Source organism: Stenella coeruleoalba, assembly GCF_951394435.1.
Source record: "Stenella coeruleoalba genome assembly, chromosome: 7".
Lineage (NCBI taxonomy): Eukaryota > Metazoa > Chordata > Mammalia > Artiodactyla > Delphinidae > Stenella > Stenella coeruleoalba.
The window spans coordinates 72,137,213-73,290,645 of record NC_137153.1 but is presented as its reverse complement, the minus strand read 5'-3'; the positions used below and the strand labels follow the sequence as shown (position 1 = coordinate 73,290,645).

The 1,153,433-nt window shown below is 41.8% G+C and overlaps 7 protein-coding genes, 1 long non-coding RNA gene and 3 pseudogenes across 30 annotated transcripts; 2 read left to right on the top strand and 9 right to left on the bottom strand.

Annotated features, from left to right (window-relative positions):
- Positions 1–95,617: 95,617 nt before the first annotated feature.
- ENTREP1 (endosomal transmembrane epsin interactor 1) lies at positions 95,618–157,276 on the bottom strand. Of its 4 annotated transcripts, none has more exons than XM_079927160.1 (11): positions 157,192–157,276; positions 145,916–145,972; positions 119,330–119,440; positions 112,058–112,186; positions 110,459–110,566; positions 110,205–110,338; positions 103,494–103,623; positions 103,242–103,320; positions 101,773–101,925; positions 99,238–99,530; positions 95,618–96,510 (listed from the first exon to the last, which is right to left on the bottom strand). In XM_079927160.1, exons 1-11 carry the CDS (start codon positions 157,273–157,275, stop codon positions 96,307–96,309), a joined length of 1,482 nt encoding a protein of 493 aa, XP_079783286.1. In that variant the 5' UTR covers position 157,276; the 3' UTR covers positions 95,618–96,306. The 4 variants fall into 4 exon arrangements, with proteins under 4 accessions (XP_079783286.1, XP_079783284.1, XP_079783287.1 ...); XM_079927158.1 differs by lacking the exon at positions 157,192–157,276 and adding an exon at positions 155,973–156,475; XM_079927161.1 differs by lacking the exons at positions 99,238–99,530; positions 157,192–157,276 and adding an exon at positions 155,973–156,475.
- Positions 157,277–176,505: 19,229 nt separating this feature from the next.
- LOC307189248 lies at positions 176,506–185,762 on the bottom strand. Its single transcript, XR_013829128.1, has 3 exons — positions 185,555–185,762; positions 183,594–183,732; positions 176,506–177,754 (listed from the first exon to the last, which is right to left on the bottom strand). It is a non-coding gene; the product is annotated as an uncharacterized lncRNA (long non-coding RNA).
- A 13,387-nt stretch (positions 185,763–199,149) lies between these two features.
- On the bottom strand, positions 199,150–333,293 carry TJP2 (tight junction protein 2). 7 transcript variants are annotated; one of them, XM_079925683.1, is made up of 24 exons: positions 333,091–333,293; positions 304,985–305,105; positions 243,284–243,337; positions 240,403–240,527; positions 239,134–239,236; positions 232,817–233,402; positions 228,703–228,806; positions 227,651–227,804; positions 226,005–226,113; positions 225,766–225,899; positions 224,259–224,325; positions 223,049–223,199; positions 219,202–219,310; positions 217,723–217,933; positions 216,680–216,867; positions 215,950–216,045; positions 215,130–215,209; positions 214,505–214,715; positions 207,518–207,618; positions 206,084–206,296; positions 204,805–204,915; positions 203,278–203,607; positions 201,167–201,252; positions 199,150–200,129 (listed from the first exon to the last, which is right to left on the bottom strand). In XM_079925683.1, the coding sequence occupies exons 3-24, from the start codon at positions 243,326–243,328 to the stop codon at positions 199,964–199,966; spliced, it is 3,480 nt and encodes a 1,159-aa protein (XP_079781809.1). In that variant the 5' UTR covers positions 243,329–243,337; positions 304,985–305,105; positions 333,091–333,293; the 3' UTR covers positions 199,150–199,963. The 7 variants fall into 7 exon arrangements, with proteins under 7 accessions (XP_079781809.1, XP_079781804.1, XP_079781803.1 ...); XM_079925678.1 differs by lacking the exons at positions 304,985–305,105; positions 333,091–333,293 and adding an exon at positions 283,905–284,540; XM_079925677.1 differs by lacking the exons at positions 304,985–305,105; positions 333,091–333,293 and adding an exon at positions 252,320–252,800.
- LOC307188500 (hypoxanthine-guanine phosphoribosyltransferase-like) lies at positions 233,955–235,902 on the top strand (annotated as a pseudogene). Its single transcript has 2 exons — positions 233,955–234,317; positions 234,555–235,902. The product of its transcript is annotated as a hypoxanthine-guanine phosphoribosyltransferase-like (transcript).
- Positions 236,179–237,841, bottom strand: LOC307188501 (UDP-N-acetylglucosamine transporter-like; annotated as a pseudogene). The gene is made up of 3 exons: positions 237,406–237,841; positions 236,850–237,002; positions 236,179–236,599 (listed from the first exon to the last, which is right to left on the bottom strand). The product of its transcript is annotated as a UDP-N-acetylglucosamine transporter-like (transcript).
- Positions 333,294–370,600: 37,307 nt separating the features above from the next.
- FXN (frataxin) lies at positions 370,601–393,024 on the bottom strand. Its single transcript, XM_079926530.1, has 5 exons — positions 392,742–393,024; positions 386,065–386,162; positions 382,344–382,464; positions 376,161–376,258; positions 370,601–372,518 (listed from the first exon to the last, which is right to left on the bottom strand). The coding sequence occupies exons 1-5, from the start codon at positions 392,907–392,909 to the stop codon at positions 372,356–372,358; spliced, it is 648 nt and encodes a 215-aa protein (XP_079782656.1). The 5' UTR covers positions 392,910–393,024; the 3' UTR covers positions 370,601–372,355.
- A 44,480-nt stretch (positions 393,025–437,504) lies between these two features.
- PIP5K1B (phosphatidylinositol-4-phosphate 5-kinase type 1 beta) lies at positions 437,505–861,432 on the bottom strand. Of its 10 annotated transcripts, none has more exons than XM_079925690.1 (15): positions 861,410–861,432; positions 656,976–657,060; positions 653,771–653,839; positions 601,377–601,507; positions 589,327–589,444; positions 579,778–579,930; positions 567,018–567,317; positions 543,473–543,684; positions 542,061–542,144; positions 541,889–541,937; positions 538,954–539,038; positions 526,712–526,867; positions 513,411–513,555; positions 461,134–461,251; positions 437,505–438,242 (listed from the first exon to the last, which is right to left on the bottom strand). In XM_079925690.1, the coding sequence occupies exons 3-15, from the start codon at positions 653,837–653,839 to the stop codon at positions 438,240–438,242; spliced, it is 1,623 nt and encodes a 540-aa protein (XP_079781816.1). In that variant the 5' UTR covers positions 656,976–657,060; positions 861,410–861,432; the 3' UTR covers positions 437,505–438,239. The 10 variants fall into 10 exon arrangements, with proteins under 10 accessions (XP_079781816.1, XP_079781817.1, XP_079781814.1 ...); XM_079925691.1 differs by lacking the exon at positions 861,410–861,432 and adding an exon at positions 825,049–825,078; XM_079925688.1 differs by lacking the exon at positions 861,410–861,432 and adding an exon at positions 764,303–764,906.
- Positions 689,342–692,953, bottom strand: PABIR1 (PP2A Aalpha (PPP2R1A) and B55A (PPP2R2A) interacting phosphatase regulator 1). The gene has a single exon (XM_079927274.1). It carries the CDS (start codon positions 692,874–692,876, stop codon positions 692,004–692,006), a length of 873 nt encoding a protein of 290 aa, XP_079783400.1. The 5' UTR covers positions 692,877–692,953; the 3' UTR covers positions 689,342–692,003.
- LOC307189168 (large ribosomal subunit protein uL22-like) lies at positions 794,762–795,306 on the bottom strand (annotated as a pseudogene). Its single transcript has one exon. The product of its transcript is annotated as a large ribosomal subunit protein uL22-like (transcript).
- PGM5 (phosphoglucomutase 5) lies at positions 861,237–1,132,203 on the bottom strand. Of its 2 annotated transcripts, none has more exons than XM_079925684.1 (11): positions 1,131,493–1,132,203; positions 1,107,257–1,107,419; positions 1,100,234–1,100,380; positions 1,096,756–1,096,881; positions 1,092,349–1,092,539; positions 1,091,593–1,091,747; positions 1,015,612–1,015,727; positions 998,156–998,291; positions 994,401–994,584; positions 976,403–976,537; positions 861,237–861,527 (listed from the first exon to the last, which is right to left on the bottom strand). In XM_079925684.1, the coding sequence occupies exons 1-11, from the start codon at positions 1,131,751–1,131,753 to the stop codon at positions 861,351–861,353; spliced, it is 1,791 nt and encodes a 596-aa protein (XP_079781810.1). In that variant the 5' UTR covers positions 1,131,754–1,132,203; the 3' UTR covers positions 861,237–861,350. The 2 variants fall into 2 exon arrangements, with proteins under 2 accessions (XP_079781810.1, XP_079781811.1); XM_079925685.1 differs by lacking the exon at positions 861,237–861,527 and adding an exon at positions 940,493–941,992 and having other exon boundaries at positions 1,131,493–1,132,201.
- TMEM252 (transmembrane protein 252) lies at positions 929,909–933,616 on the top strand. The gene is made up of 2 exons (XM_079926611.1): positions 929,909–930,201; positions 933,363–933,616. Exons 1-2 carry the CDS (start codon positions 929,924–929,926, stop codon positions 933,598–933,600), a joined length of 516 nt encoding a protein of 171 aa, XP_079782737.1. The 5' UTR covers positions 929,909–929,923; the 3' UTR covers positions 933,601–933,616.
- Positions 1,132,204–1,153,433: the final 21,230 nt, after the last annotated feature.

The following is a 1,153,433-nucleotide window of genomic DNA, read 5'->3' as shown; positions in this document are numbered from 1 at the left end:
TGTTAGAATGGGCATCATCAGAAAATCTACAAACAATAAATGCTGGAGAGGGTGTGGAGAAAGGAACCCTCTTCCACTATTGGTGGGAATGTTAATTGATACAGTCACTAGGGAGAACAGTATGGAGGTTTCTTAAAAGTCTAAAAATAGAATTACCGTAAGATCCAGCAATCCCACTACTGGGCATATACCCAGAGAAAATCAAAAAGATACATTCACCACAATGTTCATTGCAGCACTATTTACAATAGCCATGTAATGGAAGCAATCTAAATGCCCACAGACAGACGAATGGATAAAGATGTGGTACATATGTAAAATGGAATATTACTCAGCCATAAAAAGGAATGAAATTGGGTCATTTGTAGAGACGTCGACGGATCTAGAGACTGTCATAGAGAGTGAAGTAAGTCAGAAAGAGAAAAACAAATATTGTATATTAATGCATATATGTAGAACCTAGAAAAATGGTACAGATGAAACAGTTTTCAGGGCAGAAATAGAGACACAGATGTAGAGAACAAACGTATGGACAGCAAGGGGGGAAAGGGGGGCATGGGATGAACTGGGAGATTGGGATTAACGTATATACACTAATATGTATATTAGTGGGGAAAGCCATGGGGGGGTTGTGGTGGGATGAGTTGGGAGATTGGGATTGACATGTATACATTTACAGGTATAAAATAAATAACCAATAAGAACCTGCTGTATAAAAAAATAAAATAAAATTCAAAAAATAAAACAGAAAAAAAAGTTCTTCCCTTCACATAGATGTATTTATATGAATGAATTATTTCCATGCTTATATCTATAAATACATAAAAGAGGAATAAAATTTACCTTGAATCAAAAAAGAAAAAACAGAACCCACCAGTTATATAGAGGAAAACCCTATCAGGGCACTTGCTCCAGTGGTAAACAATTCTGAAGTTGGTCAGAGGTGGAGAATCGTCTCCCATGCAGCCAGCAGCCCCCCACTGCAAGGAGTGTCCTCATTGCAAAGCTGGGGCACCGTGCCGAGGCGTCTGTGAGGAAACATGAGCTGAGGCCCAGGCCAGCTGCTGCTGAACTGTTCCCACCCTTCCCAGGTAAAACACCTGAATATGTACAAGGACTTGAAAGCCTAGAGGAAGGGTCGTGGAGCCACACCAGCGACAGCACGCCGGCTGACTTGGTGCCTGCAGGCCAGCCAGGATGGTCCTGGCCCCGGGAGCTCTTCTGGAAGCTTTCCGTTTCCCTGCCTGAGATACCCCTCCTGTCCCAGCCCCCACTGCTTTTTTCCTTCCTCACCTCTGCCCGGAGAGAAATTCCAGCAGCAGGTATGGGTGACACATCCTCTTCTTTAGCAGGTGGCAGCCTGGCAACTCCTGCAGAAAGTCCAGCAGAGCCCCACTCACACCGGGCCACCCACAAAGCCGTGGCCCCTCACTCCCTCCCCAGCCCCGACACTGCTGACGCGGCATAGAATATGGCGTCAGGCACAGCTGCAGGGGCTCTTGCTGCCTGGAGCGGTGTTTATATTGACCTCAACCCAGGCACACCTGGGGAGGGCTGACCGGCAGGGTCAGGCTGCCCAGGTCAGCCAATCCTCACCCCTCAGGGGCTCACAGCTGCAGAAAATGGACCTTGCTAAACCGGCCAGGTACAGGGAACAGGTGTGGAGCTGCAGCTCCGGCTTGTTTTCTAATCATTTTATCTGGCCCATGCGTGGGAGACAACTTCAAGAAGACACACTCTTAATGAGAGGAACCCAGGAGTCAGGGAGAGCAGGGGTGGTGGGTGGAGACAGAGGCCTGGTGCCTTGGCTGCAGTGGAAGTCTCTGGAAGACCAGGCGGAGGGAGGCCGCACCGAGTGATGCCCAGGGTCACAGACCTGTCGGAGCTGCTGTTTGTTAGTTCAAGTCCTGCTCTGAGGTGCTCTGTGTCAGCTCTGAGCAACAGGTGAGCTGGGGGTGCTCTGCAATGAGGGCTATGTGCACGGTTCCTGTGTGCCCAGCCCTGCCGGTGTACCTGCCCAGGAGAGCTCCGTATCCTGGGAGGGGCCTGACCACGAGAGCCCCGTGGGCTGCTGGGGGCTTGCCCAGGTGAGCCCCATATCCTGGGAGGGGCCTGACCATGAGAGCCCCATGGGCTGCTGGGTACCTGCCCAGGTGAGCCCCATATCCTGGGAGGGGCGTGACCACGAGAGCCCCGTGGGCTACTGGGGACCTAGTAAAGGATGTCAGGACAGTCAGTGAAGCGACCGAGGATACACATCCAGTAGTTCCTAATTCCTACACACTGCTGGTCATTCTACCATCCACCAGGACATGGTATTCTGTATTAGACTTCAATGATGCCTTCTTCTGTATTCCATTAGTCCCAGACTCACAAGAAATTTTGGCTTCTGAGTGGCAAGAGTCAACATACAACAAAAACAATACTGCTGGGTCGTCCTGCCCCAAAGGTTCAAAAATTCCCACACCATCTTTGGGAAAACGTTAGCTAAAGACCTAAAAGTTCTACCTCTGGAAAAGGGAACCCTCCTTCAATATGCAGACGATATTCTGATCGCCAGCCCTACTAACGACGCCTCTGAACTACCTAGCCAATAAAGGATAGAAGGTGTCCAAGAAAAAGCTCAAATATCACAGACTAAGGTGACATGCCTGGGCTTCATTCTCACAGACGGTCGGAGAAGCCCATCCCAGGAAAGGGAAGAAGCCATTTGCAGCCTTACCCCTTCTAAAACTAGAAGACAGCTTAGGGGTTCCTGGGGAGGCCGGGGTTTGCTGCATCTGGATCCCTAACTACAGTCTAATAGCTGGGCCTCTATATGAAACACTGAAAGGAAAAGATGATGATCCTTTCGAATAGAATCCAGAAGTGGCCTTTCAAGAATGGAAAGAGCAGTCAATTCAGACCCTTGCTCTGGACCTCCCTAATTTAGCTAAACCCTTTGACCTTTACATTCCCGGTCAAAGGTGAATCACCCTTGGAGTATTAGTGCAAAAACTGGGGCCACTTGAAATGGAGCAACACAAGAATGCCCTCCAGGTAGGATAAACTAAGGTCACCAAGGGCTTGGCCCGCCGCCCCATCCGGCCAGGATACTGGTGGTATCTAAAAACCTGGAAATCAGCAGCCCACAAGGCCAGCTCCCTCCTAAGGGAAAAGGACCCCACGTGGTGATCCTAACCGCCCACCATGCCCTGAAGTTGCAGGGGTCGCTCCGTGGGCACACTGACCTCAAGTGACGAGGCCCTCCAACTCCAACCTCCAGAGAGACAACTGAGGGCAACGGGCCCCCATGACGACTCATGTGACCATCACTTGACCTGGAGCTTCTCTCAGAAAACAAGAGTGTGCCCCAAAAGAGCAGACTACTGCTTGCAGGACTTACTGCACCCAGAGGGGAGCTAATAAGCTTGGCGGGGGAACCGTATATCACGCTGTCAACATAGAAAAGCCTACAGACACCGCGGTGACGGCAGCCAATGAGACCGGCTGGACTCCTGGCTACTTCAAAAGGCCATTGACTCAGTGGCCATCATGGTCCTGGATCACCACCGACCCTGGACTGTCTGGGAGTTGAGCGGGCAGGGCTCTGACACTTGGTGCTGTTTGTACGTTAATTCAGGGGCCTAACTGAAGAAAGCGCAGACTACCGGTCAGAGCATCTAGGCTGGCAGAAACCGTCAGCCTAAGGTGGCCGAACAATGTGGGGCGGGGTAAAATCGGCCCCCGCATTGTCTCTGCGCATCTCTTTCCTGGACCCTTAAACGTCATTAGAATCTATAACACTTCCAATGCTGGTGCTCAGACGGACGAGCAGTGAGGCAGGAGGCCTGGGGACAATCAAACTCACCTGGAGGCTGCTGGGGAGAAGTTCTGCCCCTCCCCGCCCCCCGGGTGTGAGGGCTCCCAACTCGGCATGAAGCAGTTACAGAAGAGGGGTCTGCACCCTCTGCACCCCAAGAATGAGGAGCGGGACAAAAGGCAGAGGAGGGGTTTGTCACCGGCAAAGCCCATGAAAAATTCCTGGGAGAAAAATAGAATCTGGGCAATAAAATAAAGTCTAACCTTTTTTTCCTTTGTGCTTTGTCTAATTTCACGTGCTCCTAGGGTTCCACATGCAGAGGTCCCACACCCGGCACTTCAGACCCGAATCCCTAGTGCAGAATGGCTGCGTCGACACCTCAGCTCGCAGGGCCTCATGTAGTCTCTGCGACATAGAGCCTGAGCTGCAGCCAACCTGGTCCTCGAGAGCTCTGCCCCCTCCCTCCCGCTGACGCTGCCGGGATCCCTACACAGCAGCCCAGCCCACAGCCCACGGGGGAGCTTACGCTCTCACCTCTCCATTCTCTGATCAAAATATAAAGTTTCCTTTGCTTCTGAACCAAACTCAGTCTCGATCTGTTGGCTCCAATGACACTGGGCAGGGGGACCCGTGTTGGGGCCCACTCTGGAGGATCAGTAACAGAAATTGAGAACATTGTAACTTCAATGAACAGATGTGTGAGCCAAACTGTAATTAACATAGAACAGTGTATAAGGCTCGGGTAAAATAAGATGTTTCTAACACTTCCATTGGATATTTCCATCACTTTATTATAAGCAAGTTCAGTGAAGAGGTTAGTCTTATTTGTCAGGTCAACATTAGAGAAATGAAGTGATTTCTTTCCAAGGATGTACATCTAATAATCTTGGCTGAAGCTTCAATCTTGTTTTGAATGCTTTTCCATTGAAAATGATACCTCTCTTTCAGCTCCCCCATTTCTGAGAAGTATAAAATCTTATAATTTATTATTACCAAAGGGGAAAGGTGGGAGGAGGAATAAATTAACAGTTTGGGATTAACACATACACACTGATATGTATAAAATACATCATCAACAAGGAACTACTGTATAGCACAGGGAACTACACTCAATATTTTGCAATAAACTACAAAGGGAAATAATCTGAAAAAGAATATTTTTATCGACATCATCTGTCAATGACAGAAAAAAATGTAACCTAAGGGAAGCTGATGGTGACCGCTTCTGACCCTGAAGACTTCGATCATCTGAAGTTCGGACTCAGCCTACTGCCCAAGGCCCTTAATGAACATACGTGTAGCCGTAGCTTAAAATTTCCCCAGTTTGGGGTTCGGGGAGACACTGATTTGGAAAAATCCCTGATGTTCTCCTTACATGCACGGGACCCTTCCTACTGCTAAAATATGACTGTCACACCCAGAGGATGGTATACCATTTGATCGGGAAGAGTTTGGAAAAGGCATCTCATCTCCTCATCTCCTGGTGCTCGGGTTCACCCATCCAGCGTCTTTACTAACAATCTGCCCACTTGGGGATGTCAGCACCGTCAACATCCTGCTGCACACAGTTTGGAATTTGTCCAGAGGATGAAGCGGAAGGATGAGAAACAATGAGAGACAAGTCCTAGGTGTTCAGACAGGCACATGTCACTCTAATTTCAAATCAGGAAGATGAATTGACCAAAGGCTAGGATTTCCCACAGAAACAGAATAGGGCTTGAGGAAATCCCGCTGTTTTGTGGCCAGTTCCCAAAAACACAAGTTGAAAAATGGAACTCAGGGGCACTAAAATTCACGAAACTGCAGAGTTGAAAATATCCATCATCGAAAAATGTCTTGAGGTAAGTCACTGAAAAGGACTTGTAAGCAAGGAAGAATGGCAGGAAAAGGATTTGAAGAGGTAGGAAGGACTCGCCATTAAAGCACAAGAAAAGGGGCTGAACATCGCCAACGATGCAGTTGGCCAAAAAGGGCATATGAGTTTTTTCTGAATATATTCATAAAAAGGGCATACACCCTTTTTAGCCAACCAAACAGGTGGGCACTGGAAATCAATACTACAAAATGTATCACTTCGCATCAGTCAGAAGAGCCATCCTCATAAAGTGTAAACACCAGAAATGCAGGACAGGGTGAGGAGAAAAGGGAGCCCTGTGAGGCTGACAGTGGAAATGTAAATTGCAAAGGCCACTCTGAAGAAGTGTATTGTGTTTACTAAAACATCTAAAAAATGAGCTACAGAGCATAGGGCACTTGCACTCATGAGCGTATATCTTGGGAAAAACAAAAATCGACAGGACACAGGAACCCCAACGTTTACCGCCTCTCTGTTTAAAAGAGCCTCGACTAGGATACCTAAATGTCCCTGGAAGGAAAAAATGGATAAAAGAGATGTGGTACTTATGTAGAGTGGAATATTACTCAGCCCAGAAATCAATGAAATAAGGGCAGTTGCAACAACTCCAGAGGAGTTATGTACAATCATTCTAAGTGACATAAGTCAAAAAGAAAAAGACACATATCATAAGATATCACTTAAAGGTGGAATCAAAAATGGCTACACATGAAATAAATTACAAAACAGAAACATAGTCAAATATGTAGAAAACACACATAAGGCTGCTAAAGGGGAAAGGTGGGGAGGGGTAAGGCATTATCCAGGAGGTTGAAATTAGCAAAGATACCATTCCAAATACCAAATTGATAATCAACAAGGCCTACACGGTAGCTCAAAGAAATGCACTCAGCACACTCAAGTCACTGGAAAAGAATGTATATGACTGGTAAGAATCTGAAAAAGAATTTATTGATGTCTCTCTGTACGTGAATCAACTGGATGTACAGCAGCAAGGAACAGAGCTTTGAAAATCAGCTGTAACCAATATAATAATAAATTTTAAAAAATAAAAGACAGTGAGACAGAGAAAACTTCTTACAACTTTTGCTTAGGGGCTGTGATGCAACATGGATTGAACACGTCTAGACACACAGCAGGATGAGACATAAGGCTGGAAACTGTTCGCGCTAGGAGAATTAGTGAGGTTAGATGAGGAAATGCAGACCCTTTAAAGTAATACTGCCTGGTACCTATTCCATGGGTACCAAATCTGAAGGTTCAAGGGAATCTTCCTACAGCTAAAACATGCATGGGAAACCCAGAGGATGGTACAATGTGTGTTCGGGAAAGGTTTCTAAAAAGCACCTCAGTTTTCCTCTCCTGGTGCTCAGGTTCCTCATTCCAGCTGCTTTACTAACAATCTCCCCACTTGGAGAGTCAGCGCCTTTAACCTCCTGTTTCGCACAGTCTGCAATTAGTGCAGAGGATGAACGGGAAGAGGGGGAACCAATGAGAGACTAGCTGTGGGGGTTTGGACGGGCACATGTCACTCTAATTTCCCATCAGGAAGAAGAATTAACCAAAGGCTCAGCCTGCCACCCCGGAACCAAAATAGGGCCTGAAGCAATCCTGCGGTTTTGCGGCCAGCTCACAAAAAAGCAAGTTGGATAATGCAGCTCAGGGGCACTGCAATTCACAAACCTGCAGTTATAAAGGACAACTAACGTCCAAAAATATATTCAATGAGGTAAGGCAACGAAGAGGATCTGAATGCAAGGCAGAATTGCAGGAAACAGATTTCAAGAGGTAGACTGGAGTCGCTTTTAAAGCACATCAAAAGCGGCAGAACTTCGACAATGATGCACTTGGCCAAAAAGGGCGTATGTGATTTTTCTCACTTCACATGGAGAAAAGGGAGCCTTGTTAGGCTTATGGTGGGGATGTAATTTGCCAACGGCCACTCTGGAGAAGTGTATGGTGCTTCCTAAAACATCTCAAAAAACAGAGCTACAGAGCTTAGGGCACTTCCACCCATGGGCGTATATCTTCGGAAAACCAAAAATCGACAGTACTCAGGCACCCCAAAGTTTAGGACTGCTCTGTTTACAAGAACCTCGACTTCGGTACACCTTATATATCCCAAGAAAGAGAAAAATGGATAAAGAAGTTGTGGTACTTATGTACAAAGGAATATCACTCAGCTATGAAATCAATGTCATAAGGCTAGTAGCATCATAATGACTGGATTTACGTATGATGATTCTAAGTGAAATGAGTCACAGAGCAAAAGAAGCCTATCATAATATATCACTTATAGAGGGAATGTAAAAATCACTACACATGAACTGAATTACAAAACAGAACAGAGTCACACGTTTAGAAAACACACTTATGCCTGCTTCAGGGGAAAGGTGAGGTGGGGTGATGCATAAAAGTAGAGTTTGAAACGAGCACAGATACCGTTCCATAAACCAAATATGTAATAGTGAAGACCTACTCATTGCTCAATGAACTGCACTCAACAGTCCCTATTCACCGCAGAAGAATGTATCTGTCTAGTAAGAATCTTAAAAAGTATTTATTGATATCTCTCTGTAAGTGAATCAAGTGGGTGTAAAGCGGCATAAACACAGCAGTGGAAATCAGCTAAACCCCATCATAAAAATAAATATATTCAGGAAGAACGCATACGCCCTTTTTGGCCATCCAAACAATGGCAGAATGCAAATCAGCACTACAAAGAAGTGTCACTTCGCATTTGTCAAAAGGGCCATCCTGGAAAAGTGTAAAATCAGAAAGCAGCACAGGCCGTGGAGAAAAGGGAGCCTTGTTATGTTGATGGAGGGGGGGATGTAAATAGCCAACGGCTACTCTGGAGAAGTGTGTGGTGTTTCCTAAAACATCTAAAAAACAGAGCTACAGAGCCCAGGGCACTTCCACTCATGGGCGTATATCTTGGGAAAACCAAAAATCGACAGGACACAGGCACCCCTACGTTTAGTGCTGCTCTGTTTAGAAATGCCTCGACTTCGGTACAACTTACATGTCACTGGAAGTAAAAAATGGATAAAGAAGATGTGGTACTTATGTACGATGGAATATTACTGAGCAATTAAATCAGTGAAATAAGGCCAGTTGCAGCAACTCGTGGAGACTGAGGTACGATCATTCTAAGTGACATAAGTCAGACATAAAAAGAGATTTATCATAAGGCATCACTTATAGATGGTATCTAAAAATGGCTACACATGAACTCAGTTACAAAACAGAAACAGAGTCACACATTTAGGAAACACACTTATGGCTGCTAAAGGAGAACGGTGGGGTGGGGTGATGCTTAAACCAGGAGGTTGGAATTAGCATTGATATGGTTCCAGAAACAAAACAGGTAATTGACAGGACCTACTGTATAGTTCAAAGAGCTGGACTCAGCACACTGTTGTCACTGGAAAAGGATATATAAGACTAGTAAGAATCTGTAAAAGAATTTATTGATGTCTCTCTTTAAGTGAATCAAGTGGATAGATGTAGAGCAGGAAGAAACACAGTATTGAAAATCAGCTATACCCTATTATAAAATTAAATAACAAGAACCAAAAAAAAGACAGAGAGAGAGAAATTCTTACAAAATTTGTTCAAGGGCTGTGATGCAATCTGGACTGAACACATCTAGACACACAGCTGGATGGGACCTAAGCCTCTACACTCCTGGGTCTGAGAGGTTTGGTGAGGATGGGACCGCAAATGCAGCACTTTTAGAGTAATACTGTCTGTCCCCCGTTCCATGGGTCCCATATCTCCAGGTACAGGGGACCCTTCCTACAGCTAAAACATGAATGGGACATCCAGAGGATGGTACACCGTCTGTTCGGGAAGAGTTTGGGAAAGTCACCTCATCTCCACTTTTCCTGGTGTTCGGGTTCCCCAGCTCCTTTCCTTAGAGTCTCCCCACTTTGGGAAGGCAGCACACTCAACAGCCGGTTTTGCACAGCTTGGAATTTTCCGTGTGAAGAAGGGGAATGGGGGGATGGAATGAGACACAAGTCCTAGATGTTTGGACAGGCATATGCCACTCTAGTTTCCTAATCTGGAAGAAGAATTTCCCTATCCTTCAGGTGCCCCGGTAACCGGAATGGGTCTGTAGAAATCCTGCCCCTTTGTGGCTGCTTCCCTAAACAACAAGTTGAAAACTGGTGCTCAGGGGCACTGCAATTCACAAACATGCAGGGTTGTAACTGACACCTCTAATGGAGTCATTTCTTGAGCCAAGTATTCGTAAAGGCCTTATAGGCAAGACAGAATTGCAGGAAAGGGATTTCAAGAGGTAGCTTGCACTCGCCATTAAAGCACATGCAAAGCTGCTGAACATCGCCAATGATGCAGTTCACCAAAAAGGCCGTATGCGTTATTCCTTAATATATTCAGGAAAAACCCTTACTCCATTTTTGGCCAACAAAACAGACGGCAATGTAAATTAGTACTACAAAGAGGTATCACTTCGCACCAGTCAGAATGGCCAAGCTCACAAAGTGTAAAACCTGAAATGCAGGACAGGGCATGGAGAAAAGGGAACCCTGACAAGCTGATGGTGGGAATGTAAATTGCTAACAGCCACTGTGGAGAAGTGGTTGGTGATTCCTTAAAAATCTAAAAAACAGAGCTTCAGAGCATATGGCGCTTCCACTCCTGGGCCTGTATCTTGGAAAAAATGTAAATTGACAGGACCCAGGCATTCCAAAATTTATGCAGCCCTGTTTGCAAGAGCCTCTAATTGGAAGCTACCTAAATGTCCTTGGAAGGAAGACTGGATAAAGAAATTATGGTAGATATGTACGATGGAATATTACTCAGCCATGAAATGAATGGAATAAGGCCATTTGCAGCCACTCGGAAGGACATAGATACATTCATACAAAGTGTCATAAATCAGACAATGATAAATATCATATGATATTACTTATCGGTGGAATCTAACAATTGATACAAAGGTACTATCTTACAACACAGAAACAGAGTCCCAGACTTAGAGCACAAACTTATGGTTACCAAACTGGAAAGGTGTGTTGGAGGCATAAATTGTAAGGTTGGAGTTGGTATATACATATTTACAGAGAGAAAACTTGTAATCAACATGGACCTGCTGTAGAGCACTTGGAATTCTTCTCAACACCCTTTAGTAACCTCAATGGGAAAATAATTCCAAAAAGAATATATAGTCATCTCTGTATAAATGAATGTTTGTGTATATCAAAAATGAACACAACATGGTAAATCAACTATACTCCATTATAAATTTAAAATTAAATTATAGAAAAGAAAAATGATCACTAAATTCGTTTAGTCACGGTGAACGTGCTAGTGTCACATCCCTGGACATAGACCCAATTTGGTCCCAAGGGACTCTTGTGGGCCTGAGGACCTCGGGAGGATATGCCAGCTAATTCAACCCCTTGAACATGTAGTTAGGGGATAAATAGGGCCATCTTGGAGGCTGGCTAACAAAGTGGCTGACTAGCCGAAGACTGAATTTTCTTTTCTTCACTTCTGGAGAGAAAATGGTCAGTGAATCTCATTGGTGGTCTTTGAGATGTACCAAAGCTACCTCTTGCTCTCATCCCCAGCCATGTGGCTGACAAGGTCTTGGTGCTCCGGCCGGGTGTCAGGCCTGTGCCTCTGAGTTGGGAGAGCCGAGTTCAGAACATTGGTCTACCAGAGACCTCGGGCACCTTGTAATATCAAATGGCGAAAGCCTCCCAGAGATATTCATCTCAACGCTAAGACCCAGCGCCACTCAGAGACCAGCAAGATCTAGTGCTGGACATCCCATGCCAAACAACTAGCAAGACAAGAATGCAGGCCCACCCATTAGCAGAGAGGCTGCCTAAAATCATAATATGGCCACAGACACCCCAAAACACACCACTGGATGCCAACCTGTCCACCAGAAAGACAACATCCAGACACACCCACTAGAACACAGGCACCAGTCCCCTCCACCAGAAAGCCTACACAACCCACTGAACCAACCTTAGCCACTGGGGGCAGACACCAAAAACAACGGGAACTATGAATCTGCAACCTGTGAAAAGGAGACCCCAAACACAGTCTCCAAAGCCAAATGAGAAGACAGAGAAACACGCAGCAGATGAAGGAGCAAGGTAAAATCCCACCAGAACAAACAAATGTAGAGGAAATAGGCAGTCTACTGGAAAAAGAATTCAGAGTAATGATAGTAAAGATGATCCCAAATCTTGGAACTGGAATGGAGAATATATAAGAAACATTTAACAAGGACCTAGAAAAACTAAAGAGCAAACAAACAATCATGAACAACACAATAAATGGAATTAAAAATTCTCTAGAAGGAAACAATGCAGAATAACTGAGACAGAAGAATGGATAAATGACCTGGAAGACAAAATAGTGGAAATAACTACTGCAGAGCAGAATAAAGAAAAAAGAATGGAGGACAATCTGAGACACCTCTGGGACAACACTGAACATACCAACATTCTAATATAGGGGTCCAAGAAGTAGAAGAGAAAAAGAAAGAGACTGAGAAAATATTTGAAGAGATGATAGTTGAAAACTTCCCTAATATGGGAAAGGAAATCATTAATCAAGTCCAGAAAGTGCAGAGAGTCCCATACAAGATACATCCAAGGAGAAACATGCCAAAACATACATTAATGAAACTATCAATAATTAAAAACAAAGAAAAAATATTAAAAGCAGCAAGGGAAGAACAACAAATAACATACAAAGGAATCCCCATAAGGTTAACAGCTGATCTTTCAGCAGAAACTCTGCAAGCCAGAAGGGACTGGCAGGACATATTTAAAGTGATGAAAGGGGAAAAGTTACAACCAAGATTACTCGACCCAGCAAGGATCTCATTCAGATTTGACAGAGAAATTAAAACCTTTACAGACAAGCAAAAGCTAAGAGAATTCAGCACCACCAAACCAGCTTTACAACAAATGCTAAAGGAACTTATCTAGGCAGGAAACACAAGAGAAGGAAAAGACCTACAATAACAAACCCAAAACAATTAAGAAAATGGTAATAAGAACATACATATCAATAATTACCTTAAATGTAAATGGAGTAAATGCTCCAACCAAAAGACACAGACTGGCTGAATGGATCCAAAAACATGACCGGTAAATATGCGGTCTACAAGAGACCCACTTCAGACCTAGGGACACATACAGACTGAAAGATAGGGGATGGAATAAGATATTCCATGCAAATGGAAATCAAAAGAAAGCTAGAGTAGCAATTCTCATATCAGACAAAAAAGACTTTAAAATAAAGACTATTAGAGGAGACAAAGAAGGACACTACATTGATCAAGGGATCAATCCAAGAAGAAGATATAACAATTGTACATATTTATGCACCCAACATAGGAGCCCCTCAATACATAAGGCAAATGTTAACAGCCATAAAAGGGGAAATCGACAGTAACACAGTCATAGTAGGGGACTTTAGCACCCCTCTTTCACCAATGAAAGATCATCCAAAATGAAAATAAATAAGGAAACACAAGCTTTAAATGATACATTAAACAAGATGGACTTAATTGATATTTATAGGACATTCCATCCAAAACAACACAATACACTTTTTCTCAAGTGCTCATGGAACATTTCCCAGGATAGATCATATCTTGGGTCACAAAAAAAGCCTTGGTAAATTTAAGAAATTTGAAATTGTATCAAATATCTTTTCCGACCACAATGCTATCAGACTAGATATCAATTACAGGAAAAGATATGTAAAAAATACAAACACATGGACGCTAAACAATACACTACTTAATAACAAAGACATCACTGAAGAAATCAAAGAGGAAATAAAAAAAATACCTAGAAAGCAGAAACTAACACACCATTGTAAAGCAATTATACCCCAATAAAGATGTTTAAAAAAAAAATACCTAGAAACAAATGACAATAAAAACATGAAGACCCAAAACCTATGGGATGCAGCAAAAGTAGTTATAAGAGGGAGGTTTATAGCAATAAAATCCTACCTCAGGAAACGAGAAACATCTCAAATAAACAAGCTAACCTTACACCTAAAGCAATTAGAGAAAGAAAGAAAGAAAAACAAAAACCCAAAGTCAGCAGAGGAAGGAAATCATAAAGATCAGATCAGAAATAAATGAAAAAGAAATGAAGGAAACAACAGCAAAGATCAAAAAAACTAAAAGCTGGTTCTCTGAGAAGATAAACAAAATTGATAAACCATTAGCAAGACTCATGAAGAAAAAAAGGGAGAAGACTCAAATCAACAGAATTACAAATGAAAAAGGAGAAGTAAAACTGACACTGCAGAAAAACAAAGGATCACCAGAGATTACTGCAAGCAACAATATGCCAATAAAATGGACAACCTGGAAGAAATGGACAAATTCTTAGAAAAGCACAAGCTTCCAAGACTGAACCAGGAAGAAATAGAAACTATAAACAAACCAATCCCAAGCACTGAAATTGAGACTGTGATTAAAAATCTTCCAACAAATGAAAGCTCAGGACCAGATGGCTTCACAGGCAAATTCTATCAAACATTTAGAGAAGAGCTAACACCTCTACTCTCAAACTCTTCCAAAACATAGCAGAGGGAGGAACTCTCCCAAACTTATTCTATGAGACCACCATCTCCCTGATACCAAAACCAGACAAGGATGTCACAAAGAAAGAAAACTACAGGCCAATATCACTGATGAACATAGATGCAAAAATCCACACCAAAATACTAGCAAACAGAATCCAACAGCACATTAAAAGGATCATACACCAAGATCAAGTGGGCTTTATCCCAGGGATGCAAGGATTCTTCAATACATACAAATCAACGTGATACACCATATTAAAAAACTGAAGGATAAAAACCATATGGTCATCTCAATAGACGCAGAAAATGCTTTTGACAATATTAAACACCCATTTATGATTAAAAAACCTCCAGAAAGAAGGCATAGAGGGAACTTTCCTGAACATAATAAAGGCCATATATAACAAACCCACAGCAAACATCACTCTCAATGGTGAAAAAGTGAAACCATTTCCACCAAGGTCAGGAACAAGACAAGGTTGCCCACTCTCACCACTATTATTCAACAAACTTTTGGAATTTTTAGCTACAGCAACCAGAGTAGAAAAAGAAATAAAAGGAATCCAAATCGGAAAAGAAGAAGTTAATCTCTCACTGTTTGCAGATGACATGATACTATACATAGAGAATCCTAAAGATGCTACCAGAAACGTACTAGAGTTAATCAATGAATCTGGTAAGGTCGCAGCATACAAAATTAATGTACAGATATCTCTTTCATTCCTATACACTAAAGATGAAAAATCTGAAAGAGAAATTAAGGAAACACTCCCATTTACCACTGCAACAAAAACAATAAAATATCTAGGAATAAACCTACCTAAGGAGACAAAAGTCGTTTACTCAACAAACTATAAGACACTGATGAAAGAAATCAAAGATGACACAAACAGATAGAGAGATATACCATGTTCTTGAATTGGCAGAATCAACATCGTGAAAATGACTATACTACCCAAAGCAATCTACAGATTCAATGCAATCCCTATCAAACTCCCAATGGCATTTTTCAGAGAACTGGAACAAAAAAATTCACAATTTGTATGGAAACACAAAAGACCCCGAACAGCCAAAGCAATCTTGAGAAGAAAAACAGAGCTGGAGGAATCAGGCTCCCTGACTTCAGACAATATTACAAAGCTACAGTAGTCAAGACAGTATGGTAGTGGCACAAAACCAGAAATATTGATCAACGGAACAAGAGGGAATGCCCAGAGATAAACCCATACACATATGGTCACCTTATTTTTGATAAATGAGGCAAGAATATACAATGGAGAAATCACAGCCTCTTCAATAAGTGGTGCTGGGAAAAGTGGACAGCTACATGTAAAAGTATGAGATTAGAACACTCCCTAACACCATACACAAAAATAAGCTCAAAATGGATTAAAGACCTAAATGTAAGGCCACAAACTATCAAACTCTTAGAGGAAAACATAGGCAGAACACTCTATGACATAAATCACAGCAAGATCCTTTTTGACCCACCTCCTAGAGAAATGGAAATAAAAAAAAATAAACAAATGGGACCTAATAGAACTTCAAAGCTTTTGCACAGCAAAGGAAACCATAAACAAGACCAAAAGACAACAGAATGGGAGAAAATATTTGCAAATGAAGCCACTGACAAGGATTAATCTCCAAAATTTACAAGCAGCTCATGAAGCTCAATAACAAAAAAACAAACAACCCAATCCAAAAATGGGCAGAAGACCTAAATAGACATTTCTCCAAAGAAGATATACACATTGCCAACAAAAACATGAAAGAATGCTCAACATCACTGATTATTAGAGAAATGCAAATCAAAATTGAAATGCAAATCAAAATTACAATGAGGGATCACCACACACAGGTCAGAATGGCCATCATCAAAAAAATCTACAAACAATAAATGCTGCAGAGGTGTGGAGAAAAGGGAACCCTCTTGCACCGTTGGTGAGAGAGTAAATTGATACAGTCACTACTGAGAACAGTATGGAGGTTCCTTAAAAACCTAAAAATAGAACTACCACTACCATAGGACACAGCAATGCCACTACTGGGCATATACCTGGAGAAAACCATAATTCAAAGAGTCATGTTCTACAATGTTCATTGCAGCTCTATTTGCAATAGCCAGGATATGGAAGCAATCTAAGTGTCCATCAACTGAGGAATGGATAAAGAAGATGTTGCACATCTTCAATATAAAATGGAATATTACTCAGCCATAAAAAGAAATGAAATTGAGTTATTTGTAGTGAGGTGGATGGACCTAGAGTCTGTCATACAGAGTGAAGTCAGAAAGAGAAAAACAAATACTATATGCTAACACATATATATGGAATCTAAAAAAAAGAAAAAAAATGGTTCTGAAGAACCTAGGGGCAGGACAGGAATAAAGATGCAGACATAGAGAATGGACTTGAGGACATGGGGAGGGGGAAGGGTAAGCTGAGACGAAGTGAGAGAGTGGTATGGACTTATATATACTACCAAATGTGAATGAGATAGCTAGTAAGAAACAGCTGCATAGCACAGGGAGATCAGCTCAGTACTTTGTGACCACTTAGAGGGGTGGGATAGGGAGGGTGGGAGGGAGACGCAAGAGGGAGGAGATATGGGGATATATGTATATGTATAGCTTGTTCAGTTTGTTATAAAGCAGAAACTAACACACCATTGTAAAGCAATTATAGTCCAATAAGATGATATAAATAAATAAATAAATAAATAATTTTGCCCTCCCCCAAATTAAATCTTTTTTAAAAATAAATAAATAAAAAAGAGCACTCAATAACATGGTAACTCTAAACCTAAGTATTTTCAGTACTATAGTAAATGTAACTGGATTAATATCTCCTATTAAAGTGTAATTGTTTATATTATGTGCAACTAAATTTTTTCACAATATACAGGTAAACTAAAAGAATTACGTTAGAAAGGAGAAAACATTCCATGTATTTAAAAACAATAAAACAATAAGCATATAATATCATGCTTATAATAAGCATCTTAGATAAAGTAGTCTTTAAGTTCAGAACAATTTGTCATTATTGTAATTAATATTATTATCCCAATTTCTTAAAAATATTTCAATACTTTTTCTATTTGAAAAAATATTTTAATATTTTTTTCTTTACTCTTTTGTGGTCTAATACATGGTAAGTATTTAGGTGCTAACATAACCTAAAAATATATGTTGTTTTTTTACAGCCGAACAAAACTGAATCAAGAAGAAATAGATAATGTGAACATACTGATCACTAAAAGCAAAATGGAATCTGTAATTTAAAAAAACTCGCTACCAACAAAAGTCCAGGATCAGATGGTTTCACAGGCAAATTCTACCAAATATACTAAACAAAACTTACACTGATTCTTCTCAAACTCTTTGAAAAGATTGAAGTGTAAGGAATACTTCCAAAGACATTCTATGAATCCACCATCAACCTGATATCAAAAACAGATGGGAGGGACTTCCCTGGTGGCACAGTGGTTAAGAATCCGTCTGCCAATGCAGGGGACATAGGTTCGAGCCCTGGTCTGGGAAGATCCCACATGCCACGGAGCAACTAAGCCTGTGTGCTACAACTACTGAGCCTGCGCTCTACAGCCCAGGAGCCACAACTACTGAGCCTGACAGCCACAACTACTGAAGCCCACGCACCTAGAGCCCATGCTCTGCAACAAAAGAAGCCACCACAATGAACAGACTGCACACCACAATGAAGAGTAGCCACCGATCACCACAACTAGAGAGAGCCCGTGCACAGCAACGGACACCCAATGCATCCAAAAATAAATAAAGAAATTTACTAAAAACAAAACAAAACAAAAAACAACGGATGGGGACTTTTCTGGTGGTCCAGCAGTTAAGATTTCGCCTTCCAGTGCAGGGTGGGCGGGTTCAATCCCTGATGGTGGAGCTAAGATCCCACATGCCTCACAAACAAGAAACCAAAACATAAAACAGAAGCAATATTGGAACAAATTCAATAAAGACTTAAAAAAAACACAGAGAAAGACACTACCAAAAAAGAAAATTGGGGCTTCCCTGGTGGCACAGTGGTTGAGAGTCCGCCTGCCGGTGCAGGGGACACGGGTTCATGCCCTGGTCCGGGAAGATCCCACATGCCACGGAGTGGCTGGGCCCATGAGCCATGGCTATTGGGCCTGCACGTCCGAAGCCTGTGCTCCACAACGGGAGAGGCCACAACAGTAAGAGGCCTGTGTACCGCCAAAAAAAAAAAAAAAAAAAACACTTACCAAAGTGGGTATAGAGGAAACATATCTCAACATAATAAAAGCTATTTATGAGAAACCCACAGCCAATATAATACTCAATGTTCATAGGCTGAAAGCCTTCCCCCTAAAATCTGGAACAAGACAAGATGCCCACTCTCACCTCTTCTCTTCAACATAGTATTGGAAGTCCTAGCCACAACAATCAGACAAGAAAAAGAAATAAAATCTAACCACATTGGAAGGGAAGAGGTAAAGTTGTCATTATATGCAGATGACATAATAATATGTATAAAGGAAACCCTAAAAGTTCAACACAAAAACTATTAGAACTGATAAACAAATTCAGCAAAGTAGCAGGATACAAGATTAACATACATAAATTGGTTGCATTTCTTGGTTTTTCTTTTTTTTTTTTTAATTTATTTTGGCTGCATTGGGTCTTCATTGCTGTGCACAGGCTTTCTCTAGTTGTGGCCACTGGGGGCTAGTCTTCGTTGTGGTGCGCAGGCTTCTCATTGCAGTGGCATCTCTTGTTGCAGAGCATGGGCTCTAGGCACGCGGGCTTAAGTAGTTGTGGCACACGGGCTCAGTAGTTGTGGCTCACGGGCTCTAGTGTGCAGGCTAAGTACTTGTGGCACACAGGTCTAGTTGCTCCACGGCATGTGAGATCTTCCTGCATCAGGGCTCAAACCCATGTCCCCTGTATTGGCAGGTGGATTCTCAACCAAGGAGCCACCAGGGAAGTCCCTGGTTGCATTTCTTTACACTAACAATGAAATATCAGAAAGGAAATGTAAACAAGCAATCCTTTTTAAAATGGCATCAAAAAAATAAAATACTTAGGAAAAACCTCACGGAGGTGAAAGAATTATATGTTGAGAACTACAAAACATTAGTAAAGGAAACTGAAGATGATTCAGAGAAATGGAAAGACATCCCACGCTCTTGGATGGGAAGAATTAACACTGTTAAAATGGCTATACTACCCAAAGCAATCTACAGATTTAATGTGATCCCTATCAAATTGCCCATGACATTTTCCCCAGAACTAGAACAAATAATCCTAAAATGTATCTGGAACCATAAAAAGTCAGAACTGTCAACACAATCCTGAGGAAAAGGAACAAAGCAGGAGGCACAACCCTCCTAAACTTCAGACAATACTACAAAGTTACAGTAATCAAAACCACATGGTATTGGCACAGAAAGAGATACAAGGATCAATGGAATGGAATAGAGAGCCCAGAAATAAACTCACACACCTATGGTCAATTAACCTTCGACAAAGGAGGCAAGAATATACAATGGGGAAAAGATAGTCTCTTCAGTAAGTGGTGTTTTGAAAGTTGGACAGCGGTATTCAAATCAGTGAAGTCAAAACATACCCTCAAACCATACACAAAAATAAACTCGAAATGGCTTACATGCTTAAATATAAGATAGGACACCTTAAAACTCCTAGAAGAGAACATAAGCAAAACATTCTCTGACATAAATCATACCACAGTTTTCCTAGGTAGTTCTCCCTAGGCAGTACAAATACAGTAAGTCACCTACATACGAACCTTCAAGTTGTAAAGTTTCAAAGATGCAAACGTCCATTCGCATGTCCAGTCATGTAAGTTAGTTCATGTGTCTGGCACACATTGTCATGTGCTTGCATCCTCTATAAGTGGTTGTGCTTTTGTGTACTTTACAGTACTGTATAGAGTACAGTAGTACAGTACCTTTATTTCAAGCCCAAGATGTCTGGAAGCAAGAGTAAAAGCAGCAGTCATGTAGCTGGTACTGTTAAGAAGGGCCAAGCGATAATGATGGAAACAAAAGTGCAAGTAGTTGAGAGAGTGGAGCGAGGCAAAAAGATGTTAGACATCACTCATTCTTATAACATGAATCATTCAATCATTGGCACGAATCTAAAGAACAAGGACAAGATCATGGAAGATGTGAAGTCTGCTGTGCTGATGATGTTGACAAAATATCGAAGAAGCATGGAAAAGTGATGGAGGAGATGGAGAAACTTCTCAGTGTGCAGATGCAGGATCAACATCAGCGCTGAGTCCTGCTCAGCTTAATGCTGATTCAAGAGAAAGCTAAAAGCCTTTATGAAGACTTGAAGAAGAAACACGGCAAAGAATCAGAGGGCACATCTTTTAATGCCAGCCATGGCTGGTTTCATCAGCTCAAGGCTAGAGCCAATCTTCACAATGTAAAAGTAAGTGGAGAGGCAGCAAGTGCAGATAGGGTAGCTGTCCGGGAACTTCCGTAAACACTTTGAGAAATTACTGATGATGGTGTGTATTTACCCAACCAGGTTTTTAATGTGTATGAGACACAACTCTACTGGAAGAGGATGCCAGACCGAAGTTATATCAGTAAGGAGGAAAAGTTGATGCCGGGCTGTAAAGCAGCACAGGATAGGCTAACTGTTGTTTGGTGGCAATGCTTCCGGTGATACGAAGCTGAAGCCTCTCTTAGTTTATCATTCAGAGAACCCAAGAACCCTTAAAAACATAGCCAAGGGCTCTCTTCCTGTTGTGTGGAAGCACAACCCCAAATCCTGGATTACACAGGCCACGTTCCAGGACTGGTTTTGCCACCACTTTATCCCAGATGTAGAGAAATATTGCTTGGAGAAGGACGTTCCAGCAAAACATTCTTTTGCTGCTCGACAATGCTCTGGGCAATGCCCCATCCATGAATGACTTTCATCCCAACGTCAAAGTAGTGCATCTGTCACCGAATACTACGTTGCTCATCCAACCTATGGACCAGGGAGTTAGAGCAACTTTCAAGAAATATTATTTATGTCACACTTTTTGTCAGGCAGTAAAGGTAAGTGACAAATCAGGAACAACCTAGGGACAACTTTGGAAGGACTATAATATCTACAAGACCATAAAAACATTGACTTTGCATGGTGTGAGGGTATGGTGGTCACCATGAATGGGGTTTGGAAGAACCTTTGCCCACAGTTTGTTCATGATTTTTGTGGATTTGAGAAGGTAGATCACAAGTCCGAAGAGGTCTTCAGCAGCGTAGTGACCCTCAGAGAGAAGCTGGAGCTAGATCTGCAAGAGGACGATTCCATTGAACTCCTTGCTGTGCAACATGAGGAGCTTACTGATGGAATTGGAGGCCCAGAGAAAGGATGAAGAGGGACAGGAGGAAGAAGAAGTAACTGAAGAACTGAAGAGATTCACGACACAGAAAACGGCAAGGGAATCTTCTTTATTTGAGGAAGCACTGTTAGTTTTTGAGGCACAGGACCCGAACCTAGAATGGTACCCAAAGTTGGCAGCAGCCATTCAGAACGCAATCCGGTGCTACCTTGTCATCTATGATGAGAAAAAAAGAGCTACTACCCAGACATCAATGGATCATTTTTCAAGAGGGTAGATAGAATTAAATCCAGCAAGGAACCAGAACTTGTGCCATCAACGTCAGGTATGAGTGAAATGGCAGCTTGCCCTGTCTCCTACTGCTGATAATCCTTCACCTCTATCTTCTCCCACCTCCTCTCCCTCCTCTAATAAGTAACTCTTCTCACTTGTTCCCTCGATGCCAGCCCGAGTATCCCAGCTGTTGTACTGTATTACTGTACTTCTCAAGTTACTGTACTGTAAGATTAAAAATGTTTTCTTTATTTTTGTGTTTGTTTTTTATGTATTGTTTGTGTGAAGAGTATTATAAACCTATTATGGTACAATACTATATAGCCGACTGTGTAAGTTGGGTACCTAGGCTAACTTTGTTGGACTTACAAACAAATTGGACTTACAAACGCACTCTTGGAACAGAACTTGTTCATATGTAGGGGACTTACTGTAAAAGCAAAAAAGAAACAGGAACTAATCAAACTTATAAGCTGTTGCACAGCAAAGGAAACCATAATCAAAATGAAAATACAACCTGTGGACTGGGAGAAAATATTAGCAAATGATGAGACTGACAAGGGCTTAATTTCCAAACTATACAAACAGCTCATACAACTCAATAACAAAATAACAAATAACTCAATGGAAAAATGGGTAGAAGACCTAAATAAACATTTCTCCAAAGAAGACATACAGATAGCCAATAGGCACATGAAAAGATGCTCATCATCACTAATTATTAGAGAAATGCAAATCCAAATTACAATGAGGTATCACTTCACACTGATTAGAATGGCCACCATTAAAAAAAATCTACAATTAACAAATGCTGGTTGGGGTATGGAGAAAAGGGAACCCTTCTACACTGTTGGTGGCCATGTAAGTTGGTGCAGCCACTATGGAAAACAGTATGGAGTTCCTCAAAAAAACTATAAAGAGAGTTGCCATATGATCTAGCAATCCCACTTGTGGACATATATCTAGACAAAACTATAATTCAAAAAGATACATAAAACCCTATGTTCATAGCAGCACTATTTATAATAGCCAAGACATGGAAACAACCTAAATGTTCACTGAAAAATGAATGTATAAAGAAGGTGTAGTATACATATACAATAGATATTACTCAGACATAAAAAAGAATGAAATAATGCCATTTGCAGCAACATGGATGGACCTAGAGATAATGATACTAAGTGAAGTAAGTCAGAAAGAGAAAGTCAAATACCATATAATATCACTTATATGTGGAATCAAAAACAGGACACAAATGAACATGTCAGCGAAACAGAAACAAACACACAGATATAGAAAACAGAGTTGTGGTTGCCAAGGAGAGAGTGATGGAAAGATTGGGAGTTTTGGAATAGCAGAAGCAAAGTATTCTACATAGGATGGACAAACCACAAAGACCTACTGTATAGCAGAGGAAACTATATTCAGTATCCTGTGATAAACCATAATGGAAAAGAATATATATATATATATATATATACACACATATATATATGTATATAACTGAATCACTTTGCTGCACAGCAGAAATTAATACAACAATGTATAAAGGCTGCAGAGGGTGTGGAGAAAAGGGAACCCTCTTGCACTGTTGGTGGGAATGTAAACTGATACAGCCACTATGGAGAACAGTATGGAATTTCCTTAAAAACTAAAAATAGAACTACCATATGACCCAGCAATCCCACTACTGGGCATATACCCGGAGAAAACCATAATTCAAAAAGATACATGTACCACAATATTCACTGTAGCACTATTTACAATAGCCAGGACATAGAAGCAACCTAAATTTCCATCGACAGATGAATATATAAAGAAGATGTGACCCATGTATACAATGGAGTATTACTCAGTCATAAAAAGGAACAAAATTGAGTTATTTGTAGTGAGGTGGTTGGACCTAGAGTCTTTCAAACAGAGTGAAGTCAGAAAGAAAAAAAAATACGATACACGAACACATATACATGGAATCTAGAAAAATGGTACTGACGAACCTAGTGAGAGGGCAGGAATAAAGACACAGATGTAGAGAACGGACTTAAGGACACAGGGTGGAAGGGGAGACAGGGACGTAGTGAGAGAGTAGCACTGACATATATACATTACCAAATGTAAAAGAGCTAGTGGTAAGCTGCCGCATAGCACAGGGAGATCAGCTCAGTGCTTTATGTCCCCCACAGGGGTGGGATAGGGAGTGTGGGAGGGAGCCTCAAGACGGGGGGATATGGGGATATATGTATACATATAGGTGATTCACTTGGTTGTAAAGCAGAAACTAATACAGTGTTATAAAGTAATTATACTCCAATAAACATGTATTTAAAAAACCCACAACATTGTAAATCAACTACACTAGAAAATATTTCTTAAGTGCAAAAGATTTTTTGAATGTAAGTTTTATTGTGTGTGTGTACCACAGGTTCAATATATATGAATTATGTCAAATTGATTACATTGTTTTTCAAAATAAAGAATTTTTGATATCCGCTTCATAATATAAATGCAGAAAAACTATATTATTTTTTTCTAAAGTTCAGAAATAGCCATTTTGCTCATTCGGTATACTATAAACCACTAACTGTTAAAAAGGGATTCGTGACCTCTTCCTTCCAAAGAAATATTTCTGCACTCACACAAGTTTAATAGGATGTTCCGCCATGAACTGACTTCCCACCTTAGAGACATGAGATTTGCATCCTGAAATCTCTTTCTTGCAAAAATGTCCAATTAGCATCCTAGCACTACAGAGAAGAAATGCTATTTTCCAGATCTCAAATTCCATACAACTTTATCAAGATATCATGTATGTTTTCTTTTCACACACACAGACTGTATTTTATTTTTACAAGCAATAAATCAACTGACACCAAGCATTGTAAATGGATGACCACAACAAAAGCAACAATGATTGCAATTACCAAACACGAAACACACTCATACTATGTCATAATATTGACATTCAGTCCAGGAATCCTCCACTGTAACCAGCTCCTCTGCAGTGGAAGACATCATGTATTTTTAAATTATCAGCACTCACCTGAGATCTTCAAAAATCAACAAAAATATAATTTTGTGTTCTCTTTCATTTATTCTGGTTCTAAGTGGTCATTTCTAAATGAAAGTATTTAAGTATGTTAACGTCATCTTATAACATCATATTTCAAATGACTACCGTCTCTCCAAAGACGAAATATGAGGAACTCATAATTAGGCTCTCCAAAGTATTACTCTCTGAATCTGTATTACCCTTCTGCTGAACTCCACACTGTTCAATATTCTCTGAGAATATTCTTTTTCTTGTATGGCCATCACATGCTCTTTCATTTCATGAAGTTTTATCCTACAATTTTATGCCTAGTTTATTTCTGAGGATATGCATTATTTCAGATTGATATTTATAGACACAAAGACTTCTCTATAATTCCCTGAGAGTTTCAAGAACTCCCTCTTCTTTTTTTTTTAATACCTAGATTCTGAAGCTCTCCACAAAGCATTACTAAAATTGCATTTACATAAGTATCTACATATTAATCACACATTAATGCATTTACAATTGTATTATGCTTTATTGCTAATTTTGGAGCATAAATGTAGCTGTCTTATTTACCACCCTCTTGGAAATCACTTTAATATTTGCACTTAGGACTTGAAAGAGAATGGATAAATAAAAACCTAAAGAATATGCAAATGCAATTTATATATTTCTCATGAAATTAGGTGATTATCTAACCTTTATCCAGAAAAAAGAAGAGCCCAGATACTCTGCAGGCATGATACTCGAGAATGTGTGGTCTTCCAGCAGGAAAACATGCAGTAATCCATGTGGCAGAGTTTACCTGTGACCAGCTGGGGTTAGTGACCTATGCACTCCTTACATGCAACATATCAGGAGTGGAAGAAGGGAATTTGTCAGTTGTGGCAATAAGTATAATGAAGATTTGTAGCAGGTCATGTTCATATATTCAACACAGGTACAATCAAAATTTTGCTCAATTCTGGTAGATCTAAGTCTGTATCTGTTACCTTGTCTTTAATGAGGAAATGTCAGAACTGACTTACAAAAAAAAAAAGTGTGTGTTTGTTTTAATTACAGTCACGGTGAGTAAGACATAGCTCAGAACAGCTAATGTGACTTAGTGATTCTCTCATCAGGAAATACAGTTTCTACTTCCCTGTTTATTCTCCACATCCTGTAGTAAGTTAAGTTTCAATGAAAGATAAATCCACAGGGCGAAAAAGAAAAGAAAACTTACATGTGTTGATAAGATCATTCTGACAGGTTTTACCACGTATGTCAGTGTTTCTGGCGATGGACACAAGCCAGAGTTCCCTACTCTGACATTTTCACTGATGCCATCCCCCTTGATCCTCAATTTGAAAGTGGATAAAAATGTTTTCTTCTTGAAGAAATTAAATAAAGAATGCATTCTAGACATGATCCTCTAATGATTTTCAGTCAGTGGTCATCAAGAGAAGAAAAGCACAGAATCTCATCCCTACAGAAGGGTGACATTCAGTCAGGTAAGAAAATTCTCCCCAAAATCAGAGCTTCATCTTTAACATGGAATCAGAGGCTTTCACAGGTTCTTCATCACTCTGCACTCAGCACTGCCATATGGGATTGGATCTGAGAATCTCACATCAGATGAATGACAAACATGTCATAGTACACTGATCTGGTACCAGATCCTGCCTCTCTTATTGCAATATTCTAGGATATTTCCTGGAGCCCTCTACTCTATACAGGTACACTTCCAAGTAGAAACAGAAGCTTTGATTCTCACTGGGACCCCTGCTCTGTCCAACCAACCTCTCTAGAAATATGATGTTCTAATCTCTCCTGATTAGAACATTTCAAGGTCTCTCCCTGTGCTAATTTAGTAAAGGTAAAAGAGAAACAAGAAAGAGCAAACTATGCAGGGAGCTATATAAGATTCCTTTACTTAACGTATTTATCTGATATACCCAAATATTGAGAAATATAGATTCATTTCATAATGGTCAAGAAAAGAGGAGGAACCTCCATGCCAGCAGTATATATAGAATGGAATCAATATTGCATAAGCTCCAGCTTAAGCTTAGCTACGAGGTACTAACTCTTCTCATAAAGAAAAAATAACTCTCCATCATTTGAAGCACACTGAGGACTCAGACAGGTGGACTCTGAGGGTGTAGTCTCCTCACTCGAATTCTGTACCTGCATCACAGAGCAATAAAATATTCCCAAAGAATTATTAAGGATGCGGTGGGGAACCGAAATAAAAAAGACGAATCCATAGCCTGCCCTACCATCTGTTCTGCGGGATATTACCACCGTCGTGGTCCAATATGACCTTCCCACTTTTCTCTGGGCCTCCCTACTTTCCACCTCCGTCCTCTCATTATATCTTACCTACACTTGGAAACGACTCTAGTTTTTCCACTTATCTTTATCAACAAGTAATCCAAAGAGCAACTGTGTATATAACTCCTTAGAAACCTCAGGTCTGACTCAGGAATACATGACCTTCGAAGTCCAAAGTTTTCCTAATTCCCTTTATTATTTTTTTCTAATTTCCATGTACTTACACTCTCAGGATCTCCACTGTTCTCAGGTTCGTCTTCCCTGCAAAATCTGTCAACCTAGACATAGACTTAAGTACCACCCTCTAATTATCTCCTAGGGAATCCAGTTTTTAAAAAAGCCTCAGCAAGCCTTATGGACTTTATTAAAGACTCTTTTAAGATAACCCATGGGAAACAGCAGTACCCCCACAGATATCTATTTAATACACCCTCAGAGTAATTCTTTTTTCTTTTTTATAAAGTCTCTTCTGTCCAATGAAGACTCTCAGCTCTTCTTCTGATTACTCTCTGCTCTATCCCAGGGCTACTCCCTTTCCTGATATTACATTCTTTCCCAATTTTGTATGTTAGTAAAATCAAATAACATAAAATATAACATGTTAATTATTATAAAGTGCACCGTTCAGTGATATTAAATACATTCATATTATTGGGTGATGAACATCACCATTTATCTAATTCTTTTCTACATTTTAAAACTGTAACTCTATATCCTTTAAACATAACTTTCCTTTTTGTTCCATAACCACCTGAAAAGCATCATTACCCTCCCAATTTCTATGGTTTTGACTACACTAAGTACCCCATATAATTGAAATAAGTAGTTGTATTGTTATGACTCACTAAAAGTCACAAAAACGGCATTTTGGTTGCTAAATTTCCTCAAGATTCATCCATGTTGTAGCATATTCCTAGATCTTTTCCTTCTTAACACTGAATAATATTGTATTATATGGGTATACCACACTTTGCTTATCCAGGAACTAGTGGATGAACGCTTAGGTTGCTTTCATATTTTAGCTACTGTGATTATTGCTGCTGTGAACACTGGAGTACAAATATTTCTTTAAGACCCTGATTTCAATTCCTTTGGGTACACATCATAGTACAATTCCTGGATCATGTAGTAATTCTATTTTTCAATATCTGAAAACTTGCCATACTCTTCTGCAAAGCAGCTACATCATTCTACATTCCCACTGACATAGCACAATGCTTCCAGCTCCCTCACATCCTCACCAATACTTGTTTTCTGCTTGTGTATGTGTGTGTGTGCTTGTGTGTGTATGCATGCACACAAATATGTAAACATGCATTTAGTGATACGGAGCATCTTTTCAAGTACTTAGTCATTTGTACATCTTTTTGAAGAACCATCTATTCAAGGCTTTTATCCATTTTTGAATCAGGGTGTTTGCTTTTTGTTGAGTTGTAGGAGTTCTCTGTATATTCTGAATAGAAATCTCTTGTCAGATAGATGGCTTTCAAATATTTTCTCCCATCTTGTGGGTTGCCATTTTATTCTGTTTACATTTCTTTGATACACATTTTTTTAAATTATGTACTGCAAATTGTTTATTCTTTTTGTTAGCTGTACCTTTGTTGTTCCTTCATTTCATACTGAGGAAAACACTGCCAAATCCAATGTTATGAAGCTCTTGTCCCGTGTCTTCTCCTAAGACTTTTTATTTTATTAGGTCTTATATTTAATTTCTTGATACGTTTTCATTAATTTTTGCATATGATATTAGGTAAGGGTCCATCTTCCTTCTTTTGCATGTTGACAACAAGACTTCTTAGCACCATTTGTTGAACATACTATCCTTTCTACTTTGAAAAGTCTTGGCAACTTGTCAAAAATCATTTGGCCATATATCAGGGTTTATTTCTCGGTGTTCTATTCTATTCTATTGGTCTTGAATAAGGGAGAAAATAGTATAACCCATCCAGGTTGATGAAGAACATAAAGAAAGACCAGGAGTGAGAATTAGGAGGGCAATATAAAACAGCAGGGAGTAAGAGACAGTGTGAGAGAAGATCTTGTATTTGCAAGTTCATGGAAATATGATCATGTTAAACCACTAAACACCTGATTTTGAACAATACGGTAAATGTGCTAGCAAGAAACTTACCCATCTCTGGGAAATATAGTATGGGCATAAAGATAAACTACACACAAATATATTAAAAAAGGAAGGGTTTTCATGGTGTGAGAATATTGTGGGATTTGAAATACAATTTACTTCTGTTCTACCATTGTCTCTAAAATTTATCAAAGTGTATATACAAGCAATTCCAATTCTGGTAATGTGCTTGACAGGTTTATATATGAACTTCAGCAGACCAGTAAATGTACATTCATAGTAGGACTGTTCCCTAATCCAAAAAACAAAAGACAAAAACTGAAAAGACTAGAGTTCACTTTGTCAACACACATACAGATGCAGTGATGGTTAACGGTCCAAAAACAGAAGGTGAACATGGGTGCAAGAGGTTAATCCCCAGGCTGGAGTGGGGTGCAGAGTTTGAGGGTAACAAAGGTAGAAAAGGCTTTTGTCCTATCCTTGATTTTTGAGGTATGGAAATTCACAGGTCACTACCTTCATTTCAAAATGAATGAATGCACTATTCAATTTTTTAAAACAGGAGAAGTAAACATGAGTGATAATAAATTTCAAACTGTCACTAATCAAATAAGATACTAAGAAAAATTAAATAATATGATTTAAGAATGAAGTGCAGAGATTGTCCAAGATGGTAGCATTCAAAGACCCAGAGCTTGATGCCTCTCATGGGCACACCAAAGCCACAACTGTTTACAGAACAGCAATTGATGAAAAAGGCCGGGACCTACCATAAAAGATGCTTTAGAGCTAAAGACATAAGGAAGGCACCTCGGCAAGACAGGAAGGAAGGGCAAAATCTCAATAGAGTCAAGACCCATACCACCAGGTGGGTGGTCCACAAATGAGAGAATAATTACAATTTCAGAGGTGCTCCCAGGTAGCAAGGGGTATGAACCCAACATCAGGCTCTCAAGCCCAGGGATCCTGTGCTGGGAAGAAGAGTTCCTAGAAAGTTGGGCTTTGAAGACCAGTAGTGCTTATTTTCCAGAGAGCCAGAGGGTTGTGGGAAATAGATTCCACACTTAAAAGATGCTCACAGGGCTTCCCTGATGGCACAGTGGTTGAGAGTCCGCCTGCCGACGCAGGGGACACAGGTTCGTGCCCCGGTCCGGGAGGATCCCACATGCCGCGGGGCGGCTGGGCCCATGAGCCATGGCCGCTGAGCCTGTGCTCCGCAACAGGAGAGGCCACAACGGTGAGAGGCCCGCGTACCGCAAAAAAAAAAAAAAAAAAGATGCTCACAAAATCCCACATGACCCGAGAATCAGAACAGAAGCAGTCATTTGAAAGGATCCTGGGTCACACCTGATCTTGGAGAGTGTCCCAGAGAGGCAAGAGGCAACTACAGCACAGCCTCAGGGACATAGACACTGACAGCAGCCATTTGGGGGAGCTCCTTCTACCTCGTGGCCACTGGTACCAGCAAGCATAATTTCAGAATCCTCCCTCTATTTTTTAGCCTCAGGACCTAGCCCTACCCATTTCCACCAGACTATAGACACAAGTACTAGGATGCTGCAGGCCAAGCAACTAACTGAGCAGGGGCATAGCCCCATCCACCAATAAACAGGCTGCCTTCAGACCCTCTGAATGCACAGCTGCCCCTGGACATGGGCCCAGCCACCAAAAGCCCCAGGACCAGCCTCCACACCTCAGTGGACAGACACCAACCAGCCCCAGAGTCACTGGCCCCTCTGATAAGTGAGCCTGCTCTGGCCTCGGAATCAGCCTCACCATTGGCAGGTGATTACTGCACAGGGACTGGATGGAGCTTGGACGTACCCAACAGCAAACCTGCTCTAGCAGTGGGAACAGCCTCATACACCAACAGGCACACACCAGCTCCAGGAATACCACAGCCCAGCAGCCTGTGTGACCAGAACACTCACTTGCAGGCCAGAAGCAGCCACGGACTCAGCTGGGTCCTGACCCTGCCCATCAGAATGCCAACACAAGATGTGGGATACCCCAGACCCTGCAGACAGCTGTGTCAGGAACAGTGATCCAACACCAACTCTGCGACTCCTGGGCCCTGCAGCCAGAGCTCAGGACCTGTGTCTTCCTCGCAGTAGCCAGCACAGCCCCAGGACCAGTGACTGGGCACTAGCCCTGATATCACCTGGACTGCAATTCAACCCATAGTGAACCAGCACTATATTCGGTGTCCCCCAGAGTTGTGCAGCCAGCTGCCTTATGATTAGCCTCACCAAGCAGCACAGACAGCCTCCATACTAGGCAGGGTTTGGCAAACATGCACTCTGGGGGCAGCCAAGCCTACCAGACCACCCACAGTAGTCAGCCCACCACAACAGAAGAGCCCAAGCAGCCCGCATAGGGGGTACACCTAGAACATATAGTTCTAGTGACCAGGGGACAGTGGGCTGCTGGGACACATAGGACCTCTCCTACAAAAGGCCACTTCTCCAAGGTCAGGAAATGTAACGAACCTACTACATACATAGCAATAAAAACAGCAAGTTAAGAAAAATGAGGTGACACAGAAACACGATCCAAATGAAGGAACGAGATAAGAACTCAGAAGAAGATCTAAGTGAAGTGGAGACAGCCAATCTCCTCAACAACGAGCTCAAGGTAATGACTATAAAGATGATCAAAGAACTCAGGAGAAGAACAGACGACCAGAGCAAGAAGTTAGAATTTATAAAAAAAGAGTTAGACCATTAAAGAACAACAAAACAGAAGTGAGGAATACAATAACTGAAATGAAAAATACACTAAAAGGAAACTACTGTAGACTAAATGATACAGAGGAATGAATCAGAAAACTGAAGGACAGAGTACTGGCAATCACTGAAGATGAACGGTAAAACAATAGATTAAAATGAAATGAGCAAAGTTGAACAGACTTGTGAAACAACATCAAGTGTACTAATATTTACATTATACTGGTCCCAGAAGCAAAAAGGAAAGAGAAAGCAGTGTAGAACATACCTGAAGACATAAGAGCTGAAAACTTTCGTAACCTGGGAAAGAAATCAGATATCCAAGTCCAGTAAACACAGTAAGGCCAAAACAGGATTAACCCAAAGAGGACCACACCAAGACTCATTGTAATTAAAATGGCAAAAAAAATAAAGATAAAAAGACACTATTAAAAGGAGCAAAGGAAAAGCAACAAGTTACAAACATGGGAACTTGCATAAAGTTATCAGCTGACTTTTCAGGATAACCTCTGCATGCCAGAAGGGAGTGGCATGGTATATTTAAAGTCATGAAAGGGAAAAGCCTATAACCAAAAATACTCTACCCAGCAAGGCGCTCCTTCAGATTTGATGGTGAGATCTAAAGTTTTACAGAGAAGCAAAACTAAAAGAGCTCAGCATCGCCAAACCAGCTTTATAAGAAATCTTAAAGGGGCTTTTCTCAGTGAAAAAGAAAAGGCCACGACAGAAACATAAAAATTAGGAAAGGAGGGCTTCCCTGGTGGCGCAGTGGTTGAGAGTCCGCCTGCCGATGCAGGGGACACGGGTTCGTGCCCAGGTCCGGGAAGATCCCACATGCCGCGGAGCGGCTGGGCCCGTGAGCCATGGCCGCTGAGCCTGCGCGTCCGGAGCCTGTGCTCCGCAACGGGAGAGGCCACAACACTGAGAGGCCTGCATACCGCAAAAAAAAAAAAAAAAAAAAAAAAAAATTAGGAAAGGAAACTTACTAAAGGAAAAACCTCATTGGATAAGGCAAATATTCAACAAAGGCAGTAAATAAACCATGTACACAGCTAATAGGAAGGATGAAAGAAAACAGTAATAAAATCATCTATATTCACAATAAGAAGTTAAGGGACACACAAAACAAGTAGATGTAAAATATAAGGTCAAATTCAGTAACTGTGGGGGAGCAGAGTAACAGTGCAGGGTTGTTAGTGTCCATTTGAAATTAAGAGCTCAGCAACTTAAATAATCACACACACACAAAAAAAAAAAAAAACTGAAAGAAATCCAAACGTAATATTAAAGATAGTCCTCACATCACAGATGAAGGGAATAAAAGGGGAAGAAAGGAACACTGAAGAAATTAAAGAGGGATTCTAAAAGTACCCAGAGACAAATGAAAATGAACACAAAATGCACCAAAATCTATGGGACACAGCCAACGCAATTCACAGGGGGAAATTATAGTGATATAAGCTTATTCTTAGGAAACAAGAAAAATATCAAATAAACAACCTAACATTACACCTGAAGGAATTAGAAAAAGAAGAAAAAACAAAACTCAAAGCTGTCAGAAAGAAAAAAATTAAGAAAACAATACCATATGCAATCACACCAAAAAGAATAAGATACCTAGGAACAAACACACCTAAGCAGGTAAAAGACATGTACTCAGAAATCTATCAGCCGTGGGTGAAAGGAGTTGAAGGCAACAGAAAAAGATGGGAAAATATAGCAGGTGCATGGACTGGAAGAATTAATACTGTTAAAATAAGCATACTACCAAAGACAACCTACAGATTTAATGCAATCACTGTCAGAATACCAAAGCATTTTCACAAAACTTGAAAAAGTAATTTTAAAATTTGTATAGAAACACAAAGACCCCAAACAGCCAAACAATCTTGAGAAAGAATAGAGCTGGAGGCATCACACACCTTGACTTCAGATTATACTGCAAAGCAACAGTAATCAAAGAGAATCGGACCGGAGCAGAAACAGACACAAAGATCACTGGAATAGAGTAGAGATCCCAGAAATAAGCCCACACACCTATATTTAATTGATTTATGACAAAGCAGGCAATATGGAGGAAAAAACTGTCTCTTCAATAAGTGGTACTGGGATAACTGGTCAGCTACATGGAAAAGAATAAAATTAGAGTATTTTAGCACACCATATATAAAATAAACACAAAACTGAATAAAGACCTAAATGTAGGACCATAAAACCCCTAGAGGAAAATACAGAACATTCTTCAACATAAATGATAGCGACAGTTTTGGGTTCAGTCTACTAAGGCAAATGAAACAAAAAGAAAAATAAACAAATGGGACTTCACTAAACTTAAAAGATTTTGCACAGCAAAGGAAACCAAAGACAAAATGAAAAGACAACCTGCTGAAGGAGAGACAATATTTGCACATGATAAGAGGTTAACACCAGAAAGATGACCAAGCAAGGTTTCATATCTAAACTACAGAAACAGCACATACAACTCAATATCAGAACAACACCCAAAATCTTTTTTAAAAAAATGAGAAGACCTAAATAGAAATTTTTCCAAGGAAAAAATACATATAGACAGCCAGAACTCACGAGGATGCTAAACATAGCTAATCGGCAATAAAAGGCAAACCAAAACAATGCGATATATCACCTCAGTCTTGTCAGAATGGCTGTCATCAAAAAGGTCACAAATAACAAAGGTTAGTGAGGATGTGGAGAAAGGGAAACTCTTGTACACTCTTGATGTGAATGTGAAGTAGTGCAGCTACTGTGGAAAGCAGAATGGAGGTTCCACAAAAAACTAAAAATAGAACTACCATAATATCCAGCAATTTCACTCGGGTATATCAGAAGAAAACAAAAACACTATTTCAAAAAAATAACTGCACACCAATGTTCATAACAGTGTTACTTGCCATAGCCAAGATACAGAGTCAAACTAAGTGTTCATTAATAGGTTAGGGGATAAAAAAGACTTTTTAAGATGACTTCAGCAAGAAATGAAATTTTGCCATTTGCAAGGACATGGATGGACTTGGAGGGTATTATGCTTAGTAAAATAAGCCGCAGAGAAAACAAGCCTGCTAGGTTATCACTTACACATGGCATCTAAAAAATTGAATAAATAACAACAACAACAAAACAGACTCGCAGATTAAAGAACAGACTTGTGGTTACCAGCAGGGAGAGACAGGGTGGAGAAGCAAAATAGTGGTAGGAGATTCTGAGGAAGAATCCACTAAGTATAAAATCAATAATCTACAGTGACGTACTGTATAGCATGGGGAACAGAGCCACTCTTTTATAATAAGTATAAATGGAGAACAATCTAAACATTTATGAATCACTATGTTGTACCTCTGAAACTAATATAATAATGCAAATTAACTATAGATCAATAAAGTAAGAAACAATAAAGGGGAGACACCGATTATTAGATAGAAATCAATTAAATATACACAAGTTTTGGAAATCAAGGAATTAAAAAACAACATGTAAGACTCAACATTGGCATTTAAAGTATACGATCTATTCGTTTAAAAGAAATCATTTAAGTGGTGAAAAATGGTACCCATTCTCACAATTTTGTATATCTAGGATAAATTATTATCTGCAAAAATATGTTACAAATATTCACTCAAAAAGAAAGAGTAAATTTGGAATAACCCATTTTAGTATAAATTTAATATCAAAGTCTCTATGTAACATTGACTTGAATAAGTTCTGCTAGCCACTTCTAGTTTCTTTGTGATGTAAAATCTTTTCAAGCATAAAAATCAGCCTTTCTACATTATTCCATTAGACATACATAGAAGTTAAAAGAAATGAGAAGACAGAACAATCAACCAGGAAGGTGAATTTACTGAGAAACAGTCATTCGTTCTCCCTCCTCCTTTTCTTTTCCTCCTTTTCCAGGTGTCTTTCGGTTCCAATCAAGAGAAGTCTTGAGAATTCTGAGAATATTTCTTTGAGGGCTTCAAATCACCATACCTACATCCTGTGTCACAACTACACACACGGGAACAAAAACAAACCTCTGCTATCTACTCATGTAGGAGGGATTCATGCAAAATAAACTCCTACATGGAGAACAACAGGTGAGCTTTCTACCTGTTCTTTATAATGTCCTTCCATTATAGTAAATCCCACACATTATGAGGCAGAAGCGGTTATGTGAGCTCTTCCTTGAAGTCAGAAAACTTGCATTCATTTCAAGTACCTGGTGATCATAGGGTACAGCCAGGGAAGGTGCCATCCCCCTTGGGGGGAGGGCGGTGAATGGGCTCCCGCAGCCATGCACCTCCTGATGTACAGATGCTGGAGAAACAAAGGGCGGTCACCCCGCAGTCAGCCTGTCAGGTCACTGGGCAACCCCACCAGCCTGGAAGTGCCCCATCAGTTGCTGAAAGCAAAACTCTGTCCCCCCTGTGAAGCCAGGCAATTTGGGAAAGAGAGTCAGAGGCGACCGGTAATCAACTCCTCCTCTCTGCTCACCTCCTTGGGGTTACAGCAGCCCCATCTCCAAACCCAACTCTGACCCTGGAGTGCCAAAGTGGGAGTGCAGGTGGGCTCTGCCGGTGCTTCAGCGCCCTCTGGACGTTATCTGCTCTAATGGCAACTCTCAGCCCTTCCTCCTCCTCCTTCCCTAGTCCTGGGTGCTGCCTTGCCTCCTGCAGCTGCTGACATGATTTCATTCTTCTTTTTTCTCCAAATACAATGAAGTGTCCTACAGAGGTTTGGAATCTCTTGAAGGAAGGTCTTTTAGTCAATACACCTTAACCGTGAGAGGTTGGTTTCAAGAATGAACCTGAAATACTGTATTTTTCTCCTGATGATTCCAAGGAAAGACAGCTCAAGTTTTCTAAATCATAAGAAAAACCAAGGTAAATATGATATTCTGAGCCAGAGATGAAAAAGCCGTTTTTAGCACCCACTCCTCATGTCATATGACCGGGATTTAAATCAATCAACTGCCACTGTTTTTTAAATCACATGACCCAACTTTAAATCAATCAGCTGCTTCCCTGTAACTCATGTGACTTGGCTTTGAATAGTAAGAAATGCAGAAGTATAAAAATGATGTTCTGAACAATAAATGGAAAAACAACATTTTAGAAAGTTTTTTTCTTTTCAAATGGACCATTCTTTGCATACAGAATAAAGGATTCTCTTCTGGATTTCTTGAACTGTAAACACATACAATGTCTCTGTTGGCGTGGTTGACTTAGTTTTATTGTTTTTTTCGTTGTTGTTGTTAACATCTTTATTGGAGTATAATTGCTTTACCATGTTGTGTTAGCTTCTGTTGTATAACAAAGTGAATCAGCTATTCGTATACATACATCCCCATATCCCCGCCCTCTTGCTTCTCCCTCCCACCCTCCCTATCCTACCTCTAGGTGGTCACAAAGCACTGAGCTGATCTCCCTGATATGCAGCTGCTTCCCACTAGCTATCTATTTCACCTTTGGTAGTGTATACATGTCCATGCCACTCTCTCACTTCATCCCAGCTAACCCTTCCATCTCCCTGTGTCCTCAAGTCCGTTCTCTACACCTGCTTCTTTATTCCTCAGCAGCAACTTCTGCGAGGGGTGGATTCTTCCTTTTATGCTCAGGGGAAATCCCCTAGTTTGTATCTTTTTTTTTTTTTTTTTTTTTTTTTTGCGGTATGCGGGCCTCTCACTGTTGTGGCCTCTCCCGTTGCGGGGCACAGGCTCTGGACGCACAGGCTCAGCGTCCATGGCTCACAGGCCTAGCCGCTCCGCGGCACGTGGGATCTTCCAGAACCGGGGCACGAACCCGCGTCCCCTGCATCGGCAGGCGGATTCCCAACCACTGCGCCACCAGGGAAGCCCCCTACTTTGAATATGATTTGAGTTTGATCCTGTGAAACCATCAGAACTTCCCACCAGAGATAAATGAGGAGATTCTGGCCCTTATTAGTATGCACGGTGAACACGGGTGTCCTGGCTGTACTTGCCAACCCTCCTATTTTACCCACCTATTTTTTTCCACCTTCCGCCCTGTGAGTACCTTTGACCAACCCTGAGCTCAGACTCCTGACCTATTACAGTGACTTTGTCAGTCCTTCTTTAAAAGTGGACAGGTAGGGCTTCCCTGGTGGCGCAGTGGTTGAGAGTCCGCCTGCCAATGCGGGGGACATTAGTTCGTGCCCCGGTTCGGGAGGATCCCACATGCCGCGGAGCGGTTAGGCCCGTGAGCCATGGCCGCTGAGCCTGCGCGTCCAGAGCCTGTGCTCCACAACGGGAGAGACCACAACAGTGAGAGGCCCGCATAACGCAAAAAAAAAAAAAAAAAAAAAAAAAGGACAGGTAATAAAATGAATTTAACCTAGAAGTAGCAGCTCAGTAAGGGAAATAAAATCATCAGAAGTTATCTAATCACAGCCACAGCCAACCAGGGCTCTGTCTTACCTGCTGGGGAATAAGAATGGGACCTTCCTAAACTTGAAGGGCATCCAATCAAATAAGTAAAGGTGTCGCTCACCTCTGGCTCTTGGAGGGATTGCTAGGCAGTCTACCCAGTGTATACTAACTGTAAAACACTGTCATGGTTTTGAAACACCTATGTTCCAGGAAAGCTTTTTGGGGTTCATGGGGAAGGTTTCTTTTTGACATCAAGCAAAAAATAAATCACCAAGCTCTTTGAGCACAGGGGTTCTTAAGAGGGCAGTAGAAGGAAGGAATGGACAGAAAAGACGATCTCCTCTGAAGTGAAGGTCGTTTTTCCAAAAGAGTAGGATTTAGTCTCTGTTTAAGGAGAACACTTTTAAATAGCTGGGACAGCTCCAAACTGCAGTTTAGGGAACGAGTGCTTCAAAAGAACAGTGCTTTAAAAGTCCTGGCAAGGCAGCAAGAGGATGAAGAGTTGGTTTTGCAGTTTTGAACACAGGAGTAAAGAAGCAAAGGCACGCTGACTAAAAGGCCCTGAGATCCTAAGGCACCAATGGGTCAGCTGCAGGGGGCAGGGGGTGGGGGCGGCGATATTTCTCTCTCAACGTCTCCCAGGGCAGCCACCCCTCCCTACCCCACCCCCCTACTCCCTTCACCCTTCCTCCCTCCACTGTTGGGTCCCCAGGGCCAGCACTTTTTAAGCTGGAGCGCTCAGGCACCATCTCTGCAGTCTGGATTCTTCCTGGAGCCTGGCAAGTTCTGGGACAGGAAGCCAGGTCTGCAAGGTCCACTGGGGTGTAGTCGGACCTGGAGGCCTGGAGGGGAACTGGAGCCCTGAAGCCCACCCATGTCCTTGAAGCCGAGGGAGGAACACATCCTCCTAACAGCACTTCTCAGGGCTCAGCGTGCTCCCCACCCGACGGTGATCCACACTCACTTGAGGCAGCAAGGACTGCCTCTAACTGGTCCCCTCGATTCCGCCTTAAGTGTCCTCGCACATGTGTGATAGCGCAGGCCCTGGCTCTGTTTAGTCAGCTGAGGCCAGTGCTGCCGGGGTCCCTCCAGTCCCATCCCCTAGCCCCTCCCTCTGGGACTGTATCTAAAAGAAGAAAGAGCACAGAGGAATTGGCTGAATCAATGGACCTGGGAGCCTGGGTATGAGTTTGAAGACAGAGAACCTAAGGCGCAATTACATATTATTGGAAACTCTTGTGGGGTGTGTGGGGCGAGGTTAGGAGGCTGAGAGGCTAAGTCGACCTGGTGACTCCAGCCCCAGGACACCACACAGCCCCGCCCTCCCTTCCCTGCCATCAGACAAGGGGTGCCGCAACTGCAGCCTGGACTCTGCACTTCCCCCTCCCTGATTCTCCTCCAGAAGAGCCAGTGGCCCCCCTCTGAGGGCAGCGGCAAGACAACGGACCAAGTCCCCCTGCACTAAGGCGCTACTGGAAGCTCTTCCTGAACAGTAGTGCTGGTTTGGAGCGAATCCGTGCACCGCCAAAGTTGGTCTCGTCTTGCAGCTGAGGGATGCAGGGTTTAAGTCAGCTGCCCTGCTTTAAATCAATCAGCCCCCCTTTAAGTCAGGTGACCCGACTTTAAATCACTGTGTGCCCCTCAAGCCTGCAACTTCAAAAGTTGGGAACTTCACTTTGATCCCAGCACCTCACATAGCTGAATGCACACTGTAGTCACCCCCAAGCCTGCCTTAGAGGCAGGATATAAGGTAAGGGGATGGGCGTGCACTCATGGTGATGAGAGTGTACTTCATGTACCAGAAGGGTCTAGGCACCCTGGGGTACAGCAAGCAGTGCACGATACAGCTGGTGATGCACAGGGAGAGCAGGCACACCCATGCATGCAGAGGTTCCGGGACGGAAGCTGGGGCACAGCCAGCCGGGAGGGTGTGAAAGCGGAGGATCTGAGCCGTCTTGAGAAAGGCAGACACAGAGGAAGGATGAGAAACAAAGACCAGATGAAACATGGATTTGAAAAACACACCCTGTTCTTGAAATTGGGGTGGGGCACCCCAGATTTGAGTCTTCTTACTCCCCAGTACCTAGTGCTTTGGCATTTGCCCAATTACTTATAAAATTTACTGATAATACCTAACCCATAGAATTCTGCATTTGTAGTGGTATTGCGTGTTAATGTTTCTATAGTGTAATAATCTTTTCTAAAAGAAAAATGTACACTATCTGAAATAAATTAAAACCCCTCTTTATAAAGTACTATATCGGACTTCCCTGGTGGCGCAGTGGTTAAGAATATGCCTGCCAATGCAGGGGACATGGGTTCGAGCCCTGGTCAGGGAAGATCCCACATGCTGCGGAACAGCTATGCCCATGCACCACAACTACTGAGCCTGCAGGCCACAACTACTGAAGCCCGCCCGCCTAGAGCCGGTGCTCCACAACAAGCGCAACAAGAGAAGCCACCGCAATAAGAAGCCCACCCACCGCAACAGAGAGTAGCCCCCGCTTGCCGCAACTAGAGAAAGCCCGTGCACAGCAACAAAGACCCAATGCAGCCAAAAATTAATTAATTAATTATTTTTTAAAAAGTACTATATCCTTCTCTACAACTTCTCTGGGAAGAACAGAGAGATGGCGTGGGAGAGTGAGAAATACCAATATTTAGTGCACATCTCTCATACAGGTGCTCTGCTGGCTCAGATACATTTATCCCCACTTTACAAAGGAGGAAATAAGCTCAGAGAGGTTTAGTAATTTTCCCAAAGCCAAACAGCTATTGAGTGGCAGAACCAAGATCTGAACCAAGTCTGTTACCTTCAAAGCCTAAGTCCTCATCACAACAAAACTCAATTAATATTTACATTTATCGAATTACATTGCAAACTGGGGAGTTCTTGGCACAATCCTGAATAAGAGTGAGAAAGAAAGAAATAGCATTGTTCCTACAGTCAACCAAAATTTTTGGAGCAGCTGCTAGATGCCTGGCCCTTTTGGGGGTTCAGCAGTGATCACGACAGGAAGAGTCCTGCTTTCATGAACCATGTAGTGGGGAGGAGAGACGGGTGCAACTTGGGCGAGGGATTTCACCTTGATGGGCCTCTGTTTTCTCATCTGGAAAATGGGATGGGTGTTCCTCATTTTGTAGGATTGTCCAGCCCTCACATTCTCTGATTCCATAAGAAGCATTTGTTTTCCTGTTTCTTTAAAATTCATTCAGGCCGAGAGCCATAATGAATGTTGTTAGTTGCTCCCCAAATCACTCTATTCCCACCCTTTTCCTGTGATCAGGTCTTTCCTAAAACATGACTCACAGTCAGTCAAGTCACAGAACCTAAGGGGCACCCAGCAGAAAAATTCCAATCCTTGCTTCTCAGGAGCTCTGCGGTCTACCCGCCAGGTAAACTTAACTCACCTGGCACAAGGTGGCCATCCCTGGTTTCACATCAACATGATCTCAGGCACAAACCTCCTTGTTTTTCCATTTTGTCTTTAAGTTACTTGTTGAAGCAACTGTACAAATATGACAAATATATAAAATCAGGCATCTTCTGCCCCCAGTGCCTACTAATAAATGATTTTCTGCCACGTTAATGGTAAAGATAGAACATTTCAACATTCTGCTGCCCTTATTGTCATTTTTGTTGATATTTGTATTGAATACATCTTTCAATATTTTAACAATGGAACATTTATTTAGGTTGTTCCAGACCCAGCCTTTAGTGGTAAAGGTTTTGTTGTTATAGTTCTACTATGTTTCCTTCAAAAATCATTATCCTATTTAAATGGATTAAGTCAATTCTACAGGCATTTATCTTATGATATTGATGAAATTAATACATAGAGGGCAGTAGTACAAGTTGATTGGACTTGAGAACCTCTATTAGCACAGTTACATATAAATATTATCTATATGTAAGCCAAAGTACATGCTGAGTGAGATTCTCCGACTCTCACTGTCGGCGCCTCAATCCTGTGAGAAATGGAATATTTCTTGCCATCTCAGTAAACAAAGGATGTCAAAGTCACCAGCACCTGCAGCCCTCCAGTGTGAGCCACGGGCCCTGAGGAACTCAGGATATGCAACTACAGAATGCAGGCCCCAGAGAGCTGAGGTGCATATGAAAGGAAGGATTTCAGTGAGCCCAGACTCTCGCACCTTCGCATACAAAGAAAAGCGCTACATTCCTCACGTTGGGAGAGCTGGTTTTCCTTAGGTAACAATCACCTTTTGATGTTCCCCATTACCTGCGCCAGGGCCCTGCCCTGTCCCCTCCCCCAGGTACTTCACCTCAGGGAGGAAGGAGCGCAGAGGGACTCGGCTGAATAAGGGGCCTGCGATCCTCGGGAGGAGTTTTCAGCCGCTTTCCCCGCAGTCGGGAGGAGGGGCGCTGACGCTGCAGCCGGACCCTGCGCCTCCCTTGCCCAGTTTCCCCTCAGGACGCTCAAGACGACATCCTCCCCACGCCCCCCAGGCCCCGCGAGCCAGGCCAAGGGCAAGGGCGAGAGGAGGGACCGAAGTTCCCCGGGACCAGACACTGGGGGCCGCTCTTTCTACACAGCAGCGGCAGGTGGCAGCGAACCCGTGCCCCTCAAAAGCTTGTCTTGCGCTGCCGCCCGGGCACCGGACCAGGCGGAGGGTCGGCGCCCACTTACCCGGCCAGCCGTCCACACGACTGTCGCGGCTTCGGCCGCCGGGGCCCCTCCAGAGCCGGCAGCCTCAGTGAGGCCGCTCTCCCGTCGGGCTCCGGGGCGGAGGGGATGGGACGGCGGAGGGAAGAGACCCCGAGCCGGGAGTTCCAGCTCTGCGGAAACGCGGGCTCCGTTCTGGGCGCAGGGGGTGGGACGGCTCTGCCCCGAGGCCTTCCAGGAGGGAGGGGCGCCGGGGGAGGGAGCCGCCAGGAGCGCAGGGCCCCAGCGGGGGTCCTGGAGGGGCGGCCCGGCCTGGGGGCCCCGCCCACTGTGACCGCAGCCCAAGCCTTTTTCCTGTAATCCTACACAAAACAGTTAGAAAGATACACGGTCTATAGTAAATATTCGCAAATGATTGTTGCTGCTGTGCTTACTATCCTACTAAAGGTGTACAATCCATAGAACACTTTAAGTTCAAAATTAAATACGAATTTTTACCTTTTTAATTATGTCTCTGCTATTCACAGTTGTCATTAATGAATCAGAGACTGTGGCATCACTAGTTAAAAATGAGCTTATGAAAAAAATAGAACTCAGGCCCACCGGACCTACTGAATCAGAATCTGCACTTTTACAATCTCCCTAGTGTACTTGTGTACCCATGAATAGTTGAAAGGTACATTTCTACCTCTACAGGTCTTTTCTGTCTGAGAAATACACACATTTTATCCAATTTGATATAAATAAAACATTCAAAAATGCATATGCCTGTGTTGAAACCATCATTTATCATTTCTTTTCCAGATAAGTATAGTCTCTATACTGGTTTTGTGGATCACATGCCACACTCTTTTCTTGTAGTTAGAAATAAGGTAGAGAAAGTTACTTTGTAAAAAAAAAAAAAAATATATATATATATATATATATAATTAGTGGATAATTGAAGACACTCTTCCAAATTAAAACCAGTTCTCTTAACTTGCTGTTTTCTTCTTGGGTCACATTATGAACTCTTCCCGTGGCCACATGGCATGTGTACCTTTAATTTCAGGGACTGTTGACATTCCAGGATGTGCCCATAGATTTCTCTCAAGAGGAGTGAGAATGTCTGGACCAAGATGAGTGGGAATTGTACAGGGATGTGATGTTAGAGAAGTATAGGAACCTGCTCTCCTTGGGTGAGGATACCTTCCTTCCAGAATTCCTTATCCAACCACAGGGTTTAGAGTCCTTCATTTGTAGAATGTCTCCTGGAATCTTCTGCTTCCTACAATAGGGTTTCAGATTGCAATGTTTCAGGAAATATTGGGAGTTTGTGGGTATAATTTATCTTATTCTTTTACAATTGCAGCCTCCCTCAGCCGCATAGCACAGGGAGAGCAGCTCGGTGCTTTGTGGCCGCCTAGAGGGGTGGGATAGGGAGGGTGGGAGGGAGGGAGATGCAAGAGGGAAGAAATATGGGAACATATGCATATGTATAACTGATTCACTTTGTTATAAAGCAGAAAATAACACATCATTGTAAAGCAATTTTACTCCAATAAAGATGTTAAAAAATAATAAAAAATAAAATAAAATTGCAGCTACTTTTTTTTTTTTTGCGGCACGTGGGCCTCTCACTGCTGTGGCGTCTCCCGCCACGGAGCACAGGCTCTGGATGCGCAGGCTCAGGGGCCATGGCTCATGGGCCCAGCCGCTCTGTGGCATGTGGGATCCTCCCAGACCGGTGCACGAACCTATGCCACGTCCCCCGCATTGGCAGGCGGACTCTCAACCACTGCGCCACCAGGGAAGCCCCCAGCCTACCTTTTAATATACTTTGTAACTGCCTGGGATGTGTCTATATGAACTGTGTACTATATGCTTCTGTTAGAGTCCTTACAATATTTTATTGTCTTATTTTCTGTAACAATTTTCCATGGATTCCTTGGGCTTAAGGTATATTAAAAGGGAGACTGCGATTCTGGGACTTCCCTGGTGATGCAGTGGTTAAGAATTCACCTGCCAATGCAGGGGACACAGGTTCGATCCCCGGTCCTGGAAGATCCCACGTGCCACGGAGCAACTAAGCCAGGGGGCCACAACTACTGAGCCTGTGCGCCACAACTACTGAAGCCAGTGCGCCACAACTACTGAAGCCAGTGCGCCTTGAGCCTGTGCGCCATTTATTTTTTGGAGAATAAAACCACCTCTGAGTGATCAAAATTTAGACCAGCTAGTCAAAATGCTTTATCACCTGTTCTTCTAAAACACTGATCAACGGAACAAGTTTTACTAGGGATAACAGTGTAATTGTATTCTGGAGTTCATTTCGGCAATATGGTTTATGACCTTGATGCTTGATCATGACATTTCAATGGTATAACTGCTATTAATTGTCTGTTTGTTCAATGATTAAAGTCTCACGTGATCTGAGTTAAGACTGGAGTCATCCTGGTTGCTTTCTTTTGCAGATTTCTTCCAGTATGAAAAGACAAGAGCAATACGGCTTACTTTACAAAATGTCTTCAAACTAAATGATGATATAATCTACATTCAATTAATTTATACATACACTACTGTAGAACCGGGTTTGTTACGGTGGCAGAGCCCGGTAATTATGTAAAACTGAAACCTTTATCTGCACTGGTTCAAGTCCTCTTCCTAAGAATATGTTTATAATCAACATTCTTTCACAAATGATCCAATTTAATTCATGATAGCATTCCTCAAATTAACTAAATGGAAAATCCTAGGCTATATACAAATCCAGAAAGGGCCAACAATCATCAGCCCCCATAGATTATTGCAACCCATTGCTGAGGCATTCAAATTACTTATTAAAGAACTACTATGTCCATCAACATCATCAATTTATATATTATTGCCCCAATGCTAGCCTTAACCCTGGCTCTCACAACATGAATTCCTCTTCCCATATCTTATCCACTAATTAATATAAGTGTAGGCATATTATTTATATTAGCCATGTCACACCTAGCCATTTATTTCCTCCTCAGATCTGGATGAGCTTCGCATTCAAAATACTCACTCACTGGAGCCCTAGGGACAGTAGCACACACAATCTCATATGAAGTAATGTCGCAGTTATTCTATTCTCAGTCTTACTGATAAATGGATCATTTACACTTTCAACAGTAATTATTACACGAGAACACCTATGACTAATTTTCTCCTGACCCCTACCCAGAATTTGATTATCTCCACAGTAGCAGAAATCCAATGAAGCCCCACTTGATTTAACAGAAGTAGAATCAAAACCTGTATATGTCTTCAATGTAGAAAATGTAGCAGGTCCATTCACCCCATATTCCTAGAGAATATGTCAATTTCCTTATAATAAACATTTCCACAACAATCTATTTTTAGGAGCATTCGACAATCCCTAAGTGCGAGAATTATATACAGCCCAAGTCATCATTAAAACACATTTAACAAACTCCTTTCTATGAATCTGAACATCCTACCCAGAAGTTTGATATGATCAACATATATATGTCTTATAAAAAGTTTTTTTACTACTAACATTAGCTCTATGTATATGAGAGTTTTCACTACCTGTCATCGTACCAGGCAACCCACCACAAACTTAAGAAATATGTCTGACAAAAGAGTTACTTTGATAGAGTAAATCATAGAGGTTTCAATGTTCTTATTCCTGGAATTGAATTCTTCCTAAGAATTTTACATTCTCCATGCTACCACTTTAACCACATGCTATACAGTAAGGTTCTCTAAGTAAGGTTCAGGCCCATACCCCCAAAATGTTGTCGTTTATCCTTCCTGTACTAATAAACTCTCATTGTTTTTACTGTCATTCTACTGACCATTTTCTCAGGAAATATAATTGTATAACAAACTAACACTGGTTAATGGTATCCCCATTCTAATAAAAAACATGAACCCATAAGCTACAGAAGCATCCAATAAATATTTCCTAAAACAATCCACCACATCAATACTACTTACAATGGCTATTATCATTAATCTAATATACTCTGGGCAAAGAACACAGTGAATAACAAAAATCTTTAATCCAGCAGCATCCACCCTCATGACAATCGCCCTTGTCACACAAGTAGGACTTTCCCCATTTCACTTCTGAGTGTCCGAAGTTACACAAGGCATCCCATGAACAGCAGGCCTGATGCTATTTACATGACAAAAGTGCACCCCTATCAGTTTTATAGCACATGTCACCATCTATCAAGCTAAATATACTATTAATCATAGTGATATTATAAATCATAGCTGGAGGCTGAGGCAGACTTAGCCATACTCACCTGAAAAAATTACACCCTCCTCATCAATATAGGATGAATAACAGCTATTATAAAGTATATTCCAATTATAACAATCCTAAACATACTAATTTATATCATAACAACACTCTCTTCTTATTTATGCCCAGATCATGTACTACAAGAGTATCATTACCACACACATGAGATAAAACACCTCCCATCACAATCCTTTTCCTCACCATTATAGTATCATTAGGACATCGCCCATCACTATCAGGGTTTTTACCCAAATGAATAATTATCCAAGAGATAACAAAAATGACAATATCATTCTACCAACACTAATAGCCATCATAGCAGTCCTCAGCATATATTTTTACTTGCAGCTAACATACTCCACGTCACTAACTATATTCTCTTCATGAAACAACACAAAAACAAAACAATTTGAACATACAAAGAAATAACCTTCCCATCATTACCAATCATAATACCCACATGATTACTACACAAAACACCCATTCTATCAGTGCTGGACTAGGAATTTAGGTTAGTTCAGACCAAGAGCTTTCAAAACGCTAAACCAGTAAAATTTACTTAATTCCTAAAAATAAGGATTCCAAGACTTCATCCTACATCAATTGAATGTAAAGCAAACATTGTAATTAAGCCAAATCTTTACGAGATTGATGAGTGTTAACCCCAGGAAACTATAGTTAACAGGCAAATCCTCTAGTCAACTGGCTTCAGTCTACTTCTCCTTCATTTGAGAAAGAAAAAAAAGGCAGGAAAATCACCGGCAGAACTGAAGCTGCTTCTCTGAAGTCACCGTCCAATTTGATTCACCACAGGGTTTGCCAGAAAGAGGGCTCAATCTCTGTCTTTAGATTTACAGCCTAAAGCTAGCTCAGTCATTTTACTTCTGTTCATACACTGCTGATTATTTTCAACAAACCACAAGGATATCACCGTTTTATACTTACTATTTGGTGCTTGACCTGGAGTAGCAGGCAGCACCTTAAGTATATTAATCCAGGCTGAGCTGTGCTAACCTGGAGCGCTACTTGGAGATGCCCAAATCTGTAAGGTAGTCATAACAGTCCCTGCACTTGTAATAATTTTCTTTATAGTTGTACCCATTATGATTGCAGGGTCTGAAAACTGACTTGGGCCACTAATAACTCGGACACCTGAGGTAGCATTTCCCCAAAAAGATGATGTAAAATTTTGACTGCTTCCCCCATCATTCTTACTCCTACTCATATCACCAACAGTAGAAGCTGGTTCTGGTACCAGTGGAACCGTATAGTCAGCTCTAGCCTGCAATCTGGCCCACGCAGGAGCCTCTGTCGACCTAACCATTTCCTCCTTACATTTACCAGGTGTCTCTTCAATTCTTGGTATTATTACTTTTATTACTATAGTCTTTCATACAAAACCAGCAGTCATATCCCAATACCGAACACCACTATTAGTTTAATATTCCCCAACTATAGCCATATTACTATAATTACCAGTGTCAGTCCGAGCAGCCAGAATTGCCATACTGTTAAGAGATAGACATCTCAACACTACTTTCTTTGACCCGTCAGGAGGAGACCGAATCCTGTACCAACACCTATTTGGATTCTTTGGTCACCCTGAAGTCTGTATTCATGGCCTACCAGGGTTTGTTATAAACTCACATATCATTACCTACTATTCAGGATGAAAAGTGCCTTTCAGCTATTTGGGAATAGTATGAGTCATGTCTACCGGCTTTTTAGGATTTCTCTTATGGGCCCATCGTATGTTTACCACAGGGATAGCTGTCAACTCAGGAGCATACTTTGCATCAGCTACCGTAATTACTTCTATCCCTACAGGAGTAAAAGTATCTAGCTGATTAGCAACTCTTTCTTTAATTTTTCTTTTCTTTTTTTTTAGCTGCGTTGGGTCTTGGTTGCTGCACGTGGGCTTTCTCTGCTTGCGATGAGCGGCAGCTACTGTTCGTTGTGGTGCGCGGCCTTTTCATTGCAGTGGCTTCTCTTGTTGCAGAGCATGGCTTCTAGGCGCGTGGGCTTCAGTAGTTGTGTCGCACGGGCTCTAGAGGTCAGGCTCAGTAGTTGGGTCGTACGGGCTTTTTGCTCCGCGGCATGTGGAATCTTCCCAAACGAGGGCTTGAACCCGTGTCACCTGCATTGGCAGGCAGATTCTTAACTACAGCGTCACCAAGGAAGTCCCTGGTTAGCAACTGTTCACGGAGGTAATATTATATGACCTCCCACTGTATTATGAGTTTTAGGCTTTCGTTTTTCTTTTTACAGTAGGTGGTTTGACAGGAATCATCTTAGCCAACTCATCCCCAGACACTGTCCTCCAGGATACATACTATGTAGTAGCACACTTCCATGACCTAATGTCCATGGGAGCAGTCTTCACTATTATAGGAGGCTTCCTACACTGATTCCCACGATTCTCAGGTTATACAGTTAACTCAGCATGAGCAAAAATTCACTTCACAAGTATATTTGTAGTAGTAAATATGACTTCCTGCATCACTTTCTTGGCCTCTCAGGGATGTCGCTACGTTAGTCTGAGTACCCTGAGGCACACAGAACGTGAAATATGCTGTCTTTAGGCTCATTCATCTCAGTAGCAGCAGTAACGCTAATAATCTTCATACTTTGAAAAGCATTTGCGTCTAAACAAGAAGCCTTAGCAATGGAAACTGCTACTCCTAACCTAGAATGGTTACACCATATCCTAGAATGCCCTCCACCATATCCTATGTTTCAAGATCCTACCTATGTAAATGTAAAATACGGAAGGACTCAAGTCCTTTTCAACCAGTTTCAAGCCAACACCATAACAATTATGTCTTTCTCAATAAATGAGATAAAAGTAAAAAGTGATGTAGCTTTGTCAAAGTTAAATCACAGGCTAAAATCCTGTATATCACTGAGGTATATCAATTTCATCTAGGCGCTCAAGACACAACATCACCGATTATGGAAGAACTTTTACATTTTCATCACACACATTAATAGTGATTTTTTTTTTTTTTTTTTTTTTTTTGCGGTACGCGGGCCTCTCACTGTTGTGGCCTCTCCCGTTGCGGAGCACAGGCTCCGGACGCGCAGGCTCAGCGGCTTTTTTTTTTTGCGGTACGCGGGCCTCTCACTGTTGTGGCCTCTCCCGTTGCGGAGCACAGGCTCCGGACGCGCAGGCTCAGCGGCCATGGCCCACGGGCCCAGCCGCTCCGCGGCATGTGGGATCCTCCCAGACCGGGGCACGAACCCGTGTCCCCTGCATCGGCAGGCGGACTCTCAACCACTGCGCCACCAGGGAAGCCCATTAATAGTGATTTTTAAAAGAAGCTATCTAGTCCTCTATATGATTTCACTAATATTGACATCTAAACTAACTCATATATATACAATAGATGCACAAGTAGAGAAAATGTGAACAATTTACCAGCCATTATTGTAATCTTAGCTGCTCGATCATCATTGTGAATCCTTTACATGATACGTGAAATCAATAACTCTTCCCAAACCATAAAAAACTATGGGTCAGTAATGATATTGAAGCTATAAATACACAGCTTATGAAGATTTAAATGTTGACTCCTCTGTAATCCCCGCATCAGAGCTAAAACCAGGAGAATAATGACTAATAGAAGTCAACAACCGAGTAGTTAGAGATAGTCATTGAATATTAGTTAGTTTCATCCGAAATTGTTGTACACTCCTGAGCTGTTCCTTCTCAGGCCTAAAAAGAGCAGCTATCCCAGGAAGCCTAAGTTAAAGAATCCTAATATCGACAGGACCAGGCCTATGTTGTGCACAAGACACCTCGTTTTCCTGAGTTCAAAGACAGGACAGAGGGATATGGCTGAGATATGGGGTGAATCTGGAGCCCATGGGGATGCACTGTCCAAGCTCCAGGATAGGAATGGGGCCTCTAGGGTCCCAGGACACCCACCGCGCCCTCCCGAGCAGGATCTTGGCAACATTCCCTGTCAGTGATGAGGCAGCCCTAGCACTTGTCATACCCCAATGCTGTGTCCTATGTGGGTCCCATGCTATTGGGACCACACCCACACTCTGCAGGTCCACGCTGCAGGGTCTTTCGTGCCTCAGGAGTAGAGACCACACAGCAAGCAGTTCCCTCCCCAACCAGCAGGAGGAGGGAAGGAGAGCAGGGGCACCAGGGGAATCTCACTCAGACAACAACACCCCAGGGGCACCAGTGGGGCCAGTGATGATGCAGATGAGGCCCAGGCCAAGAGGTGGAACCAGAGGACCCAAAAGGCAGCTGGTCAGGTGCTGGCTCATCTGCACCCCGGACACCTTTGTCCCTCATACACCCCCTTCCTCATACACCCTCTCCTTAAATGCAGATTCTTCAGAGGCAAACAGGCAGAGCTTCAGACTGAAAGTCAGCTCTTCCACAGTGACCCGTCAGCAAACACTGCAGGATTCCACTCCAGTGGGTGCCCTGGAGTCGACAACTCAGGGACTGAAGTGGATATCGGTGCCAGGGCAGTGGGAGGGAACGGGGAGTGAGACTTGCATGGTGGTGGAATTCTGGTTTTGCAAGATGAAAAGTCCTAGGAATGGTGGTGACGGCTCCGCGAGAAAGTGAATAGATCTGATGCCCCAGAAACGTGCACTTAAAATGGTGATGATGGTAAAGGGTATGTGACGTGTGTTTTATTTCACTTAAAATGAATTCTTAAAATAATGTCTTGTTAATTGAGATTCCATTTCGACTCCCCCTCATCACAAATGTCGGAGGCCCAGACACAGTCCCCTACCTTAGGGGCCATCACGGGACCCTCACAGAGCACGTGGGAGACCATTCTTAGGGGGGGCTAGTCTGTGCTCCCCTGACCTCTGTCCAGGGGGACCCAGGCAGTGGTGACCCCCATATATTAGACTTATGATATGTGATGATATTAACATGATACAACCAAGTGTTGTTACTTACCAGAACACAGAGCAGCAACCCACTCAAACATGCCTGATCTCATATGAATGTGACAAGATTAAGATAAGAAAAGGTACCACAGGTTAATCAGGGCAACACCCTTAATGCAGAGGGTGGAAATCTCAAAGGGGACAGGACACACGGCAGGCAAAGAGCACATATGCGGTCTCCCCGTACATGTGATCCTGACCCATGCAGATGTGGTGAGACCCACACAGTCCCGGCACCCTATACCTGGGGTCACACATCCACACTCACCAGAGTGACCCACCTCCCCAGACCCTGCATCTAAAGTCACACGTTCTCTCTCAACAGGTGACCCCTCCTACCCAGACACCTCCACCTGGGTCACATGTCCACAGTCCCAGGGTGAATTCACCTCCCCAGACTCTGCACCTAGGGTCACACGTCCCCTTGGTCAGGACACCATGGCTCTGCTGGTAGCTCCCCTACTGTGGAAACAAGCTGGGTCCCTGGGACCTCCTGGGATGGGAAAAAGTGTAAGGGGGGTCTCCCCTCCCCACACTTGTCCCAGAGAAGTCCCCCTCTTTTCCCTTTGATTCTGTGTGATTCTGTTTTTAAAGCTTTCATGCTAGAGTTGAACACATGACCTTGGTTCTGGCAGGCTCTGTCCTTTCTCATCTCACTTACATGTTGAGAAAACTCACAGGACAGCAGGGCTGAAAGCCGAGGGGCAGCTCTGGTCTGCTGAGTAGGGATGGTAGACTGGAAGGACAGCTCAACAGCAGCCTCAGCTGTTACCCATCGGCCTTTTGCCCAATCTGCGTGCCCTGAAATGAATTCATCAGCTAAACCTGCCTCCCTACACACCATGCACATGCTGGAGAATTGGAATTATTGCCAGGTAGCCCTCCTGCAGATTCTCCCCAAGCCCCAGGGAAGGTGAACCTTACAGGGATTAAGACTAAGGCCCCGACCATAGCACAGACCCTTGGGAGGACCAGGTAACCACACTCAGAAGAGAGGCTGTTACGTAGAGAAGCCCACCTCAGGTCCAGACCCCAGATATCTAAGCCCTGACCTTCAGATGCAGGCACGGAGCTTCCCAGTACTGAGGCAAGCCTGGGTTTCTACCCATACACATGCTAGTCCTAGCATACACAGAACATGGTCAGGTCTAAATCTTATTATAGACAACACATGGTCAGCTCTAAAAATAATCAGTAGACAGGACATGCAGAGGTCTAAATCTAAAATGTAAACAGAACTTGATCATGTTTCAACTAGCTTAGGGCTGATCTCATAGGAGGTACATTTCACACACATGGGTCTCTCATGTGGATATATCAGCAAGTGGTTCCACCGACACACACTTGTGCACACAGGCAGACACAGCACACACACAAACATATGCAGCTGCACAGCACAAATATATTCACATGCTAGCATATGAACACACTTGCACGCATATGCCCATGCACACACCAACGTGAGCAAGTGAACACTAACTAAAGTGTGCAAGTGCACATACCTATGCACATACACAGCATATGTATGCAAACAGGCACATGCACATTCATATACACAGCACACACACAGGGAATAAAGTGAAGCCATAAGGTGAATCTGTGAAGCATTCATTCCTGACCACAAGTGAAGCTGACACGTATGGGTTAGGATGAGGGTACGGCTTAGGATTAGGGTTAGGGTCACATGTTAGGGTAACACTAACCCGTAACCTAACACGTACCTTAACCCTAAACCATTGTCGTACCCTAACCTGTACCCTAAACCATGCCCGTTCCCTAACCCTAACCCTAACACGTAACCTAATCCTAACCCGTACGCTGAAACTGACCTGTACACTAACACGCACCCTAACCACAACCCGTTGTCGTACCCTAACATGTACCCTAAACCGTACCCGTTTCCTAACCCTAAACCTAACACTAATCCTTACCCTAACCCGTAACCTTATCTTAACCCGTACTCTAACACGAAACCATACCCTAACACGTACCCTAACCCTAAACCACTGTCGTACACTAACCTGTACCCTAAACCGTATCCGTTCCCTAACCCTAACCCTAACCCTAACCTTAGCCCTTACCCTAAACCTTACCCTAAGCCATACCCTATTCCGAACCCGTACACTAACACTAACCCGTACCCTGACACGTACCCTAAACCTAACCCGATCTCGTACCCTAAGCTGTACCCTAAACCATACCCTAACCCTAACCCTAACCCTAATCCTAACCGGTACACTAACACTAACCCATACCCTAATACGCATCCTAATGCGAACCTGTTGTAGTACCCCAAACTGTAACCTAAATCATACCCTAACCCTAACCCTAAATGTAAGCATAACGCTAAACCTAACCATAACCCTTACCCTAACATGTACCCTAATCCTAATGCGTACACTAACACCAACCCGTACCCAAACACATACGATAACCCTAACCCATTGTCGTACCCTAACCTGTACCCTAAACTGTACCCATTCCCTAACCCTAACCCTAACCCATACACTAACACTAACCTGTACCCTAACACGTACCCTAACCCTAACCTGTTGTCGTACCCTAACCTGTACCCTAAAACGTATCCATTCCCTAACCCTAATCCTAAGCCTAACCCTAAATCTTACCCTAACCCTAACCCTAAAAGTAACCCTAACCCTTACCCTAAAGCATACCCTAATCCTAAACCGTACACTAACCTAACCCACAGCCTAACAAGTACCCTAATCATAACCCATTGTCGTACCCTAAACTGAACCCTAAACCATACCCGTTTGCTAACCCTAACCCTAACCCTTACCCTAAACCTTACCCTAACCCGTACCCTTATCCTAACCCATATACTATCACTAACCCGTACCCTAAAATGTACCCTAACTCTAACCTGTTGGCATACGCTAACCTGTATCCTAAACCGTACCCATTCCCTAACCCTAACCCTAAACTTTACCATAACTCATACCCTAATGCTAACCCGTACACTAACACTAACACGTACCCTAACATGTACCCTAACACTAACACGCTGTCGTACCCTAACCTGTACCCTAAACCGTACATGTTCCCTAACCCTAACCCTTACCCTAAACCGTACCCTAATCCTAACCCATATACTAATGCTAACCCTTACCCGAACACATACCCTGAACCTAACCCATTGATGTAACCTAACCTGTACCCTAAACCATATTCGTTCCCTAACACTAACCCTAAACCTTACCCTAACCCATACCCTAATACTAACCCGTACAGTAACACCAAACCTTACCCGAACACATACCCTAACCCTAAACTGTTGTCATACCCGAACCTGCACCCTAAACCATACCTGTTCTCTAATGCTAATCCTAACCCTACCTCTACCCTAATCCTAACCCAAATACTAACAGTAACCCGTAAAGTAACACGTACCCTAATCCTAACATGTTGTCATACCCTAACCCGTATGCTAAACCGTACCCGTTCCCTAACCCTAACCCTAACCTTAGGCCTTAGTCTAACACATAACCTAATCTTAACCCGTACAGTAACACTAACCTGTAACCTAACACGTACGCTAACCCTAAACCGTTGTCATACCCTAACCTGTACCGTAAACCGTCCCCGTTCCCTAACCCTAACCCTTAACCGAAGCCTTACCCTAACCCGTACCCTAATCCTATATTATACACTAACACTAACACGTACCCTATTACGAACCGTAACCCGAACCTGTTGGCGCACCCTAACATGTACCCAAAACCGTAACAGTTCCCTAACCATAAACCGAACCCTAAAACTTACCCTTACCAGTACCCTAATCCAAACCCGTACCTTAACACATACTCTAAACCTAACCCACTGTTGTACTTTAACCTGTACCCTAAACTGTACCCGTTCCCTAACCCTAACACAAACCCTAATCCTAAGCCTTATCCTAACCCGTACCCTAAACCTAACCCGAACAATAACACTAACCTGTAATCTAACACGTAACCTAACCCTAACACATTGTCGTACCATAACCTGTACCCAAAATGTACCCGATACTTAACCCTAACCCTAAACCTAACCCTTACCCTAACCCGAACCCTAATCCTAACCCGTACACTAACACTAACCCATACCCTAACACATACCCTAACCCTAACACGTTGTGGTACACTAACCTGTACCCTAAACTGTACCCATTCCCTAACCCTAAACCGAACCCTAAACCGTTTCCTAACCCTAGCCCATACACTAACACTAACCCGTACCCTAACCATAACCCATTGTCATACCCTAACTTGTACCCTAAACCATACCCATTTTCTACCCCTAACCCTAAGCCAAACCCTTACCCTAACCCGTACCATAATCCTAACCTGTACACTAACACTAACCTGTACCCTACAACGTACAATAAACCTAACCCATTTTCCTACCCTAACCTGTACCTGAACCCATACCCGTTCCCTAACCCTAACCCTAATCCTAACACTAACCCTAAACCTTATCCTAACCCGTACAATAATCCTAACCTGTGCACTAACACTAACCCATACCCTAACACGTACCCAAACCCTAACCAGTTGTCGTACCCTAACCTGTACCTGTTTAACCCTAACCCATACCCTAGCCTGTACCCTAATCCTAACGCGTACACTAACACTAACCCGCAACATAACACGTATGCTAACTCTAACCCATTGTTGTACCCTAAACTGTATCCTAAACTGTACCCGTTCCCTAACCCTAACCCGTAACCTAATGCTAACCCATACACTACACTAACCTGTTCCCTAACACGTACCCTAACCTTAAAGCATTGTTGTACCCTAACCTGTACTCTAAACCGAACCCATTCCCTAACCCTACACTAATCCTTACCCTAACCTGTACCCTAATCCTAACCCGTACACTACTACTAACCTGTACCCTAACATGTAACATAACCATAAACCGTTGTCATAACCTAACCTGTACCCTAAACCGTACCCATTCCCTAACCCTAACCCTAAACCTAATCCTAACCCGTACCCAAATCCTAACCTGTATACTAACACTAACACATACCGTAACACGTACCCTAACCCTAACCCGTTGTGGTACCCAAACCTTTACCCTAAACCGTACCCGTTCCCTAATCCTAACCGTAAGACTAAACCTAACCCTTACCCTAACCCGTACCCTAATCCTAACACGTACACTAACACTAATCTGTACCCTAACATGCACCATAACCCTAACCCGTTGTCATACCCTAACCTGTACCCAAATGCTAACCCATACACTAACACTAACCCATACCCTAACCTGTACACAAACCCTAACACGTTGTCGTACCCTAAACTGTACCCGAACCCAAACCCGTTCCCTAACCCGAACACTAACCCTAACCCTGACCCTTATCCTAACCTGTACCCTCATCCTAACCTGTACACTAACTCTAACCCCTACCCTAACATATACCCAAACCCTAATCAGTTGTCATACCCTAAACTGTACCCTAAACCGTACCCGTTCCCTAACCCTAACACTAATCTTAAACCTAAACCTTACTGTAACCTGTACGCAACTCCTAACCCATACCTTAACACTAAACAGTACCCTAACACGTACCCTAAACCTAACCTGTTGCTGTACCCTAACCTATACACTAAACCAGACCCTAACTCGTATCCTAGTCCTAGCCCGTACACTAACGTTAACCCGTACTCTAACACATACCCTAATCCTAACCCACTGTCATACACTAACCAGTACCGAAAAACATACACATTCCCTAACCCAAACCCTAAGCCTAACCCTAGCCTAACCCATACCCTAATCCTAACACATACACTAACACTAACCCATACCCTAACTCGCAGAATAACCCTAATCTGTTGTCATAACCTAATCTGTACCCGACACTGTACCAGTTCCCTAACCATAACCCATATCCTAATACTAACCCGTACACTAACAATAACCCATACCATAAAACGTACCCTAGCCGTAATCCATTGTTGTACCCTAAACTGTACCCTAAACCGTACTCGTTCCTGAACCCTAACCTGAACTCTTACCCTAACCTGTACCCTAATCCTAAGACGTACACTGACACTAACACGTACCTTAACATGTATCTTAACCCTAACCCATTGTCGTACCCTAAACTTTATCCTAAACTGTACCTGTTCCCTAACCCTAACCCTACCGCTAACCCTTACCCTAACCAGTAACCTAATCATGACACGTACACTAACACTAAACCGTACCCTAACACGTACACTAAGCCTAATCCGTTGTCGTACCCTAACCTGTACCCTAAACCGTACCAACCCTAACCCTAACCCGAACCCTAATCCTAACCTGTACACTAACACTAACCTGTACCCTAACACGTACACTAAGCCTAATCCGTTGTCATACACTAACCTGTACCCTAAACCGTACCCGTTCCCTAACCGTAAGCCTAAACCTAGCCATAACACTAACCCTAACACTTACCCTAACCCGTACCCTAATTCTCACCCGTAGACTAACATTAAACCGTGCGCTAACACGTACCCTGACACTACAAAATTATCGTACCCTAACCTGTACCCTAAACAATACCAATTCCCTAAACCTAACACTAACCCTTACGCTAACCCGTACCCTAATCCTAAACCATACACTAACACTAAACTGTACCCTAACTCATACCCTAAGCCTAAGCCGTTATCGTATCCTAACCTATACCCTAAACCGTATCCGTTCCCTGAAGCTAACCCTAACCCTAAACCTAAACCTAACTGTTACACTAACCAGTATCCTAATCCGGACCCGTACACTAACACTAACTCGTACCCTGACACGGACCCTAGCCCTAACCTGTTGTCTTACCCTAAGCTGTACCCTAAACTGTACCCGTTTCCTAACCTTAAACCTAACCCTAACCCTAACCCTTACCCTAACGCGTACCCTAACACCTACTCTAACCGTAACCCATTCTCGTATACTAAACTGTATCCTAAACCGTAACCATCCCTAACCCTAACCCCAACCCCAACCCTAACCCGTGCCCTAATTCTAACCATACACTAACACTAACCCATAGCCTAGCACCTACCCTAACCTGAATCCGTTGTCGTACACTAACCTTTAACCCAACCCATACCCTAACCCTAAACATAACCCTTAGCCTAACCCGTATCCTAAACCTAACCCGTACACTAACACTAACGCATACCCTAACACATACCCTAACCCTAACACATTGTCGTACCCTAACCTGTACCCTAAACCGTACACGTGCCCTAATCCTAACCCTAACCCTAGCCCTAACCCTTACCCTAACCTGTACCCTAGTACTAACCCATACACTAAGACTAACCTGTACCCTAACACGTACCCTAAACCTAAATCATTGTCGTACCCTAACCTGTACCCTAAACCGTACCCATTCACTACCCCTAACCCTAACGCTAACCGTTACTCTAACCCGTTCCCTAATCCTAACCCGTACAGTAACACTAACCCGTACCCTAACCCTAATCTGTTGTTGTACCCAACCTGTACCCTAAACCATACCCTAACCCTAACCATCTCCCTAAACCTTACCCTAACCCGTACCCTTATTCTAACCCGTACACTAAAACTAACCCATAACCTAACACGTACCCTAACCCTAACACGTTGTCGTACCGTAACCTGCACCCTAAATCGTACCCGTTCCCTAACCCTAACCCTTACCCTAAGCCTTCCCCTACACGACCGTAATCCTAACCCGTACACTAACACTAACCCGTACCCTAACCCTTACCCTAACCCTAAACTGTAGCCATAACCTAAGCTGTACCCTAACCCTAACCTGTACAACCCTAACCCTAACCCACACCCTAAACCTTACCCTAATCCTAACCCGTACCCTAACCCTTATCCTAACCCTAACCTGTAGCCGTACCCTAATCTGTACCCTAACGCATACCCTAACCCTAACCCTCACCCGTACCCTAACCCTAACCCAATCTCTAACCCACAGCCATACCCTAACCCATACCCTAACCCATACCCTAACCCTAACTTTAACCCGTACCCTAAACTGTTCCCTAACCCTTACCCTAACCCTAACCTGTACCCTTATCCTAACCTGTAACCTAACCCAATCCGTACCCTAATCCCTAATCCTTACCCCTATCTTAATTTTGTTTTGTTTTTTTAAAAAAAATATTTTCTTGGGTTAAAACAAAATAGCAGAATAACAAAACAAAAGAGTAAGTAACCTGAGTGTCCCTCAAAAAGCTAAGTCTGAAGTTGTTGGTACTTCTGTTCTATGGACTGTTATGTAGCCTATGAAAAGTGTGAGAGCTAAATCAGTTTTTCTACAGTGAGAAACATGATATTCTAGATGTATAGAACACCTGGATACAATGAGAAATCTACACATTATGCTGGTCGTTTCAGTAAATGGGAAAGGAGGGCAAGTGGTAAAATATTATCTTTTCCTTTAATCTTTTTAAATTTCACTTGTTACAAAGAACTTGAATTATAATTGTACTTTAAAAAAAGTAACAATGGAAATTTAAAAATATATATATATAGTCTGTTCAATTACATTTCATAGAATTATGAAATGCTGCCGCCCTGTGGCCGTTACCTGCAAAAGCAGCTTTAAAACCTAGGTTAATGGTCACTTCATATGAACAAGTACTGCAGGGCTGTAAAGGAAACCTGCCCTCATCATGTCTTGAGGGAGGTAAAGGCCAAAATATTTCAAAATGTGGCACATATTTCAAAAAAACCATTTGAAGAACTAAGCTGTAATAACAGCTTGAAAAATAAAACGACATGCCTGAAAGCTCAATTTCAAGGGATTATGAGACACATGCAAATCCAACCACACAGAGGTATCAGCTCAGACCATTCAGAATAACCATCAGAAAAGAAACTATAAACGATCAATGCTGAAGAGGTTGTGGAGAAATGCATACCCTTAATTTGAAGTGGGACGTAACCTGGTAAGAGCCACTAATGGGAACAGAATGGAGGTGCCTTTAAAAGGTAAACCTTGAGCTACTATATGATCCAGCAGGCCCAATCCTGGGCCTATAACCTAAGAAGACAGAATTGGAAAGACACAGGCAGGCAAATCTGCATTGCAGCAGTATTACAATAGCCAAGACATGGAAGCAACCAAAAGTCCATCAACAGATGGGTGGACAAAGAAGAACTGGTACATGTACAGATGGAATATTAGCCAAGGAAAAAAATGACATAACGCCATTTGCAGCACCGTAGATGAGTCTAGAAGTAATCACGCAACTTGTAGTAAGTCAGAAAGTGAAAGACACATATCCGATGATATCACTTATGGGTGTTACCTAAAAATTGATACCAGTGAAGATATTTCCACAGAGAATGGCAATCAGAGATTCATTAAACAAACTTATGGTTCACCAATCAAAACCTGTGAGGATTGGATACATTAGGAGGTCAGGGTTAACAGAGATATACAAACACAGGTGAAGTATATAATCACCAAAGACCTACGGAATACCAAGAGAAGACTACTCAACATTATGTCATAACCTACATGGGAAAAGGATCCGAAGAAGAATAGATATATGTATATGTGTGAAAGAACCACATCTTGCACAAAAAAAAACCATTGTAATCAAATTTGCTGCGATAAAAAATAAAAATTAAATTAAAAATATGAACAAGAAATAATGAGACATAAACTTAAAGGAATTTTTCCTGGCACATTCCATTCTAATTTTCAACCTAGAACAGGACTGCCATTAAGTCTCTGTTGCCCTGGTAACCAGATTTGGTAAAGGAGAAATGCTGCCGCCTTGTGGCTATTTCACACAACAGCAGCTTTAAACCAAGAGCTAACGGTCACTTAATATTCAAAATATGTGTAGGACTATAAAGGACACCGGGCCTCCAAAAATTCCTGGGGTCGTAAATCGACCAGAAAATTCAAAAGACGTCAACATTTCAAAAAGACAATGTCAAGAGGCATATTTTGCACACATTTTGTCTTTTCTTTCTTTTTCTTTTGGTTTAAAAAAATGCATGGAATAATCTCAATATCAGGAACTAATAAAGCCATGCAAATGCAATCTACAAAAACGTTCACCTTACCACCGTCAGAATGATCATCAGCAAAATAGGCTACAAAACATGAATGATAAAAGGGTTTTAGAGAACTGTGTACCCTCTAGCTGCTGCTGGGACGTAAACTGGTAACAGCCAGTAATGAGAAGAGAATGGTGGTGCGTTTAAAGTTAAAAATTGAGCTCATCACTCTGTAATAACCTACACAGAAAAGGAACCAAAGATGAATAGATAGATACATAGATATAATGAAACAGATTCTGTACACCTAGAACAAACACAACATTTTAATCAAATTTTCTCTGATAATAAAAATAATTTAAAAACAAACAAGAGATAAGGAGATATAAGCTCTTGGGGGTGTGCCCTGGCACATTCCACTCTAATTTGCAGCCTACGAACACGATTTCCAGGAAGGCTCTGTTGCCCAAAAACCCAGAGCTGGAAATGTAGAAATGCTGCCGCCTTGTGGCCGTTTCCCGCAAGAGCGGCTTTAAACCCACAGCTAATGGTCACTTAACATTCACAAGGACGCAGGCCGGTAAAGGACACCTGCCCTCAAAAAATGTCCTGAGGTGAGGAATGGCCAAAGAAAATTCAAAAAAGTCAAAATTTTCAAGAAGGTAGTATGAAGCAGTAAGTTTGACTTACTCTCTTGTTAAAAAAAGGAAAATGGATAGAAGGTCAACCTCAGGAATTATTAGACTCTTGCAAATCTAATCTACAAAAAGGTTGCAACTCACACCAGTCGACCAACCATCAGAAAAAAGTCTACAAAGAATAAATGCTGATGTGGTTTGAGAGAACTGTGTACCCTCTAGCTGCTGGGTGGGTGTAAACTGGTAACAGTCAGTAGTGAGAACATAATAGAGGTGCATTTAAAGGTAAAAATTGAGCTACCATGTGATCCGGTAGGTCCTTTGATGCGCCTATCACCTGAGCAGACAAGAATGAAAAAGACACAGGCTGGCAAACCTGCACTACGGGAACATTTAACATAGCCAAGACTTGGAAGAAACCAAAATGTCCATCAACAGAAAAATGCACAAAGAAGTGGTCCATGTACACAACGGAATATTAGCCACGGAAAACAATGAAACAGGGCCGTTTGCACCACCATATAAAGACCTAGAGATAATCACCCAACTTGAAGTAAGAAGGAAACTGAAAGACAGATATCCTATGACATCACTTATAGGTGTTACCTAAAAATTGATACCCATGAACTTATTTCCAAGAGAACGAAAAGCATGGATTAAGAAAAAAAAATTATGTTTAACCAAATGGAAAGGTGTAAGGAATGTGTGAATTAGGATATGGGGGTTAACAGACATGTACTAAGACATATGAAATATATAATCACAAAATACCTATAGAATACCAGGAGAGGTCTACTCAACACTCTGTAATAACCTACACGGGAAAGGACCCAAAGAGGAATAGACAGATACATTGATATGATGAACCGGATTCTGCACACCTAGGAGAAACAACATTTTTATCAAATTTGCTCTGATACCTAATAAAAATTAAATTAAAAAAACAAACAACAAGTAAGGAGATATAAGCTCTTGCGGGTTTGCGCTGGCACATTCCACTCTAATTTGCAGCCTACGAACACGATTTCCAGGAAGGCTCTGTTGTCCAAAAACCCAGAGTTGGAAATGTAGAAATGCTGCCGCCTTGTGGCCGTTTCCCGCAAGAGCGGCTTTAAACCCACAGCTAATGGTCACTTAACATTCACAAGGACTCAGGCCGGTAAAGGACACCTGCCCTCAAAAACTGTCCTAAGGTAGGGAATGGCCAACAAAATTCAAAACAGGCAAATTTTTCAAGAAGATAGTATGAAGACATAAGTTTTACTCACTGTCTTTTTAAAAAGAGGAAAATGGATAAAAGCTCAACCTCAAGAATTATTACACTCGTGCAAATGTAACCTGCAAAAAGGTTTCAACTCACACAGGTCGACTGACCATCAACAAAAGTCTACAAATAATAAATGCTGAAGTATTTTTTGAGAACTGTGTACCCTCTAGCTGCTGGTGAGATGTAAAGTGGTAACAGCCAATAATGAGAACATAAAGGAGCTGCGTTTAAATGTAAAAATTGAGCTACCATTCGATGCAGCAGGCCCACCGTTGGGCCTCTCACCTGAGAAGACCAGAATCCAGAAGACAAAGCCTGCAAAAGCTGAACTTCAGTCTTATTCACAATAGCCAAGACATGGAAGCAACCTAAATGTCCATCAACAGATGAATGGATAAAGAAGTGGTCCACATACACAATGGAATATTAGCCATGGAAAACAATGAAACACTGCTCTTTGAGGTACCATAGATAAGCCTAGAGATAATCACCGAACATGAGGTAAGTTGGAAAGCAAAAGACATATATCCTATGATATCACTTATAGGTGTTACCTAACAACTGACAAAAATGGACATATTTCCACAGAGAAAGACACACACAGACTTAGAAAACAAACTATGCTTATCTAAAAGGAAAGGTGGTGGCAATGGATAAATTAAGATTAGGTTTACCATACCTATACAAATACAGATTAAGTACATATGTCAAAAAGCCCGAGCACATAGCAAGGGAGGTGTACAGAACACTCTGTAATCCTTTACATGGGAAAAGGATCTTTACATGAATAGGTATATATGATGTACGAATGAAGCAGATTGTGTACACCTAGGACAAACTGTACTCTAATCATTACCCCAATTAAAACAACGAACAAGAAGTAATGAGAAATAAACTTCAGGGGCTTTTTCCTGGCACATTCCATTCTAATTTACAACCTGGGAACACGACTCCCAGAAAGGCTCTGCTGCCCTAGTAACCAGATTTGGGAATGGAGAAATGCTGCCGCCTTGTGGCCGTTTCCCACACAGCAGCTTTAAACCCAGTGCTAATGGTCACTAAATATTCACACTCATTAATGGTCACTAAATATTCACACTCATTACTCACATTTTGTCTTTTCCTTTTTTTTTTGTAAATGACACCTACCCTCAAAAAAATTTCCTGGGGTCGAAAATCGACCACAAAATTCAAAAGAGGGCAACCTTCCAAGAAGACAATTTCAAGAGGTATATTGTACTCACACTTCTTTTTCTAAATAAAAGAGAAAGGTGTGGGAAAATGCTGAATATTAGGAATTATTAAAGACATGCAAATATAAATTACAAAAACCTATCAGCTCACACCAGTCAGAATGGCCATGAGCAAACATTCTAAAAACAATAAATGCTGAAGGGGTTGTGGAAAAATGCATACCCTCGGTGTTAATTGGGACGTGATAAGAGACACTAATGAAAACACAATGCAGGTGCTTTGAAAAGGTAAACACTGAGCTACCAGTCAGTGAATCATACCCACTGTTGGGCCTATCACCTGAGAAAATGAGAATCAAAAGTCACAGGCTGGCAATACTGCACTCCAGCAATATTTACCATAGGCAACACTTGGAAGCAACGAAAATGTCCATCAACAGAGGAATACACAAAGAAGAAGCGGTCCATGTACAGAATGGACTATTACTCCACTAAAAAATATAAATTAAATTTAAAAAACAAACAAAATAAGGAGACATCAGCTTTGGTGGGTTTATCCGGGCACATTCCATTCTAATTTATAACTGAGGAACAACGCTGGCAGGAAGGTCTGTTTCCCTCGGTACCAGAGTGGGGAACGTAGAAATGCTGCCGTCCTCTGGCCAATACCTGCAACAGCAGCTTTGAAATCTGTGTTAATGGGCACTTCATATGCACAAGTACTGCAGGGCTGCAAATGAAACCTGCCCTTAAAATGTCTTGATGCAGGTAAAGGCCAAAAAATTTCAAAATGTGGCACATACTTCAATAAAACAATTTGAAGAAGTCAGCTGTAATAACAGTTTGAAAAATAAAAGGACATGCCTGAGAGCTCAATTTCAAGGGAGTATGAGACACATGCAAATCCAACCACAAAGAGGTATCAGCTCACACCACTGAGAATAACCATCAGCAAAAAAATTACAAACGATCAATGCTGAAGAGGTTTTGGAGAAATGCATACCCTCAATTTGAAGTGGGACGTAACCTGGTAAGAGCCACTAATGGGAACAGAATGGAGGTGCCTTTAAAAAGTAAACCTTGAGCTACTATATGATCCAGCAGGCCCAATCCTGGGCATATAACTGAGGAAGACAGAATTGGAAAGGCACAGGCAGGCAAATGTGCATTGCAGCAGTATTACAATAGCCAAGACATGGAAGCAACCAAAAGTCCATCAACAGATGGGTGGACAAAGAAGAACTGGTACATGTACAGATGGAATATTAGCCAAGGAAAAAAGTGACATAACGCCATTTGCAGCACCGTAAATGAGTCTAGAAGTAATCACGCAACTTGTAGTAAGTCAGAAAGCGAAAGACACATCCGATGATATCACTTATGGGTGTTACCTAAAAATTGATACCAGTGAAGATATTTCCACAGAGAAAGGCAATCACAGATTCATTAAACCAACTTATGGTTCACCAAATGGAAAGGTGTAAGGATTGGATACATTACGATATTGGGGTTAACAGAGATATACAAACACATGTGAAATATATAATCACCAAAAACCTACGGCATACCAAGAGAAGACTACTCAACATTGTGTCATAACCTACATGGGAAAAGGATCTGAAGAAGAACAGATACATGTATATGTGTAAAAGAACCACATCTTGCACACCTAGAACAAACAAAGCATTATAATCTAATTTTCTGTGATAAAGAATAAAAATTAAACTAAAGAAACGAGCAAGAAGTAATGAGACATAATCTTAAGGGGCTTTTCCTGGCACATTCCGTTCTAATTTACAACCTACAACACAACTTCCATTATGGCTCTGCTGCCCTAGTAACCAGATTTGGTAAGAAGAAGTGCTGCCGCCTTCTGGTCGTTTCACACAACAGCGGTAATGGTCACTTAATATTCAAAATAATTGCAGGCCTGTAAATGACACCTGCCATCAAAAAAAATCCTGGGGTCGTAAATCGACCAGAAAATTCAAAGGACGTCAACATTTCAAGAAAACAATTTCAAGAGGCATATTTTACGCACATTTTGTCTTTTCTTCTTTTTCTTTAAAATAAAAGGGAATTGAAAAATGTGCAACATCAGCAATTAATAAAGCCATGCAAATCCAATTACAGAAATGTTCACCTCACAGCCGTCAGAATGTTCTTCATCAAAAAGTCTACAAAGAATAAATGCTGAAGGGGTTTCAGAGAACTGTGTACCCTCTAGCTGCTGGGGGGATGTAAACTGCTAACAGCCAGTAGTGAGAACATAACGGAGGTGCGTGTAAGGGTAAAAATTGAGCTACCATGTGATCCAGTAGGTCCTTTGATGCGCCTATCACCTGAGCAGAGCAGAATGGAAAAGACACAGGTTGGCAATCCTGCACTGCAGGAACATTTAACATAGCCAAGACTTGGAAGAAACCAAAATGTCCATCAACAGAAAAATGCACAAAAAGGAAGTGGTCCATGTAAATAATGGAATATTAGCCATGGAAAACAATGAAACAGTGCCGTTTGCACCACCATATAAGGACCCTAGAGATAATCACCCAACGTGAAGTAAGAAAGAAAGTGAAAGACAGATATCCTATGACATCACTTATAGGTGTTACCTAAAAATTGATACTCATGAACTTATTTCCAAGAGAAGGAAAAGCATGGATTAAGAAAAAAAATTATGTTTAACCAAATGGAAAGGTGTAAGGAATGTGTGAATTAGGATATGGGGGTTAACAGACATGTACTAAGACATATGAAATATATAATCACAAAATACCTATGGAATACCAAGAGAGGTCTACTCAACACTCTGTAATAACCTACACGGGAAAGTATCCAAAGATAAATAGACAGATACATTGATATGATGAACCGAATTCTGTACACCTAGGAGAAACGAAGTATTTTTATCAAATTTGCTCTGATAATTAATAAAAATTAAATTTAAAAAACAAACAAGAAGTAAGGAGATATAAGCTCTTGGGGATGTGCCCTGGCACATTCCACTCTATTTGCAGCCTACTAACACAATTTCCAGGAAGGCTCTGCTGCCCCAAAACCCAGAGTTGGAAATGTAGAAATTCTGCCGCCTTGTGTCCGTTTCCCGCAAGAGTGGCTTTAAGCCCACAGCTAATGGTCTCTTAACATTCACAAGGACTCAGGGCTGTAAAGGACACCTGCCCTAAATAACTGTGCTGAGGTAGGTAATGGTCAATAAAATTCAAAACTGGCAAATTTTTCAAGACAATAGTATGAAGACGTAAGTTTTACTCACTCTCTTTTTTAAAAAAAAGGAAAATGGGTAAAATCTCAACCTCAGGAATTATTAGACTCATGCAAATCTAATCTACAAAAAGGTTTCAACTCACACCAATCGACTGACCATCAGCAAAAAGTCTACAAACAATAAATTCTGAAGGGCTTTTAGAGAACTGTGTACCCTCTAGCTGCTGGTGAGATGTAAAGTGGTAACAGCCAATAATGAGAACAGAAAGGAGCTGCAATTAAAAGTAAAAATTGAGGTACCATTCAATCCAGCAGTCACACCACTGGGCCTCTCACCTGAGAAGACCAGAATCGAGAGGGCCCGGCATGCAAAAGCTGCACTGCAGCCTTATTCACAAGAGCCAAGACAGTGAAGCAACCAAAATGTACAACAGATGAATGGATAGAGAAGTGGTCCACGTACACAACAGAATATTAGCCATGGAAAACAATGAAACACTGCTATTTGAGGCACCATAGATGAGCTTGGAGATAATCACAGAATATGAGGTGAGTCAGAAAGCAAAAGACCTATATCCTATGATATCACTTATAGGCGTTATCTAATAACTAACACAAATGAACATATTTCCACAGAGAAAGACACTCACAGACTTAGAAATTAAGTATGCTTATCTAAAAGGAAAGGTGGGCGGAATGGATAAATTAAGATTAGCGTTACCATATGTATACAAATACATATTATAAACATATCAAAAAGACGGACCATATAGCAAGGGAGGTCTACGGAACACTCTGTAATATTTTACATGGGAAGAGGATCTGAACGTGAATAGACATATATATTGTACAAATGAATCAGATTGTGTACACCTGGACAAAAAATATCTAATCATTACCCCGATTAAATAAATTTTAAAAACCAAGAAGAAGTAATGAGACATAAACTTACGGGCGTTTCTCCTGGTACATTCCATTCTAACTTACAACCTAGGAACACGACTTCCAGAAAGGCTCTGCTGCCCTAGTACCCAGATTTGGGAATGGAGAAATGCTGCCTCCTTGTGTCCGTTTCCCACAATAGCAGCTTTAAACCCAGTGCTAATGGTCACTAAATATTCACCAAACTTGCAGTCTGTAATGACACCTACCCTCCAAAAAAATCCTGGGGCCGAATATCGACAAAGAATTCAAAAGAGGGCAACCTTCCAAGAAGACAATTTCAAGAGGTATATTGTACTCACACTTCTTTTTTTTTTTTAACAGAAAAGGAAAGGGCGTGGAAAAATGGTGAATTTTAGGAATTTTTAAAGACATGGAAACCGAAATTACAAAAACCTATCAGGTCACAGCAGTCAGACCGGCCATTAGCAAAAGTGCTGCAAACAATAAATGCTGAAGGGATTGTGGAGAAATTCATACCCTCGGTTCTAAGGGGGACGGGGTAAGAGCCATTAATGAAAACACAATGGAGGTGCTTTGAAAAGGTAAACATTGAGCTACTAGTCAATCAGTCACACCCACTGCTGGGCCTATCACCTGAGAAAATGAGAATCAAAAAGTCACAGGCGAGGCTTCCCTGGTGGCGCAGTGGTTGAGAGTCCGCCTGCCGATGCAGGGGACGCGGGTTCGTGCCCCGGTCCGGGAAGATCCCACATGCCACGGAGCGGCTGGGCCCGTGAGCCATGGCCGCTGAGCCTGCGCGTCCGGAGCCTATGCTCTGCAATGGGAAAGGCCACAACAGTGAGAGGCCCGCAAAAAAGTCACAGGCTGGCAATCTTGCACTCCAGCAATATTTAATATAGCCAACACTTGGAAGCAATGAAAATGTCCATCAACAGAGGAGTGCACCAAGAAGTGGTCCATATACACAATGGAATATTACTCCAATAAAAATATAAATTAAATTTAAAAAACAAACAAAAGTAAGGAGACATCAGCTTTTCGGGGTTTATCCAGGCACATTCCACTCTAATTTATAACCGAGGAAGACCACTGGCCGGAAGGTCTGTTTCCCTAGTACCAGGATGGGGAATGAAGAAAGGCTGCCGCACTCTGGCCGTTACCTGCAAAAGCAGCTTTAAAGCCTGTGCTAATGGTCACTTCATGTGAACAAGTACTGCAGGGCTGTAAATGAAACCTGCCCTCAAAATGTCTTGAGGGAGGTAATGGCCAATAAATTTCAAAATGTGACACATACTTTAAGAAAACACTTTGAAGAACTAAGTTGTAATCACAGTTTGAAAAATAAAAAGGACATGACTTAAAGCTCAATTTCAACGGATTATGAGTCACATGCAAATTCAACCACAAAGAGGTATCAGCTCACACCAGTCAGAATATCCATCAGCAAGAAAACTACAAACAATAAATGCTGAAGGTGTTGTGGAGAAATGCATACCCTCAACTTTAAGTGGGATGTAACCTGGAAAGAGCCACTAATGAGAACAGGATCGTGGTGCATTTAAAAGGTAAATCCTGAGATACCGTATAATACAGAAGGCCCACTCCTGGGCCTATAACATAAGAAGACAGAATTGGAAAGACACAGGCAGGCAAATGCGCATTGCAGCAGTATTACAATAGCCAAGACATGGAGGCAACCAAAAAGTCCATCAAGAGGTGAGTGGACAAAGAAGAACTGGTACATGTACAGATGGAATATTAGCCAAGGAAAAAAATGACACAATGCCATTTGCAGGACCGTAGATGATTCTAGAGGTAATCAGGCAAATTGTACTAAGTCAGACAGCAAAAGACACATATCCTATAATATCACTTATAGGTGTTAGCTAAAAATTGATACCAATGAAGATATTTCCACAGAGAAAGGCAATCACAGATTCATTAAACAAAGTTATGGTTCATCAAATGGAAAGGTGTGAGGATTGGATACATTAGGATATTGGGGTTAACACAGATATACAAACACATGTGAAATATATAATCACCAAAGACCTACGGAATACCAAGAGAAGACTACTCAACATTGTGTCATAACCTACATGAGAAAATGATCTGAAGAGTATAGATACATGTATATGTGTAAAAGAACCACATCTTGCACACCTAGAACAAACAAAACATTTTCATCAAATTTTCTGATAAAAAATTAAATTTAAAAAAGAACAAGAAGTAATGAGACATAAACTTAAGGGGCTTTTTGCTGGCACATTGCGTTCTAATTTACAACCAGAACACGACTTCCATTAAAGCTCTGTCATCACTAATGAAGCAGCTTTATAAGCAATGTTGACGGTAGCTTAAAAGAAGTCTCACTAATTATTGATAGTAACAAGAAAACAAACAAAAGTAAAAATCTCACTGCAAAAAGTATACACAAAAAAAAAAGTATACACAGAGTAAGGGTAGTAGATCAAACACTTATTAAACTTCTGTAAATAATAAAAGACAACAGTAGTATGTTTTTTTAAAAAAGAGAGGGCCCAAATAAATCAGAAATGAAACAGATGATGTTACAACAGCCACCACAGAAATACAAAGTATCCTAAGATACACACACGGTAACTCAGGGCTCAGACTGGACAGAGCCCACTCTCCATTCCCCTGTACATGACTTACAGGAGCCTCAGGAACTGAGGAGGGGGTCCATGAGGAGAGGCACAAGACAGAAGATGTTAGGCATTAACATGACTGCATTCATCTTCAACGTGCCTGAACTACATTCACACAAGATGATTTTTGTCCTCTATGTACATTGGCACCTCTAGTTGGAACTGCAGATCTTTGGCTTCACCACCTCTACTGACAGCATTAGCTTCACGTGCTGCGGACCGTCTCCTATAGGATTTCTAGAACCACAAAGCATCGAAGCTTCACAGGACCCAGAGTCTGTGCGACTCCACTTCGAGTCTCAGAGTCTCAACTGCACTCAGAGACTCGGAGTCTCAACAGAGACTCCACTCTTGGAGGGCACACACAAAGTAGTGTGCACATCAGGACCCAGGGGAACGAGCAGTCACCCCATAGGCGAATGACCATACCTACCTGCTAGTTTTAGAGGGTCTCCGGCAGAGGTGGGGAGTGGCTGTGGCTCACCATGGGGACAACGACACTGCCAGCAGAAGCTCTGGGAAATACTCCTTGGTGTCAGCCCTCCCAGAGTCTGGCATTAGCCCCACCAAGAGCAAGGTTGGCTCCAGTGCTGGGTCGCCTCAGGCCAAACAACCAACAGGGAGGGAACCCAGCCCCATGCATCAGGGAGATTTAGCCTACACAACCCACTGAGCCAACCTTAGCCACTGGGGACAGACACCAAAAACAATGGAAATTACGAACCTGCAGCCTGTGAAAAGGAGACCCCAAACACAGTAAGTTAAGCAAAATGAGAAGACAGAGAAACACACAGCAGATGAAGGAGCAAGGTAAAAACCCACCAGACCAAACAAATGAAGAGGAAATAGGCAGTCTACCTGAAAAAGAATTCGGAGTAATGATAGTAAAGATGATCCAAAGTCTTGGAAATAGAATGGAGAAAATACAAGGAACGTTTAACAAGGACCCAGAAGAACTAAAGAGCAAACAGACAGAGATGAACAACACAATAAATGAAATTAAAAATGCTCTAGAGGGCTTCCTTAGTGGTGCAGTGGTTGAGAGTCTGCCAGCCGATGCAGGAGACATGGGTTCATGCCCCGGTCCGGGAAGATCCGACATGCCGCAGAGCAGCTAGGCCCGTGAACCATGGTCGCTGGGCCTGCGTGTCCAGAGCATGTGCTCCGCAGCGGGAGAGGCCACAACAGTGAAAGGCCCGCGTACCACACACACACACACACAAATGTTCTAGAAGGGATCAATAGCAGAATAACTGAGGCAAAAGAAAGGATAAGTGACCTGGAAGATAAAATAGTGGAAATAACTACTGCAGAGCAGAATAAAGAAAAAGGAATGAAAAGAATTGAGGACTGTCTCAGAGACCTCTGGGACAACATTAAATGCACCAACATTCGAATTATAAGCATCCAAGAAGAAGAAGAGAAAAAGAAAGGGACTGAGAAAATATTTGAAGAGATTATATTGAAAACTTCCCTAATATGGGAAAGGAAATAGTTAATCAAGTCCAGGAAGCACAGAGAGTCCCATACAGGATATATCCAAGGAGAAACACGCCAAGACACATATTAATCAAACTATCAAAAATTAAATACAAAGAACAAATATTAAAAGCAGCAAGGGAAAAACAACCAAGTAACACATAAGGGAATCCCCATAAGGTTAACAGCTGATATTTCAGCAGAAACTCTGCAAGCCAGAAGGGAGTGGCAGGACACATTTAAAGTGATGAAAGAGGAAAAACCTACAACCAAGATTACTCTACCCAGCCAGGACCTCATTCAGATTTGATGGAGAAATTAAAAGCTTTACACACAAGCAAAAGCTAAGAGAATTCAGCACCACCAAACCAGCTTTACAACAAATGCTAAAGGAACTTATCTAGGCAGGAAACACAAGAGAAGGAAAAGACCTACAATAATAAACCCAAAACAATTAAGAAAATGGTATTAGGAACATACATATTGATAAATACCTTAAAGGTAAATGGATTAAATGCTCCAACCAAAAGACATAGACTAGCTGAATGGATACAAAAACAAGACCCGTATATATGCTGTCTACAAGAGACTCACTTCAGACCTAGGGACACATACAGACACATACAGACATACAGACTGAAAGCGAGGGGATGGAAAAAGATAGTCCATGCAAATGGAAATCAAAAGAAAGCTGGAGTAGCAACTCTCATATCAGACAAAATAGACTTTAAAATAAAGACTATTACAAGAGACAAAGAAGGACACTACATAATGATAAAGGGATCAATCCAAGAAGAAGATATAACAACTGTAAATATTTATGCACCCAACATAGGAGCACCTCGATACATAAGGTAAATACTAACAGCCATAAAAGGGGAAATGGACAATAACACAATCATAGTAGGGGACTTTGACACCCCACTTTCACCAATGGACAGATCATCCACAATGAAAATAAATAAGGAAACACAAGCTTTAAATGACACATTAAACAAGATGGACTTAATTGATATTTCTAGGACATTCCATGCAAAAGCAACAGAATACACATTCTTCTCAAGTGCTCATGGAACATTCTCCAGGATAGTTCATATCTTGGGTCACAAATCAAGCCTTGGTAAATTTAAGAAAATTGAAATCGTATCAAGTATCTTTTCTGACCACAACGCTCTGAGACTAGATATCAATTACAGGAAAAAATCTGTAAGAAGTACAAACACATGGAGGCTAAACAACACACTACTTAATAACCAAGAGATCACTGAAGAAATCAAAGAGGAAATCAAAAAATACCTAGAAACAAATGACAATGAAAACACGACGACCCAAAACCTATGGGATGCAACAAAAGCAGTTCTAAGAGAGAAGTATATAGCTATACAATCCTACCTCAAGAAACAAGAAACATCTCAAATAATCAACCTAACCTTACACCTAAAGCAATTAGAGAAAGAAGAACAAAAAAACCCCAGAGTTGGCAGAAGGAAAAAAATCATAAAGATCAGATCAGAAATAAATGAAAAAGAAATGAAGGAAGCGATAGAGAAGATGAATAAAACTAAAAGCTGGTTCTTTGAGAAGATAAACAAAAGTGATAAACCATTAGCCAGACTCATCAAGAAAAAAAGGGAGAAGACTCAAATCAATAGAATTAGAAATGAAAAAGGAGAAGTAACAACTGACACTGCAGAAATACAAAGCATCATGAGAGATTACTACAAGCAGCTCTATGCCAATAAAATGGACAACCTGGAAGAAATGGACAAATTCTTAGAAATGCACAACCTTTTGAGATTGAAGCAGGAAGAAATATAAAATATGAACAGACCAATCACAAGCACTGCAATTGAAACTGATTAAAAATCTTCCAACAAACAAAAGCCCAGGACCAGATGGCTTCACAGGTGAATTCTATCAAACATTTAGAGAGGAGCTAACACCTATCCTTCTCAAACTCTTCCAAAATATAGCAGAGGAAGGAATACTCGCAAACTCATTCTATGAGGCCACCATCACTCTGATAACAAAACCAGACAAGGATGTCACAAAGAAAGAAAACTACAGGCCAGTATCACTGATGAACATAGATGCAAAAATCCTCAACAAAATACCAGCAAACAGAATCCAACAGCACATTAAAAGGATCATACAGCATGATCAAGTGGGGATTATCCCAGGAATGCAAGGATTCTTCAATATACGCAAATCAATCAACGTGATACAGCATATCAACAAACTGAAGGAAAAAAACCATATGATCATTTCAATAGATGCAGAGAAAGCTTTTGAAAAATTCAACACCCATTGACGATAAAAACCCTCCAGAAAGTAGGCATAGAGGGAACTTTCCTCAACATATAAAGGCCATAAATGACAAACCCACAGTCAACATCGTCCTCAATGATGAAAAACTGAAACCAGTTCCACTAAGATCAGAAACAAGACAAGGTTGCCCACTCTCACCACTATTATTCAGCATAGTTTTGGAAGTTTTAGCCACAGCAATCAGAGAAGAAAAGGAAATAAAAGGAATCCAAATTGGAAGAGAAGAAGTAATACTGTCACTGTTTGCAGATCACATCATACTATACATAGAGAATCCTAAAGGTGCTACCAGAAAACTACTAGAGCTAATCAGTGAATTTGGTAAAGTAGCAGGATACAAAATTAATGCACAGAAATCTCTGGCATTCATATACACTAATGATGAAAAGTCTGAAAGTGAAATTAAGAAAACACTCCCATTTACCATGCAACAAAAAGAATAAAATATCTAGGAATAAACCTACCTAAGGAGACAAAAGACCTGTATGCAGAAAATTATAAGACACTGATGAAAGAAATTAAAGATGATACAAATAGATGGAGAGATGTACCATGTTCTTGGATTGGAAGAATCAACATTGTGAAAATGATTCTACTACCCAAAGCAATCTACAGATTCAATGCAATCCCTATCAAACTACCACTGGCATTTTTCACAGAACTAGAACAAAAAATTTCACAATTTGTATGGAAACACAAAAGACCCCAAATAGCCAAAGCAATCTTGAGAAAGAAAAATGGAGCTGGAGGAATCAGATTCCCTAACTTCAGACTCTACTACAAAGCTACAGTAATCAAGACAGTATAGTGCTGGCACAAAAACAGAAATATAGATCAATGGAACAGGATAGAAAGCCCAGAGATAAACCCACGCACATATGGTCACCTTATCTTTGATAAAGGAGGCAAGAATATAGAGTGGAGAAAAGACAGCCTCTTCAATAAGTGGTGCTGGGAAAACTGGACAGCTACATGTAAAAGAATGAAATTAGAACACTCCCTAACACCATACACAAAAATAAACTCAAAATGGATTAAAGACCTAAATGTAAGGCCAGACACCTTCAAACTCTTAGAGGAAAACATAGGCAGAACAGTCTATGACATAAATCACAGCAAGATCCTTTTTGACCCACCTCCTAGAGAAATGGAAATAAAAACAAAAATAAACAAATGGGACCTAATGAAACTTAAAAGCTTTTGCACAGCATAGGAAACCATAAACAAGACCAAAAAACAACCCTCAGGGCTTCCCTGGTGGCGCAGTGGTTGAGAGTCCGCCTGCCGATGCAGGGGACACGGGTTTGTGTCCCGGTCCGGGAAGATCCCACATGCCGCGGAGAGGCTGGGCCCGTGAACCATGGCCGCTGGGCCTGCGCGTCCGGAGCCTGTGCTCCGCAATGGGAGAGGCCACAACAATGAGAGGCCCGCATACCGCAAAAAAAAAAAAAAAAAAAAAAAAACCCTCAGAACGGGAGAAAATATTTGCAAATGAAGCAACTGACAAAGGATTAATCTCAAAAACATACAAGCAACACATGCAGCTCAATATCAAAAAAACAAACAACCCAGTCCAAAAATGGGCAGGAGACCTAAACAGACATTTCTCCAAAGAAGATATACAGATTGCCAACAAACATATGAACGAATGCTCAACATCATTAATCATTAGAGAAATGCAAATCAAAACTACAATGAGATATCATCTCACTCCGGTCAGAATGGCCATCATCAAAAAATCTACAAACAATAAATGCTGGAGAAGGTGTGGAGAAAAGAGAACACTCTTGCACTGCTGGTGGGAATGTAAATTGATACAGCCACTACGGAGAACAGTATGGATGTTCCTTAAAAAACTAAAAACAGAACTACCATACGACCCAGCAATCCCACTACTGGGCATATACCCTGAGAAAACCATAATTCAAAAAGAGTCATGTACCACAATGTTCATTGCAGCTCTATTTACAATAGCCAGGACATGGAAGCAACCTAAGTGTCCATCAACAGATGAGTTGATAAGATATGGCACATATATACAATGGAATATTACTCAGCCATAAAAAGAAACAAAATTGAGTTATTTGTAGTGAGGTGGATGGACCTAGAGTCTGTCGTACAGAGTAAAGTAAGTCAGAAAGAGAAAAACAAATACCGTGCACTAACACATATATATGGAATCTAAGAAAAAGAAAAGGTCATGAAGTATCTAAGGGTAAGACGGGAATAAAGACACAGACCTACTAGAGAATGGACTTGAGGACACGGGGAGGGGGAAGGGTAAGCTGGGACGAAGTGAGAGAGTTGCATGGACTTATAAATACTACCAAACATAAAATAGATAGCTAGTGGGAAGCAGCCGCATAGCACAGGGAGATCAGCTAGGTGGTTTGTGACCACCTAGAGGGGTGGGATAGGGAGGGTAGGAGGCAGGGAGACACAAGAAGGAAGAAATATGGGAACATATGTATATGTATAACTGATTCACTTTGTTATAAAGCAGAAACTAACACACCATTGTAAAGCAATTATATTCCAATAAAGATATTAAAAAAAAGAAATTAGAAACTAAAAAGTAAAAAAAAAAAAAGAATGCTCAACATCATTAATCATTAGAGAAATGCAAATCAAAGCTACAGTGAGATATCATCTCACACCGGTCAGAATGGCCATCATCAAAAAATCTACAAGCAGGGTTTCCCTGGTGGCGCAGTGGTTGAGAATCTGCCCGCCAATGCAGGGGACACGGGTTTGAGCCCTGGTCTGGGAAGATCCCACATGCCGCGGAGCAACTAGGCCCGTGAGCCACAACTACTGAGCCTGCGCGTCTGGAGCTTGTGCTCCGCAACAAGACAGGCCACGACAATGAGAGGCCCGTGCACCGTGATGAAGAGTGGCCCCCACTCGCCGCAGCTAGAGAAAGCCCACGCACAGAAACGAAGACCCAACACAGCCAAAAATAAATAAATAAATATAACTTGTTAAAAACAAATCTACAAACAATAAATGCTGGAGAGGGTGTAGAGAAAAGGGAACCCTCTTGCACTGTTGTGGGAATGTAAATTGATACAGCCACTATGGAGAACAGCATGGAGGTTCCTTGAAAAGCTACAAATAGAACTACCATACGACCCAACAATCCCAATACTGGGCATATACCCTGAGAAAACCATAATTCAAAAAGAGTCATGTTTTCACAATGTTCATTGCAGCTCTATTTACAATAGCCAGGACATGGAAACAACCTAAGTGTCCATCATCGGATGAATGGATAAAGAAGATGTGGCACATATATACAATGGAATATTACTCAGCCATAAAGAGGAATGAAACTGAGTTATTTGTAGTGAGCTGGATGGGCCTAGAGACTGTCATACAGAGTGAAGTATGTCAGAAAGAGAAAAACAAATACCATATTGTAACACATATATATGGAATTTTAAAAAGAAAAGAAAAAGAAAATGGTCAGAAAAACCCAGGGGCAAGACAGGAATAAAGACACAGACCTACTAGAGCATGGACTTGAAGATACAGGGAGGGGGAAGGGTAAGCTGGGACAAAGTGAGAGAGTGGCATGGACATATATACACTACCAAACGTGAAATAGATACCTCGTGGGAAGCAGCCACATAGCACAGGGAGATCAGCTCCGTGGTTTGTGACCACCTAGCGGGGTAGGATAGGGAGGGTCAGAAGAAGGGAGATGCAAGAGGGAAGAGATATGGGGACATATGTATATGTATAACTGATTCACTATGTTTTAAAGCAGAAACTGACACACCATTGTAAAGCAATTATAGTCTAATAAAGATGTTAAAAAAAAGATGTGGCACATATATACAATAGAATATTACTCAGCCCTAAAAAGAAACCAAATTGAGTTATTTGTAGTGAGGTGGATGGATCTGGAGTCTGTCATACAGAGTGAAGTACGTCAGAAAGAGAAAAACAAATATCATATATTAACATATATATGTGGAATTTAGAAAAAAAAATGGTCATGAAGAACCTAGGGGCAAGACGGGAATAAAGACGCAGACCTACTGGAGAACGGACTTGAGGACACGGGGAGGGGGAAGGGTAAGCTGGGATAAAGTGAGAGAGTTGCATGGACATATATACACTACCAAATGTAAAACTGATAGCTAGTTCGAAGCAGCTGCATAGCACAGGGAGATCAGCTCGGTGCTTTGTGACCACCTAGAGGGGTGGGATAGGGAGGGTGGGAGGGAGACGCAAGAGGGAGGGGATATGGTGATACATGTATACATGCAGCTGATTCACTTTGTTATACAGCAGAAACTAACACACCATTGTAAAGCAATTATACTCCAATAAAGATGTTAAAAATTAAGAAATTAATCTAATTAAAATGGTTAAAATGGTAAATTTTATATTATGTATATTTTACCAAAAATTTTAAGATAAAAATACACAAGGGGCTTCCCTGATGGCGCAGTGGTTGAGAGTCTGCCTGCCGATACAGCAGACACGGGTTCGTGCCCCGGTCCGGGAGGGTCCCACGTGCCGCGGAGCGGCTGGGCCCGTGAGCCATGGCCGCTGAGCCTGCGCGTCCGGAGCATGTGCTCCGCAACGGGAGAGGCCGCAACAGCGAGAGGCCCGCGTACCGAAAAAAAAAAAAAAAAAAATTCAAAAATACACAAGGATGGAATGAGTTTGGAGGTAGTATTTTATATGGAATGGCTAGAGAAGGCCTCACTGAGAGGAAGTAAGGTGGGGCCCTGTAGATGTCTAGGGGATGAGGGTTCCAAAGAAGGGACAGCACACACAAAGGCCCTGAGGCCCCCTCTTGCAGGGAGGGCTGTAGGGCAGTGTAGCTGGAGCAGAGAGAGGGAGGCAGCAAGTGGTTGGAGATGAACTCACTCCAGTGGGGTAAAGTGCCACAGTGGTGAATGTAGGTGAGGGTAAGATCTTCGGTGCCACGCGAGCACACGTGCACGAACATACACACACACACACTCCCCTAATCATTTCCACACAAACCCCCTCACTCCATCACACTCAGCTCTCCTCATCGCCTCTTCTGTGCTCCCATCAGTAGCAGGAGCTAGGAATTGGCACCCTCCGGTGACGTAACATTGGAAATGCCCAATCCAGATGACTAACTGGATCCCAGATGGTGACTGAGTTAATGAGGAATCTTAGCCACCCATTGCAGGCCCCTTGCTTCCAAATAAGGAAACAAAAGTCCCTGGGAATTCCCTGGCGGTCCAGCAGTTAGGACTCTGTACTTTCACTGCCGAGAGCGCGCGTTCGGTCCCTGGTCAGGGAGCTAACATCCCGCATGCCACAACACGGAAACAGAAGTCCTAACTAGGAACAGGACTCATCCGAAGCCACGCAGTGAGTAGTCAGCTAGAACCCCACTCCCTGACTCCCACGCTACTGCTCCTTTGTGTAATCCCAGCCGCTGACCAATGGGGTGGGGGCAGGCTCATCTTCCTATTGGCCAGGCTGAGAGCTGCCTAGGGCAGGGTGAGCACACTGCCGTGACCTCAGCCTTGGGCCACCTCCAGGGTCTTTGTGAGAGCTGGGCAGAAAAGCACAGAAAACTGCTGGTACCCCATCACTTCTGCTAGGCTGGGAGAAGCCACTCCAGGAGGGCTGAGGGTGACAGTGTGAGAGGCAGAAGGTGGGAATCACAGCCTCATCGCTACTCTGCACCCCCTTCCCCAGAGCCCACTCCACACTCTGCTCCTATTGGCCACCTTACCAGCTGCTTAACTATATGACAGCTCTCTTTCCCCTCCACTAAATAGTTTCTTATGGGTAGGGACCAAATTTTTCTCAACTTTGAAAGTCATGGTGGGTTATAATTAGAAGAGTCATAGTCAAGGATTTGAATTATAGCTCAGCTTTTATATTAATTATATTCTCACTGTGTTACCCTGGGCAAGTTAATTAACTACTCTGAGCAACTATGTCTTCATCTGTAAAATAGGCACAGCTTGGCTCAGTTCTTAAGATTAGAGATTCTGTCCTTGAACCATTAACATGTGCCATAGAGGCAGGCATTATGTACAAAGTACAGAACTGGTCCTGGAGGGAAAGTGTCAGGGACATTTTTTCTGAGGAGGTGATATCTCTGCAGGGTTTTGAAGGTGCTATAGGAACTTTCCAGGTGCCATGGCTGGGGAGAACAGTCCATGCAGAGGCATAGAGGCCTGGAAGAATGTGGTAAGAGGATGCAAAAGCACTTGGTACTATGAAAGTGTGGCATGGTGACTTTCCACCGTGTCAGCTTAGCTAAGCTGGAACTTGCTTTTCCAGACTTCTCTTCCCTATGTGATTCCAAATTAGGGTTGTCCGCAAGAGAACGAGGGAGATTTGGATGGCAGATATGAAGCGTCAGCCACGATGCACTGAAAATGTAGCAGAGAGCTGGATGCTGCTGCAGCACACACACAGTGTCCCTGGGCTGCTGGTTCCCGCAGTTGGCTCAGGGCGAAGACCATCCAGCGGCTCCTGCAGGTCCTCTTCTAGCCTCTCTGAGCCCTGGGCTGGGTGTGTATTTACAATACATATGTACATATACGTGTGTATATATGTGTGCGCACACACACATTCCCCTCCAGAGAGCCGGTTGTTAAACCCTTACCAGCACACCTGCTCCAGTCCAGCTTCTCCAGTCCAGCTTCTCCAGCTTCTCTTGGACCATCTCCAAGCTTACTTGTGGGGATTTAGCCCGCAAATCTTTATTCATGAAATAAACAATAATCTTTTTATGGCCCATTTGAGAGCAAAGTATCAACAAAATCTTGGTGAGTCTTGGTCACAGCACTAGGTGGGCAGGCTCTGTGGGGTCCCCAGGGCCTGCCTTGGCAAGGTGAGAAAAGAGATGCATTCTGGGTGACATCTGAGGGTCCCTTGGGTGCAGTGGCCTCAGAGCAAAACAAAATGCTTGCCACTCACCAGGGTTTAATCAATTCTAACCAGCCCCACTAACAGTCACAATGAGAACTTGCATTCTTTGACCACCTCTAAGATGCCAGGCAGATGAGTTGCATGTATGTTACAACATTTCATCGCACAGCAATGTCACAAAGCAGATACTGATGAAGAATCTGAACTCACATGTAGTAGGTAAGTTGCCCAAAGTACCAGAGGGATGATTTCAACTCAATCCTGGTTATGCAGTGCCACTCACTCTTCCTGCAGGAGCGTGTGGTCAGAGGCGTGGCCTGCAAGTACACAGGTACCTGGACTGCCAAGCAGGATGTTCATCACAAGGTGTCACCTACAGGGGGCTTGGTGGCAGGGGGATTGGATGTGGGGTAAGGGCAGAGGGCCAGGGAGATAGATATGCAGCCACCTTAGAATAGGGGGTAAGAACAGGATATTTGGGGCCACAGAGGAGCACAGTCAAGTCACAGTGTGTCAGGAAAGGTTGGCTACACTTAGGTTTTGAGGCCCATGCAGTCCAGACAGGAGCAAGTCCATATGCAGCTTCATGGTATTTCATTTATTTCACTCTTCACTAAAGAGTAGCTCTGAGGGAGGGCACACGCAAATTCTACCTGTGCTGTTATCTGCCAGCTTCCATTCTCACACCTGAGACTTCCTTAGTCCATTTCTTCAACTTCTGAGCTTGGTGCCCACCGCTGTGCTGGGAACTGAGGATGCAGAGCTGGACCAGAGGCACCATCTGTGCCCGGGGGCTCACAGCAAGGGCCCAGCATCAGCTGTGTGGCTGCAGGGTGGGTAAGTACGTGGTGAGTTCTGGTTCCCTTACTACCTGGGCCCTCACCAGCATGGAGGCATTTGGTCAATTACTTCATCTCATTGTGCTTCAGTATCCTCATCTGAGAAATGGGACATGCTAGCAGTGCTTAGCACTGAGGGTGTCTCTGAAGTGTAAATGAGATAAACAGATGAGGGACTTGGAATGGTGCCTGGCTGTAGTAAGCACTCCGTGGGTGTCAGCAGGGATTGTCCCAGGAGAGTCTCAGTGGCTGGCATCTTCATCTGGGGTCCCCATTAAGATACTCAGAATCGCCCCGTCTGGAGGTGAGCCAGGCATCTCTGTGGTGTGCCTGGCTCTCCTGGCCTCCTGCGATTGCTGGGCTGGTCTGTGATATTCTACAGCCCCCTGGTGGGCCTTATGGGAGTATAGCAACTAATTCAATAAACTCCATGATTCTGATTCTAGAGGGAACCAAGTCTAAGGGCTGGCATGGTGTAGATTTCACTCCCCATGCACTGCTCAGGGCCTATGTTATCCTCATTTCTCTTTAGTAAAGGAGAAACTAGTCAGCTGCTATTCCCTTGGCTTATCCATAGTGGGTGAAGACAGGGCACGGAATAAACCCTTCCTGTTCTGCTGCTTTGCTCAAGTTACTGCCATGCAAAAATAGATTAGGTGGAGAGGAAACATCTGGCTGGAACCAGGAGGCAGGGGAGGGGTCTCCACCAACCCCACCCTGAGTTCCAGAACCTTCCATCCAGCTCAGTGGCTCTCACTGGCCAGGGTTCCAGGGGTCCCAGCCAATCCAGCAGGGGGTGGGGGCACTCTGCAGCTTTGGACACCAGAAGCAGGGGACATCTAGGGAGCCACAAGCACAGCTCATCCCGTGGATGTGTTGACAACCGCCTGGAGTTGCCTTCTCAGTGGATGTTGGATATGGGATGCCCAGAAACCCCCCAAGCGGAAACCACCGACACCACCCTTGGACTTGTGCTTCCCCAACCAGGACCAGTCCCACAACTGCTACCGGAGCGTCCAGGGCACCGCGCTGGATCCAGCACATCAAGGATGGCACTTTCACACACTCTTGGAAGGATCAGCCCCGGCAAACCCCAGCCTCCCTTCTGCCAGGGTCCCCGCCGCAGTTACCCACTTCCACCCCCAATCTCTAAGCCACAAATAGAGTCATGTTATTCCTGCAAACACAGAAACCAACAAATCACGTGGGAATAGAATACTTTAAAGTGGATTCTAAATGCACCAAGAAGTCTAGCCATCTAACGGCATTTACTAAACAATGGTAAATCTGATGGTCTTTTCGTGGTGAATGAAACGTTTGGGTTCTTTATTCAGATTATGGTCATTCATTCAGCCAATTAGCATTTATTTAGGGTTAATTCTGTGCCAGGAACTGGGGACACCACAGTGAACAAATACAGACAAAATCCCTGCTCTCCTGCAATTTGTGTTCCAGTGGAAGAGACAAAAAATAAAAAGTAAGGGGCTTCCCTGGTGGCGCAGTGGTTGAGAGTCCGCCTGCCGATGCAGGGGACATGGGTTCGTGCCCCGGTCCGGGAAGATCCCATATGCCGCAGAGCGGCTGGGCCCGTGAGCCATGGCTGCTGAGCCTGCACATCCGGAGCCTGTGATCCGCAACAGGAGAGGCCACAACAGTGAGAGGCCCGTGTACCGCAAAAAAAAAAAAAAAGAACACCACATAATGATCAAGGATCAATCCAAGAAGATATAACAATTGTAAATCTATATGTACCCAACATAGAAGCACCTCAATATATAAGACAAATGCTAACAGCCATAAAAGGATAAATTGATAGTAACACAATAATAGTAATACCACATTCTCATCAATGGACAGATAATCCAAACAGAAAATCAATAAGGAAACACAGGCCTTAAATGACACATTAAGCCAGATGGCCTTAATTGATATTTGTAGTACATTCTGTCCAAAAGCAGCAGAATACGCTTTCTTATCAAGTGCACATGGAAGATTCTTCAGGATAGATCACATCTTGGGCCACAAATCAAGCCTCAGTAAATTTAAGAAAACTGAAGTCATATCAAGCATCTTTTCTGACCACAATGCTATGAGATTAGAAATCAATTACAGGGAAAAAAAACTGTAAAAAACACAAACACATGGAGGCTAAACAATATGTTACTAAACAACCAATGGATCACTGAAGAAATCAAAGAGGAAATCAAAATATACCTAGAGATAAATGACAATAAAACATGACAGTCCAAAACCTCTGAGCTGCAGCAAAAGCAGTTCTAAGAGGGAAGTTTATAGCAATACAATCTTACCTCACGAAAAAAGAAAAATCTCAAATAAACAACATAACATTACACCTAAAGCAACTAGAGAAAGAAGAACAAACAAAACCCAAAGTTAGTAGAAGGAAAGATATCATAAAGATCAGAGCAGGAATAAATGAAATAGAGAGGAAGAAAACAATAGCAAAGATCAATGAAACTAAAAGCTCGTTCTTTGAGAAGATAAACAAAATTGATAAACCTTTAGCCAGACTCACCAAGAAACAAAAGAGAGAGAACTCAAATCAATAAAATTAGAAATTAAAAAGTAGTAACAACTGACACCACAGAAATACAAAGGATCATAAGAGACTACTATAAAACAACTATATGACAATAAACTGGACAACCTAGAAGAAATAGACAAATTCTTAGGAAGGTACAACCATCTAAGACTGAACTAGGAAAAAACAGAAAATATGAACAGGTGAATCACAAGTACTGAAATTGAAACAGTGATTAAAAAATTTCCAACAAACAAAAGTCCAGGACCACATGGCCTCACAGGAGAATTCTATCAAACATTTAGAGAAGAGTTAACACCTATCCTTCTGAGACTCTTCCAAAAAATTGCTGAGGAAGGAACACTCCCAAGTTCATTCTTTGAGGCCACCATCACCCTGAAACAAAATCAGACAAAGATACCACAAAAAAAGAAAATTACAGGCCAATATCACTGATGAACATAGATGCAAAAATCCTCAAATCCTCAACAAAATACTAGCAAACCAAATCCAACAATACATTAAAAGGATCATACACTATGATCAAGTGGGATTTATCCCAGTGATGCAAGGATTCTTCAATAGCCGCAGATCAATCAATGTGGTACACCACATTAACAACCTGAAGAATAAAAACTGTATGATCATCTCAGTAGATGCAGAAAAAGCTTTTGACAAAATTCAAGACCCATTTATGATGGGTCTCTAGAAAGTGGGAATAGAGGGAACTTACCTCAACATAATAAAGGCCATAGATGACAAACCCACAGTTAACATCATTCTAAACAGTGAAAAGCTGAAAGCATTCCCTCTAAGATCAGGAACAAGGCAAGGATGTCCACTCTCACCACTTTTATTCAACATAGTTTTGGAAGCCCTAGCCATGGCAATCAGAGAAGAAGAAGAAGAAATAAAAGGAATCTAAATTCGAAAAGAAGAAGTAAAACTGTCACTGTTTGCAGATGACATGATACTATACATAGAAAATCCTAAAGATGCTACCAGAAAACTACTAGAGCTCATCAATCAATTTGGTAAAGTTGCAGGATACAAAATTAATACACAGAAATCTGCTGCATTTCTATACACTAACAACAAAAGATCAGAAAGAGAAATTAAGGAAACAATCCCATTTACCATCTCATCAAGAAGAATGAAATACCAAGGAATAAACCTAGCTAAGGAGGCAAAAGACCTGTACTCTGAAAACTATAATATGCAGATAGAAGAAATTGAAGATGACAGAAACAGATGGAGAGATATACCATGTTCTTGGATTGGAAGAAGCAATATTCTGAAAATGACTATACTACCGAAGGCAATCTACAGATTCAATACAATTCCTATCAAATTACCAATGGCAGGCTTCCCCGGTGGCGCAGTGGTTGAGAGTCCGCCTGCCAATGCAGGGGACGCGGGTTTGTGCCCTGATCCGGGAAGATCCCACATGCCATGGAGCAGCTGGGCCCACACGGGCCTGTGCTCCGCAACTGGAGAGGCCACAACAGTGAGAGGGCCGTGTACCGCCAAAAAAAATTACCAATGGCATTTTTCACAGAACTAGAACAAAAAAATTTTAAATTTGTGTGGAAACACAAAAGACCCCGAATAGCCAAAGCAACCCTGAGAAAGATAAACGGAGCTGGAGGAATCACGCTCCCTGACTTCAGACTCTACCACAAAGCTACAGTAATCAAGACAGTATGGTACTGGCACAAAAACAGAAATATAGATCAATGGAACAGGATAGAAAGCCCAGAGATAAACCCACAGACATATGGTCACCTTATCTTTGATAAAGGAGGCAAGAATATAGAGTGGTGAAAAGACAGCCTCTTCAATAAGTGGTGCTGGGAAAACTGGACAGCTACATGTAAAAGAATGAAATTATAACATTCTCTAACATCACACAAAAAAATAAACTCAAAATGGATCAAAGACCTAAATATAAGATCGGACACGATGAAACTCTTAGAGGAAAACATAGGCAGAACACTCTTTGATATAAATTGCAGCAATATCTTTTTGGATCCACCTCCTAGAGTAATGAAAATAAAAACAAAAATAAACAAATGGGACCTAATTAAACTTAAAAGCCTCTGCACAGCAACGGGAACCATCAACAAAATGAAAAGACAACCCACAGAATGGGAGAAAATATTTGCAAATGATGCGACCAACAAGGGATTAATCTCCAAAATTTACAAAAAGCTCATGTAGCTCTATGTCAAAAAAGAAAAAAAGCAACCCAATCAAAAATGGGCAGATCTAAATAGACATTTCTCCAAAGAAGACATATAGATGGTTAAAAAGCACATACAAAAGATACTCAACATCACTAATTATCAGAGAAATACAAATCAAAACTACAATGAGGTATCACCTCACACCAGTCAGAATGTCCATCAAAAACTCTACAAATAATAAATGCTGGAGAGGGTGTGAAGAAAAGGGAACCCTCCTACACTGTTGGTGGGAATGTAAACTGGTGCAGCCACTATGGAGAACAGTATGGAGGTTCCTTAAAAAACTAAAAATGGAACTACCATATGACCCAGCAATCCCATTCCTGGGCATATCCAGAGAAAACCATAATCCGAAAGGATACATGCACCCCAATGTTCATTGCAGCACTATTTACAATAGCCAATATATGGAAGCAACCTAAATGTTCATTGACAGAGAAATGGATAAAGAAGATGTGGTACATATATACAATGGAATATTACTCAGCCATAAAAAATGAAATAATGCCATCGCAGCAACATGGATGGACCTAGAGATCAACACAGTAAGTGAAGTAAGTCAGGCAGAAAAAGACAAATATCATATGATATCACTCATATGTGAAATCTAAAAGAAAATGATACAGAGCTTCCCCGTGGCGCAGTGATTAAGAATCCGCTTGCCAATGCCGAGGACGTGGGTTTGAGCCCTAGTCAGGGAACGAAGATCCCACATGCCGCGGGGCAACACAGCTACTGAAGCCCAAGCACCTAGAGCCCGGGCTCCGCAAAAAGAGAAGCCACCACAAGGAGAAGCCTGAGCACCACAAAGAAGAGTAGCCCCCACTCGCCACAACTAGAGAAAGCCTGCGCGCAGCAACGAAAACCCAACAAAGCAATAAATAAATAAAATTAAATATTTTTTTTAAAATGATAACAAATGAACTTATTTATAAAACAGAAACAGACTCACAGATATTGGGAACAAACTTATGGTTACCAAAGCCGAAATGTGGAGGGGAGGGATAATTCAGGAGCTTGGGATGAACACACAGGCACTACTATGTATAAGATGGATAACCAACAAGGACCTACTGTATAGCTCAGGGAACTCTACTCAAAATTCTGTGATAACCTATATAAGAATCTAAAAAAAATGTATATATGTATAACCGAATCACTTTGCTGTACACCTGAAACTAACACAACATTGTAAATCAACTATAAGTCAATTTTTTAAAAAAAACCCAAAAACTTAGTTTCAAGTTTCCAAAATCTGGAGAGATTATTTTAGATAGACATTCCCCAAACATAATTATTCCTGTAGAGTTTACCTAAAAGCTCTTTTTTTCCCTTTCAGTCTTGGAGATCACACATGATTAAAGTTCCTGAGAGCCCAGGTAAGTCATTTACATCTCAAAGGCACAAGAAGAGAAATACCAGTTTCTTCTAGAGAGGAACCAATTAAACCAATTACAAAAGGCTCACTTGGATGCAATAGCAGAGCCATCAGGGGCCATTGTTCTCCAGATCTCTTGGCAGCCCCCATTCCGCAAGGATAGCCACCACAAGCCCCATATACTGGTGGACGGCCACCCTGGGACTTCCCCCGCAACTTTCAGGATCACCCCTGGAACTTCTGGGCCACAGGAGTTAGTGGACGGCCCTTGCAACATTCCATTCCCCGTCCGGTATTTCCCCACATCTCAGCGTTCACAGGAGCTTCCTCGGTCTCCAGGCTGCTCCTCCAATTAATGGGCTGCACCCCGCAGGCCTACAAGGCCTGTACTCGCCCAGCTTCAAGACCGAAGAAAGAGCCCGAGGTCAGCGACAAAGACATAACGGTTTAACCGATGGGGGAGCTTACTTGTCTGGAGCAAGGTCCTGGAGCGACACCCCACCGTGTGCGGCCAACACTGAGCAGGACGGAAGCAGGCTGCGCTTCCGGGTGGGGAGGGAGACGCTGGTTATAGGGGGACTGACAGCAGGTGCGCTCATTGGTTACCAGAGAAACCGGCAGAGGGCACGCCCCTCACTGCCCCCTTGATAAGAACAATCCCCAGCTGGGGCCTGGGGCGAGTATGTAAAATGATCAGTCAGGTAAATAGAGTACAGGTGAAGCAGGCATTGGGCAAGCAGGGGTTATACAGAGATCAAGAGAACAGTCATCTTGGGTGGCCTGACCATACACTGGAGAATTATGAAGGTTATTGTGAAGACTGCCTGCTAGTAAGATAGCTCATAATAAATATTAGTCATGATTACTATTTTGCAGTGATACACTGGTGTTAATGTTTCAATTCCCGTGGGTTCCAGTGGTGTTTCCTTTACCTTCCCATAGTTCTGCAGACAAAAAAAAAAATGTTGCCTGCCATTTCAGTAAACAAAGAATGTTGCCCGCCATCAAGTCATCAGTCACTGCAGCTGCCCCTAATTGTGAGCACTGAGGAGAATTCAGGGTGGAGGAAAACAGGATACTAGCTCTAGATAGTTAAGATGCCTATCTAAGGAATACTGTCAATGGAGCCCAGGACTTTGCATCTTCTCACACATAGAAAAGCACTGAAATCATTACCTCGAGATGTCTGTTTTTTGTGATCAGTCAGTAGTAATCTTTTGATGTTGTACTACGTGTTTTTTCAACAAGAACTCGTATATACCCTGGCCCCTACCTTACCTCTTTGGAACAGTCCCTCAGAGCTATGAGAAGCAGGCAAGAGAAATGTAACTTTGCATTTATTATTATTATTGTTGGTCTGTCCCCCTCTCACCACTCAGCATTCTCTCCTCAGCACCTGGCTCACTGCTTGCTACTCCGTAGCTCAATAAATACCAGCTGAATGAATGAGAGGATGAAAGCTCCTGCAGAGAGAGAGAAATGGAAGAAATGTGGTACATTCTGGCCCCAGACTTGGCTTCCCTTGCAGAACCCCAGAGATGAAAACCATGTAAACAAAGATGCCCTTGCCCAGGCCCCTAGCCTCGCCCACCCTTTGTTGTTCTCTTCTGCATCCAGCCGTGCCTGGGGGGAGGTGGAGATGCATTCCTTTATTATGCTTCCCCAATTCCTCTCCTGCTGGGTGGAGGCAACAGCTACCCCTTTCCTCTGCCAGTTCTTCCTAATCCTGAGGGATTCACCAAAGCTTGAGGCCTTCTCGGTGTGGGCTTCTCTGCGAGGGGAGCCTTAGCTGTCAGCCACCCTTGGAGACACGTGGGTGCAGAGGGAAGGGTGTCTTCCCCCCCCAGTCCATTAATCCCTCCCCATCCATCAATGTCCACACAGAATCACACAGAACTGGGAAACTCAGGCTAGAATGAGAACCCCAACCAGAACTGTGGTTGTGCACATGAGCCAAGAACTCTTTGTTCCTGGTCCCTAACAAGAGCAAGTTCAGATTGAGGGTGTTTGTTAACTGGGTAGAGTTCTATTATGACTATTGAATCTAATAATTTAATAAGGGGGTTGAATGAGCCACTGAGCCACCGAAAGATATGGAGGAAACAAATGCATAAAGACGGAGTGCAAGAAGCCAATCGGAAGAAGCTCTCTGCTGTGTGCTCCAACTATATGACATTTTGGAAAAGGCAAAACTATGGAGGCAGTAAAAGGACGAGTGGTTGCCAGGGGTTCCAGGGAGGGAGGGATGAATTGGGGGAGCACTGAGGATGTTTAGGGCAGAGAAACTATTCTGTATAATATTTTAATGGTAGATACATGTCATTATTCATTTATTAAAACCCACAGAATATACAACACCGAGAGTGAACCCTTGTGTAAACTATGGATTTGGGGTGATGATGATGCATCAGTGTAGGCTGGATTATGACGCATGTACCACTCTGGTGAGGGATGTGGACTGTGGAGGAGACTGTGCTTGTGGGGGGGGCAGGAGGTCTATGAGAACACTCAGTTTGGCTGTGAACCTAAAACTGCTCTTAAAAATAAAGTTTATTTAATACAAGGTTGGGGTGGGTTGTATTTTGTATGTCTTTTTTTATATTACGGTTATTTCTTTCTCCTGGCAAATCAGTGCTATGGACTGAATGTTTATGTCCCCTCAAAATCCGTATGTTGAAGCCCTAATCCCCAGTGTGATGGTTTTTGAATGTGGAACCTTTGGCAAATGACTGGGTTTAGATGAGGTCATGACGGTGAAGCTCCCATGATGGGATTAGTGCCCTTTAAGAAGATGAAGAGACCAGAGCCCTCTCTCTCTACCACATGAGGACACAGCAAGAAGGTGGCTGTCTGCAAGCCAGGAAGGTAGCTGTTCTCACCAGATGCTGAATCTTCCAGCACTTTGATGTTGGACTTCCCAGCTTCCAGTACTGTGAGAAATAAATAATTCTGTTGTTAAAGGCACCCAGTCTACAGTATGCTGTTATAGCAGCTTGAGCTAAGATAGCTTTTAGTCAGTTTGTTATAGTTTACAAAAGCTTTTGGTCTGTGACAGATTGGAGGGAAAAAAAACTGATTCTTCATCACAAATAGTGAGAAGCTCTGACCTGCACCAACAGCCCTAGTCCAAGAGCCGGAAGCACTGGTCTCCTGCTGCTGCTCTGTATTTAGCTCTCTGCCTCAGTTTCCCCATCTGCAAACTGAAGGGGTAGAGTGACCAGACCTAGCAAATGTGGCTGTTCAGCAAATGCTGGTTCTTTCGGTAAATATGGGCTACCTCAGGCAGTTAGGGGCCATGGACCCCTTCCCTACCCCTCACCGTTTGTTGGGACATTCCAGAGAAAGCAAGTCTTGGGGAAATTCTGCCAGCCAGACACAAAAGCTCACTGGCAAGTGTGCACGAAATAAGTTGTAAGCTTGGGCAAGACTTGCTCTGTCTGAGGACACTGGGACACACAACTTGCGTGAAAGGTTGAGGCAGAGGCAACAGTATTCTGGAGGAGCAGCCTGTGTCCTGCTCCATGCCATGACAGTCTCCTGAAGTAGGGACCAGCCTCTCACTCCGCACCGGTGCAGAGGTAACACTGACGACTGTCCAGTGCTTCTAGCTAGCAAGATCTTGAACATCACTTACTTCCCCAGTGAAAACGTATTCCAAACACCTCTCATGCCAATTAGTCAACCTTCTGGTGTAATTTTATTTTTTTTTTTGGGGTACGCAAGCCTCTCACTGTTGTGGCCTCTCCCATTGCGGAGCACAGGCTCCAGATGCGCAGGCTCAGCGGCCATGGCTCACGGGCCCAGCTGCTCCGCGGCATGTGGGATCCCCCCAGACCTGGGCACAAACCCACGTCCCCTGCATCGGCAGGCGGACTCTCAACCACTGCGCCACCAGGGAAGCCCTCTGGTGTAATTTTGATAAGTACCTTTGAGATGTTTTGTTACCACGTCTGGACTGGATTCTTAAGATGCTCTAAGTGCAAAAGAGCTGCCCTCCGTGGTACATTCAGTTATACATACACATAAATAGCACATTATTAATGCCTACGTATTTTACAGTATATTACAGGGAACTATACTCACTATTTTATAATAACCTAAAAGGGAAAAGAATCTACAAAAGAATAAATAAATAAATAAAGGGGACTTCCCTGGCGGTCCAGTGGTTAAGACTTCACCTTCCAATGCAGGAGGTGTGGGTTCAATTCCTGGTCGGGGAGCTAAGATCCCACATGCCTCACGGCCAAAAAACCGAAACATAAAACAGAAGCAATATTGTAACAGATTCAACAAAGACTTTAAAAATGGTCCACAACAGAAAAAAATCTTTAAAAAAAATCTATAACAATCGTTTTTCTATACACTTGAAATTAACACAACATTGTAAATCAACTATACTTCAATAAAAAAGTAAAATTAAAATTTTTTTTAAAATTAAAAATAAGAATAAAAATAAAATAAATAATTTTTTAAAGTATATTACACCCAGCAAATAGAGAGATGAATTGCATGGCCTCTAAGTTCCCTCCCAGGGCAAATATATATTGTAATATATAATATATATTTTTTTCTTTAATATTCCTTGAAGACAAAAGTCAGTTTTCTGAGTTCACCAATACCTTCAGACCATGGAAATACATGGGACTATCCCCAGGCTGAAGGACAATTCTTCAAAGCTGAGATAGGTCTTCACTTCCTGCTGATAGGCATCAGGTGATGCCCTCAGTTTGTGTTCCCCCAGAACACAGAGGCACCCCAGCTCTGTGCCTCCGGTCTTTCCCCTCTTCTTTACTCAGTGCCCTGACCTCACCCCAATTCCCACTCTGGCCTTGTTTGTTGTCTTGGAGCTGGGGAAGTCTGTGCTTCCACAGACCAAGCCAGAAGTCTCAGCAACCACTTTCTCACAGAAACATGAAATGGCAAACTGCTACTATTCGGGAGGTCAAGGAATGGAGTGCTTTCTGGAGACGGGCGGCTTGGGTGAGAATGGTGTCTCTAGCGCTTAACTTGTGAGTGATCTTGGGCAAGGTACTGAACCTCATTTTCCTCATCTTTAAAATGGGGACAATCACAGCTTCCACCTCTTAGGCTGTTGCGAGGGTGACATGAGACTGTCAAGCCCCCAGCATAGTACCCGGAGCCCAGGCGGTACCCGACAGGGACAGCCAGCTTCACAGTGTACAGCCTCTTTGTTTAGCTCCTCACTGCCACTTTATCCCATATCCTGACCTAAACTAGTCCCCACGTGGCATGGTGATCATCTGAAATATAATTAAATCTGCACTCTTCTGTTGCAAACTCTTCCATCATATCTCACTGTTAGAAAAATCTAGCCTGAGGCTCCTCTCACCTCTCCCCTCGCTCGGGGCTGCAGTTACCGTGGTCCTTGCACTGGCCGTTCCCTCTGCCTGGAACACTCTTCCCTGACCCTCAAAGTCAAGTCCAGTTCCAATGTCATTTCCTCAAAGAAGCCCTCTCTAATGGCCCCATCCTCCTTAGCACTAATCCTCAATCTGTAACCACTTTACTGACATCGCTCATGACCCCACGAGAAGGCAGCTCAGGGAAGCCAAGCACTGACTGAATGGATGAAGGATGCATTGCTATCCACGGGGCTTGGGTGCTTTTGAGATTAAGCTGCTTTGGTGGCCTGCCCGGACCTGACCCCCTGGCCACCACTGTTGCAAGTTCCAAACCCATTGTAAGGTAAGGCCTGGCCACCTAAGCATAAACAAATGTTGCACAGTGAGCCCGGAAGTCCAAGGTAAACACTTTTATTCTCAGTTCTGCCTTAGCTGTCTCTAGTTTTGCAAGCATGAATAAATGGAATCAACAAGAATCCTCTCCCTAAATGTCTTTCAATAAAATGTGTCACCAAACAAGTTTCCTGTCTTTCCTAAAGAGAGTGTGATTTGAAAGTGACCTCACATGAGCCTTGATCATCGCAGTATATCAGGGTTAATCATCCTGCTTCCGTGCCAGTTCCACTCTCACTTGGCAGCAAATAAACAGCCGCCCCGCAGATCTGCCCTTCCAGCCAGGTAAAGAACTCAGTGAAGAGGGGAGCCGCGAGGGGCGCGGCGGGCACAGAATCCTGAGCCGCTTCCGCCCACAGCAGGGCAGACCCGGGCAGAGAAGGAGATGCGGCTTCATTCACGGCCTCCAACTCGTTGCGTCCAAAAGCCAAATGGGTCCGGGATAACTTGTCATTCCCCCTCGACTGCCCTTGCCCGGCAGAAAGGGGAGCCAAAGAACGGGAATAAATGTTCTCCAGAGTGCCCCCCTTTCTGAGGAGTACCCACAGGGGGACCCCTACTCCCAGCCAAGAAACTACAGGGTTAGGAAGGGGATCCATCCCCTCAGAGGCCCTGGGTGCCTTCCGGGGCCCATCTTTCTTCCTGCTCCTCAGAAGCCCGGGCCCCGCAGCTTCACAGGACGGTCTCTCGGATGACGCCAATGAGGCTGTGTGGCCTCTCAGCCTCCGCTCGCCGGGGCCTCCTCTCGGCTCTCGGCCTCCCCGCGGGGACAAAGGTGCTCAGGTCTCCGCAACTCCGCAGGTGCAGCAGGCCAGGCTGTCTCCTCGAGGGCAGCACGAGGGCCCTGGAAGTGCTGGGCTGCATCGGGCCCATGATCTTTGGGAGAATAAACAGGGTGACAAAGAGATTAAGCTTCACCAGATGTGGTCCTCAGACCTGCCTCCTACATTTATCCATGTAATATTTAGTTTAGTCGCCTCGGGAAAGAAAAAAGGGTGTTTTCCCAAGGTGGAACCCACTTGGAATTCCAGAGAGTCTCTTAACATGTTGCCTCTTTCCTGAAGTTCCTAAGAAATAGCCCAAAGTTTCTGTTGTTTCAGCTGTAGACCTACCATGCTTAACTATTTGTCTATTGCAATCTCCTGCTTTATATTTAACGTTCTTCTCATCACTTTTTCCCCAACTTCCCTGTGGTCTAAGCCACTGATTCTCACTGGGTCTGCACATCACGAGAGGGGAGGGGAGCCTGTCAGAAAAGTAGATTCCCTGCTCCCCCCTAGCAATTCTGACATGGGAATCTGGAACGGGGCTTGAGCATCTGTAGTTTTAACAAGAACTCAGGTGATCCCGATATACTTGAAAATTGTAAAACCACTGGTCTGCTTAAGCTTATAAAATGTCAGCTAAAACTAATGATGCTTCTAATTGATCTGATAACTCTTCAATTAAGAAAAAACATGATAAACAACATAAAAACTAGGCCAATTTATTTGTAAAAGCTGTTAAGAATGTTTCTACTGCTAGATCTATTTTGCAATGCAGCACATACATAACTTTAAATATATCATATAACAGCAAAAATGGGCAATCCCCGATCCAACTGAGATTGACAAGAGGAGAACTGCTGTGTACATACAGTTTTTAAAATTACACAGTCATGTCTGTATGACCTATATTGCTGTTAGCATGTTGGGAAAAACTCAAGTGATTTACCACCATCTAACATCACAGAACGATCATTGGGATGTCTTTTTGTTTAGTTTCCACCATTCTGAGATTTTAAGGTCATTAAAAGGTTAATCCCCCCAAAAGATGGGACATCAAATTTTTCTAACACTCTGTTATTATATTTGTCTTTAAGGCTGTTTTTGTTTCCTGAGTAAGAAGAAAATTCCAACATTCATAGATGTCTACTGTTATTACATGGTAAGTTAGGACAAGTGGTTTGGATATTGGTAAAAAATTAAAATGGATATAAAAACACATTCCAATAATACTAGAGAAGGTGAAAATGTGCAAAGCTGGGTAGAGTCAGAAATAAAAGCTCCCTTGCCCTCGTCCCTGCCTCCTTCTGTCTGGGGGATGGTGTGGCATTATGATACCTCACCACTGGGATCCAGTTCTGGAAGCCCCGGCAGATGGCCCAGAGTCTACTGCAACAATCCCTGTACCTGAATTTTGATCCAGTCTGTGCACAAAGACCTCGCAAACATTTATAGCGATAGCATCTGTTGAACTATAAGTGCTTGTTCTCTTTCCCCAAAGCTACTTTCCATCAAGCAAGACTTTGCAGAAGGTCCAGACCCACAGCTCTGCAGATGCTCCAGCTCTTACCTCACCAGAACTTGGCAGCTCCAAATACTTGCTTCTGTTTTTCAGGCAATTGGGGTGAACAGAGGGAAGGAGGCAGGGAATGACATCTGGAGGAGACCAGGGACATGTGCGTGTAAATCTCTCTCCTACACAGGCTACCAACTGGAGCCTGACCTAGGACTACTGGTTGACCACTTTTTTAGAAAGCAAACAACAAAAGGGCCCATGGTTCATGTACCTCTTCACACGAGTAATCAGACTGTTCTGCTCCCCACGGTCCCCTGAGGGATGGGACAGAACCTGGCTTCTGGCTTCTGTAAGAAGAGGCCAGCAGGTGGGAAGGGGAACAGAAAGGAAAGTGAGGTGGGGATTTGTTCAATCTGCCTGAAAAACGTACCTAGGATCCAGTATCTGGCAATGACCCTGAGAATCAGGCCAACTCCACTCAAGAAGTATTTGATGGGCACATAATACCCACAGGCACAGCCGAGTAACACCCGTGAGCCACTGCGCACTGAGGTCTCCAACAGCCACCCCACAGACATGGGGCTACAGAGCAAACACCCAAAAGGTAAACGCTGCTTTTGAAAGAGGTGGGTGAGGAAAGCTGCGACCCATTCCCACTTCTCGTCAGAGGGAAATTCCATTCACTCAGAGATACGGGTGTAGAGACCACCTAGTCCAACACTTCACTTTAAAGACGAGAAACCTGACACGCAAGTGGAATATTTACGTTCCCGGTTTTATCTTTTCACAGGCTACTTGTTTGGGGATTGCCGTGTGTTTTTTAATAAATGGAAGGGAAAAGGTGTTCGTTCCTTTAAGTGTATCAGCTTAGGTAATCTTGCCAAACATTTCATGGGAACATGAACGGCTCCCAGAATCTTGCCAGTATTAAAATTCACATATGTCCATCATTGTTGAAGGGCTGAAAAAACGTGCCAGATCAAGGGAAACGTTCACCTTAGGAAATGGAATGTTAAAGGTACTCCACACTGCCCATAGCCCTTGCTTTCATCCCTGAGCTGCTCCCTTTTCTTTTTCCAAGCATGCTTCCATATCTCGGAAAAATCGGTTTCTCTTCTCTTGGGCCAAGAAGGCTGTGGCAAAGTCACATGTGAAAAGAAAGCACGCAACTTCCTCCTCTCCTTCCCCACACCTCCTAACCCCATTCCCCTTGATACAGTGACCATAGACTTTCTGTGCCTTCGACAGGAAACCAGAGAAGCTGCTTCAGCTGCTATGGAAACAAGTCATCGGATTCATGCCTGATATTAATAATATAACTACCTGTTCTAGAAAACTGGCACTTGTGATGGCTTCCTCCATGTACTCCTCATCGGACTTCAAAACAGATTTAATGTTTTCTACAAGTTCATGGATGTCCGGGGTCATGCTGCAGGAGGACTGCTCCAGGAACCTCGCCACCAGCAACTTGGTGTCCATGTAAGATTTGTAATCTATTAAAGACCTTGGTCTGCATCTCGAAGCCCGGGATCTCAACCCTCTTCTCAAGGTCACCGCAGCCAGGTCTGGTCTTCCCTCAGTCTGAGTCGCGGCTTCACAGCTGAGCACGGGGACAGCTGTGGGCAGAGACAAACAACACGCACCTTTTGGCCAAGCCCCGTGAACACACATCTGTACTTGAAACAGCACAAACCACGAAATTCCATGTGGAAAACATGTGACAAATGCTGACGGCCATGCACATCTTGCTTTTCCTCTTGCAGGAGGAAAAAAAAGAAAAAAAAACCCTAACACCTACGACACGAGCTTACTCCTTGAAGTGTAATTTCAATAGGACACGTCCCCCAAATATTTTATTGTGCCACATAAAACGCAACCATCAAGGTAAAGAGAGATGACAGAGAAGAGCATCCAGAATGCAAATCATGATGGAGCAATGGTTTCATGGGGGTGATCACCAATACATAGGGATGGTTTGGGCAGGCAGAAAAAACACAGTTGACTGATGGAAGAATGTTCTGGGGAGAGGATGAAGAAGCCACAGGAAGAGAGGAACTGAGGAGAGACGAGACTTGTGGCATGAATGGAATGCTCTGCTCACACTGACTGTACCTTTGTCCTAAACATCCTCAGGGGCACTGTACTGACTTATAGTATCGACGTCACACCATGGCTGGGAGGCGGCGCTAGGGCTGACTATTACAGAAAGAGAAATCTAGTGCAGAAAAAGTACACGTCATTCTGGAAGTCAACAGAGGGCCTGGGAAATCCACCACAGGCTAATTTCCACAACTACTACTTCAGCAAGGGTATAAGGGCTGGCAGAACATTACTGCACTGGCAGATGGGTAAAGTGAAATCAGGCCTGGTCTCCACATGTTCATAAGCCAGCCAGCAGCCTTCAGGGTACACGACACTGGAGATTTCAGTCTGTGAAGGTCTGACAAGCAGGAATTTAGATATTCAAGGAAGAAGGGAGGCAGGGGGTGGGAAAACAGGTGGAGGAAGGGGAGCATTCCTTTTCCTCTGGAGAAAGGCAGGCATGAGGAGTTCTAAACAGGGGTTGGCAGCCGTCTTCCTCGGCTGCCACGTGCACATCACAGAGAACCTGACTCTTCGCGGAACACTCACTACAGACACTCATGTGTGAGGACAGAGTCAGGGACTCCACTGTCGCTTGAAGGCGACCTGGTCCCTTCCACAGCAGAGGACTCCAACGGGTAAACACGTGTCATCCTTGCCCCTGCAGCGCTGCAGAAGGGAAGCGGGTTCTGGAAAGATCTCGTTAAGCTGTGTAGACAGCCAAGTTCCTGTGGAAGCTGCAGGTGGCCATCCCGAGTCCTCAGCTTGCCAGGTGGGGCAGAGAACCCCACGGTGAAGACAGGTCCGGGGAGCTGAGGGGCCAGAGGGCGCTCAGTCCCGGGCAGGACTCCTCCCCGCTCAGAAGCCGCTGGAGAGACAAGAGGAGTGTTCCCTCTGGCTCCCACACGGTCAGTCCAGAGCTGTAGCAAACAACACAGGCTGTCAGGGGGACAGAATACAACTAGGAGGTGACGTGGGGCCCGGGACAGAACAGGACCAGAGGGTCTGCAAAGCTGTATTTGCACAGAGCTTGAAAACAGCATAGGCAACTTGTTAGGACAAGTCACCGAAAGAAGCCTGTGCTGGTGGGATTACAGACTTTCATTTTCTTCCTTTATTTCCTCTATTTTTTTACAATTCTCTACAAGGAAGAGGTATTTGAAGATGTTCAGGCAGTCATATATTCAGAAAAGAAGATTCAATGTTATTTTCAGTTAAAAAATTTTTTTAATTAAAAAAATTTAAAATTATTCAAATAACATCTATACACAAACAAACTCAAAACAGAAAGGGAGAGAGATGGAGTGTGAGAGCTTCGCTCTATCCAAAGTTCTTAAAGCAAGGTCAGATTTAAATAATTCAATCTACTCATGCACAGTAAAAAGATAACTAGTGTTGAATTTCAGAAGAGGGTGGTAAAAAATACACCCCTTTGACTTTTTCCTGGAGAGAGAATGTTCTCTCCCACAGGACTGGGAGCATCTAGGAATCAGAACTAGGTTTGCACTGTCTTCTTCATGTGGTACCCAGCACAGTATCACATGCAACCAAACGCTTCTGATGACAGTGACTTGACAAGAAAAATTCTTAGCAGCCTTAAAAGACATGGTAGATGTCTACCCTTAACGTGCATGCAGAATACCTGATTTTCCCAAGACCTGTCAGCCCCCCTCCAAGCTCTCTCTTGAACCCCAGGGCCTTGGGTGGCCAGAGCCACTCGGCACCTATAGGCGAACAAGCACAGTGCCCTGCGAAGAACTTGGGAAATGACATCACCTCTCTCTGCAGAATGATGAAGCACAGGGTCACTCTTGGATCTCGTCCTCGGGGGCTGGAGAGCCCTCCGGTTCCTCGCCGGACACAGCTGGCTGGAGCTGGGAGTTGAAATGGCTGCGCCTTCTTCTCTAGGTGTGTTAGGACTGTCCCCACCTGATTTTTTTTTTTTTTTTTTTTTTAAAGAGGAGAAACAGAAATCATTTCTGTTCAGCTGGCACCTTCAACATGCTGGGCAGGAAACACTTGTGAGCCCAAACTTTCTGGGACAAGGGTAATACAGTTCATAATATTTGCTTAGGCTGTGGGCCCAGTAAGTTTTTATCTTGCAGCACCGTGAGAAATGCTGCCTCCTCAAACTACCCCTCCACACCTAAAACAAACGAACAAAAAGCTCTAAATCCAGGAGCAGAAAAAGAAGCCATGCTAAAATGCCTAAAGGTGCTTGGCGTCTTCTCCAGTGGAGCAGCCTCGTGCAGCATCGGAAAGGTCCTAGCCGTTTTACCCTTTCTGACAACTCAGGCTGACCTTGATTAGGTGGAAGGTGATGGGGGTACAGGCGGGGTGGCTGCCCTGGGGCTGCAGGCCAAATGCAAGCAGAGGGTGTGTCTACGGGCTAGGTTGGGAAACTCCCGGAAAGCCAAGTTAAAGAGCCAGTGGCCACTAAATGAATCAAAGCACTCTGGAACTGGATGACTGCTGTTCAGGAAAATAAAGTCCCATCACTTGTGAGCCTGACTCGTGGTTTGGGAAACTTTTTTAAGAAATGTAAGAATTAAAAACATACTTAGGAAATAGAACCCTGCTGCATAATTCTACTTAAGACGGAAGGTGAACAGAGCAGAAATCCATTCTAAATGGCGCTGCTGAAAAATTACCTCCACCTAAAATAGCTGAAAGTTGATCCATTATTTATCATCATTTGCAATTTTGTCCTGTGGACAGTTCTCTGGGCCATTTAAAACCTCTCCAAAGAGAGAAAGCGGTAACAATGTTCCCTTAGGTTACAAGGATAACTGTAAACGGACTCTAGTATTTAATGCAGGATTGCAAATCAGCATTTAGTACATGTGAAGGTAGTATGACCTGGGTCCTTAGTTATAAATCAGCAAATCACTCTGCAATAGGTAAAACTCTTTTTGTCTCTTTACAAGAGCTTATCTTATTTTAACAGGAGAAAAAAAATCTTAGATCAGAAAACACAGGAAAACCAAATTAAACTCTGTAATCCATTTCTGAAAAGTCTGGTTATTCGTAAAAGATTCTAAAGAGATCTTTATTTCTGTTCACATAGTATTTCCTACTTGTAAGCCCTAAGAGTTGATAATATTTTTATATCCAGAAAAAAGGATATAGCTTGAACCATTTGCTCCAAGAATATTTGACCTCCAACAAAATATCGTACAGATGATTATTTTACCATTTTTAGTCTGCTGAATCATGAGTTTGGGCAGCAAGAATGTATTTATTACCTTGAATCACTGGCATGCAGGTCGGTTCCAAAGGGCTGGTGGCAGCTCCTGATCCTTCTGGCATTTGGAATGAAGATCCCTGCAACACAGGAAAACAGAGCGTTGTCTGTTGATATTCAGCTCAGCCATCATCTGGACTGGAGTGAACTTGAAAAGATCTACAGGGCATGGTCCCTTCCCCACCCCGCTCTCTGTGTGGCTGCTTTTCCTACTTGCCGTCAATGTACCAAAGAGAAACTCTATGGACAGTACCTGCTGCTGGTCCGTCTGGCTCACCACAGCTTCATAGGGAGGCGGGGGGTCCAGAGGACAGAACACTTCCACGCCTTTGATTCGCGCTCCGTAGATATGTGGCAGTGGTATAACATCAGGACCGACCATCCTAGGAAGAGCATCCTGGCATCAGGAAGCATGTTCTGGCCATCTGATGGTCGTGTCTCCAGCATACTGGCCTTCATCTCTAGAGGGTTATCCACTGACAATGGGGAAAATCACTCGCCGCTCCACGCTACAACCTCCTGGTCCAGGAGCAGGGGAATAACCTAAGCTGCTCTCGGATGGAGTGCCCAGAATTCTTAGGCAAGTGACAACATAGAAAATGCAATACCATCGTTCCTTTTAAATTTACTAGTCAAAGAGCAAGCAACAATCCGTAAGAGACAGAAAGCGAATTAGTGGTTGCACAGGGGCTTGGGGAACGGGGGGGACGGGGAGTGACTGCTTAATGGGTACGGGGTCTCCTTGGAGGTGAGGAAAATGCTTTAGAACTAGACGGAAGTGATGGTTGCACCATATTGTGAATGTACTAAATGCCACTGAATTATACACTTTCAAAAGATTAATTTCATGTTATGTGAATTTTACCTCAATAAGAAACAAACAAACAAAGGATTCAGGGAAACTCAATTATTTGTTACATTAGTACATGACAAAAGTTTCTTGCCCGGGTTTCCCTCACGTCTGATTCATGGTAGAAACTCACTATTTGTTAAATAAATGTTTGAAATAATGAGTACATTTTTCAAAAAAAAAGTGAACAACATCACAGCTCAGAGACAAAGCAGCAATGCTGCAGGAGGAATCACAGAGTGCCTCTTCCTAAAGGTGGTCATTCAACAAACATTGATGGAGCGCTTGCTGTAGCTGTGGCTGTTGGCCTGTGGGTGAGAGACCTTTGATAGCAAAAAATAAAAACAAAAAAACCCACAAGATTTTCTGCCAGCATTCACAGAAGGTTACACACACACACAAATTATCTAGATAACAAAGAACCTAAATTTGAAAATGACAGTTAAAAATACATGAAATGGGGCTTCCCAGATGGTGCAGTGGTTGAGAGTCCGCCTGCCACTGCAGGGGACACGGGTTCGTGACCCGGTCTGGGAGGATCCCACATGCCGCGGAGCGGCTGGGCCCGTGAGCCATGGCCACTGAGCCTGCGCGTCCGGAGCCTGTGCTCCGCAACGGGAGAGGCCACAACAGTGAGAGGCCTGCGTACCGCAAAAAAAAAAAAAAAAATACATGAAAGTTTGTACCTTAGGACAAAACTTCCAGTTATAAAATACATGCAGATAAGTCCTGGGGATGTAATACACGGCATGGTGACTATGGTTAATAATACTGCATGGTGTATTTGAAAGTTGTTAAGAGAGTAGGTCGTAAAAGTTCTCATCACAAGAAAAAAAAAAACTTGTAACTATATGTAGTGATGGGTTAACTAGATTTACTGTGGTGATCATTTTACAATATATACAAGTGTTAAATCATTACTTGTTTACCTGTAACTCATACAACGTTATATGTCAATTATATCACAACTTTAAAAATACACAGAAGACAAAAACAACTGTACTCAGGCCATGAAGTGTTGGGGAATGAAAAAAAAGATAATAGCAAAAGTTTAACATTTGTTCTTGAAATGCAAAAATGGACATAAACTAAAGGAGACTGACGAAAAGACAAATTCTGGGGCCAGCTGCCTACAAGGGGCTGCTTTTGTTTTGTTTTGTTTTGTTTTGTTTTCGAAAGGTGCTCTCTGCATTTACGGTTGTTTCATTTGTGCCCATTTACAAAAATGCAATTGGTGGAAGAAAAAAATTGAAAAAGATGTGATATTCTGTCTTCCTAACAATAAAACTTCTGGAGTTCTGGGATTTAGAAGGATGAGACTCCTACAGCCTGAACGAAAAAGTGAGAAAGTGCTCCCCTTTTTTCCTGCATCTTTATTCAAAAACAAGACTCTCAGCTCGTGCTTGACCTGAGAGGAAGGGAGAAGGTCACGTGCTGACACCCCAGGCAGGGATGTGTGCAGGCTCAGCACATCTGAGGAGAGGCACCTGCAGGAATGGTCCCTCCCTAGCCCGGCTGGGAGGGGTCCTGGTAAAGTCATCAAGAAAGGGATATTCTTCTCCCTTAGAGGAGGACTTGCCCACGGGTTTCACGCCAACTCTCCATTCCAGCTGAAGCTGTTTAAGAACTATAAACACCAAGTGACTCCAGGAATACAGACCCTTCGTGGACCTGACTTTGAAGACTTTCCTGACCAATGAACAAGGCAACTTGTTTTACTCACTGAGACCTATGCACTCCTTCCTTCGGCTCCAGAGGGCCAATCTTTAATCCTTAATTAGCATAATTCTGTGAGCATCTTTCCGGCACTTACAATCCCCCCTCAGTCAACTCCCCATGCGTTTCTTCACTGTGGTGTCCTTGCCTGGAAAGTTCATCCCCCAGCTTTGCTTGTTAGCTCTGGTGCTATATATTTCATATTCCCAACCCAGTGGCTACCTATATGTTCCTATAGAAGAGAGAGGGCTTGCTTAGGACCAAGAAGTGGGAGGAATGGGCTTCACTTTAGATCCTCTAAACTACTACAGAATCTCTTCAAGAAGGAAAACTGGGGGGAGAAAGGGGGTACACTTTATCTAAATTGGCTGAAAAATGAATGGCTTCTATGGTGGTTATTACAATAACCAGCAAAGCCTCATTTAGATGGAAGATGCTGCTAGAGTTGATGTAGCAGGAAAGTTCCTTTCCTACTAAGCAACTTTTCCTTATTTGTACCACTTTTGGGTAAATAAGGATCCATGGAGGGAAATAGGTCTGTTTGCTACAGGTTTTCTTCGTGATCCCTTATGGTACTCAACCCAGCTATAGAGCAGAATCACCCAGGAGGGTCCCTAAACTGGGCATGGCCCAGGCCTTACCTCTAGAAACTCTGCCCTAGTTGCCTGTGGTGGGGCCCAGGTATCTGTATGCTGTCAGTGCTCCCAGGTGGTTCCAAGGCACAGCCAGGACTGAGACCACTGCTATGCAAAATGGATTATGGTGGTTGAAATCAAAACCCTGTTATATCTGGGAAAGGTGATCAAACTTTTACTGAAAATGAGTGTCTTTAGAAAACTGTTGCCTGATAAGGTAGGGGTAAGATTAAGGGCTAAATGTTTCTTAAGAGTGAGAAACATGCCAAGAACATCTGAAACCATGCAACTAACAATGGTAGAGCACGGTCTAAAGCTTTTGCCTGTAGAAAGATTTTTTTAGCCCATTATCTCATAACAATCCTCTCAGGAGTCACATGACAAGGCAGGTGAATGAGGAAACTGAGGCTCAGAAATGGTAAGAGATCCACCCAAGGTGACCCTTTTAAGAGACTCCAGAGCCTGGGCTTATTCAAATTCATCCCAAAGTCTCCAGGAAACCTTCGCTGGTTCATGCTCATGAGACCTCAAGATGAACAGGAAACCCAAACAGATCATGCAAAATACGTTCTGTTTTGATGCTACAAATAGGCCCTGAGAACTCATCCGAGGCTGATGGAGCAACTAATATGACCTTGACCAAAGAACGATCCTCCTCTGTGTGCTGAGAGAGCTTGGCCCTTCCACGGGGCACATGTTGGTAGGGGTGTGGGAGTGGGGAGTGAGGCAGGGTCGCCCAGCCCAAAGCTGAGCACAGAGTCAAGCCTAGGCACAGCCCAGCTCCACTTGAGTTTGGGTTTTGAAGTTCATTTGGAAAGGAAATGGGTGGGCCTTGTTGCTTTCACCTTTAAGAAATGCCCAGGTCAACCTGGCTCCCATGCGCTCATCTTCAGTTTTCTCTAGCAGGTAACATCCCACAGTATAACCAGGTCCACATTCACGAATTAGGTTGGAGACTTTCCTTTTTGACTCCTGGCTCAAGCCAACTTCTGAGACTGGGGGACTCCCTGGAGTAGAGGAGATGGGTTACACAGCCCCCTCCAGTACTTACAAATTGATTCACAAAGTAGATAACCATCTTTGGATAGAAGCCTTGACTGCAATCAGGCTTCTACTTATGAGAGTAACTTGAGAAGCCCTTTTTCAAGGAGATACCAATGCATGAAATGGTTGTATTTATAGAAATTAAATAAATAAAGCTCTTCTGAGAGGTCCTAATACCTTACAGGAAAACGGGAGCCTGTATTACGTGAAAACTCTTAACATAACTGATTGTGGAAATATTAATGATAAACATCTGTTAATATTCTTGCCTGCCTGCTTATAAGAAAGAAAATTATCAATTGGGGTTAAACAGCTAGTGTCTATGATGTTGATTTATACTGAGAATCTAGCAAAGTCAGTCAAATTTAAAAATATCTCTGATAGAATATGTATCTAAAGGTGAATAAATTTAGCCATTTAAAAAAGGAGAAGTGGGCAAGGGGCAGTGGGGGAGACAGGGGCATGGGATTAAGAGACACAAACCACTATGTATAAAATAGATAAGCAACACAAAATATTGTACAGCACAGGGAAATACAGCCATTGTTTTGTAATAACTTTAAATGGAATATGACAATAAAAATATTGGATCATTATGTTGTACACCTGAAACTAATACAATATTGTAAATCAACTACAATTTTTAAAATATACATAAAATGTTAAAAAAAAAAAGTGGCTGCATTCAGATATTGTAGAATTTTAGAAAATGAGGCTATTTGCCCATTGGAGATATGAGCTAGTGCTCCAGATATATACTTTAGGCCAAGCATTCTTGTTCTCTCAAGGGTGCTCTGCATAACCCCCTCCCCCATGTTCCTCTGGGAAGTTCTGGTTGGTAGAGCCCTTGATGACAAGCTTGTCTGTCTTCTTCCAGCTCAGACTTGGCCAGGGGCTGGCTCAGAGCTCAGAGGGGCAAATCCAGGGATGCACCCAGATCCTCAAAGACCCACAGTGATAAGCATGACTATGGAGGTGCAGAGAAGAGAAAGGAAAGAGGCAAGAAGGCCGGGGGATCCCACAGGTCAGCACTACTTCTAAACCCACATGACTTACTTTCCCTTTCTGCCACAGCATGAAATTAAATGTCTGCTGCCTCCTCTTAGGTCAACCAAGTGCTCACCCGCACCTCAGAGAGCCAAGGAACTCTTCTTGAAGAGGGCATTTCTCTCCCCAACCATGAAGTAACAGGCACTTTTACTGTCCTTCAATGTGCACTCTGCAGACAGCCTGAGATCGGGCTACGTTTTTAGCAAACGTGTCCTATGGTACACAAAGAATATGTGTTTTGTTGCTATGTCCCTCTGGCCTCTGTAATTCTTGGCTCATTTCCTAAACGACCAGCGAAGCCATCCTGGCCCCTGAAGCTTCGAAATTCCAGCCCACCAGTCCCTGTACAAGAGGGAGGCTGAGCTGTCCCCCAGGCCATCTGTCCAGCCAGCTGATGTCCTTTCCAGCTTTGCGGTCATCTCTTATTTCCGCCGAGGTGGGTGGGCAGGGGAGGGGCTAGAGTGGGGTTTAGATACGAGTCTGCGGGACAAGTCAGGAAGATAACCCATTGAAAAGAACATTAACAGTGTCTGGGTGGTGACTGGTGAGCTCTTTCAAAATGACATGTGGCTGCCCCGAGCACTAGAAAATGGATTTCCAAAAACCCCAAGCCTGACATCAGATTTGTCTGACAACTCTCCACGTGTACCTCAGGGTTAAAAAGTAGAAATTCCAAGCCCTCTCAACAGCAAGGGAAAGACGCTAGTCTTTCTTGTAGAATTCAGAGATTTGTTGTTTAGAAGTTTAAATGTAGGGTTTAAGTTTAAATGTAGGGTTGCTTTAGCCTTTAAATTCGGAGTAAGATCATCACTTCATCCTGGAAGCCAACCCTGACCAGCTGACTCTTCCTTCAAGCTCTCTGCAGCCCACTCACCAGTCTAGGTTAGGAAGTCCTCCTCTTGCACTCAAAATCTCCCTTTTGAGTACTACTGTGATCCTTTCAACACTCATTTTTAATGACCTAGACTGTGAGCTCCTTGATAGGGGGAGGAAGTTGGTATAACTCATTTTGAATTCCAATAACCCAGCACAGTAACTAGTAAGCAGCAGAGGATGGAGTAAATGTTTGTTGAATGAATAAATGAAGTCATTCTTTAGAATGGTACAATTCTAGAAGTGGCTAACAACCAAATGAATGCATGCAGCACTTCATCCTACAAATAATGATTTCTGAGATTTAAGAAACAGACGATCAAATTTCGAGCTAGAATTTGAAAAGGAGAATAAACACGATATCTATTTTTTTTCTAGACCAAGGAGATGTAATTAATAATTAACCTTTTTTTAATGGCTGGGAAGAAGTTCATGATTTGAGGACCTGCTGATGGTTCACAATGAATATCGATTTGGCCCGACTGAGAGCGTTTCCAGGGCAACAGCAGTTTTCAATCATGTCAAATTACAGCAGTTATCTCACTGGGTGTCAGTTTTCCTAAGAAGCTAATTGAAATTGAAAAACTATATCCTTAGGTCAAGGTTTGACTTTCCTTTGGTTTCATGCAATTTGTCAGACCAAAAAAGAGAGAGAAAAACCGGACGATCCTGGAAAATAATACAATGTCTAGATTTTGGAGAGAAGTCAGAGCCCATGCTGTGAGTTCTGGAGACCCTTCGGCCTCAAAACTGAGAGCAGCCCAGAGACCTGGGCGGGGGTATGTAGGGAGGATACCTGCGGTTGGTCCGGGGTGTGCACGAGTAAAACGTGGCGAAATAGGAAGGGGGAGGCACTGGCGGCACAAAGTCGTCAGGGTCTGGGATGCGTCTGTGTTCCTCCACTTCTTCCGCAGAAATCTGTGATTCATCCTAATTAAACAGCACCTCGGTTAGTCAACAGCTCGGGGAGAAAAGCAACGGATGACACAACAAGGTCCGAGGGTGGGATCAGTGGAGTCACAGACACCCTGCCGCCTTGCATGGACTTACGACGCAGGATCTTCGGGCTGCAAAGATCTGAAGGTAGCGAAGGGCGGCTGCCACCAAGCAGACGGTGGTGGTCAGGGCATTCAAGGCACACAGGGCGAAAAGGACTTTCTGGAACCAGGAAACAAGGACGCACCTGAGTACCTCAAAACTGAGGACCAGAACGCAACATAAAAACTTTAAAAAATAATAATAATACTGCCCCAAGGAAGACAATTCCCATGAGAAAATGCATGTAAAGGACTTAGATGGTGTTTGGCTCATGCCGGGTGCCAAACACACACTGGTTATTATTAACACTGTCATGCAATAGTGTGTACTTCTTAATTTTAAAAACTTATCTTAGAAGATTCCTGTCCCGGGCAGACCTGGTATTACCATATTTCTTTTTGCATCAGAATCCTGTCTGGAAATATCCCTTCCAGCAAAGTACTGAATTTCTCTTCTGAAGTCAGCGTACCCAGTGATAGCAAATCCCAACCTCCCCCCTCCCACAGACTCCCACCAGGACAGCACGCTGCTTAATTCGTGGCCACTGATTCTATTTCAGGAGCCACTGGCAGAGCTGCCCCGGGCACCCAATGAAGACAACACAGGGGGCAGGCTGGCCCGAGTGTCAACAGGGCTTGTCTCCTCTAAACACATGTCTCAAAATAGCAGCAAAGCCAATTCCAAAAGTTTCTGTTGCCACAGTCCTGGCTGCTTAGCGGGGCTTTCCCCAAGCAAAGTCCTGGCTCAGAAAGTTTGGGAGTGACTCAGCTACCGAAAATCCAGAAGCCAAAGAAAGAAGGCCATTTTCACATCCTCCAAAACTCAGACAGCTGACCGCTTCTCTCTCTTTGCTTAGAGACTCCTCTTCCCCACAAGAAAATAAACCCAAAACAAAGATCTAAAGAAAGCCATCAGTGACAGACCATCCAAAAGCTAGTATCTCAGGGTTCACCAACTGAGCTTGTCACTCACTGGGCTAACAGACCTTAAGTCAGGACGTGATTTTTATCCAATTCCCTAATAAAGGTTAATTTTGTATTTCTCTTCAGCTGGTATCATTTACTTTTCATCTCTTTCGCTTAGTATAGTTGCGGCCTATTAAACAAGAGGTAGTGTCTTGACTTTCTCTTGTACTTTCTGGCCAATACATCTCCTTAGTCTACGTGTTTTAGAACGGCAGCACTCAACAGCCTACAGGATTCATTTAAGCCAACAAAGGAGCATTAGAACAATAACAAATGGGCATGGACTTTAGAGGTTCTGCTAAAACTACATCTTATATGTGTAGCTACAACATGGGTGTGTATGTGTGCATATGTGTGCGTGTATATGTAAATTCACATACGTACACATATACATGTGTATGCATTTAGGCTCCTTTACATTTTTTACTAGCTTATAATTCTTGAGCACAAAGAAGCTATCCATTCATAACTTAAGAGAAACACAATAATCTGTGGGTTCTCAATTCTGTCTCTAGGTCACTGATAATTCTGCTTCAATAGGATTATTTGAAGGAGGTAAAAAAGGAGGAATATTTCAGGGAGCTTTGCCTTCCTTGGGGTCTCTGTGGTGTAGTTACTGGTGGGGGATGGAATCTATTCCAGATACCTTGAGTAGAAGGTGAACAGCACTACAAGGCTGAACTGGGAAGAGTTTCAAGGCATTTTCTTTGTCTGTGCATTTGGCTGGTTGAAATTCTTCACAACAGAAGCAAATCTTGCCTTCACCTAAGTCCACCTTAAGGGGAAAAGGCAGAACAACAATTTAATTATTAAGTAAGAATACACAGGCCACACCATGGAACACCAATCCTACACAATGAGATATGGCAGGGTTCAGTGTCAGGCAACGTGTACATCAGTCAGGACAGACTAGGGTATGCTGGGTAACAACCAGCCCCTAAATTTCAGTGGCTTAATCAACCAAGGTTATTTCTTGACTATGCTACATGTCCACTGCAGGTCAGCAGAGGGCTCTGCTCATCACATTCCCTTAGGGACCGAAGTTGATGGAGCATCTACTATCTGAGGATTGAGGGTCACTATGCTAGAGACATGGAGAGCACATGATGAATTGCACATCGGCACTTAAAGCAGGTTTACAAGGTAAAAGGTAGGACACTCAGTTAAATTTGAATTCAGATAAACAGGTCATTCCTTAGGGTCAGTATGTCCCAAATATTGCATGAGATATGTTTATAGTAAAAAACGATTACTTTTTATTTGAAATTCAAATTTAATTTGGCGTCCTGTGTTTTCACTTGCTAAATCTGGTCACCCTAGCTTAAATCTTCCTCTTGGAAATGACACTCCTCACATGAGCCCAGTTTCAGTTCCAAAGTAAATCATATGGCTCCACTTAATCCAAGAGGGCAAGGAAGTTCACTCTACCACGTGCCTGGAAGAAGCACAAGGTCTATTTGGTGAACAGTAGCCCTAAACCATGTAGGCTTAAAGAGATCTCTTAGTTCACATCTTCAGTGTGTTCATAGATTCTAGTAGAAGTTTTCTTTATTTGAAGTGATACCATTACTGACGAGTAATCTCATATATTTTTAGTGAGATGCTTTGCAAACTTTGGGTCACTTTTCCAAGTTTCCATTGAGTCAGATTGGGAACATATGAACTGGCTGATCTGGGCTAATAAGACCCATAATTTGGGAGCAGAGGTTCATTCTTACTTGCTCTGCAGCTTGAGCTGTTAAAGTTGGCTATTCTATTTTGGCTAAACAGAAAGGCCACACCTCTTTCATACTTGTTCAATTAAATAGGCGGCTTTGACTTCACTAGCTGCAAAATTCGTCAGGAATCTTTAAGAATGACTGAACATTTACAATGCTTTTGTTGCTTAACAGAAAAAAAAAGCCTTTTTTCTCATTGAATTAAGATTCTTATCCTCTAGTCATAGTGGAAAATTTCATGGTAGTTTCCATATAAGGAGGAAACTTAGTTCCTTCTAATATAAGTTGACTAGGAAGCCAAAGGGAAAAATTTGTACCACTGGATTACACAATTTTTGGTTTGGTTTTCTTTTTCTTTTGAACTGCAATTTACATACACAAATCATAAGCATACCATTCAAGGAATTTAGAGCCATGCATATCCCTCTGTAACCCAAACCCTTATCAACATACAGAACATACCATCACCAGAGAGAATTCCTTCACGTCCCTTCCAATGGACCCCTGCCCACACCCTCCAAAGAGACAACCACTGTTTGGATATTTTTTCCATATAGATTAGTTTTGCCTCTTACAGAATTCCACGAATCCTAGAACATTTTTTATTCCTTGTCCTTAAATCATATTGAAAGGGACGCATTACTAAAATAAACACGGATGCCCAGATTTTTTATAAATTTTGCCTCTGATAAAAAGAATTACAACTAGAGTTACCTCGATGGCCTCCATAATCTATCAATTCACAACTACTTTGGTTTCTGTCTTTTCCTGGTTTGTCCACAAGAGATTGTTATCTCAGCGACGTCCCCACACCTAGATCCACGACTCCACACACAAAGGCACAAGGCTGTTTCTGTTTGAATTTTTCTTTCATTGTCTCACATTTTTGAAGGTACATCCTGCTGCTAATATCTAGATTCTTGGCTTCTAAAGGAAAACTTCTGTGGACATTCAGACAGGACTTCCCTAGGCAGGTGGGAACTATTCTTTCCCCTCAGGGATCGCTGACTTTCTCTTCGTTGCTCTTCCATAGTTAATCATATCCTTACACCAGGCTAAATTCATAAGGTAAATATTACTCCCAATGGGCTTCCTCCTTGAAAGTCTCCTGCTGAGAACTTCCTGTTTTAATACTAACAGCATTATTTAGTATAACAAAGAAGCACCTAATAGAGATGATTCATTCTTCTCATGTCTCCATTCTGTTCAAGTACACAAGGCCCTCTCTCACCAAGCAGGAACCAAGCTCACGTTTTTCAACGCGACACAGTGCAATTTCCATTTCTTACATTGTATAAGCCTCAAGATCTTACCTGAGGACTTCACCTCCCCTAGGTAAGACTAGGTGTCATCTTACAAAGTACTCCCTTCCCACATGAGTCCATTCTTAATCCAAGGCATTATTTTAAGACAGAAACCAATCCTGTGTGGGCTGCACATACAGAAACCTCAGCTCTCTGGAAACTTTGGATGGCAAGATTTTCCAGGTAAGTGATAATTAATCCTTTTAAACAAAGGATCTTATCTGAAAGTTAATCACTATGCAAACAATAATGAATATCTATCACTGTGCCCAGCTGATATAGGAAAGCCCTGAGGCTTCATGCAAAATGATTCTAGGCAACCGTGCCTTTTGTGTTCCTCATTCTTCCTGTTTCTGACCCTTCACCTGCCTTCTTAATCCCATCTGCCCAATATTTCTGAAAACTTATTCTAACTTCTCTTCAATGTCTTTAACCATCTGCAAACAACCCTGTCGAATCTCCCCATTCTTAAATGAAAAAAATCCCTCTTTCATACTTGACACTATTACCTGAAGCTGTCAGATCCTCTCCTTCCTCCCGTCATCAATCACTATCATGGCTCTCTATCCTAGCTGCACGTTAGAATCTTCTGGGAAGATTTCCCCAAAATGACGATGCCATCTTTAGCAACTAGGGAACTGCAAATTACAGTAACGGTGAGATCTTGACTTAGCCCCATCAGACTGGCAAAAAATTAGAGGGTAACACTTGTTGTAGGTAGAGGGTTACCGGTAGAAATGTAAGTTAAAGCTCTTTAATAAAGGAACTGTCCATACATTTTAAATTAAATATACTTATTCCCAACCACTTCGGAAAACCGTTGAGCAGTTTCTTTTAAAGTTAGACGTACGTTTACCACATGACCCAGCAATTCCATACTTATGTATTTACTCAAGAGAAATGCAAACAGGCCCCCAAAAAACATTATACAAAAATGTTCACAACAGCTTTGTTCATAACACCCCTAAACTGGAAACAACCCAAATGCCCATCAACAGGAGAACTGATAAAACAAACTGTGCTATTTTTATACAATGAAATATTGCCCTGATTAAGAAAAGAGAGTGAGAAGGGAAGAGCAAACAACTGATATGACCCAAAAACATGGATGAATCTCAAAAACATCATGCTGAGCTAAATAAGTCAGACACAAAAAGGTACATGACTCCACCTGCATGAAGTTCAAGAACAGACGAAACTAATCTATGGTGAAAGAAACTGGAACAGTGGTTGCCTATGAGAGAGTTGAGACTGCCTGAAAGAAGACAGCAAATAACTTTCTAAAGGGATAAAAATGCTCTAGATTTTGTCTGGGGTGTACACATGAGTGTATTTGTCATGATGAATGTAGACTTTGGTCAAAACTTAATGAACTGCACACTTGAGATCTGGTCATTTCGCTATAGATTTTATCTCAGTTTTTTAAAAAAATGGATAGAATCAGCAAATGGTTGAATGTGCTATAAAAAAAAATGAGATAAACAGAAGAACAATCCTTGTCCTGGGAGCCTGCTCCGCTTAGGTCACAGCCCCGATGGAGATCTGCAGAATAGTATTCATAGCAGCACTGCTTCTATCTGTCAAAACCCAAACCACAACGGACAACAAGAAAATAGAGAACTGACTTGTTCAAAGGAAAAAAGGGTGTTAGAGCTGTACCTAATATATCTTTAAGTGAGAAAAACAATATGCAGGGAAGTGGATACAAAAGCTCCCATTTCTGAAGAATAAGTAGTGAACAACCCCACCCCATACACATCTACATAAGGTTACATGAGCATGAAACATGAAAGGAAATCCCCCAGCTTGTTACCGCGGATTCAGGGTGACTGGTGTAGATGGTGAGGCAAAGAGGGAAGGAGAGAATCCCTTCCTCAGAAAGACTCCACTTGCCAAATACGTTCCCTAATGAAAAACAATTACAATATGGTCCTGTTGATGAAAAATTAGGTGTGTTTTTATCCATAAAGACAGTGCAAAAAACCTGTCAAATGGTTAACTATGATGTCCCCAAACAGTGAGATTTCAAATGATTTTTAAGTTCCATCCTACACTTTTATGGCTTGTCCAATTATATAATTAGAAACAATCCCAGAGTTGGTTTTGTGGTGGGAAAAATTTTTAATTAAAAATACACTTTAAAACTTAAAAAAATACTGATGCTAAGACCCCCACTCCAGGGCAGTTGAGAATCTCTGAGTATGGGGCCCAAGTCTGGGTATTCTTTAAAAAGTTCCCCTAGGTGATTCTAACAGGGAGTCAGGGTAGAGAAGCACAGAATTTCTCAGAAAAGTCAACCATATAGACCCTTATGCCTTGTAATTTGGCTTCTGTTTGTTCCAGAGCCAACAGTGATCTAACCACTCAGGCTAACTAACTACTAACTAACCACTGCCCTTGGAATCCTCTCCTCTCCTGGCTTCGACCCACTCCCTTTATTTATTTATTGTTCAAGGCCCATCTCAAATACCTACGTTCCAGGTATCCTTTTCCCGTCTTCCCAAGAGTAGAAGTCCTTCTTCTTTTGCACCCCCAGAGCACTGTGTCTCACTCTGATGGCTGACCACAGACTCCTTTGCTTTGCAGTTGGGCATTTATTCATTCCCTCCACAAACACTGATCAAGCACCTGCCATGGTTATCCCACTCCTCTTGCTACGTGATAAACGTCTAGGTCAGAAACGATGTCTGACTTTTCTTTCTACTCTCTGCAGTTTCTAGCATGGGGTCTTGCATATAATAGATACTACTCTTTTATCGAACTGTCTTTTAAAATATTATGACTTTTCACTTCTAGCCTGTCTGTTCTCTTTGCCGCTTCCAATTTTCTGTGTAATTAGTAACAGGAAGAACAAGCCTTGTTTAAAATTTATTTTCTGGGAACTCTATGTATGTAAAGAAGTCTGTGGGAGGTGCTGTTGAAAACTCCCAAGAAAATACAGAGCCAGACACTGTTCTTAGGAAGATTCCAGACCAGGAGAAGAGAGAAGAAAGGTATATGAATACCTTTAGTCCAAAAAAGGAAAGAGAAATGCTTCAGAGATGTACAGATAGGAATTCTGGAAGATTACCTTCCCTGGGGATCAGGGACTATTTCCTTAAGAAGATCACTGTTGAATGAGGCTTTAAAAGGCTGACACCATTTGGATGAACAGGGATGTAAGGGACAGGGAATGGTCGGGGGAGAGACAGCATCGTCAGAAACAAGAAAGTAGGGCAGGAGCTTGGGTAATGACATGCGGGTTCGGGCTCCATTACAGGGAGTGTGAGTTGCTGCAGCAGGAGAGCAGGATGAGGGCAAATGATACAGGGCCTTAAAAACCAGAAAACATTGTGAGCCTGTGCTTCCAAAACTTACACTTATTAAGTGAGGGAATGGCAAAAATCAAACAAATTTGTGAAGGGTTGTTAAGGAAGAGCAATAGGTTTTTAGTGAGTCCAGGAGGAGCTTTCCTATCTGGGAAGGCCATGAGTTTCACTGCAAGGACCTGGTCACAGTGTTTTGAGAAATGTGGCAGCCTTCTTCACTTGCATCCTGCTGGTTTTGAAAGGGCGAGATTGCCATGGAACCAAGTTCCAGATAGATGAGGTTTACTACAACCTGTAAAGAGTCCACTTCTTTTGCTTTGTGCCACAGGGAGATATTTGTTACAGAAAAGTCCTCTTAAAAAGTCCAGAGATGGCCAACAATTCCACCTTCCAGGCACATATTCCAGAGAACTGACCCATTTCCGTGGCAGCATTGTTCACAATAGCCAAAAGGTGGAAAGAACCCAAGTGCCCTCCAATGGATGAAGGGTAAACAAAATGTGTCCTCTATATACAGTGGAATAGTATCCAGCTTTAAAAAGGAAGGAAATTCTGATACCTACTACAACATGCGTACATATTGAGCATGTTATGCTAAGTGAAATAAGCAATTACTAAAAGACAAATACTGTATGATTCCACTTATATCTGGTAACAAGAGCAGTCAAATCCACAGCGTCAGAAAGAGTGGTTGTTGGGCTTCCCTGGTGGCGCAGTGGTTGAGAGTCCGCCTGCCGATGCGGGGGACACGGGTTCGTGCCCCGGTCCCGGAGGATCCCACATGCCGCGGAGCGACTGGGCCCGTGAGCCATGGCCGCTGGGCCTGCGCGTCCGGAGCCTGTGCTCCGCAGCGGGAGAGGCCACAACAGTGAGAGGCCCGAGTACCAGAAAGAATGGTTGCGGGAGGCCAGCGGGAGGAGGGGATGGAAGAGTTCTAGAGATCGGTTGCATAACAATGCGAATGTACTTAACACTACTGAATGGTTAAGATGCTAAATTTTTTGCTACGGGCATTTTACTATAACAATTAAAAAACAGGAAAAATAGAAATTGACATAGTACAGGTCCATAACCTCTTATCCACAATTCTGAAATCCAAGAAGCTCTGGAAACCAAAAATTCTGGATTACATTCTGTTGTCCAGACTCCACTGGGACGCTACAGAATAAACAGTAGATGCGTCACATCTACCTTCTAAAAATTGGAAAAACTCTGAATGCTGAACACACCTGGCCTCCAAAGGTTTCAGATAAAGGACTGCTGACCTAAATTCTGATAATATTCATTTTTCCTCTTTAGATGAGAGCGGATAGATATTGACTGTGGACAACTGATCCATCTATTCACTAACTAATGATGCATGTGGTTCTCCTGGCTGGTCCCTGCTTTGGAAAAAAAAATTGACAACCTGAGTAAAATACTTAGCAGGAAGCTCTTTGTTTTGTTTTCCTGCTTCCTTTGACCAACTTCAGGTTTCATTTTAAGATGCTGCCTGGTCCTGGGTGTTGCCAGCCACACACTGGCACCCGGGAAAGCCAGGCAGGCCAGGGTCGGCCCAGGCGCACAGTGATGATTCAGAACTGCTTACCAGATCACACCTGGGCACGCTGGACACGAACTGGGCCCCTTGGCAGCCTAGGATAAATCCGGCTAAATTCAGAAGGACACACACCACAGAGAGCAGCACAAAAAGGTTCACCTGAAACAGCAAGAAAAGAGGCAGTTAGAAAAAAGACCGTGGCTAAATTCAGAGATAGTTTTGTCTGAGTAAAAAAAAACTCACATTCTTTCCCTAGAGGAAACATTAAAAAAAAGTCAGAACAATGTTTTTAATGTACAAACTTTTTTTTTCCATTCTTTAGAATGTTTTAAATTGTGCTGAGGAATGTCCCTGACCCTCAAGTCTTCTCAGTTTCCAGTCCCTATTTTTCTTGCTCTTTGCAAATGAGGGCGTTCTGTTAGCTGTACACTACCTTAAGCCATGGCTATTTCCTCCTTGAGCCATTGTTATTTTTTTCTGACTTTTACAGGATCATGGTAACTAGACAAATGGAGAATTCTAGAATATAAGTGGAACCCAGGAAAATCAAGGAGCTCAGAGCCATTACCAGCCAGAAATCACAGTATGTGTGAAAATAAAGATGAGTCTTTTTTCAGTTCCAAACAGTGTTGGTACTAAAGAAAAGGTGTGCAGTGATCTTCCATATACTTGTATCCAAAGTTAAATATTACAAATACTACCCTAAATGATTAAGAATTGACAGAAATCAACCAAGAAGCCAGTATTTACTTGGCGCAAATTAGAGACTACAAAGGCTTTTCAACCTGAGAACTCTGATTATTGTCAAAATCAAACCTTAATGTAAATATAAAAGATTGGAGCTAATGATTATCAGTGTTAGAACCAAGCAACATTTCAGGTAGCTGATATGTCAGAACTGGCTGGCAAATGAGTTCACACGTGAACTCTACTACAGAAAGCTCATCCTTTATTGCTGGTATTCCAAGAAGCTTGAAAGTATCTCCCCAGACCCAGGTTATGAGTCAATATTTAGTATCACATGATGCCACTTTTCTTAAAAGGAATTCTTCCTTCCTCTCCAAGAGGAGCTTATGAATTATAAATACCGAGTGACTCCAGGAATCCAGACCCTTGCTGGACTTGACTGAAGACTCTTTCCTGACCAATGAACAAGGCGACTCGTTTTTCACTGAGGAATCTGGCTTCTGCTTCTCTCTTTTTTTGTTAATTTGTAAAAGGACTGTGTGCCCTGTCATCAAATCTTGAGGAAAAAGCTGGAAGCGGCTACTGTGTTACTGTTTCCCAGGCTAGATTCTTCCAGGTCTGTAGTACTTGACTTGCACTGTGCCCCCTTGCAAGAGCCCCCTCTTGCACTGCCAAAGCTTTTGGGAAAATGAGAATGCATAATTGGCAAAAGACAGGACATGGTCTTCTAACATGGGCTTCTTTCATGCCCTGGCAGTTGCTATGCAAAGAGACCTAATACATCTGGAATCTTCACACCCAGCAACACAATAATTGTTACTATGGGGAAGTCTTGAACTTGCCTTTAGAAATTTTTTTTTAATGAAATATCAGATGCCTTAAAAAGAAAACATGGTTATAATCCTTATTCCTACCAGCCCACCACTAATCTTCATAACTGAAACTTAGCAGCATCAGATATGGAGCGGGTGAGAGTTCATTACCCGACACTAGACCCCAAATCTCTCCATTAAAATCTTAAATCCAGCTCATCAAAAGACACCATTAAGAAATCAATACAGGATTTCCCTGGTGGTGCAGTGGTTAAGAGTCCACCTGCCAATGCAGGGGACACAGGTTCGAGCCCTGGTCCGGGAAGATCCCACATGCCGCGGAGCAACTAAGCTGTGCGCCTCAACTACTGAACCTGTGCTCTAGAGCCCACTTGCCACGACTACTGAAGCCCACGCGCTTAGAGCCTGTGCTCCGCAACAAGAGAAGCCACCACAATGAGAAGCCCGCGTGCTGCAATGAAGAGTAGCCCCCGCTCGCTGCAACTAGAGAAAAGCCCACGCACAGCAGGGAAGACCCAACACAGCCAAAAATAAAATAAATAAATAAATAAATAAATAAATAAATAAATAAATAAATATATATATATATATATATATATATATATATATATGCTTTTTTTTAAAAAAAAGCGTAGTTGCCTGTTTTGGGGAGGAGGAGTGGAGTGAGGGGCTGACTGGCAAGAGATAAGGGAATTTTCTGGAGTGATAAAAATGTTCTATATCTTGTTTTGGATATTGGCTACATGGGTGTATCCAACTGCTAAAACTTAGCTAACTGAACACTTATGATCTGGGATTTACATAAATTATATTTAATATATATTTTTTAAATAAGGAAGAAAATCCTGAGTACAGCTGCCAAGACAGGAGTGTGAGATCATATAGTGAATACGATCTACTTCTAAAATGTCAGAACAACAAAAACAAGACGAGAGAAGGCCCCAGGGATTCACTGCCTGGTGGGCTTGTCTTCTCTCCTACACTGGAGGGGCTGCTAATGAGAAGTTAAAGCCACATCACCAGAATGCCGCCCTGCAAACCCCAGAATGAGGACATGGGCCAAGGCACACGGCTGTGTACAAAATAGCCGTGCACTGTTCCCCAAATTTATCCCTAAATTTGGCTTTTTTATTACTATTATTAAAACTCTGGCCAAACATTGGCCAAATGGTCATCTAATTACAGTAAGTCCCCTACATACAAATGAGTTCCGTTCAGAGAGCGTGTTGATAAGTCCAATTTGTTCGTAAGTCCAGCAGAGTTAGCCTAGGTACCCAACTAACACAATCGGCTATATAGTACTGTACTGTAATAGGTTTATAATACTTTTCACACAAACAATACATAAAAAACCAACCAACACAAAAAATAAAGAAAACATTTTTAATCTTACAGTACAGTACCTTGAAAAGTACAGTACAACAGCGGCATACAGGGGCTGGCATCAAGTGAAGAGGCAAGAAGAGTTACTGACTGGAGGAGGGAGAGGAGGTGGGAGACGGTAGAGCTGAAGGATCGTCAGCCATAGGAGACGGAGGACAAGCTGCCATTTCACTCATGCCTGAATGCATGTTCGCATCTTTGAAAGTTCTCAACTTGAAGGTTCGTAGGTAGGGGACTTACCGTACTCTAGGGGACTTACCGCACTCTAGTGTAGACCACTGTGGTATATATCAGACATGGCAGATATTAGGATACCAAGCATATCTCTTTCAGAGGTTGGATCAGGCTCAACCGTACAAAATATTGGAGTTATAAGGGATTCAGGATATACAGGGACCTTCAGAATGGACCCCTCTGGCTTTCACCTAGTTATAATGGTATAACATCCAGGACTCAAATATCCATCCGAACCATCACCAGATGGCATCCCCTTAAACAGAAGACAGTGAAAAATCAGCTACTAGTGAAGAACATCATAGTCACAAAGCCCACAGAGCTATACCTGGAAAAGGGAAGAATTTCTTATATTTTCTTCTATTGTCATCATTCTTGCCTTTAAAAAATTCATTGCGGGTGATTTGAGTTTCTCTTTGTGAAAGACACCAGAATTTGGGATCAGGCCTTCCCCTTGCTTGCTGTGATATCTTAGACAATCTCCATGAGACTCACTTTTCTCATCTGTTAAAAAGGTCTATTGTCCTACTGGGAGAAAATATTTGCAAATGATGCAACTGACAAGGGCTTAATTTCCAAAATAAACAAATAGCTCATACAACTCAACAACAACAACAAAATAACCCAGTTGAAAAATGGGCAGAAGACCTAAATTGACATTTCTTCAAAGAACACATACAGATGGCCAACATATGCATGAAAAGATGCTCAACATTGCTAATTATTAGAGAAATGCAAATCAAAACTACAATGAGGTACCACCTCACACCAGTCAGAATGGCCATCATCAAAAAGTCTACAAACAATAAATGCTAGAGAGGGTGTGGAGAAAAGGGAATCCTCCTACATTGTCAGTGGGAATGTAAATTGGTGCAGCCACTATGGAAAACAGCATGGAGGTTCTTCAAAAAACTAAAAACAGAGTTGCCATATGATCCAGCAATGCCACTCCTGGGCATATTTTGGACAAAACTATAAATCGAAAAGATACACGCATCCCTATGTTCATAGCATCACTATTTACAATAGCCAAGACATGGAAGCAATCTAAATGTCCATGGACAGATGAGTAGATAAAGAAGATGTGGTGCATATATACAATGGAATATTACTCAGCCATAAAGAAGAATGAAATAGTGCCATTTGCAGCAACATGGATGGACCTAGAGATTACCGTAAGTCAGAAAGAGAAAGACAAATACCATATGATATCACTTATCTGTAGAATCTAAAATATGACACAGGGCTTCCGTGGTGGCTCAGTGGTTAAGAATCTGCCTGCCAATGCAGGGGGCACAGGTTTGAGCCCTGGTCCAGGAAGATCCCACATGCCACGGAGCAACTAAACCCACGCACCACAACTACTGAGCCTGCGCTCTAGAGCCCATGAGCCATGAGTACTGAGCCCACGTGCCACAATTACTGAAGCCTGCACGCCTATAGCCCGTGCTCCGCAACAAGAGAAGCCACCGCAATGAGAAGCCCGCGCACCGCAATGAAGAGTAGTCCCCACTCCCTGCAACTAGAGAAAGCCTGCAGCAGCAACGAAGACCCAACGCAGTCAAAGATAAATAAATAAATTTATTAAAAAAAATAAAATAAAGTGAAATAAAATATGACACAAATGAACTTACCTACGAAACAGAAACAGACTCACAGACATAGAGAACAGAATTGTGGTTTCCCGGGGGAGCGAGGGGGAGGGAGAGATGGATTGGGAATTTGGGATTAGCAGACATAAACTCAATATTATACATAGAATGGATAAACAACAAGGCCCTACTGTATAGCACAGGGAACTATATTCAATATCGTATCATAAACCATAATGGAAAAGAATATGAAAAAGAATGTGTATATATGTATAACTGAATCATTTTGCTGTACAGCAGAAATTAACACAACATTGTAAATCAATTATACTTCAACAAAATAGGTTTAAAAAAAAAAGGTCTATCATCCTAGGTACCTCCCAAGATTAATGAGAGACTCACACAAAATGATGTATATGAAAATCTTCTGTATCTCGCAAAATGCTAGGCAACCAGTTTTACTATTACTAATAATAGGTATTTCCTCTTTAGGGGAGCACCTTTTTATTATAAAATGAATTTCATTCCATCTAATACCAGCACCTTGTATCTTACACTTGTGATGCACCTGAATTTGTGGCAGCTGGAAAGGATATATACAAACTGTAAGAATGATCTGTAGGTATATTGTTTCCAAAACTTCTCCATAATTCTTTCTGCGACCTGCTTTAGGAACTCACTCCACCACGCTGACCATTGTCACGTGTACAGGGTGTCTCCTGTTGGCCCCTCTAGATCCTCTCTCTACTCTTCACTCCATCCCCTCCTCCCATGGAGACTGACCCGCAGACCGTATCACTGGGGCTCCTTTGCCCTCTGGTGTCTGGTTTGGTTCAGCCAATGGGGAGGCCTGGCAGAAGATCCAAGGGAGGGAGGAGAGTGAGGCTGGGGTGTTCTTCTCCTGGTTCCCTCTCTGCAGCCTCAGGATGGCTGTGTTCCTCATGAAAAGCCACAGGTCGGGCTTCCCTGGTGGCTCAGTGGTTGAGAGTCCGCCTGCCGATGCGGGGGACGCGGGTTCGTGCCCCGGTCCGGGAAGATCCCACATGCCAGGGAGCGGTTGGGCCCGTGAGCTATGGTCGCTGAGCCTGCGCGTACCGGAGCCTGTGCTTTGGAACGGGAGAGGCCCCAACAGTGAGAGGCCCGCGTACCGCAAAAAAAAAAAAAGAAAAGCCACAGGTCCTCTCAAGGTCTCAAGGGGTCCCTCTGTACATGATCCCGACTTCCAGATTCTGACCACCGTTCTCCCGTCAGGACTAGGGATGGTAACAGCTTCACTGTCCCCTACACCCTGCACAGACCTTTGTGAACAGGCCCGTAATTAACTGCTTGTCAAGTTATAGTTTTATTGTCATCTGTGTTTTACCAAGATCTTGACTAACAACAACTTCTCTATAAAATTTTTCCTTACATTTAACATAATTTTTTTCTGCTGTTTAAGCCTAGCTCCTATTGTTCTCACTTCAAATTCAACATTACTTGTTCAATGACGTGAACCCCGTGGGTTACAGTCCCTGAATTCTACTGAAGCCAATTCATCACTGGGTTTTACCATCAAGAAAAAGAAAAGCCCAGAGATGATGGAGAAATGTCTTCCTAGAACTTGTACTTTAGACATGAAAGACAGTGGGACTCAGAAAGCAGAGAGCTTGCCTCACTGCATCCTGTGGCTTTTTAGGGTAAAATGCAAAATCCAGGATCCAAAGAGCTGGTCCTCTCACAAGGACAGGCAACATGAGTTAAGCCTTTTATGTTTTGGGTTTTATTGTTACTAACTTGAATCATGAGTATCTTCTGATACTTATATACCAGGTAGCTTGACACAAAAGGTATGTTTTTCAATTGAGTATTTGGAATTCACCTTGACACTGATCTCTTGCAACTGTGCCCCGAGTTCATTCCAGGTCTCAGTTAAGTGACCCAATAAAAGAATGTCTGGGGAACCTGAAGCTATCCAAGAAGAAGCATCACCTTCAGTTTGCCCATTCCTACCTGCTAAGAAAGTTCCTCATAATCTCCATCACATAACATCATTAAATAATTATGCCTATCACAGCTTGGTATTGATGAGTGTCTTTTTTGATACAAGATTTCATTCTCTAAATAGACTGACCTTTCCCTGCTGCTTAAGGACTTCTACTTTGCTTTTTACTTCCCTACTGCTCCAAGCTCAAGATGCATCTGAAAAGTCAACTATGTATGTTTAAATAAATAAACAGTTCCAGTAATTGCGTGAAGGTAGAGTAGCTTAAAAATGAAATGAGTTTAGTGAACTTAAGCATTTAGTTCTACTAATTCCTGAAAACCCATTAAAATGGCAATAAAGGAAATATTTTAAATGCAGAAATCCATAAGGACAGAGAGAACAGAAAAACGGCTGTAAAATTTTAGAAGTTAGAAAACCAGCGGGCAAGCATAAATTGACTCAGTGGTCCTGAGAAAACTCAATCTCCTACAATAGCAATGAGGAAAGCCAAAACAGCAGAATTTATTCCTCAGAATCTCCAAATGTTCAGAAATGGGTGGCAGCAGATACCTCTGGATATGAAAGTGAGGCTAGAAAAGGACTGATTGTGAGTCTCAGAAACAATTAGAAAATGGCACAACCACTATGGGAAACTACTGGCAGTTTCTAATAAAGTTAAATATCTACCACCCTATGACTCAGCAATTCATTTTTAGGTATATACATTAGTGTATATGCCTAGAAAAAGACACGTACAAGAATGTTCAGAGCAACTGGTTCATAATAGCCAAACGCTAGAAACAATCCAAACGTCTAAGAATAGGAGAACAGATGAACAAATTGCAGTCCACTCATAAATGAAATAAAACCCACTGCTATGGTTTGAATGTTTGTGTCCCCCAAAATTTGTAAATTGAAATCCTAATCCCAAAGCGATGGTATGAGGAGCTGGGGCCTTGGGGAGGTAATTAGGTCACAAGGGCAGAGTCAATGGGCAAGCATAAATTGACTCAGTGGTCCTGAGAAAACTGAATCCTACAATAGCAATGAGGAAAGGCAAAACAACAGAATTTATTCCTCACGAATGGGATTAGTGAACTTGTGTGTGTGTATTTTTTTCTATTTAAATATCAAAAGCTCGCCAAATTCTTTCCTTTAGAAACTTCTCAAAAACTTTTAATTCAAAAAATACTACTACTGCCTCAGAATCCTTTTCTTTCACACTTTCTTTCTTCTTTTAATTTCCCAAGAAAATATCACTGCTACCTATTTAGTCACTATGCCTTTTTTTCCCCCACAGGCACTCTTTTGATACTGCTCAAAAATAAATGAAAAACAGAATATACTTTTCTCCAGTGGGGCACAAAAACAAGGTGGTCTTAAATATTACTGAATGAATGAATGAATCAATCAATCAATCAACAAATGAAAGAAAATTGATTCTTATTATAAACACTATATGGTGGTATCATGCATCCTTACTAATATTCTGCAACATATACAGACAGGCCCTGAAAGGCAAACACCAGATTAACTATCACTGCTTGCATGAAAATGGCTACTGCTCCTGGTGGGAACTCACCCCTTCCTGGGGCTGGAAGATGGGACTTCTGTCCCAAACCTTTGTAGGAAGGAGTTGGGGTGGTGGGTGACTGGGTGGAAGAACAAAGCACCCAGTCCTTAGAATTCAGGTTCCATTTTCCCATTGAAACAAGAACATTCTGTGATCTGGCTGGGAATGTGACCAACATTCTAACATTTATGTTCTCAGAGACAAGAAGTCCAAGCTCCAAACCACTGATCAGTCACCGGTTAGTAAGATGAATGTCATAGGACCCATGACAATGAACATAACCACTTATTTGACTCTTTTAACATTTACAATTTTAATTCAGTTTGGAGAAGCACGTTAATACAAAGGTGTCGAATCATGAGCAAAGTTATCTGAATACAACACCAATGACACCAGGAAAACGAATCCAAGACGAGACACCAAACTAAAACCTTTCTGAACTAGTTTAGCAAAATGAATCTTCCGATAGACCGCTCAGCACCACGGCAACCAACAAAACATAGTAAATCACAGCGACTCACAAAGCCCAGCCTCCTGCTGCTCTAAAGCTGTTTCAGGAGCTCACACATGCGCTGACTCGGTTTGCCAGGGCGCCTTTAATCCTCAGATCCCAAGAGAACCTGCTCCTGGGCTTCACTCCCTTGACATCTTTTAAACTTCTTCCAGAAGCTTGGCAGATATATTACCAATGTCCAGACTGGTTCTCCCTGCCAACAAGCCAAACACAGGCCCGTGGCTGTGAACAGAACCAGCTGTCTCTCTTTCCTCTCAGAGATGTTTAAGTGTCAGATTTACTCATGTTATGGCTAGCCCAGATTTTCTTTTTATAAAATATTTCAAGTGTAATAACATTTATTTTGAATTCCTTTTTCAACAGTAGTGAAGGGCTTCTTCCTCTCCCCACCAGAGTGAGACACAAATTTTCACTAGTTTGGGACAGAGCTTCGAGGTGAGCTAAAAGCACTTATAACTGAGAGGTGCAAATTCCTGAGGAAAATATACAAATCTCAGGGTATTTTCAAGGCTTCAGCTTGTGAGAGGAACTTCTGCTTTACCTGGGGTCCTCCCCTGCCCTGTTCTCTTGCAGATCCCCCATCCCCCAGGGCTGCCTTTCAGCACATTGCACCCCTCATTTCTCAGGAAAGTGACTCTTCTCATGACCCAAGCAATCAGGAGTAGCAGAGAAGGGGGCGACCTCGTAATCTGTCTGGCTCCATAATTCCCTGGTACAACTTAGGCAGCTCTGCCACTCTAAATTAATATATTCTCATCAGGAATGTGGCAGAGGACCAGGAGGAAAATATCCTAATGAGAGCCTCAAGAGAAATAATCAGAGGATGACACGACATAGGGGATGTACTCTTCGAACAAGGTGAGAGAGTCAGGAACGTGGTCTGCTCTGCCCCTGGGGAATAAGGTGGCAGAAGTATATTTGGATTTGAAGATAAGAAAGGCAGCAGAAAGTTTTAAGGAAAATTGCAGATCTATGATTCTTAAGAGTTCACTTTCTTTCTAAGTTATTCTTCTCTTTCATCTGTGCATCTCTACTCTTCGTTCTTTCCCTGCTTCTAGCCCCTTCTCCAGTGCTCTTAGCTTCTCAAGGTTCAGCAAATTAGAGGGTCAGATCTTAACGACTTCCCACAATGAAGATCGAGGCTCTTGAGAAACTTTCCAGAGCCAACAGTCCTCAAAGACAGCTGCCGTCAAGTCCTTCCCTCTGTACTTTACAGGCTGTTCCTCACGTCAAGAGGTGAAGACTAATACATACAATGGAATATTATCCAGCCTTAAAAAGGAAGTACTGACACATGCTACAGCACGAATGAACCTTGAAAACAGTATGCTAAGTGAAATAAGCCAGATACAAAAGGACACGTATTGTATGACTGCAATTCTATGTAGAGTCATCAAATTCATAGAGACAGAAAGTGAATGGTACTTTCCAGGGGAGAATGGGGAGTTATGGTTGAATGGGTGCAGAGTTTCTGTTGGGGAGGATGAAAAAGTTCTGGAAATGGATAGGAGTGATGGTGGCACAGTGCTGTGAATGTACTTAATGTCATTGAACTGTATACTTTTAAATGTTAAAATTGTAAAATTAAAAATATGGGGCTTCCCTGGTGGCGCAGTGGTTGAGAGTCCGCCTGCCGATGCAGAGGACACGGGTTCGTGCCCCGGTCCGGGAAGATCCCACATGCCACGGAGCGGCTGGGCCCATGAGCCATGGCCGCTGAGCCTGTGCGTCCGGAGCCTGTGCTCCGCAGCGGGAGAGGCCACAACAGTGAGAGGCCCGCGTACCGCAAAAAAAAAAAAAAAAAAAAATTAAAATATGTACATTTTACTCACAAAAGAAAAAAAAAAAGAGGAAAAGAGGTAGAGTCCAATTTCCAATTCCCCTCCCCTTGATTCTAAGGTGGTCTTGGGAACTTGTTTGACCAAGAGAATGCAGCAGGAATGACATTCTGGTACATCCAGGCTAGATGGTAAGATGATGCCTGGGCCACCTGGGCCTCTTGGAACACTCATTACAGACAGTCCCTCTCAGAACCCAGTCTCCATGCTGGGTGGCTGTTACAGGAGGAGGTCACATGTCCATGCTCTAGTTAACAGCCCTTGCTGGGCTCCCAGCCATGTCTTTTATATATATGTACTGAAATATTGAAGGAGGAAATGTGAAGGCTGGGATTTATGTGAAAACAACACAGTGGTAAGGGAGAAGAGAAATGGATGGTTAGGGGTGTAGAGGAGACAATCTTGAACATGTGTGGCTGGGCAATGAGTACAAGGTGGGGGGTTGCTGTGTTTCTCTCATATTAAGAGTATATTTGAAATTTCCCATATCAAAGGAAGAAAAGGAGGAGGTGGGAAGGAGATGAGGGGGGAGAAGATAAAGAAACCAACTGGACTCATCTCTTCACAATTCAAAGTCAATTCCTGGAAAAAGAAAAAAAAAGGGGGCAGGAAGAGTATTCTAGAATACAGAAGACTAAAGAGACAGCATAGTCAAATAAAATCACTGAACCTTGACTGGGTCCTGGATTTTGAAGAACAGAACAGGGTCACATAGGAGTATTCACTTTTGAATGATCCGTCAAGCTGTACACATATACATACACAAATATGCACAAATCATACTTCAGTTGAAAAGCTTTTTGATGAATAAAAAATTATATAACATTTTGGAATAATTGGGAAAGTTTAAATATGGGCTGAATATTAGATGACATTAGGAAATTACAAATAATTTTCTTACTTGTGATAATGTTATTACGGTGAGGTAGAAGAATGTCTTATTTTTAGGAGATGCCTCCTAGAGCATACAGGGGTGAAGTACCATGAAGGCTGAAACTTTGAAACACTTCAATGTAAAATATTTATATATAAACATAGCAAGTAAGGCAAAACATTAAAAGCTATTGAATCCAAGTGGAAGGTATAGGAGAATTCATTATTTACTCAACTTTTCTGTAAGTTTGAGAATTTTCATAAGAAAACATTAAAAAAATATTAAAGAGGCTTTTGCAGGTGCAAAAGTAACAAGAAGCAGAAGCATGTGCCCACCAGCTATTACTAATGAACTTTTTTATAAAAGAGCTGAGTAATGTGCCTGGGGATACAGGGGTCCTGGTGGAATAGTCCCTCCAAGTCAAGTCTTCTTTTTGGTATAACAGAGTCATCTACTTCTCTCAAGCACACCTTAAAATAAAGGCTATCCATCACAAAGGCCTGCTCAGCTGCACAGAGCTCCCAGCAACCCTCCCACCCCTTAACAGACAAGCTTGCTGTGGAAACAGACCCACAAAAACAAGGGTAGTGACTAAGAATATGGACTCTACATAGAAACCACCTGAAATTGCAACCCAGCTCTGTCATTTATAGCTGTGTGACCTTGGGCAGATTACTTAACCTCTCTGTGCCTTGGTTTCCTCAGAATGAGGATACTAATAGCATCTTATAGGATTAGTGGGTTAATATACGCATCTTACTTATGTGTTTACTATTATTACTATTCTTCTTATTATTGCAAATTATTACAAACATTAAAAATATTACCAACCTAGTTCTTCAGTCACAACTAGAATTTATGAATAATCAAGGAACAACAGACATTCAAAAATCTAACAGCACCAAAAAAGAAGGACCAAGATGTCAACCAGAACTACTGACCCCCATGGAGAAAACACTGATTACTCAGAGAATAGAAAAGAAAAAGACAAAGAAATAAAAAGTATAAGACTTTGAAAAGTTAAGAAACAAAGATGATCAATTCAAGAGGTCCAACATCTGACTATTAGATGTTCTAGAAAAATAGAGCAGAGCAAATGGAGGGAAGGAAATAATTGAAGAAACAGCAAAGAAAATTGCTTGGTGTTGAAGAAAGACACATGTCTTCAAATTTTAAAAAACTCAAATATTCAACAGTAAAAATAGTCAAAAAGTATGAAGGAAAAAAGACCCACACCTAAATATACCTTCATGTAATTTCAGAAGACTGTCAGAAAAATTATCTGAAACTTGCAAATGGGCAAAAGAGATTACTGGGTATTCCATTTACTTATTTAGTTATTTGATCAGCTATTTTATAACTCTGTAGAGGCAGAGTTTAAGTTGCACATTTTTTTTTCAGTAAAGATGGAAATAAATTCTGTCCAATGGAACAGAAAACCTCAAAAGTTACTGTTTATGGCTCTGCTGGACATCAACCAGTTTTGTATCTATCCCAGCAATCTTCTCCTAACATCACCTATCAATACTTAGCTCCTCAAATGTGCTTTGAACCAGTTTTCCCTCATTACTGACACGTTCGTTTTATATTTGCCTAAGAGTCATGATTTTATCTTTTTGAAAATTAAACTTTATCAGTACGAAGATAAAGATCCTAAAAGCTTCCAGATAGAAAGAAAGGGGCTGCCCACTAAGGAACGAGAATCAGGTCAGCATCAGTGACAGAAGTCATCAAGCACTGCCTTCCAATTTTGGAAGGAAAATCATTTTGAACCCCAAATTCTATACGTAGCCAAACTATCATTCAAGTGGGAGGGCAAAACAAAGACACATCAAGACATTCAAACCCTTAGAGAGCTCGCTTCCCTTACATTCTTCATGAAAACTTTTATTTGAGAATATTCTCTGGCAAAATGAAAAAGGAATTCAAGAAAAAAGAATGCATGAGGCTTGAGAGCTAAGAAACAATGGCTCTAATCCAAGAATACCAAGAAAAGAAATATTTAGATGACATCTGTACAGGAGACCTAGAAAACAATTAAGTCCAAACTGGAATAGGAAGTTAATAGTCTTAGAAATGTCCAAAGGAGAAAGTGAAACAACTAGCAAAAAGTATGATTAAGAAGCTAGATAAGTAAAACTCACACTTAGAGTCAGCTGATTTTCAACAAGGGTTCCAAGATAATTCAATGAAGAAAAAACAGGCTCTTCAACAAGTGGTGCTGGGACAACTGGATATCCACCTGCAAAAGAATGAACTCGGACCACTGACACACCGTATGCAAAAATTAACTCAAAATAGACCTAAGTATAAGCTAAAACAATCAAACTCCTAGAAGAAAATATAGGAGTAAATCTCCATGACCTTAGATTAGACCAGCCTTCTTAGATATGACAGTACAGCAACAAAAGAACTTCATGAAAATTAAGAACTTTTGTGCTTCAAACGACGCCATAGAAGAAGGAGAACCCACAGAATGAGAGAAAATATCTGCACATCATATATCTGATAAGGGACTTGAAAAGGGAAATTGGGTAATTTTGTTAGTTGTGATAATGTTACTATGGTGAGGTATGGTGAGGCAAAGGATATGAATAGACATTTCTCCAAAGAAGACATGCAAATGACCAGTAAACACATGAAAATTCTCAACATCAAATCAAAAACACAATGAGATACCACTTCACACCCACAAAGATGGCTATAATTAAAAACACAATAATAAGTATTGGCAAAGATTCAGAGAAATTGGAACCCGCACACACTGCTGATGGGAATGTAAAATGACACAGTTGCTTTGGGAAACTGTTCTTCAAAATGTTAAACATGGAGTTACTATATGACTCAGCAATTCCACCCCAAGGCATATAGCCAAGAGAAATGAAAACATGTCCACAAAAAAAACTAATGTTCACAGCACCATTATTCATAGTAGACAGAAAGTGGGAATGTCTATCAACTGATAAATAGATAAACTGTGGTATATCCATCAATGGAATAGTATTCAACAATAAAAAGGGGGAAAAGTACTGATACATGCTACAACATGATGAACCTTAAAAATATTGTGCTAAAAAAAAATGCTAAGTGAAAGAAGCCAGTTACAAAGGATCACATATTATATGATTCTGTTTGTTTGAAATACCCAGAATACACAAATTTATAGAGACAGACAGTGCATTAGTGGTTTCCTAGGGTGGGAATATTGAGAGGAATTGAGGAGTGACTTCTAACGGGTACAGGGTTTCTTTTTGGGGTGATGTGAAAATGTTCTACAATTGATGGTGGTGATGTTTGTGCGTATCTGTGAACATGCCATTGAACTGTACAGTTTAAATGTGTGAATGTTGTGATATGCCAATTACATCTCCATAAAGCTGTTTAAAAATACAAGAAGGGCTTCCCTGGTGGCGCAGTGGTTGAGAGTCCACCTGCCGATGCAGGGGACACGGGTTAATGCCCCGGTCCGGGAAGATCCCACATGCCACGGAGCAGCTGGGCCCATGAGCCATGGCCGCTGAGCCTGCGCGTCCGGAGCCTGTGCTCCGCAACGGGAGAGGCCACAACAGTGAGAGGCCCGCGTAGCGCAAAAAAAAAAAAAAGAAGCAGCTACATGATCTCTGAGATTAGGTACCTTTTTTGCCAACAAGAAAAAGAAGAGTCATTTAGAAACGCTAAGAAAAACGTCACTGTATATATCAGTCATGGTCCAAAGCTGAAGCAAACTAAAATATGACATGATGCTGAACAAATGATAGAGAATAAAAAAGAATAATAGATTTGACTTGGCTGCTTGAAACTGCTCTCTCTCCAGATCCAATCATTCTTCCTGGTGCTACAGAAAATAATGCAGCTGATCCTTTGAACAAGCAGGACTCATGGGCATCAACAGAAAACCACTTTGCTTCCACCCTCACCCCAGCGATGCTGTTCACGCCCACTTTGTAGGGCTAGCTCTTCCTGAACCCTCAGATGAACTCTGAGGCTGGGCCCATGACTCCTCTGGTCAACATCAGATACAAAAAGTCCTCCAGTAACTTCAAGTCACAAAAAGTCCCATTTTGGTATTTAAAATGTCCAGACCTGTGTCCCAGTCAAAACTTGAAACTGCATTTAAATTTCACCGTCTTTCCTTCTCATCAGGCTTCTTCTTGTAGGGAGCAAACACGTCTGCAGTGGGAAAGGCAGTGAAAAGACATAATCTCCTCTACTTCCTTGCTTTTTGTGTCCACTTCTCATGAGCCTGCCGGCCACAGCCCTGCCACTCTGGAGAGGAGGGAGCAAGGGGGAGGCCAGGCCAAGTGCGTAAACAAGGTGGGGGGCAGGAAGAGTTCCCTTGATTGTTCACAACCGGCCTTGGCAAGTGTTTACAGGAGGCTCTCCTGAATGAGGCTTCCATTGGCTCCTCTGAGATGCCCATTCTTGAACTTGCAGTTCCCTTAATGTGGGCATCTGTCAGGGCAGGCCCGGCCTCTCTCTGCTCTGGTCCCCTCACTCCTCTAAGGGGCTCCCTGGGGCAGGATATAAGCTCATCCCAGGCCTACTCTCTCTCACAGAGCCCACCCATCTGGTCAGCTGGAAGTACACTTCTTGGGCTTGGTCTGTGAAAGTACAATTATTTCCCAACTGCAGCCGTTAACTCTCAGGTCACAAGGACTCCAGCCAGCCCTTTAAATTCCCCAGGCAGGAGTCTGACACCAGTCCAGTCAACCACTGTGAGACCTGTCTCAGGTTCTCCAGTGCTTATCTTTAAGCACCACTCCCCTCCCCCATGCAGAGGTGGAACTTAAAATGCCACAGCAATTCAGTAACTTTCTCCAAACATTTGTCTCTTTAACCCCTAATCCTTTTATAGGCAGGGGGATGGAGATCAGCTAAAGGCTGCAAAGCTGGTTTCACCCAGAAGCTTTACAAGTCCTGCTTAGATAGTCTAACACACACTGGAACGTGGGAGCTGTTGGCATGGGTTGTATTTTGGCTTCAGGTGAATCTGGAAAGCAAGAATCCAATTCTAACCTCCTATTTCAATCACATTCATATAATGAAAATACTATAAATGCTATTATCGGTTTTCACTCTTTTAGAAACAATTTACAGACAAAATCTGAATGGTATGACATAGTTTAAGAGTAAAATGTTAATGTTAAATCACTGACTATATAAAGGAAATGTTACCATCAACAGGAGGTAAAAGGGGGAAAGAAGCAGAGCTAACTGCTAATTTCTTCATCTTATAAAAGAGAGAATCAAAAGATACTGTCCAAAGTTAATGAATTAAGAAACAGAACTTTATAATATTATTTAAAATTATAAAGCCATCAATAGGAGAAATAAAGATTATTTTCAAATAAAAGTAACTTCAATAGGAGAGAATGTGTCACCCATGCCTCCCTTTTAGTGAGATGGAGACAACTGCCAGGGGCACTAAAAGCAGAGAGAAATTAAAATGGTTAATTTGGGGGAGTGTGGTCAGGTTTGGATGCTGGGAAAAATGCACAGAGGTCTAATTATTACTTTCAATAAGAATAAGAAGGCTAATGAGCTCCCCCCCCTTTTTTTTGGGGGGGGGTTCGTGGCCTCTCACTGTTGTGGCCTCTCCCATTGCGGAGCACAGGCTCCGGACACGCAGGCTCAGCGGCCATGGCTCACGGGCCCAGCCGCTCCGCAGCATGTGGGATCTTCCCAGACCGGGGGACGAACCTGCGTCCCCTGCATCTGCAGGCAGACTCTCAACCACTGCGCCACCAGGGAAGCCCAAGCTCCCCCTTTTTTAAATAAAAAAGATTCTTTTCCTCTTAAAAGGTACTTAGTAAATTATAAAATGTCACAATGTCACAGTGGTATGTTTGAAATATATATCTATGGTATCTATGTATGTGTGTGTATGTATCATATATACACATATGTTTGATACATATACTGTGTCATGTATGTATATCATATATAAATAAATATATCTTACAGATATAGAAATAAATAGGGAAAAGTCTCAGAGAGGTGATTTATTTATTATGCCCTAAACTATACATCTAATTATGGGACCCCAATCAGATCCAGGTCTGACTCAAATCTACACTCCATCAACATGCAGAATACCTGCTAATACACAATGTCCGTTTATAAATTATTCTCTTCTGTTCACTAAAGAGCTCTACAAGGCAACCCTTTGTATCCTCGTTGAGAAGTGACAGCTAGTCAGACCCAATTCCACCACCGCCACCCCCGACAACTGCCCCCACCAGCTCATCTACCTAACACTTTCCATCCAAGTCAAGCACAAACCATCAGTCAATCTAACTTGAGCACCCACTGGATTTCTTGTTCTTCAGCTGAGTTACCATAAATGAGCAAATGTTTAAAATGAATCTCTTTATTTTTGAACTGGTTTTTTAAAAATTCTTGTAAAAGTAACATTGGCAGAAGAAAAAAAAATCATGGTCCCACAGCAGTCGGAGTTCCCGATTATGTTATGAACAACAGAAATCAACTCAGACTAAATAAGCAGGCTATCGGGTAGTTCACAGAATCCACAGGAACCAGGCTCACAAATCTGGGAAGGAGCCCAGGGAAGCTGGGTGCTGGGACCTCTACCAAGGTCATGCCACAGGAAAGCCAGGTCACTGGATGCCAGCCTTGGACACAGGTTGCCTCTTTTGCCGAATGAATTCTAAACTGCCCCGGCTATTCTGCATCAAGGGCTCCAGCTTCCAAGTCCTGGGCCGGAGCTTCAGTGGGGAGGAGGTCATGGCTCACACCCTGGCTGCCGGCATGCAGGAGTGTAAGCATCTAGCCTCAGAAGCTTCCAGCCAGAGACAGGATCCTGCCTCTCATCAGGACACACAAGGGCAGATAAACAAACCCCGGAGGAAGAGAGTTCAGATATGTAGGTACCGACAGCCAGAACCCAAACAAAACAGGGAAACTAAAACATCCTCCACTTCACACAACACATGTCCTCTCCAGACATAAAGTGGAAAGTCAGTCTCCTTCCTTCCCATTCCCACTGCACTCAACAGAGGTGCCTACTGTGAACAGTTTCTTGTATGTCTTTTCAAGAATTTTTCATGTAACTACAAACACACGTATGATCCCCCCGATGTTTTTAAAAAACACAAGGGGTACCATACACATTATTCTGCAACTTTTCACACGACATCTATTTTAAGATGCTCCCTGATTCAAAATGGTCTCCTCCCTTGCCCCAAATCATTCACAGTCATGTAGTTGTCTCAGAGGCATATTCAGAAATTGATCACTATGGCCTGTTGGGCTCAGAATGCAGGATGGTTAGAAGGCCCTTCGGCAACCCAGACGCACACATACTACAGTATGTCTGAAATACACCTCCAAAAACTTCAGCACGGACAGTGTGATATCATGTACATATTGACTGGTCCAAGCTACACCCTCAGGACGATTAAGAATTCAAATTCCAGGATACTCAGCATTTATGAAAAAAGCCATACTCCAGAAGCTGCTGCTTTTATCTTTATCTCCCAACAACATCCAAGCAGCTTTGCTAAATTAGCAGAGTGACAATGGAAATAAGTTGTCCGATTGATGAAATTATTTGTTTGCTTAATTAGCATAATGGATGTTAAGACTGGGTCCTCCAGGGCTTCCCTGGTGGCGCGGTGGTTGAGAATCTGCCTTCTAATGCAGGGGACAGGGGTTCGAGCCCTGGTCTGGGAAGATCCCACATGCCGCAGAGCAACTAGGCCCGTGAGCCACAACTACTGAGCCTGTGCGTCTGGAGCCTGTGCTCTGCAACAAGAGAGGCCACGACAGTGAGAGGCCCGCGCGCCGCGATGAAGAGTGGCCCCTGCTTGCCACAACTAGAGAAAGCCCTTGCACAGAAACGAAGACCCAACACAGCCAAAAATTTAAAAAAATAAATTTTAAAAAGGCTCAACATTTAAAAAAAAAAAAAAAGAATGGGTCCTCCAATCCAAAAAAACATGGTTCTGACGAACCTAGGGGCAGGACAAGAATACAGAAGCAGATGTAGAGAATAGACCTGAGGACACAAGGAGGGGGAAGGGTAAGCTGGGACGAAGTGAGAGAGTGGCATGGACGTATATACACTACCAAATGTAAAATAGTTAGCTAGTGGGAAGCAGCCGCATAGCACAGGGAGATCAGCTTGGTGCTTTGTGACCACCTAGAGGGGTGGGATAGGGAGGGTGGGAGGGGGACGCAAGAGGGAGGGGATATGGGGATATATGTATACATACAGCTGATTCACTTTGTTATACAGTAGAAACTAACACAACATTGTAAAGCAATTATACTCCAATAACGATGTTAAAAAAAAAAAGAATGGGTCCTCCATGAAATTTACGATGAGAACTAAAACCAACATAATTTCCAGTCCCTGTGCTAATTCTGGGACTGGCCATACTCTTCTGACCCTATAATAAACAATACTGAGAACAAGCAAAGATAACTGAGCTACTTGCTCCAAGAAATCAAAGGTAAGATTGTGAACCAACTAAAATAGTTATCAAAACTAACAACTTACTCCTCAAATTTGCTTCAAGGCCCTCCCCTCCATTTGCCCACCAATCCAAAGCTACTATCTCATAGGTTCTGCCCAAGTCCAGTCAATTGCCTATCTTGCAAGACTCACCTTAAAATCACTCAGCCGGGGTCCTAAAACTCTATAAATATCCTCTCTTAGACTCACTCCTTCTGAGAACTACGGGTAAGGTGTTCTCCCTTACTTCAGCAGGTCCAATAAACTTAGCTTTGCTTGATCAACGGGATTTCAGGGAATCAACAGTGGTATTCAAGACAAGGGGATGCAACAAATACTACAGGTAAAAAAAACCCTCATTTTATACCTGCAGAAATCAAGAGATTTCCCTGAGATCATCCAATAATTAGTGGTAACGTGTCAGCATTAAAATGCAGGTTTCTTGAACTCTCAAACCAGGGAGCTCATTCCAAATGACTGACAACCATGAAATATTCCTGAAAGAACCAGACTGCACAAGCCAGAGCTTCAGAGTTCCTTTTATAAACGTACAGATTCCTAAACTGTGCCTAGGTATTCTGCTCCCTCCTGTTCTTTTATCATCAGGAATGAAAGGGCCACCATCTGCCCCACGGCATAACCCACCTGTAAGTATTTTCTGACCATCTGGTGAGACTAGTTCCTCAATCTTTTTTGACAAAGTGTCTGGACATTTCATGACCCTCCCTTTGAGGCACAATAAGATGGAAAGAACCTGGATCCCCAAATGGAGTGGGACCATCTTACCAGCCTAGCCTACTTGAACTGTTAGCTGAGGGGTAATAAGATATTCGTGTGTCATACTGACGCCATTTTTTAGTCTCTTTGGGGAATGAGGGAGGCTTTACCCTAAATACTATAATCTTGAAGTTAGAAGAGAAACTGATGGATCATTTTCTAAAAACAGCCAATTCATCTACCTCTTCTGTTCTTAGTCTAGGGTTCAAATCAACAGGACCCGCAGTTGAGAATAAACCACATATGTGACCCAAGAACATCACCAGGGAAGAACCTTCATTCTTTGTGCTAAAGGATAAAGCTGTCTTTTATCAGTTTGAAGGTCATATTCATCCCCTCTGTTCCAAACTGACAAGAAAAATAAAAATAACTATAGCTCAAATTACCACTTCATAAGCAACCAAAACTGTAGGCAGAATGCCTGGCCGGGCTTTCACAGTGGCAATTCTTACCGAATGTACCACCAAAGGAACACATCTTGTTACTGAGGCTGTTGCCCCAGAATCAGACCCCTGCCCCTCCCTCAAATAGAAACCAGTTAGTCTTAATCTAAGCTTCAGGAGGAAGCTGCAAAGAAAAAAAAAAAGAACTGGTTAGAACCAAATAGGCCCAAGATGACGGAATATTTGACTTCTAGTAGATCTTCTCACTGCTGTGGCCTCTCCCGTTGCGGGCTCCGGACGCGCAGGCTCAGCGGCCATGGCTCACGGGCCCAGTCGCTCCGCGGCACGTGGGACCCTCCCGGACCGGGGCACGAACCCGCGTCCCCTGCATCGGCAGATGGAGTCTCAACCAACTGCGCCACCTGGGAAGCCCGACTTCTAGTAGATCTTGAGCCTCATTATACGGTCTTTGTAATACACTAGCAGGTTATGACACACCCACCAGCACCATGACAGTTGACGATTGCCATGACAACTGGAAAAGCCCACATAAGGACTGAAAAGGAGAGCTGCATCAGTTCCAGGTCCAAACCACACTCTGATTCTCGAATAACTCATGAGTGTTCTTCCCACTCTTCCTAATTCCTTCCCTCCGTTTACCTTGACCTTCCTATATATTTGGTCTCTCCCCCAAATTGGGTTGAGAAGTGGATTTGAGAACTAGGTTCCCTCTTCTCCATCCTTTGGCCATCGAATAAAGCTTGTGCTGTTCCAGGGTGGGAGGGAGGCTCAAGACGGAGGGAATATGGGGATATATGTATACATATAGCTGATTCACTGTGTGATACAGCAGAAACTAACACAACATTGTAAAGCAATTATACTCTAATAAGGATGTGAAAAAAAATAAAATAAAAACATCTTTATAGTTAAAAAAAAAAAAAAAGAAAAGCTTGTGCTGTTCCAGTCTCAGCATCAGTTTTGTTCCTGGCTGTGCAAATCCAATAGGAGAAAGAACCTTCCTGGCAGAGACAGGGGGTCTCCACCCTGGTTAGGACACCAGCCCGGGTCCAGTCCACCAATTCAGTAACTATCTTATCAAGACAATTCTGTTTTCCAACTGAGGTGCCTAAGTAAGGCAGTCTTTGAGGTCATTCCCAGCACTGAGTCTGTGATTTCTAAACAAGTCTAAAACATTTCATTAGAATGAAAACTGAATGATATCTAGAAAATATAAGGAACATTCTTTTAAAATGGAGAATGTTTGGGCTCCCCTGGTGGCGCAGTGGTTGAGAGTCCGCCTGCCGATGCAGGGGACGCGGGTTCGTGCCCCGGTCCGGGAAGACCCCACATGCCGCGGAGCGGCTGGGCCCGTGAGCCATGGCCGCTGAGCCTGCGCGTCCGGAGACTGTGCTCTGCAATGGGAGAAGCCACAACAGTGAGAGGCCTGCGTACCGCAAAAAAAAAAGGAAAATGTTTGCTCTTGATGGAAAATACACAAGTATTCTTGATAGAATACCATACACACACATGCACACACCCCCAACCTTAATCCCAGTCACAGCCCAAAATAGCTACAAACAGTCACAAAGTGTCTCCCAAAATTATTATTTTGTTCTGGACACCTGAGTATTCTATCAGTAGAAAGAAGAGGACCCAGTGAATGAAATCTTCCAAATCTGAGTTTCCATGAAAACTTGAGTTTGAAGGAACTAGGTCAAACTGACCTTCTTTGTTCAAACCAGTATAAACCTGATGTAATCACTGAAACAAACACAAAGAGGGAGCACAAATGTAAACGCTCTCAAAAGGAAGTGTTCAAATGTTCTAGACACCCAACAACTCAAAATGAGAACAGCTTGCCTCTTGAAAGCCCCTAAAGAGACCAACTAGCCCCCTCCCAAACTCCACTACCAAAATACTCTCTAACCACCCTGAAGTTAAAAGGTGGTAAATACGGAGTTCAAGTGAACAAAAACAAGTGAGAAAAATTTAAGACAAATGTAAAAGAGAAACTTTGAGAACTAATCCAGGATCTGAATTTCTTATTGGTTGCCAAATTACTGCCACCGTTCAAACCTAAGTGTGTCCTGAGCACAGTGGTCCTGGGGAGAGACCCCTGTCCTCACAGAACTGACTGACCATCTACTACTACTGGGGGAGACAGGTGAGGCACACTCAGGCTACTTACAGACCAAGAAGAAGCCAGTATTCAGTGCTGGGACCCGGTGAGGGGCACAGAGGAGGGGTCACTGCAATCAGGGTGGTCAAGGAAGGTCTCTCTCTTGAGATGACTGCTGAGCTGAGACCCAGAAGAGAAGAAGGCAGCCAAGCAAACAGCTAGGGAAAGAAAGTCCTAGGTTTGTGAAGGACAGCCTGGCTGTGTCAGAGTCAGAAGGCGCCCCTGTAGGTAGAGTGTGGGACGTGAATGGCGGTAGGGCTGTGACTCTGACCAGCCCAGCCCGGGTCTGCAAAAACACACGGGCACTTCTGGCTTCTCTAATGAACACAGCCTCCCACTCAAATCATCTGATGGCAGATTCCCTAAAACTCAGAAAGGGGGATGCGTGGGGAACCAAAAAAAAAAAGGTAAAGTGTCCATTGAGGGTCACTAGATTATCCTCTGTTCAGAAAAGAAAACTAGACTCAGAGAAGCTAAGTGGCTTGCACAGAGTGACATAGCTCTTCCGTAAATGAACTAGGACTCAAACTAGGAGTGTCTGACTGGAGCGTCAGTTTCTTTCATCTGGCTTTTTAACATAACAAAAGCATTTGGCAGAGGTTATAATGATACACTACTAAGATTCCCATGGACTGTTTTTTCCTCTATGATACTGACTAAGGCTCAAATGACCTACTGATATACTCAGAAAGTTTTCCCTTGCACAATTCCTGCCAATTAATTTATCTTCTTTATAAACTGATGTTAATTAACATTTCAAAATGATCACTAAATGACCTTCTAAATACATAATTCATAACAGTCAAAACTTCGAAGCTCAGATGTCCAACAGGCTTAGGACTGATGGTAATATAGAAATATGACAAAATGCTGCGTAGCAATTCTAAGTGATAGGCATGTGGACCCCTCGTACAGGGAAACATAATAGCTACTAATGTGAACTTAATTTCATATTAAACAGAAAAAGCAGAGCACAACATGGTATGTACAAACTGGTTACAACTTTGTGACAAAGTACATATACTTAACAAGGATGAGAAATACATTTTTATTAAGGTCATTTTCATTTAAAGTTGCTTGAGCTCACATAATAAATTTACAAGGGCATCTTTCCAAAAGAAAACAATGTTAAAGAAAGAAATATTTTAAAAGATGGACTTTCTTAATATCTATCTAGAACAAGCACTCATATTCTCTTCACCATTTGGAATTTTAAAAGTACAAATAGCATTAGATTAGATAGTTTTCTGATTTTAAATACCTGAGGTTCGTATGACTGAGCATTTCAATATTGACCCAATGGAAAAGGGCAGTGCAAAGATGATGCCTATAACCAAATATTAGTATAAACATTGAACACCATCAAAAATTTTTCTGCAGTGACTGTAAACCTAGAGAGTTGTAAAACAAACCCCAAGCACTCATAACACATGCCAGAAGACTCATCCAAAGCCTCATTTTCTCCTATCCTGATGTCTAATATATTAAAATGCTGTATCAATCATTTACTCCTTCTGGAAATATTAACAAAGTTTCACCAAATGCAATAATTGATGGACCTGTAAAATGTTGCCTGCATTGTCTTGTGGGTCTGAAAACTCTTCAGTTCAGTTTTTCCAGATCGTCAACACAGTATTGGGCTCCATTGTTCTCACTGTATCCTGAAATGTGCTTCATCTCCTTGTATTTAAGAATTTAACTAGTTTTATATTTGTTACCCATCACTTAGCAAACAGTGGTCTCAAGGACAGCCTGGCTGCGTTATGTATATAAATGGAATGAATTCAGAAAATTATTTAACCCTATTTCAAAATGGATGGGAGAAACATAAGAGATGCTATACAGAAAAACAAATTTTTTTAAGCATACTTCAAATTGAATTTCCTAGATCCTCTACCTCATCCTTGTAAGTTGGCCTCTCCATTGGCATTTGTCTATTTTTTTATAGTATTCCCTGAATCAAAAGGACATAAATAAAAATAAAGGATGGGAATTTACTAAATGCCATCGAATTGTACACTTTAAAATGGTTAATTTTATACTACGTGAATTTTACCTGAATAACTAAAAAAAGGATAAAGTCAACAATATATGTCTCTATTACGATGAACATATAATATAGGTGTGATAAAGAGAGAATACAGGAAATCTAAGCAAGGAAATTCTGAGATTGCCCAACCAAAGTACTGTAACAATAAAAAACGATGTATTTATGATTTAAGCTGAGATTTGCTTTAAAAGAACATGGAAGGGGTGGGGAATGGGTAAGGGTCTAACTGAACAAGATTGGCTAAGGATTGATAATTGTTGAAGCTGGATGATTGGTACAGGGAGTTCATTATATCATTCCCTTCACTTTTGTGTATGTTCAAAATGCCCAGAGTAAGCCGTTTAGTGGGGGTGTTTTTAAGACTATTTTTTAAATTAATTAATTAATTAATTTGGCTGCTTTGGGTTATTACTTGCAGCACGCGGGCTCTTCGTTGCGCCGCACAGGCTTCTCTCTAGTTGTGGCACGCAGGCTCCAGAGTGTACGGGCTCAGTAGTTACAGCACATGGGCTGTTTCTCCACAGCATGTGGGATATTAGTTCCCTGACCAGGGATCGAACCCACGTCCCCTGCATTGGAAGATGGATTCTTTTTTTTTTTTTTAATTTATTTATTTTTGGCTGCGTTGGGTCTTCATTGCTGCGTGTGGGCTTTCTCTAGTTGCAGTGAGCAGGGGCTGCTCTTCGTTGCAGTGCGCAGGCTTCTCATTGTGGTGGCTTCTCTTGTTGCAGAGCACGGGCTCTAGGCATGTGGGCTTCAGTAGTTGCAGCACATGGGCTCAGTAGTTGTGGCTTGCGGGCTCTAGAGAGTAGACTCAGTAGTGGCACATGGGCTTCGTTGCTCCGCAGCATGTGGGATATTCCCGGACCAGGGTTCAAACCTGCGTCCACTGCACTGGCAGGTGGATTCTTAAGCACTGCGCCACCGGGGAAGTCCCGGAAGGTAGATTCTTAACCACTGGACCAACAGGGAAGTCCCAGCCATTTAGTTTTGTTTTGCTTTGCTTTTGTTATATCTTTACAATAGATCTAATCCTGGAACTTGAAACACATGTATAGAAATGGGTATATAAGAAGCTTAAAGTGAATCAGAAAAGCAGCAAAATTATCATCTTACTTTACTGTCATGAGAACATCTGGCTTCTAATATTGTCCACTGTTAACTTCTTTTTTTAATGAACAAGGAAGCTTTAGCACTTCCTCAACAATTTATTTCAACTGACTTCATAAACAGCACATTTTATAAAGGGTAAAAATTTGTAAGATCAGTACATACCAGGAGTATCATAGGCCGTTTCCAAGTTGTTAATCCTATGATTCCAGAGAGTATCACCTACAAGGATAAACAGGATCATAAATCTAGAAAAGGGACCAATTCCAATAAACTAATCCCCAGACTCTGAAGTATATATTTTTTTAAAATACTGAAATTTCAAAGGCTTCTAACTCAAACATTTAATATTCCTGTTGATTACATGAGCCCTGGTATATGGTTTTAGATTATCTTTCTTGTCCAAGCTCCGGAAACTTTTTCACTGACTGCGTATGTTTTTTCTTAAGGTCAGTTAAGAACATACAAACAGAAACTAGCCTATCCTCTGAGTTAAGGAATCAGTATTTCCTATCCAGGTTTCCTGCCCCCAGTAGCACCTAATCTGTCACCAGAGTCAGCCGCATAAAAACAATGTCTGGCTGCAACCCTCCCTTCATCTGGTAGGTACCCATCCTTCACAGGACAAGTCAATTCCTCAAAATGGTAAAAAGGCCTTCCAGGATCTTCCCCTGCCTACTTCTCAAGCCTGGTTTCCATGTACTCCTGACCCACCCTCCTTCCAGGCATACTTGTCCTTCCTCAGACTGTCCAGGCTCTAGACATTCCAGGACTTTGTGCTTCTCTTTGTCACAGAGTCCTCTCTTCTCAACTCCCCTCCTAGCTGCCTGAGAACTCCTATGCATTCTGCAAGGCCCCAACACACAGTCATCACCTCTGATAAGCCATATTAATCTTAACACCCCACACTCCTGTAAGCCCTCTACATATAACTTTTTCCCCAAAAAAAACTCATTGCATTTTTGTCTTGCCCACTGACTGTGAATGCCTGTCCTGTCTCTCTGAATCCCCAGCTCCTAGCAAAGTGCTTGTCACATGATTGGCAATTAGTAAATGTTCCTGAACCTTTATTCCTCAAAGGCGGAGGGACTACAGTGAGAAATATCTCATGTTGCAAAATGACACGTCAATAAACAATAACCTAAAATCCTCAGTAAAGAAGAACCAGCATTTTGCCAAAACGTAATCTGGAAGACAACATCAGCCTTTTGAATAACACAGTTCACTAAGCAGTTAGGAAAGGATAAGCAAAGTAATTATTCAGCCCAGGGTCACTCTGATGACCTTTGTGTACGTAATAAAGTGCATCTACTGAAAGCAGTTATGAGAATTTTCTTTCAAGTGCACTTTTCACCAAAATCACTCAAATGCACCATTTCACAATAACTATTTACTTAACTACAAATCAGTAAGGATTACAGTGCTACTTGAAACCCAAAGCTCACAGGCCTACCTGCAATTCTCTTCTCCATTTATTGACTTAGGGTAATCATTTCACAACAAACCAGTAGAGGACAAGTCTACCCATTTATATCAAGGACCAAAAAACATATATGGGGCTTCCCTGGTGGCGCAGTGGTTGAGAGTCCGCCTGCCGATGCAGGGGACGCGGGTTTGTGCCCCGGTCCGGGAAGATCCCACATGCCGCGGAGAGGCTGGGCCCGTGAGCCATGGCCGCTGAGCCTGCGCGTCCGGAGACTGTGCTCCGCAACAGGAGAGGCCACAACAGTGAGAGGCCCGCGTACCGCAAAAAAAAAAAAAAAAAAACCACACACACACACACACACACAAAAAAAACATATATGGGCAGACAGGAGACAATTTCTTTGTATCACGTCTATGTTTAAACATACTATCAGCTGCCTGCTCACTGGGCACTATATCCTTTTATCTTCTTAAATTCAGTAGGATATTTCCTTCCTCTAAACGATTTCTTCCTGGAAACACACTTGGTGGGGCTTGTCTAGAGGGTATGGGTGACATCTACTTACAAATTGGAACTTGGAATCCATGACATCTTGGGGTCCAGGTTCCTTACTTGGCTTTGAATTATACACACACATGCACAGGGGTATGATATTTACAAAAAAAAAAAAAGAATCATAAAAGATACTCTTCCTCCTCTTCTTTTTCTCTCTCAACAAATACTTCACTGGAAATCACTTCATGTTTACTGAACTAGCTCTCATTCATTTCCATTTAATGGTTACATAATATTCCTTTGTACAACCACTACCTAATGTATTCAATCATTTCCATATTCATGGGTATTCACTCTTTTTCCAGTTTTTTGCCCCCAAACAATGTTGCAGGAAACATCATGGCCATATATCCTTACAAACAAGTGCTTTTTATTTCTGCTGAATAAAGTCCCAGGAGTAGCGTTGCTAAGTTGAAAGGGGCATGTGTATAATAAGTACATAAATAAATAAAATGTTTTTAATAGATCATGACATATACAATTATCATTTCAAATGAAAGGTCTCTAGGACAAAAGAACTAAGCTTTCTTTCTTTCTTTTTAAACTCAAGAATTTTATTTATTTTTTTTTATTTATTATTTTTATTTATTTATCTTTGGCTGCGCTGGCTCTTAGTTGCGGCATGCAGGATCTTCGTTGCCACATGCGGGATCTTTAGTTGCAGCATGCGGAATCTTTAGTTCTGGAATGCATTATCTTTAGTTGTGGCATGCGGAATCTTTAGTTGTGGCATGCGGGATCTAGTTCCCTGAGCAAGGATCAAAGCAGGGCCCTCTGCATTGGGAGCACAGAGTCTTTTTCTTTAAAGATTTTTTCGATGTGGAACATTTTTAAAGTCTTTATTGAATTTGTTACCATATTGCTTCTGCTTTATGTTTTTGTTTTTGGGCCCCGAGGCATGTGGGATCTTAGCTCCCGACCAGGGATCGAACCCGCACCCCCTGCATTGGAAGGAGAAGTCTTAATCATTGGACCGCCAGAGAAGTCCCCTAAGCTAGATAGTTTTCTTCCTTCCTCCTTCCCTCCCTCCCTCCCTCCCTTTCTCTTTAGAGAGGACTTTGCATATATGAGCAAACTAAATTTAAAACATAATTGTTGGGACTTCCCTGATGGTGCAGTGGTTAAGAATCCGCCTGCCAAAGCAGGAGACAAGGGTTCGAGCCCTGGTCTGGGAAGATCCCACATGCTGCGGAGCAGCTAAGCCCATGTGCCACAACTACTGAGCCTGCACTCTAGAGCCCGTGAGCCACAACTACTGAGCCCGCGTGCCACAACTACTGAAGCCCATGCACCTAGAGCCCGTGCTCCGCAACAAGAGAAGCCACTGCAATGCGAAGCCCACGCACCGCAAAGAAGAGTAGCCTCCGCTCGCTGCAACTAGAGAAAGCCTGCGCACAGCAACGAAGACCCAACACAGCCAAAACTAAATAAATAAAAAATGAGATAAATTTTAAAAAAAAGAAATATCAACAATCTCAAAATATATGTGACAAAGAAACTTAAGACCTCAGTAGGAAGAAATATAAAGCTTATTGATCAATATTAAAGACCCAAATAAATCAAGACATATACCACATTCATGGGTTGGAAGACAAAATACTTAAAGATATCATTTCCATTTGAATTGTTTTGTAGACTCAGCACACACAAATGTTAAATTTCAACAGGATTTTTGTAAACCACCCTTCTTTATAGGATGCTTCAAGAAACTACATTCTAGTTGTAGGTGGGAGTTGTAGTTACATCCACCTCAGTCCTGAGCCCTGCCCTCCCATTCTTCAAGATTAAGTAAGCCCAACACACTTGGGGAACCCCGTGAGTGGTGAGATACGAGAAGGGGAAGCAGAGGAAGTAGGAAGCCTCTGGAATGTGGAATAAAAGTGCTGCAGCTGGGGATGAATCGTTTAAGAGCTCAAGACTGAAGGGAATGGAGGTTCACATTTCGGGGAGGGGTGTGCAATTCATGACTGGGGAGAGAGGATGGGGAAGTGAAAGAGGAAGAGGCAGAGTATTCAATGCCTCCGCTTCCATCAATGGCAGCAGCACCTGGAGCTCCATCAGAAGGGACTCAAGATCCCTTAACACTGGCCTTCCATTACCCCATAATGCTATTCCTTGTTCAATTGTGTTCTACACTCACTTGCAATCTCATGAGGGCTTGGATCTCTGAATATTCCCTCAAGTACCACTAAAGGCTGCTAGAGGCACTCAATTAGTTACGGCAAGAGTCAACGAACAACTGAATGGATGATGAATAAATAAATGAATGAAGGTCAAAAACAGGAGATGAACTTGCTCAAAGATGACTATGTAAGCCTAAACATATTTTTCACTCCCGTGCTTCTTGAAAGAGTACATCAACAGCAAAAAGCAACTCCATCAGCATTCTTTCCACCCAGTGCAAGATGCAACTTGCTCGGAATAAACAGGCGAGAACCTATTTTCTAACACCAAATTATCTCTATATCACTATAATGAGATTTATTACAATTTTGGTTTCACTCACTTGTGACCCATTCTTTGTAGCTCATGGGGAAAAGCAGAGGCCTTTCTTTTTTTCTGATATTGCAAAGAAGGATTCTACGATACTCCAGGCAAGAATCACTGTTACCCACCATATGTGGTGAATGTGCCTTAACTTTCCAGCTTAAAAATCAAATCATTAAAGTCAAAAGCATGTAATTCTACTACCTTATTTTTCTGTGTTAATCCATTAACATACCTTAGGGCAAAAATGTTCTGAATTGTTTGTCAAAAGTTGCCATATCTAAACATAGAGTTAAAAAGAGCCATGTTATAGGTGTCCCACTTCTTAATAACCTATCTTGCCCTATAGCTTTTACACTGGATATATTTTTTAAATGTATGTGTGCATGTATCCTTCTTTATCTGCCCAGGGTAACTCAGTAAAAGATCTGACAAAGTGGACAACTGGGTATTTCTCATGTACGCTTGTTGGTTACCACAATGTCCCACCAAAAAACAAACAAACAAACAAAAAAAACTAGACTGTTCACCTTATCTTAATTAAATATTGCCTTGATGTTTAAAAAACATTGATAGAAGTTCTAGTATGTGCCAGGCCTGGGGCTAGGACTCAGCAACGAAGCATTTTCCTAAATGTTCTCTAATCACACTCTCACAAAATCAATTCTGAGGCAAGAATCATCCCACCCATTTTACAGATGAGTAACTGAGGTTGAGAGGCTCAATGACCTGCTCAAGAACTTATCATCATGGATGGACCTAGAGACTGTCATACAGAGTGAAGTAAGTCAGAAAGAGAAAAGCAAATATCATACATTAACGCATATATGTGAAATCTGAAGAAATGGGTACAGACGATCTTATTTACAAAGCAGAAATAGAGACACAGACGTAGAGAAGAACAAACATATGGATACCAAGGGGGAAAGGGGGTGGGGTGGGAGGAATTGGGAGATTGGGATTGACATATATACACTACTATGTATAAAATAGATAACTAATGAGAACCTACTGTATAGCACAAGGAACTCTACTCAGTGCTCTGTGGGGGCCTAAATGGGAAGGAAATCCAAAAAGGAGGGGATATATGTATACGTATAGCTGATTCACTTTGCTGTACAGTATAAACTAACACAATATTGTAAAGCAATTATACTCCAATTAGAAAAAGAACTTATCATGTGACTCTGCTGTTGTGTAAAATAAAGGACCAAAGAAAATTAAATTCATCTCAAAAGTTATACTTAAAAATACTCCTTCAATATTAAAGTAGTATTTGATGATTATGATAGAAAAAAATGTACTTACTGTTGTTTAACTGGTAGAGACTAGAATTTTTGTGTTAGTTTCCACTCTGGACCATTCATTCTTTTTTTTTACATTCTGTCATTGTAAATTTTTTTTAATAGGTTTACCTTAAGGTTCACCAATGTCTGTCTCTTTATAAGGAACTGGAATCTTGCCAAAGAATCACAGACTCAAGGGAAGGGGGACCATGAGTTCAGGTCAGTGACTTCAACAGAGAGACATGAATGTATGTAGATGATAAAGGCTATTAGGGCTCCCAGAGAAAAACAAAAAACATTAACTAATTCTCTACCACTTGCCTGAAATATCTCCCAAGGATCATATACGTCATCAGAGTCAGGAATTTTGTTTTTTGAGGGAGACACGAACCAATGCAACTCTCTCTACTCTTCCATTAATCTAAAACAGTGCGGTAGGCTGGTCTCCCGTAGTCCCAGTGGAATCTAACTACTATTAGCTAACTATGCCTCCAAATCAGGAGCCAGGATAGCGTGGCCTGAACACGGACATGGAGATCCTCCCTCTGCCCTCACCTGGGTCAAACTTCAGCATGTTTTTAAAGTGTCTACTCGGGAATAATAATAGATTGAGTCATTAACCAAGGACACCAGCAAGAAAATAAATGATCACAGAGTGCTCAAAAACAATGAGCACATTAAAAACACTCCCTTCAAGTTGTTGAAAGTAAGTATGTAAAGTATGGGAAAAGAGTCTTTATAGGACTTGTTAATTCTCAAACATGTATTACAATAGATAAAATACACCTTCAAGGTTCAGACAAGTGAAGGAAGACTCCAAATCTTGGGCTCAAGGTGAGAATAACACTTACAGCGGTATATATGGAAAAATATTCTTGAACTATAGTGTGTTTAACAAAATAGTCCTTTCAAATGAATATATTTGTCCCTTATGAGCAAAATTTTTACTGCAGCCAAAAGATTTGCTGACTTAGTTGATACAGCAGACTCAGGCATATAATGGTCATTCAAAGCTTGAAATATGAGGATATCCTTCTACTGTGTTCCTACGTGGGTTTGAAGTAACCTTAGACTTAAGCTGGCACTGCCACTCAACTACCTACTTTCATATGCCAGTCAAACTTCTGAGCGATAAATAAAACATGGTAGAGCAACACAATGGGATCTCATTTGTCCATAAACAGGAATGAAGTAGTGATACATGTCACAACATGGATGTGCCTTGAAAATGTTATGCCAAGTGAAAGAAGCCAGTCACAAAGGACCATTTGTTGTATGATCCCATTTATATGAAATGGCCAGAATAACAAATCCATAGAGACATAAAGTAAATTGATCAGCGGTTGCTTAGGGATAATGGAGTAAGGAAGAAATGGGGTATGACTGTTAATGGGTACAGGGTTTCTTTTGGGGGGTGATGAAAATTTTCTAAAATTGATTGTGGAGATGGTTGCAAAACTGTGAATTTAATAAAAATCATTAAACTGCACACTTTAAATGGGTGATATAAGTAGATTTAAATGGAATGTGAATTATATCTCAATAAAGCTGTCATTTAAAAAAAATTCTGCAGTCCTCAAGTCATAATTCTTAAGCTTTTCTCATAAAAACTTTAGTTTAGCTGTCTTTAAATTAGTTACAACGTGCTATCAAGTCCCTTCCTGTTAACTATTAAGCCCATTTCTTTTAGAAATACATTCTGAAATATTTAATGCTGAAACTACAATACTGGAGATTTGCCTTAAAATAATCCAGTGGGTGTTACCAAGGGGGAGTAGGTGTGAGTATACAGTGACCATGTAAATGTTGATAACTACTGAAGCTGGGTGACGGGTCAATGGGGGTTCTTTCTATATGTGTTGAGATTTAAAATTTTCAAAATAAAATTTTAAAGGTAGAGTGGGGTTCTTAAGACTTCCTGGTCACTTCTCTGCTGTCTCTCTAGTCCACTTACATTTTCTTTTTAAAAACATACATGTATTGAAATATTTACAGGTGTAATGATGTGATGTCTGAGATTTGTTTCAAAATAACGTGGGAAGTGAATCTGACAAATGGACTAGAGGGCACGCTGAAGCTAATTTCTACCCTGCTTAGAACACCCATCCTTCTGGAGTTATCAGAACACATAGAGGGAATTCCCTGGTGGTGCAGCGGTTAGGACTCTGCACTTTCACTGCCGAGAGCCCGGGGAACTAAGATCCCACAAGCTGCCCGGTGCAGCCCAAAAAAAAGAACACATAGAGCCGGCAGCAGAGTCAGAAAGAGGTACAGGAGATAAAACAACTGTTAGAGCTGGGTGAGGGGTATATGAAGATTCATTGTACAGTGTCTGAATAAATTTAAAATTTTCCATAAAGCAGAGTTTAAAAAAAACCATCTCTCTCACATACATAAACTCAAAAGGTATGCTACTGCTGAGACTTTTTTCCTGCAACACCAGGAGAGTCATGGGGCTTGACGCCATTCTCAAATCCTATTCAGTTGCTCTGGACATGTACTATCTGTCGGTTCTGTTGTCACTTTGCAAATTCTGAGGACAACCTCAGAAACAGGCCACAACAAATAAGAATAACAAACAGTTGCAAGTTTGCGTATAGAGTTGGGGGCACAGTGTGGGAAAAGGACCCTGTGGAAGAGACTTAGTTCCAAATCACTCATTCTTTCCCAGCTCTGGTTTACTGGGTCCCACAGACAAGGATGTGCCCAGCCAGCAGGCCCAAGCTAGCAGCCTTTATCTTCTGGTTGATTCCTCTTTTTTTTTTTCTTTTTTAATAGTTCATCAAATCTAACTATGGCTTGACTGACATCTAAAGTGTATTTACCTCTGAAATAATTCACAATAGTACACTGATTTAGGGGTTTAATTTTAGGAGAGAAAAAAATAGTTTTCAATAATCCTAAACTAGCTATCTTTGAGAAGACAAGAGATTATGATTTTACAAAGAGCAAATCCCTAAAAATGTATGCAAGAGTCACTTCTGCCCCATGGTATTTAGAGAAATAAAATGCAGCCACCATTTGGCTGAATTTAGTCTGACAAGCGGACTAAGGAGCATAACGGATCTAATCCCTACCCTGTTAGGAATACTCCTCTTTCTGAAGTTTTAAAGGACTCCCAGAGGCCAGTGGGAGAGCCCAAGGGTAGGGCCAGGAGGGTGGGATTCCTTTTACACGATGCACAGATTGTGAATTCCACCCACCACAGTAAGATCATCCAGCATTAAAGTATTTCAAAAAGAACAAACTGGCATCAGTTTAAGTATAAAATGCCAGGCCAGGCTCTAGGTACCTAATGTTCTTACAGTTCTTTCAAACAATTACTTTGGGTTCAATTAGTTCTCCCTATATTCTTAAAATTTGGTCTTGAATCTGGGTTTGTGTGGACCTGCAAGGCCAATTTTCAGCCATTCAAAATATACATTCATTACAGATCTTAGTAAAAACTATAGGCATTGCCAGGCTTTTAGATTTAGTTTAGAGAAAGGCCGTTTACTTTAAATATTCATCTTCCACAATCATTCCACGAAAACCTATTTCCAGGTCTCTCAATCCTCAGCAAACCTCAAGACGCAGGATGCCTTGGAAGCTGTGAAATCGTTAGGAGGCAGGGACGAGCAGCCACCAGTTTCCATAAACGCTCGAGGGCAGCAGCCTTTTGCCCCAGAACAGCCTTCCTGTCCGAGGAGGCAGGGCCGGTAGGGCCTGTAACGGAGCGGGGCAGACATCTCCGGCTAGTTGGGACTTCGGCAAGCTCATCCACGATGGGTTCGGGTTCTGGAGAATTAAATTCTGCCCATCAGTCTGCGTGGCTCCAGGAACCTAGTGCGGGCTTAGGGCCCTCCTTTAATGACCAAGTACGTGGGTGCGTTCACACACCCTGTTATTACCTCCTGAACTCGTCCCCAGATACAGTGGAGCTAGCCTACACCAGACACTTAACATTTACTTGTGCCTTAGTCCGGAATAAAAACAAGTGACGTGCGCCAACCTGTCACTTCATCCATCCCACAAATACTCCTACTATGTGCCAGGCACTGTTGATACATCAGTGAACAAAACAGATCAAGATCCTTGCCCTCCCCGTGCGGACGTTGTCAGCAAGTAAATACTCAATAGCTGAAAGAAGTTTATTCATTTTCTTCCCGCTTTTTTGTCACCCACCCCCATCCTTCCAATCTCCCAAAGAGCCGGAAATCGGGTTTATTCTATTAGTTTGACAGGAACAACAAAACCCTTTAGCCTACAAGGAATAGACACTGTCCAGGTGCAACCCAATTCACCCCAGAATTCCTCTCTCTCTTACCCCTTTATTTTTCCCCAGCCTCAACGCCTCCAAAAACTTCAACTGGCCTGAAGGGCTGTGCTCCCGAAGGATCAATCACGGGGCAGTGGAGGCGAACGGCCTGAGCCCCCCTGCTCCCCGGGTGGGCCCTGCCGAAGTGAGCGGGGCACGCGCGGCACTCACCGAAGAGCCGGCCCAGAACGGGCACGAGTTCTTCACCTGCGGGGAGCTGCTCAGCGACAGCGCCCCGAAGCTGAGTGCCACCATACAGCAGCCCAGGATCAGCTGCAGCAGACCGAGCGACAACAGCGGGCGAGCGGGCAGCAGCGCCGATCCCGGGGCCGCGGCGGCGGCGGCGGCGGCGGCCCGGCGGGAGGAGAGCGCGGGCGGCGGGGCCAGCACCCCGGCGGCGGCGGCGGTGGCCGCGCAGCGAGGCCGCGCCGGGGGCTGCAGCGCGGCCCGGGGCCAGCGCGGCCGTAGCGGGGGCAGCGGCGGCTCCTGGGCGGCGGCCGCCGCGGCGCCCGGGCCCCCGGCCTGCGGCCCGCCCGAGAGCCCAGCCACAGGGCAGCAGGAGCCCGGGAGCACCACGGGCAGGGACATGGACGGGCGGGGAAGGAGCGGCCGGTGGCGGCGGTAAGAGGACGCGGAGCGGAGCCGCGGGCGCCGCGCACTGGGCAAGAGGGCGGGCTCCGAGGCCCAGGGGGAGGGAAGGAAATACGCACGGCCCAACCACTTGCTGCTGCTGCTGCCGCCGCCGCCGCTGCCGCCGCCCCGACTCCCGCCGGCCGCACCCACCTGCCAGCCGGCGGGTCCGCCTCCGGCCGTCCGGGTGCGCCCCACTCCCACCCGGGCACACCCACGCGCGCCCTTCGCTCACGCCGCGCAGCGCCGCCACCCTTTGGGGTCCGGCCGAACCCACGCTCGCTCCCCGGTCTCCAGGAAAGGTGCCCTGCCCCAATATTTAAAATTGGTTCCTCGGGCTAGGAGGGAACGGCAGTCTGGGCGCGGAGGTACAGGCAGCCGACGGTCTGAGACTGTCCCCACCCGCCAAGCTGGGGCGGGACAGGAGCGTCGCCGAAGCGCTGTGGACCCTCGGCCCCTTCAGGTCCAGCCCAGAGAGCGACTCTGGCAACCTTTAATACGAAGGGAGCCTGGCTTTAAACTTTTTCCCCCGGGGAGGGAGGGTGGCAGGAAGAGGAGCTGTGGGTGACTTGATGGGAAAAGTCTAAGGCTCAGGGCTTCGGGGAAGCACAACGCAGAGCCAAGTCACTGTTCGCGTGGGGCTTCCGGGCGCTGACATTGTGCTGCGGCCCCTCCGCCTGGAAGTTGAGGCGTGGCGGTGGGGGCGGGGGGGAGTGCTTTCCCTGCACCAGAGTAGGAGCGAGCAGGAGCCCAAGGTTACCTTGGAAGTATCCCGCCTCCAGAAAGAAAGAAGCGGGGGCGGCCCGGAGCGCGTGGCAAGGGTTACACTCTGTGGCCGACTCATCTTGACTCATGAGCTGTATTAGGCATCACCTGGTAGAATGTAGAATCCCAAACTTCCAAAGAAACAGCCTAATAAAAACATAATCTGTTTTTGGTAATTTATAAGATATATTTAGAGCTTAAAAAACTGACTCGCCTTTGTAAAATGATTTTACCTAATAGTCTACCCTTCCCTCGGAAGAATTCTTATGTGTTGAAAGTGTTCGTATACATAAAATGATCATAATAGGTTTTTTTTTTCCCCCAGGTTAAGAACCAGAGCAGTGTCGCTTTGCAGTAAGACAGCCTTTGTATTAGGCTTCTCATTTTATCAGTAAGGTGAGGGTATTTTATATCCTCCTGTCCAATAAACCAAAGGAAATGTGTATCCGTTTTTATGCTCTGCTTGCAAAGGCTATATTTATTTTGGTCATTACTTACTTCAGCCCGCAGTGTGATGCACTGCCAATGTGCATGTGTGTTTACATGTACACTTTTTGAATAATTAAAGCACCTGTGACAGGGAGATCATTTCGGTGCTTTGTGACCACCTAGAGGGGTGAGATAGGGAGGGTGGTAGGGAGATAGATGCAAGAGGGAGGGGATATGGGGATATATGTATACATATAGCTGATTCACTTTGTTATACAGCAGAAACCAACACAACATTGTAAAGCAATTACACTCCAATAAAAATGTTAAAAAATAAAATAAATAAAGCACCTGTGATTAATAGTACCAAGGACTTCTTTTACAAACTCCTCTTGAAAATAAACTTCAAGTCCTGGAGAAAAAAATGGACCTGTCTTTTAAAATAAACATTTAAAGTATGTTGTTTCATGCACTTTAAAACATTTTACAGTACATATTCTTAAATGGCAGGTGATGTTAAACTGAAAGCTTCTTGTGTGCTAGTTTGTACATTTTATTTTATGCACAAGCTTAAAGGTATTTAATTTTTAAGATTCTACTATATTGTGAAATATAAAAAAGTCTGAGTCTTGGGAAATTCTCTCAGCTTAAATCTATTCCTGTGGTCAGTCCCTGACACCTGAAATATACTGTCAAAAATGTATTATTGGGCTTCCTTGGTGGCGCAGTGGTTGAGAGTCCGCCTGCCGATGCAGGGGACACGGGTTCGTGCCCCGGTCCGGGAATATCCCACATGCTGTGGAGCGGCTAGGCCCGTGAGCTATGGCCGCTGAGCCTGCGCGTCCGGAGCCTGTTGCTCCGCAACGGGAGAGGCCACAACAGTGAGAGGCCCGCGTACCGCGAAAAAAAAAATGTATTCTTTGGGTCTGGGTAAGTTGGTGCTAGAAGTCAGATATCCTCTTCCGTTGGATGGTTAATGGCTGGAAAGGGAGAGCTCCAGGGGAGCTGATAACCATCTGCTTCTTGCTGTGGGCGACAGTTACATGAGTGAGACTCATTTTGAGAAAATTTATGGAGTTACATTTTGTGCAGTTCTCTGCATTTTATATTTAAACACTTTAAAGTATTTCTAAGTCCCTTCTTCTTAAATTTTTTGTCTATTTCCCTATACAGAAACGATGATAGCCGAGGGTAACTTAAATCCATAGATAGTTTTATCCAATAGCTTTACTTATTTTTTCAGGCCACTAAACGTTTTTCAAAGCTTCTAATTAAGAGTTGTTGTGCAGTAATTTTATTTTATGTTGTTGTTATTGGCCACATTTATAGCTGTGAAGATTCTTTTTCATAAACACAAATCCATAAAAAATTGCTCCAACCTTTAAGATTATACCAAATAGCACTCTTGAGTATTTGAGCTTTGACTTTTATAACCCAGGCTTGACTCTTTGCCAAGCAGTTGCTTACAGTAAGTCCTTATTTATACGTGATCAAGCTGAGTTGTATGTAACTAAATTCTTATATGATGATTCAGAGCCATTGATTTCAGGTTGGCTTTAAAAAATTAAGTGAGGATTTTGGAAAACAGTCTGGCAGTTCCTCAAAAAGTTAAACATAGTATTATCATTTGACCCAGTAATTCCACTCCTAGGTGCATACCCAAGAGAAGTGAAAACGTATCCACATAAAAGCTTGGACACAATTAGCTTTATTCGCAATAGCCCAAAAGGTGGAAGCAACCCAAATGTGGATGAATGAATAAACAAAATGTGGTATTATGGATGAATTTGTTTATCCTGCCTAAACAAAATGCAGGATAGCCATGCAATCGAGTATTTTCAGCAATAAAAAAGGGTGAAGTAGTGGAACATGCTACGACGTGAATGAACCTTGAAAACATCACGCTAAGTGAAAGAAGATCGTCACAAAAGACCATATATTATATGATTCCATTTATATGAAATCTCCAGAGCAGACAAATCCGTAGAGAAACAAAGTAGATGAATGGTTGCTTAGGGATGGGGGCAGAGGGGGTGTGTTAGAGGATTGAATTGGGGGAGGGCTATAGCTAAAGGCTCAGTTTACTTTTTCAGGTGAAAAGAATCCAAAATCTATTATGATGATGATTGCATAACTTTGTGCATATACTAAAAACCATTGAATCGAACACTTTAAATGGGTGAATTGCATCTCAATAAAAATTACATGTGAATCTATATGACTCAATAAAGCCCTTACCAAAAAATATTAAAAGTAATTAAAGAAGAACACATGGAAAATTTGACCAGGCATCTCATTATGTAGGTGAAAGTTCAAGGAAACAACGATTGTAGTGTATTGTTGGGTGGAACCCAGCTGCCAGCTTTCCTCGATATCAAATCCGAGGAGGAGAAATTTCCATCAACTCTTCCCTTCCCTCTACCTCATTTTCCACTCCCCGAACTCAAAGACTTTACCTCCCAGGAATTCAGGTTCTCTCACTCAGGTTACGCTGGGCACTTTAACACAAACTCTTCAGTTCTTCCCACCATTTCTCAGAAGCCCCAACGTGTCAGCTAATTACAGGAGGTTATTCCCCGTTAGAGTGAGAGCCGTTGCAGAAACTCCTCAAAACTTGTTCCCTGGCAACCTGCCTCCGGTGCTTGCATTTTACGAGAAGAGCTTCTCTGAGTAAGGCAGAATGGAATCTAGAAGTCCTCATTCAACATGGCTACTCTGGAGCAGCTTCGCAGAGTTTGGTCCAAGGACTAAATAACCACTCCGGAAGCAGGTCAAAATGCAGGTTCATGGGCTTACTCCTCCTGCATGGAATCTGACACTCTGGAGAGGATGGGGAGCCTACATTTTAACAAATTTTTAAAAAATGTTAATGGATGGTAGTAGCCAGACTCGAGAATCTTTACATGGGGATTTTTACATGGGAAGGGACTAAGAAGTAGCAAATTAGCTGGAAGGGGAAGACAGAGGATTTGGCTTGAAGACAAACTGAGATGTAAATATGTTGGAGGGAGGAGTTTGGCTGGTCCCCAGGCAGACACTGCTGCTCAGGTGATTCTAATGCACAGGAAGGGCTTAGACCACTGGGTTCTAATGGAAAGGGGACTGTATTAGGAGCCAGACATCCAGGGCCCTAGCCCCTCCTCCACTCTGTGATCTTTAGCAGCATCAAGCTTCTCTAGCCTCAACTGCTTCATCTGTCAAGTGCAAATTTGTGATGCTTCATCCGCCTGAGGCTGGACCATGTCATCACATGGAATCCCCAAGGCCTGCATTTTGAAATCAAGCCATTCTCATCACCATGATTTGTCAGGTCACCAGTAAGAGAGCAGAGACCAAGAAAAGCAGGTGAATTGGGGTGCAGAATGGTAAACTTTCAGACCCAAAATACCCAGGCAAAATGAAAAGTCCTTCATTCTAAACTTTAAGGCCTCCAGTTCCATGGTCTCCTGGTTTTCCACGAGGTACAATTTTGTACAAGGATTGTGTCCAGGAAATGGAATGGCAACTTCCATAATAACAATTCACTTCGCAAGGAAAGAGCTATGGAATTTTTTTTTTTTAATTGAGAGAGAGAGAAAGGAAGAAAAGAAAGTAACCCTGAGCAGAGCTGGACAAACCAGGCACCCCATTTTTCTGAAATAATGGTGCAGACTGGTTGTAAGGATTTCTAACGCCACCGGCCCCAAGACAGACTTATTTGTTAAACGGGAAGGGCTGCAGCCATACTTTTCACATTGCTGAAATTAAATACTGAAGAGCTTCTTATAACGCAAATCTCACACAATACAATTCAAGTCAACTGCCGTAAAAATTATTTATGGCTTATAACTTTCTAAGGGAAATAAGCTACACAAATATATGTAATAAAATGTGTTTTATAAGTGTGTGTGTGAGAGAGAACTTGTGTATTTGTGTGGGTGTGTGTGTGTGAAACCTTGTAATACCAGAGCTTCCTGCAGGTTCAAGTTTCTGTATAAGTCAAAGCTGTAATTAATTCATCTTTGAGTGGAGACCATCCCTTTGTTTTAAAGAAATCTCTTGAACAAGACTTTTAGTTATGCAAATGTGAAGCCTAGAACTTTTAGGAACAAAGATGTTTAGGAAAATGCTGTAGGATAACAAGGTAGGCTGTGTTTGCCAGATGTGAGCAGACTTCATATCCTCCACTAAGGGGCTCTTGGTCTGGGGTGATTGTCAGACTCACTAGGGGAGCTTAAAAAATATATCCAACTTGTCCCTCACCTATTCCACTCATCCCACGTCCCCCCTCCCCCCCTGGAACCACCTCTGTATAGAAGAGAAGATAAAGAGATACATAATTCCTGGGATTTCCCTGGCGATCCAGTGGTTAAGACTCCATGTTCCCAATGCCAGGGGGATGGGTTCGAGCCCTAATCGAGGAAATAAGATCCCACATGCCACACAGCATGGCCAAAAAAAAAAGAGGTACACACTTCCAGTTATAAAATAAATAAATCACAGGGACTCTAATGTACAGCACAGGCAATAGAGTCAATAATATTGTGATAACTTTGTATGGTGACAGATGATAACTAGACTTATCATGGTGATCATTTTGTAATGTATAAAAATATTGAATCACTGGGCTTCCCTGGTGGCGCAGTGGTTGAGAGTCCGCCTGCCGATGCAGGGGACACGGGTTCGTGCCCCAGTCCGGGAAGATCCCACATGCCGCGGAGTGGCTAGGCCCGTGAGCCATGGCCACTGAGCCTGTGCATCTGGAGCCTGTGCTCCGCGACGGGAGAGGCCACAACAGTGAGAGGCCCACGTACCGCCAAAAAAAAAAAAAATTGAATCACTATGTTGTACACTTGAAACTAATATAGTATTATGAGTCAATTGTACTTCAATAAAAACAAAAAAGAAATAATTAATTATATATATATAATTTCTAAGCCCCCAGTTGCTGAGATACTGATTTATGAGGTGTGTGTTGGGGTGAGGCCCAAGCATATTTATTTAGTAAAAGTTCCCCAGAGGTTGGAGATGCCCTCAAAAGCTATGTCTCAGAGACCAATATACCTTTCCATCTGTGTGCGTGTGTATGTGCATGTTTTCTTCTTTCTAGCAACTATTCACAGAAGACAAAACCTCGGGCCCCCAAAGAGAGTCAGAGGATGGGCATTCCTGCCCATCAAACCAGAGGAGAGAGGACGAGAGGGATTTGGCCTGGGCTTGGTATGGCCCATGTAGACGGAGCTGTGGATGTCCCCACATATTGGGTTTTTCAAGACTGACTACCTATGGGAAATGTACAGATTCACTGGATTTAAAATGCGTTAGCCATTGACCTACTGAAGACCACTTGGTCATCCAGGGAGAAAGAGGTGGGGTCTCCCCCGCATGGAGAGGGCACAACTGCTGTCAGTCATCCTGTGAGAGGATGTACCTGGGACAGGAACTGAGAATGAGGAACGTGGAGCTTAAGATGCAGGAAAAGGAGCAACCTTGTGCTTTCTCTGAACCTCCTCATAACACTAGCTACTGGTCTTGGCAGTCTGCTCTGACCAGGCTTTGTGTGCGTTATTTGGAATACTCACATCTCTATGAGGTAGCTCCTTAGCTGAACTGAGCCAAAAAAGAAGAGGAAGAAACGAAAGGAAAACTATTCATCTTTGGGCCTCTTGTGCTCGTAGTCACTGTTTGTCCCTCAACAGTCCATAGCACGAGAATAAAGTTGCTCTCCATGAAATGGTATGATACTGAATCACTCCCGCACCTCTTCTGATTTGAGAAACAGGCTGCCCCTGATAGCAGATGTGAGTTCTGCGCATCTGAAAGCCTCTCACACGCTCACTTGCACACCTTGCGCTGATTTTATAAATTGGTATCTTGACATACATCAGTCTCTTATCCCAGGCTCATTTTTACTTTGGGGCTTTTCAATGTGCTGTTCCCTCTGCCAAAAATACTGTTGCATGCTTACCTTCTTGGTGCTCAGCCTACCTAACATTTTCCCAGGACACTCCTACTCACCCCCAGTTACAGACTGGAGCTCCTGTGCTCTGGAAAGTTGTCCTCGACACCCCCACGAGGCCCCCCAGAGGCCAGGTAAGGTGAGCCTGCTTGGTGCTTTCTTTCACTCTCTACTTCCCAGCATGGTCTTCGCCACACCCTATTGTGATTGCCTGACATCTTGTCTAGATTCCTGTCTAGACTCTGCACGTGGGAGACACTCCAGAAAGGTAGCTCATATTTTTGTGGCATCGTCAAGACAGGATCATTTTTGAAACACGGGAGGACTTCGGTTTCTGCTCAGCACTGGCAGTGATTACCAAATGAAGAGCCAGCCATGTGTGCCCTTCTTGCCAGCTCTCAAGACTAAGTCCACCCAGACCATCTACTAAGTAGTAGGTTTGGCTATGAAGGAGTTGGCTGTGTATTTGTTCAGATTCTTTCCACCAAAGCTCAACAGGCTAATCCATACCAGTTTGACCAGAAAGGGGATGTAAGGGCTTCCCTGGTGGAACAGTGGTTAAGAATCCGCCTGCCAATGCAGGGGACATGGGTTCGAGCCCTGGTGCGGGAAGATCCCACATGCCGCAGAGCAACTAAGCCCGTGTGCCACAACTACTGAACCTGCACTCTAGAGCCCATGAGCCACAACTACTGAGCCCGTGTACTACAACTACTGAAGCCCGTGTGCCTGGAGCCCGTGCTCCACAACAAGGGAAGCCACCACAATGAGAAGCCCGCGCACAACGAAGAGTAGCCCCCGCTCGCCCCAACTAGACAAAGCCTGCGTGCAGCAACAAAGACCTAACACAGCCAATAAATAAATTAATTAATTAATTAAATTTATTTTAAAAAAAAGAAAGGGGGTGTATTGTGGCCATCAGAGACAAGAAACAGGGATGCAACCTGCCAGGACCATCTCTCTACCCCTTGTCATTCTACCAGGCTTGTGTCCATGACAGCAGACATGGCTACAGGAAATCTGGCATCTCATCTTTCCAGTTTACATCCAAGAAAAGAAGAATCCTCCCATCTCTCTAGCGAGGAAAGTCCTTAGAAGGATCATGATTGGTGCAGCCCAGCTTCTCTGCCCATTCTTTGAGCAATCCCTGAGGCCAGGAAAATAGAGCACCATAACGGGCCATCTTGGGTCACATTCCTACTTTAGTTTAGGAAGTAGGGTCTGTGCTAGGAATGGAGAGAGGAGGGACTGCGCTAGACAGACAGAACAAGTAGCTCCCATACTGCCATACCAAACCTCGCCACAACCCATCTAGCTGTCATTTTGGTTTGCCGTCCGTCCTTCCTGCAGCAAAACCTTCACATCACCCCTTGACGAGCCGTCACCCTGGTCAGAGGATGTCTTAGGGACCCCTACTCCCTGCTGATCCCCAAGAATAAACTAGCATACTGTATTTGCTGGACCCTTCCATGGCACTCTAGACTCTAATTTGGGGGATGGTGGGTCCCTGATGAAAGGAAAAGAAAATACTTGATACTGCATATATTCATCACTCAATGCTAGAATAATGTTGTGAGTCTAACAGCCATACAATTTCAGCATGGAGCCCCATTTCTTTTCTTTTTTTTTTTTTTCTTTTTCTTTTTGGCTGTGTTGGGTCTTCGTTGCTGCACACGGGATTTCTCTAGCTGAGGCAAGCAGGCGCTACTCTTCTTTGCAGTGCGTGGGCTTCTCATTGCGGTGGCTTCTCTTGTTGCTGAGAACGGGCTCTAGGCGCGCGGGCTTCAGTAGTTGTGGCTCACAGGCTCTATAGCACAGGCTCAGTAGTTGTGGCGCAAGGGCTTATTTGCTTCACAGTAGGTGGGATCTTCCCGGACCAGGGCTCGAACCCGTGTCCCCTGCATTGGCAGGCGGATTCTTAACCACTGCACCACCAGGGAAGTCCTGGAGCCCCATTTCTAAGCACCAGCATACAGCTCAAGAGGAGAAAGCTCTACTGAGAATTAAAATATATGTGTACCTTTAGGAACACTGCCTTTTAGAATCATAGAGGATTATGTCTCAAGGACACTTTAGTCATTCTCTAAGGCCATGATTCCCCACCTGTAGCTCAAGAACCACTTGGACACCATGCCTTATCTGAAGACTGAATAAATAATGTTTCATATGGATATTTTTCCAAATGTACACAGGTATGTTCATAATGAATAAAGTCATTAAAAGCATAATGACTCCAGGATCTAGGGTTAACAGATACTAAAAATAGCTACTGTCACATGATTTTCTGAGAAATACCTGAACTTTAAAAAAAAGCTCAGACAATTCAACTTCTAAGTATAAACACTAAGTAAAAGAGAAATGAGTTCTTATTGTCCAAACAAAAGATGTGCACAAGCATGTTCATGGCAGTTTTTTCAATAAGAGCCCCAAACTGGAAACAATCCAAATGGCCATTAACAGGACACTGCAGAAACAAAATGTGATATTCATCTAATGGAACACTACACTGCAATGAAAAAAATAGCTACTGCTACTCTCAATAACATGGACGAATCTCAAAGACACAATGCTGAGGGAAAGAAGACGGGCACAAAAAAAGTGCATCCTGGGAATTCCCTGGAGGTCCAGTGTGTGGGACTCCACACTTTCACTGCAGGGGGCTCAAGTTCGATCCCTGGTTGGGGAACTAGGATCCTGCAAGCCACACGCCGAGGCCCATAAAAAAAAAAAAAAAAAAATGGTGCATCCTGTATGAGTCCTTCCACATGAAGTTTAAGAGCAGACAAGCTTAATATACGCTGACAGAGGTCAGATGGTGATCTTTGCCAGAGGGGAGGGTGGTGTATGGGGGGTGGAGGGGAATGGGGGAAGATACATAATAAAGGAAGCTTCAGAGACACTGGAATGCTCTACACCTTGATATGGGTGATAGTCTCAGATATATACATACATAAAAACTCATAAAGCTGTGCATTTAAGATTCGTGTGTATCTCTGTACTTAGTTATAACAACCACAACAAGAAAAGGTCAGGATACATGAAAATTGGGTACTCACTCATTCTAAAACTAAACATTAAATTTTAATTAAAATTTTAAAAGCAGGGCTTCCCTGGTGGCGCAGTGGTTGAGAATCCACCTGCCAATGCAGGGGACATGGGTTCGAGCCCTGGTCCGGGAAGATCCCACATGCCATGGAACAGCTGGGCCCGTGTACCACAAGTACTGAGCCTGCACTCTAGAGCCCGCGAGCCACAACTACTGAGCCCACATGCCGCAACTACTGAAGCCCACGCACCTAGAGCCCGTGCTCCGCAACGAGAGAAGCCACTGCAATGAGAGGCCCATGCACTTCAGCAAAGAGTAGCCCCCGCTCGCCGCAACTAGAGAAAGCCCGCATGCAGCAACGAAGACCCAACACAGCCAAAAATAAATTTGAAAAAAAGTGTTTTAAGCAACAATCTGATCTTCCAAGAGGGCTTGACCTAGATGACTCACTCAATAGAACAGGTCTCCTGATCCCCAGCTCAGAGCTGTTTCTATTATGTTACACTGAGGTACTGGGTCAATGTTGTACACATGGGGGACACAAGTTCTGTTCCAACCCAGGCAGCATGGTGACTCTGGGTTTATATAGTCATCCTCAAACCTGGACACATTATGTGGTATGAAGTCCCTTGGGACACCCCTGATGACTCAGTGGCAGTGTGGTTTGATGAAGGAGCTCAGGATGGCAAATCTAGACATCTTGGTCTTATTGGCCTCCTTACTGCACCAGGGCCTTTGCACTTGCTGTTCTATCTGGAATGCTCTTCTCCCGGAAGTGTCTTGTTCCCTTATTGTAGTCACTTTTTAGGGAAACCATCCCTGACCTTCGTATCAAATGTGGCACTTCCCCTCCTCCTTCACTCCCTATCTTCATATTCTGGATTTATTCCTGGTACTTAACACCATCTGGCATTACATTGTTTATTATCTCCATGGAGATATGACAAATGTAAGCTCCACGAGGGACTTTGTGTGGAATAAGCCTATATTCTCATCTCTTAGAGCAGTGCCTGGTAAATAGGAATCAATAAACTTTTATTGAATGAATGAATGAGTAATCTTTGCTTTTTCTCTCACTTGCTGTGTGATCTTAGACAAGTCACATCACCTCAATGAGCTTCAGTCTTTTCCATTAACGAGGGGTGGGATTTAGACTGGATCATGTACAAGGTTCTTTCCAGCTCTGACATATAATTCTAAATGCAAGCATATAGAATTTCTCTCTTCTCCAGGTGCCTTGGTCTCCTTTGAAGAAGAATATCCTGATTATGAATCATCTCAATGGGAAACTACAAAGAAAGGTGTGTGGGTGTGTGTGTGTGTGTGTGTAAATGAAGCTGAAAGACAGGCCAGGGCCCCACAGCCCTGGTGTCAGGCTACCTGCCACCCACATATCAGGTGTCCCACTTGTGGTGGCTATGTTATGTGTCAGCCTCAGAACTTAGCTCAGAGAGCAGGAGCTGTGCCCCTCTTCAACTCATAGCCTTTGCAGCTTAGAATATGACTAAGGATGAGCTTGTCTATGACAGACCTCTGAGGGGACTGACGTAACCAACGACCAAACCATCTTTGCTAGGATGGAGTGGGTGAGTGGAGACCTAAAGTGGGAGTGGGGTGGGAGGCAGTGATGCCTGGTTTTCAGTGTTCTTGGAAGTGTGGATGGATGCAGCCTGGGGAAAACCTCTGAGGACCCCAGAGGTCACTGATAATGGGCCTTATAAACAGAGACCCCCAATGGCAACATGCACTGGGGGGTAGACGCTGCACGTAACCAGAGTTAAACCTGAAATAGCTCCAGGAAGCAGTGGGCTATGGAGCAACCTTGCAGGATACCAAGAATCAGAAAGAGTGAGAAGACAGACACTGGACACTCATACGTCTCAGGTTTGCGCAGATCTTTCAGTCACATCATCTCATAATACACCAACAACCATGCTGGGTAGTAAATTTTCACTCTTTAAATAGATGAAGAACTTGAGGTTCAGAGATATAGAGGGATTTCCTTCAAGTCAAACTGCAAAGTCAAAGGAAAAACCTAGGCCTCTGACTTTTAATTCAGTCTCTTTCCCAGTATACCACAGCAATATTTTGTGCACCACATTACTGATGATTCAGAAAACATGGGAGAGGGCCCACAAAGAGCTGAATTAAGGAAGCATCTTCAATTCTCTCTGTCCTCATTTCCAGGGACTGTTCTTTGCTTTACCACAACCATGCGTTCCCAGTCAGGGATGCCTTGTTCTTGCCTGACTCCACCCCCATCTGCAGATTGGGTCTGGGGCAGGCACCTGATCTGAGGGGACCCTCCCAGCACCGCCCTTCAGGACCACAATTGGTTGGTCCATTTCAATAGAACAACCTCATCCTGGTGACTGCAAGCCAGACAAATCCATATGAAATGTCCAAATAAAAAAGTAAGCTATCCCTCTAATATTTCCTAAAAAGATGTTTGATCAAGTTCAGCAACTATTTCTCTAAGTGAAAGAAGCCAGTCACAGAAAACCATATATTAGGGCTTCCCTGGTGGCACAGTGGTTGAGAATCTGCCTGCCAATTCAGGGGACACGGGTTCGAGCCCTGGTCCAGGAAGATCCCACATGCCGTGGAGCAACTAAGCCTCTGCACCACAACTACTAGAACCTGCGCTCTAGAGCCCGTGCACCACAACTACTGAAGCCCACGTGACACTACCACTGAAGGCCGCGTGCCTAGAGCCCGTGCTCCGCAACAAGAGAAGCCACCACAATGAGTAGCCCTTGCACCACATCGAAGAGTAGCTCCCACTCGCCGCCAACTAGAGAAAGCCCGTGCACAGCAACAAAGACCCAATGCAGCCAAAAATAAATAAATAAATTTAGTTTAAAAAATTTCTTTTAAGGGGATCAAAACCATGGTATTAATACTTCGGTGTTTAGAAAGACTCTGAATAGATTTGATATCCCATATGTTTGTAATATTGAAGAGAATTTGTTCCATTAGAGTGACAGCCTTGTAACTCCAGTATAAAACATTCAATTGAATAAGTTAGACTTAAGATATTATGTTGAAATCCTACCAAGTTCAGGCACAGAACTGGAACACTTATGAGAATTTTAGGTTTCCCTTATTTATAAGGCTAATTTACTGCATTTCTAAGAGTTATTTAACTCTTCAGGAAGATTGGCTTGTTTGGTCAAGCAATTAAAATACTTTAAAAGAAAATCAAATACATTAAAGTGATAAAGGATGTTTGAAACGTTGAAACAGTTTCATTAACTGAGTTTTCAAACAGACCAAAGGATATTTAAAGCACTTAAAAAGTGATTAACAACTGCAAGATGATAAGTAGAATTAAAAGTTCTGCAAAAAAAAAAAAAAAAAAAAAAGTTCTGCAAGAACTAGAGCTATAATACATTGAGAACAACTTGTTTAAACCCAAAGTAAACTTCTGAAGAGTCTTTTTTACAAATAAAACCCACCCTCAGTGTTACCAGAAAGCTTGTGCTGACTGTCCAGAGGGGCACATGACCCCAAGTGGCCAATCAGAGATCTTACCTAGAACTTTTTCAAACTGGAACTGGGGAAAAAGAAGAGTCTCTGGTGTGAGCTTGGAGTCCAGGGTCTTGTGAGCTGCCCATAGTCTTTTTTTGCTGTACGCGGGCCTCTCACTGCTGTGGCCTCTCCCGTTGCGGAGCACAGGCTCCGGACGCGCAGGCTCAGCGGCCATGGCTCATGAGCCCAGCTGCTCCGCGGCATGTGGGATCTTCCCAGACCGGGGCACGAACCTGTGTCCCCTGCATCGGCAGGCGGACTCTCAACCACTGCGCCACCAGGGAAGCCCTGCCCATAGTCTTGTTGTGGGCTTCGTGGAGGAACCCAGCCTGCATGGAGAGTGGAGATGACGGGCAGAGAGAAATGGAAGTAAGACCCAGAGAAAGAGCAAGAGTGAGAGCGAGAAGAGGGGGGAAGGATAGAGAGGAAGGGAGAGAGCAAGAGAGAGAATTGTCCTAGTGGCATTCAAGTCCTAGTTCCAGCCATTCCTCCGGACCAGCCGCACCTCAGACGTCCTGCATTCAGGGTCTTCAACTCTTCCTTCAGTTACATGAGGTACCTTGATATCTTTCCAACAAAATCGCCTTTTCTGGCTACTTTGATTTAGATTTCTCCCTCTGGCAACACAAACATTTCAATATTCCCAGGGACCTTGACAATTTCAGGTAAGAGCTGTATAGCAGGAGAACCCCAGCTCACAGAGGGAGAGTTGTGTCATAGTCAATATCACCAAGTTGTTAACAATGAAGAGCCTTGGGAAATGCTGCAATAAGGAAACGTGTATTTAAGCTGCTTGTCGTGTACAGAATATTAAACTTGCACAATACACAAAAATTACCTCATAAACCTAAGTGTAAGAGATACAACCATAAAATCCCTAAAAGAAAACATAGGAGTAAATTTTCCTGACCTGGAGTTTGGCAGTGATTTCTTAGATATGACACCGAAAGGACAAGCAACAAAAGAAAAAATAGATGAATTGCACTTCATCAAAATTTTAAAAATTTGTGCTTCAAAGGACACCATGAAGAAAATGAAAAAGCAATCTGCAGATTGGGAGAAAATTTTCACAAATTATACATCTGACTGGTATGCTAAATAACTCAATAATAACTCTTACAACTCAATAATAAAAAGACAAGGAACTCAATTTTAAAATAGGCAATGATCAGAATAAACATTACTCCAAAGAGGATATACAAATGGCCAATAAGCACATGAAAACATGCTCAACACTGGGGAAAAATCATAATGAGATACTACTTCACACCTACCAGAATGGCTAGAATAGAAAAGATAGGCAATAACAAGTATTGGAGATAATGTGAAGAAATTACATTAAGAAAAGCTGTGAAAGAATCATATGGCATGAATGTATGTTACAGGTGCAACCCAGTTTGTTGTATAATGAAGACAGAAAATAAGCCATTACCACTTACATAGTCCTATCCTCCCCTCTTTTATGTTAATAGCTCCTGCTGGAAGAATCCCAGAGCTAATCAGTTAGCCAGGTGGCTCTTTCTCTTTTTTTTTAAACAAAAAATTTTAAGTGAGTTATATCACCCTTCCTATTGTTTGCTCCCTCCATATAAGTGCCAAAATGTTTGGTTATGTTCTGCTCCAAATTTCACTACAACCACTAACAAAGTGCACACACAGAATTAACTGTTTCAAAATAGTTTTTTCCTTACAGCCTCACTCTTCTTGAATTTTAAATCTCTATTGAAAAGAGCCCTCCAGAGTGTCTATTTTCTGAAAACAAGCTGAAGAGCAATCACCTTGCTTTTCCGAAGAAGCCATACCGCATTTGGTTTTTTCATTCCAAAAAATAACGGAAAAATTTGGAGCAGGTTTCATAGCAGGGAACCAAGCACTGGAATGCAAAACCTTCCTGTCTCTTGTGGAAGGCTCTTGAGTCCTTAAGTAGTTAAATTCCAACATCACAAGGAAGCTGAAGAGGACAAATGCAGTGAGGAGAGGGTTAGAGGCAGCCCTGGCATTCCTCTCCAGGGAGATACCAAGTTTGGTCATGCCGTAGAGACGTTAGGGTGCTCTGCAAGAGGTGTTGCCACCGCTATAGTCCTGGAGGCTACCTGGAGGGAAACAGCGTCTTCTCCAGGTTCTAATCAGCTGCATACAATCTCCTGAAACACCCACCTGGATGCTATCCTGTTTTACTCCTCACCCTCCTTCTCCATAGAATTACAAGACAGCTCAACTTTGCTACTTCACCTAGGGACAAAGATGCAGATGGACTTTTTCCATTCTCTTTCCCACCAATCTTCCTCCCCCCTTAAAAATGGAAAACACATAGATCAAATGTCTCCCTATTTTCCTTAGTTTTTAACAGTGCGTAACTACGCTAATTACTCCCTGGGCAATCCTTCCCTCTTACCTAATTATCTTTATCCAGTGTTCCTATACCTGCCACAGCCTAGATCCAATTATGTCATTAAAATCTGTTTCTCCGTCTGTTGGTCTCCTCTCCTGTTTGTGAATGAGAAATAAATAAAAGTAAGGATCCTTTAAGCAAATGGTGCTGGATCAACTGGAAATCCCTGGGGAAGGGAGGAAGGAAGGAAGGAAGGAAGGGAGGGAGGGAGGGAGGGAGGGAGGAAGGAAAGAAAGAAAGAGCATTGACCTAAACCTCACACCTTATACAAAAATCAATCCAAAATAGATCACAGGTTTATATGTAATATTAGAGTTATAAATCTTTCAGAAAAAATAGGATGAAATCTTTGGAATCTAGATCTTGGTAAAGACTTACTAGTTCTGACACCAATCATACAATATATGAAAAGAAAATTTGAAAATTGGACCTCATCAAAATTAAAAACTTTTGCAAAAAGCTGTTAAGAGGACATGAAGATAAGCTATGAATTGAAAAGAAAATTTGCAGTTGTGTATCTGACAGAGGACCGGTATCTAGAATACATAAAGAACTCTCAAAACTCAACAATGAAAAGACAAACAATCCAATTAGAAAATGAGCAGAAGACATGATGTGATGTTTCACAGAAGAGGATATATACATGACCTATAAACACATGAGAAGGACAGACAAACTGACCACAATATAAATTACCACGAGGTGTTTTGCAGCACGGGAGAGGAAGGATTGGACAGAAAGTGTCAAAATACTTTAGGAAATTAAAGTCACATATCAAAGAGGTAACATCAGCAAGATGGTAGACTAGGAGGTCCCAGACCTCATTTCCCCAGAAAAACCAAGATTTAACAGTTTTTGTATGTGATTGAAGTTCAGTTGTTATCAACTTAAAATAGATGGGTATAACTACAAGATATTTTAATGCAAGCCTCAGGATAACTACAAAGAAAAAACCTATAAACAGATACACAAAAGACAAAGAGAAAAGAATCAAAGCAAATCACTAGGAAGAACAAAACAAAACAAATAACAAAGGAAGACAACAAAAGAAGAAGAGAGGGGCAAAACAACTGCAAAAAAGATAGAAAACAGCTAACAAGATGATAATAGTAAGTCCTCATCTATTAATAATTACTTTAAACATAAATAGATTACACACCCCAATCAAAAGAATGGATGAATGGACTAAAAAAAAAAGGATCCAGTGATGTGCTGTGTACAAGAGACTCACTTTACATTTAAGGACACACACTGGCTGAAAGTGAAAAGATGAAAAAAATATTCTCTGTAAATGGTAACCAAACAAAAAACAAAAAAAGGGAGAAGTGGCTACACTTCGACAAAACAGACTTTAAATCAAAAGCTCTCTAGAGACAAAAAAGGCTATTATATAATGATAAAAGGGTCAATTCAACAGGAAGATATAAGAATTATAAATATATACTCACCGAACATTAGAGCACCTAAATATATAAAGCAAATATTGACAGATCTGAAGGGAGAAACTGACTACAATATGAAGATAACACATATTAACGAGAATGTGGAGAAAAAGGAACCCTTGCATAATGTTGAAGGGAATGCAAATAGTTATAGCCATAATGGAAAACAGTATGGAATTTCCTCAAAATATTAAAGTAAAACAATCTTACGATTCAGCAATCCCACTTTAAGGTATATATCCAAAGAAAATGAAGTATCTTGAGGAGGCATCAGCACTCCCATGCTCATTGCAACATTACTCACAATAGCCAAGATATGGAGGCAATCTAAGTGTCCACTGACCAATGGACACACGTTATATATACATTGTATATATGTATATATTTTTGTATATGAATATGTGTGTACATATACTCACAATGGGCATTTTGATACACAGTATGCAGATTATATACATATATATATATACACACACACATATATATCAATATATACACAATGGAATATTATTCAGCCTTAAAAAAGAAGGAAATTATGCTATTTGAGACAACATGTACAAACCTGGAGGACATTAACCATGGATGAACCTGGAGGCTAAGTGAAATAAGCCAGATACAGAAAGACAAATACTGCATGATCTCACTTATATGTGGAACTTAAAGTAGTCAAACTCATAGAGGCAGAGAGTAGAATAGTGGTTTCCAGGGGCTGGTAAGAGGGGAAATGGGGACATAGGTCCAAAGGTACAGTCAGTTGTGCAAAATGATTAACTTCTGGAGATGTAATGTATAGCAATGTGACTATAGTTAATAACACTTCATTGTATACTTGAAATTTGCTAAGAGGATAGATCGTCAGTGTTCTCACCACACACACACCAAAAGAAAAAGGGGAAAGAGAAAGTTAAAAAAAAGAAAATGATAAGTATGTGAGGTAATGGATGACTGTGATTGTTTCATAGTGTACACATATATCAAAACATCAAGTTGTACACCTAAATATGTACATTTACAATTTGTCAATTGTACCTCAATAAAGATGGAAAAATAATCAGGTTGTATATCAAAAGCCAACTTCTGGGCTTCCCTGGTGGCGCAGTGGTTGAGAGTCCGCCTGCCGATGCAGGGGACACGGGTTCATGCCCCAGCCCGGGAAGATCCCACATGCCGTGGAGCGGCTGGACCCGTGAACCATGGCCGCTGAGCCTGGACGTCTGGAGCCTGTGGTCCGCAACGGGAGAGGCCACAACAGTGAGAGGCCCGCGTACCGCAAAAAAAAAAAAAAAAAGTCAACTTTTTTTATTAAGCAAGTTAATCAGAATTGTACCTGTTTAAATATATTGAAGGTTGTGAGTACAGATTTTTAAAGTAAATATACCAAAATTTTCATGTGTTCAAATAAATGGTTTTTCTTGAAAACGGGTGGTTTTGTGAAGTTACCACAATGAAACGTTGAAGTGATGCATCCGTGCACAGAGCTGAGGTAAGTTGTTGATAAATGGAATATTTATAAATGGAATGGAATATTTATAAATATAATATTTCCTGCCACATCCATATACAAAGGATGTCACAGCCACCAATGATTGCAGCCCTCCAGCGTGAGCTGGCGAGCCGTGAGGAAACTCAGGGCTGAAAAGAATACCTGCCATCTAGCAGCCATCAGACTGCAGCCACTCCCTGCGGTGAGCCCTGAGGAAACTCAGGGTGTGAAAATACAGGCCCCAGATAGCTGAGGTGCATATCAAAGGAATGATTTCAGTGAGCCCAGAGTCTTGCATCTTCCCATACCTTGAAAAGCGCTAAATTCCTTAACTTGAGATACCTGGTTTTCTTTATTTAACAATAATCTTTTGTTGTTCCCAATTACCTGCTCTTTGTTGCAAAACTCCTATATATCCTGGTTCCTCCCCTCGCCTCCTGGGAGCAGTTTCTCAGAGTCATGTGAAACAGTCTCCCGGGCTGCAGTCCTCATTTTGCCCCAAATAAAACTGAACTTGCAACTCTCACGTTGTGTATGTTTTTTTTTTAAGTCAACATCGTGTACAGACTCATCTGCACAACTCCCTCCTGGCCACCCCCAATCCTCCCTTCCAAAGAACGAGGGGCAGGTCCCCATATCCAAGAGCTTCGGGAAGGGGCTGAGAGGGGACCAATAGTGTGGTTCCCACAGTCCTTGTGAGGGACTCCGTAAGCCCATTGCATCTGCCAGAAGCCAGCTGTGTGTTCTTTGATTAGACCCAATATCTGCTGTAGGGGAGGCAAAGCTCCCCTTTGAGCCCTTCCCTTCAACTCTTGGAAGTCCCAAAGACTAGGCAATGCCTGTTGATGAGGCTTCTCTGGTCTGGGCTGTTTAGGATCCAGGATCAGGATTCTTTAGGGAAGATGTTCCTCCTACGTTGTGCCTGGCACCCAGAGAGCCTGTTGCTTCAAGCGCCTCCTGGTGATGGGTGGTATCTGGTCTTTCTCTCCCTACCACTCAGAGCCCACGTGGGACACACAGGATCAGGCCCATAAAAATAGCAAGTGTGCAGGGCTGAACAAAATGCCCAAGTGTGGCCCTGTGTTGAGCTTTTGTTAACGACTACTAATCTATAAAACACCAGTGAAACCAAAATTGAAAACAAACTATTATTTCTGTTCTGGATTTTGCACAGAAACATTTTTGTCTAAATTGATGAAGGTGGTAGGAAAAAAAAACCTCTACAGTTTATCACTGCCGTAAACATATCTGCTCTAGTTCCCAATCAGAAGGCTTTTCTTTTATCACTTCCACTGCCGGGAAGATAACAAAGCAATTTAGAGCCTAGTGGAGGAAGTAGATTCGACCTTGGCACAAACCTTTTTGTCAAATCAAGAGCTATAGAGGCTGAGCATTCTTTGGGAAGTGTCTTTGAATATCTAGTCAACAGAGGATCAGGCCAATGCAAGAACTGCTAGCACCAGGACCACTACAGGGACAGGACTTCGGGTTCATGAGGGTTCGCCCCACAGGGTGTGGGGGAGCCTGGGACAGTACAGTGTGCAAGAAAGAGAACCAGGTCACAGAAGCTGTATGCAAGGTTTTCCACACCCAGAGGGAGGGTCCAGACAAGGATCAGATGCGAGTTCCATAGACAAGTCCCTGAGTCAGTCAGATGGGTCTCCCTGTCATCCAGATTTTGCCAAGGGTATTATTATGGGGAATAATAGGAATGTTACACTATCTGCACTCCACTTGATAGCCCCAAGTTAACTTTGACTTTCAACTGTGTCTGGTCATCTGAGAGCTAAACACCTGGCCTGCACCCTTCTGCCCACTTCTGGAGGTTCCTTAACCTTTACTTCTGTGTCACTCCTTTCTCACATGGAATACACATACAGAAACACAGGACGTGTTTCAATGGCACACCGACACTGCCTACTGTTTCTGCTGCGGGGGTAATCATGAGGATACTGTCCCTTACATCACGCAGGGCTTCCTGGCAGTTGTAGGAAGGGAAGTTCCAGGAAAAGTTCTGCCTCTCCCGAAGAGCTGATTTATTTTTGTTTTAGCAATTGTGATTCTTGTCATCGATGGCACTGCCCACTTTGTTTTGGCTGCCAAGTAGTTCAGAATCCAGTTGGTATCGTACCACCAGAAGAGAGTGTAGGATTCCATGGCATGAAACGTGTATACCCAAGTCATCCCTGGGAACATCTTTTTTTTTTCCTATACCAGGCTTTCTTCAGTGTGATGGTGTCAACTTTTTTTTTTAATCCTATTTTACTGTGACATCTCTGCAAGCCACTTTAAACACCCTGTAGGGGAGAGAGAAGGTATGAACAAGTGAAAAGACAAATCAGATGGGTAATTGGCAGAAACAACTTGTTTGAAAATACGTTCACCTCCCTTTTTTTGGGTAATCTTGCCTTGCCTGTCTTTCAACAGCTCTATTTACAAAACAACGTTTTCCATCCCGAGGTGTAGCATGTGTTTTTAAATGACCTTGATATTTTTAACTTTTGAAGAATTTATTCCCATGATGGGTCTTCTTCCAAATGATGTGTCATAAGGAGCTTCTACTGAGTTCTGCTAGAGCATTCTGGGAGTATTTTCCACGACAAAACAGACTTCTAGCTATTCAGAAAGCACCGGCAAACCTGGGCAGTGGTGAAAGTCAGCACAGCCAGGGGGAAGAACCCAGAGGTCTGACGTCACGTGTGTGATGTGCAAAGAGTAGGACAAGGTCACACTGGTCTGTCCCTCCCCACAGCCTCCTTCCTCTGGCCACAGTGAATGAGCCACCTTCCTCCTCCAGGCCTCAGGTTTCTCCTCAGAGAAATGAGGAGAGTGGCCTAGTGGTTCGGTCTGGTGAGGAAGAGAGAAAGGCAGGAACAGGTCGGAACACCCTCTGAGAGGGAGGGGAAGCATGCATGAGAGCGCCCTTGCACAGTTTTGTCTGTGACTGACGCTCTGTGACACCTCATCTCCTGATTCTGAAGCACCGGGACTTTGGGGGAAAAGGGCAGAGCAGGAGAGTAACCCAGAGCATCTGTACAGGGAACAGATGGATGGGTATGGATGAGGATGGAAAGGGTTACTACTGCTTTTATTTTATTACTATTATTACGATTATTATTTTGGCTGAATGGCACGTGGGGTCTTAGTTCCCCGACCAGGAATGGAACCTGCGCCCCTGTGGAGGAAGCGAGGAGTCTCAACCACTGGACCACCAGGGAAGTCCCTACCGTTGCTTTTAGAGATCAAGCAATGTTTATGACGTTCACATATACTTTCTGTTTTTCCCTGTCTACTTCTCTCTCCCTAGGAACACTTTTTAAAACTAGGCATGTCTTTTCGTGTGGTGCAATATATATGTTTCATATATATGAAAAATGGTTAAACTTTACCATTTTAACCATTTTTAAGTGTACAGTTTACCATTTTAACCATTCTTAAGTGTACAGTTCAGTGGCACTAAGCACATTCACATTGTTGTACGACCATTACTGCCACCCATCTCCCCAGTTTTTCCCATCTTCCCAAACTGAACTCTATACCCTTTAAATAACATTTAACATTCTCCCCTCCCCCAGCCCCCGGCAACCACAATTCTACTTTCGGTCTCTGTGAATTTGAATACTCCAGATATTTCATATAATTACAATCAGACAGTTTGTCCTTTTGTGTCTGGCTTATTTCACTGAGCATAATGTCTTCAAGGTTCATCCATGTTGTACAATATGTCAGAATTTCCTTCCTTTTTAAAGCTGAATAATGTTCCATTATATGTATATAATTCCTTTTGCTTATCCATTCATTCATCAGTGGACTTTTGGGTTGCTTCCTCCTTTTGACTACTGTGAATAATACTGCTACAAACATAGGTGTACAAATATCTGTTCAAGTCTCTGCTTTCAATTCTTTGGGAGTATATGCCTAGAAGCAGGATTGCCAGATCATAAACATATATTGTTTATTTATTTAGGCTGCACCGGGTCTGGGTTGCGGCATGCAAACTCTTAGTTGCAGCATGCGGACTTCTTAGTTGTGGCGTGCATGCGGGATCTAGTTCCCCGACCAGGGATGGAACCCGGGCCCCCTGCATTGGGAGCACGGAGTCTTACCCACTGGACCACCAGGGAAGTTCCTAGACATATCGTTTTAAAGTATTTTTATTATAGAAAATTTCTAACATTCACAAAAGTGGAGAGGACATTATAAGCAGCCCCATGTACCCATCACCCAGTTTCAACCACTACTGGCCCATGGCCAATCTTGTTGCATCCATGCTCTCTATTCCCTTTATCACTGAATTATTTTAAAGCAAACCCCAGACACCTGTCATTACATTTATAAATACTTCAGAGTCTACTTCTAGCAGAAATGATTTGGATATTTTTAAGGGAGTAATATACATTGTGAGCACCTAACTACAAATACCAATATGGGTAAATACTTACTGAATATTAACCATTGTTTGGAACTTTGTTTAAAGTGGCAGCCTTTTAAAAGAAATGTTTTACGATAAAAAATTTGAAACATACTACAAACTGGAGAAAATTGAACAAGGCACCCTCATGTGCCCATCACCCAGCTTCACTGACTGTCAATAGCAAAATGGTACTCCTTTTAAAAAGGTAGGCATAAAAAAAAAAAAAATGTAGGCATAAGGTTGCCCAAATGATCATCTGACTCTTTATTCCTCTGGAGGAGAGAACAGGAACTGGAATGGAGTTGACAGCAAGAAGAACCCTTTTAATTCTCGGAAGGTTTATTACTCATCACTTAAGCACACATTTTTAAATGACTGAATCTTGGCTATAAATGCTCAGAGATATCAGCCTGAGTTCTCAGCCACGGTGTGATTCGTGGTTTATCTGAACTCACTTGTCTTTCCTCCTTGGCCTAAATCTGGGCGACTTTCAGATTTTTCCAATGTAGATGGTTATTTACAGAAAGAACAAGTTGCCATTTAAATAAAGGCAATGGCTAAGAAGTCATTTCTCCTTTTCTCATAAGCATAGAAAATGTGTGTCAAGAATTGAAGCTGTACACGTGTCTAACTTTTATTTAATGAGGAATTTGTATAATTTTAGAGACAGATGCATTTCCTGGTTATTCTTATAAATGATTGTATCACTAAGCTTTTGTTGCCTAACAATCACCCCCAAAATTTTGTAACTTAAAACAACAGTCATCAAGATGGAAGGATTTTTCTTTGTTAGACATCAAAACTTACTGTATGTCATTGATTCTAAGACACACTTTATTATCTTTGAAATCAGGCTGCATGGATCTAACAATCTATGACATTGCGGAATTACTCTTCACCAGGCAGCAGTCAGGACATATTTGTTGCTACCTTCACAAAGACTGAACTTGGTCATGGCTGTTCACATTATCATCACCTCATTTGAATAGAATGCATTATTGTATGCATGTGTTGAGTTAAGCGATCTTCAAAAAGATTGCACTAAAATTCAGCATGGAAATGAAACGTTATTGTGTGCAGAGAAAGGTGCTGAAACGGATCAGTTGCATAGAAAATTGATATTAGTTAAAGAAATTTTCATTGTTGGAGAAATGACCTCGATTAGATAGATATGCCCTTGCAGGTCTGTGCTTTATGAGACCTAAGAAAGGACTAGATGACACTGTGTTATATTTTGTGACTAAAATGCATGCAAAAGAATTGCCCATCACATACTAAGAAACTTCTCAAAATGGGTGTCAGAAACTTGGCCAAAAATTCCTGTAAACAATAGTTCAGCACTCCTTTAAGAAGTACTATACATCTTCAGTGCTCCTGATGACTGACAGAAAGTCCAAAATACCATTGGCTCAACAAACCGTAAGTTTTTATCTCTGAGATATAAAAGAATTCCAGGCGCAGCCTGTACAGGATGGGTAGATAGCATCACAAAGTCATCAGGGATGTAGGTTTGTTTGATCTTGCTGTTCTGCTATTTTCTGTACATGACTCTTGCCTCATGGTATAATATAGCAGCTTCAGATCCAGACATCAGGTTCATATTCTAGGAATGAAGGAAGGAATGAAGAGGGAGCAAAGGGCAGGTGCCAGCTGACCTTCTAGAGGAGGATATGCTTGTTAAAGGAAGGGAAGAAAAAGTCTGCAAAGCCTGGGTCTCCAGGCGAGAAGCACACTTTCCCCAGCCATCCACTCTCATCCACTTTTAGGTCCTGGCTGTTATCAGCAGGTGGTTACCTGAGAGTCACAGTGCTGGGAACTCAGAAGGGTCCTTCCATGTGGGCCCTTCACCAAGGGGTAGCCCAGAAGTGCTAGTAAAAGGAAGGGGGCAGAAGCTTCAGGCTTAGTCTCCTCTCCTCCCTCTCCTTCGGGCCACCTCTCCCCCATCCTGCTTGTCTCTTGTTCTTCCTTCTTTTGTTTAGCATTTCCCCATCAGACTCTAGAGCATTGTTGGAGCTACAGAGTCAGTAAAACACAATCTTACCTGTATCCAACATCTGGTGCCTAACAGTCACCCAATGAATCCACTCAGAGTATGCAAATAGAGGCAACTGGTCCTGGCCCCTCTCAGCAAGGACTGAATATCTCATGAAATCCTCTGCAACTTTCAGGTGCCTTCCTGAGGAAACGGGCATGAATGAAGAATTGGGCCCCAAAGTACATACAAGGCTTGAGGGTCCTCTTCATAGAGCACCTCAGAGGTTTGCAATCCTTTTGCCACCTTTGGAAGATCAATACATTGACAGCACGAGTGCCCCCTTAGGACATTCAGAATGTAACCCTACTGGTCAAGCTAGGGACATAATCTTTATTCCCAGATCTTCGCCAACACCCAGCTCTCCCCAGGGCCCCCTTGTCCACACACGTTGCCAGAGCTGTATGTGTGAGGCTCTTTGAACACATCTCAGAACGAGGCCGACTTAGTCTCTGCCGTCACAGAGCTTTGTCCTTCAGGTTTGTCAGAAGATTCAACTGTTTAAACTTAAGGTCACTGTCATGGGGCAGGCAGTGTGTTTCAACCAATCTGGTAACCACTATTTACCTAGGCTCTTTGCTTTGGCCCTCCTTTTTCTTGGATTTGCTCTCAGGGGTCTCTCAGGAAAAGTAGATCAAACATCTATCCTTATACATATATATGTATAACTGATTCACTTTGCTGTGCAGCAGAAACTAACACAACATTGTAAATCAACTATACTCCAATAAAAATTAATTTAAAAAAAAGAAAAAAAGAAATCTATCCTTGTTTGTCACAGAAGAGCCAGCCATTTACTCCTTCCCAACACCATCACCTTTACATATTTCAAAATGCAATTATCCAGTCTTGGAAGCACCTTGGTGGAAGCTCCCTTAGCGACCTGTATGTAAGTGTGGCAGCAAAATTTCCAGTCCCGCATTCTTCCAGAACCTTGCCTCTCTCCAAGAAGAGGCAGATTCTATTTAGTCTCCCCTTGAACCTGAATGGGATTTGTGACTGCTTCAGTGAAGAGGATGTGGTAGAAATTATTCATGACTTGTGAGGCTAGGTCAGAAAAGGAGATATAACTTCCTCCTGGCTCCCTCTCTTGGAGCACTTGCCTTCAGAACTCTGCCGCCATGCTGTGAGGAAGTCCAAGCCAACTCTCACAGAGGAACCACGTGGGAAATCTGAAGTGGAGAAGAACTGAGGCTCCAGCCAACAGCCGACATCAACTGGCAGATGCGTGTGTGAATGAGCCCTCAGATGATTCCAGCCTCCAGCCTTCAAGGGCTCCACCTGAGGTCCCAGACATTGTGGAGCAGAGACACAGGCTGTCCCTGCTGCACCCTGTCCAAACTCCTAACCCACGGAATCCATGAGCATGATAAGTGGCTATTTCCACCACTTACTTTTTTTTTTTGCAGTACGCCGGCCTCTCACTGCTGTGGCCTCTCCCGTTGCGGAGCACAGGCTCCGGACGCGCAGGCTCAGCAGCCATGGCTCACGGGCCTAGCCGTTCCACGGCACGTGGGATCTTCCCGGACCAGGGCACGAACCTGTGTCCCCTGCATTGGCAGGTGGACCCCCAACCACTGTGCCACCAGGGAAGCACTCCACCACTTACTTTTAAGGTAATTTATTAGACAGCCAGAGTAACTAGGACAGCAAACCAAGCATAAAATGTGAAACCTTCTAAGGTCCTTACCTTGGCATCTGCAGGCTCCTACTTGTCCTGTGTCACAGTAGCAACGCACCGAGACTGGAGGGGTAACCACAGGGAGGGTTCTGCTGCCACAGACAGCTCGGCCACAAGGGAGGCAAAGACATGAAAAATGGGAAGAGACCTGCAGAAGCATAAGAATAATTGGGGGGGCTTCCCTGGTGGCTCAGTGGTTGAGAATCCACCTGCCAATGCAGGGGACATGGGTTCGAGCCCTGGTCCGGGAAGCCACAACTACTGAGCCTGCCCTCTAGAGCCCGTGAGCCATAACTACTGAGACTGCGTGCTGCGACTACTGAAGCAAGCCTGCGTGCCTAGAGCCCATGCTCCGCAACAAGAGAAGCCACCGCAATGAGAAGCCCGTGCACTGCAACGAAGAGTAGCCCCCGCTCGCTGCAACTAGAGAAAGCCTGCACACAGCAACGAAGACCCAACACAGCCAACATTAAATAAATAAATTTATTAAAAAACAAAAAGAATCATTGAGAGTTGACTGTACACTGTATAGAATGTAATTTACCCAATGCTGACCATTTCTAACCCTGATGCTGTGTCTGCTAGAACTCTATTTTTGGCAGTGGCATTTTATAGTCACCCCTACCCCACTTTTTTTTAAGAAAGAAGAAAAGATATATGGGCAGTGGGGCTTTGAATCATTTCATTCCCCTGGGCTTTTTTTTTCTTTTTTTTTTTGTGGTACGCAGGCCTCTCACTGCTGTGGCCCCTCCCGTTGCGGAGCACAGGCTCCTGACGCGCAGACTCAGCGGCCATGGCTCACGGGGCCCAGCTGCTCCATGGCATGTGGGATCTTCCCGGACTGGGGCACGAACCCGTGTCCCCTGCATCGGCAGGCGGACTCTCAACCACTGCGCCACCAGGGAAGCCCCACCTCCAGCTTTTTGGCTTCCTCCAAACTCTCTCTCCCGTTCATACGCGTCTACTCATTATTGCTTAGTTTGCTAAAAACAGAATTTGTGGAATTTAATGAGCAGAATACCCAATAGTGGCGGCACCATCAGCAATCCTCCCCCCAATAATCCCCAATCATCATAATCATTGTCAACATTGTTGTCACCATTATCTTTGTTATGACCAAGTAATGCTTAATCTTATGAAAAGTATAACTCCAAACCACTTGAGTATATTCTGCTGTTTTTTATTCATCTGTAGCTATCTCACCCTGGGTCCCCCAAGCAGAACCCAAGACAAGGACCTATGTGCAGGTGGTCTATGTGGTAGGAGATCCCAGGGAGCCAGAGTTAAAGAGAGGGGAGAATAGACCTGCAAGGAGGAAAAACCAATAAAAGCGTACATCTTTGAAGTTGCTACTCTAGATCGTGGAGCGTGATTCCATGAGACTTCCTGAGAAGCATATGGAATTTCTCCACTGTAGGATAATATCGGCTAGTATCTGCTGGGCATTGATTGTGCTATGTATTTCCAAACACAGTTTAATCACCACAACAGCACCATGAGGTGGGTTTTAATAATCCCCATTTTATGGATGACAAAGCTGAGGCTTAAAAATCTTAAAACTGCCCAAGGCCACAGAGCTAGGCAGAGGTGGAGCCCCACCCTCTAACTTTAAAATCTTTTGCCTCTTTAGAACCGCTTCTACTGTGCAAAGAGGGCAGACAGTTTCATTGGTCTCTCTCAGAAGCTCTTAGAAAATGCAAAATTATCTTTTTTGGCCTCAAATCAAAAGGCCTCTGAGGAAAAAGTCCCCAAGTATACAACAGGAATTGTCTGGCACATTTACACCCAGGGCTCCCAGCTGCAAGGCGACCTGAGAAGGAACATTCCCTGAGAACTCTGATAAGCCTCTCCAGCCCATGTTATTTTTGTGATGATGCAGCTGATAAGATTTCACAGAAACATGTGGACAGCAAACCACAGACCGATGGAAAACCTAGGAGCAGAGAACAAAGCTGAGTTTTAGGTCTTACGGAATCCCTGGCAGGAAGCAAGCAAAGCTCCTCGTGGCCCCATCGCTGTCGCCCTTCTTCATCAGTCACAGTCCTATTCTTAGTTTGAGGTATCTCAGTGGTCACCGAAGAGAACTCTCAACTGGCTGAATAATTCCAGTGGCTCAGAATAGCACATCTGAAGCCGGGAAGAGCGAGCCAGCAGGCACGCTGCTACATTGTTAAGTGAAACTGGGTGGGGAGGAGGGAGGTTCTGTGGACACTGAGAGCCAGGTCAAAGGGCCTTTCTTTTCACTCAGCGAAAAGGCCGGAATAGCCGGTTTTGTTGCAAAAACAATGCTTTAGGGGAGAAGAAGTAAATTCAAAGTAGAGAGCTAGTACACAAAGGCCAAAAAAAAGTCTTCATTCATTTAATGCCTTTTCTTCATTTTGCCAGATTTAAAACATGGAATTAACTTTGTTGTCTTGCAGTTATAAAATCAATATATTCTCATTGTAAAAAACAAAACAAAAAAACACAGACATACAGTAAAGTATAAAAATGAAAGTAGGGACTTCCCTGGTGGTCCAGTGGTTAAGACTCCACGCTCCCAATGCACAGGGCCCGGGTTCAATCCCTGGTCAGGGAACTAGGTCCCTCATGTGCAGCTAAGGGATCCCGCACAGAGCAACCAAGATCCCACGTGCCGCAACTAAGACCTGGGCAAAAAAATAAAAATAAAAAAATAAATAATAAAAAGGAAAGTGAAAATCAGCAGTAATTCCATTATCCAAAGCTCAGAAATACAAACATTATTCACTTTTTTTTTTTTTTGCAGTACACAGGCCTCTCACTGTTGTGGTCTCTCCCGTTGTGGAGCACAGGCTCCGGACGCGCAGGCTCAGCGGCCATGGCTCACGGGCCCAGCCGCTCCGCGGCATGTGGGATCTTCCCGGACCGGGGCACGAACCCGTGTCCCCTGCATCAGCAGGCGGACTCTCAACCACTGCGCCACCAGGGAAGCCCCAAACACTATTCACTTTATGGTGTGTTTTTTTGTTGTTTTTGTTGTACGTAAACAACTGGTATTTGCTAGCCAGGACTTTCCCTCTTTCTCTGGGCAAAATCCGTCCAAATTCCTTTGGCACCTGTTCTCTCCCTCTAGTTCTCAGCCTGGTAGTTAGGGATTGCCTCACTCTCGGTTCCATTGTCCAGTCCTTAATGGCTTCAGCTCACTACTGTAGCCCATTTCCGTGGCCAGAGAATTTGGTTCAGCAGTGGTTATATGACCCAAGCCAGACCAACCCCAGTGAAGTGTGCATCTTCTAGGACACTCAAAGATTTTCTCTATGTCCTACTGGAAGTGAATGAGGAAACTAGCCCCAGGGACCGTTGGCAGCTATCTTGGGATCATAAGAAAAGAAGCAACTCCACAGAATGCAGAAGAGAGAGAGAGACAGAAACCAGGCTCTCTGGGATGTCACTGAGCCCCGGGCAACCCTGCCTTTTCAGTTACAGGAATCAACTGACTTCATTATTAAATCAGCTTTGAGCTGAGTTTTCAGTTACTAGCAGCTGGGAAAGGATCCTAATCAATGTCAGTTTCTTTGGACTTCTTTCTGGCATACACACTGACCGACTCCCACACATGTGGCTTTATGAAAAAAACAGGGATTGTACTATCTTTTCAGGTCAAGAAATATAGGCCTACATAATAGTGATTTCTAATGCCCTTCTTGCCATGTAAAACTCTACTTAAATGTCATCTCAGTCAGGCTTCTTCTGACCTACTTAAAGTAGCCCCATCCCTAATCACTTTTTATCACAACACCCTTTTCATTTCCATCATAGCACTTACACACCCCAGCTTAAAAAAGTTTTTATCTATTTATTCCAGGTCACCAACCCTTAAAATGTAAGGTCCATAAAAAAAGACAAAAAAAAAAAAAAGACATATCTGTATCCCTAGATTTTACAATGATATTCTCACAACGCATGTGCTCAATGAGTGCTTATTGAATGAATGACTGAATGCCTGAATAATATTTCATGTCTATACCATAATTTATTTAAAGCAAGTTCCTATGTTGAATATTTAGGTTGTTTCCAAGTTTATGCTCATAAAAACAGCTATCTTCGTACATTTATTATTTTCTTAGTATAAATTCTTGAAGTGGAACTGCTGAGCAAAAGCAAACATGTTGAAGGGTCTTATGTATATTGCTATGTCGACCTGCAAAAAAAATGTGTACCAATTTATACTCCAGTTTTAAAACATGAGCCTCTAAGTCTCCACTTCCTTCCCCACAGATGAAAAATAGTAACTCTTTGTTGTCTTATTTTTCATGCCGTTATTAGTGGAGTTGAATATTTTTTCATATCTTTATTAGCTATACATATCACTTTTTAAGGAAACTTTATCTTTTGCCCATTTTTCTATTGGGCTTTCAGCTTTCCTTACTGACTTGAAGGAAGGTTTAAAAAAAAATAGGGACTTCCCAGGTGGCGCAGCGGTTAAGAATCCGCCTGCCAATGCAGGAGACACGGGGTTGATCCCTGGTCCGGGACTATCCCACATGTCGTGGAGCAACCAAGTCCATGCACCACAACTACTGTAGCCACAACTACTGAGCCCACACACCACAACTACTGAAGCCCGCGTGCTCTAGGGCCCACGTGACGCAACTACTGAGCCCGTGTGCTGCCACTACTGAAGCCAGCGTGCTTAGAGCCCGTGCTCCACAATAAGAGAAGCCACCACAATGAGAAGCCCGTGCACCGCAAAGAAGAGTAGCCCCAGCTTGCCACAACTAGAGAAAGCCCGTGCACAGCAACAAAGACCCAATGCAGCCAAAAATAAACAAATAAATAAATAAAATAGATTGAGAGCACTAACCCACACATTTATATTCTATCAATATCCAGACATCTATATCTGAGCCTTCAGACATTCTTTTGAGGTTAGAAAGTGCAATTTCTGGTCCTTTCCTTGTTGGTGAGCTTCTCAGGGAGGGAAATGACGGGATCCCGGGGTAAGTCTCAAAGACATGGTGGGCATGCCTATGGTAACAGGGAGCAGAGTGGATCAGTAGTCAGCAATCCGATCTGCAGAGATCTTGACGTGGGCTAGTTGATCATGGTCATGTAGATGGCTAGGCTTCAAAAGTCTTATTTGATTTGTATAAGCTGAAAAACTTCAGGTTTGGGAAGAGACTTGCATGAATCGCAATGAAGAGGCATGGCCCCTCAGTCAATTTCCATTCACACACGAGCCTCCAAAATACTACGCTAAGTGAAAGAAGCCAGAAACAAAAGGTTCCATTTATATGAAACATTCAGAATAGCCATCTCTATAGAGACAGAAAGCAGACTCATGTCTGCCAGGGGCTCGGAGGCAGGATGTATGGGAAGTAACTGCTTAATGGTACCGGGTTTCCTTCTGGGGTGATGAAGATGCCTTGGAACTAGATAGGAGTGATGCTTGCCCAACACTGTGAATGTACTAAATGCCACTGAATTGCATACTTTAAAATAGTAAATGGTTCATTTCATATTATGAGAATTTTACCTCAGTTTAAAAAGAAGAACTTTTGCATCTAGGTTTCTTTGTTTTTGTTTTTTAAGGCTTACATCTGTTGAGCACCTACCATGTGCCAGGCCCTGTGCTAAGAAATTAGCTGTATTATAGCATGTAACCCTCACAATCAGCCTCTTGAGATAGGTGCAATTTTTACGCTTAGTTTACAGATGAGGAAACTGAGGCTGTAACAAAGAGGTGATAAAACTAATCAATAGCTTTCAGAGAGGGATTCAAACACAGGTAGTCTGCTCAGGGGCCAACATCCTCAATCACTGTGCTTTGTGAATTCATTGCCTTCAGAGGAATTCTACTCCCTAGACTTTCTCAAAAAAGAAAGGAGGTTGACATACATTGGTGGTAGGTTTGGGCTAATATTCTTGTAGTGCCTACCCTGGGCCAGTCCCTTAGGTAGGCTCCTCACTTAATTCTCACCATCACACTTTGTAGAAGGAACTACTTCAACCCTTATTTTGTACATGAGGAGCCTGAGGCTCAGGCAACTTACCCCATGTCCCAGGACCAGTGAGGCACTGCATCCAGATCAGCTGAGACACCAGCCCTTGCTCTGAACTGAGGATGGATGGGACCAGCTCCAGCCCAGCCTCTGAGGTTCTCTCTCACAGGACTCTTTTCCTCTTTCAGCTCAATCAGCTCAATCATCTGTGCAGCAGATAAGAAAGTGACAAACAGGGAGAAGGCACTGCCTCTGCCCCCCATCTCACAGAAAGAACGTTACCATCCTTCCGTCCAGTTAGTACAAATGCACAAGGCTGGAGAGCTGGTTCCCATTCCCCTCTGTCACATCCATATCTATTAATAGGTAAGTATTGACTAAGTTAGGAAATGTTAATTCATCTAGGCCTGAAGAGGAATACAGGCCCAGGGACAAGTCCAGGAGCTGGGCCTAAAACCATTATCTAATCTCCTGTAATGCCCTGGACTACATTCTATTTCTATAGAGAAGTTTTCAGAATGCATTTCCCCAGACCAGCTCCACAAACGTGACCTCTGCAATCATCCTGCTAACAAAGGTGGACAGCCATCCCTCTGAAATCCCATTTGGTCCTTATTCAGCAGAGCTTTGGGAGCTAATTTTCTAAGCAACAAAAATATATTTGTCACCTTCTCCCAAATCTCTATTTCTTATTCCAACACATTTCAACTGTAGTAGACACAGAGAACAGGACCTGAAGAGCTATACTCATGAGTTCTTTCCAGAGCCAGGTGAAATTTCTGGCCCGTCTTGTAGAGTAAGTTACAAACCATGCCAGGGAGCAGAAGAGTTCCTTCTGCGCGTTCAGAACGCTGGCATCCCTTGCAGTTGCGTGGATGCTGCACACTCAGCAGCCACGGTGGGGAAGGGATGCAGGGAAGAGGTAAGGGAGGGTTGCAGACTCAATGCCCTCTCACCTGTCATGAAGGTCATATTAGTAAATGAGCCTGGGTGGGTTCTATATGGGGCAGCAAACACCCAGCCCCAGCCTATGGTTGCCATGCAAAGATGTGCGCCCAGAACTGCCACATCTACCATTTTTAAAAGGAAAGCCCCCAATCTGGACTTGTACGTAAAATCTGCTGATTTTTAAATTAAAAAAAAAAAAATTTCATCACCCTGTGCAGGTCAAACAAAACATGTTTATGAACTAGATTAGTTCCATAGCTTCTGGCAATTTGCAGAATCGGCTTCAAAGTGCTTTTTAAATTTTAACTGTAAATAGAAAACAATACAACATGATCAACAAACTATTTTGAGAGATCCTATAGAAGCGGACTCTAGAAAGAAAGACTGGAAGACTGGATTCACAAGCAGAAAACTTTGTTTTGAACCCAAACTATACATGTTTTTTATCAGCTGAAGGATTCTGAACAAGTTACACAACTAAGTTATAGATTACTTATAAAACTGGGATAGCCACACCTGCCATTCTTACTATGCAGGGCTGTTGCAAAGAACAGATCAGATTATCCATTTAGGCATTTCTCAGGCAAATGAAGTAATTTGCAATGTAAACCTCTGAAAGGCAGAGAATAGTTCATATTCAGTACATAGTGCCTATGTTTATCTGCACACAGAGACACTCAATAAATATTTTTCATTGACTTAGCTTACCGAAATTCCTGCTATAATCCAAATTTAGAGAACTAATCTTTCTAAGGATCTACAAAATATTTTTGTGTGACTATGAAGCATAATAATTCACATAGTGACTGATGATGGCTAAAACTATTGATCAAAGTTCCCAGACAGGGTCAAATTACACGCTAATGTGTAGATTTTTGTCTCGTAGAGATGCAAATAATTTCTGCCTGGTGGAAAAGACAAAGACAAAGGTTATCATTTCCTATCCTGTAGGATATTAACCAGTTTTTATTTAACTCTGAATTCTTATTCTAATATTACTTAATTAATTGCTTATCTATAACTAGTTCCTCAGATGTTCTTTAAACCAGTTTTAATATCTTATTGGTTCCCTCATAAAGTAATGGGCTGAAAAAAATCTTTGACAAGGATTCATTTTATATTTGCATGAGAATCATAATTTTATCCTTTTGAAAACTATACATCATTATTAGCCTGTCTTTTGCTAGCCAAACTAAGTTCTTAATAGTTTTCCTCAACTTGTTTTACTAAAGTTCTCCAGTTTATATCAGAGCTATCAGTGTTGAAGTTTAAACTGGGCACAATGTTAGAAAATCTTATGTCAATGACATGCTTTTGTGACAAAACACAGACACTGCATTTAATTTATTTCTCCCTTCATTCATTCATTCCATTTTCCAACAAACATTTCTGGAATATATGCAAGACACTGAAGAGTATACATAGATGAATAACACACACACACACACACACACAAGCACACACACACACACACACACACTCCTTTTAAGGGAGTTTAGAAGTGAGTGGTGAGCAGTTCTGTACATTGACAACTAGAATATCAGAGAATATAGATGAAGGGCTATGGAAACTTGTTGAAGGAGTCAGTGTTAAATTGGATTGGGGGCATCAGAGAAGGCCTGCCAGAGAATGGGATATATTAGCTGATTGGAAAAATCCTGGAAAAATGCCTAGGATTTTGAAAAACAGTGAAGAAAATGGAAAGGTATTCCCAGCAGAAGAAACAGCAGAGAATTCAAGAAATGCAGTGAGGACAAGTCCTCCTATGAAGTTGGAACATACATTACTTTGCAGGAGAAAGTTACCTGAAAAAGGATTTGGGGGTCTATTGTTACAAAGCAAACTACCCCAAACTCAGTGGCTAAACACAAAGCTTGTGTAATATTTCTCATATATCTGCTGATCTAAGCTGGGGTCAGTTAGCATGTTTCTATTCCATATCCCTCCACCCTGCCTGGGCCACAGCAGGTACTCTGAGGAGTTCCCTGGAGGATGGCAGAGGCGCAGGACAGCAAGTCATATGGTCAATCCAAAGCCAAGGAGTGGGGAAATACATTCTGAGTCTTTAGAGGAAGGAATTGTAAAGTCACAAGGCAAAGAACATAGATACACAGAAGGGTGAAGAACAGACTCGACAGGGACAAATAGTAGGAAAACCTGAATGCCATGATTAACAATTAAACTTTGTTGCTAAGAGATTAGATCTTAATTGTTCTCACCTCAAAAAAGAAATGATAATTATATAATATGATAGAGGTGTTAGCTAACATCCAGGTGGTAATTATATTGCAATATGTAAGTGTATCGAATCAACAAGTTATACACCATAAACTCGTGCAATGTTGTATGCCAACTATATCTCAATAAAAAAATGAAAGAAGTAAACTTCGTTCTAGGCAAGGAGAAGTCATCACTGTTGTTTTAAGTAGCAGGGAGACATTCTCAGATCTATGTTAGAAAGATGATCATGCCTGTTGGCTAGTGGAGGATTATTTACAACCACCTGAACTAGGGTAGTGGCTGTGGGAAAAGGGACAGAGAGACAAATTAAAAATAGTTCTTACGTAGAATAAAGTAGGTCATCATTTGGATGAAGAGTAAGAAAATCAGACACCACTCAGATTTCTAAATTGATATGGGAAAACCACTGGGAATTAGACCACTAGCTACTTTTATTGAGCATTTATTTTGTGCCAGCTACTATTGCAAACATTTTATGCAGATCATTTGATTAAAGTGCCACATAAAACCCACAATACAGTGTTATAATTTTCTATCCCTATTCTATAAATGCAAAAACTGAGCCTTAAGATAGTTGAGTAACTTGCCCAAGGTTCTAAGCTAATACCTGACAAAACTGGGGTTTAAACATAAAGCCATTTTGATTCCAGAATCTGAGTTCATAACCTATATGGGCTGCCTCAGCAGGATAGGGATAATGAGGGAACCAGCTCTGGGGGGAACTAACATTTGATTTGGGGAAGGGACTGGATTACTGACTTTATTTCCTGGCCATCATAGTATTTTTGAGTAATAAAATGCCAGTTTATTTATTGGTATAAAACATCATTTTGATATTTTAAAATGCCTGAAGTTTGAGTCATTTACATTTTGGCTCAAAGGTGCATTCATTTGGAAAGATTCAGAATCCATCCCTCCGCTCTTTCAAACCCTTCCAAAGTATCTTGCTATAATTCCCTCTTCCTGGGCTTCTAATGAGGTTTATGTGTATTCACCATTTGTTTCTCACAGATCCTTTGCTCCATCTATATTTACAGCAGTCTGTAATGGAGTTATTTTAGAATGGCGGGGGCGGAGAGGGGGAGGAGAGGGTTGTGGAAAGCAAAGAGAGCATTCAGTGGGGGATTTGGGAAGGAGGAGAAAGGGGGTTTGGGAAGTTTCTAGTCCAGCTCCAGCCCCCCCTCATTTTTTCTACTCCTCTCTTCTCTCGTCCTCAGAGACAGATCTACTCTCATTAACTCAACGCATCTCTCCCAGGATGATTTATATCAGTCAATATCTTTTCCCCAACCATCCTTCCTGGAGAGACTTAAGCTCAGAAGGAGAGGAACCTGGACTCTGGCCCTCTCTGAGGTGGAATAGCATCTGAGGACAATGGAGAAGCAATGAAACCACATCTCACTTTTTACTGCACAAAATAAATACCAAAATACTATATTGCCATTGCAACCAATAGTTTGGGGAATGTAGACTGTGCCAATTTTATACCTATGTACATATAGGCATGATTTAAATAAAAGGCAGGGGGCCTTCCCTGGCGGTCCAGTGGTTAAGACTCCGCACTTCCACCACAGGGGGCGCAGGTTCCACCTCTGGTTGGGGAGCTAAGATCCCACATGCCATGTGACATGGCCAAAAAATAAAAAAATTTAAAAAGTAAAAAAGTAAAATACAAGGTAGGATGGCAATGGGTTGTATTTATCTCCCTATTTACTCACATATATTTTAATTGCCATTGAGCCTTTTATTTTAAATCTCATTTCACTACTTATTATTTATTTAATTTTTAAAATAAATTTATTTATTTACTTATTTTTGGCTGAGTTGGGTCTTCGTTGCTGCACACGGGCTTTCTCTAGTTGCGGTGAGCGGGGGCTACTCTTTGTTGTGGTGCGCGGGCTTCTCATTGCAGTGGCTTCTCTTGTTGAGCACGGGCTCTAGGTGTGCAGTCTCAGTAGTTGTGGCATGTGGGCTCAGTAGTTGTGGCTCGTGGGCTCAGTAGTTGTGGCTCGTGGGCTCAGTAGTTGTGGCTCGTGGGCTCTGGAGTGCAGGCTCAGTAGCTGTGGCGCATGGGCTTAGTTGCTCTGTGGCATGTGTGATCTTCCCGGACCAGGGCTAGAACCTCTGTCCCCTGCATTGGCAAGCAGACTCTATTATTTGAATCCTTTTTATTCATTTTGTTTCTCATAATTTTTTTTTTTTTTTTTTTGGCCGTGCCACACAACTTGCAGGATCTTAGTTCCCCAGCCAGGGATTGCACCCAGGCCATGGCAGTGAAAGTGCTGAGTCCTAACTACTGGACCGCCAGGGAATTCCATTTTCTCTTAATTTTTAGCGCTTTTCTACTCATTAAAATTAAATTAACTCTTCTTTATTTAAAACAAAATACAAGTACACATATAATATATGCATGTGTGATTATATAAATATCTCATAAAATCTATAAAGATGTGTAAATATATGTAATTTTCCTTCTTTTGGTCCATTCAGTCATTCGTTCATTTGTTCATTCATTCACTCATGCTTTAACACTGGACAAGAAGTACAGCTGCAGGGGTAGCCTGTAAGGATACCGACATGATTAATTTTGTGTCTACTTGGCTGAGCTATGGTGGCCAGATTATTTGGTCAAAGGTTATTCCTGATGTTTCTGTGAGTGTGCTTGGGGGATGAGATTAATATTCAAATCAGTGGATTTTAAGTAAAGCAGACTGTCCTTCTTAATGTGGGTAGGCCTCATCCAGTCAGTTAAAGGCCTGAATATAGAACAACTGATCTTCCCCGAGCAAGAAGGAATTCTGCCAGTAGGCCATCGCCTTTGCACTCAGACTACAAGATTCCCTGGGCCTCTAGTCTGCCGATCTAGGATTTACCAAGCCTCCCTAGTGGTAAAAGCCAATTCCTTAAAATAAATCTCTATTTGAACACACACATCCTGCTGGTTGTGTTTCTCTGGAGAACCCTAATACAGGTATGCAGGCTTTCCCGCTCCACTCTCCCTAGCAGATAGTTCCCTTGTTCTACTCATGTTCTCCAAGCCCATTCTAAGACACTAGACAGAAAAAATCCCTCGCCTTGGAGGGCTCAGTAGATTCACAGCCCAATCATCATCACCTTACAAGCAGTCAGGGCTCCTCAGGATTTGTACCGCTGCATGCTCTAGCCTGTCAACCGCCTGCCTCTGCATTTCTCTGCATTTCTTTGCCTGAAGGTGGGGGGAGGGGTAAGGAGAGGGAGCAGAGTCAGGACACCGTCTCCCTCATCAATATTTACAGTAGCCAGCAACCTAAGTGTCCATCGACAGATGAATGGATAAAGAAGATGTGGCACATATATACAATGGAATATTACTCAGCCATAAAAAGAAACGAAATAGAGTTATTTGTAGCAAGGTGGATGGACCTAGAGTCTGTCATACAGAGTGAAGTAAGTCAGAAAGAGAAAAACAAATACCGTGTGCTAACACATATATATGGAATCTAAAAAAAAAAAAAAAAGGTTACGAAGAACCTAGAGGCAAGACGGGAATAAAGACACAGACCTACTAGAGAATGGACTTGAGGATATGAGGAGGGGGAAGGGTAAGCTGTGACAAAGCCAGAGAGTGGCATGGACATATATACACTACCAAACGTAAAATAGATAGTTAGTGGGAAGCAGCCGCATAGCACAGGGAGATCAGCTTGGTGCTTTGTGACTGCCTGGAGGGGTGGGAGGGAGGGAGATGCAACAGGGAAGAGATACGGGGATATATGTGTATGTATAACTGATTCACTTTGTTATAAAGCAGAAACTAACACACCATTGTAGAGCAATTATACTCTAATAAAGATGTTAAAAAAAAAAGGTTATGAAGAACCTAGAGGCAAGATGGGAATAAAGACGCAGACCTACTAGAGAATGGACTTGAGGACATGGGGAGGGGGAAGGGTAAGCTGGGACGAAGTGAGAGAGTGGCATGGACATACATACACTACCAAATGTAAAACCAATAGCTAGTGGGAAGCAGCCACATAGCACAGGGAGATCAGCTCGGTGCTTTGTGATCACCTAGAGGGGTGGGATAGGGAGGGTGGGAGGGAGGGAGATGCAACAGGGAAGAGATATGGGGATATATGTGTATGTATAACTGATTCACTTTGTTATAAAGCAGAAACACACCATTGTAAAGCAATTATACTCCAGTAAAGATGTTAAAAAAAAAAAAAAAGCAAGCATACTTGCACTAAGCAGCCCTCAGTCAAAGTCTGAAGACAGCTGGTGAACAAACAGCACAGCCCCTGCCCCCAACTTGGGTGGGAAAACTCTGAGGCACGTGTTTCATACCATTGACTAGCATTTCTTGGGGGGATTGAGTTCTGGTCTCCCGTTGTAGAGTTTCCTTGTATTTCCCAAACCAACTACTTGAACTCAAAACCTGATCTTGGGGTCTGCTTCCCAAATTACCATCTCCCCCAGCCTCCACCCCGCAACTACTGGTGTTTCCTACACCAGACAAAAGCACGGTTGACAGAAGCAGTAAACTCAGGGATGGATAGAAGGTTATGCTCACTTCTCTAACCAGCAGAGGCTGAACACGCGGCTCATGAAGCAGGACTACCATGCAGACTCGGGAAGTCTCAGGTTGGAGGGTAGAAGGTGCCCCAAAGAGACCTGCTGAGGGTACAAAACTTTACATAAATCCCCCGTTTTATCCTACAAATTCGTGTGAGGTTTGCACTCGGCTGCACGACCTACCCTGTGTTTTAAACACCCACCACCCACTCTGAGTACAACGGATTTTGCAGAAAGATGGATAACGCACTTTCCTTGGGGTTTCATGCATGTCATGCTGCTATTTGAGAGGGAATGGCCCTGAATGCTCTAGAATTGCTCTCTGGATTAGATCAGAAGTCAGAGTGATGCTTCAACACCGCAGTTTTAGGTGCTTTCTCCAGAACATTTACTGAATGGCCCTCAGAATCACGCTACTGCCCTACAAAAAAAAACAGTAAGAAATGGACCTCCAAAATCCTCCTTGCAATAAGTGGTCATGATTGCATGAGGCAAAATGAGACCCCACAGAATAAAAAGAATGGGGGAGGCGAGAGAATTCTGGGACAACTCCCCCGCTTCCTGCATGTAGAGTGAACACTATGCTCCCTCCTCATGCTTGTCCTTCCTATTCTGACATTCTTCCCTTTCCTCATTTGCCTAGCACCAGTTTTTCTTCCTTATACTCCACATATATTGTAGGCAGCCTTAAATCCTCCCTAGGACAAAGCTGAAAATGAACTAAAAAGGTATGGGGCAGACACTGGTGGTCCACTGGGCACCACTGGGACATTCTAGGGAACAGAGGTCCTTCCTTCCTGCCTGCACCACCTAACGCATCACAAAAAAGTGCTGGAGCCAGATGACAGCCCAGCTCCTGATCAAAAGCCTCCTCTCCTCCCTTCCTTGAGTTTGCAAAAGGGCTCATTCCTGTATTTGAAGAACACAAGCAAACTAAACCATCATATATTTAACCTGTTTTTTTTTTTCCCACCCACAAAAGGTGGCTTTTATTTATGAAATATGCAGATCTGAGTCAGTGCCTTGAAGTCTGCTCAATTCAAGGTACTGCACTGGATGGTATATAAATTAGAGCACCAAACTGACAATACAACCAAGGATAAATTTGTAATGTAACTCAGTTATGAATAAGCTGAATTACCAACTCTGCTAAACACACGCTTATCATCTTTGTGTGAATTCTTATTACAAAAAGCCCTTAATGGAACCAAGACTCTTCTCCTTTCTTACATTCAGGGAACTTTTGATTCACACAAACCTAAATTCCTTGTCTGTTTTTTAAAAGGTCTAAACATATTTTAGCCTTTAAGAGTGAATGCGGGAGTATAAACGGATGCAACTTTTCTAGGAAGCAATTTGGCGTAAACATCAAGAGTCTTAAAAATGTTCCTCTGCTTTTACTCAGTAATTCCATTTCTGAGTACCCACCTAAAGAAGAGGACTGGAATGCTGATCACTGATATACAAAAATGGATTATATATAAAAAGGTGCATCTCCTGTAAAAAGAAGCAAAAAATAGGAAATAATCGAAACGGCCAACACTAGTAGAACTATCTACTTATGCAGCAGTGGTCACGGCATGTATTATTATTCTGCAGTTATGAGCAATGATGTTGCGTAAGTTTTACCTACCTGAAACGTTCAAACAGAAAAAGCAGGAAAGAGAACTGCACAGTGTACACCCAGCTATTACACACATGGACATCCACAAATATATAATTGGAGGAAATGCACCAAAATTATCTGAGGGATGGGGCTATAAGTAATTTTTATTTTCTTTTTCATATGTCTTTATTTTCCGACGTTCAGCGATGAGCATGTCCTCACTTTTATGATCAGTAATTGAAATAAAAGCTGCCCTAAAAAGTAGGAAGTAGTGTAGAAATCCACCACAAAGCACCTTGATTACAATGTCCTCCTTTTTATTAAATTATAAAACTGACTGCAGTCAATACACACAATTTTGGGAATGTGTTTTTCTCGAGTATCTGCTTTCGTGGAACACATGGTTTTAAACAGACAGACAAAAATATTTCTATACCAACTTCTTGGACTTCAAGCTATTTAGCACTACCAAGTATAGCTATTATATATACAGTCAGAATTTATGGAAAATATTACAAAGACAAATGTCTTGAAAAGATGACACGGTACAGAGAAAACCATAGCTCTTAAACTGGTATAAAAATTTAATCAGAATGTTTTAGTCCATTATGGCTTTGTATAAAGCTTCAAAAGGAGAAAATTTAAGACACTTCTCATCAAAGGCACTTACATAGTTGTAATAAACTACTTCTTTGAATTCAATTTGAGTCACATAGTATTTTTATTTATTTTTTTCACATTCTGTCTCTCATTGAAACGGTCCTGGAAAGCAGCTATTAATGAGGAAAAATAGTTATCATTTCTTAATATATTTGTTAAAAATACGCAAACAGAATTAATACAGATTTTGGTCCACTGAAGCAGGTAACAGTATCAGACGGTAGTGTTTCTCTTAATTCTGAGCCAAAAGCCATAAGCTCCCCAGACTCAGTCCCCTGGGCTCCCCAGGAAGTGCCCCTACATCTCCACAGTGCATCAAAACTGCAAAGAACCATCCTCCCACGGCTGGTGGGAATGCTGCTCTGAGTGGGCGGCAGCGGGGCACCCAAGAGTCAATCCTCGGGCATCTATAATTCCGTGTCCCGGTATCGGGAAGGCTGGCCGTAATAATTGCGTTTTGAGTGTTCCGACAGCTGCTGTCGGTATTCTTCCTCCTCGGCGTCACTGCCATAACCTCCTCTGGGATCCTGATAAAGTCTGGCAGGGCCTTTCTGCGGCTCGGGGGGCCTGGAACTAACAAAGTGAGAGGGTTACATGAAGCCGAAATCTCGGGCCTCCCCGCCCGTGATGCATGCAGTGGTCAACTGCCCAGGACGGCTGGCTCACCTGAGTCACACTCTGCTGACAAGCCAGGGCACTCCTGGCCCGGCTCCAGGTTCCCAGAGTGGTAGGAGTGAGGACGGGAATAACAAGGCCAATGCCCCCTTGAGCAGCGAGCGGGGAAGCTGGTCACGTGCTCCCCCTGACCTAAGAACTCTCCAGCCGGATGTGGGTGCCTTCTTAAGCTCACTGGCTAAAAGCTCACAAGCAGAGCAAGTTCTTTGCCAGTTTCAGTCAATTACACCAAATCCCCTCAGTTTCCAGGGGCCACTTGGTAGGCTGTGCCACAGTTCAACTGGCAAAGAAGAAATCTGCCTCTAGTTTTCTGTTGCGCGTTAAAACTAGACTCCAGTTTCCAGTCAGAATGGCTGCAAGAAAATGTGATTGTTTTCTTTTGTTTCCTATTCTCAGAAGCAGGAAATGATCCAGAGTAAAACCTCTACAGGAAGACACTGTGATAATTACTAGTGCTTATGTAGCACTTTCAACAGAAAGCATCTTACCAACACCGGTCGATTGATGTCACCTTCCCTTCAGACCACAGCTCAGAACAAGTGGCCTGACTTTGCTAGGTGACGCAAAGGAATTAACGAGCTTGGCTAAGAGCTCGAAAATATTAGCAATGAAACAACTGGCATCTAAGCCCCAGGAATTTTGCTCATGTGCTATCTGAACATAATTTAACACATCTGTGCCCCAATGGGTCTAACGGCACTGACTTGGAACGTCAATGATTACACCGTGTCAGTTTTAGCAGACGATCAACACTACCATAAAATTTCGACTCTATGATCTTTACAATTAATTTGACTGAATAAGCAAACGGTTGACCAGGAAAAAGAACAAACCTTCTTGTTACTTTGAAATGTAGGTGAAAAAAATTCTTTCTTAGGCATCCAAGTCCTAGACAAGCCCCTTTTTTAGACCTATACCTTCCGAGCAGCTCTTACCTTGTGTACTGGGGTGGGCCGGGCTCCGGCTTGGGTGTTTTGATTGGAACTGCATAGATATCGGGATGCTTCTGAGCAATTTCAATCTGTGGTGATTAAGAAAAAAAAAGAGGGAAAGGATGAATGACTAGACAGTCAGCTTGCTCATTCCCTGCTGGTTCCATTTTCCAATCCCATTTCAAGGAGAAGAGGAAAAAGAGAAGCAAATCTCTAGCTTCTAGGGTTGTACGTGATGCCTAGTGGTATACGTCAAATAGGAAAAATGTTTAAAACTAATGAAATTCTGCCGCATGCTACAATATGGTTGAACCTTCAGGACACTATGCTATGGGAAATAGGCCAGTCACAAAAAGACAAATACTGTATGATTCCACTTATATGAGGCTCCTAAGTTGTGAAATTCATGGAGACAGACAGTAGAATGCTGGTTAAGGAACTGGGGAAGGAGGTGGTGGGGGTCATTAATATTGACATATACAGAGCTTCAGCTGAGGAGGATGACAAAATTCTGGAGACGAATGGTGGAGGTAGTTCACAGCAATGTGAATACACTGAATGCCCCTGAACACTTGCAAACGGTTAAAATGGTAAGTTTTGGGCTTCCCTGGTGGCGCAGTGGTTGAGAGTCCGCCTGCCGATGCAGGGGACACGGGTTCGTGCCCCGGTCCAGGAAGATCCCACATGCCGCGGAGCGGCTGGGTCCGTGAGCCATGGCCACTGAGCCTGCGCGTCCGGGGCCTGTGCTCCACAACGGGGGAGGCCACAACAGTGAGAGGCCCGCGTACCGCAAAAAAAAAAAAAAAAAAAAAGGTAAGTTTTATGTATACTTTACCACCAAAAAAAAAAAGAAAGAAAAGAAAAAAGAGGTCTCTTGCCTTCTGAGATGGCCCACACTCTGTGGAGTGTGTTTCTCCCAGGGCCACTCTTGCCTGTTGAGACGAACAGTGTCCTGTCTATGGAATGTGTATCTCTAAATAAATCCACTTCTTATCTATCACTTTATCTCTCACTGAATTCTTTCTGAGATGAGACACAAAGAACCTGAGCTTTGCTCCAGTGCTTTGTGACCACCTCGAGGGGTGGGATAGGGAGAGTGGGAGGGAGATGCAAGAGGGAGGAGATACGGGGATGTATGTATATGTATAGCTGATTCACTTTGTCATACAGCAGAAACTAACACACCATTGTAAAGCAATTATACTCCAATAAAGATGTTAAAAAAAAAAATGAGCTCCAGTAAGTCTTGACACCAGGAACTAAGGCCCCCAGCCAGGTGGAGGATGGAACGATGACGTTGACCCTCCTGACTTCAATCAGCTAAAGCTTGGACTCTGTCAAGCTCTGCCCCAATTCTATGCTGAATTCTCTACTCAAGCCCCCTGATGAATATGCACGTACCCTTAGTTTAAAACCTCCCCAGTTTTGCAGTTCGGGAGACGCTACTTTGGGAAAAGATCCCCAGTGTTCTCCTTACTTACGGTGAGTAATAAATCCTTCCTTCTCCTGCCCCCGCCACCAAAAAAACAAAAAAGAAAATCAGAAAAAGGCTCAGAAGCACTGCCATTGTTGTGACAAACTTAAATGAAAAAAACTCCCATAACCACTGGGCAGAATATGCTTAAATTCTTCTCTGGCTTCTGAAAGGCTTTTGTGCACACGGCACAAAAATTCAAACAGTATCAAAAAGGACAATCTACGGGCCTTTCAATTTTAGCACCCAAGGTGTGCAGAGTTTCTATGGCAAATCTGGGAGCAAATTAAAACTCAGTTATCAACTGTTCTAACAAAAAACAATTTCAAAGAGGCCATTAATTCTCTCTTGTCACACTTCCCCATTCTAGAACCTGATAAAAAGTTCTGAAGTATGAAGGGCAGAATCCTATTCACCTACAATGTTAGGTTTTCTTGACTGGAAGAAAAAGGGATGCGCTGATAGCTGGCCACCTGGAAATGACACACATACAGAATGTGCCTTTGTATCACGCGTGTGAACATCCTTTCATGTTTGTCGCAGGGGCAAAAGGACTGCAAATCATTATACTGCAATGAAACTTCTTTAAAATTCTTACTGATGACACGCTAAGATGACCTAGTGGTTGAAAAAGAATTACCCTTGCATTCTGCGCTTCTTGGAGCTCTTGCATTCTCTGTAATCTCGCCTTGTGATCCATCTTCTCAAATATTTTTACTTTGCCCAGGACAGACTTGGGGGCGCTGTCCTGCTCCTCACTGCTTTCTCCCACCTCCTCACTCTCTGGGGGAGGGACGGGAGTGGACGGCTTCAGTATAGGCCGTCCAAAGGCAGGTTTTGCTGCAATAGGAGGTGGACATCCTTTGGTAGATGTCCCGGGGATTTCATTACCGGCAACAGCTGAGGGGTTTGACTTGTATTCATAGGATCTAGAGAAGTCAAAGGATTCTTCTTTGTTTTGGGTTTTGGCCTGCAGAGAGCAATGACATAGTTTTAACTGTGAGCTTTCGGTTTATTTTCAAATCTCTATTAGTGATTTAATACACTCCATTTCCTGATCAGTTTCCAAAGGTGGTCAACAAATTCCATTCCGACAAGGAATCAAATACGGCAAGGCACACGGCCACTGATCTGGCATCCGGAGCCCTACCTCACTCCCTACAGAAGAGAATTAAGTGCTCAGGAAAGCAAGAGGGTGCTGGGGACGTGCTAGGAGGCCCGCAAGTGCTAGAGGTGGATCGGACCTAACTTTGTACTAGAGGAGATCAGAATTTTGGAGAAGACCTCAGAACAAGTCAGGCTTCAGGATGGAATAGTGGCTCCCGAGCTCACACCACGCAGAGGGTGCGTGCCCGGCCCGGAGGTCCAGCCAGAGGTGCAAGAGACTGGGGTGGGGAGTAGAGAGGGAGCATATCACGCTGATGGCCACTTTTTCTTCATACTTCCATCCTAGGCCTGCTTGTCAATTTTCACTGTTCTATTTTAGGAGGTCACCAATTACTTCTGAAAGCCCAATCAATTATTACTTTCTTCTTATCTAAAGTATTGAGTTAGAGAGAGAAATTTTATTGGGTTATAAGGAAAAGCCTAGAGTCATAGCTTTGATTCAGAGAGGGGTAAACCATCGTACGACATACGCCCATGTGTCCTCGCACCGATTCTGTTCTGGACAATGGTTTATTTAAAAAATAAATTAAATGGTCCTCCTAATGAGACGCATTGTCAACAATGGTGGTGATTGTTTTCTTTAGCACGTCACCAGGAAGGATTTTTCAGGTGCATCTAAATCAGATCATGGGCAGAAAAATTTAATTGGACAGAAGAAGAAAAACAGATTCTAAGACAGGTGATTCTGGGCATGCAGTATTTATCAAACTTTTATTCTTTCTACATAAATAAACAAATAAACCAAAACAGAAGGAAACAAACACTAATAGTCCTAAAATTATATGTTCTTCTAAAACTGCCTTTCCATTCTACTATTTCACCTTTTCCTAAGTTTTGGTTTCATCCAAAAGGCCAAAAGATAGGCTCTAATAGAGAACCTGGTAAGTCAAAAACATAATCCAATACCATATTACTGTGCGTGCTCCTCCCTGGCTATGCGAGGAGCTCCAGGGGCATACGCTTCCTTCTCCTTCCCATCCTGGGCTTCCCAGCCACGTACCTGGGGCGGCTCTGGCTTGAATGCCGGGGGCGGGCTATTGTCCCTAAGTTGATCTCTGCTAGCAGCCCTCCTCATCTGAGCTCCTGGCTCTGGGCTAGGTTTCCTTATGCTCTACAAGACATAAAGGTTCATTCATAACAAGAACATCCCAGCAGAAAGAAGAGAGCACTGGTCTGCTTTGCTGGAGTTCTTCAAACTTGTGGGAATTCAGACGTTAAGGTTCATAACTTGCATAAGTTGAGCTACTGACCCAGTGCTTCTTTACTAAAAAGGCAGGTACCAGGCATATTCTCCCATTAGCAAGTGCTTAAGATACATTTTTCCAAAACTAGCTGCATCTCTCCCTTTAAAGTATGAAAACAAAAGGTCTTCCTAAAGTCTAAAATTTCTTTTGTCACTAACAGCTGTTAACGTTTTAAAGCATTAGCTCAGCTGTATCTGCAGACATTCATGAGTTAATTTATTCTTTACCACTTGTCCAGCAGTATATACTAATTTGTCATGGTGAGTTGCTCCTCCTTTCAACTTGTATTTTTGGTACTTATACTTCGTAAAGAATAAAACCATTCATTGAAATGAGCTAAACTGCTAAAGAGAAGTCCACAGTAATAATTATCCAAATATATGAAGCGTCTTGTCTACAAAGGTAATTATCCCAATGTTCTCTGAGGTGTAACTAATAATCGCTCTGATCCTTAGTGCTGGCCATGTGATTCCTAGGATCACAGAAGCTGTCTATTCGCTGGTCAGTGGATGCATAGTACATGAGATCAGACATATCATTAATCAGCGAACTCAATTAAAAAATTGAAATACAAGAGAGAAGGAAACTGATGGGGAAACAGGAGTTTTTGCAAGATTAGACAGGTTAAAGGTAGGGTGGAGAAGAAAAAGCACGGATACCTAAGAGTACAGAGAGAGACCTAATCAAAGGTTACAAGTAAATATAACAATACTGTATTTAAAAATAATGTCCCACTTGTAATTTGGACAGCTGGCCCGATATCATGACGTCATGCCCGACAGCATCTGTGTGATCAATGCTGATCACTCAACCTCTCCCGGCGCTTAGTTCCTGTCCCACTCCCCCATGGACCACATCCACAATCATACAGGCACTGGCTTGGAATGAGAGGCTCCCTAGACATCATCCACTCCAACCCTTAGGAATACCTGCCACAGCACCCTGAATAAACAGCTGGCCGGAGGAATTCAAGTGAAACGCCAGAACCTCCTTTTCCTGCCCAGGGCCGGGCAGCCCATGGCCTCCTCGCCTCACCTCCTCGTGCTGCACCGGCTCCGAGGAGCGGGTGATGGAAGACACCAGCGGCTCCTCAGCTGGCTCATCCAGCTCATTGTCAGTGTAGGCACCTCCTTCGCCGTCGGTGTCTTCAAAGTCACTGATGAGGCGGCTGTCGCAACTCAGATAGTCCGCGCCCATGGCGGTTAAGTAGGACATGCGGTCTTCGGGGTCATCATCCATCCCTTCCATCTAGAGGAATTTGTTTTGGAGGGTCAGTGGGATCTGACATGGCTCCTGGGAGTGAGGACTCAAGAAAATTCCCAAGGGCACAGCCAAGTGCCTGAAACCTTGGCTTGTTCTAGAAAGGGAAGTCACCTTTATCCTCCTGGAATCACTTGGCTTTAAATTACTAGGTTAATTTTTGTGCAGAGACTCAGACTAGAAACCCTCCGCCCTATCTCTCCTTGCCACCATCCGTCCTATATACCACTACTGAGCCAGGCTTCCTCAGACTGTTGCACTTTCTTCCAGAATTTGGCTCTCCTCCAGCTGTCTCTGTTGTATTTGTCTCCTACCAATAGTGCACGCTGCCTTGAGCTGCACACCTCGCCGCTCATCCATGAGATTCTCAAATCCTTGAGGGCAGAAGCTATGTCCCGTTCGACGTGTTCTCACCACAGAGGCTAGCATAAAGCCACAGTGGGTATAAGCACTCAGTAGATGCTACTAGATACTCTGACTAAACACGCAGTTCCTAAAGGGCAAGACTAGGCTCAACCATCTAATCGGTAATGGAGGCACTTCTGCAACAAACATCGTACCTCGAACGTCTCACACACTACCTCAATTCAGCTGGACCACAGAATACCAGCACCAAAGGCTCTTAGCACCACAGGGAATTCTACAGTTTCTTTGCTTCCTCCCTGAAGTAGGGCTGCGTGTAAACTGCCTCCACAGATGAGACGCGAGCCAAGGTTAGGCGCCTATACAAGGACCCAATGCTCTCCCATCACCTACTCAAATCCCTAGGACACATTCTCTGCCAGACTTCTTTCTAAGCCAATGATTCAAACTCCATTAGCTTTTCTTCTTTCTATTAATTTTTAACCGTGTTCTCCACATAGCTCAACCTCACCTCTCCACTCTGAGTTTCCCAAGTCCTTCATAATAAGCTGTGGAGCTCAACACAAGGTCTTGTAAGCTCTGATTAGTGTGCTTGGAACAAAACACTAGTTACTACGTTAAAAGCAAAAGGGAAGTGAATGTAGGGCTGCATATATCCCATTCTGCTTTTCTTGTAAACGTCCCTTCATTTTATTACTTTTTCAGAGAATTTATAAATTTTCGAACTACTGATGCACATGTTGGGATCACTTGAAATGGGCATGGTTTTACTACATTCACTACCCTCTGGAGAAAAAACTCAGAACGCGGACTCTCACCTCATAGCAGAGTATCTGTGCCACATACCTTTCCTTCGGAGACCCAAACTGCTTCTCCTTGCTGATGCTGAATCGTGTCCTTCAGGCTGCCAAACCAGCTATCGTTGGCTGAATTTAGGTTGATTGTAGCTATAGAAATGCAAACCAAAAGGTGTGCCTCAATTTCCAGAGAAATTTTTTTTTTTTCAGAGAAATTTTTATTAGAAATCCCATTGGACATAATTTATCCTAACTTTCATATTTAAGTTAAAATTCTGGCAGATGAAAGAGAAAGTGTTTACAAATATTTGAACACTAAATCCCTTTAGTCGAATGTAATTAAAACCATTACCATCTTGGGGCTTCCCTGGTGGCGCAGTGGTTAAGAATCGTCCTGCCAATGCAGGGGGACACGGGTTCGAGCCCTAGTCCAGGAAGATACCACATGCCGCGGAGCAGCTAAGCCCTTGCGCCACAACTACTGAGCCTGCGCTCTAGAGCCTACGAGCCACAACTACTGAGCCCACGTGCCACAGCTGCTGAGCCCGCGCACCTAGAGCCCATGCTCCACAACAAGAGAAGCCACTGCAATGAGAAGCCCGCGCACCGCAACGAAGAGTAGCCCCCGCGCACCACAACTAGAGAAAGCCTGTGCACAGCAACGAAGACACAACACAGCCAAAAATAAAAATAAATAAATTTATATTAAAGAAAAAACCTATTACCAACTGGCCGTTGGAGTTTACATTATAGGTGGATGTTATAAAGCTAAAAATGGATTAATTTCTTTAAAGAATGTCTATTTTTCAGAAAAGCTACCTTAAAAAAATTTGTTGTTTTCATTTTGACCTCGCCATACAGCTTGTGGGATCTCAGTTCCCCAACCAGGGACTGAAGCCAGGCCATGGCAGTGAAAGCGCCAAATACTAACCACTAGACTACCAGGAAACTCCCAAATGTGTTTTTTTTTTTTTTTTTTTTTCCCAAATGTGTTTTTAAACAGTGTGTTTTCAGGGGCAAAGATAACACATCTGAACCAAATATAAATATGCTGTGTTTTAAAGAGCAATACATAGACAGGAACATTATAAGTGAGAAAAACATATACCAAGGTACATGTTATCTCCAATAAAAAACTAAAGATAACATTTAAATGAATATCATTTTGATAGGATTAAACATTTTAGAATATAGACAGAGATTAACCAAACTGTACAGGTGTGTATTTACAGAACATACATTTTCTATTCAGAACAAAGTATATCTTATGTAATGGCACTTACTATGATTGACCAAGTAGTTTTCCAAATACCTTACATGGATTAGCTCATTTCATGCTTTAACAAACCTCACAAGGCGGGTATTGCTATTATCCCTGTTTTACAGGTGAGAAACTGAAGCACAGTAGTGAAAGTAACTAGCCCAAGGCCTCGCACCAAGCCAGTGGAAAAGCCTCGATACAAACTCAGAAGTTTGCTTTTAGAGTCTATGGTCTTGGCCACGGCATGACAAACATGAATTTAGAGCACCGGTATAAAATACCAACCAAGTAAAACACATGTGATTGTTCTTCAGCAATACGTATTCATGGACCTAATGGGGATGAACCAGATAATCAAAATTGGGCCTAGGGCTTCCCTGGTGGCGCAGTGGTTGAGAGTCCGCCTGCCGATGCAGGGGACACGGGTTCGTGCCCCGGTCCGGGAAGATCCCACATGCCGCGGAGCGGCTGGGCCCGTGAGCCATGGCCGCTGACCCTGCGCATCCGGAGCCTGTGCTCCACAACGGGAGAGGCCACAGCAGTGAGAGGCTCGCGTACCGCAAAAAAAAAAAAAAAAAAAATTGGGCCTAAAATGAACAAACTGAAGGTAAATTAGGATTTTTAAAAACTATATCACACCATGGCCTGTAATTAAGGGGTATTGCATTATGTGGCACCCAAAAGAAAATGGGAACTTGTTGATAAAAGTTCTTTGGCAGCCTGTCCCACCTATCCTGAAGTCTGCATAATTCTTGGTAAAGAGCCACAAAGAACCAGTAAGCAAATTTCGTAAGCAATTATGCTTCAGGTTTTCCTCCTAGTAACGTATAGCATTCTTTCATTTAAAGAGTCCTAACACTGACCTTGGAAAATCCTGAATGAGCTTACAGTTTCCTTGGTTATTAATTATTTACAGCATTAAAATAAACCGATACCTTGGACAACTCAAGGAAAATTAACCTTGATTCCTTGGACTTCTGTATCCTTATCATGGTATTTTAAAAAGATTATTGTCCTCTTGGTAACAGAAGTGAGATCAGGCATATAGACAAAATGGGTGATTTGCACTAAGTGAGAACATTCAGCTGCCTTTTAAAGCTTTATGTTGGAGCTGTCTGAGATGAGTACAGTTTGTATTTATCATGAGGAAAACCTAAAGTTAAAAGGGGCATTTGTGGGGCTTCCCTGGTGGCGCAGTGGTTGAGCGTCCACCTGCCGATGTAGGGGACGCGGGTTCGTGCACCGGTCCAGGAAGATCCCACATGCCGTGGAGAGGCTGGGCCCGTGAGCCATGGCTGCTGAGCCTGCACGTCCGGAGTCTGTGCTCCGCAACAGGAGAGGCCACAACAGTGAGAGGCCCGCGTACCGCTAAAAAAAAGGGGCATTTGTGAAATGCAGAAAATATGTTCATGCCCCCTGATAAAATGAAAAAAGTCAGAAACCTCTTATTGAACCCACATTGAGGCAAGTATATGAAAAAAAAAAAGAGCTTTACAGTAACTAATTTCCTAAGCCCCATAAAAATGTAATTTCCGACTAAGTTGGTAACATCCAACTCATGCACTTGACCTCTCTTTAACAGGTGGGTGCACAGCTATGATGCTTCCCTTCACTTGAAATCAAGTTCCTTTGGTTTACTATTGGCTTCTGCTCCTTAACTTTTTCAGATTCTTTGACTACAAGCAATACTGGTTAATTCCTGTTGTTCCCAACCTCTGGACTAGACCCATGTTCCCTTGGATAGAACGCCAGAAAGTGAAATATTGAAAGGAGCTTCACTCAGCCTCCCTCGCGGGTGGGAGTCCTGGGATTCTAGGGGCATCCCTTCCCAGCCCCCGCACAAGTGCGCTCGGTGCTTCTTCTCCTTCTCTACCCAAGGAGGTTGGGGAGCACCGAGAACAACAGCAAAAGGTGACATGTGAGGCTGGAGGGCTGGGGAGAAATCGGGAGTGACTGTAATAGGTATGAAGTTTCTCTTCTGGGTGATGGAAAAGTTCTAAAATTGATGGTGCTGAGGGCTATACATCTTTGAATATACTAAAAACTACTAAACTGTACAGTTTAAGTGGGCGAATTATAGCATATATAAATTAAATTTCAATAAAGCTATTCATGTGGCAGGGACCCTCTCTAAATGGACAAGCATCAACTGAAGTGCCCGGCCAGGGAGTGTGGCAACTTCCATCTGCTTCCTGTGGCCCTCACAAGACCCTACGTGTCCTTGGGAAACCAAGAACTGCCTCCTGCGGTTTGGGTACTTTTGACTAGTACATGATTCACTCCTCTCCCCAGGCTTTCTCAAACACTATATTATGGCATAGAAAATTTCTTTTACAATATGTAACGTTTATAAAGACTTTTTTTTTTTTTTTTGCGGTACGTGGGACTCTCACTCTTGTGGCCTCTCCCGTTGCGGAGCACAGGCTCCAGATGCGCAGGCTCAGCGGCCATGGCTCATGGGCCCAGCCGCTCCGCGGCATGTGGGATCTTCCCGGACCGGGGCACGAACTCGCGTCCCCTGCATCGGCAGGCAGACTCTCAGCCACTGCGCCACCAGGGAAGCCCTATAAAGATTTTTAAAAAGCGTAAAATAGTATCACTAATAGCATTTGTTTAGCATTTCCAAAATCTCAGGACTGAATTATACAAATTTCACATTAATGAAATCTTAGAAAACTGATAAAAGTGCTATCCTTTGGTACTTTAAAAATCCCACAGTTTCATACAAAGGGTGGCCCTGTGTGGGTCTCTAAGTCCATAATTCCATTTCCGTGGTATTTAAACCATGAACTGAGTGCTTCAGGAATTCCAAGAAAGCATGTAACTTAAAATTCAGGTTTTAAAAAATAATTTTTGCAACATATGCATGCAAATGTATTCTAAAATAAATTTTTTTAAATGAGGGGGGAGGGTTGGGCAGCCTAATATTTTAATTTACATTGACAAGTTAATTTGCTTTGGGGCAAATCTCAGAATGAAGTTTCCCTGGTCATCTCCACTTAATTAAAAAGTATCTTGAGTTTGCAAGAAGAGCCATTTTATTTTTTTTAGTTTTTAGGTAAAAGGCATTTATTATATTGTAAAAATAGTAATGGACATATGTAAAAAAACAAAAGACCAAATAATTTATAAAATAAATTATAACTTTCAAAAATGACCAAGACATAACAATAAGTATAACAGTACAAAAAATGTAAATCAACAAGCACTAGCAATGTTAGCTTTTCCTGTAACCACGCACTATTATTATCATACTAAGCCCTGATTTGTCCTATATCTGAAATACTAACAATTTACCAACACACTAACAGTTTACAAATCTTCAGTTCTTCTACTCAATCACGTTTACTACACAGTAACTTCAAGAAGAGCCATTTTCAGACAGTCATAATTAAATAATCACCTGCGGGAAACAAGATTTTCTTGTTACTGTGCAACAAGGAAAAAAGAAGGATATTGAGCCTGGTGAGACCACCTGCAACATAAGCCTTGATTTTGAATTACTGTTCATCATAGTAGCTCTATCGTTCCCAATTATTAATTCATTAAAATGACATAAATTTAAAATAATAAAAAAACCTTGGATTTTGGCCATGGTGCACACAATCAAATCACAGCCTGGCCAGGCTGAGTGAGACACGAGGCATAGAAAGCGCTCAGTGGGGCCATTCACACAGCTCTCAAGAGTTAAACTTAGAAGTCTGGAAGATTGCTGCGAAAGGCCATCTCACAGACAACTGGGGCCTTTTGATAAGTTACCTGGCACCCTGCTCCATCCATCCTGATGACCAAATAATTCCATACCGAAGGTTGGCAACCTATGCTGACAGTGGATCACCTCCAAGTTCTAGATGAAATTGGACACTCACAGAGTCACAGCCTCCAACTTTAGTTATCCCCAAACCTTCTACTTCCTGATTAGCTTAGTCGCAATCATATGGATCTCAGTTCAATGGGCAAATTATCTATTAAATGGAGAAACAGCACTATATGACCCCTTTCAGCATTAGGATAATACGTCTGTGCTGTAAAGTATGTAGAATATTGGACCCACAGTCAGAGACACTACAGTGTCAGTCTGGGCTTAGCCATACACTAATGTGTGACCTTGTGGAAATCACCTGGCCTTTCCTATGGCCTAATAAGACAGTACACATGAAAGTCTGTACCACTGTTAGCCATAGCTATAATAAAAATAGTAATGATGATAATAATAATTATAGTAGTAGTAGTAAAAACAACAGAGGAAAGATTATATATGAACATACCAAAAGCACAAGCTCTTAAGACGCTACATTCACAAAAACCCAGTTTATGACACACCATTCCCTTCTTTGCATTTGGCTAGATTACCTACCTCTTAGTTAGAGCACTTCACCATAGTGGTAAGGAGTGCATCTCACTCTTTAACAAGAAAAGCCAGTAAGAGTAAAATAGGGTCTAATGTGGACATTCATCAATCATTCACCCCCTCCCCTCCCCTTCCCAGTGTCAGATAAGCTAAAAGTGACACAGGTTGGTGATGACTGGCACTGAACTCAAAAGAGCTATCATTATCGTAAGGATATTAATTACATCCACACAGTCTCCTCATGTTGCTCCCACAAAACTACACGACCAAAAACTTCATGCCACCCTGTTAGACCCTTAATTATACCACATTCACAGAACTAGTCATTTTCATAGATAGTGCACGTATTCAGTTACTAAAACAGGTCACATTCTTAAATCATTTTATTTTCATGAATAACAGTAGCAGTAGGCAGTAGGTCTTCATTTCAGGAACTTTAAAAAATATTCTATGGGACTTCCCTGGTGGCACAGTGCATAAGACTCCGCACTCCCAATGCAGGGGGCCCGGTTTTGATCCCTCGTCAGGGAACTAGATCCCACATGCATGCCACAACTAAGGAGCCCATGTGCCACAACTAAGGAGCCCACCTGCTGCAACCAAAGAGCCCATGTGCCGCAACTAAGGAGGCTTGAAGCTGCAACTAAGGAGCCCATGAGCCGCAACTAAGACCCAGTGCAACCAAATAAATAAATATTTTTAACAATTCTATTATGGAAAATTGTAGACATACACAAAAGTGAAGAGAACAGTTTAACAAACTCCCATGTACACGTCACCCAACAACTATCAACTCTTGGCCAGTCTGGCCTATAGTCTCACTTAAGATTATTTAAGCAAATCCCAGACATGATATTAGGTCATCCAAAAATATTTTATTTAGCATATATGCGTAAAAAATAAGAGCTCTTAAAAAAACCCATAACCACAATATCATTTTCACCTTAAAAATAGGAGTAATAAATCCTTAATATCATCTAATATCCAGAGTGTTCAAGTTTCTATTTCAAGGACATTTTAAAATAATGAAACCAAGTTCTGATCACCTTGTAAGTCAGCACATGCATGGATGGTAAGCAGAGAACCATGACACAATCCATAACAGATATGGGTACTCGGTGCTACACCAGGCTTAATCACTAGCTTCGTAGTCCCACCCCAAAATTTGAGCCTCATCAAAGTGACCAGGTATTGTGTATTATGGATCTTTATGATCATTTTCAAATAGTCAAAATTACAAAGCTAAATGTACAAACGCCAGGAGTCTAGTATACTCACTTTATAGGATTAGCGACTTTTCAAGGAGTCATGGATAGAATTTCAGATTACTATTCTCCATTCTGATTATTTTCCTATTCCTTCCATTCTACAACTCTCTATTTCTCACTTTTGAGCAAAGAGGCTACATTCTGCATTTCACTTACCTGTGAAAAGATGTGCACAAGTTTTTTTAAGCTTGTTGGCTTGGTCGAATAACTTCCGAGAACTTTTGTTGGATGACGGATTCAACCTCTGTCTCATGGTTTTGACACCTTGTCTAGAGTCTGGGTTGAAAAAAATCACAATCGGGAACCACTGAGTATAATTCAACAGGTCCACGGCTTTAGGAGTCACATCCAGGAGCGCATGCTTTTCCTGTTAGAAATGGGAAAAAGTTACATAAATGGGTATGTGAGTGAATATGTAAAGCCACATAGCATCAACGAGTTTGTATTGATAAGTAAAGGCTGCATCAGATAAAATGTACCAATTTAAATCAAAAAGCAGAAAATGTTACCCTCCACTTTAATATTACCAATCTATGAGAACTTCTGAGAAAATGAATTAACAGGTTATTTGGTATAATGCTTAGAACTCAGAGAGAACCAACATATCAGTGCCACAGAACATCATCTGGTTTCCACATACTGAAACAGCTTATGTTTATAGTCAGCTTTTATCATTAACAGTTAATAATTATTAAAAATATAGATTCTATTCTTGAAAAGACTGCAGCAATCCATGACCCAATTCTTTCTGACAGCATGGCCTTCTGGTGAATTTCCTCACCTGTTCAATAATTTGCCTCACGGTATTTAACCGCACCACCCCGGAGGATTTCTCAGATCCCGCGTCTCTTGGTTCCGTTTCTGCAAAAGCAAAAAAAGAAAAAGGGGGGGGAGGGACTGAATAAAATTTTCGAAACCAGTAACAACCAAGTACACCAACCTAGCATCAGCAAGGATGGGACAGCTAACATTCGCTGTCTCCTAATGAGAGGCAATGGGAAGGACCCACACTACCTGTTTAACCAAAATCTAACCAGGGGAAACAGGCCAGGCCAACAGGGAACATCCTATGAGACAAATGGCTTGGACTGTTCAAAATATCACATTACAAACTAATTTAGAAAAAGGAGGAGATCAGAAAGACATAAAAATCAAATGCACTGCATGCTCCTTGGTTGCGTTCTGAATTTAAAAAAAACAGTAGCAACAAGCTATGAAAGACATAGTTGGGATAAATGAAGAAAATTTGAATAAAGGACTATATACTACATAAAATTATTGTATCAGTGTTAAATTTCTTGGCTGTGATAATGATATTGTGGTTGTATAGGAGGAGAATTAGGAGATTCACAGAGGTAGGAACTGTTATAATGCCTGCAACTTAAACTTTCAAACAGTGCAGCAGAAATTATAAAAATTTGTGTGTGTACCTGTGTGTATGCATGTGTGTGTCTATGGGGGAAAGAGTGTAGATGGCAAAACGTTACCTGTTGACAGTGACCCCAGATGAAGGGTATGTGGGTGTTAATTATTTTTTCCGTATGTTAGATATCTTTCAAAATAAAAATTGGTGGAGAAAAAAAAATCACTGACAGACTTACTAGCAGTTTGGAACAGGTCAGGCAACTCATTTGCCAACTTCTCCAGGGCTATATCTGCTATGGGGCCAAATAAGACCACAGGTCTCTTGAAACCAGCTGAAATGAGATAAGAAAAGCCATGAAATTAGGTATAAAATAAGCTAGAAGGATATATTGTACAACATGAGGAATATAGCCAATATCTTATAGTAACTACAAATGAAGTATAACCTTTAAAAATTATGAATCACTATATGGTACACCTGTAACATATAATATTGTACAGCAACTACACTTCAGTTTAAAAAAAAGCCATGAAGATATCTACATGTCCTTAGCTGTTAAGAAGCAAAAGTATTTTATATATTGATAACACAACTAAATGAAAGAAATTGTGTGTTCTCCCACCTCCAATTCAGACTAGCTCTTTTCTGAAAAATAAAAGAGCTCCCTCTTTTATTATAGTTCACTCCTCCCACTATTACTAAAGATAAGATTTGCTCTACAGAATATATAAAAACTTCTGAATGGTAGTATTAAAAAAATAAATAACTGAGATTGTAGAACTACGAGTTGGCACAGCTCACTTTTTTGTAAGTCTTATTTCATGTTTAAACATGATTCCAATCTGTAAGCTGGCTTGGCCTAAGGGATACAGATAAGTTGGAATGTGATAATTAAAGTTAAAAAACAAAGAAAAACAGGCTCTGAGCCCAGTCGGATTATTTCCTGGCCCACTTGGCTTCCACACCTTCTCGAAGCAAAACCCTTTCGTAAGCCGGGAACTTGGTGCTGACTGACACAACGGCCGTCAGGTCTTCCCGACTCTTCCGTAGGTTCTTCTTCACGCCCGACCTCTGGCCGCGCATCCTCCAGAAGTCTGCCCTGTCCCCACTGCTGTCTCTCTGGGCAGTCTGAACGCTGGCCATCTGTTCTGCTCTGAGAGAAGAAACCAGGGGAAGTAAAGGTCTAAAGCCAGGAAATGTGCAAATGTGTGGGTCACTAATCAAATTCAGTCAATGTCACTCATGGACTTAGATTAGAGGTGCAGCTTGACAATGAGCAAGTTGCACGGGGTGAGAAACACAGGGCCTTCCTCTTCTGGACGGAGGCAGAGAAAGGCTAGGTGCACATAAAATCCAGCAGAAATAGCTCAGTAACAAACATGATGACATGGCTTGTTCTGTTTAGGCTGATATAAGACACACCCTGTCTTACTGTACTTCGCTTTATTGTGCTTTGCAGATATTGCGCTTTTTTTTTTTACAAATTAAAGATTTGTGGCAACTCTGTGTCGAGCAAGTCTATCTATCGGTACCATTTTCCCAACAGCATTTGCTCGCTTTGTGCCTCTGTGTCATAGTTTGGGAATTCTCTCAAAATTTCAAACCCTCCACCAGCAAAAACACTATGGCTAACTGAAGGTTCAGATGATGGTTAGCATTTTTTGGCAATAAAGAACTTTTAATTAGGGTATGTACATTTTCTTTTTACACATAATGCTATTGCACACTTAACAGACTGCAGTAAAATATAAACATAACTTCTGTATGCACTGGTAAACCAAAAAATTTGTGTGACTTGCTTCACTGCGATATTCGTTTCATTGCGGTGGTCTGTAACCAAACCCGCAGTATCTCCAAGGTCTCCTCATACACAAGAAATGGATGATGGGAGAGGTCGTGATGACAAATGATGAAGTTATATGGGGCTTCCTTTGGCGGGGGAAGGTGTTGTTTACTTGTGGGAGGAAGGCTTAAAGGGGTTGCGTGGGAGTGTGCAGTCTCAAGATACCTGCTTTTGTTGGGGATTAAGCCCTTCTCCAATTCATTTCCAATCCTCACGGCCAGCCAGTGGCCCAGTTTCCCATCGTACAGCGTATCTACCACACGGAAGACCTCCCCTCTGGTGAAAGCCAGGCTCTGTGGAGTTTCTTTCTCACATTCAAAGTGGCTTCTTATAAAAAACGAATCCCCTCTGCCACAAGCCAGTATGTCTCTATACACTGAAAGACAAAACCATCATTGCATGTGGTACTCAGCTTGGCCAGAGGTCTTTTCTGGAAGAGTTATCAGCTCTCTGAACTCTGATCACCCTCTTTACTTTCTTTGCATTTAGCGAACTCAGCACACAGGCCCCACGGGAACCATAGTTCAAACAGGAAGAAGGACAAGTAACTAAGTTCACGAGTTGCTGTGATGGTTAATTTTATGCATCGACTTGACTGGGCCATGGGGTGCCCAGATATTTGGTCAAATATTATTCTAGGTGTGTCTATGAGGGTGTTTCTGGATGAGATTAACATTTAACTCGGGCAGACTGAGTAAAGCCAATTGCCCTCCCTCATTTGGGTGGGCTTCAGCCAGTCCACTGAAGGCTTGAACACAACAAAAAGGTAAACCGTCCCCCGAGTAAGAGAAAAATGAACTCTTCTTCCTTTCAAACTGGGATGTCAGCTTTTCTCCTGCCTTCAGACTCAAACAGATACACTGGCTCTTCCTGGATCTTGAGCCAGTCCGCCTTTGGACAGCAACTACACCATTGGTTCTCTTGGTTCTCAGGTCTTTGGACTTGGACTGGAACTAAACCATTGGCTCTCTTTGGGTCTCCAGCTCACCAACTCACCCTGAAGATCTTGGAAACTGCCAGCCTCCATAATCATGTAAGCCAATTCCTCACAGTATCAATAAATAGCTCACTTTCTCCCTTTCTCTGTCTGCCTGTTTCTGTCTCTGTCTCTCTCTTTCTATGTATAGAAAGATATACATATATACACACACACACACATACACATCCTATTGGTTCCATTTCTCTGGAGAACCTTAATACAGTTGCCAATCAACTGTACTAGCTGAAGCAGACAAGAAGATTCTATTAACCCCCATTTTACAGATGAGAACAATAAAGCTTGGAAAGGTGAAGCAACTTGTCAGACTGATACGGGTTAATATGAGAGCTGACCAGCTGGTGTGGCCCTTTCCATCTGTCATGGAAAAACTCAATAATAACTTTAGGCAGTAATTAAGGATGGATCTCTGTCCAGAAAAGCAGTTTTACTCCAAAATCACACAACTAGTGAAATTCTTTCAGTAGGTGCACAGAAAACATGTGTATAGAAAGTTAAATGGTACCCGAATTCTTTCCACATACCTACGACCTAGAGATCAGGTGTCAGGACCCACTTCGATATTTTAATACCCAGATTTTCCTGTTGTGCTCCCAAGCTACCTCCCTCTCCTACCGCCCACTAAACTCATAACCAAACTTGCTCACCATCAGCTCGGCTCTGAGCTAAAATGGTCACCATTTCGCCTTTGGGGATTTCTAACAGGTAGAGAACGGCATCCTCCCGAACGAGCCCTCTGAAATCCTGTGTGTTCACCTGATCGGAGGGGCAAACAGAAAAAGCAAAACAAGAAGAAATAAGTTGTTTTCAAAAAGGTGCCACCTGCTTCTGATCTGTTTGTTTTCATCAGGGCCTGCCCACAGCAAACCTCAGATGTAAAGAAGTCCTTCGTGCCCTACCCAGGGACTCTTAGCACCCGGCCTGGGCTGTGGGTACCACCGTATCCTCCTGCCTCCCCACACTGCACACCCCTTAGGACTATGCCATTCCACCAAGGACTCATCACTGGATCAGGTTAGAATTTCTTGTAGCTGTGTCTGCTTCCCTCTCTTCTTTGAATCTCCTGTAGAGGTGGCCAGGAAGGTACAAATCCAATTACTGTAATGCAATAAGGACTGGTGGGGTCTATGGTAAATGAGCGTGCTGGCCCAGCTTAAGGCACTAATACTTTTCAAATTGATTCAAATAAAAGCCTGCAAAGAAGGATTCCGACCAAATCCACCTTTCTCTTACAGCTTCTAGCACCTGAAATTGAAGAACATTAGTCTTAGGTGGCAGACCATTAGCCTAATCTATAGGCTTTTAGTTTAAGCTTCTGATACATAATGGGCAAGAAGTTCACATTTATTCCCCACTGAGTAGGGTACACTGTAAATAGCGCTCAGAAGACAAGTTAGAAAGCAGGTAAAACTGAAAAGTGGGACAAAGAAAAAGACATTTTGACATCTTTGTCTTGTACCTTGAAAACCACTTTAAAACAGAATAATTACACATAAGTAAAATGTAAAAATGATTTTAAAGTACCTAATATTTTGATAATGTATTACAGAAGTGAAGATACAGAATTCCTCTGAAATATTTTCTTCAGTCACTGAGGACTTGTAGAATCCTTTAATCAAAGAGTAATGCCTTACTACTGAAAAAAATCATTAATTGAGTCTAATTTAATTAAGGTTGGAATTTACCATTAAGTGAAAATAGGCATGAGATTAAAATTTACTTGGTGCGTTTAAAATAGAGTGATTTACTAAACCAATCACGTCAACTTTTCCATTGAAACAATATTTATAGCACTTAAGACAGCTCATTCCCGTCTCTCTGTCCCTGAATTAGGGATATTCACGCTTTGGTAATTAATCCTTTCTTATGCACCATCTGCAGATCTACATCTGTGTCTATATGTGGCCACGTGTATGTTTTTATATGCACTGTACATGCTTGCATTTGTTTATTTAAATAAGATAGGGCCACAGGGCATGGGGGAAGACCTTGGAGGTCCCTCTGTCCTTCTCTATTCAGAGACTGACCTTCTGTCAAGCCAAAAACTATAATGGTCAAAATTAAAGCAACACCTGGTAGCTAAAATCCACATGGTTAATAACCAAACTTAGGAGCTTTTTTTTCTCTTTCCCTTCCTCTAATAGTTTCTGAAAGAGAAATGACAATCATACCAGGTAAAAAAATAAGCAAAGAGATAGGTAAGCCAAGCACTAAAGCACGTGCACTTCTGTTAGTTACAAGGCACATATTTCGCCACAGCACACTCACTTTTTCGTTCCACATGTCAAGCTGTCACCTTTACAAAAGGAAGAGCTGCACTTAAAAAACCCACAGCAGAGTAAAGTGCTTACTGTATGTACATTGTACCCTGATATATTCAATTTGACCATGAAAAGGAGTGCTGAAACAAATTAAAGGAAAAAAGGCCAAGACAGCACTCTGGTTAGGTTGTACAGCCCTCCCCAATAAATATCCTCTTCCATTATCTATTTAGTAGTCTACACGGTCTAGCTGTGTCTGCTGTGAGCCTGAAGAGGATTCTGTGTCAGCTACGCTAAGGCTGTGTCGCAACTTCTCTGCCCCGGTAGGTGAGCTCAATCTTTTTCACCCCTTTGAAGAATTGAGGGCTCCTTTTGTAGTCAACAGAAAATTTCCACACACCCAAGAATGAGGACCATCTACTGCCTGACCTCCAGATGAGACTACTGCAAAAGAAGCTGGTTCCTGGGCTTCCCTGGTGGCGCAGTGGTTGAGAGTCCGCCTGCCAATGCAGGGGACACGGGTTCGTGCCCCGGTCTGGGAAGATCCCACATGCCGCGGAGCAGCTGGGCCCGCGCGTCCGGAGCCTGTGCTCCGCAGTGGGAGAGGCTACAACAGTGAGAGGCTGGAGTACCGCAAAAAAAAAAAAAAAAAAAGAAGCTGGTTCCCACAGTTTCTTCCTTGTCGCCAAGGTGGTAACAGGAAACAAGACACTTTCTCAAGTAGAAAACATTGTGTATCACGACTTTTACACATGGAAGTGACTCTCATTTTGACGACTTAGAGAGGTCTGTCAAGCCCCTAAGTGAATTTACTATTTTTTTTCATGAAAATTCTAAAAATCCTTTTCCCCACAGGGTACAAAAATATGTCATCCTTGAACCTTCGTGAGCAAAAGTTTCCAAATTCCTACCTGACTTCCTACGGTCCCACATCAGTTAGGAAACACGCTTTTTCTTCTTTGGCATCAGCCCACGAGTAAATTGGTATAAGCTGGCACTCAAACAGGGCTCTTATCGGTAGCACTTGGTAAGTGCTATTTCCTACGATCATGTGGTACCCTGAGGTTCACTCAGGTACACTTAGTCTTCTAGGATCCTGTCCAGAGCCGAAGAGGGTCTAGAATGTCACTGGAAAGCTTCAGCAAAGCTCAAGGTCAAGGTTTGCTCTTCATCGGCTCCAGAAATGAAATCTGAACTACCACCATGAGGCCAAGGGCCAAGAAGGAAAAGGACCACCTCTTTTTGTGCTCTGCCTGCTTCCTTTGGGAATTCTGCTTTTCTCCCCTCTCCTCTGAGGCTAGACGCTCTTACCAGACCACCTAGTACGCATAAGAAATGCAAGTTTACAGAAGCAGAAATTCTGGTGTAGACAATTCCCCAGCATTCTGTATTTTTATAGTCACAAGGTACTCAGTGTTCCTGAAGTTAATACTGAAGTCAGTGGAAAATACATGATAAAATGTCAGAGATGAGTTGGTTATCCTTTTTTTTAAACCAATAGATTATACAAACATATATATAGTAAATTGAAAAGTACCAATATTTGATTAACCAGGGATTCTCCTTCCTGGACAATTTTAGATGTAAGTAACACACTGAATGGCAGCAACTCGTTAGTTTCCAACAGGATAAAGAACAGACACTGACTTTCCTACTCTGTGCCAAGAACTCTGCTGGGCGCCTTGCGAGTATCATCTGTTCTAATGTTCCCAGGGTGCCTGCGAGGCAGGTATGCTTATCCCCATTGAACAGATACAGAAACCCGAGTCTCACAGCCGAAGCCAAGGCCACAGACTCATATGAAGCTGGGACAGGATTCAAATCAGATGATCTGATGCCAATACCCACCTTTGTTCAGTTCCAGCACACGGCCTGAAGAGTGACAACCAAGCAGGGGCATCAACTAAAACCCAACCATTAGCAGGATCTTTTGAAAGCTCTTCTACCTAGCCCTTTAGCTGAAGTCTCCATTTTTTTGTTAATCAAACTAATAAAAATCTTTGTGAGGGTCTTGAACACTATAAAGTCCCACAGACATAGGGATGAGTTTTGGGTTCCAGGACTAGGAGACAGGACCCATTCGAAGGAAACAGAGACCTGATGCTTGGCAGCAACAAACCTGCAGTTGGTCTATTTTCACAAGCTGGACCACTTTCCTGTCCCTTATGTAAGACCCTCCAGAAAACCCCACTCTTCCCCAGTAACATTTAGAAACAGGGCTGGGATTTCCTACCTTCAGAATCTGGTCCCCTTCTTGAAGACCTTCTTGCTCCGCTGAGGTACCCTCTTGAATGCCGGCCACAAATATCCCGACATCATTGCCACCGGCCAACCGGAGGCCCACACTGTCTCCCTTCTTGAACCTCACCATTTTGGTATTGGGGCTGCAATGGGTTCCGTTTCAGGAAAGAAAGATGGGAGATTTTTTTGGGGGGGGTTGGGGGCGGGGTAAAGGAAAACCAACATTAGCAGTGAGCAATTTAATTTATTCTATCTATAGAGTGATTTATCCTTTTAAAATATCTCTCTCGGGGCTTCCCTGGTAGCGCAGTGGTTGGGGGTCCACCTGCCGATGCAGGGGACACGGGTTCATGCCCTGGTCCGGAAAGATCCCACATGCCGTGGAGCGGCTGGGCCCGTGAGCCATGGCCGCTGAGCCTGCGTGTCCGGAGCCTGTGCTCCGCAACGGGAGAGGCCACGGCAGTGGGAGGCCCGCGTACCACCAAAAAAAAAAAAAAAAAAAAAGCTCTCTCTCATTTTTCTCACATAATCTATAATTTTATCTTCCTTGGGGCTGTGAGATGAATATCAGTAGGCCACTTTACCAGTGAAGAACAGAAATAGAGAATGTTTAAGTACACTCATTCAAGATTAAAAGCAAATAATGGGCAGGATTAGAGCAAAAATCAAGGCCATCTGATTCCTACTTCAGGATTCTTTCAAAGGAAAGCCTGCTGACCCCATAGGGATCCTGTCAAATGGAGACACAGCCTGGGTCCAGGGAAGCAGGATCCGAATCCAGAGGCCACTGCTTGGAAGCAGGGGTTCTCACTGTCAAGTGCAGAGCACTGTATCACTTCTCCCCTCCCTCCACATGCCAGGATCACCTGTCACTATAGCCCCTACAGAGGCACCATACTTAAGCAATACTTCATCCATGTGGGCGTTCTTGACCTGGCAAACTCAAGTATTCAAAATAACATCTGGAAAACTAGCCAGGTAAGCAGACAAAGTTAACATTCACTCACTTCCACATTTTACTCGTCCTACAAACGATTTCTCTTTCTCACAAACAGTAGCGATAGGGGTTGGTTAAAGGGCAGCTGATTATATGCAAAATCACCATCTATAGTTTAAGAAAACCATTCTTCCAAATTTCCATTAAGGAGATAGAGCTGTGTGGAGGAAGAAAGGGGGAAAGCAAGAAAGACTGAAATACATACCCATATATTGCTAAATCTTCAGGACTCGGACGAAGAACAGTTCTTGGGGCTGGTTTTGGTGGAGGAACTGTGGATTAAAAAACATCATTACCGACCTGGACGAACAGGCTTTGTCTTGTCTCTAAATATAAAGATCACAAAATCCACAAAAAATTCAAGTCTGTACCCTATGCTACATATGTTATCACATCAAACAAAAATGTCTTAAGTTTAAGTTTGAGGCATTAGTAGGTGTCAATGATTTCTCAAAAGAAGTGAGAAGAAAATGAACCTTTAAAATGCAAGGTGCATAATCACGTTTACAAGCAGGTAGCATTTTTTAAGTAACTTAAAAGCCATGTAATAATGCTGTTTTTTCCCATGGATAAATATTTATGCATTTAAATCATGATAATTTTATGGGGTTGGGGGCAGGGGTAGGGAATGGAGTTGAGATCAGAAATGGGACATAAAAGGACTTCAACTAATCAAATTTGACAAAATGTGACTGTGACATAATTAGAAGTATGTATTTGGTCTCTTCCCCACCCTCAGAGATCCTAAAGTCCCTTTCATCTCTGGAGTGAAACGGGTGCCAGGAGTATCTTTTGCTCTAATGTTCCATCTTTGAGGCCAGTTCCTGACACAGAGGTCCTACATCCCTTGCAATTTCCTGGGTGATGGGAGCATCCTTTGTTCTAAAGAGATGACTCCTGGAGAGCCTCAGGATGGGGCTGGTCACCAGGAAGAGAAAGCCATGCACATGACAAAGCCCCCATAAACAAGGGGATTCAGAATGCTTCAGGGTGGGTGAAAATATTGAGGTGCTGGGAGGGTGACGTGCCTGGAGAGGGCAGGAAAGCTCTCCACCCTCTCCCCAGACATTGCCCTATGCAGCTCTTCCATTTGGCTCTTCCTAAATTGTATCTTGTATTTAAAAAAAAAAAAAAAGTAATAGTAAATAAAGTGCTTTCCTGAGTTCTGTGAGTCATTCTAGCAAATTATCAAACTTGAGGAAAGAGTCACGGGAACCCCCAGTTTAGAGCTGGTTGGTCGGAAGTGAAGGCGGCAACCCGGGACTCGTGACTGGCGCCTGTAGTGGGGGCATCTTGTGAGACGGAGCCCTTAACCTGTGGGGTCTGCACGAACTTGGGTAGTCAGTGCCAGAACTGAATTGAACTGTACGACACCCGGTCGGTGTCTGGAGAATTCGAGAACTGGTAGTTGGGCAGAGGACAAAACCCACACAGTTGGTGTCAGAAGTGTTGTGAGCAGATAACAGTTCAGGTTGGGATCAGGGACGGGAGACAAAAGGACCATGACTAATGAAACATAACAAAAGGTGACCAATCTGTTGGCACACAGAAAGAGCTGTTATTCTTTGTATTTTTCTCAATATTAAATGAGACAGGAGTGCCTCTTCCATATATAAAAATGATTTTAAAATAATTTCTCTCTCTCTTTCCAGCCACCTTCTGGAATTACCAAGCACTGACACCTGAACATGACTGTTTAAAATGAGCCTCACCTGGGGCTTCCTCTTGGTATGTGGGTTCCTTGCTGGGCTCTGCGCTCACTGCAGCTGCAATATCTCCAGTGGACTTAAAGGGAGTGGGTGTGGCGCCCATCCTGGACCATCTGCTATGCGTGTCCTCTCTTGAACTTAAGCACACGTCATGTTAACGTCTCATCATGTGACAGATTTGCAAATACATATGTGCATACACTCACAGGGATGTGGGCAAGGGAAAATACTCATCATCTTACTTTGGTCTTTCCTTCAGCTTTTCATTCGAGGAATGATAATCATAATCGGAATACTGCTGTCGTCTGTCCTCCGGAGAAAATGATTGGTTTGACTCTATTTCTGAGATATCTGATTTCAAAAATAAGAAAAGACTTCTTAATAAAACATTTGAGACCTGTGCCAGAAATTATTCTATTCTCTGGGCAAGGAAACAGGGGAAATGGAAGAGAGGGCAGGCAGTAAATGTGCTATTAGTCTGAGTCTTTCGTTGAAAAAAAAAAAAGAATCTGATCGTTTGAAAGGAAAGGCATTAATTAACAAAGAGGGCTCTAAATCCAGAATTTTATGTTCCTCTTTCATCATACTTTCCATCAAAGCTGACGCTGAAGAGACAAAATCCAATGATGGGAATATATATATGTGTGTGTGTATGTGTGAATCTATATTAATGTATATACACAGGTACACACACACACACACACACTCATTTTGAGTGTGCACATAGACCAGTGCTTCTGAAACTTTAATGTGCGTACATATCACCTGGGATCTTGTTAGAATGCAACTCTTCTGGGCCGGGCCCGAGATTCTGCAATTCCGTCAAGCTCCTGGATGACACGATGCTGCTAGTGGGCTAAGCAGCACACTTGGAGTAACAAGGAAATAACCCGTAAGCTCCTAGCACCCTGGCATTACTTCCTGTGCTCTACGTGTTTTCCTGTATTCAGAGCAGTAACCACCTGATTAGACATTGTATATAATAGAAATTAAACCAAGTTTTAAGGTTTTATAAAGTAATTCTTTTAAAGATCAACAAGTCCATTTCTAAACTTGAGAACTTAATATTTTCTAAACTTTTCTGCACAAAGCCAATACTAGATGATTAAGTAGGAAATAGCATGCCTATTTATTTTTATTGGTAGTTTTTACATGGTTAAAATGTTATCGTATGTACTGTATGTCAACTATACTTCAATTAAAAAAATAAAAATAAATAATAAAGACATGCCCAAGAGCCCCCCGCCCCGCCAAAAAGTAAAGGGCTAAGAAGACACAAGACCATTTTGAAGGACAAGAAGTTGGATTTGGCTGTGGAAATTAATGAAGAGAGACCAAATAAATAAATGTTATCTTATGTAAAATTCATATTCAAATTAAAAAAAAAGAAACGACTATAGCTTCATAAGAGAAGAGGTGACACAGATTGCTAACCAATGAATACCAGACTATTCATCCATTCTGATTGAGTCTATTATAGTGTCTACCAGTTTTAACTATCCTCTACATTGTCTTCTCTTTGTTGGAAATATTAACAGTCACTTAAAAAAAAATCACATGATAAAGCACAAGAATGAGCAATTTACAAATGTATGTGGTTAGTTCTGTGAACCACTCCCACATACATTTTTTTACTAACAAGTTTTGTTTTCAATGGCCTCAGAGTCCGCAGGGATTCACAAGTACACCAGAATTTCATACTGGAATCCTAATTTCAACAGACCCTTTAATAAGAAAATAACAACCAAACCTGGAATTAAAGTTTAAAAGAGAGGCTTCTGTTAGAAATTTAACTTCCAGGTGAATGGCTATGCTAGATAGAGATGACAATGCAGAAGCAACAGTCTTCCTCTCCTCCAGCTCAGCTCACAGCCTCCCCTTTCTTTACCTTCTATTTCTGAGTCGCTGTCATTTAACGAGGGGATGTTGATGAGCGTCTGCTTGCTGTCCCTCAACACCACGAGCTGGAGTTTTCCTCTTGACTTTTCTATCAGTTTTCGGGCATCCGTTAAAGACATGTTCTCAGTTACGGTTCCATTTATCTGTGTTTATGAAGAAGAGTAATGTTCCATGCAATACAACTACCCACAGCAAAACAGAAAATTCTTATTTTCCTCCTAAAAAGTTAAGGGCTTTGCTCAGTTACTCAAACAGACGTGGGCTTTAGGATGACTGACTGAATAAAAATGAATTATCCTTTAAATTAAATATAACCCCACATGCCTGGAACCCAAACACAGGCCTGAGAAAGCTGTATTGTACTTAAGTTACTCTGCTAATTTATTTAACTTCCAAGCTCAAGACGATGGTTTGGTTTACTACTGGAACATGTTTCCTGACTAGAGAGGTTTACAAAAACGATTAAATATTCAGCATTCATATACCACCAACTTGCCCTCTCATCTTTCCTTCGTTTAGAGAACAGGAGCTTAAACTTTTAATAAACAGGGAAGAAGAAAGACTTTGTTGAGATTTTTTAAAAATTTATTTTAATTTATTTTATTTTTGGCTGTGTTGGGTCTTTGTTGTGGTGCGCGGGCTTCTCATTGGTGGCTTCTCTTGTCGCGGAGCATGGGCTTTAGGCACGCGGGCTTCAGTAGTTGTGGCTCGTGGGCTCTAGAGCGCAGACTCAGTAGTTGTGGCGCACAGGCTTAGTTGCTCTGCGGCATGTGGGATCGTCCCAGATCAGGGCTCGAACCCGTGTCCCCTGCATTGGTGGGCGGATTCTTTACCACTGCACCAGGGAACCCCCAAGATTTTTGTTTTTAACTGACACTACACTATTACAAATCTCCAAGTCTGGTTTTCCTGATAAAAATGATCTCTCTGCTGCCCTTCCAGGCTTTGTCTTATTATTGACTCCTATCTCAACAAAGTTTCACTGACTTGGCACTTGAATGCGGAAATACAGACTAGGAAGCTGAGCATGAACCCACCCACCTTGAGAATTATGTCTCCTTCATGCAGGTTGCCATCTTTAGATGCTAGACCTGTTCCGGTCATTTCCTTTATGAAGATCTGACTCCCGAGCCGGAGACCATACTCTAGAAGACAAACACACAAACAAACACATATTTCATCAACGTGTTCAGAAAACTAAGGCTGGCTTTTAGGATGATTTAAAAATATGTATGCAAAATTAATTTTGCATGTGAGACAGTCTGTAAGCCCACCGGCCTTCACTTGTCAAAACAGTCGATGTCATTAAAAAAAAAAGAAAAAGAGGCAGAGGGACTGTTCTAGATTAAAAGAGACATAAAAACCAAATGCACTGCGTGAAACTTCACTAGATCCTCAATCCAATATGGGGTAGAGGTGGGGGGTAGGGGTGGATTACATTATTTTGGAGCAACTTCAAAATAAACTGCACTATAATATACTAAAAGGCATATTAATGCTAACTTTCTTAAGAGTATTAATGGCATTATGGTTATGAAGGGCAATGTTTCTATCCTTGGGAGATACCTGCTGAAATATTTAGGGGTAAAGGGTCATTTTGCCTGCAACTTACCTTCAAGTGGTTCCAAAACACCATTTAGAGACAGAGAGATGCGGTAGGGGAGGAAGACGGGGGAGGGAGAAAGGGAAAAAAAGGAGAAATAAAACAAATGTGGCAAAATGTTAACAATTGGTAAAACTAGGTGAAGGCTATTTGAGTTATTTGCCACAAAATTAACACTTTTCAAAACAAAATGTTGGGGAGAAAAAAAAAACAATTCAGTACATCTTAACAGGCGTGTTCTACTGACAATACAGTTGCCTACAGGAAAGTACCACAAATAGCAAACCCTCTATCTGTAACAATTTAGATTGTGTGGGATTTGGCACTGAAAAAATGTCACTGTGTGAAGAAAAGGGGTAGATAAGCCAGCAAAGCAACAAATAAAGTATTCAACTAAAACTGGCACAGCTCTGGGGATTTATGGACTTTGCATTGTTCTCAAGAAAAACCACTGTATTTACTAAGTATGTACATTTGAAAATATTTTAAATACTATTCAGACTATTCTGATTTTACTTATTAAACATGTAAAAATACACACTTTAAGGATGAATTTTGGTTATTTTAGGAAGCTACCTAAACCTAGCAGGTTTGAAAAGAGGCACACTCAAATTTTATTATTATTGTTATGGACTCAGTGAAGTCAGAAACAGAAAAATAAGTATCGTATATTAACGCATATTTGTGGAATCTAGAAAAATGGTACGGATGAACCTATTTGCAGGGCAGGCATAGAAAGGCAGACTCGGAACGGATGTGTGGACACGGTGGGGAAGGGGAGGGTGGGATGAATTGGGAGATCAGGTTTGACATATATACACTACAATGTATAAAACAGATAGCTAGTAGGAACCTGCTGTATAGCACAGGGAGCTCAGTTTGGTGCTCTGTGATGGCCTAGTTGGGTGGGATGGGGGGTGGGAGGGAGGTCCAAGAGGGAGGGGACGTGTGTATGCATATGGCTGATTCACCGCACTGTGCGGCAGAAACTAACACAACATTGTAAAGCAATTATACTCCAATAAAAAAAAAAATCTTATCAATTCAAAATAAAGTAACTTTCTGCCACTTAGAAGTAGATTTAAAGAGAAGTTTTAAGTGACTTATAGTAAGCTAGATTCAGATCTTACCACAAGGATTAAAGCTGTTAAGGTCCACCCCTGCCCTTTAGGGAGCTGATACTCAAGAAAGAATAAAGGTAAGACAGACAGCATTTTCTTCAGGGATGGCAATTCCTTACAGGTTAAACAGCCTCACAGCCCAGGACAGAAGGTTGAGACAAACTTGAGCAATGACTTCTTTCTCACGTGTCAACAATTCCTCCATCCTCTTAAAAACTGCACTCTTATTGTAAAATTACAAATAGGTTGCTATTGGTATGTTTGTGGGCACCTCTCAAATGAGGAAAAAAAGTCAGTTGGCCATCTTCTAAGACTTCTACCAGCAAGGCTATCTGATGCCCATGAAACATGTAAAAGCTGGCCATGTGAATGGATCCTATTTTTCTTAATCAAATGTAGGTTTTGCCTGCAGCCAGATATTTGTAAAGATTAATTCTTATGCAACTCTAGCCAGTGATAGCTAAACTACCGTGTCATCTTAGCAAAAGGTGGCTTAAAAAATCTTTTAAAAAGCAGAACTTTGGAAAAAACAAACAAGCAAACACTGAATTCTAAGTTTAAAAAGCAAAATGGCCCAGAAGCAGTAAAATGGCGCATCAGCAAAGGGGCATGAGCCCTCTCTGTTCCTTACTAGTATTACTAAGACCAGGCATGATGTGGGCAGTTTCTTAGGACAAACATCTTTTTAATTGTGGGTCACAACTCATGAGTGAGTCTTGAAATCAATTTAGTGAGTTGGGACCAGTATCTTTTAATTTAATGTAAGAGAACCTCTCAAAAATCATCACTCAGAGTTAAGTACCGTTCCGTGAAACACCTGGCCAAGTTTTTCACATATTGGTGCCTCCACGATTATTTGCAAGATGTGGTTCTTTCTGTGGCAGGAGGAGGGGGGGGAAGAGAAGGAGAAAGAGGAAGAAGGGGAAGAGGAGAGAGAGGGGGAGGAAAATACTGAAAAGCACTGCAACGGGGAACTCAAGAATCTGGGTGCAAGTCCTACCGGACGTGCATCAGCCTTCTGTGAAGGAGGCCTTGTGTCAAGTTATCTTTCTCAAAACTTCTCTACGGTCCACAATCTGGAAGCAGAATGGTTTTTACTCTGCAATTCTTGGGGGTTGATGAATTAATACGTCATTATCCATGGTTATAAAGATTTTCTAGAATTCTTAAATCTCTCAAGATTCACATTCCTCAGAGATAGTACCATCTCAACGTTCACCTTTGTTTCCTGGACCTGGGCTCCAGTATCCCATTATTCGCATCCTTGCAGTTACCTCAATATCCTTTCAATAGATACCCAATTGTATAACTCAACTCTTTAAGCTCCTCTAGAAGAACTAAAGAAAACAAACCCTCTCATCTGATAGGCTCTTTAAAATGCAAATTCCCAACCTAAAAAGCAAGAGGTCTTTCACTTTGCCCTCTTGGGTACTCTTATCTTTTTTCCTCTTTGAAGGAGGACAATTAGAGAACATGCAGAGATAAAAGATGTTACCAGGAATTCAAAAAGTTGGAAGCTAAAAACCAATGCAGGGAATAGCTCAACATGGGGCTCTAAACCCCTGTTCATTCACCTACTTGTTTCCTATCATCTATTTCCAAGAGATGAAGTTTGAGCTCCAACTCCACCACTTAGTTACCAGCTTCAAGATGTGGGCATGTCACCTCCCATCTCTGAGTTGCAGAAGCCTCACCTCACTGCAAGTGCTACTTGCTTGTCCAGCTGCCACAAAGGGGTTTAGTTAATCTGGATGTGTTTAAGCGTATGCAACTGCTCCAGGCACGCAACATGGGACGGGCAGCCTGGGCCAGAGCCTGCCTCATCTGTGGACACACCAAAAACCTCTCTGCACCTTGCTATACCCACCTGTAAAAGAGGAATGAAGTCTCCTACCTACCACAAAGGCTTCTGGTGAGGATTAAATTAGAAAGTATTTATTCCACAGAGGGCCCTGGCATAGAGCAAAAACTCAATCAAGATTACCTGGAGTATTGTCCCCTACTGTGGTTTCAACAGTTTAAGCTGCACTGGGTTCACCAAGAGAGCCTATTAACACAGAGACCCCAGGGGCCACCCCAGTGCTTCTGATTCAGTGGGGGCTGGTCTGGGGCCTGAGAATCTACATTTCTAATAAGCGTCCAGGTGATATTTATGCTGCTCTGAGAACCACTGGCCTATTAGTTTAAAGCCAGATTTCCACCACCTGGCTTAGTCACTGATGATACAACTTTGTGCAAGTCAATGAACTTTTCTGTGCCACTAGTTTCCTTGTCTATAAAATGAAGATATGACTAACTCCCACAGGGGGTGGTGGTGAGGACAAAATGAGCTAATCTGTGCAAAGCATTTATTAGGTCAGTGCTTGGCACACAGCAGGTTCCACGTAAGAGTTAGCTATTATAGTGCTTTTTCTTCATCAAGCATGACTACCTTCATTTGCTTTGCTTTTCATCAGAAGGATCCCGATGGGCCTGTCCGAGTCCAGCTGTCCCCGCGGCTCGGGGCTGGGGCTGCGGGAGTGGAGGTGCTCGCGGCTGCGGCTCCAGGACGTCCCGTACCGGGCATCGGGCTGGGCCCTGCGGCCATACTCCCGCTCCGGGCTGTAGGCGCGATCGTAGGTCGGGTCAATGCTCCGGCCGCGGCTCCTCTCCCGGGCTCGCCGGTAGTCATCGTCGTCGTGGTCCAGGCCCCGCTCGAGGCTGCGGCCACGGCTGCGCTCTCGGGCTCGCCGGTAGTAGTAGTCGTCGTCGTGGTCCAGGCCCCGCTCCAGGCTCCGGCCGCGGCTCCGGTCCCGCTCCCGGCTGCGCGCCCGGTCGTGGGGACGACCCCTCTCCAGGCTGTCCTCCCAGCTGCGGCTGCACTCTCCGCGGCTGCTGGGCCGGCTCCTCTCGCTGTACCCGCTGCGCGCGCTTCTGCCATCAAATTCGTCCATCAGCTCGAAAGCCCGGTCATGCTCGTGGACGGGAGGGCTGCCCTGCGGCGGGGCCAGCTGGACCTTCCGGGGCCTCTTGACCACCTGTCACAAAACAAACAGTGGGGACGCAAGACAATCACAACCAAACATAGAGAATGCAGTGGTTAAGAGCCCGGGTTCTCCTTCCAGTAAAACTCTTGTGTCCCCACCCAGTTGCTAAGCCTCAGGGTCCTCATCTGGAAAATGAGGGCCCCCTCAGGGGGGTCAAGGATAAAATAAGACAATAAGTATAAAACTCTGAGCACAGTGCCTCCAAAATCTGCTTCTACTCAAAGTGTGAAAAGCACCAAAGGGATTTAAATCACTAAGTTACAAAAATGAAAATCCAGAAAGTGAGACATTCTGTACACAAGTGCGTAGGTTCATCTAAAAGTCAATGTCATTCAAAAGAGGTGGGAGGCAGGTAAGGGGAGAGAGGAGGTAAAAGAGGGATCCTTTAAGATTAAAATGGACCGACGAGGGCGCTGAGTGGAGGCAGCGAAGAGCGCTCGGGCGGACCACTCCGCTTTCCCGCGCCGCGCAGCCTCCCGCCCTCCGCCTCCTGTTCGGACCCGCCGCCGGCTTCTCCTCCCGAGACTGCCCTCAGCCCGCGCACCAGTCGGCTCCGCTATGGCGACCCGCAGCCCCAGAGTCGTGATTAGTGATGATGCACCAGGTCATGACCTAGATTTATTCTGTAGACCTAATCATTATGCTGAGGATTTGGAAAAGGTGTTTATTCTTCATGGACTAAATATGGACAGGACCGAACAGCTGGCTTGAGAATGTGATGGAGATGGGAGGCCATCACATCGTGGCCCTCTGTGTGCTCAACGGGGGCTATAAATTCTTTGCTGACCTGCTGGATTACATCCAAGCACTGAACAGAAATAGTGATAGATCTATACCTATGCCTAGATTTTATCAGACTGAAGAGCTACTGTAATGACCAGTCAACAGGTGAGGTAAAAGTAATTGGTGGAAAATGTAAAACCGATAGCTAGTAGGAAGCAGCCGCATAGCACAGGGAGATCAGCTCGCTGCTTTGTGACCACCTAGAGGGGTGGGATAGGGAGGGTGGGAGGGAGGGAGACGCAAGAGGGAGGAGATATGGGGATATATGTATACGTATAGCTGATTCACTTTGTTATACAGCAGAAACTAACACACCATTGTAAAGCAATTATACTCCAAAAAGAATGTTAAAAAAAAAAGTAATTGGTGGAGATGATCTCTCAACTTTAACTGGAAAGAATGTCTTGACTGTTGAAGATATAACTGACACTGGCAAAACAAGGCAAACCTTGCCTTCCTTGGTCAAGCAGCATAATCCAAAGATGGTCAAGGCTGCAAGCTTGCTGGTGAAAAGGACCCCTCAAAGTGTTGGATATAGACCAAACTTTGTTGGATTTGAAATTACAGACAAGTTTGTTGTAGGATATGCCCTTGACTACAATGAATACTTCAGGGATTTGAATCATGTTTGTGTCATTAGCGAAACTGGGAAAGCAAAATACAAAGCCTGAGAGTTCGAGTTTGGAAACCTCTGGAGTCCCATTGAAATCACCAGGAAAATTACCAAATGTTCTAGTTCTGTGGCCAGCTGCTTAGCAGAGCTTACTGCATGTATCTTCTAAGAATTTTATGTTTTGTATTTTAGTTGCTGAATTCCCGAACTCTTTATTTGCACTATGAGCCTATAGACTGTCAGTTCCCTTTGGGTGGATTGTTGTTTGACTTGTGAATGAAAAGTCTCTTAAACCACACCACTATTGAACGAAAATATTGAAACTGTATCTGTAAGAAACATTTAAAGACAAGAATATATTAGTTTTTTAATTGATATTTTAATTTTTATATATTCAGGAAAGAACAGAAGTGATTGAATATTGTTAATTATACCACTGTATGTTTAGAAAAGAAGCAGTCAGTTTCATATCAGTGACAGCATTTAGAGGTATTGTTATGTTGGATAAACCATATGTCCTGGAATTACTTTAGTAGATTTCAGGAGCATTAACTGTATTTTCCCGCTTGTTCAGATTATTTCTGGTGAATCTTTGTCAACAGTTCCATTTAAATACAGGTCAATAAGTTCTAAAAACCTACCACTTTTTGAAGTCTTCAATGTAAAAATCCTAAAAATAAAGGCTGTCTCTTTAAAAAAAAAGATTAAAATGGACTAAAGTGATTAGGACCAAATGTGATGAGTGAACTTTGATTGGATCCTGGATGGGGAAGAAAAATCTACCAAAGTCATCTTAGGGTATGGACTGTATATTAAATGATATTGTAGAGTTATTATTACTTTTCTTTTTTTAATTTTAAAGTAATAACAAGTATTTATCTGATTTACAGAAAAGAAATACAATTAAGAGATTAAGGACAAAACTCCATTAGTGTAAAAGTCACTGGCTACTATCTAGCACAGGAACAACTGGATTGCTTCCAGCAGTTTTGAAGCACTAAAAGATCTTAAAATGTGGATGGAGAAACAGATGTGTATATTTCTTTATATTAAAGTTAAATATGAATTTTATTCTGACAAGTCAGACCCAGAATGTTACTTTATCAATTTTTATGCATTTGAACATCTGCAACATATAGCAATCCTTTGTTTAGTAATCTTCAGTATAAATATAAAAGTCTGAGATACATGAGAATGTTTTTCAAATCATACTTCTATTTCTTCACAGCTTTATATGTGCAAAATTATACGTAATTATAATTTTCAAACTTTGAATATCCATGTTATTTGATATATCTGTACAGAAAGAGTAAGATAAAAAACATTTAATAAAATTAAATATATCTAATTTGCAAAATTGATGTCTGACATTTGTTGTGTGCTCGTGCAACAAAGAGTGCATAGGTTATTTCTGCAGCAATCAAAAACAAAATCTTTTTAAACTCAGATTTCAAGTTTCCTCTGATAATTATTCTACTCCCTGGAAATACTTTCAAGTTTTGATTTCTAGATGCAATGGGCATTTTGATACATATACATGTATTTTTTCCCTAAACTTGTATATTTTCAAACCATTTGAACATTATAATCAGACTCAGCATGGTGATTTTTTCTTAGAATCTGTAGAAGTCCTCTGTTCAGAATTAATGTAGAGACTCCCAGTGCGCCAATGTGAAAAACCAGGTAAAGATAGTATTACCACTATGCTTTAGTGGGATTTCCTGCAGGTTTAGGATCATAACCATATAGGAAAGTAGCTCTTATTACAAGGATGGCTCCAAGGGAAAAGACACTGGTTGGTACGAAATCTTGTAGTCAAAAATAAGATATCAGTGTTGATAATACTATTCACAAAGAGGTTGCAAATCCTTTTAAAATGTTATCCGCATACTTAATCAGAGCAGCTATTACAAGGCCTCCCAGTGCCTGAACAACAACTGTCCATGTCAGCTGGTTATACCCCTGAAAAAATCCATTCTTTGATTCCAGTTCTCCTTCATAAACATATACACCCATTAACCCAAATATACTCCCCCACAAACCAAGCTGGATGTTTCTTACCCACACTGATTGTTTGGTTTCTTTTAAGATTTTCTCAAACTAAAACCCAGCAAAGCCACTTGAAAAACATGCTGTGCGAACTGCCATGAGGCCTACGAATTGTGAGCCAGGTGAAAGTTCCTTAGAATTAAGCGCTTGTGGGGCTTCGATGGTGGCTCAGTGGTTAAGAATCCACCTGCCAATGCAGGGGACACGGGTTCAAGCCCCGGTCCGGGAAGATCCCACATGCCGCAGAGCAACTAAGCCCGTGCGCCACAACTACTGAGCCTGTGCTCTAGAGCCCGCGAGCCACAACTACTGAGCTCGCGTGCCACAACTACGGAAGCCGTGTGCCTAGAGCCCATGCTCCACAACAAGAGAAGCCACCGCGATGAGAAGCCTGCACGCCACAACGAAGAGAAGCCCCCGCTCGCCGCAACTAGAGAAAGCCCGCGCACCGCAACTAGAGAAAGCCCGCGCGCAGCAACGAAGACCCAACGCAGCCAAAACTAAATAAATAAATTTATAAAAAATTAAAAGAAAAAGAATTAAGCGCTTGAGAATCTGAGGGCCACTGTACAAAAGCAACTCCTGTCATCAAAATTACTAGGGAGAGCTACTGGTACACACCTAATTTTTTTACTAAGCATCGACACAGAAAATAATGCAGTCCTAAGAATTTTCAACTGATATGTGACCTGATAAGTAGCTGCGTCTAGATTTGACAGTGCCACAGAGAGTAAATAATTCTGAAGAGTATATATCCCTGATGGAATAGCAAGTTTAAGCGTTTCCATAGGTTTGTTAAGAATTTCACCACATAGTATTCAATTCAGTGCTCTTAGACTACATTTGCTGTCTTTGTAGACTAATAAAATGCAGGCCATTGTTTTCAAAAGTTCAGCAACAGCCACAGCTGTAGATGATAGATAACGAGGCCCCTCCTCTTTTAAAGTCCTAGAATAACACATTGTTAGAACCAAACTGGTAGCCTGAAAGACCAAAATTCCCAAGGAAAGGTATTTTAGATTGGCTGATGATGTCTTATCTTCATTTGCCTGCTAATGTTGGAGGGTCTCCTGCAGAGGTGGCAGGCAGCTGAGGCTCACCATGGGGACAAGGGCACTGGCAGCAGCAGTTCTGGGAAGTACTCATTTTCGTGAGCCCTCCCAGAGACCGCCATTAGCCCTGCCATAGAGCCTGTAGCTACTTTTCTTAAATAGGATAACAGTAGTATAATTATGCAGATGAATGTCCTTATTTAGGAGACTTGAGAAGTAAGAAGGATTAAACTGTCATGTCTGCAACTTCCCCTCAAACGGTTCACTAAAAATATGTATGTCTGGGCTTCCCTGGTGGCGCAGTGGTTCAGAGTCTGCCTGCCGATGCAGGGGACACGGGTTCGTGCCCCGGTCCGGGAAGATCCCACATGCCGCGTGAGCCATGGCCGCTGAGACTGCGCGTCCGGAGCCTGTGCTCCGCAACGGGAGAGGCCACAACAGTAAGAGGCCCGCGTACCGCAAAAAAAAAAAAAAAAAAAACACAAGTATGTCTTTATATACATACATAAAGAAAAATCAAGTGAATATGGCAGAATATTAACACTGTAGAAGATATATGTGTTGATTATACTAATCTTTGAACTTTTCTTTTTGTTTGAAAATTTTCATAATATAAAGTTGAAAAAAAAGTTAAATACCACACACCCAATGCATCCCCCCCCCAGCACTGCCCCTAACACACTGTGTTCCAATTCTCGCTTAGTGTGTCCACTTGCCCCACTGGAGTGAACACTCCTTGCAGCTCAGACCTGCTTCAGGTCATTTTCAACCAATGTTTGCTGAATGACTGAGTGAGCTAATAAATGAGTGAATGGTACAGATTGCCAGTATCTCCTAAGAAACAGGAGTTTATGAAGATAGAACAGATCCTGTGAGGGCCTTTACAAATGAGTTTCTGAGCTCATAATTTAGTCTCTAAATGAATGCTGTTTTACCATTGTTCTCAATCTATTTAATTCTCTTAGGGAATAATTGTTTAACCTGGCTCAAGGCAAATTCACTCAGACAAGAGAAGCATTGATCTTAAGTCAGGAGTAGGATAAGGAGACGGCAGGGAGGCATCCCTCACGTACATCTTTACATCACCCTTAACATCATTCTCCCAAAGTACTAAGGATATGGAAATAGTGGTCCCTAGATAGGGCTGAAGAGCAAGTAGTCATTTTCTTCTGGGCATAAAAACAAAGTCCTACCGAGGCAAGCTGAAAACAAACCCAGAACGTACAATGGCAGCGATCTTCCCACTTTTCCTCAGCTGCTGAACAGCAAATGAATGGAGCACGCCTTCCATGGGGGTGCCGTTAACCATGACCACCCTGTCATTTTCTCTGCAAATAAAACAGAAAAACGGAATGTGAAAAACTCCCATCTCATCCCTCTGAATCATTTATTTAGGAACAAATAAAAGTGGCGGATTGACCCAAAATGCTTCTTAAAGGGCTCAGCGTCTAATGACTCCTGAGGCTTAATCCATCAACTTGGTCTGAGCTCTTCTGAGGAAGGAACCCAGGAGCCACTCAGCCCACTGTGGACAGTGTCTCCTGGAAACCACCTGGGGAAAAGGACCCAAACCCACGGGGTCCCTCCAGGAGGCACTGGATAGCAGCAAGGTTTGAGCACAAGTGGAACTTGTGTGTCAGGGCCTCCTTACCCATGGAAAACGGTGCGCTTCAGCAAGTCTACAGATCTCCCCAAAGGAGGTTGATATTCACTTGTGTTTTGGAGGGGATGAAATCAAGAGCTCGCCTCAGATTCTTAAAGAAATTTTGAGGTCACAGAATCCTAACTCTTACTTTGTCTCATCAAAAAAAAAATCATGTAAAAATTCTACCATGCTCTCTGTATGAAAGAATACTAACTTGGAGAGGATCATGGAGATGAAATGCCAACAGAAGCTAAATTTTGGAGCCATGTGGCCAAGGCAGCTGTGTAATTAACTTTAGATTCTGCCCTGAGAAATTATCCTAAGGGGACTCAGACATGCACCTTTTCCAATGGCATTTGCTCTTCAGACCAGAAGCCTGGCAGTTGGAAAACTTGGGTTTTCATCTGGTAAATTTTTCCAATTTCTACATCCCTCTTACAAATTAGATAATCATTAATCAGACTATCCTCATTCTTAACGAATAAAAATGAAAATAAATATAGACAGTGTGGGTAGGCATTAGGGGAAAAAAAGAGCATGCCAATTTTACACTCGATGTTCATAAATGATTCCTAAACCCAGGAATGATAGTTACGATAGATAGTTATAACCATCTTCCTGTGGAAATTATTGCTTTCCTCTATTCAAAGTCTGGATATTCCCAAAGGTTTGGGGATTGTTAAAACATAGTGTGTTATGGTCTCCATTACTGCCTGAAGACTTTTCAATATACATATATAAAATTTTCTTTTCTTTTTGAATTTTAAAAGTGCACACCACTCAAAGCCCCCTGTTTAGGGCCAACCAGTGGGCTGGCAGGGGTTGGGGGCAGGGAGTAAGGACACTCACTGAAGCAGCCCATCGGCGGGCCCACCCGGGAGCACGTCAGAAATGACGATTGATGTCTCCCCATTTTCAAAGTGTGGGTTGTCTCTGCCTCCGGACACTGCAATTCCAAATCCTCTCTTGGAATCCTGTTCATTGGGGTTAAGAGAAAAATTAAAATAAAATCCTTCTATAAGTGGTTTTCAGGATTTATTACAAGCATTTGATAAAATAAAGGTCAAACCAATAACCGGAGACAGCTCAGGAACAGAAGGCTTAGAGAAACAAGTGAGAAACAGAGTACAGCGTCATCATGGTTAGCTGACAGGTTTATAAAGGGAAATTCCTTATCTAAAAGAAACAGCCTTGTGAAAGCTGGACAAGATTGATAGCACAGACTGGAGTTATCACTAGAAGCTGGCAGGGGATGGGAAATTACATCTTCTGTCCAAATAAGGATGTGTTATTGGATTCACCAATCATACCTGTTCTCATATCTAGGCCTGAGCCAGATGGGCTGGTCACAACTGAATCTATGCTAAAACCATATTTTTAAAGAATACCTTTAACTTCCAAGTTAGGGGAGCTAGTGGTTTCACTTTCATATAGGGTCAAAAAGAAGGAAATGGATTCTAAAGATAAAATCCGAAGATGAACTTAGTTTTGAGATCTCATGAGAGAGCAAAGCATTAAATTCTTTTCTACATGCATATAAGATGGAAATACAGATTAATTAGATTCAAGATTAATAGAGAAATGTATCACAGTGAACCCAAATAATAGAGAATCCCAACTCATTTCGGTGTTTAAAAAAGCTAAGCTCCCGGATTTCATCCAGATCACAGGGGCATGTATGTGACTATCACACTAAATACAGGTTTCATTACGTAAAAATCTTCTCAGAGAATGAAAGAACCCTCACCTCAAGATAAGTTCCCACGTGGGGCCCACTGTGGCAATCGATAACAAACAGCAACACAGACAAGCTGGCTTGTTGTTCATTAATCACACGGCTTTGAATTTGGCAGTGCTATCCCCTGGTACCTGGTTTTACACAGGGAGAGCTCCATCCTCTATACCAGGCCAAAAATGTTTCTCACCTTTGCCAGTTCGGGGTCCAAACTCAAATGGTATGTGGTGGAAGGGCAGACAGAAGAGTCAGAAGATGACAAGAGGTGAAAAATAAGACCTAAAGGGGGAAGCCGCTCAACTGAAGAAATCATGATTACTGCTCCAGAAGTTTCAGCACTTGAGCACCAATCTGTGTTTTTCTACCTGGATCGATTTAATACACATTTATTCAAGAACCAAATTTGCACTGAAGTCAAGGGTTGAAGTTCATGGTTGTGACGGTCAAAGGAAAACTCTCCCTTTGAGGAACTTACAATCCATCTAAGAGGTGACAGAGACTGGAGAGACTCAGAGTGGAGAAAGAGCCATGCAGGGCCCAGGAAAAGTTAGATGCTGACCAAGGCAGCTTGATGGAATAAGCCTTTGGGATCACGAGTGCATGTCTAGCTTGACTCAACCGCACGCAAGTCACTTACAAACTCTTGGTGGCTGCGCTCGTTTCGAGTGGGGCTAGCACCTATCCTGCCCACCTCAAACTCTGCTGTCAGAATAAAAAGGAACAGAGCTAACATTTATTAAGCAGTGATTATGTGCTGGATTCCAAGTACTAGAAGCTCTTTGTATTACCTAATTAATTTAATCAAGAGGGGCAATACCTGTGAAATACCTTTAAAAATTAAGTAAAATACACTTCCATGTGATCTTACTTCTACTTTCAACCCCACTGTGGGGAGGGGGCTGTTGTTTAAAATCTGATTAATTCGGAACCTATTAATATAATCAGGAGTGAGACAAAGACTACAACCCATGTCTCCTGAGTGCTAAACTAACATTTTAAAATTAGTTTGGGGAACTCCCCGGCGGTCCAGTGGTTAGGACTCCAAGCTTCCACTGCAGGGGCACGGGTTCATTCCCTGGTCAGGGAACTAAGACCCCTCATGTGTGTGGCACAGCCAAAAAACATTTTTTTTTTAATTAAAAAAAACGTTTTTTTCAGTTTGGACTTAAAACTCACTGAGGGAATAAGTTACAAATGCTATAATTAAAATTACAAAAGTTGTAGAAGCTACCTCAACGTCCTTAAATGGAACAGATTATTTCCATTCCTCCCTTCCTTTCCCCTCTTTTTCATAAACTATTCTATCTGGAGACAGGTGAATACATTAATTAACCTCAATACATTAATTAACCTCTATAATTTTCTATACTATACAGAACTTAGCCAAAAAAATAACAACATGCAAATCCTTGTTAATGCAATAACTGTGTTTGTGTAAAAATAAATAAGATTCATGATCTGTTGTGGTATACATATACAATGGAATATTACTCAGCCATAAAAAAGAATGAAATAATGCCATTTGCAGCTACATGGATGGACCTAGAGATTATCACACTAAATGAAGTAAGTCAGACAGAGAAAGACAAATATCATATGATACCACTTATATGTGGAATCTAAAAATGATACAAATGAACTTATTTACAAAGTTGAAACATATACACAGACATAGAAAATAAACTTATGGCTACCAAAGGGAAAAGGGGAGGGAGGGATAAATTAAGAATTTGGAATTAACAGATACACACAACTATATATAAAACAGATAAAGGTCCTACTGAACAGAACAGGGAACTATATTCAATATCTTGTAGTAACCTATAATGGAAAGGAATCTGAAAAAGTGTTTGTGTGTGTGTGTGTGTTTAATGAATCACTTTGCTGTATACCTGAAACATTGTAAATCAACTATACTTCAATTAAAAAAAAAAAGATCCATGATCTGTAAACTCAAGAACAGACTGTAGCAGATATGACATGTGTAGTACTCACCTTCTGTAGGGTCACAGTGTATTGTTCCCATATCAACTCCTCCATGCCTGGGGCCTGTTTTAGAAAAATCAAAACCAATTTGATTAAAAACACAAACATTTCAATGTTAGAAATAAAACTATAATTCAAAATGTCTCCATAGAAAGGCCAGCTCACACATTCTATACACCAAAGAGTGGGTATTTTTTAGGAACATTACACTACCTATTATATTTTCAAATATACTCTCCTTGAATGAAATGGCAAACTTAAAAATACTAGAAAATTAGAGAAAAACATAGGGAGAGATGTACCCTAAGAAGAATGAAATATTAGGGACTTCTCTGGCAGTCCAGTGGTTAAGACTCTGCACATCAAATGCAGGGACCACGGGTTCGATCACTCCTCAGGGAGCTAAGATCCCACATGCCGTGCAGCACGGCCAGAAAGAAAAAAAAAAAGAACGACTAGAATACTAAGTGTTGAGCTTTTTTACTATCACCACTCCAAAACACTTTCATGATAAAAGCCCTTATCTAGAGTTGCAAACAGATATACTCTCATTCTTTAAAAAAAAAAAAAAAAAACTCCCTTCCTCCAGTCAAAGGTGACCTCCTAGGCAAGTTTCATGCATTTTTGTGTGTGGAGGCAGGTGGGGGGATGCCCACGCTGTGCAGCTTGTGGGATCTTAGTTCCCTGACCAGGGATTGAACCCGGGGCCATGCCAGTGAAAGTGCTGAGTCCTAACCACTGCACCACCAGGGAACTCAAGTTTTATGGATTTTTATGTCTAAAGGAATCCTTGGCCTTATCACAGAGACTGCCAAATTGTGTAATCTGTGGGACCCCTTGGCCTTTTCTCCACCAGTATTGTGGGTGTGAAAGATGATGATGCCAGCATAAAGACCACTGGGCTTCAGTTTCTGACAGTATTCTAAAATAGATGTCTAGGGCTTCCCTGGTGGCACAGTGGTTGAGAGTCCGCCTGCTGATGCTGGGGACACGGGTTCGTGCCCCAGTCCGGGAGGATCCCACATGCCGCGGAGCGGCTGGGCCTGTGAGCCATGGCCGCTAAGCCTGCGCGTCCGGAGCCTGTGCTCCGCAACGGGAGAGGCCACAACAGTGAGAGGCCCGCGTACCGCAAAAATATAAAAAATAAAAAAATAAAATAAAATAGATGTCTAGACAAACCTGAAAACAGTGGATATCATTCAATAATAATAATAATAATAATTTATTAAATGCAGGCTGCCTTTGAGGGGAAATCCTTAAAGGCAAGAAATGCCAAGAAAGCTCAAAGCCAGAGAAATAAGGCAGCACTGAAGCAGGCATTTCAACAGGAGTCTGGGAAAAGAGAAACTGTAGGATCCAAACAGGGTGGAGATCAGATCAGAGTGAATGTATTTGGGGCAAAAACACTATCAGGCAATGGAGACAGCAGGGACAGTCGCCTGCCTACCTTATTCTTGGCTCTGGGTAGAGTGGAAATAACTAAAAATATCTCCATGGAGAATTCCTGTATCAATAGACGTGTGCTCACTCAGGTTTGAGGCTGAAATTCATATTACAGATGTGACCACACCCTCTCCCCTCCAAAACCCTCACACTCAAAGTGGTACTGCATTGGTAGCACCACCCAGGTACATGGAGGAGAATGAAATTCTCCCCTAGAAACACATTAAAACACAGGCTTCAGAGAATCCCTCAGATAAGCATTTGAGGAACATGAGTTCACAATTTAAACACACACAAAGCAAGTGAGAGTTAAAAGAAACAAAAAACTGCAGAATCAAAGACTATAAATATTGGAAATATAACCACAGACCAAAAAAAGTATGTATAATATTTCATATGTTTGTTTATCATAAGAAGTTAAAAGGGGAAATTAAAAGTATAATGAAAGCACAAGAGAACATCAAAAATAACCAAGCCGGACTTCCCTGGTGGCGCAGTGGTTAAGCATCCGCCTGCCAATGCAGGGAACACGGGTTCCAGCCCTGGTATGGGAAGATCCCACATGCCATGGAGCAACTAAGCCCGTGTGCCACAACTACTGAAGCCCGCGCACCCAGAGCCCATGCTCCACAACAAGAGAAGCCACCACAATGAGAAGCCCGCACACCGCAACGAACAGTAGCCCCTACTCGCCACAACTAGAGAAAGTCTGCATGCAGCAATGAAGACCCAACACAGCCAAAAATAAATAAATAAATTTATTTTTTTAAAAAATGACCAAGCAAATCTAAAGAAAAAATTCTAGAAATAAAAAAATATAATAAAATTAACACATTTTTGACGGGAGACATATTATGGCCACAGGAGTTAGTTTCTGCAAAAATCCCCCAGTCAATAATGTATTAAATTTAAAAAATGGATTAAACCACATATGACACATGGTTGAAGGCAATAATGAATTAGAAGAAAGATGTGAAGAAATTACCCAGAATACAGCACAAAGCATTAAAAAAATGGGACACCTGAAAGAAATTAAGAGTGAGAAAGCTGTACAATGTTTCTAAGATTTCCTGAAGGAGATGATAAGAGAGTGTGGGAGAGATGCAATACTCAAAGTCACAACAGCTCTACAGGACTTGATGATTTTTCAGGTTCAAGAAGGCTTATACATCACAAGCAGGGTAAATTCAAAAAGAAAGAAAACCACTTTGAAATTCATGGTAATCTTACTGTAGAAAAAGATACAGAGATGAGAGCATATAGGTAGAAGAGGTTACAAAAGAGCAAAGAGAATAAGAGCCGACTTTGAAACAGCAATAATGAAAGACTGAACTCGGTAGAACAGTATCTTTAAAACAGTATCTGTTGATTTAGGGGCAGAAAGACATATTTTTTTAAAACAAAAATTGGGAAAGGTTATCACAAGCAATAAAAGAACTTCCAAAGGATAAATTTAAGAAAGGAATAATCCCAGCAGGAAGACCTAAGATGCAAGAAGGAATGTAAGCCTGGACATATATTGGCTGTATGCAACTAATCAATATAATAACGTGTGATTTGTGAGAGTTAAACAAATAAGACAGAAGTAGAACACTGGGCAACATAGCATGTAAATCCAGAAGACTTAAACATGATTTAATTATTCTAAATATTTTATTCAAGAGTAGAGCTAAACTGTAGATTAATTTTGAATTTCACTGGGTAAAACCCACATGTTAAATTTTCTGGCATATATAAGTTCCAAGATAGCAGAGAGGAAAATAAAATGAAAACAAAGCAAAACAAAAGTCAATCCAAAAGCAGGCAGAAGAGACAAAATGGGAAATTTAGAAAAAGCAGGGCAAATACAAAACAAACTGTGACTGCAGAAATGAATATAGAAGAATATAGAAGAGTAATCACAATAAATATAAAGACAGATGGTCAAGATGGACTAAAAACAAGTAGATCCTGCTACATTTTTTTTAAACAGAGAATATCTAAAACATAAGGACACAAAGGAAAGGAATCTAATTATATGAATAAAAAGCCTTGCTGTACTTATTATATACAAATAATCTAAGAAAAACTATTTCCTTTACATTAAAATTTAAAAAAAAATCAACTGTGCCATTCCTGCACTGCTACTAACGACAGAGAAAAGAATCAAAACATGTCCAGATAATGTGCCCCTGTTTTACCCAGTTAACAAACTCTTAGGCTTGGGGGGGAAAGACGTTTAGCACAAAAGGCAATTCTAATAACTGATATATTGGAGCAGGTAATTTATCCTTTGATAGAACGGGATTAGGAAAAGGCAATTTTGTTTGTATGTAGAGAAGAAAGATGAGCCAGCCACTCTTGAGTAGCTATAACTGATTACTCAAATTGAGAGGAATTTATAGTCTTTTAGTTCCCTCCTCCCTCTATGTACTCACTTTAGGGACATTTCCCTGGTTAATACCATCTGGCTCCAAGAACTCTTGAGAGATTTAAAAATGGAATTCAGGGCTTCCCTGGTGGTGCAGTGGTTGAGAGTTCGCCTGCCGATGCAGGGGACACGGGTTCAATCCCTGGTCGGGGAAGATCCCACATGCTATGGAGCAACTAAGCCCGTGCGCCACAGCTACTGAGCCTGCGCTCCAGAGCCCGCGAACTACAACTACTGAGCCCGCGCGCCTAGAACCTGTGCTCCGCAACAATAGAAGCCACCATAATGAGACGCCCGCGCACCGCAACAAAGAGTGGCCCCGCTCACCGCAACTAGAAAAAGCCCATATGAAGACCCAACTCAGCCAAAAAACAAAACAAAACAAAACGTAAATAGGGCTTCCCTGGTAGTGCAGTGGTTGGGAGTCCGCCTGCCAATGCAGGGGTCGCGGGTTCGGGCCCTGGTCGGGGAGGATCCCGCGTGCCGCGCAGCAGCTGGGCCCGGGTGCCACGGCTGCTGAGGCCCACAAGCCTGGAGCCCGTGCTCCACCACAAGAGAGGCCACCGCAATGAGAAGCCTGCGCACCACAATGGGGAGTGGCCCCCGCTTTCCACAACTAGAGAAGGCCCACGCGCAGCCGCGAGGACCCAACACGGCCAAAAATAAATAAATAAAATAAATAAATTTATTTTTTAAAAAAATTGTGACTTAAAAAATACATAAATAAGTAAATTTAAAACAACAAGAAAAGGATTTTTTCTTAAAGGGAAATAGTAAGCAGAAACCCAGCTGTTCAGAACTGAGCATCTCTTTCCATTTCCAAAGAATACCTCCTAACTTCTTGGAACCTTCGGTTTTCAAAGTGGCTTTTGTACAACCAATCCACTATCACCCGGAAGTGACCTTACTAGCATGTATGTTTTCCAAGTTTCTTCTCTGCTCTTCACTATACCTTAAAGCTGACAAATTTCAACAAAGTGAATTACTCTGTAAGTTGTGGTAAAATAAATACAGTTGCCAACTCTTTGAATATAGCTATACTCCCGTATATTAAGAAAAACAGCACACAGTACCCTGCCCCAAAAATGTATTTAAAAGTCATCAGAAAAGAACCAGTACCATGACAATGACCCCTAGGATTGGGCAGTGCTATAGGGTGGAGGGGAGCACAATGTCCAAAAAGAGAGTGATATTTAGATTAAATGAATCAACACAATGAAATACATAGGCACTGAAATACTCATTTAACTTCTGTCCATTTTTAAAGTTTTTTCTTTATGATGCCTGTGTTTTCAATTAGAAAGAGAGTTCGTTGGTTTTTTTTTTTTGTTTTTTTTTTGCTGTACGCGGGCCTCTCACTGTTGTGGCCTCTCCCGTTATGGAGCACAGGCTCTGGACGCGCAGGCCCAGCGGCCATGGCTCACGGGCCCAGCCGCTCCTGGACCGGGGCATGAACCCACGTCCCCTGCATCGGCGGGTGGACTCTCAACCACTGCGCCACCAGGGAAACTCGAGAATTCGTTTTATATTTTCAGGTCTGCCTGCTGTTGGTAGAAGCAGTGGGAATATAAATTGGTATAAACCCTCCAGGGGGCAAATTATTAATATGTCTCAAAATGTAAAATCTACATACCGTTTGATCAATCAATTCCACTTCTAGGAATTTATTCCAGAAATATTTGCACAAGTGCACAAAGATATACATATAAATTTGTTTACAGCTGCTTATAATTTTTAATAGATAATCAGTGAAATGTCCAACAACAGATTGGTTACATATATACATATCTATACTTAAATGTCTATTGAGGGGAAAAATCAAGACACAAAACATCAGTTTGTTTCTGTTTTTTATTTCCCTGATATATTTATTTTTATAAGCATACAGGGAAAAGACTGGAAGAGTAAATACCAAAAAATATTAAATCTCCCCAGGAGTTGTGGTATGGCAGAGAATATTTTTATAAGTTCAGTGCTTTTAGAATAAATGTCAAAAATAAAAACAGCAAACTCTCCATTAAAAGTTTTGGATTTAAAATTTTTTATTTAGCAAAATAAGTGCATTACTACAAAATTTATTTTCAAAATGTTGTCCAAGCACCTGGCTTTTGAAATTCACTGTTCTTCCTTAATAAGATTATACTGTCTTTAAGCATTCCTGTGCTGCCTGCAGTAGTAATTTAAATTCGATTTGGCAGAGAAAGGATGAATCCCTTACCACTACCATGCCAACAGGACTGAATCAAATTTTTAATCAATCAGACCTTGCCAGGTGCCAAAGACTTCACCGACTTGTCATGAAACTGCTCAGATTATAAGAGACTTCTTCTTACCTAGGGTTAATGGGTTGTGACACAAACCACTGACTACTTAAATATAATATTAAAAGAATATATTAAGTGATAAATTTTAAATCTTAAGTTTAAAGGTGAGGAAATTAGAGTAAAATAAATTTTAATAGTGCCTTTGAGAATTAAAAGTACACCATGCTGTATTTAGCCCACAAAGCTGTGACTTTTTACAAAGTCTCAGAGAAAACCCTTCATTCCTTCATTCACTTATTCACTCACTCACTCACTCAAAAATATTTACTGAGTATCCATTATGTGCCAAGTATGTGGTTTGTGGCACCTGGACTACACTGGTAAAAAAAAAACAGCCAAAGCCCACGTAGAGCTTACCAACCACAGGTGTGCCCCGAAAAGCCAATCACTGAAAGTCTGCCTCAACTATATACTATCTTTCCAGAAACACAGACACCCCACACAATCACACATATGCCCCAGAAAATCAGCTCCGGGTACATGGCCGGGGACAGCCTACTGGCGTGCAGCAACTCAGCTGACAGCTGAGATCAGGCCTTTCGAACTGGGCCAATGGGCTTGGGCCCCACCCAACCTGTGCTGGGCTGTGCAGAGATCAGAGAATGGCTGTCAATATTTAGACTGCATGAATGCCGGCAGGGAGCTGCTTAGCCTTTGGAGAGCTTTACAAGCACACACATATCAGAGTAAAGGTACGCGTATTCACAACGCAGTGATTCCTCTCCTGCGCAGAGGCCCGAGAACAATGTGCCAGTATGTGCACATAGATCCACATAGAGAGTATTCACAGCAGCAATGTTTGAACAGCCCAAACCTGGAGACAACCCAAACGGTCTCTCAAGAGCGACAAATAAATTGTGATATACTATTAAAATGCAGTGTCATACTGCAATGAAAATAAACTAGAGCCACACATCTACGACACAGATGCATCTCAAACATCATATGGAGTGAAAAACATCCCAGAAGAATTTAGAGAGTGTGCTATCAGTTTTATATAATTCAAAGAGCAAACACTTTCATAAAAATGTGAATATTCTTAATATAGCCTTGTACACTTAAGAATGAATAAAACGATAAGTTTTATGTTATGCGTTTTCTATTACAATGAAAAAAAACCAAACAAAACCAATCTTTTGTTTAGAGATGTTTGTGTGTATGTATGTGTACGTGACCTGGGGTGAGGCAGAGGAGTGAGAAGGGACCTTGGGTCCATTTTGGTGGAGGGTTCATGGGTATGTGTGATGGGCTCATGGGTATATTTTATAATTATGCTTTATGATTTAGACACGTAATTCTCTGATATGTACCGAACATTTTGTAAGTTAAAAAGCAGAGGGGAGGGCTTCCGTGGTGGCGCAGTGGTTGAGAGCCCGCCTGCCGATGCAGGGGACGCAGGTTCGTGCCCCGGTCCGGGAAGATCCCACATGCCGCGGAGCGGCTGGGCCCATGAGCCATGGCCGCTGAGCCTGCGCGTCCGGAGCCTGTGCTCCGCAACGGGAGAGGCCACAACAGTGAGAGGTCCGCGTGCCCCCGCCCTCCCAAAAAAACAAAACAAAAAGCAGAGGGGAAAGTGGGGCGGGTTCATGAGTGAACAAAGGGTACTCAATGATTCCTGGCCCAAGGACCTCATACCAAATATTTGTTAATGCAGTACAGACTTTGCAAAGCCAAAGAGCAGAAGAAAGTGTGACCGTTTGGACTGGAGGAGGGCAGGGTGGGGATCGTAGCAGTAATTTGAGAGGTGCATGAAGGCAGGCGAGGTGGAGGAGAGGCTAGCTCTGAGGGAGCAGCAGGCTGCAGAAGATGCCAAGTCTCCTTTTCACCCCAAGAGTCAACATTCCAGCAGCAGGAGGACCTCCGCTTCCCCACATCACTTTCACTTTTCCTGTAAGTAGTGTGAATAAACACCCCCACAAAATTGTAATGACTCATTCCTAGACAACACAGGAAGATAAAAGGGGGCCAATTTTTTTCTTTTTTACCATAAATAAAACACTGTGTTAGCAGTAAGGTATTTACATGCAGAATGAGAAAGGGACAAACACAAACAGTTATTCGATCTTTTAAAAAATATTCTCTAGTTGTTATAAAGCTTCTTTCCTTTGAAAAATCTTGGCCAAACAGGTAAATCTCATATTTTACATAAAGAATATGGAAACGTGTTAAAAACCAACCAGAAGGCAAACACCAAAAGTCTTCACTGCCCCAACAGGAAATCTTTAAGCTTTTTGTCTACAAATTGTTGCTTCCCAGTGATGGAGGGTCAGAGCCAAAGCTAAAGATTGATCAACATCTGCCCATAAGGTACATGTTTGATAAAAATCCCACCCACCATAAAAGTAAACACTTACACATGTTATAGTGCTACAGATGTTCAAACTATAAAAGGAAAAACAGAACAAGGGAAAAGCTTTTTTTCTATCATTTAGAATCTGAGATATAAGAGTATTTTTAAAAAGAATAAGAATATACATTTCTGCAGGATAAGGAAGCAAAAAGTTTTTTCCCCAAACAAGAAATTACAATTACCCAAATACAAACAAACATCTAATAGGCAAACTATTAAGTTACCCCCAGGAAGCAACACCACGCTTGCAGATTCCCAACACATGGAAAACAGCAGCCTTTGATTCAGAAACCCCATAAGAGGCTATCAGTTTTGCATACGTCTGCTAAAAATAATACAAGCATTTTAAAAACCCACCAATGACTACAATCTGCATCTCACAATTTGTTACTGAAAGCTGCCAGAAGCACAAATAAAGCAAAGGAAAAAGGAACCACTGTGAGAAGGCTCCCCCCACCCAACTTCCCACAAAAGAAAGGTCAGGAAAGAAAAGGGGGAGAGCTTATAGAGGGACTCACATGGACTTTCAATCTCCCCAACTTTTTAACAGCCTGGATCCACATCCTCTGGAGGACCTGAGTGGTCTTCATGGCCCCTGGAGGTTAAGCAACCAGACCACTGCCTACATCCCAGGCTGCTCACCCATTGCCATCACTCCACGTGGTTACGTAAGGCAGATACAATAGTGGCCCACATTGCCAGCAAATCCTGTTGTCATCTCTCAGTGACACATCCCTACAGCAGGGACGCCAAACGCTTTGAAAAGCACCACTTGTGAGGAGAAAAGAAAGCAGTCTGGATTTGCACCGCTCTTTTAGCTTTCTTTTCCTCCCTCTCTCCTGTGCCAGGGAACCAGAGAACTGGAGTAAATATTCCTTTTAGACATGCAGAATGATTCAATATCCAAGTAGAAATTATTAAGTAAGTAGGGCATTCTAGAGACACGTAGAGAAGTTTTATTTACATAGATACTCCCATACACACACATACGAACACACACACACACACAAGAAAAGCATAAACTGGCTGAACAGCTACTGGTAATGTTTCAGAAGAATGGAATTGCTACTGTTACCTAGAAAATTAAAAGGCATGAAGATAAGAAGTTGCTCATCCTTGGAGATACATAAATCTGTACTTGGGCTGCTGGTGCAGCTCAGAGCCACCGCAGGGACAGAACGCTCACGAAGCAGAGCTTCTTCCTCTCTCTCCCCTTTCTGTAAACTTCGAAGATAAAAGAATAACAAAGCGCCCTGCTATCCATTTCTCTCTCTGTCTTTACCACTTGTGGGGGTGGGGTGGAAAAGCACATTTTGGGTTTCTGAACAGCTGAGGAAGACTGTATGGGATACTGGGGGTTTGAAAGTTGGGCTTGGGATTTTGGAAGCATGGTCTCAGGGAGCTGGGGGTCCTTTTCACTACCACAGTGTATGTGACACCAATGGGCCAGAGCGAGTGAGAGTGAGCCCCCTGACTTATTTAAGGTTGAGATGTGAAATAAATGTGGACCACGAGATGCAGACCATATAGGAAGCAACTTGAAGCAGACGCAAGGACGTGAGTTTTAAAGGCAGACGATCTGGGGGCAATCTCTGTTCCGTCACTTAGCTGTGGGCCTGGGATAATCTGTCTCCTTCACGAAATGGGGATAACACACCTACACCTTGGAGGGCGAATGTCAGCCTGGGATGAGGCAACCTTTCCCTACAAAGTGCACTGCTGAACGGGCACTCGAACACGTTCACGTCCTTCCCTTGGACTCTACAAGAGTAAGTCCTTCAGAAGTGTTGGGACAGCAAAATAGGATAGGAAATGAATGAAAGTTTGTTTCAAATCTTACACTGGGCAGGGCAGGGAGGACAAAGGAGTCCCACTGAAGCAGGACCCTTAGAAGCCGAGGGGATTCTCAGGACGCGACCCCGGCTGACCAGCCAGGACCAGCCCAGGGCCCCAGGCGCAGAGAAGCAAGGACAGAGGGCACAAAGCAGCTCACTCCTTTACTGTGACTGTCCTTAGTAAACACTCCTGCTTCCCCGATGAGGAAATAAACACTTCTTTCCCTTACATTTATGCATATTGCCCAGAACTCATAGGCATCCCACAAGTTACAAATTCCAGATTCTTCTTCTATGATTTCCAAAAGTCACAGTCTCTGCCATCGCTCACTCTTTTTTAAAAATTGTGCTAAAAAAACTGCATAACATAAAATGTATCATCTTAACCATTTCTAAGTGTTCAGTTCAGTAGTGTTAGGTCCGTTCACGTTGCTGTGAATCTCCAGAACTTTCTTGTTGCCAATCTCCAGAACTTTTTCATCTGGCAAAACTGAAACTCTATACCCATTGAACAACTCCTCATTCCTTCTCCTCTCAGCCCCTGGCAACCACTATTCTACTTTCTGTTCCCATGAATTTACTCTGAATATCTCACGTAAGTGAAATCATACAGTATTTGACTTTTTTGGTCTGGTTTATTTCATTTAGCATAATGTCCTCAAGGTTCATCCTTGTAACATGTGTCAGCCTTTCCTTCCTTTTTAAGGCTGAATAATATTCCACTGTATACATATGCCATATTTTATTTATTCATCCACCAATGGACACTTGGGTTCCTCTCACCTCTTGGCTATTGTGAATAATGCTGCTATGAATGGAGGTGTGCACATATACTAATTCTTTACTCATTCATTCAACAAATGTTTACCAAGTACAATATGCCAGACCTTGAGGATCAAATGAAGATGAAACCATATACAGCGCTGCCTTCAGGAAGTCTGACAGCAGCTAGCACCTGACCTACCTGGCTGAGTGGGGAGTGGGAGGTGTTTCTCATGAGCAAGGGACATTGAGATGAGGTCTGTAGAGTGAATACAATTGGGGATGGGGTGGGGTTGTGCAGGACCCAGAGAACAGCACAGGGCAAAGACCCTGAAAAAAGAAAGGCAGGAGGGGCCGCTAGTGAAAAGGCCATCAGAACCCCTGCAGCCTCTTCTGATGAGCAGCTATTCTACCAGTGGCATCAAAAGGACACTTTGTGGTGAACAGCTGCCGCCATGAGAAGATCTCAATAGTTTAGGGATTTACCTTTTCCAAGATTCCTAACTTCCATAGTCACATATTCGAGAAACATCTACCGAGCAACTAGACACCCGCCCTGTGGATAAAAGAAAAATTACCCTACATCATCACCCTCAGGCAGTCACAGTCCAGTGGGGAACTGGGACACGTAAACAGTAATCACAAGTCAATGCAACTACAACAGCAGACGAATATACAAGGCTCATTCATTCAACGAATATTCCCCAAGAACCCAGCACGTGTCAGACACTGCTGTAGATGCTGGGGGGAATACAACCCAGTGTCCTCCCCTCACCGGGAGGATTTTAACGCAGATAACAGACAAGTAAACATATATTATAATCTCCAGTAGCAATAAGTGCCATGGGATGTGACACTGGAAAGAATGAATCATAAGAAAACCTGGACCTCTCTCCAAGGAGAGGGAACAGCAGATGCAAAGGTCATGAGGTGAGAAACAAGCTTATAATCATGAAAGAAAAAAGGCTACATGGGGCTGGAGCAAGGCGACCCCTGAAGTAATGGCAGGTATATACAATGTGAAATTGATGGCATGAATGCGTGTTATTAACCGGGATGGGAGGTCTGCAGTGGATGGAAGTGTGCCCCAGTGGCAGGGGAGGCCCTCCTGCGTTCTACGTGAGCTCAGTGCTGAATGATGACTAACTTGTCGGGTGGGTGGATGACTTGGGGAGGGAACTGCAGAGCAGGAGGGATAATCTGTAAGGTGTGTGTAAGACACTGCAAGCACTCGGTGTGGCTGGGAAGTAAGCTGTTTAATAACACACATGGGATGCTACGTCCTCAGCACGGACAGATGTGTTAAATAACTTAATTACAGCTTGGGAGTCTTAAAACACACAGCCATCCTGGAAACAGGAGACCAGACGGCTATGGGAACTGGAACGGAAGGAAGCCATTAACACTCAGCAGGCACCTCGCCCATGGCTCTCAGTTTGTCACTGATGCCCACAACCCTGTGAGTTAGCTACGACTGTCTCCATTCTACAAACAGGAAAGCTGAAGCCCTAATTCACACAGTTAACGCTGTCAGATACGGATGTGAGGCTGGAGCCCCACCCCAGATTTGATTCCTTTTCTATGTGTAGAATGTGATGTGTGCTTTGCACACACTAAGCCCTTAATAAATGTTATGTGGACACCTCATAAGGAAGGAAATAAAAGGAGAGAGGAAGAAAGCAAGTAAGACATAAGGAGCACAAAGTGAAATCATCAAGGTTCCCAGGAGGCTCTATACAGCAGACATGAAATCTTGGGAGACCACCACCAGGATAAACTGGGCTAATGGTTACCTGCACCAGGATTCCTATGGTGTTTTTGTTTTTTTGTTTTTTTTTGGTACGCGGGCCTCTCACTGGTGTGGCCTCTCCCGTTGCGGAGCACAGGCTCCGGACGAGCAGGCTCAGCGGCCATGGCTCACGGGCCCAGCCGCTCCGCGGCACGTGGGATCTTCCCGGACCGGGGCACGAACCCGCGTCCCCTGCATCGGCAGGCTGACTCTCAACCACTGCACCACCAGGGAAGCCCCCTATGGTGTTTTTATGCTGTGTCCAGTATGTCATTTTAGAAGGCATCTCAAGAGAGAGTATAGACAAACAGCCAGCCAGCCTCAGGATGGGTGGGCAAACCATAGCCCACCTACCTCTAGCTGATCACAGGGCTTTTGTGTTTCACCCTCCCCCCACCCTTCCCCCAGGAAATTGGTCTTATTTTAATGGCGGTGAATTAGTCAAAATTCTCTTCACCAGACCCAGTTGTGAAACACCCGTCAAATAAGTACACAGGAACCCCTTTTCCCTAGAAAAGGCAAAAAACTGCTCTTCCTAAAATGAGTAGTTTTTTAAATTATAAACCAAGTCTTTGGCTTCAAGGCACCTGCCTGTGTCTCTTCAAAACCAAACCCTTCCTGGTAGCAGTAAACTAGTAAGCAGTGAGTTAAACAACCCCTTATGTAATTCTTGGTTTCCAAAAAAAAAAATCTTTCATAGTTTATTCCATAAGTATTTCATGTTCAAATGCGATTACAATGTCACCACTAGCTCCTTACCCTCCCTTCACAACTCACGAAGGTGAGCGCTGACAGGGAACAACTAGTGCGCACGGTGTGCTTATAGCACACAACTCACAGCGGACGCAGCCTGGGTGTGACCAGGGTTAAAGAAAAAAGCTACACACAAGTTTAAAGAGGGATTCTTGATAGTTCAACAGAATTCACAGGATTAGATTCTGGAGTTATTGCTGATGGGTACCAGAGTATCTACCTAAGGTAAAATTTCAGTGCATATTTAAGGAAATAATAGAGAACTGGGAGAGGATGACAGTCAGTATTCCTAGGGATGCAGTCTGCAGTTTTGAAAGCAGCTGTGCTGAAAGGCACAAAGCAATGAACCCAGACTCCCAGGAAGACACTTCCAGCCAAGACTCTGCCCCTCCCAACTGATCCATGACCTTGGGCACCCACTCAATTCCATTGCCACTTGGTGAAAACAAGTATATCATCATCTGTTTCACAGGGTGAAATGAAGCAAACTCCCACAAAAACACTGTAAAATCCAGGCCAGTAAACCTTCAATGGGGAGGTGGGGTTGTCATAAATACCCCTGACAATGGCAGCCACATACATGGTGGGAATAGCCCTGTAGGTCACTGCACATGCCTGGGTCCAAGTTCATCTCTCACACACTCTACAAGCTCTGTGACCTTGAGCAGTTTGCTTGTTGAGGCTCAGTTGCCTCGTCTATAAAATGGGCTCAAAATCCCTACCCTATTATAATTGTTGTGAGGACTGAATGGAGTAATGCTTGTAAAATAGAGCCTTGCCCATTGCCATCACACAATTACCACTCTCCGTAAAGGTCTCCACCATTAGTTCTGCAGCAGCAATGTAAGGTGACCACTCCCAAGTAAGAAACTGTTTTCTTTCTCCCAGAAGAAATCATACTCTCCCAGAGTATGATTAACTACAATAAGAACACATATGGAAACCAAGGGAAATGAAAATATATGTCCACACAAACACCTGTACACAGATGTTCACAGCAGCTACTTATCATAGCCGAAAAGTGGAAACCATTCAAATGTCCATCAAATAATAAATGGGTAAACAAAGTGTGGTATATGCATAGAATCGACTATTATTCAGCCTATTAAGGAAAGAAATACCAATACATGCTCCAACAAGGATAAACCTTGAAAACATTATTAAAGAAGCCAGATGCATAATATTTTGAGAAATCACAAAATATTATGATTGCATTTATGTAAAATGTCCAGAAGAGGCAAATCCATAGAAACCAAACGTAGACTAATGGTTGCCTAGGAACAGGGGGATACGGGGAGAAATGCGGGGTGACTGGCTAAATGCGTACAGGGTTTCCTCTTTGGGGTGATAAAGATGTTCTAAAATTGATATGGTGTTGGTTGCACAACTCTGTAAATATACTAAAAACCACTGAATTGTATACTTTTATTTTGTGAACTATATGTGAACTATATCAGTACAGTTTTTTTTTTTTTAAATTTAAAGAATGCATCGTGGATTCTGCAGTCAGAAAGTGGGGATTCTTTTTTTTCTTTTTTGGCTGCGCTTATGGGATCTTCGTGGCTTACGGGATCTACCAGGGATTGAAGCTGGACCCTCAGCAGTGAGACGGCGGAGGCCTAACCACTGGACTGCCAGGGAATTCCCAGAAAGTGGGGATTCTAATCCTTGCTCCACCACTTCCATTACTTAACTTCTCCTTGCCTCAGTTTCCCCCATCTGTAAAGCAGTGGTAGTCACAAGACCCACTCCCCTAGAGTTGTTGTGAGAATTTAATCAGGTAGTTCATGTACAGAGCTCAGGGTGGTGCTCCACACACAACCAATGCTCTGCCACTTTCAGCTATTATCATTATCATAATTATTGGACTCATTTTACAGAAAAGAAGACTGAAGTCAGAGAAATAAAGTAACTTGTTTGAGGTTATACAAGTTAAAGGTGGCAGAGGATAGATTCTAACCCTTGTCAGTGTGGCTACAAAGCCTGTATCCTTTCGACTGAAGTACATTGCCTTTCACTATACAGCGATTGTGCCTTTCAGAACCTATCCATGAGTGATGACTGGTCCCTGGCCTTGAAACCAACCAACCAACCAACCAAAAAAAAAAAAAAAAAAAAAGCCATAGTTGTTGGTGCTTGGGCACCAGACCTGCAACGGATCCAATCACTCTGACAACTCAGAACATCTTAAAAAGCATGATGGTCACTTTCAAGCAGTTGGCCTGGGTTCAGTCAATCCAGCTCAGTAACTCTTCCTCAGTGACTTGGTAAGAAGAGAGTGCAGGAAGGGAATAGGGTCGGACTTTATTTTGTTTCATTTCTGGCTCTTTCAATAACCAGTTAGGTATAAGTTCCCTAATGGCCGTGCCCCTGTGAAAACACGATTAAATGAGGGGGCATGGCATACACCATTATTAACTGAATGTCACAACGTGCCAGACACTGTGCTAAATGCTTTATGGCTCTTGACCACTGATCCTTCCAAAAACTATAAAATTCCTCCCTTTTTACATATGAAAACATAAAGGCCTGATGATCCACAAAACAAGGAATTAAGAAGCTTCAATTAAAATTAAAAACTTCTTCTCTGTGAAAGACAATGTCAAGAGAATGAGAAGACAGACCACTGACTGGGAGAAAATATTTGCAAAACACACATCTGATAAAGGACTGTTATCCAAAATATACAAAAGAACTCCTAAAACTCAACAATAAGGAAACAAACTATTGGATTAAAAAATGAGCCAAAGACTTCAACAGATACCTCACCAAGAAGATATACACATGCCAAATAATCATATGAAAAGATGCTCCACGTCGTCGAGGAAATGCAAATTTAAGTAACAATGAGACACCACTACATACGTATTAGAATGATCCAAATCTGAACAATGACAACACCAAATGCTGGTGAGGATGTGGACCAATGGGACCTCTCGTTCACTGTTTGTGAGAATGCAAAATGGTGCAGCCACTGTGAAAGACAGTTTGGTAGGCTCTTAAAAAAACTAAACATACTCTTACCATACGATCTAGCAATCATGTTCCTTGGTATTTAACCAAAGGAGATGAAAGTTTACGTTCACACGAAAATCTGCATGTGGTTTTTAGCAGCTTTATTCATAACTGCCCAAACTTGGAAGCAACCAAGACGTCCCTCTTGTAGGTGAATGGATAAATAAACTGTGGCACCTCCAGACGAAGGAAATATTATTCAGTGCTAAAAAGAAATGAGCTATGGAGCCATGAAAAGACATGGAGGAACCTGAATGCATATTACAGTTGGCCTCTGTATCTGCAGGTTCTGCAGATTCAACCAACCATGGATTGAAAATATATTAAGAAAAAAAAATTTCAGAAAGTTCCAAAAAGCAAAACTTTGGGGGGGAGGGATAAATTAGGAGTTTGGGATTAACATATAAACATGACTATATATAAAATAGATAATCAACAAGGACCTACTCTATAGCACAGGGAACTCTACTCAATATTCTGTAATAACCTACATGGGAAAAGAATCTGAAAAACAATGGATATATGTATGTGTATATGTACAACCACTTTGCTGTACACCTGAAACTAACACAACATTGTAAATTAACTATACCCCAATATAAAATAAAAATTAAAAAAAGGATTTCTTCACAGTGATGCTATATTTCTGTACTTCCAGTATCTTTTCACTAAAGAAAAATAAAATATGAATACTGTAATAAAAAAACAAAAACAAAACAAAACAAACTTCAATTTGCCACATGCAAGCAACTATTTACATAGCATTTACATTATATTATTAGGTATTATAAGTAATCTAGTGATAACTGAAAGTATACAGGAGGAACTGCCTGGGTTACGTGCAAATACTATGGCATTTTATATAAGGGACTTACTTGAGCATCCCTGAAATTTGGTATCCACCTTGGGTCCTGGAACCCATTTTTATATACATATATATATATATATGTTTATATATATATACATATATGTACATACCCTGAGATATTAAGGGACTCACACACAACTCCACAGCTAGTAAGTGGATGGTCATGATCTGAATCCGGATCTGCATAAGTTCAATTTTAGTAAGATATGAGGCAAAAACAAAAACACACCATCAACAGATAATTACATTTAAGACCTCTATGTTCACAGTTCTGCTACACTAAGTTACAAAGTATAATTATAATTTAACAGGCCATTCTTATTTGTAATCACAAAGAAGCCATTGATAAGCCAAAAAAGGAGCTAATTTGGCAACACAGACACAGCCCTGTCTACTCTATGATTTTAAATCTAAGCCCATAAACTTTAAAATATAGCTTTACTTAAAAAAACAAACATGTACAAACCACCACCCATGCTGGTACCAAGGTATATAAACTGCTTTGTCAAAAGGCAGGTTAGAAAACCAATTAGTGTGCTCAGCTAAATCCTGCCAGCAGGATTGGCCCTGTATTAAATACCCAAGGTCAACTGTCCCTCCCAGACCCAAGGCACCATCAGAGGATAGCTCACACAGAAAGGAGCAACATGGGGCTTCCCTGGTGACGCAGTGGTTTAAGCATCCGCCTGCCAATGCGGCGGACATGGTTTCCAGCCCTGGTCGGGGAAGATCCCACATGCCGTGGAGCAACTAAGCCCGTGCGCCACAACTGCTGAGCCTGTGCTCTAGAGCCCATGAGCCACGACTACTGAGCCTGCAAGCTACAACTACTGAAGCCTGCGCGCCTAGAGCCCGTGCTCTGCAACAAGAGAAGCCACCACAATGAGAAGCCTGCACACCGCAACCAAGAGTAGCCCCCGCTCGCAGCAACTAGAGAAAGCCTGTGTGCAGCAACAAAGACCCAATGCAGCCAAAAATAAATAAATTAAAAATTTTTTTTAAAAAAGGAGCAACATGACGCTTCTGCCATATTTCAGTGTGCCTGGTTAATCCCCAGAAAATTAGGAAGTCTACAGACAGAGTGCTGAGCCTCAAAGACATGCCTTTCCCCTGAGAATTGGGGAATAAATGCAGGCACATAAAGAACCTCACCTTTAGATACTGTATTGCCAACACCTGAGAGCCTCATAGAAATGCTGAATCTCAAGCCCTTCCTTGGACCTGTGGATAATAATATGCATCTTAACAAGAGCCCCCCTGTGATTAATGTGCACATTAAAGATGGAGAAGCATGGGTCCCCAACAGAAGTTTGCAGTGTTCTTTCTGTAGCTGTGCTGTCTAATATGGTAACCACTAGCCACTTGCGGCTACTGAGCACTTGAAATGTGGCTACTGCAATTAAACAACTGAATGTCTAACTTTTAATGTAAATTAACTGTAAACAGCCACATTTAGTAACTAGTTAGCCATGTCCCTAGCAATCCTTTAATGCTGTTTCCAATTTTTTGCTACATAACAAATACTATGGCAGCCACTGTTGTGCATGTAGCCACTCCCCCCATAATTTGCAGTATTTCTGAATTAAAGAGCATACTCATTTCTAAGCCTTTTCATGTGTACTGACCTATTACTTTTAAAACAAGTTCTAGCAATTTACAGTGCTGTATCAAGATGAGTCAAATGTCATTTTGAGAACAAAATACTACTTATTTATAGAAGCAGTGCTTGTTTCCATACTTTAAAGATCTTTCTGGTATTCTTTTAAAACTTTTCCTGCAAGAAAAGGAAGAGATTGTGGGGCAAAGAATATTTTGAACTCCTTCTGTAGGCACATCGATAAAACTTAGCAAATGACCCTTTGAAAACACTAATTTAACTAGCTCTCAGTAAGAGACACAATAATTTTCTATTAAATCGTTAATCTATGGATGAGATTTCAAAGTTTACAATTTATGGCTTTAACTGCCTAAGTACTTGTTATACATTTTATTATTTTTAATTTTTTAATTGAAGTAGTTGGTCTACAGTGTTGTGTTAATTACTGCTGTACAGCAAAGTGATTCAGTTATACATATATATATACTTTTTAAAATTTACTTTCCCATTATGGTCTATCATAGGATACTGAATAAAAGTTCTCTGTGCTATACAGTCAGACCCTGCTGTTTATCCATTCTATATATAATAGCTTACATCTGCTAACCCCACCCTCTCACTCCATCCCTCCCTCAACCCCCTCTACCTGTGCAATCACCCGTTCTTTATGTCTGTGATTCTGTTTCTGTTTCATAGATAGGTTCGTTTGTGTCATATTTTAGATTCTGCATGTAAGTGATATCATAGGGTATTTGTCTTTCTCTTTCTGACTGACTTCACTTAGTATGATAATCTCTAGTTGCATCCATGTTGCTGCAAATGGCATTTGTTCTTTTAATGGCTGAGTAGTATTCTACTGTACATATGTACCACATCTTCTTTATCCATTCATCTGTCCGCGGACGTTTCGGTTGTTTCCGTGTCTTGGCTATTGTGAATACTGCTGCTATGAACGTAGGGGTGCATGTATCTTTTTGAATTATAGTTTTGTCTGGATATATGCCCAGGAGTGGGATTGCTGGATCATACGGTAATTCTATATATTTTTAGTTTTCTGAGGAACCTCCATACTGTTTTCCACAATGGCTGCACCAACCTACATTCCCACCAACAGTGTAGGAGGGTTCCCTTTCTCCACACCCCCTCCAGCATCTGCTATTTGTAGACATTTTAATGATGGCCATTCTGACTGTTGTGAGGTGATACCTCATTGTAGTTTTGATTTGCATTTCTCTAATAATTAGTGATGTTGAGAATCTTTTCATTGGCCTTCTGTATTTTTCATTGGCCTTTTTTATTTCTTTGGAGAAATGTCTATTTAGGTCTTCTGCCATTTTTTGATTGGGTTTTTTGTTGTTGTTGTTGAGTTGTATATTTGTTGTACATTTTAAATATCATAAACTTGACAATGGAATGTGTACTTGCATGGTACATTCAGAATAATGAGTGTGCACTGTATCTCAGGGAATCAACGGAGGAAAACAAAGACCCACCTGGTTATTCAAGAATACACTCCATTCAGGGGAGGGGACAGTAAAGACTAGAGACAGGAAGGGGAAAGGTGAGGTTTCCTACATCCAGCTCCCACACCAATGAAAGGTGGGAGCCCAAGCAAGTTATTAAAAATAATGAAAATGCACATCAGCAAGCTTTACTAATTATTTTGACTTAATAAGAAAACAGAGCAGATGAAATGGAAGCAAGTTGTACCTAAATAGTTAGGCTTCTAATTTTTTCTTCTCATGACAAAATTGAAAGAAAAAGTTCAGATGTTTGAGACAGCCTTATTGCTAAACTTAGAAAGGGACCACATTCTTTGATCTAGTATCTTGTATGGCATTATTATATAAACTGAGTTGAATGGACAGTCCATAAAAAAATGTGTAGGACACCCTCCTGTCCCCACTCTTTGCCACTGTTTTCCTTTATTGGTGACATGGGAAATTTCAGATATAAGTCAATATTATTTTTTAAATTCTGAATTAAACAATGTTAAGCTCCTCTCAAAAAACCTGTCTATGCCTAGTAACATAAATTGTTGGCAGAAATTGTATGTGATCTTAAAGCATAAAAAGGCACCCAACATTTCCCTTTTGTGGAATTTGTGGTTATTAGGAAATCAGCAAAGGCCACCGCATAGTAACAAACATATAACCCACTAGGTGGCGCAATGATGCAGAAATAAAAAAGATTGCTGTTTCAAATTTAAAACTTCAAAACGTAATTCGGGGAGATTAGAAACAAACTTTAAAAATTACAATAAAACCCCACCATTATAGCTTTTATAAGAGGCAAGGTACATTTGCAACTCGAGGGAGAAAACTAAAAGAGGAAAATTACACTTTTATTTGTCACTCATTAATATTTTTTAAAAAGCTACTAGATATTACAATCAATTAACATCCTATGAGGTTTTTGACCCTGCTCTGGTTGTGGGATAGTCAAAGCAATTTAAACCATCTGGAAGGTAGAAGACAGCACTTTCTAATTGTTAATCACAGGACCTAATTGGTATGTTGGAACATATTCCAGGAGAAAAAGTTACAGGATTTAGTTTCACGTAGAATGTGGAGTCCATTCACTGGTTCATTCAATAAATATTTATTAAACACCTTTTTCATGCCAGGCTTTGTACTGAGCACTAGAGATTAAACAGTGAGGAAAATAAACAAGGTCCTGCCTTCATGGAGCTTACAGGCTAATGGGGGCCCAGCTGTAAATCAAGGAGCCTGTCAGCAACCGTAGAACTAAAACTGTGACACGTGCTTTAAAGGGCAAGTACAGAAAGGTCTAGAATAGGAAGAACTGGCCTCTCCAGGGACATCAGGGAAGGCTTTCCTTCTTATTGACCCCGTGGAAACAGGGAATGCAACCCACTGAGGGAGGACAAGACAAGAGACCACCACCACGGCTGAGGCACAAAGAGGGAGGCAGATGGGGGAGCCTGGGTCTCAGTAAGGATCTCGGTCTCATTTATGAGTAAAGTAAGTAAAAGTCTGAGGCAGATCAATAGCACAAGTGGATTTGTAGTTTTATATATTTGAGTCCAAATTCCTCATTTTACTGAGAAGCAGGGAAGAAATCTAAGCCTAGGTCAATAGCCCCAGTAGATTACTGGGTACAAGAGGTGGGAAGAAGGAAGTAAGGGAGAGGTGTACTGAATTCCCAGGGCAGTAACGGCTTTCTCAGGGCAGCTGAAGCCCAGGGCCCACCCAAGGGTTTAAGCCCCAGTCAAGATCCCCTTATACTGTGAGGAAAGAATAAAGCAAACCATAATTTCTAAGCCAAGTTCCAAAGCCACCTCTGCAAGTACATAATTTAGGAGTGGGCAAGAAACTGCTATCAGGGCAGGAAACAGGAATGTTTACCAGGCATTCTGAGAAATGGATGCAGACACCAAAATAAGCCAAAGGACCAAGGCAACAAACTGCACCATCAAGACTGCTCATCAGGGGGAATTCCCTGGAGGTCCAGTGGTTAAGACTCAGTGCTTTCACTGCTGAGGGCCCAGGTTTCAATCCCTGGTCAGGGAACTAAGATCCCACAAGACCCGAGACACGGCCAAAAAAAAAAAAAAAAAAAGAGTGCTCGTCTGAAGAAAGGCAACAACCAAAACCTGTCTATTGAAAGAAAATTCAGGTAAGGACTTCTACTGCATTTGCCAGAAGACTCAGGCTTCTGCTTCCCCGGAGGGCTGGGGCCAGGGTCCAGACAACAACACAACACACTGAGCTCTCTCCAGCTGTTCTAGTTTGTCAGTGGATGAGTTCTTGGTTTGTCATTAAGCAGCTGTAAAACCTCTAAGTTTGCTGAACATCTCAGGTGTTAATACCCACCTCACAGGGTTCTTGAGAAGATCAAGTGGAATTTTATGTGGAAGTTTCTTTTGTTTTTTTTGTTTTTTTTGTTTTTTTTTTTTTTGCGGTACGCGGGCCTCTCTGTTGTGGCCTCTCCCGTTGCGGAGCACAGGCTCCGGACGCGCAGGCTCAGTGGCCATGGCTCATGGGCCCAGCCGCTCCGCGGCATGTGGGATCCTCCCGGACCGGGGCACGAACCCGCGTCCCCTGCATGGGCAGGCGGACTCTCAACCACTGCGCCACCAGGGAAGCCCTATGTGGAAGTTTTTACAAACCAGAAAGTTTCACAAATGAAGAGTACTTCCTATATTAAATTAATCTCACTCTAAAAAAGGCAGTATGATACACATTTAATAAAAGATTTTGGAAATAGATAGCATTTAGTCATTCAGCATTTAAGTATCTACTATGACTCAGGCTTTGAAAACAAAGGCCTATCGACTTAGAACACAGTCCCCACTCTCAAAGGTTGCCTTTTTTAGGATACAGAAAGGCCTGGAATAGTCTAGAGAACAATGGCAGTGAATGTGTACTGAACTGGGGTATCAGTCACTGATCTATCAGCCTCAAGCCTTTCCAAATCCCCTGAGTTGGAAAAACAACATTAATTCCTCTTCTGCGTTACATTTCTTCACGACTTTGACCATGACGGTGGTTTATCATATCTTTGAAGTCTCCCCGCCCCCACCACCCCGCCCGCCAGCCACAGGAAAGAATGAATTGTTTGGAAATGAAATAGCCAACAACTTAGAAATGCGACAAACATTATCTGTTCCAAAGCTGGAAATGCAGAGCATAAATAAGAAAGTCCAAAACACAGACACATGTTTTATCGTAGAGGGACATCTCAGTTTTATGACCTTTCAACATCTTAAAACCAAAATGAGCTTTGACATATACTTTCTCCATACTTTCTTGTACTTAAGTTACTGCTTAACCAGAGGAAGTCTACACTCATAATTTCTCGACTGGCCTGTTACCAGTCACCTTCCGAGACTGAAACCAGAAGCAAACCAGCCCTTCAGTGCTAAGATCCACACTCTTCTGCATCTGGCTTTCCCATAGCCAAGGGGGACCTTGGACAAGAGTGTCCTCATGAAGCCAGAACCTTTCATAAGTCAGCATCTGACATACCTATACCCAGATGGCAGAAAAACTGCCTAGAAACCAAGCATCCTGCTTCCAGAAGTTCTAAACTAGTGCCCAGCAAACATTTATTTAAAGGGCCACATAGTATATATTTTAGGCTTTGCAAGTAGAGGATATTAAAGAGATACTTATATAGCAACTTAAAATGTAACTATTAAAAAAAGGTAAGAACAATTCTTAGCTACCAGGCAGGAAAAAACCCAAAAAACCACCCAACCAGGCAGCCGGCTATAGTGTGCCAACCCCTAGTCCACACTTATGCAAAATTTAATAACTGACTAGTAACAGATGTGCAGGTGTCTGTTCACCAAGCAAGGCACCACGTTTAGCCAGCGAGGTGCTCACAAGCAGCACACAGGGAGGTGCACACACTTCTTGATTCCTGCTTTCCTTCACCTTGGTTTTCACTTCTATCCTCAGTAAGCCTTAGAATTATACTCAGCACCCAGTCACTATTTGGGGATAATCCTGTTTTGTTTGCTTCTTTCTTTCATTTCTTCTTCTTTTTTTATTTATTTTTGTGGTACGCGGGCCTCTCCCTGTTGTGGCCTCTCCCGTTGCGGAGCACAGGCTCCGGACGTGCAGGCTCAGCGGCCATGGCTCACGGGCCCAGCCGCTCCTCGGCACGTGGGATCCTCCCGAACCGGGGCACGAACCCGTGTCCCCTGCATCGGCAGGCGGACTCTCAACCACTGCGCTACCAGGGAAGCCCTCTTTTCTTTTTTTAATTAATAAGGCATAAGTTTTTAGTTGGTACATAATACAAAAGTTAGGTCAATTCAAAGTGAACTCGGGACTTCCCTGGTGGTCCAGTGGTAAAGAATCCACCTTCCAGTGCAGGGGACACGTGTTCCTTCCTGGTCGGGGACTAAGATCCCATGTGCCGCGGGGGCAGCTAAGCCCACACACCACAACTACTGAGCTCGAGCACCTCAAAGAGAGAGCCCGCGTGCCGCAAACTACGGAGCCCACGCGCCCTGAAGCCTGTGCACCACAACTAGAGAGAGAAAACCCGCACGCCACGACTAGAGAGAAGCACAAGCACTGCAACGAAAGATCCCGCGCATGCCTCAACAAAGAAAGATCCCACGTGCCGCAATTAAGACCCAATGCAGCCAAAAACTTTTTAAAAAGCAAAACAAAACAAAGTGAAGTACACTTGGTTTTGGTAGCAACTTAACTTCTCTGGTTATATTTTACCTAAAAAATCTGAACTTGTTCACAATTTCCAATCACATACCACAGGGGAAACTGGCCTGAGATCAGAATCTTGCTTCAGATAATCCTCCAAGTGGATGATTAACTACAGGGAGGCGCGTTATCAACACGCTTATTGGGCAAGAATGAGGAGATGTGTTGGACACAGAGAAGTAAAAACCTTTGCTCCCGACCTCAAGCTGGGCTGCTGTCTGTGTACCCTCACAAAAAGACAGTAAGGGTGCGGCACCCACAACCCAAGACAAATTTAAAGAGAACGTGAAAACACTAGAAGTTTCCATTGCCCACCATGAAGTCTGACTTAGAATCTGGTCAGAATTAGAATCTGGTCAGAATTCTATATATCCAGCTTGTGTCAGGGCTGAACTTAGAACCAAGAATCAGCATTTCTAATTGTGTCAATCTTATTAGACGGTCCATGGAAGCTCATCAAACTCATCAATTCTGGATCCTGGGAGAAGAAAGCCATGCAGTGAGGCAATGAGGAAAAGACAAAAGCACCCGTAATAAGACTCCAGGGGGAACAGGAAGAAACAAAGTTTATATCTGGAGCCTTTCTAGCTCTTTCTACCCCTTGCTGGTTGCTCTGGCTTTCAAGGTCCTCCTACCCCAAAGCATTCAAAGATGAACTCCCAACACACAACGTCTGCTCCATCAGCAAAATGTTCTGGCTCCCAAATTCCCTCTCTACCTTTATCCCCAACCCAAACTCTCACTGTATCAATGCTTTCAGTCTCAGCTAGATATCAGAAAAAGATGACTTACTTCCCACTAAAGTGTGAGTGCCTGGTAACCTATACCTCTCGGTGTTTTTTTAAAAGATGTACTTTGACCCTGATGAAACTCCTGATGGAATTCTGATCCTTAACAGGCAAGTTCACAAACACAGCACATCAAAGATGAACATTCTTTCGAATTCCACAATCCAGACGCTTTGTAGCCACAACCAGTTTTTCTTGACATTAATTACAATTGTTGTTTTCTGTGGGATGGGATTACACAGTCATTTCTAACTAGAGGCTGTGGACTTGAAGACAGTGGACTCTCTCTCACTTGACAAGACAGTCTTAATATTTCTATAACAAAATTATGATTTTAACTAGTTGTCTATGAAATCTACTTCCCCATAAAGCTGTGTCTTACACACCTTAGCGTCTTTGGGGCATCCTACGGTAATGGACACACATGGGTCACTGAAGAATGAAAACATCTCTTAAAAACACTGATATTTCATTGTGACTCATGATTCCCTGAAGAAAAAATTTCTGTATACTTTCAGTGATAATGTGTAAAATCCTTCAGATCAACACAGGGTCGTTAGCTTCTCCCTCTTATTTCTCTGCTCATATGATTCTGAAAAGCAGAGGCTGGGAGTTGAAAGCACCTATAGGTTTCAAATTAAAGGGACCTTGGCTCAAATTCCCTCCCTGTCGTACAAACTATGTGATGCTGGACGAGTTACTTAACATTTCTGAGCCTCGGTGTCCTCACCTATAAAATCGTGTTTTAGGGGCTTCCCTGGTGGCGCAGTGGTTGAGAGTCCGCCTGCCGATGCGGGGGACGCGGGTTTGTGCCCTGGTCCAGGAAGATCCCACATGCCGCGGAGCAGCTGGGCCCGTGAGCCGTGGCCGCTGAGCCTGCGCGTCTGGAGCCTGTGCTCCGCCAACGGGAGAGGCCACACAGTGAGAGGCCCGCGCAAAAAAAAAAAAAAAAAAAAAGTCGGGTTTTAACACCTACCCCCAATTGGTTGGGAGGGTTCAGTGAGATCTGTACCAAGGGTCTAACACTGCATCAACCACTTCACTACAGAAAGGTCTGACTGCATCTTACTTTGTGTCCTGGGCCCCCTCACAATTAGGCATTTTACAGAGACATCAGGAGTTCTGATGGACACTTGGGAACTGAGCTGAGTGAGCCGACCCCCAACACACCCCTATTGGCAAAAATCAAGGACACAGCTTCAGAGCCCTTCTACAAACTCCATTAATGCATATTTTACATTTGTTGGTCCAATAATGGAATGGAATGTTGCAGCTTCAGTCTCCAAGCTACCTACAAAGTGCTTTTTTGGGGGAGGGGCAGGTAGGGGGGAACACAGCAAGGCAAGAGAAAACATACCCAGGCCAATCTCGTTTCAGTTTTTTAGGACTTACCGTCTCCATTCTCTTCCTTTCACCCTCCTTCATTTAATGAGTAACTATTCTATGCCTGGACTGGTAATGCCAAGAATCAGACCTGCCCTTGAGAACTCACAATCAACCCCCCACATTAAAAGTGACCCTCCTCCCAACACTAGGCAGAATCCAGGCCTCGTGAAGAACACACTGCTCTTCCGAAAGGATAAACACATGCACTGAAGTTTACATCTAATTGAGGACTTTTTTTTTTTTTTGGCAGTTCACTGTTTTCCAAGCATTCGTTTTGACTAAGCTCAACCCAATCAAAAAGCTTACGTGGCTTCTCAGGAAGATAATAACCTATCCAATGTAGCAGACTACACAAATAGGGCCAACATACCCAAGTTGGAAGAGATGAAAGAGACAGACAGACGGACATGACAGCACCCCAGTTGCCAGGGCACTTGGCTACATAAATCACTATCCCGTATATAAAGCCAAAAGGACAAATCTGGTGACTGGAGTGATATGTGACTGCTGTTTTCTCAGGACAGTTCATTACTGGGATATAATCCAATCAGGCCAACATTTATATGTGATCATCCAATCACACTCAAAGACAACTGAGAACAACAATGCCATTGTTCCTTGGAGCTTATTACTACAGCTAAAGCCAAGTGAGCTTCCTCGCCCCACCCCCGCCCAGTGACATGTGTACTCTCCTTGGCTCCTGTTCTATTAATAAGTGCGAGAGATTCTTTAAGACAGTGCATACTGCCTGCAAATATTCTGTGGTAATAAACAGCAAAACCATCACCGATGTATGATTTCTGGACAAAGTAAATCACAACCACGAAATTTAAGAAATTCAGAAAATTTAGCAATGCCCGAACTAATTTTAATTTTAACCAAGCTCTGTTTCCCCACATTTTATAGAGGAACTTTATCTTTAAAAAGCAGATGACTAACCAGTCCCCAAATATGAGGTTTCAAGGACTGAGGAGGGTGATGATGCAATGCCAGCAGCCTTTCTTAATTCCCTAGCTTCTGTGGAATATCAGCTCATGCCAGAACTTGACTTTTTTTTTTTTTTTCCTTAATTTTAAAGGATATTGTCAAATAAAAATAAAGCTATTTTACAAAAATACACAAAGCAGCACCACACGGCCCTTCCTCAGGCTGTAACACTACTAGCTGAAATATTTATAGGCACCTGGATCAGAAATACCTACATGTTTATAACCAATCATTTTTGTTGAAGGAGCGAATTAGGTCAGTGCCCTTAAGAAGCTCCCCTTCAGCTCTATTTTCCACTCTCCAAACAAAGAAAACCTTTGTGCATTGTATTAGCCACTGTAAACTGTTTGGACATCCATTGTTAGTCCTGGCCGACTGGATAAGTCTGGCGAAAAAGAGATAAAACAGGAGATTCTGTCAATATATTTCTAGCACATTCAAATTTAAGCAAGCTTCGCACAGAACCAGCTCACTCTAACTGCTAAACAAGTGGCTGAAATGAAGTTACTGTGTTCATGCTTATCTTGGCCCTTAGAATATATGCTTTCCTTATCGCTTCAAATTTCTCTGAAAGGAGTCTTCAGAAGTAGCACTGTAGATAGAAGCCTAAAATAAAATATTAATCAATAAATTGCTTGGCCAGTCTGCTTCTAGCTACTTTCCTGAAAGCAATAATAGTAAGGTCCCTAATCAGTCAGGGTCATAGGGAAAATTATTCGAATGAGAGAGAAGATTCACAGACATTCTAAAATAAGAAAAACTCAGTTCTTTCCATATGAGACATCATTATAGGGAGGATTTTGCCAAAATTGAGGCTATATTTTTAAATGTTTCAAGAACAATACATTACGGCTCATACTTCACAAATAAGTAGAAGTAGGACAGACACTATTGCCAATGTTTTGGTAGACTAGAACGTGCTGTCAGCATGAGATTTGAGGCACAAAATAGGATAAAGATTGAATCTCTTACCATTTAACTTGTCAAAAGATAAGACAGAGGGAGGAAAAGGGGACATTCTCTTCAGCCCATCTATAAACCGGATTTATATATCACCTTTTACTTTATTAAAAACTAACAAATCAGGGGAGGGATAAATTAGGAGTTTGGGATTAAAACATACACACTACTATATATAAAACAGATAACCAACAAGGATCTACTGTATAGCACAGGGAATACTCACTATCTTATAATAACCTATAAGGAAGAGAATATTAAAAAAGAGTATATATATTTATATATATGTATAACAGAATCACCTTGCTGTACACCTGAAACTCACACAACACTGTAAATCAACTTTTTTTTTTTTTTTTTTGGCGGTACGCGGGCCTCTCACTGTTGTGGCCTCTCCCGTTGCGGAGCACAGGCTCCGGACGCGCAGGTTCAGCGGCCATGGCGCACGGGCCCAGCCACTCCGCAGCATGTGGGACCCTCCCGGACCGGGGCACGAACCCGTGTCCCCTGCATCGGCAGGCGGACTCTCAACCACTGCGCCACCAGGGAAGCCCTCAATAAAATTTTTTAAAAATTAAAATAAAAACAAATAAATCAAAATGACTTCAAAAAGAAAATACTCATTAAGTTTCATAAAGTTATACGTAAAAGCAGCAGCTCTTAGAATCAAGTTACTTCTCAGTCTGTATTAACTTGTAGGCTAGCAAACTATAATTTCTCAAGCTTACTCATATAGAAAAGTACCAAGAATCACAGAGCAGTTGAGAATCTGAGGCCCTTCAGAGAAACAATACCTTATGTGACAGGTAGGACTTATGGTAGCATCCACACTCCAGCAGGTGATTATAAAGTCAAAGGACTGATTTCTATAATTCTGAACACGAATAATAGAAAGCAGTCCTCAGTAATAATGATGATACAAGTAAATTATAACCACTGCCATTAAATTGCCACTGCAACCCCAGGAGGCATCTATGCCTTTTGTTTGCTGGCACTCAGCTTCCCCTAGTCCCAGAGACCAGAAGCCCCCAATCCCTTTGCCAACAGGGTACCAATGAGGTGCAAGTATTTATTTAAGATCTAAAAGGATGAAGGGAAGCAGATGCCATTTGTTCTCATTTTCCTGTAGCAGCAGTCATAGGCAAACACTGATTTCCCAGACCTGAGCTTTGCAGTTACCTCCAAGCTCCCTATCATTTCAGCCTCCTCTGGGCTACAGAGGCTGAGACGGTAACAGGGTTGTTTGGAGGTCCTGGCTCAGGGCAGCGGCAGCTTTCTAACTTTCTAGGGGGCAAATCAGAGACTAGCAATGGGCCCTTCTGCTCTGTAGGCACCTAATTCTCTCCATTAAGTTTCATTCTCCTTGAACTAGCTAGAATGATGTCTGTTTTCTTCAGGGAACCCTGACCCAGAGGGTCTGTAGTGTCCATTTCACAGCTGAGAAAACCAAACCTGAGAAAAGTAAATTGCCTAAGGCCAAGCAAGTAAGCAGGCAGGACAAGAAGAATTCACACCCAGGTCTGCCTGACTTCAACATCACAAAATGAAAGTTAAACACACAGAGTGAAAGGTAAGCCTATCTCCAACCCATGATCCAGCAATTCTACTCCCAGGAATTTACACAAAAGAAATGGGTGCGTAACCCCACAGAACAAGCTATAGGTGATTTTCATAGCAGCTTCGTCCATAATAGAAACAAAACAAAAACCTGACTACAACCCAAATATCCGTCAACAAAAGAATGGATAAACAAAACTGGTAAATTCATACAAATGGAGTATTTACTACTCAGCAATAAAAGAAAAGTACTGAATTGTATAACAACACAAAGGTTACTCTGAGGAAAGAAACCAGACACCAAATGCTGATTTCATTTATACAGATCCTCTCAAGGTGAAGCAAGGCTATAGGATGGTGAGAGATGTCAGAAGAGAGGTTCCCTTGTGGGTGGGGTGGTGAACAGTTGGAAAAGTGACGAGAGAACCTTCTGGAGTGATGGAAAGTTCTATTTTTTGATCTAGGTGGTAATCACACAGGTGAATACATTCACGTAAAAGTTCATCTGGCTCTGCAACTGGATAGTGGTGGTGGCTGCAATTAATTGCCACAATGAAATGCCACTGAGGGCACACTTAGAATGGTTAAAATAAGGTTGGGAGGGAGGGGATGGGGGATATACGTACGCGTATAGCTGATTCACTTTGTTATACAGCAGAAACCAACACACCATTGTAAAGCTTATACTCCAATAAAGACGTTAAAAGAAAAAAAAATGGTTAAAATAGTGGATCTTATTGTGTTTTACTACAATAAAAAAAAATCAAGCTCTCCACTTGAGAGTTGTACATTTTACTGTCTGTAAATTATACTTCAATTTAAAAATTAAAAATAATAATATAGAAAAAGCTCCATTGTGAGTAAGCAGGCTTTGGAGGACAGACCCAGGATACCACTGTTCCCATAGGAAAATTTTTCTCAGTTTCAGGCAAATGTTTTTCACCTCAGTTCTTTGGTAAATTGAGTCTACCTTTCCTGCCTCTTCCTGACTCTTGAGTAAAGACATCTGCAAACTGTGCGCTTATGCAGTATAAGCAGACCAAATACTTCTCCCAGACCTTTGATTAAAATCCAAATTAGGTTCTGCTAGAAAGAAGGCCACCGATGTTCAAAATGAACTCGTTGCCTCTTCATTGCAATGTGTCGCCACCTGACTGTTTTTAGACACTTAACAATAACGCCAGAAGGAAAAGCATGAATGTTTCCAGTTCCATTTCTGGAAAATTTCAATGGGTGTCTGAGATGCCACAAATCTCTCTCCCCTCTCAAAACTCACCCAGACACTAAACAGACCGGGCCAAGGCAGGCGAAGTGCTCTCCCTGAACTTAGGCAGAAAAACTTTGATGTGCCTGAGGTAACCCTGAAACATGGCTGCTGGCGAGTGACTTCACATCAGTCAGTAACAGTGAATGAGGTCTTGCGACAGTCACCAGGAGGCCCGTCTTCAGCGCATTTGTGAAGAACAAATCAGAAAGGCTTCCCAGTGGCAGGCCTGCCTTACCTTCCGTGCTCGTGTTACAGGCAATGCGGTCCCTGGGAGAGGAGTCCATGGGGAAAGGAGGGGTGCTGGAGGCTCCCAGGATGCAGCTTTTACTAGGAAGGATGGAGGGAAAGAGGAAGGAGAAAGAACGATTCTCAGGAAGCCCTGGGAGATGGCTGCAGTTGCTGGCTTGGGGCTGCAGAGTGAGGAAGAGAATTCAGCACCCACTGAACTGGTACATTATTTAAGCTGCAACTGAATAATAGATCTTTCCATCACTTCATGAGCTAAACAAGACAGCCACTCTTTGGAAGTTGCTTTGCAGAGAGAATGCATTGGCTCTCTTCTTAAAAGAGAAAACAGAGAGAAAGAAAACACACAAGTTGTTTAAGGAGTGTGGAAGCACTTAAAGATGGCATGAACCAACAGAAATTACCTAGAATATTCTCTAGGCTTTATACCAAACACTCAGAATCTTAAGCACTGTAAAAGACTTCAGAGTTGATCAAATATAATTATTCATTTCCCTATAAAGAAACTGAGAACTAGAATTACACGCCTTAGCTCAAGTCACCAAGCTAATTCGTAGAACAGCTTATACACCATTAAAGAAAGGGTCTGTATAAAATTCTACACCTTTTTTTTCTTATGGACAAACTATCATCCACTCACTATATCAATGTCAGGAATCCACTTTTCTAAGTTCTCGATGTCTTCAATTCTTACTAGTTTATGCAACAAGCCTTCTGATCAAGTCAGTACAATGAGGTCAACACTTAGTGCATGTGCTTGGTGCCCTGTCAGCTTCTGGGGTGACCAAGATGACTCAGACCAGGGAGGGGCTCACGGCTGACGGGAAATGACTGGCATGTGGCAGATGTGATAAGGGCTCGAATAAACACTGGCATGTGCACGCTAACCTGTCACAGGCCAGGAGGCAAATGATTCAGCCCGAGTGAAGAAGGGTAAGGGAGAAACTGGACTTCTAAAAATGAGCTCACCAGGAAGTTTCTTCTAAACTATTCATTCTTTTCAAAAGCAGAAATGACGAGTTTTTTGTTTTTTGTTTTTTTTAAAGATCGGGTTTTTAAAATCGTTACTTTTATTTATTTCTGGCTGCGTTGGGTCTTCGTTGCTGTGCGCGGGCTTTCTCTAGCTGCGGGGAGCGGGGGCTACTCTTCATTGCAGTGCGTGAGCTTCTCATTGCGGTGGCTGCTCTTGTGGAGCACGGGCTCTAGACGCGCGGGCTTCAGTAGTTATGGCTCGTGGGCTCTATAGTGCAGGCTCAGTAGTTACGGCGCACAGGCCTAGTTGCTCCACGGCATGTGGGATCTTCCTGGATCAGGGCTCGAACCCGTGTCCCCTGCATTGGCAGGTGGATTCTTAACCACTGCGCCACCAGGGAAGTCCGGACGAGCTTTGCTAATACTAACTCCTTCAAAGAATTTCATTCTGCTTTGCTAGATATGTTTGGCAACAGCCTTCCTAGGATTGAGAACGGGCTACTTGCCTCACACAGGTACATCACCCCTTCTCCCCGCCACCCAGGCTCTCAGGTGCTCCGGGCAAGAGGAGGCAGAGAAGGAACCCCACAGCCTAGGACTTGGAACACTTCCCTTATAAGAAATGGCTCTCAGCGAATGGAAACAAACAGCTACACTTGGAACATTATTTCCTCCTCCGAAGAACAAAGCTCCAAGAAGCTACAAGTCTTAGAAGAGAAGGTCAGTAAATCCTACTGATGACTAGAATGCAGTATTTCCCCGGTTCAACTTCAACTAAGTGACAAAGTCTAGAGTATCTGCAGTGTCCTCTCATCTCTATGAAAGGTTTTTCTAACACATACAATGGCAAAGATACAACTGGATTCTAATCATTATCTATTAATTACAGCCTAATAACTCTTACCGACCAGCAAACTATCCCAATAATTCTCTCCCACAATGTATTACATATATTCTCTCTAAATGCCTCTGACTTGTCACTAACTATATTGTCACTAACTATAAATATATAGCTATATATTTAGTCCCTTGCTTATATCGGGTGTCAGATGAAGCATACTATAATTAGTTTTCAAAGATGATGTCATTTTCTCTTGTGAACATAATGTTTATATTGTGTTGGCTGAGTAAAGTCTACAATACAAATAATAATTATCATATTAACTCTGAAATCCATGTTTACATATGCATATGGGTAAAATTCAGTAAACATTTGTATTCAAGGATGTGACATGAAGTCTTTGCCATAATTAATGGTATAATTTGAAATTCTGGGGTCAGTAGAGCTTCCTATGTAACACCCAACAAATATCTTACTCTCAAAGGATCTATCAAGGGTCTTTCACCACTATTACCGTTCCTGCCACCCTCCAAACTCTCCAACCCCTCAACACTCACACACAATGATGGGGAAAGAGAAACACAAATAGAACCTCTAATCTATGAACATTCTAATCAGGCTAAATATTTAGTTTGAAAGTAAAAATAAACATTCATTATTACAGAAATTTATACTGCTATGGTTTGCAACACACAATGGTGTATAAGTGACTAAGAAAAGCTGCATTATGTTTTTAAGGTTAAAGACCTGATTTAACTTTAACCATCTGGCAGGGGCACTAAACAAATATCTGTAGTGATTTTAAATGACTAAAGTTACTAATTGAAAGCCTAGGACTTCTCATAAAGAGTATGCACACACATACAATTAGGGATTCTGCTGACTGAAGCAAAGTGTTTTCTATTGTGGTTTTATTCACCTATCATGAACATGAACTTCAATTGCTCATTTCTCCAGGTCACGGCAGGGTTTCTTTTTTCCTACCTCAAGACTTCCAATTCCTACAACAATCCTTGTTAAAGCCTATTCTGCAGACCCAATAAAAGCTCCATTTTTAAAGAGTTAGATGCATTACGTGTGAGGCTGCCTGGGTCTCTGTATTCTTAGGCGCTGACGGATAGTGACTGAGATATGCTTGGTAACAGAGTGATGTCCCCCAGGAGTGCCAAAGCATTTCCCCCTTTTCACTCTATCCTACCACAAATGTCACACCAACAGACCTTAAAATTGCAGAATGGCTTGCGGGAAGCAAAGAAAGGAATGAGACTTAGGGAAGACATTAAATAGCTTCACGAATACACTGTCTGCAGCAACAGAAAAGAGAACTGGGTGGACAAGAGCAAGATGCACATATTAAGACACAAAGTCCATCAAATTCAACTTTCCTGGCTTTTCTGGGCCATTCTGTGTCCGACTTTCCTTAAGGTGTGGTTGAGGTACACCTAGCTCTCCATACCTAAGCGTCACACTCGTATTTTGAGAGTATTTTCCAAATCTGATTTCAAGGGCTGTCTTCACAGTTTTGGCCTTATTCTCATACCACTCATCCTGATAATTTACTATTGTTCTTAAGTCGAACTCACCGTTTTATTTCATACTTATTTTTGCCTCATTCGAAGCAATCTATCCATGAAATAAATGAGTTTGGTGACCGGCTTTATGTTTTTTAGTCCTGAACTACAAGGGTCATGCACAGTAATTAAAGAATGGGCTATGTCCCTCCCTGTGCCACCTGTAAATCTGTCTGCACAGCACACTTTGGAAACAACACTGTTTTGAAGGCAGCAAATAAGGCAGAGAAAATGTTTAATTGAATAGGCATTTTTTCAGTATGACAGTCCTGAGTCTCCCTTTTGAGTTCACAGGTTATCGAGACTGACACAGCTTTGGATGATGGAGGCACGAGCCCCCTTAAAAAACCCGAATGAAACAGTCACCGTCATGGGAAGGCCCATGCAGGCCTGCCCAGGCTCTAGCAGTCAGATGCTAAGTTCCAAGAAGGGCATTTTCTAATCAACCTGCAAAAGCGGAAGCAGGTACTTCCCAACTCAGAACTCTCTTCCTCACACGGTGCCATAGGCAGCGTACAAAGTTAATCGACTGCTTTCCTAGGTTTCCAGGTTCCTTCAAACCTGGAACTAGCTATTGCCAATACCGGATGTTAGGACTGAGTGCCTGATAACTTTTCTCCATTGCTGTTATACAGGTTTTGCAAAATTTTTAATGGGAATGCCACCTCAGACCCTCATAAATTTGCTAGCTATACGAGCTTTCTCTCACAAGGGTCGTCATAAAAATTCTTGTGGGGACGAAGTAGGTTCTAAATCGTTTTAGGGAATATTTCTTTTTTAACCTTAGAAAAGCCCATGTAGGGACTTCCCTGGTGGCACAGTGGTTAAGAATCCACCTGCCAATGCAGGGGACACATGTTCGAGCCCTCGTCCGGGAGGATCCCACATGCCGCGAAGCAAGTAAGCCCGTGCACCACAACTATTGAGCCTCTGCTCTAGAGCCCACATGCCGCAACTACTGAGCCTGCGCACCACAACTACTGAAGTCCACGCGCCTAGAGCCTGTGCTCTGCAACAAGAGAAGCCACCGCGATGAGAAGTCCATGCAGCCCAGTGAAGAATAGCCCCCGTTCACCACAACTAGAGAAAGCCCATGCATAGCAACAAAGATCCAACACAGCCAAAAATAAATAAATGAATAAATTAAAAAAAAAAAAGTCCATGTAAAACATCGAAGTTTTTAACCCACTAAATAGGTGTCGAATCTGACTTCTGTCTGACTGTATGTTTCTGCCCCTGCCCCTTGGATTTAGGATGAAGAAACAACTCAGTAAAACACATGAGATAATCATTCTGCCGCATCCACCCAATTTTCAATGGAAAATGCCTCTCAATACCAAGGCTGGCTGGTCCAAGGCCATTCCAGCCAGCACTTGTTGGCCCCCATTACTGCTTAGAGTCTGTCCAATGAGGCATTTGATAGGGTGTCAGCTCTCAACCTCGATAAACTAATCTGCAGCCACAGCTCCTCAATGGGATTTGTTTTAGGGATTAGGCAAGGAATTCCCGGATGGCTCATATTCTTGGTAGAGGTATGTCGAAAGTTTCAGCGTGATTACTAACCCTTCCTGAATCTTCACCCCACCAGCCCCTCCCACACCTCATGCCACACCCCAGCCAAATCTGCATAACTTTTAACTACGGAACGTATGACAGTACACAGGACTACAGCGGCCCCGCCTAGTTTCAAAAACTTTTCTGTCTCCTAAAAAGAAAGCCTTCAGAAGAGAAAACCTTGCTAAGCTCAAAAGTCACTGTAGGGGGATTCCCTGGTGGTGCAGTGGTTGGGAGTCTGCCTGCTGATGCAGGGGACACGGGTTCATGTCCTGGTCCGGGAGGATCCCACATGCCGCGGAGTGGCTGGGCCAGTGAGCCATGGCCGCTGAGCCTGCGCGTCCGGAGCCTGTGCTCCGCAACAGGAGAGGCCACAACAGTGAGAGGCCCACGTACCGCAAAAAAAAAAAAAAAAAAAAAAAAAAGTCACTGGAGGGATTTTATCATTTCCCTCGAATTCCCAGGCACTTCTCCAGCATAAGAGCAATGTCTGGCTGTGACCTTTTGTCAATGTACAAAGAATCAGATTAAAAGTTAAACAAATGTAGGCAGAAACCCTTGCAAATGGAATTCCCCAGGGGGTGATGCTAAAAAATTTTGGGTCTTATGCATATGAGAGCCCCCAAAAGAGTAATATTCCCTGTGTAGGGTGTGGGGGGTAGCCCTGTTTACTGGGAAACTGGTTCACTTCTTTATAGGAAAAGTCAAGTCATTAATACATTAGGGATTTCTGGGACTTTTTCTTTTTCTTAAAGTTCTCTTCCTGGCATTTAAAGCCTTTCAAGAGAGTGTGCGCATCTCTTGCTCTTTCCCTCAGCAACTGCCCTAACATACCTGGTACCTCCTTTTTGTGCTTAGTAACCCAGAGCCCAGCACTTAAGAGTTTTCAGCACCTGTTTTGGTTCTTATTACAGTTGGCCCTCCATATGCAAGGATTCAACCAACTGTGGATTAAAAATATACAGTGGGGGAAAAAAATTCCAGAAAGTTCCTAAAAGCAAAACTTGAATTGGCCACACACCGGCAACTATTTACACAGCATTTACATTGTATTTACAACTATTTCTATAATATTTCCATTGTATCCGGTACTGTAAGTAACCTAGAGAGGATTTAAAGTGTACAAGAGGATGCCCTTAGGTTATAGGAAAATACTACACCATTTTATATAAAGGGCTTTGAGCATCCTTGGATTTTGGTATCCGAGGGGGGTCCCAGAACCATTCTCCCCCCCATCCCAGGATACTGAGGGATGACTACTAGCTACTGTCTACTTAGCATCCACTAGCCAGGCACCCTATGTCATTTCACTCAGTCCTTGTCTTATGAGACGTGTTATTAGCCCCATTTTCTAGACTGGTTTACCCTGTAAGGTATCTGTTCAAAGGCAAACTTTCTTCCCAAAAAGAAACCCTGAAGGGAGTGTGCACGGAACAAACCCACACTTTGTTGCATTTCTGTATTGCAGAGTGTGCATCTGTATCGCATACTCCCTCCGTAAGCCGCAGGTATCCCAGCAGAGAGAATTTGCAGAGTCTTAAAAAACATCTAAACTTTTCAGATCGAACAGACTCTTGACAGGAGAAGTTGAGTCTTGCTTATCTTGTACCCCACCTGCTCACAGTGGACCGGCACAAGTGGGTGCTCATTAAGTTATCAGCTGCGTGGTCCTGAAAAAGCTGCAGCAGCAACTCAGGGGGAAAACAATCTCCCTTCATCAATCTCTGACAGCAGCTCTGAAAAAGCTCAAGAAACACCTCAAAAGCCACTGTTGCCTTACTAAAGCACCCTCCTTCTCTAGTCTCCCCGGAGAGGGGAAACTACAGCATCCTGTTCCTGCTTCTAATTGGAATGCATCAGAGTCTTAATTATTTGCATTCTTCCCCAACAAGACAGTGTGGTAGAGGCACACTCTTAACATTTGTATTTCCCACAGTGAAGTGAAGTTGTTCATGAAAATTTATTGAATAACCATATTTCATTCTCTCAGGCAAGATATTAAATGGCACTTTGCCACAAATGCAATCACTACTAGTAACTCCTCACTTAAAATGAAAATGGTCCACTTCCAAGGTTTGCATGTAGACTGTCTCTCCCAGGAATAATCCTGACACAGGTGGACCTGTTCTCCCAAGGTGACTGTCAGCGCACCCAGCTCAGACCACCTAGAGATCTGAGGAAAAGGGCCTCTTCTCTGCTGCGATTCCCCTAGCTGAGGGAGTGAGGGAGGGAGGAGGGAGGGAGGAGGGAGGGAGGAGGGAGGGAGGAGGGAGGGAGGAGGGAGGAGGGAGGGAGGAGGGAGGAGGGAGGGAGGAGGGAGGAGGGAGGGAGGAGGGAGGAGGGAGGGAGGGCAATTTCTAGGATGGGATGAGTCTACGCTGGGAACTGCAGGGAAACCACAACCATTACTCAGGCCAGACAGCTGCCAAGGAAGCAGCGCTGCCTAAGAACTGAAGCTAAAATAGAGGTGGGAGGCTGTATTCCTTTCCATTACTAAGCCCTGGAGTATTCCCTCCCAAGTTCATCCACATTTCAAGAATGTTAAAACCCTGCAGTCAAAACCCTGATTATTTATAACTTAAAATAAACTACTGTGTAAAGCACAAACTTTACAAATGAAGACACAAAAGAAAAGGAACTGGTGACAGGTAAGATAATACCAGAGTACATATCCATTCCCTATTGCAAATAACTTTTACTTATATTGCAGAGGCAACTGATTAAAAGGGAAAGAGAGGATTCTGGTCTCCAGAGAGTTGTCAGTTTGTCTCACGCACACACGCCTGTAATTTTGCATCAAGTAGAGAGTGCGGTTTGAAACCGAGAAGGAAAACACAAAGGCATAGGGCAGGCGACACAACAGGAACGAGATGCCTCCGAAGTAGCACCAATCCAAGACAGAGTTCAAGACAGTCTTCCCTACTTCCGACTTAACCTGAAATCCAAGTGACTTTAGAGAACAGAGAAAAGGGTCCAGGAGCCCTGGAGGCCACGAGCCACCACCCCTGTCCGGTGAAACCTAGTCCCTGCCCTCAACCCCACCTCCGGATGGGAGAATCCCAGCCACCTAATGCTTATCTGGGAAGCCCACCACGCGCTCCCATGACCCGTCCTCGCGACCCTTCTCCCAACCAAGCGGGACGCAAGAGGGCACTTACTTGGAGCCAACCTGACATCTCCCGCCGGGGTGGAAACCCGCGGTCTCCTCGCACCGGCATCTTCAGGCGAGGGTCCCGCGTGGTCGCGCAGGTCCAGGACCCGGCTCCACCTCCTCCTTCTCCTCTGGGCGTCAGGTCAGTCCTCCGACCCGCGGCCGGGTTTTAGCCAGGTGCCGGCCCGCGGGAACCCACCCCTTTGTCCCTCCCCCCTCGTCGCGGCGTCGGCCCGCCCCCGGCCCGAGGCAGCGCCTCTGCGCCCGCCGCCTGGCCCGGGAAACTCTCAAACGGGCCGCTACCACCCCCGCGCGACCCGGGGGAGGGTTCGCCGGCGCCGCACCCTCGAGGGGCCCGCAGAGGGCCGTGTCACGCGCGACTCCCGGCCGGGGACGAAGGAGGGCGGCAGCAGCAGGGGGATCCTGAGGACAGAGCGTCCCGCGGCCCCGACACCCAACCCCCCCACCGGCGGACCTGATGGTTCGCTCCGCGGCGAGCTCTGCGAGCAGCAGGTCCGGCTCCGGGCGCCCGCCGGGGGAGCGCTGCAAGTTTGCGTGTAGCAGCGAGCCCTGGGCGGCCTGTTTGTCCACGGGTTCTTCCGTCAAGGTCGCGTGCGCATCCTGTACGAACCCTTTCTGGAGAGGTTTGCAGAAACCGAAAAGTCTCACACACACACACACAGACACACACACACACAGACACACACACACACACACACACACACACACACACACTGTACCCCTACGTTTAAAACACGACTTTTGAGAAAAATGCACTCCAGGTTATCTTTTTGGCACATTTCCAATAACTCCAGTAAAGCGATTAAAACTCCTCTCCCATCACCAGCTTTTCAAAGGCTTTCTTTAAAAAAGTAGGTCACAAATGCTTATCAGGCAGGATTCATCGAATTCAACTCAGTACATTTATTCGTTTTAGAGTCCTCTATGTATAAAGAATTGTGCACGATAAATGAACGTTTCCTTATTTTAAGGGCATGTAAATTATTTGGAGAATCAAAACAGGTACACTGATTAAAAATATAATGGTGGATTTGAAATCTTAAGGAAACCATGTTGTAAGAGAAAAAAGTATGGCCCATCCCGCTCTTAAGTTGAAAAGCGAAACTCGGCCTACACTCACAAGAAGGTAAAAGGTAAAAGGTCTGATCTGACCAGCTGACAAGATACAGATGCCGGGCTCTCTCCCTGAAAAGTTGCTTGACTTCCTGCCTAATCAAAACAAGTTTGGCAGTTTATGTGGAAAAACAAGTACAGCAGATGCCTCTCTGAAAGTGTGAGGCTTCTGGCCTCCTTTGGAATGGCTAAGTGCCTACCTCTGAATAAAAAGCACTGTGAGTAACATTTCCCATTTTCCTTCAAGTCTCCAGAATTAGACGTTTTGGCTGTATTCCTGATGTAAGGTGTTACTCTCCTGATGAAAGAGCCATTTTTAAAAAATGTTTCCCAAATTAGGCGGTTCGGACAAATAATAACAATGGCAGCATTTGTGAACTGGTCACACCTTAGTGACATGAGCTTACACCACTAAGCATTTAAAGAGGAACAAAGGAACCCAGAATGTAGCAATTATATCTGCTGAGTGATTTCCTTTTTCTCTCTAGAGTTCTACAGTCCAATATGATAACCACTTGCCACATGTGACTATTGAATACATTTAAATTAACTAAAATTAGGGCTTCCCTGGTGGTGCAGTGGTTAAGAATCTGCCTGCCAACACAGGGGACATGGGTTTGAGCCCTGGTCTGGGAAGATCCCACGTGCCGCGGAGCAACTAAGCCCTGTGCGCCACAGCTACTGAGCCTGCGCTCTAGAGCCCGAGAGCCACAACTACTGAGCCTGTGTGCCACAACTGCTGAGGCCCACCGCCTAGAGCCTGAGCTACACAACTAGAGAAGCTACTGCAATGAGAAGCCCCTGCACCACAAGAAAGAGTAGCCCCCACTCGCCGCAAGTAGAGAAAGCCCGCGCACAGCAACGAAGACCCAGTGCAACCAAAAATAAATAAATAAAATATTTATTTTTATAAATTAACTGAAATTAAAGGAAACAAAAAATTCAGTTTCTTAGTCACATTAGTCACATTTCCAGTGCTCAATCAGTAGCCACATGTGGCTAGTGGTTACATTGGACAGTGTAGATATAGAATATTTCCATCATTGCAGAAAGTTCTATTGCATCACACTACTCCAAATGATGACATACTTTTACAGTAGAAATACAAATATTTTGGCACAATACATAGTTCTGACTCAGATGTTGAAAAAAAGTGATTCAATTGATACAGTAGCATTGCTGGTGGCAGTATAAATCAATACAACTCTTTGGAAAAACAAGTTATAGTAGTACATATTTTTCACATGTGGGCGTGCACATGTGAACCCCACTCCTAGAATTTTTTTCTCTGAAGACCTTCTATCCAACAAGTAATTACCAAACACCTTCTGTCAAGTCTGAACCCCCTCATAAAAGACTTAGGCTCTATCCTCAGAGAGTCAGTTTATTGTAGTAGACAATCAGTAAATTATAAGAAACCACGTAAGTGTTGACATTCCTGGCAGACTCAGGGTAGTCTGGGGGCTTTCAGGAGAGGTGTTCCTCACCAGACTAGGGGTATGGAGTTTAGGGAAGGCTTTCCAGAAATGAGGTAGCTTACACATTCTAAAGGACAGGCAGGAATGAGTTTGTGAGACAAAAAGAGGGGCAAGAACTTTCCAGATGAAGGCAATAAATAACAAGTAGAGAAACAAGGAAGGAAGACCATGGGCTTGCTCTTGAGGTGCCAGGAAGTAAGGCTGTCCAGACAAGCAAGGGCAGTGTTCTACTGTGACACAATAGAAGAGGGATTAGACTGGCATTTTATGAAGATCACTCTGTCAGCTTCTTGGAAGATGGATGAGTTGGGTGGCAGTTGTGGGGAGGGGCATCAGTAAGAATGACAAGACCAGCAAAAAAAAAAAGAAAAAAAAATGGATTTTTGTGGGAATGCAGGTGAGAGATGATGCGGCTATGAAGTTAGACAAAAGGAGCCACTTCAAGAGAAATTAAGGAAGTATAATCAGCAGACTGAGTGCCTGCCTGACCAGATGCGAGGTAAGGAAGAGGGAAGTAAGTCTACGGTGACTCTTAGGTTTCTGGCTTAACTAAGTCGATGACGGTGCCTTTTGCCAAAATAGGAAACACAGGAGTGGGAGCAGATGTTGAGAGGGGCTTGAGGAAGGATGGTGAATTCGATTAAGGACTGATTGGGTTTTGAGGACTACGCGTTCTCCAGGTGGAGATGCTCAAGTATCTACTATATGCCAGGTATTGATGAGTGTTTGCGTAGAGAGATTTGAGGTGGAGGAAGAGATTTGGAAATCACCAATGTCTCAAGAAAGCTGAAGTCATGGGAGATAAAGAGACTTTTCAGAGAAGTGATGAAGACTGAGGCAGAAGAAGAATAAGGATAGAACCCATCCCTGGGAATGCCAATATTTAAGGGGCAAGCTTAAGTCCTCAGAGTAGAGATAAAAGAGGAACTGCCAGAAGGGGAAGGAAAAAATCCTCTGGGGGAAGGAAAAAATCCTCTAGTGCAAGGTGTCCAAAAAGTCAAGAGAAGAATGAATTTCAAGAAGGGAAGAATAGCCAACATGGAACTTCGAGGAGTTCAACTAAGATAACAACAGAAGACATTCACCAGGAAGAGGACCACTGCTCATCCTGGCCAGCGCTGTTTCAATGGCAAGATGGGACTGGAAGTTAGATGACAGAGGGTGACTGGGAGGTGGGACAGCACTTCATTGTATGCCTATTTATAATAACACAAGGTGGAAACCATCAATGTTCAAGGATGGAGGGCTATTAAATTACAGCAAATCAACTTAATTGGCATAGCAAGCCATCATTTAAAATTATATAAAGAAGTCTGGGACTTTCCTGGCAGTCCAGTGGTTAAGACTCCACGCTTTCATTACAAGGGGCACGGGTTTGATCCTTGGTTGGGGAACTAAGATCCCGCAAGCCATGCAGTGCAGCCAAAAAAAAAAAAAAAGTATCTATCCTGATGGCAATAACCAAGAAATTACAAAAGAAAAGAATTGGAAACTATATGAGAACATGGTTTGATGAATGGATAGGATTGTGTGTATTTTTCTTTTTAAATTGTAGTTATTGTTTGTGCAATAGATAATTTTTCAACACTTGTCATTATGTATTACAGTGTAAGATCCTTAAATTATAGTCAGAAGACCTCAAATAAATGTAATAAACTAAACACTTTTAATTAGATTTCCTCAAGAATGTTAAGATTTGGGGATAGACACACACACGCGCGCTTACATACATATTTGCAACATGATTATAAAGTATGATTAAATGGGAGCAAAGGAACCTGACATGAAAAGGTCCAGGCTAACTGAGCAATTTAATTGGCCTGCACACTGGATGGCAGATTAGAATTATAAAGACACTCTTCTTCAATAAGTGTTTCTCTTTTTCTTAGTTTTTATTTTTTACATATGTTCCCATATCTCTTCCCTCTTGCGTCTCCCTCCCTCCCACCCTCCCTATCCCACCCCTCCAGGCGATCACAAAGCACCGAGCTGGTGAATAAGTGTTTCTTGAATGCCTAGCATGTACCCTGGGGTAGGTATACAGAAGATAAAGGCAATATAAAACAGGGGGCTTGCTCACAGCATGAAGAGAAAGACATGTAAACAAACGATGACAAGGCACAAGAATTGCTCAAGTACAAGTACGACTGAAGTGCTGACGGGTTAAAACTCCGCCTGAGGAAAGGGCACTTTTCAGGAGACAAGGCCCGGCATCCCCTTAACTTTCCAAATCAAAGGACCATACCAATAGCTGTGCATATTCACTTAAAGGACTCCTTCTTCCACAAGCAGCCACCCACAGCCCCTAAAAGAACATCCAGGAGAGAGACATTCAAAGTTTTGCTCTGCCCCTCATGCCTTCACCTTTCGTTATTTAATGTTATGCTTGCTCACTTTCAAAGTTTGCTAACTCCACATGCGTGCACCTAGGAATGGCCCTGTAAGCACACAGCGACAAGGTGGCCGTCCACAAGCCAGCAAGAGGGCCCTCACTAAGAACCAAGTCTGCCAGCACCTTGATCTTGGACTTCTCAGCCACCAGAACTGTGAGAAGTAAATGTCTGTTGTTTAAGCCACCCTTTCCGTGGTGTTCTGTTATAGCAGCCTGAGCTAAGGCAGCCTCCACCTCCTACATGAGTGGACCCTGCTGCGTTCTCCAAGCACAGCTCAGGCTGCAGACTCCCAACCTCACTTCCTGGAGCTACACTGGCCCTTCTTTGTAGTTGTTGCTCTTGAGACCCTGCCAAGCTCATTTCTGCCCCAGAGCCTTTGTTGGAGCTTCTCTGCCTGGACCACAGAGCCAGCTCCTGCTTAGATTTCTCTTTCCATCTAAAGTAGGAAGCATCCCGAGGTAGTTATCAGGAAGCAATGCCCTCAGGAGAAAGCCAAGTCTAAATTAAAGCAAGGAGGTGGAGTCCAGCTGAGTGTTTCATTTACTGTGAATCAAGGGTTTCAGAGAGCCCAGTGCAGGGGTATGAAGGGGGGGGGGGGCGGTAGCAGGTTTGTTTAGGGGAAGTGAAGACCAGAGAGGAACAACAGCAGGAAGGGAGAACAGCCCAAGAAAGGGCCCCCTCTTTTTAAACATCATCATCATTATTACCACCATTGGTAACATGTTGGCATTGCTGCTATCATCACTATGATGAAAAGGGTTAGAGTAAGAGCAAAAAGGATGAACACATCAGGAATCAGACTTAACGGGGAGAGAAAGTTCTCAGTTGGGGGAATGCTGCCTTCTATTCGCCTCTCCTCTCCCTGCCAGTGGCACAAACTCCAAACCCCAGCATCCCCCATACCCGCCCCGCCCTGGGTAAGAACTCGGCCATGGGTTCATCTGGCCACAAAGTTGTCAAAAGAATTAGCTGTGCAACTCAGAGTCAGCTGCATGGATTATACGTCTGAGGAGGCCCCAGACTGGCGTTACGGGGGGCAGTTCTGGCTGGAAGGAGGTGGCTGTGGTCTGGGCTGACCTTGGGGTGCAAGGCTGTCAGTGGGCAGGCTTCTAGGAGACTTATGGGGCTGGTCTGGGTGTGCTCAGGCTGGCAGGCAAGGCAAGGTGTACTCAGCCTGATGAACAGGGAGTTGAGATAAAGCATAATCCAACTCCAAACCTGGCGATCCTAAAAGCACTTTCTGGGGTATGGTCTCATCTGGACAGACCCTGCTAGAGAGAGCACTCTGCCTGTGGGGGAACCCTCCCCTCCTGGCAAGGTGCCCTGGGTCCTAGAGGCACTGTGCTCTGCGTTTTGATATATTTTTTTAATTATTTCACTACTATTTACATTGCAGAGTATATAAAATCCACACTCTTCGGGGACAGGTGCCGCTTGTTAACCTTACTCCATTAAAAAACAAAAAAACAAAAAAAACCTGGATAGAAAGTAATTGATTAAATGCACATTGTGTGCCGCAAAATCTTTCAAACACTACTTTAACTGATTTAATGTAAATCCTCGCATCGCCCCTGTATATTTGGCATTATTGCCCTACTTTAAGATGAGGAAACCAAACTTCCCGGAGGAAAACAGCCTGCCCAAGGTCATCACGGAGTAGATGGTGGGTAAGACTCCAGACCTACTGGACTCAACGCCCATTCTCATCACTGCTCTCTGGCCCCTCGCCTCTACAGCAATAAAACAATTGCACACAGTTGGGGTAGAGGTAAGTCTTTGGTTGTTATTATTGTTGTTTTCCTTTTGGCTCCTTTTAACAGAACTTAAGAGGGGTTTTGCTGACACAACAACCGAACAAACAATGCTGGGGAATATTTGTGAAAATCTTCCTCTACAATATTAGAAAGGTAAATGCCGCAAATGTCATTTGACTCCAGCTAGGTGAGCCAGGAATTAGAATTCTCAATTCAAATATGATTCTGGTGCTAAGAATTCCAGCGGTCCCTCTCCCAGAATAAGTTCTGTAAGAAAAACACTTTAATAAGGTCATAATTTTCCTTTTTAAGGAAAAATGCCCTCATCTCCCATGCAAGGGAGGGAATCCAAGGTGAGAGAGGCCCAGGGGACTGTCCACGTGATACACAAGTCCTCCAGGAAGACCAGAGGGGTCCCTGGCAACACCTGAATTTCTTTTAAAAAAATTATCAACAGAATCCTCTAGCCCTAAGATCTCAGTACCCTGATAGACACAGATTGAAATTGTTGAAGTGTCTCCTTGACTGTCAAAGAATCCTCAGACCTGAAAGGGGCCTTAGAAAAGAGCTGCAAACAGACAGTTTTCCAGGGCAGCCACGCAAAACAGTGCAGGCCTCTTAAAACAAAGGAAGCTGGGCCTGGGAAAGGCACTTCCAAGAGGCATTCGATAAAGCTTGAAACATGGCTCTAAAGCTTGAAACATGGCTCGTAGCATTTGTTTCTATAAGAACAGCTTCCTAAATTTTCCTGATGATAAGAATCACCTGAGGCATCCCAGGTCCCTCCCTGAGATACTGATTCGGTGGATCTGAGAAGGGCCCTGGGGAAATTTACATTTTCAGCAGGTACCCACCAGGGTGAGCCTTATCATCAGGGAGGTTTAGGACATTCTGCCAAAGGGACGTGGTTACAATTCTCTGACCCAAGACAGGAAGGTTACCATTTTGAAGGGAGGTAAAACATTTCCAAGGTCAGAAAATAATTCTCTACTTGCAAAACGTCTTTGGTTTACAAACGAAAGGGTCTGATCTTATAATCCTCTTGGTATGCTGTTTTGCATACGTATTTATATATACACATATGTTTGGATTTCAGTTATTTTTAAATAAATGATACTTGTTTAATTTACACAAGCCATACAGTAGATCACACAAAAAACAGTAAAATGCAACTAAAGTGTCATCATCCAGAGCAAACTACTGTTAATAATTCGATGAGCATCCTTCCAGGTACCCCTATGCACAGGTAAGCATGTAGATATCATACATAACGTTATATACCTGGGACTATACTAGACATGCTCTTTTGCTACCTGTTATTTCTACATAGGAATATCGTTTGACTAAGTTTTTCATGGCAATATAGATCTATATTATCATTTTTCTAGCTGCATAATATTCCATTTGTATGAATATACCATAATTTGCTGAATAAATACTTAAAAGTTCTTTTAAAAACTGGTATAGAGGACAAAGTAAAAATCAGATGGATGAAACTCTTAAGATTTTCCATAGACAATGAGAAAACAAGTAGCTTGTAAGACTCAGGCACAATTCATAAGATGTGTATAGTGTACAGGACTTCCCTGCTGGTCCAGTGGGTAAGACTCTGCGCTCCCAATGCAGGGGGCCCAGGTTTGATCCCTGGTCAGGGAAGTAGATCCCACATGCATGCCACAACTAAGAGTTCGCATGCTACAACTAAGAAGTCCGCAACTTAGTCTGCAACTAAGACATGGTGCAGCCTAAATAAATAAATATTTTTTTAAAAAAAAGATGTTTATAGTGTACATAGTATGTTAGTAACGTGTAAGATATGTTATAAAACAAAATAAATGGAGTGTTTTTTATGTTAAATATAGATGAAAAGAATGAAACAAATAAGAATGTTACTTATAAATAGAAGGGTTCTGATGGAAGGACAAAGTAAATCGTAAATATTCATATTGAATAAAATATTAATAAATGTAATAATATCTAATTTACAATTGTATTTGTTTAGATATAATATGATGTAATAATACATTTTTATAACTATATTATTGTTAATAATAAATATTCCCTATCTAATAAAATATTAATGATACATAATAAAGCCCAGCTCATGTTGCCTCCATATTGACAGCTAAATCATCCTAAATTGATCACCCATTGGTGATCTCTGTCCCAAAATGCAGACAAATTACTAGTGAGCTATAGCTATTGGCCAGGAATACTCGCCCTGCGTCCCTCCGATGGAGCAAGCCTATGCTGGCTTCAGACACCTTTTATCTGCTAAGACCCCTTGTTCAACAACAGGTCTGATCTTTGTGACCACACCGTCACTGGGGAAAGCTGACACCGCACAGAGACAGGACATATAAAGATTGCAAGCACAGGTTCCAGAGTATGGACCTTTCACCCTATTAATATCCTAACCTAACTATGTTAAAGTGTTCAAATCTTTTTCCTTGCTTCTCACTGCATGTTTTCAAATTGAATAAATCGTGTGACTGCAACACCCGACTTTGGTGTCTGAGCCTTTCTGTCTCATAATCTCTGGGAGAGCTTGCCTGGCAGTGTCCTTGGAGGCTAAGACTGCATCAAGGTAATTTCCCACATTCCTAGAGTAATGGAGAGAAGCAAGCAACAGGGAATTCCTGTCCAGGGTATTTTGTCTAATCTCGCCCTACAATCACATTACCTCTAAATGAATCAAAATTTTGTCTGAACTGAAAATCACTGTCACCAACCACTGAACTAATGAAAACGTGAAGTACCAAAATCAGGGCTCCAGTGATGACACTCCTCCCAACCAGAAGCTCATTGCATTATTTTATTATAATGGGAATCATAAAATAAGCTTACTCCAGCCTTCCCCACACAGCCACAGCACCAGGAGCACAATAAAGGCAGCACACACACAGACAATGTAACTGCTGATTGAAAATTCAATTGCACATCTCAGCCACGGAAGAGCCCTTGTCCATGAAAATTTTCTTAGGCAGTACTGTGCTTAGCCTAGAGGGTACCTAAAGCCAGTTACTGGATCCCTGAGTGTCTGGAGTAGGTGGAGGATGAAGTGCTGAAGAGAGAGGCAGGTGGTGGGGAGGAAAAAGGGTGATAAGTACAGAGATTCCATTTAAGAAATGTGGCTGTGAAAAGTAAGAGAGAGGTGGGGCTCTGGGTTCACAAGCCCCTAGTCATCTTTGAATTGTTGGGTTCTGGGCTCTCTAAAACATGCAGGAGTATAATTAAATTTATGTTTCAGAACCTAGATGGAATATTACTCATCTATGTGCTATACTTAAAATGTCCAGACATCTCAGATTCCAGTGATAGGCCAATGGCCACCTCTCTGTCTTGCTGATTTCATAAGTGAACAATGCACTCTAATTTTTGTTTGGAAAACATGGTAGACTATAACTAACACATTCAAAAATAAACACTTCATATTTTTATTTTTCTTCCACTTCAATGGTACACCAATTTGTCACAATGAAAGTTTGCTTAAATTCCTAAAATGACAAAGTCTTTGTATCTACGTATTTGGAGCAATGCTCTTTCATTTTAAATACTTAGAGAAGAAAGTACGGACTTATTCTTTGGGTACTGACAAAACTATTTGTCTGAAATCTCTATAGCTAGACAATTAAGTTGCCTGAATCTCAGAATGCTGAAATAATTCCAAGAAAATGTATTTATAATACAAGTGCACGTTGCTTAAAACATTTAGGCTGGTTTGAGATGGAAATTAAGAATAGAACATCTCGTGTCTGCTTCCAGCTCAGCGGAGGGCCAGGAAGGAGGTGCACCAGCCACAAGTGACAGGCGAAGCCCAACAACGTTGTAACAGCCCTTGGGCTGAGTGGAGGTACTTCCTCCACTGAAGTCTTGAACCCCTCAAACTCATCCATGAGGACTGGAATCAACTTCTTCCAAATTTCCATTAATGTGAGAAACAGGCTGAGGGAGATTTGGGCTGTGCCTGGGTTCCACAACCAGCAAGTGACTGAGGCATCACTTCATCCACTTCTTCTGACTTTAAACCCTTCTGCTCTCTCAAGTGTCAGGTGCCTGCCACAGTTTCTCAATCAGGGATCGAACTCATGCCCCCTGCAGTGAAAGCATGGAGTCTTAACCACTGGACCAGGGAATTCCCCAGAATCTGCTTTTGACCAAGACTCCTCCCACCAACCAGGTGGGTGGCTGACAGTTTTTGTGCTTGAGCCAGGTGTCAGGCCTGAGCCTCTGAAGTGGGAGAGCCCAGTTCACGACATTGGACCACCAGAGACCTCCCGGCCCCATGTAATATCAAATGGTGAAAGCTCTCCCAGAGATCTCCATCTCAACGCTAAGACCCATCTCCACTCAACGACCAGCAAGCTACAGTGCTGGACACCCTATGCCAAACAACTAGCAAGACAGGAACACAACCCCACTCATTAGCAGAGCAGCTGCCTAAACTCATAATAAGTTCACAGATACCCCAAAACACACCACCAGGTGTGGTCCTGCCCACCAGAAAGACAAGATCCAACCTCAACCACCAGAACACAGGCACCAGTACCCTCTACCAGGAAGCCTACACAACCCACTGAACCAACCTTACTCACTGAGGGCAGACACCAAAAACAACAGGAACTACGAAACTGCAGCCTGTGAAAAGGAGACCCCAAACACAGTAAGTAAAGCAAAATGAGAAGACAGAGAAATACACAGCATATGAAAGAGCAAGGTAAAAACCCACCAGACCAAACAAATGAAGAAGAAATAGGCAGTCTACCTGAAAAAGAATTCAGAGCAATGATAGTAAAGACATCCAAAATCTTGGAAACAGAATGGAGAAAATATAAGAAATGTTTAACAAGGACATAGAAGAACTAAAGAGGAAACAAACAGTGATGAACAACACAATAAAGGAAATTAAAAATTCTCTAGAAGGAATCAATAGCAGAATAACTGAGGCAGAAGAATGGATAAGTGACCTGGAAGATAAAATAGTGGAAATAACTAGCACAGAGCAGAATAAAGAAAAAAGAATGAAAAGAATTTAGGACAGTCTCACAGACCTCCGGGACAACATTAAAGGCACCAACATTCGAATTATAGTGGTTCCAGAAGAAAAAGAGAAAAAGAAAGGGACTGAAAAAATATTTGAAGAGATTATAGTTGAAAACTTCTCTAATATGGGAAAAGAAATAGTCAATCAAGGCCAGGAAGCACAGAGAGTCCCATAGAGGATAAATCCAAGGAGAAACACACCAAGACACATATTAATCAAACTATCAAAAATTAAATACAAGGAAAACACATTAAAAGCAGCAAGGGAAAAACAACAAATAACATACAAGGGAATCCTCATAAGTTTAACAGCTGATCTTTCAACAGAAACTCTGCAAGCCAGAAGGGAGTGAAAGGACATATTTAAAGTGATGAAAGAGAAAAACCTACAACTAAGATTACTCTACCCAGCAAGGATCTCATTCAGATTCAACAGAGAAATTAAAACATTTACAGACAAGCAAAAGCTAAGAGAATTCAGCACCACCAAACCAGCTCTACAACAAATGATTAAGTAACCTCTCTAGGCAGGAAGCACAAGAGGAGGAAAAGACCTACAATAACAAACCCAAAACAATTAAGAAAATGGTAATAGGAACACACATATCGATAACTACCTTAAATGTAAATGAATTAAATGCTCCAACCAAAACACAGACTGGCTGAATGTATACAAAAACAAGACTTGTATATATGCTGTCTACAAGAAACCCACTTCAGATCTAGGGACACGTACAGACTGAAAGTGAGGGGATGGAAAAAGATATTCCATGCAAATGGAAATCAAAAGAAAGCTGGAGTAGCAATTCTCATATCAGACAAAAGAGACTTTAAAATAAAGACTATTACAATAGACAAAGAAGGACACTACATAATGATCAAGGGATCAATCCCAGAAGAAGATATAACAATTGTAAATATTTATGCACCCAACATAGGAGCACCTCGATACATAGAGCAAATACTAACAGCCATAAAAGGGGAAATGGACAGTAACACAATCATAGTAAAGGACTTTAACACCCCACTGTCACCAATGGACAGATCATCCAAAATGAAAATAAATAAGAAAACACAAGCTTTAAATGACACATTAAACAAGATGGACTTAATTGATATTTATAGGACATTCCATCCAAAAACAACAGAATACACATTCTTCTCAAGTGCTCATGGAACATTCTCCAGGAAAGATCATATCTTGGGTCACAAATCAAGCCTTGGTAAATTTAAGAAAACTGAAATCATATCAAGTATCTTTTCTGACTGCAATGCTATCAGACTAGATATCAATTACAGGAAAAAATCTGTGAAAAATAAAAACACATGGAGGCTAAACAATACAATACTAAATAACCAAGAGATCACTGAAGAAATCTAAGAGGAAATCAAAAAATACCTAAAAACAAATGACAATGAAAACATGACAACCCAAAACCTATGGGATGCAGCAAAAGCAGTTCTAAGAGGGAAGTTTATAGCAATATAATCCTACCTCAAGAAACAAGAAACATCTCAAATAAACAACCTAACTTTATACCTAAAGCAATTAGAGAAAGAAGAACAAACCCCCCCCCCCCAAAGTTAGCAGAAGGAAAGAAATCATAAAGATCAGATCAGAAATAAATGAAAAAGAAATATAATCCTACCTCAAGAAACAAGAAACATCTCAAATAAACAACCTAACTTTATACCTAAAGCAATTAGAGAAAGAAGAACAAACCCCCCCCCCCAAAGTTAGCAGAAGGAAAGAAATCATAAAGATCAGATCAGAAATAAATGAAAAAGAAATGAAGGAAACAATAGCTAAGATCAATAAAACTAAAAGCTGGTTCTTTGAGAAGATAAACAAAATTGATAAACCACTAGCCAGAATCATCAAGAAAAAAAGGGAGAAGACTCAAATCAATAGGATTAGAAATGAAAAAGGAGAAGTAACAACTGACACTGCAGAAATACAAAGGATCATGAGAGATTACTACAAGCAACTAAGAGCCAATAAAATGGACAATCTGGAAGAAATGGACAAATTCTTAGAAAAGCACAACCTCCAGAGACTGAACCAGGAAGAAATAGAAAATATAAACAAACCAATCACAAGTGCTGAAGTTGAAACTGTGATTAAAAATCTTCCAACAAACAAAAGCCCAGGACCAGATGGCTTCACAGGTGAATTCTATCAAACATTTAGAGAAGAGCTAACACCTATCCTTCTCAAACTCTGCCAAAATATAGCAGAGGGAGGAACACTCCCAAACTTATTCTATGAGGCCAACCATCACCTTGATACCAAAACCAGACAAAGATGTCACAAAAAAACTACAGACCAATATCACTGATGAACATAGATGCAAAAATCCTCAACAAAACATTAACAAAAAAAAATCCAACAGCACATTAAAAGGATCATACACCATGATCAAGTGGGGTTAATCCCAGGAATGCAAGGATTCTTCAATATATGCAAACCAATCAATGTGATATACCATATTAACAAATTGAAGAAGAAAAACCATATGATCAACTCAATACATGCAGAAAAAGCTTTTGACAAATTTATGATAAAAACTCTCCAGAAAGTAGGCATAAAGGGAACTTACCTCAACATAATAAAGGCCATATATGACAAACCCACAGCCAACATCATTCTCAATGGTGAAAAACTGACCATTCCCACTAAGATCAGGAACAAGAAAAGGTTGTCCACTCTCACCACTATTATTCAACATAGTTTTGGAAGTTTTAGCCACAGCAATCAGAGAAGAAAAAGAAATAAAAGGAATCCAAATTGGAAAAGAAGAAGTAAACTGTCACTGTTTGCAGATGACATGATAGTATACATAGAGAATCCTAAAGATGCCACTGGAAAACTACTAGAACTAATCAATGGATTTGGTAAAGTAGCAGGATACAAAATTAATGCACAGAAATCTCTTGCATTCCTATACACTAATGATGAAAAATCTGAAAGAGAAATTAAGGAAACACTCCCATTTACCACTGCAACAAAAAGAATAAAATACCTAGGAATAAACCTACCTAAGGAGACAAAAGACCTGTATGCAGAAAACTATAAGACACTGCTGAAAGAAATTAAAGATGATATCAACAGATGGAGAGATATACCATGTTCTTGGATTGGAAGAATCAACATTGTGAAAATGACTCTACTACCCAAAGCAATCTACAGATTCAATGCAATCCCTATCAAACTACCAATGGCATTTTTCACAGAACTAGAACAAAAAATTTCACAATTTGTATGGAAACACAAAAGACCCTGAATAGCCAAAGCAATCTTGAGAAAGAAAAACAGAGCTGGAGGGATCGGTTTCACTGACTTCACACTATACTACAAAGCTACAGTAATCAAGACAGTATGGTACTGGCAAAGAAACAGAAATACAGATCATTGGAACAGGATAGAAAGCCCAGAGATAAACAAAGGAGGCAAGAATATACAATGGAGAAAAGACAGCCTCTTCAATAAGTGATGCTGGGAAAACTGGACAGCTACATGTAAAAGAATGAAATTAGAACACTCGTTAACACCATACACAAAAATAAACTCAAAATGTAAGGCCAGACACTATAAAACTCTTAGAGGAAAACAAAGGCAGAACACTCTATGACACAAATCACAGCAACATCCTTTTTGACCTACCTCTTAGAGTAGTGGAAATAAAAACAAAAATAAACAAATGGGACCTAATGAAGCTTAAAAGCTTTTGCATGGCAAAGGAAACAATAAACAAGACGAAAAGACAACCCTCAGAATGGGAGAAAATTTTTGCAAATGAAGCAACTGACAAAGGATTAATCTCCAAAATATACAGGCAGCTCATGCAGCTCAATATCAAAAAAACAAACAACCCAATCCAAAAATGGGCAGAAGACCTAAATAGACATTTCTCCAAAGAAGATATACAGATTACCAACAAACAAATGAAAGGATGCTCAACGTCAGTAATCATTAGAGAAATGCAAATCAAAGCTACCATGAGGTATCACGTCACATTGGTCAGAATGGCCATCATCAAAAAATCTACAAACAATAAATGCTGGAGAGCGTGTGGAGAAAAGGGAACCCTCTTGCACTGTTGATGGGAATGTAAATTGATACAACCACTATGGAGAACAGTTTGGAGGTTCCTTAAAAAACTAAAAATAAAACTACGATATGACCCAGCAATGCCACTACTGGGCATATACCCTGAGAAAACCGTAATTCAAAAAGAGTCATGTACCAAAATGTTCATTGCAGCTTTATTTACAATAGCCAGGACATGGAAGCAACCTAAGTGTCCATTGACAGATGAATGGATAAAGAAGATGTGGCACATATATACAACGGAATATTACTCAGCCATAAAAAGAAACGAAATTGAGTTATTTGTAGTGAGGTGGATGGACCTAGGGACGGTCATACAGAGTGAAGTAGTCATACAGAGTGAAGTAAGTCAGAAAGAGAAAAACAAATACCATATGCTAACACACATATATGGAATCTAAAAAAAATGTGCTTCTAATCAACCTAGGGGCAGCACAGGAATAAAGACGCAGACGTAGAGAATGGACTTGAGGACATGGGGAGGGGGAAGGGTAAGCTGGGCCAAAGTGAGAGAGTGGCATGGACATATATACACTACCAAATGTAAAATAGATAGCTAGTGGGAAGCAGCCACATAGCACAGGGAGATCAGCTCAGTGCTTTTTGACCACCTAGAGGGGTGGGATAGGGAAGGTGGGAGGGAGACACAAGAGGGAGGAGATATGGGGATATACGTTTATGTATAGGTGATTCACTTTGTTATACAGCAGAAACTAACACACCATTGTAAAGCAATTTTACTCCAAGAAAGATGTTAAAAAAAAAAAAGGTGGGGTGTAATTCCCTTCTTACAGAAAAAAGAATAGAACATCTATACTCAGATAACCTGTGTATGTATAGGTATTTAACATTTTACTAGCAATGAATTTTAAATTTCACATACTCAATTTCCGACCACTCTCCTTAAACAGGCAGTATAGAAAACTGTAATATAAGAGTATCTCATCCAGAAACTCAAGAACCAGAAACAAACAGGCTAGTGGCTTGGTATCCTAATCTCCACATCACTGCTTTTCCCAGTGAACCATGAGGAAACAGCAGAAAAAAAGGAAAAGCTAGTAAACAAATTGAAGCACTGGGCGAAAGAGCACAAGATGAATCAGACCTGGGTTTCGACAAGCCCCAGTTCTGCTACTTCTTAGGTTTAAAGTATGACATCGCCACTATTCAACTGTTTCTGAGCTATAAAAATGGCAAGTTTACATGGTTGGACCCAATGGTTGTGTGATTTGGTCAGCTTATCTAAACCCTCTAAGCTTCCATTTCTGCATCTGTAAAATGGTGTAATGAGTTGTATCGTGCTTCCTCAAATTCACATGTTGAAGTTCTAGCCCTCATTACCTCAGAATATGATATTATTTGGAGACAGGGTCTGTAAAGAGGTAATCAAGTTGAAGTGAGGTCTTTACGGTGGGCCCTAATCAAGTATGACTGGTATCCTTATAAAAAGGTTAAATTTGGACACAGAGACAGACACAGAGAGAGGGAAGATGACCTCCGACAAGCTAAGGAGAGAGGCCTGGAACAGATCCTTCCCTCATAACTCTCAGAAGGAACTAACCCTGCCAACAACTTGATTTCAGACCTCTAGCCTCCCAGACTGCGAGACAATACTTTCTGTTGTTTACACCACCCAGTCTGCGATATTTTATTTTTACTGCAGTCCTAGGAAACTAATACAAATCAAGATGACAGTTGGACCTACACCTCATAGGGTGGGTATGAGAATTAAATGAAGTCATGCAGGTAAAACACTCAGCGTAGTACCAAGTACACTGTAATAAGCACCCCAATAAACAAAAAGCTTCCACCTTTATTACTGTAGGTTGATACTTCACTTCCTATCAGAATTACAATGGAATTCTCACCACAAACAACGTTTCCTCTCACTCAGTGCAGCATCTCCAGGCCTCTGATGCACAGCCCGGCTCCCCGCATTTCTTTTCCCCTCTTTGCATACCTGGCCAACGACTTTCCCTCCTCAGCTTCCTCTCCAATATCACCTCCCCCAGGAGGCCTCCTGTCACATAATCACTGCCTCAGGCCTTCTGCCTACAGTACAGGGTGAGAGCAGCCCTTTTCACACAGCAATGTAATTAATGATCCCAAATTAGACTCCCAGATGGACAAGCCTTTACATTCCTCTAAATCTCCCTCAGGCAGTGCTGTGTGAGGTGCACATTAAATGTTTGTGGAAAGAAACCCTTCACCACAGGTAGGGAAACTGGCCACACACCACCTATAAACAAACCATGCTCTACAGCAGCTGTTAAAAGTACTGTCCAGGGACTTTCCTGGTGGCGCAGTGGTTAAGAATCCACCTGCCAATGCAGGGGACACGGGTTCGATCCCTGGTCTGGGAAGATCCTACATGCCATGGAGCAACTAAGCCCGTGCACCACAACTACTGAGCCTGTGCTCTAGAGCCCGTGAGCCACAACTACTGAAGCCCACATGCCTACAGCCCGTGCTCCGTAGCAAGAGAAGCCACCACAATGAGAAGCCTGCGCACCGCAACAAAGAGTAGCCCCCGCTTGCCGCAACAAGAGAAAGCCCGTCTGCAGCGATGAAGACCCAACACAGCCATAAAATTAATTAAAAAAAAAAAAAAGTACCGTCCAAGTTAGTGGTTCTCAAAGCATGGTTGGGAAAGCAGAAGTATGAGCCTGAATGGGAACTTGTTAGAAATTCAAATTCCTGGGCCTCACCCCAGACTGACTGAAGCTGCAATTCTGGGGGGTGAGACCCCGGAATCTGTGGTTTTAACAAGCCCTCCAGGTGATTTTGATGCAGTTAAAGTTAGAGCTACTGTGATGAGTGTCTTCAATTCCATATGAAGAGCTTGGGCTGCTGGTGTGAGCTCCCCAGGTACCCCTACTGATGAGGCGCCCCCAGGGGAGAGGGCACTGCAGAGGGGCTCCCAGGGGCACAGAAGTTTTTAATTTTTACCTTCAACTCACTTATCTATGCCCATATTATGGGATGAGCTGGTAATAACTCTAAAGTATCTAAATTACCTAACAGTGAGAATCCGTATCTAGGAAGTGAGTCTCTGCCCAGACTCTTAGCATCCTTCCTGAGAGCAAAGAGGCAAAGGTGATTTTGCCACATCAGAAAAGTGAACACCAAAGCCCCTTAAAGTAGCAACAAACAAGTGCCAGGCAAATAGTGCTCTCCAGAGCCTCCAAGACTGTAAAGGAGGACAGCCGCAGGTAGAAGCTGACGATCAGAAACCTCAGGTCAAGAGTGTGCTCTACAGGGACCCTCCTCCGCCCATACCAGACATTGCTTATGGATCACAACATTCTTACTCAACAAACGTGGACAGCATCTAGGATTCCTTCGCTCCAGGCAGCCACTATCAATCGATCGGAACTGGCCCTTGAGAAAAGCCTGTTACTATCCTAGTTTAGGAGTTAAGTCTTCAAGCTCTGTAAAGTTAGTATAGAAAACAGCTGCTACTATAGGAATCTCACTGAACTTAGGAATCAGAGGCTATGCGATCTTGGGGAAACCATTTAAAATCTTTGAATCTCAGTTTCCTTTTTGCAAGAGGGAGCTGGCAATAGCTCCTCAGGAATGTTCTGAGGATAAACAAGATGGGTGAAAACACCTTGCCCAGTGCCTGGCAAATAAAAGGCTCTTAATAAATGTTTGCTGGATTTGAAACTATAGCCATGTGGGGGAAAAAAAAACCTCACCACACAAGCTCACCTGAGGCTAATTTACCCAGAAACCCAAGCTTCAGTGTTTACACATGAAAGAGCTTTGGAATAAGACTCTGACTTGGGAAAACAAACTGATGTTGAAGGGAATGTGGTCACTAGTGTAGGGAATCAGACCAGGGAGATATTTATCAGAAAGGGCTTGCCTGAGTCAGAAAGATCCTTCCCTCCAAAGACAACGCCGGCTCCAACCCCTCTGCCATACTCCATGCCGCCCCTCTAAGTCATTTGCCTAAAGCAACAGATCCTACCTAGAAATCTACTTTCAGGAAAACCACTTCCGGGGTCTGGGCAAGCATCTGTCTTATGTTTGGAACCTTTACGAGCTCCATAGAGTACATCTCAGTAAACAAAATCCACTCCCAGCCCTGTCAGTTCAGTGGACACTAAGGACTTCCCCACGCAAGTGTCCCCATTTGGACAACTAGACTCCAAGAAAGGCCTCGGTTCGTGCCCAGTGCTTGCTGTATGTTAACTCATTCAGCTTCAGGTTAAAACTCCCTTTTTTTTTTGGCTGCTCTGCACGGCTTGGGGGATCTTAGTTCCCTGACCAGGGATTGAACCCATGCCCTCAGCAGTGAAAGCGCAGCGTCCTACCCACTAGACCACCAGGGAATTCCCTAACCCTCCCTTTTTACAGATCTGGGGCTCTCAGACATTAAGATGTGCCAAGATCACAGAGTCGGAAGGCAGGAACCCTAGGATTTGAACAGCTGCTATTCACACTCCACTAAACTCCAATGCTGACATGCAGTTGGAATCCACCCCAGCAGGGTCCTCGAGCTTAAACAGACAGGAATTCTGAAACAAGCACACGGAAAAAATTCTAACCCCATTCCAGCCATCCATGGTCAGGCCTATCATCAGTGGTAAGTGTAACTAAGAACAAATACATCCCAGCATCTGTCAAAATAAAATGTAATACCTTGTAAATCCCATTTAATTCGTACTTAAAATTGAATCAGTAAACAGGTAATACTCACCTATTTTGCTAAAAGCCTGTACATAATTAATCTTTAGAAGCCAGTGTGACTGATGTCTTTTTTATTTTCAGCAAAGTGCTTACCACTGTTATATAATTCAGCTACCTCAAAGCTAATAGAACAAACGTGACCTACCAAAATGACCTATAACCCTAGACATCAAACTACCTTGCTAGGCATTTATTCTGAACTACGGGGGTTGGACTTACATGCTTTAGCAGGAAGCACCTCAGCTGGCATTCGCCCAAAATTACCTATCCATTCAGATCATAAATGCGGGTAAGATCTTTCGGTTCTTTGGGAAATAGGCCATTACAATTAAACTTTCCTGGATATTAAACAGTTTCACTATCAGCAACATCAAAAATGGTGGCCTTGACTTCCAGGATGTGACATAATTTACATCACACTTTTGGTGGAGGAAAGCCAGTAACTAGGCTGATGAGAGACAAAAAAAAGCAAGTACCTGGTAAAGCAGGCTGTCAACCGGCACTAGTCTGTGTTTCCTGGAGCACTTGTGCCCGGAGGTGCAGCTGGAGTGCCAATCCCACTCACAGGGAGATGACAATAATGTGGTACTTCGCACCCTGAAAAAGACAGTGTTAAAAATCCGGCAGTCATGCCCAGCTTGGCAAGATCTTCGAAAGGCACTGAAGTTCACATTCTGTACAATTTACCCATTTATAGTATGGCTTTTAATATATTCCCAGACTTGTGCAACCATAACCACAATCTATGTTAGAATATTTTCATTACTTCAAGAAAGAAACCCAGGACCCCTCAGATATCACTGCCTAATCCTCCAATTCCCTCCCTTCCCCCACCCTAGCCCTAGGCAACCACCAATCTAATTTGGGTTTCTATAGAGTTACCCCTTCTGGAGATTCCATACAAATGAACTCCTACAATACGTGACCTTTTGTGACTGGCTTCTTTCACTTAGCATTAAGGCTTCCAAGTTGCATCTACATTGTAGCCTGTGTCAGAGCTTCACTCCACTGTATGGATATGTCATACTTATCTACTTTACAGCTGATGGACATTTGGTTTGTTGTTTCTACTTTTTAGCTATTATGCACAAATGTGTATATGGACCTAGTTTTCATTTCTCTTGGAAATATATCTCTGAGTGAAATTGCTGCCCCTAATGTTTCCAGTCTTCAAAAAATGGAAAAAAATGAGTAATCACGTGAAGTTGGGCACCATGAATCCACCTGAGGACCAAGTTCTTATAAGAATTTACTTTTCAGGATAAAAAAAAAAGTACCCGGCAGGTGAGAAAACATCTAGAGAAAACTTTTTAAACATTGTGGTAAAATACACTTAATATAAAATTTACCATTTTAAAATATACAATAGAGAAAACATTTTCAACTAAAAGATAATTACAATACCGGCTAGTCTCTATATATTTATGTGTGGGTTGCCACGAATCAGAAAAGATGGCAAATACGTTTTTCTTTTTACCCCTCATCCCAGGGAAACCCAAGAAAACCCTTTCTGGACATTTTTCTGAATCCTGCATGTGCCTTTCACACAACACAAGGAGGCAAGTTCATTTCTGGGCTGGGCCTGGGCCCCGGCAGCCTCACGTGGGGCATCGCAGAGAGCCCTAACAGTGGGAGGAGGAATGTGGCTTCTCACCAGTTCTGGACATACTCTTCTGTTTGCTAGACAAAGTGATATTGTGGCATCTGTGCAAAACACTCCCTACACAATGCAACAGAAATAAGAGATAGTGTCCATTCTATTTGTACAGGCAGGGGACACATTTCCCTTCTCCAAGGATCAGCAGGAAATGTGAGCACAGGCTAAAGCAGAGCCATCTGGATATCCTACAAAGCAAGCAACAGGATTACAGCCCAGCCATATATGGTTTCTATTATTACTTCCCACGATAAATACATGCCCAGCAGATCAAGATGGGCTTGGTTATGCTTTTGGCCTTAATATGAAATTTTCCTACAGGTGTCAGTTCCAAAGAGAGTTTGCTGCTTTTATTGAAATGGCTTGCTTTTGAATTAAATCAGTTTTCTGAATTTTGATAACATCCTGATTTTAACTTTCTTTTATGATATTGCCTGATGTTTTTGACATGTACAGGAACCACCAATAACAATCAGCCATTTCTGAAATACACTATTATTGACTAGGGCTACCTTGTCAGTAATAAGCTTGGAAGAAAAACCTAAATAATACTCTTGGTGTTCAATATGCAAATATTTTGTCAGGTAACATGAGTTAGTGCTGGAAAACTTCACAGAATTTTAAAAGGGAAATCCAGGGCTTCCCTGGTGGCGCAGTGGTTGAGAGTCCGCCTGCCGATGCAGGGGACACAGGTTCGTGCCCCGGTCTGGGAGGATCTCACATGCTACGGAGCGGCTAGGTCCGCGAGCCATGGCCGCTGGGCCTGCGCGTCCGGAGCCTGCGCGTCCGGAGCCTGTGCTCCGCAACGGGAGAGGCCACAACACTGAGAGGCCCGCGTACCACAAAAAAAAAAAATAAAAAAATAAAAGGGAAATCCATAAGTGGCTCAGTATTTTTGTAAATGGATGTCAATTCTTAAAAAAAAAAATTTTTTTCATTTGTGTCTGTGCTAAAACCAAGCACTGGCAAAATATTTGCTGTGCACCTGTCATTTGCCGGGCATTAGGGTCAATAGACACATGTGTAAGACATCCAATCTGTGCTTCAATAAACTTGCAACATACAGTCAATTGGTTGGTTCAGCCAGTTTTGGCCTATCATGTGATTACATTTTGCAGAGTAGAAGCCCCAGCACAGGCCTGTTTGCAGACAGCAAGACAAAAGTACTAAAAAGAGGAGGGGGTTGGTGGTGAAAGAATTCCTCGAGGTTTGAAAACTCCATCATGAACTGACTGCCAATTATGTTTTGAAACACAAAAGGAGCTGCTCTTAAATACTATGCAGTATTATATGTAAGTTGAAGCAACTGGAATATTTCTTGAAAAGAATGAAAGGGATAGAACTCTTGGAAGAAATACTGGCCCCACTATTCAGTCAACCAGCTCAACAGAAATCTCCAGTATGAATGCTGGTGGGCAGATTTCCCTCTGTAGAAGCACAGCCAACCACCTAGCTTCTTCTCCCTGAGATGTCTAACAGCAGCAGGGAGGGAAGGTATTGGGACAAAAAGTTTTCAGGAAGATCAGAGAACTCTGAGGTCAAGAGAGAACAAGTAGGATATCATGGAAAGTGCCTCTCTAGATGCTTGTTCCTCCAAGTGTGGTGCAAGACTGAAGCATCAGCAACATCTGGACCATGCACTGGGTGGGCATCACCTGAACTGACAGTATCACCTGGAAGCATATTAAAATGCAGACTCTCAGGCCCCAACACATCTGCAGAATTAGAATCTGCACTTAACAGAGTGATTCATATGCACATTAAAGGGTGAGAAATAAGATATCAAGGTGCCTCTGAAGGATTTAGAACTCATTAAGTAAATTAATCAGTAGGAGATAATCCGTCCTAGGATACCGGGAAAGGAGAGTTTACTACAAGGTCAGCAAGGGATATTTATATGTCCACAGGAAGGCTGTGTGAGGTGATAAGAGAGTCAGCAAACAAAACATGAGAGTCAGCAAAATACTGTTTTGTCCATGTATATATTCAAGGAACTCAAAGTTTTACAGATATAGGGAAGATCTTGACCTGTGATGCAGTGCTATTTCATCAGGTTTAAAGGAATGTTCTCTTAAGAAAAAAAAAAAAAAGGAACACTCAACTTCCCTTATTAAGGATCACTTTGGAATGAATAATTTGACTTCTGTTTGGCTAGACTTGGGAATTGAGGAGAACCAGAGGTGGTTCTACCTAGGGTACTTACTCATCCTGAGGGCTGGAAAAGGTTATCTCCAAAAAGAAATAAAGAATGTGGCAATCAATTTACACATCTGAATCATGTGTGTTTGTTTAGGGTTAATCCCTTAATGAATGGTCCTGAGCCAGAAACTAAGAACATCCAGCTGCTGTCTGTGAGGGCCAAGCCCTTGATCATGATGACTTCAAATGAGGCTGTTTCACACTTGTAAAATTCGAAGACCAAATTAGAATTAAGGAATGGTAAAGATATAAGCCATGTGTATTGCAGCTTCCCAATTCTCCAAATTATATGTCCAGAACAAACATCCCTCATTATTCACAATATTCCATACGTGGCCTGGGGATCCTCCCTGACTTGACCCTCTAAGTCATCCACCCATCAGCAGGCTTTGGCCTGACTTATGACACTTGTTTGCCACCCCTTACAAAAGGTCCTCCCAGCTCTAAATTTCTGCCATTCTGGGACAAAGGGCCGGGCTAAGGTATGCCCCATCTCTAGCGGCTACTTGAGGAATCACATTTTGGTCATTACAACATGTTTTCCATAGTCATCACTAAACACTGACCCACAATGCCTCTCCTAGGGTCACTCTATACCTCTTGCACCCTCTACACATATACTCACTTCCTTTGACTTTCAAGACAACAGCAAAGTCATCCTTGTCATCATGCCGCCTCGGGATTCCATTCTAAAGCATCTCTGAAACTTCCCAAAGAAATACCTAATTTATTTCCAATAAAAACTACCTTTTAGATTCGAAGAGAATCTACCTAAATCAAGTGTCTCAACAGCAGTAGCATGGACATTTTTTTACTGGATGATTCTTTATTGTGGGGGGCGGGGGCCGTCCTGTCCATTGTAGGATGTTGGGCAGCATCCCTGGCCTCTACCCACTAGATACCAATTCCACACCCAACCCCCAAGGGCTGGAACAACCAGAACTGTGACCAGACATTGCCAAATATCCTTTAGGGGACAATTCCTGCCACTGCACCCCCTCCCTTGAGAACTACTGACCTAAATGATTATAGTAATCCTTTCAGGAAGATGGGACTACGGATGATTTTTTTCTTCCTTATTTTTCTGAATATCTGTTGTTTATATGATAAAATGAGCTAGTGACTTCCTATTTTTTAAAAAGAAATATCATTAGCTAGATAGATGCCTCAAGCTGGTCCTTGAGTGGCAATGTGTGGCTTGTTCAGTTTAAAAATTGAATTTGGTCTTTAAAAATACTGTGTACCGGGGCTTCCCTGGTGGAGCAGTGGTTGGGAGTCTGCCTGCTAATGCAGGGGACATGGGTTCGAGCCCTGGTCTGGAAGGATCCCACATGCCACGGAGCAACTAGGCCCGTGAGCCACAACTACTGAGCCTGTGCGTCTGGAGCCTGTGCTCCGCAACAAGAGAGGCCGCCACAGTGAGAGGCACGCGCACCTCGATGAAGAGTGGCCCCTGCTTGCCACAACTAGAGAAAGCCCTCGCACGGAAACGAAGCCGCAACACAGCAAAAATAAATAAACTAATTAATAAACTCCTACCCCCAACATCTTCTTAAAAATAAAAAAAATACTGTGTACCATACAGACACCTTCAGTTACACTTCTCAACATATAAAAGACATGGATGAAGGACTTCAGAGAATAAAGTCAGGATTGAGGCCTCTTAACCATTCAGAAACGCTTCTTCAACATGGTAAATCAGTGGGGCTGTAAAAAGAGATGTGAAGCAAAGACTTCTGTTTCAAGAGAAGTGTTTACCTGAAACATAGTCTGCATGTACATTTCAGTCAGAAAAATACTTGCATTGTAGGAAAAAAAATAAGTCACAATTTACTTCATCTTTAAGAACTGCTACGTTTATAGACCGTGTAAAAAAAATTTCAAAATCATGAAATTAAAATATCTGAATGTAAAAATAGGCTCTAGACACACCCATTACTTCATCTTCTTGACTGCTAGACCAGGAATTTTCTTAGAGTATTATTTCCATGAATTTCATTACTGACTATTTTAATTCAGTCTGGGAAGGCAATATCTGCCAGGAAGAAACAAGTTCTCATTTGCTGAGATGACACAAATTGGGAATCAGCTCAGATGGAACTTGAAATGGAATTTAACTTTAGCCATAAAAAGGTAGTGTGCTTAGAAAATGAATATGATAAGTGAGATAAAGTGTATAAATTGCTTTGGGGAGCAATGTTATTTAAAATGCTGATAAGAACTAAACAAATAAATGGGAGGCTAACTACACAAAAAGAAAAGCAAAGAAAGAAACAAGTTCTCAGCGAAGAACTCAACATCTATTACCCTTATGACAGGGATGACACTTTCTTCCATCTAGGCCCCAGAAACACACAAAGCATCTTCTGGTCTCCGCTGCTTACCCGGGGTGCTGCCAAAGGTTCACGTGTCTTCTGCTCTCAGGTAGAAGTTCTCTTTTGTTAAGTGGGGTGATACCAACTGCTGCTTCCAGAATAGCCATATATTTCTTGTACCTCATGTTGTCTCTTTCAGTACAAGGTCAAGTAAATTTTGGGCACTGTTCCGCTGAAGCAGATGAAGTAATCTTTGCAATACCAGAAGCTGCTCTGCTTTTAGATGCTCAGCATACCCCTAGGCAGAGCTATTACACTCCACTGTAGGGGGTAAGGCATGGGGGAGAGGCCATGGCCAAACCACGAATAAATAAAGAAACTTCCCTGCAACGTCAGTATTATATAAGGCTAGAGAATTTTGAATAAAGCACTAATGAAAATGATTTGCAGGATGACGGTGGTTTTAAACACGGCAATCTAACGTACAATCCCCAATTAATCCACACATAAATCCTTGAAGCCACTAATCCTTCAAGTACTAACGGCACAGGATGTGATTTATCTCAAGGTCTAGTAATAAAATAGTAATTGGTCCAAAATGCCTGCATGCCTCTGGGTGAACTAAAATCAGAAGCAGATCTGCTCCTTCTATAAATACCTCTCTCAAGGCTGCTCTTGACACTGAAAAAGGAGTTCCAGTTGTCATTTATGGCAATGCATTTCTAAATGCTATAAACTTTTTGCTTGAGTCAACTGCAAAGCAAAGATTAATTAATAGAGAAACAATTCTGTTTTTTTTTTAAATATCTTTTTAAATACCTCTAAAACCCAACAGAGGTGAGCTCTGCTAGCATGGAAATAATAACTATTTGGAGATATTCAGAATCAAACCCCTCTCCCTTTTTTATAAATGTCTCCTCTCAGCTGTAAGGACTTTTCTTACCCTCTTTTCATGGGGTAAAGGTGGATGGTCCATCATATGGCCCACCTAATGGGTCAGAGTCCACACGACCCAGCCTGGGTAGACCAGCCCTCCCTGGGCTGAAAATAAGACATTCAGAGAGAAATGCCCTCTCTCCACTGGAGTTGGTAACCAGGGCTGATAGGAGGTTAGGGCTGCTAGCAATCATGTTGCCCACCAGGTGGAAAGGGCTCTCCACTAGCTGCTGAGAAACAGTACCAGGGGAAATGTGATGACATCATTTGAGTTTCTCGATCCAGCTATGCCTAAGATAACTGTCATCCTAGGAGATCCTAGGTACACTTTTATTAAGATAATAAATTGATTTTTGTGAAATTTAGTTTTAGTTGAGTTTTTGTCACTCTGAAAGGGTTCTGATTTATACGCCTCCCTGACCACTTCTTCAAGCTATTTTCTCTTCTTCTCTTTTTACTGCAATATGAGTTGTAGTGCTCCTTGTCTAAACAAACTCATATACAGAAGGGAAGTAAAATCAAAGAGAGTCGTCCTGTAATACTTCTGACTAACCTAGATATTCACAGTGAATAAGTGTCGCAAACCCTTCCACATCCCCCCAAATCTTGAACTCTTCTTCCACAGTCTCTCTCTTTCCTTAACAGCAAGTTTCTTTTTTCTTTTTCTTTTTTTTTTTTAACTTAAAGGACCTAAATCAGTGGTCTCCAAAGTAGGGTGCATATACCAACAATCTTTGGGGTGTGGGAAGAAAATATTAAACCATCTATTTCTTTTTTGTCTCTTCTCTATTAAAATTTTAGTTTAAGCATTTATGTTATTAAATATTTGTAATGTTTACTTTAGGGACTAATACAGTTAAGTCCCCTACATATGAACGAGTTCCGTTCCAAGAGCGCATTTGTAAGTCCAATTTCTTCATGAGTCCAGCAGAGTTAGCCTAGGTACCCAACTAACATAATCGGCTATATAGTACTGTACTGTAATAGGTTTATAATACTTTTCACACAACTAATACATAAAAAACAAACAAAAAATAAAGAAAACATTTTTAATCTTACAGTACAGTACCTTGAAAAGTACAGTAGTACAGTACAACAGCTGGCATACAGGGTCTGGCATCGAGTGAACAGGCAAGAAGAGTTACTGACAGGAGGAGGGAGAGGAGGTGGGAGATGGTAGAGCTGAGGGATCGTCAGCGATAGGAGACGGAGGGCGAGCTGCATGTGACAATGTACGCTAGACATGGGAACGAACTTACCTGACTGGGCATGGGAATGAACATTCGCATCTTTGAAAGTTCACAATGTGAAGGTTCATATGTAGGGAACTTACTGTATATTTTAAATTACATAAAAGTATATCTTTTTTTTTTTGGCTGCGCCTCGAGGTATGCAGGATCTTAGTTCTCAAAGTATATAATTTATAAAGTAATATACTCATATATATTATAGAGTATGCTTAAAAATCTGATGGGGTGTGTGTGTGTGAGCAAAAAAAAGTTTCAAGGTCGGTAATTTAACACTTCAACTGCTCTCTAAGCCTCAATTTCCCTCTTTATTGGAGGCCTGAACAGATGAACACCAAGTTATCTTCCAAAACCAGCAACAGACTAAAAGCCCCCGCTTCACTTGGCCCGATTATATAATTACAGTCGGCCCTCCACATTTGAGGATTACTATCCACAGATAAAACCAACGTTGGGGGGGAGGATTCCAGAAAGTTTCAAAAAGCAAAACTTGAGTTCGCCTAGCTCTGGCAACTGTTTATTTACATAGTACTCACAACTAGTTACATAGCAACTACATTGTATTTACAGCTATTTATGTAGCATTTACACTATATTAGATATTATAAGTAATTTAGAGATGATTTAAAGTATACAGGAGAATGTGTGTAGGTTGTAAGCAAATACGATGCCATTTTATATAAGGGACTTGAGCATCTCTGGGTTTTGGTATCCTTGGGGGTCCTGGAATGAATCTCCCATGGATACTGTAATATAATCTGACCACAAGTAAGTGGTGAAAACAAGGGACAAACCATTTGATCTTGGAATATTCCATTTCCATAGCATTCGTGATACTACTCCCACTGGTTGTTCTACAAACAATTAGTACCAGTTAGTCACAGGAATTCTTTTATAGGCTGAACTTGGTTGGCTACAGCTGCCACTGCCAGAAAAAGCTCCGATACAGCCCTCATTTAATCATACAGGACGATGTAATTATACTTATACAACAGTCTTTGTTCTAACAAATTGTATTTCTAATGACGTGTGATAAAAATGACTACACAACCCTCTCAAACAAGAAATGACACAACCCTCTCACACAAGAAATGAAGTCTGAGTTACCAACAACAAAAATCAAGCTCAACTTGTTATCTGTTGGAAGCTGTTTTACTACAGTGAAAGTGACAATACTTTATAAAAGGCATATATTAGAGTTTCATTTTCTGTAGGAATTTCGGATGCATTTAACGTAATAACTCTTACAAAGTGATTCTTATCTATGATGATGTCACACAAGATTAAAATTGGGTCTTTCACTGGGAAAAGAATTCTGCTTTAGCAAGTAATTAGAAAGAATTTGCTTTTCTTCCACAAATAAGATTGTTCAGTTTTCTAATTTATTTATTCATTTTTAAAAACTGTCATCTTTGTATGAACTCCCTCATAATAGTACATGAGGACAATAATACAGAAAAAAATTAATCTAACCAAAACACTCCATCCAGATATGTAATTATAAGGCTATTTTCTTTGTAATTCTATAACATCTTCGGAAATATTCATTTACTTGGTTAATTCCAATTTCTAGAGTTCTAGAAATTCTTTATAACTACAACTATCTGATTTAAAAATCACTTACTTATTTTTAAAAAATTGTTAAATATACATGATCCAAAAAACTTTTAAGTCAGGATGCTCAAGTTCTCTTTCTGAATAATCAAAATTGAATATAAAAATTCACAGATAAGACTGACCTTCTCTTTGAACTGATTATTTCTACTTATTTCTGTGGGAGGAAAACAGTGGACATCCTTCTTCACGGGGTATTCTAACTGTTCCTGTGTTTAGAAGTATAAAAATGGAAATGAACTAATGTCCCAAACAGGCTGTTATACAGGGTGTGGTCTGCTTTTCAGAGAGCTGAAAAAAGCCTTAACTAAAAGTACAAGAGTCGGGGAAACAGTCCTTCTTTTTTTTTTTTTTTAACTCCACTGCACATAAGATAAATTATATGACTTTAGGCATAATTTCATCCCCACACCCCATCCCCAGTAGCTTCATATAGAATACATCTTTACATGTTTGCTACTCAGATGAGCCACTATAACACTGTAAGAAAAACAGACTACGTGGTGTAAGAGAATTACAAAGAGTTCAAGATTAGTTGCGGATCTCCTAGATTTAACACCCCCCCATTTCTCCCCCCACCCCCGCCAACCCCCGGTCATCTCATACTAGTTTTCTCTCTTCATCGCCAGTCTCAAAATGCACTCACTACTGGGTTTATACTATTACCTTCAACTGGATGTCACCAAATCTGTCCTTTCAACCCTGTCCTCCCATCAACCCAATATCTACCTGAAGGAACCCACTGCCCAGCCCCCAGCAGCAGTTGCTTCTTGCCTTTTCCTGGCTCTCCTGGCATGAGACCTTGAAGCCATCCTCACCCATCCCTGGGGTGCCCAGTCATACCAAACCCGTGACACAGGGAAAGAGAGCTGAGTTTAAGTGGGAAGACTTGATTTGAATCCCACCTCTGCTGTTTAACACCATGGGACCTTGAACAAGTTACTTGACCCTTCTGAACCTATTTCTTTATCTGTAAAGCTGCAAGAAGACCACACTGCAGAGGTGGCTTTAAATAATAAATGAGATGATGTATTTGTAGTCAGTGGATATCCTCTCCCTTCCTTCCTTCCATCTCTCCCGTCTGTCCTTCTTTTTCCATTCCTAATACCTCTGTAAGAAACCTTCCTTACTCCTCATTTCTTTGCAGGCAAGCACAAGGAGTACTTACAAACTTCTGACCCTCCCCTGCAGCTACAGAAAAGCCCAAGGATGAGTGATTTTGTGGGGAAAATAGGGAGACTGACTGAAGGGTACAGGAACCTAGGGGCTGAAGTGAATGATGGAAACCATCAAAAAGAGAAAGTAGGGTCTCCGGGCCTGCTACAGGGAGCAGAGGAAAGGGGCCCAGCTCAGGTGGTACTCACCAACTGGGGAAGTTCTCCCTTACCATATTTCACAAATTTTTAATCTCTGCTACTGAATAATTAAAAGCCAAAATTAAAATCACTTGACCGTACCTCCCAAATAACTTGAATACATAGTAATTCTATAAGTACCCTCATTCCTAAGAAATAAAAAACTTTCAACTCCTTATGTGAGGGAAATTCACTCCTTATTACCGTTGGTAGAAACTGTGTTCATGTTACATTTCTACTCTGAACGTAGAGTTGTAGGATTCTGGCAGGTCTCTCGCCTGGGAGCAGATGAGCAAGCAGTGGCATTGCACAGAATTTACAACACTGACAGGAGCTGGTTTAAGTCACAAAGGGGCTTGGCCATTCATTGGGTTAGGGGATATCAGTCACCTCTGCTCTGCAACTTTGGGAAAGGGACAGAGTCTCTGGAACTTGGTAGGGACTACACAAGGTGTGAAGTGTTGAGATCCAGCAGTCTGTGGCCAGTGGCTAGAGAGAAGTAGTTCACATAATCCCACATCCCACCTGCTGACACCCACCCCCAACCTCCTTAGCATGAACTGTGGCACGACACTGCCCAGGACTGAAGTCCAGCTCTACCACTAACTAGCTGTGTGACCTTGGACAAGTCACTTAATGTTTCTTTGCCTCAATTTCATCATCTGTAAAGTGGCGCTAATAACACTGACCTCATAGGGCTGTTTTAAAAACTAAATCAGGCGCACACACCTCAGGTTGCAAAATAAATGAGTCATGGGTATGAAATGTACAGTATGGGGAACATAGTTAATAACTGTGTAATATCTTTGTATGGTGACATATCATAATTAGACATATTGTGGTGTTCAGTTTGAAATGTACAGAAATACGAAATCACTATGTTGTATACCAGGAGCTAGCATAGCACTGTAGGTCAGTTATACTTCAAAAACAAACAGACAAACAAACTCATAGGAAAAGAAATCAGATATGTGGTTACCAGAGGTGGGGGTAGAGGGAGGGGGAAATGGATGAAGGTGGTCAAAAGGTCAAACTTCCAGTTATAAGATAAATAGGTACTAGGGATGTAATGTACAACATGATAAATATAATTAACACTGCTGTATGTTACATATGAAAGTCATTAAGAGAGTATATTCTAAAAGCACTCATCACAAAAGATTTTTTTTCTATTTCTTTAATTTTGTATCTATATGAAATGACAGATGTTCATTAAACTTGTAATAATCATTTCATGATGTATGTAAGTCAAATCATTATGCTGTATACATTAAACTTATACAGTGCTGTATGTCAATTATACCTCAATAAAACTGGAGGGGAAAAAAAAGAAATAAACAGGGAAAATTAAAAAAAAACACTAAATCAGTTTTTACTTGTAAAGCACCTAGCACATGTAATGTCCAGCATAAAATATATGTCATGTGTGTGTGTTATTTTCTTTTACTTGCTAGTTACGTCTTCATTTTTTCCAGAAAGCTCTTCTTGGTTGAACCACCTAGACCTGGCTAGGTTACTTCTGCTCTCTCTCAAATACTTTCTGTTTAATCTCTCAACAGTGGAACCACAGGGCTTCCCCGGTGGTGCAGTGGTTACGAATCCGCCTGCCAACGCAGGAGACGCGGGTTCGAGCCCTGGTCCGGGAAGATCCCACATGCCGCCGCAGAGCAACTAAGCCCGTGCACCACAACTACTGAGGCTGAGCTCTAGAGCCTGCAAGCCACAATTACTGAAGCCCGCACGCCTAGAGCCCATGCTCTGCAGCCACCGCAGTGAGAAGCCCACGTACCGCAATGAAGAGTAACCCCCGCTCGCTGCAACTAGAGAAAGCCTGTGCACAGCAACGAAGACCCAACACAGCCAAAAAATAAATTAATTAATTAATTTTAAAAAAAGAAAAAAAAAGTAGAACCACAATGAATTTAAATTATGTGTTTAGGCATGTGCAGAGGATAGCGTGGGTCCTCTGGGCCATGGAAGGAGAAGATTAATTAAAGGTTAAGAAGGAGTCTGGGGCAGTGTTGGTGGGTTTGGCTTCCACCCCAATCCACCTCAGCGGTGGTCTGCCTGGGTGTCAGACACAGGTTTGGTTCCAGGCAGAGCCTGTTTAGTGATCACAGTGTTGTGGCCGAGCTGGCCACAGAGCCTCAGCGCGGGGCCCCCCGGAGGAGCCTCATTCTGCCCCATTCTGTATTTTTGGCAAACCCAGGAGACACTTCAGAGTTCAAGGCAGAAGAACCTGATGATGTGAACCCCTGTCTAGCTCTCCTGGGACATCAGTGGGAGATGGTGGAGTGTGCATGACAGCTGCTTGTGTTAAAAACCAAGCTGTCTTGGTTCCAGGCAGAATTTCTTATTCTGACTGTATTAGTTTGCGAGGGCTGATGTAACAAAGTACTACAGACTGGTGCCATAAATAACAGAAATCTATTATCTCACAGTTCTGGAGGCTGGAAGTCCAAGATCAAAGTTCTGAGGCCCATGAGGCAGGGCTCTCTACTTGGCTTATAGATGGCCACCTTCTCCCTATGTCTTTACATCATCTTCACTCTGTACGTGTCGGTGTCCAACTTTCCTCTTCTTATAAGGACACAAGTGATACTAGATTAGGGCCCACCCTAATGAATTCAGTTTTACTTGATTACTTCTGTTAAGACCTTATCTCCAAATAAGGTCACATTCTGAAGTACTGGGGTTAGGACTTCAACATGTGAATTTGGGTGGTGGGGGGATACAATTCAATCCATAATGCTACCTAAACTTGGAAAAAAAAAAAAAAAGGAAAGTCCTCATCAACTGAGATGAAAAAGATAAAAGCCCAGAAGAAGCTAGTTGCCTGGACACGTCCAGCCTGTGATTTGGTCCAGCCTATGTGCTTTATAGCAAATCAACTGGGAAAAGAAAATGCATCACGTTCAAGATGAGCCAATGTCTGATGCTGTGAGAAGGATCTGTTCTCTGGAAGCTGAATCCAATAAAATAAAAGAGGAAGAAGTTAAATCCCATATAAAACTATTATGAGCAACTGAGAAAGACTTGGGATCTCCAGACGGCACTCTAGGGCTTGTGTGGGGAGTTAGATCAAGTGTCTGGTGGGACTGACGACTGAAGATCAGCTTCCCCTCACAGACACAGAAAACAAACTTATGGTTACCAAAGGGGAAGTGGGAGTGGGGGGAGGAGAGGGATAAATTAGGAGTTTGGGATTAACATATTTACACTACTATAAAGTATATAAAATAGATAAAAAACAAGTACCTACTGTATAGCACAGGGAACTATACTCAGTATCTTATAATAATCTATAATGGAAAAGAATCTTTAAAAGTATATGTACATACATACATGTATATATAAATAACACAGCATTGTAAATCAACTATATCTCAATAAATTTTTTTAAAAAAATTACCTTCTCTTGGAGAAGAGAACGGGGTAATAAATTGGAATCAGGGGATGGCAATAATGTTGATGACCAGGCATGAAGATCCAGGAGGAAACTGACTAATGTTCCAAAACCAAGCATGCATCTCACCACCCAAGATGGAGAGAAAAATCAATTTACACCAATGTTGCAGAAGAAGAGAACAGAAAAGCAGACTTAACAGGTCATCTTAGTGATGTCAGATTGAACAAGCCTCGAGTGAAAGTGCAGCCCCAAACCTTCAGGAGAGAGGAAATGAGATGATATGACTCCTTCACAAGAAAGAAATACAGCCTGTTGGGATATTGCCTGTTGAGGCAGAGCCAGAGGAGGAAAGGTCTGAAGCAAATAACAGGCTGAGCTGTGACGGTGAGTAGCTGGAGACCTGGAAGAAAAGCTACAGTGACCCCGTGTTCTTCTCAAGCCAAATTCTATTCCTTCAAAAGGAGCTTATGATCATTGGAGGAGTGTGGGAGGCTAGACAAAACCCCCTCCTCTCAAGACAGAAGGGTGCAGACTTGAGACAAAAAAATAACCGTAAGAGCAATGAAACTTGAACCACAGCAATTCAGGGAGAAGGCAATATTATTGACTCCCTTTTACAAAGAGAAAACTAAGGCTTAGAGTTGAGAAACCTGCCCTAGATCACACGGCTCCTACGTGGCAGAGCCGATATTCAAGCCCAGGTCTGACCCTTTCCTACTCTGTTCTAGTGCCTTCTTGAGTGGACCTCCACGCAGCTGAGGATTCAGACAGAACATCTGCTTCCTGATCCCTAGAAGAAGTGCTGCTTCCTCTGAGACAGAAGGATATCTCACCCCTACCCTCTAACCGCCTCTTGACTGCAGGCTTTCCTCTTCCCTCACCTCCTCTTTCCCAAATCCGCTATTTCCAGTGGATCCGAATGTGGAGTTTGTGGCAAGAAGACATCCTCTTCCTTCTCGTTCTCCAGGAAGCTCTGCCTCTCCACAACCATCACCAAGCTGGCTTCCCACCTAGGGGTCACTGTCCTTCTCCTCCTCATGGGCTGGGCTTTCCCCCGGACACCCCCATCCAGACAATAAAAGTGAGTTAGTTACCTCCTGGGTTTACTGAGCTTCCACATATACACGAGCTTCCCTAATAGTCAAGATCCTGAAACACCACAAGGTTTTTAAAGTCATTTTGTTTTAAATTTTCCTGTAAAATATTTCTAAATTACCTATATTTATTTTTAGTTAAAAAAACTTTTTCGTATCAGTGGTTCTACTTTTTCTCAAATTGTATCTTGATAGTGTTATAAATTTTAGGATATGTGTTACCATCATTTAATTATTATCAGTACTTTAGAAACTCTAGTAAAAATAGTCAGTTTTAATTTGATGAGTCAGCCCACTATTCCCTAAACAATATATATATAATTTTGTGAGCACTTCAGCCACCAGATACATCTGAAATAGCAAAACACTTGCCTCTGTCAATGGTGCTATGTACTACAGTTACAAAAGAAAGGTGAAACAAAGCTCCTTGTTGGCCTCAATATATTTCAGTTGTCTTCAAAAATCACAGCTCTGTCTCTCTCAGCATTCTATGATGGCCTAGAAGGTAGATATGATGTCATACTCAACCTTGTATCTGCAGCATCTCTCCTCTCTCAGGAATCAGCGTATGATAAATACCCAATAATATTAGGGTTTACTTCCTAAGAGGCATCAGCGTATGACAGATACCCAATAATATTAGGGTTTACTTCCTAAGAGGCATCAGCGTATGACAGATACCCAATAATATTAGGGTTTACTTCCTAAGAGGCAATAGGGTGTAATGGTTAAAACCCTGCTCTCTAGAACCAGACTGCCTGGGTTTGAATCCCAGCTTCACATTTAATTAGCTGTGTGACCTGGTCAAGCCTCTATACCTCTCCAGGGCCTCAGTTTCCTCATCTGTATATAGGGGATAAAAATGGCACCTACCTATTAAAGTTGTGTGAAAGTTAAATTGAATAAGTATATGCAAAACACTTAGGGCCTTAACCATCTGAGGTGCTATCTAAGTGCTAGCCATGATTATTATTTACTCAGCAAATATTTATTGGCCCAGGTTATTACGGACTAAATGTTTGTGTTCTCCCAAAATGCATCAATCGAAGCCCTAACCCCTAGCATGACGGTAATCGGAGGTGGGGTGTTGGGAGGTAAATTAGGTTTAGGTTATGTCATGAAGGTAGTATCTTCATGATGGGATAAGCGCCCTCATAAGAAGATGGAGAGAGATGGCTCTCTCTCCACACGCATGCACTTAAGAAAGGCCATGGGAGCACACAGTGAGAAGGTTGCCTTTTTCAAGCTAGGAAGACAACCCTCACCCAGAACCGGACCATGCTGGCACCCCGATCTCAGACTTCCAGCCGCCAGAAATGTGAGAAACAAATGTCTGTTGTTTAAGCCCCCCAGGCTGCAGTAATTTGTTATGGAAGCCTGAGCAGAATAAGGCTGGGGATCCAGCCCACAGGTTGTTCAGCTCACCGGGAGCCGCTTCCTCAATCAACCCTGTGTTCCTCAACCCCAGTTTTCCATGCTCCCAAGTGGACCACTTCAACCTTCCAAGTGTCCACTTAGATCTCCTGCCCTTTGGCAGCTGAGGTGCTGGTATCCTTTGATCCACCTCTCCATCCCCAACGGGAGGACTCTTGGCTCTCCTGGGGCGGCTCCCTGCTGAGCAGTCCTTCCAGCCTCCAACGCCACCCACGCTCCAGAAGATATCCAGAAGATAACCTCACACTGCCCAGGGCATCAACATTTGGACCGCCCCTTTCTCTCTGTTCCCGCTCCCCTTGCACCTGCTGCTGGGCCAGACTCTGTTTCCCTTGTGTCGCTTCTCTCATTATACCTGTGTACTATCTATCTCCCCCACTAGACTGTAAGCTCTGCTCTGAAGGCAGATACCTATTTGGCTGACATTGCATCCATCTCCTGTTGGGTTTTCTAAGTCCAACCCGATACTCCATTCATTCATTCACTCCTGGGACAACCACTGAACTGCTCCCTATCCAACACTCTCATGGATGTTGTACCTACGAAAAATACGAAACTGTCCCTGCCCTCCAGAGCCATCCAGTCGAATGGAGCAACAAGTAACTGCAACCCAGCACACTGCAGTAGGGAGGCGAGTGACCATGGAACAGGGGTGGGACAAAGGAAAGAGGGGATAATCCTGCCCAAGGGGCTTGGCTTGGGAAACTCTTCACAGAAAATGTACTTGAGTTAGGTCTTAATAATATGAGTAGGCATTCCTGAGGCGGACAAAACCAGCTGAGGCACCCCAGGCAGAGGAAAAAATATCCCCAAGAGTCAGAAAAGCAAACCAGCGAAGAATGTTCTCAGATCGGTTAGTAGGATGAGCTGGCAGGAAGGAAGCCTGAGGTGCACCTGTGAACTCAGGGCTAGAGATGCCTTCTGACCTTAGGCTCTGCACACAGCAGGTATGGCAGATGCCACCCCCTCCTGCTAACACACCCTTCCCCTTGCCTAGATGTGGCTGAACCATTACATAGTGAACACGTCCTCTGTGCCAGCCACCGAGATAAGGGCTCCCCACAGGCATTACCTTGTTTAATTCTCACAAGGACCTTAAGAGGTGGGTGGAAATTCTCCCTGTTTTCAGATGAAGAAACTCAGGCACCAAATGCCCAGGTTAACTTTCCCGGGGCCACACTGGTAAGAAGTAGTGGAGGTGGGATTCCTACCCAGGTTGGTCTGATGACAAAATTCATACTTTCTGACACCCACTAAGCCTGGGTAGGTGCCCTGGGGCCCTTGGTATGTCCCCATCATAATGAAATGGAATTGCCTCTTTACTGATTTGTCTCCTTCTAGGATCCCATGACAGCAGAGACTTCGCTCTGTTGACCACTGTAGCCCTAGCAGCTGCCACAGGGCCTGGCAGAGTATGGCATCAATGGGGCATGCTGAGAATGAATGAACACATGAATGAACAGGGCTTTGAACTCTTTGCCAATGTGCCCTCTCACCCTTCTCTGTCCCTGAAGTGAAGGAGTCCCTATTACCCTCCTAAAGCCAAGATCTAAGTGCAAAACCCAAGTTCACTTCTACCCTCTGCCGCTTTGGTCAAAGGGAGAAAAACTCCTACAGAACCAGCCTCTGAAGCTGCATGGACGGACCCCTCCTCCAAGTGAAAGGGCTTCTGCCACCGTCCTTGCTTTCCATCCTCATCCCCATCTGAGCACAAAAGCCTTAACATCCTTTGAGAGGCCTGCTTCCAAGACTGGCCCTTGAACGGTGTCAGGGAACTTGGGTCTGAGGCATCTCCCACCGTTCTCAGGACTGATTAAAGTTGTCCACTGTCCCTAAACTCTGTACACAAATAATGTGGTTTAGGCTAAACATCTGCTTTCCTTCTGGGCATCTGAACTTTTAGTACATGCTCTGCAGAGGATGCCAACAATAATAAGTCCCCAGAAAAAACACCCTGGGTACTGAGTCTTTAATGAACTTCCCTGGCTGGCAACATTTCACACATGTGGTCTATCGGAATTAAGCATGTCCCGCGTAGCTCTACTGGGAGAAGATACTTGGAAGCTTGCGCCCGGTGGTCTCAGATTGTGATCGTGTACTTTTGCCTTCACTGTAATAATCATAGGGGTGGCTATGACTATATGCTAAGCCTGTGAGTCTTCCTAGTGAATCACTGAAACTGGAGGTGACCTTAAGTATCCCGAGATACAATCTCTCCCACAAGCAGGACTGAGAAATACCTCCTGTGCAGTTCTGACCATTACCAGAGGAATTGCACACCCTGGGCCCACAGGCATGTAAAATTGTGCAACTCGCTGAGTGGGATAGAGGACACAAAGGTGAGTCTAAAGTAGGCGGTGGTTACTCAGCTCCTGAGCTCAGCAGCAAGTCACAGGCAGAGCAGGGCAGGGATAACACCCACTGATGCTAAGCCCTCTCCCTCTGCTGACAGCAGGTGCCCCCAGATGGTAACACAGAACACTGCGGGGCAGGTTTTGGCCTGGTTCCAAAGCCCAAGAGAAGTGCTTTATAGCCTCAGGTACAATGAGGATTCCTTTCAGAAAAATATGAAATAAAATTAGGAGATGTTTGTCTCACGTCTGTGAAACTGCAGGGAGGGTGGGACACAGCTCAACTTCACAGGACCCAATAGCAGTGGGCCGCCGCCCTTCCTGGATTTCTTTTCTGTAGCAAACCTTCTGACCTTCACAGCATTGACTGTCAGCACCCACCCTCAGAATAGGCTTATGCCAAGTTATGCTAAGGAGACTAGACACCTGGTAGCACAGATTTTTTAAGCCATTAAGCAGAGCAGGCAAAGGTGTGAAAGGAAGAAAACTAAAACTCGATGGCCACTACCTGCACAAAGGACTCCTGCTCTGGCTTACAAAGCTCCTTGGGTTCTAGGTTGACTATGATTCATGGTAACAGGCAAGAGGGAGAGGGCCAGTCACGACTCCAGGACTGTGGCCTAAGGACGCCTTATCTTATGAAGGCAAGTCCACACTTGGCCCTGTCCCCAAGCAGCCTATCCCACTACCTGGTAATGCTGGCCTTCCTAGAAGTGGTGAAGAGGCGTGTCCTCAGTCCCCTGTTTACATGGAGGCGTGTCCTGAAGAGGCATGTCCTCAGTCCCCTGTTTACAGTGGGGGGCCTCACTGGCCTTTGTCTCCTCAGAATTCTCTCCCCACCTCTCCCCCATCTCAGAGGCTTCTCTTCCAGCCACCCCTCCCCACAGAATCCCTATGTCCCAGTTCCCAGCCCAGCCTGGGTCATATCTACTTCCTCAGCTCTACTAAGCTCCTGTACACACGGGATCCGTGAGCTCACCTGTAGCCTTGTCCCCTCCCTCACTCTTGCTCTGGTCCTACCCTTCCAAATGCCTCCAATCCACTGGTTCTCTAAGTGAGGCCCCCAGACCAGCAGCATCAGCATCACCTGGGTACTTGCTAGAGATGCAGATTCTCTGGCCCCCACCCCAGACTGACTGACTCAGAAACCAAACTCAGGGGGTCAGTAATGTGGGTCTTAACAAACTTCTAGGTGATTCAGACACAGCCCAATGTGTTAGGACCACTGAACCACACACTTTCATTTGCTTATTCTAAGGCTGTCTTAATTTTCAAATGGAAGTGATTTTCGTTTTCTAAATCCAGATGATTTCCCTGTTTCTCTTACTGCTCCCTACAGCTGCCAGTAATACAAGATCCAAACAGCACAACCCAAGTTCAATAGAGTGGGCCTCTAAAAATGCTAATAGGTATTTTAAAAATTCAGGATTGATTTGTAACTGTAGAACATGAAAATGGTTCTCCATACGGCTATAGAGAAAAAAACACTGCCATGCAGCTTGGGAAAGAACAAAAATGTACAAACTCACATCAAAATGTCCATCAGCCTACCCTCCTGTTGGGGGTACTTGAAAATAAAATCAAGAGTACCCTAATAGGGCTTCCCTGGTGGCGCAGTGTTGACAGTCCGCCTGCCAATGCGGGGGACATGGGTTTGTGCCCCGGTCCGGGAGGATCCCACATGCCGCGGAGCGGCTGGGCCCGTGAGCCATGGCCGCTGAGCCTGCGCGTCCGGAGCCTGTGCTCCGCAATGGGAGAGGCAACAACAGTGAGGGGCTCGCGTACCGCAAAAAAAAAAAAAAAAAGAGAGTACCCTAATAAAAGATATCAACAATTTATTAATATGATTTGTAAAGTATATTCTTACATATTTTAATAAGTAGAATGGACAGATGTTAACCAACAAAATATCAAACGATATTTTCGTTCAAGTGTTTAAAATATCCACCATCGGGACTTCCCTGGTGGTCAGGTGGCTAAGACTCTGTGCTCCCAATGCAGGGGACCCAGGTTCGATCCCTGGTCAGGGAACTAGGTCCCACATGCTGCAACTAAGTGTTCACATGCCACAACTAAAAGATCCCGCACGGAGCAATGAAGATCCTGCGTGCCGCAACTAAGACCCTGTGCAGTCAAACAAACAAATAAATAATAAAATGCCCACCATCAGCATAAGCATATTTTTTGGTGTATTAACATTTGAGAGGTGCACGGTTTTTTGGTGCGCATTAAATCAGCATATAGAAGAAAAGTCCCTGCCTACTTACTCCCCTTCGCCTCCAAGAATCTATGTATTAATTCTTCACTCAAACCCTTTGGAACATCAGGTACTACATGTACTAGGCCCCAAGGCAAATAAAAAGATGAGCCAAAACCAAAATAAATTTTAAAAGAGCAAAGGGCTCAATTTACATTTTTAGTATTTTTCTAAACCATTGAAACTAGGGAATTTATTCAAAATTGATTTTCCTCTTCCTCTATCTAGTGCTCCCCTAGAAGAGGATTTATAAAAAGGTCAGGAAAGAATGGCTTAATAAATAAGCTCATGAAAAAATGTTTAACATCATAAGGCATCAGAGGAGTGTGAATTAAAATTACTTCACGGGCTTCCCTGGTGGTGCAGTGGTTGAGAGTCCACCTGCCGATGCAGGGGACACGGGTTCGTGCCCCGGTCCGGGAAGATCCCACATGCCACGGAGTGGTTGGGCCCGTGAGCCATGGCCGCTGGGCCTGCGTGTCCGGAGCCTGTGCTCCGCAACGGGGGAGGCCACAGCAGTGAGAGGCCCACATAACGCAAAAAAAACCCACACACACAAAAAACTACTTCACACCAACTAGGGTGGCTAAAATAAAAAAGACTGATTTGGATGTGTAGAAATTGAAACTCTCACACATTGCTGATGAGATAGTAAACTGGTGCACCTACTCTGGAAAAGTCTGGCAGTTCCTGAAAATGTTAAATATAGAGTTAGATATGTTTTTCACTTGTAGGTATGTACCCCAAAGACATGAAAAAATATGCCCACATAAAAACATGAATGTTCACAGCAGTATTATTCATAATAGGCAAAAAGTAGAAACAACCCAAATGTCAATCAACAGATGAACGGATAAACAAAATGTGATAAACACAATGGAACATTATTTGGCAATAAAAAGAAGAAAACTCTGATACATGCTGCAATGTAGATAAACCTTGAAAACATTATGCTAAATGAAAGAAGCCAGAAATATAGGACTACATATTGTATAATTCCATTTATATCAAATGTCCAGAATAGGCAAATCTATAGACAGAAAGTAGATTAGTGGTTGCTTAAGGTGGGGGAAGCAGGGGATTAGAAGGTGCCAGCTAAGGGGTGGAAGGGCTTCACGAAGGGGTGGTGTTCTTTTTAGGGCAACACAAAGGTCCTGAAATTGATTCTGGTGATGGTTGCACAACTCTGTGAATATACTCAAAATCAATGAATTGCACACTTTATAGGTGAATCGTATGCCACATGAATTACATCTCAATAAGACTGTTTTTTAAAGAATGACCTAGAAGCTAGAAGAGAATTACAAACAAACTCAGTTAAGTAAAATGTGTGAGGTACCTCAGATGTGTGGCTTCTTCTGTCTCCTTTGCGTTGTAAATTTCTCCCAAATGAAGGTAAGACATTTTTATTATCATTTTACAGTTTACAAGCATTTTTATAAAAAAGGTCTTTCTGAGTCCTTACTATAATCTTAGGGGGAGATAATTATTTCCCTAATTTTACATTTAGGAACACGGTGGCTCCAAGTTTATGAGGTTTATTCCCGCTCAGTCAGCTGGTCAGGGTAAGTATCAGTTCTTTTGCACCTGAATTCTGTGCCCTTTCTTCCACACTGTGTAGCATCTTGGGGTGCCTCGTAAATACCATCAGGTTGATATGCAGAGATGGTACTGCTGACCGGTCTCAGTAAGGAGAATGCCCAATGCTTTTTCTGGGAGCTGGACTAGCTATGCTAATGCTACATTCAAGCCACGTATAGTCTAATTGATCACTCATGAGAGGTCTTGTGGTACCATGGAAAGAACACTTTGCTGTCGACTCCTTTGCTCTTTTGGAATTTATTTCAGTTTGGGCTCATTTTTTATTTGCTTCAAAGCCTAGAGCAGCTAGTACCTGATGTTCCAAAAGATTTGAATGAAGAATTAATGAGGACTTCCCTGGTGGCGCAGTGGTTAAGAATCCGCATGCCAATGCAGGTGACACAGGTTCAATCCCTGGTCTGGGAAGATTCCCACATGCTGCGGGGCAATTAAGCCTATGTACCACAACTACTGAGCCTGCACTCTAGAGCCCGCAAGCCACAACTACTGAGCCCACGTGCCACAACTACTGAAGTCTGCGCGCCTAGAGCCTGGGGCTCCACAACAAGAGAAGCCACAATGAGAAGCCAGCGCACCGCAATGAAGAGTAGACCCCACTCACCGTATCTAGAGAAAGCCCGCGCACAACACTGAGGACCCAACACAGCCATAAATAAATAAATTAATTAATTAAAAAAAAAGAATTAATGAATACATAGTTTCTTGGAGGTGAAAGGGAGTTAGTAGGCAGGGATTTATTATTCTACATGGAAGGACCATGGAAAAGACCATATTCTACAGTAGGAAGGCCCAGGTTGGCTTCAGTCTTCTCATCTGTAATATTATAAAAAAAGAAACACCTCTCTCAAAGTCATTGTAAAGATTTATTGAGAATATATATGAAAATGCCCGATTCAAAATGGGCACTCGACAAAAGTTCATTGATGCTGGATCAAATAGTCTAATACCTTGATACCTTAGGGAGACCAGTGGGTTTTTCTGGATATTCAGGATTCTGAACCTCAGATCTCAAGAATGAAGACCAACATCAAAAAGTGTTTATTCAATTTGCCAAACTGAAACAATGACTACCTAATTTTAAGGAAGAATTCATCATTAATTTTATTTCATGTTTAATATAAAATTGTGTTCTCTTGTACTTTCAGATTAATTTCTCAATATCTTAGTTTGCATGTGTGTGTGTGACTCCCAAACCTAATTATATATCGGAATCACCCAAGGTGTTATTAAAACCTACAGATTCCAATGCACGGAGTCTCACTCAGAGAAGGTCTGGAGTAGTTGGAGAGGTTCCATTTTTACTAAACTCCCCAAGTGATTCTCCAGGCATTACTGAATTACTGATAAATCCATTCACCAAACACTTTCTAGGAATGTTTTCTCCTGTGTGGACTACAAAATAGCATTTGTTCACCAAATAAAACACTGAACTATATTGCTATTTCGAAGAGAACACAGTGGAGGAGGGGAAACATTTTCTCTTTGCCTTACCATAATTAAAAAAATAATAATAACATTCTGAAATTTTGTGAATGCAAGAATCTCGTGAAAAAGGAGAATTTTCTGCCAAATCTTGCCTATCTGAATTATCTTCATTCATCATTTCAAAGGGACTTTTCAATCAAAGGGAGCTCTAAGTTCCTTCCTACAAGGTGACAGCCTCATTCTGATGAAAGTCATAAGACAAGAAAAGTCAAGGGTCTTAGAGAAAAAAGAATTTGGGAAGAATTTTAAGGATCTGCCACTATTCAGCTACTTATTAAATCTTCCCAATATCTCTGATCACTTATGTATTCTGAACCACATTCTTGATCTATAACAATGCCTTTGTTAGATCATGAATGAAACCATTTTCATTAGCTTGCCAATTCACATTTCTGTTCTCACTGAAAAGCATGTCCTCAAACCACAACCTGGATAATTTTGAGCAGATGCAAGCAGATTACTTTCAGTATTACAAAGCTTTCTATAAATTAGGAGTTTGGGATTAACAGATACACACTACTATCTACAAAATAAATAAACAACAAAGACCTACTGTATGGCACAGTGAACTGTATTCAATGTCTTGTAATAACCTATAATGGGAAAGAATCTTAAGGATATACATATGTGTGTAAGTGAATCACTTTGCTGTACACCTGAAATTAATGCATTGTAAATCAACTATACTTCAATTGAAACAACAACAACAAAGCTTTTCTAAATTATACAAACAGTTTTACAACCAGAAATAATGTTCTTGGACCATTAGACTCACTTAACATTAAAGCAGTAACAAAATAGATTGGGGTCTTTTAGAAAATTATTTCAAATCTTTCTTCCTCCTATATATACGCCAGCAACAACACTTTTTCTTAAGCTTTCTTTCAACTACTTTCAACAATGAGTTTGGATCAGTATTAAAAAACAAAAACAAAATGCTAAACTCAATGTAAACACGACCCCTAAAATAAAGCCAGTTAAAAGAAGCACAGAGATTTTACCAGTCATCTGCACCTAGTTAATTAGTGCAGATTGAGCCCTGGGTAGTTCCATTCCTTTTCAACCGACCAAAGAGGAAGCCCTCATAGTTTCAGGTTGTCTCCATTAAAAGAAAGCACATGCACTTTAAGAATCTGGAGTTAAAATGCCAAGTCCACCAGGCCAGTGACCCAGGAATTTCCAAACGTTTATTAATATTCTGAGAAGATGATTTTAGTTTTACTTTACATTCCTGTTCAACCTTTTCTGTATCCTACAGAAAATGTCATTAACAGTATCCGGAAACTCAGGGGCTGGGAAGAGCGGGGAATAGGGTATTCTTTAATGGGTACAGAGTTTCTGTTTGGGACGATGAAAAAGTTCTGGAAAAGGATAGTGGTGATGGTTGCACAACATTGTTACTGTACTTAACGCCACTGAATTGTACTCTTAAAAATGGTGGTTAGGGGGCTTCCCTAGTGGCGCAGTGGTTGAGAGTCTGCCTGCTGATGCAGGGGACACGGGTTTGTGCCCCGGTCCGGGAAGATCCCACATGCCGCGGAGCGGCTGGGCCCGTGAGCCATGGCCGCTGAGCCTGCGCGTCTGGAGCCTGTGCTCCGCCAACGGGAGAGGCCACAATAGTGAGAGGCCCGCGTACCACAAAAAAAAAAAAAAAAAAAAAAAAAAAAATGGTGGTTAGGACTCTGCGCTTTTATTACTGAGGGCCTGGTTCAATCTCTGGTGGGGGAAATAAGATCCCACAAAACGCCTAGAGGGGCAGGAAAAAAAGAAAAAAAATGGTTAAAATGACAATTTTTATGTTGTGTGTATTTTATCACAATAATAACGATGAAAGAATCAAAGTACCTAGAAACAAAAAACCCAAAGGCTTAAGGAGCCTGGCACCTGGGGTGGAGGTGCTGTGACCCATAAAGCTGTAGTGTGTTTGTCCTGGTCTGGCAAAACGAAGGTTCAAATGTAGGACTGGGTGGACATGTAGGGAAATGTAAATCACTTCTTCAAACTGGACAAAAAACTTCACCCCAACATAACCCTCTGCCAGTCTCAAGCCTTAATATGCAAAGGGTCCCCTGCGGACCTTGATTGAGCAGTTCTGGGTAGGTCTGAAGTCCTGTATTTTTAAAAATTATTATTATTATTTTTTTGCGGTACGCAGGCCTCTCACTGTTTTGGCCTCTCCCGTTGCGGAGCACAGGCTCCGGACGCGCAGGCTCAGCGGCCATGGCTCACGGGCCCAGCCGCTCCGCGGCATGTGGGGATCTTCCCGGACCGGGGCACGAACCCGTGTCCCCTGCATTGGCAGGCGTGAAGTCCTGTATTTTTAACAGGCCCTCAGGTGATATCGCTGTTGCTGGACCTTGAACCTCACTCAAAGCCGCAAGGCCCCAGCGCGTTTGACGTAAAGACAGTCACCCTATCAATCTAACCCTTTAGAACCACGGTTCCCTCACCGGGAAACGTGGAGGGTTGATCATGTGTTTCAGAAGAATTGGCTAAGGACTTAACTTACCTCCCAACCACAGTTTGTAAAAGTGCGCTGAGAAACTTGGATAGAAGGCCTGACTGAATGGAGCCTTCTAAGAGAACCCACTCACCCCGGGACTAGCAAGCAGCCGCAGCTGATAAGGATAATTGACAGCGGCAGTTTCGCAGAAAGCCCTCAAGCCGACTTCAAAACAGTCTTGAAAACACCCTTCTCAACCTCGAAGAATGCCTGGAATTCAGTGGCCTTTATCCAACATAAAGATGTCCAACTCAGTTTTGACTGAGTTCCCTATAGAAGAACCTCACAATGTAGCCCTTGAAGACTGACAACACCCAGCATGTTGAGAAGCTCGGCCCCTTCCTTACTAATGGGTCAGAAAGTGCAAAAAAAAAAAAAAAGTTCCCTCAAACTCTGCCGAGCTGGGAGCACAGATCTCGGCTCCCGGGCTGCGTGGGCTGACAAGCATCTCCGGGGTTCTCAGGTGTGCGCACTTTCCAGGCTCCGCGGCTGAGACTCCGCCGGCCGCCCAGGCGGCGCCCACCTGCTCTCAACTACCCAGCGCCCCCCTCGGCCCGCGTAAATCCAAGCCACCAGATCCAGCCTCCTCCAGATACTGCAAACGCTGACTGCGCCGACAGAAACTCAGAGGCCCTTTGAATCTGGTTCAAGAGAAGCTCAACAGAAAGTGAAACAGCTCCCATCCCTTGGGGGGAGAAGGCTCCAGGCCAGGTAGGAAAAAGAAGGTGGCTCCCAGTCACCTGTAGCTGCCCCAGCTGCGCGCCCAAACCCACTTCCAGAATGGTCCCGAAGATGGGGAGGCAAAAGTCAGTTAAGCATCCCCAGAAAGGGAAAATAATCAATGCCCAATAAAGTCCAGCCCGAATCCACAGGGGCATGGGGTGACAGAGCATTTACTCACGCTGCCCCCCACCTCCGCCCCCATGAAGGACCAGGGGGCAAGCGCCCCGCCGCAGCCCGCAAAGCCCTCCCCCGCCAGAGTCGGGACCGGAGGGAGATATCCCGGGCGCTGCTGGAGCGTGGAGGCTGCGCCTGGGGCGGCTTTTCTCCGGCCTCGCGGAGGCAGCGCCGGGACGCCTGCGGGCGCTCAGTGGCCAGCGAGGGACCGGGAGGAGGGTACTCGCCTGGAGGCGGGTGGCGGCCGCAGTCGGCGGAGTCGGGGGCAGGGCGAAGGCGGCTCTGACGGGCGCCTGGGAGCCTCCGACGCGGCGCCGGCTGCTGGGCCGGTGTTCTCTGCGCTCCCCGCGCACGTCGCCGGCGGCGCCTCGCGGAGCCGGAGTGCTGGAGGCGGCCCAGCGAATGGGCGGGCGCGAGTGGCCTCGGCCGCTGCTCCTGTGTATTATTGTGACTCAAGCTATTTCCTGTTTGGAGGTTTGGGAGAAAGAAAAAAAAAAAATCCAGGGTGGGGGCAGGGGGATCGGGGCGGCGGTGAGCCAGAGAGCGGCGGCTTGGAGGAGACGAGGGTGGGCAGCGGCTGTCACCTGCTTATTTCGAGCCCCCGAGGGTGCCTAGCGCGCGAGCCGGAGGAGAAATGTAGTTTATTGCAGTGCTACTTTGGGGTACTGGGAAGGACAGAGGGTGGCTCACACACGCCACCCAGCGTTGGGGTAGGGGCTGCGGCCGCAGGGACCGCTTGGTCACTCCAGCCCGCGCGCCCACTCCCCTGCCTCTTTCCTTCTCTGTAAAACTGCCGGTGAGCTTTCATCCCCCCGAAGGGCAAGCGGAATTCGCTGTGCTGCCTTCTTTCTTCGTGACCTGGTCGGCTTTTCGATCCCTTCCAGGGGTGTGAGGAAGGAAGGGGTGAGCGTCGTTCCCCTTTCAAAAACTACGGGAGGATCGTTGTGGACCGTGTGGGTGTTTGACTGGTGGTATTGGCGGGGGGGTGGGGGGGTGGGGGGGATGGGAAGGCAGGTTAATTATTTTGGTGGAAAGTTAACTTATATGATCAGCTTCCGTTCCCCTCCTCCACCAACCTCACCCTTAGCCGGATCACAGGGTCTGAGGCCCCAATCCGGAAATACCGGTTCCTCCCGCTGGGACAATAGGTGAGGGCGGGAGCGTTAACCCGAGGGCTGGCTTAGTCACCACGGGAATCTCTGCTCCGCTGGGAGGGCAGAATCCTCCTAGGACCCAAGCTTGCAACTGGCAAGCAGGTGCCTCTTCCATTTAGTCTTGTTAAAAATCCTGGGAAGGTTATGGGGACTTATTGTTTAATGGGTGCAGAGTTTCCACTTGGGATGATGAAACAGCTGTAGAGATGGATGGCGGTGTTGGTTGCACAACTATGTGAATGTACTTAATGCTCCTGAATTGTGTGCTTAAAAATGGTTTGAATGGTCAATTTTATGTTGTGTATTTTACTACCAAAAAAAAATCCTGGGAAGATCACACCCTCATTCATTCAAGACAGCTTTGTTTATGATTGCCAAGCCCCCCTTCCCTCTTCCTGACACAAACGTTTGCCAGAAGTAATGGAATAAGTAAAACTAAAGTTCATTTAGTTTAGACTTTGGGGGGGGGGAGTACATATCAACAAGTTATTCCAAGAAGTGAGTAGATTGAGCCTAGAGGACAGTACAGTTTTTAAAAAGATGAGCAGTAGTTTGTCAGAAACATAGTGCTGGCAAGATGAATAAAGGTGTAAATAGTGTCTTACTGTTTATCTAAGAAAGCAGGAACACATAGATACATTTGCTTATGTATTTTTTAAATGGAAAGATAAATTATTAAATGGTTACTTATTTGGGAGAGATGAAACAAGATGGAAGGTACAAGGAAAGAGGCTAGACTTCTCTGACTATATCTGATTTTGTAGTTTTGACTTTGGAATGATGTCAATTTTACATAATTATGAAAAATTAAATCAAAAATTTAAAAAGCAAAATGCAACTAATGAATGTAGTATCGAGTTGATGGCTTAACCACGTAAAGGGAAATTATGTGAGGTGACTTTAAAACACAATTATTTGACCCTACATCCCTTAGGAATATACCCTAAGGATGAAGAGAATGTTAAAAAACAAAACAGAAACAGCTTTTCAGTAATCACAATGTTATTAGTAATTTATGTTAGTGTTTTTAAGAATCAATGTTTTTCAGAATAAAAGAGATAAATACAAAATCAAGTTAAGCGATATTAAATTTGAATTGAAATTATCATTTAGAACTCATGATATACTTAAAAAATGTTTTTCCAAGGTCTTTTACTCAAAATGTCCACCAAACAGTGACCAACCTAGTAGGAGTAAGCACTCTTAGATCCCAGATTGTAGTCTCTAAATAGCATTTTTCCCTAAAAGGAACTAGACCTACTTGGAGAAGTGATTTATTTTAGTTTAAAGGTAAGAAGTACCCAAAATAAGACTGGAGCATCTTGTCAATTCAGAAAGCAAGGAAGCTATCAAAAACTAATAGGTTCACATGAAATGGAAGCAGAAGCCAACCTGTAGAAGCACCCACTGGCTAAAGTGGGATAAAGTTGAGCATCAGTAAGGAAAGTAACTGCAGTGAATTGAGACATATCAAATATGTATATCTCCATGATTCACGAGGATACTTAAAAATGGGGTAAAAAAAACCTGATTGGTTACCTTTGCAGATGCAGTAGAACTAATTCATTATTTTGAAAGCTGGTAAATTGCAAGAGAGAATTACACATTTTACCTGCCTCTTCTGGACTGTATCTAACACTTCATATGTACCACTTCAGATCTTCTTTGCCTCACCTGTCTCTTATTGCAGCCACTGCTGCAGCAGTAAGTTCTACGTGGGCTCTTTCCACCTTCATACAGGAACAACCCAAATAACCTCATCTCCTACCTTCTACCCCAGCACTTCCCTGTTAATGCCAGTGTGGAGATCCATGGAAACTATCTAGGTGCCTATGCGTACACCACCCTGAAGGGTGCGTGGGTTAATGTTTCGTGGTCTAACCTAAGACCAGTGGGGGATAGAAGCTGATAAATAAATATTCCTTCCTTTTCTCCCAGGACGAAGTGTCCTGAAACTCAGTCTATATCACTTCTCAGAAATCAAGTCGCAAAGAATCAACCAATCGGGTGCTTGAAGCCGCAGCCTACCGGGCTTGAATTGGCTCTCTCGGCTTCCCCCACCCCTCACTTCTTTCCCTAGGACCATGCTTCCAATAAAGCCCATGTCTCAAGAACTCTGCTTCCTGGGAAACCCAAGCTAAGACCTGTACAACCTGTATCTCAGGGTAACTAAATAGTTGATGAGGAAATTATTCTAGCAAATAAATAAGAATATCAGTATTTTCCAAAACCCTATAAAATCATGGATCAAGGCAATGGTCATCAATGGCCACTAATCTCATAGAAAAGATCACCAGACGTTATGTGCGATATGATAGAAATACGCAACACTGCAAATGACACATTCTTGCCAAAAAAGAGCAAACCTGAATCTGATCAAGCTCTAGATCCAACTACCAGTTTAGAGGAACTACTGGAATAGAGGAATGTGTTAATGCTACTAGGGGGCATGATCAACAAAATCCAGAATGTGAGAAACTCGAAAAGACAAATGACCCACTTTCCTCAGAAAGTAGCAAGGCATTAAAAACGATGGGATAAGAAACATATAGATTAAAAGACTTAAGTGATACCAATAAAATACAACATGTATTTCTTGTTTGGGGCCTGATTCAAAATGGCGAGATATTTGGGGAAACTTGATAGTCCCTAAGTTAGTAAAATTTTAGGGAAATTTTTAAAATATTTTAATCACATGCCACTGATTTAATCTACTGTATGGAGTTGGCGTTGCTACTACATGTGTTTGGGTGCCATATACACACACACACACACACACACACACACACACATACAGACACACACAAAATAAAACACCTGTTTAATTTCTTTCTGTATCTGAAATGAAATGAACATTTCAGAGAAGACTTGGATTCTGGATTTTCTTTGAATGTGTTCAGGTGGGAAGAAAGGGACTCTGGCTGGCACAGCTGGTAACTGACATTCTCTTTGTCTTTCCCACCCACTCTTTTCGTTCTGGTTATAGGCTTTATGTATGCCTTTGTGCTTTCCTGTAATCAGCAAAACAGCATTTTCAGCATATTCAGTAATAAATATTTCCACTCTGAAGACTAAACATTGCAAAATCTGCTCTTAGAAATAAAAAAAGACACTTCCATGGACCACAGGGACAGTACTCTGAAAAATGGGACAAGAACTCTGGGTTCCGACTCAGAACTCAGCAGAGGTTCCCTTCCCACCACTGACACCAAGTCAGTCCCATAGAAACTGTCTTGCCTTCCCGGGAGACAAAGCCCTATTCTGCTGCCTCTCGTGACAGGGAGCTCTTGTATTCTGTGTCCTGAGGTTCTGAAATCAATACTGTGCTTCACCTGTAGACTGGACAGACAGGATGGGGAAAGGGTCAAATCACAGTCTAAAGTGGGGCACTTGCCTTGGTGAGATAGGTGTTTACGGGCAATAGGTGCATTATCGAGCCCCAGAAAGAGCCTTGTTTCTAGTTTTGACTTTGCTACTTGCTGCCTGTATGATCCTGAGTTTTGTATTTTTTCCAGTTTTATTGAGGAATAATCATCATACATGACTGTATAAGTTTAAGGCATAGAGCATGATGGTTTCATTTACACATATTGGGAAATGATTACCACAATAGGTTCAGCTAAAATCCATCATCATGGATATTGATATCCATCGTGAATATTGATACAATAAAAAGGGAAAAAAAGTGTTCTACTTGTGATGAGAACTCTTAGGATTTACCCTTTTAACTTTTCTGTATATCATACAGCAGTGTTAGCTATAGTTAGCATGTTGTACATTACATCCCTAGTATTTATTTATGCTATAATATTTATCTTATAATATCTTATAATAATATAACTGGAAGTTTACCTTTTGGCCATCTTCCTCCAATTCTCTCTGCAATGCCCCACCACCCAGGCCACAAATTTATATTTAATTTCCTTGAGTGTAAACTTCAGTCTTTCACTCTTTGACCTGGCAGCTCCATTTCTAGATACCTAGGTACCCCACAAATATTTACACACATATTGAAAGAAATCTGTTTAAGAATGCTTATTCCTCTGTGTTAGAATAGCAAAAAATTAAAATTAAATGCCACTAAAAGAATGGCTAGATAAACAATGGTACATCTGAATGATGTGCTAAATGTATTTTGGTACCTTTCAGGGTAGTTTTTTGTATGAACTATTCAGAGGTTTGCTTTGGTTCCAAAATGAGTATCCAGTTAATCAAAGTTACAGATCCCAAACCCTAATTCTTCTTTAGGCTTTAATTTTACACATTTTTATTATTCTATCTTGTAAGTCTAGCTTTTATTTTCACCTACAAAATTTTATTATGTTATATTTGATACATACAAAATAATATAAGTACCATCTATGTAAGCTTGGGAGCATATAATAAAATGAATACAGGAATCCACCACACTGTTAATCAATAGAACATTACCTGGACTTCCCTGGTGGCGCAGTGGTTAAGAATCTGCCTGCCAATGCAGGAGACACGGGTTCAAGCCCTGGTCCGGGAAGATCCCACATGCCACGGAGCAACTAAGCCCGTGAGCCACAACTACTGAGCCTGTGCTCTAGGGCCCACGAGCCACAACTATTGAACCCACGTGCCGCAACTACTGAAACCCATGCACTAGAGACCATGCTCCGCCATAAGAGAAGCCACCACAATGAGAAGCCCACACACTGCAACAAAGAGTAGCTCCCACTCTACGCAACTAGAGAAAGCCCATGCATGGCAACGAAGACCCAATGCAGCCAAAAAATTTTTTTAAAAAAGATAGACCATTACCAGTGTTTTTGATTATGCCACATGCTTGCAAATCCTACTCACCCCGCATCCATTTCAAGGTAATCACTATCCTAATTTATGCATTCATGAAAAAAAATTTTTTTACCAAGACATGTACATCTTCCTAAACAATATATTGTTTGGATTTGCTAGTTTTTGAGCTTTATAAGAATAGAATCACACTGTATGTAGTCTTCTGCAACCAGCTGTTTTTCACTGCAAATTATGTTTCTAAGATTTATTCAGCTTCTTGAGTATAGCTATATTTCATCCAATTTTATTCCTGTATAATATTCCATTTCTATATTTGATTTTAAGTTTTCCTTTGCATCAAAGGATGCCCACCCTCTAGGCAGATGATTACTTTCTTAGTGAACTTTAAGGAAAAGATTTCAGACCATTTCAGACCATCAGAATTTGCAGGCAAAAAGAGTGAGTCTTCTTTTCACTCATCAAGGAAATACATATATCATCCCCTGTCTTTGGGGATAAATACATATATCATCCCATACTTTGCCTAAGTATGTCAGAGATGCATAGCTACCAGAAAAATACAGCTGAGTGGAGCTCACTAAGTATCATTTATGCTTATGCCAGTCACTCCAGAATTTCAAGAAGGGGGAGCCTTCTAGCCCACATCCCTAGGTTACTAATTCTTCTGCTCATAGAAATGTGCACCTTCCACGCACCTGAGAAGGTTTTATATTTCTTTGGCTCTTACAATTTGTAAATGTCTTTTCTTCCTAATTCTTAAGACCTTGGGACTTAATGAATCCTGCTTCTTTCCATATACCTCTCAACTTAGAACCAAACAACTCTAGCAGATATTAAAATGACAGCCAATGAAAGTGGTAACAGTTGTTGAATCTAGTGGAGCGTATGTGTGTGTTTCCTATACCAGTCTTTCCACTATTTTGTATGTTTGATTTTTTTCCTGTATAAAAATTGAGGGAGGGGGACTGAATTGAATTCTGACGTCTTTCTTGGCTTTGTCTGATTTGGGGGTCACAACTTTTTAAGCTGTTTCTGCTGACTGACTGAGGAGCGCTCTCCATCAGTTAAAAGCAGTGAGCTAGGGGCTTCCCTGGTGGCGCAGTGGTTGAGAGTCCGCCTGCCGATGCAGGGGACACGGGTTCGTGCCCCGGTCTGGGAGGATCCCACATGCCGCGGAGCAGCTGGGCCCGTGAGCCATGGCCGCTGAGCCTGCACGTCTGGAGCCTGTGCTCTGCAGCGGGAGAGGCCGCAGCAGTGAGACGCCCGCGTACCGCAAAAAAAAAAAAAGCAGTGAGCTAATCTATATGAGCCAATATGCAAAGTTCTTCAAGACATGTTGCTTAAAAAAAAAAGAAAAAAAGGGCAAGTCACAGAACAATACATATGGTATGAACCTGCTTATGCAATAAATACATGCACATCTTTATGCAAATGAGTAGAAAAAGGGCTGGAAGGATGCTCTGCATCTTGGCAACGGTGGTCAACTGGAAAAGTGAGTGAGAGAAGCTGTGATTTAGGGGGAGAGGTGAATGGTGGTGAAGACAGACCTTCATTTTTGGGGTACTGTTTTGAATTTAATTAAAAGCAAAAGTAAAATGAATGCATGGGGTGGACTAGAAAACCTGCCAGCCATCTTCCGACTGACACTTGCCGTGATCCTAGGGGGATGGAGCACATCTGTCTTGAGGGGGACTTGGTGGGAGGTCGTGGTCATGGGGCTCTAGTGCTCTCTGAAGATTGAATGAGGCCAGCTGCAGCTCCGAGAAACAGGCCATGACTGCATGGGTCAAAGGACTGCTAAGTGCTCTTTCAACCGTCCTTACCCTGGCCTCATCCCCAGACACACCTGAGAGCAGGGCTGCTCCTGGGCCAAGGCCCTCCTCCATGGGGCCACAGCAGGCAGCAGCCCCACCTTCTCCCTGGGCAAAGGCAGGAACGGGGCAGGTAAACACCCCATGTGTGGCTGGCGGTCACAGTGTTGAGAAGCAAGTCAAGAGCCATGCTCAGCAATCACTGGGTTGAAGATTACTTTGATCCCCTTGAACACCCTCTGTAGTCGCTCTGCTTTGGCATGACATCTTAAGTCATCCAATTTACGATTCTCTGTTTAGAGCCAGGAGGTACCTCTAGATTCATAGTTCCTATGGCCAAAGCTTTGGAAGTTTTTCTAAGAAAATATCAGTTCAAGTAAGTGGCACACTGCCTGCCTTATGACATTCAACAATGTTAATTATTTGGACTTTGACAAACAGCTCATAAAAATATAGTACTTTGTCTTGTCTCTAGTTTTAGTTAAGCTTCTGTTGAATATTAATTTTAAATATGCATGAAAAGCATACTTTCCCTGGGGCTGGAATTTCCAGGGAGATAGAAATATATAGAGATATGGATAAATTCATTGAACAACTTAGTAGAAAAACAAGGATGTGTTTATTTATAGTGTTTTGTGTAAAAATCATTTTTCTCGTGATGCTCAAATAGCTTTAAACAATAAACTAATAGTTTTGTAATAATTACAACTAGTATTTACATGTATAGATCAATCATAGAAGTTAGAGGCTGAGATACAGTTGAATTGCACCTGTGCTTATTATGCATCGGATAATAGTAGGGGTGTTAGGGACATGACCAAAATTATGGGCTCACATTTTAATGAGTATTTATTTGGCATAGAATGCCTGTGACCCTAAACTGATGTTATATAAGCATGTTAATTGATTGAGGGATTCTTCTGCTTAAGTCAATAGCCACAATTTAAAAACACAACAGGGCTTCCCTGGTGGCGCAGTGGTTGAGAGTCCGCCTGACGATGCAGGGGACGTGGGTTTGTGCCCCGGTCCGGGAGGATCCCACATGCCGCGGAGCGGCTGGGCCCGTGAGCCATGGCTGCTGAGCCTGCGCGTCCGGAGCCTGTGCTCCGCAACGGGAGAGGCCACAACAGTGAGAGGCCCGCGTACCACTAAAAAAAAAAAAAAAAAAAAGAGACTTGGAGGGGTGTCTTCCTCTGCCAGTCCAGGAACTCTAGAGAGAGGCACACGGTACAGGAGAAAGAACATTGGGTATTGCAGTCCCCCAGACCTGGGCATACATCCCAGTGTGGTAACTTTCCAGTTGAGTGACTGAGGTAAGCTCCCTGGATTTACCTGAACCTGTTTTCCCTTTTAAAAATAAGGCTAATATTACCTGCTTCATAGATTGTTGTTAGTGTTAGAATTTCTGTATCTACATACACAGAGGAAAAACTCTAGAAGAACATTGTATCAGGATTATAATTGGCTATAGATAACAGAATCTCAACCACAGTGGCCAAACAAGACAGGCCTTTATTTTGTTTCACATCATGAAATATCTGGAGGTAAACAGTTCGGGTTTTTTTTTGTTTGTTTGTTTTTGTAAAGCAATTCTAAGATTAAAGCAGGGGACAAGAAAGACCCAACAACAACACAGGGGACAAGGGTTTTCCATTCTTTCTGCTCTGCCATCTTTGCCTGTGTTTTTTTTTAAATAAATTTATTTATTTATTAACTTATTTATTATTGGCTACATTGGGTCTTCGTTGCTGTGCGTGGTGTTTCTCTAGCTGCGGGGAGCAGGGCTACTCTTCATTGCGGTGTGCAGGCTTCTCATTGCGGTGGCTTCTCTTGTTGTGGAGCACGGGCTCTAGGTGCGCGGATTTCAGTAGTTGTGGCTCGCAGGCTCTAGAGCACAAGCTCAGTAGTTGTGGCGCACGGGCTTAGTTGCTCTGCGGCATGTGGGATCTTCCTGGAGCAGGACTCGAACCCATGTCCGCTGCATTGGCAGGCAGATTCTCAACCACTGTGCCAGCAGGGAAGCCCTCTGCCTGTGGTTTTGATCTTCATGGGTCCAAGACCGTTCCTCCACCTTCAGACATCTAGTGTATAGGGTAGGCAAAAGCCTGCACCAGCTGAGTCTGCCTATGAGCTTTCCTGTAAGCTTTTGTGCTTACATAAGCCAAACGTAGCTCCTAAGGCTATTCCTAGTTCCACAGTCACACATACCCATACACACTTACTCTAGCCTCTCAACTTTTTGCAGATACTGCTTACACCTGGCACAGTGACACATAATATGTGCCCAACATATTCATAAGGACTTCCCTGGTGGTGCAGTGGTTAAGAGTCCGCCTGCCAATGCAGGTGACACGGGTTCAATCCCTGGTCCGGGAAGATCCCACATGCTGTGAAGCAACTAAGCCCGTGCACCACAACTACTGAGCCTGCGCTCTAGGGCCCGCGAGTCACAACTACTGAAGCCCACATGCCTAGAGCCCGTGCTCCGCAACAAGAGAAGCCACCGCAATGAGAAGCCCGCGCACCGCAATTAAGAGGAGCCCCCGTTCGCCGCAACTAGGGAAAGCCCACATGCAACAACGAAGACCCAATGCAGCCAAAAATAAAAAATAATGTGTTGAGTTGAAAAATTAGTCTCCTCATCAAGGTATGCTTTCCTTATTGAATAATAAGTCAAAAGTAAAATAGTAATTTCTTGACTTGATATGAGTAAAGGCTCCTGTCAAGAAAGTTCTATATGTTCCTTCACTAGGAAATACCCACAGTGAGGAAAAAATGAAAAGCTACTCACCCGGCTCCCAAGCCATCCTACGACCCACATTGTCCAGGTTGCTTTGCGTTGGGCTAGCTAATCTGAAACCCAGGAGACAGAAACCAGAGGCTGTCCAGCGTGTGGCCTGTTTGGAGAGCATGGTCCACGAGCACGCCCAGGGATAGAGCACCCACAGGTGCCACGTGAATCTTCCAGGAGAAGAAATATGTCCTGAGTGCAGGTGTGGCAACTGTTAGGCAGCCATGTCTGCGAGAAAGTGTATTGAGAACTGAAGAGTGACTAAAATGAGCTGACTTCATTATCCTTACCTATGGTTGCCAAGGCAACAAGGCAACAACCCCCCCCCCCCCTTAGGATCTTAGGTAATAAGATCCTTTCAAATACACTTGGGAGATATCAGTTGTCTGTTGCCCCGCACCTGCCTAGCGGGATATGATTCATTGGGTTTCTGCCTTCTGGTGAGCCAGAAAAAAGCGCCCTGCATATGTCTATTAGTTCTTCTTACTTGTGTGTTTTCAGGTCCCACTGATGTATACCAAATACCCCCCAACAAAAGACCTCCTGTTACAGACACATCCGCAGCGTGTAGAAGGATGTGGTGTTGAGTAATTCCTTCCTGCCCAGACCCAGATTGTTGATTCATAGCATCCTAGCTACTCATAAGATTGGTTCAAGCAATTGCTTGCTTTTCAGAATTACACAGAGAAAGGGCATATAAATCTACAATCCCTTAGCCACAATTCTGCAATTTCAGAGTTTTGCCTCTGAAACCAAAGGTTTGGTGCTCAAACTAATTTGGCAGCAGAATCTGACCTGAACTGTTGATGTAAGTCTGTTTATGATCCTTATTTATTCTACCTAGTACACATAATCATACATTTCACTGGGAATATATCGATGGGTTTAAATAATTCCAGACTCTGCTGGAAGTATCACGTAATGCTATGTAGTATATGTACCACATTTCTGAAAAAAAAAATTTGAATTCCAAAACACATGGCCCAAGAGTTTCAGATAAAGGATTATGAACTTGTAAAATTAAACCCCAGGGAGATATGTAGTTAGTGATGGGTTATTCAACACATCACGTTGTACTTGCAGCTTCTTTATAAACTGTAGGGTCTCTGCTTTCTCTGCCCAAACACACAATATATGTAACCCTAACTATTGCACGCTGTATCAGCCCTGTAGAAAATTTTACAAACTCATTATACACACCCCCAAATTCTTTTTTTTTTTTTTTTTTGATGTGGACCATTTTTAAAGTCTTTATTGAATTTGTTACAATGTTGCTTCTGTTTTGGTTTCTTGGCCCCAAGACAGGTGGGAATCTTAGCTCCCCTACCAGGGATCGAACCTGTACCCCCTTCATTGGAAGGGGGGAATCTTAACCACTGGACCACCAGGGAAGTCCCTACATACCCCCAGATTCTTACACTGTGAATTTTCACTGACTCGGCCTCTGTTTACAAGGATTGCTCCTCCTTACGGGCAAAACAACTCCATTTCCTCTTACTGCTTTTCATATCAGTAAGAAAACAAGCACCCACCTTGGGCAAACATATTTAAGTTTCTGTGCAAGTTTCCAAAGAAAGCAAATTTGAAGGGCAACTCAAAGGAGGACAACATGTTCAATTTCTTTTGTGCATCCCTTAATTTTCTTTATGTGACTGTGGCACAAGGCTTGGTGTTGTGACTCCTGTATGATATTAGCACAGCAAGTTAATCTTTCAAATATCCACCTAAGTCAGAAATCATGATTTGGATCTTTCATTGAACAGGAAGAATCGGATGCAGAATGCAGAACATATGAAGGTTTCATGGATGACAAATTATTAGGTTAGCTGAACAGATTAAGGTCTAGAGGTATTTCTGATGACCAAGTAGAGGAGACATAGGCATGTCCCTGTTTTCCTCTGTACCTAGAAAAATGGAATGTACTCAATAATGTATGATTAATTGCTCCTGCACAGGGGAAACTTGTACCAACAAGCTAAAGGACATTCCATAGGAAACTCATGACTCCTCAATCATAACTGATGGAAGAAAGTTCTATAACTCAAAAAGGAAACTCAGTAAACTTCACAGCCTCATAAATTGTGTTCACAACCACCATATGCTCTTTGATGCAGGATCTCAGGAAAAATATGAAGATCCTCTTCATGATTAAAGAGCTTGTGCTTAGCACTGAATTGTCTGTCTCTTCATGGATCTGGGTTGACATCTCTGCTCAATGCATTACTTCCAGGAGAAAAGTGACTCCCAAGTCCCTTCTTCTTTGTGCTCTGGAGGTGCGGTTTTCGCTACACCAAACCTTATTATATCAACTCTCACCTGGGCTATTGATGTCGTCTTAACTGTTTCCAGGGTGTGGAACACACTAACCTAAGCTGTGCACAAAGCTTGTTCTCACTTCATTGAGGCTGCTACTCAGATGCTAGTGTATTAGAGAAGCTTCAACTACTCTAGCAAAAAGAGCTCCACCCAAGACAGTTCTGGAGATGGATGGTGGTTATAGTTGTGAAACCTCACTACTCAGATTGGGACTTGAACCCATGGGCTGGGACTTGAACCCACTGTCTTTTATTTATTTATTTTAAATTTTATTTATTTATTGATTTTTGGCTGCGTTGGGTCTTCGTTGCTGCGCGGGGGCTTTCTCTAGTTGCTGCGAGAAGGGTCTACTCTTCATTGCGGTGCGCAGGCTTCTTATTGAGGTGGCTTCTCTTGCTGCGGAGCACAGGCTCTAGGTGCACTGGCTTCAGTAGCTGTGGCTCAAAGGCTCTAGAGCGCAGGCTCAGTAGTTGTGGCGCAGGGGCTTAGTTGCTCCGGGCATGTGGGATCTTCCCCGACCAGGGCTCGAATCCGTGTCCCCTGCATTGGCAGGCGGATTGTTAACCACTGTGCCACCAGGGAGGCCCCCCATGGTCTTTTAATTAAAATCTTGCACACCTAGTCTCAGGACTTAATGAAGCTCAGGTTCTTTATGTCTCAATGCAGAAGGAATTCGGTGAGAGACAAAGTGATAGGTAAGAAGTGGCTTTATTCACAGAGATACACATTCCATAGACAGAATGCGGTCTGTCTCAAAAGGCAAGAGCAGCCCCGAAATATGGGGGTGGTTAGTTTTTATGGGCTGGGTAATTTCATAAGCTAATGAGTGGGAGCATTATTCCCACTATTTTGTGGAAGGGGTGGGGATTTCCCAGGAATTGGGCCACGGCCCACTTTTGGCCCTTTATGGTTAGCCTTGGAATTCTCATGGCGCTGGTGGGTGTGTCATTTAGCATGTTGATGTATTACAATTAGCGTATAATGAGGCTCAAGGTCTACTGGAAGTTGAATCTCCCGCCATCTTGGACCTAGTTGGTTGTAACCAGTTATATTGTATCCCCAACAGCTGTCATTCTTTTAAAGGTTGTGCCCTGCCCCCTTCCCTCCTGTTTCAGTTACACAACAATGTGAGTGTACTTAATGCAACTGAATTGTAACTTTAAAATGGTTAACGTGGTAAATTTTATGTTATGGACATTTTTACCACAATGAGAAAAAAAAAAAAAAGACAAAAAGGAAGAAAAATAGCTCCACCCAGCACACTTCATCTTTCTCACCTGTTTCTTTTTCCTTCTTAGCACATCAATACCCAACACTGTAGATTCATATGTCTATTATCTATACTCCCCCAGATGAATGGAAGATCCAGGAGAGCTGATGCTTCATTTGTTTTCTTCGCTCCTTTTTTTTTTTTTGGCCTCACCGTGAAGCATGCGGGATCTTAGTTCTCCGACCACAGATCGAACCCATGCCCTCTGCATTGGGAGCGTGGAGTCTTAACCACTGGCCCACCAGGGAAGTCCATTCACTCCTTTATTTGTGTTGCCCAGAAAGTGCCTGGCACATTGTAGATACTCCTAAAGATTTTCTGAGTGAGTCAATAAAAGCAAACTAGCAAGCTAGGTCTGAAACTAGTATTCCCATCTCTAACTTCTCTCCTTCTAATCCAATCCAGTTTAGACATTGACCCTAGAATTACCTGGGTTTTCTTTTTAAAACATAGATCTGATCTTACTATTCCTGTGCTCTCAAATTCTGCATGTTTAGAAGAAACACAAATACTATTTCTAAAAGGAGAAGAAGAAATAACAAGTGATAACCACAGAATGTTACCTAGATCATCTCTGAGAAATAACATTCTAGTTTCTCTGCCTTTCAAAGTCTCGTGTAAGAGTTAACAAAGATACTAGGTCATAAGCAAACCAACACCATGAATAACGGCAACAAAAAAATTCCCCAAACCAGCTGTGGCTTTTTACTAACTGTAGTAGAAGGTCCAAATTTTTTTTTTTTTTTTTTTTTTTTTTAGAAGGTCCAAATTTAATAGATGGCGTGACATTTTAATTTCTTTGAAGGTAACAGTCCCAGTATAATAATTAATATAGCCGTATAATTTATAAGCATGTCTCTCCTTCCCCCATATCACTTCATGGAGTAGGGATACAGGAGTGTAATCCAACTTCTTGGCGATAGATTCATGGCCTCTACAGTCTAGACCCTACCTGTCTTTTTCCATCTCCTCTCCACCCCATTGTAGGGGAGCAAAATTTGCTACCCCAAATACCTCTTTGGCATGAGGATTAATTTAGGCTGGAAAACTCAGGAAGTTTTTCTTCTTACCTTCCCCTTAATTGCCTAAATGAATTCTCATAAAAAGCTTGTTCCTACTAGAAAAATGGTAGAGATGAACCGGTTTGCAGGGCAGAAATAGAGACACAGATGTAGAGAAAAAACGTATGGACACCAAGCGGGGAAAGTGATGGGGGGAGGGGAGGTGGTGGTGGGATGAATTGGGAGATTGGGATTAACATATATACACTAATATGTATAAGATGGATAGCTAATAAGAACCTGCTGTATAAAAAATTAAATTCAAAAAAAAAAAGCCTGTTCCTGGAATAGAGCTATCACCAGAGACATCTGCAAAGATGATGGGCTAGGTGTGGTGGAGAGGCAGGGCCTAGCGATTAGAGTCCACTCTGTGTCCCATTGTCTCTGCACGGCCGGCAGACATTTATTTACCAGACATTTGCTTTTCCATCTTCATGTGCATTATGTCCCAAACCACTACCCCCAATATCCTCTTTCGTCTTTAGCTGAAGATGATATTTAAGGTGAGGGTTTTGGCTATTTTGGTGAGTTAGTTTTCCTGGCTTTATCCCATGTATAGATGTCATTAGACTTTTGTTTGATTTTTCTTTTGTTAATCTGACTCATGTTAATTTAATTCTCAGACCAGCCAGAAAAACTTAGAAGGAATTAGTTCCTCTCCCGCACCGTGCTGCCCACACCCCAGCAAGAGTATCCTTTTCTCCTCACTTTATCACACCCGTGTTCTTCCCCGCTTCCTTCTGCTCAAACCTCCCCTGTATCCAGAACGTCCCACTTCCCCCTCCAGCTGACCCCTTTGTACCCCTTTCCCCTCTCCACCTGCCACAGTTGTGCTCATCCTTCAAGACCCTCTTCTCCCAAGCAAAAGTGTGGCGCTCCAAGGACAGTGATGCTTCAAGGACAAAGGACAGCCCTGCCTGGAAAGGTTTCAGTGTTACACCCCCTACCGGACTCTTAATCGCTCTCCCTACCAAGTTGCGATGGTTACGAAATTCCTGAGCCTACCTGGGCGAAGGGACCTGTCCCAAATAATGAAATGCATCTGGCCTGTCCCACTCCCACCCTACAGAAGAAAGATATATGTGCCTCGACCAATCAGTAAACAAAATTTTCACCTCGGACCATTCTTTTGTTTTCTGGCTCTAAAAATTGATCAATGGCACATTATTTGGGCTCGACTCTCCCAGACTACTTGGGAGTCGGCCCGCTGCTCTGGCAGTGACCCTTCCCTCTAATAAGTTCTATCTTCTTTACATTCTGGCTTGTGTCTGGAAATTCTTTTCCACCCCACGTTCGGACCATGACAAGAAGCAGTTGCCGACTTCCTTGAGTTCATCTGGTATTTTAAGCCTCTCATCAAGCACTATTTTGGGTTTCGATCAAGGTCCTGTATGTCTCTGCGTCTCTTCATGACCAGACTGTAAACTTTGAGAGGAGGGTGGCAGTGTACACAATAGGTGCTCAAAGCGCGCCTGTCAGAATTGGCTTCTAGTCACGTGTGCCTCCAGGACATTACAGTTCTCCACAGCTAGACCCTGTATGAGGCTGCTGTCCGTCAGCTTCAGGCATGGATGCTGGTGGCTGTGTCCTGCCGGGGCACGGTGATGCCAGAACACACAGACTTCACTAGCAGAGAGAAGAGACAGCCCTGTCTGCGTCCACCCGACTGAGCCCTTAGGCCTGGTGGAGTTTCCGAGGGAGTCACCGGGGCAGATGTTTACTGTATCTCATCAGAGGAGCAAAAGGGCCTCTGATGAGCGGATCCTGAAACCGTGGAAAGCAGAGCTTTGTCAGCCTCTACCTTTGAGGCAGCGTGGAGGGAGAGATCTGTGTTGACCTGCAGGAAACCCCATGGTCTGGTCATGTCACCACAGACATCTCTGTCATGGGAGAGTCCAACCAGGGACCAGTGGAAGATTAGATGGAGTTAAGTTGGGGAACCAATGTGCAAGCTGCGAAACTCATGCACAAAATTTGACTGATTTCTGGAGTATGAACTAAGGGAATAAACATTAAAAAAAATTTAAGTTACTTGAGAATTATGATAGGTAGCAAAACAAACAAAAACTCAACAACCATTCGAAACAAATACACTTCTATTGCTCTAGCTCCAGCTTGACTCCTCCTTTCCTAAATCCGACAGAGATGTCCTACTCATCTTTCTCTTCTTCAGCATTCCCGACAGAACTTCACCAACCCTGAGCAGGAAGAAATTCAGGAAAGAGCGGGTATGGGGACAAATTCTGGAATTTTGTCCCCGCTCTGCCTCTGACTAGTTGTGTGACCTCGGTTCACCTCTCTGGGCCTCGATTTTCTAATGTATAAAATGGGAGAGGTGGACTAGAGCAGAGTAAAATGCCACTTCTAATAGATTTAATAGGTTTTCCCAAAAAGGGTTTTGAATCCAGATGTCTGGGAAATTCTGGGCCGGACAGGTTTCTGCACTGCGGCACTTCTCAGATGTATGCATTGTAACTTTTCAAGAGGGAGAGAAGTGCTGGGTGTCCCAGATTTCCTTGGCCACAGAATTCTTTTATTCCCATAAACCCCTGGGACTCACTTGGGTAGATGCTGGAATGGAGAATCTCTAAGTTTCCTTTCCAAGCTTACTTGCCCTTCCCACGCCTGGCCTCACTGTGACTTTCCTGGTCGTGTTCTACCTTATTTTGCACGAGTCCCATTTTTTCCCATCGGCTCATCTCCCAGCCATTATCCTTTCAGTGCAAACAGAGTAACATGGGTTTCTTCATTTCTCTGAAAATCTAGATGCATCGTTGTCAAAATGTAAAAATGATATGACTATTTGAAAACAATGCAATACAGGGAAGTACAAGTAAATTAAAATTTACCCCCAATTCTCACCACCCAGAAATAATTCTAACAAAGCATTTTTAAACTGAGCCAGAGGAGTCTACAATTGGCAAATTTTTATTTATTTAATGCTTCAGTTACAAATGTATATGGCAAAATCTTTAAGACAGATTGAAGTTTTAGAACTCCTATATGTCTGAAACATTGAGTGAAGATTTATTAATTAGGGTTGTTTAGATATTGGGGGAGGGGTTGTGATAGGTTGAAGTGTGTCTCCCCCCGACCCCAAATATATTGAAACCCTAACCCCTAGTACCTCAGAATGTAAACCTATTTGAAAGTAGGGTCATTGCAGAGGTAGTTACATTAAGATGAGATCAGGACTTCCCTGGCGGTCCAGTGGTTAAGACTCCACGCTTCCACTGCAGGGGACACGGGTTTGATTCCTGGCGGGGAACTAAGATCCCATATGCCACATGGCGTGCTGCCCCCCCCCCCGCCACAAAAAAAGAATTATATGTTTAACATCCTCCTATGGACTTACCTAGATCTTAAGCCTTGCAGTAAATTGTATTTACCACAATAATTATTGAACACCAGCACAGCACTTAGCCCACCATATCTGCAGCATAAATAGAATAGCTTTTCAGTTTTACCCTAGCAGTTACACCACTTTCCTCTTCCACTAGAGAAACCGTAAAGTAATGCAAGAGGGTGAGTGAAGTGCCCGTTACATGGAGTACCAGCCCGGATGCCTTCCACTCCCAACCAGGCATCAAACCATGAAAATGCAACAGCCCCACCGTGGCTAACTCTCCTCCCTGGTTCAGTCTCCACTGTCCCATTTCCTCCTACCCACCACTCACCTAGGGCCAGAGGATCTATTCAAAAATGCACGGCTACTCGGTAGCGTCCTTTTGAAAAAAACACACTACATAAGAGCTGTAAGTAGAATTTTTCAGTGTCTTCCTGAGGAAACTGTTCTGAAGCTGGAAGGGAGGACCCAGGATATATACGAACTTTTTTGCTGAGAAAAACATGTAGTCAAGCAGAAAAATATTGTTGAACAGACATCTCAAGTTCTTTCTTTCGTTCTTTTCTTCCTTCTTTCTTTCTTTGTATTGAAGTATTGTTGATTGACAATGTTATGTTAATTTCTGCTACACAGCAAATTGATTCAGTTATACACATATATACATTCTGTTTTTTTAAATATCCTTTTCCATTATGGTTTATCACAGGATATTGAATATAGTTCTCTGTGCTATACAGTAGGACCTGTTGTTTATCCATTCTATGTATAATGGCGTATATCTGCTAACCCCAACCTCTCACTCCATCCCTCCCCCAATCCCCTCCTCCTTGGCAACCACAAGTCTGTTCTCTATGTCCATGAGTCTGTTTCTGTTTTGTAGATAGGTTAATTTGTGTCATATTTTAGATACCACATATAAGTGATATCATATGGTATTTGTCTTTCTGTTTCTGACTTCCTTCACTTAGTATGATAATCTCTAGTTGCATCCATGTTACTGCAAATAGCATTATTTCATTCTTTTTTAGTGCTTTTCTATGTATGGAAACATGCAAGAATCTGGGGTCATTGAAAAATTTCCTTAGTTATGTATCTTAACTATCTAGGGGCTGGTATATCCTAAGCACAGAATGCTTCCTGTTTTTCTCTATTCTGAATTCCCACAAGGTGCACTGCAGTGGATAATGGCTTGATCCCTATAAAACTGGAATGGCAGGCAACATTTTTTTCTTTACAGTAGAACGATCTCCAGGGAATATTGTACAGTGAAAAACAAAGCATGCACGTGTGCGCGCACACACACACACCCAAAATCAACTACTTGAATTAAAACAATCAATCAGTCAAAGAAAAAAAAACAAGGTGCTGGACTGTTGGTACAATGTAGTATCTTTTATAATTTTATTTTTAATTTTTTTTCCTTTTATAACTTTAAAAAGCAGTCTTACATATTCTTGGACAAATATAAGGTGGTCTCTGTATGCCTATAGTATGCACTCTTTTCACAATGCATTTTATTCGTTTACTTTTCTATTTCTTCCAGGAGACCATGACTTCCTTGAGAGGAGGCAATGCCTTCATTGACCTTTGTATCCTAGCACGTGGCTTGGATCAAATGAGCAATCAATAAAAGTCAGTTGAACAAAGGAATCATTAAATAAAGGCAGAAACACTGCCTTTAACAGTTTCCTCTTCTCAGTTAAATTTACTAAGCCAATATTTTAACATAAATACAGATCCATCAAGGGTGTATGTCACTTCCTACCATTTTAAAGTTTTTTTTAAAAAATTAATTAATTAATTTATTTTTGGCTGTGTTGGGTCTTCGTTGCTATGCGAGGGCTTTCTCCAGCTGCAGCGAGCCGGGGCCACTCTTCATTGCAGTGCGCGGGCCTCTCACTGTCGCGGCCTCTCCCGTTGCAGAACACAGGCTCCAGACGCGCAGGCTCAGTAGTTGTGGCTCATGGGCCTAGTTGCTCCGCGGCATTTGGGATCCTCCCAGACCAGGGCACGAACCCATGTCCCCTGCATTGGCAGGCAGATTCTTAACCACTGTGCCACCAGGGAAGCCCTGTGTTCTTTTTTTTTTTTTTTTTTTAATCAGGAAGAGTCAGAGGCAAAAAAAAAAAAAGTGAAATTAAACACACACACACCACAAACATGTAATTAGACCAAAATGAAACCAACTTACAAGCCTTGGTTCATCATCTATGTGCGCTGATAGCTACGTGCACTGATCCTATAATTCATGTCTACTAAACACTGTTATTTTCCTTCTCTGGGCATTAGGCAACTCAGGAAAGGGTTCCAGAAAATTTCAACACTACTGGCAATCATGATTATTAATATTATTAATACTGTTTATCTTTTTAATGGCCAGTCTTCTATACTCATGTGTCCGATCTGAGAGAAGAATGTATTTATAGGATTGCAGCCAAACGCAGCCGTGAATGCTTTCTTTTTTTTTAATATACATTTTATTTATTTATTTTTGTCTGTGTTGGGTCTTCGTTGCTGTGTGCGGGCTTTCTCTAGTTGCGGAGAACGGGGGCTACTCTTCATTGCAGTGCGCAGGCTCCTCACTGCGGTGGCTTCTCCTTGCAGAGCATGGGCTCTAGGTGCGCGGGTTTCAGTAGTTGTGGCTCAAGGGCTCTAGAGTGCAGGCTCAGTAGTTGCGGAACAGGGGCTTAGTTGCTCCATGGCATGTGGGATCTTTCCGGACCAGGGCTCAAACCCGCGTCCCCTGCATTGGCAGGCGGATTCTTAACCACTGCGCCACCAGGGAAGCCATGGGGGTGAGGCAGGGGATGTTAATAATCCCTGCTTCCAACTTCCTCCCTCCCTTCCCAGCCCAGGTTACTTCCTTCCACCTGAGTTGGCTACTTCTCCAGGAAATAATTGCTCTTTTCAGGCTTCTCTCAGAGCAGAAAGAAAGGTCTGGATTCTCCTCCTTTTCAGAAGCCACCTTATTCTATGGTTTCCAAATAACCGCTCTTAGCATCTCTAAAACCCTTAATTTCTCTCCTTCTGCTCTCAGATTGCAGTTTACATAAGAATCCCCCTGGGGAGTTGGTCAGAGATGCAGATCTCTGCTCTGCACCTGGAGTTCGTCCAGGAGTTTGCTTAGTGAACAGAACTCTCCCTGAGAGTCAGATGACTTTACCTTTTTGTATGGGTTGCATTTTTTACCTTGAGCTTGGGGTAGTTTGAGCAAAAGTTTTGTAAACATTGGTGAAAAATCCTGAGGGAGGAAAAGAGCAGCCAGACCAGAGCTGGAGTTCTTCTACAGTCATATAGTGCCGTGAACCACAAAGATGAGACCAGGGCAGCTGTGATGGGATGGAGGCTGAGCCCCATTTACATTCCAGTGAGTGTCTGGAAAGGTGTCTACTGTGATGTTTTTACGGCATCCTGCAGTCTTTCAACTTTCCCCTTACTAATTCTTGCTAAAAGCTCTGCAAGACACCCCCTACCAGAGTTGCTCTGGCTTTTCCCACCATGAGCCTACAGAGGCAGGAAGTCCGCACTGGAAGCAATGTCAGGGCATATAGCAGGGTAGAGCCCGCTACCCATCCAGAGACCTCCAACCCAGAGCGGGAGGCAGGGTTCACGTTTCTGATTCCTGCTTCCTCCCCACCAGGGTTGGGCACAACTCAGTTAGGAGAAAGGAGTCAGGTCCCATTATCTTGTGGATAGCACACCCTGAGGGCAGATGAATGAAAAGACTCTTCACTTTCTCCCCTCCTCCATGCCCCTGTGCCCTCTGTGTCCTTTGGGGTTTCAAAGGACTGGCTGTCAGATCTGGAAGAAGCAGGACCTTGCAGGTGACATACCACAGAATTGAATGAAAAAAGGCCTTTAAAAGGGGGGAAAAATTAGGAAGCCCAAATGCGGAGAGGGTTCTTGGACAACAGCTAGGAGACGCTGTGAGAGGCCTTTGAGGGTCTAAAATTGGAGTCTCACAGCAATTCCATAAATTCAGGAAACCTGGGTGGGACTGCGGATCTCTAGTGAGATAGGATGGCGAAGTGATTCCCAAACTTAAAAAATCTCAGGATCTCTTATACTCTTAACGGTTATAGAGACAGAGCACAGAGCACTTTTAGGACACTACTCTGTATGATACAGTTATGGGGCGGGGGGAGGACTTTCCTTCTATCATCCTATGTTCAAGAGCTGGGTCTATGAAATAAACTGACAACAGGCAGATTAACAGGAGAAAAGGTATACAAATGTATTAATTTTTAATATATGCACGGAGACATCACAGGAAGAAAAGAGAATACTGCCAAAAGCAGTGATATTTGAGAGTTTTTATAACATCTTTATTGGGGGATGTAGGCTGTTGAGAGAAAAGTAAATAATATTTAGAAAAGATGAATGGGCCCTTAGAAGAATAGATGGGAGATATGAAAATGTAGGGGAGCAAAATTTGCCACCCCAAATATGTCCCTTTGGCATGGGAATTATTTCAAGCTGAAAACAAACGTGGCCCCAAAACCTCAGGAAGAACCTTTGACATTTCCCCCTAACTGCCTAAAATAATTTATACAGAGAGCCTGTTCCAGGAAATGAACTATCACCACAGATATCTATAGTATTACATGAATCAGGCATGGTAGACAAAGAGGAACGTAGCAGTTGGTGCTGAAAATCCCCTCTGTCTCATTGTCTGTGCTTGGCCCCCAGCAAACACTTGTTTACCAAACACTGGCTTTTTCATCTCCATGTGAATTGTCTTCCTCCCCTTTGAAGTCCCAAAACACTACCGCCAACATCCTTTGTGTCTTTACCTGTAGATGGTATTTTAAGGGGAGGGTTTTGGCCATTTTGGCAAGTTACACAGTTTTCCTGGGTGTCTCCCATGTGCAGATGTTATTAAACTTCTGTTTGACTTTTCCCCTGTTAGCCTGTCTCCTGTCAGTTTAATTCTTAGATCAGCCAGAAGAAACTAGAAGGAAAAAATTTCCTTGCCAGCAATAGTTTGTAACAAAATTTGTCTGAGTGTGAGAAAATCCAATCTTTCCTGGTTGTGAAATTACCTGGGAGGAGATTCATGACAAGTGAATTTCTTTTGCCTCCAAAGGAGGTGACAGATAAGGGGAGTTCAGAGAAAGCCTCTCCCTGCATTTGCTGTTTTTCCAAGTGCCTTCAGCTCAAAATAGTCAGTATGCCAAAGCAGCATACTTTAGGTTGTCAGGTCTTCAATTTCTTCAGTATAATAATGGATACATGTCATTACACATTTTGTCCAAAAAACTAGAAGGTACACCACCAAGACAGTGAACTAATGTAAACTATGCACTTTGGGTGATTATGATGTGTCAATGTAGGTTCATCAATTACAGCACATGTATCAGTCTCGGGGGGATATTGATCATAGGGGAGGCTGTGCATGTGTGAGGTCAGGGGGCCTATGGGAAATCTCTACTTTCTGCTCAGTTTGGCTGTAAAACTAAAACTGCTCTAGGGACTTCCCTGGTGGCACAGTGGATAAGACTCTGTGCTCCCAATGCAGGGGGCCTGGGTAAGTCTATTAACAAAAATAGTTATCGAGGATTCCAAAGAGCTTTTGTTTGTGTATACTGTATCTATTCATTTTTACCATATTTAAAAATTAAAAAAATTTTTGTATATATTTATTTATTTATTTTTGGCTGCATTGGGTCTTCGTTGCTGCACCGCGGGCTTTCTTTAGTTGCGGTGAGCGGGGGCTACTCTTTGTTGCGGTGCGTGGGCTTATTGCGGTGGCCTCTCCCGTCGTGAAGCACGGGCTCCAGGTGCACAGGCTTGAGTAGTTGTGGCTCTCGGGCTCTAGAGCGCAGACTCAGCAGTTGTGGCACACGGGCTCATTTGCTGTGCGGCATGTAGGATCTTCCTGGACCAGGGCTTGAACCTGTGTTCCCTGCATTGGTAGGCAGATTCTTAACCACTGTGCCACCAGGGAAGTCCCATATTTAAAATTAAAACTGAGAAATTTTTATGTACTTATTAATATTCAAAATATTCATTAATTTAGAAATAATAATAAGCTCATGACCTATTAATGTTAATGACACAGTTTATGATAAATAACTATATATTCAGCTGTTTGCATCCACGGGTCCAGCATCCGTTTGTTCAGCCAACTGTGAATAGAAAATATTCTTCTCTGGGGAATTCCCTGACGGTCTAGTGGTTAGGATTCTGCGCTTCCACTGCAGGGGGCATGGGTTCAATCCGTGGTCGGAGAACTAAGATGCCTCATACCGCATGGCTTGGCAAGAAAAAAAAAAATCCCCCCCCCAAATTCCAGAAATTTCTAAGAAACAAAACTTGAATTTGCTGGGAGCTGACAACTATTTACATACCATTTACATTGTATTAGGTATTATAAGTAATCTAGAGATGATTTATAGTATATAGGAGAATGTGCTTAGGTTTTATGCAAACACTCCCACCCACCTTTTTTTTTTTTTTTTTTTTTGGCAGTGTGCAGCTTGCAGGATCTTAGTTCCCCCACCAGGGATTGACTGTTTTTTCTCCATTGTATATTCTTGCCTCCACTGTCATAGATTAATTGACCATAGGAGCATGGGCTTATTTCTGGGCTCTCTATTCTGTTTCATTGATCTATGGGTCTGTTTTTGTGCCAGTACCATACTATTTTGATCACTATAGTTTTATAGTATAGTCTGAAGTCAGGGAGTGTGATATCTCCAGCTTTGTTCTTTTTTCTCAAGATTGCTTTGGCTATTTGGGGTCTTTTGTGGTTACATATAAATTCTAAGATTTTTTGTTCTAGTTCTGTGAAAAATGCCATGGGTATTTTGATAGGGAGTGCATTAGATCTGTAGATTGCTTTGGGTAGTATGTACATTAAAAAAATATTCTTCCAATTCATGAATATGGAACATCTTGCCATTTCTTTGTATCATCTTCAATTTCCCTCATCAATGTTTTACAGTTTTCAGGGTATAGATCTTTCACCTCCTTGGTTAAATTTATTCCTTGGTATTTTATTCCTTTCAAAACAATTGTAAATGGGATTGTTTTCTTGAATTCTCCTTCTGACAGTTCATTATTAATGTATAGAAAAGCTACAGATTTCTGTACATTAATCTTGTATCCTATGACTTTACTGAAGTTGTTCATTAGTTCTAATAGTTTTTTTGGTGGCAACTTTAGGGTTTTATATATAGTATCATGTCATTTGCATAGTGATAGCTTTACTTCTTCCCTTGCAATTTGGACGCATTTTACTTTTTCTTATCTGATGACTGTGGCTAGGACTTCCAATACTATGTTAAATAGAAGTGGTGAGAGTGGGCATCCTTGTCTTATTCCTGATTTTAGAGGAAATGCTTTCAGCTTTTCACTGAGTATGATGTTAGCTGTGGGTTTGTCATTAATGGCCTTTATCATGTTGAGATATGTTCCCAATACCAACTTTTTTTTTTTTCTTTGCGGTACGCAGGCCTCTCACTGCTGTGGCCTCTCCCGTTGCGGAGCACAGGCTCCAGACGCGCAGGCTCAGCGGCCATGGCTCACGGGCCCAGCCGCTCTGCGGCATGTGGGATCTTCCCGGACCGGGGCACGAACCCATGTCCCCTGCATCAGCAGACGGACTCTCAACCACTGCACCACCGGGGAAGCCCCCAATACCAACTCTGATGAGAGTTTTTATCATGAATGGATGTTGAATTTTGTCAAATGCTTTTTCTGCATTTATTGAGATGATCATGTGATTTTTATCCTTCCTTTTGTTAAAGTGGTATATCACATTGATTGATTTGTGGATATTGAACCACTCTGCATCCCTGGAAATCTCACTTGATCATGGTGTATGATCCTTTTTATGTATTGTTTGCTAATATTGTGTTGAGTATTTTTGCATCTATATTCATCAGAGATATTGGCTTGTACTTTTTTTTTTTTTTAGTGTCTTTTTGTGGTTTTGGTATCAGGGTAATGGTGACCTTGTAGGATGAATTTGGGAGTGTCCCCTCCTCTTCAATGTTTGGAATGGTTTGAGAAGGATAGGCATTAGCTCTTCTTTATATGTTTGGTAAATTCCTTGTGAAGCCATCAAGTCCTGAACTTTTGTATGCTGGGATTTTTTTTTTTTTTTTTTTTTTTACAAATTCAATTTCACTACTAGTGATCATTTTGTTCAGATTATGTATTACTTCATGATTCAGTCTTAAAGGCTGTATTTTTAAATTTTTATTTTTTCTTTGGCTGCATTGGGTGTTGCGGCATGCGGGATCTTTCGTTGCAGTGTGCGGGCTCTTTGTCGTGGTGCACGGGCTTCTCTCTAGCTGTGGCGTGCGGATTTTCTCTCTCTAGTGTGGCGCACAGGCTCCAGGGTGCGTGGGCTCTGTAGTTTGCAGCACGTGGGCTCTAGTTGAGGCATGTGAGCTCAGTAGTTGTGGCATGCGGGCTTAGTTGCCCCACGACATGTGGGATCTTAGTTCCCTGACCAGGGATGGAGCCCACATCCCCTGCATTGTAAGGCAGATTCTTTACCACTGGACCACCAGGGAAGTCCCAAAGGCTGTATTTTTCTAAATATTTGTCCATTTCTTCTAGATTATTCAATTTATTGGCATACAACTATTTGTAGTATTCTCTTATGATTTTTTATATCTCTGTGATATCTTGTCTTTTTAAAAATTTCTCCTCTTTAATTTTTTATTTTGTTTATTTGGGTCTTCTGTCTTTTTTTCTTGATAAGCATAGCTAAAGGCTTATCAGTTTTGTTTTTCTTTTCAAAAACCCAGCTCTTGGTTTCATTGATTTTTTTTAAAAAAATAAATTTATTTATTCATTTATTTTTGGCTGCGTTGGGTCTTCATTGCTGCACACGGGGCTTTCTCTAGTTGTGAGCAGGGGCTGCTCTTCGTTTTGGTGCGTGGGCTTCTTATTGTGGTGGCTTCTCTTGTTGCAGAGCATGGGCTCTAGGTGTGCAGGCTTTAGTAGGTGTGGCACACGGGCTCAGTAGTTGTGGCTCACAGGCTCTAGAGTGCAGGCTCAGTAGTTGTGGGGCATGGGCTTAGTTGCTCCACAGCATGTGGGATCTTTCTGGACCAGGGCTTGAACCCGTGTTCCCTGCATTGGCAGGCTAATTCTTAACCATCGCACCACCAGGGAGGCCCCATTGATCTTTTCTAATGTTTTTTGATCTCTATTTTATTTATTTTCTCTCTGATCTTTATTATTTCCTTCTTTCTGCTGACTTTCAGATTTGTTTGTTCTTCTCTTTCTAATTCCTTTAGATAGTAGGTTAGCCTGCTTTTTGATATTTTTCGTGTTTCTTGATGTAGGCCTATATAGCTATAAATGTCCCTCTTGGAACTGCTTTTGCTGCGTCCCATAGATTTTGGAAAGTTGTGTTTTTATTTTCATTTGTCTCAAGGTATTTTCAGATTTCCTCTTTAATTTCTTCATTGACTCATTGATTTTTTAGTATCATGTTGTTTAGTCTCCATGTGTTTGTGTTTTTCCCACTTTTCTTCCTGTAATTGGTTTCTAGTTTCATACTATTGTGGTCAGAAATATTTCTTGATATAATTTCTATCCTCTTAAATTTGTTCAGACTTGTTTCGTGACATAGCATATGATCTATCCTGGAGAATGTTCCTTGTGCATTTGAAAAGAATGTATTCTGCTGTTTTTTGGAAGATATCTATTAAGTTCAGCTGATCTAATGAGGCATTTAAGATTACTATTTCTTTATTGGTTTTCTGTCTGGGTTATTTGTCCATTGATGTAAGTGGGGTATTAAAATCCCCTACTATTATTGTATTATTGTCAATCTCTTCTATTATGGTTGTTAATACTTGCTTTATATATTTAGGTGCTCCTATATTAGGTACACATATGTTAACAAGCATTATATCCTCTTCTTGTATGGATCCCTTTATCATTATATAATGCCTTTCTTTGTTACTTGTTATAGACTTTATTTTAAAGTCTGTTTTGTCTGATATGAGTATTGCTACCCATGCTTCCTTGTCGTTTTCATTTGCATGAAATATCTTTTTCCATCCTCTTACTTTCAGTCTCTTGGTGTCTTTAGCTCTGAAGTGAATCTCTTGTAAGCAGCAAATGGATGAGTCATGTTTTTTTATCCAATCAGCCACTCTATGTCTTTTGATTGGAGCATTTAGTCCATTAACATTTAAAGAGATTATTGATAGGTATTTACTTATCGCCATTTTGTTACTTGTTTTCTGGTTCTTTTTATAGTTCTTCTCTGTCCTTCTTTTAGTTTCTTCCCTTGTGGCTTGATTATTTGCTACAGTGGTATGCTCTCTAGTTTTTGTATATCTATTGTAGGTTTTTGATTATTGGTTACCATATGCTTTGTATATGTTGACCTATAACTTTGTCTACTTGTTTTAAACTGGTAGTCATTTAAGTTCAAACACAACCCAAAAGATCTACCTTTTTTTTTTTTGGCGGTACACGGGCCTCTCACTGTTGTGGCCTCTCCCGTTGCGGAACACAGGCTCTGGACACGCAGGCTCAGCGGCCATGGCTCATGGGCCCAGCTGCTCCGTGACATGTGGGATCTTCCCAGACCGGGGCATGAACCCATGTCCCCTGCATCAGCAGGCGGACTCTCAACCACTGCGCCACCAGGGAAGCCCTAGATCTACCTTTTTTTTACTCCCCTCTGCCACATTTTGTGCTTTTGCTGTCATATTTTATATCTTCATATTATCCTTTCACTGTTTATTGTAGTTATAGTTGATTTTACAATTTTTTTTGTCTTTTAGTCTTTGTAATAGCTTATTTAGGTTGTTGATCTACAGACTTTACTGTATATGTGCCTTTACTAGTGAGATTTTTCCTTTCCTATTGACTCTCACTCTTGTTATAGCCTTTTCTTTTCCACTTACAGAAGACCCTCTAACATTTCTTTTAGGATAGGTTTAGTATTGATGAAATCTTTTCGTTTTTTCTTATCTGAGAAGTTCGTTATTTCTCCTTTAATTCTAAATAATTATCTTGCTGTGTAGAGTGTCCTAGGTTGCAGAATTTCCCCATACAGCACTTTAAATAAATCATGCCACTCCCTTCTCGCCTGCAAAGTTTCTGCAGACAAATCAGTTAATAGCCTTGTGGGAGTTTCCTTGTATATGAGTCTTTAGTTTTTCTCTTGTTGCCTTTAGAATTTTTCTCTTTATCCTCAACGTTTGCCATTTTAATTATGATATGTTTTTGTGTGGGTCTGTTTGGGTTCACCTTGTTTGGGACCCTCTGTGCTTCCTGTACATGGATATCTTCTTCCTGTTCAGGAAGTTTTCAGCCATAATTTCATCAAATACATTTTCGATCCTTTTCTCTGGGTCTTCTCCTTCTGTGATTCCTATAATGTGAATGTTGGTATGCTTCATGTTGTCCCACAGGTCCCTTAAACTATTCTCATTTTTAAAAATCTGTGGGGTTGTTTTTGTTCTGACTGGGTTATTTCCATTATTCTATCTTCCAGATCACTTATACATTCTTCTGTATCACCTAGCCTCCTATTAATTTCTTCTAGTGTGTTTTTCATTTCAGTTATTGTATTCTTTAGTTTTGACTGGTTCTTTTTTTTTTTTCATTTTCTAGTTCCTTGTTAGTGTTCTCACTGTGTTCATCTGTTCTTTTCCCTAATACAGTTAGCATTCTTATTACTAATGCTTTGAACTCTTATCTGGTAAATTTTGTTTTGTTTTTTTTTTTTTTGGTACGCGGGCCTCTCCCTGCTGTGGCCTCTCCCGTTGTGGAGCACAGGCTCAGCAGCCATGGCTCACGGGCCCAGCCACTCTGTGGCATGTGGGATCTTCCTGGACCGGGGCATGAACTCGTGTCCCCTGCATCTGCAGGCGGACTCTCAACCACTGCGCCACCAGGGAAGCCCTGGTAAATTATTTCTCTTTCATTAGTTGTTCTTTCAGATATTTTCTCTTGTTCTTTCATTTGAAAAAAATTCCTCTGTCTTCTCATTTTGCCTAATTTCTCTATGAAATCAGGTGAAATAGTTACCTATTTAGGTCTTGAAGGGATGTTCTTGTATGGGATTGTCCCTGTACAGTCTGTGAGCGCCCAGTGACTTTGGTGGTAGAGCTTGATCTGATGTGAGAATGAGTCATGTCTCCCCCACAGAGTGTGCTGGCAACTCTCATCTTGGTAGGAAGTGAGGCTGGAGATGGAGGGGCTAGAGCCAGAGCCAGGTGTGTGGGGCTTCTACTCTGCTCAGTGGCCAGCACCACCCTATTGGGGGCAGGGGTGGGTCACAAGTTTCTGGAGCAAAAGCTCTGAGGGCTGGGTCTGAGCTGGTTCCATTCCCTCTTAATGTGCACTACCCAGTACTGGCACTCTCACTCCAAAAGGGAGCAGTGCTGGAGCAAGTGGGGCTTGAACGGGCACTTGGCATGGGTAGGGGAGAAGGCTGTGGCGGTCCTAGCCCCAGTCAGTGCCCTGAATCTCTCCTGATTTGCTGCCTCTGTAATGCCAGCAATGGCTCCCCTTGGCTGCCACCCTCAGGCTGGTGTTGAGCTGCGCTATGGAGCAATAGGGGCTGGAGTGGGTGCTCAGCTCAGGCTGGTGCACATGCTGGGGTGGTCATGGGAAAACGGCCAGAGTCCCCGGTAGTTTCAATCTGCTTCCTCTGCCTTGTGTTGGGAGTGAGCAAATGTGTGTGTGCTCTTCACGAGCAGAGTCCAGGTTTCTTACAGCCCTCCTGTTAGTCCCATTGGTTTTCAAACCAGCTAGGGGGATTTGTCTTCCCTGTGTTGGACCCCAGGCCTGGGGCACTCAATATGTGGCTCGAGCTACTTGTTTCCTAGGGAGGATCTCCGAGACTGTGTAATCACCCTCCTCCTCTGTGTCCCCTCCCGGGGTGTATGTCCTGACCTTATCACTTCTCTTCCCTTCCTACCCAATTCTGTGTGAACCTTTCTTATAGCCCTGGTTGTACAAGAGTCTTCCTGACCATCTTCAGTTTGTTTTCAGTGAGAATGCTCTGTATGTAGATGTATTTTTTTGATGTTGTTGTTTTGTTTTTTTGTGGTACGCGGGCCTCTCACTGTTGTGGCCTCTCCCGTTGCGGAGCACAGGCTCCGCACGCGCAGGCTCAGTGGCCATGGCTCACGGGCCCAGCCACCCCGCGGCATGTGGTATCTTCCCAGACCGGGGCACAAACCCCTGTCCCCTGCATCGGCAGGCGGACTCTCAACCACTGCGCCACCAGGGAAGCCCTGTAGATGTATTTTTGATGGTAGGAGGAGAGCTCCATGCCCTCCTACTCCCCTCCTCGGAAATTTACATTTATAAAGGAAATTTCCATTTGTAGAGCTATCTCCCTCCCCTTTGCCAGGAAGAGGAGGACTCTTAACAGTTCTTACCAGTGGAGAGGGCAGCAACTTAAATCTGCATAACAAACATTACTAAACAACCCTTGTTTATCATACTTCCCCTGGTCACTTTCCCATTACTTCCCTTACATGCTCAAAAGCCACCCAAAACCCTTTTGCCTTTGTTTAACCTAAGTTGGTATATTAAACCCAAATTCCAACCACCCATTTGAGCTACTCAATACTTAGTACTCAATACCTGTGAATGCATGTGCAAAGCACATGTTAATAAACTTCTGTTTGTTTTTCTCCCCTTAATTTGTCTCTTGCCAGTCTAATTTATAGCCCCCCCAGCTGAACAATCTAAAATGGGTAGAGGAAAAGGATTTCTCCCCTCCTCTACACCCTCAATTGACACCCCCCCAACCATTTTTCTGTAAAAGTTATATTTCTTGTTAACACTTCAGGAGCTGGGTTTATTTGAACTTTACTTGGGCTGTACTGGTAAACACATAATTACAACACATTTATTTGACATTTATGGAGCTCTTATTGTATGCAAGGAACTGCTAGATGCTGGAGCTACAGCAGTAAACGGGGGAGATGAAGTTCTGTCCTCTTGGAGTGTATAGTCCAGGAGAAGTGAAAAATTCTAGAGTAGTGAATTCCCTTTGCCATCAGTGCTGGGAAGGAGAAACATGAGGTGCTGTGAGATTATGGAACAATCAAGGGTGTCCAGGTTAAGAGGCTGAGTGCAGGAGGGGTCAGCAAGGTTGTGCTGAGAACATTTTTCAGGTAAAATGAATGCCCGAGGCAGAAAAGTGGGTAATAAGGATAAAAATGGATTCAATGCTGGCCAAGTCTCAGAACCATGTGAAACAGCGTAGCGTCTTTAGGGAGCTGGGGATTTGGACTTGCAGCCAAATGTTGAGAGTGAAGGGTGAGAAAAGCTTAATTATACTGTGGTGTCAGTGCAGGGTTAGGTCAGAGAAGTTCACTTTTTATGCTATGATACTTGGTCTTGTCTGACCTGGTCCTGCTAAGGCTTTATAGAGGTAAAGATCATATTTATACTTTTGGAAGCTCACTCTGAAGGCAGAATGGGTGATGAGCTAAAAAAAAAAAAGGGAGGGAAGTGGAAGCAAGAAAGCTTCTGCAATAATACAGGTAAGAAATGATGTAGACCTGAATTGGGGGTGGGTAGGAGGGCAGATTTTAGGAATGTTTGGTGAAGCATTTGAGGAGAATTGCTGATAAACTGGCAAAATGAATTCCAGCAGGATCAGGTGGATATGCTGTGAACAGTTTGTACAGCTCTAGGTGACACCATTCACATCACATTGTGGTTGTTGTAATCTTCATCAATAGTAATGTTGAGAGTTGTGCAGTGCACAGCCTGGGCAGCCTTACACAGCAACCCTGACCCTAAATTCATTTACTTGTATTACGTTTGAACCTTGGAGATTTTAAACTTTTATTTCTCTTCTGGTTTTATTTCATTCACTTTCTTTTTGGAAAAATCTCAGCATTGAAGGAAGGGGTAGGAAGTTAATGTAACTGGGCAGTGCACTCTTTTATCTTTCTATATAATTTAACTACTTTTCCACTTAACATGGCAGAAATTGGAGCAAAAAACTTTGGGGTCAAGATGTGGCATTACCAATGCTCCCACATATCACAGAAACACAAGTGGAAATAGAGGCTTGCCTTGCACTAATATTTCTAACTGGATAGAGCCTCAATGGGCTTGACTTTTCTTTTTAGAGCAGCAGAAAGTCTTTGTGAGCCAATTTTCCTGTTGGGTACAGGTGTTTTCCTCAACAGTTTAAATAAGTATTCAGTAGACAGCTCAAAAAATCTGTTCTGGTTTATTGGCTTAAACTCTCTGGTTCTGGATTATTATCTCTCTTATATAAGAATAGAAACATTCTATTTTTTTTTAATTGCTGAAAGTTTCTACCATTTTACCAATATCATGCCATTTCTCCTACCCCGCAGTCCCTGGCAACCACTTTTCTACTGTTTCTATGAGTTTGACTTTTAAAAAAAAACTTATGTATTCATTTATTTATTTTTAGATTTCACATATAAGTGATACCATGCAGTATTTGTCTTTCTCTGTATGGCTTATTTTACTTAGTGTAATGCCCTCCAGGTTTATCCATATTGTTGAAAATGACAAGATTTTCTTCTTTTCTTAAGGCTGCTAAATATTTCATTATACCTATATCTAAGTAAAGATACAGCTATAGATATGTCTCACATTTTTTTAATCCATTCGTCCATCAACAGACCCTGAGGTTGTTTCTGTATCTTGGCTATTGTAAATAACGCTGCAATGAGTATAAAGGGCATAGATTTCTTTGAGATACTAGTTTTGTTTCCTTTGGATATATCCCCAAAAGTAGGATTGCTAGATCATGTGGTAATTCTATTTTTAATTTCTTGAGGCACCTCCATACTGTTTTCCATGGTGACTGTACCAATTTACAGTCTCACCAGTAGTGTACAAGGAATTCCTTTTCTTGACATACTCACCAGCCTCTGTTATCTCGTCTTTCTGATGAGAGCCCTTCTAACAGGTGTGATATCTCATTGTGGTTTTAATATTCATTTTTATGATGATTAGTATGTTGAGCACCTTTTCATGGACCTTGTGGTCATTTTCATGCCTTCTTTGGAAAAATGTCTACTTAAGTCCTTTGCCAATTTTTAATTGCATTATTTACTTTTTGCTGTTGAGTTGTATGAGTGCCTTGTATATTTTGGATATGAACCCCTTATCAGATAAGTGGTTTGCAAATATTTTCTTCTCCTTTGCTGTGTAGAAGCTTTTTAGTTTGATGTCCCATTTGTTTTTTTACTTTTGTTACCTTTTCTTTTAGTGTCAAATCCAAAAAAATCATCACCAAGACTCATGTCAAGGAGCTTACTGCCTATGTTTCTTTTAGGAGTCTTATAGTTTGAGGTCTTAGGTTCAGTTATTTAATCCATTTTGAGTTGTTTTGTGTGGTGTAAGACTTTCATTCTTTTTTTGGTGTATGGTGTACTTTCATTCTTCTGCATGTGGCTGTCCAGGTTTTGCAATACCTGGACAGCCACATGGTTAATTAAGACTATCCTTTTCCTATTGTATATTCTTGGCTCCTTGGTTGTAAATTAATTGGCCAAATATGTGGTGGTTTATTTCTGGGCTCTCAATTATGTTCCATTGATCTATGTGTCTCAGTTACGTCAATACCATACTGTTTTGATTGCCTTGTAGTACAGTTTGAAATTAGGAAGTGTTATGCCTCTTGCTTTGTTCTTCTTTCTCAAGATTGCTTTGGCTATTCAGGGTCTTTTGTAGTTCCACACAAATTTTGGGATTGTTTATTCTATTTCTGTGAAAAACGCCATTGGAATTTTTATAGGAATTGCATTGAACCTGTAGGTCACTTTGAGTACTGTAGACATTTTAACAATATTAATTCATCCAATCCATGAACATAAAATACCTTTTCATGTATGTGTATTTCCTTCAATTTCTTTCATCAATGTCTAAAAGTTCTCAGTATACAGATCATTCACCTTCTTGATTCAGTTTATTCCTAAGCATTTTATTTCTTTTTGATGCAATTGTAAATGGGATTGCTTTCTTAATTTCTCTTTCTGATAGTTCATTGTTGGTGTTTAGAAACACAACTGATTTTTTCATATTGATTTTGTATCCTGCAGCTTTACTGAAATGGTTTATTAGTTCTAACGGTTTTTTGGTGGAGCCTTTAGGGTTTTGTATCTATAATATCATGCCATCTGCAAATAGTGACAGCTTTACTTCTTCCTTTCTGATTCCGATGCCTTTTCTTTTTTTCTTGCCTAATTGCTCTGGCTAGGACTTCTAATATTATGTTGAATAAAAGTGGAGAGAGTGGGCATCCTTGTGTTTCTCCTGATCTTAGAGGGAAAGCTCTTAGCGTTTCACTCTTGAATATGTTAGCTATGGGCTTGTCATATATGGCCTTTGTTATGTTGAGGTATATTCCCTCTATACCCAGTGTGTTGAGAGCTGAAACATTTTATCTTAAATAATACATCCAGAGAAAATGGACCAGGTGAGCTCAGATTGTTTCTCTAGCAAACATCAGGATATAAGTCAGCTCAGTTTTATAAATTCCCAGGGGCCACTAATTGGGATCTTTAAAATGTCATGGTTAATTAAGTCAAGCCAAGGATCTGAAGCCATTTCTTACTCTAATAGTAGTATACACAGAAAGACAGTCATGAAGTCATAGTTTTGAACAGCAGGGTAAATTTATATGAAATTTCATACCTGTGCCCCTCCTTCTTTTTCTGGTATGTAGCTGTTTTCATTTGCAAAAGATAAATCCATGCCAAGAATTCAACTGGACATGACCTAAAATTACTTTTTTTTTTTTTTTTTTTGCGGTACGCGGGCCTCTCACCGTTGTGGCCTCTCCCGATGCGGAGCACAGGCTCTGGACTCACGGGCTCAGCAGCCATGGCTCACGGGCCCAGCCGCTCCGCGGCATGTGGGATCCTCCCGGACCGGGGCATGAACCCGCGTCCCCTACATCAGCAGGTGGACTCTCAACCACTCGGCCACCAAGGAAGCCCCTAAAATTACTTTAATCTTAGCATGTACCTTGGAGGTATAAAGTCCGCTTTCCTTGGCAACCGTGTATAGCCAATCCACACAGACTTTACATGTATGAACAGGGGTCTTTCTTCAGAAGTAGCAATGAGGTTTATTGGAATATCGAGTCAGGTATAGCTTGAGAAACCTATTATAAACCTATTATTTAATACAAACTGTCAAACATAAGGTTGGCTTATTAGTTTTAGAAGCTATGAAGAAGATGGAGTAAAATACAAGTACTGTTAAGGGGCAAGAAAAATTCTTCCAGGGAATCAGAATCCATCACCAAGATAACCAAAATAAGTGTTTTGACTAAGTTTGAGGTTGAGTAGAGGATGTCATAAATCATACTTTGGGGGAAAATCCCAAATCTGAATATGAGATTATGCTGCACACGTGATAGTATTTGTCATGTGTTTGCTTTGCTCATGGCCCACGTACCACAGGTTAGGTTCTCCACTTTACAGACAAGAAAACTGAGGCTAGTGTCAACAAACAAGTTAAGTGGCAGAGTTTGGATCAAATTTTTAAAACTCTGATTAAAAAAAAAAAAACCCCAAAATTCAGGCTCTCTTTTACATACCCCAGTGCTTTTCTGTATCTTCACAGAGGTAAATAAATCATTCTGGGTAGTTTTATTTTCTAGTGGCAAAGGGTCTATCCACTCAGGAAGCGAAACATAATAGAAAGCTTTCTAAAATTATGTAATATATTTTCTTGCCCCGTTAACATTATTATGCTAAATAATACTGAACATTTACAATGTTTTCCTGAGAATTCATCCTTAATACGGGTGATACCAGAGATGAGATGATGCTCCCAGGGTCCGAGGTATGGGGGGCACTGGCTGCACACCGTGTTGCTTTTCCAGTTTGTCAGAGCATGATTTTTATTCCTCCCCCAGCTGCTGTTTGTGCTTGCAGTCTTTTTGCCGCCTTAAATGGGAATCTCCCAGGGTCTTAGAATCTAAATAATTAAACCAGTTAGAATTGTACGTAAATACAAGTAAGTAGGCCTGAAAGGCTGCACAAGGAAAAGATTAAGAGCACAGTCCCTAATTTCCATTTTCATGTTACCACAGCCCAATTAAATACTTCTTTAAATTTTATGTTGTGTCCCATATAGGAGAGCGCACCACTTAACTGAGTTCTAGGTAAATGAGGGACAACGAAACTTTCATTAGAAGCAAGAAATACATATACACACACACGATTTATTTTTTTCACTGGTACTGACCTACCCCACTTAAAAATTTCTACTGGACTAAAAAATAATTTATTTTTGAAAAAGGACTATATTTTAAATACTCGTTTAGCATTTGTTTATATTGTTCTATTGTTAAGAGTTTTTTTTCCACAGTGGAATGTGTTTTTGGTTTTCCTACTGCAAAAGCCTTTGTTATAGATTTGCATAGACTAGTCACTAAAAAATCTTGCTTTAGTAAGGAAGTAGCAGAACAGGAGCCTAACTTTGGGCGAGTTTTAATGTTCCTGAGCCCTGGTTTCTTCATGTGTAAAATGCAGGTCAGTAACAATGCAAACGAGGTCATATGGTATAGCAGGCTGCCATAGTCCATCAGGGCTGCTGTAACAGAATACCAGAGACTGGATGGCTTATAAACAGAAATTTATTTCTCATAGCTCTGGAGGCTGGGAAGTCCAAGATCAAGACCCCAGCAGACTGGGTGTCTGGTGAAGGCCTGCTTCCTGGTTCATAGACAGCTGTCTTCTCGCTGTGTCCTCACATGGTGAAAGGGATGAGGGAGCTCTCTGGGGTCTCTCTTATAAGGGCACTAATCTCACTTATGAGGGCTGTGATTGGGGGTTAGGATCAACACCTTAGCATTCAGTCTACAGCCCAGGCTTAGCACAGTAATGGCACAATAAAAGATGATTATTTGAACACGAATTCAACTGAAATTCAAGCAGAACAAAACTCAAAACCATATACTTACTCTATAGCTTAAAAAAAACTGTTCACTGTCATCTCCTCTACTAGAGGGAATTAAAGCTGGCCTGTTAAGTTGCCTGACAGGACCACTAAATGTCTAAATTGGGAATCGACTATATTCTATCCAGTTTAACCCTTTCTGTTAACACAGGGAAACAGAGGTCCAGGGAGTTCGAGAAACTTGCCCAGAGACAGACAACTACTTTTGGGCTGGGCCAAGTGTAAGACCGGGGTTCCTTTCATTAACACCAACATCTTTTCATTTATGTGGCCTTTCACAATTTACCAAGCACCTCGTCAGCTCCATGACCTCATTTATTATACTATATCCATGAGCTTACAGAGATGGCTTTTGGGAGATTTTTTGCATCCACAGACCAGTGTTGCAATAGCTTATTCTATACTGACCCTTAAATTTAAAAAATATGTATGTACACACACATGTAAATGTGTGCGTACATATACATGCACATATGGAAGACACGGCACCGCATCTCCCTGTGTCACCCCATGCGGGCCACACCCTGGCAGTCACAAAGCACAAACAGAAAAGGGTCTTTGGTTTCAGAATTCCCGAGTTGCCACTGGGCTCAGAAGTGTTTACGCTTTCAAGAGAAGTAGGAATGTATTAGGCTTCCCTTTAATGAGTCTCATTTTGAGATGGGATGGCAAGGTTGGCCAGCCGCTCTTCATGCAGTTTTTGTAGTAAGTCTTTCAGAGAATGAGTGGTGAAGCCAATTTATTTCTCCTCCTGGAATTTGTCCTTCCTCTTTTTCTCTGTTGTGAGGTTATATATTAAAGGTATGGGCATACAGACATTACGAAAGATAAGGGCTATCACGTGAGGGAGGAAATCAGATAATAAATCCAAAGAAACCTACGGAAATTAAAAATCTGAACTCAGGGGCAGGGCAGGAGGCGACACGGTCTTTTCACAGAGCCGTTACACATAATGCAGCTGTCCTCAAAAGCAGGAATGGAAAAGAACTAGCCATTCAGCTGCAGAACGAAGCTGGGGTCTTGGCTTTAGAGCTTCCCATGTCTTTAGCATTAGGCTGGGCAGCAGGTGCCTTTTCCAGAGTAGGCCAGAGAAGATAAGTCCAGTTTGGTTTTTAAGGCTTGAGTCAGCTCTGTGGCCAGCAGCTCGTGGAGGGACACACCGTCGTGGGAGTACACCCAGTTTCTCCCGGTCCAGTCGTAACGCTTGGGGCCACTGCAGGACAAAACACAGTCAGAGTAAGTCCATGGGGACAGCCCTTCAGAAGAAACTCTCACCAAGAAATTGAATGACTGCAGTGCAGGTCTAGAAAGTAATACTTAACAAGCCATGTATTTGACTTCTCCTCTTAGGGTCTATTTAATATAACTGAATCACTTTGCTGTACACCTGAAACTAACAAAACATTGTAAATCAACTATACTCCAATTAAAAAAAAAGCAGCTACACAATTATCCTCTGGTACGATTCACAGAACACCCCTCAAGACCTGAAAATATTTCAGCCCTATTGATGAGTCTCCGTGTAAAACTTTCTGATCTTTTGCTTCTCCTAACTCACATATGATACCTGAAATATCACAGCAGTGTCTTTTAGATGATGGCCATTCATGTACCACTGACATGATTTGTCCCTTACCTACATTATTATTATCATTTTAGTACATTCATAACACTGGGCAACCACTACCTCTATCTAGTTTCAAAACATTTTCATCACCCACAGGAAATTCCATATCCATTAAGCAGTTACTCCCTATTCACTCGTCTCCCCAGCCCCTGGCAACCATCTGTATTATTATTTTAAAAAATAGTTTTCTTAATTCAATTTTAAGTCCAGGAAGGTGAGAGTTTGATGGGCTAGTCCACCCATCTCAAGCTCATCTAGTGAACACAAGCCGTACGTGCACTTCATGCTGGGAACGCTGTGTTTGTGTGGACCCAGGTGTGGCTAGGTTTCGCCGTGTCTTATTATTCCAGATGGACACAGAGTGTGCCCATTAATTCCACCTCCTCTGGGCCTAGTGGAGCGGGGGTGGGGAGTGGGGGGAACACGTGCTGAGGCAGGAGATAGATAGGCCTCAGGGTAAGCACCTGGAGTTCGTTCCCTGTGGACAGAAACTCCAAAGTATCAATAGCAGGACAGTTGGGAGAAGAGCTGAGCCCTGCCCAGATAAGAGACAAAAGGCCGCATATCCCTCATTCTCAAAGTCAAGGAGACCTTCCCAACTACACATGCAGAGAAAGGCTCCTTGCAAGTCAAAAGGGAGGGGGCGCCACCCCATAGTAAGTGATGTCAACTACCCATAGGCCTCTTCGCTAGAATCCATCTTGGCTAAGAGATGCACATGTACACAGGGGAGGACCCTGAGATATACCAAATATGGCCTCAGAACCAGGCAAAGCAAGATGATCGGTTAAAGGAAACGTGGAAGAAATGCTCCATAAAAGTGATTCAAACTACCACAAGGGCGCGACTCTCTCTGAGCCCGCAAGTGTGTCTATCCACACGTACTGTACTCTTTTTCCTCCTAATAACACTTTACTTGCTTCACTACTTTCCGTCTCTATGTGGAAATTCATTTCTACACAGCTGATGGGCCCGGGCCTCGTCATTAGCCACTGGTCCCTGGTGGTCTAGTGGCTAGGATTCAGTGCTCTCACTGCCACTGCCTGACCTCAATCTCCGGCCGGGAACCGAAATCCTGCTTCAAGCCGCTGCAGGCCGAGGCCACCAGAGATCAGTGCCAGCAGCTAATGGTGCTACATGATGACGCCTTGATGGACAAAGGAGCAGAGGATGCTGAGAGCCCACAGGAAGGAAGGGGCCCCTGAGTCCACCTGCACACTCAGGGGAGCTCTTCCAAAGTCCAAGACTGGGACGGGTTTGCCAGGGATGAGGAAAGCTTAGACGGGAAGCATCTTTGGGGGGTTAGGAAAACATCAAGGATTTCTGTATTATCCACCAAAGGCAGGGGTTTGAACACTTAACTTAACAATGGGGATAATGATAATGGGGACAAACCAAAAGCACTGGACTTTTGTTTACTATGCACAAATAGCTGAACACGTAAAGGCATAATAACCTGGATCAAATCCAGAGAACGTTCCCTTGGCCCTGGACTCCGATTTGCTGCCGGGGTGCCAGGCAAGTGTGAGAACCTCCAGGCCCCTCCACGCTGCCTCGGACGCCCAGCTGTCCACCCAGACCTCTCCTTGATTCCACCCTACAATCTCCTCAAGCAAGGTGATGGGGGAAGGCCACTGTTTCCTCTGACCTGCAACACTGTCGATGAAAAAGCCTCCCAAATATCAGAAATGCAGCCCTAGGAAGGATTATTTTGGACCAACGTGAAAAATTGAGTGGAAAATAAATTCTTTCTCCGAGGAACGTAGTATCCATGACAGTAAATGGCTGCTCGCAGATTTTCTTTCCTGATTCCCCTCATGAATTACAGATTTTAAAAAAGCAACAAAACTTGGAATTTCTCAGAATTTCTTATTATCCAGCAGTAGATTTTTCTAAACATGCCTGCGGTAGGATCCTATTGCTGGTAGGTGTGTCCAAATGCTATAAGGACTTTTTCTGTCTCAAGATGCAACACAAGGGAATTCTGTTAGTGGAGCCATCACAGCTGGTTCTGGTGCCCTGCCTGCTCTTTACAAAGCCACCGATTCCCGAAGCTGATGGCTGGATTGGAGCTGATCCAGCCAGTTCCTCTGAGATGAAGGACAAGACTGCAGCCCTTGTGCATGGCCGCAGTTAGGGTCAGGGCAACTGTTTGAGGCCAAAGAGAACAGGCTAATTGGCCCTCCCAGGGTAACCCCCCGGCCCCTGCCAAACTTCAAGTAAACTACCTGGATCTAAAAGCAAGACCATCTGTGAATAAGGGCCTCACTAGAAATGACAAGTGATTCCTTGGAGTTGTTTTTCCTGAATTGTAACATACTTCCTAGACGAGGCTGGGATGAAGGAGGCCTAATGCTTTATTTATTTTGAATGAAGAACCACACAGCACCATAAACAGTATAATATTAACTGCCTAAAAGTGATGTCAACACTGGGGCAGGAGAAGAGTTAAATACTTTTTTTGTTTTAATGCAAAAACCGTGGGGCTTTCAAAGACTTCCACGCTGGTTATATCTGGGCCTTTCCCAATTCACAGCGCGTTCTCTTTGGAAGTGCTAATGAGTGACCAGGAAGGCTGGTCTGAGAGCTTTTTGTGGGCGTCTCTTTTACTGTCTTACAACCACTTCAACAGCAGCCAGAGGGATGAGGGACCCTCTCTCCCTGCATGTTCTCAGGCCTTGAGACGCAGTACAGACCGTCTCCAATACAATCTTTTATTCCGCTAGATTGAAAGCACATCAATGGAAAAGGCAGGAGGGGTGAAAAGCCCTAGAAGGGCTGTTTAAAACACCTTCCCACCTCCACAGAGTACACAGCCCTGTTCCGCAAATGGAATTAAACTGGCCTTTAACTGAGATGCTCAAAATGAACCAGAGGCCAAACTTTGAAGACAAAGGGCAACTTGTTCAGATGCTGTAAAAGCAAAAGTGGCTTTTTCAAAGGCACGGCAGTGATTGAGTAGAGAAAAACTGTCAAGGTGGGCTCCGAAAATTTTTCACTTGGCGTCTTGTTAACGTCCCACTATCTGCTTTTAGAGCCACAGAATCACCAGACAAGAAGTGATAGAACCACAGTAAGCTTTCCTACTGAGCGTGAGACATGCTGTGAAACATCAGAAAAGGTTCACTTACACAGCTGCTAACACATGAGGGTGACCCTTCTTAAATGGTCCACAAAGTCTTGTTTCAAGCAAGCTGAACAATGAGAGATTTTGACTTCTGAACGTACCTGGATGGTGAAGACAACCAGATTTGCTTGTTTGGGGTCTGCTTGTTGATCACGTACGTTCCTAGATCTCCACCCAGTTTAATTGTTAAAACACCACTCTGGTGCATCAGATGGAAAAAGCATGAAGAAAATAAAACAAGACAGAGTTATCACTGTGTCATAATCGCCTCCTATTTTGTTATATCTCAACACTTTGCATTTATACAGGTACGCAACATACACCGTAAAGAACTGTCTTTAATTTAGTGTTTGGAATTAGGAGGTAACGCAGAAAGAGCTCTACTCTCAGAATCAGACTATGATTAATCACGATGACACTTAAAAATCAGTGCTTTTCCTCGTTTCCTATGAGGTGGGCAAGGTGAGAATATCCTTAGTTAAGTGACTAGTCAGAGGTATTGCAGCTGGCAAACGAAAGGATCCACATCCTTATTGGTGCCTTGGTTCCTCAAATACCGGCCAGAACATACTAGAGACATTAAAAAATAGAGACACACTGGGCTTCCCTGGTGGCGCAGTGGTTGAGAGTCCGCTTGCCGATGCAGGGGACGTGGGTTCGTGCCCTGGTCCGGGAAGATCCCACATGCCGTGGAAAGGCTGGGCCCGTGAGCCATGGCCGCTGAGCCTGCGCATCCGGAGCCTGTGCTCCGCAACGGGAGAGGCCACAGCAGTGAGAGGCCCGCGAACCGCAAAAAAAAAAAAAAAAAAAAAAAATGGACACACCAACTCTACCGACGTCCCAGTCAGCACAAACGTCCCAGTCAGCACAAACATCGGGCAGGCCAAGTTCATGACCGAAGAAAGGAAAAAAGGCAAGAGAGAAGGAAATAATCAAACCACCTGCTTTGCTGGTCTCAGAAGAGCAGTAGCCTGAGCTCTGCCAGCAGAAGGCTGACACTTCAGACTAGGGTTCTTATTCCCAGACCCTTCCCAAGCTCACAAGCTTCTCAGATACCCCTCTCCAGCTTTATTTTCCTCTACAGGAGCCTTGAATTCGTCAAAAGACTGGCTGGTCCACCTTTGCCCAATAAATGCTCATTTAAATTTGAAAACCCTCTTTCAACAAAGGAGCCCTTTACTCCCAAGGCCTGAGGTCTCTCTAGAATGCGCAGGATATTAAAGAAACAGCTACACGGCTGAGCTGGTGAACGGGGAGCCTCGCTGCCCCCCATCCCCTGCACGGCCCGCAGACAGGCAGCCTTTCTCTGTGCCTCTCAGAGCCCCTGTCCACCAAGGAAAAAGTTCTTAGAAAAAGTTTTGTGTTTGGTTTGTAAACACAAAGAGCTGTTGAAAAGGTGGAGGGAATTCCCTGGCGGTCCAGTGGTTAGGACTCCGTGCTTCCACTGCAGGTCGCCCGGGTTCCACTGCTCGCCGGTCGGGGAACTAGGACCCACAAGCGGTATGGAAAAAAATAAACAACAAACAAACAAAACATGGCGGAGAAAGTGCCAATAATAATATAACTCATAGGCATGGGATGGGGAGGACACTATTGGGTTATTTTCTAAATAATGTTTTTTCTGATTAAAAAAGAAACGTAGCAAAATTATAGAGGCATACAGGTGGTATAATAAATACAGGTGGTATAAATAAAATGCAAACATCAATAAAAATAGCATCTACTGTTTTTCAGTACCTACTCTGTGCCAGGCACTGTGCTTTGCACTTTGTGTAAAACTGCTTCCTCCGTGACCATAACCATGGAGGTAGGAATCATTATCCCAATTTATAGATGAGGACAACAGAGGGACAGGGTAATAAAGAAAACTTAGTAACGGCAGGGCTGATCTTAAATGCAGGTCTGCTCGGGTCCATAAGATGCTGTTGTTTCCATAACACGAAGCGCTCTCTCAATCCCATTAATCAGCGACATGAGCTGTTTACTCTCAGGTATTGGCTGCAGTTTTTAAATGCAGGGCTAGGATCACAGTATACATAAGTTTGCTTTTTAAAACATTTTTTCTTGAAACCCACGTGTACTATTTTGTTAGGACTACCTTTCATTTATTTAAAAATTTCTTACAACTGTATAATTTAGTAGTTTTTAGCATTCCACAAAGTATTTTCATAAAGTGTGCAAACATCCCCACTGTCTAATTCCAGACTATTTCCATCACCCCCCAAAGAAACCCTGTACGTATCAGCAGTCACTCCTTCCCCCCCTCCATATATAGTTTATGGCTTATTTTTCCATACGATATGAGGCCCAGAGAATCAAGACATAATTTCTTCTAATGTGACCTACTTGTGGCCCTTAAATGCTCCAACGTGCATTGACCCTACACCTGGGAGGTGCGTGATGCAGCAGAAAAGGCAGGGGGCCAAGTCTAGGGATGTGCGTTAAGCCCCATCAGCTGTGTCGTCTCCTTGGGACAATATCTGCTCTGCCTCCTTCAGAGACAGTGCGAGGGCGAGGGGCTGAGGTGCTTCTGGGAAGGTTCCCCTGACGTCCCTCAGCTGGGACCATGACCCGTGCATGTCCCCACAGCTTCTGTGCTTTCCTCACTGCGTCTGAGCTGCTAGCTTGTTTGCTGGTCACCTGCCCCTTCGCTCCACTACTATAAGCACCTTGAGAGCAGATCTGTCTTTTCATCCTAGCGCTTTCAGTATTTGTACAAAATATCACTGAATTAGAAAAAAACTGTGGATGAGTGAACTGAGTGGCTGATAACCGGGCACTGTGATAACACACACATACCACGTGAAGGGCAAGGTTATGTAAGGCAACACTCAACCACGCCCCCTCTTGTTCGTGGTGTGTAATTCGACGTTTTTCCCCACAGAGCCAGAAGTTGTTTCCAAGGGAAAGTGGCAAGAGAAGGGAAACTAGCTGTCTTACTGGTTTCCCAGGAGTTCTTAAAGCTTTTGCAACTGTCTTCAAGTAGACCAAATAAAGAGAGTTTTTTGTCCATTAGTGTTATTCCTTAACGGGCAATCTGAGTGTCTACTTGGAGAGAGTGGGTAGACTTTAATGCAGGGCAGTGCGGGAGAGAGAGGCAATACTTAGCAGCTGCTGAGACCCAGGCACTGACCAGTTGGAAGAGACCCTGGCCACAGCTGGTGAGGCTTGATTCCCGACAGGCAATATCAGTGGAAGCAAAAATAGCGAGGCTCAGGCTCTGTTGTCACCAGCTCATTTGCAGAAACAGGCACATAGGGGAATGGCATGTTGAGTCGGGATTTCACATACGTGCCTGTGGCTTCCCACACTCCTAAAACAGATGCTGACTTCCCCTTAAGGAATAAGAATAGTGAATATAAAGCACTTTTACCTACATTGTTTCACTGAATCCTAAGATACACCCGGGGAAGTAGAGGTTACTGTCACGTCTCCTTTACAGCTGAAGGACCTGCCCTCGCAGATAATTCACTGACGCGCTCTCGGAAAGCAAATACAAACGCAGGACGCTAGGCCAGGCCCTCTGTCACCATATCCAATGAAGTGCTAACTCTGAGCTGGGGTGTGTGACCTAGGACCCAGAGCTGGTCTTCAGGGGTCTGCATACAGCTCGCAAACAGCTCTCATAGGTATGCAGGGATGTTTTTCTTGGGAGAGCGGTCAGATTCTCACAGGGTGTCCTGATCGCCAAGTGGTTAAGAAACCTCTGCTCTATGGCAATAATAGACAGACAACTCAGTGAACGAAGGACATGGCGGCAAGCAGATTCTCGTTAAAGTGTCTAAGAGGCCAGGGCTCTGCCTGGAAGAAAAACGAGGGCAGTTTGGAGGTAACTCTCTAAATAGTGTGGTGCTTCTCACGCATCAAGTGTAGCGGACTCCGTGGTTGCCTGGTGATGGGAGGGGTTTGGGCTCTCGTAGGCAGCTCCTTCTGATAACCATTACCAGTGAGCAGCGAGGCCTGGACCCAGACACTGACATCCACCACGACCCGCCCCACTTGATGGACCACACAGCAGCCAAGAAGCTGCTCACGTCTCCCAGTCCAGGAGGAAAGTGAAGAAACGTGGCCTGGGTGTATCTAGAGAATTCCTTTCATTTGCCTATTTGGCCAGTAGCAAGTGGATAAAACAGCACTAAGTGCAGAGTGGCATCAACGAAAGCATGTTCTGGAAAAGTAGGTGCGCCTCATTTCATTTACATGGTGAATCGACATTCGTTAAGTCCCCGCTAAGTACTTAGCAATGTTCCAGGCATTGGGAGACCAGGAATGGGCAGTGTTCCAGCTGTCCAGCTCAGTGTAGCCGTGGGAACTGATGCGTAAAGAGACAGTTACAACGCAGGGTGATCATCCTCAGAGTGCTGGGCAAGGAGGGCAGGGTGGTGTCTGCCTGGAGCATCTAGGAGGGCTGCAGAGAGGTGACATCCAGCTGGACCCTGAGGGCACAGAAAGACTGCACTCCAGCCAAGCTCAAGTAATGGTGTTACAGGTGTTCTGCTGTCTATAATGTAATTTCAACTGATTTATCTTATATGTGAAATACATGAGTTTGCTAGCACCCGAAGGACTCTAATCAGGAATTCACACCCGAGGGTAGATAGCATTTCAAAGTACTTAGAAGTCCAAACTACAGAGGGAGCTACTATATGCCATTAGCCTTCTACACCTACACTAGAGTTTTCCTACTTGGCAAAAGATTTGCTAGAAATACTTCTTCCCTAGTGAGTAGAATGGTACTCAATGTACAGTGTATGGATTGGCTAGAAAAACTCAGGTGCCTCTTCCCTTGCAAGAATGGGTTTTAGACTCTGGAAAGTGTAGCAGCTGAATCACTCTTCAGAGAGACACTCTGAAGGTAGGTAAGGTCCTGACCCACCACTGAGCAGAAGCTTTTGTTGCCTGCCTTAGTGAGGTAAGCAGAATCCAGCCGCTACAACACTGGCACCTTTGCCTCTAATGAAACATTCACGCAAAGTGTTTGAGTCAGGCAGGGGCTTCATTAATCCTGTAAGAACAGGTGGTGTGACTGTTTCTGTGGCATGTACCTAAAGGTTTGCATGTGTGGCAGAGTTTAGCCTGAGCCTTGGTTTCCCCATAGTTACAGAGCCTGGTAAGGAGGCTGCGGTAGAGGAGACCTGTAACTTCCCCAGCTCTAATCATCCCACAGACGGTCAAGTTCCGGAGGCCAGTCTGTAATGGTTCCCAAGTAGCACTGTCTTCTGAGGCTGCCTGCATAAGCACGTCTACAGCCCCGCCGGGACATTTCTGCTGCTGACAGCGACCAACGAATCCACCTGGAAGGCATTCAATCGTTTCTTGCCTCGTTACCACCAAGGCCCTTACTGTCCTTACAACTAGGCTTGACACCTGCCCATCTGATGGAGTCCTTTTCTATCCAGTGCCCCCAACAGCAATATCCAATACCATTTCTATTGCTTTAGCCTGCCAGCTGGTTGTCCTAAAGAATTCCATGATTTAATCCCAAATGCACTCTTCATGACATTTTCTGGTATTAATTAATTGCTGTCAAGAGGGTTAACCTCTGCAGGGGATGTGCTCCCACTGGCAAAAAAGAGCTGCTCCCTAAGGCCTAAGCAATAATTCTAAACCCAAAGGCAGACCCTTGTTCAAGTCTGCCACCTGGTGGCCAGTTGATACACACCAGCACTGCCCTGGCTTCTAGGATTTGGGGCTTAAATTTCATCCAGCCCTGGGGTTCTCACCCAGCTGCATTAGAATCCTCTGAGGAGTTACTCTAAAAACTTTAAAAACCCCAAAGCCTGGCCTGAGCCACACCCTAGACCGATTTTTATTTGATTAATAAAAATCCCTAGGGATGAGACCCAGGGATGCTCATTAGAACCTCAGGTGAGCTTTTCAAAAACATGCTTCCTAGGACTGTACCCTGACCACTGTATGAGAATTTCCAGGAGTGGGGCCCATGTCTAGTCTGAATACATCTCGGGCAATCTCTCACCCCGCTTAGGAACTAGCCTGCCTGCACGATGAGAGGCGTCTTGCTACACAAACACATGCCTGGGTCCCTCCCTGATTTATCTTCACAGGTATTGAGTGAAGCTGGAGAATCTGTATTTTTAGGCAAACGTGAGGCTCAGAGAGGCTGAGTGACTTGCCCAAGGTCACAAGCCTGGTGATGCAGGGCTGACACCAGAACCCCAGTCTTTTGGTCCCATCCATAACCGCATACTGCTGGAGAGGAATTCTTTATCTTAGCTGAAATTCCTAGGGAGGATACAGAAGAATGAAAAGAAGCAAATAGGTACCGCAAAGGAGACATCATAGTCTTCACATGTGTAAGGTTTGTCTGCAAGGTCTTCAAAAAACTCTGCTAAGGAGTCCAGTGTCTCCTCGACCAGTCTTTCATAGGTGGTATCGTCCAGAGGGCTGTGAGGGGAACAGAAACAACCCCGATCATGCAATCAGCAAACCGCTCCGTTCTATTAACATCGATGGACACATTTATTTTTTACTTAGATTTTTTAAATCGATGGAAAATATCTAACATATACCGAGTAAAAATTGAAACAGCATCAAAGGGTTTACAGAGAAGTAAGACTTTCTTCCCAAATAGGCAGCCCCCATCCCAGAGTCAGCTGTGATGAGCAATCTTTTAAATATATCAATGAAGCACCTTGCAGTTTTCCTTTCATATGTCTTGGAAATCGTTCCATATTAGCACATACAGTTTTCATAGTATTTTATCTTAAGTTATTCATTCAGTTTGTCCCCTTCAGCAGGACACTGAGGTTGCTTCCATTGCTTTTGTGTTAAAATTTGTTGGGCAAACCACAAAGTGGGAGAAAATATCTTTATTCTATATATCTGAAAAAGGACATATCTAGAACAGGTAAAGAACTCGTAGAAATCATTAAGAAAAGAAAATCCAATAGAAAAATGGGCAAAATACTTGAACAGATTTCATTAAAAGAAAAAAGATATCCAAATGGCCAATGAACGTATGAAAAGGGGCTCAACTTGGTTAATCTTCAGGAAAATGCAAATTAAAAAATCACATTGAGATACCACCAGAATGGTTAAAATGAAAGAGAGAGATAATATGAAGAGTTGGCCAGGAAGTACAGTAACCAGAGCTTTCAGGTACTGCTGATGGGCAAGTAAATTGGACAATCACTTTGGAACACTGTTGATACTTCTACTAAAATTGAATATATTCATATCCTATGACCCATCAATTCCACTCTTGGGCATTTACGCAACAGAAATGCATACCCAAATATAAATGTCCTTAGCAGTGAAAAGACCAAAACCAATTTCGATTTGAAAAAAATAATTCAGATGACAGAAATATAGAATTGTATAATACAATTTGATACTTAATAAATATTGTAATTGCTCTTAAAAAAAAAGAAAGAAAAAAAAAAAGCATACCCAAGTTCACCAAGAGACATGCACCATGCTAGAACGTTCATAGCAGAACCATGCAACAGCCCAAACTGGAGACTATGCCCAGTTTCCTATGCCCAGGTATCCACAGGAAATACCATAGGTAAATAAACTGTGATATATTCATAAAATGGAATACTACAGTGCAAAACAGAATTGTCTGTAAATATAACAATATGGACGAAACACTTCTTTTGATGGTGACCGAAAGAAGCCACATAGAGACATATTTATATTTGATGATATCATTTATATAAAGTTAAAAAACAGGCAAAACTAACCCATGCTATTGGAAACCAGAATGGTGCTGCTCTAGGGCAGGGAGGGGTTAATAACTCGAAGTGAGCAGAAGGCTTGCTTTTTAAGGGGCTGGTAACTAACATTCTATTTCTCGAAGCATTTCTTGAGTTACATGGTATCTTTGGTTTTTGAAAATTTATCAAGCTGTATACTTCTAACTTGGAGACATTCCTCTATAGGTACTATCTTTTAATTTTTTTAAATTGCTATAAATCCATAGAGACAGAAAGTAAATTAGTGGTCGCCAGGGTCTGGGGGAGGGAGGAATGGGGAGTGATTACGAATGGTTATGGGGTCTCTTTTTGGCGTGATGAAAATGTTCCGGAATTAGACAGTGGTGAAAGTTGCACAACCTTCTGAGGACACTAAAAACCACTGAATGGTACATTTTAAAATGGTGGAATTTATGGTATGTAAATTATGACAAAGAAAATTGCCATAAACCTCCCTGTATGAGCTTCTGCGCCCAGGTGAGGACATGTCTGTAGGTTACAGGAGGCGTCTTGGACAGCTCCATCATCTGAGAGTTTCTAAGTGGCCCCAGGAAGACACCAGTGGCTGCCAGTCAGTCAGTGCAAGACAGAGGTTTGCAGTATGGCCCCTCCCCCACCCAGCCCATTCCCCACCTCAAGGGCACAATGTGGGGAAGGCTACAGGGCTGATCAGGACATGGCGAGTGGGGGGCCTGCGGTGGGGCTGTGCTGGATGTTTCCCTCTCCGTCTCCTCGGCTACAGCCGACGGAGGGGGGATCTGGAGAGAACCAGGAGAGGTTGACATGTGCCTGGAGGAGCTTGGGGAACATAAAGGCACCCCTGACTCAGGCATAAAGTCCAAAGTCAAGAGCTTGACAGGTGCTACCTGTCGATGACAGGGGGGCCATGGCAGAAGTGGGCTGTCCTTAGCACGGCAGGTCGAAGGTGTGCTTCCCAGAGGCCAGAAGTAGACCCTGAAGAAGGAAGCTGGACTTGGGGCTTCCTGCAAAGGTCCCACCCAACCTCAGAGGACTGCTTGGAGGGACTGGGAGACAGTAGCAGAGAGTCTGCCCAAGGAGGTCACAGGTCCCACCGCCTGCCTCCCCTGCAGCCATGGGGAGTGACAGACAAGGAAGAGCCTCCAACCAGGGTTTCATAGAGGGGAGTCCCCCAGAGCCAGGGCAGAGGCTGTCCCAGTGCCACTGGACACCTCGGCCTTCGAGGTGGATGAGTGACTGCATGGTCCTGTGGTTGCAGCCTGGGGGTGTGTGTGGAAGGGGAGTCCCTGCAGATACAGGTGCGGGGCGGTGGGCTGCAGCGGTGCCTGGCAGCTTTTCCCCAGAACCCACTGCGTCCTCCCTCCAGGCACCCGCTAGGCTACATTTCCTGGCCTCCCCAGCTGTTAGCTGAGGCCCCCAGACTAAGTCCTTCCTGCTAAAATGTGAGTGAGGGACAGATGTCACCTCCAGACCTTCCATGCTCTTGTCCCTTTCTGTGGAGTGGAATCTGGACAGGGTGACCTGGCCTCGACCTGCAGAGGACAGTAAGTTGCTGATAGGCGATAAGAAGGTGGAAGGAGCCCGGCTCCCTGAATCATTTCATAGAGGTCTGGCCACCCCCCACCGACAGAGAGGGGGGACACGAACCTCTCCTGGTTGGAGCCATTGCAGTTTGGGGTCTACTTGTTACAGAAGTTTGGCCTGCCCTAACTACTAAGTTGTCAAAGAGAATAATAACAAAACTCTGGAAACAACCTAAATGTCCAACAATAGGGGATGGGTTAAATGAATTATGGTACATCCATAAAACTTAATACTATTTCATTAAAAATAATGCGGTGGGGGGCTTCCCTGGTGGTGCAGTGGTTGAGAGTCCACCTGCCGATGCAGGGGACAGGGGTTCGTGCCCCGGTCTGGGAAGATCCCACATCCCGCGGAGCGGCTGGGCCCATGAGCCATGGCCTCTGAGCCTGCGCGTCCGGAGCCTGTGCTCCGCAGCGGGAGAGGCCACAACAGTGAGAGGCCCGCGTACCGCTAAAAAAAAAAAAAAAATAAAATAATAATAATGCGGTGGGTAAGTAGTGATGTGGAAAGACGCTTATGCATGCTGCTGCTTAGGGAGAAAACAGATGGGATGGGTTGCTATGGGATGGGTTTTGGTTTTCTTTATTATTTTTTGTTGTTGTTGTCGTTGTTAAAAAAGGTAAGAGAAAAGGAAAAAAAAGTATGTGTATGTGTGCATATGCTGTATATTGAGAGAGAGGGAGAGGGAGGAAGAGATCTCTGATGTGGAAGGTGTTTATCTCACCCAGCGTCACCCAAAGTTCCCGTTGTCCTCAAATTCATCCAACAGACCCACTGCTTTTTGACATTCAGCATCTGGTTGAGGCAGCAGAGGCTCAGACTCTAAAAGCCAAAGTGAAGAAGAATGTTACCATTTTACAACGTACAGTCCATTAAGGCACAGTTTGAATATCACTACTACGTTTGGGACTGACGAGGCTAAAGTGCTTCGGAGTGTATCTTTCTCAGGAAGTTGTTTCGCCTTCTTCTAGTGCATCAAACTGTGCTCTCCCGGGCTCTCGCTAAGCCTGTGCGGTCCAACTCGGTAGCCACAAGCCACAGGCAGCTATTTAAATGTAAATTTATTGAATAATATAAAAATTTAAAAGTCAGTTCCTCAGTCCCATGGGCCACGTTTCGGGTGTCCGGTGGCATCATGTGGCTCGTGGCACAGACAGGACACACCCACCACCACGGGAGGTGCTGCTGGCAGCACCGGTCCGGATGGGGCTGGGGCAGTTAGCGTGGGGGGGGCAGAGGGGGGTTGGGGGGTGCGGTAGGAAGTGTCAGCAACGTTCTTAGAATGTGACTAAAGTGAGCGACAACAGATAGCAGGTGTCCAGAAGACAGGCTGTGCCTCCAGTGCTATGTGACAGATCTCACTAACACGATCTGCAGGGGACACCGTGACCCACTGATTTCTTTCAGTACGTAACTGCTGAGCGCCCTGGAGCCCGGCCCTGAGGACTGGGGTCTGAGCTGATGACTGCCAGGCAGGCGGACCAGCCAGAGAGATGGTGGAGGGGACGGAGGTCTGGACGGAGGGAGAAGTGGTACAGCCGAGCGGAGACGGCAGGGGAGTGATGGAGAGGTGGGCTGCTGGACCTCATCTCAGGAAGGCACCGAGCACCTTCCTGAGGTTGGTGGCAAGGTTCACCTTCTCCACAGAGCACGTGGCTGCCACTAAGAGAAGGGGGCAGAGGCTGTGGTTACTCTCTTGAGGGCCCTGGGCAAGCTGAGAAAGGAGGAGGCTGAGAAGTGAGCGGAGGAAATGGGGGTGCGGAACGTGGATGGCCGTTTAAAAACGTTGGCTCAGAAGGGAGAAGTGAGAGAGCGGCTGTGATAAGCACAGTATCGCCACAGCACATTCTAGAGCGTTCACCATCAGCGGGGTAGCGTCCTCAGACTTTAGACAAAGGGACTCAGTCCTCATTACATTCCAATGAGGGAAGTACTATTCACGACAGTGATGTCCTATAAAGTTGCCCCAAACACTGGATTAGCAAGTTACTAAGGGAAATATGGAGAGGTTCCTGCGAGCCTCTGGTCACGTGTCCACCAAATGATCAATGCATAACCTTGTTTTACGTGTTTCTGTTCAAACGTGCCTTGTTTAATATATATTATTGATTCCTTGACACTGAACTCACAGCCAACAGCACGTATTTTCTCCCTAAGGCCCATCACAGCCTTCCTGCACAGAGGAACACTAGACAGCACTTCAGCACGATGCTTGCGGGCCACTTTAAACAGTGAAATTATGAACGAAAGTCACGAAAATGTGAAAAACGCGCCACCAGATAGACTGTGAACAGGACCCTTGTTTCTAGTGTGGGAGCTGAGAAGTGGACAGAGTGGCACTTTGTCTGACCTCAGCCAGGGACATGTGAGTGTAGGTGACTCACATTTTTTGCTGCTCTGTACACGTTCGAAAATGACCACAAAAGTGCCCTGAGTATCGATTTTGGGGATAGAAATACATGTTAGTGAGTAGGTGAATTCACAAGTAGAGGATGCAGGAATAAGGAGGATCGACTGTATCTGTATTTTACAGATGAGGAAACTGAGGCACGGAAGGGAAACTTGCCCAGAGTCACACAAACACACAAAGTGGGAGAGCTGGGATTGGAACCCACGCTGTCTGGACCCAAGGTCTGGGCCCCAAAGGAAAGAATCACATCCTGGGAATGATACAGACACTCTAGACACGGAGGGGAGGGGTTTGAGAACGCAGGGCTCCCCTCAGTCAATTCCCCTTCTCCGGGATCCTGGCCCCTCAGATCCTAGCTGTCTCAGTCTCGCTGCTACCTTCACACAGCTGTTTTTGTCTTTTAATTTTACATCTTCGATGGTCTGGTGGGAGGGCTGGTCTAAAAGCAAGGTAGTCATTCACAGCCAGAGTGGAAGACTCCATTCAGCTGTGTGGAATCACAAGAGGACAGTGGCCGAAGACTCCCTGCCTTGTCTCTCACCTGCTTTCCCCATCTAACATTCCCTGGGTAACTGCTTAACCCTCCCAAGCTCTGCTTCCTCCTCTGAAGGTAGGGATCATGGTACCAGCCTCGCAGACTGGTTATGAGGATCCAACAATAGGACATCAATATCCCAAACCCGGGGCCTGAGGGTTCCGTCGATTTCCATTTGGAAGCATGTCAACGGAAGTGTGAAGAGGTAGGAGGTCAGAGAGGCAAAATCCGGCCTTTGCCCGAGGGAGGCAGGTGGATTTCACGGTGGGGAGCCCCCCAGGGCCACCCTTCCTGCAGCCACGTCACCTGGAGCCATCCGACTATGTGTCTCGTGCGGGTCTACTTACTCGAGTCTCCAGGGTTCAGTGACTCCGTGAGCGCAGCACAGGGCTGGCTCATGGGAGACACCGGAGGAGGTACTAGATAGTTCTTGGGCCCACAGGCTCAAGTTCAGGCCCTGGAACCACACGACTCAACTAAGGCCTGGCCTGGTGGTCGGCAGGGAGGCCAGCCTTCACCCTAGGGTCCCCTCGGTCTCCTGGGCCCTGTCAAACCCCAAGCCTGAAGAGAGAATCAGCTCTCATCCGCTGCTGGGGAGGACAAACTGGCACGACCACTCTTGGTATCTAGTGAGTGGGATATCTGCTGGCCCCTCGCTCAGCAATGCCAGTCTGAGGACTTCACCCAAGAGGAGGTTCTGTCCACGCACGGGCACGCCCAGTGCAGCGCCACTGTAAGAGCAGCTCACTGGACTCAACCGGATGTGACGGGAGGAGCCTGGACAAGGTGTGACAGACTCACCCAACGGCTACTATACAGCAGACAAAGCAAACAAATGACAACTGTGTGCATCAGTGTCGCTGAGTCTCAAACACTGATCACAACGACATTGATCACGAGGAGTACGGCACAGCAGAATAAATACAGCAAAATGTTTTTTTTTAAATGAATGCTACATGCTTTAAGGAGACATACACAGGAGGTGAAACTCTGAGAAGGGGATGCCTGACAGAATTCAGGATAGCAGAGTCCTCTCAGGGAGGACCAGGCTGTAACGGAAAGCGCACCAGGCCTTCATGGAACACTCAATATTGTATTTTTTAAAAAAATATTTATTTATTTATTTGGCTGCGTCAGGTCTTAGATGTGGCTCGTGGGATCTTCGTTGCGGCATGCGAGATCTTTCATTGCAGCACAGAGGCTTCTCTCTAGTTGTGTGAGGGCTCCAGAGCGTGCAGACTCAGTAGTTGCGGCACGCTGGCTCAGTAGTCGTGGTGCACAGGCTTAGTTGCCCTGAGGCATGTGGGATCTTAGTTCCCCAACCAGGGATCGAACCCACATCCCCTGCATTGGAAGGTGGATTCTTAACCACTGGACCACCAGGGAAGTCCCTGGAACACTCCATATTCAATTACTTAACCTAGTGGTGGGAACATGGGAGTTTGCTATTAATCTTTAAACAATACGGGTATATTTTAAAAAATATTTTATTATTATTTATTTTTGGCTGCATTGGGTCTTTGTTGCTGCATGCAGGCTTTCTCTAGTTGCGGCGAGCAGGGGCTACTCTTTGTTGCGGTGTGCGGGCTTCTCATTGCAGTGGCTTCTCTTACTGCGGAGCACGGGCTCTAGGCGTGTGGGCTTCAGTAGTTGTGGCACACGGGCTCTAGAGCTCAGGCTCAGTAGTTGTGGCTCACGGGCTGTAGAGCTCAGGCTCAGTAGTTGTGGCTCACGGGTTCTAGAGCTCAGGCTCAGTAGTTGTGGCGCACGGGCTTGGTTGTTACGTGGCATGTGGGATCTTCCCGGACCAGGGCTCGAACCCGTGCCCCCTGCATTGGCAGGCGGATTCTTAACCACTGCGCCACCAGGGAAGCCCATGGATATTTTAAATACCCTTTTGTGTATAGACTCCACATATAGTCATGTATACTGTCTGTGGAAGACAATAACAATGAATTTAGAGTGAAGTAGGGCATAACCCACCCAGGCAAAGGCCATGGGGTCATAAGTGATGATCGTGTCCCTCTAGAAAGATTAATAGATGCCTAAACGCCTTCCGAGGTATGCAGAAGTGGCTGCAGTAGGAGCTTCTGAAGTTGTTTAAGAGCAGTGGCACCTAGGTATCTCCTCCTTGGAGCTGCCTCCAGCATTAAAGGGGAACGGTTAGAGACCCTGTCACTGTCACACTCTCTTATTATTAAGGTCGGAGGCTGCCTGCTGGAAGCAGGGTCTTCTCCAAGCCTCGGGGTGAATAAGGCAGGCAGTGGAGGGCTGTGAGCTGCAGGCTTGCAAGGCATTTCTGTGGATTCTGGGTTCTGCTGAGCAGCTGGAACTGAGGCCTGACAATCAGAAGCTACATGTGCTCACCTCCAAAGCTATGCACACAGTAGCCGCCAGACACACGTGGCCACTGGGCACTTGAACCATGGCTGGTGTGACCAAGGAACTGGATTTTAAACTTCACTTAATTTTAGTTTAAAACTGATACTCAGTAAGGTTACTGGAAAATTTAAAATATGTTTGGGACAACTCAAGTGTGTGAATTTACTTTTTCAGTTGTGACTTTTATAAAATCTAAATATAGATCAAGTATTTCCACAATAACCTCAGTTTAACATCTGATGGACAAGGGATGGAAGTATGAAATCCATACTGGACTTGGAAGAATGAGTACAAAGAGGGAATGTGAACTATCTCAGTAATGATCTTTCAGTCTTGATTACCTGTTGACATGGTAGCATTCTGGCTATACTAGGTTACGTAAATGTATTCTTGAAATTAACTTCACCTGTTTCTACTTTCCCAATGTGACTACTAGAAAACTTATTGCACAGGTGGCTCCCATTCTATTTCTGCTGTGGAAGTAGAAGCAGCGGGTAGAGAAGATAAAGCCGGAGAAAAGGGTCCCCAAATGAACTCCCCAAACGATCTTAGGTCAGAAGCCATCAGGACCCACGTGGAGTCCAAGGGATCAACCTGAGGACAGTTAAGGCCTTAAAAAAATGAAACAGGATCGTGATCCCAGTTGCCACTCTCATCCACCCAACTCCACAAGTACTGAAGATGTGCAAGGGAACTGCAGAAGAGACAGGTTAAACCAACCTGATTAACTATGGAAAAAGGGGCCCAATGGGTAGCCTAGGTTGTTAACCACATAGCATTTCCCAGTGGCCCAAATCCCAGTATGTGCCAAGTGCCCACCTCCCGGGTGCGCCTCTGAATCAACAGCCCTTAACAGCCACTAGGTACCGTCCAAAAGACACCACCATATCTTGTCACTCTCCTAAATTAAAAACTGCTGAGGACACAGGCAGGCGTGGAAAGGCACGTCAGGGCAGCTCCAGGTGAGAGCAGCACAGAAGGATCAGAGTAATAAACTGCAGAAGGGGATCGTGGGACCAGCATGGCCATAACTACCTAGTTTGCCTGAGAAGAGGGGGAAATCCGTGATTCCAGCTTTGAGTGTTGACAACCAATCCCAGTGTTTCTTCAAACAGGGTCAAGTAACACACGTCGACAGGAGGTGTAGGCCTAAAGTCCAAATTCCGGAGCTCCGTGAACAATTTGGGTTGGATTTCACCTGCCTCCTTCACCATCCACAATCCATCCAGCGGACCAACCACTCAGAGTTGATCGTTGCCCACTTTCCCGGCCTTTATCCACGCCGTTCTCTGCTCTGAGAGCCCCTCACCACCCCCTGCCGTCTTCAGACCCTGATTAAACATCACCTCCATCCTCCGGTGTAACCTTCTCAACCCCACAGCCTTTCTTTGGGCTTCCTCCTTTCAAGTCGTGGAGTAACCGGGTCAGGTATTTCTTTGTATCCCCGCGCTAGGGAAGATAAGTGCAATTAAGTGCTGAAGGCTTTATGTGTTAATTAAACTGCATGCCAGCTCGGCAAAATGGGTACTCTCCCCTTCAGAGAAAAAGAAGACAGGCCTCAGAGAGGTTCTGGGATCCCCCGACGTCCCCGAGCTCTGCTGAGTCCAGGGGCCAGAGTTTGGAACCCAGGTCCGATCCAAAAGCCCTGCTGCTCTAGCTACTGTGCTCCACAACTTTGACATCTTTACCTCGCTCGCTGAAAGCGTTTCGTTCATAAAAGCCCATGTATGTTATAGTACCTGGCATATATTATTAAAGTTATCGCAAAGAGAATTGACAAGCTTAGAGCCACCACAGGTCCCTAAGAGCCGATGCCCGCCCGCCTTCCCTGCCCTTGCCCGCGCGGTTCCCGCAGTTGCACTGCATGATAAGATCTCTGTCTTCTCACCAGAAAGCGGAAGCCAGTGCAACTGTAACCGGGAGAAACGGAGACTGGGGAATGCACGGCGGGCGCCGCCGCCCTTCCCCCACCTGAGCGCGGCCCCGCGGGAGCTGGAGCGGGTGCGCGTGCCCGGCGTGCGCGGCCTCGCTACGCCGGCGTGCGGCCCGTGCGGCTGCCTGTGCGGATACTCACGGGCTGGCTGGGTGTGCCGGCCGCGGCGGTCCCGGTGCGCAGGCCCCGGCAGCCGTAGAGCCGGGAGTCCTTCGTTGGCCGCGGGGCCCCGGCGCGGGCCTGGGCAGAGCCCGGGGGCGCCGAGCGGGGCAAGAGGCTGGCAGCCGCTCGGCGCCCTAGCGTCCACATGCTCCTCCCGATCTGCGGCCGCTCCGCCTCCTGCTCCGGGGACGCCGGGCGCCGCCTGGTGGTCACGGGTTGCAGCTGCAGTCGCAAGCTTCCCTTTTCTGCAGGCTTGGGAAACGAGCAGAAGGTAGACTTCAGTAAGAACTTCCATGCGTTGCTCTATTTCTGCATTTAACAAAAATAGAGAACCTGTTTCGTGCAAAGCAGGGGGATTACCCCTTGGGCAACATAGTGAATGCGTAACCAAGGTCCCTGACCCCAGAGACTTCAGCTTAGTGACCCGCTGCTGACGAATTCTATACAAAAGGCTTTGGGAGCTGCAGTTTTGCTGTGAACGGGTGGGGGTCCTGAAGCTGCTTGGCCGCCAGTATAGGTTACAGCAGTTAGGAGATTGCGGACAGGAGACTGACTGCCTGATTTAAATATGTCCCCTGCCCACTTCCTACCTGTGTGGCCAGTGGGCAAGTTAATTAACCTCTCTGTGCCTCATCTGTAAAATGGGGTATACAAGTTTCTACTTAACAGGGTTGTTATAAGGATAAAATGAGTTAATCTATGTGAAGTTTTCTTGGACAGGCCCTGGATCCTATTAAGTCCACAATAAATACTAAGTTGTTAATACATTTTAAAATAAAATTTTACTTAGGTAGTGTAGTGCAAAGGAATACGAACTGTGAAAGTTCTTTCGTATTTTAATATGCTTTAGAAAATGTCAAATATGTGTACTAGAGAATATCATCTTTATGGGTAAGATAGTGAGAAGAGGAGATAGAAAGTTAAAATTCTACCAAAGCCACCTTGGTACTTTGTGAATAGAGTAGATAAGACACACGTATAAATACTTAGGACAATGACGAGTGTTAAATGGGTGTCAGTGTTGCATGGGAGAGTATATACAACTAGGGGTGGGGGCAGTCAGGGAAGTCTTCATGGAGGAAGGGGCATTTGTACAGGGCCTTGAAAAACAGGGTAAAGGAGGTGGGATCTGACTGGCTCTCTGACAGTTCATTCTTTTGGTTGGGAGACATTTTCCTGCATTCAGGTAATTCTAAGCAGCACTTTATTGAGCGCCTGTTATGTAGATGTTAGGCATGGAGAAACCATTTCCCCCTTGTAAAGTGTCTGGAGATACTGTTTTTTTTAATATAAATTTTATTAATTTATTTATTTTTGACTGTGTTGGGTCTTCGTTGCTGGGCATGGGCTTTCTCTAGTTGCGGTGAGCAGGGGCTACTCTTCGTTGCGGTGCGCGGGCTTCTCATTGCAGTGGCTTCTCTTGTGGAGCACGGGCTTTAGGCACGCGGGCCTCAGCAGTTGTGGCTCGCGGGCTCCAGAGGGCAGGCTCAGTAGTTGTGGCACACGGGCTTAGTTGCTCCACAGCAGTTGGGATCTTCCCGGACCAGGGCTCGAACGCGTGTCCCCTGCATTGGCAGGCGGATTCTTAACCACTGTGCCACCAGGGAAGCCCTGGAGATACTTTTGATTGTCACAACTAGGCCGGGGTAGGGTGTGTGTGCCCTACTGGCATCTAGTAGGTAGAGCCCAGGGATGCTGTTAGACATCCTGCTATGAACAGGAAGGACACCCACAACACAGAATTATCTAGTCCAAAACGCCAATGGTGCCAAGTCTGAGAAGCACTCACTAAAGCCACTGGTAGAATCCGCTGGAGGCAAAGAGAAGTGTGTTGGTTGTTGGCCTCGGCCCCAGACCCGTGGCACTAACAGTGAGGCCCTTCCTCACACACTCAGAATATGATTCCTTAGAGAGTTGAATTATTATTAACCAGCATGCTTAGCATGTTCTGGCATAGAAAGCGCCCCAGTACCTGCTCCAACTTCCTGCAAAGTTGACATCACTGCCCTGTCTTTTCAGCCAAGGAAACAGGCTTGGAATAGCAGAGCAGAGAATATTAAGGTCTCCCAAGAATCTGTTCTTCTCCAGATTCTGGGAGGTGATCAAAGGCAATTGGGCACACCTGGTAAGAGGCTGCGGCCGCCCCCCCCCCCCCCCCCCCCCCCCCGCCACCCATGGATGTGCAGAGATGTGGAGGGACCCTGTAGGTACCAGTGCCTTTCCCCTGCTCGCTAGGTTGCCTCCCCCTAATGGCAGGTGCTAGGAGGTGGTGTGTGGCAACCCTAATGCCTGTCTGGTTGAGAAGGGGGGAAGAATTTCCCTGGAACTCACATTGTCGGCCCTTAGGGTACTTTGATGAGATGTATTCTAGGACAGTGATTTGCAAAATGTGCAGACCAGCAACTTCGGCAGCACCTGAGAACTTGTTAGAAAGGCAAATTCTCAAGTCCTATTCAGACCTACCCATCAGAAACTCTACGAGTAGGGCCCAGCAATCTGTGATTTAATAAGCCCTCCAGGGAAATCTGAAGCACCTTGAGGTTTGAGAACCACTGCAGTAGGGTACATCTTGGGCAAAATTGTGAATTAAGCTGGTGTCACGAGGTTATCTTTCTAAATCTAAAATGTTAATCTAACCATAGCACTCCTGTTAGTTCCCTTTCACCACCATCAAGATAAGTGCTCTTAGCTAGTGGGAAGCAGCCACATAGCACAGGGAGATCAGCTCGGTGCTTTGTGACCACCTGGAGCGGTGGGATAGGGAGGGTGGGAGGGAGGGAGACGCAAGAGGGAAGAGATATGGGAACATATGTATATGTATAACTGATTCACTTTGTTATAAAGCAGAAACTAACACACCATTGTAAAGCAATTATACTATAATAAAGATTAAAAAAAAAAAGGTAAGTGCTTTTTCCACTCCCTTTTGTGTACCCTACTCTCCAGGTAATCTGAGTATACCAATTAGGGTTAGATTTTGTTGAGTATATCAGAGAACAAGAAAATAATGTTTTAAACAATTTAGAAGTTTATTTCTCTTTCACATCCAAAGATGTTGAGAAACTGGCATCCAGGTTTCTTGGGCAGCTCAACAAAGTTATTAGGCATCCTTCCAGCTCTCCAATCTGTTATCTGGGGTGTGGACCTTGTCCTCACAGTCCAGAATAGTTGCCAGTATATCAGCCATCACACGTGTATTCTAGGCAGCAGGGTGGAGGGAAAGGCATCCTCTCCCTTCAAAAGACACATTCTGGAATTTTCACCTAATACTTTCACTTGCATCTCATAGGCTAGAAATTAATCATGTGACCTTACTTAGCTGCAAGGGAGGCCAGGAAATGGAGTCATTTAGCTGAGCAGCCTATGTGTCCAACTAAAATTTGGAAATCCTGTTATTAAAAAAAAGGGGAGAATGGGGGAGGGATGGACTGGGAGTTTGGGGTTATGTGATGCAAACTATTACATATAGAACGGATGGACAACAAGGTCCTACTGTATAGCACAGGGAACTATATTCAATATCCTGGGATAAACCATAATGGAAAAGAATATAAAAAAGAATGTGTATATGTGTATAACTGGGTCACTTTGCTGTACAGCAGAAATTAACATAGCATTGTAAATCATCTATACTTCAATTAAAAAATAAATTTAAAAAAAGGGGATGGGACTTCCCTGATGGTCCAGTGGTTAAGACTCTGCACACCCAATGCAGGGAGCATGGGTTTGATTCCTGGTCAGGGAACTACCAAAAAAAATTTGGGGCGTGGGGTGAATGGATATTAGGAGGCAGCTAGACATCTTTGCCTTCACACACTACTCACAGTTCCCAGAACCAGTGATGCTTTCTTTCCCTTCTGGGTCATCCCTCATGTTGTTCCTTAGTTTTCCATCTCTTTGCCTGGTGTGGAAGATTGGATTTCTCAAAGAGCACCACACAAATATTTATTTCATCGCACATGGACTCCAAAGTCTTTGACACTCCTCAGAAGTGATGCTGGGTGACTTCCAAGATTAGGTCATAAAAAGGATATGGGTTTCTCCTAACTCCATCGTTTTGGAATTCTTGCTCAGGGGACCAGCCATCCTATTTTGAGAAAATCCAAACTAGCCCAAGCAGAGACCACATAGAGAGGAACTGAGGCCCCCAGTCAACAGCCAGCATCAACCACTAGACAAGTGAGCGAACCAGCCTTCAGATGATGCCAGCCCCAGCCTTAGAGCCTTCCAGCCGAGGCCCCAGACACCATGGAACAGAAACAAGGTATCCCCATTGTGCCTTGTCTGAATTCCAGACCCACAGCATCTGTGAGCATAAAAGATATGGGCATGGGTTTAAGCCAGTATGTTTGGGGATAATTTGTTCAACAGTCATGATAACTAGAACATGTGGCTATCTCCTTCTTCTCCTCTAGGATTCAACTTATATGTCAGATGTGACCCTTTTCACAGTCTTTGCTGAAACCAACCTCTCTGTTCTCACAAGTGTGTCTTAGGCACCCTCCTCTGTGTTTCCACAGGCTGTGATGTCATTGTGACTTTCCTTATTTAGCTAAACAAGACACTCTGTTGGTGAGTGAATGAATGAAAGAAAAAGTGAATGATGTTCTTCTTTGTTGGCCCCTTATTCCTCTAGGAATGCCTTTATTATCTTGGGTCTCACTGCCGAGGAATAGTATGGAATTAACTGATACTGGCCAGTAGAGATTTACAGAGTAATGTCATCCTCGAGATGTTTGTTTGTATTTTACTTGGAGTCTCAAAACTTTTAAGACCCAGTGAATGGATTTTTAAAATCTTACCCCTGAAAATAAATAAGTGAATAAATAAATAAATAGTCTTACCCCGAATCTGAAATTTCTCCAGTCTATACCGTCTCCATGAATATTATCTTCAGACACTGAATGGTTCTTGGCAGTAACCTGGGTTGTCACCCTCCCACCTCCACCTTCCTTTCCCTCACTCCCCACACGCAACCCCTCAATGAGTTCTGTCAGTTCCACCTCCAAAATGTATACCAAATCTGCCCAGTTTTTTTTTTTTTTTTTTTTTTTTGGTCCCTGTTTAAAACCATTCTCTTGCTTGGATAACTGCAACGGCCTCATACCTGGTCTTTCACCTCCCACCACAGCCAGCTGTTTCTTCACACAGAAGGCAGTGTAAGAATGCCTCTCTTAAGGCATTCTTTTTTTCCCAAAACAATGACTTAGTGTTTTGCACAAATGATCTATGTTTTATAAAAAGTTAGGAGATTTGAAAAAACGTACTCAAAGAGAGCAAGAAATCACCCCTTGGAATATGTTTTCTACAGTAAATGTGTAGTGAACCTTCTTCCACACAACGCAGCAGGTGTATGTATTTGGTCTGTTGAACAAGGATGCAAGGCAAAACCAACCTCATTCTTTTTAATTTTAAAATATTTTTTATTTACTTATTTATTGGCTGCGTTGGATCTTCGTTGCTGTGCACAGGCTTTCTCTAGTTGCGGTGAGCGGGGGGGTTACTCTTCATTGTGGTGCGCGGGCTTCTCATTGTGGTGGCTTCTCTTGTTGTGGAGCACAGGCTCTGGGCGCACAGGCTTCAGTAGTTGCAGCACGCAGGCTCAGTAGTTGCAGCATGCGGGCCCTAGAGGGCGTGGGCTTCAGTAGTTGCAGTGCATGGGCTCAGTAGTTGCAGCGTGTGGGCTCAGTAGTTGCGGCATGTGAGCTCTAGAGCACAGCCTCAGTCGTTGTGGTGCACGGGCTTAGTTGCTGCATGGCATGTGGGATCTTCCCGGACCAGGAATCGAGCCCATGTCCCCTGCATTGGCAGGGGGATTCTTAACCACTGTGCCACCAGGGAAGTCCCTCATTCTTTTTTAAATACATGAGTCTACCCAACGAGAATACAAGTTACATGAGAGGAAGAAGCTTGCCTGTTTTTGTTCCCTGATATGTCCCTAGAGCCAGATAAAGGCCTGGCATATAGAAGGTCCTCAATAAATATTCAGTATTTGTTGAATAAATAAATTATTACTATGCAAATACTATCCATGGCACAACCAATATTTATATTTGATACATTTTCTTTCATGGACAGTTAGGTGTTTTTCATGGAGTTTTAATTGCCTTCCCCCAACTTGTGTTGTCTGCCTTGACTGTATTCTTACATTCCTCAGCTTCCCCAGGATTGTGTGAAATCCCTGGAATGTCCTGTCCTGCAGAAACTCCTCTCTTGGGAGGCTCCTCCCTCCTGCTCCAACCTGGAATGATATTCTTTTTTTTTTTTTTTTTTTTTTTTTTTGCGGTACGCGGGCCTCTCACTGTTGTGGCCTCTCCCGTTGCGGAGCATAGGCTCTGGACGCGCAGGCTCAGCAGCCATGGCTCACGGGCCCAGCCGCTCCGTGGCATGTGGGATCTTCCCAGACTGGGGCACGAACCCGTGTCCCCTGCATTGGCAGGCGGACTCTCAACCACTGCACCACCAGGGAAGCCCTGGAATGATATTCTTTAGGCTCAGGGCACAATTCCATCCTGGAACTCCCCATCTGAATTCCATGCCTTCCCTCTTCTGGGGTTACTTCCTTGTTTCGATGGAGAACAAGCTCCAGAAACATTCTAAGAAAGTGTATGGAGAAGGACAGCATCTCTACGTTTTCCTGGGGAAAGAGATCTGACCTCTGCTTACCCCTGGAACTCATCCTGGACCCCCTCCTCACCATTCCACCTGCTCCCCATTCTAGTGCTTCCACTCGCCACGCCCTTCTGTCCCTCAGGCCTTTGCACTTGCTCTTCTTGCTGGACGCTCTTTCTCCAGCTCATCCCAGGGGGACCCTTCTCATCTTTCAGGCCTCAGGTTGCATGTTCCCTCCTTAAGGAGCCCCGCTCTGAACAATGTACCTAACGGAGACCTTTCCCTCCACTCCGGTCTCTCTCCGTCACCTCCCTCCATTGATTTCCTTTGTAGCATGTATCCTAACTGGCAAGTATATTGTCTGTGTCTTGCTTGCTCACTGGATGTCTCCCACACTAGAATAGCAGCTCCACGTGTGTCCTGTTCACTGTTGTCTCCTCCTGCTGGATGTGGTGCCAGGTAAACAGCAGGTGCTCAGTAACTATTTGCCAAGTGAGGGAATGGATGAACAGTGCTGCTGTGTGACCTGCTGCCTAAGCGTCATCTGTAGAACGAGGATGATAGTGGTATCCACCACATAGTGTAGTAAGAATTTAAATGAAATAAGGGGCTTCCCTGGTGGCGCAGTGGTTGAGAGTCCGCCTGCCGATGCAGGGGACACGGGTTCGTGCCCCGGTCCGGGAAGATCCCACGTGCCGCGGAGCGGCTAGGCCCGTGAGCCATGGCCGCTGAGCCTGCGCGTCTGGAGCCTGTGCTCCGCAACGGGAGAGGCCACAACAGTGAGAGGCCCGAGTACCGCAAAATAAATAAATAAATGAGGAATACATTAAAAAAAAATGATTATCTGCATATAGTTAGACCTTGACAGTTATTATTCTCTTTTATTTCTCTGTCCCTGAATTCTAGGCTCAACTCTGACCCTGCTTGGGCAAACCTGAGCTAATCACAGAACCTCTTGGGCTGTCAGAATTTATTCAGTCAGGTATTTATTGAGTGCCTACACACTGTTCTAGTGCTGGAGATACGGTGATAAACAAAATAAACAAAAATTCTTGCTCTCATGGAACTTACATTCCAAGATGTCTGATGGCCTGGATACTTTCTCTGATATTCTGGGTCACTTAGGAATTGGAATCATCTGACTGAGTTTTGATTGGAGGAGGGGTTGAGGACTGGCCTTGTCTGACGAGTTGGCAGGTCTCCTCCGACTGTGCGTGTTTGAAAGTGAGTTTGCTTGATCATCAAGTTTGCTTGATGATCTCAGAGCATGTCAGAATTCGAGGAGTCGGCTGACTGCCAGCAAAGCCTTCTGCCCAGAGGGTCTTGAGATGGGTTGCGGGGAAGAGAGCAGCCCAGGTGGTGAAAACAGCCAAGTGGCCCCACCTGCCTTGGGATAACATTTCTTCTGATTTCCCACAGCAAACCTTTCTGTATCCTTCTTGCTGGAAAAGAAAACCAGGTTTCTTACTGAAATGCACTCTTCTTGGGCCAAAGGAAAGTGTTGTGTTCATAGGTGTGTGTGTGGTAGGTGCTATAATGGTCCTCTCCGACTTGCCCCTAATATTCAGATGAGGAAATGGAGGCCCAGAGAACTTAAGTGATGTGCCCATGATTGGAATGGGACTAGAACCCAGGCTTCTGGATTTCTGACTCAGTGCTCTGACCCTACAATCTTAGACAATAGTTTCACTAGTTTCCATATACAGGCAGACCTCATTTTATTGCCTTTCGCTTTATTGTACAATACTTCACAAATATTGCATTTTTTACAAAGAGAAGGTTTGTGGCAGCCCTGTGTGTCGAGCAACTTTCCCAGAGCCATTTTCCCAACAGCATTTGCTCACTTCGTGTCCCTGTGTCACATTTTGGTAATTCTTGAAATATTTCAAACTTTTATTATTATTATTATATTTGTTATGTTGACTGTGATCAGCGATCTTTTGCGTTACTACCACAAGAAGATTACAACTCGATGAGGGCTCAGATGATAGCATTTTTTAGCAATAAAGTACTTTTAATTAAGGTATGTACCTTGTTTTTTTGTAACATGTAATGCAAATTACACACTTAATAGACTATAGTATAGTGCAAACACAACTTTTATATGCACTGGGAAACCAAAAAATTTGTGTGACTCTCTTTATTAGGATATTCACTTTATTGAGGTGGTCTGGAACCGAACCTGTAATATCCCAAGGTGTGCCTGTATCAGTCCCAGGGAAGGGCTCTGATTGGTTCTGCTGGGGTCATGTACCTACTACCCCTTGGAGAAATCACTGTTGCTAAGGGGATGGGGTGATGTGATTGGTCATGCCAGGGGGTGTGGGCATATTGCCAGATGAAGGCGGATGGGAAAGCTTTCCAGGGTGCCCAAAATGCGTGCTCTCCCAGTCCACCACAGGTGGTAAAAACTTTCGTCTCCAAATCTCACTCATTCTTGCTTGGCTTTCAGCTTCAGCTCAGTGCCCTGACTCAGAGCCTAACACTTAACTTCCTGCCAGGAGGTGACTTCAGCTCTGGGGAGAAGCAAGCCCATTGTGTTTGCTTGGATCGATTGATAAGAGAAATTACCAAGGATGTTCTTTTCTGACATTTGCCAGGGGCAAATTTTTCTATAAGGAGGAATGAGAACTAGCCGTAAGTCCCAGGAGACTGATTATGGGGCCAGAATCTGAATCCCAGCTCTGGAATGCAATTTGATACATGACCTTGAATTTACTGTAGATTGAGTTCATAAGCGATTCAACAAATTAATCGATCAATAAATCTAAAATGTTTTCGACAATAAACAGAAACATGTGAATTATTTAAATAATATGCTAAATATGGAAACTTTCAGTGGACAGAAAAAAGGAGGTTTGGATTTATTTGCTGAGAGAGTCCCTGCAGGATCCCTTGGGGACATGTGTCATAGTGTTTGATCCTTGATCTGACAGATTAGGAAAGCTTCAGGCAGAGGACTCTCACTGTACAAAAACCTCTTAATGGAGTCTTGTTGAGAGGACAGGAAGAGAGAAGCATACGATGTATCTGAAATATCACTTTGGGAGAGTCAGTCTTGTTGAATTTTTGTTAACGTAACAATAGCCCTCAAACTGGTATAGCAGAAACATGTAGACTCTGTGGACTTAGATATATTTGCAAAGAATAATTTTTTAAAAAGTTAAAAACATAATTCTCATACAAATATGTACTGAGCATGTGTCAAAGATTAAGTAGAGAGGTGTTATGGACTAAATCGCATTCCCCCCAAATTCATAGGATGAAATCCTAACCTCCAGTCCTTTAGAATGTAACTATATTTGGAGATAGAACTTTTAAAGAGATAATTAAGGTTAAATGGGGTCACAAAGGTGGGGCCCTAATCCAATATAACTGTTGTCTTTATAAGAAGAGGAAGGAACACCTGGGTTGCACAGGAACAGAGAAAAGACCATGTGAGGCAGCAAGAGGGCAGCCGTCTACCAGCCAGGGAGGGGGGCCTCCGAGGAACCCACCCCTCTGGCACCTTGATCTTGGACTTCTAGGCTCCAGAACTGTGAGAAAATAAATTTCTGTCATTCAAGCCACCCAGTCTGTGGTATTCTGTTATGGCAGCCCTAGAGAAGTACAAGAGAGAACCAGCAGGAAGGCAAAGGTGGTTTCAAAGAGGATGGAAGAGGGCTTCCCTGGTGGCGCAGTGGTTGGGGGTCCGCCTGCTGATGCAGGGGACGCGGGTTCGTTCCCCGGTCTGGGAGGATCCCACATCCCGCGGAGAGGCTGGGCCCGTGAGCCATGGCCGCTGAGCCTGCGCGTCCGGAGCCTGTGCTCCGCGACGGGAGGGGCCGCAGTGGCCAGAGGCCTGCGTACCGCAAAAAAAAAAAAAAAAAGAGGATGGAAGAGACTGAGCTATATGGACAGTGATAATGAAAGTGCTGGAGTGAGATTGCTAAGTTAGAGCCACGACAGGTGACTGTCCTTCAGGTCTGTAAAACTAGAACCTTCCGGGTACCTTCCTAGACAAGAATCGTTTGCATCATTTTTTTTTTTTTTAATATTTATTTATTTGGCTGTGCCAGGTCTTAGTTTAGTGGCAGCATGCAGGACCTTTGTTGTGGCATCCGGGATCTTTTTTTTTTTTACTTGTGGCATGCGAACTCTTAGTTGCGGCATGTGGGATCTAGTTCCCTGACCAGGCATCGAACCCAGGCCCCCTGCATTGGGAGCACAGAGTCTTAGCCACTGGACCACCAGGGAAGTCCCAAGAACCGTTTGCGTCTTATCAGTCTTCTACAAGTTGACGTTCTTGAGACCTAATAAATACCAAGTAACAAGTCAGACTTTGTCACATTGTCCTAGAGCAGAGTTTGTCATCAGTGGAACTATCGCCATTTTGGACTGGCCGATTCTATGTTGTGTGGGCCGTCCTGTGCCTCATGAGATGTTTAGCAGCATCCCTGACCTCTACCCGGTAGACGGTAGTAGGATCTGCTCCCCCGTCCACTTGTGACAATCAAAATGCTTCTAGACAAAATGCTTCTTGCCAAATGTTCCTTGGTGGTAGGTGGGCAAAACTGTCCCTAGTTGAGAACCACTGTCCTAGTTAGTATAACTTTGAATCAAAGGCCCAAAGCCATCTTTTTGCCTGACTTCCAAGTTTTAGATAACTGTCATTAACAGTATTCATATTTCTGCCCCTCCCTATTGGTATGACTTTGGTCTGTTTTCTTAACCTGAGTTTCTGTTTCTTTAGCTGTAAAACCAAGCAACACACCTTTACCTCAGAGTTTTGTGTGATTAAGTGAAACTGTATGTGCAAAACAAAGACATCATCTAACCCGTGTCATGCACGAGGCCCATGATTGGCCATGTCCACACACCTGTGGCCCCAGAGGGCTGAGAGCTCCCCTGGGACCACTTTGGCTGGTGGAGCGCAGACATCCAGTCCCCACTTCAGGAGATGGCAGGCCTGTATGGATCACTGAGAAGCCAGGGCCCGGCAGCTGATCTGGGCACCTCTCCTCACTGCTGCAGGTGGGGCAGAGGAGTGGGGTCGTCCTGACGAGACTTAGGTGAGGAACGGGGAGTGGCTGGGTACCCACCCTTCTTTACCCTTGGCCATCGTGGTGTTGCCCTCTCTCCTCCCCCTAACCTGATGCTGTTGTCAACCCCTCCATTGCTTTCTGCGAGGACTCTGGCCCTGCCTGTTCCTCTCTCCTCTGGCTTAGGCAATCAGGGTACCACAGTAGGGGGCAGGAATTCCATACGGAAGTGTAACTGGCATCTTTGTTGCTATCCTTGCACTTCTGGTTTTCGGAGGTGAGCTTGTTGATCAACTGAATTGAATTTATGTGTGTGTGTGGTTGTTTTTTAATTTTTATTGGAGTGTAGTTGATTTACAATGTTGTGTTAGTTTCAGGTGTACAGCAAAGTGAATCAGTTATACATATATCCACTCTTTTTTAGATTCTTTTCCCATTTAGACCATTACAGAGTATTGAAAAGAGTTCCCTGTACTTATAGAGTAGGTCCTTATTAGTTATCTATTTTATATATAGTAGTGTGTATATGTCAATCCCAATCTTCCAATTTATCCCTCCCCACCATACGTGTGTATTGTTAACATATTTTAATACTTTGGTAGGATTTGAGGGGAAAGGGGCTTTTGTGGTTCCAGGCCCCCTCCCTGAAGGAGGAGACAAGGGATTACCTAGGAAGCCACTCTCAGACTAGCCCAGCTCCCTCCATGGGACACCCCGGGACTCCATCGTCCAGCAAAGGGGCCCGCGCGCATGGGGCCCTGGGACTGGGGAAGGGGTTATGTTATGGTTTCTGTCTTCTTTTTCTTTTCTATTTTTTTAAGCTGCTAAATGTGTGGTAATTTTTTTTTTTTTTTGCATGGGGTAGTGGTTCAGAACTGGTTCATCCTGAGGTGATAGAACCCTCTCCCATCTGTGGGGACAACTGCTCCCCATTCCCCAAGTATAGAACACCGACGGGTGCAGCCTGGACTTAAGGCTCTCTCTGGAGTGAAATGACACTACCTCCAGGGAAAAGGAGAACTGAGTCAGAGCACTTGGTGAGCGCCTTCTCTCCAAGCTCTTTAGCTCCGCTTCTCATTCCCGCAGTACCTCGCTACCTGAGTGGAAGCCATACGAACTAATATACACAAGCTATTAATTATAGGAAGCACTCTGAATTATCATATTAGTGAACCAACCTGTGTGAATCATGACTTGTCAGTAAGGTCATATGCTGCACCGGGCTGTAGGTAGGCCCTGGGAGACGGGGAGTGCTCAGGTCAAGGGCAAGGCAACGGGTCCTAGATCCACAGCACCATTTGCTGACCCTGGGCAAGAAGACCCTTAATCTCCCTGGATTTCAATTGCCTCACGAATAAAATTGTGAGAATCACGTACTAGAATTTTTTTAAGAAGTGGGGGTAGGACCTATGAGCAGTGATGTCCTGGGTGGGAACTCAGGCTCATTGCTTGTAGAAATGGTGCAGCTGGGTGGCCCACTATTCACCATTTAACAAATGTTTAATGAAGCCCCACTGTGTGCCGGCACTGTTTTAGGGGCTGATGATACAACGGTGAGCAAAACAGGCAAAAATCTCTTCCGTCTTGTATTCTATTGTGGAGAAACTGACGATAAACCAAATAAGTTAAATAATGTGTCAGTTGGTGATAGGTGGTATGGAGAAAAATAAAGCAAGGAAGACGGAGAGGAAGTGTAGTGGCCAGCCCCAGATGGCCCTCCAAGGATCCCCCCTGGTATTCACACTCTCGTGTGGTTCCTTCCACATTGTACCGCATTGTACCAGGGTTAGTCTGTGTGAGCAATAGGATGTGGCAGAAGTGATGGAACGTCATGCCTGAGATTAGGTCTTAGAAGACTGTGACTTGCTTCTTGGACTCACTTTCTGATCACTCACTCTAGGGGAAACTGGTGGCCATACTTCTTGGACTCACTTTCTGATCACTCACTCTAGGGGAAACTGGTGGACAGTCAGGCAGCATACGAAGAGGCCTACATGGCCAGGAGCTGAGTTACCCAGTCAAAAGCCAGTGAGGAAAGGGGTTTGCCAACAGACTACAACTTCACGTGAGACCCTGGACCAGAGCTCAGAGGAAGCCTTTTCCTCAGTGCTCTAGGGTTGAGAACGTAGACTGAATGTGCTTTCTGCATGGCTACCATCACTAGGCCCTGTGCTAAGTAGTTTATGTCTACTATCTCACCTAATTCTCCTAACAGCCATACTGAGTGTACCATTATTGTCTCCATTACAGACCAAGGCTCAGAGGCTAATTCACAGGCCCAAATCCTCCAGCTAGGAAGTGTCTGAGCTGGGACTCACACCTGGGTCCTTAAGGTCTCATGATCTTGCACCTCTACTTTGCTCTTTTCAGGCCAGGCTTGGGATGTAACACGAACGCCCTTTTCCCTTCCTTGTTTTATCTCTTGTCCTCCAAATCATTCCTAAATATTGACATTGATTGAGCCCTCTGGCCCCCGGGCCACAGTCGTCCCTCTATTTCACCTCTGGATTGTCAAAGGCTGGCTCCAGTATTCACGAGGATGAAGGTCTGTCCCACTCCAGGTTCATAGTTCCTGAAACCTTGTAAGAACATTTAACAGGAGATCCACCCTCTTGACAAAGTTTAAGTGCACGATACAGTATATATATATTTTTATATATATATTTTTTATTTTTGGCCGTGCTGTGTGGCATGCGGGATCTTAGTTCCCCGACCAGGAATCGCTCCCACGCCCCTGCATTGGGAGCGCAGAGTCTTAACCACTGGACCGCCAGGGAAGTCTCACGATACAGTACTGTTAACTATAGGCACAGCAGGTCTCTAGAACTTATCTTGCGTAGGGGACACTTATACCTGTTAAATAGCAGCTCCCCATTCTCCCCTCACAGGTCAGGTTCGGCTCCAGCCCCCTGTGTCCCCTATAAAGGATATAAACTTCCTGCATTTCCTTAATTCTGGAACTTGCTCTCTGGTGCCATTGCGTGCTCCTCCTTTCTTACTGTTTTTATGTAACTTCCTTTTGTATTAGAGAGGTATCTAATTATTAAGATAATGAGAGGTGGGATCTCTCACTTCTCAGGTTTTTGCTCCATAGGCTATGAGGCACGTTGGTTCTCCTGCTGGGAAAACAGAGATTTCAATGTAGGGCACACACCCAAATGCCGTAGGGGCCGGGCAGTTACTGGAAATGAGCAGCAGGCCCTATGGAACACACGGCCATCTTGGAGTGCCTTTCTATTTCCTGTGCTGCTGGAGACACAGGCATAAGCACGATTTCACTTTTCTCAACACTGATGTGAAAAACCCACAGCACAAGCAGGATGATAAGCAGCAACTGTCATGGGCTCTGTGCTGTGGTGATAGTGCGGTGGGCTGGGGAGGATTGTGGAACGCAGAGAAAATGTGTATATAAGGTGTGGCTGCAACTCAGGACGGCTGAATAGCATCCCTTGGGAATGCAGGCCTACTGTGTACAGATATTCCAACAGAAGACCACCATCTTGGGTGATTTGGGTATATAAAATTAACTGTTTTTCCTTTTTTTAATTGGAGTATAGTTGACTTAGAATATTGTGTTAGTTTCAGGTGTACAGCAAAGTGATTCAATTATATATATATATATTTTTCAGATTATTTTCCATTATAGGTTATTATAAGATATTGAATATAGTTCCCTGTGTTATACAGTAAATCCTTGTTGTTTATGTATACTAGTGTGTATCTGTTAATCCCATACTCCTAATTTATCCCCCCACTCTTTCCCCTTTGGTAATCATAAGTTTGTTTTCTATGAAAATTGACTAATTTTTAATTTTTGAAAAATAATTAAAAAATACTGTATAGGTCAGTATAATGCAAGTCAAACAAAACATTTACGGGCTCATTCGGGGTTCTAAACCTTGGCTGCAGGTTAGGGTCACCTGGGGAGCTTTTAAAAGTGCTGATACCAAATCACGCCCCCAGCCAATTAAGTCAGAATCTTGGGAGGCAGGATGAGTCATCAGTATTTTTCAAAATGTCCCAGGTGATTCCAAAGTGCAGTTAAGGTTCAGAACTACTGGGCTTGACGACCATTCGTTTGTGACCTCTCATTTCTAAGGGCATGTTTCGGCAGGAGGCTGTTATGAGTGATGTGCTCCACCTGGGCCTTTTCTAGCGTTCATTGGCAGGGGTGCTAGATCACCAGGTGTCAGGTGCCCTGGATGGGACCTCCAAAGGAAAACATTAGATGCTCTCCTGTTCTATTTCTCTTGAGGGCCCCAACTCTGTCATGAAATGTGGGTTTTTATGGTGATGGCAGAAGAGGTCCCTGAGAAACTCATATGTTGTTTTACCTTAAATGGGTGCAAAGCCTCTTTTCATGGTCCACACTATCTGATTTAACATCTTGTCCTGGGTACAATTTCTTATTCAGTCACCTGGGTATACTGTCTATATGTTATATGATAATGACTATATGTCATGCAGGTGCAGTCACATTGCAACCATGTGACAATGCCCAGTGGGTAGGTATGCACAAAAAATCATCTTCAAGGTCTCAGGACTGAGTATGGCGGGCCTCCCCAGATACCATGGTATTATGGTGGTATTAACCATGGTGGGCAAATGGCAGTTCTGATATTCCTTCCCCCCTCCTCAGGTGGAGGTATTTCCCACAATCCCATCCTTGACTCTGCTGTCTTGTCTCTCTTGAATCACTTACTTTGGCTTGCACACTCATACCTCTTAAATCTCTGCCAAGAATTCTTAGTCTCTGCTGAGTTCCAAGCCCACATTTCCAACCGTCTATTAGACATTTCCACCTGAATGTCTTATAGGAACCATGGACTCAATGGTTAAATAATAAATCCTGAATTTATTATTTTCAATAAATTTGTTACTCTCTCTCCATTTGCTTTTTTTTTTTTTTTTTTTTTAAGGAATTTACTGAAAGGACACAGAAATGAAGAATTGATAAACCAGAAGTAAGGAGGATAGGAGCCCAGGAAACTTGTTGATTCACAGCCTCAGATACACATGGGTAGCCTTTGAAGACGCTGTCTTTGGATGACTCATTTACAGGTACCTCCAGTCCCCATGTGTTTCTGCTCAAGATTCAAATTCCTGAGCGAGATGAGCTGGTTGGCCTATCTTGGGTCATGTGCTCACCCCTGACTTTAACTCAGGTGGGTGGAGCCTGTGGTTGGAAACCCACCAGAAACAGACGAAATGGGATAGGTGCAGGTCCAGCAGGGTGCTGTTACTAGGAGAGGGAGAAGAACTTCCAAGGAGGGGAAAAAAGATTTTATAAAAACTGTCCTCATCTTATTAATTTAAACATTATGGGGACTTCCCTGGTGGTGCAGTGGTTAAGAATCCACCTGCTGATGCAGGGGACACGGGTTCAAGCCCTGGTCCGGGAAGATCCCGCATGCCGCAGAGCAACTAAGCCCATGCGCCACAACTACTGAGCCTGCATTTGAGAGCCCACGAGCCACAACTACTGAAGCCCACGTGCCTAAAACCTGTGCTCTGCAACAAGAGAAGCCACCGCAATGAGAAACCCGCGCACCACAACAAAGAGTAGCCCCTGCTCACCACAAATAGAGAAAGCCTGCGTGCAGCAACGAAGACCCAACGCAGCCAAAAATAATAAAAAAAAAATAAAAAGATAAACATTAGGAAATGCACTTGTGAAAAGCCAAATAATGAGGAATGTAGACTAATACCTTACTCCTCATCTTACTCTCATCCCCAGAGGTAAGTACTACCAAGTTATGGTGTTTTTTATAGATATTTTTGGTACATTTAGATACTGTAAATATATATGTAAACTTACATGTATATACACATTAATATAACTATTTTTAAATGAATATGATGTACTGACTTCACTTAATTTACAGATCTTTACCATTTCAAAACTTACAGCTCTACCTCATTTGTATTTTTACAAGTAAAGTAATTCATGGGCAACATTAAGCAGTTCAGAAGTTTATAAAATGAAAAGTAAAAATTTCCCGCCTTCTAATCCATATTTTCCTAAATTCCTAGTGCTGTTTCCCAGAGGTAACCACTGTTAAGTTTCTTTTGTATCAGAAGAAATACTTTAAGGTAAACAAGTAGGGCCTATTTCTAGGACCACTCCCTTTCTTTATCCCAACAATATTACAATGCTGATTATCATGTTTTTCAGCCCATTTCCATAATAGAGAAAAATCAATAGTATCAATGGATGGATGGATGAGTGCCAAGATTTTTGTTAAGTAATGTAGTACTTGTTAAGTTACTGTCAGTAAACTTTCTCCATCTTCTAAACTTCCTGACTCCCCAAATATATTTTTTTCGTATAACAGAGGCCATGCCAATTTTAAAATCAACATTTTATAGATATCCTTGCTGCTTATAAATCTGATATAGAAACTGGTGTTCAAAGGTCTTCTACATTATTCTGCTAATAGGAAGGAAACAAACTAGAAGCTGGTTTGTCAAAATCCAGTTAAGTATCTCTCTCTGGACCAGAAAATGCAGTATTACATAAGTAATTCTTGGGGAGATAGATATTTGCAGGTTTTTTTTCTTGTTTGAAGTCTGGGGGAATACTTTTCTTCTCATAAAATATTTTACAGATAGAGAGGAAGTTAGAATTGACTCATAAAAAGCCTTCTTATACTACTGGCCATTTGGAAACAGCTACGTAAGCAGTAGAGAGGGGCATCAGCTGGTGTGTTCCCACTAAACAAACAATTTTGGGGGCGAAAGGTTATCTTGTCTTCAGATGAGCACACAAAGCAGGGCTGGCTCTCCCCTCTTCATTGCGCTCCAAGCAGGACATTCTGGACGCACCGTGGCCTGCTTCTCTGATTTTTTCCCATCAAATGAAAGAATTTATATGACTGCAGAGGGATCCCCATTCCCCTGCACATGCACATTCCCCTGCACATGCACATTCCCCCGCTCCCCAAGACCATGAGGAAAAGAAGAAGGGAAAGTGGAAAGATGTTGAGTGTAGTTATTCTGTGCTGGCTCTGGGACAACTAAATACTTAATGTTCTGACCTGTAAACAAAGTATCGAGCTGTTTCTTGTATGCAGCCTGTGCTCATTCTAGACTCTGTTCAGTTTTTCTAATTGAACTTCAGAGACTAATGCCATATAAACTTGTCATTGAATGGCACATGGCTGCTTCTCAACCAACTGTCCCACCTCCAAAGCATGGGACTACTGCTAAGAAGGCAACTTAGTAGTAATTGTTCTTTGTGTATCAATTCTGTTGAATAATCTGGAGGCAATTATTATCAGAAATGGGCAGAATTTTATTCAGTTGCCTGTGTTGAAAGCAAAGAGGGGGTCTCTAAGATTATTCTGTGGGGAAGACTTAGAAGTCCCACCTGCCAAGGCACTGCCTTGATCCAAAATGCGGAGGGGCAATGTTCCCCGGCTGCTGTGTTCTTCTTGAGGGAATGTGGGTTTCCCTTTTGGGGAAGTTGGGCTCCTCTTGCTATCAACACTAGTTCTTTCCTCCTTCACCTCCCCTGCAATCAGACCCTCACTGAATATGTAGTCAATCCCCGTTTATTGGTCCAAGATTAAAACCTAAGCTCAGAACCGGGTATTGCACACAGTATATACACTTGCTTAACCAACACTTGCTGAGTTAACTGGAAAGAATTCACAGTTACAGTAGAAACCTTCTAATTGGAGTCAAGCAATTGGGAGTTCCTCTTTATTTTCATTCCAGCCTGCAGGACCAGGTGAAAGCATAGCTAAAAGTGATGTAGCCCAGGTGTGTAATCAGAACTGCAGGTACGCAGAACTGACTGTCAAACTTAAAGGGCAGGATGAAGAGAAAATGAGATGATAAATGGTTATGTCTGTTAGCTAGGTGTTTGCAATGGGGGATACAATCTATTGTATAGAATTGACAGGGGAGGGCAGTCAAGGGTCTCTTCTGGTGGGTGTTCTGACATGGTGGCCTGAGGGAGCGATGAAGGGCCCATCACTTATACACTCTGTCTTCTCATAAATTCCTATGGTATGTTTTTAATAATTCATAGAATAGACAGGAAATCAAGAAGAATATAGAAGACCTGAACAATACAATCAAACAACCAGACCTAATTGACATTTATAGAACATTCTACCCAATAACAGCAGAATAAACATTCTTCTCAAGTGTTCAAGGGACATCTACCAAGATGAACCATATTCTGTGCCATGAAATAAGTCCCAATAAATTTGAAAGAGTTATGTCATACAAAGTATATTCTCTGATCACAATGGAATTAAATTAGAACTCAACAACAGGAAAATTCTTAAAGTCCCCAAATATTTGCAAACTAAATAATACATTTAAAAGTAGCCTATGGATCAGAGAAGAAATCAAAAGGGAACAGGAAATATTTCAAACTGAATTAAAAAGAAATCACCCCATATCAAAATTTATGAGATGCTACTAAAACAATATCTAGAAAAAAATTTACAGCACTAAAAGTCTGTATTAGAAAAGATTTCGGATCAGTGACCTTAGTTTCTATCTTAAGAAGCCAAAAGAAGAGCACATTAAACCCAAAGCAAGCAGAAGAAAGGAAATAATATGCATTTAAAAATTTTAATTTTTTATTGAGATGTAACTGACATGTAACATTTTAGTTTTAGCTATGCAACATAGTTCGATATATATTTTGAAATAATTACCACTATATGTTAATATCTATCACCTCACAGTTACCATTTTTTCCCTTTTGACAGAACTTTTAAATCCTATCTCCTTGCAACTTTCAAATATACAATATAGTATCGTAGATTTGACTGTAGTATATTGTATATTTGTCACCATGCTGTACATTACATCCCCAGATTGTATTTATCTTACAACTGGAAGTTTGTACCTTTTGGTTCCTTCCACCCATTTCACAGTACATACTTATAGTACAATATTACTGTCTATGTTTAATAAACTTTACATTAAATCTCTGTGGCTATGTTAGTACTCGTTACAAGGTTGTGCTGTTAAACATCCTAAATCTTATCCCTGTATCCCCCCATCCCCTGTTAACCACTGGTTTACTTTTTTTCTTTTTTTACATTCCACATATAAGTGATATTATGTAACATCTACTTGTCTGTCTCTGTCTGGCTTATCTCACTTAGCAAAATGTGCTTAAGGTCCATCCATGTTGTCACAAGAAAGCCGGATATCCTCCTTTCTCATGGCTAAATAATACTACATTGTGTATATATCACATCTTTGGGTTTTCATTTCCTTTGGGTATATTCCCAGGAGTATTGGAATTGCTGGATTGTGTGGTAGGTCTATTTTTAATTTTTTGAGGAACTTCCATATTGTTTTCCACAGTGGTTGGACCAATTTACATTCCCATCAACAGTGTATAAGAGTTTCCTTTTCACCACATCCTCTTCAGCACCTGTGGTCACTTGTCTTCTTCATGATAGCCATTCTAAAAGGTGTGAGGTGAGTTGTTATGTTAAATGATCCTTTTTTTTTTGGCTACACCGTGCAGCATGTGGGATCTTAGTTCCCCCACCAGGGATCGAACCCACACCTCCTGCATTGGAAGTGCAGGGTCTTAACCACTGCACTGCTAGGGAAGTCCCTCTTATAGTTGTTTTGAATTGCATTTTTTGATGATTAGTGATGTTGAGCACCTTCTCATACCCCTGTTGGCCATTTTGACAGCCTCTTTGGAGAAATGACTATTTAGTTCTTCTGCCCATTTTAAAATAAAAGCTTTTTTGTTGTTGTTATTATGTTAGTTCTTTATATATTTTGGATATTAACCCTTACCCAATATATGACTTGCAAAAATTTTCTTCCATTCTGAAGGCTGCCTTTTCATTTTGTTAGTAGTGTCTTGGCTATGCAGAAGATTTGTGTTTGGTGTGGTCCCATGTGTTAATTTTTGCTTTTGATGTTTGCGCTTTTGGTGTTATGTTCAAAAAATCCTTGTCAAGACCGACATCGATGAGCTTCTTCCCTATGTTTTCTTCAGGAGTTTTATGGTATCTAGTCTTATGTTTAAATTTTTGATCCATTTTGAGTTAATTTTTGTGACTGAGGTGAGATAGGGGTTCAATTTCATTGTTCTGCATGTATTTCTACAGTTTTTCTAGCACCATTTGCTGAAGAGACTATCCTTTCCCCCATAGGGTATTCTTGGCTCCCTTGTTGAATATTAGTTGACATATATGCCAGGATTGAATTCTGAGCTCTCTATTCTTTTCCATGGGTCTATGTGTCAATTTTTGTGCCAGTGTATATTATACTGTTTTATTACTATGGCTGTGCAATGTAGTTTGAAATCAGAGAGTGTGATACATCTGGTTTTGTTCTTTTTTCTCAACATTGCTTTGGCTCTTCAAGGTCTTTTGTTGTTCCACACAAAATTTAGGATGGTTTCTTCTATGTCTGTGAAGAATGCCTTTGTTATTTTGATGGGGATTGTGTTGGATCTGTAGATGGCTTTGGGTAGTATGGCTATTTAAACAATATTAATTCCACTGATCCGTGAACATGGGTTCCTTTTTGCATACATCCTCGCCAGCATTTGCTAGCACTTGTATTTTTAGAATAGCTATTCTAACATGTATGAGGTGGTATCTCATTGTAGTTTCGATTTTCATTTTCCTGATGATTAATGATGTTGAGCAACTTTTCATGTACCTGATGGCCTTTTGTATATCTTTGGAAGATATCTATTCAGTTCCTCTGCCCACTTTTAAAATCAGATTTTTTTGGTTATTCAGTTGTATGAGTTCCTTATGTATTTTGCATATTAATCTCTTAACAGATACATGATTTACGAATATGTTCTCCCATTCTGTGGGTTGCCTTTTCATTTTATTAATGGTTTCCTTTGCTGTACAGAAGCTTTTAATTTTTACTGTTTTAATTGAGATATAATTGAGATTATGTAAATTTCAGGTATACAACATGTTGACTTGATACAATGGTAATAAGTGTAACATTAGCTAATACCTTTATCATGTCACATAATTATCAATTTTTTTGTGGTGGGTATACTTAAGATCTAGTCTCTTATCAAGTTTATCTACAACATCCTCTACCACATCCTCTTCAGCACCTGTGGTCACTTGTCTTCTTCATGATAGCCATTCTAAAAGGTGTGAGGTGAGTTGTTTTGTTAACTGATCCTTTTTTTTTTTGGCCACACCAGTGATATATGTTTAATCACTATATTGCACATTAGATCTCCAGGATTTATTTATCTACTAGTTGCAAGTTTGTACATCTAAACAACATCTCTACTGTTTCCCAATCCCCCCCACCCCCAGCCTCTGGTAGCCGTCATTCTATGCTCTGTTTTTACAAGTTAGACTTTTTTAGATTCCGCATGCTAGTGATATCATACAGTGTTTATCTTTCTCTGACTTATTTCAGTTAGCATAATGTCCTCAAGACAAATTCATATTGTCACTAATAGCAAGATTTCTTTCTTTCTCATGGCTGAACAGTATTCCGTTGTATATATGTACCACATCTTCTTAATCCGTTCATCTATCGATGGATCTTAGGTTGTTTCCTTACCTTGGCTATTGTGAATAATGCTGCAATAAACATGGGAGTTCATATATCTCCTTGATATCCTGTATTCATTTCCTCTGGATATATGCCCAGAAGTGGGATCGTTGAATCATATGTTTTTTTTGGGTTTTTTTTTTGTGGTACACAGGCCTCTCACTGTTGTGGCCTCTCCCGTTGCGGAGCGCAGGCTCCGGACGCGCAGGCTCAGCGGCCATGGCTCACGGGCCCAGCTGCTCCGCGGCATGTGGGATCTTCCCGGACCGGGGCACGAACCCGCGTCCCCTGCATCAGCAGGCGGACTCTCAACCACTGTGCCACCAGGGAAGCCCTTCCCTGTTTTTTTTTCTTGGAGTTTTATGGTATTATACTTAAGTCTTTGATCCATTTTGAGTTAGCTTTTCTTGAGTGGTGTAAGACAGGGGTCTAGTTTCATTCTTTTACACATGAATATCCAGTTTTCTCAGCACCAATTATTGAAGAGACTGTCTTTCTCCAAAGAGTATTCTTGGCTCCTTTGTCCAAGTTCAACATATATGCATGGGTTTATTTCTGGGCTCTTGATTCTGTTCCATTGGCCTATGTGTCTGTTTTTATGCCAGTATCATACTGTTTTAATTACTACAGCTTTATAATATAGCTTGAAATCAGGAAGCATGATGCCTCCAGCTTTATTCTTCTTTCTCAGGATTGCTTTGGCTGTTCAGGGTTTTGTGGTTCCATATAAATTTTAGGATTGTGTTTTCCACTTTAAAAAAATGCCATTGGAATCTTGATAGGGATTGCATTTGGATTTGGGTAATATGGACACTTTAACTATATTAACCCTTCCCATCCATGAACATGGGATACCTTTCCATTTATTTGAGTCACCTTTGATTTCTTTCATCAATGTCTTGTAGTTTTCAGAGTAGAGATCTTTTACCTCCTTGGTTCAATTTATTCCTAGGTATTTTATTCTTTTTAAATATTTATTTATTTATATACCCCCATATCTCCTCCCTCTTGCATCTCCCTCTCCCCACCCCACCCCACCCTCTAGGTGGTCACTAAGCACTGAGCTGATCTCCACGTGCTAAGAGGCTTCTCCCCACTACCTATCTATTTTACATTTGGTAGTAAATATAAGTCCATGCCACTCTCTCACTTTGTCCCAGCTTACCCTTCCCCCTCTCTGTGTCCTCAAGTCCATTCTCTACGTCTGCATCTTTATTCCTGTCCTGCCCCTAGGTTCTTTTTTTATGTTTATTTTTAATTTATTTATATTTTCTTATTAGTCATCCATTTTATACACATCAGTATATACATGTCAATCCCAATCTCCCAATTCATCACACCACAACCCCACCCCTGCCTCTTTCCCCCCTTGATGTACATACATTTTTTCCCTACTTCTGTGTCTCACTTTCTGCTCTGCAAACTGGTTCATCACTACCATTTTCTAGGTTCCACATATATGCGTTAATATATGATATTTGTTTTTCTCTTTCTGACTGACTTCACTCTGTATGACAGTCTCTAGATGCATCCACGTCTCAACCAATGACCCAAGTTCGTTCCTTTTTAGCTGAGTAATATTCCACTGTATATATGTACCACTTCTTCTTTATCCATTCGTCTATCGATGGGCATTTAGGTTGTTTCCATGACCTGGATATTGTAAATAGTGCTGCAATGAACACTGGGGTGCATGTGTCTTTTTGAATTATGGTTTTCTCTGGGTATATGACCAGTAGCGGGATTGCTGGGTCGTATGGTAATTCTATTTTTAGTTCTTTAAGGAACCTCCATACTATTCTCCATAGTGGCTGTATCAATTTACATTCCCAGCAGTGGGAATGTTGCACCAACAGTGCAAGAGGGTTCCCTTTTCTCCACACCCTCTCCAGCATTTGTTGTTTGTAGATTTTCTGATGATGTCCATTCTAACTGGTGTGAAGTGATACCTCATTGTAGTTTTGATTTGCATGTCTCTAATAATTAGTGATGTTGAGCAGCTTTGCATGTGCTTCTTGGCCATCTGTATGTCTTCTTTGGAGAAAGTCAATTTAGGTCTTCTGCCCATTTTTGTATTGGGCTGTTTGTTTTCTTAATATTGAGCTGCCTGAGCTGTTTATATATTTTGGAGATTAATCCTTTGTCTGATGATTCATTTGCAAATATTTTCTCTCATTCTGAGGGTTGTCTTTTTGTCTTGTTTATGGTTTCCTTTGCTGTGCAAAAGCTTTGAAGTTTCATTAGGTCCCATTTGTTTATTTTTGTTTTTATTTCCATTATTCTAGGAGGTGGATCAAAAAATATCTTGCTGTGATTTATGTCAAAGAGTGTGCTGCCTGTTTTCCTCTAAGAGTTCTATAGTGCCCAGTCTTACATTTAGGTCTCTAATCCATTTTGAGTTGATTTTTGTGTGTGGTGTTACGAAGTGTTCTAATTTTATTCTTTTACATGTACCTGTCCAGTTTTCCCAGCATCACTTATTAAAGAAGCTGTCTTTTCTCCATTGTATACCCTTGCCTCCTTTGTCATAGATTAGTTGACCATAGGTGCGTGGGTTTATCTCTGGGCTTTTATCCTGTACCATTGATCTATATTTCTGGTTTTGTGCCAGCACCATATTGTTTTGATTACTGTAGCTTTGTAGTATAGTTTGAAGTCTGGGAGTCTGATTCCTCCAGCTCTGTTTTTTTCCCTCAAGACTGCTTTGGGTATTCGGGGTCTTTTGTGTCTCCATACAAATTTTAAGATTTTTTGTTGTAGTTCTGTAAAACATGCCATTGGTAATTTGATAGGGATTGCATTGAATCTGTAGATTGCTGTGGGTAGTATAATCATTTTCACAATATTGATTCTTCCAATCGAAGAACATGGTATATCTCTCCATCTGATTGTATCATCTTTAATTTCTTTCATCAGTGTCTTATAGTTTTCTGCATACAGGTCTTTCGTCTCCCTAGGTAGGTTTATTCCTACGTATTTTATTCTTTTTGTTACAATGGTAAATGGGAGTGTTTCCTTAATTTCTCTTTCAGATTTTTCATCATTAGTGTATAGGAATGCAAGAGATTTCTGTGCATTAATTTTGTATCCTGCAACTTTGCCAAATTCATTGATTAGCTCTAGTAGTTTTCTGGTGGCGTCTTTAGGATTCTCTCTATATAATATCATGTCATCTGCAGACAGTGACAGTTTTACTTCTTCTTTTCCAATTTGTATTCCTTTTATTTCTTTTTCTTCTCTGATTGCCTTGGCTAGGACTTCCAAAACTATGTTGAATAATAGTGGTGAGAGTGGACATCCTTGTCTTGTTCCTGATCTTAGAGGAAATGCTTTTAGTTTTTCACCATTGAGAATGATGTTTGCTGTGGGTTTGTCGTATAGGGCCTTTATTATGTTGAAGTAGGTTCCCTCTATGCCCACTTTCTGGAAAGTTTTTATCATAAATAGGTGTTGAATTTTGTCAAAAGCTTTTTCTGCATCTATTGAGATGATCATATATTTTTATTCTTCAATTTGTTAATATGGTGTATCACATTGATTGATTTGCATATATTGAAGAATCCTTGCATCTTTGGGATAAATCCCACTTGATCATGGTGAATGGTCCTTTTCATGTGTTGTTGGATTCTGTTTGCTAGTATTTTGTTGAGGATTTTTGCATGTATATTCATCAGTGATATTGGTATGTAATTTTCTTTTTTTGTAATATCTTTGTCTGGTTTTGGTATCAGGGTGATGGTGGCCTCATAGAATGAGTTTGGGAGTTTTCCTTCCTCTGCAGTTTTTTGGAAGAGATTGAGAAGGATGGGTCTTAACTCTTCTCTAAATGTTTGATAGAATTCGCCTGTGAAGCCATCTGATCCTGGGCTTTTGTTTGTTGGAAGATTTTTAATCATAGTTTCAATTTCATTACTTGTGATTGGTCTGTTCATATTTTCTATTTCTTCTGGGTTCAGTCTTGGAAGATTGTGCTTTTCTAAGAATTTGTCCATTTCTTCCAGGTTGTCCATTTTATTGGCATAGAGTTGCTTGTAGTAGTCTCTTAGTATGCTTTGTATTTCTGTGGTGTCGTTGTAACTTCTCCTTTTTCATTTCAAACTTTATTGATTTGAGTCCTCTCCCTCTTTTTCTTGATGAGTCTGGATAATGGTTTATCAATTTTGGTTATCTTCTCAAAGAACCAGCTTTTAGGGCTTCCCTGGTGGCGCAGTGGTTGAGAGTCCTCCTGCCAGTGCAGGGGACACAGGTTTGTGCCCCGGTCTGGGAAGATCCCACATGCCACGGAGCTGCTGGGCCCGTGAGCCATGGCCACTGAGCCTGCGCGTCTGGAGCCTGTGCTCCGCAATGGGAGAGGACACAACAGTGAGAGGCCCGTGTACTGCAAAAAAAAAAAAAAAAAAAAAAAGAACCATCTTTTAGTTTTATTGATCTTTGCTATTGTTTTGTTTCTATTTCATTTTTTTCTGCTCTGATCTTTATGATTTCTTTCCTTCTGCTAACTTTGGGTTTTGTTTGTTCTTCTTTCTCTAGTTCCTTTAGGTGTAAGATTAGATTGTTTATTTGAGATTTTTCTTGTTTCTTGAGGTAGGCTTGTATAGCTATAAACTTCCCTCTTAGAACTCCTTTTGCTGCATCCCATAGGTTTTGGGTCATCGTGTTTTCATTGTCATTTGTCTCTAGGTATTTTTTTGATTTCCTCTTTGATTTCTTCAGTGATCCATTGGTTGTTTAGTAACATATTGTTTAGCCTCCATGTGTTTGTGTTTTTTACATTTTTTTCCCTGTAATTGATTTCTAATCTCATAGCATTGTGGTCAGAAAAGATGCTTGATATGATTTCAGTTTTCTTAAATTTACTGAGGCTTGATTTGTCACCCAAGATGTGATCTATCCTGGAGAATGTTCTGAGTGCAGTTGAGAAAAAAGTGTAATCTGCTGTTTTTGGACGGACTGTCCTATAAATAACAATTAAATCTATCTGGTCTACCATGTCATTTAAAGCTGTGTTTCCTTATTAATTTTCTGTTTGGATGATCTGTCCGTTGGTGTAAGTGAGGTGTTAAAGTCCCCCACTATTATTGTGTTACTCTCGATTTCTTGTTTTATAGCTGTTAGCAGTTGCCTTATGTATTGAGGTGCTCCTATGTTGGGTGCATATATATTTATAATTGTTATATCTTCTTCTTGGATTGATCCCTTGATCATTACGTAGTGTACTTCCTTGTCTCTTGTAACATTCTTTATTTTATTTATTTATTTATTAATTTTTTTTTCATTCTTTATTTTAAAATCTATTTTATCTGATATGAGTATTGCTACTCCAGCTTTCTTTTGATTTCCATTTGCATGGACTACCTTTTTCCATTCCCTCACTTTCAGTCTGTATGTGTTCCTAGGTCTGAGGTGGGTCTCTTTTAGACAGCATATATATGCGCCTTGTTTTTGTATCCATTCATCAAGCCTGTGTCTTTTGATTGGAGCATTTAATCCATTTACATTTAAGGTAATTATCGTTACGTATGTTCCTATTACCATTTTCTTAATTGTTTTGGGTTTGTTTTTGTAGGTCCTTTTCTTCTATTATGTTTCCCACTTAAAGAAGTTCCTTTAGCCTTTGTTGTAGAGGTGGTTTGGTGGTGCTGAATTCTCTTAGCTTTTGCTTGTCTGTAAAGCTGTTGATTTCTCCATCGAATCTGAATGAGATCCTAACTGGGTAGACTAATCTTGGTTGTAGGTTCTTCCCTTTCATCACTTTAAGTATATCATGCCACTCCCTTCTGGCTTGTAGTGTTTTTGCTGAGAAATCAGCTATTATCTTTATGGGAGTTCCCCTGTATGTTATTTGTCATTTTTCCCTTGCTGCTTTCAATAATTTTTCTTTGTCTTTAATTTTTGCCAATTTGATTACTATGTGTCTCGGTATGTTTCCCTTTGGGTTTATCCTGTATCAACTCTCTGCACTTCCTGGACTTGAGTGGCTATTTCTTTTCCCATGTTCGGGAATTTTTCGACTATAATCTCTTCAAATATTTTCTCGGGTCCTTTCTCTCTCTCTTCTCCTTCTGCGACCCCTATAATGCGAACACTGTTACGTTTAATGTTGTCCCAGAAGTCTCTTATGCTGTCTTAATTTCTTTTCCTTCTTTTTTCTTTATTCTGTTCCACAGCAGTGAACTCCACCATTCTGTCTTCCAGGTCACTTATCCATTCTTCTGCCTCAGTTATTCTGCTATTGATTCCTTCTAATGTATTTTTCATTTCAGTTATTGTATTGTTCATCTCTATTTCTTCTTTAATTCTTCTAGGTCTTTGTTAAACATTTCTTGCATCTTCTCGATCTTTGCCTCCATTCTTTTTCCGAGGTCCTGGATCATCTTCACTACCATTATTCTGAATTCTTTTTCTGGAAGGTTGCCTATCTCCATTTCATTTAGTTGTTTTTCTGGGGTTTTATCTTGTTCCTTCATCTGGTACATAGCCCTCTGCCTTTTCATCTTGTCTATCTTTCTGTGAATGTGGTTTTTGTTCCACAGGCTGCAGGATTGTAATTCTTCTTGCTTCTGCTGTCTGCCCTCTGCTGGATGAGGCTATTTAATAGGCTTGTGCAAGTTTCCTGATGGGAGGGACTGGTGGTGGGTAGAACTGGCTGTTACTCTGGTGGGCAGAGCTCAGTAAAACTTTAATCCACTTGTCTGCTGATGGGTGGGGCTGGGTTCCCTCCCTGTTGGTTGTTTGGCCTGAGGCAACCCAATACTGGAGCCTACCCGGGCTCTTTGGTGGGGCTAATGGCGGACTCTGGGGGGGGGCGCTGATGCCAAGGAGTACTTCCCAGAACTTCTGCTGCCAGTGTTCTTGTCCCTTGGTGAGCCACAGCTGCCCCCCACCTCTGCAGGTGACCCTCCAACACTAGCAGGTAGGCCTGGTTCAGTCTCCTATGGGGTCACTGCTCCTTCCCCTGGGTCCCAATGCTCATACTATTTTGTGTGTGCCCTCCAAAAGTGGAATCTCTGTTTCCCCCAGTCCTGCTGAAGGCCTGCAATCAAATCCCGCTAGCCTTCAAAGTCTGATTCTCTAGGAATTCCTCCTCCCGTTGCCAGACCCCCAGGTTGGGAAGCCTGACGTGTGGCTCAGAACCTTCACTCCAGTGGGTGGACTTCTGTGGTAATAGTGTTCTCCAGTTTGTGAGTCACCCACCCAGCAGCTATGGGATTTGATTTTATTTTGATAGTTCCCCCTCCTACCATCTCATTGTAGCTTCTCCTTTGTCTTTGCATGTGGGGTATGTTTTTTGGTGAGTTCCAGTGTCTTCCTGTCGATGATTGTTCAGCAGTTTTGATTCCGGTGTTCTCAAAAGAGGGAGTGAGAGCATGTCCTTCTACGCTGCCATCTTGAACCCAGCTTTTTCAGAGATTATTTTGCAGCTGGTCAGAAGGGCTGTCTCTGCCCCCGCCTCATGCTCAACATCTGGGGTTAGCTGTGGGCTCTGGTCTCTTCAGAAATGAACTGCCTGACCTTTGGTTTTCCTCCTGTTATGGTAACTAATCACTGTGACCTGAATTCTGTTACCAGCTGGATGGGTCTCTATTTTATTCTGTTTGATGCTATTGTAAATGGGATCATTAAAAAATTTCCTTTTAAGATAATTTGTGATTAGTGCATGGAAATGCTACTAATTTTTGTAGGTTAGTTTTGTATCCTGTAACTTCACTGAATTTGTAGGTTAGATCTAACAGTTTTGTTTTTTTTTGGTGTAATAATTAGGATTTTCTATATATAAAATTATGTCACCTGCAAACAGAGACAGTTTTACTTCTTCCTTTCGAATTCTGATGCCTTTTATTTCTATTTCTTGCCTGATTGCTTTGGACAGGACTTTCAGTACCATGTTGAATAGGAGTGGTTAGAGTGGGCACCCTTGTCCTATTCCTGATGTAGAGAAAAAGCTTTTAACCTTTCCATATCAAGTATGATGTTAGCTGTGGCCTTGTCATATATGGTCTTTATTATGTTGAGGTCTATTTCTTCTATACCTAATTTGTCAAGAATTTTTATCATGAAAGGGTTTAGAATTTTGTGAAATGCATTTTCTCTGTCTATTCAGATGATCATATGATTTGTTTCTTTCATTCTATTATGGTGATTTATCTCACTGATTTTGTGTATGTTGAACAATCTTTCAATCCCAGGGGTAAATCCCTCTTGACCATTGTGTATTATCCTTTTAATACGCTGCTGAATTCAGTTTGCTAGTAGTTTGCTGAGAATATTTGCATCTCTATTCACCAGGGATATTGGCCTATAGTTTTCTTTTCTTGTAGTGTCCTTTCCTGGCTTTGGTATCAGGGTGATGTTCACCTCATAAAATGAGTTTGGGAGTATTTCCACCTCTTTGATTTTGGGGGGAGAGTTTGAAAAGTATTGGCATCAGTTCCTTAAATGTTGGTAAAATACACCAGTGAAGCCATCTGGACCTGGTCTGGGAAGATCCCACATGCCGCGGAGCATCTAAGCCCGTGTGCCACAACTACTGAGCCTGCACTCTAGAGCCAGTGAGCCACAACTACTGAGCTTGCATGCCACAACTACTGAAGCCCATGTACCTAGAACCTGTGCTCCGCAACAAGAGAAGCCACTGCAATGAGAAGCCCACGCACCAGAGCAGGGATCGGACCTGTGTCCCCTGCATTGGCAGGCAGATTCTTAACCACTGCACCACCAGGGAAGCCCTAACATCCTATTTTAAACTGATAAAAACTTAACTTAAATAGAGTTCCTTAACTTTCCAATTTTAGTTCTCCTCCCCATCACATTTTAGATCATTAATGATCATATTGTTTTCTGTTATATAACTAACTACAGACTGTTGTAGCTATGGTTATTTTTACATTTTTTTAAAACTTTTTATTTTATATTGGAGTATAGTTGATTAACAATCTTGTGAGAGTTTCAGGTGTACAGCAAAGTAATTCAGTTATACATATACACGTATCCTTTTTTTGTTTGTTTGTTTTTTTGCAGTACACAGGCCTCTCACTGTTGTGGCCTCTCCCGTTGCGGAGCACAGGCTCCAGACGCGCAGGCTCAGCGGCCATGGCTCACGGGCCCAGCAGCTCCATGGCATGTGGGATCTTCCTGGACAGGGGCACGAACCCGTGTCCCCTGCATCGGCAGGAGGACTCTCAACCACTGCGCCACTAGGGAAGCCCCATGTATCTATTCTTTTTCAAATTCTTTTTCCATTTAGATTGCTCCATAATATTGAGCAGAGTTCCCTGTGCTATACAGTAGGTCCTTGTTGGTTTTTACATTTTTTTTAACTTTTAAATTAGAGTAGTAAGTGAATTACACGCCACCATACAATATTATAGAATCTAACTTTGACTATATATTTACCATACCAGTGAGTTTTAGGTTGCCTTCTTAAATTTTTATGATGTTAAAGTCCTTTTATTTCCACTCAAAGGACTCCCTTTTAGCATTTCTTATAAGACAGGAATAATGAGGATAAACTCCCTCAGCTTTTGTTTGTTTGGGAAAGTCTTTATCTCTCCTTTATTTCTGAAGGACAGTTTTACTAGGTATAGATTTTTTTGTTCACAGTTTTTTTTCTTCAGTATTTTGAATATATCATCCCATTATCTCCTGGTCTAAAAAGCTTTTGTGGAGAAATTTGCCAATAATCTTACAGGACTTCCCTTGTATGTAACTTCTCTTCAGAATTCTTTCATTGTCTTTGATTTTTTTCTTTTTTTGATTTTTTAAAATTGAAGTATAGTTGCTTTAAAATACAGTGTTTCGGGTGTACCGCATAGTCATTCAGTATTTATCAGATTATATTCCATTATAGGTAATTACAGATAATGGGTATAGTTTCCTGTGCTATACAGTAAATCCTTGTTGCTTATCTATTTTATATATAGTAGTTTGTATCTGTTTATCCCGTATGCGTAATTTGTCCCTCCCCACTTCCTTCTCCCCTTTGGTAACCACAAGTTTGTTTTCTATGTCTGTGACTCTGTTTCTATTTTGTATATACATTCATTTGTATTATTTTTTAGATTCCACATATAAATGATATCATATGGTATTTGTCTTTTTCTGTATGACTTATTTGACTAAGCATAATCTTTGGGTCCATCCATGTTACTACAAATGGCAGTATTTCATTCTTTTCCATGATATATATCTATATCTGTATATCTATATCTATGTCTGTCTGTCTATCTATCTTATGTCTCACATCTTCTTAATCTAATCATATGTTGATGTGCACTTGGGTTGCTTCCATGTCTTGGCTATTGTAAATAATGCTTCTATGAACATTGGGGTGTATGTATATTTTTGAATTAGTGTTTTTGATTTTTCTGAATATATAACCGGGATTGGAATTGCTGGATCATATGGTAATTCTATTTTTAATTTTCTGAGGAACCTCCATACTGTTTTCCATAGTGGCTGCACCAGTTTACATTCCCACCAACAGTGTTCAAGGGTTCCCTTTTCTTCACATCCTTGCTAACATTTGGGAAGTTTGGGAAGGATTGGTGTCAATTCTTTAAGTGTTTGGTCAAATTCACCAGTGAAGCCAGCGAATGAAAGCCTGGACTTTTGTTGGGCAGTTTTTGGATACTGATTGAATCTCCTTAGTAATTGGTCTGTTCATATTTTCTATTTCTTAATGATTCAGTCTTGGTAGGTTGTAGGTTTCTAGCAATTTATCCATTTCTTCTAGGTTGTCGAATTTGTCGGCATACAGTTGTTCATACTAGTCTCTTATGATCCTTTGTGTTTCTGTGGTATCAGTTGTAATACCTTTCATTTCTTATTTATTTTTTTGACTCCTCTTTTTTCTTGGAAAGTTGAACTAAAGGTTTGTCTACTTTGTTTATTGTTTCAGAAAACCAGCTTTTGCTTTCATTGATCTTTTCTATTGTCTTCCTTGTCTCTATTTCATTCATTTTTTTTCCCCCTGATCTTTGTTATTGCCTTCCTACTACTAACTTGGGCTTAGTTTTTAATTTTCTAGTTCCTTAAGATGTATAGTTAGGTTGTTTAAGGTCTTTCTTGTTTCTTTTGTTTAAAATAAATTTATTTATTTTTCTATTTATTTTTGGCTGTGCTGGGTCTTCATTGCTGCTCACGGGCTTTCTGTAGTTGCACTAAGTGGAGGCTACTCTTCGTTGCAGTGTTCAGGCTTCTCATTGCGGTGGCTTCTCTTGTTGCAGAGCATGGGCTGTAGGTTCACAGGCTTCAGTAGTTGTGGCACATAGGCTCAGTAGTTGTGGCTCACGGGCTCTAGAGCACAGGCTTAGTAGTTGTGGTGCACAGGCTTAGTTGCTCTGCAGCCTGTGGGATCTTCCTGGACCAGGGCTTGAACCCATGTCCCCTGCGTTGGCAGGTGGATTCTTAACCACTGTGCAACCAGGGAAGTCCCTCTTTCTTGTTTCTTTTTAAAATTAATTAATTAATTATTTTTGGCTGTGTTGGGTCTTCCTTTCTGTGCGAGGGCTTTCTCTAGTTGTGGCAAGGCAGGGGCACTCTTCATCGTGGTGTGTGGACCTCTCACTATCGTGGCCTCTCTTGTTGCGGAGCACAGGCTCCAGACATGCAGGCTCAGTAGTTGTGGCTCACGGGCCTAGTTGCTCTGCGGCATGTGGGATCTTCCCAGACCAGGGCTCAAACCCATGTCCCCTGCGTTGGCAGGCAGATTCTCCACAACTGAGCCACCAGGGAAGCCCTTTCTAGTTTCTTAATGTAGGCATTTATCACTATGAATTTCTCTCTTAGAACCGCTTTTGCTGCATGCCATAAGATTTGATATGTTGTATTTCCATTTTCATTTGCCTCTAGATATTTTTTTGATTTCTCTTCATTTCTTCTTTGACCCTTTTGTTGTTCAGGAGCATGTTGTTTAATCTCCATGTATTTGAGAATTTTCTAGTTTTCTTCTTGTCATTGATTTCTATTTTCATACCATTGTGGTCAGGAAAGCTGTATGACTTTTTTCAATCTTCTTAAAATTATTGACTTGTTTTGTGGCCTAACATATGACATATCTTGGAGAATGTTCCCTGTACACTTGAGAAAAATGTGTATTCTGCTGCTTTTGGATAGAATGATCTGAAAATGTCAAGTCTGTAGTTTAAGTCCAGTGTTTCTTTATAGATTTTCTGTCTTTATGATCTACCCATCGATAAAAGTGAGGTGTTGAAGTGCTCTTCTATTATTGTATTGCTGTCTATTTCTCTCTTTAGGTCTGTTAACACATTTTTGCTGGAGACGTATTACGGCCACAGGTGTTTGTTTCTGCAAAAATCCCCCAGTCAATAATGTGTTAATATTTACTTTATATATTTAGGTAGTCCTATGTTGGGTGCATAAATAGTTACAAATGTTGTATTGTCTTGTTGGATTGACTCCTTTATCATCACATGATAACCTTCTTTGTCTCTTATTACAATCTTTATCTTAAAGTCTGTTTTTTTCTGATATAAGTATAGCTACCCCAGCTTTCTTTCAGTTTCCATTTGCATGGAATATTTTTCTTTTCATCTTTCACTTTCAGTCTGTGTATCCTTAGAGTTGAAGTGAGTCTCTTAAAGGCAGCATATAGTTGGGCCTTATTATCATTTTTTAATCCATTCAACCATACTACCTCTTTTGACTGGAGAAATTAGGTCATTTACATTTAAAGTAACTGTTGATAGATACAGACTTATTGCCATTTAAAAATTGTTTTCTGGCTGTTTTATATTTCCTTTGTTTCTTTTGCTCTCTTCTTTTGTGATTTAATGATTTTCTAAGTGGTATATGTAGATTCCTTTCTCTTTATTATTTGTGTATCTACTGTAGGTTTTTGCTTTGTGGTTACCATGAGACTTATATAAAACATCTAAGAGTTTTTTTTGTTTGTTTTGTTTTTTAACATCTTTATTGGGGTATAATTGCTTTACAATGGTGTGTTAGTTTCTGCCATCTAAGAGTTTTAATAGTCTATTTTATGTATGTTTTAAAATTAACTGGTTAAAAAATTACATACAGTAAAATTTAATTTTTTCTTTTGGTGAACAATTCTATGAGATTTAACACATATGTAATTTAGTGTAACCACAACCATAATCAAGATAGAGGACAGTTCTTTTGCCCCCCAAATTGCCTCATGTTTCCCCTGTTTTAGTTGGCAATCACTGACCTGTTCTCTAACCCCATCATTTTGCCTTTTCTAGAATGTCATATAAACGAATTCATACAGTAAGTGACCTGTAGAGTCTAGCTTCTTTCACTCAGCATAATGCCTTTTAGATTCATCCATATTTTTGAGTGTGTCAATAGTTCTTTTCTTTTTTATTGCTGTGTATCATTTCATTGTGTGAATGAGCCACAGTTTGTTTATCCATTCACCCATTGTGGGACATTTGGGTTGTTTTCAGTTTTTGGTGATTGTTAATAAAGCTGTTATGAGCATCCATGTACAAATGTTTATGCAAACGTAAGTTTTCAATTTCCTAAGGTAAATACCAGGAGTTGAATTGCTGAGTCATATGATAAGGGTATGTTTAACTTTATTAGAAACTGACACATTTTTCCCTAGTGGCTGTACCATTTTGCATTCCCAACAGCAAAGTATGGCAGTTAGAATTGCCTTGCATTCTCATCAGCACTTGGTATTGTCAATTACAAAAATTTAGCCATCTTAATATATGTATAGTAGCATGTCATTATAGTTTTAATTTGCATTTCCCTAATGACTGATGATGTTGAGCATCTTTTCTTGTTCTTATTTGCCAATCATATATTTTCTTTGAAGTGTCTGTTTAAATCTCTTGCTCATTTCTTTTTCAGTTTTAATAAACTTCTTTGAAAATAATATCAGATTTACAGAAAATTTGCAAAGACAGAACAGAGTTTCTTTCTTTTTCTTCTTCTTCTTTTTCTTAATTGGGGCATAGTTGTTTTACAATGTTGTGTTAGTTTCTACTGTACAGCAAAATGAAGTAGAGTTCCCTGTGCTATACAGCAGGTTCTCATTAGTTATCTATTTTATACATATTAGTGTATATATGTCAATCCCAATCTCCCAATTCATCCCACTCCCCCTTCCCCTACCTGGGTGTCCATACATTTGTTCTCTACATCTGTGTGTCTATTTCTTCCTTGCAAACTGGTTCATCTGTACCACTTTTCTAGATTCCACATATATTTGCGTTAATAAACGATATTTGTTTTTCTCTTTCTGACTTGCTTCACTCTGTATGCCAGTCTTTAGGTCCATCCACGTCTCTACAAATGACCTAATTTTGTTCCTTTTTATGGCCGGGTAATATTCCATTGTATATATATTCCACATCTTTATCCAATCATCTGTCAATGGACATTGAGGTTGCTTCCATGACCTGGCTATTGTAAATACTGCTGCAATGAATATTGGGGTGAATGTGTCTTTTTGAATTATGGTTTTCTCTGGGTATATGCCAGTAGTGGGATTGCTGGGTCGTATGGTAATTCTATTTTTAGTTTTTTAAGGAACTTCCATACCGTTCTCCATAGTGGCTGTATCAATCTGCATTCCCACCAACAGTGCAAGAGGGTTCCCTTTTCTCCACACCCTCTCCAGCATTTATTGTTTGTATATTTTCTGATGATGCCCTGTCTAACCAGTGTGAGGTAATACCTCATTGTAGTTTTGATTTTCATTTCTCTAGTAGTTAGTAATGTTGAGCATCTTTTCATGTGCCTCTTGGCCATCTGTATGTCTTCTTTGGAGAAAGGTCTATTTAGGTCTTCTGCCCATTTTTGGATTGGGTTGTTTGATTTTTTGATATTGAGCTGCATGAGCTGTTTGTATATTTTGGAGATTAATCCTTTGTCTGTTGATTCGTTTGCCAATATTTTCTCCCATGCTGAGGGTTATCTTTTCGTCTTGTTTATGGTTTCCTTTGCTGTGCAAAAGCTTTTAAGTTTCATTAGATCCCATTTGTTTATTTGTGCTTTTATTTCCATTTCTCTAGGAGGTGGATCCAAAAGGATCTTGCTGTGGTTTATGTCAAAGAGTGTTCTTCCTATGTTTTCCTCTAAGAGTTTTATAGTGTCTGGTCTTACATTTAGGTCTTTAATCCATTTTGAGTTTACTATTGTGTATAGTGTTAGCGAGTGTTCTAATTTCATTCTTTTACATGTAGCTGTCCAGTTTTCCCAGCACCACATATGGCTTGTGGGATCTTAGTTCTCCAACCAGGGATCAAACCCAGGCCGTGGCAGTGAAAACACTGAGTCCTAACCACGGGACTACCAGGGCATTCCCTAGAACAGAGTTTCTATATACCATTTACCCAGTTTCTCTTGAGTCATACTTACATAAGATGCTAATATTATTTTTCCAAACTCAGTGTTGTCTTTTGTACAATACTATTAACTAAATTTCAGACTTTATTCAGATTTCACCAGTTTTTTTTTTTTTTCTGTTAATAACCTTCCCCACCCCTACCCCTTTGCCCCCTGCTCCAGGCTCAGATACAGTATACCTAGAGTTAATTTTCTGTCCTTACTTTATAAGTCTTTTGGGTATCTTTACCTTCTTGGAGAAGTTGTGTCTAGAGCCATCTGACCTACTCCAATCTGGAGTGATTTATTTATAGATCTCCTCCATTGTTGCCATGTTGGGATTTCCCTTTATGTTCATCCTGGGGATTCCTTCCTCTTGGGTTGGATCTCTTGATTTCTGGATCCAATGGCCTTCTATTTCATGGCTTTCTTTTTCTTGATTTACTATCTCATTTTGGTTAAACGCATCTTTGGGGAGTTTCTAGATAAAGGGAAGATGGAAATGAATTTTTCATAGATAATTTTATTCTACCCTCACTTTTAATTGGTTTTCCAGGGTGTGATCATTAATTTTATGTATCAACTTGGCTAGGGTAGAGCACCCAGTTATTTAATCAAAAACTAATATAGGTATTGCTGTGAAAATATTTTATAGATGTAATTGAGGTCTTTAATCAGTTGACTTTAAGTAAAGGAGGTTACCCTCAATAACATGTGTGGGCCTGATCCAATCAAGTGAAGGCCTTATAGCAAAAACTGAAGTGTCCTTGAAAAGAAGAAATTCTGCCTGAGGATTGCTCTATTAACCCATGCCTGAGTTTCCAGCCTGACAACCTGCCCTGTGAAATTCAGAATTGTCTTTCCCCACAGTTGTGTGAGCCAATTTATTAAAATAAATCTGTTATCCATCTCTATGTCTCTACTATTCTATTTCTCTAGAGAACACGGACTAATACACAGGGTATAGAATTATAGGTTAGCAATACCTTTCTCTCAGAATTTTGAAGGCATAGTTCCATTGGTTTCTAGCTACCGTATGCTGTTGAGAAATTTGATACAATTTTGAGCCTTGAGCCTTTATATAAAATTAATTTTACTCTGAAAGATTGTAGAATTTTGTCATCATCCTTGGTGGTCTGAAATTGCATGGTAAGGTTCATTTTCATCCATTGTTCTGGGTGCTCAGAGTCTCTTTCAATCTGGAAACTCACACCCTTTAGCTCTGGGAAATTTTCCTGACATTTGTTTGAGGCTTTTCTTACATCCATTGTCTCTATTTTCTCTTTCTGGAAGTCCTATTATTTGGATATTGGTTCTAGTGGAATGGTCTTCAAGTTTTCTTATTTCGTTTCACCTATTTTTAATCTTTTTGGGATGTATCTTGAATCTTATCTCCTAACCACTCTCTCAGTTAGATCCTAATTTCTGCCATCATGCTTTTAATTTCCAAGAGCTCTTGTATGTTTTCAGAATGTTCATTCTTTTTCCATATATTTATTTAATCACTTAAAAACTAAAATATATACTGAAATCATTATCTGTCTGCCCCAAACAATGAATATTATAAATTATCATTTTCTTTGTTATAAAACTGAAAACAGAAAGTTAAATCTGTATGATTTCTGGAATATTTTGGTCCATAAAATTTAGCAATGCAAATGCACTGCACAAAAATTTTGAAGGTTACAATTTAATTTTTGTTTCATGTATAAGAAAATTAACTTAAACAAATTAAAAGAAAATTCTATAAGTATTGATATCCCTAGTTAGTAAGTATTTACTAACAGACTAAATAAATGCCTCTGTGATGCTTACATTATGGAAATGCCTTGTTTTGTTTGGTGAAGCATAACACATGTCCTTGAATGTGTTTTCAATGCATAGATGCTATTCTTACTGATTATTTTTGCATTTTATTCCATCTACTTATGCAAAAATTTGGGTATGCTATCTCATTTTTCTTAACTGCTACACTAATCCTAGTTAATCCTAGATCTTTTTCCATGGGTTTATTAACATGCCAAGATGTATCAGTTCAATATGTAGTCTTGTAATTTTATTTAACACCTACTGTTTTCATACTTTCTTATTCTCATTTAACACAGGCAGCTCTAAGTTCTTATATAAACTGCAACTATCTTTTTTTGTTTTCTACGTTTTCCCTGCATAAATCTCTCCCTTTGTCACAGTGATCATTTTGTCTGCATAGAACCTTCATATATGAGGTTATATAACATATATAGGTTATATACATATGTAGGTTGCTACATATACAAGGTTATATAGTATAGTAGTTAGAAGTGTGGGCTCTTAAGGTTGGCTAGACTCCTTGTATTTATTTATTTATCTATTAAAATTTTTATTGGAGTATAGTTGATTTACAATGTTGTGTTAGTTTCAGGTGTACAGGAAAGTGAATCAGCCATACATATACACATATCCAATTTTTAATTTTTTTAATTACAAAATTTTTGAGGTGCTTTATACATTCTATTATTTATATATAATACAGGTTATTATGTTTGCTCAAGACCACTGTGCCTATTGAATGATATACTGTATGTAAGGAAGCTAGCACATAAAATATTAGTATGGGTTCTTATAAGGTTAGAAATGGGGAGAGGAAGAATTGGTCATCTGTGTTCCTTTTTTTCATTTTCTGACTTGATGTGTGTCACCTCCACATTCTTGTCCCCAAAGTTCTCAAAAATACTAACTCCAACATGATGTAAAGGATAGCCACTCTTTTTTAGATTCTTTTCCCATATAAGCCGTTACAGAGTATTGAGTAGAGTTTCCTGTGCTATAAAGTAGGTCCGTATTAGTTATCTATTTTATGTATAGTAGTGTGTATATGTCAATCCCAATTTCCCAACTTATCCCTCCCCCCACTTACCCACTGTTAATTCTAAGTTTGTTTGCTACATCTGTGACTCTATTTCTGTTTTGTAAATAAGTTCACTTGTAACCTTTTTTTAGATTCCACATATAAGCGATATCAGATGATATTTGTCTTTCTCTGTCTGACTGACTTCACCCAGTCTGACAATCTCTAGGTCCATTCATGTTGCTGCAAATGGCATCATTTTGTTCTTTTTTATGGATAAGTAATATTCTATTGTATATATATACGACATCTTTATCCATTTCTCTGTCAATGGACATTTAGGTTGCTTCCATGTCCTGGCTATTGTAAATAGTGCTGCAGTGAACATTGGGGTGCATATATCTTTTCAAATTATGATTTTCTTCAGGTATATGCTGAGGAGTGGGACTGCAGGAACATATGGTAGTTCTATTTTTAGTTTTTAAAGGAACCTCCATACTGTTCTCCACAGTGGCTGTACCAATTTACATTCCCACCAACAGTGTAGGAGGGCTCCCTTTTCTGCACACCCTCTCCAGCATTTCTTGTTTGTAGATTAAAAAAAAAATTTTTTTTAAGTATTTAAAAAAAATTATTTAATTATTTTTGGCTGCGTTGGGTCTTTGTTGCTGCGCGTGGGCTTTCTCTAGTTGCGGTGAGCGTGGGCTACTCTTTGTTGTGGTGCACAGGCTTCTCATTGCGGTGGCTTCTCTTGTTGCAGAGCACGGTCTCTAGGCACACGGGCTTCAGTAGTTGTGGCTCGCGGGCTCTAGAGTGCAGGCTCAGTAGTTGTGGCACACGGGCTTAGTTGCTCTGTGGCATGTGGGATCTTCCCAGACCAGGGCTTGATCCTGTGTCCCCTGCATTGGCAGGAGGATTCTTAACCACTGTACCACCAGGGAAGCCCTGTAGAGTTTTTTGATGATGGCCATTCTGCCCTGTGTGAGGTGATAGCTCATTGCAGTTTTGATTTGCATTTCTCTAATGATTAGTGATGTTGAGCATCTTTTGATGTGCTTTTTGGCCATCTGTAAGAATGTTCATTTTTGTCACAGCATCCTGATCATGCTTCTTGGATGCTGTATAATTTATTATCTTTGAAGATGTATGGTAATTTTTGTTCTGAAGTTTACTTCTTGCAGTCCTTGTTAACCCCAGCGGCAGTTTTCTGTTTGTATATTTCAGTCTCATTTTAGAGAATATCCTTAGATGTCTTGTGATATTTGGTTGGCTGTGCGTTGAGTGGGGACTAAAATGTGAGTGAGCACTGGCTGTGGCGGGTGTAGTGGAACTTCACTGTAGGGTGCCTTGGCTGAGCCAGTTGTTAGGGAAATCTCCAGTGTTATTACCTTTAAGCTTTCCCCCTCGGTAAGGTAACTATATAATTTGTGGTAAAAGTGGAACATTTTTGAGAGTGAAAGTATATACTGTTATTATGCCTGAGTGTCCGGCATAAACTCAGACTATCTTAGGCAAATTAGCGTATGGTCATCTACCTCCTGGTAGTGATAGTTTTTTCAGAGAAAATTCTTCCACACCCAGTATGGGTGCTAGAAGTCAAGCTGTATGCATCTAGGAACTGTGTGGAGGAAGAGGTCTAGGGACTCATTATTTATCTTTCAGTGCACATGCTTATGGCCCCAAATTGGAAGCTACCGAAATGTCAGTCAGCAATAGAGTAGAAAATTGTGGGATAATCATGTGGCAGAATACTACTCAGCAATGAAAAAGAATGAGCTTTCACTGTATACAATGAAATGAATGGTTCTCATACAGTGTTGAACAACAGTAACACCAAAAAGCTAGATAAAGAGGACATACTCTATTACTCTATATGAAGTTCAAGAACTGGCAAAACTAATCCATGATGATAGAAATAATAATAATGGTTACCTTTGGGGCATTGATGGGAAGGCATCAATCCTACCAAAGGTATTGATGGGGAGGGGGCATGAAAGAACCTGTAGGTTAGCTGGAAATACTCTATCTCTTGTTCTAGGTGCTGCTTACAAGGGTGTGTGTATATATGTAAAACATCATTGCACCATACAATTAATAGTTGTGCACTCTATTATATGTAAATTATACCTCAATTTTTAAAAGAAGGTACAAAGTGTTGAGGTTTTCTGAGACAGGTGAGTTGACCGCAGACTGGTCAAGGGTGACGGTCGCGGTGGGGAGACAGGATTGGGCATCATGGACAGCTTCATGGCATTGAAATAGCATTTGAGTTAAGCCTTAAAATAGTGGTTCTCAACAGTTCTTGGGTCAAAGCCACTGTGAATTTGATGGAAATTATTGTCTTTCTCTTCATGAAAAAAGCCCCCATATACACAAAGGCATACCCAACTTGTGTATATTATTTCATGGCCCTATTAATATCCATCTGTGACCCTCCTAAGAATCAATGGGTCCTGGGCTTAAGGACCCCTGCTTAGATAAATGGATACAAATGGGAGGGGGAAGAGCAGGATTGCAGCTAAGTAAACCCCTATAGTAAGATCGGGCATCTGCTAGCACATATGGATACCAGGCAGAGAGAGGCGAAGAATCCTCCACGATCCACTTCAGTAAAATTTCCCATTGACAGCCCAACCCAGGATAAATTCCCAGCACCAACTCTGCAGATGAAATGAATACTTATACTGAGTCACCATGGCTCCAAGCTGTATTTACAAAAGCTAATATTATGTTTGTTTATGAGAACCAGCTTGCTTTAACTTGAAGTATTTTACACTGAGCATCTTACTCATCAGGAATGTCTTTTTTTTTTGTAATGATTTTTTCTGCAGTGTATGATTATGCAACCTCTTAACCTTCTGCTGCTTGGGACACTCATGTGATACTATAGATGTATTAACTGCTTAAATATTCATTGCCCCTCTCTGCTGAGTCTATTCCTATGTGAAAAGTACACTTCCCAACACTTTGACGACAGACTTGTCAATGTCATTTGCTTTGGCCAGTGGATTGTGAGTTCTGTAAACCATGTTTAAGCAGAAGCTTTACGAGCTCCCATGGTTCCACTATCACATTTTTTCTTCTGCAGTAAAAGTGGCATGTCCTAGACGGGTTGCTCTGGATCCCAATCCAGAGATTTGGGGATTGTTTGTCACCACAACATAACATAGTGAAAGCTGACTAACACACCAGGACATTTGGGAAAGTCTCTTGAACAAGTTGAGCAGAATCTGCTATTGAGTCTTTTCTCAGGGCCCGGGTAATTTTCTCTCCATTTTCATCAATCACGAGAGTCAGTTTATTTAGGATTGCAGAATATGTAAAAATGATGGGTATCTAAGTTACTTCTTTTTCATTAACAAAAGAAAGAAATGTAAAGACCATAAACCACCTGAATTAATATAATACCACAATTGAGAACAAAATATTTTATTTCTCTCAATAAAACTATAGTTTACAATAGTATTTACTAAATAAATTATATAATCTCTTTTACAAGCAATAAACTAAATCACAAATATTTCAAAGACAATGTATGTACACGACATAAGGCCTTTTATAAATAGCTTTGCTTTTCTCATTTCACTAGTAAACAGTGAAAAAATCTTTATAGAAGCTAATTTTCTATAAAGTATATGCAGACCTATTACACTGATCTTTATATGAAACCAATTTAAACTTTTAATGACATGGGCTGATTATAACTTTGAAAAAGAGCATAATTCAGACGTTACCATTTTGCATGGATAGATTTTTTAAAAATATATAAGCAGATTACATATGTTGCTTATGGATAATCACTGGATGCATGCAAAATGAAACAATGCAAGTGTCAATAGTAAAATAGCACTTCCAAGTCCAAAAAGGTGATTGGCAATGGTATAGAAAGCAGCTTAAATAGAGTTCATGCAGTTCTTCACAGTTCAGCAAGCAACAGCAAATGACAGAAGAGTGTGGTATTTTTCACATCACATCTGCCGATCAGCCTCTTGGCCGAGGCTCCCCTGACATCTCGCAGACTCCAAGTCCAGTTGATGATGACTCTGTGTGTAGTGGGGCTCAGCCCAGTTTCCTTTGGGCAATTGTGGAGTGGAGAAACTTCTCTCCCACAACCGTGTTCCTGCCTCATCCATCTGCCTAGGTGGTCACCATTTTCACTTACTGGGGGAGAAAAAAAGAAAGCAGATGTAAGACTAGGTTTTCGCATCAATTTATAATGGCGCCTCATGATTGCGAACAAGTTCATTCTTTCTTCCAATGACTTGTGCCCGGAAAACATGCAGGTAGAAATGGGAGGGCATTAGGCCTGGAATTGATTCTTTTGCAACGATGAACATCTGCTTCCCTGGACCTGCAACATGTAAATTACACCAAGATCTATCAAGCGCTTACCACATCACAGCTTAGTGCTAGGGACTCTGAAGGAAACAGCGCTGGCTAAGACACATTCCTGCCCTCCAAGTGCACAGCGCTTTGGGGATGTGCTGTGGTGTATCAGGCCTGAAGCCAATCAGAGAAACTTGAACACGGTCTGGAACTCATGAATGCTGTGTGCCTTTTTACACACTGTCCCTGTGGCTGGGGAGGAAAAAATATGTCCAGCAAATACTGGACCTAAAATGGTAGCCACTTAAGCTCAGAGGCGGCTAATTCAACCCCTGACAGCTGTACCAAGTTATATACGGGGAAGCGGTACCATGGTCAGTCAGACACAATGGCTTAAATCTATTGATTCTCTCTAATTATTATCTCTAATTATTACAGCTACAGGACATTATGCAAGTTAGTTAATCATCTTTGCACCTTATTTATCTGTTAAATGGGAGTAATAAACTCTACTTTATAAGTGATAAACTTTTCTATGAGGAAATAGTATCTGTAAAAATAGACACACATACAGGATATACACAAATTCTGTACATATCATTTAGTGCCTGGCAATAGCAGTGTCTCCAAAATAGTAGTTAAGAAGGTTGCAGTTGGGATCACAGAGATTGTGTGGCCCGACACATTCATTTGGAGGCTGAAAATACTTGAGTAAACAGTTTGAAATGACTGAAAATTATTAGGAAAGAAACTATATCAAAGAGGATTCTGTTTAAAAGTATTACATCTCGTAATTTGAGCCTATTGTGAGTTGTACCTTTTGTTGTTTTATAGTTGAGACTGCTCACTCTCATTAATCTAAAACATGTTCACACTGTTACTTTCTATCCCGTTCTATTGAGCTATATTTCTGTTTTTGTGCCAGTACCATATTGTTGTGATGACTACAGCTTTGTAGTAAAGTCTGAAGTCAGGGAGCCCGATTCCTCCAGCTCCATTTTTCTTTCTCAAGATTGCTTTGGCTATTCGAGGTCTCTTGTGTCTCCATACAAATTTTAAGATTTTTTTGTTCTAGTTCTGTGAAAAATGCCATTGGCAATTTGACAGGGATTGCACTGAATCTGTAGATTGCCTTGGTATTACAGTCATTTTGACAATATTGATTTTTCCAATCCAAAAACATGGTATATCTTTCCAGCTGTTTGTGTCATCTTCAATTTCTTTCATCAGCATCTTACAGTTTTCAGAGTACAGGTCTTCTGCCTCCTTAGGTAGGTTTATTCCTAGATATTTCATTCTTTTTGATGCTAAGGTAAATGGGATTGTTTCCTTAATTTCTCTTTCTGATCTTTCATTGCTAGTGTATAGAAATGCAACAGATTTCTGCATATTAATTTTGTATCCTGCCACTTTACCGAATTCATTGATGAGCTCTAGTAGTTTTCTGGTAGCATCTTTAGGATTATCTGTGTATACTATCCTGTCATCTGCAAACAGTGACAGTTTTACTTCTTTTCCAATTTGTATTCCTTTTATTTCTTTTTCTTCTCTGATTACTGTGGCTAGGACTTCCAAAACTATGTTGAATAAAAGGGGCAAGAGTGGACATCCTTGTCTTTTTCCTGATCTTAGAGGAAATGCTTTCAGCTTTTCACCACTGAGTATGATGTTAGCTGTGGGTTTGTCATCTATGGCTTTTCTTATGTTGAGGTAGGTTCTCTTTATGACCACTTTCTGGAGAGTTTTTAATCAGAAACCAGTACTGAATTTTGTCAAAACCTTGTTCTGAATCTATTTAGATGATCATATGATTTTTATTATTCAATTTGTTAATGTGGTGTATCACACTGATTGATCTGCATATATTGAAGAATCCTTGCATCCCTGGGATAAACCCCACTTGATTATGGTGTATGATCCTTTTAATGTATTGTTGGATTCGGTTTGCTAGTATTTTGTTGAGGATTTTTGCGTCTGTGTGCATCAGTGATATTGGCCTGTAATTTTCTTTTGTTGTTGTTGTTGTTGTATCTTTGACTGGTTTTGGTATCAGGGTGATGTTGGCCTGAGTTTGGGAGTGTTTCTTCCTCTGCAGTTTTTTGGAATAGTTTCAGAAGGATAGGTGTTAAGTCTTCTCTAAATGTTTGATAGAATTCACCCATGAAGCCAGCTGCTTCTGGACTTTTGTTCGTTGGAAGTTTTAAAATCACAGTTTCAATCTCATTACTTGTGATTGGTCTGTTCATATTTTCTATTTCTTCCTGGTTCAGTCTTGGAAGATTGTACCTTTCTAAGAATTTGTCCATTTCTTCTAGGTTGTCTATTTTATTATTATTATTTTATATGGTTGCTTGTAGTAGTCTGTTATCCTTTGTGTTTCTGTAGTGTCAATTGTAACTTTTTTCATTTCTAATTTTATTGATTTGAGTCTGCTCCCTTTTTTTTCTTGATGAGTCTGGCTAAAGGTTTATCAACTTTGTTTATGTTTTCAAGGAACCAGCTTTTAGCTTCATTGATCTTTGCTATTGTTTTCTTCATCTCTGTTTCATTTATTTCTGCTCTGATCTTTATATCTTTCCTTCTACTGCCTTTTGGGTTTGTTTGTTCCTCTTTCTCTAGTTGCTTTATGTGTAAGAATAGGTTGTTTGTGATTTTTCTTGTTTCCTAAGATTGTATTGCTATAAACTTCCCTCTTAGAACTGCTTTTGCTGCATCCCTTAGGTTTTGGATTGTCATGCTTTCATTTTCATTTGTCTCTAGGTATTTTTTCATTTCCTCAGTGATCCACTGGTTGTTTAGTAGCATTTTGTTTAAGCTCCATGTGTTTGTGTTTTTTAGTTTTTTTCTTGTAGTTGATTTCTAATCTCATAGTGTTGTGGTCAGAAAAGATACTTGATACAACTTCAATTTTCTTAAATTTACTGAGACTTGCTTTGTGGCCCAGCATATGATTTATCCTGGAGAACATTCCACGTGCACTTGAGAAGAATGTGTATTCTGCTGCTTTTGGATGGAGTGTTCTATAAATAATGGTTAAGTCCCTCTGATTTAATGTGTAAGGCCTGTGTTTCCTTATTGATCTTCTGTATGGGTGATCTGTCCATTGATGAAAGTGGGGTGTTAAAGTCCCCCACTATTATTGTGTTACTGTTGATTTCTCCTTTTATGGCTGTTAGTATTTGCCTTATATATTGAGGTGCTTCTTTGTTGGGTGCATATATATTTATAATTGTTATATCTTCTTGGATTGATTCTTGATCATTCTGTAGTGTCCTTCTTTGTCTCTTGTAATAGGCTTTATTTTAAAGTCTCTTTGGTCTGATATGAGTATTGCTACTCTAGGTTTCTTTTGATTTCCATGTGCATGGAATACCTTTTTCCATCCCCTCACTTGCAGTCTATATGTGTCCCTAGATCTGAGGTGGGTCTCTTGTAGACAGAATATATATGGATCTTGTTTTTGTATCCATTCAGCCAGTCTATGTCTTTTGGTTGGAGCATTTAATCCATTTACTTTTAAGGTAATTATCAATATGTGTGTTCTGACTGCCATCTTGTTAATTGTTTGGGATTTGTTTTTGTAGGTCTTTTTCTTCCCTTCCTCTTTTGTTCTCCTCTCTTGTAATTTGATGTCTAACTTTAGTGCTGTGTTTAGATTCCTTTTTCTTTTTTGTGTATCTATTGTTGATTTTCGGTTTGTGGTTACCATGAGGTTTTGATGTAGCAGTCTATACACACACACACCCACAGCCACAGCCACAGCCACACAAGACTGTTTTCAGTTGCTGGTCTCTTATTTTTAAATGCATTTCCAATATCCTACACTTGCACCTTCTCTTCTCATGATTGCTGATTTTTATATAATATTTGTGTGTGGATGATTTCCTACCTTTACCATATGATTGCCTTTACCGGTGAGCTTTTTCATTTGTAATTTTCTTGTTTCTAGTCATGGCCTTTTCTTTTCCATCTAGAGAAGTTCCTTTAGCATTTGTTGTAAAGCTGGTTTTGTGGTGCTGAATTCTCTTAGCTTTTGCTTGTAAAGCTTTTGATTTCTCTGTCAAATCTGAACAAGAGCCTTGGTGGGTAGAGTATTCTTGGTTGAACGTTTTTCCCTTTTGTCACGCTAAAAACATCATGCCATTCCCTTTTGACCTGCAGAGTTTCTGCTGAAAAACCAGCTGATAACCTTATGGGGATTCCCTCGTATATTATTTGTTGCTTTTACCTTGTTGGTTTTAATGCTTTCTCATTGTCTTTCTGTCAGTTTGATTAATATGCATCTTGGCATGTTCCTCCTTGGGTTTATCCTATATGGGACTCTGTGCTTCCTGGACTTAGGTGGCTGTTTCCTTTCCCATGTTAGGGAAGTTGTTGGCTATTATCTCTTCAAATATTTTCTCAGGCCCTCTTTCTCTCTCTTGCATTATAGGAGTCCCAGAAGGAGAAATGTTGGTGCATTTAATGTTGTCCCAGAGGCCTCTGAGACTGTCCTTATTTCTTTTCATTCTTTTTTCTTTGTTCTGTTCTGAAGCAGTGATTTTCACCATTCTGTCTTCCAGCTCACTTATTCATTCTTCTGCCTCATTTATTCTGCTATTGATTCCTTCTAGTGTATTTTTCATTTCAGTTATTGTATTTTTCATCTGTTTTGTTCTTTAAACTTCTAGCTCTTTATTAAACATTTCTTGTATCCTCTCGGTCTGTGCCTCCAATCTTTTTCTGAGATCTTGAATCATTTTTTACTATCATTACTCTGAATTATTTTTCAGGTAGATTGCCTATCTCCACTTCACTTAGTTGTTCTTCTGGGGTTTTATCTTGTTCCTTCGTCTGGCACATATTTCTCTGCTGTCTCATTTTGTCTAACTTTCTGTGTTTGTGGTCTCTGTTCCTCAGGCTGCAGGACTGTAATTCTTCTTGGTTCTGGTGTCTACACCCTGGTGTGTGAATTTGGCCCAGAAGCTTGTGCAGGCTTCTTGGTGGGAGGGACTGGTGCCTGCCCACTGGTGGGTGGAGCTGGGTCTTGTCCCTCTGATGGGCAGGGTCACATCAAGGGGTGTGTTTATAGGTGGCTGTTGGCTCAGGATGACTTTAGGCAGCCTGTCTGCTGATGGGTGGGGCTGTGTTCCCACCCTGTTTGTTGTTTGGTCTGAGGCATCCCAGCACTGAAGCCTGCAGCCTGTTGGGTGGGGCCAGGTCTCAGTGCCAACATGGCGACCTCCAGGAGAACTCAAGCCAATGAGTATTCCCTGGGGCATGCACCACCATTGTCCTTGCCCCTGCAATGAGCACAGCCGACCCCCACATCCCCAGGAGACCCCCCAAGACCCACAGGTGGGTCTGGCCCAGGCTCTTATGGAGTCACTGCTTTGCCCTGGGTCCCAGTTCATGTGAAACCTCTTCATGCCTTCCAAGAGTGGAGTCTGTTTCTCCCAGTCCTGTGGAGCTCCTGCACTCAAGCCCTGCTGGCCTTCAAAGCCAAATGCTCTAGGGGCTCCTCCTCCCAATGCCAGAACCCCAGTCTGGGAAGCCTGCCATGAGGCTCAGAACTCTCACTCCTGTGAGAGAACCTCTGTGATATAATTATTTTCCAGTTTGTGGGTCACCCACCAGTATGGGATTTGATTTTATTGTGAATGTGCCCCTCCTACCATCTCATTGTAGCTTCTTCTTTGTCTTTGGGTGTAGCATATCTTTTTTGCTAGATTCAAGTCTTTTTTTGTTGATGGTTGTTCAGCAGTTAGTTGCGATTTTGGTGTTTTTGTGAGAGAAGGTGAGCTCAAGTCCTCTACTCCATCATCTTATTTCTTGTCCCGTTGGAATCAAGTTTTTTGAAAACTGAGGGTCTTGTAGAAGTTTCTATAAACTTTGTTAAGCACTCTCACCCCCAGGGTACAAGAATGTCAAAGTTGGGTGAGAACTGCCAATTCTATATCCATGTTGTAATGTAATCCTGGGATGACATGTTTGGTTACCCGAAAGTGTCCATTTATAACCCTAATAAAATGAGGTGGCCTGACAGGTCTTTTTTTTTTTTTTTCCTGACAGGTCTTTAAGTCTTCTGTGGAACTTGAAAGCACAGCATCTCCCTGCTTGTAAACTTGGCCACAGTGAGCTGGCTCCAGAAGGCAATTTTATTATCCATTATTTGGTATTAAGTGTGCAATAATTTTCCTTTCTTCAAATTATAATCCACAAGTCCTATATTAGCCATCAGTGAAGAGACAAGGTGTCAGCTGTCTGTCTACCCTGGGAAGAAACTCATAGCTTGAGTTTATTCTTCAAAATATGGTGCATGTAGAATCCCCTCCACCTCCCCAACATGAAGATGGGTTCTTCAGGTATTAGTGCCCTGAACGCCAGCAACTTCTGAGGTGCTGAGACTCAACCCTCTCCTGACCTGATGGATTTAGAAACAGAAATGGGAACTGGTGCTTTGGCGAGAGAACCTAGCCATATCTCAGGTAAGGGATGGCAGAACATTTCAGTTCTATCACCAATTGAACTGCTGTGTGTGTGTGTTCGTTTATTTATTCAAACATCTTTATTGGAGTATAACTGCTTTACAGTGGTGTGTTAGTTTCTGCTTTATAACAAATTGAATCGGCTATAAATATACATATATCCCTATATCTCTTCCCTCTTGCGTCTCCCTCCCACCCTCCCTATCCCACCCCTCTAGGTGGTCACAAAGCACCAAGCTGATCTCCCTGTGCTATGCGGCTGCTTCCCACTAGCTATCTATTTTACATTTGGTAGTGTATATATGTCCATGCTACTCTCTCACTTCGTCCCAGCTTACCCTTTCCCCTCCCCATGTCCTCAAGTCCATTTTCAATGTCTATGACTTTATTTCTGTCCTGCCCCTAGGTTCTTCAGAATCATTTGTTTTCTTTTTTAGATTCCATATATATATATATATATGTTAGCATACGGAATTTGTTTTTCTCTTTCTGACTTACTTCACTCTGTATTACAGACCCTAGGTCCATCCACCTCACTACAAACACCTCAATTTCATTTCTTTTTATGGCTGAGTAATATTCCATTCTATATATGTGCCACATCTTCTTTATCCATTCATCTGTTGATGGACACTTAGGTTTCTTCCATGTCCTGGCTATTGTAAATAGAGCTGCAATGAACATTGTGGTACATGACTCTTTTTGAATTATGGTTTTCTCAGGGAATATGCCCAGTAGTGGGATTGCTGGGTTGTATGGTAATTCTATTTTTAGTTTTTTAAGGAACCTGCATACTGTTCTCCATAGTGGCTGTATCAATTTACATTCCCACCAATAGTGCAAGAGGGTTCCCTTTTCTCCACACCCTCTCCAGCATTTACTGTTTGCAGAATTTTTGATGATAGCCATTCTGACCGGTGTGAGGTGATACCTCATTGTAGTTTTGATTTGCATTTCTCTAATGATTAGTGATGTTGAGCATCTTTTCATGTGTTTGTTGGCAATCAGTATATCTTCTTCGGAGAAATGTCTATTTAGGTCTTCTGCCCATTTTTGGATTGAGTTGCTATTTTGATATGGAGCTGCATGAGCTCCATGTAAATTTTGGAGATTAATCCTTTGTTAGTTGCTTCATTGGCAAATATTTTCTCCCATTCTGAGGGTTGTCTTTTCGTCTTGTTTATGGTTTCCTTTGCTGTGCAAGAGCTTTTCAGTTTCATTAGGTCCCATTTGTTTATTTTTGTTTTTATTTCCATTTCTCTAGGAGGTGGGTCTAAAAGGATCTTGCTGTGATTTATGTCATAGAGTTCTGCCTACGTTTTCCTCTAAGAGTTTTATAGTGTCTGGCCTTACATTTAGGTCTTTAATCCATTCTGAGTTTATTTTTGTGTATGGTGTTAGGGAGTGTTCTAATTTCATTCTTTACATGTAGGTGCCCAGTTTTCCCAGCACCTACTGAAAAGGCTGTCTTTTCTCCATTGTATATTCTTGCCTCCTTTATCAAAAATAAGGTGACCATAGGTGTGTGGGTTTATCTCTGGGCTTTCTATCCTGTTCCATTGATGTATAGTTCTGTTTTTGTGCCAGTACCATACTGTTGATTACTGCAGCTTTGTAGTATAGTCTGAAGTCTGGGAGCCTGATTCCTCCAGCTCCATTTTTCTTGCTCAAGATTGCTTTGGCTATTCGGGGTCTTTTGTGTTTCCATACAAATTGTGAAATTTTTTTGTTCTAGTTCTGTGAAAAATGCCAGTGGTAGATTGATGATAGGGATTGCATTGAATCTGTAGATTTCTTTGGGTAGTATAGTCGTTTTCACAATGTTGATTCTTCCAATCCAAGACCATGGTATATCTCTCCATCTGTTTGTATCATCTTTAATTTCTTTCATCAGTGTCTTATAGTTTTCTGCATACAGGTCTTTTGTCTCCCTAGGTAGGTTTATTCCTAGGTATTTTATTCTTTTTGTTGCAATGCTAAGTGGGCGTGTTTCCTTAATTTCTCTTTCAGATTTTTCATCATTAGTGTATAGGAATGCAAGAGATTTCTGTGTATGAATTGTGTATCCTGCTACTTTACCAAACTCATTGATTAGCTCTAGTAGTTTTCTGGTAGCATCTTTAGGATTCTCTATGTATAGTACGATGTCATCTGCAAACAGTGACAGCTTTTACTTCTTTTCCAATTTGGATTCCTTTTATTTCTTCTCTGATTGCTGTGGTTAAAACTTCCAAAACTATGTTGAAATAATAGTGGTGAGAGGGGACAACCTTGTCTTGTTCGTGATCTTAGAGGAAATGGTTTCAGTTTTTCACCATGGAGAACGATGTTGGCTGTGGGTTTTCCATATATGGCTGTTATTATGTTGAGGTAAGTTCCCTCAATGCCTAATAACTGCTGTGTTTTTTTTTTTCTTTCTGTACGCGGGCCTCTCACTGCTGTGGCCTCTCCCAATGCGGAACACAGGCTCCGGACGCGCAGGCTCAGTGGCCATGGCTCACGGGCCCAGCCGCTCTGCGGCATGTGGGATCTTCCTGGACCGGGGTACGAACTCGTGTCCCCTGCATCGGCAGGCGGACTCTCAAGCACTGCGCCACCAGGGAAGCCCAACTGCTGTATTTTAAAAGAACATTGCCCCTGAGTGTCAGGAGCTCATGGAACAAGGATACTCCAGGGACTCTTTAGTGTGGTCATCTTAGCCAGTCTGACTGCACGCGATCATACATCCACACAGATGCCAGTGTCTCTTCCTAAGCATGTGATGCTTTGAGAATGCATGATATATTTTAAATTCTGGGACCTGAAGGTAAAGGTGTGATAACAGTTGGCATGAAAGGAGTAGAGGTTTTAGGTATTTCTGTGGCCTTAATCCTTAGCATTGTTTATCCACATATGTGAGTAAGTGTGTGGGTGTGTGAGAGGCTTGTATTTTTATTTCCACTTAAACTCAAGTACTTAATTCGGTGATTGAAACTACACAGTCATGCACACATGTGGTCAAAGACTTCAAAGCCTTTTCAATAAAATGATTTAAAACACAGACCCAGAGAAATAAGGGAACATAGCAAAGCAAAAGCAGTTTGTTTGCTAACCACAAAGCCCTCTGGGAGGGTGGACTGCACTTTTTGGGAGCCAGATTGCCCCAGGGGACCCCCAAAGTATAGATCACTTCAAGATGGGCTAAGTTGGAGGGTCTAAGTTGACTTTTAGAGCCAGGTGCAGAGGGCATCAAAGACGAGAAGTTTCTCTTCCAAGGTCTCATTTCTAGGCTCATTTCCAACCCTCCCTTTTTTTCAACCTTTTCCCTAAAAGATATACACACATATATACCCTCAACCTACTGTTTAAAAGACATATTTAGCCAATAGAATTTCATAATATCTGGAATGTGCTGTGAGGGGATTTAAGGGCAGAGCTGAAACAAAGCAGAACTTCAGGACAGTCAGACTGGCTAAGATGACCACGCTAAATAGTCCCTGGGGTATCCTTGTTCCATGAGCTCCTGACCCTCGGGGGCAATGTTCTTTTTAAACTACAACTGCCTCAGAGTTCAGCTCCAGGGTCCCACAGAAGCAGGATCTTTTCCTCTCTGGTGTCCAAGGGCAGCCTCATTTTTGAATTCAAGTTGAAATTCTTTGCCAAAATACCCTTGAGGAAAATATTGATTTCTCTCCAGGCTATTGTAGGTGGCAAGTCTCTTATTTCCTTTTCCTATACTGAGCCCGTTTTCCCCAGCCCCACTGTTTTCCTTTCTAGTTCATATTGTTCTTCTGGCCAGTGTTCTATCTGTTGCCATGAGAGCACACCAGCTCATCCTGCCTCACTCCCCTCATTTTAGTCTAAACTCACAGCATCACCACAAACACATGTAAAGGCTTCACAACGCCCCACCCTAATCATCCCTTTGGGTCTGGAGTCCCCTCCATCTCTGGGCTCACCAGAGATGCTTCAAACACCAAGCAGCCACCATGTTCTCTGGAAATCTTTTTTTTTTTTAACATAAGGCTCTATATTTACTTTTTATCACATTCATATCTACCTCATATTGGGGGTACTTCACAAGGCACAATCACTTGGAAATAGGTTGGAATAGGGGATTTCTCTTTGAACAACAGTTGCTGGTGTCCAAAAGCGCACCATTTTTTTTAAGGAGGTGAACAAATACATAACACTAATGCTACAGAAATCAGGACACAGTCTATATATATATGGAGTCCAATCACACCACTATGGGGTTTTATAGCTGGAAGGAAACTTAGGTCTAAATTTCCTACCTTTGCACTTAAAAAAATATTTAGATTCAGAATCAGTGGTGAAATTATTCTTTCCCAAGAACCAGAGACTACAGGGCCTTAATTAAGAAGCCTTGAGGGGCTTCCCTGGTGGCGCAGTGGTTGAGAGTCCGCCTGCCGATGCAGGGGATGCGGGTTCGTGCCCTGGTCCGGGAAGATCCCACATGCCGCGGAGCGGCTGGGCCCGTGAGCCATGGCCGCTGAGCCTGTGTGTCCGGAGCCTGTGCTCTGCAATGGGAGAGGCCACAGCAGTGAGAGGCCCGCGTACAGAAAAAAAAAAAAAAAAAAAAAATTCTTGAGGCAGAAGGTGGGACTTGGAACAACCTTGAAGAGTATGTACAATTTGGATGAAAACTACCATGTTGTGCCTATCTGGTAGAATGTTGTTGAATTCTGAGGTGTTGGCAGCACATGAAGTACCAGGCCTCCTGCCAACCTTCAAATGCCCTATCAAAGCGTTCCACACCAACCAGCAGATAGATTACTGATAAGAGGAGAACAGACCCAAGAAAAAGCTGGCACTGATTTCAGATGCCTCGTGGGATGTATTTAGGATTATGGCCTCTCAGTTCAAAACTGTTAGTGCAGCAGCAGTATTTTAATACAGTTCCCTGCCTGATTAATTTGTTTTCTAAAGACCTAAGAAAAGCTGGAGGAAATCAGTGATTTATGTGGGCTGACAATTCTACAGTGGACTTCCCTGCATGAGAGTGACTTCTGCTAATTGTAAATCCAAACGGTCACCTTGTTATCTAATATATCATGCAGCCCTGGGGCTGCAACCACATTCACTCTGGGTAGTGTAGGGAGAGGAATATGGTACTGGTTTCATTCAAAAAGGAGCACTGCCTTGGGATGAGGCCACTGGCTTCTCTCTCCCTGCGTAGAAGGAAAGGGTGAGATGCCAGAGGCCCCCAGCCACAGGCTAGAGTGTAGGAACCAGAAGCTGCACCCCTACCAAGACGCCCCTCTCAGCACTTTTCTTGGTACCATTTTTCTTTACAAAAACACACAGTAGCCGGCATGGATTGAGTTGTGCCTCCCCCACCCACCCACCTGCCCCCGACACCCTGCATTCATATGTTGAAGCTCTAACCCCTAGTACTTCAGAATGTGGTCTTATTTGGAGATACAGTCTTTACAGAAGTAAGGAAGTTAAAATAAGGTCCTTAGGGTAGGCTCTGATTCAATAGGACTGGTATGCTTAGAAAAAGGGGAAATTTGGACACAGAGACAAGACACACAGAAGGAAGACACAGGGTGAAGACGGCCATCAACAAGCCAAGGAGGGAAGCTTCCCTTACAGCCCTCAGAAGGAATCAACCCTGCCAACACCTTGATCTCGGACTTCTAGCTTCCAGAACTGTGAGACAATACACTTCTGTTGTTTATGCCACCCAGTTTGTGATATTTTGTAATGGCAGCCCTAGGAAACAAATACAGTAGCCATTACTGGGATTTAGAAAGTTTTTTTTTAAAAAATAAGGATCCATAGTTGAATTTTTTTGTACTTAATCCTATCCTCCACTGGGGGCTACCACCAAAGCTACAGTTACCTGGGGGGGTGGAGTGGCTGTAAGGGGACAACCTGTCAAAGATTGAAAGTGAAGAAAAGGTTTTTTTCACTCCATATTTTTTGATACTTCATTAAAGTTGCTGCCTAAGCAGCAGAAAGAAGCATTTTCTGGGTTGAATCCCCTAACTGCCATAGAGCCTTTTCAAAGAGGCTCAAGTGCAACTGGCCTTAATGGATGAGAAGGGCACGATGGGATCCTAGGGAAGATTAGCACCTTCATTTCTGTGCCTGATTGTAATTGCAGCCTCTAGTTCAACTTGCAAGGTTGAGGGAGCTGCCTTTGCCGTCTGAAGGATGTGCCCCTGCCAAACGTGCGTGCACAGCAGTGCGAGGCTACCGTAAAGTACATGGAGTGGAGACAGCCCTGAGCCTCACACTCGCACTTAATAGCAGCGTTCAATTCAAGGACCTCAAAAGCTCCTTATCCTGGTTGGGCAGAGGCGCCTTCCTACCACTAGGTGGCAGTAGGGTCTGCTGCAGGAACGCAGTCCCAAGCCCAGTTCATAAACTTGAATGTGATTAAGGTTCACCTTAGAATCAAGTTCATTTTTCCTCCGATGTAAAGCAAAGCTAACTGGCCAGCCATCTTAGGAGGGCCCTTAGGGAAGTGATACAGATTTCCCTTTCATCTAGCACAGAAGAATTATAGGATGCTCAGAGCTGAAGGACCCTGTCAACAGGCTGACTGGGTCTCAGCCCTGTATGTGTGGGGAGCTTTTAAAAATACCATTGCCCTGGTCCACCCTCAGCGATTTTATTTCTAATACACAATATGTCCCCAACAGGTGACTGTATCAGTTAATACATTCGTTTACCTGACACCTTTTTGCGAGGAGTCCACAATAATTTGGAAACCTCTCTCCAACCTCACAGTGACTAAGCCAGGGAGACCGGAAGTGAATGAAAAAACGGGGCCAAGCGTGGTAAAGAGCGTGTGTGCCCTTTCACATGTCCTCGGTAAGTCACATGTCCTCGGTAAGGCGGTGTAGTTGAATAGTGTCCCCTGAAAATTCACGTACACCTGGAACCTTTGCAATGTGATCTTATTCAGAAATATGGTCTTTGCAGATGTAATTAGTTAAGATGAGTTCATCCTGGATTACGGTGGGCCCTAAATCCAGTGACTGGTGTTCTCACAAGAAGAGAGGATACACAGAGGCACAGAGTCACAGGGAGGCAGTGTGAACTGGGGCAGGGATTAGAGTGTTGCAAGTCAAACAATGCTGAGGACCACGTGGACCACCAGAGGTTGGAAGAAGCGAGGAAGGATCCTCTCCTAGAGCCTTCACAGGTACCAGGACCCCGCCAACACCTTGACCTCAGATTTCTGGCCTCCAGACTGGGAGACAAATTTCTGTTGTTTAAGCCTCCCAGCCTGGGGTACTTTGTCACGGCAGCCCTAGGAGCATAGGCAAAGACAAACCAAAGGGAAGCCAGGCCCTCATCTCCACTCCCTAGTCATCCTCATACCATCCATCACACTTGGGGAGGCCTTATTCTTTACTAACTGGACAGTATTTATGCATCCTCCCTTCTACCCAATTTTCCCATTCCTTCTCAGGTCCCAGGAGAGCGAATGGCATGAAGGAGGACAGCCCCACTCACAAGGTCCACAGGTGTGATTTAAACTTGCTTTCCCTAAAGTTCTCATTTGTTCCTAATCTGGTTCCTTGTGAATTGTTTTTGTGTTTTCTGAAGGCTCAGGAGCCTAGCAAACACTGGCTTCCTATGACGATGGAGAAGATGGAAATCAAAATCAGAAACAAAAGCAGCAAAGTGTGGAGGGAGCGGGGGAAGGAGAGAGAGGCTGGTGTTAGGAGGTAAAGAAAGAAGAATAATGGTGCCACCCAAGGAGGGCCTGGATGAATAGACACAGCCAAGCGCAAGAGCAGAACTGGCCTTGAGAAAGGTGGAAATCACCTGGCCTGTGAGGCCAGGATTCACTGTAAAGCTAGGACAAAACAGAAAAGAATCTACCATAGCCCTGTATGCTGTCATTTAATTGTTAACTGTGGGCCTAATATAACTGAAAAGCCAGTATGCGTTTATAACTCCAATTCCCTAAGCTAATCCTTAAACAGCAGTTTAATACTGTTTGTTAAAAAAAAAAGAAAAAAATCCGACAGTGACCTCCTAATCCGGCCCAGCGGGTTGCCTCATTAACTTGAAGCTGGCATCGCTCTTGTTGCAGGACAGGAATCCCTCTAGGCGCCACGGGGTGCAGGAAGTTGGATCCATTTTTTCAGCTTTTCCACGTCTTAGAAATATTATTTGGTCAGTGACTTAAGAGGGTCAAGCCTTCCTAGAGATTAAAAAAAAAGGGCCCTATTTTGTTCTTTCTGAAATCTCTTCATTTCTCAACGATGTGGTCATATGGTGAAAGAAAATGGCATTCTGGTGAAATGCCTTACAAGCCCAAAGGCAGCCTTTGCTTCTTCTCTTCCTGTTTTGGTCTCACTGAAATCTGCCAAAAACTCGAGCAGCATCTTTGTTTGGTGGGGACTGTAGCTCTCTGCTGAGAAGCGATAGAAATGCCACTGTTTCAAATAAACATCTTTGGCAGCAGCCAATGCTGGCTCATGCAAGGAGGGATTCAAGAGACCCGATTCTTCACATACGAGTCATTAATGTCCATGCCAGCAGAGTCAAGTCCAGAAAGGCAGTTTCTCTCGCCAAAAAGTTCCACTGAATTTCCTAGGACCCCCGTGACCTAATTTAAAGTGTTTTTCTTCTCTTTTTCGGGCTTTTTTTCATACATAATAGTCTGGTAAGCTGTTAATTCACAATCATTTTCACTTCTCTGCCACCCTTCATCCCACGATGAAAGAGTATTATTAAGCACCGTAAAGACACATTAAATAACAAAACTGTCCAACAACTGCACATCAGAGCACTGATCTCCACTACCGGCACGGCTAAAAAAAATGCTTAACTGTTTCTTTGCCCACAGCTATTTCTGTACTTCAGCCACCTTGCAAGAAACGCATATCGGGATGAAAGGACATATTATTGAGAGGCTGTTAATATGGAAAAGTGTAAAAAGAAAAGGGCATAACCTCAAGACCTAAATAACAGAAGTGAGAAAATTGTCGTTTTGTGGCAGCCCTCTTTCAAACTTCTATATTATTTAAAAAAGCAATTCCATTATCTCCCACTTACCCATCCATTCTCAGCTAGTCATAAAAAAAGGACACGCTCACCCATGACATTTTTCAGCTGCACTGCCTTTGTGGCTTGTTCCTCTTTCCGTTAACACCAAATTGCATTCTACATCAGGTAAAGGAGTCGCCTGAGGAGCTGAAATAATAAGCTGTCGTGATCAGTGCCTTAGAATATCGGACTATTCAAAAAGTGGAATCTAGCCCTATTATGAAGATGGCATGATTGCCCATTTAAAAGCAAGAGCCTGCTTCTCTCTGTTGTATTCTTTTAAATACCCTAATCTGTGTCATCAACTCAAAACTCAATGGAAACACCGCTTTGGTCATTGGATAAAATCATCTTCAAAAACACGATGATCTGAATATTTGAAAATGAATCAGATAGCCTGGAACTACAGCGTGAAGGTGAATGGCCTTTTCCAAGCAATAACTAGGAACATGGAACCTGAACCAAATGCTTCAATAGGGTGCTGGAACAATTAGCAGCCTTTTAAGGTAACCTATCCTTTTAATTTCATGTCAAATTATCAGAAAAAGCAGGATAGCTGGCCTAATTTACATGCACATAATGCACATAATGTGGGTGGATCTTTAATAAGGAAATTTCATATGTTATCTGGTGTGCATAAATCACTTGAGTTTAAATCATATTTTACAGTGATATAAACAGTATTGTCCATTCGTATGCAAACAAACAGTAGCACTAGGCGATTAGTTACAACTACCAATTCTTAAAGGAGAAGAAACACTACAAGAGAAATCTATGTTTGGTTATAACACCCAATATAATGTCACCACAGAAGCCTTCAACTGCCCTTGCAGTAAGGATGGCTACGATTAAGAGGATTCTAATCAGGTCAAGAGGAAGGAGAGACAAAGGTGTAGGCAAGATTGGTTTTCCCTTCTGATGCTTTTCTTTGCCATCCACTCTTTCACAGTGTGGAGGCAAATGAAAATATTGACGGGAAGGCAATGAGCTGTATCCTTTAAGATTGGAGGAGCATGCTAAATAAAAGTCTCCAGCATGAAAACACACCCTGGAATTACAAGTTAATGGTGCAGAACTTTCTAGATGCACTGCCACAAAAATTAAATACTGTGACGGTTGATGGTAGAATATGTGATGAAACAGTGAAATTTGAAGAAACAGCTATAGCTCTTCTGGGAAAAACCTTATTTCTACAACTCCTTGTAATTTAGAATAAGTCATGGCCAGTCAGACCTAGAAGGGGTCTTAAGAGGTGACTTAATGATCCATTTCATAGATAAGAAAACTGAGGACCAAAAAGGTTGATTAATTCAAGGTCAGTGATTAATGAGAGGCAGAGATAAGCATAGTATCCTGGTGCCTATTTCTAATTAATTCTTGTCTTATTTGATTCTGCAAGAGTTGAAAGGACTAAGTTAAAGTACTAGAACAATGGTGTGGGGGACCATTTCGGGGGGTCCATGAGGTCAAACTATTTTCCTATTAATACTAAGATGTGATTTACCCTTTCATTCTCATTCCCTCTCATGGGTGCCCAGTTGAATACAGTCGTGTGCCAGAGCATGCCAGACCAATGTAGGTAGAAGCTGATATGAGAATCCAGCTTCTTCAGACAATAGGGACTGCAAAAAAGAAAAATAATGCCACTCTTCTCACTAAGCTTATTTTTGTCCTGGAAAAGTTATTTTCATAAAAATTTATGTAACATTTTAATAGTTACTATTTTAAATGAATGAGTATTTTAAAATTTTCGCATTTTAAAAATATAAAATATTGATAGATATAACCCCCACACACAAAAGCTATTTGGGATCCTCAATTTTTAGAATGTAAAGGGATTCAGAGATTAAAAAGTTTAAGAACTATGGCACTAAAACTTGAAAAAATAGAAAGGAAACCAAGATGAAAGTGGAATTTTATAAAAAGTACTCTTTTTTTTTTTTTTTTTTTTTTTTTTGTGGTACGCGGGCTTCTCACTGTTGTGGCCTCTCCTGTTGCAGAGCACAGGCTCCGGACGCACAGGCTTAGTGGCCATGGCTCACGGGCCCAGCCGCTCTGCGGCATGTGGGATCTTCCCGGACCGGGGCACGAACCCGCGTCCCCTGCTTCGGCAGGTGGACTCTCAACCACTGCGCCACCAGGGAAGCCCTCACTTCTTTTTTGGATCCATCTCTCACCTTCATGAGGAGCATGATTCCAATGAGATGGACACGTCAATCAATCAGTAACAACTACAGTGATACGGTGCTTCATGGTTAACACTACAGTGCTAGGGGGCGTAGGTAGGAGCTGGATTTGAATTTTGGCTCTGCCATTTACTAGCTCTGAGAGCTGATCAGTTAAGCCTCAGGTTCCTTATCTGCATGAATGGAGACAAATATAACACACACCTTAATGAAAGAGCTAGCGTAAGAAGAGCACTGGGATAGTGCCTGCATATGGTAAGCACTCATATTGGCCATTCTAATTATTGTTCAAAATCCTATGCTACAAAAAGGCAACCTACTGAATGGGAGAAGATATTTGCAAATGATGTGTCTGATAATGGGTCAATATCCAAAATGTATAAAGAGCTCATATAACTCAACGTTATATATATAAACAGCCTGATTAAAAAACAGGCAGAGGACCTGAACAAACATTTTTCCAAAGAAGACATACAGATGGCCAACAGGCACATGAAAAGATGCTCAACATCACTAAAATGCAAATCAAAACCACAGTGAGATATCACCTCACACCTGTCAGAATGGCTATTATCAAAAAGACAACAAATAATGAGTGTTATGAGGATGTAGAGAAAAGGGAACCCTAGTACACTGTTGGTGGAAATGTAAATTGGTACAGCCACTATGGAAAACAGTATGAAGATTCCTCAAAAAATTAAAAATAGAATTACCATATGATTCAGCAATTCCACTCCTAGGTATATATCCAGAAAAAAATGAAAACACTAATTCAAAAAGATACACACCCCTATGTTCATTACAGCATCATTTTCAATAGCCAAGTTATGGAAGCAACCTAAATGCCCATCAATAGATGAATGGATAAAGAAGATGTCACACACACACACACACACACACACACACACACACACACACACACACACTGGAATATTACTCAGCCATAAAAAAGAATGAGAATTTTGTAATTTTCCAACAACATGGACTGACCCGGAGGGTATTATGCTTAGTGACATAAATCATACAGAGAAAGACAAATATTATATGTTTTCACTTGTATGTGGAATCTAAAAAAATAAAGGAATGAATAAAACAAAACAAAACCAGACTCATAAATACAGAGAACAAATTGTTGGTTCCAGAGGGGAGAGGGGTGGCGAGAGGGGCAAGATAGGTGAAGGGAATTTAGAGTTACACACTACTAAGTATAAAATAAACAAGTTACAAGGATGTATGTAATGTAGAATACAGCCAGTATTTATAACTATCAATATATATGGAGTATAATCTATAAAAGTATCAAATTACCTGAAGCTAAAATAATATATTGTAAGTCAACTATACTTCAATAAAAAAACAAAATAAAAGCACAAAATCTACCAAACAGAAACAGACTCAGACATAGAAAACAGACTTGTGGTTGCCAAGGGGGAAGGGGGGTGGGGTAGGCATGGGTTGGGAGCTTGGGATTAGCAGATGCAAACTATTATATAGAGAATGTATAACCAACAAGGTCCTACTGTATAGCACAGAGAGCTATATTCAATATCCTATGATAAACCATAATGGTAAAGAATATAAAAAAGAATGTATATATGTATAACCGAATCACTTTGCTGTACAGCAGAAATTAACACAATATTGTAAATCAACTATACGCCAGTAAAATAAAGAAAATGCCCAAAATATTTCACAGCTTATTGTTATTAGCTATAAAATAAGATGAAACTAGATCAGTTTTTCTCCAAGCTTGGTGAGAAAAGTTTCTACTGTCTTGTTACCCTCCTACAGCCCGACTTCCCTCTCCTCTCCTGTCCTCCAATGCTTCTGAATCACAACAAACGCTGTGCTAGGAAGACTGCTCAGCTGACCACACAAGCCAGCTAACCACCACCGCTATCTCTTTCTGTTCTAAAGGCCCATGATATTTCTAATCGGTCCTCAAATGCTCTCAATACAAGCAACAATTAAATGCTGTGGCTTTTCCCTATGGCTTCTGAGGAAGCATGATCCTTTTCTGAAGTGCTTTGCTTTTCAATTTCAAATAGACATTTAAAAAACCCAATAAAGTTAGACACTAATAAAACCAAATAAATAGCAACATTCTTAGAAATGAAACTGATAGTACCAAGGAGGAACAACCAAAACAATGAATAAGATAACTTTTCTACCAAAGGAATAAGGGATAACAGATAAGGAACAGGCGCCAGCATTGCCATTTAACTACCTTGTGGTTTTACATTCCACGCAGGAGTATCACAGGCCCCCGGTTGGTGCAAATCTGGTTTTTTGTAAAGATACGCGCAAGTGGCATGAGCCCTCAGCTCAGGAAGATGAGATTTCACCTGGTCTTTCAGCTTTCCTGATTTCTACTTCCGGATGAAAAATTTAAAAATACCGTATATTTTTTCCTAGTTAATTCCCTATCTTCGTGGTTGTGGAGGGGAGCCAACTCTTCTGCAAGGATTTTGCAGTATAACCTACTTTTTTTGTTTGTTTGTTTTTTGCGGTATGCGCGCCTCTCACCGCTGCGGCCTCTCCCGCTGCGGAGCACAGACTCCGGACGCGCAGGCTCAGCGGCCATGGCTCATGGGCCCAGCCGCTCTGCGGCACGTGGGATCTTCCCGAACCGGGGCACGAACCCGCGTCCCCTGCATCGGCAGGCGGACTCTCAACCACTGCGCCACCAGGGAAGCCCATAACCTACTTTTTTAAAAAAGTGAAGGCAGTGTGGGGAGGAGTATTGTTCAGTGCAAAAAGACCGTGTACCACAACTGGGATATTTACGATGTAAAAACAAAAAAATCCTCTCACAATGGTTGGTGGGGAGGAGGTTGCTCTTTTATACAGGGGATCAAGGAAAGCTCATCTGAGAAAGAGATGTTTGGACTGAGACCTGAAGGGAGGGAGGAAGCAAGCACGGGACAGCTGAGAAAAAGTGTCCAGATGGAAACAGTAAGGTCCTGAGGCAGAAATGTGCTTGGTCTGTGGGAGGAATGCCCAGGAGGCCAGTGTGACCGGAACAGTGTTTGCAAGCACAGAGTAAGGCAGGAGGTTAGAGAGGCGGGGGAGACCAGACAGGCATAGGGCCTTGAGGACTTTGGATGGTGCGCTGGGAGAGGTGGGAAGACGCTGCAAGGCTTTGGGCTGAGGAGTAGCAATTTGGGGCTGATGTCCTGCTGAGTACACTTGAGGAGATACAGTGCGAGGCTAGGGGATACGGGGAAGCAGAGGATGGGGGCGTGGAGATGTGCTGCTGTAGACACGCACCGAGTGGTGTTGATGCCCAAGGTCGAGCCTGCACATGGAGAGTGACGGAGAGTGTTTGCTCAGGCTCGGCAAAGCTTTCAAAAGTAGCAAACTCGGAATCAGCACTTGCCCGTTTCACGAGACTCTGTGCAGGTGGAAGGGGCGTGCAGAATGAGCGTGAGATGTACTTTGTAAGGAAAATACTCAGTCTCCTCTTTTGCAGTCCAGACCATCGGGGTATCTTTCTGGGCCTCAGCTAACAATTCAGTTAAGCCTCCACAGACAGCTTGAGGCGCACTAAAGGGTGTTCCCATACGTGATCACTCACAATCCTCCAAGCAGCCTTGTGAGGTAGGGAGGGCAGGTGTTAGTTCCCTCCTTTGGCCGATAAGGACACATAGAGTGTTGCCAGAGCTGCACCAGGTCCTTGCTCAAAACCCGCCAACTCCCCACCTTTGGCAGGAGTTAACATAAATCTTTAAGTCACAGGGTCTGGAGATAAGAAAGGAAGTTATAGGGAGAGACAGACAAAAACATCAGATGGAACCAGCAGGGACCAAGATGGCGCCAAATCTGACCTCCGACAGACCCTGAGTCTCACTATACACTGATTTTACTACATTAGCGAATTCAATGATACACCTACTGGTGGCCACGACCGGAGATTAAGGACCAAAAAAGGATAAAAAGAGAGTGGCACCCCACTCCCTCGAAAAGCCCTGCCCCTTCCCAGGTGGACTAACGCACATGCCTCTCCACCATTAGCCTCACTCCTCCTCCCTTTGTCTTTACTCTTTAAAATACAATCCTTTTCACCACGTGGGTGAGAAGTTGATCTGTGAACTAAGTTCTCGCTTCTCCATTTTTTGGCCATTGAATCAAGCTTGTGCCGCATTGATCTCAGCTTCATTATTTGGCTACACGAACCCGAATGGAAAAAGAACGTTTCCCAGCTGAGGCAGAGCGCCTTAGCCAAGCTAGGGCCTGGGCACAGTCCATATGACTTAATTCGGTAACGAGAAGTTTCTGCCCAGATCACACAGCTGGTGACAACTGAGGGAGGGAGGGAGTCAAGATCATTTGGCACTGAATTCAGGTTCTTCTCATAACCTGGTTCTGTGCGTCTTAGGCTACCAATTTATCAAGGGAGTAAGCCCAAGGCGAAGAAGATTCACACACAAGTGGATACAGTTGAGTCAAAGAAGACATAACTCAGGCTTCCCTGGTGGCGCAGTGGTTGAGAGTCTGCCTGCTAATGCAGGGGACACAGGTTCGAGCCCTGGTCTGGGAGGATCCCACATGCCGCGGAGCAACTAAGCCCGTGAGTCACAACTACTGAGCCTGCGCGTCTGGAGCCTGTGCTCCGCAACAAGAGAGGCCACGATAGTGAGAGGCCCGCGCACCGCGATGAAGAGTGGCCCCCACTTGCCACAACTAGAGAAAGCCCTTGCACAGAAACGAAGACCCAACACAGCCCAAAATAAATAAATAAATAAATAAAAGAAGACATAACTGTGGGCAGTGACACTGAGGTGCCCCACTTGGCTTTACCAGTAGGGGATTTGTTCTCGTCACATACAGTGATTTAGGATTTTATGCTAGATACTCTTTTGTGTGCTGTTCTACAGGAACTGTGGGACGACATGGCTTGTGAAAAGACACACCATTTGGAGAAGTGACAGGGTGCTATTATTTCTTTTAAAACCCAAGCATGTCTGATCTCACAGAACTTGTTCTTGTGTGAGCCATGGCCCAGGCCCATTTGTAAACCAGGAGGGGAAGGGGAAGAAACCAGAAATTACTTACTAAATAGACATCAAGCACGGAGGCATTATCATCCTGCATTTCCAGAGCATTTGGCTCAGAAGCCAAGTAGATGGTCCCCTCTTCCAAGGTAAAGGTTGAACTGGAAGGTAACCCTTTACTGGAAAAATAAAGAAGAATGATGAGCATGTGACCTTCAGAAAAAAATCAAAGGACTTCTCCAAAGTGGTGGCTGAGGTGGGAAAGCTTTGGGGCAAGAAAACAAATTTAGGGCATTTGAAGGAAATATGGTTATACCTAGAGAGATGCTCACTTGAGTTTCAAGGATCTGGCTTTACTGCCAGTGCCTTTTCTCTGTCTACTTCAGCGCGTGAGACACTTCACACTTCTGAGAGGTGATCTGTGGGCTCCACGCCTTGTGAGCGTGGACTGCTGGGAATTTAGAGGCCCACCAATCATCTCTGACTCTGAACAGTTAGCTCTCACTGTTTAAATTCTTCTCTCAACAGTACTGATGCTTTGCTAGTTTATAGAAGATAACCTTGTGCCTCATTAGCAGTGATGATTTCTATTGTTTTTTTTCTTTTTGGCATGAAAGGTTCAATTACATCCATGGTTCTCAAAGGAGCATGGGGGGCTGGTGAAAGCCCAACCTCCTGGGCTTGTAGGATTGAAGGAAGGAAGGACGGAAGGAATGTACAATCTTTCCCCCACTGAAATAAAAATTAGTTATGTTTTTAACCTGTGGAAATTTCCACGTGATGGCTTTGCAGGAACAAAATATCTACAAGCAATGGTGGAAGAGTGTGACGTTGATATTAGAAGAGGTGGGCTAGGGGGCTGGCTGTTGGCCACATGGGACAAACCTGGCAGCGGGCACTAGGGCTGAGAGCCCGAGTGCAGAAGACTGGCCTCCTCGCTCACTCCCCATCACCAGGGCTGCCACCCCTTCGGGCTGAGCTCTGAGCTCACCCCATTGAAAACTCTCCATCTAAGTCATCCTCTGGGCTTTCTGTCTGAGCTTCCCAGCTGGACAGCGACTACTGAGGACTATTGCCCTCCCCTAGTCTGGGGACTACACATAATTCTACTTGTGTACATGTTTACCTATTAACTGAAGATACATGAAATAGAAATTCTGAGGTTTTCAATATTAAAAAAAATCGTCAAAAGAATTGTGTGGATCTTATTAAATCAGGTTCATTTATATAACATATAATGCAAAATTGTAAGAATCCAGACTAGTAGTAAGAGGAATGAGAAGGGGGGATCTCCCATAGGTCTTCCATTTGGTGATATTTGAGAATGTGGACATTCAGAGATGAAAGCCACTTCACCTTGGCTTGATGTATTTTCTCTTTAAATTCTGGACACAGGTAAAAAGTCCTCTTGCTTTTCAAAAACCCAAGATGGGTTATACGATGTGGGAAACAGAGTCTGTTTTGATGGATTTTAAAGAGCAGGGTGAATGTGGCCTTTTTCCATTGAGCTGATGACTTTATATTGTAAACCTTCACAGATTTCTTGGGTTAAGTAAACCATCAGGTTTCAAGGGATGCTGTTTGGAGAGGCACTGTGTGGTAATGAACATTGCTCAGGTTATTTTCTGGATCAAGAGCAAGGATGCAGTGATGGGTTTTAATTGGCTTTTGCCTTTTAACTGCTAAGATGCCACTCGCTAATCCCGTGTGTAGAGAACAGTTCAGCCTGGTTAAGCCTTATGAGAGAGATGAATGCTTTATCTACTTAAACAGCAAAGCAAGAAACAAAGTGGTCGGAAATTATGTATGGTTCACATTTGATACAATTAAAAAAATCTCTGCTGTCTTCTGGGTTATTTTGTAAACATATAATTTATTTGATGAGATTCAAATCTAAGTTTACCTCTTTTTGTCTAAGGTTTTCCTTATGATTTTTAATGATTTCCATCCTAAGATTAAGGGTATAACCAAGAATATTCTAGAAGTGCTTTTTCTTTTTAAATTTAATTTTTTAATAGCACCACATGTAGCATAAAATACAGCAAAAAGTAATCCTTCTCTTTTTCTTTTTCTTTTCCTTTTGTGATCCAGAGTTCACCTCCCTAAGAGTAAATCCATTTTGCAAGTTATTTTTCAATCTAATATTTGTTTTATTTTTGGAGATGATGAGTGAGCCACTAGCATGGTTAAGACTAAATTAAAATAGAAAAAAAATTAGAGTATTCTTTGGGGTTTAATAGGTACATTTATCGATTCTTTTAGCTAAGATATAATATGATTACAGAAAAAAATACCAGATTTCCTTAGTAGCATATGGCCAAATTTGATAAAATCAAACAAGCATATTTAAAAAAACCCACAAACCTCCTGTTATTTACACTGTTTCTCACATGTATTAGAATAATTCCTATCTTAGTAAGCAGAATATTCTGAGCATCCTTAAATTTGGGGGACAGAAGTGAGGCTCATAGGAACTTATATCCAGATTATATAAAGAACACTTGCAGTAAAAAACCAAAAAGGCAAATAACCCAATTAAAAATGAGCAAAGGATGTGAATAGACATTTCTCCAAAAAAGATATACAAAAGGCCAATAAACCCATGGAAAGATGCTCAACATCATTACTCATTAGGGGGACGCAAATCAAAACCACAATGAGATACCACTTCGCACCCACTAGGCCGGCTATAATAAAAAAGACAGATGATAAAGTGTTGGGGTGGATGTGAAGAAGTGAGAGCCCTCTTACGTTGCTGATGGGCACGTAAAATGATGCAGCTACTTTGGAAAACAGTTTTGTGTATCTTCAAAACCATATGACCCAACAACTCCACTCCTTGGTATATACGTAAGGAAAATGAAAATATATGCCTACACAAAAACTTGAACATGAATGTTCACAGCAGCATTACTCATAATAGCCAACATGTGAAAATAATCCAAATGTCCACCAACTGATGAATGGATAAATAATTCATACAATGGAATATTATTTTGCAACAAAAAATAACAAAGCGCTGATATACGCAACAACATGTGTGAATCGTGAAAACACGGTTAAGTGAAAGAAGCTGGTCGTAAAGGACCACATGTGGTATGATTCCATTTAGGTGAAAGGTACGGAAGAAGCAAATCTATAAGATAGAAGGAGGTTAGTGGCTGCCAGGGGCAGGGGTGAGGGGGCAATAGGGAGTGACTACTATTGGGTGTGGGGTTTCTTTCTAAAGCATTGAAAACATTCTAAATTTAGGTTCTGGTAACAGTTACACAACTTTGTGAATATACTAAACTCACAAAACTGTATACTGTAAATGGGTGAATTTTGTAGTATGTGAAATATATATTAATAAAGTTTTAAAAAAGTTTCATGAGGTACCTAAGGGTCATGATTCTTTTTTTTATATTGAAGAATAGTTGTTTTACAATGTTGTACCAATCTCTGCTGTACAGCAAAGTGACTCAGTTATACACATATACACATTCTTTTTTATATTCTTTTCCATTATGTTTTATCACAGGATATTGAATATAATTCTCTGTGCTATATATCAGGACCTTGTTGTTTATCCATTCTAAATGTAATAGTTTGCATCTACCAACCCCAAACTCCCAGTCCATCCTTCTCCCTCCCCGCCTCCCCTTTGGCAACCACAAGTCTGTTCTCTATGTCTATGAGTCTGTTTCTGTTTGGTAGATAAGTTCATTTGTGTCAGATTTTAGATTCCACATATAAGCGATATCATATGATCTTTGTCTGACTTCATTTAGTATGATAATCTCTAGGTCCATCCATATTGCTGCAAATAGCATTATTTCATTCTTTTTATGGCTGAGCAATATTGCATTGTGTGTGTGTGTATACATACGTACACACATACATACATAATACACATATATACACACCACATCTTTTTTATCCATTCATCTGTCAGTGGACATTTAGGTTGCTTCCATGTCCTGGCTATTGTAAATAGTGCTGCTATGAACATTGCTGCATGCATCTTTTCGAACTGAGTTTTTGTCTTTTCTGGATATATGCCCAGGAGAGGGACTGCTGAATCATATGTACCACATAACTCTATTTTTAGCTTTTTAAAGAACCTCCATACTGCTCTCCATAGTGGCTGCACCAACGTATATTCCCACCAAGGGTCATGATTCTAAGCTTGATCTCTCAGTACATAGTATTAGAAATATCAGAAATGTGATGGAATAGATATTTTTAGGTTACATCCATTTTAGAATTATCTGTTTTGAATAACCCCCCGATTTATTTGCCGGTCATTCAGAAAACATCTTCTTTTTCCTAATAGAGAAAAAAATTCTAGTTGACCTGACATGAGAGAGTTGGGCTCTGTGATTTCAAGGCCTGAGGTGGAGAGATGCTGCGTGCAGGCTGGGGAAGCCTGACCATCTGCAGTGTCACAGGGCCAGGGCTGCTGAAGTACGAGCAGAGGTAAGGGGACCTTTATCCTGGAGGATGCTTTGCCTACAAGGTGCAAATTGCTGGCCCACAGACCCAGTCTGGCTGGGAGAAGTGTGTTTTGGGCCCAAGGAGATTTTTTTTAAATTAGAATGATTGCTAAATTAAGAAACAGGAAATTCCTACCAAACCCAGTTTTCCACAGCTTCTTATGAGAAACGAGAAGAGCAGGCAACTCTGAGCCCACATTTCTGAGTAGCGATGAGGTTGCGGCATGTCCTTTCTGGTTCCCCAGGGTCCCCACTGCTCTCTTCGGCGTCACACCTGGCCTGTTCTACCCATCTGCATCACCCCTGCCTGGCCCCTCTGTGTATGTGTCAGCCCAACATCCCTACTCCGCTGATGAGGGGACTAAGGCCCGAGGAGGCACAGTAATTCGCCCAAGGTCACACTGCAGTTGAATAGAGCTGGGATATAAACTTTGTTTTCCAATTAAACACTTTTTCTATGGTCATCTGTGATGAAATTTTAGAAATTTGCCACTGCAGAAGTTGAGGGAGCTGAGGCCAATGTACCTAGGAGCTTGAAAATCATCATATAAACCAGCAAAAACAAATGCAGGATTTGAGAATAATAACCATTTGAGAATGCTAATAAAGATTTGAGAATAATAATAAACAAATGCAGGATCTGAGGATAAATGAGAATAATAATACCAAACATGCAGGACTGTTGTGAGCTTGATATGAGCTGTGGAGATCTTCTGTTTGAGAAGAGTTATGATGGCCAGAAAGGTTTGAGGAAAAGTAAGCAGGTAAAGTATGCTTTATAAGCCACATATCTATCTTTCTCAGAAAGTTAAAAGAGTTACCATATGAGCCGGCAATCTCATTTCTGTTATGGGCTGGAATGTGTGCCTCCCCCAACCCTCCATTTATATCTTGAAACTCTTAACCCCCAGTACTTCAGAATGTGTCTGTATTTGGACATCGGCTCTTTAAAGAGGTGATTAAGGTTAAGTGAGATCACTGGGGTGGCTCTAATCCAATATGACTGGTGTCCTTATAAGAAGGGGAGGAGATTAGGACACAGACAGAGAAAAGACCCTGTGAAGATAGCGGGAGCAGACGGCCGTCTACAAGTCAAGCAGAGAGGCCTCAGAGTAAACCAACCTTGCTGACACAGTGATCTCAGATCTCTAGTCTCCAGAACTGTGAGAAAATACATTTCTGTTGTTCAAGCCACTCAGTCTGTGGTACTTTGTTATGGTAACCCTAAAACTAATATACCCATGTTCACAGCAGCATTTTTCACAGTAGCCTATAGGTGGTATCATTCCACCTACTTCCTCATGTAAGTAGTCAAATTCACAGAGATAAGAAAGTAGAAGGGTGGTTGCTGGGGCTGAGGGGAGGGAGGAAATGGGGAGTTGTTTAATGGGTACAGAGTTTCAGTTTTGCAAGATGAAAAGGTTCTGGAGATTGGTTGCACAACAATGTGAATGTACTTAACACCGTTGAACTGGACACTTAAAAATGGTTAAGATGGTAAATTTTAAGTTATGTATATTTTACCACAGTTTAAAAAAGTAATTAATATTCATTATTAAAAATAATAAATATCTAATACTTCACAAGAACAACAAAGCTATTTAAGCTTCCAATGTTTTAATACTTAAAACAAAATGACATATAAATATATAGCTCTATATAAATAATCAGGCATTTATAAAGTCCCATTAAATGCACTCAGAATAATCTGACATTATATACAATGGAATATTACTCAGCCATAAAAAGAAACAAAATTGAGTTATTTGTAGTGAGGTGGATGGAGCTGGAGTCTGTCATACAGAGTGAAGTAAGTCAGAAGGAGAAAAACAAATACTGTATGCTAACACATATATATGGAATTTAAGAAAAAAAAATGTCATGAAGAGCCTAGGGTTAGGACGGGAATAAAGACACAGACCTACTAGAGAACGGACTTGAGGATATGAGAAGGGGGAAGGGTAAGCTGTGACAAAGTGAGAGAGTGGCATGGACATATATACACTACCAAACGTAGGGTGGATAGCGAGTGGGAAGCAGCTGCATGGCGCAGGGAGACCAGCTAGGTGGTTTGTGACCACCTAGAGGTGTGGGATAGGGAGGGTGGGAGGGAGGGAGACGCAAGAGGGAAGAGATATGGGGATATATGTATATGTATAACTGATTCACTTTGTTGTAAAGCAGAAACTAACACACCATTGTAAAGCAATTATACTCCAATAAAGATGTTAAAAAAAATAGCAAAAGCTATATAATCAATTGATTAATCTTTAAAAAATATTTGTTATCTTCATTATTCAGTATGTACTGAGTGAGATCAGAGTACAGAACTGGCATTTTACTTCCCTAAAACTCTTAGATTAGGTCCTACCTACTGCCCAAGAAAGAATGAGAATACACCCTAGGGAAACGGATACCTGAGCAGATAAGGCATTCCAGGCAGAGCACGAACTTTGGAATCAGATGACTGGCTTTGAATTCTGGCTCTTCCTCTTAGCTGTGTGTGTGATACTGGATGAGTTTCTTAACCCCTCTGAACTCCAGTTTCCCACATGTAAAATGAGAATAATAATACCAAACATGCAGGATTGTTGGAGTGATGAGTGATAACGAATGTACAACACAAACAGCCATTGTTGCACGTTGTATTCTAGGTGCCAGGATGCAGCAGAGATTAAAATAAACAGAGATCTCTGCCTCATGGAACTTACATAGCACTGAGGAGAACAGATAACGAGAAAAATACCTAAAACACATAGTATGTTGGTCAAAAGCACCAAGGAGAAAAATAAAGCACAGAAGGGAGAGAAGTGAGTGAGTGGCATAGACCATTTCCAAGCAGCATACTTTCCGGGCTCTGCCATTGGAGATTTTGGGGTCTCAGGCATGAGTCAGACACTAGCGGACACATCCAGGTCTCCTATACTCCATGGGACACACTAGCAAGCCCTCTGAAGCCCCTTTCCCTGGGCTGGGACAGGCACCCACACTCCCTGACAGCTCTCTCCAAATATCACACTCAAACTGCCAACTCTTCTTGGCTTCTCTAACTTCTTTTAGGGACTGGAGGTGGTGGTCAGCTAACGGTTTCTGACCACTTCCTTTGCATGTCCTGCAGTCTCACACCTTGCTTTTGTTTTGGGTCTCTGGTGAAACTGATAGCAAAAATATTTCAGTTTAACATTCCGTTATGTTATTTTTAGCAAAGAGGTTAGTAAAGGTTATACATGAAAATGATTCACATAAGGACATAAAGTATTATCTGGGCTTTAAGAACCTTTATACTACACTTTGAATGTGTATGTCATTGCTACTTAAAAAATTAATGAAGAGCAATTATTAAAAGAGTAGGGAGGTAATGTAAGAATAAACCATCCAACCTAAATAAAGGCATCCCTAGCCGACAGCAAATTCCTCCTTCTTTGAAGAGGCCCCAAGTAGAAAGGTAAGATATGTTCTAAAAGGGATTTTCGGGACTTCCCTGGTGGCGCAGTGGTTAAGAATCCGCCTGCCAATGCAGGGGACACGGGTGCGATCTCTGGTCCGGGAAGATCCCACATGCCATGGAGCAACTAAGCCGGTGCGCCACAACTACTGAGCCTGTCCTCTACAGCCCGCGAGCCACAACTACTGAGCCCATGTGCCACAACTACTGAAGCCCGTGTGCCTAGAGCCCGTGCTCCGCACCAAGAGAAGCCACCACAATGAGAAGCCCGCGCACCTCAACGAAGAGTAGCCCCTGCTCGCCTCAACTAGAGAAAGCCCACGCACAGCAATGAAAACCCAATGCAGCCAAAAATAAATAAATTTTTTTAAAACGGGATTTTCACTTAAATGTTTATGTCACTGATCAATTTCATGTTCATTTCTCTTCAGTTCTGACACTGGGAAATATTCTTGCTATTGCCCTGTTTTCTTACTCACTGTTGATTTCCTGGGCACAAGCCTATTTGGAATCAATTTCTAATTTCTCTGGCTGAGAGTTTTCCAGATTCCATTTTAAGGGTCACTTTTAAGTGAGAGCATCTCTCTTGGGTAGAATGCCTTCCAAACCCAGCGATCCAGTCAGAGGGCCTGCCATTCCTCAGCCTTGCAGCTTGGAAAGATCCATGTCTAGAAGCAATTTTACGTGAATGGGTTTAAAAGTCTGGCTGGCTGCCTGGGTTCTGCACCATCAAGTTTTGCCACAGTTCCCTCAATTGAGACTGTCTGAGGGCTAATTGCACCTAATTTGCAACAAGGCGCTCAGGAAACCGTTCATCTATCTAGTTCTGTTCCTCCCTTGTAAAAGCAGAGGAACTGCCAATATTCTTCAGCTGCTCTGTGCTCTGGTCTCTGCACACATCACAAACTTGTCACAGGTAAGAGCAGTACAAGGAGGGGAAATTTTATTGTCCTCCTAGCTCCCTCTGGGAGCTGACATTAATGGTTCTCTGATGCCACGCAGGCTTCTCTGTCATTTACAAAAATGCTCCTTTCTGTTACCAGCAACATTAGTTTGGCTTCATTGGAGAGCATTAGCCTGGCTGGACTGCTGAAAACAGACATCAGTCATTTAGTAGCCTGGAACACTCTGATTTCTGTTTGCAGACCTAATGAGTGTTTTATAGCTAATTCTCCTGAAGGCATTTGCTCAGAGAACATAGGGTTTTTGTCTTTTAAAAGCACAGTTTCTGTCTTTTGAAAGTCATCCTCTCACTGCCTTAATTTCTTTTTGGTCAAAGTAACATCATAATGTATCATACAATACAGATGACTTATGATGAAATAAACAACCTCCTGCTCTCACCTGCACCCCAGTCATCTCCCCAAAGGCGGCACCTTTCACCATTTCTCTTTTTAGCCCTTCTGGTGGTTCCCTTCATATCTTTTGATGAATCAGGGAATAAAATATATTCTCAACCCAAGGCAGCATCTATTGATTCAACATAAAGGATGTTTGCCTACCCCTACTTCGTACTTCCTCCCAACATTTGCTATTTATATTTTATTTATTGTGTAACTGTATATCATATACTTAATAAATTTTTCTAGTCCATCAACCACAAACCATGTATCTTTAATTTCCCATATTATTTACTCTTTGTCCCTGCTTTCCTCTCTCACTCTGTATTAGACACACTTTAAAAAGATCTTTAAAAATCTTTACTTTGTCTTGGCTATTCATACTTATATCCCTTTATTCTTATCTTGTAGCTGTAACCATTTTTTCCTGCTTGTCCATGGACTGATTCTAAAATTAGAAAATCAGTACACAGAGTTTAATATTATTATGACTATGTAAATGTTAATGCCTGGCCAACAGTGTGTTAGGGTTACATTTCCCTCTCTGGATTCAAAATCATGATTGCTGGGCCATGCAAAGAAAAATGTTCCCATCATCAAGGTTAACTGGAATCTCTGTTTTTTGTTTTTTAAACTTTTGCTCAAATTCCTACCACGTTTTAGTCTGCTTCATGGTTGGAGGTTTTTGCCCTTTAGAAATGGACTGAATGCCATGTGGGTAAAACCTAGGGAGCATCTGGACTAAGTGTGGAGGCCTGAAGACAAGCCCTGCTTCTCGGATTATTAGTTACAACGCTGGGCAAGTCATGACCCTGAGGTCCCGGTTCCTCCTCTGAAAGTGAGAACGGCAGTCCCCGTCCAGCCCACCTGCCAGGGCCATCGAGAGGACCAAGCCAGAACATGCAAGTGAAAGAAAGGCAGACAGAGGGTAATGCTCTTCTGTATAAACTACCTGCAGTATCACTATGACTTCTACCTCCGGGACGCTGCTTGTTTCCTGGGGGTGGGGGGAGGGGGTGTTTGTTGGAGGAGGTCTGCTGGCATAGACAGATTTATCATAACACTTTGGAAAGAATTCTTTTTCTGCTAGTCTAAGTTTAGCTACCGGAACACTGACTGATGATAACAAATGTGGACGGGAAAGCTCTACTTGCAGAGAAAATCGACAAGTATAGCCTAGTCTCACTTAAAGGCTACAAATACTTGTTCAGTCCTAGAGACACACTCTGCGTATGGGCAGGCCCACCCCAGCATGACTCAGGCACTTCTGATGTGATGATCAAGGCAAGGCCACATGCCCCTCTTGGAAAGGCTCACCTCTGGCTGGGGTGGCTTGGGGGTGGAGGCTGCTCTAGGGTCTGGAGTTCTGAAGCCCTGGCACCGGGGTGCCTATTTGCAGCTGGGATAGTGTCGGCCTGCAGCGACTCTCATGCCTGTGCCAGGATGAGCATCTCTTTCATGCCAAGCTCCTTGGTTGAGTGTACAGGCACATCTGCAAGACCCCCCCCCCCACGCCCTTCCCACCAAGTATGGACCCAGAGAAGTGGGAAGCCCTTGGCCATGGTCACTGCATCCAGAATGCTTTACCGCTCACCTACCCTGCCAGACAGGAGCCTTTCAGAAGGATCTGATGCTTTCTTTCTGTCTTCTCTCCTTTTCAGCCACTTCCATGCTTTCCCACTTTGGCTGTTTTTAGACAAGGAGGCTGCCTGTTTCTAATAAAGGCAAGCAGAGCGGCAGGCTCTCTCTTTGGAATTGAGCAATGGCTGCCTTATGGGTCTAACACTTGGGTTTAACCCTCGCCTCTCCCTGCGTAAGTGACACCTGAGGCACAAACACTGTTGTAGACAGAACACAAAGAGTAGCACTTTGAACTGGCAGGCGAAGAGAGAGGCAAACAGTGTGCTGCCAGGTCTATTAGTTCTGGGGACCGGAAGCCACAGCTGCTGAGAGAGCTGGCAGCAACTGAGCTCCTGCGACCAGCAGCTTCAGAAGCAAGCAGAGGAAGGAGGTCAGGGCCCTCCGTCTGAGGAAAACGTGTGTACGTGTGTGGGTGGTGGCTGGAGGGAGAATGCTTTCAAAAAGGAACCCCCATCCAAGTTCAGGGAACTTTTCCACCATATATCTCTAGGAGATTTATTTTTCTTTTCAACATCCTCCCACACACATTTGGGACGAAGTGAGAGAGCGGCATGGACATATATACTACCAAATATAAAATAGATAGCTAGTGGGAAGCAGCCGCATAGCACAGGGAGATCAGCTTGGTGCTTTGTGACCACCTAGAGGGGTGGGATAGGGAAGGTGGGAGGCAGGGAGACGCAAGAGGGAAGAGATATGGGGACATATGTATATGTATAACTGATTCACTTTGTTATAAAGCAGAAACTAACACACCATTGTAAAGCAATTATACTCCAATAAAGATGTTTAAAAAAAAAAGTCATGAAGAACCTAGGGGTAAGATGGGAATAAAGACACAGACCTACTAGAGAATGGACTTGAGGATATGGGGAGGGGGAAGGGTAAGCTGTGACAAAGTGAGAGAGTGGCATGGACATATATACACTACCAAACATAAAATAGATAGCTAGTGGGAAGCAGCCGCATAGCACAGGGAGATCAGCTAGGTGGTTTGTGACCACCTAGAGGGGTGGGATAGGGAGGGTGGGAGGGAGATGCAAGAGAGAGGAGATATGGGGATATATGTGTATGTATAGCTGATTCACTTTGTTATAAAGCAGAAACTAACACACCATTGTAAAGCAATTATACTCCAATAAAGATATTGAAAAAAAATAAAGCTAGCAGTCCTCATTGACGGTGATGTTTATACTGTGATGATTGCATTACAGACATTATTTCATTTAATCACCAAAGATCCTCCTGATACGATGACCAAAAAAGCACATGAAAAGATGCTCAATATCACTAATCATTAGAGAAATGCAAATCAAAACTACAAAGAGGTATCACCTCACACCGGTCACTATGGCCATCATCAAAAAATCTACAAACAATAAATGCTGGAGAGGGTGTAGAGAAAAGGGAACCCTTCTACACTGTTGGTGGGAATGTAAATTGGAACAGCCACTATGGAGAACAGTATGCAGGTTCCTTAAAAAACTAAAACTAGAACTACCATACGACCCAGCAATCCCACTACTAGGCATATACCTGGAGAAAACTGTACTTTGAAAAGATACAGGCACCCCAGTTTTCATTGCATCACTATTTACAATAGCCAGGACATGGAAGCAACTTAAATGTCCATCAACAGAGGAATGGATAAAGAAGATGTGCTACATATATACAATGGAATATTAGCCATAAAAAAGAACAAAATAATGCCATTTGCAGCAACATGGATGGATTGTAATACTGAGTGAGGTAAGGCAGACAGAGAAAGACAAATGTCAATATGATATCACTTATATGTGGAATCTAAAAAAAAAAAGGTACAAATAAACTTATTTACAGAACAGAAGTAGAGTCTTGGATGTAGAAAACAAACTTATGGTTACCAGGGGTATAAGGTTGGGGGAGGGATAAATTGGGAGACTGGGATTGACATATACACAGTACTATATATAAAATAGATAACTAATAAGAACCTACTGTACAGCACAGGGAACTCTACTCAGTACTCTGTAATGGTCTATATGGGAAAAGAATCTAAAATAAAAAAAGAGTGGATATATGTGTATGTATAACTGATTCACTTTGCTGTGCACCTGAAACTAACACCACACTGTAAATCAACTATGCTCCAATAAAGATTAAAACAATAAAGATCGCCCTGTTAGGTTGGGTCTCTTCCTATTTATTTTGTACATGTGAGTTTTAAGGCTAACATATCAACCACAGTTAATAAATGGTGGCACTGGATTTGAACCCAGGCCTGACTCTGGAGCAATGCCACACATATTCCCTCAAGTGTCCAACCACTGCAAAAAATTCACCCTTTGCTACGTTCCTAAGATATCCCCAGCAACAATGGTTTAATCATATAAAAGAAAAAAGGACATATATAAATCTGTTTCCAAATGACAAATCTATTACTATAAATAAGTCTTGATTATCTGACTTAAGACAGGCAGGAATAGATATTAGAGAACAGCAAGAGGAACTCTGATGCCCCCATACACAAAAATTAATTTGAGATGGATCACAGACAAAATGTGAAAGCTAAAACTATTCAGCTTCCAGGAGAAAACAAAGGGGAATGTCTCCTTGACCTCGGGGGGTCATGACTAGGAAGGCACAGAAGGGAACTTCTGGTATGATGGGAATATTCTTTATCTCGATCTGGGTGATGGTTAATGGAGTGTACACATTTTTGTCAAAATTTATGAAACTATACGCTTAAAATTTGTGCATTTTACTGTATACAAATTATATTTCAACAATGAACTGTCTGCATGAAAAAACAGTATCTGCTTTTCTACTCACAAAACTATAAGTCATCCATTCAAATGAGTGCCTACTTCATCCAGGTACTGTGCTGAAAGTGAAAAATAAGTTGGTAAACAGTTCTCACATGGCTGAGTCACTGGCTTAAGGAGCTTTCAAAAAAGTTGGTGAGATGATAGATGTTAAAAAGAGGAAAATGACTATATATATGTCATTATTATCAAATATAAACATGCAAACACCCTCAGATAAGTGTGGCACGCACTGAAAACAGTACTCTAGCTAGAGAAAAGCACCACAAAGGCAACAGGAACTGGGACCTTTTAAATCACAGGGGACCCATGGCCTCCATGGTATGTGGAAGAATAGCTAGAACAAGAGGCAGGGTAGCTGACTTCTGGTACTAACTTGGCACTAAGTGTGGTGTGTGCTGTATTTGGGTAAGCCGTTTAACTGCCCTGAGCCCCGGTTTCCTCCTTTGTAAAAATCAGGGCTTTGAACTCGGAAAGGTCCTTCCAGCTTTCAAAAGCTTTGATCCTTAGCCTAGTTGGCCCTCTTTCAACTTCCCCAGAAAACCAAGTCTGAGGTCAGAGCAGCCTATCAGGAATACAGTATGCTGAAATGGAAATGCCCGTGCTGTGTAAGCCAATGGAACCAATAAGGGTTTAAGACAAAGTGAACAAATAATTCCGAACCACAGCACCTTTACCCCCTACACTGTACCTCAATGACATGACTTCCACGGATGGTGGTTTGTAGTCAGATACTCTGCAATCTCTTTACACTTACTTCCTAGCAGGACTGGGGAAAAAGATTCCAGAAAAAGAAATCCTTATTCAGAGAGATGGTGCTATAGGTTAAATTGTATCCCCTTAAAAGTTGTATGTTGACAACTTAGCCCTCAGTACCTCAGAATGTGACCTTATTTGGGAATAGGGTCATTGCAGATGTAATTAATTAAGATGAGGTCATACTGGAGTAGGGTGGGCCCTACTGCAATATGACTGGTGTTGTTATAAAAAGGGGACATTCGAACACAGACATGCACACAGGGAGAATGCCATGTCACGATAAAGGCAGAGACCAGGTGATGCCTCTGTACGCCAAGGAATGCCAAAGATTGCCAGGAAATCACCAGAAGCCAGGTGACAAGCATGAAACAGATTCATCCCCACAGTCCTCAGAAGGAAGCAGCGCTGTCAACCTCTCAGACTCCTGGCCTCCTGAACAGCGAGACAAGCCACCCGGCGTGCGGTACTTTGTTACGGCCACCCCAGCAAACTAGTACAGGTGGTATAAATGCTTAAAGGAAAACCCTGCCTTGGCCAGTGGGCTGGGGCTCACTAACTTTCCCTTCCTTTCCTTAGCCCATAACATCAGTAAACTTAACCTTCAGGAATTTATAATTTGGGTACCTGAAAAACGTACTATTCCTTTTCTTTGCTAAACACTACATTTCCTGTTTTTAAAAAGTAAGGCACTCCAGGAAAATCTCCCAAACATTTGTTGAGCCTACCAGGAATATCCAGATAGTGTTTGTGCCTTAGCTTTCGGACTCCACTCAGGTCCTCCTCATGTCAATGTCCTAAACATGCACTGGGTGGAAACGACCACCTCAGCACATAAGTGGCATCATTTACTCAAAATCCAAATTACTATCAAGTCTGCAGAAGCTGCTGGAAAAAAATAATACGAGAACAGACTACAAGGCAGCTTTGCTCTCACACATGTACACTGTAATTATCACTGTTCAGGGCTATCAGAAAACCATTAGCAGAATTGATTTTTAGTGGGCCTGCTAGCTTCAAAGAGGTGCATAATGACATGAAGGTTTCTCACATGTGGCCGGGCCAATGCCAAACTCATTATAAGCTCTGACTGGAATAATCGGAAAATGTCACAGAAACTACTGGTCTCTGCTGGACAGGTCAACACCCTGTCTGGAGTCATTAGGAACAGAAGGAGCTTAAGTAGAGAGAAATCGCACAGAGCCCTAGTTTGCCAAGGATGGGAGGTGGCTGGCTGAGATGGGTGGGAATAGAGTATTGGCATCTCTGAGAAGAATTGGGAATTGTTCTGGCTTCCCAATCATGGCTCAGCTTTAATTGTCTCTCGCAGTGGTCCTTTTATACACCAAAACCCTTCTTTTAAGTTAAGGAATAAAACTAGGTGCTTTAGAATCAACAGTCAGGACACCCCATTAGCTTCAATAGTGGTTCTCGTACAACCATGCATTAGAATTCACAGGCTCAGGAAGCTGAATTTTTACCCACTTGCTGTTTCTGAAGCAGGTGGTTCTAGAACCTGTAGTTTAAGAAATACTGCCTTATAGACACAGGAAGAAAAATACTGCATGATCTCATTTACATGAGGAGATTTCAGGTGCTCTCACCACACACACACACACACACACACACACACACACACGCACACACACACGCGCGCGTGCACACACACACACACACACGCACACACACTTCCAGTTATAAGATAAAATAAGTCCTGGGGATGGAATGGACAGCATGGTGACTGTAGTTAACAATACTGTATTGTATGTCTGAAAGATGCAGACAGAGTAGATCTTAAAAACAAACAAAACAAAACAAAACCAACTAAAACAGACACAAAACACAGTCCCTACCTTTAAGAGTCCATAATCTAGTGAAGAAACAAGCTAACTTCGAGTAAATAAAACCAATTCCTAGTCTCAAAAAAAAAAAAAAGTAACTATGCGAGGAGATGGATATATTAATCAGCTTGACTACAGTAACCATTTCACTATGTATAGCAACTCATCATGTTTTACACCTTAAACATATGCCATTTTTATTAAAAGTATATACTGTAAAAATAAGAGTTCTGGGGGAGAACAGTTTGTAATAACCTATGCAAAATAAGAACAGGAAATATAATAAGTTCCAAATATATTCAGCACGATAAAACTTTGCATATGTATTATTTCCTATGTAATTTTTGGGAAACTAGTATTTTAGAGAAATGGTTATAGGCATTCAAGTTAATATATCAGGTTGTCATAAATAAACACTAAAACCTAAAAAGAAAAAAGAAATACTGGCTTAACAGAATGGTAAGGCAGTGGGACATGCAGTCCAGACATGGTGTGGTATGCGTCTACGAATGACTAAGGACCAGAACGGCCCGTCCTGGGGAGCCTGGCAAAGCATGAGGAAGATGTTGGTCACTGCTGAAGGGCCTCGCCCATGCCTTCGAGGTTCAATGCTGGCTCTGCTCTGCAGCTGCTGTTGAGAGTGCCTGCAAGGGTTGGCGTCCAGTTCTGTAGGCTGGACCTGGCTGGTGTTCAGGAGCTCTGAATACCATTGACTTTACTGGGGTCAGATATGTAGCCATTTACCAGGTGTCACGCTCAAGAAATCCTACCTTCCAGAAGAAACACATAAGTCATCTAATAAATGATTAGGCACTTTGTAAAACACCATAAAAAAGGCTACCCATTATTTTACACTGTTCACATACCTGACTCTTTGATATGTGTAAATGTGCTTAGCAATCTGTAAATACAAATATTAATGTTTAAAAGTTGTCACTGAAATTATACCCTTTCCCATTTATTCTACCTACTCTGGAGAAGTCTAAATTATCCATTTTTGGAGTTTGATTTAGGCTATTAATTTTGGATAATGCCTATCTTTCATATGCATGTCTACATCCTATTAATGTGAAATTTCTCAATGGCTATTAATAAAAATGTTCTCAAAGTATTTACCATTCAGAGGCCTCCACAGCATTTCCTTAGATGACATAGTTACATGACACGTGAGTTGATTTAGGAAGAGGCACCTGAAAGCTTTGGTTCTCCCCTTGTGGTTTCCCCTTCTAACCAGTGTTACTTAGCTGCCACTTAGGCAGTTACTCCATCTCTCTGAGACTGTTCTTTATCTATAACTTTCCTTGTTTAACACAAGGCTGACGTGAGTAATTTATATGCAAGTGTCTCCCATGCTTCTTGCCCTTGAAACATCCTCTTCTCCACTAAAGCTGGAGGTGCCTGAATTTACCTCCTCGTTGGCCCCTTGCCTCTAGCAATATAACAGCATTTGTGAGGATTCAGTGAGGTAACTCTTATAAAGTCTGTCACTTGTGTTGAATACATTTTAGCTCTTATTAATATTATCACTGAAGATAATTATAATAGACATTTTATGGACTTCAGTGGCATATAAGGAGTGGTATACTGGGAAGTGTTTAACAACTAGAATTTTGGGAAAAAATGTCTGTGTATATATATGTTTACTATAAATTTTACTGGCAAAGAATGTGCAGCACACAATATACAAAAAATAATAAAACATGCAATAGTCTTTACTGTCAATTCCATATAACCAATTGATTGTCATAGAATGCTTTTGTTGAGTTTGGTAGAACTGCCTCCACAGCCAACTTATGATTGCAGCAGATGACTGTGTAGTTCTAACATGATGTTGGTTGGTATTTTCCTTTACATTAATAAGACAAAAATAAAATAAAGACACTCGTCAGAACTTCACTCATTTGTCAATGATATGAGCTACTTTTCTGATGAGTGGAAAAACAGTTTTCAAATAATGGAAAATTACTTCCTCAGTATGTTATGCTATTGACAATACAATGGCTATAGATATGACACACTTCGAAGGTTTAAAAAGAGATGATTAACAAAACAATAAATCTAGCCCTGACTTATAGCGCTTGACAGTTGCTGTGGCATAAATACTTCTGCTTCAGTTTAACAACGTGATGTCGCTGAATGAGGAGCTGGAATGGAATGCACCATAGAAGACTACCTAGCATTCCCATGATACAGATCCAGTGTACATAAACAACCTCAAGGGCAAATAACAGTAGGTATATAGTGAAGTAATTAGGAAGGGATGACTTTTGAGTATTATCTTTTAAAAAATATAACTCATTTAGTTGTTAGTTTATGTAATTTAATTTCTAATAATGGCTGTGCTTAACAACTGGCTTGCAAAATTTCACAGCTGACTCTCAAGAGCCAGAAGGAGCGGGCTCCAGCACACAGCTGGACAAACGCTAAAGGAAAACCTTAGGAGACATTTTGGACACAATCTATTGGAGTTGCTGCTTCCACCGGAATCACTATGGCTGCTGGCAAAATGTTACCAGTCATGCTTTGTGACCACGTAGAGGGGTGGGATAGGGAGGGTGGGAGGGAGACAGAAGAGGGAGGGGATATGGGGATATATGTATACATATATCTGATTCACTTTGTTATACAGCAGAAACTAACACAACATTGTAAAGCAATTATATTCCAAAAAAGATGTTAAAAAAAAAATGTTACCAGTCAGTGAACAATAGAGCCTGGTGGGATTTCAGAATAATCAAATCTATACATCCATATGTAATTTCTTAATCAACAGACATTAAAAATACAATTGCATGAACATTTCAACTTTGAAGAGTGAGAGCCCACTCCTTTTAGTTCTACAAACTGAGAGCTAGAAAAGAGTGTATACCTTCTTGTAGGGAAGATAATATATATTTAGGGAATAAAATCTACAACATTTGGATGAACAAAAGTTCATCTATCTTGGTATTAATGACCTACTTTGTTTAACCAACGCTTTTCTTCACATTGCAGGAAAGATGATCTCAGATGATCCCCTTGATGCAATACTGCCTGTGTAGGACAATTTCCTACTAATTGCCAGGAACAACCAAACACCAGCGGTAATCGTGAAAGCGTAGGCCAGTCCTGTTCCAAGTACATAATGAATAAGCATCTAAAAGACTTGACACAGTACCTGGTCTTGACAACCTATAATTAACCCCGGCTATAATTCTAGATGGAACAGAGTTTCAGTGAAAAACAATTTCAGGGAAAACAAATGCTCCTTTAAATAAATTTAGACTTCACCGGGCAATGGTTTTGGAAAGTCAGCCTCAACCCTCATAATATTTAAGAAAGGATCAGTGGAAAGGTCACTGGATTCAGAGTTGAAGGACCTAGATTCTGCTCTTGATTCTGCTACTACCTATCTTGTGCGCTGAGTGATGCTGAATAAGTAATGTCACCTCTATTTACCTTAGTTTCCTAATTTTTATTTTTACTTATTTTCTAAAAAATATTTATTTATTTATTTTTGGCTGCATGGGGACTTCATTGCTGCGTGCAGGCTTTCTCTAGTTGTGGCGAGCGGGGGCTATTCTTCTCTGTGGTGCACGGGCTTCTCATTGCGGTGGCTTCTCTTGTTGCGGAGCACGGGCTCTAGGTGCACGGGCTTCAGTAGTTCTGGCTCATGGGCTCTAGAGCGCAGGCTCAGTAGTTGTGGCGCACGGGCTTAGTTGGTCCGTGGCATGTGGGATCTTCCTGGACCAGGGATCGACTCCGCATTGGCAGGCGGATTTTTTGTTTTTTTTGGGTTTTTTTGGCGGTACGTGGGCCTCTCACTGTTGTGGCCTCTCCCGTTGCGGAGCACAGGCTCCGGACGCGCAGGCTCAGCGGCCATGGCTCACGGGCCCAGACGCTCCGCGACATGCGGGATCTACCCGGACCAGGCCACAAACCCGTGTCCCCTGCATCGGCAGGCAGACTCTCAACCACTGCGCCACCAGGGAAGCCCGGCAGGCGGATTCTTAACCACTGCCCACCAGGGAAGTCCCTAGTTTCCTAATTTTTAAAGTAAAAGTGTTGGGCTAAAAAATGGCCAGTTTCTTTAAATGAGGAAATCAACCTCCACAATCAAAAGCATTTCATGTCCCATGATAGAATTAAAAATTAAAACGCAACAAATATATCCTCCATGCAACTCCCTTGAACAACCGTTAAGACCCTCTTACAGATTTTCAATGTCACACGCCTCTTGTTCTCGTGAACACACACTGTGATTCCTCTAGTTTCCAAATGTACATTTGACCTTCTTTCAAATGTGTATTCTCAGTTTTCCCTATTGAAGCTTGTTTACTTGTGAGAACAAGGCTCTCTTTTCTAGTAGATCATAAAGCAATTCCCGGAAGGGGCTGTTGTGGGAGGTGTAGGATATGCCCAGGTACAAAAGATATCTTATAATGTTGATATGTTAGGAAGACAGGGTGTGGTGGTCCCGGCCCCTTGGCTGGTGAGTATTCTTCTTCTACCTCTGGCAGTGTAGTTCTTCAAATGGCTAAGTCTTACTTTAAAATGCTGAGTCTGTGGTCTTTTTCAACACTGTCCAATTAAAAAATTCTGCACTTTTAAGCATATCGTGCCTGAGATTAAACAACCACAAAAACCACCACCCCTAAGAATAGTAATAGTTGCCCCTTATCGAGACACTGAACCTGGCCCTTTCTATATATTATCTCATTTACAATGTTACCAACCTATCAAAGTGGGTATTATCAACACAGTTTCATACCTGAAGCAAAGGAGGTCCTGAGAAGCTAAGTACTGTGCCCGAAGACCCAGGTTTGGCAGGCTAGTAAGTGTATGATCTCCCTTACCCTACCTGCCACTGCAGATTAAAACCCCAGCACGACCCAGGCAAGACTGATGCCTGTCTTGGTTTTGAACAGGGAAGAGAGCAGTGAACAGCTTAGAGAGATTCAGTGCCTGGCAGTTTCACCAATAACATCGTTCATGAGACACAGTTGGGAGCTGGGGCAGAATGCCCATTTTGAAGTGAATGTGACACTTTACCAAACAAAGCTTTACCATCAACACATGCAAAAAAGGGTCCAATCCAGTAAGGACTGTCTCACACATTATCCAACCCAGTAAGGACTTCCGTGCTAAGATGAAAACCTTACCTGCAGAATGTCCTGAAATATTATTTGTTAGAAAAGCATGGGAAATATACAACTTTATTAAGCAACTGTCACAACAAGCTCTCAACTGGCTATTAAATGTGATCCAGATTTAAACATCAAAATGATTCTATGATAATGCCAAGCACTGGCAAGGTTGTGATGCAACTAAAACTGCTATACGTTGCTGGGGGCAGTGTACGGTGAAAACGATTTGAAGAAAAGCATACTTATCGACCCAGCAATTCCAATCCTAGGTATACACCCCCTAAAAATGCATGCATGTGATACCAAAAGTCATGTAGGAGAATATCCTTAGGAGCTTTATATAGTAGCCCTAAACCAGAATCAACACAAATGTCCATTATCAATAAACAAATATTGGTATACAATGGATACTATTCAGCAATGAAAATTAATAAATATAGCCACACCAAACAACATGGATGAAACCCACAAACATAATAATATGGAGCAAAGAAGCTGGATACAAAAGAGTACATGGTATGATTCTATTTATATAATGTCCCAAATCAGGCAAAACTAACAAACAGCATTAGAAGTCAGGCGGGTGGCGAGGTTTGGGAAGGAGGAAGTGGGTAGTGATTGTGAAGGGCCTTGAGAGGGCATCCGAGAAAAATAGCAACAAAAAACACAATTCTATGAGGTAGGGATTATTTTGATACAGATAAAAAAAGGGACCTTTAGAGAGGTTATGAAAACATACACGAGGTTATACTTATTTAGTTATAAGTGGCCTTAGCCAGGATTCTAAGCCACATCTGAGCCTGCTCATTGCTTTCTTCACAGTAGTAGTATTAAATTAGAGTGGATTTCTCTTTTTGCCCACCCAGCACTCCTTTCCTCTGCTGGTAAGGGCAGCCCACTCAGCCTTTGGAGAACTAGCCTTCCCTCATTCCATGTGGTCCTGTGGGGAATGTACATGACAGCACCTCACCCCGTGAGGGTGTCTTTGACTAACCTATGCTCATTGGACACTCTAAGGGATCTGAATCTTGGATGAATGATGGATGAAAACTATAGGAGCTCAGTAATAACACCAGCAGCAGGCAAATGTGAAGCTGTCTGTGGGTCTGACATCCTCAGAAAGCAAGCTCAGTGGAAGCAAGAGCATGACAGATTCCCTGCTATATCCTCACCGTGGACACAGTTCCTGGGACATTGTAGATGCTCAGTAAATATTGCTCAATGAATGAATGAATCCCCTGTCACATTTCATATTCTTCCCTTGACTTGACAGTTTAGCCTTTTCTTTACATTATGTGAACTAACTGCTATTTTCCCAGTGTAATGCCAGCTTTTATTCCTGTTGCAATGTCAGCTTCTCTTGCTTGCAAGCAAAGAACCCTATCTGATTATTATTTCCGGAATTGTTACATGTGCCGTAATATTTGAGAACACAGCCCTGTGGCGTTCTATTCTCCTAAAGCAATGTATTTTACCCACTACTGTCACCCTAAATAAGGATGCTGACAGAAAATTCTTCAATTGGGGCATCAAGGAACTACATAATCTCACAGGAGAGAGGTAATTTATTAAGTGGCATACAGGTCCCTATGAAAAAGACCAGCTACAATATGTGAGGAAGTAGTTTATTTCTACACTGCATTTAACTCATCTGAAATTTGGACCAACTTCCACACGTTTATCCAGGGACAGTCATGAAAACAAAATCAATGCAAACAGCATATGAGTTCACAGAAAATATTAACGTTTTCTCAGGAAGAGATGGGCTGATTGCTTTTGAGGAACGGTATCAAGATATAAAAGACAATAGTGTGCACAGAACCAGTATCAAAGAAATCATACGCCTTTCTTGCTTTGATTTTTGTCTCCTCGACAGTGGAAAAGGCTGGAGTTGATGTAAAAGGAGTGCCTTAGAGTGATGACGATGACACGTGTTGCCAAGGCAACGATCTCTGAGTAAAGTTTCCTAAGCCTGCAGTGAATGGAACATGGTCTGACTACATGTACCTTTCCCTCAGGAGAGACACAGCCTGGTTTCCTATATTTGGGACATAGAGAAATTACGGCTGTCTGTATGTCAACTATGGGCAGTTAAATATAAGCAAGAAACTTTTCCTTACCCCGGACACAAACGCATGGAAAATTTCTTTGACCCAACCCCAAATTCTGGAAACTGGGAAATTTGAGCTATAAAAGCCAAAGGTATCCATACCAGCCTTACATGGGTCGAGGTTCCAAGGCAGGTTAAAATATAATCTGCATAAAACGTTAATCACAGTTAAGTGTGGCTGCAAAAAGACCTACACCATTCAACAGATTACCTGTGTCCTTGTGTGTACAACACGTATGCCGAGTACACCGCATTTCAAGTAAAGCCTCACAGGTAGTTTTAAAACGTGATCCCCAACACTCACATTATAAGAAATGCTGTTATAATGAATGATTGTTGTGTAGGTTTTGGTGATGTCACTTTGCGGAAGAAACACCAACCACTTAAAAAAAAACAACAAAAAACTAAAGTCCATACTCTATTTAGATTTTGTAAGTTTTCCTTAATGCTCTTTTTCTGTTCCAGGGCCCCATCAGGATATCACATTACATTTAATCATCATATCTCCTTGGGCTATAAGCTTATAGACTGTGACGGTTTCTTAAACTTTCCCTGTTTTTGAAGACCTTGACAGTTTTGAGGAGTACTTATTAGGTGTCTTGTAGAATGTCCCACGATTTGGGTTTGGCGGATGTCTTTCTCATGGTTAGACAGTAATGATAGGTTTTTGGGAGGAAGATCACAGAGGTAAAGTACCATTCTCATCACATCATATCAAGGGTATAAAGTATTAACATGACTGATCCCTGATGATGTTAACCTTGATTACCTGGCCAAGGTGGTGTTTACCAGGTTGCTTCACTGTAAAGTTACCCCTACCTCCCTTCCCATACTGTGTTCTTTGGAAGCAAGCTGCTAGGTAGAGCTCACACTTAAGGGATGGGGAGTTAGGCTCCACCTCTTTGAGGGCAGGGAAGCTACATAATTATTTGGAATTCTTCTGATGGGAGATTTGTTTCTTCTCCCCCATTTATTTATTTATTCAATCACACAGCAATATCAGCATGGACTTGTATATTTATTTATTCTTTGGTTTATAATTCAATACTATGTTATTTTATTGCTCGACTTGTTCCAGTTTCACCCGTTGAGAATTCTTTCCGTTGGCTCCCATGCCCTCTGACATATCCCCGTCGTTTTGCTGTTTGAACACCAATTACTTTTTCTTTTTTAATACAGAAGGATAGATATCTGTATCTTTGGATGGCTTATCTATGGAACCACTGAGGGACTAGGTTGAATCTTCTAATCCTCAGTAAATATTGAGCTCTGGCATCATTTTACAGTTAATTCAAAGGTTGAAGACTGACCTCATTCACTTCGTCATTCACTTATTGGACAAACTTTGTACAGGGGTTCAGAACTGGGTTACTTTCCTTAAACCATTCCTAGCCCATGAATGGTATTAATTCACATTGCAAGGCTGGGTCTTTCAGAACTAGGCTGACCATCAGAGGTGGCAACGGTGAAGTAAACTCTGCTCCAACATTAGCCTTTCCAGGGATACTCTCTGCTCCTTTGTACTTCACCTTGTACTTTCAAGTCATATCTTCACAGGCACTGGTTGGAACCAGTCCACTGGTTATCACCAGTTAGAAGCAATCCACTGGTTATCACTGGTGGAACCAGCTTCCTGGTTGGAGGTCCTGCGGTAATGTAGACAGAATATGGAATCATTCATCCTGTAAATGTAAAGTGCCCCTATGGGTGAAGGTGGAACCGCATACATTTCTAAGTGCCTATCAGATTCAAGGTTCAAAACCAACAAGTCAATACTCGGACATGCCTGAGTATAAAAGCAGTCTCTAAGAAGAATGATGGCTTACTGGCAAAAGAGAAGGAAGTTTCAAGACTGCCACTGGGAAAGAAAAATGCCATTGGTTTCATTTCCTTCTGATATGAATAGCAGGTGCTCAGACACACTGAACTGACAAACAAGTGTGATGGGGGAAAATAAGTAGCTCTACCAACTGCCAGGAGCTGAGAAATAGAAGATATATTTTTATTCAAGTTCTTTTCCCCCTGGGGATCAGATCTTGCATTTTACTTTAATTTGGCTGGAAGAATTTCACCCATGGAAAGCTACTGTCAGAGCACAAAGAAAGCACCTGAAAATTATCACCAACAATTACTGAACGCCCACGGTGGGAAGTGTGCAGTCTAAGGAACTGAAGTCCGAAGTGTAATAGCTATGTGACTGAACGCCAGCATGTGTCTGAAATGCAGAGTTTCAGGCAAAGACTGTATAATGAATGCCCCAACTGCTCTCATAGGAAAGGTCACTGAGCAGGGGAGTGTCAGCCCTGTAACAACTGAACCAAAGTAAACTTTTATTGGAAGAAACATCAGAAGTATACTCCTTCCAGAAATGGTCAGCATGTCATCCTTAGAGGGACCGCTTGTTTGGTTTAATGCCCTGAAGTTGCTATCCTGAAACTATTAATAATTTTTGAACAAGGGGCCCACATTTTTATTTTGCAGGAGATCCCACGAATTATGTAGTCAGTCCTGAATGGCTGTGATGCTTTGGAAAGGTCAAGTGGCTTTGCATAATAATCTAAATTAAATATAAGTTTCAATACAGCAAGATAAAGGTTCTTTTTAAAAGTAAAAGGATGGTATTTTAGGTTGAGAAACAGAATCGTAAGGTTTTAGAGACTGTGGTAATAGTAGAGATCATGGTTATTATCAAGCAGAACTTGGCCCAAGGTTGTATTACACTGAAATGTTTAGTTGGAGGTACAATTTACAATTGTCTTGAAGTTGTCAATATATATGACACAGTTGTGCTTTTGACTATGAATGTTGCCCTCTCTTATTCACGTGATAAGCTTCAAGAAATGTTAACTAGATACCAAGTACAATTCTAGGTACCAGAAATGCAAAGAGGAATTAAGTCAGCCCCGGCCTCAAGGTCAAGTATCATAGAGGATGGTAAGCTTGGCCAGTGTCTTTTCCATCATTTTAATACCCTGAGCTCCAGATTCAGTCTAGATGGGCTGAATGATCCTCTTCAAATCAAATAACAACGTGAGAGTATTTAAGGCAAGTATTAAACATCTAATTTTATCTATGGAAAAATTAACAATAAAATCCATCTACTCTTTATGAGGCAGTCAGAATTTGAGAACCTTGCTCACTTGCTAAGGTAAAGAAATGCTTCACGATTTGAGGAGAAGCTTACTTCATCTATTTATCTTAAATCAGTTTAACACAAGCCTAATAATTTTGAATGCACTTAACTGGTTCTCTGAATTCAGAGAGGACTGGTTTTTCTATTTGCATATGAAAAATAATATATCCTCCTTCGATAGCAGAGAAATATCATCAAATCTTTGGATTCTGCATAAAACAAGAGTATTTTGTCCAGAATCAACAGTTTATTCTATGTTTTTTTTCCCAAATCAGAATTTTAAATAATAAAGTAATCTCAATACTACATATTGTTACATTCCTGAAAAATTGGAGAAGGCAAAATTGTATCTGTGTTCAGGTAAAAATGGTGTAAACACGTTTCCACCTTTGCTTCCTCCATAGGAACTCATGAAATTGAGAAAAAAAAGCCTAGAACCAACCTGATTCACAGAATCCCCCAAAGCTTAGGAAATAGAAGCACCAGGGGTCCCTGAAAGTGTGTATATGTGTGTGTATGTGGTGGGGGGCAACTAAGCTAAGTATGTTTAAGAAGCAGGCAGATTGGGACTTCCCTGGTGGCTCAGTGATTAAGAATCCGCCTGCCAATGCAGGGGACACTGGTTCGTTCCCTGGTCCGGGAAGATCCCACATGCCGTGGGGCAACTAAGCCCACTCGCCACAATTACTGAAGCCAGCACGCCACAGTGAGAGGCCTGCGCACCACAACCAAGGGCGCACAGAAATGAAGACCCAATGCAGCCGAAAAAAAAAAAAAGAAGCAGGCAGATCATCTCTCCCACTCCCTACCATGGGGCAACTGCCCTTTCTCAATCCTGGCACACATGCAAACACACACAAATGGAGACTGATTCTCTACAGTGGGTAGAATAGAGGGTCTCTGGACCAGGGGCCATCAGGCACCATGGCGGGCTAGAGATCATTCTGGAAATGAGGATATTAGGTGGGTGTTAGCTTGCTCGATTCAGAGGCAGCCTTCTTCCCTCACTCAGGTCCCAGAATACTGGCAGCCAGCCTTTATCCTCCAGGCTGGAGAGACTGGTGGAGTCGTTCCTGGGGAATCTCATCAACCCAAGAAGAGAAAGATACCGACTATCAGAGGTTCCCCCAAGTAAACAATTCAGCCAGATCACTGTACAGTGAAAACCACAGATGACAAGCCCCAGCCACACACATGGAGCTTTTCATTATCTTGTTAGTGTCCCACTTTTTGTCTGAAATGGTTTTATTGTGATATTATACACACACCATACAATCGATCCATTTAAAGTATATAATCCAACGTTTTTAGTATATTCAGAGTTGTGCAACTATCACCGCAACCAATATTAGAAGATTTTCATCACCTCCAAAAGAAAACTGTACTTATGAGCAGGACACTCCATTTTCCCCAATTCCCTCAGCACTAGGTGACAACCAATCCACTTTCTGTTTCTATAGACTCGTAGTGGTGCCCTTTTACGTATGAACAGACAACCGAAGATTACCATAAATCTGAGAAAAGTCACTATTTTAAAAGCTAGAGATGGAAAATACAGGAAAAAAACCTAATTGGAGGGAAACTGAGATCATGCATGGAGAAGAAAATGCCAAAACATCCACATCGCAACTATCTCTCATATCCTCAGGTAAGTAACTGTAACTATGAAACAAAAGAATATGATACCTAAAAAACAATAAAGACAAGACACAGGTCTTGGGGAGTAAAAATACAATAGTAGAAATGACTCAGTAATAGGGCTGGATGAAAATTTGAGGAAATCTCACACACACAAAAACAGAGCAAAGAGACAAAGAGATGGGAGATAGAGAAAAACAAGAGAAACACAGAAGGCCAGCCCAGCAGTTCTGATTTTCAAATGAGGAAATACAGAGAGAAGAGAGAAAACAGAGGCAAGGAAATCATCAAGAAAATGTCCTAGAAACGAAATCTTCCTACACTGTTGGTGGGAATGTAAATTGGTGCAGGCGCGATGGCAAAGAGTATGGAGGTTCCTTAAAAAACTAAAACTAGAGTTACCACATGATCCAGCAATCCCACTCCTGGGCATATTATCTGGAAAAGACGAAAACTTTAATTCAAAAGATATGTGCACCCCAGTGTTCACAGCAGCACTATTTACAATAGCCAAGACATGGAAGCAACCTAAGTGTCCATCGACAGATGAATGGATAAAGAAGATGTAGAACATATATACAATGGAATATTACTTAGCCATAAAAAAGGAAATAATGCCATTTGCGGCAACATGTTTGGACCTAGAGATTATCATACTAAGTGAAGTCAGACAGAGAAAGACAAATACCATATGATATCAGTTATACATGAAATATAAAAAAATAATACAAACGAACTTATTTGCAAAATAGAAATAGACTCACAGACATAGAAAACAAACTTATGTTTACCAAAGGGGAAAGGGGTCAGGAGGGATAAATTAGGAATATGATATTAATAGATTCACACCACTATATATAAAATACCTCAAGGATTTACTGTATAGCACAGGGAACTATATTCAATATCTTATAACCTATTATTATAAGATATTGAATATAAGAATCTGAGAAAAGAATCTGAAAAAGAATCTGAAAGTGTGCATGTATATGTGTGTGTGTGTGTGTGTGTGTGTGTGTGTGTGTGTGTGTATATGGCTGAATTGCTGTGCTGTACACCTGAAACCAACTCAATGTTGTAAATCAACTATACTTCAATTAAAAAAAAGAAAATGTCCTAGATCTAAAAACAAAACAAAACAAAAAAAGGAAAAAACCAAACCAAAACAAAAAAAGGAAAAGAAAATTTCCTAGACCTGAAAGACATGAGTGTGCAGAGTGAAAAGGTCCATTGGATATACTTTACAATTAATAAAAATAAGACCCACTCCAACATACTTTATTAGGACAAAGTGAAGATCTTTAAACTTTCATATTGGGAAAACAATAGGTCACATATAAAGGATCAGGAAGCAGAATGACTTTGAACTTCTCAGTAAAAACCTGGGGAGCCTGAGGCAATGGAATAATGCCTTTAAAAACCTAAAGGAAAACTGTTTCCATAATAAAATCCTACAGCCTGCCAAACTGTTATGTGAGTGAGCTAAGCATAAAGACATTTTCAGACATAAACGAACTCAAAAAATTTGCTCCCCACGAGTGCTTTTCTCAAAAAGATACTGGAGGATGTGCTCCACAAAAACAAGGGAACAATTCCCAAAAGAGGAAGATTTGAGAACTATGAAGCAGGGGAGCCAATACCGGAGACAAAGGTAAAGGAAGTTCTCAGGATGACAGTTGTACATCAGGCACAGAGGGCAGACTGAATCACGTCAGAAGGCTCCAGGGAGAGATGCTTCAGGTGATGACAGTGATGCAATGTCTGATGCATCTGAACCAGTTATGCATGGTGATGGCTTGAGATTCAATTAGTAACAAGTATTAGACAACTAAGTAAACAAAAAAGAACAGAACATCATTTATTTTTGGGAAAAATACAAGGAAAAGTAATGAAATTTTATAATAAGGCACAGCTGTAAATAGTGATTGTGACATAATAAGGTAAATAACAATCTAACCAAAATTATGATGCAACTCTACTACGGGGATAGAGGGGTAGAGAAGGGTTAGTGTGGAGGTAGGCGTAATAAAAGGGAGCTATATTATCCTCTTCCAAAATGAGAACAAGAAGTAGAAACACAAGCATTCTGTTTAGAGAGAGAGAGAGAAACAGCCAAAAAATCAGAGAAAAAGGTGAAAGTGATTGCCTTTGGGAAGGAGGAAATGGGGGTGAGGAATGGATGGGTTGGTGGTTTTCATTAGTTGTAACTGAAGAACTATTTGACTCTAAAGTATATCTTTGATAAAAATAAAATCTAAAAAAATATGAAAAAAAGCATGAGAACAGTGCCATAAAAACATGCATGATATGAAGTAGCATTTATGCTATAATTATAATCCTATAACAAATCTGAAAAGAGCTTGATTGGGGTTTACAAAGGCATTAAAAATTGTATTATGGTGGTAGGATTAAGAATAACTGCTTTCTTTTCCAAATTCCCTACACTATAAAGTTCTTATATAACTGTTATAATCAGAAAATGAATTCACAAAGCTGAAAAAGTGTATTCCTTATCATGGACCGAAAATTGGTCAAGAATTAGTTCTATTTTCCAAAACCAAGATCAAGTTATCAAGGAAGGATTCTGGGTGAGTGGTGTTTTCTCTTTTTCGTATTCTTTTTTACTTCCAAGTCAGTATTGGGAATATTATGAACCAACCTTCTAAAAATGATCAATTAATCAAAGGTAGTGTTTATGTTTAGTTTCTCCACTCAGTACCGTGAGTCTCAGATATAGTCTTTGCAATGCGATAAAAATAATTGCTCTGTCAATTTTCAGGAAATGAGAAAAAATATCTCCAAATATCCAAAGTTAATACTGCTCAAATAAAGAAAAGTTAATCTTTAAAAATTTGTGGTGTGAGACATATGCATTACAATGACTTTTAATTTTAATGTTCAAGAAATGAAATAAAACCAGCTCTGTGGTCTAACTCTGGAGACATCTCACACAACATTCCAAAGATTCCATCAGATTTAAAAATTAAAAATATTAATGCCTTTTCATTGTGAATGTGACACACGATGAAATTTAGTAAACTATCAAACAGGAGAAAAAAAGGTAAAAAACCATACCTAGTTCTACAACTCAAAGCTACAAAATTATAAATGCTGCTTGGATGTCTCTGAATGAAAATGAATACTGAAAAACGTAAATTTCTTTGACTAATATTTGCACAAACTTTTTTCTCTTATCTGTAGGATGCTCTGTTTGAAACCCACTTCCACACAGGAGGCTTTTAGTTTCAGGGGTAAATGATCCTGTGGGTGGTATTTTAGTTGAAACCGTCTGAACAATTAAGAAGCAGAAAACCTGTCTCATTAAAAAAAAAATCCTGACTTTTTCCTTACAGGCTATGTTTGGTACTACCACTGGTGCCTATACAACTGGCACAGCTCCCTGTCTTTGCTAACAGAACCCCCAAATTTTGAGTTTAGGTAGTGGGTGGAGATCAGTAGTCTCAGAGTAGGTAGGCCTCTTTCTAGACTCCTATGCAACAAGAAGTGGTCATGCAATCTATTTCTGACCATGAGTTGTTAAGGAGGTCTTTTGGGGCCATGACTGGGAAAGTTCCCCCCAGCTCCCCTACCCATTGGATAAAAGAACATACCATCACCATAGGAAACACCCTCCCTTTTTTTTTTTGCTTTGCTCTTTCTGTTTCCTTCTTGAATGCATTTCCTGGAGTGAGGACGTGATGTCTAAGGCTGTGGCAGCTACTTTGTGACCATGGGGCAACAATATGGAAAGAGCCTGGATCCATGAGAATGTCACTGGGCAGCTGCACCCATCCTGGACTGCACACTTCCAGACTTTATGTCAAATAAATGACAAATCTTCTTTATTATATTTTAAGCCACTACTGCCCAATGTTTTTTTAGTGTCATGACATTCATAGGACAGGATGATATTTGTACTGTCCTACAGGGAACATGGAGGAGACTGCTGGCTCCTGAGATGAATAGCCCTTGGGACTTTGGCTGTCCTAGGTCTCCCTCACCACCCTTTAGACTGAGGGGGGAATAAATATCTCTGCTCCTCTTTCTGTGGCTCAGCAGTGGGTCTCACCATACAGGTTGGAAAGTTCTAGTTTAAGCTGTGCTTACCAATCAGTATTCTGTTACTTGGGCTGAAAGCATTTCTAACTATTACTGGGCTCACTTCTACTTCTTAATGCAAAGTGACAGGATTTCATAAGATATCTTATACATTCTCTAACAACATATAAATATATAAGAAACACTGATCTAAGCCTAAATCACATCACATGATTCCACTGACTGGACTATTTGTTATTTAACTTGTGTTCTTTTTTGTCAGTTATGGGGTACTTCCTAATTGACTAAGGTCACATTTCATGAGATCTTAAAATAGGAAAGCTTTCAAACGATGCAACTGAGAATATAGTCATTATAATTGAAGAACTATAGATTTTTAAGGAAAAAAATTCATTAGTATCTAGAAATTCATTTTATGGGTCAAGTTATTACATTTTTTAAATACATTCTTAGGTTTGGGTACACAGTAGCCTTGATAATAACTGACTTTTCTACATTCTTGTCATGTATGTTTCTAAGTAAGTCCCTTTAACCAACTCCACTAGTGCTTACCCTACAGGGTTGACAGGTGCATTAAATAAAATAACACCTGTAGAGTGCCTGGCAGACTACATGGTATAGAGTAGGCATCCAATACATGTTCTTAATATTATTATCGTAACAAGAAATGTAAAAATTATGCATTAATTAACGGTACCATATAACTCATCAATTTTCAAAAATCTTCCATATTTAGCAAAAGACTTTATAAATATTATTAGATAAGTGCTATAAAAATATGAAGCGCTCACCATCCCCCAGAATTCATGTAATTATTTAATCTCAGGCCAGCTCCCAGGTGACCTGCCTTCCTGTCTTAGCAAAGAGGTACCATGCTCCGGTTATGTCTGAGAACTGTGTGTTCTTCAACAAAAATATCCAATTCCCTAGTTCTCCAGAGAACGTACTGAGAGGACTTTATGTGGGAGCCCCTTGTTTGTTAAGAACTGTTTTTATGTCACTAAGGCACAGAAATGAATTTTAAATCTGCCTCAGCCACAGAATGACACATGGGGCTGAATGACAATCAAGGGCAAACTGGGGAACTCTGCTCTCTCACACTGTCTGGAGTGATAAGCTCAAGGCATCTGCCTGCACTTGAAAAGGCAGATGCGTTAATTATTGTTACGAATATGGCTAGAAGCAAATGATCAGCATACATCTTCCTGGAATTAAGTTTTTAATAAAACAGCATTTCCCTTTTGGGGATCCCTTCTTAGTTCAACTAAGAATATACACCCCAAATGTTGCATTTGGATAATGAAGAAACATTTTCTGAGCTAGAGAAAGGGACACTACCATTAGGGACATAGTTTTTGCATAGTTTTTGCTCTTTAGCGCCTTCCGTTGCTGCGGGCGTCACAGACAGCTCTGGGCAAGTCATCTTTCCTAACTCTGTTCTCCTAACTCACTTTGCACAGATCTTTCATTGAACTGAATACCACTCACCTTCCATTCTATTTATTCAAATATGATAGTTTTTTAAGAGCAAAGATTTTCCATCTTTTCCATCCTCTCTAGCATCTTATATAATGTCCTGTGACTAGAAGGTCCTCCCCAAATGTTTGGGGATACTGAATTAAAGTACGGTGAGAATGTGTATTATCTATGTTAATAGATGTGGTAAGGATCCCAGCCTGGGACACTGAGATGAGGCAATGTCTACTTTTAGGATTTAGATCTGTCTGATAGGCTGGTGGGGCAGGCCCAGTGCAAGTCTATTTGCTGAGTGTTGAGGGAGATCTAAGAAAGCAGATGAACTGAATCATGTCTTAATTATCAGACGATATGTTTAGTTCAGTGGTAGGCTAACCCCAAGGACTCATGCTTTATTCCTAGGGCTAGAGACACAGAGAAAGTCACAGAGTGGGGGATGCTTCCTGATTTACAGCCTCGTGATGAGCTACCAGTCAAAGCAAAAATACAAAGGACTCATGGCAAAATAGACTTTTAAACTCATTCACACCGAACCAGGCACATACTTGTTATGGAGGAATCCATTATTGATGATGTCTATTTTGAAAGAGGGTGCCCTAAACAAGGACAGGAAGTATAGGTCCTAGTACCATTTCTGCTATTAAGTTATGCTGCAACTTCAGAATACTCAGTCGGCAACTCTCTGGGCCTCTCTTAATTTATAGACAAAGAAGTAGAAGCAGATGGAATACAACACATTTAATTGTTCTGTCACCTCCAACCCCTCTAAAATAACAATAAAGGGTTAAAAAAAAGCCATAAACTTAAAAAAAGGGCAGAAGATGGGGAGAGGGTAACAAACACAACATTTTGGAGTCTAGAAGCTACGTAGACAGGTAGTAACTGATTGCAAACCCAAGAGAGCTGAATCCTAAGCCACCAGTGGGGAAAGCAGAGAGAGACATAGCGCAAATACTTGGTCCATTCCAGCAGCACACTCGAAGGCTTTTTTTCCCCTCTGATGAGGACATAGAACAGAGGACATCTGGACCTAGGGACACCAGAGGCAGCTGAGGGAAAAGAGAGTGATGAGGTTGAACATGTGCCTATTAGATGCTGAGACACCCAGCCCTCCTCCCTGCCAAAGGTCCCAGAAGGCTGACAGCCAGGACTTTCCCCTCCAAGCAAGAAACTGGGAGCATCTTCTATAGGGAATCAGATCGGGTCACAGCAAAGACTGGTGGACACCAACACTGGTTCCACATCAAAGGGTCCAACTGGATGCCCTTTAGTGAAGCTTGGTCAACTCAAATGCTTAAGCTTCTAGTCAGACTTTTAATTTCCCATTCAAACATGTGGTTGAGCAACAAGCAAAGATTTCCAGAAATTTGAGGAAAACGTTGAATATGAAAGAGGCAGACCAAAACGAAGAGAAAAAGGCAACCCACGTGAAAATTGAGACCAAAAGAGACAAAAATCAGAGCAAAACAAAGAACAAAATCCTGATCTCTTCAGAGAGAAAAGAGAAGAAATTTCAACTGTGAAATAAGGAAAGATTGCTAGAAAGGAGTCCAGTAAACAAAAAAGAATTTTTTTTACTGAATCTTTTATCAGTAAACAAAAAAGAATTCTCATAAACTATGGCAACAAAAATGAAAACCTCAGTGGAAAGATTAGGAGATAAAGTGGAGGAACTCTCTGAGCGAGTGAAATAGGAAGACAAACAGATGGAAATAAAGAGAGAAAAGTAAACTGGAGGACAAATCCAGGAGATTCTATATGCATAAAAGGAGTTGTAGGAAGAAGAAAGAAAGTAGAGGGAGGAAATAAAAAAACAGTTACAAAAATTTTCCCAAACTCCAAAGCATGCGTTTGCAGATCAAAAAGGCCTTCTGAGATTGGTGGAAAATAGACCTGCAGCAAAGCCTATTATCATGAACCACTGAGACACTAGGGGGAAACTGAAGAGATAATAAGCTTCTAGAAAAAAACACAGGCCATATACAGAAGATCAGGAATCAGAACAGCACTGCATTTCTCAATGGTAACTGGAAACTAGAAGATATCAGAGCAAAGCCTTCACAGTTAAAAACAACAACAAAAAAGATTTGCAGTGTAGAGTTTTATATCAGCTAATCTATCAATCAAGTGTTAGGGTGAGAATAAAGACTTGTTTGGACATGCAAGGCCTTGAATATTTTGCCTCCCATGAATCCTCAGGAAGATACTGGAGGATGCGCTCCACCAAAATGAGGGAGTAAACCAAAAAAGAGGCAGATACAGGATATGCTAAACAGGGGAACCAACACAGACAAGAGTTGATAAGGATCCCAGGATGGTGGAGAAGGGAGACTCCAAGATAGCATATGAACTTCAGGCCCTAGAGGGCAATCCAATCCAGATGGGAGCAAGTCAGAAGGCTTTGGGGGAAACTTCTGTAAGACAGTGAAATTAACAGAACATGATGCATCTAAATAGTCTGGGAAGCAATTAAGACAATTGGTGGAGAGTTTAGGCTTCCATTAAATACAAATACATAGAAAGCTAAGCAAGCGAAAGAACAAGATGATTATTACAGAGAAAATAAAAAGTCATACAGAAAAGGAAACCCAAGCACAATATTCACACGATTATAATAAAACACTCGATATAGATCTAAGCACAATCATGATATAACTATACTGGAAGACTAGAAGAGTGGGTGGGAAGGAGGCATGTAGGTGGTGGGTGTGGAATGGGGAAAAGACAGCTAAATCTTCATCTTCTATAGTGGGAAGTTATTAGCTAATGTCTAAACCTGAAAGATTGAGAAACAGCAATATAAGCATGCTGTTTAGAGCTACAGAATTAACTGTCAAACAAATCAGCTAAAAGAATTGAAGGTGGTCACATCTGGGGACAGTAAAGTGTAGGGGGAGGTGAACAAGGACCTTCTCTATTTCCTAATAAACTTTATACAACTATTTGACTGTTAAATTCAGTACACAGAATTTTGATATAAAAAAATAAAAGGGCTGGATGACATGATGTGAAAAGGACCCTTCCATTGCCAAAGCTCCATGATTCTTTTAGGGCAAGTTTTGCTACTGGGATTGGAAAAGTATCAGGAGGATGGGCAGGGAAATTCACTCATTAACTTGGCCTTGGCTTGCCTGCCTTCTCTTCTACCACAACTCAGTGAGGACAAAGAAAATGGCCAGTAATAGCAGATAGAATTATCAGGACATGGACCCAAATGCACTTACATATAAATAAAGGATAAAACACCTTTTCCCAGACATTAGTGCTTAAATACTCAAAAGTATTCTTCCAGTGTGATGAGAAACAAACAAAAGAAAAGACAGAGAAACTAACACATATTTTCTCCAGTAGCCATCAGGATGAATTTTCATTTTAGCCAAATCCTTTGTCGAGAAAACAAGTCTGGTTGTTTTTAAGGTCTTCTGTGACCTTCCAAACACTAATTTTTAATATGGCTGGCCAGAAAAGTAATGAGCTCCTTTATATCATTATATATTTCATCTTTATTACTTTATCCTTGAAAGCAGGTTATTAAATAATTACATTTTGGATTAATATTATTCTGATTTGACATTTTATCATTGTCTCCTAATTCCCTCATTACTTACCTAATTCTCCTGTCACCCAGACTATCATGAGCTTAAGCTGGCTGTGTAGACGTGTTTAGTCAGCCAGTGGGGGGGCGGGGAGGTCCGTTAGTTTCTCCACAATTAATGAGTCCTCAGCAGCAGGTTTACATTTGTGGACTTCCAGGGTGAAATCTTTACCCCAAAGCACAAGTCATCTAAGTCACAGGGAGATGAAGCTGGCTACTGGGGAGATAATTCCACACATAACAGAAGGATTTAACACAGGATGCTGGGGATCAACTTCCTGCTAGCCTTGGAAAAAATGAGGTTTGTTACTTTGTGTGTATTAGGTGTATCGGAGAATCAAAATCAAACTCAGGATCCAGGTGTAGACTATATGATGTAAATCTGGTTTCTTTTTTGCCAAAAAAAGGCCTGGGTTTGAGGAGGGGAAGCTAAACTAACAGGCATATAATGAAGCTGCTATCAGGCTCCAATTTTCCCTGCAGGTGCCCCAGTCACAACTGGAGAAAGATATGACACGGCTCTTAGGTTTGCCTGTAGTCCCAGCATGCCTAAAAAGGTCCTAATTTCTAAAATGAGATATTCTTCTCTTGGGAGGCTGGGTAACAAAGCAGCCTTCTGCTTCAGGATTCTGGGAGTGTTACTCTCCCCCAAACACGTATCATCATTTTCTTGGTGACCTAGTTTCCTGACACGAGAGAAAAGTTGACTAAATCCTTCTCTTCACTCTAAGGAGAATGGAAGTGACACCACACCTCTCCACCAGCCAAAAGTGTGTTTGCTCTGAACTGAGTTTTATTCAGTTGATGAGATGGGGTAGGCTGGGGTCTTGGCAATAAAGTGCTTTGTTAGGGCATGGGTGATAGCTATCTCGCCTCCAAATTATATCAGCTGCTCTATCACCTGGATTCCCCAGGCTTACAAACCTCTTTGTGGAATTCTTGAGCTGAAGAACCTTTTTATCTATCCCATGTGCCTGGAATTAGCTAAGACATTTCTATGAATAACCAGCATCTACTCTAGCACAGTACCAGGGAAAGTGTTATTGGCTGTCAGACAGACTTGTTGGTAAATATCAGAGTCTCTAATTGCACACAGTATTGAAAAAAATTACGGCTACCTTACATTCCATTATTACCTTGGCATACTACTAAATTGACTCTATGATTCCTTTTATAAGAGTCTAGACCGATTCTTGCTCTTGCACGCACACACCATCTCTGCGAAGCTTTGATCTTTGTAATTCTTTTCTGTGAAAGACCTTACTTCTATCTAAGTTTTTGCTCTGTGTGCGCTGGTTGTTATTTATATGCTGTCTCAAGTCTCCTTTGCAATGCTGGGCAAACCACATTCCTCAGTCTCCTTGGACAGGTTCTGCCAGTTGAGGACACTGTCAGGAAGCGGGGTGGGCGTTAGAGAGAAGGGTCTCTTCCCTTATTTTTTCCCCTTCCTTCTTTGGACGATGTCTTTGGAGCCGGTTTTGTCCCTGCCACTATCCCAGCTCTTTAGGCGACGTCCTCCTCCATTGTCCCTGCTCCTAAGGGGGCATCTGGTCCCCACGTGGGGCCCTCCTTCATGAGTCTAGGTTCTGGTGACACGGTAGGGCTCCTGCTAGGAGCTGCCTCCTGCAGTTAGTTATTTACCTGCGTTTCTGCAACTCCCTCCTTTCACTCTTCCAGCCTCCCATGCTCTGTAACCAATTCCCTTGCCTGAATTCTTTGAAGTTCCAAATGTGTTTTCTGTTTCCTTGACAGAACTCTGACTAATAAAGTACTCCATGAGGGCTTTTTGCCAAAAACAACTATATCTTGCCCCTAACAGTGGGACTTACGGGGACGCTGCAACGTGTTAGGGTCTGGAATCACTTGATTATTTTAACAAGTGTTTTGAGGCTGCTTACTATGTGCCAAGAGGCATAAGTGCTTTCTAATTATTATTTCATTTAATCTTTCTAACAACGCTCTGGGGCAGTAGCATCATAATCCGTATTTTATAAACGAAGAACGGAGGCACACAAAGGTAAAGTGACTTGCCCAACGTTCTATAGCTAGAAGTGGCAGTTTGAGGACTAATGCCCTAACTGATGATTTATAATAGTGAAAGTGAAAGAGAAAAACCTGGCCGGGGCTGGAGGGGTCAAGGAGGTCTGTCTGCAGGTAGGAGTATTCAGAAGAAGAAGCATAAAAGCACAGAGTCTGGAGAGGTCAGATTCAAAATTCAGCATCAACAGGAGGGTTGCAGAGACCTTCCAAGGGGCTGGCAGGGCCCCCAGCTGGCATCCGGGTATGGCAGGGAGCTGCCGTGGCCACAGCAGAGACTGCAGGCACGTGCTGGCCCTCCCTGGAGGTTATGGTTAGAGAACTGGAATTACTAGCAAGTTCTTGCACCCAACTTTCTTCTCCCTTCATTTTGTAAGTAATGAAGCTTCCTTTTAACCTTACTATGTCAACAGAGGATATGGGATTTCCTAAATCAAGCAACAACATACCTAACAAAAGTCTCTTCTCGATGAAGTTCCGCCATTTACAACAATGTAATGGGTATTACGTAGAGGGTATTATGCCTAGCGAAATAAGTCAGAGAAAGACAAATACTGTACGTTATCACTTACATGTGAAATCTAAAAAATAAAACAAACGAATGAATATACAAAAACAGAAACATATTCACAGATACAGAGAACAAACTAGTGATTACCAGTGGGGAGAGGGAAGGGGGGAGGGGCAAGATAGGGGCAGGAGATTAAGAGATACAAACTACCATGTAGAAAATAAATAAGCAACAAGGTTATATTGTACAGCACAGACAATCTGGCTAATATTTTATAATACCTTTGAATGGAGTATAATCTATAAAAATACTGAATCACTATGTAGTACACCTGAAACTAATATAGAATTACAAATCAACTATATTTCAATTTAAAAATAAGTCTCTTCTCAATGATCATGTAACAATTTGGAGTCAACCTGTAGAGTTGGAAAATAAAAACATAAGGAAATAGTTATTTTAGGTTTCTTATGAATTTAACTTAATATGTCATATTTTTAGTGTTTGAACACTAAGAATCTAACATCTTTGAAATGAAAAACCTTTACTCAAAATCACATGGAAAAAGAAAAGGCAAAACGGGTAAGAAAGAAGAGAACTTGTGTGGATGTTACTGAACTTCCATTAAAAGCATCATCTAAAAGCCATCTTGTCTGAGACGTGATGATATGGACGAGGGCAGCTGTTGAACGGCTGAGGCTCGTGCCTGATATTCTCTGTCAATGCTGTGCATGGAAATCATGGCTGTACTTTTTAGCCATTTGACCTCAGGAAAGTTAGCTAATGTTGCTAAGCAACTCCCATCCGTAAACTGGAGATAACGAAGATAATGACCTTATAGGGTTGCTGTGAGAATTGAGTGACTTGATCCCATGTTAAGGACTTAACACAGACCCTTACTAAGGTCCAATAATTAGCTGTTTTTGTAGTTGTTATTGGATTATTATTGGCGATTTGAAGTATGACTAGTACTATGATAGAGAAGTTCCCATAGCTACCACGTTTTTAGTAAGCAAACTTAGCCCAATGACTTCTAGAATAAACATCATAGGTAGATGTTAACATAAGCACAGCACTTTGCCTACTGGAAATACTATAGTTATTAAGCAGCAAAAAACGGCTCAAACACAGGGCCAGAATTCACGTTAGGAAAAAAATCAACCAGTTGACCATCTGTGCATAACACACACATCAAGGATAAGACCAGAAGTCTTTGGAGACCGTGACGAAAGGGGTGGTACAGTGGAAAGGACATGAGGCTTGGACCCCAGAGACCTGTGTGACAGTTTAAATCCTATTAGCAGGCTATGTGACCTTGGACATGTCACATAATGCACGTCTCTGCATTTCTCTTTCCTCATCTTTTAGACACATCTGTAAGATAATGGGTCTCTAATATTCTTTGGGATGGCTCTACTTGTATGTCTTTAACTTTGAGGGGTAAGCGATTTGTGGGGAGGTACTTTTAGCTGGAGGCAATGGTTCCACCCCTCCTAGGTTTGCCATATTTTACAGGCAGGAAGAAAGCGGCACAGAACTTTGCTTGGAACCACTGAGGCAGCCTCTGAGGTCTAGAATGTTGGACCCATCATTTAGGGAGCCTTTGTCAGCTGTCCCTCTATGGGCAAATGACCAGTGGTTTTCCTCTGACCTATCTGCCCTTCTCACAATACACCAAATGTCTTCAGGATGAGTCAACTATTAGAAATAGCCACTAGCAAAACATGAGACTAGACAGAGTGGTGATGTTGGAAAAGGCATCTTTGACGGGGAAAGGACAAATATATTGGAATGCAGTAGGGTTTTCTATCCTTATGCATAATCAAAGCTTCAGCTTTGCTACCAACTGTGCAGGAAATCACAAAAAGAATTAATATTCATGTGTGTAACCAATTTCCACAACATTAAACTAACTTGTTCTTAACTTTGAGATAGAACACATTTGCCTCTGCATTTCTTAGTGCTCAATTTATACCTCCTTTCAAAGGACAGAATTATTATTAGGAAAGAAAAATTTAAGAATAAAAACTTCAGAATATAAATCCCACTATTTGACTGGGAAGCAAGAATCCACAATAGTTTCTTTTTATTCCTGTGAATTGCATGCTCTAACACAGGACTGTTGAGCAGAACTTGAAAATATGTACCCCCAATAAACAGGTCAAATATATACTTTAAAAAATGATACTATTTTTTTCTTTGCTTCCTAGTCAATTTTTGGAGTACGCTTAAAAAAAAAAAGAACAAATTGCAATTGGGGTTTTTGAAGTCACAAACAATAATCATTTTAAAAAAGGAAAAATTCTAAGAGACAGCAGCTTCCCATTGCGGTATATAATTTAGGTGTGGAGACATCCAGGCACTAACTGACACTTTTCAAACTTAAGGATTCTGAAAAGACTGACAGAATGACAACCACTAGCTGAAGTATTTATAGCGTATTTAAGTGCAGATATGTTTAGTATAATGCAAAGTGGGAAAACAGACCACTCTGCCTTAACAGAAAAATGATTCATAGATAAAGAAAGAGAAAAACCTAACACGTGAATTATAACGTCAGTTTTCTTTCCAGGCTATCTGGATTAGGTCTTAAAACCTTAGCGGGCGACATGAGACTTAGAATATTGTCTATGTATTACCTCAAGAGATACCACGTAGGACTAGGAGGGCTCTAAAGGAAAAAATGATAGGAACAAAATATGACAACTTCTTTTCAGTTTGCTGGTAAGGTTTTTCTGTTGAATAATTAGGGGTGGGTATGGTGGGGAGGGAAGGAGGGATATGGATTCCCAGGGGTTCGCTTGCCATAACTTCTCTTCAGGGTTCTTTAGCACGTCTGTGCCTTTTTCGCACCTTTTCCTTATGATTTCCATAAGGCAGTCATTAAGACCCAAGGCATGTCTTTGGCTTCTCTTATACATCAAGGCTAAAAGCAGAAATGCCCACAGGAGCAGGCAGGCAAGAGCAGAGGTGAACAAAGCAGAGGTTGCTGACCTGGCGGGTCCATGCTTCTCCCCTCCAGCAGATAAATGCCAGGAAGCAATGGAGCCAAGTGGTGCCAAAGCTAGTGATTTTTCAAAAGGATCTGGGCATTGTAGTGAAACAATATGATTTTAAAATGTTAGTTTCTTTTAAAGCATTCTAGGTTCACTCCAGAGGGCAGACAGCAGAAGCAAAAAGAACTACAATCCTGCAGCTTGTGGAATGAAAACCACATTCACCGAAAGACAGACAAAATGAAAAGGCAGAAGACTACGTACCAGATGAAGGAACAAGATAAACCACCAGAAAAACTACTAAATGAAGTGGAGATAGGCAACCTTCCAGAAAAACAATTCAGAATAATGATAGTGAAGATGATCCAGGAACTCGGAAAAAGAATGAAGGCAAAGATAGAGAAGATGCAAGAAATGTTTAACAAAGACCTAGAAGAATTAAAGAACAAACAAACAGAGATGAACAATACAATAACTGAAGTGAAAAATACACTAGAAGGAATCAATAGCAGAATAACTGAGGCAGAAGAATGGATAAGTGACCTGGAAGACAGATGGTGGAAATCACTGCCTCAGAACAGAAGAAATAAAAAAGAATGAAAACAAATGAAGACAGCCTAAGCGCCCTCTGGAACAACATTATGCACCAACAGTCAAATTATAGGGGTCCAAGAAGGAGAAGAGAGAGAGAAAGGAACTGAGAAAATATAGGAAGAGATTATAGTTGAAAGCTTCCCTGACAAGGGAAAGGAAGCAGCCACCCAAGTCCAGGAATTGAAGACAGTCCCAGGCAGGATAAACCCAAGGAGAAACACACAAAGACACATAGTAATCAAACTGACAAAAATTAAAGACAAAGAAAAATTATTAAAAGCAACAAGGGAAATATGACAAATAATATACAAGGGAACTCCCATAAGGTTAACAGCTGATTTCTCAGCAGAAACTCTACAAGCCAGAAGGGAGTGGAATGATATATTTAAAGTGATAAAAGGGAAGAACCTACAACCAAGATTACTCTACCTGGCAAGGATCTCATTCAGATTCAACAGAGAAATCAAAAGCCTTAGAGACAAGCAAAAGCTAAGAGAATTCAGCACCACCAAACCAGCTCTACAAGAAATGCTAAAGGAACTTCTCTAAGTGGGAAACACAAAAGAAGAAAAGGACCTACAAAAACAAACCCAAAACAATTAAGAAAATGGTAATATGAATATACATATCAATAATTACCTTAAATGTAAATGGATTAAATGCTCCAACCAAAAGACACAGGCTTGCTGAATGGATACAAAAACAAGACCCACATATATGCTGTCTACAAGAGACCCACTTCAGACCTAGGGACACATACAGACTGAAAGTGAGGGGATGGAAAAAGATAGTCCATGCAAATGGAAATCAAAAGATAGGTGGAGTAGCAATACTCATATCAGATAAAATAGACTGTAAAATAAACAATGTTACAAGAGACAAGGAAGGACACTACATAATGATCAAGGGATCAATCCAAGAAGAAGATATAACAATTATAAATATATATGCACCCAACATAGGAGCACCTCAATACATAAGGCAACTGCTAACAACTATAAAACAAGAAATCGAGAGTAACACAATAATAGTGGGGGACTTTAACACCTCACACCAATGGACAGATCATCCAAACAGAAAATTAATATGGAAACACAAGCTTTAAATGACACAATAGACCAGATAGATTTAATTGATATTTATAGGACATTCCATCCCAAAACAGCAGATTACACTTTCTTCTCAAGTGTGCACAGAACATTCTCCAGGATAGATCACATCTTGGGTCACAAATCAAGCCTTGGTAAATTTAAGAAAATTGAAATCGTATCAAGCATCTTTTCTGACCAAAACACTATGAGATTAGAAATCAATTACAGGGAAAAAAACGTACAAAACACAAACACATGGAGGCTAAACAATAAGTTATTAAATAACCAAGAGATCACTGAAGAAATCAAAGAGGAAATTAAAAAATACCTAGAGACAAATGGCAATGAAAACACAACGATCCAAAACCTATAGGATGCAGCAAAAGCAGTTCTAAGAGGGAAGTTTATAGCTATACAAGCCTACCTCAAGAAACAGGAAAACTCTCAAATAAACAATCTAACCGTACACCTAAAGGAACTACAATAAGAAGTACAAACAAAACCCAAAGTTAGTAGAAGGAAAGAAATCATAAAGAGCAGAGCAGAAATAAATGAAATAGAAACAAAACAATAGCAAAGACCAATAAAACTAAAAGCTGGTTCTTTGAGAAGATAAACAAAATTGATAAACCTTTAGCCAGACTCATCAAGAAAAAGAGGAAGAAGACTCAAATCAATAAAATTAGAAATGAAAAATGACAAGTTACAATGGACAATGCAGAAATAGAAAGCATCCTAAGAGACTACTACAAGCAACTCTATACCAATAAAATGGACAACCTGGAAGAAATGGACAAATTCTTAGAAAGGTATAACCTTCCAAGACTGAACCAGGAAGAAATAGAAAATATGAACAGACCAATCACAAGTAATGAAACTGAAACTGTGATAAAAAATCTTCCAACACCCAAAAGTCCAGGACCAGATGGCTTCACAGGTGAAGTCTATCAAACATTTAGAGAAGAGCTAACACCCTTCCTTCTCAAACTCTTCCAAAAACTGCAGAGTAAGGAACACTCCCAACCTCATTCTCAAGGCCACCATCACCCTGACACCAAAACCAGACAAAGATACTACAAAAAAAGAAAATTAGGGCTTCCCTGGTGGCGCAGTGGTTGAGAGTCTGCCTGCCGATACAGGGGACAAGGGTTCGTGCCCTGATCCGGGAAGATCCCACGTGCTGCAGAGCGGCTGGGCCTGTGAGCCATGGCCGTTGAGCCTGTGTGTCTGGAGCCTGTGCTCTGCAATGGGAGAGGCCACAACAGTGAGAGGGCTGCGTACCACAAAAAAAAAAAAAGAAAATTACATACCAATATCACTGATGAATATACATGCAAAAATCCTCAACAAAATACTAGCAAACAGAATCCAACAACACATGAAAAGGCTCATACACCATGATCAAGTGGGACTTATCCCAGGGATGCATGGATTCTCAATATATGCAATCAATCAATGTGATACACCGTATTAACAAATTGAAGAATGAAAACCATATGATCTTCTAAATAGATACAGAAAAAGCTTCTGACAAAATTCAACACTGATTTATGATAAACACTCTCCAGAAAATGGGCATAGAGGGAACCTACCTCAATATACTAAAGGCCATATATGACAAACCCACAGCTAACATCATTCTCAATGGTGAAAAACTGAAAGCATTTCCTCTTAGATCAGGAACAAGACAAGGATGTCCACTCTCGCCACTATTATTCAACATAGTTTTGGAAGTCCTAGCCATGGCAATCAGAGAAGAAAAAGAAATAAAAGGAATACAAATTGGAAAAGAAGAAGTAAAACTGTCACTGTTCGCAGACGACATGATACTATGCATAGATAATCCTAAAGATGCCACAAGAAAACTACTAGAGCTAATCAATGAATTTGATAAAGTTGCAAGGTACAAAATTAATGCACAGAAATCTCTTGCACTCCTATACACTAACAATGAAAGATCAGAACGAGAGATTATGGAAACAATCCCATTCACCATGGCAACAAAAAGAATAAAATACCTATAAATAAACCTACATAAGGAGACAAAAGACCTGTCTGATGATGAAAGAAATCAAACATGACACAAATAGATGGAGAGATACACCATGTTCTTGGATTGGAAGAATCAATATTGTGAAAATGACTATACCTCCCAAAGCAATCTACAGATTCAACGCAATCCCTATCAAATTACCAGTGGCATTTTTTACAGAAGTAGAACAAAAAATCTTAAAATTTGTATGGAGACACAAAAGACCCCGAATAACCAAAGCAATATTGAGGGAAAAAAATGGAGCTGGAAGAATCAGACTCCCTGACTTCAGATTATACTACAAAGCTACGGTAATCAAGACAATATGGTACTGGCACAAAAACAGAAATATAGATCAATGGAACAGGATAGAAAGCCCAGAGATAAACCCACACATCTATGGTCAACTAATCTATGACAAAGGAGGCAAGGAAATAAAATAGAGAAACGACAGTCTCTTCAATAAGTGGTGCTGGGAAAACTGGACAGCTACATGTAAAAGAATGAAATCACAACATTCCCTAACACCATACACAAAAATAAACACAATATGGATTAAAGATGTAAATGTAAGACCAGGCACTATAAAACTCTTAGAGGAAAACACAGGAAGAACACTCTTTGACATAAATCACAGCAAGATCTTTTCTACCCACCTCCTAGAGTAATGGAAAAAAACCCAAAACACATATGGGACTTAATGAAACTTAAAAGATTTTGCACAGCAAAGGGAACCATAAACAAGACAAAAAGACAACCCTCAGAATGGGTGAAAATATTTGCAAATGAATCAATGGACAAAGAATTACTCTCCAAAATATATAAACAGGTCATGCAGCTCAATATTAAAAAAACAAACAACCCAATTAAAAAATGGGCAGAAGATCTAAATAGACATTTATCCAAAGAAGACATACAGATGGCCAAAAGGCACATGAAAAGCTGTTCAACATCACTAATTATTAGAGAAATGCAAATCAAAACTACAATAAGGTATTACCTCACACCAGTTAGAATGGGCATCATCAGAAAATCTACAAACAACAAATGCTGGAGAGGGTGTGGAGAAAAGGGAACCCTCTTGCACTGTTGGTGGGAATGTAAATTGATACAGCCAGTATGGAGGGTCCTTAAAAAACTAAAAATAGAATTACCATATGACCCAGCAATCCCACTACTGGGCATATTCCCAGAGAAAACCATAGTTCAAAAAGACACATGCACCCCAATGTTCACTGGAGCACTATTTACAATAGCCAGGTCATGGAAGCAACCTAAATGCCCATCGACAGATGAATGGATAAAGAAGAAGTGGTACATATATACAATGGAATATTACTCAGCCATAAAAAGGAACGAAACTGGGTCATTTGTAGAGACGTAGATGGACCTAGAGACTGTCATACAGAGTGAAGTAAGTCAGAAAGAGAAAAACAAATATCGTATATTAATGCATATATGTGGAATCTAGAGAAATGGTACAGATGAACTGGTTTGCAAGGCAGAAACAGAGACACAGATGTAGAGAAAAAATGTATGGACACCAAGGGGGGAAAGAGGGCGGGTGGTGGTGGTGGATGAACTGGGAGATTGGGATTCACATATATATACACTAATATGTGTAAACTAGATAACATAATAAATAAGTAAGTAAGTAAGTAAGTAAATAAATAAATAGTATAGCACTCTAGAAAAAAAAATTCTAGGTTCACAACATGCTTTTCTTTGGCTTGCATTCCTTTGGAAGAACACCCACTTGATTGTGACAAAGGCTGCTGGTGGGCCAGCTCAGTGGTGTGTAGCTGGCGTGGTTTTCTGATGTTCAGCCCAGAGCTCACTTCCCAAGCCTTTTTAAAGACTTTGTGAATTCCCTGTATCAAATCCCCTTCTGCTTAAGATAGAGTGGTTTCTTGTTTTTGCAACTGAACCCGGATGGATAGCTAAATATAAGATATCAAATCGCAATTTGGAGATACAATGCCACAGAAGATTTATTTCAAACAATTCTCTTCAAAAAAAAAAGGGAGGGGGCAGAAATATCATAGATAACACTGATGCTTTTCCCATCTAAATATACATGTTAACCACTGTCAGCATAAATAAAAGTACCAAGAGTTACACCATAGCCCTGGAGCATGCAGAGGTAGCTTGCTCCCAGGCTGGCCAGAAAGGATTGGGAGTCAGAAGGAACTCTGATTCAGATCCTGAAGGAACCTTATGAATACCCAAGAGTTGAATACCTCTGGCCAAGAGACTGAATACTTAGTCAAAACCACTGCCACCAAAAACAAACAAACAAAACCCTTTTATTTTTGTGCTGAAAATTCTAGTAAATAATTTATTACATATCCAACTATCTGCCCTGATAATGAGAACAGTAGCAAATGGTAAGAAACCACCGCAGCTTCACATGAGAATTGTTTTTGACCTTGCAAAGCATTTCCTGCAACTTTCCAGTCATCTTTCGAGCTGCTATTTATATTTGAGAGCAAAACAACCGCCTTCAGCTGTACCGTACAGATAGGAAAAACTGTTGCTTGACAAATTTGCATAACAAACTTGAACATTCAAGGTACACATTCGTTTTAGGTATAAGTCACGTTAAATTCTTCTAATTTGAGGAAGCTAACCAAATTACTTTTACAGTTCAGGTGAGTTGAATAATTTACAATGGAGCCTTATTTGTTGGTCCTACAGCAGAGCTATCCAAACAGAAGCCCAGCCAAGATTTGTGATTCACCTTGTCATTTGCTCCTTTTCTCTAGACCTAGATGGGCTGTCTCACCTGCTACCACCTAACCTGTATCTAGCCAAGAGAGAAGGGAACAGCAACAAAAAGAGAATTTCTAGAACCTCCAACTACCAAAACTTAACTTGCCAAAAGACCAAGCTAGAATTTATAAATGTGCACACATTAAAAATGAATCTCCCATATTGAGTCCTCTTTCTGGAAGTGAACCAAGTTGCTAGGGTGGAGGGGGAAATGACTTACAGTATAAAAAACATTTCACCTGCACAAATTTGATCTTGATTCTTGAGAGCTGAATTATGACAAGAACCAGTTCAACATTTAACAGATAATTTTTGACAACGTATACACAGTTATCCCTGACCTGTAATTGAAGCTGGTTACAAAAGTACATATATAAACATAGAAAAAATAGCTAATCCCACAACGTTGTGACCTCTTTGTAGAGGTACTTTCTATTACGAGAACCAATGTTTGAGAATATTTTGTTAAAAAAATAATAATAACAAATTAACTTTCTATCTAAGAAACTTCAGTATCCCTCCCCAATATTCAAATTCACTTTAAATGTTTGAGAGTCCCTGTATTCGTTTCCTATTGCTGCTGTGACAAATTGTCATAAGCTTAATGTCTTAAAATAAGACCAATTTATTATTTTATAGCTCTGGCAGTTAGGAGTCCTAGAATTCAAGGGGTTGGAAGAACTGTGTTCCTTTGTGGATGCTCTAAGGGAGAATCTGTTTCCTTGCCTGTTTTGGCATTTAGACTCTGCCTGCATTCCTTGACTCATGCCCCGTCCTCCACCTTCAAAGCCAACAGTGTAGCATCTTCAAATCTTTTCTCTCTCTGACCTCTGCTTCTACCATCACATCTCCTTCTCTGACTCTAATCTTCCTGACTTCCTCTGACAAGGACCCTGTGATTACACTGGGCCTATCTGCATAATTCAGGATACTCCTCCCATCTCCAGACCTTTAACTCAGTCATAATGGCAAAGCCCCTTTTGTGACAGCCTCTTCAATAAGTGGTGCTGGGAAAACTGGACAGCTACATGTAAAAGAATGAAATTAGAACACTCCCTAACACCATACACAAAAATAAACTCAAAATGGATTAAAGACCTAAGTGTAATGCCAGACACTATAAAACTATTAGAGGAAAACATAGGCAGAACACACTGTGACATAAATCACAGCAAGATCCTTTTTGACCCACTTCCTAGAGAAATGGAAATAAAAACAAAAATAAACAAATGGGACCTAATGAAACTTAAAAGCTTTTGCACAGCAAAGGAAACCATAAACAAGACAAAAAGACAACCCTCAGAATGGACGAAAATATTTGCCAATGAAGCAACTGAGAAAGGATTAATCTCCAAAATTTATAAGCAACTCATGCAGCTCAATATCAAAAAAACAAACAACCCAATCCAAAAATGGGCAGAAGACCTAAATAGACATTTCTTCAAAGAAGATATACAGATTGCCAACAAACACATGAAAGGATGCTCAACATCACTAATCATTAGAGAAATGCAAATCAAAACTACAATGAGGTATCACCTCACACCAGTCAGAATGGCCATCATCAGAAAATCTATAAACAGTAAATGCTGGAGAGGGTGTGCAGAAAAGGGAACCCTCTTGCACTGTTGGTGGGAATGGAAATTGATACAACCACTATGGAGAACAGTATGGAGTTGCCTTAAAAAGCTAAAAACAGAACTACCATATGACCCAGCAATCCCACTACTGGGCATATACCCTGAGAAAACCATAATTCAAAAAGAGTCATGTACCACAATGTTCACTGCAGCTCCATTTACAATAGCCAGGACATGGAAACAACCTAAGTGTCCATCGACAGTTGAATGGATAAAGAAGATGTGGCACATATATACAATGGAATATTACTCAGCCACAAAAAGAAACGCAACTGAGTTATTTGTAGTGAGGTGGATGGACCTAGAGTCTGTCATACAGAGTGAAGTAAGTCAGAAAAAGAAAAACAAATACCGTATGCTAACACATATATATGGAATCTAAAAAAAAAAAAATATGGTTCTGAAGAACCCAGGGGCAGGACAGGAATAAAGATGCAGATGTAGAGAATGGACTTGAGGACACGGGGAGGGGGAAGGGTAAGCTGGGACAAAGTGAGAGAGTGGCATGGACATATATACACTACCAAATGTAAAACAGATAGCTAGTGGGAAGCAGCCGCATAGCACAGGGAGATCAGCTCGGTGCTTTGTGACCACCTAGAGGGATGGGATAGGGAGCGTGGGAGGGAGGGAGGCATGAGAGGGAGGGGATATGGGGATATATGTATACGTACAGCTGATTTACTTTGATATGCAGCAGAAACTAACACAACATTGCAAAGCAATTATACTCCAATAAAGATGTTTAAAAAATTTAAAAAAAAAAAGCCCCTTTTGCTCTATAAGGTAACAGCGTCACAGATACCAGGGATTAGACTGTGCACGATCTGTGGGGGCTGTTATTCTATCTGTCAGTAGTTACTAAGGTCACTCATACGGAAAGAAAATATTCAGATACTTTGTAGCTATTTGTGTAAACATTAACCAGGAGCGCTTGCTTAAAAAATCCACTCATACGATTATTAAAATAAAAATGATGAAAGATTCATCTTCTTCCACAAAGTACATAGTTTCTACAGGACATAATGATTAACCGTACAGAAAAATCAGGAGGGTTTTCCCTGCTGTCACAGTAAATATCCAGCATTTTCTCTCTTTCTCTTACAGGGCAGGCGACGGTCCCATCCTGGTTGTTAGGGATGACTTGTTCTCATTCAGAGATACTGGCTAGCTGTGATGTTAGTGTGGTAATAGCCGACTGGTAGTTTGATTGCACTAAGTATTACCTGCTTGAATAAAGCGTGGTCCTGTCGTGTGGATAATGTTCATTGACGTACAAGGAAGAAGATGAAATTGTGGTCGCCAAGGAAGCAGCTTCAAACAGCGATGGAGTGCTAGGCACCAGGTCTGGTCTGTGTCGGGATCCCAATGCTGGGTGACAAAAAGCAAACAAACACTCATGAATCTCGGTAAGAAATGCTGCTTTAGTGTATATAATAATTTAAATGAGTCAAAGGCATTCATTCTACATACCAGGCTGCAAATTAAATTAGGAAATAACTGTGCTCTTCTGAACTACAGCAGAAATGTAAAACAGCTTCTTGCAAACAGGTAAAACAGAAAGGAAACTGCATTAATTTACAAAATGGCTTATGGAAATGCCATTATGAATGTTCTTTTAAAAACCTAATAAAGTGATTTACTGTTTCTCGAAAGATGACATAAAAAGCTCCTAGGAGCTTAAGGAGATAATTCGACAGAGATTAAAAGGATGATTGGCAAATGTATAAACAGAGAGTGAACTTGCTTTCCTCTCCCGAGGCTATGCCCATATCTGTGATTCTCAGTGCAGATCTAAGAACTCAGACTTGTTAACAGCCAAGAAACAAATGCTTCACAGACTAACAGCCAGCTATACCTTAACCCTGTTTGAGCCCACATACATCTTTGAAAATTATCCACAGCTCTTCTTGACATTATATTCTAACAGCAAGGCTGCCTTTTTAAAAATGAGAAAAACTCTTATTTTTCTTTAAAATGTAGGTACCTATGAAAATACTTATGCAAGAGCCCTCCCTCATCAGGAAAGTGGAACAGTCAAGGCTGAGCAGTGACTCTGCCTACTCTCTCTATGTGGATTTTTTTTTTTTTTGAGAGTTGAATCTGGATCTTTTTTTTTTTCTGGATAATTTTTAATCATCTTATCCTAAACTTTGGACAAATTCACATTCATTATTGGTCAGCTTGTCAGAGATAGTATTTTGTTTAAAGGTCCAGCCACACAGAACAGAGCTCCTTTAAAAAGAGACAAGCACGTTCCCAGAAACAGAACACTGTGGATGAATCCTGTCTTTAAAGTTCTATAGTTGGGCTCAAGCTGATTTATTTTTCACCAGTGGAGATATTATATAATTTTATGGAACTATAGCTGACCTATAACAATGTATTACTTTTACGGTATACAACTTAGTGATTAGACTTATGTATATATTGTGAACTGATCATCACAGTAAGTTGAATTAACGTCCTATCACCACAGTTACAGCATTTTTCTCTGGTGATGAGCATTTTTAAGATCTCCTCTCTTAGCAACTTTCAAATATGCCATACAGTATTATTAGCTCGTGTCACCACGCTGTACTGTGGATTCTTTTTAATCACTTCCCCAAACTAAACTAAAACAGATGATAATAAATACAATATAACCTTACAGTGTTTCTTGTATTCCTTTATAGGCACAATAGGCTCAAAATTATGTACTGTCAGGAAGTGAACGAATGGAAATTGATCCTAATAGGCACTATCATGTGAGTGTGAGGTTTGGATTTTGGACTTGGAGGGATATAGATGGAGAGGTGGGGCGAGGCATGGAGGGAGAAGGGGGCAAGCACAGAAGGCCTGGACTCTGGACTAGGAATCCAGACACACGTTAAAATGTATGAGATGCTGCAGCTCTGCATCCGATTCAGATCAAAATAAAGAACTGCCATGATGAATAACAGATGATAATCATATGAAAACACAAGTGACAACATGCTCAACATGCAAAAATCAGAAAGGCTTCAATATGACAGTTGGCTAGCAATCTTCAATATACTTGATCCCCCCCCAAAACATATATACTTGATCCCACCTTCTCATTAAATACAGAGAAAAATATGAAAACTCTCAGTAACATAGAAAACTGAATCTGAAAAATAACCTCACATCAGATTCCAATCAATCACTACTAAATATAAGGCAGATAGAGCTAGACTGAGAACAACTAATGCAGACTCAGGTCTTGGGCATCCTCAGCCTGATTTCATAAACCAGAGGCTCGCTGAGGGACAGAATACAGAAAAACACTACCTGTCCAGTGACTCGGGCCCAGGTCAGACAGCACCCAGACACTGGGTAGCTGACCCTTAGGAGCAGTTCTTTGAAGTAGAGAACTGTTCCCTTATGTGCCCATACTCTTCAGTTTTTTGAAATAACTGGTGTGGTGGGCAGAATCCTAGGATGACTCTCAATGACCTGCACCCTTGTATAATCTCCCTTTGAGTGTGGGTGGAAGCTGTGAGAAGGATGAGGTATTACTCCTGTGATTATTTTATCTTATGTGGCAAAAGGAATCTTGCAGATGTAATTAAGGCTACTAATCAGTTAACTGTGAGTTAGTCAAAGGGAATATTATTCAGGTGAGCCTGGCCTAGTCATGTGAGCCCTTTAAATTTGTGTCTAGAGGTCAGAGATGGTAATGGCAGAGATTCCAAGTGTAAGGGGGATTGACCTGCAAGAAATTCCCCGTCTGAAGATGGAGGGGGGCTGCATGGAAAGGAATGAGGATGCTCTCTAGGGGCTGAGCCTGGCCCACAGCTGTTAGACAGCAATGACATGGGACTTCAGCTCTACAACTGCAAGGAAGTGAATTCTGCCAACATCAGGATGAGCTTGGAGGAGGATTCTTCTCCAGAAACTCCAGATGAGAACTCAGCCAGCTGACACCTTGATCCCAGTTTTTGAGACCCTGAAAAGCTGTGTCAGAGAACGCAGGTAAGCCTTGCTAGTCTTCTGACTTATAGAACCGTGAGCTAATAAATGGAGGTTATAATAAGCTGCTAACTAACTTTCTGGTAATTTGTCACATGGCAAAAGGAAACTAATACAACCCAGACATACTGAGAATGATAGAAAACAAATGGTTAAAAACTGGAGGGAAATTTGGTAATAACTTGGTGCATTACGAAAGGGGAAGTCCCCAAGTATAGAGCATTATAGAAAGGCCGAACCTTGCAGCAAACTTTGTAGATGCAGAGAATTGTCAAGATAAACTCATTTAAAAATAGTACGTCAACAGTTTCAAAGAATATGTTCAATAGGTTTTTCTTCAACCTTCAGAGACTTTTTCTGGTGAAGTACCTTTAGATCTAAAGCAATGAGTCCAATAGTTCAGTTGAAAAAAGCATAATTTGTGCACTGCTTCTTATGTTTCCAGACTTTCTAGATGCTGTGTAGTGTATTTATTATACTTAACCCTAAGATTAACAACTGGACTCATGGCTTCAACTTTAGAAGCAATATATACATTTTTACTGAGGTATAGCTGATAGAAGTCATATTGAGCACACTATTTGAAAGTTTAACTATCACAGTTTAAAAATAAGTTTATCCTAGAAAATTAGGCAGTGTGGTAGGGAGATGCCAATGCAGGGAAGTTTAGGGAAAGAGGTGGATGCCTGTCAGAAACTGGAGCCATCACTCAGAGAGAGGAGCAAGGGCAATTCAGTAACTCCAGCTGAAATCACCAAATCTGCATAAAAGTTGGTTTATAAGCTGAGAAAGAAACCCAACATGACAGATATGGAAAAGTGCTGCAGAAGGGAAAAGGATGAACACACTATTCTGAAGACTGAGGAAAAGAAAAATCCCAGAAGAGATCTAATCTTCTACAGGAAATAAAAGAAATTTTCGGGAGATGTTGGCATTCCCAAAAGAATATACTGATAATAAAATCTAAAATGTCACTTCCTCTTATAGGATTAGAAGAGGAAATCCAAATGATCAACTCGATAGAGGAAAATATTTGATAAAATGCAACACTCATTCCTGATAAAAACTTTAGAAACTAGGAATAAAAAGAAACTTTCTTGACTTGATTCTGGGCATCAAATACAGCAAAATTCTTTCTCAGCAGTGAAACATGAGAAGCATTCCCTTTAAAATCAGAATGAGGCAAGGCCGCCCACAATCACTACTTCTATTCATCATTCTACCAGAAGTCCTAGTCAGCAAGTAAGAAAGAAAGAAAAAAAGATGTGAGATCTATGCAGTAGCAACAAACAGCCAGAAAAACCAAACCTTAAAAATATACTACCTGGGGAGAGACCTTCAAGATGGTGGAGGAGTAAAACATGGAGATCACCCTCCTCCCCACAAATACATCAGAAACACTTCTACATGTGGAACGACTCCTACAGAACACCTACTGAATGCTGGCAGAAGACCTCAGATCTCCCAAAAGGCAAGAAACTCCCCATGTACCTGGGTAGGGCTAAAGAAAAAAGGAAAAACACAGACAAAAGAATAGGGACGGGACCTGCACCAGTGGGAGGGAGCTGTGAAGAAGGAAAGGTTCCCGCACACTAGGAAGCCCCTTCGCGGGCGGAGACTGCGGGTGGCGGAGTGGGGGAGCTTCGGGGCCGTGGAGGAGAGCGCAGCAACAGGGGTGCGGAGGGTAAAGTGGAGAGATTCCCGCACAGAGGATGGGTGCCGACCAGCACTCACCAGCCCGGGAGGCTTGTCTGCTCACCCGCCGGGGTGGGCGGGGCTGGGAGCTGAGGATCGGGCTTCGGTCACAGCGCAGGGAGAGGACTGGGGTTGGTGGCGCGAACACAGCCTGCAGGGGGTTAGTGCGCCACGGCTAGCCGGGAGGGAGTCTGGGAAAAAGTCTGGACCTGCCGAAAAGGCAAGAGACCATTGTTTCGGGGTGCGCGAGAAGAGGGGATTCAGAGCACCACCTAAACGAGCTCCAGAGACGGGCGCGAGCCATAGCTATCAGCGTGGACCCCAGAGACAGGCATGAGACACTAAGGCTAATACTGGAGCCACCAAGAAGCCTGTGTGCATGCACAGGTCACTCTCCACACCTCTCCTCCTGGGAGCCTGTGCAGCCCGCCACTGCCAGGGTCCCATGATCCAGGGACAACTTCCCTGGGAGAACGCACAGCAAGCCTCAGGCTGGTGCAATGTCATGCTGGCCTCTGCTGCCGCAGGCTCGCCCTGCATCTGTACCCCTCCCTCCCACGCCGCAGGCTCGCCCTGCATCTGTACCCCTCACGCCGACCGGAGTGAGCCGGAGCCCCCGAATCAGCTGCTCCTTTAACCCCGCCCTGTCTGAGTGAAGAACAGACGCCCTCAGGCAACCTACACGCAGAGGCGGGCCCAAATCCAAAGCTGAACCCCAGGAGTTGTGGGAAGAAGGAAGAGAAAGAGAAATTTCCCCAGCAGTTTCAGGAGCAGTGGATTAAATCTCCAAAATCAACTTGATGTACCCTGCATCACTGGAATACCTGAATAGACAATGAATCATCCCAAAATCAAGGCAGTGGATTTTGGGAGCAACTGTAGACTTGGGGTTTGCTTTCTGCAACTAATTTGTTTCTGGTTTTATGTTTATCTTAGTTTAGTATTTAGAGTTTATTATCACTGATAGTTTTTTTTAATTGATTTGGTTGCTCTCTTCCTTTTTTTTCTTAATATAGATATATATTTTTTTCCTTTTTCTCTTTTTGTGAGTGTGTATGTGTATGCTTCTTTCTGTGATTTTGTCTGTATAGCTTTGCTTTTACCATTTGTCCTATGGTTCTGTCTTTTTTTTTTTTTTTAAGTATACTTTTTAGCACTTGTTATCACTGGTGGATTTGTTTTTGGTTTGGTTGCTCCTTCTTTATTTTCTTTTTTTATTACTGTTTAATTTTTAATAATTTTTAAATTTTTAATTTTAATAATTTTATTTTTTATTTTTTTCTTTCTTTCTTTTCTTCTCCCTTTTCTTCTGAGCCGTGTGGCTGACAGGGTCTTGGTGCTCCAGCCGGATATCAGGCCTGTGCCTCTGAGGTGGGAGAGCCGAGTTCAGGACACTGGTCCACCAGTGACCTCCCTGCTGTACGTAGTATCAAGCAGCGAAAGCTCTCCCAGATATCTCCATCTCAACGCTAAGACCCAGCTCCACTCATTGACCAGCAAGCTACAGTGATGGACACCCTATGCCAACCTAGCAAGACAGGAACACAACCCCACCCATTAGCAGAGAGGATGCCTAAAATCATAATAAGGTCACAGACACCCCAAAACACACCACTGGATGTGGTCCTGCCCACCAGAAAGACAAGATCCAGCCTCATCCACCAGAACACAAGGACTAGCCCCTCCACCAGGAAGCCTACACAACCCACTGAACCAACCTTAGTCACTGGGGACAGACACCAAAAACAACGGGAACTACGAACCTGCAGCCTGTGAAAAGGAGACCCCAAACGAAGTAAGTGAAGCAACATGAGAAGACAGAGAAACACACAGCAGATGAAAGAGTAACGTAAAAACCCACCAGACCAAACAAATGAAGAGAAAATAGGCAGTCTACCTGAAAAAGAATTCAGACTAATGACAGTAAAGATGATCCAAAATCTTGGAAATAGAATAGAGAAAATACAAGAAACGTTTAACAAGAGTCTAGAAGAACTAAAGAGCAAACAAATAATGATGAACAACACAATAAATGAAATTAAAAATTCTCTGGAAGGGATCAATAGCAGAATAACTGAAGCAGAAGAACGTATAAATGACCTGGAAGATAAAATAGTGGAAATAACTACTGAAGAGCAGAATAAAGAAAAAAGAATTGAGGACAGTCTCAGAGACCTCTGGGACAACATTAAACACACCAACATTCGAATTATAGGGGTCTCAGAAGAAGAAGAGAAAAAGAAAGGGACTGAGAAAATATTTGAAGAGATTATAGTTGAAAACTTCCCTAATATGGGAAAGGAAATACTTAAACAAGTCCAGGTAGCACAGAGAGTCCCATACAGGATAAATCCAAGAAGAAACACACTAAGACACATATTAATCAAACTTTCAAAAATTAAATACAAAGAAAAAATATTAAAAGCAGCAAGGGAAAAACAACAAATAACATACAAAGGAATCCCCATACTCTGCAAGACAGAAGGGAGTGGCAGGACATATTTAAAGTGATGAAAGGGAAAAACCAACAACCAAGATTACTCTACCCAGCAAGCATCTCATTTAGATTTGACAGAGAAATTAAAACCTTTACAGACAAGCAAAAGCTAAGAGAATTCAGCACTACCAAACCAGCTTTACCACAAATGCTACAGGAACTTCTCTAGGCAGGAAACCAAGAGAAGGAAAAGACCTACAATAACAAACCCAAAACAATTCAGAAAATGGTAATAGGAACATACATATCAATAATTACCTTAAATGTAAATGGATTAAATGCTCCAACCAAGACATAGACTGGATGAATGGATACAAAAACAAGACCCGTACATATGAAAGAGACCCACTTCAGGCCTAGGGACACATTCAGACTGAAAGTGAAGGGACAGAAAAAGATATTCCATGCAAGTGGAAATCAAAAGAAGCTGGGTTAGCAATTCTCATATCAGACAATATAGACTTTAAAATAAAGACTATTACAAGAGACAAAAAAGGCCACTACATCATGATCAAGGGATCAATCCAAGAAGAAGATATAACAATTGTAAATATTTGTGCAGCCAACATAGGAGCACCTCAATACATAAGGCAAATGCTAACAGCCATAAAAGAAGAAATCAACAATAACACAATCATAGTAGGGGACTTTAACACTCCATTTTCACCAATGGACAGATCATCCCAAATGAAAATAAGGAAACACAAGCTTTAAATGACACAATAAACAAAATGGACTTAACTGATATTAATAGGACATTCCATCCAAAAACAAAAGAATGTACTTTCTTTTACTTTTTTCTTTTTAACATCTTTATTGGAGTATAATTGCTTTACAATGGTGTGTTAGTTTCTGCTTTATAACAAAGTGAATCAGCTATACATATACATATATCCTCATATCTCCTCCCCCTTGAGTCTCCCTCCCACCCTCCCTATCCCACCCCTGTGCTCACAAAGCACTGAGCTGATCTCCCTGTGCTATGCAGCTTCTTCCCACTAGCTATCTATTTTACATTTGTTAGTATATATAAGTCCATGCCACTCTCTCACTTCGTCCCAGCTTACCCTTCCTCCTCCCCATCTCCTCAAGTCCATTCCCTACACAGAATACACTTTCTTCTCAAGTGCTCACGGAATATTCTCCAGGATAGATCATATCTTGGGTCACAAATCAAGCCTCGGTAAATTCAAGAAAACTGAAATTGTATCAAGAATCTTTTCTGACCACAACACTATGAGACTAGATAGCAATTACAGGAAAAAAATGTGTAAAAAATACAAACACATGGATGCTAAACAGTATACTACTAAATAACCAAGAGATCACTGAAGAAATCAAAGAGGAAATCAAAAAATACCTAGAAACAAATGACAATGAAAACACAACGACCCAAAACCTATGGCATGCAGCAAAAGCAGTTCTAAGAGGGAAGTTTATAGCAATATAATCTTACCTCAGGAAACAAGAAACATCTCAAATAAACAACCTAACCTTACACCTAAAGCAATTAGAGAAAGTAGAATAAAAAAAACCCCTAAGTTAGCAGAAGAAAAGAAAGCATAATGATCAGATCAGAAAAAAATGAAAAGAAAAGAAGGAAACAATAGCAAAGATCAATAAAACTAAAAGCTGGTTCTTTGAGAAGATAAACAAAATTGATAAACCATTAGCCAGACTCATCAAGAAAAAAAGGGAGAAGACTCAAATCAACAAAATTAGAAATGAAAAAGGAGAAGTAACAACTGACACTGCAGAAATACAAAGATTGGGGGAGATTACTACAAGCAACTATATGCCAATAAAAAGGACAACCTGGAAGAAATGGACAAATTCTTAGAAAGGCACAACCTTCCGAGACTGAACCAGGAAAAAACAGAAAATATAAACAGACCCAATAACTGAAATTGACACTGTGATTAAAAATCTTCCAACAAACAAAAGCCCAGGACCAGATGGCTTCACAGGCGAATTCTATCAAACATTTAGAGAAGAGCTAACACCTATCCTTCTCAAACTCTTCCAAAATATAGCAGAGGGAGGAACCCTCCCAAACTCATTCTACGAGGCCACCATCTGCCTGATACCAAAATCAGGCAAAGATGTCACAAAGAAAGAAAACTACAGGCCAATATCACTGATGAACATAGATGCAAAAATCCTCAACAAAATGCTAGCAAACAGAATCTAACAGCAGATTAAAAGGATCATACACCATGATCACGTGGGGTTTATCCCAGGAATGCAAGGATTCTTCAATATACGCAAATCAATCATGTGATAAACCATATTAACAAATTGAAGGAGAAACACCATATGATCAACTCAATAGATGCAGAGAAAGCTTTTGACAAAATTCAACACCCATTTATGATAAAAACCCTCCAGAAAGTAGGCATAGAGGGAACTTACCTGAACATAATAAAGGCCATATATGACAAACACACAGCTAACATCGTTCTCAATGGTGAAAAACTGAATGGTGTAAAACTGAAATCATTTCCACTAAGATCAGGAACAAGACAAGGTTGTCCACTCTCACCATTACTATTCAACATAGTTTCAGAAGTTTTAGCAACAGCAATCAGAGACGAGAAAGAAATAAAAGGAATCCAAATCAGAAAAGAAGAAGTAAAGCTGTCACTGTTTGCAGATGACATGATACTATACATAGAGTATCCTAAAGATGCCACCGGAAAACTACTAGAGCTAATCAATGGATTTGGTAAAGTAGCAGGATACAAAATTAATGCATAGAAATCTCTGGCATTCATATACACTAATGATGAAAAATCTGAAGGAGAAATTAAGGAAACACTCCCATTTACCATAGCAACGAAAAGAATAAAATACCTAGGAATAAACCTACCTAAGGAGACCAAAGACCTGTATGCAGAAAAATATAGGACACTGATGAAAGAAATTAAAGATGATACAAACAGATGGAGAGGTATACCATGTTCTTGGATCAGAAAAATCAACATTGTGAAAATCACTATACTACCCAAAGCAATCTACAGATTCAATGTGATCCCTATCAAACTATCAATGGCATTTTTCATAGAACTAGAACAACAAATTTCACAATTTGTATGGAAACACAAAAAACCCCGAATAGCCAAAGCAATCTTGAGAAAGAAAAATGGAGCTGGAGGAATCAGGCTCTTGGACTTCCGACTATACTACAAAGCTACAGTAATCAAGACAGTATGGTACTGGCACAAAAACAGAAATATAGATCAATGGAACAGGACAGAAAGCCCAGAGATAAACCCACGCACATATGGTCACCTTATTTTCCATAAAGGTGGCAAGAATATACAATGGAGAAAAGACAGCTTCTTTAATAAGTGATGCTGGGAAAACTGGACAGCTACATGTAAAAGAATGAAATCAGAACACTCCCTAACACCATACACAAAAATAAACTCAAAATGGATTTAAAGACCTAAGTGTAAGGCCAGACACTATAAAACTCTTAGAGGAAAACATAGGCAGAACACTCTATGACATAAATCAAAGCAAGATCCTTTTTGACCCACCTCCTAGAGAAATGGAAATAAAAAAACCCAAAAAAACAAATGGGACCTAATGAAACTTAAAAGCTCTTGCACAGCAAAGGAAACCATAAACAAGACGAAAAGACAACCCTCAGAATGGGAGAAAATATTTGCCAATGAAGCAACTGACAAAGGAGTAATCTCCAAAATTTACATGCAGCTCATGCAGCTCAATATCAAAGAAACAAACAACCCAATCCAAAAATGGGCAGAAGATCTAAATAGACATTTCTCCAAAGAAGATATACTGATTGCCAACAAACACATGAAAGAATGCTCAACATCACTAATCATTAAAGAAATGCAAATCAAAACTACAATGAGGTATCACCTCACACCAGTCAGAATGGCCATCATCAAAAAGTCTTCAAACAATAAATGCTGGAAAGGATGTGGAGAAAAGGGAACCCTCTTGCACTGTTGGTGGGAATGTAAATTGATACAGCCACTATGGCGAACAGTATGGCGGTTCCTTAAAAAACTAAAAATAGAACTACCATATGACCCAGCAATCCCACTACTGGGCATATACCCTGAGGAAACCATAATTCAAAAAGAGTCATGTACCACAATGTTTATTGCAGCACTCTTTACAATAGCCAGGACATGGAAGCAACCTAGGTGTCCATCAAAACATGAATGGATAAAGAAGATGTGGCACATATATACAATGGAATATTACTCAGCCATAAAAAGAAACAAAATTGTTATTTGTATTGAGGTGGACGGAGCTAGAGTCTGTCATAAAGAGTGAAGTAAGTCAGAAAGAGAAAAACAAACACCATATGCTAACACATATATATAGAATCTAAGAAAAAAAAAAGGTTCTGAAGAACCTAGGGGCAGGACAGGAATAAAGACGCAGACATAGAGAATGGACTTGAGGACATGGGGAGGGGAAGGGTAAGCTGGGACGAAGTGAGAGAGTGACATGGACATATATACACTTCCAAATGTAAAATAGATAGCTAGTGGAAGCAGCCGCATAGCACAGGGAGATTAGTTCGGTGCTTCGTGACCACCTAGAGGGGTGGGATAGGGAAGGTGGGAGGGATACGCAAGAGGGAGGAGATATGGTGACATATGTATATGTATAGCTGATTCACTTTGTTATAAAGCAGACACTAACACACCATTGTAAAGCAATTATACTCCAATAAAGATGTTAAAAAAAAAAAGGATGAGTGGAGTTTAAACCTAAACATTTCTGGGAAGGTGCCCTATTAAGCCATTCTTTAAATAATACTAATGCTGTATTGTATTCATTTTCCAGAATGTTCTTTAATGCAAAAGTTTGATAGTGGTTGGATTGTCTCAGAATACGGTGCACCTGGATGGGGCAGCTTTGAATAGTCTCGAAAGGTGCCAACGTGCGAGGAGTTTTCCAGGGGTATTGGAAACAGATCCTATTAAATGCAACACTTATTGACCACCTACTTTGTGCCAGGTTCTATGCTGTATATTATCCACGTGAATTATCAAAATATCCCCATGAAGAATGTAGCACAATCAGCCCCAGTTACTGATGCGGAAAGTGAGGCTCAGATATTAAGGGTCCACAGCTAGTTCCATAGCTAGGACTGCTGGATCTTGGATTTGAAGCCAAATTTCGAGATCCTAAAACTGTGCCTGGCACATAGTAGGCACTCAATAAACGTATGTCAGATCATTCTAAGCCCAAGACTCCTTCCCCAGCACCAGAGAGAAAGAGAAGAGGGTGGTGCTGAAGAGAAACTCTGCCAAAGGTCAACACTTACGCGGGATTTTGGTGGCCTCCCCAAATCCCCAATTTAAGCAACACTGTTTGAGGCTATAGGAAGCTCAGCCTTAATCATTGCTTTGTCAGCTTCATGCATTACGGGTCCTTTGTGAAATAGAAATAGAGAACAGAGTTTCTCTCAGACACTCAAGTATCATTGAGATTCAGACACGCCCTTTTTTACTGAGTGCAGATTTAACTTCTGTAGTTCCCTGATGCAGGCAGAAATTGAGCCAGAGCAAACGGGAGGCTTTCTTTCCAAAGGTCTGCCCAAATGGTGATCTGCCATCAGAGCCTTTGAAACAGATTTCTGATGGGTGGTTGATGAAATTAATTGAGGGTAACCTGCAAAGTTGATGCTCTTGGGAATGACTCTTTGTTTGGCCTTTTAGGTTGGTATTTGTCAGAAACCCCAGCCACTCCATTAAATCATTTTTGTCATTAAAAAAAAAATATATATATATATATATATATATATATATATACACACATTACCTGAAAAGACAGAAAATATGTATCTATGTCTTTATGTCTATAACCATTTGAGAAATAAATCTAACAAAAGGTAGGAATATATGACTTGCCAGGAGAAAATTATAAAACTTTTATTAAACTCATTAAAGAGGACCTAAATAAATTGGTAATTCACTGTTACATTGTGTACGTATGTATGTATATGTATATAATGTGTGTGTATGTTTGAAAAATATATATATACAAGCCCAGACCAAGGTCTACTAGTAAAAACACCAAAACCTTCACATGTGTTACCTTCAGGTAGTGGAATTATAGATCTTTGTTTCTGAATATTTTAGTCTGTTTTAATTTTTTTTACCGTAAACCATATACAGTATCGTTTATGTGTTATAAAAATTTTACATTAACTGTGTCATACTGTAAACATCATTTTAAAAATTAGTTAAGAGACTTTGTTTCCTAGAGGAAGTACTTTCTCATTTTTCTACTGTGAGTTTACATTACTTATACAAGTAAAGTCACAAGAACTTTTATCTTTTCTTCTTTTTCTAAGTTCCATGTCTTTACCTTCTTCATCGAGGCTGCTATAACTTTGCCCTTCGGTCAGCAAATCACGCTTCTCATCCTTCCATTCCTGGCTAATTGAGGACACAATCTCCTGTGAGGTTGCCTTCAGGGCGGCAATGGAGTTGCACCGTTTTTTAGAAGGTGAGGCCTTCAAAGCTAGAAAAAGGAAAAGGAGAGACAATTATAGTTATTGTAAAACCACATGAATATATTTATTAAATTAAAATTTTACTCATGATTTATTAAGATCTTAGTCATTATTTCAGTAGGATGCAAGATGCTTTGTTTTATATACATGAGGAAAGGGAGATGATATTATGTTTTGGCAATTTTATTTGTCCAAAATGATTTGACTTAAATCAGAATAGCTTAGAATAAATTTGGATTGATATATCTCTCCAGATGTTGAAATATAGTCTTATTTGAGGTGAAATTCAAATGCTGCTGAAGAATTATATTTCCTCCTCCAAGCAATGTTTTTCTAGGGCTGGGAAGAGGTTGAGTGGGTCGATAAGCACAGATGGTAAAGTAAGGAGAATTCTCATGACCCCAGTTTTATGAACTTGGGACTGGGAATTTCTAAACATGCCAATGTTTAATCTTATACTCATGTTACCCAATTTAACCAAGTTACTTCTGGTTGCTTTTTTCTTTCAGTGACTTTCCACTGAAATTTCCTGCCTTTGGGTCTTTTCTAGGTCATGGTTACTTCAGATGTATAATTCACTCCTGATTTTTGTCCAGACAGCATTGTATAACTTCTGAAGTGTGTTGGGAACCTGAACCAAGGCAAGTGTACTTCACCATCAATCACGCTCACTGAAGGCTGGGACTTTACTTCTGATATGTCAGTGGGAGCTGCTTCAGCTGCAGCCAGACCATTCCCATGTATATTTTCTCCATGCTGCAATCATTCTTCTTGCTCAACACTGTTGGAGAATTTTATTGGAGGGGAGAGGGAGAGGGAGGTTGAGACCTCTTTACGCTTTCCCCTGAACTTGGTGGTAGCAGTGTCTCTCTTCCTTCGGAGGTTTGCATATAGGGATAACCTGACAGCAGATGCATTACAGTGACTGTGTTCAGCCTTGGGAATCTCAGAGCTTAGATGACACTGCTCGTCAGGGGCATCCCATCAGCAGCTTGCAAAAACTTAATTGGAGAAGGACTTTGGGACACACAGATGAGGAAAGAATAGAGGGCAATCTCTCCACTTAAAGCGAAGGGAAGGTTTATGTGTCCCGTGAGCAGTCTTAGAACCATAATAACATAACTGTAATCAATAACATTTTAGAAGTCTTAAGAATTTGGAAGCCAGCAGCCACATTCCTTATCTCAAACTATCCAGGTGGTCATCTGAGGGAGGTAGGCCCTTCTACAGGTCCAGAAACTGAGAGCAGAGAAACTGTGACCTGCTCAAGGTCACAGAGCTAGAAACCATGAAATCCCAGGTGTCTTTGTTTGAAGTTGCCTAACTGTGGTTCATTTCCTAGCTCTGTGGCATCCTATTTTCTGGTTAAAGTGAGGGAGGAATAAGATAAAACTAGAGTTTGTTTTTCTTTGAGGGGAGGAGACTCGGAATGTTTAAAAACGGATCAAATGGATTTTAGTGGCAAATAAGTGCACCAAATGTGTCATTTTTTGAACTCCTCATCTCATCAAAACAGTGGTCACACTTGCTTTACAGGTGTGAAGTAATTATCCATATGCTGGCTTTGGCTTTAATATTCTATCTGCTAGCTTTCATAAACTCTCAACTCTCACCTTTCAATCCAGTCCAGGTTTGAATCTGGTACTTGAACAACACAGGTTTGAACTGTGTGGGCCCACTCATGTATGGATTTTTTTCAATACCAAATGCTATAGTCCCACATGATCTGGGGTTGGTTGAATCCTTGGGTGCTGAGAAAGCACACATGTGCAGGGCCGACTCTAAGTTACATGTGAACTTTCCATTGTGTCGGGCTTTGGCACTCCTAATGCCCCTGTGATGTTCAAGGGTCAACTGTGTTTTAAAATTTCTAAGTCAGAGGATCTCAAATGTGGTTCAGGGACTGCTAGGAATCCCTGAAATTCTCCTCGAAGGTCTGTGATGTTAAAATTATTTTCTTAACAATATTAAGAAGTTATTTATCTTCCTCACTCCCACACTTTCCTGAGTTTTCTAGATGCTACATGACCTGTGGTATCGCCACAGAGACTGAATTCAGAAGCATACAAGAGAGTCTGGATGTCTTCTATTAAGCCAGAATTAGGGATCTGAAAAAATATAAAATAATGCCACTTTTCCCAAGCAATTATTTGTTTTGGAAAACATAATTATTTTTCATAATTACTTTGTTAGAAATTTTTTACTTTTTTGTTAATACTGACGTATGTTAACATGCAATTTTTTTTATTGTTACCTTGTAAGAATATTTAAAATTTTCCTCAATTTAAAATTCTAATAGGTTAAATATAGACAGTTATAATCCACATAAATAAAAGCTCTTTGGGGCCCTCAGTCATTTTTAAGAGTGTAAAGTGGCGCTGAGACCAAAAGGTTTGAGAATTGCATAGTTCTTAGGTCAGTGCTAATTCTCTAAACTGAGAAACAACCAGGATCAGAAGAATGTTGGCAGCATCACGGAAGAGTGAATGAGGGGAAGATGCTCAGACAACTGTCTGTACTTGTTGTGGCTTATCATGGACCAAAGGCCAAGATCCCCCCAAAGAAATAGCTCTTTGCTCATTATCAGCAACACATACAATGAACAGCAGAGAAGACCCCAAAACAAACCCCTGCCAGGACCAGATGGCACCTAAAGAAAGCCTTTACTTTTGTCTTAAATGGACAATCTTCCTTAAAGGAATTATCTGAGCCCATTCAGTGGATAAGGACTTGAATATTGCAGAAATTGAATACCTCAGGGACTTTTTTTTTTTTCCACATTTGGGGAGATCATTTATTTTCCAAACAATTTCATGGATTACAAATATGAACTCAAGTTGTGACTTTTTTTTTTATACCAGAGATTGGGTTGTGGCAATTGGATTCAGTAGGTTTCAAAAGGTTTGACGTCAATCATTGGCATCAGGGTGTGTTTTCAACTCTGTAAAAATCTAATCATGTGCACCTATACCTTTCATAAGGTTTGATAACTCTGTCACTTGGAGGAAATGGGCGTGGTTTTTGGAGAATATATAAAACATCAAGCAGAGAGCCAAGCTCCTTCTTCTCCAGAGCTTAGAGCTGTTGTGTTTGGACTTGGCTGGGCTGTGGAGACTTTGGAAAGTTACTGCCACCAGGAGGTGAGCACCTAATCAGGGAATTGTTTCGACTGGAAAATCTCAAAGGATGGTTTGGGTTGCTGGTTACTTTCTTTTGTCCACAGAAACTCTTGGATTTGTCTTTGGCTAAATAATGGTGACAGGTATCGTGTGTCCACTTCCAGCTCTACATCCCGCTACTCAACTGCTCCTACCCTTAACTGCTTTTCAGCTCACCTATCTGCCATCCCCTGAACCTCCATGTTCATTCCTACCCCTGGGCCTTTGTACATGCTGTTCCTTCTACTTCAGATACCCTTCTTGCCTCTCTTCCTAATTAACGCTGGCTTATAGTTTCAGGACTTAATTTAAATATTTTTTTCTCTGTGAAGCTCTCTTTGGGAAGATTGGTTTTATTTCTCTTTGTGTACCTACAGTAGCCTATGGAAAAACTCTATTAACAGCTGCTTTATTACATTATAAATCTTTTACGTGTTACAATCCCTGACCCAAAACGGACCATGAAGTTACCGAGGGAATTTAATTTTTTTTTTAAAAAAAGCTTTCTATATTATTAATGCTTAGCATACTGTTAGGTACATAATAGGTGCTCAAATGTTGGTTGAAAGAATTAACTATTGTTCTGAAATTTTAGGACAGTTGATTTTTAATTAATCAATGTATCAGTACTATTCTATTCCTTTCAGGAAGCTAAGTTTTAGTACTCTAGACACATTATCTGGGTAGAGAATTTCAGTGAGGTTCCAACATTACGGTGACTAATATTTGCAGAAAGAATTATAGGATTTTGCAAACATTACTACACTGACAGCATGACTCAATTCTGGGGTGGGATAACAGATTTAAGAAGGCTAAAAAAAATGATTTAAAAAAAGAAACTTGAAGACCAAGTATTGTTTTCTTGGGGGTAGGGGTGGGGAGGGGAAGTTTTCACATACAAAGAAAGTATACCTGTCGTTGAATGGCTGAGTAGAACAGAGCCCCCTGCCAACCTGTGCTGGGAAAGTCTGAACAAGGAATAATCTTTGTTTTATTAAGCCGCTGAGAATCCAGAGTTAATTTATTGCTGCAGTAAAACTTAGCTAACATGAGTAATAAACTATTTTTTTAAATAAAATCACAACAGAAGGGGTATGTGAATGTGTGTGTATGTGCTTAGTGAAATATTTGGAAATTTATATTCCCAAGTTTAAATTGTGACTTTCTCTGGGTAATGCATTTTCATTATTGTAATTCAATCTGCATTTTGTTCCTCTGAACTTTCTATAATAAACATGTATTACTTTCACAATCAGAAAAAAAAAAAGAAAGTATGACTGTAGGAATTAAGGGCTTTAAGTTAATCATAGCTGATAAAGGATCTGGAAGTTGTATTTTAAACTGTCAACTTTACTAATTAAATGGCTACCCATTGAAAAGCTGGTAGTAGATGAAAAGTCCATTCATTCATTCAATTATTCATCAAATAATGATCGAGGGCCTACAATGTGCCAGGAAATGTGCTAGCTTCTGGGAATATATATGAGAACCACACACAGCCCCTACTTTTCAGGAACTCAAAGTCAAGTGGGGGAGATAGAACAACAGCTTACTATAGCAGAGTATGGTAACTGCTGTGAAGGAAGCATCATCTGAGCTGAGATGTGAAGGAAGACCAGGGGAAGGATGGAGATCACTACAGGCAAAGGGACAAGAACATGTACAGATGTGGAGGCAGCCTGGAATGTTAGGGGTAACTGCAGGGCACTCAGAGCTGCTGGAGGCTTGAGGGTAGGGTAGAGCATGGAATGGGTGTGAGAAAAGTCACGGCTAGGGAAAGAGAGGCCACGTCACACAGGGACTCAGAAGCGAAGTTAGGATTTTGTGTACTAGGAAATACACTGAAGTTTTTATTAAGAAAAAAAGTTTTTTTAAGCATGGAAGGGTTTTAAATAGGAAATTAGCAAGAGGAGATTTAAACTGATGCCTCTGGCTGGGGTTGGGGGAGATTGGATTGGAAGGGGATATGACTGGAGGTAAGAGAGGAACATGAGGGCCACAACTTTATGTGAAAAAAAAAAAAAAGCCCAAACCAAAACCATAAAAATCACAATGGCTGAACTAGGAGAGGTGCTGTGAAAGAAGGGGACGAACTCTTGATATTTCCAGGTGAGACTAGGTATTGGTAAGTGACTGCATGTGGGTGGTTAGGCTTTGACAAAGCTTGATGCCTGCATGTCTGGTTTGGGTAACTGAGTAAATTGTGGTGACCTTCAGGGAGGCATGGACTCAGGATGTGAGGCAGGTTCTTGACCAACCTGGGGGAATCCAGAAATTACTCCTAATATTTGTGGACAACTGATTTTTCAACAAGGAACCCAGATAATTCAACGGGGGAAAGAAGAGCCCATTCAAGAAATGGTGCTGGGGGCTTCCCTGGTGGTGCAGTGGTTGAGAGTCCGCCTGCCGATGCAGGGGACACAGGTTCGTGCCTCGGTCCAGGAAGATCCCACATGCCGCGGAGCGGCTGGGCCCATGAGCCATGGCCACTGAGCCTGTGCGTCTGGACCCTGTGCTCCGCAACGGGAGAGGCCACAACAGTGAGAGGCCCGCGTACCGCAAAAAAAAAAAAAAGAAATGGTGCTGGGACAACTGGATATCCACATGCAAAAGAATGAATTTGGACCCTACCTCACACCATATACTATAAATTAAATCAATATTTGTAAATCATACACCTGATAACAGAAACATGTGTTGAGAATATATAAAGAACTCTTACAACTCAACAATAAAAAGACAATCTAATTAAAAATGGGCAAAGTATTTGAATAGACAGTTCTCCAAGGAAGATATAAAGGGTCAATAAGCACATAAAAAGACGTTCAACATCATTAGTCATTAGAAAAACACAAATCAGAACCACATTGAGATACTACTTTATACTCACTAGATGTCTAAAATGAAAAAGACACATAGTAACATAGGGCCCGTGAGCCATGGCCGCTGAGCCTGCGCGTCTGGAGCCTGTGCTCCGCAACAGGAGAGGCCACAACAGTGAGAGGCCCATGTACCGCAAAAAGAAAAACACAAATCAAAACCACATTGAGATACTACTTTATACTCACTAGATGTCTAAAATGAAAAAGACACATAGTAACATAGGGCCCGTGAGCCATGGCCGCTGAGCCTGCGCGTCTGGAGCCTGTGCTCCGCAACAGGAGAGGCCACAACAGTGAGAGGCCCATGTACCGCAAAAAGAAAAACACAAATCAAAACCACATTGAGATACTACTTTATACTCACTAGATGTCTAAAATGAAAAAGACACATAGTAACATACGTTGGGGAGGATGTGGAGAGATTGGATCCCTCATGCATTGCTGGTGGGATTGCAAAATTGGGTAGCTTCTTTGGAAAGGAGCCTGGCAGTTCCTCAAAATGTTAAATAGAGTTACCATCTGACCTAGTGTTTCCACACCTGGGTATGTACCCAAGAGGAATGAAAACTTATGTCCACAGAAACCTTGTGCATGAATTTTCATAGCAGCATTATTTGTAGTAGCCAGAAATGTAAGCAACCCAAATATCCATCAACTAGTGAGAGGATAAACAATATGTGTTAAATCCATACAATGGAATATTATTCAGCAATAAAAAGAATAAAGTACTACAAGATGGCTAAACCTAAAGTACTACAAGATGGCTAAACCTTGAAAACATCATGTTAGGCGAAAAAAGCCAAACACAGAAGGCCACATACTGGATAATTCCATTTATGTGACATATTCGGAATAGACAAATCCATAGAGACAGAAAATAAATGAGTAGTTGCCAGGGGTTGGGAAGAGGAAGGAATGAAGAGTAACTGCTAATGGATATGGGGTTTCTTTTCAGGGTAATAAATATGTTCTAAAATTAGATAGTGGTAATGTTTGTACAACTTTGTGAATATACTAAGAGTCACCAAATTGCACATTTTAGAAGGGTGAATTTCCTGATATGTGAATTATACCTGAATAAAGATGCTATAAAAAGTAGACTAAGAAATCAAAATGGGAAAAAAATAGATTTGACTACTTGAGAAGTAAAAGACTTGTTACATCAAAAACATGATAAACTATACAAACTGGAAAGGTTCAAAACTCACACCATATTTCATGCAATTGAGGATGCCATTGACTGCACCATTAATTTATACACTACTAAGAAGGCAAAAACTCCCAACATGGGGAATCTCATGGAGGAGCCTCACTAAACCTGGGATCCCATGGGTTACATCCTCCATAAACCTACCAGGGACCACAAGGAAACTCATGATTTTCAACCACGGCAAAGGGTAAAGAGAGGCAGAAAATCTTCCTTCAAAATTTGAACCAAGTTGGTATTCACACAGGATTGCAGGCTGAATAAATACTATGTTATGGTCCATCTTAGGCAAAAAAGACCTTAAACAGAAAATTTAATTGGTAGTGGTCTCAATTTGAGACCAATTTCAAGATACCACTGAGATAGTCAAATGCGAAACAAAAGTTTTTCTTAGAATGAAATAAGGTTAAAAACAGAGATTGATATCTTTGACATGTAGAGTTCATATAAATCATTTGGAAAAATAATAAACACTAATGTAAATGAGCAAATATTACAAAGCTCAATTCTCAAAGGAACTACAAATGGGTAATAAACATGAATAATGGTTGAACTTCACCAGTACTTAAGAAATACAAAATAAAACAACCAGATAACATCTTTTACTTATCCAAGTAGCACAATTTAAAAAGAATAATTCTGGCTAAAGGCTAGAAGAATATAGACTCTCGTGGAAGTCTAGAGTGGCATAATCATTCTGTGCAGTTATCTGCATTTTAAACCCTTAGTACTTCTTCTTGGAATCTATCCTAAAGAAATAGTCATAAGCTTGGACACCATATTTATCTAAAATCATGTTCACAAAAATACTCGTTAGAAAAAGGAGAAATAATGTAAATGTCCAAATGATAGAATCTTAAATAGATTAGGGCATACCCATATAATTTTAATGTTGTAGTATAATTTTAAATGGTTTCTTTGTACAATATACAGTGATACGGGAAACTATTCATATTATAATATGTGAAAAATAGAGGACATATACATAAAATTGTACACCACTATGCTACCATTTTTATATAAACATACAAAGCACAGTAATAAAGATGGTAGGAAGTATGTGAAAATATTAGTAGTGGAGGATCTGAATAGACATTTTTCCAGTGATGACACAGAGATGCCAACAGAAATGGCTGTTATCTGAAAGATGACAAATAACTGTTGGTGAAGATGTTGAGAAAAGGGAACGCTTAGGCACTGTTGGTGGGAAGGTAAATTGACCAGCCACTATGGAAAACGGTATGGAGATTCCTCAAAAAGCTAAAAATAGAACTACCATATGATCCAGCAATTCCATTGCTGGATACTTATCCAAAGGAAACAAAACATTAATTAGAAAAGATACACACATGCCTATGTTCACTGTAGCATTATTTACAAGAGCCAAGATATGTGAGCAACCTATGTGCTCACCCATCAATACATGAATAAAGAAGATCACACACACACACACTGGAATATTACTCAGCCATAAAAAAGAATGAAATCTTGCCATTTGTGACCTCATGGATGGACCTACAGGGTATTATGCTAAATGAAATAAGTCAGACAAAGAAAGATAAATACTGTATGATTTCATTTATATGTGAAATCTAAAAAACAAAACAAACGAACAAACGTAAGAAAACAGAAACAGAATTATAGATACAGAGAACAAACAGGTAGCTGCTGGGCAGATGGTGGTGGGAGAAATAGGTGAGGGAGATTAAGAGGTACAAACTTCTAGTTGAAAAATAAATGAGTCATGAGTATGAAATGTACAGTGTAGGGAGTAGCCGATAATTATGTGATATCTTTGTATGGTGACACATCATAAGTAGACTTATCGTGGTGATCAGTTTGAAATGTATAAAAATATCAAATCACTCTGTTGCATAACAGGAACTAACAGTGTTGTAGATCAATTATACTTCAAAACTAAACACACTCATAGAAAAAGAGATCAGACTTGTGGCTACCAGAGGCTGGGGGTGGGCGGTGGAGGGGGAATTGGACGAAGGTGGTCAAAAAGTACAAACTTCCAGTTACAAGATAAATAAGCACTAGGGATGTGATGTACAACATGGTGAATATAACGAACACTTCTGCATGTTATAAAGGATAGTTGTTGGGAGAGTAAATCCTAAGAGTTCTCATCACAAGGAAAAACTTTTTTCTATTTCTTTAATTTTGTATCTCTGTGAGATGATGGCTGTCATTAAACTTACTGTGCTCATCATTTCATGATGTATGTAAGTCAAACGATTAGGCTGCACACCTTAAACTTATACAGTGCTGGATGGCAATTATATCTCAATAAAACTGGAAGAAAAAATATTTATAGTGGATATTTCTGGGTTGTGAGATATCAAATAATCTTTATGGTTTTCTTTGTATTTTCCAATATTTTTACATCGAAACGGTTTTACTCTCACAAAAATTAACTCAACATGGATTAAAGACTTAAACATAAGACCTGAAACTGTAAAACTCCTGAAAGAAAACATAGGGAAAAGTTCCTCAACAATGATCTTAGCAATGACTTTTTGGATATTACACCAAAAGCACAAGCAACAAAAGCAAAATAAACAAGTGGGACTACATCAAACTAAAAAACATCTGCATAGCAAAAGAAACAATCAATAAAATAAAGAGGCAGCCTACAGAATGCGAGAAAATATTTGCAAACCATATATCAGATAAGGGGTTAATATTCACAATACATAAAGAACTCATAAAACACAATAGTAACAAAAGCAAATAATCTGATTAAAAATTGGGCAAGGACCTGAATAGACATTTTTCAAAGAAGACATACAGATGGCCAACAGATACATGAAAAGATGCTTAACATACTAATCATTAGGGAAATGCAAATCAAAACCACAATGAGATATCACCTCATACCTGTCAGAATGGCTATTATCAAAAAGACAAAAAATAACAAATGTTGGTGAGGATGTGAAGAAAAGGTAGTCCTAGTACACTCTTGGTGGAAATGTAAATTAGTGCAGCCACTATGGAAAACAGTATGGAGTTTCCTCAAAAAATTAAAAAGAGAACTACCCTATGACTAGCAATCCCACTTCTGGGTATGTATCTGAAGGAAATGAAGTCACTATCTTGAAGAGATATCTGCATTTCCATGTTCACTGAGGCATTATTCACAACAGCCAAGACATGGAAACAACCTAAGCGTCCACTGACAGATGAATGGATAGAAAAAAATAAGGAAATCCCACCACTTGTGACAATATAGATGGACCGTGACAGTATTATGCTAGGTGAAATAAACCAGAAAGAGAAAGACAAATACTGTATGATCTCACTTACATGTGCTAAAAAATTGAACTCATAGACATAGAGAGTAGAAGAATTGTTACTTGAGGCTGACGGGTGGGTGAAATGGGGAGACATTGGTCGAAGGGGACCAACTTCCAATTATAAGATGAATAAGTTCTTGAAATCTAATATACAGCATGGAGACTATAGTTAATAATTCTGTCTTACACACTGGAAAGTTACTAAGACGGTAGATCTTAAATGTTCTCACCACACAAACACATACACACACACACAATTTGTAATTATGTGAGATGATGAAAGTCTTAAGTAACCTAATTGTGATAATCATTTTGCAATATATATGTGCATCAAATCATCACACTGTACACCTTAAACTTACATAATGTTATATGTCAATTATATCTCAATAAAGCTGGGAAAAAAAGCCTTAAAAAAGAAATTGTTTTACTTTCATTAACAAAAAACTCCAATAAATATTATAAGAAAAAAATCTGTCTTATATAAATACAAAATATGAACATTCTACTCTTTCAGTTTTTTTTGTGTGCTAAATTGTTATGAAATTGGACCACAAAATACATAAATGATAAAATAACATAAGTAACAACAGGGTTACTTTTTCCTTTTCATATAGTTAAAAAATTTTCTACATAAATAATACACATCCATTATGGAAAAATTGATAAATATTGATGTAAAGAAAAAGAAAATGCCACACAATCTCATGGTTCGGAATAACCATTGTTAACTTTGGGTTTAGTTTGCTCTTCTTTTTTTATGTCCTTATGGTTTAAAGTTAGGGTATTGATTTGAGATCTTTCTTCTTTTTTAATGTAGGCATTTATAGCTATAAATTTCCCTCTGAGCACTGACTTTGCAGCATCCTCTAAGTTTTAGGAATGTGTATTTTCATTTCCATTCATCTCTAAGTTTTTCCTAATTTCACTGTGTTTTCTTCTTTTACCCATTGGTAGTTTGAGAGTGTGTTGTTTAATTTTCACATATTTGTGAATTTTCCAGTTTTCACTCTTTATTGATTCATTCCATTGTGATCGGAAAAGACACTTTGCGTGATTTCAATCTTTTAAAATCTATTGAAATGTGTTTTGAGGACTAACATACGGTCTATTCTGGAGAACACTCCATGAGAATAACTACTGTTAACATTTTTATATATCCCATTAGAATTTTGTTGTGCATTTAGGTATGCAGACCAATAACTATATATATGTGAATGAAGCTAGCTATAAGGACTAAATGTACCTTTAATACATCATTTTTTATTTGTTGCATATTATTCCATTATTTAACTGTATCATAACATATTTAACCAATATATTATAGGGTTGGATTTTAGGCACTTTATAATTTTTTCCAGCACAAAATTAGACTTTAATGATTACAGCATCAATAAATACCTGGCTAGGATACTTAACCATAGTTACTAAGTGATTACCACTTTTGGGAGATAAATAGTCCCAACTCTTCCAATAAAAATCTTACAAAGTGAAGTCAGCCAGTAAGTGCTAAAGGTAAAAAAAAGAAATTCATAAAAATCTTACCTTGAATTTTCTTGAAAACTCTGGAATTCATAAACTTTAGAAATCTGTCTGCATAAAAGCTTGGTCTATGAACCGAAACAGTGTCCTGAAAAGACAAATCAGGTACCAGAGGTTTACCTCTCAGTTTGTTTCAAGCTAGAGGAAAGCTCTATGCAGTTGGCTCTCTGTTAGCCAATGTCCTTAACCAGAAGGTGGGGATGTTGGGAGCCACAAAAGAGTGATGCCCACGTGCTGTGTGCCCAGGAGCTGGGTTGGGGCAGGAAGCACAAGGCTCAATCTGAGCAGAGGTTCCAGATACTCATGGTGAAACAGAGCATTAAGAGGGGCAGGGGTGAGATAGCAAAGACTCTGCTTCATAAACCCAAACAGCTGATCCTTGTTCCACTGTGTGCCATGAGGGGCTTTTAAATTCCATTTTTTAACGTGGAAGCCAGTGCCTCAAGTGTCATCTGGAAAAAAGACATATCACTTTCAGTCAGGAACAAAAACTGGGGACATAAAGGAGCAAAACAGCCCTAAAGTAAGAGTGAGATAGAGGGCAAAAAAAAAAGTTTGCTGGTTTCACTTCCCAATAATAAGGTATGTAGACACCGGGAAGACTCCTAGGAGACAAGGCTGACTGATGACCCCTGTTATGTTCAATTTATCTACTAATTAGATAGAGTTGAATTGAATTAAATTGTTAATTCTCTCATGCTTGGTAGGAGTCTTAAGGACTGAGGGGGCATTTTATTACAAGTCCAGGAAAGAAGATGGATGAAGGAGCTAATTCTATATGTTTATTCAGTAGTCATTTATTTACTATCCAAGATACACATTCCTAAAAATAGTAAATTTGCTTATTTAGTGCTCCATTTTGATTTCAGGTTCATGGCGTCCAACAGGGAAACTTCTAAAAATTTACGTTTAGATACTATAAAGTGTCTGTGATGGGTTTAGAAGAAAAAACACACACTGGACCAGAATCCAGAGACCCGGTTCTGGTGTTAGCTCTAATTTTAAAAAGCTGTGTGGTTCTGGGTAAAGACACTATCTCAGTGCCTCAGTCTTTTCATCTGTGAAACTGGGTGTTACAATGAGGCATAAGGTAATTCTGTAATGATTGAGTTACGAAGGACACAGTATGGAGAAACCCTCTTTGCCAAGTTAAAATGGTCCCCTAGACTATCAGTGATGCTGCAGATGTGGTGGAAAATTTCCCACTGGTTTGACATGCACTCTCCCCAGTATTCAGTCAGCTCCTGTTGGAAGTGGACACAAATTCACAAGTACCATCATTTAAAAATATGTACGATGCAAGATGATTAAGATTCTTGCTTTCCAAGAGAAGTTAGATTGTGATTCTCCTTGGTATGAAGAAGCAGTGTTTAAAGAAGAGGCACTTTTGTAAAAAGACAAAAATAAGTCTTAATTATTGCTTATAATTACACAAATATATAATCAGCACAGAGATGCTGATTATATATTTGTGTAATTAAAAAAAGACACCAAAAAACAGAAGATATATCTTATTTAGACAAAAGTAGGGGCTCCTTAGAAGCATCTGACCAATAGAGGACTAGGCCATTCAGAGCACAAATCTCATTTGGTAACAGGGAATTGAAATTGTGTCAATAAACAGAAGGAGAATGAAACAGAGGGTGTTTACTCTCTTTCCCTTCCATGTTCAAGGCATTAATGTAGTTGCTACTTTTCTCAGCTAGAAGGAAAAAAAATTAACCTACCATCTTGGCCTTTTCATAAAAAGAATCTTTGATTTGAATAACAAGCCTAAGTTTGATTCTCAGAAACAAACTTGTGAACCTGTTGTTTAAAAGTGCATTCTGTCGAAGGTCGTTCCTTAGCCTGTGGACAAAATGCAGATCTTTCATGCTGAAAGGTTATTCCCAGTCTTCCACAGAACTGAAAAAGTGGGTGTTCTTTTCCAAAAAAGGAGAAGAATAGCATCTATAATTTATCTTTCCTTCAAAGGAAAGCATCTGCTAACATCTTAAAAAAATGTGTGAGCAAATCTTTGACCAATATATTCTCTGGAAGTGTCACTTTGAGTTATTAACTGAGGGAGGCTGAGGCCATAAATGTTCTGTCAACAGCAGGAAGTTCAAATTTAACATCTAGATAGGAAGTCTCGTGTGTGTGTGTGTGTGTGTGTGTGTGTGTGTGTGCGCGCGTGCATGTGCGTGTACAGAGAGAGAGAGAGACAGAGGCTGCTCTTAGATAACCGATGGTTTTCTTCAGTCATGCCACTTCTGGGTCCAAAAGACATCCTCATGTCAGTCAGCCTTTGTCATGTATAAATCCAACACAACCGAAAAAGTTTTCCCTTCCTATGTCCTTATTATGTTAGGCATCATGTTGAACACTAAGGGGCATTATTTAATTTAATCCTCACATCAGCCTATGAGGCAGGTACGAGGTACTATTACTAGGCTTCTGCTACAAATGGGAAACCAGGCTAAGAGATGACAAGCAAGCAATGTGTCTGGGACACATGGCTAGTAAAGTGGTTTGAACGCAGAGTTCAAGCCCAGGGCTGTTTACCATCAAAGTAGGGTTCAAATCCCTCTGAAGCTTGGTCTTGGGACAACTTGAGTTCAAGTGCCCTACTGGTCTTCCCAGTGTCTTTGAAAAGTCTCCTCCTTTTTCTCACCATCTCATAATTGGGCCCTGCAGATTGCACATAAAAACGAGACCTCATTTTGTTTTTCTGGCCTCTACCTAGTCACCGGCTGGATGGCCTCTATTTGAAGAGCTATTCACATTTATGTTGTCTTTGTTCTTAGATTTGAACCAATCTGCTAGCCTGAGACTCTGAGTTTATAAAGATCTTTGTTTCCTTTCCTCTTCAAGTGACATGGCTTCCTAGACATACTTTGAAGTCTCTGAGAAATCAGAAAAATATACAGTTTAATAAGGAGCATGATAAATCACTTACCCCATCATAAACAAGAGCTTTCCAGGAATGTTCCAACTTTTTCATTAACCTAAACATAAATGGACAGAAAAATAAAAATAAGAAGATAAAATCACTCCCATTTGGTGAATTTTCAGAACCTTTCATTCATTTATTGTGAAATAATAAAAGACTACTTCCCCAAATTTCTTACCTATATGATTGCAGAATATCAATAATGCCCATAAATAAAAGTAGCTTTTCTCCCTTATGGCTTTTAGCTGGAATGCCTCCCATTCTGTGAATAGAGCAAAAGAGAAAAAATTTATATGAATAGGAAGTTAAAAATCATTTCTAATAAACAGACTGTAAATGAAAATGGGTAGTCTCTAAGAATCCTGGACTCTCTCTCCCTTCATCTTTTTTTTTTTTTTTTTTTGCTTCAGCTAAAGTCTTCCTGGGAATCCAGAATGATGTACCTCCCCTGAAGGAGAATAACACCATAGCTGTCAATTCTGAAGAGCTGGATGGGAAGAATTCACTTAAAAAATCATTCCTACTTTAAAACCAAGAGCAAGAATTTTAAAGTATCTCAAAATACTGCTCATCAAAAACGCAAAACTTTTATATACTTACCATGAGATTTTTAAATAAAATATAGAACAGCACAAAGAAAAAGTATATAAAGAATCCATTCCTAGGATGCAAAGATAAACACTATCAACATTTGGTACATCTTTCCTCTGTGTGTGTATATTTATTAATACACAAAAGCTATTATTTAATTTATCATGTTTTATAACCTGAATTTTTCACTTGCTAAATGATGAACATTTCTTCATATTCAGTGCTAATGTGCTTTTAATGGCTGTATAGTACTTCACTATACTGATACAGAATAATTTGTTTAATGAGTTATTGGACATTTAGATGGATTTATAGGAAGGATTAAAAAAATCTTTAATGTGTATGAATTTCCTTCATAAAAGTGAAATGTGCCTGTGATTTAGTCATTGTTGGAGAAATGATTTCTTTCTTTCAGTCTCCTTGCTCAGCTAAGTACACACACGTGACACAACCAAAGAAAATTACTGAAATGGTTGACTGTAATTGTTTCTGTTAGTCAATGTGCACTTTTTATACATGCAAACTAATCCTGCAGTTACTATCACATCTCGTTGAAGCAAGAGATCACATCTGCCAGGGTATAGGACTAGGACAACAGAATCCTCTAACGCACATAAAAAGTTCTGAATTGCGGACATAACTTCTGGCATGTATTTGCTTAAATACATGTTTATTCAAATTCAAAGAATATTCACCCTGTTTGTGGTGGATGTTTTGAATATGTAGTAAATAGAGATAAAAACATTTTTAGCCATTGTTAAAAAATGGAGCCATTTGAAAAAAGAAACCATGTGGGTGAAAGAATGGCAATAACTCGAAAAACTGCCACTCATCTAGTTATCCGTGGATGAAAGGAAATAAGGCTGGCTTAATCCACTTTAGCACCAGGTAGGAATCTATTCCTAAAGAGCCACCATGAAGGGAACATGCTTGCATTTAATTACCCAATGACGTTGGCTGCCACGATCAAGGAAATGTGTGGGCAGGCGCTGCACTTACGTGTCCGGGTTCTCTGTGATGATCCCGTCTCCTGATTTCCCTGGACCCTGGATGGATTCCATGGCTGTTGAGTAGAGGACCTTTTGCATCCCAGACCGCTTAGCATCAGGCACATTTTGTGAAATTTCCTCTTCTTTCTCTTTGAGGGAATGGTCCAAGATGTGGATTCCCAGCAAAAGGCTATAGTCCATGATCTTGAAGCTTTCCAGCACCTGAGTAAGGAAAAGAACAAGGAGGCCCGTCACTCAAATGGCTTGTAGATCTCATCTGCGCAGAATCAGAGAGATACGCAGACATGCAGCTCTTGCTTGCCTCCCAGAGGGTGGCTGAGAGAGGAAAAATCAAAATAAAAACATTTGAGGTTATGATTAGGTCATGTGCGGTAAGGATTATCACCATGGCTCCGAGATGATATTTTTATGTAAATATAGAATAAGCACATCTTTCCTCAGCACTCCATGAATGTTTCACCAACAGCGTTTATTGAACACTTTCCATGTGCCAGGTGTTAAACGGTTCATTCGGATTCAATCCTCACAACTCTTTGAGCTAGGTGCTATTATTATCTCTGTATTACAGATGCAAAAAATGAGACACACAGAGAGAGATAATTTGCTCAATATCACACAGCTCATAACTCACACTGCCGGGATTTGAACCCAGGCAGTCAACTCCAGCATCTTAGGTACTAGAGGAGAGACACCAACAACCAATGGTTTCTACAAGCCTGTATACCCTCCTCAGCACAAAGACTCAGCTGGAATGGGCTTTTGTCTGAAATCTGTTCTCATAAACTTTCATCTTCCTAGAGTTTAGTGGTCTCCTTTTCAAAGCTTGACTTTCAAAGTTATCATTCGGTTCCCTGCAGCGAGTCTTTTCTAAATGTATCGTCTCAACAAAGAACAGGACTCACTGTTTAATTATCCACTCAGCAAACAGTGGGAAAGAGAAGGAATTGAAAGTAGCTGGATGCAGCCAAAGGAGATAGCAATGCTCTGACAGGAAAACGACGGAGACACGGTTGAGATGCGAGACAGGCCATCAACATGGCTTCCGAGTGTGGGTAAGTCTTTGACACTCAGGACCCTTCAAGTGAGGAAGAGTGTTCAGGAGGGGTTCAGGAAAATGGGGTGTGTTCCTCTATGATAAAGTTCTTTTCCTAATAGTTTGTCTATGATTCTCTTCCTACAACAGGTTTTTTTTTTCTTCTTTTCTTTTTTTTTTTTAACACCTTGGCATTTTTCACACAAAGTTGCTCAGGAAATCAAAACAGCCCAGAAAGACCACTTTGCACAGCAGAATAGCTATCTCTGAACCAACAAGATAATCTATCACTGTACCCTAGCTAGGAAATGCCTTTGAAGATCAGAGTCTATAGATAATTGTTTAACCAGGGATTGAATACGTACCCAGAATATCTTACACTTCTCATTCTCCCTCAGCCCAACTGCTTTTGATCGGGTTATACTTCTGAAAACGGAAATCATAAAAAGCCAACAAGGGCTTCCCTGGTGGTGCAGTGGTTGAGAGTCCGCCTGCCGATGCAGGGGACACGGGTTCGTGCCCCGGTCTGGGAAGATCCCACATGCTGCGGAGCGGCTGGGCCCGTGAGTCATGGCCGCTGAGCCTGCGTGTCTGGAGTCTGTGCTCCGCAACGGGAGAGGCCACAGCAGTGAGAGGCCCGCGTACCGCAAAAAAGAAAGAAAAAAAAAAAGCCAACAAAAATATCACTGTACTTCTAGCCTGCTTACTAGTGCCCTTTTGGTGTGTCCCGATTCCTTTAAAGGTTCTGGGCTTGTGGTACCCAGGAGCACAGCTTGGATGTTCAGCAGGAAAAGGTTGGCTGACACAGAAATTCTGGTCAATGGGCTATAAATTAATGGCTTCACGATCTGCCGGAGGGAACAGCCCTATGCTCAATGGGTGAAAGTCACAACCTTGTGCCCTGCACAGCTCAAAGTGCCCATTGGTAAATGTCCCCCCACCCCAAAGCAGTGAACTGGTTTCAAAAGCAAATTCTAATCAGTCCCTGTGACAATATTGTAAATGTTCCTAACAGGCATCTAGAGTAGTGAAAACTGAAAGGCACTCGTGGACTCCATATTTGTTTCATTTTCCTCTGCAAAGCATCCATATAATAGTCCTGCTTGTTAATAAGCTTTCTTTATACAATACTTTTTCTTATAATTTCTTATAATACTTTTTAAATGCATGATTCAACGTGAACTGTTTCATTTGTACTTAGAATCTCCTTTCTTGCCCAAGGACAATCCAAAGAGAACATGTGCATTTTATAAGAAATATGAAGTCAGGCTGTGGTCCAACTTCAACTGGTAGACAAGGCAAGAAATGATTTCATTGCTTTAAGTGGTCAAATATTAGTCTGGGTTTATTTAAAAAACATACAAACCAAAACTTAGAGAACTAAGAAAAAGTTACAAATAAATTTTAAACAGAGATTAGTTTCCTCTATACTCTTTTTGTTTTTTTTTTTGCGGTACGCGGGCCTCTCCCTGTTGTGGCCTCTCCCGTTGCGGAGCACAGGCTCTGGACGCGCAGGCTCAGCGGCCATGGCTCATGGGCCCAGCCGCTCTGTGGCATGTGGAATCCTCCTGGACCGGGGCACGAACCCGCGTCCCCTAGCATCGGCAGGCGGACTCTCAACCACTGCGCCACCAGGGAAGCCCTAGACATATATTTTAAATCAAATTCCCAAACTTGTGTGATGAAAAATTCCGGGAACAGATTTTAGTCACGTGCACTGCAGATCTGCATCAATTACGAACAAAATAGCTCTGTTATTCATATCCTCTCAGATCTTTAATGAAAGGAATCGATACATCTGCCAAATCTTAACATGCGAGCTTTGAGAGGGTGCAACATCCTGCAACGTAACAGACGCCAGTCTAATCAGTCACTCAGGCGCACATTTCCGCCCAGAATGTAAGCCTGACCTCACTGTTGCTGGTGGATCCTGTACCTATGCATTTGCTACGCAAAACACAGTTTCAAGTCAAATACAGGTGCTTTCCCATCTAGCTTGGGCAAGACCTTACTCCAGGAAAGATTCACAGATGTATGTAAAACTGAAAGCAAGCTGAAATACCACAATGCTTTTTATCGTCAGAGCCAGATTATTTTTTCTCTTATTTCTCAAGGACTATTTTTAAGTCAGTAATAATACCGGAATGTGGTATAAAAGTCAATGTTAAAGCAGCTGCTACAAAATCCTGACGATGTGATCAAAACTATCTTTTTCTGACAGAAACAGACTCACAGACTTAGAGAACAAGCTTAAGGTTACCAGGGCGGAAGGGTAGGGGGGAGGGATAGTTAGGGAGTTTGGGATTGACATGTACACACTGCTATATTTAAAAAGGATAACCAACACGGACCTACCGTGTAGCAGAGGGAACTCTGCTCAATATTATGTAACAACCTAAATAGGAAAAGAATTTGAAAAAGAATAGATACATGTATATGTATAACTGAATCACTTTGCTGTATACCTGAAACTAACACAACATTGTTAATCAACTATACTCCAATACAAAATAAAAAGTTTTAAAAAACCTATCTTTTTCTGAAATAAAGCATATCCTCTAGGCTCTCATGGCTGGCAACGCATCAGGCATGCTCCCATTCACATATGATTTCTGTAGACTTGGTCTACACCTAACGTGGGAGATGTCCTAACTTAGAATGACAGGCACTGCTATCCTCTTTTCACAGCCAAAGGTCATAAAGAGTGGCCAGTTTTTTCCTTTTCCATCTCTGGGCCATAGCCATTAGCCCTCTGCTAGAAGGAGCCAGAATGGCTGCACGGTAGTAAAGACTTTGTGCTCTGGGGCCAGGTGGCCTCGTTGGACTCGTGGCTCCCCCATTGGTTTGTCCTTAAGCAGAGCATGTAACCTTTCTGGGCCTGGCATCCTCATCTGTAAAACAGAAATAACAGAGACACCTGCCTCACAGAGTTAGTATGAAGATTAGTTCAACCACATCAAGTCTTAGGACAGTCACGGCATACAGAAAGCACCCAATAAATACTACTTTTTCTTGTCGTCCTTGTTCTCTTCCACCTGTAGAATCCATCACTGCTGACCACCCCCCACTGGAACCTCCACTCATCCTCAGCTACTGGGGCCCAGCTTCTCTTGGCTCTTTGCCTTCCTATTCGTTTTTCCCACTTTTTTCTTCTAGGCCCTAAAAATAGTCACCAGAGTTCTCTCTTCAACTCTTCTCTTTTTCTTCTCTTTGGTAGTGATGTTCATTTACTCTTTTTGCTTGGAAAAAACAAGTTGAGTGTCTAGTCTGTGCCAGGCACCCTGGAAGCTGCCAGATCTTCAGGAGTAAGTAAAACAGACAATGACACCATCCTCAAAATTACACAAGCTTGAACCACAGATTGGAATAAGGCCTGGAAGGAAAAATCAGGGTGCTGTGGAGATACCCCACAAAACGGGGACCTACTTTTGACTGAAGGGTATCAATAGTGTAGGTGAGGGTTGATGGTACTTGAATGAGGTGGCAGCAGGGGAGCTCAAGGGAGATGTGGATAGATTTAAGAATCTTTTAGGGGTAGATTCCAACTATTATTGCTCTACAGACAATTCCTGAAATGTTACCTTTAGTCCAAACTCACTCCTAACCTCCAGTCCTGTACATTTCCCATAGCCTTCTGGACGTTTCTAAACTTCTGTACACTTTCCCCCCAAGGCAGTTCTTTCTCACTTTTTCTCTCTTACCTGAAATCATTCTAATGTGGATTTCAGACTCCATGACTCCTTTTCCTTTCATGAAGTTGCCCAGTCCAGCAGCTTCTATAATCAAAATGATTCTCCTTGCTAAAGCTTTGATTTCAACTTCCCTTTTTTCCCTTTCTGATTCATTCCTGACACCTTTACTTGACCAGGTGACATCACACCTCTCCTCAAAGCCTGTAGTCTCTCACCATTGTTCAAGTGACACTGAAGGTCCTTGCTACCGTGGCCCCAGCCAACATCTCTCTGTTATTTCATACCTGTCTAGAGATACCTCCCAGGCTAGTAAACGGAAATCCCTTAATTACCCCAAAATGTGCCCTGAAGAGGTAAGATGAACAGCTCATGCTGTTCATGTTTCTTCTAGAAGGTCCTTATTCAAATCACACTGTTTTTTCAAAGTCTATCTCAATTCTTAGCTCCATGAAAACTCTACTCATGATCTGCACGAAATATTAGGAAAACACCTCCTCTCTGAAAACCCAAGCACATTATCAGTGCCCCTCTACGGAATAAAATTTGACCCTCGGTTTATCTATACTTTTCCTACGATGCACATAAGGCTGTTCTGCTCACCAAAGACTTGCTTTACTTTGTGCTCCCTGCTGTACACTCAGATCACAGCAGAAATGTGCAGTTGTTATACTGCTTTCCCTGTGAGCAAGCAAGTGAAAAAATATTCAGCAGCAAAAAATGTATAGCAATACATCTTATATCTCAAATATAAGAACTTAGATTCTCCGCTTCACAATTACAATGCTTGTGAAAAATCTTCAGCACTGAAAGCATTTACTGTGATTCTGTGGTCTGTCGTCAGAAAAAAAGAGAGCTAATAGCCTACAGTATTTTCAAACGTTCCCACACCAGAGGTATTTATACGCACTGTGTCAGGGACAAAAATCAAGCTGTTATTTAGAGACTCTGAATTCACTGTTCAGTAGGCACGCAACTAAATGGCAGATAAAAGGCAAGCTTGTTGGTTATAAACTAGTCTGAGCGTGGAAGCTGGTAAGACCATCACATTTCTTTTTAGGAAGGCTTTGCAGAAGGAGCATGTCACAGGCTGGGTCAACTTCAAAGACCCTTTAACTACCCGAGAGTGCTTGGTGCTGAGTTTAAGGTGGAGGCTCTGTTCTGAAACACATCTTAGGGTTTCCTTAGCATTCCTGTCCTCCGTTTCTCTGCTTTTCCAATCTGTAAGGAATGTGAAGTTAAGTTGGCATAAGACTGAGAAAGGAAAATCATCAGATAAGTCCAAAAGACTGTTGAAGAACAGCACCAGAAGATATTAAGAGTGGCAAAAATAATTCAAGTCATCTGTAAGCGATGCTTTATGCAAAGTGGAGAAAGAAGGGTGGTGATTCTAGGAGGAAAAAGATGCTCTTTAATCAGATCTTAGGCAAGGTTTCTAATGACTTCCCATGTCACGGGGGCTCTTATGAAAATTAATCCATTCATTAAATATTTTACTGAGCACCTGTTATGTGCTCAGCACTCTCTTCTTTAGAAATCCTTTGAGCATTCTAGCTAATATGTGATAAAACAAGAACATTGCCATTTTACAACCCCTAATGAATTAACGGATCTAGTCAGTGGTCAGCAATGCCGCTAACATCACAGGAAGAAAGGCATTCTGACACTGTGTCCCTCCAGATGCGAGGAGAGAGCACTAAAAATAAAGTCAAACCTAAATCTGACCAAACCTTTAGATCCAACAACCACTCTACAGGAAAAAAAAAAGGGGGAGAGAGGCACATATTAAAAGAAATTATAGGGATGTAATCAACAAAAGCTGGACAATGGAATAAACAAACCAATTTCTTCAACAAATATCCACAATGAAAAAATAAGTGACCAGGGTGAGGGGTGGGGGGTGGATCCTATTTAAATCCTGAACTAAACTATAAAACAAGGTTTTATGTCTGACACAACCAGAAATTTGGACACTGACGAGTAAGAATTGTTAATTTTGTAAAGGTATGATAAAGAGGTTCTAGTTACTTTTACAAAAAGGAGTCCTTAGTTTTTAGGGACTCTTACTAAAATATATTTGAGCAAAATGATGTGATGTTTGGAATGTGCTTCAAATTCTGTGGGGGGGTTGGAAGTGGGCTGAAACAAGATTGGCTACAAGTTGAAAACTGCTGAAGCTGGGTACAGAGTACATGGGTGTTCATTATAATATTCTGTCCACTTTTGCATAGGTTTGAATTTTTCAAAACGTAAAGTTTAATACACTGCTTTGAAATGCTTAGATGAAATGCATTCATATGCCTGTTTAGAGTTAACTTACCACTACCTCTGCTAATGACAGGCAAGAGATGGCACAGATAAAAATAAAAAATTATTTGGGATCTTAACTAAAATAATTAAAGCAGAAAAGTTGTTATGTTCTACACTCATCTCACCTGATCATTCTTTGATGAAAGATCTAAAGACCAAACAAATTAACAAGATGTGGAGCTGACAGGAAGATGTATCAAGGGCCCTGAGTAATTTTCCAGCTGGCCTTGTCTAGTCCTTGAATGAAGAGTAAATGACTGGGCTTCCCTGGTGGCGCAGTGGATAAGAATCTGCCTGCCAATGCAGGGGGCACAGGTTCGATCCCTGGTCCAGGAAGATCCCACATGCTGCAGAGCAACTAAGCCCATGCGTCACAACTACTGAGCCTGAACTCTAGAGCCCACGAGCCACAACTACTGAAGCCCACGCACCTAGAGCCCGTGCTCCGCAACAAGAGAAGCCACCGCAATGAGAAGCCCACGCACCACAACAAAGACCCAGTGCAGCCAAAAATTAAAAAATTGAAAAAAAAAAAGAGTAAATGACTGGCAAAAACATTTGTGTTAATTCGATGACACAACACAATTCAAAACGGTATCCTGAAGATTTTATACAAATAGACATTCCTGGACCCACTGGTTTACGGTAAAATGAATCCAAGGGTCTGCCATTTACCCGCAAAGTAGGCTCCTTGGAGTACAGCTCCAGAATTACTCACATGTGCAAGCCCAGTTAAAGCTAAATGTTGTTTTATAATTTAACTTAATTTCCTCAACACAGCTCAGAGTGTTCTTTGCTAATATAATAAAGAGAAAAAACAGGCTGTGACGAGCCATACAATTTTGACTGGTAAAGCAGACTGAAATAAATATTCAGTCCTTAGCCTAGTGATGGCAATAGTGTGTTTTTCACTGTGTCTAATGTGGTGATTTAGAATTCTGAGCTGTGCTTGATTACCTTGTACAGAGGCTTTTTTTGCTCACTTAAAAAGCTTAAAGTAATAGAAGTATACCTTAGAGGCACTAGAAATAGTCATTTATTATTTTAAAACCTCTATCTATCTATGAAAATATATATGAATGAATAATATATATATTCATCATCTTCTATATTAGATGGGTTATGGATCTTTTTCTTTAAAGACACTTTGTTTCTACACATAAATATGTCTTAATAAATTATTTGTAAACAGATTTAAAAGTAACACATTAAAATTGTCAAGGACTTCCCATTTTATCTTTCGGTTTGCTTTGCCATGAGTAATTTGCTTCACTGTGGCTTAACTGGTGGGACAGTTGAGAGTCTGGGGCTGTCCAGCTGTCCAGTGAGACTCAGAGGCCACACGTGGCACAAGTTTCCACATCCACTTCAATGTATGAGGTGCAATTCCTGAATCTTCCTCACTGTCTACTACAGTCCACCTGCTGTGGTGAACTGCCTCTCTGGGTAAAGAGGAAAAAAGTCCTCTTCCCTCCCCTCTGCACTTTAATAAACAAAGACAGCAAAGAAGAATGGGGTAATCTGTCCACAATAAATAAGACCTCAGTGGTCTGGCCTTATGGTTTAAACACTAGGCTTCTTTGAGGCGAGGGCCATATCCTATTCATTTTTATCCCTCCCACAGACTTAGCACAGAGCCTTTTGCAGAGCAAGAATTTAAACTATTTGTTGAATGACATGTAATTAATTTGGTAGGAAGGGAAGGTATAATTTGTCAACCAAGATTCCTGTGGTGGTTTGAAGCCAGAAAAATCAAGCCAAACCATGCTCTGAGATCATAAAAGGTTCCACAGGGCAGGAACAGTCTTAAGTCTGGGAAAGTCATCATTTGTACGGAAAAACTTACGATTTACGAAGAACAAGTACCTACCCGTGGGGTAAGTTTTAAGAAGTGACAGAAAACCCAGGTTGTGGGAGCCGTCACTAGAAATGAATTCTTTGGGGTCTTGAGGTATTTTGATTTATTTAAGAAACAATTATATATGTACATGGTCAAAATTAAAGAAAGCATAGGATAGTAGCTCAGTGCCACATCCCACACAGCATGAGGGTGATGTTTTGAGGTGGAAATAGAATATAGTAAGTGGAGGGCCCTGTAGCAATGTTCTAGTCTCTGTATGTCAAGATGTGATCAATACCCTACATTTTCAATGGTGTGTATCTAAAAAGATGGAGCAATAAAAGAGGGTCAGTCTACACCAGTCCTCAGAGGGAGTTCAACTTTGAATAAGAAGACTATTAAAATTGAGACGTGACTATTTAAACCCGAAAAGACTGAAATATTATTAATTGGTAAGTTCAAGACTGGATTTTAGTGAGCAAAAGAGTAGTCATGGAAAATTAAGAGACTCAATTTTCCCTACACCTCTGAGTGGAGAGAATAAATTTGCAACCCGGAATCACTGCTTTCTCTGTTCCTTGAGAATACGGTTGTCGACATATTTTCTGAAATTGCTAATAATCTAGAAAAAGTTGTACAGCTCTTTCATAAAGAGGAATATCAGAGTCTGGCAGAGCTCTATCTCCAGAGAATGTCCATGATCATCCGAAGCCAGATTACCAGGTTCTTGTGAAAACACAGTAAACCATGAGTTGGCATCTAGAATGGTTTGTTTTTGGAACAGCTGAAGTTGACTGAACACGGGCAAAGTTTACAAACGAGGTCTTCATGTGGAGGAATGAAGAGAGGAAGTCAACAATATCGGACTCTAGCCAGGCTCACTCTCAGGCTGGATAAGGATATTTTAAATAAACATTAGGTTTTAACTTCCCTGCCTCCCTAATAGCTACGGACAACTAATATATCCAGTGGACTATGTATCCTTTTTAAAATAGTTTTTTCAAGTATACATGTAGAGAAGTGCACAGATATATCCTTTTGTTTATAAAAAGTTGAAATTTAGGGCTTCCCTGGTGGCGCAGTGGTTAAGAATCTGCCTGCCAACGCAGGGGACACGGGTTCAAGCCCTGGTCCGGGAAGATCCCACACGCTGTGGAGCAAATAAACCCGTGCGCCACAACTACTGAGCCTGAGCTCTAAAGCCCGTGAGCCACAACTACTGAGCCCGCGCTCTAGAGCCTGCAAGCCACAACTACTGAAGCCCGTGAGCCACAACTACTGAAGCCCGCACACCTAGAGCCTGTGCTCCATAACAAGAGAAGCCACCGCGGTGAGAAGCCCACGCACCACAACGAAGAGAAGCCTCAGCTCGCTGCAACTAGAGAAAGCCCGCACACAGCAACGAAGACCCAAAGCAGCCAAAAATAAAAATAAATTTTAAAAAGTTGAAATTTAATATATAAATTCACTAATAACAGATTGTCCTTGGCCATTTCACTCCTTTGAGGGAAGGTAGAAATTCTCCTGTGGAGATTCTCTACCTCACAGTATAGAAGTGCAGAATTTCGAGGAACAGAAGTGAGGAGAGTAGTTATCCTTGCTGGATTGAAATAACTCAATTAAGGTATGTCTTTGAAGGAAGAACAATGGTGATATCAAAGGAACAGTCACTTGCAGGAGAGAGGACGCATATAAAAGTGCTGATAGGGCCAGGGACGAAGAGCTGTGTACGTGAGCCAAAGCCTCTCAGAAGCCAGATGTGCTGAGCTTTTTGGAAAGAACTAGAACCAGTGCGTGGCCCAAGAAGTACCTTGCCTTTCACAAGGCAGTCATGTAGGCCCTCTTCCTCCATAACGTGGGTACTCAGTAAATGGGCACTGTTGAATGAATAAAATAAAGCCCTATAAAAATCAAACAGATTTTTCCCCCTTCAAAAGTGTTTCCACAGGGCATATTTCTGATCCATTTCCTAAACTTTGTAACATTTTCCCAGACCCTGGAAACTCTCAAATACTTCTTAAGTCTCTGGAACTCAGTCTCTTACTAGATTCCAGAATCTCCTAAGCTATGGAGGTTCAACTCCGTTTTGTAAGTTGCTGGGGTCCGCCACCTCTCCGTCTCCCATGGGCTTGGTTATTTACAACCCTGCTCTAATTCACAGGGTCATCCGTGTGACAGACTTACACTGGCACCCACAACCGGATCCACTCCGGCCAACCTCACAGCCTTTCCAGACACATCTTCAAAGCCAGGGTTGCTACTGTCATGTCCCCCGCGGCCACTTCCCCTTCCTGCTCTACCTCTTTGCTCTGGTTTCCCAGGATTCCCGCAGGGGAGGAGGATATGGCCACGGGGACATTTCCTTCCCGTTGCTCCCTGCCCTCAGATACTCTGTGAGTCCTCCTATTTGGGGCCTACAGTGACCTAACCTCTAGACCCAGGGTCATCTACAAAATCAAAGACAGGTAGGTTCTATTCACACAAAAGCAGGAAACCCTCACATACTATTTTTATTTCATAAAGCCCAAAGACTTTAGCTTCCTTTGACTGGAATTATTGTATATTTATATTTATATGTGACAAATTACTTAAAATGAAAGTTAGCTAGACACATCACCACCTCCACACCTTAGGAAATATGTGAGTTCTCTAATCTTTAGGTATTATTTCTTATGAGAGGAAAAGATAAAGGAGTTTTAAAGGAGTCGAGGAAGATATTTCCAGTCTCCCATTTCCATTCTTTTCGGTAGAAATTTTTATAGTGTTCCATTTGGCTTGAAGTGAGCATTAAAAAAACAACTACTGGCTCGATAATCCTTCAATTTCTGGAGTTAATGAGAATTCTCAAAAGCTGCTCACACAGGATTCAACAGCCCACATTGCGTCCCCAGTCTCCCTCTCCACCGGATTGGAAAAACAATCGACTCCACTGTAACCATCACATTTCTCAGAAAGAAGTTTTGCTTTTAAGTTAACAGGATTTCATGTGCACACATGTTGGTAACAGTTGGCAAGTGTCAATGGGCTTGATTATGCTTTTCATTAAACTTTCAAAACTAAATGTTTGGATTACTAATTTTACTTTTTGTTCCCTCAGTCACTTGGCACGATTTTCCTCTCTCCCTCCTTCCTTGAAGTAGGTTGTGAGACTTCATTAACTCTTTGCCTTGTCCAAACCAAGTTCTCTACTTTGATGGAGCCCTTTCTTAACCCCTATAGCACCTTCTCACCAGCTCTGTGTCAGAGCTAGAAAACCAGTGATCGGGCACTTCCAGCCCACCCTCTCTGCGTCCATCCAAATTATTACTTAACACTTTCATTTCCACAGACTTTCCTCCATTACACCTACAAGCCCCTTAAGGAGAGTGCACAGATGAAAGAACCTGGGTTTTGCAACCAAAGAGACCTGGGTGGAAATCCTGGCTCCAGCACTATAAGCTCTGCAGACCCGGGGAAGCTGAACCTCTCCTGGGTCCCCACTTCATCAGTCAAAATGGAATCATGGCACTCACTCTGCAGGGCTGTTGTGAGGATTAGTGAGACAATCTATCTGAAATGTCAAGCACTGCCTGGCTCAGAGCAAATGTTAATGGAAACAACCTATGGATGAACTGAGCCTTGGAAATGAGTCCTTACCATCCACAAAATCATGTATTGGGTACTATATTGTACATACGTATTTCATGACTATATACCATGTATGATGTGTTTTAAATGCTAAGTTATTTTGGTAACTACAGGTTATATCTAAGATAGAATGCTCCCTCTACCCAAAACTGGAATAGCTGTTTTGAAATATTGAGAATTACTTGTCTGGCTCAAATTGAGCTATGTCTTACTCAGTAGAAAGTCAGGCATGAACAACAACATAGAAGAGTATTTGGATTTTGGCAGCTACCCTGAAATTCTCTCGTACTGACCATCTTGTCCCTTCTGTTACTGCGGTGGGAGCTCCTTCCCATCACCCACCTGCATGAGAGATGCAGAGCAGCAAGTGCCAAAGCTGGACAAACATCAGCCCCGTTCCAGGACTGATGAACAGCTGTGTCGTTCAGAGAGTCTTAAATGGGGACACCAGTCACCACCTAAATAAATACCTTAGTGGACTGGGCAGTCAACACAGTTGCAATTGACTAATTTATTGGTCATTAACAGATGCTGGCCAGGTGAGCAATACAAATGTACTTCAAACCATTATCCTCCAATTCACAACACTGGTATGATGATTAACTCTGGTACTATTTCGTATCAAACCATGGGTACACTATTAACAAAGCTTGCTCTTATTATGTTTATTGATTAGGTAAGATTTATAATTTCAAAAATGTTGTTGTTGGGACTTCCCTGGTGGTCCAGTGGTTGTGAATCCACCTTCCAATGCAGGAGATGTGGGTTCGATCCCTGGTCGGGGAACTAAGATCCCACATGCCACAGGGCAACTAAACCCATGCGCCACAACCAGAGAGAAGCCCGCGCGCCGCAACAAAAGATCCCTCGTGCTGCAACTAAGACCCGACGTAGCCAAATAAATAAACATTAAAAAAAAAGGTTATCTCTTAGGCTTCATCAAAAGATTAACACTGAGACAACTGCTATTCTGTTAAGTGATCTGAAGGGTAGGAAAATGAAATCACACAATTCCTGTTCTCCTAGAGAGCAGATTTTAGTAGGCAAACATAAAACGTGTACCCACGTAATTACAATACAATATAGAGATACCAATGGCTATAGAATAGAGTTAGATCAAGTGCTATGAACTTTTAAAGTCTCATGGAAATGATTATTATTAGCGCTAAAGTCCTGTACCTCAGGTGTCTCTTTCTCAGGAATCCCTACCAATTGCATTAAGACCCACAGACATATGATCAGCCATTAGAGTTAACTGTAAGCTCTTTTGTTTCACTTTCACCACTCTTTATCCCCAAACTACTTCTTTTTTGGATTTATCTTTTACTTTGGTGAAGTATATACTTAAGCAATTTTTTTTAACAGACTTAAATATATACCTATCAGAATGGCTAACATAAAAAGTATAGTGATGACATGGGACTTCCCTGGTGGTGCAGTGGTTAAGAATCTGCCTGCCAATGCAGGGGACGTGGGTTCGATCCCTGGTCTGGGAAGATCCCACATGCCGCAGAGCAACTAAGCCCGTGTGCCACAACTTGTGAAGCCTGCACTCTTGAGCCCGCAAGCCACAACTACTGAGCCCGCGCACCACAACGAAGAGTAGCCCCGGCTCGCCACAACTAGAGAAAGCCTGCATGCAGCAACAAAGACCCGATGCAGCCCCCTCCCCCAAAATATGTGTGTGTGTGTGTGTGTGTGTGTCTATATAGATATACAGTGATGACAGCAAATACTGGTGGGGATGAAAAGCAACTAGATCACTCATACATTGCTGATGGGAATGCAAAATGGTACAGCCACTCTGGAAAAGAGCTTAGCAGTTTCTTCCAAAACTAAACACGTGCTTACCATACAACACAGAAGCTGCATTTGGGCATTTATACCAGAGCAATGAAAACTTGTGCTTATGCAGAAACCCTTATGAAAATACTCATAGCAACTTCATTTATAACAGTCAAAAACTACAGAAAACCCACGTTATTCAATGAGTGAATGCTTAAACTGTGGTATATCCATACCATGAAACATAACTCAGCAATAAAAAGGGTAAACTACCAATACACAAAATAACTTGGATGGATCACAAGCGTATTATGCTGACTGAAAAAAGCCAATCTCAGAGGTTACACACCATATGATTCCTGAAACAACAAAATTATAGAGACGGAAAACAGATTGGTGGTTGCAAGGGACTGGGGAGGGGTGGGATGGGAGGGAGGTGTCTGTGGCCACATATAAAAGGGGAGCAGGAGGGATCTTTGTGGAAGAACTGTTCTATATTTGACTGTGGTGGTTACATAAATACACATGTGCATAAACGATATATATACGTACCCACACACACATACAAATGAGTGCATGTAAAACTGGTGAAATCTGAAAAAGATCCCTGCGTTGTACCCATGTCAATTTCCTAGTTGTAATATTGTACTAAGGTCCTACAAGATATTACTGCTGGGAAAACTAGGTGAAGAGTATATGAGATCTCTCTGTATTTTTTTTCTTCCAACTGCATGTGAATCTACAATTATTTCAAAATAATTTTTTTTTTATAAAAGAAGATTTAGAGGTAGGAAGTTTTTTAAAGTCCTTGCATATGTGACACCTTCATTTCCAGTCTCACAGGGAAATCTGGCTTGGCTAGACACAGACATCTATGTCCAAGATCATTTCCTCTCAGGCCAGAGCACAGAAGGCATTGTTCCACTGTTTCTCAGAAACTTCATGATTTTCTTTTTTTTTTTTTAAACTCATTGCCCTTTAAAAATTCTCTTTTAATTAATTAATTTATTTATATTTTATTTTTGGCTGCGTTGTGTCTTCGTTGCTGCGCGTGGGCTTTCTCTAGTTGAGGCGAGCAGGAGCTTCTCTGCGTTGTGGTGCACAGGCTTCTCATTGTGGTGGCTTCCCTTGTTGCAGAGCATGGGCTCTAGGCGTGTGGGCTTCAGTAGTTGTGGCATGCGGGCTCAGTAGCTGTGGTTCACGGGCTTAGTTGCTCCGCAGCATGTGGGATCTTCCCCGACCAGGGCTCGAACCTGTGTCCCCTGCACTGGCAGGCAGATTCTTAACAACTGCGCTACCAGGGAAGTCCTATGATTCTTCCCAGCTCAAACAATCTTGGACTCCGTAAGTTGGTTTTATTTACTTATTTTTTTTCACCAACTTTATCTTTGCTTTATGTTGGTATTACAAATAACTAATAAGAGATAGCAAAACTCATAACTTAAAACAATGGAGCAAATAAAATATATCATGGGATTATAGTGTTTTAAAGACATAATTTGCAAAATAGTGCATTTATCTATATCTTTTTTCGGAAGTAATCTTTCAATGTCTGGAACAGAGATGTGGAGTCAATGATATCCTTGTCCCCTTCCCATATTTTAGCTGAAGTCTAAAAACAAACTCCAGTTCCTTACTGATAAAGGAAATAGCTTAAATGTAAGTGTTGTCATCAGTAAGAGATGTACATCTTTTTTCTATTAGGTCTGAAACATTTTTTTCCTCCTTAAAGATAACTGGAAGGCAACCAATACATATGAAAAAAGAAAAGAACCTGTCTAAACTAAATGCAAAAAAATTAATGCTAAAGAAATTTATAGCTATGGGGTAAGCAGTAACATTATGCTAAATTAAGTATTAAAGAAAATAACCTACACTGTAACTCATACAAACATGCCTATAGCTGAGAAGAATCTGATCTACAAATTTAGAGCTTGCCATACATAGTTAGGATGAAATCCCAGTTTGCAGATCAAAAAGTCTCAGTATTCTTAAGACCAGTTTCATTAATATTTCATTAATATTAATATTTATGATGACAGACATTTGTGTGAAAAAGGAAAATTGGTTCCACACCACATAAAAATTAATAAATTTGCTGCTCAACAAAAAAAATAATAAATGTAAAATAAGTCATTTAGGTCATTAATTATCAAGACTGTCTGATATGACTCCCACATAAGAACTATTTGAATTGCAAACACAAGTTCTTACTAATATACTTTATCATTGTCATCTCCCCAGAATTATCAATAAATATTGTAGGATGTAATAATTTATCAAATTAATTAAATGATATGAGACATTTTAGATTTTTCATAAATATGTCAGAGAAGAAATAATTATAGTAAATTTAAAATGCACACAAAATAGTTCCCAATTGTTCTTCCAAAATTAATACGTAAATTTCAAGTCAACTTTAATTTCCTAATCTTGTAATATGTACTGAGTGTACACAATAAGTCAGGTACGCAGCTGCAGAGCGGTATAAGGAATGAGCTTTGGCCTTTGAGACATTTACAGTCTAGCTAGGGAGACTGGATATACACCTAAAGGAGACAAGGATCAGTATTAAATAAAATAAAGTCTAATGACTATTTACAGTACTATTTCTATGGGAAAATAATTGAAAGATAAAAATACTTCTGTTACACAAATGACTTTTAACATGGGGACAATCAGTACAGTTTTTAAAAAAAATCCCAAGTGATTCAAAAAGGAGATCATCTGCTTTATTAAATTCTCAATGCTATATGTGGCAGGCATTGCAGGGAAAGTGGATACTTCTTCAAAAATACGCAGAACTTGAAAGACAGCTAGATGTACAAAAGTCACCAAAGATAGATTGTTTTTGGAAGTGTGACTAAACCTGTCTCCCTCTATCATCAGATAGTTTATTCCCTTGCTCGAATATGTATTTTTTTTCTTTTCTTTTTAAAATTTATTTATTTTATGTATTTATTTTTGGCTGCATTTGGTCTTCATTGCTGCGCGCAGGCTTTCTCTAGTTGTGGCGAGCGGGGGCTACTCTTCATTGCGGTGCGCAGGCTTCTCATCGCGGTGGTTTCTCTTGTTGTGGAGCACGGGCTCTAGGCGTGCGGGCTTCAGTAGTTGTGGCATGCGGGCTCAGTAGCTGTGGCTCACGGGCTCTAGAGCACAGGCTCAGTAGTTGTGGCGCATGGGCTTAGCCGCTCTGCGGCATGTGGGATCTTCCCGGAGCAGGGATTGAACCTGTGTCTCCTGCACTGACAGGTGGATTCTTAACCACTGCTCCACCAGAGACGTCCCTCGAATATGTGTTTCAATGAACAGTTACTAAGTACTAACTAAGCACCAGGCAGTGAAGCTAACAAAGACTTTAACGTTTGATCCTCATGCTCAAGGATCTACATGTGAATAAATAAAATAGTGTGATAAATCCCTCAAAAGAGGTCAGCCCCGGAGGCTTGGGGAACCGCAGCATGGTGGTCTTCACGGAAGAGATGAGTAGGAGGGGGACAGGTAAAGGAGACAGGGGAAGAATGGTCCAGTGGACTGACACATGTATTAAAAGACCAAAACCTTGGGCTTCCGTGGTGGCGCAGTGGTTGAGAGTCCGCCTGCCGATGCAGGGGACACGGGTTCGTGCCCCGATCTGGGAGGATCCCACATGCCGCGGAGCGGCTGGGCCCGTGAGCCATGGCCGCTGAGCCTGCGCGTCCTGAGCCTGCGTGTCTGGAGCCTGTGCTCCGCAACGGGAGAGGCCACAACAGTGAGAGGCCCAAGTACCACAAAAAAAAAAAAAAAATACCAAAACCTTTAGAGAACATGTCCAGTAGATCAGAATGGCTGGAGAGTAGAGATGCTCTGGGGAGAGGGGAGAGAAGGCTGAAGAAGGAAGCTGAAGGAGCATCTGGAGAAGCAGCAAGGAACAGATCGGGAAGGATCTGAATGTTCCAAGCTAGGAAGTAAGTATGGCTCTGGCCCAGAGGCAGTAGAGGACCTCCACTAGAGGATCTTCAGGAACTGGTGGTCTTCTGATCTGAGGATCACTTTGGCAGCAGCATTAGGGATATGCTGAAAGGCAGTGATAGTGAAAACTAGCAAAGAGGCTACTGCAAAACTCCAGGTGAGGAAAGGTCTCAATAAGGGCCGTGGCTGTGCATCTGGAGAGGAGGGGGCAGATCCAAGAGTTATTTAGGAGAAGGACTGGATAGGACACGGTGATTCACTGAGTGTGGGGAAAGAGAACAAGAAAGAAGGATGGAAAGAGTAGCTTCAGGGTACTGATGTGGGCAACTGGCTTCATGCTGATCATATCCCCAGGCCAGGGAGGACGGGCAGAGGAACAGGCTGTGGGAAGATAATGGAGTACCTGGGAACACCAGTTTTCACATAGGATGTGTCTCTCAGCTTGTCACATGGGGACCATAGGGGATGGTTTGAATAAATCCTACTTCCTGTTTTTGATGGCAAGTGACCTGTGATGCCCTGGTGGTACTTTCTGCTGACATAACTCTTACCCTGGGCCAGGTTCTCTTATGGGTGTAGATGGCTGTCACAGCAGGCAGAGGTGAGGCCAAAGAAGAGGAAATGCTTCCAGAAAGGGAACCCAGTTATTCACATGTCCATTTTCCCCAGACGTAGCCTACAGGGAACAGCAATGTGGGAGCCAGAGAGAACCCAAGATCTGGATCCCTGCTTTTGGAAAGAGCCCTTTGTCTGAAGCCTGTGGGCAAGTGGCCTCGGCAGGGTTGAAGGATAAAGTGCGCTCCGTTCCCTAGAAGAGTTCCAAGTGGCCAGCGTGCCACGTGGAGGAGTTGGTAGGCATGGACCAGCACAGGGGGACAGGCTTACGGGCAAGGGCCCGAGGCCGGGCTGGGGAAGCTGGGGAAAAGGATTCGGGGGCTGCTCAAAGGGCGCAGGGGAAGATGGCATTTGTCAAGAGGGCTCACTGTGGGTTGAGGCGGCCCAGGCTGTTTTGGATGCAGAGTCCAGAAGCAGCAGCTCTGATGGGGGGTCACGGAAGTAGGCTGTGGGGAGCAGGGCACAATGCATGCAGGTCAGGCTGGGTCAATGAGTCAGGCAGGTATCTTCCGGCCAGCAGTTACGCAAGGGAAATGGAGTCCTGGGATCTGAGACGTCACGCCGAAGTATGAAAGAGGTGGGGGCAGGAAGCAAGAAGTCGGCAGCAAGAGGTGAGGAGGGTTATCGTTTCTATCTGGGAACAACAGAAAAGCTGAGGTCCAAAGGTCTGGGGTTCCTGGCTTTACCCTTAAGAGGACCTGGCACCAGCAGAAAGGGTCTTTTGACATTTTTGGTTCCTGATGGCATTTCTCTCCTACCTCACATGTTCCTTTACTATTAACTGTTGCAACACCAAACAACTCTAGTTCTTGGAACATGTTATGCCATTTCATGCTTAGCTTATATTATTTTCTCTTCCTAGAAATATGCTTCTACTTCTTTGCCTACCTGGAGAACTCTTCTCCTTCTTCAGAACCAAGCTATGATGTTACCTACTCTGATCCCTCAAATGCTTTAGAATATTATCATTGCACTTAATATTCTGAATGGCAACTGATTAAAAATAGAACCTGCTGTATAAAAAAATCAATAAAATTCAAAATTCATATTATTTATAAAGATAAATAATAATAAATAATTTATAATAATAAATATAAGTATTTATAAATATAAACATTTATATTATATTGGCTTTATCATTTATAAAATAATGTCACCTACACCATCTAAGTTAATCATCACAGTGCTCCTGGGACATAAGATGAGCTTATATATTAAGGAAAAATTGTGGTTTAGAGAACTTATGACTTGTCGAATATCATACAGCTTATCAATGGAAGATCTAATATCCAGGCATCCAGACACCTGACCTTCCTTCATTTCTCCCTCCCTCCCTCCATCCTAACCTTACTTCTGTCTTAAAGATCTTGCTACCGCTGAGATGATGAATTGACATCAGAATTGATTGAAATTTCTTGCTGAGAATATGTTTATCACATATTAATAAATCACATTTTTTGATGCTTCAAAAAAAATGCAAAAAAATAAAAATAGAGGTCATTCACCTCATGTTGGCACACAGGAGGCCTGCGATACATGTCTGATAAGTGAGTAAAAGAATGCATCCTAATATGGGTGTAGCTCACCTTTCTTTGGCTGGGCTGGTGACACAGTAATCCAGTCCCCTGCCTGACTTGTTTCTAGAGCCTTAGCAGCACTGCCTCACTCAGAGGATTGTTAACAGCAGAGATTCCCGATCGTTTGGGGCCGGTGCCAGCCCCAGGGGGAACTTACATCCTCCCTGGATCTCCACAGCACCTCATCTGGTGCTAAAGCTCAGCTCTGCAAAGTGAGGGAAATGTCAGGGTAAGAGATGCTGTGGGCAATGCCAACCACACATCCTATTCCAGCCCTTCAGAGGATGACCTGAAGAAAGAGAGATGAGTCTGCTCGGCTCTAGGATGGGGGTCGTTAGCCCGGGGTAGGGAGCGGGTAGAGAGACGATGGGCTGCAAGGGATTCATGAAAGACAGTTCACAGCTTTCATCAGTTTTACAAACAGGCCCATGACTATTAAATATTAAGACCTACCATTCCAGAAAAGTGCCTTCCTGCAGGTAGCTCTGATCTGAGAATCAGCTGCTGACTCCAGATCACAGAGGCCTTGGGCATAGTCAAGGCAGATCACAGAAGGGACTCAGGTTCCCCCGCAGCATGCCATTCCCATGCTCCAGCTCCACCCCAAGAAAAGCCTTTCTGAAGGCCGATGTGCGCAATTTAAGGAAGTTTCATGATCTGTGTCTTTGACAAGTTCAAATGCAATGAAAGACAGGGAGTCAGGCTTAGGATACCTCCACATTGACCTTTATGTGCCTTAGCACAACAAATCCTCAAAAAATAAAAACTAAAAAGGCAAATCCCCAGGGTCTCATTCCTGACGAAGAGTCATGTTTGACCTTGTTCTATCAGGATTGGGCTTAGGAAATGCTAATAAACAGACAAATCCTGTGCAATGGCTTTTTACATTTGACCTTTCCTTTTTTTTCTGGCATAGGAGCCTGTGGCTTTAGAAAACAGCAGAAAAAAGGCTTTCCATATTCAAGAGGCAAGAAATGCACACACACACAAAGAGAAAGCAAATCTAAAATTGTTTGAAACCCTGGGGAACTGAGAGTCACTTTTCACCCACATCCTGTCAGGGTTGAAAAGCACAGGAAAAGGTTTCTCCTAAAATGTGTGTATGTTTTATTTTTTCCTTTTTAAAGAAAAACAAGAGTCACTCATATGCACCCAGATATCTGAATAGATCAGCTGGATAGCTTTTTGTTTGCTTGGTTCCCACTGTTATTCCCATGACTTCTGAAAAGATAGTTTTAAAAAAATCCTTACATTGAATCTTTAAATTTCAATTGTTAAGAGCACATGCTTTGTCCCCAAACAGGTGTGGGCTCTGCCACTGACTTGCTAGGTGATGCTGGACAGGTTTGTTAACCTTTATAAGAACCTAATTATTCACCAATTAAAATGGGAGTATGAATGGTACTGATGTCAAATGGTGGCTGAGATAATTAAAAGAAATAATGCATTAAAAAATCTTAGGCTATTAAGTTTAGTCAGTCAAACAGAGAAAGACAAATATATGGTATCACTTATATGTGGAACCTAAAAAAATGATACAAATGAACTTATTTACAAAACAGAAATAGACTGACAGACAGAAAACAAACTTATGGTCACCAAAGGGGAAAGGGGGGAGGGATAAATTAGGAGTTTGGGATTAACATATACACTATTATATATAAAACAGGTAAACAACAAGGACCTACTATATAGAACAGGGAACTATACTCAATAACTTCTAATAACCTATAATGGAGAAGAATCTGAAAAAGAATATATATATACATATATGTATAACTGAATCACTTTGCCATACATCTGAAACTAACACAACATTGTAAGTTAACTATACTTCAATTTAAAAACAAAAGGGAAATATCTTAGGCTAGCTTGGTAAACTCGAAGCATCAATGAATGGCATCTAAAGGACAGGAGCTGTGGAGTAAATCCTCTACCGATGAAACAAACAATTCCAAGGACACATCTTTATGCGTTATCAGAGATGTTTTAACACACAGAAAGAAAAAGCCCAGCAACAGTGGGGCTGTGCTTCTCGTTGAGGATTCCCCATTTTATACATTACATGCGGTGGTTAGACCGCCTTCTTTACCTTCAGGTGAGCTCGAGTCTGGCAGAGAAGGGACCCTCCCTCCCCTGTAACAAGGTGTGTCATCTGACCAAGTCCACAGAAGGCCCAGGAAGCCAAGGCACACCCCATATTTCCCAGTGATCAGGCCCCATGAGTCCTATTCTCTTCTCCAGAAAGCCCTGGTCAGGCCTGGACCCAACCTCGCACCGGCACGCCTTCAGCCCATCTCCAACATGCCCAACCCAGCTGAGAACCTGCATGGTTCTCCTAAGTTCATCTGGGCCAGGAAATAACATTCCTGAGAATCTGTTAATCAAATGATCATCATCCTTCAGAACCTAGCAGAGTTGCATTTGCATCTATTTCTCCAAAAGGGCTTTTACCTACTTTCTGTAAATCTACCATGTCAGAAAAATTTATCCTGGACTTTGGTTTTACTTTTTTTTTCTTTTTTTCTTATGCATTGCTGGCTGGGGGAACTCCTCCTCCTGACAATCTCTCTGGCTACTTTGCATGGAATGGTCTGTGCTCTGTCAAGCCTCATTCCTGATCGCCTCTTATTCAGATCACATAAAGCAATTTCAGCAAATGGGCCCACCTCATGGTTCTGCATATACAGTGGATTTCCAGGGATCCACTTAGCAATCCCACCAAGTGCATTTTCTCTAAGCTACTCTCCCCTGTTGGAATCTTACTTCATCCAAGTCTTGTATATGGCTTTTCTCGCTAATCACTGTGTTAAACCTAAACTTCTTTTCCCTCCACTTTAAACACCTTTCCCACAGGGGAGGATGAAAAGAAAAACAAAATTATTGTTTCATTTGATCAAAGAAATCTGACTTAGCTTATTAATAAAACCAACAGACCCCAGACAATTCCCTTATCATCCACCAGTTCCTTCAAGAACAGGGAAGCCTGGATCAGCATCAGGATTGGTAATGATGGGATTCCATGTGACAGTTTTTGGACATTCTTACAAAGGTACCTTACCACAGATGACTTTTCAAAGGCATTCACAGCAATGACATTTCCTTACCCGGCAGTCTCTCTGAAGCGTCTTCATGAGCGCATTGTATGTTTCTGTATCAAAATACAACCCTTCGTGCATGTCTTGCAGGAAATCTAAGTCCTTAAACGTGGGGCTGGATTTCTCTCTCTCTTTTCGGGAGGCTCTTCGCTTATAGGTTGAGCCTTTCAAGTCATATGTAAAGTGCATTCTCATGGAGCGTGGTAAGACATTGTTCATCACCACAATTCTGATGTTAATGCCCCCTGATTGCATGCAATACAGTCCATAAAATTTGGGCAAAAGAGTCCTTGGATTCTGGTTTAAATTCTAAAAAAAGAAAAAGGAAAAAAAATGTTTAAACTCTACTTTTACAAAATAATGCTCCACTATGACGTGTTTTCATCTAAAATGATAATTAAAAATGGAATGTGATTATTTTTGTTAACGGCCATTGTTAAAATTTTGTTGTTCCTAACCTAGTTTTTAAGTCGGCTTATGGGAACAGCAACTTTATCATCCTGATCTCAGGGCATTAAAAGTGGCTGAATTGAAAATGGACGGAATGTCCCAAATTAGCTCCAACTAAAATCAGGCAAAGACGTGATTAGTGCCATGTGTGATTATTCTCTAAGGTAGCTCAAGAGAAAATGAATTGCTGGGGTACGAGGGATGAACATTTAAAATTTTAATAGCTCCTGGAAACTGTCTTCCAAAATGGCCAGACCGCTTTACCACACTTTGTAAGATTACATTTCCCACCCCTCTTACCAGTGCTGAATATTATCTAACTTTAGAATCTTTGTAAGCATGGTTGGTGAAAAATGACAACTTGTTTCCAATTTAATTTAATTTAAATGTGAATACCACTAATAACTAGAGAAATTTAATATTTTTACATATTTTTAGCCCCCTCAAAGATAATTTTGTGTTACTATCCTTTGCTCATTTCTCTTTACGTTTTTGTCATCGTTGGAGTTCTTGATATATTCCGGATATTTATTAGTTTCCTATTCTATTCGGGGTAAATATTTTCTTCCACTATGTTGTCTTTTTTGTTATAAAAATAGGGAATACACACCTATTTTTGTTTCACTTTAAAAGTAGGCAACAAGTAAAAAATAGTTTACTAAAAGGCATTTATATAATGAAAAGTCTACTATTCCTAATCCTTCCCCCAATTCCCAACTTTTGTGAAAACTATTGTCCTCAGTTTCTATCATTTTAGAAATATCCTATGTGCTTATGTTAATTTTATACCTGGTTTTTTTTTTTTTTGGTTATACAAATGTTTTGCTTTTTCATGTAATCACATTTATGTACTTGTTTCTTGTGCTTTTTTGGCTTCTTATTTAGCAAAGCTTTTTATACCGCAAGAAATTTATAAATTTCTTCTATGGTCTTACAAATTTTTAATAATTTTGGTGATTACATTTGGTTTTTTACTTCACATGGAATTTTCTTCTTCCAGAAAGTTTGCATAGAGCATTGATGTGACTTACATACATCATGAAATGAGTATCACAATAAGTTTAGCCATCACAATGAGCCATCATCTCATATAGATATAAAATTAAAGAAATAGAAAAAAATTTTTTTCCTCGTGATGAGAACTCTTAGGATTTACTCTCTTAACAACTTTCCTATATAACATGCAGCAGTGGTCGTTATATTCACCATGGTGTACATCACATCCCTAATGCTTATTTATCTTATAACTGGAAGTTTGTACCTTTTGACCACCTTCCTCTAATGCCCCCTTCCCCCACCTCCCGCCTCTGGTAGCCACAAATCTGATCTCCTTTTCTATGAGTTCGTTTGTTTTTGAAGTATAATTGACCTACATCACTATGCTAGTTCCTGTTACACAGCATAGTGATTTGCTACCTCTGTACATTTCAAACTGATCACCACAATGAGTCTAGTTAAGATCTGTCTCCATACAAAGATACTACATAATTTTTGACTATATTCCCCACACTGTACATTTCATACTCATGACTCATTTATTTTGCAACTGAAGTTTGCACCTCTTAATCTCCCTCACCTATTTCTTTTCCCCCCACACCCCTCTCCCCTCTGGTAACCACCTCTTTGTTCTCTGTGTCTATGTCTCTGTTTCTGTTTTGTTATGTTTGGTCATTTGTTTTGTTTTTCAGATTCCACATATAAGTGAAATCAAACAGTATTTGTCTTTCTCTGTATGACATTTCACTTAACATAATACCCTCTAGGTCCATCCATGTTGTCACAAATGGCGAGATTTCATCGTCTTTTAAGGTTAAGTAATATTTCATTGCATATGCATACCACATCTTGTTTTTCCATTCATTTATTGATGGGCACTTGAGCTGCTTCCGTATCTTGGCTATCATAAAACAATGGTGCAATGAACACAGGGGTGTATATATCTTATCGAATTAGTGTTTCTGTTTCCTTTGGATAAATCCCAGGAGTGGAAATGCTGGATCACACAGTAGTTCTAGTTTTAATTTTTTGAGGACTCTCCATACTATTTTCCATAGTGGCTGCACTAATTTACATTCCCACCAATGGGCATGAGGGTTCCCTTTTCTCTACATCCTTGCCAATGCTTATTATTTATTGTCTTTTTGATAATACCCACTCTGATGGATGTGACGTGATAGCTCACTGTGGTTCTGATTTGCATCTCTCTGGTGATTAGTGATATTAACCGTCTTTTTCTGTGACATCAGTACATCTTCTTTACAAAAATGCCTATTCGGATCCTCTGCCGATTTTTATTTTTTATTGAAGTATAATTGATTTACAATGTGTTAGTTTCTGGTGTACAGCAAAGTGGTTCAGTTTTATATGCATGCATATGTGTGTGGATGTGTGTGTGTGTGTGTGTATATATATATATATATATATATACATACATATATATATATGTACTTTTTCATTCTTTTTCATTGTAGGTTCTTAGAAGATACTGATTATAGTTCCGTGGGCTATACAGTAGGACCTTGCTCTTTATCTATCCTATATAAAGTAGCGTGTGTCTGTTAACCCCAAGCTCCTAATTTATCCCTCCACCCCCTTTCCCCTTTGGTAACCATAAGTTTTGTTTTCTATGTATGTGAGTCTGTTTCTGTTTTGTAAAAATGTTCACTTGTATCCTTTTTTAAGATTTCACATATAAGTAATACCATATGATATTTTTTTCTCTGGCTTACTTCATTTAGTATGATAATCTCTAGGTCCATCCATGTTGCTGCAAATGGCATTATTTTTCACTTTTTTTATGGCTAAATAATATTCCATTATGTATGTATGTGCCACATCTTCTTTATCCATTCATCTGTCAAGGAACACATGGTTGCCTCCATGTTTTGGCTACTGTAGAAAGTGCTGCTATGAACACTGGGGTGCATCTTTTCAAATTAGAGTTTTCTCCAAATATATGCCCAAGAGTGGGATTGCAGAATCATATGGTAGTTCTATTTTTAATTTTTTAAGGAATCGCCATACTGTTCTCTGTAGTGGCTGCACCAATTCACATTCCCATCAACGGTGTAGGAGGGCTCCTTTTTCTGCACACCCTCTCCAGCATTTATTATTTATAGGCTTTTTAATGATGGCCATCTGACAGGTGTGAGGTGATACCTCATTGTAATAGTTTTGATTTGCATTTCTCTAATAATTAACAATATAGAGCACCTTTTCATGTGCCTGTTTCTGACCACTTTCTAACATTTTTTAATTGGGTTGTTTATTTTTCATGTTGAGTTGTATGAGTTCTTTGTATATATTTTTTTAACATCTTTATTGGAGTATAACAGCTTTACAATGTTGTGTTAGTTTCTGCTTTAGAACAAAGTGAATCAGCTATACGTATACTTATGTCCCCATATCTCTTTCCTCTTGCATCTCCCTCCCACCCTCCCTATCCCCAGCCCCCACCCCCGGTGGTCACAAAGCACAGAGCCGATCTCCCAGTGCTATGCGGCTGCTTCCCACTAGCTAACTGTTTTACATTTGGTAGCGTATATATGTCCACGCCACTCTCTCACTTCGTCCCAGTTTACCCTTCCCCCTTCCCGCATCCATTTACTACATCTGTGTCTTTATTCCTGTCCTGCCCCTAGGTTCATCAGAACCAACTTTTTTTTGTAGATTCCATATATATGTGTTAGCATATGGTATTTGTTTTCACTTTCTAACTTACTTCATTCTGTATGACAGTCTCTAGGTTCACCCACCTCACTACAAATAACTCAATTTAGTTTCTTTTTATGGCTGAGTAATATTCCACTGTGTATATGTGCCACATCTTTTTTATCTATTCATCTGTCGATGGACACTTAGGTTGCTTCCATGTCCTGGCTATTGTAAATAGAGCTGCAATGAACATTGTGGTACATGACTCTTTTTGAATTATGGCTTTCTCAGGCTATAAGCCCAGTAGTGGGATTGCTGGGTCATATGGTAGTTCTAATTTTAGTTTTTTAAGGAATGTCCATACTGTTCTACATAGTGGCTGTATCAATTTACATTCCCATCAACAGTGCAAGAGGGTTCCCTTTTCTCCACACCCTCTCCAACATTTACTGTTTGCAGAATTTTTGATGATGGCCATTCTGACCGGTGTGAGGTGATACCTCATTGTAGTTTAGATTTGCATTTCTCTAATGATTAGCAATGTTGAGCATCCTTTCATGTGTTTGTTGGCAATCTGCATACCTTCTTTGGAGAAATGTCTATTTAGGTCTTCTGCCCATCTTTGGATTGGGTTGTTTGTTTTTTGGATATTGAGCTGCATGAGCTGCTTGTCTATTTTAGAGATTGATCCTTTGTCGGTTGCTTTGTTTGCAACTATTTTCTCCCATTCTGAGGGTTGTCTTTTCGTCTTGTTTATGGTTTCCTTTGCTGTGCAAAAGCTTTTAAGTTTCATTAGGTCCCATTTGTTTATTTTTGTTTCTATTTCCATTTCTCTAGGAGGTGGGTCAAAAAGAATCTTGCTGTGATTTATGTCATAGAGTGTTCTGCCTATGTTTTCCTCTAAGAGTTTGATAGTGTCTGGCTTTACACTTAGGTCTTGAATCCATTTTGAGTTTATTTTTGTGTATGGCGTTCTTTTACATGTAGCTGTCCAGTTTTCCCAGCACCACTTATTGAAGAGGCTGTCTTTTCTCCACTGTATATTCTTGCCCCCTTTATCAAAGATAAGGTGGCCATATGGGCATGGGTTTAGCTCTGGGCTTTCTAGCTTGTTCATTTGACCGATATTTCTGTTTTTGTGCTAGTACCATACTGTCTTGATTACTGTAGCTTTGTAGTAGAGTCTGAAGTCAGGGAGCCAGATTCCTCCAGCTCTGTTTTTCTTTCTCAAGATTGCTTTGGCTATTCGGGGTCTTTTGTGTTTCCATACAAATTGTGAATTTTTTTGTTCTAGTTCTGTGAAAAATGCCATAGGTAGTTTGATAGGCATTGCATTGAATCTGTAGATTGCTTTGGGTAGTACAGTCATTTTCATAATGTTGATTCTTCCAATCCAAGAACATGGTATATCTCTCCATCTGTTTGTATCCTCTTTAATTTCTTTCCTCAGTGTCTTATAGTTTTCTGCATACAGGTCTTTTGTCTCCTTAGGTAGGTTTATTCCTCAGTATTTTATTCTTTTTGTTGCAATGGTAAATGGGAGTGTTTCTTTAATTTCTCTTTCAGAATTTTCATCATTAGTGTAAAAGAATGCAAGAGATTTCTGTGCATTAATTTTGTATCCCGCTTCTTTTCCAAATTCATTGATTAGCTCTAGTAGTTTTCTGGTAGCATTTTTAGGATTCTCTATGTATAGTATCATGTCATCTGCAAACAGTGACAGTTCTACTTCCTCTTTTCCGACTTGGGTTCCTTTTATTTCTTTTTCTTCTCTGATTGTTGTAGCTAAAACTTCCAAAATTATGTTGAATAATAGTGGTGAGAGTGAGCAACATTGTCTTGTTCATGATCTTAGTGGAAACAGTTTCAGTTTTTCACCATTGAGGACGATGTTGGCTGTGGGTCTGTCATATATGGCCTTTATTATGTTGAGGTAAGTTCCCTCTATGCCTACTTTAAGGAGGGTTTTTATCATAAATGGGTGTTGAATTTTGTCAAAAGTTTTCCAGCATCCATTGAGAGTATCATGGTTTTTCTCCTTGAATTTGTTAATATGGTGTATCACATTGATTGATTTGCATATATTGAAGAATCCTTGCACCCCTGGGATAAATCCCACTTCATCATGGTGTACGATCCTTCTAATGTGCTTTTGGATTCGGTTTACTAGTATTTTGTTCAGGATTTTTGCATCTATGTGCATCAATGATATTGGCCTGTAGTTTTCTTTTTTAGTGCCATCATTGTCTGGTTTTGGTATCAAGGTGATGGTGGCCTCGTAGAATGAGTCTGGGAGTGTTCCTCCCTCTGCTATATTTTGGAAGAGTTTGAGAAGGATAGGTGTTAGCTCTTCTCTAAATGTTTGATAGAATTCACCTGTGAAGCCATCTGGTCCTGGGTTTTTGTTTACTGGAAGATTTTTAATCACAGTTTCAATTTCAGTGCTTGTGATTGGTCTGTTTATATTTTCTATTTCTTCCGGGTTCAGTCTCGGAAGGTTGTGCTTTTCTAAGAATTTGTCCATTTTATTGGCATATAGTTGCTTGTAGTAATCTCTCATGATCTTTTGTATTTCTGCAGTGTCAGTTGTTACTTCTCCTTTTTCATTTCTAATTCTGTTGATTTGAGTCTTTTCCCTTTTTTTCTTGATGAGTCTGGCTAATGTTTTATCAATTTTGTTTATCTTCTCAAAGACCAGCTTTTAGTTTTATTGATCTTTGTTCTCGTTTCCTTCATTTCTTTTTCATTTATTTCTGATCTGATCTTTATGATTTCTTTCCTTATGCTAAATTTGGGGCTTCTTTCGTTTCTCTTTCTCTAATTGCTTTAGGTGTAAGGATAGGTTGTTTGAGATTATTCTTGTTTCCTAAGGTAGGATTATATTGCTATAAACTTCTCTCTTAGAACTGCTTTTGCTGCATCCCATAGGTTTTGGGTTGTCGTGTTTTCATTGTCATTTGTTTCTAGGTATTTTTTGATTTCTTCAGTGATCTCTTGGTTATTTAGTAGTTCATTGTTTAGGCTCCATGTGTTTGTATTTTTTACAGTTTTTTTCCTGTAATTGATATCTAGTCTCATAGCATTGTGGTCAGTAAAGACACCTGATATGATTTCAATGTTCTTAAATTTACCAAGGCTTGATTTGGAACCAAGGTATGATCTATCCTGGAGAATGTTCCATGAGCACTTGAGAAGAAAGTGTATTCTGTTGTTTTTGGATGGAATGTCCTATAGATATCAATTAAGTCCATCTTTTTTAATGTGTGATTTAAAGCTTGTGTTTCCTTATTTATTTTCATTTTGTTTGATCTGTCCATTGGTGAAAGTGAGGTGTCAAAGTCCCCTACTATGAATGTGTTACTGTCGATTTCCCCTTTTATGGCTGTTAGCATTTGCCTTATGTATTGAGGTGCTCCTACATTGGGTGTGTACATATTTACAATTGTTATATCTTCTTCTTGGATTGATCCCTTGATCATTATGTAGTGTCCTTCTTTGTCTCTTGTAATAGTCTTTATTTTAAAGTCTATTTTGTCTGATATGAGAATTGTTACTCCAGCTTTCTTTTGATTTCCATGTGCATGGAATATCTTTTTCCATCCCCTCACTTTCAGTCTGTATGTTTCCCTAGGTCTGAAGTGGGTCTCTTGTAGACGGCATATATGAGGGTTTTGTTTTTGTATCCATTCATCCAGTCTGTGTGTTTTGGTTGGAGCATTTAGTCCATTTACATTTAAGGTAATTACCGATATGTATGTTCCTATTACCACTTTCTTCTTTTTTTCTTTTTGCAGTACGCAGGCTTCTCACTCTTGTGGCATCTCCCATTGCGGAGCACAGGCTCCGGACGCACAGGCTCAGCGGCCATGGCTCACGGGCCCAGCCACTCTGCGGCATGTGGGATCTTCCTGGACCGGGGCATGAACCCGTGTCCCCTGCATCAGCAGGCGGACTCTCAACCACTGCGCCACCAGAGAAGGCCCCGATTACCATTTTCTTAATTGTTTTGGGTTTGTTATTAGGTCTTTTCCTTCTCTTGTGTTTCCTGCCTAGGGAAGTTCCTTTAGCATTTGTTGTAAAGCTGGGTTGGTGGTGCTGAATTCTCTTAGCTTTTGCTTGTCTGTAAAGGTTTTAATTTTTCCGTCGAATCAGAATGAGATTCTTGCTGGGTAGAGTAATCTTGTTGTAGGTTTTTCCCTTTCATGACTTTAAATATGTCCTGCCACTCTCTTCTGGCTTGCAGAATTTCTGCTGAAATTTCAGCTGTTAACCTTATGGGGATTCCCTTGTAGGTTATTTGTTGCTCCTTCCTTGCTGCTTTTAATATTTTTTCTTTGTATTTAATTTTTAATAGTTTGATTAATATGTGTCTTGGCATGTTTCTCCTTGGATTTATCCTGTATGGGACTCTCTGCGCTTCCAGGACTTGACTATTTCCTTTCTCATGTTAGGGAAGTTTTCAACTATAATCTCTTCAAATATTTTCTCAGACCCTTTCTTTTTGTCTTCTTTTTCTGGGACCTCTATAATTTGAATGTTGGTGTGTTTACTGTTGTCCCAGAGGTCTCTGAGACTCTCCTCAATTCTTTTCATTCTTTTTTCTTTACTCTGCTCTGTGGTAGTTATTTCCATTGTTTTATCCTCCAGGTCACTTATCCGTTCTTCTGCCTTAGCTATTGATTCCTTTTACAGAATGTTTAATTTCATTTATTGTGTTGTGCATCATTGTTTTTTTGCTTTTTAGTTCTTCTAGACCCTTGTTAAACGTTTCTTGTATTGTCTCCATTCTATTTCCAAGATTTTGGATCATCTTTACTATCATTACTCTGAAATCTTTTTCAGGTAGACTGCCTATTTCCTCTTCATTGGTTTGGTCTGCTGGGTTTTTACTTTGCTCATTCATATGCTGTGTGTTTCTCTGTCTTCTCATTTTGCTTAACTTACTGTGTTTGGGGTCTCCTTTTTGCAGGCTGCAGGTTCATAGTTCCCGTTGTTTTGGGTGTCTGCCCCCAGTGGTTAGGTTGGTTCAGTGGGTTGTGTAGGCTTCTTGGTGGAGGGGACTGATGCCTGTGTTCTGGCAGATGAGTCTGGATCTTGTCTTTCTGGTGGGCAGGACTGCATCCAGTGGTGTGGTTTGGGGTGTCTGTGACCTTACTGTGATTTTAGACATCCTCTCTGCTAATGGGTGGGGTTGTGTTCCTGTCTTGCTAGTTGTTTGGCATGGGGTGTCCAGCACTGGAGATTGCTGGTCATTGAGTGGAGCTGGGTCTTAGCTTTGAGACAGAGGTCTCTGGGAGAGCTCTTGCCAATTGAGATTACGTGGGGCTGGGGGTCTCTGGTGGTCCAATGTCCTGAACTCAGCTCTCCCACCTCAGAGCCTCAGGCCTGACATCTCGCCTGAGCACCAAGATCCTTACGTGTAGATGGGTTAAATTCTCTAATCCAAAGGCACAGAGTGGCCGGCCTTCTGCGCTCTGCTCGGTCCTCCAGCTGGGCAATGTCCTCTAGGACTTGTTGATATGGAGAGCCTCCTTTGGATCCAGGTCCAGCTGCATTCCCTAGCATCTAGAAGAAGCAGCCCACACCCCCCTCCTCCCTTATCCCCGCCGTAACTCGTCATGATCCTGGACCGTCCCTTCTTTTTATATTTTTGATATTAACACCTTATCATATATACCACTTCTGAATATCTTTTCTCATTCATTTTTCATTTTATTGATAGTTTCTTTCATTGTGCAAAAGTGTTTTTGTTTGATGTAGTCCTGTTTGTTTATTTCTGCTTTTGTTTCCCTTGCCTGGAAGCAATTTTGTGTGTGGGAAAGATCTGAAATAGGGGATTTAATTTTTTTCCGAAATGGGTAACCATTTGTCCTCTCTCAATTGTGTTTAAGTCCCTCCTATATCATACAATAAAATGTCAAATATTTCTGGACACTTTATTTGAATCCATTAATCTTTCTGTCTAGAACTGTACTAAAGCCACATCTTTAATATTACTATAGATTTACATATTTTTGGTGTACGTTATGGCAGGCCCACCATTTTTCTTTTTTCCTGAAAATGGTTTGTCATTCCTTGTCCAAAAGTTTGTCGACTTTTGCCTTCCACTGTTTGTTTTTTAAAATGTGCTTAAAATAATATTTGTTTTCACTTTCAAATGAACCAGCTTTGTCAAGTTCAGGGAAAAAAATCCTATTGGAATTTTTGATTGGAATTAGTCTGGATTTATAAGTTGGTATGGGGGGAATTAAAATGTTTACAATTCTGAGCTCAGGAATGATGCACATTTCTTCATTATTTCAGAACTTTATGTCCTTCAATAACATTTTGTAGTTTCCTTCATATTGGTCTTGTTCATTTGTTTTTATAGACTTAAGTATTTGAGTTCTTATTACAAAAATTCTTTTTGGATTGTTGTTCATATGTTATACTTACTATATCTGCTTTCCCAATCAGAATTATAGTATGTCTTCATTTATTTATTTATTTTTCTCTAATAATAATCAGTATAATTTATTGTCATCATGAATGGGATTCTTTTTTCCCCCTTATACCCTCCAAATTTATATGATCTACATAATGGAATATGATAGATTTTGTAGATTTATCATATATCCCAAAAATCTACTGGATTCTCATTACCTCTAGAAACTACTGGTTTATTTTCTTGAAATTCTGCTCATTTTCTTTTTTTTTTTTCTGCTCATTTTCAATTGTATCATTTGCAGAGAACAGTATTTATACTTTTCTTCTTTTTTTTATACTCAAAGTTATTGATAGAAATTTTAGCAAATATGTCAGAAAGGACCATTGATGGAGGGCATCCTTATTTTTTCTATGACTTCCAGTGAAAGAGCTTTTGTTCTTCTCCATGAGACATCATGTGAACTCTTAGAGACTGATAAATGTATAATATGTATATGTTCATTTATTTACTTATTATGTTAAAAACTTCCATGCCTATTTTAAGAATTAAGAGAAGATACTGAACTTTGAGTGCCTTAATTTCTCCTCAATATCTATATGGACAACCATGTAATGTTCACATTTCTTCTTGTTAATGGGATGAATTCTATTGTTTGTTATACTAGCTTACATGATTGGGATAAAATTACTTGTTCAGCTAAATTTTAAAAGTTTATTTAATTTTAATTAATTTAAATTTAATAGCTATATATGGCTAATGGCTATGATATTGGACAATGTAGTTTTATAAAAGAGACTAGTCTATCTAAGCTTAGAAGTATAGAAGTTTAAGATTTACTCACTTAGCAGATTAGTAAAGAGTGCTGTCAGTTTGACTGCAATTTTAAATTATTTAAAAATGTGTATATGACTAGAATATATTTGAAACGATATATACAAAATATCAGTAGTATGTATTTCTGAGAAAAATATAGTTGGTTGCATTGTTTTTCTTTTCTGTATTTTCTATTTTCTCTGACATAAAGTAGACAATTTGTGCTAAAAAATATTTCCCAGTTTTGTTCAGGATCAAAATCTTTTAAAATCTGTATATGCTGCCCACTAATATTTTTGTTTAGAGTTTTGATTCCTATATTTATATGTGGGACTAATTTATAGCTTTAATGTTGTCTTATCTGATGTTGGAACTAAATAATATTTTTACATACTAAGTGGCATATTTCATCAATTTTGTTTTGAAACAAAGATGACAGTTATCACCTCTCATAGCAAATGAATGGCAGAACTGGGGCTTCTGAAATCCAAACTTCTCCCTGTAGCCATTCCAATCACAAAAAATTAATAACTGCTATGAAAGTACAAAGAAACCAGAGGTATGAAAATGACAAAACTACTGAGGAAAAGTGTTTATTTCTTAAAAATCTGGTCTAAATGACTAGCAAATCCACCTGGGCTAGGTTATTGTTTCTTTGTCTCTAAAACATTACATGGAAGGCGATTTTCACGTTATATTTAACCGATGAAATCCTAAATTCTGAAGTGTAATGGCTAAGAATAGCTAATATGGAATGTATGCCAGTACATGGTGCAGGGGTTAAAGATGCAGCCTCTGGAACCCTACTGCTTGTATTCAAGCCCCACTTCTACGGCCCACTAGCTAAATAACCCTTGGCAAGTGATTCCATTTATCTTTGTCTCAACTACTTCATCTATAAAATGGCAATGACTGAAGTATCCAAGATGCTGTGAGGATTAAATGAGTTACTGCATGCAAAGCACTTACAGCTGTGTTTTAACACAGAGCTTAGCCCTCAATGAATGTTAACTACTCATGTAAGTACTATGTACTGCGGCAAAGAGCTCTGCAATGCATTGCTTCCTTTATCTTACATCCTAGATCCTTTCTTTATTACAACAACCATGGAAGATAGGTGTTTCCCAGCCTCCAAAGACTGAGGAGACTGAGGCTCAGAGCTTACCTTATTCACATAGTTAGCTGACGGCTGAGTGGGATGTAAGCTCAGGACTGAGTCAGTCAACAGCCATGCTCTACTACTCAGTTCTACTTACTTTTAAAAATCTATTCAACGAATGTCATAGTACACTCTAAATGCAAAATAAAGCTCACCAAAGACAAGGAAACATGCCAAAGAGCCACTGAAAAAAACATATAAAAGAAAACTGTGGAGGAAAGTAATTAAACCTTAAGTCGAAGCTTCAATTATGTGTAGTTACTTACCATGTAATAGCCTGGCAGGAGCTTCTGAAGGAACTCTGCTTCTTTATGCTGAACTGTTTTGATGATAAATTCATCATCACTGGTCACAAAAAATAAGGATCCACTGGCTCCAGGGTTAGAGAGCTCTATGAGAGGTTCACTGCATATGGAATACTACAAGAGCAAATAAATAAATAGTAGAAATACATTTAATGTGTATGATGCATACAAGGAAGAAAAATCACAGCGTTACATATCTTGGCCATGTTAAAATAGGAAGCCCTCTCCAAGAGCTTTAAAAGAAGACTCCACGTATGCTAAGAGGTCTCTTTTGAGATTTCTAAACAGTTACTTGATCCATTTACCTTAATACTCTACGATGGGAAACAACATGCCCTCTTCCACCCCCAGTATGACAGAATCACAATCACCATATTTGTCCAATGAGACAACTCCAACAGTGGTATTGACCAAGGTGCTTTGTTTCCAACAAGTGCCCACAGAATAACAACAGAAGGTGTGATCCACACTGTGTATTTGTCACTTGACACCAACACCTATTCTCTTCTCACTATTTACTCTCCCAAGGGAGGTCATCCACTCATGGTTTCAACAAGGAAATGACTCTAACCTCTCAATCTCCAGCTCAGATCTCTCTCTAGGGATCCAGACCTGTATGCCTAACTTTTCAACAGACATTTCTATTTGGTTATACCAGAAACACTGCACATGTAACAAATTCAAAAGCGAGTTCATCTCGGGCCTGTGGTTAGCCCTTGTGGTGACTTTGTAGTAATTAGAAAGACAGAACTCTTTTTCCTGGCAGATGCAGCTCTGGACCAGGTTGGTGAATAGGTGAAGGAATGGATTCCGGTCTTCATTCCTTCACCTTAGCCAGGTGTTCTTGGGCAGTGCACACCCTGTACAACTGTACGTGGTGACTCTAGATCATCTGCCTCCTCTCCCATCCTCCATCTTCTCCCCTTTTCCTCTATCTTAGATAATGGAAGCATCATTATCTTCATTTTGCTCCCCAAATCAGAAACGTGGGCATGCTCTTTGATGTCTCACATTTCTTCACCTTCCATATCCAGACTATTGATAATATCTGCCCCCTTCATGGCATCTCTTTTTCCAATACCCGAAGTTCAGTGGGTTCATCGTTTCATGCCTTGATTACTATGGCGAGCTCCACCTGTTCTCAACTATCCATTCTTGACCGCCCCCGCCCCCGTGCATTCTCCACCAGGAGACCAGAGATCTTTCTGAATTGCATAGCCTTCCACGCCTTCACACCTTTCAATGGGTTCCACTGTTTACAAAGAAGAGAATACCCAAGTTTCTTAAGAGAGCATTTGAGTCCATGAATGATGGAGTCCTGCTCTCCAGCCTTCTCTCTCATCACTTCTCTCCTCAAACTCTACCTGTAAACACAGAGAACTATTTCTCATTTTCTTAAGTGTGCCACACACTCCTGGCTTCTGCATTTTCCTCTATCGGAAACAACCTCCATGCTACCTTTACCCGGTTGACTACCACTGAATAAAACTTATCCTAAAAAAAACCCCTTATTTTCTTGAGAACAGAAACTAGACTAGCATTATATTATAACAGAGTATTTTAGGCAGAATGAGTATGCACTTATATACTTGACATACCAGTTTTAACATATACTCAGCTTGCTGATTCTTCATGAAAATCCTCAGGGTGATTTGGTTAATTTCACACATGATTCTAGTTGTATGCCAGAAATGCATCATTCATGTGTTCATTCAACATTTAAAAAGTATCTACTGAGCATCTGTCTGTACTGTCCCAGGCACTCAGGAAGCTTATATTCTAGTAGGAGGAAACAGTCAACAAACAAGTAAATAACTTATACATCAGAACGTGCCAAGTGCTGTTGAGAAAAAGGAAGCATGGAAAGGGGGGCAGGGGGTGCCAGCAATGATGAGGCCTGGGTGGTCACTAAAAGCATTATTAGGAAGGTGGCATTTGAGGAGAGGCCTGGGGATACTTGGGGAAAGGGTATTCCAGGCAGAGGGAAGGGCAAATGCTAAGGTCTTGAGACCTGGAGAGTTCAAGGCACAGCAAGGAGGCCATGGCTGAAGCAGAGGGAGCAGGGAGGAGAGCTGAAAGGGAAGAAGCCAGAAGGGTTGGGTGGACCCGACACATAGGGAGCCATAGGCCATGGTATGGACTTTGGCCCTTTCTCTAGGGGAGCTGAAAGCCATTGCAGCATCTGGAGCAGAGGACCATGCCATCTGCTGTGCTGAGAGCCCACAGTAGGTGGACAAAAGGAAGACACAGTGAGGAGGTTGTTACAGTGACTTTGGCCTTCAGTGTCTGCTGGACAGCGCTTGCCCTGGAAAACTCTCCCTGGTTCTGTGAATCCAGATCAACTGCTTCCTGGCACTGAATGTTCTCGTCACACAAGTTACCACAAAATACCTTAATTGCCTATTTAGTTATTCCAAGTTCCCATAAGATTGTAAAACTCTATGAGGGCAGAAACTATGACTGTCTCATACTCTGATACAGTTCAGGACCTGTGCCTTGTACACAGAAGGAACTCAATAAATTTTTGTCAAATGAATGATTGAAATTTACCAACAACTGAAGAGCTGTCTCACCAAGAAGTGCCCCAACCCAGCAGAATAGTCAATTTTGGGCTAATGAGCTTAGTGTTTATTAGCTAATAAATCCCAATTATTGACTAGAGAAACATTAGGGGCAGAGAAAAAGGTAAGGACGCTATGGTGTGAGATCAGACGAGCCCTGGTGCGAGGCAAAAGCAGGGACTTAAGGAACTGTACTTTGAGGATGGAGGCATCTGAAAACACCAGGGCTGAACATCCTCCAAAGCATTTTATCTGGGCTTGTGAATATTTCAGTCCTCATCACAGAAAAATCTGAGAGGAAGTGAGGAACAAAAGGAAGGAGGGAGGAGAAGAAACAGAGAAACTGGGAGAAGAATGATGAAAAGGAAGTTTCTAGATGTTACCTTTTAAATTAACCTGCTTTGGCAGCACTGTGGGTAAGGGAAACAAAATCCACCAGGAAAAGAAAGAAGCAAGTGTTTGCTGCCTTCCTAAGCGTCACTGGCAACTTCCGTCTGCTACCTCCTCCTTCTTTTTCCTCTAGCCTTGCTTCCTGAAGCTCTCTTGCTAAGCAGCAATGCAGCCTAAGCCCTTATGAACCAGTTGAGGATAAGAGAGGAAAACAAAAATAGTCATCATACTGCACACAGGATGCTATAAAAGCCAAGAAGAAGCAGAGGGCACCTTCCCTGCTGTGCGCAGAGTCCACGCGGAAGGAAAGGCCTGGGAGTTGGAATCGACTGATGTTTCTAAAATCATGACTCTGTCAGTAGCCAGCTCTCTGACCTTGAGTGAGGAACTTAGCATCTTGGAGTCTTAGGAACCTCATCTCTAAAATAACGAGGGTAATATCTACCCAACAGCAGCTCAAAGTTTTAAAAACGAATGCTTTTGAAACCCCAAGCAGAGTGACCACTTAGTCATTGCTGTTGCCATTTTTCATTACATGATCATACACACAGCTGGAGAGCCAGCAGTGCCCTAGGATGTACTGAGGGTTTCAGCCTAAGTCCCACGACAAGAGGGCTACCCAAAGGTACACTAAGATATTCTTGGTGAAGCAAGAAAAGAGATGGGCTGGGGGTGACAAGATAAGTTAGGGGTTTGAGATTAACATATACACACTACTATACGTAAAATAGATAAACAACAAGAACCTACTGTATAGCACAGGGAACTCTACTCAATATCTTGTAATACCTATAATAGAAAAGAATCTGCAAAAGAACGTGTGTGTGTGTAACACACACACACACACGTAACTGAATCACTTCGCTGTATACTTGAAACTAACATGACATTGTGAATTAACTATAATTCAATTAGAAAATAAATTAATTTTTAAAAAAGAAAGAAAAAACCTGGGTCTTCTATATAATCATGAATTTGAGACCTGGGAAAATAAAGGTGTGGATCCCATTCTCATAAAAAGTGAAGGCAGACCCCAGACTCCCTTTAGGATTCTGATTTTTTGTTCCATGGGGTTTGAATTTCTGGCACAGAACCTTCTTATGGATAGGAGTAAATGTTGTGAAAGTACAAAAAAAGCAAAGAATGCAGAAATTAGGGGGTGATCTATTTCTGCAAATAGAGAAATTAGGGGGTGATCCAGGAAGAGCTGTCTAGGGAAAACTGGATTCAGATGTGAACATCTGCTTCCAATTAAACTCTCAAATTCTTCTACAAGCAGTAACACAATCTGGAGGCTATTTCATTGGTTACTTAATTGCCAAATACTCCTTTATTATGTAATTTATAAATGAATATGAATGGAGAAATCTGTTGTTTTGACCTATTTTAATAACCATTTTGGGGTCACTCCTAGCACAGCATCAGTCTGCCATAAACTAGCATTATGATGCTGAACACCTGGGACTATTACCATTATCACCTGTAGTTCTATGGTTTTCCACCCTGCAACTTGGTTACCGTGTTCTCTTGCTGAGCAATCTTCTCTGAAATGTTGCCTTTTCAGAGCAAATATAGAGGAGCTATGGGAACGTTTTAATTAGCCACGATCAACAAGCCCCTGTGTACACGCCTGGGTTGACGCACCTTCCCAGCCCTCTCATCTGCGCAAGCTGTTCCGACGTGTTCCTTCCCTGCCTTGTATTTCCTGCAGGGCCTCCCTATGTACCCACTGGCAAGAATGCAAAGTACAACCCAGCTGGAACCTGCCAAGGCAAATTAACGTTGTAAACTTGCACAGTGAGGTGGAGATCATTTTTCCTGCCATTTCTTACCCTCGACAGTGTCAAATATTCACCCCGCTCTCTTTCTTATGGGTGTTGGTGAGCCTGAAAAATATCATATAAATCACCCTGGATTTGGGAATACCCAGGCACCTGGTAAAGAAGGAAATGAACCAAAGGCCTGTTGCCCAAGCAGAAATGGGAAAAAAATGCTCTGGGGCCCCTTGGCCTTCCCCTGGGAGGCATTTATTTAGGAACAAATAAGGAATAAGGAGCATTTGCATTGCTGTGCGGTGCACGTGGACATACCTTCACCACGCTGTCTTATATCCAAATTATGCACGTTTCAACATGAACTTGTAATTGGCACGCACGTGGTGAGTTTTAATGGTACTGAGAATGTAATCAGAGTTATTCAGGCTGAAATCCAGATGCAACAGTATAAGACTAAGTAGAAATACAAACATCACAGAGATCCAATATCAAATCTACCAATAGTTACCAATCCGTACGCAAAGTTACCCTCTCCTTTCCTCTCCCATTTAGATCAGTACATCTTCACAAATTTGGGTTTAGATAACCCCAGTTTGATAGATGCCAGCATGCGTTTGTGATCTGCACCGTATCCTTTTTTTTTCTTCACACAGTTTTTCAGGGGATGTTTTAATTCATTTTTCTGTGCTTTTTTGGCCTTAACTCTTTGAAAATGTGCTTTGTTAGGGGTCTTTTACCTCTTTGGCTGTATTCTTCAGAATGGATAACCACAGTTCATAGTCTGATGGCTAGGGAGTGGCCATCTTGAGACCACATCTAATAAGAGGTCTGAGACTTAGTGGTTGGGAAGCATGAGGCCAACTGGTAGAGGGAAAGAGCACCAGGGAAGGAGGTGAGACCACTGTTCCGGCCTGGGCTCTGCCTCCAGTCCCCAACGTGGGTAACCTTGGGCACCTCCCTTCACCAGCTTCAGATTCCTCATCTACAATGAAGAGTTGGGTTAAAAAGTCTCTGAGGGCTTCCCTGGTGGTGCAGTGGTTGGGAATCTGCCTGCCAATGCAGGGGACACGGGTTCGAGTCCTAGTCTGGGGGGATCCACATGCTGCGGAGCAGCTGGGCCCCTGCGCCACAACTACTGAGCCTGCACTCTGGGGCCCACGAGCCATAACTACTGGAGCCCAGGTGCCTGGAGCCTGTGCTCTGCAGCGGAGAGGCCACTGCAGTGAGAAGCCTGCGCACCACAACGAAGAGTGGTCCCCGCTCGCTGCAACTGGAGAGGGCCCGTGCGCAGCAGCAAAGACCCAATGCAGCCAAAAATAAATAAATAAATTTATTTAAAAAAAGAAATGGTCTCTGAGTTTCCACCTGACTTTCTGAAGTATGTTGTGTCCGGCAAAAGACCCCTTCCTCATCTACCACACTCCAGATGACTGGGTGGGCTCCTCAGATGTAGTAGTTTAGAGTGAGCTTCCAGAAGCTCCAAGACCAATAAGGTGAGCTGCCTTGGTCCTGGGCTGTGGGTGGCCCCAGCCACTGGGGACCAGGCAGCCATGTTTAGCTAGAGGCCCACTGCTCTTGTTCTGTTTCTTGCAGGTCCCGGAGATGGGTCCAGTTACTGAACTGTGTGTACAATTAATAAGGGAGGTGGAAAATGCAATCAAACAAAAGCACACTTATCTGTCTGATCCCATCTTTTTTTCCCCCCTAACTTTTCATTATGGAAAATTTCAAACATACACGAAAGTAAAGAGAACTAATTAACATTGTGTGTGAATTGACACACGTGTCTATCTTCTGGCTTCAACGTGTCTATTTTCAGCTATCAACTCATGGCCAGCCTTGTTTCCTTTACACCCTCAACCATTGCCCTGGCTGCTTCCCTCAGATTCTTTTGAAGCAAATCACAGACATCATATCATTTCTCCCACAGATATTTCAGTATGTGTCTCTAAAAGACAAGGATTCCTCTTTTAAAACACAACCACGGGCTTCCCTGGTGGCGCAGTGGTTGAGAGTCTGCCTGCCGATGCCGGGGACACGGGTTCGTGCCCCAGTCTGGGAAGATCCCACATGCCACGGAGCGGCTGGGCCCGTGAGCCATGGCCACTGAGCCTGCGCATCCGGAGCCTGTGCTCTGCAATGGGAGAGGCCACAACAGTGAGAGGCCCGCGTACCGCAAAAAAACAAAACAAAACAAAACAAAACAAACACAACCACAATACCATCATCCCACCAAAAAACCCCCAAAACTTCAACATAATCAAATATCTAGTCAGTCTTGACATTTCACCAATTTCCTATAATTAAAAAAACAAAAACAAAAAAACCACAAAACACACAACTGGTTATTTGAATTATCTAGCACTGTCTTTCTAATCTTCCTGATCAAAACCTTCCCCTCCTGCTATACTGGACCACTCAAAGTCCTTCTAAATATTTAATGCACTTGCATCTCTGGCTGACAGTGCTAACACTGCTCCCTACCCTTATACCCTGTCCCAACATCTTTCCCTTTTTCCCACCTACTCAAATCCCTTGCAATTTTTAAGTCACAGTTAAACTACGCCATGCCCATAAGAAGCCCCCCTAATCATCAATCCAACAGAGAGAGACCTCTCCCTCCTTTGAAATCCTGGAGTATTTATTGTTTTGTTTCCATCTTTTTATTTACTGCCTGGTAGAATTCGTTGTTTTCCCACATAAATCATCATTCCAATTGGATTCTAAGTTCTCTGAGTGCCATGACTCATAATTTTTTGAATCTCTCCATAATTATTAGCAAAGTATATTAGTTACAGTTGGTATTCAAAGTACCCAGTGATCAATTAACCACCTCTTGCCAGGTACACGAAGGAGGACTTTTGCTTTGAGAAGTCATCAGCTTGGTCTCCCCTGCTCCTTTGTAAATACTCTGACCTCATTACGAAGGTAACTTTTCCAGCTTAAAGGCTCATTAGGAAACTGTATAAGCTGTGTGAGTTGTTGCTCAGAAAAAGGCCTTCCCCAAGGAGAGAAATCTTGTGAGAAAGACTAAATAAAAGAATGGGCTTCCCAGCCTGCCTGTCAGCGGCCACAGGAACACTAAAGGAAGACCTACTCAGGGTAGACAGCCATCTCATCACACTGATTGAATCTGTGTTATGAAATGCAAGTCTGGTGGCATCTCCTTGGCTGGCAGGAGCTCAAGGTAAGTCAGAAGAGAATCCATTAACTGGTAACGTATGGCAGAAGATGAGCTATCAATCTTATTTTCAATAACACAGTATCAAGACCCCACTGGGTTCTCCAAACATGTTTCGTGAATGACAGTGACCCTCAGTAATTACAGAATGGCCAGAAACTAAAGGATCTTCTCTAAGGTACACCCCACCCCCCAATCCTGCAAATGTGTGTGTTTGTGTTGTACTTGAGTGGTTGGGAGGGCAGCGTTGGTAACGCTGGGTAGAGGCACCTGGTCTCTCCATCCAAGGGGTGTGGTGAGGCAGAGATCAACACAGCCATTCTGACAGGTGTGAGGTGATAGCTCATTGTGGTTTTGATTTGCATGTCTCTGATGATTAGTGATGTTGAGCATCTTTTCATGTGCCTGTTGGCCATCCGTATGTCTTTTTTGGGAAAATGTCTATTCAGATCCTCTACCCATTTTTAAATTGGGTTGTTTATTTATTTATTTTTGATGTTGAGTTGTATCAGTGCACATTTAAGGGCAGCAGGGCACCCAAGGACTTTCTACTCAGTTCTCATGCTCTGTGAAGACTTATTAATGTGTCTTGAGGAACCAGTATTCTCTCATTCATCAGGCAGAAGTCATGTTATTTTCTTAGGGCCCAGCTAAATTCGTGGGTTTTCATCATCCCAGAACAGAATCAGCTCTGAAGTTAACCATTTATACCTTACCCAAATTATAAGATACAGTTTAAATACTCTCTGTTAAGAAGTAACACATGTTGCTGTACTTCCTCTGCAAAGGATTCTTCTAGGATCTGACTCAAGTCTTATTAAGATCGTTCAGAATGGGATGAACAATAACTATTTGATGGTATCCTTCCTAAAGCTTCTTGAACACCAATTTTCAAGAGCCCCAGGGTGTTAACAGTGATCAAATTATGAGATAAACCACTTTTTCTCTTGAAACAGAAAGAGAGCTCCTGGCTTCTTGAATAGGAATAAGGTAAAACTCTGAGGTCACATCGGACATTCTCACAATAAGGCGGCTGTGTTTGTACCCACTGTGTGCAAGGAGGCAGACAGGGAGAAGAGACAGGCCTAAGGATAATACATGTTCTGGTACCAAATAAAAACACCTCTAGAAAGAGCCGGCATGAAGAGCTGTTGAAAACAAAACTATCCAGCTGCTTTAAAATCATATTCAAATTGTAGGTCAAGGTGAAAATGGCTGTGGGCCAAGGCAGGTTTGAGACGAATGGTATAAATAAGTCAATTAAAATAGGAAGGTTTTCATACAGAATCCAATCAGCAAAATTCACAGGAGTCTTTATAACTAATTATAATATATCTGTTAGAATAATTATCTGAAGTAGCAACCGATACCCCACTTATTCAACTATCAATTACCATAACACATTTTGTAGCTATCAGGTAAGAGCTGCAGAGTCAAACTACATTTCCTGAAGCTAAATTTATAATCCTTATGAAACTTGGAACTTTTACTATGCTCCAGAGCTTTGTAAAATAAGAGACACAAGCCACTTGTCACTGTTGCTATGAGAAAAATGTTGACGTCACACATTTCTGGAGAAGGAAGGAAAATGATAGGTTCTTACCAAGTAATCATCAGGCTTGATACCAAAAAGTTCTCTGAAATATCGGAATGCTAGTGGAGCATATGTCTTAAATCTGAAGTCTGGGTAGTGATGTGCTGGGGTCAGATTGCTCCCTTCACTGCAGTTAAAATGTTAAAAAGAAAAAAAAAGAAAGAGAGAGAGAAGGAACATTAGCAAAGACAATTTTGACTTCAAATTCTAGCTCTATTTGTCCTGTGCCAATTTCCCCTCTAGGAAAACATCCCTTGATACTGGGTCTCTCTAACCTCATGTCACAAAGGCCAATGGGCATCAGGTAAAAACAGATGCTACCGCAGCAGGGGCCACTCCAAGCAGGCATCCCTTGCCAATCACAGTGTGTCTTTAACCTGAAAATTCATCATCCCCCTCTGCCTCCTTCTTGGGAAAATCTCTCCATTTTCCCCAATGAAACCACTGATGTAATGCTTTAGGTATAAGATCCAGGGCTCAGTGTTTGGAGCAATGCCCAAAATGCATTTTTTTGGCAATGAATTTTGAATGTTGGATAAACATTTTAAACTAGAAATAAGTAAAATAATTTAGAAAATATCTCACCAACAGAGAGAACCATCACAGTGGAAATAGATGGGTCCTGAATCTGAACTCTTTCTTACATCCATAGTTACAGGAAAAAGACCTTAGATATTTTAGGGATTTTAAAACCTGATTTCCATTCCCATATATATATCATTATATTTTTTTCCCTCTTCTGGGTTCACCTTTGAACATTTTTGTGCAAAATTTATGATATATAAAAGGTATAAAGAAATCAGTGAATACTCATGAACCTAAAATGCTGCTTAAGAATATTATTCATATAGTTGAATTGCCTTCTGTACTTTTTACTGATCATATACCCTTCCTTCTCCTCAGAGGCATCCACTACCCTGAATTTTGATGTTTACGATGTTTACCATTCATTTTATTCTTTGACTAGATATATTTCACATGACATCAGAAAAGTCACCTAATCCTTCACTGTAAGAAATTAGAACAATGCAGAATAATATACTTTTATGTAGAGATCCAGGATCTCTTTTTACCATATTCTAGATGGGACACTGAAGGCTGATTTTCATGGATGTTAAACGAATCAACTGTGCAAATAAAAAGGCTTTTAGCACACAACAAGCACTTGGAATCTACTAAGTTTGCTGAGGTCAGTCAGAATTTTGTATCAGCACCTAACACATGGTAGACGATAAGTATTTTTTGAGTGGAAAAAATGAGTTTTCAAGATAATGCTAATTCAGTAAAGTTGATTCTTAGGTGACGCTTAGGTTCAAAAGTCAACATATAAAGTCAAAATCACCATAGTCAAAGACCATCCTTGATCTGTTCAATGTATCCAGTGCGGCCAGGTTTTCCCCTGCATGGTTACAGATGACTGTTCCTTTTGGTGAGTTCCAGAGGAAGTAGTTGGCTTGTGTTGTTAGGGGCCATCCTCTTATAATAAATCTTATCTGGAAAGGCCAGGACTGCACTCAAGCAGCAGCAAGGCACACACAGGAGGGGAGTGACACAGGAACGGAGGCTGCCTGGGAGAAGAGCTCATGTATGGAAGAGCCCCCATATCACCTGCTCACTTAAATGGCTACTGTTGCCCTAAGTAAGTACAGCTGAATATTCATAATGCTTGTATGACACCCAGGTATGGTATTCAAACATTTCCTCATTCCATATTTTGGGATTTATGAGGAGACATGCACTCAGTTATAGCTTCTATGGGATTGCCAAAAGGAATAATTTTGGAACTTATATGAATATAACTTGAAAACATGCACTATGTAGACATAAGAGGTAAAAGCAGAGGTTCAAAATGACCTCTGACATCCTTCTTCACTGTTGCAAGCAAGTAAAAATAATCACAATGCCTTGGGTTCTGAAGCAGGCTATTTTCGGTGGGTTAAGAGTGTTGCCAATTTTTTAATTTGTTCCACTCTGTTTTCTCCTTTCAATCTCAGGCAAAGCAATTCATTCCATTACAGCAGATCACCTTCAACATTCAAGAGTAAAATAAAACACCCGTTCCACTTACATGGAATTATTCTTTAAATGATTTATTTCCATGCAGTTGAGGGGCCCAAGATTTTATTAGAGAGGATACAGTATTTTTTTTTTTAAGGAGATGTTGGGGGTAGGAGTTTATTAATTAATTAATTTATTTTTGCTGTGTTGCGTCTTCGTTTCTGTGCGAGGGCTTTCTCTAGTTGTGGCAAGCGGGGGCCACTCTTCATCGCGGTGTGCGGGCCTCTCACTATTGCGGCCTCTCTTGTTGTGGAGCACAGGCTCCAGACGCGCAGGCTCCGTAGTTGTGGCTCACGGGCCTAGTTGCTCCGCGGCATGTGGGATCCTCCCAAACCGGGGCTCGAACCCATGTCCCCTGCATTAGCAGGCAGATTCTCAACCACTGCACCACCAGGGAAGCCCGAGGATACAGTATTTTTTATTATCATTTTCATTTTTGGTAACTCTGAGCTTCTTGAGTTGTTCACCTTTCCCTGAAGCAAGTATTAATTACAATAGTTTTCCTTGGATTCACATCTCCCTGAGTACTATGGTTTATTTAGCAATGGTGTAAAAAGGATAGTGTTAGGTTTCCTTGGCAATGAGACAGGCAGACACATGCGCACACGCGCGCGCGCGCACACACACACACACACACACAGAGAACATCTCTGGTTAGAGAAAGGGAACATTCGTTTCTTTAGGTATCCACCCTGACACAGCTCGTATTAAAAGCCACCGCATCACTAAAAATGAGAAAAATCTAGCTAGCTTTGGGCCACATTAAGATACAGAGAATGGTAAGGGTCAACTGTGAGGCAGGCTTGCCTGTATGGGGTCATCAATAAATTGTATTTGTATAAATGGAGATGATGAAAAGGGGGCAGGGGTAATACTTAACACAGGCATTATAGAAAGTGGCAATTTCTTCACAGCATAACTAACAATATATTAATAATTAACTGCTGAGGTTATACAATCTTGAACCTCTCCATTTGCCTGAATGGAGAGGAACATTCCCTAATAGTGGATCATAAAACATTGCCACTTTTTTTTCTCTTAGTAGGTTTTAGCTTATGAATTCTGCTTTCCTTTGACAAACATTAAGACTTTGCATTCTGTTAAATCATACTGGATACCCTGTATGGGAGTTAAGATGCTCCTAACTCCCTGTGGTCCAGGGACACCTGGGTTCCGGTCCCATCTCTGCCATTTACAAGCTGTGCTCTCTGAGGCCTGGTACTGAGCCTCTAGAAATAACATGGCCAAGTGGATGGAAACATGAAAGGCCGTGCACCTGGCCAGTGGGGAGCCCTCAGTGTGTCTGGATGATTAAGGCTGTGTGCTGACGGGAGACAGCCCAGGGTTGGACGTGTCACGTGGAGAATGAAGTGACTAACTGGCTTAAAAAAAAAAAAAAAAAAAAGGGAAAATGAAAGTGACAAAATGAGAAAATATTTGCAACTCATATCACAAAGAGCTAATCTCCCAATACAAAGAGCTCCAAAATACAGCAAAGAAAAAGACCGAAAAGTTATATATGTAAAAAAAATAGCCCAGGGTATAATCAGGCACTTCACAGAAATGGAAGCATAAATGGCTTATGCATATGAAAAGATGTTCAACCTCACTTATAATAGAATAAATGCAAATTAACGGTCACCGAGATATCATTTTCTCTCTCAGATGGGCAGAAATTTAAAACATTGATATAGCTCAAGGGAGACTGGTACCCTGAGGCACTCTTAGTGGGAAAGCAAATTGATACTTTTCCTTTGGAGGACATTTTCACAACTCCTGTCAAAATGACGAATGTACGTACCTCTTGATTCAGCAAATGCATGGCTATAATTTACAGTACAGATAAACTGCTGTTTGTACAAAATGACATGTTTGTACCTGGTTATTCATTATAGCACTGTTTGTAAGGACAAAGGATTGGAAGCAACTTAGATGTCTCTCAGAAGGGAACCAGTCAACGTAATTATGGTTCAGCCACACACTGGAATACCACGCAGCTATTAAAAAAGAACGAGGAGGCTTATGTACTGACGTGGTGAGATCTGAGACAGATTAAGTGAAAGAAGCTTGATGCAGAATACTGTGTATGGCATGCCACCATTTGCATACAAAAGCAAAAACTATATCTTTGGCATGTATCTGCACAAAAAATGCTTGAAGGATATACAGACCCCAAGTAACAGTGACCACTAGAGTTAGACAGGTAATAAAGGCACAGGAATGAAAGGGACCCTTTTCACAGTATTTCTTCTAAAAGCATCATGAAGATTAACCCTTCTACATATTACCATTTACAACATTAAAAAAATTTTTTTTAAGTTAGGGGTAAAAGCCATAACCCCAAAACAAAGCTCTGCACACTGGGTACCACACAGCAGAAGGGTTTGCTTCTGCTTATTAAGCTGCTCCAGTGAGTAACAAATACCAACTCGGCATGAATGAAGTTCTATTGCAGGAAATGCAAATTAATGGGCTGTTGGCTCCAGCTGGAGTTTCTCAGGAGGTATAGGGCACAAGTGCAACACCAAACAGCGGGTGCAGTGAGGATAAGCCAGCAGACACTAACCTGATTTTCTCAGGTTGGGCACTGGCAGACCTACTGGGTACCAGTGTGGGTGCTGGTCCACTGATGCCCAGCACAGAGGCTCCTCTGCACGCGCACGAAAGGCTAAACCAAGGCAGTAACACAACCGCGATCAGCGTTAGTCTGCTGGCCCGTGGAAGAGGTCCACCAAAGACTCCTGCAGGCTTTCCTTGCTGGAGCCTGGGTGGTAGCCCACAGGAGACTGTCCAGCACCTAGACTTCTCCAGCAAAAACGGACTCTGCTGAAGAGCAGACTTCTTCACAATTTAAGACTGATGTTTCTTCAATCCATTTATGTAGTGATTGGGGGAAAAAACTCCACTTTCCTGTCTTGGCATAAAATCGAGCCTTTGGAAATTTCAGCTGTGAGGTTTCCACCAGGGGTTTGACATGTCTGGATCCCAAGAGCTGGTAAAATGTCACCAATAAAAATCTGGAGGCCGACATGGGATTTCCAACTTGCTTTTGCCAAGTAAGAACCTAAGCAAGTAAGTCAACACACAGTACTGTCCTATCAAATTATTAAAGAAAGGGTTTGTTAACTCCACCAGAGGAGGAAGAAACTTCAACTAAAAAACTGTACTTTTCTCTCTCTTGTCCTTTCCTCCCTTATTTCACCAAGAAGCAAAGTTTGATTATGGATCTGCTCTGGCATTTTGATATTCACTCTTCGGAGGAGTGTTCAATTGTTAATTTAACTACATTTAATTTAAAGTTAGTGTTCGTCTTAAGTCCAAAAGTACATTATTTCTTAATGGCAATAAATGTTTAGGATTATACAACGCTGAAGCTCGAGGAAGCATTAGCCACCGTCTGGAATTTCAAATTTAGCAGATAAGGAAATCAAAGTCCAGGGAGGGAAAGTACTGACCGAGGCTAGTCAGGAACAAACAAGAGGGGAGATTAGATCCACATCAGGGCAGTGGAAAAGTCACAAGCAGTCAGCTTTGCCTTAACTTCAATTTAATGTTCCCCGGTTAGTCTTCCTTTTCAGGATCCAGTTAGAGGCTTCAGGTACAACCTGCCCAAATACCCCAATTACTTCCCCAGGAGGGCCTCAGGTAGGCTGCGTTTGATTAGCCATGCTGGGGTTCTCATCTGTATGTACCGTGAACACCCAGCTTTGTGTATGTGATTTCAGAGCCTGATAGCCAAGCGCTATTTTTGGCGGCACTGGGTGGAGAGATGTGGTGCGAAGCAATGGGGTGAAACTGATTAAGCATCTCCAGGACCCTTAAGGGGTCCAGTGTTGGAGCTGAGGCCCAGAGCTTTGAGGTTTTAGAGGCAGCATTTTATATATGGTGAGCTTCCTTGATTTCAAACTGTAACCGACAGTTAGTGGGTTTGTGGCCTCCTGGCAAAACAAGTGGGTCAGCAACTTCTAGGTGACAGATTTATCATGAGGGATCGGCCCATGCAATTATGGAGGTTGAAAAGTCCCACGATCTGCCATATGCAAGCTGGGGGTCCAGGAGAGCTGGTGGTGTAATTCCAGTCCAAACCCGAATGTCTGAGAACCAGGAAAGCCAATGGTATAAGGCCTGGTCCAAGTCTGAAGGCCCAAGAACCAGGAATGCTGACGTCCCAGGGCAAGAGAAGATGGATGTCCCAGCTCAAGCAGGGAGTGAATTAGCCCTTTTCCCACCTCTTTGTTCTCTTCAGGCCCTCAACAAATTAGATGATGCCCACCCAAACTGGTGAGGTGATTTCCTTACTCAGTCTATTGATTCAAATGCTAATTTCTTCTAGAAACATCCTCACAGACACACCCAGAAATAATGTCTTATCAGCTATCTGGGCATCTCTTAGCCAGTCAAGGTGACACATAAATTTAACCATCACAGCAAACATGACCACATCTCCCATGAGGCAGGATCAGTGAAGGGTCCTTTGTCCTAATGTACAGATGGTGATACTGAGACAAAGAAAACTTAAGTGCAATACAATTGGACAAGTGACACTACAGTCCAGTAACAAACTAGTGGTGGCAGCCAGTCTTCAAAGTAGACCTTTGTAAGTCAGGGTATGAAGAAGCAGCTTTAAGCATTATTAATTGCCTCTGCCAACTCAGGCAAGGCAGAGATCGCACAGGTTTCACATATGACTATTTAACCTGTGAAACAGAAATTGGTCCTCTCTCTTGCCAAATTAGACAGTGCTCTTGAATGGAAAAACGAAACAAACATAAGAAAATAACAGACATACCCCCCTGCTGGTGCCAACCTCCTTCTGCTGAGCACATCTGTGATGGGTACCCCTGAGCCGCCTTGTGAAACACGAGGCTGCACCATCTTTTGAGGCGAATCAGCTGACAGCCAGTCTTTAAAAGTCAGTAGCTGAAGACAGCTTAAATTCCAAAACCAAAGAATGCATTCTGCGGTGTCATTTACTGGGAACATGTGATATCGTTGTTCATCATCTAAATGTTAAACTTCTCAAGTAGTTATTACCGCACTGGGAAATTATGTTTTCAAGACAATTTCAAATAAGTTAAAATGTTATGTAATATTCAGTGCATGCAATAAATCTTTCAATTTTGAGTTAAAGGAAGAGGTATATAATTTTTATTGACAGAAAATCATTTTTCCGCATCCCCACTACATAAATGTTGAATAAATATTTAAAAAGTTTTGACTTGAAGGGACCTTGTGTTATCGGCTTGTCCAGTGACAGTCACACCTCTCATTTAATCCAGAGAAAAATATTCTGGCAGCTTTGTGTTCTATCCACATCTATATAAAACCTGGTATGGAATGTCTGTATAGATCAGGGGTTGGCGATCTTTTTAGAGTCTTGTTGCGACTACTCAACTGTGCTGTCGTAGTGCAAAAGGAGGCACAGACAATATGTAAGTGAATGGGCGAGGCTGTGTTACAAGTAAACTTTATTTAAAAAAAGAGGCAGGGGGCCAGCTTTTTCTCTTGAGCTGTAGTGTGCTGACCCCTGGTACAGACAGATTCTTGGATGAGTTTATGTCAGTGAAACTTGAAATGCAGGTGGTTGGCTAGTCTGTCAAAACCATAACGTCTAGCACTGATATCTGGCAACACTTATATGACAACACTTATATGACCTTTGACATATATGTTTGCTTGTCATTTAGAATAATGTTTCACCCTTACAGTAGTTCTGTGGAATTCTCTCCTCTCTTTGAGGGTATTCCCTGGAGATTCAAATAAATCCCAAAGAGCGTCCATCAATCTAAGGGCAGTCTGTGCTTTGCAATGGTCCTCACAGCAAGCTAAACTCCATTTCATAAGTGAAGAGATGAAAATTCAGGAGAGTTTTACAAAGTCTTTGGTTAGATAATTATTCTTGAATATGGAAAGATATATAAACTTTTATTGCCAGCTTTCCAGAGAAGGCAGTGATGGTGTCTCCTGCAGGGGAGCAGAGGGACGGATTCAAGCTCATTGTCAAGGGGCCAGACAGGTAGATTTAGTTTCATAATTCTAGATTTTTTTTTGATTCAAAAATGGAGAAATACTGTTCCTGTGCTTTATCACCATAGTGTCGGGAGAAACAAAACTTTGGAGTCAGGCACCCCGGAGTTCAAATCCTGGCTTTACCATTTTTTGGTTTATCACTTTGGTTCCCAGGGCCTTAGTTACTTCATATATAAAATGGCTTTTTTATGGCAAAGATGAAAGTAATAACAATAATTGAATAATGCATATTATATAAATATTATTAATAAAATTATGCTTGGTCCATAGTTGGCACATAAACTTTGCCTCCCGTTGCCAGTTCAGGTTCAGGTTTACATGGTAGAAACATTATAAAACATCCTCTTTCTTCCTAATTCCATTTACATGGGAACATTTATCTGCAACCCTGAGTTTCTGATCATGGCACAGAATTTGGGGTCAAAAGATTAAGATATGACCATGGTTCTCTTACTCATCTACTTTGTGACCTTGGAAGATCATGGAACCAGACAGTTGAAAAGGGTATTATATCATCCTTCAAGTCTTAAACAGGTCCAGAGCTTTCTCCATCTACAAAATGAAATAATCTGTAGTGCAAATACATAATATCTGAAAATAACTTTGAGCCACTTTAAAATAAAGAAATAAAAAAATAACACAATGCACTTTGTTGCTAAGGGAAACAGAACCAGCAGCTTCCTAGCAGTGGTAAATTAAAACATCTCAAGGTACCCTAATCAATTAGTTCTATGACCCAGATAAATGCATTGAATTTTAGAGCCACCAGAGACTTCAGAATGTTTCAGTCGCTTCAACAAGGGCCAGTCCTGCCCACCTTTCTCTACTCATCCACAGGCATATGGGTAGGTAGGGAAGGAGCATTATTTGGCCCCTTTACTGAGTTATAAATGACATACAATAGGGTATAAAGTTTATTAATCTTCACATATGCATATACCAGTGAAACCACCACCATGATCAAGATACTGAATTTATCCATCACTTTGGGGGGCATTTTGATTGCTACAGTTACTGGCAACTGGCAACTGGGGTTGACAAATGTGCAGTCTTGCACAAAGAATTAACTCATCCAAAAAAAGCCAATAGCATCTCCATTGAGAAATACTGGGTCCAATCCCTTTGCTAAACCAATGAAGAAACTGATCCCAGATGAGGAAACTGAGACAAGACCCCATGTAAGTTTCTTCTGCTTCATATAAATGCATCTGGAGCACATATGTTCTTTAAACAAACAATACAGTATCTGCTGAAAGAAATTCTTGCCTGAATCAAACATTTAATGTCATATTGACATTTAAAAGCTATATATGCTTTAAATGCTATATTTTAAATGTGACAATGGACTCCTCTAAATAGGGTCAGTTAGGTGCCCCTCACCAGTGACATGTGTGCCATTCAGCGGCTGCCGCTGCTATCCTGGAATATAGAGTTAAGGTCAAAGATACAGAAGCCAGCCAGGTCCAACTCTGGTTTCTTACTCCTGAATAAAAAGGTGAAAAAAACTCTCATTCTTGTCTTAATCATAACGATGCAGTATGCTTATGAAAAACTGTCAGTGAACAAAAGGAATCAAGGCACTCAAAGGGCCTAAAAGAGCCTATGAAGACCTCAGTTATGTGCTCCTTGTTGTACGTATTTCATACAGTGTCATGTACAATTCAGTTGCTAAACAGATGTAATTTTGATATTTAAGATATTAATTAAAAAATCATTTAGGGGGCTTCCCTGGTGGTGCAGTGGTTGAGAGTCCGCCTGCCAATGCAGGTGACGTGGGTTCGTGCCCCGGCCCGGGAAGATGTCACATGCTGTGGAGCGGCTGGGCCCGTGAGCCATGGCTGCTGAGCCTGCGCATCCGGAGCCTGTGCTCCGCAATGGGAGAGGCCACAACAGTGAGAGGCCCGCGTACCGCAAAAAAAAAAAAAAAAAAAAAAAAAAAAAATCATTTAGGGTTTTATGAGCTGCAAGAACAAAACTTGGTATCAACTAGAACAACTGTCACCCTAAAATGGGAAGCAATGTGCTAGCTCGGTGGTTCTCAAACTTTTATGTGCTTAGAACCACCTGGAGCAACTGTTAAAACAGATTCCTGGGTCCCAGACCCAGAGTATCTGATTTTGTTGATCTGGGGGGAGCCCAAGAATCTGCATTTCTAACAAGTTCCAGATGATGCTGATGCTGCCGGCCTGGGGACCGTATGCTTGGGCCACGCCTTCCTGCGGCTCCCATCAATGGTTGGCTCTGTTGATTGGACACTATGAGAAGAAAAGATCAGCCAGGATGCAGCAGCCTGCCCTTCTGTGTACACCCATCTTGAGCTGTAACTGCTCCGGCAACCTGAACTCACTGCCAGCCAGCCTCTTACAAAAGGCCTCTGCTCCTCTTGTTCTTTGCAGTGGAAGAAAAAAATAAGGTTGGAATATTTGGGTAGAGGCCCTAGAAGACCATGAGAATTAGAATATTCTGGAAACACATTTACAGGACTTTGAGCCTGATTCACAGGAATTTGAGCCTAACAGAACATACCAAAAGATTAAGATAAACTCATAACCTCCTGACTTTAAAGAGAAAAAATAGTTAATACATGCTGTTTTGGAATGATAGGTTGTTAAAAACAAACACAACGACATTTTCCAGCTATAGAAAGAAGAGCAGTGTCATGAGCAGACAGGATTATATCTTAGGCCTTGGGGTTGTCCATTTTCTGCATGGAAACTAGTTCTTGTGGCTGCTAGGGAAACCTAGAGAAGCAAACTTTAAAACTTGCATAGACCAACTTTGTTCTTCAGCCCAGAGCATTTAAAGCAAAATGAAGCTGTCTGGGTTCATAGCTGACTTTCTTTTATCCATGGGCTCTGTTGTGGCTACATGGACACCCTCACCTAAAGGTTTTATTTCTAGGCAGTTGACACCTGGACATAGAAATAAATGTAAGTACCATCTCCCTGAAGGTTTTTTAAAAAAATAAGACAATGAGAACACTGAGAGGAAAAGTATCAGTCCAACCATTCTCACTCAAGCCAAATAATAATTGATAATAAAATTGGCTTATTTTGGAGAGAAAGTTATTTTAAAATAAATGACAAGTCAATCCTCATAGCCCCAAAGAAAATATAATTGGCCCCAAGCCCCCAAATCAAATATTTTTATTTTTTTGAAAAGTCCTGTCTGTAGTACTACATTTCCAATTTAATCATGAGTAGTTCTCTTCCTATGTTAAGCCAGTATTAGACTTATAAATTATTTATTTATGTATTTTGGTAAAGCATGTATAACATAAAGCTTACCATCTTAACCATTTTAAAATGCAGTTAAGTGGCATTATGTCCATTCGTATTGTTGTGCAACCATCCCTACCATCCATCTCAGACTTATTAGTTTGATTTCCCCCCGCCCAGTATAATAAAGTTAGACGTGATATGTATGGGTAACTTGGGTGTTTTTGCAAATATGGCATCAAAATAGGGGGATCCTCATAAGCTTTCTGGAGGAAAGTTAAAAGAGGAGATACATGAGTGTACTCAGACAGGAGGCCCAAACGCGCATCCCCCAACTCATCTTTTAAATTAGGGCTAGCAAAAACTCGGCACCAGCTGCTGCGTCTTGGGTGCCCTCTTTTTCTAAACCTATGCAGACATTACTCTGTGATTATTGTAGTCTTTCCCACTGAATCTCAGAGTCTTTCTCCATAGGGTCTTCTAAGCATTATCACAACTAATTAATTACAACTGGCCCAAAGGATGAACCCTATTTACCACCACCACATACAAACGCAAGACACCCGACGCAACCGAAAGTACTAATCATTTGGATTGCTCTTGGGCAAGCCAAAGGTCTAACGTGAACATCAGTACACGATCTACACAGGCATGGAAAATAAAGCCTTGTACTGGTAGAAAAGTCTTCAACATGGAGATGTCACAACGAAGCTTCCTTAGCATAGAAATCATCACAAGTAACAACGTTCTTACCTGGGTAGGAACACACTTTCCACCACATAGAAGTCTTGCATGAGAACATCTCGATCTGGCTTGGAGGTGAGATTACCCACTGTGTATCCTATCCCCAGCTGAATAGCACCTTTGATGGCAGATGATGCAGTCTGCAGGGACAACAAGGATTTCGGCGTTAGCCTCAGTAGTTGGGGCCTTGCTCAATGTCACAAGCAGCAAAAACAGGAGAGCGAGGTTAGATTTCCTTTCTTGTTCCTAAGCAAAGAGGAAGCTAGGTTTGGAAAGATGACAGGCTGCTTCTTTTAAGGGAGAGTACTTTCCAAACATCAAGGACACTTCTTGCCATGAAATTATTTCGTGGTAATCTTTCCAATAAGTGTTCCTAAGGTCAAATTACAGTCCAAAATCTCCATCTTTCTTTTATTAAGAACTTAGAAACTTGGTAGAACACTTGCAATATACAGAATTATAATTTCTACCAAAGGATAATTGAAACCATTGCATTTTTTAAAAAATTAGAAGTTCTGTAACATACCTATGGATGAGGAAGAGTGTTTGTCTTCATAAGAAATGAGAGAGCAAAAAATAATTTGAGCCTTTGGAATATATAAAAAATTTTTTAAACATCTTTATTGGAGTATAATTGCTTTACAATGGTGTGTTAGTTTCTGCTTTATAACAAAGTGAATCAGTTATACATATACATATATTCCCATATCTCTTCCCTCTTGCGTCTCCCTCCCTCCCACCCTCCCTATCCCACCCCTCTAGGTGGTCACAAAGCACCGAGCTGATCTCCCTGTGCTATGCGGCTGCTTCCCACTAGCTATCTATTTTACGTTTGGTAGTGTATATATGTCCATGCCACTCTCTCACTTCATCCCAGCTTACCCTTCCCCCTCCCCATATCCTCAAGTCCATTCTCTACATCTGCGTCTTTATTCCCGTCCTGCCCCTAGGTTCTTCATGACCCTTATTTTTTTTAATTTTTTTTAGATTCCATATATACGTGTTAGCATACGGTATTTGTTTTTCTCTTTCTGACTTACTTCACTCTGTAGGACACACTCTAGGTCCATCCACCTCACTACAAATAACTCAATTTTGTTCCTTTTTATGGCTGAGTAATATTCCATTGTATATATGTGCCACATCTTCTTTATCCATTCATCTGTTCAAGGACACTTACGGTGCTTCCATGCCCTGGCTATTGTAAATAGAGCTGCAGTGAACATGACCCTTTTTGAATTATGGTTTTCTCAGGGCATATGCCCAGTGGTGGGATTGTTGGGTCGTATGGTAGTTCTAGTTTTAGTTTTTTAAGGAACCTCCATACTGTTCTCCATAGTGGCTGTATCAATTTACATTCCCACCAACAGGGCAAGAGGGTTCCCTTTTCTCCACACCCTCTCCAGCACTGTTTGTAGATTTTTTTGATGATGGCCATTCTGACTGGTGTGAGGTGATATAGAAGACCTAAACAGACATTTCTCCAAAGAAGATATACAGATTGCAAACAAACACACAAAAGAATGCTCAACATGATTAATCATTAGAGAAATGCAAATGGAATAGATAAAGTTTGATTTGAAAACTGCTTACTCGTTTTGCCATGGGTCCATAATCAAAATTTCCTTCACTGATCTATGATAAAACACATAGCATTGGAACACCAATATTTCCAATTTACTACTTTTCTAATATTAATCCATAATTAAATTGACAATGTTATCTTGGAGGAATAACATACGTGTGTGTGTGTGTGTGTGTACACATAAATGTGCATGTGTACATAAATACTTTCAATCAACATAATAGGAGAAATAGCAGAATAACTCAATTTAGGAAAATCAGAATGCATTCCTCTTAAGGGTGAAAGTGTGGCATATTTTTATGCCTTGCAATGTTTAATGTAGTACCATGTACACAGCACGAGCTAAATAAATACTTAAATCAGTGGTTCTCAACCAGGGACATCTGACATTGTCTGGAGACATTTTTTGGTTGTCATAACTGGTGATGGTGGTGGTGTCACTACTGGCATCTAGTGGGTAGAGGCCAGGGACACTGCTAAACATCCTGCAGTACACAGGACAGCTCATAACGAAGAATTATCGAGCCCCAAATATCATTAGTGCTGAGGCTGAGAAACCATGCCTTAAATGAATGTAATAAAGATCATGTTTTATTAAAAAAATATTCCTTTTGAGTTATCATTTTCACTTAGCAAATCCAAGACCCAGCTCCACTTTCCCACATGCTTTTTTTTTCTTTTTTACTTCTTCTTGCTTTTAATGTCAAAAAACATATCTCCTTGAAAAAATGTATCCTCTTGATTTCTATGATAGAACATGGTCCTGGGCCCACTTCCACCTCTTCTGATAGTCTCTCATGTCTTCACTAACGTCTCATATTTTTTTTAATTTTTTTGCGGTACGCGGGCCTCTCACTGCTGTGGCCTCTCCCGTTGCGGAGCACAGGCTCCGGACGCGCAGGCCCAGTGGCCATGGCTCACGGGCCCAGCCGCTCCGCAGCACGTGGGATCCTACCGGACCGGGGCACAAACCCGTGTCCCCTGCATCGGCAGGCGGACTCTCAACCACTGCGCCACCAGGGAAGCCCCTCACATTTTATTTGTTATAATTGCAGTGCCCCTAAAAGTTTGATCCTTGATCCTTAGATTTCCTTAATTATGCAATCAATCCATTCCTAATGGCTTCAAATACTGGAACTAACGGCTCTATGCATGACTCTCAGACGTTTTAAACCTACTTGGATGCGACTCTATCATCACAAACACAGTATATACGGCACCAAACTAAATTTTATCTTACAACCAATCCACCCCCCCTGCCCCGAGACTGGTTTCCTCTCCCAAGGTTCAGTAATCCTGTCAACCAAGGTTGAACCCCAAACAAACCACATCTTGCACAGGGCGAGGTCCCCAGTAAATACTTGCTAACTCCCCTTGAAATGGCCACGATCATTCACACCGCTCAGGCACCTCCACTCTACAAGCAGTAACAATCACTTTCCCATGGAGTCATCATTGAATGGCTCTGCTTACTTCACTGCAAATATTACACCACCCTTAGGGTGAGGAAAACTACCTATCCCTGTCCCTGCAGGAGGTAAGAGAAACATCTTGGTGTTTTTCTTTTTTACTTATGATCCCAGAGCAAGATGGCAAAAGACTGAGAGTCAAGCCCAAATAGTGCAACCAGTGCTTAAAAAACAAAAAGTTGCTATTTTAATACTCCCGCTCTGAGCTCAGCAATGCCAATTGGCATCAGTGACCTTTTGTACCAATAGTTCTGACTCCTGAAGGCTGAAATGAATTTTTCTCATTTTAACCTCACATAAAAATTCAAGAGATTTCTCTTCTATCCATCACTCGGGGCAGTACGGCACAAGACATCAGCATTTTCCAGAGGACCCAACATCCCGAAACGTTCTGTTCCAGACCTATCAACAGACTCACATGCTCTCAAACTGCTTTTCCTTCCCCGCATCCCACCCCGACTCTGCTTCCAGAACTACCTGGATTTCTGCTGAATTCAGTCACTTAGGGCTTCTTGGACTGGAACATCTGTCAAACATGGAGTACCCAATTCTTTGTCAACCACCCACCACGTCCCCCCTCCCACACCCCCAGGAACAGAGGGTGGTCAAAGGTGCAGGAGGATATATCTGGTATTTTCAAACCTTAGCAAGTCGGGGATTCACTGGGACACTTGTTAAAACAGACTGAAAGCACAACTACAGAGACAGTGTAAAGATCAGTGGTTGCCAGGGGCTGGGGGAGGGGAGGCGGAGCACAGAGGATTTTCAGGGCAGGGAAAAGACTCTGTAGGATACCTTTGTGATGGACGCACATAATTATGCATTTGTCTAAACCCACAGAATGTACACCGCCAAGAGTGAACCCTAATGTAAACTATGGACTTTGAGTGATTATGATGTGTCCACGTGGGTTCATCGGTTGTAACAGTGCACCCCTCTGGCGGGGGATGCTGATAATGGGAGGCTGTGCATGTGTGGGTACAGGGGGTGTATGGGAAACCTCTGGACCTTCCTCTCAATTTTGCTGTTAACCTACAACTACGCTAAGAAGCAAGTCTTAAAAAAAAGTCATTAGGCACTGAAAAAAAGAAAAGCGACTTACGGGTTGCATCTCCAGAACTTCTGATTCTGAAGGTGTGCGGTGAGGCTCAGGCATGTGCTCTTGCTCTAAGGAGCATTAAAAAAATCTCTGTCCTGTGGTATAGGATTAAATTTTGAATCCCCGAAGGAATAAGATTTTGGAAAGGACCCCGCTGACATCTGTTTAGTTAAACCAAAAACCAGACTTGTAATACTATTACTTTCCTTTCAGGCTCCTTAAAATGCAAGTGCTTTGAAGAGAGATATAAAAGAAATCATAATAAAGTTAATCTTTTTTGATCAACTATTTGTGCCAGGCACTTAATATATACACAACAACAATTATAATCACAATCTACCATAATCATAGCACACACTTATAGAGTGATTACAAAAAGGCAGGCACTACTCTAAGTGCTTTTGGTTACATTAACTCTTGTATCTTCACAACGACCCTGTGAGGTAGGTACTATTATTATCTCCATCTTACTGACTCAGGAAGGTTTAGTAACTTACACTAGGTCACACAGCTAGTGAAGAGGTGGAGCTGGGACTCATACCTGGGGAGTATGGCTCCTGAGTCCAAGTTATAAAGTACATGTTAGTATCTCTGACCTCATTTAAGCCTTTCAAGGACACTGAAGGGTAGCGACAATCACACCCATTCTACCCGTGGGGATCTAAGGCTCAGCAAAGTTAACTGACTTGCCCCACTCACATTGTTAGCGCGTGGTAGTCTGGCTGCAAAACCTGCGCTGCTTCAGTGTTTCTTTTTTTTTTTTTTTTCAAAATGAGCCTGGAATCAGAGTTGGAAGCTCTGTCTTAAGTCTGGCTGTTTGACCTCAGCAAAGGAAGCAGCTCTGTGGGAGCCATTCCTCTTGATGAAAATAGGGATAAAATATTTTATTTGCTTCTAATCACAGCCAACCATGGGTAAGCGTAAGAAAAACCTGTAAACCACTTGGTAAACCCGTATGAACTCCATTGTTAAGGTCACTACTGATAACTTTGGGAGGAAGAAACAAAAGGAGATATTCTGCTGCCACGGGAGGATCGTCACCCCAAGGTTTCCTCCTCCCCATCTTTGTGTAAAATTAAATGCTTTAGCATTGACGTGTTGGGGTATAATTAAAAAGCATCTTGTCTATTTCATGGAAACGTCCACTTGTATTCACTGTGGCATGTGGTCTTTAGAGCCACCAGCAGTAAAGGCCCCATTACCTGACATTTTCCCATTGGACATTAGGCGCAGTGGCCGGGATGGAAGAAACCATAGTATTTTCTGACACAATCACTCTTGGGCAAGATGTGCTTTAAAATTACGAGAACACTTTGAAATGCTAGCTGGAGAGTCTCTGATTAGCAGACTAGTAAGTCATGATGACAAAGAACCTGCTGTGTGTAGTGCCGGTGTCTGCTCCTCTAGAACCAGCAGTTCTTTCCCTGAACACTCTGAGAGAAAACTCTCCTCCTTCCTCGGGGATGCCACCAACAGAGCAGTGAGTCTGTAACGAGTTGGCAGCTTCGCACACACACACTCAGTGCCTCCAATTTTCTCTGTGTGGCTTTGCATATGCTCTAAATATGCTGAGATGTGACCATTTCCCCTTTGACCTCTGTGAAAACATATAGGTTTAGATTTCAGAACACAGCCAAACAGAGTCTATTTTTAATTCGGGGTTTTTTTTCAAGGGCTAAGTGGAGGCAACATATTGTGTGGATACTAGGAACACCTCTAAAGCCTCTGATACTTGGAGAAAGAACCAGACCACACCACAAAGGCAAACCACACACACTTAATTTCATAGTTCCTCTTTACTAACCCAAATTGGTTCAGCAATGATGGCAATACTAAGAAGAAAATTAAGGTCAGCTTGCATTTGGATAATATGTTATGGTTTTCACAATATTACCTTTTAATGATTGCATTTGATTGTCACAGTTGTTATGTGGGTAGGTGGGGTTTTAATGCCCATTTTATAAAGAAACTGTGGCTGTGGACGATTAACTTGACCTAAGTCCCCTGGCTAGTATGTGGTAGAGCCAGGAGTGATATTCTGGTCTAGAAGGTACCAGTTCAGGGCTCTACCAGTGTGCACTGCTTTACCTGCCTGAATTTTCTCTGCAGGAGATGGATGTGACTGAAGCCGAGACGTACTTGAACCGTGAGATAATAATGATGATACTATCAATGAGACTAAGTGTCTATGTAAGCCCACTATTAGGGGAGCAATGATCCCGACAACAGTAAGATTTTAAAGCTCTTACACTGGTTACAGGAAACTGCTTTCTACAGCACATTGTCTATGAAATTAGATCACTTAATATGCAATCTGATATCACCGGCTTTAAAAGGAAGCATGAAAACATTTCAAGTCAACAGCATTTTCCTCCCTAAGGTGACCTGATAACCTAATTACAGGATTATAGCCAATATATACATTACCAGGGTGATTTTTTAAAAAGCACAGATCTAATCTTGTCACCATCCTGCTCGAAGCCTTCTAATGGGTCTGAAGTATCCTCACCACAGGATTAACTCCAAGTACCTTAGCTTGACACGGAAACCATCGATGATATTAGACCCTCCGTACCTCCCACTGACTCCTGCATGCCAACATAAAAAAAGATCCTAAACACACACACACTACCCTTTGAGCAAGGGGACCTTACAGGTCCATGAACCCCTAACAACTATGTGTGAAATTTTCTGCTATGTGCATTTTTTTTCCAAGGAGGGGGTCTAATGCTTTCTCTTTATCTCAGAACATCCATTTTCTCAAAACCACAGATGTAGAGAGGCTAATTCTAAGTCAGAGATGTTTACTGAGAAGGACCTTAAACAAGGCCATTAAAACAAATGGTTCAGTAACACCTCTTAAGAGTAAGAGGAGACAATCCTTGCTCAGCCAGGGAGACCCCGGCCCCTCTTTCCCATCTGACAGCTCAAGTCCAGTTCTAGGTTCTCCCTCCCGTCTCTGAACCTGAACTTGGCAAAGAGGGCAGAGATTTCTTGCTCATCCCAATGAGAGAATTAAGGAAAAAGAAAGGGATAGCTTGCACAAAACTGGCTGTAGGACTATGGACATGGGATACCTTGTGAGCAGGCAAGCCTAAAGCTTTCTGAAAGGAGGCAGGACTGCCTCTCACCTGCAGGTTCCCCAACCCATTTCTCCAGTCCCTCCTTGCTGTGTTGGTTTTCTACTGCTGCTGTAACAAATGACCACAAGCTTTGTGTCTTCAAACAACACAAACGTATTACCTTACAGCTCTGGAGGTCAGAGGTCCTAAAATCAAAGTGTTGGAAGGGCTGCATGCTATAGGCTGTAGATGAGAATCCAGTTCCTTGTCCCTTCAAGCTTCTAGAGGTAAATCATATTCCTTGCCTCACGGCCCCGTCCTCCATTTGCAAAGCCAGTAGCATCTTCAAATCTTTCTTAATGTCTCTCTTTGTCTCCCCTGTTTTTGTCATCACACCTCCTCTGATTCTGACTCTCTAGCCTCCCTCTTACAAGTACCTCTGTAAGTACACTGGGCCCATCTGGATAATCCAAGATCACTTCCCCATCGCAAGATCTTCAACTTAATCACCTCCGCAAAGTCCCTTTTGCCATGTAAAGTAAGATATTCACAGGCTCTAGAGATCAGGGTGTGGCCATCTTTGGGTTCCCCATGATTCTGCACACCACACTCTATTTCAGGGCTGACTCCAGCATTTCTTCCAGGGTTGCACAGGCAAAGAGAAGACTTCCCCTCAAAACTCCATTCAGTCACAGGCTGTTCATTCGTTTAACAAAGATCTGAGAATTTTCTGTGAGCTAGGCACTGTGCTAGATGTTGGGGAAACCATAAACCAAAAAAAGACATTGTTGTTGCTCTCATGAGACTTTCTAGTCTAGTAGGTGAAAGAGATATTAAAGATACACATTCATGGAGGAGCTTCAAGATGCCGGAGGAGTAAGACGTGGAGATCACCTTCTCCCCCACAAATACATCAGAAATACATCTACATGTGGAACAACTGCTACAGAACACCTACTGAATGTTGGCAGAAGACCTCAGACCTCCCCAAAGGCAAGAAACTCCCCACGTACCTGGGTAGGGCAAAAGAAAAAAGAAAAAACACAGACAAAAAAATAGGGACGGGACCTGCACCAGTGGGACGGAGCTGTGAAGGAGGAAAGGTTCCCACACACTAGGAAGGCCCTTCGCGGGCGGAGACTGTGGGTGGTGGAGGGGGGAAGCTTCGGAGCCACGGAGGAGAGCACAGCAACAGGGGTGCGGAGGGCAAAGCGGGGAGATTCCCGCACATAGGATCGGTGCCGACCGGCACTCACCAGCTCGAGAGGCTTGTCTGCTCACCCGCTGGGGCGGGCGGGGCTGGGAGCTGAGGCTCTGGGCTTCGGTTGGAGCGCAGGGAGAGGGCTGGGGTTGGCGGCGTGAACACAGCCTGCAGGGGGTCAGCGCACCACGGCTAGCCTGGAGGGAGTCCGGGGAAAAGTCTGGACCTGCCGAAGAGGCAAGAGACTTTTTCTGTCCTCTTTTGTTTCCCGGTGTGCGAGGAGAGGGGATTAAGAGCGCTGCTTAAAGGAGCTCCAGAGACAGGTGCGAGCCGTGGCTAAAAGCGCGGACCCCGGAGACGGGCATGAGACGCTAAGGCTGCTGCTGCAGCCACCAAGAAGCCTGTGTGCGAGCACAGGTCACTCTCCACACCCCCCTTCCGGGGAGCCTGTGCAGCCCGCCACTGCCAGGGTCCCGGGATCCAGGGACAACTTCCCCGGGAGAATGCACAGCAAGCCTCAGGCTGGTGCAACGTCACGGCCTCTGCCACCGCAGGCTAGATCCGCATCCGTGCCCCTCCCTCCACCCGGCCTGAGTGAGCCAGAATCCGAGAATCAGCGGTTCCTTTAACCCCGTCCTGTCTGAGCAGAGAACAGACGCCCTCCAGCGACCTACACGCAGAGGCGGGGCCCAATCCAAAGCTGAGCCCAGGGAGCTGTGCGAACAAAGAAGAGAAAGGGAAATCTCTCCCAGCAGCCTCAGGGGCAGCGGATTAAAGCTCCACAATCAACCTGATGTACCCTGCATCTGTGGAATACCTGAACAGACAACGAATCATCCCAAATTGAGGAGGTGGACTTTGGGAGCAACGAGATATATATATATACTCCCTTTTTCTTTTTGTGAGTGTGTATGTGTATGCTTCTGTGTGTGATTTTGTCTCTATAGCTTTGCTTTTACCATTTGTCCTAGGGTTCTGTCTGGCTTTTTTTGTTTGTTTGTTTTAGTATAGTTTTTATCGCCTGTTATCATTGGTGGATTTGTTTTTTGGTTTGGTTGTTCTCTTCTTTCTTTTTTTTCTTTATTACTTAAATAATTTTTTTCATAATTATTTTTTATTTTAATAACTTTATTTTATTTCATTTTATCTTCTTTCTTTCTTTCTTTTTCTCCCTTTTATTCTGAGCCGTGTGGATGACAGACTCTTGGTGCTCCAGCCAGGCATCAGGGCTGTGCCTCTGAGGTAGGAGAGCCAAGTTGAGGACATTGGTCCACCAGAGACCTCCAAGCTCCACGTAATATCAAATGGCGAAAATCTCCCAGAGATCTCCATCTCAACGCCAAGACCCAGCTCCAATCAATGACCAGCAAGCTACAGTGCTGGACACCCTATGCCAAACAACTAGCAAGACAGGAACACAACCCCACCCATTAGCAGACAGGCTGCCTAAAATCATAATAAGTCCACAGACACCCCAAAACACACCACCAGACGTGGACCTGCGCACTAGAAAGACAAGATGCAGCCTCATCTACCACACACAAGCATGAGTCCCCTCCACCAGGAAGCCTACACAACCCACTGAACCAACATTAGCCACTAGGGGCAGACACCAGAAACAACGGGAACTACGAACATGGAGCTTGCAAAAAGGAGACCCCAGACACGGTAAGTTAAGCAAAATGAGAAGTCAGAAACACACAGCAGAGGAAGGAGCAAGGTAAAAACCCACCAGACCTAAAAAATGAAGAGGAAATAGGCAGTCTACCTGGAAAAGAATTCTGAATAATGATAGTAAAGATGATCCAAAGTCTTGGAAATAGAATGGAGAAAATACAAGAAACGTTTAACAAAGACCCAGAAGAACTAAAGAGCAAACAAACAGTGATGAAAAACACACTAAATGAAATTTAAAATTCTCTAGAAGGGATCAATAGCAGAATAACTGAGGCAGAAGAACAGATAAGTGACCTGGAAGATAAAATAGTGGAAATAACTACTACAGAGCAGAATAAAGAAAAAAGAATGAAAAGAATTGAGGACAATCTCAGAGACATCTGGGACAACATTAAATGCACCAACATTTGAGTTATAGGGGTCCCAGAAGAAGAAGAGAAAAGGAAAGGGACTGAGAAAATATATGAAGAGATTATAGTTGAAAACTTCCCTAATATGGGAAAGGAAATAGTTAATCAAGTCCAGGAAGCACAGAGAGTCCCATACAGGATAAATCCAAGGAGAAACACACTAAGACACATATTAATCAACTATGAAACATTAAATACACAGAACAAATATTAAAAGCAGCAAGGGAAAAACAACAAATAACACACAAGGGAATCCCCATAAGGATAACAGCTGATCTTTCAGCAGAAACTCTGCAAGCCAGAAGGGAGTGGCAGGACATATTTAAAGCGATGAAGGGGAAAAACCTACAACCAAGATTACTCGACCTAGCAAAGATCTCATTCAGATTTGACGGAGAAATTAAAACCTTTACAGACAAGAAAAAGCTAAGATAATTCAGCACCACCAAACCAGCTTTACAACAAATGCTAAAGGAACTTCTCTAGGCAGGAAACACAAGAGAAGGAAAAGACCTACAATAACAAACCCAAAACAATTAAGAAAATGGGAATAGGAACATACATATCGATAATTACGTTAAATGTAAATGGATTAAGTGCTCCAACCAAAAGACATAGACTGGCTGAATGGATACAAAACAAAACCCTCATATATGCTGTCTACAAGAGAGCCACTTCAGACCTAGGGACACATACGGACTGAAAGTGAGGGGATGGAAAAAGATATTCCATGCAAACGGAAATCAAAAGATAGCTGGAATAACAATTCTCATATCAGACAATATAGACTTTAAAAAAAAGAATATTACAAGAGACAAAGAAGGCCACTACATAATCATCAGGGAATCAGTCCAAGAAGAAGATATAACAATTGTAAATATTTATGAACCCAACATAGGAGCACCTCAATACATAAGGCAAATACTAACAGCCATAAAATCGACAGTAACACAATCATAGCAGGCGACTTAAACACCCCACCGTCACCAATGGACAGATCATCCAAAATGAAAATAAATAAGGAAACACAAGCTTTACATGATGATACATTAAACAGGATGGACTGAATTGATATTTATAGGACATTCCATCCAAAAACAATAGAATACACTTTCTTCTCAAGTGCTCATGGAACATTCTCCAGGATAGATCATACCTTGGGTCACAAATCAAGCCTTGGTATATTTAAGAAAATTGAAATCGTATCAAGTATCTTTTCCAACCACAATGCTATGAGACTAGATATCAATTACAGGAAAAAAAACTGTAAAAAAAAAATACAAATACATGGATGCTAAACAATACACTACCTAATAACCGAGAGATCACTGATGAAATCAAACAGGAAATCAAAAAATACCTAGAAACAAATGACAATGAAAACACAACGACCCAAAAGCTATGGGATGCAGCAAAAGCAGTTCTAAGAGGGAAGTTTATAGCAATACAATCCTACCTTAAGAAACAAGATACATCTCAAATAAACAACCTAACCTTACACCTAAAGCAATCAGAGAAAGAAGAACAAAAAAAATCCCAAAGTTAGCAGAAGGAAAGAAACCATAATGATCAGATCAGAAGTAAATGAAAAAGAAAGGAAGGAAACGATAGCAAAGATCAATAAAACTAAAAGCCGGTTCTTTAAGAAGATAAACAAAATTGATAAACCATTAAGAAGATAAACAAAATTGATAAACCATTAGCCAGACTCATCAAGAAAAAAAGAGAGAAGACTCAAATCAATAGAATTAGAAATGAAAAAGGAGAAGTAACAACTGACACTGCAGAAATACAAAGGATTATGAGATTACTACAAGCAACTCTATGCCAATAAAATGGACAACCTGGAAGAAATGGACAAATTCTTAGAAATGCACAACCTTCCGAGACTGAACCAGGAAGAAACAGAAAAAATGAACAGACCAATCACAAGCACTGAAATTGAAACTGTGATTAAAAATCTTCCAACAAACAAAAGCCCAGGACCAGATGGCTTCACAGGCGAATTCTATCAAACATTTAGAGAAGAGCTAACACCTATCCTTCTCAAACTCTGCCAAAATATAGCAGAGGGAGGAGCACTCCCAAACTCATTCTATGAGGCCACCATCACCCTGATACCAAAACCAGACAAAGATGTCACAAAGAAAGAAAACTACAGGCCAATATCACTGATGAACATAGATGCAAAAATCCTCAACAAAATACTGGCAGACAGAATCCAACAGCACATTAAAAGGATCATACACCATGATCAAGTGGTGTATTCCAGGAATGCAAGGATTCTTCACTACATGCAAATCAATCAATGTGATAAACCATATTAACAAATAGAAGAAGAAAAACCATATGCTCATCTCAATAGATGCAGGGAAAACTTTCGACAAAATTCGACACCCATTTATGATAAAACCCTCCAGAAAGTAGGCATAGAGGGAACTTACCTCAACATAATAAAGCCCATATATGACAAACCCACAGCCAACATCGTCCTCAATGGGGAAAAACTGAAACTATTTCCACTAAGATCAGGAACAAAACAAGGTTGCCCACTGTCACCACTAGTATTCAACACAGTTTTGGAAGTTTTAGCCACAGCAATCAGAGAAGAAAAAGAAATAAAAGGAATCTAAACTGGAAAAGAAGAAGTAAAGCTGTCACTGTTTGCAGATGACATGATACTATACATAGAGAATCCTAAAGATGCTACCAGAAAACTACTAGAGCTAATCAATGAACTTGGTAAAGTAGCAGCATACATAATTAATGCACAGAAATCTCTGGCATTCCTATACACTCATGATGAAAAATCTGAAAGTGAAATTAAGAAAACACTCCCATTTTCCATTGCAACAAAAAGAATAAAATATCTAGGAATAAACCTACCTAAGGAGACAAAAGACCTGTATTCAGAAAATTATAAGAAAATTGAAAGAAATTAAAGATGATACAAATAGATGGAGAGATATACCATGTTCTTGGCTCAGAAAAATCAACATTGTGAAAATCACTATACTACCCAAAGCAATCTACAGATTCAATGCAATGCCTATCAAACTACCACTGGCATTTTTCACAGAACTAGAACAAAAAATTTCACAATTTGTATGGAAACACAAAAGACCCCGAATAGCCAAAGCAATCTTGAGAAAGAAAAACGGAGCTGGAGGAATCAGGCTCCCAGACTTCAGACTCTACTACAAAGCTAGAGTAATCAAGACAGTATGGTACTGTCACAAAAACAGAAATATAGATCAATGGAACAGGACAGAAATCCCAGAGATAAACCCACGCACATATGGTCACCTTATCTTTGATAGGGGAGGTAAGAATATACAGTGGAGAAAAGACGGCCTCTTCAATAAGTGGTGCTGGGAAAACTAGACAGCTTCATGTAAAAGAATGAAATTAGAACACTCCCTAACACCATACACAAAAATAAACTCAAAATGGATTCAAGACCTAAATGAAAGGCCAGACACTATAAAACTCTTAGAGGAAAACATAGGCAGAACACTCTATGACATAAACCACAGCAAGATCCTTTCTGACCCACCTCCTAGGGAAATGGAAATAAAAACAAAAATAAACAAATGGGATCTAATGAAACTGAAAAGCTTTTGCACAGCAAAGGAAACCATAAACAAGACAAAAAGACAACCCTCAGAATGGGAGAAAATATTTGCCAATGAAGCAACTGACAAAGGATTATTCTCCAAAATATACAAGCAGCTCATGCAGCTCTATATCAAAAAAGCAAACAACCCCATCCAAAAATGGGCAGAAGACCTAAACAGACATTTCTTCAAAGAAGATATACAGATTGCCAACAAACACATGAAAGGATGCTCAACATCACTAATCATTAGAGAAATGCAAATCAAAACTACAATGAGATATCATCTCACACCAGTCAGAATGGCCATCATCAAGAAATCTAGAAACAATAAATGCTGGAGAGGGTGTGGAGAAAAGGGAACCTTCTTGCACTGTTGGTGGGAATGTAAATTGATGCAGCCACTATGGAGAACAGTCTGGAGGTTCCTTAGAAAACTAAAAATAGAACTACCATACGACCCAGCAATCCCATTACTGGGCATATACCCTGAGAAAACCGTACTTCAAAAAGAGTCATGTACCAAAATGTTCACTGCAGCTGTATTTACAATAGCCAGGACATGGAAGCAACCTAGGTGTCCATCAAGACATGAATGGATAAAGAAGATGTGGCACATATATACAATGGAATATTACTCAGCCCTAAAAAGAAACGAAATTGAGTTATCTGTGGTGAGGTGGAGGGACCTAGAGTCTGTCATACAGAGTGAAGTAAGTCAGAAGGAGAAAAACAAATACCGTATGCTAACACATATATACGGAATCTAAGAAACAACAACAACAAAAATGTCATGAAGAACCTAGGGTTAAGACAGGAATAAAGACACAGACCTACTAGAGAATGGACTTGAGGATATGGGGAGGGGGAAGGGTAAGCTGTGGCAAAGTGAGAGAGTGGCATGGACATATATACACTACCAAATGTAAAATAGATAGCTAGTGGGAAGCAGTCACATAGCACAGGGAGATCAGCTTGGTGCACTGTGACCACCTAGAGGGGTGGGATAGGGAGGGAGGGTGGGAGGGAGGGAGGCACAAGAGGGAAGAGATATGGGGACATATGTATATGTATAACTGATTCACTTTGTTATAAAGCAGAAATTAACACACCATTGTAAAGCTATTATACTCCAATAAAGATGTTCAAAATAATAATAATAAAATAAAAAATAAAGATACACATTCATAGTAGGCAGTGATGCAAACAACAGTGTGATGTGACTGAGGCCGAAAGTGGGGGTGGGGGATCCAGTTTAGAATGGGTGAGTTAGCAGAGGTGTAGCAGGAACGACATGCAGGCTGAGATGTGAAAGGTGAGTTGGCAGGTCACGTCAACGGAGTCTGGCTGTATGCCCACCACGTGCCAGGCACTCGTCTACAAATTGGGGATACAGAAGTGACCTGGCCAGAGTCCTTGCCCTCAAGGAATTGAGAGTCACATTAGGAGGTCAGGGGAGTCGATTTCTAGACATAGAGAAGCAGCAGTTTAGTGACCTGAAAGCAAATCACTGTGGGTAAATTAAGGTGGGCATAACGGAGAACATCGGAATTGGAGGCTGCAAAGATGGGATGAATCTAGGTCTGAGCCTTATCGATCCTGTTAAGGGTTTGATGTGTTTCAATAAGGGAACGGTTATTGTCTAGTTTGAAAAAGTTCACTCTGGCTGCCGTGTGGAGAACAGACTGGAGAGCACATATGAGGAAAAGTGATTAGGAGAAAATGGTCATGGTTCATATTGAGATGTGCATGGCTTAGAGTAGGGTGATCAACAAGACGATGGACAGAAGAGTTGAATTTGAAATACATTTTGGAGGGAAATAAACAGAACTTGCTATGAACTAGAAATGAGGGAGAGAAAAGTACTGAAACACCTCCTGGCGTTTTCCTTGAGCAGTTGAGAGGACTGAGGTTGCTTCACTGAGTTGGGGAGACTGAAGGAGGAACATATTCTGGGGGGAAGATTAAGAGTTCCATTTGAGATGCCAATGAGACATCCAAACGGAGGTGTCAAGATACAAGTCTGGAGCTTAGAACAGAGGTTTGGGCTGAAAATTCGAATTTGAGTGTTTTGAGCATATAAATGGTATTGAAAACCAAAGGGCTGGATGAGTAACCTAGGGAGAAAGGGGAGTTCTCTAGAAGGGCCTTGAGCACAGTCAACAGTTAGGGTGGAGACAGAGAAAGGAGAACCTTTGGGGGAGATTTAGGAGTGATTACAGGAGTGGGAAGAAAATCAGGAAAACATGGCTTCAGAAAAACTGAGAAAACCACATGAAGAATTTGAAGTGACAACAGTCTCAACAAGTGGCTCTTTCATTTGATAATACGAATGTCACAGTTTGGAATATCTAAAGCTATGCATTAAATTCTCTATTCTTTTCTCATTCATATCACTGATTCATAGTCCAAGTACAGATCTAAAATATTCGACAAAATTATTTGATAAACTCCAGTCAACTTATGCCTTCATTGAAACCATATTTTAAAAATGTTCTAGAACTTTAAAAATATTACATTAAAAAAGCAGGATACAAAATACGTACAATAAAATTTGAAAAAGAAAAACTCCAAATGTTTTATACACAACCACAGAGGAAAACAAGACAGGAAGGAAATACATCAAACTGTATGATTATCTCTGGGTTGTGGGATACTGGGTGATTTTTTACTGTCAAGTCTTGTACTTATCAGATTTTCTAAATTTTGTGTTCCAGGCAGGAATGGAAACGTCCTTCAATGAAAGCACTTTTACTATGTTTATAAATACATTTTGAAGGATGACAAAGGCATGCTTAGGATTTGCTCATTTCTTAAAATCTCGTTTTCTTCTAAGTCAAGGCCTCTAGCTAGAAACCCATGTAACTATTATACTCTTATGAAGTGTAATCATAATGAACTTTATTATGGGAAGGGGAAGAGTTGGGGAAGCTTCTTTCTCTTTTCTGACTGATTGTCAGAGGGAGCAGGAAAGGTCTGACTTGAGAGGGGTACAGTTGTAAGATGCCCCAGGCACTCAAGGCTCACCAGGTGTATATGTACACCTCTTTCTCTTCCATGCTGCTTTCACAGGGTCGGCAGTTACCCCTCTACATGGTGGTTGCATCTCCCCTTTAGGGGAAGAACACATCTCCTTCTGGCTGGTAGGTCCATGCTGCTCCTCCAGGTCCTTACCTGGACAGGCTCAGTGATGACCATACAGCAGCTTTATCTCTAGCTTAGTGTCCTCAACTGGTCACATTTCATTTATCTGCCACCCTCCCTAAGAACCCTCTCTTAGATTTGCCACCATCAGAGCAGCTGACCAACAATTCTCTCGTTCTTTCAGTTTCCCAGAAAATACTACAGTTCACTGCATCCCCCAGCCTGCAGGGGTCATATCACATTCACAGTGGTCTCACTGAAGCCCCGTTTCCTTAGGCTTAAGATGACGGGCAAACCCTCTCCTAATCCCAGTCCCCCCTCAAAGGGGTAACTCATGACATCAACAACTCTCTCCAAAATTCTTTTTCCAGTCTCCACATTTCACAAGGGCCAGCCAAGCTCTTTCACAGACCAGGATGATCACTGCAGTGGTCTGAGACCACCTCCTTTCCCAAGTTCCGCGTGGAGGACTGGCACCCTTTCAGCTTGCACTGTCCTTCACTAATTCACAGGTCCTGCTGCTAAAACGTGGGGCTGTGGTCAGTGGCATCAACTGGTTTCTGTGTTCCTTTCCACCTGTCATATGACTGCCAGACTCACCATTCTCAGGTGTTTTTGTTTGTTTGTTTTTGTTTTTAAACACCATCTCCCAGCATAAAAACCTTCAATGTTTTTTCACTATCTGTAGAAGTGAACCTCAATTCCTTGCTTGGTCTTCAAAAATTTTCTACAATCTACTTCCTGCTAATGCTAACTGCAGTAATACATAAATTTCCAAATTCTAACTTCTGTAAAAAGCACAACCCTGAAATCTGGTGTCTTAATTCTATACACGTTGATTTCTCAATCAGGAATAGTCTTCTATGGTTTTCCCTGATTGGTGCTCTGCTTCCCTCTATTGGTTGGCATCCTGTATCCTTGTGGCTGTGACATCCCCTAGGGTCTCAAAGTCCTTCAAATCCAGCTGGCTGATAGAAGGAGCAGGAATGGTGAAGGAACACCCACTTTCCACTTCTGACTACCTTTGCCAGAAGTCACCGTGCAGGATACTTACCCCAGGTCTGCTACTCAGCCATTCTCCATCCTACTCTGTGTCCTGGAACATTCCCTGTACAACTACATTAAAGTACTTCCTATCCTTCTGGCTTCCAGTTGGATTTGGCCAATAGGACGCCTCCACAGAAGACTGACGAGAGGCTGGAGAGTGACATCAGGGTGTCCACTCCCCTCCTTCCCTTACCTCGGGTTTGACTCAGGCTGCTGTGTCCTTCTGAGGGTTACAGCTCCTTTCCTTTCTTGTGGGCCTCTCCAGATAACTCCTATTCTAACTCCTAGAAACTGTACCATTCTCTTCTCTCTCAGGTCTAAAAGAGCTAACGGGGTAGGGTTGGGCTTCATGATACTATACTATCCATTGTAGTTTCCTTATCCACTCCTGCATCTTTGCAAACAGTGTCTTTCTTAAACTCTCTTCAAGTGATCTAATTTGAGTCTGCCATCCACTTGCCATCCAGATCCTCTAGCTAAAGCTAGTGGACCACTCACGGTCCATTAGCAAGAAAGAACCACATGGCCTCACCAAGACACAAGGAGGGCTTGCTTTGCAGCTGCTTTCCAATTCCAGCTTTGCTATGGAAGAGGGAACACGAATTCTGGTGGACAGTTTGCTGTCTAGGCCACACAACAGACCCTATTGCCTTCGCACAAATCCACACCTTCCGCCAAACTCTCCTGCTTAAACTTGCCATGTGATTCCTGGTCTCTGCCCACGCTGATCGCCCTGCCTTCAATGTTGTCTCCATTTTCCTTTGCTTCCCACTGACTCTTCCAGGTCCAGTTCTACCATTAGTCTCTGCACACAGTGTTTGCTCACTCAGCAGCTAGACATGACTACGCCCCTCTCCCAGTATGAGTGGTTTCATACTTTGGGGGTATTGTTATTTTCACGGCTGGAAACTACTTTTCTGATACAATTTCTGCAGCTGACATTTTTGAAAACAAGAATACTGGAGCACCATTATAATGATGTCCTCCCCTGCACCTGCAGAGACCTCCTATGTGGTGAAACTGCCTCATAACAAGGTCATTCTGACACACTAAGCACTCAACCACCTTGGAAGAAGCCCAAGACGGATTCACTTTCTGTTTAATTTTCCCTTACTACTAAGCAGCCTTTATAACAAGATCCAGTGTATCCACTTGTTGGAAGGAAGATTTGATTCTCTAAACGTGATGGAAAAGGCAGAACAAAGAAAAGGTGTTTTGTGCTCTCTTTTAAATGATCTTCCCCTTATGTATATGACTGGCAGTGAAGCACGTACTCTCATTGGAATGGAAAAGCATATTCAGCAAACATTTCTCATTAACATAAAAATACTATACTCTTAAGGTATTCAGCAGTGGTAAATTAGGCCCACTTAATTGCCCTTAAAAGAGATATGTCGGGTTTATTCCAGGAATGCAAGTATTCTTCAATATACTCAAATCAATCAATGTGATACACCATATTAACAAACTGAAGCAGAAAACACATATGATCATCTCAATCGATGCACAGAAAGCTTTCGACAAAATTCACCACTCACTTATGATAAAAACCCTGCAGAAAGTAGGCACACAGGGAACTTTCCTCAACATAATAAAGCCCATATATGACAAACCCACAGACAACATCGTCCTCAATGGTGAAAAACTGAAACCATTTCCACTAAGATCAGGAACAAGATAAGGTTGCCCACTATCAACACTATTATTCAACACAGTTTTGGAAGTTTTAGCCACAGCAATCAGAGAAGAAAAAGAAATAAAAGGAGTCCAAATCAGAAAAGAAGAAGTAAAGCTGCCACTGTTTGCAGATGACATGATACTATACACAGAGAATCCTAAAGATGTTACCAGAAAACTACTAGAGCTAATCAATGAATTTGGTAAAGTAGCAGCATACATAATTAATGCACAGAAATCTCTTGCATTCCTATACACTCATGATGAAAAATCTGAAAGTGAAATCAAGAAAACACTCCCATTTTCCATTGCAACAAAAAGAATGAAATATCTAGGACTAAACTTACCTAAGGAGACAAAAGACCTGTATGCAGAAAATTATGAGACACTGATGAAAGAAATTAAAGATGATAGAAACAGATGGAGAGATATACCATGTTCTTGGATCGGAAGAATCAACATTGTGAAAATCACTATACTACCCAAAGCAATCTACAGATTCAATGCAATCCCTATCAAACTACCACTGGCATTTTTCACAGAGCTAGAACAAAAAATTTCACAATTTGTATGGAAACACAAAAGACCCCGAATAGCCAAAGCAATCTTGAGAATGAAAAACGGAGGTGGAGGAATCAGACTCCCAGACTTCAGACTCTACTACAAAGCTACAGTAATCAAGAGAGTATGGTACTGTCACAAAAACAGAAATATAGATCAATGGAACAGGACAGAAAGCCCAGAGATAAACCCACACACATATGGTCACCTTATCTTTGATAAAGGAGGCAAGAATATACAGTGGAGAAAAGACAGCCTCTTCGATAAGTGGTGCTAGGAAAACTGGACAGCTATATGTAAAAGAATGAAATTAGAACACTCCCTAACACCATACACAAAAATAAACTCAAAATGGATTCAAGACCTAAATGTAAGGCCAGACACTATAAAACTTTTAGAGGAAAACATAGGCAGAACACTCTATGACATAAATCACAGCAAGATCCTTTTTGACCCACCTCCTATAGAAATGGAAATAAAAACAAAAATAAACAAATGGGACCTAATGAAACTTAAAAGCTTTTGCACAGCAAAGGAAACCATAAACAAGACAAAAAGACAACACTCAGAATGGGAGAAAATAGTTGCAAATGAAGCAACTGACAAAGGATTGATCTCCAAAACTTACAAGCAGCTCATGCAGCTCTATATCAAAAAAACAAACAACCCAATCCAAAAATGGGCAGAAGACCTAAATAGACATTTCTCCAAAGAAGATATACATATTGCCAACAAACACATGAAAGAATGCTCAACATCATTAATCATTAGAGAAATGCAAATCAAAACTACAATGAGATATCATCTCACACCACTCAGAATGGCCATCATCAAAAAATCTACAAACAATAAATGCTGGAGAGGGTGTGGAGAAAAGGGAACCCTCTTGCACTGTTGGTGGGAATGTAAATTGATACAGCCACTATGGAGAACAGTATGGAGGTTCCTTAAAAAACTAAAAATAGAAGTACCATACGACCCAGCAATCCCACTACTGGGCAAATACCCTGAGAAAACCATAATTCAAAAAGTCATGTACCGGGTTTCCCTGGTGGCGCACTGGTTGAGAGTCCGCCTGCCGATGCAGGGGACACGGGTTCGTGCCCCGTTCCGGGAAAATCCCTCATGCCGTGAAGCAGCTGGGCCCGTGAGCCATGGCCGCTGGGCCTGTGCGTCCAGAGCCTGTGCTCCGCAACGTGAGAGGCCACAACAGTGAGAGGCCCGCGTACCGCAAAAAAAAAAAAAAAAGTCATGCACCAAAATGTTCATTGCAGCTCTATTTACAATAGCCAGGACATGGAAGCAACCTAAGTGTCCATCAAGAGATGAATGGATAAAGAAGATGTGGCACATATATACAATGGAATATTACTCAGCCATAAAAAGAAACGAAATTGAGTTATGTGTAGTGAGGTGGATGGACTTAGAGTCTGTCATACAAAGTGAAGTAAGTCAGAAAGAGAAAAACAAAAACCGTATGCTAACACATATATATGGAATCTAAGAAAGAGAAAAAAAAGGTCATCAAGACCCTAGGGGCAAGATGGGAATAAAGACACAGACCTACTAGAGAATGGACTTGAGGATATGGGGAGGGGGAAGGGTAAGCTGTGACAAAGTGAGAGAGAGGCATGGACGTATATACACTACCAATAGTGGGAAGCAGCCGCATAGCACAGGGACATCAGCTTGGTGCTTTGTGACCACCTAGAGGGGTGGGATAGGGAGGGTGGGAGGGAGATGCAATGGGGAAATATGTATATGTATAGCTGATTCACTTTGTTATAAAGCAGAAACTAACACCACTGTAAAGCAATTATACCCCAATAATGATGTTAAAAAGAAAACAACAAAAAAACCAAAACCAAAATGAGAGTTGTAAAATGATCATACAAGAAAAAAAAAAAAGAAAGAGATATGCCATCAACCGCAGATGAAATTTTTGATTTAGGATAGAACAGTATCATGAATGCTGCTATATTAGTCTTTATAAATATTACAGTGTAGACTGAGACATTCATCATAAATGTGGCACAGTGTAATATCCTTAATGCTACCCTACACACTAGGGAAGAAAGTTTCATTTGTTTGTATATTAAAATAAAAATAGTATTTATTTGATACAAATACAAATGTAGATTCAATAAATAAAAATAAGAAAGGATTGAATTTTCATCCTTCTGGAATCAAAAAACCCTACCTTACCACAGTCTTGAGTATTATATTTCCTGGTAAGGGGGTGTCGATTTTAAAGGTAAACTATTACATTGGTGCTAAGCACTGTTTTGGGGGGAGCAACACAATGCTTATGGCAGATGTTGCTAGTTGTCCCCAGTATCCCTTCACCCTCCTTGTTTAGTAGTTGTTCTCAATAAGGGTTGATTTTGTCCACCAGGAGACATGGAACAGTGTCTGGTGACAATGTTGGTGGTCACAACTGAGGAGTGCTACTGACATCTATTGTACAGAGCCCAGGGATGCTGCTCCTACAATGCACAGGATGGACCCCACAGCAGAGAGTTATCCAGCTCCAAATGTCAACAGTGCCGAGGCTGAGAACCCCTGTTAGACGCTAACAGAAACTCGAATTGGGTAGTTTGCTTGGTTCTCTTGCAGCTAGGTGTAGTCACGTGTTTAATTTCCGACCATCAAGATGTGAGAGAAAATGTGTCCAACTCCCAGGTCACACTGTTCACAGGGAGGGGAATGTCTTCTGCAGCTGTGATGGCCGGAGCTGCAGCAGTCCTCCTCATTTGGAAGCTGTACATTGAGGACGACAGAAAAACAAGATAGAAACCTGGGCCCCTGATGACTCGAAGAGGAAGTAAATTACCTCTGACTCTTATGCGAGAGAGAAACGAATTTCAACTTTGCTTAAGTCAGTTATTCACGTTCTTGCTTTTACATGTAACTGAACCTATATTCCAACTGCTTATAAACCTACGATATTATGACCAAGAGCTCTTTACCTGAAAAGTGATGCAGACTCAAAAATATCTCAAACTGAAAGAGAAATGTCTACACAGATAGCATTGTTTAATTAAAAAAATTAAATTGTAGCCCACACTCACCGAGAAAAAGTCAAACAACTCAGCTATAGAAAGTAAAACACAAATGTGCCTTTCTCAATCTTCCTCTTCAGGGTTAACTACTGTCACTTCTTTAGTGTGTATCCTTCCATGTTATCTTTTCTTTACACACTGAAAATACATGCACATGTATATACATTAAAAAATATAAAAATGGGATCCTGCTATTCATGCTCTACTGCACTTTGTTCTTTTCACACAACATCCTTCCATGTCTATCTGTACAGATTCTCATTATTTTTAATAGTTATACAGATTTTCACAGCTTGTATGTAAAAACAACTGTTTTAACTACTCTCCTATTGATAGACATTGAGGTTCTTATTCTCTTTTTGAAATTTAAATTTAAAAAAATTATTTATTTATTTATTTTTGGCTGTGTTGGGTCTTCATCGCTCTAGTTGCATTGAGCCCCCGGGGGCTACTCTTCGTTGCGGTGCGCGGGCTTCTCATTGTGGTGGCTTCTCCTGTTGCGGAGCACGGGCTCTAGGTGCGCGGGCTTCAGTAGTTGTGGCATGCGGGCTTCAGTAGCTGTGGTTTGCGGCCTCCAGAGCGCAGCCTCAGTAGTTGTGGCATACAGGCTCAGTTGCTCCACGGCATGTGGGATCTTCCTGGACCAGGGGTCAAACCCATGTCCCCTTCATTGGCAGGTGGATTCTTAACCACTGCGCCACCAGGGAAGCTCTCTTACTCTCTCTTTTTAACAGCAAAAAATGCTGTAATGAATGTTCTTGCTCATATAACTTTGCACACTTCTTCCTTGCAAATTTCTGCAGCATCGATTCCTAGAAAAAGAACTGCTGAGTTAAAGGATATGCACATTTATACTTTTGCCGGTACTGCCAAAATGCTCTCCAAAAGAGATTTCATCAGTTTGTACACTCACCAACAGAACAGAAGAATGCACTTTTCATCAACCCTTCACCAACACTGGTACCATTGATATTGTTAATTTTTGCAAATCTTGCTGTTTTAGTTCCCATTTTCCTGACCACTAGCAAAGCAGACCCTCTTTGTGTGTTCATTGTATTATTTGCCTTTAACTTCATAATTTTTTCCTGTTTTATGTTTATACACTAATAACATGCTCAAATATTTTATACCAATTAAACTGCATTTACAAAATAATCGTCCTGGAAACTCTAAAATGAATAAGATTCCATGCCTGCTCTTAGGAGTTTTTACTGTTAAACTTATTAGCTCTCACAGGGCAGAAACTGTAGGTATTCTTCATCATCTTCCAAATAGTTCTTCTTTACTCCTTTTTACTATAATAAAAATTTGCACTTCTCTAGATAGCTTTTGAAATTTGAAAGCAGTTTAGAAGAATTTATATCCATATTCACAATTTTTTTTTTTTTTTTTTTGCAAAAACAAATAAGAGATGCACTCCATAATCAGCTGATAGGGACAGGGGATTCTTTTGGAGGAATATATACCAACAGCCTGCCAGGTGTTTGGAGGGTTGAGAAACACACCTGGGCAGAGAGACATACAGAGAAACTGTAAAAGTGCGTGTTTAGGGCTTCCCTGGTGGCGCAGTGGTTGGGAGTCTGCCTGCTAATGCAGGGGACACGGGTTCGAGCCCTGGTCTGGGAGGATCCCACATGCTGCGGAGCAACTACGCCCGTGAGCAACTAGGCCCGTGAGCCACAGCTACTGAGCCTGCGCGTCTGGAGCCTGTGCTCCGCAACAAAAGAGGCCGCCATAGTGAGAGGCCCGCGCACCGCGATGAAGAGTGGCCCCCGCTCGCCACAACTAGAGAAAGTGCTCGCACAGAAACGAAGACGCTACACAGAAAAAAATAAATAAATTAATTAATAAACTCCTACCCCCAACATCTTCTTTAAAAAAAAAAAAAGTGCGTGTTTACCTATCCCTTTAGAATCTTATACTATAGGTTTGAAAAGGACCTTTAGGATTAGCTTCCCTGTGGTGAGAAGCAATCAGGTCTCTTTAGCTGGAATTGTTTTACATTATGGTAGTATCTTTCTTGCCATACTTCTGCTTCACTCCTTTTAGGGGGGAATGAATGAAGCACATTGAGAGCACTTCACCATTCTCCTATCTAGCTGGCATTTTCTTTTTTTCCCACGTGAGTGAAGCCATCTTTATTTTTTTAATTTTTTTAACATCTTTATTGGAGTATAATTGCTTTACAATGGTGTGTTAGTTTCTGCTTTATAACAAAGTGAATCAGTTATACGTATACATATTCCCCATATCTCTTCCCTCTTGCATCTCCCTCCGTCCCACCCTCCTTATCCCACCCCTCTAGGCGGTCACAAAGCACCGAGCTGATCTCCCTGTGCTGTGCGGCTGCTTCCCACTAGCTATCTATTTTACGTTTGCAGACCTACTAGAGAATGGACTTGAGGATACGGGGAGGGGGAAGGGTAAGCTGGGACAAAGTGAGAAAGTGGAGTGGACATATATATAGCTGGCATTTTCTGAGGGTTTATTGTCTATCTAGGCATTGTCCTAAGTGTGTCAGAGGTATTTTCTCCTTTAGGTGCATTTATGTCAACACAACTTGACAAGGAATGTAAAACTATTACTCCTGATTTACCTAAGATAAAACTGGTTCAGAAAGATAAAGAAGCTTATTCAGAGCCACGCAATGAGGAAGTGACAAAGCTGGCCCTTAACCCCAGATCTGTTAACCCTGAGTCCACGCTCATAATCATCACATCTGACATCATAACTAGACACAGGAATACAGAGATATCAGCTTTGCCAACTATGCCTTTCAACTTAGCACACACCCAGCTAAATTCTATGGTTAGTCTAACTACTTGTTTCTTGGCTGTGTGGGCCTGTTTCCAAGCAATATCAAGCCAGTTTCTATTCTTTTTATCTGTGCTCTCCATTGACCCGCAAGTTCATGGTTAACTCTCTTTGCCCAGAGGTGTGGAGGTGGGTCAGGGACAAGCCAAGCCTCACTCCTCTAGAGTTCCCACGAGACAGTTTCACAGAACTCTGCCAGTTAGGTACACGGAGACGTGGGCACTCGATTGAAAGGCTTCCAAATGGGGCCAAAGTAGAAAGGTTTCACTACAATATTGGCATTTTGGAATCTTTAGAAAAGGAATTAGAATCTAGGCTTGTCTACCAGCTCTCCATAGGGCAGGTGGAGGACAAACAACCAACCCCTTTCCGCCCAAAGAAACCCTCGAGGAACCTCCACTCTCTTATCCATCCTTCCCAGCCTTGTATTAGCCCCGCTTACTTTGCGAGGATACTAACCGCTGCCCACCTACACCCCTAGCCTCTTATGCTCTTGCTGCATATGAAGACAGACAGACAGACAGACAGACAGACAGACAGACAGACACACACACACACACACACACACACACACACGCACTGCTGTTGTTGCTGTTTTAGGGAATGGGAGGGGATAATTACAACTCCTTAAGGGAGGCTAAGACATACAGGGACATTTAATATACTTCTGGAACTACCAGTGGTATATAAGATCTTGTTGTTCTACCTTTTATCACCGACTTGAAGAGACTGCAAACCTTTCCTTTTCATTCCACTGACTTCTTCAGTTTTTAAAAGAAGAATGTCTTTAGTTAAGGAGGAGAAATAACCCAGCACCTCTCAGTGCTCCAGTACTGCTGGCAGGGCCATTGGTCACTATTCAGGAGGTAAGGTCTCTGACTTCATGAAACAGGTGGGCTTAATTGCTATACATTTACTCAAATAAAGAGAACAAAAACAGAAATGAAACTTCTTCCTGGGGCAGGGATCACTGGATTTTTTTTTTTCCATTTATGCTTCGATTTGTATTAGTCACAATGTTTTTAATAACTAAGTTTCTTGATCTATAAAAAATAGATAAAATGAGAAAAATAATAAATGGTATAGAAGCAGACATATACCATAGTATAAAATAGCTTTGCTTCTTCTTTCAAATCTCTCCCAGTTTAATTTTTTTCCCCTCTTAGTTTAATTTTCATGACAAACTCTTTAAGTAGGCCAGAGGGGACTTTTATGAATATATTTTTAATATATATTATATATAAATATTTTATGTATAATATATATTAAAATATTTTAATATATTTTATATATTAATGAATATATATTAATGAAGTATAAAATATATAAAGTATATATTTTATAATTTATTGGAGTATAATTGCTTCACTATGCTGTTAGTTTCTGTTGTCCAACAAAGTGAATCAGTCATATGCATACATATATCCCCATATCCCCTCCCTCTTGAGCCTCCCTCCCACCCTCCCTATCCCACCCCTCTAGGTCGTCACAAAGCACCAAGCTGTTCTCCCTGTGCTATGCGGCTGCTTCCCACTAGCTGTCTATTTTACATTCGGTAGTGTGTATATGTCCATGTTACTCTCACTTTGCCCCAGCTTCCCCCTCCCACCTCATGTCCTCAAGTCCATTCTCTATGTCTATGTCTTTATTCCTGCCCTGCCACTAGGTTCATCAGTACCATTTTAAATTTTTTAGATTCCATACATATGCTTTAGCGTACGGTATTTGTTTTTCTCTATGATACTATAATATATACATATCCATACGTATGCTATAGGAATAAATAACACTTATGGAAAAATATACACACATATGTGTATATATATATTTTTTTACAGGAATAAATAATATTTATGGAATAGAGAGGCAAAGCTCAAGGATCCAAGATTTCTGGGACTTCCCTGGTGGCGCATTGGTTAAGTATCCACCTGCCAATGCAGGGGACACGGGTTCGGGTCCTGATCTGGGAAGACCACACATGCTGCGGAGCAACAAAGACCGTGCGCCACAACTACTGAGCCTGCGCTCTAGAGCCCGCAAGCCACAACTACTGAGTCAGCATGCCTCAACTACTGAAGCCTGCTCCACAGGCTTGTTGCTAGCCCTGTGCTCCACAACAAGAGAAGCCACCACAATGAGAAGCCCATGCACCGCAACAAAGAGTAGCCCCCATTCGCCACAACTAGAGAAAGCCTGTGCGCAGCAATGAAGACCCAATGCAGCCAAAAATAAATAAATAAATACATAAATTTAAAAAAAAAAAGGATCCAAGATTTAGAGGGAAGAAAGGGGAAGGCTTATAATTGCTAAATGAGACAGAATCATACATAAAACAAAAATAATTTTACAAACTGAAAATACAGTGATTTCTGTAGATTGACAATGAAAAGCATCATCTGCTAGAGATGTGCTGTCAATCTTCGACCCCTCTTCTATAGGTAGGCCCTAACGCTCCTTATAGAACAGAACCAGCAGCTGTCAGACCAAGGAATGATGGATGCTGACAAAGGATGAAAAAAAATGGCTTCTCTTTAAATTCCTAGGATCAAGCTGTCTTTTCTGAAAGAATGGGGAGTGAAGCTCTCCCTCCTTTCACCATTAAGTTAGTTTAAATGATCGTAACAGTAATTGTTAACAGTGGTATTACTACTTGCTTGGTAGTTCTGCCCATATTTCTGATAAACCACAGAAAAACAATACCAAGAGAGTTTTTAACAAAAAGATCTGAAATGTTAATGCTAGTATTTATCTGATGGGGCTTTAAAATTTGGAATTTAGGTGTTTCCTCAATACAAAAGGATTGGTTCTAAGGATTTAAAGGCCCTAATATAATAATTCCTTTTGTGAGATAGATATGCACATATACGTCTATAATACTGCCTTAGATTCTGCTGTAATTGTTTTAAGTGCTTATTATGTACGGGCCAGGTCAAGTTACTTGCATTAGTGATTTCTCACCATAACCCTATGATCTTCTTCTTATGGATGAATACTGAAATTCAGAAACACTGCACATCTGAAAGATAAATTCTAGGTCATTTTGCACTAAAGACTATGCAATTAAAATGTATAGACAGAAGTAGAGGTTATTCATGAATCTTTCAAGAATCTCAATAATCAGGTTAAAGTTAGGGGATAATCTGAAACATTGTGCACAGTTTCAAGTAGGGATTAAGCATTCTTTGCCCATGTAACCTGTATGTTTCAAGATCTAGGATTACATTGCATTCAAGATGTGATTTTCTCCCTACACATTTTCTCTTTTAGAATCATGGAACCATTTCCAAAATCTTCTGTCTTAGAACCCTGTGCATTTGAACAACAACAAAACCCCAGCCATTGTAGGAGCTCAGGACTTTCCCATCTGCTTGCAGCTCCTTCGATCCATGTCTGATGGCTTTTTCTCCCTTGCCTCTGGGTCCCTCCTATGATGGCCCTTTCAATTACTGTGGTTTTCCTGGTCCCAAAAGCTAGGATCAGCCCCTTCTGCCAGAAAAGCTCCCTACGTCTCTAATAGAAGCACTATCAAAACCCAACTGGACACCTGGGCTGCAATAAGGATGGAAGGGAAGAGTCCCTGGCCAGCGGGCTGCCGGTCACTGAGGCGAATGTGATGGACTGACAGGGGCCAGTACCTCCCCCTGAATCCCTGAGAAGCTCTGCTGTGAGGTCCTGCCTGCCTAAGATGCTTCTGCATTCACCACAGCTCCGGGTCGCTGGAGAAGCTTCTCCCAGATCCTTTCCATGGCACCACGCCACCACCTATTGTCCCAGGCCCTCTCCCTCCTCTCACCTACAGCTGGATGCTGGGGGTGCAGGACGAGGTCCAGACACAAGTGAAAAGACACATGATTGGAGGTTCCTAGCTCTGCCAAACCAGCTTTTTCACCAAAGGGAGAAAAAGAGAAGAAAAAGCATTCACAGACAACGACTACTGCCCATATTTCATAAGGCCCACCATATTAATGAACAGACACGAACAGACATTTGGGATCAGCAGTACGCAGAAAAATCTGAGTTTGGGACCCCTTCTGCTACAGGGGAGGTTGTGAGACTGAGAAAGTTAATGATATCACTGGGCCTCAATTTCCTGCTCTGTAAAATGAAGGCATTTGACTGGATGATTGCCAAAATTTCTTCCCATCTAAAATTTTATAAGTCTACTTTCTAATTTCACTTATTTTTCAGTCTATGCAGTCACCAACCAGAAGCCACTTGTTTTGCAAGGTTTAACGTATTGCATTCCAACATTTTCTCTCTGCTTTTTTTTTTTTTCCCATTACAGTTGCTCCTTAAAAAATACAACCTAAGTGTTAGCATACGGTATTTGTCTTTCTCTTTCTGACTTACTTCACTCTGTATGACAGACTCTAGGTCTATCCACCTCATTACAAATAAAACATATATATGGAATTTAAGAAAAAAAATGTCATGAAGAACCTAGGGGTAAGACAGGAATAAAGACACTGATCTACTAGAGAATGGACTTGAGGATATGGGGAGGGGGAAGGGTAAGCTGTGACAAAGCGAGAGAGAGGCATGGACATATATACACTACCAAACATAAGGTAGATAGCTAGTGGGAAGCAGCCGCATAGCACAGGGAGATCACCTCGGTGCTTTGTGACCGCCTGGAGGGGTGGGATAGGGAGGGTGGGAGGGAGGGAGACGCAAGAGGGAAGAGATATGGGAACATATGTATAACTGATTCACCTTGTTATAAAGCAGAAACTAACACACCATTGTAAAGCAATTATACTCCAATAAAGATGTAAAAAAAAAATACAACGTAAGTAAATGCATTTTGCCTACTTTAGACTACAACCCTTAAAGTAAGTAAGACTGATACTGAGAAAGGAGAACAGGGTAGTCTTTTCTCACAAGAGAAGCAGGAGGAAGCAACCTTGCTTCACCCATGAGCAATTTCCAGAAGTGCCAGCTGGGTAAAGCTGAAGGTGCTACTTCTGCGTTTGGTCTTTTTCTCTTGAACTCAGAGCATCATTAAATTGATTTTGACATTGCCTAAGGTCATAAAATTTGGTGTCAGAGTTACCGACAGATAAACACCTAGTCTGGGATTCTTCCTATGGGAGCTCGCCACCAGATTCAGGTAACTTTCTGGACCTTCAGGTGATGTGACTGTTCTTAGCAAGTTTCTCAGAACCTCTTGACTTGATCCCAACAAACCAGCCTTCCAGTGGCCCAGCTCAGGATGGATCACGGATGGCCCCAGCTGGTGGATGACCTGCTATTAAAGTGAAAGTGCCTGACCCACAGTCCAGTGCTTGATAGAGGGCTGCTTCCTTCCATCTTTCTTGGTAACAGTTAGAGGAAACTGCGATGGGTTTCTGCAGCCCAGACCTCCGACCCTATACTCACTCTCTCTCCAACTGTGCTAACCTGTCTGCCATCTACCACAGCACCTCTTTAGGCTCTGCGGTAGCTAACTCTCAGGATGCATATAAGGAAGCAGTTTTCTGTCTAGAAATTTCTGTGTTATGTTCTCTTACATGTTCCTTTAATCTGCTGCAGAAAAGGCCTGGCTGATTCCCGACCTTGTCTTGACTTCCGATGGCCTCCACCTGTGTCCTGATCCACACCTCTAACTTCTGCTCTTCCAGGTCTACTTTGATATGACCTGGACCTGTGCACAATCCTTGCACCCTTCTTCCAGCACGAGTATCCGACACTCGGCTTCAGGCGGCGACGTGGATGGTTGCTTAGAAACGGCTTGGCTTGTGAAACAGACATACCTGGTATAGTATGTGGCTTCGGGGAAATTTCTGCAGTCTGGCTGGGTAAGAAAATAGCTTTTCCCAAGAGGCGCGGTGTCTCACTGTGAACTGAAGGGAAGGAAAGCAGCCCCAGTCTCTTCAATCAACCACCACCAACCAGGGCTGCTAGACAAAAGTGCAGATGGTCCTGATGCGAAGCACCACAGCCACTCGTACTGATGGGTTTGCATCGTCAAGAAGCGTTAATTTCATGGGAGTGGAACCACCTGCCATCAGCCCTGCAAAATGAGCGTGATTGGAAATACCTGGGTCTCTAGCCCATGATTTAATGTGGTTGGAATTTAACCACCTGGTAATGGGGAAAACCCCAAACAATATGGAAATTTTTTTTTTTTTTTTTCTTTTTGCAGTACGCGGGCCTCTCACTGTCGTGGCCTCTCCCGTTGCGGAGCACAGGCTCCGGACGTGCAGGCTCAGCGGCCATGGCTCACAGGCCCAGCCGCTCTGCGGCATGTGGGATTTTCCCGGACCGGGGCACAAACCCATGTCCCCTGCATCGGCAGGCGGACTCTCAACCACTGCGCCACCAGGGAAGCCCTTTGGAAATTGTTTTTTTCAAAGATTCAAAAAGGAGCAAGGAAATACAAATCATTCTTATTACACTCAGTGCCTGAGTAGAACACAGCGTCCGGCCAGGGCTCCAGCAGCCTCCTCGCCACGTCTTCCCTCCCTGGACCCTTCTCCCTTTTCAACTACTGTTGTCATAGTAGACTTCGCCACAACTTGACCATACTGAGGCCTGATTCCTCACCTGCCACAGGGTTCCCTGATTGGGCTGTTTTTGTAAAGAATGGATAAGGGTAAGGCATTCCTTAGTCTTTATAATCTTAATTATCTTCTTTAATACTATGTTTGGTTATCTAATTATATCATGACCCCAAAACAAAAACAATACATCTAAATCCTCAACCACAGAATCCACAGATGTGAAGAGCAGAGGGAAGCTGATTTTCAGTTCTAGTCGCTGAGAAGAGAGGCCTGAAAGACAGTGCACAGGGGCAGTTCTGGGACTGGGGGGCAAATTTATTCCTTTACCTAACTGCACTAGGGAAACTTCCTCAAGCCATGTATTATACTGGCATGTTTATTGCACAATCTAAGCTGTTTCTAAATTAATCAACTCTTCACATAGCCTTCTAAAGCCAAGTATCAGTTAAGTCATAGATTCCCTTAGGCCAGGGTTTCTCAACCTTGGCACTGCTGACATTTTAGACTGGATAATTCTTCGTTGTGTATGTGGGGTCTGTCCTGTGCATCGTACGATGTTTAGCAGTATCCCTGGCCTCTTCCCACTAGATGCCAGTAGCACTACTTCCTCCAAATGGGACAATCAAAAATGTCTCCAAACATTGGCAAAAGTTCCCCGAGGGGAGGGGGACAAACTTAGCCCTGGTTGAAAACCACAACTTCATCTAAGTGCAAAACTCTCACAATATACACCAAGATAAATCACCTCCCATCTGCTGGTGAAAGTACTGTGTTGATGCTTAATTTGTTGTCTGCGTATATGGTGTCCATGTCAAAAGAATGCCTTGCATGTTAGGTTTATCAAGAACAATGTCTTGAAGTTTCACAGTTGTTTTAATTCATGTTGTGTTGCACCAAGCCAAGTGCAGAACCTAATTACTGAAGCGATTTATAAACAAAAAACCAATGATACAGCAGGACAGGAAAGTGCACTCTGTTCACCTGTGTCATGATCCTGGTCCTTAAAAATGCTGCTGGCGTAGTGTGTGTGTGCAGACGAGCCTGCCCACCCTCCCTGCCTTCCATGTCTACTTGCACACGTACACACAAACAGGGGCTACTGTGGCCCAGAGCAGATGACTCTCCAGTTCTCCAGGGTAAATGGCACAGGAAGTATTTTGGCCATCTGCTCAGAAGAAATGCCCACGTGGAAATGGACATGAAGGGTGTCTCTGGGGCAGATGGCTTGGTCTGCTCACCCCCGTGCGGCCACCAAAGGCACTGGCAACAAGTGCAGTGTGCTGAGAAAGGCTGAGGACCCAGAAACTTGCAACTTAAGCTCCAGCTCTGCTTCTTGACTCAGCACATTCTTGGCTAGAGATAAGTATTTGGGCTTTTACTTCCTTACATGTTAATGAACAGTTTTATCAGAGGCATTTCCAACTCTTAACAGTTTAAGTTTCTAAGAATATAATGCAGACAAATGTCACTCCCACCCACCCCACAATCCTTCTCCTTCTAAATTCATCATTCCTGTTATTTCCACCTCGAGTGATGACGAGTATTCTCAATTCAACAGAAACTGCAAAAATGCACAAGATATCCAATTACTTTCAAGAAAAAGGACTAATCCTGTCATCGGAGGTGATGACCTTGTTCCTATGTTTTTGCCCAAGATTAAATCTCTGTGGATAGCTAGTGTTCCATTTCCAAAGAACTACTAAAAAGGTCCATTCTAGTTAACCCAAACTGTGTGCTGAAAGATGGAAAATACCAGTCCCATGGCGCATATGAAGTCACCAGAGTATTTATAGCCCTTGATTCCAACCTAGGGATCACTTGACTCTATACCCCATGGAGAGATTTTCCATAAATCATTTCCTTCTTCCAGACATGCTTCATAAACGTGACCTGCTTCTGTAAACACTGAAGAAATCACATGGCAAATGGTACTGTGGGAGATACAGGAAATGATGGACACCATCTGTACTATCTCCAGCAGCGAGATCAACATTTGCTTTTCAAAACTGTGTTCAAAGATTGAAAAGTAATATGGCTCATGTTACTACTGTAACATGAAACAGTAGATCTTTGAACACATGAGCCATATTTGCTTTTTAATCACATGGAATAATATCAGAAGCCCAGTTTCATGCTCACACCTTGTAAAATGATCTCTTATCTATGTAAATTTATTACAGAAAGATTTAGGTCCTGGAGATATGTTTATTACTCTTATTGATTGGAGGGAGGGAGTTAAATAGAAGCGAGAGGGGAAAGAGAGGAGGAAAAAGAAATACAGACAGGAGATAGTCTACACCTCAGGACCCCTACACCAAGGTCTACTGACAGTCTCAGACACACATGATAAAGGGATGGAAAAGTGCTCTAGGTACACAGAGGAAGACGCTGTTAAATTATATTAAGATCAACCCCTAAATATGTCCATGTCCTAACCCCTAGAACCTATGAAACCTAAGAGAATGTTACCTTAGAAGGCAAAATTTTACCCTACAAGGTTGCAGATGCAATTAAGGATGCTAATCAGTTGAACTTGAGATGGTGAGATTGTCCTGAATTATGCAGATTGGCTCAATGTAGTAAATGTGGGTCCTCAAAAGTGAAAGAAGAAGAGGCAAAAGAGAGGGTGAGTGAGATGTAAAAAGGACTCAGCTGCCATTGCTGGCTTTGAAGATGGAGGAAGGGGCCACAAACCAAAAAATATAAGTGGCCTCTAGAAGCTGGAAAAGGCAAGGAAATGGATTCTCCTCTAAAGCTTCCAGAAGGGAATGCAGCCCTTTGGGACACCTTGATTTGAGCTCAGTGAGATGGTACTGGATATCTACCATACAGAACTGTAAGATAATAAATTTGTGCTGTTTTAAGCCACTAAGATTGTGGAAATTTATTGCAGCAGGGAAACTAATGCATGTATCAATTTTAAAACACTCTCAATACTTTTAGGTCCTGTCTACCTGAGGCACCCCACCTTTTCATCCACCAGCCCCCAAAAGATGGATCTATTTATAAACAAAATGTTCTACTGGGACCTGTCTGGAATGGTTTATCTTTTTTTTTTTTTTTTAAGGCAAAAGTCACACGCTGGCAGCACACAGTAAGTTTAAACACACTGAAGTCAGACCAAGGGGACTGATTGTTGGCTCACTATCTCTTTCTTTAAACTCAATACTTACAAAATTATTTCCAAGGCATTCTTCACAGCTAATTTGCACTGGGCTAAAATTAAGGAGATGGGCTTATATCTCTATAGTACCAGTGAATGGCAGAAAACAGGCTCTAAATGACCATTTGTTGAATGAATGAATATATGGGTGACGGGTTTGACATGGAAGAGTACACATCTGGCCTTCCGGATGGGAGACGGTCTCTACAGGACCTCTGTGGACTAGAGATGACCAAGGATGGACCCAATAGGAACACAGCACTCTGGTCTTTCTCCTTTTCTTTCCATGAGACCACTTCTATATCTTAGTCTCTGGTTATGTCATGATTCCCCTAGGCTTGAAGAGCAAGTGGGGTAGGGCCAGAGTGCCATGCTTTATACACACTTATTTTAAGCTTATACACACTTCAGTTTATTTTATTTCCTTACAAGATTGTCTTGTAAGTCTCATGACAGGCTTTTGATCATTTCCTGGTATACTCATTTTCCCTGGACCATAGAAAAAGGGGGAAATCTCCACCTTTTCCCATAGAGGATTAATCTTTTTCCCATAGAGGATTAATCTTTAAACTCAAATGACCCATAGAGTCATTTGAGTCTCTAATCCACAGGGTATTTAAGAAAGGGTGGGAAAGTATGCAAGATATTATCACCTTTGCACCAAAGGAAAACTAGCACAGACTTTCTTAAAGCAGTTGAGAAGTAAAATGTAACCTCCTGCCCACCTTTCACCTTCTTCACTTTCACTTTTCTATAGCATCCTGCATGCACTTAGTAAAGCAATTGCTGCAGGGGATGATCACAGAGTCAAAACCAAACAACAAACAAAACAACATTAAAAACCTGAGCAACTTAAAGGGTATTTGCTTGTCATCCACATCCTCAATTTTACAAATGAAGAAAAAGATCATCAAATATAATACAAAATTACATTCAAAAGTAAAACTGAGGGCTTCCCTGGTGGCGCAGTGGTTGAGAGTCTGCCTGCCGATGCAGGGGACACGGGTTCGTGCCCCGGTCCGGGAAGATCCCACATGCCGCGGAGCGGCTGGGCCCGTGAGCCATGGCCGCTGAGCCTGCGCATCCGGAGCCTGTGCTCCGCAATGGGAGAGGCCACAACAGTGACAGGCCCACGTACCGCAAAAAAAAAAAAAAAATGAAAATTAGGGCATTTTTCACTTATCCTGTTGGCAAAGCTTTTTGAGAAGAATCGTGCTCAGTGTTGGTGAGGACCTGGGAAAATATGCGCTCCCCTGATCAGCTAGAGGGAGTCTAAAGTGGGATAACTTTTTGAAAGGTAATTCAGTAATAGTGCTAAGATGTCCAGACAGTTTAACTTGGTTCATGAGGTCAGGGGCCAAGTCCCTTGTATTCCCTGCTGTATTCCTGCTGCCTAACACCAGTAGGTGCCCAGATTTATCTACTGAGTAAGAACACATGAGGAGATAGGTATCCTAAGGCCTTGGAAAGCTGAGAACAAAGATTCTATCCTGCCTGGGCCATTGGGTGCTGAATGCTCTCTGGTCATTTGAGTTTCTAATCCACAGGGTATTAGAAATCAAAATCAAAATCACTCAAGGTGATTTTGCTGAGGATGAGTCTGGGTCAATAAGTAGGAAGAGTGTGGATGGTTGTAATGTTTGCTATTCAAGAGTAGATTGCTAAATTCTTCCTTCATGGGGCTGGAAGCCTGAGGGTAAAAGGCTATGGCCTGGTGCCTCGCATTTGGCCAGACTCTCCCTTGGGCACCAAGCACTGTGTGTGTCCCTGAAAGGATTCTGAGGGCCAAGGGATGCTCCACTGGCATATGCTCCATCTGTTGCTGCTCTGTGCAGCCACTTGTCTTCTGGCAGGATACCTTTCCCTTTGCTAGAGCACCCAGGAGCTTTATCATACTGTGTAGCTTCTTCCTACCCATTTGTAAACTTGCCTGAAACATTCCAGAACCTCCGTAATCCAAATAAATAAATAGCAATACATATGCCAATGGAAGTATTCAATATGCTTTTAAAAGTCTGCTTACAAATTAAATGAATGAATAACAAGTGTGGTGATAAACATCAAGGTGGCTTAGGTAGGCATATTCCAGATTTCGAAAGGAAATAGAAACTTAGGACATTTTTATACGTAAAACTCCCTTGAGAAACAGGATTTCATCTTACCAAGCAAAATTTCAGAAGACTTCATCCTTTGATTTTGTTCACAAGTGCAACTTCACTGCTTCAAAATCTCTTTTGTATTTACAATTTTAAGACACCCCTAATTTATATGACAGTTATATCCAAATTAAATGTTCCATAGAACAGAGGAGGGGAGGGAATGGTGGAATAGATTTGCTTTCAAGTTTCAAATAATTAAGTTAAAAATAAGGAAATGATCTTGGGGGAGGACCGTGCTGATCGTGCTGCTTAGTTTTTCCATGATTTTCTTGAAAATGCATGTAATGCAAAGCTGGACTTCCCTGCCCATCCCCACTTCTCCCCTCCTGCTGTCTTCCATGACACATCCTCACCCCATTCTACTGCACTCTGTGTCCTTGGAAAGAATGACTTTTCATTTCCTCAGGAGAATTCCACTGGCCCAGGACGAGCAGCTAGAACACTTAGAGGCAGAGACAAATGAGGAGAAAGGGCTCTTGAAACACTATCCAGTTACCTCAGACTATTTCAGACCCTGGGTGATGGTAAAGCTACAACAGAAGACCTCAAATTTTTATTTAATATGCTGGAAAGCAAAGAAAACATTTCCCCTTCCTGGATGCAGTCTTTTATTTTTTTTCAGGTTTCTTTAATGGACAAAAGTTAGATTTCCTTGTGCCACTGAATCCCACTGCTTTTCGAAAACAACCTGTCAATAGTAGGAACTACCATCAAGAGAGGACAGAGTCTCAAGCTCCTTGGAATTCCAAATTCGAGCAGGGTCCCAGTGTGGAGAAGGGGGCACTAATATCTGTTGCTTCACTAAGAGCTGCGTTCTGCCGGGTCTGCCAGGTCCTTGCTCTCAAGCGGCTTAAGTTCCATTGTGGGTGAGTTGGGATCCAGCAACAAGAGTAGAGATTTAACATTTGTACAGCCAACTACCATCTTCCAAGTGCCTTCTCATACATCCTCAGATCTAACGCTCAAACCACACTGTGGTACTCCTGGGCGCAGACATTCACTGTCTTGCACGAGGCTGAGTTCAGAAACGGCAGAGCCAGCCTGACTGCCTGGCCACACCCCCTCTCATCCGTGGCTGGTGAGGAAGGCAGGCAGGAAGACCCAAGGGCCGGCACTCTCATCACTGCCTGTTTTTGGGTCCTGCGTGCAGCTTTAAAGTCTGCACTCCTCCACGATTTTGTGAGGGACGGAGCTGCTTTTAAAACTGCTAAGTTATGATTCCCTCTCCCTCCCTCTGAAACAGCAAACCTGAAAAAATCATGGATCCTGTTTCTTTCCAAACTTTTGTAACTTTATGTTACAAACTGTATGTTTGTAACATAAAGTTACAAAAAAAAAAGGGTGTTTACTACGCTGCTGTGCCAGAGAAACAGACTGCCAACCAAATCCCAACCCCCCTGACAATTACTGGCATCCATCTAGGGCAGCCTTTAATGGGGCCAACATCCGGAAACAAGAGAACCTTTATATGACAGGCATGGGAGACGAATGCCTTTTAAAATTCATTGCTGAAGCTCTTCCCTATGTGGCTGATCATAAACAGTCTGTGGGCCACAGACTAGGGGACTTGAGATGCCATGTCATGAACAGCCCATTTTCAAACACCCATATGGTGACCCATGACACAGACAATCACTATCACCTTTGAACAGAAAAAGCCAGAAGCGAACTGAGCTCTTTCAAAGTGTTCTTCCCGTGATCTGCACATTCAAAGCCCAAATTCTACCCACTTCTTCCCCGCCTCCCTCCCCCCAAAATATCTCACCTCTAACTGCAGATCTGGAACTGTAGGCTCAAGAACATATCTCTCTGGAAAGTCTACAACAATTTTAGAATTAAGAAGAAAAAAGTGATACATTTCTTCAACGCTATGTGTCAGGCACTGTGTGGGCCCTACGGATGTCAAGATGATTGGGCAAGGCCCCTGCTCTCCAGCTGCTCCCAGAGCAGTTGGCAGGACATAACTTCAAACGATTATTACAAAACAAAGTCATCCATGATAACAGAGGTAAGTGCAGGAGGTCTGGGAAGCAGTGACAGTCACTACCTGGGAGCATGGGCAAGGGCCACGAGAGAGCTGTTTCTGGAATGCAGCCATTCTACAGTGACCAGCATGGGCAGAGAGGTACAGGGATGGACTCATTCAGTGTGCCTCGAGTCTGGTGTGTGTTGAAGGCAATGGCAGAAGATGGGTTAAGACACACCCAGTGCAGGGAGGACTGCCAACGATTCGTATGTTGTGCTGTGGAGTGTGGGTTTTCCCTGTAGGTAACAGAAGGCCAGTGGAAGATCATAAGGGAATGACTTGGCCAGCTTTGTTTATATCAGGAATCTGACACTCTGGAGGAGAGGGTATTAGGAGGTAATATCAAAATGTGGGTGTTCCTTAGTCTGGGGGCCTCTCTTTTCCATCTGTCTCACTAATTCCTGTGAATCAACAGCTTGACAAACTGAAGCAGAACCTGGACTTCTCCCCAGTGTCCCCAATCCACACTTCCAACTACCTACTTGATTCTCCCCTTCGATGGCTCACTGACACCCCCAAAGTGACATGTCCAAATTGGAGACCTTGATTTTCCCTCACAAACCTTTCCCCACATCATTCCTTTCCATCTTGATAAATGGCCACGAAATCCACCCAAGTGCTCAAGTTAGAATGCTGGGCTCATCAGTCATGCCTGTCACCTCACCCCCACATGCAACCATGCGTCAGCCCAGTCCATCCTAACTCTGAAATATACCTTGAACTTCTTTCCTTTCCTTCCTCCTCTTCCTAGCCTACACCCTTAGCTTAGGCCACCGCCTCCTTCTCTAAGCCAGGGCTTCTCCGATTAGCACTACTGACGTTTGGGGCCAGACAGTAGCTTTGTGGGATTGGCCTGTGCATTGTAGGACGTGTAGCAGCATCCCTGGGCTCTAGCTGCCCAGGAGCACCCCCTGCCCACAGCTGTGACAACATTGTCTAATGACCCTGGGGGACAAAACCAGCCCCAGTTGAAAGCCACGGCTCTCAGCTCAGGCTGCCTCTCTCTTCCATGCTTGGGACGCTCCATCACACTGGGCTCTCCTTCAGGTCCTTGAATCCACCCACTCCTTCCTGCCTCCAAGGCTCAGCAGATGCTGTTCTATCAAGAACGCTCTCAATTCCACTCTTCTGTCAGCCGGCCCCTTCTCAAGCTTGTGATCCCAGACTTGTGTCACCTCCTTAGGCTGCCTTGAATACCTCGCCTAAAAGGTAGCAGTACTGCCTGTGTTTATTTTCTTCATAACACTTTTAAAGGTAGTAATAATTTTATTATGCTTACTTTTTCAGGTCTGTCTCTACCACAACAATGAAAGCAGGGCCAGGATTATGTCTGTCTTGGCCTCTGTCCTACCTCCAAGGTCTAGCTCAGTGCCAAGCTAAATAAATATTCACCAACTAAATAACTGAGTGAACGCATGGACGTACAATCAGACGTATGTCGTATAGCCCAGGCACTGACCACACCCTTAAAATTGACAAAGCCACAATATGAAAAATTAGCTCAGGAGAACTAGAATGTCACCTAGACAGCCTATATTTCAATAACCAAATGCACCCTGATCCATAATGCAAAGCAGATGGCAGCATATCTTGGATGAGGAGAAAGCACTTGCATAAAAGTAACAGTAGTTCCATCTTCTTTCCACTGGGAAATAAGTACAGTTAGACCTTCTGATTGAACCCAATTCCATATAATTCCTTATATTCCTTACAATTGGACCCAGTTTATATCTCTGGGTGTCTACATGTATATATGTCTCAGGAATTGAGCAAAATCAATTCAGGAGGACAAAGGACCTTAATATTACAGTCCCCAGGGACCACACCAACCTCTTTTTCTTCTCTCCCTAGTGCTATGTGTCTCAGGGGTGATGGCTTCCATGCAGAGGGCGAGCCATCTCATCTTCCTTTCATAACAAAAGTCTCAGACGCAGTGAACTGAATTCACCGGAAAAGACAGGTGTGCCATCTGGGGGAATCTGACTCCCATAGGGGAAAATAACTTCTAACTTGGGTCACCCTTCGACCCAGTGCTTCCTTTATCAGGTCTTTTCAGCTACTGAGTAGATTATTAGTGAGTTATTACCCCCCTGTGACAGTCTACCGAATAGTTAGCTTTTAAAACATGTTCTCCTAATTTGACAGTTCAGAATATGTCACCCCCTCCAAGTAGATCTCATCCCTTCCTGACAATTTTGAGTTCTGTGGTCAAGAATAATTTTTGAAGTTATGACTTTATTCGTCATTTTATTTCCAGTGTTCTGCTCAGTGCCCAAGGAATCGATTTGTTTTTCATTTCAAAATGACTATGCACTTTCCAGAAAAAAGTATTCTTGAGGCTATAGTTCAGATTCTATATTCAGAGGTGAGACACTCTGGAGGAGACAAGTTGGCTTCTGAACCACTAAATTAGGGAAATCATGCTCTAAAATTGTTTATTTCCATTCATTTTTCCCTTTCCAAAGATGGCTGGGTTTATCTGTGCCACTGGCCCCCATTATTCTACTGGATAATTGAGAATTTTCCATTTTAACGTCATAGGCACCACAGTATTCAGAGGAGAATGTACTGGTTAGGGTCTGACAGACTCTAGAGAGAGACAATCAGGGTGAAAATCCCAGCTTTATTCTGCCACTTACTGGTTGTGTGCCCCGGAGCAGGTTAACTTAACCTCTCTGTACCTCAGTTTTCTCATCTGTAAAATGGGAGTAATAGTACTACTTCATAGGGTACTTTTAAGAGTAAATGAGTTAATAATTCTAAGCGCTTAGAATGGTGCCTAGAACATGCTAAGCACTTAATAAATGTTAGTTCTTATTACTAGCATAGCTTTTAAAATGCTTCCAACTGGTAATAATTATACTTTGATTTGCTGAATTAATAGATTTCTGGCTAGAATAAACCCACTGGAGTCTGAAAAATAAGATGCTTCCAGCAACCAATGATTCTAACTTCATAAAACATCAAAAGTCCTGAATAAGCACATGGCATATGTCTTATTAGTGTCTATTAAGTAGATATAAGCCGAGAATCTAACATACATTGCCTGTCATCTTTTTTTGGAATCCAGAATGAAGAATTCCAGAATTTTAAATATCTATGATCTTATGCAACATCTTAAAAGCCACCTTTAAAAATCCTTGTTAAGTATCCAGGAGAGGGAAGAGGGGTGGTAGTGATAAAAATGGTCAAGCCCTGAGCATTGGGACAGGAGCCTGCTGACCAGATCAGAACCCGCTGGCCAAGCTGCAGGGAGGCGTGCAGATGACCCGCGGATATTAACCCTTTTAACTTGAAAGCAAAAGCACCCTTGTGCCCTGAGAGCAGGTGGTCCAGCTCAGACGCTACAGAAACACTGGAAACCCCAGCTTCCCAGCCCGTCATGAACACCAAATGCAACAATGCAGTGGTTCTTATTGCCCCCAAAGGAAACTGTGCAGCAAGTTTAGCGTGTAGCATATTATCCCCTGGAGTCAGTGTTTAGGGGGCTTTCCATGGTTAACCAGGATGCAGAAGCATGGCAAACCTGGGTGGCTTAACATACAGATGCTTCCTCCGAAGTGAATGCTAAACGAGGTCACTGAGAAATGAACAGCTCAGGGAACCACCCTGGGGGCGGGGGTGGCTTGGCTTCTCTTCCTATTCAGAAGCTGCTGAGAGTTTTTGCTTAATTACCTGCCACTTCTTTCTTACAAGTCATCAAGGCAGATTTGAAATCATTTGCTTTAGGACTTTTCAAGGAAGAAGACAAGCACAGGTGATCTTCTATGGAAGCTGAGGGATCTGGAGGGAAGATCTGTACAAAGGGGTGGGTGGCAATGGTAAATGATTATACATGCTTCTAAACTGAACGAGATTATTTAAAAACTCCAGCTCTCTGAATGGTGCAGCTCATCTCCTTGCTGCCTAATTTTCAAAGCACAAAGGCAGCCCACCATTAGAAGCACATCTTTCTCTCTTATTTCCGAAGCCACTGCTGCTGGGAAGGAAACACTTCTTCCAGCTCCGTCTACTCTCTGATGCCCAGGCCAGACCAGAGCCAGCTTCAGGATGCTAAGTGACAACACTTCTCCCCATAAGCCCAGTGCTGGGGGAGGAAGAGACACTGGCTGCCGTGCTCAGTTCTAACAGAACTAAAATCTGATTGGAAATCAGAGGCTGAGGGATTCTGCTTTTGCTAATACAACAGTCACTTCACTCCTTGGCATTCCACTTTTCCCAGGATGTGTTCACATCTGTTAAATTGTTTGACCCTCACAGAGCTGTGAGCAAGTATTAATCACATGTCATCAATGAGAAAAATTAAGATTCAGATCAATTAAGGAAAATGCCTACGATGATACAACCAGTATCTAAAAGAGCTGGGGCTTCCCTGGTGGCGCAGTGGTTAAGAATCCGCCTGCCAATGCAGGAGGCAAGGGTTCGAGCCCTGGTCCAAGGAGATCCCACATGCCGCGGAGCAACTAAGCCCGTGTGCTGCAACTACTGAGCTCACGCGCCACAACTACTGAAGCCCGCGTGCCTAGAGCCCGTGCTCTGCAGCAAGAGAAGCCACCCCAATGAGAAGCCACAACAAAGAGTAGCCCCCGCTCGCCGCAACCAGAGAAAAGCCCGCGTTCAACAACGAAGACCCAACGCATCCAAAAATTAAATAAATAAATAATAAAACAAAAGAGCTGGACTCACATCTACCCTCCACTTAAAACGGCAGTTGAGTTTGGCTGAAAAACCTTGTCACTGCTAAAATTCTGATAATTCTTTGTTGTGGGCTCTGCCCCGGGCATTGTAGGATGCAGCACTGCTGGCCTCTACTTCCTAGATGCCAACGGCACCACGCCCCCAGTTTTGACAGCCAAAATGTATCCAGACATTGCCAAATGTTCCCTGGGCACTGGTTGAGAACCACTGGGTTAGGGTGTTTTGGATTAAGGTGAATTAGGAATAACACTTGGAATGCCAAAGCATCACTCTTCCTATAGACCAATGTAGTTGCTATTGATGACAAGGGCTGCGTAATGCAAAGACAAAGCTGTCTCTGTTAAGCTACAGAGTGTAGCTCCACCAGGGCGGAAAGCAAGGGTCTTATTTCTGGAAGTCGTGGCTTTCTAGAGTCTGAAGGGAAGGAAGAGCAGTCAGGGCTTGGGACACATGCTAACCCTTCCCCCCACCCCTTCTTCCCATCTTAAAATGTTACTTATTCAGTTTTTGAACAGGCAAAACATTCATATGGTTCAAAATTAAATAGCCATTAAATGTATATACAGAAAAGCTTCCCCTGACTCAAGATTCCCGCCACCCATTTTTCCCCAGAGGCAGTCAATGTTGATAGCTGCCTGCGTATCTGTCAGAGACGTTTTATAAAAGAGCTTGTATTTAAATAAATGCTTCCTCTTAGTTCAAAGTTATCGCTGAGTCATGACTTCACTCATGTTTAAAAAGTCGTAAGGGACATCTTCCCTTGCCATGTGGTAAGAGGCAGGCATCATCCTCCCACCTGGTCCCTGCCTGCCTCCACTGAGAGGAACACTGACTGAGACAGTGGATTTACATGACAACCCAGGTCTTAAAAAACAAAACAAAATGAAAACAACCTGGGGAATTTGGGTCAAGGACCCTGTTTGTATCCAGAGTGGTCAGTTTCCTACTAGGTCACGCTGAGTGCTCTCATCACGTGTGCCCGTCCTGGCGGAAGCTGGTTAACAAGATTCAGACCACACCTGAAGTCAGGGTGCTGGTGCCAAAGGTGGGCCCTCCAGACCTCAAGTAGCCTGTGGTAGTCATCAACACCAGAATCTCCTAGTGGGGGCCTGCTGTGGGTAGGCCCAGGATGGAAGGAGGAGTAGAGGAGGGAGGATGACAAGTCTGGAATGACACCTTTGGGATGGAGAGGTGAGAGAGGGAGGAAAGCAAGTGGCAGGACTAAAAATTTCCCACACCTATCCACGGCCAGCCGACTGGGAAACACTGATCGCTTCTGATGGACAAGTCACCAATTAGGACATCATATGCCTGGACCTTTTCATCATCTTCCTGACAAAGAATTGCTAAGGGACCTGGGATAAGCCATTGAACTACGCTGACATGTTTGTTTTGGAAGGGTGGGGGATGTGGGGTGGGTAATTTCCTCACATACAAAAAAGAAAAAACTCAGACCTCTGGCATTGGTATTTTAACTCGAGTTTAAACCATTCTTAAAGTGAACTGATGTCCTGTTTTCTGCTTCCTTCCTTCCTTATCACCTTGTTAAAAAACATCTCTTCTTCAAACTTCTCTATTTCCATCAATGGCAGAAAATTTCTAGTAGTTACTCTGATTGGAAACTTTCAGGTCACCCTTCATCGTGGTTTAGACTGTCATTTCATCATGTCGCTGATCTCCGAACCAGTGTCATGGTACCTCACTGCCTAGAGCTGCGCTGTCCAACATGGTAGGTGTTAGCCACATGCGCTTATTTAACTAAAATGAAAATTAAAAATTCCTTCCTCAGGGCTTCCCTGGTGGCGCAGTGGTTGAGAGTCCGCCTGCTGATGCAGGGGACACGGGTTTGTGCCCCGGTCCGGGAAGACCCCACATGCCACGGAGCGGCTGGGCCTGTGAGCCATGGCCGCTGAGCCTGCGCATCCGGAGCCTGTGCTCTGCAACGGGAGAGGCCACAACAGTGAGAGGCCCGCGTACTGCAAAAAAAAAAAAATTCCTTCCTCAGACACATGGGTCACATTTCAAGTGCCCAATAGCCACACACAGCTTGTAGCTACTGTATTAGTACAGATTACAGAACATTTCCATCATTGCCAAGAGTTCTAATGGACAGTGCTGGCTCAGAACATGAAATCCAAACTCCTCCAACCAGCACGCAAAGCTAGCTGTCACTTAGAGCCAGCCCATACTTCTGAAATCGCCTCTGCTTTCCCCAAACAATGACACGTAGCTTTGTCTAGGTCAGACTCTACCGTCCCTCCAACAAATCACGCTCATCCCTGATTCTATGCCTGTGCCCATCGGATTCCCCGTCATTGAGACAGATGACTCGGTTAGTCAATGCACAGTCGTCGAATGAGTGGCATTTTCTGCCATGACAAAAAGCAATGAGGCATGTAAGAACTTTTTATCCCAGCAAAATGTTCTGCTAACAAACAAGTCCAAGAAAAGGACTTTTCCCCAGGAGACTGTAGGGAACTTTGGGCTTGTCAGGACTCGCTAGAGGATTAAGTGAAATGCCACTTGTCTTGGCACTTCACGCCACTTTGAGTTGTTATTTTCTTCACACGGGCCTCCTATCTGTTTTTTTCTCTTAAATAAATTGTATGGATATAGGAAGCAGAGACCAGGCCTTACACGCATATCTTTTGCATCTTCCTCTCCTATCTCACTTCTCTACCCAAAGAGTGCAGAGATTGCAAACTGGCCACCATGCGAGGACCAGATATGATTGATACAGTTTGTTGCTTTTTCCAGAGTGTATTTTTTTTTTTTTTTTTTTTTGGTAAGAACGGAAAGGTTGCTTTATTCAGCAGGCCAGCACCTGGGGACACGGTGGACTCCTGTCCAAAAACTAACCGCAACATTCTGCTAGACCATGAAAGTTTTTAAAAGGAGAATCATTTGGGGAAGGGGCCGGCGTCTTTGTTATCTTCCACTATGTACAGTCTTTCTTCCAGAGTGTATGTCTGAACAATTTTGAATCAGTTGCCAATCTTTAACAATTAGGAGATTTTACATCAGAATCTACATTTTTGGTTTCTTGAGAAATCAGTTATCTGGCAACCCTGGGTGAGGACTCATGCAAAGCTCTATTAGCTAGCGTTTAAGGCCACCGGTCCCCTTTATAAAAGGAATGTATTCTCCTGTTTACCACCTTCCCCCTGCTTGTTTTACTCCCTTGTTACCTGCCTGGCCCCTTAACGCCTCTGCGTTTACAATTCTTGTGGAAGACACCCAGTGAATGAACTGAGAACAGAAATACTACGCTCTGTAACGAAGCCAGACAGCCCTTAATGCCTGTCTTCATGGGCGTCATGTTTGTTCTAAGCAGCTAAAATCAGAATTCTTATCTCAGCCATTAGCTGAAGACATTAACCTTCCCACCTGATTTTAGCTACTCCTCCTGGGCTTGTCAGGAACTGATAGTGGATTAGAGAAATGGTCAACTGGAAGAACAAAAAGCAGTCAGCCTAAACAATCACATGCAAATAATTGAAACTCAGAGAGCATAACAGTGTTCCATGAACTCTGAGTGTTCCCTAAAAACACGTGGACATCACAGCACTCACGATGCTGAGTGTTGCTGGCAGCTGCCCAATGCATCTTGACACAGAAAGCCTAAACCCGCTCATTAACTCTAACCCATATTGATTTCTCCTCTTTTGAACCTTTGTTATAGACTACTGTGTTCTAAAACTGTTTTCATGTCTTGGCTCTCCCACTCAACCGTCAGTTCCTTATAAACTCCCTTGATATCCTTCTCATGCCTAGCACCCAAGATCAGAGTGTTCTGAACCTGGATTGGCTTCAGTCACAGGTAAAATCCAATTGCTCATCCAACAACTCATTAAAAAGGAGCATACCCCATGGTCAGGGCTTCAGGGTTGGGAAAGAAAGTTAATTTTAAAGTATTTGTAAAAGGGACAATAGTTAATGAAATGCAAGGGACAATAGTTAATAGTTAATGAAATGAAATAGTTAATGATAAGCCTTGATGACACCCACCTAACCTGTTATCATTCCCAGTTTTCTGTCATCTGCACATTTGCAAAGTATAAATTTGATGTCTTCATGCAGGTCATGGGTAAAAATTATGACCTACACAGGGTCAACTCGCATCATGTCAGTAGAGACAAGAATGTTCCAGGTACCTTTAAATCAAGATCCACTAAACTTGAGAATTCTCCGTATCTGCGACCAATTTAATGATTCTTTCATAATAGGAAATGCAGTTAATTTGACATAAACTCTATCTTTATGAACCTCTGCAGGTTTGTAAAAGACATGTGTTTCTTCTCTAAATGTACATAGCTATATGTTTACAAACCCATGCTCAAACTATGCCGAGGAACAGTCTCACATCTGGTTTCCAGAATGTACCTTTTCCTCATTTTTGAAAATAGGGATGATATTTGCTCATCTCCTGCCTTTTGATAAGCCTTCCATTCTCCCGATTTTTCAAAGCTCACACTCAGTGGTTTCCCTATTCTAGCTTCAAGTTCTTTCTTCTGGGACATGGTTCAGCTGGGCCTAGAGACACACATCTGCAGTAGCTAATGTAACTCTTACTATCACCACTCCTAACACCACCATTAACACCCATAGAGTCTGTCGTACAGAGTGAAGTAAGTCAGAAAGAGAAAGACAAATACCATATGCTAACACATATATATGGAATTTAAGAAAAGAAAAATGTCATGAAGAACGTAGGGGTAAGACAGGAATAAAGACACAGACCTACTAGAGAATGGACTTGAGAATATGGGGAGGGGGAAGGGTAAGCTGGGACAAAGTGAGAGAGTGGCATGGACATATATACACTACCAAGCGTAAAATAGATATCTACTGGGAAGCAGCCGCATAGCAGAGGGAGATCAGCTCCTGCTTTGTGACCACCTAGAGGAGTGGGATAAGGAGGGTGGGAGGGAGGGAGATGCAAGAGGGAGGAGATATGGGAACATATGTATATGTATAACTGATTCACTTTGTTATAAAGCAGAAACTAACACACCATTGTAAAGCAGTTATACTCCAATAAAGATGTAAAAAAAAAAAAAGACCTCTTGCTTAATGGGGAAGAATTCAGTTGAATAGTTCAGCTGAGCTGTTAACCTGTTGGCAAAGCAACACTTTCTCTAAATGATCCCTTCTTCCTGCTTTGCATGATAACACCATATTCACCGAGGGCTAAAGTTCTAGGCACTATGCTGTGTCTTGGTGCTTTTCTTACAGAGAGGGTCCTCCTCTTCCCTTGCTAACCTTCCTTTTAAAATCAGAGGTCATCAAAAAGGTCCCTATGCCATCACACATAAAAAAAAAAAATCATAGATTTTTTTGGTCCTCTTAAGTTTCCTGCATCTTCTCTTTATTTTTCAGAATTATTTGCTATCATACAATATGATTTTTAGTTTTTATAACCTTCCCAACATTGCTGAGTCAGATACCCTGTTAGGGACATTCATCACAGAATCATACCTATAATATTACTGAAAACCTATTTTACTAATTCTTGAGCAAGACACACTTAGTAACTCCGAGATTGCATGGTCACATGCCTTCTATTACTTTTGCATTACTAGAGAGCTCCTGCAAATCAGAACACAATCAAGAATCACAAGGCATCTTGAGGCTGACTGAGAAAACTGCCTGAAACTGCTCTGAAGGAATGCCAGGCTGACAGTTTGACCATCTCTGTGTTGGTCCCATGTATGACTGAATTTACAAAGAGTCTTGGGTAAATGAGATAGGATTTTGTTTTCCACCTGTGTCTGAAAATAAATAATTCTGTATTGCTGCCTCTGTTCAGATTAACAAATTTTAGAAGCTGTAACATGACACTTGTGAGCTCATGAATCTTTAACCTACTATTCCCCAAACACATCACCTCTTTGGATGGCAAGCTCTCTGTTTATACTTCTAGGTTTGGCTGAGTAGAAAAGTCAGAAGAAAAGATATACCAGGAAAAAGGCATGTTATTCCACATGAAAATGGAACAGGAAATACATCATGTTAGTTCCATGACCTAAATCTGTGGTCAGATCACACGGCTCATGGGACTTGATGACAAACTTCTTGCTAGCTATCCATTACAGAGTAAAAGGCAAAAGGAAATGTTAAGGTATATCAAAGCTTCAATACACAAACCTTCTACTCCCCAGAGAGGAGGAGGGCAAGGTCTTTTCAAAGCTAAAAAGCTAAAATGTACAGTCCATTTAAAATCAGGAACAGCAGTGCTTGGGAACATATATCACTCAGTAATGCTTCTGAACATTAACTTGGTTGCTAGGAACCAAGAATTTATCGAAGTCAAAGAGCGGTCAGGCAAGATACTCTGGGAGGTCTAGAAAGAGATTTTTGTGAAATGGGCTGAAGACATGGAATCTGAGAGGCTTAGAAAGGGGTGAGAGGCAATTCCAGGCTAAAAATCTTCTTTAAAGGTAGAAGATGTTTGAAATTATGGTGGCAAGTAGCAAGTCAATAAAAAGATTCACATAGTGAACAAAGAACACTGCACACACATAAGGGCCTTCTTCTTAGGCATAAAAAGGGTTTTCAAGTAACTACCTTCTGTCAGTGTTCTGTATCATGGTAACTGTGGTGGGCAGAAAAATGGCCCCCAAAGATGTCCATGTTCAAATCCTTGGAATCTGTGTATATGCTACATTATGTGACAATGAGGAGTAAGGGTGGAGAAGAAATTAAGGCTGCGAATCAGATGACTTTAAAATAAAGGGATTGGGCTTCCCTGGTGGCGCAGTGGTTGAGAGTCCGCCTTCCGATGCAGAAAACACGGGTTCGTGCCCCGGTCCGGGAAGATCCCACATGCCGCGGAGAGGCTGGGCCCATGAGCCATGGCCGCTGAGCCTGCGCATCCGGAGCCTGTGCTCCGCAACGGGCGAGGCCACAGCAGTGAGAGGCTCGCGTACCACCAAAAAAAAACCCCAATAAAAAATAAAATAAAATAAAGGGATTATTCTGGATTATCCACGAGGGCTCAATGTAATCACAAGCATCCTTTAAAGTGTCAGAGTGACAGGGCCCGATAAAGACTCAACTGGCCTTTGCTGGCTTTGAAGTCGGAAAGAAATCATGATATAGACAATGCAGGCAGCCTCAAGAAGCTGGAAAAGACAAGGAAATGAACTCTTCCCTGGAGCCTCCAGAAAAGAATGCAGCCCCGTAGACACCTGGATCTTGACCTAGTGAGACCCATGCCAGACTTGTGACCTACAGAACTGTAAGAAAATACATTTAGGTTGTTTAAGCCACTAACTTTGTGGTAATTTGTTACAGAAATAGGAAACTAAGGCGGTAACTTACATACAAATGCTTTGGAGGAAGAAAAGGCTTATGGCAATATTAGCATTCTAAGCAATACAAGTGTTCCTCTTTTTGAGCTGAAAAAAGACGATAACACACTCACTCACCTTTTTATAGGTTTTTTCTTCGTTTTGTTTCCCAGGTGCTGCATCTCCATTCTCAGCAGCAGACGACATCTACAAGAGAAAAATGTACCTATTTGAATTTAGATATTCTACTCTGAAATATAATATGCTAATAATATTGTTACCTGTTTTGGTTAATTACATTTTTGTTGTTATGCTGTTGTCTCCAAGAAAGGAAGAGATTTCTCAGAATACTAAAAAAAAATTCTGTGTTCTCCAGTCTTTCCAAAATAAAGTTTTACATATAAATCATTTTGGCCACACATTTTACTCCGTATGCTCTAAGAAAGAGGCCATGGAAGTCCAAGCCCAGATCATATGTGTGTAAGTTTCTTTCTACAAAGCCTTAAAAAATTAATTTCTTTCCCCTATTCTTCTGGTTATATATACTTCCTGTAAAAATATCTGGAAAGTACCAAAAACATGAATCAGAACAAAAACATTACCCAGTTCTACTGCCCTTGGGCAACTCCACTATTCACATTTTGGTATGTTTGTTTCCACCTTTTGTTCCATGCACTTTCATACTAAAAATATTATGATACTATCTTAACACAGCATTTTTCGCTGAACACTTATGTAATAAGCATTTTCCCATTTGATTATAAAAATCTCAATGTAAGAATAATTTTTTCTAGTTGCAAGAGACACCACTGGGTGAACACAATTGCACGTTAATACTTTAGTTAACAACGCCAACATTGAAGGCCAGTTGAGGTGGATCAGGGGTTTTGTTTCTACAAATAATGCAACAGTAATGACCGTGTGCTTCTACCTTTGTCCACCTTTAATGTTTTCTTGTACTAGTTTCCTAGAATTACTAGGTCACTAAAAAATCAGAAGCTCTTACCACATATTGCTAAATTTCTTTCCAAGAAGAATACACCCATTCACACTAACAGCAATGAGTGGAAGCTGGTTTCATTACACGCTTAGCAATGACTATTATCATTTTAACTCTTTGCTAATTTGACAGGTGAAAGGAAGCACCTCCTGATTTTAATTTGCATCCTTGAAAATTATTAGCGAAGGTTAACATTGTTTGCATATCTTTTTTTGGGTCTTTGTATTTCTTCTTTCAACTTTTCTATTATTTTGCCCACTGATCTATTGGGGTCTTGGGTATTGATTTTTTACCTATTATGGCTAGTAATATTAGTGGTTTCCTTATTGATTTTTATGTATTAAGGTTACTAATCTGTTCACAAGCACATTATTAGTATCTTCCATGCTGCTGTCTTTTACTTTGTTTTATAATTATGACATGGAGAAGTTTTACATTTTTCATACTTAAAACTATTGACTATTTTTGTGATTTCTTCCAATGCTTTTAGATAAAATTTTATTTTTCATTGGGAGGTATCAGATGTTTAAACATGTGCTCCTCTCATCTTTTAATAATAAGGTTTTTACATTTTCTAATTCATCTGATTTCTTAAAACCAGTTACCTATGTGGTAAACAAGGATAACTACATAACTCAGCGTGCCATGATATTTAAGGGTCTTATCTTAAATTGCAATGAACAGCATTCTATACACCATGGAGGAGAAAACTTCTGACTTCCTCATAAGCCTTTGAAGCACATTTTAAATCTTGGGCTTTCAATAAACATAGTATGCACTAAACCTAAGGATCTGCCAGCCATTTCTCTGTACTGGAACTAAATGACTGCCATGAGCTAGATGTGAAACCACCCAAGAAAATGAAAGAACGGACCATGGCAAGCCAACCTCACCAGACCTATGACTGCCCACCAATCCAAGCATTTTCTTAGATAAACTTTCAGTTCCATTTGTCTCCATTCAATCTGTCCATATTTGAATATGAAGTTTTCAAGGACAGATGTTTCATACACTACTGCTTCCCACACTGTATCTGCTTAATTTATTTAAAGAATAGTTGATTTTTCTAGTTACTTCATAATATGAGTTTTGAATAATATATTAGTGGAATTGGAATATTTGAAAGGTTTTACAATATCAGGCTCAGGGTAAAAACCAAACCCAACCCTGTATCATTCCCCTGGAAAACTCAAATTACATAATCACTATAAGAATATATAAGGAGTTATCTGATATTTGATCCCTATTTCCGTATTAGAGTATGTTTGTGCAATTTAGTATGTACTACCACTAATAAGAGTAGGATTTTCCTTAATCTTCAACTGTTTGATAGGGCCCACAGAATGAAGACTTCCCTAAAGAATGCCATTTCAGTAATTTCACTTCTAAGCCTTTGCAGCTTTTAAAACCGAAAAACTTCAAGAGCAATGCTGAAAGGGCTTGAAAATACAGTCTTAATGAGGGGTTGACAAATTGGCATGAATGAAGGACGGATGATGAGTCTTTTTTTATTACTTTGTAAATCATTCCTGACTAGACAGTAGAAAAGAAGTGGGTAAACTTAATATATTAAAAAAAAAACAACAATTCCCTTTAGGTAGCACAAAGCAGATAATAATGTTAAAAGCAGACCATGAGACATCACCTGGATTCAAAGGGTTTTGTTTGTTTGTCTCTGTTTAACAAAGGTCACACGGACTTATTCACCAGGACGTCCATGTAGGAGAGGCAAATGAGATGCTTGGGGATGCTCTGGTCAACTGCAAATGGCTATTAAAATGGTCACAGTGACAATTACTGTCTCTTCCTAGACTTGCTATGTTCTGCACTCGTTAAGGTACATCATTTACAACTATGGAAGCCAAGGTAAGTATGGATTAAAAACATTGCTTTAAAAAACATTATAATCATATATATTTCTACATATGCAAAAAGGAAGGAGGAAAGAAATTCACAGAAGTACTGGTAATTATCTACAGATGGTGGGATTGTGAATGCTTTGCGTTATCATGTTAATATTTTGCTATATTCTCCAAGTATGCTGCAGTGAGCACTGCTACATTTAGAAATAAGGAAAACACTAATGCTAGTCAAGTATTTAACCATACACAGTAATTAATAGCAGAGACCACATCTCCTGGGTTCTGCCCCTTTTGGCATGCCAACATCCACAACATTTCCTGTTTCTATTTGCTTGCTGTTTGTTTTCAATTTGATAATGTCAAAGTTAAAGGCCATGAACTAGATACATGATTTAGAGTATTTGTAAATATAAAACAAAAGAGTAAGGGCTTATAATGAGTCCATTGGAATTAATTAAAAATATAGACCGTACTGCCTTACCTTTGTCAATGAAATGGCAAGTCATCTGTAATTGGTCGTGATGAGTGGCCTATTCATTGTTGAGACTGTTTTTCTTCCCAGGTTCCTGTTAAAATAGAAATCACTATTCATTATTTATTCATACCTCTACGTCATCTCCCAGAAGAGATCAGAGGTGGCTATAGGGATACACACAATGCAATCAGTTAAAACTAAAATAAAGAAATGTGTGTATAGATAAAGGTGAGGAACAAGATGGTGCCAGCAGTATGGGCTGTGCACAGAATGTGAGCCGCGTAATCCTGTATAGTTGTTGGATACCCTGGTCAGTCTCCAGTTTGACTCTGAGATTCCTAGTGGTCACAGCAGAGGAAGAAATAATCAGTTACATAAATGCCCAATGTTCATAAGATAAAAACAAGTCAGTTGCTCAAATGAACCACATTGGGGATTGAGGCTGCAGTGGAAGTTTCTCCTGTGGGTCTTCAAAAAAGAGACCCCACGTGATGTGTGGATAATTTTGCAATATTATCCCTGTGATAAATCAACTGTGATTTTCATGAAGGTTGGTTCAATAACACAACTTCAAAGACAGTTCAACAAACCTTTTTGCCCTATAATTATGTTTTTATACAAAAGAGATACTTGCTTATGGTACCCAATTTTAAAAATACAGTTTAAAGTAAAAATGAATAAGGTCCCATCAGTATCTCCCCAATGAGATAACCAATGGTAACAGTTTGTTGACTATCCTTCCAAAATCTTCCCTATGCTTACACACACACATGCACACACTTATTTCAGCCACTTCTATCAGCATTTTAAAGATATTTTTCAAATCTATATTATATATCTCTCTCACTTAAAAATAACTGTATCAGGACTTCCCTGGTGGCGCAGTGGTTAAGACTCCACGCTCCCAATGCAGAGGGCCTGGGTTCAATCCCTGATCAGGGAACTAGATCTCGCTTGCATCCCACAGCTAAGAGTTCGCATGCCACAACTAAGGAGTCAGCGAGCTGCAACTAAGAAGCCCACGAGCCACAACTAGGAGGAGCCTGCCTGCCGCAACTAAGACCCGGCACAACCAAAAAAAAAAAAAAATGTTACAAATGGAATCCTATGGTGTAACCTTTAAAAAAAATAATTGTACCATATTCCACAAAATGGATACACCATCATTTAAGCAATCACTCCCTCCTGGACAAACATGCAGACAGTTTCCAGGTTTGGCTACTGTAACCAGAGAAGGAATAAACAGACTTACATAAACATCTCTAATGTTCTAGTACTTTTATTTCTGTGGGAAAGAATCCTGGAAATTGATCCAAAGTTGATAAGTGCATTAAGTATTTGAAGGACCTTTGTTACATTCTTTTCTGTAAAAAGGGTGAAGCAATGAGTCCCACAGTGCATAATGAGTACCTGCTTAATGACATACTAATCAGCACTGGATGTTTGCCATCTTTAAAATGTTTGCCAATCTAATGGGCAGAGAATGACACCTCAGTCATTTTAATTCACTGTCTCTTACCACTAACGGGGCCTATCCTCTTCACAGCTTTACTGGTGATTTACATTTTCAGTTCATTTCCTTTTGCTTATTTTTATACTGTGCTGTTTATCTTTTTTTCTTTTATAATCAATCTGTAAGATCTCCTGGTATATTAAACATTAACTGTGTCATATGAGCTGCAAGCTATTGTTCATCTTTTGGCTCTGTTTATGGTGCCTTGTCAGGTAGACATTTAAAATATTTACATAGTCAAATCTACTAATTTTTCCTAGATGGACTGTGGATTTACTGTCTTACTTGGGAGAGTTCTCCCAAGCCTGATGTTACACTACATGTATTCTCCTGTATTTTCTTCAAATACCTTTATAGCTCATTTTTAGCATTAGATCTTTGCTTCAAATGGAATCTAACCTCATCGTCTCCCAGATGGGTAGCTAATTGCCCCAACATCATTTACTTTATAATCTATCTTCTTACTGGAAGGACATGCCTTCATGCCTCCTTTAGCAAATATTAAGTTTTCCTGTATACCTCAATATATTTCTAGGCTCTCTGTTCCAAAGACTTACTTGTTGATTTCTAAGCTAATATGTTGTCTTAAATGCAGTAACATGCTGCTGCTACAAGTTCCCCACACTATTTTTCTTCCAAGTTTATATTTTTATATGGACTTGAAAAGCACATTGCTTAACCTGAAAACACGCCCACCCCACCAGCCCCCTGCCAAGTTGGAATTCTGACTAGAATTATATTAAAGTTATATACTACTTTGGGAAGCATTAATATCTTTGGAATTTTAAGTTTCCTTATTCAAATCATGGTATAGTTCTCTATTTCTTCAAATGTTATTTTATATCTTTTACTACAACCATATTTTTTGTTTTCGTCTTATGTCTTACTAAATTCATTCCCAGATACTTTAGTTTGTCATGCTTTTAAATAGGGATTTTTCTATTTGCATTTCTAACTGGTTATTAACTCATAGAAAGAAAATGATTGGGTTTCATCTATTGTCTTTCACCCAGTCATTTAATCAAATCCTCTTACAGAATTTTAAAAGATTTTAGGCAGTCTCAATCACACTACCTGCAATATTTATACATCGTACTTCTATTTCTTTTCCTATTACATTCAATGAACTTCCAAATAAATGTTGAATAATAGCAGTTGAGTAATAGTAGTAGTGCTTGATATTTATATTATAATCCTACAGTAGTCACCATCCTCTATAATGGTCTTGTTTGTTTGGTAGCATAGTAGCTTCTTTCTGCTATGTTCTACTTTACTCTTTATTAGGAATGTCTACTGAATTATATCAAATGCATTTTCAGCATCAGTTGATATAATCATAATTGTTCTTCCTTATTCTACTGTGCCAAATATAACATTGAGAAATTTCACAATGAAAAATTATATCTTTCTAGAAAAACCCTAACTTAGATTTGATTTGCTACCATTTTTAAAAGGATATTTTCATAATTGAAATTGAATGATTTTTCTCCCATCTTTACCAGGTTTGGGTAGTAAAAAATTAATACTTTTCATAAAATTGGATGGCTTTTTATATGCACTTAGTTTTTGGGGATTATTCATTTCTTGGAATTTATAACCTTTCTTTGAATCAAATTTTCATAATTTAATTGTTAGAAAGCCATCGATTTCCTTTAGATTTTTAAATTTATTGTCATAAAGTTAACACATAATATTTTGTTACTGAAGTCTTTCGATTCTTTTGGGATCCAGGTAATGTCTTTTTCCTTATTCTTGATGGGGTGTGTGTGTGTGCATGTATGCATGTGTGTGTGTGTGTGTGTGTGTTTAGACATAAAATGTATATGTATTATATGTTGCATATATATGTTATAAATATGTATTTTTGTTAGTCAGACTTCCCTTTTCTATTATTTGTTTTTGTGGCCATTTCCATTAATTTTAGCTTTTAATATTTTCTTTCTTTGGGCTTTAAAGAATTTCTTAGATGCACTACTTAGTTTATTTTCACTCTTTTAAAAAGATAGTGTTAAAATCACTTAGGCTACAAAGTATTCCTGAATATATTAATGATTTCCTCATAAATTTTGATGTGAAGTATTCTGTTTAATTTCCAAATAATTTGTAATTTTGGACTTGATTTTCAATTTGATCCAGGAATCATCTATAAGAGTTTCTTAACGTTAAGTATTTATATTTTAATTATTAATCTTTTCATTCATTGCTATATTTTTGCTTATTGCACTGGGATCAAAATATGGGATAAGTAAAATTTCCCCTCCCACTCAAGTTCAAGTTTTTTCCTATGGCCATAGAAACAATTTTTTTAAATGTTACGTAGACACAAGAGAAAAACGTGCCTGTGCCCTGTTTCTAGGGTAGAAAAACACTATATGCCACCTTATAACATTGTCTACTTTGTCAAATTATGAAAAAATACAGTAAAATTCTCTGATATGGTTATAGGTTAATCATATTCTCCTGTATTTCTACTTTTTATTTTTTGCCTTAAAATTTCCGTAACTATGCTGGCCGTGTACAAAGGATATATGTATGTATAATAGTGTCCTTGCAAATTGTACTCTTTATCTGCAAAAGTATCTCTTTTTCTTATTTAATAATTTTGGTCTTGGATTCCATCTTGATGCTAATATCCTCACTTCCTCCCTTTTATTTGCACATGCTTGGCATCTTCTTGTCCATTTTTTATCTTCAGCTTTTTTAGTTATTGTCATTTGGTTTCAGCTGTGTTCCTGACAAACAGCTTAAAACTGGATTTTTTTTTAACCAATCTAAGAGTCTTTGTCATTTGAAAGGGGACTTAACAAATTCACATCTATTGTGATTAGATTATATTTGGCTTACTTGCATCATATTTGTTTACTATTAATTATAGTTATGGTTCCTGCATTTATTTTTATCTATTCCTTTCTTGCTGGGTTAATAAAATTTACAATTCTATTTTTTCCCATTAATTGAAATTTTTTATTCCACATATATTTTGCTCATAATTATCTATTTTTAAACCATTAAGAGTCTATGTATTTCTAGTAAAAAATAATAATAATAAAATGACTTTATGCCATCCCACTACCCAGGCATTTTTCCTATGGTTTATTGTGCTAGACGCAGACCTGTGCCACCCAGATCTCCCCTCAAGGAGGGCAGGCTGCTCACCACTAAGAGTGTGGTCAGCAGACGCCTCCGGCTGCCAGCCCTTTCAGGGTCTGCCTCTGCAGGGAGCCTCCTCTCGCAGGCCCTGGCCTTGCTGGGGCTGCACACAGCCTGTGACTGAACGATGGGGCAGCTCCCCACTGAGTTGGCCCCGGCTTTGTGGGTCCTACATGGAAGTCTGACTTCTTCCTCTGCTTGCCTGACCATGCTTCCCCCCTCCTCCTTTCGCAGGTTGTATCACTCTCCAAACTGTGTGGCTTAAAACGACGGAAATTCATCCTCTCACAGTTATGGAGGCTGAAAGTCCAAAATCAAGGTGTCAGCAGGGCCCTGCTCCACCCAGGCTCTGGACTGCATCCTTCCTTTCCTCCTCCTAGCTGCATGGTGGTGGCCGTTCATCCTGAGCGTTCCTTTGCATGCAGCTGCATCACTCCAGTCTGTGCCTCTGTTGTCTGCCTTCACGTGGCATTTTCCTCTTCTTATAGGGACACCAGTCCTATTGGATTGGGACCCGCCCAATGACCTCATCTTAACTTCATTACATCTGCAAAGACTCTATTTCCAAATGAAGTCATGTTTCACAGGTACTGGGGGTTAGGACTTCAATATGTTTTTTTGACCCCTGAAAACATCTTGCACCCAAAACTCTGTCCCAGTGCCTGCTTCTAGAGCCCAACCCATGACATCTGTTCTCTTCCTCCCCCGCAAGAGGAGATATATGGAATATTTTCACTCTCTCAATGACTGCTCCATTTTGAACCACTAACTAGCTCCTCTTAGTTGACACAGCTCTTCTTTTTTTTTTTTTTTTTTTTTTTTTTTTGCAGTACGCGGGCCTCTCACTGTTGTGGCCTCTCCCGTTGCGGAGCACAGGCTCCGGACGCGCAGGCTCAGCGGCCATGGCTCACGGGCCTAGCTGCTCCATGGCATATGGGATCTTCCCGAACCGGGGCACAAACCCGTGTCCCCTGCATCGGTAGGCAGACTCTCAACCACTGCGCCACCAGGGAAGCCCGACACAGCTCTTCTTAATGAACAATTTATAGCTCACAGTCATATTATTAACATTTATTTGACTTGATCACAAGTTTTACAAGGTTCATTGCTCATCATTGTTTCTCTGACTCTTCATCTCCTCCTATCCGAACACCTTTGTTCTGATTCAATTTTCATTCAGTTGGAACAACTTCTCAAGTAGTTCCTAAGAAGTGGCGCATGGATGGTCTGCTCTGTGTCATTCCATGTCCAGAAATGTCTTTCCTTTGTCCCCATGTATAACTAGATCTCTTGGATTCTTGGCTCCCAGACCTTTCTTTCATCTCCCTATTGCTATGTCACTGCTGTCTTCTTGCTTCCTGGCTTACAGGTGAGTAGTTTCACACTAGTCTGATGCTTCTGTCTTGGTAACTTATTGGTTTTCTCTGTCTAGAAACCTATGAGAGTTTTCCCTTTGAACACATAGTTCAAAAATTCCATAAGGACAGATGTGTCTTTTTTCATCAATCCTGCCCAGCAAAGGGAAACTGACAAGAAGCTGTTACACGGAGATCTGATGACTTAAACCATGAATAATATGTAGGCTCTCTAGCTGAGGAACAAACAGACTTCATATCCTTCAGGCAGTGCTCTCTGAAAATTATTTCTCGTGACCAACCTTTTGATAAGAACTGGACAGGGGACCACTCAAAATTATAGTCTCTGGCAAGAGCCTGGAATGCAGAAATTCTAATGGCCAAGTAAGGGCATAATCATAAGACTCAGGTCTCCTTAGGAGATGTGTTCATATGTAATCTGACACGAGACTCCCTGTTAGAACTTATTTCCTTAAATTATTTCTGACATTAAACAGAGCCAATTAATAGTGTCATATGATTAGACTGTTGAAACACCAGCTCAGCTAACAATAATACATGCCAAGCAATGAAAATGTTTTTGACTTGATGATGGCTTATCTATCCTTTCTGGTATTTGGTATCTGGATTTTGTTAGCATAAGGAATAAATAATTTATACTATTTCAGAGCCTGCTACCTTTCTATGCTTTCATTCAACTGGAGGGAAGGAAAGACTCATTTATTGAGCAACAACTATGTGTGAGACGCTGTCACAAAAAAGATTTCATTTAATCCTGCAACGAATCCTTTGGCATTCTTCCATTTAGCTTGTGTGATTCTGACACTTGTAACTGACTGTTCTATAATATCCATGGGACGCAGTCATTTTTAATTTTGCTGAGGCTCTCGCTGTGAGGCTGGTTTGTAGAAGTGAAGCCCTTAGTGGTGAAGAAATATAGCAACTCCCAAACCCCTCCATCTCAGCCTGGTTTGCTGTTGTCTTTACCAATGCTGAGCATCAGAACCCCTGGGGAGCTTTCTGAAAATTCAGGTTCTCAGGCCATGCACCAAAACAACTAAATCACTGTCTCTGCATGGTGGGTCTGGGGAACCAGTTTTTTCAGTATGCTTCAAGGCCTTGGGTTCATCTAAGCTACTCTAAGCAGTAGAGGCAATAAATATGTTTTATCACTTCAAGAGAGATGTTAGGGTCCAGGAGGGAACACAGAACCTATTCTGGGTATGTTAAAGAAAGAGAATTTAAGACATGGAATTAGTTATAAAAGTGACGGGTGAGTTAAAAAGCTAAGCAAAAGATGGTGATGAAATGCAGAGACTAACATTGGCACCCCAAGGGCTAGAGGCACACCAAGGGAAGGGGTGTTACCAGACCTCAAAAGTCGGAGGGATCTGCGGAACATCATGGCGAGGGTGAACTGGAAGAGGTTGGAACTACAGAAGGAGGGGGTATATTTGGAGGCATGGTGAAGACAGTCACTGTTGCGGATACTACCCAGGGCACAGAGAGGGGGATACACTCTAGATTCTCCCTCAGCCCCTCTACCCAGCAATCCCTGTCTATGGCTCCCATGGGCCAGCCTACTGAAAACCATGTGACACAGGGAGCCCGAGAAATGTATCCTCTAGGAATGCCTGCCCTGTGACACAGAACAGGAGAAGAGTGAGGAATGGCTTTGAGACAAACAGGCCAGTGATGGGCTACAGAATGAGATACAAAAATGAGATACAAATATGAATGTGGGAAAGCAGATATGAGCTAATGATATGCACAAGATACATGGTTCCCAAAGAAAATGTGGATTGGGAGGCAGGCTAGGAGCTGGTACAAACTTTTCTATTTTTATGACTCTGGGGATTTCCAAAGAGCTTAAATAGATCACTACAAAGTAGCGAGGGTCTACTGCAGCCTCTTCATTAAGCGTAGGAGTGAGGCTGTGACTTGGGACAATTTGCCTGGGGTCAAGTCAAGAGGTGGTGGGGTTGAGACTTGATCCAGAGCTGTCTGACTTCAAATCTACTGCTCATTCTACCATACCACACTCTCCCTCCTAGTTATTTGACAAAATGTTGGAAGGCTGTCTACTAAATATTGCATTACATTTTTCAATTTTGTAAAGGCAATCAGGAGGTTAGCTGACAATATTAACTTACATAATTATTTCCTGTAAAACTTGTTCGACATCAATGAGTCTCAACCTGGAGGGCATTTCTGAGTTTACAAGGTGGTAGGGGAGCTTTTTGAAACTCTACAGTTAAAGAATGGACTTGAGGACATGGGGAGGGGGAAGGGTAAGCTGGGATGAAGTGAGAGAGTGGCATGGACATATATACACTACCAAATGTAAAATAGATAGCTAGTGGGAAGTAGCCGCATAGCACAGGGAGATCAGCTCGGTGCTTTGTGACCACCTAGAGGGGTGGGATAGGGAGGGTGGGAGGGAGACGCAAGAGGGAGGAGATATGGGGATGTATGTATATGTATAGCTGATTCACCTTGTTATAAAGCAGAAACTAACACACCATTGTAAAGCAATTATACTCCAATAAAGGTGTTAAAAACAAAAACAAAAGCAAAAGCTCTACAGTTACCGAAGGTTTTAGATATATTATACTTGGAGGCCATATTCGAGTTAGTCAGATGCAACCCTTTCAACCTCTAATTTCCCAGCTAGGGCCATCGAAGTCAGTATTTTAATTTGCCACAGATGAGTTTGCTCCTCATGCAAGGCCAAATGAGGGGGGAAATGACTAATTATCAAATTACCCAACTAAGTAGGCCAACCTATAGATACAAGAGGCGAGGGGCACTAGCCATGAGTCCTTACCGATCTTCCCATAAAAACAACCCGTTCATTAAACACCAATGAAGCAACGCAACAAGGACTAATGGGAAGAACAGTGCAAGAGGCCTCTGAAGGCTTTGGTTTTCGGTCCATCTCTTCTACTGATTCTCTATGACCTTGGGTCCTATCCACTTCTTTTCTATCACGAATCCTGCTGACTCTGTTACATGGCGCTTCTGGTTTGGAGCCATCGCCAACTTTCTTGGGTAGAGCCTCCCCTCAGATCCTCTTCGGAATGAGGAGACTCACTCATCATTTGATCATCATGAGTACAACCTGCCCTATGGGAATTGATCTTCCACAAGTTAGCCAAATTCAAGTGTTTTCACGCCATTCAGGCTATCTATGGTAACCTTTCCTAGATCATTTCCCAATAGAGAAAGCAATTAAAACACAATTTGGGCCTTGGTCGTGTCTGCCTGTTAATGTTAATCATTTCTGTTTAAATTATGCTCTTCTGAGTTCATGTTATCTGCCAGAAAACTAATTCACTTTTTCATGCATTCATCAACATCATTGAACAGTACATGTCAGGCTATGAGCTTGGCCCTGGAGCCATAAAGACAGAAACAGATTCTCGTCCTCAAAGAAGTCACATCAGCAGAAGAGACAGACATGGGGACAGGTACAATACAACATGCCACGTGCTTTACTAGGGTTCTTGGAGAAAGAGCTGCCCAAGTCAGCCTGTAGGGACCATGGAAAGCTTCATTTATGAGGAACACTGAAACTGAGCAGTTTCTGGGGGGACACAAGGTTGAGACGTAGAGGGTGAGGAAGATGCCAGGTGCCATGGCAGCTTAAAGAAAGCCCCAGCAGGACGAAGCATATTTAACACATGTTCCGGCGTGTTCTCTGAGATCTTGAATCTGGCATTTTAAGAATATACCCAGAAGCAGGCTTAGGATGTTACTTATAGGGTTACAGACAGACATCCAGATTGCTCATTCTACCTATGATCACAAACCCCTGTTCAGTCCCTTGCCTAAATAAAAATAAATCTGTAAAAAATGTATATGGTTTTCATAAAAACCTAGAAAGTCATTCTTAGGAAAATGTCAGCCTCGTAAGTAGTTTTGCTGGGGAGGTAAGAAGTATTGTAGTCCTTCCCGTGCACTTGGAAGGGGTTTGGTACTCTTCTAATGTGGCTTTGGCAACAAACAACAACAATAGGACAGGAAAAACCAAAGGCTTAAAAATGTGACAGGTTATTTTCCAAGGCTTAAATATAAGCAACGAGAATACACCAAACTGAAAACCATCCTTGACAGATTTTCCAAAGTAGAAATGCCTGTATTTTTCAAATGGGAAAAATTTTCTGTTTTATTAAGAAATCATAGGCTCATATTTCTTTCTTTAGAATATTTGCATAAACTCTCAAAGAAATGCAAAAGATCTGCATGTTGAGTATCTGCACAAAGGAGGCCACCTATACACACATATGTTCAGACATATGGTATGTTACACATTCGTAAGCTCAGAAGCTGTAAAAATACAACCGTGGTGCTCTTATATTCAGCGTAATGCTCCCCTATTCCTACTGATGAAAATAATTTAAATGAGGTTTCGTTTCATGTATCTAATATTTATATAACCAAGCTGCTGCCAAAACCAATTCCAAACGGTGGCACCTGCTCGCTATGAATCCAAATGGAGACCAATCAAAACAAATTGCAGGGCTCTTATAGTCTCTCACGAAACACACTCATCAACTCTCAGAATGGCTCTCACCAAGTGAATAAACAGAATAGCTATAAATGGCGATGACAAAAGGCTCAGCATAAAATGAACCACTCGTAATTCATTTTCCCAGCAAAGGTTGTGCTAAAAGAATTCATACGTCTTTTCAAACCAAGGCTTCACTGCAAACATTAGACAGAAGAAAGTAGCCCATGGAAACAACTGTGGCGGGTGTGTTGGTTTCAGACCAGTGCAACTCACAGCCTTTCAGGAAAACACCATGATTGTACAATCTTCTCCTGCCCTGGTTTTCATGTTAAATACACAAAGACCTACTGTGTGTTTGTGTGTGTTTAGGGGTAGGGTAAGAGGGTTGGGGAAAGAGCTGAAAAGTCAGGAGAGCAAATTCATACATGGTCATGACACCTGGGCTTCCATTTGGCACAAGGAAAAGCCTCTATGAAGACTTCACAAACATTGTCACTTTTTTGTCTCTTCCCAGAGACATCTGGGACCGTCACTAAGAATTGCACATAGTTGGACTTTCTACCTCTATATAATGCTTACATTTTTTCTTTCCCCGGTTCTACTAGACATTTGATATTGGGTAGACTTCACAACATTATATTCTTACTACACTGTAAACTTTCTCATTTTTTATTTACCAGATGATGTCTCCTTTCCACATTTTATTTCTAACCTATTTTCCTCTTTTTTCCCCCCAAGAGTATATGCCTCAGAAATTATTCAATTATTCCAATAATAATAATTGTGTAAACCATAGGGGAATGAATGCAGTCATGACTGGTAAAAAGAAGTAGTCCAAACAAAATAACCAAAATCGATTTGGTTTTGCTCCTGCAGCAGTGTTCAGGGTATTTCTGGGCTTATTTCATCTTCTTTAAAGAAAGTCACAGCAACACAGATCTCCTATATGCCCCCCAAACAAGGGACAGATAGTAGTTTACCCCAAAGCACTTTCTTTTGGCCAGTGTTTGTGGGCTGAGTGTCTGAGGGGAAATCTGAAAGGACAGAGATGGGGGTAGATAGGACGCTAAAAGAAACGCACTGCTCAAGGGAATGGCAAACGCTCCGAAGAGTAGAAGAGACTCTGAGCAGGAGAAAAATTTTCTAGAGTTCTAGGCTAATAACCTTAATAGTCAACAAGTAATAAGAGAAGTTTCAAACGAGGCACAAATATAAAAGTCTAGATAGAGGGAAAACAGCGGTGAGATGACCACTTATGACACACTTTCACCTGGAAGAGTATTCATTTACCCAAACATTGATTCCAGCACTTCTATGGTAGGTACTTTGGGGGGAAATGACAATGAGTAAGATGGTCCCTGTTGTCAAGGTGCTTAAAAGAGAAGCCAAAACAAAAGCACAGAAATAATGGGCAAGTCTTTAACAGGATTAGGAGCTAATACCTTTTACTTGGCTTTGCTTCTAACAGGTATTCAATTATCACAGTCAGAGGGCTTACATGGAATGTTCTAAAAAATGCAATTAAAAATTAAAAACCTTGACCCCCAAAACCCAAGGCCATGGGATCATAAATCAGTTATTAGTCCCTGAATATTAAATTTCCCAAGTTCTGTGTTCAGGTTTGAGACATCGTGACAGAGAGTTGTTTTCAACAAACCAACAATTTAACTGGAGAATCAAGACTAAAGGAGTTGTTCAGAGAAGAGGAGGTGACAGGGTCTGGAGTAGGCAGTCCTAATGGATGGAGCAGCTGTCAGGTGACAGCGGTGGGTGCATCTGGGAAAACTACTCCTGGTGAGAGGAAGATCGTCCTGACCTAATAGTGGGGGATGAAGTTGGAGACAGTGATTAGTCCCGGGCTAGATGGCCTTGGGAGCCAACCACAGGTACGAAAAACTAGAGAACACCTGCTGAAGGCGTTTGAGTAGGAGGCCAATAATATTAAAAATAGTAATATTGCTTAAAAGGAGACAGGATGAAATGGGAACGGAAGACTGGATTGAAAGAGTGAACGCAGCAGTTGCTGCAGGGGTCACGGTGAGCCCTGAAGGCCAGGTTGAGCTCGACACTGAAAGGACAGAGCCCTGAGTGGTGCTGGCAATGCAAACACGGTCAGAACCCAGGCACTGCCAGGGTCTGTGGGAATTTGGGGGCCAGTCGGGGTGACTAATATTTCAAGCCTTGCTAATTGTGGACCATCATGGGCGCTCTAAGAGCAGCCGTCTCCCCGCCTGTGGTACCCTCCCCATCTCCATCCCAGCCTCAGGATGAACCGAGGGGCCACGCTAGGCCCAGGCTGATCCACTGGGTTATATCCATATCGAGAACTTTCCCACAACGCAGGGACTCAGTGGTCAAGTGGGGTTGGTCTTGGACTTCTCAGGTCAGGGAGAGCCAGAAGCCAGCCAGAGTCACTGAAACTGAGAACCTCGCCATTTAATCAGGCTAGAGAATGATGCACAGACAAGGCTCTGTGTTTCCAGACAGACAGAGATATTACTACTGCCTGCCGACACCCAGCCCTGGAATCTAGTCACACTCCCTAGCTAGCAGCTGGCTTCTGGGGGAGTCCTGTAGCTTCATAACACATCCACCATTCCCCTGAGCTCTCTGCAGGAGGTTCTCATCTTTATGGCCAAACTCTCCTTGACTAGGACAGAAAATCCACTATCAATAAGCTACCACAGCCTTAACTGAGGTCTTCACCCCATCCTCCGCCTGCCACCCTTTCCTCCGAGTCACGCCCTAATGGGCAAGGTGGTGACAACCAAGTGGTCATGGAAACGGGATGGAGTCAGACTGCCCGGCTTCACCAGCTGTACAGCCTCCGCACCTGAGAAATGGGGGAAATGACAGTATCTCTCTCACAGGGCATCTGCGAGGAGTGACCAACATGCAAAGCATTCACGGTGTCCCGGGCATAGAGCACACACTCCATAAATTTAGCATTATTATTATCATCGGCCTCCTCAGCTACTCGCACCAGCAGGGGCACCAGGAGCCACAGCGGATCCTGTCACTGCTGTGCTTCCAAACTTCACGTGGCTACGGGGCAGACTCCCAGCACTCAAGGCCCTGCAGAGTCTCGGGCTCACAGCTCTGCTCTGCCTGCGCATTTCTGCCTCCCTGGAGGTGGGAGGAGCCTTTACACATACACACCGCGCCCCGCGCCTCACCTGCCCCCTCTCAAGTCTCAGGAGAGCATATGCTCTTCCACAGCCTCTTGCCTAAGCCCAGTATTTGTTCTCCGTGACCTGTGCGTCAGTCCAGTGTCTTTCGTCTCTGAGGACTTCCTTGATTCCTTCTAACCTTCTATCCTAGGAGAACACAGTGCTTCCTTGGCTGTGCTCGCAGAATCTCCATCGACCGCTTACATTTCGGTGTTTGTGTGACCCCAGACTGCATTTGCTCTCAGTCCTGCTAATAGTAATTACTACAGATAATACATACGGAGCACTTTTTCTGTGCCAGGCACAGTTAAAAGTACATTAATCAAGGGCTTCCCTGGTGGCGCAGTGGTTGAGAGTCCGCCTGCCGATGCAGGGGACACGGGTTCGTGCCCCGGTCCGGGAAGATCCCACATGCCGCGGAGCGGCTGCGCCCGTGAGCCATGGCCTCTGAGCCTGCGCGTCCGGAGCCTGTGCTCCGCAACGGGAGAGGCCACAACAGTGAGAGGCCCGCGTACCACCAAAAAAAAAAAAAAAAAAAAGTACATTAATCAAGCCATTTAATTCTCTCAACGACTCCAAGTAACAGGCTTCTGTTATTACCCTCATTTTACAGATGAGAAAACTAAGGCGCAGAGAGGTTAAACAGCTTATCCAAATTCACACAGTCAAGTGGCAGAACCAGGCTGTGAGCATACAGACTGTCCAGTTCCAAAGAAGGGCTCCTAACCCCTCTATGAAGACTGCCTATTTTAAGACTTCACTTATTTCCTTAGGTGCCCTGCCTGACAATCTCTGCACCTTGCCTCCTGCTTCACAGAGGGATGAATGGTCCCTTCATTTGCTGCCTTTCCCACCTGTGAACTCTCACACGCTGGTCCCCAACCTTCTCTCTAGTCCGGGGCTCTCTCCTCCTCTCTAATGCACAGCTAAGGAATGTTCTGTGTTCCCTCCCGCACACACCAGTCTGGAGCCCTCTCTCCATCAGTTATCCTTTGACCTGGACCTTCAACGGCTTTCTCTCATCTGCCCCTTTACCTTGGGAATATGAGCATGTTGGTACCCTTCCTGAGACCCTTCCTCCCGCACACGCCTTTTTCACCCTGACGCCCTCTTCTGGTTGCAACCTTCTCACTCCCCTTACGCTCAAGATAAATCCTCCGAAGACTAGTGTTCGCTCCCTGCCTTGACTTCCTCCCCTCCCCCTTCACTTCCGGATGCAGCAGCAATCCAGCCACCCCCCATAACCACCCCAACTTCACAAGTGGGCTACTGGTTACTTCACCCATGAAGTTTCATTCGTCACCTTTCTGGACTTCTTCACGGCATTGACCTTGGAGTAGCCTGCACACGCTGGGCTCTGAGATCTGTGTTGAACTGATGGATGACCAGTCTTCCTCCATCGACAGTGCCTCCGCCCTTGGCTATCCCACATGGCCAACACTGTCGTTTGCCTACCCCAAATCCCTTTCCTTACGGTCTTTACTAACAGAAGCCTGATTTTGCTTGGGGGAGGCAATACGCCCAGTTAAACAAACAGAAAACTTATATTGCCAGACGTTTTACAAATGAAATGTTGGCAGACGTTTATGTCCAGGGAGACTTGTTAGAGGCAAACTCAGTTGGTGTGGGCATTTCTGCCACTTGTCACTGGCTCTTTGCCCTTTCTTCCATGGATGGCAGGCTTGAGAGTGAGCCTGAACCAGGATTCCACATACACCTGCTTTCCCCTTCCTGATATAGCTGACTTTCCCCCTACGTCTCGGAACACACCTTGGTCTCTTTGGCAGGCTCCCTCTTCTTGGGCTGCCTCTTAAAATTCCTGTTCCTCGTGGTCTTCTCTATTCTCTTCTTCTCACTCCCTCTGCATAATCTCTTCCATTACCCAGGGGTTCAACTGCCACCTACTTGGAATAGTCCCCAATAACTCTTGAGCCTACATCTCTTTCTTGAGCTCCAGATCTATATTTTCAGTTGCTTTCAGGGTTCTTATATAGCATCTTAGGGGCACTATAAATTCTAGTTTATCACACTTGTCCCCGCTCAGAGAATGCTGCCATCATCCATCTAGTTGTCCAAGCCAGAAACCAAGGGGTCATCCCGACTCCTCTTTTAACCTCATCCCACAGCGCATCAATCAAATTCTTTTCAATCAATCTCCCTGACGTTCTTTGATTCTTTCTCCGCATTTCCCGGTTACTCTCTTAATTGAGACTTCTTTATTTATTGCGCAGATTGCTGCCTCAGCCTCCTAATTAGTCTGCCTTGCTGGGGCACACTATTGCTAGAAGAATCTTTCTATAATGCAAATCTGTCTATGTCACTCTCTTTCTTCAAAATCCTGTGGTAGCTTCCCACTGCTTCAGGGGGGAACTCAAAGTCTTTAGCACAGCACATGACCTCTCATGACCTGGCCTCTTCAATTCATCTCTCCTTGCTGCCTACCCCAGCATGGTTGCTGCCATATGGGATGATTTGCAGTTCTCAGAAGCCATAGTGCTCTCTTGCCTCCTTCCATTGCACTCTCTCCAGAGCCTGACATGCCACTGTTCCTCCACCCCTTCCCCGGCTGGGTGTTTCTTATTCTTCAAGATGCACCGAAGGCAATCGTTTCCTTCTATGAATTCACCCTTCCTCCTCCCAAGTCAGGGCTCAGTGCCTCTCTGTGCTCCCATGGTGCCCTGGTCCTGCCCCTACTGTGACACTTACTGATTACACTGTAATTATCAGTTTCAATTTCTTTTCTTTCCACTACACTATCAGCCCTTTTAGGGCAATAACCTCTGTGTATTTCTCTGTAAATCACAGAACTTAGCACAGTGCTTGGCACACGGACTTAAAAGTTGAAAGTGTAATGAATGTACATATAAGAATGTCTGCCACACTTCTTAGATAAGCTATCTTGAGTACAGAAAGGAAGTCTTATTTTCAGTCCTTACTTATTTTCAGTTAAGTCAATGCTTCATAAATGTTTTCTTCTTCCTTCTTTTTAGCATTGGATAATAAATGAATGTTTAGTTTTCAGAGTGAGAAACAAGATGAAAAACTAGGACGGTGATTTTGCATCCCAAATACTTCTACAAGAGTTCTCTTTCTCCTTCCCTCCCTCCCTCTCTCCCTTCCTTCCTTCTTTCCTTCCTTCCATCCCTGTTTTAGGTTTATTTCACACAACTGAAGTATAGTTGATTTACAATGCTGTGTTAGTTTTGGGTGTACATGAATTACTTTTCAGATTCTTTTCCATTATAGGTTATTACAATAACTTGAATATAGTTCCCTGTGTTATACAGTAGGTCCTTGTTGTTTATCTATTTTATATATAGTAGTGTGTATCTGTTAATCCTTAACTCCTAATTTATCCCTCCCCCCATCTCATTTTCTTCAAATGGATCTCTTTTTGAACATTTAAAAAAATATGGCTATATGGGCTTCCCTGGTGGTGCAGTGGTTGAGAGTCCGCCTGCCGATGCGGGGGACACGGGTTCGTGCCCTGGTCCGGGAGGATCCCACATGCCGCGGAGCGGCTGGGCCCGTGAGCCATGGCCGCTGAGCCTGCGCGTCCGGAGCCTGTGCTCCGTGATGGGAGGGGCCACAGCAGTGAGAGGCCCGCGTAACGCAAAAAAAAAAAAAAAAAAAAAAAAAAATATATATATATATATATATATATATATATGGCTATAAATGCAAGTCGTATCTATTATAGAAATATTGGGCAAATATAGAGAATCACAAAGAAAATAAAACTGGCCAGCAATCTCACCGCCTGGAGATGCCCACCGTGCTCCTTTGGCGTCTCTTCTAATCTGCTTTCTGGTACGCTCACACACTGCCTTGCTCTCCATCCCCTCACTGCTTCTATGGCACAGGGGCTGAACTGGGCTGTGATACCCTGCGGCAAGCCTACGTCATTCATTCCAGCAGAATTCAACACAGCATGAGTCACAGAACAAAAGAAGACAACCCTGTGGAGCGGCCGTTCTAAGGAGTGAACTTCAGTCTGAGATTGGGCTTCTCTTGGAGCGAGCTGTTCATCTTCAAACCCTACTGGGTATATCTATGCTGCAAAGTAACCTTACCTTTAAGTGAAAACTGTCTAGACTTTCACTTATCCGTTGAATGAGACTCAGTCCACTCTGGCAAAGATTTCTTTTCAAGTGCTGTATTAAGTTCACAGGAGTAACTTTCCATCTTATTATTAAACTATTTCAATTCCTAAGGCTTTGAAAATAGGGGGTGAAATCCCCAATCTTCAGCTTTAGGATTTATTTCAAATCCCACACACCTGGCAGGCTGCCTCAAAGCTCACCACCATGCTGGTATCTCAGTACTAAACATACCCTCTTAACATCAAGGAAAAGGATAAATCTCTGATGTTTAAATTCAGGAATGCAACCCAGGAAGGATCGAGCATTGTTTTGATTATTAGCAATCCATGGAAAAATACGTGCCCTTTTCCTAGTGTTAATACCACTAAGTCTCCCTGGAATTCCAAGTTCTCTGCTGCCCAGGCTTGTCGTTTCCCCTTGAATAGCCCTACGTGGGGAGTTTCCATCAGAAGCTCAGGACGACTGAGTCTTGGTTCAAGGAAGGCAGCAAGCCCCCCTCCCCCATACACACGCTTTCAATTCACCTTATCAGCAGGCAGGCAGGCAGAGGAACAGTGACAGCCTAAAATACCTCTGGACCACCTACCCGTGTGGCAGCAGCAAGTGCTAACTGAGAGAGCCTTGGGAGCACTGGGAATGGGCACGGACACCAGGGACTCGGGTCAAGTTTCCTGTCTGGGAATCGAGGGGAGGTTGAAGAAGGAGATATAGGTGTGGAGACAACAGCTCAAAATATTCTGACGGGCTTCCCTGGTGGCGCAGTGGTTGAGAGTCTGCCTGCTGATGCAGGGGACAAGGGTTCGTGCCCCGGTCCGGGAGGATCCCACATGCCGCGGAGCAGCTGGGCCCCGTGAGCCTTGGCCACTGAGGCTGCGCGTCCGGAGCCTGTGCTCCGCAACCGGAGAGGCCACAGCGGTGAGAGGCCCACGTACCGAAGAAAAAAAAAAAAAAAAAAAAAAAAAATTCTGACACTTGGAATTCTTACACCTAAACACCTCAAGAACAGGGCCCCTCTTGCCTGGGTTTAAGAGATTTTGCCTAAGAAACAGGAAGACCAGCTGGCAGTCAGAAAACAGTGTAATCAGCACCGAGATGGGGCGGATACAGGTTGCCCAGGGGAGCACATGGAAGGGGCACATTACCCGGATTCCAGGAAGGCTCCTCTGAGGAAGTGATTCCTACCTGAGTTGTATCTTTTTTTGTTTTTTTGCGGTACGCGGGCCTCTCACTGCTGTGGCCTCTCCCGTTGCGGAGCACAGGCTCCGGACGCGCAGGCTCAGTGGCCATGGTTCACGGGCCCAGCCGCTCCGCGGCATGTGGGATCTTCCCGGACCGGGGTACGAACCCGTGTCCCCTGCATCGGCAGGCGGACTCTCAACCACTGCGCCAACCAGAAAAGCCCCCTGAGTTGTATCTTAAATGACTCGTGGAGAGCAAGGTAGAAAAAGCTGGAATGGGTATTTGCAGGACACAGGAGTAGCATTTGCAAAGCCACAGAGGTGGGACAACATGGTGCCTTCTGGAAATTACCAGTTATTTTTCATGGTGGAAATACAGAGGTACATGTTGGGGAGGGGTCTGGCATGAATCTGGAAGGTTCTGCAGGGAATGTCTTGTGTGCCATGCGTTTGGAATAAGAGAAGAGTCATCACTTCGTTCATTTTCACAACTGGCGTGTGCCCTAAACTGAGTCACTGATGAACAAAGGATATGCACTAGAGAGAGGGTTTCAGTATTATCAATCACACTCCCAGCACTTTTAAAAAATCGATTCAAGCTAACATTCTAATGGGTAGTGTGGTCATCTCAAATATAATTTTAGCTAGAGCGTCACTTTCCTTAGCTTTGGGCTTACATGTCCAAGTGACATCTCCCTTTGGTGCTTCTCACAGTATATTAGACGTAATACATCCTAAACAGAACTCAAACACCCCTACTCCTGTCTCTTCCAATCTCCCATCTCGTTCAATGTCACTCCACTCCCCTTTTTATTCCAGTCAGTAAACTCGGAATCATGCCTGCTGTTCCCCCTCCCCCCGCCCTCCCCCCAAGTCCTGCTGATGTCTCACAACCATGGTCCCCTCTTCATCCTCCCCTCTCCATCCTACTGCTACCCCTTGGGGTCCCTGTTAACCAGCATCTCTTGCCTAGATGAATACAACAGCTTCCCCATGGGTTTCCCCGCTTCCATTCTCCACAAGCAAGAACGATCATGAAGAGGAAATCTGTTCAGGTGACTCCCTTGTGTAAAACCCTTTAATGCTTTCCCATTGCATTTAGAATAAAATCCAGACTCCTGGCCTTGGCCTGTAAGACCCTGTAGGATCTGCTGATTACCCTGCTGTTCAACCTCATCTCATGCTGTTTTTCCCCTTACTCACTAGGCTCCGGTCCCACTAGCCTTACTGCAATTCCTCAAACACACCAAGCTCTTTCTAGCTCAAGGGCTCTGCACACACTACCCCAGGTCTGTAACGCTTCTCCCTGCCCAGCCTGTACAAAACAGGTGCTTCTCTATCATTCAAGATCTCAGTCCCTCATTTACTTCCTTCCTAACCTTTATTGTAATTAGCAAGGATTCCATTGTTTGTCTCTCTCTTTCCCTCCCTCCCTCTCCTCTTTTTTTTTTTTTTTTTGGTGTGTTACCTCTCACTATAATATAAACTCCATGAAGCAAGGGAATTAATGTGTCTTTTAGAAAACTGAGATAAAATTGTCAATGAAAGGTTGGTGTCTGGCCTAGAGTAGGTGCTTAAGAAATACTTACCAAGTGAACAATGTTACAACCATATTAGAAATTCACCCCAATTATCACTCTGCAAAATGTTGTTAATTAGGCTTCCTAAACTTAAAAAAATTCTTGCTTATAAAACAAGATTAAAATTAATGAAGGAATCATTATACTTTGAGGAAGCTTAATTCAAATCTGGGCTCCAACAGATTATTTTATTCATGTGTGGTACTCCATGGAGAATTAAAAAAAAAAAAAAAAACTACCATGGATGCAAATTCATTTATTTTAAAAAATCATGACAATAACAGAGCAGTACTACATGCCTTATTTAATGTGGAAAATATCTAAATAAGATCATTATGGCTCTGTTACAATGTATCTATTTAGTCTAACACTCTGGTTCCTTTCCACTATAAATCCACTTTATTTGAAATCTCAGCATGTATAGCCCAGGGCTTTTCCAATGCTAAGACCGTGCACAGTGACCTTGATCATACTTTGGAATATTACTAAGAGCATGAAAAAATTCTCAGATAATTTGATAGTTTGATCTACATAGTCTTTGTCTATTCTATCTTTCGATCTCCTTATGAATCTACAGCCATAATTTCTAAGCTATTAAATCCAAGGCAGGAGAAAAAGAATGTCATTGAGATGGAGGCAGTTACAAGAACACCTTATTAAGTCAAGTTCATTTCATTTACTCTTTTAGGATCAAATGATTTCATAACTTCCTAAAAAGGAATAAACAAATAAATAATTCGGTTTTTTAAAAATCAGAAATATAGAGAAATAAGAAAACATTAAATTAGTAAAAAAAATTTTTTTAAACTTAAGAATTAATTATTTGTTTTAAATGAACACTGCAATTCTTGTTGGCTGGAAATTGCTGGAATACACTCTGTTCTTTGCACATGTTACATGACCCTCTTCATGTTCCCCTTGGAGGATATCAACTTGCTAAAGACCTGCTTCTTTTGTAAACACCTTTGTATTTCCTTCCTCTGTATTCCTATAGAATCTTGGAAATATGTCTATATTTCAGCAAAGCACTGTCCATTTTTAATTTCTATGTGTGTACCCCACCAAGAGCAGCTTAAAGACTTGCCCACCCCTCTTTGTATCCCCGGCCCCTAGCACAGTGCCTGGTGCATACTAGGTATTCACTGGACATTTACTGCAAAAATGAGTAAGTCATCTCTATTATTCCTTCTCCTAAGACCTACACCTTTGGTGACCATATTTTATAACCCTAATACTGACAAACATGACATCACGAAGGATTTTCATATCATTTCTAGATGGATGAAACAGAAGTATGCCAATTTTAATGTCAAGATTTCTGAGACATTTCAATGGGCAGCTGGAGGCAATATTTGTTATCTTGACTACCCTAGAAAATGTGAGATCTCATGTTGCCATAGCTGTGAAAGATGAAAATGGGTGGGAACCTTAAGTCTGTGAGGGCAGGTATCTGTCTAATCCTGGCCTCCTTCTCCATCACCACCCACCCACCCATGCAATCTCCGCACCCCTTCTCACCTCCAAATGCTCCAGGCTTTTTTCCACTGAAATGACAAAACAGCAGTAACTGACCTCCTGGAGACCTCACTAATCCTGAATTACAGATAGGTCTAGTAGAGGAGATAAAGACCTCAGAGCAACATGTTCCTAGCGACATTATCAAAACTCTCTAGTTTGGATTAAATGAAGAAAAGGCTGTCTTAGATTCATGAAAAAAATTGAAATACAGATTATTTTCAGAGAACTATGCTCTTTTTTTTTTTTTTTCAGTCACACACTGGAGATCCAAACATGACCATCAAATAAATCACTCAAAACTGAGTTGGAAAAGAATGCTTTAGAAATGGACAAAATGGAATTGAAATTAACATGCCAGCTATTTGACGTTGGCAAGTCCAAGAAAGTTCTGTGGTCTTTACGTTTTAAAAGTTGTTCAGATGTACATCAGAGAAGAAATTAGAAACATGCTAGAGAACCAAAAGCAGCTGGTTACCTATAACATGGTACAGCCACAGAAGGCAAAATGATGCAAAAGTATATTTAAAACATTCGCTGTATATTATATGGAAAAAAGTAGTTTGTGGAGCTGACTATAGATGCCATTTTTGTGTAAAAATTACACGTGCATGTTTAAGCATAGAAAAAGCCTGGAATAGGACTTCCCTGGTGGTGCAGTGGTTAAGAATCCGCCTGGGGACATGGGTTCAAGCCCTGGTCTGGGAGGATCCCACGTGCCACAGAGTAGCTAAGCCCGTGCGCCACAACTACTGAGCCTGCGCTCTAGAGCCCGCGAGCTACAACTACTGAGCCCACGTGCCACAAGTACTGAAGCCCACACGCCTAGAGCCTGTGCTCCACAACAAGAGAAGCCACCGCAATGAGAAGCCCGCGCACCGCAACGAAGAGTAGCCCCCGCTCGCCGCAACTAGAGAAAAGCCCGTGCGCAGCAATGAAGACCCGATGCAGCCAAAAATAATTTAAAAAATAATTTAAAAAAAAAGAGAAAAAGCCTATAATATACATGGGAAGATAAACAGCAGCAACTCAGTGAAGTGTACTACTTTTTGCTTATTGGAATTCTTTTAATTTCAAATGAATCTGTATTGCTTTTATCATTAGAAAGTGTAATTTGCTTTGTTTTAGCCTATTTAGTTGTTTCTTTTCAATCTTTTTTCACATTATTAAAATACACAGCTTATGAAAGCTTGCTTAAAAGTAAATGTCATCTAATCTCTTGTCCTAATTATACAGAATTTGATCGATTGTGTTAAAATTAAAGCAGATTTCTGAATTCTGGGCTGTGAAAATGTGAATGAGAGGCAAAAAAACCCAGCAACTTTCACGAGTGTTAAGAAAACTAAAACGAAAGCGTATTGACTTCACATACCATCAAAGTTGCAACATCACCCTCCCTAGCCTGTGCCTTGTAAGGGTTTTAGTCTGGAAGAGGTCCTAAAGCCTGCAATACTCTCTAACGTGCAACAATGAAATACATCATGACATGTGTATCACAGGTCTCCATGAGCAAACATTCCATGTCTCCCAAGCTCCACCTATCAGCACTGATAAACCCCAAGTGCTTTCTATAGAGACGCACTGCTATTAGGAAAGATACATAAGCCATTGTCTCTTTCTTTCAGGAAATCTGCCATAAAGATAGGGCATTATTTCATATACTATATATATTCTTCAGGTTTCCATTTTTTCAAATGATTAGTTTTCTGCCAAATAATTTTACACGCCTTCTCCCCTCCAATTCTTACGACTTTTGAGGTAGGAACCACTCCTATTCAACAGGTAAAAAGACTGAGGCACACAAAGATTAATTTGCACGAAGCAGGGAAGTGGGAGGGCTAGGTCAGGAATGCAGTTCTACAAGTCTGCAGATGCAGTGCTTTTATAACCATTACATGACATTACACCCCCCCACTCCCCTCCCCCCCCCAAAGAAACCCGGCAAAGTAAGGGCTACAGGCAGTAGGTATAGCGATGAAGAGGAAACCAATACTACCTAGAGCCAGGAGAAGCAGAGAAGGCTCCATGAAGTCAGCAGGACTTGGCTGGAGTCTTGAAAGGCAGAAATGCAGTATCAGGAGAGAGAAGGAGGTCCAGGAGAAAGCACTCTTCCCTCCTGAGTACAAATATGGTTTGGATGTCCCTGAGTCCTCTTGTATGAAAGACTGGGATGGACTGCCCAACCCACAAGAAGGAACCTGACAATATTTTATGATTAGAATGAAATCGTAGCAATTTAAAGTAAGGAAAGCGTTCTTTCTTTCTTATCATTCCTGGCACTCTCCTCTCCCACCGTTCAGCAACAATTGTGAAAAGGGATAAGGAAAAAAAAAAAATCTGTCCCTAAATAAAACCTAAGAGGACAATTAACTACTTTAAAAAAAATTCACAGTACTCACTGAAGAGGAAAATGTCTCTGGGTTAAGAAACTGGGCCAAACTTGCAGAAATAATTGTGTCACGGGTGTGGAATTAAATTTCAATTTATAAGTGGAAAAAAAAGCCATTAAGAGAAATAGATGACAAGGGAATAAAATGAACCAGATGAATTCATGAAGGAAGTGAATCAGTAAGCCTTCTGCTTGAACAGTCTCCTCATGTTTGGCGTAAAAGCATTTACCTATAGGTTTTTCTCCTCACAAAAAAAGCCAAAAAGAAAAAAAAGGAAAGAAAACAATTTCTTTTGACCTTGGTTTTTCCCAAATTATAATCACATATATGTAAAGAGGTATTGCTTGTGAAATGCTTAATAACAATTTACCCGTAAGAAGGGGAGAGGGGGTGACCTTTTCACTTTAGTTCCTCTTCATCCTTAAGGATCTAGAAGAACTCAATCTCTTTCTTCAGCCATCTGGCTGTCTCCAATTCTGCTCATCCTATTTTCTCTTAAACCTCCTCTAATCAGGCTTCCACCCCACCACTCCAATGAAATGACTCTCACCACCGCGACCTGTAACTTACATGTTACTAAATCCAGGGCTCAACAATCAATCCTCTCTTGTCAGATCAGCTGCAACTGGTAACATTTGATCACTCTATCCTCTCCCCCGTTTCCTTTCCCTAGTTTCTAGGACAGCACACTCTCTTGGTCTTCTTCCCTCCCTGGTTGTTCCTTCTCAGGGTCCTTTTCCTGACCTCTTAATGTTACAGGGTGTCCCAAGGTTCAGTTCTTATTCTTCTGTTCTTTATCCACATTCACATGACCCTTGGTGATCTCATGTATTCTCTTTAAGTTGTCATCACAGGAAGATGGCTCCCAGTGCTGTAATTACAGCCCAGCCTTCTTTCCTGAACTCTAGATTCAGAAATCTAAGTGCTTACTTGACATCTCCGTCTGAATGTCTAATAAGGTTCGTTTACTTAACATATCCAAACTGAGCTCCTAATACCTCCCGTCCTCAACCCACCCCACCCCTCAGCCAAACAACAGCAGCAAAAAAACACACACAAAAAAACCCGAAACAAAAAATCCTACCTTACAGATTTCCACATCTCAGTCGATGGGAACTCCATCCTTTCAGTTTCTCTCTCTCCTTCTCCCCTCTGTCCCAGCCCCGCCTTATGCCCACCTTAAATCTGTCAGCAAAATCTACTGGCTCTACCTTCAAAATATATCTAGAATTCCACCACTTCTCCACGCCTCCACTGTTACCACCCTCGTTCAAGCCACCATTGTCTCTTACCTGGATTGTTGGAAAGCCTCCTAATTGGTCCCCCTGCTTCCTCATAGTCAAGACAGCAAGGGTGTTTCCTTTGAAACCTAAGATAGGTCATGCCACTTCTACGTTCAAACCCCTGCACTGGCTCTCCATCTCTCATAGTCAAAGTCAGTGTCCTTTAATGGCACACGAGACCTTATGCCACCTGTACTGGCAGCAGTTCCCATCCCTGCCCACCTCTCTAAGCCCCTCCAACTATCCTTCCCTTCAATAACTCTGCTCCAGCCACCTTGATTTCCTTGCCATTTCTCACGGTATATATGATGTAATTTACTTATTTATTATGTTTATTGCCAACCCCTCCCTCCACCTCCACCCTGTTAGGATGTAAGCAGAATGTGTGCTCTACAAGGGCGGGAGTCTGTTTTGTACACTGACGTAGCCTAAGAGACTAGCCAATGTGAGGCAGGTGCTCAAATCAAAATTATTTAACAAATGAATTTCTAGTCTCTTAGCAAACTATAAAGAGCCCAGCCATGTGACGCACTGCTATTAGGAAAGATACATAAGATACATACGATACATACAATGTTTGGAAGACCATTGTAGGCAACTGGAAAAGAAAAATCTTACTACATTCCTTTCCCTTAAAAACTGTCTGTGCCATTTGTTCACCCACTTACCTATCCACTAATCATCCACTCAATATAAATTCGAGTAACTATAATGTTCTCTGCACAGGCATTAGGAACAGAAGTAAAAGACAGAGCCTTTGTTTTTACATAGGTTAAAGAAACAAGAAACCACCCAAACACACATCAGCCTGTTAACTGCCTTTATAGAAGGAAGTCCTGGGTATAACAAGATCCCACAAGAAAGCTAGCTAACTCACCAGGGCTGGAGAGGGAGAGGCCATTAGGAAAAGCTTTCCAGAAGCTATGCTCCCTCGGGCTAAGTTTTTAAGGGGTTAGTTAAGGACAAAAGGTTGGTAAGGAGTGCAGAGGAAGAAGGGAGGAAGTGCTGTTCTCAGCAGAGGATATAGCTTGTCAAAGCACAGATAAGTACATGGGAGCCTGAAGCTGGGGGAGCCCAGGCAGCTCAGTGTGGCTAGAGTCCCGGGGTTCAGGGGGTATGTGGAGATATGCAGCTTATCATACTGTGTAATTGGACTTAATCCTGAAGTTAAGAGGTAGCTATTAAAGTTGAATTTCAGGTTTGCATTTTAGAAATACTGGTAGCAAGCAGTGTGGTAAAATGGGGCCTTCAGAAAGACCATATATAGATAGGTGTAGAATTTTACTTGAGTTAGAAACCTAGTGTAAATTGGTAAGGTAAAGAGCTCCAAGAACTTTAATTCTTGACTCAAAGGAAACTTTGATAATAAGGAAAGATAATTATCGTTGTTATTATTATTTACCATTTTTTAGAAGGCTTAAAAGACGAGACCATTAAGGGAAAGACGGTCGAAGACATTCTTAAACACATACTGATTCAACCTCAAATCCCAAATGAAATGGAACAAAAAAAAACATTCATGAAGAAAACCACCATCAATGTCACTCTCTAGTCAACAGGGAGCTCACAATGGTAGTCCGAGGGCTCACATGCCAAAAGGAATACCCAATCCATACATCATCTGCTCACTCCCATCCCTTCCTGAACACCTCGCATTTTTCTTTCCAAAAGACACCAACACGCAATAGCTACTTGTCACTCTGGAGTTCCAGTAACCCTCCGGGCATTGTAACAGTGAAATCATTCTTTGTCCTTAAAGTAAGAGGGAGGGATCGTCTGAATCACAGGAATGGTCACCTCAACCAATTTTATTTTGCGAGGGCACAAAACATCTTTTTCAATTGTCTTCTTTCACAACCTGCCTTGCTAGCCAAGCCTTAGAGGTCAGTTTGTTTTGGAAGACCATTGTAGGCAATTGGAAAAGAACCAGAACTATCCCTGGCACTGATACAGAACTGAACTTTCACAGGTAAATAAAAGCTACACATACTCTGCTTTCTAGTTTCAGTCACACTGCCTAAGAATTTGTTAATGAGTGATTTTCACATCTCCCAAGTGTTTATTCCGAAAGTTCAAAAAGGAGAAATAGAAATCAGGCACAAAGAAATGAGGTATGAGAACCAAATACCTATTTCTCTTTTAGGGCAGCACTTGGAATTTGGAAAGTTGATGCAAAATCAAGGCACAAAACGCTTTCGCCAACAGTACCTGTGTGTGTGTGTGTGTGTGTGTGTGTGTGTGTGTGTGTGTGTAATTTACAAAGTCTAACCTACCTAAGTAGACCAAGGAGAGGAAAATGAGGGGAAATCTAAAATGGGAGTAAAGCTAAATAAGGCCCCAAGCACACAGAACAAAACTCATAAAGTAGGTCAGGTGTGTGTACGTGCAAATGTGCATGTACATTTAGTTGTGCATGCACAGGACTGGAGTATTTGATGTTAGCTGCCTAACCACTCTGTTATAAAACTGTTTTCACAAACAAGCTACATATAGAACCAAAAGTCACTTTTTTGGCGGGGGGGGGGGGGGTTGTGTACAGATCTATGTACAAATTTTATTTGCATCCACTTACTATTTCTGTGAGCTTGGGTAAATCACTTAACTTCACTAAGGTTAACTTCCTTATTTTTATTTTTTAATTCAAGTATAGTTAATTTACAATGTGTTAGTTTCAGGTGTACAGCAGTGATTCAGTTATCTCTATCTATCTATCCACATATCTATCTATCTATCTACCTACCTATCTATTCTTTTTCAGATTCATTTCCCTTATAGGTAGAATCAAAAGTCACTTTTAAGGTGATTTTAAAATATTTATTGAACTTCCAAAAATGATACTAACCTTTTGGAACAAACTGTGGCTTTCAATGGTTTGTTTCAAAATATCTAATGCAGGGACGTTACACTGTGAAACTTGAAGTTTAAGCACCAATTCTAAAATGCATTCAAAGGCAAGTTTTCCTTTTGGGTCCTTTTGCTGAACAGTGATTTTCTATGAAGTAAAGGTAAGAAGAATAATAGTTTCTCAGGGATTGCTCAAGTGTTCTGAATTTAAATCTCTAACCTCTGGGGAGAGCTTCTTATAGAGAAAGAAGGCGAATTTGTTAATTAGGTAATAAAAGATTTTGGATCACTCTTTAAATCCTGCTGTTACTTTTCCTCTAAAAATGATACATTTTTACCTTATAGAGTTTGTTTGGGGGGGGGCGGTCAAATGGTTCTTGCTTTTGTTTCCCCAGGAGTGAAAATCTAAGGACAACCAAGGATACTGTATAACTCAAGTATAACAAAGCATATATAACATATACATATATATACAAATTTTTTTAAAACAATAATTTAAAATTTGTAGTTTGGGGATTTCTTATTTCGAATAGCAAATCAGTTTTAAAATATGTAAACCATGATATCCTTCTATACAACTTTAATTTTTTTTAACCTATTAGTAAAGAAAGCAATCCTCCTGATTGCTTCCCCTAATATGATAATAATGTCTAAAGCCATCATTTTAAGTAAACATATCGTTTGATTCAAAACAAGTGGCAACCCTAGCAAGCTGGAAAATAGGCTTTATCTCAAAAAACAAAACCAAAAAAGTCTGTTCATAAGGAAAAGGCAAAGAAGACTTAAATTCAAACGGAAAAAAAAAATAATAGAAAGTAACAGACTTGAGAAAATGTATTTGGTGTTCTCATCTGTTAAATGGGAATAATCATTGCATTTACCTCACAGGGCTGTCATGAGGATTAAATAAACTCATTACAATCAAAGCATGGAAAATAGTGGCTAGGCCCTTACTGAATACTCAGTAAATATTAGTGCTAATTATTATTATTACTATTGGCAATGGCTCATGTTATTAGACCATCTCTTGCTTTTCTACTAGGGAAAGCGAACAGTATTAAAGGGATCACAATCTCGTGAAAATCCTGGCTGCCGAGCAACGATAGCCTGATTTCACAGAGGAAGTACACTAAAGAAATTGCTCAAGGTTCCCCCGATCCAGAAGTAAGAAGAGGTCATTACCGAGGGATCAGTGTTTCTGATTTGTGAAGGGAAGGCTATCATCTAAAAAAGAGATAAGGCTTGTTCTGCATTTTCCAGAGAGTTGGACTTGAATTAAATGGTGTAAGTTCCAGAGGGAAATGTCTGCTCAGTGTAAGAAATACTCCAACGTCAAAAAACTCTCATCTTATAAAAGGACAGGCTGCCTAGAAGGATAGAGTATACTGTTACTGAGTGTGAAAGTAGGAGTTTCATCACTCATGGATAATAAAGAAGATTCCTTAGCAAGTCCACACTAGGTGACAATAATGACAACAATCACCACCACAAGGACAGTAATGACAGTTGATACTAACTGCCCAGCACCGCTGTAAGGACTTTACCTAGAGTGACCCTTACCTCAGCCACCCAGCTCCACAGTCTGTGTTTTTAACCACTGCCTCCCAGTTCGGAATCCTGAGCAAGGTACCTAATGTCTCTGTGCCTCCATGATAAGTGAGGACACATAAAATGCGGATAATATGGCACTAATCTCAGAGGATACTGATGAAGATTAAATGAAACAATACATTTGTTTAGCAGCTAGAAGAGTGCCTGACATGTAGCAAGTACTTCACATATACTTTTTAATATAAAGGTCATATCAACTTTTAAGAAAACCTTTTTACTTGCATGGCAAGGTAGGGAAGGCATAAAGAACTGTCTTGGCTACAGTGAGCAATCTGACTCCAAAAAAAACTTTTTTTTTAAATCCACTAAATGGAACTCAAGGCTTGCTGATTCAGGATTGAGTCTCTGAACACAATGAGACATGAAAAATATGGGCAAAACTGCTAAAGTGAGAGTTCTGCAGTGAGATCAGATTCTCTGTATACTTTGTCATGGATGACTGTAACGTAAGACCTTGGGAAAAAAAACGGCCTATTCCATGACCCGCTGCTGACTTCTCTTAGCATCTCCAAGATCTTGGCCAATCACTCAACTCCACTTTCAGCAGAATACTTATTTGCTTCACACACTTGACTTTACCTAGTTCCCGCTTAACCAATTCCCAAACTTAGGTCAATCCAATCTACTTCTTTTGCACCGGACATCCAATGGCAACCTGTCATCCAATGTGGCCTAATAAAGCTCCTACTCACCCTTGTCACTCCTTTACAGATTCTCACAGAGGTAGCATTAAACCTTTACTTCATTCAAGCTTCCAAATCTACTCCTGCCCCACCCTGAAACATCCTACACTCCTTAAAACTTGGAAAACAGAGGCAATCAGATACAAATTCTTTTCACTTTTCATATACACCTGCCTCCAAACCCCTAAACTCCTGCAACACAAATCAGTTCAACATTTACTGCTCTCTTTGCCTAGCCTTTTCACTCTCCTTCCTGTTGCAAAAGAAAAAAAAAAATTATCCTAGACAACCTTTCCAAGACCAACTCCTTCTTCTATTCACTGATGCTACTCAGGAAGTATCAGTTACATCATCTTCTTCGGTTTGTTGCTTTGGCGACTATTCCCCCCAATCTCCCACTTCTCTCTTGGATCTTCAGACTTTTTCTACTCATCTAAAAACATGCCAATAAGAAAACAATTCTCAGTCCTGTTTCCCTCATAAGTCTTGACCCTTTCCCCCTTATATGCCAAATATCTAAGAGTGGTCTCTTGCTATAGGTATGCAGCCGGCTGAACTGATAAATGTGAACCACTGGAAGGCAATCCCATACAGGTTATTCTTGATTACAATCGATCTTTTAAGTACGCTTAAAGGTTCCGACATCCCACAGCTGCAGATTTGGTGACCATTAATTATATGTTCCATTTACACTGTGTTTTTGAGAAACATCATAAAGGAAAATATACAGCAGAGGTTTGTTATACATGACAAACTGTACCTTAACTCAATGTTGGTATGTGCTTTGGGGCTTCTAGCACAACGTTTATAGATTAGCAATACTAATACCTTAAAAAGGTTTTTTTGAAGCTAATTCTTACATGAGCTAAGCCTATACATTCTATAGAGTAATGACTGAAGCCATGAGCAATAATATAATAATCTAAATTGTCTATATAAACTCTTAGAGCCTTATCTGATTTAAAACTTACCACCTATATATGAAAATAAACTTATAGAAATAAAAGCTTCTCTATACCTTCAGGGAAAAGGATCTGGTAAAAGCCCATAAAACAGGAGAACAAGATGTACTGAACAAGAAGCAAGCAAGCCAGTGAGGGTGGAGCACAGAAAGCAAGGGGAGGGAGAGGCAAGGGTCAGACTGCACAGGGCCTCCTAGGGCAGAATTAATACATTTTGGTATACCATAAGAACAACAGGAAGCAAATGAAAAGTTTTAAGCTGGGAGATGGAAGGATCAGATCTGCAATTTTAAAAGGATTACTCTAGTTGCTGTATGGAGGATGAACGGGTAGCCAACCAGAATGAGTGTGAAGGGACAAGTGGGAATTAGGAGGCCTAAGAGGGAAATGATGGTAGGCTGGATCCAGGTGGCAGTACAGATGAAAGAAGATAGATTCTGGAAGATAAAATCAGTAAGATTTGGTGAATGATTAGATATGAGGGAAAGAAAAGAGAGATGTCAGTGAGATGTTGGTTTCCTGAATTTATATACACATATACATGGAAGGCAAAGTAACATCTTGTATGACATATAGCGAATTATTAACAGAAATTACCTATGGGTAGTGAAGATGAATTTTACATAGTAAAAGGCAGACTTTCATTTTTTTTTTTTTTTACTATATAGATATCTGTATTGTTTAAATATTTTTATAAGCAGAAGGTATACATTATTTCATAGTTAAATTCAAATGCAATAAAAAGAAACAGCATTTTCCTGGGTAAAAAGGATAGAAATGGCATTTTAGGGAAAGGAACAATTTAATCAAAGGTACAAACACATGAAAGTACATGGCATATTTAGAGTATCAAGTGGTCTAGTGTTTACAGAGTAAGAAGGGAAGATGTGTAATTGGGACAGGATGAGCAGAGGATTAAACCTGCGTTAGAGTACAGCCAGCTCATGAAGGACCTTATCATATGTCAAGTTAAAGAAAGCATCCTCTACACTATAGAAAATGGAGAAGCATATAAAGATTTTAAGCAGGAGGATGACAAACTCAAGTTTATATTTTAGAAAGATCACTTTAGAGGCAGTGTGAAGACTGGGCCAAAAGGGAGGTAAGAAAATAGGCTGCGAGATCACTTACGCCGGAACTTAAGCTAAATCAGGGCAACAGAGATAGAGAAGGGGAGACACAAGATTCACTTCACAAGTAGACAGGACTTGGTGATTGAGCTGGATTTGACACACAGAGAAAAGGGCAAGTCAAAGATGCTTCCCATGGTTGTAAGAAATTAGATAGGATGACATCAATTTAGGTAATACAAGAACAAGTTAAATGAAGAGATAATAAATTTTGTTTTGAAGGTGCTGAGGTTAAAGTACCTCTGGAAGCAGGTCAAAGTGCCCAACAGGAAGTTGGACACATACCTTTGAATTTGAGGAACAAGGTCAGAACTGGAGCACATTAACCCTTTTACCCAGAATAGAGAATTTTAAGCCTGTGGACACGATCTTACCCTCGATGTAATGAACTGAATTCTTGAGGCAACTGCCAAAAGTTGACCAGTTCCATTTATTCTCATAGTTGTAAAAATTCCACGTAATTGTTAACGTCTCTGTAGGCCATAACTTAAAGTGAGGCGGAACATTTTGTCTTGGTTTCTTGGTCTCTCTTTTTCTTTTTTTTCCCCTTCCCCTTTTGTTTGCCATTCTTTCTATCTACCTACTTATCTAGTTAAGGAAGATACAGGAAATATAAGGAAGTATAATATAAAAAAATTTGCTATTAAATATTTTCATACTTTGTCTTAATTGTAAAAGGCAAAGAAAAGAACATTTCACAATTCTACCTTTAACAAAACCTAAGTTAAATAATGATTTACCTAGATGACTCTCCCCTGATTTCCTCTGGCAAGTCACTGCCCCTTAATTAAACGACATCCCCCAGGCAGTCAAGTCCAGCTGTAGCTTTAACCACAGAGGTTCCTGAAACAATTCCACGGTCCTGTTGTTGCTTACTGTCAGAAGTTTGAGTCACACTGTACCTCTGTCTAACCGATGATGCCCTAGTTTCTTGGGAGGTGGAGAGGAAGGACCTGTTGGCAAGGAAACAGCTGCTTCCTTCCTGAGCCAGGGAAAACCAAGAAGGTGACAGATGGGCAGAGCATAAAAGCAGCCAAAAGTTGCACTGGTTCCTTGTTGGCAAGGATTTTCACTGAGGCACGATTGGGTATTTTAAAGCATATTAATGACTGAGAGAGTTTCATCTGCCTGGGTGCTCTGCTGAAGTTCAACAGGGCTTCCCACACATCTTCTACAATGGAAAAACTTTAAAATTTGCAGTGGTACAAAGAACCTGGCCTCAGCCTATGTACAGTGGGCTAAGACTGCAAGGCACTGTCCCATTTCACTTTAGGATTATGCCCAAAAGAATGCACTTTCTGGTAAAAAAAAAAAAAAAAAAAAAAGAAATTCTGTATAGTAGCTATATTTGTACAACTTATTAGAATTACTATTAAAATTTCATTAGAAAATGTTTTTTAAATATGTTTACTTTTATATATTTAATTTTAAAAGATTTGTTGCAAACTTTTATATTCTGCTCTTTTATCACCATCCCCCATCCACTTCTGTACCCAGAAACTTAAATATTCAAGGATTCCTGGGTAAAACAGACAACCACTGGATGGATAAAACTAACATTTTAAAAATACCTGTACATAGGTAAGTTATTGTTCTTCATCAAATAGAAATTAGCAATCACTGAAAATAACATTAAAAATTAGTGTGGGCATGAAGTATGGAATTTTAAAACATCAGTTTACTATGCTGATTAATTCAACATTTATATTTGCATCAGAACTTAATAATCGCATAAATAAATAGAGCTCTCAGTTATTTTAAAAAATCAAGGGATAACATATGTATTTAGACATATTAGCAGCGTAAAGATGTATGCTTCAACACACTTATTGGGAAAACGTCTGAAAATATTACACTGAATTCAAGGGCACCCGCAGGAATCTGACATAAAAGTTCTCTAGAATAACAACATTTCAGGAAATTCCAAAAAAGGAAAAGGGTAAAATAGGAAATAGCCTCAAATTAATCGACAAAGTTCAGTGCTTGTTCCAACTTCATTTTTCTCTCCATTGCAAAAACAAAAACAAAACCGAGTCTCAGGATGGGTGGGTGAATCACTTAGATGAAAGTTCATCTACTGGAATAAATGGAGAGGCCGCTTGGGCAGGTGACACAGGAGAGTCGGTGGTAGTGCTGACTTTCGCTGGTGAATTACAAGAAGATCCGGCACTGCTGCTGTTTCCATCAAGGGTATCGGAAGATACACACACACCAGGATCTGACAGCTGTGCAACGTCAGAAGAAAGCATGTTGGTGATGCCCTGGAAAAATCTCTTTGGCTGGTATTCAGTTTCCATTTCACATTTTCTTTTCAATGGTCCAAGAACACTTGGTCTAATGCAATTAATTGGACTCTGGCTTCTCCGGGTAGTAAATCGGGTCGTTGGGCTGGGAATAGGGCTTGGAGGCAATCCATTGCTACTCACAAAACTTTGCAAGGATGGTGAAAAACACTGCTTCCCAATTCCCCGGGTGGGTGACGGTGCTGGCGACACCGGAATGAAATCGATGCGTTTCGGGGAGGCGGATTTCTCCACGTCGTTGTCACTCAGGCTGAAACTTTCCTCCCAGGAGTGGCTTATCTGCATTGCGTTCTGCACCTCGCGCTCGTGGACGGTCTCTCGATTGATCAAGTCCATGCCCTCCTCCTGTTTGATCTGGTGCAAGCGGCTGCTGTGCATGCGGACGGGGGAGGCCGGTAGTAGCAGGCCGTGGCGGTTCGGGAACGTTGTGCTGTTTCGCCTGGCGCTCGGCGCCTCGGCCTGGAACACCGGCGAAGTGTCACTGAGGCCGTGGATCAGGGGGGCGCTGTTAGACCTCCTGAGGCCCCCGCCGCCACCGCCGCTGCCGCTGCCGCCGCCCTCCGCCGGGCTCCCAACCGTGCCTGGAGGCAGCTCCAGGTCCAGCTCCATCTTCTCCTGAGCCATGTCGCGGGCAGGGAGGCGGGGGCGGTGCTCAAAGACCTAGGATTCCCATTCCCCGCAGTCCAGGGCCGCTGCCACCGCCACCGCCACCGAGAATCTGTCAGCGGGCTCGTCCCTCTGCGCATGCGTGCCCCTTGGCGCAGGCGCCCTACAATGTCTCTCTTCGTGGCGCCCGCTTAACGCAGAATAGCTGCGTCGCAGCCCTAGGGGGAGGGGGGAGGAGTGGTTGGGCCGCCAGTCAGTACGTTCCTTCCGCTGATATCTGTGAGCGCAGACCTGCTTTAACGCATGTTAATAAGGTTACCACCATATTCAGGAGTATATATTTATAAAATTAGAGCTCTGAAAGAAAGGTCCTTGGCGATGTGGGGCTGTATGATTACGAGTGGAGTTCGTCCTAACCAGAGAGGCCTTCCCTGAGCAAGGGACCATCTCCTGAGATCCCAAGAAGCAGGCCAAAAGGATGGGGTGTAGAACTGCCTGGGAAGCGGGAAGCGAGGGCTGCCAGCTGGGTGGCTGGCGGGAACCAGGAAGGGAGGGAGGGAGTGTGGCCTGGAGTGGAGAGTAAGCTGGCGGGACGTGAGGTGGTGGACCTTTACCCTGAGAACAGTGAAAACTCGGAAGGTTTTCCAGCCATGGGTATAATGGCGACTGGAAAGGTCCATGGCTGCAGTCCGGGGAATAACGTTACTGGGAGATTAGAACCTACAGAAAAAGACCAGAGAGGAGGCAATCCTCGGGGCCAGAGATGATGGTAATTTGCAGTAAGGTGGTACTGTAGGAGAGGAGTTGGAGAGAATGGGAAAATCTGGGAACGCGGTCAAAGAGGGAAAAAAACCAACCTGTATTACTATTGTTTTATTTAGAATCGTATTTCCAGCACAGGCATATGTGCTCAATCATGTTCATTTAGGATGAGGAATTTAATGAGGGGAAAACCAATAGGTCCTCGAACTTTAAAAATAAAAACACAATACTTGGCTCATGTAAGTAACAAACTTTCATATCATTAAAAATCGGTTTATATTTATTCTTTAGTGTCTTCAGTCAGATTTTTTCGCACATAACTAACTGTGTGCCAGGCAATGTGGTAGGAATTAGGCCCTAATATGGAGACATTTAATTTCTATTTGGGGGAGAAGAGATAAATATATGGGCTATTTTTCAGATAGTGGTAAGCCTTAGGAAAAAATAAAATAGGGTGGTGTGATAGAGCACTACTGGTAGAAGGGAGGGGGCAATTAGATAGAGCTGGGATCTAAATGACGAGAACCAAGTCCTGCGGACATCTGGGGGATGAATATTCCAACCATAGAGACTAGAAGGTGCAAAGGCCCAAGGCAAACGTAAGTGTGGTGAGCTGGCAAGAAAAGAAAAAAGGGCCGTGCCGCTGAAGCATAACGGGGGCAAGTGGTATGAGGGGGTGAAAGAGTTTGGCTTTTATTCTAAGTATGATGAAAAGCCACTGGGGCATTTTAAGCAGGAGAGTGATATTATCTGGTTTATGTTTTAGATGTCACTTTGGCTCTGTGGAAAACAGGCTGAAAGAGGGCAGGAGTGGAGACAAAGATGGATTAGGAACCATGGCAACAGTACAGACAAGAGATTACTGGACTAGGGTTGTATCAATGGCGATGGGGGAGAAGTAGATGGATTCAGGATATGTTTTGGAAGTAGAACCTATAGGATGTGCAGATGGATTCAATTTAGATGGTGAAAGAAATAGATAATTCAAAGGTAACTCAGGTGTTTTACGTAAACTGGGTAGATGGCAGTATCATTTACTGAGATAGGGAAAGAGTGTATTTAGAGGAGTAGAAATTAAGAGTTCTGTTTTGCTTGATTTGAGTTGGAAGTGTCTATTAGATATCCATGTGCCTAGGTAACTGAAAGAGAGCTTAGTGATTTTTGTTTGGCCTACTTTTTGCAGTTGAAGAAAGTAAGATCCAGAGAGGCCAGCACAGTCAGCATCACATAGCTTGTTTAGTAGTGGGAACCAGTACTAGAATCCAGTATGAGAATCCTAATCCATGCCCTCTCCACTGTCTCTCAAACAGCTTTTAATTTGAAGTCCCCATAGAATACAGATCCTGGTAATGAAACAATGTTGATTATTCATACCTCTAGTTATAGAAACTGATTTAAATTTTCCAAGTGCCACACGCTATTCAAGGTGCATCACATGTAGAATCTCATGTAATCCTCACACTAACCCTAGGAAGTAAGTAGCCTTGTTCCAGTTTGCAGGGGAAACTGAGACGCAGGGATTCAGTAATGTGCCCAGGATGACAGGAAGCGGTGGGACCTCGCCCTTCGGGCTCCAGAGCATGGGCACGATGGTGCCTCCTCCACGTGCAGTAACACTTCAGACTAAGAGAAACCACTTCCAGATAGTTTACACCTTTGTGAGTGCAATGGTATTTGAGACAGAATTTGAAGGACAGGTAGGATTTTAATAGATGATATTTTATATAGAATTGGAAGCATGAGTATAAAATAGCAAATCTGCTAATACATAAAGTACATGAAGACGAATAGGTAATGGGAAAAAGTTGGAAATTAAAGTTGGAGTCAGAGAATTGGAGCTCTGAATGCCAAACAAAAGTGCCTGTATTTAACATGTGGGGCAATAGGAAGCCGTTGACAAGAGGAATGACACAATGAGAGCTATGCTTTAGGGCCTGCCAGGTGGATGGATCTTAGATAGAGGGAAGTGGAAGAAGGAAGGTGGAAAGAACCAACATTTTCTAAATGCCCAATGCTGCCAGGCCCTTTAAACACTATAGTTCCACTTAATTCTCATTGTAATCCTATAAAGCAGATACTGTTATGCTCATCTTATAAAGGGACAAGTGAGGTTCAAAAATTGCAAAAGGCCCTATAGCTACATGGAAGAACAAAGATCTGAACCAATATGAATCAAGACCTCACTTCGAAACCTATATTCTTTTTGCTGCTTTCCCATGAAACAACGGACAAAGGATTAATCCCCAAAATATACAAACGGCTCATGGAGCTCAATATCAAAAAAACCAAACAATTCAATTAAAAAATGGGTGGAAGACCTAAATGGACATTTCACCAAAGAAGACATACAGATGGCCAAGGGATGAAAGATGAAAAGATGCTCAACATCACTAATTATTAGAGAAATGCAAATCAAAACTACAATGAGGTATCACCTCACACCGGTCAGAATGCCCATTATCAAAAAATCTAGAGACTATAAATGCTGGAAAGGGTGGGGTGAAAAAGGAACCCTCCTGCACTGTTGGTGGGAATGTAAATTGATACAGCCACTATGGAGAACAGTATGGAGGTTCCTTCAAAAACTAAAAATAGGGCTTCCCTAGTGGCGCAGTGGTTGAGAGTCCGCCCGCCGATGCAGGGGACACGGGTTCGTGCCCCGGTCCGGGAAGATCCCACATGCCGCGGAGCGGCTGGGCCCGTGAGCCATGGCCGATGAACCTGCGCGTCCGGAGCCTGTGCTCCACAACGGGAGAGGCCACAACAGTGAGAGGCCCACGTACTGCAAAAAAAAAAAAAAAAACTAAAAATAGAACTACCATATGACCCAGGAATTCCACTACTGGGCATATACCCTGAGAAAACCATAATTCAAAAAGAGTCACGTACCACAATGTTCACTGCAGCACTATTTACAATTGCCAGGACATGGAACCAACCTAAATGTCCATTGACAGTTGAATGGATAAAGAAGATGTGGCATATATATACAATGGAATATTACTCAGCCATAAAAAGAAACGAAATTGAGTTATTTGTAGTGAGGTGGATGGACCTAGAGTCTGTCACACAGAGTGAAGTAAGTCAGAAAGAGAAAAACAAATACCGTATGCTAACACATATATATGGAATCTAAAAAAAAGAAAAAATGGTACTGATGAACCTAGGGGCAGGAATAAAGATGTAGACATAGAGGATGGACTTGAGGACACGGGGGTGGGGGGTGGGGAGGAGGAAGCTGGGGCAAAGTGAGAGAGTAGCATCAACATATACACACTACTGAATATAAAATAGCTAGCTAGTGGGAAGCAGCAGCATAGCAGAGGAAGATGAGCTCGGTGCTTTGCAATGACCTAGAGAGGTGGGATGGGGAGGGTAGGAGGGAGGCTCAGCGGGGAGGGGATGTGGGGATGATGTTTGTGTGCATGGGGCTGATTCACTTTGTTGTACGACAGAGACTAACACAGTATTGGAAGCAATTATACTCCAATAAAGATCTATTAAAAAAAATAAAGATGGAGAATTTGATGGTTGACTCTGAGATGAAAAGAGGGTCGAAACTAAAGTTGGGAATGGCAGAAAAAGGAGGTGGATGTGGAGACCGGAAGGTAACAACCCAGAACCTGACTGCGTGGCTGTATGGAGGATAAACAGAGAGGAGTCACAAACAACTGAAGTTCATGCATGAGCAGCTGAAAGAATGGTACAACAGTACTGAATAAAAACAGAAGAGAGAGGAAGAGCTTCCGTAAGAAAATCAATATTAGATGAATAGGAAAAAAGTATTAACTACAGAGCTTATTTTATAATATCCATAGCATATTGCTAATTTGCATATTACTAAATTATTTCTATCAATAGTGTGCCTCAAATGTGCCAACATTGTTCATCCATGTCTGGATAAACACAATAATCATCTTTACTAATAAAGCACAGAGATGGTGACAACTACAAAATCAAACATACACCTATTAGAGAGCTTCACTTGTTTCCCTGTTTCTACCCTTCTCTCTACAGTCAATTCTCCACCCTATGTTCAAGGTCATCCTTAAAAATAAAACTTGAAGAGTCACTTCCCTATTCAAAACTCTTTGGTGGATTCCCACTGGGGGGGGTGGGGGGAAAGCCGAGGTCATTACAATGATCTATAGAGCTCTATCTTGGTCCCTGCCATCCCTCTGCCTACCCACCCAGTCACTGCCTTCCTCCAACTGCAGAGGCCTCCTTGCTATGCTTTGGCATGCTCCCCCGCCACCTAGCTTACTCTTCTTCCAGTGGACATCAAGTTGTTCCATCCCTTCAGCTCTCTGCGCGAATGACCCTTCCTTGTAAAAAGCAACAACAGTTCCCAATACCAAGTCTACACTCCCATCCCCCTCACTCTGTTTTCATTTTCCTCCAGAGCACCACATGACAATATGTATACATTGTTTTCTTGCCTCATCCTCAAGAAGGCAAACTCCACGAGGGCAAGGCCTTTGCTCTGTTCCTTACCATAAGCCTATTATCTAGAACAGGGCCTGGCACATAGCACTCAGTAAGCAGTTGTTGAGTCATTGTGCAAGTGAATGATGAATGAATGAATGGACTAATGTAGCTCTGTCCAAAAGGGAAGAGAACTCTGGTATTTGAAAGTCCAGAAAAGCCTAATAGGCTTTTCTAGACTGATTCTAAGTGCTCCTTACTTTGACAATTCCTTTTCTCATATCAAGAATATCATTATTAGTTACAGGGCCCTCCAGCCCATGCAGGTAGGCTACCCAAACAAACCATTATGTGAACCAAGACGTTTAAGTCCTAAGTTTCCATTCTTTTTAAACCATCTGCTTATACACACTTGACAGAGTTAAAATGCTCAGGCTGAGGATTCTAAGCAGTATGTAATATATTGAGTTAGTGCTTCGTCTCAAAGGAATAAAAGATAAATGAAAGAAAAGAGCAGCCATAAAATGCAATTCAGCCTGCTGCAAAAATAATACCAGAGGCAGGTCTAGATCTTCCCTAAGTCAATTCACCCTTCTGCTTTCACTCCGGGTATGAATTAAATACCACACTTAGGAGTAAGTCATAAAATCAAACATCTGCTCATTAAACTTTATTGTGATTAATATTTTATTTTTTCAAACTAACAGGTAGTTTCCTTTTAATTCCTAGGAGCAATTTCTTTTAACTCAACATTTTATTTTTGAGATTCAACATAATGTTGCTGTATAGAATTCTACCCTTTAAATGTACCACAATTTATTTATCCATTCAAACAGTAGTGGAAGTTTGCACCGTTTACAGTTTGGGGCTACAGCAAATAGGGGTTCTATAAACATCTAGGAGCAATTTTTGACTATTAAACCCCCAAGCATATAAAAAGGCAGATATCCACCTCTGAATCCATATTGAATGAATGTGAAATACAAAAATATGTGTACATGTATAATCTGAGATGAGCTGGAAAATGTCTCCATATCCCACATTTATTAATATCACCTATCTAGAATAAAAATATTGCAGAGGAAAAGTATACTTTCCAAGCATAGGAGCTCAGGAGTGTTCACTGGTACAACAACTTAGGGGAAATGTTTGGCAGTACATCATACTACCTACTAAAAGAAAATATATGCATGTTCTATGATTAAGAAATTCCACTTTGGGGTATATATCCAAGAGAAATGAGTACTTATGTCTACTGAAAGCCATGTACAAGAATGTTCCTTGCATTTTTATTCATAATAGCCCCAAACTGGAAACAACCCAAATGTCCATGAACAGAACAGTCAAAAGGGTGAACACATTATGCAATGGAATTTTTTACTCAACAAGATGGATGAGTTACAGTACAATGTTGAATGAAAGAAATCAAACACATAAAGAGTGCATACTCTTTGACTACCTCTTTATGGGGTTCAAGAACAGCCAAAAGCAATCGATGGAGGTAGCAGCCAAAATAGTGGTTACCCTTGGGACTACTAACTGGGAGGGACACAAGGAAATGTTCCATATCCTGTTCTGGGTGCTGTTGACACAGGCATCAACATAGGTAAAAAATTATTAAGTAAGTACTTAAAATGTATACACTTTATTGCATATCAAGTTTGTCCTCAAAATGTTATCGACACAGAGAAAAACAGAATGGGAACTTGGAATGTAAATGGAGGACAAAACAGAATAAGAATGTACTTTAGTCGGGATGAAGATATTTTGTTCAAACGCTAACCACGAGTCTAACTCTAAATTCGAACACTAAGCTTCCAAATCTCTCTGACACACAACATTATCAGGGGAAGAATAGCTAGTTGGCCTTGACAGGACAAAGAAAGCAGACAGAAACACACACATACGCCCTTCAAGCTGCCTTTCACTGGGGCCCTAAACACCAATAGACTCCAGGAGCCTCACACAAACACTGGACACTTGTCTGAGGCCAGATCACCAACAGAACGATCCGTTCTCCTTGGCCCTGTTCCCAAAGAGCCCTCAAAGTTACTTATTTCTATGAAGGCATGAAAGAGGAAATGAAGCCCATTTTAGAGCCTTTGACTTTCTCAACTGCAATCCGTGTATTCTGTTCAGTCGGTTCTGCAGTATCCTCCTAAGCATAATTCATGAAATGAAACAGAGTTAAAGTAACGTCAGAGGAACTCAGCGGGGCCTGTTATTACATATGGAAGGAATGAGAATTGTGTTTGAGGACGCAACTTTGGCCGCAGGGAACTTATTTTGTTATCATAATGAAAGAAAAATAGTAGATGATCTCAGAAACTGTTATCAACCATTTACTGTACACTTACTGAGAGCCAGTAAGTACAGAGACTCTTCCTAGCATCTACCCTCGAGGTTGCTAATCTAATCCTTAAAACTTTAAAGCAGCAGCAAGGATTAGAAGATCAAAGCACAAAGCTTACTAAGGGGCTTTTGACCCGCTCACCTTTCATTTTCGATAACTGCTAAAAGCCATCACGCCACTTGCATGGAGCTACAATCTTTATAGGGAAGAAGTAAAAAGGCAGAAAGGGGGCCTCAAAGGCCTGACAGAGGAGCCTTAAACAGCCTAGGTCCTCACCAAAGTTCAAGCAAACAAATATATGTGAATTGTAGTTATTTTGTTCAATTTTTTTCAAGGGAAGGTATTAAAAATAGCCATCCAGCCCCCACTCTCTACTTTAAGTCCTTCGACTAAAGTAGAACAATGAGTTGGTATCATTTTTTGATCCTCGCCAATTTTATACATTTTAGGCAGTACCCATTTTTTAGTGCCTTCTCTTTGGCATTAAACTTCTCCTAGGCCATAAACCAAGGTTATGATTGTTGTCCTTTACTGTTTTCATGTTTCTCTCTACCTGTCTGCTATCTTTCCCTTAAAAGATTAGGCCATCTGGCAAGCAAGAAAAAAGAACTGATGTCTTTACGGATAATGCATAAAGTTAACTTTGAAACATGCAAAAGCTGCAAATCTAGTTGGATTATATACTTGGGTCTTCCAGTTGGATGTCTGGGAAACTTCTAAAAGGGCTCAACATATTAGTGCCAGTAGGACTATAGCAAAAAAAAAAAAAAAAAAAAAGGTACCAAACCTGGAGTCAGACAATCATACTTCCAGCACAGTGACCTTGGACAAGTCTGTCAACTTCTCTGGGCTTGCTTTTCTCATTTATGAAGTGGGGACACAACCTCTCTGTTGTAAAGATCAAACGAGCTATGTCCGTAACAGGCCTTGCAAATGGTAAAGGCCCTATACAAACAGGCTTCTCTCAATGAAAATACTTAGTGCTATGATTGCAAAATGACCCTGCCTACTCTTCCCCTACTCTCATCAAAAAGCTTCCTTTGTTTTCTTGCTTTTAGTTTGATTCTGTGAAATAAAATTCTCTCCCCGCCTTCTTCCCTAAGACAATTAGTCATTTTTAGAGACACACAGTTTCTGTGGTCTCAGAAGTATGAACTGAAAAGTTCATGTGCAATTAGGTGGACAATTTCTAAGAAGGAGAAATAAGAAAAAACACATTTCTAAGAATTTCACTCTCTGAGTCTGCCTGAGAAGAGATGGACCCCACAGGGTGGAGAGGCCATCAGGAACTAAAAATGTGGCTAGATCAGTGAATCCTATTCCCCGCAGCAAGTCATTTGTCTGTCCCCAACAGCAGCAGCTACCCTCCCTGATGGCGCTGAACTTTTCAACTGGGACTAATCCCACAGGCTTATTCTCACTTATTCATTTTAAACCCTGTTTTGAATTCTGCTGTCGTGCTACTGTCTTTGCTGGCATATAATGAACTGCACAGACACACATCAGGCTGAGCCTGATAAACAAGATGAACCCAGCCACTCTCAGACAAAACCGGAAGAGGAAAGGGGAAGGGACCAGAAAAAGATGCAAGAAGTTTCAAGAGATGCATTCCTCGAGATGCACACCCTTCTCTCCAGGTAGCTGACTCCTTGTAGGTACGTTTTGAAGATCACGCCAAACGATCTTAAGAAGTTTGAAGCTGCTGCCCCAGACCTAAAGATTCATAAAAGGGAAATGTTTTTGGCTTTAGAGGATGACAGCTGCATAGCCAAGAGTCACCTAACCTCTAAGACGCTTGAAGAAAGTAGATTCTATGACTGAGAGAGAGGGCAGTTTCTAATGTGTTCTTTTCCTTTCACCCAGCTATACTTTAAGCTAATATGTATTATGGAGGAGTGCTCTATTTCCTCCTATCTCATACTTACTAACTTATAAACTGAATGCAACCGTAATTCACCATCTGTATGCCTTTTCCACCTGCAGCTCAACTTGTTGGTAGGAAATGAAGTTTTACCACCCATGGAGTTCTATCATCTGAAAGTTCCACTTATTAGGAAGTGGTACAGATTTTTCTTCTTCACTCTCCGTTTGAAAACTCAAAGTCTAAAAGAGGAGACTTCTTCAGCCCTTATGGTTGTGACACTTTTACCAGACAATGTCGTCATCATGATCATCATCATCATACAATAGTAGCTTACATTTACTGAGGGCATATGTGCCAGGTACCCTTCTAAGTACCGTGTGTATATGAACTCATTTAATCCCTACACCATTTCTAGGATTATGACCCTCATTTTATAGATGAGGAAAAGGAGGAACAGAGAGGTTAACGTAGGGGCCTGAGATGACATAACCAGTTAAGGGGTAGAGGAATTTAAGCCCAGGGGTCTGGCTTTCAGGGGCTCACAGCTCACGTAACACAAGTGGATTCCTCAAACCTGCCATGTTCATGGTGCTCCAGGCTATTTTGAAAGAATGATGGTGGACTTGACACGTACAGGATAATCATTCTGCTTATCAGAAAGACAGATGAGGGATCCATGTAATTGCATGGGCTTACAGACACTAGCAAGGTTACAAAATTCAGCAATTAATAAATGCCCTACTTGCCCCAAAGCAGTCCCGAAAACGAATGCAAAGTGTTAGAACCACAGAATGTCAGCTCTGAAAGGAGCTTTAGAAATCACCTACACTAACCTTTATCAGCAAGGAATTAGGTTCAGAGAGAGCCAGTGATTTCTTCAAGGTCAAAAAGGCATCCAGCACAGAGGCAAGACGTTTTATTTAAGTCATAGAAATTGCTTCCTCATGTTTGCTCTCCGGGTTCCCCTTTCACTTTCAACTCTTTCTCTAAACAAACAGCATCCACTTCCATGGTTTCAACTATGACCAATGTGCTGACGTCTCTCAGATTCATGTCCCTAAGTAGGGCTGTCCTATCTCTAGACTGTAATATATAACTACCTACTAGACAATTCCACTCTACTCTTCACAGGTCCTTCAAACTTGTCTGTGAACAAGCTCACTTCTCCCTACCCCAGATCCACTCTTCTCTTGAGAATGAATTACACAATAATCTCTCCAGACAGCCACAGCAAAACTGCACAGATTCTAGATCTCTCCACCCCTTCACGTCTTCCATCTAAACCATCACTAAATCTCTTCAATTTTACTTGCTTAACATCTGATAGCCTCCCCTTTCTCTCTGGCCTCTATTACTAAAGCACTCCGTCTGCCCCTGAACTACAACAACTTCAATGAGTCTTGGGCATGTGAGGATGGCTCCAATCCTACCCAATTTGCATAAGTGCTGCCAGGATGAATTTTCTGAAATAATCTCACCACAAGAGCAGACAGACAGACTACAGAGAGGAAGACAGACTGAAAAGAAGGAAGGAGGGTGGCAGGGAGGAAGGAAGAGGCTAACCCTAGTATCTGCCCAAATTGCTCTAAAGCTCTACTTCCTTTGAATGGAAAGTACTACAACACAGTATTTAAGAAATCATGCTCTGAAGTCAGAGAATCTGGGTTTAAATCCTGACTGTGTAACTTACACAGGCGTGGCTTGGGGGTCAAGTTACTTCCCCTCCTTGAGACTCAGTTTCCTCATCGAAAAATGAGGATAATAGTCCCTCTATCAAATGACTGTTGTGAACATTAACTGAGGTGATACGCACGAAACTCTTAGAACACAGCCAGACATGAGATTTCTCAAAACAGATCCTAGAACCATAACCAGGACATCTTATTTAACCAGACTGTTGCCTCACTTCTCTTTCCTAGGCACCGACCACCTAGCCAGCTCTTCCTGCAATATGTATTGAGTGCCGCATCCACATGCAGTTCAGTTTGGAGACTGAACAAATACTGGTGACAAAGCTTCTCTGCTAGAACTCTGAGATTTCAAAATCCTTCAAACCACAAAACACTCAAAACCTGTTACAATGAAGGCTCTGCAGTGGGTATTATAAAGATGAAAAAGACCCCAGGGAAGTTGAGAATCCAGGAAGGAGGTAAGCAGCACATTATTAACCATACAATAAGCTACTTCTCATATCCTCAGCCTTAAGTGAGCATCGGGATCATCTGTGGAATTTTTAAAACAAACACAACAGAGCCCCAGTACAGAGATTCTCACTCAATAGGCCCGGGACCTGGTATTGCCATTTTTATTAAAAAAAAAATATTCTCCAAGTGAATCTGATGTGCTCCGAAGGTTGGAAACTCCTGGAATGAAAAGCATCTCTACTGCTCACAAGTACTTATTAAAATATTAACATTTTAGAAGAGCCTGTGCTCCGCAACAAGAGAGGCTGCGATAGTGAGAGGCCCACGTACCGCAGTGAAGAGTGGCCCCCACTTGCCGCAACTGGGGAAAGCCCTCGCACAGAAACGAAGACCCAACACAGCAAAAATAAATAAAAATAAATTAATAACCTCCTACCCCCAACATCTAAAAAAATATATATATATTAACATTTTAGAAGATGAGGAGATTGCTTTCAGCTGATTGAGGGGAATAACAAAGTCTATGAAGAATTCTTGCAGACAGGATCCCCAGGGAGTCTGTTCTAACCTGCCCAATTTGGAGCATGAGAAGCCATCTTCCAATAATAACACTAGCTGAGTGAAACCTTTATGTGAGAATTTTTGTTTTTCTGTTATCTGGACTCCTTCCTATCCCTGTTTTGACCTGGAGAGGACAGGAGCTCAGCAAGATGGCCAAAGGCTGAGAAAGAGGCTTTTTGCCTGCAGCAGGCCTTACCGAAGGAGGGGAGAAGAGCTGAAATGAAGTTGGAGGCTCTGCCAATCACATTGGAGATACCAGCAGCAAACCGTGATTTAAAATGACACTTGTCGGGCTTCCCTGGTGGCGCAGTGGTTGGGAGTCCCCCTGCCGATGCAGGGGCCGCGGGTTCGTGCCCCGGTCCGGAAAGATCCCACATGCCGCGGAGCGGCTGGGCCCGTGAGCCATGGCCGCTGAGCCTGCGCGTCCGGAGCCTGTGCTCCGCAACGGGAGAGGCCACAACAGTGAGAGGCCTGCGTACCGCAAAAAAAATAAAATAAATAAAATAAAATGACACTTGTCAAATGTGGCAGAAATGCTGAAGGATTTGGTTTTGTTTGTAGGGAGGGAGGATGATGTCCGGGAGATACCTGGGGATCTTAGGGAGAGGCAGAGGGAGGGAGATAGAAACAGAGGGAGGGAGTGTGCAGGAATTGGGAGGAGCTGCACCTTAGGTGGGTGATAAGAAACTGGAGGAAGCCAGTAGACTATGCTCTGAAAAATGTGGTTGATTCAAACTGAGAAAACATTTTTCAAGTTCTGACGGGTGCCAGGTGCTTCCGCATAGACTCAGAGGAAAGCAAGCAATAAAACATCACCATGACGGGTCATGGAAGGGTTCTTAAGGACAGGATTTTCTTAAACTTTTTTTCTTTCCCGAGAAGTGACTAGTGGTAAGAGAAATACTAATGATAGGAAAGGAAAAATAATTGGGACAGAAAGTCCTGGAGTGAGTGGAGGAAATGGAATTGGGGGCACAAGCAACAGGTTATAAATATTTATTTAAAGTCTATAAAAATATCCTTTAGCTTTAGAGAAGTCAAATCTGGGGGAATTACATCGCTCTTTTCTTCATCAATAATAGCTAGTTACAGTTTCAGAGGGCTGCTTACATTTGATGTACTCCATCACTGACAACATGAAAACTTCCACTTTTCTTCAGCAAAAATGAAGGGAAACTGCAATTAATGCTAGTGCTTTTATTATACTTAGCAGTTCTGGAAGCCGGATATAGACTATAAGCTAGCAAAAACCCACAGCCTAGGCTTCCCTGGTGGCGCAGTGGTTGGGAGTCCATCTGCTAGTGCAGGGGACACGGGTTTGAGCCCTGGTCCGGGAAGATCCCACATGTGGCAGAGCAACTGGACCTGGGCGCCACGGCTGCTGAGCTTGTGCTCTAGGGCCCGTGAGCTACAACTACTGAGCCCGCGTGCCACAACTACTGAAGCCCGTGTGCCTAGAGCTCGCGCTCTGCAACAAGAGAAGCCACTGCAATGAGATACTGCAATGAGAAGCCTGTGCACCGCAAGGAAGAGTGGCCCCCACTCGCCGCAATTAGCGAAAGCCCGCGTGCAGCAACGAAGACCCAACGCAGCCAAAAATAAAATAAAATAATTTTTTAAATGTATATAATGTTTTAATTTTTAAAATAAGATGAGGGAACTAGGGATATATTATTGGGTTTGAAGAAGTTGTGCATTTAATGAAGCAAATATTTAATTTCTTCAAATGCTTCCACCACTTTTCCCAATAGTGTGACTAAGTCAACTGTCTACACGTGTGCCCAGTATCTCGCTTCAGTTTATTATCAACAACTGAAATGCTTCCGAGGGCAGGCAGACAGAGGAGTGATAGCACTACAAGAAAGAGCATTTGCACTCAGCAGACTGGAGAGCTGGGGGGCATCTAAAGGAGACAGACAGCCACTGTGCAATTCTAGCCAACTGTTGCCCTTTGCAGAAAAGGGTGTCATTCAATGCTGAAGCTTCTAATTTTTCAAGAGAGGCTGAGCATTCAGATTTTCAAAACCATGGATTCTCACAATCTGTACATGTTAAATTACAAAAAAATAAAAAAGCTAATTAACACACTGGGTGGGCCTGATCAAAAGGGTATAAACGCTGGTTTAGGCTCTGAGGCACCAGCTCATGACCTCTGAAAACCCATTCTTTTCTCTCATCTTTTTTTTTTAAAAACATCTTTATTGGAGTGTAATTGCTTTACAATGGTGTGTTAGTTTCTGCTTTATAACAAAGTGAATCAGTTATACATATACATATGTTCCCATATCTCTTCCCTCTTGCGTCTCCCTCCCTCCCACCCTCCCACCCTCCCTATCCCACCCCTCTAGGTGGTCACAAAGCACCGAGCTGATCTCCCTGTGCTATGCGGCTGCTTCCCACTAGCTATCTATTGGTAGTGTATATATGTCCATGCCACTCTAGTCTCAGCCCTCTTTCCCCAGGACTGTCATTCCTGGTCTGCTGCATGATGACCCCTCCTTCCACAATATCCTTTGTCATTTTTCTTTATACTCAACCTAGTCTCTGGCTACAGGCTAAGAGGACAGCAGCCATGTCTTAGAAGTAAAGGGAAACCCTGCAGTGCTTGACCTGGGGCCTGGTGCACGTCAGGAACATGAGAATGATGGTGGGTGATACCTCTGAAACCTCTCCTAGTGGATGATGGATGCATCCAGTTTTTCCTTTTCTTCCCACTGCCACCCCTACCAGCACCAGTTATAACCAGCCCTGTGTCTTACTGACTTCTCTTACTGTTTTTAATAATTTTCCAGTTGATTCTCTTCTTTCTAGGTACGTACTTCAAATATCTACAAATAATAAGTTCCACTTCAGTGTTTATATCTATTACTACTTTCTCTTGTCTCCTGGCTGGTACTTTCTGAGTCAGGTTTATAATTTCAATGAAAATGAGCATTCTTATCATGCATTTGACTTAAATGGGAATGCTTCTTGTGTTTCACAAAATATGATGCTGCTTTGTCATGAGACTATGCGGTATTTAAAATAAAGCAACAAAAGTAACATATCCTTATTCTAATTTTACTAAGTTTAAATTTTTTCTTTATAATCCAGAATGTGTGTTGGATATGTTTTCTGTTACCAAAGACTGATTTTATTTATTCTTATGAAGTTAAGTTTATTGACATAATTTACATGCAATAAAATTCACCTTTATAAAGAATACGGTTCAGTGAGTTGTGACGAATGTATATAGTCACATAACCATTGCCACAATCAATATATCATTGGACGTTGAATTTTAGCAAAGCATTTTTGTCACCTGTTAAGATGACAATATAGATTTTTCTTTTTTGATCTAATATGGAGCCCAGCTTCTCCAATACTGAACCAAGCTCACATTCCTGTGATGTGCCCCACTTGACCACATATTTATTTAATGTACTGCTAAATTCTATTTGATGGTATTTTATTGAAGGGTTTTGCATCGATATTCATAAGCCGGATTGATCTTCGGTGTGTGTGAGCATACACATGTACATGTTCATACACACTATCTTTGTGAAGTTCTGATATAAAGATCATTTTGGAATTAAAAAAACTTGGAAGTTTGCCTTTTGCTCTTTGCTTAGAAAAAGCTGTAACAGTAATGTGAACACTCATCCAGGTTTACATGGGAAAGCTCCAGTTTACATCACTTGTCCCAAGTAAAACTCCCTTTAATAAATTATATGGTCACCCTACTTAATATCTTTGAATGTTGGAAGAATTTACTGAGGCCAACTGGACCTTGCACTTTGAATTTAGAAAGCATCTTCTGATAATTTTTCATTTCTTCCATGGTTATTGATTTAAGCTCTCTCTCCTGGGAGCCACTTTGAAACAGTAAAATTTCCTAGAAATATACTTCATCTATCTCCATGGAATTTCACACAGTACCTTACAATATTTTTTGGTTATTTCTTCTTTTTGGTCTTTAATTTTGTTGACTTTTACTTTCTCTGGCAATAAGAGAACAAAAGACATACTTGTTTACCATACAAAATTTTAAAAATAAAAACACAAATAAAACAAAATTTAAAAAATAAAAACAAAATTTAAAAAATAAAAACACATACAAAGTTAAAAATTACCCATTACTCAGAAATAATTACTGTTGACACTGTCATGTGGAACATTTCAGACTTTTGGCTGCCTACAAACCTACCTTCCTACCTACACACAGCGTTTATTAATCAGTCTCTTCCTTGTTATATGGTGTGACCATCTTTTCCATATCAATAAATACATATTTACATCTTCAATTTCAATGGCGGTGAAGCATGATTATACCATGACTTTCCTATTTAAATTCCTGACAATAGGGGATAGGTAGATGGGTTATTTTTTTAAAACTATTTTTAACAATGCTGCATTGAACGTTAACTAACATCTTTGCATGCTCCTCCAGTTATACTGGTAGGACAGATTATTAAAAGTAGAAGTGCTAGTCAAAGATAGATATATTTAAAAACAATTTTTTGCTTATAAAAAGTCTATATTTCTTATATTTAAAAAATCAGCAAAGTAAATATTTCCTGCAATCCATTCTCCAGTGATACTTCTGTTCACATTTTGTTAGGGGTATAGCCACCAAGCCTTAGTGTATACTTTTTTTTAAACCATAAATGAGACCATATTATACATACTAATTTGTAACTTACTTTCCATATTATGCCATCTTTTCCTGCACAGCATCATTCTGTACAGTTATAAGATATTCAATGGATAAAAGAACCATAATTTGATTAACTACTGATGTAAATGTGAGATGTTTCCAATTTTTGCTACTATAAACAATGCTACAATGAATATCACTGTCTTTAGTTTTGGCTCCATTGTTCAATTATTTCCTTAGGCTAAATTCCCAGAGGTGGAACTGCTAGATCAAAGGATTTTTACTTCAAGGCTTCTGATGAACACAAGACCCTTGAGAAAGTCTGCATCAATCAGCATTCCCAACAGAGTCTGAGTGCTTGCTCTCCACATGCACCTCAACCTCAACCTCAACATTTTTGTTCTTAAACTTAGGCGTAGATAACAAAAAGTGGCACTTAGGTTTGCTGTTTTTCGCATTTTTTTTTTTTTTTTTTAACTTTTTGGCCTCGCCCTGCAGCATGTGGGATCTTAGTTCCCCATCCAGGGATTGAAGCCGCGCCCCCTGCATTGGAAGCGCAGTCTTAAACCACTGGACCGCCAGGGAAATCCCTGTTTTTTGCATTTTAAAAATTATTAATAAATTGGGTATTTTTTTTTCATGTACTTTTTGGCTCTTCACAAGTTACCAAATCACTTTATATGATCTAGTATCTATCTATAAACAGAATAGCCATAATAAATCATATTTATTTCTTAAAATCTTCAGTCCTATTTTGGAGAAATAAAAAAAAAAAAAAGAAAAACATGCCTTGCATTTTTAGAAATAGCTCTGGGTGCTCTTGTTGGAATTTTGCTCTAAGTTTATTCCAAGTAAGGGAGAGCAACCATTTTCTCCATGTTGCATTAACATGAACAGGTACCAGAACATTACAAAATGTTTTGTTGGAGCACAGAATTCAGTGTAGCACGGGTACACACCCAACTTTCCAGTATAGCATAAGCATTTTAATAGATATTTCATTATAATACAGTCTCATCTCTAACTGCTCCATGGAACAGACCGCTAAAATACTAGAGGCAGGCTAGTTTCATCACATTGTCAACATCTGTAATGTCTGAAGCATTAAAAATAAGGAGTGCAATCTTTCTCAGAGCTTTCGTTTTTTTCAGGGCTTTCATTTTTAAATAAGCACCCATTATGAACAATTGTGACTGATTTCCTTTGGAGCAATAACATAGTGAACATTCACTTTTATTTTTTTTAAACAGTTAAGAACAAATGACCTGCGAGTGAATTCAAGATAATGAGCAGTGATTGTAGCATTCCATCAAAGCATTTTTGTTTAAATGCTTAAAAACAAGATTCAGAATACATATTCCAAAAGGCAGCAAATTTAGATGGGCCTTCTCCACTTTTTCTTAAACTCTAGTTTTATTTTAAAAGGCACACGTCAAATGTGTGAAATGCTTCAGTGTTTTTAAATAACTATCATTAAAGAAATCAAGGTAATTATAAATTGAAACATAAAATCAATTTTGTGGGAAACACTGATGCTTATGTTTACATCAAGAGATCACATAATAAAGGTGAGGGCAAGAAAAGGTTTACTTTATCAGTCTTTTTACCATTATTATTTTTTGTTTTGATAAAGTATTGCCTAATCTGTCTGACCTTGCAACGCTTGATATAATGTATAAAGCAACACTCCAGCATTAAATGAAAATCCAGTAAAAAAAAAAAAAAAGTTTATATTCCTAAAGCATTCAGTAGAAAGATACTAAAATTCTAAGGTCCTTCAACAGTACTTTGATAAAAGAATTACTAGACAAATATAGCAACTTTGGGAAACAAATCTTATCCTCCCAACTCATTCATTGAGCTATAGGCCCCCAAATATAACAGATTCTAAAATCTAGTATAAGAGATGATTAAAGCAACAGGTTAGGAAAATAAGATGACACTAAGAAATGGAAAGGCCATTTTATGGAATTAATAGTACTGTGAATTCACCCACAATGGATGGACTTAACCGAGTAAATATTCCCGGAAATAACCCACCACTTAGCTCCTGAATGCAATGAAAAAATGACCACTGTGGAGACTGTTTATTGTTGAGATTAGTATCATCAAAAAGCAATCAAGTTTAAAGAGAGTCAAGATAAACCGAAACATCATGACATCTCCTGACAGCATGCTGAAACAAAGGTGATGATTTAAAAAAAAAAAAAAAAAAAAATCAGGGGAGGAATATGTCCCAAAAAAGGGATATCTATAAAAGGAGAGAGAAGAGAAAATCAGTGTCTCTGGTGTCTCCAGAGAGATGGTGCCCTGAACCAAATGCTCTGAGAATTCTCATTTGTCTGGCAGACATGGCGTTAAGTAAGGCTGATCCACTGGGCTGGCATCGTCTGCTGAAACCAGCCCTTCAAAGCATTCATCTGCATTTGCTTCAAATCCTCATCCTTACTTATGAGACCATTTGATGTTAACACAGGAGCTCAAGAAAGTTTACCAGTTCGTGGGAAGAAAATACACCACCTCATTGCCACAACTGTCACAGCACGCTGAGAGGTTTCCATTTTGAGTATGAATTGATCACAGTGTCATTTTTCTTCATCAGTCTCTCTGATGATTTTGAGTAGTAAGAATCGAATCACCAGGGTCTAATCAGCCTTGCAAAATAAAAATTTTTTTTAAAAAATCAACAATTTCCCCAACAATTTCTGATGTTGAAACTCCTCAGCATGGGCTATGCAGACCTTTCCTACTTTTTCAACCTCATGTAATATGATTGTGATCAACATCAACAGCTGACATTTGTTAAGTGTTTTTTTTTTATATCTAAGGCCCTGTTCTAAGCATTTTACTTATGAGATCTTACTAATAAAACCCCACAAGGTAAGCGAGCGTTGTTTTCTTTGTTTTACTAAACGGGGAACTAAGGCACAGAAAGGTTAAATGCTTTGCATCATCACGCTCCCACATGAATCTCACACTTCAGTCATACTGAAATATTTGCAGGTCTTGCAAACGCCATATGCTTTTGCACACGATTGGCTTTGCCCGAAAAACCATTCCACTTTTTCTTGTCTGACCATTTCCTATTGACTCTTCAAGACTCAGCTGAGGCAGGGCCTCCTCTGAGAAACCTTTCTAGATACCCTGACTTCCCTAAGATAAGTTAGATGCTCCCTCTTCTGCACTCCTATTACCAATATGTATCCACTCACACCTAACATGGGGATTGTAAGAGTCTGTATGCAAATCTGTCCCCCACTGGGCTACAGGCTCTCTCACGGGCAATATCAGGGTCACTGAGTAAGGCCTCATAGTCTTTCACCGCACAAATCCAGGGGGTGCCATTCATAGACTACAGAGTGATGTAAATGGTGACTCCTGGGGTTGTACGATATGGCAGCTCTGAAGGACAGTATCCCCATTGCCTTCCAAAGAATTTGGCACGTTGCTGAGTGACTGAATGGCCGGGACAGAGCTCACAATAAATGTGAAATGGTGCTTAACCATTGAGGTCTCCCAACCAGTTCATTCCCCTCCAAACCAACACTTCACAGGGTAAAGCCTAAACAACACTGTCAACCGAAAGATAAGTGCTAGTTTGCACACTCAGAAAACCCCGGCCTTGTCTCTTCTACATCAGTTTCTTGTACATTTTCTCTAAATGCTAACAGTGAATTTAGATTTCCCTCTAAGCTTTTGATAATGGCATAATTAATCTGCAAATAAATGTGACATTTTCACCAGAGACGCAAATAATCGTAGTGAGAGCCAGATATAAAAATCTACCCAAAAGAGTGGACTGAAATACGAATTAAGACAGTCCAATTTTTCTATTTAATGAGCACGTTCACAAAGACAGCATGATTCTAAATTCAGAAAACCAACATTCCACAACTTGCAACCACCTGCTCAGCAGAGAGAAAAAATTGCACACTGAACTTTGGCAAACATTTATGATATCTTTGATTAGAGGTTAAAAAAAAAAGCTTAGGCAATACATTCTTATTTTCTTTAGAAGGACACAGTTTCTGTCTTTCCATGGGTGGGAACATGGTCCTTGGTCAAAGAACCTTCTACACACAATTAGCTTTAAGAAACAGCTGGAGACTGAGGCAGCCTTCGCTGAAGAGAAATTCTTTAGTCATTCAAGGTCACTATTTAGCCCTAATTCCCACAGTTGACTCCTACCTTCTATTGGCTGACTGTGCCTAACTCGGAGTGGGAAGAGGGAACAGAGAGACAAAAACGACTTGCTCTGAAATTATTCATATAAACTATGAAACCTCAGAGACTTGACAATGTGGTAGGCAGAAAAATGCTCCCCCAAAGATGTCTAAGTCCTAATCCTCCAAACCTGTAACTATGTTGTGACTGTGGCATGGGGGATTAAAGTTGCAGGTGGAATTAAGGTTGCTAATCAGCAGACCTTAAAATAAGGGGCCTTTAAAGGGAACAGAGAGACTGAACCGGGGATTGTTGGCTTTGATGGTAGAAGGAGGTCATGGGCCAAGGACTGCTGCTGGCCTCAACAATCTGAAAGACGCCAAGATAACAGATTCTTCCCTGGAGCCTCCAGAAAGAACGCAGCCCTGCTGACACCTTAACTTTAGTCCAGTGAGACCAATTTGGGGCTTCTGACCTTCAGAACGAAAATAATAAATCTGTGTTGTTTTAAGCCACTAAATCTGTAGGAATTTGTAACAGGAGCAACAGGAAAGGAATACAGGGAATTTCACCTGAGAGAAGAGATACATGATTTCTATAATTTCTGTAGCAGGTGACCATTTATTCCCCCCAAGGAGAGCCAAGAGCTCCTGCAGACGACCAGATCTGATGTGGCCCTTCCCATCTCTGCCCTCAAACTTAAGCCTTATCATGAAACAGAACACTTCACACCCACCTATTTTACAGAAATGGTCTGAAATACAGTCAAGTTGGTGTGGCATTTTGAGGCTCTGTGCATACAAGATTCATAACATTTTATGAGTGCCAGAGGGACCTCAGAGAAGAACATCTGGTCCATTCCCCATAATTAATTTATAAATGATGACATCCAGGCCAGAAGGCCGCAGGTAGCACTATTCTCCAGGTTACACAGCTAGTTAATCACAAAGCCGTACACGTTCTCTCTCGTTCTCCCTCTCTCTCCAATTCTTTCACTGCCCTATGCTACTAGTAACTAAAATTAAATGCCGGGCATACAACTAAAATGGCACTTGAGCTTTTACTTGCTTAGTTACATAAGAGGTAAATTTTAAATTTTATTTCATTTTTTAAAAAACCTGATGTTTCTGTTACCGGGAAACTTTTAGGTATGTTTGGAACAACCTGGGAATGTGAGTCTACTTTTTCAACTGTAAAGCTTCCGAAATCTAAATACAGACCAAGTATTTCTGATGAAAATCCAGTGTCTGAATGCGCTGTTAAGTGTAAAATACACACTGGATTTAGAAGATCCAGTCTGAAGAAAAAATATAAAATGTATCCTTAATTTTTCATACGATTCAATGTTGAAATGATAGTATTTTTGATATATTAGGTTAAATGTGGCTACTATAAAATTTTAAATTACACATGTGGCTCTCATATTCCCAACAGACAGTGATGTCCTAAAGGAATAGATTGAGATACACATGTATTTTAATTTGATACTCTACAAAATGGAAACAGCAAAAATACCAGGCATTTGTTTGATGCAAGGAAGAAATTATAGAGGGAACACATGACAGAAGAATACACATCTATATGACCAGAATCCTCAAACTTTGTAACAAGGGCACAGATAAAAGTTTTTTCTAATTTTATTTTTAATCAATTGGAATACAAGGACGATTCGAACAAAATTACCCTTCTTAAAACATCCCTTGTTTGTTAGTTGGCTCTTAATTTACAGATAACCTTGTAAAACAAAATTGTAAACTAAGAATGAGCACACAGACTGCATAGCAGTTATTATACATTTTTAGAAATCTATTTTTTCTACAAATGTGTCAAGCTGACAAAATGAGAATACAAGCAATTCACAAATACTTTGCATTAAATTGCCAATCCAAGCTCTCCCTATTTTCAGTCTTGGTAATGGATTAGCTATAAGTTTTTTAGAACTAGTATTACTGCACAGAGAGAGAAATGCTGATCGATCAGACAGGGGTCTTAAAAAATGTTTATGTAAAAATATCACATGGCCAAAGGCCCTACAGAAATCCCTGGAATTTGGCCTTAGGAGTAAACCAATCTATCCGACTTCCTTCTTCACGGGATTCTTCATGCACAACAGGAGTGAGTCTACCCTGGAAATATCCCCGTGTGCCAGACGACTGACCAAAGAAGTCACGGCAGTCTACACTGCCGCTCAGAGGAGGCCAGCTTCCAGAGGACACCCGGTTGCTCAGAGAAAAGGAGTATTTTGTTTTGACCCTAAGCCTCCCAGAGGTCACGCAGGATAATCTCAGCTTTGTTTTCCAGGCACTCTGAGGACCTGGGTCAGTGATTGTTTGAGGACCGTGGTGGACCTTGCTGAGCTCATCCTGGGATTCATCCTCAGGACTCTGGCCATCTGTAAGCCTGCTCAGATCACCTCATTCTCCATTCCCACAGCCCAAACAGTCCAGCCTTCATACTTAAAAGCTCCACCACCAGGCAAAAAACACATGATTAAAAAAATTTTAGATAAAAGGACAATATACAATCCATATATGCAGTGTGGTTGTAATTACATGAACACAGGAAAAAACAACTGCAAATGCCAACGGTGGTTAACTCTACTGGAAGGAGTATATTGCTTATACTTTTCAATATTTTCCACATTTTGGTGGGGGGAAACCTGTATTACTCATACAGACCAATTTTCCTTTTTATTTTATTTTTATTTTTGGTACAGGGGAGTGTTAACAAATAAAAAGGGTCCACATTCCTAAGGTGCTTGAAAATATCTTGAGTTAGCATGCTCCTTTGATATTAGCACCTAATACATTTTATAAACTGCTTGTAACATCATTAAGCAGAGGTATATTTATAAGTGTACTTTCAAAGTGTCACCCTGCTAATCCAAAAAACAGGATCACTACGAAAAAGTGGATCTTTTAGGAAAGTAGTCTCCAAAGTAAGATACAATAAACCTAAAACATTTCTTCTCTGAAGTACGAGTGGAAATTTCGACCATTCAATTACATTGTACGTCTAAGGTCTTGATAATACTGCATGAAAAATTAAGACTTTACATTACATGAATTTTGATCCACTTTTCTACCTTGAGTATGATATATTTCAAATTATTTCTTACAGATTTTTAAAAGTTCAGCAGGGCAGAGAGGTACAAATCACTTAGAATCTAATACGAAAGGTATCTATTTGATTGATATGTCACCTTTTAGTCATAGAGCTCCAGGCAAATGTAGCTACCATTTTCACAGAGTTTAACTGCTATACATCAAGAAGGCCATACACAAATAACATATTACTAAAAATATCTTATTTGGAGAGGAAAGAGACTGGCATTGCCAAAGTACTTTTAGTACCCACATATCATGTATGACGGTTAAAGACTAGTGACACTCCCTTTAAAGTCAGAAAGCAGACAAGGATGCCTCCTATCAGCTCTGTTATTTTAATATTTATTGTTTTTACAAGTGTTAGCCAAAATGGTAAACAATTATAGATAATGGAAACTGGAAAATGTAATTAACATTATTTGGAAATGACATGATAATTCACTGATAAGACCCCGTAGAAATGCTTGAAAACAATTCAGCGTCAACATACAAAATCCACAGCTTCCCTAATTTCCCGAAATAACCAGCAGGAAAATATAACAGAGTAAAAGTCACATATATAAAGGAAGAAAAAGACAGTAAACAAATAGAAATATATTTAAAGAGAGGTATACAGAGCCAACATAAAGAAGGCCATGTAACTTTACTGTGCGGCACAAAAGAAGATTTGAATTCATGAAATGAGGTACTATCCTGCTGAATGTGAAAGCTTAATTGTAAAGATTAGAATTTCTCTCCAAATAAATTCAGAAATGTAATGCAGTTCCAATTATCAATAATATTTCATTAGAAATTGTCTTTAAAACTTGACAAAATTACTCCAGAGTTCCTTTAGAAGAATAAATAGCCAAGAATATTCACGAAAATTTGGAGGAAAAGGGATGAGTTAACTAGATAGAGCTCGCACTGTCAGATATCAACATGTGTTATAAGCTATCGGAGTTGAAACCTGTTTTGTTCTTACCAGAAAAGAAGGTCCAAATACAGTCTGAAATTCAGCATACAATTAAAATGACATTTCAAATTAATGCAAAAAGGATGGATTATTAAATCAGGTTCATCAACCAGTTATTCATTTTGGAAAAGATTAAGTTGGATCCCCATCTCCTGCCTCACATAAAAATAAATTTTGGATGCAATAAAATTAAGTGTGAAAAATGAAACCACAAAGGTACTGGAAGAAAATTAAGGTAATATTTATATAATAATGGGGTGGAAAAGAAATGTCTAAGCCTAATACAGGCCAAAATCACAGGGAAAAATATTAGATTTGATAGCATAAAAATGTTAATCTTTGAGAAAAATAAAACCACCAAACACAAAACTGAAAGGCAGGTGAATTAAACAAAATATTTGCAACATGTGGCAGAAAGGGAGTTAATAACCTTAACCAAAGAGAGTTTTTGTGAACTGATTAAAAATCTTGCTTTCAAAAACAGGCAAGTGACATAAGACAATTTACAAAAGAAATCATACAAACAAATTCAAACATATCTAAAAGCAAATATGTGCAAATTAAAACATGACACACTGTTTTCAACATTAACGTGTCAAAGGCTTTAAAAAAGTGATCACATCCAGTGCTTTCAAGCAAACAGGAATTGGCCACTCCCACTGCTGGTCTGAATCTATATAGGTATCATTTTCCAAGAGAGAAATTCGGCAATGCACATTTAAAAAACCTAACATTCTGCAACTACACCGATCCAGTAATTGCATTTCCAGGAATTTATCCCATGGAAATGACTGCAGATGTTTAAAGCATATTTATAATATTTAATGATTAAAATACATTTCTGACACTAGTAATTTGTATACATTATGCGATGTCCACTAAAAATGCAATGATTAAAAATATTATTGAAGACTATTTAGAGACAGAAAATATAGTCAAGCCATCTTAACTTTTTCAAAAGCAGATTCTAAAGCAGCATATCCCCTATGATTATGTTTTTAGAAGATGTGCAGTGAATGGACGTAGAAAAGATTGAAGGATACATACCAAAATTATTTAAATTGGTTATTCCAAATTGTGAGGTTACTAGAGGTTTTATCTTCTTTTATCACCTGTACTTTCTAAATTTTCTACATGAGCAATGTATTCCTTTTATACAAATAAATATTTAACTTTTATGCAAAGTAGATTTACAGCAAATTTTGCTGGGGGAAGACTTGTGAAGAGATGAAATAGAACTTGCAGATTTCAAGATTCACGTGGCATTATATTAGCCAGTAAGCTCAGGTACTGGATTTTATTTTTACTGAATCTAAACTGCCCCTTTCTCCATATTTTTTCCTCCTGCCTGCTCTTCCTGGGTTATTTCCCTTTTTAAAAAAATGTCCATTTCCTCCTTTATTTTCACTAAAAAAACAAAAGAACTACCTTGTTTGTTTTGGACACAGTTTGCCAGCCTCATTTTTATGTCCCAGGGGCTAATGATCCTACTGTTCACAACACCCCTTCAAACTTTCTAATCTCACCCAACCACACTCTATTACATTGAACTTAACATACAATAGAATCCTTGTCTGCATGCACTCCAGATATGACCCCTTTCCACCTCTTCCACAGCAATATCCATTCCTCCTATATCCTTTCTCAAGTGCTATCATGAAAACAGTATGAAAAATAGTTAAGAACAGTATGAAAGATAGTTATAAACAGAACCTGCAATAGCCCCTCATCTTTAAGTCAGCTCAAAGCAAATCCACCAACTAATCACTGAATTGGGATGTAAAATCAAACGAAGCCTCAAAAGCACTTCTAGTATCTAGTCTGGTCCCTGACTCTTAAGGCAGGGAAAGCACTACTCTGGCCTTTTGATAGGTGAGGTAAGAGAAACCCGGAGAGGAAGAACTGGCTAAAATTTTAACACACGGTTAACTAGTGGCAAAAGGAGGAATGAAACTCTGGTCTTATGTTCCTAGAAACGTAAGTTTTCTAGAGCATCAGGTCACATGAATCTTTTAAAAAAGGAGGGGCGGGAAGAGGAAGGGAAGGAAGGGAGGGAGGGAGGGAGGAAGGAGAGGAGGGAGGGAGGAGAGGAGGGAGAGAGGGAGGAAAAAGAGAAAAGGCAAAGAAAAAAAGGACACCAAATCATATTCCAATGGCTATTCCAATATATTCCATATTCCAATCATATTCCAGTGGCCATTCCAATGGATGAATGAATTACCCACACGTTTTCACAAATGCTAAGTTAAAAAACAACATCCTGGGAGAAAAGAAAGTCCTCGTGCACTGTTGATGGGATTGTAAATTGCTGCAAGCACTATGGAAAACATTATGGAGGGTACTCAAAAAATTAAAAATAGAATTACCATATGATCCAGCAATTCCACATCTGAGAATATACCTGAAGGAAAATTAAAACACTATGTTGACTAGCAATCCCACTCCTGTGCATATATCTGAAGAAAACCGTAATTCGAAAAGATACGTGCACCCCAGCGTTCACTGCAGCACTATTTACAACAGCCAAGACATGGAAGGAACTAAATGTCCATGGACAGAGGAATGGATAAAGAAGGTGTGCTACATATACACAATGGAATATTACTCAGCCATAAAAAGAAGAATGAATGCCATTTGCAGCAACATGGATGGACCAAGAGATTATCATACTCAGTGAACTGTCAGATATCCTATGATATCACTTATATGTGGAACCTAAACAAATGATACAAATGAACTTATTTACAAAACAGAAACAGACTCACAGATTTCAAAAAAACTTAAATTAGGAGTTTGAGATTAACATATACACGCTACTATATATAAAGTAGATAACCAACAAGGACCTACTGTATAGCACAAAGAACTCTACTCAATATTCTGTAATAACCTATATGGGAAAAGAATCTGAAAAAGAATGGATATATGTATAACTGAATCACTTTGCTATACACCTGAAACTAACACAGTATTGCAAATCAACACTACTCCAATATAAAATAAAAATTAAATTAGGAAAAAACACTATGTTGAAGAGATAGCTGCAGCCCCATGTTCACAGCAGTCTTATTCACAGTAGCCAAAACATGAAATCAACCTAAGTGTCCACTGACGGATGAATGGATAAAGACCTTGTGATATATATCACACATACATACAACAGAATATTATTCAACCATAAAAGTGGAGGCAATCATGCCATTTGTGACAACATGAATGAAACTTGAAGGCTTTAAGCCAAGTGAAAAGTCAGAGAAAGACAAGTGCTATAGATCTTTCACACATGTGGAATCTAAAAGAAAAAGAAAAAAACAAACTCAAAGAAAAAAAGTTGAGATTTGTGTTTACCAGAGGTAGGGCGTGGGGTAAGGGGGAATTGTGTGAAGGTAGTCAAAAGGTACACACTTCCAGTTATAAGATAAATAAGTACTGGAGATATGTAATCTATAGCATAATGAGTATAGTTAACACTGTTGTGTGTTATATTTGAAAGCTGTTAAGAGAGTAGATCTTAAGAGCTCTTATCATAAGGAAAAAACCATTTTCTTTTTTTTTTGTACCTGTATGGGATAATGAACGTTAACTAAACTTACTGTGGTAATCATTTTACAATATATGTAAGTCAAAACATTATGCTGTACATCTTCAACTTATACACTGCTGTATGTCAATGATAGCTCGATAAAACTGGGTAAGGCAGGGAACCACAACTTCCTGCCCTTCCCCTAGCTCTAGGAGTAACCTAACCCCTCTGGGCCTAGGTTACTCATTTTAGAGCAAACTGAACTTGAAGATCTCTAATACTGTACAGTGTAAGTCCACTTCCATTAAAGTATGAAATTATAACCTATGAGCAACACAGAAAACAACATACGTTCAATTCAATGAACAGTTATTGGGCATCTACTATGGGCAAGATACCCTGACAGATACTGTGGGGATATCGCTTTGGCCTCTATCTATGTAACCAATATAGCACCATAAAATTTTAGAGCTGGGAAGGCCTGAATTGCATAAATTAGCAAACAAGCACAAAGTGTTGGCATATACTGAAATATTAAACTTCTAATACATTTGTAAAGTTAAAGAAAAGTTATTCCATATATTATACATATGTAAATTTACATATATATTTATATATATATAAATGTCAGACTATCATATCCTTTAATAACTCTTAAAGACTGGACAAGGAGGTGGGGAATTTGGCAGTGTCAGAAATTTACTTTTTAAAAACTTCCTGAAGTGAAATTCACATAACACAGAAGTAACCATGTTAAAGTGAACAACTCAGTGGCACTTGGTACAGTCACAATGTTGTGCAGCCACCACCTCCACCAGTTCCAAAACTTCTCCTGCAGTGCGGCAGTACATCCCAGATGCACCCCCCCCCGCCCCCCCCCCCCCCCCCCCGCTCCTGACCTTTTCCCAGCGAAGCCTTTGATTCTTGGAGGAATTTCTGAAGTCATTCAGCATAACTGGGTGACTCATTCTACTCCAGAACCATTTAACAAATGTCCATCTAGGTCTCTATCAGTAAAGTGAAGAGCCACGCAATTACTTAGAAAAGCCAATCAACAGAACCATCCATGAGACTAATTAATCACGTTTTTCAACAGCCAGACATTTATTATCTGAATTATTCACTGTGTCTACGCTCTCATTTCAATCTCCCTTTGTGAGGGTCTGCACAGAGTCCTTACAGTGTGTCTGGGGCCCAAGCTCACAAGAGGCCAGTTCACGGGCTCTCTACCTAGGACCCCCCTTTTGCAGGCAGAGTTTATTACAGAGATGTTTGCATGCATCTGAAACCAACAATTACGGGTACACTTTACAATTACGGGTACACTTTACAATTACCATATTTACATATTCCCTTAGAAATATTTATTGTGCTAATTGTAAAATTACAACTAAAGGCAGACCTCAGAGATAGCACAGGTTCAGTTCCAGAACATCACAATAAAATGAATATTGCAATAAAGTCGCACGAATTTTTTGGTTTCCCAGTGCATACAAGAGTTATGTTTACACTAGACTATAGTCCGTTAGGTGTGCAGTAGCATTATGTCTTAAAAAAATGTACATTTCAATTTTAAGATATTTTATTGCTAAAAAATGCTAACCATCATCTGAGCCTTAGTGAGTGATAATCTTTTTGCTAGTGGAGGTTTGAAATATTGCAAGAATTACCAAAATGTGACATGAGAAAAATGAGCAAATGCTGTTGGAAAAATGACCCATAGATTCGCTTGATGCAGGGTTGCCACAAACCTTCAATTTGTAAAAAATGCAGTATCTTGGAAGTACAATAAAGTGAAGTGCAATGAAACGAGGTATGCCTGTACCAGCATCTTCTGAGGGTTTATCATGCTCCTGACACAGGTCAAAGTGCTTTCAATACATTATTTCATTTAGTCCTGACAAAGGTTATAAGGAGACTGGGGCTTGGAGAGATTAAGTGACTTGTCCCCAGATCATCCACTTTATATGTGGAGAGCCAGAATGAAAAAGATGATCTATTTGACGTAAGAGAAAAAAAAAAAAAAGTGCTCTGATCTGCTAGGCATAGTCCTTCCCTGAGACTGCACTGCCAGTAATTATCCCGGAACCATTTCTATCAAGAATTCCCACGGCAGCTGGGATAAACCAAAGCCACATGGCTTAACTGTGAAAGACACTCCCAGGCAGTACTGTGGAGAAGGAACAAAGGTTCAGCTCCTCGGATATTCCAACTGTTCATTATCAGCAGAAATACATTAGCAAACATTGGTTTCAATCCACGTCAAAGACATTTTCACTTATCCCTATGAAAATATTCAAACATGTTCCTGCCCTGCTCAAGACCGCATCTCTTCCCGGGTGCCACCTCCAGCACTCCCAATCCCCCTTACGCTGGACTATTTGTTTTCCCACAGTTCTCATCACCATCTAATACACTACACCGCTGACTTACGGACTGTGCATAGTTCTCCTCTGTGCTAGAACGCAAGCTCATTGAGAATGGCGGAATCTTTGTTTTATTCACTGCTGTGTCCCCCGTGCTAAGAAACACAATGGCCTAAACCACAGTTGGAGTGCTTTCCTCTTCCTCACAAAAGTAGATGATGGTATCTATTCAAAACGCTTTCTAACATGTCACCAAAAACTGCTAAATGCTGCTAAATATTTCGCAAACTTGAGTGGAGACACTGACACATCCATACATGAATTCAACAGCTATGTCACTGAGGAGAAAGCTGTAATTATGGAATCATAGAAGTATCACTGACAGATGGAAGGGGGTTTTCTTGTTGCTACGCCTTACCCAGGGAATTATATGAAGAGTTCAGTAAGTTAGTATGACTGACAGGTGATCGGAGCATGCAATTCAAGCCATGATTCCTCAACTCTCAGGCACAGGGCTGGGGAGTAGCGGGGTGGGAGGCCAGGGCAACGAAAGCAGGATGTTTAATTTCAAACACTGAACTTTACAACGGAAGTCACTACATATTTGGAAATGTTTTAAAATGCTCATTATTTCTGCAAAGGAAACTAGAGAAAATCATATGATAAACTAGTATGGCAGAGCACGAGTTAACAATTGTTTTCACTTATTAAACATTTTACTAGGTACCAGGCACTGTTTTGAGGCCTTCCCGTATTTCACGTCATCTGAATAACCTCACAACCACTCTGTGATGTAGGTACTATTACTATTTTATAGATAATGAAACTGAGGCCCAGTGGGGTTGCCTAACCTGCTCGGGACCACACAGCTACTCAGTGATGGAGCTGGGATCAAACCCAAAAGTCACACTCCAGGTTAGTGGTTCTCAACAGGGAGTGTTCTGTTCCCCAGGTGCTATTCGGCAATGTCTGGAGATGTTTTTTGTTGTCACAACTGGAGCGAAGGTGCTGCTGGCATCTAGTGGGTAGAAATGCTGCAAAACTTTCTATAATGCAGAGGACAGCTCCCCAACAAAGAATTATCAACAGTGCTAAGGCTGAGAAACCTTGCTCTAGAGCTAAAACTCTTAGCCACTGTTCTCAAAGTCTGAGAAACACCACCATTGATACAAGGACTAAAGGAGGAAAATTAAGTATAACGTGCCAGTAATAGGCAGTTATAAGTTATTATATAAAAGAAGGATATTTGTTTCCTGAGAAGGTTGTAGCAGATGACAACAAACTTGGTGGCTTCAAACGACAGAAATTTATTCCTTCATGGTTCTGGAGCCCAGCCATCCACAGCCAGTATTCCTGTGCTGAAATCAACGTGTTGGCTGGGCCATACTCCCTCTGGAGGTGCTAGGGGAGACTCTGTCCCTTGCCTCTCCCAGCTGCTGGCTGCTACCAGCACTGGGACTCCTTGGTTGATGGTCATGTCATTTCAGTCTGCTTCCATCCCCACATCACGGTCTCCTCTCTGGGCCTCTATGTGTAATCCCCCTGTCTCTCTCCTATTAGGCTACTGTGATGACATTTAGGGCCCACCTAGATAATCCAGGATAATCTCCTCATCTCAAGATCCTTAATTTAATCACATCTGCAAAGCCTCTTCTTTTTCAGATAAAGTAATATTTATAGGTTGCAGGGATTAGGGCATGGATATCTTTGGAGGGCCATTTTTCAGCCTACTACAAGCAGATAGCACACTCCCATTATACCCATGGTGGAGTTTTAAGTCATGTGCCCAAGGACAAATGGCTAACAAGCAGTGGAGGTGGGATTTGAACCTCGCTCTGTCCATCTCTGAAGCTCAGTCTCTTATCTTTATGCCACGACACTTAGGAAAGCTGAAGAAAAGATTTTAAACTAGCAGGTCTCAACCGCCGAGTGGGCACTAGTAACAGGAGACTAAAAATCGACATGTGCTCCAAGAATAACCAGTAAAAATCATGAAAGCACAAACTTCCATGATGTGAGGGTCTTGAGAATATTTGCATTAATTCATTATTTTCTTTACATAATTTAGTGATCATTTCTTTCTTTCTTTTTTTTTTTTTTGCGGTACGCAGGCCTCTCACTGTTGTGGCCTCTCCCGTTGAGGAGCACAGGCTCCGGACGCGCAGGCTCAGCGGCCATGGCTCACGGGCCCAGCCGCTCCGCGGCACGTGGGATCTTCCCGGACCGGGGCACGAACCCGTGTCCCCTGCATCGGCAGGCGGACTCTCAACCACTGCACCACCAGGAAAGCCCCCAGTGATCATTTCTTATCCCCCTTGGAGGTATCTTACGGTACAAGGAGTTATGTGTAAGCCTTGCACAGATCAGCCTACAGCCTACTTCCTGAGTCTTACGTAATATGCTACAAATTACAGCTTTAACTGCACAGGTTCCTTCAGGATATGTACATTATAATGGACTAAAATCCCAAGCTTATGGTGAGAGGAAGTTATTGCCAATGGAGGGAAGGACATGGTGGGTCTACGTGTGGGTAGATATTGGAGTTTTCATAACCCCGCAAATTTTTTGATATTAAAAATACTGGATATGCAGCCACTCAAAGGAATGAAGCATGCATGGATGCTACAACATGGACGAACCTTAAAAACATGCTAAGTGAAAGAAGCCAGACACAAAAGGACACATATTGTATGATTCCATTTATATGAAACATCCAGAATAGTTAAATCCATAGAAACAGCAGATTACTGGTTGCCTAGGGCTACAGGGAATGGAGAATGGGAAGTAACTGCTTAGTGGCATGAGGTTTTATTTTAAAGTGATGAAAATGTTTCAGAATTAGATAGAGGTGGCGGTTGCCTCCGTTTTTCACTTTAACATGGTTAATTTTATGTCGTGCGAATCTCACCGCAATATGAACAAAGACAAAGAAACGGAGACCTCTATGCTAAGCAAACTCTGGGGTAGACAACCCATTTCTTTATGATAGATACAGTGTTAAACCATAATCTGGTTCAATGCCTAGAGTAGTGGCACCTAGCCCAGAAACTATGATTTATTTTATACGTCCCTGGACAGAATCTGTCCTCTACTATTCTACTTTTTGAAGTTTGAAAAGAAGTGTTAAAGAAATGGAGGCCATAAAATTTTTTAATTCACTTTTTAATTTTTACTACTAATGTAAGACATACTTGGTGTAGGAACTAATTACGCCAAATTTGTAGTAAAGTAATACCTAGGATAAAAACCTTACCTCCCACTCTCCTAAAATAAGTTGCCTACTTGGATTTTCCTATAAAAAAGCCAAATGAGATAACAAAATGAAAATGCTCTGCTAACTCTGAAGCACCTCTCAAATGTAAGGCATTTATTGTTAGTACACATAATGATAATCATCAAAAAGACAGCAGCAAGTAAAACACTGCCATGTTGCAGTGAGCACTTTAAAATGACAAGGCAGGGCTTCCCTGGTGGCGCCGTGGGTGAGAGTCCGCCTGCCGATGCGGGGGACGCGGGTTCGTGCCCCGGTCTGGGAAGATCCCACATGCCGCGGAGCGGCTGGGCCCGTGAGCCGTGGCCGCTGAGCCTGCGCGTCCGGAGCCTGTGCTCAGCAACTGGGAGAGGCCGCAACAGTGAGAGGCCCCGCCTACCGCAAAAAAAAAAAAAAAAAAAATGACAAGGCAGTAATAACTAACCAAAGAAACTGATGGTCTATTACTGCACAATCAACAGACAGTAATTAAGCAAACGTCAACAGCTGCAGTTTCGATGTGATAATAACCAGATAGGACAGACCAGAAGAATGTGCACTTATGAGATAAGCTTCCCTCCTCCTGAGGGAGCACCTCAAGGCTGTCGCCTCAGGGAGCCTGGCTGCCCCAGGGGCCCTGTGCCGGTAAAACATTCAAGAATGTAAAGTTCTCCGACTGTGGCCGGGTCAGGGCAGTCTGGTGAGCAGCTGGGAGAGAATGAAAGCTAAGGCAATTGCCCAGCCTACCCCAGTCCAAGCCCAACACCTTCCTTCAGAATCCAGCTGCTACTGTTCCCTCAGGAAGCAGGCCCAGGAGCCTCCAACTATGCGGGCTGAGCACAGGGAGGGGACATGCCACCTGCAAACGCACCACTTTCCTAGGGATGACTCTTAGAGATTCTCTTGCTTTGCACCATGCACAATAGACTCTGGGCGGGGAACTAGTCTTTGCATTCCAAACGGCAGCTGGGCTGCTGTCACCTTTGTGTGATTTGGAAGTGGTAAGCCAGGCCACAGCCTTGCTGCAAGGCCAGAGGACAGCTGTGACGACAGGGAAAAGCCCAGGAGAGAGCTGGCAGTGCTGATCTCTGGGCCACACTGGCCAGTAACCCCTTCCATGAGCTCACCCCTAAGTCCTCCTCCTGTTGCTGTGGTTACCTGTAAAATGGGGCGGTGGCCCTGCCAGCCTCAAACTAAGTTCCTGTTAGAAAACAGTGAGAAAAGGGACTTCCCTGGTGGCGCAGTGGTTGAGAGTCTGCCCGCCAACGCCGGGGACACGGGTTCGATCCCTGGTCCGGGAAGATGCCATGTGCTGTGGAGCAGCCAAGACCGTGCACCACAACTACTGAGCCCACGTGCCACAACTACTGAGCCCACGTGCCACAACTACTGAAGTCCTCACGCCTAGAGCCCGTGCTCCGCAACAAGAGAAGCCGGTGCGATGAGAAGCCCGCGCGCCACAACAAAGAGTAGCCCCGCTCGCGGCAACTGGAGAAAGCCTGCACGCAGCAACGAAGACCCAACGCAGCCAAAAATAAATAAAAATTAAATTAAATTTTTAAAAAAAGAGAAAAAAAGTGGGAGTGAAGGGGGGAAAGGGACAATAATGAAAAGTACACCAAAAGTCAAGCCATCAGCGCTTCCTAAACCCCACAGGTGTATCCCATGCAACCAAGCCCCCAGATGTTAATAGTTCACACAAAAGAAGAGATGCATTTGGGAAATGATGGCTTTAGTTGACTTGGTTATTCATGCCTTCACTCATTTATTCAACAAATATTTAGTGAGCACCAGTTAGGTATATATTACTGAATAAAACAGGTATGAACTTTTCCTTTGTAGGGCTTCCAATTTGATGGGACAGAAAGATACTAAATATGTGTTGTGAAGGAAATAAAGAGAATGCAGTGGCAGAAAATTAGGGGGAAATCTAAGTAGCCGCTGCACGCTGCAACTAGAGAAAGCCCGCGTGCAGCAACGAAGACCCAATGCAGCCAAAAATAAAATAAATTAAAAAAAACTTTAAATAAATGTCTTAGAAAATCCTTTCGTTGTGCCAAACAGCTACCAAGAAAAGAGGCGGGGGAGGGAAAAGAAGAAAGAGAGAATGGGGAGATGGGGAGGGAGAAAAAGAGAGAGAGAGAGAACCAGGCAGAGCTGATCTCCTCTGCACTGAGAATCTATTACAGACACTTTGATAAACTAGAATGTAAAGGCACAAGCTGGGAAGAACACTGAACTATGTGTCTGAAGAATTTGTTGTATGCAATAACCTACTCGTCCATGTACTGTTACTTCTCTTCAGTAAAAAGTACTGAGAGAAAAAAAAGAGAGAGGAAGAAACTAGGGCAAAATCGGGGGTATGGTAAGCACGGCCTCCCAGAAGAGTATTACAGGATATCAAAATGGACATGGCAACCACTAAGACTAGATATCAGATTCCAAAGTTAAGTGCCAGGCCTGGATGCAATTCTTCAAAGGACAATGGTCCCAAACTATTTTCACTGACCTTCAGCTCCTCGCCCACAGTGAGGGTGCAGATGGGCCAGCCTGTTGGTAGCTAAAAGGAGGGAATGATTGAAGCAAGCTGGCTGTAGCTCTGGTCATAGGGTAAAAGATTCCGGAAGAGGCAGAAGTACCAGCCCTCCCCTGCTAGCCTAGTGAGGGGCCTAGGAGAGCAGGAGACTCCTGCAAAGTGGGAGACACGGTAACGTTGTTGATGACTTCTACTTAAGAAATTTAAAGGACTAGAAGTAGGCTGGCTAGATGCTGATGGACAAGCCAGAGGAAACAACAGTTGCCCTGGGACTGGCTTGCTCCCCCCAAGTTTGCGGGAGCAAAGATGTATGAGTCCTTCCCAAAGACCACACATGGACCACACCCTGAGCACATGTATGGGGCTATCTCAGGCTCTGCCCAACAAGGGCCACCTCTTGTACAACAATGGAACCCAGTAGACAGGAGTCCACATGGACCAGGGGGCTTTCCAGAGTCTATGAAAGGACAGAGTGCAGCAGTCACACCAAAGAAACTGGAGGTAAGAGGTCTCCAGAGACAAGGTAAGAGGATATCTCTGAGGAACCACAAAAGGGTCCCACCAGAGAAAGAACCGATTCTAGACACTTACAACACACAAGCGGCTCACCTGTGATTCTGCCTGCCAATCAAACTTTTCCTGAGCCCCTTCTTGTCCCCCTCACCCCTGCCCAAGCCAGAAGCAATAGCTACTGAGTAAGCAAGAGGGAAAGCATCCAACCCCAGCCCCTTCTCGCTGCAACAGGCCCTCCCTGGAAAAAGGGGAGCAGGCTAAGTAGGAATGAAGTTGGAAGTTGGGAGCTCTGACTATGAGATGACACAAGACATTTTCAGTATTTGGCACATTAAACTGGGACTTTTTATTATGTAAGACGAATCAGAATAGTCATGGGATATGTTTTCATCCAGAAACAGGGGAAATGCTTTCCACTGAATAAATTTTAATGAGAGAGTGGGAAACTAGATAAAGTTGGTTTTTGACAACTAGATAAAGTTGGCTCTCTCCCTCCCCCCTTCCCCATTCTCTCCCACAAAATCTACTTGGAGGCACTTTATACACGGAACGATTTGTGGCAGCACATCTCATGGAAAGTGTACTTTCCAGAAATGAGGTCCACTGTGTCCCAACTTGAACATGAAGATCCCTGTGGGTTTTGGGTTCCCCTTGTAACACCCTCCAGCCTTGGGAGGGCCATGCAGAGTCTGCAGCAGCTGAATCTACTGACCTGTTGCGCACAGCAGAGTTCTTGTCCCCAACACCCTCCTGCTCCTCCAGAAATACACACACGGTCCAGGAGGGGATCCTGCCACTGGGAGCCACCACCATGCTCAGCTCTGATCTGTGTGAAATAGTCTCTGACTGAGTTCCCAACTTGGAGCCTCACCAGTCTTCTCCTTAGACATCACTCTAATAGGATTCCTTCCACTGAGACCCAGCTGAGAAGCCCAGAACCTCAACTCACACCCAGCGGTAAACCCAAGGGTATCAATCCCAAAATGGCGGACTCTCGAACTCCCTCCATTCAGTTTCCCTTTGTCTTATGGGTCATGAGAAGCATATCTTAGGATGCAGAGCAGTAAAACATGAAACAGAACTCATCTTCAATAAACTGACACTTTGGGGCTTCCCTGGTGACGCAGTGGTTGAGAGTCCGCCTGCCGATGCAGGGGACGCGGGCTCGTGCCCCGGTCCGGGAAGATCCCACGTGCCGTGGAGCGGCTGGGCCAGTGAGCCACGGCCGCTGAGCCTGCGCATCCGGAGCCTGTGCTCCGCAACGGGAGAGGCCACAACAGTGAGAGGCCCACGTACCGCAAATAAATAAATAAATAAATAGATAGATAAATAAACTGACACTTTGGTCAAGCAAATGTGCAAAATCAACAGTTTCAGCATCATTATATGTGCGTTGGTTTTAGAGAATCGACACATACTGGACTAGTCTTTATGTTACTGGAAATATTGGTACCAAATACATGCCATACAAGATATATATGCTCTACTTTGATGAGAGTTCATTTAAAATCAAGATAATTTTAAAAGGTATTTCTGGGCCTGCGTTCGCTAAGTTTTGAGCTCCATGAAGGCAGAGACTGTGTCTCATCTGTTTTGCGTCGTTTGGGGCCTAGCATGGAATCTGGTACCTAAGAGGGTTCAATAAAGTCCTACAGCTGATAAGTGAATGAACAAACAAATGAATATCTTGGCTTACATTTCAAGCTAGATTTATGTGAATACTGTAATTGAATATGTTTTAAAAAAGGGAGAAACCTGCTGTCCATCATTTCTGACTACACCCTTCTACTCTCTACCAATTTTAGTGTGTGTATTAATCTTATAACTGGATACTTTAGTGTTACTTTGTATAAAAGATTTTCCTAAGGCTACTCTTTCAACAGGCCCCTGAGACCAGGTCAACTGTCCATGCACCCCCACTGAGCAACAGCAAAGATCCGTCATGGTACGTGACTCCGTCTAAGGGAATCCATGTTTTGGGTCTCTCAAAGGGAATAATACTGCTTTAAAATAGATACACTGAAAAGAACTGACTTTCACCTCTCTTGTGGAAGGACCTTTGGGGGCAAAGCAGAAAGAGGAAAGGTTCACTAGCAGATGGTTAGGAGGCATCAGGCACCGAAGAAGAAAGCTCACAAGATTTGGAGTTGGGACAGGTCTGCAGCCCGTCATATCTTGGTTCTGCTGGGCCTCAGCTTCCTCATCTGTAAAATAGAGATCATAACGCCTACCTCAAAGAACCACTGTGCAGAGAACGAGGGAATGTACGGAGGCTCTGATTATAGTATCTGACACATCATATGGGCTCAAACAGCAGTTTTATGACCATTATCTACACATAAAGAGAATTACATACACCTACCTGCATCTAAAGATGATATTATACATAAGTGGTCCACAACTCTTAAAGGAGCTGAGATCTAAGACTCAGCTGTTTGGAACTTGGAATGCATTTTCCCATAGGAACAATGCTATAAATCGTAGAGTTTCAGAACTAGAAGGTGCCTCAAAGCTCATCTAGTGATGTAATAAAACTTCCCACTGAATGGAGTATTTCCTAATGTACGCTCCCTGGGGTTTAAGTTTCAGGTAAGTCACTCAAAACCAACATGACCTATAATGTAGTTGAAATACTACACGTCAGCAAACAAAAAATAGTAGAAAATGATTTTTAAATGTTGACCAGTTCATCTTCACATGATCTTCTAACCTTAGCTAAGATTAGCTTTCCACTTGGAAATTCATTGATGTAGAAAGTGGGGAGACAATTTCTTCTTTCTTATAACCTACCCTGCCCCTCCCCACATCCAACAACTTCCAGTTAACATGAGATAGGAACTTTATCTGCAGCGTGAACAAAATGTAGCAGGCCCACAGGGGAGACAGAGAGAACTGGGGGAGGGGGTGTGTCAAAGGGGACGAGGTGTGGGTGTGGAGCAGGGCACAGGAAGAAAGGCCTTGGTTACCAACTTCACCTCCTTTCTCACTTTTCCCAGCGTCAGCCCTGTTTCACCTGGTTGCGCACAAATTAAAACAATTTGTGGAGGTCATTTGAGACCCCGATGGGTCACCATGCATACGCAATTTTGTAGGGGTTATCTGTCAGCCTCAGTCTGACCCCTGGCCGTGCCCACTCTGACTTCATGCAATGGGCAGCAAAAAGGCACAGAGTGCCCTGGGGTATTCCGCCCTGCTTGTCTTTGGAGTGGCAGAGGCTGGCTGTTTGGACTTACAGTATGTTCACGGGCTAAGTGTATGCAGCTTGGCCAGTTCCTATAATGTTGTCTCTAATATGGAAAAGTCAAAAGAAATTGCAGAAATGACCAAGGGAATCTGGTTTTGCATAAAACTCTGAGCACTACTGGGATGACATGGGACCATACTTATGATACAATGTTAAATGAAACAGAAGTCATTTCATGAAAATGTATATACGGTATGATTTCAATTTTGAAATACATGTACACGCTATGTTTTGTACATCCTTACATATCTGTTTAGAAAAAAGACTAGAAGGAAAAAGACTCCAAAACATGAACAATTATTTTGTCTGTGTTATGGAAATACAGGGTGTGTTTGTGTGTATGTGTGTGTGTGTTGGTTTATAATTTTCTGTATTTCCCAAGTTTGGTTAAATGAATAAGTAACTATATTAAAAGGGGTAAAATGGAATTTAGAAACTCGAATAAGAGATTTTAAAGCAAAAAGGATTCTTAGAAATGACCTAATCCAACACTTCCTCCAACCCCTCTTAATTTTATAGGGAAAACACCTCTGGCCCCTCAGGTGACTTATGCGCCTGAAGTCTTCCAACTAATGGAGAACTAGCCAAACTGTGGCTTGAACTCAGATCTTGTGACATGTATGGTCTGTGCCACTCCCATGACATCACGGTGTCCTGGAGTCAGGGACTAATGAACTTCAGAAGGAAATACTCCATACGGAATGAGAAAGTCTTACTGTGCACACCTATACTTCTCACTAAATAAATATTTGCCTAGAGTCATATCATAGTTTTATGACATGCAAACAACTCAGTTGCTAAAGGAGCTCTGGTGACTTCGTCAGAGCTACTGAACCAGAGTTCTGGTTACATTTTTTACTCCTGCATTGCATAGAAACCCACCTTCAGAGAGTTTCAAGATGAACAAAATCAGAAGGCGCCTCTGTCCACAGGCTAGGCATCTCTGTGACGATGGGGGAAGAAGTGGCTTATTTTCCGTCTTCCACTGTTGCTAACATCACATACAACAGTCACTTAACTTCCATTCCACCATATCATGCTGTATTAGAACTACTTAACATTTATCCAGCCCCAAAACACGCAGAAAAAGCAGACAGACTGAAAACCTTCTTTAGAAGCTCTCACATCCTAAAGGCTTTAAGTACTTCCTATTTATAAACATGAAACCTTGTTAGGAACAAAGCATCACCTAAATCTGACAAAAAGATCAGTTTCAAGCTCTTTCATTTCTTAAGGGAGAAAATTCAGACATCTGATGCAAACACAAGTACAGAGCAGCCATGGGCCACACAGAAGTGTCTTCCTATTTTGCTCTGCTTATCTTGAGCTGGTGGGGCTGGGAAAGCTTTTTCGGCAAGCGGTGGGGAGGTGGCCTCCAAGGACACAGTAGCAGAGGACGGGCCACAGGTGGCAAGTCAAAGAACTGTTTTTCAGGTAAGCAAAGACTCTAACCCTGGTCACAGGCACAGCAGCTAGCTTGTTTCCTGCCCAGTGTGCTAACCAGAAACGTAACAGGCAACCCAAGATATACTTATGCTGGGCAGAGAGCGTGCAGGAGTCTGGACAATACAGCAGTTGCCTGAGATAAGCAGTAATTAACTTAGACTTAGAATCTGAAGTTAGCTGCGCACGTCATACGAAATAAGGCAAAGCTTATAGCATGCACAGGCATAGGAGAGCAGGAAGGACCTAACACGGGCTGCGAAAACGTGAAATTGCTGACACTGGAAGAATTTACGGTATAAGACTCCAAGGAGAAATTTAGGTAAGAGCAGGCTGAAAAGTACTGCAACCTGAGATATTTCAGGTTGCAAAACATTCCTCCTACCAAACTTATTTCAGTATTGAGGGAAGCCCTAGAAGGAGACTGAATTTTATATGTTTAACTATAAATGCCAAATTCTTAAATATCTGTAAGTTTTAAGGAAAGAATGTAATGTGCTGAAGTGATCTCTCTTCTTTATTTCGTCAGTCAAAAACACTTAAAATGCAACAAGGATCCTACCAATGTACCTCTCAATCAGACTCTCATCTCTGAGAATTCAGAATTTAAATGAACCTATCCAGGAAACAGACTCACGGATATAGAGAACAGACTTGTGGTTGCCAAGAGGGAGGGGGCTGGGGGAGGGATGGACTGGGAGTTTGGGATTAGCAGGCACAAACTATTATATATAGAACGGATAAACAACAAGGTCCTACTGTATAGCACAGGGAACTATATTCGGTATCCTGTGATAAACCATCATGGAAAAGAATATTAAAAAGTGTATATATATATATCTGAATCACTTTGCTGTAAAGCAAAAGTAACACAACGTAAATCAACCATACTTCAATTAAAAAAATAAAATAAAAAGAATCAACTCTGAGAATTTAATCTAAGTCAATAAGACAAAAGGAGCAAAAGGCTAGGTTGTATGAAGGTGCATAATACATTGTACTCTATAAAAGCAAAAGTAAAAACACTAGATCTTACTTGGTCACTAATGGTAGGGGAAAATTAGACAAGAATAAATTAAGGCACATGAAATATTCTCAACCCCTTTAGAAATGATAACATGAAGATACAAATGAGAACCAATATGAAGTTTAAAAGTTCAAAATTAAACATTCATTATGGCTACAACTAAATCAAAATAATGGTGCTGGGAAGATAGCTAGGAGAAGAGTCAAGGACCAGGAGCCAGTGGTCGCCAGGATGGTCCAGGGTAGACTGATGGAGGATGGAGATGCTGAAGGCAAGTGCCCTTGGGTAAAGCCATGGAGAACTTTTTGGGGTGGTGAAGGAGAGGCTCCAGGCTCATCCAGAAATCCCAAAGGTCGGCCTGAGCCCTAAACAAAAAAAGATGTTGGTCTTCCTAAGATCAAAGGGGGCCCAAGTACAGTGCTTCATTACCCTTGGATTAAAGGGTTGAAAAAAGGATGGGCTAACAGAACCTTGAAGGAGGGAGACCTGAAGGAACCTGCAGATTAAAAGAAAATGGAGCCCCTTTCAGAGAGGGCCTGAAAGGGTCTGTTTAATCCAGAAAAGTCTGGAAGGTTCCATTTAGTCTAGAAATTTGGCCAAACTTACCAAGGAACAGGAGGATGAACTTGTAACAGCCTGATGGAACCTGAGAGCGGGAATGGGGCAAAGCAATTAGCTTCACCCCACCCTTTGCCATCCCCAACTTTCAGATAAGAAAACTCAGACCCAGAAAGGTGATGCCAACTGCTCGCCCAAGATGCCAACTAGTTCATGGCAGTGCCAGGGTTAGCACCCAGATATTTTCCTCTCATTCCAGCAATTTCTATATTATACCTTGCTCTCATATCAACCATATATAGGTGGACCCACCATTCTCCCATCATACATGAAATAAAATAATAATTTTCACCATACAAGTACTACTGCTTTCATTTTTAATTGGGGGAAATTCAAGAAAGCCAAAGGAGGAGGAAAATGAACTGCAATTTCAATTCTAAAAACCTCAGTTTTTAAAAATTCTCATCACTTCTATTAAATTGATCTAGTTGGTGTATTTTCATCATTGGTGGGTATGTATTGCATAGTGTGAATCCTTATTCTATAGGTTTAGCTAACCCATTGAACTCTGCATCACCAATCACATAAAATATATGACTTTTTAGATTTCTATCCAAATCCTAAGGAGCTTTCTTAAGTTGGGGCCAAAGGAAAACTTGAAGTTCTGACACTAGAAACTTCTTCCCAGGCCGACACTCAGTCATTAATTATGCTATGGCATTTGAACAGAATCAACTGTGAATGTAATTATTCCATCATCCTCCAACTTTTCTCTATTAAGTGCATAGGGAGACCTGTGGGAGATTTTTATCAGATGCTTCAACGTCTATGACATTTTCTTACTCTACCAATCTAAAACCCTTATCTTAAAAAAATGTGATAAATCAGTCACTACACATTAGTAAAATTATACTGGTTCCTAGGGATCAATGCAGTGTCTCCTACAGGCTCATAAATCATTTGTACGATAATAATGCAGAATTTTTGCAAGGGAGCTTTTCCACATTAACAGCTTTAGGAATTCGACTTTTTCAAAAGCTATACAGAACATTTGCATGTCTCTGGTCTTCTGGAACCTCTCCCACTCTCCAAGATTTACTCAACAATCACTGGCAGTGACGCAGAGATGCTATCTGCTAACTCTTTCAACACCCTGAGACACAATCTAGTGGGCCCTAGAGATGTGAACTCATTCAACTTACCTAGATGATCTTTCACTGTCTTCTAAAATCCCTCTTAATTCTGTTCCATTTTGAAGATCATTCTCTTCGATGGAGAAGTGAAAGCAAGACAGTTCTGTATATGTCATCTATTGATACCCGCCTTACACACTTACTTAAGCAAGAGTCCACCTCTGTCTCTATTCTTCTAGCTCCATATACAACTAAAGAGCAAAGCAAACTAAGATACTATTCTCAAAATACAAATGACACACCACACACCTTACACACTTGGACACACACGCACGTGCACCAAAAATGTGCAAACCAGCCAGTCAAGAAATTAAATGAACACAACAATGAAATGTCATTTTATAACAAACCATAGGCACATACCTTTTAAGGGATCAAAGTAATGTTCATGAGGTTGTAGGGGAATGGACATACTTATATTTACCAGAAATGTACTTGTATTTGGAGAGCAAATACAAGATGTTCATGCCCTTTGCTCCAGGAACCCTACACTTGTCCATTTATCTTAAGGGACACATTGCAAAAAGAAAAGAAGTATACAAAAATATGTCTTTAGGCATCTCATAATAGCCCAAACTGGATACAGTCTAAGTGTCCAACGACGGCAATGGCTATGAACCACAAAATACCAACTGCGGTAGGCCAAATAATGCCCCTGCCCCACAACAAAGACAGCTACCCCCAATCCCAGAACCTCTGAATATGCCACCTTACATAGTAAAAGGAACTCTCCAGATGTGAATAAATTAAGAATTTCTAGAGGGGGAGATTATCCTGAATTATACAGGTGAGCCCGATGTAATCACGTGTCCACTTTAGAGGCAGGCAGGAGGGTCGAAGTCAGAAAAGGAGATGTGATGACAGGAGCAGAGGTGAGAGACAGAGAGACTGAAGTGGGGAGGAGGGAGGCGAGAGATGCGGAGATGCTACGCTACTGGCTTTAAAGATAGAGGAAGGGGGGAATTCCCTGGGGGTCCAGTGGTTAAGACTCTGCGCTTCCACTGCGGGGGGCACGGGTTTGATCCCTGGTCAGGGAAGTAAGATCCCGCATGCCACAGGACGCAGCCAAAAATTTTTTAAAAATTAAAAATAAAAAAGACAGAGGAAGGGGCCATGAGTCACAGTGTACAGGTGCCTCTCGAAGCTGGAAAAAGCAAGATATTCTCCCCTAGAGCCTCCAGAAGGAACACAGCCCTGCCGACACCTCAATTTCAGGAATTCTAGCCCCTAATCATGGCCCGGATTGTAACTCAAAGTATAACAAATACGAGTCCATAGTGATATAAATAAATGATTGAATAAATAAACAAACGGAGAACAGACAAATCTCTCACGCAGAAAAATTCCACATAATTTTTATAGGGACACCTCCTTAAAAGAAGAGAAACGTTAACTCCCCACTCTTTAAGTGTGGGCTGCAAATAGTGACTTCCTTCCAAACAGTAATTCTCAAAATTGTCAAGATCATCAAAAACAAGAAAAATCTGAGAAACGGTCACAACCAATAGGAGCCTAGAGAGACGTGACAGCTAGATGTAATGTGCTGTCCCAGACGAGATGAACAAAAAAACAGCAGGGAAAAACAGTAAATCTGAATAAAGTATGGACGTCAGTTAATAATTATGTATCAGCATTGGTTCATGAATTGGGACAAACGTACCATACTCATGAAAGACAATGACAGGGAAAACTCTGTGTGAAGTATACAAGAATCCTCTATACTATCTTCTGGAGAGTTCTCTACATCTCAAAATGTGCTAAAAATAATTTCAAGAGATCATAATCACTGTCTTCAAAGGCTCCTCCATCTTCCACCTCATAAAGTGATTCTGCCTTAGCGGTTAATGTTAAGTCTAATATAACAACTTCCTTTGTTTTATTCTGAGACATGACCCAAAAAAGGTCACAAGGTATTCGATTTTTTTTAGCCCAATTATCCAGCCCGCAGAAGCTGAGATAGCCATCTCCTACTGCCTCTTCCAGTTTTGCAGTTTGTGTCAACAACGTATCCTCAGCTTCAGTCTCCATCTGTCTGGTTAGCAGAATGTCCGCACAACAGTCAAACTGATGCTTTGGTTTTTTTCCTTTTAACTTCACCAAACGCTCTGCAGAATGGCTCCTCCATCAGACTGCACGTTTACAGATAAGCGTGTTCCACCCTCTTTATCAATCCTGTTTCTCCTCTTCTCTTCCGTGGATGGGAGAGACAAGTCCATTCCTGTGAGTCTCAGGACCACTTGGGCAGGAAGCCCTGGGGGCAAACATCAACCCCCATGTTAAAGAAAAGAAGTATGGGGGAAAGGAGTAGGACCTGCCATATCGGGTCCACTTGGCACATTCTGGACCACCTGCCTGCTAACACCAGCCCTCACTGGCTAAAAGTCCTTAACCAAGCAGTAGAGACATGCTGGGTGCAGCTTTGAGCCTTTGTTCTTGTTGTCCTTCCCTCCCATGTAGGCCATTTCCCTATTCTCTTGTTTCTTCCAGCTTCATTAATCTTGTGTGCCTCCCACACAGGAGTGATCTTCCCCTTCTCTGAACTCTCCTAAACCCCACCTTACTCACTTTGCATTCTTAGCACCACTGGTTTCATGAGCATTCTCTCCTCAACTACACTGCAAGCTCCTCACTGGGGAGAACTCCTCTATCTACTTTTCTGTATACGCTCTGTGCACGGATCATTCAAATTGCCCAGTAAACATCAGCAAATATTTGAAAGCTTGCCACTGAGTGTTTAATCTGCCAACAATGAGGTAGGCACATAATTACCTCCACTTTAGAGCTGCAAATGCTGAGGAATAAAGGAGCTGAGTGACTTCACTAGGGTTACATGCAAGTTGCAGAGCCTGAATACGAACCCAAATTCAAGCTCTTAATCACCTCAGTACATCCACTGCCTCCTAACACACACTTACTAGTTAACTGATCTTTTACAGAGTCTAGGTATTTTAGTAAGTGGTGATCCCAGAAGGAAAAATTTAAATCTTGGTCTGATGGCCAAAAAGCACATGAAAAGAGGCTCAGCATCACTAATTATTAGAGAAATGCAAATCAAAACTACAATGAGGTATCACCTCACACCCGTTAGAATGGCGATCATCAGAAAACCTACAAACAATAAATGTTGGAGAGGGTGTGGAGAAAAGGGAACACTCTTGCACTGTCGGTGGGAATGTAAATTGATATAGACACTATGGAGAACAGTATGGAGGTACCTTAAAAAACTAAAAATAGAACTACCATACGACCTAGCAATCCCACTACTGGGCATATACCCAGAGAAAACCATAATTCAAAAAGACACATGCACCACAATGTTCACTGCAGCGCTATTTACAATAGCCAGAAGATGGAAGCAACCTAAATGTCCATCAATAGAGGAATGGATAAAGAAGATGTGGTACATATATACACTGGAATATTACTCAGCCATAAAAAAGAATAAAATAATGTCATTTGCAGCAACATGGATGGACCTAGAAATTGTCATACTTAGTGAAGTAAGTTGCACACAGAAAGACAAATATGATATCATTTATATGTGGAATTTTAAAAAAAGGGTACAAATGAACTTATTTACAAAACAGAAGTAGAGTCACAGATTTAGAAAACAAACTTATAGTTACCGGGGGATAAGGAGGGGGAGGGTAAATCAGGAGGTTGGGACTGACATATATCCATTATTGTATATAAAACAGAAAACTAGGGCTTCCCTGGTGGCGCAGTGTTTAAGAATCTGCCTGCCAGTGCAGGGGACAGGGGTTCAAGCCCTCGTCCGGGAAGATACCACATGCCGCGGAGCAACTAAGCCCCTGCGCCACAACTACTCAGCCTGCACTCTAGAGCCCGCGAGTCACAACTACTGAGCCCGCGTGCCACAAGTACTGCAGCTCACGCGCCTAGAGCCCGTGCTCCGCAACAAGAGAAGCCACCACAATGAGAAGCCCACTCACTGCAACGAAGAGTAGCCTCTACTCGCCGCAACTAGAGAAAGCCCGCGCGCAGCAACGAAGACCAAATGCAGCCAAAACTAAAATAACTTAAAAAAAAAAAAAACTGATAAGAACCTGCTGTGTAGCACAGGGAATTCTACTCAATACTCTGTAATGGCCTATATGGGAAAAGAATCTTAAAAAGAAAAAAACAGTGGATATATGTATAACTGGTTCACTCTGCTGTACAACTGAAACTATACAACACTGTAAATCAACTATACTCCGATAAGAATTTTTTAAAAAAAACAAAAAAACCCTTGGTCTGTGGACCTCAAATGGACTGAGAATATTTTTATTCAATTGTCCCTCCCCCAAAAAAACCTAAAAATCACAGTTTGTTTATAGCACAGACAATAGGACTCGTGGGAGACAGTACTGTAAAACAAGTCTTTAGGAAATAGTGTGTTATATGTGCAATTATTTGCGCAAATGTCTCTCCATGGATTTATTTTAGTAATTCCATTGTATATATCCTGACTTTGTGCATCACCAAAATCCTTATTTGCATTTTGACTGAAACATAAATCATTTTCAGGGACTGCCTGGGGCAGAATGGGAAAGGGTGAATTGGCTGCAAAAGGGGTACCAGATAACTTTTGGGGTGACAGAAATGTTCTAAAACTGGATGGTAATGATGGTTGCACCACTGTATAAATTTACTAAAAGTCTTCCGAATACATACTTAAAATAGGTGAAATTTTGGCATATAAAGTCTACCTCAATAAAGCTGTATCATAAACCAATTCTTTAGCAAGCACTGTGGCTAGCCATCATTCTTCACACATGAACCAGTCGGAGGGCTGATGGACACAGAATGAACCAACAGAGGAAAACAAAATATGCAAGTCTGGACAGTTGGGACTGCAGTGCCAGGCTGGCTCATACACTTTGAGGAAACTGGGCAGAGGCAAGGCACCCTGCTAGAGGAGCAACCAGCACCCAGCACCATCCCATATGGGCACGGACAACACAGCGAGGTCCTCTTCAGCCATCTGCTTCTCATTTCCCCCTGGCAACTTTGTGGTTGGATGATCAGCTTCTTAGAAGAGTTCTAAAAATAAGTTTACCACCAATTCAATTACACAAGTACATGAGTATTTACAGTCACCTTGCAGCCCATGGCTAAAATTAAACCACTATCCTATCTATGAGAGGAAGACGGTGCTGAACGCCTCAGCAGGTGCAAAGCGTCAAAACTGGTATAAGGCTCCAGTTTTTTCATCATCATCATCACTAGCAGCACCACCAGATGATGAGCTTTTAAAGGATGCCTGGGGCTTCCCTGGTGGCGCAGTGGTTGAGAGTCCGCCTGCCGATGCAAGGGACACGGGTTCGTGCCCCAGTCCGGGAAGATCCCACATGCCGCGGAGAGGCTGGGCCCGTGAGCCATGGCCACTGGGCCTGCGCGTCTGGAGCCTGTGCTCCGCAACGGGAGAGGCCACAACAGTGAGAGGCCCGCGTACCGCAAAAAAAAAAAAAAAAAAAAAAAAAAAGAATCACCAGGCTTTGCCTAAGGGACAGGCAGACCTCTCTGCTCTGCCCAGTTCCTGCCATCACTCTCATGCCAGCTGCTACTGAACTCTAAGCCTCGCAGAAAGCTTTGCCCAGGGAAAAACACTGTCCTTCCTCCATCTCTTAGACGTGTTAATTACTCATCTTTTGGGCCCCACCAGCTTCTGTTTACCAGACCCACATGTCTGGTTTAGCTATCAGATTTGGGACCAGTGCCTCCTCTAATGATGTCCCTTTGCAAACAGTACATAGCTATAGTTCTGAGTTTCCAAAAAAAATCTGAATGAAGACTAAAACATACCGTAGCTGATTCCTAAACAGACGAAAGGCAAAATGCTAGCAGAGGATTAAGTTAGAAATGGTGAGGGAATGAATTTCCTTTGAATCCCAAATACGCCAAAACCCAAACGAATGCAGAGTTTCGGATACTCCTTGAACAGCCCTATTAAGCAAAAGTTATCCATGTAATTCATTCTGTCAGCAAGACTTTGGGATAAAGGGAATTGCTTTGGACAAGTTTTATTTAAAAAATAAACAAGAGATCTTTCTGCCTTCAGGGAACTTTCAATTCAGCAGGGAAGACAAGACACGCCTGCAAATAACTGAAAATACACACTGAAAGGCGGTAAGTCCCGTCAGAGAAGTACAAATAAAATGCTTATCTCCTCCACCTCCCTATTTACTCCAGTGTCACAAAGGTTTCAGGAGCTTCACGAAGAATTCTACCTTGGGACTAGTTGACAGCAGCCCCTGGAAGAGGAAGAGGAATAGAATGAGCTCCCTTCCCAGCCTCCTCTCATCCACATAACAAAAAGGAGTGCAATTTGCTTAATACGAAATACTGCCTGAAATACAGTGAAAAACAGGCAATTCTGAAAAGCAAAGAGCATAATTCTAGCATTATGTGTGACTCTCTCAGAGTAATTTCATAGCTGTGTTCGCCCTCAGCACCAGCCTATCTTCAAACCTGAAGAGAAACAGCATCACACGCTACAAACTCCAAGGCTTAATTTGGAAACTGGAGGCTGGTTTTTACCCTAGCTCAAGCCACATTCAGCACTTTCGCCACTCTTCTTGGACCTCTCACTGTTGTAGCCTCTCCCGCTGCGGAGCACAGGCTCTGGACGCGCAGGCTCAGCGGCCATGGCTCACGGGCCCAGCCTCTCCGCGGCATGTGGGATCTTCCCGGACCGGGGCACGAACCCGTGTCCCCTGCATCGGCAGGCAGACTCTCAACCACTCCGCCACCAGGGAAGCCCCTGCCACTCTTCTTTTAATTGCACTATCTTCCCCTAATTAAGGGTATCTGCCTGGCTCCCCTATCTACTGTAAATTCCTTGAGGGCAAGGACCACTCATCCGTTTTTGCTATTGCCTCCTTACCCCACTCCCTCGCTCTAAATGCTACCCCTTTTGTCCTCAGCACCTTACAAAAAGCTTTGCACAGAAAAAGTGAAAGGAACTCACATTTACTTCGTTCCTACTACCCGCATTCCTTTAATTCTCTCAAGAACACACTGAAGTGGGCACCATTAGGCTCATTTTAGAGGCTGTTCTTTGCTAGGAAGACAAAGAGATTGAATTATCTCAGACCCTGTCCACTGTACACAATGCGATGTCAGGTTCCCCTCTCCTCACTTTCCCCTGCAAAACATACACATCTTATCCAGACATCGGGAGCATCAGGAATCATATTGGTCAACAGATATTCATACACTGTTGTCACACTGAAATACTACAACTTTCAGACATCAAGAGTTCTAGAACAAGCCTCTAAGATTCTAAAGCGGCACTCGAACATGACCCATGATCCTTGAACTAAACTATCACACATATTAAAAAGGATCCATAGGGGGCTTCCCTGGTGGCACAGTGGTTAAGAGCCTGCCTGCCAATGCAAGGGACACGGGTTCAAGCCCTGGCCCGGGAAGATCCCACATGCCATGGAGCAAACTAAGCCCGTGAGCCACAACTACTGAGCCTGAGCTCTAGAGCCTGCAAGCCACAATTACTGAGCCCACGTACCACAATTACTGAAGCCTGAGCTCTAGAGCCTGCAAGCCACAACTACTGAGCCCACGTGCCACAACTACTGAAGCCTGCACGCCTAGAGCCCATGCTCTGCGACCAGAGAAGTCATGACAATGAGAAGCCCGCACACTGCAACGAAGAGCAGCCCCCGCGCACTGCAACTAGAGAAAGCCCACACACAGCAACGAAGACCCAACACAGCCAAAAATAAAATAAAATAATTTTAAAAAGAAAAGGATCCATAGGCTTAAGAGTGACAGCCTTAAGAGTGATGACTACGAAGGTCATATCTATTTACTTGTTAATGATTGAAGGGTGAGTAAAGGAGGACCAGGTTTCAACTACGACTGCAAGGAAAGTGCCTTAGTCGGGCACCAAAAATAAAAGTCACTATCAGGTTTAAGAGGCTCTACTTGCCTGGGCACCAAGTACTTCCCTCCACTCGCACAGCTCTGGCCATTTGTACAGTTCCTCAAACAGGCCAAAGGAGCTCTGCTTCAGAGCTTTGCACTTACTATTCCTTCTACCTGGAATGCTTTTCCCAGTATAATTAACAGATATTGAATAGTTCACTTCTCTCCTTCATTTAGATTTATGTTTGTGTTGGACTGAAAGTCTGTATCCCCCCCCAAAATTCCCATGCTGAAATTCTAACTCCCAATATTCTATTAGGACGTAGGGCCTTTGCAAGGTAATTGGGTCAAGAGGGTGGAGTCCTCATAAATGTGATTAGTGCCCTTATCAGAAGAGACATGAGAGAGCTTGCTTCCCCTCTCTCTCTCTCTGCTCTCCCCCATATGAGGATACCATGAGAAGAAGGCTATTTGCAAACCTGGAAGCAGGCACTCACCAGACACATCTGTTGGGACCTTCACATATGTTTGCTATTTAAGCTACCCAGCCTGTGGTATATTTGCTAAAGCAGCCTGAGCTAAGACAATGTTCAAGTATAGTCCCCTCAGAGAGGTTTTCCTTGACCTTGCTTTCTAAAATAACATTCCTCCACCACCCCTACCATCAGTCTACTCCTTATCCTGCTTTATTTTTTCTCTACAGCATCTTATGTTAAATTCTACACGTATTTTTTGTAAATATAAATTCTACATCTTCATCATTGGCCTCCCCCACTAAAATGGGATAATCCTAGTACCTAAAACCATGTCAATAGACACTCAAATATCTGTTAAATTATTAGTGAACTTAAGTCAAGTACCTCTTTAGGAGACAGCTTCAAAGAACAAGTCATCATCTTAGAATCAGTGAGCATGCACTGTATGTACTGTGGGGTGTGACACCTGTCACCCTACCATGAGATATCACATAGTATCATAGCTAAAAGAGATGGTTCTGGAGCTGGACCACCTGGCTTTGAAACCTGGCTGTGTGGCCTCGAATTACATACGTATATCTCTGCTCCATGGCTTCCTCACTTATAAAATGATGACAATAATACCGACCTCACAGGTTGCTGTGAATATTAAACAAGTTAATGAATGTCTACTGTTTAAAAAATACCTAGAATGTAGTAAGTGCCCAAATAAGTGTTAGGTACATATCAGCAATGTACCTAACACTTATTTGGGCCATTTTAGGGCCCCTCCTTCCTTTATACAGCTTTCTAAACATAGACTATTTCCCCAGTATTTCTTATTTTATAATTTCCCCAGACTATTTCCCCAGTATTTCTTATTTTATAATATTCAGCTCTCACCCTCTACCTGTTTTATTTCATGTTGCTTTTTATCTTTATGATCTAATGACCAATATACCAATGATTTATTTTTATCAAAGAAATGCATGTACGAGGTAATATATCAAATGATATAAAGGACCTCGTGAGAGTCACCATTTCTTGATTTTCCTATTCCTGCCATTAGTTCCGTTCTCCCAAGACAACCATTCTTAAAATTTTCTATTTTGGTCTCAGTTATCTCCATAACTCTTGATAACATGCTTAAATCTCTTGTTCTTGACTCATATCAGGGACTTTGCTCATACTGCCCTGGTTTCCATCCAAAGTTTAATATATATCATTGTTTTAATTCCTCTGTTCATTACCTTTGCAATTTTACGTATTCAGGTCTTCATGTGTGTTTCCGCCAACTTTTTTTAAAGTAAAACTGTCTTTATTTACAGACAACATGATTGTCCATGTAAAAAATTCTATGCATACTACAAAAAAGAAGTTACCAGAATGAATACATGAGTTTAACACCTCACCAAATGTAAGGATGGCAAATAAACACATGAGAAAATGCTCAACACCATTAGCCCTTAGAGAAGTACAATTTAAAGCCACAATGAGCTACCCCTATACACCTATCTGAATATCTAAAATAAAAGACTGACCATACCAAGTGTTGATGAAGATGTGGAGCAACTGGAACTCTCATATGCCACCAGTGGGAATGCAAGATGGCACAACTCCAGAATTCCACCAACTTTTTTTTTTTAATTTTATTTATTTTTGGCTGCATTGGGTCTTCGTTGCTGCACGCAAGCTTTCTCTAATTGTGGCGAGGAGGGGCTACTCTTCATTGTGGTGGATGGGAAATATTTATTTATTTATTTAGGCTATTGTGGCATGAGGACTTCTTAGCTGTGGCACGCATGTGGGATCTAGTTCCCCGACCAGGGATCGAACCCAGGCCCCCTTAATTGGGAGCCCAGAGTCTTAACCACTGGACCACCAGAGAAGTCCCCCCACCAAGTTTTAACAACTATATGTTACTCCCCATTTTAGGAGGTGAGAATATTAGCACATTTAACCCTTTTCCCTGTTTCCACATTCCACCTTCTGTCAGCTATACTTTTACTCTGCTGAGGTTGCTACAATTTGCAATCTAGCCTACCAACATAACCAAGTCCACCATACTTAGTCCACAGTCGACTCTAAGGGCAGAAAACTGAGAAAAAGCACCTGTATGATTATGATTATGCCAGTATGCTCACAGCCAGGCTACAGAAGGAATTAAGATTTTGGTCTCTTACTGTGGATCCCATGTCATGACTACAGATCCAATGTTATTACCCCTATGCCAATGATGTTAAACTCTTTGAGTTCCCCTCACTCTTGATCAGATATTATCTACATCAGTGACTCCAGTCAAACCTCTCTGCCATGTGATACAGGTCATTGAACTATAAATATTTATATTATTAATTGAAGCTTTTATTAGCATTTGAGGAATGTCCAATTAACCTCAAGCAGCCTTAAGGATTCCACAGGTATTAAAAATGCCTCCTGAATGACCTCTAGGAGCTTCTCCTACTCCATCTAAACAGGCACTCATTGAAACACTGACCATCTTTGTATATGAGGCACAGCATTAGGGGTGATAATGACCACCACATACCATTCAATCTAAACTGAATAAGCAATGAACTTGTTTAATACATTGAGCATGATGTCCTACTTTGGACTCTAGCATATGAATTATTTGCTGCCCACCAACATAACTTTTTTAAGAAATTTGAAATATGGTTAATTTAGATTTTATTGGTTTCAGGTGTGCAGCACAGTCATTCAATATTTTTATAGATTATACTCCATTTAAAGTTATTACAAAATAATGGCTATACTTCCCTGAGCTGTACAGTATATCCTTGTTCCTCATCTAAATAATACAGAGCAGTATGTATATCTTAATCCCATGTCTCTATCTTGCCCCTCTCTCCCTCTCCCCACTTGTAATTACTAGCTTGTTTTCTATATCTGTGAGTCTATTTCATTATATACAATTGTTTTATTTTTTAGATTCTACATATAAGAGATAACATAGTATTTGTTTTTCTGTCTTACTTCATTAAGCAGAATACTCTCTAGGTTTATCCACTGTGTTGCTAATGGCAGAAGTTCATTCTTTTTATGGTTAAACGATATTCCACCATACACACACACAGACACACAGACACAGACACACACACACACTTCTTTATCCATTCATCTGTTGATGGACACTTGGGTTGCTTCCATGTCTTGGCTATTGTAAATAATGCTGCTCAATGAACACTGAGGTGCATGTATCTCTTCAAAATAATATTTTGGTTTTTTCCAGAAGTACACCAAGGAGTGGAATTGCTCGATCATATGGTAGTCCAATTTTAAGTTTTTTGAGGAACCTCCATACTGTTCTCCATAGTGGCTGCACCAGTTTACATTCCCAACAACAGTGCATGAGGGTTCCCTTTTCTCCACATCCTCGCCAACAGTTGCTATTTACTTTTTGATAATAGCTATTCTGACAGATGTGAAGTGATACCTCATACAGTTTTGATTTGCATTTCCTGATGATTAGAGATGCTGAGCATCTTTTCATGTGCATGTTGGCCATCTGTATGTCTTCTTTGGAAAAATGTCTATTCAGGTCTTCTGCCCATTTTTAATCAGGTTGTTTCTTTGATATATTTTGGATATTAACCCCTTCTCATACATTTCATCTGCAAACATTTTCTCCCATTCAGTAGATTGTCTTTTCGTGTTGGTGGTGGTGTCCTTTGCTGTGCAAAAACTTTCAAGTTTAATTAGGTCCCATTTGTTTATTTTGGCTTTTATTTCTTTTGCCTTATGAGACCGATCCAAAAAAATATTGCTATAATTTATGTCCAAAGAGTGTTCTGCCTACTTTCTTTTCTAGGATTTTTATGTTTTCAGGTCTTACATTTAGGTAATCCGTTTATTTTTGTATACGGTGTGAGGAAATGTTCTAATCTCATTCTTTCACATGTAGCTGTCCAGTTTTCCCAGTACCACTTACTGAACTCTTTTCTCCCTTGCATATTCTTACATCCTTTGTCATAGATTACTCGACCGGCATTCTTTTTCTTTAACAAGTAAACATGAGTTTTGCTTTCTTCAACAAACCTCCACATCCAAGATCCATCCCTTTTTAAAGATCAGAGTATGTTGCTCTTCTCATCCATGCTGAGGGTGTGTTTAAATTCTGGAACTCTGATCAGACAGACTTTAGCGAAGAGTCCCACTTTCACCCTTGGCCTCTGGGGATTGGGGAGGAGACTTCTTTCATGGGAAACCCATCACAGTAGATGCTACCACCTTTGCTTCAAATTTCCTTATCCATGGGCTATAAAGGTGGCTGTCTGGAGCCTGACCTCCTTTCATAATTCTTATGAAATAAATTCTCTAATGTAATGTACATGATGCTTTTTTTCTAAGAACCTCAAAGGCCATCATTCCATTTGGCCTCACAACATACCTTTGAACTAGGCCAGGAGCCAGTGTACAGATTCTCATTCCACAGATGAGAACAAAAAGGTACAAGAGAGGTCAAGCCACTTGACCATAGGTCACCAAAGTATCAGGAGAGGGGCAGGATAAGCCAGAATCCCTGCTTCTAGGGACAGATCTCTCACTGCACCCAGATTCAGCCTGTGCAAATGTATGTGAAGTGTTATTTAAAAACACAGGAAGTACAACCCAGTGAAACCTGGAGATAAACTCTGCTTGCAATAAGCAATGGTAGTTGTAGGGGAGCTGCCAAAAGATATATTCTCTTCCTCTGAAAGTTTCAAATAGTGAGAATGATAAATGACAAGACCTCTGCACTGGTTTTATGGACTCTTTTGCTAGTTAAGTTTCTTGTTTGTTTGTTTAGTGAGAAACAGAAACTTCTAGCCACAAACTTATTGTAAGCAGGCACCTCCAATTTAGTTCAAGGGACCTCAACTGCTCTAAATCCTTAGAGAACTTGGAGTTGTTCACCTTTTTCCTTATTTCTCTACAGAAGAATGAAAATAAACAAAAAGGTGTAGGAGCAGCTAGTGTGAAGGAGACACTGGAGCTGTCAGGCTGGGTGGGAAACATGAAGTGAGAGAAGATGTGGTCCCTGCTGTCAGGACTCGAGCCTGCGTGGAGAGCTAAGTGGAGAACAAACGAAAAGTCAGCCTTGAGGGAAAGTTCCAAGAGAGTGGTAAGAGCAAGAATGCCAGAGGGAGTGTGTGCCCGAGAAATCACTCTTGGGCACTTGTGGGGATCAGAGAAGTGGGATCCATGTGGTGTCATGAAACCCTGATGCCACTCCCCTCAACGGAGAAGAAAACGGAAGAAGATTCACTAAGAGAAAAATGTAATGAGCCAAGGTATAAAGAAATGAAATCGCAAAGGAAGATCAGGGAATGATGGTGGTTCTCAGACATGTTCTCTTCTTGGTCTACAAACCCTTCCAGAAGCCTCGTCTAATCCCATGGCTTTAATCGCTGGCAAGAGATCATAACGCTGTCTCCATCCCAGGCCTCTCTCCTCGCCTCCACGCTCGTATACCTTGAAGTCCTGCAGGCATCTCGGTCTCATCCAGGCAGATGGCTTGAATCGCTGCCCAAAGACCCATGACCATAACACAGCCAGTGTGTCCATCGTGGGCCTCTCTCCTTACAGCCACACTCCACCCAGATACCCCACAAGGATCTGAAATGCGTGTTCAAAACTGAACTCATCATTACAGCCCTCCCACCTCTGCCACCACATACATGCTGCCTCTTCTCCATACTCTCTCTGTTGATCATCATTCTCCAATCTCTCCAGCTAGTCAAGCCAAAGCCAGAGAATTATCATCATCTACCTCTCCCATTCCCTCAAAATCCACATGCAAGTGGTAACAAGTCTTATCGATTCTTCCTCCTAAATCTCTAATTTGCTCACTCTTCCCCATCCCCTCCATAACTGAATTCAGGTTCTCATCATCTCTCTTGTAATGACATCATCTCCTCTAACTAGTCTCCCTGTCTCCAGTCTCATTCCCACCTCATTCACCTCCCAAACTGGAGGCCATGCTGCTGATCTAACCTAAGGCATGAGCTCATCACTCGCCTGTGAAAATCTTCTAGTTGTTGCCTCCCTGCCTATAGAAGAAAAGTTCAAACTCCTTAGCCCATCTGACAAGCTGCTCGTGGTCTGGAGCCAACATACCACTCCAGCCCTATTTCCTCCCACCCACACCTACCCTACTCATTATCAGATAGAGCTCCAAACATACCACGAACCTTTATGACTTCATTTCTTCCTATGTGTTGGGCTTGGTACAGAGTAAGAGTTTAAGAAATGGTAGTTGCTGTCACTACTACAAGGATGACAATGACACCAACGACAATGACGACGTTAGAGAACTAGGGCCAAACTGTGGATGCTCTTATGGACCAAACCAAGGTACTTAAATTTGGGGCATAACAAAGCATCTAAGGATTTGGGGGCATGGAGGTGATGAAGTTATAATCTCTGGTAGCAAGTATTATAACTGACTAAAGGGGGAGAGAGAGGGAGGTACAGGGGCCGTTTGGGAAGCTGCTACAATAGTCCAGGTAAGAAGCATTTAATATAGGAAATACACGTGAAAATGGAAGAGAACTTTTCAAAAACTTCCTCTGGACTTGGTAGCTGCACAGAAACAAAGATGAGCAAGATAAAAAGATTGCTGAAATTTCAAAAGTAGGTTAAAAAAAAAAAAGAGGGTATCTTTGATGAAAATCTAGAATTTGGGGAAGGAGACAGATTCGGGTTTTTGAAAGGCACAAGCTCAGATTTCATAATATAGGGACTTTTGACAGAGGCAAGAGTTGGGCTCACAAGAGTAGATAAGCAGCTAAGAGAGAGTGAGGCATGAATTATTAAATGGTTCTAAATGTAACAGACCAAAATGCAAGACATAGAAAAAAGACTAAAATTTGGCCACAAACAAGGCCACTCATTGGGAAAGGAGCTTGAAGCAGCGGGAAGGCTAGAAGCTTGACTGTTAACATTTTACAAAGGAAGAGGGACCTAGGAAGTTGAAGAAAAGACAGTTGTGGCTTAAGAAAATCATTCATTCAATACACTTTCATTGAGAGCCATCTGCGCTGGACACTTTTCTAGGTGTTAGGCATACAGGAGCCAACAGAACACAGTCCCTCCCCTTGTGGAAGTTCACTTTCCAGTACAAGAGGCAGACAATGAAGAAAATAAAAATGGATTGTCAGGGAGTGCTGGCGACTGTCTCTAAAGCTGCTAGGGCTTGTGGAGGATACTTTAGGCTCTAAAATGCTGCCAGGAGTCTCCTGACATATGTGGAAAGTGACTGTTCCTTACAGATAGTTTGCACAAAATGAAATGATGCATCATGTTTACATTATAAATTGCCACGTAGGAGAGGAATTTTCTGAGAAACTGCAAAACTAAATAGTGAAGCCCAACTCCATACAAATCTTAAAAGCTGCATTTCCATTCGATCTTTTATAAACAAATATAAGCAAAGGCATGTTTCTCTCTTAATCCTTAGCATGGGAGACTGATTTCTCATTTTCCATAAATCTTCACCACTCTGCCTAAACTACATGGGAAAAACACTAAAGGGCATCATTTCAATAGAGCTTGCCAAAGCAATGACGCTACTGTTTGCTTCCATATGATGAATTCATAAGTCTAAGAACACTCTGGCTCACATCACTTCTTAAAAACAGTTAAAATTTTCATATGCACCTTATTTGCTTTATTGTAGGTATTAAAGTTAGTTTTCCAATAGAAGATAGACATCAGAGGTCCTATACAATAGAAGTTTCTATGCAATTTCTCCAGTGGGACATGAAATAACCTTTGGTAATTTATATCCTCCAAGGGCATAAAATATTAAAAGTGAAACTCTCACCAAAACACCCATAAATTACCACTCTGTTTAAATTAAATGATAAAAGTCTATGAAAGTGTGCTTTAGACCATAATATAGTAAACACAAATATTTTATACAAATAAAAAAAGAAACCATGAATATCTCAGCCTAAAAAGGTAGCACTTTATTTACCTGAACAGTCCAAAAACAAGACATAAGAAAAACATGCTCTTTATTGGCCAAGGACCTAAGTGAATGAGAAAGAACTAAAGCTTGCTTCCTTGAGACCCTCCCTCGAAAACCCCTTTTTTCTTTCTTAAAATAAATTTCAAGTCAATGCATAAGATGAGTCTATTTCGGAAACACAATTCAGACAATATGGGTGTTATCTGGCTCCCAAGATCACAACAGATTCTCCGTAGCAAATGAGTGAGTGAAGGGTTATCACTGCTGAAAGCCATAGAAATAGCATCAAAAAACAAAAAAAAAAAAAATCAAGGCAGGTAAGATTTTCAAAAACAGCAAAGCGGGGCCGTTTGGTACAGGTGCAAAGAGCCTTGTATCCGTGAATGAGTCTGAAAGCTATCACTTTATTACAACATTAGAGACACACTCTGTGCTGTATAATCTTTTAAAGAATCAGGGAAGGTTGTAGCAACTTTGGGGAAATTTTCTATACAAAAATTGGCTATAATAAATTTTGATTCTTAAATAAGCAAACCCTCAGCAATCAGGAAATTTATTCTAGAAGTAAAACAGCCTGCCCCAAAGTTCTGAGTACCTAAGAATTCCCTGTTTTAAGCTTCTTTCATTTTGTGCTTGAACAGCCAGTTAAAATTGGCAGGCTTGATGTCTCAATGAAATTCAGGCAGAAAAAAACCACACTGTCAAACTGTTCTTGACATATTTTTTAAGTAAGGTCTTTCTTTCTTAAAGTACTATTTAGATTCTTGCTAAAATAAATTATTAGGAACTTTAGGGTGAACAGTAGATGAAAAAATGTAGCCCTGCCCCAGTTTAAAGGTCATAGTTCATCACTGTAGATTATTTATCCTATGCAATTGACAAGGTGGCTTTATGAGTTACTTTCCCCCAACGCCAAGTTCTATCAGATGCCTACTTTCCCAATTTCACAATGCTTTTTGACAGAAATTAGAGACGCAAGAGGGAGGACATATGGGGATATATGTATATTTATAGCTGATTCACTTTGTTATAAAGCAAAAACTAACACACCATTGTAAAGCAATTATACTCCAATAAAGATGTTATAAAAAAAAAAAAAAAACTTGCAGAGGGAGCCTTATGGAGTTGTTAACTCACAACCCTCCCTGAACACACAGGGATGGACAGAGCACCGGATGAGAAGTTATACTCAGTTCCTCAATGAATGCACACCTCTGGCCTGAGCTTCTGTACAGGCAGCACTGGAAGGCACAATAGGATAGATCTGTTTTCCAAATTGCAGGTCTCAGCCCATCAGCGGGGAGTAAAATCAATTTGGTGAATCATGATCAGTGTTTGGTAGAGTTTGGAGGTGGGATGGAACTTATCAGAAAATACTAGAGCACATTTCACGCAGTATAGCTAAGTATCGCTCCATGAAAGCTTTATTTTGAATATATTTATTATTTATATCTTTATGTCTGTACTGGGTCTCAACATAGAATGTGCTTCCTAAAGGGCACTGAGTTGGCCATAAAGGGTTGTGTAATGGACTGAATGTGTTTCAAAATCATATTTTGAAATCCTAACCCCCAGTGTGATGGTATTAGAAGATGGGGCCTTTGGGAGGTAACAGAGCTATGAAGGTGGGGTCCTTACGAATGGGATTAGTGTCCTTATAAAAGGGACCCCAGAGAGCTCTCTTGCCCTCTTTCCACTGTACGACAACACAAAGAGAAGTCAGCAGTCTGCAACCTGGAAGAGGGTTCTCACCAGAACCTGACCATGCTGGCACCCTGATCTCAGATTTCCAGCCTCCAGAACTGTGAGAAATAAATTTCTGTTGCTTGCAAGCCACCCAGTCTATGTTACTTTGTTTCAGCAGCCGGAACTGACTCAGACAGCTTGGTACTTCTCAATTACTTACAGTCAAGGGACACCAAGTAGCTGAAAAAGCCACGTGCAAAGATTAAATGCGAGCTTAGCTTAGGCTAATTTCTTTTAACTAGTTTCTGTAGGATCCTACAATCCTGCCTCGGATTCATCCTAAAAACACCTAGAACATCCAAGATAATGCTTTTGGCCTCCAACTAACTCCTTACTCAACAACTGCTTTTCTCTTATCTAAATAGCAGTCTCTGGTTCCTGTTAGAATAAGAGTGCACCTCGGGATTCCAGACCACTCTAAGATCTTGGTATTCGGTGTGGCTTGGGCGGTCCCTAGGATCACACTGAAGTCTTCATCCTGTGGCTTTAAGAGCAGCCGACTATAGTTATGACCGTGGCCTGACCACATTCCAGGGAGCAAAAGCATCAGAGTAGGATGCTGTTTAGAAGAGCAAGTCCTCAGACCTGTGCACGAGTTCAGGGACCAAAATGTGTCTGCTTCCTGGAGGGCCTGGCTAGATGTGAGAGGTAAGGATCCAGCCAGCCAAGTCTAGGGTCCTCTCCAGCCATTTCAATTGCTCTGGCTGCAGTATGGACGATGGATTAGAGGAGAGCCAGGGTGGACTCAGGAGCCCAGGGAGGCGATGGCTAGAATCCAGCAGAGAGATGAGAAGCTGGACTAGGACAGAATCAGCAGAAACAATGAGAAGCAGATGGATGGGAGAGCTATTAAGCAAGCAAAATCTATAGAAATGGGTGACGGGTTAGATGTGGTGGATGAAAAGGACGGGGCAAGGATGGCTCCCAAGTTTCTGCCTTGTGCGAGGTAGTGGCTAGTTGTGCCCATCACAGAGCTAAGCATCCGTGCAAGAGGATGAGGTATGAAGAGAAAAAATCAGGATTCTGGTCTTGGACATGAAAAACTTGAGGTGCCTTTGAGATATCCAGGTGCAATGTCAATTATGTAATCTAGAGCTCACAGAGAGGCCTAGGTTGGAGATACAAATTTTAGATTCACTTGTGTCCTCCTTTTTTAAACTCTTGTACCAGAACTACATTTCGAGGCACAACTGCATGAAGCAGAGAAAAGAATGTGGGCTTTAAAATCAGAAAAGCCAGAGACGGAACCTTGCCTTAGTGGCTCTGGGCCCATGAGCGTGTACCTGCCTGATTAGGTTTCCATTTCCTCCTCTATCAGCAAGGATGCTGCAGCCCGCTGTCAGGAGCATGGTGGAGATGAAAGAAACAGCACTTGAGAAGTGCCTGGAACACAGCAAGTTCTCCGCACAGTGGAGCCAGAGCCATGTCTGTACTTTTTTGTATACCCCATGGCACCTGGTACTGTCCTGGCCAAGGGGTCCATCAGTATCTAGTATGTTGAACTGACCTGAAATATTCAGAATTGTCAGTAAGCCACTGTTTCCTAGACAACCACTAGCTCCCGAAATCATTCCTCCACCTGGGGTCCTACTGAAGCAACACCCAAACGTAAGCTATGCATGGAGCGTGTCTTACCCCTCTTCAGCCACATCTCCCAGCCCTGGGAGTAACCATCACTTGGCAGGGCCAATGACGAACCAGAGCGGTTTTGTACTGTCTGAAGTCCTAGATACCCAATCCAGTCATATGAAATTGTTTTCTTGTGATCCACAAGGATGTGAGAAAAGCAAAGACTGGCTTTACTTCTCCTCTGGTATTTCTAGTGGAGCAGGCAGATGGTACCCTCTCCGTAGGTCCTGAAATTCACTTGGGAATACCAAGCACTTCAGGAGGCGTAGATTTTGAGCAATGGATTTAACATTTCCTGCCAATGTTGAGTGTACATCAGAATCACCTGTTGCCAGATTGCTAAACCCCATCCCCAGAGTTTCTGATTCAGCTGGCCTGGGGAACAGTACGAGAATTTGCATTTCTAACAAGTTTCTAACAAGTTCTCTAACAAGTTCAAGATGATGATGGTCAAGGGGCCACACCTGAGAACCACTGTCCTGGCTTCTTCCCTGCGACCGGGCTATTGATGTTTCTAACATTTAAGGAAAAACCAGCTGAGCTTGGGAAGCTTTAACCTGGAGTGTCACAGGATGTTGTCTTGTATACTGTCACTAAGGTGTCTTAATTAGAAATTACATATGTCTGGGATTTAGGTACTTCCAGACCTTATTTTAATAGGTTTGGAACATATTGTCTTACGCTTCGTAAGTTCTACTTATCTGTTCTCTGCTATTCATTTTTCAGTAAATAAAATGTGAGAACTCTTTAAATAGAGATACTACTTCATATGCATGCCAGAACCTATTCACCTAAACAAGCACTGTTTCCTTCTTCTGGAGGACCTAGTTGTCCTTCTCATGGACCTGCCATAGCCAGCCTTTAAGAACTGTCTTCACAGCTCAACCTGCTTGGCTTGAGTGACCTCAATGGTGGCTCAATTCATCTTGACAGGATGGATGGGACCTAGTCATTCATTCATTTACATGTTTACTGGGCACCTACTATACCTCAAGCACTTTCTTGAAAAAGTGTTAACGAACCATGACCTCTGCCCTCAAGGAGCGTATAAATTGAGTGTGAATTTGAGTAGAGGTGATAAAAAATAAACAAGTAAAATACATAAATGTATAAGTGCCCACTGTGATAGGTGAAGAAAACATATGAAGAAGGTCCCCTTTAGGTTAGATGATCACCTCCCTAAGGGAGGTGATGTTTAAACTGATTAACTTAGAGAAGCTTAAAGTCCACTCTTGTCTGTGTACCCTGAGCTAAATTCACTCTTAAGCCACCCTGGGAGCTTTAAAAATATGTTTATCTGATACTTATAAAAAGTAAAAAGAATAATACATTTCATACTTAGATTATTATTTCTGTTAAGGAAGAGAAAAAACATCATTCCTAGGCATATTGGTTACAAAAAGTTGGAGGTCCAGTGAATAAATACCATTTAGGATGTAAAAGGAAGGACCACTATAAACTATTGAAACTAGTGTTTATCAGCCTGCCTGACATTTCTAAAATGGTCTGGAAAATAATAACATCAGAATAATTATAAAACACTCCAAGGTTTTGAAGAGTGATATCATGTAAATTCATAAATTGTTCAGTACACATTCATTAAATCCCCACCATTTCCCATGCAAAGTGCTAAGTTCCAAGAATACAAAGGTAAAACATGATGCCTAACCTTTCCCACTGACAAATATTAGCTAAACACCTATCATGCACTTACCGCTTCCTCAAGCTGGTCATAGTTTTGCTTCTTTTTATTGCTACTGTTTTGTTTCCTTACTTTATCAACAAACGTCATGACCAAATGATCAAGAGATGATTATGATGGGCAAAATCCTGGATAAACCCTGGATAAACAATAAGGTCCTACTGTACAGCACAGGGAACTATACTGACTATCCTCTAATAAACCATAATGGAAAAGAATTTTTAAAAGAATATATATGTATAACTGCTGCATAGCAGAAATTAACACAACATTGTAAATCAACTATACTTAAGCAAAAACAAGAAAACCCACTACCCAATAAGTAGAATCGATTGCATTTCTTGTGCCAGTCTATGAAGCAAAGAAACACATTTTTATGGCTAACTATAACTTCCTCCTAAACCCCTTGCTCAGCATTACTGGATGGCAAAGTCTTAGATATCACCTTTCTCCTACAAAATAGAGGAATAGTCTACAGTCCTGTGTCTTTAGTCCTGGGATTTTAGTTCCAACACCAGGTAATTATACTTTCTAGGCCTCCAGTGCTTGCAAGCCCAACCCTTGCCTGAAGAACCTCTACTGAAAGACACACAAGCCCATTTTTAGTGGGAGCAATACTGCACACACAATGCTGTATAGTTCAATACAATACTCAATTTTATAACTGACTTTCTAAAACTCTTAGAGAAACAGGTCTCAAGAACTTGCTCACCCATTATGTCAACTCCCACAGACATACTGCACACCTATTTTTAATTCATCCCATAAACAACACAGAAGACTTTCTACAAGAAGAATACACACTTCACGGAGTTGTCCTTTTAAACAGGGGTTTAACGTAAAATGATAATAAAAAGGACTGCCAGTTGACTAGACATGTAACAACATCTCAATTACTATGTTTCAAATCTTCCCAAGAGTAACCTAATTTGGGTAGGATTCCTGTGTTTTCCTATATCATCTCCTTATACACCTCTGCTGAAGTTCGTATGCAATTGAGAATGGAATACACAAAATCAAGCCTGGTTTCCCTGCCCTCATCTTTTATACTGAAAGGGAACCTGACTGAATAAAATGCTTCATCAATGGCAGCCAATCTTGACTACACAGTACTTCAAAAATGTCATGAAGAGATTAAGTTTACCATTTATTTTAAAAAAGAAAAATACTAAATAAAACAAAAGGCTAGGTTTCCTCCCTCCCCGACTTCCCTGGCATTTAGAAGAACTGCCATAGATAAGTTCACAAATGAACAGCTGAGCTGCATAATGTACAGTTCTAACGGCGCAGCTTCTAAAAAAAAAATAAAAGGACTCCTTCCAACCCCAGTTAATGTACTTGATATAAAGAGAACATGTTTCTGCAACAAATACATTTCAGGCTTGACGCTTTACAGAGTAACTAATGAAGGCTCCAGCCACAGGAAAAAAATGATTTTTCCAGGATATTAAATCTTTTGACTCACCATTTAAAAGAAGTACAAGTAAAATGAAAATGGAAATTAAATGTATACATATTTATGACTTTACCAATGTATGACAAGGCCACCTTTGGCTTCTGGCTTTAATAACCAGGAAGAGAAGCCTGGAAAACCACCATACATTTGTACTTCTATTCAAATAGTTCTCTCTGCCCAAGCACCGGTTGGAGCAAAGTATTAATTCTGAGTTCAGGGACATATATAAGCCAAGAGAATCACGGTGAATGGATGAAAATGGACATTGTCTCCTTAATTATCTGCTTGGACAAGAAGGTATAAAAATATAAATACTAAACAATGTTAAAATGTGACAACTCGGGCTTCCCTGGTGGTGCAGCGGTTGAGAGTCTGCCTGCCGATGCAGGGGACGCGGGTTCGTGCCCCGTTCCGAGAAGATCCCACATGCCATGGAGCAGCTGGGCCCGTGAGCCATAGCCGCTGAGCCTGCGCGTCCGGAGCCTGTGCTCCGCAACGGGAGAGGCCACAACAGTGAGAGGCCCGCGTACCGCAAAAAAAAAAAAAAAAAAAAAGTGACAACTCATTAATTACTAGTAAACAGAAAATTTCTGTTAACCTCTATGATTTCTAGAAGTCAAAAATGCACTTTCACCATAGAACCCCTAGCAAAACCTTGAGTAAGAACCTTCTTAAGAATTCCACATTAGCCCTGGTCGCTAAACATCTGTTCGACCATGAACAAGTCAATTCACCTCTCCAAGCCTCAGCTGTCTTACCCATAAAAGGTGCGAGTTTCTGAACTAGCTAATATTTTAATTCTCTATCAGAAAGAAATCTACCTCAATCCCCAATGGCTGAATCTGTTAATAATATTTAAGACCCATTCTAATTATTTGTCATCATACTCCTAAAGGTAAAAACACTACTTTTGTGCGTATAGGACGAAGGGGTGGAAAGAGAATAGGATTCTTAAAGGGAACAGAAACTAGGTTGGTTTTGTTAATTAGGTTCCCCCTCTGAAACCACGAGCCAGTATTAGCACCTGCTGAAATTTACCCAAATATAAGAGTGGTTGGTTTCTTCATCTCAAGATATACTCTTTCAGAAAATGGCACAAGTCAATTTCTAGGAATATATATTTCAGCCAGTTACACATTACTAACAACTAAAGGGGCAGGGGGAGGCAAGCAAAAGAACATGACATAGATGATGTGAGTCTACTGTCGACCCGGAGAAATAAAAACTCTTCTTTATATGATGTATTCAGGTAGGAGAGACACAATGGGCACCTGCACCTGCCAGCTTCAGGAGGCATACCTCGTGTAGGTAAATTACCTTACGGGTCAGCAGATGCTGGGAATTTGCATGATAAGATGCTTTCTATGTTTTACAGCATGTGTTTTCCTTATGAGTGATTTCATTCCCTCCTTCACTCAGCAACTCTTCATTAAATACTTACTATATGCAAACCCCAAAGCCAAAAAAATAAATAAATAAATAAACAAAGGTATGAGTCGACTGTCTGGAATATTCAGGTGAATCTTGACATTTATTTTAGAGTAGTTCAGCCCCTGAGAATATTTCCAAATCAAAAAATAATACTAAACAATACAGATGCTAAGCTAAAGTGCACTTGGAATTTTCTTTCCCTTCATTAAGTGGTATGCGATGACGAGGAACGGGGAGTAAATTAGAATACAGGTGGAATAGGTTATTAGCTAAATCCCTTAGTTAATACAGGGTGAAAATTTCTCTTTCCCCTAGAGAAAAATGATACCACTGGATTACAAATATATTGATAAGCATTATAGAATGCTAAAACTAGAAGGAGAAAAATAATACAAACCTCTTGTTTTATATGTGGGAGACCTGAGGCTCAAAGGTGGTAGAATTTGGTCCAGGTTATACAGCCAAATATAGTGCCAGAACTAGAACCCAGGTCACCAGCAGGCATGCTTAACAGTCTCTGGTGTATTGCATGTACTGTATCCCATGATGTGTCCTCATTGCTATCACAAGCGGAACAACGGCATAATCCACAAAGCAAAGGACGAGACATCAGAAGCTCTGAGTTCTAGTCCCGTAAGCTACTAGATTAGACATGATACTATAGAAAACTCTAATCACTTGTCTAAACCTCAGTTTTCTCATCCGTTGAAATGTGAACAGTAATTCACAGTAAGACAGTACAGACCACAATAAATGCAAAAGTCTGGCCATTGTAAAAACCTTATACAAGTACAGAACTAACACTGCGTGATGATAGTGGTGGTGGTGGTGGTGGTGGTGATTTCACCACCTGAAATGGTGGTGAAACCAGGCTTCAACTCTAATTCCAGCCACTTGTTACCTTGATAAGTCATTGAACTTGTGCGCCTCACATTCCTCCTGTGAATATGTGGTTAATAATCTTTGCCCTGCCTCCCTCAGAAATGGACAGAATTAAATGCTTTTCAGAGTACTAAAAAACAATTACAAATAGCAAGGCATTGATGCAAACGTAAGGTATTATTACCAAATCCCTCTAGTCTTAATTTGGACAAAAATGTAACATGGTTTTATTATTCATTTTTTAACAGTTTTCCTCCTCAACTAAGACATCATTGTGCATTCAGTCTCAGACTTACCAGCTTTCTCATCAGTCTTCCTAAGTCTCCAAAGAACGCACCATTTCCCTCAGCTCAGAGATGTTTACTGCTTACTCAACTTCCCACTGGCATGGACTTGACTAAGAAAGGTTTTTTTCTAGGGCCTCCTTTCGACTGGAAACGCTCTGACAAAAGCTTCCATGAACACTATTCTACTTCATCACGTTAGAGGGGTAATGAATCCAACCCTTTGGCTTTTCTCCACTCCTAACCACTGCAGAACACTTCAGCCTTTACATAGAATGAGACAGAAGTCTGGGTGGACGCTTTTCACGGGAGGGGCAACAAGGGTTACCCAAACCCACGCTCAGTAGTATTGATGAGGAGACTGCTGCTTCTTTGCAGGAGACTAACACATTCTGAGGCCCAACCGGTCCCTCAAGAGTCATTCACCTTAGGACCTAGGGCCTCTGGCAGGCTGAGAATGTCATAGAAAAATAGTAAGGGCGGGGGCCGGTATTTTGGGTCTGCAATACGCTGCCTTTAACAAGGCATCAGAGTAACTAGCATTTCCTTGCTGAGAACCCTGATTTCAGTTGATCAGAAGAAAGAATTCATCAGCCTATCCAAACAACTTCTCTGGAACAGGTTTCTATCCAACCACGCTGGGCACCAGAGACAAGTGAGCCGGGGGTGGGGGGTTGGTAAGAACTGACAACAGGCTCATCTGCATAGATGAACGATAAGCAGACATTTGTTGTCTGCTGTTTTGGTGACTCCTGGCACCGGTGTGGCAAATCAAACCCCGGCATTCTCCCTCTCCGGTGCCCCACACTCCCACCCCCCCTCCCCAGCTGCTGAAGCTTCACGTTGACGGGGCTAGGGGAGAGAAGCAGGGGAAATGCAGAAGTCGGTTGCTGCATTTAGGCTGGAACCATACCGCACCTGTTCAACCCGGCTCCGGCGCCAAAAATGACCAAACACTGACTCGCAAGCCCCTCTTGAGATCCCAGGGGCGCCTAACAAGTTCTCCGCTGTTTAATACCGGGGAAGGGTGGTGGGAGATCTCTCTTTCTGCAGCCAAACTCAGCTGGCTCCCATTAAAGGGGAGGGGGCTCCTGCTTAAGTGAACCCAGAGTGACCCCCGAGTGTCACTGCGGCTCCGGGGATCCGGGTGGTAAGCGGGTGGGTGCCCGCGGGGAGCGCGCAGCCGTGGCCCGGGGGAATGAAGGTCCCGCTTCGGTAGCCACGCGCAACCCCTACACCCTACCTCCAGCACAAGGCGGACAAAGTGAAAGCGTCGAGAGACCTCCAGGATTCATCCGAGACTCAGAGCCCCCAAGCTCGAGCCCAGAAAGAGGGTCGCGGGAGGAGGGGCCGGGGACGCGCAGGAAACTTACCTCACCCGGACAGCATTCGGGCGCCTCCGGTGTCGAGACCAGTTGCGCCACAGTCTGCAAGTTATCGGGACGTTGTCGCTTCCCCCGGGCGAAAGGAGAGCAGTGCAGGCGAGGGGCGGGAGGGGCGGAGGGTTGGCGGGGCGGGGCCCGGGCCGGGGCGCAGCTCGAGGAGCGGGCAGGTGCCGGGGCCCGTGCCGCGGGGCCAAACTCGCCCCCGACGCGCCTCGGCGGGGGCGCGCGGCTGCGAGTGTGCAATGCGCGCGCGCCGCGGCGGGTGTGTGTCCCCGCTTTCCCCTTCCTTCCCCGCCGGTCCTCCGGCCAGACTGAGCCGCGAGCGGCCGCCAAAGCCCCAGCCGCTCCGAGCGGCTCCGCAGCCGGGCGCGCTCTGGCCGCGGCGCGTTCGGGGTCGGGGGCTGGGGGCCGGGGGCCGAGGAGCAGGGCGCCCCCGGGCTCGGGCGCGAGTCCCGGTGCAGAGAGCGAGGCGCGGAGACCGAGCGGGCTGCGCGGCGGCGGCCGCGGCTCCGGGAGGCTACAAGCCCCGCCCGCCGGCCGCCCAGGCTCTTCCCCTTTTCTCTCCACCCCCTCGCTCCATCCCCGCACGCCCTGCAGGGAAAGCAGACGGGTTTGCAGCAGAGGTGGCGGGAGCCTCCGCTGCAGTCGGACTGGGCGTCCGAGTCGATGCTCGGGGACAAGGCGCTCCGTCCCGCCGCCGCGTGCCTAAGACGGAGAGCGGGGCTGGGGCGGACCCCTCGATCTGGCCGGTTCCTCTAGGGCTCCAGGGCTAGCCAAGGGCTTTCCGGCGGTGCTAAAAGTCTTGTAGCCCCGGAAAACAGGGCTGTTAGGATAGGGCTCCCCGCTTCCTCAGCAACACCTGGTCGCCTGTCCTCTGGAACTCTGCTTGTGCCGAACCCGCACTTAAGCACAGGTGTCCCCTTCACCAGGAAGGGACAAGCTAGTCTGAGGACAGCAGGTGTTCCCAGGAAGTAAGACCTACCAAACAGGTAGAAGTGGGTAGGCGAGGGGTCTTGGGAGAGAGAAGGCTGGAGGGACGTTAAGCACGGATAGGTGGTGATGGGAGTTCGGGCTAAATCTTACTAACAGCACTGAGTGGGCGTGGGGCCCTGGTAATCTCACCTGACGTCAGCCTAGCTGCGGAGAGGGCACGGGCCAGGTCTAAAGGGCTCTCTTGCGGGGCGGGGGAGGGGAATGCTATCGTGGAAGCTATAGCTAAATGTCCTTAATTGGAACCGAAAAGGGAGTGGATCTCTCCCAGCTGAATCAAAGCAAGTGGTATTTCTCACCCTCACCCCTTCCTTCCACCTTACCCTTATTTAAAAAACAAATGAACACACTCATGGGAAATGTGGGATACATTCTGTCCGAGCAAAGCCAACATTTCATGGTCCTTATCCTCAGATACCACCGGCTTGGCAAGCCAAAATGAATTTCTTTGAAAGGATACTCTGTTCGTTCTCAGCAAATGAAAACCCTCTTTTTCAGTTTTGAAATCCTTTTTACCTCCCACCTCCCACCACATGAGCTCAGAATGGAGTGCAATAATTCCTTGGTAACACGTATCTGTTAGACTGTTTTTCCAGCATACTTCTTCCAGATGTGTCTAGCCATCACTGGGAGTTTTAGGGCATCACTTTTTTGGTTTGTTTTTGGGGTTTTTTGTTTTTTTGGTTTTTTTGGCATCGCTTGTTTAGGACCCTGTGACTCGTGTCTGGTTTTATTTTAGCATCCTAGGCTCTTCAAAGCTCAGAGCAAGAACACAAGTCTAGTCCAGCATATGCTCACTTTACAGAAGTAAAAACTGAGACCCAGAGACATTAAGTGACCAAAGGGCGAGAACATAGGTTCCATGACTCCCAGAAACACTGGACTAACAAAGTTCCATTTGGGGTCTAAAGAGAGACAGGTGGAGGAAAGAGAAACAGATCAAAGAACCCTTCATCTGCCTGGTGTGACTCACTGTGCAGAGGGCAGAAGCACACTGCTGTAAGTAGCAGACTGCCTGGGATCTGGGGATGGTAATCCCAGTCTCTTCTCTGCTTCTCAGACGTTTGCTCTGAAATCCAAGGAGAAGAAAACAAATCTGCTTCCCAGAGAGGTAGTGATAAGTGAAAATGCAAAGTCAGTTCTCAATATTTCCTGGGAATGCAGAGGAGGTGAAAACAGGTAAAACCGAACTTAAAACACAGTGGCTCAGAGGTGGTCGGACATGCTACATACAAATGGATGCATACATGTGTATACACGCTCCCCCTTTTCCATGAAGAGCCAGTTTGATTCCCTTCTGTAAAGCACAGATGCCAACAGGCTTCATTTTCCAGAAAGAAGTCACAAAGCAGACTCTCCACTGGCCATTTAGAGAGCTAACTCTATTAAACAGGATTTTAAGGAAATCTACCAAGAGCCTTAAGATCATCATTACTGTAAATTAATTAATGGAACAAGGGACCACATACCATGAGACCTGATATTTCTCCTGGATTCTAGCTCAAAATCTATCAACAGCAATTTGCGAAAGTCACCTTCTTTTGGAAATAAAACAGTATCACTACCATTAGCAATAGTGGCTTGGCCATAAAATCTGGAAATATTGAAAAATCAGATAATGCTTATCTCATTGTTTTACTTGATTTCGAGTATAATTTCTCCAATTGATTTCAGATCTTAGTCCAAAATCTTAATGATGCTGTGTAATACTCCCCTATGAGAAACATGCATAGATTTCTTATGGTAGATTTGAGAGCATTAATGGCTCCAGTTAATGACCTCCCTTTATCCAGGTCCTTTCCTTCTAACTTTGTAGTCTCCTCCCACTCTGTGCTCACCCACATGAGTTACTTTGGTCAGTGGAACAATAGCAGACTTGATGTAAACGAAGATTTGAAAAACGTTTGTGCAACAAAGAAATACACATCTATTAAATTTTCCAAAATCCAGAACACTGACAACACCAAATGCTGGCGAGTATGTGAAGCAACAGGAACTCTCAGTCACTGCTGGAGGGAATGCAACATGGAATGGCCACTTTGAACAATAGTTTTTCAGTTTCTTACGAAACTAAACATACTCTTACCAGGTGATTTGGCAATCATCCTCCTTAGTGTATACCCTAAGTAGCTGAAAATTTATGTCCATACAAAAACCTGCATGTGGATGTTTATAGCATCTTTATTCATGATTGCCAAAACTTGGAAGCAACCAAGATGTCCTTCAGTAGGTGAATGGTTGAGTTGTGGTAAAACGGAATACTATTCAGTGCTAAAAACAAACAAACAAAAAAGAGCTATCAAGCCATGAAAACACATGGAAGAAACTTAAATGCATATTACTAAGTGAAAGAAGCCAATCTGAAAAGGCTGCATATGGTATGATTCCAACTATAGGATATTCTGGAAAAGGCAAAACTATGGAGACAGTACAAAGCTCAGTGGCTGTTAAGAGTTGGAGGGAGAGAGGGATGAATAGGCAGAGCACAGAGTATTTTTAGGGCAGTGAAACTACTCTGTACAATACTGTAATGATGAAGATATGTCATTATACATCTGTCCGAAACCTTAAAATGTACATCAAGAGTGAACCCTAGGGCTTCCCTGGTGGCGCAGTGGTTGTGAGCCCGCCTGCCGATGCAGGGGACACGGGTTCGTGCCCCGGTCCGGGAAGATCCCACATGCCGCGGAGCGGCTAGGCCTGTGAGCCATGGCCGCTGAGCCTGCGCGTCCAGAGCCTGTGCTCCGCAACAGGAGAGGCCACGACAGTGAGATGCCCACGTACTGCAAAAAAAAAAAAAAAGTGAACCCTAATGTAAACCGTGGTCTGTGGTGATAATGATGGTGTCAGTGTAGGTTCATCAGGTGTAGCAAATGTGCCCTCAGGTGGGGGATGGTCATAATGGGGAGGCTATGCATGTGCCGGGGCAGGAGGTATATGATAAATCTCTGTACCTTCCCCTCAATTTTGCTGTGAACCAAAAAGTGCTCTAAAGAATAAAGTCTATTTTTAAAAAATTGTGTGCATTTCTGTTTCTGTTCTTAGAATTCTGCCATCATCAGGAGAACAAGCCCCCGGGACGATGAAAGACCCTGTGGAACAGAGCTGAGTCATTGCAGCTGAGGTCATCCTTGACCAGCCAGCCCTCAGTTGACTGCAGAGGTACAAACAAGTTCAAATGAGATCTGCCAGGCTTGGTCCAGGTCAGCCAAACCTCCCACCCAGCTCATGGGTTCATGAGAGATATTACATGGTCGCTGTTTTAAGTCATGGCTTCAATTAATTATCTATTGCTGCGTAACACACCACCCCAAAACTCGTAGCCAAAAACAACCACCATTTCCTATTTCTCATGAGTCTGTGAGTCAACTGGGCTCGGCTGGGCATTGGCTAGGGTCACTCAATTGGCTGCATTTAGGTGGCCGCTGACAACTGGACCAAAGGGGAAGGTCTGAGAAGGCTTCACTCACACATCAGTTACCTCCATCTGCCTCCCCTGACCTTTCTCCTTCCACGTGGTTAGCTTGGACTTCCTCGTGCCATGTGATCCTTTCAGCCTTGTCAGACTTCTTGCACGGCAGCTAGCTTCTCAGAGGGAGGAACTGGAAACAGCCAGTCCTCTTAAGAACTGAGCTGGGAGGTTCTAGAACATTACTTCCACGTCATTCTATTGGTCAAAGCAGTCACAAGACCAACCAAATTCAAGAGGAGAGGAAATAGACTCTAACTTTTGATTTGAGGGGCAGCATGTATGTACAGGAATTAAAGGACCTTATCACAGCCATTGTGGGGAGACGACCGCACCTCCTAAGTTTTGGAGTGGTTGTTCTTTTAAGCTATGGAACTTTGGACTACTTACAAGTCCTTTCTGGACCTTTCTATGAAATGAGGGAGGTTGAGTTTCTCTATATTGCTAATGCCTATTTAACTTTTCTTTGGTGATGTCTCAAGGGCAAACTGAAGTCCAATAAATATCTAAAAAGGAGTTGCCAGAGGGAATTTGGGGCACATTGATCAACCATGGGCACTTTTAGCAGTTCATCTGTTAATTATTTTTCAAGAAAAAATTCTCAAGATGCCACGTGAAAGGCATGCATTGCCTCCATGGACATCGAACAGTAAAGTAGAGGAGGCATCCATCATGACTCCTCAAGGATCATCTTTCATAACATTGTCTTGTCTTCACTTTCTAGAAATTTGATTTCTAAGCAGATAAGAAAAGTTAACTGCTTAGCTGACTCCCCTATATAACTTGAGATGCTCATTTCAGAGGGTGCGTTTACGCGGGGCACCTTATGCTCTCTCATTTCAGGTTTGCTCTTAAAATTAGCAAAGACTTGAGAACCTCACCCCCAATTCCCTTCCATCTCTTCTTTCTCCCTGTACCATCTTCCTTTCCTCTAGCTATGCTTTCTCTTCCTGCTGCATCCTTTCTTCCTTAACCCTATAGCACTGAACTAGGAGTCCTAGGCCTGCTTAGGACCGTCCCTGCAACAGTGAAGTCTGCATTCTCTCTTGGCTCCATATTTCTTGGATTCAGATTCATGTCTGTATCATGAGATGCTCTGAAAGGTCACAAGCCTGACAGTCTATGATCCTTAGATGCTTCTGCAATACATACAGTGGCAAGGCTTGGAGGGGGCTGAATATTAAGGACTCAGAACCCTTTAGAAGGGGTACACATGTGTCTCAACCTTTCTCAAGCAATTCCCAGCACCTCAATACTTTTCCCTAAGGTTTTGTTTGTTTGTTTTTAATTAGAAAACATGCAACTCTACCATCTACAAGCCCTATCTATTTAACTCATTACTCTTTACCCAGAGGTTGGTATCATCCTAGCTCTCAAGACCAGCTGGTGTTTTACATCTGTTAGCCAGAAACAGTCTGAAAACTGGAGGCCCAGTGTTAGCAGGCGTTCAGGTCTGACCCTAAAAATGTTTCCCCAAATACCTGGTAACTCATCTAAGAAATATGAAAAAGAGCTGAGAAAGATTTCCGTAACTAATTTATACCAAAATACAAAATTATATGCATTGAGATTACAATTATGTGGAAAAACATGCACGTGAACAACTCCTGAAAGAAAACAGTTAAAAATTAAGGTGCTTGTGCTAGGGTAGGGGAATTCTAAGATTTAAAAAGTTTCGATGTTATGTTGTTTTTACATTTAAAAAATGCATATGCCATTACAACTTCTAATTTCTGTTGGCCTGTGCAACCTGTTTTCTGTTGAGTTCAGTTACTCCTTTTCTCTTCAATGGTTTTCTCTAGTTACAAACAGACTCACAGGCATACCTTTTCTAGGTGAATGTTCACGTTGCCCAGAAGTTCCAAAAACCACGTAAACTTAAGTGTTTGATTTGAAGACTGAACAAGAAACAAGAGAATATCAGAATGAAGGGAAGAAAGAAGAAAAAATAGAGAATTGGTAGGATGGCACAGAGAACCAAGCGGCATTTAAGACAGCATTCTAAAGGCATGTAAAATTTATACACACATTTGGTATATCAAGTCTGAACTTGGGTTTTAAAGAAGCTGAAAGTCAAGGCCTTCATAAGACAGAAAGAAACCCCTTTTTGGTTGGAGGGGCTAATTTAAAAGCTTAAAGTAGAGAAAGGAGGCAGAAACGAATCAGCAGGGATCCTCAAAACTTCGCAAACTCTATTGCAATTGTTATACCCTGAGGAAGAGTGTATCGAAATAATCTATCTAAAGTCACGAAACCCAGCCATAGAACCGGGAACAAAACCTAGGGCTGCCGTCTTATCCCTGGATCAGGAAGTGGTCGGCAGAATGGGCCCTGGACTCTTCATGACTAAGCATCGGTTTTTCATGCCAAAGCCTCATTTGCCCTAAAATGTGAAATGCTCAGTTTGTGTTCTACCTCATTGAAATATTAAAACAGTTTCTCATTAATAGTGAGCACATCTGACATTAAATGGGTCACAATAAAAGGGTGATAGGTCTAGAAACAATACCAAGAAATAATGGAATCTACAAGGAAGGCTGAAAAAGAAGAAAAGGTAATGAATTCAACAAAGACACTTGAGCTTCTTAAATAGAGGCAATGGCTGCCTACCCAAGATGTCCCTGGGTTAACCGATGCTTTTCTGCAGCCATTTCAGGAAGGGTTCAGGTGCTTACAATGAGAAAGATTAGCTCCCACCCTTTGTGGAGGGGCAGCTTCCAGGGCCAAGACTTGGAGTTTCTCAGCCTTGCTGTCTGAAGGGAGACGGTGTGAATTACGCTGATGACACAATAGATACTTGGTGAAGAGAAGCGAATGTTAACTTCAGTCAACCAATGAAGCCCCCACTAAGATTTCTCAAGTCTTCTGTGACACCTCACCATGTGAATGAACCAGGAAGACAGGGTTGATTTTTGCGTTTATTTCTCAAAAAATTTAGGAACTTTCTTGGACTTGGAACCATTTAGGCAGAACCTTACTAGCAAGCTTCTCCTCTTGGTGATATTTGAATTTGAATGCTTTGCTAGCAAAATGGAGCCCTTATTTTGTCCACTTTTAAAAGATATAGCCTGCAAGCTATCACAGAAACCTAGAATATTTTGCTGGGGTAGGAGATAGAAAAAGCAAATGTGTCAATCAGGATATGCAAATGATGAAAGATACAACCCCCAATCCCCAGTTAATGCGGACTACTATAATAAAGGTTCATTGCTTGTTCATGACTCTGTTCAACATGGTCTGGTGGTGGGGTTGGCTTTCTGCAGCCATTCAGGGACCCTGGGTCCTTCCATCTTGTGGCACCATTATCTTCAACAAGTGGTCTCCAAAATCCCTGCTGAACTGGGAGAGTGAGCAAAGGATTTAAGATGCCAGGTATGGAAGTGGTGAATATCACATCCACCCACATTCCACTGGGCAGAACTCGGTCCAGGGCCCCACCTACCAGTATGAAGCCTGGAAAGATATGTCTAAGTGCTGTGCTCAGGAAGAAGAGGAGAGCATGGGTGTTAGCGCTATATTTTCTTCCCAATGTGCTGAATTAAAGATGAATCATTCATCTTAAGTTTATTCTTGCACAGCTGTGATTGGAGGCCTGGGGGGAGTCTTTGGTAGTCAGATTTATTCTCCTATGCTTGCATCCCGGTGTTTTCCCTGCATTTTTAGACGAGAAGCAGCCTGTTGTATGTGTGTAGTTTGGGATGGCATTGCTATCTTGGAAGCGTTTGTGGACATACATGGAAGCATAAAGAGTCAGCAGCCTATATTGTTACAGAAAATTGAACGCTTGAAGCAAGTGTGTTAAAAAGTGTCTTTCTGGAACTCTTGCCACAAGGAGAGGGCTATTGATTCCATCGTCATGGGAGAAAATGGAATCCGTGCAATCAGCTTTTGAAGTGGCTGCAACTGCAAACTCTGGAGCCTTTGGGAGGAAAAAAAAGATGAAAAGAAACATAAGTCATAGCTCTATCTGCAGTCAGCCTGTCCTGATGGCATGAGTGATTTCAGAAGAAAGAGTTATAATGAGGGAAAGAGAAAAAGCATGACAAGCAAGAGAAGTATACTTGTTCTTTTTAGCACAAATACTCTGTAAGGAAAAATACAGGAGTTGGTGGTACCGTGGGGATTTACAAATACTTCAAGCCAGAAGGCAAAGCCACACCATGAAGATAGAAGTTAGAAGAAGTTGGAGAGTTGCCCAGCTTCTTCCTACTGCATGAGACTCCTTTCTGTCTTTTCCTATGTGAAGTGGGGAGAGAGCATCACACTGCAGCAAAAGACCAGGCTATGTCCTCAACAAGTTCTACTGGGTTTGTGTTTTCCACAGCTTGGGGACAGTATGTATTAGGTGTGTGACCTAATTTTTTCCCTTAATTCTAAAGCAACAAATATAAGACAGAAGCCCTCTCTCATGACCATTCTGTACACCAAAAGATTTAGTGGCATTTCCTCTAGAAACTTTCAGAAGAAATGGCTAAAGAGCTTTGTTTGATATGCAGCGGCTTATTTACTATATTATGATAAGAATAAAAGGCATAATTTGAAATTGCACGTATGCTACAACCTCAAAAAGTACAGAAAGTCTAGTAAAATATCTTGGAGGGAAATCTGCTAAAATATTAGCTATGATTGCCTTTAGGTTAATATCGTGTCTCCTTTCAAAAAAACTCCTTGCGCTAATTTTTCAAATCAGAGAAAGATAAAGAAATGAGGGAAATGTTAATGTTTGATGATGAATAAAAATTATGCATGTTTTAAAATTTTAGAAAAAATTAGAAAAGCAAAAAAGAAAGAACTTAATCTTCTTCACACAGAGACCATCACCTCTAACATTTGGAATTTGCTTACTTTGCTTTAATATATTTTATACTATTTTTTAAAGGTGAAAATAACATGTGCACAGGGCAAAGGAGCTGAACAGACATTTCTCCAAAGACGGTATACAAATTGCCAATAAGTACATGAAAAGATACTCAACATTATTAGCTATTAGGAAAATGTAAATCAAAACCACAACAAAAGGCCACTTCACACCCACTAGGATGGCTAGATCGGAAAGACATCATAACAAGTGTTGGTGAAGATGTGGAGAAGTGAACTCTCATACACGGCTGGTGGGGATATAAAAAAGGTGCAATTGCTTTGGAAAACAGTCTGACATTTCCTCAAAAGGTTAAACATAGAGTTACCATGACTCAGCAATTTCACTGCTAGAGTAATATGCCCAAGAGAAACGAAAACTTGCATCCACAGGAAAACGTGTCTACAAATGTTCATAGTAGCACTATTTACAGTAGCCAAAAAAGTAAAAACAATCCAAATCTCCATTAACTGATGAATGGATAAACAAAATGTGGTATATCCACATAAAGGAATATTATACAATGGAATAGTACTCAGCCACAAAAAGGAACGAAATTGGGTCATTTGTAGAGACGTGGATGAATCCAGAGACTGTCATACAGAGTGAAGTACGTCGGAGAGAGAAAAACAAATATCGTATATTAACGCATATATGTGGAACCTAGAAAAATGGTACAGATGAACCGGTTTGCAGGGCAGAAATTGAGACACAGATGTAGAGAACAAACATATGGACACCAAGGGGGGAAAGTGGAAGTGGGGGGGTGGTGGTGGGATGAACTGGGAGATTGGGATTGACATGTATACACTAATATGTATAAAATGGATAACTAATAAGAACATGCTGTATAAAAAAATAAATAAAATTTAAAAAAAACCCAAAAACCAAAATGTGGTATATCCATATAAAGGAATATTATTCAGCAATAAAAGGGAATGGGGTACTGATATGTGTTACTACATGGATGAACTTTGAAACATTATGGTAATTCAAAGAAAGCCAGATACAAAAATCTACAGGTTGTTTGATTCTATTTATATGAAATGTTCAAAATGGGCAAATCTATAAAGACAGAAAATAGATTAGTGGTTGCCTAGGGCTGGGGAAATGGTAGTGACTGCTAATAGGTACTGGATTTTGGGGGGGGATGATGAAAACACTCTGAAGTTGATAGCAGGGATGAATGTACAAACTCTGTGAATATACTGAAAAACATTGAATTGTACACTTTAAGTGGGTGAATGGAGTGGTATGTAAATTAATCTCAATAAAGCAGTTTTTTAAAAAGGAAAAAAATAACATACATATGTCAAAAAATTAAAACCATATAAGAATCTAAAATTAAAAGTAAGATTTTCCTTCCTACTCACCATCCAACCTCTAGTTCTGGAGAAGACCATTTTTAAGTTTCTGGTTTTTTGTTCTTCATGTGGTTCTCATTTTAACATTAAATAATATAGTTATACTTTTGTTAATTGAGCTATCAAATTAAAAAGTATCTGACTTTCTGCTCTGAAAGAGAAGAAAATTAACATGGTTTTACTAACTCTCATATCCTCTCCTCCTTTCTGCCTCCCAATTTTTGTGTTTCTTATTTTTGTAATAGTTTCCACTTTTATAATTTTAATAATATACTCAAGCCTCTATTTCTTGATTTATCAATCTTAGACACCATCTATTAACTAGAAGGAGGTAGACCTTAGATGTTTCATAACTACATAAACTACATGGGAGAAATTCAATTAAATAAAATACTGAGTTTTATCAACAGAAGACTGCTTCCTACCCTGTTTAATTATGACATTCAGAACTTAAAATGTTTCTCAAAATTTGGCTAAGTGATAAAAAATTTCTGTGAGAATTGACCATAGTGTACAAGAACGCTGTGCTGCTTGGGGGCCAAGAATAGAGAGACCAAATACTAGCCTCACCTTAAATTCATCATAGTATTTACCCAATAGGCATTATTTAATCAATTTTAAGAAGAGACCACTTATGCTGACGGGAAGCCGTCAAACATCCAGATGAAAGTGGGATGATAACCACTGTGGCTTCCTTTAAACTCAGAGAGCCTGTGAGTCTGGAACTTTGGGTTCGTAAGGAGGATGCTCAGCTATATCCTGTTAGCACTGGACCTCACATCCGGATGCTGTGGTGATTATCTTGGACCAGGTGGCAAAGAGAGGATGACAGAGTCTAGTTCAAGATTGGGGCATCCTGTGGGACAGAGGAGATGGAGAAGAGTGGGAAGGGACAGTAGTTCTTACATATTCTATAGGTATCCCAATGATAATTACCTGAAAAAAAATGCTTAACCTCAGCAGCAATAAAGGGAAAACGCAAAGTGAGAGCTCTACGGTACCTCTGACCCCTGTGAAGGGACATGGAGTAGACATTGGCTGCCTACATCCTGTGCATCAGGCCCTGTGCCAGCTGCTTCTCCTGAACTACCTCATGCAATCCCCAACCCAAGAAATTAGTCTTATTTACATTCTCAAATGAAGCAGTTGAGGCAGAAAGGCTAAGTCCCTAAGCTAACAGGGCTGAGATTCTCCATGGCTCCAAATACCTTAAATTACTGAAAGCAAAGGAATAATACAAAACCCAGTGTTGATGGGGTTTTGGGGGAACAGATACACCAAATGAACACTGGCATAGTCTTTTTAGAGAGCAACTAACAAAAAGCATACACTTATTAATACCTATGTCCCAGACATTCTACTTTGGGGAATATATTCTAAAAAAATTACATAACTTAAAAAATAATGATTGTTCAAAACTATTCATTGCATTGATATTAATAGTGACAAGAAATAAACTCAACAGTCAACAACTAAAGACATTATGTTACAGACTATCACTATAAGGAAATATTATTTGGACTATATTGATGTGCAAAAAGATGTACATGAATTAATTTAAGACAAAAAAATGGAACACCATAGACAGTTTGTGAAGAGTGAACACTACTATAAAAAACGTTTGTACAACATTGATGTGTCATATTTGCACTGTTCACAAGTCAATTCTGATTTTTTTGTTAATTGGATTATTTTCCCCATAGAGTGAAGTGCATAACAGTACATTGATTTAAAATTCCCAAAACTAATTTTGCACTCTATGATTAAATGTCCTTCCCTCTCTGGAGCTGGGGTCCATTTGAGGGTTTGAAGAGGGGTGTGAAAGACAGGGGCAGCACCATGATGCTTCTGAAATCAAAAATGCGTCACCCCCAAAACCTCTCGTGTTTATGTTCCTGAAGACTTTCCTGTTGGAAAGAGACAGACTCTGCTGTGATATCAGTGATGCTCTCTAAGATCAGGGGGAAATCAGCAATGTCTTTGACCTGCCTCTGAATTGATCTGTTTATAAACATACCCATAAATGTTGTTCAGGAAGAATTTGCATTGAAATTCCATGCCTGCAGAAAGGACTGAGACATCTCGTCTTAATAAATCTCCAACCTGATGGAGGTACTACCTGTGGTCTTGGCATTGGCCTTGTATACTCCCACCCTAAGCCTTCCTACAAGCCTTTCCTCCATCCTGGAATGCTCCTGCTATTCACATCCCATGGGTCTTTTTTTTTTTTTCTTTTTTTTTAGATTCTTTTCCCATACAGGCCATTACAGAGAATTGAGTAGAGTTCCCTGTGCTATACAGCAGGTTCTTATTAGTTATCTATTTTATATATAATAGTGTGTATATGTCAATCCCAATCTCCTAGTTTATCCCTTGCTCCCCTTATCCCCTGGTAACCATAAGTTTGTTTCCTACATCCATGACTCTACTTCTGTTTTATAAATAAGTTCATTTGTACCCTTTTTAAAAGATTCCACATATAAGCAATATCATATCACATCCCATGGGTCTTTCAAGACCCCCTTAAATCTTCCTCTTTCGAAGGAGTCTTCACAGGAAGCCATCGCCACCACTTGTGATTCCCAAAGCACTTAGAGTACACTCACTTTTCTGCACCCGTTTCACAGTGAGGTGGCAAACTCCCTGTGGTGAGAGGCCCCCGTTCTTGTAAACTGCCCAAACGACATCAGTGCTTACCAAGTGCTTTGAAATACGGCACAAAGTGTTCAATCAATATTTGTGAAGCTGGGACTTCCCTGGTGGCATAGTGGTTAAGAATCCGCCTGCCAATGCAGGGGACACGGGTTCGATCCCTGGTCCGGGAAGATCCCACACGCCGTGGAGCAACTAAGCCCACACGCCACAACTACTGAGCCTGCACTCTAGAGCCCGCGAGCCACAACTACTGAGCCCACGTGCCACAACTACTGAAGCCCATCCTCCGCAACAAGAGAAGCCACCGCAATGAGAAGCCTGCACACCGCAACAAAGAGTAGCCCCCACTCGCTGCAACTAGAGAAAGGCCACAGGCAGCAGCAAAGACCCAGCCCAGCCAAAAATAAATAAATAAATTAATGAATTAAAAAAAAAATTTCTGAAGCTGTCACCCATTTCTTCTAAAAGAGGTCTCTTTTGCCCAGGTTCCAAATTTTTCCTTTGCCAACTTATATCTTGGTTTCCTTTAGTTAGAGTATTAGCATTTCAATCATTAGTGTTTTGAGTAGACAGATGGATCTGGGATCAAATGTTCCCACTCACATTTTTCTTGAGACTTTGGGCAAATTTTGTAACTTTTCAAAGTCCATTTCCTCATTCATTAAATAGGGATATAAGACATCTTACAGGAGTACAGTAAGGATTAAAACTACTCAGTCTTCAAGTCTCAGCTTAAATATTATTTTCTTTGGGATCCCTTTCTTCATATACCCCTCCTCACCTCCAAGTCTCGACAGGGCAGTGTCTCTCCTCTGTGCTTTCCCAACTCTCTAAACCAGTGCTGTCCAGTAGAACTTAGTGCAATGATTCCGTTCTGTAATCTGTGCTACCCAGTAGGTAGCCGCTAGCCACATATGGTTATTGAGCATTTTAAAAGTGGCTACAAAGACTGACAGATTGAATTTTAAGTGTTATTTAATTGTAATTAATTTAAATTGAAATAGCCCCATGTGGCTAGTGACCACTGGATGGACCACACAGCTCTCAACAATTCCCATTATAGCACTTAACACACTGTGATTCATCTTTCACAAGACTGAGATACACAGCGAAATTCATTTTGACTGTGATGATCACCGCTGTATTCATAGCACCTAGCCCAGGGTCTGGTACACAGGAAGCTCTCAGTAGGGCAGCCATCATAATCTTCAACAGCATCTTGTCACTCTTTGCATCCCACAGCTTAGATAAGCACATGCTGTAGATGCTCACTAACTGCTGCTAATTGACTTAATTGATTTCTAGGCTTACAAGCCAACCAATTATCTGCTCCTGGTGAATGTTCAAACAATGGGAGTTGCATAAATGTCTTTCTGATATATTTCCTTGTGTGCGGCATAGAGGTTAGAAGCATCTGCTTAGACTCAAGCCCTGACCACATGACCTCTAGTACGGAAGCTTTCTATGCCTTAGCTGATTATTCCTCTGTAAAATGGGGACATTAATAGCCCTGCCTCCTTGAGTTGTTGCAAGGATTATATATGTGTGGAGGTTTACAACTATCATTTTATAGGAAATATAGAGATCAGAAGACCATGTTAAATGACATCATAAAGATTCAAAATCCAGACTGTAGGAAAGTCTTGTTGGGAAACAGAGGCAGGCATCCTGTGGTCATTAGGAAATAAATCTAAGAACCAAGACAAGACTCTGAGATTGGTAATCTTGCTGCAAGGGAGGCTAGGAAAAATATCTGGTATTGTCACTCTTTATGGTAAAGGGCAGGCTCTCAGGAGAGGAAGAAGTACTAGAGAGTGACTTTGTGTAGCAATCCATAATGTGAGCTCTACAGCCTTTGGTAAAACCCCAGTTGCGACTGCCTTCAACTTTGCATGGACCTAAGCGTGGGCAGAGTTTCAGCAAAGAGGGCCCCCAAGCTTCAAATTCTGTCTGTAAGATGTTGGTAAGTCAGGCGCAAGCACTGTGTCAGTTAGGGGGTCTCAATTTTTCCTTGAGTGGCAACTGTAACAAAAGTTCAGGCCTTTACTCATACTGAAATGAGAGTGTGAAAATAGGGGTTGGGATGGGGAGAGAATGAAACAGCTGGAAAAAATTGCCTGGTTCTTCTCTTCTTAAGAGTTCCTTGGAGCCCCCAAAATGACAGTCTGGGGTTACCCTTTCATCTTCTCAGGATCTATCATTCTTAGGCTTCCCAGCTTGTTCTCCAGCTTGGGTCTCCTGAAGTATGGCTGATATATTTTAAAATTCTGTTTTAGAAGACTTTTCTAAATCCTTTTTATTTTATAAAATTAAGCAAAATAATTAGGGCATACATAAAACTACAAAAACAGTATCACTTCAACAAAATCCTAACTCTCTCCACTTTTGTACATCTATTCTGCCATTACCTTGGCCCAATGCACCATCACCTCTTGCTTGGATGACCTCAGGAAACTTTTAACTAAGTCTTCTGGCTTCCACTTTTGCCTCCTTAAAATTCATTTGCCAAACACTGTGCAGTGCGATCTTTAAACCAGTGGAAATCAGATTTTGTCCCTCTGCTGTTTAAAATATTCTAAAGTCTTTCTAATGTCTTAGAATAAAAGTTAAATTCTTTACTGTGGCCCTCAAGGCCCTACATGGTGTGATCACAAAATATACGTCTTTGGTGTCATTGCAGACCACTCTGTCCCTTGCTCCCCAAAGTTTCAGATACGCTTGTCTTTTTCTTTCTGTTTCACGAACATGCTAAACTATTGTGTACTCGGGGAACTTAAACTTGCTGTTCCTTCTGCCAGGAAAGCCCTTAAAACCTGGATCTTCCCTGGTTGTCTTCTTTCCTTCATGTAAACCTTGACTCCCGTGTCATTTCCTGCAAGAGGACTTTCCTGACCATTGTACGGAAAGGTTTATGGTAACGATCTTCCATCTGAAACACACACATGCACACTGGTTTTACTCAATGTATTAATACATATGGGGTGAAGGGCTTAGAACAGCACATTGTTAAGTCAAGTATTTTTAGGTATTATTTTTTCCACTATACCACATATAGTCTAAATTTCTCTTGCATTTTTATGTATTTACTTTTCCATGGTTGGTTTACCTTCCTCGTTACTAGCTCCATAAAGGTAGAGACCTTGATGTTTTTGGTTTTGTTTATTTATATATCTCTAGCACCTAGAATAAAGCCTGGCACATAGTAGGTACTCAATAATCATTGCTGAAAAGATGAATTGACTATAGAAAAAAATATATATGACAAAGAAAAAATAGTAGAATATAACCACCAATAACTCTGCATAGGGGGATTTTTGCTTTCTTCTCTCTAGCTTTTCAGATATTCCAATTTTTTACAAAGATCATGTACTTTTCTGAATCATAAAAAAGAGTTAATTTTTGCAAAAGGAGTCATGTTGCCTTGCTGTATGAAACGTCAATTGATCGATTTCTGCAGGCATACTGGAGGTTGCAATCTCTGGATCTGTGCTTAACCACCTCTTAAATCAGAAATCTTCTGACATTCTTCAGGAAGAATGCTCAGTGCTGTGTCCCTTAGTGTGTGAACACACATGCGGGCCCTGGTGAGAGCCCCCTGGGAGGTCTGACAAGTCTCATTCCATCAGCAGCCAGGTGCCATGTGACTAGCCACCTGCCTCTTTATCTCTAGCTCCTTAAGTCAGGAGTTCTGTTTGGCTACAGAGCTTGACACTGTGGAGGTCAGCCAAGGTCAGGGCTCCAGTAAGAATGACTCACACCCCACTCCATGCTCTCCTCTGGGCACAGGCTGGAGCACGATGAACACTGTGATTTTCCATGCTCGGCTCCCAGGATGTGAGGCTCAGTCCCTGAAATACTGATCCATGCAAAAAAACTGAAGTAGCCCCCAAAGAGGGTGTTTGACATTTAGGGGAAAAAAAGAAGCTTTTACTCTCTGATCCTATCCAGTGTGGTGCTGATTTGAAGCTGACTGCACAGTGCAAACGTGCTTTTTCAAGCTTGTCCAAAGGAGGGCAATCCTTATGATTTTTTTAAAAAAATAATGATTGTGAAAGATTACAAACACACATAGTGTTAATAATACAGTTTTAAAATTGCAATACCAGGGTGAAGCTTATTAAGATTCTTACATGCCTCCCTTGCTTTGGAGTCTCTTGCCTTAAAAAAAAAAATTACAGATACAGTATACCCACCCTCAATTCCATTCCTTTCCTTCCTCCCCAGTGTCAAACAGTATCATTTTTATGATACTGTTTATCATTGTTCCACATAGTTTTATATATCCATGTATACATCAATTTTGTTAAATTGTTATGATTATTTTAAGCTTTCATATAAAGGTTACCATACCTCACATATCATTTTGCAACTTGTTGTTCAGCATTATATTTACAAGATTTATCTTTATTGATACATGAGATGGTCAGTTTTATGTGTCAACTTGACTACAGTGCTCAGTCATTCAATGAAACACTGATCTAGGTGTTCTGTGAAGGTATTTTGTAGGTGTGATTAAACTCCATAATCAGTTGACTTTAAGTAAAGGAGATCATCCTAGATAATTTGGATGGACCAGAGTCAGTCAGCTGAAATTTATACTCCTATCAATAGGCCATGAGAGTTCCAGTTTTTCCACATCTTCCACACCACTTGGAGTTGTAAAACTTATATTTATAATCTGGTGGATGTAAAACTATTTCATTGCAGTTTTAATTTCTATTTCTCTAATGTATAATAGTGAAAAGCATCTTATCATGGGATTATTTTCCGTCCATATAGCCTCTTTGGTAAGGTGTTTGTTCAAATCTTTTGCCCATTTGAAAAACTGGGGTTTGTTCTCTTATTATTGAGTTTTGTAAACTCTTTATGTCATAGATACAAGTCCTTTGTTGGATATATGATTTGCAAATATTTTCTCCCAGTCTGTGGCTTGTCTTCTCACTCTCTGAAGTGTCTTTTGCAGAGCAGAAGTTTTTAATTTTGATGAAGCAAAGTTCATCAGTTTGCTCTTTTATGGGTCATGTTGCTGGTGACATGTCTAAGAAATCCTTGCTTAACCCAAGGTTGCGAGGATTTTGCCCCTTATTTTATCTTCTACAAGTTCTATAGTTTTAGGTTTTATAGTTAGGTCTATGATGCATTTTTAGTCAATTGTTGTACATAATACAGGATATGAGTTGAATTTCATTTTCTTGCTTACGGATGTCCAATTGTTCTAGCACTATTTGTTGAAAAGACTATTTTGTAACTTTGTCAAAAATCAATTGACCATACACGTGTGGGTCAATTTCTGGGCTCTCTGTTCGATTTCAGTGATCTATTTGTCTATCTTTCTGCCAATACCATACTGTCTTGATTACTGGAGATTTATAGTAATTCTTGAAATCAGGTGGCATGACTCTTCAAGTTGGTTCCTCTTTTTCAAAGTTATTTTGACTAATCTAATTCCTTTGCCTTCTCATATCCGTTTTAGATTCAGCTTGTTGATATCTACAAAAAACTCTGCTGAGATTTTGATTAGGATTATGTCAAATCTGTAGATTAATTTGGGGAGAACTGAGATTATAACAATGAACATGCTATGTGTCTTTTTTTAATTTTTTTTTTATTGAAGTATAGTTGATTTCTAATGTGCATATATATATATATATATATATATATATATATATATATATTCTTTTCCATTATGGTTTATCCCAGGGCTATGTAGCTTTTGACATATTTAGTTCACTGTTTCTTTTATCAGTGTTTTCCAGTTTTCACCATACGGATCCTACACATATTTTGTTAGATTTATACCGAAGTATTCTTTTTTGGGGTGCAGTTTGTCAGTGGTACTTTTAAAAAGGTTGCTTTCCAACTATGACATACAGAATGGATAAACAACAAGGTCCTACTGTATAGCCCTGGGAACTATATTCAATATCCTGAGATAAACCATAATGGAAAAGAATATAAAAAAGAATGTATATATGTGTATAACTGAGTCACTTTGCTGTACATCGGAAATTAACACAACATTGTAAATCAACTATTAAAAAATTAAAATAAAAAAGGTTGCTTTCCTGTTGCTAGTATCTAGAAATATAATTGCTTTTTGTATGTTGACCTTGAATCCTGCAACATTGCTAAGCCCATTACTTCCAGAAATTTTTCCTTTGCCAACTTATATCTTGGTTTGTGGGTTTTAAAAATTGATTTGCAAGAGTCCTTTATATATTCTGTATATTTATTCATTGGCCAAATACTTATTGAGTGCCTGCTGTGTATCAGGTACTATATTAGCACACTAATCTTGAGTCAACTTTGTTCATTGCTAAATACTTCAAGAAGCAGTTATTCATCTCAATTATAGAAATACTTATACAGTACCTATACATCCATTAAATCACTTAGTCAAAAATTTTATTGAGTACCTACTATAGGCCAGGTAATAGTTTAGCTACTGGAGATATAGCACAAAACACACACACAAAATGAAGAGCCCTGCTCTAATGGAGGAGAGAGACAATAAGTAGACAAGTAAATAAATAAGCTAATTTCAGGTAGTGAAATGCTTTGGAGAAAATAAGTCAAGGTAATAGGACAGAGGGGACAGGTGAGAAGACAGAGAAAAAGGTGGTATTAGATACAGTGGTTGCGGAAGACCTCTCCCGAGGGGCATCATTTAAACCAAGGCCTGAGTGAGAAGAACAAACTGAGGCAAGAGCCCTCCAGGAAGAGACAACAGCAAGTGCAAAGGTCCTGGGGTGAGAATGAGCTTGGTGTGACTGAGGCACAGGAAGGGGGCCAGAGAGTCTGGAGTTTCATTAAGCAGGGGATGGTGGTACAAAAGAGCCTAAAGAGGCAAAGAGGGGCTGCAGGTAGGGAGAGGCCATGATAAAGGAGACTTGATTCTCACTCCTTAGAAGATAGCAATGCCTAGGCCAAGCGTCTCTGACACAAAAAGGTGGGTGAGACAGAGCCTAGCCCTCAGGAGGCCGTGATCTAGTGAAAGAGACAAACACATGAACAAATGCACTACAGTGGGCAAAGTACTGTAATTGAGGTAGGTGTGTAGGAGGAGTAGAGGTAGGAGGCAAGAGAGAGGTAAGAATGATCCTTTATTCATATTTTGTAAGATAGAACTTCTATAGCCTTCTATTTAAGCCCCAAAGTAGAAAAATTCCCTTAAAAATAATACACAAACATACATATTATGGATATATAATATATGGTACTATCTTATTTTCAAATTGTGATGACTAGGTAGAGATCCCTTCTCTGTGCTCCCAGTGTGCTCTCTGCTTTTCCCCATTCGAGCACCTGGAGAGCCTATATTTACTTGCTTCTCTGTCCCACCAACCTCCACGTTCCATGAAAACAGCAGCTGAGTTTTATTCCCCATTATTTCCCCAATGTCTGCCACAGTGCCCAGTGCATTCTAACTGCTCAGTGAATGCTCAGTGAAAGAGAGCAAAGCTCTGACACTAAAAAGCACATTCATATTTTATTTCATTTGATTCTCATCACAATCCTGAGAGATGGGCAGGACAGGTGTGAGTATCCCATTTTACAGATGAGCTAACTGCTGATCAGAGAGAGTAAGTAACTTGTCCAGTGAAGCACAGCTATGGTGTTAGGGCAGAACGTCGGGATCCCAGTGACCTGATTTTTCCTAGGTTAGGGGTCTTTTTCCCTTTACTACCTCCCTATCCTATGCTGACTTTGGGGAATATGCCAAAGAACACGGAGGTCAAAATGATGGGCTTGCTTTTGTACGAATTCACGGGTATGTCTTCTAACCACTGAGAAATCTCCAGAATATTATAACTTATTCAATGATTTGTATTGTAAAATGTGTCATACATCCAGAAAAGTATAAAATTTTACAGTTTGAAAAACAATAAAGATCCATGTACGTATATCCTGGTTACGAAGTAGATCATTTCCAGCACTTGAGAAGCCTCCCATGCATCCTTCCCTAACCACGTCCCCTCCTTCCCACCTTGAAGTACACCTTTAGCTCACTTTGGGGTTAACCAGTCCCTTGCTGTTCTTTACAGATTTCCTACTTATACATATAACAGTCTCCCTTATCTGCAGGTGGTACATTCCAAAACCCCCGGGGGATGCCTGAAACCACGGACAGTACAAAACACTATATATACTATTTTTTTTTCCTATACATACATACGCATGATAAAGTTTAGTAAATTAAGTGCCATAGGAAGATTAACAATAAGTAATGATAAAATAGAACAACTGTAACAATACACTGTAATAAAAGTTATGTGAATGTGGTTTCTCTCTGTCAAAATACTTACTTGTACAACTTTAATGCCTTTTCTATCTTAACTAAGCACTTATCAAATACTGTGGCCATAATTTTGCAGTTTGAGCTGCAACAGCAAAACTAGCATGAATTTCTTTTCCCTTCTTCACAATTTCACCAATAGAAGATTCGTTCCTACCATAGTTCTTAGCCACCTCAGCATAAAATTTTCTTTCCTAGGGACTCCCCCGGTGGTGCAGTGGATGGGACTCTGCGCTCCCAATGCAGGGGGCCCGGGTTCGATCCCTGGTTGGGGAACTAGATCCCACATGCATGCCACAACCGAGTTTGCATGCTGCAACTAAGGAGTCCACATGCCACAACTAAGGAGCCCGTGAGCCACAAATAAAGAGCCCGCCTTCCACAACTAAGACCTGGTGCAACCAAATAAATAAATACATATTAAAAAAAATTTTTTTTCTTTCCTCATTAAATCGGGAACTTTCCCTTTTTGACATAAAGGAAGCACTTTACTGTTTCTCTTTCGTAGATTCGAATTGTCAGCATCACTACTCTTGTGCTTTGTACCCATTATTAAGTAAAATAAGGGTGACTTGAACACAAGCCTTGCGGTACCATCAACAGTCATCTGAAGACCCAGAAGGCTACTGAATGACCACCTGGTGGGATATGATGGACAAAGGGATGATTCGCGACCTGGGCTGCACCTAGCGGAATGGCCCAAGATTGCCTCATCTACTCAGCATGGTGTGTCATTTAAAACTTATGGATTGTTTATTTCTGGAATTTTTCATTTAATCTTTTCAGACTGTGGTTGACCAGGGGTAACTGAAAATGCAGAAAGCGAAACCATGGGTAAGTGGTGACTACTGTATGTATCTAAACAAAATATGTTTTAGTTTTAAATACTGAGTAGCAAGCACATACCTAGCTGTGTAAGGACAGGATGATCTTACCTCTATTAGACAAAGACTCCCAGGAAAAATAAGCGGAAGATCCCCAGAGCCAGAATAGGCCTTCAGGTTCCCTGGGAGCTTATGGGAGCCTTTTCTAGGGAAGTCAGTGGGCAAACGTCACATCTGAATCCCGGGGAAAGAAGGGGGAGAAAAAAGATTAACACAGGCCTGTAACTCACTCCTTCCCCACTAGGGGATGCCTCTGTCAGACCATTGCTGTAATTCCATCGATGGTATTAAGGAGGAGAAAGATACGGAAAAGGTCTACTTATAAAGTGTTTTCAACATGAATTACCTGCTCTGTTTAGATTGATCGCTGTAAATAAATGTGGAATTTATGGATTAAGAGCATGGCTGGCTGGAGAATGGGAGGGGCAGGGCATTTCCTAACTGTGTAATTACTTCCTACCCGTATAAATAAATAAAATATAAATGAAGTATAAAACTGAGGGGGGCCCCCAAACAGATATAGCTTCCTTTGAGAGTAACTGCATATATGGTTCAAAACCCATACGTAGATCTGACACCAAGATATGTCCTAATGTAGGTGAAAGGGACACTTTTGGACACTGGTGGTTTTAGGACCCTCCAGGGAAAGAATGCTCTGTTTTGTGCCTGTTGCTTGCCTGTATCTTTTTAATCATTAGTAAAGTTTGGTGCTGAGTAAAACCTAGGATTCTCATCATCCCATCTGACAAATTGACGTTTTGTATGAACTCAATACAGATCACGATAGTGGGGGCATTTGGCGATATTGTACAATCACCCAGATACTAGATGTCTACCAGAAATGTGGTCAAGGGGGTTTGTACTCTAACCTGTGTCTTCTGAATTCATCATGGATTCCCTCAGCTCTCAAAAACAAGGTAAACTACGATGAAATACCACTTCACACTCATTAGGAATGGCTACTATAAAGTACAAAAGCAGAAAATAGCAAAATAGCAAGTGTTGGTAAGAATGTGGAGAAGTTGGAACACTTGTGCACTCTTGGTGGGAATGTGAATTGGCGCAGCCACTGTGGAAAACAGTATGGAGGATCCTCAAATAATTAAAACTAGGACTACTATTTGATCCAGCAACTCCAGTTCTCAGCATATAGCCAAAGGATAGGAAATCACTATCTTGAAGAGATATCTGCACTCCTATGTTCGTTGCAGCATTATTCACAACAGCCAAGGTATGGAAAGAACTAAGTGTCCATCAACTGATGAATGGATAACGAAGATTTATCAATAGTGTATACACACTATTGATAAATAGTGAAATGCTATTCAGCCATGAGAAAGAAGGACATACTGCCTTTTGTGACAACATAGACAGACCTTGAAGGCATTATGCTAAATGAGATGTCAGACAGAGAAAGACAAATAGCATATAATATCACTTACATGTGGAATCTTAAAAAAGCTGAACTCACAGAAATGGAGACTAGAATGATGGTTACCAGGGGCTGGGGGGTGGGGGAAAAGGGGAGATGTTGGTCAAAGGGGACAAACTTCCAGTTTTAAGATGAGTAAGTTCTCGGGAATCTAAAGTACAGCATGGTGATTGTAGCTCATAATACTATATTATATACTTCAAAGTGACTAAGAGAGTAGAGGTTCTTAAATGTTCTCACCACAGAAAAGAAATGGTAAATATATGATGTGATAGAGGTATTAACTAAGGCTATGTTGGTAATCATTTTGCAAAATATAAATGTATCAAGTCAACCCATGTGCACCTTAAACTTATACAATGCTATATGTCAATTATATCTCAATAAAGCTGAAAAAATAGAAATACCATATAATCTAGCAATTCCACTTCTGGGTATGTATTCCAAAGAATTGAAAGCAGGGTCTCAGAGAGCTATTTGTACACCCAGGCTCACAGCAGAATTGTTCACAATAGCCAAAATATGGAAGCAACCTAAATACCCATCAATGGATGAATGAAAAAACAAAATGTGGAATGTACAGCGAGTGGAATATTATTCAGCCTTAAAAAAGAAGGAAGTTCTGATACATGGTATAACATGGATGAACCCTAAGGACGTTATGCTAAGTGAAATAAGCCAGCGTTTTTATGAAAAATATTGTATTGTTCTACTAATATGAGGTACCTAGAGTAATCAAATTCATAGTTATAGAAAGGGGAAGGATTGTTCCAGGGGCTGGGGGGAGAGGGGATGGGGAGTTGTTTAATGGGTATAGAGTTACAGTTTTGCAAGATGAAAAGGGTTCTGGAGATTGGTTGCACAACAATAAGAACGGACTAAGTACTATTGAGCTGCACACTTAAAAATAGTTAAATTTTTGATAATTAATACGGTAAATTTAATGTTATGTATATTTGACCACAATTAGATAAAAAAACAATAGGGCAAAGCAGACACATTTGTGAGGGTGTGATAGGTGTCCCTGCTGATCCAGGAAGGAGGGCATGGAGGGGAGTCAGACCCGGCCAGTTTCACCTAGACACTTTGCCTTTTTTTATGTTTGTTTTTGGTTTTTGCGGTACGCGGGCCTCTCACTGTTGTGGCCTCTCCCGTTGCGTAGCACAGGCTCTGGACGCGCAGGCCCAGCGGCCATGGCTCCCGGGCCCAGCCGCTCTGCGGCACGTGGGATCCTCCCGGACCGGGGCACGAACCCGTGTCCCCTGCATCTGCAGCCGGATTCTCAACCACTGCACCACCAGGGAAGCCCGACACTTTGCCGTTTAAGTGAGGACAGTGGCGGCAAGCATCATGACGGTGACAGCGCTCTTATCATGCCACGTCGTTCCATCCGGACAGGTAGCCCTTTGCATCTTCGGCAGAGCTGTCACTCTGAGCTCTCCCTCTGACACATCCCTGGGGAATGCTTTCACCATTTGCTGTGTTGCATCTCCTGTTTTTTGGTATCTCACCTTTTCTAGGTGTACTCCCTCTTTCTGGGTGGTGTGCATGGGAGATTTCTTTCTTGATATCATACATTCCAGAAAAATCCTTCTTCTATCCTCCTACACAAAGAGCTTAGCTGGATATGGAATTCTAGGGCAGAATCATTTTTCTTCAGAATCTTGGAGGAATGGCTCCATACCTTCTTGGTTCCAGTCTTGCTGTTAAGAAGTCTGCGCCTATTCTAATTGCTCCTCTGTAGGGGAGCAATGCTTTTAAGATCTTGTATTTGTCTCCAGTGTTTTTGCAAACTTATAACGATGTGCATTGGTGTGGGTCTATTCTCATTCGTTATGCTGTATATCCTTTGAATCTGTCAATTCCTCTTCTTCGGTTCTGCAAATTTTCATTGAGTTATTTTATCACTGATTTTATCTCCCCTGTTTTTTCTATCTTCCCATTCACAGAGTCCCATCACATAAGCGTGAACTTTCTGGACCACCGCTCTTCTATTTTCTTTTCTTTTTTCTTCTTTGTCATTTTGCTCTACTATCTGGGAGATTTCCTCAGCTCTATCTTCTAACCTCTCTTCTGCATGATTATTTCGGCTCTCAAAAGCTCTTTTTCCAAAAGCTCTTTTTGTTTTCTAAATTGTCCTTTACTATTGTATCCTACTCTAACTTCATGGTTGCAATATCTTCTATCTCTCTCCAGGTATTTATTTTAGTTTATGGCGATGAAGTTTTTTTCTCCCTGAATAGCCTGTTTCTTCCTAGTTCCATTTTTATTTGTTTGTTGTGATTACTGGAGGCTTTCCTAAGCTGTCTGGCAATCTTGGTTGTCTGCTTGGGTGTGGGGGGGGAGTTAAAATGCTGATTGGTATCTCTTAGGGCATGGGTAGAGCTTATTAACTTAGAGCATCCCTCTAAGGTGATCTAAGTAGGCTTTCTGGGGGGACTTTGGTGCTAGTATCCTAGAGTCATTCCTCCTAGGCTGGCCAGATCTCTGTACCCCTACCCTTCTGCCTCCAAGAAGAGGTTTAAAATCCTCCTCCTGTAGGTAAATGTCTGGTCACCAATGTTCTGGAGGACCAGTGGGGGAGAGGCTCGAGGTCCCTGTTAAGCACTCAGTACACTTACAGTTACTTATTTTCCTATTATCGACATGGTTCCCATTCTTACTTTAAAGAAAAAAGGAATTTGTTTACTGAATGAGTTACAAATCTTTCTCCATGAAGAGACAGCCTGATAGAAATCACTTTCGTAGAGCTCAGGGTGCTGAGATAGAGGAAGGAGGGCTAGGCTTACACTGTGTCTAGTGGATATCTCTCCTGAATTGTCTCTCTTCAGCTTCACTGGCAACCTTAAAAATCCGATGCTAGAGGTTTCTTATATGACTAAGCGCTTCATTTTTTTATAAACTGTAAGTGCATGTCTTATGCTCTTAAAGTACCACGCCCACTTGTTTATTGTGAGCAGGTGAGGTGCATCAAATCTATTTACTATTGATGTGTCTCAGATAAATAAAGGGTGTGACTTACAGAATCTTATTTCCCCAGCACGAGCCAGGGATCCCTCCTATTTCCCGGAAGCAATATTTCCCCACCTCTAACTCTGGGCTCTGAAACAGCTTTATGAAGAAGAATCTGAAAAATAACCGAACCTAATATGACTCTATGCAGAGAGTCACTAAGCACAAAAATATCTTAGGTAACTAGAGGCCTCCAGGAACACCTCTGGCATATAGGACGAGGAATGAGGCCACAGTGGGTTTGCTTGTTTTCATTCAAAACTCAAATGTTGGGCCTCAACTTACTGCCTTCCAAGTGTCACCCAGTCTTGAAAGATGAGAAGGTGGAGAAAGAAGGAAAGAGGGTTCCAGACCGGAAGGTATTGTCAGAGAAACTGGAGGGTCTGAGGATGAGGGTGGATTTAGAGTGAGCAGGGGTTGGCAAGAGATGAGTGAGTCAAGCCAGCCCAGGAGATGACCAGAGACAATAAGAGGGGGCAGGATGCAACCCCACCTGGGGTGACTTAGGAGATGGCTGAGAGCCAAAGGTACCAAGTAAGGACAATGAGATGATAAGAATGAAAACAGCAACCAAATTATCAGTACTATCTCCAATGTTCATCCAACCTCCCAGCAAAGCATCATCATCCCCTCAATACACATACAAAAGCAGAGGGTCCCAGAAACCCAGCATGACAAAGTCTGGCTCCTCCAGAGCGTGGCTGCCTTCTGTTACGCCAGGCTGCCTCTCAATTCATGCCACGCTGCTCACTCATTCAGCCAGCCAGCCATCTACTACCTACAAACTGCTAAGCTGTATGCTGAGAACAGCAAAAATTATTTGTCACTAAGTGGTAGAGATCCCCACATCCTTTTAAGATCCATTTACTTTCTCAAAATCTTGTTTATAGGACGGCTAGCACCACTCCAGCTCTTCGATGCTACTTTTGAATGTGAGTCTTTCCTACGTGGGTTAATAGAGGCTAAGCCTTCCTGACTTAAACATCAGTTCACAAGTGAGGTCAGGGAAGCTCTCCTTCAGACGGATAGAATCTGCCACCCAAACCTGTCAAGAGCAGGCGTAAACATCTCCCTAGTGTAATGTAAGAAGTGTTCCAGGGATCCGAAGGAGTGCTTAGTGCCCTTAGCTGCTGTTTACATTCATAAGCACCTGTCACCAATGGGGGAAATGCCATTAAGAATCTTGCCCCTTATAATGGCAGCCATGCTATCACAGCCTACTATGCACTGAGGGATATGGACAGGGGTAACATTTCAGACAGGTCATGGGTGAAACTTCTTTTTTTTTCTTTAAACATTTTTATTGGAGTATAATTGCTTTACAATGGTGTGTTAGTTTCTGCTTTATAACAAAGTGCATCAGTTATACATATACATATATCCCAATATCTCTTGCATCTCCCTCCGTCCCACCCTCCCTATCCCACCCCTCTAGGTGGTCACAAAGCACCGAGCTGATCTCCCTGTGCTATGCGGCTGCTTCCCACTAGCTATCTGTTTTACATTTGATAGTGTATATAAGTCCATGCCACTCTCTCACTTTGTCACAGCTTACCCTTCCCCTCCCCCATATCCTCAAGTCCATGCTCTAATAGGTCTGTGTCTTTATTCCCGTCTTGCCCCTAGGTTCTTCATGACCATTTTTTTTTTTAGATTCCATATATATGTGTTAGCACATGGTATTTGTTTTTCTCTTTCTGACTTATTTCACTCTGTATGACAGACCCTAGGTCCATCCACCTCACTACAAATAACTCAATTTCATTTCTTTTTATGGCTGATTAATATTCCATTGTATATATGTGCCACATCTTCTTTATCCATTCATCTCTTGATGGACACTTAGGTTGCTTCCATGTCCTGGCTATTGTAAATAGTGCTGCAATGAACATTGTGGTGCATGTGTCTTTTTGAATTATGGTTTTCTCACGGTATATGCCCAGTAGTGGGATTGCTGGGTCATATGGTAGTTCTATTTTCAGTTTTTAAGGAACCTCCATACTGTTCTCCATAGTGGCTGCATCAATTTACATTCCCACCAACAGTGCAAGAGGGTTCCCTTTTCTCCACACCCTCTCCAGCATTTATTATTTGTAGATTTTTTGATGATGGCCATTCTGACTGGTGTGAGATGATACCTCATTGTAGTTTTGATTTGCATTTCTCTAATGATTAGTGATGTTGAGCATCCTTTCAGGTGTTTGTTGGCAATCTGTATATCTTCTTTGGAGAACTGTCTATTTAGGTCTTCTGCCCATTTTTGGATTGGGTTGTTTGTTTTTTTGATATTGAGCTGAATGAGCTGCTTGTAAATTTTGGAGATTAATCCTTTGTCAGTTGCTTCATTGGCAAATATTTTCTCCCATTCTGAGGGCTGTCTTTTCGTCTTGTTTATGGTTTCCTTTGCTGTGCAAAAGCTTTTCAGTTTCATTAGGTCTCATTTGTATATTTTTGTTTTTATTTCCATTTCTCAAGGAGGTGGGTCAAAAAGGATCTTGCTGTGATTTATGTCACAGAGTGTTCTGCCTATGTTTTCCTCTAAGAGTTTGATAGTGTCCAGCCTTACATTTGGGTCTTCAATCCATTTTGAGTTTATCTTTGTGTATGGTGTTAGGGAGTGTTCTAATTTCATTGGTTTACATGTAGCTGTCCAGTGTTCCCAGCACCACTTATTAAAGACGTTGTCTTTTCTCCATTGTATATTCTTGCCTCCTTTATCAAAGATAAGGTGACCATATATGAGTGGGTTTATCTCTGGGCTTTCTATCCTGTTCCATTGATCTATATTTCTGTTTTTGTGCCAGAACCATAGTGTCTTGATTACTGTAGCTTTGTAGTAGAGTCTGAAGTCAGGTAGCCTGATTCCTCCAGCTCCATTTTTCGTTCTCAACACTGCTTTGGCTATTCGGGGTCTTTTGTGTTTCCATACAAATTGTGAAATTTTTTGTTCTAGTTCTGTGAAAAATGCCAGTGGTAGTTTGATAGGGATTGCATTGAATCTGTAGATTGCTCTGGGTAGTAGAGTCATTTTCACAACGTTGATTCTTCCAACCCAAGAACATGGTATATCTCTCCATCTATTTGTATCATCTTTAATTTCTTTCATCAGTGTCTTATAATTTTCTGCATACAGGTCTCTTGTCTCCTTAGGTAGGTTTATTCCTAGATATTTTATTCTTTTTGTTGCAATGGTAAATGGGAGTGTTTTCTTAATTTCACTTTCAGATTTTTCATCATTAGTGTATAGGAATGCAAGAGATTTCTGCGCATTAATTTTGTATCCTGCTACTTTACCAAATTCATTGATTAGCTCTAGTAGTTTTCTGGTATCATCTTGGTTGAAACTTCTTAAACATTAAGAATTTAAATTTCTTAGCCACATCCCTTCCCATGTCAACCCTTCCCAATGCATTTAGGGAAACATTTAGATCTTTACTATGATGGGTTTTTTTTTTAACTTTTATTTGCATTTATTTTTTTACAGCATTTATTCCTGGGCCATCAGTTTTTGCTACTTCAGTTTCTTCTGGGGTATCTTTTTCTTCTGTGCAACCTCCTGTTCCGGTTTAGGAACAATCTGTTCTTTTTCAGTAAGGATCACCTCAATGTGGCAGGGAGATCTCATGTATGGGTCGATTTGACCATGAGCTCTGTAAGTCCTCTGCCACATCTCGGGGGCTTTGTTCACCTGTATGTGAACCTGTATGTGCTCAGTGACCAGAGAGTCCTACGTCTAAGCCGTTAACTTCAGCATTACTCTCTGCATTTTTGAGCATGTGCTGTAAAAATGCAGAACTGTTTTTGGGCCACTGACCCTGCGTCCAGCCCTACTGTTTGGTCTGGGCACACCTACCAACTCCACCATTGTGACAATGGAATGGCACACATTGCCTCTGTAAAGTGACATCCTTCAGATACTTGGTGCTTTTCGGATGCAGTTTCACGAATATTCTTGAAGTGAACACAAAGATTTGAACCTCTTGACTTGCATGATTTTGTGGGGTTTTCTGGGTCAAGTGAATGGCAACCCATTTTTAGAGGTCACCTCAGGCTGCTTACTTGAAAAGGATACCATGATGCTTCTTGAAGCTCTCACCTACCAATCCTGTTTGCTAAGCTCCAGCTACACCGGTCTCTTCCTTGAATTCCCAAGTAGGGTTTGCCGGTGTGGTTACACTTCCTGGAATGCTCTCCCCCAACTCTTTCCAGAGTTGTTCCTCTTTTTTTTTTAATGGCTGTCTTCAGAATCTTTTTTTAAAAAATTAAGTACAGGGCTTCCTTGGTGGCGCAGTGGTTAAGAATCCGCCTGCCAATGCAGGGGACATGGGTTCAAGCCCTGGTCCGGGAAGATCCCACATGCCGCGGAGCAACTAAGCCCGTGTGGCACAACTACTGAGCCTGCGTGCCACAACTATTGAAGCCTGCACGCCTAGAGCCCGTGCTCCACAACAAGAGAAGCCACCACAACGAGAAGCCCACGCACCACAACCAAGAGTACCCCTGCTCTGCAACCAGGAGTAGCCCCCGCTCACTGCAACTAGAGAAAGCCCACGCACAGCAACAAAGACCCAACACAGCCAAAAATAAAAAATAAATAAAATAAAATAAATTTAAAAAATTAAGTACAGTTAATTTACAATATTGTGTTAGTTTCAGGTGTACAGCACAGTGATTCGATTATACATATATAAGATCATACAGAAAAACCCAAACGAAATTTTTGGCCAACCCAATATATATTTTTTTCAATACTTTTCCATTATAGGTTATTACAAGATACTGAATATAGTTCCCTGTGCTCTACAGTAAATCCCTGTTGTTTATTTTATATATGGTAGTGTGTATCTGTTAATCCCATACTCCTAATTTATCCCTCCCCCACCTCCTTTCCCCTTTGGTCACTATATATTTGTTTTCTATGTCTATGAGGCTGTTTCTGTTTTGTAAATAAGTTCATTTATATCATATTCTAGATTCCACATATAGGTGATATCACATGATATTTGTCTTTCTCTGTCTGGCTTACTTCATTTAGTATGATAATCTCTAGGTCCATCCATGTTGCTGCAAATGGCATTATTTCATTCTTTTTTTTTTTTGGAGTATAGTTGCTTTACAATGTTGTGTTAGTTTCTTCTGTACAGCAAAGTGAATCAGTTATACATATACATATATCCCCTCTTTTTTCCCATTTAGGTCACCACAGAGCATTGAGTAGAGTTCCTTGTGCTATACGGTAGGTTCTCATTGGTTATCTATTTTATACATAGTGTCAATTGTGTATATATGTCAATCCCAATTGCCCAGTTCATCCCACTCCCCCTCCCTGCTCAGTATCCATACGTTTGTTCTCTACATCTGTGTCTCTATTTCTGTTTTGCAAATAAGTTCATCTGTACCATTTTTCTAGATTCCACATGTAAGTGATATTATATGATATTTGTTTTTCTCTTTCTGACTTACTTCACTCTGTATGACAGTCTCTAGGTCCATCCATGTCCCTGCAAATGGCACCATTTTGTTCCTTTTTATAGCCGAGTAATATTCCATTGTGTGTGTGTATGTGTATATATATATATATATATATATATCCCATATATTTATCCATTCTGTGTCAGTGGACACTTAGGTTGCTTCCATGTCTTGACTATTGTAAATAGTGCTGCTGTGGACATTGGGGTGCATGTATCTTTTTGAATTAGAGTTTTCATCTTTTCTGGATATATGCCCAGGAGTGGGATTGCTGGATCATTTATGGTAGCCCTATTTTTAGTTTGTAAATGAACGTCCATACTGTTCTCCGTAGTGGCTGTATCAATTTACATTCCCACCAAGAGAGCGAGAGCATTCCCTTTTCTCCACACACTCTCCAGAATTTATTGTTTGTAGATTTTTTGATGATGGTCATTCTGACCGGGGTGAGATGATCAAAACTCACTGTAGTTTTGATTTGCATTTCTCTAATAATTAGCGATGTGAAGCATCTTTTCAAGTGCCTGTTGGCCATCTGTATGTCGTCTCTGGAGAAATGTCTGTTTAGGTCTTCTGCCCATTTTTGATTAGGTTATGTTTCTTTTGATGTAGAGTTGTGTGAACTGTTTGTATATTTTGTAAATTAAGCTCTGTCAGTCACATCATTTGCAAATATTTTCTCCCCAGGGTTACTCCTTCTTATCTCTAAGCTCAGTTTGAATGTCACCTCCTAAGTGAGCCTCTAGTTCAACCATAGTAACTACAGCGAGCTCTTTCTGTAGTCCTCCTGCTTAGCCCCTTCTTTCCATCACAGTATTTATTACAAATTAAAACAACTTTTGTTTATTTTTCTGTTACCTTTTGAGCTGATGTCCTTGCATGACTGTGAGCTCTGGGAAGGCATGGGGGTATCTGCCTTGGATGCCACTGTGTGCCCTGCCCTCTGTATACTGCCTGACAAAAGTAGAAGTTCAATACCTATGTGACGAGTAAATGAAAGTCAAATCACACACACACAATCATACTGCACATTCTAACACTGAATTGGAATTTCTTGAAGTCTTAAAATTCTAGGTAGATGCATTTCTGTACAGAGGAGTTTTGTTTCTGCCTTCTAGCAGACCCTCAGCAGGATAACTGCCAATTATGAGAATTCTATGGGATAATGCTTACTGATTTCCTTGTGAGCAAGTATCACTTACTGATATGTATATATTTTTCATGTATGACAGACTAGGTGTTGTTTCAAATGACCCACACTGGAGAATTTGTTTTGAATTCCTGAACTGCCAAAAAGGCGGACCACCGTGTCACATGGCTCTTTCCTCATCACTTGTCAAAGAGTTAATCCTTGTAGGTGTTTTAACTCTTGATTTAACGAACAGTGAGTGTTTGTTAGAAAACTGAATTACCTACAGCCTGCTTCCTGAAAAGGAAAATTATCTCAGCTACAATACCACAGTTTTGCTTTGATTCTGGGATATAAACTATCCGTGCAAATTAGTACAAACCTGCAGCTTCAAAGAATTGAAGCTGGACTCAACAAAACAGACTTTCCTAAAAATTCTCATAAAATTTAGAATTTGGAGCCACTGGTCTGGTACAGTATATTTTCAGGCACATACTGTTTTGTGCCATTGCTAAGCAACAGGTGACCTTGTCGTTTCTTTAGTTTGTTCTGCTGTGATTCTCTTCATATTCCTCTATTTTGTCTTGCTTTGCCTCTTTCTCTGGGACATTTTTTTCCCACTACTGCTTTGGTGTCAGTGTCTTCTGGAGCTCTGCCCTCACCTCCTTTCTTCCTCTGTACTTTCTCCTTAAGCCATCTGGCCACACACACTTTCATGGCTTCAATCCCCACTTGGATGCTAATAGGACCCAATTCTCCATCTTCAGCCTGAGAATCTCCCCTTAAGCCCCAGATCTATATTCCCACCAGCCTACTGAATAAGTTGCCCTGAATTTGCTGCAAGCAACTCAGATTTGCCATTGTGGCCAAAAAGCACATGAAAAGATGCTTAACGTCACTAATTTTTAGAGAAATGCAAATCAAAACTACAATGAGGTATCACCTCACACTGGTTAGAATGGGCAGCATCAGAAAATCTACAAACAACAAGTGCTGGAGAGGATGTGGAGAAAAGGGAACACTCTTGCACTGTTGGTGGGAATGTAGATTGATACAGCCACTATGGAGAACAGTATGGTGGTTCCTTAAAAAACTAAAAATAGAACTACCATATGACCCAGCAATCCCACTACTGGGCATATACCCAGAGAAAACCATAACTCAAAAAGACACATGCACCCTAATGTTCATTGCAGCACTATTTACAATAGCCAGGACATGGAAGCAACCTAAATGTCCATCGACAGAGGAATGGATAAAGAATATGTGGCACATATATACAATGGAATATTACTCAGCCATGAAAAAGAATGAAATAATGTCATTTGCAGCAACATGGATGGACCTAGACATTGTCATACTGAGTGAAGTAGGCCAGACAAAGGCAAATATCATATGACATCACTTATATGTGGAATGTAAGAAAAAATGGTACAAATGAACTTATTTATAAAACAGAAATAGAGTCACAGATGTAGAAAACAAACTTTTGGTTCCCAGAGGGGACAAGGAGAAAGGGATAAATCTGGAGATTGGGACTGACAAAAACACATTACTATATATAAAATAGGTAACTAATAAGGACCTACTGTATAGCACAGGGAACTCTTCTCAGTACTCTGTAATGACCTATATGGGAAAAGAATCTAAAAAAGAGTGGATATATGTATATGTATAACTGATTCGCTTTGCTGTACAGCAGAAACTAACACAACATTGTAAATCAACTATACTCCAATAAAAATTAAAAAGATAAAAAACATCAAACTCACTTACAATCACTTACTTTCAAAGAAATTCCTGTGAAAGATATCATCACTCACCAGCTGCTCAAGCCAGAAACCTGGGGATCACCCTCCACTTATCCATCTTCTTTACCCCCATATCTTATCGTACTCCAAATACTTTCAGTTTTACTTGCTAGATATTTCTTGGCTTACCTCTGGTATTCTATGTTCTCATCTTTTGTTCAGGCTCTCATAGAATAAAAAAATAATGCTTTTATACTTTTAGATGAGCACTGTTCTAAACATTTGTATAAATTTCCATTTAATCCTGCACAGCTAGCTCATCAGTTATTATTCTCACAATTCCATTTTCAGTTGAAGAGAGTGAGGCCCAGAGAAGTTGAGTAACTTGCCAAAGCTAGTAAACAACAGAGTTGGAACTTGAATGCAGGAATTTGCGTGAGTAACCACAGGATATGTGGCCTCCGTAGTCTAGCCTGGAATCCTGCAATTGCCTCCTAGCTGCTCCTGCTGCCTCTTGTTTCTCCTTCTAAGACCTTTCACATAGCCACCCAAACGATCCCTCAATAATGCAAATTGGATTAAACTTGCTTCACCCATTCAGTGGTTCCTCATCTCCTGGAAGGTGAAGTCCAAACTTCTTGGCATGACCTGCATTGCCCTTCACAATTTTTGTCCACCTGAACTCTCTAAGACCTATCCCTGGAATTCAGTCATACACATAATCTAGAGGCTGATCTTTCCCTCTGTAATGTCCTCCGCAGGCCCACTCCCGACCCCTTATCGTCCTGGTAAACACCACTCCAGCCTTCAAGATTCAAATATCACCCCTTCCTTATTTCCTTTTCTGAAAAATAAAGTGTTCATTCCTTTGACTTCCCTTATCACCTGTATTAATCAATAGGAAGTGTCTCGTTGCAATATCATTATTTGTTAGTAGCCACGTCTCTAACCTGCACTGCGAGATTCTTGAGGGAGGGACAATGTTACACACTACTTTATGTGCCAGACATGCTTGGTGACTGTACAGTTCCTGGCACATAGTAGGTGTTCATCAAACACTTAGCTATGGTTTAAGTGGTAAGAAACTTGGATCTGAGAGTATGGAAAGCAATAGCTTAAACAGTAGAGTAGAATCTGCCCAAGGAATTTTATCTGAATAATTCCTAGAAATTTCCAATTATCCATCTAATACTTGATTCTTTGCTACCAAATTCACTCATTTAATACACATTTCTTGAGTATCTATTATATGTCAGTACCACGCTAAGATGAAGGCAACACAAAGAAAAACAAGGCACAGTGTCTATTTATGATAAGAACAAGTACTTTCAGGGGCTTAGTCTAAGTGTGGGGAACTCAAAAAATAACAGACAGTATCCATGCAGTGTGACAGGAGCCATGGACAGGGAGACACAGTGGGCTGTGAGAGCACAGAGAAGAGGCACCAAACCCAGTGCAGTGGGGTGAGAGGAAGCTTCCTGAATGGTGGCGAGGTCTTCAAGTGAAGAACTGCAGGGCACTAAAATTCCAGAGAACAAAGAAAGCACTGACTTTTCTGAGCTCTGATGTAACTCGATTTTAGCAAATAGGCAAGAAAGAGACAGAAGAAGGGCTTCGTATGTCATGCTAAGGACCTTCGGCTTTATCCTGAAAGTTGCGAGGTGTTGTCAAGGGTTTTAAACAAGGCAGTAACATAACTGATATGTGTATTTAGAAAAATCACCCCAGCAGTGGGAAGCAGGGGAACAAAAAGTTGTTCGGTAATCTAGGTAAGAGAGAATGAGAATCTGGCTGAACATCTCTGCAGTGAAGAGTGAGCAGTAGGCAGATGTGAAATAAATTAGTGACACAGAATCAATACAGGCTGGTGACTGAACATGGAAAGTGAGAAAAATGAGAGGGAGAAGTGAAGTACGGCTCCCAGACTGGTGGGATGACAGCCATTCATGGAGATATGGAGCACGAGAAGAGGGTCAGATTGGTTGGGGGGAGAACGAGTTCAGGTTTGGAAATGTTACAGTCCTAGTGTTACATCCAAGTGGAGATATCCCAAATTGAGGGAGGAAGAAGAGTTCTGAGCTGGAGATAAAGCATGAAACACCATCAACATATGAATGTTGAATTAAAGAAGGAAGTGTATAGAGAGAACAAACTAGTGGTTACCAGTGGGGAGAGGGAAGGGGGCAGGGGCAAGATAGGGGTAGGAGATTAAGAAATACAAACTACTATGCATAAAATAAATAAGTAACAAGGATATATTGTACAGCACAGGGAAATATAGCTATTATTTTATGATAACTTTAAATGGAGTGTGATCTATAAAATACTGAACCTCTATGTTGTACACTTGAAACTAATATTGTAAATCAACTATATTTCAGTATAAATAAATAGATACATAGATAGACAGATAGATAGACAAATAAATAAATAAAGGAGAGGGGAAGGACTAAGGATGAACCCCCGAAGAATATCCATGCAAGGCGTAAGAGGAAATGCTAGTGAAGTGACCAGGCAAATGCCCAGATGTCCATATTCAGAGAAGTCACAATGCTCTTAGGTACACAGATACTGGTGTTTGGGGGGTGGGAGAGATATGCTAAGGCTATTGAAGAGCGGGTTTGCTGTGCATGAGCGATCTGCTCATCAGTAAACCCATGGCTTCTGAAGAGCCAGAAGCAAGCTGTAATTAAGGCTATAGCTTTAATGAATGAAGAAGATGATTTTTTTAAAAACCTCTGATATAAAGTCAGGGAGATTAAATGTAGCTGAGGGATGGTATGAACACAGATAAGGAAGCAATCATTATCCCTCACAGCAAACTGTTCTTGGATATTTCCCTAACCTGCCAAGTATTTACATATTCGATTTCATCTAACCTCCAGGATGTATATTTTCAGATTTTCACTTTTTGAGGAACACTGCTGTGCCCTGTGAAACATCAATAGTACACAAATCATAGCATTTCAATTGTATTGAAGTTTCATCATGTTTTCTAAAAAAGAGAGGGAGAGCATGCAAGCAAGAGCATTGAAGCCTTTTCTAAAGACTTACTCTGCAGTAATTCTTTGGTTCTCATGGCCGGGAATGTTTATGTAGTATGCAGTCCCGTAGTATCCAAGCACCTGGAAAATCTAATTAGCCTGGGCTTGATTGACTGCGTGCGGGAAAATGCCATCGTCCTGTCTGTTCTTCATCTCCTACAGCGTGCTTACTGATACGAAAATGAAGACACAGTAAGAGTTTCCAAGATCAGCTGCGACACAGGTTTCTTATGGTATCCTGTCTGCATAGAATAAATGCCCATAAATAAGGAGGTCTCTCCACCAGTCAGGGGCTGGGAAGTAGACTGTACCGAAGGAGAAATCACAGCAGCAAGTTTTATCACTGTAACCCAGTTACACCATTAGCAACAGAACATTTTTCAACCCTTCCTGGGGCAGCCCACCAGCAAATTACGTTGCACAGGCAGGGGTTACGGTGAAAGCATCAGGAAGAGCAGATTTCAGACATGTTTTGTTTTCTTATCATTTAGCAAAATGCTGCTACCACCTTTGGCACTGGCATGGAAAGTCTACAAAATTCATCCTGTAGGAATGGTTTAAACTACCCTTTGCAGGGGTTGGGAGAACTTGATTGGGACATTGATTAATGGACCTGAGCAGAGGCAGGTTTACCATGAAGCTGAGGAAACTTAGGCTTTCCAGCCCCTCACTAGCTTGGGCCAGTTCCAAAGTCCTGACTTCATTATTTTGTGGTTATCAGTTTACATTCTTTATCTTAAAGAGGAGCCCAAGAGTTGCATAAACTTCAGGCCTCCTAAAATCCAGAACTGCCCCTGGACTTGGGCCAGAAGTTGTTCCCTACGGCTGAGCCCACTAGTTGTTCTACGGAACTCACTCTCCCCCATTCCTTTCAATGATCCAATCACCCATCCCCTCGCCAAGTTTTAGCTGGGTGTGACTTGCCCATCTAGAGACAATATTTTCCAGTCTTATTATAAGCCAAGGAGGGCCACGTGACTAGGATTTTGTCAGTGGAGTGTGAGCACAGGTAATGTGAGAAATATCAAGGATGTGCCCTTCCCTTTTTCTCTTTCCCCCTTTTCGGCTGGCTGGTAAAACGGCATTGGTGCAGTAGCCACCTTGGATCCAGAGAGCTAAGCTAAGTGTTAATGACAGCAGATAATGGTAGACCACATCATTCTGGACTATTACTTGAGAGCTGTAAGGTCATATTTGCTGGAGCCTCTATACTTTGGGGGTCTTTTGTTACAGCAGCTTAACCTGTACCCTTCACTGCCAGTGGGCTTGCTGGGTCAGGAATTATTTCAGAGGCAACGTGCAATGGAGAGAGCTGGCCAGAGTAGGCTGAGGCAAAGCCCTTGAAGGGTATTGAAGAGTCAGAAGCCAGAGAGACATGTACAAACATGAGTGGCCAGGTGTGGAATCATGATTGAGAATTCAGAATTAGGAAACTGGTGGACACAGGACAAGAGTGGAAGCACTACAGGTAGTTGATGGAGCATTGCCTCTTTGTGCTCATGGCTGGACACTGGGGCTAGGGTGTATTGACTTGGGTCAGGAGAGGTGCCTATGAGGAAAGCGACTCCCACCCGACCCCCAACCCCTGCCCCCGCTGCTGGAACCAAGGGCGAGTAACTGATCCCAAGCTATCACAGGCTGTTCAGTGGTCCTGCGTTGTTCTTCCCACTGGTGGGTTCTACTCTTAAAGGGACTGACTACCCTAATCACACCCTTTCTCTAATGGAGTTTTAGTGGGAGACATAGAAAGAGTGAGTAAGCACTTGACAATGCTGTCACTTGTCAAGTGACAAAGCACTTGACAAGTCAAAAGACACTAAGAAATCAGGCAGAAAACAATGACAAAGCTACCAGGCAAGAGGCACAGAGAAGAGTCAGGATAGGCAGCAGGTAGACAGAGAAGCTGCCTCAGCAGCAAGGCTCATTTGCTCTTAGGTTCTCAGACCTTTGCGTCGAGGATTAGAGCTAGTGCCGTACGCCACACTTTGTTAGTTCTTCTTAAGACTGCCTTGCTTTATAGCTCTGAAAAGATATCTATAGCTCTGAAAAGATATCTCACCCTATTTACTTCCCTGTGTAACCCTCCGATAAACTCCTTTAACTAAGATAAACTGATTTAAAGATACAAAGCTGAGATAGCCAGAAAAACCTGCATTGTATCTCCTGTAAATGTCCTGTTTCCATCTTAATCTGGATCCACTATCTTTGTGACAGAACTGCCCAATAAAGGATAATAAAAGTGAAGCCAGAGGTTTTTTTTTTTTTTGCGGTACGCGGGCCTCTCACTGTTGTGGCTTCTCCCGTTGCGGAGCACAGGCTCCGGACACGCAGGCTCAGCGGCCATGGCTCATGGGCCCAGCCGCTCCGCGGCATGTGGGATCTTCCCGGACCGGGGCACAAACCCGCATCCCCTGCATCGGCAGGTGGATTCTCAACCACTGCGCCACCAGGGAAGCCCCAGAGTTTATTTATTTATTTATTTTTGGTCACAAAGGTTGAAGCTGGAAAAGTCAGGAAAAGGGATGGAGCGTGCAATTCCTTCTTCGCATATAATCTGTCCAGATGAACTTGACAGCGGAATGACACTGTGTCATTGTTCGTGTTCACAGCAGATACAAATTTGGAAGAGTTTATGTGTATTTAGTCTCACTGCTGGAAGAGCTGTTAGAACATGACATGTTATTCTGGTTCCCTCCCATGAACGCCAGCTCTGTTGCAGGGTGGGGGAGGGTTTACACCATGTTCCGAAGACATCTCCTTTCAGGAGCTATTTTTCTGAGTAGGAAAGATGATAGCCTCAGGCACACGTGACAGGCATCTGCGGAGCTCACAACTGTTTTACCTTATCTGATTTGTCCTTACAAGTCCTCGCAGAAAAAATGAGTGAGCCAAAGAGGCATTCTCTCAATTTCACAGAATGAGATCCTCTAGCATTCTGCCTTACCTCTTATAGTTCTTCTAGGCCTATTCTCATCTCCAGCTCAATCCGCCTCTTTGAAATCCTTGTTGGTACTTTGGGGCTACCTGCTTTTGTGCCATGATCTCCGCATCTGAACATCCATCCTTCTGTCAGCCAAGACTCACCTTGCATCCCAAGTCCTATCTGAGTTGGGGTGGAGGGAGAATCTTTCTTGAGCCACTAGTGCTGGCATGTACCACACATTGCCCAGAAGGACATCTGCACAGGTAACATGTTCCCAGCCAGTTGTTAAGTACCATTTCTATAGGATGGGTTTGTAGACTTTTAATACCAGTGTCAAAGGTGGTAGCAGCATTTGCTAAATGATAAGAAAACAAAACATGTCTTAAATTTCCTCTTCCTGATGCTTTTGCTGTAGCCCCTGCTGATGCAAAGTACCCCACCTTTCAATGGGAAGACTGTCAGCAAACTATAGTCTTGCGGACCAAATCAAACCTACCACCTACTTTTTTTTGTGGTACACGGGCCTCTCACTGCTGTGGCCTCTCCCGTTGCGGAGCACAGGCTCTGGACGCACAGGCTCAGCGGCCATGGCTCACGGGCCCAGCCGCTCCGCGGCATGTGGGATCTTCCCGGACCGGGGCACGAACTCGTGTCCCCTGCATCGGCAGGCGGACTCTCAACCACTGCGCCACCAGGGAAGCCCCACCTAACACCTACTTTTGTAAGTAAGGTGTTATTGGAATAAAGCCATACCTATACGTTCACATCTATGGCTGCTTTTGTGATTCAAAGGCAGAGTTGCAAAGCTTAAATTATGTACTCTCTGCTAGTTTCAACAAGGTTGTTGATCCCTGACGTAGAGGAAAGCAATCATGCCCAATGTAGCATCTGACACGGGGAAAACACTCAGGAACCTCTTATTGAAGGAAAGAAGGATGGAAGGAGGCGTAGGGAGATAGAATGAATTTCCCCCAAATCACATTTCACATGATGAAATATTAGAAGAATGAGCCTAAAATCAGAATATACTCAGGACTGGCAATTTCAGGTAAGGAGGCTGGGAGATTGGAGTGTATGGGATTAAAGGGGTTGTTCTAGTTAACTGTTGCTGGGTCACAAGCTACTCCAAACTTAACAGCTTAAAACAACCATTTATTGTATCTCATGGTTTTGTGGACAGGGCTTGGCTGGCTGACCCTGTTCCATGTAGCATCAGTGGAGATCCCTGGGTGGTATTTAGCTGACATTTGGGCTAAATGCCAGCTTTGAAAGGTCCAATTCAGCGTTACTACTTGTCTGGTGCCTTGGTGGGAGTGATTACAAGGCTGGGCTCAGCTGTGGTTGTCCACCATGTCTACACGTGGCCTTTCCAGCCTGGTAGCTTCAGTGTAGCCAGACTTCTTACATGGCAGCTCGGGGCACCAAGAGCAGGTGTACCAGCGAAGAAGGCAAAAGCTGCAGCATCTTTTTTGACCTAGTCACAGAAGTCACATAATGACATGCCACCCTACTCTATTGGTTGAAGCAGTCATGAGCCTGCCTGGATTCGAGGAGAGGGGACACAGATTCCCCACCTTTCAATGGGGTGCCAAAGAATTTGTGGTCAGGGCTTACAACCGGCCGGGGATGGGCGGGAAGACGAGGGAATCACTGGGGGCAGGCAACCAACATTTACTAAAGGCTTTTCATAGTTATTTCACCAAAACCTTGTGAGAACGGTATTATTATTTCCATTTACAGCTTTAAAAAATCCACACATCCAAAATTAAATGACTTACAATTAACTTACACACAGTGGCTGGGCTATTGAGTTAGAGAATTGGGATTTCAACCCAGACCCATGTAATTCCAACTCTGGAGCTTGTACCACTATACCATGATGTCTACCACAGAGAAAGGAAGACGAGTCAACCACGGCAGACAGTGCAGTGATGGGGGCTAAGGGGTTAAAGGGAAAAGACCATCGTCTTACCTCCTTGCTTTTGGGAAATAAGAGTCACTGGTGGCAGTGTGTCCCAGAACTGTGTCCTGTGGCCTGAGTGTCCTTCTGAGAAGATAGTATGCTCAGGTGTAACACCACCTCTTGCAAGCCTAGTCCAAGGGGTGCCAGGTGTCCTAGCTCTTCTCTAATTCCTGGTCAGCTATGCTAGGCTGTCTCTGCCCAAGGTCACACACCTTTGACAGTCAAAGAGGGTGACGTTGATGAAAGAACGCAACCATTTCCTGTGTAGTAGGTGACCCTCACACCCATGCCTTCGTACATAGCCTCTCACACAAGCACCTCCAGGCCACCTCCATTCCAATGTTCCCCAACCACAGACTCAACATGTCAGGACACACAGCATCATTTTCTCAGTGCAAGCTTCTGCTCCCCCCACCGTCCTCAGTTCCCAGGCCAGCAAGGAACACTTCCAGTTCCTGATACCACAGGAACTGGAAGTCCACCAATGACAGGTGAAAAGTTGAACAGACTGAAAAATCAACAACTCTTCTTGGATCTGTAACAGAGGGAGGACACAGGGCAAACCACTGCCTTCAAGACTGGAAAGACAGGTGCATAGAGAGAGCTGAGACTCACAGAACAGAAACCGCCCTGGTGCCCCACTGCCGAGGGAGGAAAACCTGAACTGTAACTGACAAATTGTGGTGGACTCAGTAGGGATAACTCTGAGAGTTAAAAACTCCAGGGGGACCTGGCTGGGGCTCTCACAATATTGTGAGATTTACCTCCAGAGGCTCAGCCAGGTTCCCATAGTAAATAAATAAAAAGGAATTCCTCTTGGGCTTCCAGCAAGGTAAGGAAAAAAGGAACCATTTTGAAATATCCCAGAGCACTCTGCTCTTCCTAACAAGGCCTGCCCTCAGGAGAAACTAGTTAACCAGAACCTAACCTGCTGGGGTATTATCGGAGCCTAACTAATTGCGAGAAGGGAAATGCCCAACTCCATCCCATTCTCGCCAGCCTGTTCCGTCTAAGGTGGGAGGAAAAACTGAGAAACACTTGTGAAGTTCACAGTCCAGGGGCACAGGTCAAAGACTGAGACCTAATCATAGGACTACAGCACGTTTCCCCTCCCCCATACCTCACCACCACATATTTATAGCAATTCCTTTTACCTGGTACACCATGTCCAGCTATGAAAAAAAAAAAATTACAAGTCATACTAAAAAGCAAAACGCACAATGTGAAGAAACAGAGGAAGCATCAGAACCACGCATGGCAAGGATGTTGGGATGGCCAGACCAGCAAGTCCTCACTGACTGCTTCCTTACTTCTTCTGATGGCCAGGGAGAGTGCAGCATGGTACTTTAGCACACAGGCTTGGTACTCTGCGGCCTGGGTTTGAGTCTTGGTTGGCTTTTTCTTGGTTATTTGATTTCAGACAAGTTATTCCATCTCAGTGAACTTCAGCTTACTCAACTGTGAGATAGCAACAATAATAGTCCCTCCTTAGAGCATATTTAGGAGAACTGTTATTATACTGAAGTGCTTCGAATAACAGTTGGCACATAGTAGGCACTCAATAAATGTTAGCTCTCATGTCTAATCTATCTCCAAGTTCGAGTAGATTTTCATTTATTCAGGGTCCTTCCTGTGACCACCATCACTATCTTAGCCCATGTCCTAATGACCTTATCCTTATGTAACTGTAATAACTTCAAAACAGAGGAAACCGGTGTCCTCACTTCTTCTACATTCTGCACTTAGCTAGTTAAAACTCCTCCCCATTTATTGACCCCACTATGTACTGGGCACTACATTAAGCATTTTAGAGACATTATCTATGACATTTGCAACACCTTCTTAAGCTAAGGCGACTATTATTCCTTCTTTTATAGATAGAAACACTGCATTCAGAGAAGTAACTTGCTTAAGGTCACAGAGCTGGTAAATGGCAGAGTCAGAATGAGAAACCTGGTGATCTTCTTTTATCACACCACACCTTACTCTTTTATGACATCATACTCTGAGATTCAATATGTCATCTCCCTGCTTAGAAACTTAAGTAAATAAAACAGATAAATTGAAGGAAGGAGACTAGAAACTTTCAAAGATTTTCTATTACATACAGAATTTGTTTTAACCTAACATTTAAACACATGACAAATAGCCCCAAATTAATTTTCTAATCTAATTTTTGTTATTTCTTAGTCCCAATCCTCTAATCTCATCAGGCTAATCTACTCACCACCCCACTAGAGACCACAGCCAATTCCCATTACGAATCTTGTGACACTCACCCAGGTGGAATGCCAGCTTCATATCCACCCAGCCAATTTGTACCCATTCTTCAGGTCATATCTCAAACTCCACTTCATCCATAGGGCCAACCTGATTGTCTAGAACTATGAAGGGTCTGAAATTCCACGCTACTTGCAAGTTGACAATTTAACCAGTTACAGTTTCATGGATGTGGCAGGAGCCATGAAACTCCTGGGTTTCATGACAAAGGCACAGGATAGTTTTTTGTTTGTTTGTTTTGTTTTGTTTTCTTTACCAACAGCAGTAGTAATAGCCAGAGCACTAGCATTTTTTGTGCCAGTTTCCCAAGTCCTGATGCCCACAGGGTACTGTGAAGTGGATCAGGTGACACCTGCATACACAGTAGGCTGCATTACAGGAGAGGAACACAGAGCTTAAGGAACTAGAACCTTTCATAATGGACAGTAAGCATGGCCCCCTTTTACTATCTCTATCTTCCAATGCTATAACCAAATCTGCACTTCGCTTCATAGACACACTGTCTCTATCTGCCAATGTTGTTCACAATGCAAACATCCTTGAAGATACAGTCCAGAACAAAGTCAGTGAGCACCTCTGGTCACAAGATGTTTAGAAACATGAGAGTCCCATGGAGAATTATTTCCCAACACTGACAACCCAGGCTACATTGATAACACCTTCCTCTGAATCTTTAAGACAGTATTTCTCTAGCTTGAGTGATGTACAAAGCCCTTCTGAAAAAACAAAGTCTCATAGACTCCCTGGGGTTCACTTAAGCACTTCTAGTATAACACTATTTAAGTACAAGTAAAGCTAGGTATATTCTCATTGTGCTATAGCTCTTACACACTAGACAAAAAGGAAAAAAATGCATAAATTAAATGCAAACTAAAACAAGAAAAGCAATTGATTTCATATTTATAATATTAAAGTAATGTTGAGAAATTATTATTTGGCTAAAACTGAATTGTAGGTGTAAGGCTTAATACTAAAAAGACAAACAACTTTCACCTCCACACCCTGACCTCTGAGCAAGGGGATGAATCAATTGCTAATGGCCAAAGATTTAATCAATCATGCCTATGTTATTAGGGCTCCATAAACACACAAACGGTTGGGATTCAGAGAGCTTCTGGGTTGGTAAATGCACCTACATGCCAGGAGGGTGGGTCCATCCCAGTTCCATGGGGACAGACCCTATGGACCTTGCCCTGTGTACCTCTTCATATGGCTGTTCTTCTGTATCCTTTATAATAAACTGGTATATGAAAAGAAAAAAAAAGACAAAACACAAGTCCAGATCTACATTTATCCTGTTCTGTTTTTTTTAATTTCTATAAATATCAATGTGAACAACAAATCTATTTGTAAAGTACTTTGCACAAAATTGTATTAATAACAGTAAGGTTTTGTTTGCTAATTCAGGGTAATCTTAGCCACGGCAATCAGAGAAGAAAAAGAAATAAAAGGAATCCAAATCGGAAAAGAAGAAGTAAAACTGTCACTGTTTGCAGATGACATGATACTATACGTAGAGAATCCTAAAGATGCTACCAGAAAACTACTAGAGCTCATCAATGAATTTGGTAAAGTAGCAGGATACAAAATTAATGCACAGAAATCACCTGCATGCCTATACACTACTAATGAAAAATCTGAAGGAGAAATTAAGGAAACACTCCCATTTACCATTGCAACAAAAAGAATAAAATATCTAGGAATAAACCTACCTAAGGAGACAAAAGACCTGTATGCAGAAAACTATAAGACACTGATGAAAGAAATCAAAGATGATACAAACAGATGGAGAGATATACCATGTTCTTGGATTGCAAGAATCAACGTTGTGAAAATGACTATACTACCCAGAGCAATCTACAGATTCAATGCAATCCCTATCAAACTACCAATGGCATTCTTCACAGAACTAGAACAAAAAATTTTACAATTTTATGGAAACACAAAAGACCCCGAATAGCCAAAGCAATCTTGAGAAAAGAAAATGGAGCTGGAAGAATCAGGCTCCCTGACTTCAGACTATACTACAAAGCTACATTAATAAAGACAGTATGGTGCTGGCACAAAAACAGACATACAGATCAATGGAACAAGACAGAAAACCCAGAGATAAACCCACGCACATATGGTCACCTTATCTTTGACAAAGGAGGCAAGAATATACAACGGAGAAAAGACAGCCTCTTCAATAAGTCATGCTGGGAAAACTGGACAGCTACATGTAAAAGAATGAAATTAGAACACTCCCTAACACCATACACAAAAATAAACTCAAAATGGATTAAACACCTTAATGTAAGGCCAGACACTATCAAACTCTTAGAGGAAAACATAGGCAGAACACTGTATGACATAAATCACAGAAAGATCCTTTTTGAACCACCTCCTTGAGAAATGGAAACAAAAACAAAAATAAACAAATGGGACCTAATGGAACTGAAAAGCTTTTGCACAGCAAAGGAAACCATAAACAAGACAAAAAGACAACCCTCAGAATGGGAGAGAATATTTGCAAATGAAGCAACTGTCAAAGGATTAATCTCCAAAATATACAAACAGTTCATGCAGCTCAATATCAAAAAAACAAACAACCCAATCCAAAGATGGGCAGAAGACCTAAATAGACATTTCTCCAAAGAAGATATACAGAGTGCCAACAAACACATGAAAGGATGCTCAACATCAGTAATCATTAGAGAAATGCAAATCAAAATCACAGTGAGGTATCACCTCACACCAGTCAGAATGGCAATCATCAAAAAATCTACAAATAGTAAATGCTGGAGAGGGTGTGGAGAAAAGGGAACCCTCTTGTACTGTTGGTGGGAATGCAAATTGATACAGCCACTATGGAGAACAGTATGGAGGTTCCTTAAAAAACTAAAAATAGAACTACCCTATGACCCAGCAATCCCACTACTGGGCAGATACCCTGAGAAAACCATAATTCAAAAAGAGTCATGTACCACAATGTTCATTGCAGCTCTATTTACAATAGCCAGGACATGGAAGCTACCTAAGTGTCCATCGACAGAGAAATGGATAAAGAAGATGTGGCACATATACACAATGGAATATTACTCAGCCAAAAGAAGAAATGAAATTGAGTTATTTGTAATGAGGTGGATGGACCTAGAGACTGTCATACAGAGTGAAGTAAGTTAGAAAGAGAAAAACAAATACCATATGCTAACACATATATATGGAATCTAAAAAAAATGATTCTGATGAACGTAGGGGCAGGACAGGAATAAAGATGTAGACATAGAGAATGGACTTGAGGACATGGGGAGGGGGGATGGGGAAGCTGGGATGAACTGAGAGAGTAGCATTGACATATATACACTACCAAATGTAAAATAGATAGCTAGTGGGAAGCAGTCGCATAGCACAGGGAGATCAGCTTGGTGCTTTGTGACTACCTAGAGGGGTGGGATAGGGAGGGTGGGAGGGAGGGAGACGCAAGAGGGAAGAGATATGGGGGTATATGTATATGTATAGCTGATTCACTTCATTATAAAGCAGAAACTAACACACCATTGTAAAGCAATTATACTCCAATAAAGATGTTTAAAAAAATTTTTTAAAAAAGAGTAGGGGATTAAGGGGTATAAACTACTATGTATAAAATAAATAAGCTAGAAGGAAGTATCATGCAGCACAAAGAATATAGTCAATATTTTATTATAACTTTAAAAAAAACCAACCTTAAAAGGCAATTTTAATGTTACATTGTTTTACAAACTGTGAAAAGTTATCATATTCACTTAAAATTTGTTAGTTCTACTGAATTACCAAAATCTGGACCAAATGTGTTCTTTAATCTAATTTTTGGTAGCATTAGTGTAGGAAAATAACATCTGAAGTCCTTTTCCTAGCAGATGCCAAAAACAAATGTCTGGATTTATAGAGTTAACTCTTAGAATGTTGACAGAATCCTGTAAATATTAGAAAGAGAACATTTTAACAACTTGACCTTAAGCCAAGTTTTCTTTACATCATAGTCTCTTTGACTTCAAGCTAGGCTGTTTAAGCTCCTGTGAAGCCTTTGCTGATGTCGAGGAGTCACATGTCCTTTGGTGTCTACTTGGCTCCAGCATCTCACTTACATTTTACATCTCCTGCAGCAATCACAGTGGTACATAACTGCCAAGCCCTGTCATTGTCATGATGGCGAATTCAAGTCTCAATTTATTAAATAACAGAGAGACTAAAATCTTATTCTAGAAAAAAAGATTGTCCAATGGAAAATTATCACTGTACAGGACTTTGACATGAGGACAGTGGCAGACACAGCCCTATTACTGACAGTCTGACATTAGGACATTGAACCCATCTAACAGTGGCCACACAGTCAAAGTCAACAGAAGTCAAATTCACTAACGCGAGGGGACTGTTTAGCAATTCCACATACTCAAATGCCGTATCATGCGGAATATACTTAAATTGTTTTTTGATTATCATGATGGAGAAAAAATACATTAAAATATTCTTACTGAGCATTGAGGATCCCAAGAATCTGTCTCTGAAGTCATTACTGTACACTGTGAGCAATGATCCCTGAAAAGAGGTAGTGCCAATATGGGGGTCACATTTCCTTCTACTTTGTTGTTGTTGTTTATTGAGATCAGTGGCTTTTACACATTTTCCTTTACAATTGTGATAAACACATTTAACATAAAATTTACCAGCTTAACCATTTTTAAGTGTATAGTTCAATAGTGTTAAGTACATTCACCCTGTTATGTAACCAATCTCCAGAATTCTTTCCATCTTGCAGATCTGAGACTCTGTACCCACTAAACAACGACTCCCCATTCCCCACCTCTCCCCAGCCCCTGGGAACCACCATTCTACTTTCTGTCTCCATGAATATGACCACCCTCGGTACTTCATATAAGTGGAATCATACAGTTTTTGTCTTTTTGTGACCGGCCCTTCTATTTGGAAATAAAATAAAACACATACACACATCAGATTAGCCTTAAACAACCACGGGCCTTGGAAACAGCATCTGAGGACTGTATGTAAAGATCTTTCCTGTTCTGAACTCTCACACATGGGTGCTGTTCTCTTTCCCATCCTGGTTCCTATTGTGCTGATCTGTCAACAAGTTGAAATGTTGACTCTTTTCCTTTTGGTTTCCCAGGCTGAAAGTGATTAGATTAGACCTGAAAGAAACTGCTGTCATCCATGAAATGATGAGCAGTGGTTCTTACCATTTTGGGGGTTTAGGGTAAAAATTTTTGAGGATCTGAGGAAAGCTATGTACCCTTTCCCAGAAAAACGCACAGGCACGCAGACTTTTGCACGTAGTTTCAGGGGGTTTATAAACATTGATTTAATTTGCGTTCCCTCAGAAATAAACCCTGAGATAAGGACTTGGATGTAAGTAGTTTATTTGGTAGGCGATTCAGAGGAATACATTGAGGAAGTAAAACAGAGAAGGGAAGAAACCCAAAAAAGGATGTGTTACCTAGTAGGTACCACTGTGGATAAGAGAGGCTCCATTTTGCTGGAGGTCCCTCTGAGACAATGTGCAGAACATACCTTAGAATTGTGGCGTTAACTTTCCAGCTATTCCAGACTGCTCTGCCCTGGGGCAAGCACATTCCTGCAGCCAAAAAAGCCCTCAGGTAAAAGAAAGCCCTCAGGTGTTTGAGAAGGCTTCCAGGTGTATGGGAATTGTTCACTGAAGCTGAAGGTAAGTTCTGGGTGGGCCAAGGGGGGATGTGGGTGGGGCATTAACACTGCTGCGGATCCTGGGAAGCTCATCCATGCACATGGGTTAAGAGCCTTTGGAAGAGGTTTACTAACATCTCTTCTAGTTGCAAGAGCCTATTGTCCTGTTTAAGCAGTGGACAGCTTTCTTGTCCTCTCAGGCATAAGTTTTGGAGCAGATATTCAAGTGAGCCCTCTCCCGAGCAGCCTGTAGTAGACATTCATGCTGAGGACTGCACCCAGCCCGCTCAGCTTAGTGCAGCCCCATCTGTGCACGTGACCCAGCTATCACTATTTACTCCAGACATCCACTCTGACAGTAGTGAGCTGCAAGGTCTGACCCAGTGGGCTCATTTGCTTAATTCCATGGCTTATGAGAATGATGTACACAGTGGGGATCTGCAAAAAAGTTAAATGGAAATGGCCTCACTGCCACCTCAGATTGGATTCTCTGTTATTCATTTCCTCTGCCTTATAATTAAAGCCCACAGAGGAGGTGGTCAATTTTATTAAGAAATAAACCAGCAGCACATGGGGGCCTTACTGATGAAATGCAATTTTTTAAAAATCCCAGGCATAAGCATCAGGACTTTTTGGTGGTGGCTTTCCTAATTGTCACATTGGAGGAGGTGAGAGCAGAGCAGGAACAATTGGAGGGGAGCTGAGATCTTAAGTTCTGTTTAGGGTTGAACTGTGTCCCTCCCCTAAAGATGTTGAAGTCCTAAACCCTCGTACCTCTGAATGTGACCTTATTTGGAAGTAGAGTGGTAAGCGGATAGGGTAGGGGTCCCTGGAGAAAGAAAACCAGGTATGGCCTTCTTGACATAAGGGAAGCCATTTTTTACCTAAGCCCATTTTGTGATCTAAGCCTGGCCACAGTGCTTGCCCTTGAACAGGTCTCAGAAATTAATGATCTTAAGAGAACAAAGGAATGCAGGAACAGAGGAAAAGCACTCAAGAAACAATAGTTCAGCAATAAAACAGAGTCCTAGTTCCTCCTCAAGGGATATACATAACAACCTGATACACACCTTTGAGTTGTTCTACAGGAACCAAGGCCCCCAACCAGCTGGAGGATGGTAACTACATGCTAAGACCCCAGACTGGTCGGAACCTAGGGAATGATGAAGTTGACCTTTTCTGACCCTCGTGACTTCAATCAACTAAAGCTTGGAGTCTGTCAACCTTTGCCCCAACACTACGTTGAATTTACCTCCACTCAAGCGCCCTCATGACTTTGCAAACACCACCCAGCCCCTTCATGAATATGCATGTACCCTTAGCTTAAAACTTCCCCAATTTTGGTGTTCAAGGAGATGCTGCTTTTGGAAGGATCTCTGGTGTTCTCCTTACTTTCAGCAAGTAATAAAAGCTTCCTTCTCCTGATCTTTAGCTTGGTTTATCTTTTGGCTTGACACCCTCCAAGAGGCGAACCCAGTTTTCAGGTAACAGAGTCTTTACAGATGATCAAGTTAATTTAATATGAGGTCATTAGGATGGGCCTGAATCCAATATGACTAGTGTCCTTATAAAAAGGGGAAACTTAGACACAGAGACTCACAGAAGGATGACAATGTGAAGACACAGGGAGAATGCCATCTAAAGCCAAAGAAAGTCCAAGAACAGATTCTCCCTCAAAGCCCTCAGAAAGAACCAACTGTGATGACACATTGATCTCAGATTTCTAGCCTCTAGAACTAGGAGACAATACATTTCTGTTGTTGAAGCCATCCAGATTGTGGTACTTTGTACCACAAACAGCCCTAGGAAACTAAAAGAGGCTTGAAGTAAGGAAACAAAGTGAAGTCCAAGCTTCGGGAGAAAGATGGGGCAGTGAGAGGGGATAAAGAAGATAAAGAACATAATACGAATCAGGCTCCCTGACTTCAGAATATACTACAAAGCTACAGTAATCAAGACAGTATGGTACTGGCACAAAAACAGAAATACAGATCAATGGAACAGGATAGAAAGCCCAGAGATAAACCCACGCACATATGGTCACCTTATCTTTGACAAAGGAGGCAAGAATATACAGTGGAGAAAAGACAGCCTCTTCAATAAGTGGTGCTGGGAAAACTGGACAGCTACATATAAACCAATGAAATTAGAACATGCCCTAACACCATACACAAAAATAAATTCAAAATGGATTAAACACATAAATGTAAGGCCAGAAACTACAAAACTCTTAGAGGAAAACATAGGCAGAACACTCTATGACATAAATCACAGCAAGATCCTTTTTGACCCACCTCCTAGAGAAATGGAAATACAAACAAAAATAAACAAATGGGACCTAATGAAACCGAAAAGCTTTTGCACAGCAAAGGAAACCATAAACAAGACAAAAAGACAACCCTCAGAATGGGAGAAAATATTTGCAAATGAAGCAATTGTCAAAGGATTAATCTCTAAAATATACAAGCAGCTCAATATCAAAAGAAAAACAACCCAATCCAAAATATGGGCAGAAGACCTAAATAGACATTTCTCCAAAGAAGATATACAGAGTGCCAACAAACACATGAAAGAATGCTCAACATCACTAATCAACAAACACATGAAAGGATGCTCAACATCACTAATCATTAGAGAAATGCAAATCAAAACTACAATGAAGTATCACCTCACACCAGTCAGAATGGCCATCATCAAAAAATCTACAAATAATAAATGCTGGAGAGGGTGTGGAGAAAAGGGAACCCTCTTGCACTGTGGGTGGGAATGTAAATTGATACAGTCACTATGGAGAACAGTATGGAGGTTCCCTAAAAACCTAAAAATTGAACTACCATACGACCCAGCAATCCCACTACTGGGCATATACCTGAGAAAACCATAATTCAAAAAGAGTCATGTACCACAATGTTCATTGTAGCTCTATTTACAATAGCCAAGAAATGGAAGCTACCTAAGTGTCCATCAAGAGATGAATGGATAAAGAAGATGTGGCACATATATAGAATGGAATATTACTCAGCCATAAACAGAAACAAAATTGAGTTATTTGTAATGAGGTGGATGGACCTAGAGACTGTCATACAGAGTGAAGTAAGTCAGAAAGAGAAAAACAAATACTGTTTGCTAACACATATATACGGAATCTTAAAAAAAGAAAAAAAAAGGTTATGAAGAACCTAGGGGCAGGACAGGAATAAAGATGTAAACATAGAGAATGGACTTGAGGACGTGGGGAGGGGGAAGGGTAAGCTGGAATGAAGTGAGAGAGTGGCATGGCCTTATATACACTACCGAATGGAAAATAGCTAGCTAGTGGGAAGCAGCCGCATAGCACAGGGAGATCAGCTTGGTGCTTTGTGACCACCTAGAGGGGTGGGATAGCGAGGGTGGGAGGGAGACGCAAGAGGGAAGAGATATGGGGGTATATGTAAACGTATAGCTGATTCACTTAGTTATAAAGCAGAAACTAACACACCATTGTAAAGCAATTATACTCTAATAAAGATGTTTAAAAAAAAAGAACATAATACGATTAAAGAACAGAGAAGGAAGTGATGTTATGAGTCTAACATCGCACGGGGTGTCTCTGAGTCACCAGGGATCAGGGACAAGATTCAAGAAGCTTAAGTCCAGGTAAAGGCAATTGCAGGACACACTCTCCACGAATGGGCCTTGTTCTCTTTTCCTAGGGATACCCTCTACCTTCCTCCACCACTCAGAGGAGCTGCCCTTGAAGAATTCTGTGTTCTCTCTCCCCCTTGCCTTGTCTGTGTTGAAACGCCTCCTCTCTACCCACAACACATGGACCTTATCCCATCAGAGTATTTGTCCCTCTGCCTTATAATTGTCCCCCGTTGGCTTCCCCACTAGGCTGAGACTTCTCTGAGTGTTAGGACTTTTCCATTATTTATTTCATTCTTTTCCATTATTGCATCTCTAGCAACAGACACTGATGCCTGGTATATTATAGGGAGGTTCAATAACTGTTCGTTGAAGAAATGAATGTATGGACAAGTGGATTAATGGATAGATAGATGCATGAAGGCATAAAAAGCATGGACTTGATATTAAGACAAAAATTAGCTTGCATTTTGGGGCTGTGTAGGTATTTCCTGGGCTCAGGGTGGTTGTAGGATGTGGCTTTTTAGGTAAGAACTTGGTCAGTAGGACCAGCAGTTGGGAAGGGCTTGCAGCACCGTGGCTAGAGCCATGTGGCATTCATTTATTTATCCATTCATGCTCAGACATGCTTGGAGTGCTATAGTGTTCCAGGCACAAAGATGGGGAACAGTAAAATTCCGTGAGGGGCTTTACAGATGGGTGGAGGGAGAGACTGGTAAATAGGGAAGGGCAAAGCTGTATTCCCAAAGATATTTGCTGCATCATCATTTATAACATCAAAAAATTGGAGAAAACCTTAGTGCCTATCTACAGGGAGAAATGGTTAAATATAATATGGTATATTAATATGATGACATAACATGTAACAAATAAAAAAGAAAAAATAAGGTCTTCAGGTACTATTTCAGTTAAGATTCATTTGGGCTATGAGTGATAGAAAATTTGAAATTAGAGTGGTTGTGACTGATATAAAACCTGACATTAGAGTTGCCCAAACAGAAATGTGCTTTTCTTCATGTAAACAAAAGCCAGAAGTAAGCAGGTTGTGGTTTACCAATCATCAACTTAGGCTTCTTCTTTTGCTATTCCTCCATCCATGGAATGTGACTGCTCCCTCATGGTCCAAGAACTGCTACTAGAGCCCCAGCCATCACTTCTGCATTCCAGGCAGCAGGGAGAAGGAATGGATAAAGAATGGAACGCCTATTCCCTTTATAGCTACTTTGAGAAGTTGCACATGATGTTTCTGATTTTGTCTGTATCTATCAGAGTTCCAGTGATTATAAGTGTTATGGGCGAAAGGATTTATTATGGAAAAATAGACCCTACATTCTGGGAGAAGCTGCAGAAAGTTGGTGCGTCAGAGAAGGCATCACCAACTGGTTATTTTGAGAAGCCAAGCATGTCGAGCTGCTGAAGGGGCTGGAAAGGGGGAGCTCCCGGCGAGATATATGGGAAGCTGCTCCCATGTCTGGGGGTCCTCAGCCAAACATCTGGGGTGTGTCAGCAGGGCCAAGAGTTGGGAAGAAGAGTTGGACATGCAACAGAACAGAGTAAGTTCCAGCTGGAAACTGTTGGATACCTCTGCGTCCATCTGTTACCACATTGGACAACAAAATGACCATTAGAGAATAAAGGCTGCTGTTTGACTTCTGCCTCCTAAATTTCACAGAATTCCTCTTTTGACCAACTATAACTTGGAACCACACACGAAATATATCTTTGGAAAATGTAGCTTCAAGTTTAACCAAGGTGACACAGCAAAACCACCACAGTCCACTCTCCGTCACCCTGGCATGTATATAAATGCTTAAAAAACAAACAAACTACATTTAACTTTCAAATAAAGACAATAGTGAAATCATGCTTCCGTTTAACATGACGCAGGTATTCCTTATACAGCAGAAAAACGCAAACCCTTTTCCCAAAAAAGGCTACTTGGAAGCTCACATGTAACATTTGTCCATTATTGAACGATGTTCAGTCCTCTTCTAGCTGAGTTACACTCTGATAGCCTTTAACTTAAACAGTGAGATATAAAGTTAACTGCTATTAACACATCCTATGTTAGATAGTAGGAGAATTGGGGAAGTAAAAATAAAAATGTATTGGTTAATATATATTACAAACATGTTCACATCAAAGCAAGGAAGAAACAGTCATAAATACTACAGTCCTCATTTCTACAACTAGTCATGTGGTCATAGCTGGTATTTATTACTTTTCTCTTTCACTACTATATTTCATATTTTCTTTTCCATCAGCAAGCAGTACAGCTGATCCTAATCTTGTATGATGGAGTAAACCAAACCTTCATTCCAGCAGGGTCTCAGCCATTACCAATCCAGTTTATATTGGATGTTGTAGTTTTCCATTAACTTTTTTTTTTTTTTTTTGGCTGCGTTGGGTCTTCATTGCTGTGCATGGGCTTTCTCTAGTTGCAGCGAGTGGGGGCTACTCTTCATTGCGGCGCACTGGCTTCTCATTGCAGTGGCTTCTCTTGTTGCAGAGCACAGGCTCTAGGTGCGTGAGCTTCAGTAGTTGTGGCTCTCAGGTTCTAGAGCACAGGTTCAGCAGTTGTGCACAGGCTTAGTTGCTCCACGGCATGTGGGATCTTCCTGGACCAGGGCTTGAACCCGTGTCCCCTGTATTGGCAGGCGGATTCTTAACCACTGCACCACCAGGGAAGTCCTTTATTAACTTTTATCATAGGACACAGGATGGCTAAAAGGCAGCCTAAGAGGATCTCCGAAGTTCCAGACATACTCTTCCTTGACCCCACTTTTCCTTGATGGTCAGGGTCAATCACCCCAGCCAGTAAGTATTGAGATCTTTTTTTTTTTTTTTGGTTAGTTTGTTCTTTGGTACGAGTTGCCTAAAATGATCAGAAGAGCATGTCAGATATCAGCTAAAAACCCACTATTGTGTCTGCCGGTGGCAACATTTCTCCACTGGGATTTGAGATCTCTAAACTAAGAGCGCAAAATTGTGGGAACAAAAAGCAAAGACTTTACTAACGGATCACCAGGGATAAAAGAGAAAGAAGCCAGTCTCATTGCACCCCTTGATTCCAAGACACATAAATCCCGGCCATAGGAGAAACATCGCAGACACCTGAATTTTTGACAGATTTGTCTCCCACCCTCTGGCATGGATGTGTTATATCACGCTGTCTGGGGTAATGGCTACTTCCTACTCCCCGGGTCAAAACAGCATGATATCATCAATGCAGTGGACCAGCGTCATATCCTGTGGAATACAGAGGCAATGAAATCCAAGCAGACTAGATGTTGACAGAGGACCAGAAAGTGGATAGAGTCCTGGGGTAGGACAGTGAAGGTTTACTGCCGAGCCTGCCAGATGAAAGCAAACAGCTTCTGACGGTCTTTACTAATGTGTGTGGGAAAGAATTCACTAGAGCCGTTGTTATCCTTGAGCCCAGTTAAGGGATGGGTTGTGAAACCTGCCGAACTTGAAAGCCTCCAAATATTTCTCAAGTTGTAGGCCTTGTGAGCATTTCCAAGGGCAGCATGGAACGCCAGCTGATCTTCTTCTCCTTGTACTCAGCTTAGCTTCAGAACTCCTTCTTTGCATCAAAATGAAAACCAGGAATACCAGAGTCTTTTGCCTTCTAAAAACAAGTTGGACAACAGGTGCTTAGTAACAGGAAATGGTGTTACTTTATGAATTTTGTTGCATACTAGAATGCAGAAGAGAGAAAGCGTGCCAAGTTATAAGAAACTTCAGACATTCACTCTGGGTAACTTGCTGGGAAGATCTGTGTAAAAACAAATAAACAAACAGAAACTTGTATATAAAATCACTTTCTCATTGACTTCCACTGTATTTTGGTACTGGATGAAAAGATACAAAGATGAAGACAAGATGAAGCCACCTGGGATGAGTTTCTTAGAGGGGAGCGAAAAGGTGATTTTTTAAAAACTAATTTATTTTTGTCAACAAATTTATTTATTTGGTTGTTTATTTATTTATTTTACAGTAGGTTCTTCTTGGTTATCTATTTTAAATATAGCAGTGTGTACACGTCAATCCCAAACTCCCAATCTATCGTAAGAGGTGATTTTTTTTTTTTTTTTTTTTTTTTTTTGCGGTACACGGGCCTCTCACTGTTGTGGCCTCTCCCGTTACGGAGCACAGGCTCCGGACGCGCAGGCTCAGCGGCCATGGCTCACGGGCCCAGCCGCTCCGCGGCACGTGGGATCTTCCCGTCCCGGGGCACGAGCCCGCGCCCCCTGCATCGGCAGGCGGACTCCCAACCACTGCGCCACCAGGGGAGCCCAAGAGGTGATTTTTGATGAAGGAATTTTAAATGCGTGGCATCAAATTCTTGCTGGGGAGAATGTCACTGCGTAATATGAGGGAAGTAGAGTAATAGACCAACTGTCCCAGAAAGGGCCTCAGAGGCCACGCAGTATGAGGTTCTCCTTTGACAGATGAGAAAAATGAGACTTCTTGTGTTGAAGTGACTGGGCCACCAACACACAACTAGAAATTTAGAGTTTCAGTGAAGCTTAATATCCAGGTCCTGGTAATATTCCTCGTATAAGCTATATACAACCATGAGCAAGTTACTTAACATCTCAGTGCCGCAGTTTCCTCATCTGTAAAATGAGGATAATTACAGTGTCTACCTCATAGGGTCATTGTGAAGACTGATATATACTGTGAATCACAGAGCAGATCGCAAACAATAAATGTGTGCTATTATTATTAGTTGTCTTAGGACAAGCTTCTGACTCTTAAACCAGTGTGATTTCTAAGTCTATGCCATCTTTGAAATGGCGTTTTGGAATCCGAGTGCCTGTCAGAATAGGATGGTACTAACTTGTCTCAAAAGAAGATTGAGTCTCTAACAACGGCCTTTTCAAGCGGTCTCTCATGACCTCTAAGCAACAACTACCTTCAAAGAGTAGTGGCAGTCTCTTTGCTTTCACTTCCAGATCTTCGACAGCGTCACTTTTGGCCAACTCTCAGAATCATTACAGGGGAGGGGATTCTGGGAAGCATATTTCTCAGTTGACAATACGGCAGCACAGTGACTCCTTCCCACAATAAATGTCCACGTCAATCCTTCATTCTCTTGAAAATAAATGACACAGGGTGTCGTTTTACGGTCTCCCATACACGTTGCTGGTATCGCATGACATACCAGGGAGTGAAACTTTTTTTTTTTTAATAGTATGGGTGGCTTGCCTTGTGTAGAGATTCAAAGAACCTAGAACAGGCAGCTTCTTGAGAACTCAGTGTAGCCACTGGAGATCTCCTTGAGGTGTCAACTGGTATCACAGAATAACCTGAATCGTTAACAGGCATTTGGAATATGCGGTGCTAAAGTGCAAAGTATGGTGATGCATTCCATCTCTTTGACTCCTGTTCTTTAAGGAGAGAAAATATGCGTGAAGGATTAGAAAACAACTCTCTCAAATCTTTTTCTGACATGTTTATTTTAACAAGTTTATTTTAATCAAATAAAATGAGGCATTCATTCTCTTCTGGTGTTTCTCAAGAATGAATACCATAAAAGAATTAAGTCAGATACCGACACAGGAATTTATTTTCAAGTAGTTCTTGGTGTGATACTATCTTAGGTAGCTGAGATGCAGTCAAGCCTTCTTTAGACACCCTTTTTTTTTTTTTGGTACGCAAGATGGTAGGAAGAGCGTGATCTTTGAAACCTAAAGGAACTCGATAGAAATCTTCCCTCTGCCACCGACCAGCTTTGGGACTTCGAACATGTTAGCACAGCAGAACCTCCACACTTTCCCCATCTCTCCCTGGATAGACTCCTTCCTCTCAGCCTTTCCTAACGTATGTTTATTTTGTCAACTTCCTGTGATTAATTAATTCATATTAATGTGTAAATGCTGTAGGAGGTAAATTCTGACCTTTAGAAAGTCTTCTTCAGTCCCTTCTTCTCTCCCCGCCTTTTATCCTACTCCAAGGAGAGGATGTGCTAATCTGCTTTGATCACTGTCGCCAACAATGACTTGGTGAAACTCTAGGGCACTCCGAATGGCTTCTAGGACCGCACATGGAATGACGCGTGTCTCTCTTTACTAATATTCTTCCAGTTGTAATGGTCAGATTGCATGGGGTTGCTTGGGATAGCATCAGCCTTTTATTTTTCTCCCTTTAGATGGTCTGTCTTCTTTTGCAGCAGGCATACCTGGGAGGGCTGGGGAGAAGAATGGAGTGGGGAGTCGGGAGCCAGCTCTAAGCATTCCTGAATTCCCTTTCCTCTGGCACTGGAGGTGTGTGGCTTTTCATTGGGATGATAGGTTCTGAGGTTCAATGTTAGATGCATTGGGTGGGTATCAGATGAAGTCCACCCTGATAACCAGACCAGCACCTCCTCACTGAGGAAGTTAATCAAAAGCATCACTTTTTCTTGCTCTGCCTACTGTTTGTATTTACCTCCTCCGAAGATCTTGTGGAGAAGGAGGAGTGACTGGTCCAACATAAGATTCAGCCCTCACCCCCCACCCCTTGCAAAATGCCATCTTAAGCTTATCCTAGTCTACCATCCACTTCCATTGTGTAGCTTACGGTGTTACTCCTCCCAGGAATGATGACATATAATGGGGGAGGAGGCCTTAAATCAAAGAAATGGAACTCTTTGCAAAGATGAGTTCTAGACAGAAAGCAGGGGAAAAAACCCCATTGAACAGACATGAAGTCTTCAGGGTCACATAGAAAGCCCATCTCGGGTGGTGCTCAGAGCGGGCAACCTGGGCAACCGGGCACCCTCACAGAGGTGATGGCTCACAGGCCATCTGGAAGGAAGTAAACAGGTGGCCAAAAGCTAGATTATGACCATTATCCTTAATCAGTGACTTCTTGCAACCCACGTTTTATCTCATAATTCATAACTTTGGGGACTTAAAAGAAAGAGGATGCCGATGAAAGTTCACAGTTATACCACAAGCAGGCCAACAGTAAATAGAATGAATCTGGGTAGGGATGCCCGTGGACAATGTTTTAGGAATCTTTAGGGCTTCCCAAGCAGCAAAACACTAGGGTTTGGAAAGAAATCTGGGGGCAGGCTGGCAATTCCGAAATAACACCTGTAAAGGATCATCTTCACCTCTTAAAAAAAAACATGATCACTTATGGCAGTGAACTTAGAATGGGACTCCTTGGCTTTTCTTGGTTGAAGGAGGAACATAAAATTTTCCTCCCGTGAACAGGTAATCAAATGAATTGACCTTAATTATGCATGCATTGTCTCCTCTTTTAAAAAAACGTACTAGTCTTTTTTTTTTGCAGAACACTTTTAGGTTTACGGCAAAATTGAGCAAAAGGTACAAAGATATCCCCTGCCCTCACACATGCACAGCCTCCTCTGGTATCAACATCCCCCACCAGCGTGGTACTTTTGTTATAATTGATGAACCTACATTGACCATCATAATTACCCAAAGTCCACAGTTTACATTATGGTTCATTCTTGGTGTTGTACATTCTATGGGTTTGGACAAAAGTAGAATGACATGTGTCCATCATTATGGTATCAAACAGAGCGTGTTCACTGCCCTAAAAATCCTCTGTACTCCACCTAGTCATCTCTCCCCCGCAGCCCTTAGCAACCCCTAATCTTTTTACCGTCTCCTTAGTTTCGCCTTCTCTGGAGTGTCGTATAGTTGGATCATACAGTATGCAGCCTTTTCAGATTGGATTCTTTCATTTAGTAATATGCATTTAAGTTTCCTCCAAGTGTTTTCATGGTTTGATAGCTCATTTCTTTCTAGTGCTAATTAATATTTCATTGTCTGGATGTACCACAGTTTATCCATTCACCCACTAAAGGATACCTTGGTTGCATCCAAGTTTGGGTAATTATGAATAAGGCTGCTATAGACATCTATATGTAGGTTTCTGTGTAGAAATAAGTTTTCAGCTTCTTTGGGTAAATACCAAGGAGTGCAATTGCTAGATTGTATGGTAAGAGTACGTTTACTTTTGTAAGAAACCGCCACACTGTCTTCCAAAGTGGCTGTATTTACATTCTCACAGCCATGAATGAAAATTCCTGTTGCTCCACATTCTCCCCAGAATTTGGTATGGTCATTGTTCTGATTTTTGGCCATTCTAATAGATGTGTCGTGGTCCCCTCTGCAACCTTTTAAAAATTAATACATATACCATATATATATATATATACACACACACACATATATAATATATATATAAATATCTCTAATCTCTCATTTCACAACAGCCATTATTCCATTAAATGAAAGAACAATATTTTTACAGCCTGTTCGCCTCCCTTTGAATATTTTATGAAAAGAAAGTAAAAAACTAAAAAAACTCAAAAACTTAAAGGAAAACAGAATTGTTCCTTCTCAGAGAGGAAATTTAAGTCACCCTTGGGAAATATTTGGGTGGTCCAAATTGTCTGGAACTTGTATAAGACTGGACTTACATGTTCCAATACTTGGCGGAACTGAGCACTAAAATAATTTTAACCTGGTGACGGTTCCTTGCCTTCTCCTTTTTCTTCTTTCCACCTTCTCTTTCTTTTCCTTTTTTTTTGTGGGGGCGTGGTGAGGTGGGGTAGATTTTTTATACAATTATAGATTCAATTTCTTTAATGGTTATAAGCCTGTTTCGTTTTCTATTTTTTTCTGACTCAGTTATGCAACATTATATTTTCCTGGGAAATTATCCATTTCGTCTAAATTTTCAAATTTATCTGTATAAAGTTCACATTATTGTTTTATTATTTTAATGTCTGCTTTATCTTCATTTATATTCCCTGTTTCACCTCCATGTATTTATTTGTGCTCTCTCTCTCCTTTTTATATTCTTTTTCAATTTTGCCCAAAATGTGTCTACTTGATTAAACTTAAAGTATTTGATTTGGTTGATCTTTTGCATGTGTTTAACAGGAGGAAATACTAATTCCCCACTCCTATGATTTACATGTGAACAGATTTCCTTAAGTAATCTGACTTTTTTCTTCCATTCCTTATCCCTCTGCATAAAGGTGAACTTGAGTATCTGTAGTTGGGTGACAGCCATTTCTTTTTTTTTGTGGGGGGGGGCGGTTTAAAATTGTTTTATTTGGGAAAAGTGCGTCTTACAAAAGGGCAGCTGCAAAATACAGAGACCTCTGCAACAATTACTTGTTTTTGCTTAACGTGAAAGAATGAGTGGTATCCAAGGAATCAAAGCAGTAGATGGACAAATCAGGGGCATCTCCAAGTGATTTTCAGGAAATAGAGCAACACAACGCAAATTTATAATTTCTGATCAAGGAATTCTTCTAACAAGTTAACTTTAGCTTATCTCGTGGATTACCACCTCTCCGTCCCCTTTTAGTGGAAAAGCATGACTTACTACTGCAAACCAATTACTCCACTACAGGAAACACCTTAGAACATAGTTTTGAATCACACCTGTCTAGCTGCAAAGCTCAGGGATGGAATGAGGCAAATACCCACAAAAACGAACAGAAAAACCCGACAACAAAACCCCTCGAATGAGGACAAAGGTTTGTCAAAAAGTGCCTGGACTAGAAAGTCTAGGAGATCATAAAACATTAAAAACAACTGTGTAACTGAGACCCAGTTTGTGTTAATACATGAGATATCCAGATAGTTTGAACTTCTACGGCTAAGCCCATTTCCCTATTTATATAGACAGAGCTAGCCCTGCTCTATTAACAGCTACCAATATACTGCTTTGTCCTTTAAGATCTATTTGCCACACGAGGCTGAAACCACTAAACTTGAGTTTTTCCACTAAGGCTACAGACACTGCATCTATGCCATTTCTTGATTGGGTGAGTGTCAATCATCAAACCTCCTAAGCACTTGGGAATCGGCTCTCTTTTGACCCTCCAGACCAGCGCAAGATAACAATGCTGGGTGAGCGCATCTGGTTCTCACTAGTGTGTGGTTCCAAGTTCTACAAATGGACGGTGGTTGGGGAGTATTAGTAGACCCATTTGATGCTTGCTCTAAGTCACACCCTCTTAGTAGTTTATCATCAATAAAGGTGATAATTTAATCTTCATATCTTTCATCTTTGATCTCTCAGTGTGTTCACCATGTGAAAGAACATAGCAAAGTCATCTATTTGGTTCTCTCAAACACCAACAATATTTCTGTTTTCAATTTCATTAATCTGTGCTCTTTCTGTTTCGTGTGGTCCCTTCTTGCTTTGGATTATTTCATGTTCCGTTCAGCTGCATTTACTTCTATTACTGCTACCTTGGGTTTTTAATTTCACGACTCTCATTTAATTTGAAATAATTCTAATTTCCATTATAATTTCTTCTCGGACCCATGAATAGTTTCAAATCGGTTTTATTAAAAATTTTAAAAAATGTATTTCTGAACAATAACACATCATGAGGATGTGGTTTGTTTTTTTTTTTTGATGACTATAAAAAGACCCTCAGTTCCAAAAATAAAAAAACTCTTTGCAAGAGATGAACATTTAAAGAAAAATCAATAAAACAACCTTAACATCTGTCTGTTAACATATCAACCCAAAATAAATTAATGGGGGAATCTCACTATTTTTCTAACTCTGAATTCTCCCCTGTAAGTCCCATAATTCCTGCAATTTGCATGTGCTTACCTGAATAGTTTTGTTTGGTTCTGTTTTTTAAATTTTATTGGAGTATGGTTGATTTACAATGTTGTGTTAGTTTTACCTGAATAGTTTTTAAATGATATTTTCCCATTATGATATCTCTGATGTAATATTTTAAATCATTTCTAGTTTCCTAGAGTTAGCATTTTATACAATGTTGGAAATAAAATAGACCTAGACATCTCATTCAAACTGTGAGAACATGATTTGTATAATCTTTTTCCCCCGGAAAAAGATTCACTTAGCTCTGAGGTTTACTATCACGCCTTCATAGCTTTCCTCATCATGGTTGAAAGGATGTTGAATGCCAAGTGGTTCACTTCCTTACCATGCGCTTCCATTTTTAAAAAGCTCTATTTTATTAAAACTCACTTGATGGGCATTTTGAATAAGTTTAAGAGCTCTGTTTCAGAGATTTTCCCAATTTGTCATGTTCCCAACAGTGTATAAACCAGCTCCTCACTGCTGCTCCTGAACATAAGAATAACTACTTTCACTGGTCATCATATGTTGTTCTACCTAATTAATACTTGCACATCAACTCTCACTGCCTTGTCCTGGATTTCCTAGATATTTTTGATTTTTTAACTAACAAGACAACAAATTGTGCTTAGGCAGAATACTTTAAGAATTTTGTGTATGTGTGTGTGTGTACATTTTAACATAACCAAGATAAATTAACGCACCTAAAGTTAATAATAATACCTTGATGTCATTAAATACTCTGTTCATGTTCACCTTTTTTCTGATTGTATTATATATGTTTTTAACACTTTGAATCAGGAGCCAGATAAGATCCATTCATTGTAATTTGTTTGTAGGTCTCCTAAATTTCTTCTAGTCTATAGGTTCCTCCTTGTTTTTTGTTTTTTTTTTTCTCTTGAGACATTTTGTTGAAGAACCTGGTTAGTTTGCTCTGTAGAATTTCCCACAATCTGGATTTTGCTGATCGCGTCCCCAAGGTACGAACACTCCCCCACTCCCTTCTATTTCCTGTAAGTTGATAGTTAATCTAGAGGCTTGACCAGATTCGTGTTTTTATTGCATTTCGTGTTTTGCAAGACACCTCCATAGTTGGTGGTGCATGTTTACATAAGGAGGTACATAATGTCTGCTAGTTTTTTGGAATATTAGCAGTTTTGGGTGAGCCTTGTCTAGACCCATTATTTCCTTAAGGTGTGTAAAATGATAGTCTAATTCCTTAATTACTTTTTCAGTTATTAGCTAAACTCTTTATAAATTCCTTTGTAAATACTTTTGGTTATCCTGAGTTTGAGATCATATAGGAAAATTAGGACAAATGACAGATGTTTTCTCTTTGTTTACCAGTTTTCAAAATACTGTGGTTGATCTATGTGTCTATTATTATACCTTGGAATCCTCCCAGGTGATCACTGGTATTAGTATGAAGTATGGATTTTAACACATCTGATTTACTTTAACTCATTTCAGTTATTTTCCTTTTTCTCACTCAATTGTCCCATTCTGGCCAAAGGGAGCTTATTCAGGTTGGTTCTCAAGCCATTTTAACATGGCTTTCATAGTCTTTGATATTTCCTTACTGTTGGTTATGACAAGATACTCTAGGTTCATTTTGGGTATTTCCTAGACAGATCTGGAATCAGCCATGTCCCCAAGGGGGCCTGGTTTATTTTAGTACAAACTGGTATCTTGCATTTAAAAAAATGGATGTTTGGTGTGCTTATTGTGATGGAATTTCATCATTATTTCTTGACATTTTTCAGTCAATAGTCTCTCCAATTTCTTTATTTTTGCCTTTGGTATTCTCCAGTTATACTATGATATGTCTAAGTGTCCTGCCTTGAACATTGCTTCTCCCTACTCTCTATTCTGTCCTTCTGAAATTCTTATTAGATGTATGTTATACCTTCTCATTCTATAAACACTATTTTTATCCTCACTTTAATATTTTTAATATTTTTATTTCTCTGTGCTACCATCTAAGAAATTTCTTCTGATCTGTGTTCCAGTTTGTTTATGTTTTTTTCAGCTGCATTTTACTTGTGTTATTGCTCCCTTGAGTTTCTAATTTCATTGACTACCTTGACATTTTTTGAAATTCTTTTTTGTCAATTTTCAACTCAGCTTGTTCATTTTTCATTACTGTTCTTTTCATATATTTTTAATTCTTTTTTTTAATCCTTAATCGCTTTTAAAACTGATTTTATAGTCTCTGAAATTCTATTATCTGAAACTCTAGGAGTCTCATGCTGCTCTGTGTCCCTCTAGAGGGGCTTTGCATGTGCATTTGCCAGTCGCTACTGGGTATGACCCACCAAAAACCACTTTGATTTTTATTTCCTAGGCTTCCTGAGTCATGTGAGTCATGTAAATTTGAAATCCAAACCCATGCCTAACCCATGTGAGGACGTTCCTATGACTACAGATTCTTAGGGGAGATATTTCTCCCCCACCAACACCTAGATTGAAACTTAGAAGTTTCTTGGTTGTTGCCCTGTGCCAGTGGGCAAAGTTATAGCCCTTCAGGGGTCTTGGCTTTACTCAGGAATTTCATTTTCAACTCCCCACCTTGCACGGGTCCAAAGCCATTAAAACACAAGACACTAAGTAACTGAGACCCTTCTTTCCCAAGCTTCCCTAGCATCAGTCTATTTGCTTATCACCGTAGTTTTCAATTTCCTCTTCATTTTTGGTCACTGATCATTTCCTTGGGTTTTCTGGCTATGTAGTTTGTCATAATGCCAGATACAGAAACCCACTGTCAAATTCTTTTCCCAAAAACCTCATTTAAATCTATACAAGTCTGAGTATCTACATCCACAAGTTAGTCAAAACATCAAGTCTGAAAAATATTAGTATATCATGTGGATTACATTTTCTGAATGACATTTGATAGCGTCAATTAAAGGGACTCTTGAGAGCGAAAATGTTGGTTCTTAGCTGCATTTCACAATCCGATGTCCACTCTCAAAACATTTATATGATTGAAGGCACATTGGTACCCTATTTCAACAGGCACAGCTCCCATATTGATCCCTTTGTAACCGCCTTTGTTTCTGTAACAGTGGTTCTCATATTTTGTTCCTATGGAACACTAGTTTTCAGTGATCTAAACTAAAATGTTCTACCACCAATATCCAATAACAGATCCCCAACTTGCAGAAAACTCTTTGCTAACGAATATCAATTTTCTCAGTTTAAAAATTTCCCCATAATGTTTTTCTAATGTTTTGTACCCAGAAGTACTTGCTGGCTACTACTCAAAAATGGATGAATTAGTAGGAAAGTTGTAGCAGAAAAACTCATAAACTTGACTTGTTAGGTTATCATATATATACTGGTTCTCTGTGAAGATGCAGAGATCTACACAGAGTTTATGTAATAAAGTCTTCATTTCTGGAAGTAAACTTTTCTACGATTCTGAGTGTTTTCATCTCTTTAGGATACTTGTCCAGCTCTCAAATTCCATTTATCTATTTTCAGCCTGACTGATAATTTTTTAAAGTTATTCTATGAGGGAATTAGACATAGCAATATTTCATGGCATTCTGCAAAGGGCACTGTAATTTCTAGGCATTCTGACTGACAAGAAATGTAAGAAACAGTATCCCAGGACAAAGTTTTTCAAAACCTGTTGTCACCAATGGTACTATATTGCAAACAAACACATAAAATCAGGACAGTTTTGATAAAGTTATAATGTTTTAAATATACAACCTTGATGTTTAAAAGTTGTTCATCCACATCTTCTTCAAAGAAACCCAATCTGGCATCCAAAAAAATTAGTCAAAAATAACTCAAGTTATTTACTTGTCTTTTGAGAACACAATAGAGTGAGCGTCTCTCAAAATTCCTCTTCTCCCTCATCCGTGTTTGACACACACTGTGGCAACTCCCACATTTCTTTTCTCAACGCTCCTCAAACTCCTCCTACAACCCTAATTCAGGTTTCTCCTATTCTTCTCCCCCTCCATCTGTTTTACCCATTTTGCAGCACAAAGATTCAACATAATGGACCTCTGGCAAGCTGGACCTTCCTCAGGCAGTAGAGGAGAAGAAATGGAGCAGGTAGAACCAGAATCCTCAGCATTGTAAGAGCTGGACACTTACATACTTGTTCATTTTCCTCCTGACACACACGCATGAGCATATCTGAAAAGTATTATACATGTTTATAGTAAGAGCCATGGGAAGTTTCCTGTGTTACTTAAACTCGCTGGGTATCAGTTTCCTCATCTGTAAAAGGGTGATGAAAAATAGTATCTGTGTTCTAGTGTGCTCTTGAGGGTTAAATGAGATCATACTTGCAAAGCATTTAGGAACAGTGCACGGTACATGGTAAGTGCTCAGAAAGTGTTAGGAGTTATTATTATTTGACAGTAGTAGTCATCGTACATGCACCGGAGAGTAAGGCTGTAAAGACACAACTTAAACTGGTTTATAGGCGTTATGCAATTCCCCTTAAACAAAGGCGGTGGGTAATAACCTAAGTGACTATTAGGATAGTAATGCTAGTGATGGGAGTTGTAATAAAATTTTACACTTTTAAGTACTGGTTTACTCAAACCATGATAAAGTCATAATATATTTTTGCCTATCAGTTGAAACACTGGTGCTGTTATCTTTCTACCTAATTTAATAACAACCAGTGATGCACTGGGCATGCTACTAAAAACTTAATATGTATTGATATTATCGCACTTAATTCCTACAGCAACTGTGTAAGATAGGGGTTATTACTGTTACCTTCATTTTTCAGGTGAGGAAACTGAGGCTTCAGAGAGGATCCTTCAGAGTAATGAAGACATTTTTCTTTTTTTGTGTGTCCCTGCCTATCCCAGTGCCTCCCACAGTCTGCAACTTGATAAAGGTTTGTTGAGTGGATTAAAGGAATAGTTAAATCTTACTAGTCTCTATTTTGGTCCTGGGCCTTATACCCCAAACAGGTTTTCAACATCAGTTATGAAAGTAGACACAACCACACTGTACGAACAAACCGAATTCCCCAGACCATTTTAAAAGGAAAACGTGAAACAACTTAAGTATCTTGGTGGGAGAAAACCGTAAAATGCTCAGCTATTAAGATTGCCAAGATTATCAGACTCGGGTGGATGGCTAGGATCACAGAGGAAATAATTCCACTTTATAAGTCATCAGTAGAGTTAAAGTGGCGTCAGAGATGCCATCCTACTTCTTCTTGCTATTTTTTTTTTTTTTTTTTTTTTTTTGCGGTACACGGGCCTCTCACTGTTGTGGCCTCTCCCGCTGCGGAGCACAGGCTCCAGACGCGCAGGCCCAGCAGCCATGGCTCACGGGCCCAGCCGCTCCGCGGCATGTGGGATCCTCCCAGACCAGGGCACGAAACCGTGTCCCCTGCATTGGCAGGTGGACTCTCAACCACTGCGCCAATAGGGAAGCCCTTTCTGCCCTTTTTTGTAAAAGCAAAATTCTTCGGATTTCTTTTGGTCAGTGAAAACAGGTACTAATGTAGGTCTTGTGTAAAAGTGAAGTGGTGTAAAGTAAACTTTCAAAAAGTAGAGGATACCTCTACTATGAAAACGTTAGTGCAAGGTGGTTGAGAGTTTTGGCAAAAGAGTGATTGAGGCAAGAGAGAATGGGGGGAACTGAGATCGATTATGAAAAAGAGACTGGGGGTCTTCCTTTCTTCATTCACTTGACTCTTAGTTATTAGGCATGAAATACAGGTATAAATTGGAGATAGTGTGGGTTTGGTTCACTGCAATAAAGTGAGTCACATGATATAAAAGTGCATATAAAAGTTATGTTTACACCATACTGTAGTCTATTAAGTGTGCAATAGCATTAAGTCTAAAAAAAACAATGTATATACCTTAATAAAAAAAATACTCTATTGCTAAAAAATGCTAACCCTCATCTGAGCCGTCAGTGAGTTATAGTAGTAACATCAAAGATCACCTAGCACAGATCACCATAACAAATACAGTAATACTGAAAAAGTTTGAAATATTACTACAATTACCAAAGTGTGACACAGACACACAAAATAAGCAAACGCTGTTGGAAAAATGACACAAAAAATGACTTGCTCGATGCAGGGTTGTCACAAAACTTCAACTTGTAAAAAATGCAGTGTATGCAAAGTGCAATAAAGCAAAGTACAGTAATCAAAGTGCAATAAAATGAGGTATGTCTGTGTCTATATATATTGTGCCTAATAAATATATACATATTTATACACACACACATACACAAGAACTGTGCCAGGTGCTGGAAATAAAATTCTGAACAAAGATAGACATGGCCCTTGCTTTCATAAAGTTTAAATCTAATAGAGGGGACAGATATTTATCCAAAAATTACATAAACGAATGTCTAATTACTGAACTTAGGAAAAGTATCTGAAGCAAAAGCATAGAGTTCCATGACAGCACGTAGCAAAGGAACCTGGTCTAGACTGGTGGAGGGAGGGGATGAGAAGAGTAAAAGGGACGTTCAGGGAGGGCTTCCCTAAGAAAGCTGTGCTGAGATCTGAAGGATGAGTAGAGGTAAATTAGGTCAGGCTGGGAGGATGAAGGGTCAAGAAGGAAAATCCTATAGACAGAGAGAAGAGCATACAAAGGCCCCGTGAAGGAAAGCCCACATGGTGCAGTTGAACAACTGAATTCAGGCCAGTATGAACTGAAGAATGTAAGGGCGAAAGGTGGGGCAGAAAGAAGCTATGGAGAGATGCCAGACCATGGAGGGCCTTATAAATCCTGTATGAATCTATTAGAAATTGACTTCAACTCTTAAAGCCAGAAATTCAATGATAGTGAATTTAAACAAATAAGGATTTTGTCTCCTCATAGGAAAGAAGCCCAGAAGTAGACAGTCAAGCCTTGTACAGTGGTTTCACAAAGTCATCAGGGCCCGGGCTTCTTTCATCTTTCTGCCTTATCACCTCTAGTTACTAGTTTCCACCTTCAAGGTCTCAAGATGGCTGCTGGATTTCCAGTTATCACATCCACAACCCAGGCATGAAGAAGAACTAAAAGGAAAAGTTTAGAGGGCTTCCCTGGCCACTCTACTTAACAACTTTTGCTTGCATCTTACAGGTTATAACTCTCTCTGTAAAGGAGGCTAGGAAATGTGTGTGTCGTGTGTGTGTGTGTGTGTGTGTGTGTGTGTGTGTGTGTTTGTGTGTGAGTGAGACAGAGAGAGAGAGAGAGAGAGAGAGAGAGACATTACCATCCTAATATTTTTGTAAGGAAGAAGGAAAAATGGATATGATGGAAAGTCAGTCCTTGCCACACCGTATTAAGGAGTTTAGTTATTTTCCTGTGATCTATAGGAAGTGCCAATGTGATCAATTGGCAAGTTTTATGGAAAGATGTCACATGGTTGATTGTCTATAGTGTGTGAAAGGAAGGGGCCTGGGAAAGCAGAGTAAATAGGGGAAGAAGTACAATAAAACAGAGAGAACACGATGGCAGCATAGATTAGGGTGATGGCTATGGAAATACTAGAATAAGGATTGTTTTGAAAGACATTTTGTAGGGGAAAGAGACAGATCTTGGTGATAACTTACATATGGTAATGAGGGAAAGGAAGGCAGCAAGGATGCTACACACTGGCTGGATAATGGTGCCATTCACTGAAATAGGGAACAAAGAAGAGGAGTAGATTTGCTGGGAAAGATCATGAACTTGGTCTTGGACATGCTGAAAAGGAATGTTTCCAAATGGAGATTTAATATGTAGTTGGACATCTGGGCCTGGAACACAGAGAAACAGTCTGTGCTGGAGATGTAAGTTGGTACCCACTGACATGTAGATGATAACTGAAATCATAATTGATAATTATTTCCTGGACATAGTGCATAAAGGGAGAAGAGGGTCTAGGACTGAGCCTTGAGGAAATTCAACATTTAATGAAAGGAGGTGGAGGAGAATGAGGCAGAAATGTAGACAAAAAAGAAGCAGCCAGAGAGATGAAAGGAAATCCAAGATGTGATGTCCCAGAGCCAAGGAAGGTCAAGGAGGAGGGACCATGTCCAACACTGATGAAGGGTCAATGAGATGAAGATGAGATGAAGACTGACACATCAATGAGATGAAGACTGACACAGTCTTTGGATTTAACAAAGAGCATTAAGGATATTAGTGAGCACTCTTGGAGAAACTTTTGGGCTAGAAACCAGATCATAATGGGCTAAGGAGTGAATCAGTTTTGAAAAAATGGCAGCAATGAGTACACCGTTTGTTAAAAGGCTGGCCCTGAAGAAAAAGAGAGAAAAGGAATAGTAACAAGAGTGGGGACACGGACCAGGGAGGTTATTTTCTAGTACTCATGGGCTTAGATACTGATGGGAAGGACCTAGTTGAGAGGCAAGAAGGGATAATTGATACATCTAAGGTTTCTGGGAAGGTAGGAGAGTATTGGATGAAAAGCACATGTCATGTGGTGACGCTAATGAGGCTGAAGAGAAGGTATAATTAAAATTGGAGGATAGACACAGATTTGGGGCCAGAAGGTAGGAAACTGCCGTTCAGAATGAATGATATCTTGTCCCTGTCATCTTGGGAAAACTGAAGTCACGCAAGCATTGTAATCCTTAGGGAAAGTGAATTTCACATTGAAGTTGTCATAAAATGTTAAGCATCTCCACTTTATCTTCTTTCTATCAGGCATCTAGTTCAGTGAGCCCGCAATAAAATACTGTAGTTGGAGTTAGGGTTTACTGAAGCTTTATAAAATCACGTAATCCTCATAACATCTCTGTGAGGAGGATGCTGTTGTACTCTCAGTTTAAGAGATCAGGGGCTTCCCTGGTGGCGCAGTGGTTGAGAGTCCGCCGGCCGATGCAGGGGACACGGGTTCGTGCCCCGGTCCGGGAAGATCCCACATGCCGTGGAGCGGCTGGGCCCATGAGCCATGGCCGCTGAGCCTGCGCGTCCGGAGCCTGTGCTCTGCAACGGGAGAGGCCACAACAGTGAGAGGCCCGCGTACCGCAAAAAGAAAAAAAAAGAGATCAGGAAGCTGAAGGCAGAGGGGTTAAGTAACTGACCTGACATCATGCACTATTCAGTGGTAACTACAGGATTCAAAACGTTATCTGCCTGCTGCAGGGTTCTCACTGCCATTCTGGGCTACATGCCTCACCAGAAAAGATGCTGATTGACAAGTCAGTTCAGATATAACCAGTCTGGGCAGGGAAGCAGACAGTCTTCTCATTTAAGATTAACGCTTGTGTTTATGGCTTGAAGGCGATCACGGCATCATCCCTTCATTAAAGGCTTTCTCTTCTTGAAGTGTCACAAAGGCAGTGGAAGTGATCGTGAAATAGGAGAGGGTCAAGAATCAAAAGAAATGAAATTGAAAATGCCACCAAAAACGAGAACAAGTGTGTTTAAAGTTAAACTACACAAACAGAAGGACAAGTGTCGATATGACCATAAAAGTGCTCAGGCAAATATATAGCAGGTGGGACCACCAAGTTACTGCTCTGGGATTTCCAGGCTTTTACTGAGCAGCCTGAGGGCAGATAGTTGCCAGGATGGAAAGGCTACGTCTTGCTACTTCCCCACAGCGCACTTCACTTTCTTCTGTCATGAGATCTTTTCCAGAGCTGTTTGCTTATTTGAAGGCAACGCCATACACAACCAAGACATATCCAGAACTACTTTACTTGGGTCTGAGCAGCCTCCTTGAGACAAAATGGTTGCCCAGAGTTTTTTTTGGTTTTTTTCCAAAGGACGGGTCTTCCATCATTTTTAATTAACCGTAGTGAAATCTGACCCGTGGCTGCAGGTTTACCAGGATGTGCGCATGAATTCACTACCTCACCTTTAAGCTCCGGTGACTCCAGGAGCACTGTTTGTCTAGAGAGAAAGGAAGCCTCTGGGGTGCGGATTTTCCACCATTACTTCTGGAAAGCCAAGCAATGCTGTTGAGCCTCTTTCTTTCCTCCTGCCACTTCACCCAAAGAGGAAATCTTTCCCCAAACCTATAAACCTTGAAGATATTTAATGAGATAACACAAATAGACATTTTTGTTGAAGTTCCTTCTTTTCCTTCACCTTCTTTGTTGGAAGGAATTCCTGGCCTTTCGAGGTTGAATCAGGAAACTTTAGAAGACTTGTAATCTAGTCAGTGTGCTTTTGTTGGCAGATTCCAGGGAGTTGGCTTTGGAATTATGGCGAGCCTGGAAATTTAAGGCGATTCATAGCAAATGATAGTGATGACCGCGCACAAAAATTTGCTCTCTCCAAAACTCGCAACTGAGGGGCTACGGAATGTGAAATTCTTTTGATGTCATTTATAAATAACCCTGCAAGGCAGGTTATCTCTGTCCGAATTTATGTTTTTCAGTTTGGATTATTGGGGGAAAACCTGGATCCTGGGAAAGTGATGCTGCCGGCTTCTTGCCTTATAAATTTTTAGCGACCTTTGGTTCCTTGATTTCACTAACCTTTCCCAATTCTTTAAAATCTCTTTCTAGGAAATTGAACTTTAGCTAAAAACAAGTATATCAGGGGATGAGTCTGGCAGAAGGTCAGAACTACATAGTACTTAGAATTATAAATATAGTAATAATATTAATAATAGCCTATATTTATTTCCCAGCTGCTGGGCTCAGCATCTTATAGTGATTACCTTTTTAAAATATTTACAATAGTTTTGTAAGGTTGGTTCCATTATCATCTTCCTTTTTCTTTTTTTTTTTTTTCTTCTTTCCTGCTGAGGAAGCAGTTAAGAGTGGTGAAGCAATCTGTCATAATAAGAACGACTCCAGTCCAGGCCCTGGGTCTTGAGGGTTAGCCCCAGGCAATGTCACTCCTTGGGTGTGGAGAGGGTGTGGAAGAGGAAGCCAGCAAAGCTCACAGGAAGGAAGGGTGGCAGGACCACTTGCACTGAACAAGGAGACCCTTGATCCCAAAGCTGGACGGAATTTTGGATCCCATCCTTAACCCCCTGACTTTCAAACTTGATTATGAGCCACCATAAAAGGAGAACTGACCAGTTTAAGGCTTCTAGAATGCCGAAGACTCCATAGCTCCCTTTATCCTCTGCATCTGTGAGGCCATCCCCCAGCACTCAGGCCTCAGTGATATTCCCTCCCTAATAATCCAAGGAATAAAGCCCAATAACGACATTTGTTAGTGTTTTCCAGCACGTTTATGTAATTACTTCATGTGATCTCCACTGGAACTTGTGATGTCGGCCAGGACATACATTAAAATTTCACTTTATTATTTCTATCCTGTAAACTAGGAAATTGAGTCCCAAAGAGGTGAGGTAACTTGCCCACGGCACTAAGCTAGTCTGGGGTAGAGCTGGGACCATAATTCAGGACCCTCAGCCCCAAGACGTGGTTTGTTCTCCTTTCAGCATCAGGAGATGTTTGCCCAGGGCCTCCTAGGCATAGGCTCTTGAGCAAAGCATGCTGGGTAGGAAGCAGACGTAGTCCCCCCTCTCAAAAGGATTCCTATTTTCTTTGGGAGATGGCTCTTATTCTCATCCAATTAGTAACACACAAGAAGTTCACTGTTTTTTCAGAACTGTTTTGGAGGCACGGTTTCTGTCTCCCCTCACACGCAGCAGGTGCTCGGTACGTGTTGCTGTCAGTGCCACCTGCATTAGTGACTGACACGGGCAGCTTGGTAGGAAGAACAGAGACTTTGGAATCAGGCTAATCTACATTCAAGCACTGCCTCTGCACCTTCTGCTTGTGTGACTCCAGGCAGGTGGCTGACCTCTCAGTGCCTCGGGCACCTCAACAGAAAAGGAAGATCACAGAGTGACGATGGCGATGAGTCTGAGATAATTAATGTGGGTGTGGTCCTGAGTGCAGCGCACAGACGAGGCATGCAGCAAGTGCTGTCCCTGGAGCGGATACTGTTTTTAGGAAGTCTACCGTATCACCTTCCTAAGAGAGTTGGAGCTCATCATTGCTGAGCCTGCAACGTTTCCTCTGTGCATTTCAACACGTGCTTCTGTTGAATCTGTAATCGCAGGCGGTTCTCTTTTATCTCCATTCAGGCAAGGAGGATGATCACATCCAAACCCAGAGCTCAACCAAGTGCACCTTAGCACTGTGACTTCCCCAGCTGCGGGGATGCATGTTAATAGGATCCACCGGAGACCCTCTTGGCAGGTGTCCACCCCACCCCCCCAACCAAGTTCATCAAAAACACAGTTAAATTTGTTATTTTGTTTTCTTGTTTTTTGCTGTAAGCGGGCCTCTCACTGTTGTGGCCTCTCCCGTTGCGGAGCACAGGCTCAGGACGCGCAGGCTCAGCGGCCATGGCTCACGGGCCCAGCCGCTCCGTGGCACGTGGGATCTTCCCGGACCGGGGCACGAACCCGCATCCCCTGCATCGGCAGACGGACTCTCAACCACTGCGCCACCAGGGAAGCCCTTTCAGTTTTTTAAAAAAAAAAAACACACAGTTAAATTTGGAACAGGAGCCTCTGAACCAGAACCCACTTTCAGCTACGTGTGGCACCCTCATGCTAAGCGCAGCGGCTGGGGGAGCTTCATTTTAGTGTTGTAAGTGCTTCCAGCAGGACCAGCAACCACCAGAAACCAAGTCACTACCTAGTCCAAGAACTCCTCCCCCCACCTCCTCAGGACAGCGCATTAATGTGGACCAAAGTCATTTCCCAAACAGCTGATTTCCCCCCTCCACACTGTGCCAGTGTCAAACACAACTGCCCCCCGGGATCAGACTGCTGTGCCGAGATGCCTCTGAGGCTGGATGTTCCCAGCTCAGTGATATCATATCTGCCTGCTTGTTCTCCTCAAAGCAGTTTCAGAGAAAAGAAATATTGCCTGTGTTGAAAAGGGGCCTCTGTTAAAAAAAAAATCTCCCAGTTCCACTGTAGCCCAGTGTCCTCAGCCCTCCACTCCCCTCGTGATGGAATACACAGCAACAAAACTCTACGTTCACTACCTGGAACTCTGTCACTTCATGTGTCTTCAATTGACTCGTCCCTGTGATCCGGGTCAGAGAGGACAAGAAGTGGCTTTGACTTCCACCTGGGTTTTCCCAAGCCCAGAAGCAAGGTCCTTGCCATTCTTCAGCTCTTTTTCCCTGTCCCCTGGCACACTGCATAGAAACTGGCATGGGCACAGTATCTGTTCCTACTGCGAGCTTAGCACTAAATACCTTCAAAATAATTCCACAGAGCTTGGGCTGTATCTGGGATATGTCCAGGTGAGCCTCTTGGGTATGTTTGCTGTTCTACCCTGGCATTTGAACAATTGTTTTTCTCATTTCTGAACCTACCTATAGCTAACTATGAGCTCTTAGGAGATGCCAGGCTCTGCACTGAGGCTGACTTGCGTTATCTTGTTTAAACCCGACAAAGATCCCATGAAGTAGGTACTACTATTATTTTCATTTTACTGTTAAGAAAAGCAAGGGAAATTAAGTAACTGTAGAACCCATGTTGCTAACCTCTCTGCTACAGTGTCTCCCGGGTACAAAATACTGTGAGCTTTGTTCTCTTTAGGGATGAAAGTGTCTTGCAGGTGGAGACCCAAGTCTTAAAATTCTGTGCCAAGTTCTCAGTTCGGTCCTCGTTACCTCACTAGCATTTCACAAATGCCATAATCAGTCTGGTTCTCAACAAGAATTCATACCAAGCAGGTCACTAGAGCCTCCTAGGCTTTCAACTTAGTAGCAAACCCTATGGCATAGACAAAGGAAGTACATAAGTCTATTTAAGGGAGATCAGTCCTTCTGAAACAGAGAAATCAATTTAAATGTTAAACTGAAAATACATGTTCTGGCATCTAGGGAAAGGGGAGACCAGATCATGGGGCGGTAGTGGGATGTGAAGTGTCCCTTGAAGAATGAAGCCAATGTCAAGAGATGGAGAAGGAGAGAGGGGAAAAGGGTGTGAGAAAAGTCTTGGGGGGAAGAAAACAGGGAGTTGGCCTGTAACAATATAATATGTACCTTGTAATTTCTCTTCACCATCAAGGTTGGGAATTCTACAGGCCTTACTGTCTCTGCTCTTGATGAAAACAAATACTTCTTAGCCCACCAAACAGATTTTCTCTAGGGCCTGGGATGGGAGTCAAAGGACCTACATGCAGGGTGTGTTCCAGAGACAGGAGGACGGGTCTGTCTCTTTCCAGTTCTTGTGGTGTTCTCCCTGTTTATCCCCTTCTACTTCCCACTATCTTCTCTGAACTTAGTTTTTGAAAAGTGAACATATGGAAGGTTTATGAGTGGAATAAAACAACCCAAATTGGTCTCCTGGCTCTGCCACGCCCCTCCGTGTGTGGTCTCGCAGGAGGATGATGGTAAACCTTGCTTTGAGGACATGTTTCCTGTGACAGGTGATACGTCAGGCATTTTGCATGTGCTCATTCATTGACTCTTCATAAGAAAGGTAGTTCACTATTAGCATCCCCAGTTTACAAATGGCAAAACAGAGGTTTAGTGAGATGAATAACTTGCCCCAAATCGCACTGCTGGTCATTAGCAAAGCTGGGGCTCCTTCCCATATCCATGGGGCCGCCAAGCCTATGTTCTTAGCCCTCTAGTTATACTTCCCAAGTCACTGAACTTCTTGCAGACTATTCATAACAGCACCTACAGTGGGGAGTATCGGGGAGTAACCTGGTGATGTAAGTGAAGCAGCCACCCCGAGCTCAGACAAACTGGGTATTCAGAGGTGGCCTCATTAATTTCCTCCATTCAAAACCATGAATGTCTCCATTAGCTTTGTCTTGTACCTTTACAATTCTTCAAGGACCTTGTAAGTACTCAGGAAGTACGGAGGGCTCGCACCAATTCTTGTATCTTTCTCAATCTCTGTGATACCACACACAAAAAACTAACACTCCATTACTTTATTTTGAGTTCTTCTCTTTCCCTTTCTCTTTTTCTCTTTTGTGTAACTTTACGGATGTCATTGAGAAGGAAACTAGGAAAGTACAGTCGTTCCTCCGTATCCGTGGGGCATTTGTTCGAGGAACCACCACAAACTCCCAGATACCAAAATCCAGGATACTCAAGTCCCTTAGATAAAATGACCCTGTATGTTTGGCCCTCTGTATCCCTGGTTTCCACATCTGCCGACAGGAAGGCAGACTGTACTTCACTCAGAGGTGAGTCTGTAGGTAACGAAAGGTGGAACAAGGCTTTATTGTCCTTGGGTGTGGGTGGGGAATCCTGGTGCCTTAGGCTTGGCATTAAGTACTGTTCCACCAAATACTCGTGTCCTGGGCAGGTGTTTGAACAGGTGGGGTGGCCCTGGGGCAGATGCTGAACGGGTCACACCGAGCTTGGTGGGTATAATTACATCTGCATAAAAATGAATGCTGGACTTTCTCCCCTGCCGTGTCTTAGCTACAGGGGCTAAAATAAACATTTTAATTAGTTTCAGCTTCCAAAAGAGTCTTAGCAGGCCAGACTTCCGACTCTGCCTCCTACAGGGAAAACACGTTCAAATCCCACCAGTTGGCAACAAATCCCTCCAAAACAAAAGCCCAAAACCAAAAATCATGTCAAACCCAAACTAAAGCTTTGTTCTGCATTTGGTAGCTTAGAGTGACACAATCTCTGGCAGAAGGGGAACCTTCACATCTCTTATCGTTTACCAGGAACTGGAGAATGTCAGCTGTAAAGCACAATACAAGTCCTGTATCTACCACCCCTTCATTTGCTGTTTTAGAAAAAATCGGGGCATCCCGGACAGTTTAAAGGACCTAAATACATAACGAGTTCACAGTGCACTCAAGGTAAAGTGTCCTTTTCTTTTTCTTTCTTTTTCAAAGTGTCCACATGTTGCAATACTCATCCCTGGCTATCACCACCTTATGAGGGAGGTACCAATACTCCTCTTCTACACATGAGGAATCAGGGCTGAGACCTGACTAAGTGACTCGCCCGGCATCACAGCTGGCAAGTGCTGGCCCCAGAATCAAATGGTCTGACTAGCTCACTCCTAATCTCTGATCAGCTCACTCCTGATCTTAGATCCCCAGGGCCACATTAGAGCAACTGAAGACAAAATGTAGCTCAGGCATGAAGAAGAAAACAGTCTTGTTAAGAATCTCCTCAATCCTTTCATGTAACACTCTGACCTTATTTCCATACAGGCCATTCTGTCTCTTTAGTTTTGACTCTGAAGGCGGGAAAGGGAATTGGGCACACCACATTTTGGTCCATATACATTACAGCTCTCCATTCATTTGCTCACTCGTTCATTCATTCATTCATTCATAGGTGTTTATTGAGCTCCTCTCTGTTCCAGACACTGTGCACATCACAAGCCAGCCTCTTTGACATCATTTCTATGTTAGCTATGAGGACACTGTTTACCTCTTAAACCTTGGGTTGGTTTTGTATCTTTCCTGTGGACATTTCATTGGTATACGAATTATTTAACAGCAATACTATAGGTTCAAATTTCCTAGAAGATGAGACTTCAGGAAGAATTTCCCCTAGACTGTGAGCATTTCCACAGCAGAAACTGTCTTCTTCTCCTTTGAATATCTCAAGCAGCGCCGTCCAGTAGAACTTCCTGGTGGTGGAAATGCCTTACGTCTGCACTGATACTGTAGCCACGTGCCACATGTAGTTAGTGAGCACTTTAAATGTGACTGAGGAACTGAAACTTTAATTTTAATTAATTTAAATTTACATGGTCACATGTACCTAATGGCTACTGTACTGGGCAGCACAGAGCAAGGGATTCTCAGCTCTCACGGTACACACTACAAAGTTTATAAAACATTCAGATGCCCAAGTTCTACCCTTAGAGAATGTAGCTTACTTAGTCTGGGTGGGACCCAGTATACATCAGTTTGATTCTTTTTTTGTTTGTTTTTTCTATACAAAACATAACCTTTAGCAGGAGTCATTTTCCCTGACTGTATCCATAGTTACTCTTTAAACTTTTTAAAATTTATTTAATTAATTAATTTTTTTACATCAGTGGTTTATTGGACTCCATTTATTTTTGACAAATAAAATGATATATATTTAAGGTGTACAACGTGATGTTTTGATACATGTATACATTGTGAAATGATTTACATCACTATGATTCTAATGTGCAGCTAGGAATGAGAACTTAGTACTTAGAGTAACCCAGAGCTTGGCATCTGGTGGGTGCTCGAGAAATGTCTGTTGAAATATTGGAATATATAAGTGACCTCTGATTGGGCCGAACATTCACAAAGAATCAACATGCATAAAGATATTGTGTATATCAGATATAATAATAGTAATAGTGACACATTAACAGCGTTGATATGTAACATCTGTGGATATAAACCTTCTATTATAATATGCTAGCTAAACGTTCATTCATTCATTCAACAAACACCTAACTAAGCATCTACTATTTGCTAGGCATTGTCCTGAATGCTGAGGATATGGCAGCAAATAGAAACAGACATGATCCTCATTACCTAGTGGGGAGATGCAAGTAATAACAAAGTAGATGCTCACAGACGGGGATAGGTTCTGTGGGAAAAATGAAGAGTGATGTGATAGCACTTGGCAGTGAAGAGGGGGGTCTACATTTAGAGGAGTAGTCAGGAAGGGCCGCTTTGCAGAAATCATGTTTCAGACAGCTGAGAATTTACCAGCTAAGGCAAAGAGATGGGGAATGGCATCCCAAGCAGAGGGCGCTAAAGCCATAAGGGGGAATATCTTGCGAGTCTGAGAAACAAAAAGACTAATAGTCCTATAGTAGATTGACAGAAAGGGAGAGGAACACCAGATGAGATGGAGAAGTAGCCCAGAAGCAGGTTGTGCAGAACCTTGTAGGAATTTGGATTTCATTCTAAGACCAAGAGCAATTCCTACAAGGTTAGGTTTACAAACAGGAAAGACCACTCTGACTGCTGGTGGCAAAGGACTGGGGTGGGGGAGGGGCTCCAGCTGGGAGTACAACTAGGAGTGATGGCAGATGCATTGGAAATGCGCAGGGTAAAGTAAAGGGAAGAATTGGGGAAGTTAACTCCGACTCCACCCTGCTCCCCTGCCCAGGCAATTTGGTAGATTATTTCGGCCAATTACGCTCTTAAGAAATAACCCTTTACATTGTAATAATACCTCTTTCACTTTTTCAAAGAGCTTTCATGTTTCCACCCCTGTTGCCATAAATGATCCCATGGAGTTTTATCTAGGCTAGTTTTAGAAGAGACTAAGTTCAAGGATTTCTGGGATAAAGAAAGAAATTTTATTTTATTTCATTGCTTCAGGTAGCATTCAATGTACAAATACTCCTTGTTCTTAAATCCCAATAAAGTTTAACTAAACTTCCAAAACAGATTGGAAAATGTTATTTTAATTATAAAAAATATCCCTAGAAGATTCTTTAAAGCAGTGGATTTTTCTCGGTATTATTTATTGGACAAATCTATTTTGGGCACTAGCAGTGTGCCCGACACTGTGTGCTGTGTGTATGATGCTGAAGTGAGCGGTCTCTGGAGGAGACATATATAAAATATACAAATATGGTCCTGAATTGTGATGGATGGAACGAGAGAATAACGTTGGGCAGAAGAAAGTGACTTGATTTGAAGCGGTCAGTGAAAGTTTCTGCGAGGAAACAATGTTTATACTGAGACTGGAATCAGAAATAGAAGCAGTTAGGTAAAGGGTGAGAAAAGGAGACTAGACAAGGGAGGGTACATATTCCTAGAGGAGGGAACAGCATTTGCAAAGATCCCAAGGCGGCATGGCTGGAGTGTAGAGAGCCAAGGAGAGGATGCTCAAAGATGAGGTGGGCGTAGGACTACCTTGAAATCTTTTGTTTACGGAGAGATAATCACTTCACAGAGAGCACAGGAAGTAGAGAAAGCGACCCCGTTGGGAGACACCGTCCATGTAAGAACTATCAGAAATGAAATGATAATTTTCTCCCTGAAATTACAAAATTATAGTCAAGGAAGAAGAGATTCAATTTTCATACACTTATTTGATTACACAATTGGGTAAAATGTGTCGCGCTTGTTTCTGTGTACGTTAAGGACTTGTTGGGTGACTTGCTAGCATTTTTTCTCAATTGTAGGGAGTGATATGTGGGGAAGAAATCCCAAACTGGTGGCTGACAAGCTGAATCTGGTTCCCAGACGTGGTTTCTTTGGTCTGGACGGTGTTTTACAAAATCTAGGTAAGCTGCAGAAACAGCAACTTCCTTCTGTAACAGATGCACGGCAAAACTGCATTTCCCAGCTTCCTCAGAGCGGATGAGGGACCACATGACTGTTTTGCCAGTAGAAAGTGGGCAGAAGGGTTCCTCACCTCTTCTAGGCCTTGCCAATAAAAATCCTTCTCCCAGGGCTGCAGGTTCTCTCTCTCCATCTGCAGCTGAATGCAGAGAAGAAAGGTATCATAGAGGATGCAGGGCCATAGGATGAAGGGAACCCAGGTCCCTGAATGACCAAACAGAAATCTCCGCAATGACCCACACTGGTTGTGATGGAGTGAAAATTAAAACTTCGCTGAGTTCACCACTGAGATTTTGAGTTTCTTTGTTACAACTGTATTTTGTTCAGGTCCCTCCAGAATCAGGTTCTAAGATAGGGATTGGTGTGTAAGTCATTTATTTGAAGGTGATCCCAGGAAACATGAGTAGGCGAGGGTGGGAGTGAGATGGGGAAGGCATGGAAACCAATGGGTTTCCAGCCTCTGCCAGTCTCTGCTGTGGACAGCTGGAGTTCATCTCACAGAGAGCTCTGGGAGACAATTTATTATTTTTATATATATATATATATATTTAAATATTCATTTGTTTGTTTTATATTTTAGATTCAGCATACAAGCAATAACATATAGTATTTGTCTTTCTCTTATTTCACTTATTTCACTTAGCAGAATACTCTCTAGGTCCATCCACATTGTTGCAAATGGCAAAATTTCATTCTTTTTTATGGCTGAGTAATATTCCATACATATACATATACCACATCTGCTTTATCTATTCATCTATTATTTTTAACATCTTTATTGGAGTATAATTGCTTTACAATGTGCGTTAGTTTCTGCTGTATAACAAAGTGAATCAGCTATACGTATACATATATTCCCATATGGCCTCCCTCTTGCGTCTCCCTCCCACCCTCCCTAGCCCACCCCCTCTAGGTGGTCACAAAGCACCGAGCTGGTGTCTCTGGGAGACAGTTTAGATGGTACCTCACAGCCATCCCAACTGAGAGGTGGGAGACTGGGGTATTGATGGGCTTCCTCCATGTCTAGCATTGGTGGAGAGCTGCTTCCAAGAACTCAGACTCTGCAGGATTCTCTCTCAGCCTGCCCTGCATGAAGGCCAAGTGTGTGTGCCACGTCTTCAGGAGGAGAGTTAAAGGTGTTCACCGGGGGCAGCCTGGCAAAGGTGAATGCCATGTGGACATGAACGGGGGCACCAACAGTGTCTGCTGAAGACACGTAGCCTACACTGACTGATATGGGTGCCAACATTTAAAATTAGATGACTTCACACACAAATCTGGATTTCTGACTTCTCTGAAAAAATAGCGTAGTCAACATTGTGTCTGCATTTCTGTATGACAACAGCTGGCTGGAGCTGACTAGTGACCTATGCGTTAGAGGGGGCCAGGGTCCCTAATTCTCCAGAGCCCCCACCATACCCCATTACCCCCAACCTGCTTCCCTTGTCTAAGTTACTTTCACAGTCCTTGTGGTAGGCATTTGAATCTATAACCGTGGTGTTCTCCTAGGACAAAGCTCTTGTGTTCCCCCTTTCCTTTCTTTTTCAACCCAATTGCATTTTCTTTCCTCCCTACCCCTCTTCAAAAACTGCTCAAGATACATCTCGTTGAGACCTTCCCCAGCCACCCTTCCCTATTTCATTCACTATACTTTGGCAACCATCCAGAGCTGCACTGTCCAATATGGCAGCCAGACGTGGCCACATGTGGCTATTTAAATTTTGGTTCATTAACTAATTAAGATTAATTAAAATTTAAAATGCGGTCCTTCCGTCATACTAGCTATATTTCAAGTGGTCAATAGCCACATGAGGTCAGGGGCTAGGATACTGGATGGCACAGACATTATACATTTCCATAATTATAGAAAGTTCTGTGGGACAGTACAGATCTGTAGGATGTACTGCAGTTCTTAGTTCTGGTGTCTCTTGTAGGTATTCTCATGTTTCCCATGTTTACTCTTTAAGGTGAGATCCACTTCAGAAAGAGGAGAGCCTGTTCTACACACAGCGTATTCTTTCTCACCATCTAGTACCACAGCAATTGCCTGCGGTAATACTGAGCACGTTTCTCAAGTTCTTGAATGATGTTTTGTACAAGGGTTCCCAGTCGTCTCATTCAGGGAGATATTGTGTGTTCTCCTGGCCCCTTCAGGCTTGTGTGGAAGACTGAGGAAGGTGCTTCAAGTGGAAAGAAACAGAGAAGATCAGGTATGATTTCAACATCATACCCTCTTAGAATAGAAGGGAAATTCATTAAGACCGCTTATTGCTTCCCATTGGATAAAAAGGGCATCAGAGGTATTTAACCCATATTTTGGTGATTTTATACATATATATATATCATGTCTTTTTGATATATACATATATATATATATCTCATGTCTTTTCCATATATCACTATGGAAAAAATTCCAGAGTGATTGGGGCAATATAACATCGAGGTACCGTAGAGCACTCTCACCTGGGAGTCTGATAAACAGGGTTGACATTCCAGCTCTGATCCTTGTTACCTGTGGGCCCTTGCACTGTTTACTTGCCTTTCCTGAGCCTCAATTTATTCAAAGGGGAATCATAATAATATCTACCTCACGGAGTTTTTGTGAAGATTAAATGAGATAAATGTGATAGGAAGTGTTACAAATGCTAGCTATTGTTATTATCAGCAAAAATCAAATTCAAAGGAAAACCAATCAAGACAAGAATTGACTTCCAGTGGTGCACCTTGTTGGAAAGGACCCATGTAGATAATGCATCCAGAAAACTCCCTCCAATAGAAACATTTGCAGAGTTGCAGGGAATCCATTTTGACAAACGCTCATTTTTTTTGGAAAGTATGAATGTATTTCCATTAGCACTATGATTATTAGGCAAGCATTGCACCTTCCCTTGTCCCATTCTGGCAAACAAATAGTATCTCAAATTAAAGCTACCATTTAGTGGGGGAAAAAAAAGGATAATAGAAACAGGATGATCAGGAAGAAAAGGACTACAGAACTTCCATCACTCAGTTTTAGGTCCAAAAATAAAATCATTATAGGGAATACCTATCTCTTTTTCTGTCTTCTCCATCCAAATGTCTTACACATTTGTAAAGAATAGAACATTTTGAATGCTTTCCTTTTCCAAAGAGGTAAACAATGACGGGAAATGTTACTGTTCTCAAGCACCTCTGAGACATGGCTCTGTCCTTCTCTTGGTCATCAAGCTGTGAAAAATCATCCTGCTGTTCAATAATCTCACTGAGAAACAGGTTAAAGGCACTTCCTGCTGAACAGAACGGATCATTCTAGGCCTATCTAAGAATGGCTTTTTGACCAAAGGCCATTATGTCATGATGGAAACTGATTTGGGCAGAGGCTCTGAAGTGGTATTTGGCAATTTTTCCTTCTTTACTGTGCCCAGTTTATTGTTAGGGAAAGATGCTCAAAATCAATTGCTAAGTGAAATAAGGTAGATTACAAAAGAGGATGTATCATATGATCATATTCTGGTAGAAGAATTGAAAGTGTCAATTAGAGCTCTTGGTTTGCAGCCACAGAAATTCACTCTGGCTCTCCAGGACAGGAAGTTATTGGAAGGATGTGGAAGTTCACAGATGTATCAGTTAGCTACTGCTGCATAACAAACCACCCTAAACTTAGTGATTTGAAAAATCAATTTATTTAGCTCAGGAATGTAGGCTGGTCTTCCATCTATCTGAATGCACCTGTGTGTCCATTAGGTGGTTCTGCTCCTGTGAGTTGGCTGAGGCCCCTGGGCTCTCCTCCAAATGGTTTCTCATCCTCCAGCAGACTGGCCAAGATGAGGTCAGTTTTTTTTTTTTTTTTTGATGGAAATATATTTTAGTTCTTTGTTATAAGTATTCATTTGAATTAAAGCCTTCAAATGTCATATCAAGCAACACTGTAAGTTTTATTTTGAATTTTATTTAATTAATTTTTTTATACAGCAGGTTCTTATTAGTCATCCATTTTATACACATCAGTGTATACACATCAATCCCAAGCTCCCACAAGGTCAGTTCTTATGGTGGAGTCAATGTTCCAGGAAAGAGAGTGGAAACACACGGGGCCTCCTGAAGCCTAGGCTCTGAGCTGGCACACTCTCCCTTCCCCTGCATTCTGTTGGCCAAAGCAAGTCACAAGGCATTCCAGACCCAAAGGGCGAGGAACTAGACTCCACCTCTTCATAGGGCTCTAACTCTTGCAAAGGACATGGATATGAAGGCCACTAGTTGGGACCATCAGTGCAATCATTTTACCATAACAGAACTGAAGGAAAAGCTGAAGAATTTGTTCTCAGAAGGCCCAGGACGCAGGGATGCTCAGGTGTCTGGGTGATGGCAACTAACGGGTGACCTCCTCAAGGTTCTCCTCTCAGGATGAAGGAATTTTACCATTTTCAATCCCTGAGGATCACTTGGCTGGAGACTGAAATCTCATCTTGGTCACCTGCTTTGGCAGTGGAGGACATGACATCTGGATTGGCAGTTGGACTAGAAATGATGCTCCATTGATTGAGGGGCTATCCTCAGAGGAAAATATGGGTGTGGCTTTCTGAAGAAGGAAGACTGAATGCTGGTACCCACACCAACGTGCTCTCACCATGCACCAAAATGGTGACAGGAGTAATACCCACCCGTTGGATTTACGGAAGAGATTTTTATTTTTGTTTGCATGTATTTCTTAAACTTCTCTAAGGAACATGTATTAGTTAGGGAATTTTTTACATTATAAAAACGTTATAGAAACACAGGGCTTCCCTGGTGGCGCAGTGGTTGAGAGTCCGCCTGCTGATGCAGGGGACACGGGTTCATGCCCCGGTCCGGGAAGATCCCACATGCCGCGGAGCGGCTGGGCCCATGAGCCATGGCCGCTGAGCCTGCGTGTCCGGAGCCTGTGCTCTGCAACGGGAGAGGCCACAACAGTGAGAGGCCCGCGTACCGCAAAAAAAAAAAAAAAATCCGCCTGCCAATGCAGGGGACACAGGTTCAAGCCCTGGTCCAGGAGGATCCCACGTGCCGTGGAGCAACTAAGCCCGTGTGCCACAACTGCAGAGCCTGAGCTTTGGAGCCCGTAAGCCACAACTACTGAGCCCACACGCCACAACTACTGAAGTCCACGCACCTAGAACCCGTGCTCTGCAACAAAAGAAGCCACCGCAATGAGAAGCCCGTGCACTGCAACAAAGAGTAGCCTCTGCTTACCACAACTAGAGAAAAGCCCACGCGCAGCAACAAAGACCCAATGCAGCCAAAAATAAGATAAATAATTTTTTTAAAAAACCCCAAAACAAAGAAAACCCTCAGGACATTCAATTAAGTTTGAGTTTCAGATACACAAGAAATAACTTGCTAGTATAAGTATGTCCCATATATTGCAGATACTGCCAATTTGAATGGGACAGATTTATATTAAATATGTATTCATTTTTATCTGAAATTCAATTATCATTTGCTAAATCTGGCAACCCTAGTTAGAAGAGATTTCCAATGTTATTTGCTCCTCCTAAACCATGCCACCCTCAGGCACAGAATAAATACACAACCTGAACCAGATTTTGGGCAAAGACCGAAAACTTCTGTTTTGAAGCATCTGAAAGAAATCATGAGGGAAAACATTTTATGGGAGGATATTCCTCATTTCCTGTGGTCATGACAGTCTAGGACAGGAATTAGAGTCTGGTTCTAAATTCAGGGAAAAAGTAATTCTTTTCTTGTTTTTATTTTTCTTTCACTAAAGTTCTATATATATAGTGTATACACGCACGCACACACACACACACACACACACACACACACACACACACACACACACAGACGTACTTTTTTTAAAAACCAGCAAAATCTATAATCGACCAAAGGCAGCATGGGAGGCCAAGTGAGATATCTCCCCAGAACCTAAAAAAGGGAAACAAGATCTATACTTCAACTCTGAGTTGAATTAATGAAATCGACTCAAAACTTCCCAGGACAGTCATGTGACTGCAGGAAAACTTGTGACATTAGCAAATACATGAAAGGAAGTTATGATATGAAAGGGGGTAATTAACTTCTGCGCATGGGAGAGACAGATTGGAAGAGGAAGTTCTTGGCAATGCCTCGCGGGGAGATACCAGCTGAAGTGAGGGTAAGCTGAAGACAACAGGGGAAGAACTCAGAATTAGGAAAGACCTGGTTCAAGGATAACTTGTAGTTTGTTGATATGTTCAGCATAGTGAGAACCCTAGTTCCCTGAACATCCAATCTGCCTTGCATACAAACAATGATGGTACATTATGGGAGAAATTATAGAGCTTCAATTGTGTGTCCCCCCCCAAAAACACTCATTGAGGCTTCATGTAAACGAAGGAATGGCAGTGGTTTCCTCCTCAGTCATTGTACCTTTGAACAGGATTCAGTGTAGCCACCATTTAATTTGTTCCTGTCCTCCTGGCACTAATGAGGCTGGTCCATTTTAGACTTTATTGACAAGGAGGAAATGGCAGGCAGGCAGGTGTCCAGAGCACCAATCTATGAAAGGACAATTTGCTCTGTTTGCACCGGGTGGGATGCTTCAGCTGATAGAACTCTATTCTCCAGGGATGTTTCCTAACAGAGCCCAGTTTAATTCTCAAATTTGTCAAGCAGATCCACTCACACACCTCTTGTTTATATTCTTTCCTCTGACCATTCCAGTCTTGGAATCATGGAATCAAGGTCAAGTTACCTCATTTTTTTGTTTGTTTACCAAATACCCATGTAGCACATGTTACGTGCCAGGCACTGTTTTAAATTAATAACTCATTTAAGCCTCCTGTTAACTGTATGAGGTAGGGACCACTATCATTCCCATTTTACAGATGGGGAAACTGAGGCACAGAGTGGTTAAGAAACCTGAACAAGTAAGCGGCAGACTCAGTACTCTGGACTATGTGCTTTGTGCTTTCATCTTTGATCTGTGCTGACGTAATTTGCACCGACTGGCTGATTCTCTTGATTCCTGGGGGAATAAATTTTCCTGGGTGGGAGAGGTGGGATGGAGTTTCAAGGGAATGCATATTGCTAAGGAAGAGGGGAAAGAAAAAATGTACCATGGCCACCCTGTTAACCTTAGACTTCGTTGAAATCAGTTGTCTCAAGGAATCTGGTTCTTGGCTTCGCAATATGAAGTTTGGGGGCTCCCATTTCAAATGGTTATGTAATTCCAGAGAGGAAAAATCATGTTAGCAGCAGCCTCATCCCCTGAATTTCAGCATCTATAGATCTGAAATGTTCAGAAATGTTTTGGATTTAGCTGAAGCCAGGGATAAGTTCCCTTTCCAATGTTAAGAAAATTTCTCTATGTGAGGGAGATATTATTATTGGTATGTGATAAGTGGGGTGACCATGTATATAGCTAATCATCCAAATTGCAATACTTTTAAGAGTAAAGGTGGCATTAATAATTATGCAAGGACAACTAGGCATTAAACCAAGACTCAACTTGGCCAACAGAAGGTATTGTCACTCTAATGATAAATGAAACTGGAACTAGCATCTTGTGTGTGTGTGTGTGTGTGTGTGTGTGTGTGTGTGTGTGTGTGTGTGTGTGTCTGTTAATCCCATTCTCCTAATTTAACCTTCCATCCAGAATTAGCATCTTCGAGCTATGACAAAGGTTTTATTCTGGATAAGCCCAACTAGGATATCATGTGACACCCTTTCTGTTCTTGTCCTGGGTTGGCATTGATAAGGCAGCCAGGTTTTATAAGCACTGTGAGATAAAAACTGCATGGGGGCCCTGCAGACCTGCTTTGTCCATCACTGATATAATCACTTAATAGAGCACTTGAGAACCCACAAAGTTAGGCCAAGTTAGTGGACGAACACATGGACTTGCTAATTTTCAACAGATGACCAACTGCCACCTGAACATGCAAATAGATTTTTTCTGAGCTCACTTGATATGCTCTAGCTCAGTGGAGGGTGACAGGATGTCAAGGAGACCTGAAACCCTGTCAACTGAACGACAGCTGAAGAAAATGGGAACATATAGCTTCAATAAGGACAACACGGGGGCCCCCAGAAGTGGCATCAGATGGCTGACTCGCCACCATGTGCAACAAGGAATAGGCTTATTTTGAGTTGCCCAGAGTGTGGTACAGAATGGAAACTCCAGGCAATCAGATTTTGCCTCAGTTTAAGTGACGTGTCTTTTGTTGTTGTTGTTGTTGTTGTTGTTTAAATTTTGAGAGAAGGGCTCCCCTGGTGGCGCAGTGGTTGAGAGTCCGCCTGCCGATGCAGGGGACACGGGTTCGTGCCCCCGTCCGGGAAGATCCCACATGCCGCGGAGCGGCTGGGCCCGTGAGCCATGGCCGCTGAGCCTGCGCGTCCGGAGCCTGTGCTCCGCAACGGGAGAGGCCACAACAGTGAGAGGCCCGCGTACCGCAAAAAAAAAAAAAAAAAAAAAAAATAGTAGATATTTTGCTCTGATACATGTTCGTAAGAGGAAAAATGTTCAAATGATTTTAAGACGTTTGAAAATGGAGGGGCTGTCTAGGAGTTTTGGCCACTGGCTATGTTTAAGCAGTGGGTGGATGACCACTTGGTTGGGACATTGTAGAGGAGGTTAAAGCCACAGATGGGAAGGCGGGGAGAGTTGGACTGAGCGCCTTCCAAGATCCATTTCAGCGCTCTGCGTCCCTGACTTCCTGCGCATGCTCAGCAGGCAGTGAGAAAGATTCAGGAGCTCTGTGAACAGGAGCCTCCAAATGGCCCCGGCCCCCTACTCCTACCCCCAGCAGGAACAGCCGGTGCATGCACAGCCTGGCTGCTTCCGGAGGCCGCCCACTGACATGTGGCTAGTGGACAGGAACGCCTGCGGGCGGTAATGATTGTTCCAGCTGCTCTTTGGACCTTGGGCACTTTCAACTTAGGTACCTTGATTTAAAAGAAAACAAATTCCTCTCTAAACACTGAAGGTTCTAAATTGACAGCAAATACTGTACATTCTTAAGAGCCTGGCAGGACAGGAAATTGCTCCTTCACCTGTTTGCTATTTTGATATTTCATCAAGATGGAATTTAGTGGCTTTGAAAGATAATATTAGAGTTGACCTTAAAAAAGAGACCCTGGTTAGAATTTTCAGCGTTCAGAATCCCCTCTATTTGTATATGGGTCAGATAGATGTATTTCTTTTCTTTTTACCTTGAAAAAAAATACCCCCCAGAAACACTGCAAAAAGAGTACATTGAACATCTATACACTCTTACCTACATTCACCAACTGTTAACATGTTATCATATTTGCTTTATCTCTCTGTATACAAATATACATATTAATATTATTGTCAGCAACTGCTACAGGCTGAATGTTTATGCCTCCCTCTCCCCCAATTCATATTGGGTTGGCCAAAGAGCTCGTTTGGTTTTCCATAAGATGTTACAAAAAATCCAAACGAACTTTTTGGTCAACCCAATATGTTGAAATTCTAACCCCCAATGTGATGGTATTGGGGTGGGACATTTGGGAGGTGATTAGGTCATGAAGGCAGAGCCCTCATGATTAGGAGTAGCGCCCTTATAAGAAGACCTAAATAGACATTTCTCCAAAGAAGACACACAGATGGCCAAGAGGCACATGAAAAGATGCTCAACATCGTTAATTATTAGAGAAATGCAAATCAGAGCTACAACGAGATATCACCTCACACCAGTCAGAGTGGCCATCATCAAAGAGTCTACAAATAAATGCTGGAGAGGGTGTGGAGAAAAGGGAGCCCTCCTCCTACACTGTTGGTGGGAATGTAAATTGATACAACCACTATGGAGAACAGTGTGGAGGTTCCTTAAAAAACTAAAAATAGAACTAACATATGACCCTGCAATCCCACTCCTGGGCATATATTGGCAAAGAGGAAAGCTCAGGTTTGAAAAGATGCATGCACCCCAATGTTCACAGCAGCACTATTTACAATAGCCAAGACGTGGAAGCAACCTAAGTGTCCACCAACAGATGAATGGATAAAGAAGATGTGGTATATACATATATAATGGTATACTACTCAGTCATAAAAAAGAATGAAATAGTGCCATTTGCAGCAACGTGGATGGACCTGGAGATTATCATACTAAGTGAAGTAAGTCAGACAAAGACAAATAGCATATGGTACCGATTATATGTGGGATCTAAAAAACTGATACAAATGAACTTATTTACAAAACAGAAACAGTCACAGACTTAGAGAATGAACTTATGGTTACCAGGGGGAAGTGTGAGGGAGAGGGATAGATCAAGAGATTGGGATTGACATGTACACACCGCTATATTTAAAATAGATAACCAACAAGGACCTACTGTACAGCACAGGGGACTCTGCTCAATATTCTGTAACAACCTAAATGGGAAAAGAACTTGAAAAAGAATAGATACATGTATATGTATAACTGAATCACTTTGCTGTACACCTGAAACTAACACGATTTTGTTAATCAACTATACTCCAATATAAAATAAAATTTTTTTAAAGTATTCACAAAAAAAATTAAAGAAAAAAGAGACCCCACAGAGCTCCCTTGACCCTTCCCCCAATTTGAGGATACAAGGAGAAGTCAACAACCTAGAAGAGGGCCCTCACTCGAATGTGCACAATGACCTTGGACTTCTAGGCTCTAGAACTGTGAGAAATATGATTCTGTTGTTTACAAGTCACCCAGTCTGTTGTATTTTGTGATAGCAACCCATATAGACTACGGCAGGAAACATCAATGTTCGAGGTAAGCTATAGACATTGTGATTCTTTCCACCTAAACATATGGGCAAGTGTCTCCTAAGAATGAGCGCACAGTATAATGATCCAATTTAGGACACTTAACAATGATGTAATACTATTACTGAACACAATCATATTCAGATTTTGCCATATTTCTAATATTGTCCTTTATAACATGTTCTCCCAATCTAGGATTGCATATTTACACTTAGTTGTCATGTTTCTTTAGTCTCTTTTGTTTCAGAATGGTGCCTGAGCCTTTGTCTTTTACAATACTGATATTCTTGAAGAGTACAGGCCAGTGGTTTTCTAGCAGGTTTTTTGATTTGGGTTTGTTTGGTGTTTCCTTCGGACAAGATTCAAATTATGTACATGCTGTGTCCTTCTCAGCACATCACAGTAAGAGGCACCTGTTGTCAATTTGTCCCATTATTGGTGACATTGACTTTGATCATGTGGTACCCAGATGATTTCTCCACTTTATGGGATACTTGCCCTTTTCATAATCAGTAAATAATCAATGAGTAGACATTGGTATTTTCACCCAGATTTCTTCACTCTAAAGGTAATTTTTCCCTTTGTTGTAATAAATAATATGGAGAGATATTTTTAGACTGTGTAGATATCTTGTTTACAAGGAAACTGGCTTTAGTATCCACTGACAACCCTTGCCTGAATCAACTACAATATTACTATGGTGCATAGATACTTTTGGAAAAGGGAATATTGTAATAGCGAGGTTTCTTCCCTGCAGCCTTTCCCCATTATTCCTCCTCTAACAGGACAAGGGAGGCCCCAGGCAAGCCATTTGGGCCAAAATGACTCAAGGTCCCTGACAGCACCTTCACCCCACCATTCCAAAGTTTGAGCTCTGCCTGGAGGATGAGGCAGCCATGGCGCAGCAGCAAGAGCCTGAGCCTGAGAGTCAGATGAGCAATGATCTGGCATCTGCACTTGGAGATTCCACAGGTTCCTCTAAATGAACACATCCTAAACTGAACTCCTTTGAGGCGATCATGCCCTCGAACCTGTGCCTCCCTCAGAGTTCTAATTTTAGTGAACATCACCACTATCTACCCAGTTGCGCAAGCCAAGAATCTGGGCGGCATTCTCTAGTCCCAGCTCTTCCTGACTCTCCACACCTAATTACCAACCATCCTGTGTGAGGATACCTTCCAAACATCCCCAAGAATTCACCCTCTTATTTCCAGCCCTATGACACCACCTGGTCCAGGCGACCAGCATCTCTCACCTGCTCTTCTGCAACAGCCTCCTGACTGTCGCCCTGCCTCCAAGATTTTGTGAACTACCATCCATTCCTCTCACTTCATTCAGAGTGACCTTTCTGCAGTATAAATCTGATCATGTCCCGACCACCACAAAAAACCCTTTGGTAGCTCCCCATTCCCTCAAGGATCATTTGGCTAAAGTGGTAAGTCTCAACTCCCTAACATGGCATACAAGGCCCACAGCCTAGAGTTGGCCCACTTCGCCAGTGATATGTTTCATCACGGAACCGCCTCTTACCCATTGGCCTCACTTCTGGCCAGACAGACCAAGATGGGAACAAGGAAACATACCGTATATGAAACGTGTTCTTGAGAAAACATGTGCAGCTCCTCAATGTGCACACATAAAGCAATTTCTCCTGGGGAAATCATAGAAGCAGCTCTGACCTGGCCATTTACAAGACTCTGACTTCAGAAACCTGTCCCCCACCTGTGGTTCCTCCTCCATAGTGGAAGAGGGAAGCACTCACCAGGAGACGGTTCCTTAACTTTGCGCATCAGGGCCGATGAAGCCATTGAAAAATGGGCCACCAGAGGGCGCACCGTGACACCACAACAGGCTTGAGGAGGGATGGGTTCCACATTTATCTTGAAAGAAAAGATATTGGAAACATATTAGATATATTTATTTAGGCTTTCTGACTAACACATGCATCCCAAATCCCAGGGCAGCCACGTTCTTTTATTTTTGTGCCGTATCCATGGTTTCAGGACAAACATGCTAAGAAAAACCTTTCCCATCACTGAATAGAAAAGAAAATATGAAAGCTTGGGCTATTTTCTTCCTCCAAAAGTTAGACTACATTTTAAATAGTCTCTCCTTAGGAAAGAACTCTTTTTTTAAATTAATTAATTAATTTATTTTTAAACATCTTTATTGGAGTATAATTGCTTTACAATGGTGTGTTAGTTTCTGCTTTATAACAAAGTGAATCAGCTATACATATACATATGTCCCCATATCTCTTCCCTCTTGCGTCTCCCTCCCACCCTCCCTATCCCACCCCTCTAGGTGGTCACAAAGCACCAAGCTGATCTCCCCGTGCTATGCAGCTGCTTCCCACTAGCTAGCTATTTTACATTGAGTAGTGTATATATGTCCATGCCACTCTCTCACTTCGTCCCAGCTTACCCTTCCCCCTCCCTATGTCCTCAAGTCCATTCTCTACGTCTGCGTCTTTATTCCTGTCCTGCCCCTAAGTTCTTCATGACCACTTTTTTTTTTCCTTAGATTCCATATATATGTGTTAGCATACGGTGTATGTTTTTCTCTTTCTGACTTACTTCACTCTGTAGGACAGACTCTAAGTCCATCCACCTCACTACAAATAACTCAATTTCGTTTCTTTTTACGGCTGAGTAATATTCCATTGTATACATGTGCCACATCTTCTTTATCCATTCATCTGTTGATGGACACCTAGGTTGCTTCCATGTCCTGGCTATCATAAACAGAGCTGCAATGAACATTGTGGTACATGACTCTTTTTGAATTATGGTTTTCTCAGGGTACATGCCGAGTAGTGGGATTGCTGGGTCATATGGTAGTTCTATTTTTAGTTTTTTAAGGAACCTCCATACTGTTCTCCATAGTGGCTGTATCAATTTACATTCCCACCAACAGTGCAAGAGGGTTCCCTTAGCAAAGAACTCTTGATTCATTAAAGAAATGTCTAAAACTCTTCATGGCACATTATTCATAAATACTGGAAATTTCTTAATTTCCAGTACTTAGGATCAGGCAAAATGACACAAATATATGATTAATAGCTACCTCTTACTGAGTATTTACTATGTTCCAGATACAATGCTAAGAGTCTGATATGCATTATAAGTAAATATAAATAGATGTAACTCACAGAATAAGCTTTAAAGGTAAGTATTATTGTTCCTATTTTGCATACGAGAAAACTGAGCCTCAGAGCACTTCAGTAACTTGTCTAAGATCACAAAACTGGGATTTGAACGCAAGACTATCAGATGTCAAAGTCCATGTTCCTACTCAGTGAGCTCTGCATCTTGGAGACCTCTCATCTTTCTCCTAAAAGCCTACCATCTCCATTTCAGGACCTTCCTTCTTTCCTCTTTTCCTGCCATGAGTACACTTACAATACTAGGTGTAACTCCAGCAGACCTCTACCACACTCTAGATCCAAGCTGCCCCACTGTTTCCTAGACCATATCTTCTACCCCCAATCAAAAGTGGATTGTCCTGTGTCTCATTCCCTCAGGACCACTGATTCAGGCTCAAGTACTTTTTGTGCCTCATAGTCAGGCAGTCAACAAATACTGTTGAACTTCTCTGTGCTGCACCAACATGGTTCCCACACATGGGGCTCAGTAAATGCTTGCTGAATGATGGATGGATGAATGAACACTAAAACGTAGTTAGTGACAACAGAGGAAGTTTCAGGTAGAGGACAGAATATGAGTTTGGGAATAAAAAAGGTTTGGGTTCTGGCTCTATCATTTGGGTGGTCCTTAAGTACAAAGTATTCACCAAATATTTCTGGCCACAGTTATTTCAGGCACTTGGTAATTCTATCTTGCATTGCTTAGTGTTTTTCAAATTCCCAAAAGGCATCAGTCTTTGGGATTTGGGAATAAGGGGTCAGAATCCCCAGGAACTCTGAAATCATAAATTATTCTGTATTTTTCATGACATTTTATTTACCTATATTTAAATAATAATGGGTAACCATAATAATGAACATTGAATCATTTTTCTGTGATAGGGTTATACTGACAGAGGTTTTCTGTAAAAATGATATAATAATAAACGCATGGTTTATTATAGTTACGAATCAATTTCTTGTGACAAGATTATATATTTCAATAACATGTACAAATAATCTCTTCCTTATGGAGACATTTGATAATAAAAATATTAAAAGAAGGGGAGGGACACAAGATAAACACTCAAGAAAATTATTATAAAAATGGAATGTAACACAAATATTTCTATAAGGTATTGCTATTAAAATGAAAATTTAAAACCCACAAAACATTAATTGCCTAACCAATTTTCTTTTTTGCCTTGACATTCGTTCAGTTGTTAGCAGTTCATCCAAAAGCAATTTCAAGTCAAGTGTTAGAGTACATACTGCTTCATATAAGTTCATTTCCTTTAATAATGATGAAAATTAAAAATATTTATTTTTCTTTTCTTCTTGCCCTGGTTTTGATTTTGCTGTTGAAATTGATATTGCTTTTGCTAATTCAGATTTTTGTTCAGTTTCTGATTTCCTGTCAGAGCGTTCCACAACAATTTTCCCATCATCAGCTCTCTGCATTTCTTTCAGCTAAAGTATTTACAAAGAACTGTAGCCTAGAGGGAATATTCAAACACTGGAAAACACCAGTGAACATTACTGGGTTGTGTTCAAATAACATAACATTAAGATCTACTAGCAAAGTTAATAGCACTAAATGGGAGCGTGTGTTGAATGTTTCCAAAACTTATTTCTTAGAACATCACTCAAGGGATTTGGATGAGGTATATATGAAGCATACAAATTTATTGATATTTATTTGAAAGAATGCCTCACCCAGCAGACATGGCCATGAACACACACTGAAAACATGGCAACAGCTGCTAGCAAGACTGCCTGATTAGATGGTCTTGGCTTTTAGGGTGTTCCCGTCCCTGTTCCTGGAAAAGTCAACCTCAACCTTCGATTCTGCATATCAGTGTTTCTTGATCTTGCTTTGAACTTGACATGAGTGAATTCCTTGAACCAGTAACATCTCTATGTTGCTTCTTTATGGTTTAATTCTTTCAGGAGAATCACAACTTTTTCCTGTTTTCCCAATTTCTTGACTGAATTGTATTGGGACTTGGGATTTGGAAAAACATACACATTTCTAGAAAAATGCCAAGAAGGCATTTACTCATGGAAACAGCACCATGGCCTTTACAAGTGAGGTGCAACATGGAGTGGGCTTTGACCAATGGAACATGTTACTTCCAGGCGGAAACTGTGACAACTGTGATGAGATTTGTCACATTCCTTCTGCTGCACTAATCATAGAAGCACATGTTGGATTAGAACCTCCAGAACCAGGGTCCCTGAGTAACTGTGATAAGCAGAGCCCACTGACAACTCGTGATATCCATGAGAAACTTTGGTGAGATTTTGGGGTCGTCACTATATCATAAGCAAAACCTACAGTGATGGTCTCTCATATGTTGGGTAAATTACTTACCCTCTCTGTGTCTCAGTTCCCTTATTTAAAAAGAGAAGTTTCTATTTCAGGATTTTATTTTTGTTTTTGGTAAGGACTAAACAAGATAAGCACATGGAAAGCCTCTAATACAATGTCTAATATATAGTAGATGCTCAGTACATGCTTCCTGTGCAAAGGGACAAAGAGAATACCCTAGAAAATGATCATATAAAAAAATTAGAAGTCAGAGTTGCATCAGACTTCCCAAATGCAACACTGGAAGGTAGAGATGTCAAAGGAGCAACACCTTCAAAACTATGAAAGAGAAGTCTTTACCCAGCCAAACTATCAAGTAAGGATGACGGTTGAATACAAGCATTTCCACAAAATATTTTATAGCCTATGCACCCTTCCTCAGAAAGTATTCCACCGCAATGATATTCATCCAAGAAGAATACACAGGATTAGGAGACAGAGGAATCCAACCCAAGATAGAGAGAGTCCGTTGAAAGGCATCCCCAGCTTGATGTCTGGGCAGAGCCTCGAGAGCATTGGCCAGCTTGGAGCAGGAGGTTGGGTCTGCAGGGGAGCCCTAACCAGGAACTACATTAAACTGCTGGGGGGCTTCCCTGGTGGCGCAGTGGTTGAGAGTCTGCCTGCCGATGCAGGGGACACGGGTTCGTGCCGCGGTCCGGGAAGATCCCACGTGCCGCGGAGCGGCTGGGCCCGTGAGCCATGGCCGCTGAGCCTGTGCGTCTGGAGCCTGTGCTCCGCAACGGGAGAGGCCACAACAGTGAGAGGCCCGCGTACCGATAAAAAAACAAAAAACTGGTGGGAAACTTGATGTATGTGGAAAATAGTACTAGAGGGAGAGTACACTTTATTGGGAAAAATTAATGACAGTACCTGGATAACTGAGGGCATCTAAAAATATAAGGCAATTGTTAACTCTTAAGAACAAGAAAATGTTGAAAAAGGATATCATAATTATTACTTGACTTGGCAGGCAAGAATAAATTTTTTGCTGATTATTGATCTAATCAGAAATTTTATAATAACTGCCAAATATAGGTGGGACAGATGGAGAAATTGGGGACGTACTAAATCTTCATCTTGCAAATTAGGAAATCAATAGATGATGCATAAAGTAGGTAAATCAAGAAATCACCACGAGTAGATTATTTAAAAACATAGAGGCACGTACGTGCCAGAGGAGCCACACGACAGATGTGGACGTGGTTACTTCTGAGGAGATGCATTCAGGGATGGAGACCACTTACGGCAACAGCTGCTAGCAAGGCTGCCTGATTAGATGGTTTTGGGTGCCCTTGTCCCAGTTCCTGGAAAAGTCAACCTTAACCTTTGATTCTGCACATCAGCATTTCTTGGTCTTGCTTTCAACTTGACACGAGTGAATCCTTTGAACCAGTAACATCTCTATGTTGATTCTATGGTTTATGTTTCCAGTTACAAATTGGGTAGTGCAGTTTGACTCTTTATTTCAGAGCAATATTGTGTCCATATTTTAAGGATTAGTTACTGTGTAAATACTAATAAATATTCTTAATATTTACGTGAAGCCCTGAGTTCCAGTCCTGAGTCAACCACACCAGCAAGGATTCAGGTAAGTACTTGCACCTCTGAGTCTGCTTCCCCATCTGTAGGTGGGAGGTTTGAATTGATTATCTATGATCTCTGAAATCTCAAATGCACTATTACCAAAACGCAAACTTGTAAAATACCTTGTAACACTTGTAAAAAGACAACTCCTTATTTTCACAAGCGCAAGTCTTTTTCATAGATAAAATACTAAAACACACCAAAACACTCTAGGTTAAAAAAAAGAAAGAAAGGAGTACAAAAACTCTGACATACTGGCCATGTTTTGTCATGTATCATTTTTCATAGCCTGGCAAGCCTTGTACGAGATCCACTTTCAGTCTATGCAATGTGGATACATAAATGAATATGACCTTGAGGGTTCTCATTTTCACATGCCCCATTCCCCACCGCCCCCCCCACCCCGGCACCTCAGGACAGTTTCAATAGTTCTTGAACCAGAATTTGGTGTCCAGAAAAGCCACCAAGAATAATCTTCCCCCTGGAGAGAGATCCCTGTGTGTTCCTTGCAGGCATAAGATGCCCTGTGTAGAACTAATGAAGCGGAGAGTTCAGAAATTTTCATTGGAGAGAATTTCTTCTCCACCTCCCCTCAAGTTCCCATGAGCCAGTTCCCTCACTGTGCTAAACCAGCAAAGAGCTCAACAGAGGAAAGATAAGTCAAAGTCAAAGTCACAGCTACTCCCAGACAGAGGATTCTCCCCAGTGTCCACCTCCTGCTGCTTTTTCTTTCTTCCCTCTCTGCTCCTCCTTTCTACCACCCACACCATCCTCCGCAGAGAGTGAGGTTCTGGTGATCTCCCTTGGTCTCCCAGGCACGATTTGTTCTTCTCCAGAGTCAGAGCTCGCCATCCCAGCACCGGGTGGTCCGGCTGTGAACAGGTGAAGTGAGCCGGGTATCATTTCCCAAAAACCATTTATTTATTTGTTTATTTTTGGCAAGAGTAAGCACCTGTCATCTGCCTCCATCAAAATTTTGATTCAGGGCTTCCCTGGTGGCACAGGGGTTAAGAATCCGCCTACCAGTGCAGGGGACACGGGTTCGAGCCTGGTCCGGGAAGATCCCACATGCTGCGGAGCAACCGAGCCCGTGCGCCACAACTACTGAGCCTGCGCTCTAGAGCCCGCAGGCCACAACGACTGAGCCTTCAGGCCACAACTACTGAAGCCCACGCACCACAACTACTGAAGCCCGCGCTCCTAGAGCCCGCGCTCTGCAACAAGAGAAACCACCGCAATGAGAAGCCCACGCACCGCAACGAAGAGCAGCCCCCGCTCGCCACAACTAGAGAAAACCCGCGCGCAGCAACGAAGATCCAACGCAGCCAAAAACAAATAAATTAAATAAATTTATTTTAAAAAACCAGAAAAAACGAAACTTTGATTCAGAGAAGTGAAAATGACAGCCCCAGACTCCTGGCCTCAGGGCACTCGGTTAATTTCTGTGCTCCAAGTCCAAGGTGAGGGAGAGAAGGATTTCCTGGGCAAGTGTCAGAGGTGCATTCACAGGCAACTGCTCCTCTCCCAGCTTCTCCACTGGATTATGTGGAGGTTTGTCACACCCTGCATACACCAGCTCACTGAGTGCCTTCAACAGATTTATCCCCATTTTACAGGTAAAGAAGCTGAGGCAGAGGGAGGGGAAGCAGCTCGCCCAAATTTGCACAACCAGGAGTTGGTGGAGGCGGATATGAACTGAGGTCTGTGTTACCCTAAAGCTGGTGTCTTTTCCCCTTGGGCTGCCTCTCCGTCTCCCTGACGGCACTGCCTGCCCTGTGCTCCCAAGACCGGGCTGGAGGTGGAGACTGGGCCGGATGCAGGAGCCAGGTTTGGCTGGGTGTGAGGGCAGCTCAGAGGTTTGGTGACAATGTAGATTGCCGTCAAATGTCTCGGCTGTTGGCCGTCTTCCCTCAGTTTTGGTCAACTTTGGCCATTCTGGGTCTCCTTCATCCCTTTGAATCCCAGGTATGGACTGAGAAGTGGCCACAGGTGACACTTGGGACACACCAGAATTCCACTCTGACTTGGCCACAACATCAGTGTGCTTAAGGGTCAAGCACAAGTTGTCGGACACGTGGCCTGGGGGCAGACAGTGGCCTCGCTGTCTCTAATCATCTTCTTGTTCATGCCTTTCATTTCCATTCCTCCACCTCTGTCTTCCTGCTTATAGCGGGTGGGGAGGGGCAAGGGTCTCTGTGTAACTCTGTTCCCTCGTCTGATCTACATTACCTTCTCGGCCCCCGTGTTCTAAGGACGGGCTTAGAATCTGCTGCTCAACCCTCTGGGTTGGGAAAAGAACTAACTGGCACAGTCTTCCAGGCAGCAGGGGTGGCCCCTCAAAACCGAGCTGCTGGAATCTCTGTGGGGCCTCTGGGTCCTCGTGATTCATGTAGCTGCAGAGGCCCTGCCTTGGACGCTACATCAGACAGATTCCAATGTCCACGGAATGCCCTGGCCTGGATCTTATCATAATTACTCTTATAACTTACTTTTTAAAGAGCTCTGGTGAGGGCTAAACATGTTTTATTTTAAAATGACATTTCTTGGGTAATTTTTTGGTCAAAGATTATATATGCATTACAGAAAATGTAGGAAAGAAAAAAAGCAAAGCAGAAATAAGAAAAATAAATATTCACGATAATCCCACCAACTGGAGATAATATTTAAGAATATATAGCATTTCATTCATTTTGGGGGGGTTGCCTATCTATGTTCACTTTTTATTTCTAAAAATGGAATCATATCACATTCACCACGTTACCTAACAGCCACTTCTCTGCTTTCTCCTTTGCCAGTAAACCCTGGGTTTGTCCAAATAGAGGACAGCCATGTGCCTGAGGGAAGGACGGGACCTTCTCCAGCCTGAAGTAATGCAACTAAATTGGTCTAGGTCGTTCTGGATAATTCTACTCGTCTTGCCAGTGACCGGCTTGGGAATAAACATGTGACATTATTTTGGCCAAAGAGACAGGAAGGAAGTCTGTAGGGAACTTCTGGGAAAAGTTCCTTTGCTCTTCAAAAAAACCCCAGCATTGCTGCAGTGGTACACCCTTGCACTCATTTCTTACTTCCTTAGTTTAAACTCTGGGTTAAATGTTATGAACAATTTTGAGACTTTTAATACATATTCCAAATTGCCTAGGAGCCCCTATTGACATGTTTTGTACTAACACTTAAAAATTCTCCATGGAAGGTCTATTTTATCTTTCTTTACAGTGAGCTATCAAAAGAATCCTTATCAATAAATATTATTCCTGCAAGTGCAGACTTATTTTCCAAAATGAGTTCCATTTATGCAAAGTCTGTCTTCTAATAAACATTAATACTTTATATTCTTCAACATAACATTAAATTCACATTATTAGAATCATATGAGGGTAGATCCCAGGGCCAAGTAAGGTCATGTATTTGGGCTGATGGTGCTCAACTCTGGCTATACACTTGGGATCACCCGGGGACCTTTATTTATTTTTCTGCGGTACGCGGGCCTCTCACTGTTGTGGCCTCTCCCATTGCGGAGCACAGGTTCCGGACGCGCAGGCTCAGCGGCCATGGCCCACGGGCCCAGCCGCTCCGCAGCACGTGGGATCTTCCCAGACTGGGGCACGAACCCGCGTCCCCTGCAGCGGCAGGCTGACTCTCAACCACTGCGCCACCAGGGAAGCCCACCTGGGAACCTTTAAATAAAACCAAAGCCTTTATAGAGATATAGCTGATGTACAATACACTGTACATATAGTGAGCAATTTGATAAGTTTTAACATACGTCACCAAAATCAAGATAATAAACATATTTATCACCTCCAGATTGCAAGGCTCACTCACTGTCCTTGGTGCTGCCTGGCATCCACTTACTTGGAAATGACTGTTTCACATATTTTGTCTGTTTTTTTAGTCGTCTCAGGTAGGAATAGGAAGGAAAATCCACCCCCTGTTACTACATCTTAGACGGAAGCAGATATTCCCCACCTGGGGAGTTTTTGTAAAACAATTTCTTGGTTCTACCCCAGAATAAATGAAGTATAATTTGGGGGGGGGCTAAATAAACCATATTTATTTATTTTTTCATTAAGCTATAATTTACATGCAATAAAATTCATGCTTTTTAGTGTACGGTTTTGTGAATTTTGGCCAGTGTGTATACACTCATGAAACTACCACCACAGTCATGACACAGATCAATTCCACCCCCTCTTCCAAATTCTCCTACTAGGCCCCTTTGTTGTCAATCCTCCCCCCCCCCCCCCCCGCAACCACTAGCTCCTGGCAACCACTGATCCTACCCCTCCCTATAGCATGAGAACACAGACCAGTGCGGATGTCTGAACAAGGGAGATTGGCGGATGAAAGGTCTCGAGTCAACAACACACATTTGCTCCTATGATGGATCCCAGGAGCAGGCGCACTTGGCCCAAGCTGTAGTTTACCCTTTAGCCTGACGAGCAGCTGTGGTCTTCAACTGTGTTTCTTGGGACCAGAATGGCCATCATCATTGGGGTCAATTTAAGGCCTTATGAATACTGACTACCTCACGAATTTTAAGCGCCTCTTGGTCCCTCCATTCTTTCCTCTCTCAGTTCCGCATTTACACGCTCTGTATGCCCTATCGTGTCCCCTGAGTCACCAACCTACCTATCCACCCTTCCCATTTGTATTTCTTGTCTTCTGAAGCAGCAGTGATTTTTCTTAAATAATACACAAATGCATATTGTGTTGTGACACACATAAATGCCATCTTTCATGTGTCGCCATAGAAACAAAGATCAAGAACTGCCCCTCCACGTGAGGAGAGGCGTCACTCGGAGGATGTGAGACGCAGGGATTGGATCCATGAAGACAAGAGTAGGGCCGCATTGTAACTGTGGGAAATAACTGTGATAATTACAAGTTATCTGGTTTGGCTCTTGCAAGAGCCCTGTGAAGGGGCTATTCTTATTCCATTTTCCAGTTGAGGAACAAGCAGAGAGAAAGGAAACAACTGGTCAATGTGCTCAAAAGTGCCTAGTCCTTCTGGCTTCAGGTTCAACGCTCTCTTTACATATTATAGCGGGGATTAAATCGTCTCCACCTTCTCAAGTTCTTTACAAAGATAAATGGTCCTAGGATAGCAAGTAGTGTTTGGAGACAGGGTTGATGAGGTGAAAGGGAAGACTTCTCATGCTTTCCCCAGTGCCTGTGGTCAGACTCACGGAACACCAATGACTACATCCAAGGAAATTCTCTCTCTACTTGGCAACTTCCCCTCATCCTGTAAAACCAATAAAGCTTATAAAGAATAAGCTGCCAGAGGTGAATGATCAGCTGCGAAGGGCAAAACTGGTTCTCAGCTAAACACCTGTGTTAAGTGGTCCAGGGCTTAGATCTGAAATGTGGAAGCTGCTGCCAGCTGCTGGGTCTCAGCCCAAATTGAGAACTAAGGTTCAATACGACAACCTGTGTCAGACTTTCAGAATTCTCAGTCACAGACCAGCTTGGTGGAGTCCAGAGAAGCTTCCATTCACTTTGGAGGTCGACCTCCCTTCAGTCTCTTCCCCTCTCTGCGCTGTAACTCAGGCCAGTGGCTCTCCAAGTGTGGCCCCTAGACCAGCAGTATCAGCACTACTTAGGAATCTCTTTTTCAATTGAGGTCAAATTTACATAACATCAAATTAACCATTTTAAAGCGTACAGTTCGTCCTCATGTAGTCCGTTCTCAGTGTTGTGCAGCTATCCCCCTCTACCTAGTCCCAAAACATTTTCATCATTCCAAAAGGAAAGCCTGTCCCCATTAGGCAGTCACTCCTTACTTCCCCTCCCCCAGCCCCCGGCAACCGCTCATCACTTTCTGTTTCTACGGATTTGCCTATTCTGGACATTTCATAGAAATGGAGTCACACAATACGTGACGTTTCGTGTCTGGCTTCTTTCACTTAGCATAACGTTCTTGAGGTTCATCCAGGTTGTAGCATGTGTTAGCACTTCATTCCTTTCTACGGTTCTAAGAACTTTTTAGAAATGCAAATTTCCTGCCTCACCCAGACCTAGTGTATCAGAAACTCTGAGGGTGGGGTCCAGCAACTGGCGTTTTCACAAGCCCTTTTGGTTACTTGAAGGCATCCTAGCGTTTAAGAACTCCTGATTTAGGAGATGTCAGCCTACGCTCTTTGACATAGAAGGAAGTTGTTAGGTTCCTAAATTCAGGATTTTTTTATTCTGCCCCAAACCCCGAGTCAGTATAGACGTTTCAAAAGCAAAAATGGTTTTGCCTTTTTCTTGAGTTGTCGGAGAAGGCTTTCAGGATCTGCCAAATTCATTCCTTGTCTTAAAAAACACATCGAATATTAGACCCATTCTTTCAAAGTAATCTCAGACTATTTTTAATCTCTTAACGTTAACTCAACCTTTTCCATTTCGTTTCCATCCTATTTAGAGAATGGCTAGTTTCTTCTCGAACACCTCCAGATGTGCCTTCTGTTACCCAAGCTGTACACTGTAGGTGGCTGCGAACAGGACCGGCCCAGCTGGCTCCTTCCTTGGCTCCCTCATTACACCGTATAGATTCGTCCTTTAAACACCCAAGGGCCATCCACTCTGTATGACGTCACACAGAGCGAAGTAAGTCAGAAAGAGAAAAACGAATATCGTATAATATCACTTATACGTGGAATCTAGAAAAAAATTGTATATATGAACTTATTTGCAAAGCAGAAATAGAGGGACTTCCCCGGTGGCGCAGGGGTTAAGAATCCGTCTGCCAGTGCAGGGGACACGGGTTCGAGCCCTGGTCCGGGAAGATCCCACATGCCACGGAGCAACTAAGCTTGTGCGCCACAACTACTGAGCCTGCACTCTAGAGCCCGCAAGCCACAACTACTGAAGCCCGCACACCTAGAGCCCGTGCTCCGCAACAAAAGAAGCCACTGCAATGAGAAGCCCACGCACCGCAACGAAGACCCAACGCTGCCAAAAATAAATAATTAAAAAAAAACCCATACTTTAAACAAACAAACAAAAAGCGGAAATAGAGTCACAGATGTAGAGAATAAACTTAGGGTTGCCAAGGGGGGAAGAGGGGATGGGACGAACTGGAAGGTTGAGATTAACATATATACACTACTATGCATAAAATAGATAACTAATGAGAACCTACACAGGGAACTCTACTCAATGATCTGTGGTGACCTAAAGGGGAAGGAAATCTAAAAAAGAGGCGATATATGTATACGTATAACTGATTCACTTTTCTGAACAGCAGAAACTAACACAACATTGTAAGGCAACTATAATTCAATAAAAACTAATTTAAAAAAAAAAAACAAAACACCCAAGGACCCACATAAAGGCTTTCAGTTGCAGTGAGCCGAAAGGAATTTCTGTAGTTTGACACCCAAATTCCCCATTTCTTCCCGGTATTTCCCCCTCACGGTGGCTTCTGTAGCCTACCTGGCCCTCTGCTGATAATTTGTAGGTTTAGGAAGGAGAGCTGTCTTGGGTGGCGTGGGAACCCGCAGTAGGAAATTCAAGGAACTGGGACCCAAATGACTAGGTTCCATTGCTGACTTGACACATGCTCTTGTTCACTCAACAAATACAGAATTTATTGAAGACCACGTGGGCTAGCTACTGGGTGAGAAGACTGCGGTGAGCAAGGTCAACACTGTTCCCCTCTGCTCCCATTTTGGGAGCTTAAAGTCTAATGCGAGATCCAAACAAGCAAAGAGGCCATTTCAGCACCGTGTGAGGAGGTGTCGATGGGGCGTGTCTGAGATAACGCTGTGGGGGATGCAGAGAGGCACACACTCCAGAGGCAGTGGTGTGTGTGTAGGGGAGGTCAAAGGAGGCTCTGAGGAGAAAGAGAGGGATAAGTTTGTTCTAACCCATGGAGGGTGAGTTGGCAAAAACTGGGTGTCAGGTGCGGCAGGGTAGTTTAGTTGGGAAGAGGCTTCCTGAGAGAGGAAACGGCAGATGCGGAGGTTGAGGACAGAGAAGGGGTGTGTGTCATGCTAGGAACTATAGCAGGATTCTGAAGTTGCTGGATTGTAATGTCAGGGATGGGTCTGCTGTGACAGAGGGTTAGCAAGGGCAGAAAGAGGTGGTAGAGCTCAGTTAGGGCCAGGGAAGGGGTAAAGCTGAGTTGTGATTTGACCTGCTGTGTGTTTTCGTGATCACTTGGACTATGTAAGGGGAGTGAGTTGGAGGGAATGAGAAATGAGACTGGGAATCCCGTCAAGGGGCTCTTGCACTGGGGCCTCTCATACCACTGCTAGTGGGTGTGTAAATTAGACAGACACTTTGGAGAACAGTTTGGAAATGTCTAGTAAAGTCAAAGATATGTGTACCCTGTGATCCAGAAATTCTGTTCACAAGAAGTTATGAGTAAGTTGCTCATAACTGTATTCTTTGAAGTAAAAAATTGGAAGCAATTTAACTGCCCATTAATAGGAGAATGGATAAAATGCAATACATAAAACATGCTATATTTATACAATGGATTTTTATGCAGTAGTTAAGATGAATGGACTGGGGCTGGATTTATCAAACTGAAAATATCTCAAAAGCATAATGTTGAACAAACAGCCATGGTTTGCAGAAATACAGGTACGACTTGACATCCTGTACTTAAAGCTTCTAAGGTCTATCATTTCTTTACGCACCCTTAAGACAGAAAAGATGCTGAGAATTAAACTCTGACAAAATGCTTTCTTGTCACTTATTATTTGATACTTTATACTTGATTAGACACTTTTTTACCATATATTACTCTTGTGTGTGCATAAAAAAGTAAAATAAATAGAAGTGAAATAAATCAGTTTTTCCACATGTAAATTCTGACTCTTCTAAATTCTTTTGACTTAAAGTCACTGAAGTCTGCGTTTCCCACATAATAAATCCTCCACCAAACTAGAGGGCTGGTGATAAGGCATCCCTGAAAGCAATCCATAAGAGAACTCATGGCTGTTGTCGTTGGGTTCTTAAGGTATTTTTACAGTTAGGTATAGCTAAGCTCCTTCAGAGTCCTCCTTCTGGAACATTGCTGGACATTTCTGAATTACCTCCGTACCCACGATCTCCTCACAACCACTTGGTTCCTGAAGGGAAAAAGAGTGCCCCACTATTGCCTCCACAATTTTCTGCAAGTTTAGTCCTGCTACTTTTGATGTTGGAGGATGTGCAGGCAGTATGGCACGACTGCTACCTGGCTGGCCGCTATTGTAAGGTGTCATCAGGTATAAGGGCATCCTGATTTCTGAGATATTCAAATGTGAAAAAAGATGTGTGCTTTACATTTTGGAGGGTAAGTTCAAAATAGGAGAGTATTAGCAAACCCACTCGACTTCACAGCCATGCCACATCTTCCAATCCAGCTTTGTAATGAAATCAACATTTTGATATCACTTATATGGGGAATCTTAAAAAATGACACAAATGAACTTATTTACAAAACAGAAACAGACTCACAGACATAGAAGACAAACTTATGGTCACCAAAGAGGAAAGGGGGGTGGGGAGGGACAAATTAGGAGTTTGGGATTAGCAGATACAAACTACTATATATATAAAATAGATAAACAACAAGGACCTACTGTATAGCCCGGGGAGCTAAATGCAGTATCTTGAAATAAACTATAATGGAAAAGAAAAAAAAGATGTGTGCCTTAGAAATGATGCAGTATGGTAGGTATTATTTATGAATAAAAATGTAAAAACTATTCATGGAAATGATAAACACCAAATCCAAGATGGCTGCTATCACCATAGAGAGAACGCTGATGTGGAAATGGAGGGCATGTGATGGGGACCCAGGCACGGGGGCCCCCAACGAGGCGCTCACACTCTAGCCTTTAAGCAAGGTGGTGTCACGTGGGTGGGTGTTTGTATTACTCTCCACACTTTCTGTAAGACAAATATTTCATAACTCATAAAAAAGGAAACTGTCACACTAGTACAATTCTGTTAATAATCGCCGTGCGAGGCAGGGCACGTGTCTAACTTCAGCTTTCTATTCTACGTTGTAAAGACGATTAATACCTCTTCTCCCTGCCTCAGAGGAATTGGCGTCGTTGTGAAGGTCAAAACAGCTAATGATTGTGAAACTCTTTGTGAGACCCCAAAGCACGGGAGAGGAAGGTTACTGAGGTTGTCAGCTCACAAGCTGACCAAACCTCTTACCAAGGATGTGTGGAAAATGCTTCCGGTAACGGCCCCCCGTGGATCAGGCCTCCCTCTGTCTACACCCCTTTTGCAATATGACTCTGCCACTCCTCCCGTCAAATGGTGGTGCCTATTTCTCCACTCCTCCGCTCCGGGCTGGCCTTGGGACCCGCTGTGATCAACAGAATATGGTGAAAGTGACACGGCAAGTTCCAGAGCCTAGACCTCCAGGGTAACGTGTCTTTCACTGCAACACCCTAGATTCCCGAGACACCCCCCACCAGGCTGGAAAGCTCAGTCTAGCCTATTGGAGGATGTGAAGTTAAGTCAAGAAGAATCAAGAAACCCGGCCAACAGCCAGTACCAACGGCTAGACGTGAGTCAGGCCATCTCGGACTTTCCGGCCCCGTTGACCCACTGGCTGAATGCTGTCGACCAACACAACTCCTCAGCCAATCCACAGAATCATGAGAAATAAGGAGTCATCAGGGTCTTTAGGTCACCATGTTTCAGGGTGGTTTGTTTTGCAGAGTCAGCTACACTGACCCATGACCGGCAGTTTGCTTTGGTCTATTTTGTAGATGACAAGACACTCCTATTGCCATGTTGTGAGTTGGGCAGTAAGTAATTATTAAGCGCCTACTGTGTGTAGGTTACAGGGTAGGTGCTGTGAAGACTACAAAAATGCCCTGTAGATAAATGGCTCAGTCGTAGCACTAAAAGGAGCTGTAACCTTGTTAGGAAGACAAGATGTAAATTATAGAAAGGTAAATAAGAATGTACTAACTTGAGAAAGATGTGCTCTCCAGGGGAAAATGAACACTTACGAAGTTCTTACTATGTAGCAGGAATGGCTGGCTTCGTTCATTGAATTCTTACAACAATGCTATGAGGTAGGTACTACGATTATTCCCATTTTACAGGCAAGGAAACTGAGGAAGCCGCAGGTAAGTAACTTGCCCAGGGTCACACAGCCAGCAAGTGGTTGGGCCCAGCCTGGGAACCGGCAGCCTGATTGCAAAGCCTGCATGTGCCCAGGACTAAATGAATGACAGCAAGGCCAGTGCTGTGAGGACGAGGGGACACATGCTCTGGGGGTGGGGACGGTCAAGAAGAGCCCTAGGGGAGAGAGATCTCAGCTGGCCTTGGAGGTTGGGTGGGAGTTGGAATGGAATTAAGATAGAAAGTTCCAGGCAGGGGTCAAGACATATGCCCTGTGGGAAACAGGAGGGAAGCACGTGGGGTGTTTGAGGACCCAGGAGTAGCTGAGCCCAGCTGGGTCAGGACCTGCCTGCCTCCAACCCGGGAGGGCTGCGACTGTCCTTAGCGGCCACTTACATCCAGGGAGACCCCCCACTGCCTGGCTGAGGGCAGGCCCGGGAGAGGTGGGCTGGGAGGACAGTGGGGAAAATGGCGATATCACTGGGGGACCAGGACAGAACGAGGAAACAGGATGGGAGGGGCTTCGGGGCCTCCTGGAATTCTCAGGTGGGGAGGGTGCAGGGACCGAGCAGTTCCAGCTGCCCCGTGGAGCCCATGTCCATCGGCCGGGACAGCAGAGGCCGGGGTGGGACTGGTGTGCCGTTTCTCCCGGGGCGTGTGGGGTGGGCTTGTTCCTCACGGCCCTGTGTGCTCCCAGACCATCTTTTCCCGCCGTCTTAGACTAGCAGCGGCCACCAAAATCATTTCTGCAAAAACCTTTGCTGTGACTCAAGAGGGAAAGGTGTGTTCAGATATGCTCTTGAAATTCTCTTAAACAACCTGTCAACTACAATAGAACATTTTAGTAAGAGTCCAATTCTTGTTTGTTGCATGTAGTTTTGGTTAAGATATGTCACTTCACTTTATAAACACCCGTGGTGCCGGTGGCTTTTGGGGGCTAAGGTTGCTGCTTGTTCGCGGATGTGGTTACTGCCCCTGAGAAGCACCCATGAAAAGCAGAGACCACAGGAGCACCGTCTTGGCTTCATCACCCACCCACTCCCACCCTCGCAACACTCGATTGCTCACAGCCTATGGGAACTCAGGAAAGGCTCCAAGTGAAGAGACACTTGAGATGGGCCTTGAAGGATGGAGAAGATTTTGACAGGTGAGCCCAGGGGAAAAGGTTTACCAGGTGGTGGGAAAACTGACCAAAGGCCTGGGGCCCTGCACGTGCAGGGGACGATCAAGGAAGAGGAAAAGGTCTATGTAATCACAGAGCTTGGGAAATAGAATAAGACAGGACACGTCAGATGGTTGGGGTGGCGTTGGGGACCAGAGCCTTGAGCGGGGACAGTTGGGAGACGTGGCATTGCCCTCTGAAAGCAAGACGGCAAATACGACATCACATAAGAGCAGCAATTGTTCCTGGCTCATTCTTAATTCAACCTTGCGGATCCAGGGTACGCACAGAGGGATGAGAATTGTGTCAGTCTGAGAACATCCTGTGTAAAAAGTTCAGAAGGCTCTACCTAAACAAACCCTTGCAGAGCAAACGATACAAAGTGCATATTTTGGTGAACTTAAAATCGTACATGCAATACATGGTTTGGGTAGGAAATTTTGAAGCCACAGATAAGCAAAAGGAAGGGGAAAAAAGAAATATCACTTATAATTCTACCATCCAGAGATAATAAACATGCCTTTCAGACTTTTTTGAATGCATGGATATAAATCTATGTTACATAAACGGGCTCACACTGCTTTAGAACTTACTTTAGAAAACTCAATATCTTGCGACTATCTTTCTGTATCAATACGTACACTCCTCGGCATCATTTTAAATGGCCATTTATTAGTCCCTGTTGAAGAACATCCTGAACCGTCTCCAATCTCCCACTTCTATTTGTGTTAAAATCTTAACTGTATCCATTCAAGCGATGTGTTCTTAGCCACATGTACAGAAGAGGGCGCTTGAAAAATCAAACCCAGAGTAATCATCGTCGAGTTAATCACTTCAGAGCTCTTTTCAGGGCATACCTGATGTAGCATTCTGTAGTCTTCCAGAAGAGTCTTCAGGAGGTGCTGTTAGGTGGCACAGTTCCTTCAGAACCCAAACGACTCATTTGAAGAGTGTGTGGGCTACTTCTATCCGGACTTGACCTCTCCTATTGTCTTTGTATTTCTGTATTCACTCTAACTCCCTCAAAAAAGAAATGACAAGAATCAGATATTCTGCAGTTGTTTGTGATTGATGATGCATTCTTGAAACGGGGAAAAGGTTAATGGATTTAATATGTCCTGCAAAATGTTATGAGTAGACTGAGTAGAAGAAAATGGCTTTTCTACTAGGCAAGCTGTTTACCTGGGGCCTCCTGCAAAGTTAACTGCTGATATCAGACTCGCCCTGATGAGATGGAAACGCTGAGCTGAAGTGTGCCCCGGTGATTTGCAGAGCCCGGTTTTCTGTGGCACCATCCACGCACGATGAAATATGTCTCTCAGATGAGAGCATCTTTAAAATGATGACATCAAAAACAAAGAGTACAAATTTGAAATCTCAGGGAAGAGTGAAGCATAAGGACCTCACTGCTTCCCCCTAGTGGTTCTATCCTGTTTCAGCGGGTCTCTTGGCATGAGGTGGGTCCCGTGCTGGGAAACTCAGCGCCCTCTTGTGGAGGGCAGGAGAAGACATCCACATTTCTGAGATGGCAGAGACCAAGGCTACAGAGAAACCGGTGGACTGACAAAGACAGACTTGACCTGACGGATTGGTAAACACTGAGTCACCTCCGGCAGAGCTTGTGTATGTTTTTCCCCCTCAGAGATTTATTAAAAGCTGAATCAAATCGATTCTCGTTCCTTTAGGATGATTGAATTGTATGTCTTTTTTATTCAATACCTTTTGTTATTGTTCTGTTTATTCCATTACTTTGAGCATCCTCTTGGAATTACCCAGTTTCAGTAGTACGATTTTGCCCCATTTATCAGACATGGTTTATGGATGAAGGGAATGCTCCAGAGAGCTGATGGTGTAGCCTCTGAACCACTATAACGTTTGTCAGGTTTTGCAGATAGAAGATAGCGATTAAAGGCATGGGCTGTCACGCCTAATTCCAGCACTGGTTCTGCTAACTGGGTGGCAGGCAGGCACCTGACTTAACTTTTCAAAACCTCACCTTCCTTACCTACAAAATGAGGAGGATGATAGTTCCTACCTTGCAGAGTTATGACAATTAAAGAATGTAATAAATATATTAGCACAGTGCCTAGCTCATTGTACTTAGCAAATGTTAACTATTACTATTTAACCAGAAGACGAACATTTTTTAAAAGGTGCATTACGTTCTTCACTGAGTTTTTAAACAGAGTACAATGACCGACATTAACCATTTTCTAGGAGGCTCATATTTTTCCTTGTAAAAAATGACTCTGCGCCCATAAGTAAGAGCAATAAGGTGCTAAGAAGTGGCTGAGGTCTGAGTACAGTTCTCTGACTTTTTTCTACTACAAAGCTGGTGGTCTGCATGTGAACTGCCTGCACTGCATTCTGAGTTCTGGTTTCTATTTCCATTTTCACCTGTTCCCTCACTATCTCACTGCCCATTTCTAACACCACTGCTGACTCCACCCTTCTTTCGAATCCACTGTGGAGTCAGAAATGAGGTAACAGAGCTGATTAGAATTCTGTTTTATGCAATAGGTTAAATAGACTCTAGCGGGAACGTCTGAACTCTTCCCCTCTTTGCAAAACACATAATCTCCTATCTGAATACAAGTATGCCTTTTAGTGCCTATGGAATCCATACCCAGGGAGTAGGAAAGAGCAAAAATTTAAAAAAGGAAGTGTTAAAAGACTTTTCTTAGGATGGGAAGCTGATCATGCGAGCTGAGAGCTCTTGAGGCAGCTCTCTTTTGATTTTTGTCTCCTTGTGGGGGGTAGGGGTGGGGAAGGAGAGTTGGGTTCTGCTCCCTAGGCTGGAAGCACTGCCCTCTAGTGGTTAGGAGGGCAGGGTGCTGCCGGAGGCTGCTGTCTCACAGAAAAGGATCCTGCAGGTAGTGATAAGAGGAGGGCAAGCAGATATTGCTCAGGGGAGCATAACTGGAGGAGAATCTGAACCAGACTCAAGACGGGAGCAAAGATCACAGTGAGGAGAGGCAAGGTGGGTCTATGATTGAGAGTATAAATAACAAGGTAAGAAGTGGAGATGTGGTGTCTGTAGCTTTGTAGTATAGTCTGAGGTCAGGGAGCATGATTCTTCCAGCTCTGTTCTTCTCTCTCAAGATTGTCTTGGCTATTCAGGGTCTTTTGTGTTTCCATACAAATTTTAAAGTTATTTGTTCTTGTTCTGTGAAAAACGTCATTGGTATTTTGAGAGGGACTGCATTGAATCTGTAGATTGCCTTGGGTAGTATGGTCGTTTTAACAATATTCATTCTTCCAATCCAAGAACATGGTATATCTTTCCATCTGTTTGTGTCGTCTTCAATTTCTTTCACTTGCATCTTATAGTTTTCTGAGTATGGATCCTTCACCCATAGGTAAGTTGAGTATACCATCTCTTTTCTTTCATGATCCTGACTCATAGACCAGGTATTTCATTAGAGATCCACGATGCTTAACAACATTTTAAAACCCATTTATTTCATTTTTTAATTTCTCCACTACAGTCTCTTCACTAGAACATAATCACATTGTCTTGCATGTAGAAGGTGCTTATCTTAGACGGTGTTTTCTCAGAAGCAGACCCTGAACCAAAAATACGAGTGCAAGCCAAAGCAATCCTGAGAAAGAAAAATAGAGCTGGAGCAATCAGGCTCCCTGATTTCAGACTATACTACAAAGCTATAGTCATCAAAACAGTATGGTACTGACACAAAAATAGAAAAATAGATCAATGGAACAGGATAGAAAGCCCAGAAATAAACTCACACACCTATTGTCAATTGATCTAAGACAAAGGAGGCAAGACTATACAAGGGAGAATGGACAGCCTCTTCAACAAATGGTGCTGGGAAACCTGGACAGCTACATGTAAAAAAAAAATGAAATTAGAACATTCTTTAACACCATACACAAAAATAAGCTCAAAATGGATTAAAGACCTAAATGTGAGACAGAACACTATAAAACTCTTAGAGGAAAACATAGGCAGAACACTCTCTGACATAAATCACAGCAAGATATTTTTCAATCCGTCTCCCAGAGTAATGGAAATAAAAACAAAAATAAACAAATGGGACCTAATTAAACTCAAAAGCTTTTGCACAGCAAAGGAAACCATAAACAAAACGAAAAGACAACTCACAGATTGGGAGAAAATATTTGCAAATGATGTGGTCGACAAGGGATTAGTCTCCAAAATTTACAAACAGCTCATGCAGCTTAATATCATCAAAACAAATAACCCAATCAAAATATGGGCAGAAGACCTAAATAGACATTTCTCCAAAGAAGACATACAGATGGCCAAGAGGCACATGAAAAGATGTTCAACATTGCTAATTATTAGAGAAATGCAAATCAGAACTATAATGAAATATCACCTCACAACAGTCAAAATGGCTATCATCAAAATCCATAAATAATAAATGCTGGAGAGGGTGTGGAGAGAAGGGGACCCTCCTACACTGCTGGGGGGAATGTAAGTTGGCACAGCCACTATGGAGAACAGTATGGAGTTTATTTAAAAAACTAAAAATAGAACCACCATATGATCCAGCAATCCCACTCCTGGGCATATATCCAGAGAAAAACACGGTCCAAAAGAATGCATGCACCCCCATGTTCACTGTAGCACTGTTTACAATAGCCAAGACATGGAAGCAACTTAAATGTCCATGGACAGAGGAATGGATAAAGAAGATGTGGTACATATATACAACAGAATGTTACTCAGCCATTAGAAAGAATGAAATAATGCCATTGGCAGCAACATGGATGGACCTAGAGATTGTCATACTGAGTGAAGTAAGTCAGACAGAGAAAGAAAAATATCATACGATATTACTTATATGGGGAATCTTAAAACAAATGATACAAATGAACTTATTTGCAAAACAGAAACAAACTCACAGACTTAGAGAACTAAACTTATGGTTACCAGGTGGGAAGGGTGGGAGAAAGGGATGGTTAGGGAGTTGGGGATTGACATGTACACACTGCTATATTTAAAATGGATAACCAACAAGGACCTACTATATAGCACAGGGAACTCTGCTCAATATTATGCAATGACCTAAATGGGAAAAGAATTGGAAAAAGAATAGATACATGTGTATGTATAACGGAATCAATTTGCTGTACACCTGAAACTATCACAACATTGTTAATCAACTATACTCCAATATAAAATAAAAAGTTAAAAATAAATTTAAAAAAATTTTTAAATTAAAAAACATATGAGTGCATGTGATTTATTAAGGATGTGTTCCTGGGAGAAGTTGCTAAGGGATCGTGGAGGCAAGAGAGAAAAGAGGATGAAGTTAAGCAATGGTGTGATGCCAGGGGAAAGTCCCGGTCTCCGGGTCCCACGGGAGCTCTGGAGCATCAGTTGCACCTCAGAGTTTGTCCCTTTGGGAGGCAAGGAAGGTGGTATGTCAAATGCTTCCTCCACAGTAAGGCCAGTCATTAAGCAGCAGAGGCCATGAGGGCACGGTGGGTCACCAACTCCCAGAGTCTCTAAGTGGACAAGGTGACTTCAGCAGTCACAGTCAAAAGTTAAAAGAAAGGCGAAGCTGTGAGCAGCTAGCTGTGTGGCACAGAAAAGCTGGGGACCTGGGAAGGATATCAGTGGTGTCCTCTAGAACTTTCACTATGGATGTGGTAAATGAGTGAATCAATGAATGAGTAAAGGCCCTCAAATCCCTCCATATGGACACACAGGGTATCATTTTTTTGCTTTATGTTACATGTATTTAGATCCCTATTACCTAGTATTCTATGGATTCGATTTTGGTAAAGAAACATTGCTCATCCAGAGAGCTAATTTTTCCTTATCCAGGGCACTGTGATTAGGGAAGAGACCCTCCCAAGACTGAGAGTGCAGGACTGAGTCAGCTGCCAGAGTCAGACCTTCTAAAGAACTGGAGTCACCAGTGCACGACAAGAATGCCCTCGAGAAAGATGTGACCAGTGGAGTCTTACACCTGGAATTAAAATGGACAGGATGGGGTCTGACATGACCCCAGGCCTCTTACTAAGTGGATGACCAGAGAATAAACGAGTCCCTGGAAGTCCATCCCCAGGGCAGCATAAGAAGGTGATCATGAGTATAACATGAGGACGGAAAAAGAAGAGACCAATGTAACTAACCCTGTGAGAAGCAGCAACAAACGGTCTAGGAGATGCTTTTCGTGGTCATAGATATCTTGCATAATGATGAAGAGCATATACAGACATGTGAAAACATCATAAATAAGATGGTGGCTCTGTCCTAGCTACTCATGGACAGAGAACTACAGCCCTACCCACTATTCCAAAAGAAGGAGTAAACATTAAAACCGGACCTCCATTCATGAGGTTTTTCTTAGTTGAAATGTGTCAAGTTATTTAGTAGAAATTTTGTTTGCCTATAGTGAGGTGGTTATGTTCAAATAAAGATACTTTCCTTTCTTATGTCTGCATTAAAGGACCCCCAACATGGGTGGCACTGTAGTAGGAATGTGCAGTGAATCTGAGGGATCTGTGCATATCTCACCTGGGCTGTCCGTTCTAGAAGACTGGGCAGAAATTGCCATAGAAATCATACCCAAAATAAGATCCTGGTATACAGACTTTGTTACATAAGTATTGTGTGTTTCAGAGTCTGAGAAACAAACAAGGGAACAAACAAATAGTACATTCTGATTCTCAACTATGTTTCTAGCAGTTGAAGGTACAGGATAGTGACTCTGGAAGGGTGAGGGGCGACAGTGCCTGATGCTGCAGAAGGGAACCCAGGCCCTTTCCTTTCCACCATATTTGGATCTAGAAGGTCTGTCTGCTTCATGCACCCTTTTCACTGCGGACGGACAGGCACACATTGATTTAAAGGATTAAGACAAGAAGTGACCTGACCCTTGTCACAACTTTTCAAGGAAGCAGAAGGAGAAGCCCTGACCGCGAACTTGGGCTGGCTTTTGCAGTTCAGAAATGTACAGCTAATCCCCACTATGATTACTCCTTTTTTAAAAAATTGAAGTATAGTTGATTTATAGTATTATGTTAGTTTCAAGTGTACAGCAAAGTGATTCCGTTTTTATATATATATAGTTTATAAATAAATAAATAAATATATATATATATAACGGAATCACTTTGTTATATATATAACTGAATATACATAGAGATATATATTTGGGTTATTTTCCACTATAGGTTATTACAAGATATCGAATACAGTACCCTGTGCTATACAGTAAATCCTTGTTGCTTATCTATTTTATGTATAGTAGTTTGTATCTGTTAATCCTATATTCCTAATTTGTTCCTCCCTCCCTCACTTTTCCCTTTGGTAACCATAAGTTTGTTTCCTATGTCTGTAAGTCTGTTTCTGTTTTGTACATAGATTCATTTGTGTCATATTTTAGATTCCACATATAAGTGATATCATATAATATTTGTCTTTCTCTGTCTGACTGACTTCACTTAGTATGATCATCTCTAGGTCCATCCATGTTCCTGCAAATGGCATTATTTCATTCTTTTTTATGGCTGAGTAATTATGATTACTTCTGAGCTTTCACTACTAGTAGTAATGTGCAATCGTCAAGGGAATTGTGAGACTTGTATAGCCCAACCTGTAAGTATTAAAAAAATCGAACTGGGAATGAACTAAACCCACTAACCATTCATTGACACCCATGGTATGCCTTGCTCTGCAGCTGGGAAGGGTGGTGTGGGAGCAGGGGCAACAGATTGAAAAATGTGTGATGGAATCTCTGGTCCCAAGAAAATGAATCATTATCTGTGGTAGAAAAAATGGGTTGGTACCACTATTAGTGTTGACAGTTTGAGTTAAAAGGTGTCAGTAGTTTATAGAAAGAGATTTTCTACATATTGAGAAACACTGAAGGGGGTGAGAAACCCACAAATGTTTGAGTCCATCCTGTGCCTTCTGATTATCTGCATGTAGGCAATGTCCCTGCCCCTGACCTTGGGGAATATTTCCCCTTGCCAGTAAACGCTGCTAGCGGAAGCCTGCAGCAACTATCTTTTTGGAGCCCTGTCCAGACTCAACTCACTGCACCAAACAAGAGTCCTGAAAAGAGACTTCCTTGGAGTCATATGTCAGGGGTCTAAGGAAAATGGGCAGGTACATTTTACTGGCCAATATTCTTCCATTAGAAGTATTTCCTTTGACACTATCTTTTTTTTTTTTTTTTTTTTGGTGACACCTTCTGTGGAATGGAATTTACACAGCCTTTTGTGCCCATCTTAGGAAAAGAAAAAGATTTTCACTTTCTTTAAATGAATGGTCTGTTTTCCTAAAGGAACAAGTCAGCCTTTCCATTTGAGTAAATTATCCAAACCATGCAGCCTAGGGCTTATGCATGGCTGTTAGGGCTCTCAGGCAGGTGATGCCATCTGTACATCCCTCAAGGGGTATCTCTCAAATGACACCAAACAAACATTTGCAACTTATTAAATAGCTTCTTGAATTTTAAAAAACTTAATTCAGAGGGTACAATTTTTCATCCTCCCTGGAAGACTGCTTATGGCTACATAGTTTTCATAATGTCCACTGTGGAATCTTTGACTCCTAAAACTATAGAAGAACCCCATGAAAAATCCCTTCCTTTCCAGTTCTACTACCAGAAAATTAATCCTTAAGTGAGTTATGTATTTCTTCTGTGTCAACTTTCTCATTCTCTATAATGGTTATAATGCCATAATAATCAGAAAAGGAAAAGAAATAGAAGGAAACCAAATTGAAAAGGAAGAAGTAAAACTGTCACTGTTTACAGATGACATGATACTATTCATAGAAAATCCTAAAGATACCACCAAAAAAACTACTAGAGCTCAGTGAATTTGGTAAAGTTGCAGGATACAAAATTAATATACTGAAATCCGTTGCACTTCTATACATTAACAACAAACAATCAGAAAGAGAAGTTTAAAAAACAATCCCATTTACCATCACCTCAAAAAGAATAAAATATCTAGGAATAAATCTAACTAAGATGGTAAAAGACCTGTACTCGGAAAACTATAAGACACTGATGAGAGAAACTAAAAATGACACAAAAGATGGAAAGATATACTGTTTTCATAGATTGGAAGAATTAACATTGCTTAAATGACCATATTACTCAAGGCAATCTACAGATTCAATGCAATCCCTATCAAAATACCAATGGCATTTTTCACAAAACTAGAACAAATAATTCCAAAATTTGTATGGAAACACAAAAGATCCCAAATAGCCAAAGCAATCTTGTGAAAGAAGAACAAGGCTGGAGGTATCATCCTTGTGGACATCAGACAATACTACAAAGCTAAAGTAATCAAAACAGTATGGTACTGGCACAAAAACAGATACATAGATCAATGGAACAGAATAGAGAGCCCAGAAATAAACCCACACACTTAGAGTCAACTCATCTGTGACAAAGGAGGCAAGAATATAAAGTAGGGAAAAGATAGTCTCTTCAATAAGTGGTACTGGAAAAACTGAAGAGTTACATGTAAAAGAATGAAATTAAAACATTTTCTCATACTATATACAAAAATAAACTCAAAATGGATAAAGGACATAAATGTAAGACTGGAAAACATAAAACTCTTAGAAGAGAACATAGGCAGAATACTCTTTGACATAAATCATAGCGATATTTTTTTAATCTGTCCCTAAGGTAAAGGAAACAAAAACAAAAATAAACAAATGGAACCTACTTAAAGTTAAAAGCTTTTGCAGAGCAAAGGAAACCATTGGTAAAATGTAAAGACAACCTACTGAGTGGGAGAAAATATTAGCAAATTATATGACCAGCAGGGGATTAATGTTCAAAACATATTAACAGCTCATACAACTCAGTATCAAAAACACCCAAAATTAAAAATGGGAAGAAGACCTGAATAGACATTGTTCCAAAGAAAACATTCAGGTGGCCAACAGAGACATGAAAAGATGCTCAACATCGCTAATCATCAGAGAAATGCAAACCAAAACCACAATGAGATATCACCTCACAACTATCATCAAAAGACCACAAATAACAGCTGCTGGCAAGGTTGTGGACAAAAGGGAACACTACTACATTGTTGGTGGGAATATAAATTGGTGTATCCACTATAGAAAACAGTATGGAGGTTCCTCAGAAAACTAAAAATAGAACTACCATATGATCTAGCAATTCCTGGGTATTTATCTGAAGAAAACAAAAGCATTAATTCAAAAAGATACATGCATCCCAGTGTTCACAGCAGCATTATTTATCAATACAATAGCCAAGATATAGATACAACCTAAGTGTCCATCAACAGATGAATGGATAAAGAATATGTGATATATATATATATAGATATATATAGATAAATATCTATTTATAGATAAATACACACACACACACACACACACACACACACACACACACACACACACTGGAATATACTCAGCCATGAAAAAGAATAAAATTTTGCCATTTGAAACAACATGGATGGACCTGGAGGGTATTACACTTAGTGAAATAAGTCAGACAGAGAAAAACAAAGACTGTATCTTATTACTTGTATGTATAATCTAAAAAACAAAATGAATGAATATAACAAAACAGAAACAGATTCACCAATATAGTGAACAAACTAGTGGTTACCAGTAGGGAGAGGAAAGGGGGGAGGGGCAAGATAGGGGTAGGGGATTAAGAGGTACAAACTACTATCTATAAAATATATAAGCCACAAGGATATATTATACAGCACATGGAATATAGTCAATACTTTATAATCAAAACAGTATGGTACTGGCACAAAAACAGAAATATAGATCAATGGAAAGCCCAGAAATAAACCCACACACCTATGGTCAATTAATCTTTGACAAAGGAGGCAAGAATATACAATGGAGAATAGACAGTCTCTTCAGTAAGTGGTGCTGGGAAAACTGGACAGCCACATGTAAAAGAATGAAATTAGAACACTCCCAACACCATACACAAAAAATAAGCTCAAAATGGATTAAAGACATAAATGTAAGACCGCATACTATAAATCTCCTAGAGGAAAACATAGGCAGGACACTCTTTGACATAAATTGCAGCCATATCGTTTTGGAGCCACCTCTTAGAGTAATGAAAATACAATAGTAACAAAAATAAACAAATGGGGCTTCCCTGGTGGTGCAGTGGTTGAGAGTCCGCCTGCCAATGCAGGGGACACGGGTTCCTGCCCCGGTCTGGGAAGATCCCTCATGCTGCGGAGCGGCTGGGCCCGTGAGCCATGGTCGCTGAGCCTGTGCGTCCGGAGCCTATGCTCCGCAACAGGAGAGGCCACAACAGTGAGAGGCCCGCGTACCGCAAAAAACAAAACAAAACAAAAAGAACAAATGGGACCTAATTAAGCTTAAATGCTTTTGCACAGCAAAGGAAACTACAAACAAAACAAAAAAACAACCTACAGAATGAGAGAAAATATTTGTAAATGATGCAACTGACAAGGGGTTAATCTCCAAAATCTACAAACAACTCATGCAGCTCGATTAAAAAAAAAACAAAAAAAACAAGCAATCCAGTCAAAAAATGGGCAGAAGATCTTAATAAACATTTCTCCAAAGAAGACATACAGATGGCCAAAAGGCACATGAAAATATGCTCAACATTGCTAATTATTAGAGAAAGGCAAATCAAAACTACAATGAGGTGTCACCTCACACCAGTCAGAAAGGCCATCATCAAAAGGTCTACAAATAATAAATGCTGGAAAGGGTGTGAAGAAAAGGGAACCTTCCTACACTGTTGGTGGGAATGTAAATTGGTATAGCCACTATGGAGAACAGAATGGAGGTTCCTTAAAAAACTAAAAATAGAGCTACCATATGATCCTGCAATCCCACTCCTAGGAATATGTCTGGAGAAAACCATGCTTCAAAAATATACATGCACCCCAATGTTCATTGCAGCACTATTTACAATAGCCAAGATATGGAAGCAACCTAAATGTCCATCAAGAGAAGAATGGATAAGGAAGATGTGATGTATATATATACAATGGAATATTACTCAGCCATAAAAAATAATGAAATGGTGTCATTTGCAGCAACATGGATGGACCTAGAGATTACCATACTGAGTGAAGTAAGTCAGACAGAGAAAGACAAATATTATATGATATCACTTACATGAGGAATCTTAAAAAAAGGATACAAATGAACTTATTTACAAAACAGAAACAGACTCAGAGACACAGAAAACAAACTTATGGTTACCAAAGGAGAAGGGAGGTGAGGGATAAATTAGGAATTTGGGATTAACATACATACAGTACTATATATAAAATAGGTAAACAAGGACCTACTGTATAGCACAGGAAACTATACTCAATGTTTTGTAATAACCCATATGGGAAAAGAATCTGAAAAATGATATATATACTTATAAATACATAAAACTGAATCACTTTGCTATACACCTGAAACTAACACAAAATTGTAAATCAACTATATTTCAATAAAATATAAATTTAAAAAATAAAATAAATAAGCTACAAGGATATATTGCACAGCCCAGGGCATAGAGTCAATATTTTACACTAACTTTAAATGGAGTATAACCTATAAAAACTTTGAATCACTATGCTGTATACCTAAAACTACTATAATATTATAAATCTTTACCTCTTTCAAAATAAATAAAAAATTTAAAAAATAAAATGGTTGTGATCTCTGACCCTACTTTTTAAATTGTCCTTAAGTAATATATGTACCTCAAAATACATATTCAAACACACATGGTTGCTTGTACAAGTTCCATTCTGTTAAAAAAAAATTGTAAATACAGATTCAAACCTCTTTGCTCTAAAACCCAAGTAGTTCAAATGACAGCCTTGGCACTTTTAAACCATGTAATCTTGGGAAATTGTTTGCCTCCTATGAAATTAAATTTTCTATCTATAAAATGGAGATAAAAGAAAACATCTTGCACAGTTGTAAAGATTACATTAGCTGATCCATAGAAATAGACTCAGCGCAGTTTCTAGTACATTGTGCTTTTAACATGTTCATTTCCTTTTAAATTCCTATTTATTATGCTTTTTTTAAACTTATATTTGCAGCTCTTGGGACATAATGTGAAAAAGATATCATAGAAACATATAACGTTCCAAGACTGGAAGAACAGAAAATCTGAACAGACCAATTACACGTAAGGAGACTGAAATAGGTAATCAACAGTCTACCAACAGGGGCTTCCCTGGTGGCACAGTGGTTGAGAGTCCACCTGCAGATGCAGGGGACGCGGGTTCGTGCCCCGGTCCGGGAAAGTCCCACATGCCGCGGAGCGGCTGGGCACGTGAGCCATGGCCTCTGAGCCTGCGCGTCGGCAGCCTGTGCTCCGCAATGGGAGAGGCCACAACAGTGAGAGGACTGCGTGCCGCAAAAAAAAAAAAAAAAAAAAATCTCCCAACAAAGAAAAGCTCAGGACCGATAGTTTCACTGGTGAATTTAACCAAACATTTAAAAAAGAGTTAATGCCAATCCTTTGCTTATTCTTCAAAAAAATTGAAGAGGAAGGAATACTTCCCAATTCACTTTATGAGTCCAGCACACCCTGATTCCAAAGCCATATAAGGACACTACAAGAAAAGAAAACTATAGACCAATATTCCCGATGAATATGATTGCAAAAAATTCTCAACAAAATACTAGCAAACCAAAAATATAGCAGCACACTGAAAGAATTATTCACCATGATCTAGTGGGATTTATTCCTGGGAGGTAAGAATGTTTCAAAGTATGCAAATCAATGTGATCCATCACATTAATAGAATGAAAGAAAAAAATTATACAATCATCTCAATAGATGCAGAAAAAACCTTTGACAAAATTCAACATCCATTCATGATAAAAACTCATAAAAAATTTGGTATAGAAGAAACATGCCTCAACATAATAAACAACATATATGACAAGCTCATAGCTAACATCATACTCAAAGGTGAAACGTGGAAAGCTTATCCTCTAAGATCAACAGCAAGGCAAGAATGCCCATGCTCACCACTCCTATTCAACATAGTACTGGAAGTCCTAGCTAGAGCAATCAGGCAAGAATAAGACATAAAAAGTATCAGAATTAAAAAGAAAGAGGTCAAATTCTCTATCTGCAGATGACATGATTATAAAGAAATAATCCTTAAAAACCCAGCAAAATCCTAAAGAATCCAGAAAAAAACCTGTTAGAATGAACAAATTCAGTAAATTTGCAGGATATAAAATTAACATACAAAAATTCAACAGCATTTCTATACACTAATAATGAATTACATGAAAAGGAAATAAAGAAGATGATCCCATTTACAATAGCATTGAAAACAATAAAATACTTAGGAATAAATTTAACCAAGGAGGTAAAAGCTCTCTCCACTGAAAACTATGACATCAATGAATCAAAGAAGACACAAATAAATGGAAAGGTATCCTGTGTTCATGGATTGAAAGAATTAATAGTTAAAATGTCCATACTACTCAAAGCCATCTATAGATTCAAAGCAATTCCTATCAAGATTCCAGTGGCTTTTTTTTAAAAACGAAGAAAATCCCCAGTTTTATATAGAACCCCTAAAACCCTGAATAGCCAAAATATTCCTGAAAAAGAACAACAGAGTGGGAGGCATCACACTTCCTGATTTCAACCTATATCATAAAGCCATAGTAATCAAAATGGTATGGTGCTGGCATAAAAACAGACACATAGGCCAATGGAACAGAATTAAGAGTCCAGAAATAAATCTATGCATATATGGTCAACTAACACTTGCCAACATTACTCAGTGGGGAAAAGGCAGTCTCTGCAATAAATGGTGCTGGAAAAATTGGATATTCACATGCAAAAGAATGAAACTAGACCCCTATCTTACAAACACTTGAAAAAAATAACTTGAAATGGATTAGAGATTTAAAGGTAAGACTGGAAACCATTAAACTCCTAGAAGAAAACATAGGAAAAAATCGCCTTAATATGGGTCTAGGCAATGACTTTTTTGATATGACACCTATAGTACAAGCAACAAATTCAAAAATAAACAAATGGGACTACATCAGACTGAAAAGCTTCTGCACAGCAAAAGGAATGATCAACAAAATGGAAAGGCAGCCTATGGAACGGGAAAAATATTTGCAAACTATATATCTGACAAGGGGTTAATATCCAAACTGTATAAGGAACTCATAATTCAATAGAAGAAACTAAATAATCCAATTTTTAAAATGGGCAAACAACCTGAATAAACATTTTTCCAAAAATGATACACAAATGAAAAGGTGCTCTACATCATTCATCATCAGGGAAATACAAATCAAAACCATAATGAAATATCACCTCACATCTATAAGAATAGCTGTTATCAAAAAGATAAGTGTTGACAAGGATGTAGAGAAAAGGGAACCCTTGTGCAGTGTTGGTGGGATTGTAAATTGCTAAAGCCACTATGGAAAACAGTATGGAAATGCCTCAAAAATTAAAAATAGCATTACCATATGATCCAGCAATTACACTTCTGGGAATATATACAAAGGAAACAAAAACACTATATCAAAGAGATATCTGCACCCCCATGCTCATAGCATGATATCTATAATACTGAAGACATGGAAACAACTTCAGTGTCCATCAATGGATGAATAAAGAACTCGTGATATATATATATGTATGTACATGTATATATATATATGTACACATATATATGCAAACACATATACATATACACACACACTAGAATATTACTCAGCCATGAAAAGAAGGAAGTCCTGCCATTTGTGACAACATGGATGGGTATTATGCTAAGTGAAATAAGTCAGACAGAGAGACAAACACTGAATGATCTCACATGTGGAGAGAAGAAGGAGAAGAAGGGGAAGAGGAAGAGGAAGAAGACAAAGGAAACCAAACTCATCCAAAAGGAGATCAGATTTGCAGTTATCAGAGGCAGATGATGGGGATGAAGGAAATGGATGAAGGTGATGAAAAGTTTCAAACTTCCAGCTGTAAGATAAATAAGTACTAGGGATGTAATGCACAACATGATGACTGTAGTTAACACTGCTGTATGGTATATTTGAAAGTTGTTGAGAGGATAGATCCTAATAATTCTCACCACAAGGAAAAAACCATTTTTTTCCCTTTTTTTTTCTGTTTTTTTATCTGTATGAAATGATGGATGTTAAATAAACTTGTGGTAATTTTTTCACAATATAGATAAGTCATGCTGTTTACCTTAAACTTATACAGTGCTATATGTCAATTATATCTCAATAAAACTGGGGGAGAAAAGGTATCAGAAGTTGAACGGTCAAGGGTATTTTCTGGTTCACCTACTCCAACTACCCCATTTTACAGATGAGAACAATGAGTTTTAGCATGAGTCCAAGGTTACAAACTAATTAGCAGCCAGACCCAAACTCAAATTTAGGTGTCTGGATCCCAAATTCAGAGCTCTTATGATTACATTGCCATAAAACCTGTATTGTTAATTTCTCATGGATCACTTATCAGAAATGTGATCTGATATGGGGCAGGACTTCACATGCTCCATCTTGGGTTTGAAGTTAGGACAGAGGAAAGAGTTGCCCGTTGTCAAAGTGAATCCTGAGGAGAGAGAACCAAATGGGGCAGGGGGTGGTGGTATGAGCAGGGTGTTGGAAGACTTTTAAATGTAAATGATGGTTAGGATTGTTGGGAGATATACCATCAAAATTACAGGGAAATTATTGAAAATGGTCAGTTTCCAAAAGATTGATTTGCCTGTAGGAAAGGAGTAAAATTATCCCAAAATATATTAGGTCGTGTCCTTTGTTCATCTGTTCTCCCATCTTCCTTATCTGAGATGATGTGAGCTTTGAAGTTTTAGAATAAACATACACAAATACTATCAAAGTCCTATAGCTTATAAACCCCAGGGAACGAATGTTAAACCTACTTCCCCTCTTGACACAAAAATCCTAAATACAGGAAGGATTTCATTTTAGAACACTCTAAGAAACAGTCCCTGATGATGATGATGGTGATGATGATGATGATGATTATTATTCCTCTCCCTCCTTCCCCTACTTCTCTTCTTTACCACCTTCTCTCTGAAATAAATGTATCACAATCTAGGCTTTGAAATTTAAGCTATTTATTATAATTTGACTTAATTGTCATATTAATCATGAAGGAACTTCCCTGAAAGGACTGCGCCACAGAGATGTACCCAGACGTTAATAGCCCAGATAAATGTTTTCCAGTGTTCCTTCTTTAGAAATGTATTCCTTATTCTACGTACACAATCATGATCAGCCTATTTTATGATTGCTGGTAACTGAACCAGGCTACAGACATAATTATTGGTAACAATGTCAACCTGTTGTAAGACTCAGGCTCCACTTTCAAATACACACACACACACACACACACACACACACACACACACACACACACACGCTTTCAAGGTGGGAATCTTCACTTTGCAGGTTGTAAAACGCTAAATCATTTGTTTAAAGGGAGAAATGTGACTTTATAATTGTAAGGATGAATGAAATTTTATGTAGTTGATGATTTCATTAATTACCTCAATGTTTGACAATCTTATTAAATTGCCTTCTAGAAAGGGTAGATTCAATTTGAACTCTCATCCTCTGAAAATTATAATAAGCCACTTTGGTGAACACTAATGTATATAGTCATTAAGCTTCTTTGTTAAGATTGTTTTTCTGTAAGATTGTTTTGGTATGAGTGTGAGCAATAAAGTTAGAACAATTTTAGAGAGATTAAGTACACAGAAGTGAATTCATTCAAGGCAATAATTTGGAAAAGTCATATTTGAACCTTAATTAGATCACTAAGCCCTAGAACTTACCTTAGCCTATGGAGTCCCTTTGTGTGAATCAATTCAGCAGACTGGAGAAAAATTCAACAATGATTCTTTTATGTCACAGGCAACCCTAGAAAAACTAACATACACTTCCCAACTTCTCTCCTTTTATGAGAAAAATAGCAAGTGCTTAGAACAATCTCCCCCCAAGTGTTCTTCCATAGGACAGTGGTTCTCAAATCCAGGTAACCTCAGTATCCCCTGGAGAGCTGGGTGCCACTCCCAGAACTTGTGATTTAGTAGTTCCGGGGTTGGGCCCAGGAATTTGCATTTCTACCAACTACCCAGGTGATGCTTGTTCCCAGGGACCACACTTTAAGAACTAAAAAGTATATGTGTATGTGTATGTACATGTATATATACGCATACATTATACGATACATATGTGATACCATATTTATATATATATAGAGAGAGAGAGAAACTGATAAAGCAAATGTAGCAAAGTGTTAATTGGTGAATCTGGGTAACAAGTATTCATGAATTCTTTACCCTTAATGCAACTTTTCCCTTAAGTTTGAAATTCTTTCAAAATAAAAATTAAAAAATTAAAAATTATACCATGAAACTAAAATTATTTGCTATCTGGGAAAAAGAAAACCAATATGAATAAAGTCTCCTTGGGCACTTGTGGTGGGTTTGAGTCATGCTCAATATACAAGAGCCAACTTCCTTCCTCCTTGATTCATTATTATCAATATATTACCAATAATAATAATTATCCAAAACAAGACTCACAGAGTCTGAGCACACAGAAGGATTTCTGAAGTAAAAAAAAAAAAAAAGCTTGTGTAAGTGGTTAGAACATGGGCTTTGGATCCCAACAGTCCTGGTGTGATTCCCAAATCTGCCATTTACTAGCTCTGTGAAGCTGGGAGTCGTTTTAACCAGGGCTGCTGCACTGTTCCCCAGGAGGCGCCATTTACCTAGAAAAGAAGTGGATGAGGTTGTCTGTAGTAGTGCAAGGTTCTAGCCTCAATGAAAGTGTTCTGAACCTCAGTTTCTGTATCTGAAGAATGGGGAGACTAGTAACACCCAGAGTAGTTATGGAGATTAAACGACAATACATGTGAAGGGCTTAGCACAGCTGCCTGGTCCATAGGAAGTGCTCAGAAAAATGGTGGCAGAATTAAAGATGATAATAATGATCAATATTGGAAAGCATGGATTCTCCAGAAGGAGAAATGATCTCCATGGTCCTGTCTAGTAGTACCAATGCTGTGATCTAGAGACAGTTCCATGTAACAAAGAAAACATAGACTTTTCTCCTTTTATATTATTATTTTTTTCACCTGGAACACCTGATGAAAAGCCATAATTTTAGTTATTTTACTTATGTCAAAGAAGTTTATGATTTTCCCACTCCATGAATAAAAATAGTGTTTTCTTTGAAGAGGGTCACTTGTAGTACCATTTCTTAAAGATATCAAGACCCAGCACCTTGCTGATACACCTCTGCAGGGTTTATTTTTCCCAAGACAGAGTGCACTGAGAATTTTTAGGAAATAAACATTTACTTAGTTATCTACCTGAAGAGCAAATAGGTTATTGTTGGAAAAAGCTATGCCAGGCAGCAAACCCCACTGGCCCGGTGAAAATAAAATTAGAGAAGCAAGAAGTTAGTAGACAAGAGAATGAAGTTCAGGACGGAGGTGGGGAAGAATGGTTCAGAACTGTCTCTGAGTGGCAGCTGTGCACTCGTGTTCTATTTCCAGCCAAAAGACCATGGAGAGAAGAGCAGATTGGGGAATCAAGAGAACTGCTCTAGTCCTAGCTAGTTCTATGTCCTCATCTATAAAATGAGGGAGCTGGATTATATCAGGGGGTTCTCAAACTAACTATTTGTTAAGATCAATTTTATGAGAATCCTCAATGAAAATCAAGTAAATGTAGAGTTGCTTTGGGGAAGTTTGGTAGGTGAGTCGAGAGGTGACTACACTCACTTCGTAACTCTGGCAGCTCCGGAGGGAAATTGGAGACAATCCAGGGGTTCCTTGGAACACAGATTGAAAACCACTGAACTAAGTGCCTTCCAACTCAAACACTTTACTCTCTAGCTTTGAACTATTTCCTCAGAGGAATGACTATATTTGACACTTAATTATGTAACTTTTTATGCCTCATAATCCTTCATAGCCTCCTTTATCTTCTAACAGCTCTGCATGGAAGCCATTATTTAGCTAGCTTTGTTCATGGGCAAATTATAAATCTTATTTGCCCAAGGGTTTTGAGAGGGACAAGGTCAGAGCCAATATTTAAAGGCAGCGAGCCTTGCCTCTGGTACCCAGACTGAATCAGAGACTAGCTTTAACAATTGTTCCAACTATTAGTGCCGTAATTCATGCTGATTTTCTTTGATTCAGACGTTTTTGTTTAATCCTAATCTTCCAAATAACTGGCTTTCTAGAGCCAGTAGCCATGTATGGTGAACCGGCCATGAAAACTTTCATAGTTTTATTTATTAGGCTGCAGAGAGGTTTCTGGAAAGCCTAGAGGGAAAGCAGATGATTTAATCTTTCCCGGTAAATTTGGGGTGCTTTCCTATAAGAAATTACAGATCATTATTTTCCTTGTTATACCTTTAGTCAGACAGATGGCACAAGACAGAGAACAAGAATTCTAGAGAGTTTCCATGGCAATTGCAGAAGAGCCGTGGCCTATTTGCAGTGATGCGTTGTGCAGTATCTAGGGTGAAGGTAAAATCGCAGGGATTCATTCTGCAACACCCATGGACTTTAAGCTATTCAAGGGGCACTTGTTGAGCCCCTCTTGTCTCAAAAGCAATCTCCTAGTTGTTGAGGGAAGAGAGAGGAATGTCAAAGACAACACATTATTGGCTTTTCCCTTTAGAAGTATACAATATTGAGTGACGTATGTATGGATAATATAAGAGCACTAACGAAATCAATGAATTTGTCATTAATATAAGGTTTTCTTTAAACAGGTGTTGTCCACTTAAGCAGTGGCAAGAATACAGTCCTTGTAACCTGGGGTAACAGCAGCTTCTTTATTTGTACACCAGGTATGAGGCCTTGTAGCCCTGTGACTCAAAGTCTGGGTTCTGAGCCAGACTGCCTGCGTTCATATCCAAGCACTGCTGTTTCTTAGTTGGTTGACCCTCCATAAGTTATTTAAGTTTGCTGTTTCTCAGTTTCCTCATCTATAAAAATAGGAATAATAATGGCATGTAACTCAAAGAGTTGTTAAGAGGATACCATGAGTTAACTCACAAAAAGGGCTTGGAACAAGGTAGGTGTTCCACACATGTCACATATTAGCAAGAGGTATAAGCAAATGTATTCACTAATTTGCAAATGTATTCACTAATTTTTAGGCCAAGCTCATCTGGCCTGTAGTAGGGAAATAGTAGAGTAGTTAAGATGATATTATTAACTGGCTCTATGACCTTTGGCAAACAACTTAATGTCCCTGAGCCTCATTTCCCTCATCTGTAGAATAGAGAATACTGTAGTCACCTGCTGTGGTCGCCTTGCGGAAATGAAATGGACCCCTCACCCAAAATTTACGCCACAGAGATGCCAAGAGGGTCTGAAAAGGTTTATAACTCACATAAGGAGGCTTTCCGGGGAGAGTTAGGTGGGTCCCCAAGCAGGTCCAAGAATAGTTTAGGGAAACAAGGAAAGGACACTGGATTTGAGGTTCTATAATGAGGGGGTGGGGGGCTGGAGTGAAGGCTCCCCCTTGCAGCTGGGGTTTAAATGGTTCGAATTTCCCAAGAGCACCAAAGTAGGGAGCACTTGAGGTTTTTTTTTTAATAAACTTGCCAAGATGTGGGGGAGAAGGGCAAGGGGCCTGGGGGGGGCTTGACCGCTGTCAGCAGCTAAACATCAAAAACGGGGTCAGATTCTTTATTATACCACCCTAGAGTGTTGTTGTGAGGATTAAATGAGATTATACACAAACAGCCTTTAACTCAGTGTCCGGGAAACAATAAATACTCAATAAATGTTAAATTTTGAAATTAAAATAGTTTCTTTTTAAAAAAAAAACCCTCAATTTTTAAAACTTGCCAAAAAACGCAAGAAGCAACACCTGTTTTTTCTTGTTCTATTTGTTTATACTAGATGCATTTTTTAAAAGAAAGCTTCAACATCATCGCTACATGTGAAAAAACAATTACTTGCAGTCTCTAGCAACGAAAAGGCTGTATTCTAAGAATTCTGTTTTAAATTGTCACTTGGAACACTTTTCCCATAGAAACAATGTTAAAAATAGAGTTAAGTCTCCAGAGGGATGCTCAAATTCTTCCTAAACTATAATATAACTAAAATAGTCCTTGATAGAGCAGGGAACGCTGAATCCTAGGCATGTGGGCCTCTCAGAACCCCAAGCTCTCCCAGGTCAAGGCAACCCCGGGTGAGACTGGACCCTAAGACTTCTGGAATCTTGATTTGGAGGAACTGGCGGAATGGGAGCTGAACAGCACGGTGTGGCGGGCAGGGGGGTCCGTATGCAATTACGGCCACACTTCTTGAGACTCTCTAAATCAAACCCTGATGGGATTGTCTTTTGGGGCCTCAGGGCTGTCTCACATCCCTGTGGGTGGGGTGGGGCTTGCCCTGGAGGGAAGGGATGCTCCAACTCTCAGCCATCCTAGAGAGGGGTCGATCCAGGGGCAGGATGCTCTGGTGGTGGACCTTAGACTAGGGGGAGGGGAAAATATGGTTCTATTTTCTGGGGCCAAATTCTGAGGTGTGGGTCGTTGCACAGAACTGTCTCTGGTCACATGGAAAAGGCCAGGACTAAGCCCTGAGCCAGCGCAGGAATCAACACTAAGATGCTTATGGGCCCCTGCCGGAGAGGGAACATTCCCTCTGTGCCCTCTCTCTTTTTTATCTATACTAATGGTATTGCTCGGTTCTTCTGGGCTGTGGGGAATTACGGGTGATACTGGGTGGAAGAGACGGCAGCAGCAATGTGAAGAAAGAGGATCTGGATGGAAGACGGAGACCTTCAGAGGGAAGGGCAGTCTAGGGTCAGCTGAATGGGCCAAGGACAGCCCAGCAGATTTGCAAAAGAGAATTATACTATCAGTGCGTTCCCCAGACGCCCTCCACGCTGAACACTTTATCTTTATGAGCACACTCAAGCCTCCTAATCACCCCCTGATGTACTACTACCATCCCATCTTACAGATGGAGAAAATGAGACATGGAGAAGTTAAATAACTTGCCTAACGATCAGATAGCTAGTAAGTGGCAGTGCCAGGAATTGAACCTAAGTGGCTTGGCTACTGAGGCTGGGCCCTTAAACGCTATACTTTCTTCTCTCACACACAGAAGCATTCACCAGGTGCATTCCCAGAAATACGTGGAGAAGTATACATGGCAAAAGACTAGGTCCCCTGCTAGGAAGCAAGACTTCCTCCAAGACTCATGTGAAGCCGATCCCTGTCTCTCCGGACCCAGCAAAAGTCCACAATAGCATCCTGGGTTTCCCTCTTGTAACAACTGTCAACACCCGAGCTTTACTTGTCCAGGATATTTCTTCCCACTGGATGGTAATTGCCTTGTCTGTCTTGTTACACCGAGGACAGTGTAGATGCTTCATAATCATTTGTCAGTTAAATAAATAAATGAAGTTAGTTTAACATAAGCAAACTCCATGTGTAGAAGGTATGAGATAAACAATGAGAACCCCTTGATAAAGCTGAAAATTTCTCAAAAATTTATTTGATATCCAGGAGTACTATTGTCCTACAGGCACTTTGGGCTGGTATCTCTATCTAGTTTTTCATAATGAACATTTTTATACAAGCGCGTAATGTGTGTGTGTTTAACTTATCAGGATTTTTTTTTCAAGTAATCACCGTCTGGCTGGAATTTTTAACCGAACTCCTATCGATTGGGCAGTATTATTTTTTTAATAAAATCATTGTTGAGAGAATTTATAGACGAGCTCATTATTAATGTTCTTCTGACAACATGCCATGGGATAAAAACATTTGATACTCATTGTTTTAAAACATTTCCTTTACTTATTATTCATATAAACATTCCACCAAAGCCTCATATCATTCCATTAAGTACAACCATGTTATCTGGTCTTTCGTGAAGAGTGATATGAGGTAAAGTGACTTGCCTGCCTCCATGTTAGTAACAGAGTTGAAATGCAACATTCCAGGCCATAAGTTCTGACCTTACTTACTCCTAGGGCTGTGTCCCACAGGGTGCTGGTCTAAAGAAGGATGACCCTTGGAAAAGTAAGACTCAGAATAAGCATAGAAATCACTTCATCAGCCATTTACGAGGGCTAAGTGAGCTAGCAGGGGACAAGGCCTGACACATGGTAAACAATCATTAATTGCTACTATCAAATCATTAAGTAGCCGTTATTAATGTTCCCTCCAGAGCCAGTTGCTATCTGCTCCATGATTGCAGGGATTTTTGTTTCTTTACTGCAAAATCACAAGTGCCTCTTAGACTAGTACCTGGCACATAGTAGGGACTTAATACTTGTCGAATATTAGTTAACGTAACTTTAAGCCAACTTAACCTACTCATGTACCAGGCAGTTGATGGATGCCAGGGCTATCCTTACCCCATTTCCTTCCCTTGATCCCATTTAAGTTCAGTTCTGCCCACCTCCGGACCACTGACTCTGTCCAGTTTTCATCCCTGTTCCTTCCTTTGGACTTTCACACTTACCCCAATTTCTTTGGACTGACCAAGTTACTCCATAAGGAGTGTCACCCTTTGGCTTTTTCCTGCCTGGCTGTCTAAGGGAGAAAACCCTGCCCCATCTTTCATCTTGATAACAAACTACCGCCAGCCTCACTGATTTTTTTCAAATGTTTATCACCTCCGCAGCAGGCAGTGTTCCAGGCCCTAGAGACACTGGTGAACGAGAAAGGCAGGTTCCCTTGCCTTTGTGGGATTAAGCTAAAATCACCGTGCTCTTTGTTGTTTTTATTTTATTGAGACCCAGAGGTGCAAAGCGACAGGGCGAGTTTCATCTAACGAACAGGCTGCAGATTCACGAAGGGTGAGAGAACCATGACTAAACTGAGGAGGCGTCCAGCTCTGGGCTCTTTGCAACACCCTCTCCAAAGCAAGTGCGCACAAAAGAATGTCGGCTGCCGCTTCGGTAAACAAAGAATGTTGCCTGCCATCAAGCCATCATCCACTGCAGCTGCCCCTAACTGGGCGCACTGAGGAGAATTCACCGTGGAGAAAAACAGGAGACTGGCCCTAGATAGTTAAGATGCATATCTAAGGAATAACTTCAATGACCCCAGACTCTTGCACCCTCCCATACACAGACAAGCTCTGAAATCAATAATGTGAGATGTCTGTTTTTGTGATTAGCAGTAATCTTTTGATGTTCAACTCTATGAGTTGTCTTTGGTTTTTTGTTTTTGTTTTTCTCTCCAAGCAAAAACTCCTACATATCCTGGTTCTTCCCTAACCTCTTTGGAGCAGTTCCTTGGAATTATCTGAGAGGCTGTCTCCCAGGCTATAGTCCTCAGTAAGGTCCCCAAATAAAACTTAACTTACGTCCTTTAGGTTGTGAATTTTTCTTCAGTCGACAGTGTATTCCTTTAGAATCCTTGTACCTTAAATATCATGGAGTATGCTCCTTTACTTTCAACCCTGAGGACCTAATTGTTGCTGACTACTAAATATCTCACACCTGACAGCCCAGGGAAGCTTCATTTCAGTCTCCCATGACCAACACCTCACACCAGCCTTTAATCTCCAAAATTACGTGGCCGGTTGTTGAAAGCTAATTCCTGCTGAAACTCTGTGGTAACATTAAAATATGCCCCAGGAGCTCTTTTAAAAGTTCACCTCTACACACAGATGCCACTTTGTATTTCCAGATATTTGGTTGTTTGAGAAGACGCCAAAGTTTTACGTCATCATAATGATGCCCCGTGTGAGTGAAATACGTGCTAAAAGTCCCTGGACTTTTCTTAATAAGCTTAGTACTTGGTAAATGATTACTGAAGCAATCTCCACAGCTTGACTACTGTTCTCAATTTTTTGTGGGTGTGTGGATAAGAGGGGTGGCAGGGAGAGCACGTTAAAAATAAAGTGCTGCGAAAGCTGTAAGCTCCTTATAGTCATAAACACAGTGTGAATTTTTAAAAGGTAAATTGCATGCTGATTACAATAAATGACAGTAAAATTTTCCCCACACTCTGCAAAATTTACAGAATAGTGTGGAACTAGGTATGGCTTTTACCAATAAATCTGTATTTAAAAGTTGGATGCCCCTGGTTGTCATTGCTTCATCAGCCTGCATTTCCTCAGGACACACACAAGAACCAAATGGAAATCGTCTCTAAATGTCACACATTTGCGTTATAATAACACTGGCTATCACCTATGTAGAGCTTACTGTATCCCAGGTGCTGCTTTATGACCTTGACATAGGTTAACACATTTAATCCTCACAACAACCTTGGGAGGTAGGTGTTATTCATATCCTGGTGAAACTGAGGCACAGAGATGGTCAGAAACGTTATGCAAGGTCATGTCCGCATGATATTTGCTACAGCCAATACACCTCAGCTATTAGGTACTGATTTTTTTTTAACTTGATAAAGTTTTTTTTAAAACTTAAGTTTATTTCAAAAGGAAACTTCATGTCTCTAATTGCAGGTGGAAAATCAGTATCACTTGCCATAAATAGGAGGTAACTATGAAAACGGATAGAATTCATGCAAAACAATGTTATTAACTTCTAGCTTGATTCTCCTGCCTGCCAAGATCAGAGATTTGCTTTCTCTTTGTGAAGAAGGAGCAAGGGGGTGGAGAGAAGCAGGTGTTACTGAGGTGTTAAAAATATATTAAAACCAAAACATAAGACAAAACAAATAACAAAAAGTAAAATTTAGGGCTTCCCTGGTGGCACAGTGGTTGAGAATCTGCCTGCTAATGCAGGGGACACGGGTTCGAGCCCTGGTCTGGGAGGAGCCCACATGTCGCGGAGCAACTAGGCCCGTGAGCCACAACTACTGAGCCTGCGCATCTGGAGCCTGTGCTCCGCAACGAGAGGCCACGTTAGTGAGAGGCCGGCGCACCGCAATGAAGAGTGGCCCCTGCTTGCCACAACTAGAGAAAGCCCTCGCGCAGAAATGAAGACCCAACACAGCCAAAAATAAATTAATTAATTTTAAAAAAAAAGTAAAATTTAAAGTATGCATTAATGCCAGAATAAAACTGAACTTGACTTTCTCCTTAACATAATGATAATGAATAAAAGACTCTCAAACATCATTTTCTTACTATGTGCTCTGGATTCCCAATCTGAGTTTGTCCCTTCCTTGCCCCATGTCATCTGACTGCCCTGAGCCTCAGGTTTCTATCTGAAAATGAGAACAACCTCAGAGGTGTAGACATCACATGTACACAAAGCCAGGCACACAGTAGGCACTCAATCAGTCACTATGATCAATGGTCGCTTCTTAAAAAGACTATAGTTCTGTGCTTGAAATAAAGCACAGGTGTGGGATCTCACCTGTCCTTGCTTCAGCAGAGCAGGGGTGGGCGAAGCATCAGGTGGGCGTGACAATTCACGTTCAGCAGAGGCAGGGTAAAGATGCTTGGAGGGCTACTGATTTGAGGAATCTGCTTATCTGCTAGGGGTCCTAAGGAGTAGATGGGAAGGATAGATGGGAAAGTTCAATTCTGAATATCTTAAAACTGTTGGAAAACAAGGGAGATCACAGAATCCACTTCCCATTCGGGTCATGGGTCAGGACACTGAGCCTTTGCGTTGCAGGACCCTGCCCATGGACCCTAAGCAGTGAGGGGCAGCCAGACGTAGGCCCCTCCAGACACTGTGCTCTTCCCACCTGATGCCCCATCGGCCTCCTTCTCCTGAACCAATCGGTGGCTCCAGGCTCTGAAAGCTGGAAGGCTCTGAAGATCTATGACCCATATTTCCGTAGTCTGGGTCCCAGGGGCTTGATTTCCAAAATGATCATTGGCTCCAATGCTATCTACTAATTTGCTAAAACATTTGTGGCCTTTCTTAGAAAGCCAGAAAAATGTGACTTTTTTGCCAATTCCTGATCACATCAATTTTCAAACAAAACAAAACAAATCCATATCAGGGGGAAACAGTTCCACTTGGGGCTTTGGTCTCTCTCAAGACAATTTTGATTCCCTCAAGACAGCATTTGCCGAGTCCCATGCTGTGAAAAACAGCCTGGCCTTACACACAGCTCCCTCTTCAATGGACAAAGATAGTGAGGGAAAACAAAAGAGGAGGGTGACGGACAGACAGGTTACAAACCCAGCGCCGGGTAGTATACAACCAGGTTCCAGAAAAATCAGGAATGGGAAGTCCCCAACCTTCTCTCAGCCAGAGGGGCTGGGTGAGGGTGCCTATGGACTCGGGGAGAAGACAGAGGAGGAGAATTTAGGCCCAGGAAAAACATCATGTAGTGGTACTGGCTGTGATTAATGCATGGGGCATTAAATCCCATGCCCATACTCATTCCTGGAACTCCTCAAGAAGATGTGGATCCTTTGGGGGCAATAGTTTTTTCATACAGGGGTAGCAAACAGAAGCCCCCAAGGGCCCGGCTGGGAAGGTAAATGAGTGAGACACTGGCCAGGTGGGATCAGTGAACTAGAGGGCACCTCACCTGTCTCTTTAAAATGGAAGCTGAGGGCATTATTCACAATAGCCAGGACATGGAAGCAACCTAAATGTCCATCGACAGATAAAGAAGATGTGTGTGTATATATATATATATATATATATATATATATACACACACACATACACATACACAATGGAATATCACTCAGACATTAAAAAAGAATGAAATAATGTCATTTGCAGCAACATGGATGGACCTAGAAATAATCGTACTAAGTGAAGTAAGCTTCTTTAGAAGGAATCTAGTATATGATACAAATGAACTTATATACAAAATAGAAACAGACTCACAGACATAGAAAACAAACGTATGGTTATCAAAGGGGAAAGGTGGTGAGGAGGGATAAATTAGGAGTTTGGGATTAGCAGATACAAACGACTATATATAAAATAGAGAAACAGTAAGGTCCTACTGTATAGCACAGGGAACTATATTCAACATTTTGTAATAAGCCATAACGAAAAAGAATATGAAAAAATATATATGTATAAAGGAATCACTTTGCTGTACCTTGGAAACAACATTTTAAATCGACTATACTTCAATTTTTTAAAAAAAGGCAGCTGAGGTGCAGCTCCTTGATTGTTATCATGCAGGATCACGGATGCAGAATCCCCGTGACGTGTCGGTTGTTAAGCTATTATCTATTCTTCTACATTCAGTTTAGCGATGCTGGGGCCTTTCTCTTTCGTCAACCGCCTTCCTGGTAGGTTCTGCCAGCAGAGGGCAGTAGAGGGAGCCTGGACGGCGGGAGACAGGAGGGAGCAAAAGTCCCTTGTGCCTGTTTGCTTGTTGGAGGCGCCAGCCTCACCCCGGCAGTTACCTTCACGCCAGCAGCAACATCTGGTTTCAGATGCCAGCTTTCTTTCCCACTCCCAGAATCAGCCTGTGTCCCCACAAAGGAACCAGCAGCTGCCCCGGGGCTCCCACCTCTTCACAGGGGGCTCCTCCTACCCAGCTCCACAGACCCCATTTCTCTGAGCCCCTGGGTTTTGATAACCCCTGTTTATTCCCTTCATTCCACCAACCCCAGGAGCGGTGGCTCCCTCCTGTAGTTACTACATGTGGGTACCACGATGTCCCCCATTTTTACTTTTCAGCCTCCCCTACACTTGTTTAATGACCCCACGACATTCAATCTCTGTTGAAATACCCAGTGTGGGTTTTCTTTGCCTGCCTGGACTCTGACTGATTCACCAGTTCTTTTGACTTTAGGAGAAGCTAAGTATCTAGATTATTTTATGGAATCACTCATTTTTTAAAATACTGTGGAAAGAAAAACATGTATCTGAAGACCAAATTCAGCCTTGGAGCCAATGCAGCGGTATTCCCTGAGATGAGGGTTGCCGCATCCCTTGCCAGTTGCTGAGATTATCAGCTATGGGCAGCTCACTGCCGTCCCCGTCCCCAGGAACTCCCCTCCACTGAAGGGAACTACCTGACCTGGTCCAAGAATAAACCCCTTCCCAAGGACAGCCTGTGGCCAGTGACTGGCTGATATAGGGAAACAAAGGCCTGGCCCCTAGCTTCCTTTTGGGACACCTCTGGAGGGCCATCCAGCTGCAGAGATCCCTGCACGATTGGCTAAGGCCTTTGGGTTGCAGCCGCATCGTGGGACAGCTTTTCCCCTTGCCCAATTCTGGCTTTTTCACATCCTTACTTGTACAGCCCCCTAGAGCACCCCCTAATGAACCTGCATGCAGCTCTCTATCACAGAGCCTATTTCCAGGGAACCGAAACTAAGCCAAGGCTGCATTAGTTTGGTGTACAGAGCATTGCACTCACACAGGAAGCACGTGAAGAAACAAGAACAATTAATTCGCCAAGACATATTCCACTGGGAAGAGGGCAAAGTAGAGAGAGAAAATAATTAGAAGAGTCCACATAAAATAAGATGGGGACTCTCACAGGAGTGAAGACAAGGCGAAGAGTCCCCAGAGGCAGAATGGTCATTAAGAGTGTGATGACTTCCCTGGAGCTGCTTTGGGAACCATAGCAGACATCCTTCCCCAAAGCCAAGAAGACACAGCAGCCACCTCAGCCTTTTCTGTCTCTGAATGGACGGAGAAGGGGAAACACTGCCAGGGACTTTATTTAAACAAAATTTGAACTCGCTCCACCAGCAGAGGTCTCCCCATAGCCTAATGGGGGAACAAGTGGGTGTTTTGCTTCTGACCAGTGGCTTGGAAAGGTAGGAAAAGGCCTGTGCTTCCTCTCTGTTGAGCAGTGCTGGGCCTACAAGTGATGGAGACACCGGCAGAGTCCCCACACGTGTGTAGGCTCTTCACCAGCAGCAGGAAGGAGCCGCCCCTTTCACATCTCCTGCACTGGTTGGTGCAGAAGGGAAGATGGACCCTGAGTGAGGCCTGGCCTTTGTAGTTTCTACAGAATGCAGTATGGGCGCCTCCATGGCCTGTCCCAAGATAACTTTCTTGGGAACGTGAAATGGCTGTTTTTTTTTTTTTTTTAATTAAAGTATAACATGTCCCTTTCCCTGCTAACTCCCTTCTGTAGCTCACCCATGTTTGTCTGATCAGCAGGCTGGTCAGAATCACGTCAAAGGGGAGATGTCGGGAGGCAGGGGTCAACCACACTGTAATATTTAACTATATTACTTAAAGCAACTGGAGAAAACTCATTTTAATTTTCAACTTCAAAGAGAGGCCAAGGCCAAGCGGATGATTTTAGTATCCCCTGGGGACAGGTTGAGGAATAACATGTTGAAGGGCATGAAAAGTAAAGTAAGTGAGGCCTCTGTTATCAGGAGTCAGTGGCCTAGCTGGCGCCTCTCTGTCTGTAGGCCTGAGGCTGGCAGGGGAGCAGAAGAGACAGAAAAAGAATGGTAGGCAGTAGAAGGCAGAGAGAGAATCACGCCACTTCAGGTATCACTAAGTCACATCTCTGAATGTGTGTTCTGATCATTAGCGACACAGAGAAGTCCGACGGGGATGAACGATTTCATTGTAGGGATCTGATTAGCCAGCAACTTACTATCAGATGAGTAGCACAGTCAGACACCTGGTGAACACACGCTTCTGTTAGACAGATGAAGTTGAGCTGGAGTTGACAGCCCTTATCTGGAATATCAAAGAAGTCCAAACCTCCCAGAAAAGCTCACATGGCAACGTTCCACTTTCAGGACGTAACATCACAATTGGCCACCGTAATTATTTAAAGAAATGTCTTAAACACAGTCTTCTTCAATCTATTCAAAAAGAATGATGGAGCACAATTGTTCTTTCGAGGACGTAACATCACAATTGGCCACCGTAATTATTTAAAGAAATGTCTTAAACACAGTCTTCTTCAATCTATTCAAAAAGAATGATGGAGCCACTGCTGTGTACCAGACCCTGGGCATGGCACTGTGGTTCCAAGGCGAAGAAGCACAGCAGATGCATTCTTGGCCTTGACGGAGCTGAGAGTCTCATGGTGAATATAGACCTTAGAACAAGTAAATAATTACAATTGTGCTATGTGTTACGTTGGAAGGACCTAATCTTACTCAGGAGCCAAGGAAGGCCTCCCTAAGGAGGTGACAGCCTTCTGAGACTTCAAGGAATAAGGGAAGCTTGGATACATTAAGAGATGAGGGGAGAAGAGGGCTCCTGGAAAGAAAAGCATCTCCAGAGACCCAGACATGAGATGGTATGGTACGTACGAAAGGCTGAGAGCAGCCCCAGATGGGAAGCTATGAGGGAGAGACAGGGGAGATGGTCAGGGACTAGTTACGGAGCACCTTTCAAGCCAGATTGATTTGTGGCTCTGCCTTTCGATTTTAGTAGGGCAGTGACATGGTTAATAGATCCCTCTGTCTGCAGAGTGAAGAATGGATTGGAAAGGGCCAAGGGATGCTGTGGAGAGGCAAGTTAGGAAGCAAATGCCCTTGTCCAGAAGGGAGATGACAGTAGTTTGCATCAGGATGGTAGCGTGTAAGGGAGAGGGGTGAAAGTTATTGCAAAAATACCTTTTTGAAAGCTATGTAGGCATGAAATAAAATTGAGAGACAGAGAATGTAGTGTGTGAAGGGCCAAGAATGACTCCCAGGGTTCCAGTTTGCCTAGTGGGTAGATGGTCATGAAAGATATGTAGATGGCTGATGAAAGAAACAAGGGAGGTTTGGAGCTGGCAGTGGGGTAGGGATGGGAGCAGGCCTGGAAGGGATGATGGCAAAAGGAGCTCTGACTGTGAACTGCTCTGTGCTTTCTGAGCGGACATGTTAAGCAGGCAGTTGAAGATATGGGTTTGGAATTGATATAGATAGACAGGTAAAGACAAAGGTTTGGAAGTCAAAGAAATAATGAGACCATATACACCTGTGGCTCTCAAACTTTTTTTTTTTTTTTTTTTTTGCGGTACGCAGGCCTCTCACTGTTGTGGCCTCTCCCGTTGTGGAACACAGGCTCCGGACGCGCAGGTTCAGCGGCCATGGCTCACGGGCCCAGCCGCTCTGCGGCATGTGGGATCCTTCCGGATCGGGGCACGAACCCATGTCCCCTGCACCGGCAGCCGGATTCTCAACCACTGTGTCACCAAGGAAGCCCCTCTCAAACTTTTTTGATGAGGATCTACAGTAAGAAATATATTTTACATCACACACACACACACACACACATCCCAGAAACAAATTACCCTGAACAATTCTCACCTCTGCCACGCCTGATGTGCGGTGATTCTCTGTTCTTTTTCTGTGCTGGTCAAAACTTTTATGTTGATTTAATGGCCTTACAATGGGTTACTACCCACGGTTTGAATACTCTAATTTAGAGAACACATGGTGAGAAGAAAAGAGGGTCTATAAAATCCTTCAATGCTTTGAAATCCTTCAAGCTTTTAAAGCTCATCTGTATTCTTCTCTGCAAAGGCTTCTGTAGTCTCACCATTTAAAATTAATCATTCTTTCCTCCGTGTTCCTCTAATGCGATGCTTATACTAGTTTAGAACTTATTTTCCTTTGCCTTATGGTTGATTTTTTGCATGTCTCACACTAAGTTTTCTAACGACAAAGACCATGCCTTACTCTCTGTGCTCCCCCCAGCACCGAGGGGCAAACCTGCTAAGAGTTAATGCCACTCACCAAATATTTCTGGCTATTAGAGTCTTCTGGGTCTATAACAGGTTTTCACTTCTTGGTCCCCTATGGGTGGTTGGGGACATGTGGCCAATCAGCACCAATGAGTTGTAAGTAAAGTGATGTGTGACACATCTGGGACAAAATTTAATCACCAATGCAAGACCCTTTAGGTCACCTTTCTTCTTGGCTATTGTGACTGTTCATGCTCTAGAGAATAATTCCTCCCTCAGCTGGAATAATGTCAACTTATAACAGAGCCCCAGCTGATCTATGACGGCCATGGTGAGTGAACAAGAAATAAACTTTTGTTATTGAAAGTCACTGAGATCTGGAGGTTGTCACAAAGCAAAGCCTACCCCATCCTGATTGATACACTTGTAAATGGTAATACTGTGAGTCTAGAATTTTTACAAAATCCATTAGAAGCTGCAATCAAGTCTATCACTTGTAAATTAATCAAGTAAAATCGCCAGACTTAAACGGAGCTGTCAAGAGAGGCACTGTGATATACAATGAAGAGTGTAGGATATAGAGCCCATGAGGGTTTGCAGACAGGCTCTAAGTGACCTTGGTCACGGATTCTCTCAGAACTCGGCATCCTCCGATCTTGAATAGAGCTTATGATATTTACCTTGTGGTATAGATGCAAGAATTAGAAATAGTAAATGAGTGGTACCTGGTACATGGTGGTACTCAACAAATTGTTATCACAATTGTTTTAGGTGTTTTCCACGTTGGATCATGAGATGTGAGAAACTACATATTTCCATTTAAACCAAGGTACTCACTGCTAACTCTTTCCTATTCATCAGCAGCAAGTTGTCCTCACCAATCTTCTTTCACTCATCTTTCAAAAAAGAAATAAATTTGGGCCCCTATTGATTTAAAAAAAATCTATGAAACTATTATATGTGAAGAGATGACAGTTTACTTATAAACATCACTTCTCATTTAGAGAAAGGAAAATTTTAATAAATTATTCAACTTTATGCTTGCTAGACACCAGTGACTCACAGTAAATAAATAGATGCATTGAAAAAAGGGAAAGAGGGACTTCCCTGGCAGTCCAGTGGTTAAGACTCCACACTTCCATTGCAGGGGGCACGGGTTCGATCCCTGGTCATGGAACTAAGATCCCACATGCCTCATGGCATGGTCAAAAACAAAAAAAAAGGGAAGGAGGTGAAAGAGAAAAAAAATAAGACTGGATTTGTTTTTCAGTTTTTGTGGATAGAAAATCGGAATCATCAGATTTTGAGGCTCCCAGTTATATTTATAAAATTTGAAAAAATAATTCTAGGTTTGATGATATGTGAGTATAATGTTGTCTTATGCCTTCTTGGTTTGATTTCCAATACTTCTTCAAGTGTAGTGAACGATTCATCCCAATACGCTTCCATAAAGGTTTCTAACAATCTGAATGTCACAATCCCATGAGAGTTCACAGTTCCTATCATAGCATTTTCACGACTTGATTACACTCCTGGCTGTGAGGAGTCTTGACTTCAGTCTCTCAACATAAACAGAGTGACTCATCCTTCTGAGGCAGTAAAGAGCAACTTGGGTAGATCAACACCATCTTTATATTTCTTACTACACCTGTAACTTAGAAACACATCCCTTCTGGAGTGTTTTATACATACTGTGATATGTGCTGGAAGAAACATTGTGCTCCAAAGATAGGTTCTTATTTCTACGGCTTTAGAAAGAGAGAGGAAAATCTCAACTCCATATTTCCCAGTCCAACTAAGGATCAACTTCTTTTTCTTTCATTGAGGTAAAATTGGTGTATAACATTGTTAGTTTCAGGTGTACAGCATAATAATTCAATCTCCGTATATACTACAAAGTGATCAACACATAAGTCTAGTTGCCATTCATCACTATTCAAGTGACACCCTTCACCAATTTTACCCACCCCTTACCCACCCACTTCCCCCCTCTGATAACTACCAACCTGTTTTCTGTATCTGGGTGTTGGTTTTGTTTTGTTTTTTAGATTCCACATGCAAGTGAAATCACACAGTATTTATCTTTCACTGCCTGACTTATTTCACTTAGCATAATACCCTCAAGGTCCATCCATGTTGTCACAAGATTTCCTTCTTTTTGTGGCTGAGTAGTATTCCATGTGTGTATGTGTCTGTGTGTGTATATATCTCACATACTCTTTATTCATCCATCCGTCAGTGGATACTTAGGTTGCTTCCATATCTTAGCTACAGTACTTAATGCTACAATGAGCCTAGGAGTGCATATATTTTTTCAAATTAGTGGGTTTTTTTTTTCCCCTTTGGATATATTCCCAGAAGTTGAATAGCTGGATCATATGGTTGTTCTATTTTTAATTTTCTGAGGAATCGCCATACTATTTTCCATAGTGGCTGCACGAGGATCAACTGCTGCAATAGCACAGAAATGTAGGAGAGGGGGAATCACATAGAAACACAGGAACGCACACAGTTAGTGTTCTCTGTTCCCAAATCAACCTTCCTCCCTGCTTTCTCTCTCCACTGCTACCCCAAGTCTCTACATTTGTTCTCACCTGTTCAACTGAAAAAAAAAAAAATCAGATTGAATCAGGAATGCTTATGAACTGCTACATGCCAGACATTTCAATTAGTCTTAAGGATCTACAAAGCTGACATTCTTCTCTCTCCTCAAGGACCTTATGATTTAGTGGTGAAGAAAGAGAAGAAAATTAGTATATACACTCCAGTATGATGAACTATGAAGGCTCATTCATTAAAAATAATGTTTTCGAAAACATATGTTGTTCTACTCATACACTCAGAAAAAATATGGGGATCAAATTGACAGGCTGAGCACACCTGTCTGCTTTTCCTTCCCCACTAAATTCCACTGAAATACCAAACAAGAAAAGTTACAATCAAAGATCAGATAATGTGAAGATATTATCCTGGAAAACAGAGGAAAGAGAATTGGATTGAAAGAGCAATAAAAGCAGGGGGGGAAAAGCCAGCAGAAGGACACTGCAAAGGTAACAGCTGTTTTGTGCACTAACTTTCTAGAGGAACTTCAAGCTCAGGGTTAACAGTACAGCGTAGGGAGGGGCCTTGTCAATAATTATCTGGTAAATAAACTAAAAGACTGTATTATGAACTGAGGGGCTTAGCATGATCCACGCATGTGCATCATACGCTGAAGTTCTGGCACGAATGACGTCTGCTCCTATGTTAAAGCCTCAGCAACTGCTTCAACCAGTGAAGCTGGGTGGTCTCCTATCAGAAGGGCGGCCTCTGGGCAGAGAAGTAGGGCAGAACTTGATACGTCTACCCATATAACAACAAGAATTAGAGTGGGAAGAGGTGACAAGAAAAAGAAACCACAAAATGCTTCTGATACAAGAGGTTCCCAGACCTCTTACGCTGGGGAGAGGCATCTCCCACACGAAGATAATCTACCTGCATGTCTGCAACATTCTACTCTACACACCCTAGAAGGCGGTTCTTCAGTCAGAACCTTCATTCACCTGGGATGCTTATTGCAGCCATAACATAGAAAAGCAGCCTTGTGAAAGAAATACACAGACTTCTGGATTACTGAAAATAGAATCACCATTACTTAAAATTGGGCTGAGGGCTTCCCTGGTGGCGCAGTGGTTGAGAGTCCGCCTGCCGATGCAGGGGACACGGGTTCGTGCCCCGGTCCGGGAAGATCCCACATGCCGTGGAGCGGCTAGGCCCGTGAGCCATGGCCGCTGAGCCTGCGCGTCTGGAGCCTGTGCTCCGCAACGGGAGAGGCCACAACAGTGAGAGGCCCGCGTACCGCAAACAAAAAAGAAAAAAAAAATTGGGCTGAATATTCAAACGGGCTGTTGAGCGGCACCCCGCAGGCCTATGAGGCCTGTACTCGCCCAGCTTTAAGACCGAAGAAAAAGCCCGGGGTCAGCGACAGAGACGTCAATGGTTTAACCGATAGGGGAGCTTACTTGTCTGAAGCAAGGTCCTGGAGCTACACCCCACTGTGTACGTCCAACGGCGGGCAGGACAACATGGCAGGCTTCGCTCCCGGGGGAGGGGAGATTGCCAGTTATAGGGGGACTGACAGCAGGTGCGCTCGCTGGTTACCAGGGAAACCAGCAGAGGGCACGCCCCTCACTGCCCCCTTGATAAGAACAATCATCAGCTGGGGCCTGAGGCGAGTATGTAAAAAGGAGGTCAGTCAGGTGAGTAGAGTGTAGGTGAAGCTGGCACTGGTCAGGCAGGGGATGTACAGAGACCAAGAGAACAGCCACCTTGGGTGGCCTGACCATACATGGGCACAGATGAATATTATTTTAATGAGCTGCAACATTGGGCCGAGGAGCTCTTTCAAAACAGTGCAAAGATATGAAGATATTTCCAGAAGCTACTACATCTGTCTAGAGAGTTTTGTAATGGAGGGAACAAAGGCAATAGATGGAAGGGCATTCAAAAGTCAGAGAGGACTATTTTTCAGAGCTGAAGAAATATGAAGTCATGGGTTTTTAGGTAATTTATTTGTTTCTATTCATTACAGTTTTTGAAACTTTGGGTCCCAGGTTGCCCCTTCTTGGGCTAGTGCAGTCCTCAACTAGGGACAATTTTGATCCCCAGGAGACGTTCACCAACGCCTGGAGACACTTTTGATTGCCATGACTGAGTATCTAGTGGATAGAGGTCAGGGCTGCTATTAAACCATGTACAACAGGGCACAGGTAAGCCCCACTGCAAAGGATTATTTGGTTCAACATGTCAGTATGTAGTGCAGAGGATGCGTGCAGGCTAGTAAGTGCCCCTTCAGGTTTGCTCCTACACCTCTTAGGCATAACTCCCGAAGTTTTTGTTAGTTTCCTTGTTTGGGGGGTCACTATTATATCTCCTAGGTCTTCTGCCCGAGACCTAGAATCAACCATTTGTTTACAAAGATGGTTGTTTTGTTTTGTTTTGTTTGTTTATTTTGGGGAGAGACCACAATCTGAGTGCTAGGGATGCTCTTTGCTGTTGGGTTTGTTTGCTTCTAAAAGCTTTTCAGTGCCAGATTATATGCAATTTTCATAAACAGCAAAATAAATCATGAATTCGTAAGTGCTTTTTCAAGCTAAAATGTAAGACTATGCAGATCTTATTTAACTTTGATTTTTATGTGTATCTTATGCTGAAATTTTTGTCCATACTGACATTAACCTGTTTGGCTTATCCTACCATACACATATAAAAATTTGAAAATAATACTTTATATTCTTACTAACAATAAGACTACTTAATATATAGTAGGATTTATTCCTAGGTTTTGCTTTTGTTTTGTTTTTCATTAACGTCTTTTCCACTAAGTGAAAATACTGCATTTTAAATTTACTTAAAATAATTATTTTCATTACGGTTGGTTATCAACCTGATCAGGAGTTAGCTTTATTTGTTTCCTATTTCTTTTTTTTTATTTGTAGCCAGAAAATATGCCCAGATGTATTTGTTTGTTTGTTTGTTGGCATTTTCCTGCTTGGTGTTCTCTGAGCTTCCTGGATCTCTGATTCGGTGTCTGACATTTGGAGAAATTCTCAGTCCTTATTGTTTCAAATATTCCTTCTGTTCCTTTCTCTCTTCTCCTTCTGGTATTCCCATTACACATACCACACCTTTTGTAGTTGTCCCACAGTCCTTGGATAGTCTCTTCTGTGTTTTTTTCTTTTTTATCCAGTCTTTTGTTCCCTTTACTTTTTTATTTTGAGGATTCTATTGATAGATTCTCTAGCTCAGAGTCTTTCTTCAGCTGTGTCTAGTCTACACAAGCCATCAAAGTCACTCTTCATTTCTACTGCAGTGTTTCTTATCTCTAGCATTACTTTTTGGTTATTTCTTAGGATTTCTACCTGCTTATATTGTCGACTGTTCTTGCACGCTGTCTGCTTTATCCATCAGAGTCCTTAGCATACTAATCACAGTTGTTTTAAATTCCTGGTCTGATAACTCCGACATCCCTACAATGTCTGGTTCTAATCTTTCAAATGCTGTCTTTTGCCCTTTGGTAGGCCTTGTTTTTGCTTGGTTGTTTGTTTCTTTGTTGACAGCTGGACACGATGTACCAGGTAAGAGGAATAGCAGTAAACAGGCCCTTAGTAATGTGGTGGAGAGGTGGCAGGGAGGAGAAGTGTTCTGGAGCGCTATAGAATGAGAATGTTTGTGTCTCAGGTTTTTAGTGAGCTTGTGCCCTCTGGACTGTGAACTTCACAAGTGTTCTCAGTTTTGTTTTGTTTTGTTTTGTTTCTTCCCCCTTAAGTGGGACAGGATGGCTAGACGGGATGAATTTGGGTATTTATCTTCCTCCATATCAAAGGCTAGAGCCAGCTAGAGTTGGGTATTTCCATTCTCCCATATTGGTTCGGCTCCTCTTAACTAGTTTCTCCTGAGGGCAGGCCTCATTAAGAAGAACAGAGTGCTCAGGGATATTTCAGAATAGTTCCTTTTCCCCTCCCCCTGCCAGAAGCATGAGGGGATTTCCCCCCAGTATTTACTGTGGGAACTTGGTTGAGCTCCTAGAAGTAAATCTCACAATATTGTGCAGGGGTCCACCTCTGACGGGGCCCCTCTGGAGTTTTTAACTCTCAGAGCTGTCCACGGGGAGTCTCCAGCAATTTTCAATTCAATTTTCAGTGCAGTGTCTTCCTGCACTGGCACTAGTCCCTACCATGGTTCCTGGCCTCGAGGGGCTCCAGGAAGCCATGACTCCCTGTATTCACCTGTCAGTCTTTCTAATCTTGGAGGCAGTGGTTTGCCTTGTGTCCTCCCTACTCTCAAGGATCCAAGAAAATTGTTGATTTTTCAGTCTATTTAGCTCCTTACTTGTTAGGATGGTGTGGCAACTTCCAAGTTCCTTACATCAGAACCAGAAACCTTAAGTCCTTCATTTAAAAAAGAAAATATTTAGGGATTGCCCTGTCTTTCAGTTTTAATTTAATTTTGTTTTAATTATATAAAGCGTGTGTCAGTTCCAATGTCCAAACTATTTTTAAAAGGCACATTCGGACAAGTCTGTTTTCCAATCTTGTCCCTCCTACACTTTTACCTCCCTCTTCCTAAAGGTAATCACTTTTTTAAAAATTAATTTTGTTTGATACTTTCATTGTTTCTTTTTGAAAATATACAGGCATTGATGCATCTATATTTTTTATCCCATTCTTTTATAAAAATGACTTTATTTAATAGACTTTATTTTTTAGAACAATTTTAGGTTCACAGCAAGATTGAACGGAAGTGCAGAGATTTCCCATATATCCCATGCCACACTCACATGCATAGCGTCCTCCATTATCAAACCCCACAACTGATGAACCTATAGTGATAGATTATTATCACCTAGAGCCCATAGTTTATATTAGGATTCAGTCTTGATGTTGTACATTCGATGGGTTTGGACAAATTTATACTGGCATGTATCTACCATTGTTTTATCAACTACTCCTTTTTTTATACTCTAAACTCTGTTGTTCACTTTGACTTTTTATCTTATCAATATATCCTGGATATCATTCTATAGTAATATAAAAATATTACTCATTCCTTTACAACTGTATAACACTATTATGTGGATGTACCTTAGTTTTTTTTCTGACCCATTATTCATAGCCATTTGGGTGTTTCCAGTCTTATGTAACTATAAACAGTGCTGCTGTAATGAGTGGATGTATGCATTTATACTTTTGGGTTTTTGCCAGTGTATCTTTGGAACGAATCTCCAGAAGTGTGATTTCTGGGTCAGAAGAAAAATACAAACGTAATTTTGCTAGATTTTGTGTTCCCACGAGTAACATATGAGAGTGAGTGCCTTTTCCTAAGTCTTACCAACAGAATGTGTTGTCAGACTTTGAGATTTACCAATCTGATTGGTGAGAAATTGTATTTTAGTGTTTTTCCTATTACAAGTAAGGTTGAATATTTTTTCATTATTTAAGGGCTATTTTCATTTCTTTTTCTATCATTTATATGTTTATATATTTTGCTCTTTTTTTTTTTTTTTTTTGCGCCATACGTGGGCCTCTCACTGCTGTGGTCTCTCCCCTTGCGGAGCACAGGCTCCGGACACGCAGGCTCAGAGGCCATGGCTCACGGGCCCAGCCGCTCCGCGGCATGTGGGATCCTCCCGGACCAGGGCACGAACCCGTGTCCCCTGCATTGGCAGGTGGACTCTCAACCACTGTGCCACCAGGGAAGCCCACACAAAGGCCTTTTTAAAAAGGCCTGAATAATAAAACCAAATGTGCTGACTCTTGGAAAAGATCAGTACATGAACAAGTATCTTTGAAATAAGCTAGTAAAATAGCTTTCTTGTCTCATCAGGGAAAAAGTGTAAAGATACAAATAGCAATGTTAAAGAAATGGAAAGGTGACATACCTACAGAATCAGAGGAGATTTTAAAATTATGAGTGAAACATATATATATATATATATATATTCTATGTGCATTTTCTAGGAAACTGTACATTGCAAAAACTGATTCAAGAAAAGGAGATAACACTATATTAATCCCTAGGAAACTTTGAAAAAGTATTTAAAATTGCCCCATTTAAAAAGATTGTGCCAAGGATGGTCTGCTTCTGCCTAGAATGTAGAAAGCTGGAAAGAGCTTTGTTCTCACTCTCCCAACAAGGAAATGTCTGATAACCTACAAAAACCATAATTTTTCTTGAATCCATCAGAGAGCTGAAGTTAAAGGGAAAACAGCCTGAAGACCAAGGAAAGACAGGAGTCTCCAAGGGAAGCTGGGACGTGAGCCCTGGCTCACTTGTGGTAGGTCACACAAGCTGGTAGGAAGAATCCAGTTAACATTTTTAGTGAATTGTTAAATGTTAAATGTGGGCTAACTTGAGAGAACAGAACCACTGGGAGCTGCGGGCACAAGGGGAGTTTGCACCTACTTTTCTAGGTTCTTTTCCGTGGACCTTCACCAAGCTGCTACATGAATGTCAAAACCCCACCTGACGTTGTTAAGCTGCAGCTTGGGGAGAGAAGGGCAGCAGAACCTCTTCCCCCAGGACAGAGCTGAAACCCATGTAGCTGGGGTCAACGAAAAGGAAAAAAACCCTCTACCTCAAGAGGAGGGTCAGGGAACCATCCTGAGGCCAGATCTTTAGAGGAGACTAATGTTGGAGAAATCGCGGGACCACTGAGAAAGCCCTCACCCCCAAGACCCAGGACCACAGAGCCTGCCTAAGACTGAGGTGGACAGGATAACAGAGAAAGCCCCTGACCCCACCACCCAGCTAGCAAGCACCAGTCTCAAGCAATAGCAGTCTACTGCTGAGGGAATAGGTGAGTGTGAAGACCCCTTGTGGGCCCACAGTGAAGCTCTACAGTTGAGAGCAGAGGAGAAACACTGAAAAAAACCCCTCCAGCAACCCAACCCTCACCCCAAGCACCAGTTAACACATGAAGAATTGGAAACCAGTAGTGCACTGAAGGTAACCATAGTGACAATGAAACCCAAACTCAGTTCAAATCTTGACTAGATTCACTCGACCCAGTCCACGGATAGGTGAGCACAGAAGGAGGTGTTCCCATTTCCAGGCATGGCATAAATACTACTTACCTTAGCCTCTACTATCATATGCATACCATCTGGCATTCAATTAAAAAAAAACCCAAACTGTAACATATAAAAAAGTGAGCAAAAAAAATGTCTTGGATCCTGTGGTTTTATGAGTGAGTTCTACCAAATCTTTGAGGAACATCTAATTATGCTATCATTTAAGTCATCCAAGAGTATTAAAAACCAGGGAGGTAGGAAATAGAAGATCAATATTAAAGAAAATGTCATGAGGTGGTATACAGAACCCACTTCATATTTCCAAGTCACTGGCCGTCACACCAACTGGTGTAAGCTAGGCAGTCAAAGCTGCCCTGGCCTGAGGCTTCTGCTCTGATCCAAAGTGGCCACCGAAGTATGGCCTCCTTTCAGTTTTCTAAGGATCCATAAAGAAATTAAATCTCTTCTGGCTTGTTTCTGGATTAAATTGGAAGCTGAGCTCTCTCTAGAGCAGAATTTGTCTTGTTTGCTCCACAGACATGACCCAATTTCCTCACCAAAACTTTACTTACAGAAACAGGGGGCAGCTCGTAAGCCATATTTGCCAATTTGATTTTTTAAACATTGTCTGAAATTTTGATTTATCTTGAGTACTGAGTTTTTGGTGCCCCCAGAAGTCTGTACTCTAGTTGAGTGCCTCGTGGGCCTCCCCCTGCAGGGGCAGCATGAGTCCTGCGTGCTGGTCTCATAGCTCCTTACCTCACTACACCACACTTGCTCTCTGAAGCTGTTTGTCCTCTGCTGACCTAAAAATGCCTTCATTTAAACCTTCCTGAGTGAGTGAGGGGAGAAAAGAGAGGTGGGGGAAAGGGTCAGAAGCAAAAAAAACAAGGAGCTGGAGGAGGAAGTGGCCAGTGCCCAGTGAACCCACACGTGTGAAAGGCTAATCCAGAAATCACTCAGTAATCACCACCATGAAATCAGACCAGGTGACATCCCTCACTGCGCAGATACTCACCTTCCCCACCTCCCACAGAGCCTCACTTCCTAAACCCAAGTGACCTTCTGAAATCTGGCCACTGTGTCCCAGCTCTTGGCCCCATGTCCCTCCTACGCAACACCCTTTACACACCATTAGCTTCTTTCCAAAGTCCCCATCTACTTCTCATGAAGGGCAACATGCTTTTCCGGCTTTCAAGAGAAGGGTGCTGGCCCGTGTGCTCAGTCAACAAAGACGGGCGTGCAGAGGGCTGTTAGAAGTTCCAAGACACATCTTACACTGGAGAGTTTGAAAAAAGGGTGAGGTTTTGGAGGCTCGGATGTAGAAGGCAGAACAGTGCTTGGAACTCAGCTGCACTCAATGTTCAGAACGGCACTGGTGGGTCAGTCATGCTCAAAGGAACAGAGTGTTGAAAGAGTGATTACGTTTTAAGATAGTTGGGCTGTCCACCAAATAACATGTCACTGCCTACTGCCACGTCAGGCACTACTGTTGATTGGTGAATTTTAATGAATGATAATAATAAATAAACTGGTTTAGAAGGAAGGCATCATTTCTTAGGTGAATCTCTTGTGGAGGGGATGGGAATTGGGATGGGGGATCTTGGCTTCCACTGGGTCCCAGAACGTTTCTTTATAGAAGGTGGGCCTCTGTCCACACTCCTCCCAGAGTATCCATTTTCTCATCAATCCCATGCTGACCATCTTAACTTAGATGAGTCATCCATCTCTCCCTCTTGCAGTTTCTCTGCCTGAAATGGAGTCAGTATCATTGGCCTCTTGCCCTCACACTGAGTGCTGGCTAAGTGGCAAGGTGGGCGAGCACAGGAAAGGAGGCCTAGGAGTGAAGGCAGAGCCGGAAGACAGGGCCCAGCCTAAGGAAGGCCAGCCAGAGGCCCAAAGGTCTCCTGAAACTGACTCTTTAAGGTGATATTTTTGGTGTTTGGCTGTTTATTGGATGTTTTCATTTTTTCCCCAGTTCTGAGGATCTGGCCTGCTTTTTTTTCCCCTCTCTATCATTACAACTGCTCTTCTGCTGGGGTTTCTGCCCCTTCAAGGCTGAGGAAGACCAGAAGGCTTCCTCTCAATGTTTGTGCTACTGTAGTATCACACAAGCAAGCACACACCTTCTTTCATTTTTCACTTTTCAAAACTGTTTCCACTGCTAGTGATTGTGGGGAAAGAGGGCATATACCACAGCACAAAGAAACAGGGAAACCACAAGTAATTAGGATTATTTAAAACTACAGATCACTGGTTTTAGTTATCCTTGGTCATTTTTGAGGTATCAGAGGGGAATAATGCTCATAGAGCAGTGATGCATGTGGTTCAGAACTGAAGGAGAATCACAGTAAAAAAAAAAAAATTAATAATTTATATATTTAATTATAATAATAAACACAATCATGCAAAAATAACTTCCACATAAATCCTTCACTAGTGTGTCTCAAGAACCATGAAGGAGACACACACGTTCTCAGAAATACTTCATATTTCTTTCTTTCTTTTTTTAAAAAGTTAATTAGTTAATTTATTTATTTTTGGCTGCGTTGGGTCTTTGTTGCTGCGTGAGGGCTTTATCTAGTTGCGGCGAGTGGGGGCTACTCTTCGTTGCGGTGCACGGGCTTCTCATTGCGGTGGCTTCTCTTGTTGCAGAGCTCGGGCTCTAGGTGCACAGGTTTCAGTAGTTGTGACACGCGGGCTCAGTACTAGTGGCTCACAGGCTTAGCTGCTCTGTGGCATGTGGGATCTTCCCAGACCAGAGATCGAACCCATGTCCCCTGCACTGGCAGGCAGATTCATAACCACTGCACCACCAGGGAAGTCCTAATACTTCATATTTCTATACTGATTTTTGCCTCACCCCCCCTTTCTCATCTACTTTCTTCATATACTACAGATTCTCCTATACTTCCTCTTTGGGGCCCCATCTCATCCCAGATAAACTCCTTAAATACTATGAGCCCAGGGACTCACTCTTTATTTTATATAAATTTTATATAAAATAACTAAGATCTTCCACCCTTCTGCCACTTCCTGATCTTGCTCTTTCCTATTCAATTTCTCACCAAAACAAAGAAGCAAAAAACCAACCACCACAACAAAATACACTGCTCTGGAATGACACACACCTCCTTAAAGGGTGTTGGAGAGGAAGAACCTATTTGACAAGCTATAAGGCACTAGCTACCCTTTATTGGAACTGGAGGAGAGAAAACATAGAGATACTTCCTTACTCAGATATTCATGTGATCCCAGGAACTATAGGCCTGAACTGTCATAAGGCCCAGCCTGACTAATCCTCAAGGTTTGGTTTAAAACAAAGAAGCCCAACCCTATGCGCTTTTATGGGCAGTTCTCAATGAGAATGTTATCCCTCCTTACTCTAATACTTAATTGTAGCTCGGGGGCTCTACCATTTACCTGTTCTTGGAACCCAAGTCCTAGTGCAGACCTTTCCGTTGGAAATCCTGGGTCTTTCCCAGCTTTTTGGATTTACAGCAGTGATGATAGTAATAATAATGGTGAGGATGATTATAGCTGACTTTGATAGGGCACTTTCTATGTGCTCGGTACTGGGTAAACACATAAAACCGATTGTCTCCTCTGGTTTCCAAGTCCTAAAGAACTGTTTTAGTTACCCATTGTTGCCTAACAAATTGCCCCAAAACTTAGCAGCTTAAAGCAACACACACTTATCATCTCACAGTTTCTGTGGGTCTGGAATTTGGCCATGACTTAGCTGGGTCCTCGGTTTCAAGTTCTCTCAATCAAGGTGTTGCTTAGGGTCTGGTCATTTCAAGGCTCATCTGGGCAAGGCTTTCATGTCATTGGCAGGATGCAGCTCCTCACTGGCTGGGGGACTAAGAGCCTCAGTTCTTTACTGACTGTCGGCCAGAAGCTGCCTTGTCATGTGGGCTTCTCCAATATGGTGGCTTCCTTCTCAAAGAGAGCAAGCCATGAGGGCAATAGAGAGAGTCTGCTAGCAAGACAGAGGTCACAACCTTTTGTAACCTAATCACAGAAGTACCATCCCATCGGGCTTCCCGGGTGGCGCAGTGGTTGAGAATCTGCCTGCTAATGTAGGGGACACGGGTTCGAGCCCTGGTCTGGGAAGATCCCACATGCCGCGGAGCAACTAGGCCCGTGAGCCACAACTACTGAGCCTGCGCGTCTGGAGCCTGTGCTCCGCAACAAGAGAGGCCGCAATAGTGAGAGGCCCGCGCACCGCGATGAAGAGTGGCCCCCGCTTGCCGCAACTAGAGAAAGCCCTCGCACAGAAATTGACCCAACACAGCAAAAATAAAAATAAAAATAAATAAATAAATAAAATTTTTTAAAAAGTACCATCCCATAACCTTTGCCATATTCTATTGGTTAGAGTCAGGTCATTATGTCCAGCCCACACTCAAGAGGACATGGATAGCAGGCGGGAGGGATCTCCAGGGGTCATTTTAGAAATCTGTCAACCTCAAGACCAATTGAATCTAAGAACTCCTCTGTAAGTTTAACTGAAAGTGCTCAAAGAATTGCACATTGAGGGATGTACAACATTCTTTATGCTAATAATAAATATATTGGACAAAGGATTAGTCTCCAAAATATACAAACAGCTCAATATCAAAAAGACAACCAGTCCAGTTAAAAAATGGGCAGAAGACCTAAATAGACATTTCACTAAGGAAGATATACAGATGGCCAAGAGGCCCATGAAAAGATACTCAACATCACTAATTATTAGAGAAATGCAAATCAAAACTACAATGAGGTAACACCTCATACCAGTCAGAATGGCCATTATCAAAAAAACTAGAAACAGTAAATCCTGAAAAGGGTGTGGTGAAAAGGGAAACCTGCTGCATTGCTGCTGGGAACATAAATTGATACCACTATGGAAAACAATATGGAGGTTCCTTAGAAAACTAAAAATAGAACTATCGTGCGACCCAGCAATCCCACTACTGGGCATATACCCTGAGAAAACCATAATTCAAAAAGAGACATGTACCACAGTGTTCATTGCAGCTCTATTTACAATAGCCAGGACACAGAATCAACCTAAATGTCCATTGACAGATGAATGGATAAAGAAGATGTGGCACATATACACAATGGAATATTACTCAGCCATAAAAAGAAACGAAATTGAGTTATTTGTAGTGAGGTGGATGGACCTAGAGTCTGTCCTACAGAGTGAAGTAAGTCAGAAAGAGAAAAACAAATACCATATGCTAACACATATATATGGAATCTTAAAAAAAATGGTACGGATGAATCTAGTGGCAGGGCAGGAATAAAGATGTAGACATAGAGGATGGACTTGAGGACACAGAGTGCAAGGGAGAAGCTGGGGCGAAGTCAGAGTAGCATCGACATATACACACTACCGAATGTAAAACAGCTAGCTAGTGGGAAGCAGACGCATAGCACAGGAAGATCAGCTCGGTGCTTTGCTATGACCTAGAGGGGTGGGAGAGGGAGGGTGGGAGGGAGGCTCAAGAGGGAAGGCATATGCGGACATATGTATGCATATGGCTGGTTCACTTTGTTGTACAACAGAAACTAACACAGTATTATGAAGCAATTATACTCCAATAAAGATTTGTTAAAAAAATTAAAAAATAAACATATTGACATGTTAGATACTGGAAGTAAACATACATTTGATTAAAATTTTGAATATGGCAAAAAAAAGAAACAGTTGGAGAAAAAGGGAGAAGGGGTTGCTTTAAGGCTACAAGGATAATATCAAGATTAGAAGATGAAAGTAGGTGAGGATAAGGATTGAAGCTAATAAAGATAAAGGTTACGAGGTGAAATGAGGAAGGACTGTACATTATTATTATTTTTTATTTTATTTTATTTTTTTTGCGGTACGCGGGCCTCTTACTGTTGTGGCCTCTCCCGTTGCGGAGCACAGGCTCCCGACGCGCAGGCCCAGCGGCCATGGCTCACGGGCCCAGCCGCTCCGCGGCATGCGGGATCTTTCCGGACCGGGGCACGAACCCGTGTCCCCCGCATCGGCAGGCCGACTCTCAACCACTGCGCCACCAGCGAAGCCCTGTATATTCTTTTTTATCCGGTGACTTTCTCTCTTTCTCCTAGCCCATAACATGAAAGTAGAGCTGAGGAGGTGGTGGGTATGAGGCGAAAGGGTATACATGGAACTTCTACTAGGGCACTGCACAAAGAACTGCTTTTTCCATTGGGGTAGTAAATGGAAAAGAATAGTAATGCAGTAATGGAGTATCAAAGAGGAACTGAAGATAACCTTTCTGGACAAAAGTGATCCAGAGTCCCTGTGGGAGGAGACTTTTGGCAGGGACATGTCAAAGCATCAAATAAAAAAGGAAGGAATCAGAGCATGAACCTGCTCTGGAGTAGGGTGTCTAAACCAAAGACAGACAAGATGGAAGAAACCAATTCCAAACAGAATACAGAAGGCTGGTTCTGGAAAGATTTTTGCTTCTGTTTTTTTTTTTTTTTTTTTGCTCTACGCGGGCCTCTCACTGTTGTGGCCTCTCCGTTGCGGAGCACAGGCTCCGGATGCGCAGGCTCAGCGGCCATGGCTCACGGGCCCAGCCGCTCTGCGGCATGTGGGATCTTCCTGGACCGGGGCACGAACCCGTGTCCCCTGCATCGGCAGGCGGACTCTCAACCACTGCGCCACCAGGGAAGCCCTGGAAAGAATTTTTAAGGCAGTGCTACATAGAGCAATGGTACAGAGGAGAAGACAGGGAACAATTTTTAGCAGCATCTACCAAAACAAATTTCATTTAATATGTATTTTGTGAGGGGAAAATATTGTAGGACTTTTCAGAGCCTTCAATATTTTAGTGCGCTCTGTGAAAGCCTAAGATATGTTGGGGGGAGGGTAAGGATTGAACAGGCAGCACTTCTCATACGTATTTGTTTTTCATGGAGGTGGAAACATGCTACACATGTTTAGGGAATGCTCTTTTATCAAATACCTGTGGCTTTTTTGAGAGCAGGAACGGTGAGATCTGGTTTAAATACTTCTACTGAGCCAAGTGTGGTAGCCAGTGGTTGAGCAATAAGCAAAAAAATGTATCTAACACCTATGTATGAACAAGAAATGACCCTAGGATTATTTCAGCATTGGGGCTGGGGAAATGGGAAAAGATACAATGGGACAATGGGAAAGATGGGAAAGATACAAAATCAGACTCAGAGCAGAAGTCACCAGATTATTACCATTTACAACCATCCTCAGAAATCCCCTCACATTCCTGAAGATCTGTCCATTACAATCCTTCTCCATAGCACTTTCTTCCCCCTCCTGCTGACACTCCCCTTTGAATCAGGGAGTTCACCCCTCAGCTTTTTTCATGGAATCTTTCCAACATTATAAAGTGAAGGCAATAAAGGGAGAATCACTGAGAGAAGCAAGACAAATATGGTAAGAGCCTTAACAATTATCTTTTTAGGACAGAAAAAGGAAGACGCAATTAGGAAAGGACTCCCTGCCAAACCACAAAGAACAGGGTTCAGCAAGGAATGCTAATTTCTCTAGCATTAGTTTGGAATCACCCGCATGGGAATCAAGAGACTCTTTTAATCAAAGGATGGGAGACCTTCCCTCAAATAACTGGGGTCAGCCTAGGGTCCCATTCAGCTCAGAAGAGCAAGAGAGCTATGCCACGCCTTCCTGCAGTACACAATGCTGCGTTTTTAGGTTAATCAAGGATATTACAGTTACTTTCAATAGTTAATGAATAGCTTCTAAGTGCCTGCTTCATTTAATTGTCCAAAGGCCAGTTGGTCCCAGAGCATATAAAGCTGACAGCTGGCTAATGAGAGCATTCTCTCTGAGCAGGGGAAGCAGGGGAGTGGCAGGGTCAGGGAGCTGGGTTCCAAAGAAGCAGGGATGCAGAACAGAACCTGTCTAGTTCTCTGTGCCTTTGCCCTTCTGACGGGCTTCCTGATGATCTGCCTGGGGGCCTTCTTCATTTCCTCGGGCTCCCTGTTCAACTGCCAGGGGAACCTGATCCTGGCCTATTTGCTTCTGCCTCTGGGGTTTGTGATCCTTCTGAGTGGAATTTTCTGGAGCACCTACCACCAGGCCAGTGAAAGCAAAGGGGTGTTCAGCCGTGTGCTCAGACACTACGGTGCTCAGGGGGCCCTGCCCCTGGCCACAGTGGACAGGTACGTGCTGAGAAGCCAGAGGACTGGGGAGCACTGAGGTGGGGCTGAGTTCCGGAAAAGGTCAATGACTTCTAATCCACTGGCGAGCAACTTACACGTCCCATGGGGCTGTGTGTCTACAACTGAAGCTTTATTGTCAGGGAATGACTCTGGGATTAGACATTAGGAAGAATGGTGCTGCCTCTGGGGAAAACTATGAAGTAGAGGGAATTTATGCCAGAGAATAACCACCCTTCTTCCATCACCACTGAAAAACACACCAAAGCCAATTTAAGAGGCCAAACTCATTTTCTTTTGTTGTATCATGGGAGCTGTCCTTATAGGCAGGTGATGGTTAGTTATTCCTCATAACCTGGCTACCAGGTTGTAAGGAAAGCAAGTCCCAGACCAAATTCTGTCACGCAACAAATGAGCAAGCAAGCATGAAATCAGCTATACAATCTCTTCGTGAACTCAGTGAAGTCCCAGCTTTCTGTACTCTTAGGTGTTCTGATCACATATTACCTGAAAGATTTCCCTGAGACAAGGCACTCATATTCCAGAGGTAATCATTGGTTAACCTTACTACCTCATACCCATTAGGATGGCTATTATCAAAAAAGCAGAAAACAACAAGGTTAGCAAGGATGTGGAAAAACTGGGAAACCTGTGCACTGCTGGTGGGAATGCAAAATAGTGCAGCTGCTCTGTGGTACGGAGGATCCTCAAAACATTAAATATAAAATTACCACTTGATCTAACAATTCCACTTCTGGGTATATAGACAAAATAATTGAAAGCAGGGACTTGAACAGATATTTGTACCCCAGTGTTCACAGCAGCATTCTTCACAACAGCCAAACTGTGGAAACAACCCATATATCCATCAATAGATGAATGGATAAACAAAATATGGTATGTACAAAAGATGGAATATTATTCATCCTTAAAAAGAAAGGAAATACTGATGCAGCTATAACATGAATGAACCTTGAAGACAATACGCTCAGTGAAATAGGCCAGAAATAAGCCCAAAAGACAAATATTATATGATTCCACTTATATGAGGTACCTAGAGCAGTCAGATTCATAGACAGAATGTACAGCAGTGGTTACCAGGTGCCAGGGGAGGAGGGAATGGAGAGTTACTGTTTAATGAGTACAGAGTTTCAGCCTGGAATGATGAAAAAGTTCTGAAGATGGATAATGGTGATGGCTGCAAAACGATGTGAATGTATTTAATACCATTGAACTGTACACTTAAAATTGCTAAAGTGGTAAATTTTATGTTATATGTACTTTACCACAATGAAAAAATTTCAGTTAACCTTATGGTAAGTATCGGACAACCAAAAATCTCCTAATTTCTGGCTGAACACGGAATCATTTAGGGATAAAACCTCAGGCGTCATCCTTAAGGTACAGTCTGCAAGACTCCATAAATTCTTTTATTCTCTTCATCTAAGATATTGGGTCGGCCAAAAAGTTTGTTCGGGGTTTTTCTGTAACATCTTATGGAAAACCCCGAACGAACTTTTTAGCCAAACAATATTTTAGCTACTCCATGTACCTTGAATATAAGTGATTTTTATCCATGACAGTTGATTTTTGACATGATTATGCTAATTAATAAGATACTAATTACAATGACCAAAATCCATTTCCAATGTTTATTATACTAACTGCAAGGTCTCTGGGTTTGATAAAAAATTAAAGATAACTGAAGTGATTGTAGAAGATGCTTCTAGAGTGATGGTTTTCTTTCTTTCTTTCTTTTATTTTGGTATAAATGTTAGATGATTGCCTCCAGAGTGTGAATTCCTGATAAGAATAACTGATTGCCTTTAGGATGTAGCTTAATTTACTAACACATGCATAATATTGCACTGTCTGTGCTGAAATACTTTAAACTATGGTATCATGACACCTCCCTTTTACTGCCCTTTCTGCTGCATCTAATAGATGCCCAGCCCACTCAGAATGGCTAGTAAGTCAGTAAATGGTTAAGTTACATTTCTCAGAAGGATTTGCATTCAAAATGGGTACCCAAAGGGGTCTGCAATGGTGGAATTCAGGACACTGGGAAAGCGAAGCAGTGTGGGGAGACTGGGGGATGGGAGAAGTGGATGGGACATGGGGGCAGCTAGCAGTCATCCCGGAGCCTCTCAAATCGCTCCAGGGAACAGCTCAACTTTCTGTCTTCAATGCCTTTACACATGTGCCCCAGGGCACAGCCTTGGCTATTCTGAGTGAAGGCTGAGGTTTATGCTGTACAGTAGATAGCTCCTTCAGCTCTTTGGTTTTGGGCCTGGTAACATTGGAATGGAGCTGTGGCTACAAATGGCAGTCCCTGTTCTGTTGTGGTTACGTACCATAAACACTCCCTGTAGGCACTGGAAGGACTCACTCTATAAATACACAACTAAATCAAGCTCACCCTCCCGCTTCTTCACCTCCACGCCACCCCCAATCCCATTCACGACGGAGAAGCCAGAGGATTTAGCAGTTAGCAACACTGGGCAAGATTACCGATGAGTACATCAGCTCTGGCATGAACGGCTCCTTTAGCCATTGGCCTGTTGGCATGGAAAGGACCACGACTGAAATCTACATAAAGTTGTCAGTTGAAATAGTTTGAGAAATAAGTATGGCGGCGGGAGGAAGGGCGGCCTAGCTGATTGAAAGAGTGATAGGAAAGAGAGAAGCATCTGATATAGTTCCGGAATCTTCATGGAGCTGGTTTTCATTCACCATTTTGTTGGTTGTGAGGATCTGAGACAGTGAGTGCAATCGAGTAGAAGAGGATGTGTGTGAATGGGGACAAAAATGTGAATGAACTAAATAACTGGATAGAGAGATGCTCCAGCCAAGGCCCCCATGTCCCCTACCCCTGCTAAGGATCTCACACTGAAAGTCCCTGGTTCCAATGAGTAAGAGAGAGGGAATAGTCTGGAAAAAGATGAGTATAGAGGCACACGTCCAACGGCTGATAAAGAGGGTTTTGCTGGAAGAGCAGCACATTTTTAAAAAACTGGTGATGCCAGGGAAGAACATCTGTTTCCGAATCAATGTTTCTTAACAGTTTAACTTCACACGATGTGATCTGAGAGAGGCAGACATATGCCTCTTTGGCATGAACCGCTTAAATAACACATGTATGTTTGTGGCATTTTGTCCCCCAGGCCAGATTTTTACCCTCCTGCTTATGAAGAGAGTCTTGATGCTGAAAAGCAAGGCTGTCCTGCAGAGCAAGAGACCTCGGATGTTCCTCCACCTCCGTATACAGAGATGGGCCTCGAATTTGAGGATGAAGGTGATGCCCACGCGGAGGCCCCACCATCCTATGACGAATCTGTAGCAGACAGGGTGGAGGCAGCAACGCCGCTGCAGGATGCTGAGAGGCAAAACCAAGAGTGCTGAAGCAGGGGAAGCTCTCCAGCCCTCATGACGCACCCTCATGGGATGCAGCTGCTAGTAATAAACCCAGGCAGGGACTGTGGGAGGAAAAGCCACATCAGTGATCCCACATGGGAGTCTGCAGAGGGGATGCTGCGTGTGACAGCAATGCAATTCCGCACACGTGCTTGGCCTGCAAGGGCAGAGCGGAGCCCTGGAAGGGTGTGGTCGGCACCAGGCAAACGTTTCAAAGGATCTCAACCCAGGTGAACTTTTGGACTGCAAAAGTGTTGTGAGAGCTCTGCTCCACGGAGAGCTTTTCTGCTCTCTCAACTCCTCTCCCATTACCTAGACCCCCAAAAGGGAGGAATAGATGCTGCTTGGACACCACGTACCTTCCTGTACTGAATTACCAATAATCACAAAGGGAAAGCATGCTGGCAATGAAGGGGCATTATCATTTAAATTGTGGGTTCTGCTGGCTGGCTTTGAAGTTATCCTCATTTACCGTATTACCAGAGTGACACAGTAATTCACACTGTAAGAGATTTGCCTCTGGAACCCATGAATGTTATTTTGAATGACTTTACTTTAAATACGTGTATTTTATTTCTATGTGAAAGGAAAGTGACTTCACTATTTGCTTTCAAAATGGCTCAAGTACAAAATCTTAAATGAGTATTTTAAGAACGGATGGTTGTACAAGCATATATGATAAGATTTCTTAGAGACTCAAGTTGAATAAAGAGAATACTTAAAAATTCATCATACACAGGATTCAGGAAAAAAAGAATCTGTACTAGCCATAGGTTGTATTAATACAGAATTGGACATACATCTTGAAAAGTTTTAAAATACCCATATATTTCAGAGAACCCCCCCTGTAAATCTCTAGGACTTGAAAGAAAGGAGACTATATTGTAGTACCTTAATCATTAACAGAAAATTCTTTGTGTCTCAAGATACAGATCCAGGCACTTTTAGACTTAGGACATTTATTTTAAAGCCCAGTGATTCCTCGTCAGCTTCATTATATCTTATTATAAGTTTTAATGCAAGAGGACAAATCAGGTGGCAGAATGGTGGGAGGAGATGCAGCCTGATGCTTTAGAGCTTGAGCAAAAACCTTCATCTCTCTGGGCCTCAGTTTCCTCCCCCATCAAGGGAGGACTTTCTGTTGGGATTAATATCTAACAATCGGGGAATGCCTTTTATATCACAGGCCCTGTGTTATGAACTTTTTACGCTTTTTATTTAGCCCTCGCTATAGCCTTCAGAGATAAGTGCTATGGTTATTCCCATTTTACAGATGCATAAATCGAGACTTGGAGACGTTAAGAAACCTTTCCAACAACATACAGTTATTTCCAGGAGGGTGAAGAAAGGTTCCTAGGGGGCATGGGAAGACATGCTGACTTCACACTTTTGCGCTAGGTTGTGCTAATCCTGTCCTACTTCCTCCTCCCAGGGAACAGTTTGGACTTGTCTCCCACTTGAGGAAGTGGAGCCCCAGGGTTGCAGCACTATCTTAAAGAGAGGCAGCAAAGGTTGCTTTAGGGTTAACAGTCTGGCTGCTCTTTTAAAATGTAAATAAGCCCTCCGTTTTCTGCCTAGGAGCTTGGCCCTCACCTCCTGGTGTAATTTCCTTTCATCTGATTCTTATACTGTTGATGAAAGATGGTTCCTAATGATAATAGACAGCCTTGGTGAACGGGCACAGGAGGGCTTTGGACAGCGGTGGGAAGGATGGAGAGCTTTCAAGAGGATAAGGGTTGTAGAGGTAGGATGGGGCCTCTGTAGCCTCCTCTTCCCTGTTATTGCTGAGTGCTCAGATGAAGCATGTCCTGACAAATACACAGGAAGCCATAAAAGGAAATCCTGGTTCCTTTACACAAAGCAGGACTTTGGGCATCTGTGATTTGAATCCTTGACATCAAGAACATAAGTGGACATGAAGGTCACTCGTGGTTCTCCAACAGGAAGGCGGTCATTTATTAGCAAGGCGATTTATTATTTCTCTCTTGTCATCTCTTTCTATTCCTCTATTGAGATGGTTATCCTGAAATTTTCCTTGGGGTCTGAGCACATTCACTGACCTGAACAAGCTCTATAACTGGGCTATCGTCCAGAGTTTGAATTTGTAATAGATGGTTTTTCCAACTACTGGTAGTCATGTGAGACAAATGTAATTTTGGTTTACATAAGAAAATTGTTTTAATCTCTTTCCTGCAATAAATTTTGTACTTAAACTTTCCCCTTTTTTGCTGTTTTGTATCAGAAAAAAAATCAATAGAGGAGCGTAAGTCAAAATTTTATTCTCCATGTGGAACACAGCATCCAGATGAGTTAATCTTTTTGCAGAGCCTAACATCATTGAACATCAACTATTGAGTCAGAAAATGAGCCATGTGCCTTTCATAAAGAAATACGACTAAGAGATATTTATTGCCTTTTTTTTAAAAAAAACAAATGTACTCTGAAGCAAGCATCAGAAACATGGTTACTACCCACAGCAAATCCTGCCTTTGAGAGGCCTACCAATTAAAACCCACTGGGCGAGTCAGACAAAAGTGTCCTGTTGCCCACAGATTGGGAGAAAATATTTGCAAATGATGTGACCGACAAGGGATTAGTCTCCAAAATCTACAAACAGCTCATGTGGCTTAATATCATCAACACAAACAACCCCGTCAAAAAATGGGGAGAAGACCTAAATAGACATTTTTCCAAGGAACACATACGGATGGCCAAGAGGCACACGAAAAGGTGTTCAACGTCGCTAAGGATTAGAGAAATGCAAATCAAACTACAATGAGATTATCACCTCACACAAGTCAAAATGGCCATCAGCAGAAAATCCACAAACGATAAGTGCTGGAGAGGGTGTGCAGAGAAGGGATCCCTCCTACACTGTTGGTGGGAATGTAAATTGGTACAGCCACTATGGAGAACAGTATGGAGATTCCTTAAAAAACTAAAAATAGAACTACCATATGACCCTGCAATCCCACTCTTGGGCATATATCTGGAGAAAGACATGGTACGAAAGGATACATGCACCCCAACGTTCATTGCAGCACTGTTTACAACAGCCAAGACATGGAAGCCACCTAATTGTCCATTGACAAAGGAATGGATAAAGAAGAAGTGGTACATATATACAATGGACTATTACTCGACCATAAAAAAGAATGAAATAATGCCATGTGCAGCAACATGGATGGACCTAGAGATGTCATACTAAGTTAAGTAAGTCAGACAGAGAAAGAGAAGTATCGTATGATATTCATTTATATGCAGAATCTAAGAAGAAGTGATACAAATGAACATATTTACAAAAAGAAACGGACTCACAGACTTAGAGAATGAACTTACGGTTACAGGGTGGGGGGAAGGGTGGAGGGGAGGGATAGTTAGGGAGTTTGGGGTTGACATGTACACACTGCTATATTTAAAAAGGATAACCAACAAAGACTTACTATATAGCACAGGGAACTCTGCTCAATGTTACGTGGCAGCCTGGATGGGAGGGGAATCTGGGGGAGAATGGATACATGTATATGTATGGTGGAGTCGCTTTGCTCTGCACCTGAAATTATCATGACATTGTTAATCGGCTATACAATATAAAATGAAAAGTAAAAAAAAACAAAAAGCGTCCTGTTGTGATTAATGAAAATTCATTGGCCACCCCTGGAAGATTCACTCAGGGGAAGTAGACATTGTATCCCCTCTTCCTCCTGAAGTTTACAATCAATTTAATGGTGATGAATCGAGAACCACGATTCTGTGAACGGCAGGCAGGGCACTTAGACTATGAGAAAGTGCAGTCTTTACCCGTTACCTCCTCTGAAATGTGGATGGCGGGGTGGCGGGCTCACGTAAGGGGTGAGGTGATGACTCTCCAGTGTTTTAATCTTATCACATCGAAGGAGCCACCTCCACCCCCAGAAGATAAGCATGACAAGGTCAGTTATAACACACTGTGCTGCATCTTTTGCACACCTGAAATGTACAGTGTATACTTTGGGCCCCTCCACTCAAAAACTCCCACTCGTATCCATCCTTTAAGATTCTACTTAAGCACACTGTCTTTGGTGAGGTATCTCCCCAGGCCACCTATTTTGTAAGGCACACACTAGGTGCTAAGAGACATGGGAAGATGATAAAGACATGGGTTTATACCGCATCCCTTCACCATATTCTAGGCTCCATGACATGACAACTTAGGCTGATGCACATACCAAGTGGGTCGTCAGCCGCATGAACCGTCCACTGAAGACGTTTCCAGCTGGTCGGAGTGGAGCAGGCATTCTGCTAAGCTCTGCCGCCTCGGATAATCTCTTGCTGTTTGTAACTTCTGAAGGGCCAAAGACTGATTTACTGGGAGTTACCTCATTTCCAAAGGCGCGTGATGTCTCAGCCCCTTCACCACTCAGGAATGGAAATCTCTTCAAGGCAGGTGTCTGGGATATCAGGGTCCACGTGTTTGGCGAGTAGCCGGTGGGTAATCAAGCAATAAAATGGAGTCATCTGTACCAGTTCCCGCAGGTGCATTTCAAATTCCCCACACCCGCCACAAGCCGTGGCTGATGGATGTGTTGCCAAGGTAAATCCCGTGCCTTACACTGAGCCACGCTGGCCAATCAGAAGTCACCATGCCATTAACCCTGTCATTGCCTGTATTACCTGCAGAGAACACTGGCTCAGTGTGGCCAACTGTCAGCCCATTGTGCCACCACGGGATTGGTCATCAATCTGAAGCTTCCTGTGCAGAAAGCCTTCATGCCTTGTGCAAGCCCTTCAGCCTGCAACATCACGCAGCACTATTTGCGCCAAGAACACGGTAGATGTAGGCTGCACCTTGGGTCAGTAAGATTGATAAAAGATCTCATTTTAATAATGGCTGTCTATCCATTTCCAAGCTCAGTCAATAAACTCAAGAATCACAGATGAGGCAAAACAACTTTTTGATCTAGGGGACTGGCTGACACAGCAGATTTCACATCCTCGGTCCCCTCCCACTAAGCGCCTCCCTGGCACACATACACACACATTTCCAAACACTCCCTGGGAGGGGAGTGGCACTGCCCTCTTTGGGAATCACTGCATTATACACACTGGTGCTTGTCATTGCTCTGGAAGCACGTGGTGCAGTGAGTGGACACCTCGATCCTAGCCGATCACAGGAGTGGCCTGACAGCTGCCATACTCTATCCACAGTCCCTCCCACGATTCTCTCCTGTGGTCCCCACAACATTCGTGGACCTCTCCAGTCATCTACTCCTAAGAGAGACTGGTGGCTGAAGCTCTGTCTTTAAGAACCAAAGAACATTATGTGCAGAAGGGTGACTTCCTGTCTTTCACTTCTCCCGAGGGTAAGGCAAGAGGATGTGCATGTATAGCTCAGCAAGAGAAGCTTGACTTTTATGTAAAGCAGAATTCATACCTTGGCAGTGTGATCTGAAGCAGGTTCCAGAGGCAGGCTGTGTCCTGAGCCACTAGAGGACCTTCCCTTTTGCAATCTCGCTGAGAAAAAGCTCCGTAAAAAGAGGTGGCTGTGCAGCTGCTTCTTTCCGCAGCTGGGCCCAAGAATTTGCTTCGTCTGATATTTATAACGTTGTGTCTGCTTCAGCCCCACTCATGCAAGCCAACCTCTCACTAGACCCAAAGCAAGCCTCTTCTCCAGCCATCCTACCCCGCCACTTCTAGTCTTTGTTCTTGCTACATTCACCCCTGGTGAAATTATAGAAATGGTTACCAGGCCCAGGAAACTCCACTCTTTGGGAAATCCCTTAGGTGCTAGTGCCTTCCATCTCTGAGTCAGTCTCTCTGTGTATTCCCACAGCCGGTTGCTTGTGCCGCTGCTGAAACCTTCATGTCTACCTGATTCATTGTGCATGTTTGCCATAGCCTCCCGTTCCCAAACTACAAACTCACAGAAGCAGGGATAATATTTTATGCAGCCGTTTGCTGCACCAAAGAAGCCCAGGACTCTGCATAGAGTGGTTGTTCAACTGGTGTTTGCTGAATGAATGAATTATATTTGTGTTGCTGGACACACATGACTCCATACTGAAATAAAGAAACAGGATTTTAAAATGAGGATTAATTTACATTTGAACTTCAGAGTTCGACATGATGAAAGTTCAGCAACTTGAGAAAAAATATTGAAAAATAGGCTTAGCTGTCTAAGCCTCAGTGTCTCTAGTTGTGCTGTCATCAACCTCCACTTTCTTTTTTTTTTTTTTTAATACATTTGTTTATTTATTTTTGGCTGGGTTGGGCCTTCGTTGCTGTGCCCGGGCTCTCTCTAGTTGCAGTGAGCGGGGGCTACTCTTCGTTGTGGTGCGCAGGCTTCTCATTGCGATGGCTTCTCTTGTTGCAGAGCACGGGCTCTAGGCATGTGGGCTTCAGTAGTTGTGGCACACGGGCTTAGTAGTTGTGGCACACTGGCTTAGTTGCTCCGCAGTATGTGGGATCTTTCCGGACCAGGGCTCGAATCTGCACTGGCAGGCAGGTTCTTAACCACTGTGCCACCAGGGAAGTCCCATGGACCTCCACTTTAAAGATGATGAGAACCAAAGCCACAAGGCAAGTTGTATTCCATTGCTGATAAACTTCATAACTAGTTCCTTAGAATCTCAGCTCAAAGCCACCCTACTATTATTTTGAAATCAAGACACTTGTGATGAAAGATTAGATGCCACGTTCGTTTCTTCTGACGCCCAAAGGCAGTTTTGAGCACTTTGCCTTCTCTGTTCCATTTATTTACTAAATTCCCAAGATCATAATGATGAATACCAGCCCTTGCAAGTGTTCTGCAAGGCAGACATATCAGAAGAGTGACCAATACTGGAGTTTGTCAAATGGCAAGACAAACAAATAAGCAAAAATCCACAATTCTTGTGTAAGGTTGAAATCAGAAATTTCTTTTTTATTAGCTACTAAAGGTCCTAGCAAGTTTCTGACAGAAGCATAGATAGAAAATGGAAACAAATACCTTGCTGGGAATGTCTCTCTGCTTCCCCTAATCTTGACTACAGCAATAATGCATTTCTGAACGGTCAAAGCGCACCATGTTATCTGTGCCAATGACATGATAAGTGGGTGCGTTCCCAAGGAAGCAAAACATATGCAAACAGGTCCTGTGCGCCCAGGGTTCTGGCTGAGGACTGACGGAGGCTGCCAGGGACACAATATCTTTTTTTCTGGGCAAATAAAGCCAGCTGTGACCCTCTGCTTTCCAGCAGGGGACCCCACCTTCCCTGCCGTCTCATCAGGCCCATCACTGTGCCACCAGCAAGGTTCTCTTCCAGCATCCACTTCATCTCCTACTTTTACAGCATTTCACTGTCTCCTTTTACAGCCATGACCAGTAAGATCTGAACTGTGTCCAAACAAGTGCATGAAAACAGGCCCTTATTGGGAGATAAGTTAGCAGAGTGAGAAAGTCAGAGAGACAGCCAACATGGTGGTATTTTGCCTTTGCAGCAGGAATTAGTATCAACTCATGTACCAACCCACGTGATATAATCAAGACGGGGCCCGAAAACGTTCAGCATTCATTCTCAGAGTCCTGCTAAGAAATGACCTCCCACCTGTGTAATGAATGGCTGAATTTGAAGGAATGCAGCCTGCTTAATAGCTAGTATTGATATTATTTACAAAATAAGAGAGAAAAACACCCTTTGATATGTTTTGTTGAAAGTGTGTCATTGTGGTTTGTAGAAAGCTCTTGAAGATGTGAAGGGGGTGGCATGGGGACTTTGGAGATGGGAAGGAGGGTGAGTGGCCATCAGGTGGTTGGTGGGCATGAGGTGGGCTATTAGGAGTTCTACAACTTTCACCCATGGGAGACCTGACCTGGGATGAAAAGTTAAATCCTCCCGCTGCTGAGGAGAGCCTTCTTAGGTCTGTCCGGGAGCACCTGGGGCTCAGGGTCAGCTGACTTCTGGCATTGCACTCTCCTCCGTTATTCCAGAACCTTCTCTCACCTGACGCCAACGATGCACAGATGCCCTGACTATTCCCAGCCCCCTGATTCTCTCTCAAAAGGGCAGGTTCCCTTGTGTGATAAAGCAGATATCAGATGACAGTGCAGCTTTCAGAGACAACCGAAGACCCTGTTGCATTTGCAGAAACTGACTAAAACCCAAACAAAACAGACATTTTTTTCTTTCCCCACCTACCCCGCCCACCACCAAATCAACCTTTGTTTTTTTTTCAAAGTCATAAGAGGCACAAACAGGTAGCAAGAAGGCATGAGTGAAGCGTCCCCCGCCGAGCGCGTTCTTTTGGCTGTGCTGAGTGATCTGTCCTCCGTTCAGGTGATGACAGTAGGGCCCCTCCGGCCGGTTCTCTCGTGAATCTGGGATATTTTCAGCGCGATGGCTATGAGAGGGCTTAGCACTGCCTGGAAAAGGAGGAAGAAAGTCTGTGAACAACTCGAGTCAGTCACAGGAGGGCTGCAGGGATGGGTTTCTATTCCAAGCATCTGGATTCAGTTCTGATTTGTGGATCTGGACACCTGTTCGCTGGTCCCTGGTTTCCTCTTCCGTAAGAGGAGACTCAGTGGGCGGGCGGTTAGGGAGAGGAGAGGCAGCAGTTGATCTCCAAAGTCTTACCTGGCTCCCACACACATTGCTCTAAGATAGGAGCTTGCACAACCCAACTACGAGAGTATTGAAGCATTTCGGGAACAGAGCGCTGTGAATCAAGGAAGTTCAGAAAACCCCCCAGTCTTCCTCTGCTACATTCCCTCCCCAACACATACCCGCCCCCCGCCCCACCCCCCCCCCCCCCCCCCGCCACACACATGTGCGTGAACTTGAGGAAGAACACTCATTCTACATCCTAAGTCCATGGACCTGATGAACCTACTCTCCTGATGTTTTGGAGAAGACAGACCAATCCATCAGCTAGCGCTGCAGAGAATAACAGCTCATTTCTTCCCATCACATAACACAGTGGCTCATGGGGCACCTCAGCGTCCCCTAGAAGGAGGTGGGGAGGTTTGGAGGCCTAGGGAATAGATTCTTGGAAAGGTGAAGGACATGAAGGGGAGTGAGAATCACGTCTTGCCCTTTAGCTGCTCATCATTTCATGAGACTCAGGCAGCGTTTTCCAAAGTGAGAGCACACACCACTCAAGATGATTTTAGGTGGTGCAGGAGATGATTTTAGATGGTGCATGGGCATGGCACCGGAACACTGAGAAAGGCAGTCTATTTTCCATTCTTCTTCAATCCTCCTAATTTCATCAAAGAGAATATCTATTTGCTGCCAATCTTTAACACTTTTACCAGGACAGAGCATGCCTCAGGCAAGAGTTACCTAGATAGAAGGTAATATCGTTGTATTTTTTATTGCATTTATTTTTTATGATGAATTTTATTTATCAAGGGATGCTGTTTTATTTATCAAGGGAGTTTACCTAGGGATACTGTTTTTTCCTTGGAGAGCACTGATGTAAGCTTTCTAGAATAAAAAAAATAGATTTAAGTGAAAACAAAGTTAAGTCCATTTAAAGACGAATACTAATATAGGGGTACTGGCAGAAAAGAAGTTTGGGAAATACTGGCATAAGGGGAAAAAAGATATCATATTGAGGAAAATAAAACCTGTACTTTTGGAGGGGAGAGGAAGATTCTATTACTTGCAACCTACACGTATTCCTAACAGATAGAGGGACGGAGGGAATGCATGCATGCTAATCAGACAGCAAGAGCCCAAGCAAACACCCAAGGCGCCAGAAGCACAAGTAGCCCAGTTGTCCTGAGCGGAGTGTGGACACAGGGCATTCCTGAGCCATAAGTGAGCAACACTTGTTTGGAGAGACCTAACCACCAGGGCCAAGTGTAAGGTTTTAATTCATTAGGTAAGGGGAGATGTTGGAGGTTCCTGAGCTAAACGTTGACACTGTCAGAACTGTGCTTTGGAAAGAATGCTCTAGCAGCAAGTCTCATGGTTTAATACATTTATGGCTAAATGTATTACATTATCTCACTCTATAGAGATGACGAGATGAAGCAGCGCAGATGTAATCCTGGGAGCCAGAAGAGAAGTGAAGATCTAGAGCCTTTTCACAACTACACAAGCAAATGCTGCTTCCTTCTGGTTCCACATCCATAAACTTGATACACAGAAACAGAAGCATTTCTTTTCCTTTTAATAACCCAACTGGTGCCCAGAAAAATTTTCCACTGGCACATTTTGCCAGGCCCTGTTCCACAGGATGCCCACAGGGCAGCATCTGGATTCTTTAAGGGCCAAGCACCCACTTTGTATAGATGTCAGAGTATTAGCTTTCCTCCTCTTCCTGTCTTCTCTCCCCTCTTTCCTTCTTCCCCCCTTTTCGGCTATCTAAGTCTACATAACACCTATAAGAGAGGTAAAGTGAGGACAGAGAAAGAGAATAAAGCTAAAATCAATCACTTTGAGGTCCTGGAGGATGAATAAAGCTAAAATATCCTATCAATTTAAGAAAATGCAGTGAAACTGAATTTGAAACCCTAACCCTGACCCTCACTTTTTTTAAAACCGAAAATTAAGACCTATTTTGTTTGACAGCATTGTAAGTTTCAAGATTAAGGATTTTCTACTCCTTACCTTTAAGTGGTGGTACCTATTGGCAAGAGGGTAAGGGAGCACAGTTGTAACCGATACTGTAAACACTGCAGGTGTTCTGTTAACTGATCTCTGCTGAACTCCACAGATGAACCTATGGTGCCCATTTCTTCTGTAAACCATCCTGACTGAGGTCCACTGCACACTGGATGTCTGTGACCAACACATGACTCTCTAACATGCTCAACTACTTCTGCCTCTAGCAGTTATGTGCTTATTAGGAGTCAGTTACGTTTGTTCCTAAATATGTTAATGCCTGTTGTACTTGTTATTGAAACTATGAATTTATTAAATTATATGTAAACCACGGAAATGTGAGAATAAATAGGAAGAGTTCTTTCTATGAAAATTAAGTTGAATGTTTTGGAAAGAGTTAGATAATGGTGATTAGCCATGCCTGTCCAATTAGATGTGAGTGAGATGCTGTAAAGTACTGGGGAGAATTTTTTAAAGTATAGAACGTTCTTTTTGCAGATTGCCTCACAAGTGGCCTTAAGTTCCCACTGACAATAAAGAAATTAAAGGTGAACATTACAGATGATGAATTATAGTGGGAATCTTTTGTAGAAAGATAATCACAACACCAAAGAGTATGCTCATATTCAAAGAAAAGGTGTTGGACCAAAATTAAAAGATTGACAAACAAACATACCTTTATATGTTTTGTGCTAAAAAATAGAATGGTTAAGATATGTGTACATTTAATTACCCCTTTTAACTCTCTTTTTGGAGTAGTGAATTAAGTACTTGTCCCTTAACCTGACCATGTCAGAGAAGAAGGCTTCCATGGTAATTATGCAAACTGAAAGGAAGGAAACACATTTTTGGAAATTCTCCATGAGGAAGACCTTGAACATGGGAACTCCCACCCTGAGCAAAGAGTTCCAGGCCAGCCTGACACAGAAGCTGTGGAACAATCTGCCCTCAAGAGACCGTGAGGGTTTGGGAAGAAAAACATCAGTGATGATCACCATGGACTGAATACTACTGAGGTCCTTTCACACATTTTTCAGGAACCCAGAAAGTCTTCAGATGCTTGTAGGATCCTAGGGAATTCTGGGAGAGATCCCTAAAAGTGCCCAAGTTTGAATTTTTTGCCAGCCTTGTGAAATGGGAGTTTCAAGTCATAATTTAAGGATCATAAAGTATTTGTTTTTCTTGCTTGAGTGGGCATGTGAATGTGTGTGTGTACACAGAATGCATGGTCTAGAATGAATGGTTATACCATGAGAGCACGAGCTTTGTCTAATTTAGGGCTAGAAAAGTGCTGCTACTTCGGAGGCATTGAATCAATACTGGTGGAATAAAAGCATGCTATGTCAGTTTGATGAAAAGAAAATGATGAGGCTGATAGAGACTTCTGTGGCCATTCATGAAGGGCACTCTGGGTGAGCCGGAGGGTCAGTAGTACCGAATTTTTACTGTCACGTTTTTCTTTAGAAATCACAGCTTTGGTACGTGTGACTCCCAGATACTTTTCTCATTTCATCAACCATTCATCATGGAAAGGAGAGAGAGGGAGATTCATTTTTCTGAAGCAATTGGAAAGGCCCTCAGACTGGGGAGTGAGAAGAGGGGTAAAAAATTAGAAGCCTGCGGATGTGAAATTTCTGAGAAGAAGCTGGACACAGAGCTTAAGAAACAGAGAGGAGCACGGGATGATGTAATTTGATTCTTTCACGTGACAGATGAGGAAACTGAGCCCAGAGAGGAGATGTGATTGGCCCAGGGTCACACATCTGTTTGGTGGTTGAGCTGGGATAAGAACATAGTGATTCTTCCTCTACTGCCCTTTCCATGCCACAATTCTGAACATGAGACCCGTGAATGACAAGGAAAAACAGAGCGGACAAGATGAGCCTAACAGGAGAGATAAAGAAAAAGTAGGATCGTCATCCCACTGTACTAGACCAGTCCCACATCAGATGAGGGGTCAGATAGGACTGATTAGCCATCCCCACTGGCCAAGAACAGGTGGACAGTGGGGAGAAGAGCATTTCCGGTTTTGTGAATGTATTAGACGTTCCAAGATGACTCTTGGTGAATGAAGGAAATAAACTAATAGAGACTATAATCAATTAGAAATATAGCATCTTTTTTGTAATTCCAGTGCTTCTTAGAGTGCTTGACATAGCTTTTCTACACTCAAGAGTAGGACGCAGAGAGTGCTCATCCTGCCGCAAACGGCATCGGCAATGCCTCCATTCGAGGGTACTCACACCACGGCCCCAGTCAACCTTGGAGGTTTGGGTGGCTTTTGCTGTCATCTCAAGTTAATAAGCCTAGAGAGGGAAATGGAGTCTGCCTCTATTTCAAATTCTGATACTTAGCTCCTCATGGATTTTTTTGCATTGGTTTTGATTTTTTAAAGTATTGCATTACAATATTTATCTTGAGTACTGAAGTTTTCGGCACCCCCTTAAATTCTACACCCTGCTAACCTCAGCCTCATCCTAGCCCTGTGTTAGGCTTTAACCTGTTCATACCCGCCCCCCCGCCCCAAGGAAAGAGGTTTCTTCTTTCCCTTTCTTTTTCATCTTCTCTCTCGTTTTATATTGTTGTTGTTTTGATTCACATTCATATAAATTGGAGCCATAAAAACAAGCCCCTAACAAATGAACTTCTTACCCTGACGGGCAATAAACAGGAGAGGTGTAAATGATCTGAATGTCACAAGACTCAGAGTAAATAGTTAACGGATTTTTTTTGGAGAAAAACAAATGCTAACCAGAAACACAATCACTTCTTAAGTCATATTTGTTCGAATCTGTGGAGGGAGCCCAGGGCTTGGCTGGTCCCAGTGAGGACTGTGCATCAGGAGAGTCAGAGGAGTATCCACGTGGGAAGGAGGGCGTGGGGAAGACGGTACTTATCCTAGCTCATGGTGTGAGGCAGGTAACAAAACCTAGAGAATGCAGACCATTCAACAACATAAAACACTGCCATTCCAACATCCACAAAATAGGGATACAACAAATGCCACGTTCGCCTGATGCTTAGAGGCAACTTGCATCAACACTCCTGCTCGGGTTAAAGATGAACCACCTTTCTCTCATGATTTCATTCAAACATTCATTTTTAGTCCGTGTGCAGTCCGCTTAGTCTAAGGCAGTGGTTCTCAAACTCGAGTGTGTAGCAGAATCACCTGGAGGGCCTGATAAACTGCAGATTGCTGGACTCCTCCCCTGGAGTTGCTCATGTAGGACACCTGGGCTGGGGCCCAAGAATCTGCACGTCTAACAAATTCCAGGTGATGCTGATATGCTGGTCCAGGAACCACACTTTGAGAACCACTGTCCTAAGGAACGCCCATGGATGTGCCTGTCAAATGCCTTGCTCCAGCTGGAGCCTAGGTTGCCTTGTTTGTTCACATGGTCCCACTCCTTGGCCACAGCTGACTGGACCAGGAGTAGGTCCCTGACCTACAGGCAGCTGATCCATAGGCTGGCCAGTGACTGAGCAATAGCCTGAGGCAAAACCTGAACCAGCTGATCAGATTTTTTCTGATCAATTTTTTTAAACTGGTAAGTAGTGAAAGAATAAGCCAGCCAGCAGTGGGAGCTAAATTAACCATGAGGTTATAATTCACTAATCACAAGGGCATAAGGCACCAGGGTAATCCAGGATTACGAGAAATACGAAAAATTCTAAGAAATTTAGAAAAGATCTTGGAGAAATAAAAATTAAACAGAGCAGAGGGAAATAATAAAGAGTTGGGAGAGAGAAAAGGATGGCGTACGTCGCAATAATCTCGAAAGTAAAGATCCACTAACTCCTGCCAGGCGGGCCTGAATCACTAACTTGCTCGAGGTCTAGTGTCTGAGACCTGGCCCTACTCTTGGATTTCTTGAGTTACCTTTGGTCTGTTTGTGCACTAAAATAAATCAAAATTTGAAAACAACAAAATCACACTAATAAGCAAACCCCGAGTATGTTTTTCTTGGATCATTTTGAGGAACCATCACTATCCAGCTTTCTACCACCAGTGAGAAAAAGCTTTTTTTCCTCCTAAAACTCAACCTCTTGCAAATTGAAAGTCACTTCCTCACCAAATCAGCTCACGGCACCACCTTTCCCTTTCCGCTACTAGCAGATCCCACCAATCTCTCCATCAGCTGGGCTGGAAGTGCACTTTGGTGAGTCTTTCTCTTTTCCCCATATCTAAGCAGTCCCACACTCCTTCTCATCCCATGGCTCCTCCCTTTAACACAGTCCCCTATTACCCCTGGCTTGCAGGAGTCTGCTAACTCTTCTCAGGCTCACCAGAGTGTGCTTTTAGGAACCCTAAGGTAAAAGTCCTGGATGGTTTCCTAAGCCTAAGGTCTGCCCTCGCAGTATGGCTGTCAGCTTCTTGACAGTTGGGTCTTACCCTCTGTGGTAGGCAGAATACTATGCCTCAACCCCCAAAGATATCAGGTCCCATCCCCTGCAATCTGTGAATGTGACCTTATTTGGAAAAAGGGTCTTTGCAGATGTGGTTAAGTGAAAGATTCTGAGATGACAAGATTATCCTGGACTTTCCAGCTGGGCCCTAAATGCAATCACAAGAGTCCTTAGAGGAGAGGGTCAGAGGGAGATCATATGCACACACAGAGGAGAAAGTGATGTGGTGATGGGGACAGAGATGGTGGTCACCAGCCAAAGAACGCCTGCAGCCACCAGAAGATGGAAGAGGGAGGAAAAGATCCTCTCCCAGAGGCTCCAAAGGGAACGTGTGCCTGCCGACACCTTGATTTCAGAATTCTGGCCTCTTGAACTCCGAGGGAATACATTTCTATTGTTTTAAGTAACCCAGTTTGTGGTAATTTGCTACACAGCAGCCAGAGGAAATGAACACACCCTTCCTTTCCACCATTCCTCCCGTCTTCTGCCTGCTCCTTGTCTCACCCCACTGCACCCCTTGAACAGTGACCTCTCAGCCCACGCTCTTCTCCACTTTTACATGTGTTGTTCTTTCATTGTGGACCGATGCTGAAATCTTAGCCATCCCTCAAGGCCTTTTTCATGAAATCTCTCTGATAGTCCCAGGAAGGATCTCTCCATTCTCTGACCCCTTCACTTGCTTCTCTGATGATTCCTTTTTATCTTGATTTACAGGAATTTGTAAGGGTTTTCTTTTCTTTCCTCTATCACATTTCAACTAAACTCTAAGTTACTAGAAGGCAAAATTTTTCCTAAATGTGTCTGTTTCCCTCCCTATACTATGTCCTGCCCATAAGAGATGCTGAAAGAAATGGTGGGCTTGGGACATTGTTTCGAGTGCTTAGTGCAGTGGGCGGTATACTGAGAAACTAACTTGTGCTTTGCACCCCCTTCATCAGGAAGGTTCACCAGGACGAGATGAGACTGTCCATCCAGTCTCCCTCCTGCCTCTTCCTCAGCCCAAGGGGAAGGCAGGAACTGCTCTGCCTGTGAAGGGTTAGCAGGTGCTTGGGCAGTTCTAATTAGCACTAACTGCTAATGTGGAGATAGGGTTGAATGAAACCTTCACAATTCAGAGTTCAAAGAAAAGGAAAGCTGTCCAATCCGAGGAAGCAGGAAAGGGAAAAGAACTCTGAGAAAAGGATGGCCTGTGGCAGTGGAAAGGGCTATTAGGGAAAAGACTCTGTGCCCCTGCCCAGAGCAGTGCCCCAGACAGAGGGCAGGACAACAGCAGAGGTGAAGGCAACCACAGAGACCTGCGCTCTCCCTCAGGACGGCGTGTGCCCTCCCCCTGCTCCATCCCCTCTGATCTGGAAAAGGGGAGGAGCCCCAAATGGCTACTGCTGAGCTTCTTGCCAATTCAGACGGGAGTTAGAGGTCCATACAATACAGAAATGTGACATTCCTTGCATCATAGGAGTCGTGGAAAAGTCCATACCTGCTATAATTATAAACTTGGAGGCATCCTCTGGCTTTGTTTCCAATACATCTCAGCACTGGAGAAAGTTTCTTTCTTTTCTTTTTTTTTCTGAAGTCTTTTTGTAATTGAAGTATAGTTGATGTACAATGTTGTGTTAGTTTCAGGTGTACAGCAAAGTGATTCAGTTATATATTCAGTTATACATATATAATTCAGTTACATATATATACATATATATATATATATTCTTTTACAGATTCTTTTCCCTTATAAGTTATTACAAAATATTGAGTATAGTTCTCTGTGCTATACAGTAGGGAGAAAGTTTCTGATTACATTGCCCTTCAAATCTTGAACACTTACACAATGTAACAGAGAGAGCCAAGTATAGGAATCTGTAACTAACTGTCAGGGCAAATTTATAAGGGCCCTGCCCAAAGAGGCAAGCAGGGGTGGAAATCTATGCCGGCTTCTCTCAGCAAGCCAGGCATTCTGGCAAGGGGCTGCATTTTCCCAGAGGAAGGGTGCCTTTGTCTTTTCACAAAGATGCCATCCCCTAGCCTCACCACCCTGTGCATTCCCGCTGAGGGAGGCTTTTTCTAATTTGCACAAAGGGGGCCTAGAGGCGAGATGCTGCCCTGTTTACAGAAGCCCAGATTTTGGGTAACAAAGATGACTAGCTATTTCAAATCCACCTGAGAAGTGTCTAGAAGAGAAACTGTAACAAAAAAAAATCAAATACATTTGTTGCTAATAAAAGTTAAGTGAGGGCTTCCCTGGTGGCACAGTGGTTAAGAATGTGCCCGCCAATGCAGGGGACGCAGTTTCGAACTCTGGTCTGGGAAGATTCCACATGCCACGGAGCAACTAAGCCCTTGAGCCACAACTACTGAGCCTGCTCTCTAGAGCCCGTGAGCCACAACTACTGATCCTGTGCACCACAACTACTGAAGCCCACACGCCTAGAGCCCGTGCTCCACAACAAGAGAAGCCCCCTCTGGCTGCAACTAGAGAAGGCCCGCGCTCAGCAACGAAGACCCAATGCAGCCAAAAATAAAAATAAATAAAATAAATAAATTTTAAAACAAAGATTAGTCCTTAAAAAAACAAAAAGTTAAGTGAAAATGCTGCAAACATTTTGCTCTTTAATATAATACATACAACCATGGTCCTAACTGTAATCCCCTTTTCATGTAATAAATCTATCTATCCATCTTGATCCAAAATGGACCTAAAATTAACCAAAATAGAGGATATGAAAAATGACTATAGATAAATCTGAATTTCGAGCCCAACCCTGAGGGAACCCATCTATTTTGTGAATGTCAGAAAACAGGCCTCCATAAAAGCTCTCTTCTGAGGGGGAGAAAGCCATTCCAGGATATAAGCGATGAGATACTCCCAAAGACGTTCAATCAAAGCAAGAACTAAGCTAGCGTTCTGGGAATGCAGTGATGAGCCTAACAGAAACCGCACTGACCAGGCCAGCTGGGCCTCCTTCTCCATGGCCCTCCCCACCTTTGCAACTGACTTGGGACTTCAGGAAGCAAAAGGCAGTGCTTAGGCAGTGCTTGTTTTATCCAAAATAAATCAGAGGAGTCATGAAGCCATTTTTCCTATTTATTCCTATAAATTGGAGCTGCATTCGGTCCCTACTCAGAAGTATCGTGTTGGGCTGGAGAAGGAGAGAAAACAAACATGCTGGCCAGCATTTGGGGGCACAGCCAAAAGTCACTAAGCAGAATCCTGGTGGCCTTTCATTGTCCTGTCACGCAAACACAGACCAACCTGCGAGAGTTCACAGCTTCCATTCTACAGAACCGCTCCCCTGGTCACTCTTTCCCTTTTCCTCTTTCCTCTCTTCTCTCTTTCTATCCCCTCATCTGCCACGAAAAACATTGCAAAAAGGGTGGGAAATAGCTAAATGGTTCAGATCGTCACAATTTCTGCTTTCCTCCTCCAATGTCCCTATCGTGTCTTCACGTTTCGACTCCACAGCAGACTTCAAAGGTTTCCCTGATGTAGAATGCACTTTCCAGTTTAGAGGGAACCTAGAGTTGCCCACCTCCCTACCGCCACTTGCAAAACTGTTACCAGAAATATAACTGCAAGACTGAAAGCAGAGGTTTAGAAAAAAAAGAACTACTCTCCAGTTCAAGTTCTCAAAGGACTCTCCTTGTAGCCATTTGCCTCCTCTTTTGAAGCCAAGGTCTAGGTTATTAGTAGTCGTCATTTTTTAAAAACTAGGTTCCAAGGGTTGGAACAATAATGTGATTCAGCTTGGCTTTCTGCGTATAGATCCCAGAAAGCCTGGCTCCTTAGAGATGGATTAAAAGCCTCAACAGCAGTCTCCCAAAGATTGGTCAGCAGACTGCTACCTGAGGACGAGGTAAGAATCACCTGGGGATGCTGTTGTGGGCTCCAGTCATGGAGATGCTGTTTCAGTGAATCTAGGGACCAGGAATGGAATGTGTAGCTCTACAAGCTCCCACAGTGATTCTGCTGCATACCCAGGTCTTGAAAGCACACTTATTCTAGAATCTGCAGTGAAGAATGGTGGTTATAAGCATGAACGCTGAAGCCAAACTGCCTGGCTCTACCCGTTATGAGCTGTGCAAGCTTGGGCACCCGCCTTAACCTCCCTGAACCTTCATTCTCTTTCCATGAAAGAGGGAGCACTTACCTATTGTGATGGGGCTAGACTGGGGCATGCAAACTGGAGATCCATGGCCACCAGATCCACTCAACCATCTCTTATTTTTGCTGGCACAAACTTAATATATACTTTAAAAAATATGAACTGAATGCCTTTAGATGGCATGCCAGTTCTAACTAACAACTTCCTACTGTCCTATGCCCTGCTGCCCTATTCACATGGGTGAGTTATCTGCCTGTCATTTGAATTTCTGACCCCAGGGTTTGCCATGGGGTGCATGCCCTGTAGTCACCCATCCCTGTCACAGGAAGCTGGCTGCTGTCGCGATGTGGGTCGTGGGTCTGTTGGTGAGAGGATGGTGCACGCCCCCAGGGCTGCTCCTGAGTGCAGCTTTTGCTCCTGAGGGTGGCTTCACATGGGGAAGAAGAGACCTACGGATACAGTACCAAAAACCTCTTGACTGAGTTTCAAGGTGTCCTGACCCCAGATCCTACACCCTCTCCACCCTGGAAGAGCACCTGCAGCCAGACTGGGTTTAGTGGCTGTACAACTTGAGGCCCAATATGGAACGTCTATCAGGACTATAGGGTATCCCCGGAGACCTGTGATCCTTAGACATAGGTGGTCATAGGTTTTTCCTCAAGGTGCACTTTAGGATCATGAAACCAAGCTTGGAACCTCAGCCAGCTTCCCTGTACCTTCCTCAATCTGCAGTGTCCACTGGACGTTTTTTGTTTTAGATGTTGGGGGTAGGAGTTTATTAATTTATTTATTTTGCCTGTGTTGGGTCTTCGTTTCCATGCAAGGGCTTTCTCTAGTTGTGGCAAGCGGGGGCCGCTCTTCATCGCGGTGCGTGGGCCTCTCACTATCGCGGCCTCTCTTGTTGCGGAGCACAGGCTCCAGACACGCAGGCTCAGTAGTTGTGGCCTACGGGCCCAGTTGCTCCGCGGCATGTGGGATCCTCCCAGACCAGGGCTCGAACCCGCGTCCCCTGCACTGGCAGGCAGATTCTCAACCACTGCGCCACCAGGGAAGCCCCCTCCACTAGACTTTTGAATTTGGTTCATTTAACAGAAATTGAACACGTTTGCACACTGTTCATATTCAACCAAACTAACTCACCTTTCCACACTTCCAGAGGACCAGTTACAAATATTTGGTTCCAAAGCCCTCATAGGTCTAGGCTCAGAAAGACTATTCCAAATAATACATTTAAGCTTCCTTTCTCTCATGGCATTACTGGATCACTGTGGCGTCATCAGTGCCACACACCGATACCTACTGTTTCTCTCCTCCCTGCCACAGAAGGCTGAGCTTCCAGGCCTTCTCATGGTAAGGCGGGGCCCTTTGACAATTTCCAGGCAGTGGGTGGTCACTTTCAGCCAAAGCTCTTCCTCTCCTTACGGTAACCAGCTGTTGGGGAGCAAATCTGCCACTCCAAAGTGTCTCTTTAGCACGTAGGTTATTTTGAGCTGAAAACAATGAAGGCCCGAAAGACTCAGGAAGAAATTTTGACTTTCCCCCTAACTGCCTAAAAAATAAATTAGATAGAGGGCCTGTTCCCAGAATAGAGCTTTCACCAGAGACATCTGCAAAGAATATGGGCTTGGTGTCGGGGGAGAAACAGGGCCTAGAGATGCATCCACTCTAAGTCCCATTGTTTCTGCACAGCCCAGAAAACATTTATTTACCAAACCTTTGCTTTTCCATCTCCAGGTCAACTGCCTTCCCCCTTTTTGAAGTCCTAAGCCCTTACAACATCTTCTTTTATCTTTAGCTGAAGATGGTATTTAAGGTGAAGGTTTCAGCCATTTGGGCAAGTTACTCAGTTTTTCTGGGTCTCCCCAATTGTAGACATGTTATTAAAATTTTGTCTGATTTTCTCCTGTTAATCTGTCTCACGTCAGTTAGACCAGCCAGAAGAACCTAGAGGGTAGAGGACAATTTCTCCCTCCCTAACACAGCGATGTTCTAGACACCTGTTCTGTACACTTGGACCCTGGAGTAAGAACACAGAGGCAAGCACCCAGCCAAGCTGTGCTGAATATATAATAGGAATTAGAAGTAAACCTTATTTTCAGTGGTGGTTTTAAGCCAGTGAGATTTTGGGGTTGTTGGTTACTATGGCACTGGTCTAGCCCATCTGGACTAATGAAAATATTATTCACTAAAACGAAGTGGGAAATGCCATTTCAAAAACATTTTCCAAATCAGAAGGTGTGAAGAAAGAGAGTATGTCTTGGAAACTCTATACTGCTGAACTATTGTTTGCCTTTAGGCCTTAGGCCATCTTTATTATATTGGATATTCTGAAGCCAATTAAAAGGATAAGAATGATGAATTAGTTTTCAAACACGGCTGCAAATTCTTTGGGATTCTTTCCATTAAGAGGTGGGCCTAGTCCCTCTTCCCTTGAAACTTGGCAGCCTTATTCAACCAATGCAGTTTGACAGAAGTGCTGTTCTGTGACTCGTGAGCCTGGGTCACGAAGCCCGGCGGCTTCCCCATATTGCCCTCAGCAATGTTATATGCAAGAAGACTTACTATCCCGAGGCCAAAAAGGTAAAGAGGCCTCCAGAAGACTCCAGCTCCCAGCCATTTGAGTCACTCCCAGTTTTTCTAGTTTTCCCATCAGAGACCCCAGACATCAGGGAGCAGAGGCAAGCTATCCCCCTGTGCCACGTCCAAATATGCCTAGCCTACAGGGTCCACGAGCGGGTATAAATCATTGTCGTAGGGTGCCACCAAGTGTTAAGGTGATTTGTGAAGCAACAATAGGCAACCAGAGTGAAAGGTGAGCCGTCTAAACAGGACTTTAGGCTGATACGTTGCTTGGCCATTCATGAGGTGGGGAAAGAAGTTAAGGCTTAAGTACAGTGAGAGAACTTACAGTATGTTGGTTAAATGCACGGATCCATTAGGCTTGGGCTTACTTCCATCTCCAGCCCTCACCAGATAAGGTTCTTAATCTCTCTGTGCATCACTGTGTTTTACTGCGCATCAATTTTGAAACTGGGACGCTAATAATCGTTCCTGCTCCACAGGGTGATAAACATGAAACGAGATACAGCATGGTCCTCAGCAGCATCTCCGGCCCTGCACTTGTGACTCTGTCACTGAAGGCTGCCAGGAGGCCTCACCCTGCTAAATATGCAGCTTGCACATATGAACATCAGATAATTCCCGCTCTTGCCTAAGCCGTCTTGGAAGCCAGAAGATGTTATGTTTCCTGGCTGGGTTTAGGTCACAGGCAATAGAATTGGCTACACAAGAAGACAGAGAATTGATTTACTGACTTGCAAAAGTCTTGGGAAAAGGAAATTCCTTTCCTTGCTCTCATCTATAGTTTGTGCCTCGGGTTCTGAAGTTTTAATTCTTCTTCAGCAGTTTTTAATAGCTGACACTGAATATGTACCATGTGCCAAGCACTATTCCAAATTCATGCATTGAGTTAATCTTTATAATAGATGGTTATATTTTATGTAATCTCTAACAGATATATCTATCATGTGAGGTAGGTAGTATTATCCCCATTTTACAGATGAGAAAACTGAGGCTCAGAGGCGTTACATCACTTGCTCAAAGACACACAGCTGGTAAGTGGCAGAGCTGAGCTCTGAACCCAGTTGGTGTCATGATTTTAACAGCAAAGCTGGGCTGTATCTCACTACCCTAGACTGCCCTTCTACTGAGGAAAAAGTTTCCATTTTCTGAATATTTAAAATATTTGTCTTCATGCCTTTACTGTAAAAGGTTTCTCTGTTTCAGGTACGCTATGAAAACTACCTTTTTAAGGACTATGAAATGCAGCAATCACAGGGAAGTGCATAAAAGTTACATACTTGAATTACATGTAAAGCTGATGCTTGTACTTCTGAGGCCCTTGAGCATTTGAGTTCTACACGAACTCATCAATTTTCTTCCCTAGTTAGCATGACATACTGGCAGCACATATAGCCCATGTCCAAGATTTTTCCTTAGCAATGTTCTTTATGAGATTAAAGGACTTCCTTTTGATTTCTATCTGCAGAGTTTTTATCATGAATAGATGATTTAGGAAAGCATTTTATCAAATGCTTTTCTGTATCCATTTTGTTATTATTGATACTTTCTAACTTAATTGCCCTTGTGATAATACTCTGCATTGTTTCATTGCCTAGTTAATTTTTATACATAGTTAATTTTTGTTTTGTTTTTTGTTTTTTTGCGGTACGCGGGCCTCTCACTGCTGTGGTCTCTCCTGTTGCGGAGCACAGGCTCCGGACACGCAGGCTCAGCGGCCACGGCTCACAGGCCCAGCCGCTCCGCGGCACGTGGGATCTTCCCGGACCGGGGCACGAACCCGTGTCCCCTGCATCGGCAGGCGGACTCTCAACCACTGCACCACCAGGGAAGCCCCATAGTTAATTTTTATAGTGAATTTTTATACATGTTCCCTGTGTCATGAAAACAATTTATATGTTGATATTGTTTGCTGTAGTATCTATATAAGTCCATTAAATAAGGCATGTTAACAATGTCGTTCAAATATTCTACAGCCTTATTAATTTTTCTATCTCCTTGTTCTAATAATTCCTGAAAGGGCTGTTAAAATATCCCAGGGCTATTGTCAGTTTCTCTATTTCTTCTTATAGTTTTACCAGTTTTTTGCTTTGTAAATTTAAAATTATTAGGTCTTCCTGGGGGGAGTTAAAGTTTTGATCATTTTGAAGAGTCCCTCTTTATATTAAGCAATACTTTTGACCTTTATCTGAAACTAACAGAGTCAGATTTTTGGTTGTTAGTTGTATATATTTTTCCATTTTTTTAACTTCCAAATTTTCTGTATTTTTATGTAAAATGTGTCTCTTATAATGAGCGTCACCCTGCTAAATATGAGAATAACTAGTTATTCTCTGCTTAGGCAAGAGTGGGAATTATCTGATGTTCATCTGTGCAAGCTACATATTTAGCAGGGTGAGCGTCTTTTTAAAAAAATCCAAACTTTGTGTTTTCCCTGGAGCACTTAGTTCATCTATATTTAAAGTAATAACAAATACATTTGTGTTTAAATCTACCATCTTATATGCTTTTTATTTGACCAACCTGTTTTTCTTTCTTCTCTTGGATTGATATTTTTAAGTTATTCTCTGTTTTCCTCTCTTAGGTTGGAAGTTATATTCTTTCTATTTTTGTGTGTATGTCTGTGATGGTCCCCTAGAAACTACAACATGAATCCTTGACCTATCAAAGTCTAATACTGATCCATAAATTTACTTTCTTCCAAAATATGCAAGGATCTTAGTATATCTTAAGTATGATTACTCTCACAGTTCTTAGAGCTATTATGGTTGTCTATTTTAGTTCTTTATAATATTAATATGATAAAAATTGTCAGCACCATAAGACATTACTATTAAGGTTTTATACAGCTAATGCTCACATAAACCAACCCCTAGTTTTAATTTTTCTTTGCTTTTTATTCCTCGATGCATCTCTGAGGTTCATGGGGGATAATTTTCCTCCTAACTGAAGAATATCTTGGAGAATTTCTTTCTGTATGGGGCTGCTGATAGCTCATTCTCTCAGTTTTTGTCTGTCTAAAAAGTCTTCATTTTGCTTTCGTTTTAGAAAGATCGTTTCTAGACTGTCAGTTATTTTATTTCAGCCTTCTGATTGTCAAGGTTGCCGTTGAAAAATTAGTTGTCAGTCAAACAACTTGTCTTTGATCTTCTGTAGTTTTAGTCTGATGTGTCTAGATGTGAATTTATTTTTATTTACTCTGCTCAGGCTTCTAGCACCAGTGGATTGCTTTCCTTCATTGGTTCTGGGAAATCCTCAGCTATTATCTTTTCAAGTTTTACCTATACGCCAGTCTCTCTCCTCTCCTTTTGAGACTCCAATTAAATTATGCTGGACCTCAATGTATCCTCCACGTGTCTTACCCTCTACTCTATATTGTCTATTGATTCTGGTGCACACTGCTTTGTCTCTTCAGGTGCTTTGTAACCTTTTACCGTTTGCTGGCCATTTTGTTTGAAAAAGGTATTATAGAAATAACTTGAGACCTAGGATATCACTAGCATCCTTCATCACCTCCTGTGAGATGCCTGCGGGCACTAGTAGTTCAGAGCCGTGGCTTTATAACCCCTGGATTACAGTCTGTAGTCTACCTTTGGAATGATTCCCTTCAAATTTACAATCTAGAACAGGGGTTACTGTACCAAGATCTCTGCCTTTGGTGAGTTCTTAGCTCTAACTATTTTTCCTTCAGCCACAGGAATGTGCCACACAGGTCTGCCTCTTAGCCTCCTTTGGTTCGTCCTTTGGGTGGCAGAGGCAGGTGGAAATAGACCAGGTTCTGCATTGGACCTGATGCCTGTCACCGACACCTTGTGTAATTTGCCAAAAGCAGCTCTTCTTAGCCCTTCGCCTGGGTAGGCAGATGCCCCGGGATAGAGAGAGCTCTGGCTCATTTCCCTGAGCCCCAACCTCCTTCCTATTCATGTTGCTATCTTATTAGGTCATTGGTCATTGATGCTTTTCTAAAGATACTTTTACAGATTTCTTTCAGCTTTTCTCTTTTCAGAGGGAAGGTTAGTTTGAATCATCTAGCCCACCCATACTAGAAGTCCTTCACACAGACCGGGTTTTGTTTTGGTTTTGGTGATCATTTTCCTGCCAATATTAAATTTCCTATGAAATCTAGATTTCTGAAAATTTGGGGGATCTGGCAACCCTGGGCTCACAGATTAACAAGGCAGTAACTGGAGAGAGCTGAGTGTCACCAGAGTTCCCACTGTGCTCTATGGTCTTAAACTAGCCCCAGTCTAGAATTGGCTGCCTGTCTTGACAGGCATCTGAATTGGCCACCACTGAATACGCAGTAATGAAATAGAAGCAATTAGATGATTTCAATATTAATGAGGATACATCTTACCTGGATAGTTCTATATCCAGGAATCTAGGACATTCTAACTTACATGTTTTCTTTTTCTGAAATAGGCAGTCTCACTGTGAGGGGCTTGAAGGCTGTGAGTGAGGGCCGGCAGATTTGCACGAGGAGCCGTAACAGTTCTGGGGAATGAAGGGGCTGAGGTCGCCCCCAACCCGCGGTCTCTGAGATTCAGATTCTCCACGTGGACTGAGCTGCCTCCTCTCAGCCCAGCCCTCCCAGGGGCACTCCCGAGGCTGGCAAAGCAGCGTGCAAAGGAAGCCACGGAGAGACATGAGGAGACTCTAGGTCCACTTTGGCAGGGAGAACTCCTGGCTGAGCGCAGTTCTGAGAACACAGGCTCTTTTCCTTTCCCACCTTGAGAAACCACCGAGGCCTAGGGGGGTCTTCAGTGGCCTAGCCCACCATCTCCTTTCAGGCCCACCATTGGGGAGCCCACCCTGGGGTGGTGATACTACTTCTCCAGGGGAAAAGTTAACAGTCTCTTTGCATGTCCCATAACTGCCACCCCCCAGCCCACTTGATGTAACTGGTCACAGGTAGCATTGTGGCATTCTCTAGCCTCTAGAAGGTACAGCCTTCTAAGAGAGGACTAGTTCTTTGGAAAGGATTTGAGGACATAAACAGGGGTAGGAAGTCTAAAGGAGAAACTAGACTTCCCACTGCTCTGGAATTGTGGGGCTCAGGGGTTGCATCTGAGAATACTCTTAGAGGATGGGTTGGGAGCATCAGTGATATACCAGACTGAAGACGGGCACCCTGATTACTCTATTTTTTCATAGCTGGGTGCACATCCATATATATATGTGTATATATATATATATATATACACACACACACATATATATACATATATATATGTGTGTGTGTGTATATATATATATATATACTTTTTTTTTTTTGGTTTTTTTTGTGGTACACGGGCCTCTCACTGTTGTGGCCTCTCCCATTGCGGAGCCCAGGCTCCGGACGCGCAGGCTCAGCGGCCACGGCTCACGGGCCCAGCCGCTCCGCGGCATGTGGGATCTTCCCGGACAGGGGCACGAACCCACGTCCCCTGCATCGGTAGGCGGACTCCCAACCACTGCGCCACCAGGGAAGCCCACCCTATATTTTTTGATACCACATAGCACAGCACCCTAGCTAAGACCATGGGCTCTGGGGCCAGAGCCTAGGTTCAAATACCAGCTATATCATTTAGAAATAGTAGGTTATTCAAATCCTCAGGGCCAAAGTTTTATTATTTGCATAACAAGAATGGATGAGTACGTATCCCATTGGACTGTGGTGAGAATCAGATATAACTCACACAAAACACTTAGCATTCTACCCTAACCCAATACAGGCAGGCATGTAACACAAGCTCATGAATATATTATTACTGTTGTTGTTATTCTTGAAGCAGGAAGCCTGGCTTGCTAAGACCGCAGGGGGTGGAATTGAGTAGACCAGCATTCCAGCCCCAGCGTGTTGACCTTTGATAGACAGACGACTCCTCTGCCTTGTGCTTCCTTGTCCATAAAATGAAGTTCATACGATCTTTTCTGACGGAAGATCAGATACAAAGAGATTAAGAATATCACCAGTGTTCTCAGCTCTTTGAATGAAAGACACCCAAAGTCACTCTGGTCAGAACTAAGATCTCTCTGTATCAGTCAGATGCTCTGGGCCCCAGGAAATCCCTTCCTTTTTTGTTTGTGTGCACGGGGGGACCCTCTATCCAGCCAGAGGGAACACAGTCAGATGGCAGGTGGACAACACAAAGCTGAAAACAGACGGAACAGGCGTGCCTACACTCGGAACACATTCCTTCAGGGTGTGTCTGTGTCTAAAGCAGTAAGTTAGCGAGGATCACCACAGGGAGAAAGGGCAGAAGCAACCGGGGAAGAAAGAGAACTTGGGCTGTGAGGCTGTCTGAGCAGGGGCAGCGCAGCGGAATCCTCAGCGCCAGGCTCTAAGGCGACAGCAGCGAGCCCTCTACGTACAGCCTTCCCTGCGATATAAACACCGCGCCTGGAATTTATGGGCGGTGAATATACATTTTACGAGTGCAGTGACTGAAAGTTTCTTCCACTTTTGACAAAAGAATATGTTCTTCCGTGGACTTTGCCTCTGTGACGTGGCTGCCATACTGCCCTTAAGTCCTTGAAGGATGCTGTTGGCCTTTTCATTGAAGTAGTGCTAGACTGTCTACCTACAATTTTGGCAAGGCTTCCTATCTCTGTAAAATCAAATCAGAACTTTCTTCATCCCCAGGTTATTTTGAATCTCTCAGTTTGACTAGTGTAATTGTGTGAAGAAAACACAGTCTAACACTACGGAGTTGATACTGAGGTAGGGTTTCTATGGTGATGCAAAGTAAAACTGATTTTCTTGTTTTGTTAAGTTTCTGAGAAGTGGAAACAGGTCTTCAAAGGTCTTGGGACATTTGTCTGGGTTATTTTCTGCACTTTTTGTCATCTTCCAGGAGGAGAGAATAGCAGAGGCCAGTTACCCCTATAAATGCCTCCTAGTGGTTTGGCTTTAGAAGGATTTATCTGGTCTGGAGGGAAAGTCAATCCTGCCAAACAGAGGTGGAAATAAGGATGCTGAAGGTTACCAGAGCAGGAACGCTCAGACTTGAATGTGGACACAGATCCCCTGGGGAGCTTCTTAAAATGCAAAATCTGATTTGGCAGGTCTGGGGTGGGGCCTGAGATTCTGCAGCTCAGAAGCAACCAGGTGATGCTGATGCTACTGAACCAGGGACTACTCTTTGGGTAGCAAGAGTTTCAGGTACTGATAGAAACAGTATAAATTATATCTGCTTTTAACCTGCTTAGGGAATCGTATTCATTACACGGACGGTGAATTCATCAGGACTGCAAATTCTGAGCAGTATCAAAATGAAATACCCTATGTTGATGTAAGTCGGGGTCACCAGTTGGATTCACCAAGAGAGAAATGCCCAGGTGGTTAAAGACAGCACAAAATGTACAGCTGCAAAATCTTAGTCAGGTATCAAAGTATCTTAGCTTTTGTTAAATACCATACCGCCCATCCTCATTGTGATACCTGAGGCTGTAACTAAAAGCAAACCAAGAACAAAAAGCAACAACAGACGTGGCTTCCTAAGGGATGTGGGGCTTCTGTGGGCGGTGGGTTTGAGGGTCACTGAGAAAGCATCTGAAATGCAATCATGCCTTGTTAGCCACTCCTGGGAGCCCCATTCACACCAGGACACAATGTCAGGGCACTCCTGGCTTTGCACAAGTAGAAGTGGCCCACACTTGCTGCCCATGTGTTCTAAGTACTGTCCAGGACTCTCTCTCATGCCTTTCTTTTTTCACACCATTTTCCCACAAGTTCCTCCTGAACAGTTCTCCTTTGTCTTCCAAGATGGTTCTAATGCTGCTCATCTGAAAATCAGTTGTAAGCAACTGCTTTAAACAGAAAAAAGAAGGAATCCTTCCTATAAGAAACCGAACACCTGAAAAAGGAATTCGATTTCATGAAACAAACACACTTGAAGACATTTTCCTTTCAGGTTTTCTTGCCATCAAATGCTGGGGATTCAATCTCAGAAGGCCAATTTTGGACATTTCCAGGGATATTTGATACTTGTTTTGAAAACATTAAAATTCATCTCTCTATATAAACACACATGTGAATACGAATGTAATTGTACCTTTTACAAAATGTATTGTTGAGCCAAACTCATTTGGATGTATGCTTCCCTGAATATAATCAGAAATTGTGCATAATGTTCAAAAGGGCCAGGGTCAGCAAACTAGAACCTCGGGCTAAGTCTGGTCTACCACCTGGTTTTTGGATAGCCTGTGAAGTAAGACTTAGCTTTACGTTTTTAAATCATTGAAAAAAAAATCAGAAGAATATTTTGTGACGTGTGAAAGTTATATGAAATCCAAAGTTTAATTTAATACCCATAAATAAATTTACTTATTCATTTATGTATTGTCTGTGGCTGCTTTTATGCTACAGCGGCAGTTGAGAAGTTGCAACACGGACAATATGACTAGTGTTATGGGTTGACTCGTGTCCCCCACTCCCCCATTCAGCTGTTCCAGCCCTAATCCCCACTACCTAAGAATGTGACCTTTGGAGATAAGGTCTTGACAGAGGCAATCTAGTTAAAATGAGGTCATGAGGGTGGGCGCTACTCCAATATGCCCGGTCTGCTTACAAGGGGGGAAATTTGGACACAGGTACACACAGAGGGAAGATGATATAGAGACAGAGGGAGAAGACAGCTATTTACAAACCAGGGAGAGAGGCCCGGAACACATCCTTCCCTCACAGCTCTTAGAAGGAACCAACTCTGCCAACACCTTGATCTTGAACTTCTAGTCTCCAGAACTGTGAGACAATACATTTCTGTTGTCAAAGCACCCAGTCTGTCGGACTATTACATCAGCCCTAGCAAACTATTACAGCGAGCAAAACTTAAAGTATTTACTATCTGGTTTTTACAGAAAAAGCTTGCTAACACCTACTCCATGGGACTAATTTTTAAAAAATTTTTATTGGAGTATAGATGATTTACAATGTTATATTAGTTTCAGGTGTACAACAAAGTGAATCAGTTATACTATATCAATACATATATCCACTCTTTCTTATATTCTTTTCCCATATCGGCCATTACAGAGTATGGAGTAGAGTTCCCTGTGCTATACAGTAGGTCCTTATTAGCTATCTATTTTATATACAATATAAAATAGTATATGTCAATCCCAATCTCCCAACTCATGGGACTAATTTTTTGCATTTAATGCTTTGAAGTCAGCAAGCACACGCCTCATAACAAGCAACAGAGACTCCAGAAATCCTCTCTTTATCTCACATCTACCCTAGTCTTTAAATACTTTTTCTCTGGCAAATGAGTTGGGAACAACCAACCAATGGCACATTATCTTGGATAAAACAGAATTATTGAACAACCCCAACTCAGTACCTCTCGCTTCAAGCCAGGAGGGCAGCAAATTTGTTCCACTAGCTCCATGGATGTAAGAATTTTAAATAACGGGAGGAGGGAGAAGAGGAAAGGAGAATGCACAGACAGGAAGAGAATTTCAAATTCATTTTTGAACCTTTCAATACAGTATTATGTAACTAAAACATTGTGTCACAGGGCCCCGGCACCCTCTTATAAGACCAACATCTTTAAAAGCTGCCGGTTCGCTTGGGATATCTCCCATAGATCCAGTTGGCCCTCAGAGAATTTAATGGCAGATGATAAGACAAGACAAGTTAATTCCATTATAAAACAAATTGCTAGTTAGTCTGGGGCTTTTTGATCCTCACATGATCAAAACTCGGGTCTACATTGCTATTAATAAAAATAATGGCAAGAACGAAATTATTAATGACAGCAAACATTTAGTGAGCATTTTTTATGTACCAGGCATTGTCCAAAACACTTTAAATGAATTAGTTCATGTAATCATCACAATAATCCTATGAAATAAGTATTTTTATCCTCATGTGACTGATAAAGTAACTGAAGTTTACAGAAATTAAGTTGCCCAAGATTACAGAACTGGAAAATGGCAGACCCAGGGCTCAAGACCAAGGATGTAGGGTTCCAAAGCCCAGCCTCTCAACGTGGGCCACGTGGCCTCAACAGTATATGAAAAAAGCAAAATCTTGGTGCCTCCACAGTTTTATTCCCCTGAAAAAGTCACTGTGTTTTCTTCCTCTTTGCATTAAGCATGTCTCCATTCTGATGCTTTGAAATTTGGGACCTTGCTGACACTGGAAGGGACAGCTCCTTCAGGATTAGCTAATTTCTAGAGAGAGCAGAGAGCTCTCCTGGGGGCCCCCTCTTCTATAATTAGAGCTCACTCCCCAACCACCTGCTTTGTTGGGCTCTCACACTCAGACCACTAGCCACCTGCCCTAATCACCCCAGGGCCAAGTACCCGACAACTAGGAACGTAGGAAGCCCTATGCCCCAGAGCCTGCTGAAATTGTTCAAAGTAGCTAATCCTAAACCTACGAACCCTCCCTCCCTTCTTCCTTTCCATGGAAACCACAATAAAAGCTCTTAGCTACACTTCCCCCTATTCCTTCTGCCTCATAACCAACCCTGGTTCCTCCCCCTCCCCGTGGCAGTGCATGGAGTGACTTGTCTCACCTTTTGGGAATGGTGAGTAACAAGCTACCTTTTCAATGACAATCCTCTCCTCACCTACTGGCCTCACCATACCCCAAAAATAATAAAACCTACATTTTAAAACACTCTTATAGCCTCATCTACCTCCCATGCCCCTATAATTAAGTTTCGAATACCTACCAAACAATGCCTTACATGATGACTTCTACCAACAAAGGTGCTCGGAAATGAAACCAAGCAACCAACCACCCGCTCCTCCCCTAAAAAACAAACAACGAAAAACAGTAAAACAAGAGTTTCATAAACCTTTCGTTGTTTTCCCTCCTGCCTAAGGCTGAAGTATTCTGCTATTGATATGCTGCTCTCCCGCTCTCCCCAAGTTTGCGTCATACCTCCCAACTTTCCTGGGAAGCAAAAACAAAGGATGCGGAACCCCCCCCCACCCAACCTGCATCTTGAATAGGGTTTCTCTTTTGGGGATTAGGGCATCAAATTTAAAATCAGCCAAGAGCAGACAGGAGAGCTAAAAACAGCCACATTCCTCACCTCTACTGCCCAGATCCCACGTTCATCATGGGAAAAAAGCGTGACCGTGGTGGGGAAGCCAGACAATGCCGCCTCCTTCTCAGGCTGCTTCAATGCATGGTCTCGTCCTGAGCCTTCTTCTGAATGTCACAGGCAATCTCAAGGTTCACCATCAGTGTTTATTTGCCAAGGTACACTCTTAACTGATGAGTGAAGCAAAGGATTTACTCTCCACCAAAGAAGGGCACTGATTCAAAGAAAGCCTGAATCACCGCCAGCCTATGAGCCTTCAGTAGCTTTCTGCTGAAAGGCATGGAAACTTGGTTGTGCTGTGCGTCTGGGCTGGAACAAAGAGGATGCTGGGAAAGCCAGATTGTGCCGGCCACAGCTTGTCAAGCCCATTCACCTGGCGAGAGGAGTTATGGCCAGTGACCCTCTGTACTTGTGTGACCAAGGCAAATTCATTCATGCTCCCTTTTCAGGCTGAGTAAACAAGATCCAGCAAGACTCCAGGTTAACCAACAGCTGGTTAAGTATGTGCTTTGGGCACAATAACGCAGAAGCACCGAAATAAATAGCCTTGTAAGGAAAAAAATACCAAAGTTTTGTTAGATTTCCTTACCTTTATTTTTAAAGCTGATTTTGTTTTTATTTTGAATGACAGGCGGGGACGTGGGGAGAGGAAATCTAATTTGTTTTCAGAGCTTTGGGTCCGTAAACCTTAATTCAAAATTGACCCAGAGCCAGGATCAAGGCATGACTTTTAGCTGTTCTACTTCTTAAGACCACTAGGTTCTTGGGATAAATTAGCAATATCAAGACAGTCTGACAAGATTTGGAGCAAGGGTCTTTTTTGCATATACTGCAAAAAAAGGAGGATTTAAGATGGGCCCTATTTGTGGGATTGACATGAGTGACAGCCAGCTGTCATCAAGGCACACGCTTTCCCACAAGTCCCTGAATGTCCACAGTGTGGGGGGACAGGGTGAGTCTCTGCCCCAAGCCAGCACACACTCAGTACCTTAAAGGGAGTTGTGATCCCAGCAGAGGCCGAGGGAAAGGCGCATTGTCGTCAAAACCCTAAACAGCCCTGGATTGCGACAGTCACTAGCCCCTTCAAAACACCTGCCAAATTCCAAGCCCAAGGGAGTTTATCACACCCCATCAGATGACCATCCCAGGAAAGGTCCCTCAGTTCCAGGGAAAACAATCCGCAGTAATAGCAGAGCGTGAATCCAGATTTCAATATCCAAGTGAGAAAAATAAGGACTGTTTGCCCTGTCTTTTTTTTAATGGGCAATTCACCTAAATGAGTAGAAATAAAGAAAACCCATACATGTTTGCTTCTTTCTCAATTTTAATTCGGCTCCAAGTGACTCTGATTGGTGAAAACAGTTGTACTAAATTCCTTTCTAGGCCACTAGAGGGAAATCTAACCCACCTCACCAGAATTTGTTTCTTTTCTTTCTTTTTTAAAAAGTAATAATCACAGAACCAAAATTTTTAGGCTGAAGAATACGTTGAAATGTTACCTTTCTCTGTTCCTTCCACCCTTGCCCATATTTAAAAATTATTTGAATCTTTGTGGTCATGGAGACTTCTAGAAAAGCACAAACCAGCCATCTTAAGTTGGGAAATTGTTCTAACAGGCAATCTGAATCACTTCCAGTTCAGCTTGAATTTATTTCCTCAAATTACATATTCATCAGTTATGGAGAACAGCTGGTCATCTTTCTCTGCATCACATTATTCTTTAAATTCCTGAAGACCTCCAGGTCACGCCTCTCTTTCAAGCAAAATGAGCCAGCTCTGCAACTTGGCCATAGAGTTTACATCCCAACCCTTTAACCACGTGCTGCTCTTCTCAACTCTCTCTGCATCACTCCACCCTCCCCCATACCTCCAAACTACAGCAATACAGACTAAACTCTGAAGAGAAAAATGAAGTATTTCATGGTTTTCCTTGCATGTATGGCTATTAATACATCTGTGTGCTGGTTTTCTTTTTGAATACGACATACTGTTTTTGATATATATTTATGTAGTATGATTCCAAAACCATGTGTATATATGTGTGTATATAAATATACAAACACATACATACATAAACACACACATATGTATACATACATATACATATATATTTTTTCATCTTGTTATGAAAATTGAATGCCTAAGTTAATGTCCATTTATGTGTCACTTCTTTTTTTTTTTTTTTGCAGTACGCGGGCCTCTCACTGTTGTGGCCTCCCCCGTTGCGGAGCACAGGCTCTGGACGCGCAGGCTCAGCGGCCACGGCTCACGGGCCCAGCCGCTCTGCGGCATGTGGTATCTTCCCGGACCAGGGCATGAACCCGTGTCTCCTGCATCGGCAGGCAGACTCTCAACCACTGCGCCACCAGGGAAGCCCTATGTGTCACTTCTGAATTCCATTCTATTTCCAAGTTTTCCACAACACGCCCATTATTTCAATATCTAACTTTATTCTCCAACTTTTTAACCACTTACTTTAGATCCCTATTAGCTATAAAACATAACTGGTATGTATTTATAACATTATTCTTTTAATAATTTTTAATAACCTATTCATTGCTAATTCAAATTAAGGAGGAGAAAATTGGTTGTTCTCAAAGCACTCACCGTTATCAACATTTGTACGTGCAGTATAATAAAGAATAGATTCGGTCTTTGTCCCTGGCACAGAACTTCCAAAATCCTTTGAATTTCCTGAGTGACAGGAGTGTCAAGCCATAATAAGCCCGTTTCAACCATACCTGAGTTTATGTTAAGGAAGTGACTCTTGGTGAGAGCCCAGACAGCATCAGGATGAGGACTGTAGCCCAAGGAACCAACCAGGTGATGAGAGGATTGGAACCCTCCACCCAACCCCCATGTCCCAGGAAGGGGGAGGGGCTGGAGACTGAGTTCAATCAGGAACACTCAGTGATTTAATCAATTGTGCCTAGGTAATGAAACCTCCAAAAACTCCTAAACAACAGGGTTCAAAGAGCTTCTGAGCTGGCGAAGACCTCAGGGCGCTCCGGCAGCAGCATACCAGAAGAAGGCGTGGAACTCTGAACACCCTTCCCTGTGTACCTTGCCCTGTCTCTTCCATTGGGCTGTCCTCGAGTTGCATCCTCTATAAAAAATCACTGAGAGTAAGTAAAGTGCTTTTCTGGGTTCTGTGAGTCATTCTAGCAAATTATCAAGCCTAAGGGGGAAATCATGGGAACCCCTGAATTTGTAGTCAAATGGGTGGAAATGTGGGGAGGCTGGGTGCCCATTTGCAGCTAGTGTCTGAAGTGGGGGCAATCTTGTGGGACTGAGCCCTTAACCTGTGGGTCTGGGCTAACTCAACGTAGTTAATCTCAACTGAATTGAACTGTTAGACACCCAGTTGGTGGCTAAGAATCAGAGAATTGGTTGTTGGTGTGAGAAAAAAGTCTCTCAGTAACACTGAACCGAGGCTCCAGGTGCAACCGTGGGTTCAAGCACAGGTAAGAAGAAATTCTCTCTCCTCGGGACCTCCTCAGGACCTCAAAACATGGGTTTTATTAAGAACTAGTATGAATCTCCAATCCAGACCTTACCTGATCCGTGGGACTGAATGTTCCCTGACTCAGTTTACTCACTTGCAAAAGCGGGACGATAATTCCACTCTGGGGGCCACTGGAACCATTAATAAAATATTGGATACATCTAAAACACTGGGTTGGCCAAAAAGTGTGTCTGGGTTTTTCCATACAATGTTTTGCCCTTTGGGCCAACCCAATATGTAGAATGGTGCCTGGCACGTTGTAGACCTTAAAAATGACAACTGGTTTTATTCAAACCCTCAATCACAGAAGAAAACCTGATGGTAGCACCAAGGTTCATACTGAGTACAGTTCCCTGTGTGATATAATCAGTGTGAGGTATTGCAAAGTAATTAACACTGAATACAGATCTTCCTTGATTTACGATGGGTAACCTCCTGATAAACCCATCTTAAGCTGAAAATACCGTAAGTCAGAAATGCATTTAACACACCTAACATAAGGAACACCTTAGCTTAGCCTAGCCTACCTTAAACGTGCTCAGAACACTTACATTAGCTTACAGTGGGGCAAATTCATCTAACACAAAGACTATTTTATAATAAAGTATTGAATGGCTCATGTAATTTATTGAATACTGTACTGAAGTGAAAATCAGAACGGTTGTAGGGATACAGAGTGGTTGTAAGTGTATCCATTGGTTGTTTTCCTTTGAGATTGTGGGGCTGACCGGGAGCTGTGGCTCAGTGCTGCTGTCCAGCATCACCAGAGAGTATGGGACCACATATCGCTAACCCAGGAAAAGATCAAAATTAGAAGTACGGTTTCTACTGAATGCTTATTACTTTCACACCATCAAAAAGTAGAAAAATCAAGTTGAACCATGATAAGTCGGGGACTGTTTGTATTTCCGTTCATTTGGCAAAATTGTACTGGACATTTACCGTATGCCAGGTGGCATTCTGTGCATTAGGGATACAGTGAAAAAAAACTAAGCGCTGGCCTCCTGGTGTTTTATTCTACTGGGTGGAGACAGACAATAAAACAAATAAACAAGTAAATATATATGTGACGGGACTATGTACTATGGAGAAAAGTAAAGCAGGGCAAGGGAGCTAAGTCGCACTCGGGTATGAGGGCTATTTTATGTAGAGTGGCCAGGGTAACCCTCATTGAGGAGTGAGGGGGAAGGCCATGCAGATATCAGAGGGAAAAGCATTCCAGGCAGAGGGAACAGCCACTGTTAAGTGCCATGGGGCAGAGTATTCTTGGCATGTTCACCAAACAATGGCTGCAGTGGAGAGAGAAACAGGATGAGAGGTAGGAGGTGAAGTCAGAGGGAGAAAAGGGGCCATTTCCAGTTGTGTCTGAGACCACAGTAAGGGTTTCGGCTCTTCTCTGAGTGAGCTGGGGACCCACTGGAGGATTTTAGAGTCATGAGGTGATCTAACATGTTTTTTAAAAAAGTCTTCTGGTTGCTGTGCTGAGACTAGGGTGTGGGCAAGACTGGAAGGAAGGAGGCCAGTGAGGAGAGCACCGCAATCGTCTAGAGAGGACAGTAGTTTGGCCCAGGGTAGCAATGGTGGGGATGGTAAGTCGGGGTCAGGCTCTGGTTGTGTTCTGAAGGTCAAGTTGATAGGATTTGCTCTTGGATGTTGGGTAGGAGAGAAAGAAAGGAGTCAAGGATGAATCTTAGATTTCTGGCCGAACCTACTGGAAGGATGAAACTGCCATTTACTGAGATGAAGAAGACACTGAAAGAAGCAGGGTTTGGTGGGGGAGGGGAGCAGAGCGCTGGCAGGCGTCAAGTTGGAAAGACCTACAAGACATTCACGTGGAGTCCACCGGGCAACTGAGAAGTCTAGAGGACAGCGGCCCATGCCTGCAAGGGCACTAAAAACAGGTGTTGCCCCTTCGACCATTTTAAAGATTTCAAGGTCGATCAAATATACTTTAATTTTTTTTAAAAAAGTTTAATTCTGAAAATGGAAAAAATATCTAAATAAAAATCAAATTTCCCCCTTAAAATTTTTTTTTCAAGGTCTTGTTTTTAGGGCTTCACAGTTCATCTAACTCTTAGCCGTTCAAGTGCGGCCCCTGTACCAGCAGCACAATATGCCTTGGGGCTTGTAGAAATGCAGACTCTCCAGGCTTCCCCAAACCTGAGTCAGAATCTTCAGCTTGATAAGATCTCCAGGTGATTCATATATACCTTAAAGTCTGAGACGCACTCGGCTAATCAGAATCATCTGGGTAGCTCTTTTAAACTATAAGTCCAGGCGGAATAATTAAAGTCAATCTCCGAGAGTAGGCCCAGGCGTGTTATCCTCACCAAGGCCCCCAAATGGTTCTGATGTGCAGTCCGGGTTAGAACCACTGATCTAACTCTTCCCTTCCTGGCCTGCTCTCTCTGTACTACTGGGTTTATATTGCTGACGCTCTTAGAAACCCGTCTCCAAAGAGGTGTGCAGATCTCAGAGAGCAAGAAGGTGTGTAGCTAGAGTAACCAGCTGTTTATCTGGGATCAGTGCCCCCTTTCACTCTCAGAAGTACCGTGGTTTAGAAGATAAATTATATGCTCTCCCAGCATAGTACAAAAGGGCTCTGGGCTTTATATTGCTGGATTATAAAGTCAAAATAAGAACAGCTAGGACAAAACACCAGATGGCCTTTGGTTTGACAGAGGAATCCAGTGTAGAGAGACTTCTGGTGCTTAGATATTAGTTTTTAAGGTGTTGTATGTACAGCTTATCAGAAATACATACATAAATTCCCTCCATTTGTAAGGAGGGTTAGAGAAGATCAGTCTCCTTCCAGGGGCTGGAAGGGGTGGAGCGCGGTTACAATCTGCAATTATGGTTCCAAAGCCAACTGCTGATTAGCAGGGAACTGATTATCAGCCTGTGATTACCCCAGGCCTTAGCTAAACTTCTCCTTCCTTTTCCTTTTGGATCTTTCATTGTTTATTAGCTAGTCCACCCTCAGGCTCAAAGGGACAAGGAAAGAAGGTGAAGAAAAAGTGAATTTAGCGGTCCTGCTAATAAGTTTGGTGGGAAAGAAAATGGAAATAACTGGACTGTTTCTGGTTACCTGTGAATTTAAATTCTTTTGGCTCATCCCTTTTTCCAAATTATTCCCAGCTGGTGTGAGGGCTCATGGAAGGCCTACTGATTGCCAGTAAAATTAAAGTAAGCTTGTATTTTGAAAACTGTGTCATCTCCAAGAAATAGGCCTTGGAAGCTTTCCTTCCTTATTTACCAAGGACACAGGGTGAGGGCAAGGCAAGCACCTCTGCAACTCATCAGAGCCCTCCCCCCACTTCCTCCCCTCGCCACCAATTCTTAGGTGCACATGAAGAGAATTTTTTAAAAAATACTTTCTGATGTAGATAAGAAATTATTTTACATCAGCTTAAGACAAATAGCATAATCACTGTTAGACAAAAGGACTCAAATGGAAAATCTACACTCAGGAGTAGAGACTTACGTGCATATAGATTGTATCACAAGTTTTCCTAGTTGCATCACTAGGATAGTTATGAATACTTCCACAAGGCAACCACAGTATAAATGTTTAAAACATGTTCTGTTCACATGTGTCTAAAATGTCTGGAAAAGAAACTATCCATGTGCAAAGTAGAAGAGCCAGATGCTGATAAGCTAGTTAAAGGGAACTCTTGTTAAATGACAGTAATAAGGGAGTCTTCTTGTTAAATAACTTGTTAGCGTGGGTAAAACAGCCAAAAATACCTGTGGCATTAGAATAAGATTATCAATGGAATCTCTATAGACCAGAGACGTACTTTTATGGGCTTCTGAGTGCAAGTGGGAGTGTGTGTGTGTGTGGGATCTGTTCTCTGCTTTCTGGGCTCTAAGTCAGAACAAGCTAAAAAGGTGGAAGAGGGACTTCCCTGGTGGCGCAGTGGTTGAGAATCCGCCTGCCAATGCAGGGGACATGGGTTCGAGCCCTGGTCCGGGAAGATGCCACATGCCGCAGAGCAACTAAGCCCGTGCACCACAACTACTGAGCCTGCGCTCTAGAGCCAGTGAGCCACAACCATTGAGCCCGCGTGCCTAGAGCTCGTGCTCTGCAACAAGAGAAGCCACTGCAATGAGAAGCCCGCGCACCGCAACAAAAAGTAGCCCCTGCTCGCAGCAAGTAGAGAAAGCTCGCGCACAGCAACGAAGACCCAACACAGCCAAATATAAGTTAAATTAATTAATTTAAAAAAATAATAAAAAGGTGGAAGAGGTCTCTGTAGCTAAGAAAGCACCACACGCTGATGTTGCCCTGCCAGGCCCTGGACCAATAATAATATTAGCAGCTTGAGCAGAAGGCCTTATCTTTGATCTCTGTTAACAGTTAACCGCAGGCTTTTCCTTCCAGAGCTCTTGGAAGGCAGAAGCAGGTGGTCCTGGAAAGCAGTGCTGGAAGGAGGCCCCCCAGTGGTTAAACTTAGATGCCTAGGGACAGTTCAGCAGTAATTGAGACAGGTGGGCCTATTGAGAGATGCTGCTTCCTCTTCCTTAGGGGTTTAGATGCCTTTTAAAATCTTACTCTAAATTGTATCTTGACTGAAATATATTACACAGTACGGCTTAAGATGATGAGCCAGTGATGTCTGGTCTTTGAACAAGGCGTTCTATTTTCATCTAAAATTTTTAGCTAGATCATAAGCTAAATATTCTGAGGCCCACCTAGCTACGTCCGGCAAAACCCTCACTTAGGGTTACAAAGGGAAGGAATACCAGCGATCAGAAGAAGAGCCCTATCAATGAAGGGATTTCCCAACCATTCAAAGTGGCAAACTTTCAACCAACAGGATGGGAAATACACAGCAATGGCGATTATAACCAGCACTACTTATGGTTTCTTTGACGTATATACTTACCACACAACCTTCTAGCAGCAGACCTGTGGTGGTTTTCAACTTCAAAGTAAACCTTAAAAACAAAGTGGTACCACTTGGCCTTTGGGGACCACCTCACAGAGAGACTCATATGTGTATAGGGTATTTTTACATGTGTCTAATGGCTTGGACATACTTCTGCAGTTAGTGCAAAGGTAAATAAAAATAAGAAAACATCATAACCACTTACCCCGTGCAAATAGGGAAAGGAATGTTGAGGAAAAAATAGCCTCGAATCAGAGTGAGTCAGAGTTGGTGAGGCCAGGAATATCATTCCTCACCCTGTACGTAGCTCTGGACTTTCAGGCCCTTGCTTTAATCTCACTTCCCAACATGAGATGTAGAAGAGTTTTATATGGAAAGACAGTGTTAGCCTCCAATTCTTGCATGATTTGGTACTATCTGGGGTGAAATATACTCAGTAACAAATCATGCTGGCAGAGCGTGGCACATCCCTGCGTGGAGAGCCTGGGATCCCGAGAAGGAAAGGCCAAAGTCTCAATGCTGGCTTCGTGCTCTGCCCCCCTTCATACTCTCAGTGACCCTGACAACAGAGGCCTCCCAGGCCTCTTCTTCCCCATCTGGGGTAATTTTACTCCAGATAGATCCACTGGTTACAGAGTCAGGTGTAAGGTTCTATGGTACCATTTTCATCAAGTTCTTTGAGACCCTCCAAAGAAAGATACCATTAAAAACAAAAACAAAAACAAAAACCACTAAATTACTTACAAAGAAAGATAACCCTCCCGGGTATCTTATTCCATCCATGGCGCAACTTTGGCAAATGATACCTGAAAATCCTGGGCAACTCTACACTGAGAAGCAGTGAGTTTTTCTTTGCTTCTCTACTTCTCCACAAAAGAAGCATTGCAGATGGAACCAATGGTTTCATCTCAAGGAACCATTTGCTCAAGGACTCTGCCTCAAAACCCAGGCTGAACTAGAGACCAAGGCAGGGAGGGGCAGCTAGCAGTGTAGATGGAAGTGCCCAACATTATAATGGGTACTTTCTGGTATTTAGTAATGTTGCCGGGAGCTTTAACAAATACGGGGGTGAGGATATGGTTGTGCTGTTGCTTTTCTAAGTGAGTTTTTAATTAGCTCTGTGCTGACAACTTGAGGGGGCTCTGCCATACACAGGCCAGCCCAGCTGTGTCAGCGTCCTCCCTTCACTTTAAATTCAGACCAGCCACGGCCCCTCCTCTCACAGTGGGCCACGCAGCAACCTCAGAGAGGAAGCCCTGGGTAGCATCTACAGTGGCACCTCACGGACATGGTCCAACCCAGAGTTTTCCGAACACTTGGGAACCCATCATTTACATGAGTATAGACAAGGCTCTGAAGAGTTTGACCCGCTTGACTCTAACTCAAAATTTCCTTAACTGGTGTATACAAGGTGCCTCTCTTGAGGTTACCACAATCAACAAACTGCAGAACAGTCAAGAGAGGCAAGTGGTTTCGGAAATGCTGGTCTAAACTCATAGATGCTTGAGAGCAATTTTTCTGTTTCAAACTCTGCAATAAGTGAGTTAAATCTGCTTAGAGTCACCCGCAGTTTGTCCCTGATAGCTGGAGCTATCAATACACCTCTCCAGAAAGTCAAATCACCCCCACTAAAGCTCCTAAGTTTTCCAGGAGCAGTAAGACACACAGTGCTGAGAGCACAGCTCCGTTCAGGTACCTGGGGCTCCTGGTCATGACCACTGGGATCCCTCTCATAGCTTTCTGCATACAGTCTGATGGTGGCCCGCACACCACTGGAGGAACTGAGCCGGAAGATGAGCCGAGATGCATCTGAGAAAATGATCCTCAGGCCCTAAGAGCAAGAATATCAAAGGATGGATCAGTGAACAAATGAATACACAGCTAAAAATGACGAATACCGACCTTGGAGATTAGTGTATTCTTATCATCCAAAGATGCTCGGCATTGTGACAGTTTATAATTGGCTCTCTACATGCACCAAACAGGACAGTGAGGTAAACCTAGAAGTTACTTAAGGTTATCTATTTGTCTCTATTCTATTTCTGTTGCCTTCTGGTTCATGTTGGGGGAGGGTTAGGAGCAAAACTATGAACAGATGCTCAAGATCCCTTGGTCTGGTGATGCAGAAATCAGAAAGCGGTAAAGGTAACAAGGATGGGGTGATATTTAATAAATGTCCCTGGGGTAATACCTAGGAATAAACCTACGTAATGAGACAAAAGACCTGTATGCAGAAAACTGTAAGACATTGATGAAAGAAATGAAAGATGATACAAACAGATGGAGATATATACTATGCTCTTGGATTGGAAGAATCAACATTGTGAAAATGACTATACTACCCAAAGCAATCTACAGATTCAATGCAATCCCTATCAAACTACCACTGGCATTTTTCACAGAACTAGAACAAAAAAGTTCACAATTTGTATGGAAACACAAAAGATCCCGAATAGCCAAAGCAATCTTGAGAACGAAAAACGGAGCTGGAGGAATCAGGCTCCCTGACTTCAGACTATACTACAAAGCTACAGTAATCAAAGACAGTATGGTACTGGCACAAAAACAGAAAGATAGATCAATGGAACAGGATAGAAAGCCCAGAGATAAACCCACGCACATATGGTCACCTTATCTTTGATAAAGGAGGCAGGAAAGTACAGTGGAGAAAGGACAGCCTCTTCAATAAGTGGTGCTGGGAAAACTGGACAGGTACATGTCAAAGTATGAGATTAGATCACTCCCTAACACCATACACAAAAGTAAGCTCAAGATGGATTAAAGACCTAAATGTAAGGCCAGACACTATCAAACTCGTAGAGGAAAACATAGGCAGAACACTCTATGACACAAATCACAGCAAGATCCTTTTTGACCCACCTCCTAGAGAAATGGAAATAAAAACAAAAATAAACAAATGAGACCTAATGAAATTTCAAAGCTTTTGCACAGCAAAGGAAACCATAAACAAGATGAAAAGATAACCCTCAGAATGGGAGAAAATATTTGCAAATGAAGCAACTGACAAAGGATTAATCTCCAAAATTTATAAGCAGCTCATGCAGCTCAATAACAAACAAACAAACAACCCAATCCAAAAATGGGCAGAAGACCTAAATAGACATTTCTCCAAAGAAGATATACAGACTGCCAACAAACACATGAAAGAATGCTCAACATCATTAATTATTAGAGAAATGCAAATCAAAACTACCATGAGATATCATCTCACACCAGTCAGAATGGTCATCATCAAAAAATCTAGAAACAATAAATGCTGGAGAGGGTGTGGAGAAAGGGGAACACTCTTGCACTGCTGGTGGGAATGTGAATTGGTACAGCCACTATGGAGAACAGTATGGAGGTTCCTTAAAAAGCTACAAATAGAACTACCATATGACCCAGCAATCCCACTACTGGGCATATACCCTGAGAAAACCATAATTCAAAAAGAGTTATGTACCAAAATGTTCATTGCAGCTCTATTTACAATAGCCCAGAGATGGAAACAACCCAAGTGTCCATCATCAGATGAATGGATAAAGAAGATGTGGCACATATATACAACGGAACATTACTCAGCCATAAAAAGAAATGAAATTGAGCTATTTGTAATGAGGTGGATAGACCTAGAGTCTGTCATACAGAGTGAAGTAAGTCAGAAAGAGAAAGACAAATACCATATGCTAACACATATATATGGAATTTAAGAAAAAAAAAATGTCATGAAGAACCTAGGGATAAGACAGGAATAAAGACACAGACCCACTAGAGAATGGACTTGAGGATATGGGGAGAGGGAAGGGTGAGCTGTAACAAAGCGAGAGAGAGAGAGCTGTAACAAAGAGAGAGCTGTAAGAAAGGGTGAGCTGTAACAAAGCGAGAGCTGTAACAAAGCGAGGGAAGGGTGAGCTGTAACAAAGCGAGGCATGGACATATATACACTACCAAACGTAAGGTAGATAGCTAGTGGGAAGCAGCCGCATAGCACAGGGAGATCAGCTCGGTGCTTTGTGACCGCCTGGAGGGGTGGGATAGGGAGGGTGGGAGGGAGGGAGATGCAAGAGGGAAGAGATATGGGAACATATGTATGTGTATAACTGACTCACTTTGTTATAAAGCAGAAACTGGCACCATTGTAAAGCAATTATACTCCAATAAAGATGTAAATAAATAAATAAATAAATAGAAAAAAATGTAAAAAAAAAAACTCAAAATGGATTAAAGACCTAAATGTAAGGCCAGACACTATAAAACTCTTAGAGGAAAACACAGGCAGAACACTCTATGACATAAATCACAGCAAGATCCTTTTTGACACACCTCGTAGAGAAATGGAAATAAAAACAAAAATAAACAAATGGGCCCTAATGAAACTTAAAAGCTTTTGCACAGCAAAGGAAACCATAAACAAGATGAAAAGACAGCCCTCAGAATGGAAGAAAATATTTACAAATGAAGCAGCTGACAAAGGATTAATCTCTAAAATATACAAGCAGTTCATGCAGCTCAATAGTAAAAAACAAACAACCCAATGCAGAAATGGGCAGAAGACCTAAATAGACATTTCTCCAAAGAAGATATACAGATTGCCAACAAACACATGAAAGAATGCTCAACATCACTAATCATCAGAGAAATGCAAATCAAACCTACAATGAGGTATCATCTCACACCAGTCAGAATGGCCATCATCAAAAACTCTAGAAAAAATAAATGCTGGAGAGGGTGTGGAGAAAAGGGAACCCTCTTGCACTGTTGGTGGGAATGTAAATTCATACAGCCACTATGGAGACAGTACGGAGGTTCCCTAAAAAACTAAAAATAGAACTACCACATGACCCAGCAATCCCACTACTGGACATATACCCTGAGAAAACCATAATTCAAAAAGAGTTATGTACCACAATGTTCATTGCAGCTCTATTTACAATAGCCAGGCCATGGAAACAACCTAAGTGTCCATCGACAGATGAATGGATAAAGAAGATGTGGCACATATATACAATGGAATATTACTCAGCCATAAAAAGAAATGAAATTGAGTTATTTGTAGTGAGCTGGATGGACCTAGAGTCTGTCATATGGAGTGAAGTAAGTCAGAAGGAGAAAAAAAAATACCGTTTGCTAACACATATATATAGAATCTCAAAACAAAAAATTGGTTCTGAAGAACCTAGGGGTAGGACAGGAATAAAGACACAGACGTAGAGAATGGACTTGAGGACATGGGGAAGGGGAAGGGGAAGCTGGGATGAAGTGAGAGAGTGGCATGGACATATATACACTACCAAATGTAAAATAGATAGCTAGTGGGAAGCAGCCACATAGCACAGGGAGATGAGCCAGTGCTTTGTGCCCATCTAGAGGGGTGGGATAGGGAGGGTGGGAGGGAGATGCAAGAGGGAAGGGATATGGGGATATACATGTGCATATGGCTGATTCACTTTGTTATACAGCAGAAACTAACACAACATTGTAAAGCAATTATACTCCAATAAAGATGTTTAAAAAATAAATAAATGTCCCTGGGGCCAAAGTTTGTCCCTTATGAACCCGCTGAATGCAGTCAGGTAGGCAATTTATCTATTACAGTATGACAAATTACCCGTGTTAAATCTACCCCCACATGATGTTAGACTTTGCTTAAGTTCTGCTCTGTTTCTGTCCTCATTCCCACATTCCTCTGGTAGCCATGGAAGCCTACAATGAAATGCTCAGGGCTGGAGCATCTGCCGGGTTCTGAGGGTTTCTGTGTACGTCCTCATCCTCTTGGTTCTCTCCTTCCTTCCTACTGGTAAGACCTGGCCACCAGGGTGGGGTCGGGGCAGAGCTGTGGCAGCATGTCACACTGCTGCCCAGGATTTGATTTTTGGCTCGGAACGTCACTATTCTCTATGCATCTCTTCTCATTAGTGGCAGCAACATTTTAAAAAGTATGACTGGGGCTTCCCTGGTGGCGCAGTGGTTGAGAGTCCGCCTGCCGATGCAGGGGACGCGGGTTCGTGCCCCGTCCGGGAAGATCCCACATGCCGCGGAGCGGCTGCGCCCGTGAGCCATGGCCGCTGAGCCTGCGCGTCCGGAGCCTGTGCTCCGCAACGGGAGAGGCCACAACAGTGACAGGCCCGCGTACCACACACACACACAAAAAAAGTATGACTGTAAGATCATGTTGTGACTTCTGTTGAAGGAAATTGGTTTCCTTAAGGCAACTGTGAAAGTTATTGTTATAAATAAGCATACTGGCAGGGGCGAGAAGAAAGAGAGCCGGGAACAAAATAATATGTCTGGTCACTTGTTACTTCCTAAAAAATAGAAGTCTCACGCAACTTTGATACCATTTTCCCTAAGAAATTTACCCTGGAAACGTCTCTGGCCTCAAATCCTGCTTGTTAAGAATAGCATTATTAAAAATATTCATACATGCCACGTGAACTTGATCGCTAATCTCTTACTCCCTCCCCCATCTGGTGATATCTGCTGGGAAACACTACGATTCCATCTGTGTGGTTTTCTGCTTTTTAAGTTGTGTAGGCATGCTTTGTTCCAATACCCAAACAAAAAGCTTAGTCTCTTTTGGAGGGTTCAATGTCTGCCACAATTTGCCTAATAAAAAGGAGCCGTGTCCTTTCCTGGCAGCCCATCACTCTGTGACACTAGCTACGCAAACAGGTTGATTTTGTCTGGGATTCATTCATTAGGCACACATTTTACAGCAACCCTTAGGGATCTGGTATGGGGCTAAGCCCTGGGTATATGAAGATAAAGACAGTATTTGCTCTCCGTAAGCCTGAAATATTCTATCACAATGAGCAAAATTATTTTCTTAACCACCTTATGCTGCTGGAGAAGTGAATAGTTAGGAAATTCCCAACAGAGCAAACAAAACAATTCCCTGCTATCCAGAAAGTATGGTATACCAAATTCTGTTCAGACTGACAATGAAGCCCCAAAGGTTGGTTGCACCATTATATTCACAGCCATGTTTATATATATATATATATATATATATATATATTTAAAAATTTTTTAAATTAATTAATTTATTTATTTATTTATTTTTGGCTGTGTTGGGTCCTCGTTTCTGTGCGAGGGCTTTCTCTAGTTGCGGCGAGCGGGGACCACTCTTCATCGCAGTGCGCGGGCCTCTCACTATCGTGGCCTCTCCTGTTGCGGAGCACAAGCTCCAGACGCGCAGGCTCAGTAGTTGTGGCTCAGGGGCCTAGTTGCTCCGCGGCATGTGGGATCTTCCCAGACCAGGGCTTGAACCCGTGTTCCCTGCATTGGCAGGCAGACTCTCAACCACTGCGCCACCAGGGAAGCCCCACAGCCATGTTTTTACAGACTTTAAGGCCGAAGCCCTAAAGCGCCTGTTGTTGCAGATACTAAATCACTTGAAGCCACCTCTTCTGAGGACTTCCCAGACTTAACCCTTTAAAGTAGCTCCATTACACAACTGACTTCCCAGATTAGTTTATGGCCAGTGGGGGGTACTTAAGAATTCAGGCCATGATAAACCTTCAACATGTATTATCTGCTCATAGCTAAGCCCCTTTTACAGTGAAATCATGTTTTGTTTTGTTTTGTTTTTTCACTAAGTGTAGCCATATCTTTGGCTGTACTCATGGAAGGTAGGTTAGAATCTGTATCGGGTAGCCTGGAATAGATTTTGCACTCGAAAAGATGATAAGAGTGAATAGCACACATCAGCCTGCTGGAAATAATCCAGTGTCTTCTCTCTGTCCTAAGGAACCATGAGATCTTAACAGAGAATCCATGTTGCTTTGTGAGACCTCCCAGTGAAGACCATAACAGTTCTCCTTCTCCACATGGAACAGAAAATGTTTAGACCCAGCCCAGCTCTCTGCTGCAACGACCGTAGTTCCGTGTCTGCTGAGCGTCACTTGGATGTGTGAATAGTTGTACTGGATTGCTTTGGGGTCTGCATGTTGTGCCAATGAGCTTAATGAATTTGTAACCTCAACATGAACCATGTTCTCTCCAGCATGTATCATCACCTGCTATCAACTAAATAATAAGGCCAAAGTAACCACTGACCAAGACTTGCCAAGTTTCGACATGTTCCATAATTCCAACAAAAGAATACCAATAATATACTCGGCTTTAGAAAATTTTTTAGGTTAAACCAGGGGTTGGCAATATAGTTTGTCAGCCAAATTTGACCTGCCACCTGTTTTTATAAATCAGGCTCTACTGGAACACAGACATGCCCGTGCACTTACGTGTTGTCTGTGGCTGCTTTTGCGTTACAACTGCAGCACTGAATTGTTATGACAGAGATCGTCTGGCCCACAAGGGCTAAAATATTTACTATCTGCCCCTTTACAGAAAATGTTTGCTGACCCCTGGTAAAAACTATTCCATTATCCACAACATGGAACACTTACCCTTCAACTCTACCCCAGAAAATGAAAAATATAACCGTATGCCTATGGAAATCCCAGTGGAGAGAAACTATGAAGACTGTTATAAGGGTATCCCCCAGGCACTGCACCTTCCAGTCGTAGGTTCATCTGGACATATATTTGGCCCAAATCAACTTACTTCTGATCACCTACTCATGACAGAAATAGATTTATTAAATCGCATTTTTGTTTTATATCCTCACTTTTATTGCAGGGTCTGCAAGGCACTGTTATAAAATCCATTTTTCGCAGTCACTATAGGAGACTGTGTGAAGCTCCACATTAGACATCTCCTCAAGAGCCAAGTTGTTAGGAAAGTCTTTCCTTCCCTGAGGAAATGGTATTTTTTTTTTTCTTTCTGACAACAAGAACTTTATAACTAACCATAGTTTCCTTTTTAATATGGCTGCCAGGACACTTAATGCCAAATTTGAGGTTCAGCCCAAGTGGATCCTTATGACTTGCATAATTTAAAATTTTTCTTCTTCTGTTCTTGACTCTCTACTCTTATTTATATTTTCCCTAGTCTTGATTTCTGTTTCTTATTTATATTCTAACAACTTCATTATGTGTGTTTGCTGCCACAAATCCTCTTGAAGAAACAAGGCCCAGTGCAAATGAATAAAATAAGTTCCCTTTACACTCTTAACCCTAAAGTGTTGGAATCACTGAATTATGCCGTTGGGTCCTTCATTAGCTGATAAGCTCTGGGAGGGAAAACCCTTACGTTCCTTGTTCACCGTCTATTGATACAGCCTAGGACAAGCCTGGTACACAGTAGGCCCTCCACGGACACTTGTTGAATGAATGTCATTACATGTCCAACAGCTGGTGTGAGCATTACTGGAAGGCCTCCTTCCACATGTAACAAGGCCAACTGGAAACACACTCATATTCTTCACTAATGAACTGGGGCTACATATTCACCTTGAAGGGCAATTGTGAAAGATACTATGTCGACTCATCCTTCATTTTTAGGGCAAGGGTCGGTTTTAGCTAAAAACAGTGGAGTTGAACCATGGTAAGTTCCTGTCCCCAGCTGTGTGATCTTGGACAAATCATTAGCTAGCCTATTGACTGCAAAATTTACTGCACACTGAAATCAGCTAGGGGTCTTTAAAAACTTAGTGGTACTGGCTCTCACTCCAGACATTGTGATTTAATTTGTGTGGGGTGTGACTTGGGCACTGGGATTGTAAAAGCTCTCCAGGTGATTCTAATGTGTAGCCACATGCGGACAGCACTGTCGTAGCCTTTTTTTTCTAGGTCACCTCCCTCATGTACCAAGTGACTGACTATACCACACGTCAGTCTTAAGGAAGATGCCTTTAAGATCTGAGGTTTCTTGCATATATTACCATCAGACTGGGATCTCAGGAGGCCATAACGCAGGGGCCTAATAAAACATCATGTTGCTGCTGAGTCCTGAAAGCCTCCTCCTAGCGCCTTGTCAGCAGCAGAACCACTAGAAGCATCTCCTCTTGAGCATCTGACATTAATTGTTTCTAGCACAATCTCCTAAGGAATTCCTGAAGCAACAGTGAAGGAATCCACGATACCACCGTAACCATAGCAGCTATAGGAGCGGGAATTTCCAGGATGACACAATAGCCCCAAGCTCAAAGAAGGGATGAAGATGCTCTCCTCCATGAGAAGATAATGTTAAGTATGGGGTGGGGTACACAAAGGGCACTGCACTTCCAGCCCAGGGGAAACACTTTGAGTGGCCATAGTTGTAGGCCTCAGTGACCAGGGTGGGGTTTTGCCCACCTTAGCTCTGTCCCAATGAGAAAGAATTGTTAAAGACCTGCTCCACACAAAAATCCCGCCGTCTGCTTCCAGTTATCTCTGTAGCATTTCTTTTTGTCCCCAGATTTGCCCCCTCTTCGGTTTGCCGTTTGCGGAGTTTGGAAACAATATAGGAATAACTAGAGAACTGAGCTGAAATTCTGGCTTGGCTTGTTAGCTGGCGGTCTTGAGTAAGTCATTTAAGCTCTCTAAGCCTTAGTTTCCTAAACAGCGGATGAAAAATAATACACCCTGGCTTACTGGATTGTTGTGAGCAACAGATCAGGAAATGTATGTGAAAAGTGCTTTGAAAATTATAAATCACTATCTAAATAGAATTATTTTTCTTATGTTAAAGCTTTTAGTGAAAATGGTGCTATGCTCTAACTTGTCTAACTTTCCAGATTTTGCAGAAGGTTGCTATATAAAGCCTAAATGGCGAAGGTTTGTGGTGCGATGCTACATACTTATTTTTAAATTAGGCAGAATTAAGATTAATTTTATTTTAAAAACTTTGCCGTGTCCTCTGAAATCACTACTAAACACAAAGATCTGTTACCATTCACCTTCTCCATATCTCCCACTGAACTGGCTTCCTGGCAATAAAATTCTCTTTCCTGGATGGTCAATTTACAATCCTAAGGTCTTAAAAGGAGGACCTCAGGGTCATCCAGGCCATCTCCTCCTTTTACTGAAAAGAACAGGGAAGTCAGAAAACCTGCTCAAAGTAACACAACCAGTAAATGGAGGAGCCAGGGTTTCAGCCTATGTCTTCTCACTGCAGGCTTATAATTTTAGGTTGAACCATATGAAACCTCTGAGAGCCATACATTGCTTCTCATGTGAAATATTTGAACAATATCTCATATGTTTTGTATGGTCCTGCAAACTGGCACAGAGCCTTTTGTAGAGTAGGTATCTGATAAACGTTTGATAAATGAATCTTGGGTTGTTTTCCTTTTTCTTTTTTTTTTAAGCCCTTGTGTAAATCAACGCAGGGAAATCTGCAAGTTGCTAAGTACAAGCAGAGCTGCCAGATGTGAGCTTGGAGACTATAGGACATGTTGCAGCCAGGCGGGGAAGGAGGAACTGTACATTACCAACAGTTATTTGGCAGCATCTGACCTAGTCGAATACCGACCTAGGAAGAGTTCCAGGGGAAAACAGCATATGGCCCTGAAATCTGGTACAATGTCGCATATACAGTCAGTTGGCCACCCCAGGCATATGAACCTGGAGACAGGACAGGCTTGGAAGAGAGTGACTCTGTGAGATTAACTCAGATGTTATCTCCCACAGGAAATCCCAACGATTTATCTGGAACACTTCAAGGTGAAAATATCGCTGTGCAACATCTGAACCATATTTTGTAGAAGAAAGCATGCAGCTTATAAAGCAGAAGATTTGGATTGGACAGACATTTCTTGCCACGAAAAAAATCACCTAGAATTACCCCATTTTTCTTTGTTTAAGTCACAGAGTTAGCTGTGAGCATGAGTTCACCAGTGGCTGAGCTGGGCAGCTGCTAGTGAATACCATGCCCCCATATAAATTATAAGCAATGCCCTCTCTGGGTGGACAAATTACAGGAGAGCATCTTTCTTCTTGGCTGGTCTGGATTTCAGCTTCTCCTCCAGCATTAGGCCCGTGCCTTTGTGCAGTGCACTGACTACACAGCCATACCCAGCTGCCCTACCCCTGGGAGCAATTCTCATCTAGCCTTTTTTTTACAACCAACCAGCACTCTTGGGAGCCAACAATTGCAAATAATTATCTGGGGAAATCAAGGTCAAATGGCTTTTTAAGTGCACTTTTACAACACACATCCAGCAAAAACCACATTAGGTGATGAGAGGCGAAGTGGGAAGTGAAGACATAAATTAGTCCTCACCCAGATTCTAACTATCAAGTCTGGAACAATGGAACTAGGTCACACATGTTCCATTTCCCTGGGTCTTTGGCCAAAATGGCCAAAATGGCTGCTGATGCCTGTTCACTCAACACCAGGCCCGGTTCAGGGATATTTGGGATTCAGACATACTTTACCCAGACAACAGGGGTAGCTTCCTCCCTCGGTTCCTGTGATAGTTTGCAGCTTTTTCCTTTAATATTTATGTTTCCTGGTGACGGTTGCCCTCCTGACTGCACACAGACATTAGCAGTTCAGTAGGAAGAAACAGGGATGCCATTCCAGAAGGCTTAGATTCTTACCACACATCTTAGCAGGATTCTACTACCAACATTTTAGAAGATAGCCCTAAAGCAATCTACGTCAGAAGAAGGTAATTCATTATAACAAAACTCCAACAAATCGGAAGCAGGGGAGTCAGAACTTCCCAACTAACCAAAAACAGTGTCTCCCTCTCTCTGTTTCCAAATCAGCCAACAGGTCATTACAAAGCACTGAAAATATATTTGGTCCTTGGAAGGCAAATAGGCAAAATCGTAGGAAAAGTAGCCATTAGGAAAAAATTTCTTTAATCCATAGTTTTCAAGGTATCCTACTAAGCGGCCCAATTGTCTCTATTTCCCACAACTACAGTGTTGTAGAATGAACACTGGAGTTGAGAATCAGAATCACAGCTATTGTAACATCCCATGGGGAATGTGATCGCCCATAGGAAACCCAGCTCTTTCTCTGGAAAGCTAAACAACTGTCTAAGTACATATGATGGAAGAAAAGCATGTAGTCTGATAAGATAGTTTCACCGGAGGCAGCTTCCAACCATTCTTCAGGACCCAGCTTAAGTATCATCTCCCCATGGAGAGCTTTCCAGAGCCCTAGTCTAGGTTTGTTTCTTCTGCTATGCACTTCCAAATAAGTGATTTCTCTGTAATATTGTTAAACAAACTCTGTAGTCATTACAAGATTAATGTCAGTCTGCCTTCCCTGCTAGCCTGTCCTGTGTGCTGTTTTATCCTCAATGCCCAGGAAGCTGACTGCATGTGGTAGGTGTTTGGAAAATAGTCATTAAATGGATACAGACGTGAATGAATCAAACTTCTACTACCTTCACCCTGTTGTACTAAGGTGGGAAAGGAAGGTGTATTTATTAAGGGAAATTTTTTTAGACATCACAACTTGCAACGTAAAAAGGATTTTTTTAACCCAGGTTTGATCACAGTATACATTTAACGATTACACCTCACTCCCTAAACACTTCTGTCACTCAAGGACTGTTAATAGGTACTAACATTCAGATTTAGCTAAATTCCGTAGGTGGGATAACCAGTCTGACTGAAGTGATTTCTTAAATTCTACTTCTAGATGCCCAAAGCACACTCTAGCAAATGGCATATTATAGGACAAGGATTGTTAATATGACAGTCTCTCACTTGGTTTATTGATTGGAATGTAATAAATGTTGAAGCTTGAAGTTAAAGGATGACCAGTTAACTCTGAGTAGAGAGCCCCTCTGGGGCCCCAGATTTTCCAGCTAAGACTGTTCAGTTGCCCTCACGTGAGGCCACCAGAGACGAGGCCTCAGTAAACTTCTCTATATCTGTTGACCAGGAGTTGGCAACACCGCAGTATATATTGAAGCACCACATGTCAGACTGAAATGTGATTTCAAGATTGCCTATTCACTTTCTTTATTATTTCTAAATACCAAAATTAAGAAGTACAGACACCTTCTTGTATATTAAAATAACAACACTAAAAGCAAACTGACTTCAGAATCAGTCTTCAAAGTGTGCTTTGTCTCTGAACTAATTTCAAATGGTTCTTTTTTCCAGGTTAAGGACAACATCAAAAATGTTTCCACACAGCCTGCATAACTTGAAGAGGTATTAATAAGCTCAAAGTTAGTCTGACATAATCAAATTGGATTTGGTTTTCCACATCAGCTAACTGGTATGCATTTATTTACATCAGTTTTTTTTTTTTTTTTTAAATATCAGCTGAACTTTTACTTGCAAATGACTTCAGCACTCATAGAATTTAATGAGTTTTGATCTTTTAAATAGAAATAAAGGAGTTGGATGAGACATAAAGAGAGACTTGTTTGGTTAAATATTGCTCCTGAAGTATCAAGGTTTCTCATTTCAAAGCTAATTTTCAAAATACAGGTCACAGTTCTGGACTGATGCCCACCCTGGTGGCAATATGCCATCACTCAGTGCTGGTACCATTTGTGAAGTTGTCTTTCTTTCACAGCACCGGCATTGGAGCATCCCTTCTCCCAAAGCCGGAGAGTCTCATAGTCAGGGCTAGAAGGATGAGATGGGGAGGAAAACACTAACAGATAATCTGGGTATTGATAATGTTCCCGGGGAAAGTGATGGTTGAGGGAAGAGAGAGCGCGCCAAGCACCATGGAAAATCTTGATCTTTGCACAATGAATCCATCCTTGAGGAAAGACTGGGCCACCCTTCATGCCTTCAGGAGCCGTCTAACCTTTCCTCATCTCTCCCATCTATTTATAAGGCATAAATCAAGAACCTCTTAAATTAGTCAGCAGTTTGACCCAACTGCTCCCCTACTCTCACAGTAGCTACTGGCTATTTTTCCCACTCGTATTTGAAGAAACCATCATCATTCATTCATGTGACTAGATTTTACCAGAAAATAACAAGTGACACATCCTCATGGGACCACAGAGAGACGAGCTGCGATTGTTGAACCACGCCTCTCAATTGCTATTTCTAAATCAGAGCCTCTCTTGGGTTCTGTTTAATGGAAGACACACATCAACTTTTCTCCTGGCACCCAAGGTCACAAAAATATCAGACACTTGGAGGCAGCCATAGTAACTTCCATGAGACCCGACAGGCCACAGTGAGGCCAGTGAGGTCCCTGGGAATTCACATCAGGGGATGAGTACTTCAGGGGGTTCCTTCTTGCTCTTTGAATGACCTCCACAGGATCTCACAGGCAGGATAGATTTTTTTTTTTTTTTTTTGAGGTGCGCGGGCCTCTCACTGCTGTGGCCTCTCCCGTTGCGCAGCACAGGCTCCGGACGTGCAGGCCCAGCGGCCATGGCTCACGGGCCCAGCCGCTCCGCGGCATGTGGGATCCTCCCGGACTGGGGCATGAACCCGCGTGCCCTGCATCGGCAGGTGGACTCCCAACCACTGCGCCACCAGGGAAGCCCGGCAGGATAGATTTTGCTGAACATTTCCATAGGAGTGGAGTAGATGGTGGGTGCAGGTGGGAGGGATGGCTTACCACCAGAACAGGATTTTCATTTCATTTTGGATGGAGAAGCATTTCTTATCTCTAGAGATACATGTAAAACAGCTTTTTTTTTTTTTTCCCACGGTCTGTTTCCTGACTCTGACCTCAAATCAAGGACAAAAAGGGGACAGAGCTGCCTTAAAAAACCTTTTTCTTTCTGAAGCAAAATGTATGTGTGATGGAGGGTGGGGGGCCGTGGGGGGTGGCAGAGAAATGTGAGTTTGAATCAATTCACAGATAGCTCAGAAACTGACGGGGCCTTCCCGTATCTTCGCGTGACACCCTGCAAAGTTGCTGTTGTATATGCTCTTCCCCACTGCTTTGCTTATCATTTATGGTTCATTAAATGCCAAAATCTTTCTTTCCCAAGGATGCTCTTTTAGCATAACTTATTTTAGTTAACCAGTTATTAATGTTTATTAGGTACTAGGACTTTATATCTATTATCTGATTGAATTCTCCCAATGGCCGTATGAGTTAGCCACAATTACTATTCCTATTTCCACAGACAGGAGAGAAAGGCACAGGGAGGTTGAGTAACTTGCCTAAGATCACCCAGCCAGGAGGTGGCAGAGCCGAAGCTCAAATCCAAGACAATCTGACTTTAAGCCTATACACTTAAATGCCACTCACGCCCTTTCCTCAGACTGACATGCAGTCAAGTTAAGGCTTCTGATAAGGGGGAAGGAACTGATATTTCTTGAGCATCAAATGAGTACTAGCTACTGTGCCTGGGGGCTTTATAAGTCTTTCTCCTAAAACCTTCTCCATAACCCTATATGGTAATTATCAGCATGCCCTCCCCCTCTCCTTCACTGTGTTGAGGTTCAAAGAAGTTAAGTAACATGCCCGAAGCCACAAATCTAGGCAGTGACAAAGCCAGCCTTCAAACCTATGTCTGTCTGGCTCCAACATGACAGAACACTGGAGAAACCATAGCAATCGGCCTCCGACAGCAAACAGAGATGTTACATTATTAAGTTTCCTTTCAGTTTTGCTAGGTGAAGCATACTTCTGTTTCTCCTTGTGGAGGTTAAGTCTCCTTGTATCTTAATCTTGAAATAACCCATAATATAGTAGACTATTTTTAAGTTACAGTATTCTATAATTGAAAAAACATAATAACAAGGGTTGGTGGAAGTGTGCAGAAATTGGAACCCTCATACACTGCCAGGAGGAGTGTAAAATAGTACAATTGTGTTTGGAGACTATCTGGCAGCTTCTTTAAAGGTTAAACAGAGAGTTAACCATTCGATCCAGTAATTCCACTCCTAGGTATGTACCCAAGAGAATTGAAAACCTACGTCTACACAAAAACTTACATGAATATTTACAGCAGCATTATTCATAATAGTAAAAAAGTAGAACCATCTCACATGTCCATCAAGGATAAACAAAATGTAGTTTATCTACACAGTGGAATTATTATTCGGCAATAAAAATGAATGAAGTAGTGATATATGGTATAGCACGGATAGACCCTGAAGACATTGTGCTAGGTGAGAGCAGCCAGTCACAAAGGACCACATATTATATGATTCCACTTATGTCCAGAATAGGAAGACCTATAGAGACAGAAAGTAGATCATTGGCTCCCAGGGGTTAGAAGGGAGATGATAGCTAAAGAGTAGATGGTTTATTTGGGGGGAGGTTGATTAAAAAATGTGCTAAAATTGATTGTGGTAACAATTGCACAACTTTCTCTATGTACTACAAACCACTGAATGGTACACTTTAAATAGGTGAACGGTATGTTATGTGAATTATATCTCAATAGAGCAGTTATATATTTATATTAAAAAACTGCACCATGAAAAAAACCAATATTATGCATTTGATAGGCTCTCAAGAAATACCTACTGAATGAATGCACCAAAGCACTTTATGACTATTTAAAAATAATACTAGTTTATTTAAATTCAAATATGTCTTTTAGGAATGGATAGTTTATTTTGCAACAACGTTGCGTAAACTATGCCCCAGACTCAACTGTCCCCTGAGGTGAATGCTGATACTACTGACATCCCACGAGTGCTGAAACATGGTCCTCAGTGGTGAAAGATTAGCAATGGCCACACCTGTGGAGGAATTTCCCCTCTGTTCCAACAGGAACAACTGTGGTGAAAGAACCATCTGTGGCTTGCTGACAATAGGGATGCCGCTGAGTGTTAACTGATCTCCCGAAACCCTCACTGAGCCAAACCCAGACCAGCAAGAATCTCTAGTGTGACTCAGGGCCACCAGCTAATGAAGGTATCACTTGGGTCCTGGAATCCAGGAAGATGAACAACTACCCTTCCTTTGTTACTTGAGAAACTCCCAAGAGCAGGTCCTGGTAGCACTTATCTATTTATGGTCACCTTTGAGGACAGATGAAAGAGTATGGGGAAAACATCAATAAATGCCGGAGTAAAAATAGAAACCAATATTCAGGGCTGAAGGGGAGGAACACAGAATAAATCGAAGTCCAAACTTGAGATCCAGTTGAGGAATTAGCCTGGTGTGAATGATTAAAGAAAAGCCAAGAAAAAAAAAGCACCCAAATGCTGAGTGCATTGAAGAAGAAACAAGGTAGAGTATTAGTAGATTTAACAGCAAAACAAATGAGCTCAACAAACAAGCTCTGCGTGAGTTGATATGGTCCAGAACCTACCAATGACTAGACATTCCCTTCAAGGAACAGTTTTCAAGCCTTCCTCATCAGGGAACAAAAAACCTCTCAGGGATACTTTAGAAAGCATGTATTTTACGACTCTTAAATTCTACAGTAACAACAACAAAATAAGTCTTGGATTAGGGAAGTTTGTTCTGAGGACCCTGTGTGAAACAGAAGTGAAAATATGGTACCAAACTGGAATAGATTATCTGAGACATGGCGGCTCAAAGATGCACATGTGCTGTGTGCTGGCTTCCTATCTCCAGGGATTCACTGGTATTATTTTGGAGAGAATTCAATCCATTCTACAAGAAAGCATCCTTGTGCAAAACAAATCACAACTACAAAGCCTTGCGTAAAGGTTAGGAGTTTTTATGTATGCTATTTCATTCTATTTCTTAAACAACTCTGTGAGATAGATGTTTCACAGATGAGGAAGAAACTGTGGCTCAAAGAAATCCAACAACCTTCCCAACTAGTAAGTGGCAGGGATAGGATTCAATTCTGGGTCTTCAAACTTCTTAAACACTGTTTTCTCCACTACCCTACACCTTTCCAAAGTAAGACTGTAATGAATTTGTCCAGCCATGGAAGGCCTTCAAGAATGAAAGACTGACATTTTGATAGAGATGAAAGATCACTACAAAACTAAGCAGACCAGAGGGAGAATATAGCAAGAGTAACGGGAGGGTAATGGGCTTTGGAACATCGGCAAGTCAGGGGACCCTAGGGCAAGGACTATGTATGAAACACCAGTCAAAATAAAAATAGCAATATCTACCGTTACATCTAGTCCCCTAAAGCCTACAGCTTCTGATTTATTTTGTTGTCTGTACTTGGTGAAGCACGTATAAGAAGATAAGAATTTGGGGATTTTAGAATGGAACTTCTCTTAACATTACTCAGTGTCTTATTTAGACTCTAAATGTTAAAATGTGCTCCCAGAGTGGCCAACATTGCCATAGCCAATAAATAAACAAAATCGAGAAGAAAAATAATGGTAATAGCTTTCAACATCTCTCATACAATTCACAGAGATGAGATCATAATAAAAGTTGTGGTTGATTTTGCCACTTATCTTTCATTTAATATAATTCTCCACCACAAATCTTACTTTGGGGTTTGTGGGGCAAAATTTCCAATTGTCTCTTCCCCTACCAGGAGTAACAAACCCATCTGGCTAAGCTCCTATCATTGACATAAGGTAATGACATAAGGTAATAAAAGGTGAAACATCCCTGTACCTGGGGGTCCCAAGGAAAGGGATCCCTTGCTCTTGGAAACTTTTCTGAATCTGTCACCAGTCATGGCCACTATAGAGAGGGACTGCAGGCTGCAAACATTTCAGAAAGAAATGTTGGGTCTAAATCTATTTGTGGTGTTGGCCCATCAGTTACCAAGTGGAGAGAATACTGGACAGAGAGCCAGGGCCCTGTATTCTAATCCACTCTCTGCCATTAAGGAGGTAGGTAACCTTCGCCGAGGGCTTTCCTCTCTCCTGGCCACAGGGCTCTCATCTGTAAAATGAAGGGCTCGGAGCAGATCATCGCTGAAGATCTCTCCAGTTGTAGGATATTTTGCATCCCCACCGCACACCACCCCTCCTCTGCTTGATAACCTGTTCTGGCGATTTCATAGCAAGTACCTGTTTCTTGGTCACAGTGCCATCCACGGGGTCCACGTACTCAAAGCTGTCTGTCTTCGCCACACTGTAGACGTGGCTCCCCACAGCAAACTGCTGGCCGATGAAGGACTTGTCTGTGACCAAGGCCTCCAGGTCCCTCATGATGTAATAGGTCGTCTTGGGCTCTAACGCCTCGTAATCAAACCTGGTGAGGGAGGAGCAGGACACAGGATAAACACAAATCTTATCAGAGAACCAGCAGCTGGGTGGGCCTCTCAAGGTCATTTAATCATTGGTTTTGTTTAAAGAAGAACAGCACAGAGAAGCATCTGCAGCTGGTCACCCCTCTTCCCCCTGCCAGCCCTCCATTCATTCCCCACACAGCAGTCAGCATCATCATGTAAACATCAAATCGTGCCAATCCTTTCCTTTAAATCCCTCCAAAAATGCCTGTCACGTTGACAGCAAGAGTCAAAACCCTAACCACAGCCTACAAGGCACTGTGGGATCTGACCTGCCCACGTCCTTGATTTGACTCTGTCCCACGCTCGCTCGCTCTGATTCGCTATGCTCCAGCCACATGGGCCCCCTCTTCAGTCCTCAGAGACACTTTGCCCTTTCCCTTCGTTGGGCCTTTGCTCTTGCTATCTGTTTCCTTTCCCTGGTACAATCTTCCCCAGGCTACTCAAATAGCTGACACTTTCCCTTCCTTCAGCTTCCAAATTTAGTGTTACCTCTAGAAAGTGACCTTCTCTGACCAGTCATCTAAGGTAGCTTCCCTCTATCTCTCCCCCGCCTCTTATCATCCTTTATTTCTTCTTTTGGTAGTTACCCCAATCTGTATTTACTTTGTTTATATATTTGTTTCCTTATTTCTTGTCTTTGCCCCTGAGTACTGTAAGCTCCAGGAGGGTAGAGATCTTACCTGTTTTGTTCTCTGTTGCTTCTGACAAGTAGTGTTTTTTGTAAGTGATGGAATGAAAGATGGGAGGATGTGAAGGAAGAAAGGAAGGACAGAGAGGAATCAAGGCAGGGGAAGAGAGAAGGAGGAAGGGAATTCAATGTACCATAAAACTCTCTTGGAAACTTGGAAGAAATATCACAATTGTTCCATTAAAAAGAAGGTCCCCCTAGCCAAGAACATCAAATATAACAATGGGGCTGGGAGGTGATTAGGGAAAAAAAAAAAGACTAAAAATAACCCTTATCTCATTTGTTGTTGTGGAGTTTAAATATGATAATGCATACCAAGTAGTTGGCACAATGCCCGACGCCAGTGCTTAAAACTATTAATTACTTTTATTCTTAGTCACTGCCATAAGGAAGGGTCTTTCCCGATGTCAGATGGTTTTGACCAAGTCCTTATGGCACACCCACGGGGCTCTGTTTAAGAAGGAAGCCCTAGGTGGGGCAGCTGTGCTCACGCAGCTGTGGTGGGATCTCACATTGGGCTCTCTGTAAACAGGAAAGAAGGTGAGTTCTCAGAGTGAACTAAAGAAGGAAGATCTGAATAGTTGTTACTACTTTTTCCCACCCAAGACCTTTTGTGACTTCAGCAGACAACAGGGTATTGGCCGAAAGGAATGATACCATGGCTAACAATGGGTCCCCTGCACCTGCATCCCCCGTCTCTTCTGTACTCTCTTACACAAGGTGTGCGTTCTAATCCTAGATTCTCTTTAAAGATTACTTTTTGGGAAGGTAAAACCTAGCCAAGCAGAGAGGGGCAGGAGGTTGGGATGAGAGGGTGTAGCAGGAGACAGAGAGGCACTGAAAGAGATTCAGAAGTTGAGAAAATACACTGATGTGACAGGTCACATCCAGTCTATGGCTGAGGTCATCAGACCAGCTGCCCAAATGCTCATCTTCATGCACATGCAGGTTCTAGCACTACCTTCCCCTCACTACCCCAAAACACCCCCTCTGACCATCACCCCCACCAACACACTTTCTACCTTCCCCTCACTACCCCAAAAAACCCCCTCTGACCATCGCCACCACCAACACACTTTCAAGGAAAGAAATTTCAAAATGGAGAATTCCTTCTGGGGTCCACTCACACAAGGAAAATCATCTGGGTTCTCAGATACAACTGCAGGCTCAGTATTAGTTAAGCCAAAATTGTTTAATTATCTCCTCCCCACCAAGAAAGCCGTCAGGCTAGAAATCATTTTCTTTCACAAGCACTTTTAACCTACCTTTCCCAGAGGCTGAAGGAAAGGTTTACTTTCATTCTACCTATTCCCTTGCCTTTTTCTTTATCTCTGTGATCTCCTTGTACAGAAATCTGAAACATAATTCAAAGTCCTACAAGAATTTATACCTCCACTGCATTATATTCTCTAATATGGTATTTGTTATGAAAAAAGTAATTGTCGTGTAACCTCTTGGCCACAAAAAAATGAACTATATTACAAATACACTTATCATAATACCATGTCTTCAAAATGCTGGCAGAAAGCTAGATAATCATTCCACAAATTATGAGGAACGCATCCCTGACTCAGAGCGATCTCACTAAGCCAGAGGCTGGCAGTCATAATATATTTTATCAGGTTGGAGTTTTTGGAGCAGCTTCAGGCAATAAAACAATTTGCTGTGCCAACTGGTCCCTCTGGTATGCCAAAAAAGCCCACAGGAATCAGGATTTTGGGCACTTGTTAGAAATACTAGTGAATAAAACAAGTTCCCGCCTGCCTTGAGAGTCCTTATTATAACACAATGAATAATTTGAGGTGATTTCCCGCCTGTCACATCCTCAGCCTTCTTAACTAAACAGACACCAAGAATATGATGGCGCTGTCTACATTTCCCACAGTACTGCAGTCTCTTTGATTCTACTGAAAACTATCACAGGCTTCCTTATTCTCTGATATTTATTTAAGTAAATGACCTCTTAAGAGAAGAAACAATCACCTTATAAGGGAAGTCTAAAGCTTTCTTTCTGTCCCTTAAGCTCTTGAAACGCAACCAAACATCCAAAGTAGTTAACTATTCATAAGCAAAGCCAATGAGGCACCGTCTCTGTTTTTAATACACAGAGAGCCGCTGAGACTACCCAAGGATTCCCTGCCCTAATCCCACATTCTCCACAGTTAACATCCTTCCCGACCACTGCTCCCCCTAAACCATGGCTTGGTACTAGCATATCTAGCAGGCAGCCACACAGCCAGAAGACTCTGCCCCCATCGCTTGCTTCAACAACAGGAAAGTGGTAGAAACCCCCAACCCTAAGCTCTTTGCCACTGACCTTTCCCCTCCCTCCTTCCCAGGGTAATATTTCTTTTTTCTGTAACTCCTTTCATGCGGACAAAACTTTAGCAAAATCTGGGGCTCCTGAGCCATGTGGTCCCTTCAGAGGATGCCAGCTCAGGCATCTTGGTCACAGTTTGGACCATTAGTGGGAACTTCTGTCTTTGCCTCGCTTTCCTTGATAATTATGGGTGGAGAGCCAACAAGGAAAGCCCCCAGTATGACTGTACAACTTTCATGGCCACCAAAGGACCTTTCAAGGTTCTGTAGTTCAGATTCCCTCTGGGGATGGCTGCCCACCGTACAGGCAGGATGAAAAGATGACAGAGGGGTGTCACCAGGGGAGGGGTACTCCTTGACACCACTGTTACCACCTCTCAGGGTTATCTGGCTCTAGCGTCTCTGCTCCTCAGATCTTCCTGAAAGATGCCTCCCTCCTAAGGTTCTAGCCCACTTTTTTTTAAAAAAAACCTTCTCTAAGAGCAGTTTCCCAGGGTCCATACAGAGACCCTTGCCCTTCTCACCTGCAGTAGTAGTGGCGGCCAAATTTGGCCCAGTGATCTCGGACAATTTCCTCCACACTCTGCTTCCGGGCAGCGATAATGGAGAGCCAGACCAAGACAGCCCAGAGGCCATCTTTCTCCCGGAGGTGATCAGAGCCTATGGGAGAAAGGAACAGTCTGCTGAAGATTTGTTCACGGGGGAAAAGTTAAAGCTAAATGAACTATGAAGACCAGTTAGCACTTGAGTGTTACATTGAAATGGTAGGATATATTTATCTACTGTGTGAAAAACATGTCCCACAGGAATTCCCTGGTGGCGCAGTGGTTGGGAGTCTGCCTGCCGATGCAAGGGACGCGGGTTCGTGTCCCGGTCCGGGAGGCTCCCACGTGACACGTAGCGGGTGGGCCCGTGAGCCATGGCCGCTGAGCCTGTGCGTCTGGAGCCTGTGCTCCGCAACGGGGGAGGCCACAACAGTGAGAGGCCCGCGTACCACACAAAAAAAAAAAAAAACCATGTCCCATAATAAACTTGCATTTCTAAAAGTATGCAACCGAAATTCAAATAACACAAAACAATATCAAAAAGTAAAATAAAATCCTGGAAGTTGTTGAAAGGATCCAAGAGCCAAGCTGACATTACATTTGACTAATGGTATCGTTCATTCAGTAAATATTCGGTGATCCTTACAGTACACCAAGCATTGGTCTAGGTACTAGGGATACGGCAGTGAACAGGATAGCTCTTTATTCAACAAGTTTGAATTCAAGAAGGCAGGGAGGTGACAGGAAAGTAGATGAAAGAACAACATGTGTCAAATAAGGACAAGAGCTATGAAAAAAATTAAACTGGATGATAATGTCACAGAGCACGATATCAGCAAAGACTTCCTTACTAGGGCAGCGCAGCTCACCTAGAGTAGGGTTGAATGGTACTCCCTAACCCCACTCTACCCGCCGAAGATATGGCCACCCAGAACCTGTGAATGTGACCTTATCTGGGGAAATAGTCCTGCAGATATAATTAAGTTAAGGATGTTGGGGTGAGATCAGCCTGGATTACCCAGGTGGGCCCCAAATCCAATGACAAGTATTCTGAGAAGAGAAGACACAGGGAGGAGAAATCCAAAGGAGCAGGTTATGTGAAGACAGAAGTGGAGATGAGAATTATGCTGCCACAAGCCAAGGAAGGCAGGGAGACACCAGAAATTGAAAGAGGCAAGGAAAGGTTCTCCCCTAAAGACTTCAGAGGAAGCATGGCTCTGCCAACACCCTGATTTCAGACTTCTGGCCTCCACAACTAGAAGAAAATTAATTTCTGCTGTTTTAAGCCACCCAGTTCTCGGTAATTTGTTATGGCAGCATTAGGAATACAGGTAGTCAGGGTCAGCCCCGCTGAAGTGATGATACGTGAGCTGATACCCGAGAAGAAGGAGTCAGCCATGCAGAGATCTGGGGACAAAGCACAAAGTCCCTGAGGCAGGAAGGAACTGGGAAGCTTATTCCTCTAGCTATTTACATAGAAAGAGAGGCAGCTCATATTGTGGCATTCACACGATCAAGTGTGCAGGCTAAACAGGTAGCTTCCTGTGCAAAAAGAACCCAGAGGAATATGTTGGAGGCTCATTTAAGCATCTGTCTATTGGCCAATTGTAAGCTCTGTCCCGAATACAAAGGAATGTGTTGTAGTGTAAGAAAGGTGATATAATGGAAAAAGCATGGGGAAGGCTTTGGAATTAGGGTTTAAAACTAAACTCTTCTACTACCCCGGAATGTGAGAAGTTATCGCAAAGTTGTTAACCTTTCTGAGTCTCAGCTTCTCATCTGTAAAATGGGGACACCATCACCCATCTTGTCGGGTTGTCATATGAATTTAATCACACTCAGTGGGTAGGCTCTGGAGTCAGATTGCTCACATTCAAATTCTGGCTCAGCCACTGACCTTCATGTGACTTGCTGTCCTCATCTGTAACATAGGGAAATAATAGCCCCTCCCTCATGGGTTACTATCATGATGAAGTAACTAAATACGCCCAGGTATTTAGATCAATGACTGGGATGTCACAAGTGGTTGTCTGGTTGTCGATCTTATTGGTAATTCACATAAAGTACCAACCTGGTGCTGATTCCTCAAAACGTGCTTTGAGGCAAATTGTTCTCAGTCATTCATTTAATTTTATCCTCTGACTCTAGCTACAGCAGTGTCTTAAGACCAGGAGACTGGGACCAGGGGTTGGATCATTTCTTCTTGCAACAGAGCAATAAAAATGGACAACAGTACTTGGGTTTCAGGGCTATGAAACATAGAAACTCAGAAAGGAAGACCCAATGACACAGAACTGTTTAAACTTTGAAAATGGACTGAAACAATACCTTAGTTAAGTTCGGCAGCTTTGAGAACGTCTCACCAAAGCTATGGACCATTTATACTTCTTGGTACATTTGCAGTGTTAAATGTTAAATGTTTTTCCTCAAAAAGAAAAACATACAACCTTGAGAGGACAGTGAAGATACTTAAAAGGAGAAATGATCAAGTCTTTGACTCCTCCATACACTGGTCAATGGTCTGCTGATGACACTTTTAGATGTCTGGTTGTGAGAACCAGACATCTTCTAATTAGACATCTTCTAGCCTGAGAAGACCCTGGGCTTTTAATCATCACAGCATGGAGTGACTCTAGTCCCATCCAAGGCACTCTGCACACCGCTACAAAAATGGAAGAAATTTGGAAGATGCTGGGTTAGCTCCATGGCCTAGTGCAAAAAAAGAAGTCTAGGAAACCCTGCCCAGTGGGATAATTTCAAAATCCTTTGTCCTTTTACAGCTGAAAAAAAATCACTTTTATTTACTGTCTAGAGAGAAATACCTTTTTGTTTTAAAACATGGGCTTTGCATACCTTGACTCTCCAGCTGGATTACATTACCTAGAGATAGACCCATCAGATTATAAGTCTGACATCTGATAAGATGTCATAACTTAGGGGAGAGAGACATAAAGTTATTTTAGCAGAATCAAAAAAAAAAAAGCCCACACAAACCCACCTCAACCCTTTGTCGCCAGCCACATAGTAAATTGTGAACTGGCTTGGATATTCTCACCTACAAGTTAAACATTGCCCAGATTCATAAGGGGCCAATGATCAAGAAAAATTAACTGTGCTCTTTACAGCTGTTTGAGGTGGGGGATAGAGACACTGATGACTTGCAATTACACACACATGATTCCACTGAACTCTCATAATGTGCTTTAGAGGGGGCTTTGGGGAAACAACTTTCCTTTTAATAACTCTAAGGCAAGTGAACTATAATGCCGTATCCGTGACAGATAAATTCAACAGGAAGTGCAGAAAATACAAAGGCATCAAATGGTTTCCTAAAACCCCACTATAAACAGAGTGAAAATGGATGCGAGAAATGCTGACACTATATATGACAGGACTAATAGACTTTACATTAAAAATGTTTTTATAAGTTAATCAGAAAAAGAGGAACCCCAATAGATAACTGGGTAGATAGGCACAAATGAGCAATTTTCAAGAGAAAAATATTAACAGTCAAAAACATTTGAAAAAATGTTCAATCTCACCTCAGTCAAAGAAAAGTCCATAAAATGGAATCCCATCTGGGGACTTTCAAATTAGCAAGCGTTCATTAGGGGCAGGGGAACACCCAGTACTAGCAAAGTACCAGTGTAAACGTGTACAGTTTGGTGGAATAATTTGGCAATAATAATCAACAGCCTTAAAGTAGCAACCAGCTTTGGACCCAGCTATGCTTTTTCTTAAATTTTAGTCGAAGGGACATTCACTAAAGCAGCTTAAAGGAGAGAGAAAGTTGAAGAAATAATAAAAAGGAAAAAAAATTGTTTCTAAAAGAAGAGGGAAAGTTGAAAAATGAATACTAATTGTTAAAGAATAGGAAATGGTGGAAAATCCAGACAAAAACTTGTGTAGATAGATAAAATATTGAATAAGAATCTTTGGTGACACACGGAATGATGTTCATCCAATTTTAATACAAGTTAAAAAATCAGGTTACCAAAAAAGAGTGTTCAGTATTTTTTTGGTAGAAGAACACATTTAGATATGTATTTATGTGTGTGCACAGGTTATCAACAGGATACACGCCCAGCCGTTAACAGTGTTATCTCTGAAGCAGAACTGCGAATGTTTTGCTTCTTTTTCCTTTGCAGTATTTCCACAATAAATGTATATTATTTTCATTATAAGAAAAAAAAATTTTAAAGTGGTCAACGGTGTGTACAAATTCACATTTGAAAACATGAAATCCCATCTACCAAGGGTTAGCTGGGATATTAAAGGGATCAATACCGCTGATGAACAAGTGATGAATTTTGAACCTATTGCTCATCCCATTTCTTAGATTGAGTAATAGCTATTTAGAGCATAGAGACTGTATCTGACTCCCTCGTGGGGCTCACAGGTTTTGGGATTAGGTTCAGGATGTACTGTAAGGCTTTAGGACTTGACAGAAAATGAGAACAGGGAAGGCAGTGCACTGCTGAGCTGTCAGCATTAGCCTTGGGGGAAGCTGGGCTTAGGGGATGTGTTTCGTTCACCTCACAGGGAGACTCTACTAGCAAGGACAAAGCTTCAGATTCATCCCAATAGCCCCTAGGGCATTTCTACTATTGCTGACAGCCCACGAAGAGGGGCTCACTCAGCCTGTGTTTCACTCCCTATCTTCCCAGGCAAAATCTCTACACTCTGTGAACAGTTGTTTGGGGAAAAACAAATAAAATAGCTCTTTTACTTCATATATTCACAGCTGCTCCATCTTTAGAACATGAGATTCCAGAAAAAAATTCTTCGGCACTAATATTTATACATGCATACTATTGCCTGTACAATTTTTAATAGATTTTATTTTTCAGAGCAGTTTTAGCTTCCTAGCAAAATTGAATGAAAAGAACGGAGAGTTCCATAAGAGTCTCTGTCTTCACACAAACACAATCTCCCCACCATCAATATCCTGCACCAGAGTGGGCTGTTTGTTACAAATGATGAACCTACACTGACACATCATCACCCAAAGTCCATAGTTCAGGTGAGGGTTCACTGATGGTGTTGTACATTCTATGGGTTTTGACAAACATATACCCACCATTACAGTATCATACAGAACAGTTTCACTGCCCTAAAGTTCCTCTGTGTTCTGACTCTTCATCCTTCCCTCCCTCGTAGCCCCTAACAACCACTAATCCTTTTATTATCTTTATTGTTTTGCCTTTTCCAGATTATCAAATCATTGGACTTTTTAGTTTGGCTTCTTTCACTTAGTAGTATGCATTTCAGGTTCCTCCATGTCTTTTCATGTCTTAATAGCTCATTTCTCCTTAGCATTGAATAATACAGTACAATTTTTGAAGTTTGCTTCCTCTGGATTTCTGGCTGGTGGTGCAGCCAGAGCTTGCCACCTGGTTCAGAACACTGCAAGAAGCTTTAACCCATATTTCCAAAGCCTGTAAGTACCACTCAACTGGCCTTCCTCTATCCAGGCTAGCCCAGCCCGAAGCCCACTCAGACTTGCTTTGACCAGCCTGGAAAAGCAGTCATCCCCACCCAGATACCAGAAGGAAGGGGCTCAGCTCTCCCTGCCACAACTCCAGGAAAAACGGACACCAAAAACAGGTCTATTTTTTTCTTATCAGAAACATCCCTACTCTTCTATTCCCTAAAACTAGACTTTGAATTTTCTCAAGCTTTAAAACCATATTACTTTGAGCTAGGCAGTACACCAGTAAGTATACTGACATAAAAGAAACAGGGGGAAAAAAAGAGAGTACTCAATCTCAAAGGAATCTTCCTCAAATGGAAATGCCAGCACAGGCAAATCAACTCAATAAAACACCACACATGTTACTAAAAGATCAAGTCATCTCAGCTGAAACTCAGATCAGGAAAGTCTGAATTTGTCATTTGGGAAAATATAAATCATTATGCACCTGTTGCCAACTCCAAGCTAGAAATAAGTTAGTGGTTCTCAACCCAGGCTACCCATTAGAATCTCCTAAAGAACTTATTAAAAATACCAATGCTCAGGCCCCACCCCGGACCAATAAAATCAGAATTTTTGGCAATGGGACCCAGGCATCAGTATATATATATTTTTAATTCCTTGGGTAATTTTTATGAGCAGCCAGAGTTGAGAACCTGTTTTAAGAGAAACCTACTCAAAACAGTCCCATATCGGGGGCAGATTACTTAGGGGTAGTGAATTAGGCCTCTTCCTCTATTTGCTCAAATTTGGCACTAAAGGAAAGTGGTCATTGGTCTCTAGTTCGATGGATGCCCCTGGCCCTAGTCACGGGGGGGGCCTCTCACTGGAGCCAGCTTCAGTATCATGGTGTTCCCCCACCCCTTTCGTCTGGAAATCTTGTGAGGGCCTTGCCAAATGTGGGGTAACCAACTCATCCTGGTGTGCCTGGGACTTTCCCCATTTTAACAGGAAATGAACAATGATCGAGGAAACCTCTCCATCCCATGCATACCAAGGTGGCCGGCCAGCTGATAAGGAAGGCCACTTGCTCAAAGACGCTCCTGACGGTTTTCAGGATATGTGCATATACAGCACGTATCTAAGCACACATAGTTCCTAGAGCCAGAAACGATAGGAAATATATCTGTATACTTGCTCTTGATGCGGAATTACACAGCAAGAGAAATTCCATTTTTGGAAGAATAACAGCAAGGCACCAGGCACTTCACTCAGTACTTTATACATTATCTAATTTTGACAATTTGATAGCTTCTTTTTACAGATAAGAGATTGAGGTTAGGTCATTTGTATGAAGTCACATGGCCACTAAGGGATGAAAAGAAGATTCACACCTGGGCAGTTTGGCTCCAACGCCTGTGGACATAACCACTGCTGGAAATGCCCAGTAAAGCCAGTGGTCCTCAGGAGCTGCAATAAGGCAGATAAAGTGCCCCAGGTGGTTAGACCTGAGGCAACCCTTCTGAAGATCTGGGTGATGGACTGGTATTTTTTCCTCCTCACACTAGACATTCAGGAGAAGTTGCCAAATTTCCCTTTACTTCTCCTCTCCTATCGATTTACCCTTTTCATTTACAGATGAAGTTTTCATTAATTTGCAGTGAAATTCTTTCCATCCTCTTTTTATCCACTCAAGGATTTGTCTTTTCAAAATAGTGAAGTCATGAGGGAACACTGGGAGGCACCCCTTGCAGGGAATCGGAGATTTGAGAACATGCTATTGAACTGTGACAGGTTGTTGTTTTTGTTGTTTTTTTTCCATGTCTCAAATTGCTCATGTTCAGCTCTTTAAATCTGGCCAAAAAGCAGGGCTCATGGAAAAATTGTCACTTTTCCATGCTTAAAAAGAAATGCTTCTTGGGCTTCCCCGGTGGCGCAGTGGTTGAGAGTCTGCCTGCCCATGCAGGGGACACGGGTTCGTGGTCCAGTCCGGGAAGATCCCACATGCCGTGGAGCGGCTGGGCCCGTGAGCCATGGCCGCTGAGCCTGCGCATCCAGAGCCTGTGCTCCGCAACGGGAGGGGCCACGACAGTGAGAGCCTCGCGTACCGCAAAAAAAAAAAAAAAAAAGAAATGCTTCTTAAAAAATTAATGCTCTAAAATGTTTACAATTGGAAAACAAAGCTGTCCTGCATGTAAGCGGGTCAGAGCCAGCTGTCAGCTCAGAAAGGTAGGATGGCAGTAACCGACCATGTAGCTCATGCTGTGCTGTGGGCATCCTGGCTCCCAATGCTATGTAACAATAAATTTGATGATGATGATGAAAATAATAATAATAGTGTTTGACACAATAATGCAGCAGGGCTCTTGGCTAGTACCCTGACCGTTGCAACGCCCTGTAAACTCCATGAGGGAAGGACCCTTATCTGAAATGACTCATCATTCTATCCTGGCCCTGGCTCATAGAAGGTGCACAGTAAACCTTCATTGAATGAGTAAATGAATGATTAGGTGAAACTCTAGTATGTAGTGTGATTCATCAGATTCACTCCTCACTAAAAGCTAGAAGCAACCTAAAAAGATATATGGGAAAAAACTTTATAGATCATCCCATTGAACAGATTCAGCTTACAAATGAGGAAACTGAGGCCCAAAGAAGTGATCTGTGTAAGGAAGTTCAATGACGGAGAGGGGGAGTCAAGGTCTAACTGGGTCTAACTGGGACTGTCATCTCCTGGTGCTGTGTTGCTTACAAGACACCATTCTTCCACGTCCCCGGCATGCATTCCATCCCCATCTAAAAGAATTAACCAGATGGGAGAAAAGGACACCTTTGGCATGTCCTTAAACAGGAGCAGCAGAGTAAGACTGGGTTTGAATCCTGGCTCTGCCGTGTGAACTTGGCCAGTGGTTCGACTTTCCTCTCTAAGCCTCAATTACCTTATCTGTGGTCATTATGGTCCCTAGTTCATTTTAGAGTCAAGAAGTCTCAGTGAAATGACATATAGGAGGCCCTAAGAATGTACTTATCACTCAAGAGATGCTCAATAAATAACAAGTATTAGCACTGTTTCATTAACACAGCAGCCTACAGCAGCCAGGCCATCTATCCCATCTATCCCAGAGGAGGAGAAAGCGTTAACTACGTCAGGGCTGGTCAGCTGACACTTGTCCCTCACAGGAGCAAGCCAAGGTACGGGACAGTGGGACCTCCTGACTCGTACGTCCCATCCCATTTCTTTGTCTCCAGTGCTGATGGGAACAACACAACCCTCTAAGAATTGTTCCTTGCTTGGTCATAAGCTGAACCAGAAATCTCTCGAGCAGGTTTAAAGCCTGCACCACAGGGTTGAGGACCTGTCACTCTTTAGGCATTGTACTTTGTTCTCAGTGGGGCTACCTGGCACCTAGGAGAGAGTAGCAGGCGAAGCCTCAAAGCACAACTTTAGGGACTGCATCTTAAATACCAAGGGATGGGTCCCCTTGTTAAAAGCCCCCTAGGAGACACTGTGAAAGGAAACCCTTAGTCTGTTTGGAATTCTTCAATCCGTGAAGATTGAAGAATGATTTCCCAGGATTCCCAGTCCCAGCATGCACGGGTAAGTGTGGACACAGCCTCAGAGGGAGGCCCCATTCCTTTCTTTCTGCTCCACACTTTGGTGTCACACAACACCCCTCTTGCCACTTTTCATCATTGAAAGGGTCAGTGGAACTGGAACTGTGGCGACCCCAAGAAAAGGTTTTGTTTTGTTTTGTTTTTGATGGAGACATTCTTTCCACTCCAGGTGGGAGCTCTCTTGCCCAGCACAGGGGTTGAGAGTTTGTAGAGGGTCCAGAGGAGAGTTTCAGTTTTCAGAGTTTACAAGGAGGCTCTTGGGGAGCGTCAAGCACAGCACCTCTGTGCTCTGGCCCAGCCTAGATTGAATTGCACATGTGCACACAGCCTGTTTCAACCTGCCCAGCAGAGAAATTGCTCTCCTTGTGCTGATAATGCTGTCATCACGGCCTCCTCACGTCACATCTGCTACCCAGCCAAATGTACACAAATCGGCCAGAAATAAGAGAAAGAAATGTGGTAGAACCTCAATAATCTGAAACTCACAGATATATGGGCCTCCTTCTCTGGCCTAGAGACTGGACAGATGTGAAAACTGCCAAATGTAGAGTTAATGATTATCTAAATAGGGAATGAACTAAAGCTTTCCTTTATTGTACCTTAAAAAAATCTGGCATTAAATAAAAATAACTGTATAAGTAAGAGACAGTTAAACCTATTCAATATTCAACAGCACTCCTGTGAACCTAATCTTGAGTTAGGATGTACATAGTTCATGTGTGAAATACAGATGAAGATGCAGGTATGGAACTTGAAAGTGTTATATACTGTTTAACTGTTACGGAAAATAAAATGTCCATTCACAAAGCAACCAGAGAGTAAGTCAGTAATATGAACCATAAGACAATAGAGCAGAGAATGTCTCTGCTAAAGGCTGTAAGAAGATCTTTATATACAAAAGATCACTAAAGCTGGAACCTGGCCGCTATTGAACACGGCTATTTACAGGTAATTGTCAGCAGCCTCCACTCCCCCCCGGGAAATAAATACGTTAATAAAATGAATTATAAATACTTAACAGGATTTAAATTTTTTAATCTGTTCATTAACACAGGTCTTGGGAATGAATTTTCCTAGAAGCACTTTGTTCGCTATTAATTTGTGCTAATAATGATGTGATAATTGAAAGTACCAAAAGTTTATTTCAAAATTTTATATAATTCCAATTTTAATATCATTCATAAAATCCTTCCTCACCGCCTTCCAACCGGTCTATATTTATGTGGTTTTGTTTTCATGAATTCTCCCAAATCTTGGGATACCCTAATGCCCAGATTTCCAGAAATACAACCACTCAAGAATGATAAAAATATAACTACTAACAATGCAAAGAAGAAATACCAAAATGGAAATTCTTTGTTTCTTCCTCCCTTCTTTCCTTCCATCCATCTACCTTCCATCCACCTTTCCTCCCTTCCTCCCTTCCTCCCTCCCTCCCTCCCTCCCTCCCTTCCTTCCTTCCTTCCTTCCATCCTTCCATCCAACCCACAATCACTCAAAGCCTATCATATATATAAGAAATAGAGCTGAGCAAGAGAGACATGGCCCCTGTCCTCAGGGCATTTACGGTTGCATGGCAAGCAGAGGGATCCAGAAAAATCTCAAAAGACTGGAAAGATACTCGAGATTTCCTGTGAATGAAACACATACATACTCTGGGCCTCTTCCTTTTGTGCTAGAGACTGGAGAGATATAAAAATTGCCAAGGTCAAGAGCACCAGAGTTCACAGTGAAAAAAGTTGGTGTGACAATGAGGGACAAGTCATGTTGGTGCCAGGAGACCTGGATTCAATTCCAAATTTCCAGAAAGAGATGGAGGTATACAAAAGGCTTAGCAATGCCCCCAGTGCATACTAAGTGCTCATTTAAAAAGATAATTGTTATTATTGTGAAGAACTCAACAGAGAGCACTTTCTTGGAAAGAGAAAACACTGTTGTATTGCCTGATTTTATTTGGCAAATTTATATGGCTACTGACATTAACTTTTTAAAAATACATAACAAAAGTAATAGTAATACTCAAGATGGTGATCAGCTTGGAGGTCTTCCAGGCATTCACAAACAGAGCGATTCTTTATGTTACCTGTAAAGGGACAAGCTTTGGCGTGATAATTCATACACTCCCCAGATGGTATGACTTCTTACAAAACTGATGACAATGATAGCAACCAATAGAGCATCATCAAGAAATTGCCCCCAAACCTCAAAGTTTTTGGTTTTTTAGCTCTTAGTTTTAGTATTTTAGTACATCCCCTTTTGTGTATGGGAACAAGTCCAGATTCCTTCCAATTTGGAACTTGAGAGAGTTAGCCAGAATGCCATTTAGATGAACAGCTTTCTTCTGTTAAAGGATTTGTAAAATGTCCTCCTTTCTCTCGGAAAAGAGTTTTCCAAAGCCCTTCCCAGGAAGTGGATGAATATCTGGCTCTAGCACAAAAGATGATTTGGCTTCTGAAATGACCTTGGTTCTTTGACAGAGCAATAAATATAGGCTCCCTATTGTCCAGGACCTGCACCTTTCCACAGGAGAGAAGCCTGAACTCTGATCCTATCACCAGCTTGTTACCTTGGAAAGTTCTGGGAGCTCAAGATGCCGGCTGATTTTCCCCTGAGGGAAATTTCCACTCAGGGTATATCCTTCATCTCTTGGGCAAAAAGCTTGGCATTCCTGAGCCTGAGGCAGATCCATATTTTCAAGGTTTCTTGGCACTAAACTATGCTTTCCTAGTTGGTACACAGCTCCATGCTCCAGGGGCACTCAAAAAGGCCTCCACTAGAGAAAGCTTTGATAAGTTTTAGAAGCGTCTCCCTAGTCTCAGGTCTAAAATCTTGCCATCTCTCTGCTTTCTCCTTCCTTAATTAGCCCACTTGGTTTTGAGAACTATATCCCAAGGCAGATGGGGAGCTCCTGTGATCAGCTGACTTTTACAGGCTGGAATTGTAAGGGGTCAGAGAGACCATGTGGCTTGTCTGTAGGTGGCAGGTGAGGGTCTTGAACGTACTCATCAGCTTCACGTTCCAGGCCTCTAGACTTCCTGAACCGAACTTGGGGTGGCATCTCAGACACACTCTTTCTACCATTCCTGATGAAAAACAAATACTGGTTTTCACTAATGTTTCCTACTCCTGACTGCACATCAGAATTACATGAGGATACTTATTTAAAATGCAGACTCTCAGGCTCCACCTTGCCAGGGATTCCAAGCAAGGATAGGATAGAAAAAATCTATATTTTTAGCAAGCTTCCCAGGTGATTCTTACACATTCAGTTCAGTGCCTCTCCAAGAACCGGCATTAATGAGGAACAGCATGAATCCACTTTTTCCTTCCAAGACTGAGTGGTCCAGTTCCTCAGGCCTTCTAACAGTCATTCACTGTCGGGTGCTGGAGAGATGGAATTAGCCATTGCTTTCATCGGAAAGACTGATCGGCACAGTGGAAAGCAGCATACACCGTATGGGCAGGAGACCTTTTAGTTCAACTGTAATTTAATTCAAGTGGAGGCCTTTTCCAGGCTCTGGGGCCCTGGGTGAGTCACTTAACTACTTCTTGGGTTCAGGAGCTTCACCTGGCGCATCAGGCCAGTGTCACCAGAACCTGAAGAATGGTGGGGGTGGGCAATACCTTCAGAGCGCTACACATTGGAAAATCTCTTGTGCTCCTTGAAAGGAAAATGGCAAGCAAATATAACAGCGGGAGGCTTTTAAAAGTCCCTTCTAGTCCAGCCCACATGTGGCACTCAGCATAACAGTCTGAAAGCAAAGCTTGCTGGAAAGTGGCTGCAAGCAGACCTCCCCCCGGGAAGACCATGGTTTCCTACTTCCAGTTGAGTCAAGTCTCAACGTCTAAGCTAGGCAGGCAAAGGGCTTCAGAAATGAGCCCCTCCCCACTGGTATTTCCAAGACTGTTTCTTGATACTCCCTTCTCTACCCTACGCTATCAGTCAGAGGTTAGTGAACTACAGCCCATGGGCCGAATTTGGACTTCGGCCTATTTTTGTAAGTAAACTTTTATTGGCACACAGCCATACTCATTTATGTACTGCCTACGGCTGCTTTTGTGTTACAGTTACTGAGTTGAGTAATTGTGGAAGAGACCGTACATAGCCTCTCAGTTCACAAAGCCTAAAATATTTACTATCTGGCCCTTTACAGAAAAAGTTTGCCAACCCCTGATATAGACCAGTCTTTTTCAGTCTTTTGGCCATGACCCACAATAAATACATTTTACTGTGAGATCTAGCAAACACGTAGATACCTGTGCACATATTTACATATAAATATTTCTCAAAATAATATTTACCTTTCCTAAATACAATGCATTCTGATAGTTTCTAGCCTATTATATTTTCTTAAAAAGCTGTTCACGACTATACCAACCTCATGACCCCAAATTAGTCTTGATTCATGTTTGGAAAATACTTCTCTAGACAAACTGAACAGCTAGCTACTTACAACACATGGCCCCTCCTCTCCCACTTCTATTCCTTTCTTGATATTGTTGCCCCCATCTGACAAGCCTCTGTCCTTTCATCTTTATGTGTGCAAATCCTTCCCATTCTTTAAGAACTACGCGAATTCCATCTCTTCCAGGAAGTCTGCTTTGAGCCTCCAGTTCCAAACCACTTTCTCCTTTTCTCATCTCCCACAGCACTTTTTCTATTCCTCTATTGTGGAACTTTAAAGTTTCTGCTTTGTAGAAAACTCACCTGTGCATCTTTCTAACTATGTAAAGATCTTGAATCTCTTAAGGCTATGGTCTTTTTTGTATTCTACATACCATCCAATACAGTGCCCTGTACTCTGTAAGTACTTCATCCTTTAATTTTAAAGACTATAAATTTATGGTCTATTGTAAGCACTGAACAAATGTTTATAAAGACAGAGAGAGAGAAAGAGAGAGAGAGAGAACCTGGACTTATCAGTTTCCATTCCAGTTGCTAGATTTGTGTTATTTTAATAACCAGCAGGGAGAATTATTATATACAATATACAATCCCTGATTTTTTGAGTCACAGTCACTGGTTTAGACACACAGAACACCAAAAAGGATACACAGAACACCTATTTTTAGGGCCTCAGCAGAGAAAAAGTATAACAGTTTCAACTATCCCAAGCAGACCTGCCATCCATAAGTTCTGAGATCGAACAGTAGTAACTGAGAGAGCTTGATATGATCTCTCTTTTTCCAAGGAGAAAAAGGTGCCTGCCAACCCTTCTGCACCATTAATGCTATTAGCGTCTAGCTGATTTGGGTAAAAGGAGAAAACTTCCCAGGAGAAGATCCCTTCAGGAACCCTGACATAGCCTGAAATGCTGTCATCATGACTAGTTAGAGTGGTTTTACTGCAATCTGTTTAAGCATGACCAAATAAGACTTATTCTTAGGAATTCAAGGATGGTTTGGTATCAGCAAATCAATCGTATTTCATTACATTAACATAATAAAGGAGAAAAAACATTAATATATCACTTGATTCTGAAAGGGCACCTTCCATCAGCCATTTATAATATGATTCTAAGAAATATTAGAATAGGAAAAAAAACTACATAAGCATGATAGGGATTTTACCAATATTAAAACGAAATCATCAAAATAGATGGTAAAATACTGAATTGATTTCCATTAAAATCATGAACTATCACAATTGTTATTTAATATTATTTTGAAGATTGCAGCTAGTGCCATAAGAATATGAAATAAAAGATCTAAATATTAGAAAAAAAAATCTTTAGTCATAAATTATATGACTGTATACCTAAAAATGTAGACTTTTTAGAAAAGAAAATGTCATAATTAATGATAGAATCTGTTAAGGTGGCTGTGAACCAGAGAAAAGGCATATTAATCAATAGCTTTTCTTTATCTGTTATATGTTTATATGTTATGTAAACAAATTAGAAAGGAAAATGAAGATATTAACATTAAAATCAAAGCTGTTAAAAGCTCTATAGGACATATGACCCAGTTTCTTCAATGAATAAATTAGAAAGAGAAAAGGTAGAGGGGAGAAATGCAGATTAAAAGAGACTTAAGAGGTATCAACGAATTATGATGTAAGATCTTTTGGATCCTAATTGTAAAAATTTATCGAGGGAAATGTTGAGAATAGGAGAAATTATTAAGAAATTACTTTTGGAGTTCCACTTCTGCACTTCTGTTTAGGATGTGGAAATCTATAAGAGAATGTCACTCCCATCCCAGTAATAAGAAAAGGCCAGGAAACTACAGCATAACTTTAAAAAAAAACCATCTGAGGTCACAGGAAATAAAGTGAATTCCAAAGAGTCTCAAGGCAAGACAGGACACAAACCATCTCACCTTTAGCAGAGCACAGGAGAAAGAGGATGCTTCCATACAGGTGAATAATAAGAAGTCACATAAGAGTTTTAAACATTCTTAAAGACCAAGTATAGCCTATTATGATAGTTTTAAATTGCTTGGAGTCCCAGATATGAAGGGCACATTCCAAGTTATTTCCCATAGGCTCCACTGGGTACTCACAAGAAAGACTGGAAAAAGAGAGAGAGAGACTTGGTGGTGCTGACATGCAGGAAATGATCAACTCCTGCCAAGAGATAAGCCTGAAACCCTTCTAGTTCCCCAAACATTTCTTTCATAGGAAACAAAAGCCTTAAGCTCCTGGATGATTGAGCTTCAAACCTTCTCATCCCTAGGATCCAGGCAGAGGTCCACTGCTTCTGAAATAGGGGTTGAAGTAAAAACTCTCTGTCCCTGGACAAAGAGTAGGAAACCTTGGGCCCAGAATCCTACACCAATACTAAACAGACCTGCTGCCACTAGAAAAGGGTCAAGTACCTAATAATAGAGGTCTATTTTGTCTCACAGACATGCAGTAACTGCTGAAACCTGTGAATGCAACAGAAACGCTGAAAAATCTCCTCCATCTCCCCATTATCACTTTCAGTACATAGTAAAAATATCCCACTACCAGAAGAATTTGAAGCCTGTGATACATTGATATACTAAAGATTATAACAGAAACAATAAAATCCAAACCCAGCTCAACTCCTGACTATATTTAATGTAACTTTGCACACTAATGCCCTGAGAGAAGAAGAGGTATGCCCATTTCTGTGTATAAATATTATTTACCTGAGTCTCTACTGTTCTTATATACATACAGTCCAGCATTCAGTGAAAAATTATGACATGCAAAAATCAAGAAAGAGTAAACCATTGCTTTATCAAAAGACAAAGCAATCAACAGAACTAGAGTTAGAAAATAACCAGTTATTGGAACTATCAGACAGAAAGTTTACAATAACTATGTTTAATATGTTAAATGATCTAATGGAAAAGATAAACAACAGATATAAACAGATCAGGAATTTCATCAAAGAGATGAAAATTATTTAAAAAGAGTCAAAGAGAAATACTAGAAATAAAAACTACAATATCAGAGATGAAGAAATCCTTCACTGGGCTCAGCAAAAGACTGGACACAGCTCAGGAAAGAATTAATGATATGCCAATAGAGATTATCTTGACTGAAACACAAAAAGAATAAAGAGTAAACAAAACCAAATAGTGCATGTAAGGGCTCTGAGACAACACATGGTCACAAATTATCTAACATTATGTAATTAGAGTCTCAGAGGAGAGGAGAGAATAAGGAAAGAGAGATATTAGAAGAGGTAATGGCAGAGAATTTTCTAAAATTAATGAAAAACAACAGATCCAAGAATCTCAAAGAATCCTAAGCAGGGTTTAAAAAAAAAATACATGTACCTATACATTTTATTAAACTGTTAAAAACAAAAGATAAAAAGAAAATGTTGAAGCCAGCCAGAGGTGGAAAGTAGGCGAAATTTAAATACAGAGCAATGGTGATAAGAATTAGAGCCGACTTCTTGGAAACTGTGCAAGCCAGAAGACAACGGTGTGACATCTTTAAAATAGTGAAAGAAGAAATTATTTTTTTAACATTTTAGGTGTGATAATGGTACTACAGTTTTATATATATATATATAATATTTTTTTTTTTCTTTTTTTCCCTCATACTTATAAGATTCACACTAAGGATTGCTTCACAATAATCAGAGGGGAGGGCTCCTCTTGTGGATGAAGGTAGAGATAAAGTAAGATTGACCAGGAGTTGATGATGGTTGAAACTATGTGATGAACACATGGGAATCTGATATATTTCCTCTCTCTCTCTCTCTCTCTCTCTCTCTCTCTCTCTCAAAGAAGAAGAAATGGGCAGAAGACGTGAAGGTGTCATAGCACATATCCCACTAGGTTTCTCTGATTTTTTTTTTTTTTTTTTTTTTGCCTCTAACTCTTTCACCAGCCTTTCATTCACAGTGGACTCACAGGTCCCCAAACTAGGGTCACAGAGTTCTGCAGCCACCCTCTCCAGTAACACCAACCCAATAAAGCCTACCAGTGCCAAAGCTCTCTTCTCCACACAGAGAGCACCGGCCTGAGTCCATCAAATTTGAGAAGAATCTCCATCCAGCTGGGGTCTCATACACAGGGACCTTCATTGATTTGGCCACTCTGAAAAATGAAATTCGAGGCAACAGTTAATTCATATTTCTCCTTTCCTTTTTTTTTTCCTCAGCACATAAGGAAGTCTTTAAGATCTGTTACTGCCATAACTAGATTTTAGAACATCCTGAACAACATGGACAGTTTTCAAGATGTCAAGCCATAAGGTAGAGAATGATAAATAGCCTATTCCAACGGTACTCAATTTTGCTTTCCCCATAATATAGAAGATGTTCAGTTAATGTATAGCGTATTCTCACATTTATGTTTCACTTCTATATATATTCCTTTATCTTGGTGGTAAGATCCCAGTTGGGGAATCTCAGAATTTAAATTAAGGTGGTATTTGGGTGCAAACACTTTGGAATATTGTTTGACAGTATCTACTAAAGATGAATATACACATATCCTATGAACCAGCAATTCAATTCCTAGAAGTTAATACTAACGATGTAGTAGACACTGTGGTACACTGCTCAGCTTCACCTCCAACACGCACACGCGCACACACACACACATTTTAGGACTTTTAGGACTGGAACACTCTACCAGCTTCTAGGAATGTTAATGGCTTCTAGGAATGGTGACAGCTCACGGATGTGGCCCCCACTCTCTGCTAAAGAGAGATGTCTCACTCAAAATCATGCTCCCTTCCTTGGGTCAATCCACATCCAATGCCTGGCAAATGAGAGATGTATAAAGGTCTAGGCTTCTTGCCCCTATTTGGCACAACTCTGTAGGGCCGTTTCAGCTCCAACTTCTCTGTCTGATCCTCCTTCCTCACTTCCCCATAGGTATTGCTCTTGAAGGAAACTTTGATCTTGATGGCAGAAAGGAATAAAGTTCCTGCAAGCGAATCTATCTCAGAGCTGCTTCCTGGGGAGCCCAGCAGGTGACATTACTCAACAGAGTATGTACACAAGATTTTTTAAAAAATGATCATAGAATCACAATTGGTAATAACTGAAACAAAAGTCCATCAAAGTAGAAGGGACAAATGATTTGCAATATATAATGCAATAGCATAAATTTCATTGAACAAACTAGTGCTACGTGCAACAACTTGAATGAATCTCACAAACATAATATCACGTGAAAGAAACCAGTATCAAAGGAATACACACTATACAGTTCCATTTAGATAAAATTTAAAAACAGCTAAAACTAAGCTTTACTGTCAAAACTCAGGCTCAGAGGACCCAGAAGGTCAAGTATTTTGTTCAAGATCTCACAGAGATAAGAGGCAAAGCTAGATTCTGGACCCAAGTCTGCTTAATTTCTGTCCATGTTCCATTCCACTACACGATGCTGTCTCCCCAAATGTTTTAGTGCTTCAAGACATATACAAACCTCAAAGTTGGCTGGGGAATGAGCTGCTGCCACAGACACTGGCCTGAAGAGTTTCATCAGCCCCACATGGAGGCAACCCAAAGAGAAAAACATCAAATGCCTGCCACCAGCAAGGTTTAGTCCTTTGATGACTATAGGTGCAGAAGGTGACCATGGAGAGGAACCAGTGAGGGTATCTCGGTGAAGAAGAGGAAGAAAAATGCACATAGGACAAAGGACACGATGTAATAGTGATTTCTTTAGGTTTGTTTTGTGGCCACCTAGAGGAAAAAATATCTAGAACTCTTGCCAGAGGAACATAACACTTCTCTTTCCATTGAACCCAAATGTAATTAATGTGCTCACAATCTTGAAAAAACTGTGTGCCAAGTCTCTTTCAAGTTTGCTTTGAGGGACTTCCCTGGTGGCACAGTGGTTAAGAATCCACCTGCCAATGCAGGGGACATGGGTTCCATCCCTGGTCCGGGAAGATCCCACATGCCGTGGAGCAACTAAGCCCATATGCCACAACTACTGAGCCTGCGCTCTAGAGCCCGCAAGCCACAACTACTGAGCTCGCATGCTGCAGCTACTGAAGCCCGCACACCTAGAGCCCACAGAGCCCACAACAAGAGAAGCCACCGCAATGAGAAGCCCATGCACCGCAACAAGGAGTAGCCCCCGCTCGCTACAACTAGAGAAAGCCCCCACGCAACAATGAAGACCCAACGCAGCCAATAAATAAATAAATAAATAAACAAAGGTTCAACTTAAAAAAAAATGTCTTAAAAAAAAAGTTTGCTTTGAAAACAAGCACCTTTTGGATGCTTGGGTGTTACATCAAATGTTCTCTTTTCCTCAGTAGTCTAAGAAAGATATACAATCATGTTTACATCCTGGTAGGAATAATGAAATAAATCCTCTCCAAATTGGAGAGCAAAGGTAAGCTTTCACAGCCATTAATTTAAGGTCAGAAGCTCAAGGAAGGAGAAATCATTCACACTGAAGCCTTCTAGGGCAGCGCATAATAAAGCCAGGGTCAAAATTAATTTAGCTAAAATGAACGCATAAGATTACGAAATAGAATATGCAACATGGGGCAGAGGTGAGGGTAAGAGAGAGGCTAGAGGGTGTGGGGATATATATTCTCTGGCCAAAACATTCTTGTTGGTTCAAAGCCAAGTTGGCAGAACTGAAAGGAGGGGAGAGGATTTCCCCAGCTCACCCTTCTCAGCTGACCACTGTCAGGAGGTCATCAGGCTGAAGGCTGAGGCTGGATTTTAAAGGACCGGATACTTTTATGACTATGAGCCACATCTGCAGCTGTACAAGCTAAGATAACAATATGGGTAATTAAATTCCCGGATCCTGAGCATGAGTTGATGTGTCCTACAGTCAGAAAGGAATGCCCCTCCCTTCTCCTTCTACTGAACTTGGGACCCATCCCAAGCATAACATTCAGCAGATACCAGGCTCTAGACTGGTGTTTGGCAGGAGGCCCCAGTGGAGTCTCTGGTACAAAAGCTAAAAATGAAGCAGCTCATGCTGAGGGTCTGCACCCCTCTCCTCGACTACCACCACCATGTGTCAGAGACAAACAAAACTCACTTTCTAGGAAAGACCAGCATATGAAGGAAAAGAAAGAAAATGAATCTGGTCCACAGTTTTCCTGCAGATGGGAGTGAGCCTTGGTAGCCGAAACAAAACAAAACAAAACAAACCATGGTGGGCTTCCCTGGTGATGCAGTGGTTGAGAGTCCACCTGCCGACGCGGGGGACGCGGGTTCGTGTCCCGGTCCAGGAAGATCCCACATGCCGCGGAGCGGCTAGGCCCCATGAGCCAGGGACAGAGCCTGCGCGTCCGGAGCCTGTGCTCCGCAACGGGAGAGGCCACAACAGTGAGAGGCCCGCATACCGCAAAAAAAACAAAAAACAAAACAAAACAAAAAAAACATGGTGGATATAAGCTTCTTAGTGTGGATTTTAAAACCTCTAAAAATGTGGCTTCAGGTTGGAAATAGCCTCAACCTATTTTGCCAATACTTTCTCCCATGATACTCCCCATATGCTGCTAAAAACTGAACCATCTCTTATTTTCTAAATATGCTCTTGCATTGTTGTTGTTGCTTTTTACAAGTCCTTCTTTATGCTTTTCATATTACCTGGATTAATCCTCCTTTCCAATCTCTCTCAAAATACTTCACTTTGCTTCAAAACCTATCTTAAATGCCCTGCCATCATGAATCCTGTGGCAAAGGCTGCTAGTGGTCAACAAAAGTATCTTTTCCTGGACACACAGCTGGACTATACTTCCCAACCTCCCACGAGGTTCACTGTGGCCACATGCTGAGTTCTAGCCAACGGAACCCCAGTGGAGACAATGCACACGCTTTTCAAATCTGGTTATTAAAATTTCCCATCCTCCATGCTCTTTCTCCTTCTGCCAGTCTAATGTGGACAAGCCCAGCAATCCTAGAAGCCACATGTTGAAGACGGTGGACCTACAAGTTGGAAGGATCTGGATCTCTGAATCACCATTTGGAGCAGAATTAGTCACCAATCAGGAACACTTGTTTTTAACTTCTAATGACTGAGAAATAACCTCTTGCCATGTTTGAGCCATTGTACACTTTGGGATTAGTTCTGTAGCACCAGCTCCATTATCGTAACAAATACAATTCTTTTTTCATTGCCGTTATCAATCCAAAGTAACCCTTCCTGCCCTAGGCTTCCTCTCTTGGTAGGGGGTTTTTATGTTCACATTGTCACTGTATATGTTGTTACCTTCTTAACACTCTCCCTCCACACACAGATACCACCACTACAACCACCAGTGTGTTAGTTCTTTGAGGGCAGGGGCTGCATCTTATATGCCTTTATAGCTCTTCAATGTCTAGGATAACATAATACCTTGTCAGACTTGCCCTCAATAAATTCTGCATGACTTCAGTTGATTAATATCTATTGTTTAAGGAGTATTGTCGAACAGCAAGGGGAAAAGTATCTCTATTTTATGGTCTTTTCTCATTGTAGGTTCCTTATATTATATTAAGAAATAAGTAATTTCTGCATGTTTTATTTAAATTAGTCATTTTGAGCAAAGAGAATTTCTCCAGGTATTAATTGGTGGGGCTATCAGGATAAGACAAAGGCAATTTCTTGAAAATAAAGATGTTACAGAATTAGGGCAGTGAATATATGAGAGTCAAAAGTCTGAGAAACAGAAGGACAAATTATTTCTATTTTACCAGTCTGGTGGTCGCCTTACCCTCATGTGCTCAAACAAGATAACAGATACAAAAGCATCCTGAAAGATCCCTAAAAGCTCACTGCATGTAGAGGTGCCAGCACACCCACCTTTGCACCTCCCGCATCCAGCGCCGTGCATGCCCACAGTAGGTATTAAAATGTGTATTAACTTAATTACACAGTACCACATCAGTGTATGTGACAATATTCTACTGGAATACCAACAGTTACTAATGACTCTCTTTTACCTTGCGAGAGAACAGCCAAATAAAAAATGACTAATTATATCAAGTACATGAGGCAGCATCAGCTACTCTTGGAATTCTACTTTAAGAAAGTTCCAATAGATTTTAAAAGGACAAGATCCAGGTCGCTCTTCCTTTAATTTATCTTCAAACATCCACTTTCTTAAGAGCTGAGCACACCTCTTGGTTCTATTTTCTACATACTGAACTCTCAGTCCCTTCTTAAAAAGCCTCCATCTACATAGATTAGGAGATATCTGTATCACATATATCCAACAAAAGACTTATACGTGGTTTATATGTAAAAATTCCTACAAATCAGTAAAAAAGGCAGATAACCTTTAAAACATGGGCAAAAATCTTGATTAGGCACTTTACAAAAGAGGATATTCACAACCCACAAAATGAAAAGACAACCTATGGAATGGGAAAATATATTTGCAAACCCTATATCCAATAAGGGATTAATATCCAAAATATATAAGGAATGCTTACAACTCAATAGCAAGAAAACAAACAATCTAATTTTTAAAAAATGGTTAAAGGGTCTAAATAGGAAAATAAATTTTTCTGAAGAAGACACACAAATGACCAAGAGGTACATGAAAAGATGCTCAACATCACCAATCATCAGAGAAGTGCAAATCAAAACCACAATGAGATATCACCTCACACCTATTATTGGGTTTTTAGCCAACCTGACAGAATGGCTATTATCAAAAAGACAAGAGATAAGAGAGCCAGTGTGGATGTGGAGAAAAGGGAACACTTGTGCAGTGTTGGTGGGAATGTACACTGGTACAGTCACTATGGAAAATAACATGGAGGTCCTCTCCTCAAAAAATTAAAAAAGAACTATCATACGATCCAGTAATCACACTTCTAGATATTTATCCAAAGGAAATGAAAACAGGATCTCAAAAGGATATCTGTACTCCTATGTTCATTGCATCATTATACACAATAGCCAAGATACAGAAACAACCTACATGTCCAATGACAGATAAATGGATAAAGAAGATGTGGTATATAAATACAATGAATATTACTCAGCCATAAAAAAAGAAGGAAATTCTGCTATTTGCAACAACATGAATGAAACTGGAGGGCATTCTGCTGAGTGAAATAAGCCAGAGAGAGAAAACCAAATACTGTAAGGTATCACTTAAATGTGGAGTCTAAAAAAAAAATAAAGCTGAATTCATAGAAATGAAGAGTAGATTGGTGGTTGCCAGGGACTGGGGTGGGGAGGTGGAATGGGGAGATGGTGGTCAAAGGGTACAAATCTCCATTTATAAAATAAACAAGTTCTAAAGATGTCTGTATGTGTATAACTGAGTCACTTTGCTGTACAGCAGAGATTGGCACAGCATTGTAAATCAACTATTCTTCAATAAAAAATTAAAAGATAAATAAGTTCTGAAGATCTAATGTACAGCACGGTGACTATAGTTATTAACATGTACTGTGTACTTGAAATTTGCTGAAAGCAGAATTCCCACTAAAAAAACTATGTGAGGTGATGAATGAGTTAATTAACTTGATTGTGATAATCATTTCACAATGTCTATCAGTATCAAATCATCACGTCGTATATTTTAAATATATTATAGCTTTATCTGCCAATTATATCTCAATAAAGCTGGAAAAAAATAACCAAAAAAGCTAGTCATTGGTGACAGAAGTCAGGATAGAGGTTATCTCTGGGGAGGAGGGGGAGGTAGTGATTGGAATGGGGATCGAGGGAGCTTCAGGAATGCTGTTCTGTTTCTTGATCTACAATGGTAGTTACATGGGTGTGTGGTCTTTGTAAAAAGTCCTTGAGCTAAGCATGAGATGTGCCTTGTTAAATATACATTATGCTTCATTTAACATTTATTTATTTATTTTTAAATAGACCTTTACTGGAGTATAATTGCTTCACAATACTGTGTTAGTTTCTGTTGCACAACAAAGTGAATCAGCCACATGCATACCCATGTCCACATATCTCCTACCTCTTGAGCCTCCCTCGCATCCACCCTATCACACCCCTGTAGGTCATCGCAAAGCACCGAGCCGATCTCCCCGTGCTATGCGGCTGCTTCCCACCAGCTATCTATTTTACACTCGGTAGTGTATATATGTTCATGTTACTACTCTCACTTCGCCCCAGCTTCGCCCTCCCACGCCATGTCCTCAAGTCCATTCTCTATATCTACCGCTTTATGCCTGCCCTGCAACAAGGTTCATCAGTACCATTTTTTTTTTTTTAGATTCCATATATATGCGTTAGCATACAGTATTTGTTTTTCTCTTTCTGACTTACTTCACTCTGTATGACAGTCTCTAGGTCCATCCACCTCACTACAAATAACTCAATTTCATTTCTTTTTATGGCTGAGTAATATTCCATTATATATATGTGCCACAACTTCTTTATCCATTCACCTGTCAATGGACATTTAGGTTGGTTCTATGTCCTGGCTATTGTCTATAGTTCTGCAATGAACATTGTGGTACATGTCTCTTTTTGAATTATGGTTTTCTCTGGGTATATGCCCAGTAGCGGGATTGCTGGGTCATATGGTAGTTCTATTTGTAGTTTTTTAAGGAACCTCCATACTGTTTTCCATAGTGGCTGTATAAATTTACATTCCCACCAACAGTGCAGGAGGGTTCCCTTTTCACCACACCCTTTCCAGCATTTATTGTTTCTAGATTTTTTTGATAATGGCCATTCTGACCAGCATGAGGTGATATCTCACTGTAGTTTTGATTTGCATTTCTCTAATAATTAGTGATGCTGAGCATCTTTTCATGTGCCTCTTGGCCATCTATGTCTTCCTTGGTGAAATGTCTATTTAGGTCTTCGGCCCATTTTTTATCTGGATTGTTTCTTTTTTTGATATCGAGTTCCATAAGCTGTTTTATTTAAAAGAAAAAACCCCTGTAGTATTTACGACTGAGTACATGTTTAAATTAGCCTTATTTACATCATCCCAGGAAATAAACTACTGAAGATGGAGTTTAATAGCATTCTGGACATGCTGGTTAAGGTCTGGTAGACATGGAACAAAACTGCCTGCAAGTTTGTCCCCTAGTGTTTTCACATGGATGAGTTCACTCCCAGATCCCTTCTTTGATATCTGGCACTGCTGGCTGGAGCTGCTCTGAGGTAAAAGGCTTATGTGCGTTTGCACTTTAAATGCATTTCTAAGGCAGCCTACTCAGCTCACCAATAAGAATTAAGCAGAGTTCAACTAGGCCTTGTTTTCTAATACCAATCTCCAAGTTCACTCCTTCCTCATCCTTTGAGTGGAGCACCTCACACTTTCAGGTAACATAAATATAAAACATGAGGCTGTCACAATAAGATGACCACAAAAGTTTTTCAACCATATACATAAATATTAATATATGTCAACTTTAGCAGCGAGCTGCTTGTTCCTGGGGCCAGTAGTATCTCAGCCTGGTCTAAACCTCAAAGCTCACATACTAAATAACACCTCCCTTGCCTGTCTTATCGGGGAAGTCATAAGGATCCAATGAGATGGTATAAAAAGAAAAGAAAGTGCTCTAACAACTGTGAAATGGCCTACGGTATTACAACACTATTACTGTTCTGGGTATTGGAACTTTCACTTAATCCAAAGGGAAATGGACATATCATTTAAAGAATATTTATTTTTTTTAAAAAAGCAAAATATAACTATGTTTCATGCTCCCTAAAAAATTCTAGATTTGGGGCAATTGTAAAACAAACAAAGGGGGACCCCAAACCCAGGGGCTTTTGCTGCTTTATCTAAAAGCTTCTGTACTTTCATTTTAGGTAAGTGTTACAGAGGAAAACGGGATCCTTCCCAATTAGATTTTAAGTTTTGTTAGGAAACATAAGGCAGGCATATTTCTGAGGATGTTCACTTAAAAGAAAAAATTTGGCTTTGGACTTGCACCAAAGATCCAAGAGAAAAATACGTAAAATTGAAAGAATCACAGGTTCACTCTCTTAAGCTCGCAAATACTCGGGAACCCTATGTCTGGGAATCAACAAGTGTCTATGTTTACCATCTTGATGCTTGAGAACTCTGATGTAAATTGTTCCTGGTTCTAATTATTTTCAAAAAAGAAAAACTGTTGAGGGGCTAGGGCTGGCAAATATTAAGCCCCAAGTGTTCCAGTTAAGCTGAGAGATAAAGAAAAGACTGACTGTCAGCTGTCCTTCAGATTCCCATGAGATTGCTCCCTGAAGAGCAAAAAGTGAAGCATCTTCTTGTCTTTTTGTTTTGCTTTGAATTTTAAAGTATGTTGACACCTTACTGAAGCTTTTTTAAAAGCCTATATAATACCCTTGGAAGATTTAGAATCAATTCCTTTACAACTGTAGACAAAAAGTAGTAAATACTAACTGATGTGACAGCTCTAACCCAGGAGATAAAACATCTCACTAAACAAAGCTTCTCTTTCTTAAAACCTTCTGTGTTTCCTCTTCTGGATTCAATCAGCATCTTTTCCTGGATGGTATTAAAAAATCTTATTGCTCTTATGTCATAAAACAGGAGAAATGGGACATCTGGGCATGGAACATTAAATAAATATACAGCGGCTGTAAAATGATACTCGTTTTTTTTTTTTTTTTTTTTGGCGGTACGCGGGCCTCTCACTGTTGTGGCCTCTCCCGTTGCGGAGCACAGGCTCCGGACACGCAGGCTCAGTGGTCATGGCTCACGGGCGCAGCCGCTCCGCGGCATGTGGGATCTTCCCGGACCGGGGCACGAACCCATGTCCCCTGCATCGGCAGGCAGACTCTCAACCACTGCGCCACCAGGAAAGCCCGATACTCGTTTTAAAGGAAGAACAAAACCCAGAGAAAAGAAGTATTTGTGTAATGCTACATCACCATTCTATGGGTAATACCATGAGCAGAGGTAAACATTAAAATATCATGTCATTATCACTTTTCTCAAAGATCTGTGGCTTAATGTATGACCCAGTTTGCCGTTTCCTGGGAAGTCATGTCAAGTCATCAGGCAGCCATCCCTAAATGGGCTCTGAGAAAACGAGTATTTATCAAGGGACACAGAAGCACCCACCCCAACTGAAAGATATCACATATTCAAGGCTGCACTTACCCTTCCAGGATGTCCATCCTTACTCAGGATTGGGTTTAATTTTGCTGATAAGTATAAAGAAAGCTCATGCCACATTAATTTATCTTTTTAAAAAGTTTTGATTTAATAAGACATAGTTATGTGGAAAGAAACTATTGGAGAAGTTGATGTCCTTTTGTGGGAAATGATGTTTACAGCACAAGGTAAAGCTGAGTGGACAGGAAAGGTAGGCAGACGTGCACTGCCGTGGAATCAAGTCCAAACACCTTTGCGTGGACGAGAGGATGGACTCTGAATTCTGACTGCCTGAGTCCCCACCCAGCTCCACCCCTTCTTGGCTGAGTGACCTTGGCCAAGCTACTTAAACTCAATAAGCCCAGCTCTTTCACCTGTGAAATGTAATAACACTGAATCTCCTTATTCAGGGAGGACTAAATGGGGTGACCCTTGGGAAGCCCCAAACATTCAGAGAAGTGCACGGACAGCAGCAACAGCTGTTAGCATTGTTACCTCTCCAGCTGCTGCTTCCTGCATTTCCCTCTATCCTCCTGCCAGAGCACACTGCTATTTTGGTAGAGCCTCCTTAAAGCACTATGCAGCTTCAGTTCCTGGCACACATAGTTCACATAGATGGGGATACTCTTCATATCAGTTAGAGTCCCAACAGGAATAGATGACACACTCAAATTGAGTAATTTGAGGAGAGTTTAACACAGGTGCTGGGCTTTCCCGGTGGCGCAGTGGTTAACAGTCCACATGCCAATGCAGGGGACACAGGTTCGATCCCTGGTTCAGGAAGATCCCACATGCCGCAGAGCAACTAAGCCCATGCGCCACAACTACTGAGCCTGCGCTCTAGAGCCCGTGATCCACAACTACTGAGCCCACACGCTGCAACTACTGAAGCCCATGCACCTGGAGCCCGTGCTCCGCAACAAGAGAAGCCACTGCAATGAGAAGCCCGCACACTGCAACCAAGAGTAGCCCCCGCTTGCCGCAACTAGAGAAAGCCCGTGTGCAGCAACGAAGACCCAACACAGCCAAAAATAAATAAATTTACAAAACCAAAACACAGGTGCTATTTACGCAGGTGTGGGCAGTGGAGAAGGGGAGCACGATGGACAGTACAGTACCCCAGGGCAAGTAACATCAGGGCGAGCATTACACCACCCCCAGTCTCATTCCTGGAACCAGAGACGGAGCTGCGTGAAGAGGGCTGCCTGGCAGGAGCCATGACCTTCAGAGGAGACATGTTGCCAGCCCATAGAAAACCGTCAAGGAGAGAAATCAATTCCTGACCCCATTCTCCTCCAGCTGCCTGACATCTGTAGTGCCCCCAATTGTCCAAACCCAACTGAAATCAGGAGGGAAGATGAGCCAGTTGATACAGTCCATAGAGGTCAGCCTGTGGGACAGAGTGTAGGGAGAGAGTGGAGAGGCATCCCGGGGCACATGGAAGATACCCAGCACTCTTTTCATCCAGCCCCCTACACTCAGGCTATTTCGACTATCCAGGTCAATGTGTCCAGTCCCTTCTTTGTGCTGCCACAGGAAACCCTACCAATTACACACTCAGCACAGGTTACTGCATTAGATGTTGGGACAGCTGACTGCCTCTAATCTGTGAGCCCCTGGAGGGTAAGGGCTCTGACTGGCACAGAGCAAGTACTTAATGACATTCGTTAATTCCATGCAAACATTGTGGGCTCCATCGGAACACAGACTTCTCCTACATGGGTACAAACGTCATTTAGATTCCAGAACTAAGTCCTTCAAATACCAGAGGGAGCAAGTACATGAGACCATTGAAAGCTCAGGATAAAATTAAGTTACGGTGGATGAACTTCCACGTGGAATTAATTACAAAGAGTTGGCTGAAAAGATTGATAGGCAATCCAGGCAGTCCAGGGGCAGGGCTAGTGAGGGTGACTGACAGCAGGGCTCTCTGCTATCTAAATCTGGTCCTGGGGTTCTGTCCCTAGGGAGGCAGTAGGGGAAGAGGAAGGAGATGGGGAAAGCAGCTGTTTGCATTCAGGGTGACCCATGCAGTGGGACAGACTCTCTCTCAGAGGGCCTAGTGGTCTCTGGAGGACGGGGACCAAAATAGGTTGGTGAGAACACACAGTTCCTGAAATTAATTGAAGAAGTAGAGTGTCCGTGGGGAATTACAATGCTTCTCAACTGTTCTTTCCCCCTTTTCAGAGACTGAGGCACGGAAATGTTTCTCTGTGTGGATCCATTCCGTGTTTTTGGCTGATTGCTGGGCCTAATTGGGGACCCACAGAGGAGGGACAGGGTCAGCAGAGGACACGGTGGCTTCTGGGCATTGAGAACCACTGTAGGGGCATAGTCTCCTGTGAGAGGAACAATTCTCTTCAGGTCAAGACACCACTTCCTGCGGTGAAGGGATGATACAGATGAGTGGAGAGGTAGAAGCACTGCCTTTTCCATCGGCCCAGGCTGCAGCCCAAGCAGTGCCCTGGGGCTAAAGGTACTACATCATCTTTGAGACCCAATAATTTCCAGCTTTCAAAAAAGCGTGGTAGCACACTACTTTTCTTAGAAGAGAGCACTTTAATGCACCTGTGAAAACACTGTCATAATAAATATTTAAATGTAAGTGTCCTCAGCGTGAACATTGCCCCCTTGGAATGCGGGGCCCTTACACAATGCACAGCCTGTGCAACTGGATGCAGAAGCTCTCCATCAGTTTCACCTGCGTGTAGCCAGAGCAGAAGCTATGACTCTCAAGTCCCTTAAACACGTTTCTGGTGTAGCAAGGGGTGGATCACACCCTCCCCAATGGTCCTATGACTCAGGGTGGACCCTAAAGCCTTTTGCAGTCTTTGGACTGCTGAAGACACAACTTTAAACAGCACATTTTCTTTTCCTCCAACCGTATGCCCTACCCAATAGCATTCAGAAGTGGTGAACTCTGTGAGTGTGCATGTGTGGGTGAGGCCTCAACCCATATCATACCAACCATATTAAAATATATCTACATCTCACATAAAAACTGACTTCTTGCTTTAAAAGAATCTTGAAAGGATTTTTATAATTTTGTTTTTGAAATGAGGCTACAAGTCACTCAATTAACTATTGACAAGATTTCTCATCTATCATGTACACTTGGGAATCCTTTCAAAATGAGAAAATACATACTACAAATTATTTTCAAGTGTTGACTACTTGGATACTAAATTTAATAATAAAGTGACAAAATGTTACATTTTTACATTAAACTAAGCAGTTACTCATGTCGATGTTTCAGTTTTCTTCATTTTGGAGTTAACACCATTGACCCTCGGACAATACAGGGGTTAGGGCCACCTACCACCTGTGCAGCTGAAAATCCGCATATAACTTTACAGTCGGGCCTCTGAATCCATGGTTCTGCACCTGCAGATTCAACCCATCTCAGATCATGTATTACTGTGGTAGGTATTTAGTGAAAGAAATCTGTATATAAGTGGACCCATTTAGTTGAAACCCGTGTTGCTCAAGGATCAACTGTAATTGTTTTCAGGTCTCTATTTTTAAGGCTATGAATATCAAAGGCCCTAGGAAAGAAGCTGAGGATGCCAATGAGGGATAAAATGACCCAAGTGCATGTGGGCATGTGTGTGTATGTGTGTGCTTGTGTGTGTGTGGACATGTGGGGGGGGTGGGCATGTGTATGCATGTGTATTGTGTGTATGAGTGTGTGTGTGTGGCGGGGTGTGTGGGTGTGTGTTGGGGACAAGGGCAAGTGGTGTAACTCTTGTCAGAATCTTAGGTAGTTTCTTGCACAATAAGGTTTCGGGGAGAATGCTTCATCTTCTCCTTCACTTTATCCCCAGCACATTCTGCATATACTATACTTATTTTCAGCAGGTCCTACAAATTTATTTCTGAACATTCCATCCCAGAATTCTCTCAGCCAGCTCCCATTTTCTCTGCCAATATCCAATGCAGTTAATAATGCCCATCTGGAAAGCCAGATATGGAGGCATGCAACCCCAGCACACTAACCTGGCACTAGGCTACTGACTGAGTTTCTTGGGAAAATCTCAAGGCAATGCTCCAAAGGTCAGAAGAAAAATATGGTCATTCACTTGTAACAGACTTTCTAGCTGGATGAAATATGACAGTTGGGGTTCTTTCCCCTAGTGAAACCAAATGTGCATATTCAACTCAAATAAAAGTAGCAAAATGACTTCCTACGATGTAAACTTTTATAAACTTAGAGTAAGATGACATCTATTGGGTACCCAGATAGTGGTTTGTTTTTTTTTTTTTCGCGGTACGCGGGCTTCTCACTGCTGTGGCCTCTCCCATTGCGGAGCACAGGCTCCGGACGCGCAGGCTCAGCGGCCATGGCTCACGGGCCCATCCGCTCCGCGGCACATGGGATCTTCCTGGACCAGGGCACGAACCCGTGTCCCCTGCATCGTCAGGCGGACTCTCAACCACTGCGCCACCATGGAAGCCCCCAGATAGTGTTTTTAAAGGCCTCATCTGGCACACAGCTTGGACGGGTCTCCCTCTTCTCTTGTTTAGCTGGCGGTGCTTAATCACTCAGTTTCACAGAAGACGCCAGTGCTACCCACACTTTCTTGATAATAACAATCATCTGGGGTACTTATTAAAGGTACAGATTGCTAGGCCCCTCCACAAGAATATCTTGAATTAGTGGGTCTTGGTGTCTATACTTATAACAAGTAGTGTTTCTTATTTCTAGAAGATTCTTATTCTAGGAGGGTTTATAAAAAGCTGTGAGTGAAGACAAACTATATGCAAATGATGGTGATCCGTTAAGCAATGCAACCATATATATTTGTATGTATATATATAGACTTTGGGCAAGATAAAAACCTTTATTTACAAACATTCTATTACTTTAAAGATATATACAGAGTAAAGGATTTGGATTAAATATGACAAATATATATATGATATATATATACATATATATGTGCGTGTATTCAAAATGCTAATAACCAAATTTTGCTGTACATATTGTACAATGTTTAAGAAGTCCTCAGAGGATATTATTCGATTGGGAGTCCAGACTTAGATTGGCATTGAACATCAGGGCTAGCCTAGATGTGAGTCTGTCTCGAGAGAATACGGAAGATGGCAATCAAACCCTGGCAGGCTGAGGTTCAGCCCTCGGCGCACCACAGCACTTGCCGCAAATGTGAGCGGGACATCTGGCCCCCTAGCCTGTAAGTACCGCACTCTCTGGAATCTGACAAGCCTGGGTTCAAAGTGCAGCTCTTATACTTTTCATCCTGTGACCCTCATAGGCCACTTATCCTCTTTTATTTGCAGTTCACATCCAAGAAACTGGAATAATAACAATACCTGCTACTGAGAGGAGTGGGTTTACTTCCCCACTCACTTCTCCTGTAGTGCTCTAGCAGTGGTCCCCAACCTTTCTGGCACCAGGGACCGGTTTTTTGGAAGACAATTCTTCCATGGACCAGGGGTGGCGTGATAGTTTTGGGGTGATTCAAGCTCATTATATTTATTGTGCATTTTATTTCTATTATTATAGAAATGCCTCAGATGCTCAGGCATTAGACCCCGGAGGTTGGGCACCCCTGCTCTAGGGAGACTGGGCAGCAGAGTGGAACAAGCTTGGGCTTCTTGGATGGAGCAACCTGGGTCAAAATCCTAACTCCATCTTTCACTAACTTTTGCTGGTAAGTCGCTGCATTTCTGTGCGTCTCAGTGTCCTCACAGGAAGAGATGGGGGTGTTTGTGACACAGTAAACATCCCAGAAAAGCAGCACAATTTGACAGGCAGAAATCCTCACCCTCCTTGGGGTAAGTGGGTCTTCTGAAGGCTTCAAAGAAAAGTGACTCATCCATTAGCGATAGCCTGCAAGGAAACAGGGGCTGCCAGAGGGGTTTGAACCTGAGAGATGGCTGTGTGGGATCGGGACCTGCCACCACCCCGCTTCCCTCCACTGTGGACTGGCACAGAGTGTTTCCTGGGAAGGTGCTGCATGGGAACTAAAAGGGCTATGACCTTGGGGGCCCCAGGGCACTCACAGCCAAGCTTGGCATCAAGGGAAAGAGTCTGTCCTCCCTTGAAGAAATACTCTGCAGTTTTACCTTCCAGGGACTCCAAAAGCTTGCAATTTCCAGATAAGCCAAGCTTTCTGCCCCCCAGGACTCAGGAATACAGCTTCCCTCACTTCAGCTAGCTAACTCTTATATGTCCTTTAAGTCTCAGTTTCTGGGAAGAACCTCCAGACCCACAGAGGTTCCTTGAAGGCAACAAGATCACCCCATCACAGGTGTCTCTTCTGCTCTCCCATAGCCTCGTGCAAAACATCACTGCCCTGGCCCATCTCCTCCAGCAGCTTCAGGAGGACAAGGGCTGTGTCCTTCTCTGAAGACCAACTCCTAGCATAGGGCCAGGTACTGAACAGGTGCTTGAGGGATGTTTACAGATTGAAAAACAACCTCTGAGCTACATTCTAACAGGGTCAGGAGGGATTATCAGAAACTCAGAGGTGGGGAGATTCTACTAGGCAGAGCTCCACCTGCCTGAGAATCACTGCAGGGGACAACAGGTGCTCCTGATGGGAGTGGGTTATGCCTGTGAACAGAAAAGCAGTTTGAGAACCTCTGACCTAACCCGAGAAGAGAACGGAGGTCTATTAATGAAATTAGCAAGGGCCCCTGGGGTACTGGATAGAAGCCTCTGGATGGGACCAGGGCTCTGCCTTGAAGGTTCGGGGGCATCAAGGGACGTCCCGTGCAGGCTTCCCTAAGTGTTCTCCCCAACACCCCCCTGGCCTGGATGATGTAGCTACCTGGTTGTCCTGGCAGCATGGCTGATGCTGGACCTGCCTGAACAGAGCGGCAGGAGTTTGAAGGAGACCCACAGTCGTGTTACTGTCCTTTTGACCTATCATGCAGGACTCTGTTTTCTGTGAAATGTAGCTCAAGCGGGTGGAATTCAAAGAAGGAAGTGAGTGTGATTAGCTGCACCGGAGGAGACAATCTATGTGCCTCCAAGTGGAAGCTCCTCCTCCTCTCAAGGCCTCTCTTTCTCTTCCCCAAACTTAGCTATCTCTTTCCCTTTGAATTCTAACCCGGAAGTGACATCAGTGCTCCTTCCTCTCCCCATCTTTGGTACCATGGCTCTAGGAGTGGAGTGTCTACTCTTGGGGAAGGGAGTTAGGGATGCGGTGGGACAGAGCGAACACTTAGCGAGCACTGACTAGTACCAGGCACCATGCTGGGTGCTTCCCTATGGTAATGCACTGACTCCTCCCAGCAATCCCACAAGGCATTATTTATCCTCCTCCTTGTGCTTCATTACCTGTTGCCTCTTCCAGAGAAAGTGCCCCAGCGCAGAGGCCCTGCGGCCAAGGTGATCTGAGCTGATGGGACCAAGGCTGAACCGGGTGTCCACCAGGTGGACAGAGCCAGACGAGACCTGTTGGCTCTTTTTTTTTTTTTTTTGGCCGTGCAGCATGTGGGATCTTAGTTCTCTGACCAGGGTTCGAACCCGTGCCCCCCGCGTTGGAAGCACAGCACCTTAACCACTGGAGCGCCAGGGAAGTCCGTCCACCTTGCTTACTATCAGCACTGAAGAGCCCTCCGAACTGCAGTTTATTTCCGTGAAATCTCTATAGGATTGCTATCAACCCTCTTTGTCCTGGTCCTATACTTGATTCATTTCTGCCCGTGGCAACCAAAATACCTGGATTTAAACAACCATTACCACCAGACTACACACCACAAAACTGAGGTACCAAGAGATTAAGTTGTTTGTCCAACGCTGTAACAGATAAGTGGCTGGGCAGGGATTCAGGCCCTGGCCTGCCTGATTCCAGAACCTATTCTCTGTACAATGAGTTGTGCCAAGACATTCTTCAGGGCTGCTAAGAAGACTTCTGGATGTGTTTTGAATTCAAAGAAAATGTTGGTAAAAAGAGTGCTGTATCGGAGCAGCGGGAGCTATAGGAAATTCTTGCTGCAAAGAGCAGAACGATAGCTCTCTTCTGGCAGCAATAGTAATAATAGTAACGGCTAACAGGTATCAAGCATTTACTTACTATGCACCAGGCACTGTGCTAAACCCTTTAAAATGGATTTTACCGCCTTTATCTTCCCCATTTTTAGATAAGGACGTTGGGCCTCATAGAGGTTATGTAATGTGTCCGAGTTCTCAGAGCTAGGAAGAGGAAGCTCTGTGGTTCAAGGCCAGCCTCTCTGAAGTCGAGACCTCATGCTACATGGAGACAAATGCTACAGTGCAGACAAGACTCATCTGAAATCTTAAGGAAGCCGTGGTCACCTCACTGCAGCCATCATAATAATTTGTAACAGGGAGCGGGGTGAGGGGTGTCCAAATGAACATCAGGATGTATAAGTTGTGAAGTTCTCACTACAAGTCAGAAGGCCAAGTGGTGAGATAGGCTTTTAGTAAAAACGAAGAGGCCAACAGCGCTAGGCAGCGAGCACGGTCCTCCGAGGTTTTCCTCCCCTGAGCTCAGTGCCAGCAACCCCCTGTGATTTATGCTTCCGAGTGACACAGAGCTTGCAGGCACCAGCCCTGCAGTAGCGAGGAAAATGGATGGACTGCCTGGGGATGTTTTCCCTGCACGCACCATGTTCCCTTAAAAGGCCCTGAGTGTATATACAGTTCTGACATGAGTGCAGGACCAAATAACATGGGGCCTCTCTTTCCCTTATATGGTCAAGTATGACAACAGCACCGTCCCTCCTAATTTATGAAGCGTACAAGTGGAGGAATGTCGATCAGGAGACGTGGGGAAGTTTCACCAGAGAGAAGATATAAAGCTCATCTCGCTGGCAAAGGACTTCCAAGACCAAGTGGAACAGAATGCATACTTGCTGAGGGTTTGTTGTTTTTTTTTTTTTTTAACTCCGAAGAATAAACACTTTCATTCCTCTTTCAAATATCATTTCTCGAAGCCAAAGAATATGCTGAACTCCCCTCAGAATCAGATAAAGAGAAAAATAAAGCAAGAATTAAAACTTGTAGAATGTATCCTTCATGCATACACCCCCTCCAGCCCTAGCCTTTGTTTCTCCATGCAACACACACACACACACACACACACACACACACACACGGCATATACACAACCACTCAAGTATCTGAAAAGAAAGGACAATTTCATTTGAAACATAACACAGAAATGGGACACAGTCCTACTTAGGAACAGTCAGCTGCAAATACAGAGAGATCTTAGCTACAAAGGGCCTTAGCCATTTTGTCAGAAGTTACAGACCAAGTTTTCCCATCCAGTCTGTGTCCTAAGATAGGAACCAATGAAGACAAGTGTATGGGAAAGTGCTTTGTACATCATAAATCATATGACATCCACAGTTAAATACTGTGTTCATGTCCTCATAGCATTGTTATTTTTAAATCACTATTATTTTGTGTATTATATAATACACAAGTAGGTTTCTTGGATACAACCAAGTATAAGTTATATCACAACTTAAACTACTTTCACCTTGGCTGTACTTCACTTTCATTTGGCCAGGACTCTAAATCTATCTGGACTACAGTCTGGTCCACATGACCAAATTCTTCCGCCTCAAAAAGCCAAGAAACCCTTGGATGTCCACTATAGGTTTTAATGGCACACTGTACAAGCTAGTAGAGAAGGATTCAGGCATTTTATACACATAAAGCATATTCCTTCACCATTTACAAATGACATGTATGCATGGAGCACCTTGAGTGAGATATTCTTAAAAAGCACTTGGAGATCCCCAGACAGAGGGTGCAGTACAAATTATAAGACTCAAGAAAACAATGGACTGTGCATCCTTCAACATAACTCCCCACATGAGATGTGTTTACTGTGCAAGTGTAGCCTGGAGGTTCAACTTCTGAAAACAGAAATTTAGAAATCAGACTCTGCTGACCCCAAACACATGTCCTCGCCTAGAAAGGTCTATTTAAGAGCCTCGTAAGATTGGTACAATAAGGAAAACTCTCAAGGTACTCATGGCCAACTCTCTACCCCACAGCTTTATTACATGGCTACACTGGTGGCAAACAGACTGAGAGGCCTGAGGACAAAATGCAGGAGCCCTGGGTGGTTGTGACTCTTGTGCCCCAATGCAAAGGCAGTAGAGTCCCTGGCTACCCTGATGTCCACTGTCTTCCCAGCATCTTCACACTATCTAGTGGGCTTAACGAGGGAGCTTTCAGGGCCATGCCTGTCGCCCTACTTTGAATATTTTGTAATAACTGCAGCTCCAACTGAGAAGGTTCCCTTTCGTTTCACTGAAAACCAGCCAGTAGGTATGCAAGGCTGCAGGCTTGATCAACTGCATCAGAACTTCCTGACCATTTCGTTTAAAATGTAGATGCCTGGGCTCCACTCAGCATGGCCGAATCCGAATCTCTGGGGACAGGGCTTTGGAATACGCGTTGGAATAAGGACATCTCTACCCACCCAACCTCCACAAAGATTCTTATGCATGCTAGCATTTAAGAACCACTGCTATAAGCACTCAAAACATCCTGTTGAATTTAACAGAGTCTTATACCCAGCTAAGGAATACAGTCATGGCCCTGGCCCCAAAATATACCTCTCTGAATATTTGTAGCAAAAAGAGATCTTAGGGAACAGCAAATCCAACCTCTTCATTCTTTAAATAAGGAAAGCAGAGGTCCAGGAAGAGTAACTAACTTGCCATGGCATCTTATTGCCACCTTACGGCAGAGTTCTTCGGGAGTTGGGATCCTGGTCCAGTTCCTAGACTACTGCTTGTTCTGCCGTAACACCTTCCCCACCCCTCCCTGCACCATACCCACACTCAGTCACACACTCTCCAGAGCTGTTTAGTTTAAAATGTAGCATGCCCGTACTCCAATAAAAATTAATTTTTAAAAATGTAGAATACCCCACCATGGTGATCTGGAAACTGTTGTTTCTGTCTGTCCAATATCCAACCCCTTCTCAAGGAAACACCTTTGGTAGACCTACCCCCTTCTCCCACTGCATGTCACTCAAGGCGGCCCCCTCTTCCCTGGCCAAAGAGCAAGCATGTGATTTAACCTAGACTGAGCTCTGAGTGAAGTGACATGGGGAAAATGTATAAAGTTTCTTCCTTGATCTGGAAGGCAATTGTCTAACAAGATTGTCCATATATAATTCCTGGCACCCAGGTTCCTATAATTTTTTGTTGTTGTTGTTCTTTAATCTGTAGATTTTTTTCTTTTCCATCACAGTTTATTACAAGATATTGAATATAATTCCCTATGCTATACAGTAAATCCTTGTTGTTTATTTTATATATGCTAGTGTGCACCTGTTAATCCCATACCCCCAATTTATCCCTTCCCACCTCCCCTTTGGTAACTATAAATTTGTTTTCTATGTCTGTGAGTCTGTTTCTGTTTTGCAAATAAGTTCATTTGTAATGTCTTTTAGGTTCCACATATAAGTGATATCATGTGATATTTGTCTCTCTGTCTGACTTCATTTAGTATGATAATCTCTAGATCCATTCACGTCGCTGCAAATGGCATTATTTCATTCTATTTTATAACTGAGTAGTATTCCATTGTATACATGTACCACAACTTCTCCTTCCTTTCATCTCTTGATGGACACTTAGGTTGCTTCCACATCTTGGCTATTGTAAACAGTGCTGCTATGAACACTGGGGTGCGTGTATCTTTTCAAATTAGAGCTTTTGTCTTTCTAGATATATGCTCAGGTGTGGGACTGCTGGATCATATGGCAACTTTATTCCTAGTTTCTTTAAGGAAACTTCATACTGTTTTCCATAGTGACTGCACCAATTTACATTCCCACCAAAGGGTTCCCTTTCCTCCATACTCTCTCCAGCATTTATTATTTGTAGACTTTGTAATGATGGCCATCCTGACCTCAGGTTGCTATTATTTTTGAGACCAGCTTTTCCTTTGATTCTCAGAGTTACCCCTTATTCTTCTATTGCATTCCTTTTAAGTTGGTCTGTCACTAATATGCCAAGAACCCGACTTGACCCCTGCTTACTTAACCCAAAACCATAAATGGGCAAGCATTTGATTCGATTCTATGGAAAGGGAAGTTGGTGTTAAATATCTCTTTGCTGGAAACAGAAAGGATATGAGACTTTGCAGTTGGATGAGTGGGGATGCAATACTGAAAACCCCTGTCTCCATCAATAACCACCACTCTACTCTTTCAAAAAAGCCTAGTCTTTTGCCTTGATCCCCAAACACTCCATCTAAACTAAAGGGCTTAAGATACTATCTGTACAGCTGAAAACAGAAATAGTCATGAACCCACAACTGCAAAGTGATCTAAATGACCCTGCTAAGTAGCGCACTCAATCTCAAGATCCAGTGCCCAGAAGTTATTGGGCTCACCGCATCTACACAAGTAGACAGATTCTCCTCCTTGTCAGTCTGGGTTTTATCTTTAATGTCCTCTCCCCAGGGCAGCACTATGGTCCCTGACATGCAGCACATTTGCGTGCGATTTCCACATAATAGGAGCAAGGCTTGTTATTTTAAAGCTGTAAGTGCCATTAAGAGGTCTTCCTGCCAAAACCCATATGGCTCTTTTGTTACAAAGCTATACAAATATTTGTGTTTTCCTTTTGACTTGGCAGCAAGGCAAACTTTCAGATTCTTTACTGCTCTTGCATTGAAATGTCTTCTTGTCTCCTTTTGAAGGTTATTTACTATTTACTGTGATTCTCTAAAAGGAGTTCTAAGTTTTTGAAGGAGAGTTCCAAAACTGTTGTTTAAGAGGCCCATCATTGGGTAGTTGCTCCAGAGAAGTACTGTTCAACCCAGACAGCAACTTAGCATTAGGAGGAAAGATTTTTCAATGTATTTTAATTAACCCACAATAAAATGGACTTTTTGGTGTGTTTTGAATTTTGACATGTGTATAGATTCATGTAACTGGCACCACAATCAGGAGACAAAACATTTCCATCACCTTCAAGAAACACCCTTATACAGTCACACCTATCACCCGCCCTGGCCGCTGGTAACCACTGCTCTGGGTTCATCTCTTTAGTTTTGTCTTTTTGAGTACCATATAAATGGATTCGCACAGTATATGACATTTTGAATCAGGCTCCTTTTACTCAGCATAATCACCTGACAGTCATCCAAGTTGTGTGTACCAGTAGTTCCATTTTATTGCCAAGTGGTATTCCACTGTATGGATATATCACAATTTGTTTATCCAGTCACCTGTTGAAGGACTTTGGGTTACTTCCATTTGGAGATTATGAATAGAGCTGCTATAAATATTTGTGTCCAGGTTTCTGTGTGAACCTATAGTTTCAATTCTCTAGAATAAATACACAGGAGTAAGATTACAGTCATACGATAATCATCTGTTTAACTTTATAAGCAACTGACAAACTGTTTTCCAGAGTAGCTGTATGTCCCATTTTGCATTCCTACCAACAGTGTATGAGAGCTCCAGATGTGCATCCTCATCAGCACTTAGTATTAGCAGGACTTTTTATTTTAGCCTTTTTAATCATTATGTAGTGCTATCTCACCCTGGTTTTAATTTGCATCTTCTAAAGGCTAATGATGTTGAATATCTTTTAATGTGCTTATTTGGCATCTATACATTCTCTGTGGATCAAATTTTTTGCCCATTTTTAATTGGACTGACATTCTAATTCTTCCAATGTGTTTTTAAAATTATACTTTCCTCTATGAATTGCTTTAGCGCTTTGGTCAAAAATCAACTGGCCATATTTATTAGGGTCTCCTTCTGGACTCTCTATCATGTCTCACTGATCTATATGTCTGTCCCTTTGCCAATGCCACGCTGCTTTATGCTAATTAGAAAATGTGATTCCTTCAGCTTCATTCTTCTTTTTCAAAATTGTTTTGCTTATTTTAGTTCCTTTGCCTTTCAATATAAATTTTAGAATTGATCTGTTTCTATCTACCAAAATCCTATGGGAACATTTACTGGAATTGTATTAAATCTAGATATTAATTTGAAAATAAATGACACCTTTGCTGTGTTGAGTTTTCCAATCCATGGACATGGTATGTCCCTCCAATTTAGGTATTTTTTCACCAATGTTTTGTAGTTTTTAGCATATAGATCCTTATGTGCTTTATTAAATTTGTAGCTAGGTATTTTATGTTCTGAGCATTGTAAATAGTACTGCTTTTTGTCATTTCGGTTTCCAACTGAACATTGATAGTATAAGGAAATACGACTGATTTTTGAGCATTGACTTTGCATCCTATGATCTTCCTTTATTAGTTCTGGGACTTTTTTGTGGCTTCCTTGGGATTTTCTATGTAGACAATCGTGTCACCTGTGAATAGGAATAGCCTCATTTCTTCATTTCCACTCTCTATATGCCTTTTAATTCCTTTTCATGTCTTATCACATTGGCTAGGACTGCCAGTACAATGTTGATTCGTAGTAGTGAGGGTGGACAACTGTGTCTTGTTCCTGATCTTGAGGGGGAAGCATTCAGTTTTTCACCATTAACTATAGTTTTAGCTGTAGGTTATATTGTAGATGCCCTTTATTAGATTGAAGAAATTTACTAGATTGAAGATTATCAATTTTATTCATCTTTCAAAGAACCAGCTTTTGGGTGTTGATTTTTTAAATTGTTTTACTGTTTTCAATATCACTGATTTCAGCTCTTATCTTTATGATTTCCTGTCTTTTACTTGATTTGTATTTATTTTGCTCCCTTTTTTCCCAGATTCTTAAGGTGAAAGCATAGATTATTGATTTGAAAACTGTCTTATTTTTTAATATAACCATTCGATGTTATAATATCCCCCTTCTGTAATGTTTTATCTGCATCCCACAAATTTTTCTGTGTTGTGTTTATTTTCATTTAGTTCACAATGCTTTAAATTTTCCTTGAAACTTTCTCTTTGACCCACAGATTACTTAGAAGCATATTGTTTAAATTCCAAATATTTACAGATTTTCCCCTTACCATTCTGTTACCAATTTTTAGTCTAATTCCTTGATGGTCAGGGAATACACAATTCTTTTACATTTTGTTATTTTTGTTTGCTTTAGTGGCCCAGGATATGGTATACCTTGGTGAATGTTCCATGCACTTGAAAAGAATACATATTCTGCTGATGGTGAGAGTGTTCTATAAATGTCAATAACACATGGTTGATGGGTAGTGTTGTACAGTATTTCCATACCCTTGTGGATTTTCTGTCTAATCTATCTGGTTTTGTCTGTTCTATCAGTTTCTGGGAGAAAATTGTTGATTTCTCCAACTAGAATTTTGAATTTCTCCATTTCCCCTTCTTGTTCTGTCCATTTTTGCTTCACATACTTTGAAGTTCTGTTATAGGAGCATATACACTTAGGATTATTATGTCTTTTTAGTAAATTGGTCTAACATAATTTCAGTTTTCAAAGACTCTGCAGTACTGCTGAGTTCTCAAAGCCAATGTGTACGGTTTAGGGTCAGATCCATGCATGCTCAGCTCAGAAGTGAACCCAGTAGTTCATACACATAACTTGAGGGTCATTTTTCCTGACCCCACCCTCTTTTTGATCTCCCTGATACTTTCCAGCTTTCCTAGAGTTCTTTTTGGTATTCTGACCAGAAAGCTGGCACTTCATTTACTCCATTCTGCCACACACTTCCCACGTCTGCCCCTGTTTCGGGGGATAGGGAGAGTCAAGCAGTGGGAAGACAGAGAAGAAAAACAAAGCAATGGTGTTTCTCTCTACTCTCTTGGAACTACTTCTCCAAGTGAGGGGAATGTTTCCTTCCCCCTAAGTTTTAGGTTCCTGCTGGCCACCTTACTACTATTGCTACTGCTACCCCTGAACTTCTTGGGAGCTATGGCATGAGAGAATGGAAAAAAAGGAGAAAAAAAGAAAAATGGGGAAATTCCTCACACAAACTCTCTGTGTGTTAGGCTCCTTGAGCCAGAAGAAGAGGACTTATCCTGGAGTTCTGTCTGTGCTGATGTTCACTTCCAGGTTTTAGACTGCAATGAGTTCAAGCTGGAGGATACTAGATACACCCAAAAGGTAAACCCATTACCAGTTTGGTGGTACTTTAAGTTCTGGTCTTCCCCAATCTGTCTGCTACTATTTACTTTTTTGAGTCCTCAAACAGTCGTTCCATACTCCTGTCCAGATTTTATAAGCTACTTTCCGTGGAAGACAGGGTGTATAAAATGTGCTTACTTCATCTTACTTAAAAAAAATCAGAAACAAGAGGAAAGCTTTTTCAACCTTCAGATTCCCTGGCTTCACACCAGACCTACAGGCTCTTAAAGGGGAACTGGGAAGTGGGGAACAAAATGTAGATTTTTGGAAAGCTCCAAAGGAGATGTTGATGCACAACTGCTGTGGAGAGCAGAATATTTCTCAGAATATGGTCAACCAGCTACAGATAACCTGCAGCTGCTCAGATTCTACTCCAGATCACTCTGATAATGGCGAAAGTTTAAGAACTCTGGGTCCATAATCAAAGATTGCAAATTCAAATGCCGCCACAGGCCACACAGGTTAAGCAACCAGTTGGACCTATGACACCAGAGAATTATGGGGACCATGGTGAACTAGAAAGTCCATGTCTGCTAGGGGTAGCCTCCAGTAAGCTCCAAACAACTACTCCTATGCGGGAATGCAGGCCCAGTAGCACCAGAACTGCAATTATTCAATAAAACAATAACAATCTGGATTTTTATACAAAATCTACCAATTTTTAAATGGTAGCAAAATAATTCAAAAATGTAACTGCAGGGCATCCATTTGGTCTAGAGAGAAATTGGTAGCATTTCTATAAAGTAATTTGGTTGTGCATTATATAGTATATGTGTGTGTGCGTGTGTGTGTGCGTGTGTGTGTGTGTGTGTGTGTATTCCTTTGAAAAATTTGATGTCGGTCCTTGAATACCTGCAGATCCCCTACGTGTAGCCAAACTATTCATTGTTTGGAAACTTTGTGGTGCAGCAACATGTGTAAAGTATAACACCCTTTGGAAAGAGATATTTACCAATTTATAGACTGTTGCCCATGAACTGGGCTCCCTGGGGTATTACTAAGAATTCCTTTTTCTTTAAGGCATATCATTTAATGGAACTTGCCAAGCTTCCTTTTCCCCCATTAAGAATATTTTTTAGCAAAGCCTCCTCTTTCAACAAGAACCTGGAGGAAATGAAGCAAGGGGAGGAAATTAGTAAAAGAAAGAGAAATCTCAGAAATTATTGAATTTATGTTGCCAAGAATTTTTAATTTGCAAGTTACTGAAGGGTATGTGACACGTCTCATTGGATTTTAATTTCAAAGTGATGTGACCTGACAGAGAAAATGAAGTGAAATGTATGCTACAAACATTTTTGTATACAAACCAGTTCTCAGTTATTGTCACTACTAGAAAATCAGGAGTTAGTTATGCATAAATATGACACCATATTTAATTTTAGTGAAGAAATTCATTAATAAAGATGAATTTACACTTAGTTCCAAGCTGGTTCACTTAACTGGTGAAAGCATATTGCTATCCAAACTGAAGTTAAACACCTGAATGTCAGGAAATATATCTGAGTACACAGTGTGGAGTAAAAAGACTGGGCCTTGGAGTCAAATAAAAGAGAATCTAAATTCCAGCCCCTTAACCTACTAGAATATGACCTTGAGCCTTGGTTTCTTCATCTGTAAAATGCAGTTAATAATGAAAGTTTTTAACTCGGGTTTCAAGGAACAAAGTCTCAATTCAAGTTAACCTCAAATAATAGGGTAGGATTCTATGAGATGAAGTAGTCTATATACATTGCAGAATGAGAACACAGATATTTTGATCATGAGGCCAAGCTTTAAAAGAAATCCAAGAAACTCTGAATAACCAGGCTTCACAAACATACATTTTTCAAAAGCCAAGGAGGAGACATGGCTTGTCACCACCCTGACCCAGCTATTCCTTCTCACTGGCAGCATCATCTTCCATTCTATATGTTTTTTGGTTTTTGTTTTAATTTATCTTCTAGGTTCTGTTTTCTCATTACTCTGGGTCTGGCTTACCTCTCACTTCCACTCACTCATGACTGTCATAGCCCCACCAGATTCCTCTACCTTAGGACCTAAAAGCTTCTGCTCCTGCTTAAGGAGGATTCCTACCTGGTTTAGTCACATTCACATGACTAAATTCAAGACGACTAAAGAAAAGAATCTGATCGTGTTTTAATTTCCTGTTTATGAAGACCTTTTTCTCTATTTCAAGGGACACTGACCAATCTGTGAATAGGCCACATTTGAGCTGATCAGCCACCCTTGGCCTAATCTGTTATGGCTCAAATTCATTTAAAAGTCAAAGTAATATCACTCTTTGGCAAAATTTGTGATGCTCACTCACCCTGGTTAGGTTGCAACATCACAGAGAAATCAAAAATTCTAACACTAGGTTTCAGACCTTTGGCTATCTAGCACATGGATTACTACAAACACTCTCTCACAGAGTAGGCATAAATGTATCCCAGCTATGCAAATTCTAACCCATACCTGTGTTGATCTGAACAAATTTCAAATCCACTTTGATATCTGCGGTATTAAACCAGGACGGTTTCCTTGAGGGACTCCTAAGAACTGGTGAGTAATATATTTTACGGGGGATGGTTCCAAACATCTGCAGACTTGTTCAGTTAAGTAAATAAAGAGTAAAATCCCCATCGTTCTACCTTTCCCCTTCTTTTGGCTCTGAGCCCTCAAAAAGCAGAAGGTTAAAAGAAACCAAAATAACATTTTTCCCAACCTCTTCATTTTATTTATGTATTTGATTTTTACAAGGTTCAGTGAGCAAAACATGGCCTTTAAACGAAAGATTACCATCACATGAGTGCTATATCTGACTTGGAACTTGATTCAAACCAAATCTGTTCGTCGACCAACAGGTCAAATGTGCCCAGTCCAAGTACTGGGGAATGTTTAAGAGCACACATAAACACACAGCCATCAAACTGACTTGAATTGGACAAAATAAACAAAATCTGGCCTAAATGGGAGTTTTTTCAGTACTGTCTCTCAGCTTTCAAAAAGCCCTGAAAGAAAAATTCACAGCTTGAATGTCTCAAAAGAATCCTCCAGTGGGTTAATGGATTTGTTTGCTAATCAAAGCTAAATCAGAAGGAACTTAAATTACCTTTGCTCTCGGCAATCTTTTAAAGAGGAGATTTTCATATTGGTTTGGGACTGTCCTATATAATTCTCTGAAATTGGGGAACATCAATTTACAAATGTAAAGGTTCATGAGCTACTGGAACTCAGAGATTGTCATCTGCTCCTCTTCCCTCATTTCACTGCGAGGAAGCCAGCACAGAGGAGGGAAGAAGCAACTTGCTCAAAGTGCACGACTAGGGAATAGTAGCATTCAGATTAGAACCCATGCCTCTGGGGGCAAGTTTTTTCTTTGGAGAGGGGTGTTAATTCTGCAGCAGCAAGTACAATTTTGAAAGCATACTCTCTTTGACCTAGAAAGGACACTTTTAGGAGCTAATAGTATAGAAATACTAGTAAAATGTGCAACATATATATACCAGGATATCCACTGCACCATTGTTTGTAGAATGAAAAACTGAAAGCAACCTACATGGCCAACAATGGGTGAATTGTTGAGTATAAGATTCCATTATCACGCAATGGAATAAAACAGCTGTTAAAAACTGTACAGTATATTTAAATGTTCTGCCATGGATATTCGTGAAAAACTGTAAAGTGAAAAGGCAATTTTCAGATCAAAGAGCAAGTATGACCTCATTTTTTTGTTTGTTTAAAAAACAAATTAAAACTGTATGTGCATATGTGCGTTTGTGTGTATGTGTGTGCGTGTGTGTACAATGTCTGGAAAGCCACACACCACAGTTTAAAGTGGTTATGTATAGAGAGAGGAATTTTAAAAAACAAAAAGCAACACAACACAAAGGCTCCAACAAGAATAACAGAATAATCTGAGAATATGTTAGTAACCTGAGGCAGACTGCATTCAGGAAAGACTCCTGGGCTGCAAACAGCTAGCACATGAGCAGTGGGAACTCCTAGGGGTGGACTGGATGGAAGGGGGTGGGACGTGGGGGGCGCAGCTTTGGCACTGCATTGATCTTCAGTAGCCACCACCACCCCTGTATTCCTTGATGTGAAAAATGACGTCTCTCCATCTTGTATAAAGTGTTTTTCAAACCTAAGTTTCATTCTCCCCAGCACTCGCCTTCCAACCAGCTGCCTCCTTTACCTATTCCTAGAGGGAAATTCTGGAAAACCACAGCACAGAATCCTAGAAAATCCACCCTTTGAGATGGAACAGATTCAGACTCTTAATAGTGCATTTTGCCCCTGTATCTGTTCTTCTTCTAGAAGAAGACTGTAAATATATTATCAGGGGTTTCTCTGAGCACACATTCCATTGCCACAGGCTTGAGAACTGTGGACAAGTTGCCTGTTATGGAAAGCTTAACCTAAGCTAAGTAAAGCAAGAGCTTTAATAGCTATATTAAATCCCTGTGTCCTTTTTTAAAATGCTTTTGAGACAGAGACGAAATTTATTATTATGTGAGTATTCCTAGCCTCACTCTGAACCCTGGAGGCCTCTGCTCCCCAGTAAAGATAATATTGTCTCTGCCTGCTTAGTGTCTCCTCTTTGCCTAGCCTCTAAAGAGATTTTTTCTTATCTTGCCAACTTAATTGCTGGGTCCCTGTGACACAGAATAAGAAGAATGGGAAGAAAGAGGAAGGACTAGAAAGACAGAATCCAAGAGGTAAAAAAAGAGTGGGGCTTCCCTGGTGGCGCAGTGGTTGGGAGTCCGCCTGCTGATGCAGGCGACACGGGTTCATGCCCCGGTCCGGGAAGATCCCACATGGCGCGGAGCGGCTGGGCCCGTGAGCCATGGCCGCTGGGCCTGTGCGTCCGGAGCCTGTGCTCTGCAGCGGGAGAGGCCACAACAGTGAGAGGCCCGCTACCGCAAAAAAAAAAAAAAAAAAGAGTGGAGGGCACTGGGGAGTCATGGAAAAGAGAAAGTGGAGAAGAAGGCTCCAGGGGGTCTCCAACAATAAGGAAATGGAAGAACAGGGTTATGAGAATCTTAGGCAAGATCTGTACATTGGATCCCCTTTACCACGTTCTGAGAACTGCAAGCACAATTTAGAACCACTGTTCATTTGCTTTTGATTGTTTCTTTGAATGTCACACTGCTCTGAGACTTAGTCACATAAGGCCAGAATTTATTCAGGATATAATACATTCCAGGGGAACAGGCAGGTATGATATTCATAGAAATGTATTTAAAAGAACCATGGTGAGAACCAATAAGGAAATAGTGGATTGAAACAATACTATAGAGCAAATACACTTAACAGACATATATAGAACATTCCATCCAACATCAGCAGAATACACGTTCTACTCAACTGCACATGGAACATTTTCCAGGAGAGATCATATGTTAGGCCACAAAACAAGCCTAAACAAATTTAAGAAGACAGAAATTACATCAAGTATCTTTTCTGACCACAATGGTATGAAATTAGAAATCAATAACAGGAGGAAAGCTGAAAAATTCACAAACCCATGGAAATTAAACAACACACTTCTGACAAACACTAAATCCAAGAAGAAAGAAAAAGGAAATAAAAAAATTATCTTGAGACAAATGAAAATGGAAGCAGAAAAAGCATTTTTAAGAGGAAAGTTTATAAATGCATACACTAAGAAAAAAGAAAGTTCTCAAATAAACAACCTAATATTATACTCCAAGGAGTTAGGGGAAAAAAAGCAGCCCAAAGCTAGCAGAAGGAGGGAAATGATAAAGATTAGAGTAGAAATAAATGAAATAGAGAAAAGGAAAACAATAGAAAAGATTAACAAAACTAAAAGTTGATTCTCTGAAAAGAGCAACAAAATTGATAAACCTTTAGCTAGACTCACCAAGAAAAAAGAGAGAGGAATCAAATAAATAAAATTATAAACAAAAGAGGAGACATTATCAGCTGATACCACAGAAATACAAAGGATCATAAGAGACTACTAGAAACAATTATTTGCCGGCAAATTGGACAAATTAGAAGAAGTGGATAAATTCCTAGAAGCATACAAACTACTGAGACTAAATCATGAAGAAACTGAAAACCTGAACAGACCAATGAGTAAGGAGATTAAATCAGTAATCGAAAACCTCCCAACAAAGAAAAGCCCAGGACCAGATGGTTTCACTGGTGAATTCCAGCAAACATTTAAAGAATTAATGTCAATCCTTTTCACATTCTTTCAAAAAGCTGAAGAGAAGGGAACACTTCCAAACTCATTTTATAAGAACAGCATTACTCTGACATCAAAGCCAGATAAGGACACTACAAGAAAAGAAAACCACAAGCCAATATCCCTGATGAATATAGATGCAAAAATTCTCAACAAAATAGTAGCAAACCAAATTCAACAGCACATTAAAAGGATCATGCACTTGATCAAGTGGGATTCATCCCTGGGACACAAGGATAGTTCAACATATGCAAATCAATGTGATACATCCATTAATACAATGAAAGACAAAAATAATACGAACATCTCAGTTAGATGCAGAAAAAGCATTTGACAAAATTCAGCATCCATTCATAACAAAAACTCTTAACAGGGTTTCCCTGGTGGCACAGTGGTTGAGAGTCCGCCTGCTGATGCAGGGGACACAGGTTCGTGCCCCGGTCCGGGAAGATCACACATGCCGCGGAGCGGCTGGGCCCGTGAGCCATGGCCGCTGAGCCTGCGCGTCCGGAGCCTGTGCTCCGCAACGGGAAGAGGCCACAACAGTGAGAGGCCCGCGTACCGCAAAAAAAAAAAAAGAAAAAAAAAACCTCAACAAATTGGGTACAGAAGAAACGCACCTCAACGTAATAAAGGTCACATATGCAAAGCCCACAATTAACATCACACTCAACAGTGAAAGGTTGAAAGCTTTTCCTCTAAGATGAGGAACAAGACAAGGGTGCCCATTCTCGCCACTCTAATTCAGCAGAGTAGCTGAAGTCTTAACCAGAGCAGTTGGGCAAAAAAAAAAGAAATAAAAGGCATCCAAATTAGAAAGGAAGAAGTAAAATTGTCTCTGTTTGCAGATGACATTATCTTAAATATAGGAAACTCTAAAGATTCCACCAAAAGACTGTATGAACTAATCAATGAATTCAATAAATTTGCAGGATGCAAAATCAACAAACAAAAATCAATTGTGTTTCTAAACGCTAACAATAAATTATCTGAAACAAAAATAAAGAAAACAATCCCATTTACAATAGCATCAAAAAGAAAAAACATCCTTATTTGTCAAACCTTAAAAAAAGAAATCATTGAAAGAGAGAGTAGACTGGTGGTTCCAGGGGTGCGTGGAGGGTTGAGGGAAATGGGTGAAGATAATCAAAGGGTACAAACATCCAGTTATAAGATAAATAAGTTCCAAGGATGTAACATACAGCATGGTGACTATAGTTAACAATACTGTGTTGTAGACTTATAAGTTGCTAAGAGAATAGATCTTACAAGTTCTCAGCATAAAAAAAGGTAACTACGTGTGGTGATGGATGTGTTAACTAACCTTATTGTGATAATTATTTCTCAATATATCTGTCTATCAAATCATCACATTGTGCACCTTAAACTTACACAATGTTATATGTCCATTATATCTCTATAAAGCTGGAGGGGGAAAAAAAAAGAGCCATGGAGTAAAATTCATTGCAAAAACTATTTACTGAGAAAATTTAAATATCTGATGCTTATGTGCATATTATGATTGATTATCCTAATTTCAAAAGACAAAGGACCTGAATTTAAGGAAAGAATTAAGTGAGAAAATAATATTCTAATTAGAAAAGAACAATCATCTAGAAGTTTTCAAACTTTCTGGCTGTCTTTATTTCTGACCATAAAAGAGACAAGATATGGAGAACTCAAGTATATACACATACAGGTATGGGAAAGGAAATCTGAGATTTCCCTTAAAATGAGAAAGTTGAAGCCATTTTTACACCTGGAAACAAGGGTTAAAAGTCCTCAAATTAGAAATAACATCCAAGGAAATTTGATTCCTGAGAAGTTGATAGACGAATTTAACGTCATTGGGTCTTGAGAAAATCAGGATTAAATAAGGAAATAAGAATATGTGAAGGTCAGTGGGGAAAGTACATAAATGCTCTCCTAATTTTGTTCTAAATCATTGACCTCTTATATTAATGATACGCTAGAAGAGATTAAAAACAATGAAAATATCTGTAAGTAGAATTTATTTTAATAGAGTAAACATTCTGGAAAGGAAAAGCATGAAATGTATTAATTTGATTATCCATGAGACATGGAGCAGTGCAAGCCCAGCTCAGGGCTATTGCTCATGCACATCCAGTGCAAGCACAAGAAATGGAATATGAAACAAAACTGTAACAGCCACTCTAATCTGGGCTGGAAAATTCAACTTGTAGAATGATGACAAATATCTCAAGGTTAAATTTCAAAACTGTAGAGAAGACAAATGGAAACTGTATATTTCCAAAAGTATTCATTTTTGAGAGCTATTTCAATAATGTATGCTTATTTTGCAGAGTATTTCTACATTTCAAATGATATATCTCAAGATAACAACAGAAGGTTTTCAATTGGGTTTTGCCTTTCAAATAAAGCCGAAGGGTGTTAAGAGAATAAAGCAAATAATAACCAACCTCAGGTACCCAGATACTGCTCCTCCCCCCGGCAATAACAACACTGAGTCCTATTCTAGATCACTGGCATTCTTCCCTGTGTAACAGGATCATAACATTCAAGTCCATCCCTGGCTGTTGTTCAAAGGATGAGTGTGGAAGATAGGATAAAAAGAAACTGTCTTCAATTGCAACAACATAGATTATCTCTCAGAAAGAATTCAGAACTGTGATAGCCATTAAACTCTGGGATGGAGGTCTGAGAAAAACTGTGGCCTGTTCTTCTCCAGATGCTAGGACAAATAGGATGAGTGCTCTTTAATCCAAGACTGTGTAATTCCTAGGAACCAATGAAAAACTGTATTTGGGGGAAATTTTTTACCACATTTCATTCCAAATATATTTTATACTATTTCATTCCAAAATATACTTGTTTCATTTAACTTCCAAAAACACTGACCATGAACATTGTCAAGCAGTGAGTTTTGTCTTTTGTGGGATATAAGAGCAACATATACTTCTTGAAGGGAGAGTATTAACTGGCAATTTGGATGAACTCTTTGAGGTAAGACTGTGTTTTAAGAAACTTGTGTTAGCAGGAAGTGCAGTTAAGCGTCACTCTACTGCTTTAGAATCTGAATTGATTGGTTTTATTGGTTGATTGATTGGCTTTGTTGGTTGGTTTTGTTAGCTGGTTAGATGGTTGGTTGATTATTTTTAACAATTGATTGTATTTACTCTTGCAGAAATTAAGAAAATGGTAACTCCCCACAGCAGGCATGCATTTAGTTTAATTAGAGTTCTGTCTCATTTCAGAGGCAGAGCATTAATATTTTCTTGAGACCCTTAAGGTGACAATGGAAACTAATGTATACTAAAAGCCTATCATGTGCTAGGAACTATTCTAAATGTTTTTTTTTTTAACATCCTTATTGGAGTATAATTGCTTTACATTGTTGTGTTAGTTGCTGTTGTATAACAAAGTGAATCAGTTATATGTATACATATATCCCCATATCCCCTCCCTCTTACATCTCCCTCCCACCCTCCCTTTCCCACCCCTCTAAGTGGTCACAAAGCACTCCCTGTGCTTTGCGGCCGCTTCCCACTAGCTATCGGTTTTACATTTGGTAGTGTATATATGTCCGAGCCACTCTCTCACTTTGTCCCAGCTTACCTTTCCCCCTCCCCGTGTTCTCAAGTCCATTCTCTAGTAGATCTGCATCTTTATTCCCGTCCTGCCCCTAGGTTCTCCAGAACCTTTTTTTTTTCTTTTAGATTCCAAATATATGTGTTAGCATACAGTATTCGTTTTTCTCTTTCTGACTTACTTCACTCTCTATGACAGACTCTGGGTCGATCCACCTCACTACAAATAACTCAATTTCATTTCTTTTTATGGCTGAGTAATATTCCATTGTATATATGTGCCACATCTTCTTTATCCATTCATCTGTCGATGGACACTTAGGTTGCTTCCATGTCCTGGCTATTGTAAATAAAGCTGCAATGAGCACTGTGGTACATGACTCTTTTTGAATTACGGTTTTCTCAGGGTATATGCCCAGTAGTGGGATTGCTGGGTCATATAGTAGTTCTATTTTTAGTTTCTTAAGGAACCTCCATACTGTTCTCCACAGTGGCTGTATCAATCTACATTCCCACCAACAGTGCAAGAGGGTTCCCTTTTCTCCACACTCTCTCCAGCATTTATTGTTTGCAGATTTTTTGATGATGGCCATCCTGACAGGTGTCAGGTGATACCTCCTTGTAGCTCTGATTTGCACTTCTCTAATGATTAGTGATGTTGAGCATCCTTTCATGTGTTTGTTGGCACTCTGTATATCTTCTTTGGAGAAATGTCTATTTAGGTCTTCTGTCCATTTTTGGATTGGGTTGTTTGGTTGTTTTTTTTATATTGAGCTGCATGAGCTGCTTGTAAATTTTGGAGATTAATCCTTTCTCAGTTGCTTCATTTGCAAACATTTTCTCCCATTCTGAGTGTTGTCTTTTCGTCTTGATTATGGTTTCCTTTGCTGTCCTAAAGCTTTTAAGTTTCATTAGGTCCCATTTGTTTATTTTTGTTTTTATTTCCATTTCTCTAGGAGGTGGGTCAAAAAAGATCTTGCTGTGCTTTATGTCATAGAGTGTCTGCCTACGTTTTCCTCTGAGAGTTTCATAGTGTCTGGCCTTACATTTAGGTCTTTAATCCTAATTTTAATCCTAATCCTTTAATTTTGAGCTCATTTTTGTGTATGGTGTTAGGGAGTCTTCTAATTTCATTCCTTTACATGTAGCTGTCCAGTTTTCCTAGCACCGCTTGTTGAAGAGGCTGTCTTTTCTCCATTGTATATTCTTGCCTCCTTTATCAAAGATAAGGTGACCAGGCTTCCCTGGTGGCGCAGTGGTTGGGAGTCCGCCTGCTGATGCGGGGACACGGGTTCGGGCTCCGGTCCGGGAAGACCCCACATGCCGCGGAGCGGCTGGGCCCATGAGCCATGGCTGCTGAGCCTGCACGTCGGAGCCTGTGCTCCACAGCAGGAGAGGCCACAACAGTGAGAGGCCCGTGTACTGCAAAAAAAAAAAAAAAAACACAGTTTCAATTTCAGTGCTTGTGATTGGACTGTTTATATTTTCTATTTCCTCCTGGTTCAGTCTCAGAAGATTGTGCTTTTCTAAGAAATTGTCCATTTCTTCCAGGTTGTCCATTTAATTGGCATATAGTTGCTTGTAGTAATCTTTCATGATCCTTTGTATATCTGCAGTGTCAGTTGTTACTTCTTTTTCGTTGATTTGAGTCTTCTCCCATTTTTTCTTGATGAGTCCAGCTAATGGTTTATCAATTTTGTTTATCTTCTCAAAGAACCAGCTTTTAGTTTTATTGATCTTTGTTATAGTTTCCTTCATTTCTTTTACATTTATTTCTGATCTGATTTTTATGATTTCTTTCTTCTGCTAACTTTGGGGGTTTTTTGTTCTTCTTTCTCTAATTGCTTTAGGTAGTTTATTTGAGATTTTTCTTGTTCCTTGAGGTAGGACTGTATTGCTATGAACTTCCCTCTTAGAACTGCTTTTGCTGCATGCCACAGGTTTTGGGCCGTCGTGTTTTCATTGTCATTTGTTTCTAGGTATTTTTTGATTTCCTCTTGATTTCTTCAGTGATCTCTTGGTTATTTAGTAGCGTATTGTTTAGCCTCCATGTGTTTGTATTTTTTACAGTTTTTTTCCTGCAATTGATATCTAGTCTCATAGTGCTGTGGTCGGAAAAGATACTTGATACGATTTCAATTTTCTTAAATTTACCAAGGCTTGATTTGTGACCCCAGATATGATCTATCCTGGAGAATCTTCCATGAGCACTTGAGAAGAAAGTGTATTCTGTTGTCTTTGGATGGAATGTCCTATAACTATCAATTAAGTCCATCTTGTTTATGTGTCATTTAAAGCTTGTGTTTCCTTTATTTATTTTCATTTTGGATGATCTGTCCATTGGTGAAAGTGGGGTGTTAAAGTCCCCTACTATGATTGTGTTACTGTTGATTTCCCCTTTTATGGCTGTTAGCATTTGCCTTATGTATTGAGGTGCTCCTATGTTGGGTGCGTAAATATTTACAATTGTTATATCTTCTTCTTGGATTGATCCCTTGATCCTTTGTAGTGTCCTTCTTTGTGTCTTGTAATAGTCTTTATCTTAAAGTCTATTTTGTCTGATATGAGAATTGCTACTCTAGCTTTCTTTTGATTTCAATTTGCATGGAATATCTTTTTCCATCCCCTCATTTTCAGTCCGTATGTGTCCCTAGGTCTGAAATGGGTCTACAGTAGACTGCATATATATGGGTCTTGTTTTTGTATCCATTCAGCCAGTCTAGGTCTTTTGGTTGGAGCATTTTATCTATTTACATTTAAGGTAGTTATCGATATGTATGTTCCTATTACCATTTTCTTAATTGTTTTGGGTTTGTTATTGTAGGTCTTTTCCTTCTCTTGTGTTTCCTGCCTGGAGAAGTTCCTTTAGCATTTGTTGTAAAGCTGGTTTGGTGGTGCTGAATTCTCTTAGCTTTTGCTTGTGTGTAAAGGTTTTAATTTCTCCATCGAATCTGCATGAGATCTCTGCTGGGTAGAGTAATCTTGGTTGTAGGTTTTTCCCTTTCATCACTTTAAATATGTCCTGCCGTTCCCTTCTGGCTTGCAGAGTTTCTGTTGAAAGATCAGCTGTTAACCTTAGGGGGATTCCCTTGTGTGTTATTTGTTGCTTTTCCCTTGCTGCTTTTAATATTTTTTTCTTTGTATTTAATTTTTGATAGTTTGATTAATATATGTCTTGGCATGTTTCTCCTTGGATTTATCCTGTATGGGACTCTCTGTGCTTCCTGGACTTCATTGACTATTTCCTTTCCCATATTAGGAACGTTTTCAACTATAATCTCTTCAAATATTTTCTCAGTCCTTTTTTTTTCCTCTTCTTCTTCTGGGACCCCTATAATTCCAATGTTGGTACGTTTAGTGTTGTCCCTGAGGTCTCTGAGACTATCCTCAATTCTTTTCATTCTTATATCTTTATTCTCCTCTGTGGTAGTTATTTCTACTGTTTTATCTTCCAGGTCCCTTAACTGTTCTTCTGCCTCAGTTATTCTGCTATTGATCCCTTCTAGAGAATTTTTAATTTCATTTATTGTGTTGTTCATCATTGTTTGTTTGCTATTTAGTTCTTCTAGGTCCTTGTTAAACGTTTCTTGTATCTTCTCCATTCTATTTACAAGATTTTGGATCATCTTTACTATCATTACTCTGAATTTTTTTTCAGGTAGACCACCTATTTCCTCTTCGTTTGTTTGGTCTGGTGGGTTTTTACCTTTCTCCTTCATCTGCTGCATATTTCTCTGGCCTCTCATTTTGCTTAACTTACTGTGTTTGGGGTCTCCTTTTTGCAGGCTGCAGGTTCGTAGTTCCCATTGTTTTTGGTGTCTGCCCCCAGTAGCTAAGGTTGGTTCAGTGGCTTGTGTAGGCTTCCTGGTTAAGGGGACTGGTGCCTGTGTTGTGGTGGATGAGGCTGGATCTTGTCTTTCTGGTGGGCAGGACCACGCCTGTTGGTGTGTTTTGGGGTGTCTGTGACCTTATGATTTTAGGCAGCCTCTCTGCTAATGGTTGTGGTTGTGTTCCTGTCTTGCTAGTCATCTGGCATGGGGTGTCCAGCACTGTAGCTTGCTGGTCATTGAGTGGAGTTGGGTCTTAGCATTGAGATGGAGATCTCTCGGAGAACTCTTGCCGATTGATATTATGTGGGGCCGGGAGGTCTCTGGTGGTCCAATATCCTGAACTCGGCTCTCCTACCTCAGAGGCTCAGGCCTGACAGCCGGCTGTAGCACCAAGATCCTGTCAGCCCCATGGCTGGAGTGCCTTCAGAGTTGGAGAAGCTGCCCTGCAGTGGTTGTCCTTCTGCGCTGCACATTAGAATCACCTGCTTCTTCCTTGTTTTGCTGCAAAGGCAGGGTTCCGCAGAGAAAAACAGTAGCCTTGAAAATAGTCACAGCCCTGAGATGGCTTTCTTTCTTCCTTGGTGCTTAGTCGGGTTTCTCTTGCTCACAGGGGGACTATGTGCAGAGGCCTCGTACCTGGCTCTTCCAACCCTAAATGTTTTAGATTATTATTTCATATAATACTTGCAGCAAGACTGGTATAATCCTTACAACAGAACAATTACTGAAGCAGACCCTAGAGTGTTTTATCCATATACCTTGAACCACTGGATAAACCTAAACCGAGACAATGTTCATCTTCATTTTGCAGATGAGGAAAGCAAAGGACAGAACAGTTAGAAGATTTGTCCAAGACTACCCAGCTAGTAAGCAATGGAGTTGGCATTTGAACCCAGCCCTGCACCATGGATTCCACCTCCCCAGTTATGTGACAATGAGTCTATGCAGGAAATCTGAATTGTGGGGATCGTTCTCCAAAACACACATACTCAGAGAAATTCCACCAGTTGCATTGGACTTCTGTGCACGTAAGGTTGCAGAATGTGAAAGACAGAGACAGCAGCCTACAGGGGAAATTGGGTCTCCGGCAGCTGCTTTGAATTAACATTAAGAGCCAACATTAAGCAGTGAGAACCACAGAGCAGAGTGTCCTCTAACAGACACTCCTGGAAATCCTGATTCCATGCAGAATCACAAACTCCAGATCTATATTTCCATACTCCTGACAGGTTGTTAGCTTGCAGCCGAAACACAAGATGTGATCCTGGCTCAGGAGAAATAGGAATTAGCACGCCTGCCTGAAAGCCAGGGGCAAAGCAAAGAATACGCACAGGTACTTTCGAAATAGGAGCTGAAACCAAAAAGTTTGAAAGCATTTGCTCATTAATATAAATTTGGGATAAAGAAATCATCTATGGGTGGTCAAAAGTAAATCAAACACCCACCAAACCTCTAACTACATCTGCACATATGAAATTGCCACCCATACCCCACGCAAGACAACTGTGTTAGATCCATCTCCCTTTTGACTTTTAAAACATGCAGATCATTAATACTCTGCCTGAAACATAGAAAAACTGTTTAGTCCCAATTGTTTAAGTGACAATCTTGGGCAAATAACATCTTCGTGGTCAAATTAGAACATTAATAAATATTGTCAAATTGAGTTTCATCTGTATGTGAGGTCCAGTGCATTTATTTTTACCAAACTCTACAGATGACTGTGCTACAAAGCATAATCAAGTGTATAATTTTTAGCCAAATTTGGGGAGCTCTTTAACAGAATACTGTAAAAGGAAAGCCCCAATGTTCTATCTCACAAAGAGAACTCCAAGTCATTGCTCAATAGTGCGGTTGTCCAACATGAAACAATCTGGGGTCTGAAAACCGTATCAGAGTTCCCTGAGGGTTTCCACAGAAAACAACAGTAATTAGAATTCTGGAGCAGAGCTGCTGTCTCTGACAATCTCTGCCCTCAGAGTTCAAGCTGAGCCAACACTACAAGAGGCTTCAGAGTAGACCCAAGATTGGCTTTCAGCCAGCCTTCAATAAATTACAGAGACTCCTGAGGAATCAGTTGCAAAACAACCCAGAGTCTGAGGCCAAGGCAAACTTCTCCGAACTGTTTATCAATTTCTACACCCCTTATCAAAGTTCTCCAGCAATAGGCAAGTGGCATACACATGATATTTAGACATGGACTTATTCATATACAAGTCAAAAGCTCCGCATTCTGATCCTCCCTGCATTGGCCAGAGACCCCCAGCATCCGTGCCCACAGCAGGTGGCCGTATGATGCTCAATAGGATCAAACAGGGATCTTCTGCTCCAGAGGGGATTTGGGTACCCTCCCTAGCCCCGCTGTGTCAAGGAACTCTGTTTTCACATCCTGGCTCTTAGAGCACAGTCTGGAGTTCTCGGACACAAGATATGGTTATCAAGCAACACAGCAGAGGCCCCTTCTGTCATCTTAACCTCTGTAACAAGATCTTGCTTACAGAATGACCGATATTAGGGGGAGATGATTAAAATATTTGACCAGAGCAAGAGCCTTCCCTGAAATCATGTTACATGGGTCAGGCCAGCTCCACCCTTTAACCCCTTCTTGGGGAATTCGCAGACTGAAGACCAAAGTCTTCCACTCCCACTGGGAATTCTGCTCTTAGGGCAATAAGGCCACCTGTGCTACATTTGCCTCTCTAGCTCCAGTTTCTAGCACCAGTGTCTGGCATTTTTAACAACGCTTTGATGAATGAATGTTTTGGCAAGTCAGGTGACGGTAAGGAGCCTATCCTGCATTAGCCATCTGCTCGGTTTATTTCCACTGAACCATCACTCATTGAGATCTTATGACAGGCCAGGCCACACTAGGATGCAAAGATGATTAAGGCACAGTCCTGTCCCAGAAGACCAAGTAGTCTAGGGGGAGGCCTTATAGTTGAATCGTTTTGATAGAGTTTAAATATGGAAATACGGCCACCAAATGCAGATTCTGAATCCTGCTGGCTGCTTTCAAGAGGGCATTTAAGCATTCTGACATTCTAGGAAAGTTACCAAAGGGAGGGGTATTTGGATGAAGGGAAAAGCTCAAAAGACAGGATAGATTAAAAAATGTTCATTCACTTTGACTCCATAATCCCTCCTCTGGAACTAGTCCCAGAGCAATTGGTCAAAAAAAAAAGCTTAAATGTACAAAGATGTTTTTCACCATATTATTATAATAGGGAACAACTGTAAACCATTTAAAGGTCCATCACTAGAAGAAAAGCTAGTAAATTACAGCACAACATAACGTTACATGTAAAAAGTAGAACACAAATTTGTATAAGGTACTGTGATTGGAACCATTTACACATAAACAAAGACCAGAAAGGAACTAAAAGTGATTACACAGATGTGTAAGGAACCTGAAAATTGCAAGCTGCTTTTACATATTCTCTTACTGGATACTCCCAACAACCCTGGGAAATAAGTAGTATGATTATGAAGCCACTTTTTTTTTTAATGCCTAAGGAATGGAGATCCGGAGGATAAGTGACTTGTCCAAGGTCAGAAGAGAAAACTTAAACACTAGAAAGACATCTACTCTCAAAGTCCTTCTTTCCATTATATTACTCTGTTTCTGGAAAATGCAAATCATTGTTGGGCTAGTATAGGTGAAATATGTACTAGTTTTTAATTACCAATATACATCTTTAAATAATTTAAAGTGCTTTCAGTAGTAAATTTAATTTTAAAAATATATCTAGAGTAGCATAGCGGGGTTTCACACATCAAATAACAGCGATAAACAACTTTGTTGAGAACCAGGAGGTGTTTCTTTTTTTATCTAAAACTGAAAATCAGGAAAATGAGAATCCTAGTCTTCTTTCAATACAATTCATCTTGATCCCAGTTGCAGAAAGCCACTTTGGGCAACCCTTGTCATTTTTTGTGTCCTGGTTTTACTGCAGTGAAAGTTAAAACTCTGCTTTAATTTATAAGTCAATAAAAGTTGCTAAGGTGTTATCTTACTGTTTGACCAAGGAATACAATTGCTTCAAGATGGTTTCCCTCCCACATGCCAAGCAGACAATCTTTTAACCTGAATGTGCAGCACTGAACTGAACTGTATTAAAAATATTTCTGGAATTTAGGTATCTTAACTGCAAAAGAGGACAATGCATAGGATAGGCTTTGATTCAACCCCAGCATTCTCTGAGAGTATGCTCTTGATTTTCTCTCTCCATTATGTATATTAAGGAGTGTAATATCAAATATACATCTGCAAAATTCCAAGCCCACTTCCCTCTAAGATACACACACCATTGAAAGCTTCCACAACTCCTTTTACCAGCAAAGTACCTTGGAATCTGCATTACTCTACACTTCACCTCTCCCCCTTTCATGGTGGATTGGATTGTCATGACATCATTAACCATATGGGACACTGTCACCATGAGCCTTGCCTGTCATCTTTTGAAAACAATGTAGCTATTTGGATGTTTCTACCATGTCATCAAGGGAGTTGCCTCTCTTGCCTTCCTCTTGCTCTTTTTTTCTCTCACTGCTGTAGAAGTTCTGATACTCTGGATTGTTCCTAAGCTTGTCCCTTTGCCTGCCAAGGGCAGAAAACAGGATGCGGTGACCTTGACTACAAAGAGCATACAGGAAAATCCTCAAAAAACAGATCTCTCATTAAAATTTAATCATTTATTTGGAATAAGAAACTTCATTTTTTTAATGAACAGCAAATGAAATGAGATTTATATCAAATTTGCCTTGCTAGAAATACGTTTAATCACATAATAACATTAATTTCAGATAGAGAGGGAAGAAGGTCAATTTTGGACATCAGAAGACATGTCTGTGTAGGGAGGGCAACATGAAATCAGTGTCAGATTTTGGAAGGGATCTTTAAAACCAAGTATTTCAACCTCCCTCCTGTAAAATCTACGACAATGGAGCTGACTAGCTTCTGTGGGTTTCAGGGCTTCCATTTCAAGCATGTCCATTTAATTCCTTTGCAGAGCAGAATTAATAATTAAAGTTTCTCTTATATTGAGTTAAATTTTGTCTCTCCCTAAAACTTCTACCAGCATCTCCCCTCTGATTAAATACAGAATAAACCCATTGCTTTTCCACTTAGTAGCTTAGGTTAAGATTTCTCCCAAGTGGTTCCCAAGGAACCCTAGTTCCTAAGAGATGTTAATAGGTTCACCTGGGTTGGGGGTTCTTTTCTCAAATAAGTTTGGGAAAGACTGCATTCTTTACCCCTCTACCGGAGAATCACAGCAACCTGTTAAAGGCTGTGAAAAGTTTTTTTAAAAAACAAACAAAACACTCTATTCTATCTTTATTTCCTCCCTTTTCAAACTTATTTTGCCTGTGGAACCCCTCTGCCTTGCTTTGGAACACCAATTAACACTTCTCACGAGCAGTGTTGTTGAGAAACACTGTGGGAATTACAAAGTTGAGCCCTGTCTTTGCTAAACATCTCCGGTTTTGTCAAGAGCTCCACACGGGAAAAACTTCAGACACTTCACCCTCCTTGTTCATCATGAGGTCAGCGGTGCCTGAAGGGCAGATCTGGGGAGGGAGGAGTGAGGAGTTCTGAAATGATGTTAGGAGAGAAATGTCCACAAACTGCATCTCCTTCTAATTTTGTCAAGGGACATGGCGGCAGTGATATCTGGATGAGTTTGAAAATAAAACTCAGCCTCCTCAAATTCAGCCCCATCTTCCCCATCTGGGTTAATTCTGTCTCCCCAATGCTGTCCTGTTTCCCTATCCACTTCCTGCTCCTCCCATGGCAAGGAGAGAAGAAAGAGAAGGAGGTAGGATTATGTATCTGCACACCACACTTTGCCCGCTCCAAGTGTAGTGTAGAATTATTAATTATTCATGGAATGCTAATGGATCTCCAAGGACCTCAGCCCCTGAAGAAAAGGGAGAGTGAGAGAAATGGCCTGCCTGAAACTGTTACCATTCCCATATTATTCCTGATTCAAATCGTGACTGTGCAAAGCTTTGCAGTCCGGCTCCTTAGAGCCTTCTCCCTTCAAAGAGGCTTTGCCACCTGAAGAGCTTTGCGACTCTTGAATTCAAATTATTGTGCATGTTTTTAAAATATTTTTACCTTTGCAGAATGTTTTTATCCTATTACTGATTGTCCTCTTAGTATGCTAATTTATTTTATTTCCTTTAATTATCTCATCTACATGTTTACTTTTTTTACTCTCCTAAATGGGGAAGAGGAAGCAACAGGGCATACAGGGAATCTTGAGGATCAGTGTGCTACCAAGGTGGGGAGTGGGGGAATTTTGCCCCACCCTCATTATCTCCTTCAATCCCTCCCAATAATTTAACTAAATGTGAACAAAAACTGAGTCCTTACTGTGCAAATGGAGTTTCAAGACAATTCCTCTAGACCCCTTCCGAAAAGATGATGATGATTAAAACCCTCCTATACAGACATATTGGAACCAATTGATGTTATTAAATACCTTGTCAAGTCATCAAATCATTATTTTATTCTTGTTGGGGATTTTTCCTCATACTTGTTCTGTCAAAAGTTAGGAGAATTACAGTAAGTTTTCTCACTTCTATGGAGTTTCTAAAAAAATTATTGCATATTTAAGAATATTTATATATTTTGATGCTGATATTTAATACATAAATATTTATGAAAGCTATTTTAAAACTTATTGATCTTCATTACTTGAACGTTTTCTTACCTTGCTTTTTGCTCTTCTTTCTTTTTTTTCTCCTAATTTTTATATATCTTTGCCTCACAATTTACTTTTAACCATTTAAACTCCATTCCGAGAGTCTTTGCCCTTTAAAAACATATATTAATTCATTTACATTTATAATCCATACATGCACACATATCAGGGACTTCCTTCTGTTATCTTGCTCTGTACTTTCTGTACTTTATACTGGTTGCTAACTCTGTCTACTGCTATAGTGCCTCAATTTTACTGCTTTATATTTTCTTCAGTGATTTGGCAGGAGTATGTCCCCTTCTTAATTCTATTTGTGGTTTATTCACTCAACACATATTTGTTGAGTACTTACAGTATGAAGGTACTGGACAAACTGCTTTAAACTTCAAAAAAATTATAATCAGTGTGCAATGTTTTAAAATAAGGTTAGGAGTAATTTCTTTTACACACTTTTACTTTAAAAGTTTGGTGTTTTGATCATTTAATCAACAGCCTTTAATTGCTCATTTTCATTCTTAATATGGATAATGTAAACTAAGTTAAAACTCATCACTTGACTCTCATACTTGTTCTGAACCTCAATACAGATGTTTAAGTCTTTTCCCAGATGTATCTGAAATGTTAAGATCTGAGGGACAAAAAAACAAATGTAGAACTAACTTTCTAAGATTCAAAGAATTCTTTACATGCTGTTTCAAGTGCCTTTTGAAATCGGAAAGCCCATTAATCACATAGTACAACACAGTCATTTAAAATCATCTCCAAGCCCTCCATGACTAAGAACTTGGGAAATTCTATCCTATCCTTAATTTTTTTTTAACATCTTTATTGGGGTATAATTGCTTTACAATGGTGTGTTAGTTTCTGCTTTATAACAAAGTGAATCAGTTATACATATACATATGTTCCCATATCTCTTCCCTCTTGCGTCTCCCTCCCTCCCACCCTCTCTATCCCACCCCTCCAGGCGGTCACAAAGCACCGAGCTGATATCCCTGTGCTATGCGGCTGCTTCCCACTGGCTATCTACCTTACGTTTGGTAGTGTATATATGTCCATGCCTCTCTCTCGCTTTGTCACAGCTCACCCTTCCCCCTCCCCATATCTTCAAGTCCGTTCTCCAGTAGGTCTGTGTCTTTATTCCTGTCTTACCCCTAGGTTCATTTTTTTTCTTAAATTCCATATATATGTGTTAACATACGGTATTTGTCTTTCTCTTTCTGACTTACTTCACTCTGTATGACAGACTCTAGGTCTATCCACCTCATTACAAATAGCTCAATTTCGTTTCTTTTTATGGCTGAGTAATATTCCATTGTATATATGTGCCACATGTTCTTTATCCATTCATCTGATGATGGGCACTTAGGTTGTTTCCATCTCTGGGCTATTGTAAATAGAGCTGCAATGAACATTTTGGTACATGACTCTTTTTGAATTATGGTTTTCTCAGGGTATATGCCCAGTAGTGGGATTGCTGGGTCATATGGTAGTTCTATTTGTAGTTTTTTAAACTACATATAGTTTATGTAGTTCATACTGTTCTCCACAGTGGCTGTACCAATTCACATTCCCACCAGCAGTGCAGGAGTGTTCCCTTTTCTCCACACCCTCTCCAGCATTTATTGTTTCTAGATTTTTTTTTTTTTTTTTTTTTATTGCGGTACACGGGCCTCTCACTGCTGTGGCCTCTCCCGTTGCGGAGCACAGGCTCCGGACGCGCAGGCTCAGCAGCCATGGCTCACGGGCCTAGCCGCTCCACGGCATGTGGGATCTTCCCGGAGCGGGGCACGAACCCGTGTCCCCTGCATCGGCAGGCGGACTCTCAACCACTGCGCCACCAGGGAAGCCCTGTTTCTAGATTTTTTGATGATGGCCATTCTGACTGGTGTGAGATGATATCTCATTGTAGTTTTGATTTGCATTTCCCTAATTAATGATGTTGAGCATTCTTTCATGTGTTTGTTGGCAGTCTGTATATCTTCTTTGGAGAAATGTCTATTTAGGTCTTCTGCCCATTTTTGGATTGGGTTGTTTGTTTGTTATTGAGCTGCATGAGCTGCTTGTAAATTTTGGAAATTAATCCTTTGTCAGTTGCTTCATTTGCAAATATTTTCTCCCATTCTGAGGGTTGTCTTTTCGTCTTGTTTATGGTTTCCTTTGCTGTGCAAAAGCGTTGAAGTTTCATTAGGTCCCATTTCTTTATTTTTGTTTTTATTTCCATTTCTCTAGGAGGTGGGTCAAAAAGGATCTTGCTGTGATTTATGTCATAGAGTGTTCTGCCTATGTTTTCCTCTAAGAGTTTGATAGTGTCTGGCCTTACATTTAGGTCTTTAATCCATTTTGAGCTTATTTTTGTGTACGGTGTTAGGGAGTGATCTAATCTCATACTTTTACATGTACCTGTCCAGTTTTCCCAGCACCACTTATTGAAGAGGCTGTCCTTTCTCCACTGTACATTCCTGCCTCCTTTATCAAAGATAAGGTGACCATATGTGCGTGGGTTTATCTCTGGGCTTTCTATCCTGTTCCATTGATCTATCTTTCTGTTTTTGTGCCAGTACCATACTGTCTTGATTACTGTAGCTTTGTAGTATAGTCTGAAGTCAGGGAGCCTGATTCCTCCAGCTCCGTTTTCCATTCTCAAGATTGCTTTGGCTATTCGGGGTCTTTTGTGTTTCCATACAAATTGTGCCTATCCTTAATTTTATACAGACACAATGACTCAAATATATAGGATAACATATAAGCAGAACTCAGAATTAATCGTATGTAAATGCACTATTGAGGAACCCAGATTTAGATTACAACCTCTCTCAGCATGGTTTCTGTAAAATCAAGCTTGAGTTTTTATTTCATTCATGTTTATTACATAATGATATAGCTCTTATCCCATTTTATAGACCCAAGCTGAGATTTGGCAAACTCAGGCACCATAAAATATCTGGTTGATTACTCTAAGTTTTAAAAAAGGATTTTAAGGGAAAAAACTTTTGTTAACTAAACTTTCAAAAAATCTGCTCCAGAATATTAGATCCCAAACTTTGCTAAACTGCTTATTTTAACTAAGTCTTCAAGCAGATTCAGGGTACACTCAACACAGTACCCTGTTTTAAAATAGGGTAACCAAATTTACAGAACTGTAAGTTTGCTAAATATTCATTTAAAATTCTATATAATCTTTCTTCGCTACAAATTGTTGGTACCCATGTCTTAATCTAATATCCACTTATGAAGCAAATATCTTGTATCAGCCAGGGTCCAATCAGGAAAGCAGAATCAACTCTAGGTATTTCAAGCAGTAGGAATTTAATATGGAGAATCAGCTACCCAGGAGCTGGAGGAGTAAGCAGCCAAACAGAAGAGAGTGAGACCACCAGAGATTTGCAATATCAGGAAATGGTCACAACCTTCAGGGCTACAGGGGCAACAAGAGGAGCCCAGATGCTGCAGCCATTCAAAAGGAACTAGCTCCTCGCCTCTGGGGTGAGGCAGGAAGCTGGCAGTCGTCAGAGACCTAGGGAAATGTAGCTCCCTGAGATGTAGGGCCAAGGAGGGGAAAAGCAGTGAATGGATTTAATGCAAAAGTGAAGATGACCAGGACACAGGCACCCACGTGTGTACATGTATGCACACACACCCCCCCCACACACATGATTCATTCATCTATCTTTCCTCGGCTTTGCCTTCCAGAGAAGAAACCATCCATGACCAAAGCAGGAATCCCAAGTTAATATAACTTCTTTCAAAGCTTCTATGATCATAATAATACCTTACACTTCTCTAACACTCCACTGTTTCATAGCACATTCAAAACCATCCATGCGTTTTTATTTTAGTTTTTACACCCACCACATGAGGCAATTCATGTATTAACAGTCTCATTTTACAAATGAGGAAATTTAGAGAGATTAAGGTATCTAACTAGTACACTGCAGAGTTAGATCTAAGTCCTGGATTCTCCAGGCACCAAGAGCAGGCTCTTTATCGTCTGCCTACTGATGAGTGCCTGAAGGTCACAGGTGAGCAAAGTAAAATCTCTAGGCTTTAAGTCACCACATCTGGCCACACACTAAGAAACGAGGCTATATTAAGCTGATCACAGGCAATAGCCTCTCTTAATCAACTTTATGCTTCAAGTTACCCATTTTAAGAAACATTCATCATGGCAATAATTTGTATGGCGCATGACTGCTTACAAAGTGCTCCCCATTTCCCCATGTGATATAATAATATTCATGAAATACATCATGGTACCTAACCCATGTCTAATCTGCAGGCATTGTAAGTGAATAAGCTCAAGGTCAGTAAGGTGGTTTTTTTTCCTCATGGATAATATGAATCTTGTGACCTACTGCATGAATTCAAAGAGATCCTTTTCCTTCATTTGTACTCAAAATCACAGTTAGAGGATTTTCTTCAGATGTGACCTATTTCTAACTACTTCCCTGACCCACAAAATCACAGACAACAAAGCAGCTCTGTCTCTGTTTGGAACACACCACACCTCAGAGGTTTGCTTCTGGGAGTAACAAGAGTTTCAGGGTCTTCAGAGTCCCAGAGTGAGGGCTGGGCTATGCCTGCCCCCAGTAAGGCAGGAATGGCCAATCCCACTAGATAGCTGGGATTCCTCCTGGTGTACCTTTGCACAAAGTGCTGGATGGTAACTTGATCTAGTCTGCGAGGCGTGAGCTCCAAATACTGGAATCAAGGCACTTTCATGCATTTGGCAACTATTCTTAGCCGGGACTCCAGATGAAAAGCAGCCGCACCGTTCAGTACGGAGCATCACAACCTGATTGGAATCTGATTGTAACAGCAGGGCTAGCACTTGGCAGAACAAGGACTTCCAAACAATGTCAGACCCTGACAGAATTCTCACAAGAGGGGAAAGGGCCATCTCAAAAAAGACACAAAGCCCACCCTAGTTGTGACACCAAAAATTCTCTCATTTCTACCACGAAAGTGTTCCGTTTGGGCTCTGAGAATATGCAGAGGGCATGGTTCCCTATGGGTGACGGACATTTCCAGACTGGGAGCATTTAAATGCTACATAAAAAGAGCAGTGGGTACTGGTTCCCAAGAAATGCTTCTAAACAAAGCTAAGCGTTGGAGGAGGAGATGGTTTGCAGAGGAGCTGTGGGAGCCTCCCGGGTCCTATGCCCTCTCCCAGATCCTCTCAAGTATGGCTTCATCCACCTCAGCTTCACAATGCCCAGCTGGGTCAGAAGCAATACCCACTCTGGCCCTGGCGGAGGCCAAATCACCCCAGGCAGGGCTCCACCTACAACCACGCTTCCCAAGCAGGGTGCCTTCCTCTGTCTGGATGCCTGGCTGGCGGTAGAAATGGAGGAGAAGGAACAGAGCTGAGGTCTGAGAGCTGATCATTAAATCTACGTGTGTTCTCAGACACAGAAAATAAACTTACGGTTACTAAAGGTGGGTGGAGGCGAGGGGTAAATTAGGAGTTTGGGGTTAACAAACACATACTACTGTATATAAAATAGATAACCAACAAGGACATACTGTAGAGCACAGGGAACTATACACACTACTGTGTATAAAATAGATAAGCAACAGGGACCTACTGTACAGCACAGGGAACTCTACTTAATATTCTGTAATAACCTATAAGGGAAAAGAATCTGAAAAAGCATAGATATATGTGTATGTATGTGAATCACTGTGCTGTACCCCCGAAACTAACACAACATTGTGAATCAACTATACTTCGATAAAAAATAAAATAAAATTTAAAGATAAATTAAATTTAATTAAAAAATTAAAATATACTAATTAAGTAAAAAAAAAAAATCTACCTGTATTTTGCTGTTTTGCCCATAAAACGTCCAGTGATGGGTGCTCCGCGTATTTATGGAAAACTACGAGCAGCCACAAAGCTTGAAAACTGTAAGCAAAGCCCTCAAGACATTGTCTGCTATTCATCTTCTCTCTCAGACAACTGAAAGTACACGTCATAGTGCCTGCATCTCCCTCCTAATTAAAGCAATCATAATATGCTATGGAACTGAGATCAATTGCGTGTTATAGTAAATCATACTAATTTCATAAGTCTTTTTAATCTGATTCTTTTCTGTGAAAATCCCAAAGCAGAGGTTTATTTCTACATACACCGTGGGAGGTGGGGGGAGGCACCTGGTGAAGTATTAAGTAAAAGCTACAGCCGTTTTAAAACAGGCCACCAAATCCTTACCACCTTTTCTTTTTTCAGTCGACTCTTAGCTCACATAAGCCTGGTTCCTCAGGCTGTATCAACCTCCCTCCTGAACTCGCATCTCCCCACCCCTCCTTCCTCCCTCGGACTCTGACACCCAAATCAAGAGGCTGTGGGCTGGCAGGAGGGGTCCAGGCACACGACCTGGAGGGAGGGGTCCTGAAGGCAAAGAGAAGAGGGCCCTAACAGGGGTGCCAGCCACACCCCACTCCCACCGGCCAGTTGCTAAAACCGAGTCCCATGGGCTCAGACGAGATTAGGTGAGATGCCATCCAAGGCACGGCACCTCGCAGGGCAGGCGCGTCGGGAGCAGTGAGTCATCTGCACAAAGAGCGGCGGCAAGGCGAGAGAAACAGAAGCAGCCTGCAGCGGCCACGCAGAGCCCAGTTCTCTTCTTTCCTGAACACAAGGTATCCTTTCTTTTATCGCCCTTTCAGTTCAGGACAAGCTATCAGTGACAGGGTCTGATTTCCAAAGCGCTTCTCTCTCACACCCTCAATGCGACAGGATGCCAACTAAAAGGTCTGTAAGCTAAAAATAAGACCACTTGTCTGTCAAGTCGAGCACAGGGCCCAGTGGGTTCACAGCCTAGGAGGCCTTTGTCTAAGCCGAGGCAGAGTGGGAGGCGGCAGAAAACTCATGGGGCAAATTCTCAGGGGACTCCTTCCTCTGAGTTCACAGAGGTAAATATAAAAGCCTTCCAGTAGGTTTGCCCACTGGAACGGGGCACTGGGGTTTGGCAGGCAGATCTGACCTCTGGAGTTCATATGAGCCGGAGATGCCTTTGGTCAAACTCAGCAAACAAAACGTGGGACCCTGCAAGCAGGTGAGTGTGAGGAGACCATAATCCAGGGACGTGACAGAGAGAACAAAGCAGAGAGAGAGGCCCTCTGTGACCCTAAGAAAAACAGCTCTGGCTCTTGTCAGGACAGAAACAGAGCAAAAAAGGAGAGATCAAAGACGGGAGAATTAATCCCCTCTCCAGTGGTGTCAGAGAGGCCTTTGGCAACTGTCTCAAATGAAGGGTAAAATCCCACTGCTGGGCACATACCCAGAGAACACCATAATTCACAAAAAGACAAGCGCCCCAGTGTTCACTGCAGCACTATTTACAACAGCCACGTCACGGAAGCAACCTAAACGCCCATCTACAGACAGATGGATAAACAAGATGTGGTACATATATATACAGTGGGATAGTACTCGGCCATAAAAAGGAATGAAATTGGGTCATTTGTAGAGACGTGGATGGACCTAGAGAGTGTCATACAGAGTGAAGTAAGTCAGAAAGGGAAAAGCAAATATCACATCATAACGCATATATGTGGAATCTAGAAAAATGTTACAGAGGAACCTGTTTGCAAAGCAGAAGCAGAGACAGAGACGTAAAGAACAAATGCATGGATACCAAGGGGGAAAGGGGTGGGGTGGGAGGAATTCGGAGACTGGGATTGACACATATACATTATTGATACTATGTATAAAATAGACAACTGATGGGAACATACTGTACAGCACAGGGAACTCTACTTAATGCTCTGTGGTAACCTAAATGGAAGGGAAGTCCAAAAGGGAGGGGATATCTCTATGTGTATGGCTGATTCAGTCTGTTGTGCAGTGGAGGCTAACACAACATTCTAAAGCAACCATACTCCAATAAAAATTAATTTACAAAAAAAGAAGTGTAACAGGCAGGGAGCAGTTACTGCCAGAGGTTCCATAACACAGAAAGTGAAATTCAAGTCCCTGGGAAGCCAGGGGCAGTGGAGAGACATGGTTCAACTGAGCAGCGCTAAGAGGCTTCCCCTGGCTTCCTCCAAAGCCTGGCAGATACCATCAAATCCCGGGAAATGTGGATGTCAACACTGAAGAAAAATCTTGCTCGATGGCCAGGAAAAGAAGGCAGGCCTCAGTGGCTACAGCTGAAGTCAATAGGTTTTGAAGACAGATTTTGACCCCGAATTTAGCAGCATCTATATGCTTTCAGCCTCTTCTTGCCTGATTAGGCATATAATGTACCTTTTCCAGCGTTCATTTCATTTCTCAATACACCTTTGTGGTTAAAAATGCCTATCCTCTATTTTGGATATTGCCCTGAATGATGGAAATGAGAGGATGTGTGACCCAATGGTCCATGAAAAAAGTCATCCAGGTACTTGATCAAAATTCTCCACAAATGGAGATGTGGCACAAGCATTTCACTCTCCCACCAGGGCCCAGGAGAGTACACTCCCTCGTTCTTTGACTCTCACTGCTTCTTCCCAGAGGTCCCCCAGGTTTGGCAGAAATCTCGGAGTGAGTGAAGAGCTATCACATGTGCTTCTCAGCAGAAGTAGCCTGAAAGGCATAACCCACTGTCAAAGAAGGGACTCCAAATATAGTCTGTCACTATGTCTCACCGTTGTTTGACAAGGAAATCCTATTTCACAGGAACCTTCTGCTAAACCTAATTTAAAAGCTGTATCTACTTTATCCATCTTTGCAGCAGACAGTATAAAGACACCAGCAGGCCTGTATCCCGTCAAGAGGGTGGTTATCTTATCAGGATGGAGGACCTAGCAAAAGGATGGCTACTCATGGGACCCGAGCTTGCCCAGTCTTCACACCTCCCGTTGGTATTTGATCCTGGCTTTCCAGCCAACCTGTTGAACCCCGTGAGGAAAGAAAGAATCTGTCAACATTCAGAGCTGAGGAGGAAACAGCATTTTTGAGATAAAATTCCCTTTGTGGCAGATGTATATTTTTCTAGCTTTATCTAGTTGTCTTTCCTCAACAGAGTCACACAGCAGTAGATTTCATAAAATAACAAAATCACACGTAATCATGAAAGCTAGAAGCACCCCCCCTTTGAGATTTCCTGCTTAGAGGGGCCTGAGATAAAGTGCTAGAGCTGGGCACATTTCTGAGTTATCTCACCATAATTGTGTAAGGTTTCTCTGGGTGCCTTAATTTTCTCATTCCCTGCTTTTCATAAGCCCGGCACAAATAATTGGATCTGCATATTCGGGGAAATTTTAGGGCTTTAAAATATATCAATACCAAATGAGAAGAAAGAGAATAAATATTCCTGACGTCCTAGTTTGTGTTCCCCAGGAGCAGGATCGAATCCTGAAGCAAGGATTCAAGTGCACACATTGATCTGTGGGGGAAGGAAGGAAGAGGAGAGAACACAGGTCGGAAGAAGGGAAGTAAGACACGGAAGGGAAGAAAGTTAATAAAGGTTGCGTTCTCAAGCCAGTTATCACAGTAGGTGACTGAAACTTAATCCTGCAAAGATGTTCTAGGAACCTGTGAAAACACATGCCCAATCCTGCTGAGGGGCAGGGGAGTGCCCAACTCTCTTCGGGCACTCTTGCAGCAATCCCAACAGAGCCATCCATAACTCCCTGTGTGGACTCCCTTGGACTCAAAGTACTTCACCTAATATTTAATTTTTTCTTACTATTTCAGTGTGGGGTTTTCTGAAGATTGTGCAAAGTCATTGGCTAACCAATAATCAGATAGGCAGAGCATTTGTAGAAGGAATTCCTCAGATCTTACATCTTCCCAGAAGCGTGCACAATTTATTTCAGACCTGATGGCAATTCCACTCTCTTTGAACTCTCCAGAGACAAACACCAACTTTACTCTTTTGAATGTCAGTTATTTTTGGACAGTGTCAGATACCAACTTTACTCTTTTGGATATTGAAAAATGAGGCAGTTTTCTCTGCGAACCAATTCGAATCCTACAGTAACAGCATCTTTAATTAACTCTAGGTAGTAATCCTGAAGGTGGGGGGTAGATGACAATCTCTAAAATTTTGTGAGTGTGAGTGGGTGTGAGTCTGTGTGTTTGCATTCTTGTTTCTGAGATATTTTGATACGTTTGGGGAGAATCCTCCTCCACAGGGAGCCATTCTTACTTCGGAGAGAGAATGTGGTGTAGAATGAAGGTTGAAAAGTGTACACTCACCACCGAAACCCAGAACAGAAATGTGATGAGGGAGAGAAAACATCAAAAACAAAAGAGAGTGACATGAAGAGAGAGCCAGACAAGTTAGAAACGGTTTGCTTTAAATAAGAAGTAGCCTCAGGATTCTCTCAAATAATGTCGCTTGTTATGTCCATATTTTGACAAATGGAACCACGTTGTGCTGCCTGTGTCCAAACAGTCCTGATCCCAGGCCCAGCCCTGGCTTGAGAAATGGAACCCACACAGTCACGACAGGTTTCCTACCACATCACTCATGTTGAGGTTGGAGCAGATGAAGGTTAGATGTTTCCTGTCAAACTGTGAATCTCTCCCCAAAGAACACATCAGTGTCCTCCATCTCTTCAAGCCACACATAAGACCAGGGGCCTCCATGCAGCTGGATTTCTCTTTAACCTCACTGTTCCATTTGCTAGATCAGTTACCCCTAAACAACATGCTCTGGAATTCTGTGTTCTTCTCATAAATGGAACACGGCACCAGTTTTATAAAAGGGAGAAACTATTAAGAGAATGGCCCCCGGAGCCAATTAGAGGAAATACAGTCTCTGACACGCAGCTGCCATGACTAGTTGACACTCTTGGCTTAAAAATACCTAACACGTTTAGGGGATGGAGGGGGCACCCAGAGCATGAGCCCTGAGATCTAGAAATTCCTGTGGAAATGGGTCCAATCAACAAAGTGTGATTTCATCAATTAAGGAAAACCCGGCCACTTGCGGAGAAAATTTGGCAACTCTGCAGCAGTGCACCCTTTCCTATTTTAGGAAATAGAGAACACTGAATAAACAGAACGTAGGAAATACTAGCATGTGATATTTGTCAGAAGCACACTATAAATGTCTGTTAACTCTATGACTCTCGACTAAAGTATCAGGAAGCATAATATGCGTAAGGCTCACTCTCAGTTGCCAGAAACATTCTGATTGAGGGAAAGAATTTTCTTCAACAAACAATTCAGGAAAGCTGAAGATTTAGATGAGGGAGGAAAAATCAGGAAGACTATGTTACTAAGTAATAATAACAGCAGTATCCACTGAGTGCTTATTCTCTGCTGATCACTTTACATGTATTATCCCAATTGAGTTGTACAACAACCTAACAAGGTTAAGTACTCTACTTTTCTTTTTCTTTTCTTTTTTTTTCAGTTCCCTGACCAGGGATTGAACCAGCGCATCTTGCAGTGCGGAAGTGTGGAGTCTTAACCCCTGGACCACCAGGGGAGTCCCAGTACTCTAATTTTCATTTAACAGATGAGAAAACAAGCACAGAGAGGTTACGTAACTTCCCTACATTTACACAAAGTCACGGTAGATCTCTCACAGTTGAATTCAGGTCTTCATGAAACTAAAGCTCTTACTCTTTATAGTCACACGTTTTTTGCTCACAGTGGATGGTTTGCTCCAGAATGTTTTCTGTTTTCCAGATCTGACTCATCCCTGCTTACCACCATGAGCGACTACTATGGTCAAAGCATTATACTCAGATTTAAAAAGAAAGATAAAGAATAAAATGTGGTCCCTGTGGAGCTCATTCAAGGGCTTCTCACTAGAGACATTCATAACCTAAGAGAAGAAAGTTCCATTACAGCCACAAGGCTTAATCCTGGTCCAGGCCAGCGTAAATGGTTTCCTCTCAGCACTTTCATGGCTCCTAGTATGGCATTCCTCACGTTGCATTGTAAGTGCTACTCAGGATATCTGTCTCTCTCACTTAGTCATAAATTTTTTGAGGGTAAGCACGAACTGTATTCACTTCTAACACCATCTCACCCGGAGAAGGTATTCAATAAATGTTATTGATAAGTAAGTGAACAAACTGTAATAAGCAAGTGAAATCAAAGGCAATGGCATTTTCAGGAAACATCCATAATTCTACAATGTCTTTTGACACCGGGGAAACACTTTAAATGAATTAGCAGCTACTGACAGTTGCCCACCCGAAGTCATTCACACTAATTTACTCATTAACAGAACAATGACTTTATTATTTACCCTCAGCAAAAGTGAATGTACTATAAAAAAGAAAAAATACGGCACTGGATGGTTTCCGGGAAAGTTTCCTTGACTTTCAAAAGACACATAAATAAAAGGCAGTCCCTTTTCTTCCATAAGACCACATCATATGTAGGGGAATGATCTAGACTTGCTGGAGCCGATCCATGAGGAAAGCTCACCAAGAACAAAGACCACACCCTGAGGATGACAGAACCTAGCTCCTTAATGATGAGACCAAGGCAATGAGTTAGCCCCCTCCCCCTTGGAGCTAGTTCCTTCTAGACATTTTATTTTTATTATTATTTTTTTGTTTGTTTTTTTACGGTACGTGGGCCTCTCACTGTTGTGGCCTCACCCGCTGCGGAGCACAGGCTCCAGATGTGCAGGCTCAGCGGCCATGGCTCACGGGCCCAGCCGCTCCACCGCATGTGGGATCTTCCTGGACCGGGGCACGAACCCATGTCCCCTGCATCGGCAGGCGGACCCTCAACCACTGCGCCACCAGGGAAGCCCCCTTGTAGACATTTTAATATGTGAGCTACACCTTTCCCTTACTGTTTATGTCATTTAGAGTTCAGGTTTCTCTTACTTACAACTAAAAATCACCTTGTTTCCTTCCCCAAAACCTTGCTTCCCAATCTTTGTTGTTATATCATAACTCCACAGGTGAGGATCAGTGTTAGTGGGTTTCTTCCATTCTGAGCATCAATTTACTTATTTATAAAATGAGGGAAATAAGACTTTTCTCATTCAGTTGTCCTTTCAGTTTATCTTTTCTTTGGTAGATTAGGAATATCATATCCTCTTCCTCCTCATCATCATTCATATCATCATCATTTATGTCATCATCCTAACTTGTTCAGTAAAGAAAAGAATAAAAGATTTTCACCATGTCAAAGGTTAGAGAAAATAATATTTTATAACTGCATAGATTACAATATTCTATACAGAATGTTTAGAACATCACCTAAATTAAACCCATGGCAGAGACTGCCAGTTGTCCTGCTATAACTATTCTCCCCTTCCTTCTTGATAGAAAACCTTTGATTTTGAGCTGTGCACATGGCCATTCAGAGTGAAGACTCCATGTCCCAGCTTCCCTTGCAGCTAGGTGTTGCCATATCATTAAGTTCTGGCAAGTAGGATATAAGCAAAAGCACCAAATATCTAGGCTGTGAACCTCTTTAAAAAGATTGTGTATCTATCTTTGCTCTTCCTTTTGCTCTTCTTTATCCTGTACTCCAGTAGCTGCATAAAATGCAGACATGGTAGTGGGAGCTCCTGCAATCTTGAAACATGAGGGCACAAGCTACACCCACATGAGGCAGAGCAATGAGCTAGAAGGAGTGTGAGTCCCTGGGAGCTCAGTGGAGAAGGGCCACTATACCAGCCCTGACTACTTCCCTTCTAGAAGGGGAGAGCCAGGCTTTGAGAAATGATAAGAATCAGTAGTACAGTCAGAAGTACCAACGTGCTCACACACATATCTCCTTTTCTGTTTGATTCTACCGTATCTCCGTGAGAGCTCCCTCTCGTCACCCCGCGCTGGCTCGATGTCATGCCCACCCAGAGCCACAACACAGCCCCTGATCTCTGACCTACTTCAAGAGTTGGTCCTCAGATGGAAATTTCCACCAAAAATCCAAACAGCCTTGTCCAAATCAACTCTCATTCTCAAATTTCTCATGCTCCTGGCACCCACCTGCTTTGATAATATTCACGTAAATATACCTCATTTAGGGAGGAATATTTACCCTTCCACCCCCCAAGACTCTCCCTAGTGCACCAGAGGACTTGGCTAATGAGTCTGCAAATAAACGGACTACAGAGGAGCTTATAAACTTTTTAGAAGTCATTATAAAAGCAGGAAACAACCATTACAACAATAAATTGGGATTGAGATGCTAACTGTTAAGAAAGGAAGTAGCTAGTGGTATATTAATAAGAAAGAAAGCCACTTTCACAAATCTCTCCTCTGTCCTCTCCTCCTCACACACGGGTATATCACAGAGCAATTGATTTGGTCATGATGTTTCTCTTATTTTACCTTTTTAGCTTTTGGCTGAATACTGAACAGACTGTGAAATGGGCAAGTGCTTATGTTACGCACACAAACCACATTATATATTTTAATGGGATGTATATATCACACAACACCAAAATCCCAGCATCAGAATTAGCAGTAGGAAAAAAACTTTGAACTCTGTATGGAGGTTTAATGGTTCTGGCCAAAATACAGACAGACACAGGTGTGTTTTAAAAGAAAAAAAGAAACCCTGTGTTTTCCCATAAAGACAGTTTTTCTAAAGAGATGGGATTTCCAGGGTCCAACAGTTCAGGGTCCAAGTGCTTCTATGAACAAAGAACTTTTCATCTGTAACAACTCTGAAGGATATTAATAAAAAGGCAAAAGATCAAATGGCAATGGGTCTAATCCTCGATCCCTAGTTGAAAGGTTCCATTTACACACAGAGAAGAGCTAAAGAAAATTAACAATCATTCCTTACAAAGTAATCTGAAAAACTACCAAATGCAGATATTTGAGGGTCACACAGCAGTCTTCTAAAAGCTTGTTGTACTGTGAAATGTGAGGGACCCATAGAAGGAACACCACTCAATAACTGTTAGCTACATGGGGGATATGGGCTCTAAGTTTAGTCCCAGTTCCTTAGTGTGGAAGAACTGCAGACTAGTTATTAGAATCCACTGCCCATTCTTGAGTTTGTTATCTTTAAAATTCCATCATCATGATAATAACAGCTAACCTTCCTGGAGCTCTCACTGTGAATGGCACTCCTCTAAGCACTGTCCATACATTACCTCATTTAATCCCAATGAGAATGATGCTGTTATTATCTCATTTAGCAGGGAAGACCCTGATTAGGGAACCAGCCCAAAGTCACAGAGCCAGAGAGCAGAGGATTCAAACCCAGGTAGTCTGAGTGCAGAGGCCAATGAAAGTCAAAGAGAACCACGTTCCACTCCATGCATGCACACAATAGGGTACACCGGCAGGCAGAAATGTCTGCACTCCTTAACCTATGTCCTCTTTTTCTAGCACACGTACTCTCTTTTCTCTCCCACTCCTAAATTTAGTAGAATCTGTGTAAGGCAAGCTGCAGGATACAACGTCATGATTTGGAAACACTCTCCAAGTCTATCATTAACATTCAGACTGAAGTCATGAGCCTTTGTGAATCTAGCAGAATACCTTCCATGGAGAATATTAATAAATTTTGTTGATGGTGATGTTTGACAAAGGAGGAAAGGATGTGGAAGAGGAGATGAATTTCAGCAGCGTATCCAGCACCTAGCAGTGTGCCTGGCACATAGTAGGTGCTAAAAATGGTTTTTGAAGAATGACAAAGTGGAAGGTAGGTAAGGAGAGAGGGAGGGAATAAAGGAGGGAGAAAAGAAGGAAGCAAGGAAGGAAAGAGGGAAAGAGCAAGAGAGATGGAGGAAGGGAGACAGAAAGGAAGGAAGCGTAGAGAGAAGAGGATGGGAAAGAGGACAGATGAATTCTCAAGAATATGCTAGGATCAGGGTAAGCACCACCACTCTAACACTGTTGTCAGTTACGTAAGTAGCAGAGGATCGGCTGGGGTATGAGGAGGTAACAAGAAGGGCCTCTTGAGTTCTTAACTAGGTCCTGAATTCTCCCTCCAGAACTGCACCCCAATGCACTCACCCAGCTCACATCCCCTTGTCATCTATTGGGTCCTAAATTGCTACCACTACTCCTTCTGGAAAGAGAAAGAAAAGATCTTGCTTTGGAGGAAAACTGCATCCATTCTCTGTCATTTGGTATGGGAAGGAATGACTGTCCTCCCAGCTCCACTTAATAAGGGGAAAAGGCTTAAAACTTTCAGCATCTCCCACCCTTCATGGCCTCAGTGAACCGATGGATCAGAGATGATATAAACCCCAACCAAAGTCAAGACTCAAGGACATGTTCTCAGTTGCTTCTTTCTAGAAAAGCTTTGTCACACACACACACACACACACACACACATACAGAGTTTTATCCTCCTAGTTTGGGATTAACATATACACAGTACTATACATAAAATAGATAACCAAAAAGGACAGGACCTACTGTATAACACAGGAAACTATACTCAATATTTTATAATAATCTATAAGGGAAAGAATTTGAAATATATATATATATATACACACACACACACACATATATGTATATGTGTGTGTGTATGTATATATCTATCTATCTATCTATATATCTGAATCACTGTGCTGTACAGCTGAAACTAACACAACATTGTAAATCAACTATACTTCAATTTAAAAAAAACTCCTCTTATAGTGAGGTGGATGGACCTAGAAACTGTCATACAGAGTGAAGTAAGTCAGAAAGAGAAAAACAAATACTGTATGCTAACACATATATATGGAATTTAAGAAAAAAAAATGTCATGAAGAACCTAGGGGTAAGACAGGAATAAAGACACAGACCTACTAGAGAATGGACTTGAGGATATGGGGAGGGGCAAGGGTAAGCTGTGACAAAGTGAGAGAGAGGCATGGACATATATACACTACCAAATGTAAAATAGATAGCTAGTGGGAAGCAGCTGCGTAGCACAGGGAGATCAGCTTGGTGCTCTGTGACCACCTAGAGGGGTGTGATAGGGAGGGTGGGAGGGAGACACAAGAGGGAGGAGATATGGGGATGTATGTATATGTATAGCTGATTCACTTTGTTATATAGCAGAAACTAACACACCATTGTAAAGCAATTATACTCCAACAAAGATGTTTAAAAAAATTAAAAATTAAAAATATTTTAAAAACTCCTCTTAGACAAGGTAGTGTAAGAGCGTGAGGCCTAGAAATCATGCAGACATTTGCTCCACCAAAGGGAGAGCCTGGAGAGCCAAAGGCAGGGAACACCTGAGGATGAAAGTAATACCTCCTAAGGCAAAGCAGAGAGGAGGGAATATTCAGGTATCACTAACCTGCTGGATCAAGGTTCACCTGAGGCCAAATCTACTTCAGTTAATGTGAACCAACACATTCCCTTTATTATTTAGGTCCCATTTCAGCTAGTTTTCTCTCATTTGCAGCACAAAGATCCTGACTGATACAATCTCTTTGTAAGTCCTGGATAGAGAACTTGCATTCTTAAATACAGGCAACAACTTACCAAACAATTTTCCTCCATGCTAGGATATAAACCACTGATGCAATCAGGGACTGTAAAAGAACTTGGAATTCCAAATGACAAACTTAAACCTCAGGCAGAAACCTGATCAGAGATGAGACGAGTGGACTCCCGGGTCTGAATTCTATCCTCACCTGTTTGGGGCATACAGACAGGAGCTGACACCATTTCTTTTTCTTTTTCTTTTCCTTTTCTAAGCATCGATATTTTATATACAACTGGCAGCACATTATTTACTAAAAGATCCCATTGTACTTAATTGGTATCTTTTATGTTTCTGCTCATCAGTGTTGTTTGCCTAAGATTAAAAACTCTTAGAAGGAATCCTATCAGCTTCACCCACTTTACACAGAATGTTATGGAGAAAGGCTGCTGAAACCTGATAAAGGTTTATTCGTAGAGCCACTGCTGATCTTACTACTGCAAGCAAATCCTGAGGTAAGGGTATAAAATTCAAATGCTGCCTTGAACTCCGGTCAACAGTTTCCTGGAAGTCTTAAATTAAAGCCAAGAACTGCTTCTTCCAGAGCTTTACTAAACAGCAGTGATGTTCAAGGTCAAATTACAAGACATCTTGGGGTTGAAACTAATTCTGCTTGTCTGATGTCATCCACCACACACATAGGTCCCCCAACTCAGACACACACACCAATAGACACAAATGACATTCTGATATAATCAGAATGTTCTCCTGCTCTCAACAATAAGGAACAGCAAAGAAATTAGGAGACTTGGAATTAGACAACCTGGCACCAGTCTTGACTGCTTCCTTCTCGATGGGCAACTGTAGGCAAGTTACTTAATTTCCAAATATTATATTTTTTCTATAAATAAAATGTTGATAATAGCACTTGATACAAATACTTCTGAGGGTTTGTGTGAATATCAAACAAGATACTGTAACGGAATCCACTGTAAATAAAAATGCATTTCCTCTTACTCTGTGCTGAGCAGGCAAAACTTTGGGGCAGTTTCTCGATTCCCCTGTGCATGTTTTTCGATACTATTCTTCCCTCAGCCTGATGGGTAAGTGAAATTGATGATATTTAGCAATTTAAGCAGTGTTCCAACAGGTTCAGCTTAACACTACCCTAACAGGTTGAGGTTTAAAATCCATTAGAAAACATTTTTCGGTGAGAGTTACAAAATTCATTTCAAACTATAAAGCGAATACAAAAAGTTCATTTTTTTTTTTGTACAAAAAGCTCTTTCACTCCAGGAGGATCTTCAGGTCTGAGATGATTTATCATAATCTTCCATCATTTAAAAGCACTGTAAAGTGCCAAGCTTCTCTGGCTGCTTGACAAAGCATACAGTTACACTGACCAAGCAAAGAGTTACGCTGGGCTATCCTGTCTTCCTTACATATTTACGTCACTAAGAAATTTGACTAATGACCTTGAAATCTTAGAACTTTCAGCTCTAAATGGAAGTCTTTTGCAAGACAAGCCTGCAGGTAGTACACTGACGTTCTGGCTCACCACAGAGAAGGAGACAGTGTACAGCGACTCCAAAGACCACTGGACTCACCTGAACCAGCCGGTGTTTACTGACGGTCTGGTAAATGCAAGCCTTGATGCTGAGATCTGGGGTCATTCAAATAGAGTCACGATCCATGACCCCAATCATAAAGGAAGACCCAAGACAAGTTCTTTGTTTTGCTTTCAAATAAATAGGGTTTGATTATTTTTATCACTTTTATCAAGGTATAATTGATATAAAATAAAATTCACCAATGTTAAGAGTATATAGTTCCATGAGTCTTGACAGATAGGTAGATAGATAGAGTTGTATCGCTACCACCATAATTATGATATAGAACATTCTTATCAGCCCAAAAAATTACCTCATGCCCCTCTGCATTAACGAATGGGATTGATTTTTAAAGTGTATAAATATCTTTAAGTCACAAAAAAGAAAGGAGGCTATTAACCAAATGCACCCGCCAAAAACCAAAATTGAGATAATAAATAAAAGCAGGTCGTAAAGTCAACATTCCCACTGGAGACCAACTGCATCCACTTAGCCCTAGACTGAATGGCATCGAAACACCTGCTTAAAATGCTCTTTAATCCCCAATCACCCAGAGTGGTGTAAAGGAACTTCTTTCAGTACTGGCAGAACCCACCAATGGTCAGAATTACTTGCCAAGTGCCAACAAGTGCCAAGTCAGTGGAAGGGCTGAGAAAAGGATGCTGGACACCATTAACAATGACTATGCCTTTCTAGAAACAGAACCAAAAAGTGGCAAAGAGTCCTTGCCAATACAGCAGGCCAGAGAAAGCTGATTTCTAAAAATGGTTTGCCTGCGTTCAGATGGAAGGTGATGATGATTATATGTTTTGGAACCCAAGTCACTTAATGCTCATCCAAAATTGTTTTTCTGATCAACAGGGAGAGCAAAAACCCAAGACAGCTCTGAACAACTGACAAAAGATGGTTTATCCAACATCTCCAAAGCTCTTGCAGCCTCTAGTCTTAAATGTTACCAATTTATTCCTCTCGCTTTAGCTAATTAATTTATAAGTGCCCTCTACTGAACGTAGGCATGAAATTGCTTTCTCATCTGACACCAGCTCTCAGAAATACTGACAAGCAGGCCTCAATCATTGCCAGCATCCTCTCCAATAGGTGAACACAAAAAGCATAGAGGAAGGCAATGCTAGGCATGCTCAAACTGTCCTACTTAGCTCCTCACTCCTCACTCTACTTAGCAGGGCAAGAAATAAAGAAACCTTGGGCTTCCCTGGTGGCGCAGTAGTTGAGAGTCCGCCTGCTGATGCAGGGGACACGGGTTCGTGCCCCGGTCCGGGAAGATCCCACATGCCACGGGGCGGCTGGGCCTGTGAGCCATGGCCGCTGAGCCTGCGTGTCCGGAGCCTGTTCTCTGCAACGGGAGAGGCCACAGCAGTGAGAGGCCCGCGTACCGCAAAAAAAAAAAAGAAATAAAGAAACCTGAGCTTAAGTTCAGGCTGTGGTTTTTAGTTATTGACTAGGAAATAACTGCTGCGTCGTTGCTTCCTTTTATCTCATCTTTATTGTTATAATCAATACCCACATATCATTACTAAAATCCAACTCACTACAAACTTACCTAAATGTAAATTAAAACCATAAGTCAGGCACAGTTTTATTAGACCCAAAAAAAGACTGTGCAATTATACATCATTCATTTTCTTCTTATCATTCAGTATACTTACATTCCTGTGCAACCAGGTGATAGCATCGACAAATTTAATTTGTAAAAATGTCCAAAGAAGCATGTTTGTTCGTAGAGCTGTGGCATTCTAGTTACTTTTTCTCCCAAATAAGAAGTATCCAAAACGGGAAAAAATCTCATTCATTCATTTAATAAGTGCATACTGAGAACCTATTCTATGCCAAGCTACTGGCTAAAACCTTCACCTTTGGGGGGTTTACAGGACATTAGGAGATAGACAAGTGTATGTTTTCAATGTCTGTGACAATTGTGATAAAAGGATCTCTAAAGAGCAAGTTCTGCATATTGCTTTGGGGTAGAGAAACATGACATCAAAGGAATACTTACTAAGAAGGTGATGCTGATTCAAGTCTTGAAAGATCAGGAAGAACAAAGTGGGGTGGGATGGGGCAAAGGGAACACATTTCAAGGAAAGAGAGCAGGATATGCAAAGGCACATCAGTGTGAGAGGCCATCAAATTTGGGAAACTGTAAGCAGCATAACACGTCTAGAGGGCAGGATAAAAATGGTAGGCAAGAGTGAGATGTAAGTAATCCAGAGATTATGCATGTTTTAGAATCAGGAGATAGGATCACATTCTGCAGGCTTCTGAAGCCACCAAGACTTTTTTTTTTTTTTTTTTTTTTTTGCGGTACGTGGGCCTCTCACTGTTGTGGCCTCTCCCATTGCAGAGCACAGGCTCCGGACGCACAGGCTCAGCGGCCATGGCTCACGGGCCCAGCCGCTCCACGGCATGTGGGATCTTCCTGGACCAGGGCACGAACCCATGTCCCTTGCATTGGCAGGCGGACTCTCAACCACTGCGCCACCAGGGAAGCCCTCCACCAAGTCATTTTAAGCAAGGGAGGGAGGTGCATGGCTCTCTGCCTTAGAACAATCGCTCTTGAGGTGTTCTAGAATATGGAATAAAGAAGAGGAGGTCTGGGGCCAAGGAGACCAGTTCCCTGACTATTGCGATAGTGTAAGCAAAAGATTATGAGAACCTGAAGTAGGAAAGTAAAAAATAGGGACGGAGAGGAAAGAATGACTCAGGAACTATTTAAGGGATTTTTCTAACAGAACCCAGTGACTAATGGTGTGTTGGGAATGAGGAAGAAGTAGAAATCTAGGATTATGATAGGTAATTCACTCAGATAATAAACATAAAAAAGAACAGTTTTAGGGAAACATTTTTAAAAATTGCTATTTACACATAATAAATTTGAGTTGTATATAGCAGAGCTGTCTACTGACAGCAATTTGGATATAGAACACAGGTTCATTTCTGTCTGAAGAAAAAGGATGAAAATTAGAAGTGCCTAAAATTAACAAGGGCCTAATATCCACAATATGCAATGAACTCATGCAAATCCATCAAAAAGGGGAGAAAACCCTAAATAGAAAAACGGGCAAAGGACAAGAAGAGACAATTGATAGAAAGGAAATCCCCAAGTATCTCAAGCATCTGAACAGATGCTCATTAGTAACATGAGAAATGAAAATTTAATACAGCAACGGTATACTACTCTCTGTCTATTCTACTGGGGGAAAACTAGAAAGCTAGACAATAAAAGTATTGGCCTGGTCTTGAAGATGCAGGAACTGGTGGGCAAAGCAGGCTAGTGAAGCCATTCTAGAGTACAATCTAACACAGGATTTGGTCAAATTAAGTATACACACTGCCTCTGACCCAAAAACTCTGCTCTTGGATACACATGTGAAAGAAATTCTCACATAAATCCCAAGGGGCTATTCATTGTAATGGGAGGTAAGAGGCATGCTGAGTGTTCACAGCTGAGCGAACAGAGGTGACCTGTGGATACACACGATGGACTACTAGGCAGCAGTTAGAAGCAACACACTAGATGCACACAGAGCCACTGAGAGGATCTTAACACAAAGTCTTTAGTGGAAAAAAGAAACCAAATACAATCTATTATACGGTACTAGTCACAATCATTTAAAATACATGCGAATAAAACAACATACACAAACAAAAGGACACCCAATAAACACACACTTGTGGTTGTCTCTGGGGGGAAAGGTAGTCAAAGAAAAGAGAAATACATTAATTTTTTAATAATAAGAAATGTCTCCCACTGGACAAATTACGAAAGGATTATTCAATGATGAGCATGATTAACTCAACTCACTACACCCGAGTTCCAAAAAACTAGGACAAGGATAAGACTGGGAGACAAGCGGGCAGAGATTACCAGAAAGACTGGCCATTGTACTGGTTACGCTGCTTATTCTTTGTTTGCCCCCTTCCACCTTAAGAGTCCCCATTACGTTCTATGCCCATCTCTGCCCTATTCACTTCCCTAGGAGGCTGAGCTCCACAGGTTACCCTCTGTCTTCCACTTGGGTTTGGTCAAGACGAGGTATCAGCAGGAAATCAGAGGGTGGGAAAAGAGAGAAGTTGGGGTATTTATACCTCCCTGACAAGCTCAGTCCCTGACAACTCCAAACCTCACCAGGCTATGGTTACCCTGATCCCTCCCTTGACCCTTTAGTCCTGGGAGAATTCATAGCTTTTTGATATTGTGAGTCCTGGGATACCTCTCCATCACTTCTTGATTTTTTTGGTTTCCTTCATTATCTTCACCCATACCTCTGTGGACCAGGTCATTAAGCTACTATTACAAAATTCTTTTTAGCAAACCCTTTTGAGGGTGCCATCTCTTTTCTCCCTTGACCCTGACCTAAATACCTATGGAGAGTTTTAGGGCAATAAGTACTCCAATAAAGGGTATTTTCTCTCATAATTCCTATCACTCTATAGCACAAGGGATGTATGGGAGACTGAGTAATTACATATTAGCTCACAACACTATCTCTCCCCTTACTGCCGTGCATCCTGACTGACCTTGGAGACAAAATGGCACAGATCTAAAGGATGTAGCAAGGACCAAGGTCAGCGTAGATCAGTAGATACTTGCAGGATTAACGCTGTTTGCATTCCAATGACCGCCTGAATATATTTAAGATAAAGCTACAGTACATGTTTCACATTGGGGATTGGCAACAAATAGCTGTAGACTACATTCTGAAAAAATAAGTATTTTCACATGTGTTATGGGCCATTTCTAATCTCAGCATCAAAGCCAGGTCCATCTGCACGTTTCCAATCTTTGATCCTACCCATAACCTCCTCAGCAAGTGCTTCCCTGGCTACCTTATCTTAGTAGGGTGTTCCACACCCGCCCATTATTACCACACCAAGTTCATTTCCCCTGAACATGCATTACAATTTGTGCTTCTATTTTTTTCTTTACTTGTTATTACTCAAATTCTCCATTAGACTGTAAATTCCATCAGGGCAAGGGACAGTTTTCTAGGACCTAGAAGGCCCTTAATAAATATTTCTTCAGTGAATAAATGGTGAAAAACAGGAGTGACACAAAATGCAAAAACCATCATGTTTATGGGTGGTGGACCTTATATGGCGGACTTTGTAGTCAAAACATACTTTTCAGATCTCGCTCCCTTGTTGTGTATACAAGGATGCTCGCTGTGTTTGAGGCTCTAAATATCTCTAACGAGGAGACTTCAAGTCTGAGTGTGTTTGCCTTACTTAAAACAGCATTCAGCACAGCCCCAAACACAGATGGGCGCTTCATAATATTACTGAAGAATGATGACACTGAGGATTATTTAATACCTCCTCATGGGGTGGAGACAGACCTTGGGCCACAAACATAGCGTGAATGTGCTTTACTTCTCAAATAATCTGAAGCAAAATTATTTCATCTGCAACCACAAATCAGACACATTCAGAATGACAAAGCCCCAAAAGAATGCCATTTTCAATACTGAAACTGTATTATTCTGGGGTAAATGGAATCCTTGTTTCAGTGATACTGTAAGAGCAGAAATTAAAGATACTAAAAGTCTTCCCTCGGGGAACAACTGTTATCTGTGAACAATGAAAGTTTGTCTGAATAATTCATCAGCTTCAACGATGCAGGCCCCCCTTATTGGGGAATTCCAGGAGTTTGGGCAAGTGCATCATTGAATGTGTCTCAGCCACTCCGTTGCCATTCTGCCAGGGACTGGCATTTATGGGTACATTCCTATGATTTTATTAATTAAAAAAAATAACCTATATGGGAAACCACTGTCAAGATAAAATTTTGAGGGTGCATTTATTTTACTAAGAAGAAAGAAGCTTATAAAGCGTCCATCATGAGAATCCACCTGGGACTCCACAAGAGATCACATACCCAAAACAAATCACCACGTCAGAGCCCCACAGAATTCTGAATCCCAACCAGCAAGCATGAATAATCCTTTTAAATGGTCACTTACATATCAGAACAGGTCCTTTGTGAAATTTCTAAGCAAGGCCTCTGGTTTCTGACCGAAACAGAGATTTATTGGGAAGGGGGGATGAAGTGAAATCAAGAACTACTGGGAAATTTCCACGAGAAAAGAGGACAAATGGTTTTTGTTGTCAGAATAAAACCAGCCTCTCCTGGCCAGGGTACGGAAAGCTGCTGACTACCCCACAGGAGAGTTGAGCAATATTTTCAACTGGTTTCTCAGGGACCATCCTGATTAAGTTGTAGTTATGGGGCAGATGCAATAGTTTCAAATCCTGGGTTGCTGTCTTATTAGCTGTGTAACCTTGTACAAGTCACTTAACCTCTCTGATAACTGGTTCAACATCTTTAATATGTTGAGAGTTAATGCCTACCCAATTACCTTACTAAATTATTGCAAAAATCAAGTGAGTTCAAATTTCCGAAAGTTCTTTCTAAATTATAAGATTCTGTATAAGTGGAAGGTGTTATTAAATATGCTCGCACAATATTAAATACCCCACATAGGACTCAGAAGCCTCTATGACTCTGGGTTCTCCATTTCTAGAGATGGTCTGGTTTTTGCTTTGCTCTCTACAGTTTCACTGAATTTTTTTTTTTTTTTTTAAAGAAAGATATAAACAAAGGCAAAGGGGAAAAAATGGAATCATACGTCCTACTTTTTGGTGCTGCTAGGCAAGAATTTTAGGCTGACGCTTGGTTCATCACCATGACTTGATATCAATATCACCTGAGGGATAGAAGTAAAATAGGGAGCATCCCAAAGGCATGTGATTCATCTCCCCACTGACGGAAGAAGAAAACATCAATTTACAGGAACCAGTTATATTTCTAATTACTAGTAGCAAACAACTGGAAAACTAAAGTTATAAAACTATTCCATTTACAATAGCATGAAAAGATATAAAATACTCATGAATCAATTTAACAAAAATTGTGTAAGACTTCCACACTAAACTACAAAACATACGTAAGAGAAATTAACCTACAAAGTATGCAAAAGAAATTAAAGAAAACTAAATAAATTGAGAGATATATCACATTCACGGACTAGAAATCTCAATATTATTAAAATGCAATTCTTCCTAAATTTCTCTATGGATTCAACACAATCTCAATCAAAATCTCAACAGGCTCTGGTAAAAAAATGACAAGTTGATTCTAAAATGTACATAGAAATGCAAAGGACCTAAGATACATAACTTTGTCTATATGGAGAAAAAGAAAATAGAGTTGGAGGAGTCACCTGATTTAAATATCTACTTTAAAACTCCAATAATCAAGACAATGTAATATTGGCATAGGGATAGACAGCAGATTAATGGGACAGAAGGGAGAATCTTGAAATAGACCCACATATATATGGTCAACTGATTTTTAACAAACGCATCAAGGGAAAAGTAAATTGTTTTCCATAACAACTGGATATGGGGAAAAAGTGAACCTCACACAAAAATTAATTCAAAATCGGGACTTCCCTGGTGGCACAGTGGTTAAGAATCTGCCTGCCAATGCAGGGGACACGGGTTCAAGCCCTGGTCCAGGAATATCCCACATGCTGCGGAGCAGCTAAGCCTGTGTGCCACAACTACTGAGCCCGCGCTCTAGAGCCCGCTGGCCACAACTACTGAGCCCGCGTGCCACAACTACTGAAGCCCGTGCACCTAGAGCCCATGCTCCACAGCAAATGGAAGCCACCACAATGAGAAGCCCACACACCACAACAAAGAGTAGCCCCCACTCACCACAACTAGAGAGAAAGCCTGCACGCAGCAACGAAGACCCAATGCAGCCAAAAATTAATTAATTAATTTTCAAAAATTAATTCAAAATCATCATAGACTTAAATGTAAAAATTAAAACTACAATGATTCTAGAAGAAAACATAGGAAAAACATCTTTTTGACCTTTGGGTAAGCAAAGATTTCCTATAGAGGATAAAAAAAAGTATATACCAACTATATAAGAAAAAAAAATTAGCCATCATCAAAATTGAAAACTTATGCTCATCAAAAGACACCATTAAGAAAAAAAAATGGTTCTGAAGAACCTAGGGGCAGGACAGGAATAAAGACACAGACATAGAGCATGGACTTGAGGACGTGGGGAGGGGGAAGGGTAAGCTGGGACGAAGTGAGAGAGTGGCATGGACTTATATACACTACCAAATGTAAAATAGATAGCTAGTGGGAAGCAGCCACATAGCACAGGGAGATCAGCTTGGTGCTTTGTGACCACCTAGAGGGGTGGGATACGGAGGGTAGGAAGGAGACGCAAGAGGAAGGAGATATGGGGATATATGTATATGTATAGCTGATTCACTTGTTATAAAGCAGAAACTAACACACTATTGTAAAGCAATTATACTCCAATAAAGATGTTAAAAAAAATAAAGAATTTGAAAAGGAAAGTGAAAGACAGGGGGAAAATGTTTGTAATACATATATCTGACAAAAGACTTATTATCCAGGGAAATCCCTGGTGGTCCAGTGGTTAGGACTCTGTACTCTCACTGCCAAGGGCCTGCTTTCAGTCTCTGGTCAGGGAACTAAGAAAGATCCCACAAGCCGGCGGCGTGGCCAAAAGAAAAAAAAAGATGTATTATCCAGAATATATAAAGAACTTCTATAAATCAATAACAAAAAGACAAACAGTGCATTTTTAATTGAGCAAATACATTTTGAACCCGTACGTAACAGAAGAGCTCACAAGTGGACAATAAGCATATGAAAATGAGCTCAACATCACTAGAACGATGTAACTCTAAACCAAAATAAGATAATACTTTGCATTCACTAGAATGGTTAAAATAAAAAAGACTGACGACACCAAATGTTGTTGAGGATATGAAGCAACTAGAACTCTCACACATTGCAAATAGGAGTACACGATGGAAAATAGCTTGGCAGTTTCTTGTAAAATTAAACATACATCTACCCTACAATCAGGATTCTACTCCTAGATATTAACTAAAGAAATGTAGATGTGTCCACAAAAAGACATGTAAGAATGCTTATAATGGCATGATTCATAGTAGCTAATAAGTGGAAACAACCCAAATGTTCATCAAGAGGAGACTGGAAAAGTAAACTGTGATATATTCATACATTGGCATACTACACTGCAACAGAGGAGGATGAACTAGTGACAGACGCAATGGATGTGGATGAATCAAAAAATATATATTAAATGAAAAAAACAGTAACAAACGAGTACCTGGTATATGACTCTATTTATGTGAAGTTCAAGAACCGGCAAAACCTAAATACAGCAGCAGAAATTATGACAATGGTTGCCTAAGGGGTATTGCAAGGAGGATGGGGGAACTATAGGGGGTGATGGGAATGTTCTATATCTTATTCTGGATGGTTGTTACCCAGATGTATACATTTTTCAAAACTCATTGAATTGTAGCCTTAAGATTATTCATTTCACTGCATATAAAATTTACTTAATGAATGATTCAATGAATGGTAACACCATGCAGAGATAACCACACAAATCCAGAAGGTGGGATTCTGCAGGACAACTGGTCAGGTCTCTTCAAAAATTACTGTCATTAAGTAAAAGATAAAGGGATTGTGGTAGATTATAAAAGACTTAAGCGATGTAACAACCAGATGCAATGTATGGTGTTAGACAGGATGCTGCTTCGGGCAAACCCTCTATTAAAGACATTCTGGGGACACTCGGAGGAAATTTTAATATGATCTTGGTTTTAGATGACATAAAAATGTATTAATACAAAGTGGGAGATTGTTGATAGAAAAAAAACAAGTTACAAGGCAGTCTGTACTTTCAGATCTCCTTTTGGTTTTTACAAAAAGGCAAATATATATTATATATTGTGTATATTATATATGATTTAGAACTATGTATGTATATTATATATGTATATAAAGAGATCCAATAAGGAATATACATTTATCAATTAACATAAGTAAGTCAGGCAGAGAGATATGATGTTTACATTTTCTTATTTTTCTGTGTTTTCTAACTTTCCACTATAAACAAATACTGCTTCCACAATAATATATGTTGCTTGAAAATATTAGTCTCTGAAATTCACTGTTTTATAAGACAAGGTAAAAGATGGATGGATAGGGCCAGGAGAAAGAAACCTCAGACTGTTCTATCTACTGAGTCTCCTATTGGGCATTTTCCATGAGTATCTTATTTCATTCTCACAACAAACCTATGATGTATCTTCCCCGTTTTTACATAACTGATGATGATACAAACGAGCATTTTAACATAATATTACCTGACCTCAAGACTCATGTTCTTTCCACCTCACTTACATATTTAGTAAGTTTTCTTACTAAACATTTGTGAAATATTTACAATGAACCAGGCATTCTGTTACATGTTTTACAAGAATCACCTCAATCCTACCTCATAGCAATCCATGTAAGGATGATACTGTTATAACCCTCGTTTTAAAAATAAGAAAACAGAGGCACATAAATCAAATAAGTCCCCCAAGTTCCCAACAGCTAAAAAGTAGCAGAACCAAGAATCAAGTTCAGGCCACCTGATTCTTCACACGCCTACCCACTATACTACAGCATGTCTCTAAGTTCCCATGCTTTCAACAAGTTCCCAGTGGAGTAGGGGAGTATAAGTGACAGCTACCAGCAAAGGGAACATTGATATCAGAGGCCTGCCATGAAGGCTTTCATGGTGACATCCTTGCTTACCTGTCCAGGGCTGTGCTGGTGGGCATACTCCTCCCAAACCCTCGGACCCCCATCTGACGGAAATACGGAATGCAAGAGAGGTTGGCGGCAATGATGGCCAGGGAGTCGGAAGGGCTCACGAAGAAGCCATTTTGGCCTAGGATCATATAACGGTCCTGTGGGAAAGAATGTGTGAAAATATTCAGGCAAAGGCATCTGCCGCCAGCAGCCCATTCCCATCATCACTACAAGCCACTTTACTGCCATTCCACATTTAAACAACATAAAACAACTTGAATGAAGCCAAAGAGGGCATGGGAAACCAAGATCTCTGAACATTATAGGGCCCACGATCTTGACATGACTGGGAATATATCCCACCTGTCGAAATGTGGATGACTTCCTCAGGCTTCAGTAGCCTCTATATTCTTAATTCACACTTTCCCCCAAACATAATGGAGAACAGAGATTATTGCTAAAATAGCTCGCTTCTTAACATGGTGATTTCAACAAAATCAGCCATAATAAAGACATATTGCATGAATTTTTTAAAAAAAGAAATAACCTCTTTATAACATAAGCTTACTTGAAAGAAGAAAAGTAATGGCTATTTAAGCACAATACTTGGCCATTAGATGGAAGGGCAGATGCAGAGCCAGTTAGGGCTCATATGCCCCATACATGTCAGCCCCAGAGGTATCCAATAGCTCTCTGGTTTCCAGTGCTTGGCTCATTATATAGCAAAAGGACCAGCATGCAGAAAACTTTCCTACTTACCCCATCAGCATCAAATGCAGCTCCAAACCCATATTCCCCTCCTTTCATAGCTTCCAGAAGGGTCGTTGCATATGTCAGGTTGGGGTCAGGATGCTGCCCTCCAAAATCTTCCAGGGGAACACAGTTGATTGCAGAATTGGCTGGGGCCCCCAGCTCATCACACAGGACTTTTCTCACATAGGGTCCCATAACTGAAAAAAATACACAGCAATATGAGATCTTTGCAGAACCTCTGCCCCCCCCGCCCCCGCAACCAAGGGTGTTATGCTCTGCTTAGAACAAGAAGGTGACTTAATAGCACAAGAAAAAAAAAGATAAATTCTACAAGTTTTCTCAAGACACAACACAGAATAATATTTACTTCAACTACTACTCATTGAGCAACTGCTATGTGCCAGTGACTGTGTCAGGCATATAGAAGTTGTATTCAATAATCCAGTTCCATGAAATTTCTCTCCAAAACTTATCTAAAATATTGCCAGGAATAAATCAACTACCTAACAATGATTTATTGACTGTTACTTTTTATGTACGAAAAGCTTCAGCTGAATATATGCAAAAGCACTAACAGGCCCTAGCAACATTCTTTGTCTCTACAGTTGTTTTAACTCTGCCAAGTGTATAATTAAACACTGTAAAACACTGAAGCATATAAAACTAAACACGTTTTACAAAATAAATGTTAAGGAGTTGTGTTTTCCAGTTCAACACACAGCCGTGGAGTGCCTAACACGGAACTCCTATGTGAAGAATGGAGGGCATCAAGGGACGCAAAGCACCCAATTCCGACACTACTGGGCTCTCAATCTAGCAGTGGGATGAGTCACATCTACGGGTGAGTGACTGCAATGGTAAGACTAGTTCTATTCAATGTATATTTATGAAATAATATGATCCAATGGCTTGAAAGAAGAAATGACCACAGGCAAGGCTTCAAGAAGAAGGCAGCATTTCTGGGAGGACTTGGAAGAATATAAATTTGACAGGAGTGAGGACGCCATCCAAATGGAAAGAACACTATAAGCAAGGGAACGGAGCCTGGGGTAGAACATACAGCAAGCACACTTGGGGATCTGCACATAATCCTGTTGGCTGAAATATATCAAAGTACTGCTTTCCATTTATTTTCCACTAATACAATTCAAACCTCAAAGAGTGAACATCTTTTGATTTTTCCTGCCCAGCACCCCTTTCCCCTTCCTCCAGTAGCAGCATCTTGGGTTTCCTTTGGAGAACCAATCCTTTTCCCATCTCAGTTCATGTGATCAGGATGTGGCTAAACCCTACTTACCCTAAGGTTGGGGAGGTGACCTAGGTCTGCCACTCAGTATCCTCCATCCCTCAACCAGAGTGACTGATTCAGAGACGAACGCACAGTACAAGCTAGGCAATGAGGCTCCAATCCAAAACATTGCTCAAACTGTTTGGAAAGAGAAGCTGTCTTCCCTCTAGGCCAGATAAAGCTAAGGTAAGAAACTGAAAGAGCCTTTTCTGGGGAAAAGAACCAGCCCAATAGGAAAAAGCAAAACAGCCCAGCCAGAAGACCTCAGAGTGAAGCCCTTGGAAGATAAGTTCCACACATGGGCTCAGAGCTCCCAACAAAATTTTTAGTACCTCCCTCTTAAACATGCCAGGCAGCCAAAGACCACCAAACTTTTGAGGAATGCATCTAACATGAGACCAAAACAAAGAGAGTAAAGAGCAACCTGGAGAAAGCAGAAACTACACTGAGAGAAAAAATATTTTAAAGTATATTTCAGTCATATCCTAATAGAGATCAACAAGATGTGACAGAATGGCTAAAACTGAAGAGACTGACAATATCAAGTGTTGGTGAGGACATGGAGAAACTGAAGCCTTCATACTCTGCTGGTATTGCAAACGGTACACTTTGGAAAACAGTTTGGCAGTTTCTTATTAAACATATACATCATATGACCCAGCATTTCCACTCCTGGGTATTTATCCATCCAAGACAAAGGAAATCATATATCCCCATAAAGAACTTGTTCATAAATCTTCATAGCAGCTTTGTTTTGTAGTAGCCAAAACGTAAAAATAACCCTAATTGTATCAACTGGTGAATGGATAAACAATAAGTAGTACATCCTTACTACGGAATACTACTCAATAGTAACAAGGAATAACTACTGATATATACAACACCATGAAGGCATCTCTAAAACATTATGGTGAGTGAAAGAAGCCTGAAGAAAAAGGCTACATATTGTATGCTTCCATTTATATGGCTTTCTGGAAAAGGCAAAACTGGGGGGGCGTGGTGGACAAAAAGCAGATGAGTGATTGCCAGGGACTAGGGGAAGGAGGAGGGGTAAGACTATAAAGAGCCGCAACAGAACTTGTGGAAGTGAGAGAAATATTCCATATCTTGATTGTCAGAGTGGTTACATGACTATATATGTTTGTCAATCCTCATGAAACTGTATACCAAGAAGGTATCAATTTTACTACATATAAATTATATACCTCAGTAAACCTGACTTATTAAAAAAAGATATGGCATTCATGAAAGATGAATAGGAAGCTATTTTTAAAAAGAGATTATTTGGAAAACAAAACAAAAGTTTTGGGAAATTAAAAATATGATAGTGGAATGAAAAACTTAATGGAAAGACTTGGAGATAAAGCTGAGGAAATCTCCCAGAAAGTAGCAAAAAACAAAGAGAAAGAAAATGGGTGGTGGGGGAAAGAATAGGATAATTAAAGGATCAGTCAAGTAGGGCCAATATCTAAACAACAGCCATTCTGGAAAGAAAGGAAAGAGAAAATAATGGAGGAAATCATCCAAGAAGTAATGCAAGAAAATTTCCCAGAATTAAAGGACACAAGTTTCTAGATTAAGAGGACTTTCCAAGTTCTCAGCACAATAGAGGAAAACAGTCTCACACTAAGACTCATCATTGTGAAAAGAAGGAACACTGAAGATATGTCGAAGGCCCTAAAAGCCTCCAGAAAAGAACAGAGAAAGATTTCACGCCATAGATTAAAAATCAGAACAGCATCAGATTTCTCGAGTTCAGTAGTAATAGCTAGAAGACAATGGAGCAATGCCCTCAAACTTCTGAAGAAAAATAATATCCAACCTAGATTTCTATATCCAGATAAATAGCAATTCAGAGTGAGCACAGAAAAAAGGCATTTTCAGATATACAATGACTCAAAACATTTACCTCCCATGAGCTTTCTCTCACAGAGTTCCTGGAGAACTTGTTCCTCCAAAATGTAGGAGTAAATCAAGAAAGTGGAAGACAAAGGATCCAGAAATAGGAGAGTCACCATAAGAAAGGGGTAAAGGGAATTACAGGATGATGCTAAGTGGAGATTCCAGGACAACAGCAGCTCACAGAGCAACCAGTGCAGAGCAGAGGAGATCCCAGGTCTCCAGGAAAATGAAGTGAGAGAAGATTTAGACACTGGGAGAATATGAGGGTTAAGAGTGGTAAATACACTTCACAAAACCTAAACAGTGAGAAAACAAGACAATTACTAATTCCACAGAAGAAGTTGTTCTGTAAGGAAAATATAATTACAGTATTTTTCATGGCTCAGCAGTGTTATGATAATGTAGACAGTAGATACCGATCTTCCCAAAACGATGATACAATTAGTTTAAGGAAGTGTGCTTGGATTTAGTGACCGGAGAGGGTGAAAAAGAGCTACAACCTCATCTTCCATGGTATGAAGTCAGTAATGCCCCAAACTGAAAAATCAACAAGGAGCATTATAATCATAGTATTTAGTAACAGGAAGATCAATACTTTAAAAAAAAACACTGAAAGAGTTAAAAAAAAAAAAGGTAGCCTCTGAAAAGTAGGAAATTGGGGGAAGGCGTTGGGAATGGATTTTTTCATAATAAACTTTGAACTATTTGACCTTTTAAACTGTGTACGTATCAAAAACAATTTTGAGGGCTTCCCTGGTGGCGCAGTGGTTGAGAGTCCGCCTGCCGATGCAGGGGACACAGGTTCGTGCCCCGGTCCGGGAAGATCCCACATGCCGCGGAGTGGTTGGGCCCGTGAGCCGTGGCCGCTGAGCCTGCGCGTCCGGAGCCTGTGCTCCGCAACGGGAGAGGCCACAGCAGTGAGAGGCCCGCGTACCGCAAAAAAAAAAAAAAAAATTTTAATAACTACAGTTTTGCTATCTCCACTCTAACAGGCATAGCCTCAAAACCTTTTGTTCAAGCTTTGTTTTCATTTGCATCAAAAGAGAGAAATTAGAGCCCTGAAGTTTTCCAGAGCATCCCAAATACCTGAACACACACACACACACACACACTGTATGAATATCTATAAATCCAGCCTTCCTCTTAATCCCAGAAACCCAACACACACTGAGGTCTCCTTTACCATTTCTTGCCCACCACTTGGTAGGAGAACACGCATTTACCTCCGTGCATGGCATCAATTCGGATCTTCAGTTGGCTGGGCCCAGTCAGCAAACTCTTGATGGCATTAAAGTCAAAGATGGTCCGAAGGAGGTTGAGATAGATATCCACTGGGTCCACTATCTCCACTAAGGATAGGAAAGCAAAAGGAGACACCAGTGACTACCCATGAAGAATACTTGGAAGCATAAAAATGCATGAAATTAGGATCACAATCACATCATAACCCCACACATTTACGTGGGAAGCGAAGTAACCATTTGCAGACAAAATCACAAATTAAAGCACAATCAAGATGCTGCAAAGTTTGCAGGTGATCGAAAGGTGTGAAAAATCTCAAGTGAAAAAAATCAACCACAAGAATAAAGTAGTTAAGATAAAACTATGCCTACTGTCCCTACTCCCACCTTCTTTCCCTCCCCCAAACTGCAACACCTCAATGCTAAGAGGCATCTTGGCACAGCCGGTTGCCTCTCCTGTGGGGAATGGCCAAAGAATGACTCAACTGGCCTGAAACAAATCAAGACGTGACCTCCGCAATGACCCCTACTTTCCAAATGCCATGGTGCCAACCAGATCCAGGTTCTGAATTGGTGGTGAAGGATATTTTTCTGAGTTTGTGTGAAGTCTCCTGCATGCCCAGTCTAGTACCAGTTTCAGGGTGAGCGCCAGCTATTTAGAAATCCTCATTAAACACAAATGTTCTCCAGTGTCCTGCACCACCCAATGACCAGGCATGCAAAACAAGTCTTTTCCACTTATTTCACAGATTCATAAAGCCCAGAATGCATCACATTTTCAACCCTGGCAATCAGTACATAATTAATACTCAGAAAGTACTTTTCCTAGAAGTAATAAATATTTTATTTTAGGCACTAAAATTTGTCAACGAGCCCTGCTTTTTAAATTCGTAGTTAAATTTTGAAACTTATGTATGCTGTTTCTCAAATTTTTCAAAAAACATACTACTTTAGAATCCTGAAACACTTAAACCTGCACTAAAGATATTACCAATCCACCTTTAATAATTTTTAGTAAATCCAGGTGCAATAGTTGACGGATGAGATTTTATATGTAATATGAAGCTGTCCCTTTGTCTAGTCAAATACATGTCTAAAAATATTTTTTCTTGCACTTAAATCAAGGTAGTATGTGTGTCCATTCAAATATAATGTAATTACCGTTTACAGAACACAGATAGTTTTTAATCATCTTTGGATATTTGGAGGATATTAATCTATAAGATAAATTAAAAGTTAATCTATATGAACTGTACATCTAAAAATGATTAACATGATATACTTTACGTTACGTATATTTTACCACAATAAAAAACTAATCTATAAAATAAAAGGTTATGGCTTGAAGTTTTACTCACTCTACAATTTAGGATATTTTTGGCAATTATTTCATTCTGGTTCTTTTCAGAAATTCCTGAACCACTTGTCTAAATACATTTGGTATTTATAGCAGATAACACATAGTACCAAACAGAAATGTAAAAAACAAGGAAGCAAGTAGAATTCCATGAAAACTGAAAGTTCACATCACATAGTTCATGCTCTTCATCCTTTAAGGTGAAATGTCAAAGACTGGTTTGTTTCCAATTAACTCAAGCCTTGCTCAACATTTAAAACAGCAAGAACACAGTACATAAATTATCCCAAATAATTATCTCCAAATTCTTCTTGGGAGCCAGGGAATGTCTCTATCTACCTCGTGGTATCTGTAGCATTATAGAAAACTCATCAAGCTAGCAATGTGCCTGGAGCAGTGGGCCTGAATCTGAGCTCACCAAACATCTGGGTCTCTTGGACAACAAATACAATTGTGAAGATACCATAAATAAATAAATAAAATTTCTTCCTGATGGTAATACCTGCTTTTTCTTAGTCATCTTATTTGCCAGTCCTTCTAAACATATGTAATCAAGTACACTTAAATCATTTGTTTAACATAAAATATCCCTTGCGGACTTCCCTGGTGGTGCAGTAGTTAAGAATCCACCTGCCAATACAGGGGACACTGTTTCAAGTCCTGGTGCGGGAAGATCCCACATGCTGCGGAGCAACTAAGCCCGTGCGCCACAACTACTGAGCCTGCACTCTAGAACCCGCAAGCCACAACTAATGAGCCCTGTGCCACAACTACTGAAGCCCGTGCACCTAGAGCCCGTGCTCTGCAACAAGAGCAGCCACCGCAATGAGAAGCCTGCGCACCGCAAGGAAGAGTAGCCCCCGCTCGCCACAACTAGAGAAAGCCTGCGTGCAACAACAAAGACTCAACACGGACATATACATACATACATACATACATAAATAAAATTTGAAAATAAATAAATAATATATCCCTTGCTTTTAGTTGTCAAGCGATTGTGCAAGCGTGTGTGTGTGTGTGTGTGTGCAAACTCTCAACTAGATTAGTAAAATCAGGAACTGTTGCTTCCAATAAATATCACATGGTTTTCAATTAATTTCTGCTCATTAGCTAAGCAAGCAATTGACTCAAAATCTTCCAAGACAAATGTGGTAGAGTTGGCCCAACACTGTGACTCCAAACAGTCCATTTCAAGCTCTTTTCTGTCCCTAAAATACCATGTGGCCATGAGCCAGGTATTTCACCTTTTTAACTAAATTAAATTACTTGTAAAATAAGGATACCATCTTAACACAAACTGGATTTAAGCTTATAGGGGCACTGAAGGAGTAAAAAATTGTTAGTTTTATTGCTACTTATATGCCTTCTAGGAAAAAAACAATAGGATAATATAAAGGGTGAAAAAATGATATGCATATCCAGGGCATTAATGTTGTTATATGGTTCAATATTAATCTCCAAATTGAAAAGTTATAATGGAGGACTTAGAGGCTTTATTCATTCTATAGTACAGGATAATATTTTTTGACAACTTCATCCCAGTTTTTCAATTCTTGAACCATTTTCCTAAATCCATTTGGTACTTTGTAAATTCCTTTGTAAAATCTCCTAACACGGAGTGTAATGTAGCGCAGGTGATCATCAATTGTGCATTGAATCAACATGAACTGCGTGGTTCTGGCTTGGAAAAGAAATGCCTACCTTCCATGGGAAATTTTAATAACCCCACTACCTTTTAAGGTCTCTTCTTAATTATCTAAAGTATTTCGGTATGTTCACCTTAATTGCTTAGAAAAGCAAAGACACGTTTTGGCTCCACAGCCTATTCCTGGAACACTGTAAAAGAGTCAGCCATGAAATGTTCCCTATGCCAAAAATGATAGAGAGTTTGGAAAGTCGTTTTTGAAAGTTTGCCAGTTCTAAATATCTTGGCTGCCTTTATTTCTCTCTGCACCACACTCAGATTACATCTACTTATCAAGTGCCACTCCTGAGATTGATAATTCCATCACTTTCGTGTGTGCTTTTCCCTGAAGAAAAAACCAGAGTCACCCCCATCCACGGAGTTATTCTGATTTCTTCAAAATACTGTTTCTCTGTTACCTCTAAATGGTTTGAATTTGTTCTCCAGGTCAAACTCTTGTCTTCCTAGTCGAGACAGGTCGATTCGTAAATCAGGGCATATGGCGTATTCCTCGATTGTTTTGCTGATCTGATAGATTTTGTCTGAGACGACATCTGGCGCAGGACCTAAAATTTGAAAATAATGCACCACCGAAAATAAATCTGCTTAAAAATTAAATCAGAGAAATATTAGTTCCTCCACCACCAAGCAGGAGAAAGATTCATTTTTGCTCTAGACAATGGTCACCAGTTCACAGTTCGATGTACCTCGATATTTCTTATCCTTCCACTCTGGAGGAAACGTGTCCAGCCTCACCTCTTCCATGTAGGCCAATAACCCACATGTTGGTTTGTTTCAATCCACTTCTAAACAATGATATGTCTTCCCTAAAAATAGTCGCACACCTGCCAGGGAGACCTGGTTATGTCATCAGCTTTATTCAGGATATGAGACACAAACAGGATATGCATTTGACAGAACTGAGGGATTCCAGATTTTAACTGCAGCTTCCCAAGTGCACCTAGAGAAAGAAAATACGATTTCTACTCCCAGATCTGCTGCCTATTTGATGCATAAGCTGACCAGGATACATTATTTTCCCCAACTCACACTCTCTAGTGACTCCCAAGTTTTTAAAGTGAGGTTTAAAATATTTGATGCACTTCCTCACAAGGTCAAGCTGACAGTTAAGGTGAAGTGATAGGCTTTAAATGAACTGAACATGAAATCAATGGTTGTCCTCCTTTAATTTTTCTTTTCTTTTTAATTTTTATATCTTCATGCAAGCAACTTTAGGTTTTTTACGAGTTTGGGAATCAAATAAATAAGTAGATTGAAAGATCTAAAACATAAATAATTGATAACTTTGTATATTGATCTCACTCACCAGCTATATTATAACTTTCTACTGAACAGAAATTATTTCTTGATTTCTTTTATATCCCAGCGCTTAGAGCTACACTGCCCAATTCAATCGCTGCTAGCCACATGTGGCTCTTGAACATTTGAAATGTGACTAGTCAAACTGACATGTGCTGCAGTTACAAAATACACATCAAATTTTGAAGAGTTATAGAAAAACAGAATACATTACATTAATAATTTTTATAGTAACATGTTGAAGTGATAATATTTTGGATATATTAAGTTAAATAAAATATATTATTCATTTCACCTGCTTCTTTTTACTTTTTTAGGTAGCTACTAGAAAATTTTTAATTACAAATGTGGCTCACAATATCTTTCTTTTTTTTTTAACATCTTTATTGGAGTATAATTGCTTTACAATGGTGTGTTAGTTTCTGCTTTATAACAAAGTGAATCAACCATACATATACATATATCCCCACATCCCCTCCCTCTTGCGTCTCCCTCCCCCACTCCCTATCCCACCCCTCTATGTGGTCACAAAGCACCGAGCTGATCCCCCTGAGCTATGTGGCTGCTTCCCACTAGCTATCTATTTTACATTTGATAGTGTATATATGTCCATGCCACTCTCTCACTTCATCCCAGCTTACCCTTCCATCTCCCCGTGTCCTCAAGTCCATTCTCTATGTCTGTGTCTTTATTCCTGTCCTGCCCCTAGGTTCTTCAGAACCTTTTTTTTTTTTTTATTCCAGATATATGTGTTAGCATGCGGTACTTGTTTTTCTCTTTCTGACTTACTTCACTCTGTATGACAGACTCTAGGTTCATCCAGCTCACTACAAATAACAATTCCATTTCTTTTTATGGCTGAGTAATATTCCATTGTATATATGTGTCACATCTTCTTTATCCATTCATCTGTCGATGGACACTTACGTTGCTTCCATGTCCTGGCTATTGTAAATAGAGCTGCAATGAACATTGTGGTACATGACTCTTTTTGAATTATGGTTTTCTCAGGGTATATGCCCAGTAGTGGGATTGCTGGGTTGTATGGTAGTTCTATTTTTAGTTTTTTAAGGAACCTCCATACTGTTCTCCATAGCGGCTGTATCAATTTACATTCCCACCAACAGTGCAAGAGGGTTCCCTTTTTTCCACACCCTCTCCAGCATTTATTGTTTGTAGATTTGTTGATGAGGGCCATTCTGACCGGTGTGAGGTGATACCTCATTGTGGTTCTGATTTGCATTTCTCTAATGATGTTGAGCATTCTTTCATGTGTTTGTTGGCAATCTGTATATCTTCTTCGGAGAAATGTCTGTTTGGGTCTTCTGCCCATTTTTGGATTGGGTTGTTTGGTTTTTTTGATGTTGAGCTGCATGAGCTGCTTCACAATATATTTCTATTGGACAGTGCTGCCTTAGAGCATAGCACTGTTACCGTCTCCCAAAAAAGGTTCACTGAACATATAAAAAGGAATAATGACCAAACTCATCAAGTTGCATACCTTAAACGTGTGCCGGTTTTTTATATATCAATTACATCTCAATAAAGCGGGGGGAGAGGGGGGAAAGGAATAGCAATAGCACCATTTCAGTGGATAGAAAAGAGCCTAGTAGATTTTACCCACGTTTTCTCACATAGGAAAAGTGAAGACCACAAAGAAGTAAACATAGCCCTCTCAGCTTCACTCCTTACCATTTTTTATTCTTTTGCAAAACTTAAAAAGTAAAGAGTGCTATTTACTTTTTGCATTTGTTTATGCTTGCCAGATGACACACGTCTATCTCTCTGCCTCCCAGGCACCACACTACGTTCTTGGGATGTTTCCATCACATTTTAAAAGTCTCCATCTGAGTTTGTTTGCCAAAGCACACTGATTTCCAAAAGCAACACTGATAACCTCTGAGTTCATCAGCATCCTCTGCATCCCTTCACATCTTCCCAGTTCTTGACATCTTCCACTCCAGTGACTTCCCTCTTCATTTTAGTCAATTCCTAGTACAGTCCTAGTACTGTCTTTTGATATGCTTCTTGCAAAAATATCAAATTTGAGTATCTTAATCCCACAAATTCCTAATCTTTCATCTACCCTACTTTGTACCCCTGTGAACCTGTTCCTCATTCCTATACTGATGCCCAACATCACTTGATTACTCCCAGGCCATCGGTCCATTTCATTTCACTGGTCTCTTATCCCAGAAGGACCCTATGGTCTAGCATTTGAGCCTTGCCTTTGTTAGTACAATAAGACAAGCCAACATTTGTTGAAACTTACACATACCACCTTTCACATCGTACGTGGAATTCAGCATTCACAAAAAGCAGATGAAGTAAGAATCATTAGTATCCTCATTTTCCAAATAAGGAAACTGAAATTGGAAGAGGTGACCTTAACACAGGTCACATCACTCGTGTGACAGAGGCTGGGTTTGACTCCTAATAGTCTGATGTCAGCTCAGACACTCTTAACAACTACCAGCCCACCTTATGCTCTGCCATGCCCACACTGCCATTCCCCAGTCCCGGGACATCACCATCATCTGCTCCATTGCTGCTATTCCCACACTCCCCCCATGCATTGCTGAAGGCAGTAGTGAAATTACACCAACTGGCTCCCCCGAAAAATGAGACTGCTTAACTTCCACTCGGTCCTCACAACCCCTCAGGAATCCTCAACAAATTTCCCAGAGGACCTTTTAGAAAACATCTCCATTTATCCCCTTCTCTATCCTTTCCCCATTATCTGAGCAAGTTACATTTCCTCTTCTTTTTTTTTCAACAGATATAGGCAACTATTTCCCAAAACTTCCACTCTGCACCCTCAAAGTGCTTCTTTCCCTCATCTCTGCCTCCTTACTCAGAAGTTCTACCTACTTCTTAGAATCTAGGTTCCAAATGAGCTCCACAGCTTATGAGTTCTGTGACACTAGGCAAGTTTTTTAAACCATGAGGATTAAATGAGAACATGTATGTAAAGTTCTGACTATGAAGCTTGGCACACTGTAATTATTCAAAAAAATCAGTATTTTTATTACTGATTCCTTTTGTCCTCTAGCACCTTCTCCCCTATTTAAAAACATGCTCAGAAAGGTCCTGTCCTCTAAATAATTTAAAAGCAACATAGCTTTAGATGTGTCCTATTTCCCCGGATGTGCCTACTAATTCTATAGACACTTCGCTTTTCACTTACGCCATAAGATGTATTTGTATGACACCCAATAGAAGAGATGAATGTCTGCAACTTCAGATGAAGGATAACATGGTAAAACTCACTCTAAGTGGGAAGAAACCAACTGAATCTCTCCATGCCATCAGGAATGTTAGTCTCATTAATGATGCCAAGACATGTAAACATGAAGAATTAAATGTAAGAGGAAGGACTTTCAACAGAGTTAAAGGCTAAACGATAAGTTCAACCCCCTCCCCCTATTCAGGATACGACTGAACAGGTCTCATAACCTCCTGTAATTCGGTCTACAAAATGGTTATTTAAATAATATCTTCCCCTTTTATGCCTCACAAGTTATCATAGAGATGACTGAGATTCTCTTGCAAGACACGAAGTCAGACATTAATTTAAATGCTTAAATACACAATTTAGTTTGGCAACTTATATATTACATTGCTCTACAAATTCCCATTTTCTGAGCTCATGAAATGGCCTGTGTTATCAGTGTGCAGAACACCTACGCACTGCATATTTTTTCCTGAAATATTCAGTAGCTGCTGCAAGACTAGATGTTGGCCCTAGGTGTGCTTCTTAGTGAAGCAGGGTTTCTTGAATCACACTTTCAAGAATGAGCTCCTCATAAGGTGTTTTTTTTAACACGATGTGAGTAATGTTCTTTCTCTGGATAATGTCCAAAATGGCTGCAAGGAGGGGGCAATCATGTACTTCCCCTTCAGGACGTGCTATTTTGGCTGGGCCAGGAATGCTTCATAATGGCAACAGTTGTTGGTTAAAATTCAGCTCCCACCCACATATACACGAAGACTCAGTATTCTAGATTAAAAGTGATTTAAGAGACTTAAAAAACAAATGCAGGGGGGTGGGATGAATTGGGAGATTGGGATTGACATATTTACACTACTATGTATAACATAAGTAACTAATGAGAACCTACTACATAGCACAGGTAACTCTACTCAGTGCTCTGTGGTGACCTAAATGGGACGGAAATCTTAAAAAGAGGGGATATATGTATACGTATAACTAATTCACTTTGCTGTACAGCAGAAAGTAACACAACATTGTAAAGCAACTATACTCCAATAAAAATTAATTTTAAAAATAAATAAATAAAATTAAAATTTAAAAAAACAAATGAAATGCATGGTTCTGGGATAAAACTTGGTTTGAACAAAACAGATGTAAATAACATCTGGGGGATACTTGGAAAATTCTGAATACAGATTAGGTTTTAGATGATATTAGAGAATTAGTATTATTTTTGTTAGGTGTGATCATGCAGCTATACAGGAATACATCTTTATTTTAAAGAGATGTCAGAAATATTTGGGTGCAAAATATCTTCATGCTGTAATTTACCTTTAAGCAAAATGGAAAAACAAAGTAATGGATACATGGTATCCATTTATTATCCTTCCTGCCTTTACGTATGTTCAAAAAAAATTTTAATTCACCCCTATACACGTATCCCACCCCACTAGGACTTCTAAACTATACATTTCTATAAATATAAGAAAAAGTGAAATAATTCTAGGCATGTCAGTGAGAGAAAGTCAACACTATAGGAAAGAGAGAATGTAGGACTTATGCTAAGGAGTCATCTGTCTGACCATGTGACCTTGAGCAAACAGCCTCTCAGGGCTTTGATTTCTTCACCTATAAAATGACAGGAATGATCTAAATGATTTTGAGGGTCTGTTCCAACTTTAAAATCCAGAGTCCTTCCATGTCAGATAAGCATCAACATTCAACCATTTCACTGTGCTGAGGAGTACAGAGGACCAAAATGGGTTTGAGACCCCGTTATGCCATTTCCTCGTCATGTCACCCTGGGCGACGTGATGCTTAATTTTATGTGTCAACTTGCTTTGGCCACAGAGAGCCCAGATGTTCATTTAAACGTTATTCTGGGTATGTCTGTGAGGATGTTTCTGGATAAGATTAACATTTGAATCAGTAGACTGAGTAAAGCAGATTGCTCTCCCCAGTGCGGCTGGGCCTCATCCAACCCACTGAAGGCTTGGACAGAACAAAAAACTGAGAAAGGGAGAATCCACTCTCTGCCTGACTGTTTCCAGCTGACACACTGGCCCCTCCTGACTCAGACTGGACCTTACGCTCTGCTGCTTCTCAGGCCTTCGGACTCAGATCAGAACCCTAACATCCATTGGCTCTCCTGGGCCTCCAGCTTGCTGACCAAAGATCTTGGGACTTCGCAGCCTCCATAATCACATGAGCCAATTCCTTATAATAAATCTCTGTACAGATCTTCCTCAACTTACAATGGAGTCATAGTCCGATCAACCCATTGCAAATTGAAAACATCGTAAGTCGAAAATGCATTTAATACACCTAACATCATGGTTTAGCCTAGCTACCTTAAGAGTGCTCAGGACACCGATGTTAGTCAACACTTTTACAAAATCATCTATCACAAAGCCTACTTTAAGGTAAAGTGCTGAATATCTCATATAATTTATTGAATACTTACCGAAACTACAAAACAGAAATGACTGAATGGGTACAGAACGGCTGTAAGTGTACTGGCTGTTTACCCTTGTGATTGGGTGGGAGCTGCATTTGCTGCCCCTGCCCAGGATCACGAGAGAGAATCATACCATGCACACATTGCTAGCCCAGGAAAAGACCAAAATTCAAAATTCAAATGAAGTAGTTTCTATTGAATGCATATTGCTTTTACACCGTTGTAAAGTCAAAAAATCTCTAAATCAAACCATCGTAGGTTGGAACCCGTCTATGTGTCCTATTGGTTCTGCTTCTCTGGAAAACCCTGACTAATACAGGCACCTCACTAGAAATTTCTGAGCCATTTTCTCTCTTCCTTGCTTGTCCACCATCAGTGGGTCACTGTAAGGCTATGACAATATAAAAAGAAAGAAATCATGACAATTAAGCCATATTCTGAACCACATACCTCCATTGGCAACATTAAATTTCACTCCAAACTCTCCCCCTGGTCCTCCAGGGCAGTGGCTGGCTGTCAGGATGATTCCACCAGCTGCCTTGATCTTTCTGATAATGCAGGATACAGCAGGTGTCGACAAGATGCCATTCTGTCCAATAATCAGCCGACCAATCTAGATTAGCCAAGGAAAAAAAATCAATCCAGTTACATGGGATTGAAGTGCATTTCAATGAGAAAGTGTCCCAGGCTCTATTAGCACACACTAATCACCTGGCAAAAAGAACTGAGTGGGGCTTTCCTGGTGGCGCAGTGGTTGAGAGTCCGCCTGCCGATGCAGGGGACATGGGTTTGTGCCCCGGTCCGGGAAGATCCCACATGCCGCGGAGCGGCTGGGCCCATGAGCCATGGCCGCTGGGCCTGCACGTCCGGAGCCTGTGCTCCGCAACGGGAGAGGCCACAACAGTGAGAGGCCCACGTACCGCAAAAAGAAAAAAAAAAAAAAAAGAACTGAGTGGGGTTAAGGTGGGGGGCATGTGTAAGGGGGTGGGGGGAAGGGTAGCTCAGGCGTTGTCTTTCCTTCCCCATGTCTTCAAGACCATTTGGGACACCCACATCTCAGTCAGTTATTAACCTGTAAATGGGATCTGCCTCATTGATTTTCAGTAGTTTAAAACACCTGCTTTTGCTGTACACCTGCAACAAATGACATTGTTAATCACCTATACTCCAATATGAAATAAATTTTTTTTAATATATTAAAGAAAACACCCACTTCCGATGACCAAAGGGTTAGCTTGAATCACACGAGAAGTTCTTAGTTTATTACTGGCTTAGAAACCCCATGTGTACATGCTGGAAATTACAAGAAAAAAAAACAGAGCACTTGTCTGCTTCAGCTTCCTTCTCTGCCTCAGCACAAGCTCACACAGTAGGGACCTGATCTGCTACATCCTCATCGTCTGCAAGTGTATTTTAACTGCACTGGGAAGGCCCAGTCTCCTGAAGGCAGAAGTCCTATTTTGGCAACATGTGCTAGGGACATTGGAGAAATCCAGCCATGCTAGGCAGAGATCTGGAGGTCATCCATCAGTGTGGCCAGACTCTCTATAGCTACAAAACTGATTTTTTTAAAAAGAAAGAAAACAGCATAGCCCTGCAGAGCATTACTCCATATGCTTTGTTTTAAAATAGGGCCCAACGTCATCCAATCCAGTGGTTCTCAAATGTTGCTACAAATCAGAATCATTAGTGAAGCCTAGAAAATTCTAGTACTAAGTAGTCTAGTAGTCTAGTCCAGTACTAAGACTGCATTCCAGACCAATTATATTGGAATCTCGGGGTGGGATCCTGAGCTCCACAGTTGTTTCCAGTATTTAGCCAAGTTTGGTGATCAAACCCCCTCGCTACTCAAAGGGCCAGAGGCATGGGCATTACCTGCGAGCCTGGGAGAAATGTTAAACCTCAAGCCCTACCCCACACCTACTGAATAAGGATCAGTATTTAGCAAGACCCCACCCCTTCTCCACATAATTCATTTGTCTATTAACGTTTGAGAAGTACCGACATAGCCCAGCAACCAAAACCAGCGCCCGTGTCCAGCTCAACAGCAGTTACCCTGGCACCAACGATAGCATTGCTGGAAGTAGGTCACTGACCAGATATGACAATGAGGAAATAGACCAAAAAAAAAAAACCTTTAAAGGGCGAACACGAGAGCTCCAAAAACAAAGCACTCTTGCGATAATTTAGTATAGAAAGACCCACACTCTCCACAACCTCCCCAGAGCACATATTTGCAAGTGGATGAGGCAGATTATAAACAAATAAGCCTAATAGTAGTAGTGGTAGTAGTAATTACTAGTTGGGTACATATTGGAAAAAATCAGCAGGTTTCGGTGATAGAGAATAACGGGGTGTTAATTTTAATAGTAACAGTAACAATTATAAGAGCTAAGGGAGCTTGGATTTTATTCTAAGTACAAGGGGAATCCATAGAAGGGTTTTAAGCAGTGGAAGTGACCTGATATCAGTTACATTTTTTAAAGATCATGGGCTGAGCAATCCAAAAGATCGTATTAAAAAGCAAGTCATTCACATCAGCAAAGCATTCCAATGTCTGTCCTCGTCTCCCACCAACCCCAGGTAAAGTCAAAGTCTTCATGGTCTACCAGGCCCTACATGATCTGACTGCCATCACCTGCCATTCTCCACTTCCCTCCCTCCCTCTGCTCCGGCCACACTGGCTGGTTTGCTGTTCCTCACACACATCAAGTGTGCTCAGTGCCTTTCCATTTGCTCTTTCCTCTCCTTAGAGCACTCTTATCCAGGTATTCATAAGCCTGCCCCACCCCATCCTTTGGGTTACTGTTTCAACGTCAACTAATCAAAGATAGCACCCTTGACAGCCCTATACAGTAGGGCACCCATAAGTCCCTAATTTCTCTACTGGCCTCTATTTTCTTTATCCTGTTTAGTCTTCTGTATTACACATATTACCCCTTAATATTTTCCATTTTATTTGTTTATTTTCCCACTATATATAAGTTCTAAGGACTTTGGTTTTTTTCACTGCTATACTCTGAGTATCTAAAACAAACTTAGCATATACTAAGTACACAATAAGTATATGTTGAATTAATTAATTGAAAAAAATGAATGAATGATGCGGGAGTGGCTGCAATATGCAAAATGCATTAGAGACTGACAAGAGCAAAAGGAGAAAGATCAGATGGAAGGCTCTCACGGCAGAGCTGAGTGTGGACAACATCTTGGACTAGACCAGAGGCAGCAGAAATGAAAAGAAGTGATTACATTTGAATATATTTTTGGAAGGAGAATGAACAGAACATGTGGGTGGAATGAAATATGGAAGAGATATATAGTAGCCAGCCCCTAAGATGGTCCCCAATGCTCTGTGCATTCTGGCATTCATGCCTCGGTGCAGGACCCTCCCACAGCGAACAAGGCAGATCTGAGTGATTAGTAGAACACGGCAGAAGCGATGGTGTGTAACTTCCAATAAATGACATTGCTGCTTCTGCCCTGCCCTCTTGGATTGTTCACTCTCGGGGAAGCAGCCACCATGTCACCAGGACACTCAAGGAGCCCTGTGTAGTCACCTGAATGGAGAGGACCTGAAGCCTCCCACCAACAGCCAGCACCCACTTGCCAGCCATGCAGGTGAGCCGCCTTGCACTAGATCCTCCAGCCCTTCAAGCCTTCATATGACAAAGCCCCCACCAATATGCAACTGGGACCGAGTCAGAACAACCTACCTCCTGTCCCAGAGAAACTGTAATAGTAAATATTTGTTTATTTTAAGCCACTAAGTTTTGTCATGGTTTCTTACACAGAAATAAATAACTAAAACAGGGGCAGTGAGGAAAGGAGCCAACTCACAGCTTCTACCTTTAAGAACTCGATGGATGGTGGTGCCATTGACTGAGAAGGGAAAGACAAAGGACAAAAATCACACTCATACTTTATCCAGAGCCAAGATAAATCATGTTCCACATGCTTTTGTTAAAATTTATGTAGTCATTCAACTTATTTTATTGAGTATTACCATGAAACAGGCAATGTAGAAGACCCTGCAGGTACAGTAATGAATACAAATTAGTCACTACCCTCAAGGAGTAAACCTGCAGATTCAAGAAGGTGAAAAATATTTGTAACTTTTGTTCATAATTTTCTCTCTCTCCCATTTTTCAGGTTTATTCTTAAAGAAATAATCTTTAAAGGGGAAGAAGGTATTATGTGTAGACACTTCCTATAGTGGTATTCATTAGAGGTAAAAAAATTTTTTTAAATCATTATAAATGACTAATAATGAAGAACCTGTAAAATAAAGTGCGATGTATCAACTTATGGAATATTCTTCAGCCATCTAAAAGGATTATTATGAAGACCGAGCACCTGTGGCAGACCACAAAAAGTTATGCTCCCCTTTCACAGGGCAGGACTGTTGCTGGGCAGCAGCTGCCCAGCCAGGGGCTACACTTTCCAGACCACCCTTGCATCTAGGTGTGGCCACATGACCAGTTCTCGCAATGAGTGATAAACTACTATGAGAATGAGAAAGAAGTAATGTGTGTTCCTTCTGGGCTAAGGATGTCAAGGAGTAGATACGTCTTCTCCTCACTGCTTATTTCCCCTTCCACAGACTCAACACAGGTGACCACACAGCTCGAGGAGATGCCAGAGCAAGAAGATGAAAAGAACCTGGGTGCCTAACTCACAGGATGGGCAAGAGTCTTTGTTCACCAGCAAAATTCCCATTGGACTATTACGTGAGTGAGAAATAATTTTCTATTGTTTTTAAGGGAATAAAAATTGCCGAGGAGACCTTTAACTCTCCTGGAGGAGGAGTAAGACATGGAGATCACCTTCCTCCCCACAAATACATCAGAAATACATCTACATGTAGAACACCAGAACACCTACTGAATGATGGAAGAAGACCTGACTTCCCAAAAGCCATGTGACTGACAGGGTCTTCATGCTCCGGCCGGGTGTCAGGGCTGAGCTTCTGAGGTGGGAGAGCCGAGTTCAGGACATTGGTCCACCACAGACCTCCTGGTTCCACATAATATCAAATGGCAAAAGCTCTCCCAGAGATCACCATCTCAATGCTAAGACCCAGCTCCACTCAATGACCAGCAAGCTACAGTGCTGGACACCCACGGCCAAACAATTAGCAAGACAGGAACACACCCCCACCCATTAGCAGAGAGGCTGCCTAAAATCATAATAAGGTCACAGACACCCCAAAACACACCACCGGACATGGTCCTGCCCACCAGAAAGACAAGATCCAGCCTCATCCACTACAACACAGGCACCAGTCCCTTCCACCAGGAAACCTACATAACCCACTGAACCAACCTTAGCCACTGGGGGCAGACACGAAAAACAACGGGAACTACGAACCTGCAGCCTGCAAAAAGGAGACCCCAAACACAGTAAGTTAAGCAAAATGAGAAGACAGAGAAACACACAGCAGATGAAGGAGGAGGGTAAAAACCCAGCAGACCAAACAAATGAAGAGGAAATAGACAGTCTACCTGAAAAAGAATTCAGAGTAATGATGGTAAAGATGATCCAAAATTTTGGAAATAGAATGGAGAAAATACAAGAAACGTTTAACAAGGACCTAGAAGAACTAAAACGCAAACAAACAATGATGTACAACAAAATAAATGAAATTAAAAATTCCCTAGAAGGAATCAATAGCAGAATAACTGAGGCAGAAGAACGGATAAGTGACCTGGAAGATAAAATAGTGGAAATAACTACCGCAGAGCAGAATAAAGAAAAAAGAATGAAAAGAATTGAGGACAGTCCCAGAGACCTCTGGGACAACATTAAATGCACCAACATTCGAATTATAGGGGTTCCAGAAGAAGTAGAGAAAAAGAAAAGGACTGAGAAAATATTTGAAGGATTATAGTTCAAAACTTTCCTAATATGGGAAAGGAAAAAGTCAATCAAGTCCAGGAAGTGCAGAGAGTCCCATACAGGATAAATCCAAGGCGAAACACACCAAGACACATATTAATCAAACTATCAAAAATTAAATACAAAGAAAAAATATTAAAAGCAGCAAGGGAAAAATAACATACAAGGGAATCCCCATAAGGTTAACAGCTGATCTTTCAACAGAAACTCTGCAAGCCAGAAGGGAGCGGCAGGACATATTTAAAGTGATGAAAGGGAAAAAACTACAACCAAGATTACTCTACCCAGCAGAGGTCTCATTCAGAGTCGATGGAGAAATTAAAACCTTTACAGACAAGCAAAAGCTGAGAGAATTCAGCACCACCGAACCAGCTGTACAGCTGTACCAGCTTCTCTAGCAGGAAACACAAGAGAAGGAAAAGAACTACAAAAACAAACCCAAAACAATTAAGAAAATGGTAATAGGAACATACATATCGATAACTACCTTAAATGTAAATGGATTAAATGCTCCAACCAAAAGACATAGACTGCCTGAATGGATACAACAAGAAGACCCATATATATACTGTCTACAAGAGACCCATGTCAGACCTAGGGACACATACACACTGAAAGTGAGGGGATGGAAAAAGATATTCCATGCAAATGGAAATCAAAAGAAAGCTAGAGTAGCAATTCTCATATCAGACAAAATAGACTTTAAAATAAATATTACAAGAGACAAAGAAGGACAATACATAATGATTAAGGGATCAATCCAAGAAGAAGATATAACAACTGTAATTATTTATGCACCCAACATAGGAGCACCTCAATACATAAGGCAAATGCTAACAGCCATAAAAGGGGAAATCTACAGTTACTCAATCATAGTAGGGGACTTTAACACCCTACTTTCACCAACGGACAGACCATCCAAAATGAAAATAAATAAGGAAACACAAGCTTTAAATGATACACTAAACAAGATGGACTTAATTGATATTTAAAGGACATTCCATCCAGAATAACAGATTACATTTTCCTCTCAAGTGCTCACGGAACATTCTCCAGGATAGATCATATCTTGGATAACAAATCAAGCCTTGATTAACTTAAGAAAACTGAAATCATATCAAGTATCGTTCCTACCACAATGCTATGAGACTAGATATCAATTACAGGAAAAAATCTGTAAAAAGTACAAACACATGGAGGCTAAACAATACACTACATAATAACCAAGAGATCACTGAAGAAATCAAAGAGGAAATCAAAAAATACCTAGAAACAAATGACAATGAAATCACGATGACCCAAAACCTATGGGATGCAGCAAAAGCAGTTTTAAGAGGGAAGTTTATAGCAATACAATCCTACCTCAAGAAACAAGAAACATCTCAAACAACCTAACCTTGCACCTAAAGCAATTAGAGAAAGAAGAACAAAAAAACCCCAAAGTTAGCAGAAGGAGAAATCATAAAAATCAGATCAGAAATAAATGAAAAAGAAATAAAGGAACAATAGCAAAGGTCAGTAAAACAAAAAGCTGGTTCTTTCAGAAGATAAACAAAATTGATAAACCATTAGCCAGACACATCAAGAAAAAACGGGAGAAGACTCAAATCAATAGAATTAGAAATGAAAAAGGAGAAGTAACAACTGACACTGCAGAAATACAAAGGATCATGAGAGATTACTACAAGCAACTATATGCCAATAAAATGGACAACCTGTAAGAAATGGACAAATTCTTAGAAAAGCACAATGTTCTGAGACTGAACCAGGAAGAAACAGAAAATATAAACAGACCAATCACAAGCACTGAAATTGAGACTGTGATTAAAAATCTTCCAACAGGTTTCCCTGGTGGCGCAGTGGTTGAGAGTCTGCCTGCCGATGCAGGGGGCACAGGTTCGTGCCCCCGTCTGGGAAGATCCCACATGCCGCAGAGTGGCTGGGCCCGTGAGCCATGGCCACTGAGCCTGCACGTCCAGAGCCTGTGCTCTGCAACGGGAGAGGCCACAACATTGAGAGGCCCAAGTACTGCCAAAAAAAAAAAAAAAAAACCTCCAGAACATAGGCATAGAGGGAACTTACCTCAACATAATAAAGGCCATATATGACAAACCCACAGCCAACATCATTCTCAATGGTGAAAAACTGAAACCATTTCCACTAAAATCAGGAACGAGACAAGGTTGTCCACTCTCACCACTCTTATTTAACATAGTTTTGGAAGTTTTAGCCACAGCAGTCAGAGAAGAAAAAGAAATAAAAGGAATCCAAATCAGAAAAGAAGAAGTAAAGCTGTCACTGTTTGCAGATGACATGGTACTATACGTAGAGAATCCTAAAGATGCTATCAGAAAACTACTAGAGCTAATCGATGAATTTGGTAAAGTAGCAGGATACAAAATTAATGCACAGAAATCTCTTGCATTCCTATACCCTAATGATGAAAAATGTGAAAGAGAAATTAAGGAAGCACTTCTATTTACCACTGCAGCAAAAAGAATAAAATATCTAGGGGTAAACCTACCTAAGGAGACAAAAGACCTGTATGCAGAAAACTGTAAGACATTGATGAAAGAAATTAAACATGTAACAAACAGATGGAGAGATATACCATGTTCTTGGATTGGAAGAATCAACACTGTGAAAATGACTATACTGCCCAAAGCAATCTACAGATTCAATGCAATCCCTATCAAACTACCACTGGCATTTTTCACAGAACCAGAACAAAAAATTTCACAATTTGTATGGAAACACAAAAGACCCCGAATAGCCAAAGCAAACTACAGAAAGAAAAATGGAGCTGGAGGAATCAGGCTCCCTGATTTCAGACTATACTACAAAGCTACAGTAATCAAGACAGTGTGGCACTGGCACAAAAACAGAAATATAGATCAATGGAACAGGATAGAAAGCCCAGAGATAAATCCATGCACCTATGGTCAACTAATCTATGACAAAGGAGGCAAGGATATACAATGGAGAAAATACAGACTCTTCAATAGTGGTGCTGGGAAAACTGGACAGCTACATGTAAAAGAATGAAATTAGAACACTCCCTAACACCATACAGAAAAATCAACTCAAAGTGGATTAAAGACCTAAATGTAAGGCCAGACACTATAAAACTCTTAGAGGAAAACACAGGCAGAACACTCTATGACATAAATCACAGCAAGATCCTTTTTGACCCACCTCCTAGAGAAATGGAAATAAAAACAAAAATAAACAAATGGGACCTAATGAAACTTAAAAGCTTTTGCATAGCAAAGGAAAACATAAACAAGACAAAAAGACAACCCTCAGAATGGGAGAAAATATTTGCAAATGAAGCAACTGTCAAAGGATTAATCTCCAAAATATATAAGCAGCTCATGCAGCTCAATATCAAAAAAACAGACAACCCAATCCAGAAATGGGCAGAAGACCTAAATAGACATTTCTCCAAAGAAGATATGCAGATTGCCAACAAACACATGAAAGAATGCTCAACATCACTAACCATTAGAGAAATGCAAATCAAAGGTACAATGAGGTGTCACCTCACACTGTCAGAATGGCCATCATCAAAAACTCTAGAAACAATAAATGCTGGAGAGGGTGTGGAGAAAAGGGAACCCTCTTGCACTGTTGGTGGGAATGTAAATTGATACAGCCACTGTGGAGAACAGTATGGAGGTTCCTTAAGAAACTAAAACTAGAACTACCATATGACCCAGCAATCCCACTACTGGGCATATACCCTGAGAAAGCCATAATTCAAAAAGAGTCATGTACCACAATGTTGATTGCAGCCCTACTTACAATAGCCAGGACATGGAAGCAACCTAAGTGTCCATCGACAGATGAATGGATAAAGAAGATGTGACACATATATACAATGGAATATTACTCAGCCATAAAAAGAAACGAAATTGAGTTATTTGTAGTGAGCTGGATGGACCTAGAGTCTGTCATACAGAGTGAAATGAGTCAGAAAGAGAAAAACAAATACTGTATGCTAACACATATATATGGAATCTGAAAAAGAAAATGGTTCTGAAGAAACTAGGGGCAGGACAGCAATAAAGAAGACGACGTAGAGAAGGGACTTGAGGACGTGGGGAGGGGGAATGTAAATTGGGATGAAGTGAGAGAGTGGCATGGACATATATACACTACCAAACGTAAAATAAATAGCTAGTTGGAAGCAGCCGCATAGCACAGGGTGATCAGCTCAGGACTCTGAAACCACCTAGAGGGGTGGGATAAGGAGGATGGGAGGGAGGGAGGAGATATGGGGATATATGTACGCGTATAGTTGTTTCACTTTCATATAAAGCAGAAACTAATACACCATTGTAAATTAATTATACTCCAATAAAGATGTTAAAAAAACATCAAGTTTTTTTGCTATAACAAAACATTTAAGTTTTGTTAAAACATTTAAATATTCAAGTTTATTTGCTATAACAACTTACGCTTTCTTAAGTAGTAGAGAGGGAACACAGACAATGCTAAGTCAAAATGCAGATATCTAAATAACTTTTAAGCTATTACAACAATTTACAATTATGTACACTTTGGGGCTAGCACTTAGAAACATACAGAAATAAATATGTACGGTTTATTTGTTAAATAGGAGAGATTATAGATACAGTTTATCTTTTTAAATTTGAATTTTTTAAAAAGGTAATATCTTCTCTGTTTAACATTAAAGTGGGAAAATACACTTGAATAAAATTTCAACCTGAAACATTTTAGTTGTCAGTGGAGGATTAATAGGAGATTAAATTCTAGTTATCTGGAAGTTTTTGCTCTGTGGATCTGCTCATTAACCCACCAATACCAAAAAAAATGAGGTAATGCTGGACACTGTATATAACTCTAGTTGAGGGACTTCTGAGAGGAGACAACTGCTGGAGGGGATGCAGGAGAGCGGGTGATGAGGCTTCTAAGATAAGAAATGGAAAATTGTGAAGATATTTGTGCCCCGTGGGAATGCTCACCAAAAAGTGACCTCAGCAAAGGAGGATTTAAATAATCAAGTGGCTAGAAGGACCAGCTCTGTCAAACCAGTCTGCCCCTTTCCCCAGCCACTCCTGTCATTGCCCAATGGGCTCGTGAACAGGGTGGCCGACGGCTGCAGGGAGGGAGATCAAGCGTGGGCTCAGCACATGGACCTCCACTCATCAAGGCTGACCTGGCTGCGGCCGCCGCTGAGGGCCCTATGTGCCCCCAGCAGAGACCAGCCCTCAGTCCAAACTCCACCTCCGTGTTCACACTACCCTCTCTGTGTGTCTGTTTTCTCCTCTTCTGTAAATTCTCCCTCTCCTAATTAGCCCAAGGCAAATGTCATCAGAAAAGCTGTGACTTTCAAGATCTAGTAATTGATCAAAGAAACATAACCTTTGGAAGCCCTGTTGTATAAAGAAAAAGCAACGGCAACTTAAAGTTAAAAGATCTACATATGAATCTTTGCTCCACCCCTGACCTAAGGCAAATTGTGTCACTTGTCTGAGGCACCTTGTCTTCATCTGCAAAGTTGAGAGGGTTCAGGGTCATGAAAATTCATGTAAGATGAGATTATATAAACTCTTCATGAAATTCAACATGACCCAAATCATGCTATTGCCTTCCCCAAGCCCCTTCCCCTCCCCCAACATTTAAAATTCAATTTTAGACCTTAAATAACCCTTAAACTACCATTTCCCTTTCTGAAAAAGTCTTAGAAGTACTATTCTCTGCCAATGTTGCAGACTGCTACCTTGCAAGAAAAAGATGATCTACTTACATCATTGGCTTTGGTTTTATTTACAGCATTGAAGCAGGCAACATCTGACTTCTCTTCCTGAGTGAAACCCAGACCACAGGCTGGGGAGGTCTGAGCCATGGCACTCTGCTGCTCCCTCGCTGACCCTCCCAAAGGGGCACTGGAGGAACTGTCACACCCATACCATACAGTCTGTCTTTGACTGGAGGAAAGGAAACCCCACCCAGCCCTGCAGATGGTGCACCAGCCTGGGTGGGCTTTACTGCTACTGAGAAACATGTCCCTCAGTTCCCACTAGGAAAGGGGGGCAAAGTAGACCCCAGTCCAGTGTTGCTTACACACACACACAGAAGGCACACAGATACAGACAGATACCAGGATCCACAGGTAGCCATGAGAACACTGTCACACCAGCGCCTGCAGACACATACGTGAGGCACACACTTCCCCAGACACCCAGATACACAGACCCAGCATTAACTTGTTCTTATCCAGTCATGACTGCTGAATGCTAGGGAAAGGAAGGATGTAGCAGCTAGCCATGTGCAATTACCATCAATCATTTCCCTCAGTGCAGTTACTTATAATCCCTCTGAGTTTATTCTTCTGTCTTCCACCAACTCTTACGCCTCACCTAGATTGCATCACCATTTACTCCACCCATGAGTGGGCACAGCAAGTGCCTCAGGAATCGATATGCCCTTCCACATACCACAGACCAGTGTCCTGAAATAGAGAAAATTTTATTTCATGAAGCTTTCTCCCAGCACATCCATACTTTACACCACGTGCCATATACAACGAATTTTGTTAATGATTTTATTTCTGATGGCTCCCTCTTTTCAGAACACTAACAACTACTCTTCTAACTTAGATTTAGTAGAGTTCAGTTTCTAATTAGCTCAGATTCAAGTCCCAGAGAGCAGCAATATACAACTTAAACCCTCAGGCTAGAATCTCAGGGTAGACGTGGAATTTTGATACCAAATGATTTTTCCCCAGTAACATAACAACTAAAGAAAGCAGGATTGTTTTCATGTGTGAAATCACTTAAATAAGATTTCCACTTTCTGGTTTCCTTTTAACTTTAAGTAAGTCATTAAAAAAAAGAGTCCCACAGAGAGAAAAGAAAAAGTAAGCATGACATTCTTCAATAACCTCTGGTCACTGCATCACATCCCTGTCATTCCCAAAGTGACTCAGAGAGAGTAAAAAGGGCACTAAACAGAAACTTCCTTGATGTTTCACAGACAGAGTGCTGTACAGGACCACACAGCCACCACCGTGTCCACCTACAAAGTGCATGGAAAGCCATAAACACAAAGATGCCTGTTTCTCATCTTCTTGGTTAAACAAAAAACAAAAGCCATGAAGGAAACCCAGAGCCACGCTGCTGTGGATGGCCAGGCTTCAGTCTCTCGTCCCTGCTGTCAGAGAGGAGTGCCAGCCCCTGATCACTGCTGCGCATGAGTAAGCAGGAGATGGCTAAGTGGAATTTTGAGAAATAACAAACTCAAGACATGGATGTAGTTATCCAAACATCAAGGGACTTCTCCATTTGCACATGGATAATTGTGCAGTTATACGTTTCGTTACACGGAGACCAGATGGGAGCAACCGAGCTCATCCTCAGATGCGTGTTCCCCTGGAAGCCTTGACACACATACCCAGGGGCTGGAGGGTGAGACGAGAGTTCATTAGAACCAAACCAAGCTGTATTTCACATTTGATTCCCAACATCTGAACAGGTGCAGAAAAGTCACAGGCATCTGGAAGTTTGGCCCCAGTTCTATTCCTCAATCAGCCCACCAATTCTCAAGGTTCTCACTGAGAAGATCAGGTACTCTAGCTTTTCTTGGGTGCAGAATGGGGACAATGAAATTGGAACTTATGTTCCTACTGGTAATTCAGTGCTTGGAAGATACTGAAATCTTTACCTTAAGATATAGAACTCGGCTCACTGAAAGAAGAAAGGGCTCTATCTGCTGCCATTTTATGAGGTGATCAACCCAACCAGGTACCAGGATAAGAACTATTGGATCCATCTGGGTCAAGAAAGCAGGCCTGAGTGCCCTGAGATAAGCTGAGATTTTGGCATTCAACGGGAAATGATGCAAAAATGGACTTGCCACCTGCCGGCTATATGACTTTGGACAAGATCCTGAACCCTCTGTATTTCAGTTTTATTACCTAAAAGATAGAGGGTGAAAGAAAGTAACACAGCCAAGCTCCAGTTCAGCATCTGACACCCAATAAATCTTTGATATATTTCCCTTGCCTTCCTTGCTGGTGTCATTTCTTGATTCTTAATTATGAATTTCTAATTCATAGTAGTTGAATGCATTTGTTGTTTCACCAACCTGCAATGGTTTTCTGATTACAAATATATATACGACTTTTATATATATGACAAATATATGTATATATAGTATATGTATGACATTTAGAAAGTACTCATAAGCAAGAAGAAAGTAAAACTCATCTGTAAACCTAAAAGTGACCACAGTAAACATTTCAGTGTCTAACCTTTGTCTATGTGTCTTGGGATATCTCTCTCTCTCTCTCATTTACATATTTATATTTTTACAAAAGGGATTGTCGTGTAGTCTACATCTTTCACTTAACATATCTACCCCTTCCGTGGAGTCTATCTTTCTCTGTCACTGACTATTTTTCCACAACATGATTTTAGTGGCTGTATAGTCTTCCATTATTTAAATGTACCATGGTTTACTGATCAATATAAAAGTGTTCTTTTACCTAAGTTTTTATATGTGAAACTAAAAATGTTCTTATATGTGAAACTAAAACTATCTAATTTAATCCTATGGAATAAATTTAACTCAAAGTAGCTTGCCACCAATTAAATAGAAAATTAGTTGTAACACACCTACGTAAGTGCAATGTCTTCTTTCTTCTTTAACCACCAGAACTGCTCATTAAGAAACTGCTGAAGTCCATGGTGATTAGTGACAGGACCTCATGTCTGTATCCTCGTCTTGGCCCGGATCTTCCTATTTTCATTGCCCCATTTATGCCTCTGACTTGCACCGTCCACTGGTATGTCCCATGCCAGACTGCTAACTTACCCACGTTACTGAGCTCACAGCAGAGAGCTGTCCGTACAAGATCCTGCCTGGAATGCAGGATTTATACTACTTATATTTCTTACTATTGGTCCATCCAACTCCAGCACAAGTTCTATTTATTATCATAGAAACATAGGTCATTTGGGAACATTTAGTCACCTCCTTCAACTCTGTGCTGTCTTCAGATACTTCTGTCACCTGGGACTCTGCTCTACTCTCTTTTTGAATATATCCAGGGAAGAAGATGTATCTTCGGGGAGGGGGTGTCCTGGGCACATGTGTACACACATATGCTATTTGAATAACTATCTAAATGCTTAAGAACACTTTCCATCTGGAACCTTTATAAGTAGACAGTATATACACACACACACACACACACACACACACACACACACACACACACATATAAAATCCCAAAAGAAAAAACTGACTATCTTTGGCTCTTTTATAGATAGAATACATATATAGAGAATCATATACGTATGCCTCTCTATATGTGTGTGTGAATTTTTTCCCGGAAAAATCTCAGTCTCTCTTTATAGCTATGTGTTTTTTCCTGAGTAGTTGTCACAGTCAATTAAAATACATATATGTGGATCTTTAAATAAATTCCATCAGACCAATATCTGTCTGGTTGGGAAATAATTACTGTCCATTTGCTAAATGCCACCAACCCTTATACTATGTTCCAGTGAACTAAAGACCTCTGGCAATCATAGATTTACAACTCAGCAAGATTAAACAATTTACTGTTATTTATGACAGCAAAGCTAGGTCTTCTGTATTATATTCCACGTTAGCATCTGTCACTTTACATTTGGGAGATCCTGTCCAAAAAAAGATTATGCCTCCTAACCAAACATTCAGCAGGGCTGTAGGAACAGGCACCCTGACAAACATCCTGACAAAATGCTTTAAAGCATCGCTAGAGCTTGCAGCTGTGCATTTTCAGACTACGCAGCAGATGAGCGTGGAGTCTCTTAGCCTCTGCTTCGTCTGTTCCTCTCAGTAATCCCTCACATGGCCCAGTCCATTAGGCTTGAAAATCCGCATGAAATGAGCAGATTAAGATCTGGCCTCAGTTGGGGCAGTGGAGCAGGTATAGAAGGGTGGGTCTGCTCCTAACGTAGCCTGAGCCTCAGAAAGGTTTAAGATTGAAAAGCATGGCATTGGCTCAGCTGATTCATAATAGGAAATAATGCACAGACCACGCAAAAAGAAGTCCTTTATGTTGAGTTAAAGTCTACGCCAGAGCAGCTGCTGCCACCTCAAGTACCGTGACAGGGTGTGCACACATGTGTGTTTGTGTGTGCATGAGTGAGTGTGTGTGTGTGTGTGTGTGTGTGTGTGTGTGTGTGTGTGAGCGTTCATGCTGGGAGAGGGGAGAGTATCATGACTTCAGCAGTCGCCACCCAAGCCTTAGCCAGCAGCCTGCAGAAATGCCGAAAGTCTTACTAAAGCAACTGTGATCACCACATCGACGGGCGCCTTCGATCAGTAAGGCTACTGAGAATAAAAAGCAAATATGCACATGTCCTTTTATTTTAATCAGAGAAAAATAGTTTGGTAATAGTGGTGCTATATGAATCAATAAAATAATTGACAATAATCCATTACCTCATTCAATCCTCCCCAAACCCCTGGAAGATGTGGGAGGCAAGTATTACGACAGTGCCTATTTTTATAAACGAGGAAACAAACCCCAGAAAACTAGGTGACTTCCCCACAGTCATACACGTTGCAAATGATAGTATAATGATTCAAATTCAGAGCTTCTCCTTTTCTTCTTAACTACTCTCTAGTGATGTGTTTAATTATGAAAGCAAGGCATGTATACGTGTGTAATTACTTAATAAAGAGAAGTATATGAGTAGAAAGGGAAAGGATTCCCCTCCCCCACCAAACACACCCACATACCCCAGATATATTCACTGTTAACTGTCTGGACTATGTTCCTCCAACCCTACTTTCTATGCCTAATTATATACACAAAAGTGGGATCATGCTACACATGACCCTCTACTAATTGCTTTGTTTCACTTTAACCAACTATCATCCACATCTTTCTCATGTCACATATAGATCCACCTCCTTCATTTATGGATATTAATGCATTCCTAGTGTGGTTGTGTCATAAATTATGTACCTGTTCTCTACTGCTGAACATATAAATTGTTTCCAAGTTTTTTTTTTAATAAAGCTGTTTTGTTTTTTTAAGTTTTTTTTTTGGGGGGGGGTGGCCCGAGCTGAGCAGCATGTGGGATCTTAGTTCCCCAGACCAGGGATCGAACCCACACCCCCTGCATTGGAAGCGTGAAGTCTTAACCACTGGACCACCACGGAAGTCCCTCCAAGTTTTTCTTTAGCAAAATGCTGCAGTGAGTATTCTTGTACATAAATGTTTCCACATTTGTATTAGAAAATTTATAGGATATATTCTTAGAGTAAAGGATTCTTAGATTATTGGACAAGTACTCTATTTAGATACATACTGCCAAATTGCCTGATCAAAAAGTTGCATCAATTTAACTTCCATCAACAGTGTACAAACATGACAATTTTCCAACACCTATGCCAGCTCTGAGTATTTTCCGTTTTTTTCAAATTAATGGATTGTTTTTATTTGTATTTCTTTGGTTACTAATGAGGTTGATCACCTTTTCATGCATTTGTGGTTGCTGTTGACAATATTTCTTTTAAACTGTTTGAATTTTCTTATTGATTTGGGAAAGCTTTTCATATATTGTAGATATTAACCATCTGCTGTAAAACTCTCCTCCTACTATTCTGTGAGGTCTTTTGTCAAGCAGGATAAACTCTGGTCCTATGATTTCAAATTCTTTTCTATTTTTTATTATAAATGTCTAAATATAAAACTACATATCCCTAGCTACCAAACCGGACTCTTATTAGAGGAAAACAATAGAAAGGCAGTAAGTATTCTATTTGTACAAAGCATCTATTAGTAGAGACTTGGAAAGGGAAAGAAAATTGTCTGTGACTTTATGCCAAGAAAAAGAATTTCTTTGGGGATTCAGTGTTCCTAAAAATTTTTTTTCTTCAAACAAATACAGGCATTACTCCAAAATTTGACGTCACTAACAATGCAGGAGATGAAAGGTATTGAAAGGCTCAGAAAATGTGGATTTTAACAAGTCTTGTGTATACCCCAGATATCCTCTTATTCATAAGTAATGCGAGTCAAGTCAGATGAAAGAACCGAAAACTTTCCCTTTGGCTATGCAAGTATAAACAGTAAAGGCATACTGGCCAAATCTTGAGTGTTTGCAATTAGCTGTCAAGGCTGTAGGCTAACAAAGGACATTGCAGCCCTAGCTTTTTACCTTCAATTTAAAAATCCCTAGGAAATTCAGACCTTTTTTTTTTTTTCTGCTGCCTATTATTCCCAAATAATCCTATTACAGTGTCCATTCATGTCACTGTTGTCTAACAGAAGAGTGGCCGGAGCCCAAAAGATGAAGGGTAAGGTTGGTAAAGCCAATACCTCTCCTTAGATTCCCCCAAAATAGGTTCCAACTTCTATTCCTCAAGGCTGTACAGAAACCAGCAAACTTCCAGAGTTCACAAAGGGAACAGATGTTTTATAAAAAATTCTTAGGGCAGGTTTCAGACATAATGTTGCTGATGGGTATCTGTCTTTTCAATAAACATCATTATATTTTATCACAAGATTTAATAAAGCAGCTTAGTTAAAAATGCCATCTGGGTCTCTGGACACATTAAACAAAGCTTAAAATAAACCACCCCAGCAACTGGGAGGGCCCAGCTGTTCTCAAAACCTCTCCCACTCCTTTTACTTCCTCATAAAAAAGTGAATGAGGACTTGAGGCTAAAAGAGTCAAGAATGAACAGACCCAAACAAGGAGAAGGGTGGAACCAAGGGCTCCCTAAAATTTGCTATTTGCTCAGATAATAGATTTTCCATCTCCACAATTCAGGGGATGAGGATTTGGGAAGGGAAGCAAGATAAAGTTATGGGAGGCTCTTTAGGGTTTTCTATTATATTACAAACCAGCCCTTCCTAACATCTGGGCCATAGTAGCCCATTCCATTCACCTATTCTGTTGTGAACACCCATAGAAAATACAGAGCAATCACCACCCACTTCTTTTGCCTTCTAGAGATAGGACCTGGAGCTAGCCACGCCCAGATTTCCAGATCCATTCCAGGAAAGAAGCCTTAGTGTTACAGTACATGTTTCCCTCTCTTGCTTCCTTCTTCTTTCATCACTACTGGCCACCCACCACCATATCCCGCTCTGCTTCTCTTCCAAATATATGTTCCTTGTCTTTGGGACCAAACCAAAATTTGTTGCCCAGATAGTTCTCAAGGCAAGTGTATTCTCATTCTTTGGAAACAGACACGTCTTTATGACCTGTTGGAATCAAATACAACCTGTGCCAGCATCTATCCGGAGGGCACGCCCAAGCCCCTCACTGATCTAGCATTCCTCATATCATTTCACTTCATTTTCTACCTCTAAAAGATTTCACAAGCCATTGAGGAGCTCTTGAATCCTTTAAGCTGCACTGTATGCCAATATTATTATCATTAATGCTGATCATCATATGGCCAGTACAGTGCACGGCTAACTGGCAAATGGATTTTCTCTTGGCTAAAACTTGTTACAGAGCTCTAGGTTGTCCATACATGCAGTCAAATCATTATTATCTGAGATGTATTCAGCCGACCATAGTAATACTCCCTGGCATTTCTTAGTGCTGTGGATGTTACAAAATGCTTTCATATGCAGTGCTTCATTTGATTCTCAGGATAATTCAGAGATGCTATCATACCCAATTTATAGATGAGAAAACAAGTGGTTTCTTGGTATGTCAAGAGGCTAAAGCATTTGCACTGCAACTTGTATGTCAGAGCTAGGAAAATAAGGCAAGCCCTCCAGCTGCTGATACAGTGCTTTTTCTACCATACCTCATTGCCTCCTGGGCTAAAGTCAAAAGAGAGTGTGGTTATTGTATGAAGAAATCTGGTTTGGGTTTGCCAATTATGTATTTGTAGTATTTGTCGACCTCCCTTTATTTAACCGATAGCTGCTTTTGATTGTAACAGTCTGGCTCCATTAAACACACACACACACACACACACACACACACACACACACACACACACATTTTAAATGTTAAATTATAGAACTGTGCTGTCCAGTATGGTACCTACTAAGCACTTGTGGCTATCTAAGTTTCAATCTTAATTAATTAAAATTAAATAAAATGTAAAATTCAGTTCTTCAGCAGCATCAGCTGCATTTCAAGTATTCAACAGTCAAGTGTCCTAGTTGGCTAGGACAGTAGAGATTACAGAACATTCGCATCATCACAATAAGTTCTGTTAGACAGTGCCAATATACAATGTCATCTCAGAAAAAGAAGACTTTAGAAAAAGTCAGAAACATCTTCAGGCAGATACAGTTCTGTCACCTGTCCCATATTAAAGGTAGTTTAGGACTAAAAAAGAAGATTTTTACAAAGAGGAGGAAGAAAGACAGATGCCCTTAGCTGCAAATGGATCTACCCAGAGAAGGGCAAAGGCATTCCTGTAGCCATTATGATGCATTTGGCTTTTCAGTTCTTTAAGACATTAGAATAAATTGATACACAGAGGATCTAAACCCCTGAGGAGGATCTAAAGCAGATGGAAATAGAAATAGGATAAAAAAATCAATTAGTTTCAAACTAAGTCTGATCTCAATTCATTTAAATTACACTATTTACTTCATATACTTAGTTTTTTGTTGTTTGTCTGTTGCTCTATATAGCATGACATAGTTTGTAACTTCAAAAGGGGATTAAAATACTTCTGGGGTTTTTTAGATAAATTCACATAGCCCCGTAAAAACTACTAAAAAAAAAAGGTAGTTTCTTTTCATTCTTCAATAATCTATTCAAATTGATTATATAAAAATCCAGGAGTCCATAGTGATATTCAAAAAAGTGAAAGCAAAACAAAACAAAATTCATGTGTCATCAATGGAGGTGGCTATTTCACCAAATTCTTACTCTGAAAATTGGTAATTAAAAAAGAGAGAGAAATAACACATAATTCTGTCTTTCCAGAAGGAACTATATTACAGAATAATCAAATAGCCTAGTAGTGAGGAAAATACCCAGTTTATAGAAAAGTGCCAACTAAAACATGAAGATGGAATTAGAGAATTTGAAAATCATCATTTTGAAACCCCTAATGAAATAATCAACTCAAGCCAGTATCATTAATGGATGCTAAAACAATTGGGTAAAAATTGATAAGGAACTGAATATTCACATGGTACAAAGTGCACCCCACAGCCTACTGCTAGTCCCAAAGGGAAAAATAATGGACCATACCACCATAGCTCTATAATTATCTCAGCATCACGGATGATGGAACAACCAGAGACTATGTTTCCTTGTATTATGCAACTGAATACACACCATCACCTATGAAATAATCTTATAAAAAAATACCGAACCTGACTCTAATTAAGCCTTTAGACTGATTTCTAGTTCACACACACACACAGGGAATAGAGTGAAAAGTTAAATGACACCATAAAGAAGTAATCAGAAAATTCCAGAAAGGAGGTGGAGGAGACATTCTATAGAAAAACCAACCGACCTAGTCTCGTCAACAAGTCAATTTCGTTAACAAAATAAAAATAAAAAGGGAGGTACTTTCTAGGTTAAAAGAAACTTGAGACAAATGTAATGTGTGTTCCTTGATTAGAAGAAACAAGCCTGAACAAATTAGGTATAAAAGACATTTCAGAATAATTGAAGAAATCTGAATGTGGACTGGGTCATAAATAATGTAAAGAAATAATTTTTTATTTTGTTTGGGATGTTAATGATACTGTCACTATCAAGGAAAATGTTCTTCTTTTTTAGAGATCCGTACTGAAAAACTTAGGGTAAAATGTCATGTTCTTTAATATATTTTAATATACTTTAGACCCTCGAAAAGATGAATCAAACATAGAAAAATGTCAACAATCTAGGACAAGGGCATATGGATGTCGTTAATCTATTCTCTACACTTTCCTGAAAGCTTGAAAGTTTCATAACTTTATGAGAAAGTTTTTTAAAATCTCCAATTGTACAGGTATTTGTGTAGGAATCTATTTCAAACTTTATGAGATATTAAAATATTAATAGTGTAGTTTATTGTTTTAGAAATTCCAAACTTCTGTTTTCCTCCAGCAATTTCATAAGCGAAGAGCAACAACCATTTTTTATAGAAAAACGGCTTTGTAAAATTAACTTTTTCAATCAAAACCAAGGTTTTTCAGAGAGAGAGAATGCAGCCCACCTGGTCATATTCAAGTCAGTTCAAAGAGAATAAATTCTATCTTCTACTATTTTCTTTTTTTTTTTTTTTTTACTATGAATATCCAATGGGAAATCAAAAAAAGGCCAAAGCATTTGGAATTGAAGTTCCCCATTCCTAAGTATAATCAGCAGGCCAAGTCAGGAGGCAAGTGCATCCCCATCAATTTGCAATCATGCAAGACCAATTTTGCTTACTGTGGTTCCTTTTAAACTGCCTCTCGCCTGAAGTCAGCCTTCTGATTATTCACTTTGCTTTAGCAAAAGCTCCCACGAAGCTGAACAAAATGAGGAAAAGACTGGTGAAAGCTGGCTGTTTGAAATTGTTACAGGAGTCAACCACCCCTTTCCCCCATGCCCGTCCATCTTAGAATTAATACTTTCAGATTATTTAAAAGACGGTGGGGGCTTCCCTGGTGGTGCAGTGGTTGAGAGTCCGCCTGCTGATGCAGGGGACACGGGTTCATGCCCCGGTCCGGGAAGATCCCACATGCCGCGGAGCGGCTGGGCCCGTGAGCCATGGCCGCTGAGCCTGCGCGTCCGGAGCCTGTGCTCCGCAGCGGGAGAGGCCACATCAGTGAGAGGCCCGCGTACAGAAAAAAATAATAATAATAAATAAATAAAAATAAAAGACGGTGCTTCTGTGTGGACTTTAGTTTGTCATTCTGTCCTTCATAACAACTGGTAGATTAAATTTGACTCTATTTTAGGTATATATTAACGTATGCTAACTATCTCCTAAAATAAACTCCACTCTTAAAGTCAATAAAATGTGTTTACAGAGAAGACCCACTGAAGTTAAGAGACTGAAGAGTCCTTAGGGTAAAGTGTGCCAAGAAATAATAAAGCATAATAATAACGCGTCCATGCAAATCAACAGCTGTAATTCCAAAACTTTCCTGACCCGCAATAAATATTGGACAGGCCATGTTTTTCTCACTCCTTGGAAAACCTGGCCCAGGAAGGAGTATGAAAGCTGCCACAGCTCTCCCAAGGCTCATTATTCTCCATCATTCCATGGGAACGGCTTTGTCAGACAAGAGTAAAAGACCATTTGTTAACCTCTCTCCAAATCCCTGACTCAGGCCAACTTTCATCAATCCCAAGTGAGGAGCCAGAGAGAAATACAAGTCTTATAATCTCCAGCAGCATCATCTGCTGGGGCTGGAGATCACAGTCCCACCACCCAGCTCACCCTCACCCCAGCCAGGCCCTGTTTCACCCAACTGCTTTTTGGTTAGTAAAAAAAAAAAAAAAATCCTCTTTCCCTATTCCAGAAACACTGAAAAGGGGGAGTTAGAGTAGACAAACGTGAAGCATGGACAACCTCAAAGTTGTCTTTCTAAGCAAGAAATGAGAAAATTAAAAAGGATAGGGTTGGAAAGGAGGGAAGGAGGGAATTCAAAAGCCAGATCATTGTTTAGTTTCTCTTTTTTAAATGTTCACACTCACTTATACATCTGCACAGGTTTCACTTAAAGGGAAGTTCTATGTGTGTGGATCTGACTGCATTAACAAGGCTTAAGTTCCTCTTTTAGACAATGTTTCCCACAGAGAATTCAGGGACCCTTGAAGTCAGTATCCCTCTTGGACGCTGCTGGCTTTGGAAAGGAGGAAATCAGGGTATGGGGATATGTCAAAAGATGCGTCTAGTTGTAGGATGGGGAGAAAGGAAGGAGAAAGAGAAAAACTCAAGGTCTGAGAATTCAGATTGCAAAAGAAGACTACTTAAGTGGTGCGAGAAGTGAGAGGAAAGGAGGATGAAAACTGCAGGGGAGAAGAGGCATGAAATGTTGTAAACTGCCAAAGGGCATCTTGGAGAGAAGTTGGGAATTGCTTCAAGAAAAGCATTGCAAATCTCATTTCTGACCATTTAGAGATTTGCCTCCCCGGAACCGAGAGCCCAGTCTGTATAGGTTCACACTGATTCCCGTCCCATCCTTTCCCTAATCAAATCAATTATGAAATATAACTCCATGAACCAATGATATTAAAAACCTTCAGGGTCCACGCTTGCTAAATATGTCAGTAACCAACACTGGTGTGTGTGTGTGTGTGCGTGCGTGCGTGTGTGTGTGTGTGTGTGTGTGTGTGTGTCTTCGGAGCCAACACTACGGTTAAATTTGGCAGAGCCAAGATGTGGAGTAGAAGAAGACTGCAAATAGGATACAGAAGTGGGGTGGGGAGGGGGACAACTATCAATATATTGGTAGCGGGAGGGTAGTGAAAACGGTCAGAGCAAATATTTTTAAAGGGTTGGGGAAGAGAAAGTCGAGAACAGCGAGCAGGTGCAGGACATGGTCAGAGTCCAGAGAGAGTTCAGGGCGATGTGGCTGGTCGGTCGGGATGCCCGGCTGGGCTCAAAGAAGAGCGAGCAACCCTTAAGGCCTTTCGGAGCGGCGGGCGCGACACAGCCCGGGCGTCCCGGGTGCGCCGGGGAGGCTGCGGGGAGCTGCGGTGGCGGGACGCGGACGGAGGGGACCTGGGGGAGCGGCCGAGCCCGGGAACAGGGTGGGGGTCTAGGCTGGGCCTGGGGCAGGCCGGCGGAGAAGGCAGGGTGAGGAGGGGGACTGAGGACGCGAGGGGCGGCATGTCACTCACCCCGTTGGCCGCGGCCATCTGCACCACGATCTCCGTGGCCGTCCTGCTGAAGTACCTGCCGTCGCTGCCCACCACCATGGTGCAGCCCTGGCGGTCGCGCAGGTCGATGGACGACAGCACGCTCTGGATGAAGTTGGGCAGGTAGTTGCGCTGACCCTCGAAGAGCCCGGTGGGCCGTCGCAGCCCCCCGCCGCCGGCCGGCCGCTGGTCCTCGTAGGGCGCCGTCGGCACCGTCAGCACCGGGATGGGGCTCCCCTCCATGGCGCCTCCTGGCCGGTCCTGCCGCGGCTCCGGGAGCCGGAGGGAATCTGCAGCCCGACGGGGCCCCCACCAGCTTGGCGGCGCGCCCGGGCTCCGCCTCGCGCCGCGGCCCCCTCTGCGGCCGGCCCGCGCCCCGCGCCCTCCTGCCGCGCCGACCGCTCCTCCCTCTGCGCGCGGCCCCTAGCTGCCCCCGCAGAGTTTGGCCTCTACCTTCCAAGAAAAGTTCGCACCCGCCCAACTTCCTCTCCGGCCGGAGCGCCCGACGTGCCCGCAGCTTCTTCTCCCAGCTGGACTCACTTTCGGGGTGTCCCAAAAGCCCCTTCCCAGTGCCAACTACCCCGATCCCGGGGACGCCTCCTCGCGCGCCTAGCCCGAGCCTTCCCCGGTGATCGCGTCTCCCCCGGCACACCCTCCGCTAGAAAACAGCCGGGGAAGGGGTGGTGAGAACTTGACCAGGATTGGGGGTCCTCTCCCCGTACCCGCGGCCCCTCTCCCCTCCAACCCGCAGCCCTGCCTCCCGGCCTCCCAGGGAGTAAGCGGTTTACAAGCACCAGTTTCTCTTTTGAACAAGGACAGGGGTGGAGTTGGGAGGGGGCTGAAACCTTTTGCCATCAGAGAACAGCCCCAGCCAAAAATAACCCTGGAAGAGCGAGCTGAGAATTGTTATCTTCTGCCAGCGCTGAAATTGGAGGCTGGGCGCTGCGAGTGTGTCTGCGTGTGTACACACACCCCACCACTACCATTTGTTGCAGGGAATCACATACTGTCAGGCCCTTCAATCCAGCAGGATCCACCCAGCCATCCACACTTTTCCCCAGGCTCTCTGAAGGCAGCACACTTCTCAGGAAGAAAACTTTTTTTTTTTTGCTTGTTTGTTGTGGTGGTCACAACAGCAGAAACACAGATGCGTGGACGCGTATTTCCTTATTCTTCTTGCCCTTTCACCCTCCCTGGCCCAGCTCCTGCTTAGAAACAGGCTGTCCCACACTGTATGTGTCCACACTGCGGAGCTCTTACCAGGATTCATCGCTTTCACTAGGAGGAGGGTAAAGCCCTTTGTAAGGTCCTACCAGGAATGAATGAACAAACCCAAATTAAACAAGGACAGGGTACCAGGAACTGGGCTTGCTCCTTTCACAAGCTTTCTGGCATCTGGGGGTGGGGTGGGGAGAGGGGGGTGGTCAGAGATGTGCTGCCTTCTCTCCGTAAAGCCCACCAAAAATCCCAAATCAAGAAATTCCCCATAGAAAATCAACAGGCAAAAAGGATAAAGCCCCAAAAGGGAAGAAACAATTCTCATTTTTGCTTCTATCTCCTTTCACCCTCAAAGCATTTTTGCGCCCACTAAAGTCACTGAAATCTCCTGCTTCTCCTCCTCCAAATATTGTCCACTTCCTGGGACTAAGCTGGATTTGCTGCAGGATTATAAAGTGTTTGATCACAGTAAGATGACTGTGAATAACAGCTCACACTTATATGTTGTTTTGCAGCTGACAAAAGGCCTTGCAACTGTTTTCTCTTCGGAGGCTCAAAACAACTAAAAGAAGTAGTAATGGCATTCATATCATTCCCATTTTACAGATGAGAAAAAGGAGGTTCTGTGAGGTTGAAGGAAGTGGCCAAGATGGCACCTACATTCAGTACAAATTCTTATGTGGCCCCTCCCCTTTTTATTAATATCATTAGAGTGTGAAGTCATCAACTGAATCCTATTGAGACTCTAGCTTTTCTCTTCAACAGTGAAGGTTGTGTGTGTGTGTGTTGTTGTTGTTGTTTTGCCTCTACTCTCTCCATTCCCCTGTAAAGTTCCTGGCTTTATGGTTGAGGGAGTCTTGTCTTAGCACCAAATAGAATGTCAACACTTCTAAGGACTTGTGCACATCTCTATGATGGGGGATTTTTTTTAACCACTTTCTAATAACATTTCATTTTGCAAGGAAGGACAGTATCATTCCCAGGAGAGGGTGGTAAGCCCTCTGTCCCAGACAAGAAGAAAAGGATGCAGCCTCCAAGCCTCAGACATAACCAGAAGGTCTCCAGGACTCCATCTCTGCACTTCTAGGACCTGCCTCTCTCTTGACATCACCATCATTCTCTCCTACCACAGCCCAGCTCCTTCCCCAGGGCTGAGGACAAGTCAGGCACATCTCAGATAAGATTTTACAGCTTTACCAGCCAAAAGGAAAGTCTCTTTCCTTGGTTCTAATCCCCAAATTCCCAAAGACTCTGGTCCAGTTTGAGGCAACGCAACCAACCACAAAGCAGGAACCCCACAGTGAAAGGGACAAAGTTCCTCCAAAGTCAGGGGGTGCTGGTCCCCAAAGGCAGGAGAGATGGGCAAACAAACCGTAACTGCCCACCACATAATTGACACTTTCACTGATAAAGTCTTTTGAATATTATTTTTCTGTTCTCTGAATTCACACAGCACTTTGTACCACTCATAAGGAATGTTTCATGTGCTGCTACACCTTTCTATATGTCTTCTCTCCTCCAGCTGTATGTGGCCTTGGAATAGTTCCTTACCCTCTCCTCACCTCAGTATCATCATTGTGAAATGGGGATTAATATAATCCCGACCTCATAAATTGTTGGGAGGATGAAAATATATTAGTACAGTGCCCGACAAAAAGAAGGGCATTCAATAAATGTTAGATATTCATATTATTGCCATCGATATATAGTATTTGTCATTATTATCAATGTCTTATATACTAAGAACTACATTTTATATCTTTGTAGACCACCACTGTATGTAAACATCTTTGGGCAAAGGTAATATTATATAAAGTTTGGTTGAATTAATCTGTGGCTTTTGACAATGGAAACTCAAAGTATACAGAGTAATTTGCCCTTGAAACATACAAAAAGGGCTTATGAACTAAAGAAATCTCTTCAAAGCTGCCCCCAATTTTGATCAAGTTAATTCCAACAAATGTGTCACAGTGATGGAGAAAAGGAACCTGAGAGGGCTCCACAGGTGAGAAATGCCTGCCCAGAGTTGCTCACTGGTAAAATGAGAAGGTCGGATTAGATCAGTGTTTCCCAAAGGGTTTTCCTTGTAACACAAGTGCCTCCCAAATGCTGCATAAGCGTTTCATAGTCAAGTAACTTTTTAAAATCCTGCATGCTCTATCCCATTCTTGGAGTTTCATGATACTCATTTTCACACTGACACCTCTGAAAGGGCATCAGTTCAATGTCTTCTTGAACCAGTGCTTTTCCCAACCTAAACTCACACAACTAGTTTGCTTAGGGAAAGGGACTCAGACTAGCTTTGGAGCTACAGCTAGGACAGTCCCCTCCCCACTTCATGTGTCCTCCGTGGGCTAGGTCAGGGATAAATACATTTTCCTGATTCTAAGGGGCTGGTCATCCTTCTGTGCTGAGTTCAGAGCTTCTCTATAGCGTGGGTCACAATGAAGTGGGCCCTGTTCGCCTACAGATGCCTTCCAGGCTTCTCTGAGCCTCCAGGGAAAGGCCTCTTACTGAGAATTCTTGGCATGAAACAGGGGCAACCGATATATCCTTCCTTCCCCTTGGGATTTCCTTGCTCTTAAAAAGGTGTCAGCTGCTATCATCGTGTAGAGACTACACTAGCTGGCTCACCTAGACCAGCATTTCTCAAAAAGAGAATGTGGGGTAAAATATATCTTGAAACACTTCAGACTTCATCCACCCTCTGGGAGATTCACAAAGCATATTAGCATATGCAAGACTCCGTGAAGTTCCGCAGGAAAAATACCTATTTAACTTTAACCCAGCATTCTCAAATTTTATTTGACCATGGGGCCCATTTCCAAAACACCTATGAAGAGATCAAGGACATTAATATTCCATGAAACACTTTAGATCTCTGGGATCCCTTCGAGCCATATCATTCTATGATTTGCTTTTTTACTTATGAGGCATTAAAAGATTAACTTCTATCAGGCTTCCATTTAGGAACTTATCAGAACGTACAAGCGGGGGCACTGGTAAAATTGCCCAGTTAAAAAAAATACCCTTGAGTGATTATGAGACTTAAAATGAATTTTATACACACACGCACGCGCGCGCGCGCGCACACACACACACACACACACACACACACATATACATTTACATATAATTTTATTCTCTATACTCTGTTCTTCCACACTGCCCTGCCCCCGATCCCCTGGCTGGCAGAAAAGGCTGGCACAGGTCTGGCCCATGGTAGTTTTATATTCCTGCTGAGTCGGAGTCCACTTCTGTGCACACAGGGCATGCTAAAAACACACTGTTGACTCACTGACTCTTAAGAGCAGAAGAAATGCCAAAAGTACAGGACAAGAGGCAGAAAAGCAGGTGGAAAATGTCACGGGGCAGTCCTCTAAGGAAGCGCTAGTTCCCTTTTTAATCTGCCCAAACCTTCTGGTGGTATGGAAAGTCAGTTATATATTTCTCCTAAAACGCCACCTTCCACTAAGCCTTCTGTTCCCCAACAAATGAAATAACATATAGTAATTCCAACAGAACTTTGTTTCTCTACTTCCTTCAGTGTAAGGCCACTAAAGTGAGTGTTCAAGTGATGGAAATGTGCATGTCACATGTGTATCTTATAAATGGTTGTGAACTTGTCTCTGTGTTCTCACATCTAGGCTTCAAAACTTTGTTGCCAACCTGCATCAGTGACTACCCAGTCGGCCTTGGACAAGTCGCTTACCCTCTCTAAAGCTCACTTTCTGCATCTGTAAAATGGGCATAATGCTATCTACCTCCTAGGGTTGATGATCATATTCAGAGACCTAATATGTGAAAACTGCTTAGCACAGGGCCTGGAACATAATAAGGGCTTAATAAGTGCTTGCTGTAATTATTATGATTATTATTATTACCATCACTAAAATAGTTACTATTGTTATTATAATCATTACTATAATAATTATTACTATAATTATTATTACCATAATAATTCTTAATCTTTGTATCAAATAGTATTGTCTTTGAGGCATCAATGGACTATGTCTGATTAACTTCCAGCACAATATCTAGCATAAGATCACATGCAAATTAGGGAACTAGTGTTAAGGATGAAAAAAATTATTTTTATTGACCCTTAAAGACTTCATACGTAACTGGGCAAAAAGAGCCATCCATCTCACACATGGAAACTCCAGTTCCTCTGGAGTTTGTTTTTGGAGGTAATTACAGGATGCCTAGGAACACTGAAATGCTGTTTATAAATCTCCTGAGACCAGCACAAGGTGATGGGCACAACCAATGCAGATGTGGCCTCCTGACTGCTGCATGCACTGGCGTCAACTCTGAAAAGCACTTGATGTCAACTAACTTGTAAAAACTGTGCTTTTCGGAAAGCAAAAGGTTTCATTTTAATTCAGTTTTACCTAAACATAATAGGCCTCTGATCTGCCAAGAATGAAGATTTGATTTCCGTGTGTCCCCCACAGTATCTAGAAATATCAATGATATACAGTAACAGATTATTTAAAACTTTAGAGTGTTATCAAAGTTCTTTATTCTATAAAAGGCAAATAAAGTTTACTTTTCTAAAGGAATCTCAATACTTTTTAACAGCTGAATTTTGTTTCTAAAGGCTTCAAAAAGGAACACAATTTAAATCCTTATTGAAAAGGGAATGTGGGCTTCCCTGGTGGTACAGTGGTTGAGAGTCCGCCTGCCAATGCAGGGGACACATGTTCGTGCCCCGGTCCGGGAAGATCCCCCAAGCCACGCAGCGGCTAGGCCCGTGAGCCATGGCCGCTGAGCCTGCGCATCCGGAGCCTGTGCTCCGCAATGGGAGAGGCCACAACAGTGAGAGGCCCGCGTACCGCAAAAAAAAAAAAAAAAAAAGGAAATGTATTTTCCATGTTTTACTTAAATTATATTGCATTAGTCATTTGCAATCATAGTCTATACGGAATTTTCCTTTGGTGGTTTTTATGTTTGGGTTTTAGGAAGGGACCCCCAACATATGGCCAATCTCTGAATAAATATTTTAACATTCCTATGTAAAGTCATTTTTTGAAACGCTGTTTTATATCCATCTATGCCATGGAGCTAAATAACATGGCTTGCCGTACAAGCCAGTGTTCCTGCCTTATGAATGGGTTTTTTTCAACCATGAAGTCTGGGTGAATTTGCATGACTGGTAGTGAAATACTGTGTTATCAGACCCAGCCAGTTTGATGCCATCCTCAAGTCCCTCTAGCCCAGCCCAGGTCCAGCTCAGGTTTTACTCACACACTTAACCAGGAACTACTATCCCCAACCATTCTCTGCACCCTGCCGGGCCAATTTTCTCTGTGAGATTCTTCCAACCTTTCCCCCATTCCCTCAGAGTACATCTACAGAGGACACACACATTTGAAAAGTAACTCAAGCAAATAGAGAAACAATGCACACAACCACTGCATTTTAACCTAGGATTTTCTGGACATGCTGTTTTAACCCAAAAATGATGCCAGTGGTTGGAGTTTCATAGACTAAACTATGGCTCCCAACTTCACAGCCATGCCCATGGGTACCTTCACTGTTTTGGCATTTTTCTTCCTCCTGTTTCTAGTGTTTTCTTGGAAGCCAGAAAGTAGTCACTTTTCATTTATCATGGAATTGATTTTTTCCAACTTTTGGTAGGAGCCAAAATCAACCTGGAGATTTGTATCCAACAACAGTTCTGTTTGTGCATCTGAGATCCCCAACAAGTGTGACTGACTCAGGGACATCGTTCATGACAGCAGCTCAGAGCTCAACAGTAACGTTTTATCATTGACCCTGCCAGGTGTCCAACATAGGGTGTTATTCCCTTTTACTGTGTCCAAACTTCTGATAGATATTAATCATTGGGATTCAAGAATGAGGAAATGGACTTTCTGAGAATTCTCAGCAATTCCAGAATTCATGTTAGTATTCTGTAATTTTCATAACACTTGTACTTACATGTTTTTGAAAAATAATAAGTGACCATAATAATAAGTAGAGAGGGGCTTCCCTGGTGGCGCAGTGGTTGAGAGTCCACCTGCCGATGCAGGGGACATGGGTTCGTGCCCCGGTCCAGGAGAATCCCACATGCCGCGGAGCGGCTAGGCCCGTGAGCCATGGCCGCTGAGCCTGTGCGTCCGGAGCCTGTGCTCCGCAATGGGAGAGGCCACAACAGTGAGAGGCCCGCGCACCGCAAAAAATAAATAAATAACTAAATAAAAATAATAAGTAGAGAATCGTTTTTCTGTGATAGGATTACATGAAAAGTTTTCATGGTCTTTTGTTTAACAAGATATAATACCAAATGTATGGTTTATTATTATGATTAACCAACAAATTGTGACAAGATTATTGAATTCAATAACCTGTAAAAATGATCTCTACCTGATAGACACAGGATCATAGAAAACATTAAAAAGAAATGAACGTTAACACAAAATAAATGCTAAATAAAAATAATTTTTAAATTGGAAGATAATTCCACAAATATTTAAAGATTCTCATTCTTTAAATGAAATTTTTAACCCCACAAAGCATCAATTGTTCTAATAGAATTCAAATAATGCAATATTTGGATCTCCTGGCAAGGTGAAGAGGACTACAGAGAAGTAATTGTCAGAATAGACGATTTAAGGACATATTTTGCTTCCAAAACCTGGTATTTCTTAGAACACCACTAATATGATTTGTAAGAAGTATCCTAAGGCCTATAAACTTACTAATATTTATCTGCAAGAATTATTCACTGTCAGCAGTGGACAGAGCAATGAAGACACTTAGAGCAACAGACACAAGAGAGTCTCCCTGATGCTTCTCTTCCACTGCTCATGTCCCGGTTCCCAGAAATGCTGACCTGGACCTTTGTCTCTGTGCATCAATATTTCCTGCTCTTGCTTTCAACTTGAAGTCAGTGAATTTCTTCAAACCAGTAAGGTCTCTATACGGACTATTAAGCTTTAATTCTCACAGGAGAATTATAACACTTCTTCCACTTTTCTGGATTTCTCAACTGATAGTTCTCAGAATCTAGAATTTCGTAGTCCATATAAATTTCCCTCAGAAATGCCAGAAGGGAATTCCCAAATGGACAAGTGTTTTTCTCTATATTCCTCTTCACAAGAAACCATAAACACAGAGATTTCCCTCTCATCACCAAATTTTCTCTGCTCACTATCGTTGTCACTTCTTTAGATGCCCTACTCACAGTTTCCCCTCCTCTGGAAACAGCCCCAATACCATGGGACAGGTTCTCGGTGGTTATGTCCTTTCTGCATTACCCTGCATACTTGACCATATACTGGCAGCTGACCTAGGGAGGACACCTGGCCCAACTGGATTCTCTTACTGTCTCTGGAATTCGAATATTGGAACCCAGACATACAAAGACTGGCGGCCACTGTGGCCATATTGATATTGATATTGATGACAGGTGTGGGAGGGGTTGAATCTGTACCTACCTGTTGCTCAAATCCCAGGAGCTGTCCTGAACTCCTCTTTCCCAGTCATGGGGTACTTAAGATGCCCCAATAATCTTTATGAAATCCCTCCCTGGTTTAAGCTAGCCAGAATTAGTTTCTGTTGCCGCCAATCAAAAGCAAATACATAATTATTCCTTGGCCCTAGTTCCTTTAATTTTTCAGGAAAAGAAGTAAAAAGTGACAACATAAGATACCATTTATGTAACATTTGGAAACACACAAAGGAATACTTTGTACAGTTTATGATGCACTCATATGTAGTATGGACATAAATCATCAACAGTGTGCACATCTATATCAAGATCATGGCTGCCTTGGGGGATGGGGGAGAACATGGGCCCGGAAGAGGCACAAGGGGAGACTTCAACAGTTACAATAATGCTTGATTTCCAGGTGCCCATACGACCCAGTTAGCCTGAGCCTGTTGAATTTACATTTGTTAACCCAGCATAATTATCAACAGAAGGCCCTTCTTTCTCAAGAGTATCCCAGTTTGGATACTAAGCTCTATGACCATGCTTTAAGAACACTTTAAATAATTATAGAAAAATACTTCTGCATATTTTCCTGTATGGTTGAAGTATTTTATAACAAAAATAATTCAAACTTATTACACATACAGAATGTAGCTGCCAAAGCCCCTGCTTTGATATCCCAGCCATGAATCCCTCTAGAGCACCTTCCCCATACAACACGTGAGGGTTCAACGAGACCAGCTCTATGAAGCACTCATCAGTGACCTGAACTAAGAGACAGTCGCCATTCAGGTGACATTTCTTAATTCTAACCAAACTCCTGGTAAGTTATTTAGGGACATTTTAATTTTTTTTCCTTTTAAATTAGTTTTATGAGTTATCTATTTTATACAAATTAGTGTATATATGTCAATCCCAATCTCCCAATTCATCACACCACCACCTGCCCCCCACTTTCCCCCCTTGGTGTCCATATGTTTGTTCTCTACATCTCTGTCTCTATTTCTGCATTGCAAACCGGTTCATCTGTACAATTTTTCTAGGTTCCACATATATGTGTTAATAAACGATATCTGTTTTTCTCTTTCTGGCTTACTTCATTCTGTATGACAGTCTCCAGGTCCATCCACATCTCTACAAATGACCCAATTTCGTTCCTTTTTATGGCTGAGTAATATTCCATTGTATATATGTACCACATCTTCTTTAACCATTCATCTCTTGTGGACATTTAGGCTGCTTCCATTACCTGGCTATTGTAAACAGTGCTGCAATGAACATTGGGGTGCATGTGTCTTTTTGAATTATGGTTTTCTCAGGGTATATGCCCAGTAGTGGGATTGCTGGGTCATATTGTAATTCTATTTGCAGTTTTTTGAGGAATCTCCATACTGTTCCCCATATTTACATTCCCACCAACAGTACAAGAGGGTTCCCTTTTCCCCACACCTTCTCCAGCATTTGTTGTTTGCAGATTTTCTGATGATGCCCATTCTAACCGGTGTGAGATGATACCTCATTGTAATTTTGATTTGCTCTTCTCTAATAATTAGTGATGTTGAGCAGCTTTTCATGTGCTTCTCAGCCATCTGTATGTCTTCTTTGGAGAGATGTCTATTTAGGTCTTCTGCCCATTTTTTGATTGGGTTGTCTGTTTTTTAAACACTGAGCTGCATGAGCTGTTTATATATTTTGGAGATTAATCCTTTGTCCGTGGATTAGTTTGCAAATATTTTCTCCCATCCTGAGGGCTGTCTTTCATCTTGTTTATAGTTTCCTTTGCTATGCAAAAGCTTTTAAGTTTCATTAGGTCCCATTTGTTTATTTTTGTTTTTATTTCCATTACTCTAGGAGGTGGGTCAAAAAAGATCTTGCTATGATTTGTGTCAAAGAGTGTTCTTCCTATGTTTTCCTCTAAGTATTCTATGTCTGGTCTTACATCTAGGTCTTTAATCAATTTTGAGTTTACTTTTGTGTATGGTGTTAGGGAGTGTTCTAATTTCATTCTTTTACATGTAGCTGTCCAGTTTTCCCAGTACCACTTATTGAAGAGACTGACTTTTCTCCATTGTGTATCCTTGCCTCCTTTGTCATAGATTAGTTGACCATAGGTGCATGGGTTTATCTCTGGGCTTTCTATACTGTTCCATTGATCTATATTTCTGTTTTTGTGTCAGTACCATATTGTCTTGATTACTGTAGCTTTGTAGTATAGTCTGAAGTCAGGGAGTCTGATTCCTCCAGCTCCATTTTTTTTCCCTCAAGACTGCTTTGGCTATTTGGGGTCTTTTGTGTCTCCACACAAATTTTAAGATTTTTTTTGTTCTAGTTCTGTAAAAAAATGCCATTGGTAAGTTGATAGGGATTGCATCAAATCTTTAGATTGCTTTGGGTAGTATAGTCATTTTCACAATACTGATTCTTCCAATCCAAGAACATGGTATATCTCTCCATCTGTTTGTGTCATCTTTGATTTCTTTCATCAGTGTCTTATAGTTTTCTGTGTACAGGTCTTTTACCTCCTTAGGTAGATTTATTCCTAGGTATTTTATTCTTTTTGTTGCAATGGTGAATGGGATTGTTTCCTTAATTTCTCTTTCTGATCTTTCATTGTTAGTGTATAGGAATGCAAGAGATTTCTGTGCATTAATTTTGCACCCTGCAACTTTACCAAATTCACTGATTGGCTCTAGTAGTTTTCTGGTGGCATCTTTAGGATTATCTATATATAGTATCATGTCATCTGTGAACAGTGACAGTTTTACTTTTTCTTTTCCAATTTGTTTTCCTTTTATTTCTTTTTCTTCTCTGATTGCTGTGGCTAGGAGTTCCAAAACTATGTTGAATAATAGTGGTGAGAGTGGACATCCTTATCTTGTTCCTGATCTTAGAGGAAATGCTTTCTGTTTTTCACCATTGAGAATGATGTTTGCTTTGGGTTTGTCGTATATGGCCTTCCTTATGTTGAGGTAGGTTCCCTCTATGCCCACTTTCTGGAGAGTTTTTATCATAAATGGGTGTTGAATTTTGTCAAAAGCCTTTTCTGCATCTATGGAGATGATCATATAGTTTTTCTTCTTCAATTTGTTAATATGGTATATCACATTGATTGATTTGCATATATTGAAGAATCTTTGCGTCCCTGGGATAAATCCCACTTGATCAATGTGTATGATCCTTTTAATGTGTTGTTGGATTCTGTTTGCTAGTGTTTTGTTGAGGATTTTTGCATCTATTTTCGTCAGTGATATCGGTCTGTAGTTTCTTTTTTTGTAGTATCTTTGTCTGGTTTTGGTATCAGGGCGATGGTGGCCTCATAGAATGAGTTTGGGAGTGTTCCTTCCTCTGCAATTTTTTGGAAGAGTTTGAGATGGATGGGTGTCAGCTCTTCCCTAAATGTTTGATATAATTCACCTGTGAAGCTATCTGGTCCTGGACTTCTGTTTGTTGGAAGATTTTTAATCACGTTTTCAATTTCATTACTTGTGATTGGTCTGTTCATATTTTCTATTTCTTCCTGGTTCAGTCTTGGAAGGTTATACCTTTCTAGGGATTTGTCCATTTCTTCCAGGTTGTCCATTTTATTGGCATAGAGTTGCTTGTAGTATTCTCTTAGGATGCTTTGTATTTCTGCACTGTCCATTGTATCTTGTCATTTTTCATTTCTAATTTTATTGATTTGAGTCCTCTTCTTTTTCTTGATGAATCTGGCTAAAGGTTTATCGATTTTGTTTATCTTCCCAAAGAATCAGCTTTTAGTTTTCTTGATCTTTGTGATTGTTTTCTTTGTTTCTATTTCATTTATTTGCTCTGATATTTATGATTTCTTTCCTTCTGCTAACTTTGGGTTTTCTTTGTTCTTCTTTCCTCTAGTTCCTTTAGGTGTAAGGTTAGATTGTTTATTTGAGATTTTTCTTGTTTCTTGAGGTAGGCTTGTAATGCTATAAACTTCCTTCTTAGAACTGCTTTTGCTGCATCCCATAGGTTTTGGATCATTGTGTTTTCATTGTCATTTGTCTCCAGGTATTTTTTTATTTCCTCTTTGATTTCTTCAATGATCTCTTGGTTATTTAGTAACGTATTGTTTAGCCTCCATGTGTTTGTGTTTTTTATGCTTTTTTCCCTGTAATTTATTTCTAATTTCATAGCGTTGTGGTCAGAAGCAATGCTTGACATGATTTCAATTTTCTTAAGTTTACTGAGGCTTGATTTGTGACCCAAGATGTGATCTATCCTGGAGAATGTTCCTTATACACTTGAGAAGAAAGTGTAATCTGCTGTTTTCAGATGGAATTTTCTATAAATATCAATTAAATCTATCTGGTCTATTGTATCATTTAAAGCCTGTGTTTCCTTATTAATTTTCTGTCTGGATGATCTGTCTTTTGGTGTAAGTGAGGTGTTAAAGTCCCCCACTATCAGTGTGTTACTATCAATTTCCTCTTTTATAGCTCTTAGCTTTTGCCTTATGTATTGAGGTGCTCCTATGTTGCGTGCATATATATTTATAATTGTTATATCTTCTTCTTGGATTGATCCCTTGATCATTATGTAGTGTCCTGCCTTGTCTCCTGTAACATTCTTTAAGTCTATTTTATCTGACATGAGTATTGCCACTCCAGCTTTCTTTTGATTTCCATTTGTATGGAATATCTTTTTCCATCCCCTCACTTTCAGTCTGTATGTGTCCCTAGGTCTGAAGTGGGTCTCTTGTAGATAGCATATATATTCGGTTCTTGTTTTTGTATCCATTCAGCAAGTCTGTGTCTTTTGGTTGAAGCATTTGATCCATTCATACTTAAGGTAATTATTGATATGTATGTTCCTATTACCATTTTCTTAATTGTTTTGGGTTTGTTTTTGTAGGTCTTTTTCTTCTCTGTGTTTCCCACTTAGAGAAGTTCCCTTGGCATTTGTTGTAGGGCTGGTTTGGTGCTGCTGAATTGTCTTAGCTTTTGCTTGTCCATAAAGCTTTTGATTTCTGCATTGAATCTGAATGAGATCTTTGCCAGGTAGAGTAATCTTGGTTGTAGGTTCTTCCCTTTCATCCCTTTAAATATATCGCGCCACTCCCTTCTGGCTTGTAGAGTTTCTGCTGAGAAATCAGCTGTTAACCTTATGGGAGTTCTCTTGTATGTTATTTGTCGTTTTCCCCTTGTTGTTCTTAATAATTTTTCTTTGTCTTTAATTTTTGTCAATTTGATTACTATGTGTCTCGTCATGTGTCTCCTTGGGTTTATCCTGCCTGGGACTCTCTGCACTTCCTGGACTTGGGTGGCTATTTCCTTTCCCATGTTAGGGAAGTTTTCGACTATAATCTCTTCAAATATTTTCTCAGGTCCTTTCTCTCTCTCTTCTCCTTCTGGGACCCCTGTAATGTGAACGTTGATGCATTTAATGCTGCCCCAGAGGTCTCTTAGGCTACCTTCATTTCTTTTCATTCTTTTTTCTTTATTCTGTTCTGTGGCAGTGAATTCCACCATTCTGTCGTCCAGGTCACTTATCCGTTCTTCTGCCTCAGTTATTCTGCTATCGATTCCTTCTAGTGTATTTTTCATTTCAGTTATTGTATTGTTCACCTCTGTTTGTTTGTTCTTTAATTCTTCTAGGTGTTTGTTCTTTAATTCTTCTAGGTCTTTGTTAAACATTTCTTGTATCTTCTCAATCTTTGCCTCCATTCTTTTTCTGAGGTCCTGGATCATCTTCACTATCATTATTCTGCATTCTTTTTCTGGAAAATTTCCTATCTCCACTTCATTTAGTTGCTTTTCTGGGGGTTTATCTTATTCCTTCATCTGGTACATAGTCTTCTGCCTTTTCATTTTGTCTTTCTGTGAATGTGGTTTTCATTCCACAGGCTACAAGATTGTAGTTCTTCTTGCTTCTACTGTCTGCCCTCTGGTGGATGAGGCTATCTGAGAGGCTTGTGCAAGCTTCCTGATGGGAGCGACTGGTGGTGGGTAGAGCTGGGTGTCGCTCTAGTGGGCAGAGCTCAGTAAAACTTTAATCCACTTGTCTGCTGATGGGTGGGGCTGAGTTCCCTCCTTGTTGGTTGTTTGGCCTGAAGTGACCCAGCAATGGAGCCTACAGGTGGGACTAATGGCGGACTCGGACTCCAGGAGGGCTCACACCAAGAGGTACTTCCCAGAACTTCTGCTGTCACTGTCCTTGTCCCCGTGGTGAGCCACAGCCGCCCCCCACCTCTGCAGGAGACCCTCCAACACTAGCAGGTAGGTCTGGTTCAGTCTCCTATGGGGTCACTGCTCCTTCCCCATGGGTCCTGATGCACACACTACTTTGTGTGTGCCCTCCAAGAGTGGAGTCTCTGTTTCCCCAAGTCCTGTCGAAGTCCTGCAGTCAAATCCCACTAGTCTTCAAAGTCTCATTCTCTGGGAATTCCTCCTCCCGTTGCTGAACCCCCAGGTTGGGAAGCCTGATGTGGGGCTCAGAACCTTCACTCCAGGGGGTGAACTTCTGTGGTATAGGTGTTCTCCAGTCTGTGAGTCACCCACCTAGCGGTTATGGGACTTGATTTTATTGTGATTGCGCCCCTCCTACTGTCTCATTGTGGCTTCTCCTTTGTCTCTGGATGTGGGGTATCTGTTTTGGTGAGTTCCAGTGTCTTCCTGTCGATGATTGTTCAGCAGTTAGTTGTGATTCCAGTGCTCTCGCAAGAGGGAGTGAGCACATGTCCCTCTACTCCGCCATCTTGAACCCAACATCAGGACATTTTAATTTTAATATTGTATGTAGGTTATACATTCATAAGGTTCCAAATTCAAAAAGTACAAAAGGGCAATGAGAAGCGTTCCAGCCCTGCCCTTGTTTATCTCCCTAAAGACAACTAAATGTTTCTAGATTTTTTAATACCCTTAAAGAATATCCTGTGTAAATAAGAAAATATATATATATATCTGTATGTGTATTACCCCATTAGAAGCACACAAAAACTCTTTGAAAATATATCATTATTACTCCCATTGTACATGATGAAATTGAGGCTTGGAGCAATTAAGTGACTTACCTAAGGTCACACAGGTGGTAAATAGCAAAACACAGGTTCAAATCGCCTAACCACTACAAGTATTGTACCAAATTTTGAAAAAGAGAAGTGGAATTAACCTACTACAATGAAGGCGTAGTTCAGGTATCAAAGAAGCAGGCACCCACATTCCCAGCTCATCTGGAAAGCTCAACTTGCCCCAAAATATCTCCCCTTGTCATAAGAAATTCCACCTTTTCAGATTTTTACTTAGGAGCTTAGAGTGCTCAGCTCTTCTCCTAGGGCTCCCTAATTAAAACAGAAATAGAAGTCCTGGAAGGCTGAATATATGCTAACACTTGGAAATTTGTTGACTCTCCTTCCTAAGGCAAGGCACTGAAAGGGAGAGTCAGATGGGGTGGGCAGGGGGCATCCTTGAGGAGTGGGGACAGGAAACTGAAAGGCAAGACAGGACGTGACAAAGAAAACCACCTCATGGTTTCTCCTTGAACCTGCCCTAACTTAGGTTTACTAGGTTCAGCCACTGATCACCATCAGAAGACCAGTCAATCTGAGTTGTTTTTAATATGATGACAAACATCAGTTTCATCCTTTCATCCAACATTCTCATCTGGCTCTTCTTTCGACCAAGGACATGTACATTGCCAGGAAGAGTGTGGGCAGTTAGTTCTCCCACTCAGGAATCTGACGGTTCTGAGTTACCCAGGATCACCCACCTTAACACCTGCCAGTTTGTATCCTGAGTCCTAAGGAGCACTCCCCCTCCCCCCATGCCTCAAGTTCTGGATATAGCACAGCCTTGAACACAGCAACATCCAGCCCTCCAGCAGGAAAGTCCCAGATATCCAGAGGCAAGAAAATGCGAAGATGAACTCAGGAACGATGAGCCGAATTGTGTTTCTGTTTGAACACGGATATTAAGGGCTTCATTCAGGTTACATCAGAGCCAATCCTCAGAATCAAGAGGAAGCTCATCCCTAATACACAGAAACTATAAGACGGAGGGAAAGGAGAGGTCAGGCCTCACCTTGGCAAGTGCCGATGACTGGCTCAGGATGGTATAAAATATTTGTTCTGAAGCCAGATATTTGCCTGATCATTTGGACACTGCTTGCACAACCAGAAAAATCAGTTAGGAAAATGTGTTGCTGTGTGAGGCTTGGAACTCAGTTATCTAAAATTGCAAGGCAAGGCAAAATTTTCATCCAAAGTGAGTGCCTTTGTTTGTCTTGACTGATTATTCTAACATCAACAGCCTCTAAATAAAGTGTTGAAGATCATGACATAACTCCATCTTTCTCATCCCTCCCATACGGTTTCAGTTGCCCAAAGTCCACCATTAACAACTCTTCCTGCTGAAATCTGGCTCTCTGAGGAAGAGCATCCAGAAACAGAAGACACAGATCAGGGAGTTTCCTCCTACTAGAACTGCTGCTTTAGTTTAACTTGAAAAAACCCACACCCAGTTCCTAATGTAAAACATCTGAACCACCAGTTCTTCCACAAGCAAGACGGTGCTTACGCTCTCAGCGCGCTCCATTCTACATGCAACCAACAGATTGCTTGCCGAGAAACAGAGCCTGGCTGCCAGGAGAGCAACATTCCACCAGACCCTGATTTAGCAAGACATTTCCATATCATACCCCCAACCAGCTGGAAATCTTCCACTGCTTTTGTGCAAAGATCTAACTCATCTCGCTGAATTTACTGATTTAAAAGTCTAATTCATTGCACAAAAAGTGTGACAGAAGGAAACCAAGTATACCAGCCTTCTCCTGCCAGATTGCCCCAGACTAAAGCTCTTGCATGTTCATTCTGTAAAAAAATGGTCCAAATATGCTCTGCAGGAGATGCTGGTCCATTGGTCATCCTCCTATTCTTGCTGCAGAACCTTGGCTGACGGCACTGGAGGAAAAACAAGTTTATCAATTACAAGAGCAACTAAGCTCACTCCTCCGTGAAAAATATTAACAAGCCTAATGTCTCTTAAGCTTATGAAATAAGCACTGAAAATCACAAAGGACTCACAGTTTTAAAATGTGACATACTTTCTCTAAGCAGTGAGCTACCTAGAGATGCAATGTTTACATTGCAAACCCTCCCAGAGCAGGGGTCATGAGGCTCAGCTGTCCTTCAGTGTTCAGGGATGAGCCATTAAGTGCAACGGAGCCTGCCAGGGGACAGTAACTTGGAGAAGCAGCCCAGGGAAAAAAACGAAGTGAATCCATCTGCTAATTATAAAAATAGCACACACATACATGTAGCTATACATATACATTTTTTTTAAATATGGCTTTTACACACGTAATCAGCCCATAATGACTTTTCCTGGCTAATCATCAAGGCAAAAGTCTTCTCTTTTTCCTGCACCTTTCTAGGCTCCTTTTTTAAAAAAAACTTCTTCTATATATAAATGATCAATTCATTTTCTGTAATTTGTAGTCCCCTCCCCATTTCCCCCACACTATCTATTTACACCATTGTCTGCCACAGCTCCTGGGCATCCTCAAACCCCCAGCTTCTCTCTTAGGTTAGGACAGGCATGTCCAGTAGGCACCAAAACCTCATCCCTACTGCTTTAATTTTTTTATTGCCTCTAAGAGAAATCTCAGGATTGCAAACTAGAAGGAGGCAGAGATGTGTCCACATATCTCAGTAGGAAGAGAATATCATATGAAAAAAGATTATACTACGAGTCAAAAGGAACAATCCTTCTGATAACAAATCATCCTCTAAATGCACTTAGGTACCGATTGGAAGTGTACATGGGAAAATGATCCAACAGCACCACTTACAGTAAGAGCTGTTAAGTGCAACACTGTTGGTCCATGTCAGCAAAGAAAAGCAAGCCAGCTCATCAGAAAGGTTGACCTCCCCCATTCTCTGCAGAAAGACTGTGCACGGGACAGGAAGCCAGTGCAATTAGTTTGTCATCATTTGAAGGGAACACACAGATTCCAGCAAATCTTGGGGAGGAAATGTTCTTATCAGGCTCTGCTGACCGATGAGGAATGACTCCCACCTGAGACAAAGTGATTTTCACCAGAGGCTCCTAGTTCCTGGAAAGATAGACCAGGGAATCCTCTATTACATCTGGTATATATAAATAAAGCATTTCTTCCTTTGTAATCAAGGCTCTCCCCAGAACTCACACCAATCCAGACTTTATGAACTGCCTCTTCCAACTTGCTTTCAGGGTCTCCAGGTCAAAAAGAAATATAGCACAAAGATGCTTTCTCCTGAGGGATCATACATAAATTCACTCAGTCTGTTTCTTTTCCACATAGAGCAACAAAGCCATAAAGACTTCCATCCACTCTTTGGCTCCTTCTTGGTTAAGGTAAAATAAATCTTAGACCTCCGTCTGCATATGGCAGGTTACAGGCGAGTGAGGCTTGGCTAGGGAGATTTGACTTGGAAAAGTCCTCTCTAGGCCTCTGTATGCAAGCAAGCTGGCGGAGAGGTGCAAGCAATTATGGCTGCATTTCAATTCCCCAAACCCTATAATCAAGAAGAAGGAGGAGATATGGGGATATAGGTATATGTATAGCTGATTCACTTTGTTATAAAGCAGAAATTAACACACCATTGTAAAGCAATTTATACTCCAATAAAGATGTTAAAAAAATTTTAAATAAAATAAAAAATCAATTTGATAAATAATAAATTATATTGTTATTCTTAAAAAAAAATGGAAAATTTCGTCTGTCCCTTCATATAGGTGTGTTGATGAAAGAGAGAGTTTCAACTATCCTTTTTATTGACTACATTGTTTAAATTCACCAGACAGTGACTCCATCTTCACTTTGCCTGGATAGACCCAATTCAGGACACATTTTCAACAGCTTTAACCTCCTCAAATCAAAGAGAAGAATCAGCAGTATTATTAAGTTCAAAGTTCAAATAAGGTCTTTTCTTATCTCATTTTTATTTGTAATGCGCCCATTCCTCCAAATGCCATAATCAGGTAAGATCACAAACCCTGACTGGGCAACCATATTATTAGAAAATGCAATTCTTACAATTCAGTGTGTAACTACACTTTTAATAAGCCCTCCACTCTTCCCCATGTATTCTCCATTAGACACCCCTTCTCAAATTTAAAGTCATAGATACAAAAATGTTATGCCTTTAGAGAGTCTAGTGACTGCCCAATCCTGTAATTTGATGGGTGAGAACACTGAAGCCCAGAGGAGGTTGTCATTTGTTCCCAAAGCCTTAAATAAATAAAAGGGAAGATGACCAGCTGACAATTCCCATTCATGTCCAAGGGCAGAGGCCTGCCCTTGGACATGAGTCCAAGGAGAGACTTAAGAAATACTGATACCTGGGCTCCACCTCCCAGAGATTCTGGCATAAGTGTCTAGGGTTTGACCTGGCCCTAGGTATTTTTTTCAAAAGTCCTCAGCTTATAAAAAGCTGGCAGGTTGGGCTTCCCTGGTGGCACAGCGGTTAAGAATCCGCCTGCCAAGGCAGGGGACACGGGTTCGAGGCCTGGTCCGGGAAGATGCCACATGCCACAGAGCAAATAAGCCCGTGTGCCACAACTACTAAGCCTGCGCTCTAGAGCCCGCGAGCCACAACTACTGAAGCTCGCATGCCTAGAGCCCATGCTCTGCAACAAGAGAAGCCACCGCAATGAGAAGACCGCGCACCGCAACAAAGAGTAGCCTCCGCTCGCCGCAACTAGAGAAAGCCCACACACAGCAATGAAGACCCAACGCAGCCAAAAATAAATAAAAATTTAAAAAAATAAAAATAATAAAAAAAAAAGGCTGGCAGGTTATAAGCGAGCAAAGCCTGTACAGCCCGGTTTAAGAAAGAGGAGTCTAGATCAGTGGTTCTAGAACTTTAACTGCCTCAGAACTACCTGGAGGGCTTGTTAAACTACAGATGGCCTGGCCCCACCTCCAGAGTCTCTGGTTCAGGGGATCCTGGTGGGGCCTGAGTATTTGTATTTCTAACAAGCTCCATGCTAATGCTGCTGTTCCAGGGACCACATTTTGGGAATCCCTGCTAGTTAGACAGACCATATGAGATCAAAGCTCAAACTCATTCCAAGAAATTTTCTAGACCCATAAACAAGCTGGAGTTGAAGCAAGCACCTTAAGGATGAAAAAAGTTTAATTATGAACACTTAAAGTATTTCGTCTGTTCCCTCATATACTCATATTTCTCTCAATGTATAATACTCCCAGCTTGCTTGTTTTCATCCTCATAAATAACTTTTCCATCAGAACAAGTTCTAAACATAAGCTGTAAAAATATCTTGGGATACAGCCCCTGGAAAAACCCTGAGGGAGTCTGGCTCTGGGTTCCAGTCCAGATGGGCGGGTTGCAGCCATCCCTGCTTGTGTGAAGGGCGCCCCCTGGAGTTCTGCCACAGATGGTGCCCAGCATCTGACAGTTGGCGGAAAACACAGCCTCTTTGCTTTCCCCTCAGGAAGCCACCCCAAACTGCTCTGAGGAATCCCTTGAAACCCATGTTACCTCTAGGACAGCAGGTTTTCCCAAAAGCACTTTGCCTTTGCATCAGATTTATTATACGGCAACAGAGAAAAGAGCAACACCGAAAAGACTTCTCTCTTTTTAAATTCATACTCCATTCATAGCACACTGTCATTATCAGTCTGTGCAAAGCCTCTCTCGTTTTATTTTTTCCCTCTTATTTCTGATCCTCAGCAACAAAGAAAAGAGCAACGCCTAAAAGACTTCTCTCTTTTTAAATTCATACTCCATTCATAGCACACTGTCATCATCAGTCTGTGCAAAGCCTCTCTCGTTTTATTTTTTCCCTCTTATTTCTGATCCTCACACTCATCCTCCCTAATTTTTAGGCAACCTCTCTAATATGTTAGAGATATGTCCTTCAATATGCATGTATCCCTGTAGAAATGAGTAGGGCTGCTCTGTATGCGTATGTGGCTTTAAATTACATAATGGCATCGTAATAGAAATCTCATTTCTTATCGTTACACTCAACGTCATGTTTTTAAGACCTACCCATGTTGCTTTGTGTCCACCTAAGATGCACCCAACCACATTTTGCTTATTGAGAAGTTGCCTTTACACATGTGTTTCTCACAGTGAAATCAGGATGCTGTTGAGTCCGAGTGTTTCAGACCAAGCGAGATCGTCTGCTGGGGTTAATCTGACACCAGATGCATTTATCCCTGTTTTAGGACTGTAACTAATTCCTTTCCGCTCCATGTGGTCCTGCTCTCTAGCTGGCATCACAGGTGTCTTCTTTGAAAAGAAAAA

Coding starts and splice junctions, on each gene's coding strand:
- ENTREP1 (XM_079927158.1), bottom strand. CDS start 156,389: ATGTCCCTGCCCGTGGTGCTCCCGGGCTCCTGCTGCCCTGTGGCTGGG. Junction 145,973..155,972: donor CGTTCTGGGCCGGCTCTTCG/GTGAGTGCCGCG, acceptor TTATCCTTGTAG/GTGATACTCTCTGGAATCAT. Junction 103,321..103,493: donor GCCAGACGGACCAGCAGCAG/GTACTGTCCATA, acceptor CCTGTGTTGCAG/GGATCTTCATTCCAAATGCC.
- TJP2 (XM_079925677.1), bottom strand. CDS start 252,391: ATGAAGACCACTCAGGTCCTCCAGAGGATGTGGATCCAGGCTGTTAAA. Junction 215,210..215,949: donor TGACCTGTTCCAAACTGCTA/GTAAGTCTGTCA, acceptor TTGCTTTTGCAG/AAACGGAACCAAGAGACGCG. Junction 201,253..203,277: donor AAGAAGCGCAGAATGCAAGG/GTAATTCTTTTT, acceptor TAATCACCACAG/ATTGAAATTGCTCAGAAGCA.
- FXN (XM_079926530.1), bottom strand. CDS start 392,909: ATGTGGACGCTAGGGCGCCGAGCGGCTGCCAGCCTCTTGCCCCGCTCG. Junction 382,465..386,064: donor GGAACTTTGGGTGACGCTGG/GTGAGATAAACA, acceptor TTCCCCTCACAG/CCCTCTGGACGATACCACCT. Junction 376,259..382,343: donor ACTATGATGTCTCCTTTGCG/GTACCTATTTGC, acceptor CTGATGCACCAG/AGTGGTGTTTTAACAATTAA.
- PIP5K1B (XM_079925690.1), bottom strand. CDS start 653,839: ATGTCGTCTGCTGCTGAGAATGGAGATGCAGCACCTGGGAAACAAAAC. Junction 543,685..567,017: donor CGCTTCAGAGAGACTGCCGG/GTAAGGAAATGT, acceptor TTCCTTACTCAG/GTGCTGGAAAGCTTCAAGAT. Junction 542,145..543,472: donor ATCACAGAGAACCCGGACAC/GTAAGTGCAGCG, acceptor CTCTATTCACAG/AATGGGAGGCATTCCAGCTA.
- PABIR1 (XM_079927274.1), bottom strand. CDS start 692,876: ATGGCTCAGGAGAAGATGGAGCTGGACCTGGAGCTGCCTCCAGGCACG.
- TMEM252 (XM_079926611.1), top strand. CDS start 929,924: ATGCAGAACAGAACCTGTCTAGTTCTCTGTGCCTTTGCCCTTCTGACG. Junction 930,202..933,362: donor CCCCTGGCCACAGTGGACAG/GTACGTGCTGAG, acceptor TTTGTCCCCCAG/GCCAGATTTTTACCCTCCTG.
- PGM5 (XM_079925684.1), bottom strand. CDS start 1,131,753: ATGGAGGGGAGCCCCATCCCGGTGCTGACGGTGCCGACGGCGCCCTAC. Junction 1,092,540..1,096,755: donor AATTGATGCCATGCACGGAG/GTAAATGCGTGT, acceptor TATTTTTTTCAG/TTATGGGACCCTATGTGAGA. Junction 976,538..994,400: donor GCACTGTGACCAAGAAACAG/GTACTTGCTATG, acceptor TCTTGCTCTTAG/GGCCTGAGGATCATTTTCTC.